This window comes from Capra hircus, chromosome 17, assembly GCF_001704415.2.
Source record: "Capra hircus breed San Clemente chromosome 17, ASM170441v1, whole genome shotgun sequence".
NCBI lineage: Eukaryota > Metazoa > Chordata > Mammalia > Artiodactyla > Bovidae > Capra > Capra hircus.
The window spans coordinates 18,615,351-19,751,153 of NC_030824.1; the positions used below are offsets into that span (position 1 = coordinate 18,615,351).

The following is a 1,135,803-nucleotide window of genomic DNA, read 5'->3' on the forward strand; positions in this document are numbered from 1 at the left end:
AAGATATGGTTCTGTTGCTTTAAGGCACTTGGTTTGCGGTCATTGGTTACAGAAGCCACAGGAAACCAGCACACCCTCCTCCAAGGACCCCCACCTTCCCAGGCAAGAGGTTCAATTTCTCCTTCCACCCCTGTGACACATCCCCCATTACAGGTGAGAACACTGAGGCCCAGAAAGGGGAAGACAAATGGGGAAGCTCCTTACAGTTGTCTCAACCTTCCTCTTGCCTGAACTGAGCTCACCTCTGCAATGGGGGAGCCTCATGGGCTGCCGTCTATGGGGTCGCACAGAGTCGGACACGACTGAAGCGACTTAGCAGTAGCAGCACCAGCAATGTATCTTATTGTTGAACAAACTCCAGGAGATAGTGAAGGATAGGGAAGCCTGGCATGCTGCAGTCCTTGGGGTCGCAGAGTTAGACACGACTGAGCAACTGAACAACAACACGTACCTTGTTGGGTTTTCACAGCGTTTTAAAATTTGTGTTTATTTTCATCATGGAATGGTAAGCACGGCAAAAAGAGTCCAGATAACACAATGCCCTGAAATGTTTTCATTCCCTGATCTTGGCGGGGGTTAGCTGCGGGGTCTTGGCTGTGTAGTGTAGGGTAAATCAATTAACCTCTTTGAGCTTCAGATTCCTCAACTTTAAAATGCAGAGAGAATTGGTTGTTGTGAGGATTAAATGAGATCAGATGCTAAGCACCTGGTATCTCTCCAGTTCCACCTGATACCCCAGCCTGGGCCTGAGCAGGTTCTTGCTGGGACACCCAGTTCTCAGGTTCACGATGGCTTCTTCAGGGAGGGAGCCAGAGGGTCCTGGATAAATAAGATGCTCAAGGCAGGTCCAAGCCCCTGAGGGCAAGCAGGGGACTGAGCTGGCCACGGTCTGGGCCTCAGGCCTCGATTTATTTGGCAGGAAAATGGATACACGGCAGACACGGAGCTGGTGTATGCAGTGTGAGTTCACTGGTTGTTAAAAATATTCAAATACTTCCATACCTGTTGGTAAAAGCCACTGCCCCAGCCCCTCTCCCGGGACCCCAGACTTCCGCACAATTCAGCAAGAACGAACTACCACCAGGAGGTCTTCCTGTGTCCAGTCCTAAGCCTCCCTTCTGATTGAGCTGTACTGCTGGGTAACCTGTCTTGGTGCCACAGGCTGGTGAGCGTAGGGTGCTCTGTCCCTGATGGAAAAAAACAGGTGGCATTTGCTGGGTCTCGGCTTTCCCGGGAGGCACAAAGGACCCTGGGGGTTTAGTGGAGACCAATCTGTTATCCTGCACAAGCCTCATGGAGACAGATGGATGGATGTGAGTGTCTGTGCTGGGGGTCCTGGGGATGTGAAGGGCACCCGGACACTGGATTGGGGGAGGCCCTAGACTACCCAGAGTCTCCCCACAATTACACCAGGCAGTGCCTGATAGAGAAACCTAACCAGGCAATGAGGCAGATGGCGCAGGAAGAGGTCAGAGGTCAGGGGTCAGAGGTAGTATACTTTATTGACCGGGTTCTCCCAACATCTCGCAAACCCCCTACAAAGCCAGGCCTGGGCTTTGCCAGCGTCCCGTGCACCGGACTCGCAGACGTCCAGAGAGCCTCAGAATGGCAGAGCGGCGGGGCAGATGTGGGGAGGGGGCTGCCAGCCAGGGGAGAGGGTGCGAGGAGGGGCAAGCCAGGGGGAGGGGCTCAAGCTGGGCGCTGGGCCAGGGACCCCCCAAGGCTCCGCCAGGCCTGGCCAGCCCCTCACTCCCCTAGTTAAGGTTTGTAGTGGTTCACAGTGAGACTAGCTTAGATTTGGGGGGTGATGGGCAGGCAGGCGCCTTCCACTCCCCGCCCACTGTTGGCCTGACTCACGAAGCTGGAAAGAGGGCAAGACGGGAAGTCCCCCCACCCCACCGTGTTCCCACCACCACAGGGACTTGGAAGCCCCTTCTCTCCAGGGGCAAACAGCAGAGGCCCAGTTCTCCCTGATATACCCCCAGACTCTTAGGGAGAAGGGTCATTCACTCTTGGCTTAGAAGTTTCCAGAACATCTCAGGGACCTTGCCCATCATTACTCCCAATTAGAAAAATGTTTTTGAAATCTAGGAGTTGATGGGGGCCATCAAACCAAGCAGTAAAAAAACCTGGTTAAGATCTTGGTTTAAAAAGGTAGTTCTACCTTCGCCTAGAAGCTTCGGGAGACCAGCCCGAGAGACCAGTGGCGCCTCTGTGCCCAGACTGGCAGGGGTGGCTCATGGCAGCAGGGGGCCGGTGGTGGCCTGGGGAACAGGGCAGGGACCCGGGGAAGAGATGCAGGAAGCAGTGACTTGTGGGGCAGGGCAGGTGGCCCTCCCCCTCCAGTGCCATGGGCTTGGGCTCAGAGGGCAGTGGGGGTGGCCAGGATGGGGGGCCCCCGTGGGCACCCCTGCCAGGCCTGCTCTGGGGCCTCTGCCCCACTGGGAGAGGCAGGGCCCTGTGGTCAGGCCTTGTGACTGCCATTGCCCGGCGGCTCCCTGTGGCCGGCTGTGAAGTCCGCTGCGGGCTCAAGCCCCAGCATCTGCCGCTGCACCAGCCTGGCGTAGAGGCCGCCCTGGGCCAGCAGCTGCTGGTGAGTGCCCTGCTGCACCACACGGCCCTTGTCGAGCACCACGATGAGGTGCGCCCGCTCCACCGTGCTCAGCCGGTGCGCGATGATGAGCACCGTGTGTTTCTGCAGGTTGCCGTGGATGGCCTGCTGGATCTGCGGACACAGGAGGGCACCGGCTCACACGGGTACTGCCGCCGCCCACCACCCCGCCCAGTCCTGGCTCAGATCCCGGGTCCGCCACATCCCACGGACACTCAGCCTCTCTGGGGCTTCTTCGCCTGTAAAGCGAGGGCTTGCCCAGGACCTACTTCCTGAGTTTTTGTCCTTGGGGGACAGAGCTCAGAGCCTGACATGGGGCAGCACTTGGTGAATGATGGAAGGGCTCCATCATGAAAGGGATGGTCTTCCCCTAACCTTGGCCTTGGTTAACGGTCTCACAGTCAGCCTTAGAGCTCATGCCAACAAAACCAGCATCACCTGCTTCCTCATCCTTCCTTCACCCCACAAACCTGACTCATCAGCAAATCTTGTAGCCCCATCTCCCCAGGGTCTCTGTGCTCCATCTTTCCACCTTTGCCACCGTTCCTTTTTGCTTGGATCCTGGCAACTTTCCTGACGCGCTCCCCACGTGGATTTAATACTTTTAATCAGTTTTTGTTGAACTCACCCTCCAAGAGCTTCTTGTCCTATTTAGGATAAAACCCAAACTCCTGGGGGGAATTTTGGGGCCGGGAAACTCTTCTGCATAACATGACATCCTGTGTTTGTTAACACCCATAGAATTCGCAACACAAAGGGACCCCAGACGTGAATGGTGACCGTGAGTTAATAACAATGCACTAATACCAATTTTCTATGGGAACTAACATACTGCTAACGTAAAATGTTAATAACAGGTGACATTGTTTGGGGGGAGGGGTATATATGGGAACTCTGTACTTTCTGCTCAATTTTCCTTAAACGTAAACCTACTCTAAAAAAAAAACACACCCAACCCCTTTCCAGGGCCTGAACAGCTGGCGTACCCACAATGACTCTCTCCCGACCTCACCATGCTCGACCCCCACCGTCAACCACGCTGACCTTGGGTGGTCGGCTGTGGACCTGCTCCGAGCCTTTGCCCTCACTGCCCCTCTCCCCAGGATGCTCTCACCCAGATCCCCCTGACTGGCTCCTTTCCCTTCTGGTCTCAGCTCAATAGCTCTTTGATGATCCTGGTTCTGCACGTGAATTCTGGGCAGGTAGGTGTGACCCCATCTGAACCCTGCACTAAGGCAGCCACATTCCAGCGGGGCTCCTGCAGGGGCAAAGCCTTGTCCCTGGGATGACCCCAGCCCCTAAATGCCGCCAGGAGAACTGAGTGTCCTAACCAACACACGCTGGGCGGCGGGCGGCTGAGCCCCCTTTCTTAGAGCACTTACCTACCACAAGGGTCTTAGCGCCGTCACATCCTCCTCTGTCCCCTGGAGATGCATATGCAAATCTCCTAAAGCTCAGGAATGTCTCTCTGTCATTCCTTCGAAATGTAGTCATGGGAAGGTTAGGGCCCCACCTCCCAGACTCGGTGGGGGACAGGAATCCTAATTCGAGTGGCTGCCAACTGTCTGCCAGCTCCCAGCCCTTCATCAGTCTCCCCTGACCTCTGCTCCCGCCCCTTCCCTGCATCCTCGATCTCCCTTTGAAATGGCTGCCCATCACAAATCATCACCCCTGCACAAATCTTAGACCTCAACTCTTTTCCCTGCTTTATTAGCTACTGGATAAAATTTGTTTTCCCAGCTTTAACTAAAGGCCAGTTATGTTTCTCAACCTCTCCATCACAGGACTGTTCCATTTTCTACATAGCACAGGTCCCAGGGCAAACTCACCCTTGTCTCCTTGTTATCTGTCTCTCGCCCTAGACTGGAAACACCTTGGGGGCAGGGGCCAGTGTGACCCTGGCACCCAGAACAGCGCCTGGTGCCCGGGAGGTGGGCATTAGATACCGTGTGATAAATGAATGGATCCGTGGTGAGAGAGGGGTAGCTAAGTCTTCAAATACATTGTGGGCCCCTCTTTATCGATGACATGAGAGTTGGAGTAAGAGAGACACTCAGGTTATGAGTTCCAGGGCAGAGCTCCTAATCCAGGGCCCACATCTCCTGACTCGAACCCAGGTGGATTTGGTTTCAACACCATAGCCCTGAGGCTGGGCTGAGTGACTATGCCATGGGTCTCCTCCGTCCCGCTCTCTGCCCTCAGCTCCGGAACACCCTAATCCAGGAAGCTGGCCTGGGAGAGTCCCTACAGCCACCCTGAGCCCTTCCCAGCACCTGTCTGCTGCTCTGCTCCAGCATCACCCGCCACCCCGCAACTCACCAGATACTCGCTCTCCGCATCCAGGGCGCTGGTGGCTTCATCCAGGATGAGAACGGGGGGGTTCCGCACCAGAGCCCGGGCCATGGCCACCCGCTGCTTCTGGCCCCCAGAAAGCTGGGCACCCTTCTCCCCTGTCTCTGTGGGGCGGAGGCACAGGGGCAAGTGAGTGGGAGGGGAGGCGGGGGGCCCTTGGGGAGGGATGAGCAGTGCCTTGCCTCTGCTTTTCCTTCTGCTAAGGGAGCTCTGCTCCCCGGGAAAGGTGGGGCTGAGAGGGCACCAGCTGGAAACCTCACAGAACAATGCTCCTTCTTCCTGTTCATGAGGGGCAAGCAAATTATGACTGTGTGCAGGTGGTACCAAGATGCCAACTTTTACGTATTAATCTGGCAAAACTCCAAATGTTTGAGAACATACTGTGCTGGGGTGGCTGAGGGGGCACCCCCAGTCTTCCTGGGGTACAGCTGCTGAGATCCCTGTGCTGCGGTGCACACTCCTCTGTGTGTCGGGTTGTGCTATGTGAGTGCACAGACCACAATGACAGACACACAACCCCTGGATCAGCAAACCCATTTCTGGGAATATTTCCTGCTCATTTACTTGCTCGCGCACTGTGACTCACAGCACTGTTAACTGAAAACGACAAAACCCCCAAACCAAAAACACAATACGAATTGTCTATCAACAGGAAACTGAGGAAATCAGTTATTGTTGAGGAAAGTATTATAAAGCCACACAATAGAATACTGTGCAGTAGCTTAAAAAAAAAAAGTAGCTTTCTAGGTATCAATATGGAAAAAAAAGGTATCACTTAAAAAAAAAACAGGTGCAGAAAAAAGGTGCTTTTTTTTCTGTAGACGGTGGGAGTTACTAAAAACACATACTCATATTTGCATAAAGAAACTCCAAAATGACATGTAAGAAATTAATGAAAGAAGCTTTGGTGGGGGCTGGAGGGAACTGGTAGTGAAGACTGGGATGAAATGAAACTTTTCACTGGATGTAGTTAGGTCTAATTTTTTAGTTTTGAACTGTGTGAATAGCCTTGCTGCAAGAGTTAAAATTTTAAAATACGTTAAATCAAGTCTATAAGTTAATATATGGTTCAACTCATTAAATTACTTATTCACGTAAAGTAACTATGAATAATATAATACATATAACATTTTAAAACAATTGTGTTTCAGAAGTAAACTGAGGCGATGGTTTTATAGCACTGTGAATGTACTAAGTGCCACTGAGGTGTTCACTCTATTTATTTTTGGCTGCACCATGTGGCATGTGGGATCTTAGTTCCCTGACCAGGGATCAAACCCATGCCTCCGGCAGTGGAAGCACAGAATCTTAACCACTGGATCACTAGGGAAGTCCCTGAATTGTTCACTTTAAAATAGTTAAGTTTAGGGACTTCCCCAGTGCTCCAGTGGTTCAGAATCCGCCTTGCAATGCAGGGGGTAACTAAGCCTGAGAGCCACAGCAAAAGCTCCCAAGTATTGCAACCAAGACTCAATGCAGCCAAATAAATAAATAGATAAATATTTAAAAACAGTTAAGTTTATATTATGTGGATTTCCCCTGAAATAATAAAGAGTAGCTGGCAGAGGGCAACGCATAACCCAGAGGGTTGAATCCCTGAGGATGGACCTCCGGGCACAGTGGAGGTGATGCTCTGGGCCCTGTACCTGTATTGTAGCCGTCCTGGAGCTCCATGATGAAGCCGTGGGCATTGGCTTTCTGGGCAGCCTCCACCACTGTCTCGAAGGGCACAGTGGGCAGGCCGTAGGAGATGTTGTCTGTGATGGAGCGGGCAAACAGCACTGGCTCCTGGCTCACCAGGGAGATCTGTGGAGGAGGAAGGAGGGGGCATGGGAGGCCGGGAACCCGTCAGTCCAGCTGTCACCAGGAACCTCACCAGCCCCAGGCCTGGCTGATGCCTGGCCCCTCAAGTCTGAAATCTGATCAGGACCCACGACTAGCTGCTGCATTCAGTGGCCTCTCTTCTTTCCAAAGAGTGGAGTCCACTTTCTGCACAAGCCTTCAGCCTCCCTGACCAACACACTGGGGGCCCCGCTAAGCTTGCCGCTCTGGGCTCAGCCAAGTTCCCTGACCTCCGAGACAGAGCTCATTGGCTGCCTCTGACCTGGAAGAAAAGAGAGTGAGAGTGTGTGGAGTGTGCCTCTGTGAGTCTGTCCATGGCAAGAAGCAAGAGGCCAGAGCAGGCAGAGGCCACAGGGACCTCCCGGTTGGTGCCCCCTCCCTTTTAGAGACCAACAGAAAGGAACTATTGTCTCAGGATCCCAGCTTTAGGAATTTGTATGTAGTTGGAGGATGTCACTACAATACTGTAAATAGCAAAAAAGAAAAAAAATCTAATTGTCCATAAATTGAGGATTGATTAAATGATTACAATGCATCTATAAAATCAAGCTGCTATATATATATAAAACGATTCTATTTTTGTTAAAAAAAAAAGTGTATGTGCCTTTATATATTGTTGTTGCTGCTGTTTACTTGCTAAGCCATGTCCAACTCTTTGTGACCCCATGGACTGTAGCCTACCAGGCTCCTTTGTCTATGGGATTTCTCAGGTAAGAATAGTGGAGTGGATTGCCATTTCCTTCTCCTGGGGATCTTCCCGATCCAGGGATTGAATCCGTGTCTCCTGCGTCTCCTATATTACCGGCAGATTCTTTCCCACTGAGCTATCAGGGAAGACTTTATATGTAGATATGTTTATATAAAGATGGGAAACATGTTGGAAAGGAAAGGATGTTGACTAAACTGATAATGCTGGATCATGCCAGCATTATCAAAAGGTGGAATTCAAAAGGTGAGGTGGAGGGGATTCTCACATGTTTGTTATAAAATTCTCTGAATATATGAGAATATAGTTAGATGGTTGAGTTCTACTGCTTTGGGTTTATGAAAATTAAAAATTTAAACAGAGGATATTCACAAAAGAGGAAATCCAAAAGTCCAAGAAACGTATGAAAAAGGACTTAAAATCTTTAGTCACCAGGAAAATGCAAAAGACCCCAGTGAACTACCTGTAGACACTCACCAACTGGTTACAGATACAGGACTGATACTAGCTATCTGATATTAAGTATCTGAGCATGTCAACTATTGCAACGCCTGGACAGCTCTGTCCAGGAGCCACTTTCAGAACTCTGGTGGGCAGCAGCCAGTGGTGGCATACCTGAGACCACTTCTCCACCATCTACCCCTGGTTATATACACATGAGTGGGAAGAGGTCACAATCTGCGGCCTCCACCAGCATCTACAACTAGCTGGAAGTTCTGGAGTCTCTGTGCTAACCCAGGCTCTCGCGTAACTTAATGTCTGTTGATGATGTAAATGGCGTCTGCTTGGTAGTTGGTGTTTCCCGTATAGTGCACAACTGAACAACTGTCCAGGGCGTCCCTGCTCTTATACCAGCTCCGGATCAGATGTTGAGTGTACCTGTCTGAGAAAACTACCAAAAACTGTAAGGTCATGAATAGCCTCCTTTAAGTACTGGAGATAATTTAAATGTGGAAAACCTGAACTCTCTTTCACTGCTGGTGGGACTGTAAAGTTAAAAAAAGAAAAAAGTAAACCACCTTAATGGCAGGAATTACTAGAGCTGCGGATACACATCCACTCTGGGAGAACCTACCCACCGGTGCATACCAGGACACACAAGACGAGTATCAGTGTTGTCCGTATCAATATTGTTGCTAATACTAAAAAAACAGGAAACACCCCCAACTATCCATCATGAAACAGAATGTGTAAATGGCCTGTGACATGTTTACACAGTGGATTATCTCCCAGCAATGAGAATGAAGGAACTACAAACACAGCCTCAACCTGGAAAACTCACAAATAACGCTGAGTGGAGGAAACAAGACGCAGAGAATACATGTGTTATGACTCCAGTCAGATGAAGTTCAAAACTAGCAAAACACAGCTGCACCATCTGGGGAGGCACACAGCCATGGGAGGAACAGAAGAAAAGCAAGAAAGCGATGATTATGAAAGTTGGGCGAAAGGGCGCTTCTTGGGAGGCAAAGAAGTGGCACGTGGAGGGGAGCAGCGGATGGGGGCTGCTTCTGGAGTGCTGGAATGTTCTATTTCTTGAACTGGGTGGTGTTACATTGGTGGTAATCCTTTTTTTTGTTAATATATATTTTATTTGGTTGCATTGGGTCTTAGTTACAGCATGTGGGATCTAGTTTTCTGACCAGGGATCAAACCTGGACCCCCTCCATTGGGAGCACAGAGTCTTAGCCACTGGACCACCCGGGAAATCCCGGTGATAATCCTTTGAACTGTGTGTGTATCCTGAGCCCTCTTGCCTGCATCTGTTAGTGCTCGCGGGAGAAGCTCAAACAGGGGAAGGGCGGAGGAGGGCAGCAAAGGCCCATGCGCCTACCACTCGGTGTAAGTACTTGTGGTCATAGGCGCCGATGGGCTTCCCGTCCAGCAGCACTTGGCCCCCCTCCAGGGGGTAGAAGTTCTCCAGGATGTTGACGCAGGAGCTCTTTCCGCTGCCCGATGGCCCCACGAGCGCAGTCACCTTTCCTGGGGACAGGCTGAAGGAGACATTCTGCAAGGAACACACAGACACAAGGCAGGGCCACTGGCTCACTCAGAGGCTCTGGTCTCAGAGGCCCCGGGCACCCTTCCCAGCCTGCCCCACTGCCACCGCCCCCAGAAGGCTCTCCTTTCTAGGCCTTGACAGCACTTTTATACTTGTCTCCTTTTCCTGGAATGTTCTCACTGCAGAGAGCCATTGGCTGGCTCCTGCTCCTTGTTTAGGTCCCAGATCAAAAGTCACCTCCCCCGAGAAGCCCTCTTGGACTATTAATACCATCTCTGCAGACTACCCCGATTTATTGCCTTCCTAGCATTTCTCTTGGAATCCTTTTGTTAATGCCTTCCCCAACAAGAGCCCAACTCCAGGAGTGGAGGGACTCTGCTTTTTGTATTTTTGGCTGCACTGCCATGGCCTGGCCTGTAGGGGGTGCAAGAGAGATGGGAGGAGGGAAGGGGTGGTTGGGGGTGGTGGGGGGTGTTCTCGGGCCCTCTCTCACCTGCAAGACTTGGGTGTGGGGCCGAGTGCGGTAGGTGAAGGTCACGTTCTCAAAGTCCACCCGGCCCTCCAGGTGGTCAGGGGCCAAGCTCCCGTCGTGCACCATGGTCGGCTGCCGGTCAATGAACTCAAACACCTTCTCGGCGGCCCCTACTCCTTGCATCAGGCCGCTGTAGACGGAGCCCACGGACTGTGCGGGGAGGAGAAACATGTTCCTGACCCATTGACACCCCAATCCTAGGTTCCCTCTCCATGGTGCCAGAGGGATGAAGGGAGTGCAGAGAGAGCAAGAACACAGCAGCAGGTCTGACGGGGTTGGAGGGGGGGGGGCGCGGGGGAGGGGCACGGTCACAGGAGGCTGTCAGAGCCCCACCGGCTGGTACAGCAGACCAGGACGAGGATGCAAAAAATGAAGACAGTGATAAAAAAATACTGATGCTTTATGTGTTACAGCTCATAAACCTCATCACTGTCCAGCAGGGTAGGCGTTATCACCCTCCAGAAGAAGAAATGAAATTGCAGAGAAGCCAGAATGTAGCAGAACAGGAATTGGACCTGCCCTTTTCAGCTGCCGCAGAATTTTTAAATTTCGATGATAAAAACGGCCCTAAATTTATACTATACATTTCCTTGGGTAAAAATATACACAAGTACAAATGTGAATAATGACTCATTTTACTGAGTGCATATATGTCTTATGAGGTAGCTGCTATCATTAGCTCCTCTGTGATGATAAGGAAACCGAGGCACAGAGTGCTCAAGTAACTTCCCCCAGGCCACACAGATGGAGAAGCGGCAGAACCAGGATTCGAACCCCGGCGTCTGGCTCCCGAGTTCAGGCCCTTATGATCTGTGACTGAGGGTCCTGGTTGATGAAATGGGGGTAATATTAGTGCCTGTATTATGGTTCTGTGAAGACAGTACTCAGCACATAGGAAGCCCTCAATACCCCACAGCTGTTAACATCCACATATAATTACTCATATTAAGACACAAGTGCTGTGTAGACACTGTTCTCTATCCCTCATCCCAGAGGTGGTCCCGGTTATCAGGGTACTGTGTCTTTCAAGTCCTTTCTCTGTGCTTTTACAAACACATGCAAGTACATAATTAAATAATTTTGAGACGAAAGAAAACCATGAGATCAGCCCATCCCTATGACTCAGAGATTAGCTTTTGCACTAATTCTGTGTCTTGGGGTTCTCTGCACCAGTGCACACCGCTCTGCCTCGCTCCTGTGGCTGCTGCCTAGTTTTCGTAGCACAGACGGACTGTTTCCAGCATACGGATATACCGTATTGCCCAATCACTGGTTGACAAGCATTCAGCTTTTCACTGTTATAAACTATGCCACACTGGACATCCTGGGACACATGTCTCTGCCCACTGCTGCGGATGTTTCGGAAGCATGGCTTCCTTGATGCTGATTCAGATGACACTGTGAGTCTGACTGGAGCTAAGGCAAAGTACCGTCTGCGGAAGACACTAACCCGCCCCTGACCCCCACAGCTTTACCACTGCAGGACACACAGGCTCCACCTTAGTGCTGGAGGGCTTTGTGGGAGGGGGGGTGGGGTCAGACCAGAGAGCTAACACCCTCACTCTGTGCATCCTCTGGAAGTGACTGATGGCAATTTAGGCACAAGCTCCCCAGCTCCCTCATCTCAGGGCCTGCTGGAGGGAGAAGCCAAATTAAGAGTTAATCTACAAGGACTTCCCTGCTGCCCCAGTGGCTAAGGCTTCAGGCTCCCAAAGTGGGGGGCCCGGGTTCGATCCCTGATCCAGGAATTAGATCCTGCATGACGCAACTAAGACCAGGCACAGCCAAATAGATTTTAAAATAAAATTGAAATACTGTATGTGTATATATATACACATGTATATACATATATATAAGACATAATCCATTTAAAAAACCAACCCACTCTTCTTTTTCCATAGAGCTGCTCTTTAAAGTGGGTTAAAATAAAGTCAGACCATCTGGCTTCAAACTGGGAACCCCTACAAACATGGGGGGCAGGTCACTGAACCACTCTGAGCCTCAGCTTCTTTTTCTGGGAAATGGGGACCCAGGGAGCACTGGACCTTGTACAGGTGCTTAGGGGCATCTTCTGAAATAATCTCTGTTGCTGCCACTCTGCTCCGCAAAATTGCTGTCACAGGTTAGTGTTAGTCTCCTTGTTGGTATTATCATGTCCTTTAGAAAGAAATGCCACCTCCTGTGGACCCTGGAGAACCCCATTCAGATCCCTCCCCCTTACCTCTCCCTCCTCCCCAGGACCGCCCCCCCCCTCCCCCAGCCAGCCCCTCACCTCCATACAGTCTCCCAGGACAAACTCATAGATGATGAAGGAGATGAGGTTGCCACTGGTCATCTGCCCCGAGATGACGAGGTGGCCCCCGTAGTAGAGGATGCTGACCTGGACCACAAGCAGTGTGAGCTGCAGGGCAGACGGAAAGCGGAGTCTGACTCTCGGGGGCCCTTGACTTAGATCCACAACCCCATTCCCTCTGTCTCCCCGCCCCACAGGCTGCAGGGGAGGTGAGAGCAGCCGTGGACTCTGCACGCACAGTCACAAACTGCAAGTCCAGCCAGTGGCAGGGACGGCCTCCCACGAGCTGGTGCCCCTCTGTCACTCACACCCTCCCCACCCCTACCAGGGAGTTTTTCCCTGCAAAGGCCCCCTGCTGGAACAGGCCATGAGCCTGGTCGGGAACAAGGCTTTCTTTGTCAGGCTCTGGCATACACACCAAGCGCCTCAGCGAGGCCAAACTGGAGCTATTCGTCTCCTCCTTATTGGGAAGAGCATGGTTCAGAGAGGCTGAGTCTTCTGGCTAAGGTCACACAGCAAGCCAGGCCAAGCAGATGAGGTCAGTATTACCAGGAAGGAGGGGCTGTGTCTGGGGTGTGCTTGCCTCCCGCCCCCTCTGGTGCCCGGAGAGTGTCTGCGAGAGGAGTGGAACCTGCATACCCATGACACAACCCAGTCGGGGTCCCTATCTGCCCCTCCTCATTCCAAGCCAGCGATGCTGGGTCGGAACTAGACCCATAGCTGGACCACAGTGCCTTGGCACAAGCAGCAAGAGGCACCCTTGCTGGTGGGCAGACTGCCAGGAGACTTGGCTAGCTGGATTTTAGGCCTTTCTCCCCTCTGGCTGGGCACTTTTGAGGAGGGGTTACCCTGGGTGGGGGGAGGTCCCAGAAGGTCCTTATCCCCTTCTTGTCTGTAGATCACCGGCTCCTTCCTTGCCCTTAAATCCCAAACCCTCCTCATGCCTACCCCAGCTCTTCCCCGACAGCCCACCCTCGGGCGTGGCCAGCACACAGTGACAGGCCCCACGTGCTTCTTCTCCAGGAGGGGCTGGAACGTGTCCCCAGGGAGTGAGCCGGACGCTCTAGGACCTGCCGGGAATCTGCTCAGGTCGCATCCCCAGGTGGCCTCGGGGTGACTCCCCATCTTGGCAGGGGTGTCTTCCCAACAGGGAAAAGAAAGTTCCTGCCTGGCCACCCCACACCCAGGTGAGAGGTAAGAAGGAGTGTCCTGGGGGGACATTCACAGGAATCTACGTTTCTTTCCAGAAAGATCCTCTGAGGACAAGCAGAAAGTCAGGACAAAGTCAAGTGTCACACCAGCATGCAGGGACCTGGGCCAATGTACTGACTAAGGGGTCCTCCATCTTTGTGTCAGACCTGCCCGGGCTGGGGGCACATACCCCGCTGCCCCAGACGTAGTACATGTAGGCCGCAGCTTCCTTCCTGTTCAGCTTGTACACCTGCTGCAGCTTCCGCGAGTACACCTCCGCCTCCTCCTCCTCGTTGGCAAAGCTCCGCACTGTCTTCATGGCGCTGATGGTCTCCTCGGCCGTGCTGCTGGCTCTGGCCAGAGCACTCTGGACCTCTTTGGAGAGCCTCTATGGGTGGGAGCGGGGACAAAGAGGAGGAGACCTCGAAACAGATAGGCTCACCCTCTGCCCGAGCCCCAGGTCTCTCTGGGGCTTTCTGTCTTTAGTTGGTGTCAGATCTATGCAGGGAGTTCCAGGGACAAGGGGATGAGACCTAGCTCCCCTTCCTCCCCCATCTCCTCCTAGCGTGATTTGCTGAGCTCAGACAACAGACTCCAGCTGGGATTTGGGGGTGAGCTCCTGAGGCTCTATCTCCCGAGGGATGGGCCACTGATCGTGAAGTTATCTCTGTCTAGTATTCAGAGAAAGTTATGCATGACCATGCATAACCTTCTCAGAAAACGAGTCTCGATTTCTGATCCTGAGCTGGCATAAGAGCAGGGATGCTCTGGATGGTTGTTCAGGTTGTATACTGCACAAGAAACACTACCTATTAAGGCGGCACCATTTACATCCAGCAACATACATTAAATTATGTGAGAGACTGAAATCTAGCACAGAGATTCCAGAACTCTTAGCTGAGTTCTAGATGGTGGTGGAGGCCACGGGCTGTGAAATCTGCCCACATCGTGTGCTTATAACTGGGGATGGATGGCTGAGAAGTGGTTCCAAGAACATGACCATCGGACTGCTGCCCACAGAGTTCCGGAAGCAGTCCCTGGGCCTCGCTACGCAGGCTTTGCGACAGTTACCACACTCAGAACTTTACACCAGCCAGGAAGGCTGCCCAGGAAGGCTGCCCAGGAGGCTCCTACATTGGCATGTCTCATGACCTGCGAGTCACGCCCAGGCCATCGGAAGCACGCAGTGTACTCAGGCTCAGGCACCCTGGGAGGAGCCACACTGCCTTGAGTCATGTCTGGCTGCGGACGATGTGTGTGGCTTGTGGTGATGACTCAGTGATGGTACCCTATACATGGGGTACAGGTACGAGACCTAAATAGGGCTTGCTTGAGGCCGCACCCTTGATCCTGAAGGTGGAGCCTGAGGTGTGCACAGAGGCAGGGCTGATGTGATGCGGGGCGCTCCAGGGCTTCCTGGCCCCTCCCAGGGGCTGGCAGGAAGGCAGGAAGGGTGGGGTGGAAGGGAAACTGCTCTGACTCTAACTCATATATTTACTTTCTCTCCTCAGGGACAAAAACAGCAAGGCCAGTGGTCCAGACCTCCGGGGGAGAGGGCCCTCCTGGGTGACTGGGCTCTGCAGGAGGGTGACATAGTGGGCTGTGGGGAATGGATTCATTTAGGCGCTGGCCTTAGGTCATGGGCACTAAGAGTCCTGACCAAGTGGGGACCTCAGGGTCCAAGTGCCCTGCTCAGGAGCGCCCCTGTCCCCCTCAGGCCTGGATCACTGGGGAAGGGGCTGCCTGCACCTGCCTGCACCCACCCTGGGGCCCTGAGAGCTCAGAGGCACCCACCACTGTGGGAACCAGGAGGAAGGTGAGGCAGGGGCTTCGCTTACAGGCTGATCCTTCTGACAGCAGCACTGGGGGCAGCCGGAGGGGACTACTGCTTGCCCACCATTGCATCTTGGGTGAGGGCCTTGATCATGGGGGCCTGGGTGCCTCCACCCCCCGCCCCTACCTTGAACATACACTCTAGAGAAAGAGAGCAAACTTTGCACTCAGAGTGAAACCCAAACTTCCCACAAAGGCATATACCATCTAACCCCCCATCACCTCCCGGCTCTCTCCTCACTTCTGGTTCCGGCCTCACCAGCCTTCCTGAGGCTCCTCAAACAGGCCAGTCACGGTCCCACCTCAGGGCCTTTGCACTGGCTGTGCCCTCTGCTTGGAACGAGCTTCCCCAATATGTCCACCTCTTTACTCAAAGGCCACCTTCTCAGAAAGACCAATTTAAAATTGCAGCCTGGGACTTCCGTGGCGGTCCAGCGGTTAAGGATCCACTTGCCAATGCAGGGGACACAGATTCCATCCGTTGTCCAGGAAGATCCCACATGGCTTGCAGCAGCTAAGCCTGTGTACCACAATTACTGAGCCTGCACCCCAGAGCCTGTGCATCAAGAGGAGCCACCGCAACGAGAAGCCCGTACACCACAACCAGAAAGTAGTCCCTGCTCACCGCAGTGAGAGAAAGCCCAAGCACAGCAGTGAAGGTGCAGAGCAGCCAAAAACAAAACAAATAAAAAGTTTAAAAAAGGGTAGCGAAAGAAAGACACAACTCTAAAAATAAAACAAAACTGCAACCAACCCCAATGCTCTCTATTATGCTATTTCTTTTCATTTATCTCCTTATCTCCTCCAACTTTTATTGTATTATATCTCTAGTCGTTAAGTCGTGTCCGACTCTTGTGACCCCATGGACTGCCAAGGGGCAGCCTGGCAGGCTCCTCTGTCCATGGGATTCTCCAGGCAAGAATACTGGAGTGGGTTGCCATTTCCTCCTCCAGGGGATCTTCCCGACCCAGGAATTGAACCCGGGTCTCCTGCATTGCAGGTAGATTCTTTACCGACTGAGCTATGACTGTGTTATATATTTCCATCATTGTCATTGTTGCTATTTATCGGCTGGCTCTATTAGAATATAAGCTCCATGGGGACAGGGGTCCTGTCTGATTATCGAATGAGTGAACGCAAACTCAGTTTTAAGACAAGTCCCTCATTAGCCCCCAGTGGCCCTCTGAGCCCATCCTAAGGGGTCATTTGAGAGCTGCTGGTGGGGAGACCCCAGTGGGGATCAGGCGGGGCCTACCTTGTAGTACTTGCCGTAGATGTCGGACACCATCATGATGATGGGGAAACCCATGAAGGTGACCAGGGAGAGCTGCCACGAGAGGCTGAACATGAAGACCACCACACCTGTGACCTTAACCGTGTTCCGCAGGAAGATGTTGATGTTCTGGGAGACCAGGTCGCTGACCATGGTGGTGTCCGAGGTGAGGCGGGAGATGAGGTCCCCTGGAACACAGGCCTCTCAGCTCCCTCTGCAGTAACAGGGCCGCTGAGAGCGGGGGCAAGAGACCCTTGGGGAGCTTGGACCTTCCCTGTCTTCTGGGCTGGGCTGCAGGGGGACAGGGTGAGCCAATGGCCCTGGGGGCTGCTCTGAGCCCAGCCCTTGTCACCAGCATCTGATTTCAGCTTCACATCTCCCAGAGCACAGAGGAGGAAGCTGAGGCTCAGAGAGGGGAAGAGTCTTGCTCAGCGCCGCACAGCATGGCCATGACTGAGCCAGAGCTGAACCTGTGGCCCCTCCCTGTCACTGGCAGAGGGGCCACTCCCCTCTTCAGCCTCATGGTAATAACCATCTGAGCTGTGGAAGAGAGAGGACCAGAACGCCCCTTACTGATGGCTGGATACTGGGCTAAGACCTTGACAACAGTCCCGTGGGGCAGCTCCTGTTATTGTTCCCATCTTACGGAGGAGAAAACAGAGGCTCAGGGAGGTGAACTCAGGGATGGGGCCTGCACCCAGGCTGGGCTGCCTCAGAGACTGGATCTCGGCCTCCCTGTTCTGTCCTGTCCTCCTGCCCTGCTCACCCCCACAGGCCGAGGGAGTCCTGGCCCATGTGCTTCCCACAAGCCAGTGGGAGGCGAGGCCTTGGTTGCTTCAGGGACAGGGTGGCTTGGCGAGGGTCCTAGAGTGGCCACAGCTCACAGCAAAACCTCAGACCAGCTCCCCAGGGCTCAGGGGGGCGGGAGGCCCACGCCAGCCACAAGGGGCATCCCCACCCTGAATCGGATGGCAGGGAGAGCCAGCAGGACTTGAGAGCACTGATTCACCCATTTAAATCAAAGCAGGGCAGGCCCACCTGGCCAGGCCCAGCCCCAAGTCACCCGAGGCCACCAGGAAAACCAACCTGTGCGATTCTCGTCAAAGAAGCTTGTCTCCTGAGACACCAGCGAGTGGAAGAGACAGTTACGGAGACGAATGTTCAGTCTGGCAAATATGAGGGTAAAAATGCCGCCCCGAATACCTGCGGCAAATGAGCTAATTGCAGATAAGAGATGTTATGTATAGCACGACGTCCTTCCGGCAACTGACCCCTGCCCCTCACTGCTCCCTCTCCACTACTGGCAGGCCAGGGCCTTCGCAGGGGCGAGGGACCCCAACCTTGAGCCCACTCTCTGGGGCTGGCACTGCCAGGGGGTCACCCTGTTCCCAACAGGAGCCCCCAAGGTGAGGGCACGGGGGGACTTTTACTGTGGGCGAGAAGCCCAGCTCCACCCATCAGGCCTCTCGCCTTTCCAGAATAGCACAGACAAAGCTGGCCCTTGTCTCCTGCCTGGAAAACAGCTGGGGGTGGGGTGGTGCTGAAAGGGGAACCCCGCAGACTGAAGTCATTTTTAGGGACAAGAGGGATGTGGCTCTAGGGTGGGGCTCAACCAAATGGACAGAACTAAGCCAGTGGCTGGGTTGTTGGTTACCATGGGGACCAGCTGAGGGACAGGCCTTAGCCTCCCATCCCGAGAGGCATTTCTTGGCCCTCCATGGCCCCTTTTCCTCTCAGGAGCTACCATCCCCATTCGCAACTGCAGGCCTGGTGGGTGGGGGCAGGCAGGGGTCGCTACCTGCCGATGGCCAGCACACACATGATGATGACGGCTGCGCTGAACTGCTCCATGCTTTTCTGGATGACGATGCCGTCGATGGCCCGGCCAGTGTAGTAGGGAAGGAAGGTCTCTCCTGCAGGAAACAGGGCGGGCTCGTGGGGGCGTCTGCAGCCAGGAGGGGGCTCTGGAAGCCCCCAGACTACCCTCACTGCTTACCTCACTCGTGGGGTTTTTCTCTCTCTGCAAACTCCTGCTTAGTAGCCAGGCGGGGGCGGGGGCGGGGCCGGGGGTGGGGGGCCCTCTTTTCAGAGATCAGGAACATAGAAATGTGAGTTATTCAGTCTGTACTGACTGGATCCTGTTATCAGGAATAATGGCTCCCAGACAGGGAGAACACAGACCCAGGGGGCTCCTGGGTGACAGTCATCCCCTCTGCACGAGGACTCAGAAGGCGACCCTGTTATCACCCATTTTACAGACAAAGAAAGTGGAGCCGAAAAGATGAGCTGAGGCTCATCCAGTCACACCACCAATTGACAGCTGATAGCCACCAGAGTTCACTGCTTTCTTCTCTCTGCCAGAGGGTTCAGAGTCCAAATTCTAGAAGCTCAGAAGATGTCTATGTTCTGCTTCTGAGCAATGCTAGAACCGCCACCCCACCCCTCTTGGTCGGGCACTTTACAGCTTGCCAGATAATTTCTTACCCATGTATCTTCACATCGATCCTGGGTGTGGCAGGGGGAAGGGGCATCTGGCAGAGATGTCACCGCCATTTCACTGAGGTGGAATGGGAGACTCAGAGAGGCTGAGGAACTTGCTTGACATCACACAGCAATTAAGAGGACGGCAGGACTCAAACCCAAACCAGCTTCCAGTCTGGGACTCATTCCTTGTGCCTTCCCTCCCAATAACCTGGAATGAACGGCCCACTCTCATGGAAATGATGGACACGAAACGGGAGGTGGTCAGACCAGACTGCGTCCAGTTTTCACTGCAGCTTTCAGCAGCCACAGCCTGGGTCAGCACCAGGCATAGACGAGGCACACAATAAAAGCCAACCAATGTGCAGGTCGGGTGTGTCCCTCCCCAGTCAGCGCTGCAGATCTGGCTCAGCCAAGACAGAGGCCTTCCATGGGGTTCTGGCGCCCTCTGCTGGTCTTGGCGCAGAAACCACAGGGTGGCTACAAAGCTGGCCTCCATCTCCCCTGCTAGATGGGGTCTCCAGCCAGAAGTTCTGCCTCAGCTGAATCTCTGCCTCAGCTGAATCTCTGCCTCAGTTTACCCACGGAGAAGTAAAGGGCCTGAGGAGCTCCAGGAGAATTTTCGGTCCAACAAGCACCAGTGATGATATTAACCACCACAGACGTTCATGGAGCCCTTGCTGGGTGGGGGCGCTGAACTAATAACCAGGTAGGCAAACTCTGTTGTTGAATCTGCCCAAGAACCAGGTGAAACTCTCCAGTCTGCCAGCAAATCTTGCGGCTCTACTCTCAAAATATTTCCAGAATTTTCTGCCTCTCCTTCTGCTGTCCCACCTGGCTTTGTCAACGTCCTTTGGATGGTCTCAACTAAGTCTTGGTTCTCCTTGCTGCCACCTTTGTCCCCATCAACCTGTTTTCCACTCCCAGCAGACAGCAGGAGCCGAAACCCAAGTCAGATCGCCTCATCCTGGATCAAAGTCCTCACAGTGCCTGACACCTGCTGCATGACTGGCCCTGGTACTGAGCTACTAACTTCTACTCTCCCTCCACTCTCTCTACTTTTCCTGTAATAATCAGGCAGCTTTCTGCCTCAGGACCTTTGCACAGGCTGTTCCCTCTGCCTGGACCACTGTTACCCCAGATAGCAGCTCCTTCACCTCTTTCAAGTCTCAAATGCCTCCCAATAATCCTATAAGTGTAGTATTATCACTCTTCCCATTTTACTGATGCAGAAACGGGCTCAGAAAGGTTAAATCATTTGCCCAAGGTTATTGTAGTTAGCTTGCCATGAAATCTGTATTAAAGAATCTCAGTGGGAGACACTCAACACTAAAATTAATCCTGTTTTTTTCCACAATGGGCAGTTTTCCTTTTAGATTGTAAGGTTTCAGAAAAATCTGGGCCCTACTGGATGCTTACTGATTGAAAAATAATTGTTAATCACAGTGTGTGTACATGCGTGCTCGGTCCCTCAGTTGTGTCTGACTGTTTGTAACCCCACAGGCTGTAACCTGCCAGGCTCTTCTGTCCATGGAATTCTCCAAGAATACTGGAGTGGGTTGCCATTCCCTTCTCCAGGGGATCCTCTCGACTCAGGAATCGAACTCACGTCTCCTGCATTGGCAGGCAGATTCTTTACCACTGCACCACCTGGGAAGACCAATAACCATAGTATTTAACTTTTGTGAAGTACCTAGTTTTGCCAGGCACTGTGCTTCACTTCATTTAATTTTCACAATAACCCGGGACTTCCCTGGTCGTCCAGTGGTTAGGACTCTGCACTTCCACTGAAGGGGATACAAGTTCAATCCCTGGTCAGGGAACTAAGATGCCCTGCGGCGCAGCCAAAAAAAAAAAAAAATTCACAAAACCCTGACAAAGCCCTCATTACAGGATGAGACACTGAAGTTTGGCCACAGTAAGTAAACTCGACTAAAACTATCTGAGACTTCCCTGGTGGTCCAGTGGTTACAAACCTACACTTCCCATGCCAGGGGTGCAGCTTTGGTCCCTGGTCGGGGAACTAAGATTCCAGATGCTGCGTGGTGTGGCCAAAAAAATAAAACAATGAGTGAAGTTGGGGGCCTGATCTCAAGCTGAAGCCCTTGACCTCAACATAACCCTACAGGCTGGCACAATCTGCTTGGCTGTATTTTAGGACATCTGTATCCCTGAGCACACAACAGCTGACGACAGCGCCCTGGCAGGCGGGGAAAACAAGGCCGTGTGGGAGACAACTGCCAACACGGGCAGGATGGCCATTCACTCATTCATCTACTCAGCGAGTCTGATTCTGGGCCAGGTATTGGGGGCCCTGAAGGAGTCAGACCTGCCCTCTGACCCCAAGGGGCTCCAGGCCTGCTAGGGGAGGCAGCAGAGTAGACGCAAGATACTCCTCTCACCAAAGCTGTAGCTAAGGACCAGGGTCAACAGAATCCCAGGAGGCTGCTCACGAGCAGACTGCTAACCTCGTAGCACGAGGAGGAGAAGCAGGCTGGTTGAATGACAAGGGGGCATCTCAGTACTCACGACCGCTAAAACTTCCTGGGAGCTTTCTATGTGCCAGGAGTTGTCCGAGGCAGCCTACTTGTATGAGCTCACTGAACCTCACAACTGCTGAGATGCCCATTTTACAGACAGGAAGACGTGCCTAAAACCACACAGGGGTCAAGGGGCTGGGACTGAGAGGACAGAGGGTAGATGGTACATGGAAAGGGGCTCAAGGTCGCCAGTTCTGTCTAAGATCCCTGTGCCTCTGCGGCTGCTCCCAGACTCTGTCCCTCGGTGAGTTAGACATGTAACAACTCACAGGAGTGGACATCCCTGTACTTCCCGGAGGTATCAAGCTCCGTACCTCTCCTTCTCCTCTCAGTCCTTTTAGTTTGTTTGCTTACCTGTGCCTCGTGGCATGTGGGATCTCGGTTCCACGATCAGGGACTGAACCCATGCCTCTTGCATTGGAAGTCTGGAGTCTTAACCACTGGATCGCCAGGGACGTCCCTCTCCTCTCTGTCTTTATTCCAACTTTACAACATCTTGGAACAAGGATGCTAGCAACCCCCATTTCACAGAAAAAAGATGTGAAGCTATGAAAGGCTGGATCATCTGCCCACAGTCACACAGCCAGGCCTGGAACAGGAATGGAATTGGTACCTGGGCCTTGTCACCCCCAGAACCCACAGTTTCCACCCTGCAATGTCATCTTCCCACTGTGTTGCTGAAGTGGCACTTTCAAACTGTTTGGACCAGACTGAACAGATATCAGATATCTGTTATATGCTATCTAGGTTATATGCTATCTATCCAATAACAGATATCATTTATATCACCACCCAGGACATACACACAGGTGCACACAACTAGGATAAAAGTTTCATGCAACTTAAGCTGGATTTAGAAAAGGCAGAGGAACCAGAGATCAAATTGCCAACATCCATTAGACCATTGAAAAAGCAAGAGAGTTCCAGAAAATATTGACTATGCCAAAGCCTTTGACTGTGTGGATCACAATAAACTGCGGAAAATTCTGAAAGAGATGGTAATACCAGACCACCTGACCTGCCTCTTGAGAAACCTATATGCAGGTCAGGAAGCAACAGTTAGAACTGGACATGGAACAACAGACTGGTTCCAAATAGGAAAAGGAGTACGTCAAGGCTGTATATTGTCACCCTGTTTTTTAACTTATCTGTAGAGTACATCATGAGAAACTCTGGGCTGGAAGAAGCACAAGCTGGAATCAAGATTGCCGGGAGAAAATATCAATAACCTCAGATATGCAGATGACACCACCCTTATGGCAGAAAGTGAAGAGGAACTAAAGAGCCTCTTGATGAAAGTGAAAGCGGAGAGCGAAAAATTTGGCTTAAAGCTCAACATTCAGAAAACTAAGATCATGGCATCTGGTTCCATCACTTCATGGGAAATAGATGGGGAAACAGTGGAAGCAGTGTCAGACTTTATTTTTTTGGACTCCAAAATCACTGCAGATGGTGACTGCAGCCATGAAATTAAAAGACGCTTACTCCTTGGAAAGAAAGTTATGACCAACCTATACAGCATATTAAAAAGCAGAGACATTACTTTGCCAACAAAGGTCCGTCTAGTTAAGGCTATGGTTTTCCCAGTGGTCATGTATGGATGTGAGAGTTGGACTGTGAAGAAGGCTGAGTGCTGGAGAATTGATGCTTTTGAACTGTGGTGTTGGAGAAGACTCTTGAGAGTCCCTTGGACCGCAAGGAGATCCAACCAGTCCATCCTAAAGGAGATCAGTCCTGGGTGTTCATTGGAAGGACTGATGCTAAAGCTAAAACTTCAATACTTTGGCCACCTCATGCGAAGAGTTGACTCATTGGAAAAGACCCTGATGCTGGGAGGGATTGGGGGCAGGAGGAGAAGGGGAGGACAGAGGATTTAATGGCTGGGTGGCATCACTGACTTGATGGACATGAGTTTGAGTGAATTCCGGGAGTTGGTGATGGACAGGGAGGCCTGGCATGCTGCGATTCATGGGGTCACAAAGAGTCGGACTGAACTGAACTGAAGCTCATCACAGACTACATACCCTGATGGCTCTATTCTGCTTCATTATAAAAAATGCTTTGAACCCAGAAATGCCACTTATCTATAGGATGACTTCTTTAGATATATTCACAGTTATAGGAAATGTGTATAAACAAGAAAAAAACAGACTCAAAACCACCCAAGAGTCCAATAACAGGAGATTGACTAAATAACCTATGGTACAGTCACACAGTGGAATATTATGCAGTCAAAAACAAAATGAGGAACTAACTGGGAGAATTCTAGGATATACTATTGTTGTTATTGTTTTATATGGCTGCACTGCATAGCAAGATCAAACAAGTCAGTTCTAAAGGAAATAAACCCTGAATATTCATTGGAAGGACTGATGCTGAAGCTCTAATACTTTGTATACGTGCTGCTGAAGCGAGCATTGAAGCTCCAATACTTTGGCCACTTGATGCAAAGAACAGACTCATTGGAAAAGACCCTGATGCTGGGAAAGACAGCTAAAAGGAGAAAGGGGCGCAGAGGATGAGACAGTTAGATGACGTCGCTGACTCAGTGGACATGAATTTGAGCAGCTCTGGGAGACAGTGGAGGACAGAGGAGCCTGGCATGCTGCAGTCCGTGGGACTGCAGGGTCAGACACAAACTTCAACTGAACAACAACAACAGCGCAGTGTGGGGGGTCTTAGTTCCCCTACCAGGGATTGAACACGTGCCGTTGCATTGCAAGCTCAGAATGTTAGCCACTGGACCACCAGGAAACTCCCCAGGATATATTAAGTGAGAAAAGCAAGACACAGACTAGAGTGCAAAAGATGGGGGGAGAGAGACTTCTTTGCTTATAGCTGTATAAAGAAACACTGGAAACATATATAAGAAATGAATAAAAGTGGTTTCCTGCCCACTTGGAAGTTGCTGGAACCATTTCCTGTAGTTATCCCTGGGCAGGGGGAGTTAGGGTTGTCAGGGGCAGAACTAGGGCGAAACACTCAATGTTTACCTTTGCGTATTAATTTGATGTTTGAATCACGGAAGGAAGATATTAAAACTGGAGAGGATGGGGCTTCCCTGGTGGCTCAGTAGTAAAGAACCCACCTTCCAGTGCAGGAGATGTGGGTTAGATACCTTCCCAGATATCTGCTCCAGGAAGATCCCACATGCCGCGGAGCAGCCAAGCCCGTGCGCTACTGAGCCTGCACGCCGAGAGCCCGGGAGCCGCAACTACTGCAGCACGCGTGCCTAGAGCCTGTGCTCCACAACCAGGGAAGCCACCGCAAGAGCCCTGTGCACCGCAACCAGAGTAGCCCCCGCTTGCCACAACTAGAGAGAAGCCCGCACAGCAACAAAGACCCAGCACAGCCAAAAATACATACATAAATAAAATTTTTAAAAATTGTATAAAATTAAAAAAAAACTTGAGAGGAAAGAAGAGGTGGTCACATCCCCTAAACATATTCCCTGGGTGCCCACCAGGCGCCACAGGCCGGCACTTACCCAGAGCTGCCACGATGAGGAAGAAGGAGGCCACCACGAGGAAGGCGATGTCGGGCTTGGTGTAGGACAGCAGCTTCTGCAGCGTGGCCCCAGACGCCTGCTCGGGCGCAGGCCGGTCCTCCCTGGGGAAACTCTCGCCCTCGCCCTCGCCCTCGCCCTCGGCCCCAGCACCCCGCCCGAGGGCCTTGGCGTCCGGCCGCACCGTGGACAGCAGCCACCAGAGCAGGAAGGAGGCAGCAAGTGAGACGTAGGTCCACACGAAGAGGGCCCAGAACCACGGGTCCCGGACCGGCTTGCGTACCTCGGAGAAGAGCAGCAGCTTCACCACGGTGTAGATGCCCCCGAAGAGGCACACGAGGGCGATGACTGTCCACGAGGCCTGCAGCCTCCGGGGCCCCAGGGTGCTGTTCTTGGCCACGCCGATGGTGGCCCCCAGAAGCAGGCAGCTGCGGTACAGGCAGGCCGCCCAGAGGTCCAGCACCGAGTCAAAGATGTTGAAGTGGCGGATGTCCTCCAGCAGGCTGCGGTCCTGGTGGCTGAGGATGTAGATGGCCGTGGTCATGCCGACGTCCAAGCTCATGAAGGCCAGGGTCACCACGACCGCCTTCCACAGCTGCATCCTGCTGGCTGGGGTAGGCAGGCACCGAGGGGCAGGCTCTAGCTCATGGGGGCAAGGCCATTGTCTGCGGGGCGAGGCCAGACCTGCAGGGTGCAGTGGGGTGAGGGGTGAGGGCTTGCTGCTTGCTGCCTGTGTGACCTTGAGAAAGTCACTTGACATTTCTGAGCCTCAGATTCCTCATCGGTAAAATGGCAGTGACAAATTACACAGGGGTAGGGTGAAGGTTCCACTCATTCAGGGAATGTTTATTGAGTGTCCTTTGTGGGCCAGACACTGTTCTTTGTGCTGAGGATTTAAAAAAAAAAATTGTTTGTTTAGCTGCACCGGGTCTTGGCTGCAGCATGTAGCATTGAAGCTCTTAGTTGGGGCATGTGGACTGGGTTCTCCGACCAGGGACTGAACCTGGGCCCCCTGCACTGGGAGCACTGAGTCTTAGCCACTGGACCACCAGGGATGTCCTTGTGCTGGGGATTTAACTGTGAACCAAAATAACAAAGATCCCTGCTCTTGAGGAGATGGGACATTCATGTCAGAGACAGACAATAAGTAAGTGATACGATGTGTTAAGAGACAGGGCTTGGGGGGAAAAGTTGGGTGTAAGGGATGTGAGGGCAATTTTAAATGGGGGTGCAGGGAAGACTTTGCTGTGAAGGTAATACTTGAGTAAGACTGAAAGAGGTAAGGGAGTCTGCCATGTGCATACCTGGGGGAAAAGCATTTTGGACAGGTGGAACAGACATGGCGAGAGCCCTGAGGTAGGAATGTGTTGATGTGCTTGAGGGAGACAAGGAGACATGGGAGTCTCTGATGCCCCATCTGCAAAACAGGCAAAGCTCCAGAGTCCCCAAAGGAGGAGAGAGGGATGGAGCAACAGGAGAGGTGGCTGTGAGTAGTGACTGGGAATAGGGCAATGGGGCGGGGCGGGGGCGGCAGCCTGAGAGACCCTCTCCCTCACAGCTCCAAGGCTCAGACCAAGGTGACTGACTGCATGTTCTGGAATGCCAGAAACCTCACACAACTCCAGGAGGCCAGTGCTTCCACATTCCCATTTACAGTTGGGGAAACTGAGGCACAGAGAGGCAAAAGCACGTGGCCCATGTCACTCTGGTAACAAAGGCCTGAGTCGGGACACACACCAGTGTGTGAAGGGTCCCAGCACCTGACCCACAACCCTGGAACTGCATTCTTGACACAACAGCAGGTGTCTAACCACTATGAGCAAACAATTAGGAGGCACAGAGCTTCCTAGCAGTCCCGCCCTCTACATGAGCCACGTGCTTTGTGTGTGTCCGCTTATTTAGCCCTCGCAACAACTTTGTCAAATTTAGACTATCATTCCCAATTAGCTGATGGAGAAACTGAGGCCCAGAGGAGCTAATAACTTGCCCAAGATCACACAGCTGTTGAGTAGTGGAGCTCTGATTTGAACCCAGAGCTGCCTGGTTTTAGAAGCTAGGCTCTAAACTACTAAGCTAGAATGCTTGTCAAGATAGCAAGTCCTTACAACAGCCAAGACATGGAAACAACCTAAATGTCCATTGACAGATGAATGGATAAAGATGTGGTGTGTGTATGTGTGCGTATATATATATAAAATAAGCAAAGAGGACCTGCTGTATAGCAGAGGGAACTATGTTCAATATCTTGCCATAAGCCATAATGGAAAAGAATATGAAAAAGACTATGTATATAACTGAATCACTCTGCTGTACACCAGAAATGAATACAACATTGAACATCAACTATACTTCAATTTAAAAATACACATATATGTATATATATACACACACACAAACACACACACATACTGCAAGCGCAAACACAGAATGTTCATCAAAGGAGAACAGACCTATACTAGCGGGGGCTCCGCCAAGAAAAGAACTGAGGACAGTGATAACACCGACGAGGACAGCAGCGAGAGTAGTAACAGCAGACACCGATGTCATTGTGCGCCTGGCACTGTTTTGAGTGGTTTACATGCAGTCGTCCCTCACAAGAATCCTATGAGGTTTCATTGTTATCCCCAATTTACAGTGAGAAAACTAAGGCACATAGAGGTTGAATGATCTGCTCCAGGTCACCCAGCTAGGAGGAAGTGGCAGAGCTGGGATGTGAACCCAGGCCTTTTGATTTCCAAAGTCTGGGCTCTCAGCTCCAAAACTGTGATTCTTCAAACCAGCCTCCCGGAGGGGAGGAGGTAGGCAAGACTTTTAATGGTGCTCAGGAGGGTCTGAGATGCAGAGGGGACACAGGGGTGTGGTGGTCCCCAAGCCTGAGGGGCTCTACTGTCACTACAGCTCTTCTAGGAAGACTCAAGTCCGTCCTAGAGAAGACTGTTGCCCATCAGCAGCTGGCTCTTCCAGGGAACTCTGGGCTGAGGGGAATCCAGGGCAGGGGAGGGGGTGGAGGGGGGGATGGGGCAACAGAAAACCCCCTGCGCAGGCCCTTGTTCCACCCCCGGCAGGCCTGCCAACTCAGGCTCCTATCTGCTGCAATGCAGAGGCCTCAAGGAGCCAGTGAGTGGGTGAGCGTGAGACAGAGCCTGGGGAGGGATGCTCTTGGCCTGATGCCTCCGCAGGCCTCCCGGCTGCAAAGGCCCTGCCAGCCACCTTGGCTGCAGCTCACCTCAGGGTGGGGACGAGGAGTCCCTAAAGGGACTCCTCGGGGAGGAGCTGGCATTCAGAAGTGGGAGAGGGGGCAGACCTGCCAGAGACCAGCACAGGAGCGGGGTGGGGGGCGGGGTGCTGCACCAGCTCTCTCCACCGACTCCCAGCCACCGAGGGAATCCTTTCCTGACACCCTCTGCTTCGGGTCAAGTTAACCCGTTTGATGGCCAGCCACCTACCTGGGAGCCCAGCTATTTATCTTCCTCACTGGCATAAACAAAGTTTCGCACTCCAGCATCACAGGCTATTTGAACCACATTATAGAGATGGGGAAACCGAGGCCCAGAGAGGGAGGGAGAGAGGATGGTCTGAGGTTACCCAGCGAGCGGGGGCAGAGCACACAGCACGAGGGTGCCCAGCTCTCAAGTGCTGAGTCCTCCTCCTCCAGGCTCTGATGGATCAGAATCCAACTCGGGTCAGGTTACAGCCCTCAGTGGAGACGGGACGACTCTTGTTATTTTTAAAGTTACTGAGCAGCAGAATGAAGGGGACACAACCACCAGCCCAGACTGAGAGGAGGGGAGGATGGGGACCAGTGGGATGCTTGGAGCCACGTCCATTCTCTCCATCTGCCTGACCTGGGTTTGGCCAGGTGAAGCTGGAGGGCAAATTGTGGGCACATGGGTGACGTGCGTGCCCCAAGGGACAAGGACAGGGTGGTGGCCAGAGGTCAGGGCAGGCTGTGCCCAGGGCCTGATGTGCCCAGGAAGACAGGTCAACTTGCTTTGACCCTAAAAGCTAAGGAATGGCATAGGATTAGCAAATGACCCCACCCTCACTGACAGTCCTGTCAAAGGCTTTTTCTTCCGGTAGAAGAAATGGTGGTTGGGGCATCGCCAGCTGTCAGATGCACAAAAGGAAAGTCTGAAACAGCCAGGAGACAATAAATAGCAATTATTATTACAAGGGTGACAGCTACTGTTTACATTTAAGGAGTATTGCTAAGTGTTTGACAATGTGCTAAGTGCCTGGCACATCCCTTTCTGATTATTCACTGCTACTCAGAGAGGGTCTCTCAGTTATCATTCCCATTTTACAGGTAGGCAAACAAAGGCTTGGGGAAGTCAAATGACCCGCAGAGAACAGGTGAAATCCACACCTCACTCTCTGGGACCCAGGCTATGCAGGGCTCCCAAGAAAGCGTCATGAAGGACCTGGAGGGGCCCACCCAGTTCAGTTCACCCCCAACTTCTGGGGTGAACTTTTCACCCCCCAGTGGTATTGTCCAGCTGACTGGGGCCAGTGCTGTGGGACGGTGTCACTGTGGGGTCTCTGGATGCAGGGCCAGGACTTCTTCCTCCCTGACTCCCACTTTTGCTGAGCCCCCTAGCCCAAGCTGGGCCTTCGGCGAGTTGTTTCAGATGACTCACAGCAGTAGGTGAAGCGAACTGGGGAGCTACAGTGGCCTTCCTGCCAGCCTCCTTTGGTCACCTGGCACCTGCCCGCCTGAAGCAAGGGAATGGAGGCCAGCCAGTCTCCAGGGGGGGGGCAGTGGGCGGGGAATCCTGTCAGACCAGCTGAAAGCTATTTTAATTAAGCTCAGGTCTGGGGAGGGGCACCCTGCTTTAACAGAGGCTTAGAAACAAGGCAGAGACCCTTGGGAACCCACAGGCTTAACTGCCAGGATGGAGGCAGAGAAGGCTCAACCCAATGGCCAGCCAGGGTGAGTGGGGGGAAGCGGTTCGCCAAGGTCGGCAGGCCCAGGCCTGCCCCCAGGTTTCTGATATATCCAGGCTCTTAGGATCTATGAGCACGGCCGCTGGAGGGTGCGGGGAGCCCTCGTTAGGGCTGCCAGTCAGATCCTTGGGGACAGTCATCCCAGGATCCACCCTCAAAAGGCACCCCCACCATTTTCCAAGAGGTGGCGGCACCTGAAAGGTTAAAAAAAAAATGCAATCTCCTTGCGGTGTGGAAAGGATGCTGCAGGGATGGGGGGCTGGGACCTGCGACTGCGGGCGCTGGGGTCCCAAGGCGGTGGCCAGGAAGGCTCCCAGGAGGCTCCCACTTTCTACCGAGATGCCTTTACTCCACCCCCGGGACAGGGAGAGCCAAGTGGCCCCCCAGCCTGTGCCGGCATAGCACCTCGACCTGAGAAAGATCTGGGTCGGGGGCCCAGGGCGCTGCACTCTTACCTGTTCCCTTACCTGGCACCAGGTGGGCCGTGGGGAGGGAGAGCAGCGGGCTGGGGTCCTCAGGGGCGCCGGTTCCTCGCGGCTCATTGGAGACTGAGCCCGGCGCTGCGCTCGCTCCACCCCTCCCTTCCCCCGCCGCTCCTCCCTCCTCCCGCTGCTCCTCCGGGCCTCCAGCCCCGGGCTGCGCCGCAGCAAGGTCGGAGCAAACCCGGCAGGGCCGGCACCCAGGCCCACTGATGGGCGGGGCGGGGCCTCCCGCTGGGCGGGGCCTCTGTGGGGGCGTGACCAGGACTACCCGCCCGCCCCCACCTGCGGCGAGCCCCGCCCCCATCCTCAAGGCCAAGGCCCTTCAGCTCCGGCTGCACCCCTTAGAGGCCTCAGGCCCATTCTGAGCAGGAGGAAATGGCCACACCTGCTGCGGGGGGCCTGCTCTTTAATCTGACTTTTGCTCCAGAGGGACAGCCTTGCCAGCCCTGGAGGAAGGAGGTTATGATCCTCATTCATTCAACCAATATTTGGTGAAAGGTACTATGCGCTGCGCCCTCTTTTAAGTGTTAAGAGATGCTGCGGAGAACAAAACAAGATCCTTGCCCTTCTGGGGCTGACATTCTAGTGAGAGAGTCAGGCGATACACATAATGAATAAGTAAATTATACTTGTTGGAAGGGAATACATTTCATGGAGAAAAACAGAGCAGAGTGGTGGGAAGTGGGCAAGAGGAGGGAACCTACATGTCCTCCGTGATCGCTGGGGTCTAGGTGCTCGATGCTGGGTGTGAAAAAAGAAAACTCCCATTCTTTGTGGGGTGCGGAAAATCAACAAGTAAATACGGTAAGATCATCTCAGGTAGTGCCAGGTTATTACTTATTTCCTGTAAAGTAAATAAAATCCAGTGAGGCAATGGAAAGTGCCATGGGTCAGCTTCCCACTGGGAAGGGCTTCCTGAGGAAGGTGAAAGGGGAGAAAGGAAGCCATGGAAAGATCGGGAGGGGATGTATTCTAGGTGAAAGGAACTGCCAGTGGAAAGGCTCTGAGGTGGGAACTCACCTGGCATTTGAGGAATAGAAGAGGGATTCCATTCATGGGCAGGAGAGTAGTTCAAGCCCAGAGGGGTTGTGGGTGGGGCAGACAAGATACGCCCCTGTCTCTATCCAGCCTTCAGTCAGAGATTGAAAACACCCCCTGAATTTAAAACAGCCTCTGCTCCTCACATGGGACAGCTTCTTTCAAGGGGATCTGGACAAGTGCAGAATTGTAAATGCACTTTTTTTTTGACCCAGTAGGAAGTTCTTCTATAGATAGACTTGTGGAGTGAGCAGAAGATACTAGTTTGCAGATAGTTACTGGAGGAGCAAAAGTCTGGTGGGAACTCGCCAAATAATTACAGAGCATGCTCAACAGAATACCCTGTAGCAGGGGGAAAAAAAAAAAACAAACCTGTGTCAATCTATACACAAAAGTTACAGAAAGGTATGAAATGACCTGAGTGTGTTGAGTAAAAACAAGGGATAGAATCAAGCTGAAGTATGATACTGTTTGTGCAAAAACAAAAGCAAATATATAACTGTACCGGAAGAGAAGCTCCTGGATGGATTAACCAAAAGCTAGAGTGACTCAGAGCTGGGACCAGATTCAGGCTCTCTCATTTTTGCTGTGTGAGAATAGCCAACATCATATTGAAGGAGCAAAACGGAGTCATTGTGCTGACACTACCTGACTTCAGGACTTACTCTAAAGCTGCCATAATCAGGACAGGGCGTTGTTGACAAGAGACAAATAGATCAATGGGACAGTACAGGGAGCCCAGAAATAGACCCATATAAATATAGTCAACTGATCTCCCACAAAGGAGGAAAGGCAACTCAGTGGAACAAAGACAGTCTTTTCAGCAAACGGCGCTGAACCGGACATCCATGTGCAAAAAAAAAAAAAAAAGAATCTTGTCACAAATCTTACATCTTTCACAAAAATTAACTCAAAATGGCTTACAGATCTAAATGTAAAACATAAAACTATCAAACTCCTAGAAGATAATGTAGGAGAAAATCTCTATTTTCTTGGGGATGGAGATGATTTTTTTAGATATAACATCAAAGGCATGATCCATGAAAGAAAGAACTGATAAGCTGGACTTCATTAAAATTTAAAAAACTCTGGAACTTCCCTGGTGGTTCAGTGGCTAAGACTCCACGCTCGCAATGCAGGGGGCCTGGGGTTCAATCCTTGGTCTGGACTAGATCCCACATGTGGGAACTAAGAGCCTGCGTAGTCAAATTTAAAAAAAAATTTAAAAATTCCACTCTGCGAAAGATATTGTTCAAGGAATGAGAAGACATGCCACATACTGGGAGAAAATACTTGTTTTATATATATATACTGTTATATATATATATACTGTTATATATATATATACTGTTATCCAAAACATACAAAGATCTCTTCAAATTCAACAATAAGAAAACAAATAATCTGAAAAACAGGGAAGAGAGCCTGAACAGACATTTCACCAAATGAAAAATACAGATGGAAAATAAACATATGAAAAGGCAGTCAATGTAATTTTCATTAGAAAATTGCAAATTGAAACAACAAGGTACCACTACATACCTAATAGAATGGCCCAAATCCAAACCACTAACAACACGGAATGCTGATGAAGATGTGGAATGATAGGAACTCTCTTTCATTGCTGGGGGGAACGCAAAATGGCACAGTTACTATGGAAGAGTTTGGTGGCTTCTTACAAAATCGAACATACTCTACCATATGATCCCACAATCACACTCCCCAAACGAGCTGAAAACCTATGTCCACGCAGAAACCTGCACACAGATGTTTAGGGCATCTTTATTCATAATTGCCAAAACTTGGAAGCAACCAAGATGCCCTTCAGGAGGTGAATGGGTAAAATGATAATCCAGACAATGGAATAGGACTCTGTGCTAAAAAATACAAATTATCAAGCCATGAAAAGAGGGAAGAAACATAAATGCATATTTCTAAGGGAGACAGGGTTTCCCAGGTGGCGCTGGTGGTAAAGAGCTGCCTGCCAATGCAGGAGACATAAGTGATGCCGGTTTGACCACTGGGTCTGGAAGATCCTCTGGAGGAAGGCATGGCAACCCACTGCTGTATTCTTGCCTGGAGAATCCCATGGACAGGGGAGCCTGGTGAGATTCCGTCCATGGGGTTGCAAGGAATCAGATACGACTGAAGAGACTTAGCACTCATGCACACAAGGGAGACAAGCCAATCTGAAAAGACTAAATACTGGATGATTTCAACTATAGCACATCCTGGAAAAGATAAACTATGGAGGAACTTCCCTAGCAGTCTAGTTGTTACAGTTCCGCTCTTCCACTGTAGGGGCACGGGTTTGATCCCTGGTGGGGAACTGCGATACTGCATGCCTTGTGGTGAAGCCAAAAAAAAACCTATGGAGACAGTAAAAGGATCAGTGGTTGCCAGGGGTCAAGAGAGGGTGGGGAAGACATCCCTGGTGGCACCGTAGATTAGAATCTGCCTGCCAGTGCAGGGGACACAGGTTGGATCCCTGGTCCAGGAAGATTCCACGTGCTGCGAGAACAACTAAACAAGTGCACCACTACTACGGAAGCTTTCGTGCTTGCTCTAGCACCTCTGTGCTGCCACCACTGAAGCCCGAGGGCCTGCGCTCTACAACAGGAGAGGCCACCGCCATGAGAGGCCTGCTACAACACAGAATGGCCCCTGCCCGCCACAACTGGAAAAAGCCCGAACAGCAACAAAGACCTGGTGCAGCCAAAAAAAATACATAAAAATTTAAAATGACAGTAATTTAAAAGAAGAGAGGAAGAGGGGATGAACGAATGGGCAGAGCATAGAGGATTTTTAGGGCATTGAAACTATTCCAGATGACACCATAATAGTATATACATTGTCAACAACCATAGAATATGCAACTCCAAGAGTGAACCCTAATGTAAATGAAGTACTTTGGGTGGTAATGACATGCCCATGTGACAATCGATTGTTGATGGTGGGGGGAGGCTCTGTGTGGGAGGCAGCAGGGAACACGTGGTGAATCTCTAGACTTTCCGCTCTATTTTGCTGTGAACCTAAAACTGCTCTGAAGAAATGAAGTGTATTAAAAAATGGTTAAGAAGCCAATGTTACATTATATATATTTTAACCACAATAACAACTGTTCGTTATAGCTTCATCCATGACATCCCCAAACTGGAAGCAATGCAAATGCCCATCAGCTGTAGGAGGTACAATGAATGGCGGAGGAGGGCACCTGGGGGAATACTATGCAGCCACAAAAAGCATAAGCCGCTGCTGCATACAACACGATGAATCTAAAGATCATAATGCTGGGGGTGGGGGAGAGATAAATTAGGAGTTTTGGATTAGCAGATATAAACTACCATATAAAAAAAACAGATCAACAACAAGATCCTATTGTATAGCACAGGGAACTAAATTCAACATCCTATAATAAACTGTAGTGGGAAAGAATTATAAAAAAGAATATGCATATATGTATAACTGAATCACTTTTCTGTACATCAGAAGCAAGCTAACAACACTGTAAATAAACTACACTTCAATTAAAAAAAAATGCCAAGCAAAAGAAGCGGTATACAAAACAGCACATACTACATGATTTTATCTGTACTGAATTCAAGAACAGGCAAAACTGATCTTTGCTCTTAGAAGTCAGAGTAGTGACTACCCTTGGGATGGCCAGTCACTGATGGGGGATATGTGGTGGTGGTGGTGGTGGGGCTGGGATGTTCTGTTTTTGGATCTGGGTGCTGGTTATGTGGGTGTGTCTAGTTTATGAAAATTCACCAAACTGGACACTTGTACATGTGTGCTGTCAGTTCAAATGAATATGTACAGACGTATATACAGGCACACATGCTGCTGCTGCTGCTAAGTCGCTTCAGTCGTGTCCGACTCTGTGCGACCCCATAGACGGCAGCCCACCAGGTTCCCCCGTCCCTGGGATTCTCCAGGCAAGAACACTGGAGTGGGTTGCCATTTCCTTCTCCAATGCATGAAAGTGAAAAGTGAAAGGGAAGTCTCTCAGTCGTGTCCGACTCTTCGCGATCCCATGGACTGCAGCCCACCAGGCTCCTCTATCCGTGGGATTTTCCAGGCAAGAGTACTGGAGTGGGGTGCCATCGCCTTCTCCAATATACATGCATACAAAATACATATAGACATATACACACATGCACACATACACATCACTCTGGAATCCAAAAGATGGGTGTTCTCCTTTTTTCGGCCATGCTGTGAGGCTTGTGGCATTTTAGTTCCCTGACCAGGGACTGAACTCTGTGAGAGTGCAGAGTCCTAACCACTAGACCACCAGAGAATTCCCCAGTTGGATGTTCTAATTCTGCTTCTGCATCCACTAGGTTTATGTCCCTAGGCAGGACCCTGAACCTCACTGAGCCTTTGTTTCCTCATCTGTAAAATGGGGAAAGGGGCTTCCCTGGTGGGTCAGTGCTAAAGAATCCACCTGCCAATGCAGGAGACCTGGGCTCAATCTCTGGGTCAGGAAGATCCCCTGGAGAAGGAAATGGTAACTCACTCCAGTGTTCTTGCCTGGAAATCCCAAGGACAGAGAAGTCTGGCGGGTTACAGTCCATGGGGTCACAAAAGAGTTGGACATGACTGAGCGACTAAACAACAACAAAATTAAGGATAACAATATCTCACAAGGTCGACAGAAGTCCAAGTGAGTGCTGGCTGTGAGCACAGTGATTCGGTGCTTACTGTTATTATTCTGGCTGTGGTTCCCTCTGGTGACGGAGCCCACGTTGGGGCAGAGTGGGGCTGGGGATGCCGTTTCCAGGGCAGAGGCGGGGCACAGGGAGGGCCAGTCTCAACTGAGAAGCAGAACACACTCATCTTGCAAAAACAGCCATAAAAGGAGGACCCTAACAAGTGAGCTGGCCGGGGTTGGGGGCTGCACATGCAGGCCTGTGTGGTGGCTGCCTGGGCAGCTGGTCTGCCCTGGGCCTGAGGAGGCGGGAGGGGGATAGGAAGGTGCTGAGAAGGGGAATGAATAAAGACCTGGGGAAATCGATCCTTTCCTGGAGAGCAGGGCCCTTCACTATCGCTGGGCAATCAAGATGGCTGTAAAACTTTAATCCCCTGCTCAGGCCCCACAGCCCTGGGCTGGGGAGTGGGGTCCTTGAGGGGCAAGCAGGTCCCTGACAGTTATTCTGCTCCCTGGGGAAGCCTGGTAGCTTTGGGAGTCCCAGGTCTGGGCCCCAGAATCTCCGAAGTGCAAAGATCTGGCTTTCATACCCAAGAAGGCACCTTTAGGAAGGATCCCAGCAGGGTCAGACTTGGGTTCCCTGCCAGACTGCCCCACATATGAGCTGTGTGACCTCGCGTGGGTCACTCAACCTCTCTGAGCCTCATTTTCCACATCTGTCAGATGGGGATAGCTCCTACCTCAAGTTCCTACCTTGTTATGAGGACTAAACAGCTTCCCTTTGTACACAGAATAAAATCCAAAATGGTACCAGTGGCCCAAAGATTTGGTCCAAATACAACCCTGGCCCTGTTCCCTATGACTCGCCCTCTTGTAGGCTTTTTGCTGTTCTTCAGGCACTCCAAGCTCAGCCCACTGCAAGGCCTTTGGGTTTACTGGGTTTATTAATATAAGTGTGTGATTGTGACTGTAATGTGGAATGTTGCGTGCATATAAAGGAGGGAGTGTTGGCGGTATGTGTGAGGGTGTGTGCACGTGTGATTTTGTGTGCATGTGTGTTAGCATGTAAGGCTGTGTTTGAGTATGTGCAAGAGTGTGTGTGACTGTGGATGTGAGTGTGACCGTGTGAACCTGTGTGTACACAAGAGGAAAGGAAAGCAGAGTCATCAAGAAAATGCCAACAAAGGATTTCCCTGGCAGTCCTGGTATTAGGTCTCCACGGTTCCACTGCAGGGAGCATGGGTTCGATCCCTGGTCAGGAACTGAGATCCTACAAGCTACATGGTATGGTCAAAATATTCATACTGTGGTGAACAGGGAACTCAAAGGGAAGACTGTTGGGTTCAGTCCCCATATATATATGTCCCTTGCTGGGGAATGACATGGGGCAGGTCACTGCACCTCTCTGGGCCTCAGTTTCCCCATGTGTATGTGTGTTTAGTTGCTCAGTCCTGTTAGACTCTCTGTGACCCCATGGACTGTAGCCCACCAGGCTCCTCTTTTCGTGGGATTCTCAAGCCTAGAATACTGGGGTGGCCAGCCATTCCCTTCTCCAGGGCATATTCCTGACCCAGGGATCGAACCTGGGTCTCCTGAATTGCAGGTGTATTCTTCACTATGTGAGCTGACATGGAAGCCCCTTGCCCTTCTGTAACATGGTAATATAACAGTATCCAGCTCAAAGGTTTGCTGTAGGGATGAAAGGAGTTAAGGTGAGTGGTAGTAGATGTTTTAGCTCAGGTCTGGTCGAGGTGGGGCTCAGCCAACAGTTGTCATCCATAGTCACCATTTATCTGGGGAGTCTTAAAGCCCCAGAGCCTTCCTCCCCACCTCCATCCCAGCTTCATGCTGAACCGTGGAGGGAACTCTAGTGCAGGAAGTTCTACAGGTCAAGACTTCCTCCCCAGGTGTGCATCTTCGTTCTGCCAGCTCGGCAACATGACTGCCAGCCCAGCTTCTTCTCAGGGCTTTGCAGATTGGGACCTTGGGGGTGCATGGTGGATCATAATGCAGTTCCCAAGACAGAGTTATCATGTGAAATGCTGTGCTGGATGAAGCACAAGCTGGAATCAAGACTGCCAGGAGAAATATCAATAACCTCAGATATGCAGATAACACCCTTATGGCAGAAAGTGAAGAACTAAAGAGCCGCTTGGTGAAAGTGAGAGAGTGAAAAAGTTGGCCTAAAACTGAACTTTCAGAAAACTAAGATCATGGCATCCAGTCCCATCACTTCATGGCAAATAGATGGGGAAACAATGGAAACAGAGAGTTTATTTTTTGGGGGGCTCCAAAATCACTGCAGATGGTGAGTACAGCCATGAAATTAGAAGACGCTTGCTCCTTGGAAGAAAAGCTATGACCAACATAGACAGCATATTAAAAAGCAGAGACATTACTTTGCCAACAAAGATCCATCTAGTTAAACCTATGGTTTTTCCAGTAGTCATATATGGATGTGAGAGTTGGACTATAAAGAAAGCTGAGCACTGAAGAACTGATGCTTTTGAACTGTGGTGTTGGAGTAGACTCTTGAGAGTCCCTTGGACAGCACGAAGATCAGTCAATCCTAAAGGAAATCAGTCCTGAAGGACTGATGCTGAAGCTGAAACTCCAATACTTGGGCGACCTGATGCGAAGAACTGACTCACTGGAAAAGACCCTGATGCTGGGAAAGATTGAAGGCGGGAGGAGAATGGGAAGACAGAGGATGAGACGGTTGGATGGCATCACTGACTGGATGGACATACATGAGTTTGAACAAGCTCGAGGAGTTGGTGATGGACAGGGAAGCCTGGCGTGCTGCAGTTCATGGGGTCGCAAAGAGTCAGACAGGACTGAGCGACTGAACTGGAGTAAACTGAAGACAGAGTTGCGTGTACTGTGATTGGGTCTCCGCGAGGTTGCGGGGCACGCTCTATCAAACAGAAACATACTCATCTCACACTTGGCTGTGCAGAACTTGAACCTGGTTGCGCGGGCTGTGGCCACAACCGACCACACCCTATTTCCCCCCTCACACCTGAATCCTTGAGGAGAGCCACCGGAAGTCTCGCCGGACGGAGCCCCTCTCTTGGAGACACTCTATGGGGCACTCCGCCGCGAATCCTAAGAAACCGGGGCGTAGGCATCGGGAGCGCCGGACAGGGACCGGGATGAATGCTAAACCCAAGCTCAGACGCACAAAACTGGAGCTCGGTTGGAACAAAATCGGACCCCAAGGCGCCAACTCTCCTCGTGACGTCAGCTGGCCCGCTAAAAGCTCCTAGCAGAAAAAGGAGGCAGCGCGTTTAAGCCGAAGGTCTTGGAATTCCGTGAAGGTATGACTCAGGTTCACCTATCTGTAAAGAGGATGATTAATCCCCGCCTCGTGGATGGAGAAACTGTGAAGCAGCGGCCCATTAGGCTGGCGTGCTCTTAGCCGACGCTGCCAGTCTCATTCCTGCCTGGAAGTATCTTTCTGCACCGCAGACCGTTTCCTGGGGCGGAGTCTTCGTTCTTTTCTGAACATGGGAATTTAGAACGGACCCTTAACCGCTGGTTCCAAACAGCGCCCGTGCCCGGCTGGGGGCGTACCCGGAAGTGTTCCTACGGTAGCCGGCGGGGCAGTGCAACGCTTCTCACCATGGGGACCGCAGCGGTTCCCCGGCGCTTCTGCCGCTGCGCTTGCTTTTGCTCAGAGAACTTGTACGTGGCGCGCTACGGGCTGCACGTGCGCTTCCGGAGCGAACAGCAGCTGCGCCAGGACTACGAGCCCGTGAGTGGCCTCTATTGGCTCTGCGGGAAAACGAGCTGGGAGCGGTGGTGGAGGAGGGACCTCAGTCCCCGGGGTCGTTTACTTTGCCTTTGGCCCACTCAGATCGGACGAGAAGATTGACTTAACCTCTAGCTGCCTCTCTTATTTCCCACCTCAAATGGCGATCATGATATCGCTTTAGTGAGACTGTCGTTAGAAATCAGTGAATGAACTACATGTAAAGTGCTCAGGGCAGGGCCTGGCTGAGTACTCTCTGTTATTAACAAGAGCCGCTGCTGTGTGCTTAACGTGCTAATCACATTTCATTTTTATGATGATCCTGTGATCGGATCATCTTCATTTCAAGGTGGAGAAGCTGAGGCTCAGAGACCTTAAGAGACTTGCCCCAGGTCACACCCTCACGCTTACTGGTTTTTCTGCTCTCAGATCCTGCGCAGCAGAGGCTGTGTCAGCCCTAAAGACTTCCAGCAGCTGTTGGGAGAGGTAACACACCCCACCCTCCACTGCCTCCTCTGCACCCAGCCCGGCCCTTCCTGTTTAGATTTGGGTCTGCAGCTTGAGGGGTCTCCCAGCCTCAGGTCTGCCAGTGTCTGATCCCAGAAGGGCTCCTTTGACCTCCCCTTACCTCCTTCCTGTCCCTACTTACCACAGCACCTGGGTGCCGGCACCAGGAAAAGAGAAAGCAGGGAAAATGCCAAGTTGTCTGCTTTGTGCTCTTTTGAGATGAGAAACTTGCACTGAAGGGGAGGAGTCACCTACTCAAGGTTTCACACCAGGTGCCACCTGGCTCCTGACTCTTCATTCTCCCCTCCACACCACTTCTGCCACTGCTGCTTGTCTCCCATGGTGGGGTGGTGTTAAGTGTCGAGAAGCTTCCTAGGACAGCCATCTGCAGCCTCTGGAACACAAGACTTAACCAGGACTCTGTTTCTCCTCCTTGGTTGGGCCTAGCTGGTGAAGGTGCAGCGATGGGTCTCAATCCAGCCAAACTGGTGCAGCCCTCAGTGGGATGGGCCCCCTTCTGGAAGGAATCCCCTTCAGCTAACGGTTTAACACCTGCCATTTACCCTGGCAGAGCCAGGAACATAGGAAGACTGGGCTTCCAGCTCTGGCCTTTCCTTGAGCTTCCTGAGCCTCAGTTTCCTCATCTGTACAATGGCCTTGGGAGGGATGGGAGGCCCCATTCTGGTAACCAGGCCCTGTGTCACCCCAGCTTGAGCAGGAGGTGGAGCGGCGGCGGCGGCTGGGGCCGGAGTCGGCTGCCAGGAAAGCCCTCATTGCCAGCTCCTACCGCCCAGCGCGGCCAGAGGTCTACAACTTGCTGCAGGTACCTGGCAGGGGGCAGGTTACTGGAAGGAGGTGGAGGCATCCGGGCCTGGGGGCTGTCTGCCCCATGGCTGGTGTGTTCTGCCCCCAGGAGGCCACTTTGGCCCCCGAATTTCTGGCTGCAGCTGAATACAGTGCATCGTCAGGCGCAGACCTTAAGGGCCTTCTTCAGCGGCTGGAGACAGTGTCAGGTGAGGTCTTGGCCTGCTACTTGGCAGGACTGGGGGTGGCAGACGGGGGTCCCTTCACCCACCATATCTGCCTCTAAAAGTCAAACCAGCAGGAGTGAGAAGAGGGATAGGATGGAACTGTCAGGAGGAGGGCATCTGTATTCACTTACTTGCACATGCATCCACCACAGTGATCAGTAATTCAGTGCTATGCACCAGGCACAAGCCAGCCGGCATCCTCAAACTGGGGTGACTGAAGACGTTAATGAGGGGATGGTTGAGACAAGTGTGGGCTCGGGTCAGCAAGGGATGGTGAGAGACCTGCCCCAGGGTTAGCAGTGGGGGTGGGAATGGGGAGCAGTTCCCCATCCTGAGACCTGAAGGACAGGGCAAGAGTGAAGTCTCCCAAACCTGCCAGGACCTGGAGCTGGTGGGGAGGGGTGGCCAGCCAGGATGCACATCTGAATTTGGGGGTCAGACCTCAGGGCAGGGTGAGGATCTAGGGATGAGTGGTGCGGAGGGGTCCAAGAATAGGCACCCTTGCCGCACACGTTATGTCATTTGATCATCACAAGAGCCCATTTAATCATCACAAGGTGAGTACTCACGTCATCCCCATTCTACAGATGAGGAGACTGAGGCTGGGGGAAGGGAAGAGGTTAGATCCCGGCTAACCAACCATTGCTCCCTCTCCCTCCACAGAGGAGAAGCGAATTTACCGGCTGCCGGTGTTCACAGCGCCCTTCTGCCAGGCCCTGCTGGAGGAGCTGGAGCACTTCGAGCAGTCAGACATGCCCAAGGGAAGACCCAACACCATGAACAACTATGGGGTGGGTGAGGCTCCACCCCGCCAGCACAAGGAGGCAGGGACCTCCGTCTGGGGAGACGTGTTCCCAGCGCAGACCTCCTCCAAGCCTTGGTCTCACCATCTGTAAGATGAAATCAGGCAGTATTATTATGAAGTTAAGCAGGTTGATGATGTCTGCACAGCACTCAGCACTGTCCTTAGTGAGGGACGCCCCCAGGGACCCAGGGACAGGCCTTACCAGCTTCCCTGCTAATTCTGAGCTCCCCCACCCCCAGGTGTTGCTACATGAGCTAGGCCTGGATGAACCGCTCGTAACACCACTGCGGGAGCGCTTCCTCCAGCCGCTGATGGCCCTGCTGTATCCAGACTGTGGCGGGGGCTGGCTAGACAGCCACCGGGCCTTTGTGGTCAAATACGCACCCGGCCAAGACCGCGAGCTGGGCTGCCACTACGATAACGCCGAGCTCACCCTCAATGTGTCCCTGGGCAAGGCCTTCACAGGGGGTGCCCTCTACTTTGGGGATCTCTTCCAGGTTAGTGTGTGTAACCCGTGGGGCCGGGCCAGAGCCACTGTGAGTACCCAGGCCTGAGCTCCACTGTCCACAGGTGCCTTCAACCCTGGCCAAGCCCTTGGAGGTGGAGCACGTGGTGGGCCAGGGCCTCCTGCACCGTGGGGGCCAGCTGCACGGGGCCCGGCCCCTGGGCACCGGTGAGCGCTGGAACCTGGTCGTCTGGCTCCGGGCCTCAGCCGTGCGCAACCGCCTCTGCCCTATGTGCTGCCGCAAGCCTGACCTGGTGGACGACGAGGGCTTCGGTGATGGCTTCACCCGCGAGGAGCCCGCCACGGTGGATGTGTGTGCCCTAACTTGAGCTTGGCCAGGGCCAGTGTGGCGGGCAAGGACAGAAATAAACACCCTGCAGCCCTCAGCACTTCTTGATTCAAGAGGACACACAGGCTTCTGGGTCATTCTTTCAGCAGACAGGCTGGCTTAGGTCAGGCTTGTAGACCAGAGCCTGAGACAGGAATTCCTGTGCACGTGGTTTAAGGAGGGAGTGCTCCAGGGAGGAGCAGGATAGGGCAGGAAGGAGCTGGATCAGGATGGTTTGACACAGCATCCAGTTTCAGCCCAATCCCACAGGGCTTTCTGGAGCATGAATTGAAGCACAGTTTGCCCCCAACAGCAGTTATTGGCTATGGGGTGTTTCAGGGTATGGAGTGGGTGAGTAATTTCCCAAACATCCACCTCCAGGGCAGCATGGTTCCCAGTGGCCAAGGAAATCTTCCAGAGCAGGGTCCAGGTGTGGGGTGTCAGCAGCAGACACCATGGCTAAGGTCGAGTGCACATGTCTTCTAAGGGGATTTGGGTGGGTCACCTCCATCTTCTGGATGGTATGGAGGGGTTACTGCAGAAAGATTAGAAGCAGGAACTTGGAGCCAGACTGCCTGGATTCAAATTCTGATTCAGCCACTTCCAGTTGTAACTGGGTAAGCCACCTGCCTCTCTCTGCCTTAGTCTTTTTTCCTGGAAAGTACCTATGTCCTAGAGCTGTTTTGAGGATCAAATGACTTCCATTTATAAAGCAATTTACAACAGTCCTCTGGGTTTGCTGCTGTCATTACTATCAAAGAGTTTGCAACTCGGTGGCCCCAAGACTGGAGGAGGCATGCAGCGATGCTATGTTTGGGAGAGTTTTCCATGTTGAAATCTTGAGTTTGGGCTCCCCTGGCAAAGTGGGAAGATCTGGAAATATCCGGCCCCAGTCCACACTGCAGAAACCAGGGAGACCAGACTCTCGAGGCCTGTGGTACACTCCCTCACAGGGGTCCCTCATAGGTTGCTGTGAACTTTCCGGTTTCTATGGATGTCTGAGTTTGTGACCTCTGTATTACTGAATGCAGACATCGGAAAGACCAAGGTTCTGGAGCTCACGGCCTGCTGGTGTGGACATGTCCGCAGAAAATCCACAGTGGCCTCCTCCCCTGGGCTTCACAGGGACTGGGGCAGCTGCAGGCCGACCGAATAGGCTAAAGATGGGAGAGGGCATAGCTGCGGCAAACGGCTTGTGAGCTCTGGGACTGGCACCAAGCTGGCGAGCAGGTCTCTCGTCCGGGAGCTCCCCCTAGAGGCGGGAGCCTGGAGCCCCAGCTCGCCTCTCTGGGAGGTGAGCGCGCCAGACTCGGTTTCTTGGGCTGCCCCACAGACGGAACCTGGGGCTTCAGAACTAAAGGCAGCAGCGCCTGGCTTCGCGGCCGGACAGCCTCCCAGTGCACCGCCCTGGGCCGGAAGTCACCCAGCCGTTGCTTCCTCACTCGAAGGCGTGGTGCAGGGTTGGCGGTCCCGCCGGATGGGCGGTTGAAGAGGGAGCAGAGCAACCCCGGGGACTTTCTTTGAGGCGGCAAGGCCGCGGAGGGCGCGGGGTGAAGGGTAGGTGCACGTGGAAAGGGAAGAGGAACCCACCTGGCATCTGAGGCGCGCGGCCGTTCCTAGAGGCGCCTGAGCTGCGCGCGCAGCCGTGAAGCGTCCGCGTGGGGGCGGACCCTTAAAGGGGCCGCAGCGGAGGTGCCGGGAGTCCGCGGAGAACTTGGGTTACCCGGCGTTGGGGGCGGGTGAGGATCGCAAGGTTGCTCCAACTCCCCCTCAATAACGCTGCCCCGGGTAGTGATGGGTGCCAGGCCCCAGAAGACCAGGCCGAATCTGGTCGACTCGGCCAGAGTAGAGCCTCCCTGGGAACCCAGTCTGCGGGCCGGCCCCGTGATCGATCCCGGGTTTAAGTGTGCCTTCGTGTCTGCAGTTCGCGGCGCTATGGCTCACGTCGGCTCCCGCAAGCGCTCTAGGAGTCGCAGCCGTTCCCGGGGGCGAGGGTCGGAAAAAAAAAGGAAGAAGAGCAGTAAGGACGCCCGGAGGAGCTGCTCGGCTTCGAGATCCCAAAGCCGCAAGGCCAGCATCATCTCCTCTGGGGCTGAGGGTGAGGACCAGAGGGAATGGGAAAGGGATGAGGGAACTTCAGGGAGGAAGTTGCAGACAGTCGGGAGGGCTTCTCCAGACTGACTTTGGGAAAATCGCAGGGAGCACTATTCAGAGGGACACAAGAGTGTCCTCGCTATCTGGAATGAAAGACGCTCAGAATCCTCAGAATCCAGGGGCTGGGCCAACCCATTGAATATGGAGTGAAGCGAGCACTTTATCATAATTTTGGTGTAGCAGGGCCTAAGATGTGGGTGCTGGCCACCTTGCTCCTGGGCAGACAGTGACTGCGGCGTCGAGAAAGTGCCTCTCCACAGCGTGCTGAAGCCCTGCCAGGAGGTAGTCAGCCTGAGCCTGCTATAGGCCAGAGCAAGGGGACGAAGGTTTACTTCTTCCCCTCCTGGCCTTCCAGCCTCACCTTCTCCCTGCATCACAGAGAGAAGCAAGCACAAGGCCCGGAGGAGACCACGATCCAGCTCCTCCTCCTCTTCTTCCAGTTCTTCTAGCTCCTCTTCCTCTTCGTCCTCCTCCTCTTCCTCCAGCGATGGCCGGAAGAAGCGGGGGAAGCACAAGGACAAGAAGAGGAAGAAGAAGAAGAAAAGGAAGAAGAAGCTGAAGAAGAGAGGCAAGGAGAAGGCCAGAATGCAGCAGGCTGAGGCTCTGCCCGGACCCTCGCTGGACCAGTGGCACAGAGCAGCCAAGGAGGAAGAGGATGGCCCAGGTACTGCGCTGCCTGCTGTGCAGGGTGGGGAGGGTCCCCTCCCTGAGGCTCTGCCACCACCTCCCTGCCATCTTACCTTCCAGTCCTGACGGACGAGCAGAAGTCCCGCATCCAGGCCATGAAGCCCATGACCAAGGAGGAGTGGGATGCCCGGCAGAGTGTCATCCGCAAGGTGGTGGACCCGGAGACAGGACGCACCAGGTGGGGCGCGCTGGCCCCAGACTGCACTTTCAGGAGGAGGGATGGGGGTTGCTGCTGCTCTAAACAGGCTGACGACCAGGGGAAAAGTCCCTTGTTGATGAGACTTCTCAGGCCATTGCTCCCTATTGGCTGGAGTAGGCAATTGCAGGGGCTGGAAGGGCCTTGAGGGAGGGTCTTCAAAGAGCCACAGCTGGCCTGTCTGATGGCAGAGCTACCCTCTGTCCTCATCTCTGTGGCAAGGGAGGGAGGTAAGAAGGAAGGAGTGGGAGTGGCCAGCAGGGTGTGGCAGCCAGCTCAAGGTGGTGGTGGGGCCTGGGCCTGGCACCCCTCTGCCGGGTGCTTCTGGTTCTGGTGCTCTGGCCTTTCAGTTAAGAGGCTCAGCCTGCCCACTCCCATCCCCAGGCTCATTAAGGGAGACGGCGAGGTCTTAGAGGAAATTGTCACCAAGGAACGACACAGAGAGATCAATAAGGTGGGTGTCGCCCCCTTACCCAGGCCCACCCCCAGCTCTTCTTCTGACCTATCCCCTCCTGTGTGCTTTCTTCCCCAGCAAGCCACCCGAGGGGACGGCCTGGCCTTCCAGATGCGAGCAGGGCTCCTGCCCTGAGGCCCCCGTGGCCCCCATCCAAGGCCTGCTACACATGGTGTTGGCACGACCTGGAGGCTGGCCTCAGGGTGGACAGTGGGGAGCCCGCTGGGTGTTCTTTCTCCTGCAGACCAGCCTCTGGCCCAGCCTCCTCTGCAATGCAGGGAGTGGAGGTCGGGGGTCGCTGGCCAAGTCAGCTCCCCCATCTCCCGAAAGAGCGCACCTTCTCAGATATTAAATGTTCCCTGGTTGGAGATATCTTCTGTGGTGTTGCTTTTTGTGCTGAGGGGGAGGGAAGGAGACAACCCAACTTCAGGGCAAAAATAAGGACTCTGGGAGCTTTGGCGGGGGGCACACACCAGCTACTCTCGCGGTCCTCACCCTCAGGTCAGCCGGCCTGGACCAGAGCCCCACTCCACCCCAGCTGAATCCCAAACCCTCGGCTCTTAAGCTGATTTCCTCAGGCCTGGAGGGAGGTTGCTACCCTTGCTGTTAACTCTGCAGATAAGAGAGTCCTGCTGGCCTGGGAGGAGTCCTGGCCCAGCTCACAGGCTGTGTCCTCTGTGAGGCAGAGGCTGACAGCATCCATTTTCATCACTGGATTGCTGTGAGGACAGAGTGAGTTCATACCCAGGAAGGGGCTAGAAGGAAGCCCAGCAGAGAGAAGGCCCATGGGAGTGTGTTGGTATTGTGAGCACAGCTGACATTGTGTCCTGGGAAGGACTGCCTTTACCTCCTAGGGCAGGCTGCACCCCCCACCCAGCCCCCACCCCCAGTGCTCTGGTGGCCGGCGCAGTACTGAGACCCAGAAGGAGGCCTTCCTGCTTCTTTAATCAGTGTAACAGATGACAACACAGTACACAGAGCACACTCAGGCCCGATGGAGCAGGGACAGCAAGGGCGGGTGGGGATACGTCAGACACCGCTCACAGGCGGCCCAGACAGACCAGACAGACAGACGGGTTGACACGTGAAGGCTGCGACGTGGCAGGTGGGCAGGCAGGCGGTGCAGACCGAGCTGGGAAGGGGGCATGGGGTCTCTGCAGAATCCCTCTTTAGAAATCAAAGAGAAGGCAGGTGGTGGGGTCTGGGAGTGGCGGGCTGAGGCTCAGTCCTGGGGGTGGGGGGGCTGGGACTAAGGCTTCTACTCTAACAGGCCTGGGGTGGGGTGGCAGTCAGCAAGGCCTGCCTCACCCTTTGGTTATGACTGGTCGGGCCTGAGCCCTGCAGCTCAGCACCCAATGCTGTAAACATTTTTGGTATTTTAAAGGACTCTGTCCTCCCTCTCTTAGTTTCTGAAAAACTGGTGCTTCCTTAAGAGGATAATGTGCCAAGAGGAATCTGAAGGGAGGCAGGAAGCCGACCTGGATATAGAAGAGAGACGTCCACGGGGAGGGTGGGCTGCCCACCTCACCATCTATGGCTGAGGGCCGCTGGGAGAGGCCCAGACTATTGCTGTTGTCCTTGGCATGGCTGGCAGCTGGGTAGGCAGGCGGGGAGCTCGGAGCTGTGGGGCAGCGGCCCACTGGGAGAGGCCGAGCTCACTGCCCACCCAGCCTCCTGGGGCTGGTGGCCTCCAGGCCTTTATTGCAGGCGGGCCGAGACTCTTGCAGGTGCTCCTCCATCCGGATGGCTGCTCACCGAGGCGACAGGCGAGATGGGGTGAGGTGGGACCGACAGGAGGAGGCACTGGCCACGGGGCCCCTGGCTGGGGCTGTGATTGTCGGGCCAAGTGTTTCCCGCTGGGAGCAGGGGGTTAGATATTGCACTTTCACTGCAACAGTTACATTAAAACTTGGTCCATAAAATAATCGTCGCTTTATACATAATGCCGGAAACAACAAAAAGCTACATCTTAAATATTAATAAATCCTGAAGGTCCCATCCCTCCAGACATTTTTCTCTGCACAAAATAAATAGCTTTCACTCTGTACAGACCCACTTTTGCAGAACATTTACATGACCCTTTGGCTGTACATATCTACACACGGGAAAATGTTAACATCCGTCTGCGTGCCTCACCATCCCAGCCCGTGAGGCCCCGAGGCTGTATCCAGGTTGGCAGCCGCTTCTCACAGAAGGAGCCTGGATGTTGGACGGCTGGCTAAGGCCTGGCAGGCTCCCCTGTCATGAAGGGGGTGGAGGAGCAGCAGAGGGGCCGCCTGGAGCCAAGGCCACAACTGAGATCGCAGTCAGTTCTGGGGAGGGAGGGCTGATACTCAGACCCAGCGCACAGGACAGCATGGTCCTTACCAGGTGGGAAATGTAGTCATGGCTGCCTGCCCTTAAGCTAACTAAGCGAGTTGTGGCTTCTTAGATTCGGCATCGAAACGGAATTGGCATTAAAAAAAAAAAAAAAAAACAACTAAGGGTGTGCCCCATTCACCCCAGAGTAGAAATTCTGTGGAATTAACGGGGCTCGGGTGAGGCAGAGAGGCCACGCCCCGCTGCCTGGGCAGCGGACAGGGCCCTGGGACCCAGAACCAGGCTGGACTCCGTCACAGTGCTGGGTGTTTTCATGTGGAGGGGCTGCGTTTGGTACAGAAAGAGTTAAGAAAAGGAAGCAGCCAAGGATTGCTCTTTTAAAAAAACCTCATAGAAATCAGATTGGAGAAGTAGAAAGGTGTAGAAACGCGGAAGGGAGGGCCGAGGCGTGGAGCCTTGGCTGATGGCAGGCGAGAAGAGGCCAGGCCTGTCCAGGCCCCGCAGCCCCAGGCGAGGCTTCTCAGGAGCCACTTGGCTTCACCGACTGACCTGGCAGCCTGACCTGTGCCCAGGGCAGAGATGGCTCCAGGCCCACAGCTGAACTGGGCTCCAGATGGGGCAGGTGGAAGAGGCTGGGGTCTGGGGCTGCCATGGGTTCATGGGCCAGGCAGGGCGGCAGAAATTATGATATGGCCTTTCTCTCCTATTTGTACAAGGATTCTCCGCCCTGGAGCCTTCTGTGAGGCGGCAGGTCTTGGATGGGCAAACGTTGAATTTTCATGCATGTCCATTAGTCTGTGGCCATAGGAGATGGTGATGAATCTCCACGCTCAAAAATCAGTGCAAAACCAGTGAGGTCAAACAGTTGAGTAACTCGAGTCAACAAGAAGCAGGCTGTCCCCCTGTTGCAGCTGCTACCAAGTGGGAGGGGACCTGGGGGTCAGGGCGAGCAAATGGATGGGAGGTGCCCAGGCCTGGCATCAGAATGCGGGGACGTCAATGCAGGGCAAGCGTCCAGGAGCGCCTTCTGGCCAGTCCACGTTGGGAGTCCTGGTCCCCGGGTCTTCCCAGGGATGGTCGTCCTGCCAACTTCCACGACTAGCTGGAACCCCGCAAACCCTAAAGTGTGAGGTTGGGTTGGGAGGGCTGTGTCTGGCACAGCCCGTGTCCTCTGCCGGGCCCTGGGACGAGCTTTGCCCCAGCCGACCGTAAGTGCCCAGGCCAGGCCTCCTGGCAGGGCGGGCCGCCCTGGCCTAGCACCATGGAGACCACAGCGCCTCACTCCCGGTGCCCTACTTGGGGCCCGCGGCTGCGCCGGGCTCTGGCCGGCCGGCCAAGGTGCGGCCCCAGCAGCCGGCCGCCATGCTCATGCTGCGCTGTCCCCGCTGCTCGCTGTCCGCCTGGCTCTGTGTCCGCTCGTGCGGCCGGGGGCCGGGGCCGCTGGGCTGGGCCGAAATGGTGCGGAGCAGGTGGTTCCGGGAGCGCAGGAAGTCGCCTTGGCCCGGCAGGCCGAAGCTGCCCTTGCGCAGCGCCATGCGGGTGGCCGCGTTGCGGGCTGGCCGCGCCCGGTGGTTGTACTTGAGCTGGGCCAAGTGGGCCGCGTAGCCGTCGGTGATGAACTGCGGGTGAGGGCAGCAGGAAGCACGGCGGTCAGGGGGCGGGGCTCCGTGTTGGCCCGGCAGTCGGTAGGCGGGGCGCCCAGGGCGGCGAGGCAGTCGGGAGGCGGGGCTCCGGGGGTGGCCCGGGGTGGGGGCGGGGCTCCGGGGTGGCCCGGCACTGGGGGGCGGGGCTCCCAGGGCGGCGCGGCAGTCGGGGGCGGGGCTGCCCGCCTGCCCCGCCCACCTGAACGCCGCTCACCTGGCACTGCTGCTGCAGCTTCTTGGTGGGCCGGCCCACGATGTAGATCTGCATGGGGGACAGGCTGATGGAGCTGTAGACCGCCACGTCCTTGGTGGAGCCGTAGGCCGCGTGCACCCGCAGGTGCAGCTGTGGGCGAGATCGGTGTGGGCGCAGGCTCAGCCCTTCCGCCCCCACCCCAACCCCCACCCCGCTCCTTTCCACCCGGGGACCCACCTCGGAGATGAGCAGCTTCAGGAAGTTGGCCTTGTGCCGCAGCGGGTCGTGCACCAGGCCGTCACAGAAGGACACCACGCCGTGGGGGAAGTTGTGCTGAGCCAACCACGCTACCACCCGCTGCTTCTGCATGTCAGGCCGGCCAGTCACGTAGATGATGAGGTAGCCCAGGTCCTGCCAGTGCCTGGGGGCGAGGGGCAGGCCTGGGTGTCCCACGGCCTCAGTGTCTTCCCTCTGGGGCTTCCTGGTCTCCTTGCCCAGCCAGCCCCACTAGTGGGCACAGGCTTCAACAGTAACAGCCCCAGCACGGTGCTCACTGCTCGGCTCTCACAATCCCCACTCCCACCCTCTGCAGCAGGTGTAACTGGTCTTGTTAGGAAAAGCCCCGCTTCCCAGGTGAGGGAACTGAGCAAGAGATCCCAGCTGGGAAGTGGTGCTGCTGGACCCTCCAAGCCATAGGGTCGCTGCCCCCTGTCCTGGCTCTGGCACCCAAGACCATCCTCTCTCTGCCCAGCCCCGAGCTACCTGCCTTCGAGCCCACCCACTGCCCCTGGGGGCACTCACCGCACCACGTCCACAGCCCCAGCCCGCACTTTGGGGTCGCTGCCCATGATGGACACGCTGGCAGCGAAGGAGCCATCGATGCTGAAAACCACGAACTCCGTGCCCTTGGGCAGCACGGTGATGTAGCTGTCAGCAAACGTGTGGTCTCCCCTGGGAGGGGGTGGCTCGTCAGAACCCACTGGGACCCCCTCCTCCAGCCCCAGACGAGGTAGGCCCACCCACTCCTTCCTCCCAGCTCCTACCTGACCACCATCTTGATGGGGTAGACACCCACACCTAGGCGATGGGTCTCAGGGATGGTGTAGGAGACACGCCCACTGCTGTTGGTCACCAGCGTGTCCAGGTACAGCCACTCACCTGAGGGCGGCTGCATCATGATGTGGACGTCCACCTGGAGCCAGGCAGGCCGGTCATGGGTGGCCATGCCCCGACCTCCCCACCCCCAACTCTCCACCGCCCAGCCAGAGGGAGGTGGGGCTGGGTGGGGCTCCCACAGGCTCCCCAGGTCTTTACCTTCTCCCCGGTCAGGGTGACCATGTCCAGGGGCCCGTACATGAACCGGCCCGTCAAGACCTGTGGGCCATCCTCGTTGGCAACTGCGTCATTGATCCGGTGGTTGGCTGTCACATTCTGGGGGGGTGCAGGAGCAAGGTTGAGTCAGGGTTGGGGATGGAGGGGTGGCTGGGGTCTCCTGGGCTCAGCTCAAACTTCCCAGGGGCCTGGGGGTGATCATGGGCACAAAGTCAGATGGCCCAGGGTTCAAGTCCAGCTCAGCCACTGACCTACATGGCCTTGGTGTGAGTCCCCGTCTGTAAATGGGGGAGGATTTACACAGGATTTAATCCTCAGACTGTGAGGATTAAGTAAGACAGCACACATCTCTGGTGACTCAGTTTCCTCATCCTTAAAATGGGGTTTTCTCAGGAGGATTCAATAGGACAATAGCCCTGGGGCCGGGGCACCCAGAGGACCCCTCACCCGAAGCTTCACGTGGGTCCTCTTGCGCTGCCACTTCTCTCTCGGCTTCGAGGGGGTGAACACCGAGACCTCCTTGCCGTCCAGCTCCAAGATGCTGGAGTTGTCATGCCTCATGACCTGCGAGGGGACAGAGAGGGGTCACGGGGCAGACTCAAGCCTGGGACTTCCTGTTCTGTGGAGAGAGGCCAGCGGCCCTAGGGGCCCAACTAACCCTGTGAGGGTTTGGGGGACAAACCCCACTACCGTCCACCCTCTGGCCCCCCAGAATTCACATCTGTCCCATGAGGGTGTACATCCATTCACCCCGTCTCCACAGCTTCCTCTGCTGGAGCCAGAAAAGTGGGGTCCCCCACCTTCCTCATTTATGAAATGGGGCCGAGTCAGCTGCAGGGTCATTCAGGGCCTGAGAGGTGTCAGTGTATCTGGTAGGGGGACTCTGGGTACCTGTCTCAGCAGGAAGGAGACCACGTCCGTCGACTCCCAGTAGCTGGCGTGGAAGAGGTGGGGCAGGGCCACGGTGGGGAAGGCCGTCAGGGCGTCGGGGCAGTACAGGGCATAGTCGATCCGCTTCTGGCCCCACCACTTCGCAGCAACTGCCAAGAGGAGGGGACTGTGACTGGGCTGGGCCCCCGAGGGTCACCTGGCCCCTCAGGCCTGGCTCCGCCCAAAGACAAAACCCTCCTCTGACCAGGGAGCAGGACCACCACCAAAGCGAGTCTCCTTCTCCCAGGCTCAGCGACGGGAGCAGGCGAGAAGGCACAGGAGGCCAGGACAGCAGCAAGCGGCCCAAGTGCCCCAGGGAGGGGGAGTGGGGGCTGTGGCTCAGCAGGGAGGTGTGGAGTTAGAGGGGGAGGGGAAGAGCCCAGTGTGGAGGCAGGACTCCCTGGCCCTGGTCAACCCCTTGACGACCCCCGCCCTGGGCCTCATCACTGCCCTCTCCAGGCTTCCCCTGCACCCCTTGAATGCCCACCCCCTGCCCCCGAGGCCTCAAAACTGTGAAAGGCTCCCCAGAGCGGGAGTCTCAGTTCCTGGGCCTCAAAGCACAGGCCTGATACCCTCAGCCCCTGGCAGGCAGAGTATGAAGTGAGGGCCTTCAGTCAGACAGAGCCTGTGTGCATATGTGCAGGTGAATCCGGCTCCCCCTTGGGGCTGGGGGGCTGCCCCAAGTTTGCAGAGCGCTTCCCCAGTGGCTGGAGGCCGGAGGTGCACTGGTTCAGTGTCGGAGCTCTCTGCCTGCATAGGTAGGTGACGCCGGTCCTCACCCAGCCTCCGTCCATCCCACCCCCGGCTCCCAGCCCCCAGCTAATTCCAGCGGCTCCTGCCTCCTCCCTGGAAGTCAGGGTGCTCCCAGCCCAAGCTCCAGCTCCCTGGTTAGGTGTCAGCGGGGCCCTGGGGGTGAGATGTGTCTGGAAATTAAAGCATGACCCCAATTAGAGGAGGAGCATGTGTGCGCATGGAGGCCCGTGGTGCCCGGTACCTTCACGGATGTCCAAGTCGGGGAGGCGAGGGGCCCTCTCCCGTTTGCCCAGGGTGGAGGGGGCTGGATGGGGGAGGGCAAGTAGGGACAGGCGCCTGATGCTGGGGGTGTGGCTGAGTGGAGCTGGGGCCTCTGAGGAGCAAGAACAACGGGAGGGGCTCAGCCATGCTGGGGCTACCACGCCAGCCAGCCTTAGCCTAGACCCTCTGCTCTGACAGGCGGCTAGGGAGCCAGTCACGTGGCAGGGAGGCCGGCAGGGGTTGCTGGCCCCGGCAAGAGTGAGAGGGGATGGTCCAGACTCTGCTTCCAGCTGCTAAGCAGATGGAAGGAACCAAGGAGACCGGGGTGATCCACCCTCTGGGGTGGCAAGAGGGGCCGCGCACAGGAGACCTCGCTTCCCTGGCTCCCCTGGGCCATCCCTCCAGCTTCTCCAGAAATGGCCCCCAGCTGTCTCCCTCAAGGAACATCTGCCCCACTGGGGCTAGGACCCCTCCTCGCAGACCCATCACCCTGCAGCTGAGGCAGCACCACCGATCTCCTACCAGCTGGACTTGGCTCCCCACTCAGGGCCACCCCTTTCATATGCTCCTTCCTTCCACAGTTCTCGATGGACACTGGGGCTGGATCACTCTTCACTGTGGGGCCATCCTGAGCATCATAAGGTGTTTAGCAGGTCTCTACCCACCAGATGCCAGTGGCACCCACCCCAGTAGTCTCCAACTGTCCTCTGGGGGGCATAATGGGCCCGGTTGACACCAGCTGCAACAGGACAGAGCCCCCAGCTCTGATGGGTGGGTAGCGCTGCTGCACTCACTCTGGGCGATGCCAGATGCCGTGTAGCTCTCAGCCATGCCTGACACCTGGCTGGCGATGCTGATCTCGCTGGCCCGGCGGAAACCTCGGGTGCTGGGGGCTGAGCCGGGTGAGGAGGGGGCCGCGTGCTCTTGGAAGACCGTGTTGTGGGCCTGGAGTGCCTCTGCTGCAGGTGGACAGGGACCAGAGACCAGGGGTAAGGAGGCCTTGCCCAGCCTGGCCCCGAGACCCCCGAGCAGGGGTGCTCGGTGTGTGCCAGGGCTGGGGCAGGCCAGCGCGGCAGCTGTGCCAGGCAAGGCCAACACCCCCAGCTGCAGAGGAGTGGGGGCATCTGAGCACAACTGGCAGACAGGATGGGCCCATGCGTGCCAGGGCCTGCCTGTTCAGGGTCGAGAGGGCAGGGCTCAGAGCTGAGGCAGAGAGAAGGGAGGGCTGGGGGCAGGGCTGGACAGACGACCAATACAGACACAGTGGGCAGGGAGGCAAGGCGGCCAGGCTCACGCCCCACCCCGGCCACCCTTCCAGTCTCTTGGCCTAGTCTAGCCTTCTTGGCCTCTGGGGCCCGGCCTGGCCTGACCCACAGCCCATGGCAACTGGGTTTGGGGGTGCTAATGACAGGGGCCTGGGATGGCTTCCCAGGCATGTCCTAGGTGGAGGACTGAGCAAATGAGACAGCATCCTGCATGCCCCTCACACATGGGCCACACGAGCCACCCCCGGATGGGCATCTAGGGACAAAGGAAGAGGGCTGAGGGCTCCAGCCAGGCTCACTTGGGCCCGGGCTGAGGGTGGGCCAGAGGACCCACCTCTAGACAGGAGCAGGAGGTGTCTGGACCTCCTCAGGGAGGGAGGGAGTGGGGCGTCGAGAATCCAACCCCATGCTGGGACCGAAGGCTTCTCCTAGGGGGCAGGTGGGTCCCAGAGGGCCCGAGGCATCATCCCAAACTCTGGCTGCCCCTGCTGGTAGCCTCACCAGTGGGGGACAGAGCACTTAGGCTGACACCTGTGCTGGGTGACCCGGGGACAGCTGCTCTCCTCTCTGGGCTCCTTCTTTGCTTTGAGTCCCCTCCCTGCTCTGCCCCGTGCCAAGACCTCTCCCAGGGACCTGTCCTGCCCGGTCTTCGTTCCTCGCCACAGTCCCCCAAACTCTGGGTGGCAGAGGAGTGGGTGGGGGGGTCCCTGAGGACCAGCGGTCAGCCAGCGAAGCAGACACCACCACAAGCAGGGGGGTTACACACACTCAGCGCAGCCCGGGCGGGGCCCGTCTTGCGAGGTGAGCGCGGGCACGGGGATACTGGTTTCCAGGAAGCCGTCCCCGGGAGGGAGAGGGGCCAGGGGGCCGCCCTCCAAGACCAGCTCGGGGTTTCTCTGCACGGTCTCGACTGGAGGCAGACGGGGAGAGAACAGAGGACAAGAACAGACACTCGTGTGGACGCTCCGACAGACACAGGGCTCCTCAAGGACCAAGACAGGACTGGGACACACGGGGGGCAGGAGGGACGGGCCGTTACCCAGGAGGGATGAGATGGGCCACGGGCAGCCCTCGTTTACACGACTAATCTCCAGGCCAGGTGACCTGGAAGTTCTGGGCCAATCGCCTGCCATGGGGGGACCTTCACAGGGCGGGACGCAGGCCCAGACTCTGCCAGGGTCCCTTGGGTCCTCAGCTCTGCCTTGGTGGGGCAGTGGGAGAGGAGCGGGGTCCCTGGCTCTGTGTTGTGTGTGGAGCAGTGGGAAGGGGGAGGAGGCCTGTGAAGGTGTCTCATGGAGCCGGGCCAACTCCCACCCTCCCCCAGGGCCGGGGCCGGTGGAGGCGGGGCGCAGGTTCTCTCACCCAGCAGCGTGGAGCAGCCGTCCCCCAGCGGGTAGCGCTGGTAGCGGGGGATGCTGAAAGGCGGCAGGGCGTGGAATCGCCGCTCGAGCAGCGGCTCCAGGCGCGAGGCCGACGGGTCAGCGGGGTGGAAGAGGTTGTAGACTTGCTGGCAGGCGGGCCGCAGCTGGAAAACTGAGGGCGGGACGGAGCCGCAGAGCCTGGAGTTAGCTCCGCCCTAAGGAGGCGGGGCCTAAAGCCGGCTAAGGTCCGGTGGGGTGGGGTGGGATGGGACTGGGGTTTTAGAAGACAGAGAAACCCAAAACTGCGTCTCCATCGATTTGGGGTTCTGTTTGGGCCACTGTCCCTTTATTAACCAAATTTGTTTTAATTAAGAAAATTATGTTAGTGGTAAAAAAAAAATTTTTTTATAGGGATATATATACCATTTAAGACTTATAACGGAAAGCTCCTCTCCACCCCAGAGCGCTAAGGCTAGAGCCCTACCTGCAAACCCTGGGGAGGCCCGAGAAGGCTAGAGCCTGCTCATACACTCTGATTGAAAATGTTTCCAGGCTGTGCGCTTCCGAACATTTTGCAGCTGTTGGGAAGATGCCCTGGTGGTCAAGTGGTTAAGAATCTGCCTGCCTGTCCAGGGGACACAGGGTTTTTGAGTCCTCGTCTAGGAAGATCCCACATGCCGCTGAGCAACTAAACCTGTGCTTCCCAACTATTGAGCCCAAGGGCTGCAACTATTGAAACTCAAGCACCTAGAGCCCATCCTCTGCAACAAAAGCCTTTGCTTGCTGCAACTAGATAAAGTGCAGCAATGAAGACCCAACACAACCAAAAAAAAAAAAAAAACCTGCACACTAATAGAAATATAATCTATGCTTTTTGTACTTGACCTTTTTTTTCATTTAACACAAAAAATGTTGGGAGTCTTTCATATGAATATTTTCATTGAGCCCCTTTCTTTTGAATTACACTGGGGCATTGCTTTGTATGGCTGTGCCAAAGTTGATTTAATCACAGCTTGCATCCCGTTTAGGTTGTTTCAGGTTTTCCATGATTACAGATGACGTTGCCCTGCCATCTCTGTCTCTTGAGTCTGTGCACTCATATGGGTGCACAGTGTCTTGCCCTTGGGCAGGTGTCTACAACCTCTCTGAGCCTCAGTTTCCCCCTGGGCCCGGCCCCCCCCCCTCCCCCCCGCACAGCTCTTGTAGGATGGGAGGGAGCCCACACTGGTTGATTCTGGGGGCACTGGGCAGGGACCGCTGCTCTGATGGCTTCTTAACTGACACTTTTCCACCTCCCTGTGTGTGTTGTCTTGAGGAGGAACCTGGAGCAGCATGGCTGCGGTCCCTCTGGGGCTGGGAGGCCACTGCATCAGGGAGACTTCAGGGGTGCCTGGCTTCCTTATGGGAGACTGGGTCTGTCCTCATCTGATCCTGGGGCAGCCCCTTCCATCTCTGGACCTCAACTCCCAGACGTGCCTTGGAGATGAAATGAAACAGTGTGTTGGGAAATGGGGCTGGAGACTGAGCTGAGTTGAGGATGGAACAAAGGAGAGCCATGGGCCCTTGGTGAGGCAGGGGGTGCAGAAAGGAGGCTGATGCAGAAAGGGGCCTGAAATGTGGCCCTGGCCTTGTGACAGGGGTTCACTGAGATCCTCTGCCCAGCTCATGGACCCCTCCCTTCCCCTGCAGGGACTCTCACCATCCAGGGAGGGGATGACCGTCTTCCTCAAGGCAAGGACCAGCCCCAGGGGGCACCCGAAGAGGAAGAGGTCAGCGACCTCAAAGTCGAACTTGCCCACGGCCCCTGCACCATCCAGCATGGTGGAGCTGCTCGAGCGGCGGGAGCTGGGCTCGTTCCTCAGCACGCTGGCATGGAGGCTGCAGGTATGAGGTGGGGTGGGGAGACGAGTGAGGTCACATCATGGCCCTCCTCCGGGCTGGCCTGCCCTCAGCCTCCTGAAAGAGGCTCCTCGGGGGTCATCAGGCCCCACCAAAGCTTGAGCCCTGTGCAGTCCTGTGAGTGCAGCTGTCCAGCACCTGCTGGGACACCCCTGGTGACAGCAGGGCCCGGCCTCTCCAGGGAGCCCACTGCCTTTGGGACAGCCCTGGCTGGGACCATGCAGTCCCTGGTCAGTTCTGCCTGCTGACTCTGCCAATCCCTGCTTCTTCCCCTGCCCCAGTCAGTCTGTTCCCTACGACTCAGACGTGGATGGAGCCAGAGACTGTTATACAGAGTGATGTAAGTCAGAGAAACAAATATCATGTATCAAGGCGTATATGTGGAATCTAGAAAAAGGGTACAGATGAACTTGTTTGTAAAGCAGAAACAGACACACAGACGTAGAGAACAAACATACAGCCTCCAAGGTGGCAAAGAGGAGGTGGAATGAATAGAGAGATTGGGATTGACATATATGCACTATCAATACTATGTATAAAACAGATAGGGCCTCCCTGGTGGCTCAGACGGTAAAGAATCTGCCTGCAATGTAGGAGACCCAGGTTTGATCCCTGGGACAGGAAGATCCCCTGGAGGAGGGAAAGGCAACCCACTCTAGTATTCTTGCCTGGAGAATTCCATGGACAGAGGAGCTTTGTGGGCTACAGTCCATGGGGTCAAAAAGAGTCGAACATGACTGAGTGACTAACACTTTCACTTACTTTTTTTCATAAAATAGATAACTAATGAAAACCTGCTGGATGGCCCAGGGAACTCTACTCAGTACTCTGTGGTAACATAAATGGGAAGGAAATCCAAAAAAGAGGGGATATATGTATACATATAGCTGATTCACTTGGCTGTATATCAGAAACACAACATTGTAAAGCAACTGTATCCCAATTAAAAAAAAAAAATATATATATATGACTTCGCTGGTAGCTCAGCTGGTTAAGAATCCACCTGCAATGCAGGGACCCCAGTTCAATTTCTGGGTGGGGAGGATCCCCTGGAAAAGGGATGGGCTGCCCACTCTAGTATTCTTGGGCTTCCCTGGTGGCTCAGATGGTAAAGAATCCGCTTGCAGTGTGGGAGTCCTAGGTTCAATCCCTGGGTTGGGAAGATCCCCTGGAGGAGGGCATGGCTACCCACTCTAGTATTCTTGCCTGGAGAATCCCACAGACAGAGGAGCCTGGTGGGCTACAGTCCATGGGATTGCAAAGAGTCGGACACAACTGAGCGACTAAGCATAGCACAGCATGGCATGACCATTATAAAAAAAAAGACCACAGTTGCACCCAGCACCTTCTCTTGGCTGGAGAACCGTGGGCCTAGCCTGGGGATCCCAGGACCTAGGTCAGGGGGCCTTCAGGACTCTCACACTGGCCATCAGCACCACCTGGTCTGTGGCCCCCCATCTTAGAGTCCCCATCCTCACCCAGTGGGGGCCTCCCCACCCACCTGGACAGGAAGGCCTGGTGCTGCTGGATGGTGTCCAGCTCATAGGTGGACGAGTCACTCCTCTTGCGGGGTAGCTGCCGTTTGGGGTCTTCAGCGCCGTTGCTCCGGGGAATGTCAATGTTGCTGCGGCTCAGATGCCGGCTGCTCTCCAGGTTGCTGCCATGTGCCGCATTGACCGTCGAGCCGGGGGACAGCAAGTCAGCATCCTGGAATGGCCCCACACAGGTTCACTGCCCAGTGGCCACTGGCCTGGCCCCCTCTTCAGTGTCGTGGGAGCTGAGTCTCCCCTCCTGACCCTAGGCCTGCGGCAGCTTCTCACCCAAGCCGGGGAAGGAAAGTCCCCGTCCCTGTGTGCCCTATGGTCCCCCCACCACCTTCACTCCCGGCCCAGCCTGCCCATCTGGGCCTTGCTGACTTCCCACTGATCCTGCTGCCTCGCCCAGCCCACCAGGCTGCTTGCTACTCTGCAGGGGTGGGACCTTGGGTCCTTTCCCCTGCCAGAAGGCTCAGAGGATCCAGGCCCTCATGGTGATGGATCTGCTCTCCACGGTGCAGACCTGGCTTCGCTGCCTGCTGAAACCGCTTGCACTCCTGTCTGGCCTCACTGCAGCTGCTTACCTGTGCCATGCATCTGTCCCCCACCTCTGGGCACCTGCGTTGGCAACCTCGACCCTCCCTTTTTACCGCAGGCCTCTGGGATGTTTGGAGCCAGAGGGTGACACAGTCTCCATCCTGAAGGTCCCCTGCTCTGGGGGCTGGAGGGAGCTCATACCTGCACGCTGGCCACACTGCCCCGGCGGCTGCTGCTCTGACTCTCAGACACCGGCTGGTTGCTGCAGCATAAGGCATCGAACGCCAGGATGCCCCCGACACAGTCCCCGATCAGGCAGACCTGGGTGGGGAGAGGTCCAGGGCCCTGAGCGCCCACCCTGCTTGCAGGGGTGCTGGCTGGGGAGAGCCCTGGGCCGGAGGACCAGGCCAGTCCACTCTGCAGGGGTTTCTGTCTCCCCTTCCCTCACCTCACAACTCACCTGCCCGTTGAAGGTCACGCCCTCCTGGGACTTGATGAAGTCCCCGTAGGCAAGGTTGGCTCGCTGAATCACTGTGGCAACGGCCTCCTGGTAATGGGGTGAGGAGGTTGCCAGCAGGGGCAGGGCAGCCAAGGGGATGTGGTCCTGGCTGCTGGACAGACAGCCTTCGTCGTGGCTGTAGGGGCTGAGGCTGGGGGAAGGGAACCCGTCAGGAGAGAGCAGGTGGCTTCAGTTCAACCCAGGGGGCCCCCTCGCCCCTGACCCAAACATCAGAACTGGTGCTCCTTGACACCCTGAGAGCCTCAGCCCTGACTCAGCAAACCGTGTGGGGATGCTTCCAGGCCAGGCGTGGGGAACAGGGCTGGAGAGTAATCTCAGAGGCAGGGCAGCATTCTCATACCACAGATGCAGAGACTGAGGCTCAGCTTTGGGCCCCAAACTCTAACCCCCCTGTATCCTCCTGGTGGCTCACATGGTAAAGAATCCGCCTGCAATGCAGGAGACCCGGGTTCAATCCCTGGGTTGGGAAGATTCCCCTGGAGAAAGGAACAGCTACCCACTCCAGTATTCTTGCCTAGAGAATTCCATGGACAGAGAAGCTTGGCGGGCTACAGTTCATGGGGTTGCAAAGATCTGGACACAATTATGCGACTAACACTCTAACCTCAGCCATCTGCATGGGTTTTGCTGCCTCCCAACGGAACAAGTTAGACAGACAGCTGGTTTGGATGACGGGCATGGTCCCAATATTACGTGGGGAGGTCTCTGACCCTCGGGGCCAGGGGAGGAGTGGAGCCTACACACTCACTCGGAGACGAGGGCAAAGGCATCAGAGCAGATGGGCGGGCAGGGCACCAGGCGGATGGCGAGGTGGCCCAGGGCACTGGGGTAGTGCACGCGCATGACGGTGTCGAACACAGTGGAGATGGTGTTGGCGTCTCCCTGCTTCGAGCTGGGGTCCCCGGCACCCGTGTCCAGGATGGTGCCTCCGTGCAACAGCAGCAGCAGCACATGGATTTTGGAGGGCGGTGCAGCCAGCGGAGGGCTGACCTCGTCCTGTGTGGGTGGGGGGGGGGGGTTGGTGGGGGTCAACTCCCTGGGGACTCAGCTCTGTGCCCGGGCCGAGGTTTCTGTCGCGCTGGAGAAAGAGGCCTGTTGAGGCCCAATCACATCCTCTGAGAACCCCGATCTCAGTTCCTCTGCTCCGGGACCTGGTGCCCGATGCCTCAAGCCCTTCCCCTGGGGGTGGGGCGCAGCTGCTCCTCCCCGTCCGTCCTCTCTGCCTGCAGCCCAGCTCCTGGCCACTGACCTGACCAGGGTACAGAGGACATGGAGAGAGGGGTCTATTCCTTCCAAAGCACAAACTCTACTTCCATCAAGGGGGCCCAGACAGGGGTTTCTGGGGCTTCTGGCCTTGGGGAGGAGGCAGAGGCTCAGTCCAGTGCGGGCCTTTGGGGTCAACCTGCCCTCCGTGTGTCTGGGTATCCAGGCATTGGACTGTCATAGGCTCACTTAAGAGGGCCTGGGGTCAGGGACTCAGCCTGGCTGCTCTGCCAACAGCACTGAGCTCTCATTCTATCTATACGGACTGTCCCTGGACTATGGCCTCCAGGCCCTGCCATTCCCAGACTCTAAGACCAAGGTCCTCAAGAGCAAAGATGTCCCAGCAGAGGGAGAGCCCCAGCACCTTAGAATAGAGAGGGCAACGTGGGTACCTCTATCTGAAACCCCCCTCCCCACCACCATTTGTGAGGAGTCATGTCCCCACCTCTTGCCACTCAGCCCTGCTTGTGAGGTCCAAGTGAGACTTGCATATATCCAACTGTTCCATTTCGAGACGAAGTGGCCCAGAGAGGCCAAAGGACTTATCTAAGGTCACACAGCATGTCAGTGACAAGCTGGACTGGAACCCAGAGCTCCTACCACCAGCTCAGTGCTCTTCTCCTACCCCAGGCTGTAATCCCAGTCTCAGGAGCCTCTCCCTGCCCCCAACTCCTGGTGTGTGACTGCGGGAGGCCAGAGCCCAAGAAGAGCCACTCTTGAGTACTTGCCATGCCCATGTGATGTCAGCAAGTATGGAGGTTGGGGAAGGGAGCTGAAGAGAGGGGCCTCTCCCTAAGGGGCTGAAGCCATCTGGAGGGCCCTGGGGGTCAGCTGGCCCTGAACTGGGCCATCAGCTGGCAGGAGTGGGCAGCAGCAGGACCCAAGTGTCAATGCAGAGCCCAGGAGAGGGGTGGGCAGCACGGGCACTGAGCCCAGTGACCAGTGAGGCCACAGGAACAGATTGGGCTAGACTGGGAGCCTTTGAGCAGCAGAGGGCTTTGGGTGAGAGGAAGGCTGATGGGCAGGCGGTCCTCGGCCTGGAGTGGAAATAAGACTAGGTTGCATCAATCCCCATGAGGGGCCTGGTCATCAGCCAGTCATGGGCCTTGGGGCCTAGGCAAGAACGCACACCCAGAAGAGCTTGGGTCCAACTCCTGTCTCTTCCGAGGGCTGCACATGGCTCCTGGGGCTGGGAGGGAATGAACTCATGGCCTGAGGCATGGCGGGGTCACTGGCTGCCCGATGGGCTCAAAGATTAATCAATATGGTCAGGCGAGGGGCTCGTGGAAGGAATGTATTTGAGCAGCCTCCTGGTCACCCAGACACGCCCTTAGTCACCTGGGATGGGCAGGGCTGGGCAGTGGGGGGAGCCTGCCTGGGCCTGGCTGCCAGGACCCAGCACTGACCAGCCCAACACACAACTTTCCTCCTGTACAAACTGCTTTCTACCAGGGCATGCTCTGCCTGAGACTCGAACCCTAGTGGGAACACAGCCCTCGGGAGGCAGGGCCCGGGAGCCAGCTCTGGGGAGCCAGGATGGCCCCATCAGTGACTCCGTAAAGCCGTCCTCCTTCCCCGAGTTTGGGAGAGGAGCTCCGGTTTGGGGGCTGTTGCAAGCAAAGGGATCCGACTCAGGATGGCGGTACTCCAGAACCGGTGCTGGGCCCAAATGCACATCCACAGGCAGATCCAGAGCCCAAGGCCCCTTCTGCCCCTCCCGGGCGGGGTGGTGGGGGAGGCGGCTGTCAGAGCTGTGTGCACCAAACGGGAGGAGGGGGTTCGCTTTGCCTCATCGCCATTAACTGGCAACCAGAAATCAACTCCCCTGGTCCCAGTTACCTTCTAGGAAAGCTTGCTTCGACCTTAGACCTCAAAGAGAACCCCAAGAGGAGAGGGCAAGTGTGGATGCCCCCCATCAACCCCTAGTCCAAACTCCCCAGGGGTCCTGAGTCCCCAGGGATACCATCTCTACCTTGGGCAGCTAGAGGCCAGAGCAGCACGGTGACCCTGTTTCACCCCGGCTCCTGCCCGAACGCAAACAGCTCTGACTGCCCGCAGGTGGAGGAGCAGAAGGGGCGTGAGCTCTGTGCAAAGAACCCCCAAAGCGGACACAGGCGCTCTACCAAGACAGCTTTATTGCACACTGAGAGCAGGGCGGCCACAGCCAGCCACATCACTTCTGCCCAGGTGACTTTCGTTTCCTCCCCTTCCATCTTTTTTTCTTCAGGGACTTCAGACAGGTTGAGCACAAGGTGAAGATCTTATTTTTGATCTGGAATTTACAAGTTTCTCATTTTACTCTCCAGGGTTGGAGCAGGGGCAAGGCCTTCCTTGGGGGGGAGTTGTCCTACTGGAGCAGACCCTACTGGTGGTCAGGAACTTCAGAGGGGGTGGGTCCCAGGCCTCTCTCCAGTGGTGCCCAGGCCAGCGTGGACGTGAGGCTGTGGGTGCCAAGCTCTGCCTCCATTGCCCCCCTGGGACCGGTTCTTGGTGCCCTGGCCCCTGCCGCCCACGGCCCTGGCCCTCTGCCACCTCGGCACTCACCTCGATGATGTTCAGCTGCTCCACGCTGGAGGCCACCCTGAACTCGGAGGTGCTCTGGCGGTACAGACCATCTGCAACACAGAAGCGGTGGGTGCCGTGAGCAGACAACACCAGACAGAGGGTGTGGCCATGACCTGCAGGGTCCTCCAGCCCTCCTGGGTAGCTGGGTGCTCCTTCTCAGGGGGGAGGGGCTTGGTCTGCTTGGCCGCCCTCCCCCGGTCCTGCTGCCCCCAGCTGGTTACCCTGTGAGTCCTCTGGCTCAGGGCTTTCGATTTTGTCCATGAGATCGTTGGAGTTCCACTTGGCGATGTCCTTGGGGAACATTTCCTCTGAGTCAGACAGGTCCTCTGGGGAGAAAAGAGAGGGGCTTCAGCACCTCGATCAAGGGCGGGGACCTGGGGGTGTCGGTCACTGGGAGGCCCGGCTTCCAGTGGCGGAGGGCCTCAGAGTGGCCAGTCCGGGGGCCCCCGTGCTTCTGTGGCCTGTGTGCCCCTCCCCACTCGGTTCTGTGGCCTCTCTTCCTTAACAGGACGGACACATGGCCACCTTCTCACAGGACTTCTGCCTGATGTTTTTGGTTTATCATTAGTTTTGGCGGTGCTGGGTCTTTGGTGCTACATGTGGGTTTTCTCTAGTGGGGAGAGCAGGAGCTAACTCTCTAGTTGCGGTGCACTGGCTTCTCATTGCTGTCTGCTTGATTTTTTTTTTAAAAATTGTGGTAACATTCACTGAACATAAAACTCACTATTTTAACCATTTTCAAGTAGCACTTAGTCCATTCAGAATGCTGTGCAACCACTAGCTCTATCTGGTCCCAGAGCTTTTCCATCTCCCCATACGGAGACCTGTCCCCAGTAGCAGGTATGCCCCAGCCCCACTCTCCCAGCCCCTGGAAACCGCTGGTGGACTTTCTGTCCTTAAGGATGTGCCTGTTCTGGACATTTTCCACACATGGTACCTACAGTATGTGGTCTTTCGTGTCTGGCTTATTCCACTTCACATGATGGGGTTTTTGTATTTTTTTCAGTTCAGTTCAGTTCAGTTCACTCAGTCATCTCCGACTCTTTGCGACCCCATGGACTGCAGCACGCCAGGCTTCCCTGTCCATCACCAACTCCTGGAGTTTACTCAAACTCATGTCCATTGAATCGGTGATGCCATCCAACCGTCTCATCCTCTGTTGTCCCCTTCTCCTCCCGCCTTCAATCCTTCCCAGCATCAGGGTCTTTTCAAATGAGTCAGTTCTTCACATCAGGTGGCCAAAGTATTGGAGTTTCAACCAGCATCAGTCCTTCCAGTGAATACTCAGGATTGATCTCCTTTAGGATGGACTGGTTGGATCTCCTTGCTATCCAAGGAACTCTCAAGAGTCTTCTTCAATACTTTTTTTTTTTTTTTTTTAGTATTTATTTACTTGGCTGTTCTGGATCTTAGTTGCCGCCCGTGGGATCTTTAGTGGCAGCATGAGAACTCTTAGTTGCAGCATGTGGGATCTAGTTCCCTAACCAGGGATCAAACCTGGGCCTTCTGCATTGGGAGCTTGAAGTCTTAGCCATCAGGGAAGTCCCCACACGGTGTTTTTAAGATTCAACCACGTGTCAGTGCTTCATCCCTTTTCATGCCTGAGTCATAGTCCGTCATAAGGATGGACTTCAGTTTGTTTCTCCATAATGTTCCTGACTGTTTTTAATGTCCACAAAAGGACAGCTTAGTGAGAAGCGCTGCTGTGAACAATTCCACCCATGAGTCTTGTGTCTGCTTTCCTGAGAACTTATCCCCGTGACCTCTGGGTAGGAAGCGGTCGTATGGACCCTGGCATGTATGTGCTGGCCCCTCCTCCCTGGGTCACCGGGACGGTTTTCTCAGGACGCTACAGCAGTGACATCTCCTGCTCTGCTGTCTCTCCTCTTTTCCAGCTTTTTCTAAAACTCTTCTTGTGTCTTTCCTTCATGTCAGGGACATAGAGGCAGGAAGGGCTTAGCCTTTCGGCCTGGCTGGAGGGGAGGGTGGGAGTGTGGGATGCCCCATACCCACTCCCTACTCTCGGGGAGGCCCCAGTGGAGAGGCCAGCTCAGGGGCCAGCTGCCTCCTGTACCAAGTGCCCCCGCCCTGCCTGCCAGGTTTGGCAGGGGCCAAACCTGCCTCTGCCCTGTTGCGGGCCCCTGGGCAAGTCCCTGTCCCTTTCTGAGCCCGTGTCCTGCCTTGTGAACTGAAAATCAATCTCCTTGAACCTGCCTGCCAGCCCCTCTTACTTCCCTGAGAGGAACAACCAAGGTATGAAGGAAGGATGTTTAGGCCATGCATCTTCCCAGCACAGGTGGGTGATTCATCTGGCTGTTTTCTTGCTGTGATTATTCCGAGATTCATGGGAAAATGGGCACTTTATGTATTTTCTGCTTGTTCGCATTTTCTAAAGTTTCTGAATTACATGTGTGTTAATTTAATCATGAAAAGACAGTAATTGCAAAAAATTAGAAAATCAGAAGTTACGCTTTTGTAAGCTTCTGAGGGATTTTTTTTTTTTTTTTTGGTTGTGCCACATAGCTTGCAGGATTTTAGTTCCCTGACCAGGGATTGAACACATGCCCTTGGCAATGAAAGCACCAAGTCCTAATCACTGGACCGCCAGGGAATTCCCTTAGGGAGTTAAATTCGGCAGAGGATGAGATGGTTGGATGGCATCACCAACTCAATGGACAGGAGTTTGATCAAACTCCGGGAGATGGTGAAGGACCGTGAAGCCTGAGGTGCTGCTGTCTGTGGGGTGGCAGAGTCGAACACGACTGAGTGACTAAACAACAATGGAAAAAATGTCCCTGTATGATTGTAAATTTGTTTTGGGGGATTTGAGAGAACAGTCCTTACCCGCCAGATCCAGGGCACATCCTGATATCAGGGTTAGGGTGAGTATGAGAGCCCAGACTCCTGGTGACCTCATCTTATCCTGCCTCCACCCCTGACACCCTGCTGTTCACCCAGAACTTTCCATGGGTAATTCCCATCATGACTTGCATCCCCACCAACGCTTTCAGATCCCACCCCTCCCACTCCTGGGAAGGCCAGTGCGCTCCAGGGTGCCCACCTACCATGAGCATCGAAGAACTCGTCGTCCGAGCTCTCGTCTGAGTCCCGGGCGATACTCTGCATCCTCCACTCCGAGATGCTGTGACGGGAAGGACTCGCTGGAAGGCAAAACCGCAGACCGACTGAGCACCCGGCTGCCCTGGGAAGAGCAGGTGGAAGCAGGCAGGTGCGATGACGCTGGAGCGGGGCCAGGAGGGCTCAGAGGGGATGGAGTGAGGGCAGGATGGCCCTGGCTCACCTCCCAGCCCACCTGGCACAGTGCAGTCCTGTCCCATGAGGACATAGAGTGGGGAGGGTATCAGGTATGAGGCCAGGATGTGCAGCCACCCGGGCTGGAGTCCACTCATGTGCCCCTGACCTGGCTGGCCCAGGAGCAAGCCCCTTAGACTGCCGCAGTGAGGCTGATATGTAGGGAGGCTGGGCAGTGGTGGGGAGTGAGATTAAAGGTATGGTGTATGTGTTTCCCTGGATCCCTTCAGCACAGGACAGACATGCCTGGTGTAGAAAAAGCTGGATTTGCAGGCATAGAGGGGGACTCCTGGTATTTTACACAAAATACCCTGAGTTTTCCCACTAGCCACTGCACTTTCACATCAGTTTCAGAGAAAGGATTTTCTCAGTATCTGAAGGCTTTCAAGGTCCTTTGGCAGAAGTCCCTCCTGGGTATGCTGGGTATACCCCCCCAATCCCCCACCGCCGCCCAGACCCCTCCTCTCTGCCTCGGAAGCCTGGCTCCTCAGAGCTACAGCAGACCAGGTCCTAGGAGGGGCTGGGAGCAGGGTTCCTGTGTGGCCAGCCTGCCTGTCTGCCTGGGGCTGTGTGGGTGAGTCTGGGGGAACCTGCCAGGGTTGGGGGTCACACTGGGCTTCACTCTGCAGCAGAGGCTACAAAGAGGTGACTGGTTCTGACTCCCTACAGGTGTGGCCTTGGATCTGAAAACAATAGACCACCTTCAGTGTTAGAATGCCCCACAGCCACCCTGGGATGGGGGCTGCCCTGAGGGGTGGTCACTGGTGTGGACGAGTAGAGGGCAGGGGACCCCCTAGTGTGGTCACAGGGTGCTTACCTCCCCGCTTGGATGACCGAGATGACTTGGAGGATGTGGACCACTGCTTCTTCAGACCCCTGCCCGCCAGGGGCTCCCCACCGCTACTGCTGGGCTGGGAGGGCTCCCCAGAGGCCTGGTCCTGGGCAGCCTCATTCTTGGCCAGCTCCGCGGCCCCTTTGTCCTCCTCATTGAACTGGGCCATCTTGCGGGACAGCATGAGCTGGGCCTCCTTTTCCAGCTCCCGGATGTTGTCCATGTTCAGCCCGTACCATTCATCCTGCCAACACCAGGCCTGCCGGTGGGCCCTCACCATCACCTTCCGCAGGCCTAGGGGCAGGGGTGCAGGGAAGACAAACAGGCCTGTGTCAGAGTCTCCCAGGCTGGGAGGCACCCCAGGCTGCAGGTCAGGCACTGCTCCACACCCACTGCTTGGCCTCCAGCAAACCACTGTCTCTCCAACCCCCAGGTTCATTTTCCCATGTGCAAATGAGGAATCCAGCTTACAGATGGCCTCCCAAGTTCATAGAGGTTCTGTAACTGGGGCAGGGAGGTCTCCTCCCTCAGCGGGAGCTGGAGGAGGACTCCCTGAGTATCTCCTATCTGGTCTAGTATGCCTCTCTTAAATTTCCCACAGAAAAATCAAGCTCAAGTTTGAAGCAGGTTAGTCCTTTCTTTTTTGAAATTCATTTTTAATTTGTTTTTATTTCTTTTAATTAAAAAAAAACTTTTGGCCATGCCATGTGGCATGTGGGATCTTAGTTCCCCAACCAGGGATTGAACCCCCGTCCCCTGTATTGGAAGCATGGGGTGTTAATCAATGGGCCACGAGGGAAGTCCCGGTATATGCATATAAAACATGATAGGGATTTCCTTGGTGGCCCAGTGGCTAAAACTGAGCTCCCATTGCAAGGGGTCCAGGTTCAATCCCTGGTTAGGGAACTAGATCCCACACTATGAAACTAAGAGATTGAATGCTGTGACTAAGTGATCCCACGCGCCGCAAGGAAGACTGAAGTCTCTATGTGCTGCGACTACAGCCCAGCACAGCCACACACACAAATATAAAATAAAATAAAACAGGGTAAAGGCATACAGGAATAGCTTATACGCAGAAGACAGAAAACAAGAGACTTTAAAGGTATAAAGAACAGAAGAACCATGAGCACAGGGAGCAGATGGGGGCTGCCTTGGGTGACGATGAGAGTGGGGGTGATTGGGGAAGACTCTGGGGGGGTGGAATGTTCCAGAACTATGTGCTCTACTCTGCAAATACACTCAAACTTACGGAACTCAAACTTCTCTTACAACAAATACAAAATTAGGCCTCAATAAGTGGCTTAAAAAAAATTAAGAAGAAATAAAGCACCTCGGCTCCCCCACACACATCATTCTTCAAGGGAGCAGAAGTGACCAGCAACATGGACCCCACCATCACCCTCCCGCCCCGTAAGGGTCCATCCTGAGTTCTGTGTTTATCATTGGCTCTTCTTTCCATGTTTTTCTATACAATATGTTGGGTTGCCCTACATGTGGTCGACATTTACACGTATGTGTCACGCTGCACGTTATTTTTTTGCCACTTGCTTTTCTGGGTGAGCTTCTGGTTTGTTGCTGTGCGGTCGATTTTTATTTGTTTGAAACACCACATTTTATTTATTCCTTCTCCTGCCAATGGGCCTTTGGCTCACTTTCACTGTTTGTCCGTTTTGCTTTTACAAACCTGCTGCTCTGAACATTCCAGAACGCGCATTTGAGTTTCTCCCCGAGGGTGGGGCAGACCCAGGAGGGTCGTCACTGGATCCTCCGCCCGCTTTCCTACAGAAAACTGAGCGGCTTCCCGGGTAGCCCAGTCCTTGCTGGTCCCCAGGCTGGTCTCCGGCGACCCTTGCTCTTGACTCCCCCTCCTGGACTCACTCAGGCCGCTCTATCTCCCCTGCTGTCCTTTCTAAATCCCTCAATCTCAAAGGTCTGCCTAGAAGGAACTCCCTCTCACCCTCTGTTCCTGGGAGGGTGCTCCCAGGCCCCAGGCTACGGCCTCAGGAACACCACCCTCAGGGCCGGCCAGCACTCATCGTGGACAGACTGTCTGATGACACGTTATGCCTGGACAAGGACAGATAGGCCAGAAGATCTGGGGTCACACCCAGCACTGGCCCTGTGCTTCCTCCTCTGCAATCAAGGGGGAGGCGGGGAGTGACAGTGGCCACCCTACCGGGCCGGGGAGAGCTGATGTGACACTTGGGAGTGCTTCCAGCAGTGCTGTGACTCTGCTCAGGGCCACACAGTCACCCGTGCTCTGGGAGTCAGTGGGTGTCTGCCTGGGTGCCGCTCCTGAATCACGAGCCTCGGGCTAGACCAGGCCCTGGGCACTGACGCCTACCCTGACCTGGGGGACATGGAAGGAGCCGAGGTAGCTCTAGGGCAGGGAGGACCCTGGGTCAGCTCTAGCTGTGCCAGGAACCCCCGGTCATCTGCTGGTCCTCTGTTCCCCAGGCACTTGCTCCAGGCCAGGCCAACATGGGTGTGAGGACCGGAGGATGGCCAAGCCACTGTCCCCTGGGACTTTCAGCCCAAAGCGGAGGCAGCACTGGTGCATGGCCTGGGGTCTGGCCCCAGGGTGCCGAGAGGCGCCATGAACAGCGGGAAGGAGGTGTCACACTCCATGGGGGTGGGCACCGCATGTTAGAAACTCCAGCTGGTCCAGAGTGTCTGGGGCAGGACACACACTGCCTGTCTTCAGTAGGTGCTCGACAAGTGTTTGTGTGGTCAAGGGAAACCAGGTGGGACGCTGCACATGGGCCCTGGGGTAACAGAAACTTGGAGCCCCAGGCAGGCGCGGGGGGCGGGGTGGGGGCGGCAGGCGGATGGAGGGACAGAGGGAGAGGCGGGCGCCCTCACCCGTGTCGTGGATGAACCTCTCGATCTTGGACTGCATGCCCCAGTAGCGGAATTCCACCTTGCAGAGCTTGTAGGCGCACATGATGGGGAACGCCTGCTGCCTGTGCTCCTCGATCCAGTTCTCTGACAGGGGCCCCCGCTGGGTCTTGGTCGAGTGGAACAGCTTGGGGTCCTCTTCCGTCTTATACTCATTGGGGGGCACGGGGTCCTTGACAATGTCGATGAAATCTACGAGGAGACCCCCCCTGCGGTGAGTGACCACTTTGGCCCCAACCTCCACCCCACCCCTCCTTTCCAGTCTCCTCCCCCACGTCCCTGCCATCCCCGAATCTCGGCAGGACCCCAGGCTTGGATGTGTCCCCGGGCCCCACATGGGAGTGGAGATGCTGCTCTGGGCCACTCTGATCCCTAAGCTCCCCCGACCTCAGGACTTGTGTCTTTCCTTGTCTTTTCAAATCATTTCAGTAAAACCCCTGCTTTGTGCACACTTGCCAAAGCGTATAAATCAGGTGATGAGCTGGAGGAGCACGGGGCGGGGGTGGGGTGGGGGGGTGGGGGGGGTGGGGCGGGGAGATGAATTTCCATGGAGGATGTGGGATGGGGTGGGGGGTGAGTAGAAGAGGAAAAGCCGGCATTTCAGCCACAGGAGCAGCAGAACTGTGAGGCGGAGAATGTCCCGGAGTGTGACACTTGACCCAGAAGTGGGGCAGTTTGGGGAACCACCAGAGTGTCTGCGTGGTAAGAGGTGATGGGGATGCAGCTGAACTCATCAGCCATCACTCGCCAGGCACCCTGAAGGTGGCTGGTCTGCTAGGAAGCCCCTCCCAGACAGACAGCAGGGAGGAGTCCAGAAACCATGTTTGAAGGGCCCAGAGGGAGGTGTAGGGCATGAGCCGGTCCAGGGTGTGCTGGGCACTGGGGAAACAGGACTGGGGGCTGGTAGGACCTGATTCGGGGAAGAGGGGTGACAGTGACTCTGGGAAGAATGACCTCTTGTCACATGCCTCCTCCCCCAAGTCAAAACCCTCACTGGGCTGGCTCCCGTGGTATGCATGCGTCAGACGGGGCTGTGTGCACACTTGGTGAGGAGGAAGCTAGGACGGGGCTTGTAGCTCAGGGAGCCTCCTATCAGAGGTGTGGGGACGATGGCACTTGGTGGGGCTCTGCCGGGCCTGGGCCCTGGCTGTCTCATCTTCCTGGCAGCAGGCCTGGGCTGTGGTTTACAGAGGAAGACATCAGCCCCACTGGAAAGGCAAGGGGTCAGGGCAGCCCAAGGGCAGCAGAGTGTGGAAGGGGATTTACATCCTTCCCAGAGTAGACCACATGTCCAGTCCACTGGGGCAGGCAACAGCCACCAAGGGGAGGGCTGGGACGTGAACCATGACGGGAGGCCTCCGGGGGGAGCCTGCAGCTGGCCAGACAAGAGCTGTCAGAGGGCCTGGGCCCTTCCTTCCTGTTACGGTTAGAGTGCGTCCGCTGGCAAACACATACATCGGCCTCAGAATGTGACCTTATTTGGAGACAGGGTCTTGAAAGAAGTCCTCAAAAGGAGGGCACCTAATCTAATCAGCACGGTTATACAAAGGAGAAAGCAGTAGAAGTTTTAGTTCCGCAGTCGTGGTCGGACGCTTTGTGACCCCATGGACTGTAACCCGCCAGCCTCCTCTGTCCATGGACTCTCCAGGCAAAAACACTGGAATGGGTAGCCATTCCCTTTTCCAAGGGATCTTCCTGATCCAGGGATGGAACCTGGGTCTCCCACATTGTGACAAAGGAGACATTTGGCTCAATTTAAAAAAAAAAAAAAAACCTGAAACTAACAGAATATTTTAAATCAAGTATACTTCAATATTTTTAAAAAAGGAGAAATGTGAATATAGACATGAACACGGACAGAACAGCATGTAAAGATGAAGGCAGAGGTTGGGGTGGAGTGTCTACAGGCCAAAGGACACCAACGACTGCCAGCAGCCACAGGAAGCTAGGGGATCTCCCCTGGAGGTCCAGCAGTTAAGAACCCGCCTTCCAATGCAGGGGACATGGGTCTGCTCCCTGGTCGGGGAGCTAAGATGCCAGGGGGTTACTGAGCCCTCTCGCTCTGGAGCCTACGTGCTGCAACTAGAGAAACCATGCATCACAACAGAAGATCCTGCATGCTGCAACCAAGATGTGATGCAGTCAAATAAATAAATATTTAAAATTTAAAAAAAGCTAAGGGAGAGACCCCAAACAGATTCTCCCTCAAGGACTTCAGAAGCCGCCAACCCTGCCAACACCTTGACCTTGACTCTGACCTCTAAAATCATGAGACACTAAGCACCTGTTTCCTTAAGCCCTTAAGTCTGTGGTACCCTGTTTTGATGGTCCTAGCAAGCTGATGCATCTCCCAAACCCCACTGGGGCCTAAAAGCTCAGGCAGGAGGAAGGAGTCCCAGGGAAAAGCCATCCTGGCATCCGAGGCTGGCTGAGGGTCATTGCCACCCCTCCAACACCCGTCTGAGATCCACAATGGCTCATGCTGGGGGCTGTCAAGGTGCAGCTGGTCCACTGATGTGTTTTGTCTGGCTGGTATATTTACAAAGATTTTAAAAATATTTGTCAACCTAGAGAAACTGGGAGATTTCACATGAAAACCCTGATTTTTGGCCTCTCTTTTCCTTTTTTCTTTTCAGGCCATGCCATACGGCATGTGGGATCTGAATTCCCCAACCAGTGAACCCGTGTTCCCTGCAGTGGGAGCGCAAAGTCTCAACCACTGGACTGCCAAGGACGTCCCCCGGGCCTCTCTTGAAAATGACTTAACAAATGGGACCCATTTCCTGCACGGTGTAGTCAGCTGGAGGGGAATGGAGTAGAGGCTGCCCACCAACAGGGGGACACAGGCCCCACTGTGTGCACAGCCCCCGCCCAACCTGCCACTTCCACCCTTGGCTGTCAGCCCTAGGTGGCTCCCAAACACACATGTGCACTTCTGGGGATGGAGACACCTCAAAAAGACGGAGGGAAGGGGCTTGAGTGGAAAAGGCACTTAGCCTCAGGGGCACATCAGGGAAATGGGGTCAAGGAGACCCGTCCTGCCTCCCCAACTCCCCCAACTTCCCACCAGGCTGGCTTGGACTCTAACCTCCCCTCCCAGGACAGGAGCCAGTCTGAAGCCTGCCAGGCCTGGAGACCAGAGGCAGAATCAAGGGGCCCATGGGCAGGGCAACTGGGAACCTGGCCCCGCAGGGCTCCTGGCCCTGCTAGGGTGGGAGCATCAGGGTGACGGTTACCGATTGTCAGCTGGTTCTTTTCCACAGGAGACAGGCTGAAAACGTTGGGGTTTTCTCCAGCGTCGGTTTTATAAAAGGTTTCGATGTCGATGGAGAATTTCTCCACAAAAGGGCAAGTGAACCTGTGGGGGAAGGAGAGTATCCACCAGGACCCGGGCTCGGAGGGGTGGGTGTGGGTCGCTGGGTGGGGGACGAGGCTGGAGTGGTGGGTGAGACCTGTCTGTTCTGTCCTCCTGGACCTTCACTGCATCCCAAGAAGAGCCAAATCCAAGTTGGGGCCGGTGTGAGGGGTGGACTTACGGGGAGGGGGCAATCATTGCAGCAAGTGGCTGGCAGCCTGTGTCCATGTGTGTGAGGCATGGTGCGAATACAGTGTGGACACAGTTAAGGTGGCACACTACCAAATGGGCTGAATCTGGACCTGCACGTGGTGTGACATGCCACCCTCTCCCCTGTCCCCTAAGAAACCAGGTGTGGCAACAGGGAGACAGCCTCTCTCTCGTGGCTGGAGATCAGCTCAGAGGAGAAAAGTACTCCTGGGAAGTGAACAACCTGGATGGATTTCCCAGCAAGTTCCAGACCCTCACCCACCTGGACAAAGAAGCCCCAGGAGACTTATGGGGACCCCACCTGTTCAGCACATGGGTGGCCCCCTCTCTCTTCTAATCAAGCAGTGCTCAGTCATATTGGGTGGGAGGCACAGAGTGAAAAGTGCCCCCTACCCGGGGGATCCAAAGAAAGCTGTGCTCAACATGGCTTGTTATAAAATATCATCATAGTCGCTGAAGGTGTCAGGGTGGAGGGAATCTCTGAGCCATCTGGGCTACCCTCAGTTCCTGTTTCTTCCCAGCTGGTGGACTGTCCTGCATTCCTAGGCAAACATTAAACTGAGTTTGTGTTTCCTGAGCCTTCCCAGATGGCAAAGGGGTCTCAGATGGCGCTCGCTGGACTCCTGCCTTCCTGGCTCCCCCCACTGGCAGGCTAGGTGGCACCTAGGGGTATAGCCTACCCTGTCCTGTCTATTCCCCTGAGGGGGAACCTGGGGGAACCTTAGAACGGAGGCTCAGCTCCCTGGGAGCCAGGCGGCTGAGACTGTCTGGGGGGGCCGGCGCCAGTATCTATGCCCCTGGGTTGCTTCCCGGGAGGGCGACATGGGGCCGAGGGCAGGCTCACCTAGTTCGAGTGTAGGGGTAGGCGTTCCAGGACTCCTCCACCACCCGCAGGGCTGCCTTGGGCAGGATGGAGCGGAACCAGCTGGGGATGTGCATGCCCACATGGTACACCTTGTGCGTGTATTGCCCGGAGCCACCGGGGCCGTCTGTGTACGGCCGGTTCTCCAGGATCTCCACGCCGCTGCCTTCGCCGTGCGTCTCGTTCCGGCTCTTCTTCTGTGGGACAAAAGCAAGGGGGACGTGTGGGTCTGGAGCTCTCTGAAGAAGGGGAAGGGCTCGGGAGACCCAGCTGAGGATGCTGAGTGCAGGGCAGGGGTGCTTTGGCCAACCAGGCTGGCTCCTTTTGGGTCACTTCAACACATCCTCCTCAAATACCTCCCCCGCACGAGGCTCCATGTGTCCCAGCGTTCATGCAGAAGACTGAAGGGCCACGGTTCCCTCTCCAAGCCCAGTACTGCACAAGCAAACTCCTCCGTTCTGACTCCTGAATCTCCTGGGACTGAAAGCGTCCCCAAGGTCAGGAGGAGGTGCTTGCTTTCTCACCTTTTAGCCAACACTGTACTGAAGGTTCTAGCCAGAGAAATTAGGCAAGAAAAAGAAATAGTAAGAGGGATTCAAGTTGGAAAGAAGAAGTAGGAACTTCCTGGGTGGTACAGTGGTTAATACTCCAGTCTCCCAATGCAAGGTGCCCAGGTTCCATTTCTGATCAGGGAACTAGATCCCACATGCCACAAATAAGAGATTGCATGACGCAAATAAAGATTCTGCAATAAAGATTCCATGTGCCGCAACTAAGACCCGATGCAGCCAAAAAATTTTTTTTATAAAGGAAGAAGTGGGGCTTCTCTAGTGGCTCAGTGGTAAAGAATCTGCCTGCAACTAAGGGAGACATGGGTTCGATCCTTGGTCCAGAAGATCCCACAGGCAGTGGAATAACAAAGCCCACGAGCCACAACTACTGAGCCTGCGCTCCAGAGCCCATGCTCCGCAACAAGAGAAGCCACTGCAATGAGCAGTCCAAGAACTGCAACAGAGAAAAGTCCTTGCGGAAACCAAGACCCAGCCCAGCCAAAAATAAAATAAATAAAAACTTTTTTTTTTTTAAAAAAGAAAGAAGTAAAACTATCTCAATTTGTTAATGACACAATCTTAAACACAGAATAACCTAAAATCCCCTCAAATCTGTTAGATCTACTACATGAATTCAACAGAGTTGCAGGATACAAAATCAACACACAAGAACAAATAGTGCAGAAAGGAAATAAAGAAATCATTTCCATTTACAATGGCATCCAAAAGAATAAAATACTTAGGAATAAATTTAACCAAGGAGGAGCGAGAGTTGTATACAGAAAACTATAAAACATTCCTGAAAGAAATTAAAGAAGATTTAAATGAATGGAAAAGACATCTGTGTTCATATGAATTGGAAGATTTAATATTGTTAAGATGTCAACACTCCCCAAAGCAATCCGTAGGTCCAATGTAATCCTTATCAAAATCCAATGGCCTTTTCAGAAGAAAGGGAAAAACTGATCCTAAAATTCATACAGAATTTTGAGGGATCTCAAATAGTCAAAACAATCTTGAAAATAAAACAAAGTTGGCAAGCTCACATTTTCTCATATCAAAACTTGTTAATAAGGACGTCCTTGGTAGTCCAGTGGTTAAGAATCCGCCTTCCAAAGTAGGGGATGTGGGTTTGATCCCTGGTCAGGAAACTAAGACCCCACATCCTCCATGGTGTGGCCAATTAAACAAAAAAAAGTGCTACAAAACTATGGTAATCAAAACAGTGCAGTACTGGTATAGGACAAATCTGTGTAATGGAGGTGAGAGGTTAGAAATAAATCCAATATTTACATACTATATTTATTGATTTTCAACAAGGGTGCCAAAACCATTCAACGGGGGAAGGGACAGTCTTTACAACAAACGCTGCTGGGACAATTAGATATCCACATGCCCACAGTGCCATACCACATATAAAGAGGAACTCAAAACAGATCAAAAACCAACTTGTTAGAACTGAAAGTATAGAACTCTTAGGAGAAAATATTAGGGCAAATCTTCATGACCTTGGATTTGACAATGATTTTTCAAATATGATACCCAAAGTATAGGCAGTCAGAGAAAAAATATCTAAATTGGGCTTTATCAAGATTTAAGAAAGGACAGGGACTTCTCTGATGGTCCAGTGGTTAAGACCCTACCCATGCTTACACTGCAGAGGGCATAGGATCGATTCTGGTTTGGGAACTAGGACCCTGCATGGCATGAGGCCCTGCCAAAAAAAGAAAAACTTTTGTGTATCAAGGGATGCCATCAAGAGAGTGAAAGGACAACACACAGAATGAAAGGAAAGCTTTTGTAAATAATACATCTGATAAATTATATCCATACAATGAAATATGACTTGGTCACAAAAAAGAATGAAGTACTGACACGTTACTACACAGATGAACCCTGAAAACATGTTTGGTTAAAGAAATACACTGTATGACCCCATTTCTATGAAATGCTTAGAACAGGCAAATTTAGAGAGCCAGAAAGTAGACTATTGGTTGCCTGGGTGTTGGGGGATAATGGAAAGTGACTTCTTTATGGGGTGATGAAAATGCTCTAAAATTGTGATAATTTCACAACTCTGAAAAGTGCTAAAAGCCACTAAACTGTACACTTTAAATGTGTGAATTGTGCAGTGTGGGACTTACATCTCAATAAGTCTGGTATAAAATCAAACAAACAAAGAAATAAAAACCAACCCTGCCTCCTGCACTCAACTAAGATTTCAGAGAGTTCAAACACAAGGAATGAGAAAGGGGCCTTGGAGGCACTGCCCGAGAGACGGAACGCCTAGGTCACCCCCAAGTGTCTCTCTGTCTCCAACGTCCTTCCTGGGGTCTGAAAGGTCGGGTTTCTGCTTTTGCACAAAACCTTTGAGGTCAAGGTGCTGGTGACTTTAGACCCAGCATCCGTTTCCATGGCAACATGCTGGCATCACCAAGGTCACCTTCGGTCAGCTTCCTGGACAGCAGCTGTGCGCACGCTCACACATGCACGCACCCCGAATGCAGCCACACACCCATGCCCACAGGCACCTCCAACAGCACTGCCTCATCCCTGGGGCACGGCTTTCTCTAGGGCACAAAGATGTGCTGTATTTCCATGTCCAGAGCCACTGAGTCCCCTTCAGGAAAAAAAAAAAAGACCCCGATTGAGGCCAAGGAGGGGTCAGAGCAGGGACATGCCCATTCCCTGCTCTTTAAAGGAGCTCCTGGAATATGGCCCAGATTCTGTAATGAAAACAGCAACCATTTCCTGGCTGCCTTCCAAGCTCCCGCCTCTTACAGCATCCTTGTTGATTAGTGGTTGTGCTAAGTGCCTGGCATGTTCTTTCTCCTTTAGTTCCTGCAGCAGCCCCTTGAGAAAGGTGCAGGACTACTCTTGCTCCCAATGTTCAGATGGGAAGGTGGAGGCCCAGAGAGGCAGAGTGACCCGTCCGAGGTTACAGTTACTAAATGGCAGAGCCAGCACAAACTCAGACCTGTTAGATTCCAGGGCCTGCTCACCCATGGCATTGGGCACCTCAAGGAAAACACCTCAGCACAGAGAGGCGCTCATAAACAGTTACTGAGCAAGTAGAGACTGTAGTCCTAACCCTGCAAACAACTTTCTCTCATCCTGGACAGGTTGCTTCTGCCTGGTCTTAGTTCCCCAAGCCCTAATCAGGGGCGGGGCTCCCTGTCTACCTAGGGCCCAGGGTAGTGGGTTGCAGCCTCCCTGCCAGACCATGTCCACCTGGAATCTCAAACTGTGACCTTACTTGGGAATAGGGTCTTTGCGGATGGAATTAGTTAAGATGAGGTCATCTTAATGTAAACAGATTGGACAATTCAGGGTGGGCCCTATATTCAATGAGAAGGCATCCTCCTCATTCTCATTCTCATAAGGCATCCTTACGAGAAAAGAGAATGGGGGACACTTCCCTGGTGGTCCAGTGGTTAAGAATCTGCCTTGCAATGCAGAGGACATAGGTTCGATCCCTGGGAAACTGTAAGATCCCACATGCCGAGGAGCAGCTAAGCCTGAGCCCACGTGCCACAACAAAAGAGTCCGTGCACCACAATGGAAGACCCGCGCGATGCAGTGAAGATCCTGTGTGACACGAGTGGGACCTGACACAGCGAAAGAAAGAGGAAACGGAGACACAGACACACACACGGGGAAGATGGAGACAGACACACACAGAGGGCAGGTGGCCATGTGACAAGGGAGGCAGAGACTGCAGGAGACAGCCTTACATCGAGAAATGCCGAGCATTGTTGGCCACCACCAGAAGCTAGGAGAGACAAGGAAGGAGTCTCCCCAGCCCCACAAAGCCTTCAGAGGGAGCATAGCCCCCTAACACCTTGATTTTGAACTTCTACCCTCCAGAACTTTGAGAGAATACATTTCCATTGCTTTAAGCCACCCAGTTTGTGGTGGTTTGTTACAACGGCTCCAGGGCATGGAATGAAGGTCTGGGGTGCCGGGTGGCTCAGCAAGAAGAGGATGTGCAGGCCGGAGGGGCCAGGGCACAGGGATTCTCTGAAGGTGCCCAGCCAGCTGGGATCTGAGGGCAGAGGACAGACAGGGAGCAGGGATGGGGATGGGGCCTGCTTGGCCTTAGTGGGGCTGCACAGACTCCAGGTCCCAGGGTTGGGGCAGGGGAGAAGAGGAGGAGGGGAGGGCAGGCAGCGCTTGGTGGCTCCCCCGGGGACTATGGAAGGATGGGCAGGAGAGATAGGCCCGGCTCCCAGGGGCACACATGCCCAGGGTGAGACCTGACGGGTCCCCCTCCCTACTCTACCCACACAGGCTGGGTGGAGAACCTTCCCCTCCTGCTGTGCTCCCCTGCCCCATCCCTGGAGCCTGGGGTCTGCAAGAGAGAAATCTGGGCCGCCAGGCGTCTGGTGCAGAAAAAGCCCTGGGAAGGAGTGGGGAGGGGGTGGGTTTAAAAGATTCAAAGACCAAGAAACCCCCGGCCAATCAGGCAGCTCTCAGAGCTGTCCAGGGTCCTGGCCAAGCTGCTTCCAATCGCTTCCTTCCTTTGCTGAGAACCTCCAAGGATGGAAGGCTCTGTTTACGCCAGACAGACCGATTTTCCTTCTTCTTTCGAAACCTTGAACAACATGTATATTGAGTTTCATTCAGGCAGGTGTGAGGTAGTGTGACATGTGAGCCCATCTTGTTCACAACCTCAGGGAGGAGGTGGCTTGTTCAGCAGGCAGGCCTCTCCCTAGCTGCTACCCCAGATGGCAAGCGGGATCACTGGGCAATGGATGAATGGTCTTGCTCTTCTTTCTGCAGAAACAAAGCTGCCTTCCTTGATGGTCCATCCACCTCGTAAGGCCCAGCTCAGAACGTAGGCTCTCCTGGAGCACTGACCCCAAACCCACATGCCCACCGGGTTCCTGTGCCCCCAGGCCCACTGTTCTGGTCTCTACTCAGTGGGCTGCATACACATCTGTCTCCCTGCAGGCAATCCTAGAGCACAGAAAGCGCTTTTCATTCATCTCTGTAGCCCAACCCTCAGCCACAGCCGGGCACAGAAGAGTCTGGTGAATTTAACTTCTTTTTTTAAAAAAAATATTTACTCATTTATTTATTCGGCTGTGCTGGGTCTTAGTTGTGGCATCGGGGTTCTGGTTCCCTGACCAGGGATGGGACCCAGGACCCCTGCATTGGGAGCATGAAGTCTTAGCCGCTGGACCACCAGGGGAGTCCCTCAACTTAGTTTTTTAACAGCATTATTGAGGTACGACGGACAAACAGTAAACCATATATAGGTAAAGGTATAGTCACTGAGCTGTGATGTGGGTCCATGCCCCTGAAACTGTCACATGGTGGAGATAACGGGCATGTCCATCACCCTCACAGTGGATGGAGGCCCCCCGGAACTTCAGGGCCAGAGATGGGTAAGATAAATTCCAGAGTGGGAGAGAGGCAACTGGCCTTGGGAGGCAGACGGTGTTGGTGAGGCTGTAGGAGGCAACACACAGGATGCTGGGAACGTTTCACATTAACTGGAGGTACAGGAAAGATGTTGAAAAACAAACAACTTGAAACAGGGGCTGCAGACAGATGGCAGGTGTTTGAGGAGCCCTGAGTCAGAGGTGGCTATATACTCAGAAAAGCCTGGGGTACCCTAGAAGCTGAAAGCCAGCCCCCAAGCTGAGAGACACCTGCTGTGGGCCAGGGCTCCCTGCCGGCTCAAGGAGGAATGAAGAAGCCACAGGACACACAGATCCTCTGGCAGATCAGCTGGTCCTTGAGCAGGCTGAGCCATCTCCCGAGTGCCTGGCGCTGGGGGGCTGATGCTAGTCTCGCCTCTCCCCACTCTCTAGGAATAATTATGGGGTAAGTGGTTCAAGAGCAAATCGAGTGGTGCTTCTGAAGAGGCATGAAGCAAACAGCCCCCCAGAGAGGCTGAGTTTGCCTTCTGTTCTCTTCCCGGCCAAGCATTCCATGCAGTGCTCTGGGTCAAACTCGGAATGGATGTGGAGGCCCTTCTGGGCTCCCCCTGCCCTGCCATGATTGGGGCCTGCTTAGCCAGGGGTGGCACTGAGGCACCCTTGTACCCTGGAGAGCCAGAGCCAGGAGGGAAGCAGGTTCATAATCAGTCCCCCAAGTGGGAGGAAGCTGCCAGGCCAGGCAAAGTGCTGGGGCACCGAGAATGAGCGAGAGGCTGGCAGAGAAGCTGGGATGGGACTCCACCCTCCACTGAGCAGGACCCTAGCCAAGACCTCAAGGAGCAGGAGCTCTGGTCCTATCTGGGCCATAAGGACCCAATCCTGGGGCTCCCCATCCTGGGTTCCAGGTTACTCAGGCACTGAGTAGGGGGCCCAGCAATGTCTTGGGTGGGGTGGTCATCTCTGGCTTTTCACAGGCCCAATCATCCTCAAATCCATTTGTGTACATGCTAAGTCATTTCAGTTGTGTCCAACTCTTTGCAACTCTGTGGACTATAGTCTGCCAGGCTCCTCTGTCCTTGGGATTCTCCAGGCAAGAATACTGGAGGGGGTTGCCATGCCCTTCTCCATGGGATCTTTCCAACCTAGGGATCAAACAGGCATCTCTTACATCTCCTGCACTGGCAGGTGGGTTCTTTACCACTAGTGCCACCTGGGAAACCCCAAAGTCATCTGTGACTCTGTAAATCAGCCACTTAGCCTAGGGTAGAGAGGAAAGTGTATACCTGGAGCCAGGAGCCAGGCTGTGTGCTCCTGGACAAGTCATTGAACTTCTCTGGGCCTCACACCTTCCTGTCTCTCAAATGGGTTGTTATGGACTGAATGTCTGTGTCCCCTGTCCCCCTAAATTCATATGTTGCAGCCCCAACCTTCAGTGTGATGGTGCTGGGAGGTCAGGCCTTTGGGAGGTATTTAGGTCATGAAGGTGGGGTCCTCACAATGGGATCAGTATAAAGAGACCCCCCCAAGGAACTCCCTGGCTCCATCCACTGTGTGAAGACACAGTGCAAAGGTGACCGTGTGTAAGCCTGGAAGAGAGCCCTCACCAGACACTGAATCTGTCAGCACCTTGATCTTGGACTTTCCAGCCTCCAGCACTGTGAGAAATAAACGTCTGTTGTTTAAGCTGCCTCATCTGCAGCATTTTACAGCCCAAGCTGACAAAACGCAAGGATGATATCTGGATCAGTGAAAAGATGGGTGTTAAATACAAAGAGTGCTAGTCTTACGAACGCTGTGAATACTGTGCTGGTGAGACAACCCCAAAGCCACAAACATCTGCCGCGTGTTGCACATGCCTGGCTTCGTGCTTGGAAGCCAGAGCTCTGGTGCAATTCACACACTGACAGGGAGCCCACTGGACAGACACTGCTGTGAAGGCCGCGGTGCCACCCCGCCCCCACGTCGGTGCAAAGAGCCGCTGCGGGCACGGTGGGGCCTGCCCCGGCCCCACCACCCACCTGTATCATGTACAGCTGGGCGATGCGGTACTCCTCCACGGTCATCGGCAGAGGAATCCGATATTCCTTTATAATCATCTTGGAGTCCAAGCCTTCCCGTCGATGGGGAACTGCGTGTTGGGACTTCTAGACGAGGTTCCTTAAATAACCATGACAAAATTCACCAAGGACCCCTGAGAGAGAAAGAGAGGACAGGAGAGTCACTTTCTGCAAAGGCTGGTGAGTACAGTGGCACAGGAAGGACCTAGTCTTGATCCCAGGTTAGAATTCTGACCTCAGTTCGGCCACAAGCCCACAGCATGACCTTGAGCCCAACGTGTGACCTTGAGCAGGTTCCCTCAACATCCGCAGCCTCCATTTTCCCTGTTGGCTCAGCAACTGTGTACAAGACGTGTATAAACTGATCAGCCTGGTGGAAATAAAGGATTGTTCTCTTGCTAGCGAGAGCCAGGCAACAAGAGGGCATCGCATCCCCTAAGAATCAAGAGCATCGCGCTCCTGTTCTACTTGCAGGTCTAACAAGCGGCGGCCTCAGCTCTCGTGTGTTCTGGGGTGGCTGGAGGCAGGCATGGTGATAGCAGCAAGTGATGATGGCTGGCAAGAAGTCAGGACAGGGGCTTCCCTGCTGGTCTAGTGGTTAAGACTGTGCACTTCCCATACAAGGGGCATGGGAAGCTAAGACCCTGCATGCTGCATGGCCAAAAAAATTTTTTTTAAAGGGTACAACTTGAAAATATAAATAAAATGAAATATAATACATAAATAAAATATAATAAAAAATAAGAAGGCACGACAAATGAAACTATGAAAAACAGATGTGAACAATTTTAAAAACTGGCGGTCTGGGACCCTTCAGCATCAGGGCAATTGGTTCTGCTCCTGTCACTGGGCACAGATGGCAACACTACTTCCCAGCAGGAGACCTCGAGTTATCAAAGGAGGTGACCTTACATGTAGTTTCAGTTTAATCCACCACCCACTGCTTACTGTTACCTACTCTACTGTTGACATTGGGCTAGGTCTTGGAGGTAGAAGAGGAAAGTAAGATACATGGTCGGGTCTCACAGCATGTGAATTATGTATCAATAAAGCTCTTTGAAAACATAAGCAAGGGGCTTCCCCGGGCAGTTCAGTGGTTATGATTCCTCCTTCCACCACAAGGGGTGCAGGTTCAATCCCTGGCCTGAGTTAAGATCCCACCTGGCTAGCAGCCAAAAAAACAAAAGGTAAAATGGAAGCAATATTGTGACAAATTCAATAGGCTTTAAACATGGTCCACATTAAAAAAATTTTTTAATTAAAAACCTATAAGCAGGCAATGTATTCATAGCAGCTTGTATTTAACACAACAATAAATTTGATGAAGACCTGCACCTAAAGGAATCATAGTTTAGAAAACAAACTTTAATCCTTGAAGGAGGCATATCCTCAGTGATCTGGAAAATGAAATCACCCATCAGAGTCTTTCCCCTAGATGGCAGAGGCTTCGCTGTAAATATATTTGGTTACCCCTAGAGAGATCAGATGGTATTAACTGGAAGCTGAGTGAAGGCTTCCAAGACAGGCAGTGGCAGAATCAGGATAGTACTTCAGAAGCATCACACCGGGGATAGTAGTTGGTAAGGATTGATGGTGACTGGAGGCAGGGTGTCAGCTAAGTGATAAAAGTGAGGGACTGACCCGGCAGGCAGCTTCCCCAGGGCACCAAGTGTATGAGGTCTGAGCATCGCCCAGACACTAATGCATTACTGGATAACTAACAAGACTGGGAAAAGCATATATACCAGAACTCCTGGGATAATCAGTACATAAGATGGAAAAGAAATCCTTTAATAAACCACCTAACAGGAGAGATGGAGCTGGGAGGTGTATATAAATAGGCCAGAGATGGCCCTGCATTATTAGCCCAAAATAACCCCCATGCTGTTAACTTCTTTACAGTAGGTGGGTCTGTATTGTGCTCAGACCCTCAGACATGACCGACTCTTTCTGACCCTAGGGACTGTAGCCCAGGCTCCTCTGTCCGAGAGATTCTCCAGGCAACAATACTGGAGTGGGTTGCCATGCCCTCCTCCAGGGGATCTTCCTGACTCAGGGATCAAACTTGCGTCTCCTGCACCGCCAGCACTGCAGGCAGATTCTTTACTGCTGAGCCACTTGGGAAGCCCAGGTCGGACTGTTAGCCCCCCTGCAAAACCTCCAGCATCAAACTCAACTTCTCACATATCCAATTGCTTTAAATACAGTCCAGATAAGCATCTTTTTAGCCAAGTAAGACTTCATCTGTGGACTTGCCTGGTGGTCCAGTGGTTGAGAATTCCAATTGCAGAGGACACAGGTTCCGTTCCTGGTCCAGGAAGATCCCACATGCCCCAGGGCAACTAAGACCATGAGCCACAACTTTAGAGCCCAAGAGCTCTAGGGCTCACGCTCTGCAATAAAAGCAGTCTATATGCAGCAATGAAGACTCAGTGCAGCCAAAAAAAAGAGAGAGAGAGAAAAAACACCCTGGGCTTAGCTGGGCCAGCACAACACCTAGGTTGACACTCTCAAGAGAGTAAGACACCAATTTGGGCACCTCCTGACACACACACACTCACACACACACACAAAATGAGGAAGAGTTAATGTTTGAGAGGTTGGACGGAATGAGGACTGGAGACAGGGAAGGGAAAACCTAGGTTCAGTAAGTGTCATGTTTCCAAAGCTTTTCCACTATTTCGTGGGCTCCTTCTGCAGCAAGGGATAAATGCAATGACCGAGAATGACCTTGGGCAAGACCCATGTTGTCTAAATAACAAAGAAGACAGATGCTAACAAAGAGGTCAGACTCAAACTCTAAATGTTCTTGAGAAACTGCAGGAATCTAAGCAATCTGCCCTTCTGGGTTCTTCACAGCTCCACAGTAGATGACCTGCCCACACTCGCCTGTACTTAAGTCAGACCAAGTGTCTGCTGGTTTGCTTCCTGTGGCCTGCTAGGCACCAGGGCAGACTGTGGGGCTGGACTATGCTTCTTCCTTCCGTGCGAGTGTGCTCACTTGTGTCCGATTCTTTGCAACCTTATGGACTGTAGCCCGCCAGGCTCCTCTGTCCATGGGATTCTCCAGGCAAGAATACTGGAGTGGGTTGCCATGCCTTCCTCCAGGGGATCTTCCTGACCCAGGGACTGAACCTGCGTCTCCTGAACTGCAGGCGGATTCTTTACCACTGAGCCACAGGAGAAGCCCATTTAACTGCATGGTAACTAACAATAGGGGAGAGGAATCAGAACTCTCAGAGTGACACAAAATGTGCGGGCAAGGACTTCCCTAGTGGTCCAGTGGTTAAGACTTCACCTTCTAATGCAGGGGTTGCGGGTTTGATCCCTGGTAGGGGAGCTAAGATCTCACGTGCCTTTCAGCCAAAAAGCCAAAACATAAAACAGAGGCAATGTTGTAACGGATCCAATAAATATTTTTTTGAAAAACTGGTCCACATTAAAAAATGTGCTGGCAGTCACAGCGGCGTTCCACCCTGGGATCTGAGGCCATAACCTGACAACACCTTTCTCAGCTGTGTGACCTGTGCCTCAGCCTCTCTATACATATAATGGGGATAACACCACCTGCTGTTCTGAGTCATCATCAGGGTCACCGAGATAAGGGCAGGTGAAGTGCTCACATGCCAGGGGGTGTTTGTCACTCAGAGGGGATTTCAGAAAGGCTTTATAGAATGTGGAACTTCCAGACGACATGAGTTGGGTTTCCTGGGTCAGTGAGATTCTGTTCAGCAGAGCAGGTGGGAGGAGGATGCTTTGGGAGAAGGAACAGCATGTGCAAAGGCCCTGGGGCAAGAAGGTGATGCCCCCATCTGAATCACCTCTCACTGGTGCAACCCCAGTATTGTCACATGGTGTCCCTGGAGGATGGTACCAGGGCAGGGGTTGGGGTGCAAAGGCCACTGGCAGCCACCGTCCCCAGGGCAGGACATGCTCAAGGCCGAGACGTGGCTACTCCCTGAAGCCAGGCATGACAGCCCACTCATGTGTGCATGGAGTCCAGTGTCAGGTTGAGTGGGAGCAGGGTGACAAGTGATCTGCCTTTGCTTCCAGAAGGGCTTTCTCCCAGGGGAGGAAAGACACACTGGTCAGATGGGGCAGGACCACAAAGTACACATTTCTCAAAAGGCACTTCTGCACAGAAGTCAAGCTGTCCTTCCGAGCAGCCCCGGGGAAGGTCTGCGTTATCCAAGCCTGTCCGGGCTGATCTCTGGGAAGCCATTGGTGCTCTGCCTGTCTCAGGTCACTCTGCCTTGGCCCGAGGAGCAGCGCTCAGGAGAGGGACGTGGGCCACCTGGGGGTTTTCTTTCAAGGAGATCACTCTGAAGGGCCTGGCAGTCTCTTGCCTCGTCAGGTACTTGCATTTTATTTACTTAAAATCAGATCTGTTTCTTTCTACACCTACACTAGCCGGTTCAGGCAACCATCCTGACTTCCTGTTGGTGGAGGAGTAGGGGCACTTCCGTTCTCAAAATGACACAGAATGACTAAAGACATAGAAAAGTCACCATGGCTGTGGAACGAGGAAATGGTTGCACCCCCTAACCACAGTCCGTGAAAGACAGCAGCCAGATACCATGAGGTCTGAGCTGTCAGCAAGGGACATGCTGAGAGCTAACATGTGCCACCTTGGACCTCCAAACAAACAACATCACCTCCTGGAAGACACAGAACCATGGAGTCTAGGGCTGTGGATGCCCCCAGGGGAAGATAGCTATCACACTTTGTTTTCTACTTTAAGTTTTTAAAAGTTATTTTTATTTCTTGTTAGGCTGTGGGCTTCCCTGGTAGCTCAGCTGGTAAAGAATTCACCTGTAGTGCAGGAGACCCCAGTTTGATTCCTGGATTGGGAAGATCCACTGGAGAAGGGATAGGCTACTCACTCCAGTATTCTTGGGCTTCCCTGGTGGCTCAGCTGGTAAAGAATCCACCTGCAATGTGGGAGACCTGGGTTTGATCCATGGGTTGGGAAGATCCCCTGGAGAAGGGAATGGCTACCCACTCCAATATTCTGGCTTGGAGAACTCCATGAACTGTATAGTCCATGGGGTCGCAAAGAGTCAGACACGACTGAGTGACTTTCACTTTCATTAGGCTGCACTGGGTCTCAGTTGCAGTATGCAGGTTTTCAACTGCAGCATGTGGGATCTTAGTTCCCTGACAAGGGATCGAACTCAGGCCCCTCACATTGGGAGCATGGAGTATTATCAACCTCTGGACCACCAGATAAGTCCCTTCTTTTCTATTTTTTTAATTGAATTATTACAAAGATCCAGAAACATGCACATAAGCACACATCGGTATATTTTCACATACTGAACACACCTATATGACCAGAACCCAGGTCAAAAAACAGAAAGTTAACAACCCAGAGCCCCCACTTCAACCCACCAAGGCACAACCTCCCCAACCGTGGACAACCACTGTCCTGCCTTTCGCCTGTTTTGTATTTTGTACTAGGTTGAAGCCTGTGTCCCTGGTAGTGGTAAAGAATATGCCTGCCAAAACAGGAGATATAAAAGACACAGGTTCAATCCCTGGGTCAGGAAGATCTCCTAGAGGAGGAAATGGCAACCCAGTTCAGTATCCTTGCCTGGAGAATCCCAAGGACAGAGGAGCCTGGCAGGCTACAGTCTGTGGGGTCTCAAAGAGTCAGACATGACTGAAGTGGTTTTGCATGCATGCACTAGGTTGAGCCTACGAATTTCCAATATCCAACTGTCTCTGGCCCACCAAATGAGCAATTTCACATGAAATCATGCTGTAAGTGCACTTTTGATTCTAAGCTGCTTTTGAAACATCATGATCCCAGGGTTCATCCAATTTGCTGTATGTGACTATAGAGGGCTCAGTCTCATTGCTGTCTAGCATTTCACTCTGTAAATATGTATAATTGATTTAACTATTCCATCATTGATGGGCATTTGGGTAATTTTCAATTTGGAGTTTATTGGGAATAGGGCTGCTGTGAACAACTGAATACACTCACAAATGCAATTTTACATTATGGAATGGAAAGGGAGTGACAGTTGATGGTAAAATCCCACCAATATGCCATTTCTATGTCAGAACCTAGTTTTCCAAGGAAAGGAGTGAAGTGGGGCTTGGAAGGGAGGCAGGGCAGTGAGGGGAGATGGATAATAAGACAGAGAGTCAGAGACTTAGAGAGCTTTATTATGAACCACAACAACTGCATGAACCCCCAAACCTGAGAGAGCTGGAATGCCCGGGCACAGGATAAAAAAGAGCTCTGGCAGGGAGACAATAAATTAGTCCAAAATGCAGCTGCAGACTGCCCTGGATCATTCCCTGCATTTCTTGAAAGCTGGTATTTAGAAGGTAGCTACAGAACAATAACCAGAAAGAAATTCACATAAGTCATGTGCATCACAGATGGGGGCCGGGACATGACGAACATGCATTATAGGAGGAATCACCCAGAAAAATGCAGAAAGATTTCAGAAAAACAGCTTTCCCTTGAGTCAGAGAAATTACAGATATAATCTCTTAGAAAAAAGTGGGGGCAGAGGAGTGGAAGAAAGTAAACAGAAATTTAAACAAGAAATTACTGGATAATAGAAGAGATGAAAGCTGAAAGGCTGGTAAGCAGAGTTCAGGGGAAAATGGAAAATAAAAATAAATACATCACAGATACCTTTTAGAGCCTTATCATAAGCAATGAATAAGGAGGCAAAACATAGTGTGAACAATTAGGGATGGTAGGCAGGCTTGAGAAACTCACAGAAGATTAAGTGAAGACTAATAAGACAAAATGACAGATATGGGAGGCAGAAGGAAATCCAACATATATATAATTGGTATGCTTCTCTGAGAAAATAGAATAATAGAATGGAAGTGGGAGAAGTATTCAAATATATAATGAAAAAAATTTCCTGAAATAAAAAAAGATTTGACTCTGCAGATTAACTGCCATTCTGTGGTCCAGGAAAACCTGACGGTATAACAAACATCAAGACATCCTTAAAAACGTGATTGAGCTTAAAGGATAAAGAATCATACAACTAGGGGGGATGTGGAGATGCGTTGAGGACAGTCAAAGTTCCCCTCAGCAACACAATTTCAAAACACAGCGGAGCAATATCTACAGAGTTCTAAGGGACGGAAAATGTAAACCAGAATTTTTATACCCAGCTAAACTGTCCTTTAAGCATAAAGTGAACAGACATTCTGAATCATGAATTTAGGAGCTTAGACATCCATGAGGTGTCTTTAAAATTACCTGACACTAAAACCCATTCAACCCAAAGATAAATAAAAGTAAGCTCATCAATGGAGAGATCCTGGTGAATACTAAGTCATATTTTTGAACTCATGACAGTTATGGTTACTGAATAAAACACAAAGACCTTGACATGGTATATAAATAATATAACTAAGAAAAATTGAGAATGGGAGAACAGAAGTTGATGATAATTTCCTCAACTTCCATGGCATGGAAGTTGATTCATTATGTAGATTAAAAAGCTAATGATGAGTGAATAGTTGGGGCACAGGAATTTTTAGAGCAGTAGAATTACTGGACATCATGCTACCATGCTGGCTGCATATCATCCTACATTTGTCAAAACACATAGATTGTACAACACAAAAAGGGTGACCCTGAATGGGAACCATGGACTCTGGGTGGTAACAATACATCGATGTAGTGTCATCAGTTGCAATGTGCCACTCCAGTGGGGGATGTTGATAACAGGGGAGGCTGGGCTTGTATAGGTGGGGCGGCGGGGCGGGGCGGGGGGAGTATATGGAGAATCTCTGTACCTTCCTCTCAATTTTGCTGTGAATTTAAAACTTCCCTAAAAAACAAATTTTATTACTTAAAAAATTAAAAACTCAAACCTTTTAAAGTTTTTCTCTCAGAAAGTAGATTAGAGGTTAGCAGGGGCAAGGGAGAAGAGGCGAATAGGGAGTCATTATTGAATGTTTACAGACTTTCAATTTTGGTGATTAAAAAAAAATCCTGAAAATAGCAGTGGGGATAGTTGTACAACACGGTAAATGTACCAATGCCACACAATTTTACACTTAAAAAGTGGTTAAAAAGGCAAATTTTGTCATATATAAATATGTATCACAATTTAAAAAATTAATGTAATAGGCCAAAACCCACTGAATTGTACATTTTAAATGTGAATTGTATGGGATGTGAAGCATATCTAACAAACGTCTTAAGGGATTCCCTCGTGGTCCAGTGGTTAAGACTCTGTGCTTCCACTGCAGGGGGCATAGGGGCCATTCCTAATCAGGGAACCTACAAGCCTGGTGGTGCAGCCAAAATAATAATAGTAATAATATTAATAATAAAGCTGTTAAGTTTGTTTCCTCTTTTCTCATCTTAACTCTAACCTGTTAGAAACTATTATCACTGAAGAAATGTTGAAATGCTTGAATAAATGTTTTTCTGAAGTTTAACAAATACATGCAAATAGGTGATTTGTTATTGGTTAAATTCAAGTAAAATTCAATTTGATTTTTATTTTTAAAATGCATGTAGAGGGGCTTCCTTAGCAGTCCAGTGGTTAAGACTCTGCACTTCCAATGCGGGGGACCCAGGTTCAATCTCTGGTTGGGGAACTAAGATCCCACATGCCGTGCAGCACAGCCATAAATGAAAAATAAACAAAATGCATAAATACATTAAAAAGCTTATTTTAGAGCATTAAAATATTATAGCATGTTTAAAAAGCAATCTGGAAAAATGTTCACTGGATGCTGTGTATGCACATGGTAAGTCACTTCAGTCGTGTCTGACTCTTTGCAACCCTATGGACGATAGACCACCAGGCCCCTCTGTCCATGGGATTCTCCAAGCAAGAATATTGGAGTGGGTTGCCATGCTCTCATCCAGGGGAACTTCCCAACGCAGGGATGGAACTCAAGTCTCTTATGTCTGCTGCAGTGGCAGGGTGGCTCTCCACCACTAGCGCCACTTGGGAAGCCTGGATGCCGGAGAGGGTTATCGCAAATTGACGGAATTTTGGGCAACTTTTACTAGCACTTTTCTCTATCACTCACTTTTTCACGAGGCAGCAGCAAAAGAGTGTGAGCAGTATGTGTACAACCGGCCAGAGAAGGTCGTCCACGTAGTTGTGAAAATGATGGACTCTGAGTCAGTCAGACCTTCTGCCACCTCCCAGCAGTGACTGTGGGCGAACTGCTTAATCTCTTCACTCTTTCATTTGATCTTCTACAAAATAAGAGGTGAGAATAGCACCTACCCCATTGGGCTGTCTTATGGATTAAATGAGATTGTGCCCATAAAACACTTTAGTCTGGTTCCAGCCAGCACTCAGCTTAGCAATTAGGAGGTGCTGCTGTGCTGAGCAGGGTCTGGAAGGCAGGTGCCTGGGGAACAGAGTCCGTGGGCACCTGGCTGGGCTGCCAGGTGCAGGCACAGGTGCAGACACTACACCCACCAGCATCAGGGAAAGACAGCCCAGCGCCCAGGACAACTGTGTCCACAGGACGGATGGCAGGTGCTGGTTGGCTTTGCAGCCAGAATGCAGGCCTGGCTAGGGCACACAAGAGTCCCCTTGTTCTCTGCCTGGCTGAGTCTGGAGCCAGGGGTGGGGCACAGACAGACCCCAGCCCCCTAAAGAGAGAAGGCAGTGCGACTTGGCCTCCGCCTGTCCACCGTGCCTCCTCACCCAGCCCTGAACCCTCAGATGATCTCATTACACCCACTCCGGCTGCCTGGGCTCGAGAGGCAGACTCACATTTCATCTCGGTCCCCGCTGGAGTCGTGATGGGTTAGACAGAATTATATTTTACTGCCTTCCACAGGGCAGCTTTTGGGGCTAGAATAATGAGACGGAAGAAAGAAATATACAAGTCTGCAGAGGCTCGCCTGCGTGGGAAGCCAGGCAAGGAGTCTGTGTGACCGTCGCCCACAAACCACTACCCTCCCCCCAGCCTCTCTGCAAGAAGAACAGCAACAGACCTCCTAGAGGGCCCCTCAGATGTGGCACCTGTCTCTAGAAAAGCCTTGGATTTCCAGAATCCCTGTATTCATGACCCCCAGGCCCCATGTTCATCAGGAAACAGCAGAAGGGCCAGGTGATGTCAGAGTAGGGGCTACTTGGCATGGCGATAAGGGAGGCCACAAGGGGCGGAACCACCTCTGGTCAAGATGTACAGCTCAGACTGTGTCCTGCTGGGCCTAGAGCCCTGGGTTGGGCTGGGAGCTGGGGAGGGCAGGGGCGGGGGGTGACCCTCCCTCTTTCGGGTAGCTCATCCCATGAGAACTAAGGTGGGAAGACAGAGAAAATGGGCCTGCAGCTGACCCAGAATATCTGATTCTGCCCGAGGACTTGTGGGCAGGACAGCTCTCAGGACCTTCCTAGCTGGGAGTTCAAAGGTCTCCGGGGACCCCAGGTTGGAGGGTTGTTATCAGCGAAAACTGGTGGATTATTAGGGTTTGGCTCAGAAGAGTGGGCAGCTAGGAAGAAACGGCAGTGGCTCTGAGCGGAGGCCAGGGCAAGACACCCAGACTGGGAGGGGGAGCAAGAGAATTGAGTTTACAGAGAACCTAATCTGTTTTTCCGTGATTAGCCGGGGTTTGACGTCACAGATGGAATTTAGGAGTGAGGCTGTGCAGAGGCAGCGGAGGATGGAATCCATCCAAATACAATTCAGCTGCATTCTGGCCATTAGGGCTGGAAGTTCCTCCAAGCCAGGCCAGCGGGGCCTGCCTACACATTCACAACAGAGGAAGGGATGGCTGGTGGGGACGGGAGGGGCCCTGGGCACATTGAGAACGAACTTTCCAGATCCCCTGGGTCTCTCTGCTGCTGTCTTTAGGAAGCCCCCTTCTTCTGCTCTCTGCTTCCCCAGCCTACAGGCCCCCTGTCAGGGGCCAAAGTGGGTATATATTAAAAGAACTTCAGTTGCCCCCATGTGGGCAACTCCTTCCCTCCATACCTCCTCCTACCATCCAGATTCAGGGAAGGCAGGCTCCAGATGAATGGGAGAGGGTGTAGAGGGGAAAGGGGCAGTGTCCCAGGGACCAGCACACCAGGCTGGGTGGAGGGGATGAGGGGTGATGAGGGGAGAGTGTGACCACTCATTAGCTGCCTCTCTGACCCCTGGGAGTAAAAGCAAGAGCAGACACATCGCCCCATGGAATTCTGAGCTGGAAGGAACAGGGCAGGGGCTTGCAATTCCTGCCCCCACAGTAGTCTCCTCTTTATCTGTTAGACACTGGACTTCTTCCAAGATTATGGGGAACAGTATAGGACACCCCCGTTCCAGTCCAACCCTCACTTTATAAATGGGGAGACTGACACCTGGATTTCACAGGTGTGAAGAGCTGGAGGACACAAACTCCCTCCGTGTCCTGTAACCTTATGAGATGATGACACAGCACCCTGGAGCTTGAGTGCTGAAGGGGGCCCCATGGAGCCCCAAAGCCCTGAGCACCCCTGCAGTCACTGACATCCCAGGAAAGGCCACATGTCTCCTCGCTGTTTGCCTGCAGTGCCAACCTGGGGACGACTGCCAAGCCACTGCGGGACTCAGTCATCAGCCCTTCCCTCCGGGGACAGGGGCCACCTGGGGGCAGCTTGCAGTGCTCTGCAGGCTGGGCATGCTGGGTGGTGGGGGTGGGACCCCTGGGACGTGTGCAAGGCTTCTGCAGCATAATGTCTATAACACCCCAACTCGAACAGCAGCCGGGGCTGAGCAGCGAGGACTTTTTATCGCTATGGTGCCAACAGCAAAGCAGATCCCCAGAGGGCTGGTGCCCTTCTCAAGGACAGCCACAACACCAAGGGCGAGGGGCACCCCACTTTCCCCAATTTCATGACTCCTACTCCCTGCCAGCTCCAACCCTGCTTGTCGGGAAACAAAGAGAGGAGATGTGCAGCTGAGGAAATTCAAACTGAAGTCCCCCAGGGACTTTCTTGGGGGGCAGGGGATCCAGTGGTTAAGACTCCACGCTGCCCATTCAGGGGACACAGGTTTGATCCCTGGTCAGGGAACTAAGATTCTATCATGCTGTGGAGTGCGGCCAAAAAAGATTTTAAAAAAAAGACAAGATCCAGATCCTCCAAGATGAGCAAGAGGGGCACTAGCCAGAACTCACCCCACTTCTTCTGCTGATCACCCTGTGGGGACCCTGCTGGTCACTGCCACCAAGACCAGCACCCTACTGGCCTCCCGGGAGCCACTCCCCCCTCTTAGCACTGAGCACAGTTCAAAGAAGGTGGGGCTGTTCAACCAGAATGCCACTGGATGCTTAGAGGTCATAACAGAAACACACACCCAGAGGGACCTGGGCTGACAGTCTGGCTCCAAGCTGTGGCTCACACAGCCATCACCTGGGGGATGGCTCAGAGGTTCTGGCTCCTGGTGGCCTCCCCTGGGTGGTACCACTGTGGCACCCAGGTCACTTTCTTATGTTGGCAGTACCCACATCTGTTCACCTAAGCTCCTGCATCTGGGCCTCCAGGGAGTCCGCTGTCCTTAGAGATGAGCACCCCCTGAAGGGAGAATGTCCCCAGCTACTCGGTCAGAAGGAGGAGGAACCCACCAAACCAGACGCTAGGGGGTGGGAGCACCTCCAGGTTAGAGGGGGAGCTGGGAGCTCTGCTTAAGCTGGTGTTCAGAATGCCATCCATCACAGGCTGGGGTTCTGCTGCAGGCTGTGCCCCAGGGCACCTCTGCTCATGAATCCCCCGGGAAATATAAGCTTCTGGGCAGCAGAGTTAATAAGAAAAACCGGTAATGAGAGCCAGAGCTGAGATTTTGACCCAAACTGGGACGACCCCTTATGTGACGATAACGATGTGATAACGACAACGTGAAATAAACATCAGGCTCCCAGCACCAAGTGCTCACTTCTCGGACCAGCCTGGGCTCCAGGGGCTGGTGGACACCTTAGTGGACTCAGCACCTGGCAATCTTGCCCCAGTGATTCTGCTCCTACACCCACCCCAGCTATTTTATACCTTCTCCTCAACTGTTCTCCTTTATTCCCTCAAATTCCCACCCTGCTGCTGCTGCTGCTGCTAAGTCGCTTCAGTCGTGTCCAACTCTGTGTGACCCCATAGACGGCAGCCCCCCAGGCTCCCCCGTCCCTGGGATTCTCCAGGCAAGAACACTGGAGTGGGTTGCCATTTCCTTCTCCAATGCATGGAAGTGAAAAGTCAAAGTGAAGACGGCTCAGTCCTATCCGACTCTTAGCGACCCCATGGACTGCAGCCTACCAGGCTCCAAGAATCCACTAATCCACCAGTACCTACTGCTCCTGCTATGAATACAAAGGAAGAGCATCGTGGCTCCCAAGAGAGGTCAACCTCTAGAGCACTGAGTCCCATCCTCGTCATTTAAGAACCTTCTTCTGGACCTCCCTGGTGGTCCAGTGGTTAAGAATCTGCCTGCCAGTGCAGGGGACATGGGTTCGATTCCTGGTCCAGGAAGATCCTACATGCTTCGGGGCCTGTGTATCACAACTACAGAGCCTGTGCTCCAGAGCCCGAGAATCACAACTATTGAGCCCGTGTGCCACAACTACTGAGCCAGCACTCTAGAGCTACCGTGCTCTGCAACAAGTCTCCCCGCAACTAGAGAAAGCCCTTGCACAGCAACGAAGACCCAGTGCAGTAGAAAGAACCTTTCCCTGATGGGCAGAACTGAATAGACATTTTTCTTATTTTTGGCCATGCTGCATGGCATGTGGGATCTTAGCTCCTCAACCAGGGATTAAACTCGTGTCTTCTGCAGTGGAAGCACAGTGTCCTAACCACTGGACCCTCAGAGAACTCCATGAATAGACATTTTTCTAAAGAAGCTACACAGATGGCCAGCAGGCGCATGAACAGATGCTCAACATCACTAATCATTTGGGAAATGAAAATCAAAACCATCAAGAGCTAGCCCTCTCGCCTGTCAGAATGGCTGTCATCAGAAAGACCACAAACAACAAATGCTGGAGAGAATGTGGAGAAAAGGGTACGCTTGAACACTGTTGGTGGGGATATAAATTGGTGCAGCCACTGTGTAAAACAATATGGAGTTTGCTCACAACACTAAAAATAGAGTTATCACGTTGTTTTGTTGTTAAGTCACTCAGTCGCGTCTGACTCTTTGCAATCCCATGGATTGTAGCCCATCAGGCTCCTCCATCCATGGGACTTCTTAGGCAAGAACACTGGAGTGGGTTGCCAGTCCCTTCTCCAGAATTACCATATGACCCAACAATCCTACTCCTCGGTATAAATTTGAAGAAAATGAAGACATTAGTTTGAAAAGATATATGCACCCCAATGTTCATAACAGCATTATTTACAAATTGCCAAAATATGAAAGCAGTCTAAGTGTCCACCAACAGATAAGTGGATAAAGAGGCTGTGGTTATGAAAGTGAAAGCCACTCAGTCACGTCTGACTCCTTTCAACCCAGTGGACTGCAGCCCACCAGGCTCCTCTATCCATGGAATTAGCTAAGCAAGAATACTGGAGTGGTTGGCCCTTCCCTTCTCCAGGGGATCTTCCCAACCCAGGGATCGAACCCAGGTCTTCCACATTGCAGGCTGATTCTTTACCATCTGATCCATTATATACACACACAAGAGAATACTACTCAGCTATAAAAAAAGAATGAAATTTTGCCATTTGCAACAACATGGGTTGCCTTGGAAGGTATTAGGCTTAGCGAAATAAGTCAGAGAAAGACAAATACTGTATGTTGTCACTTATATGTGGAATCTAAAAAATAAAACTGATAAATGTAACAAAACAGACATAGAGAATAAACTAATGGATACCAGTGGGGAGGGGCAAGTTAGAAGTGGGGAATGGACAGGTACAAATTAAGCAGCATAAAATAAATCAGATACAAGGGTATATTGTACAGCACAGGGAATAGAGCCAATATTTTATAATAACTTTAACTGGGGTATAAATCTATAAAATACTGACTCTCTGTGTTTTACACCTGAAACCAATATAATGTTGTAAATCAACTGCACTTTAATTTAAAAAAATAAATGAATATTAAAGAGCAGGGCTCCCCTGGTGGCTCAGTGGTAAAGAATATGTCTGCCAATGCAGAAGACACAAGTTTGATCCCTGGTCCGCAAAGATCCCATATCTTACAGCAGCTAGGCTAGTGTGCCACAACTGCTGAGCCTGTGCTCTGGAGCCTGGGAGCCCCAACTACCGAGCTCAGGTGCTGCAGCTACCGAAGCCCGTGCACCCTCGAGCCTGTGCTCCACAACAAGACATGCCGCTGCAAGGAGAGGCCAGCATACTGCAGCGAAGAGTACCATTTGAGGCAACGAGAGAAAAGTCAGCCATGAAGACCCAGCACAGCCGAAAATAACTAAATAATACATAAATAAATATTTAGAAATTTAAAGATCAGGAAAAAAGAACCTTCTCCTAAATTAACTCTCTCCTATCAGTTTCTGTCTACAGCAGCCCCCTGTCCCATCAGTATGCAAATGTGCTGGTAATAGGTCCCATATTTACAAAAAAAAAAACCTTAATAGCTTGCTTTCTTAAAAAAAATTTTTTTTTAATTTATTTTTATTTATTTGGCTGCTCCGGGTCTTAGCTTTGGCACACAGGATTTTTTAGTTGCAGCATGAGAACTCTTAGTTGTGGCATGTGGGATCTAATTCCCCAACCAGGGATCAAACCCTCACCCCCTGCATTGGGAGTGTGGAATCTCAGCCACTGATCCACCAGGGGAGTCCCTTGATATCTTTTCTAAGCTAACACTTTTGGGATATAATTGGCACGTAAAAATCTATTAGCTGTAGGTGTACAACACAAAGATTCGATCCCACAGCTCTCTACACCCCAGTTCCGCTTGGAACCATCCCATTTCTCCACTCCCCATTATAGCAAAAATCCTCTCCAGAGCTAGCTATTCCTGGGATTTCCACTCTCTCACATCCTTTCAGCCCACTACATCCCCGAGACTGCATCAGTCAAGGCCATGACCAGGTGGCTAAAGCGGTGGCCAGCTCTCAGTCCTCGTATTTCCACTCTTTTTGTTAATTCCTGTGTTTAACACATACTGATGGAGGGTCCACGGCTTGCAAGCAGGTAGCACACACCTTGAATAAATTTCTGCCTGGAAAAGGTTCATTTTGCTCGGCCAGCACACCCAACCAGCAAACCTCCAATTGGAGCCAACTGTGTGCAAGGTTCCAGCATCTAGGCTCTGAGCCAGCTTATTCAGGGCCTGTCAACCATCAACTGCAATTTATGAGTTTCGTTGGCTTCAAAAAATAAATAAATAACTGGTCTTGTGCAGCCTGCACATAGCCCTGCCAGGCTGGTTTCAAACCGGGAGGGGCATCAACCTCATGTTGGGAGATTTAGGAGCCAGTGTCCCTGGTCCTACCCCCTTAACCCAAGGCTCTAAGTCCCCACAGCATCTTTTTTTTTTTTTTCGCACTTGAGTTTCTCTAGCTGCCCTGAATCATGTAGGATCTTAGTTCCCTGACCAGGGATTGAACTCAACTCCCCTGCTTTGGAAGCAGATTCTTAGCCACTGGAGCACTGGGGCAGTCCCCCCCAACAGTGTCTGTTGCAAAAGCTACAGCCCAATGGGGCCCAGGCCCAGTGCTTTCTAGTTGTTTCAGTGAGCGTTAGAGCCCTTTAGCTCCAAGAAACTGCCCATAGTTGCCCATGATGCCTAAAACCGTGTTTCCCAGACTTGGCAACCCCAGGAACCAACTGAAATGTTCTTTGAAGACACAGATGCTGGAGCAACTGAAGACTCAGAGACTAAGCCCCACCCCCACCCTAGTTCATCACGGGCACCACGAGGAGGATGACCAGAAAATACAGCTTAGGGGCTTCCACGGTGGTCCAGTAGTTACGAATCCACCTTCCAATGCAGGGGTCACAGGCTTCAGTCCCTGGTCCAGAAGGATTCTACATGTCGTGGCCATGGAGCAACTAAGCCCGTGTGCCACAGCGTGCACCCCGGAGCCTGTGCTCTACAGGAGGAGAAACCACTGCAACGAGAAGCCTACGTACCACAACCAGAGAGAAGCTCCCACTCGCTGCAACTAAAGAAAGCCCACGTGAGAGCAATGAAGACCCATCGCAGCCAAAAATAAATAAATAAATAAATACTTTAAAAATCCTCTTAAAAAAAAAAAATACAGTCCATTCTGTCCTGACTCTTTTGAAGACCCTACCAGGGCCTCATCATACCCTGCACCCCGACACGTGGAAATTAGATTTTCTGCTTGGTCCCCTGGTGTATAAATTGCTTCAATCATTTTACACATTCAGGCCACATGAATAAACTATGAGCTACTTAATCCTCATGACTGCCTTGAGTTAGATATATTACCCTCATTTATCTATTTGTTTTATTGAGGTGTAATTTGCATTGCATACAATTCAGTCTTTCAGAGTGCACAATTCAGGGGGTTTTGATGTATTATTTACAGAGTTGTGCAACCATCATCACTGTCTAATTCCAGAACATTTTTCATCCCCAAAGAAAACCCCACACTCATCGTCACTCAGTCTCCATCCCCTCCTCACCTCCCCGGGGAACATTAATCTGCTTTTGGCTCCTATGGATTTGCTGGTTCTGGATATTTCATTTCATATGGAATTGTACAATAGCCATTGGTGTCTGGCTTCTTAAACCCAGCATCACGCCTCAAGTTTCATCCACGTTGTAGCCTGTGTCAGTACCTCACTCCTTTTCATGCAGAATAGCATTCTATTGCATGGCTATTATGCCTATATATATATATATATATATATATATATATATATTCATTTATTTGGCTGTACCAGGTCTTAGTTGCAGCATTCAGGTTCTTCCATCTTCATTGCAGCATGCTGGATCTTCAGTTGCGGTATGTGAAATCTATTAGTTCCATGACTAGGAATCAAACAGGGGCCCCCCCGCATTGGGAGCTTGGAGTCTTACCCACTAGACTACCAGGGAAGTCCCTCTTATACCCATTGTTAGAGCTGAAGAAGGGCTTCCTAGGTGGCTCTCGTGGTAAAGTACCTGCCTGCCAATGCAGTAGCGCTAAGAGATAAGAGTTCCATTCCTGGATTGGGAAGATCCCTGGAGAGGGCATGGCAACCCATTCCAGTACTCTTGCCTGGAGAATTCCATGGACAGAGGAGCCTGGTGGGCTACAGTCCACGGAGTCACAAAGAGTCGGGACACGACTGAGCGACTGAGCACGCACGCACACACACATAGCTGAGGAAAACCATGGCTCAATGTCATTAAGGTATCTTGTGCCTGGTTACTCAGTACACATCGCAGTCAGGTTTATCTATCTTTCTCAGCAGCCAGGATAGAAATAGCTTAAGAACTGAACAAATTCTTCTAAATTTATACCGATTTATATTAATCTATCCCCCAAGTACAGATAACCACATTTTATGGTTTACAAATGCTTTTAGCTCCATACTCTCATTTTGCAGCTCAGTTCTCCAAGGTGGAAAAGGCAAGTGTGCCCCATTTTGGAAAGGAATCAAAATTTTAAGTGGTGTATTCAAGGCTAGAGATATTTATTGATGGGTTAGTAGTGACTGCATCCGAATCCAGATATACTGTGCACAAACAGGTTTAATGTTTGCTTACAGCAAAAAAAAGTTTGTTTAAAGCATAAAAAAAAACTTTAATGCTTTTTACAAAGATGCATGACTTGGTGAAATCATTTTTGTCTTTTTCTTTTGGATTATTTTGTCATGAGGGCAAACCTTGGACCTGAGGGCCAACCCCATGTAGATTCTGCCCAAGAGTCATTACTTGGCTTTATTTTAATGTTCCTGGCTGATCTTGGAAATCAAGGCTGCTTACTCTTTCCAAACACAGATTCCTTCGTTCCAGCCCAAAAGTGCTGCACTACAGAGCGTGGAACCTGGGAATATGTATTTTTAATAAGTTCCCTGTGTGTCTTATAAGAACAGAAAAGCACCTAGAGGCTAAAATCTTAACTCCATAACCTTGCAAGTCAAGTCCTTAAAATCAGGTCTCAATCAGTCCCTCCCACCTCTCCTCCCAGCAAGAAATCTAACACTGCGGCCCCTCTGAATGGCACGCAACCAGCAGTGTTTACTAAGCCCGAGGTCCAGCTCTGTGCCAGGTGCCAGGGGGAGCAGGGGACCAAGACAGAGCCTTTGCAGAGCCCCTAGGTCAGTGGTCCCTGATCTTTCTGGCAACAGGGACTAGTTTCATGGAAGACAATTTTTCCATGGACTCGGGGACTGGGGGATGGTTTCAGAATAATTACATTTATTGTGTGCTTTATTTCTAATCTAGTGCTATTGTTGATCTGACAGGAGGTACCAGCCCACAGCCTGCACTGGGGACAATGGACATTTCACAAGTCACTGAAGACCTGGTGGGAATATTATTCAGCCTTAAAAAGGAGGAGATTCTGCTACCTGGGCCTTGCCTGCCTTCCTATGGCTCTAGCCACCTGGGCTGCTTCTTCTTCATGGAATATGCCAGGCTACTTCTTGATCAGGCCTCTGCCATCCCCCTTAAATGCCCGTCCTCTAGGTGATGGCACAGTGACCCCTTGTCCTGATATGGGCCATGGTCCTGATGCCATGTGCCCTTGGTGGAGGCTCCCCACTGGCTCCACACCCTCTGGGATGGTCCGATCCACTTGCACACAGCTGTGCCTTCCCCGCAGCGCAGCCAACCCCACAGCCGGGGCCTCACCTGTCTTGCTCATGGGTAGAAGAGCACTGGGGATGATGCAACGAGAGCAAATTCGCCCCGTTCATCTTGTTGTTCTTAACAGGTGCCAGGGAGCAGGGGCCTGGCGCTTAGTGGGTACTCAGGAAGGCTTGCCCGGCAAATGTTCACACAGCCCCGCGACAGGCAGATAACGCTGCTCAGCAGCCAAAGTGCTAATTACGAACTGCTCCCTTAGCTGTTCCTGAGAGCAACTAAAGGATTCTCCAAGAATAGCGTACCCTCCCTGTCACGTCCCTGGAAGAACACACCGGCTTTCTTGACAGCGTCTGTGACTCAGACTGTTCACGGAGCCAGACTTGCCTCCCCCAACAGTGTGCACAGGGGTATAGATCTCAGACAGGCGGAGAGAGGGCTGTGTGTTGTTATCCACAGCCTGGGGTATGCAGCAGCATCTGGGGCTGTAGTGGCCCCTCCTCCAATGAGGGTGGGCTTGGGAACGACCAGCATTGCCCTGAAGGAAATACGGCAAAGCCAGGCAGCCCTAATGTGCCTAGAGAGGCTGCCTCCCCCTCTAGGATGTGCACGGTACATTACAATTCATCATGTTCGGAGAGTCAGTGCTCAGAAGCAGCCTGAGCAAGGCAGGAAGACAAAGGCCCAGAGGGGCTGAGTCATTCAGTGAGGCCACACAGTGAGTTACGGGCAGAGAATCCCCCTGGAATCGCTCTTTCCTGGCCTGTGACCCAGAGCTTGCTCTACTGTGCCCTTGGGTAAGCAAGGGGCCAGGTGCCGCAGGCTCCAGCAATTGGGTCCAAAAACCTGACTCAAAAGGGAGCAGGCAGGGTGAGCTGGATGCTGAGCCAGAAGGCCCAGCAGTGTCCCCAGGGGGAGTTGCCCATGTGAGTGCACATGCAAAGCTCTGTACGACTTTGGCCAGGTCGTGCTCCACCTCACCATGTGAATGCTGTGGCCTTTAGAGCCAGGCCTCCCAGGACTGCCAGGGAACACAACCTTCCTGGAAAGTTTCCCAGGTAACTGGCTCTTCTTCACAGCTATCAGTTTCCCTTCATTGCCCCATAAAATCCTCCTGCTGATGATAGATGTCATTCCTCTCCAGGCAGGGAGAAGGGAAAGAAAGAAAACGCACACACACACAAAACTGGTGAAATTAGGAAAGTCTGGAAGAACATCTATTTCTGCTTCATTGGCTACACTAAAACCTTCGACTGTGTGGACCACAACAAACTGTGGAAAATTCTTAAAGGGATGGGAATGCCACATCACCTTACCTGTCTTTTGAGAAACCTGTATGCAGGTCAAGAAGCAACAGTTAGAACCAAATATGGAACAATGGACTGGTTCAAAATTGGAGGAGTTCAAGGCTGTATATTGTCACCCTGTTTATTTAACTTATATGCAGAGTACATCATGCGAAATGCAGGGCTTGGTGAATCACAAGCTGGAATCAAGATCACCAGAAGAAATATCAACAACCTCAGAAATGCACATAATACCACTCTAATGGCAGAAAGTGAAGAACTAAAGAGCCTCTTGAAGGTGAAAGAGGAGAGTAAGAGAGCTTGAAACTCAGCATTAAAAAAAACAAAACTAAAGGTCATGGCACCTGATGCCATAATTTCAAGGCAAATAAAAGGGAAAAAACGGAAGCAAGGACAGATTTTATTTTCCTGGGCTCCAAAATAACTGGATGGTGATTGCAGCCATGAAATTAAAAGGCACTTGCTCCTTGAAAGGAAAGCTATAACAAACCTAGACAGTGTGTTAAAAAGCAGAGACATACACTTTTGGCCGACAAAGGTCCATGTAGTCAAAGCTATGGTTTTTCCAGTAGTCATGTGCAGATGTGAGAGTTGAATCATAAAGAAGGCTAAGCACTGAAGAACTGATGCTTTCAAACTGTGGTGCTGGAGAAGACTCTCAAGAGCCCCTTGGACTGCAAGGAGATCAAACCAGTCAACCCTAAAGGAAATCAACCCTGAATACTCATTGGAAGGACTGTTGCTGAAGCCCCAATACTTTGGCCATCTGATGTGTAGAGCCGAATCATTGAAACAGACCCTGACGCAGGGAAAGATTGAGGGCAGGGGGATAAGGGGGTGGCAGAGGATAGATGGTGAGATAGCATCACCGACTCAATGGACATGATTTTGAGCAAATTCTGGGAGACAGTGGAGGACAGAAGAACCTGGATTACATACAGTCCATGGGGTCACAAAGAAATGCACACAACTTGGTGAATGAACAACAACAACCTGGGTCCACAACTTGGGAAGAGAAAGCGTCAGCTATAGCTCGGTCGCCTAGTTCAGTCAGTTGCATAGGCTGTTCACTGCCCAAGTCTAAGCAATGACATGCTCATGGACTACCACTGGATTAGCACTCCCTTGAATTGGGCAGTACAGGGAAAGGGCCCTGCCTGATTTGGAGGAATGTCTTCACTAGCCTCAAGGCCCACGTCTCACTAACACTTGCCTTAGCATTAGGACTCCTCAGTTCTCAGGGACTGAAGCCCAGGACCTAAGAGAAGAAATTAACCATCTTCTATGAGCTGAGTTTCACGCTCTTCTCCAGCATTTTCTCCTCTCTCTCCAAATCACTCTCCATTCCTACCTCTGTCTCTGATCAGTTCTGGAGAGTGTTCAGCAGCTCTCTCTTCAAATATGAACCCTGGCTTACAGTCCTCTCCTCTTTCTGGAACGTTGACTAGATAAATGTTAGGTGTTCCCCTCCTCTGTGTGTCTTATCTCCTCTACAGTTTCCTCACATCTGGCTTCCAGTCATTAATCCCTTTTTCAGCTGTGACTACTCTCTTAGCGAAGTTCTGTTTGATTCTTTTCCAGATCTGCTGCTGCTTTTATTTTGTGGCTGTGCTGCACAGCATGCAGGATCTTAGTTCCCTGACTACGGATTGAACCTGTGCCTTCAGCAGTGAAATCGCAGAGTCCTACTGAAACACCAGGGATTCACGGCTTCATTTCTTTACAGCTTTTTATCCCCTGCACATATTTTCAACCATGCCTTTTATTTATTTAAATGCATCAAATGTAGTCAGCTTAAGGTCTAGTCCTAAATATTGGTGTATGTGCAATCCTGAGGGGCTGTTTCTGCTGCAGACCGTCCGGGCTGCCTCTGGCTCACAGCACCTCTTCTCCTCTGGGCTCAGTTACTCTTAACTGTAAACTGATCATTTTCTGTGGAGGTTCTTGGCAGAAATCTTTTGAGACTGAGAACAAGGGTCTGTTTTTCTTGAGAGAATTTACATTTGCTTCATCAAATGCCTGGTTACGACCCTGAACTCACCTGGGCTCTCACCTTAAATCACCAGCTAGTGGTTTGTTTTGTGTGTGTATGTATATTTTGTTTGTTGGGTGGATATTTTTGCTTTTTTAAGCAATACTTTAAAAAAAGTATTTATTTATTTATACATGGACTTCCCTGGTGGTTCAGATGGTAAAGAATCTGCCAGCAATGTAGGAGACCCGGGTTCGATCCCTGGGTCGGGATGAGCCCCTGGAGAAGGGGATGACAACCTCCTCCAGTATTCTGGCCTGGAGACTTCCATGGACAGAGGAGCCTGACAGACTACAGCCCGTGGGGTCAGAAAGAGTCAGACTCAGCTGAGTGACACTGTCGTTTCTTTATGGCTGCATTAGGTCTTAGGTGCAGGACTCAGGCTTCTTTCTAGTTGCACTTGGGCTCAGTAGTTGCAGTGTAGGTTTAGTTGCCCTGCAGCATGTGGGATCTTAGTTCCCCGACCAGAGAGTGAACCTATGTCCCCTGCATTAGAAGGTGAAGTCTTAACCACTGGACCATCAGGGAAGTGCCTAGTGGTCAATCTGAACCACTAGGAAGAGTTCCTCCTTCTCATTCTTCTACTCTTCCACCCAAATAGCTGCAGCTGCTGCTAAGTCGGATCAGTCGTGTCCGACTCTGTGAGACCCCAGAGACGGCAGCCCATCAGGCTCCCCTGTCCCTGGGATTCTCCAAGCAAGAACACTGGAGTGGGTTGCCATTTCCTTCTCCAATGTATGAAAGTGAAAAGTGAAAGTGATGTTGCTCAGTCATGTCCGACTCTTAGCGACCCCATGGACTGCAGCCCACCAGGCTCCTCCGCCCATGGGATTTCCCAGGCAAGAGTGCTGATAGCTAGTAAGTCTATTTGTTTCCGGGGGCTGCTGTCACAAACTGGGTGGCTTTCAACAACGTAAATGTATTCTCTCACAGCTTTGGAGGCCAGGGGTCCGATATTAAGGGGCCATTGAGGTTGGCTCCTTGTCCCATGCCTGTCTCCCGACATCTGGAAGTCGCTGGCAATCCTTGGCATTCCTCGGCTTGAAGCTGCATCACTGGAATGCTTCCTCTGTCGTCACACAGCCTTCTTCCTGTGTCTCTGGGTCCCTGCATCTTCACAGGGCTTTCTTATAAGGAGACCAGTCACTGGACTTTTGAGGTCCATCCTACTCCAGTAGGACCACATCTTCACTTGATTACATCTGCAAAGACTCTATTTCCAAATAAGGTCAAAAGATGGTGCGCTTGATCTGAACTGCAGGCCAAAGTTTGCTGACTCTCGTTCCAGTGACCATCTTTCAATATTTAAACACGTGTATTTAAACATATAACTCTCTAGGGTGCTTAGATTAAAATGAATCTATCTTGGCCTTCCCTGGTGCTCCAGTGGTTAAGAATCTGCCTGCCAATGCAAAGGACGTGGGTTTGATCCCAGGTCAGGGAAGATTCCACATGACTTGGGGCAACTAAGCCCATGTGCCGCTACTACAGAAGCCCGTGAACCCTAGAGCCCGTTTTCCGCAACAAGAAAAGCCACTGCAGTGAGAAGCCTGTGCACTGCAATGAAGAGTAACCCCGACTCACTGCAACTAGGGAAAGCCCGTGCACAGCAATGAAGGCCCAGCACAGCCAAAAGATTAAATAGATAAAACTTTTAAAAGAGAAACTTTAAGTTAAAACAAAAAGTCTACCTTTCCTTCTTCAACAAGAAAAGAAACAATAGCTGTATTCATTCTAGCTCCTCACTGATCCCCCAAACTGTGGGGGTCACTCCAGAACCCCTTCCTGCTCATCACTCACAGCTAGGCTCAGAGCACACTGAGAACCTCTCTACCTCCTGGAAACAATACAGGCCACTGTTTCCTTTTCCAGTCGAATCCCATTTTCACTCCATCTTTCAGGACTTCCTCATGGTTTGTTTTTCACTAAAGGCATCTCTTTGACTACGTGGATATTTGCGTGTGCACGCGCTCAGTCGTGTCCGACTCTTTGTGACCCCGTGGACTGTATAGCCCACCAGGTTCTCTGTCCATGGAATTTTTCAGGCAAGAACACTGGAATGGGTTGCCATTTCCTACTTCAGGGGAGTCTTCCCAACCCAGGAATAGAACCCGTGTCTCTTGCATCTCCTGCACGCGGAGCCAGATTCTTTACCACTGTACCACCCGGGAAGCCCTACATGGATATTTACTAGTATCTTTTCTATCACACGGAAAGCTGTGGAGCAAGAAGAGAAGGCTGTGGGATGCCCTCAGTCTGCAAACAGTGATCTCGCCTCTGCGAGATCATAACTTCCAAGGATTTTTTTAAAAACGAGAGGACAAAGGGAACACAGTCAGTCCTTCAGTGATGACAAAGGCAGGAAGACTGTCGGCAGCTATATCTCCTCCATGTAGCCAGTTTGGGACAAGGCATCTGGCACTTGGGCCTCAACAGACCTGAGCCCTAGTCCCTGGGGGCATTTGGATATGCAACTCCAGCCATTGCTGATGCCGGCTGTCCCACTTTCCCTCCCATGGTGACATGAGCATCCATGTAGGTCCCTTTTTACTGGAGCTGGCTGGAGCTGGACTTCTGTTATTTACAACCAGACAAGTCCTGACTAATATAGGATAATATCTTCTTCTGATCTTTTGCATGTTTTTCACTTGTTGAGCAAACCTTTCTCCTAAAGGGCATCTCTAGATAAATTTCACCCTGCCCTGAGGTAAAAAAAACGATGAAAAAAAAATCCAAATCAGCTTACATGTTCAGTTATTCTGAACTTTCTCACACTGCTGTCTTTGTCCATGCAATGGAGAGTTGATCTGGTCAGGGAAAGGGTGAAGCAGATGACGGGACTTCCAGGGTTCTGGACAGGCGCCTCCCTTACATCACACGTAGATATTATCTGTGAAGCCTGAGCACTCTCTGTGAGTCTGGGGAATTGCTTGGGGCTTCTAACAAATCTAGTTCCACCTGCCAAACTACCTCAAAGCCTTCTTCCCACCCCTAGGAGGTGGTAACACCACCAGCTGGGCCTGCCCAGTGTGTCCAATGCCGCTCAGGCGTGGTGCTAAACAGACACAACACCGGGGACCAAAATAAAACGCATCTCGGTATGATCTTGACGAAGCTTTGCAGGAACAGCGGGCTCCTGTGCACACACTCCCCCACCCTGCATGCCTGTTTGTGAACTAATCACATGTCAGAAGACTCTGCTCAGTCACAGGTTTCTGGACCACTCTGAAGGGAGCTTGGGCTACAGGATGTTTGGATCAACTTCAAAACCAGATGAATATTTTCACCAGACCCTAGATGGAAATTCTGTCTTCCCAGACCCCTAAGCCATCTTCATCTTGCATCCCTCCCCAGCAGAAGCATAGAGGGCAGGGGGAACCAGCACTGGACCCCTCCAAGAGCCCTGTCTACAAAAGTGTCCTCTATATATTGATATGACAATTTTAACATAGACACACACGCTTGTAAGATGTTACTGGAAGCTGTGTGAAAGCAAGATTAGAAGAAGCAGAAAGGGTCTTCCCTGGTGGTCCAGTGGTTGAGAATTGGCCTTCCAATGCAGGGGACATGGGTTCGATCCCTGGTTGGGGAACTAGAGCCCCCATGCCCTGGGGCAACTAAAGAAGCCAACACACGGCAGCTACTGAGCCCTCGTGCTGCAACAAAGACTGTGCCTTCAGCCGCTCAGTTGTGTCTGACTCTTTGTGACCCCATGGACTGCAGCACGCCAGGCTTCCCTGTCCTTCACTATCTCCCGGAGTTTGCACAAACTCAAAGTCCTAGTGCAGCCACAAATAATAAACAAAAATAAAACATCTTGAGGAACAAAGAAGTAGAGAGAAGGTAGTTAGGAAGCAGCATTTTAAAATTATATGTTCACACCCACACTGGCCATTGTCTCAGGCCCCTGCCTCTCTCTGGGGTTCTTCCCTCTGGCGCTAACGTCTCCCTGCTCCTGGGTCCACAGGTTCCTGGAACACTCCCGAGTCCCAAGCCCCGTTGAGCTTCCTTGAGTCAGTTCTAAGGGTCCCTGGGTGGGAGCAGAGGGTCAGTGTAAGGAACATCGGGCTGAGCTTGCTGACCTGTACTCGTCACGTAGCCCTGACCTCAGTTTACTCATCTGGGAAGCAGAGCGAATACTTGAACTCTGGGTGCTCTTAGGCGATGCCAGGTACCCCAGTGGGAGAGCGTAGGCTGATAGCTTATGCTTACGTTGCCTGGGAGACAAACTCCTCTTCTATTTGGAGCTGTCCCAGAGTGTTCCGTGCTGGCTTCTCACTGAGAGGGCTTCACCTGAGTAGACAGATGTGGGGACAGCACCACTGTGGTTACTTGCCTTCATGGGCTGGGGTTGGGTTCACTGTGTCAGCAGCTCCTGCCAACACCAGGAAGCCCGAGCCCAGGCTGCTGCCTCCTTCTGCTAGACTGGAAGCATAAAAGAATTGAACTGCCCTGCCCTCCTCTTCCAGAAAGTCCTCCTGGGTTGAGTGAGAAATGCTCAGTCTTTCCGCACTCCCCTGTCCCTGTGTAACACTGGATCCTGTCCCTGCCCTTGGGCACTGGGGTGATGGTCCACAACCTGGGCCTTGGCATCTGGCTTTCTCCACATTCAGCTCAACTGGGGAGTCACAGGATTCCATTAAGAATGAGGCCAACAACCATCAAGGAGCATACCTTAAAGTTTCCTCTCTAGGGCTTTGTAGTCCTGGGAATTCATTGTTCACTGAGGTCTAGCCCTTGGCTGTGAATGGGGACCAAGTGGGTGTAGACTGAAGTCATCGTTTGCTTTGGGCAAGTTGGGGAGCTCTAAGGCCTCAGATCCCAAATGCAGTAAGTATGTATATGTATGTGTATCCCTTTCTAACAGACTTTGAGAAGAGCAAAGGCAGGAATGTTCATACCACTGTTCTCATCCTACTAATATTTACAAAGTGCTCTGCACAGACCTGAATGGAACCAGGAGTGGGCAGAAGGCAGGACCAGTGGTTCCTAAGACTCTCTCCAGGGACTTCCCTAGTGGTCCAGTGGCTAAGACGCCGAGCTCCCAATGCATGGGGCCCAGGATCAATCCCTGGTCAGGGAACTAGATCCTACATGCCCCAACTAAAGATCAAAGAACCTGCTTGCCACAACTAAGACCCAGAGCAGCCATTTTTTTTTTTTTTAAATAAAGTTCTCTATTTCCACAGGCGATGGGCCTACAGACTCTGAAATTGGGGAGTCCTGAGGCCCGTGGGCACTGGTGGTGAGAACTCAGACACTTGGACGCCTGGCTAATTGCAGGGAGCCTCCAGGGTTCCCCACCCTCTGACGCCCACCCCAAGTGAGGAACAAGTCCGGGGAGAGCAGGAGGAGGAGCCATCTGGCTTGTCCTGAATTATTAACGGCAAAGGAGGAGGTGCAGGCAAGGCGGTGGGCCAAGGCAGGGGAACCAGGAGCAGCTGACCCCGCCCCGGAGGGAGGGGGTGGTCAGGGAGGGGTACCAGGGCCTTTGACCACACATGCCCCGGGGATCTACAGATTTGGCTGTGACCTTTGGTGGCAGCTGGGCTATGAGCCTGGAGGCGATTTTCCTGTCCAGGCTGCAAAAACTAAACCAAGCTTCATTCCCTGAGCTTTTACTCTTCCAAGTAGTTATGAACCAGTGTTCCTCATTCCTTCCTGTGGGGCATTTTGCAGAAGATTAAAGCAAGGCCGGACAAGGTCAGGCAGTTCAGCCAAAATCTCTCGACTGCCAGGGACCGGCACGCGTCCCAGGCCCTAAGCGCCACCTGAAGACCCTCTCGGTGGACTGCTCATCGCTAGGCAGAACAGGATGTCGAATTCGCCCCACTTGTGGTCCCCATTCCTCTCGGTTCCAGGCCTTTTCAGCCCTCCCTGGGGGGCAGAACAGCTTCCTCGTTGGCCTCCTAGCTTCCAGTTTGGATTTTCCTCATTTCCAAAATCTTCCTTCTAGAAGCCAACATACACACTGCGTTTGAGAACTTTGCAGCGCCCGCCAGGGTCAGAGCCCGGCCCCGGAACAGCACTCAAGGCCCTAGGCTCCGCCCCCGCCGTCTGGGACATGCCCACCGTTTGGCCGCCTGGAGCCGCGCTGCGGGCCGCTTCGCACCTCACGTCCCCATCAAGGGCAGCGTTCAGGGGCTCACCGGGTCTCCAGTGTCTGGCGCGCGGCGGGAGTTCCCTCACTTTGCCGGAAGCATGTGCTGAGATTCACACTTGCTTGTCCTTCTGTCGAAAAGCCCTTCTCCACCTGGTCTCCCTGGCAAACTCCCAAAGTGTCCTTTAAAACTCAACCGGCACGCGCCTTGCCAGCACCCCCCTAGATCGAAGCTGGGTGCCCTGGGATTCTCAGGGAGCACCTTGCCTCCAGCCCTCACACAGCCCATTCCCACTGCCTGGCCCCAGACCAGGAGGCTCCAGGGGAGGACTCTGGCGAGTCCTGAGTCTTGGGTGCCACTATAGAGCTGCAAAGATGCTCAGGGACCACTTCCAGGCGTGGTGGTCCCTGGCAGGAAGACCAACTCCCAGCACGTGGCAGGGTACACAGAGCCCGTGTTTCTAGAAAGTTAGAGAGAGGCTCTGGAGGCTTGGGGTCACTTCTGGGGTATCTTCCAGGAGGCAGTCTGGACAGGAGCCAGTAGACAGGCCACCTCCCCATGGACTAGCCCCTGCCCCCTTACACTGGTGGGCAGCTTACATGGGGGGCCCTTAGCCTGAGTCCTGGTCAAGGATCTAGACAGAGGGTGAGCCCAGAGAAGGTTGGGAAGGAATGTTCCTGAGTGTGCGAGTGTTCCTGAGACCAGTACCACTGGTCTCCTCATCCTATAAATATTTACAAAGTGCCCTAGATGGACCCTGAGTGAAACCAGGGATGGGCAGAAGGCAGAGTTTCTAAGACTCTCTGCCACTGTGTCTTCGGGAGCTGGGTCTGTGCTCTCAGCTGTGGGGGCACTGGCCCAGGCTCACCCCAGTCTTTCCACACACGGCCACACACACAATTAATGCCCCAGCAGGTGCCGGGCCTGCTTCTCCCGCAGGTCCAGCTTGCGGCTCACTGATCTGTTCTTTACACAATGTATCTGAACGTCCTTCCTGGACCAGTGTGAGGCTGGGAGCTACAGCCAGGCTGGACCTAGGGCTGGCCTGAGGGCCACAGAGCAGAAAGTACAGGGTGAGCTTAGGGCACCGGGGGACAAAACAGAACAGAAAAGTCAGGCTGAATGGCCCCCCGGCATCTGATGTATGTGTGATTTCACTGATAGGAAACATCCGAACTTTCCTAGAGAAGGAAAGCAGGTTGGTGGGTGTCAGGGGCTGCGGGAGGGACTGCTAATGGATATGAGGTTTCCTCTGTCCTTCAGACAGAAATGTTCTGAAACTAGAAAGAAGTGGTAATGTTCGGAATACTGTGAATGTACTGTGTGTATGTTCAGTTGCTCAGTCGTGTTCAACTCTTTGCGACTCCATGGACTGTCCATAGGATTTTTCAGATAAGAATACTACTAGAGTGGGTTGCCATTTCCTCCTCCAGGGGATCTTCCCAACCCAGGGATCAAACTCATGTGTCTCCCGCATTGCAGCTGGATTCTTTACCTGTTGAGCCATCTTAAATGCCACTAAATTGTTCACCCTAACATGGTTAGTTCTTTTTTTTTTTTTAATGTTATATGAATTTCATCTCCAAAAATTTTTTTAGGAAAAAATAAAGTCGAAAAAAGTCATTCCTCAGTTTCCCTCCTTTATCCAGTATGCCTTGGCAGCCACCCCATTTTTGTTGAGCCAGCATCCCAGCTCTTAGGTCCCCAGGGCTCAGAGCACCAACCATGGGTGCATTTTCTATGTTACCCTGTGTGTGTGTGTGTGTTTCCCACAGCACACTGTAAGAGAGGGGGACTGACTGTGTCACCTTCCTGCTTCAAATTGTCAAGAATTCACCTTTAGGACTTCCCTGGCTGTCCAATGGCTAAGAGTCTGCCTGCCAATGCAGGGGACACGGGTTCAACCCCTGATCCAGGAAAGTCCCACATGCCTCGGGCGACGAAGGCTGTGTACCACAACTGCTGAGCCCACGTGCCTAGAGCCTGTGCTCTGCAATGAGAGAAGCCACCGCAGTGAGAAGCCTGAGCGCCACAGCTGGAGAGTAGCCTCTGCTCGGAGAAAGCCCGTGAGCAGCAACGATGACCCCAGCCGATAAATCAATCAATAAACAAAAATTGTAAAAACTCACGTTTATTCACCAGAGAACACTCGAGCTCCGTATCCTGGCACTCAAGGGCTTGGATAAACTGGCGATGGAGCAACCTCATACATGGAGGTCCCCAGCTGGTCTGGGGATGCCCAGCCTATCTAGCTGAGCCCTGCCTTGTTGATAAAGCTATCACTAGCCCAAAGCCTCCTCAGCCAGTGCCCCTTCCCTCCACCAAGCTCTCTGCACGAAGGACGTGTGTTTTTCACATCTGGGCTGCTTCGAGATCTCATTTTCCCCGCAAAACTGTGAGTCCTCCAAGAACCAGAGACCACGTGTCCTCTCCTCTGGGTGCTCCTGATGCTACCACAGTGCCGCCCAACTCTGGGGGGCGGGGTCACTCCCTTCTACGTAACAATGCTTTCACCCACTGTTCACTCAATGGTTTCGCCTGAATGGACATATAATCCCCCACCACAGATAAACAAATGGTTTTGTTTCATATATATATATATATATGTCAGAAGAAAACACAACTGCACCTCCAGCTAGAGCGGTCGAATAGACATGCAGAGTCCAAACAGTATACACTCAGGGAGAGGATGAGGCTGGGGTTGAGGTCACCACAGGGAACACCAGATGGGTGGTGGAAAGTACAACCGAGAGGTTTCCAGAGCCCAGGGTACAGATGTGGTGCTCCTTACAGGGGCCTGGGGTAGTGCAGGGGTCTTTAAGGGTGCTAGGTTGACACCACTGGGATCACAGAACTCACTGAAGGGGAACGTGTTACCTAACCCCTCATTGTATAGATGGGACCTTAAGACCCAGAGAGGACTCCCTTCTCAATCCAACGGGTAAGACTCTGTGCTTCCACTGCAGGGGACTAGGGTTTGACCCCTGGTTGAGGAACTAAGATCCCATATGCCGTGCAGTGAAGCCAACAAAAAATAAGGCCCAGAGAGGGGCAAGGAGTTGATCTGTTTATCCACCCATCAATGCATCAATCTTCAATGCATCTATTCACCTATCACCTATCCATCTATCCATTCATCCATCCACACAGGCATTCGTGTATCCATCCATGCATCCATCAGCTATCAAGCATGCATGCACACATCCACCCATACATCCACACACACATGCGTCCATCCATCTACCCATCCCTCCCTCCTCTCCTTCTAGGGAGCCAGGGCATAGACCTAGCCTCTCAACCCTAGGCTCTCCACAAGGGGCCACAGTTGCTTTCAAGTCCATGGCCACACAGAGGAACTTTCTGACCCCATTAGGTAGGAAAGAAGCAGGTCCCTGCTAGTGGGGCTCATGCCAAAATACATACTACCTCAGGCACCTGCCCTAAAGCCTGTTCACTGACAGTTCAGGGAGGGCAACTGCTTAGAGCCCACTCTGCAGATCAGGAAATGGCAGCCCTCCTGGGATTCGCTCTCTCCCTGCACTCTGATGCTGTGGGGCAGGTGTGGCTTGGCTGCAGGGTGGTGGGGGACACTCTTGGTGGGCAAGAGGTCAAGCAAAGGCTCTCAAGCAGGACTGCCAAGGCAGGCAGGTGGCAAGGGGGTCCCTGGGTCGCCACAGGATGGTGGGAGATGTGTGGGGAAGAGCTTGCACATCAGGGAGCATGCACTCGGGGACTTCGGAGCCCTCCAATGCTCCCATATGCAAGGGAGCTCCTGAAGGTTACAGGGAGAGCTGGTCCCCAAGAAGGGCAGGCAGATGGGGTTTGAGCAGAGTTATGCCAGCTCCCTGTGCGCCCGCAGCTTCAGACAGCACCACAGAAGAGACTCGGGGGTGAGCAGCTCTGAGTGCTCGCAGCCGCCAGCTGCTGCAAACAGGCAAGGTAAGGAGATGGCACAGGTGCGCGTACAAAAGGACTATCTGAGAAGCAGGAACTGCAGCAGGGGGTGGGTGGTGGGTCCCTAAGGAGGCCCTGCAGCACAGAGCGTCTCCTGGCTCTCCCCCCTCCTCCCTGCCCAGGGAAGGCTCGCATCTGTCTGCTCCCCTCCATTCGCACCTGGGAACCATCTGCTGCCTCCTCCCCATTCAACGTGCTTTGCCTACAAATCCAGTACGCTGTGTCCCCATACTCCCTCCCAGAGAGGCAGCAAGATGGAAGAGGAAGTCTGAGCCCTGGCACTTTCTCTTCTCTGTCCTTAGATAAGATATATAAACTTCACTCATCTGTTAAGGGGAGGGGACGGTGATAATACATCCAAAGAGAAGGGTCAGACATACGTGCAGAGAGAAGCCCACAGTATGCCTGGCAATAAGGATGTGTTCTATCACCCATGGTGATCATAAAAATGTCTATCTCCTGGACACTGCTGGTGGCGCTGGGTGGAGTCCTGGAGGCCCCTGTGGGTGGCATCACCACTTTAGCTCCAGGAAAGAGACCCACTGGGAGGGACACTGAGGGTGCTGGGGCGGGGACTAATCGTAACCAGAACAAAAGCAGGTTTATCCTTGGGGCCAGACACATTTAAGAAATCAGAGCTCCCCACACGTTAGATGGTAACGCTGCATCTTTCAGCAGCATCCAATAATCAACTCCGTGGACGTTTCTGCAGTGAAATAAGTGAACCCAGAATACATAAGGGCTATAAATAGCCCCGTTTGGACTATAAATAGCTTCACCTCAGTTCAGGCCGGAGTTTGCTGCCAAGTGAGTTATGAAAAAGTGTTTGCTTTTCAGAGCTTGCTGGAGTTTGGAATTGAGGATAAGGAATTGTGGTTCTGGACGTCACTGCTTCTCATCACAAACGAGGGAAACAACTGACTGTCAGCCCTGGCACATCCCGCAGCCGGCGAAGTCCCGATCAGAGTCACAAGCCTCCTGCCCCCAAAACCCGCCAGGCCCTGACCCCGGGGACACTGCACAAGGAGACCAGTCACCAAGCAAAAGCAAAGGCGCACACGCAGAAACACACACGGCGATGCACGTAAATATAATCACACCAGCCGCAGGACAGAGGCACACTGTGCCGCAGGCCCAAACCGGCCTTCTCTGGGCTTTAAGGATAGGGAAGGAGCCCTCGGGGCCCGCTGTTTGGGAATGCTGATCGACGTGTTCTGTGAAGGTGCTTCAATGATCAGAAAAAAAAGGGGGGACCTCCCTGGTGGTCCAGTTCAGTTCAGTCACTCAGTGGTGTCCCACTCTTAGTGACCCCATGAATCGCAGCACGCCAGGCCTCCCTGTCCATCACCAACTCCCGGAGTTCACTCAGACTCAAGTCCATCGAGCCAGTGATGCCATCCAGCCATCTCATCCTCTGTCGTCCCCTTCTCCTCCTGCCCCTAATCCCTCCCAGCATCAGAGTCTTTTCCAATGAGTCAACTCTGCATGAGGTGGCCAAAGTACTGGAGTTTCAGCTTTAGCATCATTCCTTCCAAAGAAATCCCAGGGCTGATCTCCTTCAGAATGGACTGGTTGGATCTCCTTGCAGTCCAAGGGACTCTCAAGAGTCTTCTCCAACACCACAGTTCAAAAGCATCAATTCTTCGGCGCTCAGCCTTCTTCACAGTCCAACTCTCACATCCATACATGACCACAGGAAAAACCATAGCCTTGACTAGACGGACCTAGTAGGCAAAGTAATATTTCTGCTTTTGAATATGCTATCTAGGTTGGTCATAACTTTTCTTCCAAGGAGTAAGCGTCTTTTAATTTCATGGCTGCAGTCACCATCTGCAGTGATTTTGGAGCCCCCAAAAATAAAGTCTGACACTGTTTCCACTGTTTCCCCATCTATTTCCCATGAAGTGATGGGACCCTGGTGGTCCAGTGGTTAAGAATCTGCCTTCCAATGCAGGGGACTTGGGTTTGATCCTGGGTCAGGGAACTAAGATCCCACATGCTGTGGGGCAACTAAAAGTCCCCGTGTCACAATGAAGAGCCCACCCATGGCAAGGAAGACCAAGCACAGACAGGAAATAATTTTAAAAATAAAATAAGTAAAAGGAGGTGTTGGGGGTGGGAGAGGGATGAATTATGAGTTTGAGAGTAGCACAAATAGTCAACAAGGTCCTACTGTATAGCACAGGTGACTATACTCAATATCTTGTAATAGACCACAATGGGAAAAAACATGAAAAAGAATATATATATACACACTGCTACTGCTAAGTCGCTTCAGTCGTGTCCGACTCTGTGTGACCCCACAGACGGCAGCCCATCAGGCTCCTCCATCCCTGGGATTCTCCAGGCAAGAACACTGGAGTGTGGTGCCAGTGCCTTCCCCGTATATACACACACATATATGTATGTATATGGGGCTTCCCAGGTGGCACGAGTAAAGAAGCTGCCTGCCAATGCACGAGATATAAGTTCCATCTCTGGGTCGGGAAGATCCCCTGAAGTAGGAAATGGCAACCCACTCCACTCTTCTTGCATAGAGAATCCCATGAACAGAGGCGCCTGGTGGTCTATAGTCCATATGGTCGAAAAGAGTTGCACATGACTGGAGTGACTTAGCATGCATACACACACATGTGTACGTATATGTATAACCGAATCACTTTGCTGTACACCAGAAACTAACACGACATTGTAAATTAACTCTATTCCCACAAGTAACTAAATAAGGGTGATATTAAAAGGGCAGCCTCTTCAGTCCCAGAGATGCCCTTATGCCCCCAGGCTCTCTTTGGAGGCCAAGCCCTAGTGGGTCTCTGTCCGATTCCAGGTTCCCCAGGTGAACACAGACAGAACCTTCAAGCTGCTGGTTCTGGGCAGCCCCAAGAGACTGGGCTCCCAGTCTGGAGAGGGAAGCCGAGAGCAGGGACGAGCTTACCCAGGAGGAGGGGGTAAGACATCAAAGGCAGAGCCCAGCTTTGAAGCCAGACCAGGATTCCCACAGCGGCTCCACCCTTCCCTGGGTCTTGGCAATTTACTTCAACTCTCTGAGCCTCAGTTCTTCCGTTTTTAGAAGTAGGTCCAATGTCATAGACATCCCGTAGGGTAGCCTGGCGGAGGTGGGGGGTCGGTAAATTAAGAGACAATGAATGGGGACTTCCCTGGTGGTCCAGTGGTTAAGAATCTGCATGCTAGTGCAGGGGACACAGGTTCGATCCCAGCTCCAAGAAGATTCCGCAGGCCCCGGAACGACCAAGCCTGTGCACCACAACTATAGAGGCCTGTGCTCTAGAGCCCGTGCTCTGCAACAAGAGAAGCCACCGGAATGAGGAGCTCGAGCACCAAAACGAAAAGCAGCCCCCGCTCACCACAGCTAAAGAAAACCCCCGTGCACAGCAACGAAGACCCAGCGCAGCCAAAAATAAATAAATAAGCAAAAAATTGTTAAATGCCTTTTACAATGAGAGACAATGAACACAAAGCGCCCAGCACACAACACCCAAGGAACAGTAGCGGCTGCCGTCAGTACCATGACGATGGCGATGGTAATGCTGAGATAGCCCTGCTGAGGGAGGGCTTCCCTCTGACCTGTATCCTCACACTCACAATAGTCAGGAGTAGAGGAAGTAACTCATCAGTACTGTCCTCACCAACCTTCCCACCACCAGCTGGGACCCCTGCCTGCATGATGACACGATGCAGGCAGACAGATGCCCCCTCTGCATCTTCTGTTGGAAGCCTGCAGCCAAGAGGCTGATGGGGACTTCAGTCAGTTCAGTCGCTCAGTTGTGTCCAACTCTTTGTGACCCCATGGACTGCAGCACGCCAGGCCTCCCTGTCTTTCACCATCTCCCAGAACTTGCTCAAACTCATGTCCATTGAGTCAGTGATGCCATCCGATCATCTCATCCTCTATCATCCCCTTCTCCTCCTGCTCTCAATCTTTCCCAGCATCAGGGTCTTTTCTAATGAAAAGACCTTCGCAGCAGGTGGCCAAAATATTGGAGCTTCAAGATCAGTCCTTCCAATGAATATTCAGGATTACCTTCCTTTAGCATTGACTAGTTTGATATCTTTGCAGTCCAAAAGGACTTGGTCAAGGTCAAACTGGGCAAGTTAGTCACAGGGAGGGAACAAGAACCCCTGATTCTGCGCCCAGGGTTACCCACCCAAGCCGGCATTCTGAAGCTGGCAGCCCTTAGCAGCCTCTGGGCACTCCTGGGAGTAAGGCCACCTGAGGGACACAGGGATGTGAAGCCGCATCCGGTGGCCCGGGCTGAGGGAGGCACAGGGCTGGTGAGCTGGAGGGGAGGGCAAGAAGAAGAGGGGGTGGCTGGGGTGCGGGGAACTGAGTCATCTTAACCGGTCCAAGCCCATCGCACACAGTCTGGCTCTTCTATCTTTGGCGGGGAGCCTGGGGCTATTTCTGGAAGCTCTGCACACAGCCCGCCACTTCCCTGCCAGGCTGACTGGGTCAAAAACAAAACCAGCCCAGCAACAGCCCCGTGTCAACAGGGTGGGGAGGGAGGAGGCACTCAACAGCCCTGAACGGAACAGCAGGCTTGGGGGTGGTGGGGGTGGCGGGGGCAGGAACCATCTCCCCACCCTGCAAAAAATAAAATAAAACGAGGTGGTGAAACAAACAAACAAGCTAGTCAGAGGCAGCAAGATGCGGTGGGGAAGACTTGCTTTGGCACAGATGGACTTCAGTTCAAATTTAAGCTCTGTCTTCGAGCCAGTCATTCAACCCCTCCAGGCCTCAGTTCACCAGTTTGCAGGAACATCATCCACTTCATGGGGTTAGGCAGGATTAAATAAGATGATGCTGGGGCACTGGGTACCTCCTTCTGGACAACTGAACTCTTTGCCTCAGCCTGATACTCTGGTCATCCCTCTAAGGCAGCTCAAAGCCCCTCTCCTGGGCAGCCCCGGTCCACCCAAAGCAAGTACTCGGAAAACCCCTGTGGCTGCAATGAAAGCTGGGAAAGCGTTGGCAGTAGAGAGTGGAGGACAAGGATGGGAACAGTCATGTAGGGTGTTTTTCTAAGGAGCTGGTACCACGGGAGTGGCAGTCACAGGTTATCATGTCTCTCTGACAGATGACAGGCTAGGGTTCAGAGAAGGGAAGTGACATGCCCAAGGTCACTTGGCGAGTCAGAGCTCGGGGAAGCCCAGCTGGCCCCAGTGAGGGCTGAGGTCCTCAGCAAGCTGCACTCTGATGTCTGGAGGAGAAACTGGGGCCTAAGGGCAGGGAAGACAGCATGGCTCAGAGAGGAAGGTACAGGTGGCATAGGGCATTTTTGAAGGACCATCTTTGCCTAGGGGCCTGGGGTCAGGGGTCTGGAGCTAATTATGGACCAAGGAGGGTGGGAGCACATACTGGGAAACTGACAGCCTACTCAGACCTGGCCCCCACCCCCCCGCCCGCCCCCGTACTTTTCTCATTAGACTCTCAAAAAGGAGCTCAGCTTGATGTTTTGCAATGACCTAGACGGGTGGAATGGATTGGGGCGGGGGTGGGGGTGGAAGGGAGGCTCATGAGGGAGGGGGTATATGTATACATATGGCTGACTCATGATCTTGTGCAGCAGAAACTAACACAACGTTGTAAAGCAATTATACTCTAATAAAAGACATGAAAAAAAAAAAAAAGCCCCAGGTTTGGACTCACAATAGCCAAAAGGTGGGTGCAATCCAAGTGTCCATGGATGGATGAACTGATAACCAAATGTGGTCGATCCATGCAATGGAATGTTATTCAGTCTTAAAAAGGAAGGAAATCCTACATGCTACAACATGGAAGACATGATGCTATGTGAAATAACCCAGACGCAAAAACACAAGTGATATATGATTCCACTCCTATGAGGCACCCAGAGAGATTCACAGATACAGAAAGGGGCTGGGGGGTGGGGAGTGGGGGCTTAGTGTTTAATGGGGACAGGGTTTCAGCTCAGGGAAAGAAAAGAGTTCTGGAGACGGATGGTGGTGATGGTTGCGTGAGAATATGAATGTACTTGGCCGCTGACCCGCACACTTAAAAATGATTAAAATGGTAAATTTTGTTATATGTGGTGGTGGTTTAGTTGCTAAGTCATGCCTGATCTTTGTGACTCCGTGGACTATCACCCACCAGGCTCCTCTGTCCATGGGATTTTCCGGGCAAGAACACTGGAGTGGGTTGCCATTTCCCTCTGCAGGGGATCTTCCCCACCCAGGGGTCTAATTCCAGTCTCATGTATTGCAGGCAGATGTTTTTCACTGACTGAGCTACGAGGGAAGCCTGTTATGTGTGTTTTATGTGTGTTATGTGTACTTTATCATGATTTTAAAATAAAACAGAAAAGGGAGAAAAAGCCCCAGAATTGGGTACAGGGCTTTCTTTGGGGGTGATGAAAATATTTTGGAACTAGACAGAAGTGACTGTACAGCATTGTGAGTGTACTAGATGCCACTGAATTGTATACTTTAGAAACAGTATTATGTTACGTGAATCTCAATTAAAAAAAAAAAATTAAGCTGCTGAGGATGAGGTAGGTGGCTCCAGCGGACAGGCACCCTGGGTGGGGCTGGGAGCTAACAGTGTCTACCATCACTGAGCCTATTACTTCTCTCTGAGCAGGAGCATCTAAGGGACATCACAGGTGTGGGCAGGGATGCAGATAGGTGGCCGAGATGCCAGCAGCCAGGCAGGCACAGGCCACCTGGTCCTGGCAAAGGGGAATGCATGGCACCATGGCAGGGTCCCCTCCATCACCCCTGTATGTAAGCAGTTCCTATAAGTCAGACAGGAAGGGTTTTACACAGCAGCAGCATCCATTGCTCCTTAGTGGATGGGGACACAGGGCCCTTTGAGGGAGAGGGATACACCCAAGGTCTGCAGGAGGTCACGGCAAGGCTGGACTTTATGTTCTCCAAAAGCATCCAGCCTGTGCATGCAGTTGTGGAGACCAGCATCCCCTCACGGCTGAGATGTGTTCAGTGCATCTCGTCTGGGACAGGCCCTGGACACACGGGGATGAAGGCTCTTGCAGGGGCTAAACACCTGGATGACCACTCCACACTGTGCCCCTCAGTGTAGTGTCCCGTGAGGGCTCGGCGCTCAGAGAGAGGCAGAGTCGGGGGTAGGCAGGGTGTCCAGCTGGCCCCTGGACAAGGTTCCTGGGCAAGCTGGGAGGATGTGGAGCTTCCAGAGAGATTGAGGGAGGAAGACCCGGCTGCAGGAGCCAATGGGGTGAGACAGCATGTCGGGGGAGGGGGCTGGCTGGGCTTTGCAGAAGAGTCGATGGCAGCATCTGGGAGCACTCCTCCCCCTGCAAACCCATAAGCCAGGGGTCTGGGGCTGGCACTGCCATGTGTCTTGGCTGCCCTGGGGTGAGTCTCAGGCTCAGGCTCAGAGCTCATGGGACAAGGACTCGGATGCTGTGTGCAATACCAGTCCTTTGAGGGTATTACCAGTCCCAGGATGGGATGCTCACCCCTACAAGGTCCTGCTGGAAGGCTCTTATGTCAAGCAATCTGTCTCCCTGGGACTCAATCTGGTCCTGAAGCTCTTCACAGCCTTGTTTAGCCCAGGGCACCATAGGGAAGGCATCCAGGACTTCTCTGCTGGTCCAGTGGTTGGGAATCTGCAGGCCAAATCAGGGGACATGGGTTCGACCCCTGGTCCAGGAAGATCGCACATGCCACAGAATGACTGCGCCCGGGAGCCACAACTACCGAGACTGTGTGCTGCAGCTACTGGAGCCCGTGTGCCCTAGAGCCGTGCTCTGCGGCAAGAGAAGCCACTGCAGTGAGAAGCCCGCACGCCGCTAGAGAGTAACCCCCTGATCACCGCAACTAAAGAAAGCCCACGTGCAGCAACAAAGACCCAGTGCAGCCAAAAATAATAAGATAAATTAAAAATAAATATATAAATAAATAAAACCAACCTTAAAAAAAAAAAAAAAAACAGGTGTCCAAGCGGCACACCCTCTCCAGGATAGTTACCCACACTGCCCCCTGGCCATCACATCACCTCCTATGCCCTGGGCTCTGATTCTACTCGCAGAGGCAAAGCCCCCCTAGCTGACAGTGGAGCCTAAGGCAGCTAAAAGCCCCAGATCTGTTTCCTGGGACCCCCCCTGCCAGATTACTGCTTCCCCTGCCGGCACAACAAATCCGCCCTGCCTGCTGGGTGCAGTGGACGGCAGTGCGCCCCCCCAAATTTGTGTCCACCTGCAACCTCAGAATGTGACCTGATTTGGAAATAGGGGCTTTTTCAGATCTAGTTAAGGATCTTGAGAGGAGATCATCCTGGATTTAGGATGAACCCCAAATCCAACAAGGGGTGTTGCAGAGGGGATGACCATGTGGACACAGAGATCGGAGAGACGCAGCCATAAATCAAGGAACACCTGGGGCCATCAGGAGCTGGGAGAAGCCAGCAGGGATCCTCCCCTAGAATCTTCGGAGGGAGCACAGCCCTGCCGACAGCTTGATTTCAGACTTTCGACCTCCAGAACGGAGAGAAAATCCATCTCTGTGGTTCTAAACCACCCAGCCTGAGGCCTACTGTCACGGCAGCTCTGGGACGCTGGTTCACTGGTTTGCAGCATTGGGAAACAGCATGTAGCCCGAGCTGACCACATGGGCATCACCCAGTGTCCCCCTGCGCCGGGAGCCTTCAGGAGACAAGGCAATGGCGTCCTGGCCAGGAGGGCGACACCGGAGCTCAGCAGGACAGAGCGCACCTGTCACCAGGCTCTCACCAGGGCTGCAGCCCAATTAGGTAAGGTCACTTGAGGAGCCCATGTAAGGCTGTGAGAAGCCGCTCTCTGTCTGCTATGAAGACATTTGCGGGGAAGTAGCTGCTGGATGTGCGACCACACGGCCTTTCTGCTTTCCCCATGCTGGTGTCTAGACAGTTTGTTCCATGCCCCACACCCAGTCAGGCCAGTCCAGCCCTGTCTGAGTTCTCAGGGGCGCCAGCCTCAAGCCAGCACCAGAAGCACAGGTCTAACCCAAGCACCGCTGTTTCTTCCCTTTTTAAAAAATTTTTGGCCATGTCATGTGGCATGTGAGATCTTATTTCCCCAACCAGGGATCAAACCCATGACCTTTGCATTGGGAGCCCTGAGTTGGGAAGTCCCAACCACTGCAGTTTCTCTGGTGAGAGATGCTTGACCTCCACCCTGACCTTTGGCTCAGCGTCCCCTACCTGTCTCCATTTTTGGAGAACCTCTCATCGGGGGATGGGGAGCTGGCCAAGGCTTCTGGAAGCTCTGGGACTGCGATTGGGGTTTCCCTGGTCTCCTGTTGGGTAAGGGAGGTCAGACAGTTGAGCATCAGCAAACCCCTGTCGGGGGGAGGGGCTCTCTGACCTCCCAGCTCTGTGGATGTTGCTGTGCCAAGGGGCAAGGTTAGGGCCATCATAGCACTGATGAAGTTGGTGCTCAAAGGGCTTTGCCATGGCCAAGACCAGCATCTCTGCAACTGAAGTCCAGGGATGAGCTGCTTTAGAAATTTCTTGTCAGCTTGTTCAAAATCAAGATTTCTGGGACTTTCTTGGTGGCCCAGGGGCTGAGAATCCACCTTCCAATGCAGGGGATGCAGGTTTGATCCCTGGTTGGGGAACTAAGATCCCACATGTCGAAGAGCAATTAAGCCTGCCCACCACAACTAGAGAGTATATGTGCTGAAATGAATGACCTGCCTGCTGCAACTAATAAGGGCCCCCTGGGGGCCCCCTAGAAGGTGCTTGCTGCTCTCAACCGCCTGCAGAGATAGGTCTCATGGAGCACCCTGGCCAGGTGGCTCCGAGGAATGTGGCACTGGCCAGGCCCAGGCAGGAGCCCTCCCACTGGCTGCCGTACTTGAGTCCTCGCGGACTGCCAGGTGGTTAGAGGAAGCACAGCTGTCCATGGCACGGAGGCTCTTCTCCCAGGAGCACTGGGCAGTATCTCCTCCTCAGGCTGCACACGAGGCAGCCCTGCCTGCTAAATGACCACCCGGGGACTTCCCTGGGGTCCAGTGGTTAAGACTCCATGCTTCCAATGTAGGGGGCGTGGATTCAATCCTTGGTCAGGGAACTAGTATCCCACATGCTGGGCAGCACTGCCAAAAAGTAAATGTTTTTTTTTTTAAAGACAACAACAACAAACAGGACCAATTGGTTCTTCGGCCAGGACCAGTAGGGGGTACACTCCTAAGGGCTCAGCATCAAAAAGGCCTTTCATGCACCGGCCCAGCCCACATTGGCTGTGGGGCAAGAAGCCGGTGCTTTGCAGAAGGAACATCACCTTGTCACCAGCGAGGTCTCTCCACAGCTGCAAAGGGAGGGGGGCAGGTGGAAGGGAGCAGGGGCCAGTGCAGAGAGGAAGGGGGACTCTTCCCTGACCCTGAAGCTGCCCAGCTCAGCCCAGCCTGGCTCTGGGGTACTCAAGAGAACCTCTCTGGGTTTCTGCCAATTTCCCCAACTTCTGGGCCTGACCTGGAATCCTCAGTGTGTAGGCTGCTGCCTGGGAGGGCAGAGGGCTACAAGCAGCTTCAAGCCACCCTCTTACCCCCAGGGGGAAGCAGCCAGGAGGTGATTCAAGCATAGATTCTGCTCCCTGCTCTCTTTCTGGGTCTGGGGAGGCCCCTCCTTGGCACTGTAGCCACATCCGGCTCCAGCAATGAGGCACACTCCCTGGGCCTTGGTTTCTCCACCAGCGTGTCGCCCTCTGGGGCCCTGTGCCCTCAGCTGGCTGGCGAGGCCCAGGCCTCATCTTCTAAGCTGCAGGCAGCTGAGTGACCACACCTCTGACGGAAGCTCCCGCTGGCCACGGCATAGCACTGGCTCTCCAACCATTTGGAAACATGTAAAGCAGCAGCTGACCTGGCCCCGATCCTCGGATGACCTTTGGTACAGAGTGGCTATTTGAAACTAATCCTTTTCTTGAGTCTTGCCCTGAAGGAGAGCCCTATAAAGCAATCACTGGCATCATCTCGCTCCTTCTATCCTCCCGTTCTCACCCAGCGCCCCTGGCATGAGGATCGCCCTTGTTCTGCACAGAACACAACTCAGGCTGGCGGCACTGAGTGACTTCCGCCAGGCCTCACAGCCAGGACTCAACGCCGGGTCCACGTGGCTAATGACTTCTGCTCCTCCTATCTCCCCAGGGCAGCCCCCACCTCCCAGTCTCCCCATCCAAGAACCTGGAGTCCCAAGGTGGGACTTTAGCCATGCAGTTCGCAGGGGCCCAGTGGGCAAAGGAAACCAGGCAGCTGGTGTGTGTTCTGAATTCCCGGTTCCCGGTCCCTTGTCTGCACAGGCTGCGGCGGCCCTGACAAAGCCCAGTCACAGCCGCAGGCAGTGATAATGGTGTGTCCACGCCTCGAAAGCTGTGAAGTGCCTGACAAGGGCACGGGGTGACAGGCAGAGCAAAGTGCCGGCCAAGAGTGCGAGGCTCTGCACATACTCTCCTGCTCCTTCCTGTCTCCCAAGGGCACCATCCTTAACCCTGTCGTGCAGACCAGGAAACTGAGGCTCAGAGAGGCCAAGGGGGACCTCCCAGGGCTCACGCCTGGGCTGATGGCAGAGAGTGGACAGGACAGGGGCTTGGTCTCGCTTCCACCTCCGCGTTCCCCCAGTGGACGGTGGGCACCTGACGGTGTGAGATGGCCCCGAACCAGCCCCAAACTCCTGCTCTGTGCTGCCTTCTGTCCTCCCTGCGACCCCCAGAGAGGTGAGGAAGACCTGATGAGAAATGATCCTCTTGCAGCAAGGTGGGGAACCTGGAACAGAACTCGCCGGGGGTGCTGGCTCGGGTACCACCACGCTCACATTGGAGGTTGGGGTAGTCTGTGGGCAGCAGAGCCGGAACTCCTAGCAAGCATGCCAAGATTTACTGAAAGGGGTTCTCTTGAGCCAAGGGTTCAGTGGAAGGCCACAAGGCTGACAGCATGGGAAGGGAGGCTGCAGCTTGGACCCAAACGAAACCAGCATCCGGGCAAGAAACCATCAACTTCATCCAGGCCTGGGGCAAGCAGCAGGCTCCATCCTCTGGAAGGAAAGACTCACGCCCTGGGGAAGGCCTCGCCCAGCCCAGAGAGGGAGCTGGGGAGGAGCTCAACCTCGGAGGCCCTCGAGTCCAGGGAGAGCCCTGTCTCAAGAGCTCCCCCACCACAGCTCCCTCTCCCCCTCAGGCTGGCCAGCCACTGGCTTTGTTCATGTGGCTTCTTAAGGTACAAACCCTCCTCTGTTATGCTACTATTCTGTCCAGTTTTAGAGAAAAGCTCTCAAACACCGTTCTGCTTTTGTTTTTTTTTGTTTTGTTTTTTTCATCTCTAAGTTACCAAAAAGTTGCAAAAATAACATAAGAACTCTTAGATTCTCTCTACCCAGAATCACTGTTTAAATCATCTGCTTTACCACTGGCGCACTCTCTCTGCGTATCTATATGCATATATCTACATACTCCAAACGCTTACAGTCTTTTCTAAGCCATCAGAGTACGATACCAGGATATCTAAATGCATGATAACAACCCTCCGATGCCAATTCTTGGGATTCACTGCCACGCACCCTCACATTCCTCTCCTCCTGGCTGAGGTACGTGAAGTGGGTGGTGCTCTCTCTAGCTTACAGATGAGGAAACTGAGGCACAGTGTCCTGGGGTACATGGCCCTCCTTCTACACCAAGCCACCCACACCTAAGGTCTCATAAAACACACACACCCATTCTGCAGACTTCTGGATGACAAGACGATGTTTAACTCTTTTTCTTTTTTCCCAAAGAATGTTTCATGTGGCTCTTATTTATTTATATTTGGCCTGGCACACAGGCTCTTCGTTCCCTGACCAAGAATCAAACCCACGGCCCCCTGCAGCGGAAGCACGGAGTCTTAACCACTGGACCACCAGGAAAGTCCCTACCTTAAGTTTTACAAGAACGTGACCCAGGCTGCCCCCACAGCACAATAGAGAGCAGATCAGCATCCGGAAAATCAAGATTCTCTACAGAGCAGAGGGCAGGAGTGATGGGCGGTGGGTGAGTAAGGGGCTCCCCACTCCACCCTGTGGCGCCTCCTCCTTCAGGGCCTGCCCTCTGCTTCTTTCTTTTTCTCTCCTTAGACATCTAGGATGGAGGGCCTCCTCCCTAGGGGGGCAAGGACTGGGTCTTCCCTTCATCCTAAAGCCAGAGGCAGGGGGCCCATGCAGAGCAGGCTGCGTGTGTAACTGATGAACGAATGACTGAGTCTAAGAGCTGAGTTCTGGCTCTGTCATAGGGTGGGCTACCCCACTGCTCTGAAGCTCAGTTCACGCTTTTGCTCAGTCGCTCAGTCCTGTCTGACTCTTTGCGACCCTATGGACTATAGCCCGCCAGGCTCCTCTGTCCATGGGATTTCTCAGGCAAGAATACTGGAGCAGGTTGCCATTTCCTACTCCAGGGGAGCTTCCTGGCCCTTGTGTTGAGACTCAGTTTGCTCACCTGTAAAATGGGACAAGACCAACCACTTCTACAGTGGTTGCAAATTGTTACATTAGATGAGATTTGTGAAGGCGCCTGTGAGGTGGGTGTTCAGATCCCGGCTCAGAGTTTGCTGAACCAGACAATGGGGAGAGATGGAAAGCAGAGCTGAAGATGCCTAAGTACAAACAATGGGGGGAAGGCACATACACACACACACTTGCATGCATGCACGCACACACGGCCTCACAGCTCAGCACCTCTTAAGCTTAGCACTCTCTCTCTTTGACAGCCCCTCTTCCTTTCAGCTTGAGACCCTCAGCAGCCCGATCTGAAAAGCTGGCACCTGGGGCTTCCACTGAAGACACAAATATACTAATGTCTATAACACACCTAACAACATAGCAAAGCCTGGGGCGACGTGGAAAAGAGGAACAGTAAGAGAGGAGGGCAGAGATTTCCAGAAGTGCACACAAATGGTCTGTCTCACTCACATAAGATTCAGAGCTAAAAAGCAATGCACAAAAAGGACAGCTGTGCGATCTTATCAATACTGGGAACTGTTTATAGGAGATCATGTTAAAGGGCAGAATGCCAGCTGGTATGTGCACCCCTGATGGAAGCAGGGAAAACGGTATCCGTGTGTGTGTGTGTGAGTGTACATGTGTGTGACTGCGTGTGTGTGTGTGTGTGTGTGTGTGTGTGTGTGTATGTTCAGGCACATTGCAAAGCAGACCGGGAGAGTTGAATGTTCATGAGCTTCTGTTCTCCTGCACAATTTCTTAAGCCATTTGTGTAAAAAGATGAACTGCCACCACTAAGATTTTCTTAGTCTCAGCCTCTCAGGAGGTCATGGTCCCAAGTCCTAGAACCCTGGATGTTGAGCCAGGACCACCTGTCCTGCCCGACACAGCCTGGGTAGGGGGGACGCCAGCGCGTGGGGCAAGACAAACCAAACTTTCCCCGCAGAGATCTTCCTGTGGGCTTCCTGAGCCTCTGTCCGAACCACCAGGCTTCCCACCGAGCCCTCCCCTGCATCCCAGGGCTCCCGTCAAATTAAGGAAGAGAGAGAGCCACTCACCGCCTGAAAGCCAGCCAACACGGCCACTATTCCACTTTTCCTGGAGTGAGCTTTCCACACTTGGGGAGGCTGGAGCCACCGGCAGCCAAACGGCTCCCACCTCTCCGACCTGCTCTCACACCCTCTGCGGCTGTTTACGAGGCTTTCAAGTAAGGCACCGGTTTGTGAGGTTGCTCGGAGAGAGGAGGCTGGCTCCTTGTGCTGGAGGACAGGAGAGGGAGGGGGGAGGCTGGCACGGAGCACTCAGGATTCACTCTGGATGAAAGCCGGCGGGTTGGCGGAGCCGTGCTTCCCTCCCGCCCCACACCACCCCCCCTCCCGCCCCCTGCAAGCCAGCCCTGCGCTGCCATCCTTCCGACTTGCTGGCGTGCTGATTAAACACAAACGTGGATCGCCCAAGCATTGCCCCCCCAACCCTGGACGCCCGTGAAAGACACCCCTCCTTGGGGGGAGGCCGAGTAACCCCAGCGGCCGCAACCTCCCGTGGGTTCCGGGAGCGGAGCTGAGAACGGGGTGCCGCCACTCACGGGGCTGACCTTTCCCGTGTCACATCAGATTTTCCGTTTGCCAGCAAACCCAACCCAACCCAACCCAACCAGCACACGGCCTCCCCACCCCATCTCACGACTCGTAAAGCCATCAGAATTTACAGCAAACCGGCCAGAATCCAGACGCAGCTAATGTCATTAAGAAGCCTGCACAGCGCCCAGATGCCGGCAGGGGCTCGGTGACAGACGCCAGCCTCAAAGCGAAGGGAAAGCAAGACACAGCACAGACGCTGCAGGCACACACAAAAGCCTTCTTCTCATCCTGCCCCACAGGAACCGATCTGATTATCAAAGGGAAACACGGAGGACTCAGAGGTTACGGCGGCTTTAGCGAAACAGGGCTTCGGGAGCAAACACAGTTTTGAGAGACCCGACCACAGACCCAGCCTGGGGTGGGGGGCAGGCGAGCCCTGCCTCAGGCTGTCTGTTTTTGAACGCAGTCCGCCAGAGATAATGCTGAAAACAAGCACATAATCCAAGGAACCGCCTGACTCTGAGACACATACCTGAGTTTCTAGGCGCCCTGCCATCTCAGCCCCCAAAGTGGGGACCACGATCACGGCTGACTGTTATTTCCTCTGATACCTGCACCAAACTTTCAAGCCTCCCTCTGAGTCACTGGCATTCACTTTCTATTTAAAGATCACACAGGGCTTCCTCTTAAGCACCATTCAAACCCGTGGCTTCTAAGAACTGGATGTTAAATCTGTTTTGTTCGGGCCTCACTTTCCATCAACAGAGATGTTCTCCTTGACAGTGAGGGGTTCCTTTTTTCCATCATCCACTGCCAGGAGGCAGAGGTAACCAGAGAGGCATGGATCCCAAGACCACCCCTGGGACAGGCAGCAGATGGAGTAATCTCACCGATTCCTTTCTGGAGAGCTAGGAAAAGCTGTCCTGAATGCCATGCCTGGAAACGGGGTAGACACAACGGAAAACCTCAACCCGCTGGGCAGCAGTCTTAGGATTCTGTCTGAGCCACACTCTACTGAGTGTGGTCCCAGACACAGTGGTACTGCCTGGGATAGCCAGACAGCTGGGACCCTCCCTCTGCCCGGATCAGCCTGACTACACCATCTTCTGGGAAATCCCTGGTTACGGGGACAAAACATTTCCCCCACCAAACTCCGTTTCCAGGTGAGAAAGGATCAGATAGAGAAATCAGTACCAAACCATCACCACTTGGGAGCCCTGTCCCATCTGGGGTGCACGTGCATGCCCCCAAATTCCCTCTCCCTCCCCTTGTGGTCAGACCACAGTCCAGGAAAGCAGACTGTTCATGCTGTGTAGCGATGAGGCTGAGAAATGGAAAAGCAACAGCCACAGACCCAAGCACCAGGCGTGGGAGCGGGCCGCTTAGAGCCGCCCTGGACGAAAGACCCCACACGCGCCCAAACTCTGCTGTGTGCCCTCCAGCTCCGAATCGGGCCATGCCTCGCCCTCCCTCTCCCCCTCCATCCCAGCGACTCCAGGGAAAACAAGCAGCCCACGTGACCAGGACAGAGCCTGTCTTGCTAATAAACCCGTCCTAAGGCTCTGACAGTTTTAGCAGAACGTTACCTTTCAGGAGGAAAATGCAAGGACCGGGAAGAGGGGAGGGAAAGTGTCAGAGCTGGAAGCCACATGCCACAGGAGCCGGCTGGGGGCTGGTCCTGCGGCCTCCCATGTCTGCGGAGGATCCCTGAGCTCCCCATGCTGACAGCCTCAGGGAGCCACCCCCGGCACACAGCCCTGCCGGCAACCCATGCCTGGAGACGGCAGGGCACCTCAGGGACCAGGGAAGGACGGACGGATGGACCGATGGATGGATGGATGGATGGAGGTGCCGTGAGCCTGGTGGGGACGGAGGAGGAAGGGAGGCCAAGAGGAAGGGGTGGGGAGAGAGGAGAGAGAGGGAGGGAAGAGGAAGAATTGATTCTCTCTCCTCCACTGGGACCACTGAGCTAAGTTGCCATGGAGAAAGGGGAGCCGCTGGCAGAGCCCGAGGCGGGCGGAGGAACCTTATGCCGGAGGGAAGGCGTCAGCTCGGAGCCAATCCCCACACTTCTGGTGCAGCCTCCCCCGAACCAGGCCTTCTGGGCCGAGGCGGCCGGGCTGGGAAGGGAACTGGCCCGACTCAGTGGGGCAGACAGCAGCTCTCTGCCCGCTGGGAGGAGATGGGGGTGAGGGGACAGGAAGCTCTCAGGGCTTCCTTGCCTGGTTCACTGCGTTCCATCACCCTGAGATGAGCCGCGCCCCTCATCTCATGCCCAGGCCGCCCGCCCAGCTAAACTCCCTGGGGACTGAGGGGCCCAGAGCCCCTCCCGACGCCCTGGGTACCACCTGGGGCCCTGGTGTTGGAGGAGGCATTTCTGACCTCCACCTGTCTCCTGTCTTTGAAGATCAGTGTCGCCAGACCTTAAGGCGCATTTCCCCATGAGTTTCAGTCATATTTTCCAACCTCAGGTGGGATGAGGGGACATTCAACTAAGGGAGGACCTCGACACCCGGAGCCTTTTTTGCAGGAAGTGCAGGAAAGATGAAGGCACTCTGGGGTGCCAAGTGGATGACCCTCCCACGTAGACACCCCTCCCAGGTGGACGACCTTCCAAGGTGGACGACCCTTCGGGTGGACAATCCTCCCAGGTGGATGCCTCTCCAGGGTGGACAGCCCTCGCAGGCTCTACCTCCCTGCCGTCTCCGGCCCTGGGCTGCTCCCACTGGCCCCTGCCAGCCCCGCTGCTACTCCAGTCCACGACCCAGCCCCAGCTCTGGCCTTTGCTGCTGGCCCCACACTCACTCCACGCTGTAGAGATGGGGACAGAGAGAGCACCGGGAGGCCTGGGCTGGGTTCTCAGCCTCCCCACTTGGAGATGGCATGACAGGGGCACATCCAGGCCCATCTCGGGGCCTCCAGTCCTCACCACAAGCGGACACAACCCCATCATCGTCCCAACTGGAACTCCAGGGCAGTTCGACACTAAGACATCAGGGGCCGGGGAAGGTGTGTATACACCAGCTTAAGAACGTTGTGCCCTTGAGGAGAACGGAAGCTTGTTGGGCACACCCCCTACACGTCCCACCTCCTCTTGCTGCCCAGGGCCAGGACTGAGGCCCTGGAGAGACTGAAGGCAATGCAGAGGCCTCTCACCATCTGACGGACACAGACCTCAGGGTGGCCCCAGCTGGGTTCCGGTCTCTGAAGGCTGCAATCTGGGAAACATTTCCTCTCCACCATTTTCTTCTGGCTTCCCCCTCATGCTTTATTATGAAAACGTTCACACACACAACAAAGCTGAACACATTTCCTAATGAACATTACATACGTGCACCATTGAGATTCTACTATTTCCTCTTACTTGTGTTTAATGTGGCAAAACACCCTTAAAATTTACCATTTTTAAAAAGATTTTTTTTTAATGTGGACCATTTTTAAAAATCTTTATTGAATTTGTTATGATATCACTTCTGTTTTGTGGTTTGGGGTTTTTTTAGCTGAGAGGCATGCAGGACCTTAGCAACCCCTCCACTGGAAGGTGAAGTCCTAGCCACCCGTGGCAGTGGTGGTTTACTTGCTAAACTGTGTCTGACTCTTGGAGATCCCATGGACTGTAGCCCACCGGGTTCCTCTGTCCATGGGATTCTCCAGGCAAGAATACTGGAGTGGGTTGACATTTCCTTCTTCCCGACCCAGGAACTGAACCCTCATCTTCTGCATTGCAGGCTGATTCTCTACCTCTGAGTCACCAGAAAAGCCCCATTGCCCCTGAACCACCAGGGAAGTCCCATTCTTACTATTTCAAAGCGCACAGGTCAGACGCATGGAGTGCCACAATGCCCTCTCATTCCAGAACGTTTTCATCGCCCACCCCCTCCCCCAGCCCCCAGCAACCACCAGTCTGCTCTGGGTCTCTGGGTTCACCTGCTCTGGACACTTCGGATCAATGGGATCGTCCACTCCGTGGCCCTTCCTGTGTGGCCTCTTTCACTCGGCATCGGGTGCTCGAGGGTCGTCCACTCGGTAGCGTGTGTCCGTGCTTCACTCCTCTTTACGGCTGAATCACAGCATTGGAGTCACTGGATATGTGGGTTGCTTCCAGCCTTTGGCTACGGTTCTCTCACTTTTAGAATGAGTTTTTCAGAGCCCAGTGATGTTTCCTGAAGCCTCTCCTATGGGATTTGGTCTCAAAAGGAGGCCCCAGATGGAAATGTCAATCCTTGCTCAGCCTTTTCATTAAAGCGTTGCTCCCCACTGGGTAATGGAGCCTGAGCGGGGGAGCTCCACCGGGCCCTGAGGCAGGAGTGCCAGACACGTGTGTGGCCAGCTAGTGGCTTTGGGTCACCTCTGTCCCAGGAAGCGGCCCTCTGGGCAGCGGGACCCCCGTGCACACCATCCCCCCATCCACCCAACGCCCCCAGGTTTGAGTGCTCTCTTACACTCAGTGGCTGCCTGACTAGTGAGTCATTTTCCCTTCTCTGAGCCTCAGCTCCTCCATCTGCAAAATGAGGGGCAAACAGTCTCCACCTTGAGGGGGTGCTCTGGAGATGAGACTGGTGTTGTTTCATGGAACTCTCTGGGATGACGGACGTGTTCTATGCCTGGGCCACCACTAGCCCAGGGGCTACTGAGCCCCTGGAAGGTGAACAGTGTGACTGGACAATGGAATTTTTAATTCTATTTCGCTTTAATTTAAACTTGAAATGAAGGGACTTCCCTGGGGGTTTAGTGGCTAAGACACTGAGATCCCAATGCAGGCAGCCTGGGTTCAATCCCTGGTCCAGGAACTAGATCCCACATGCCACAACGAAAGATCTGGTGCAGCCAAAGAAATAATGCTTTAAAAAATTAAATTTAAATTAAGTCACATGGGGCTACTGATGATTGCTCTGGACAGAGCAGCTCTAAGGTCTTAACAGGCTGGGAACACAGGACACACTGTCCAGGCCCAGCACACAGCTCCTCCGTCTTCTCCTCTATCCCTTCCCCACCCTACTTACCCCGTGGTGTCTGGGCAGTGGAGCGAACCTCTGTTTGCAGCCTGGCCCCCCACGCTCCCTCTAAAAGGACAGAAGGTGGGCAGTCGGGCTCTCAGGGAACACAACAGGCATCAGCTGGGGAGTGTGCATGGTGGACTCCATAATGACGTAGGGCCCTGAACCGCTGACCTCTCCTCCTGCCCCCTCTGGCCCCTATTCTAGAACTCCATCTCCTGCCGTTTCCCCCAGCAACTCCTGAGGTCATCCCTGGAATGTCCGGGCAGGAGTGGGAGGATTGAAACAGACCCTCCTGGCACTCCTAAAGTAGCAGCAGGACCCCCATGGGGGTGGACAGGGAGTCTGTGATCTCCGGCTGGGCTATCTTGGCTTTCAGGGACACCTTCCCACGTGCACAAGGCCGTTCTCACAGGCTTGTGCCCTGGCACCAGGGCTGGACTAGAGTCCAGACCAGATTCCAGTTCGACCTTCTCACTCTGCAGATGCTGAAACCCAGACACAGCTGCAGGAACACAAGGCAAGGTGGGGGTATAGGGAGGGGGGCATTGGGGCTGAAGTCCAGGCCCCCGACTCCCCCCGGCCTGGCCTGCATGGGCCTCCTGAGAGGCAGGAGACTCTGAGATGGGCCAGGGTAAGAGGGGGCCCCCAGCACTCCACCCCATGCCAGGGCAGGTCAAGGGCCCAGGGGACAGCTGTGTGGCTTCAAAGCTAGCACAATGGGAACCAGAGCCTGGCCAAGCCACCATCCCACTCCTGTTTCCTGTCCCCCACAACCCCACCAGCTCCTATATGTCCAAGTTGGGGAGAAGCAATGTCTGGGGGGTGGCAGTGGGGACTCCAGGAACATTTAAACATAACCATAAACAACCATAACTCCGCGTGTGCTGTGAGCCCACCAGCAGGTACGGGTCATCTAGAGACTGCTGCCGAGGACCAGGGGCCCTGGGCAGCTCCCCCTTCACCCTGAAAAATCTCCTCTTAGGCTCCCATACGCCCCCTGCTTCTCTTAACAGGACGGCCAGAGGGATCTCCTACAAACCTGTGCCCCACAGCGGCCTGGTCTCACCCCACTCACAGTGACGATCTGGAGGCCCTGCTCTGCCCGCCTCGGAGAATCTGTCCCTCAGACCCTCTGCCCAGAGCCCCTCCCCCTGCAGCCTCTGCTCTGGGCCCCTCCTCAGTAAGGCTTTCCTTGACTACCCTTTTTTCTTTCTTTGCCATGCCAAGCCTCAAGTGGGATCTTAGTTCCCCGACCAGGGATCGAACCCACACCCCTTGCACTGGATTGTGGAGTCTTAACCGCTGGACTGCCAAGGAAGTCCTTCCACTTTATTTCACACTTCACCCCAACCCCAGCACTCCCTTGACTTTCCCCTTGACTTCATAGCTTCGATCCTTATCTAACATACTATGTACTTTCCTTTCTTCTTGTTGCTTTAAAAATTGTAGAAAATACGCACAATATCAAGCTCACCATCTCAATGATTTTCAAATGCACAGTTCCGTGACATTAAGCACCTTCGTACTGTGGTGCAACCATCAACTTCATCTATCTCCAGAACTTATTCATCTTGTAAAACTGAAACTCTGTCCCAACTGAACACCAACTCCTGGTTCCTGCCCCCCCATGGCCCCTGGCACCCCCCATTCTACTTTGCTTTAGGCACGTCACAGAAGTGGAATCATACAGTTGCTATCCTTTTGTATCTGGCTTATTTCACTCAGCTTCCCTGGTGGCTCAGATGGTAAAGCGTCTGCCTGCAATGCGGAACACCCAGGTTCAATCCCTGGATCAGGCGGATACTCTGAAGGAAATGGCAACCCACTCCAGTACGCCTGCCTGGAAAATTCCATGGACAGAGGAGCCTGGTAGGCTATGGCCCATGGGGTCACAAAGAGTTGGACATAACTGACTGACTTTTCTTTCTTTCTTTCCTTTATTTTACTCAGAGTAACATGTTTTTAGGTTCATCCATGGTGTGACACGTTCTTTTTTTAAAAAAAACTGTCTTTCCCACTGGAATGTGGCATGAGTAGTAAAGAACCCATTTGCCAATGCAGGAGGTGCATTGGGTTTGATGAGGGGGCAGGGGGTTTGATCCCTGCGTTGGGAAGATCCCCTGGAGGAGGGCTTGGCCAATCACTCCAGTATTTGCCTGGAGAATTCCCATGGACAGAGGAGCCCAGTGGGCTAAAGTCCTTGGGGTTGCAAAGAGTTGGACACAACTGAAAGGACTTGATAGATATGCCCACTAGAGTAGAGGCTCCAGGATGCAAAGATTTTGATTGGGTTGTATTCACTGCCAACTCCCCATGGCCTAGAAGAGTACCCGGCACCCAGCAGGCAGTGAACACAGTTTTGGAATGAATGAATGAGCGCCTGAGTGACTGAATGAAGACTCTGTAGTACCCTACCCTACAGGGCTGGGTCTGCCCCTCCCCACATCGTGAACCAATTCCCAGGATGATAGCCCCGCCCCATGGCTTTAGACTCCTGCCCTGGAGTCCCAGGCCCACTGTTCCAAGGGGTGACCACACTCAGCACGCATAAAACCACCTATTTGATGGTGGGCTTTCCCCCTAGACATGGTGCACCTATGGAAGGATTATGACAGGGACAGACAGATGCCCAGCTGTGGACGTGGCGATGTGCCCTGGAGCCTCACACTGGCCTTGAGGGCAGGGAGGAGGGACAGAGTGAGTGAGGGCCTGGAATACATAGCGAAGAGGCTGCGCACATTGGGCTTTGGGTGACCTGGAGTTTGCTGCGGACCCAGCCCCTGCTTAGAGCACGGTTCACGCCCTGGTGGTCCCTCGTCTTCCACATTTTCCACATCCTGCTTCTTATAGCCTCCTCTCTGAGAACTCGTTTTACTCCTGTTTCAGGGCTAGACGAGCTCACAAAATCAAATACATGTATAAGGAGGACCTCTCTGCACGTGCAGCAAGCCTGAAGGGTCACCAGCACTCCAGCCAGGCTGGCTGGCTCTGGGGGATGTGGGGACCTTAGCCCTTGCCAGGCTTGGGCGGGAGGTGTCCACCTCTTGGGCAGGGGCCTATGGCAAGGCTCAGCACGCAGCCAGAACCTCAACCCGTGGGGGTGGAAGACAGTCACCCTGAAAGAGCCCAGATCACTCCAGAGAGCCCCTCCCTGCACCAAGGAAACAGACTGAGACAGTGGAAAAACAGCTGTACCTTTAAATTATTTGGCTCGCAGATATGAAAAACATTTGCCTGTTGAAGCTGTTTGCATGTTTGGTTATTTTTAGGGTCAACCGAAGTTGCCTCCCTTGGAACCAAATGAAGCCCAGGAGGCACGTAGCCTTCTTTCCCAGATGGGGGTCCCAGACCTGCATCCCTGGGAACTGGGGCTTGAGTGTGAGAGCCCTGGGGGTCGAGGACAGCAGGGGCCCCCCAGCACCACCCAAACACACACACCGAGGGAGCCAGGGCAAGTCTGCTGGGACCTTTAAGAAGATGTTCGCTGCTGACAGCGTGGCCACCCACCTGGGTCCAGAGAGAGATCCTGTCTCCTGCGGGGAGCAGGCTTTGAAGAGAAGGAAGCTAGAGGCCCTGTCTCCCACCAGGCCTGGCTAATGGGAATATTTTGCTGACATATTTCTAGAACAAACGGCAATTACAGCAGATTTGCTCTTCCACTCCCCCTCCCCAAAACAGGAATAAATCAGCTCGACCAATTTCCTAGCTAATGATTTCCTCCATTAAATTAAAAAGAAGAAGAAGAAAATGTTTTTTTTAAAATAGATTACCAGCCCTGTGCTTTTGGAGACCATGTGACCTGTCAGTTCCTCTTAAGCCCTGATACATCAAAGTCCCTTCATTAATTTTTAATAAATAAAACAGTCATAGTCTAAGAAGCACTCCTCCTCCACCTGCTCCCAATCGGCATGGCACACAAGGGTCAGCTCCCAGGTTGGCCATGGGAAGCCAGCTCATTCAGGCCAAAGATAATCTGAGAATCAGTGCATGAGACCCATTTCACAGATGGGAAAAATAAGGCTCAGATAAGAAGCACCTAAACACATGGCCCACAGAGGACTAAATGTGGGTTGAGGGTCTTGATTTCAAGGTGTGCCCATTTGTTGTTGTTCAGTCCCTAAACTGTGTTCGACGCTTTGCGATCCCATGGACTGCAGCACGCCAGGCTCCTCTGTCCTCCACTATCTCCCAGACTTTGCTCAAACTCATGCTAATTGAGCTGATGATGCTATCTAACTATCTCATCCTTTGCGGCACCCCTTCTCCTTTTGCCTTCAATCTTTTCCAGCATTGGGGTTTTATCCAATGAGTCAGCTCTTCACATCAAGTGGCCAAAGTATTGGAGCTTCAGTTTCAGCAACAGTCATTCCTAGTGAATATTCAGAGTTGTTTTCCTTTAGGACTGACTGGTTTGATCTCCTTGCAGTCCAAGGGACTCTCAAGAGTATTCTCCAGCACCACAATTCAAAAGTATTAATTCTTCAGTGCTTAGTCTTCTTTATAGTCAAATTCTCACATCCACACATGACTACTACAGAAATGCAAACAGGTGAAGCCAGGAGCTAAGGAGCCCCAGCCTTCAGGTGTAAGGATGACATGAGTTACTTTACCTGAGACCTGGGACTCTCTTCCTCTTGTTGCTCTGCAGCTCCTGGGACAGAGGCCCGCAAGCATCACATGTATTTCTAAAAAGTTCACCTCCCCCCGCCCCCACAACAGCAAGGGTGAACCTTGGAAGCATTGTGCTAAGGGAAAGAAGGCAGACGCCACAAGACAAATACTGTATGATTCCACTCGTATGAGGTGCCTAGATCATCAGCTCCTTAGGGACCAAAGGTAGAAAGGTGAGTATGGGAGAGTGGCGGGAGTTAAGTGTTTATCGGGGACAGAGTTTCTCTTTGGGGAAAGAAAAGAGCTCTGGAGATGGTGCTGTTGATGGTGACCCAACAACTTGAGCATAATTAATGTCACTGAACTTAAAAATGGATAAAGTGGTCAATCTTATGTGTATTTTGTGCTTAGTCACTCAGTCATATCTGACTCTTTGCGACCCCATGGACTGTAGCCTGCCAGGCACCTCTGTCCATGGAATTCTCCAGGCAAGAATACTCCAAGTGGGCAGCCATTCCCTTCTCCATGGGATCTTCCCAATCCAGGGACTGAACACAGGTCTCCTGCATTGCAGGCAGATTCTTTACTGTCTGAGCCACCAGGGAGAGTGGACTTGTTTTTTTTCTTTTTATATCTTTTCATTGTGATAAAACAAAAGTCCACTCTCCAAAATGCTATTTGAAGACACAAGAAGGGGGACTTCCATGGTGGCCCAGGGACTAAGATTCCGTACTCTCAATGCAGGGGGGGTCCATGTTCAATCCCTGGTCAGCGAACTACATCCCGCATGCCGCAACTAAGACCCGACACAGACAAATAAATTTTTTTTAATAAATTAAAAAAAAATACAGGAGGGCCTAACAACTCCACAGTGACCAAGTCGGCACCCTCTGTGGCCTGCTGCGAGCCAGACCTCAATTCCTGAAGTACAGCCGGGGAGCTCACAGGCCCCTCCAGTCAGGTAGAAATGCCAGGGACCTTCAGAGAAAGGCTCCTTGTGTCAGCCAGCATCACCAAGACAGGATTCTGTGTCCCTGATGGCCTATCAGAGGCCAGAAGGTAGGCAGAGGCTAAGAAGAGCCAGGAGATACCCTCCCTGAAAGATGCCCCAGGGCCTTTGGACATGCTGTGCCCTCTGCCAGGAATGCATTTCCCCAGATATACATGATTTGATTCCTAAGCTTACTTAGGTTTCTACAGAGAGGTCCTCTCTGGACCATCCTGTAGCGAGATACAGGGAAGGTTCCAGGGACCAGGCAGGGTGCCTTGAGCGAGAATGGGAACCCAACAGCCCTCAGCATCCATGGCAGGCTGGCACCAACTCACTGTCCCTGGAGGGAGAGAAGCAGCTCACGGGAGGGCTGTCAGCTCCTGGCCCTAGCACTACCAGCCAGAGGGCCTCGGCAAGTTCCTTCATCCCTCTGAGCCTCAGTTTTCTTTTTTTATAAAGTAGGGATGGGGACGTCCCTGGTGGTCCAGTGGTTAAGACTCCATGCTGCCAACACAGGGGGCACAGGTTCAATCCCTCGTCGGGGGAACAAAGATTCCACATGCTGCATGGTGCGGCCAAAAATTAAATAAAAAAAAAAAATAGGGATGGACTTAGAAAACGAAGTTATGGCTGCTGGGCGGGGTCGGGGGAGGGAGGAAGGATACTTAGAGAGTTTGGGATGGACATGCACACACTGCTGTATTTAAAATGGATAACCAACAAGGACCTACTGTGCGGCACAGGGAACTCTGCTCACTGTGATGTGGCAGCCTGGAGGGGAGGGGGGTTGGGGGAGAATGCAGACATGTATATGCATGGCTGAGTCTCCTTGCTGTCCACCTAAAACTATCACAACATTGTTCATTGGCTATACCTCAATACAAAATAAAAAGTTCAGAAAAAAAATGGGGAAATGGGGATGAAAATAGACTTCTTTGAGGGCAATGTGAGATGATGTATGTGAGTGTTGGTATAGGGCTGGGACGTGGCCAAAGGTCAACAAATGGTAACGATTCTAATTATAAACTCCCAAACATGCAGGCACATTCCTTCAAACAGGGTCCAGGGGGAATGCTCCCAGAAAATTCAAATAAGGACACACATGGCTAATCACTACCCAGGCTAGCCGGGGTCAGTGACCCGGAAGGCAAAGGATGGCGCTTGTAGGCTTATTGTACACTGTATTCAATTTAACTGATTGAATCATTTTGTCCCCATTTTGCAGATGAGGTAACTGGAGCACAGACAGGTTAGTCACTTACTTGCTCCAGGTCTGGAGTCGAAGTCAAACCCTGGTCATGTGGCCCCAGGGCTTGAGCTGGTCCTCACTGTTCCACAGTGCCTCTTTTTTTTATTTAACTTTTTTTTTTCTTACAGTAGGTCCTTATTGGTTATCATTTAAAATACAGCAGTGTGCACATGTCAGTCTCAATCCCTAACTTTCCCTTTCCCTAACCCTCCCACCCTGGTAACTATAGCTTTCTTCTCTAAATCTGTTTCTGTTTTGTACCTAAGTTCAGTCATATCAACGTGTTTTTAGATTCCGCATATAAGCCATATCACATGGTACTCATCTTTCTCTTCTGACTTACTTCACTTAGTGTGATCATCTCTAGGTCCATGATAGTATATCTTGAGAAGTGTGAACGGAGGAAGGGAGGGAGGAAGGAGAGAAGGAAGCAAAGGAGGGGGAGTCCAAAAAAGCAGAGGCAGAGACCCAGACAGTTTCCGCAGCTCTGACATCCGGGCTACGTGAGTTTCCAGAAGTTGGAGGGAAAGGTCTTAGAACAGGCCCCTTGGGGAAGCCCACAGCTCAGCGGGACCCGCCTGGTTCCTCTCAAAGGTCTCCAAGGCCAGGCCCAAGATCTTTGTGCTTCGTTCCGCTCAGCCCATCTGCACGGATCAGCACCCCTGTGTGCAATTAACTCCCTCAGCACCCGGGCTGGGCAGGGGGAGGGGAGGAACAGCTCAGCGCCCAGCTCCACCTTGCGATGCCTCCCCAGCAGCTCAGAGACCCAGGGGACCCCTGAAAGCCCTAACCCTCTCAGTGGCCAGACACAGAGGGCCCTGCACACTGGTAGGTGATTCTACATGCCTGGATTCCAACTCATTCTTGAAGGTGATTCACTTCCCTCTATGCCAGGGGTCCCCAACCCCAGGGACACAGCCCAGTAAGGGTCCACGGCCTGTTAGGAGCCAGGCCACACAGCAGGAGGTGAGCGGCAGGCTAAGCTTCATTTGTATTTATAGCCGCTCTAGTTACAGGAAAACAAGCTCAGGGCTCCCACTGATTCTGTATTATGGTGAGTTGTATAATTATTTCATTATATATCACAGCGTAACACTAATAGTAATAAAGGACACAATAAATGTAATGCACTCGAATCATCCTGCAACTCTACCCCCCAACCTCGCCTCGGTCCATGGAAAAACTGTCTTCCACAAAATTGGTCCCTGGTGCCACAAAGGCTAGGGACCGCTGCCCTGTGATACCTTCCATCTTCATTAACAACTCTCTTAGGGTACTGCAATATAGAATTTCTAACTGGTCTCCCTGCTTCTACTCCACAGGGCAGCCAAAGTGAGCATTTTAAAATGTAAATGCAAATAGGAATACGTCATGCCTGTACCTCAACACCCTCCCCAGCCCCTCTCACACATAGGACTTTTTCTTCGCTGTTCTGAGAGGCATGCAGGACCTTAGTTCCCCAGTCAGGGATTGAACCCACACCCCCTGCAGTGGAAGTACAGAGCCTTAATCACTGGTTGGCCAGGGAAGTCCCAAGTCCAAAATCTTTCTCATGACCTACAAGTCCTCCAAGATCATACCCCTGACTCTGCCACCTCCTACCACCTTCCTCTTGTACTCCTCAGACTTGCCGAGCATACCTCTGCCTCAGGGCCTTTGCACCTACTGTTCCCTCTTTCTCAGATATTACAGGACTGGCTTTCCAAGTTTGTTTAGGTTTTAACAGGGAGGTCCTCTCTGATCACGCTGTCTCAAACCCCCTACCACCTCATCCTCTCTCTCTATTCTAGTCCCTTGCTCATTTTCCATCCTGGCATTTAGTATCACCTGTGTGTTTGGAGGGGATTTCATCTGGTTCACTGCTGAATTTCCAGTGCTTAGAACAATGCCTGGTACCTGAGTGGTGTCCCCAAACTGTTGGATTTATCTTTTGGCCATACTGCGAGGCTTTGGGGATCTTAGTTTCCTGACCAGGCCCCTGCAGTGAAAGCGCCAAGTCCAAACACTGGACCGCCAGGGAATTTCCCTGTCTGTGGTTTCAGACTTGAGGATGGTTGGTAGAAGTCGGGGGGCTTCTGGGGACAGCTGACGTCCTATCGATCAGGCTGCATGGTCTGTCTGTGCAAAGTTATCAGCAGGACACCTAATGTCTATACACTTTTTGTAGCGTTGTTACACTTCTATAAAAAGTTTTAAAAGAGCTTTTTTAAAAAGCTCCATTGAACGAATGAATTATAGAAAACTAAACAATGAAAGATGTACAACAAAGCTCTTTAAAAGCATGTATAAGCCCTTATCTTGTAACAACGGATAATGGAGTATAGTCTGCAAAAATACTAACTCACTATGAATCTAATATAATACTGTAAATCAACTATACTTCAATAAGAATAAATAAATCAATAAATAAAAAGCACAGATAGATTCAACAAGACCCCTAGTACCTACTGAGCAGATCAAACTAAGTGGAACACAGAGTTCTCTCACCATGAACCACATAAAGTCATCTTGCTTTTTATGGAGAATGAGAAGGGAATGGACAGGTCCTTCAAGACACAGCAGCCACAAGAATTTAGTGAGGCATTGTTTAGGGGACATCTATTGGACTGTGAAGAAGGCTGAGCGCCAAAGAATTGATGCTTTTGAACTGTGGTGTTGGAGAAGACTCTTGAGAGTCCCTTGGACTGCAAGGAGATCCAACCAGTCCATTCTGAAGGAGATCAGCCCTGGGATTTCTTTGGAAGGAATGATGCTAAAGCTGAAACTCCAGTACTTTGGCCACCTCATGCGAAGAGTTGACTCATTAGAAAAGACTCTGATGCTGGGAGGGATTGGGGGCAAGAGGAGAAGGGGACGACAGAGGATGAGATGGCTGGATGGCATCACGGACTCGATGGACTTGAGTCTGAGTGAACTCCGGGAGTTGGTGATGCAGAGGGAGGCCTGGCGTGCTGCGATTCATGGGGTCGCAAAGAGTTGGACATGACTGAGCAACTGAACTGAACTGAACTGTTGGTCCCTTTATGCAAATCTGGAGAAGTTCAAAGTTGTAAAACTCCAACCCCGCTGGGCACTAGAAATCAAGCTGTTGGTCCTGAATGCTCTCTTGCAACTGGCCAGGGGACATCAGTCTGTCGGGGTGCCAACAACAACGACATCCCTGGCAGAGGCTGTAAGTGCCTCTTCCCACCAGCCAGATGGGCACTGTCAGAGGAGATGGACTGTGCCCGGCCTGGCTGCCTAGCCTTTACCCTCCCTGCCTTCTTCCGATGGCCTCCCGCCCGCCCTGCCTGCTTCCCAAGGGGGCCTTCCCACTCACTGCCAGCCTAGAATCCCTTCCTGGGGAGTCCATCCGGCTGCCTCCGACTCCCTTCTGGGTTCCAGGACTGACTCTTTGCAGACTGATCCCCCCCTCTAAAAAGGGAACAGGTCTTCATCTCGGGTGGTCTGTAAAGCTGGGCTGAGGGAAGGGGAAGAGGAAGAGAAAACACGAATTTTCCTCCCATACTCAGAAAAGATGTGGGACATCTATACCTCACTCTCAGCAAAACAACTCGTGCAGGGACTCCCCTGTGAGGCCGTGGTTAGGAGTCTGCCTCACACGCAGATTCTTTCCTATCCCCACTTTATAGGTATTTCTATCTCCACTTTACAGATGTACAAAAGAAAGCTCCGAGAAGGTAATTGCTTCAAATCCCACCAGGAGTTACAGACCCAGCCGGCATTCTGTCCTACCCATCTAGCTCCCAGTGACCACAAACTGGGCAGATAGGCCTCCAAAAGGAGTCAAAAGCCAGGCCAGCAACGCCCAGCCAAGTTACCTCATCTTGGCATTTCCTCATCTGTAAGAATAAGGTTTATATCAGCGCTAACACTGGGAGTATGGCAAAAATGAGATAAGGTGACATGAGAGGAGCATCCGGCACACGGCCTGGTCCAGGGCACACTCCCACTAAACATCAGCAGCTGTTCACGTTCAGCAGCATGTTCATTAATTCCATGAACGTCAGACCATGAGGTTCCTGCAGGCCCACCTGCCTGCTTCCTTGGAGCCAAGGACAAGTTGGAGGCTAGGTAGTGAGGATGTGGCTGGAGCACCCAGGGTAAGCAGAGGAGTTAGGCTGCTCACGCGGTCACCCGCTCACTGGCAGGCCTCCGCTGACCTCGCAGAAACAGCAAGGAGTGTTTCCTCTCTCCCAGGTGCCTGGCTTCACAGCAGGATCAACATCCTGCAGCCTCTTCCTTAGGAGACAGGCTTTCAGAAGCCCCCAGGTTGATATGTGGCAGCCTCGTGGGGCACATGACTTACGGCTGCTCCCACACTCCCAGCTACAACAGCTGCCCTCTGTCTTCCAGTAAAACCCGAGCGAGGCTGATCAATGTTCTCCTGCGTCGTTCCCACCACCATAGATGGGGGGTTGCGGAGTGAAAGTGACAGTGTTGGTAGCTCAGTCTTGTCCGTCTCTTTGTGACCCCACGGACTGTAGCCCCCCAGGTTCCTCTGCCCATGGGATTCTCCAGGGAAGAATACTGGAGCGGGTTGCCATTCCCTTCTCCAGGGGAATTTTCCTGACCCAGGGATCAAACCTGGGCCTCCAGCATTGCAGGCAGATTCTTTACTGTCTGAGCCACCAGGGAAGCCACTGGCAGGGGGTGGGGAAGGGTGGGGAGGGGGTGCGGGGGGGAGTTATTAAATCCATCCATCTAACTTCTCCACGATAGGTCAGTGGTTCCTGATACTAGTGATTCTTTACTGTGTGGTGGGGATGGGGGTGGGGAGGGTAGCTGGGGGTGGGCCAGGGGTTGGGGAGATAGAAGGCAGCATAACTGTGTGTCTAAGACCCAAATGCAAAACACACGTAAGGGTCAGCTTGGCTGATGGTTTTTAAGACGTTGACATTGTAACGCCCTGGCCAGCCACCCTCTGATTCAGATACCTTCCTCCCACCATCCAGAGCCTACGGGAGCCCGGCTGTCAAACCCAGAAAGCCACCTCCGCACATGGTGCTGGAGACCCCATCTATAACTGGCCTGCAGTTCCTATGAAGATCAGCTCTCGTCTCTGGGCCACCCCATCGCCAAAAGAAGATGGCACCTTGGAGAGTAAGAGCCGCCTCAGTCTACCTGCAAGCTGGGAGGCCCTCCTACCCTGATGAGTCCTCTTTCATCACACCCGCCTTGCAGGACTGATGCCGCGGCTCATATTAAATAAAGTGGACAAAGCCGCCTGTGGACGCCTGACTTCCAGGGCCAGTCAACGCAGGAGCTGTTTCTCTTTGCCTCCTAGCCCTCCTGTTTGGTTCTGGAACTTGAGGGGCCCTTGCAAGTAAGACAGCTCAGCAGAGAAACCCCTGAGCCAGTGTTTTACATTGACAGTCTGGGGTAGGTGAGGCCTCACATGAAGGCTGCAGAATCTTTTTTTAAAAGATTTTTTTTTCTTTGCATTTGTGCCAGGTCTTAGTTGTGGCATGCAGGATCTTTAGTTGCGGCATGTGAACTCTTAGTTGCAGCGTGTGAGGTCTAATTCCCTGATCAGGGACTGGACCCAGGCCCCCTGTATTGAGTGCTCGAAGTCTTAACCACTGGACCACCAGGGAAGTTCCTGAAGGCTTCAGAATCTTCCCTATAACCCTGACTGCAGCCTCTGTCCACCCCCAAGAACCTGGGGTGGCTCAGGTGTGGCCCCCGGAGAGCTGAGAAGTGCAGTTCCTTTGAATAGCAGATTCTGTGCCCCAGAAGGCAGTGCCACACGCAGCCATAAACAGGATTACTAGTCACTTTGTTTGAGAAGACAAGACCATTAGAACAAGATTAAACTAATGTGTAACTGCCCTCTTCTAATCCCTGGGTTGGACTCAATCAGGCTGGCTCTCATCTGAGTCCCCTTGGATCTGCCTTGAGGCTCCTGGAGGCCTTAGATGTCAATCTCAAAGCGGGGCCTTGGGACACATGCAGCTCAGGATTCCAGCCTTGGAACAAGGCCTCTTGTCTGCGGAGGCCTGGCGCTCTCCTCATCTGTCCATTTCACGGAAAGAGAAAAGAAAGACTGGCAGGAAATCCCGAAAGGACCCTCTGCCTCCGGGCCCCTCACAACTCTCCCTTCTCCCACTCAAGGGGCCTCTCAGAGAAAGAACGTCCTCACCCCACTCCTGGGAGCCCCTCTTGGAAGCTGCCTTTCCTGCTGCTTGCATCCTCTGCAACTGTCCCCTGACCCTCTCAGTAGCTCAGAGCTGTGTTTGAGATGGAAAAAATGTCACTCTTTAAAAATGCACTCAACCGACGAGAGGAGAACAAAATGTCGTCAATAACACACGCGGTTCAGCCACGAAAAGGAATGAAGCGCCGACACAGACTACAACATGAATCAGCTTGAAGACGGCATGCTGGCTGAAGGCGGCCTGGTGCAAAAGGCCACGGGCTGTCGCCTTCCATTTATACGGAATGTCCAGGAGAGGCAAAATCCAGAGAGAGGGAAAGCAGTCTAGGGGCTGCCAGGGGCTGGGGGTTTAGGAAGCGACGGGACAGGGGGAATGCCAAGGGGTTCATTTCTGGAGGGATGAAAACGTTGCCAAACTGAGATGGCTGTACAACTCCGAGAATATACTAAAAACCACTGAACTGTATGGTTTAAATGGGAGAATTGTATAGGACGTGAATTATAATCTGAAAAGGCTTTTGTGGAAAAAAAGAACAAAACCCACAGAGAGACTTCCCTGGAGGTACAGAAGTTCAGACTCCGGGCTTCCATTGCAGGAGGCATGGGGTCGATCCCTGGCCAGGGAACAAAGATCCTGCACACCACACATTGTTGTTGTTCAGTCATGTCCAACTCTTTGCAACCCCATGGACTGTAGCACACGAGGCTTCTCTGTCCATGGGATTTCCCAGGGAAGAACAGTGGAGTGGGTTGCCACTTCCTTCTCCAAGGGATCTTCCTGACCCAGAGACCAAACCCAGGTCTCTTGCATTGGAGGCAGATTCCTTACCATCTGAGCTACCAGGGAAGCCCTATAAACCAGCAAGTCTAAGTAAACGTCCCGAGTTCTGTGAACTTCCAGCAAATCATTGAACCTGAAGTGGGGGAGGGTAGGAACCCCCATTTGTAGCCAAGTCAGAGGTAGGTAACCTGGGACCCACTATTTGTGATTAGCATCTGAAGTGGGGGTGGGGGGAAGCAATTTTGTGGGACTAAGCCCTTAACTCAAAAAGTCTTCACTAACCCTGGGAAGTTAATGTCAGAATTGAATTGACTGTAGGATACTCACATGTTGCCCACAGAGAATTGGAAAATTGCTTGGTGTGGAAAACCCACACATTTGGTGTTGGAAGTATTGAGCAGAGAAATGGTTTTGCTTTATTTCCTATCCGAGAAATGAGGACTTGGACTTGCATGACCTCCAGGAAGCTCCTGACTCTGACCTTCTCAATCCATGAAGGCTGGGATTTCAGGACAGTGTCTGACTTTTGACTCACACAGTTCTTAACAAAGACCACAGCATTCCCCCTAGGCAAGATCAAGGCCGCACAATCTCCCTTTTCGCCTGTTTATCAATCGACACCCGCAGAATCATAAATACATGATGTATTTATGTATAAATCATAAATACATTTATAAATACATAAAGACAAGACTGGAGTAACTTCTGGGTTCTGTGGTTTACTGGAGCAATCATGTTTATCTTTCCATCACATGGCACTTTCTAAGTCACTGCTTTTTCAGGGCGCTGGAACTCAGCACAGAGTCAGCACTGGGGTGAGGAGGGGAACGTGGCAGGTGGGAGCGGGGGTACTGGGAGTCACCAGTCAACATCCTTTTACAGCCGGCTGATTCGGGGTCGGAACCTGGAGAGGAAAGCCGGGGTCACGGACTAAGCCTCCAGGGAAGCAGTTATCTCGGCTCCAGACCCAGGCTACTGGCAGCGGCCATACTTGCTGGACAAAGTCACCCCTCCAGTGATAAGGGGACCTGAACAAGTCAGAACCAATGGATGGCTCCAAGCACAGCGCCATCATCTTTAGAAACCCGACTTTCTCAGGCACGCACCCACATGTGTACATCCTGGATTTCACAGGTTCCGTTAAAAGCAACAATAACAACAACAACAAATCTTTCAGGTACTCAGCAGTGCAAGACATCATGATGCTGCCATCAGCCTGCCCCCTCCTCCCCACCTCTGACCTGTCATCCCCATGGAGTCAGATGAAGCCTTTTCTAATACATCAGAGGGTGAGAGGACTGAGCCTCTCAACACTCTCCCTCAGCTTTCAAGCCAGCATCCATGCTCCTTAACCAGCCCACAAGACCTGCCCCCATCCTCACTGGCCTGGCTCCTTCCCTGGGCTCAGCCTGTGCTACCGGCCAGACGCTGCAGCACCTCCTCCAGCCTCTGTGCCTTTGCACAAGCTATTTCCTCTTCCAGGAAGGCCCTCTACCACCTCCCGGGTTGGGTGAACTTGGCATTCCAAGAAGTCCAGTCCACGTGTTGGTGCCCTTCCTCCATGGGTTTGGTGCCCCAGAAGCAGTTCCCCCACCCCATTCCCTCAGGCTCATAACATGGGCACCATAACTGCCCGCTGACTCCAGTCCCTTCTGGTGGTCAGTGAGCTCCTGAGAGTGGGGACGACACACGATTCATCCCTTGGGGCCGAATGACGGGTCCACACATGTGCCACCCACTCGAGGCGCCGACGTGGCCCTGTGGTTCCCTTTGTCCTAGAAGCCCTGAAGCAGCTGCAATGACTGTGGGGCAGGGGTACCGACCCCTCATCCAAAGGACAGGCAGGGCTGTCCACTCCCCCTCCACAGGGGCGATATTCACAGTGTTAATAACCATCCTATCCTTGCACTGGGCCTGAGCTCATGGTCCCCTGAATGCAAGGGGTCTTTGTTCACTGAGGCTGCAGAGGGGACCAGGCTCATGGGAACCACTTCCCACGACTGGTGACTGCATAGTAAGGATACTTTGTTCATGGGGATGTCCCAGGATTCTCACCAGCTCATTGACTCCTATCCTTTTCCATTAAAAGTGTCTGCCGGGCGCGTGTCCTGGTCCTTGCTCAGCACCAGCCCAGGTACCTGATACTGCCTAGGAGGGGGCGGTCAGAGCTGGGGAGGAGGCAGGTGGAGAAAGGTGGGCCCAAGAAGGGGGTGAGGGGTGAGGGGCTAGGGAACCACAGGACTCCTGCCCCCTGCAACTCTAGCCTCAACGGAGCGGGGGGTCACTAGGCGACCGGCTTTGGGTGAGCACTGAGGACTAGGAAACCAGAAGATAAACAAACCTGGGATCTTTTCAGGAGGAGGCAGCTGGGAGGAAGCAGAAGAAGGAGAGAGACGGCAGCTTGAGAAAGCAGAGCAGGCACCCCGCAGACCCGAGTCCAGAACCACCCAGAATACGTCCTTGTCTACTGGCCGCGCTTGCAACAGGACTGGCCTGGGGAAGCCAGGGGGCTGGAGATGCTGGCCGGGGACTGCCATTTGGGGCACAACACGTGACTGTCCCAGGACTCTTGCTTGGGGCTGAGGGGGGCGGCTGGTCCCCTTTATCAGCTCCTAGCAAGGCTAAGTGGGAACTACCTCTGGCAGCCCCGCCCAGCCATGCAAGGTTCCCACAGACCAGTTCCTCCCTGCTCTCCTCCCACAGACCTTCCCTTCCCGCCACCCCTCTGCCACCCGGCCCCCCAGGCACAAGTGTGCTTTGCGAGGGAGCCGGCGAGATGTCTTTCCGCACGGCACAGCGTGGCTGGGGAGGTGTTCCAGCAGACTTATTTATAGCCAAGCACCCCGTCCGCACACTCTCCAGCGCTGCCTGCCTCGTTTGCCTGCCTGCCTGCCACTGGGGCTTTTCAATCCGTGTCTATATTTATCCCGAAGCCGTGGGGATAATGGCAAGGCCAGAAATAGCCTTGAAGACATTCACGTGAAGATGATGGACAGGTCTCCAGCTCCTGGCTGACCTCGCCCCCCTCCCCCCTCCCCCCATCACTCCACATCTGCCGCTTGGCCGTGGCTAACCGGGAACAGCTGGAAGGGACTGGGGAGGTGGCTGAAGCCAGAAGGGAACAACATAATCCCTCTCTTCCCGCTGGCCGTGGTCCTCTGTAGTGACGCGGCGGGACAAGTCCAAAATGATACATCACAGCTGCCGGGCTACGGGAAGACCAAAGGTGACATGGCCTCTTGATGGACGTCAGAATGTTAATCAGCTCAGAGACAGAACGGAGAGTCAGAGCTGGTACACACGCACAAAAAGCAGGTCACCTGCGCACCAAGAATGCAGAGAGATGGCCCCCCCGCCTGGCCCCTTGCACCTGGACGCAGGTGCGGGGCTCGCCGTGGAAACATGCACGTGGTCTCCTGTTGACCTGGCCTCTTCCCACCTACTGGAAAGGAGGACAACTCAAAGACAACCTGGCGGGTCAGGGAAGAAGCTGAGACGTTAGGGGAACCGGTGGGTGGCTCCTGCTCCCCCAGCTTCAGCATCCTGGAAGGAGTATGCTCCATCTGGGATGGGGGACAGACATCTATAGAGGGAGGCTCAGGGACTTCCCTGGTGGTCCCGTGGTTAAGATCTGAGCTTCCACCGCAGGGGCTACAGGTTGGATCCCTGGTTGGGGAACTGGTCGAGACTCCGCATGCTGCCTGATGCAGCCAAAAATATAAAATTTAAAAAAAAAGAAAAAAGGTACAGAGTGCAGCAGGAGCCAAGAGAAGCAGCTGGCTACTTGGTGGGGATGGTTTCATGCAAAGGGGGGATTTTGGTTGGGCTTTGAAGGATGCATAGGAGTTTGCCAGGGGAGAAGGGGGAAAGGCATAAGCCAGTGTCTTTGGTACTCAAAGTCTGGGGTATGGGGGAAGTCCCAAGTGTCAGAAGTGGTGAGTCAAGGGTGGTGAGATGGACCCAATCACAGATCTGAAGGGCTTTTGAACACATGGGTTTCAGGAGGCTCACTCACATCCTTGTAGCTGTGGTTGTGCCCTGCAGTGTTCTCTGACCTGTCACTGCTCCCAACAGGGAGGAGTTTTCTGACCTCATGCAGCCCGGCTTCCTATGACAGGACCTCTGGGCAGATCCCTGACACCTGAATCTCTAGCTACCCTGGTCCTGACTTACATCTGATTTCCCGTCCACCCATCCCTCCCATGAGCCCCAGCCCATCCTTGGTCTCTCCAAGGGAGCCCTGGATGCAGGAGCACCTCCCCACAAGCAGGGAAAGAACCTCCAGTTGTGAAATGACCACAGACTGTGCCACACAGTTTCCATCTAATCCTGGTCCCTGGGCCAGGTAGATTCAACCTGTCCATTTCACAGATGATGACATGAGGCCTTTGGGAAGCTGAACCCCTCAATCTTCTTGACTACATTGTAGTTGGTGACTGAGCTGGGTTTATAATGAGGTTGGCCTCAACTCTAGATAAGGCTTCTCAGCTGCTTTCTTCCTTCCTTGCTGGGAGGTCCTTGATGTGTGTGTCAGCTGGACTTTTACAGGGTCTAGTCCCTTTCCATTTCACCACCCTTGACCCTGCACTTCTGCCACCTGGGATTTCCCCCACCCCACCACCCAAAATGCCACACACTTTGAGTCCTAAAGGGATCGGCTCGTGCTATTCCCTGTGCCATCCCCACTTTGTTCCTGTTCAACTCCTATGCATCCTTCAAAACCCAGTGGAAATCCCCCCCCTTTCTATGAAATTTTCCCCATCAGGCAGTTGGCTGCTGCCTTCTCTCTGGTCTGGCTGCACTCTGTGCCTTCCTCTACTGATGCACTATTTGCTCAGACTTGTGTCTGATCCCAGATGGCACACTCTCCTCCCTCCCTGTGACCCACTGCCTGGCACAGTAAACATCTGCCAGGTGAGAGAGTGAACCAATTCCCTCCTCCCTCTCACCCAGAGCTGTCATTTTTTCTCACCTCCCTCCAATTGTTTTCCAAAAGACTGGACTCCCTTCAGTAATCGAGGTGAATGATAAGCCTGGGTGCTCTCTGACTCTTCCTCCCCATCTGGGCAGCACACAGGCTGCCAGGCTCTCCTAGCGCTTAGAGAACACCCAGTGCTGCCAGGTTGATGAGCTGCTGCTCTGCCAGGGCACCGACAGCAGGGCCACCCCTCGGCTGAGGGAGCAGGCCCGTCTCTGTGCCTGGGGGCTGTCGAGGCCCTGGGGACTCCGGGCCACATCTGCAGCGCGGGGCTCCAAGGACACGTTCCATCACTGGGCTGACTCTCCCCGGGGCTCCTGCCAGGGCTGCTACTTCCTTCCCAGAGGCTGACCTCAGAGCAGGAACCGGGCTGCCGAGGAACAGGGGGCCACTTCATGGGGTTGGGTCTCGGCTCCCCAGCGCTGCTGGGTCTGAGTGACCCAAACGGCCCCCGATTCTGGAGGCCTGGCTCCAAACGCTCCCTGTGTTCCTGGGTCTAAGGTCAAAATGCTTTTTGGAGTTGAAGCCACCCCTAACTTCACAGATCCCTGTCAGACCCTCCAAGTGAAGGGAGCTCCCAGGGTGCAAGACAGTGACAGTCTAGGGGGCTTTCCCAGGAGTGATCAGAAGAATCAAAAGCACCAAAACATGGGGTACCCCAGAAGCAAATTCTGCATCCTTTAAAACAGTGGTTCCCAGCCTTTTTGGCACCAGGGACTGATTTCATGGAAGACAGTGTTTCCATGGACCGGGGCTGGAGGGGAGGGGATGGTGTGGGGATGACTCAAGTGCATTACATTTATTTCTGCACTTTATTTCTGTTATCATTACATCAGTACCACCTCAGATTATCAGGCATTAGATCCAGGAGGTTGGGGACCCAGGATGTAAAATATCATGGACAGGGTACCTACTTTGTGCCCAGTGCCTGCAGTCTCGGGGCGGGGGGGGGGGGTGCGCGGAAATACTTACAACAGCAAAAACTAGATACAGCCCCTACCAAGCACTTTATAGACATTCTCATTTAATCCCCATGACAACCTGTAGTGAGCACTAATCTTGTCCCCATTTTATAGACAAGGAGACGGAGGCTGAGAAAGGTGAAGGGACCTTTCCGAAGTCCTCCAGCCAGATTCTAAACCCAGGCAGCTTGGCTCTGGACCCTGCATTAACTGCCACACTACACAATTCTGCATGACCATCATTATAAAACAGTGCGTACTGAAAAATGGGACAGTCGCCTTGGAAAAGTCTGGCAGATCCTCAAAATGTTAAATATGAGCGTTTTCACATAACCCAGCAGTTTCCCTCCTAGGGATGTACTCAAGGGAAATGAAATGTAGGTCCACACAAAAACATATACACGGGGGATTTCCCTGGTGGTCCAGTGGCTAAGACTCCTCATTACCAAAGCTAGGGGCCTGGGCTCGATCCTGGGTCAGGGGTCTAGCTCCCACATGCTGCAACTAAGAGTTCATTTACTGAAACTAAAGATCCTGCATGCAGCAGCTAAGACCCAGTGAGGCCAAATAAATAAAAATAAATATTATTAAAAATATGCATGAAATATTTTTTTTTAATGTATACATAAATGTTCAGAGCAGCCTTATTCACAGTAATCCGATAGTGGGGGGAATTCCCTGGTAGTCCAGCAGTTAAGACTGAGCTTCCACTGAGCAGGGGGACAGGGATTCAATCCCTGGCTGGGGAACTAAGATCCCGCAGGTTGTGAAGCTCAACTGAAAAGGAAACAGTGGGGAGAATGCAAATGCCTATCAACTGATGAATGGATACATGTAACCATCCACACAACTGAATGTTATCCTGAGATAAAAAGGAATGAAGTACTATTTAGGTTACCATGTGCGTGAGCCTTGAAAACATCACAGTGAGTGAAAGCAGCCAGTCACCAAAGGCCACATATTGCAGAATTCCATTTACACGAACTGTCCAGAATAGGCAAATCCACAGAGGTGGAAACCAGATGAGTGGTTGCCAGAGGCTGAGGGATAGGAACACTGATTCACTGAGCACCCACAGGGCCAGGCACTGGGCAAGGTACTCTACACTGCCCCCCTCTTTTTAAACATTTATTTATTTGGCTGTGCATGTGAATGCCTAGTTGTGGTCTGTGGGATCTAGATGCCTGACCAGGGATGGAACCCAGGCCCCCTGCGTTGAGAGCGCAGAATCTTCGCCACTGGACCACTGGGGACGTCCCTACACTGCCTGTCTCATGGGCTCTCTTTCCTCTGGTTAGTCTTTTCAAATCTAGGCCATTCTTGCAAGATGCTTTAAAGGTTCAAGAAAACACACTCCTGACCTCAGAAGTCCCCTTGCGATGGGAGTAAAGCGTGAGTCACAGGAATGGGGCTGGCCCTGGGGCGGTCTGTGACGTTGGAGGAGGAGTCCTCCTGCTGGGATGTCAGCTCAGCTCCCCACCGCCGCCTCATCTCATCCTGTCGCCCTGGCCTGCTTCTTGGGTCCAATGGATAAGCCTGTGCACAGGGAGGTACCAGGGAGTAAGGGCAACACACTTCCCCAGAGTATTTATAACTCGCACGAGAACCAAAGGGAAGGAGTGACCGACCGACCGAGGGAGGAGGCGTGGCTCTCCTTCCAAGCCTCTCGAAGCACAGCTCGGCTCTATTTTCACCTCCAGCACACGGAACAGCTCCGGCACACAGAAGGTGCTTAATTTGTGTTACTCGAATGATCACCTGACTTAAGGCAGCTCCTCTCATCTGGGAACCCCCCTCCTGGAAAGCACGCTTCAGGAACCAGCCAACAGACTCCCTTTCCTCCGGGAAACTGAGGAGTCGGAGATACTGAAACCTATCACAGACGCAGGTGCACCCTGAGCACAGCACTCAACCTTGATTGTCCTGGAGAATGGGTCCCATCCTGAGAACTGCCCCAGGGAGGCTAGGAAGGGTTCCCCTCCGCCCTCTCCAAGTGCTGCAAGCCCAGGGCAAGCAAGGACTAAATGGCTGGTGCCCTGGCGGGAGTCTGTCTGGGTTTTGTTTGTTTGTTGCCATCCCCTCACTTCCCAGGTGGCACTAGTGGTAAAGAACCCACCTGCCAGTGCAGTAGACTTCAGAGATGAGGCTTTGGTCCCTGGATTGGGAAGATCCCCTGGAGGAGGGCATGGCAACCCACTTCAGTATTCTTGCCTAGAGAATCCTATGGACAGAGGAGTCTGGCAGGCTATAGTCCATGGAGTCACAAAGAGTCGGACATGGCTGCAGCGATTGAGCATAGCACACACACACACTTCTTCCAGCTCCCAAGGAAAACTCCAACAAAAGGACCGGGGTAGGCGTGGGACCAGGCCACTGAGGCTCAAGCCCCACTTCAGTGATCCAGCTCCATCTCCCATGTCTGGGCACCACGCTCTCATGTCCTAGGACCACCTGTGGCTGCCAGGTGAAAGGTTGCCTGCCAGGGGTTGCACCGGGATCCCCGTACTTTAAGCGCAGCTTGTGATGGGTGTCACAGCTGTAGGCAGTGAGATCCCAGCCCCCACCTACCCTCCTTGCTCCGTTTCTTATAAGGGGTGAACTGTGGATTTAAGTAGACCACCAAGTGTGCAGGAGGCTCTGACTCGTGTTCCCCGAGGTATCTGGTGACTGTGGTGGCGGTTCATAGAGTCCACCCTGGGACAGAGAGCCCAGGCTTGGACAGCTCCTGCACGTGCCTCACACCTGAGCCTGATTATCCATGATCAAGGGGGCATGCTTGGTCCACCCGTCTGTCTCCTCAAACTGTTAGCTCCTCCAGAGCAAGGACACCTTGTCTCTGGGCTGTCACCTTAGTACTAGCTCAATAAAATCTTCAAAAACATGCACAGAGAAAGAGAAAAGCTAATACCACATATTAACCCACATATGTGAAATCTATAAAAATGGTACAGATGAACTTATTTGCAAAGCAGAAATACAGCCAGAGACATAGAGAACAAGCATATGGACATCAGGGGGGAAGACTGGGTGGGATGAACTGGGAGACTGGGATTAACATATGTACACTACTATGCATAAAATAGGTAACTAATGAGAACATCCTGAATAGCACAAGGGCACTCTACTCAGGGCTCTGTGGTGATCTAAATGGGAAGGAAATCCAAAAAAGAGGGGATCTATGTAGAGGTATAGCTGATTCACTTTGCTGTGCAGCATAAACTAACACAACATTGTGAAGCAAATACACTCCAATTAAAAAAAAAAATGCGTTAAGAGCATTGCCTCTGATCTGCCGAAGAGTTCAGACATGACCACCAAGACTTCAGCCCAACTGAGATCAAAATGCGGGCCTAGAGAGAGCCACTAGAGACCCAGAGCATCTGGAATCATCAGCTGACACTCCAGGTTCCTGCCAGCCAGTAAGTCTGCCAGGCCCCCATGCTCGGCTGCAGTGTCAGGGGCCCTCTTCCCTGGGAACCTCACACCTCCGCAGGTCTCCTTCCAGAGCCACCACTGGTTCAGCTACAGACACTGTGGGCTCGGGGTCAGAAGCCCAGTCTTGGCTCTGTAGGTTAAGTGAAAAGGTTGCCCTAGATGACGTCTTCTTACGTGCTCGGTCGGTAAGTCACGTCCAACTCTTTGAGACCCCAGGAACTGAAGCCCCCTCAGGCTCCTCTGTCCATGGGATTCTCCAGGCAAGAATACTGGAGTGGGTTGCCATTTCCTTCCAGGGGATCTTCCTGACCCAGAGATCGAACCTGAGCCTCCTGCATCTCCTGCACTGGCAGGTGGATTCTTTATCGCTGAGCCACCTGGGAAGCCCAGATGATCTCTTGGATCCTTTCAAATCCATGCGAACCTGGTTTTTAAAAGCCCACACAGCAACTTTCCAGACTAGGTTGCGAAGACTCTGCACTCACAATGCAGAGGGCCCAGGTTTGACCCCTGGTCAGGAAGTAGATCCCACATGTGGCAACTAAGAGTTTGCATGCCACAACTAAAGATCCCGCATGCTGCCACAAAGATCAAAGATCCCCGGTGTGCCGCAGCTAAGATCCAGTGCAGCCAAATAAGTAAATATATATTTTTTAAAAAGAAGAAAGTGCACACAATGAGGATCACCTCATTCCTCCGCGATTTGTTCCAGCTCTACCTTTGAAACATACCCAGAGCCCAACTCTCTTATCCCTGCCACTGCTGCCACCCTGGTCCAACACCTGACATCTCACCTTTGCGTGCGTCTCCCCGCTGGTCTCCCTGCTTCCTTTCTTCACCCCATCCAGTCTGTTCTCAACACAGTAGCCAGAAACCATCCTTTTAAAGCACAGGTTGGATCCTGGCCCTTCTCTGATCAAACTCTGGAGTGGTATCATACCTTACTTAATCAAGGTAAAAGTGCAGACAGGATTTCAAGGCCCTGCTGGATTCGGGCTCTCGTATTTCTCCAACCTCCCTCTCCTTCCCTCACTCCCTCACTCAGGTTTCTTGAGTACCCTGGACAAGCTCCTGCCTCAGTGCCTTTGCACAGGTTGTCTCTGCCTGGGATAACCTCCCAGCTCTCTCCCTCACCTCCTTTAGGCTTTTGCTTAAATGTCCTTGACCAGAGAGGCCTTCTCTTCCCCTGTTTATTTAGCTGTGATGACCATTTGATGTACTTATATAGTTTACTGCATATTTGTATATTGTATGTCTACCCTGCTGCTAGACTATAAGCCCAGAAGGGCCAGAGTTTTAAAAGTTTTATCACGCCTTTATACCCAGCTCCCAGAAAAGCAGCTACTCATTAAATACATGTTGAATGAATAGGTTTTGATCATTTGTGGTGGTCTGGACATGCTACTAAGAAAAACGGTCTCAGGCTATATGACCCTCCAGCTTGACAGAGTCCCTCTGAGAATCTCAAGCTCTGGATGCTGTCTAAGAGAATCAAAGTGATTATTTCAGGCAGGTTCAAGGCTCAGGAAGTATGTGGAGGGACAAAGCAAGGAAATGACACAGACCTGGTCTGGTCCCTGGGAGGTGTGGGGGGGTCATTTCATAAGCAGATGCTTCCTTGCTGGGCAAGACAGGGTTATAAACAAAGCTCATTAGTGCATGAGACACCCATCGAGGGGAAAGCACAGGAAGGAAAACTCAAGGGGTGGGCTCTTTATTAGAACCAGGGAGGACTTCCCTGGTGGCCCAGGAGTTAAGAATCCTCCTGCCAGTGCGGGGCACATGGGTCTGATTCCTGGTGCGGGAAGACTCCACACACTGCAGAGCAGCTAAGTCCGTGTGCCACGACTGCTAAGCCTGTGCTCTAGAGCCTGGAAGCCACAGCTACCGAAGCCCAAGCGCCCTCGAGCGTGTGCGCTACAACAGCAGAGGCCACCTCGATGGGAAGCCCGCGCACCGGGCGGGAGAGTGGTCCCTTCTCACCGCAGCTAGAGAAAGCCCACACGCAGCAACGAAGACCCAGTGCAGCCAAAAATAATCCATTAGTTTTAAAAGAAAGAACCAGGGAAAGGCTGACACAGGGGAAGAGAGAGCAAAGGGCAGCCAGAAGTGGGGCGGCAGTGCCAAGAGCCTGTGGACAGAGCTCCAGGGGCACCCCAGCCCGACCACTGAAGCCGAGCCAGCTGCTCGCCCCACCCTGCCCTGCCAACCCCAGTGCTCTCAAGTGCGGGGCCCTCGAGCCTGGCTCTCCGAAAGCTGCCTGGGTGAAAGTCCACAAGTGACCAGGAGCAGAGGCCAGAAACAAGGCCTGAGAAGCGCAGCTCCTGCCCCATGGGTGAAAGTGAAGTGTGTTCTGGGGAAGACGTGTGTCACTGAGGCCAAGAGGGCAAACCCAGGGAGTGGGTGCCCGGGGCTCCTGAGGAGAGGACGAAATGGGAGGTGGAAGGGCTGGACTTCAGCAGGACAAGGCTCCCGGCAGGGTGGTGGGCTGGGGAGGTTCCCCAGAGAATGTGGAAAGAAGGGAGGTCAGGCTCCAGTGGAGGCCCCCTCCACTTTCTACACGAGTCTGGGCAGGGCTGGCCAGGCGAAAAGGGAATATAGGGGACTTCCTGGTGGTCCAGTGACTAGGACTCTGAGCTCCCAATGCAGTGGAGCCTGGGTAAGATCCCTGGTCGGGGGGCTGGATCCCACACGCCACAACTAAAGAGTGTGCATGCTGCAACTAAGATCGAAGATCCTGTGTGTAGCAACTAGGACCCAACGCAGCCAAAATAAACAAGTGTTTAAAAAAAAAGAAAGAAAAGGGAATATGGATGGGAGAGGTCAGGAAGGGACATAGAGGGGACACCAGATCCTGCCCAGCTGATTCCTAAGCACTGTGGGGGGACCTCGAAGGACCACAGGACAAGCCCCAGTCCTTGCTCTTGTTGCCCCTCCCCACCCCGCCCCTCTGTGCATGCTCGTGGCCTCCCTCATTGACCCAGCAGACCTACAACCTGGGAACTGTCAGCCAAGCCTACCATGTGGGGCTGGGGTGCAGAGGGGGTTGTACAGCTTCCACAAATGAAAGAAAGACACCTTACCCCTCCCTCAGCCTCCACCCAGGGGCCGGAGGGGAGGCGGGAAGGCCAGCTCGGTGGTGCGGACGAACAGTGTGTCAGCTGGGGCTGTGGTCTGAGGTCCCTGCCCTTGTCATCAGCTCTCTTCCTCTTCAGGAGACAGTAGTGACCTTGCAGAGGCCTTGGTGGGCAGTGGCGACAATGGCAGGAAGTGCCCCTCCCCGCCAGCTGGGGAGTCAGGAAGGAAGTGACGGACTCCGAGCCTGGGCCCTGGGACCCCGGCTGAGCCCCCACCCCAAGAACTAGCCCCCACCCCGAGAGCTAGAAGCTCTGCTCACCTGCTCAGGACGGCAAACGTCCTCTGCTTTGGGGAGAGGCAGGGCTGAGAGCAGATGCTCTCGCTGCTGGGACCCCCCTCTTAGAGGCAGACCTCCTGTGGGTGGACGGCTCCTGCGTCAGGGCAGCGGACGTAGAATGCGAATGCGGCCAGGCTGAGCTGAGAAGACAACTCCAGCTGCCCCCTGCCCGCCCTCCACCCCACCCCCACCTCCTGGAAGGAAGGGCTCCGGGTTCCTCTGGAGCAAGGAGCTTCTCTAAAAATACACCCTGCTCCTTAAGCCTTTTCCTCCTCCGGCCCCCTGCAGAGGAGACGAGGAGTTGGTCTCCCTCTCAGAAGGGCCATCTCGCTTCACACCACCCCCAGCCTCTTGCCATTCAGGGTCCAGTCGTCTCCACGTCTGACCAGGCCACAAACTCCCAAGAAGAGCTCAAAGGCAGGTAAGGCGTGACCATGATTGTCTCCACTGTCCGGGGGTCCAGGGTAGAGCCCAGAAGGGGGAACCTCAGGATGCTGGAACAGCATATGCAAAGCACAGAGGTGAGAGGGCAGAGCGGGCACTGGGCCAACACCAGGGCAGAAACCCCACAGGGGCAGAGACTGCACAGCTGTGTCTCGGGCACCTGGGATGGTACCCAGTTGTCACTGGGTACTCAGTAAATGTTCACTGGGTAAACAAGAAAAGTTGGAAGAGTTCTTTTTTTTTTAAGATTGTTTTTGATATGGACCATTTTTAAAGTCTTTATTGAATTTGTTACAATATTGCTTCTGTTTTTCTTATTCTTTTTTTTTTCCTGGTTTCTTTTTGGCCATGAGGCATGTGGCATTTTAGTTCCTGAACCGGGGATCAAACCCGCGTCCCCTGCGCTGGAAGACAGAGAGTTAACCACTGGGCCACCAAGGGAGTGCCCCGAGGAGCTCTAAGTGAGGACCTGCAGAGGAGGGGAGGCTGTAAGCCCACCGTTCGCAACACCACGGAACGGTGCGAGGCCATCAGGAAGGATAAGAACCCCCTTTCTGTAGAAGAGGAAATAGGAAGCGAAGGCTCTATGGGAGCCCTCCAACCGACATGAGCTGATGTCAGAGCTCAGGCTGGGCTGTGTGGGCCGAGGAGGGCTCACCAGGCCCCCACCCCCAGCCAGCAGGAGGGCGAGTGGCTGCGGAGAGGCAGAGAGGGCCCCGTGTCCCCATGTCAACTCCTTCCCCAAACGCCCATTTGAGACACCTTGGAGAAAATTCCCGCAAAGCAACAGAACAAAAAATACAACACATACACACAAAAATACAACAATACAGCACTCTCCCTTCTTAGCACTTGGAGGCCTTTACACAGCAACAAAAACGGGTGAGCAATTAGAGGAGACAGCTCATGGTGAAACACGGCAGTGAGTGGGCCCATGGCTGTGGCCTTGTGTGCTGGGCCCCGTGTGCCCAGGGAGCAGAGGAAGCCCAAGAGAGGTGCGGTGGGGAGGGCAGGGGGCTTACCTGGAGCCAGGCCCCCAGCCCATGGGGAAGCCCAGCTGTGTTTGGGAAACCACGTCATGTGCATGGGGTCTAGACTTGGGGTCCAATGCCAAGCTTACCACTGACTAGCTGTGTGACCTTGAGCCAGATACTTGCCCTCTCTGAGCTTTAGCTGCCTCATGTAAAACGGATTGTCAGTATTCTTGCCTGAAAAAAATCCCATAGATGGAGGAGCCTGACAGGCAGGCTCTAGTCCAAAGGGTCGGACATGACTAAGCACGCAGGCAGGCAACGGCCTCTGCACAAGTTACTGTGTGCTTAGCAGAGGCCGTGCGTTTACAACCCATAGCCCAGCCAACACAGCAGAAACCAGAGACTTCAGTGCTCCCATCTTCTCCTCCAGGTTAGTTTCCCCAAATGGGATGTCCCCTCTCTGAGCCCCAAAGCTCAAACCAGCCAATTAGCACACAGGGAGAAGGGTTCATCGATGTTCAGGAAAGGAAAAGGCAACATCACTTCAGCTGCTCTGCCCACCAGAGGCCTTGGGTGTGACAAAAAGGGGACAGAGGGAGGCCGGGCCCTGAGACTCAGGACAGCAATGGGATGAGATGGATCGGAAGCCAGCATGGGGGCTCCTGCGAGAACTCAGGGCAGAAGGAGAGAAAGGGCCAGCCCCTGGGGGATGCGCTACTGGTTCTGACTCCATAGCGGATCCCAGCTCATCACAGCCTCCGGCCTCAGTTTCCTCCAGGGAGGTGGTTACCCGAGAACACTCACACTGTTGTTTCTGTGTTGCCAACCACAACTTGTGAGACACAGCAAACCAGCACCCAGACTGCGTGCTCAGACGCTTCAGTCGTGTACGACTCCTTGTGACCCCATGGACTGTAGTCTGCCAGGCCCCTCTGTCCACAGGATCCTCTAGGCGAGAATACTGGAGTGAGTTGCCAGGTCCTCCTCCAGGGGATCTTCCTGACCCAGGGATCGAACCCATGTCTCTTATGTCTCCTGCACTGGTAGGCGGGTTCTTTACCACTAGCACCACCTGGGAGTCTCACCCTGGAAGCCCCAAAACTCTGGTCCTGTCTCTTTGACTGGGGTGGGGAGGACCAGGCTGAGCCAGGGAGCCAAGAGCAGAGAAGCACCCCCTGGGTGCCCTGTACAAAGGAGAGTAACACAGGCTGCCCCAGGGAAGCCAAAGCTACCACAGACAGAACATCAGTCCTTCCTGCTAGGTGAAGAGGAGTCAATCTCTACAAGACGCACGATCGATGAATATTATCTACCCCATGTGAATCAGCGGAGAAGGCAACGGCACCCCACTCCAGTACTCTTGCCTGGAAAATCCCATGGATGGAGGAGCCTGGTGGGCTGCAGTCCATGGGGTCGCTAGGAGTTGGACACGACTGAGCGACTTCACTTTCACTTTTCACTTTCATGCATTGGAGAAGGAAATGGCAACCCACTCCAGTGTTCTTCCCTGGAGAATCCCAGGGACAGGGGAGTCTGGTGGGCTGCCATCTATGGGGTCGCACAGAGTCGGACATGACTGAAGCGACTTAGCAGCAGCCATCTATGGGGTCGCACAGAGTCGGACACGACTGAAGCGACTTAGCAGCAGCAGCAGCAGCAGCAGCATGTAAATCAGACAAAGTCAGATATTTACAGAAGAGGAAATGGCAGTTGAGCCCCTGCACCCCCAAACTCCACAGCTGGGAGGTGGGGCAGTCCTTACCTGTGGGTCTGCATGGGAAGGCAGTGCCGACGTCCTACTCTCGAGGCCCACAGAAGGGTATCAGGCACCAGGACAGCCTGGCCAGCATCCTGCAGGGAGAAGCCCAGAGGGCGAGGGGGTGAGACACCTGGTCGCTCTGATTGTTCAGAGCCCACTGGGAAATCCACGCGGCCAGGCCTCATCCTGAGTAACGCCAGAGAGATCCAGATGTGACCAGAGGACAGGAGTGGGATGCCTGGCTAAAGGAGTCTTCATTTGACAAAAGGGACTCCTTCCAGGACTTGTTCCTGGAGGCTGATCTGCCCGACACCACCCATGACTCCCTCTGCTTAGGAAGACAGCTCGAGGAACCCAAACCCACATCTCTAGCACATATGGGAAGCCTTCTTGTTTCAGAAGCCCAGCGTGGCGCTCTCAGCCTCAAACCTGAGGCTTTTCACCCATCAACCTTTGGGACTTCGGGACCTCGGGACCTCAGGCTGCAGAGGGGAGGCAGGTGGGAGACGGGGATGCGGAGGGGCGGGACATGACAGCCCGGAGCTCTCGGTCAGCAGTTAGCCAGCATCTTGATGCCTGGGGCAGGGTCATGGTCAGCCTCTTGGGGAGATGCAGATGACTCTCACATTCTAATCAAGTCCCTGAACTTGGGCAGTATGTGGCTGGAGGCCCACCTCCACCAGAGGCCAGAGATGAGCACTCACAACAAAATGAAAAGAGGTGGAGAAACAGATTTCCAGGAAGTCCCGGGGTGCAGTCAGCCTACAAGAGCATAGAACATGCGCAGGCACCATGAAAGCTGCCACCCAACCCAAGGCTCCCCCCAGGACACAAGATGCTCCCCTGAACCATGTGTGCAGCTCAACATGAAACAGAGCAGCACCTCTATGGCCCTTGCCCGCCACACCCCCCACAACCATGCCCACAGCCTGCCTTTTGTCTGTGGAAAAACTTGAGCCAAAGAGTAAGCTTAATCGGAGAAGTGAGAAGATGCAGAAACAAAGGGAAACAGTCAAAGGAGACCAAATAATAATAGTTTAGTCATTAAACATAGTCAAGGACCTTCAGTTCCTCCTCAAGGGCTCTAGGTAACTTTCCCAGCCATGTCCTGGGAGCTGTTTTGCAGACAGAGACCCCCACTAAGTGGAAGAAGTTAACTACACGATGACCAGACACAAGCCAGGACACAAGCTGCCACAATTCCGAGAACTGGCCTCAAAGAGACGGAGACAATCCTGGAACTGACGATTAACTATACTTAAAACAACCAAGATGACCGCTGGTCAGACCGCTGAAGACCAATCTCAAGATGAGCATCAGAGCTGACTCTGCTGTTTCTGCCTGGAGCCCCCTCTCTCCGTCTATAAAAGCTCTTGCCCTCTGATTGTTGGTGCAACGTGGTGGGGGAGGGGAAGTCAGCCTTCGGACAGGTGTACCGCCTCCCCTGAGCCCCGTCTGCTGGCATCCATTTCCTTTCCACCAACCTGGCCTCTCTGCTGGTTCTTGAGCTGCGAGTGGCCAGACCCCACTTCTGGTTACAAAGACGCGTTCTTGTTTGTCTGACATCGGTGCTTCCCGTGCGTGGTGCCCAGGAGGCAGGCAGCAGCCCAGGAGGCCTCCCAGTGACCATGACGGGAAGGCAGAGGCCTTGACCGTTGCAGGAACCCAACTCCAGAGCAACCCTACTCCTGGGGCTGAGGCCAGGCACCAGGGCAACCAGGGACACTCGAGGTAAAAATCAAAGAAGAGGGGGGTTTCGTGGTGCCTCGGAAAAATGAAAGTGATACAGTGCAGAGTGAGGGCACAGACGGTGAGAGTTCAGAGGAGGAAGAGAAGCAAACTAGGGAGGTGGAAAGATAACCAGCACAGTGGTGGGAGGTGCGGCTGCAAACGACAGAGACCGGCTTTTCACACGCCGCCCACCCCACTGCAGTCCCACGCTCCCTCCGGGGGAAGCCTCAGCAAATGCTGTGAATTCCTCTTTGGGACCGGCCCGCAGGGGTTGAGGCTCCTTCTCTGCCCTGCGCTTACATGTGCAACCCCTGACGGACGCAACATCCCAGGTGGCTCAGGTGCCAGTTCCCCTCCCAGACACACTAACTTCGCCACCTCCCCGGCTCCATCCCATCAGAACCCTTGGCTTGCCCTGGCATATGTGCCCTGCCTCTGCAGGACTTCACCTCTGTTCTGCTTCTTAGCTTTCATCACAACACCTCCAACCCCTCTGGGAGATCTGAGCCCATCTCCCCATTTGAGGGGTCAGGAAACCTGCCAAGAGGTTTAGTCAAAGGCAAGCCAGCTTCAGCGCGACTCCCCTCCACGGTGTGCACCTCTCCCAGGATGTCACCTCTTCCATGTGAGAAGGTCAGCTGTGACTCACACGTCCCCTTCCCCCTACCATCCGCTGCAGAAGATCCGAGGGGGCCTGCGAGAAAGGATGCTCACTCTTCACACAGGGGTGCATGGTGGGGAAATGATTTTTCTGACAAAAGAATGCATTTAAAATTCAAAAATTGAATGCAGGGTCAACTTAAAGAGCCAGGCAGCTCCTGGGGGAACAGAGCTCTAGGGGCAGGGGGGCAAAACCACACTGAAATAAAGTAGGAAGATGGTGCGGGAGGACTTGGCTTTCCTCCCATGACCACTCACACAAAAGGCTAAAAGCCAATCAGCCTGCTCCCTTAAGGGGGATGAAGGATCAAAAGAGAACACGATTCCAGGCTGAGACTTGCCGTGTGTTCCGTGCACACCTGTAGCTGTGGTCTTGGGGGGATGGGGGGAAATTCTGGAACTAAATGATGTGTGGTGTGTTGCCGTTTACCAGGAACAAAGGCATTTTATTCCTTTGAGCTCCCTCCCCCAGTGTTATTGAAGTATAACTGACAAATAAAATCATGATATACTTCAAGTGCACTGCCATAAAAAGAATGAAATAAAGCCATTTGCAGCAACATGGATAGACCTAGAGATAATCATACTAAGTGAAGTAAATCAGACAGAGAAAGACAAATATCATGACATTGCTTACAAGTGGAACCTAAAAAGACGACACAAATGAACTTTCCAAATAGACCCACAGATATAGAAATAAGCCTAGGATGACCAAATGGGAAAGGTGGGGGGCCACAGATTAGGAGTTTGGGATTAGCATGTAAACACTGAAAGTGAAAGTCGCTCGGTCGTGTCCGACTCTTTGCGATCCCGTGGACTGTAGCCTGCTGGGGTCCCCATGGAATTCCCTCCATGGAATTCTCCAAGCCAGAATACTGGAGTGGGTAGCTGTTCCTTTCTCCAGGGGCTCTTCCCAACCCAGGAATCAAACCGGGGTCTCCTGCATTGCAGGCAGATTCTTTACCAGCTGAGCTACCAGGGGAAGCCCAGCATATACACACTACTATATATAAAAGGGATAAACAACAAGCACCTACTATGTAGCATGGGGAACTAAAGTCAATATCTTGTAAAAATCTATAATGGAAAAGAATCTTAAAAAGAATATATATGTATATGTATAACTGAATCATCTTGCTATACACCTGAAACCAAGACAACATTGTAAATCAACCATACTTCAATTAAAAATAATAATAAAAAGCGTGCAGTATGATGATCTGATAGACGTATGGACCATGAAAGGATTCTCACCATTGAGTTTATTATTCTATCACCATGTTGGTTTTATTGTTGTTGTTGTTTTGTGATGAGAACACTGAAGTTCTACTCTTTTAGCAAATCTCCCTTAGACAATACTACAGTGTTATCAATTGTAGTCATCATGTTATACATTAGCTCCTCTTCTTTCAGTTTTAAATCTAAATCTTCAATATGCCTCTTCAATGAGTTGGAAAATTTCAAGAGGGTGAAAAAAAGAAAGAAAGAAAGAAAAAAAAATCCATCCTTTGAGAACAGAAGTCAGAATTGCTTTCCTGAAAAATTTGCAGATCCCTAAATGTTTTAGTCGGTGGACATGAATTAGTAAGTGAATCTGTTTCTCTACACAACTGCTATTAATAGAATATCAGTCTCTCTTCATCCCCACTAAATAAATGTCAAACAAACACTTAAAGAATACTGGTTTGATGGGGTGCCAAATGACTAGCTTGCCCAGACGTCCACATGTCTAAAGCTGGCCCTGGTTGAGAGTGTAAGTTCCAAACGAGTGGGTAGCATGGCTGGAGTTAAACACTGTTGTTTCCATCCCCCATTGACATGGAGACCGGGGGAGGCAGGTGGCTGAAGAACGGGCAGAGAGGGATGGATGCAAACAGCAGTGGTACCCAAGCAAGTTGTCCAGGTTGCTGATAACAGGTAGGGGCTGTCCAGCTTTGGATTCCATCTAAAGGCATAGCTCCTGATTTTCTGATTTATGAAGATGTAATTCACATGCCACAAAATTCACCCATTTTTTAAAAAAAGTTCACATGGGACCTTATTTCCCCAAACAGGGACTGAACCCACATTGCCTGCATTGGAAGACAGATTCTTAACCACTGGACCATCAGGGAAGTCCCATGACCCTTCTAATGGGTACAGTTTAGCAGCATTTAGCACATTCGCAAAGTTGTGTGACTGTCACCTCTCTCGAGTTCTGGAACATCTTCATCACACAGCCCAACATTGCCCCCCATCAAGGAAATCCCACGTCTATTAGCAGTCACTCGGCAAATCCCTCCCCTCCAGCCCCTGGCCAGTGCCATCTGCTTCTGTCTCTGCAGATCCGTCTACTCTGGATACTTCGCATGAACTGGATCACACAGTCAGCACGTGGCCTTGTGTGTTGGACTGCCTGCACTTCAAATCATGTTTTCCAGGCGCATTCACATCGCGGCGTGTGTCAGTACTTCATTCCTTTTTTGTGGCTGAACAGCATGGCGTTGTGTGGATCGACGCTCTCTTGTTTATCCATTCATTTGTGAATGGACACTTGGGTTGTTTCCGCTCTGGGGCTATTATGAATTATGCTGCCGAGAACATTCACGTACAAGTTTTTATGTAGACATATGTTTTTGATTCTTTAGGTACAGAGCTAGGAGTTCCTGATTTTTAATAAAATAATTTAAAATGAGTAATACCTTCTGAAAAGATTTCTAAAAAAGGCATGAGAGTGAGTTTCTCTCTTTTTCCTGCCCCCTGGCCCCTGGTTCTTCTCCCCAGGGTCAAGCTAACTCTCCCTGAGAGGCCCAGACACACTGCACAGCCTGCTGCACCTTACAGTCCTCTGGCAGGAGGAGACCTGACGACCAGATGCGGCCGGAATCAGCTTAGTGAGGCTTCGCAGTGGGCACAGGGCCCAGTCTGAGTCCGGTCTCTGCTGTCTGTCAGCAGCCTGGCCCTGGGAATCGGCTTAGCGCCCTGGGCGGACAGGTTTTGACATCTGGCTCTGCCATCTCAAGGCCCTGCGGCCTCAAGCCAGCCGCTTAACTCCTCTGGACTTGGCTTCCTTTTCTGTAGAAGAGCACTCACACTAGGACTTCACTACTGGTCCAGAGGCTGAGGCTCCCTGCTCCCAATGCAGGGGGCCTGGGTTCAAGCCCTAGGAAAGGAACTAGATCTCACATGCTGCAATTAAAGGAAAAAAAAAGATCCCACATGCCGCCACTAAGACCCAGAACAGCCAAATAAATAAATAAGAAATAAAATAAGTATTAAAAAAAAAAAAAAGGCATGCTAACACTACTACCTAGTTCATGCGACCGCCAAGAAGGGTCCATGAGCTCAGGAAGGCAAGTGGTTAGCACCAGACCTGGCACACAGTAGGCACCCAGTGTTTGCTGCCGCTGTAATTACTACAACTACTTACTACACCGTGGTCGACCCCATCCTTGGTCTCCCCATCTGGAAAACGGCAGCAGACACCTCCTGTGCACGGTTATGTGGACTGCACAAGAGCCCAGGGTGGGCTGCCATTGCTTAGCAGCGGGAGCTCCGGGAGAGTCAGGATGGCCACGCTGCATCCCCACATCGCCTGGTCCTGCTCCGGAACCACCCCAAGGAGAGGCCAGGTGTCCCTACTCAGCACCCTCAGCCCTGAATTCTCCACCCTGCCGCCCACAAGTACAGAGAAAGACCCTGCTTCCTGGACCCCCAGCCCTGGAGGGGGAAGGGGGGGCGATGGCTGGGCTTCTTATTTGTCCCTTTCCAGTCACCACCCAGCACCCCTTTCTGGATCCTTCCCTCTGCTTTCTCAACACACTCAACTCTGAACCTGAACATCTCTCTCTGAAGCCCAGACGGGGAGGCAGCAGGGAAACCCTTAGAGACCTTCAAAGTGAAGGGGCCTCGAGTGAGGAAGGATGCATTAGTGGGGCCATTAGGAAGCTGTTAGGGGTGATCTGCTCCCAGCTGGCAGGAGGTGAAACCAAGCCTGCAGAACAAACCCAGGTTGGGGAGGGCAGAGCGGGGAGAGGAGCTGAACAGGGCTGTTTTGGGTGTGCAAAAGTTCACAGGGGAAAACACCCAACACACACACTCACACACACACGCTTAACAGAAAGGAGAAATTCTTAGCCTGCAGCAGTTGGTAGCATTATGTAAAATCCCAAGCCCACAAAAATATCATTTGGATGATAAAAAGTTAAATTTAGCTAAGTACAGAGTGACTAATACTACGAGGGAGGGGCAGCGCCCCCAGTTGCCTGGAGCTGATACAGCTGGCTTTTAGAAACTTTTGACAAGTAACCAGGGCCTGGTGCAGCCCAGAATAACAGATTATGTAATAAGAGGCGCAGCCATTAGCAGTACAGAGCAGACGGCAGGCGCTGCAGCCGCCTGGAGGCAGGGGACCACTGGGGTCTGACTGCAGCTTCTGCCATAGCACCCGACCTCTGGGAGCCCGGGAGATCCAGGGGCATCCGAGAGCGGGGATGCATTAGCATGAGTGGATCCACCTGCCTCTTTTGCCAAGAGCTTCTCCCAGAGTGGCTGTGCTGGATGTTTACCTTGGTGGCCCCTTGTGGGCCAGGGCCCTGGGAAGTCCCTATTCTTTGAATCCAGTCTGGCCCCATGTCCTGTACTGACCAACAGAACGGGGAGAACTGGGGAGACAGGGAGTTACACTGGAATAGAACCTTAAGGAAGGACTGGTTGAGACTCACTGAAGGCAGAGACTCCAGCAAATACTAGCACAGTGTTCACAACAGCACTAGTAACAACAGCAGAAGGCAGGCCACCCTGTCAACAGGTGGATGGATGAGCAAAATGTGATCTATACAAAGGAACAGTATACAGCCCTCAAAAGGAAGGACATCCCGTCACATACGACACCATGGATGAGCCTTGAGGATGTTATGCTGAGTGAAATCAACCAGACAAACAGGACAAATACTCTCTGATTCCATTTATATAAGGCACCCGTAAGAGTCAAGTCCAGAGGGATGGAAAGTAGAAGGGTGGCTGCCAGGTGTTGGCGGAAGGAGGACGGGGAGTTAAGTGCCTAATGGGGATAAATTTTAAGTTTTGCAAGGTGAAAAGGATTCTGTGGGTGGTGAAGATGGTTGCAATGGTATGAATGCACACTGCCACAGATCTTTGTACCTAAACATGGTTAGAGTGTGCACCTGAAACTAACACAATGCTGTTGCTTTTTAATTAATTTATATTGGAGTGTAATTGCTTTACAATGCTGTATTAGTTTCTATTCTACAGCAAAATGAATCAGCTACATGTATACAAATATTCCCTCTTTTTGGTCTTAATTCCCATTTAGGTCACCAGAGAGCACTGAATAGAGTTCCCTCTAGAGTCTCATCCCTCTATAGGCTCATGTGTGTCAATCCCAACTATGCTTCAATTAAAGCAATGGTTAAAGTGATACATGTTACACTATATGTATTTCACTACAATAAAAAAAAATTAGATTTTTTTTTTTTTAAAGAAGAGGATGGAGGAGAAGGAGGAGGCATGGATGTGTCTGTTTGTCCCCTGGGGGAGTGGGCAGCCATCATGTAAGAAGTCCAACTAGCTGGAGATCACTGAGCCAGTCCAGCCATGGGGAGGGGTCATGCACAGAGGAACCAGTGCCTCAACTGACAGTCAAGAGCCTATACCCACCCACCAGCCATGGGAGCTTGGTCATGTGTGGAAACACATCTTCCACCTTGAGTCAAGCCATCACAACTGACATCAGCGGAGCAGAGATGAGCCGTCCCCAGCAAGCCCTGCCCAAATTGCCACCCCATCAACAAATAAATGGTGCTTTCAGCCACTAAGCTAGGGGAGTCCTCTGTTGCAGCAGAACACTGACACAGCAGTCAAGCCCTCTAATGGGTTTGGGGGAAATTTCTGTTATGAAGCTCTTTCACACTCTCACATATGAGTCACTAAGAGAAGTCAGTGCTTGAATGAGTCTGAGGAAAAGACTGATTTTCCACTCCCCAAATCCCAGTGGAATAAACGCTGAAATCAAGCCCTGTGCTAAGATTCAAACAGCTGCTGGGAAGGCTGGGGGATTTCTCCAATGATCCAATGGACTAACCAGGCCATCCATCAGCTGATCAATTCAACATTCTTTTTAAAAGTCATTCTTTTTAAGCCATAAAAAGAATGACTTTGAATGGCCCTGCCCAGAGCAGGGACTTGTACAGTGTGGACAGAGATATTGGTGGAATTCCCTGTGGTGGGTGGGGGTTGGGGAGTGATCCCAGGTGTGGGGGCTGAGAACAGAGTTCTAGCTGGCTGACTCTGGGCAAGTCAGTTCCCCTCTCCGGGCCTCAGTTTCCCCAGCTGTACAGTGAGAAGATTGATGTCCAAAAGCCCTTTCCAGGTATGAAGCAAAGGGACCCCTCCTACACTGTTGGTGGGAATGCAGACTGGCACAGCCACCATGGAGAACAGTGTGGAGGTTCCTTAAGAAACTAAAAATGGAGTTACCGTATGATTCAGCAATTCCACTCCTGGGCATATATCCAGAGGAAGCCATAATTTTAAGATACATGCACCCCAACGTTCACTGCAGCGCTACTTACGATAGCCAAGATGTGGAAGCAACCTAAATGTCCATCGACAGAGGAACGGATAAAGAAGATGTTGTTTATTTTATACAATGGAATACTACTCAGCCATAAAAAGAATGAAATAATGCCATTTGCAACTACACGGACGGACTGAGAGATTATCATACTAAGCGAAGTAAGTCAGACAGAGAAAGACAAACATCACATGACATCACTCATATGTGGAACCTGATTCTTAAAAAAATGACATAAATGAACTTATTTACAAAACAGAAGTAGACTCACAGACTTCAAAAACAAACTTATGGTTACCAAAGGGGAAACCTGATGGGGAGGGATAAATTAGGAGTTTAGGATTAATGTACACACAATACTAAATATTAGACAGATAACTAACAAGGACCTAGTGTTTAGCACAGGGAATTCTTCTCAACACTCTGTAGTCACCTATGTGGGAAAAGAATGTGAAAAAGAATGAATACATGTGTGTGTATATGTATATATAACTGAATTACTTTCCTGTACACCTGAAACTAACAGAACATTGTAAATCAACTATATTCCAATAATTTTTAAAAAAATTATTAATAATAAAAGACTTCTCCATTTGGCTCCAACATTCTGCAACACTGCCGTTTTGGCAGAAGGGAAAGCACACTGAAATAGAATCCAAAACACTGAACAAAGTCCAGTTACCTATGTCTAGTTTACAGGGAGACGCACACACTGGAGTCTTCACTGGAGTCCCCTGGGAGCCGAGGCACTCTTATCTCCGTGTCCTTTGTGAATTTGTTTGTTCCTTCCACAACATTCCCTGTGGAAGTCCGGCTTGATCCAATTTCCTCTTCTGAATTACACTTTAGCTCCCTGGATTCTTAGTGGGGCTGTGTGGTTAGCTCTGTGAATAGAGGGATGTACACCACTCCCCCACCCCCAGGCCTGGCCCCTAAGACACCTCACATGATCCTCTATGCTGAGACTCCTAATTGAGGACAATCTACATGCAAATGAGTTGGAAAAAACAAACTTAGCTGTGGACTTCCTAGTAGGCAAAGCAAAGAGGGCAACAGGCTGACCACAGAGCTCTGCTAACCGAAAAACATATTGCTCATGATAAGAATCTCTGTCTTGGCCAAGAGCTCTGAGAGGAAGGCTCTCCAGGGCCTCTGGGTGAGGAAATCGGTGTCTGGGCAAGAGGGAGCAAGAGGCCAGGCTTGTCCTGAAATCTGTTCCCTCCACGGCAGAGGGGGGATAAGCTTTGGTGGTCCTCCTGTGGCCTGACTGCTGCGTGAGTGTAATTCTTCACCCTTGTTAACGTCAATACTGCAGCAGCATGATAAACATGGAAAATATTTACATACCTGTACCACGGATGGGTTGTTTAGACCATCTGGCTACAGGATGCGGTAAGTATTGTCAAACACATGGCCTGTCTGTAAAGGCTGTGCCTCAGCCCTGGGGAGGCCAGGCTCTGGGGTTCAGGTGGCTTCCCTGGGCCATATCCCCATCATACTCTGGACCACGGGGAACCCGAGAGACCAACTCACATCTCGGCAGGCCTGGACCCACTATCAGCCTCAGGCCATTGCCAGTTGGGAGCAGAGCCCTCAAGCCCCCTCTTCTGCTCCCTCTGGGTAAGCACGTTTGATAACCCCGACACTTCTTTAGCAAGGAACTCTTCAGGACTCAAGTGCTTCCGACAACACTCACTTGGCAAGGACTTCCTGGGTGGTCCAGCGGTTAAGAATCCGCCTGCCAGTCCAGGGGCCACAGGTTTGATCCCTGGTCCTGGGAGATCCCACATGCCTGGGGCAACTGAGCCCATGCACCACAGCTACTGAGCCTGTGCTTGAGAACCCAGTCACGACTACTGAGCCGACATGCTGCCACTACCGAAGCCTGTTCACCAAAGAGCCCATGCTCCACAAGAGAAGCCACCACAATGAGAAGCCCGAGCACCAAAACCGGAGAGCAGTGCCTGCTCCCTGCTACTAGAGGAAGCACGCTTGCAGCAGTGAAGACCCAGCGCAGCCAAAAGTAAATAAATAGATCAATCTTTAAAAAAAGAAAAAAGACTCACTCAGCAAGACCGCCCCAATCCACAGCCACCCCGGGAATGTCTCCAGGGAGTTCACAGGACTGTGGGGAATCCTCAAGAGGCAAACAGCATAATTCGCTTGTGTCTGAAGCAGCTTCTGCCTGAGCTTCGTCTCGCTAGAGAGGCAGGAGACAAGGACGAGGTACCACCGCTCCGGAAGGATGGATGACAGTGAGCTTAAGCTCGCCTCAGGGAGAGTTTCTTCTGCTGAGTTCTGAGATCAGGCTGAATAACGGAGGTTTTTTTCCTCCTGGGTGGACGTTAATTTTTTTCCCTTTTCCTTCTTTTAAATAATTTCAGGTGTGGGGCGGGTTGCTTTATTAATTTTAGTAAGAGCCAAAAAGTTCCCTTCGGAGCTCGTTTTTCAAAGTAGCAATTTTCTTAATGGGACACACGCGTTTGCCGCCCACAGGAGGAGCCGTGTCAGCCTGGCAGTCACAGTGCCCGGTGAACACCTTCCTGACAACTCTGAGTCAAATGGAAACTCGCCGCATCGGCTGCGTGGCCAGCAGCCTGGCCCAACACTCTGACAAGGGCTTTTGCGGGGGGCACGCCTGGAGGGAAGGTCAGCTGTATTTCCGTCCACTACGAACTCACAGCTTTGGGGTCTCTTTTTTTAATTTATTTTTTTGATGTAGACCATCTAAATAGTCTTTCTTGAACTTGCTAGGATATTGCTTCTGTTTTATATTTTGGGTTTTGGGCCACAAGGCATGTGGGATTTTAGCTCCCTGAACAGAGGCAGAACCTGCATCCCCTGCATTGGAAGGTGAAGTCTTAATTAACCACTGGACCACCAGGAAGTATCTAGTCTCTCTTTGTTTCCATTTTTTTTTAAGCTTTTTATTTTGTATTGGAGTATAGCCAGTTAACAGTGTTGTGGCAGTTTCAGGGGAACAATGAAGGGACTGAGCCATATACACGTATCCACTCTCCCCCAAGCTCCCCTCCCATCCAGGCTGCCATATAACATTGAGTAGAATTCCCTGTGCTGTACAGAAGGCCCTTGTTGGTCATTCACTTAAAAGATAGCAGTGTGGACGTGTCCGTCCCAAACTTCCTAACTATCCACCCCCCCCTTTCCCCCAGCAACCATAACTTTGTTCTCTAAGTCTGGGAGTCTCTTTCTGTTTCGTAAGTTCATTTGTATCATTTCTTTTTAGATTCCACATATAACGGATATCATACGATGTTTCTCGTTCTCTGCCTGACCTACTTCATTCCTTAGAGTCTTCTTATCACGAACACCCTCGAAGATTTAAAATGCACCAACCAGAGCGTTCAGGGCCTCGGGTAGCACACGGACGGGGTTCAAGTGCCAGCTGGCCATCTTGCCTCCTGGAATCTGGATTTTGACTGTGAAATGAGGGTTAGCGACACAGCTAGAAGCCGCTTCCTGCTCTGAGAGTCATGAGCTGGTTCTGCAGTGACTGGGCAAGTAGGGGACTCTGTGGCCATGGAATCAATAGAGTGTCACAGTCTTTCTAAGGACTGGCACTCTGTCTGTGCAAACAGGGTGAGGACCACAAACCCCACATGTGGAGAGATGAAAAAGTCAGAGCCTAAGGCCAGACACGGCCTGAGGCTCAGGGGGTTGCCACCGTGCTCCAGGAGAGCAAGCCCATGTGCACATTCCACACTCTCTAAAGGCACAGACCAGCATGCCAGGCGGCTTGACGATACAGAGTTGGTACAACCGTTCTCACTGGCAGCACCCCGCGCACCCAGCGAGGCCGGTGTCCATGCACAAGGCTCAGTGCCTCTCTGGTAGGCACTTCCGATCCCTCAAGCCCCAGCAGAGATGTCTGCTCAGAGCCACCAAGCAGTTTCAGACTCCTGTTCCACTCACTGGCTTGCAGACAGAGCTGGGCAAAGGCTCTTTTTCTGAAGTGAGCTGCTGGGGACACGGACATACGGTGACAAAGACCACACCCAAGTCGCTGCTTGCTTCATTCTCACTGGGCTCAACAAACATCCCGGGACAGAACTTCCCTGGTGGTCCAGAGGTTAAGACTCTGTGCCTCCATTGCAGGGGGCACAGGTTCGATCCCTGGTACAGAATGTGGCCAAAAAAACCCCAAAGCATTTAACAGCAAGCCAGCAACAGGCTTCTTTTGTTTAAATGCAAAAATATAAGATGGCCAAGAGTGGGCCCAGCACCTCAGAACAGGGGGTGGCCTGGGGGAGTGGGTTAGCCCCAGGCCTCCCAAGTCAGAGTGAGGATCTTCTCCAGATGGAGGAACCCCGGCCAGCCCAATCTGAGCTCCTATGTCTCCAGCTCTCAAGGCCTCCTGCCCCAGCTCCCACACCCCAGCAGACAGGCCAGCACTAGGCACCACTAGGCCCCCTCCAGCTCAAGGTGAAATGAGAACTGCACGGTCAATGGAGCAAGCCATAATAAAAGCTCTGTTTATTCTCTTTTTATTCTTAGATTAGATCTTTCCTATTTCTTAGTGTCCTTTAGTTCATGAGAAGATGGCTACGGGGAATTACATCTTTCCTCTGTGTGTGGTTAATTATTCATAACATAAATTTTAACATTTTTAAGCGTTTTTAAGTGTGCAACGGCATTAAGCACATTCATAGTGCTGGGCAACTAGCATCACCACCTGTTTCCAGAATCTTCTCATCCCCCCAAACAGAAACCCTATAATCATTCAACACTAACTCCACAGGCCCCCTTTTCCCCAACCCCAGGTAATGTCTGTGAATGGTACCTCTTTAAAAATAATGTTATTACTTGGCAACATTATCTTGTAATTAAAAAAAAATGATTTGTTTATTTGTCTCATCGGATCTCAGTTGTGGCGTGCAAGGTCTTTCGTTGCAGCGCATGGACTCTCTAATTGTGGCACACAGGCTTAGCTGCCACGTGGGATCCTAGTTCCCCAACCAGGGGGTTGAACCCTCATCCCCTGCCTTGCAAATTGAAGTCTTAACCCCTGAACCACCAGGGAAGTCCCTTATATTGTAACTTTAAAGCTCCTGGTGCTTCTCAGCTACTTGATGATAGATGAGTCGACAGAGGGGGCCCTGAACAGCTTCTGTCCCCCAACCCCACCAGGAAGGAAACTTACAGGCCACAGTCTGTCTGGAGGAATCACAGGCTCCCCCACTGCCATGCTTGAGTGGACATCTAATGGGAGCCGGCTGGCCAGGAACTCTGCTAGACTTGCCCTTTGCGGTAGAAAGGCTTTCACCCAATTTTCTCCAGATTTTCATTTTACTTAAAAGCTCTTCCTTGCTTGGGGTTTTGAGGTTAAAAACCACTGTCTCTTGCTCCCACGCTGTAAGTTGGAGTGTCAATTGGTCCTACCTTTATGGAGAGCAATTGAGCAGTAGCTATAGAAAATAAAAGGCAAACACTCCTTGACCCAGTAATTCTACTTCGGGAAAATTTATTCTGCAGATTTGAAAGCCTATTTGCATTAAAACCTACGAACCAGGAGACTCACTGAGGCGGTTTGCTCTTCCTTGGTTACAATGCAAAACTCCATGGATGGGGAGTTGGTTTAAGAAACGAAGATGCATCCAGTAGCCAAATAACGAGCCCATCGTTAAAAAGCTCCAGGCATGGGACTTCCCTGGTGGTCCAGTGGTTAAGACCCCGTGCTTCCACTGCAGAGGGCAGTTCCATCCCTCGTCGGGGAACTAAGGTCTTGCATGAGGCAAGGGTGAGGCCAAAAAATAGAAGGGAAACAAAAACGTCCTGGACAGCCTAAATTAACCAACAGAGGAGGACCGCCAGATGTCTGAATTGTTAAGTCAAAACAGCAGGTGCATAGGGAGGCAGTCATTTGTGGTTTTCTGAAGTAATATACACTCATATATGCAGAGCATCTTTCCGAAAGATACACGCACCGGGGGACTACAGACAGGAAGCAAAGAAGACTTACGTTTACCTCTCAGCCCTTTGACATTGGGTACCAAGTACTGAATATACTGTATTACTTATCCAAACAATATTTTTCATACCAAGTATGGTCTTTATTTATTATTTTGTTATTGGACTACTTTATTGGAAACTATGAATTTGTAAGTTCTATAAATCAAGGAATGTATCTAATTTATCTTCTTTCTTCTAGTTTTTTATGTTTAAGATGCACAGCATAGTGACTTGATCTAGTTTATTTAACACCTTGCCAATGTCTGGGATAACATCATGTACAACTTTTTGTGTTATAGTAATTTTTTGAAGACATGAAAGAATGACTGAGTAAACAGTGAGTGAAGAAAAGTAGTGGAGGGGCTTCCCTGACGATCCAAGGGGTAAGACTTTGCCTTCCACTCCAGGGGAGTGGGGTTGGGGAGCTTAGATCCCACGTCTCGAGCCCAAAACACCAAAACATAAAACACAAGAAATACTGTGACAAACTCAATAAAGACTTTAAAAAATGGTCCACATCCCCAAAACTTAAAAAAACATACTTCAATATAAAATTTTAAAAATGAAAAAAGAATTTATTAAAAAAAAAAAAGGTTTGGAAAACTAAGTCATATTCTTTAAATACTAGAAAACCATGAGTCTTGAGTTGCCAGGAAAGGAAGAGATTGAGGGGAGGCAGGAAGTGACCGACTGTGGCGATTGAGGTAGAAAAATCAGACTTGGTAATTTCAAAGGAAGATAAACACCACTGAGAGGGCAGTAACATTGGTACTAAAAGTGTAAGTGGGGACTTCTCTGGTGGCCCAGAGGCTAAGAGTCCCAGCTTCCAATGCAGGGTGCCAGGGTTTCATCCCTGATCAGGGAACTAGACCGACCCCACGTGCTGCAAATAAGACTTGGCAAAGTCAAATACATAAAATTGTTTTTAAATATGTTTAATTGAACAAGAGTTTTTAAATTTTTAATTTTAATAACTATTTTAATTTTTTAAAGTCAACATTTAGTGTTTCTTTTGGAACAGTAGAATGCAAAAAAAAAAAAAAAAGCAGGTAGTCCAAATGATTTTAAAATACATTTTTTTGGAAACCACATTATATCTACCTTTTAATCCTGTGAACCACATATTCCTAAAGAATTGGAAAGTATATCAAGAAACCAACCCTCTCCAGCAAGCTGGTTCCCAGGTTTGAGAGCTCTCCAGGGATCAGTACATACATACCAAGCTCGGGAGCACTTGCCCGTGATCCTCCATGATCCAGTCTGCAGGCCAGCAGCAACCCTGACCATTGAGAAGGGGGCTGACCAGCAAGGCCCCTAGGCTTCAAGGAACAAACTTCCACAAAGCTCGAGGCCCTCAGTCCTCGGAAAGTTATATTCGCCCTCTTGGCCGCTCAAACAAACAACAGTGGCTAAAATAAGGCAAAAGATTAACAGTGGCAAAACCACACTGAGGAGAGGAAAGGAAAAGAAACAGGAAGGAGGGAAGGCTACCTTAAAAGGAATTGAGAGAGCCCGGGGTTCAGTCCGAGGGCCGTCTGGCAGGCATGCCCCCATCCAGCTCTTCCAAGGCCCCCCAGGACAGCCGGGTTCATGACACCCAAACTTCATCTGCATCTTGGTAGCTCCAGCCAGTTGGATGACTCACCCATCCCTGAAAGACTGAGTTACACCGAGGGCTCGCTGTTTATTCAGAGAGAGACAAGAAATGCCTTGGAGAAAGAGCAGGATCATCACCAGGGAAACATGAAGGATGCCTCAGTCCCCAACAAACTGGTTCATCCAGTGTCCTTGAGCTGGTTTATTTAATTTTATCCATTGATTTATGGCTGTGCTGGGTCTTCACTGCTGTGCCCGGGCTTTCTCCAGCCGCAGTGGGCAGGGGTTACTCTTCGTTGTGGTGCTCAGGCTTCTCATCGCAGTGGTGTCTCTTGTTACCGAGCACGGGTTCTAAAGCGTGGGCTTCAGTAGCTGTGGGACATGGGCTTAGTTGCTCCACAGCATGTGGAATCTTCCTGGACCAGGGGTTGAACTGGTGTCCCCTGCAATGGCAGGAGAATTCTTAACCATTAGTCCACTAGGGAAGGCATCATTTTTTTTTTTAACTTGGCCACCATATCATCTTATTACTTCTAAATATTGTATCTACTTTGACCCCTAAACTGTATCCATCTCGAAGCATCAATTTTGCAACCTTGTTTCTCAGTGTTCTGTTCAGCATCTTTCCTAGCCCATCGCACTGGCTTCACTCTGAAGTGATGATTTTTAGTGAGAGAGGTTCTTGCCTGTCTTGCAACTAACATTAAGGGAATTCCACTTATAGTAACGTTTTAAAATGCTTGGCCCTCAGATTTCTTTTGGACACAGTCTCCAGTAGCATTCTGCACCTCTTGGAAAATGCTGTAGAGTGTTTCACTCTTAAGGATTAAGTTGATACTGATTAGAGATGCTCTTTGTCATGCTGAAATCTATTCCTACGCTTTAATTGTTATGTTTTTTAAGAGCAACGGGTGTTGAACTTGATTAAATGCTTTTCTGACATCTACTGAAAGCACCTAAGTTCTTTTTCTTCCTTTTTTTTCCCCCCTTTTGGTAGATTTCCTCATCTTTAATCATCTGCTTATAACTTTAAGTCTGGTCCACGACTCAGTGTACCGACCCGTGACGGGAGCCAGACTAGGGCAGCAAATAGCTCTTGCATACAGAGGAAAGTAGGGGGTACAGAACATGGAAAAAACACACACACAGCTGAACAGCACGTTAGCATTTGTGAATTCATGTGTCACACAAAAGTCACAGTGAGAACCCAAGGAACCACATGAGTTAAGTGAATCACGGAGGGCTTCCTGTAGGAGGTGACAGAGGGAATTTAGAGACAAGCTGGAAATTAGGGCATTTGGATTTCAGTCTTGCCACCCATGGAGTCCAAGAGCATGATTTCCTGGCCTCTAATTTTGTCAAGGCTATGGTTTTTCCAGTAGTCATGTATGGATGTGAGAGTTGGACTGTGAAGAAAGCTGAGCACCAAAGAATTGATGCTTTTGAACTACGGTGTTGGAGAAGACTCTTGAGAGTCCCTTGGACTGAAAGGAGATCCAATCAATCCATTCTAAAGGAGATCAGTCCTGGGTGTTCTTTGGAAGGAACGATGCTAAAGCTGAAACTCCAGTACTTTGGCCACCTCATGCGAAGAGTTGACTCACTGGAAAAGACTCTGATGCTGGGAGGGATTGGGGGCAGGAGGAGAAGGGGACGACAGAGGATGAAATGGCTGGATGGCATCACCGACTTGATGGACGTGAGTTTGAGTGAACTCCAGGAGTTGGTGATGGAGAGGGGGGCCTGGAGTGCTGCAATTCATGGGGTCGCAAAGAGTCGGACACGACTGAGCGACTGAACTGAACTGAATTTTGTCAGCAATAAAACAGAAATAATCATAGACCATGAGACCTTCAGAGGCATCCAGGTTAGTCTCCTTCATTTGCAAATACTAGAGGCAGAGGATCAAAGGGAAGTGATTTGTTCAAGATCATCGAGCCATCCCTACTGTTTATCTTGGTTCCAAGGGGAGGGGGAGAGAAACAAAGACAACTTGGAGATCTTGGGCAGAAAGGAAGCAGAGAACACCCGGTGTGTTGTGACCCTTCCCCTGTAATAAACATTACTGTTGTCATCTTGAAAGCGGGCTGAGTCAGGGGGCAGAGGCCAGCGGTCAGAGGAGCCTGGCCGGGAAGAGGAGCAGATCCTGGAGCCGCCCCTGCAGCAGCCCCAGGTCTCCTGCATCAACACACCTGTGCAGACGTACATGGATGGCTGTTCAATCACTCATTCACTCCCCTATTCATTCTGCAAGTACGGAGCCCGTACTGAAGCGTGTCCCCCAAGTTCATGTCCTCCTTGGAACCTCAAAACTTGAACTTATGTGGAAATATGATCTCTGCAGATGTAATTAGGTGAAGTCAAGCTGGGTTGGGGGCAGGGGCCTGGATCCAGTATGACTGATGTCTTTTTCTTTTTTTTTTTTTTGGCTGCTCTGGGTCTTCACTGCTGTGGGCTTTCTCTGGTTGTGGTGAGCATGGGCTACTTTTCGTTCCAATATGCAGGCTTCTCATTGCAGCTGTTTCTCTTGCTGTAGAGCATAGGCTCAAGGGTGAGCAGGCTCAATACCTGTAGCACACTACGTGGCTTAGTTGCCCTGTAGCAGGTGGGATCTTCCTGGACCAGGGGTCGAACCTGCGCCCCCTGCATTGGCAGGTGGATTCTTAACTACTAGACCACTGGGGAAGTCCCTGATTGGTGTTCTTATACAAAGAGGAGAAGAGATACAGAAATAGATGCACACAGAGGGAAAACAACCACATGAAGACAGAGGCAGAGATGGCGGGGTGGGGGAGATCCATCTATAGGCCAAGGAGAGCTGAGGATGGCCAGCCACCACCATAAGCGAGGGATGTGTAAGACCCTCCCCTTAAGCCTCCAGGAGGAAGCAATCCTAAATTTGGACGCGTGGTCTCCTGAACCAAGAAAGAATAACTGCTCTTGTTTTAAGCCACCCAGTTTGTGGTGCTTGGTTACGCAGCCCCAGGAGCCCCAGAGCTTGCCCCATGGAACCTCTTGCTGGGAGGGAGAGGGGGTGTTTGATTGGAATCCTTCAAACCACATTACCCCCATCAGCAGACTGGTCCTCCCAGCCACCATGCCATACATAGCTTGTGAGTGAGCATCCCAGCCTCCTCGGGACAGACACAGAAAACCAAGTGCTCCTTAAGCTGTGAGGCCCCAGGTACCATTCAACGCACTTTGCACACACTGTTCTCTAAACGTCATACGCATATGCTCAGTTGTTCAGTTGCGTCCGACTCTGCGACCCCATAGACTGTAGCCCGCCAGGCTCCTCTGTCCTTGGCATTCTCCAGGCAAGAATACTGGAGTAGGTCGCCATTTCCTTCTCCAGGGGATTGTCCTGACCCAGGGATCGAACCCACATCTCCTGACTGGCAGGCAGAATCTTTAAAGCCCACTTTAAAAGTCAGTTTCAGCCAAAAGGCAGGTGAGGACACAACAAATCTGAGAGCAGTCCGTGTCAGAGCCATACTCCAAACAGACTGTCTGCATGGGGGGAACACGTTCTTTTGCACACCTACTTCCTGGCTCCCCCAGGGCTGTAGCACCTGCCCCTGGCAGGCCTGTCTCCCACTCATTAGCAGCTGCGGGGACCCCAGGCAGTTGGCATCTGGTCTTTGAAAAGGTATTTATCTTTCCACTCCCTGAGAGCAAGCGAGAGCCATAAAAGGCCATGCCCAATGTCAGGTGCACAAGCGTTTCATAGAGACAGATGTTGTTCACAAGTGGTGACCAGGCCTGGTCACTAATGGACAGGGACGTGAGAGCCTGGGATGCAGCTTACAGCTCAGCTCACTGCTGAGCTGCAGGGCCTTGGCCAGGCCACACGTGTGGACATCTCCCAGTGCCTGGACCAGGCCAGGTACTCCACAAGCAAAAACAAGATGTGAGCCATCACAAGGCCCACTTGAGGTTCTAGCACAAGCCTGAGACTTCTGTTTGGGTAACATCTAAATTTTTTTTTTTTGGCCATGGGGCATGTGGGATCTTAGTTCTCTGACTAGGGATGTAACCTGTGCAGTGGAAGTATAGAATCTTAACCACTGGACTGCCAGGGAAGTCCTCCATTTTAATCTTCTTTAAGTGTACAATTCAGTGGCACTGAGGATATTCCCAGCGTCGTACAATCACCATGGTTATTTCCAGAATATTTTCATCACCTCAAACAGAAGCTCTGTCCCCTCTAACACCCACCCCCAGCCCCCAATAAGCACTGCTCTCCTCTCTGTCCCTGAATTTGCTATTCTTAGCACCTCATACAAGTGGAATCACACAATTCTGCCCTTTTGCGTCTGACTTCTTTCTCTTAGCATCATGTTTTCAAGGACCATTTATGTGGGGCCTGCGTCAGTGCCTCATTCCTTTTTTGGCCCCGTAATATTCCATCGTATGGCTATACCACGTCATTTCTTTTATCCATTTATCAGCTGATGCACTGAGTCGTTTTCAACTTCTGGCTATTGTGAATAATACTGTGAAGAACATGGGTGTATAAGTACCTGTTTGAGTCCCTGCTTTCAATGCTTTGGAGTAGAATAACCCAGGAGTAGAATTCTAGTAACATTGTTTTGTATGGGTAGACCACATTCTATTAGCCCATTCATCAGTTGGTAACCAGACAGAGGAACCAGAAATCAAATCGCCAACATCCACTGGATCATCAAGAAAGCAAAAGAGTTCCAGAAAACCATCTACTTCTGCTTTATTGACTACACCAAAGCCTTTGACTGCATGGATCACAACAAACTGTGGAAATTTTTCAAAGAGATGGGAATACCAGATCACCTTACCTGTCTCCTGAGAAATCTGTATGCAGGTCAAGAAGCAACAGTTAGAACTGGACATGGATCAACAGATTGGTTTCAAATTGGGAAAGGAGTACCTCAAGGCTGTATATTGTCACTTTGCTTATTTAACTTATATGCAGAGTACATCATGCGAAATGCTGGGCTGGATGAAGCACAAGCTGGAATCAAGACTGCCGAGAGAAATATCAATAACCTCAGATATGCAGATGATACCACCCTTATGGCAGAAAGTGAAGAAGAACTAGAGAGCCTCTTGATGAAAGTGAAAGAGGAGAGTGAAAAAGTTGGCTTAAAACTCAACATTCAGAAAACTAAGATCATGACATCCGGTCCCATCACTTCATGGCAAATAGATGGGGAAACAATGGAAGCAGTGAGAGACTTTATTTTTGGGGGCTCCAAAATCACTGCAGATGGTGCCTGCAGCCATGAAATTAAAAGACGCTTGCTCCTTGGAAGAAAAGCTATGACCAACCTAGACAGCATATTAAAAAGCAGAGACATTACTTTGCCAACAAAGTTCTGCCTAGTCAAGGCTATGGTTTTTCCAGTGGTCATGTATGGGTGTGAGAGTTGGGCTATAAAGAAAGTTGAGCACCAAAGAACTGATGCTTTTGAACTATGGTGTTGGAGAAGACTTTTGAGAGTCCCTTAGATTGCAAGGAGATCCAATCAGTCCAGCCTAAATGAAATCAGTCCTGAATATTCATCAGAAGGACTGATGCTGAAGCTGAAACTCCAATACTTTGGCCAACTGATGCGAAGAACTGACTCACTGGAAAAGACCCTGATGCTGGGAAAGACTGAAGGCAGGAGGAGAAGGGGACAACAGAGGATGAGATGGTTGGATGGCATCACTGACTCAATGGACATGAGTTTGAGCAAGCTCTGGGAGCTGGTAAAGGACAGGGAAGCCTGGCATGCTGCTGTCCATGGGGTTGCAAAGAGTCAGACACGACTGAGTGACTGAACTGAACTGAACCTGGTGTTGCTGCTTTCCTTTTTTCTCTTTGGCCATGCCACTCATGGGATCTAAGTTCCCCAACTAGGAATGGGATCCAGGCTCTCGGCAGTGAAAGTGTGGAGTCCAAACACTGGATCACTAGGGAATTCCCAGCAACCCCATTGTTTAATCACTTAAAGAACCACTAAACTGCTTCCACAGTGGCTGCACCATTCTACATCCCACCAGCCAGGGGACAGGGGTTCCCATTTTTCCACATCCTCGTCAACACTTGTTATTTCCCACTTTGGGATATTAGTCAAGCCTGAGATGTCAGAAGGGAAGAAAGAAGTGTGCCTGGGGTCCTGGACATGGCCTACTGGCATCTGCGCACTTCAGCCTGCTGTCTCTGCAGGGCTGCATGGATACGGGCTGGAGAGTCGAGAGCATTCAGTTCTAGGTCCAGCACTGGTGCTTGTGGCTATGCGACGCTGGACACAGACTGTAAGCACTGTGAGCCTTAGTCACGTCCTCTGTGGGAACCGAGCTAACGCCCCAAGTGTCACTTCCCACAGGAGGTGGGGCTGTGAATCTATGAGGGCAACCAAAGGAAGAGTATTTTCAGCAACTCTACAGGGGGACACAGAGGTGGCAGAAAGAGGCGGGCGGGGTTAACCTCCCTTAGAGATCGCTTATGATCGTGTGTGGACAGGACCTGAATACGCCCCCCTTCAACTTCCTCTTCTTCTGCCTATTCAAAACAGTTTTTTGTTTTAGTTAATTGATCAAGTTTGGGCTGCTCTGGGTCTTAGGTGCGGCACGCAGGCTTTCTCCATTTGTGGCGAGCAGGGGATGCTCTCTAGTTGCGGTGCTCGGGCCTCTCATTCCAGTGGCTCCTCTCGTTCCGGAGCTTGAGGGCTTCAGTAGTCGCTGCACCGGGGCTCTAAAGCACAGGCTCGGCAGCCGTGGCACATGGGCTTCGCTGCCCCTCGGCATGTGGGAGCTTCCTGGACCAGGGACTGAAACTGCATCCCGTGCACTGGCGGGCGGACCCTTCACCATTGGACCACCAGGGAAGTCCTCTTTCCCTGCCTTTGAATGGAGAAGCCAAGATACGGGGAAAAGTAGAAAGACAAAGAGGGAGGAGGGAGAATGCTAGATGACCGACTGAGGGCGACCTTGCATCGGAATAATTACTGGACACAGACACACACCCCCGTACACACACACACACACACCCCAGTGTACACACACACACACCAGTGTATACACACACACACACGACCTTACATCAGAATAATTACTGGACACAGACACACACCCCAGTGTACACACACACACATACACACACACACACACACACACGACCTTGCATCAGAATAATTACTGGACACAGACACACACCCCAGTGTACACACACACACACACACACACACACACTCTGACAGCTCCTGAGTCAGACACACACCCCAGTGTACACACACACACACACACACACACACACACACATGACCTTGCATCAGAATAATTACTGGATACAGACACACACCCCAGTGTACACACACACACACACACACACACACACACACACACACGACCTTGCATCAGAATAATTACTGGATACAGACACACACCCCAGTGTACACACACACACACACACACACACACACACACACACACACACACACACACACTGACAGCTCCTGAGTCACATCATGGATTCAAAGTTTGTCTGAATCTCTTATGTCACCAGATCGAAAGAAGCATACCGACAGCAGGAATTAGCAACCCAAATTTTCAGGGGAGGAAATGAAGGCCCAGGGAAGTGGGGTCACACACAGTCCAGTCCAAGTGGGGCCTCTGGACGCTAGTGAAGCTCAGCCAAACCACAAGACACCGAGCTCCGTGCAGGGCCCGGGCCCACGGCTTGTTCTTCCAAAGCAGCAGCAGCATCTCTCTGTCTGTGTCTGTCTGTCTCTCTCTCTCACACACACCCAGTGACTGAGGTCTCCACCGAGCAGCCAAGGCTACATTCCGGGAAAGAAACAGGACCCCTTTTCCTCTTACCAGCAGGAAAAGCACACAGCCTCGTGGGCCCCCAGCCGGCATCTCCATAGTGACAGAATCACAGAGGCTGTGGGGCTAAAAATAACGCTTCCACTTTCTGAAACCCCCGTCTGCTTAGCTCCAGCTGCACAAGGGCTTGGTGATGCTCTGTGGCCAACACCTAAACAGCGAAGAGGGGCCCTCTTCTCTGAGGACGGGGGACAGACAGAACACCCGGGACACCAGGAACAAAAGACCATCTGTGCTCCCACGAAAGAGTTCCTGAAGGTTGTCACCCACAGGCTCCCAGACAAAAGGGCTCCATGTGGGTCATGACAGCAAGCAAAAGGCGCCCCAGCCTCCATGCACAACATCCCCACATGCGCACAAGCAACCCATTCATGGCAGCCCTTGGGAGGCATCTCTTAAGCCTTGAAAGTAAGAAGTGTTTCTTTTCCAGAAGTACCAAGGGTTTGCAAGTTTTCCCACTTAAAAAAAAAAAAAAGGATTTTTCAAAAGGCTTAGCTCCCCAGGCAGGCTCTCAAAAACCTACTTCACTGCAAAAATGGGTGCAGTGTATGGAAATGGCCTAAAACAGTCATTTAGCCAAGGGCTTCCCCTGGGGGCTTGCAGAGCTTCCCCAATAGCTAGGTTGGTAAAAAAAAAAAAAAAAATCTGCCTACAATGCAGGAGACCCCAGTTTGATTCCCAAGTCAGCAAAATCCAAAATCCGCTGGAGAAGGGATAAGCTACTCACTCCAGTATTCTTGGGCTTCCCTGGTGGCTCAGCTGGTAAAGAATCCGCCTGCAATGTGGGAGACCTGGGTTTTTTGTTTGCTTGTTTGTTTGTTTTTAGTTTTTTATTTTTTTAATTTTAAAATCTTTAATTCTTACATGCGTTCCCAAACATGAACCCCCCTCCCACCTCCCTCCCCATAACATCTCTGTGGGTCATCCCCATGCACCAGCCCCAAGCATGCTGTATCCTGCGTCAGATATAGACTGGCGATTCAATTCTTACATGATAGTATACATGTTAGAATGCCATTCTCCCAAATCATCCCACCCTCTCCCTCTCCCTCTGAGTCCAAAAGTCCGTTATACACATCTGTATCTTTTTGATCCCTGGGTTGGGAAGATCCCCTGGAGAAAGGAAAAGCTAGCCACTCCAGTATTCTGGCCTGGAGAATTCCACAGACTGTAGAGTCTATGGGGTCGCAAAGAGTCAGACACTACTGAGCAACTTTCACTTTCCCTGGTGGCTCAATGGTGAAGAATCCACCCTGTCAATGCAAGAGACGTGGGTTCAATCCCTGGGTCGGGAAGATCCTCTGGAGAAGGAAATGGCAACCCACTCTAGTATTCTTGCCTGGGAAGTCCCATGGACAGAAGAGCCTGGCAGGCTAGAGTCCATGGGGTCAAGAAGAGTTGGATGCGACTAAGCATACACATACAGATGGATTTTTTTCAGAGCCAGACTGCCTGGATTTGGATGTATCAGCCATGTGCCCTTGGGGTAGCCAGCTTTCTGCTTTGGGCCTCAGTTTTCTCATCTGCACAATGGGACTAACTGCAGGGTGTCATTGAGGACCAGGCATAGACTAGGTGCTTCAAGAGGTCAGTTATTCAGCTGTCTGGGGTCCTGTTCTTGGTGGGTCAGCCTGAGAACCCACTAGCAAGTGGAAATTCCAAGTGAGAGCAGCTTTTCAAGGGGCCAGCTGTGCATCAGCTGGAAACTCCCCATCTTAGCCAGCACTTTGCACACACTGAAACCCTGCCCTGCCAACTCTCCATCTACATGACCTTCCCCAAATCAACCCTCAGCCTCGGCTTATCTTCTAAATAATCTATAACATGGATCACAACGAACGATTCCCAGTATGATTATTAACTATATTATGGCTCATTTTAAACAGCCTTAAAATTCGCACAATGAATGCAACTCCTCATTAGTCACACAGCCCTGAGTTAATAATTAAGCAGCCTTAATTGGTGGATGTGGAAAGGCATGGCGCAGCTTCCTAGGCACCATTGCACATGGAACCAGCCCAGCCCTATAATGGATTTCCTAAGTCAGCTCAGAGCTAATTCACATCGAAAGTTAATTAGCCTAATGAAGGCAAGTGCGACTTAGTGACTTCCAGCCTGATTCTGCTCTGACTCAGCCACCCCAGGAGGCTGCCAATGCCATCCTCCTAGCTTCGATTTCCTGGAGCTCCAAGGAAGGGGCCCTGGGGACGGTGCTTCGGGGAACCATGTGTTCCTGGCTCCCCGACTGCGATCAGCTGGGAGTCAGCGAGCACTCAGAAGGCCACAGAGAGGCAGGATACCCCTCCTTGTGGAGTTCATTCTGGAATCTCTGCAAGGGAGGGAACCTTCCAGCAAGAGGAAGTCACAGGTGAGCCCCAGAGAGGTGGAGGGCCAGGCAACACCAACCTTCATAACCTATGACTGGTGAAGACCAGGACTGTCCCTTGTCCCTGACCAGGAAGATAGCAGCTCACATATGTAGGGCAGCTGACAATCCACAAAGCTACCCTCTCATTCAGACTCTCACTGCGTCCTCCCCTGGGAAGGAGCATCGCTGGATGGATACAGAAACCAAGGCCCAGAAAGGCAGGATCATCAAAGGCCACTCATCCTGGAAATGGCACAACTCAGACCTCCCAGACCCCTAGGCCCTCCTGGTCCAGCTGTCTTTCACTGTTCCTCATTCAGGGGCAAGCCAAAGTCAACATCTCGCTGGCCCAGAAACGGCCCAAGTGTCTATCAACAGAAAAGCAGAAGGTGGTCTCTCTATACAGTGGAACATTACTCGGCCAAGAGAAGAAGGAAATTCACAAGCCACAACGCAGGCGAATCTGAGGACATTATGCTCAGTGAAACGAACCAGACCACAAAAGGACGAATTCTGTATGATTCCACTTATTCGAGGCACCCAGAGAAAACTCACAGAAACAGAAAGCAGAACGGTGGGTGCCAAGGGCTGGAGGGAAGAGACCGTCGTCGTCTAACGGGGACAGAGCTTCAGTTTGGGAAGAGGAAGAAGCTCTGGACAGGATGGGGGTGATGGTTGCACAACAGGGTGAATGTACTTAATACCACGGGACTGTTTGCTGAAAAATGGTCACGGCGGTAAATTTGACATTATGTGTATTTTACGACTCACACACACAAAAATGAAGTACTAATATCGGCTACAACATGGGTAAACCTTGAAAACATTATGTTACATGAAAGAAGCCAAAAACCAAAGGTCACATAGTGTAACATTCCATTCATTGGGGGGCCAAAAAGTTTGCTTGGGTTTTTCCGTAAGATCGTATGGAAAAAAACCAAATGGATTTTTTTTTTGGTCCAATCTAATATTTGAAATAATCGGAACAGATAAATCTATAGAGGCAGAAAATAGAAGAGTGTTGGCCACAAGCCAGGGGAGGAGAGAGAAGGGAGCATGACTGCTGATGGGTGTGGGGTCTCCTTTCGGGGTGGTGAGGATGCTCTAGAATGAGACAGAGGTGGTGGTCGCCCAGCCTGCAAACACAGCATGTGCCACTGAATCGCACATTTAGAAGTGGTCAGCTCTCCGTTACATGAATTCCACTACAAATTTTTAAAGGAGGCCAGGAAAGAAAATCCCCCATTCTCTCCTTCTGCACCCATCTGCCTTCCCCTCTCCTGCATCCACACCTTCACCCAGCGCCCTCATTCTCTGCTGGGCATGTGTCCAGTGGCCCTTCCTGGCCCTTCCATGCGCTGCACACCCTGGAACCTCCATTTTCCCTCTGCGTCCAGCCTGAGCAGTCAGAGGCTTGGAATCCTCCTGAGTGAGTGTCCTTCTGAGCAGGCTGGATTCTAGGGAGAGCAGGAGAAATCTGGAAGATAGCCTCCTGGGAGAGCAGGTGGGCCAGACCGCCTTCCCCAAGTGTCCTCCCGTCGGAGGCTTTGTTAAACCCTCTTCTTGGACTTCTCTGCTGGTCCAGGGGTTAAGAATCCTCCTGCCAATGTAGGGGACGCGGGTTCCATCCCTGGTCCGGGAAGATCCCACGGGCCTCACAGCAACTGAGCCCAGGCTCCGCAACCACTGAGCCCAGGCACCTAGAGACTGTGCTCCGCAGCCAAGAGAAGCCACCGCAATGAGAAGCTGGCGTGCAGCTACAAAGGTCCAGCATGGCCCCAAATGACAATGAATTAATTAATAATAAAATCCTCGTCCAAGTTCAGAACCAGGCAAGGTGCTCCAGGAAGCCAAAAAGGCATACCTCGGCCCTGCCCAGGGGAGCAGTGCTGGCTGGGACGCCTGGACCCAAGGAGCCGCCTGGAGAGGATGATAGTCCTAGAGTGGCCCACACAGTGTGGAGGGCCCCAGGGAAAAACAAACCCTCTAACTCTTGCCCATCGGACCCCGGCCTGAGCTAGAGAATCCCACGGGGACCCATCTGCGTCTCTTCTCTGCCCAGTGGCCACTGGGCCTTCCACTCTCCCAGCCTGGAGGAACCCGGAGGTAGCAAGACAGGCGATCGCGGTGCTGGTGGGAGACACAAAGCGCTGGCCTCTGCCTCCTCCCCTCCCTGCGGCCGCGTCTTCTCTAATAAGGGAGAGAAAGGGCACAATTGGGGCAGAAAGAGGGGAGGACCCCAGAACAAACTGACCCACCGACGCTGAGAACCCAGAGGGGATGGTGAGCAGGGCCCACCCACCCTGGCAGACAAGGCCCCGTTCGCTCTGAACTGTGCCCTTTAAAAGCGCACCTGCCCCGGCCCACCCCCCCACCCCCACGGGCATCCTAATACAGCCAGTCTGAAAGCTGCTCTCACTTCAGGAAAGGAAAAGGTACCACTTCCCAGGATCTCAAGGACACACAACCCGCAGGGCCTCTGACCACAGCCTCCTGGGTGTGTGGCTACAAGACTTGACAACGGGGAGCCCAGGGGGCCCCCAAGTCATGCCCACGCCATGATCCCAGAGCGCACTGCCCTATCTCCGGAATCTATGCTAAATCCTGCTCTACGTCCATGGTGCCTTTGGGCCTCTTTGAAGAGCAAAAGCTACAGAACAAGAAAAGAGAAATTCTGTTTTCTTCTCTAGGTAAAAAATGAAACAAAAAACTCACACAAACCCAAACCGAAAACTTCTGGGCACTGTTCAGACTGAACTGCATCAGGAAATACTCATGGAATTTTTGTTGTTGTATTTGGCCTCACGGCAGGTTTTCCAGGATCTTAGCTCCCCAACCAGAGATTGAAGCCCAGCCCTCAGCAGGGAAAGCCATGAGTCCTAACCACTGGACCATCAGGCAACTCCCCTGATGGATTTATAAACAATGACATAACAACATGGCATGGGTCATGTAGGGAATGCAACAGAATGAACTTGAAGAATCGAGACCCCAGTAGGACAAGAATCCTGGCCAGCCGTTAACTTGCTCTATGGTTGGCCCAAATCATGCCCTCCCTGAGCTGTACTGTCTGTGAAACGTGACAGCTGCAAGCACTGGACGCCAAATTAAGACCGCTTCCAGCCTCAGTTTCCCCACCTGTAAAATGGGCATAGCAGCACTTCTGGGTGTCAAGTGAAAAACAATAGGCAGAAGCTCTCTGGGCCTTGGAGGGTGCTACCCAAAACATGGATGAAGGAGAAAGGACGTTTTCCCTCTGGATCTCTAGCCACTGCCTCTCCCCAAATGGTCATCAGTTGGCCCTGAGTTACCTCCCGGCCACTATACTGGGCACGGGGGACTCAAAGTCAAATAAGCCCAGTACCCTGAGCTTGCAGAGCAGCTAGGCTTGACCAGGGGATCCTCATAGTCTGGAGAGGGAAGAGTTGTTGCCTTCTCCTTGGGCAGGAATCTTAGGATCCAGAAAAGTCCATTATGAAGCATCAACCTGTCTGGTTATGTGATGGGTGCCTTTATCAGCCTAAACCCTCCAAACACCAGTCCTGTAGCTCTCAGGCCACCAAGACAAATCAAGTGAACCAAACATCCCAGATTTCACAAGCCCGCCTCCCTCCAGTTCACAACCGCGTCTTGAGTCTCAAGCCTGCTCCCCATCCAGTCTGGGGTGGTAAGGTTTCAGGCAAATGGAAAGCCAAATGAAAGATCAAACCCATGGATTTTTTTTTTTTTTCAACACTCCTTCCACTCTCCTATTCTCTTAAGATGCTGAATTCCTCTTTTCCCCCGCTGCTGCAAAGTCAGACAGCACATTCCTCAGGAAAGGGGACAGTCAGCGAGGAAAAATAACGAGGTAAAAAAAGAGCAATGGGTGTGATTGGCGCTCTAAACCTTGGTACCTAAGGAGTGAAGGGCAGGCTGTGCTGGTCAGCTCTCATCACCACGAGCTCACGACGCTCGGTGAGTCATCGAGGCTAAGACCCGAAATAAAACCAGTGGCTCGGGAGCTCAGCTGAATACTGATGGAAGGATATGTTCCCTGCCTCCCCTGGCTACTCCTGGTGGCAAAAGCTCAGGCTGCATGGCCCCCAAGTATAAAAATTAATGAGCTCCTTTGCATACTGGGTTAATGCAAATCGTGCTCTGGATCAATTAAATCGGCCACTTCAGAACTTTGCTTGGCTGTGCTGGGAAATGTCACAGGCGTGGGGGGAAAAAATGAGGTCTTAAGTTACGCACGTCCATCTGACGGCTCAACAAGGGGGAGTGCTTTCAGAACTCTGGAAGCTTTTGTTATTAATGGTGTTTTAGTGTTGGGTTCTTAAACACATCAAACAAATTTCCTTCAAACTGGTAGTTACTGACTGCCACGGGGAAGGCTGCAGGCCTCCCACCTCCCAGATGGCTCAACCACAATGAACGCGTGGCCTGTCAGATGCACAACACTGACGAACTAATTGAAATATGCTGCAGGAAGCCAACCCCAAATAAATGTGAAATAGCGGCTTCCTTACGCCAGAGCCCGCCCGCCGAACGTCCTCCCTGGCTGGCCATCCGTACCGACTGAGCGGTCCCCTGGCTCCGAGAGTGCTGCTTCTGTGTGGTTTTCAATGGACTTAAATGTCTTTTTTTTTCCCCATTGTGATTACCCGAGAGGGAAAAATTCTAATTGCAGAAAATGTTTGGTTTTCTTCCCTCTTATGGGGAAAAAAAAAAAAACAAAACGTGCAAGTGGAAAGTCAACTCTCAGGAAAACAATTATTGGGCCCTCAGGCAGGACAGAGGGAAGAAATGGACCCATGGGCAATAAACAGGCCTTGACCGGCCTCCGGGCAGCCCTGTGTGGATGGACGTTGGTCCCTGTCGGAACTGGGAATGGCCACCCCAACGTCCGCCCCTGGCCCTTCAAGGTGGGTTTTCAAGGGGCTGTAAAGAGACAGCAGGTGGACAGCCCATCTTCCACCTGCTTCACGCAGGGCACTGGCGCCTGGTGGGCTCTCCGTGGGGCCTGACTCCTCCGTGGACCACAGCCAGTTGAGGCCAGGAGGCCACAGGGCCTGACTCGGTCCGGCAGGGCTGCAGCAGGAGATAGCTCTTGCCCTGCCTCACAGCACAGCAGATGAGTCAGCCAGGCCCTATGGAGACCTGGGCGGTAGTGCCCGGCTGCTAAAGAGAAAATGCCATCCTTCAAGGGGAACCATCTCCTAAAAGGGAAAGAAAGAGCCTCGGAGAGAAGAAATAGCAATAACTCCTATGACCTGCGTACCAACTCTTCAAGGGGCGCAAGCAACAGAATGTTTTTGTAAAGGTGCCCAGCAGTAAGAAAGCCAGGACTGGAGGCGTGGGGCCCCAGGAAGCCCCATGCTGGCCCGAAATGCCTCCCTAGGAGCATCATTCCTTTGGGTGACAGGCTGCCCTCAGCTCCTCCCAGCAAAGACCAGTTCTGTTAGATGTGAGGTTGTCCGCATCTTCTGATGTGTGAAAACACGGGATCTCCTGTTCGCAGGCTGTGGAAAGGGGAAATGGGCACCCTTCTGGAAGGGGTACAGGAGGGCGAGGGGGGAAACCTACACCCCGATATTTCTCCTTCTTCTGGCACCCAGGATGGAGAAAACACAAGAAGCTTCGGTCCCAGCCTTTACTCGCCAGGAATTACTGAGTGTCGCCGAGGAGTCCAGGTGGCACTAGTGGTATAGAACCCACCCGCCAAAGCAGGAAACTCAGCTTCGATCCCTGGGTCGGGAAGATCCCCTGGAGGGGAAAATGGCAGCCCACACCAGTATTCTTGCCTGGAGAATCCCAGGGACAGAGGAGCCTGGAGGGCTACAGTCCTTGGGGTGGCAAAGAATGAACTCAGCTGAGCACACGTGAGGAGCCCTGTTCTGGATGCTGCAGACACAACGACAAAGGCAGCAGATGAGGTCTGTGCATGGGAGTGGGAGGACTGTGGCCACGAAGAGGAAAGGCTCTCACAACAAATGCGATAGGAGCGGAGGGGAAAGAACCACACTCGGGATCAGCCAGGGGTGGGTGCAAGTGTTGGCCGGGCCCCAGCTATTCACATAAGCTGCATCAGGTCCTTCACCTCTCTGAGCCTGTTTCCTTTCTGTTAAATGTGGCAACAGTCCCTCCTTATCGCTCAGGAGTGTTGTGTTGTGGAACTACTTTGCATAAACAGTTGGTAACCATTATTCACGGATTCCGTAGTATTTACGGCCCCTCCTGTCTGGCTAGAGTTTTACCTGTAACTCAGAAACTGAGGAGCGCGGTGCTTACTCGGTCTTTTGCAGACGTGCACAGAGCAGGGAAAAACTGAGTCACCCTGCCTGCCCGAGCCCTGCAGAGGTCAAACAAGGCGGCCCCCTGCCTTTCAGTTCAAACTGTCAACAAGTATCCTCTCCGTGGTCTGTTTAGTGCCATGGTTTTCACACTTCTGTGCTTTTTGTTAGCGATTTAACATGGCCCCGAGCATGAGGCTGAAGCGCTGTCTAGTGCTCAGAGCCGGGGAAAACCGTGATGCACCTTATGGAGAAAACATGCGTGTTAGCTGATCTTCGCTCAGGCATTGAGTGGCAGTGCTGTTGGCTGAGTTCAGTTTAATCAATCAACTGTTGTTGTTTAGTCACTAAGTCGTGTTTCTTTTGCGATCCCTTGAACTATAGCCCACCAGGCTCCTCTGTCCATGGGATTTCCCAGGCAAGAATACTGAGTGCGTTGTCATTTCCTCCTCCAGGGGATCTTCCCGACCCAGGGATCGAACCTGCATCTCCTGAATTGGCTGGTAAGCGGATTCTTTTCCACTTAGCCACCAGGGAAGCCCAGTGAATCAGTAACATATATTAAGTAAGAAACACACATAAAAAGAGTTTTCTATTGGTCAGGGGACAAATGCTGTGGCCAGAGGCTGGCAGGAACCTAACTCTGAAATTCCCCAAAGAGCAGAACTGCCAGAACTGGACCTGGACTGTGTGCACATGTGACCTGGGATGTATTATATTACACTTGAAGACCTTCTGCCCTGATGGGCCACCGCCCCACACAGCTGAAGGCTGACATGTCCACACCCATCTGGTCAGCATTACCATGGGATGGGAATCAGCCTTGGGATCTCCAAGTCCTCGGGCCTCTTTTTATAACTCTCTGTCTTTCCCCTGCACCACCAACTCCCCACACCGCCCCACAAAAGGGAAATGGAACTGTGGGTTTAGGGTTCTCGGAGGAAAAGCTTTGAGAAAGATGCCGGATTTCAGCAAAAAGAGGGTGTGAAACTGCTTTCTCTCTTTAAAAAAAAAATCATTTTTTTTTTTTACAATGAGGGCTTTAAAAAAAACAAAAAACTTATTTGGCTGTGCCTGCGGCATGTGCAGCTGTGGCAGGCAGGATCTAGTTCCCTGACCAGGGATCGAACTCTGGCCCCCTGCATCGGGAGCTTGGAGTCTTAAGCCCTGGACCACGAGGGAAGTCTTGAAACTGCTTTCTCGATGCTCTTCCCCAAGGCGCTTGCTTGAGTTTGATTTGTCTGCTGCCGGAACCCTGCCTGTTGGTTAATCTGGTTTCCCTCCTCTGGCAAGGGCAGTTGTTAATATGAGTAACTGAAGAAAATGCCAGCCCTCCTCTCCAACACAGCTCTTTCTGCCTTTGGTCATGGCAATTTCGCAGGACTTTCTCTTGGTGTTCGCCAGCCTGGGAGTGAAGAAGGCAGTACCCCTGTACCCACTTTACAGGAACAAAGGACCGATGTTCAGGGCTGCTGCCTGTTGTCAACCCCCGCCAGTAACAAGAGCCCACACCGAGCTAGGAATTAGGGACCTGGGTTCCAGGTTTTGGGGCAGGCCTTGGGCAAGTCGCTTCTCTTCTCCGGGATCACTCATCCTTGACGGGGCACAGTCCTCAAGGCTCCAGTGTTCCCAGAGCATCCTGCAAGGCTGGAGGAGACCTGAAAAGGCACCACCAGCCTTGCCATTTTCTCTCCTTTTCCACAGGAACCTTTTCTGGAAGGGCCCTGGTGATAACCACAGATTTGAAACTCTAAATTCTACACACCTTTCCAGGTGCTGTGACTATCAAAACTCCGCCCATTCTTCAAGGCCTCCTTCAAATCCCACCTCTTCCAGGAAGTCAACTCTGACCGTCTTACCCAGAAAGGGCGTCTCCTCCTCTGAACCCTGCCTGCTGTTTAAGCCACAGCATGCCCCGTGTTACCCGTGGGGCGAATCTCCCTAACCACACCGTGAGTCGAAGTTTTACATTCAATGTTACTTATCGTATTCAACTCTTTATATGTCCAGTTTTCCAGAAACCCTTTGTGATGACTTATAAAGGCAGATTTAAACATATGTATATATGTTTAAATATACTTAATATACGCACATAGACAGTAAAGTAGAAATAGTATGCTGACCACAAGGGTGAGTGAATATAGTCTCTATATGAATATGTCAGGTTGTCCATCCAGTGTCCTGGAAGCCAGGGAAGAGGAGGCGACCTGAATCAGTCAGAAATACAGTGCAGGTGCAACGAGCAGAGCCCAGCAGAATTGGGTAGGAACCCACAGAGCCTCTGGGCAAGTGGGTTGACCTCTCTGTGTCTCAGCGTCTTTCTCTGGGAGAAAGGAGGGCGAACACCACCTCACTTGCAGGGTGCACAGGGCAGCCTTGGGCACGCTGTACATGCAGTACACATTCCAAACATGTTTCCTTCCCCATCTTCCTTCCCATTATCAGAGGAAGCAAACTGCTTTCCCTGCACACAGGGGAGGCAAGGCTTCTAAATTCTAAAATCAATTTTTCATACACGCTCTGAGAAGACTTGAGCAGAGAGGGAGCAATGCCCTTTGCTCATTACCCCGGGTTTTAGAGCACAGCGGACAAAGATTTGCCGTGGCTGCCGGGGCACTACTTGGTAACATCCTGGGCACCTAGTGAAAACCTAATGAACACTGATGGAAGGACGCAGAAAGAAGTCATTTGAAGACCACTTAGCGAGGCTTCCCTGGTGGTCCAGTGGTTAAGAATCTGCCTGCCGGTGCAGGGGACACGGGTTCGATCCCTGGTCCAGGAGGATCCCACATGCCTTGGAGCAACTAAGCCCGTGCGCCACAACTACTGAGCCTACGTGCAGCAACTACTGAAGTGCGAAAGCCCTAGAGCCTGTGCTCGGCAACAAGAGAAGCCACTGCCACAGACGGCAACTAGAGAGCAGCCCCCACTCACCACAACTAGAAAGAAGTCCACGCAGCAACGAAGACCCAGGACAGCCAAAAATAAAATAAATAATTTTTTAAACCTTCATTATTAAAAACAAATAAATACCACTTGGCTACATCGGTGTCCATTGGCAGGGGGTCCTGGTGGGCAGGTTTCGGGAGGGCTGTCCACAAGGCTGAGAAGGGGTGGGGAAGGGGCCTGGAAGCATGTGACTGCTCACTCAGGATGGCTCACCTTTCCTGCCCATGGCTGAGGACACAGGCATGATGAGATCACTGGCCTTCCGCAACAGAGCGTACACACCCCCACCCTCTACTCCACTGTCTTTTCCAAAAGCAGCCAGACAGAGATCTCGAAGCACCAGAAGTTTCCGCTTCCAATCTCTACAGATGAACGGCACCGTTCTCCATGGCTGGCTCTTCTCAGAGGCCAAGCTAGAAACCCTGAACGGGATGGGATGGTGAGGAGAACATCTGCCTGCTTTCATTTCATTTATGTATTTTTTTCTTTGGCTGCACCTCACGGCTTGCAGAACATCCCCAAGCAGGGATCGAACCCGGGCCCCCTGCTGTGGAAACACAGAGTCTTGAGCACTGGACTGCCAGGGAGGTCCCCATCTGCCTGGTTTTAAAACAGGCCTCTAGATAGGAAGGAAGGCAAAATTGGGTCCCTGTGAGAGAGAATGTACAGTCAACTGGAACAAGGGCTCTTAGCTTCTCACCTTTATCCCACAGACCTTTTCCCTAGAGCCTACCATGTGCCAGGCACGGGAGAGGCAGAGAAATGAGATTTAGGGCCAACCCCTGCTCCCCTAGGAGCTCAGTCTAGCAGGGAGTCACAGGATAACATTCAACTGCCATTCAACTGCCATTCTTCCTGGTAAGTTGAATTAGCATGGGGCACAAAGGTGGAGGTGATGGACTCCACCTGGGAAGGCCAGTGAAGACAAGCCTGGATCTCCGTAATGAACAGTCAAAAAGGCAGAGGATGCAGGGCCCAGATCCTGTAGGGCCTCATAGAAGCAGAGGAATTTTCTTTCAGATTCCATAAGGAAGGACCAACCAAGATCAAGAGAAACCTGGTAACTTAGTTACAGACGTTATGGGAGGGCCAGGCCTGGAACCTTGAATCCCAGTCTGGTTCTCTACTGCCTCCCATGCCCGATGAATGCGGAAGGCCAAAGAGAGAAGTCCATTCCACACCCAGGGCCCAGAGAGCCCACAGTCTGTGCCTGGACATCCTCATAGCAGAGCATGTATTGTCCTAGTCATTTGGCAAGTCACTCTCTACAAGAAAAACAGCCCTTCCTAACTCATGGTGTTTCTCTCTGCAAAGGAAGAGAGCTGGGAGTCTCTTCTAATCGCCAGCGTAGAATTTAACAGGGACAGTCCAGGAGTCAGATAAGCTAGGGTCCCAGAGCTAAAGCTAAAGGTAGAGCCCCCCGGGGTGGGGCCTTCTACTCCATCCAGACACTAATGCTGACAGTGCCCAGGATGCAGGACCAGGGATGAATCAAACCCCACCTCCATCCTCCAGGAGCTGACAATCCAGCAGGGGAGATAAGCCAGACACAAAAGTAACTATAAAATAAGGCAGGTGGTGATAAGAGTCACACAAGGGACCCAGATAAGGTGCAATGGGAGTTCAGAGCAGAGATGAGTCACACTGGGGGCTTGGCCATGGGGAAGACTCAAATGAAGGGGAGCATTCCCTTCAGAAAGGAGGGAGGGGTCTAGCCGGCCACCCCAACGGCTCCCCTATGGGAACTGGGGAGAGAGCTAGCAGTGGTTGGAGAAAGATGCTCAAAGGAGGTCCCCTCTGAAGAACTCTGATTCTAGAGGGGAGGAGGTGGGCAGGCCTGAGGCTTTCTGCCCTACCCCATATTTAAGAGGTAGGGACAGGAATGTAGGATGAGGAATCTAGGATTTATGTAGAGGGCAGCAAATGGGTTGAAAGGGGATAGAGCCAGAAGATTTGCCTTGAAATGACATTTGCCTAGCAAACACACTCTGTTTACTCAGAACGTCCATCGGAGGTTTCCCTAAGAGAGAATTAGCTGCACGTTATGGGGGAGGGGGGACTCAAGAGTTTTGTCCTCCCCAAGTCACCCAGCGGCCCTGCACGCCCCCGGCCCCCTACCCCATAAGAAAAGCTGAGAGGGATAGGAAGGCAGATGGCTGCTCAGACGCAGAGCTGGCACCGCAGGTTTTACAACAGGAAAGGGCGACTCACAGGATGGAGATTGGCTAGATTTTTCCTCCAGCGAGGGGGACACCCGGGAGCACTTCTTCCAAGTCCTGGCCCCCTCTCTCTGAGGGCCACACCCCACGCTTAGGCCCCGGGTACCCACCCAGGCAGGCCAGGGCTGGAGGAGGAGAGAAGCACAGAGGGCTGTGGCCACCACTTCCTCCCGACCCCTCGGTCAGGAGCGCGGGCCGGCCGGGGCAGGCCCAGCACCGCACACACACCTGCCCCTGCGCCGCCGTGACACTTGTCACTGGGGGAGGGGAGCCCTCCGCGCCCCAGCCGGAACCGACGGAAATTCGGAATTAGCACTGGGCCCCTCACCCCCCGAATCCGGAGGGCCCGTGCTTGGGGTAGGGGGGTCGGGGGCGGATTTCCTCAGCCCCGGTCCCGGCGCGCCACACCCTCCTCCCAGCGCGGGGCTGGGGGCCCGGGTCTCCCACTTTTCCGCGCACCGACCAGAAGGGCGGGCCGGGGCCTCCGGGAGCCGCCGCGTGCCCGGCCGGTGCGGGGAGGGGGGTCCCCGCCCCGAGCCCGCCCCCCCTGGGGTTCGCTGCGGCCCTGAGGAGGGGGCCCAGCCGCGCCGCCTTCCGGCCGGGCAGCCGAGACACTCACCCCGCTCTGCACGGCGCTGCTCCGTCCTCTTCGGCCGCGCTGGGCCGCCGCCGCCTCACGCGGCCCGGGAGACTCCGGCCCGGTGGCCCCGGCCCGGCCGGCTGCGCCCCGCGGCTCCACGCGCCGCCGCCGCCGCCAGCTGGCCCCGGGCGAGCGGCCGGGCTCCCGCGGGCATGCTCCCCGACCGTCGGCGGGCGGGCGGCGAGCGGGCGCACGTGCGGGCCGCCTCGGGTCTGGGCGCTCGGAGCGGGGGCCGCGGGCGGGGATGGAGGCGGCGGCCGGCCGGGCGCGGGGCCGGGCGCGCCCGCGGACCGGCCTGACAGCTCTACACGGCGGCGCCGCCGTGCCCCGCGCGCCCCAGCGGCCGCTGCTGCCCGTGCGCGCCGGGCCCGCCTCGCATTCCCTCACTCGGCGGTGGGCCTGCGCCTCCGTCAGGCCACGCGCGGAGCCGCCCGCCGCCTCCGCCCGCCCGCCCGCCGCGAGGGCCAGCCTCCGCCGAGAGAAACCCCGACAAACTTGGCCCGGCTCGGGCGTCAGGTCTGCGCTCGCCCGGGCGACCCCCGCAAAGGCCTGGAGGTCACTTCCATGAGGGGAGGCCCCGGCCCACGACCTCTTGGCCCTTTTAATACTGTGAGCCTCACTTGCCAGGAAACACTCTCCCCGCCGACCACCCCAACACTACCAGGGGAAAGGAGATTTACAGAAAAGGAAAAAAAAAAAAAAGGAAAGGAAAAATCGAGTCCTTTGGGAGTAAGATAACAAAATCAAGGGGAAGGAGCAGCGGAACACTAAGGAAGGCATTTGGAATGTGTGGGCAAACCAAAGGTAGTCAACGGAATTCCAGACCTTGACACCTGGTGCTTTTATCCGTTACCAACCCGATTTGCAGAAATAGAGGCAACCAGGAGTTCTCTCCTCAGGACACCAAATATGGTCTGGACCGAAAAATGAAAATGCTCTTTGGCAATCAGAAGGCGTGGCAGTAATAGTAGCCAGAGGGTAAGATCTAGCCCCTGACCTCAAGAAGGAACTGGCAGAGGATCAGAAATAGCTTCATCTTGATATTCTGACCAGACTGGACACTCCAGTTGGACCAAGAGGGTACTGAGTGCTATTTAAATCATGAAGTATATATTTAGATTAAGCAAGGATGGCTTTATCAAGATTTGAAGTAACTGAATTAAACAGGGCACACCCCAAACCTAGGAGTAGTTTACTTATCACTAAGTATCACTTTCTCAGGTTGAAAGGAGGCAGGGAGCCTTCCCCTTGGGAGGGCAAGTGTAAGGTGAAGTTAAAAGCAGCCCAAGATGCGTTCAGATCAAGTCAGAGAGGAACAACCCAGACCAAAGGCTGTCCAATCTCCTTGGACACTGAATGGGCCAACTCCTTCCCTCCACCAAGAGGCACCCTAAGACCCAGTAAAAGTTTCCAGCCCCAGCTGCTGTTCTGAGTAGGCCAGGGATTGAGTCATCATCTATCTCCTGCACAGGTGTCCTCCTTGCCTGAGAATCTGCGGAAGCCAAACTGGGTGACAGGTCCTTTCACTGCTACTTCTGCCTTGACCTTTACTTTTTTGATAAAGGTAAAAAAAAAAAAAGTTTTCAGAGCATATAGATTTCTGGAGTGAGGCTCTCTGCCTGTAGGCCAGTCAGAACAGAGGCCCTGGACAGCTGCCCTTGTAACCCTGCAGTACGTGCCCCCAAACCAGTAACTCAGAGGACTTAACACCATTAAAAACCAGAGCCCACAACTGGCCAGCAGGAATAAACACACTGATAGCACAGATGTTTGTATCCACAAATATTTATTCAGTGCCTGTATGCAAAGAGATGGTCCCTGCTCTTGCAGAGCTTACAATTTCATCACTCTAGCATCTGACTTGATTTAAAAACTGCAACAAGGACTGGTCTTTAATGTCAGCAGCACTACAGGAAGCAGACTTCTTACTGTATTGGTCATGGTTACAGTGAAATTGTGAATAAAATATTATCTTTGAAGTCTGTAGTCACAGCAATGACATGGCATATAATGTCCAGCAAATGCAAAGTTATGGCTTGATTCCTCCTATTTGAGAGGAGTCTATTGAAATAGAACACAAATCAGAAAGGGAAAGCCTAGTAACACAGGTCCTAAGAATACTGGTGTAGTTTATTATTAAACCGCCACAGAACTCTTGGCAAGGTGGGAAATTATTGCCTGCAAAATTGGTACAGTATAATTCATTTAATCAGACCTGCAAATTTCATAACCATGTACAATCACTTGTGATGGGTAAATACGATTTACCTTTGATTCCTAAAGGGCTTTAGATATGTATCGATATTTATTTTCTAAAGCTTCTTAAAGACTCACAGCACAAGTGGCACATAAAAATTTACTGAAAACTGCTTTTGAGATACCTAAAAATCAAAATGACAGAAATGTCTAACTTCTCAGAATTCAAATAGCATTCAGCCAAGCACCTGGCTTTTCCAAGTTAAAAAAAGAAACGAATTCTGGTTGCTTATCAAACTCCAAAAGCAAATCATAAACTTCATGTTAACTTTCAAACATTCAGTGGCATCCTCTTCCTTTATGTGGTCCTGCTTCACAGGCCAGCAATTTTAGAAGTCTAATTATGGAACATTCAAAGGAGCAATTATTTTTATTACATTGGCAATAATTTTTTTTAGCAAAACAGCTTATATCAAACAACCCCGAAATCACATTTAAGATTGCAGGGTATCTGAACTTACTACAGAGCTCATCAATTACTCATGGAAAACAAACAAACCAACCACCAGAGGGAAGCTCATTTAAACCCCGAGAAAGCTCATTTTTTGCAAAAAGATGGAGAGAACATCTTTGACCACCTAACGTATGTCAACCAGCCCAAGGCAGTTTTTAAGTCAATTGCTAGGGACATGGTCCACTTTTCTAAGAAAGCACTGAAATCACTACTTCAAAAGCCTATTTAATAACTCAGAATGAATCTGAAATATACTACTGATTGAAAATTTAAGAGACACCAGGCACTTTGCATATAATCTCCCACAACGGAAGGAAGCTTCTTATCTTTACATGGAGGAAAGCCTGAGCAGGGTGTGATCCAGGTTTGGCTCACCTGTCCCCTGTCCAGCTCCTACAGTCCTAGTGTGGATTAGTAGCTATATCCACTTGGCACCTTCAAGCAATCAAGCACATTCCTCCCTCAGGCGGTTCAGTGAAAGGAAGGCGGCAGGTCTGGGTGACAGGAGAGCAGTAACTCTATTTGAATTTTAAATGGCACTTCCTAGAAGTGGAAGATTCACTTAGTAAAAAAACCTAACTGCAGCCAGCAACTAAAGTATAGTTTACCTCCCTGGGATATAACAGTTGCTTTTTAAGGTTGTCACCTTTCCAGCTTTTAGGCTGTTTTTAAATAGAGTAGTTGTACGTTAAGCATTACTAAAAGGAAAGACAGTTGGAAGGATTTTCCTTGGTGTCCCTCTTCACAGGTATGGAGAGAAAAGAATTTTCTTTTAATTTCTGAAGTGACTGATACTTCCAGTTTATGACATGTCACAAATCAAATCACATGTTTCCTGAGAGGCACAGAAGACACTTTAATGGGGCTTAAATACTGGAATATGACTACTAAGAAGATAACTCCCTGGTAAGATAAAACTCTCATCTCTTCTGAAAGGGCAATTTCCTATTCTTTGGAATATAACAGACTTTACAATAAAAGCAGGGAACAATGAAACAGGCTAACAATTTTCAGGTGAGTTTTTAATGTCACGTATAGGACCATACTAAAGGGAGCATCACCTGTAAAGTCAATCCCTTTAAGTTTTGACACAGCTATACTGGAGATTGATTAAAATGAATGTTTTCTTCACTAGAACTAGGAGATTAAAAAGAAAGAAAGAAAGAAAGAAAAAAGACTAGAAAAAAATACTGGGAGTAAGGCACTTGATTCTGATGAGTAACTGATTAGCCAGAGGTCTTCAACAGGTTGCAGGAGGTGGGAGCAAAGGTTTGATTCATGGACAGGAAGGAACAGGAGAGGCAGCTGTCAGTGGGTTCCCCTTGCTGAGAACCCTCCACAACACTGAGCAGGGAGCCTGAGGAGGGAGCCAGGCCTGGAGCTCAGGCAGAGGAAGCTTTGGTGAAGGGTGCTCAAAGATTCTCTGAGATCCCTGCTCAAAGGCATACATAGACCCTAGTGGAATATCGGGTGGCTTGGCTCACCAAAACTACATGCTATTAAGAGCCACAGGGAGGAGGAGAAAAAGCTCAAAAGTAAACCAAACTTTAAAACCTGAATCAGTGGGAATTAGTGTTGAAAGTGTGGAATGAGTCTTGTTTATCAACACATACTGAGCTTGAGTGGGTACTGGGTTCTGACTGGCCACCAAACAAATGAGCAGCTGAGGAGCCCGGACCTTGACCAGCAGTCAGGACCTCTACCTGCCATACCTCTGGTCAGATCACAGCCTCTTGCCTACGTGGAAATTCTGAGAGCAGGAGGCACTGCCAAGGCAGTGGGCTACAGCCCCCCAGCAAGGCCAACTGAAAGGCACGGCGCTCTATCTAGACACATTACCTGTGCAGTAACAAGCAGCATAAGCTGCTCTGACCTCCACCTACTGTTCTTACAGCAGCTACAATGGAAGTGTATTCTTCACTGGGAGGGTGGGGGGATGGGGGGGGGATGGTGGAGAGATGTTAAAAACATCTTCCTGACAATCTGACATCTGAGGCCGTGTACACTGAGGAAACTGCTCTTACATCCTCACTGGGTGGTGGCCTGTATTTCATCAAAGCTTTTTATCATCTCACTGTCAAAGGTGGGACACAAGTTACATTCAGAAAGATGGGCAGAAAGCTACAGCTCTCCAACTGATTTTTTTCTAGAAAGTACTACATATATAACAAAATTAGAGATTTCTATCTCTAGCATTTTTCTTTCTTACAAATAAGAAAGCTTAAGGGAAACAGAATGAAATATTCTCACTTTCAGAGCTTTCCAATATTCCATTATTTCCAATGTTTCCATTATTAACTCTAATATTCAGTCTTAAGACACGTTTCAAACAGGAATTATCATTTAAAAAAAAATTCAACATAGCTAAATCTAGGGTATGCTTTTTTTTTGCATTCAGCATGTATTACTCTATCACTGTGGAAGCTCTTAAGCATTTATTTAAAAAAACTTAGAATCATATTCACAATGTAGAACAAGTTTATAAAACTGGTGTGCAAAGTTCATCATAAAAGGATAACACTATGTTTAGAAACAAAGCTGCCTCCCCTGTTATATTTCTTTATTCTTGATATAAACAGGAGACATATACTATTTAAAAATAATACTTTTTAAATAGTAAAATATACAAGAGGTTCCTGAGCATAACAAAAATATCTTGAAAATATGTGGCTATCTGAAGTATAAAATAGCAAGTGTAAAGAATAGCATGATTGTAAAACTACGTTTGAAGGCTTAGAAACAGTATAAAATAGTTTGCCTTTTTTGAGTGCATAATTATACATTAGTGCAAACAAAAATGTCTCAAAATTTAATGACTACAAATCTCAAAGATTTGCAGAGGTGCGCAAAACATGGAATTTCTTTAACGTCATGCGAACAGAACCCAGCTCTCGATTAATCTTCTCCAAACGATCTTCCAAGGCTTCCTGGGTGAAAATAAAGGAAAAAACTTAATCAGAATTCTACCAAGTTCACCAATTCTATAAGTATCACCAAAATGACCTCTCTTTCAGCAAATGAGCAAGTTTAAACATCAAAAATTAAAATTATTTTGGCTTTTATACAAATCATCTTTACATTATTTCATTTAAACTATAAACATAAATCACCATTTCAACCATTCAAGGTAACTGCTGAACTTTAAATATTCTCAATATGTTTGATACACTATGTGGGAATTATAGCAACAGCAACCCAGTTCTCTAGAAGGAGAGAATTATTTGACTCCGCTGAACTGAAAACAGTACAAGAGGAGCCCAGAAGGCTCTTCATACATTTCCCCAGAAAAAATGGACACATCTGATTGGTGCTGTAACCCACTTATATCAGAGAACTTTCTTCTGACCAAAATTTCTAGGTTAAAAAGGAAAAATGCGGGAGGAGAGCTTTCCAAGAAACAAGAGACTGTACAATGAATCAGAGTAACAACTGCTATTTTAAAATAAACACTACTACTGTTAAACAGTACCTGAAATATATATTCACCACTTTATGTATTTTATTCAGTACTAACTCCAATGGTATCCTGAAATAAAACCTAAAAATTTTCTCTTCAACAACTTTCACTGTAAGAAATTAACAGTTCATTTTTAGAATATTCAGAAGATAGAAGAGCAAAAAGTAACAACCACGGTTCCTGTTTCCTGTTTTTAATGTATACAGAAACATCATTTTTAAGAAAAAAAATCAAACACTTCTTTAGAATGTTTTTCAATTTAACTTTTCTTGTTATGGAATATCCTTTATGAGATCATTTTAAATTAAATATATATTCTGAAACATGTCTCTACACATACCTAAAATACTGCCTTAGGAATCATTCCCTCAAGTAAAAACGCTAAGTCCAAAAAATTGTATAATTTTAAAGCTTTGGATACATGTCAAGCTGAATTCCAGGAAGTCTGTGACACTTTCTCCTTACTCAGTGTTGAAGGATAAGCTTTTCCCTAGCCCAGCTATCACTGTTTTTTTTTTTCACCTGCCAATGTAAGAGCTTAAAAATGATGCATGCACACGTGTGTGTGCTCAGTTGTGTCCAAGTCTTTGCAACCCTATGGACTGGAACCCACCAGGCTCCTTTGTCCATGGGATTCTCCAGCAAGAATACTGGAGTGTGTTGTCATTTCCTTCTCCAGATTTTTCCCACCCGGGTTATCAAATCCATGGCTCCTGCGGCTCCTGCACTGGCAGGCATTTTCTTCACCCCTGAGCCTCCTGGAAAGCCTTAAAAATTATGCTTTTGTTTAAATGTGTGTTTGTTTTTTTTAAACTCATTAGTGAGGTGGAGCATTTTTCATCTTTTTTTGCCCTTTTTAAACTTACGAATCCTACACAAGCATCCTCAGCCTTTTTTGTGTGTGTGGTTGCCCTTTGTCTTCTTACTATATTCAAACAGCTTTGACATACATGACTGGAAACTAAGGCCCTTAAAAAAAGTCTTATTTTAAGAGCTTGTTGGGACTTCTCTGGTGGCTCAGTGGTAAAGAATCTGCCTGCCAATGAAGGAGACACAAGTTTGATCCCTGATCCAGGAAGATCCCACATGCTGCAAAGCAACTAAGCCAGTATGCCACAACTCTTGAGCCTGTGCTCCAGAGCCAGGGAGCCACAACTGCTGAGCCCACGTGCCACAACTATAGAAGTACGCACGCTCTACAGCCTGTCTGCAACAAGAGAAGTCACCACAACAAGAAGCCCACACACCATCACTCAAGAAAAGTCCACAGCGAAGCAGCGAAGACCCAACATAGCCAAAAATAAAAATAAATAAGATTATAAGGAGTTTGGGCCTGCCTGATAGCTCAGTTGGTAAAGAATCCAATCCCTGGGTCGGGAAGATCCGCCGGAGAAGGGATAGGCTACCCACTCCAGGATTTGTGGGCTTCCCTTGTGGCTCAGCTGGTAAAGAATCCGCCTGCAATGCGGGAGACCTGGGTTTAATCCCTGGGTTGGGAAGATCCCCTGGAGAAGGGAAAGGCTACCCAATCCAGTATTCTGGCCTGGAGAATTCCATGGACCAGTCAATGGGGTTGCAAAGAGTCGGATACGACTGAGTGACTTTCACTTCACTTCGTAAAGAGCTTAAAATCATCATTATGTAAACATATAAGCATATGTAAACATATATGGAACCAAATGTTTCAGATACATTTAGAATTAGAGAACCAACAAATTCTTCTTCTGCCTTCCCAATAAACTGCCTTATTTATTTATTTTTGGCTGCACTTTGTGACTTGTGGGATCTGGGACCAGGATCAAACAAAAACATGTGCTGCCTGCAGGGGAATCACAGAGTCCTAACCACTAGACCACCAGGAAATTTCTCAGTAAACTACTTAAAAATGAGTTTCATGTGTTGAGTCTTATCAATTATTAAATAAAAACTTTCAGAGCAACAAAGACAATGAAAGAAAGTCAGAGATAAAAGAGACGTTAAAGATAATGAAGAACCCATGTGGGATCTTCCTGGACTGGGGATCGAACTCATATGTCTCCGTCACTGGCAGGCAGATTCTTTACCACTGAGCCACCAGGGAAGTCCCAACAAGCTCTTAAAATAAGACTTTTAAAGGGCCTTCGTTTCCGGTCACGTATGTCAAAACTGCTTCAATATAGTGAGAAGACAAAGGGCAACAAAAGAAAAGGGCTGAGAATGCTCGTGTAGGATCCATAAGTACAAACCTAGAAGAAGACCTCTTCTATGTGTCTCTCTTTCCTTCTGGTATCACAGATTGATCTGAGAATGAACTTTTCCTGAAATTAAGGCACTCAATATGCCAGCAAATTTGGAAAACTCAGCCGTGGCCACAGGACTGGAAAAGGTCAGTTTTCATTCCAATTGCAAAGGAAATGCAAAAGAATGCTCAAACTACCGCACAATTGCACTCATCTCACATGCTAGTAAAGTAATGCTCAAAATTCTCCAAGCCAGGCTTCAGCAATACATGAACCGTGAACTCCCTGATGTTCAAGCTGGTTTTAGAAAAGGCAGAGGAACCAGAGATCAAATTGCCAACATCCACTGGATCATGGAAAAAGCAAGAGAGTTCCAGAAAAACATCTATTTCTGCTATATTGACTATGCCAAAGCCTTTGACTGTGTGGATCACAATAAACTGTGGAAAATTCTGAAAGAGATGGGAATACCAGACCACCTAACCTACCTCTTGAGAAATCTGGTCAGGAAGCAACAGTTGGAATTGGACATGGAACAACAGACTGGTTCCAAATAGGAAAAGGAGTACATCAAGGCTGTATATTGTCACCCTGCTTATTCAACTTATATGCAGAGTACATCATGAGAAACGCTGGACTGGAAGAAACACAAGCTGGAATCAAGATTGCTGGGAGAAATATCTATAACCTCAGATATGCAGATGACACCACCCTTATGGTAGAAAGTGAAGAGGGGCTAAAAAGCCTCTTGATGAAAGTGAAAGAGGAGAGTGAAAAAGTTGACTTAAAGCTCAACATTCAGAAAACGAAGATCATGCCATCCGGTACCAGCACTTCATGGGAAATAGATGGGGAAACAGTGGAAACAGTGTCAGACTTTATTTTTTGGGGCTCCAAAATCACTGCAGATGGTGAATGCAGCCATGAAATTAAAAGACGCTTACCCCTTGGAAGAAAAGTTATGACCAACCTAGATAGCATATTCAAAAGCAAAGACATTACTTTGCCGACTAAGGTCCGTCTAGTCAAGGCTATGGTTTTTCCTGTGGTCATGTATGGATGTGAGAGTTGGACTGTGAAGAAGGCTGAGCACCGAAGAATCGATGGTTTTGAACTGTGGTGTTGGAGAAGACTCTTGAGAGTCCCTTGGACTGCAAGGAGATCCAACCAGTCCATTCTGAAGGAGATCAGCCCTGGGATTTCTTTGGAAGGAATGATGCTAAAGCTGAAACTCCAGTACTTTGGCCACCTCATGCGAAGAGTTGACTCATTGGAAAAGACTCTGATGCTGGGAGGGACTGGGGGCAGGAGAAGAAGGGGATGACTGAGGATGAGATGGCTGGATGGCATCACGGGCTCGATGGACGTGAGTCTGAGTGAACTCAGGGAGATGGTGATGGATAGGGAGGCCTGGCGTGCTGCGATTCATGGGGTCGCAAAGAGTCGGACACGACTGAGCGACTGAACTGACTGACTAAAGGCACTGAAAAGCCAAAGCATTCCGTTATATGAGACACAGCACTGATGTGATGTTTAAAATGTTACAAAAAGAGATTTAAAATGTCCCATGGCTTCATGCATTTTATTGGTAATTCTCTTTGAAAAGCAACTAAAAGAAAGGCACACGGGCCATTTCACCTGCACCATCTCCTGCTCAATAATGGAATCACATCTCTCTTTTTAACCTCACATCTATTCCAGTTGCAAAGTGCCACTGTTTTACACGTTTACTAAATGGAAAGAGATTCAGAAATAATTTGCAATTTGGGGAGGAAAAAACAAAACACAAAAGGAGAGATTTCATGTGAGAGCCTTAACAATGCAGAAATCTGTTAACAGACATCTTGCCATTTGCTCCCAAGTTAGTTTCTTGAAAACATGATGGCATGAATGCCTTTTTCTTATAAGTATCAAGTAAAATCACTTTGTTCCTGAAAACTAGCATCAAGTTATAAAATATGCTGTCATTACCAAACACTTCCCATAAAGGCTAAAAGTTCTGATTGACTGTTTCAGTGTGCCTAAAAACTGACATTAAAGAACCACTGTGGAGGCTGTGCGGACTTCCCTGGTGGCCCAGTGGTTAAGAATCCGCCTGCCAACGCAGGGGACACAGGTTTGATCCCTGGTCCGGGAACTTTGGATCCCACATGCCTCAGGGCAACTAAACCCATGTGCCATAACTACTGAGCCCTCGCTCTAGAGCCCACGCTCTGCAGCAAGAGAGACCAGCGAAAGGAGAAGCCCACGCGCCACAACTAGAGAAAGCCCGCACACAGCCAGCAGCAACCCAGCACAGCCATAAGGAAGTCAATAAACACTTTTTCTAAATTAGAAGAAAAAAAATCCTCATGGTTAAAAGGAGCACTGACTAGCATCAGGCCTCCAAAGCAGATTCAAGCTAAGACACGTCACCTGATTTAATCTCGTCTGCAAAGTGACTCGTCCTCCAGTAGACGGCATTCGGCTTAGTGCTGCCTCAATCTGGTAACAAACAGAAAAAAAAAGTCTAAATAAAAACAGGGGAATTCTAATTATTGGCAAGGATGTTTATAACAGGATGGAGAGAAAAGACTTCAGCCTAGTATTTTCTTGTCCATCTCGACTTCACCCAAGTTCCCTCTGACACAATTAGTAACGACAGCTCGGTTCACACGCGTTTCCAGTACAGTTTTGTATGGCATCAACAGTAACTTCCTGCGTTTGACTCAATAATTCCCTTCTGACTGTTCCTCAGACATATGTACTAAGTTCAGATAAAGATTTAAAACTTTTTTTTGTTTGTTTGTTTTTACCTGGTCTTTTTCTTTTGTAAGTTCATCAAAAAACCGTTCCGTTTCAGCTAGGGTCCTTATCTTTGCTGTATACTCAAAATTGTTACCCTGTGGTGCTGTGGAGAGGGGCTGACACTGTTCATAGCTAACTGACTTGTTCTTCTCCCAGGCTGGTCTCACAGAGACTTTCTTCGCTCCATTTGGCAACGGTTCGGGGGAAGAGCTATGATTAACATGGATGTCAGTGGCTTTTTCTGAGTATTTTTTTTCTGCCAGAAAAAAAAGAAATTTCTTCCTTATCAACTCTTCTCAGAGAGCATGTACATACTAAATATGCTACCCAACTTCACTTTCTGGAAATGGCTGCTACACGGTCAAAAAAATGTAATGAAAAGAAAATATGTAATCAATCATATATACTCAGCTTTTTCTCCTCAGAATTCTAAAAACCTTTCCCTCAGTCTGACAATCTTCACATTTCCCCTAAATAAACGTATGCAAACTTTCTGTAAACTTGAAGCAAAAAGAGTTTAAAAAATAAGCAACACATTTAGTGGCCATATATCAACATTACAGAGTTAGCATTTTAAGGGCCTGCGCAAGCAATTTCACGTATATTATTTTACAACTTTATCTAAAACGGAAAGTACAATTGAGAAAAAGGAAAAAACATCCAAAGCCTAAGTTGTATATAAGTTATAGAACATAAAAAACTGAACAGTATGGCCCTGGTAATTAAACATTAACATCCCCTGACCTCAGTTCCCAACTTTCCAATGAGGATAACACAAACAATATGAGTATCAAAAATGCTTATTTTTAGAGACCCTTGGGTAAAAAAAATTTAAGTGCAGGCTATAATGACATCTAGAGCCTTGAAACCAGAAACTCACAAAATGAATGAGTAAAACCATAATGAATAATTTTTTAGGAAAAGATACCTTCCGAGTCATCTAGAGGAAGAAACTGGAGTTGTTTCCTTGGATTGGAACGTTGTACAGTAGACACAGGAACAGTATCTAAATCATCCAAAAGTATATCAAATCTATTGAATGAAGCAAGTTTTACTTGTGAGAAAAAAATGTTAACCGACGTTCCCTATTCTCCACTAGACAGATGAGCTGGCATCCAAGTTAACTCACATATTTACATATTTTTTAAGAGAGAAAGGTGGTCATATATTTTTTAAAACTTAAATTTAAATAATATTTTCTAACACAAAACTATATTTACATGCTGGTGACTTAAAGCATTTACTAATACATGATCTCATCTGATCTTTGTTAACAAGCATATGAAATAAGCAGGTAGGCATTATTATCCCTGTTTTATAGAAGAGGAAACTGAGGTTCAATGTGCTTCATTAATTTTCCCCAACAGCCTGACAGAGCTGGGCCACCAGCTCTCGTGTCTTAGGCGTCAGTGGTCATTTCCCACCACAGTACACACTGCAGACCACCCTTCAGAGAGAACAGCCTTCTCAGAGCACAAACTGATGTTCAGTGCCAGGGCCACACCAGGACAGCCCACTTTCTTGTACAAACGGCCCCCAGTTTTCCTGATACCTTAAACCTTTTTAGGAAAACAAAGAATTATTCTATATCCAAAAGCTGGAAGGGGTTCTGAGGCAGTATTTAAATTTTATAGTAGCCAGTTTACATAGTTAAAAACTGTTTTCATGTATTATAGTACTTTTTTATTTTTAGTAAGGCGTTTATTTAAATGATTTAAATCCACAGAATCCCCACTGACAACTGAAAAATTAGTGATGGCTAGACGTAACAGGTGATATTAAAAAAAAAAAATCAATTTTATACATATTTTATTCTACAGTTTTAGAGAACTTACCGAATCGGGCTGCTTTCATTTTTGCTAAGTAGATGACTAAATCCTGGGGACAAATTTTCTTTAGGGGATCGCTTTGGACTATACGCCACGGTCACTGGTGTTAACATAATCTCTCTTTTTGCTACAGAGGAAAATGAAGAGGGGACAGTCTTTTCCTTCTACGTATGGGCTATGTTGGCAGAACTCAGAAAAGTACTGAAAGAAAAACTAACTTTAAAAAGAATACATTTTCACTGTAAAACTTTTTGAAAGATAAACAAGAGTATACAAAATTAGAACAATTCATACTTCTAACTATCTAGAGGAAACCACTGGCCACAGTTACTCTATCAGACTGTCGTTCCAGTGCTCCATCTCAAAACTGGTTTTTCAGGATTTTAGAAGTCGACTGGAAATAAGATGGAAACACCAGTGCACCTATGAACAGTTCTAAGAGCACAGTCATATATGAATTTCTTCAGCTGCTTACGAAAATAGAAACTAAGGATACAGAAATCCAATGCTTAACTTTAAAATCATACTTGCAACTGGCTAAAGAAAATGCTGAGTCACTTTAGGTAACTACATGAAAAAAAAAAAAAAACACAGCTTTATTTCAGGCTAGCTTAATTTGTTTGAACTAATAATTAGTCAGCCAAAAATATTTGAGTTTGACTCAAAAACTGAAGTGGTATTAGTTGTAAAACATTTGTGGGACACACATAAAAATCTCACATTGATGAACGGTGAGAATTTCTTCTGTTATGGCCATAGTAACTGTGCAATCAGACAGTGTTACTGAACAAGATGGCATTTAGAGATTCGGTGTTCAGAGCACTACTAGGTGCGAGGAAGAGCATAAGGGAGGCAGAAAACATCAATGTGTACAGCTCAGATGTCACTCTTCCAAGCCCAAGACAGAAACCTCTAACCCTTACTTGGAGTACTCGATTTACGATTTGAAGGTGGCAAAGATGATGATCTCTGTGAAGCAGAATTAAACCTCTTTTGTCTTTGCTGGGCACCTTTCTCTGGGGACCGACTTGCACTGACTGAAGAGTCAGCTGGCCGAGGATTCACCAATTCTGTAACAGAAAAATGTAAAAAACAAAACTAGCTTCAGTTATCTGCCTTCATCAACAGATGGTTACACAAAGCAAGCAATTCTTCTATCTATATTATAATGATTATTTGCAAATGCACCACATTACAATGAAAATGCTTGATGAAAAAACAATGTGGGATTTTTCAAGAGAGTTTATTTTTAGAAAACAGGTCACTAATTTATTTACTAGGGGATACTGCTTAGGAAATGCAACGCCGAAGATCTTAATGACATGATTAGCAGGCCTGACCAAATAAGCGCCAGAGAAAGTACAAGTGCCTGAACCTGTGAAACACACTTCAAGTATTAAACACACTTCTTGGGCTTCCCTGGTGGCTCAGTGGTAAAGAATCTGCCTGCCAATGCAGGAGACACGGGTGCAGTCCCTGATCTGGGAAGATCCCACATGCTGTGGAGCAAATAAGCTTGAGCGCCTCAACTATAGCCTGATATAGAGCCCAGGAGCTCTAACTACTGAGCCCACCTGCTGCAGCTAAGGAAGCCCACACACCCTAGAGCCTGCTCTCCATAAGAGAAGCCCCTGCAGGGAGAAGAACAGCCACAACAGAGTAACCCCTGCTGGCGGCAACTAGAAAGAAGCCTGTGTGCAACTAAGACCCAGCACAGCCAAAAGTAAACAAAGTTATTAATAAACAGACCTCTTGTCCTACTGACAGATGCTCAGTAAGCAAGAAAGGGAGCGTAGCAAATGTTACATCTCACTTCACGAACTCCAAATGTCTGCTTTAACTTTCTGATGTGTGCAAATAAGACAAACTGAGGTAGAAAGTTCCAAATACTCTTAAGAATGTCACAGGAATCTTTAATAACCGAGACTAATATGTCATTTACTTTGTATAAAAGGGATGTATGTAACAACAATGACACATTAACAACTAGGATTCAACTGTCTGAAATAGGGCTGAAGCAGCAGGAAAACAAATTTAACTTTTTATTTCATTACTTGGGGCATTTCATTTTAAGAAGGTATATAGTTGGGGTAGAAAGGGGGAGGAGATCTATGTATGCATCTATATTTCTATCAGACAGGGAATAAAATACTTACTATTCGAGGTATCCTCCTTCTCTGTCTGTGTGCCCCAACTTTTAAATACTTTTTCTTCATCAAGTGCTTTTAAAGCTTTCATGATTGGTGTGTCTAAAGTCTCTCTCTGCTTTTTTATCAATAAACTTGGTGAACTTCCAGGTGAAAGATCCTTTTCCAGAGCAGAATGGTACCTTAAATAGTAATTACAAGACACACAGTGCTATGACCTGAATATTTCCTGTCTCCCCAAAATTATGTTGAATGAGATTCTTATGATGAATTCTTATTCTCAATGTGATGGTGTGTATGTCAGGGGCGGGGAGGTAGGGTCTTGAAGGTGATTAGGTTTTGATGATAACGTGAGAGTGAAGCCCCTATGCTGGGGTTAATACCTTTATAAAAAGAGGAAGAGATACCTTGATCTCTCCCTCCACATATGCACCAAGGAAAGGCCACGTGAGGACAGAATCTGGCCCAGCCATGCTGGCACCCTGATCTCAGACTGCCCACCTCCAGAGCTGTAGAAAGTAACCGTTTGTTGTTTAAGCCACCCAGTCAAGGGTAATCTGTTGTAACAGCCTGAACTAAGATGGTTTACTGGGATTATTACTAGACTAGAGGAATAAAATGAGGGTTGATAGTTATACTCCACAATGAATACGTATGCTTTTCAATACAAGTCAATAAAACTGAACCTGTTGTATAAGACCATTGTTTCTCAATCCTTTTCATAGCCTAGCGCATGCTGTTGTTTAGCTGTGAAGTCGTGTCTGCCTCTCTTGTGACAGCATAGACTGTAGCCCACCAGGCTCCACTGTCCATGGGATTTCCCAGGCAAGAACACTGGAGTGCATTGCCACGCCCTTCTCCAGGGGATCTTCCTGACCCAGGGATCGAACCAGCATCTCCTGCATTAGCAGGTGGGTTCTTAACCACTGAGCCACCATGGAAGCACTCAGAGAAACAGAATATTTATATGGCACTCTGGAGGAAACGAATGAGGTTGCTTCTGGAGGCTCCGGTGATCCACAGGGTGAGGATCAACCTCGTGTCCTAACTGCAAGCCCATGCACAGAGCACACGGCTATGCCAGGGGCACAAGTGCAGAGGCTCTGCAGCACCTCTGAAAGTAAAATTTCCTAAAAGCACTAGCCTTTCAAAGTAAAAGAAAAATCAGATCCTCAAAATTAAGACATGAAAGGAACAAGGAGATGGCTCTTTAAACCTTCCTAAACTTTGAAAGGCAAATGAAATCTCTAAGAAAAGCTAAGAGTGCCTAAATGAGATCTTCGCTGGAGCTGTCTCACCTAGGAAGGCAGGTCTCCTCCGGCTGGCTGTCCACCTTGGTGTCCAGGGGCTGCCCAGTGAAGATGGAATGCTCCGCTCCCGGGATCAGCCACTTCCTCCGGCTGACGTCTGAGCCTGCCAGCGTGCTGCGAGAATGAGAAGTGTGCTCAGACGCTGCAAGCTCTGAGCTCTGGTTTAGACTGAGCACAGACAGCAAACAACCTGCTCTCAAATACTCTTTCCACATTTACCCAGGGATTGAAAGACTGCATAGAACAATCTTATCATTGTAGCTAGATGAACTCTATTTGAAGGTTTTCGGTTCCAACTGAATTGCTCTTCTTGGTCTCGGAAGAACAAGACAAATAAATCTTTGACAAATCAACGCATAGTTTAGACAAAACATTTAGCTCACACCTACAAAATTTCATAATTTGTGAATGTCTTGAACTAAATCTAGCCTCAAGATTTGGTGCATTCACGTGCACACAGCTCTGAACACCCCCGCCCAGCCCCTCACCACTCTTCACACCCTTTATGACCCATCGGAGCTCAGGGCCAGGGGATGAAGGACGGTCCTGCCTCTCCCTCCTAGACCAGGAGGGCTCACAGAATTTTCTGTAAAGACAGAAAAGGCCTTCCATCTGCACAGTCCAACACCATAGCCATCAGCCACATACACACAAACTCGTGAATGCTTGCCACACAGCTAGATTTAAACAGCTCTGTGAAGAAGGGCCCTGCTGTACTGAACAGTGCCGTTCTAGACCAGGACGGTCCTGCCTCCGTTCCTGTGAAGCACAGCCCATCCGAAGCTCATTCCACCATTCTCTGGTAGCTCCTGCCCTTGTCCTGAGCACCCTCCCTATGCACATGGGAGCTGCTCCACCTCCTGCCAACCATGCAACTCTCAAGAGGATGCTCACTGGACTTTATGACCCTAGAGAAGACGGTCCCCTCAGAAATCAAACCTCCAAGATCCTTCCGACTCCCGTGCTCAAGCATCCGGATGCACAACACTCTCACCTCAAGGCCTGTGACCCTGGGCCTCCCCCTTCCCTGGGCGTCAGCCCCTTCTGGCTTTACAGCTCCTCTTTACCACCCATCCCCAACCCAGGACACTCTCCTGCTGATCATTACTCACTGCCTGGAACCCCTTTTCTGCTCACTTTCCTGTACACCTGACTGGCAGCAAGACCTAAGCCTGGATGACTACAATGACCTCACTTTTCTTCAGTGTCTGTATCTTTACAGCTGAGCTTTGTGGGAAAGAAGCTGCCTGCCTGTGTAGACTGGGACATCATCAGAGAATCACTATCTCAAGTGGATGCCCGACACTGGCTGCCAACAGGTCTTCCTGTAATCAAGGAGCTCCGATTCACCAAATATGACTATCTGACACCCTCTCCACTCTCCTCAAACCCCTCACCCCAGGCTTGACTGTCAGGTGATAACCACCCATCACACTCCAAAGAGAAAACAGAAACCAGGAGACAGGAACTCCTGCCTTCCTCTCTCTGCGCCTTTTCACAACCAAACTTTTTTTTGAAGGGTTGGCTCGTCTATTTTCATGTTAATCCCAGTCACTCCTCTTCCCCTCAGTTTTTAAATGAAGAATCATTTCAAACATTTTTAGAAAATTACAAAGAGTACCATAACAAGCACTCGCCCATAGCTTTAACAAATGCTAACATCTTACCATATGTGTTTTTAATTTTAAGACATAAAAAGCATATTTCTGGTTGTTTACATTTTTAAAATTACATAAAGGGCATAATGTACACATCCTTTTAATGCTTTTTCTACTCAACCTTCTGTATGAGACATACCCATGTTAATACATATATAAACCTCTACCATTTTAATCATTTACCCACAGTATGACTGTATAACAAGTTATTTATCCTTTCCCCTGTTGGTGAATGTTTAGTTTTCAAGGTACTCCCTTTTCAGCAATGCTATAATAAACATACACAAGAACTTCTCTAAGGTAAACATCTATTGTATGTGTGCTCAGGTGCTCAGCTGTATCTGACTCTTTGCAACCCCTTGGACTGCAGCTAACCAGGCTCCTCTGCCTGTCAATTTTCCAGGCAAGAATACTGGAGTGGGTTGCCATTTGCTACTCCAAATACCTATTAGATTAGTGAAAAAATAATGGAGATTTTGTATTGTTGAACCCTGGCTATTTGGCACTGGAATACCTTCTTAAATGTGGTTATGTTATACATAATTTTAGTGCACATTTTTTTTGCTAGTGACTTATTACTTGCTGTTTATATTTATTTTAGACTATAAAAATGATGTTAGATGAAAACCAAATTCAAGTGACTTTTTTTTTTTTTAAATTCAAATTCAAAATGGGTTGTAAAGCACCGGAGACAACTTGCAACACCAACAATGCTTTGGACCCAGGAACTGCTAAGAAAAGTACAGTGCAGTGGTGATTCAAAAAGTTTTGCAAAGGAGACAAGAGCCTTCAAGATGAGGAGCGCAGTGACCACCACTGGAAGCTGACAACAACCAACTGAGAGCCATCATTGAAGCTGATCCTCTTACAACTACACAAGAAGTTGCCAAAGAATCCAACATCGTAAGTGAAAGTGAAAGGGCTTCCCTGGTGGCTTAGCTGGTAAAGAATCTGCCTGCAGTGCGGGAGACCTGGGTTTGATCCCTGGGTTGGGAAGATCCCCTGGAGAAAGGAATGGCGACTCACTTCAGTATTCTGGCCTGGGAAATTCCATGGACTGTACAGTCCATCGGGTAGCAAAGAGTCAGACACGACTAAGCGATTTTCACTTTCACTGGCATTTGAAAGCAAACTGGAAAGGTGAAAAACCTCACTGAGTGAGTGCCTCATGAGCTCATGCAAATCAAAAAACCCGTCGTTTTGCAGTACCGCTTTCTCTTATTCTACACAACAACGAACCATTTCTCAGGACTGCGACATGCGACAACAAGTGGATTTTATATGACCAGTGACGACCAGCTCAGTGGATGGACCATGGACCGAGAAGCAGCTCCAAAGCGCTTCCCAAAGCCAAACTTGCACCAAGCAAAGGTCATGGTCGCTGTGTAGTGGTCTGCTGTGCGCTTGATCCACTGCAGCTTTCTGAATCCCAGTGACAGCATTATATCTGGGAATATCGATGAGATGCACCAAAAACTCAAAGCCTGTAGCTGGTACTGGTCAACAGAATATGCCCAATTCTTCTCCAAGACAATGCCCAACCACGTGTAGCACAACCAACACTTCAAAAGGTGAACAAATCGGGCTATGAAGTTCTGCCTCATCCACCATATCTACCTGACATCTCGCCAACCATCACTTCAACCATCTCCACAACTTTCTGCAAGGAAAACGCTTCCACAACCAGCAGGAGGCAGAAAATGTTTTCCGAGAGTCTGACAAATCCCAAAGCATGGATCTGTACGCTATAGGAATAAACACACTTATTTCTCATTGGCAAAAATGTATTGGTTGGAACGGTCCCTATTTTGATTAATAAAGATGTGTTTGAGCCTAGTTATAATGATTTATCTGGAGGAGGGCATGACAATCCACGCCAGTATCCTTGCCTAGAGAATCCTATGGACCAAGGAGTATGGTGGGCTACAGTCCATAGCATCACAGTCGAACATGACTGAAGTAACTGAACACATAATGATTTAAAATTCACAGTCCAAAACTGCAATTACTTTTGTACCAATCTAATAACTAGCATCCTATTTCTTTTGCAACTAGTTTTTTGTTGTTGTTCCATATTATGTTAAGATTAAACCACATTGAGTCTAATTCAGGAGTGGGCAAATTTTTTCAGTAAACAGCCAGATAATAAATGTTTTAGGTGTTATCAGCCAGATAGACTCAGTCCCAACTACTCACCTTTGCCACTGTAGCACAGACCAGCTATAGACAGCATGTAAGTGGATAAACTTTATGTAAGCCAATCAAACTTTATTTATGGACACTAAAAACTGAATTTCATATAATTTTCATGTAACATGAAATTTTTTTTTCCCCGAAAAATTAAAAACAAAAACCATTCTTTGCTCACAAACCCTACAGAAACAGGCCGGAGGCCTGGATTTCGCCAGGGAGCTGTCGCTTGTCAACCCCTGATCTAGTCTGTATATGGTCACGCTGAGCAGTATCATACATAAATGTATCACAATACACTGACATTACAGCTGTTGGACATCTGGGTTTTCACTCGCTCTTCATTCAATACATTCCCAACTGGCTTCCGCTTCTATGGCTCTACATAAACGGCTCTCCAGGTCATCAGGAACCCCCAGCTTGCAAATGCAAGGGACACTCAGTCCCTATCTCACTGGTTCTCATGGTAGCTGCTTCAGTCTTTCTCCTGTTTTTTAGCAGCTATTTCTCAAGTTTCCTTTTCCAGCTCCTTCTCTACCCAAAACCACAACACTGGAGCTCTTCAGAGCTCTGACGTGGACTCACTTCTCACTAAACACACCCATCCATCCAATAAGTGCCACCTACAAAGACAAAACTCTAGTATTTATAACTCCAGTCTTCTTTCTGCACTCCAAATGTAAATTTATCATCCCCTGCTTGAGTTCCACTTGGAATTCACATGAATCTCACACTAAAATATTCAAGATGGAAATTCTGATCTTTACTCCATGTTCTACTCTTCCCATCTCTTCCCTGGTTCAATGTGACACCCTTGGCTGTTTAAGACAGAAACAAAGGTTTTACCTGGCTTTATCTGACACCTCCCTTTCTTACGCTCCATCCAACTCATAACCATGTTCTGTGGCTTCTACCTCCAGAATTTTCTCAAATCCTTCCCCTCTACCCATTTCTGTGGCCACAACCCAGCTAATACCATCTCTCTCCAAGTCCTTCAAGAGTCTAATTAGTCTGTTTCTACTCTTTTCCCTTCCTCACGGCAGGTTCACTGAACAAAATGATAAATCAGGTGACACCATTTTACTATTCAAAAAGCCTTCAGAGGTGCCCCAATGGACTTAGAGTAAAACTCAAACCCTTGACCATGGCTTAGACAGTTATGTATGATGGCAACAGTAAGGCCACACAAGCCTCCTCTGGGTTCTTCAAACATAAAACTAAGCTCTCTCCTTCCTCAGGACTCAGAAGACCACTGTCTCTGTGTGGAACACTCCCTCCCTTCCACACCTCTCTCCGGAACGACTCCACACACATCTTACCTCTCTGCTTACATGTCCCCTCCTCAGAAAGGACTTTCCCCCCAGGCAAACCTTAGTCCTTCCTTTTATTCAATCTCAAACATCCAACTTCAGTTATTTACATTTTTTTTCTTTAAATAATCCATTATGTCCCACATAAAATAGATGAGTAAAAATTTAGACAATGTTTCTCCTTTGACAATTACAACTTAAAAAGGTTAACAACACAATCTAAAATTTTTCTGATAAAATGTCAATATTAGGAAGTTATAATCTACTCTCTATTACCTTTTTTACATAAAAATCATAATAAAAACCAATTCAAATTATGAAAAAACTTACTCTGTAAATGTATCATCAAGATAATGTTCTTAGCTTATGACAAAGCTAATCTGGAAAAACTAAAAAGAAAAATTCACACAACCTAACACAGATCCATCATCATAAGTTTTTCATTAACAAAGGAATGAAATTTATGGAAGTTAAGAGCTACGGCAACTCACTCCAGTATTCTTGCCTGGACAATCCCACGGACAGAGGAGCCTGGTAGTTCATGGGATCGCAAAGAGTTAGACACGACTGAGCAATTGAGCACAAGGGCTAACAGACCCTTTGAGATGTTGTAGTCCAATGTCCTTGTTTTTACAGATAAGATTGAGCTCCAAAAAAATTAAGTGATTCATCTGAGGTCACACAGCTGGGCAGAGTCAAAAACCAAAAACCATCCCAATTCTCCTCAGTCCCAATCTGCTTTTACTATTTTCTCCTTTTGGCAAATGCCTCTGCATAAGAGTTTTCACAATATCTAACAGTAAGATGCTTTCACACATAAGATCTGTGACGACATTTAACCCTGCCTTCTTCACCATTTTGACAGAGGAGTGTCTCAGCTCAATTATAGGATTTACCTATTAGTAGTTTCACAGAGATTAAATGAAGTAACTTACTTGGCATGTGAGGGTCTCACGGGAGTTTTAGAATTATGACGAAGACTCAACATATTTTCATGCTCCACTTGCTTGACTTGAGCTTCAAGTTTTGAAATTGTCCTAATTCAAACGCAGTAAAATAAATTAAGTACATTTCAACAAGCTTAAAATACAGCTCAACTATAAATTACTTATTTAACAGACATTTCTAGGAAAGGGGTGACAAAAGAGATACAAATTCATAAAATTTTTTCATAGTAAAATGTCACATTAAACTTTAAAAAGCTGAACAAAATCAGGGAGAATATAGAAAGGCAAATAGAAAAAAATCCTACAAAGGAGTATTTCATATGCTATAACTACAGGAAAAGGGAACAACAAATGCATTTAATATAGCAAGTAGAAAAAAAGTTTAGAAATTTGACTACAGATAAAACAGTACAAATTAAATACAAATAAAATTCAAGCAATCAAATAAATTGCAATTTGCAAATAAACTGCAAGATGTTTAATTCTAACAGGTACATGACTTATACAAAATATACACAGGTTAGGTTCTCACAAAAGAGGAAGCAGGCTTGCCATCCAAAGCAGACCTATTAACAAGAACTTGCTTTTTGAACAACTCTCAACTTACAGGCAGCTCATCTAATTTGTGCTATGTTCAGAATAACAGCTTATCTTCAAGTTTACCAACAGAAAATAAGTACTATGGCCAATTAATTATTTTGAGGCTTATCTTTGCATTTTTTCTGTTCTTTTAAAACTTTTGAATATGTCTTTATCTTATCTTTCAAATTTAGATTCTTACCTACTCTGTTGCAGGGAAAGTTTGAAAAAGAAAGCTCTAACAGGGCTGACTGTGTATACCAATCTGATAACAAAACTATCCCTAGAATTGACAATCCACAAGAAAAGACTTGAGCAGACAAGAAAGCTACACAGTACTTCTGTTCTTTTCTGAGAAGTCCTTAAGAGCATGGTAAAATCTCTAAATAAGGGACATCATTAATCTCCAAACACAAATATATACTCTGAAGCCAATTAGAAATATCTAATCATAGCCATAGGGGCCATTTACACACTGTGCCTTACCTAATTAAGCAAATCGGATCATGAATACAGTTCCTGAACCTGGTCTTTAAGAAATATATAATCACAAAATTGGTGTGAATGCTGTTTTCTTTTTGGAGCACAAAAATAATTCAGTTAATTAGACTACTTCCTAAAATTCTTTTCAATGACTTAATATCACTTACGCTTTACCTATGCTAAGAAAATGCATAATGTTTAAGCACACGCACACCTTGCAGGCACAGCCACCGATGTATTCTAATTATTTTAAACTCTTCAGCTAAAATAAAATGTATTTCCAGGTGAAGGGAAGATGAGGATAAAATCTAATCTCAAAGTGCTTAAAAATCCTCAAAAAAGGGTTTCCTTTCCCATCATTTACAATTTAGACACATATTTAAGGGCTGAAAGAACAATTAAAAGGTTTTTGCTTATTAGATTTTACCTTTTCAAATCAGAAATCTGAGTATGTGCATCAAGCAATTTATTCTCAGTTATATTTAATGTATCCTATGAAAGTAAAGAAAAAATTCAGATAACTGAAGACAAATATTTAGATGTAGTCTTAGATTAGTTTTACATTATGCACCTTAAGAGGAATACACCAAAAGAGAACTATAAAGAAAATTATGCATAATCAGCAAGTCTGGCATCAACCAGAGAAAATACACATAACACAAAGGAAAAAATGAGACAGCAAATACTGGTTTAATCAAATAGCTGTGTGTAAGTTCCCTGTTTAATAAAAGTGAAGTAAAGTGAAGTCACTCAGTCATGTCTGACTCTTTGCAGCCCCATGGACTATAGCCTACCAGGCTCCTCCATCCATAGCATTTTCCAGGCAAGAATACTGGAGTGGGTTGCCATTTCCTTCTCCAACAGATCTTCCCAACCCAGGGATCAAACCCAGGTCTTCTGTGTTGCAGGCAGATGCTTTACCATCTGAGCCACCAGGGAAGCCCCATCCAAGTACTAACCAGGCCCAACCCTGCTCAGCTTCTGAGATCAGACGAGATTGGCCATGTTCAAGGCGGTATGGCCCCTTTTTAATAAATAAAGCCTATTAAGCTTTGCTCGATTAGAAACAATCAGTGTCAAAATTAACACTTTTAAACACAAACTGACTGAAACCTCAGTAAATGGAGAAACTAAAACCTGTAATAATGAGATTTCAGCTGTAACGACTAGCCCCTGAAACCCCAGACATTCTGGCTACCAAGCTGTGCTGGCCTTTTCATTAACCTTGGATAATCACAACCCTACATTTTATGCAACAGAATTACCTGAAACTCACTTACTTATTGTGGAGTTTCAGTGAATTAGAAATTGTAGATCCCAAACAGAGTTTTAATTGTAAGAATTCACACATAGGTTACTCAACCCCACAAAAAGCTACTGTTTTGCAACACAAAACTTTATATCTAAATAGTATTAACTATGCGCATTTGTATTTTATACTCTTCTAAAAATTTCATCTCACCTCAAATGAAGCAACCACTCAATAAATATTTTTTAAATTAACAAATTTAACAAACTTGTAAGTTCAAGGGCAGATATTTGAAAATAAGGATACTAACACAGAGAGGGTAAGTCTACTTCAAATAGCCAGATGGGCACAAAGGAGGGGAGAAAAAAGGGAGACAGTCAGATCTCCTGACTTCCAAACTGATGCGTCTGCCCCACAGGAAGTTCAGAACATGAATCAGTGACCATTACCTTTACTCTTTCGTGTTCTTTTCCAAGGGACTCATACTCTCCTAAAAGCTACAAGGAAAAACAAAAGAATTGCATCACAAGATTAAATATTATAACATCAGTGGAGACTATAAAAACCTATAAAATCACTACCCATACTCTTCAAAGATGCTAGTGTCATGAAAGGACAATGTTAACACATTGTTTCAGATTAAAGGCAACTAAAAAAATGAGAAACAAAAAAGGAAAAAAAAGAGATGAGTGAGTGAATTCCCTGGTGGTTCAGTGGTTAGGCCTCCCATAAGCTGCACAGTGTGGAAAATAAACAGTCACATGTGGCTAGCAGCGATCATGTTAGAAGGCACAGTCCTATAAAATAGTCTGTGATCTTCAAAGAATTTGAAGGTTATAAAAGAAAAACAAAAACTGAGGAACTGCTCCAGATTAAAGGAGATAAAAAAGATATGACAACTCAATGCAGTATGTAGTCTTGGATCAGATCCTGAACAAGGGAAAAGAGATCTGTTATCTCTTTATACCAAAAGGATAACTAACATTTACAGTATAATTCACAAAAATTGAATGGAGTGTATAAATTAGAGTACTGTACTGGGAAACACATAGCTTTTTGAGGCAGAAGCTCAGTGTGTCTCCCTTTGCCTGCCACAGCTATCCTTTCCGACTTCACCCCCTCAAAAGATTACTGTACTAATGTTACTTCCTAACTTTGCTACAGTTATATAAGACTGTCTTTGTTCTTAAGAAATATACCTTGAAGTATTTAGAGATAAAAGTGCGTTATATCTCTAACTTACTCTCAAATGGTTTAGGAAAAATATTTTTTTCAATCATTTAACTACATGTGGCCAGAATGAGAAAACACATAAGATGTTATTCAGAATCTAGGTGAAGGGTATATGGAAATTCTTTATACAATTTTTGCAACTTTCTGTAAGTCTGATGTTATGTTAAAACAAAAAGTACAAGAAATTTTAAAAACCAGGAGCTCATGTTCTCTCACACACTAAAATTACACTACTAATACATTAAGTGAGAATAATAACCAAACAATATAAAGTTCTAATAAAATACAGCACAGTGAACAGAGTGTTCATATGCATGCCCTCCTGAAACTTTACTAAAATGACTGCAAAAGAATAAAAAAACATCGTGTTTGCTGATATGACATGCTGAAAATGATACTTTACTTCTATGATTTTCCTCCTAGTAACTCCCGGTCTGATGATGAGAAAAACATTAGTCAACTCTCAAGGGATATCCTGCAAAACACCTGCCCAGTCCTCAAAACTGTCAAGGTCATGAAAAAGGAGGGACATCTGAGAAATTGCCACGGCTAAGAGGAACCTATGCAGATGGGCTGGCTAAATGTAACCTGGTCTCCTGGAGGGGGTCCCGGAGCAGAAAAGGAACATTAGGAAGAAAACAAGGAAATCTAAATAAACTGTTGTATTTATTAATAATGCATCAAAGTGTTCATTAATTGTGGCCAAACTGAAGTGAAGTCACTCAGTTGTGTCCGACTCTTTGTGACCCTGTGGACTGTAGCCTACCAAGCTCCTCTGTCCATGGGATTCTCCAGGCAAGAATACTGGAGTGGGTTGCCATTTCCTTCTCCAGGGGATCTTCCCGACCTAGGGATCGAACCCGGCTTTCTTGCATTGGAGGCAGATGCTTTTAACCTCTGAGCCAAGGTATCATACAAATGCAAGATGCCAAAAACAGGGGAAATGGTGTGGGGCATATGGGGACACTCTACTGTCTCCTCAGTTTTTCTGTAATTCTAACTATTTCTAAAAAATAAAACTTTTTTTTTAATGTAAAGTGGGGTTGTAACTATAAACGTTTTCAGATATGGAAGACCTCAAAATTTGTCTCATGCTTCTTTTTCTCAGGAGATGTACACTAGCAAAACAGAAGATGTAGAACCTACACAAAGAAAAGAAGGAAAGACAGCTCCCAGGATGATGACAAGGGCAAGCCCTACAAATCTGTGCATCAAACCTCAGAGCAATCAGTTCAAACTGAAGCAAGGATACTAGGTAGGCAGGCAAGGGGAAAGGAAGTGCCATGCATGTTTAAAAAAAAAAAAAAAAAACTAAGCAGATTAAAAATAAAGCAATTACTAAATTAAGGAAAAATATAATGAAAGTTGGAAGAGAAAGGAAATAAAATCACTGAACACTGCAGCTTAGCTCTGAAAAATATTTACATAGACACAAGAAATACTGAATTCGAATCCACCTATAAATAATACACTGTATTTAAAATCTAAGATACCACTGATCAGAAATCATACCATTTTACCACTGATCAGAAATCATACTATTTAATATTTACTAAAATCCTAAGAGGGGGGTTCCCTGGTGGTTCAGTGGTTAAGAATCTGCCTTGCAATACAGGGAACACCAGTTCAATTCCTGCTGCGAGAAGATCCCACATGCCATGTGGCAGCTAAGCCTGAGTGCCACAGCTACGGAGGCTGCACTCTGGAGCCCGAGAGCCGCAACTATTAAACTCTGCACAATGCGAGAAGAGAAGCCACCTCAAGGAGACGCCCATGCCCCGCAAGGAGAGTAGCCCTCACTCTCCACGACTAGAGAAAGCTCACGCAGCAGTGAAGACCCAGCACAGTCTTAAAACGCTAAGAGGGAAAAAACGCTTCAATTGAAATAAGTCACTATAGTATAAAAATGTATTCCAATTTCAGAGTTGTAAAAAATAAGCTTCTTGGAATCAATTTAATCACACTGGAAAGAGGGGGACAAGTGTTTGGGAGCCAATGGTGAAAGAAAGCTAAACTGTAGTGATCTTGCACAGAAGGAAGTCAATATATAACATCTGAGACTGACAGGTTAAAGAGAAATGTAAGTTTATTACTTAGAAACAGGAAGCAAAATTTTAGAAGAAGTAACTAAAAGGGCTGAAAATAACGACCTCTAGGATAGAGGATTACAACTTAGGAAGAGGTGGAGAAGACTGCTGTTTCTCATTTGAAATTTGACCATTTAAACTATTTACATGTATTATCTTCATGAAAATAAATGTTAAAAAACAAAGCAACAAGAATCAAATCTAAAGCTACCAGAAAGAAAATTTCAACAGCTAGAAATACTTTCAGATTTTTTATGTACTGTCACAAAAATATTAATAAAAATTTAAACTGAAAAAACCTGAAACTTTAATCCATTTTTAATGTGATACAATTCTAAATTTTAAATGAAATTAAATAAAAATGAATAATTATATCAAGCCTCTTCTAAATATGGTTCATTTTACCTTCCAGACACACAGATGTTGATTTAAGACCACTCAAAAGCTGCCCTGCTAGAGACCGAAAGGCGTGGGAGTGACACCATAGTTCTGAAAGCCCTGACTTCCTGTTTCAAGATAAGACCCAACCGACTCAACCAGAAAGGTATACAGATATTTGCAGCAACAGCAAAGTCATGTAAAGCGAAAACAAACGTGAACTATGTCATAACAGCTTATAAGGCTACAAACCCTGAATCGACTTTTAGCCAACCACAGACTGAGTTATCGTTACTTGTCACTTACATCTTGAAACATTTTGTTTTCTTGTTTTAGTCTTGCTTCTTTATCATCTGAGAGTTTGTAAGCATTCTCAAATGCCTCTTCCAAATCCTGAAGTCTAGATTTCAGTCGAATAATGGTATTGTCTTTTTCTTTATTACTTGTTCTCATTTCTTCAATTCGTTCCTGCAGAATTTTGGAGGCACTGCTGGCTGCATTGAAGCGTTCTCTGAAATCACTCTACAAAACAAAGACAAGGATAATATGTTGTTTTCAATAATAATAATTTTAAAAAAAACAGAGGTCTCAATAGCAGCTAATAAACTGTAGACACTAAGATATAAAAACATAGAAGTGGAAATGAACACAATTGATATTCTGTTATATCCTAGGAATGGAGACTAGAAAGGATTACCCAACAGAATAATACACAGAAAAGCACTGAGGCATTCTGATTCCAAGACTCATCTACAGACCACTTTAAAGAGGAAAAAATCACCATGACTATTCAGGAAACTGAGAGCAAAACTGGAATTTTTTGCCTCGTATTAATATTTATAGGGGAAAAAAAGCATTTCTTACCATATTGTCTCATAATGAAAATAAAAGAAAATTCAAAATGCATCCGATCTGTTAATATTCATTCAATAATCATTAACTGCAAATCCACCAGGCACCAGGTTACTAGGGTGCTAGAAATGTAAAATTAACAGAAACGTCCCTGACTTCATGAGTTTATAGTTCAGGAGGTGCAGTCACTCAGTTGTGTCTGACTCTTTGTGACCGTATAAACTGTAGCCGCCAGCCTCTCTCCTCTGTCCATGGGATTTTCCAGGCAAGAATACTGAAGTGGGTTGCCACTTCCTCCTCAGGGGATCTTCCTGACCCAGGGGATCGAACCCACATCTCCTGCAGGCAAATTCCTTACCACTGAACCAAATGGGAAGCCACAGTTTAGGAGGAGACAAAGATAACTAAATAAACATCAAAGACACAGAAATAATGTCTAGAATATAATGCATTTTCCAGCAAAACTTTGTAACATTACACACAAAAGAATAAAACTTGGCAGTGCATGGGGGGAAAAACAAGTTATTTAAGAGGAAAAGGTTAAGCACTCCTACTTATATATCTAAGAAAACTGAAAATATGTCCATAGAAAATCTTGTATACACATGTTCACAGCACTGTCATTTATAATAGACAAAAAGTGAAAACAACCCACCTATCACCTGATGGACAGATAAACAAAATGTGGCAGAGCCATACCACAGAGTACTACTCAGCTATGAAAGAGTGACATACTGGCCCATGCTACCCTATGGATAAACCCTGAAAACCTGATGCTAAGGGAAAGCAGCCAGACACACAAGGTCACATATGATGTGATTCCATCTATACCAAATACCCAGAATAGGTAAACTCATAGAAACAGAAAGCAGAGTAATGGCTGCTTATGGCTGAAAAGAGTGTGTATGTGAATGGCAGGGATGGCTGAAGCAGTTTGGGATTTCTTTTTAAGGCAGAAAAAACTTATAAAATTAATTATGGTCATAGGTGCATAAATTTGTAAATATACTAAAACCCACTGAATTGTACACTTTAAAAGCATGAGTTTTATAATGTCCAAATTATATCCCGATTAAAAAATAAAATTTTTAAGGGGTAAAATATGTAGTTATCATATGAAGCCAGCAGCATTCAAAACGGAATCTTAACAAGAAATCCTAAAGGAGAAGACAAGCAACATATAATGCTTTTATAAAAATATTCATTTGTCTCTAAAGTTCAGTTAATAAAAAAGCTTACATTTTTAAACATTTAGCCACTAGAACAATGACCAAAAATACCATACTTACTTACCACTTCTCTTTCCAGTAAGTTATTCTTATTTTCAAGCGTTCTCACATGACTAGTAGCTTCATTCAGAGCACTCTCTAATTGGCCACATCTAAAAAAATATATTGAAACAAAACAATCAAAAGCAATATCCTTTCTCTTGAAAGTGTTATAAAAATCTGATTCTCTAATATTACATAAAACAAATTTTCCAATGTTAGCCAAGACTAAGGATGCCATTTTAGTAAAATATATCCCAATGAACCTGATATTATAGCATTCAGGGAATATTAAAAATGATATGAAAAAATCTTTAAGAATTATTAGGTGAAAAAAGTAAGATATGAGCAGGTATTTGTATATTCAGATTCACAGCAGCATAATTCACAATAGCCAAAAGATGGAAGCAATTTAAGTGTCCACCAAGGGATGAATGGATATAAACAAAAGGCAGTGTGTGTGTGTGCGTGTGTGTGTGCGTGTGTGTGCGTGTGTGTGTGTGTGTGTGTGTGTGTGTGTGTACATGCAATGGAGTATTATTCAGGCTTAAAAAGGAAGGAAAACTCTGACACATGCTAGAACATGGATGAACCTCAAGGACACAGTATGTTGAGTGAAATAAACCAGACACAAAAGGACAAATACTGTGATTCCATTTATACAAGGTACCCAGAAGCATCAAATTAATAGAGACAAAGTAGAATGATGATTGCTGGGGCTGGAGGGAGGGGTCATGGGGAGTTATTGTTTAATGAGTAGGCTAAAACAAGTTCTGGAAATGGATACTGGGGATAGTAGCACAAAAATGGGAAGGCACAAAGCCAGTGAACTGTACATTTAACGTGCAACATATAGACGACTGCATAAACAGCTTGATCTTTGTCATGAAAACAATTTATACATGCATATACATTCTGATTTCTAAAAGGATGCAAAAAATTAAGTCTAGGATGTGAGAACAGAAGATGGGGTAGAAAGACTTCATATTATATCCTTCTATATTATTCAAATTGGCATGAATGTCCTTATTCTTATAATGAAGGACATTCTTTGTAAAGCTAATTATCATAGGACCTGAAAATAACAAAATACACAGAATTCGGTTAACATTTTGACTCAGTGTTTAATGATGTACTGTAAATAACAGCTAGTATTTATTGGGCACTGGCTACATACCCAGTCTATGTTAAGCACTTTGCATTCATCCTCACAATCCTGTGAGTAAGGATTGCCATTATTCCCACTTTACAAATGTGAAGAGAGAGACAGAGAAGACAAGTTCCTCCTGAGCCACACTAGGATTACGAGCAAGGCAGTCTGGCTCCAGAGCTCAGGTTCCTATCCAATATGCATCGATAACCTCAGATATGCAGATGACACCACCCTAAATGACAGAAAGCCAAGACGAACTAAAGAGCCTCTTGATGAAGGTGAAAGAAGAGAGTGAAAAAGCCGGCTTAAAACTTAACATTCAAAAAACTAAGATCCCATCCGGTCCCATCACTTCATGGCAAATAGATGGGGAAACAATGGAAACAGTGATAGACTTTATTTTCTTGGGCTCCAAAATCACTGCAGATGTTAACTTGCAGGAATGAAGTAAAAAGATGCTTGCTCCTTGGAAGAAAAGCTATGACAAACCTAGAAAACCTATTAAAAAGCAAAGACATTACTTTGCCAACAAAGGTCCATCTAGTCAAAGCTATGGTTTTTCCAGTAGTCATGTACGGATATAAGAGTTGGACCATTAGGAAGGCTGAGGGCCAATAATTGATGCTTTTGAACTGTGGTGCTGGATAAGACAGCAAGGAGATCAAACTAGTAGATCCTAAAGGAAATAAATCCTGAATATTCATTGGAAGGACTGATGCTAAAGCTGAAACTCCAATACTTTGGCCACCTGATACGAAGAGCTGACTCACTGGAAAAGACCTTGATGCAGGGAAAGACTGAGGCAGGAGGAGAAGGGGACGACAGAGGATGACATGGTTGGATGGCATCAATAACTCAATGGACATGAGTCTGAGCAAACTCCAGGAGATGGTGAAGGACAGGGAAGCCTGGCGTGCTGCAGTCCATAGAGTCGCCAAGAGTCACACAACTGAGTGACTGAACAACAAAAGCATCAAAGCCTTGCAGAAGTGAAATACTAATAAAACTGTTGATGAAACAGTGAAATAATAATACAGCTCACTGAATAGTCAACTGTAGGTGTGCTGTTATTTTTCTGTTTTAATCACCACACTGATTCTGGTATACCGAAGATCTCACCCCCTAAGTTACAACTGTATGACAAGTGTTAATGGCCCCAACTGGAACTCCCAATTTACAATTTTAAAGTCTGAAAAAAACTGCTACGTATACTGCCAACATAGTTATCAGTTTTTGTCTTAGGTAAATGTTTTATCTCTAAGTAACCTCAGGCCAAACCAAATCCTTTGGGGGTAGTGGAAGGGGACAAAAATGCATTGCTCTTCATTTGCATGTTACAGGCACACTGACTCCAGTGCCATGGACTGCTGTTGTTATTAACACTTTCATTTATGTAAGACACTGACTTCCAGGCTGCTCCTCCATTCCCTCATGACTTTGAGGGGTTCCAGACATAAAAATATTTTAACTAGTTCCCCTTTACTTTGTGCCTTCTTTGGCACCTTTTCTTTGACCTAATAAGGCCTACTGGTCGCTTCTGTCAGACTTCTGATTTCCAACAGGAAGTAACACACACACACACACACACACACACACACACACACACACACACACACACGAATCAACTTCCCTAGCCTGCTATCTGTTCTTTTCTTTTCATCCTAGAAAACCTAAAACTAGTTTGTTTTTTTCCCCCTTGCTCTTTTCAAACTACTCTCTGCCACTGGACCCCATCCCCACCACCAACAGCAAAATGGAAGCAATAGAAATGACCAGGATGGATTAAGACAGCATGTTAACACCACAGCAACCACACACTGATATAAAAGCTAGTTTTACTCGTATTCTACAAGTTAAGACTGCTAACTGGACCAAAAGACTTCAGCTCCCTCATAATTATTCTCAAGCTTTGTCTTCTTTGCTCTAAAGAAGGATTATTTGCTGTCATCTAGACCCTATCAGTTTTCTTTCTTTTCTTTTTTTAAAAATAATTTTATTTATTTGTTCTTGGCTGTGCTGGGTCTTTGTTGCTGTGCGGGTTTTCCTCTAGTTGTGACAAGCAGGGGCTACTCTCCGGCCACTCTCCAGGCTCCACGCACAAGAGCTTCGGCACCTGCAGCTCCCCGGCTCTAGAGCACAGGATCAATAGCTGTGGCACAAGGGCTGATGGCTTAGTTGCTCCTTAGCATGTGGGATCTTCCTCGATCAAGGATCGTACCTGTTGTCTTCTGCATTGCCAGGTGGTTCTTTACCACTGAGCCACCAGGGAAGCTACCCTTCAGTTTCCAATCTGTTTAATATCATTTGTAAAGTATGTTGCAAAGTATGCTGTAATTAATACTAGTATCTCTAAACTAAGCAGAAAGCTGTTCTTAATATGAGACCACACTCCTGTGTGCCTACGGTTTTTTTAAATGAGATAATTATTTCCACAGGTGCATGAGTGGCTAGGTTAAAGCTATGCATATCTGGGTAAGAAAAAAGGACATCAGTCACAGACTTATTAGGAAATGAGTATGCAGGACAAAACGACATCCCTTTACATATACAAAATCTGCTCAACTGTCTCAGTACTTTGCCCATATGAAACAAATGTCATCAATTTTCAGTATTTTGTACAAGGATGGCTCAAATCTTTAAAAATAATTACTTAGGCAAACAAGTTTCTCTAAAAAATTTCAAATCGAAATTACATGCTTTCAGAGTGTTTTGTCATCACAATATATTATGCTTTGGGTAAAATAATATATCCAAATTGGAGAAACACTAACTTTACAGTTAAATTACAAGTTTTACCTCTCTACAAGAATTTGATTGGTTTTTTTCCAGTCTTCAGCTGCAGAAATTTCTTTTTCCTCCAGTTTCTGTTTCAAACTATTTATTTCTGATTCATAGTAAGCTCGAAGGTCTGCTATGTGTCGAGCATGCTTTTCCTTCAGGTTCTGCCTAATCCTGTTGGTGAGAGGAAAAAATACTTAGAAAGCATCTCCTCACTCTCTCAATAGAAAAAAACAAGAACACAATCATTCTCATAATCAAAAATACAGCCTTTTCCCTTTATACACCTATAGAAAATATGAGATTAATCTACAAGTTGACAGCTACTAATAATAAAGCAAAAAAAGGTTATTTTTTAGACAGTCTACCTTATTTTAATTTTTATGTATTACTGAAGTTCAATAAAAACAATTTTCATCATTTAAGCAGACATTAGAGAACATCTATTAACATTACAAGCCATTCCCAGAAGTACATACTTAGACAATACCACAGGATCCTCGAGGGAAGTCAGTGAAATGCATTCTGGGACACCATTGGCTGTACCTGGAAGCTGGGACTGACTGACTGAGACAGGCGGTCCCAGGACAGGGTTTTCTTCATCTACAGTGCTGACTGAGATGTCGTTACTACCAACGGTATATACTGAAGGAAACGTGGAACTGGTCCTACTCTCATTTCGGAATGCCTGATTTTTCCAAGAGTCCACTGGTGAAACTTTTGCATCTGTAGGATATTTTGGGAAACCAGATAACTGAGAAGTGATATGACTTGCTTGTGAAAACAAGTCTATGTCAGAGTGACTAGAGAGACTAGGTTCTAGAACAGAGTCCGGTGAAAAGGATATTCTGTCATCAAGAGCATTCAAAAAGCTATGTGGTTGAATCCCTGAAATCTGCTGATTTGGCTTCATGTGTAACGTTGGGTCCAGAGTCAGTACCTAGAAATAAGACAGAACAGTAAGCTTTCTCTCTCTCCACGCAGGTTTTTTTGTTTGTTTAAGTGAGTAGGCTTTAGATCTCCTAGGGAAAAGCAGCTCAAGATGCGAGTTAAAGTCATGAAGCATCTTTTATTTTCACCCAGCAGTGCTGACAACTTTACCTCTGGCGGATGATTTGGGTTGGAAGCAGAAGTGAGATTCCTCTCAGGTAACTGCTTGTTTTCCCTTTGTTTTTTATGATAAATATCCTTCAGTGATGGTGGCTTCATCTCATTACTAGTATTAGACTTAAAGATATGAAACAAAATTATTCAAATATTATCAATGAATCAATGATGAAAAAAGTTTACTTTCCTGATATCAAGATCAGCACCATAAAAAGGTTTTTTGAAAAATTTAAAATAAACCAAGATGCCAGACCATCAGATTTATAATAAGAGTTTGGAAGTCATTCCCCATTACCTGTTACCTATAAATATTAACGGGATAATTTTAACCTAAGATATTTAAAACCATAAGAACACTTTCAAAGAATAAAATCCGTGGTAATCTCCTTACTTAAAATAAGAACCAAGTTCTAAAGAAAAGACTTCGTAATGAATGAATGAAGCGGGACAAGAAAACTTCCAGCCAGATTTATTTCCTGTGACTTGAAGGGACAGGTGTCAAGAGTGGAGTTGCCTAGCTCTGTAGTTACATTCATGTTTAAGAGTTGGCAGTCCCTGGTGCCTCAGATGGTAAAGAATCCACCTGCAATGTGGGAAACCTGGGTTTGATCCCTGGGTTGGGAAGATCCCCTGGAGGAGGGTATGGCAACCCCCTCCAGGAGTCTTGCCTGGAAAATCTCCATGGACAGAAGAGCCTGGCGGGTTACAGTCCATGAGGTCGCAAAGAGTCAGACATGACTCAGTGACTAAGCACAGCACACCACAGACAACAAGTGTTAAGAAAGAAGTTACCCAATGAAAATAAGACCTCCTTTAAATTAGTTATAAAAACAAGAAGATACAATCCTAACTTCCACAACTGAAATCAGGGCTTTGCTACACTGGAAGTGTTACAAAGAGGCCTCAGCTCCAAATAGTAACACACCAGGCCTAACTTATCTCAAGATGGGACTTACTGTAGGTCATGACAGGGTGCCATTTAACTCTGGGCCTCAAATTTAATCTGTGGACATTCTCTCAAATGATATTACAGATTCAGTGAGAGATACATTGAAAGTACTGAAAGAACACATTCGTCATACAGCTTTAAGCTTTTAAACTGTCCCATTTCCAGATACTACAAAGACTGCCGAGCACCATGAATTATTATTTTTTAATAAACCCTTAACTAGCTTGTGAAAAAGACAATTATAATTTGTGTGTGTGCATTAAAGGCATTAATTTGTTAAATGTAAACTTTTAAAATTAATGATTTCTATAACCCCACTTGGAAATTTTACTTTTATATACCTACAACCTAGAAGCCTTTTCAAGTGCTAAAGCCTACGCTGAGTAGCAGTTCTTCCGCTCTGGCTATAGCCTGAGGAAAACTACCCCGGGGGCCTGGGTGAAGAGTTACAACTATTCTATTTAGAGCTCATAGTAATACAAAGTGACTTTTTTCACCTTGGAATGGGTGAAGGGAAGGATGGACAGAGAGATGGGTAAATGAATGAATCAAAAATAGCATATTAGAGAAACACTCGGAAAGTAGCCCTATAGTGGGGCTTCCCTGGTGGCTCAGTGGTAAAGAATCTGCCTGTCGATGCAGGAGATGCAAGAGACATGGGTTCGATCCCTGGGTTGGAAGATCCCGGGAAGAAGGTAGGGCAACCCACTTCAGTATCCTCACCTGTAAAATCCCATGGACAGGGGAGCCTGGCAGGCTACAGTCCGCAGGGTCACAAAGAGTCAGACATGACTGAGCACACACAGCCCTATATGAGGGACTGCTTCTTTTTTTGCTATGCCACAAGGCTTGTAGGATCTTAGTTCCCCAACCAGGGATTGAACCAAGGTCCTCAGGAATAAGAGCACGGAGTCCCAACCACTGGACCACCAGAGAACTCCCTTTGCACTACTTTTACAATTTCTCTTGTCATATTTTAACATCTCTGAACAGAGGATGCCTCTTACAACTAATGGTATCCTACAAATGCCTTTGGTCAAGTAGTAGCTGTGACACAACTGTCACTGGCTGCTCATATGCAAATAAAAAAGCCATCAAAATTGGCCAAACAGGTGTCAGCAGCTTGGAAGAAAATCCTAGTGACTTGAACCTGTGCTGAAATCCCTGAGAACCAATATTTAAGGGACAGTGAATCAGCTGCTTAAGCAACATTCCCCATCTGAGGGTCAAATACAGGTCAGTCCTACATAACTACTAAGCCAGGTAAAAACTCAGCACCAAGGCTTTTTATTCTCTTTTAAAGAAATGTAAAGTCACCAGTGCTCTTGGTGGCCCAAGGGGAATGGAGTATGGAAAACACAGAAACCAGCACTGACTTAAGAGAAGAGTGGGAAGAGTTAAGCCCCTGAAGGTAAAGACGTTTCAACTAATTTACTTCACTTATATTTTCCATTAAGTATGTATGAGAAATAGATGACAAAAATATGTTTAAGTCTATAAAACATAAATTTAAGTGATAAGAAAGCACTGCATCAGTCTAATTGATCAATGTTTTTTTCTTGGTAGAATAGGAAGCATGAAGTCTCAAAACTGATGGGAACTTTATATTCTGAGTCAACAAAACAGAGTGTTCGTTTACAGATGCTGCAGATCAAGAAAACACACACAGTGAGCCTATGACTGCAAAGCCCACTGAGTCTCCCAGACCCCTCAGTCTCACCTCCCCAGCCCTGCCTTCTTTGTGTTTATCTGTCTTTTCTACTCTTTTCCTGAAGGATAGAGTGCTGGTTTCCACCTTCTCTGGGACTCAGATGTCCACAAATCTGCTGGTCCCGTGTTGCCCTGTCCATCTACGCCTGTCACTTGTATTTACAGCTCTCCTGGTTACTTTAATCATATCTCTCCTTTCCTCCAACCTATTTTCTCATTCCCTGATCTAAGCACAGAAGAGAGAGATATATGTATCGATATACATCGATATACACATACTGGATATTTTTATTTCTTTGCTTTGAAGTCAATAAAATATTTACATTCCTCGCTCAAAGAAAATCAATACAGTAACTTAATTATGACAAAATGGATCAGTGGGAGGTTATAACAGAGTAGAAAATCAAAACCAGGTCTGGGAACGGGAAAAGAAGTTTATCCGTGTACTTACTACATTGAAAATAGTGGACACAAAACCATGTCATTTAATTTCATATGACACTGGGCATTTTAAATTTCATTTTTAAGTAATTTTCCTAAGATCACACAAGCAATGAATGATAAAGACCAAATTTGAAAGCAGGCGGGTATGATTTAAAGCTCATGCCTTTTTCCTGTATATCAGAAATTTAAAAATACAAAATTTATAAATGAAACAGTATACAATTGTGTAACACAAATATACATGTGTGTCACATGTTACTAAATTACCTGGCTTGGTGATGTATCTGTGGAGGAGGCTGGTGCAAATGTCTTCTCTAAAGTCTCAGGCAAAGAGTGATACATGTCCTTCTCCTCCAGTTTCCAGTAAGTCAGTCCTAATGTGAAAAAATATACAGAATAGATAAAGGTGAGGAAAAAGAATAATAGCACTTTCTAGGAAAACTTATTTCTACCTAAAGAAAATTAAATATGGGAGGTTTTGGCTACCTGGATACAGAAAATTGAATTTAGAAGGGAAAAATATTCACTTAAATGTCTTGCCATGTAGGAGTCCTAACTTAATGATTCAAATATTTTAAACTGAACTATAAAATAAATATTTAAGATTTTTTTTATGTGGACCATTTTTAAAGTCTTTATTGGTTATCATATTGTTTATGTTTCGGTTTTTTGGACATGAGGCATGTGTGATTACCCCCTGATCAGGGATCGAACCCGCACTCCCTGTGTTGGAAGGTGAAGTTTGAACTGCTGGATGGCCAGGGAAGTCCCTAAAATAAATATACTATTTAAAAAGACAACAATTTCTTTATGCAAAGTACAGACTTAAACAGGAGCAATGTAAAAAACTTAACGATTCAAATGTTTATTTTACTATGCCAGCTGCAGGGAGGAGGCAAAAAACTATAGTATATACACTATGTCAGAAGGTGGCGAGCACTCTCCTCTGGTAAAATTTAAAAATTGGGCGTAAGGGAGGATGCAGTGTGTGTGGAAGGGAGGACAGATGCTCTTATTCAACAATGGTTGAGGTTGGCCGTGTTAGCCATGTATGGGGAGGTTCCCCCCAAAAGGAGTGAAGAGAACATTCCACGTACAGGAAGCAGCTGAACAAAAGCCCTAAAACGAGAACTCATCTGACATATTTGGGCAAAAAGCCTCCCTGCTAAATCAGAGAAAAGGGGAGACTAGCAGACACTGAGGTCCAACAGCAGGGCTAGATGTCTGTAGGCCTGTGGGAATAAGGACAAACTCTGGGCTCTTATTCTGCACACAGCAGACCCACCGCAGGGTTTATGTAGAGGAGTCATGTGATCAGATCGGTCATTACAAAGGATCGCACTGGTTACAGTGTTGAAAACAGATGGAAGGTGCAAGGTGAAAGCAGGAAGGCTGGTCAGGAGGCTTATGGGAGCCCAGAGGGCAGGTGATGAGGCTCTGTGAAGATGAGAGCAGGGAGGTGGTGACAGTTGCTAGAGTCTGGCAACTTTCACAGGCAAAGCTGATTCATCCTGAATTGGATGTGGGATGGTGGAAAAAGGAGTTAGTGTGTAAAGCCATTAAGACTAAAATAAGTTCACCATGGAGAATACAGAATGGCTCACAGGGGAGTTGAATTTCTTAATTCACTTTGGATATCTGAGAAAACGCTGAGATGATTTTTGTAGCCATTTGAAATAACTGTAAAAAAAAAAAACCACTTTTATCTTTTCAAAACTTGTAGCACAAATTAAGGCAAGTGAGGAAGTTACAGATGCAGAGACATAAGACAACACACAATACGTCTTAGAAACCCCTTTAGTATACTGTACACGATTATCACCCTAGGAGAAATGCACACATTACTATTTTGAAAAAAACTCCTTAAAAATGTAAGTATTGGGACTTCCCAGGTGGTTCAGTGGTTAGGACTCCATGCTTCCACTGCAGGCGGCACAGGTTCTATCCCTGATTGGGGAACAAAGAGCCCTCGTGCTGAGGGGTAAGGTCTGAAAACAAAACAAGTATCATACCTGTTCCTGAATCAGACATCCAAGAATTTGGACCCTCATCTGGTTTGTTGAAGTAAAAAGCTCGAGAATGTGTATCAGCAGTGAAATCAGACTACAAATCAAGAAAGAAAGCCATCAGTTGACAGTTTAAAATGGCTAGGCACAAACTGCTGACCCAAGGAATATGAGCCAGGTGTCAAACCCAGGCACAGAGAAACTTCCAGAGGTTCACAAAGAAAGTCAGCCTGGCTTTCCCCATGGTTCCAATAATTGCAAAATGATAGGAATTAACAGTGAAGGATTTTCTACTCCTGTGTAATTTACAAACGTTTATTTTGATTCTCTGTAGAGCTGGAAGAAGAAACCGGAAGCAGGTGTTAAAAAGTTCAGAATGAAAACGGATTCCTAATTTGCCATCAATTTCCAAAAGAAATTTCAAGTGCCTAGAATTACAGTCATTTAGTACAAAAATTAATGTAAAAGCTGTAATAATTCATTTTTATCAGTAAGACTGCAATAAATCAACTCTGAAAACTGCACATAAATAACAAACAAGAACTCTAAACAGTAGACTATATCTTATATGCAGATAATTGGTTACCAGAAAAGGCTAAAAATGCTTTCCTATCCTCAATTCTAATTAAAAACTCCACGTTAAAATTTCCTTACCATATCTCTGGCATTGTCACAAGAAATCTGTGTTTCCAAACAGAGATATGTGAAAAGATTATTTTCATTGGAATTTTTCTTATCAGTTCCACCTCCAAACTTTCAATTCCTGTTAATAAGTACATGGCTCTATTTGCTTACAAGCACCCGTGGACCCACTGCCAAAGTAAAAGCATGCTAAAGCTGCTGACATTCTCCCTACCAAGAAGGGGATCTCTGCTCAGCCTTCTTTTTCTATCCTCCTCAGATTCCCAGGTAAAGCCAATGGTAAAGAATCCGCCTGTCAATGCAGGAGACATAAGAGACAAGAGTTCGATACCTGGGTTGGGAAGATCCCCTGGAGGAGGGCATGGCAACCCACTCCAGTATTCTTGCCTACAGACTCCCACGGACAGAGGAGCCTGGTGAGTTAGAGTCCATGGAGTCACGAGGAGTCAGACACAACTGAGTATGCATGCACAGCTTTCTAAGGCACCACTTTTAACCTCTTTTTCATCAAATGTCTCTTCTACAACTCCTATCTGTTCGAATTTCTGTTGCATATCCGAACTTAACTGACCAGAAAGAGCTGACTGCAGAAGACTAAATGAAAAATTCCCAGTGAAATATTTTGTTTTGCACCAGTTCTGAGGTGCAAATCCTAAAGTGATAAGCCAACGCACACTGCGTTGGCTGGAGGGGGCTTACCTCACATAATCATCTGCTGCTCTTCCACCCCATAAGGCATCGGCTGAAGAAAACAGCCCATTTTTAAAGAGAAGGGAAAGTATGGTGCAAGGAAAGCCCTTCCCAAGAAACCAGCCTCAGCCTAGCACAGGACCTTCATCAGTAACCGTCTAAGGCACCTGAAAAACCACCACGGAGGCCACAGCTGGGAAAATGGTAACAGCCAATCTGTCCCAAAGGACCAAGGAAACAAAGACCGGCTGGAGCTTTAGAAAACCCCTGCACTAAACACTATCCAATTTCAAGATGTGCTTCAGAATAGCTAGACCCCCAGATAAACTATATTGTATTAGAAGAAAATTGGATCCCAAGAGAATTCTGATCATAAAGATTCCCTGGATTTAGGCTGAAAATGAAAAAAAAACAATGAGAGACATGAAAAAGGATGAAATAAAGAGGAAAGTTCCAACTTTTGTGAATCCACGGAATTTGCGAATTAGGCACGTAAAAAGTACGTGTCAGGTGTGGTGTCTGTTTCACCAACCCCCAGTACCCGAAAGCTGTTTAAAACAGACATACCAAAAAAACTTGATTTCCCCTAATGATTTAATATCAAAAATATGGAATTCACCTTTAAAAAAACAGGAAAATGAAACTTGTTTAGGAGATGATCAAAGAAAAGGAAAAGTTTAAAGAACATCATGCCCTCGTCACAGCTTTACCCTCTGCCCTACTGAGATCCCCAGAGGCAGAACAGACTACTAGGAAGACCTAACCCCAAACGGTATCTCTCAGACAGTACCTTCAGCTGATCCTTCGGCTGCTCATCAGATCCTCCACTGAATGGAGGAAGAAAACTTGGCCAGTTCACTGGTTTCAAGCTTTACAGCCCAGAAGACTCACCGGAGGAGCTTTTAAACCACCTGGTAACAGGTCACAACCACATCAATGAGGGCAGACCATCTGGGGCTGATGACCAGGTGTAAGTAGATTTTTAAAAATTTGTTTATTTGGCTGCACCAGATCTTAGTTGCAGCATATGGAACCTAGTTTCCCAATCAGAGATCAAACCCAGGCCCCCTACACTGGGAGCGCGGAGTCTTAGCTACTGGACCACCAGGGGAGTCCCAGATTTCTGACGCTCCTAATGACTCTGTTGCTAAGTCACTTCAGTCATGTCCGACTCTGTGCGACCCCACAGACGGCAGCCTACCAGGCCTCCCCGTCCCTGGGATTCTACAGGCGAGAACAGGAGCGGGTTGCTATTTCCTTCTCCAATGCACGAAAATGAAAAGTGAAAGTGAAGTCGCTCAGTCGTGTCTGACTCTTCACGGCCCCATGGACTGCAGCCTACCAGGCTCCTCTGCCCATGGGATTTTCCAGGCAAGAGTACTGGAGTGGGATGCCATTGCCTTCTCTGCCTAATGACTCCAACGTGCAGCAAATTCTGGGAACCACAGGGCTACATTGAACAAATACTGATTCACAGTAGCAAAAGACAGTGAATCCAGTGAGATACACACCACAAATATGTAGTTTATCAGAAGTGAAAAAGTCTCCACTGAATTTCAGTTAACGCTGAAACAAACAAAAAAGAAACTAGTATGTATGAAAACATTTTCCTTTTCTGCCAACCTATTTCAATGAAAAAAGCAACTTTCAGTACAGTCTCCAAATGCTTTTATGCCATTACACCAAACAAGGATATACTGTGCTGGTTCAAAAGAACAGAGCTACCAATACCACACCAGGCCCAGAGGCTTGATGGTTCATGTAGCTTCTTCACTTTCACTTCCCTCCTCAACACAAATCTGATTACACCTGATATTAAGAAGCCTAAGTTATCATGGATTGAAGAAGGAAAATTTACCAAAAGAGAAGTAAATAATGCCTTATGGAGGCTGAGTTCTTATGATTTCTATTGTTTAATAGATCTTTTTCAAAGAATGACAGAAAGACTGTTCACAATAATCAAGACATGACCTGTTTCTAAAGGAATCAAGTTTGTAGAGAGACTTGATTTTGTGATTTCAATGTATTAGACAATGTTATTCAATGACAATTTAGGCCAAAGGGGCTTTAAAGATATTTAAAACTTACTCAGTATCCGTAACTCTTTAACAAAAGCAGCTGCTGTATGAGCAAAAGGGCCACATAAAATGTAAACATTTAATCTCTTGCAATTTGGATTATAAATTCAAGGTGTCCAAGCTTCAACTGTTTTTATAGAGGCATCTAAAGCATTCACACATATATTACTACTTATTACAACTTAATAGTAATAAAAATTACTTGAGGGTTTTTCAAAAAATAATAGATTACTCTCAGGCTAATTGCAAAGATTTGCAGCACAAAGGGAATTAGGACATTTACAAAATAAATGTTTCTTTTTTTTTTTTTCCTAGTACTTTCATTCCTCACTAGCTTTGGTTTCTGGCCTATTAAAGAACCACTACTTGGACTACTGTTTCCCATTCTCAGAGACACCATAAAAGATAGGGAACAAATTAACAATACAAAAGAAAAGGCAAAAAAAAAAATTTATGTTAATGAACAGGTGGTAAACACAACATAATTATCCTGATTATCCGCAGCTAAAGCACACCAGAGTCAAGTGACTTATCACCTACTTTCTCAATTGCTGATTTCTTGGTTTGCTCATCTCCTTGCATAGATTTTGAGTAGCCCTCTTCTTTATGTGCTCTCTTTGGTTGGTTCTGCTTCAGCCTTTGAGCCCATGATGTTATCGATTTACTATTTAAAAAGAAAAAAACAAAATACCTCTCTTTAAATGCTGTCTTCAAATAAAACTAAACACTGATAGAGACTATGCTTCGAATTGCTTTTCTAATAGCAGAGAGGGGATAGATTTTTATTGAGCTGCATGAATTTATTTTTACAATATCTTATTATTAAAGGCAAAATGAAGAAAAGGACTGACTAGCAGTGATTAACAGTATGTAGAGTCTGTAGCCATGGGATAGAACAAAAACCACCACAGTGGCACCTACAAATACTAAGTATATCTCCATAGTGAAAACATACTTACTTAGATGGACTTATGAGTACCCAAGATATGAGTTGCTATAAATACTTTACATTAGATGACATACTTCAGAGACATAAAACTGAACATAATTTTAAGTGATTATTTGCCTTACAAATTCAGCCTAAGTTTCTTTTACTGAAAGTCCCCTGGATGAATTAAAATGTCATTGAACTTACAAAATCTCTTCTAATATATAACAAACATAAAATTGATCACGCTTGTATATAATATTTGGTTTTAAATTACATGAACGTGTGTGACAAAATTTCAGTTAATTCAGTCCTATACTCTTAATTTTCAGCAAATCAATGCTGCTGCTGCTAAGTCGCTTCAGTCGTGTCTGACTCTGTGCGACCCCATAGACGGCAGCCCATCAGGCTCCATCATCCCTGGGATTCTCCAGGCAAGAACACTGGAGTGGGTTGCCATTTCCTTCTCCAATGCATGCAAGAGAAAAGTGAAAGTGAAGTTGCTCAGTCGTGTCCGACTCTTAGCGACCCCATGGACTGCAGCCTACCAGGCTCCTCCGGAGTGGGGTGCCACTGCCTTCTCCTAAATTATTCCTGAGTAAACTATAAATAGAAAATAACTACAATGTACAATTTATAATGACTTAAAGGGGCTATTTACATTTAGAGTATGTATTTTAAATATTATCAAAACAGAACTTAATATATCAACTTTATTAATTATATGTACATAATTTATACAAAAATGTTAAGAATTTTTTCCCCCCATGGTTATAAGGACACCTCTGATCAACTTTTTTATAATTAGCTGACACATATTCATATAATACTAATTAATTTTATTAGCCTAAAAAACTTAAGTGAAATATAACCCCAAATAATCACCATCGACTTAGAAAAACAATTAAAATACTATCTGCTGTGTGGTCAATTATTTATTGAGCACATCCTATTTTTCAGCACCAAAACACATTTATTACCTTACAGAAATCAAAAAAGCATCCTTCCTTCCTTTCTTAGTTGCCTCCCTAAGGTCATTACCATGTGCGCGTGCTCAGTCGTGTCCAGCTGTTTGCAACCCCATGGGCTGTAGCCTATCAGGCTACTCTGTCCAAGGAATTTTTTAGGCAGTACTGGAGTGGGTTGTCATTTCCTACTACAGGGAATCTTTCCAACCCAGGGATCAACCTGCATCTCCTGCACTGGCAGGCAGATTCTTCATCACTGCACCACCTGGAAAGCCATGGCCATCACCACCTATCTATAATCTCTTTTAATAAAATACATGTTAAGTGGGAAGTTATAAGAATTAATCTATTATTCTGGAATTTTAAAATGACACATGCACACATTTAAAGGTTATACATTTTAAATAGATACAAACTGTTAATTCCTAAAAAATATTTAAAAAATTAACCTCATTGAAATTTTTGGTTTATAAAAATAACTTTAATTGCAGGGTGTCAAGTTTAAATAACTGTGTATTATGATGGTCAGCTACATATAAGATACAGATAAGATTCTTTCAAGTTTAAAGTACCTCCCCTAAAAATTAGGCCAATGGTTGATTCCTTATTTTAGTTCAACTGGAATAAAATCTAACAGGAGTCTTTTCCAGTAAAATACAAAAACTATTAGTCGCTCAGTCATATCCAACTCTTTGTGACCCCATGGACTGCAAACCTCCAGGCTCCTCTGTTGATGGGATTCTCTAGGCAAGAATACTGGAGTGGGTTGCCATTCCCTTCTCCAGGGGATCTTCACAACCCAGGGATCAAACCTGGCTTTCCTGCATTGCAGGTGGATTCTTTACTGCTTGAGCCATCAGGGAAGCTGTATAATACAAAAACTTATAGCCCAAAGGTCAAGCAACACAGAATTTAATACATATTGAGAAGAATTTAACAGGTAATAGTAGAAAATTCTGGCCAGCATCTACTTTTGTGTAAGATTATCATACAGAAAACTTTTTCTATTAAAAGTATCTTCTAGAAAGGAAAGAAACTATAAAGAAACAGACTATGTAAGATGTAGTTAAGTGCCCTCCTTCTACAAATTAAGAGACTGGGACTCAATCTTAATAAGTAACTTGTCCAAGACACACCTCAGTGGTACAATCAGGACTGATTCTGGAACCTGACTTCTATTCTGGGCTCTTGACTACAAAATATAAAAGGTATTTTTCTGGCAAGCCTCCCACCCTAAGAGTTTTCATAGTCTTATTATCAATGGGAAGGCAGTCAGATGTTATTAACATATAGTGTGCTTTGTTACTTTCAATTTTCCACAGGCAATAAATAAAAAATTTGATAAAACTGCTATGTTCGAATACATCTCATTCCAACTAAAAAGAGCTGTATTAACTAAACATTTTACTTATTATAAATGTATTTAACAAGTAAAATTCCCTTCAAGTGACGGAGAAATTCAACTTACTTGTTTGTTTTTCCACTGTATACTTCTGAAATCTTACTTTCACCAAGAAAACTGTGTTCAAATTCACCGGGAAAAATGGGAGTATCTTCCTTTAAAGAAGCACAAAACTCTTCATTTGGATGTATATAAAAACTCTGGTTTTTCACACCATCTCCAAGTGGCTCCGCTGGCACCACCGGTGCTCCAAAATGTCCTTCAGAAGCCTCTATGTGCTCCATGAAATCTTGAGCGTCCTTTGATTTGTAGGTGTTTAGTTCTGAGATGCAAAAGGTTCCATACCCACTGCTCACTGAGCTACTATCCACATTGCAGTCTGGTTGCGACAAGGATGCTTCTTGCTGCATTTCAGACTCTTCAGACTTGGGATAACTGATAACATATTCATTTTTCTCACCGTTTTCAGAAAAAAAACCCATTTGACTTTCTGAAGATCTTTGTTTGCTTAAAGAACTTCTACCATAGGAAGCCCAGGAAGCATTATTAGTCTGTAACTTGACTAAATTTTTTATTTCCTCCTGTATACGCTAAAAATAAAAAAGACATTTGGGGAAAAAAAAAAAAAGAGATTTGGCTAAGAATGTATATTAAATATCACATTTTCACAAATGTCTTAAATATACTGTATTTAAAAATAAGAGCTACTACTCTAAAGATGACACTTGTGCCTTATATTTAATTTATAAGCAAAACTGATATAAAGAATTAACTCACTGGGGGCTTCTCATCTTCTGAGATGCCCCACACTCTGCCTGTAGAGTGTGTTTCTCCCAGGGCCACTCTTGCCTTTTGAGACAGACCGCATTCTGTCTGTGGAATGCGTGCCTCTCTAAGTAAATCCACTTAACTATTACCTTAGCTTTCACTGAGTTCTGTCTTCAATGAGACATAAAGAACCTGAGCTTCAATAAGCCCTGACACTAGGAATAAAGCCCCTACCCGGGTGGAGGACGGAACTATGATGCTGACCCTCCTGACTTCAGTCTACTAAAGCGTGGACTCTGTAGATCTCTGCCCCAATTCTATGCTGAATTCTCCTCTGCTCAAGGCCCCTCATGAATATGCATGTGCCCTTAGATTAAAACTTTCTCAGTTTTACAGTTCAGGGAGACATTGCTTTGGGTGCAAGTAATTAATCCTTCCTTCTCAAAAAAAAAAAAAAAAAGAATTAACTAATTGGTTCTTCTAAAAATTTTACAATGTAAAACAAGAATCAATATAAAGAACAACTTACTTGAATTTGGTTGTGAAATTGCTCCTGCTGAGCCACTATCTGCTCTTGGCAATGTTTTTCCACCAAACTGAATAGTTGTAACCACCTGGTCTATTAAATTATAAAATATTTTGGTTAAAAATAATTTTTTAACCTAGTATTTCACAGAAATATTCCTCCAATGGGAAAGGGCCTTTAAAAAATGTATTTTTAATGTAAAAATTATAAGCTAAATTAGTTATAAAACTATAAAATTAGTTATAAAAATGCAAAAATAAAAGGACATAGGCTTGGGCACCCCTTTATGTTACCTGTGGTCTGGGTAAACTTGAAGGTCTCAGTAAATCTGATTAACTTGATGTCATCTGCTGCCTTTCTAATTAATCAACAACTGCCGGTAGATGTGCTTCAAATTTGTCTTAAGCCCCTCTTCCTTTCCTCATAACAGCCAATAGTATTCTTAAACATTAACTTGGACCCAGAAAAAGAATCCCACATCTTAAAACAACAGTTTGGTTTATAAGAATTTGACCCCAAATTACTTTGTTTTTCAAGTTTAAAAAAATCCAAACATTTTAGAGTAAGATATTAAAGTGTTTTAAACACTGCAGCAGCTAAAAAGAAAAGAAAAAAAAGACTTCTGAAAACCTATGGAAGTGGCCTAAGATTCCCTTCAGAGCCCCTTTTAGGTCCTGAACCATCCTGACCAACCAAGAGTAGTTAGTGCTCTTGTAACTAGATGAGGCCAAAACACAAGAGGGGAGTGTGAATTCTCTAGAGGCTGAATTCAAACTAAAGGCTGGTCTACTGTCAGTTAACAGGTCAGTTCAGTTGCTCAGTCGTGTCCAACTCTTTGTGACCCCCATGGACTGAGCCAGGCTTCCCTGTCCATCACCAACTCCCAGAGCCTATTCAAACTCATGTCCATTGTGTCAGTGATGTCATCCAACCATCTCATCCTCTGTTGGTCCCTTCTCCTCCCGCCTTCCATCTTTCCCAGCAGCAGAGTCTTTTCAAATGAGTCAGTTCTCCACATCAGGTGGCCCAAAGTATCGGAGTTTCAGCTTCAACATCAGTCCTTCCAATGAATATTCAGGACTGATCTCTAGGATGATCTTTAGGATGGACTGGCTGGATCTCCTTGCAATCCAAGGGACTCGCAAGAGCCTTCTCCAACACCACAGTTCAAAAGCACCAATTCTTTGGTGCTCAGCTTTCTTTGATAGTCTAACTCTCACATCCATACATGACTACTGGGAAAACCATAGCTTTGACTAGACGGACCTTTGTTGGTAAAGTAATGTTTCTGCTTGTTAATATGCTGTTTAGCTTGGTCATAGCTTTTCTTCCAAGGAGCAAGTGTCTTAATTCCATGGCTGCGGTCACCATCTGCAGTGATTTTAGAGCCCAAAATATAAAATAAACAAACAGTATGCAACAATATATAATGTCAAAAAGTAGCTACTGTGACAACTGGCTTCCTTGTTTAAAACCGTCCAGTGTCTTTCCATTCCATTTCCATTCCAGTGTCATTTCCATTCCATTCTATTCCCTACAGGGCCCTGTGTGATCTGGGTTGCACACACCTCCCAGCTTCCTCTCAAATCCCTCTGTCCCTTTCATGACACACACTGCCCTCGCTGGCCTCCCTCTGTTCCCTGGACATGCCCAAACTGTCTTTAGCCTCAGAAGTCTTGTACTGACACTTGCTGTACCCTCTACCGGGAAAGCTCTCTCCCCAGCTTTCAACGTGGCTGGCTTCTTCCCATCCCGCAATTTCAGCTTAATTAAGTTTTCCAAACCATCCTCACAGGCACTCTTTCTTGGCATCCTGTTTAGTTCCTTCAGAGCATTTACCACAATCAGCAAATATCTCATTGGTTCACTTGGGTTTACCAGTCTCCCTCCCATCCCTGCCTGCACTCCAGCTCCTAGGATACAAGACCAAGTTAAGAGTGGGTACTCAGATATATAGTCTAAACAAACATATAACAATGGATATTGAAAGCTGAAGGAAATCAACCCTGAATATCTGGAAGGACTGAGGCTGAAACTGAAGCTCCAATACTCTGGCCACCTGATGTGAAGAGCCAACTCAATGGAAAAGACTGAGGCTGGGAAAGACGGGGCAAAAGGAGGAGGCAACAGAGGATGAAATGGTTGGATGGCATCACTGACTTAATGGACATGAGTCTGAACAAACTCAGGGAGATAGTGAACAACAGGGAAGCCTGGCATGCTTGGAGTCACAAAGAGTTGAACATGATTCAGCGAGGGAACAACAACAACCGCAAGCTGAACTTTTCTTGGTATTATAGACCACACAATCCAGTGATCCTCCCCATTAATGGTGAAAGCCATTTATATAACGTAACAGAATTAAGCTGAAATCTGTATAACGGTATTAAGGTAAAGGGGAGGAAACCTCAAGATTGGAAAAGAAAGCCTTAAATGAAATATGAGGGCACTGACAGGAAGTGAGAATTCTAAATCAACTGACTTCAGGACAAAGAGGACTAGAGCAAATCAAGTCCCTTACTCTCTCAGCTTACAAAGTACCTTATAGATTAATGAAAACAGAAAAGAAACAATCAAGCAACAGTTTTCTTAAGTTATACCCCTGTGCCCTTTAGGTGTTATTTTTAATCTGATACAGTTATTATTCACATAAAGCTTAACTATAATAATGATAGAATAACAACTTAATAAAAATAACGGCTTCATAGTTTATGAGACAAGATATTAATCACATCCTTATCATCTTCTTATTTAGGATACAAATGAAGAGTTCATTCAGGCTATAAATTAGTGGAGATTTTTGTTTTTCTGAGACAGATTTTATTGTTTACCCTTCAATTTTAAATAAAGTAACTTAAAGAATATTATTAATACAGTGATAACATTATACACTTAATTGTAAAGTGGGCTTAATTGTTAAGAAGGGCTATTATTCATTTCAAACTAAAGTGATTTGTACTACCTGCATTTTATATGTTGTTGGAGGATATGGGCACCTGACTGAAGTTTTCCTGTGAACGCAGTTTTCTGATGCTATCAGCCTGCATGGGATTGCTATAGTCTGGTTCCCTAGTCTGACCCAGTAAATACATTGTGGGCTTCCCCGTAGTTCTGACTCCCACTTCTCCACCAACAACTTGTGTGATTCTGAACAAGTAAATTTAATTTCTTTATACTTCAGTTTCCTAGTTAAAAAAATTACTAAGGAGATATTTTACATTCCTTTACTGCCTTTAAAATCCAGTGTGCATTTTTTTGGAGTGGGGGTGGGGGCTGTGCCAGGTCTTTGCTGCTGTGCAGGGACTTTACTCTAGTTGCAGCAAGCAGGAGCTACTCTTTAGCTGAGGTGCACAGGCTTCTTACTGCAATGGCTTCTCTTGTTGCAGAGCACAGGCTTAGCTGCTCTGCGGCATGTGGAATCTTCCCAGATCAGGGATCAAACCTGGGTCTCCTGCATTGGCAGGCAGATTCTTTACCACTGAGCCAACCAGGGAAGCCCTCAGTTTCCTAATTTATAAAATGGCAATAACAACACATTATTTGTGGCTGTGAGGATTAAATTTTAAATCTGATGCCTGCAAGGCAAGGATCTCAATGGGAGAACTATATGTTGAAATCTATGAGGTCATGGTTGTCACAAAGATAATGGGAGCACCACTAGCATGTAGGGGGCATGGTCCAGGGATACAAAACACAGGACAGTCTCCACAATAAAGAACTATCCTATGTCTATTTTATATTGTATCTTGCACAGTTTTCAAGTCACCAGATTGTCCAGGAGTGCAACTACCAAGATGTTTCAGTACTTGCTCAGAAATTACATGCTGTTTCAGAAAATCGCGTCACCAGCTACAGTGCTTGTGCATCAATGCAAGGCAGCTGTCCCGTTCTGTGCTGATAGCTGCTGCGTTCATGGAGAGTCTCCACAGAGGTAAATGCTGGACTGCTTCATCATGTTCTCTAATGCAGATACATCTGAGCGTTTATATATTTACATATTAGCTTATAAATAAGTATTGTTACCCCTTTATATCACAGGACATTACACTGACTTTTTTTTTAAAGCAGATACAAGCAGGTTATATTATTTGTGAATTTCATTTCAGGACAATATAAGTTGATGTTATTTTAAAAGCTGTTATAAAAAGAGAGCTTCAGGTCTAATAAGGTTGAGGGCCACTGACAGAAAGTATCTCATATACTGCCCGGCAAATAGGTAAGCAATAATCATCAGATAATTGTTATTATTATAATCAGTAGTGCTAAATAGTTAAAATGCTACAGATAATGATATGCTTTAAAATTTTCTTACAATCATAGAATATTAGCAAGTACTTTAAAATGCATTAGAGGAATTCCCCGGGGGTCGAGTGATTAGGACTCAGTGCTTTCACTGCCGTGGACTCAGTATCAATCCCTGGTCGGGGAACTAAGATTCCACAAGTCACACAGTGCGGCCAAAAGCAAACAAAAAGAATAGCTTAAAGTATTTCTACAGAAATGCGTTAATAGATTCTTTCCTGATAGAATAAAAATATATAACCCTCCCAAGTTTAAGCAGTGATAAACTTTGAGAATTCCAAAGAGTTTTAATGAAAGAATTCTAAAGAATCAGGTCATCACCAGATCTCTTCCAGAGCTCTGTAGAAAGTTTAGTTCTCTAATAATGTACATTAGCTTCTTATAACTGGTAGAAATCAGACAAATGTTACTATTCCAAAAGAAAGGTATAAACATGAAATTCAGGGAAGAATCAGGAACAAGACTTAGACAATATTTACCCTCCCATTCTTTCTAAAGCACTACCCTAAAGCATCAGAGGCCTTTATTTTCATATGTTACAAAAACACACAAAACAAACTCAAGAAGTTTTACTGAAATGGCCAAAATAGCATTTCATGTTCCGTCAAAGTTCGAAATAGCTTACAAAGCTCTTCAGTGAATAATCAGTTATATGCCTACATTATGAAAATTAAAGTCAGTTAATACAAAACATAATTTTAAAAATCTGTTAGATCACAGAAGAAAGGGTAGAAAGAAACCAGTTCAACTGTTAGGAGGTTTAAGTGGCTAGATGGTATCCTGGCATGTAATAATCTATGTCTTAAATTCACAAATATACTCTGATTCTGATTGAAGATGTTGATTTCAAAGATTTCACAAAAAACTTTCTAGTTAAAAATGAATTTACCAGACGTCAAGCCACATTCAGGCAATTTGCCTCATTTTTTTTTAAAGTACTAGGGGAAATATTTCATAGAACATTCCATTATTATTTACATCGTTTTACAAGGACATTTTATAGGTCTTTTGCATTAGCACATACTGATCATTATGTGAAAAAAAAAAAGTATAAAAAGTTAAAACAGTTTTCTTTTAAGTTTGCCATAACAGTCATTTTATAACTCTAACGATTATGGATAATGAATATAAGTAGCTATTACTGATTTCTTAAACCAGATAATCTTTCATTCTATTTATTCCACACTCTGAAAATTAACACAAATTATAGTCTTAGAACTATAATTAACATTTAAAACAAAATTTACTGCTCTCTAAATAAAGAATTTAATAATAATGTTTTATACATTTCTACAAAGCATTACCAACTCTAGCCTTGGAAAAGTGTATCGTGGGCATTACTGCATGACACAAAATTTACATATAAATATTCTTTCAACTGTTAAATTTTTATATTGCAATTTAACCTATAGACAAAAGAAAAAACCACTTGACCTGAATAATCAATGTTAAGTCAATGGGGCACAGCTAAATGCAATAACGTATGAAACAGAAGCCTTATTTATAAACAGAGCATTCAAAATATTTCAAAGTGAATTTATGTTTTACAAAATCATGACAATTCTGTTTAAGTTACTTAAAAGATTAGGATTAGTAACAAATATCAACAATTTGGTTGGCAATTCTCATTTTTCTGAAAAAAGACATTTTAGTTTATAAAAACTAACAAAAAAACCTAACAAAGTATTTTAGTTCACATTCACAATATATAAATTAGAATGTCTAATTTATATATTAGTAAATGTATTGTTAAAATGTACTTTTGATCATCGTGTTCACATTTGTTCTATATTGTTCCTTAATTAATATACTTGACCGCTTTATTCTGGCAATAACTTAAGTATCATGCTCTTTAGAATATAAATTGCTAATAATTTAGAGTTTAGTAGAGGCATATTCATAAACAGAAATTGTTTTAATTCTAAAAATAAAACAAAACTAGATACCTCACAGTTTTTCCAAAGTTCCGAATCAGTCTTTCCACTGTTTTGTAGCTCTTGCATTAAAGAGGTGAGGACTTCAACTGTACCTTGAATTACAGATGGTCTGGTCTTCCCTGAGAAAGAGGATACCCCATTTGTACTAAGGTGGGGACTACTTCTGTTGAAACATAAATAATTCACATGGTTTTCTTCATTCTACCAAAGTGTTGAATAATTCAGCAGTTCAAGATTTAGCAGAACAGTACAAAACTACTGATACTTAATCCTACTTAAGAGCACCTCATTTGCTGAAAATCTGATCACAAGTTTGTCCATGAAAGGAAAATAGCAGTGAAAAGACAGATAGCGCTTAATTATATTTTTAAGAACAAAACAGAAAGAACTTCAGAAGGGAGAGAATACTCCAAAATAGAGCAGAAGATAAAAGTGTATGCTAAACAATAAGGAAAATTCTCAGCGACTCCGATCTAAATTATTCCAGAGGAGTATTTCACTCCACTTTAAGAGCAGTCCTTTATTGTAATGGAGATCCTTTCTCCATTGCCCAGAATTACAGTCATGTCTTGTTAACTGGATCCCCCTAATTTGGCATGATAAGCTCGTGCTTATCTTTGCACTGTCTTTGAATAAAAGCAGTGCCAAGCAAATTAGTAGCAGATATTCAGGATTTATTTAGCCTATTCAATGTACAAAATAGCACTAATTTTTCCCAGGAGGACTGCTTTTCCAAATCTGAGAGGAGTTTATTTCAGATTTGCTTTATAAAAACAAAAGGGATAATTAGGGACATTAAAATTTATTTAAATTCCAACCACTGAAAGGTCATTTTTCTTTTATTTATTGATACTCTGCTTTGTTTTACAAACAATTTGTGAAAAAGAGGACACTAATGAAAATAACAGTAATATAATAAAGAGTTAGGATCAGAAAAATACTAATAAAAATTCAAGGGAAAGAACATAATATGGTATCCATTAAGGGTTTAAATACACAATTACAGTTGTATAATAATCAAGTTTAAATTTGGCCAATTTAACTGCCAGTCACAATAAAAGGGAGACAGTTCAGTGACATAATTTTCATTAGAAAGGCACATTTAAGTTCCTCCAGGCAAATCAAACACTGTGTTCTAAAAAGGGTTTCTTCTAGAAGTGGATTTCAAAAGGGCTGCCAAATGATGACACAGGAAACAAAAAGCGTGGCCAGCATTCAGGAAGTAGGTACAGATTACGATGGCAAGTGTTTCTGGACCATATCCCATGCTTTTTTTTTTTTTTCCTCCCTTTCTACCCTACTTTATGCTTTCTCATTTTATATTTTCTTGTAATCTGCCTTAAATTCCTCCTGAGGAGGGCAAAGAATAAACAAGTCTTTTAAGGGATTTATTTAAAATACACAATTTCTTCAAGATCTATTACTGTGTGCAAGTTTGCTCCTTTACAGTAGGCGCCAGACTGCTATGTTTCTGCTTTACTGTACTTGCTTTTTATAGGTGATAAATGGCCTCTGCCTCTGCTGTTTGTAAGCTAATGCAAATTTTTGAAGCTGGCATGCTGTGGTTCATGGGGTCTCAAAGAACTGGACATGACTTAATGACTGAATAACAACAAGAAGTTTAGAAACCAAATAATCAACTTGTCTGACTATGTATAAAATGAGAGTAAACAGGCCCTGATTCAAACAAACCAAACGTGGGATAATTTAAAAAGAAAATGCATAAAATGCATCGTTTGATAGCATCTATTTTGTCAACTCAGCCTGCTTTTTTGCTAACTTCCTAGTATTCAATTTTTTTTCAATCTTGAAATTGCTACTTTCAAGATTGGTGAGGTATTTCTGCAACATGAAACATTATTTTTCCTCTTAATTTCAAAATGGAGAAGCAATATTTAGGCAATTAAATTTTAAAGATATGCTTGTAATTTACCAAAAAAAAAAAAGTAAAGAGAACTGCATTTAGCAAAACAAGTTCTTTTTCACAGCGCTCCCCATATAAAAGAGTATCTCTGGAAGAAGTGAAGAACATGAAAGTACTGATATTATTCTTAAACAATTGTCCTTGAATGGTTCCTGATCTCAGTTTTGGGGTTTTAAAAATGCAAACAGTAAGTATGACACTATTTGGATAAACTGATAAATTATGCAAATAAAGTTATTTTTATTTGTCATTACATTAAAAAATCTATTCCCATTCTTACCTATTAGTATTTAAGTTCAGTCCAAGAGAATGAGGAGAATTTTTTATATCAGATTCTATAGAAGATGAAGCTTTCTGTGAGGGTTTCCCCAAGTCAAAATCTTCCATAGTGTACAGAAATTGCTACAGGCTCTCATTTGAAAATTCAGGTTCTTGCACTGTTTGAAGAAACTGAATCTGAGTCATCTTCAGACGCTTCATCGTCTACAGGCATTTTCAGTTGCTGACATTCAGAAGTGAAATATCCAAAGGTCCCAGGAGAGTCTGAAAATGAATGAGGAACAAAATACTATTACAAAAAACTTTGTCAAAACTTTAGAAACCTTGATTCTTTTATAGAAATCTACATTAAGGATAGCAACACTTTTCATAAAAGCCAATATTCAGAAACAACTCAAATGTCCATCTACTGTTGGATAAATAAATGTGGTGTGTCCATATGACGTGAAGAGCTGATTCACTGGAAAAGACCCTGATGCTGGGAAAGACTGAAAGCAAAATGAGAAGGGGGCGGCAAGAGGATGAAATGGTTAGACAGCATCACTGACTCAATGGACATGAATCTGAACAAACTCCAAGAGATAATGGAGGACAGAAAAGCCTGGCATGCTGCAGTCCACCAGGTCACAAAGAGTCAGACAAGGCTTAGTGACTGAACAACAACAATCCATATAATATTTCTCAGTCATAGAAAATAAAGTGTGGAATTATGCTACACTGTGGATAAACATTTAAAACATTATGCTAAAGGGAATTATCCGGCAGTTCAGGGGTTAGGGCTCAGGCCTGTCACTGCCATGGGCCCAGGTTCAATCCCTGGTGGAGGAACTAAGACGCTGCAAGCAGCACAAGGTGCAGCCAAAAAAAAAAAAACACACACACAAAGTAAAAGAAGCCCAACAAAAGACCTTATTATATGTTCCCATTTATACAAAGTATCTAGAGTAGGCAAATCTATAGAGAAAGAAAGGAGACAAATGGTTGCCAGAAGCTGGGAGGAGAGAATGAGAGTGACCAAAATGGGCACAGGGCATCTTTCTGGGGAGATGAAAAGTTCTAGAATTAGACAGTGGTGATGAATGCACAACCCTGTGACTCTACTAAAAAAATCACCGAATTGTACACTTTAAAAGGATAAATTTTATGGTGACTTGTATCTCAATAAAAAATCTACAATAACAGTGATTTACGGAAGTAGCAGTAGTAGTTGAAGGCAGGAGAAGGGGACAACAGAGGATGAGACGGTTGGATGGCATCACTGACTCGATGGACATGAGTTTGAGTAAGCTCCGGGAACTGGTGATGGACAGGGAAGACTGGCGTGGTGCAGTCCATGGGGTCGAAGAGAGTCGTACACGACTGAGCGACTGAACTGAACTAGTATTCTTTCAGGTAACATTTCAAAACTTTAGGTGCTTAATAAGCAAGGTTCCAGACACAATTCTGTGTAATAATTGGAAAACTTACTTGCCTTGTTCATTCCTTTAATACATTCTATCAAGCATGCTTGTTGATTTACACCATAAATAGATGAATGGGAACTACTTACTATTTAACTTGGTATTGAAAACAACCAGTTAAACTGTTAACAATGCTTGTTTCCCCACTGAAGGTGGGGGTGGAAGGAATGCATTTTGCACTATATACTATATACACAGAGTACTTTTAATTACTTCTGAAAAAATAAACTATTTGCCAGGTCTGCTAAAATTTAACTGAAGCTAGATGTACAGAGGTAAACTGGCTATAACAAGTCAATTGCCTCCTTTTTAAGGAATTCATGTACTTAAAGAAAAACAAAAAAACAAGCCAAGGAATAACAGGGGGAAAAAAGAATAAAAGAAAACCTATGCTGCTGACAAGATGGAAGCTTTAGGGGACGCAATAGAGGAAAATAATTCTGGTTCCTCTATGTTCCCACTTTCTACAGCCTGGTTTTACAAAGCACAACGTTGAAAGAAAGCATCAGCTCACAAAGGAACCGTTTCCTTCAGGGACAGGTGTGAAGGCCAAGGGTAACCCGACCTAGCTAAATAGATTTCTCCCCAATGACTCAGCCCATCACCAACGACAAAGGGTACTGACAAACTCAGGGGCCGCACCTTCCATCTGGCAACGAAAATACCTGAATTCAAATCACCTTGCTCTTCCACCAGGAAAACGCAAGCTCTCTGGGGACATGGATCTGCATGCAATCCCATCTATTATTTCCCCCGTTGAGTTAATCCGGACCCAGTAGACCCAGATGAATCTTGAAATGTGATAATGCCTCCCCAGCAGAGCGTGGGGGTGGGGACAGGGATGCGGGGAGGAGGGCGGGGGATGAGTTTTTTTAAAAAGATATACAATGCAGAATTTTAAGAACCTGATGGAGACGGATATAAGAACAGAGACGTTTTTGTATCTCCCACAAACAAAATATGACGCTTTGGATGCTCCCAGTTCCAAAAGGGAAAAAGGGAGTTAGGGGGAAAGGGAACGATTGATACCGGGTCTGCTGAGAATATGAAAGTTAACTAGGCGTTCTGCTTTGTTGGGAACCCGAGAAGGGGAAAGAAGGGATGATTTCAGGTTTTGAGGCCAGATTCTGACATTTTCGCGCTGACAGCCAGACCGCCGCTGCTGGTTCTCGCCTAAATTGTAGCCAGCAGGGAGGCCGGAGTTAAAACTGTCGGTGCGACAACTACATTACTGATTCTCAAAGGAAGCCCAGGAACCTGGTCAAAAAAAAAAAAAGAAAAGCCAAATCCCTCAAGCCCCCCGCCCCTGGGAAAGAGGCGCTCAGCGATTGGGCCGCGCGGGTGTCACTCAAGGGCACAGAGTCTAGAAAAGGCGTACGGACCGGGAGAAAGCCCCCACACGCCCGCGGGCTCCGGCGGGGTGGTGTCGCCTGACTGTTGTCTTCCCCCGCCCTAACCCATCAGCACACTGAGGGGTCCGCTGGCTCGGTGTCCTCGACGTCGCGTCCCCTGTCCCTTGCGACTGGCAGCTCCCCGCAGGCCGGCGGCCACTTACCTGGCCGCCGCTCCCACTGCCGATGTCAGGGTCGGACGCTCGGCCTCTCGCGACCGTTAAACTCGAGGGAGCGTGCGCGCGCCCGGCGTCTTGGTCACGATTGGTTACTTGGAACGGGGCGGAGACGGCCGTGCAGCGGCGCGCGCTTCGGCTTCCCCCTTCCTGTCCCCCAGCTACCACCAGAGAAGGGGGTCAGCCGCCGGGGAAACGAGAGGGGCGGGGCTGCTGTCAAGTCCTCTCCTCTGATTGGCTCTCTGGGAACCTACGGCAGCTACGCGGGAAAGACTACTTAGCTTCCCGCATGCGCAATAGGTAAGACGGGGGCTGGCTCTCAGGCCTGAGGGCAGCTGCGGCTGGAGAGCCGCGCGTGCGCAGACCCGGAAGCGAGTTAGAGATCCCGCTCCTGAGGTGATTACGGTTCCTCCAGAACTTTGGGGGCGGAAGGCCTTTCCTGAGGTCAGGTAAGCGTCTGTGGAGAAGCTCGGCATCCACATCGTTGCCCACGATCATCAGGGGCTCTGGAGAAAGGACTGGGAGCTGGAATCCCTGAATTTCCCTGTTTTGCGAACCTGAGTCGCGCCGCCCATTGACCTGGAGGCCCCACTGGCGGTGAGATGAAGCCGGCCCCGACACCTGAACTAAATTGTCCCTGGATCTGATTTACTTTAGGCTGGTGGGGGATCAGCACTGGGCTCTTAACGGACTTGGGGGGCAGGCGAGGACGAGAGCCCACCGTTATGGAGAAAACAGTTCTACCGAAGCCGGAGGGCAAATGGATTGATGCTCATTTACTTGTTCGGCAGAGCCTTGGGTAGCTGTGATCATGCAGCTGGGCCTGTTTTAGGCATTGTGAGGGTTTTGCTCCTGCCAAGCCTTTCGAAGGGCCACAGAGAACCCACGTCCCTTCCCGTGGGCCCACCAGCCCATCTAATACGCACTGTTCAGTCTGCGTTTTTCAGACGAAAGTACTTTACTTCCAGCTCTTAGATTTACCTCTACGTGTCCTGAACCCCCAGTAAAGGCACATCGCTAGCCCTGTCCTTAGGTGTGCCTGAGAAGCCAGGATGCAGGCAGAAGGATGCAGGATGCAGAAGCCAGGAGCAGATGTTATTTGCCTTTGGAATAACAAGTGTGCCAAGAGGCGTTTCATCTGATCAGAGCCTTGTAAAAACACCTAACAATTTTGTCTCAACAGTAAAAATTCATTCTCTCCAAAATCTTATCCGTGTATGGAAGATCTCAAACGTAAATAAATCAAATCCTCCTCCCAACTGTGTTAATCCACCAATCAGTGCTGTGTTTAATACTTACACTAAATCAAATTACTTTTAAGCACAGGGCTCTATTTTCAATGTCTATATTTTCAATGTCTATTTCAAGTCCATAAAAAAAAAACAAAAAGCAGTTTTACCACTAATTTCAGTTGGTTAAAAATCTATAATTGAGATACTGTAGAATCTTGCACTCACACAAGAATGGGAGAGTGGATTCCTGGGACAGCTCCAGGCAGAGGGAGGTGTGTTTCCTTCAAGAAAAATGTTAACCCCAACATTGGGAGTACTGGGTATTAGTTCCTAATCATGCACTAGGCAGGAGAGCATGGCTTTTCGATACAGAATCAGATGGATTTTGTTTAGTTTCAGTGCATTTCTTTTTTTGGCAGTGTGATTTTAGGTAACTTTCAAAGAACCTATTAATCTGTTACTAATTAATAAGCCAACATGTTCAGGAGCTAGTATTCTGATTAATCAAGTTATCTTGTTAACTAACTGATATGAAATATTTTGCTAAAGGTACTCACACCTTATTTCTTAATTTAAGCTCTTTGAAGGGGTCTAAATGTTTACAAATTCAGAGTGGAAATTGCTTTTGACTAATTGGACTAAAAAGCAGCTTTATGAAAATAACTAGGGAAGAGAAGGCTTTAGAAATACAAGTATGTGCTGTGTGTGCTATGCTTAGTGACTCAGTCGTGTCCAACTCTTTTCGATCCCATAGACTGTAGCCCGCTAGGCTCCTCTGTCCCTGGGGATTCTCCAGGTAAGAATCCTGGAGTGGGTTGCCATGCCCTCCTCCAGGGGATCTTCCCAACCCAGGAACAGAACCCAGGTCTCCTGCATCGCAGGCGGATTCTTTACCATCTGAGACACCAGGGAAGCCCAGTAACTATTCATCTAATTTAACCTCCCTCTTCTCATACTGGAGATTTTGCATTACTGATGTGCAAGCTTATACATAATATTTTATGGCTTTATAAGAGTGTGATTACCATATGACTTTATTATAACATCATATTGCCCAAGTGGGGCTTCCCAGGTAGCTCAGCGGTAAAGAATCCTCCTGCCTATGCAGGAGCCACAGGAAATGTGGGTTCAATCCTTGGGTTGGGAAGATCCCCTGGAAGAGGAAATGGCAACCCACTCCAGTATTCTTGCTGGGATAATCCCATGGACAGAGAAGCCTGGTGGGCTACAGTCCATGGGGTCACAAAGAGTCAGACACAACGGAACGACTGAGCATGCATTGCTGAAGTATTCCTCTTTTGCCATGAAGGCTTCAAATGACAATTTTGAGTGGAGCTCCTTGATTCGGATAAGATTAGGCTATTCAGTAATACTGGCTGTTAGCGGCTTGAGACATTTAATGTCTGTTAACCAGGGTGTTAACTTGGTGTCAGTAATTCTTACATCCAAACAGCTTGTCATTGATGGGGGTTGGGGGCGGGCTGGCCCCCACAGGAAAAATGAGGAACTCTAAAACTAAATTGGACTATGAAAATGAATGGAACATGAAAATGAATGATGAGGTATACATTTAAATATGTTGTATTTAATATCAGGTTACATTTTTTTTTACCTTTCCTACCCCTCATAATTTTTCTTACTGTATCAGATAATTCCTAAAGATCTGTATGTTTAAAGCAGGACTTGCTTTGATGAAGGTAGTTTTTATCTTTCAATTTGAAACCAGCTGGGAAGTCAAGCTATATTCTCAGCATCATAATTACCTCTCTGGCACTTGATTTCATAGACCACAATTATGACCTCACCAAACAGCGAGTCTTTGGTGATCGCATGGTCCCCAAGTATTTCTTAAATTGGACCATACCAAGTAAAATAGTTTGCAGGTCATGTTCTAGATATCTTTTCTCTGAGCTTTTAAAACATGAGTCCATGAAATAATCTGTTTGCAGACTGGGCTTGTGTTTTGTCAGCCAGAGGTTGCTGAGCTTTGTGTGCTTTGGAGCACCACTAAGTGCTTTAAATCTGTAGCGACCTGTGCAATTTTTTTTTTTCTCTTCCTAGGTGGTATAACCTCCATTTTACAGATTTGGAAACATGGCCAGAGCTGCACGGTGAGTAAATCATGGCATTGAGACACTGACTCAGGTCATACTGACTATAGAGCAGTATGGCCTGTCAGGGACGAAAAATCGAGAGAAAGGGTCAAGAGAAAATTGAAAATGAGCTCATATTCTTTAAGGAGCTGGGGGAAGAACAAATCTGGAGATGTTATAAAAGGCTAAGAAACAAGGGATGGGAAGGACAAATTTAGTTTAAGAAAATGGAATGTTCTTCCAAAATAAGTCTTCCTGAACTATTCTACATAGTATGCATCTCGTCTTTTATTTGTATGAAATACAATAATGTATTTGAATGTGGTTTGAAAACAGACATCCTAAACAAATACAATGCATCATTAATAGAGTCTTTGCGACTTTTAGAGAAAAGTGTGGAGTGTAATCATTGCTGCTTTTTTATGTGTCTGTCTTATTTTAATAGCATAGTTGATAAATAACAGAGTTCCTGTTAGGTGTCATAAATAGAAGAAAATCACAGTGATGCACCCAAATAGGACAAGTGTAATTGTGGATTCAACGTTTTCTGTTTAAAAAAATCACTGCACAGGCTGCTGGTATTGTATGAATTGAAAGCTTTTCTCCTTATCTGCTTTATTAGTTGTCTCTTGGACTGGGCGGCAGTAAGCCTGTTGAATCTAAACCAAACTCGGGAGTGGACTCCTTATTCTCTTGTCCTCTGTCGTCAGCTCTGTCCTTTTGACAGCTCTGTTATACTTTCCTGCTCAGTCCATTGTGCTTTTTTTTTTTTCTTTTTTTTGAGAAATAGTTCTCTGGAAACACTTACTGTGGCTGGACGGTGCTTTCTCTTCAGTGGAGAACCCCTAGCCTAGGAAATGACAAGGGTCTGTGTCAAGCCTGAGCTACAGTTCCCTGGGGTTCTGTTTGGGGATGTGTTCTAGCCCTCATGAGGATTTGGGTTTCCCGGGTAGCTCAAACTGTAAAGAATCTGCCTGTGATGCTGGAGACCTGGGTTTGATCCCTGGGTGGGGAAGATCCCCTGGAGAAGGGCATGGCAACCCACTCCAGTATTCTTGCCTGGAGAATCCCATGCTCCAATCGATTGGGTTGCAAAGAGTTGGACATGACTGAGCGACTTTCACTTCACTTCTTCATGAGGATTTCAGGTAACCAGAACAAAAGCTTGAGCTGGATGTGAAAGGGAAAGAAAGGGTGCTTTCTCTTTACTCCCATTCTGCAGGGAACACCAAAACACACTTTTATGAGTTTTTTCAAATGTATTTACTTATGTATTGGCAGTGTCAGGTTTTATCTTAGTTTCAGCACACAGGATCTTCCTTGAGTCATACAGAATCTTTTTCTGCATCACACAGACCCTCTAGTTGTGGCGCGGGCTTAGTTGCTTCATGCAGGTGGGATCTTAGTTCCCAGACCAGGGATCGAGCCCATGTCTCCTGCATTGCAAGGTGGATTCTTAACCACGACCACCAGGGAAGTCCCCCAAACACACTTTTAAAATATAGATGATTATTATTAAGCATTTCTCAGAAAATCCTCTCTTAGCTTCTGGTGCCATCAGCTGGCCATTTTGTCTTTTTAAAAGCTCACTGAATTGGGTCCTTCACCGTTGATAAGATCATTGTTTTTGAAATCTAGTTTATCTCCTTCAGGAAGGGGAAACAAGACCATGACTAAGCAGGTAAACAGCCCTGCTGCATTCTGGCCTCAACTTCTGAAATCTCAACATAAAAGACAACAAGCTCTGAAAAGCAGCTGGAAGAACTTAGCTAATTCCTGTGTCCTTTGCTTCTCAAACTTGAATGTGCTGCTGAATCACTTGAGGATCTTATGAAAATGCAGGTTCTCATGTAGAAGGCCTGGGGTGGGACCTGAGATTCTTCACACCCAACAAGCTCTCGGTGCGCTGCTGCTCTGTGGACCACACTCTGACTGCGAGACTCCAGAGCTCCCTTAGCCATTACAGTAGCCATGAGCACTCATGGCTAGTCCAGGCCGACATGTGCTATAAGCGTGGCCACACCTCAGATTGTGCAGACCTCATATAAAAAGGAAATCTCAATAATTTTTATAGTGATCACATGTTGACCTAAGTATATTTGGGATGTATTGGATTAAGTAAAGTATATTGAAATTTACTTCATCAGTTGCTATTTACTCTTTTTAGTGTGGCTTAGAAAATTTGGAATTTCACACGTGGCTTGCACTGTATTTCTATTAGACATTGCTGTTCTAGAACATTAATGCAATAGAAGCAACATTTTTGGTGTTCTTTTTTTCAGATGACCCAGTTTCTCAATCCCCTCGTGACCATTTCACCTGCTCTTTTTGCTCAGCTTGACATTCATTTCATTCTTTTCTCCAAATGTCTTTCCTCTCTTGCCTGTTCCTTCCCTTTCCACCTTCTCCACCTCCATCATTGTCAACACGATCCTAAGACTCTTATCCAGCAGTCATATAATCCTAAGAGCCAGGACTGCAGGCAGCAGCCACCTTACCTGAGAGCTGGTTAGAAAGGCAGGGTCTCAAGCCCCACCCCAGACCTAATGAGCTGCATCCTGTTTAACAGGATCCCTAAGGGATTTGTCTGTGCATGAAGGTTAGAGCCATGAAAACGTTAACTATCACCTTTCCTATTATTGTTGTCGTTTAGTCGCTCAGTCGTGTCCGACTCTTTGCAACCCCATGGACTGTAGCCCTCCAGGCTCCTCTGTTCATGAGATTCTCCATGGCAAGAATACTGGAGTCAGTTGCCATTTTCTTCTCCAGAGGATCTTCCTGACCCAGGGATCGAACCTGCATCTCCTGTTTGGCAGGCCGATACTTTACCACTGAGCTACCTGAGAAGCCCCATCTTTGCTAAAGCACCCCATTTCAGTGAATCTCCATACCTGTTCCTTTGCTTAGGTTGGATGATTCCCTCAAGGTTGATACACTAAGAAGTTGTGTCTAAGAGAAACTAGTACTCTACCTTTCTAAAACATCATCAGTGAATGGTAGGCAAATGGCATCCAGAAGGTGGGTCCAGAGTTAACCCTGAGGCTTCCAGATTCAATACCCTCTCTGTGTCTAAGACGCACAGGCAGTAGCCTCCCCTTACCACTCTCCAGAGCTTTTGAGCCACTGGTGAAACAAGCCTCACCTCGCTGCCCCTTGTTTAAAATCTGTGTGTGCTCCAGTCACAGGCCACGTTCTAGAGCAGAGCATGCCACCCCTGAGCTAGGTGTCTGTCTTGGTTTGGGCTGATCGTGTAAGCCAGAGGAGGGACCCTGCTGGCTCCTATCAGAAACAAAGGCACCTAATAGGATGCAGCTTTGAAGTCCTGGTAACCAGCCTTCCGAGTGACTTGGGGGCACAGTGAAGTGTGAGAACCACTGCTCTCTGGCGTCTTGTCCATGTTAGGCTCTGGCACATACCTTACTTACAGATGTCTCCATTTCTGTTTTATGCTGCAGTCTCAGACTCATTGAGGCATATAGTAGATGCTGAAAATATTCATGGAGCAAATTAATGTTCCCTGTTGTAAAGGCATCCGCCCTCTTATCTCCAGCTTGACCAAGTGAGAGAGCGCGGCTTTAACCTAAATTGCAGTCAGCTGTCTAGCGCAGAAGCCGCCCTCCAAGGAAAAGCAGAGCGGAGGGGAGTCAGGGTGGAGACCCCACCCAGGCCTGAGGCTCACACCAACAGGAAGGAATCCCGGCTTGCTGTATCGACTGCCGGTTTCCCCTTACACTGCTTGTTACCATTTCTCTTTTTTTTTTAATGTCACGATGAGCTCTAATTTGAGCTGCTTTTATTGTTCCCCAAAGACTTTGGGTTGCTCTGTGGGTATCACAAAAACTGAAATCCAATCTGTATTCTTCTCTGAGCTTGGGGGAAGTGGAGCCACGGGTGTGTTTGTCATTTTTAGCCATTTTTGGAGTCCAGCCAGAGCTCCAGGAGATACTCAAAGTATTTGGAATCATCTGATTGGCCGCTGGAATTAGCCGTTAGACAAAGCAGCCAGTAACTGAACACTGGGGACCTTCGTGAACTCCAGTCCTGTGGGAGACCTTCCTGTGTGTGTCAGCTCTGAACTAGGACAGAAAGGTAGACTTGAAGCACATCGGGCTGGCGACAAAGCAGCTGATAAAAGTGCTCTCCTCCTCTCCACCCTTTGTCTGGGAGTTTCGCCCTGTCTCAGACCTCTCTCCTTTTCTTTGTGGCCACACTATATTCTACCGCCATCCTGCCTGGTCAGATTGCCTAACGAAAGGGCAGCCCCAGGAGAGGCACTGGGCTCCTGTTCCATGAACCGATTCCAGGGACCAGACACTAATACACAAAGGAATTCTGTTCTGTAGACTGAAAGCAGAAATAAGGGGAAGGAAATTGTGGACATCGACTTGGTCTCACTCAGTCATTTATAGGGGAGTGGATTCTTTGTTGTAGAGACGGTAGAGAAAGGCTTTGTCGTTCATTTTTTCCTGAGGATGCTTCTGACATATTTCACACAATAAACAGAACCCATTTTTAAAGCACCACTTTCACTGGCATACTCTTGTTTCAGAATACCTCCCCTGGTAGCCACGGAGCATCTTATGAACCAACACCTCCTTAATTATCACCCACTGGGACTGACGAAATGTTGTACTTTTCACAAAGAAGATATGAGTTTAGACCAGAGGTTCCCAACCTCCCAGGGGCTTCCCAGGGGCTCAGCGGTAAAGAATCCGCCTGCACTGCAGGAGCCACAGGAGATACGGGTTGGATCCGGGTTGGGAAGATCCCCTGGAGGAGGGCATGGCAACCCACTCCAGTATTCTTGCCTGAGAATCACATGGACGGAGGAGCCTGGCCCACTACAGCCTTTAGGGTCACAAAGAGTCAAACATGACAAACGACTGAGCACACCCGCACGCCCCAACCTCCAGAAGCTAAGGCCTGATGATTTGAGGTGGAGCTGATGTAATAATAGAAATAAAATGCACGATAAATGTAATGCACTTGAACCATCCTGAAACCATTCCCCACCCCTGTGGTCCATAGAATAATTGTCTTCCACGAAGACAACTGTCTGCCAAAAAAGGTTGTGGACCATTGGTTTACACCATAGTGTCAGTTACAAGATTGAAAACTAGCACTGGCCTAAAGACTGAAAAGTACATTTCATTTCATTTATTTTCCATAGAGATGAAGAATACTGTATTCATTCTGGAAACAACCCATGTCATCTGTACTGATAACTAAGACAGGCACTTGGATTTCAGAAAATGCACATATTTGCAAGGAAGCCACGCATACTAGCATGTTTCTGCCATAAGGCCACCTAGAGATCATGTGGGGCCCAGTGGACGTCACCATCAGAACTTCTGGTGGCTGAAAGGTAAATGAGCCAAGAGAAACCTAGTGAAAAATAACTTGGTGGACGTTAAGTACTTTCGGCTGAAGAAGTTAGTTTAGGTAAACTCCAGTTCCTACCTGTGCTAGAGACCAGTTGCCATGAGCTAGAATGTACAACGTTTCAAGTGGTGAAAGAAGCTGTCTAGAGCCTCGCAAGAAGCAGTTGTTAGAGGAATACATAAAGCAACTACGATTTTAAAAAACAACTCTACATCTCTTCAGTGTCTACAGAATCCTCAATCAAGAAGTATTTAAGTGAGGGGCACATTTGTACTTCCCCAAATCCACCTGGGTGATTTTGCTAAAAACCAGTCTCATACCTTCAGGATTATCAACAAAGCCCTTTCCAGAATACTACTGTTTCTCTGATTTCACTCAAAACCTGTGTGGGTTGCATGGAGAGGGCTTGCATGCATGCCAGGTTGCTTCAGTCATGTTGGACCCTGCAACCCTATGGACCGTAGCCCACCAGGCTCCTCTGTCCATGGGATTCTCCAGGCAAGAATACTGGAGTGGGTTGTCATGCCCTCCTCCAGGGGATCGTCCCTACCCAGGGATAGAACCTGCGGCTCCTGCCTTGCAAGCAGATTCTTTACCGCTGAGCCTCCGGGGCAGCCCCAATGAAGAGGGCTTATTCTCCTGCATTTTTCAGATGAGAAAATGGGCCAAGGTTGTGACACACACCCCTGCCCCGTTCACGGAGAGTATGTAGGCCTCTGAAAATTGACAGTGCCTTTCAGATCTGCCTTCCCTCGAAAAACAGCAGAGGCTTGTGGGACTCACCACATTGTCATGGCTGTTATTCTCTATTCATTTGTCAACGAAGACACTTCAGCTGTATGCTAGTCTTGAGTAGTTACGGAAACCTCCCGTTCAGCAGCCCTCGCGTTCTTCTTGAACACCTTCTCTGACTGGGAGAAATTCTGTGAGCTCCGTGAAGACCACATCTTGCTCTCTCTGACCTCATGTCCCTCCCTCGCCCTTGCCTTTTACTTTGAACCTAACAAGCACCTTAATAAAAAATCAGTAGATTTGGTAGCACTAAAGATGAGTGCTGGTTGGATCCTTTGATTGGCAGTGCTTCTGAGGGAACAGATGTTCCTATTCAAATCCATGAAACTGGAAACATTAAAAAACAACAATCAGGACATTGATTGATAGTGATAGTTACTGCATCAGACTGTTTAAGCCCAGCTCTAAAACAGACCATCACATACTGTCATCTTTTCATTTTGATTTCAGAGATTCTCACACACTTAAATCATGTCACTTGACTCAGATTCTGAGTCTTGCTTGGTGTCCTATGGAGTATTTCCTCATCAAATTACAGCCCCGTGCTTTTGAATTTCACACTCGCAGCCTCTCCTTCCTGAGAAAACGGCACCTCTGGGTGCTTTGAAGATATTTTTGGTCCGTTTACAAGAAAATATTTACCAGCTGGCAGGGCATGTACTGCTGTGCTGAGAACACTATAGACAATGCAGGGCCGGGGAGAGGTGTATGTGTGTGTGGCCGGGTGTCCTGTCTGCACGGATTTCCTAAATCCCCTGCCTGCCAGATGGGTGGTGATCCTTTGAACTGGTGCATAAGAGGTGATCTTAGAACCTGAAGAATTACTCATCTAATCTTGAGAGCAGACCAGGCTGAAGGGCTCTCCTTCTCTCTGTCTGATTCAGGTCCTGAGAGCCCCTCGCCATGAGTACCTTGGGTCTGTTCCGTTTTCCTGCCCCACTGACCAGAGTGTGCCTGGTGCCCTGGGGACTCCGGCTCTGCGAGAAGCTGCCGCTCCTGTCCCCAGGAACGATGGCCACTCCAGTGCAGGCGGCCGGCAAGAAGGACTGCCCCAAGCTGCTCTCCCTGAACGAGCATGAGCTTGAAGAGCAGTTCGTGAAAGGCCACGGTCCAGGGGGCCAGGCAACAAACAAAACAAGCAACTGCGTGGTGCTGAGACACGTGCCCTCGGGCATCGTCGTCAAGGTAGAGGAAGGTGGTCTCGGGATCCCCTGATTTCTCCTGAGTGACAGCTGTGGCCCCCAGCAGTAGGGGGACTGTGGGTCTCAGGCCCGGCCCGGCCCCAGGAGCCCCCTCCCAGGATCCTGTGCAGTTGCACTCTTACTGCTGCTGTCCTTGAACTTGGCAGGCCCCACAGTTCTTGTCAAGCCACTGGGCTGCAGAGGGCTCTCTCTGGCCCTGACATGGGCTCCGGGCCCCCAAGCAGCCTGCAGGCCCAGGCTGTCTGCCAGCAGGCTCAGCCCTTAGCCACCTGGCTGATGACTCAGATGGCTGCACCCTCCATGTCTCTCCGTCCCCCCTTTGGTAAATGTCAGCGACACTTGCCCTTCTGGAAAAGGACTGAATGAGATAACGAGGCAAACTGATGTCAACCCTCAGCCGAATGGGCCAGCAGACCCTCCTGAATGCAAAAATCCAACCACTGATCTGAACGTCACCAGCCGTCAACACATGCTGTACTCTAAGAAAGGGTTTACTGCTTTCTCCTGTTTCCTGGTTTGGTAGTGGCCTCACTGGCCACTGGTCTGTCCCGTGGCCCCAGGGCCCTGAAGGCAGCACAAGCCTCGAGGCACAGTGGAGAGAGGATTGGCAGGTTTTCCTACACCAGTGTTACAGTTAGCAAGTACTTATGTATCACGTGAGCATGTTGCCAGCCGGCTCTGTTCTGAGTAGCTTCACATTCATGTTAACTCTTAATCTTTATAAGCCCACGCTCATAAGGTGGAGCCTGAGGCCCAGAGAGGTTCCTCCAGCTGCCAGAGTCAACTCAGACCAAACCCAGAGTCTGGTCCTGACAGCTGTTCTTTGCTGCCATATTTCTGAGCATATTAGTTAAAATCTCAATCATTTTTCATTTCCTCCTCAAAAAAACTGTTATTCATGAGCAACAAATAAAACTCTGAAACCTGACATAGTTAAATTTGTTTAACCTGTTTCATGTAGCTCACTCCAAAGTTGCTCGAAATGTTATCTTTTCACCCTAATAGCGCATGCGTGCATGCTAAGTCACTACAGTGGTGTCCAACTCTGCGACCCTATGGACTGTAGCCCACCAGGCTCCTCTGTCCATGGGATTCTCCAGCCAAGAATACTGGAGTGGGTTACCATTCCCTTCTCCAGGGGATCTTCCCAACTCAGGCATTGAACCCACATCTTTTACATCTCCTACATTAGCAGACAGGTTCTTTACCACTAATGCCAAAAGGCTATTTTCCTCCTTCAAACAGAAGTTTATAAACGGGGCACACAAGAGGGCTTGCTTAGACATACTGGTTGACATTTCCAAAATTATCTGGGGACTTTCTTTAAAAGCTATTGTTACTTCGAAACAAAACACCACTCCAAATATTGGCATAGTCACAGTGAAAGCCATGTAACAGCTGGGGTGTGGGACTGGGCACAGGCTGGGCAGAGGCAGGAAGGGGCTTGGCCTTCATCCTGCTGCTGACCCGCTGGGACTCCTGACAAGTGGCTTTGCCCCTGCGGGCCTGACCCCTCTGTAAAGGGATGAGGTTGTCTAATGATTCCCAAGGTCCTGCCCAGGACACACCAGCTTTCACATTATAAAATATCATCTCTTACAGTGCCACCAGACCAGATCCGTTGACCAAAACAGAAAGCTAGCTCGGAGAATCCTGCAAGAGAAAGTGGACGTCTTCTACAAAGGCGAAAACAGTCTCGTTTGCAGAGAAAAACGCGAGGCAGAGAAGAGAAAGCAAGAAAGAAAAAAAAGAGCAAAGGAAACCCTCGAGAAAAAGAAACTCTTGAAAGAACAATGGGAATCCAGTAAAAGTGCCCAGAGAGGACTGCAGGTTCTGACTGAAAGAACCTGCTGACTGGCCTCCAGGGTGGCGGCTTTCAGAGGAGAGTGTGTGTGCCGGGCCCCAGAGACAGCCAAGTCTCTAAGCGGCAGACAGACTGTCACGAATAGAGATGTAGACTCTGAGAATAAAACTATAAAGAAACACAAGGAAGTCATTACTGGAGAAGGAACAGGGGCGCTTTTGTGGGGGAGGAAAGGTTATGGTGACGGGAGGCTTGGAGGGCCTCCCGGGCAGCTGCAGAGTCCTCTTTCTTGACCAGGGCGGTAAGTAGAAGCATGTCCCTTTTTAAGCTATACATTTGTGTGACTGTATCATATTTTATTATCAAAAGTGAGAAGTGAAAGTATTTTTGAAAGGAAAAAAAAAACAGTAACAGACTTTTTATGGAAAAATGATAGAATTGAGCCAAACAATAGCATTTTTAGTGCCTCCTTGTCATCCTCTGGGACATCACTGATCATTGACACGTGGATGTCCGTTAGCTTCATGTCAGGTTAAGAGAATAAAAGAAAACAAGATGGTGGAAGGTTTACAAGTTGGTACTCCACCTGCCCATTTACCCCATTAGCTTAATAGACTGTTGACAAGTGACCACTCTGGTGAGGAAATACACACGTCACTCCCTGTATGTGGGTCTACAAGTAGTAGGCTTATGAGAGATGAGGTTTCAGAAACCTGGTTTGTGAATTTGCTTGATAGCATCCCTCAAGCCAGATTTGACCTTACAGATTGTTGGTGGGGAAGGGAGGAGGGTTAGGTGTGGTTATTAGCTTGGTTTATTAGAACCCATCCGGAGTTTATGCAAAAAACGGGGAAGGAAACAAAAACCATGAGGTGAGAAGGCCACTGTCGAGACACAGGACCTGCCTCGTTTCTTCACTTAAGACCAGACGGCATGGTGGTGGTGGTGTAGTCGCTAAGTCACGTCCAACTCATGGGACCCCATGGACTGTAGCCTGCCAGGCTCCTCTATCCATGGGATTCTCCAGGCCAGAATACTGGAGGGAGTTACCATTTTCTTCTCCCGAGGATCTTCCCGACCCAGGAATCGAACCTGGATCTCCTGCATTGCAGGCAGATTCTTTACCAACTGAGCTATGAGGGAAGCCAGACTGCACGCATCCCAGTAAAATGACTTGTAAGGAAACCAGGTAACGCTCTTCTCACCTGGCAGTGGCCAAGTTTGGAAGCTCAGCTCCATGCAAGGCTCTGGACCTCTGGCCACAATGTGCAGGGCCCTTCTGATCTCCAACCTCCTTTTAGAAGGTAGCCAAGAGAAGCATCTGGAATGGTACATGAGAGACTAACAGTGGATGGGAAACGGGGGAGCTTCAGACGAGAGGGACAGGCAGTTTAATTTCTGTCTCTCTCCTTAAATTTTTGTGAATTTCTTATCATGTCCATGAAGGAGATGGAGACAAGCCAGCTCCCTAATATCCACCTACTGGCCTTTAGAGTAGTCATGGCTGGGGCCTGGCCTCATACCTGTAAAACTGACCACATCCCTCCTCTTAGTCTTACCTCTCACCACAGTAAACCCTTATTACATGGGGATCAGTGCCTAAGGAATACAGGAAGGGTGACCTCACAGTCCCTTTGGAAGACACTCCTGGGGTTCCCATGGGTTCTCAGGACATCCCAGGTAACCCACTTTTCCCAGCACCAGGACAAATAGTTCTTACCATCTGGTGAGAACAGGGTAAGTAGCCAGCTGGAGTTTAGTAGCTGCATTATATGGGGGGAAAAAAAATGCTCACAGTATAAGTTCCCAAACACAGAATGGCCTAAGGGAGGTGAGCTCAGAAAGGGCAGAATCAAGGGCTTCCCTGGTGGCTCAGTGGTGAAGAATCCGCCTGCTGACGCTGGAGACACAGCTTCTACCCCTGATCTGGGAAGATCCCACATGCCACGGAGCAACTAAGCCCACGTGCCACAACTACTGAGCCTGTGCTCTAGCACCCAGGAGCCGCAACCACTGCGCCCCGGTGCCTGTGCTCAAGTGAAGCCACTGCAGTGAGAAGCCTGCGCACCGCAACTAGAAAAAGTAACACGGCCTCTCCTCTTGCTCTCCTTCCTGGCACTCACTTACACCTACTGTCGTTAAAATGCATCCACTGTGCAGCTTCACCCGATCCTTGCCTTCTGACTTCCCCAACACATGCCGTCCCTGGCCCGTTGTGCTACTGACCCTGTCACACAAAACCTTCCTGGACCAAGTGGGAAAATGCCCTTTGACAGGTCTCTCTCTCCTCTCACTGAGGAGCTGTTTTTTTTTTTTAAATATCACCAAGAATTCAAGGAACCCACATCGTAATACAAGCTGTTAATGAAAATAAGCTTTATTACATCAAGTAATAAATACAAAGACGCAAACAGTTCCATTTTCTTCCAGATGTTTGGGTCAACCCTCAGAAAAGGCAGAACTGAAATCTACATACAGTCTTAGGAAAAATTTCAGGGGTCCTTTTAGGTTTTATTTGGGAGGTTGCTCTTTCTTCTGTATTTATAACTTGTGCATTTTAGAATGGACTTCAAAGCACTAATAATCATGCAAATATGCTTAAGCAAAAAAGAAGTTACATTAAGAAGAATCTATACCATATGGCAGACGAGGGGACTGGCTACTAGGTTAAGTGTGCTGTCAAGTCCGTACTACTGAAAAACTTCAAGTTGTATCAGCTTGTGGAAAGGAACACAGAACAATCTGGGTTAACATAAATGTATTCAAAAGAAAACCAGACACTGGTATCTTAGAGTCAAAACTAGTTTGCTGTAAGAGAGGTAACTTCTACGTGCATCTTTTGAATCAACGCTTTTAAAAAACGAAAAAACCACAAACACCTGGGAAGTTCCTAACTATTTCAAATGTAACTCCTAATCAATTTCAAAATCTTTCCTCAATCTTAAAGAGACTGTAGATTCAGAGCCTAAGTGAACATGGGAGGGGCGGGGGAGGAGAAACTGAACTGGTTAACCATTTTGAAAACAAGAGTTTCATCTGAACAAGGGAGGTGAACCGTAACTTCTCCTCTGGGAAGAAGCTGGAAAACCTTCCAGGCTCAAAAGGCAGCTAGGACCTGGCGTTCCGCTCCGTTTCAGCCAGGCACTCCCGCACCAATCCTCGGGCATGGATGATGCCTGGAAGAGAAGCAGAGATGGGCGTCAGAGGGCAGCACCAACTCCAGGAGTGGAGAGCAGTCCTTCCGCAACCAGCTGCAGAAACCTCAGACTGGAGAGAACGTGGGACCTGCGTTCTACGACCCAAACCCCATCCTATCCCTCAAAGCCAACACTCCTCGTCACATCTCCCTTAAAGTATTTCTTCCCGTGCTCAAGATGACAAACCAGCAGGCTCTTTTCTTGACATTACTCGCTACACGAACCATGTTACCATCCAGATGCCAGGAATAAGTGTCTCCACCCAAGTTCTTTAAGTGAGGACCCATGACAGAGATTGCAGGCCAAGTCGCTTCAGTTGTGTCCGATTCTTTGCAACCCTATGGACTGTAGTCCTCTAAGGCTCCTGTCCATGGGTTTCTCCAGGCAAGAATACTGGAGGGTTGCCATACCCTCCCTCCAGGGGATCGTCCCAACCCAGGGATCAAACACACATTTTTTGTCTCTTGCATTGGCAGACAGGTTTTTGACCACTAGTGCCACCTAGGAAGCCCACTATGGAGCTTTCAAACCATTATTTTTCCTAAATTCTACAAAGGACTTGGGAGTGTCAGATAGCCTGCCCAGATCTGGGCATAAGACGAAGGCTCACTCAGTCCACCCTGGTCCACTGCTTCATCCTTTCTGCTAGGGACTGGTGCCATCTACGATGTGATTTTCCCCCCATCTTTTATCACTATGGTTTGGGAGTTATCATTTGTTTGTTTGGGTTTTGTTTTTGTTTTGGCTTTACTAAACTTCATGAAACACTTAACTTCATTTTAATTGACACCAAGAATCTATTCCTTCTAAGAGCTGACCCCGAGAGGGCCCTAGGAATGACACTCCACGTCACTCAGGTATCCCCACCTCACAAATCTTAATCCCCAGAGCTTCTGAAGACTTTGAGCAAAGGGCGTATGTACAGCCAACCATCATAGCTGCTCCACTCTGCCATCATACCATGACAGAGCCAAGACATTTCACAAGCGATGGGTGTGACCATGTTCCAACAAGTCTCTGCTTAAACCCTGAAGTTTGAATTTCGCAGAATTTTGACATGTCACAGAGTTTTTTTCCATCGTTAAAAACCACAAATAGTTCAGTCTCAGGTTTTGGCACCAAAAAACAAAACAAAAAACATAAATAGGACCTTCCCTGGTGGTCCAGTGGTTAAGACGCCACACTTCCACTGCAGGGGACATGGGTTCCATCTCTGCTTGGGGAACCAAGATCCTGCGTGCTACATGGTGCAGCCAAAAAATAGAATAATAAAAACACAAATTGCTTTCTTGGTGCCTGATTCCCCATGCCCTAGGACCCTCCTTCCTTGCTATGATGTAAACTTGGCAAGCTCTCTCAGCTACTGGTCAGGGCAACTGTGGGACTAGGTGCTCACCCAGGATGCGCCCTGCGCCAGTTGCTAGGTGTATCCACGTGTTGACCTGAACTGCCAGCTTTGCTGGGTGGCTGCAGATAGCCCGTCAGACAGACTCTGGGCCTCAGCATTTCCTCAGGCATGCCCAGTTAGGTAACCAGCACTCAGTTTACCAGGACTGTGGGCCGAGTGATGCCCCCACGACCCCTGCGGTTGGGCTGGGGTCAAGCTCATTCTCTCCCCCAAGGCCTCTTCCAGCCCCTACTGCCAGCCTCCCCTCCCTACACCAATGCCTGTTATTCTCTGATCTGGCTTTGCAATCAGTCTCTTCACATAGGTAGTCACCACCTGTCCTCAGCCAGCCTTGCCCATCACTAGAGCCGTGGCTTGATTACCACCGTGGCCCCCCTGCCGTCACGCCCCAGATTTACAGCCACAGAATGTTCCCCTCTCGTTTTTCTCCCAAGTTGCTTCTCTAACCTTAAAAAAAAAAAAAAAAAGAAAAAACCCTCCTAAAATTAAATTCGCACATAAGCCACCATGCTCTGAACTGCTACCTTCTAAAATAGAAATCCTTTTCTCCTCTCCTCTCCACTCCCCTTTCACTTCGTGAAGCAGCAACCAACCTATTTCACTGCCTTCTGAAGTCAGCTGGCCAGTCACATCTTCACGTGAGTCCCTTTCTCCCGGTGACACCAGCCTTCCGCCCTCCCTCCCTCTTCAGTCACGAAAGAACTTCAAAGTACTCTCACCCTCCGCCCCACACCCCTCCTTGGTGCCCTGCTCCAGAGAGGACAGCACAGGGCAATGCAGGCCCCTTTGGCCCCAGGTCTCCCCCCTAGGGGGGGCCCGCTGTACTGGGCTGCCTGGGGCTCCTAGGACCAGAGTCGGCCAGCGGGAGTGAAGCAGGCATGAGGCAGAGCTGCGGGATCTGGGTACAAAGGCTTTTTTTGGGGGGTTGTGCAGCCTATGGGATCTTGGTTCCCTGACAGGAATCGAACCGGCACCCCCCTGCAGTGAAAGCATGGAGTTTTGACCACTGGACCCCACCCCGCCCAGGGAAGTCCCAAGGCTTCCCTTCTCAGATGCCGCCTCTGACAACTGGCCGCCAAGCCTCTTCCCTTCAGATCCCCAGGAGGGTCTAGCTCATGCTGCCTCAACAGTCACTCTGAAACAAAATGAGCGCCCCTGTGCCACAAGGGATGCTTCTGTCTGCCACCCTCCATTTTCCCCAAAAGATCTTTCAAGACAGGTAGAGAGCCAGTGCCGGGGGTCAGCCAGCAGAAAGGCATCACCCTCCAGGGGAGTCCAGGGTCCATGACTTACCTCGTTTTAGTCTCTCCATGGCACTCTTGCTGCCCGCATAGGTGGGTCTGATCTCCTTCCCCAGCTCTTCAATGATGGCCAGCAGCTCAGCATATTTGCTCTGGGGCACCTGGCTGTTCCCAGTGCCCTGGAATCAGAAAGGAAAGTGTTCAGAAGGATTACACCCACCCTGACCCCAATGCCAGTCAGGACCCCAGTGCATGCCAGTGGCACGGGGCCAGGGGCAGCGGGACGGGGGGAGGGCGGCCTGGCCCAGAGTCCCAGGGCAGATGCCTCACTGTGGCCAGGCACGTCCCCTCTGGGCAACAACTACAGACCAGGGAGCTGGCCCTCTCTATTGTCCCTGTAACTCAAGGCCACCGCCCAGCAGTCTCCAGAAGGCCCTCTGATCATCTCAAATAAGGAAGAAAGAGTCAACAGAAAGGTGATCACTGAGAATTTCCTGGAAGGAGCCATGGCTAGGCAAGTGATCCCAGGAGAGCTGGGGATCCAGGGTGAATGGCCGAGATGGACGCCACACCTGGGGGTCAGGACTAGAAAAACTGCCAAGGCCACCCAGACAGAAGCCAGAACATATCTAGTCTCCCTCCTCCCCACACTGGCAGGGTCCACCACACAGAAACCCTTTCCTTCCAGACCCCCCTCCAGCTGCCCCCCGCAAGCACACTGATCAGTGGGGCCGAGTTCCACCAGCCTACTCAGGCCTCCCCCCGCAACCAGCTGCGCCAGGCTGGCCACCCCCCCCCAGGGAGGCCCTCGCCTGCTCCCCCCGCCTCTGCCGCCTCTGCTTCCTGGCCTCCCGGTCCTTCCTCCTCTCCTTGTCTGGCTCCTCGGCGTCCTCTGGGAGCCTCCCCTGGGCCCCTCGATCCTGCCTCCTCTGCTCTGGCTGCCGCCTCAAGGCCGGGGCGCTCCGGGGTCTGTCCAGGCTGCGCCTGGCCCCGTCCTCTAGCCACCACCTCTTCAGGGGGGCCCTTGCCCCCACCCGCTTCCCCTCCGGGGGCAGGAGGGCCTGGCGGGGCATGGCAGCAGGCCGCCACCTCATCCCCCAGGGCAGGGCCGGCCTCCGTGGCGACCTCGGAACACGAGTTGCAGCCACGGGAGAGAATCTCTCCGCCGGTGGCGCAGGCGCCCTCCCCGCCCCCCTCGAGGCAGCACTTCCTAAAGAGGGGAAGCTGCCTCCACTGACGGCCCCCCCGACCCGAAGGGGAAAGTCAGTCTCGGCTGGTTTTGGGGTGGAGGGGGGCAGGGTCACAGCCCTGTGACCGGTGGAACCCAGTGTAAAACTCAGGGGCCACCAGCTCTAGATGGAACCCACCTGGGCTCCACTAGGCTACAGGCCCCGTCCTCCCTGCTGGGGCCATGATCTTGCGGCGAATGAGTGGGAACAGGGTCCCCTCCCCTCCATCCAAGCTCAGGTCCAGAGTCCAGGCCGGACCTCACCTGCCCAGGCAGCAGCACACGGAAGCCGGCCAGGGACACGCGTGGGGCAGTGGCCCAATGGGAGCGGTGGCTCCAGGACCGCCAGCGTCCCTGGGCTCTCCCACCCCTTCCTGTCACTCAGTGTCCCCCGTGAACCTCTCGCCGCTTCTCCATTCCAAGGCCCTGAGCCCCGAACATGAGCCCAGCCAGGGCCCTGCGTTGGGGAAGCTGGGGTGACCACGCCATTCCATCATTTCTACTCCTTCCACTGCCTCCCCTCTGTGCCCAGGCCGCCCCCAGGGTCCCCCCTACCTCGCGTCACCCCTGCTGCCATACCTGGGTGTAGCCTAGAGACGGCGGGCCGTAGTCACTCAGCAGCTGGCGGTACTGTGAAGACGTCGCCATGCTGGTGGAGGGCGGGTGGACGCTCCCAGCTGTGGGGGAGGAGACAGAAGTCAGTAATCCAGTAGCCTTGGCTAACTGTAGCCACTGCCAAGGTAAGGACTCTGAGTCCCCCCGCCCAGGACTCGTGCTGTCAACACCCGTGCCGTCAATAATGGTCTTTTGTCTCCGAGGACGGAGAACCCTCCTCCCATCCTCCCTCCTCCTGTCCTCCAGTTTGGTGGTGGCTGACACTTGGCCTAAATGACTGACAGTAAAAAGTAGCTAACAGACCGCTGCCCTTCACACCCCCCACCCCAGCAGACATTGCTAATCAATCACAGAGCTCCTTCCCATTCATACCACCAAGGACTTGGAGCAAAGAAGAAATCCGCTGCTATTCTCAGCCTAATCCTTTCAAGTCTCCTTTGCTGGGTCCTGCGCCTCAGAGGTTGACAGCCTAGGGAACCATGGCTGCCACAGAGCCCACCTGCTACTAAGGCTGGTCCACACTCGGGCTAAGACTTCCCAGGTGCCCAGACTTCTGTGGGACTACACAGTGAGGAAGACGGGAAGGTTTTGGAGTTCTGAGGCCAACCCTGGCCGGGGACTGGTGTGCATGTGTGCTTAGCCGCTCAGTTGTGCCTGAATCTTGGTGACCCCACGGGCTGCAGCCCGCCAAGCTCCTCTGTCCATGGGATTTTCCAGGCAAGAACACTGGAGTGGGTTGCCATGCCCTCCTCCAGGGGATCTCCCCAACCCAGGGACCAAACCCACATCTCCTGCATTGGCGGGGGTCGGCAGTGGGGGTTCTTTTAACACTAGTGCCACCTGAGAAGCCCACTGGACACCGTGTCAGGAATCTGGAGCACATCACAGCCTATGTATCCCTGGGCAAGTCCCTCAACCTCTCTGAGCTCCCGTCACTCCTCCCCAAAGAGGGGACCAGACTCTTGCCAGTCTGAATCTATGCTTGGATGGCTTATGCCCCCCGAGGGGAGGAGTAAGACCTGACTTATGGATTGCCACACTAGAAGATGCTGTCCCTCAGCGGAGGGACCACGTGGGGCCACGGCCTGGCTCAGAATGAAGTCTCCTGGATGGGGGATGGGGAGGTCCGCAGCAGGGAATATTCCAGCTCCAGCTCAGGAGCTGGAAGCACGCAGACCCATAATGGCGTCCAAGTGGCCATTAGCGGGTAAAGGATGTCCTGCGGAATTACAAACAGCGGTAACCATGGAGAATTTACCTAGCCCTCCTCAGCAGCGGCCCGCCTGCCTCCACGCCTGGCCCGGGAGCAGCTTTCCCTCTGCCTGCCGCCCCCGGAGCCAAACGGTCTCTCTCTCTCTCTTTCTCTCTCACGCACACAGCGGGCTCTGCAGACTTGGCCCCGGGGATGGACAGCTGGTGCCAGGCCGGCCAAACCGACCAGCTGCTCATCTGGTGTGGGCAAGGGGAGGGGCAGGAGAGGAAGGAAGTTCAGGGGCTCAGGCTGCTAGAGTTAGAAGGGGCCCTGGAACCCCTCACTGCAGAGAGTGAAACATAGACCAGAGAGGGTGGGCACTGCCCCCAGGCCACACAGCACAGAAGAAGCTAACACCTCACACCTGTCCCTCTGTCCAGGAGCTGAGGACAGTTCTGTACCCAACCTGACTGGCCCTGGATTTCTCCACTGGGGCCCAGATGCATGCCCAAGCATGGGATACCCAGACAGGAAACACAGATTCTGCCACCTCTAAGTTGGGGACTGAGCACAGCACCCAGCTGCCATGCCTCTAAAAAGGGCTGCTCACACACCTGTGCTACAGAGCTACACTCACGTCTCTGACCTCCATCCGAGGCAACCACGGGTGTGCAATGGCCAGAGCAAGGGAATGTAGCGGGTGCCCCCCCCAGCTCCCCTCACCACATCAGCCAAACCCCAATTTCCTGGCCTTCTGATGTGGGTGGTGAGTGTGGTCTGGGTAGCTCAGGCTTCACTGCCCCAGGCAGGGTTCAAGTCCCGACCACTGCAAGTTCTTGCACTTCTCTCTGTAAGGCTGGGATGCTAAGGCAAGAGTGGGGGAGGAGGGATCCATGGCACTGCTCAGCTCTTCAAAGCATCTAGAAGATTCCAGCTCCCCGCAGGAGATGAGTGCATTCTCTGCCCTACCTCCTGCCCTTCTCCTCCTATTACTATATTCTGTATGTCTTGTCTTCCTGACCCATCCTCTCTCCTGCAGGCAAGGGTCTGGACTGGGAGCCAGGCCAGCTGCGCCATACTGGGCTGCGGGACCTAAGACATGGCCCTTCTCTCTCCGGCCTCAGCTTCTCCATCTGTTTGAGGAAATAGTTCCCAGCAGAATGTCTAAAGGCTCTAGAACCTGCTCCTCCACGGTGCTGGGTTAGTTCCTGAGAGAGGGAGAAGGAATGGGTTGCGGGCGTGGAAGCAGTGTGGAAAAGTCAGGCAAGAGCCCAGAGCTTGATTTTCCTGTCACCTGGGTGATGTGATAGGCGACCCGACTCTGAGCCAGTCCTTTGCTCAGTGTTCAGAGGGGGGTGTCTGTGGCCCTGGGAAGAGTTGGCGCAGGGGCCCCAAGTTCCACTCATGCCCACAGCTTCCTGCAGACACAGGGAGGGCCGGCGGTCCAGCTGCCCAAGGCCAAGGAGAAAACCAGACAGGGCGTGAGCGCGGTCGTCTCAGAGCATCGCAGACAATGCGCGCAGTGTGCGGGGACCAGGGAGGGCCCTGAGCCGAGGGAGGGATTGGCAAAGGCCAGCAGCTCCTGGGGCCAGGCGCGGCTCCCCGCCCCCACGCCAGACAAAGAGCGGCCCGGGCCTGGGGAGCTGGCGGCCTTCCCGCCACTTGGGGCGCCTGGGGGGGCTCTCTGGCGGGGAGGCGGGGGCTTTGTCTAACTCCGCCACTGCCACCGCCGGCCAGGCCGCGGCTTGGCAACTCGCGAGCAGGAGGCAGGGCTGGAGGGCGTGAGGGATGATGACAAGGAAGCCGGAGGAGCGGCAGTGGAGAGTCCATCTTGGATGCAAATGGCTCAGGGAGATGTGGGCTTTCTAAAGGGGTCCACGCGCAGGGCAGGGGGCGGGTGGCCCCTCACCCGAACACCAGAGATCTGGAGACCTCAGCGCTCCTCCTGGAGTTCACCACAGGAGAAGGAAGACAATCTGGGCACAGGTGCTAGCCAGCCCAGAGCAGAGCTTCAGGGTGCCTAAGCGGGTGGCTTGCTCCCTCTGGGACCCCAGTCCCCAAAGGGCCAGGTTCAGGGTCCCTGCCTCAACTGCACCAGGGGAACCTGAGACTTCCTGCCGACCTGGGCCGGCGGCAAGACCCTCCACCCATCCCACCCCAGAGTCAGATGAGGGAGGCAGTGAGAAACACTGGCCACAAAGCCTGCCTCTTAAGGTGTGCAGACCCGAGAGATGAGAACATTTCAGCTGAAAATAGGGGCCGTTTGCTCTTGGGGCTCAGACAGAGCCCACACTTGACCAACTAAACTATCTACCCCCACAGCCATCCACACCCTGAATCTTAACCCTTTCCAATCCCCAAATCTCTGTCCAAGAAGTTAAACACACACACACATACACCTACATATAGGTATATACGTACATGGACATACACTTAGTGCTTTTCTGGGGCGCCCTTCAGATTTTGGAGTTATCGAGTTAACATTAGAAGACAAGGCCCAAAACTTTCGGCCAACTGCCAGCGTGGCACTTCTGACCAGGGAGGCCCATTTCCTCCCTGCCAAGCCCCTGCCTCCACCCCTACCCCCATGCACCTCGCTTTTTTGGAAGTTTCCCACCAAGAGTCTAAAGGAGAACCTCGGTGAGAGGGGACACAGTCAGTCACCTACGAACCCCACAAAATTTTACCACCAGCCACACACATCCCGCGTGCCCCCTTCCCACACACACACCCCGCCCCCGCCCCGGTCTCTGAGGCAAGACCCCGGGACTCAGCCTAAAGCTTCCGGACAACTTATGCAGGAGTTTTCTGGGACCGCCCGGCTTCAGCCCCAGCACACGGAGAGCACGGCTCCTGGAGGAGGCCCCTCTAAACCTAGACTTGGGGGCTCCAAGCCGGGACCCCGGCTCAATGCCTCCCCTGCCCTCCGCCTGCAGGCAACTCCGAAGCCCCAGGTCTTCAACTTCTCTCACTCCGCGCACGCCTGAGGGGACCTCCCGTGCGCCCCGTTTTGGGCACCTGCTCCCCCACGCCAGGCCGGGCGGGCGTCCACAGACCACCCCCCCTGCACCGCCGGTGACCCCAGCGGCCCCGCGCCCTCGGGAGCGGCTGCAACCTGGCGCTCTCGCCGCCCCGCAGCGCCGCCTGCGCGTGGCCCGGCCTTGCTCACGTGCACCCCTGCCTCCCGGACCCCCCGCCCGGGCCTGCCCCTCAGGTCCCCAAGGGCGGACCCGCGCCCCGCTCCCGGCGCCCCGCTCCCGGCGCGACCGGGCCGCTCCCGATTCCCGCCGGCAGGGGCCCTCGCCGAGCCGCCCAAAAGCCGGAGGAAAAAGGAGCCGAGAAAGCCTCCCCCGCCCTCGCTCGCCGCGCTCCCCACGAGCCGGGGCCGCCGGCGTGGGGGGGACCGCGGCGGCCGCCCGCGACCCGGGCCCCAGCCCCGGCCCGACCCGAGGCCCCGCGCGGCGCGGGTCGCACCCGCGAACTTTGGCAGCGCGCGCGCCGGAATCATGGCGGCGGCGGCCGCGCTGCCCCGGGCCGGGACCCGGTGCCCGCCGACCCCGGCCGCCGCGGGCTCCCGGGAGCCGGGGCCGGGGCCGGGCGCGCGAGCCCCCAACTTGGCTGCACTTGGGGCGCGGCGCGCGCAGCCCGCGGGGCGCACTCACTCACCGGCGTTTAGGGAGGCGGCAGGCATGTGCGCGGTCAAGTTCGGTTTGTAAGACATCCCCCCGAGCGGCGGGGCGCGCCGGGGCGCAGCGGGGCCCGGCCCGCGAGGGCGGCGGCGGCGGCGAGACCCGGCGGCGGCGAGGCGGTCCCGGCGTCCGTGCGCCCGTCCGTGCGCCCGCCGAGCTCCCGCGCACTTTTTGTTGTTGACGGCTCGGGCCGCACCGGCAAATATGGCCGTCCCTCACCCTGACACCCGCTGCAGTATATCACCCATACATCGGGCGGGCGCGCGGGCGCAGGGGCGGCCGCAAACTTTGAGCCGAGCCAGCGGGGCCGGCCGGGGCCGGGAGGGGGCGGCCCGGCGCGCCGCGGCCGGGCGTCAGGGGGCGGTGCCGCCCGCGGCCGCGCCCCGCGCCTCCGGGCGCACTGGGCGCCCGCAACTTGGCAAAGTTTGGGGGGCTGGGGTCCCGGCAATGCCCGAGGCCCACCTGGGTCCCTTTCTTCTGCTGCGCTGGCGATGCCTGGAGATTTGTTGCTGTACCGATTCATTTTTTCTTTTTTTTTTTTTCTCTAAAGCTAGGTAGGATTGCGGAATTACTTTTTCGCCCCCCCCCCTCCTTGACTGTGGGGGCAGGGATGGAAAATTACCTGGAGAAAATGGTGGCGAGTGGTATTTTTAAGCACGTAGATCATTCCAGACGCCGAGGTCTGGCTTCTCCCCAGAATAAGATCAACCAATTCTTGACATTGATTTCAAATAAATTTCACGTCCCTGTCAGTATTAAGTAAGTGGCTGTTAACCCCTTGGCGGCCTAGACTCCTTTGACACTGGACAAAAGCCGAAGGCCTCCTCCCGCGAAAAACACACCGTCTCATCCACCTAATTTTGCATCTTAACTCGTTCAAATATTTAAAAAGCGCCTGCTGTGTGGCGAGCACTGTTCTAGGCGCTAAGACAAGAATAAACTTGACCAAGTTTCTTCTCTCCTGGAGATTACATTGCAATTTTTGACCCTCTTCCTACCCCACCACAGCCCACTTCTCAAATCTGACTGAACTGCAGTCATGAAATGTATTTTACATCAGATGATGAAGCTTTTGAAGGTATTATTTCTTGGAGTTCTCCTTAAATAGTAAATCTTCTCAAAAGACACAAGATGCCCGCCCTTTTCTGCCATTTTTAATCGCCCTGCTTTGTAAATATCCTTTATTAGCTACAGACTTTCAGATACATCTGGATCTAGTGAGGATTCTTATTGCCCCAGAGGTAAAGGATACACCCATTCCCTCCCTCCTTCCTTTAGAAGTGAAGGTGCAAGCGACACCCCTCTTCCCAGGATCCCTTGTGATCAGCTTTAGGCTGGTTCCGTCAAGGATGTTCAGCGAAGTGTTAGTTCGGGGGTAAATTAATATCATCCTTTTCCTACCCTGCTCCCAGGGGACCAATACTCTAGAGTAGCACTGTCCAATAGAAAAGTATTGCAAGCCACATATATAGTTTAACAATTTAAATAATCACATTTCAAAAAGTAAAAAGAACTGATGAAATTAATCTTTATTTTTTATTTAACATGATTTAAATATATAACGTATGAAGTCAATATATAATAAATATAAAGCAATTATTAAGATACTTTACATTCTTTTTCTGATACTATATTCAAAATCCACCGGGTATTTTACCCTTACAGCTCATCCTGATTGGGACTGGTCACATTGGTAGCCACAATAGCCAATGGTTTACTTATTGGACCAGTACAGGGCTAGAAGCTAAAGCAGAGGGCTCATAGGCTGACAGACCTGGGGCAAAAATCCAGGTCTCAGAGGTCTGCTTCAGTCCTTTCTACAAACGTTGTGGGCTCTTCTCTCCATATTGTATTTTTAGAGTGATGTCCATCCCCTCACTGATCATAATTTTGGGTGGGGGGCCATGCGGGATCTTAGTTACCCTGCCAGAGGTCAAACTCATGTCACATGCAGTGGAAGCAGAGTCTTAACCATTGGACCACCAAGGAAGTCCCACCACAGATCATCATGGAAAAATATTTTTCCTTGTTTTTTAGGTCTATTCATTTAAAGGGTGTAAAATTCACCCTTTAAAAATACACAATTCAGTGGGATTTAGTATAAGCACAAAGTTGTGCAGTCATCAGCACTATCTAATTCTAGAATATTTCCGCCACCCGCAAAGGAAACCCAACAATAGTCACTCCCCATTCTTCACTACCCATAGCTGTAGGCAGCTGCTAATCTGCTTTCTATGTCTATGGATGTACCTATTCTGGACATTTCATATGAATGGACTCAGTTAAAATATGTGTATGGCCTCTTTCACTTAGTATAATACTTTCAAGGTCCATCCGTTTTGTAACATAGATCAGGACTATGTTCCTCTTTATGACTGAATAATATTCCATTGTATAGATAGGCCATATTTTATTTATCCATTCATCAGCTGGTGGACATTTCATTCATTTTCACTTTTTGACTATTATGAGTAAAGCTGCTATGAACATTTGTGTTCAAGTTTTTGTGAAAATGTTTTAGTTCTTTGGGGTACATAACCAGGAGTGGAATTGCTGAGTTACCTAGTAACTCTGTGTTTAACTTTTTGAGGAACTGCTATTTTCCATAGTGACTATCATTTATATTCCTACAAGCAATCTGTAATATTTATAATTTCTCCATATCCTCACCAACACTTTTATCATCTGGCTTTTTTATTTTAGGCATCCTAGTTGGTATGAACTGGAATCTCATGGTTTTGATTCGCTTTTTTTTTTTTGGCTGCGCTGGGCCTTCATTCTGGTGGATAGGTTCTTTGTTACAGCGCTCAGGTTTAGTTGCCTTGTAGCACGTGGGATCTTAGTTCCCCACCAGCGACTGAACCTGCATCCCTGTATTAAAAGGCAGATTCTTAACCACTGGATCACCAGGGAAATCCTTGCATTTTTTCTTTTTGAATTTGGCTGAAGGGGCACTTGGGAGCTTTGATCTTTATTGTGGCATGTGGGATCTAGTTCCCTGACCAGGGAGTGAACCTGAGTCCCCTGCCTTGGGAGCTCAGAGTCTTAGCCACTGGCCCACCACAGAGGTACCCCCCTTTAACCTATTTTTTAATTTGAGTTTTTATGTTAAGTTGTATGACTTCTTTATTCTGGATACTTGTCCCTTCCCAGATTTATAGCTTGCAAATATTTTCTCCCATTCTGTGGGCTATCTCTTAACTTTGTTTCATTTCATTTATTTATTTAGGCTGTGCTGGGTCTTCCTTGTTTACCCTGGGCTTTCTCCAGTTGCAGAGAGCAGGGGCTACTCTCTTGTTGTGGTTCCCAGGCTCCAGAGCACAGGCTCAACAGTAGTGGTGTAAGGGCTTACTTGCTCCGAGGCAAGTGGGGTCATCTAGATCCAGGGATTGAACCAGTGTCTCCTTCACTGGCAGGCGGATTCTTTTTTAAAAAATGTTATTTATTATTTATGGCTGTGCTGGGTCTTCATTGTGTGCAGGCTTTCCTCTAGTTGCTGCAAGTGGGGGCCACTCTAGTTAGGGTGCAGGGGCTCCTCTTGTTTCAGAGCATCAGCTCTAGACGTGTGGGCTTCAGTAGTTGTGGCACATGGGCATAGCTCTTGTGGCTCCCAGGCTCGATAGTTGTGGCTCAAGGCTTAGTAACTCCAAGTCATGTAGGATAGTCCCAGACCAGAAATCGAACTCGTGTCTCCTGCATTGGCAGGTAGATTCTTTACCATTGTGCCACCAGAGAAGCCCTCTTTTAATTTTCTTGATAGTTTTGGTACGAAAAGTGAAAGTCTCTCAGGCGTGCCCGACTCTTTGCGACCCCATGGGTTACACAGTCCATGGAATTCTCCAGGCCAGAATACTGGAGTGGGTAGCCTTTCCCTTCTCCAGGGGATCTTCCCAACCCAGGGATCGAACCCAGGTCTCCCACATTGCAGGCGGGTTCTTTACCAGCTGAGCCATAAGGGAAGCCCAAGAATACTGGAGTGGGTAGCCTATCCATTCTCCAGGGGATCTTCCCAACCAAGGAATTGAACCGGGGTCTCCTGCTTTGCAGGTGAATTCTTTACCAACCGAGCTATGAGGAAGCCCACAGTTTTGGTATAGAAAAGGTTTTAATTCTACCCACACTCCCCGCCAGCACCACGTGGTTTGTGGGATTTCATTCCCAAAGCAGGGATTGAACCGAGGCCCTTGACAATGAGAGCAAGAAGTCCTAACCACTGGACACCCAGGGAATGCTCCAAAAGTTTCTGATTTTGATGAAGTCCAACCTATCTATTTTTAAATGTCTATTTGCTTGTGGTTTGGGTATCATATGTTGTCAAAGGTCATGAAAATTTTCACCTAAGTTTTCTTCAAATAGTTTTTCTACTTTTTGTTCTTATATTTAGGCCTTTGATCCGTTTTTAGGTAATTTTTGTGTATGGATTCATACACAAAATTCATTCTCTGCACGTGAATATCCAGTCAGTTGTCTCAGTATCATTTGTTGGAAAGTATATTCTTTCCCCATTGCATGGTCTTGACACCCTTGTTGAAAATTAGTTGATGATGAGTGTGAGTTTATTTCTAAACTCTCAATTCTATTCCACTGATCTATGGACTCTATCCTTGTATCCCTACTACACTGTAGCTTTGGAGTAGGCTTTGAATTCAGGAAGTCTGAGTGCTCCAACTTTTTCAAGATTATTTTGGCTATTCTGGGTCTTTTGCATGTCCCTACGAATTTTAGGATCAGCTTGTATTTTTTTTTTTTCTAGAAAAAAAGTTGGAATTTGGATACAGCTTGTATTAAGTTCATCAAGTTAGGGAATATTGCGATTTTAATTTCAATGTCAACTCTTCCAATCCGTGACTACAAGATGACTTTCCAATCATTTAGTTCTTTTCCTTTAATTTCAACAAATTTTTAAATAGTTTTCAGTCTACAAGCCTTGTACTTCTTTGGTTAAATGTATTCCTAAGTATTTCATTATTTTTGATGGATTTGTGAGGTTTTCTTAATTTTAGGGTTATCTTTAGTGTGTAGAAACACAACTTATTTTTCTGTATTGTCGTCTATCCTGACACTTTCCTGAATTCACTTTTTAGCTGTAATAGTTGTGTCTGCATATAGACTCTTTAGGATACTCTCTATATAAGATCATGTTATCTGCAAATACAGAGTTTTTATTCTTCCTTTCCAAATGCAATGCATTTTCTTTTACTTGCCACATAGCTCTGCCTAGAACCTCGAGGACAGAACTGGATAGAAGCAGTAAAAGCAGACATTCTTGCCTTGTTCCTGATCTTAGGAGTAAAGATTTTAGGTTTTCACCATTAAGTATGATGTTCACTGTGGCCTTTTCATAGATGCCTTTTATCAAGTTGAGAACGTTCCCTTCTCTTCCTAGTTTGAGTGTTTTTATCATAAAAGAGTTGGATTTTGTCAAATGCTTTTTTAGAATCAGACTTCCTTTTTTTAAATTTTATTTTTGGCTGTGCTGGGTCTTTGTTGCTGGGCTTTCTCTAGTTGCAGTGAGCAGGAGCTATTCTTTAGTTGCGGTGCACGGGCTGCTCACTGCGGTGCTTCTCTTGTGGTGGAGCAAGGGCTCTAGGGTGCACAGGCTTTGGTAGTTGCAAAACAAGGGCTTACTCGCCCCAAAGCATGTGGGATCTTCCTGGACCAGGGATCAGACTGGTATCCTCTGCACTGCAAGGTGGCTTCTGAACCACCGGACCACCAGGGAAACCCAAATGCTGTTTCTTTTTTTAAAGTGATTTTTTTGTTGTTGTTGGCATATAATTGCTTTACAATACTATGTGAATTTCTGCTATACAACAAAGTGAATCAGCTATATATATATATACATACGTGCATGCTAAGTCACTTCAGTCATATCCAACTCTAAGCGACCCCATGGACGGCAGCCCACCAGGCTCTTCTGTCCATGGGGATTCTCCAGGCAAGAATACTGGAGTGGGTTGCCATGCCCTCCTCCAGGGGATCTTCCTGAGCCAGGAATCGAACCTGCATCTCTTACATCTCCTGCACTGGCAGGCAGGTCCTTTACCACTACCACCACCTGGGAAGCCCCAAATATACATATATCCCCTCCCATTTGAGCCTCCCTCCCACCTCATCCCAAATGCTTTTCCTACATCCACTGAGATCATGGTGGGAGGGGAGGATCCCCTTTATTCAACAAATATTAATAGTTATGAAGTGTTTACTATGTCTCAGGCGCTATTGCAGCAACAGCAGGAGAAGACCATCCCCATGTTGTGATGAAGCTTATCATTACAGGCATGGCTGCCCTGTTTCGCTGTCCCCTCTCACCCCACTACACTGGAGCCATTTCCTTACCCCTTGTCTCCCATGAGTTCTTCAGACCAGACTAGATTATGACCCTGGTGCTTGTTCACTCCCACATCAGAGCCTTCATCACACCAACTTGCCCTTGTGTTTCACTCGGTGAACTCCTCAAAGCCCAGCTCAACTATCGCACCTCTGAAAAGACTTCCCTGCTATTGCCCACTATTGCATTTGGCTGGTCTCCTTGAGTTTGAGCCACATAAAGGAAAGACCTGAATCCTTGAATGTCTAGTCAAGGCATATAGAACATTCCATAAAGGGCCTCAGTGTGTTCCTAGAAATGAGGCAAAGCAAGACCAATTCCCATTTGCAGGTGGTAACTCCTGTTCACAACCTTCTTCCTGCTCACAACTCACTCTCCATAAGAGATGTGTTAGCTTCCTGGGGCTGCCATTATCTAATTACCACTAACTGGTGGCTTAAAACAACAGAGACTTACTTGCTCTCAGTTCTGGGGCCTGAAGTCTGCCCTCTTCCAGCTTCCAGAATGGCTACATGCATTCTTTGGCTTGTGGTCACGTCACTGCAGCCCTGCCTTCAGATGGCCTTCTTCTCTACGTGTCTTCTCCCTGGCTCTTCTAAGAACAGTTGTTACTGGATTGAAGACCCACTTTAATTAATGCAGGATGATCTTATCTCAAGAACTTTAATTACACCTGCAGAGACCTTTTATCCCCAAAAAAGTCACATGTACAGATTCCAGTGGGTAAGACTCTGCACTCCCAATGCAGGGGACCCAGGTTCAATCCCTGCTTAGGGAACTAGATCCCACATGCCACAACTAAGAACTAGCACAGCAAAAAAAAAAAAAAAGGAAATCTGCATGAAACTCTCAAATAAGTCCCTTTAGCTTATTTTTTTTTTTTTTTTTAAGCAAAGAAAGGTTTATTGCAGGGCCAAGCAAAGAGAACAGGTGGATGCTCAAAAACCCTGAATTCAAGATAGGTCCTTTTAAATGAGTGGTTTTAGAATGATAAATGGCAACCCACTCCATTATTCTTGCCTAGAGAATCCCAGGGATGGAGGAGCCTGTTGGGTGCCGTCTATGGGGTCACAGAGAGTCGGACATGACTGACGCGACTTAGCAGCAGCAGTAGCAGAATGGACCCTTATTAGTTTAATGGGTATGTCACAGAGTGATTTGCCAGGGAACACAACAGATGAAGGAGAAAGCAGGGTCCAGTGGAAAAGCCTCAGGGGATAAGCTTTAGCTCTGGATCCACTGTGAGCCAACGCTTTAGGCCTCAAATAACTTGTTTAACCTATCTGGGCCTTAGTTCATCTATAAGATTAGGGAGGTTTGATGGGATGAAGCTCCAAGAATTCTCAAAACTCTTAACATCCTAAGAAAGCAGTCAGACAACATATGTACCGTTTTTGCCTAAGGGAAAAGCATCAGAAAAGTCTTGAAATTGTTAGGAAACTTGATACCATTCTGGGGCCATCAGCTCCAAAGTGCAGTGAACCTGCCCCAGGTGGTAAGAAGGGGACTTGTAGGAGTTGAGGGTATATTTAAACTTCTATGTATGTGGGATTTACTGCATACATACTAGCACAGAAGCACACACAGGACTTATAAATAATTTAGTAAATTAACAGTGGACGTACACTCAGAAATGCTTACTAGAATACATGATCAAAGTCTTCCCTGGCGGTCCAGTGCTTTGAACTCTGTGCTTCCACTGCAGGGGGCACAGATGTGATCCCTGGTCAAGGAAGTAGGATCCTGCAGATCCTGCATGCCATGGGGCACAGTCAAAAAAACAAACAAAACAAAAAGACTATGTGAGCAGAAACATTCGGAGACCACCGACCTAAGAATCTAGTTAACTAGGCAGTCAGACCCAACAGTTTGATAACCAGACAGGCTGTGGGTTAAGTATCATGATTAACTTAGCAGTGACTCCAGTGTGGTTTATATCCTCTGGACAGTAAAACCATACTTGACATCAAGCTGAGTTTTGATCAGAAGTCTACACCCAAATTTATTAATTTTCAGTTATGTTTCTGCCATTATTTCTGTTTTATTGACCAGGAGCTGGCAAGCTTTCCTGAAAAGGGTCATATAATCAATATTTTAAGCTTTGCAGGCCACATTATCTCTCACTGTTTAAGTCTGCCATTATAGCACTGCCTTAGATGATACATCAAATGATGGGCATGCCTGGATTCCAATAAGACTTTGTGAACACTGATATTTGAATATCAGGTATTTTTCACATGATACAAAATATTCTGGGACTTCCCTGGTGATCCAGTAGTTAAGAACCCACCTGCCAATGCAGGGAACATGGGTTTGATCCCTGGTTGGGAAGATTCCACATGCCAAGGGGCAATTAAGCCTGCAAGCCTAGAGCCCATGTTTCACAAGAGAAGCCACCACAGTGAAAAGCCTGCACACCGCAATGAAAAGTAACCACTCGCCACAACTAGAGAAAGCCCACGTGCAGCAACGAAGATCCAATGCAGCCATAAATGAATATAAAACAAACAAAAAAAAACAAAAAAATGTATTTTTTCAAACATTTAAGAAAATAAAAACTATTCTTAGCTTCTAGGGTCATTCAAAAATAGGAGACAGTGGACTGGATGGACCCGTGGACCATGGTTTGCCAATCCCTGTGTTAGACCTCAAAAGTTTGTTTAAGTCTAATCAGCAAACAGAATAATCCGATTTGCATAGCAATACCTCTGAACAGGAAACACACATGTGAAAACAGACACTGTGGACATAGCTAAAGGGAAATCCAAAAGTAATGCAGAAATTTAGAGGATTCTATAACTTATCTTGATCTAGGACTAGAGATAAAAAAGTACATTCTAGGGACCTCTTATGCCTCTCAACAGTGGGCATCTTCACAGAACACTTGACTTTCTACTGAAGGTTCATGAATGTCTCTATTTTCTACAAGTAATAATTTATTCTAGTTTGCCTTTCTCCAGTAATTGCACATCCATCTTTGTGAGAATGAATCTTGCCTACAACCACAGATAAACAACAGAAGCTAGAGCATTTTTTGTGATACTCAAAAATTTACCCTCTCAAGTTCCCCAAGAAAGGATAGTGAAGAAACTGGCAAGTATGACTGCCTTGGAAAGGAGAATGAGGGCCAAGCGGGAGGAGCAGAGAGAATGTTCAGTGTGCGTTCTCATCTGCCTGTTGACTTCTGTCAGGTGCTGGCGTTACTTATTCAAGTAAACAACCAATCACAAACATAAAAATTAAGTATTCCAGACTAATTTAAAGTTCACCTCGCCATCTTACCTTTGCATGCTACCTTGTGGTGACTCCTAACGGGATGGTAGCTTGGAACCGGCAGTGTGGCCCTCGCCTCTCCTAACCCAAAGATGCACTTGACGCCCAGAGTGGGCAGCTTTCGGAGGACAGAGCCAACTTGCTGAGAGTTGGGCTCTAAAAATAAACATTTTGCACATTTCTTTTAGCCTCCTTTCTCTCCATAAAGGCCTTCACAGATGGCTTCTTTACATCATGCTCTCAAATGACTAGCTGATAAATATTCATACTTATGGAAATCGTATTGTACATACTCCAAACCCCCTAGCCAGTTAACATTTGTATTTTCCATTATCTCAAGGGTGTTGCCCCCTTGTTCATGGGCCTTGTCCTCTATAAAACACAAATGTGCATGCAGACACACAGATCAGACACCAGTGTTGGCCTGTGTGTGACCGACTTGCTTAGAGGCAGTTTTTCCCGTCAAGAGGCCATGTCTGGAGACATTGTGGGTTTTCACTGTTGGCAGGGTGCAGGGCACGCAGCGTGTGCGACTGGTATCTAGTGGGTAGGCAACAAGGGTGCTGCTCAACACCACACTATGCACAGGACAGCCCCCGCCTCTCCCTGCCCCCGCTAAGAATGGACTGGCCCGAAGGCCCACGGTATGGAGGCCCAGGGCAGCAGCATGTGAGGCAGAAAGCAGACCCAGATTACAGACGAATCCCTGAAGGGAATAAAGTCAAAGCACACTGGAACTGTTAACGGGAAAACTCAGTGAGGACGACGGAGGCTCTCCACAAAGGCTGGCCTCTCATTTCTTCTTATTCAGGTTAATACTCAATGTATTAAGATTATACACTTAAGAACAAGTTTTCTTTAAATCTTGACGCTCAATTTATAAATATTTTTGTGAGATTCCAGTTAAAATGTAAAACACTCCCTTTCACTTGTTCTTCAATTAATGCTCGGTTACCTCATGTGTTTGGCAGGCTGAATTCCCCTAAACATGAACACCATTTACAAATTTGATTAAATTCCCTTAAGCATTTCAAGCTACAAATTGAACATGATGCTCTCAAGCATTTCAAAGCCCACAAAGAGGACTCACAAACAAGCCAGACTCAACATTTTTTTAAACGTTTTTTAAAAAAATACCTTTGTCCACATCTAGAGAACGAGTGAGTGGCATGGATCCCTGGTCCAGACCACCCCTGCAGTTCTTCAACCTCTGTGCCCATCTCATCTGTGAAGCGAGTGCCAGCTCTCACATGGCATAGAGGTGAATAGAGGCAGGGAGGCTTACACACACACACGCACACACACACAGGACACAGGATCTACTCACCATTCTGGGTGTCCTGTAGTATCTTCTCTCCTCTTCATCCCCGAATTCTCTGGCTTCCCGTGCCCAGTGCAAGGATCTGACTGGATCTCTCCGCCAATCATTACTTCGCCATCCAAGAGCCCCAGAGCTCACCACCCTCCCCGTCTCTGTCCACCACAGGCTCCACGAAGCAGTCTGGTGCCAGTGGATAGTGGCTCACCTCCTCTCCATTTTACCACACCCCCCACACCCGGAATTCCTGATGTTTCCTTCCTAGCTCCCATGGCCACCAGAACCTTCACCTAATTGCTTATTTGCTGTCTCTATATGAAAATAACTACCCATGAAGAATCCCTACCAAAGACAGCCATGCGACCTGATGCTAGACACATAGCAGTGGCTTATTAAATACTGAGTGAAGAAATATGAAATATAGGCACCAATTCCACAAGCCTTAGAAATAAAAAGCTTTTCATCTGAGAACTAGCAGAGGACTGAGGACTATGGGAAGCACCCACAGTGACTGGCACACGCTAAGCTGTCTGCAGTAGTTTCTGTTTTGTTTTTCATCAGCAGAGCTCCAATCTCAGACTCACGGACTGGATGGCTGTGCAGCAGCAGGAATGAATTTTCAAGCCTCATATCCCCAAGTTCTCCAGCACTGCGGCACCTTGCAGAGGACACCTGTGATCTGAGCCCCCCGGCCCAGGCACCCAGTGCCAACTCACTGAAGCTCTACAGCGGCGCAGCCTTTTTTTTTGCTCTAACAAGCGCTGAGTTGCTTTTTATCCTCATCATAAGAAGTCTTCTAGAATTCTTTTTAAATACAAAGCCAATAAAAAGTCCAAGCCCCCAATGGAAAGCAGCTCTCTAGGTCAGCGTGGTGAGCCCTGACACAGCCCCAACAGGTACTCAAGAGCCCAGTCAAAGAAAACACACTGATAAAAGCAGCATATTAGCCAGTTTAATTTATTTAAGAATCATACAAAAAAAGGAAAAAAAAAAAGAGAGAGAGAAACAAAAATCAGAAAACACAACAACAAAAAACGAAATACAGAATTTTGTTACGCTTCATGGTTGATCATTTTTACTTGCAAGGGTATAAACCTTGCTAACTGCAGCCAATACATTTTTTTATTGCATGAGACCCAATTTTTTTTTTAAGTTACAAATCAAAATGATTAGAACAATTGTCTCTGGACACTTGGTACTGTATCACCACAGAAGGCTGAAGAAGCAGTGCAGTATCATCAGAACAGTGCGTACCCTTCATACACTGACGGACATTCAAAACAGAGTAGCAATATAAAAAGAGAGATTGTAAAAAAGAACACAACAGAAACAACTGAAAGAGTTTTACATCCACCTTTGTTTCAAATTGTCTTTGGATTCCATCACATGTTGTCTCAAGATGCACCATGTCAGATTAGTAAAGGAGGAAGATCTATGCCTAAGTACAAAAGTATCCTTTGCTCAGCGGGAGGTAGAACCTGGCAAAAGTTTTATTGCAGAGATACAGCGTACCTCTTCCCACCTCTCATGGTTGATGGTAGATACAAGTGGTTATTGAAAAATAATATCAGTAGTTTTCAAATTCAGTATAAACCATGAACAGGATGATTTTTTTTTTTCTGATGGCGGCGAGACTGCAATGTGCTACGTAGAAAATACAAGCTATCTGCCCCGTAAAGTGGAAGTCAGAAAGAAGGCTCAAGCTTCTTTATCCTCTTCAGTGCCACAAATACTGCCATAGCAAGAAAGGCCCTCAGGACGAGGGGATGGGTGGAAAAGTCAGGGAGTTCTCACTAAGGAGCCTGCGGACTGACCCTCAGCCCCAAGGAGGCTTGACCTGTAAGTGTGGAAGACAGCCTACGTCGCAGGTGGCACCCCTTGCTCGACTCTGCACTACAAGAGTGTGGCCTCAGCCTGACAGCTGCTGCTGCAAACCATGTGGTTCAACTGCTTCCTAGGAGTCAGAGAAGGAAAGCCTCTGACAGACGAGCTCACCTCTGACAGGCCCTCTTTCAAAACACACTAGGTTCCCAAGACTCACCTAAATACAGACAACTTCTAAAAGTCTACCAAGCTCAGAGCAACAAATGAAACGTGTACACAAAGGAAAGGCCCAAGAAACACTCGTGGTGTCTTTGCTGAAAGTTACGGAGGAATATTTTCTTAAAAGTACAAAATCTGTAGATAGAAACACAGTGTTTGCCTGTTACCACAGTGGTGGTAATGATTACCACCACGTCTGTGAGCCATTCCTGGGTGGGCCCTCCTGGCAACACTAATCCAATTGTTAAAGAATGCCTCCAGCCCCCTCAGCTCCTAGGTTTACAGCCAATCTAGTCAAGATCAACTCAAGGGATCCCACCAGCCTGTCCCCTCCACAGTTAACACACAGCATCGGCCCTTGAGGAAGCCTGCACAAGCATTTGTGCTGCTCTACTCAGGAGGACAGCTGTCCCTGGAAGTATGTTCTCTAACCTCCCAGTACGGACGGACACCAGCACATACTGGGCCTATCTCTGCCCCTTAACTGGTGGGAGAGAAGCAGATCACCCATGCTCACTGGAAAAGTAAGTTTCTGATTATTATTTGAAGGCTAAAAGGACAGACTCAACTTCTTTAAGAAACAGAAAATTTGCAGCAGCAGCAGCCCATACATCACTGTTCAGATCTACAAGATTTTCCTCTCGGCTGGAAAGCCACAAGGATGAAGGATGTGGTGCAGGCCTGAAAAATTGCAAGGGTAGAAACAAGTCAGGTTTACTGAAGAGTTGAGTTTAATCCCAAATGCACTGAAGAAGTTAGAGGAGCTTAAAGAAGTCTTGGGAAGAAATTTTTTCAGGTGAAAACAGGCTCACTATAGCTTCCAAAGAGCAACATAAATGAGCATAGCTAGTCATATAATGACAGTATCAGAAATTGCACTCAAGTACATTCCCCCAATACAATGCATTGCACACAGTAAAAAATTTGTAATAAAAATGCAAAACACAATCAGGCATGTTGAAAAATATTAACACAAAACAGACACAGGAATTCTATAGTAAAGATGCAAAACCGAATTCTAAAATACATGAACAAATTCAACTGAAGTTTTTCATACATTTCTAGAGCAAAAAAGAAAAAAATATAAGAAGCCCCCTATGGGAAACCAAGAAAAGAATAAATAGAACTGGAGGAGGGAAAAGAGACAAACAAGTGGGTGGGGTCCCAATTTACAAGAAATATTTACATTCAGAATTCAAAAGAACTCACCATTTCTATATATACACATTATGTACATATATATAAGTACAGCGTAAGATTAGAAGGTGGGTTTTGGATTTCACCTCAAGTACTCAGAGAAAAATTACTAGCTAGCTAGAGTTGCAGGTATCTAAATGTGTTTCCCTCACTTACATGCCCTTAAAATGCACTGCCTTGTATTAGACAACTGGCATCCAACAAGGTCTTTTTACAAATGGTTTCTGCTCACAGCTGTAGCCACAACATGGACTGCCTGCTGCATATCCCAGCAGCAAGGTGTGCACAGTGCATGCACCTGGGTATGGTGTTAGCCAAGGAGACCTCAGATATAGGAAGGATAGTCGACCAATGCCCACCACCACTGGGGTGCCTGCATTCACCAAACATCTGTTAACCAGGTACCAGTTTCACAGCGCCTCTTTATGTAACACCATTCGTAGAAACTACTGAATGTCATTCAGGTACATTTTTTAAGATAGTAATTGGGTAGGGACTTTCCTCTTAACATCTAATCAAGAAAAGGACCCAGGGGAAAAATACTTTTCCTCTGTTCCTACTTTCATCAATTGAGATGCATCAACCATTTCTAATCTATCGCTTTTCTTCCCCCTCCTTGGAAAGTGGAGGGGAATGAGGGAAAGGTTCCCATTATACAACTCTACGTGCTGTCCTGGTACCCTTGGTTGTCATCCCTGTTAGAAGTTGTTCTGAGAGCATCACATAGAGATTAGCAAATGAATGCCCCAGGGGGTACAGCCAGAAAATTATGCCTCTAAAACATTAATATTTCCCTGGAGTTTGGTAATCTAGAACTTTTACCTTTACAGATGAAGCAAGATAAAACTAAAGGGTTTTACTGTTGCAACTCAAAAAGGTTTCTGAAGTGCTAACTGGATTGGAATAAATATATATATACATACACACACTCCTACATTGCTTTGGATGCAGGTTCTTACTAACTTATATACAGATGTGAAGTAAAGATACTGAAGAGTTGTAGTGGCAATTTAGCAGCAGAAAGGGAAAATTGTTTAAGATATTTACTTTTTCATCAAGTTCTGTTTAAAAATACCTTATTAATACTTTTAGGAATTTGTATCATTGATACATATCTGGATAATCCCACTAAACTGCAGCTAGAGACCTTGTGGTATGGAGGATGCTAGACCAGGGGAACACTAACCTCCCCCAATACCATCTGAGCAGCTCTGGACTGGGAAAGTGGTTTTCAGCACAATCGGTACTGTAAACTCTGAAAACACAAACATGATTCATAACCAGATCTTTGTGCTCAGCGCCATATTGCTAAAAAGGGAGAAAAGGCATTACAGAGGCCAAATGGACTCACATACAGTTCAACAAGGTCCTTGGGTTCAGACATGGCATTCAGATCCTGAAATACAAGACCCGTTTTACAGAAGTTAGCTCTTGTTTGAGGCTTGATTTTTTTTTGACAGAGGAGGACGTTGAATGCTGGGTTTCCCCATGTTGACCAACCTAAAACTTGCTGACTTGGATAAGGGCACAGTGTAAAGGTCGTCTGTTCACCTCCAGACAGGAGCATGGGCAGAGGCCCCAAGGGCTCACGTGCACACCGCACCACCATGAGCGTGGGCAGCCGGCACCTCAGCTCCCCATCCGTTTACACGGCTGCCTTTCTGAGGTCTACTCTGAGAGTTTTCACAGGACTTATTTCTGGACCTTTTTTAAAAATGCAAAACAAAGCTGTTCTACAAAGAACAGGACATACACATCCCCCTCTGTAACAAGATAGCTATTCCAAGAGCAAATGTTACATTGTGAATTGTGAGGGTCAACTAATTTCATATTAAAGAATCCTCATAGTGAAGCTGCTTGGAAAAAACCATAACCTGCTTAAAAAAAAAAAAAGATGCCCGCACACACAAAAAAAGCAAAGTTGGGCCAAGCCTATGAGAGACGGTCTCTCTTCCACAACCCTGCCATTCTGTCTCACTGGAGAGAGCAGGATGGTTAGGGTTCCTCTCCACAGCTCTATCTCCCCTGGGGTGCTGATGGAAGCAGACTAGGCTCCTGATTAAAAACAGAACTAAGTGGGAAGTTTTAGTGCAGGTGGACAACTCTGCTCCTGGCTGCCAGCTGGGTCTAGTGGCCCTAACAAGGGATACTGGTTGATATTCACATGGATCACTGCCTGAGATATAAGGATAGACTGAGGATAAAAGTTGCATCCACTGGGCAAAATATGCCAAAGAACCAAAATTATTCTCAATTTGTTCTTTTAGGCATTAAGAATAAATACATCCAAAGAAAGAAAACTTATGGTGAACGTGACCTAACTAAACTCAGGCTTGTAGAAACACAAGAGGATGACAGCTCTAGCTTACCCATCACTGAACATACATCTCACCAGATCCTGCAAGAAGTTTAGAAAGGAACAAGGGAGAACAGTTCAACTTGCAGAACATCTGAAAGCACTATTATTTCACCCCTTCCTCAACACCACTTTGATTTTGTGGGGTGGGTTTGAAGCCAAAATCTAAGGCTACCTGGAATGTTGAGCAACATGCCGAGTTCTGCAGCATTTCCATCACAGGCTACTTCTGCAGGTGGTGAGGGCCTAAACAAGAGTCCACTTCGGGTTAGTATAATAACTTTTTATTTGACATCTACAAGATTGTGGTATCTTGCAGCTTTTGACCAGGTTTATACAATCTCAGTTTCTCAATAGTGCAACCTGTGCAAGCAAAAAAAGTAAAGGGGAAAAAAAAAGGAAACAAAAAGACCAATTGTCCCCTCACTTGTTTTTATAAACATCTATTATAGGCGAAACAAAACTTACCCATATTATAGATAAGTGTCTATTCACATTTGTACATTACCATTTTTAACAGCTTGAGATAAACTCTACAATGTCTTACAACACGTTAAACAATATTCAAGTTACTGGGTAACAACAATTAACAACAAGAAATAAACATACAGCAGAAGCCTCAAGTGTTTCCTCATTGTCTAGTTTACAACTCAAGTACAAAGTTTTCATTTTTAAGAGTGACAAAGCAAATTAAGATAATGAAGTTAAAAAAAAGGATTGTTTGCAAGACAGAAGCCAATCTGTATTCCTTTCTACAACTATCTTTAAGTTAAGAAAGATGTAACTTTAAGAAAAAACAGGCTTGTAGCCTTTTTTGCAGCACACATTAGGAATGCTATTAATACATTAAAATTAACTTTTAAGAGTTTTATCACCAAAAAAATGTGTGTACTCATTACCTCGACAAGAAACCTGGGGCAGGAAGAATGGGAGGAGGAGATTTTGCAGGGTTTGAAGCAACACCCAGGTATAAACACTATAAAAATGCAATAACCAATGCTGTACATCTACAAATGTTTTGCTGTTACTTGACTTCTGTGTTAATCTTGTTTACGCATGCTTTCAAAGACATGCACTGTCAGAACAAAAACTAGAAAAGAACCTGAATGCATGATATGCAACCTTTCATTTCATGCTTTAATAAACCTATTGTTTTAATAAGTTGGAAAAAGAAACCAATATATATTTTCTCTATTTATAGACTCAAAACACATGCATCCGGGGATAAGTCCCACAGCAATGGCATGGATGTACTGCGTTAACCCTGAGCACTGTATAACATAAAAGTAAAGCCAGTTTGGGAAGTTCCAAGCATTTTTAAACCAATTATGGTTCGCAGCTTTTAACAAACTCACAAACAAACAAACAGACTGACACATACACACACATACCCCTCTGCTCACCCAAAGTAAAAGCATACGGTAAGTACCATGGGAAAAGCACAAGGAAAGACAGATGTACCACTGTCGGCACTGCTGATTTTCAGTTTTGCTATCTATTCCAGGTTTGTCCTTATTCCCAAGAAAATTAACTAGAGAGAGCACAACTGAAAAAAAATTATAATTCTTTGGAAACTGTCCCTGATTTTTATGCAAATGATATGCTTCAACAGCATTTCAGATACATCCATGTTGAAACCTGTCTGTTCTTATGTGCTGCTCAAGCTGGCAATGCTCTGGGGGTGACGCTGCTGCCAGAGCTGTTTCTGCTGGACTGCAAGCTGTTGAGACTGGTCTGAAGTTGAAAGGAGATTTATAAGAGGAGACACACAATTTGCAGGAATGATCAAACCTGCAAGGAGAAAACAATTTATAAAGGTTGCATCCAGGAGAACTCATACTGTATTTTACAGCTTCACAGAAAATTCCAATGATGTTATAATATTAAGTCAATGAACAAGATTCCATACACAAACTAAATGAATACTAAACAACTGAACTGGCCCCTTCAGAAGCAGCCTGACCCCTCAGCAGTATTACCCACAAATGCCTGAGCACATTCATGTGTCTAGGGCAATACCACCTACCTGCTAAGGCAGGAGAAAGCCAGATACAGGATCTTCCTAGCCACTATCTTTGCAGTCTAGAAACGCACACAAGCACCACCATCTTTGGTATGTACTAATGTACCAGAGAGACTCCAGATAGTGGTACAAATTCAAATGCATACTGAAACACTAACTTCTAAGTGGAAGAGTGTGGAAGTCAGCAAACTGGACAGTGTATACATCCTGTATAAGGGAACCTGAACTTCTCTCATGTGGGAACAGGGGCTCAATACTCCAGGCTTCTCTGTAGTAGAATCTTTAAAAAAAAAACACAACAGAAGACAGAAATCCATTCTTTTGATTTTTTACAAGGTGGCAACTAACTCAACTGAAATCTGGCAACCAAAAATACTTGAGGATCAAAAAAATGCTCATGGACTGACTCTGGCCCGCAGGCAACTCATGATACAGAGAAAGGTCGTTGCAAAAGAAACAAAGAGCACGTGACAAGGCAAGTACAGTAACTGGGTGGACTGCTGTGAAGTGAAGCCTGTCACTGAGGGATTGGTGGGAGTGGCCAGCCTGGTCTCCCTTGCTCCTGCATGACTTCAGTCCAGCCTCTGTGCACAGTGGCTTTGAGTTCCATAGTCTCACGTGGCCCGAACACAAAGAGACAGATGTCAGAGAATCCCTCGTCTTCATACCAGAGAGCCTGCACAGAGGTCAACAGGGAGGGAAGGAGGGAGCAAGAGCGCTGCAGCGCAGAAGCACAACATCAGAACCTCAGCCTCAACCAACTACAGACATCCAAAAGCTCAACTTCCGTTCATCCTTTTAAGAACATCACAGAAAGGAAACTTTACCCCACCACTGGAATACACAGATTCTAAGATGTTATGAAGCAAAATAAGGAAAACAAGGATCTAATTTTCTTTATTCTCACAGCTCAAATCAAAGGGAAAAAAGACTCACCTACAATTCGTTGTCCATCCTCTGTTCTTAGGCGAACTATCTGCATTTTCACATTTGTGCCACTGACAGATGCAAGAACACCCTCAACTTTTGTCCAGACACTCAGTACTGAGCCACATAATACATAGTATGTGCGGCAACGAAGACCTATTTCACAAACTAATCCCAAGCTTGCTTTTTTGCAGTTGCCACGCCTAGAACAGATTGAAAAAAATAATAATTATTTTATATATATATATATATGAACATGCACACACACCAGGCTCACACCTACTGAATTTCAAATGGAAACTGCCCTATCATTTACCTTAAATGACAGTTTCAGAGCCTGCAATTCTTTTCACATACTGGATTAGCCTGTCCAACTTAAGGTATCACTACTGATTTTAAAATTACAGTTATTTCTGGGGTCTGGCTCCCTATAAAAGGGCTGATGTATTGGTTTTGATTGCCATTTTGCATGTGTCATTTTAATATGTTTGTTTACTGGACTAATGCCAGTTTATAAGATAATTCTGCCAGTCATTTCTACAGTATTAAAGGACAAATATATGGTTCTAGATCAGGTAAACGAGAAAGGCCTCAGCAAAACAAAACAAAACCTTGCTTATATCATAGCAAAGCTATCTACTTACATGTGTCTGAATAAAAACCTGGCTAAAATTCATCTAAATCTTGAGTCCCTTTTCATAAAGTGGGCCAAGATATTCCATTTTCAATGCCCTGAAATGAACATAATGACTTGACAACACCTCTGGCTAGCCTAGCAGCACAGCAGGATCGGTTCCAGGGCTCAATAGTCAAGTTTTCTACTGCTGTTAGCTACTTGAGGCATCTTTGTGGTTTCCTAGATGTTACTTAGCCTTAAAAATAAAACTGACTCGAGACACCAATAAGACTTGGGGGGGGTGGGGGGAATGAAGGAAAAAAGGAAGGAAATGAAGAGAGAAGTAGAAAGAAAAAGCTAAGTCTCAATCCCAAGCCCCTGCAGGGAGATGATAGTCGGTTGAAAGCAAGGAAACATCCATGAATAGAAAAGGGGAGACGTAAACAGTGTGTGGTCAAAGACTTCCACTGTGTACCTCTGCCTAAAGAAACAACAAGCAACTGATAACTGCCCATGTACTTACAGGGACTGACTGCCAGAGAGTAAAGAGGTATTTAAAGTAAACCTTAACAAATAGAATAAATGGTGAGAAAAACAAAAATACTAACCAATAAGCATGAGTACAAGTATCTGCAGATGAATTATACTGATCTAACCAGTGGACCACGGCATCGTCTGAGACTACCTGTGAAAAGAAGATGAAAATTCCACTGAAACACACACTGGTTGCCTAATTTGATCTTTGAAGTCAATTTAAAATCATCTTTGCATAGAGAACCTGGCCCTTGATACTGCTTGCATCTGAATGCTAAAGCTCTCCCATGAGGGCTTCCCTATGTAATGAATATTTCAAATAGCTAACAATTACAAACTGTTTTCAAGTGGAAAATGGCTAGGAATAATAGTAATATAAGGTAATGCTAACAACAAAATAATTACATAGTAAAGTTAGAAATAACAGGCATTCACTATTTTTCTAGAAATCACTGCAAAATGTAAACGCAGCAGTTCACAATAAAAGCAAGAGTTGGTGGAAAGGTATTTTAGTCTTGTACATCTTCCTTTCATTTAAAAAATTCTAATTTTTGTAGTCAGCACTGTTAAAGCTTCCTTTTTGACAACATAAGCTGCTTCAAATAATCATAATTTTCCTAATGGTTGATAACATTGAGACTGGGATATTAATTTAACAAGACTTTTTTAAAAGTTAAAAACTTTTCCTGAAAACCATATTCCAGCAATCAAATAGGAAAACTGACCAAAAAAATTCACATATAAACATAAACATACTTTCAATACATTATGAAAAAGTATTCATATATAACATCATGTACAAATGGAAAAATACCTTCTTATATTTCTTTTTTAGATCAGCATAAATTTCTAATTTGAGCTGTTTCCCGGTATTTGGTCTATAAACTAAGAAAAGCTTCTTTTTAGGGTTCACTTCTTTAACTAAGATGGCAGTTTTCTTGTTGTTTCTTATCTATTAAAAAAAAAATGGTGAGAAAGTATATAGTCAACATTGTACATTTTAAGACAGGCTTGCTTTTTGTACCATCACATCAGCAAATCTTATCCTTTGAAAGATTATAATGCCAAAGTGAAAGAAAGTGAAAGTGAAGTCGCTCAGTTGTGTCCTACTCCTTGCGATCCCATGGACTGTACCCTACCAGGCTCCACCGTCCATGGGATTTTCCAGGTAAGAGTACTGGAGTGGCCTGCCATTTCCTTCTCCAGGGGATCTTCCCAACCCAGGGATCAAACCCGGGTCCCCTGCATTGGAGACAGATGCTTTACCCTCTGAGCCACCAGGTAAGCCTGTAATGCCAGATGTGTAGGTAAATATAGAACTGTGAAGAAAGGATAACACTGCTGTGTAATCGAGTTAAACAAGGTGAAGGCCTTAACTTTGAGGCAGGCTGAAGGTCAAGATATTGTTTAGAAAATTGTGTCAAATAAGACTTAAAGCACAATGTCCAATAGAGAAAATTTTGCTTCTTCTAGTCCATGACACTGGACTCAGAGCCTAGACAGGCTCAGAGATGTGACAGAGGAATCTAAGTAGTGGGAGGAAGGGTTTTCATGGGAAATAATTCTAAGGTATGTTACTCTCCTTCAAGTTACAATGAAATATAACCTTCAAGAAAACAATTTTGATCATTCACAGTCCTCTGAATTCATCTAATTTTAAGCTTACAGTTTGTGAGGGTGAAATACCACATGAAATAGCACAAATTGATCTGTAGACAGTAGTGCTGTAATAGGAGAAAGCCAATGTTGAACAAATAATACACAATATGATGCAGAAGTGGAAGAAAAGGATGCATTAGACAAACAATGGAACTTGGTGTTTTTGTTTTTGTTTTTTTAATTTTTAAAAGTTGGACTTTATGAGAGAAATGCTAAGACAAAGGAGTTATAAAAAGCACCATTTAACTCAAGGAAATATAAGGTTGGGAAATTAGTATCTGTTCTAAATAACGGTGAACAATTTCAAAGCAAGAGTCTCTGGAGCCAAATTGAAGGAAAAGGAAAAGTTTGAAAGTTATCTTCCCAGCTCCTCTACAAAAAAGCCCTCCTCTACAGGGCTTCCCTGGTGGCTCAGACTATAAAGACTCAACCTGCAATGCAGGAAACCCATGTTCGATCCTTGGGTAGGGAAGATCCTCTGGAAAAGGGAATGTCAGCCCACTCCAGTGTTCATGGACAGAGGAGCCTGGCGGGTTATGGGTTATAGTCCACTGGGTCACAAAGAGTCGGACACAGTTGAGCAACTAACACTTCCTTTTCTACAAAATAAATTGTTTGCTAAGCTATAACTTTTATATTAAGATAATTCTTAAATGGATAAAACAACTCAGTATTTTACCTTCTGTGGATATTAAAGATCCTTTGTCTTTTACTTGTTCACAAGATTTGAAACACTGTTTATATAATTACTATGAAGTCTATGAAACATTAGTTGAGTGAAAAGTACATTTAAAAATCTTTTATCAGCTGATGTGAAATACTCTAATTATACTTTAAGGCAATGTTAAAGCATGTAACAATGTGATCTACCTTGACAGTGATAATTATTATAGCTATAAAATAAGCATCACACTACAGAGGAAGTGATTTTGTGGACTTTTCTGCTGGTACAGTAGATAGGAATCTGCCTGCCAATGCAGGGGACGTGGGTTCTATCCTTGGTCTGGGAAGATCCCATATGCTGAGGAACAACTAGGTCCTTCCACCAAATCTACTGCCTCAATGCCTAGAGCCTCTGCTCCTCAATGAAGAGTATCCCCTGCTCGCTACAACCAGAGAAAGCCCACAAGCAGCAATGAAGACCCAGCACAGCCAAAAATAAATAAATAAACATTATTTTAAAAATTGTGTCAATGATTCTGACATGGCTTTCCTAATGTCAACACACATTAAACAAATTCTAAGTCATATGTGCTTACTGCTGAGGAGGTTCAAAGAAATAGGCTATGCCTTCCTGGAAGAATGCCTGCTTTTCTTTAACTTTCTGGCTGCACCCCAGTGTGCACAATCTTAGGTACCCTGACTAGGGATGGAATCCATGGCCCCTGCACTCGAAGTGTGGAATCTCAACCACTGACCACCAGGGAAATCTCAGATGTCTCTTTGAAGGCCCACTCCTCACATCCAGCTGTCTGAGCCCACGCAGACAGTAAAAAGGGCAACGTTACCACATCCTTTCACTCCAGGGAAACTGGTAAGGATCAGCATTTTCAACAAAATATACCAGTGCTTCAATTCTGGCAATAATTTCAAATGAAAGACAATAACCAATATCCTATATGGACCAATCAAAATCCTATCCAAGGCCTTAGAGAAATTTGAATAAAATCTGGTGAACTGTACCAATATCTTAATTGATATTGTACTATAGTTGTAGAAAATGCTACCACTGGGAAAACTCATGTACAAGAAATCCCTATCTATTACTCTGTATAACCTCACGAGAATCATAAAATTTACACACACAACCCTCCCTCCCCACCCCTCAGAACCAGATCCAGTTTGAGAGCTTTGCTACCGAATTAGGGACCATAAACCAGGCTTATGGACAAAATCTGGCCTGATCTTATGCTTAACAACAGTTTAAGGAAGGGAGGGAGAAAGTAGCTTAGAAAGGAAGGGAAAAAAATTCACAAAGAAGAGTCAGCAGAGATGATACACGCCCTGGCAAGATCTACAGTACTGACTATCTGACCCCTCTCATAAAAAGTTCAGGATTCGTACTCTAGACAGCTTATTTACGGTTTTACCCTGCCTGTGGCATCATCATAATTGGTTTCCTTTACACAGTTACTTCTTGAACCAGGTCTTCATTTAGAGTTTGTCATTCCATAAATGTTTGCAAATAAGCAAAAAGTGCTATATACATACAATGGAGTTCAGTTCAGTCTCTCAGTCATGTTTGACTCTGCGACCCCATGAATCGCAGCACACCAGGCCTCCCTGTCCATCACCAACTCCCGGAGTCCACCCAAACCCATGTCCATTGAGTTGGTGATGCCATCCAACCATCTCATCCTCTGTCGTCCTTCTCCTCTTGCCCTCAATCTTTCCCAGCATCAGGGTCTTTTCAAATGAGTCAGCTCTTCGAATCAGGTGGCCAAAGTAATGGAGTTTCAGCTTCAACATCAGTCCTTCCAGTGAACACCTAGGACTGATCTCCTTTAGGTTGGACTGGTTGGATCTCCTTGCAGTCCAAGGGACTCTAAAGACTCTTCTCCAACACCACAGTTCAAAAGCATCACTTCTTCTGTGCTCATCTTTCTTTAGAGTCTAACCCTACTTATTTAGCTTATATGCAGAGTACATCGTGAGAAACGCTAGGCTGGAGGAAGCCCAGGCTGGAATCAACATTGCCAGGAGAAATATCAATAACCTCAGATATGCAGATGACACCACCCTTATGGCAGAAAGTGAAGAAGAACTAAAGAGCCTCTTAATGAAAGTGAAAGAGGAGAATGAAAAAGTTGGTTTAAAGCTCAACATTCAGAAAACTAAGATCATGGCATCCGGTCCCATCACTTCATGGCAAATAGATGAGGAAACAGTGGCTGACTTTATTTTTCTGGGCTCCAGAATCACTGCAGATGGTGATTGTAGCCATGAAATTAAAAGATGCTTACTCCTTGGAAGGAAAGTTATGATCAACCTAGATAGCATATTAAAAAGCAGAGACATTACTTTGCCAACAAAGGTCCGTCTAGTCAAGGCTATGGTTTTTCCAGTGGTCCTGTATGGATGTGAGAGTTCGACTATAAAGAAAGCTGAGCACAGAAGAATCGATGCTTTTGAACTGTGGTGTTAGAGAAGACTCACAAAAAGGAATAAAGAACTGACACAGGTTACAACATGGATGAACACTGAAAACATATGCTGAGTGAAAGAAGCCATACATAAATATCATATGTTGCATGAGTCCATTTATACGAGGTACCAAGATATGCAAATTTATAGACAGAAAAGAGATGAGAGGTTATCAGAGGCTGGAGGAGTTGTGTAATGGTGATGGCTGGACAGCACTATGAATATAATCAATGCCACTAAATCGTACACTTTAAAATGGCAAGTTTGTTATGTATTTTACCCTAACTTTAAAAAATTCTGTAATATGCCAGAAATCATTAAATTATACACTTAAGTGAGTGAACTGTACAGTATGTGAATTACGTCTCAATAAAGCTGTTAAAGAAAAAAAAAAAATTAAAAAGAATTCAAAAGAAAATAAATATTAAAGGCAAGTAAAGATCTAAAGTGTGGATAAGAGGAGTCGTAGTAATGGAGAAATTCAAGGAAGAAAATACTAAAAATTTTACAAATAAAAATAATTCAAACACTTTCTAAAATAAAGATCTGAAACTACACATTAAAAGAGCATACCACCTACCTAAGAATACTGACCAAGAATGACTAACACAAGATAAACTCTAATAAAATGACCAAACTTTAAAGAATCCTTCGTACATACAGGCACAAAAGAACAATTAAATATAAAAGGGAAAGGAAATTAGAACACCATCAAACTCTCTATCTCAGAAGAGTAAACAGCAGCATCTTAATAAGATATTCAAGAAAAGAAAATGTGAAATAATAGACTTCATGTCTGGTAAAACTGTTATTACCTATAGAACTAAGATTAATTAAGGGTAAAAAGAAAAGTATACTATATCATTGTCAGATGCCGACATGTAGAAATAGTATAACTATTCTTTAAATAGAATGGGGGAAGGTATATGCAAATAAGTTATTTTAAAAAAGTATTTTCAGGAATACTGGGATAGAGTGCCTGTAATATTTTACCATCCTGTGTGCCCTGAAGCACAAGAATTATTGGTGTGGAAGAAAGAAGACTGAAGTATCAGAGAAAAGGTGAAACTAAAATTCCATAGTTTTAATCAGGACAAATAAATTATGCACTCATCTGTGTACATGTGTATGTCTACTGTAAATTACATATACACACACTCTCTCTCCCCTTAACTCCGTCCACATGCAAATACTAAACTGATGACAGTAGTTACATTAGTAACTGAAAACTGAATCTTGAAGACATAAAGCATTATTATGACTAAAGAAGGTCACTCACTATATTATGGTGTAAACAGTTCAATTTACTAAGAATATGCAATTTGGGGGGGCCATGCTGAGTGGTAAGCAGAATCTCAGTTTCTTGACCAAGGATAGAACCCATGCCCCCTGCAGTGGAAACATGAAGTCTTAACCACTGGACTGCCAGGGAAGTCCTCAAATATGTAATAATTTAAAACTTGCATTTAATAATACTCCTCAAAAACTATTAAAAATATATCACACTTACAATGATAAATTATCATAATAGAGAAAGCTAAATACAGCTGGAAAATCAGTACAAAGCAAACATAATTACAATGCTGGCAATGAAAACAGGTTATCTTAACAATTAACATTTAAAGGAAATAAGTCTTACTTGCAATGACAAATAAAAGCCATCATCTGGTCCTGTCAGCTCAGCCCAAATTTTGGTAGCTTCCTCCCAGGACATTCCCCTCTCCACACTTATCTGTAAAAAAAACAGTAATGAAATTTAAATTAAACTCACTTCTTAGGAAGTCTATCAGAAAAGCACGCTATATTTGAATGTGCACATTTTACAGACTTACTGTGTATAATTCTACATGGCCAGATGTTGAATATCCTGGAGTCAGAAACTTCTTAACATCACTTTTCCTCACTTTTTCATCTCCAGAACCAAGATCTTGAATAAGAAAAAGCAACATATAAGTATAAAAAAAATTATCAGGAATACACATGACATTTTAAAAATTTCCCAACTTACCTAAGATCCCCATATCATATCTTCCATTTTTTTTGGCATTTTGAACGACTGCAGTAAGTGTGTCAGCAAAATACTGAAATAGTGCATTCTGTTGATGCACTTCCATGCCCAAAATTCTGTTTAAGAATTTTCCTATGTTGTTATAATCTGCAATGACAAGATTTTATGAACGATTTAAGGCATTCAAATGGCAATTTAACAAGTTTATTCATCTCAGCCTAGTTCAAGTCTCACTTTCTTCTCCAAAGTCTTCCCTCACAATTCTTGGACTGTTTCCAGAATGGGCCTATACTTTGACTGCTTCTACCTCTAGCTATTAATACATCTATACTATGTGGTCAAAAGATGTTTGCCAAATTAGATTTTTGCATCTTCAACTTCACTTACTGAAAATATGAATACAATTTAGCACATAAGAATGCTTTCCAACATTAAGTCATAACTTGTAAAGTTATTAAGTGCCAGAAGTCAGTGAAGCTCAACTTTTGCTGCGCAAGTAGAACTCTAGGCCTAGAGCTCTGGAAAACCACTACTGCCTGAGCTCCTGGCCTGGCTTAAGTACTTTCAAAAAGCTCAACAGTTGCTCATACCTGCAACCTACTTTGAGAATTGCTGATACATAGAAAGCAGAGAATAGAGGTCTAATTTTTTGAATAAACATAGTAGCAGGAATTCTTTGTGAACACTAAGTACTGAAAGACAGACCAACAGACTTGAAACTTCCCCTTCAAATTGACAAACAACAAAATGGGCTGTAATAATCAGCAACAGTTATGTACATATATGAAACTCATACTATTACCTTTATCTAGAGTAAGAATTCCTGAACGATCTTCTACATTTATTAGGCCAACTCCTATCAGTCCTTGTCGAACATCTATAATAAAACAAATTTATAAAAAAATGTTACAGCTCAAATGACTCAATGAACTGTTACCTATTAAACCAGATCACGTTTTAGCATACGTATCTTCCATAATTCCTATTAGTTGAATTAAAAGGAATGCACAGACCCTAAAGATCTTCAGGCACTTCAAAATCCTAGAACTCTTCCCTAGTGGCTCAGAGAGTAAAGCGTCTGCCGCAGTGCAGGTAGACCTGGGTTCGATCCCTGCGTCAGGAAGATCCTCTGGAGAAGGAAATGGCAACCCACTCCAGTACCTTTGCCCGGAAAATCCCATGGACAGAGAAGCCCGGTAGCCTACAGTCCATGGAGTCGCAAAGAGTCGGACACGACTGAGCTATTTCACTTTTCAACTTCACATTATACATACTGTTTTCACTAAGATGTCTTATCTTTCCAACAACAGTCTTCAGCAGTGGAGATTCTAGGCTCTCTCAAAGCTGCTCTGCTCACAGAATCAATTTTGAATACACAGTAGGATAGTGATTAAATAACTGTGTAAATAAGGAAATAATCATGTTTCCTTTCCAAACATTACCTATCAGTATTGACAAGGAGATGCAAAAGATAAGCAACAAGTATAACGGTCAACATGTTCTGAATTATGTTACTAAGAGGATGATTTGTTAAAAAAATATATATATATTGGTATCCAGGCTCCAACGCACACTTACTGAATAAGGGTTTAAAAAAGAGAAAAGGGTCAACAGGAAACATAATTATATCCTATTTACAAGTTTATTTAATTAGCTAGACTGCTACATGCTTAAAATGTTTAGATTCTGCAGGTGACATGACAACTCTGTAACCAAAGAGCTCCAATGCAAAAAATTCTCATTTTAGGAACCCATTCTATGAAGAAATTACCTGAAGAGAAGGAATTCTTCTGAATAGAAGAATAGCCGTTATAATTCCAGCACTTTGTGATGCAAAAAAAATTAAAACTACTTAAATATCAATAAAGGAATAACTGAAGAACTGTTACATAAGCTGGATGGAGAGTACTACACAACTGTTAAAAATGTGTTCATGCTATAGCTAATGACTTATAAGAGATATATGTCTGTGATATACTGAGAAAACTACTTTGCAAGTAGTATGTTTTTAAAAAGCTCTGTGTTTAGACAAACATGGACAAGGGTTTGTTAGGCTGCTCCTGTTCAAATTGTCAACATTTGTAACCTTACCAGATGAGAGTGGAAGTGGGCAGGTACTTAATGAGAGTATTGGCTCCTCATTATTCACTTTCAGATTAGTTTTCATTACTGACAGTGAATAAATAACATGTACTATTTCAGAACTAGAAGTAAATCGGTGAGTCGTTTTGACAATCCCTCCAATCACCAAACAAAAAGAAAACACGAAGGAAAGGGAAAGGGAGAAAAAGAACAGGGCCAAGGTTTTATAAGTTTTTGTTTTGTTAAATGCCATCAATGATTATAAACAGCCCTGCCAGCTGTGTCAATACGGACTACTACCAACAGTAAACACCAGTTCTTGGAAAGGACTTCCTAGTAAAAAATGCTAACTTAATAATGACAATGTTTCAAGTATCTTACATCTATTTATTCTCCAAAATACTTTCATAGTTTTCTGAACTACTGAAATCTCTCAGACTACTAATATTAATGGGGTAAAATCTATACATATAAGAATTTCTATAGCCCTATTTAGGACTTGTTTAATACAAGAATTTCCAAATATACACAAACGTAAAAAGAGAATATTATATGAACCCATACGTACCCATTATCCAGTTTTAACAACTGTTAATATATGGCCAATTTTATCAATATTTACACTCCCTACTAACCTTCACAGATTTACCCAGGTACTTAAAATTAAATGCAGAAAGTTAATTTGACGTAGTCATCTTCAATTAATCTAACAAAACCATTTTTCCTCTAGTAATCTAAAATTATACAACATGCAATAAACTCAAGAGTAAAGTCACTTTACCTGAATGAAATTTAGTAAATCTACTGCTTGTATTATAAGAGGTCAATTTAGGTGTCTGATAACCATCAATTTCTATATTTCATACATTTTATGTCCAAAGAAAACTAAAAGCAACAGCACCTCTTAGAATGGGTTTTAGTACCTTCTAACAGGTGAGACTTGTCAGTACTCATTTTCCTTTTTTATGATTATTTTTGAAAGTTACCTTTAAAGAATTCTCCAGGATAGTCTGGAGGTGGTGATACCATAGGAGAATCGAGGTTTACAATGGATTTCATGACAATTTCTAAAGCATTTCTTCCATACTGCAATAAAAAAAAACAAGACATTTAACCAGTTTCAGCATTTGGATACTCTTCAATTACATGACTAAATGAATGCTATAAAAACTACTATTGTACCAAACAGTAAAAAATAGCAGGACTCAATTACCTTTATGTAAACTTTACATGGCCTAGTGCCTCATTCACACCTTTGCACACAGCAGGCATTCAATAAATAACTTTCTTTACTACCGGGAACTCCTACTTGATTCTTCCACAAGTATTTATTATAATCCTCTTTTCCCACGGGAAAGAGATGATTATACTGCACATTGATCACCGAAGACTGAACTGCTTTCCATGTTACAGGAAGCCATGATTTTACAGCAAAATCATTAGAGGAGGCAACTTAAAAAGTTTTAAACAGTAACCATTTGACCTTTCTGTTCCTCACAGACACCATACACTGTCACAATTTTTCAGGGATACTGAGAGCTGAAATGTACCTTATTATCGAAGTTGAACCGGCTCAGATCTCTAGATTCTGTTGCTCTTCTGTCTCCATGTGTAAGTGCGCCCTATCCAAACATAAAATTTCCAATCAAGGCAGAGAAGACAAGTAACATACACCATCTTTTACACACACCTATATAACTAAAAAACTTACCAAACTCTCAAGTCTTTTAGCAACAATAGACGCAAATCTTTGTTCTCCTGCCAATTCAGAAATCAGAAAGACATATTCAGGAGCGGTAACTTGATTTGATCTATGAGTTCGTCCTGTAACGACATTAAAAAAAAAAAAAGTCACTGACTGTGTCTGCCGATACTAGTGTTCTGAGATCTGTTCCTAGCACTTAATAGTGAGCTGGTATCCTGAAAAGTAAAGAATGTGATCACCCCAACTCCCCAAAAAGGAAAAAACTGCAAACAATGACTTGAACAGCATTTGTATTCAGAGTAACACTCCTCACTGCAAGAGAACAAAAACTCCCATAAAACTGTTAAGTGATAATCGCATTGTTAAGTCTATCCGTTTGGTTGACCACAGTGTTGCTGATGCACAGCTGCTCTGGATTCTCAGAAAAAAACTTTTTTAATTTTTCTTTTCTATTTTTTAAAATTGCCAGGTCATGGGACATGAAGATGGAGGGGAAGGGAGGAGCAATGTGCCCTCACTCAAGCCACTGGTGGCTGAAAAGGACATCAAGTGGCAGCTGCTGACAAAGGTAATGTACATCCCCAGAGGTCTGCAAGAAGGATATTCCTAAGGAGCCAGGAAGCCCTACTGCAGGTCTTTTACAGCTTTTATGACTAAGAAAGACAGTTATGATGTACTCTATACTTTAAGGTACATGCAATACCAAAGTATCTCCAAAACTGACACATGCGTCGAGTTTTACTATGTCCAATATTAAAGCGTTTTCCCCAATGAAGTGAAATTCAGTGCAGGACTTACCAAACTGCTGAATCGCTCTATCAGCACTCCATGGTAATTCCAGAGTCATATGAACTCTTCGCCTTTGATTTTTAGCTCTTCTATCCGCTTGTAATGAAATACCTGAGCTGGCAGCTTCTGAGATGATAGCAATATTCTGTATCAAGTCGAAGGAGAAAAAATAAAAGATCACTTTCGCATAAAGACAAGCAGGAAAACATCCACCACTACGTATTCTTCTTAAATTAGAGAACCCTTCATTTTAGCTGTGCATGGTTACAAGAACACTCAAAATCAAGACTACATTTCCAGTCTCCCTTACAGCTAAGTGTGGGCACACTCCACCCAGCAGGTCACATGGACAATGTCCAGGAAATGTCCCTAATTGAAGATATGTCTTCCTCTTTTTTCCTCTCTGCTGGCTGAAACACAGAGGCATAATGACTGAATGTGAAATAGCTGTCATGGAATATGGAGGTTAACCTGGAAATGCAAGTCTGCATATAAAGTACCAAGACAGAAGCAACCTAGTCTTCAAGGGGTCATGCCAGTGCTGTTCTACCTAACAAAATTTCTAAATGAGAAAAACGAACTTCCACTTTAAGTCATTGTGATAGTGGGTTTTCTGTCACTTAACAGCCAAACCTGATCCCAACTAATACATAATTCCTAATGGACATGGGCCTAAATTACTAGTGAAACAAATACATAAAATAATTGATAATACCTATACCTACAATCTTTAAAATATATAACAAGAGCTTTGCTGCTGCTGCTGCTAAGTCATCTCAGACTCTGTGCGACCCCACAGAAGGCAACCCAACAGGCTCCACTGTCCCTGGGATTCTCTAGGCAAGAATACTGGAGTGGGTTGTCATTTCCTTCTCCAATACATGAAAGTGAAAAGTGAAAACTGAAAAGTGAAAGTGAAGTCGCTCAGTCGTGTCAGACTCTTAGCGACCCCACGGACTGTAGCCTACCAGGCTCCTCCGTCCATAGGATTCTCCAGGCAAGAGTACTGGAGTGGGCTGCCATTGCCTTCTCCAGAACAAGAGCTTTAAATACACTTAAAAGATAACTTTGATAATGGTAATAACTATCATCTATTTTCCACTTGCAGAAGCAAAAGAATTTTTTTTAATATAAAGCAAAATGTGGATAAACATATAAGATTTTATTCTACCCCTTTCAAATTAAGGAATGAGGCTGAAGTGTTACACCTACCTATTTTTTAGCAAACTCATCAGCAAACGCTTATGAGCAATTCCAGCTGGATGGAGGAAGAACTGATCTGAGACTCTTACAATTCATGAAGTTTACTTAACAATAAGAGCATACAGAAAGGGCCTCTGAAGGCAACCACAACCTCTGCAGTCATTAAATAAGCAAGTGTAATCTACATTCATTCAGAGTAAATCATCCTAATAGAACATAGCAGAGCAAGATAAAAAACAGCAAAACTAAAGAATCCTAGTCATCTAGACATGCTTTAATATCTCCAGATTCAAAATTACACTGACACTCAAGTAAGCATTAGACGTATGACCACTAATATGACCTGAAAGAACGTGATATATTAATATTCTGATTAAAGACTTCAAAAGGCCCCAAAACTATCAAGAGCTGCATCTTATTCTGTGCATGACACTTACCGCATTCAACTTACAAGAAAATAATGAAAACATGTAAAATGTTCAGTAATTACTAGTAGCTTAAAAAAAAAATTCAATATACATGATTTATATTAAAAGAAAAAAACCTGAAGATTAACTGAAATGTATGGGCATAATTCTTTTCACCAAAACGCATCCTAGAAAAACATACCTTATCTCCATCCATAAATCTTTGTTTTTCTGTAATATTTAGTATTTCCACAGGAACATCAAGTTCAGATCTTGACTCATAAGATATGCTTCCATCATCATTGCTTACAACCCTCCCCTTGCGGCCAGTCATCTGCAAAGTGAAACGATGTCGCTCACAATTAAGGCATCTGACTATGGTGCTGGAAGCTCAGGACTCCCGCTGGAGAAACACGGTGAAGTGAAAGGGAGAAGGGAGCCAATGTGCAGTGGGCGTCCTCTCCCATGCCACGTGCCGGCGGGGGAGAGGAAACCCTGCAACACAAAGCCTGGCTCTCAAAGTCCAAATTCAGTGGAGAAAGCCGACACATGGCAATGGCAGCAACGGCTGTGTGACAGGGGCAGTAACAGAGACCTGAGTCTTGGGGCAGACACTCAAGACACTAGGGGAAGGAACTCACTTGCTCTAGGATGACTAACAACTAGAGTAGAACAAGGGTTCTCAGATCTCAGAGAGGATATTAGAGAATTTTATGAGGAAACAATGTATTATTCATTCTAAAGGGTTTGTAAGTGGCAAAAAAAGAAAATTACCTAGGACATAATCAACCGTGTTCAAGTCATATTTACCTCAGCAACATTTTCAGGGCCACCAAGTTCATCAATAAGTTCATCCAGGGTATTAGGAGGGAGGTCTTCAGCTAATTTTTCTAGTTTATCTAGTAGGTCTTTCTTCATCTGTTGGGCCCTTTCCACGGCATCCTGACTTGTTATAAGGCTACTGTTGCTGTTGGTGTTACTGTTAGCTAGATAAAGTACATGTGTTAAAAATCAGTACAGTTTAAATATTTGTTTTGTTTGAAAGTACATTTCACAGACAAAGCAAGCATCCACGTGGTTACCTGGTGCACTGTTAGGAGCAGGTGAAATAACTGGTGTAGAAGAAAAACTAGGTCGTTTTGATCCAAGACCTGATGCTAGTAAGGCACTTTGAATAGAGTCTGGATCTATACTTTTCCTTTTTTTTTTATCTTTGTTTTTCTTATGATCTTTTCTGATTAACCAGGGATCTGAAAGTTAAGGAAAGACATAAACCATCTGTTAACACAAGTGCAGAATTTTCAAAGGAAACTACCATTGAGTTTTTTTGTATTGCTGACCAACAACTTATAAACCACTAACTATAGCAGTCCAGTACATCCATACACCATGAGGTAAATGCCATGGTTTGAGGTTAAACATAATTGAACAAAATTGACATCACGACCTTTCATAAATGAGCTCAACTGCCAGAAGACAAGACAAGCTTGGAGCTCCCACAAAGCAAAGATTAGAATGTCTGATAATTTTTACAGGAAAAGAAAAGGTTTTAGTACAATATCCCATTTCAAATACACAGAAATAAGGACCCTTTCATTTATATTTAAAATATTAAAGAACTTACCATCTTCATCATCCTCACTAGACTCATCTCTGAATGGGTTGAAATCATCATCATCTCCAGAACTCATGTTTTTAGAGCTCTCATAGTCACTTTCTTCATTATCAGAGGCATCAGATTCACTTCCACTATCATCAGAACTGCTACCAGTAAGGCCACCTATTTTACGTGCTTTTTTGGCTTCTCGATTTATTTCTTCACCTGCCCACCAAACCCAAACAAGAGTCAAAATGCACTGTGGTAAAAATTAGGAAATTATATTTAGTTCATAAGCTAATACAGTTAATTAATTCAAAAAAGAACTACAGAAGAAAAGTATTTGCGTAAGTATACAAGAACAAGAGGGGAAGGCACCCCATTCTACTACTCTTGCCTAGAGAATCCCATGGACAGGAGCCTGGCAGGCTGCACAGGCTTCCACAGGGTTGCACAGAGTCAAACATGACTGAATCGACTAAGCAGCAGCAGCAGCATACAAGAACAATGAAAAATCCATGAACAATTATAGCCTTTTGAACTTCTGTAAAAGATCAGGTTATATACAACTATTTTTAGGAGAAATTATGTACATAAGTATAAACTCAAGACAGCCTTCAAATGCACAAGTTTCAAAATTCAGGAAAACAAAGATGAAATAATCTCTGGCATTGTCAGAATGTGCATATCAGGTTGAGAGACAAGGCCTAATAATTACAAGTTTTTAAACTACTTAAATACTTTATGGAATACTACCAAAAAAAATCTACAAAACTGCATTTTTAAAAGTTAAACAAGGTGCTAATCGGAATTATCTTACTGGAAATTCAAAGAAGATATCTAGAGTAATCAAAACTGACAAGAACATTAAAAAGGTTCACATACTAATGAAATGGTGAGAAGATAATTCAGAAAAGGGAAACATGACCATCCACTGACCACTCTAATAGGTCACAGACTCTAGGCCACAGCATTACTTTATGTGTCAACAAAATAAAAAATAATGCCAATTACAACAGCCAACCTGCTTTCAGACATACTAAAAATATAAGGGAAAAAGCATTTCTTGCAACAGATGAAAACTTAAGGTAAAAGTGTCAGGCACTGTGTTTAGAACACACAGCATCATGTATGTTCTTATCAGCATTTTAGAGAGAGCCTGAGATGTTAACTTCTAAAAGGCAAAGAGCTTGGTAAGCACCTAAACACAAATCCAACTTTGCAATTTTTATAAAATGTCTAACAAACATAAATGAGTGTATGCCTAATAATTAATAAACTAACAAAAGTCTCTTTAAAGAAGACTATATAAACACACGGGCTTCCCAGGTGGCTCAGTAGGTAAAGAATCTGCTGCAATGCAGGAGACGTGGGTTTGATTCCTGGGTCAGGAAGATGGCCTGGAGGAAGGCATGGCAACTCACTCCAGTATTCCTGCCGGGAGAATCCCCATGGACAGGGGAGCCTGGCAGGTTACAGTCCATAGGACTGCAAAGAATCAGATACGACTGAAGCGACTGAGCAAGCGCGCATATGCACACACACACTCTCCCACACCCACACACACAGCATCAACAACAAAGGTCCAGATTTTGGTTCCCCATTTATCATCCAGTAGTTGTGTGAACCTACGGATAGCGCCTGACCTTCCTGTGCCTTAATTTCCTGTCTATAAAACTGAAAAAATAAAGCCTTTCATATGGATCCCTTGCAGTTAAACAAGACCATGCATGGGCGGTGCTCAATAAAGCGCCCAGCACCAAACTGTTAAAGCCCCAGTTTAAAATGGGGATTACCTGTATATTCAAAATGACATGGGCCATGGGAATTCCCTGGTAGTCCATTGGTTAGGACTCTGTGCTTTTTGGCCCCAGATTCAATCCCTGGTCAGGGAACTCAGATCCCACAAGACATGCAGTCAAATAAATAAAAGACACCTCCTTTAAAAACAAACCAAACACTACATGATCCAATTTAAGGAGGGCAGTTCAGTTCAGTCGCTCAGTCGTGTCTGAGTCTTTGCGACCCCATGAACACCACAGCACCACAGAACCAGGCCTCCCTGTCCATCACCAACTCCCAGAGCCTACTCAAACTCATGTCCATTGCATCAGTGATGCCATCCAACCATCTCATCCTCTGCTGTCCCCTTCTCCTCCAGCCTTCAATCTTTCCCAGCATCAGGGTCTTTTCAAATGAGTCAGCTCTCCTCATCAGGTGGCCAAAGTATTGGAGTTTCAGCTTCAGCATCAGTCCTTCCAATGAACACCTAGGACTGATCTCCTTTAGGTTGGACTGGTTGGATCTCCTTGCAGTCCAAGGGACTCTCAAGAGTCTTCTCCAACACCACAGTTCAAAAGCGTCAATTCTTCGGTGCTCAGCTTTCTTTATAGCCCAACTCTCACACCCATACATGACCACTGGAAAAACCATAAGCTTGACTAGACAGACCTTTGTTGACAAAGTAATGTCTCTGCTTTTTAATATGCTGTCTAGGTTGGTCATAACTTTCCTTCTAAGGAGCAAGAGTCTTCTGAAGGCAGTACATGCCCGAAATACAGCTTGCATCAAAATGCTTAAGTTTATATTACTTCCAGCACCATTTAAAGGAAAATACTCACCTTTCCGCTTCTTTGTTTTATTTTCCTTACAAGGACTATCTCTTGGTGAACTGCTGTTACTTGGAGCTGTCAAATCAATTCCCAGCAAACTATAAAGCTTTTTTCTGTCCGGAGCAGGGAAGTGTTTTTCAATGAGTGACTGTAAAACTCCTCTGTTCATAGAAGAGATAAAAAAGTGACAGTCAGTGGCTCAGTATGCAAAATTATTATATATAAAATATTACTGAAAGTATCTGCTTAAAGTAAGTACACTTTATTAGCAGCATCTCCAAATTGGATACAAGTTGGTTAGCTTCACATAATTATAAAGCCAGCTTGGGAACTCAGCACCAATGCTTTCTTTTTCAGAAATGCTGCAGCACAGGAGGACTCCATGTGGAAAAACTGAACATAAGGGACTGATTCAAAAGGTGATTCAGAACAGCTGGACTCTGAATATAAAGGACTTTAACAATCCTTTAACCAATTTATTTCACATGTATTTCCATTTTCAAGTATGTGAAAGAGTTAAAAATAATTAAATCTATGTCTTACTAAAAAACAAAAACAAAAAAATAAGTTTATTCAATCTTACAAGTTACTGATAATCCAGGTCAGAAGAATTTCAGTATTCTAGGCAAGACTATCCAAATGAAATGTAATGCAAACCAAGCGCAACTTTTACACTTTCTAGAAGCTGCATTAGGGCTTCCCTGATAGCTCAGTTGGTAAAAAATCTGCCTGCAATGCAGGAGATCCCAGTTCAATTACTGGGTCAGGAAGATCCGCTGGAGAAGGGATAGGCTATCCACTCCAGTATTCGTGGGTTACCCTCTTGGCTCAGCTGGCAAAGAATCTCCCTGCATGCCTGCAATGCGGGAGACCTGGGATCAATCTCTGGGTTGGGAAGATCCGCTGGAGAACGGAAAGGCTACCCACTCCAGTATTCTGGCCTAGAGAATTCCATGGACTGTATAGTCCATGGGGTCACAAAGAGTCGAACAGGACTAAGCGACTTTCACTTTCAGGAGCTACATTAAAAAGTTACAGAAAACAACCTGTCACTATAAAATGTCACAATGGAATGTTTTACATTCTATTTCCTTAAGTCTTTGAAACTTGGTGCATATTTCATACTTGAAGGTCATCTCATATTGGAGATGCTGCACTAGCCATGTAGTACCTATCATCTCAGAGGCAGTACTAGGCAAGATACAGATTAGCAGGTGCATGCTCTGAATTTAAAGGAGTTTTAAATTATGTCTTAAAAGGAGCCACTTGAATGTATCCCCTAAGGTCTTAAAAGGAGCCACTTGGATGTATCCCCTAAGGCAAAAGATACCATGGTGGCAAAAGTTATTTTGCTAGTTTTACTCCCAGAGTTGGAATTGTTTGGTTACGCAAAGCAAAAAATAACGTCTAAAGCCTTTCTTAAAATTCTTTTGACTTTTCAAGGATTATCTGCAATGCTGACACGAAAGCATAATAAACTGGGACAAACGAAACCACTATTATACAGCTGGATACTGGCGGTTTCAAATATACAAAGCAAAGACAAAACTGAAACTTAAACCAAGCTGTCAGAATTCCAAAGTGTACAAAACAGAAACCAAGCCCTTCCATTAGTCCAAATACTGGACATATAATGTTAAAATACTTAACATTTCAGTATTTCTATGTTACTGTTTTTCAATAGATATACTGCTATGGATACACAGGATTATGAAAACTCAGATCAGAAAAAATTAAAAGGCAAGAATTTTGCCTCCAGGAAATGCTAACACTTAAATTCATCTTAGTAAAGACTCAAAACCATAAACATTACTTGGCAGTTGAAACAAAATCATTCAATTCTCCCCCGCCCTCTTCCAAGGCTTCTAATGTTCTAGCTTCTCCCGTAGACTGCAGACCAATTACAACACACTGGAGGGAAAAAAAGAATGTTATTAGTTATAAATAAAAACATGTATGTGGTTTCTTACAACACATACTTTTATATATTTAGTTTAAAAAAAAAGATTTCAAGCCTTCCCTGGTGGCTCAGTGGTAAAGAATCCACTTGACAATGTAGCAGACATGGGTTCCATCCCTGATCCAGGAGGATCCCACATGCCACAGAGCAACTAAGCCCTTGAGCCACAACTACTGAAACCCACATGCCCTTGAGTCCATGCTCCACAACAAGAGAAGTCACGGCAATGGGAAGCCCAAGCACTGCAACCAGAGAAAAGCCCATGCAGCAACAAACACACAGCACGTTCAAAAATAAGTAAACTTAAAAAGATTTCAAACAAGAATTAGCCAGGTGACAGTATTACAGCAGTGAACGCTACTGAAGCCCCTGCTCCAGTTTTTTGTGATTTAAGTAGATATATATTCACCAAAAACGAAAACCTTTGCAGTATTACATATCCATGATATCAGTGGTTACATCTATGGATAGCCAAGTTATAGTGATGTTTATTTGTTTATACTTTTTTGAGCTACCCAAATTCTTTATAAATACATATTCCTTTTATTGTCATAAAAATGTATTTTTTAAAGCCTCACTGTTAATACTCTTACAACTATCCTTTAGAAACAAAGGCTTTTATAAATAGAAAACTTCAACACCCCAAAGACTAAAACAAAACCAAAGACGCATCTGTTAATGCATTCTCCAACTTACTTTTCCATTCTTGATTTCTTCTCGAGCTAGTTGCACAACTCTTTTAACTTTGGATGCTATGCACAAGTATTTGAAAAATCTCTGGTGAGCAGACCAGAACTGACCCCACATGGATTTCTTCATTCTCTGCTCAGCATCAATCAGATCTGCAGCTTGCTGAAACCGCTCTCGAGCAATGACCCACTGAAGGCACACAAACAACAGACATTTCAATCTTCGAGTGTGATTTACTTCAATATGACTAATTCAATCAAAAGAATGTGTAAGACACCATTAACATTAATTCAATGAAGAATTTTCAATAACTTGGGAACCTCTAAACAAATGTTTTTTAGGACACTCACACAGAGCTGTCTCAAAATTCCTATTAACTAATACAGTAATTTTAGGAAACAGTTATGTTGATTTTTAAAGCTATGCATGCTATGCTATAAATGGTTATTTCTTTTAAGTTACTGTAACAGAGAAAACTGGGAAAATAAGGATCCAGTAATTCATCTGCTGTTTTACGGCAGAAATATACTGTGAGCTGACAGACATTACACTGGATAAAACTAACAAAAACATCGTCGGGTACATTAAAAATACTTGGAGTTAAGGAAAAAAGGCTTACCAGTTTGACTGCTTTGTTATACATTTTAACATAGCTCTGAGAAAGAAGAACTTCCTCAATTTTGAAGGTCACTCCAGTAAAGCTCAGCTGTCGAGCAATGTACATTCCTCTAAGCTTCATATCCATAGCAACTATTTCCATGGCACCAACACCTCTGAATAAAATTAAAACACACAGTAACTATCATTAAATATAGTAGAGCTTTAACATACATGGAAGAGATTTTAGCAATAATACCTCTTTTAGATTGCTACTGAGAGCAAATAATGTACACTGTAAATTGCATTACCTCCGTTCTACCGCCTGAATAAAGTCACTGAATTCTCTAAATGGAGTTCCCTCACCCCATATTCCAAGACGGTTCATATAGGCCATATTTCGTGGTTCAGAAGCACCTGAAAAACCCCCAAACAAAACATATTACAGCTGAAAAAATAACATGTAAAAAAAATCTTTATCTTTTAAATAAATACTCACCAGTGGCACTAGCATAGACAACTCTGGCTTTTGGCAATTTGTTCTGAAGTTCTAAAACTGCTAAGCCTGTCTTGGTTGGCTTTGAAGAACCAACAGGACATAAGTTTTTTGCTTTATGACATTCATCAAAAACTATCTGTAAAGAATAAATTAAGGAACATGTCACTTTAGTACCAAGTGTCTCTAATCTCAGAAAGACTTAACTTTTATTTCCCTAAGGCCTGGGGAAACACGCAAGAGTCCTAAAGAGTAAACAAACAAACAAAAACAGAAAAAAATTCTGGAGTGAAAATAAATCATGATTATCTCGGGGAGGGATGCTGTTGGTAACAAGGCCCTGCACATGAACTTTTTCTTTTTTTACTGACACCCATACACCTATCATCTGGTTCATCAAACCCTAACATTTTACCGTATCTGCTGCAGATTGTTTTCTTTTTTAAAGTTACAAATATAAACAAACCCCTCTATGTGATTCTTCTCCTTGATTTCTGCCACTGTGCTAGCCACAGAGGCATTCACTGAATTTGGCACTAATCTTAACTAGATATTTAAATCTTTTCCTAGATACAAAAAAAGTTACTACTGTGGAAAATGAAGACTGCTTAAATCAAATGGGGGGTTGGTGAGGGCCTATGGTTTTTCTTTTTGATTAACTGCTGTTACACTGTCCTTCAGGTGGCTGAAAGGAGTTTCGTAACTTCTTCAGACATCACTAGGTGCCAAAGCTCTCACAGGACAACTCTGATGCTATATGAATTCTGTCATTCTGCTAGCACTGATACAGTTCTTGGGTCCACCACTCCATTAGAACCATTGGCTCCAATCATATTAATCTGTTACAAATCTTACAAAGCTGGGTGCTTCTTGGTATTTAGGTCCACATTCTATTTTAAGGCTGCATATTCAGCATGTCCCATACCTATTAACATTTTCCTAAAGCAGGAACTAAACAGTGGCCTCATATATGACAGCTATAAAACAGAATCAACTATCTGACTCCCTTGCAAGCTATGTAATCATTAAAGCTCTCATTCCAGCAGTCTTTTTACTTAACTTCAGAATTCCCATATATTACATTAACTTTCATGTCATTAAAAAACATAAAATTTGTTGCAAAGGATACCACTCCATCGAAGTCATCACCGCACCAATGTAGAAGTTGTTTTAACCTCGTTTTATATTTACCACCAGACTGACTTTCACCAATAAGTGAAGAATAGGTAGCAAAAATAACACCCTTCTTCACACTCCCATTATGTTTGGAAGAAATTTTTCCATATTTAAACTGAAAAAGAAAAGAGAAGAACTTAATACACTTCTGCCTCTGAAATATTTATCCCACCCAAATTTATACAGTAGGGAAATGATGGTACTAATACACTTTTGTCTCTGAAGTATTTATCCCACCCAAATCTATATAGCAGGGAAATGATGGTACCATGATGGGCTTTAGGAAAGTCAAAGGACCTCTTAAGATCATACACAAACTTTCTCACACACCAGTGCATACATACATACACACACGTGTGTGTATATATATATAATTAATATATAAGGATCCAGTTTTCAAAGTCTATCCTCAAAAAACATTACAAACCAAGCTCTCCCCAAGAAAAAGGCACAATATTCATTCTACCAATATTTACTATGCATTTTCTATATGGAAAGCACTGTAATTAAGATCTGAGGGATATATAAGAATTATGATCAATAGTTACTGCAGCCCTCCTCAATTATACTGACTCAGAAATTAAAAATATTTCTAGATGCCCATTACACGTTTTAGTTTTGAACTGTTGGTAATTATCCAAGACACAATACTTTCACCTACCAACCCATTCAGTAAACCTTATCCCAAAAAAAGGCACTGATGGGCAGAGCAACACTGAAGCAACTTAGGACTAGTCTGTACATTTGCTCACTTAGGACTAGATGCACATTTATTTATTCACTGTCAAAGGCCTCGCAGAGAAGTGCCTGCAGGAATTAGGTTTGTCTAGTCTACCTACCCCTGTGACTCCAGGAATTGGTGCCTAGTAGGCCAATAAAAACTTGCTAAATGAACATTAAACTGTGCTTCTAGAAAGTGAAACTTATCTTCTTCCAAATGACAGAACTGTTTTAACATGAACACAGGTACAGGTATACAAGTTCATTGAATATACAAATATCTAAACCAGTCTCCAAACCACAATTCATGATGCAATGACACACTACCTGTCCACACAGCTCTATTACACTGCCCTCTTACATGCACTGTATTAGTTTCATCCATCAATAACAGTTTTATAAAAAGAAACAATGAAAAAAGCCCTGAAGACTGAGAGAATGAACCCCATAAAAAGAGACAATGCCTATTTTACTTGCCACTACATAACCCACCTGGCACATTATCTAAACCAAAAATCAACAATTGTGGCTAGCACTCACTATACTCTTTGTGAAATAACTCAAGCATATTCAAAAGCTGAGACATTACTTTGCCGACTAAGGTCTGTCTAGTCAAGGCTATGGTTTTTCCAGTGGTCATGTATGGATGTGAGAGTTGGCCTGTGAAGAAGGCTGAGCGCCGAAGAACTCATGCTTTTGAACTGTGGTGTTGGAGAAGACTCTTAAGAGTCCCTTGGACTGCAAGGAAATCCAACCAGTCCATTCTGAAGGAGATCAGCCCTGGGATTTCTTTGGAAGGAATGATGCTAAAGCTGAAACTCCAGTACTGTGGCCACCTCATGTGAAGAGTTGACTCACTGGAAAAGACTCTGATGCTGGGAGGGATTGGGGGCAGGAGGAGAAGGGGACGACAGAGGATGAGATGGCTGGATGGCATCACTGACTCGATGGACGTGAGTCTGAGTGAACTCTGGGAGTTGGTGATGGACAGGGAGGCCTGGCGTGCTGCAATTCATGGGGCCGCAAAGAGTCGGACACAACTGAGCGACTGAACTGAACTGAACTGAACTGAATCCTCTTAACAACCCTATAAAGTGGAAACTATCATTCTTGCCTCACAGATATTTACTGAATGATCAACTGAAGAGAAGACTTTCATACCTTATTCAATGAATGGACCAAAATGTTTTTTGCTCCAATATCCCTCAAATCTCTTTCAGCATCATACTTTAAATCATTTGAAACACTGAACCTATAAAAAAGAAAGGAAAAAAAAAATACACAAATTAAATGCAAATCCTATCATTCTAGCAGTATTCAGGAATAAATAAAATCAGGCCTTGACACTTCTAAAAAAATACACGTACTCATTAAGACTCATCCTCATATGCTGGTCATTTGCAAATGAAAGTTCCCACAGACAGTCTTTAGCACTTACCACAAAGCCCTTTTTCTACTCAACAAATAATTTTCATAGATGATTCCTGCTATTGTCCTTCCTTTTCCTACACCAGCACCATCGCCTATTAAGAAGCCGGCACGATCTCCATTAGGTAGGAACGTTTCATGTTGCTGAAATGAAAATGCTGATAATTAATCTCTTCCTTTAGATATTTTGGTGATCGGTTTCTCATATTATTTTAGCAATATATTAATATTGTCTATTTTTATACCAATGACATACAGTTAGCTTAGTGTGGAAACTATACTTACTATACAGGAATACTCTGTTTCATTTTGCAGCATGTACTGTTAACTGCACTTCTGGGAAACAGCATTTTTTTTTTTTTAAACGAACTGACAGAAATGTTTTATCAAGCAATTTTATTGGTGCCATTTTTCCAAAAGCATTTTCTCATTTCATGTCTGTATCATACTTTGGTAATTCTCATAATACTTTAAAACTTTTTTATTATTATTATGTTTGTTACTGTGATCTGTGATGAGTGATCTTTGATGTTACTACTGTAATTATTTCAGGGTGCCATGAACTTTGCCCATAATTAATAAACATTGTGTGTACTGTGACTGCTTCACTTACTGACCATTTCCCCCATCTCTCTCTTTCTCCTTTGGCCTATTTCCTGAGACACAACAGTACTGAAACTAAACCAATTAATAATTCTACAATGGATTCTTTAAGCATTCAAATAGAGGGAATGGGAACCATGTCTCTCACTTTAAATCAACAGCTAGAAATGATTATTTTAAGGCCAGGCTGCAAGGCATGTGGAATTTTAGTTCTCTGATCAGGGATGGAAACCACAGCCTGTGTATTGGAAGTACAGAGATTTAACCACTAGGCAGCCAGGGATCTTCCCTAGAAATGATTATAACATAAGGAAGGCATGTTGAAAGCCACAATAGGCTGAACACTAGGCCTCTTACTCCAAACAGCCAAGTTGTGAAAAGAAAAAGGTCTTAAAGGAAACTGAAAGTGCTACTTCAGTGAACAAACAATAAGAAAGAAAACCAGCCTTATTACTGATATTAAACTTTTAGTGGTCGAGATAGAAGACCAAACCAGCCATAACATTCCCTTCAGCCAAAGCCTAATCCAGAGCAGGGCCTGGATTCTCTTTAATTCTATGCAGACAGACAGGTGAGAGCTGCAGAAGAAGCTAGTAGAGGCTGGATCATGAGGTTTAAGGAGTCTTCTCCATAACATAAGCACAAGGAGAAAACAGCAAGTGCTGATGTAGAAGCTAAACCAAGTTATCCAGAAGATAATAGGGTAAAAGTGGCAACATTACACAACAGATTTCCAATGTAGATGAAACAGCCTTCTATTTGAAGAAGATGCCATCTAGGGTATTCACAGCTTAAGAGAAGTCAATGCCTGGCTTCAAAGCTTCAGAGGACAGGCTGACTTATGAGGGGTTAATGCAGCTGGTGACCTGAAGCTGAAGCCAATGCTCATTTCCCACTCCAAAAATCCTAGGGCCCTTAAGAATTATGCTCAGTCTATGTTGCCTGTGGCCTACAAATCGAACAACAGAGCAGTACATCTGTTTACAACATGGTTTACTGAATATACGAAAGCCACTGTTGAGACCTACTACTGCTCAGAATAAAAGATTCCTTTCAAAGTAATACTGCTCACTGATGATGTACCCAAGAGCTCTGATGGAGACACACAATATCAATGTCACTTTCATGCCCACTTTATAACACAACAGCTATTCTACAGTCCATGAACCCAAGAGTAATTTCAACTTTCAAGTCTTACTCTTTAAGAAATACATTTTGTAAGGCTGTAACTGCCAGAAATAGTGACTCTTCTAATCGATCTGGACAAAATCAATTGAAAACGTCCTGAAAAAGAAATCACCATTCTAGATGCCAGTAAGAACATTCGTGATTCATGGGAAGAGGTCAAACTACCAACATTAACAGGAGTTTGGAAGATGATTCCAACCCTCATGGATGACTCTGAGGAGTTCAAGACTTCAATGGAAAAAGTAGATTCTTGAGATGAAAATGAAATGAAAATGATTCCTGATGAAAATGCTGTGAAGATTGCTGAAATGAAAACAAAGGATCTAGACTATCACATAAACTTAGTTAATAAAGCAGTGGCACAGTTTGAGGACCGACTCCAACCCTGAAAGAAGTTCCACTGTGGGTAAAATGTCATCAAACGGCACTGCATGCTACAGAGAAACGATCAGTGAAAAGAAGAGGGAATCGATGCAGCACACCTCACTGCAGTCTCATTTTAAAAACCTGCCACAGCCACCCCAACCTTCAGCAGCGACCATTCTGATCAGTCAGCAGCCATTAACACCAACACCAGGACCCTGCACTAGCAAAAAGATTACAATTTGCTGAAGGCCCAAGTGAAGATTAGCATTTTTTAGCATTATTTCTAAATTAAGGTATATACATTTTGGGGGGGGGAGGGACATAATGCTATTGTACACTTAGCAGACATCATAGTGTAAACACTAAGTTTTACAGGCACCGGGAGACAAAAAAGTTCATGTGACTCATTTTATGCAATGTTTGCTGTACTGCGGTGGTCTGGAACCAGATCTGCCCTATCTTTGAGGTCTGATTTTGTTTTTTTCCCCTTGCTACCCTGGCATGTACAGGTAACTAAAGCTAACAAACTGGTGAGCATTCTTCCATAATTTTTCAATGACTATACAATCAAATACAAACCTTTTTATAACACATAAATATAGTGGATGGTTGCATATTTATTTTACAAAAATGGAGTATATCAGAAATCCTCTCAAGACAACTGGCCTAAGATAAAAGCTAGTACAACACCCATATGATAACACCAAAGTTTATTCAATCACTCCCCAAGGGTGTGAGCTTTCAAATCTTTTCTAGCTTTCAGTCTCTAGGGGGGAAAAGCTGCAACAAATAGCCTGATATGTATGTTCTTATCTAATAGTTCCATGAAACAGACTCCCAGTTCCAGTAATGGAACTGTTAGGTCAAAGGATATATGCATTTTTAATTTTAACACATGTTACCAGTGAGCCCCAGAAAGGCTATAACAATTTATCATTTCCACTATAAATGCAGTCACCAAATCCATGCTATCCTTTTCATTTTCTAATACATAAAACTAAAAAAAATCACATTCACAAGTTTTTCATTCAAGGAAAACTTAACTTTGAATCAAAACTAGTATATATTGTGAACTAAGATTAAAAATAAAAACTGTACATAGTTAAAAAATATTATGGCTTACCTGGGCTGCATAAGTAATTGCTTCAAGCTGTAATGCTGATAACCAGCCATTATCAATGGTTTCTTCAGAAATAGATGTCTTGTACCAAACATCAGGAGGAGTAACACTGGATAAAGAACTAGTCTCAACTACAGCATCTGGGTGACGTAGGCCAATTTTTACTAAACAAAGGTTTAAAAATACTTCATTTTAATTATTCTGAGTAATAACACTTTCACTCTTATCATAAAATATTATAGCATTCCTCCTCTGACAGAGAAATGTAAGTAACTATACACCCTGGGACCCTATATAAAGTCACTGATTGATGTAAAGTACTGTTTACATTTAATTAACGTGATCTACTTACCAACTACCTATGGTTTAAACAGAGACTTGTGAGGGTGGGGGAGGCTCAACAGGGAGGGGATTCATATAGACATGGCTGATTCGGGCTTCCCTGGTGGCTCACACAGTAAAACATCTACCTGTGATGCAGGAGACCTGGGTTCGATCCCTGGATTGGGAAGACCCCCTGGAGGAGGGGATGGCAACCCATTCGAGTATTCTTGCCTGGAGAATTCCCATGGACAGAGGAGACTGGTGGGCTACAGTCCATACGGTCGCAAAGAATCGGACATGACTGAGTGATTAGGCATAGCATGGCTGATTCACGTTATATGGCAGAAACCAACACAACATTGTAATTATCCTCCAGTTAAAAAGAGAGTAAAATAAATAAATCTATCGAAAGAGACTCGCTGATTAAACAGATCTAGGAAAACACTGCCTCAATTCATGCCACGAGGTTCTCTGCAGTGGCAGAGCACACTCCTAGGTTAAGTTCATTTTAAATGATATAGAAAGTAGGGAACTAGAATCCATATACAGTTGGTAAACAGATTTTTAGTTTGAGTGGTCTTATTAGTGACTTTTTATAGAAACCCAGAGTGTATGAGAAACAAATTCTAGCCACAGATTTTCCTATATTACCCTCAGAAAATGAAAAGGTGAAAAAATTTATATATAAACTAAAAATTACTAATTTTCAACTTAATATACTGGCCACTTTAAAAAAAAAAAAACAAAAAACTGAATCACGGTCCTTGTGGGGAAAAGAGGAAGAAATGGTGTTAATTTAAACCACTGAATTCAAATAGCACATTTTATTTTAAGATTCCCATGGTTTTATAGCTTGTTTTAGATAAGCTGTATAAACTATAACGCTAAGATATATGTTTACATCTCCGTAATTTACTCTGATTTTATAATCACTGCTGATACGAGCAAAATTAACTTGAAAGGAAAAAGCTTTTTTTGCTCTTGGGTTTTAAAAGACTTCATTCCAAAACAAAGTTCTAAATTTGTGTAGGAAAATTAAAACTCACAGTAGAATTTTCATGTAGCTATTTTAAAACATATTATAGTTTAAAACATATTCATACACAGCTCATACTTATCAAATCCTGAGGTACCCAACATGGACAGATCCTAATAGGTAACAATGTGTGGGGGAAAGTTTTTAAGTTTAAAAGGAACCCAGAGGTTGTTCATTACTTTAACAAATCTCAAAGACATACATTTTATTGGCATATACTCTGCATAGGTTTCCGCATGACCCATTTCTTCTTCATCTTCTTCTTCTGGTTCATCTTCCTCTTTCACAACAGGGACCTTCTGTAATACCAAGACAGCAAAATCAAATAAGTCCAGAGAATGGAGGCCCAACCAACACACAGAAATACTCTTCTACAGGAATACCCACTATCTTCATCTTGGAAGCAGGACATGCCATTCTATAGGTTCCTAAAATCTAGGTCATACTCTATGGCTTCCCTGCTTCTCCAATGATGAGCACAGACAATCTGTGATGTGATATTATCACACACACACACATGGATCACCACAGGGCTCCACCACCTTCTCAAACTAGCTTCCCTTTCAACACTGCCCACCAGCCTCCCTGATGCCCAGATGTCTCTCGGTTAGTCCTCACTCTTCATTCCAATTCCAAGAACAGAAAGAACAAGAGGTTTGGAGGAAAAAGGTGGCTGAGCCCAGCAGCACATTCTACAACCTCATGGGCAGGAACTCTCTCTAAGTCTCACTCCCACCCTCTTTTCACTTCACCTCCATCTGTTTTCTTTCCCTTGGGTCCTAAAACCAAAACCCCAGAAAACTCGGGAGTTTAAATGTTCTTCTGAAACACTGGATTTATTTCAGACGTCTGTGTCTCCACAGACACAAAAACAATACCACATCATCATCTCTCCAAACACTGGCACATCTCAGAGTAAAATGACGAGTTATTAGTAACTACACCAGGAGAACAGCAGACCAGGAGAAGCCCAGACAGTCCCAGGCAAAGTGAGTGAATGGCCACTATAGCCATGTTACCTTGTATTCCTCTACAGAATCTTAAAGGGGTAGAGACAGGGAGAACAGGGGATAGGAAGCCCTAAAAAAGCTTCTTTTCACTACCAGCAAACTATAAAGGGAATCTCTCTATGAATGAGGGCTTACTCAAGGAAGAATGCAGGGAGAAGCTGTGAGACCAGAGAAAGACAAAGAGAAAACCCAGTTAGGATTTACACGTAATGCCAAGGATAAAATGGTATTAAAAGGTTAAGATCAGGCTTCTCTTTTGTTTCATTTTTACTTAATCTAGGGCAGAATATGATGACACACAGATACTCAATAAATGTGGGAAGGAATAGGGAGATGATAGATAAACATTCAGCCAACATCAATCCATGAAGTCCTTTAGGAAAAAAAAGTCAAAAAAACTCTGAATATTCTCAGGAAGTATGCCAAAATGAAACCCGCTTTCAGAAATAAGAGACCAAATGGGGCTGGTCAAAGAAACAGACACAAACCCCAATTCTGCTGAATTTGTGTAGCCTTGGGCAAATCACTACATCCTCAGTCTTCCCTACCCACCCTTTGCACCTCTTCTTCATCTATAAAACAGGAATATATACTATACTGAATGACCAGCCTCCTTTCTCCCTCTACCTTAAAAAATTTTTTATCACAGATATAATTGGAGATTAGCTGGTCACAAAATTCAGGGACCAGACAAGTAATATTTCTAAGCCAGCTGGAGACAAAGTGGCAACTGACACCAAGCTTAGGGTGAAGGAGCAAAATGAAGGGTAGGGAAACTGTGGCACATGGGGAACATGTGACTAACACACAGGAGATGCTCACTACGACTCTAGGTATTTTTATGTGTTAGCGACACATTCAAGATTTTTCAAAATAATGTGGAGGCCAAACAAGCTTCCCTTTCCCAGTTTGCAATCTCTTAGATGTCACTTAACTACTAGGACAATACAGAACTTCTGACATGTTATGGGCAACATGGGCTAGACTAGAAACTTGAACACTAAAATCTTTAAGAAAAATACATACTTATTTTCAAAAAAAATCAACTTTCAAGTAAGCTATTGGCACACAATCACTAAGTAAACTGATACTGCCAGGATTTATTCTCCTGGCCCCTGTTCAAAACCTCAGGCACAAGTTGCTTTGCTGTCCCCCCAAGTCCAAATTCCATTCCCAGTCTTACCAATCCTCTGGTATCGTTATGTACAGTCACCTCTTATTTTCTCATTTTTTTTCTTTCCCCTTACCTTTTCCATTCACCTCTGAAATTCCTCAAGTTTAGTTCCTTGTCACTTCCTTTCTGGATTACCTGACAACCACCTAACCTGTTTCTTCTTCCCAATCAATCCTCAGTCACTAACATGTCCCTCTACTTCCATCTAGTCGCCCTCCCTGGTGCTGCTCCAATTCCCAAATCTAACAAACTCAAGACCTTTCACAGACCCCCCAGTCAACCATTCCAATTTCTTCCTGCAAGCCAAGTATCCCAAGCACATAGCTACCACCTTCTCTGTGCCTACTGATGCTGTAGCTCCCTTCCTAATATGCCCTCTCTGTTTCTCCATACTCAACCCAACTCCATGACACCTCCTCCATAAACTGAACTCCTACCAGGCCACCTTAGTCTCATCTTCCTCCAAACTTATAATCCTTATTGCGAGCATCACAACACACCTCTTGCTGTATCTTCTATTACTACTTAAACCGCATGGTGTTAAATTATGTTTATTAAAAGGGGGAACCAGAAACCCACCTCACAGAGGCAGGGTTAAACAATTATTAAATACAGGTATAGAATCAATTTTTTTGCCTTTTCATACAAAGGTCCATCTAGTCAAGGCTATAGTTTTTCCAGTAGTCATGTATGGACGTGAGAGTTGGACTATAAAGAAAGCTGAGTGCTGAAGAACTGATGCTTTTGAACTGTGGTGTTGGAGAAGACTCTTGAGAGTCCACTGGACTGCAAGGAGATCCAGCCAGTCCAGCCTAAAGGAAATCAGTCATCAATATTCATTGGAAGGACTGATGTTGAAGCTGAAACTCCAATACTTTGGCCACCTGATGCAAAGAGCTGACTCATCTGAAAAGACCCTGATGCTGGGAAAGATTGAAGGCTGGAGGAGAAGGGGACAACAGAGGATGAGATGGTTGGATGGCATCACCGACTCAAAGGGCATGAGTTTGAGTAAACTCTGGGAGTTGGTGAGGGACAAGGAGGCCTGGCGTGCTGCAGTCTATGAGGTCGCAAAGAGTTGGACACAACTGAGGACTGAACTGATTGTATCAATTTACCTGAAGCATATAGCACTTTCAAAAGGTAATTTAAAAAAAAAAGTTATTATATGGGGTGGGGGGTGGAGGGAGATTCAAGAGAGAGGGGACATATGTGTACCTATGGCTGAGTCATGTTGATGTATGGCAGAAACCAACACAACATTTAAAGCAATTATCCTACAATTAAAAATAAATTTTTAAAAAGTTATCACAGTGCTCGCTTCGGCAGCACATATACTAAAATTGGAACGATACAGAGAAGATTAGCATGGCCCCTGCGCAAGGATGACACGCAAATTCGTGAAGCGTTCCATATTTTTTGGAGCTGGTGCATGGGGATGACCCAGAGAGATGTTATGGGGAGGGAGGTGGGAGGGGGGTTCATGTTTGGGAACTCATGTAAGAATTAAAGATTTTAAAATTTAAAAAAAAATAAAAAATAAAAAAGTTATCACATAATTGCTTACAATTAAACCATTATATATCTGACAATTCCTAACTAGCTATATAATAAGGCTCAATCATAAAATGACTGTAACTATGAAATTCTTTTGGTTAACTCCACAGTCTTTTTTACTTATCAGATAGGATTCACAATAAAAAAGGTGTTAGTATTATATGTAATACTCTATCAAATATGCAAGTTACAATCACCTTGTTTAGAACATATTAGCTTATTCCAGTGAGGATTAATGCTTAGTTTATGTGGCTGAGACACTCTCCTTCACCTAAAAAATACACTTAGCCAAGGGTATAGCCAAGTGTATTTTCATACCACACAAAAACAGATACAGTTTTTGAAACTCACCATGGTTGGGGAAAAACTTCTCATTTTCATGTCATTTATCCATATTCTTGCTACTTCTTTATTAGAAGACTCTTTCTTTACTGTGCCATTGCTTACATCAGCTGATGAGGAGAGACAACTTACATTTTAGAACAAGACATTGTTCAAACAAACAATTTTCCTACAGTTTAAAAAAAAAATTCAGTAAAGTTTACCCACTTCACAAACCAAAGAATACAAATCTGCTTATTTCCAATTAAGCATTAGGATAAAAATATTCAAAGCTACATGTCATTATGCAGATAAGAACTGAAAACAAAAAGAAATGTGTGTACAGGAAATTTGAAAACTATTTATCAAAAAGACACCTCAACCAGAACACTATTTGGCAGTTTACTTCAAAACAATTAATTACCAAAGGCTAGCATTATTCTGCGGAGAAGGCAATGGCGACCCACTCCAGTACTCTTGCCTGGAAAATCCCATGGACAGAGGAGCCTGGTGGGCTGCAGTCCATGGGGTCGCAAAGAGTGGGGAACAACTGAGCGACTTCACTTTCACTTTTCACTTTCATGCATTGGAGAAAGAAATGGCAACCCACTCCAGTGTTCTTGCCTGGAGAATCCCAGGGACAGGGGAGCCTGGTGGGCTGCTGTCTATGGGGTCACACAGAGTCGGACATGACTGAAGTGACTTAGCAGTGGCAGCAGCAGCAGCATTATTCTGAGACACTTCACTTAGTTCATTAAAAAACAAAACAAAACACCTTGTGTTATCACAGAGACAGAGTCAATCTCACTTGATCTGGAGGCATCATTAACTTTCTAGGCAAAATAATTATTTCTTTTAATTAGGGGAAAAAAATTAAAAAATCAAGGAACTCTGGTCTTCCTTCCCTCAGAATAAAGATCCAAACAAAGAACCTGGGCTTCTATACTAGTGGTTTACACACTCTTTTTAAACATTAAAAACAGAACCTCTCAATCAAAGCAGAACTGCTTGACTGAGAAACCCAGAACCCCTGTAACCAGCCTCTAGCCATCCCTGAAGCATTCCCAGTACTGAGAATGCTTGAGATCAGTGTGGAAATCGCATCAGGAGAAGGCATCAGCATCTTGTTTACATACTCTATCAAAAGATGGGGAGTACTTTGGTGGCCTGTCACTTTGGACTACACAATGACTAGGATTAAAGCATTAGATAAAGAAACTGGTACAGAAATAATAAATTTAAACTTGGGGACACAGATTTGTTTCACATGGAAGAGCCAGTGAACAGTTTCATAGAAAGGACTGGAACTCAACCGAGACCAGAATCCAAAGAGAAACCCAAAGGGCTAAGGACTACAAAAGGGCAGTATCCACACAGACAAACAGAAGAGAACAGGCACTGAATTCCCTGGTGGTCCTGTGGTTAGGACTCCATGCTTTCACTGCTGAGGGCCTGGGTTCAATCCCTGGTCACGGAACTAGGATGCCACAAGTGAGGCAGGGCAGCCAAAAACAAAAGACAAGAGAGACAGAGAACATGCCAAACCTTGCTCTTTGTTATTTCACTGTTCATCTTTCTTCCCTTTCAATAAAAAAAATGACCCTCTCCTACAACACAAAACTTAGTTTATCTTCAGTATTCATTCACCGTGTTTCTTTTTCGTCCCTCCTCCAGTATGACAACTTCTCGGGCTTCCACACAAGGATGGCCTTGACTTGCAGTCATCTATCTTTAAAAACTGTTACACTGGATGTAGACGTTACTGTACTAGATATTACTTGGTCAGCTTCAAATCTACCCTGTTTTGCTCTCTCAACTCTTTCCTCACAATGGCAGAGCAGCAGTCTTTCTCCTCATTAAACCCAGACTTTAATGAAAATCAGCTTTCACTAACTGCTGATCAGCCCTAAGTCTCCCAAGAGCCATTTCAGATCAGATGCTGCCCTGCACCTCAGCTAGGTCAGGGTCATAGTCCTGCTCTCCGTGACAAAGGTTGGAAATCAGTCCTAAGATAGTTAAAACGATTTCTCAATGAGCGTCAAGTTGCCAGGCTCCAGTTAGTTCAAGACAGTAACCTACAGCCATAAAGCACAACCGTATGGACTCAAACAGAAAAATTAGATTATCTGATATTTTTTATTACACTTGTCACTGGAGACAATGTTAGTTCTGCATCACTCTACAAACACTCCTTGCCCATTCCTTCAGAACGCCCCTGGCTTTCTACTTCACAAATGCAAGGACATTAGAACTTCCAATCAATCAATTCTGCTGCAAAATTACATACGGTCTGCATCAGATGTTAAAACGTATGGCCCACAACTGGAAATAAAGCAGTTGTGTGGAAGGAGGAACTCTCTATTCAATACCTGTAACCTCATTCCAAGGGCTGAATGGGATGTTACATATTAGTATAAATCACCAGGCAGTCAGGCAAATACTATTTAACTCAATGGAAAAAGAAAGGAAAGAATATCCTTCTCAAGAGTTCACATTTTGAGAATTCCTCAGCAGTCCAGTGGTAGAACTCCATGCTTTCACTGCCAATGGCACAGGTTTGATCCCTGGTCAGGGAGTTAAGATCCAGCAAGCCACCCAATTCAGCCAAAAATAAACAAATAAATTATCTGTTAAATAACTGAGCAATAAATAAAAGCCTCTATAAAGAAAAATTAACTGTAAAATTTACATTCTTTACACACAAATGAATTTCTAAAAAAAGTGGTCAAAGCACTGTTGAGCTTTTTCTCTTTAGACCTAAACCTACACTTAAAATATTAGATTACCTAATGGTAATTGTTGAACAATTCTTGTGAATATACTAAAATCCACTGACTTGTACCCCTTTAGAAGGTACAATGGTATGTGAATTACCTCAATAAAGCTATTATTTAAAAAGCATTATGAGTGCTCACTTCAAAGAAAATATAGTGAACTATTTTTACAATAAAAGTTTATACATTAAAAAAAAAATTTACTAAAAACACAACTACCAACAAGCAATGAAGCTAATGACAGGTTAAGATCATAAAACTGTAGGAATTAAAAGAACAAAGCATCAGCCCGTTACCTTAAGCATGGTCCAAAGACCACCAGTAACAGCAACTCTAAAAAGTTCGTTAGAAACGCAGAATCTTGGGCCCCACCCCAGACCTATTGAATCTGATTCTGTTTTTTAACAAGACTCCCATGTAAGGACTTCCCTGGTAGTCCAGTGGTTAAGAATCAGGCTGCCAATGCAGGCAACATGGGTTAGATTCCTGGTCTGTTAAGATTCCACATGCCATGGGCAACTAAGCCCATGCGCCACAGCTACTGAGCCCACACCCTAGAGTCTGAGAGCCATACTACTAAAGCGCAAGCACCCTAGAGTGTGTGCTCCACAACAAGAGCAGCTACTCCAATGAGAAGCCCAAGCACTGCAAATGGAGAGTAGTCCTGCTCGCCACTACCAGAGAAAGCCAGTAAGTAACAGACAACTCAGAGCAGCCAAAATAAATAAAATTTTTTAATAAAAAGATCCCCAGGTGACTCATAGGTATAAAGTTTGAGAAGCAATGATTTAAAGGACTGAGAAAAATGTCAGCCAGCTATTCACAATATACAAAACTCGAGATCTTACGGTGTTAATGTAGCCTCTCAATTTCACACATTTATCTCAAAGCTTAAAGCTTTTAAATGTTTGCTCCCTTGAAGGAGAGTCATGTAGACATCATCTTTCATGCTCAGTTCTTTCAAGACCTAAGTAAATCCCTGAAAACATACTGACATATCTTAACAAAGGCAGGAACTTGACACTACTGAAAACAAAGACTTACTAGCTGCTGTTGCAACTGGCTGAGCAATATTAGCTGGTGGCTTCAGTTTCATGAGTTCATTCAGACTATTATTTTTTAGCAGGTCCTTCAGTTGAACTTGGTCTTTTGAAGGTGCAGAAGTCATGGCATTTCGTACTGCTGGTGCTGAGACTGAAGGGCGTGTGTTTGCAGTAGTCTGAATGAACTTGGTTAAAGTGATGGTTTGCCTAGTCGTGGTTACAGGTGGTGTCTTAGTCATTACAATTGTAGATCCCAAGGTCGGAAGCTGATTTATTTGATTCAGCACAAACGTTGTAGTAGATGGAGGCTGCTGCTAGAAAAGGAAACCATATACGTCACACCTGTGAAAAATTCTTTACTCTCTAGTGCAACTCATATCCATAAACAGAGGAGGCCGTTTAAAAATCTAAAACTGACTTAAGAACCTTAGCTAACCACTGGCACTTCATTTCTAATAATCATTAGCTATCAACTACCTAGTTAAAGGGCTTCCCTGATGGTTTATTGGTAAACAATCCACCAGCCAATACAGGAGGTGCTGGTTTGATCTCTGGGTTGGGAAGATCCCCTGAAGAATGAAATGGCAACCCACTCCAGTATTCCTGCCTGGGAAATCCCATGGAGAGGCGTCTGAAGGGCTACAGTCCACGTGGTCGCAAAGAGTCGGACACGACCTAGCAACTAAACCACCACCAAGTTAAAACACACCACTTTAAGGAAAACAAGGTATAGCAGTAATGCTGAGGGCAGCAACCATAAAATGAGAGTATCCCAAGTAAGCTGTGATGTACAGCAACCCTACATAACACAAGGACTAGGAACATAATTTCTAATCCCAGCACGGCTCCAACTAATAAGATAACCCTAGGCAAATCACTTTATGCCCGGAGGTGGGCTCTCAGAGGATCATTTTTCATGTCTAACATTCTATGATTCCTGTAGAGTATTTTTTGTCTATTGCACAGACTATACTGACGTTTAACTTACTAAGATAAAGCCACCAAGCAGAGTTTTAAGTTCCTATGACATATGAAAAATCCACCCAGGTAAATTACAAATATTAGTGATAATGTGGATTCTTCCTTTGAGTCTAAGACAAAACTATATAGCATTTTATTTTTTTTAGTTGAGAATGGGAGTTAGGAGCTGGACAAAAATTTTTTAAATAGTCAAGATCTGAGGATAACAGTATGTCTGTGACTTCTACAACTAACAACTAAGATATTTTTATAAGTTTAAATCTATTTCTACTTTCTGCCCCCTTCAAAGTATCTGTTATTTCTCCATGGCTTCTCTAGCAAGAATCTTCTAGATTACAATTTATCAATTTTAAATGTAACTTTCAATAATACTTTATCACAAAGTCATCAAATTTTAACCTAACAGCTTATCTAATAATTTATACCACTAGGGCTCTTAAATAAGTAATTTCTATGTTTAGGGAGTTCCCTGATGCCCTGGTGGTTAGGATTCCAGGCTTTCATTGCCAGGGCCAGGGTTCAGTTCTTGATAGGGGAAGCTGAGACCCCATAAGGCATAGCTGCCAACAACAAAACTGCTATGTTTAACACGAAATGAGGAACTCTACATTTAAAGCATAGTAATATCACATAATAATTATATGTGCCAATGGACCAAACTTTTTAAAATGAAAAATGTAATGGGATAATGTGTAGTTCATTTGTACTTCATGAGTTCTTGATCATTTTCAATAAATAAACTATAAAGGTGTTTTTTTCCCTATCTTTTGATCAACATAACTAACAGAAGAGTGAAAGAAATGTTTTATAAAGTTCAGTTCAGTTGTTCAGTCATGAAAGTAGATGAGAGTAAAATATTGGGAAAGCAGCAAAAAGCAGAACTAGTGAAATAAACTATTTTATAATAAAGGTTATTTTCTGACTATAATCCTAAACTATTTTCATAGCAATGCCAAATCTAAACAATTCTTACCCTAACATTTAAAAGTGCCGGAGTAGGTACCGTCTCTGGTTCTTGTTTAACAGGAACTGCTGCTTCAGTCTCCAAACCTAGTTCTAATGCACTAAGTGGCACTGACTGGAGAGAAAACATCAGAGAAAGAAACAAAGAATGATGGCAGTGAATTCTGTTTCAAGAACAAGAGATGTATTTATTTCATTAAAATTTTAAAAAAAATCCAAGCTTTACACTCAAATGGAATGTAAAACCACTGGATACCAGGTACAAAATAACAATATTTGCAATATCTTCGTTAAACTACAGTAACACCAGAATCTTATTTTTGCTTTCAGAGAATGTGTATCATGAAACCTACACAAAAAATGAAAAATGTTTGAAATCTCAGAAAAATGTTCCTATAAACTACAAAGACAAGTATTGAGATTAGTGGTCCTCACATAATAACTCTAAGCAATTCATCTCTTGCTTTTATATCACCATATATCAAAGCAGAAAACATCTTGATTTGCACTACAAGTATTTTCCACCTTGTGAATGAACACTAACACTCAACATAACAATAATGTTCACATTCATATTTAAAATTAAGACTTATTAATACCTATTTCTATAATAGAAAATAAAAATAAGAAAAAATTCATTTTTTACAGATGTTTGGAAAACTCTTACCTGCTGTATGGGAGGGGTAGGTGTTGGAGTTGCAAGCCCCGCATCTCCACCATCAATATCAAAGAGGTCATTTGGACTAATTCCACTCTCGCTCAAAGCAGCAAGCAGTAAATCTTGCCCTGGTTCCACCATCTTTAGAACAAAATATTAAATATTAACATAAAAAGCTTAAAACGACAACTAATACTCTTCTAAATATAAACCAGTATTTTCTACCAAATCCATTCATTCAATATTTATGAAGAATCTTCTACATAGCAGGCAAAAACAGATGAAAATAGTCTCTTATCCAAAGAAATTCACATTAAGATGGAAAGGACAAGGGACTTCCCTGGTGGTCCAGTGGCTAAGACTCTGCACTCCCAGTGCAAGGGGCCCAGGTTCAGTCCCTGGTCAGGGAACGTACCACAGTGAACAGTTCATAGCCAAATAAACAAATATTTTTTAAAAGGAAAGAAAAGCCACACTATGTAATTCAAAAATAAAGTGGATGATTGAAAAAAAAAAAGGTGGAAGGGACAAAGAAGTACGTAAATCACAGCAAGAGTCTATGTCTACAAAATGCTGTGGGAACAGAGAAGGAAATGGTGAATTAACCTGGAGAGAGAGGTTACAAAGATGACAATGCAAGCAAGTCTCAGGTAAGAAATCGCCAGGCAGACAAGGATCTTCTGGACAGTGCATTCAAACTCATGGCAGCACAAAGATACTGGCACTCCAAAAAAGATGGCTACAGTAATTCACCATGTTCACCGTGGGTATGGAAGCTCAGAACAGAAATATGAGGTTCGCAAAGGTGATGGAGAGAGACAGGAAATTATCGCCTACAGCCTGTGCACTATGCTAGAGAGCACATTTAATCTTATGGGCAACAGCAGTTACTAAAGGGTTTTCAGATAGAGAGCTGCATGATGTAGTCAGATCTGTGGCTTAGAAAAATTACTCCACAGCAGTGTGGAAGCAAACTGAGAATGGGCAGAGTAAGACCAAAGCAAGGAGACATCTTAGGAAACTGCTACAGCAGACCAGGAAAGAGATGATACAGTGCTAACAGCAGGGTACAGAGATAAAGAGCGCGGAATGGATTCCAGGATATTTACGAAGGAGAATCCGTAAGTTTGCATAAAAGCTCAAAATGAAAGACAACATGAAATACACATAAAGTATAAGTTGGTAGAGGATTAGAGTTAAGCCATGAGAAAATGGGGTTGGAGGCGGGGGTTGAGCACAGGAGACCTAAAGATACATGGAGTTCAGCGGGGCAGGGCGGGGGATGCCTATTTCAAGTAGGCAGACACATTTTCAGTTGGAGTCTCCCAAGCCAGATCAAAGTATTCTACCACTAAGATGGATTTTTATCTATTTTGTAAGGAAAAATGAAGTTTAACAGAGCTTTCTCAATTTTAACTTTTCTCATTAATTTATCTGAAATAACCGATTTATACATACAAACATACTTATGGGCAATCTGACCAGTTGGTTTTCTCAGAGAACTAATTCCATGCTACATAAATAATATTCTAATTTCAGTTAGTCCACTTGTTTTCAGACTGTGCAATAGAATTAAATGTTTCAGTATGCCCTACCAAAGAAAAAAAACGTTGTTAGCCAAGAATACCACCACTTCCCAACATACAAGAACTACTCTTTTACATGAAATCAGGACATTTTAACAGAGAAATTCTCTACTAGATAGGTCATTGTCATCTGTACATCATTTAGAAAGATGTTCTATAGGAAATATGAATGAGTTTTAGGTGGAAACCACAGACATTGAGAAACCAACTAAGGGGAGACCTGCTGTTTAAAAAAGAAAGGAGAGCCCAAAGAAGATTTCCCCAAAATTTTTCAGAGAAAAGAAAAGAAGTCTAAGGAAGAAAGCATTTTGAGCAGACAGCGGAAGGGAACTGACAGTGATTAAGTGTCTTTTGAGCGTCCCTGAAAGTTCAGTTGGTAAAGAATCAGACTGCAATGCAGGAGGCCCTGGTTCAATTCCTGGGTTGGGAAGATCTGCTGGAGAAGAATACTGAAGCCCACTCCAGTATTCTTGGGCTTCCCTAGTGGATCAGCTGGTAAAGAATCAACCTGCAATGTGGGAGATCTGGGTTCGATCCCTGGGTTGGGAAGCTACCTTAGATAAAGTAAATGCTACCCCTCCAGTATTGTGGCCTGGAGAATTCTATGGACTGTATAGCCCATGGGGTTGCAGAGAGTAGGACACAACTGAGCGACTTTCACTTTTTTTCACAAGCCTCGCAGCTTGTTTAGCTCTTCATGTACATCACTAGTTCATGACAACCCTTAGCAAGATAGACATGAAACTGAGGTTCAAAAAGCTTAAATTACCCACCCAAGGTCACATCTAGATCTAGACTTCTCAAACTCCTGAAGTCATGCCATCTCTTTCCAATCAGTAGATAAAGAAGTCAATGTTGGTGTGAAGTTTCAATACTTAACTTCAGAATAAATGCCTGTCTGAACTGGAATGGGGAGTGTTGATATTACACAGCAAGATGGAAATATGAAAGAACCAGATGCCAGAGGAGACAAGGAGAAATATCCCAACATGGATTTAATATAAAATTGACAAACTATTCTAATAAGGAAGTAATAAATAATAGTTGACCATACTTTACAAATTACTATTCTAGTACATAGTACACATGTACCAAGAGTGCTAAATCAATGCTTAAAAAAATACATTTTCAATTATAAAATACTTCACTAGGACCAATGACCTAACTAATTATACTCAAAAGTATCATTAATTTATTTCAACAAAAAAATCATCTAAGTGTTACTGAATTCATGAGCTTTTTGAAATATATTTTCTAAACTATCATTGAAAGTACAAAAATATCATTACAGAAGAGAAGAATTTGGGTAACAAACCTGTTGGCATTCATACAAGAAATAACAGCAACAGTTTTAAGCAATAGTATCAGTGATCTCTTCAAAGTTCATAGGAACCACAGTTTGAGACCCTCTGATCTGAGTAGTGACCAAGTAGTGACAATACCATAAGAGACATTGTCTTTCACAAACTATGAGTGAAAAAGATTTTAATTTTATACACATCTTATATACAAATAAAACCTAGAGCCTTTCTCTCAAGCCAATTGGGCAAAAATTTCCTATTTGTACTTTTTTTTTTTGCAATGAGAAGCAGGGAAGGGGATATAGAGCAAACATTTATGCCAGTGTCTAACTTCATTAAGCAAAAACCCTTAATATTTAATCATATTCCTATTCTGAAACTATTACAGACTCATAGAATTTCAGTGCTCAAGCTAACAGAGCCCCTAAAAGGTTATATTATGCAACCTTTTCCACATTTTACAAACAAGATATATTCCTGAGAGGGAAAACATTTTCATTTTGAAAGTATATAATGTAAACGCAAAAACCATTAAGTGCGAAAGAACTGTTACAGTGTCTACAAACATTTCACAGACCTCAGGTGACATTTAACAGGTAGCAACCGAATACTTTGTCCACCTGATGTGAAGAACTGACTCATTTGAAAAGACCCTGATGCTGGGAAAAACTGAAGGCGGGAGAAGGGGATGACAGAGGATGAGATGTCTGGACGGCATCACCAACTCAATGGACATGAGTCTGAGTAAACTCCAGGAGTTGGTGATGGACAGGGAGGCCTGGCGTGCTGCGGTCCATGGGGATCACAGAGTCGGACATGACTGAGTGACTGAACTGAACCTAACAAACCTAGAAGTTACTAACCAAAGAGCGATTCTATTTCAAACAATGAACAACAAAAAGGTTCTATTTTTATCATAAATACTTTCAAAAATATCACCTGTTCAAACAGTACATCTATCAAAATATCCATGAAACTAAGAAATATCCCTGCCAGGAAAAGAATCCTGAGAAACAACAGCCAATCAGAAGAATGAAAGGATACAGTTCCCACTGAGAATACCAACACTGAAACCTATCAACAAAGACAAGGTTCCTCTTGTTGAGACCAAAGCAGATCTTTACAGCTCTGGAAAGACATAAGGGATGTATCTGCAGTGGGAACAGCACACCACAGAGGTTGAAGTGGGAGTCAAACATAACACATGGCTTCGAATACTGCTAGTAGAATGAGAAAGTCAAGTAATAAGTTGACTCAGTTTTCTCATCTTCACCTGGCAATAAAAAGAGAACCTACTTTATAGGACTGCTGTGTTGATTAAATGTTATACTACTTGGGATAAATATTAGCTGCTGCTGCTACTGCTAAGTCGCTTCAGTCGTGTCCGACTCTGTGCAACCCCATAGACGGCAACCCACCAGGCTCCCCTGTCCCTGGGATTCTCCAGGCAAGAACACTGGAGTGGGTTGCCATTTCTTTCTCCAATGCATGAAAGTGAAAAGTGAAAGTGAAGTTGTTCAGTCGTGTCCAACTCTGTGCAACCCCATGGACTGCAGCCCATCAGGCTCCCCTGTCCCTGGGATTCTCCAGGCAAGAACACTGGAGTGGGTTGCCATTTCCTTCTCCAATGCATGAAAGTGAAAAGTGAAAGTGAAGTCGCTCAGTCATGTCCAACTCTGTGTGACCCCATGGACTGCAGCCTACCAGACTCCTCCGCCCATGAGATTTTCCAGGCAAGAGTACTGGAGTGGGTTGCCATTGCCTTCTCCGAAATATTAGCTACTAGCTATTAACTATCATCCTGATAAACATTACTTCAAATTTCAAAAAATGTTTTTCTTCAAATTGCTGATGCAACATCTTATTTCCAGAATATAAACTTTACCTGTTAGCAATTTAATTCCATAATTAACTTCCATATTAGCTCTATAAAATACTAGCTCTCTTTCACTCAGGTCATACTTTCAATTTGTCCAGTTAACCAGTATATCTAGAGGAAAGTAGCAGATATCTTCAGATGTGTACACATAGTATCATTCTTAAGAAGTATCTTAAAAAAAAAATCTTAGGGAGGGGACATAGGTATACTTGTGGCTGATTCATGTTGCTATATGGCAGTATGTTTGTCGCTCAGATGTGCCTGACTCTTGTGACTCCACGGATATATGGCAAAGGCCAACATAATACTGTAAAGCAATTATCCTCCCCCAAAAAATGTATCTTTGCCTGAAAAGGATTTTTCTATTTAATAGTGCTAAGCATGTCTGATTTTGACCCAACTTTTGTTTTTACACAGCCCGGATATCTGATGACTGACATTTAGCTTAAGAATCTGAAGTATAATGATCCACTTTGAATTTAACTGGTAAGTCCATCAACAAGTATTCATTAAGTGTCTACTAGGTACTGGTTCCTTAAGAATATTAGGTAGAAGGAAAGGTAGATATAAACAAGTTTGCTAAAGAAATTTTTCTTTACCTAAAAGGGTATAATCTGTATTTTTTAACACCTACTTCCCCAAGCAGCAATTGCTCAGTGCCATGCCCCTCCCCTCACTCTTACTACAAAATCTATAGAAAGAATGGAATCACAAAGGAATGTGCAGATTATATACAAGTTCCAAAAATGTTTTGAAAAAGCACCATGAGAAAGAATGGGGGAGGCGGGTGAAACTATGTTCTGGATCACAACATGAAAATCAGATGGCTAGTCTTCCCAACATTCACTGTATGGTTGGACTTTTTTTCTCTTAACTCTCAAAATAATCCGTAAGTAAAAATTACCTGTTATCCCCTTGTCGGAGATGAGACACTGAGGCTTAGAGAGATCAACTGTAACAAGTTAACAACAAAGCAAGCTTGGAGCAGAATTACAAACCTAGGTTGGCTGATACCACACCTCCCAGATTCTGTGTTTTTGAATCCCATATCAGTATGTTTCAAACTGCTAGTCACAACAGGATGAGTTGTCAAATAATTTACCTTATGACCAGTATATTTTAAATGTTTCAAATACAGACTATTCACATATGTTAAATACAGAACAGAATTAGTGCAGCACACAGTAAAAGGTAAACATTATTATATAAAACTCAGTTCTACGTGTGTATTAATGTGCTAGTTCACAATATAAAACACATTTCTTACTATGGAATACAGTAAAAAGGTTTGAAAATCACTGCTCTGTGTTACATACTGTCTCCTAAGAAGTAAATAAGCAAATTAATTTGATGGGTTTTGTACCATATATATATTTTTTGTTCATAAGAGAGTTGCTCTTCAAGAGCCTATCCTTTCCATCTACAGAAAATTTCAGTGGTATCCCAAGGCTGTCCTTAATACTCAGTTCAGCTACATCAAAGTGGATCTGTCAATTAGCATAAAAAAAGACAACTGCAAAAACTTAAGGATTACATCATGTTGGTTACTAATTGGCTATTTAACAAAAAACAATTCCTCTCAGAAAGTATCTTTCTTTACTCCAATTTTCAAAAACCCACGGAGCCTCATGAAAAGTCAGGTAATTTCGAAGACCAGCCCTCAGACCTGCCTGCTTTCTTACTTCACAAGCAGATCAGCAAATCTCAAATCAAAGCTCAATATAGAGACTAAGAAAGGCCAAAATGTTATCTGTACCTAAAGTCTTCGCGGGTTGGAGCGGGGGGCGTGAGGACAACTTTAAAATCTCCATACTGCACATTTTAAATAGTAATCTCAGTAACGCCCTTAAAACCTGTAAAACTGTCTGAAACATGAAAGCATTCAATGGACGAATGACTGGATGAACGAATTCATCAACTATAAGTCACTCACTAAGCCTCCCTTTTTAACACTTATCCAGCAACTGAACTAAAATTTACTTAAATTTCTGAAGAACTGTAAGGAATAAATTTAGACTGGAAATAAACTGGGAGATAAAAAGCAGAAGCCAGAGGAAAACGGTAAAGATGTCTTCTCTGGTAAGGTAAACACTGGAAGTAACTTCTTTAAACATGAAAATAAAACGTCCCCTTGCTTGCAAAACTAATGTCCTACCAGCAGTAAATTCTACATTTTACCCTAGAAATTCTGTACAGACTATCTTTTGTGCAGTGATGAAGGCTTTCCCCACTGCTTACAAAAATCAGTTCTGACTGCAGTAAATAACTGGTGTTAGCTGGTTTAAGTGACTGCAACTGTTAGGAGGAACAGCAATAGAGAGCAACTAAGGATTTGACAGCTTTCTGGGCCCTCCTTGGCCGACACTTTAGAACCCCATTCCGTCTCTAATTCTAGTTACACTGAGAATATGAAATATTTAACTCAACATAAACTGCTAATAATCAACTTCAAAGGTCAAAGGGGACCCAGCTTTTAACCTTCTCTCATCAACACGTGTTCAGTACAAACTTCCGGGTGCAGTTACAATTGGCTGCGCAATTCAATGGATAAAAACGTTGCTTTCTTTGACTCTCATTTTCTCTCCCGTTCTTTTCCCACGTTTCTCAACCAGCTACTCCCCAAAACAAAAGCCTCCCACAGTTAACCGAGCACGCACATAAAAAAGAGCTTCTCTGCGCGAGGATCAAGTTAGTGGTCCGCAAACATTAACCAAACAGAAGCACAAAGCCGAGGTGGAAAGGGGAGGAGCTGGATGCCAGGGTCAGGAAAGAAACAATCACAAGGGTTCAGGAACATCCAAATCTCCTCAGCGGTTAAACCGACTTCAAACCACTTCTGGGAAACCACCAGCATACACTGGTTTGGGGAACTTTAGATGCTCGTTACGCCAAACACTCTCAAAGTAAGCAAATCCCCAACCGACTTGCCCCTCCACAGAGATGACTGCTTAGCGTCTAGGAGGCGGGCGGGCGGGCGGGCGATCGAGCTCGGGGCAAAATTAACCTCATCACTGGGTGAAGCGTGAAGGTGGCCCCACGTGTCCCACGTACCGTCCGCACCACCCCGACAGCGAGGTGACCAGCAAATTGTAGGTGCGGTGTCCTGACGCTCCCCGCACTCTCGCCCTGAACCGGAGCAATCCTTGGGTACGAGGACTTTTGAAGGATTACGGAGCTCACTTTCCTGCGGGTCCCAGGACCTCACAGACCCCTGGACTAGCTGAGGAACCAAAGAGGGCGACCCAAGCAGAGCCGGAGCCGGCGTCCGCAAACGCTGACTCCTCGCTTAAACGAGGTGTCTCCAACCCCGGACAGCGGGGCCCTCGGGGCCCGAGAGCCCCACGCGCGGCGACCGCAGGGCCCGGCGCTGACGGGCGGAGGAAACGAGCGCGGCGGGGCCGCCGCCAGGACCGTGCCCCCGAAGACCCCGGGGCGCGCAGCGGAGGGGGCGGCGAGGGAGGCCCCAAGCCAGGGTGAGGTGGCGGGCCCCCCCCCAGCCCGGCCCTGCACGGCCCCCTGAAGAGGGTGGGAGTGGGAGGCTGTCCGGGAGGAGTGTGGAGGCAGAAAAGGGATAAGGGGTGGACTTACTTTCCTCGCCGGGTCCGACACCGGAACGGATTCTCTCAGGTGACGAGAGCTTGAAGAACCAGAGGCGACGGGAGCGGAGGCGGCGGTGGCGGCGGCAGCAGCGGCGTCCGGCTCTGCCTACCTCCCCGCCGCCATCTTGACGCCCCTCCCCCCAACCCCCCCGCCCCACGGGGAGGGGGTGGGGCGACGGATGAGGCGCCGCGCGCACGCAGCGCGCGCCGCGCGACCCACGTGACTTCCTCCCTTCCCCCCCACAACACCCCACTCCCTAGCACCTCTCCGCCCCGCCTCCCTCCTAGGTGAAGGAAGATGATTTTTCCCCCCCCATGACTGCCCCCTGCCTTCGCCGCCAAGCACGAACTCCGTCGCTCCCGCCGACCGGGTACCAGTGGTTGGATCCAAGGGAATTCCGGAACCCAAACGGTCCATTACCGCGGCTCCCGGGTGGGCGAGGGGTGAGGGGGCCGGGTTTCCGAGAAGGGGGAGGGGGGGAAGGCGAAGGCCGCCTAGGAGAGTCACGTGTCTACTGCTTCCGCCGGCGCTCGAAAGACCTCGCGAGAGTTCCGTTCCTCCGCCCTTTCTCCCCCGCGGGCTGTCGGGAAGAAGGTCGGTGCTTTGACTTGCCACGAGGAGGTCAGCTGGTGGGCCGGGCGCATGCGTGCCACACCTACTTTCAAAGTCCGGCTAGGAGGGGCCTGAAGCTGTTTTCAAAACGTTTTTGGTGTGTGGCTTTGGCCCAGGAAGTTATCTAGTAGTGTCTCTGTCACTTTGAAACGCTTGTTACCTTAATGAATTCTAGAAGAAAATATTCGCCTACTTACTGCTTCTTAGGCTTGCTCAGAGCACTTTATTTAATGTGAAACCGCAAGTAACTGGAGCCCCTCGGCTGTTTCATTACCATAATCAGATCCTAAGGAGTGAGAGCGCGGTTAGCCCCTCTTTCTCTTTTTCTCTCGCACACCCACTAACCTGAACAAACTGTTGCTCTCAATTAATGATTGCTGCAGGTCTGTTGCTACCCCCCTCTCTTCCTTATTTTTGTATTCTCCGTTATGATTTTTGTTACTGGTACTACTACTAAATGACCTGACCCAGAATAAACAAATTAACTTGGTAACCCTTTTGTAAAGTCATCCTGAGAATGCTGTTTGAACCCGTTGCTTAGGTAATGGGCACGCTGGGTGATTCTTGCCCCCTACCGGTGGCGCGTCGAACTCGCCTTGTGCTCAAAGCAAATTTAGTGGTTTGGTTAACTTGGAGGTAAAAGTGTGAGCTCTTCTAGAGACAGTATGGGGCTAGCGGAGAGAGGGCAAGAATAATTGAGTCTTCCAACGTAGTGTCTATATACATAAATATGTATTGTTCAGTTCAGTCGCTCAGTCGTCGTGTCCGACTCTTTGCAACCCCGTGGCACAGGCCAGGCTTCCCTGTCCATCACCAACTCCCTGAGCTTGCTCAAACTCATGTCCATACAATGAGTGATGCCATCCAACCATCTCGTCCTCTGTCGTCCCCTTCTCCTCCTTCCTTCAATCTTTCCCAGCATCAGGGTCTTTTCTAATGAGTCAGTTCGTCACATCAGGTGTATTGCAGCTTGAGTGTCAGTCCTTCAATGAATATTCAGGACTGATTTCCTTTAGGATGGACTAGTTTGATCCCCTTGCAGTCCAAGGGACGCTCAAGAGTCTTCTCAAACACCACAGTTCAAAAGCATCAATTCCTGTGTATTATATATGTGTGCTGCTGCTGCTGCTGCTAAGTCGCTTCAGTCGTGTCCGACTCTGTGCGACCCCATAAACGGCAGTCCACCAGGCTCCCCCGTCCCTGGGATTCTCCAGGCAAGAGTACTGGAGTGGGTTGCCATATGTGTACATATAAATAAATATTTTAAAGTATGTTAGTGGCTCAGTCGTGTCAGACTCTTTGCGATCCCCATGGACTGTAGCCTGCGAGGCTCCTCTGTTCATGAAATTCTCTAGGCAGGAATACTGGAGTGGGAGACCTTCCCCACCCAGGGATTGAACCCAGGTCTCCTGCATTGCAGGCAGATTCTTTACTGTCTGAACCACCAGGGAAGTCCAGGCATTTTAAATTGAAAGTTAATTACTTTGCTGTTCACTTCTGTTATTTCATTTACTGCATACACACACCTATAAAGATAAAAATAATTAAAATAGTTCTATAAGAACAATGCCTTAGAGGAACTTCCCTGGCAGTCCAGTGGTTAAGACTCTGCCCTTCCATTGCAGGGGCTCAGGTTGGATCCCTCATGGGGGGAAGTAAGATCCCACTTGCCCCACAGCAAGAGGTGGAAAAAAAAAACCATTGGAAAGCAAAGTCATTCAACTGTCTTGTTCACTACTTTCCAATAGACTAGTTTATAATCTAGTACAGTTGACAGCAAACAAGCAATTGTCATATGAAAGAATGCAGCAAAGAAATCTAAGACAATGTAGTTAATGCATCACTGCCTTTGAAACTTGGTTGGAGCAATTCAGTTTCCAAGTGGCCCCTAAACTCTAGCTGTACACTGGGACTGGATGAGTCCGAGATCCACCTTTTTTTGGTACTTTCTGAGCATCTAAGCCAGATTCTAGGGACTTCCCTAGCAGTCCAGCAGTTAAGACGCAGTGCTTCCAGTGTGTGGGGCAAGGGTTCAATCACTGGTTGGGGAACTAAGATATCCCATGCTGTGTGGCTCAGGCAAAAAAACCCAGATCCTTGCTGCCATCTCTGCACCATCTCTTTACCCTGAACCAAAGTAAAAGATGGAGTTTAGGGGCATATTTATACAACTGCACATATGCACAGAAATGTTATGCACAGAGCTATTCATGGCAGTAGCAATTTGCAGAAGCAAAAGATGGGAAACAACCTTAATGTCTTTGAAGAAAAGATGAACTTACTAAACTATGGTACTTTCCTACAGTGAAACAGTTGTTAACAAGAATGAAGCACTTCTGTCTATGAGAATACATAATATGTTTTAATTGAATGTACACTCGGGGCATCTCAGAATGACAACACAAGTAGTTTGTATCAGGGGATAGAAACTGAGATACTGAGGGTCAGAGGTAGAAGGAAAACTTACTGGAAACACCCAGAATAGAGATACTGCTGGAAGCCGGTAATTCAGAAAAATTCCCTTTTCAGGCATGGTGTCGACTCCTCCTCCCCTGTGGCTATTATATTTACACTGTACTTTTTATTTCATTCAAAAAATATTTATTGAGTCAGATATGTTAGAGGTATTGTGTTAGGGACACAAGTTTAAGAATAACAAATCAAGGGGGGGGGGAGCGGGGGATGGTCCCCTTACAGAGTAGTAGGCGTTAATCCTCAAATTTCACCAAACAATGTAAACTTGTAACTGTGACAATGCAACATAAAAGCTAACAGAACCTATTAGAGTAATTTGATCTCATCAGGGAAATCAAATAAGGTTTCCTTGAGAGAGTGATAACCTCCATAAGATTTGAAAAATAGGTCTTAACTCCTGGAAGTGAACAGGGAACTTCAAGAAGAGGAAACATGTTTCTGTAACAAATGTTCAATGTAACAGACAGGAGCAAAGCTGAGAGAACAGAAGTAACAAAGCACGTGCACCAGTTATTAAGACATGGCTTTTCTGAACTTTCCTGGTGGTCCAGTGGCTAAGACTCCATATTCCCAATGGAGGGGGCCTGGGTTCAATCTTTGGCTAGGGAACTAAATCCCACATGCCACAACTAAGAGTTCTCATCCCATAGGTAAAGATCCTGCATGCTGCCAACGAAGATCCTGAGTGCCTCAACTAAGACCTGGTGCAGTCAAATTCATTAAAAATATATATATACTATTTCTCAGCTCCAAACTCAAGCATCTGTGCTCTCCTTAGTGATGCACTGCAAAACTACACTGCTGCTTTGCCAGCTGTTTCAACATTACACTCTGCAAGGCTACAGGGAGGCTGCTAGGCTCGAGGAGGAAAAAGTTTCCTGTGAACTTCATCCCAGCAACACCTCTTCACCCTGGCACATGCCTTTCCTTCGTACAGGAGGAGCTGTATCCATTTTGCATTTTTTTCCCACACTTTATGGGTAGAGCTGGCCTCAACACACCAAACTCTCCTTCCAGACACGAGGACCAGTGAGAGCATCCACAAGGTCACTCTCTAAGCTCAGAGACACCAGCTGAGCAGAACCCCCTCCTGGGAGTTTGGGTATCAGTAACACGGGTCCCCTCCTTTACTTTTTAACTTTCAACCTTTACTTTTTTTATTTTTTACAATTTTTTGACAATTTTGAAATTACCAGGAAGACCACTTGGTTTTTATATTTATTTTTATTTATTTGGCTACACTGGGTCTTAGTTGGGGCATGTGGGATCTAGTTACCAGACCAGGGATCTGACCTGGGCCCTCGGCAGTGAGAATCCTAACCACTGGACCACCAGGGAATTCTAGGGAGAATTCCTGCTTGCATTTTCACCCTATGCATTTAATGTATTTATAATGAATGCCCTGCTATTCATTTTTATAAACTTTCTCTTAAAAACACCATATTTAAATTATTAACTTAAAAGGATACTATGGGATACTAAGGGTTATGGGTTCAACTGTGTCCTTCCTGAATTCATATGTTGGAGACCTGACATAAACCTCAGAATGTGACCTTATTTGGAGATAGGGTCTTTACAGATCTAATCAAGTTAAAATGAGATCCTTGAGGTGGGCGCTAATCTGACATGACTGTGTCCTTAAAAGGGAGATTTGGAGATAGACATGCAGAAGAGGAGAACACCATGTGAAAATGAAGCCAGAGGTCGGGGTGATGCTTCAACAAGTCAAGAAAGCCAGCCTACCACCAGGAGTTAGGAGAAAGACATGGAAGAGACTCTTCCTAACAGTTCCTCAGAAGGAACCAACCCTGCCAGGACCTTGGTTTTGGACTTCTAGCCTCTAGAACCATGAGGTGATACATTTTTGTTACTCAAGTTGCTTAGCTTGTAGGGCTTTGTTAACAGCAGTCCAAGCAAACTAATGCAACTATTAAGAACAAGTCTCACAGGAATTCCCTGGCGGTCTAGTGGTTAATGGTGGTCTAGTGGTTAAGAATCCGCCTTCCAATGTAAGGGGTAGTGGTTCGATCCCTGGTCAGTGTGGGACCTGAGATTCCCACATGCCAAGGGGCTACTAGAGAAAACCCGGGTACTGCAAATAAGACCCAATGCAGCCAAATATATATATGTATTTTTAAAGATTAATATTTCCTGAAAAAAAAAAAAAAGCCCACACAGAAAAAAATGAGAAAAATCCCATTCTAAATTGAACAGCCTGAGCGGTGTTGCTAAACCATCTCTAAACTGAATTTCAAAACAAAAAACTACCCTTGCTCATCAATGCATACATTTTCCATGTGCTTTTTCAATAAAATTATGATTTTTAAAACTGTAAGGAATTCCCAATCAATTGAACAACTAGCTTGTAATACCTTTTCTTAAAGAGAGATGTGGCAGTGGGGAAGGGGGACTGGGAGAAGGGGAGGGCAGTGGGCATGGGGGTGGACTTTCCTGGCTGTCCAGTGGTTAAGACTCTGCACTTCCACTTCAGGAGGTGCTGGTTCAATCCCTGGTTGAGGAACTAAGATTCCACATGGCATGCAGCAGTGGCAAAAAAAAAATTTTTTTAATACTTTAAAAAGAGATACAGGGAGAAAAGATAGACCTGTTTATTTACAATAGATGAAAAAAAAAAGGCCCATCAAACATAAAAGCCATTCGCTATTTTTCATCCTATGCCAAATTTTTCACAGCATTGGCTATTTCTCATCCTATGCCAGATTTTGGGCTTCCCAGGTGGCCTAGTGGTAAAGAATCAGCCTGCTAATGCAGGAGACACAGGAGACCCAGGGTTCAATCCCTGGGTGGGGAAAATCCCCTGGAGGAGGAAATGGCAACCCACTCCAGTATTCTTGCCTGGAGAATCCCATGGACTGTAGCCTGCCTGGCTCCTCACAAAGGGGTCGGACACGACTGAGCACTGAGCACACACTTGCCACATTCTATACTCTCAATACCATTTTTGTGTTCATTCAAGTTTTGGTCTCCCTTCTAGAGAACCAAAAAAAAGAATGAGAAGAAAGTGTTAATAACTCCAAATTACAACTCATTAAGATGCAATTTTGTAACTTTATTTAGAAGTTAATTGCTAAACTTCTACATCCTCATACATTTTATTTTTATTTTCTCATTTAATTCTTTATTTTTGCCTGCACTGTAGCTTGCAGGATCTTAATTCCCCAGCCAGGGACTAAACCTGCACTCTTAGCAGTGAAAGTGTGGGGTCCTAACCACTGGACCTCCGAGAAATTCCCCTCTCTCATTTAATTCTATCAATAAACCTATGAGGTAGGGAGAGTATTGTTTTACTCTTATTTGCTTGAGTTCCAAATATATATGTACTATATGTATATAGTACATATTAACATATATGTTTGTATTTACATATGGGGATTTTATATATTTTATAATCTGTGCACATCTATCCATACATATTAAACATATACACACACATATAATGGGAAAATGTGTGTATATTATACATTTTGTTGTTCAGTCGCTAAGTCATGTCCGACTGTTTGCGACTTGCGACCCCATGAACTGCAGCATGCCAGGCTTCCCTGTCCTTCACTGTCTCCTGGAGTTGGCTCAGACTCACATCCATTGATTCAGTTATGCTATCCAACCATCTCATTCTGTCACTGCTGTCTCCTCCTGCCCTTGATCTTTCCTAGCATTCACAGATGAAGGAAGTTAGTAGATTACAGTGACCATGAGTGTGGAACACATACCCTATTTGGTAGAACCCTATAAGAACTCACGCCAACGAAAAAGTATTTAGGACCTCTCTGGTGGTCCAGTGGTTGAGAATCTGCCCACCAATGCAGGGGACATGGGTTCGATCCCTGATCTGGGAAGATTCCATGTGCTGAGGGGCAACTAAGCCTGAGTCACAACTACTGAGACTGGGAGTCTAGAGCCAGTGCTCTGCAAGAAGAGAAGCCCCCACAATGAGAAGCCCATGCACTACAGTTAGAGAGAAGCCCCTGCTCACTGCGATTAGAGAAAGCCTGTGCACAGCAACAAAGACCCAGTACAACCAAAAAATAAATAAATGAATGAATAAATTTTTTTAAGTATTTAACAACAGCAAAAGCCTGGAGCAAATATTCATGTAAAGATAACAGTAGAGTAAGGAAAAATCATCTCAGCACTGGAGTGATTACACCCACATGGTATGGCCCTCTTAGGAAAATGAGGATCATTAAATAGACATTCCTAAAACATGTCACGTTATTTCAAGATTCCAGGTCTCAGTGCAGATTACTGTCACTTAAGTAGCTAACTGCAGTCCTCTGTTTGCGTAACTGTTTGCAAAATTACTCTTTAGATTCACAAATCTATCCATCTACCCTTGGCTTAAAATCATGTAGTGGAGACTCCCCTACATGTCCAATAGTTAAGAACCTGCCTTGCAATGCTGAGGACGCAGGTTCACATCCCTGACAGGGAACTAAGATCCCACGTGCTTCAGAGCAACTAAGCCGAAGAGCCACAACTTGAGAGTCAGTTCATAGCAACAGAAGATCTCTCATGATGCAACAAAAATCCTGTGTGCAGAAACTAAGACTCAACATAGCCAAATAAATATTAAACAAACAGAAAACCATGCAGTAGTTTCTTATCAGACTTGCAATAAAAATCTCAGTCCTTATTAATGGCTTTTGGGTCCATCAGGGTCTGGTCAGGAAAACAGAATTTTAAATAGGTAGTTCATTAAACAGGTGGCAGAGGATTGAACAAGCAAAAAGGGAACATTGAAGTAATTTAATCATAACAGCAGGAAGCAGTTCCCACTTCTAGGGCCAGAGAACAAAGAGAACAGTTGGGGTTAGCAGAGCAAGAGGAATCAGAAGAGGATTCCTGGAGGGCTGGTTCTTATGCCTCTGAGAAAGGGTAACCGTGATGTTGGTGCTGGCCTTCAAGAGCCTCCCCTTGGCAGGGGAGGGGCCCTGCCAAGCTGGGGCTCAGAACTCTGAAAAGGGGCTGCTGCTGGCACTTCTGAGGTAGCACACAGGCTATTTCTGGAAAGAACCTGGAGAGTGAACCAAATGCCCTGTCAGAAGCAAAATGTCATTACTTACCATGGTAGGAATAGCAAGTAAAAGGGCATGCACGAGTGAGTCCCTCCCCCTGCCTTCCAGTCTCCTCTCCTACTGACAGAACCTAAAACTAGCTGACAAAGGTGCAGTACAGTTTGCAGGATGGATACTGCTGGGCAGGGTAGAGAAGAGTGCATCTGCCGCTGAGAGACCAGCACAGCCTTCAGTGGCCTGTTCGATCTAGCCCCTGCCTACTTTCCCAGCCTGATCCCCTCCATTCTCCCCAAAAGTGAAAGTCGCTCAGTTGTGTCTGACTCTTTGAGACCCCATGGACTACAGTCCATGGAATTCTCCAGGCCAGAATACTGGAGTGGGTAGCCTTTCCCTTCTCCAGAGGATCTTCCTGACCCAGGAATCGAACCGGGGTCTCCTACACTGCAGGTGGATTCTTTACCAACTGAGCTATCAGGGAAGCCCCATCCATTCTCCCCATGATATACTCAATTCCAACCACATTGGGTTTCTTTTTCTTTCCTAAAACAACCAAAGCTGACCCCCAATTCTGGGGATTTGTTTTCATTATTCCTTCTACCTGCAAGTATCTTCTCCCTTGGGGTTCACTTATTCAGGGTACAACCTAAAGTCATGAACTCAAAGAGGATTTCTCAATTTCATCAATCTATAGAAGCAGCCATCTCCCCACACAGGCTCTGTAAAATTCCCTATTTTCATTTTACCCACAGCATTAATCACTATTCAGTATTATCTTTATTTTTAACTTTGTTTAAATTTTTTTTGGCTGCTCCCCATGGCATTTGGGATCTTAGTTCCCTGACCACGGATCAAACCTGTGCCCCCTGCATTGGAAGTGAAAATCTAAACCGCTGGACTGCCAGAGAAGCCCCTTAATATTACCTTTAAAAAGTGGTTTCTTATTTCTTTCCTAAGAAATTTAGGCATCTGTCTTATTTGCCACTGTGTCCTTGGGGGATCGGACAGAGCCAATAAACAGCTCAATAAATGTTCAATTAATGCATTTTAGTGAAAGTAAAAACCTCTGTATATCTATGGAAGGTGGAAGGAATCTGGCAGATCACAGATGACTCCATCATTTGACAGCTGGGTAAGCTGAGGACCAGAGAGCTGAAATGATATACCAAAAAGCACAGTGAGTGACAAGTGTTGCTTCCTACTTTCCCCGGTGCTTTCACATATATCACCTTGTTTTGCTCTTCTGCTTTCCTGGTGTAAATGATAGGGTCCTTGGGCAATGGTGGGGATTCCAAAATCATCTCGGGAACCAAAGAGAGAGAATGGACCTCTGCTCCTATCTCCAGGAAGGATCCCCAGGGAAGAGCTGTAACTGAACACCTTATCTGTGTTCAAAGCAAAGAATACCTAGGATACCTGTGCTTCTCAGGGACTTAAACGACAGAGGCTCCTCTGGGTGGGGAAAGGCGCAGGGTTGTTTCCCTGGGGTGAGGGAAGCCCTCTAGTGGACTAGCACTCAAAAGATTGATCCAGGACCCAGAAATAAACTGTTCCGTGACGTTGGGCAGCAAGTGAGTTACCTGTTCCTTCTGATCCTCTGTTTCCCCATCTGTAAAAACAGTTGGGGTATGTTGGGCTAGGATCGCTGTGGTTCCAGGAGGCTGACTCAAGTCAGTTGGTAAGAACTCTGCCTGCGGGTTTTGAATACTGGAAGAACAGACTCCATAAACCTTGCAACCTAGTAATGAATGGATTAAACTGCTGAAAAGGTCAAGGTGGTTCGGATGTTAAACTGCTGGGGGCTAGGCTTCCCATAAGGGGTGGTCGAGAGGTCAAAGGTCGGGTTCCGGTCAAACCCGAGAAAAACCGGAAGTCCCCTGTGGTTCTACTCGGAGCCGGGGCCGCCAGCCGCGTGACTAAATCTCCCCGGGGCGGAGCTTCAGCCGCCAGGGGGAGGAGTTTGGAGCCCCCCAATGGCAGGGCAGCTCCCCTTCCAGCACAGCCAATCAACGCGGAGGGACGGTAAAATTTAAACCCCCTCCCTCCTCCTCCGCTGAGACCTGTCCCGAAAGCGTTGGTAGAAAGTGCGGCCGCTCGCCCCGCCCCCGCTGAGGAGGCGGGGAAAAGGGCGGGCTTTCCCTCCAGAGTTTGCCTATCACGGCGGGCAGCCTGAGGAGAGACGGGCAGCGGCGCCAATCAGGGCAGCAGCCGGGACCCGGCGGAGCAGTTGGCTACAGTTGTTGCAACTTTTTTCGAAAGCTGCGTTTCCCGGGAGATCCTAGGCGGTGACAGAGCAGGGCCATGGCTAGAGGTATTGGCCCCGGTGGCCAGCGCCGGGGCTGCTGGGTTGGGGGCGTCGCGCTGCAGGCGACATCGAAGTGACGGGAGCAGCGTCGGGAAGGCGCTCTCCCGCCGGCTGCTCGGAAGGCGCGCGGGGACTAGTAGGGTTGCGGGGGGAGGGGCTGCGGAACCTTTCTCACCTCTTCCCCACCCTTGCTCCAGAAGCCCCCAGAAACCCCTCCCACTCCTGTGCTTCGGTTTCCCCTTTTTAAAGTGTGGGCACTTGGTGACCTGCCTCTCGAGAGGCAACGGGGCCATATGTCAAAGATGTTTGGAAACTAAAGCGACTAGCACCTCAAGGGAATGGTTGTCATTGATACAAATGAGGGGGACGGCGAGGCTTCGCTTGCTTAGGGGCTCTCTCTGGTTTGGAAAGGAGGTGACCCTAGGTGAGGGCACAGATCGGTATCCTACTTGGTGGGGAGCGTGTCCGAGTGGACACCGCGGCAGGCGCCTTCCTTTCCCTTTCCACTCCCTGAGTCAGCTCTGCGCCGCCGGGGCGGGGACGGGCCCCGCTGGCCCACTTTGGGGTGAAACAGGTCCCCTGGCACCTCCCGGCGCGGCACTTCGGCGCCGCAGCTGATCAGGGCTCCTGCCCACGGGAGATGGCTTGGGTGGGGTTGTGCTGCCGCGAGGGAGTCGATGTCTCTCTCTGCCTGAAGTTCTTCGCACAATTAGTTTGCTGTCAAGACAGACCCACGTTATGCGGCAAAGTATAACCGCCGGTCGTTTCCAGCCACTGTGTCCATGCAAAAACTTGAGCGTGACGGTTCACTTGAATTATTATGTAAAATAAATAAGTCGAGGTTTTACATTTTTCTCAAAATTCCCAGGATATTGCACGTTAGTAGGAATTTGCCTTAATGCAGTATGCAGGCAGATCTTTACCTTCTCAGCCACTAGGGAAGCCCAGGCTCCCCAGAGCGGTCATAATGAACAAAATAAGGAAATATTTATCGGGCTTCTTTGTTTTCAGCCCCTGCACCCAGTTGCATCATTTATTGTCGTAGCATCCCTTTAGGGTCTTTGGGAACAAGACTTACCTAGATTTTGATTAAGAAATAAGGCATAGTGAACTTCAAGTTAAAGAGCTTCATAACCTAGTCCACAGAGAAAAGTAAGATGCCTCAAATATTCTTCTTCAGGAAAGTGTTAAGCATCTAAAAGTATATTTAATAATATCTGGCTAATTTATCTGACAAGTCTGAATAAAATTATGAAAGTGAAAGTAACTCAGTCATGTCTGACTTTGTGGCCCCTTGGACTCTAGCCCACCAGGCTCCTCTGTCCATGGAATTCTCCAGGCAAGAATACTGGAATGGGTTGCCATTCCCTTCTCCAAGGGATCTTCCCAACCCAGGGATCGAACCTTCATCTCCTGCATTGCATAGATTCTTTACAGGCTGAGTCACCAGGGAAGCAAGCTGCTGAATGTTTCTAGGCTGTATTATTTAACCCTTCCAACCTTTTATGAGAAGATAGTGTTCCATTTCACAGATGTAGAACCTGAGGCTTGGGGAAGATAAATCACTTGCCTAAGAGTTATGTGACTAAGATACTGATAAATATGAAGATGCTTTAACATAAAAAATGTATACTGCTGTCCTCAAACTCAAGACTAAAATACTAATTCATTCATTTGACAAGCATTTATTCATTACCTACTGTGTTCCAGGCCCTTTGCTAAAGACACAACAATGAACACTGACAGAGATAGAGCACAGTGAGGCTAGAGGGGTGGGAAGGCTGCTGTAGGTCACAGTGAGGACTGTGTATTTCATCCTAAGAGCAAAAGGGTATGGTTAGGGATGGGAGGAGTGGTGAGACGCATATGACGAAAATCTGTGTTCTTGGGGACCACTCTAGCTCTGATAAACTGGAGACGGTCACAGTGGAAAGATGGAGACCAAGTAGGAGGCCGTCTGATAGAAGGACAGATCCTACCCAAACAAATACTTTTGAGGCTGTAAATATTTACATGATTGTAAAATTTCTAAACCAGAGAGGAGTTGCCAGATATCTGAACATTATGTTCATGTGACTTAGCAGGGCTCTCAAAGTGAGGTACAAGCTGTGAACAAAGACTGCTTTTCTAGAAGAAAAAGACTGACCCTTTATTTGGAGTACTGTAAATAATTCGATATCTGATGACACTAAATACCCAATTTAATGATTTGCAAGCATAATGAAGCCTAAGAAATAAATAAATACAAATGGCGGGGTGGGGGGGCGGGGTGGGGGGAGTCAAGTGACTCAGTGAAAATCACTGACCATACATTACAAAGGTGATTCATAAGCCTGTTATGCTAGAAGCTGGGAACTCTCCTCTTCACTTGGGCTAAATAAGAGAGGTAGAGGGACTTCCCTGGTGGCCCAGTGCAGGAGGTGAGGGTTCCATCCCTGGCCAGGGGAGCGAAGATCCTATATGCCTCCAGGCCGGAAAAAAAAAAACAACATAAAACAGTAGCAACACTGTAACAAATTCAATAAAGACTAAAAATGGTCCACATCAAAAAAAAAAAAATTTTTTTTTTAATGAGGTAAAGTGGAACAAGCAAAGAGACAGAATGGCTAGAGTATGTCCAGTGACTTTGGCCTTCAGCTTCCACCTCTGAAAAATGAAGATAACAGTTTGTAAAGATTAACTGACATAATAAAATACCTGTCTCTAGGGGATAATTATTATTAACCCTTATTAAGTATTTATTTCAATGGCCAAGAGGTTCACTTTGTTTCCCCCTACAGATTAAGCAAACTGTTTTTTAAAGGCACTACTGCTAAAATAGGTAATTTTAAATGATTTTGATGTGATGGGAAAAATTAAAGGGGCTTCCCTGGTGGCTCAGCCGGTAGAGTCTGCTTGCAATGTGGGAAACCATGGGGTCTCAAAGAGTAAGACACGACTGAGTGAGTAACACTTTCAAATATTCAGTAAATGTTAGTGGTTAGTATTATTGGTGATGAATTTTATTTCTGTGAGATCCTGGGCACCATTAAAAGTTTTTATTTCTGTGACTGGGTATTTGTTATGCACATAGGAACCTCATGACAGAGAAAAGAAACTGTTCTACAACTTTACTGAATGATTTGTACTATATTTTCTAGCTACTAGAGCTGCAGAGTTGAGAGGAATGGGCGCTAGACTTGTATTTTAGTGTATCCTCTGCATCTGTGCACTAAAATAGAGAAAGATGTAGCCATGGGTATGTGTGTGGGGTGGGGGAGTGAAAATAGTATGAGAAATGGGCAAGATGACTTGAGCAACTGTTTCCTGCCTCCAAACCAAGATCCCCCTGATTGTTTGGCAACAAACTACAAACCCTCTCCACCCCGCAGAGGTAACAGACACTGTTTCAAATGGCTCAACCTGGGTGTCCCAGTGTCCCTTTGGAATCCTAAGTCTCTGCATAGTCTCTTGGATATTCAAGTGGGCAGAGTACTCTACCGTGCTGGAATTAGTGGTTGGGTGGAGATGGACTTCCCTAGCCCTGCTGTGAAGGATTCTAAAGCATGAGCTGATTTGGGAGGCTGTGTCCTGAGCAGTGTCTTACCATTTAATCCACCGTCTTATCCCTTCTAAGAGGAGGAGGAGGCAGCTACTTAAAGTGATAGCCATTTGTTTATGTGGGTGTTGGAAGGTGCCCTCCATAGGTTGTGGAATTCATTGATTTTGGTTTTTTATCCATGAGGATGCTGCAGCCGAGGCTGGGGAAGAGACTTGGCCTTTGTCACAAAGCACCTCTGGAGCAGACGCAGAGAGAGATACCCAATCTTTGCTTCCCAGGCCATAACCGAAGGCTGGATGCCCTGAGGTGTTTGTTTGCATCTATGACTTTGCACAAATACAGGGACTCTTTGTTGGCTGTGAGCCCTCAGACCCTAATGGCTACAGCACTGTGGTTCAGGGCAGTAATTTATGCCGAAATACCACAGTGCCTGGAACCCCTGCTTCCTAGGACATTTCTCATCGGGGGGCGGGACACTTGGCTGACCTGCTAATAAGCCTTCTGCAACGCCATTAGCTCCTCCCTACCTATTTCTATAACTGGTAAGTTAGTGGCTGGGAGTGTAGGCTCTGGGGTCTGTTGGCCTGGAAATCTAGTTCTAGTTCTGAGAACTTGGCCAAGCTCCTCACTTCTCTGAGGTGGTTTTCCCTGTCTGTGGAAGAGAAAATGATAAGGCTTCTACCTTCAAAGGGCTGCTGAGAGGTTTGAATGACAAGGTATGCAAGAGAAGCGCCCGGCAAACATGCTATTATAATTCCCGCTTCATCTCTCCAGGGACCGTACGGATCTGGTGCAGCCCGCCTAGGTTTGACATCTGACCTGATCACTTCTAGTTCTGTGACTCTGGGCAAGCCCCGGCATCTCCCTGAAGCCTCAGCATCCCCATCATAAACGGGTTAGCCGCAGGACCTGGCTCCCAGGGGCTTGCCGGGAAGGTTAAATGCCCACGGAAACGCTCCGTGAGCACAGGCTCGGGCACACAGGAGGGCTCTCGTTCACCGCTGCGCGCTGCGCCTGGCACGGACGGGTCTCCCGAAATATCCGTGGAGCCCGCGAGAGTGGGAGACCGGCCGGCCGAGAGCCCGGGCTGTCATTATCATGTTTCCCACCCCTTCCTCCCCGAGTGGCTGAGGACGCGCGAGAGGGGGCGCGCCCGAGTTAGGATTCGTCGCGGCCGCGGGCCCGCCCTCCTTCACTCCCTCCCTCCCTTCGGAGGAGCTTCTCAGCTCCGCCCCTGCCGGCCCCCTCCCCGGCCGGGAGCGGACGGTGGGCGGCGGCGGCGGCGAGCGGGCGGGCCGCGGAGGACGCGCCGCCAGCGCCTCCCTCTCTGCGTCCTCGGTCCCGGGCCGGCCGGGGCTGCCGCGGCGCGCGGGTGCCGGGCCCTGCCTCGCAGGCCATGGGGGAAGGGGGCGCCGTGGGGCGCCGCCGGCCCTTCCCCGGGGCGCCGCGGCGGCGCTGGTGGCGGCGGCAGCAGCAGCAGCAGCGGCAGCGGCAGCGCTGGTGGCCGGGCCGAGGCGGCGAGGGCGAGGGGCGCGCCGCCATGGGCCTGGCCGGGCTGCAGGTGGGTGTGGCGGGCCCGGCCGCGCGGGGGGCGGGCGGCGCGCGGGGCCCGGCCGGGCCGGGCGGCGGGAGGGCGACGCGGGCCCCGGCTCGGCCCGGCCCGGCCGGCCGGCCCACCGCCGCCGGGCCCTCGGAACATGGCTGCGGCGGGAGGCGCCGCCGCGGCGCCCGGCCCGGGCGGCCCCGCTCCCCGCCCCGCCGCGCCCTGAGCGCCCCCTCCCCCGCTTCCCCCGGGTCCCCCTCTCCAGGCAGGAAGATGTCCAAGCCCCGCGCGGTGGAGGTGGCGGCGGCGGCGGCGGCGGTGGCAGCGACGGCCCCGGGCCCGGAGATGGTGGAGCGGAGGGGCCCGGGGAGGCCCCGCACCAACGGGGTAAGCAGGCACCCTTCCCGCACTCGCTCGGCGCGCCCCCAGGGGCCGTGCGGCCGGGCGCCCCCGCGGGCCCAGCTCCGAGAGCACGTGGGCGCGCCCGCGGCCCTGGGGCGGGGGTGCGGGCGGGGCGCCCGGCAGGGCAGCTTCCTTTTCTGCTGCCTGCCTGGGAGTGGCGTCCCCACTCGCTCCGCCATGACCCTGGCAAGCTCTGACCTCGGAAAAGTTTGTGTCTTTATGGCATTTCCACACCCCGAGACCCGGCCATCCCGGTGGCGGCTGCGCCTTCCCAGAGTGTGCGGGGCCTGCCCGGGGCCCACGGGGAGGTCACAGGTCTTCGCTGACTTGGTGAATGGCTCACCAGGCAGAAAGGCCTCCAGCAGTGTTTCTGGGAAAGCCCTCCTCCCGTCTGTGCTTACTCGGAGGAGAGGCCCCACACCCAGAGACACCAGCGGTGACCCGTACTGCCCCACCGGCCTGCCCACCGCAGTAGAGTAACCGCCCTAAATGCCTTGGTCTGCTGTGCTCCGCACCCGCCTAGTTAGCCTGAGAGAATTTCCCCAGCCGCAGCCCAGTCCCGCAGTCCTGGGACTGCACAATTTGAGAGGGGCCGGGGTTGGGCTCTGAAGGCTCAGACAGTCTTGGCAATTCCTACCAGCTGACCTCAGGTCCAAGAAGTGGTTATTCAGGTTCCCTGAGGTCTGTCTGTGCTGGAGTTCCTGCAGCTCCTGCCAGGGCAGTCAGCTGCTGCGCAGAGGCCAGCTCTTCCAATTCTGGCCTCGTTTGCCCTGGTCACTCTAACCTTCTTGTTACTGGTAGGTTGCCTCCTTCTATGGATCTTTGTGGACAGCTGGTTCTCTTTGCTGGCCAGATGTTCCCCCTGCCCTCTTTAACAGACTAGAATTAGAGATCAACTTGGACCTGGGGGATTCTAAACCTTCCGCTACTAGGCCTCCCCTAGTAACCCAGTTTTTGAACCATGTTTTTGTCCTTTTTTTTTTTTTTTGGTCTTTTGGATTCCAGTTGCCCCTTCTCCGTCTAAATGTTGTAAGATCTTCTTCTTCAAGCCTCTTTCAGAATATGCATTTGTCGTTTTAGGAGAATGTATTTACCGGGCAATCAAAGATCTATACCTACATGAGCCCGAACAAATGCTCTGGAATGCGTTCCCCCCTTCAGGAAGAGAACTCAGTTGCACAATACGAAGTCAAATGCCAGGGGAAGCCATTAGCTGGAATCTACAGGAAACGCGACGGTAAGCCTCTGAAATGGCCCTCCTCTGTCCACCGCTGACGGGGTTGCATCCTCAGTAATAATGTATATATGCTAGGTTTCCTTATCCAATCTTTTCAAGCCAAAGTTTGCAGAGTTTGAATCATGTCCTGTCTTGCTGAGAAGAAACATAGATACGGGGGGAGTAGAGCCGCCTGTTCCAGGGCGTGTGCCCTGTTGGTCTAACAGGTTCTCCCTGTTTTTACAAGAGTTAGCATGTCCTTCAAGCTTGGTTTTCTTGCCAAGTTGCCAAAATAAGGCAGCTGGCATGTCGTTAGAGAGGTTCACAGGCACTAAAAGTACAGAAATGATGAGTCTGGCTTGTCCAGACCAGGCACTTGTACTGCAGCTGAGTCATGTGAACCTAAGGAACTGACTTCCTTCTCTTTTATGAGCTGGCCTTGACCTCAGTTCTAAAGGTTCTTTCCACTCAAGTGTTCAGTGCTACTCTCTGAAGCAGCGTACTCCAGAATGAGATTTAGAGTTAAAAATGCTGAGCAAGGAAGCACTCGGTTATTGAAAGTTCTGTCTGGCCCTGCAAAACATGCTGAAACCTGTTGGAAATTTTGCTGTAACTCAAATATTCCCTTTTAAAGTTGTGGGGATGGGGCCTAGTGGTGAACTTTCCCCAGTTACTCTGCTCTAAAACTTGCTTTTAAAGAAACAGCAGCTACCAGCAGCTCCAGCAGCGCTGTACAAGGAAGCTTTGTATTTGTTAACAGAAAGTGCCATAAAGGGATGGGGTAGCCCAACCTCTGGTCCAGATCTGAGAACCAGGGGCAGGAGCCAACCCTTGGCCTGATTCCCCCTGGTGATGTTATTTCAAATGGACTTAGATTCTAATCCTAACACCACCATTTATGAAAGGAAGGGTCACAGGCAGGTTACTATGGTTTTTTGAGCCTCAGTTTTTCATTTATACAGTGGGAGAGAGGAGTCCTGCCTGAAGACCAGTTAAAGCATGGGTGCAAAAGGCCTTTGTGAGCGAGTTCCCTGGTGGTGCAGTAGTTAGGATTCTGTGCTTTTACTCTCAGGAAGAAAGTTCAATCCCTGGTCGGGGAACTAAGATCCTACAAGCCTCATGGCACAGCCAAAAGAAAAGGGAGGGGGACTTTGTGAGCGCGCCATACTGTCAGCCCATTTTCCACTGGACGGGAAGCATCACAGCCTGCCCCTCCCTGCATCCCTGCTTCCGCAGCACTTAGGCCAGTATTAACCACACTGAGACTTGGGAAGGGCCTCTCTCTAGATGCCATAAGCCAGCCTCACATCCCTTCTGGGATGGGGCGGGATATAGATTGTCCTGAATGGTGACATGGGGCACAGGTTAGCTTATTTGACTCAAAGTGTTACTACATGGTGACAGTTGAAATGGGGGGCTGGATGAACACTGGAGGAGACCCCCATAGACCGGGCGTCTATCCATGATTCTCGTCCTTTTTCCTGCCTTGATGCAGACTTACGTGATAGCTAATGTTCATGAACACCACCCACTCCCAAGGTTATGCCCGATGTCTTGGCCTTAACTCCCTCTTATTCCACTCAAGACAGTGTGTCAGGGAGCACTGTCTGTCTGGACCATCTGGAGAATGGTCTGGATGGCTGCTGAGGTATTTATTTTTTTCTTTTGTTTGTTGAACTATTATTCAGATATCCTGACGTTCACCATTTTAAAGGGTACAGTTCACTGGTTTTAGGTATACTCACAGATTTGTGCAGCCATCACCTCTGTCAAACTCCAGTACATTTCCATCACCCCAAAAAGAAACCCTGTACCTATTCCCAGTCATTCCCCATTCCTACCTTCTCCCAGCCCTGGGCAACCACTGATCTATTTTCCATCTCTAGATTTGCCTGTCCTGGGCATTTCATATAAGTGGAGTTGTGAAATATGTGACCTTCTGTGTCTGGTCTCTTGTACATTATAATGTTTTCAGGGTTCATACATGTTGTAGGCTGTCCGTACTTCATTCCTTCCTGTGGCTGAATAATATTCCATCGTGTGGATAGACCACATTTTACTTACCCATTCATCAGTTGATGGACGTTAGAGTTGTTTTCACTTTTTAGCTCTTATGAATAAGCTGCTGCCGGCATTCCTGTATAGGTTTTTATGTAGACATATGTTTTTAATTTTCTTGATAGATGCCTAGAACTAGAACTGCTGAGTCAGATAATTCTCTGTCTAACATTTCGAAGTCTGCCAAACTCTTTTGCAAAGTGACTGCACCATTTTGCATTCCCACCAGCAATGTAGTATTTATTTTTTAAAAGTAAAAAAAATTTTATGGAAAAAAAAAAAAACAGTTCAATACTGATGTTCCATGAGTATTTTTAGTAACAAGTCATTGGTGACGTCCCCCACAACACACTGAACTGCTATTGGGGCACCATGCTGAGAACCACTGTGAATGCCATGCTTCGACCCTGTTAGAAGAGGGAACTAAAAAAAAAGAATCTGAAATGAGTCATGCCAGGGAGCTAGCCCTTGGGGAAGAGGTCTTTGTTGGGGAGAGGTTCTGCTTTATCACCTTACTTCCGTCCACCAGTGCTGCCCCACTCTGTAGGGACTGAGCTTTTCCCCCCTGGAGCCCATTTCCTCAAATGCCATCGATGGAGCCCTCATGCCAGTGTTGCTGGCTATGATGCTTCTGCTTCAAAGGCTCTTCCTTCAAGATGCAGACAACCTGATGGGTTGATTGATCACAAGAGCAGAATCCAATCACAATACATATATATATCAACTTATCATGGTCTAATACTTCAAATAGCTTATAATTGTATTGATCAGTCATACCTCAACAAAGCTGGAAAAGGGGGGGAAAAAAAAGATGCAGAGACCAAAAGCTCTGCCTAGTGTCTGGGTCAACAAGTAAAGCCTGATCTTTTCCCCAAGATACTGGTTAGTGGACACCAGGCTTAACAGCCCAAGGGCACTACTGCCCAACACGCCCCCACCCGCATTCCCCCAATCTCCTCCCCGAGCCTGTCTTAGCAAGCAGCCGAGGGCTGGAAAGTAGGAGGTGTCAGGTCCAGAGTCAGCCTGTCTCTCCCCACCCTCTGCCCACAGAGAAAAGAAACTCTGGGAATGCAATACGAAGCTCCATGAAGGCCGAGGAACAGAAGATCAAAGACGCCAGGAGAGGTCCCCTGGCACCTTTTCCAAACCAAAAATCTGAAGCTGCAGAACCTCCCAAAACCCCGACCTCGTCTTGTGATACTCCCAATGCAGCTGCTGCCAAGCAGACCCTGAAAAAGCCCGTCAGGGGCAAACAGGCCCCCAGGAAAAAGTAAGTGCTCCCTGGAGCCACTTCTCACGCAGGGCGACCTGCTGGGTACCAGCTGGGGGGAGGCCGCCCACCCTCTGAGGCCTTTGAGCTATTAAGGCTCAGATTCCCGAGACAGCACCAGGGATACTGTTACTTGTCCTCGTCCTGGTCTGCCTCAGGTCCAGAGCCCCGACCCTGCTGAGAGTAGGCAGCCTGCCTTTGGCACTCTTTCTGAGGCTGCTGTGGGCAGGTGAGCTGAAGTGACCCCGGGCCACAGTGGACAAAGGTGTTTTAAGTGACCCGATTTCCAAGGAGCCTGCTCCTAAAGGGTCGCGTGCCTCCTGGCTGTGAACATGGTCTCGGCACTAACGCTTGGTTCCTCCTCTTCCTTTCCCACCCCAGAGCTCAAGGAAAAACACAGCAGAATCGCAAGCTCACAGATTTCTACCCTGTGCGAAGGAGCTCCAGGAAGAGCAAGGCTGAGCTGCAGGTAGGGTCACGTGTTTCAGTTCGGCTCTCAAAGGGGCGGGGTGGCCTGGTGGGCAGTGCTCACGGCGCACCACCTGAGCTCTCTTTGCATCATCACGGGAAAAGTCTCTTGGCCTCCGCGGCCCCGATGGCCTCCTGGGTCTAGTGGGGGTCATCATAACTCCCTTGGGTCACTGTAGTGCTTAGTTAAGATGCTTCTGTGAAGGAGCCCTGTCGCCTGTAATGTGGGGTATGGGAAGTCAGGACCTGCAAGGAGAGTGGCTTTGGCAGGGCCATTGGAGCCTGAGACTGTGGGGTGGGCTGCGTGCTCTCTTAGAGAGCGTGTTTATCTGCTGTCCAGAAGTTTCCTGTCTGGAGATGATGAAGAGCACTGGCTTGGGAACTACTTCCTGGTTGTGTGACCTCAGGGCTTAACTGCTCTCTGCCTCTCTGCCCTGTCCTGTGAAATGGGATGATGTAGTCGAGCCCTGTGCAGTGGTTGGGAGGGTCACGCACGTTAGTGAACACGCATGGAACACTTAGAACCGTGCCTGGGACGCAGTGAAGACCTATTAACCCTTGTCACCATTGCTTCCCCCACATTGTCCTTTCCTGGGGCTCCTCTCTGGTCTTCCCCACGCAGCCACAGAACCTGTGAAAACGAGGCAGGAAGACCAGCTGGGCTGTAAGGCCCCCGCCCGCCGTGTTTGCAGAGTGCTGAGCTGTGCACAGTTGATCAATATTTGATGCAGTGAGGTGTGGTTATTGCCTTTCTGTTAGGGAAACCCAGGGTGTGGCCTGGCCCTGCAGCCCCCAGCTGCTTCCATCCCCCCTCCCACCCAGGGGCAGCAGAGCAACCTCTAGGCTTGGGAGGAACGTTCAGGACTGCCGCCCCCACAAGGGAGGTGGGGGACCCTGGCCTCTCAACCCTCAGACTCTTCTGCATTTGGATGTTGAATCTGTAGCTGTACAGACGGTGAGGCAGCATCTCTGTGTCTCCTTCTTTGAATTGACAAGACTTCATTTTTTAAAAAGGGGGGAGGGTGTCATTTTTCTCCCCCGAGAGAGAAGCTCTGGCTGTATTTCCTTAGAAAGGCAGTGTCTTTCAGCCAAGAACAAGCTGTTACAAGCTGTTTGCCTGCAGTGGGAGGCTGTGCGAGGTCAGCCTAGAGACAGCACTGCAGAGGGCGAGGCGGTGCCAGCCCCCAGCACCCAGGACACCTCCCAGCTGCGGTCGGGAGCCGCAGAGCCCACACAGGGAACCTGGGGGGTCCACCCAGCGCCGCTGTGGGCTGCAGGGTGGGGGAAGCCTGAGTTGGCCTGTTTTAATTTAAAAAAGAAAACAAAAACCAGGGACTTTTCTTTCTGGAGGAGTGGAGGCTGCAGTGGGTGTGTTGCCAGAGTGCTGAATTGTACCGCAGGCGAGCGGAAAGCAGCTGGCAGTGGCTCCCCAAAGCTTGGTCTGCAGGCAATCAGGCCTACTCTGTGGCTGGATGGAGAGCCAGGGGCCAGGGAGAGCCACGCTCTGCCCACCACCGTTTGTGTTGGCTCTGTCGGGTGGGCATCCTGGCCAGGTGATGGCTGGCCAGGCTGGTGGGGCTGCGGCTGGCAGAGGTGAGGCCTGAAGGCAGGGCAGCCGGGTCTCTTGGGTGAGGCCGGTCCCAACCTGACTGCCCTTCTGGGCCAGCCAAAGCCGAGGTAGACAGGGCATTAGGGGAGGGTGTGGGTAGGTGGGGCGAAACAAGCAAAGAGCCCTGAAGACACCTCGTTGTGGCTGAAGACAGAGCAGGCGGGGCTCAGTCCAAGATCCAAGTCCAGGGCAAGAGGGTGGAAACAGGGCCCTGGAGAGATGCCCTGAACCCCTCGTTGCTTCGCTGTGGGAGCCCCTTCTCTGGTTGGCCTGGCCGTGGGTGGGTGACAGCCTGCACTGGGCAGGGACTGCAGTGTTGGCAGTGCCCTGGCCGCGTCATCACCAGCCCAGCCCAACCCTGGGCCTGGCATGCAGAGCAGCCTGCTGACTCCAGCTGGCACGTCTCAAGTCCTTCCTGCCTTCACCCTGGTTCGCACCTTGCTCCCTTTCCAGGTCCTCAGTCCCCCAAGGACCGACTACTGCTGCAATCCTCTTTAGGACGCTTGGAGCTAGTTGTTCGCATGTCCCCAAACCCCCCCAGAGTAAAATGGACTCCTTGGCTGTACATTCAGAGTGTCTCACCTGGCCCCAGCGTGTCTCCTCTGTCTCATTCCGTCCCAGCAGGAAAGTCCCTGTCCCCACTGCCCACCACCTATCCCAGTTTTCCCACGATTACTCCCATCTACTTCTGCACGCTTATAACTGATTATTTAACAAGGTGGTTGTGCCTGTGTGTTGGGGGGCGGGGCATTGTTGCCTTGAGAGCTCACTACGTCCAGGTGCTGTTCTCGGCCAGGAGATGCCACAGTGAACAGAGGGTGGACATGGTCGATGGTGGGTACACACCTCCTGTCCAAGTGGCGCAGCCTCTGATCAGTTTAGCCCTGGCTAATTTTATACGCAGTCGGAGTCCTGATTTTTACATGTCCATGATTTAGATATTTTGTAAAAGTCTGTGTGGGCCAAACAGAACATAGCCCCAAGCCACATTCTGCCACAAGCCCTATTCTGCCCTCGAGGCACCCCGTCCCCCTCCTGGCCCACCTGAACGCCAGGTGGTGAACGGCCCACCTGAGACAGGCAACGAGGAAAGGATGGGGGCTTGGTGGCCTGGACATCCCTGGGGACCGATGCCATGGAGGCTGACTGAGTGGACCCTGTGGCAGCCGGGACTCCCAGGGCGGCCTTGGTGAGAATGCTGACGCACTTCTTGTTTTTTCTTTTTTTCTTTCCCTCCCCATCCAGTCTGAAGAAAGGAAAAGAATAGATGAGTTGATTGAAAGTGGGAAGGAAGAAGGAATGAAGGTAAGGGGCCGCAGGGCCCACCGTGTGGAGGCTGAGGCTGTGAGATCACGCCCTCCCTGATCCAGAGGCCCATGCAGGAGTCAGGCTGCCTAGATCTTCTGATGTCGCTGTGACCAGGCAGACTGTTGCAAGTTGTCCAGGGACTGAACCCTAAAAGTATCCTTAAGGGAATGCCTCCTGAGGGAAATGAGATACTGTCCTGTGGAAACTTTTCGTTTATTTATGGCTGTGCTGGGTCTTCGTTGCTGCGGGGGCTTTTCTCTAGCTGCGGTGCACGGGGGCTACCCTCTAGGTGGTGTGCTCAGGCTTCTCGTTGCAGTGGCTTCCCTGCAGAGCATGGGCTCTGGGGCGCGCAGGCTCCAGTAGCTGAGGCTTCTGGGCTTTAGGGCACAGGCTCAGGAGTTGCGGCGCATGGACTTAATTTGCTGCTCCGTCTTTGTGAGATCTTCCTAGACCAGGGATCGAACCCGTGTCTCCTGCACTGGCAGGCGGATTCCTACCCACTGTGCCACCACGGATGCCCCTGAGGAAACTTTTCATGACGAAGGACTGCCCTCACAGTCCAGGTTAAGAATCCGTCTGCCAGTGCAGGGGACTCGGGTTCAACTCTTGGTCAGGGAACTAAGATCCCACATTGCCACAGGGCAGCTAAGTGCAAGTGCCCCAACTTCTGAGCCCATGCGCTGCAACTAAGATTTGACACAGCCAGTAAATATTTCTTTTTAATCACGATGAAATTTATACATATGTATGTAACTTACCATCTAACCGTTCCTTAAGTGCAAAATTCAGTGGCATTAAGTACATTCTTCATTCACAGTTGTGCAACTGTCCTCTCTGTCTAGTTGCGGAACCCTTTTGTCCTCCCAAACGGAAATCCCGGACGCACCAGTAGCCACTCCCATTCCCTGCCCTCAGCCCCTGACGACCAGTCTGCTTTCTGTCTCTGTGGATTTGCCCCTTCTGGACATTTCATACAAATGGAGTCATAGAATGTGTAGCCTGTTGGATCTGGCTTCTTTCATTTAGCATGACACTTGGGGAAACTTTTAAAAGGACAGGCTCGTTTTTTCTATACTGTTTTCCTGGGAAATGGCAATGCCCAGGAAGATTTGCTTTTCTCTCGCGTGCTCAGTTGCTTCAGCTGTGTCCTACTCTTCGCGACCCTGTGGATTGTGGCCTGCCATGCTCCTCTGTCCGTGGGATTCTCCAGGCAAAAATACTGAGTGGGTTGCCATTTCCTCCTCTCTGGGATCTTCCTGAGCCAGAGATCAAAGCCAGGTGTCATGTCTTCTGCATTGGCAGATGGGTTCCTTACCACTAGCGCCACCCCTATTTTAGTATATTTCAGACACAGTGGGACCATGAGAGGGGAGGAGGTCTCAGTGGTAGTGGCCAGATGGGTCTAGGCTAGGACCCAGGGGATGGGAAGCTTCAGGTTCCACCTGCCACTGAGGGGAATCTGAATTTAGTTCTGGGCCTCCCAGCCAGTCACCCTCCATCTCCATTTAAAATGGAGTGCAGGAGGAGGTCAAAATAAATTAAATGGAGTGAGGAGAAACCCAGGCGTGTACATTATGAACTACAGGAGAGACTCAGAATGTTAGGTTCTACTCTTCCCCTGAAGAGTAGGCCAGAATGTGGCTTTGAGTCTGTGTTACATCACTTCCTAGCTTGGTGGCCGGGGACACATGACTCTGCCTGTCTAATCCCTAATTTTGCAGGTTTTCGGGCAGCACCCACCTAGCAGATCTCTCAGGATCCCATATAACAGTGCTTTGCAAACGAACACAAGGGAGCTCTTTGGGGTGATGGATTCTGGCGGTGGTTGCACAACTATGTATGCTGAATGGGCTTCCCTAGTGGCCCAGTAGCAAAGAATCCGTCTGCCAATGCAGGAAACACAGGTTCAATCCCTGGGTCGGGAAGATCCCAGGGATCCGGAGAAGGAAATGGCTACCCACTCCAGTATTCTTGCCTGGGAAATCCCATGGACAGAAGAGCCTGGCGGGCTACAATCCATGGGGTCACAAAAGAGTTGGACACGACTTAGTGACTAAACAACAACAATATGCTGAATGATATACCCTTCAAACCATGCGTGTGAAATGAGTGGATTTTATGACCTACTGCAGTAAGGCTGTTCAAAGAATGTATTGCAAGCTGCTGGCCACTCGCGGTGGCATTTGTAGCTGTTTATGAACCAATCCTCCCTCTCGGCACCTCCCAACAGATTGACCTCATCGACGGCAAAGGCAGGGGCGTCATCGCCACCAAGCAGTTCTCCCGGGGTGAGTTTGTGGTGGAATACCACGGGGACCTCATCGAGATCACCGACGCCAAGAAGCGGGAGGCTCTGTACGCACAAGACCCCTCCACGGGCTGCTACATGTACTATTTTCAGTATTTGAGCAAAACCTACTGGTAAGTCGCCTGGGGCTTCAAGTGGCTCTTCCCCACCCTGGCAGAGGTGCAACCAGAGGGCCACCAAGGGCATCCTGACTCTTCTTTTGGCTCCAGCTTCTTGCTTGGTGCTTGCTGCCATTTTTCAAAGCTGCAGTGCAACTCTTCCTACCCTTAATTCCCCCCCTCCACACACACACCACTTCCATTTTTAATTCTGGTGATTGAAGCTGTTCTGGAGGCAATCTTGGCCACCAAGCAGTGGACCCGTCATGTAAAAGCCCGCAGAGGGGTTCACCTGGCCTTCTGCCTGGGGCATGTGATCAGAGCAGCTCTGGGAATCGCTGATTTCTCTGTCCCCTATGCGACAATATCAGTGATTATTGTTTTATTTTATTTTTTAATAGACTGTACTTGTAACGTTCCCAGCAAAACTGAGTGGAAAGTAGAGAGAGTTCCCATATATCCCACCTGCCTCCACCATCCTGCACAGCCTCTCCCCTACCCTCACCAACAGAGTTGATTTTTATTCATTTATTTATTATGCCGAACTCCACAGTCGTCTCTGGTGCTTCCACAGAGTCTTTTGCATTCTCGTCTACACTCCCCCACCTCCCGCCCAAATACCCCATACCCAGCGCCCCTCTGGGCTCTTTAAGTTACATATATATTTTTTTTGAGTTGAATTGCTTTCCCAAAAACATGGCTATAAATCACCATCACCCCACCAGAGCTGAGAGCAAGCCCTGACTCAGACTGGGTTCAAAAGCCTCTTTATCAATTTAATCCTCTGTCGCCCTCCCTCCCGGCCAGCGTGGATGCAACCCGAGAGACGAATCGCCTGGGAAGACTGATCAATCACAGTAAATGTGGGAACTGCCAAACCAAACTGCACGACATCGACGGCGTGCCTCACCTCATCCTCATCGCCTCCCGTGACATTGAGGCCGGGGAGGAGCTTCTGTATGACTATGGGGACCGCAGCCGGGCTTCCATTGAAGCCTACCCCTGGCTGAAGCATTAACCCAACGGTCCCGCCCCCTCCCCCCTTCTAAGGACAAAGTGCCCTCAAAGGGAATTGATTTTTTTTTTTTTTTTACATACTTAATCTTAGCAGATTACTTCAGATGTTTTTAAGAAAAAAGTATATTAAGATGCCTTTTCACTGTAGTATTTAAATATCTGTTCCAGGTTTCCGAGGTGGACTGGAACAGATGGCCTTATATTACCAAAACTTTTATATTCTGGTTGGTTTTGTACCTTTTTTGCATACAAGTCGAACGCTTGTGCTTTCCGTGCATGCAGTCCAAGACTCGGCACAGGTTTTAGAGGAAAGAGTCGAACAGGAACTAGGAAGCCGGGTGACGCACCTGCCTCCAAACGAAGAGCCAGGACTCTCTCCCCCACTCCCCACACACCTGCCCCCCGCCCCCAGCATCCCAGTGCCAGGTGGGCTCCCCCATGGCCTGGATGGGATGTTCCCAAGCTCTTGTTTGTCCTGACATCTCGACAGGCGCACATTGAAGTGTATGAATATTTTTTAAAAAAAGGTTTCACAGTAAGATAGTCTTCCCCTCTGCTTTCTCGAAAGCTTACTGACCCGGTGGCTCACGGGCCAGGCCTCGATTTACTCTTCCACGGGCTGCCGCTTTTCCGGGCACCTTAAAGCATCAGGGCGGGGAATCAAAGGAGACGTGGGCAGGGACAAGCATTGCTTACCTAGCCCTTGCAGGGGCAGGGTTTCCCGAAAACTGGGTTAGTTTCTTTATAGAAATGTGAACACTGAATTTATTTTAAAAAATAATAATAAAAATCAAAAAAAAAAAAGACAAAAAAAAAATAAACCACAGAAGACAACTTACATGTATATAGGTCTTGAAGTGAGTGAAGTGGCTGCGTTTTTGTTTTGGGTTGTTTTTAGTTCAGCTTTTTCTTTTTCCACCCTTGGTTTTGCTTCTGTAGAAGAGATATGAGATGGTACACTATTCTAATCAAAAATCTAAAGTTTTGTAGTGGGACCAGAAATTACTTACCCAATTCCCCACCCCCTCAGCCCCAACCTGATTCTGCTTGGGTTGAAAGCCCAGACCTGCTGTCAAGGCTTCCATGTGCCAGACCACCTGGTGTCCTTCCTGTAAAGCTGCAGCCGTGAACCAAAGAGCGAGCCTACAAGCCCCGAGAGGCAGGGCCCCTACACTAGCTGCCAGGGGGCAGGGGGGCTGGCAGGCCCAGGGGTCATGGCTGAGGGCCAAGTGTTCACCTCGACTGTGACAGCAGGAGTAGCGGGTAGCTTCTTCCTGAAGGGGGGACCGACTCCCACTTTCTGTCAACTTGTAGTTCAGGGGCCTGGGGCTCCAGAGCTGCGATCTGGGGTCTCTGGCGCAACCCCACCCCACCCCCCGACTCCCAGGTAAATGTGAATGGAGACAGGCATGAGAACCTGTCCTCAACTTCAATGCCCCCCAGCCCCAGCCTCATGACGGTGCTACCTAAGGAAGTCTTCCCCCTCCCATGCCCACCCCCACCCACCAATCCCACACTTGCCTGGTCAGTGGTCAGCAAATTGGAGGAGGATCCGATGGGAGTGTGTAAATGTGAGATAAAATGTCTTGGTTGTACCTGTTTGTGGTTTAGCTTTGTATTTAAGAAAAGGAAATAAACTTGAAAATTATTTGTCATCATAAAAATGAAACAAAAATTAAAATATTTATTGCCAGGCGAGGCTACCTGTGTCATTCTGTTGTTTTTCGCAAAGCAGTAGTAGGAAAAGGTAATGAACTTTCTGTTTCTTTTTGGGGCTGAACCATGTGGCTTATGGGGTCTTAGTCCGCAACCAGGGGTTGAACCTGGGCCCTCAGCTGTCAAAGCATGGAGTCCTAGCCACTGGACCACCAGGGAATTTCCGTTGTTTGTTGTTGTTGTTGTTCCATTGGGTCTTTGTTGCTGTACTCAGGCTTTCTCTAGTTGCAATGAGGCAGGGCTACTCTGGTTGTGGTGCGCGGGCTGCTCATTGGAATGACTTCTCTGTTGTGGAGAACAGGCTCTGGGGCATTTGGGCTCAGTAGTTGTGGCGCATGGGTTTAATTGCTCCTCAGTATGTGGAATCTTCCCAGACTGGGGATTGAACCTGTGTCTCCTGAATTGACTGGTAGATAACTATTGGACCACCAAGGAAGTCTGCCCTGTTTATTTTACAAAAGGGCCACTTAACCAGTTTGAGTCAGTTTTGGTGACTGTCCTAGGGGACAGTCTCTTCATTTTTATGATGAGGGGTCAGAGGTTGCTTGTGGAGATTAAAAGTGAAGTACATGGCCCCTGAGAAGAGTGCCCAGCATGTAGCATATAGCTTAGCTGTTGTAATTGTCATTGTTTCTAACGTGCTAGACTTGATTCTCAGGTAGGCGTCTCAGTCATCAACCTTGCCTGTCTGGTGCTGGAAGTATCCCAGATCCTGATCCCTAACCCCCACACCACAATCTGCCCCCGAGAGGCTGCATTCCTTCAGCCCCAAGGCCCTGGAGGCAGGTTGGAACTGAGGGCAGAGTCCTCAGTCTACAGGTGAAAGATCCATTTCCGGCATAGGCTTTCAGCATCTGTCAGCCGTTGCCCTAAACAAATCACTTACCCTCTGAAATCTGTCCATCAAGTTGGGAATGGCCTCTACCCACCTTCCTTGCAGGGGTTTCCTGAGGATTCAGTCATCATATACTTTACCATGGAGGGGACAGTGTGGCCTGGTAGCCAAGTGCTCAGCCCTGGCACCGAACCTCAGGTTTCACCCACTTCGCCGCTGTGTAACCTTGGGCAGGTTACGTAACCTCTCTGGGCACCACTTTCCTCCCCTGTGACATAGAGACAAGACTGGTGCTTGCATCGGGACGATCGTGAGGACTGACTTGAGTTTAAGACATAAAAGTACTTGCATGAAGATAATCTTCAGGAATCAGCTATTATTAAGGTGAAAATTTGGGGTGTTTTAAAAAAATATTTGGCTGCACCGAATCTTAGTTGTGGCATGTAGGATCTAGTTCCCTGACGAGGGCTCAAACCTGGGACCCCTGCACAGGGAACGTGGAGTCCCAGTCTCTGGGCCACCAGGGAAGTCCCTTGGGTGGTTTCTATCATTCAGGATTTACAAGTGCCCTGGACTGACAGATAACTGCTTTTAAGCCTGCTCTCCTGGCTCAGGGTTTGGAGATGGAAGCCTACAGTGTGGGAGCAACTGTGTCTGTCTTGAATGTGGTCACACTGGGCCCAGCTCCAAGAACTTACCTTCTGGAATTCAAACACCCACATCCCAGCATCTGTGATTCTGAAGTCAGGATGCTCAGATTTGTTTCCCAAGTCAATTCTCACCTCCAAGGGGCAGAAATCTTCCTCCTCCCTACCCACTATTAAGAGGGGCACACCTAGTCAGGGATGCACCATTATACAGGGTGCCAGGAGTCAGAAGCTCCTGTGCTGTGGCAATCGCATTCTGGACCAGACATTCAAAGGTTGCCAACTTTTGGGAGGCAGAGTGGTTTTGACCTTTACACCTGAGTTCAAGTCCTACTTCTGTCACTTCCAGGTGGGGCCTTGGACAAGCTCCTTAGCCCCACCATACTAGCAGCTGCTTGGGTGAATAATAATAGTAATGCCCACCTCATAGGGATAAGGTGAGGCAACATATGTAGGTGCAATAAATTGCATTCATTATTAGTATCAGCACTTTTTGGAGAATCAGGGTACATAGAGCTTCACAGATAAGAACCTGGGCCTGAGGGGACTTCCCTCATGGTCCAGTGGCTAAGACTCCATACACCCAATGCAGGGTGCCAGTGTTGAGCCCTGGTCAGGGAACTAGATCCCACATGCTGCAACTGAGAGTTTGCACGCTGCAACTAAAGATCTCATGTGCCACAGCTAAGATCCGGTGCAGCCATATAATTAAGGATCTAGAATCAGGCTTGCATTAGCATCCTGGGCAGTAACTTCATAGCTATGTGACCTCGTGTAAGGTGCTTCAACCTCTCAGAGCCTTCATTTCCAAATCCATAAACTAGGCAATTCATATTAGTTAGTCTTCATCTCCTCCAGTTGTTAGATGAATAAATGAGATAATCCAGGCAGGAACCGAGACGTGATCAATGAGCCAGAGTTATTCATTGAGAAGACGGGCTCACAGGCTGTGTTCAGCAGGCTCATTAGTTTCTTTGCAAAGTGTAGTCTCCTGCTCCCTACAGACTGTATCTAGATGGATTTCTTTTTCACATTGTAACACTGCTGAAATCAGGGTGAGCCTTAAAGTCAATAGCATCTTGAAGTTATTTGTAGCGTTTTTTTTTTTTCTGTCACAGCAACACACAAAATAAAGGTGCATCACTTAGATACAATGAAATACATGTCCACCATATATATGCGTGTATGTATCAGTTCAGTTCAGTCGCTCAGTCACGACGGACTCTTTGCGACCCCATGAATTGCAACACTGCAGGCCTCCCTGTCCATCACCAATTCCCAGAGTTCACTCAAACTCATGTCCATCAAGTCAGTGATGCCATCCAGCCATCTCTCTGTAATCCCCTTCTCCTCCTGCCCTCAATTCCTTCCAGCATCAGAGTCTTTTCCAATGAGTCAACTCTTTCCATGAGGTGGCCAGAGTATTGGAGTTTCAGTTTCAGCATCAGTCCTTCCAGTGAACACCCAGGACTGATCTTTAGAATGGACTGGTTGGATCTCCTTGCAGTCCAAGGGACTCTCAAGAGTCTTCTCCAACACCACAGTTCAAACGCATCAATTCTTCGGCGCTCAGCTTTCTTTTATAGTCCAACTCTCACATCCATACATGACCACTGGAAAAACCATAGGCTTGACTAGACGGACCTTTGTTGGCAAAGTAATGTCTCTGTATGCTATCTAGGTGGGTCATAACTTTCCTTCCAAGGAGTAAGCGTCTTTTAATTTCATGGCTGCAGTCACCATCTGCAGTGATTTTGGAGCCCCCCCAAAATAAAGTCTGACACTGTTTCCGCTGTTTCCCCATCTATTTCCCATGTATGTATATGTGTGTTATATGTGTATAATATATACGTGTGTGTGTATTTGGCCCTTGAACAGTGCAGGGAGTTACGGGCCCTCACTCTCCCCATATTGAAAAAATCCAAGTATAGAGACTTCCTGGTGGTCTAGTGGTTAAAACTTCAAGTTTCCAACGCAGGGGTGTGGGTTTGATCCCTGGTCAGAGCACTAAGATTCCCGTGTCACATGGTATGGCCCCAAAATAAATAAAATCCACCTATAGATTATAGTCAGCCCTCTGGATTCAAGGCTCCTCCTCCATATATGCAGATCCAACTAGATTCAACCATCATATATGGAGATATGTATATATATCATACATGTCTCCACATATGCAGATTGTGCCATACTATGGTGTCTACTGGGCTTCCCTGATAGCTCAGTTGCTAAAGAATCTGCCTGCAATGCAGGAGACCCCAGTTTGATTCATGGGTCGGGAAGATCCACTGGAGAAGGGCTAGACCACCCACTCCAGTATTCTTGGGCTTCCCTGGGGGCTCAACTGGTAAAGAATCTGCCTGCAATGTGGGAGACCTGGGTTCGATCCCTGGGTTAGGAAGATCCCCTGGAGAAGGGAAAGGCTACCCACTCCAGTAATCTGCCCTGCAGAATTCCATGGGCTGCATAGTCCATGGAGTTGCAAAGAGTCAGACACGACTGAGAGATTTTCACTTTCAATTTCACGGTGTTTACTATAGAAAAACATCCATGTGTCAGTGGACCTGCGCAGTTCAAAGTGAATTGGTCAAGAGTCAACTGTATACAGTTCACATATTTGGAAACCAAGACTCCAGAAGGCTGAAGTACCTTATACCAGGTCACATAACTCCAAGAGGCCACTCTAAAACAGAGAAAGTGTAAAAGTCATTTTACTTTAATACAAAATCATATATGGAAAGTCATATGAGCAAAATCAAATATTCACTAAATATCAGTGAAGTCTTCATTGCAATGTCCATACCAGGTTTTCCTGCATCCTCTCCCCATCCCCACTTGGGCTGGTGTATTTCGCTGCTGTGTGGCAAAGACGTGGGCCCAGGGACGCAGAGCTGGCATCCACATCTGCGTGCTTGGGGCTCCCTGGGTGGCTGAAGTGGGGCTGCAGGTGGCCCCACTGTTTTTTTCTTCTGCTTTCTCAATTTCTTTTGCCACTTCTGCCCTGGCCCAGAGTTCAGGGGTGTTCAGTTCTGCAGCTGGGGAGAAAGCTTCACCCCTTCCTCCTCGGACAGCTTTGAGGGGAAGCGAAGAAGCAAGTGCAGTGGGTACGCATGGCACCAAGAGATGATTGTAGAAGTCGTCTTTCTGGGTGGTCTTCTGTGTCTGAGAACGCAGTCATGACCTCAGGCCTAGGTCTGCTTCCCTGATCGGAAAAAGAACCTGGGAAGGGGGGAGGTCAGAGAAAACAGAGAGAGCGCTGAAGCGGGGGTGTGCACAACCCCCTGCAAATTCTGTAAGCAGCTCCTGCAGGCCATTCACCCAAAAGTTTATTTCTTAAGAGCTCATTATGCAACAGGCACTGTTTCAGGGCTTTCAATCAACTCATTCATTTCACACTCATAACAACATGAGGACGTTGAGTATAGTCAATATCCCCATTTTATAGATGAGCAAACTGAGGTTCTGGGAGGTTAAGTAACAGGCCCAAGGTCACACAATTTTGTCTTGGAACTGGGAGTTGGGCTCAGAAGCCCACTTAACCACTGTTGTAGACTGACAAACGGAGTCTGAAATGTTTTTGTTTTCATTTTAAGTGGTTTTTATTGTAGAGGAAACGATAACTTCTCAGTGTTCCCTACAATGATAAAATGAATAATGACTAACATGTAAATTCTTGGATATAACAGATAACACATATAAAGATATCCCCTGAAGCATGAACACCAGACCTTCAGTCCTCCTGATGCACTTGACACGTGGGGGTGATCACAAAGTACAGTGTCAGTGGGCAGGTTGTCGGAAAGATGCAAAGATGGCCGGTGAGCTGAACAGTCAGTGATGGGGATACAGGCTCTTGCTTCTAGTCAAAGACAAGCCCCAGTCCCAGCCCCGCTAGCAGCTCTGCCGGCAACGGCAGGGGCGAGCCCTTGACTCATGTGTGGATACAGGCGTTAGGGCACATCCGCCCTCCCCCTGAACCTATGTATACCACCTCCCAACCCCCACTTCCCTGCCTCAGGAAATGACATCAGCGCCCACCCAGTCATTCAAGCCAGGAACTGGGAGTTGTTCTCAATTCCTCTCCTGTCATCCCATCTGTTGTATTTTAGTCACCATGCCCCAAATATGTTCCTAATCCCACCACTTATCTCTTCCACTGCCACCCCCAGGCTGAGCCACCCTGATGAGCACCACAGCCTTCCTCTCCGCCCCCTCCCCCGCCACCCCCACAATCCACTCACACAGCAGCCAGCATGACTGCATCACTGTGCAGAGATAAGTCATTCCTCAGCTTAAACCCTTCCAGGGCTCCCCACTGTCCTCGGGACAAAGATAAAACCCTTCTTAGCGTGACCTAATTCTTTGGAAAGTCATGCATTCATTCACTCCATTAACTTGTCTGATCATGAAACCGCAGCCTCACTATCTTCAAACCTGTGTGTTCAGTGTATGCTCAGTTGCTCAGTCGTGTCTCACTCTTGGCAGACCCGTGGACTGTAGCCCACCAGGCTGCTCTGTCCATGGGATTCTCCAGGCAAGAATACGGGAGCGGGTTGCCATGCCCTCCTTCAGGGGGTCTTCCCAACTCAGGGAACAAACCCAAGTCTTGCATCTCCTGAATTGGCAGGGGGGATTCTTTACTACTAGTGCCACCTGGGAAGCCCATGTCCTTAGGCTGGCTTACATACATTTCATTTTTGCCATATCAGGCTCAAACTCCAATTATGTGACCCAAAGAACTCCCCAAGAAGAGGCAGAAAGAAACCAGTAGCTTATGCATCTGGAACCCGTTTCCAGGGTGATTCTCAGCCAGTGAATATCCCGCATAAACACTTTCAGATCTGATACACTCTGTAGGGTGGAGATGTTCTCTCGTACATTATCTTACCACAGGAGACCCTTTCTAGGGAGAAGAAACAATTTGACTCTGTCCTATCAACCCTTCTCCACAAAGCGGTCAGAGTAAACTTTTTTTTTTTTTCCAAAAAGATTTTATGTTTTATTCTCGGCTGCATCATGCGGCATGTGAGATCTTAGTTTCTGGACCAGGGGTTGAATCCATGCTCACTGCATTGGGAGCACAGAGTTTTAACCCCTGGATCACCAGGGAGGTCCTTAAGCTTTTTATAGGTGAATTCGGACATGTCACTCCCCAGCTTAAAACCTTCCAAGGTCTCTCCAAAGCACTTAAAATGAAATCCAAAGTCATCACTGGGATCCATGTGGCCTAGAACGACCCTATCGCTCCCCACTCCAACCTCACCTCCCTTCTCTTTGCTGCTCCAGCCACTATAGCCTCTGCTGCACAAGCTGTCTCCAGCCTCTGGCCTTCATACGTGCTGTTCTTTCTGCCAGGAAGGCAGGGAAAGCTCAGATCATTATGATCTTTCAGAACTTAGCTTGAATGCTGCCTTTTCACCGGAGCCTTCCAGGACTCACCAAATCTAAAGTAGCTCTTTATCGGGACTTCCCTGGCGGCCCAGCAGTTAAGACTCAGTGCTTCCACGGCAGGGAGGATGGGTTCAATCCCCGGTCAGGGAACTAAGGTCCCCCATGCCTTGAGGTGAGGCCAAAAAAATTTAAAAAGTAGCTCCCTATCAACCTCTCTCTTAGCACCCTATTTAATGGTCTTCAGTGCATATAGGGCCATCTGAAATTGTCCTGACCAGTTCACTCTCTACCTCTCCCGCTAGAATGTAAGCACCATGAGGGCAGGGACTCTGGCTTGTTCACTCTACCCAGCACCTAGAACAGTGCCTGCTGCACGGCAGACCCTCAATAAATATTTGTTGGAGGAATAAATAAATGTGGTTTCAGGTGGTCTTGTCTGACAAAGCTGTTTTCATGCAGTCATTCAAGAAAGCCTGGACTTCCCTGTGGTACAGTGGATAGGAATCTGCCTGCCAATGCAGGGAACACAGGTTCGATCCCTGGTCCAGGAAGATTCCACATGCTTTCAAACAACTAAGTCCATGTGCCACAACTTCTGCACCCACATGCTGCAACTACTGAAGCCCGTGTGCCTAGAGGCTGTGCTCCACAGCAAGAGAAGTCATCGCAATGAGAAGCCCATGCACCACAGTGAGAGAGTAGCCCGTGCTGGCCGCAACTAGAGAAAGCCCGAATGCAGCAATGAAGACCCAGCGCGAGCAAAAAATAAGGAAAGAAAAGAAAGGAGGAAAGAAAGCCTGGCAGAGACATCCTTGGTTCAGTGGTTAGGACTCCACCCCTCCACCGTAGGGGGCCTGGGTTTGATCCCGGGTGAGGGAACTAAGATCCCACAAGCCTGGTAATACTTAACTAAGAAGATGCATCCTCTGTGGGCTATCTGCCCCCACAGAATCATGTCCTGCCTTCTCTGGCCTGCTCTCCGCTCCAGGAGGCTGACATCTGTGGGTGATCTCAACAAGCTCCCTTGTCCTCTAGCTTCTGGCTGTGCTCAGCCAGTGGCAAGCACCAGCAGGAGCTGGGAGAGTGGGAGGAGAGGAATGCAGGGGTATTCACTCCCAGCTCTGCCCCTGCCAGCCTCGTCTCCCTAGCCACTGTGTGCTCCTCTTCTGAAGGCCACACTCCAGTCTGACCCCCCAGGGCCCCTCACAGCTCCCTTTCCTTGCTCCTATTGCCCGCCCCAGGGTGCGTCTCCATCCCTTATCTCTATTCCCACACCTGTAAGATGTCCCTTCTTGAAATCTTTTTCAGTCACTCCTTTTGAGTGAGCCTTGGTTTCTTGATAAACAGGAACCCTGGCTGATAGGCCCCGTAGCCCTGCAATTTTCCTCCTGGATGTCTATCCCTGGGAAATTCACACACAAGTCCATGAGAGGACATGAATAAGCATGCAGATATTCACTGCAGCACTGTCCACAGTGGGGGAAGGCAATCTGGGATCCCATCACTGGGGTTAGAAACAAGATGTGTGTCTACACTGCTAGGAGGATAGATCTTACAAAACTGCTTAGGGACTTCCCTGGTGGTCCAGTGGCTAAGATTTCAAGCTCCCAATGCAGGGGGCCTGGTTTGATTCTCGGTCAGGGAACTAGATTCCAGAAAGTCACAATTAAGACCCAGTATATTCAAATAAGGCCTTCCCTTGTAGGGAAGGTGGTAAAGAATCCACCTGCAATGCAGGAGACCCTGTTTCGATCGCTGAGTCCGGAAGATCCCCTTGAGGAAGGCATGGTAACCCGCTGCAGTATTCTTGCCTGGAGAATCCCATGGACAGAGAAGCCTGGCAGGGCTATAGTCCATAGTGTTGCCCCCCAAAATAAAGTCTGACACTGTTTCTACTATTTCCCCATCTATTTCCCATGAAGTGATGGGACCGGATGCCATGATCTTTGTTTTCTGAATGTTGAGCTTTAAGCCAACTTTTTCACTCTCCTCTTTCACTTTCATCAAGAGGCTTTTGAGTTCCTCTCAAAAGGCCTGAAGTGACTGAGCACGCATGCATGCACAGCCAAATAAAGAAACAAATTAAAACAAAACAAAAAAATTGCTTAATGTCCATCAAGAGATGAAGAGATAAATCAAAAGCAGTCTACACATACCATGGAATATCAACCAGGCCTTAAAAATGAAAGCAATTCTGACATGTGGTACGAAATGGATGAACCTGAGAACAATATGCTAATCATATAAGCCCATCACAGAAGGACAAATACTGTATGTCTCCTCTTATATGAGGTCTCCAGAGTAGTCAGATTCATAAAGACAGAGAGGGGAGTGGTGGTTGCCAGGGGCTGGGGGAGGGGAACTGAGCAGTTAGTATTCAATGGGGACAGAGTTTCAGGGTGGGGTGATGAAGAAGTTCTGGAAATGGATTGTGGTGATGGCTGCATAATATCGTAAATTTCCTTTTTTCTTTTTTTAGCCACACCACAAAGTATGTGGGATCTTAGTTCCCCGACCAGGGATCAAACCCACGCCCCCTGCAGTGAAAGTTCAGAGTCTTAACCACTGGACCGCCAAGGGAAGCCCCTGTACACATATTGACATTTAACGCCCCTGAGAAATGGGGACTTCTCTGTTGGTCCAGTGGCTAGGACGCCACACTCCTAGTTCAGGGGCCTGGGTTCAATCCCTGGCTGGGGAATTAGACCCCACGTGCCGAAACTAGGAGTTCGAATTCTGAGACTAAAGACTCCGAGTGCTGTGGCTGGGGATCTGGAGCACCCCAACTAAGGATCCTATGTCCCACAATAAGACCTGGTGCAGCCAGATAAAAAAGGATTTAAAAAAAATGATTAAAATGGTCTCACAGACATAGAAAACAATCTATTATGGTTACCAAAGGGGAACTACGGGGGAGGAATAAATTAGGAGTTTAGTATTGACAGATACACACTGTATATAAAATAGATAAACAACAAAGACCTACTTCCACACATGGAGTAATATTCAACAACTTGTTATAACCTATAACAGAAAAGAATATTTTAAAAGATATATATTAAATATATATATAATGGAATCACTTTGCTATACACCTGAAACACAACACTGTAAATCAACTATACTTCAATTTTTAAAAAACAATTAAAATGGTAAATTTTATGGTAGGTATAACTTTTTAAAAACACTGAAGAAAAGGATCATTCACACTCAGTTCTCAAAACCCAAAGCATTTGACCATATATTGCTTAAAGCTGTGCCGCCCAATACAGTGGCCACTACAAGTCTTAATTGAAATATGCTGTCAGTGTGAAATATACATAAGATTTCAAGGGCTTACTATTTTTAAAAAGATTGTAAAATATCTCATTAATAATATTTTATAGTGAACACATATTGAAAATGACACTATTTTGGAAGCATTGGATTAGTAAAATATATTACTAAAATTTTTGTTTAAAAGTGCCTGAAGAATTCCCTGGTGGTCCAGAGGTTAGGACTCTGAGTTTCCACTGCAGGGGGCAGGGGTTCGATCCCTAGTTGGGAACTAAGATCCCGCAGCCATGGCACAGCAAAAAAAAAAAAAAAAAAGCCTAAAAAAGAAGAGTGCCTGGTAAAAAAGAAAACAATGACAGTGCTTAGTGAAGGCAGAAAAAAGCACTAGAAAACAGAATGAAAATGAAGTGTTAAACAAAATATCAGTTACCATTGAAAACACATTCACATAAGACAATATATACTTTCTAGAACACATTAAATACATATGAGATGGGCGGAGCGGGAGGGGAGCTGGGAAGCAGATTGCAGATGGGCGATGGAGATAGAGAGGGAATAAATAAAAGCAAGAAGAAAGAAAGCTTGTGTTGACAACGAAGCTCATCGTGCCATGAGCTGAGAATCACTAATGGAACACTCTGTTCCTGAGGATCCAAAAAAAGAAAAAGAAAAAAAATCTCTCTTCTCTCTTGAAACAAAGGCATCTTAATTAAATCTGCCCTGGGAGGTAACCCAGAATCTCTGACCCCTCAAAATTACTTCCCTGTAAAACCGGAGTCGACAGAGTCCTTATAAAATCGGTCACGGCAGTACCCCCAGGGTGAACATCTCGCCTGGCACACAGTATAGACTCAGTGAGGGTCTGTTGACTAACTAATGACCAGATAACGTGAATGGAAGTTGAGGTCCCCTCAGCCCTCCCTGGGAGGCAAGACTAATGAAGCAAGAGCTGGATGGAGGCTGAGGACCTGATGCAACCCACAATGATGGTTCATTCGGATCACACAGTTTTTATTTTTAAGCTTAAACAATTTGCCAGCATTTGGAAAACAGATTCCATGAACAAATCTGACGTCTTGGCATCTCTCAAGAATCAGAAGGTCTGTTAACAAGTTGTTCACTGGCTAGACAGAACTGAAGGGCAAATGTCCCCTTCCCCACCCTATGCCCCCCTCACACATCCACAGGAAGTGCTTGTCCCTCGAAGGCTTTCGAGTTTGACATCCTTGACCAAGGCTGTTTCTCACTTTCGATCCAAAAGACCAGGAGCTGGTAAACTGTCACCAGGTCAGACATTTTCAAAGCAACCAAGACCAACAGGCTGCTTGCTTCAGCCTGGAGTTGAGGAAAGGTGTGCCTCAGTTCAGCTCAGTTCAGTTGCTCAGTCATGTCCAGCTCTTTGCGACCCCATGGACTGAAGCACGCAAGGCTTCTCTGTCCATCACCAACTCCGGGAGCCTGCTCAAACTCATGTCCATCTAGTCCGTAATGCCATCCCACCATCTCATTCTCTGTCATCCCCTTCTCCTCCTATCTTCCATCTTTCCCAGCATCAAGGTCTTTTCCAATGAGTCAGTTCTTTGCATCACATGGCCAAAGTATTAGAGTTTCAGCTTCAGCACTAGTCCTTCCAATCAATATTCAGGACTGATTTCCTTTAGGATGGACTGGTTGGATCTCCTTGCAGTTCAAGGGACTCTCAAGAGTCTTCTCCAACACCACAGTTCAAAAGCATCAATTCTTTGTCCCTCAGCTTTCTTTATGGTTCAGTTCTCACATCCATACATGACTACTGGAAAAACCATAGCCTTGACTAGATGGACCTTTGTCAGCAAAGTAATGTCTCTGCTTTTTAATACGCTGTCTAGGTTGGTCATAGTTTTTCTTCCAAGGAGCAAGTGTCTTTTAATTTCATGGCAGCAGTAACCATCTGCAGTGATTTTGGAGCCTAAGAAAATATAGTCTGTCATTGTTTCCACTGTTTCCCCATCTATTTCCCATGAAGTGATGGGACCAGATGCCATGATCTTAGTTTTTTGAATGTTGAGTTTTAAGCCAGCTTTTTACTCTCCTCTTTCACTTTCATCAAGAAGCTCTTTAGTTCCTCTTCGCTTTCTATGTTGTCACCCTGCTTATCTGAGGTTATTGATATTTCTTCTGGCAATCTTGACTTCAGCTTGTGCTTCATCCAGTCTGGCATGTACTCTGCATATAAGTTAAATAAGCTAGGTGACAACATACAGCCTTGATGTACTACTTTCCCAATTTGGAACCAGTCCGTTGTTCCATGTCCAGTTCTAACTGATGCTTCTTGACCTACATACAGGTTTCTTAGAAGGTAGGTATTCCCATCTCTTAAAGAGTTTTCAACATTTTGTTGTGATCCACATAGTCAAAGGCTTTACCATAGTCAATAAAGCAAAAGTAGATATTTTTCTGGAATTCTCTTGCCTTTTCTCTGATCCAACAGATGTAGGCAATTTGATCTTTGGTTCCTCTGTCTTTTCTAAATCCAGCTTGAACATCTGGAAGTTCTCGGTTCAAGTTCTCTGTTGAAGCCTAGCTTGGAGAATTTTGAGTATTACTTTGCTAGCATGTGAGATGAGTGCAATTGTGCAGTAGTTAGAACATTTTTTTGGCATTGCCTTTCTTTGGAATTGGAATGAAAACTGACCTTTTCCAGTCCTGTGGCCACTGCTGAGTTTTCCAAATTTGCTGGCATATTGAGCGCAGCACTTTCACAGCATCATCTTTCAGGACTTGAAATAGCTCAGCTGGAATTCTATAACCTCCACTGGCTTTGTTCATAGTGATGCTTCTGAAGGCCCACTTGACTGCACTTCACACAGGATGTCCGGCTATAAGTGAGTGACCTCATCATCATGGTTATCTGGGTCATGAAGATCTTTTTTGTATAGTTCTTATATGTATTCTTACCACCTCTTCTTAATATTTTCTGCTTCTGTTAGGTCCATACCATTTCTGTCCTTTATTGTGTCCATCTTTGCAAGAAATGCTCCCTTCAGTTCAGTTCAGTTCAGTTCAGTTTAGTCACTCAGTCGTGTCCAACTCTTTGTGACCCCATGAATCGCAACACGCCAGGCCTCCCTGTCCATCACCATCTCCCGGAGTTCACTCAGACTCACGTCCATCGAGTCTGTGATGCCATCCAGCCATCTCATCCTCGGTCGTCCCCTTCTCCTCCTGCCCCCAATCCCTCCCAGCATCAGAGTCTTTTCCAATGAGTCAGCTCTTCTCATGAGGTGGCCAAAGTACTGGAGCTTCAGCTTTAGCATCATTCCTTCCAAAGAAATCCCAGGGTTGATCTCCTTCAGAATGGACTGGTTGGATCTCCTTGCAGTCCAAGGGACTCTCAAGAGTCTTCTCCAACACCACAGCTCAAAAGCATCAATCCTTCGGCGCTCAGCCTTCTTCACAGTCCAACTCTCACATCCATACATGACCACAGGAAAAACCATAGCCTTGACTAGATGGACCTTAGTCAGCAAAGTAATGTCTCTACTTTGAATATGCTATCTAGGTTGGTTATAACTTTTCTTCCAAGGAGTAAGCGTCTTTTAATTTCATGGCTGCAGTCACCATCTGCAGTGATTTTGGAGCCCCCAAAAATAAAGTCTGACACTGTTTCCCCTGTTTCCCCATCTATTTCCCATGAAGTGATGGGACCGGATGCCATGATCTTCGTTTTCTGAATATTGAGCTTTAAGCCAACTTTTTCGCTCTCCTCTTTCACTTTCATCAACAGGCTTTTTAGTTCCTCTTCACTTTCTGCCATAAGGGTGGTGTCATCTGTATATCTGAGGTTATTGATATTTCTCCTGGCAATCTTGATTCCAGCTTGTGTTTCTTCCAGTCCAGCGTTTCTCATGATGTACTCTGCATATAAGTTAAATAAGCAGGGTGACAATATACAGCCTTAACATACTCCTTTTCCTAATTGGAACCAGTCTGTTGTTCCATGTCCAGTTCTAACTGTTGCTTCCTGGCCTGCATACAGAATTCTCAAGAGGCAGGTTAGGTGGTCTGGTATTCCCATCTCTTTCAGAATTTTCCACAGTTTATTGTGATCCACACAGTCAAAGGCTTTGGCATAGTCAATAAAGCAGAAATAGATGTTTTTCTGGAACTCTCTTGCTTTTTCCATGATCCAGCGGATGTTGGCAATTTGATTTCTGGTTCCTCTGCCTTTTCTAAAACCAGCTTGAACATCTGGAAGTTCACAGTTCATGTATTGCTGAAGCCTGGCTTGGAGAATTTTGAGCATTACTTTACTAGCATGTGAGATGAGTGCAATTGTGCGGTAGTTTGAGCATTCTTTGGCATTGCCTTTCTTTGGAATTGGAATAAAAACTGACCTTTTCCAGTCCTGTGGCCACTGCTGAGTCTTCCAAATTTGCTGGCATATTGAGTGCAGCACTTTGCTCCCAATGCCGGGGGTCTGGGTTCAATCTCTGGTTGGGGAACTAGATCCCATCTGCCACAAGTAAGAGTTCGCATCACACAACTAAGGGATCCCACACGTCACATAGAAGATCGAGGATCCTATGTGCTGCAACTGAGACCCGACACAGCCAAATAAATAAATAAATACTTTTTAAAAAAGAAGAAAAGGCATATCTCAGGCTGTTGTCCAAAGTTTCCCCACATTCAATTGTCTGGGCATTCACTAAAAATCCAGATTTCTGGGCCTCATCCTAGAACCAGCAATTTGATTTCTGAGGATCTGAACTTTAACTGTCATCTCACAGTCTATGGTTTGAGGTGCAGAAACCAAAGAAACTGGGAATGAACAAAGGTGCATGAAAACAAGGGGAGTGTTTGAAGGAAACTGTCTTATGTGTCCTAATGTTGGGAGACAGGGGACCCTCCAGAGCTGGAAGTAGAAGAGGTGATGATTTAGCCCCCGTAAACTCCAATAATTACTGCTATTGTTTTTCTTGCTGTTTAATATTAGTATTATTATCTGGTTACTGTATTATATCACAGGGAGGCAGTAGAGTGTAGAACCTGGACTTCCTTGGGTTCCTGACTTCACTACTTACAATGTGTGTAACCTTGGGTACAGAACTTTACCCCCTGGAATTTATTTCCCCATCTGTGAGTCAAGGATAACAACAGTGTCTACCTCATAGGGTCATTGTGATGAGTCAACGAATTAATAATGTCAGGTGCTTATGCTACTGTCTAGCAGATGCCATAATACACCAGCATAGCGTTTTCATATCAGCTGCAGGACCACCACCAGGAGAGCAGGGCCTCCCCTCTCACCCCTACTCCTTCCTTTAGCAATTATTTAGTGGCAACATGGGGCAGCAAGTCAACTTACAGTTTCCTTATGATTGTCTTCTCCTCCTTGTTGCTGTTGGCATTGCTGCCCCTGGGAACAAAAGCCTCTTTCTCTCTTCTTCCTCCTGGGCCTTCTCTTGGTGGAATCAGACCACTGGGAAAAATGAGATAAATAAATGGGTTGTTTTATTGCAGATCTCTTATCTGTTCATCTTTGAAAGTGAAGGTTCTTTTTTTTTTTACAGTTTATTTATTTACATATTCATCATTATTATTAAAACATACGGAATGCTTCATGAAATTGCATGTCATCCTTATGCAGGGGCCAGGCTAATCTTCTCTGTTTTGTTCCACTTGCAGTATATGTGCTGCCGAAGCGGGCACTGAAAGTGAAGTTTCTTCGTAATTATTATTATACTAATAATGCTATCATTGAAAGCTCTAGAGTTAGACATCCTGATCCAGATCTCTGGAATCTTCCTTTCTCTTTTCCAATGTTGATACCTCTTCTTTCCTTCTCTTATCTAATTACCATGGCTGGTACTTCAAGCTTCTCTAATTTCTAGAAATATGATCATGTATAAATTCTCTAACTCAGGGCTCCCCAACCTTTGGGCCACCAACTGGTACCTCGGATCAGCGGTGGAATTAGCTTAGAAATGAAGTGGACAAAAGTGTAAAGCTCTTGAATCATCCTGAATCCATCCCCCACTACACCCTGGTCTGTGGGAAAACTGTCTTCCATGACACTGGTCCCGATGCCAAAACGGTTGGGGACGGCTGCTTTAACTTAAACCTTGATTTCCTAATTGGTAATAAAAGGATCATAAAAGTACCTGCCTTCTAGGATTGAGGGATTAAGTGAGATAATACATAGAATTCATTCATTTAACAAATATTATTAAGCTACATAGTCTACCAAGGTATACAGACATAGCAATGAACAAAACAGATAAAACATCTTCTCTCATGCAATTTATATTCCATTGAGAAGAAAACAGTCAATGAACAAATAAGTAAAAATGTAAAAATATATGGTAAGTCAGGTGGTGCCAACAGCTAGATTGATGTTAATCAATAAGATACCGAGGTCAGGTGACCCAAAGAGGGCCAGAGTACTTCCCTGGACTTGATGTACAGAACTTGGAAGAAGCCTGTTCTCTCTTACTTGTTCAAGGGGGACCCCCAGCATTCATGCTCCCTGAGATTCAGAAAAGGATTGTCCTTCATACAAGATTAGGAGGCCAGCAAAGAAAAAGAATCAAAGAAAGAATCAGGACTGGGGTCCCTGATTCCAACCCTGAGGTCTTAGACGCAGTTTTTTTCTTTATTTCTGAGAGCAATTCTAGGATCCTTCCCAGCTCTGTGAACCGACAAAATCTCCTTTGGTACCTTAGCTGGTTTGAATTTGAATAGGATCTCTGTTACTTGCAACCAAAAGAAGCCTGACTCTGATGAAGCATTTCAATGTCTGACCTAGTAAGCTCATTAGATCCACTTAGGTATTTTGTTGTGTATACCAACTGGTAAATTAATGCTTATGCTACAGGCACAAATTTCCCCCTTACCACAGACTGAATTATGTCCTCCCAGAATTTATATGTTGAGACTTCCCTGATAGTTCAGTGGCTAAGACTCTGAGCTCCCAGTACAGGGGGCCTGGGTTCAATTCCTGGTCAGGGAACTAGATCTCACATGCTGCAACTGAGAGCTTGCATGTCACAACTAGAGGAATCCACATGCTGAAACTAAGATCCAACACAGTCAAAAACAATAAAAATTTTTTTTTTAAATTGTTTTTAAAGAATCTGTATGTTGAAGCCCTAACCCCCAGTATTACAGTATTTGGAGATAGGGCCTTTGGAAGACAATTAGGTTTACATGAGGTTATGAGGGTAGGCCCTCATGATGGACTAGTGCCCTTTTAAAAGGAGATACAGCTTTCTCTCTTTCTCATTCTCCCCACCAGCTGAGGACACAGCAATATGGCAGCTGTCTACAAGCCAGAAAGAGCCCAAACCAACCATACTGGCAGCTTGATCTAAAAATTGCCTTTCCCCACTACCTACAGCTACAAAACACCCTGAAACTTAGTGATTTGCAATAATGATGGGGGACTCCCTTGGCAGTCCAGCGGTTAAGAGTCTGCCTTCCCACACAGTAGATGTGGGTTCAATCCCTGATTGGGGAACTTGGATCCCACACATGACACAGGGTGTAGCCAAAAGTTAAAAAAAAAAAAAGCGAAAACAAATAAACAAAAAACAATGATTTATGACTTCTCGTGATGGCTCTATTTTTTTTTTTTTTTTTTTTCTGGCTGCTCTGCACAGCTTGTAGGATATCAGTTCCCTAACCAGGGATTAAATCCAGGTCTTTGGCAGTGAGATTGTGAAATTCAAACCACTGAAAGGGCCAAGAAATTCCCAGATGGCTCTATCTCTTATGGTTGATTTGGTGGTTCTCCTAATGGTCCAGTTGGGGTTCTCAAGTAGCCGTGTTCAGTTGGTGGATCAGCTGGGGCTGTCATATGGGACCCCTTGATTCTTCTTCATGTGACCTCTCCACATGACTGCCTTGAGCTTCCTCATAGCATGGCAGTCTCAAGGCAGCAGTCTGAGAGCACAAACATGGAAGCTGTTAGGCCTTTGAGAGTCTTAACCTTGGAAGCCAAACAGCATCACTTCCACCACATTCAACTGGTCCAAGAAAGTTATAGGGCCATCTAGATTCAAGAAAAGGGAAAATAGACTCTACTTGTACTCCGATGAGAGGAGTGGCAAAGTCTCACTGCAAAAGGAGATACAGCTTTCTCTCTTTCTCATTCTCCCCACCAGCTGAGGACACAGCAATATGGGAAAAACTGTTGTGTCCATCTTTGGAAACAGCCTACCATAGCTGCCTTCAGTTAAAACTATCCTTAGTATGAGCCTGAGCTTCCAAATTGATGCAGTTGCTAAGAGAACACCTCAGTTGACATGCTGGTTTCTCCAGAATATATAACACTAGAGACTAAACAGAATCCTGCTATCTGTCTATCAGCCTGCACCAGATGGGAAGTGCCCATCTGTTGTTCTCTGGGAATTCAAAACTGGAACCAACATGTGTTGCTTTATTCACTTGCAAGCTGCTTACGGCATTGGCAGTCTAGCAGTTTCTCTTTTTAATTAACTGTGTCTAGAGCACTTATTAAATGAGATGAAGGCAGGTCTTTCCATTAACGTGGTTCCAACCTCAGAGGAAGGAAGACAATTAAATTCCTGTTGGCAGAATTCAGTCCTTTCGGATAGGGCTTTCTAAGGACATTTTTACTTTGCTGCTCTCTTAATGATGTCACATTGAATGAATTTAACGAATAATATCATTGGAGGACTTCCCTGGTAATCCATTAGCTAAGACTACAGAGTTCCCAATGCAAGGGGCCTAGGATGGATCCCCGGTCAGGGAACTAGATCCCACAAACTGCAATTAAGAGTTTTCCTGTTTCAATTAAAGATCCCTCATGCTGCAAACCTGGCACAGTCAAATTAAAAAAAATTTTTTTGTTTGGTTTTGTTTCAGAGTACATCCCATACTTCCAAACTTTCCAAGTTTCAATGTGGTGTGATAATTAAAAGCTCAGGCTCTGATGTCAGTCTGTCTGACATTACATCTCAAGGTTGCCACCACCAGCCCAGGGACTTTGAGCAGCTACTTGACCTCTCTGACCCTTAGATCATCTTGGGGATAATATTACCCTAACTCACAGGCTTGCTGTGAACACTAATTGAAATTATGCTTGGGATACACTAAGCAGAGTTCCTGGTAAATCTGTACACAGGTCAAGAAGCCACAGTTAGAACTGGACATGGAACAACAGACGGTTCCAAATTGGGAAAGGAGTACCTCAAGGCTGTATATTGTCATCCTGCTTATTTAACTTATATGCAGAGTACATCATGTGAAATGCCGGGCTGGATGAAGCACAAGCTGGAATCAAGATTGCTAGGAGGAACATCAATAACCTCAGATACGCAGATGACACCACCCTTATAGCAGAAAGTGAAGAGGAACTAAAAAGCCTGTTGATGAAAGGGAAAGAGTAGAGTAAAAAGCTGGCTTAAAATTCAACATTCAAAAAAACTAAGATCATGGCATCCAGTCCCATCACTTCATGGCAAACAGATGGGGAAACAATGGAAACTTTATTTTATTTTCTTGGGCTCCAAAATCACTGCAGATGATGACTGCAGCCATGAAATTAAAAGACACTTGCTCCTTGCAAGAGAAGCTACAACCAACCTAGACAGCATATTAAAAAGCAGAGACATTACTTTGCCGACAAAGGTCTGTATAGTCAAAGCTATGGTTTTTCCAGTAGTCATATATGGACGTGAGAACGGGACTATAAAGAAAGCTTAGCACCAAAGAATTGATGCTTTGGAACTGTGGTGTTGAAGACTCTTGAAAGTCCCTTGGACTGTAAGGAGATCAAACCAGTCCATCCTAAAGGAAATCAGTCCTGAATATTCATTGGAAGGACTAGTGGTAAGCTGAAAACGCCAGTACTTTGGCCACCTGATGCAAAGAACTGACTCATTGGAAAAGACCCTGATGCTGGGAAAGATGGAAGGTAGGAGGAGAAGGGGATGACAGAGGATGAGGTGGTTCAATGGCACCACTGACTTGATGGACATGAGTTTGAGCAAGCTCCGGGAGTTGGTGATGGACAGGGAAGTTTGGAGTGCTGCAGTCCACGGAATTGCAAAGAGCCAGACACGACTGAGCGACTGAACTGAACTGATAAATATCAGTTGGCACGGGACGTCCCTGTGATCCAGCAGTTAAGACTCCACGCTTCCAGTGCAGGGGATATGGGTTTGACCCTGCAGAACTAAGATCCCATGTGCTCTGCAGCACCACCAGTACACCAAAACGAAACAAATACTAGTTGACTGAGCCTGTGCTCTAAGTCTGTGTGCGGCAGCTACTGAAGCCTGTGCACCTAGAACCTGTGTTCTGCAACGGGAGAAGCCACCACCAAGAGAAGCCCTCACACTGAAACAAAGAGTAGCCCCAGCTCGTCACAACTAAAAAAAGCCTGGGAAAAGCAACGAAGACTTAGCGCTGCCAAAAACAAATACATGAATAAATAAGATAAAAGCAAACAAATATTAGTAGGCAATACGTTTTTTTTCTTTTGGTCTTTCCTTTGCCTGCCTCTAATGAAACCTTTGTTTAACTGCGGGCTTCTCAGAATTATTCAACCACAGAGCTCCTTTATGCCGTGCCCTGTGGCTTGTGGGATCTCAGTTCCCCAACCACAGACTGAACCTGGGACATGGCAGTGAAAGCACCGGATCCTGACCACAGGACCACCAGGAGACTTCCTAGAGCTTCCTTTTCAAGAAATACCCACGTAAAGCAAAACATTTTGAGAAACATGGTACAGAGGGATACAGCAAAGTCCAAACCTGCTCTATCAACAACTTCCTTATTTCCTGCCTTGCTTATCCTACAATTCCTCCTGTATACAATACTTATTATGATTCTTTTAACTTTTAATTTTTATACAATTTCAAACTTAGAGAAAAGGTATAATATTAGTGCAAAAACTTTCCATATACTTTTTACCCTGATCCTTCAAATGCTTATCCACGTATCTATCTACCTACCTAGCCATGCATCCATCTTTCCATCCACTGACCCATCTACCCCTACAACTATCTACCTTCTCTCTGAACTCTCTTGAGAGTGAGCTAGAGAAATCTTCCTCCCTTACTCCTAAATACTTAAGTGGCTTTCCAAAGAGCAAGGACTTTCTGTTACATAACCAAGTTGTTCAGTTATCAGAATCACCACATTGATCTTTGCAAATAGTGAATCAGACCTGGTCATTCCCTTGATTAAGGCATCCCAGAGTCTTCTTGTTACATTTGCTATAAAACTAGAGCTCCTTGGTGGGGGTGGGATGAACTGGGAGATTGGGATTGACACATATACATTATTGATACTATGTATACAATAGATAAGTAATGAGAACCTACTGTGTAGCTCAGGGAACTCAATGCTCTGTGGTGACCTAGACGGGAAGGAAATCCAAAAAGAGGGGATATATGTATACAAATAGCTGAGTCACTTTGCTGTACAGCAGAAATTGATGTGACATTGTAAAGCAACTATGTGTGTTAGTCACTCAATTGTGTCTGACTCTGCAATTTCGTGGACTGTAGCCCTCTAGGCTCCTCTGTTCATGGAATTCTCTAGGCAAGAATCCTGGAGTGGACTGCCATTACAACTATACGCCAATAAAAACAACAACAACAAAATAAAAAACCTAAAGCTCCCTTCTGTGGCCATCACGACCGGCTCCTGGTCTCTTCTGAACCATTGTATACCTCACAATCCAAGGTCCACCATGGTGGGTGCCCTTAAGTGGCCAAACGGTTCCCACCCCAGGACCTCTGCACTTCCTTCTACTTTTGCCCAACCAAACTGTTACTTGGTTGGCTGCTTCTTGTCATTCACCTCAGAGGGGTCTTCCCTGTCCACCCAATCTGACACAGGCCCCTCCCCAGCACTCCAGTCTCCGACGAGTCACTTTTCTACATTCTCTTCAGCATCCACCACCCTCATCCTGCGGGCTCACTGCAGGCTTCCTGGCTGAGTGCCTATCTTCCCGCTAGCCTAGCACGGACTTCCCATTTTGTTTCCTGCTCTACCCTCAGTGCCGGGAATAGTTTCCGGCATAGAGTGGGTCTCCAGTAAGTCGACTGAACGAACATCAGAACAGACAGGTAGCATATCAGGTAGCTCCAGACAGGACCTGGGTCTGCAGAGCAGGAGCCCCAGGGCAGCAGAGCCCACCTCTTATAGCACTGCAGCTCTTCCTGCACGACCAGCAGCTGTGACTTGAGCTTGTTGCGCTCCTGAAGCACGTCCCTCAGCTCCTGCAGAGTAAAGCGCGGTCGGTTGGGATCTGTCAGGTCAACCACCATTTTGTCTGGTCCCAGGTTCACCTGTAAGAAAGGACATCGCTTGTACATTTTACCGCACGAGGCTTTCCATCCCCGAAAGGAAAGTTCTCTTGTTCTGTTTCTCCAGGGACCTAGTGAGGTGAGGCACCGCCTGCTGCCAAGTGTTTGGTTGATGGTAAAGAGTTCTGGGAATTCCCTGGCAGTCCGGTGGATAGGACTCTGTGCTTTCGTTAGGACTCTGGGCCCTGGGGTGATCCCTGGTTAGGAACTAAGATCCTCTTTAAACATTTTTTAAAGAAAAAGAAGAAGCAAGAGTTCTAAGTACTATTCTCCAAGAAAGGAGCCAGGGCTCCTTGGAGAGGGCTGAGTCTAGGGCTGGAGCAGGGAAAGCCCAAGTTTAGTCTGGAATATTCCATTGTGTAAGGGATGGAGACAGCAAAAGGACATAGTTCGAAGGTGCTCCTAACTGGCCAAACTGAACAATCTGAGTAACAACATTAATAACAAGAATGGATAATAAGCCATCAAATAAAAAGAGGAGTATTCAGGAATCTATAATTTTTTAATTTAATTAACTAATTAATGGGGATCTAATAGCTAATTTTATATGTCAACCTACTGGGCTAAGGAATACCCAGATAGTTGGTTAGCCCATTATTTTGAGGTGTGTGTGAAGGTGTGTTTTGGAAGAGATCAGCATTTGATTTGGTGATCTAAGTACAGCAGAGGGATCTCCCCACTGTGGGTGGGCCCGAATAGAACAAAAAGGTGGAGAGAGGGTGAATTCACTCCCTGCTTGAGCTGGGACATCCTTCTTCTCCTGCCCTTGAGCACTGCACATCAGTGCTCCTGGTTCTTGGGATTTCCAACTGTCCCAAACCAGGACTTTTACCATCAGCCCCTGAGACAAGCCTTCCAACTTGGACTGAATTACGACACCAGCTTTTTTGGTTGTACAGCTTGCAGACATTAGATTGTGGAACTTCTCAGCCTCCATAACCACCTGAGCTGATTCCTATAATGAATATTCTCATCTACATCTATAGCTACATCTATATCTCCTATTGTTCTATTTCTCTGACTAATATGCTGGGAAGGAAGGGAATCTGTACTTTACAGCAGAATGCCAATTAATATTTATTTGACTGCACCAGATCTTAGGTGAGGCACAGGGGATCTTTGATCTTTCCTGTATCATGCAGGATCTTATAACTGTGGCATGTGAACTCTCAGTTGCAGCAAGCAAACTAAGAGTTGCAGCATGCAGGATCAGCATGGGGGATCTACTTCCCTGGCCAGGGATCAAACCCCAGACACCTGCATTGGGAGCACAGAGTCAACCACTGGACCACCAAGGAGATCCCTGGAATGCCAATTAATGTGTAGAAGATGATAAGAGTTAGAAAATCCTTTTGCAACCAATTTAGTAATAATTGATTCAGGCAAGACTAATGAATGGATCTAAAACCATTGGGTGAAAATTTGTCAGAGAACAGGATATTTTACACAAAGTATTTTCCCATAGGCTACTTGCGCATTACAAAGGGCATAAAAGCACCCTTCCAGTGCAGAAATTTTGTAGACAACACCTTAACCAAGGGCTAGAAGTTAACATTACCAAACATCACCAATAACAACAAACTGAATCAGGCACCTTCTGATCCAAGACACTGAGAAGGATATAGCATCGCTTGAGTGATAACCCTGCTAAACATGTATTACTTGTTTAAACATGAATCTAACTGTGAGGAGACACCAGAACAAGCTCAAGGTGAAGAACATTCTACAGACACTGATACATAATATATTCAAAAATGTCAATGTCATGAAGGAGAAGGAAAAGCCCAGGAACTGCTCCAGACTAAAGGTGACTAAAGAGAGGTGTCCTACTTCGCTGGTGGTCCAGTGGTTAAGACTCTGAGCTCCCACTACAGGGGGCAAGGGTTCGATCCCTGGTTGGGGAATTTAAGATTCTGCATGCTTAGAGGTGCAGCCAAAAAAAAAGGAGAGAGAGAAATATTTCCTAAAGATACTGTACAACTCTATACTAGATTATATATCAGAAAAAAAATGCTATAAAGGTCATTATTATGAATTTTGAATAGGGATGGCATTTAGATCTTAGTATTCTACCAACTTTCCCCCCTGAATTTGATCATTTATTGTGGTTATGTACCAGTATGTCTAGGAGATACACACTGAAGTATTTAGTATTTAGGGTGAAAGATCCTAATCTTCTACTAACTCTGCAGCTAACATAATGTCTGCTCAAATAGCTGGGCAGACTTTGAATGAGTAAATAATGTGTATATACATATGCGTATATGGGTGTCTATAAATAGACACCTATAAATGGGTGTCAGTCTGTATATCTTTTTTTTTTCGACTGGACTATGCGACATGCAGGATCTTAGTTTCCCTACCAGGGACAGAACCCACACCCCAGGCAGTGGAAGCAGGGAAGTTTCAGTGTCTATTTCTGTTCTTTTAAAAATAATTTTACTTATTTTTGGCTGTGCTTGTCTTTGTTGCTCTGCATGGGCCTTCTCCAGTTTTGGCAAGTGGGAGCTAGTCCCTAGTTGCAGTGCTCCAGCTTCCCATTGCGGTGGCTTTTCTTGTGGAGCACGGGCTCTAGGCTCCAGTAGCTGTGGTGCGTGGGCTTAGCTGCCCCGCGGCATGTGGAATCTTCCCAGACCAGGGATCAAACCCACATCCCCTGCATTAGCAGGCAGACTCAACCACCGGACCACCAGGGAAGTCCCCAGTGTGTATTTCTTAAGACATACTACACACACACACACACACACACACGCACACACACATACACATATACACACACCTGAGTACAACAGCTGAATCAGGGTGAACGGAATACTAGTGTTCATTGTACTTGTCTTGCAACTCTTCCATAGGTTTGACACTGTTTCAAACTGAAGTTAAAATGAAGCAAATATTTGAAAACAACCTAAATGTCCACCAGCAGAAGTCTAGTTAAATAAACAGAGGCACAACCACACTCGGGAATATTCTACAGGTGATAAAGAGAATAAGGCACACCACAAAGAGAAAGGCGGTGGTGCCCACATTCCTCCTCTTGGACTGACAAATATCAGTGGTGTTTGAGAAAACACTGTCGTAAAAGCTGCGTGGAAACTGGCTCCTTCACTGACTGCAAAGGGAGCCAATCACTTTATCCCCTTTAGAGTGCAATTTGGCAATAGTTCCTGGTGGCACCGGGCTTCTCTGGTGGCTCAGATGGTAAAGAATCCACCTGCAATGCGGGAGATCCAGGTTCGATCTCTGGGTCGGGAAGATCCCCTGGAGAAGGGAATGGCAACCCACTCCAATATTCTTGCCTGGAGAATCCCATGGACAGAGGAGCCTGGTGGGCTACAGTCCATGGGGTTGCAAAGAGTTGGATACAACTGAAGTGACTTAGCATGTATACACATTAAAATGTCAAATGCCTTTCCTTTGACCAGTGAGTCCACTTCCTCTACATACTCAGGGGCCAACTGGTACAGATCAGAGTAACCCACTGAGGCTCGGGCTCAGAGCAAATGATTGGAAAACAAAGGTCTTTTGATAGGAAACTGGTTAAAGCAGAGATTCTTAACATATTTGTGTTCTACAAACCTTTTTTGGCAGTCTGGTAAAGCCCATGTGGATTCCATCTCAGAATAATGATCTTAAATGTATAAAACAAAGGCATAAGATTACAAGGAAACCAACTAAGATAACATACACTCATCAAAATCTAAAAATAAATATGTGATCCCAAGACCTGCTCCTTCATTAAACACAATGTAGCTACAGGTCCAATAAGATACAGAACAAAAGCAAAGTTTTGAGATGTACTACATTGCAATGGGATATGAAAACACCTGTGATTTCCATTGATGATTGTCACAGGTACTACTGATAATATTACTGTGGTTTGTTTTCTACATTCATGATTTTTTAATTTATTTATTTTTAATCAAAGGCTAATTGCTTTACAGTATTGTATTGATTTCTACCAAACATCAACATAAATGCTTTCATGATTTAATAAAGTGGTATATTTCATCTGGAGGCTGGTGAAAATAAAAATATAATTTCTTCCCATGCAAGTTCATGGATCTCATGGATCAGACTCATAGTCTTGGGGAACAGGAGGGAGCAGGGTTCCAAAAACTCTAAGCTGAGAACCCTCAGGTTGAGCAATTGATATTACTGTCCAGTGGAAGTTTCCAAAAGCCATTAAAAGATGAGGAAGTAGAGATTTTGCTGGTGATCCAGTGGCTAAGACTGAGCTCCCAATGCAGGGGACCCAGGTTTGATCTCTGGTCAGGGAACTAGACCCCATAGGCCACAACTAAAAATCCTGCGTGCAACTAAGACCTGGTGCAGCCAGTAAATAAATAAATACATTTTTTTTAAAGATGAGGAAGCTCCTTATATTCTGATGTAGTACCACTTTCATGCCATATTAAGTGAAAATAAGCAAGGGGCAGAGTGGGGTATATATTATCATACTATCTGTGTGAATAACAGAAAACTATATTCGTATCTGCTTGCGTTTGCATGAAATATCTCTGGATACTTTAAGAAACGGCTTAAATTTTTTCCAAGGAAGGGATGTGAGAGCTTTTCCAAGGCAAATACTTTCGTAACTTTTGAATTTTGAACTTAAATTTTAAAAAAACAAAGGAAAAAAAAATCTCACACCTATTGGGATGGCCACTGTAATTAAACAAACAAAATATAAAATAACAAGTGTTGCCAGGACTTCCCTAACGGTCCAGTGGTTAAGACTCTGTGCTTTCACTGCAGGGGACATGGGTTGATCCCCTTGTGGCTCAGACGGTAAAGAATCCACCTGCAGTGCTGGATACCTGGGTTCGATCCCTGCCAGGAGTCAGCATGGGGAATCCCGCCCACGGCAAAGGTCATGAGGAAGGGGGCCTGGCAAAAGGCAAAGGCTGAGATCAGGCCTCAGGGGTACCCCTGGATTTCCCTCAGCATCTACCCCCAAAACCAGAGTCTGCTTGTTTGATTGTACTGTGCTTTCCACTCTTCTGACATAACAGGGGGCTATCCCCAACCACCTTTCTCTGGAAAGAGTTAACTTAGAGCTCCAGTTAACCAGTCTCCTGCATATAAAAGGAGTGTCTCAGCTCAAACCCCTCTGATGGCTCTCTAACTTGCCTGACAGTTAGAGACTTTTACAACTTGTGATTGTTTACAGCCCCTCAACCGAGAGAGGCACGCAGCTTAAAACATCTTAAAGATACAGAGCCTTTTCTAAAAAGCTAAAAATTATATTGGTGATGGGTTTCACTGTTGAGTCAATGACTGCTGCCAGGCCTCCATATTCTTTATCTTTTAGGCACCCGGAGGATATTAATCAATGTAATTGGGATATAGAAAAAGGAATACAGTAGTTTTGATGTTAGCAACACTAGACTTTTGAGTTAATGAACTTTCTCTTTGTTATAAATCACTGAAAAAAAAAATAAAAAAATAAATCACTGTACTCCTCTTTCCTTGTTATAAATTGTTGTGTCCTTGCTATGTAAGAATGTAACTTTATTTAGTGCTTTCTGAGAGCAGCACCAGACTTTAGTAAGAACAACACTTTTAAGGCAAATAAGTTTTCTGGTTGACGGACCCTTATCAGAAAAGGACCATAAAATGCTAATAGGCCTCCTGGCCAGAAGATGATGTAAATCACCTAAGACTTATGTATACAGCTAGGTATGCAGAGAGAAAGCCTGGTCTTGATAAGAGTCAGGGCTGCTGACACTGCATAATTTTGTATTATCCATTGATCTCTATGTACAACCCAAAGTATAAAAAGCTTTCCCGGACAAAAGGGATGGACCAGTTACTGGAAAGACTGGTTTCCCCCGTGTGGTCTTTTCTCCTTCTTTTCTGGCTGAATTACCATCTGGAGCATGGAGGCTCGCCATGTTTACTTACTTGCCCTGGCTTCTAAGACCCACGCGAGAGGGAACCCAAGGCGGGGCACCTTCCGCTATTCAAGCGGGCTCTGGTGGCCTATGTAGGTGGTGCAAGTTTCTTATCTTGAGACTTTATTAGCTTTCCACGTAAACCAAGTTATTCAGCCTCTTTTCTCCACTAATTTTCCTACTATACTATTCTTTCCTAATCTCTCTTTATATTTCTAAATAAATAAGTTTTTCCTCGCTGACTCCGTCCCCACTTCGAATTCCCTGGATCCACCGGAGCTAGACCCTGGCAGATCCCTGGGTTGGGAAGATCTCCTGGAGAAGGGAAAGGCTACCCACTCCAGTATTCTGGTCTGGAGAATTCCATGGACTGTATAGTTCACAGGGTGGCAGAGTCGGACACAACTCAGTGACTTTCACTTCACTTGACTTCACAAGGAATATCCCACATGGCATATGGTGTGGCCAGAAAAAAAAAAAAAAAAAAAAGACAAGCTTTGGTAAGGATGTGGGAAAACTGAAATTCTTGGGCCCAGTTGATAGAATGTAAAATGGTGAAGTCACTATGAAAAACTGAATGGCTGATCCTTTTTAGAAATTAACAACAGAATTATCACATGATACAGCAATTCCACTTTTGGGTATATACCCCAAAGTCTTGAAAGCAGGTGCTTGAAGATTGATTTATAGATCCATGTTCAGAGAAACAACATTTATACAAATCATGAGGTGGAAGCAACCCACGTGTCCACTGACAGATGGATAGACAAACTGGTAAATCCCTACAATGGAATATTATACAGCCTTAAACAGGAAGGAAATTCTGATAGATGCCACAACATGGAGCAACCTTGGGACATGAAGTGAAATAATAAGTCAGTGGCAAAGGAACAAAAATCACCTGATTCTACTTATATGAAGTATCTAGAATAGGTAAATTCATATAGACAGAAAGGAGAACAGAATTACCAGAGGCTCGGGGGAGAAGGGAATTTGGAGTTAGTGGTTAGTGGGCACCGAATTTCAGTTTCGCAAGATGGGCATTTTGGAGAGGACGGTGGTGATGTTGCATAATCGTGTGAATTGACTTAATGCCACTGAACTCTGTTCTGAAAAATGATTAAGATGGTAAATTTCACCTCTACTTTACCACAGCTAAGAATAGTAATTAAAAAAACAAGAAGAAAAAAAAAGACAAGGGCATATTTTTATAAACTGTCTAGCAGCATTAAATATTCATTCTCTCTACCTTTTCCCCCACGCTCGTTCTCAAGACTATGGTTTGGGAGGAAAATGTGCTATCTCATCTGGGGCTAATGAAGCTTGTCTGCTACGTCCCAGGCAGGAAATGGCCTGGGCCCTGTGCAAACCACACTGTTCATGATCCATCGTGGGTCTATCTTTGTGCCTGGAGTTGGAGATGACAGGAAACAAGCGCAAAATGTGAGCTGAGGGATCTTGGGCAAATCATTTAACTGCTCTTGAATCTCAAAGGTCAGGCTACTAATGATATTCAACCATCATATGACAGATCCTAAAGAAGAACCTTAGCTACAAATAGAATTGTCACCATGACTAATGAGTATGTGAAGTAAAAGTGCACCAACAAAGCTGCCAGAAATCTTCACTCTTCCCTGTGAATTTCAGCCACCCTGTTCCTGTTGTCCTTTCATGGCACACATCTTGGTCTGTAACCCTGTGGGCTGGTTTTGAAGGTCTGTGTGTCTTGCTTTTCCTACTAGTTGTGAGGTTCCATGAAGGCAGGGACTTGGTTTAATTTAGCTCCATAGCTCCAGGGTCCTCACAGTGTAGTCACTCATCCAATGTTACCACAAGTCAAGTCACAGGTCTGTACTTCAGTACTGTGTGGTTAAGACTAGCATCTCTGAGGACTTCCCTGATGGCTCAGTAGACAAGAATCTGCCTGCCAATGCAGGAGACAAGGGTTTGATCCCTGGTCTGGGAAGATTCCAGATGCCCTGGGGCAACTAAGCCTGTGCTCCCCAATGGGAGAAGCCGCCACAATGAGAAACCTGGGCACTGCAACTAGAGAGTAGTCCCTGCTTGCTGCAAATAGAGAAAGCCCTCAAGAAGCAATGAAGACCCAGCACAGCCAAAAAAAAAGAGAAATAGACTAGCATCTCTGAACTAAAATCTTGCCTCCACCTCTTACTTGCTACAAGTCCTTGGCAGATTACTTAATTGTTCTATGTCTCTGCTTCTATAAAACGGGAATAATAATAGTATGAGGATTAAATGAGATAATTCACTTGAGGAAGTTTTTTTTTTTTTTTAAACTGTAACTGGAGACCTACTAGAGAGTTGTGATATTAATTTAGTGAGTTGAAAAATAATTTAAAAATTCATAAAAAAGAACAGGAAAGTATGACTATATATCATGTTTAGTAAGGGTGAGTTAGGATAAATTGTTTCTTGAAACTTTTTGTTTCATCAGTTCTGAATATTGATGCACAATGTAATTTTGTAAAATGGGGGTATAACATATGTACAGGAATACGCTCTAATCTTGAATTTATAGCTTGACGATTTTTACCATATGTATATACCCAAGTAACCACACGCAGATTAGTTCCCTATATATTTCCTTCCTGTTCTCTCCCACTGTCCCATCCCAGGGTTACCATCAACCTGTCTTCTATAAGTAAAGATGGGACGTTCCTGGTGGTGCAGTGGTTAAGACTCCACACTACTAATATTTGGCGCTTGGGTTTGATCCCTGGTTGGGGAACTAAGAATCCACATGCCACCTGGTGCAGTCAAAAAATTTATATATATATAAAGATTACTTTGCCTATTCTTGAATTCTATGTACAGGAGGCTCTCTTTTGTACCTGGCTTCTACCGCTCAATGTAATATCTGTGAGATTCATCCATATAGTTCTGTGTTTCGGTACCTTCTCATTGTTGTGTAGTATTCCATACCACAAGTTAAAAAAAATCCATTCCTCTGTTCCATCTGGATTCCCAGTTTGACACAATTATGAATAAAACTGCCCTGGATATTCTTGTACATATTTTTCTGTGGTCATAAGCAGTAATTTCTCTATAGTTAAAATGTATGTCTTACTCCAGGTCAAAGATTCTCAAATCGTGAAACGTGGACGGAGAGCACCTGTATCATCTTGGAACCTCTGAAAAGCTGTAGATTCTAGGTCCCACTGCAGACCTACTGAGTCAGAAATTCTGGGACTGGGGCCAGCCAGTCTGTGTTTTAATCACTCAAGGTGATTTTGATGCCTGCTAAAAGCTTGAAATGCCTGCTTTCCTGGTGGCTCAGATGGTACTGAATCTGCCTGCAATGCAGGAGGCCCAGGTTCTATCCCTGGGTGAGGAAGATCCCCTGGAGAAGGAAATGGCAACCCACTCCAGTGTTCTTGCCTGGAGAATCCCATGGACAGAGAAGCCTGGCCGGCTACAGTCCATGGGGTCACAAAGAGTTGGTCACGACTGAGCGAGTAACACAGTAAAGCTTGAGAACCACTGCTCAAGGTCCCCATCAACCTGTCTTTTGCAAGTAAAGATGGACCTCCCCGGTGCTTCCAGTGGTTAAGACTCTGCCCTCCCCTCTTCCAGCAGGAAGCGTCTGCTTTAGAACATTTAATGTTACCTATCACAAACCTTCTAGGCTTCCCAGGTGGAGCAGTGGTAAAGAATCCACCTGCCAATGCAGGCGACATCAGAGATTCAGGTTCCATCCCTGGATCGGGAAGATTCCCTGGAGGAGGGCATGGCAACCCACTCCAGGATTCTTGCCTGGAAAATCCCACGGACAGAGTAGTCTGGTGGGCTACAGTCCATGGGGCCGAAAAGAGTCTGACAAGACTGAGCAACTGAGCACACACAACACTTCTAAACCGAGGACTTGATACTCGTGGGGATTTGTTTTGAGGGGCTTGGATGGTCAGGAGGGGTAAGCGGCCCCCCTCGCACTGGGCGCTCCCTGCACCCCGCCCCCGGGGCGAGTCCCCGCTCTCCGGCGCTCACCTCCGGGCCGGCAGCCGAGCCCTCTCTCCGCAGCCCTTCCAGCTCCTTCCTGAGGTTGTCCCGCTCCAATCTTAGCTCCTCCACCGTCAGGTTCCCTTCATTCACCAGCGTCTCCAGCATCTCCAGGACGCGGACGATCTTGAACTGCAGTTGTGTCACGCGGGGGTCACTGCCCAGGGCCATCAGCTCACGGCCCATCACGTAGGAGATGTCATATACGTCCTCAGCGGTCAGCTGTAAGGGGCTCTTGCCCAGAGCCCCCTCGGGTCCCGCCTCGTCCTCCTCCTCTTCCTCTTCTTCCTCTCTCAAAGGGGGCTCCTCCATGGCAGCCCAGACCCCTACAGCCTCCGGAGCTGCTTTCTCGGAGTCTGCGAACGTTCAACTTCCTCCGGGCACAGAAAACTTTCCGCTGGGCCGAGGACCCTGCCGGGCCCCGGGGGCGGGGGAATGTGGCCGAGAAGCGGCCAATCAGCGCCGCGGAGGGGTGGGCCCGGGAGGTGGGGGCGTCTGTGGAGGCCACGCAGCGCGGCTCGGAGGCCGGTGATCCCGGTGCACCGTCCACCCCGAAGCCCGTGCAGGAGTGAGGGCTCCAGGATACGGTTCGGGGCACGAAAAGACTAGAGGAAGAGAGGGGAGGGGAGAAGAGGAACTGAGAGGTTAAAGGGTGACTGTGATCGCTCCCAGCCCGGGAGCGGCTGCAGACCGGGGGAAGGGCAGCGTCCCCCAGCTCCGCCCCTTGGTAACGGCGACCGCGGAAGCCGGGTTTCCACGGAGACGGGGGCCGGGTTTCCACCGCAGCCTGGGAAAGAGGCTAAAAAAGAGCACAGTTTTTCCCTAGCTGCACTCGGGCCTTCCAGCCATAGAATTTGCATGGTATGTGGAGGCAGATCCGGTCTCTGACGGTATTTTCTGCGGCAAAGCGGGAAAACAGCAGTAGGTGGCAGCTCCAGCAAGTCCGAAGATCTGGGCTACGTAGAGCTTTCAGGCCCATTGTCACCGGGACCTGCAGCATCTGACCCTCAGTAACCTGGAGGTTTCCCTGCGCTGTGCACCTGGCCCTCTCCTGGGATCCTCCACTTGTCCAGCGTGTGGCCTTGGAGAGTTACTTAATTCCTCCGAACCTCACTTTCAGTTCAGTTGAGTCGCTCAGTCGTATCCGACTCTTTGCGACCCCATGAATCGCAGCATGCCAGGCCTCCCTGTCCATCACCAACTCCCGGAGTTTACCCAAACTCATATCAATCGAGTCGGTGATGACATCCAGCCATCTCATCCTCTGTCATCCCCTTCTTCTCCTGCCCTCAATCCCTCCCAGCATCAAGGTATTTTCCAATGAGTCAACTGGTCGCGTGAGGTGGCCAAGGTATTGGAGTTTCAGCTCCAATGAACACCCAGGACTGATCTTCTTTAGGATGAACTGGTTGGATCTCCTTGCAGTCCAAAGGACTCTCAAGAGTCTTCTCCAACACCACAGTTCAAAAGCATTAATTCTTCGGTGCTCAGCTTGCTTTATGGTCCATCTCTCACATCCATACATGACTACTGAAAAAAACATAGCTTTGACTAGAGGGACATTTGTTGGCAAAGTAATGTCTCTGCTTTTTAATATGCTGTCTAGGTTGGTTGTAGTTTTTCTTCCAAGGAGCAAGTGGCTTTTAATTTCATGGCTGCAGTCACCATCTGCAGTGATTTTGGAGCCCAAGAAAATAAACTCTGCCACTGTTTCCCCATCTATTTCCCATGAAGTGATGGGACTGGATGCCATGATCTTCGTTTTCTGAGTGTTGAGTTTTAAGACAACTTTTTCACTCTCCTCTTTCTCTTTCATCAAGAGGCTCTTCTTCTTTGCTTCCTGCCATAAGGGTGGTATCATCTGCATATCTGAGGTTATTGATATTTCTCCTGGCAATCTTGATTCCAGCTTGTGCTTTATTCAACCCAGTGTTTCTCATGATGTACTCTGCATATAGGTTAAATAAGCAGGGTGACAATATACCGCCTTGACGTACTGCTTTCCCTATTTGGAACCAGTCTGTTGTTCCATGTCCAGTTCTAACTGTTGCTTCCTGACCTGCATACAGATTTCTCAAGAGGTAGGTCAGGTGGTCTGCTATTTGCATCTCTTGAAGAATTTTCCACTGTTTATTGTGATCCACACAGTCAAAGGCTTTAGCATAGTCAATAAAGCAGACTGTTTTTCTGGAACTCTGTTGCTTTATCAATGATCCAACGGATATTGGCAATTTGATATCTGGTTCCTCTGCCTTTTCTAAATCTACCCTGAACACTTGGAAGTTCATGGTTCATGTACTGTTGAAGCCTGGCTTGGAGAATTTTGAGCATTACTTTACTAGCATGTAAGATGAGTGCAATTGTGCGGTAGTTTGAGCATTCTTTGGCATTGCCTTTCTTTGAGATTAGAATGAAAACTGACCTTTTCCAGTCCTGTGGCCACTGCTGAGTTTTCCAAATTTGCTGGCATATTCAGTGTAGCACTTTCACAGCATCATCTTTCAGGATTTGAAATAGCTCAACTAGAATTCCATCACCTCCACTAGCTTTGCTCATAGTGATGCTTCCTAAGGCTCACTTGACTTTGCATTCCAGGATGTCTGGCTCTAGGTGAGTGATCACACCATCGTGATTATCTGGGTAGTGAAGATTTTTTTTGTACAGTTCTTCTGTGTATTCTTGCAACCTCTTCTTAATATCTTCTGCTTCTGTTAGATCCATACTATTTCTGTCCTTTATTGTGCCCATCTTTGCATGAAATGTTCTCTTGGTAGCTCTAATTTTCTTGAAGAGATCTCTAGTCTTTCCCATTCTGTTGTTTTCCTCTATTTCTTTGCACTGATCACTGAGGAAGGCTTTCTTATCTCTCCTTGCTATTCTTTGGAACTCTGCATTCAAATGGGTATATCTTTCCTTTTCTCCTTTGCCTTTCTCTTCTTTTCTCAGCTATTTGTAAGGCTTCTTCAGACAGCCATTTTGCCTTTTTTGCATTTCCTTTTCTTGGGGATGGTCTTGATCACTGCCTCTTGCACAATGTCACGAACCTCCGTCCATAGTTCTTCAGGCATTCTCTCTATCAGATCTAATCCCTTGAATCTATCTCTCACTTTCACTGTATAATCATAAGGGATTTGATTTAGATCATACCTGAATGGTCTGGTGGTTTTCCCTATTTTTTTCAATTTGAGTCTGAATTTGGCAATAAGGAGTTCATGATCTGAGCCACAGCCAGCTCCCGGTCTTGTTTTTGCTGACTGTATAGAGCTTCTCCATCTTTGGCTGCAAAGAATAAAATTAATCTGATTTCGGTATTGACTATCTGGTAATGTCCATGTGTAGAGTCTTCTCTTGTGTTGTTGGAAAAGGGTGTTTGTTTGCTATGACCAGTGTGTTCTCTTGGCAAAACTCTATTAGTCTTTGCCCTGCTTCATTCTGTACACCAACCCTAAATTTGCCTGTTACACAGGTATTTCTTGACTTCTTACTTTTGCATTCCAGTCCCCTATAATGAAAAGGACATCTTTTTTGGGTATTAGTTCTAGAAGGTCTGGTAGGCCTTCATAGAACCGTTCAGCTTCAGCTTTTTCAGCATGACTGGTCAGGGCATAGATTTGGATTACTGTGATATTAAATGGTTTGCCTTGGAAATGAACAGAGATCAGTCTGTCATTTTTGAGACTGCATCCAAGCACTGCATTTCTGACTCTTGTTGACTATGATGGCAACTCCATTTCTTCTAAGGGATTCCTGCCCACAGTAGTAGATATAATGGTCATCTGAGTTCATTTCACCCATTCCAGTCCATCTTAGTTCGCTGATTCCTAAAATGTCGATGTTTACTCTTGCCATCTCCTGTTTGACCACTTCCAGTTTGCCTTGATTCATGGACCTAACATTCCAGGTTTCTGTGCTCTTTACAGCAAAATTGCTCTTTACAGCATTGGACTTTATTTCCATCACCAGTCACATCCACAACTGGTTGTTGTTTTTGCTTTAGCTCCGTCTCTTCATCCTTTCTGGAGTTATTTCTCCTCTGATCTCCAGTAGCATATTGGGTACCTACTGACCTAGGGAGCTCATCTTCTCCAGTGTCCTATCTTTTTGCCTTTTCATACTGCTCATCGGGTTCTCAAGGCAAGAATACTGAAGTGGTTTGCCATTCCCTTCTCCACTGGACCACTTTTTGTCAGATGGAATGGAATCATTTTGTCAGATACAATGGAATATTATTCATTCATAAAAAGGAATAGGGGAATAGAATTGATGGTCCAGAAAGGAACCCTTGCATATATGATCAAATTATTTTCAACCAGGGTGCCAAGAACATTCATTGGGGAAAGGACAGTCTTTTCAACAAATGGTACTGGCAAAATAGGATATCCACATGCAAAAGTGTGAAGTATCTTCCCTTACACCCTATACAAAAATTAACTCAAAATGGATCAAAGACCTAACCTATAAAACTCTGAGAAGAAAACATAGTGAAAAAGCTTTATGTCAAAGGATTTGGCAATGATTTCTTAAAAGACACAGGCAACAAAAGAAAAAATAGATAAATTGGATTACATTGATGAATAAAATTCACATTTTAAGGTGGGACAAGAAAATGTAAACACAAAATCTCTGTCCATTTGGGCCTCCTCCTTCCCTCACATGCAATGTGTATTTGCATTATACATGAACCAGACCTCCTCAAAGGTGAGAATGCCTGCTTGACTGCAAAGATCAGGTTTTTTTCCTTTCTTCTGATGCTAGCAATGTAACTTTTCTGTGTGTTTTTTTGGCCTGACTGTGTGGCATGCAGAATTTTTGTTCTCCAACCAGGGATCGAATCCTGGTCCCTTGCTGTGGAATCAAAGAGTCCCAACCACTGGACAACAGGGAATTCCAGTAACTTCTTGAACAACTGGCATTCCTTTCTCTGGCAGTCCAGTGGTTAAGACTTGTGCTTGCTGCTGCTGCTGCTAAGTCGCTTCAGTCGTATCTGACTCTCTGCGACCCCATAGACAGCAGCCCACCAGGCTCCCCCGTCCCTGGGATTCTCAAGGCAAGAATACTGGAGTGGGTTGCCATTTTCTTCTCCAGTGCATGAAACTGAAGAGTGAAAGTGAAGTCACTCAGTCGTGTCCGACTCTTAGCGACCCCATGGACCCCAGGCTCATGCGTCCATGGGATTTTCCAGGCAAGAGTACTGGAGTGGGGTGCCATTGCCTTACCCTGAGGTAAACTGGAGTTCATTTCCTGGTTGGGGAACTAAGATTCTACAGGAATGGGTCCCCCGGACCCTGACCCTGGGCCAAATAGCATTTTTTGCAAACTCTGTAAGGCTGTAGGGAGTCATGGTGACTTGCTGCCTGCATACTTGGACTAGATATTTTTTTACTATGTCATTTTGATGTAAGAGTCTTTGTCCCCAAAATGGGTATAATGTGCCTTCTAATGGGCAGAACAGTTCTCAGGACTTCCAAGAGTCTGTCTCTTGGGTTATAATTCTTAGTTTGACTTGAATAAAATTCTTTTCTCTTCTTAATTTGATTGTTAATTGAATTTTTGTTGCCAACATCAACATTTAAAATTTGTGCATCAAAGATTAGAATTAGGGACTTCCTTGGTGCTCTGGTGGCTGAGACTCCATGCTCTCAATGCAGGGGACTCAGGTTTGATCTCTGGTCAAGGAACTAAATCCCACATGCCAGAGCTTAAAAAAAAAAGAAAAATATCCCACATTCCCCAGTGAAGATAGACGATCCCGAGTATCTCAACTAAAACCAGGCACAGCCAAAAAAATAAATAAACAGTTTTTTAAAATCTGTGCAGAGCCTGGATGAGAGGGGAATTTGAAAGAGAATAGATACATGTAAATATATGACTGCGTCACCTTGCTGTGCGCCAGAAACTATTACAACATTGTTAATCAGCTATTGTTGCTGTTTAGTTGCTAAGTCTGTCTGACTCTCTTGTGACTCCATGGACTCCTCTGTCCTGCCAGGCTCCTCTGTCTATGGCATTTCTCAAGCAAGAATACTGGAGTGGGTTGCCATTTCCTTCTCCAGGGGATCTTCCCAAGGGATTGCACCTGCATCTCCTGCATTGGCAGACAATTCTCTACCACTGAGTCACCAGAGAAGCCATACTCATAAAATTAAAGGTTTATATTAAAAAAAAATCTGCTGAAGATAGTTAACAAAGCAGGCCCAAGAATGCTATCATTTGAAAATACTTCTTGCAAGGTTGGCCTTGGCTAGGATCTGGGAACTTGAATTTGTGTTGGGTTCCCACCACCCCAACTGATAAGAATGCCTTAACCATATGTGCAAACAAAATATGGCTTATGATGAATGTGCTAGGCAGGTGGTACCTGCAGGACCAGGTACAAGAAAAACGTTTGGCACAGAGTCTCTGATGCTTCCTTCATAGACAATATTTCACGCATGTCACAACTCATTACTTGGAAATTATTCTAAGTCAAAAAGCCAGTCACAAAAGACCTTGTGTTGTCTGATTCCATTTACATGAAATGTCCAGAACAGGCAAATCCATAGAGACAGAAAGTAGACGAGTGATTGCCTAAGGCTGGGGAGGTACGGGATTTCTTTCTAGGGTGATGACTCTGTGCATAGATTAAAAATCACTGAATTTCACACTTTGGGAAAATTATATGGTATGTAAATAACATTTTGTTGAAGCTGTTATGAAAAAATTTAAAAATAATGGGCAAAGGACTCGAGTAGACATTTCTCCAAAGATATAGAAGCAGCCAATAAGCACAGAAAAAGATGCTCATTATGGCTAATCACTAATTTCATTACAACCACAATGAGGTATCTCCTCACACTCATTAGGTTGGCATTTTTTTTTTAAGGTAGAAATTAACAAGTGTTGGCAAGGATGGGGTAGAAACTGGAACTCTTGTGCCTTGTTGGTGGGAATGTAAAATGGCATAGCCTCTATGGAAAACAATACGGTTGTTCCTCAAAAAATAAAAAATGGAATTATCATATGATCCAGAAATTCTGGGTACATATCCAGAAGAATTGAAAGCAGCATTTCCAAGAGATATTTGCACACCCATGGTCCCAGAAGCATTATTCACAATAGCTGAAAGGTGGAAATAACCCAAATGTCCATCCACAGATGAATGGATAAACAAAATGTATACACACACAATGAAATATTAATCAACCTTAAAGGAAATTCTGACACATGCCACAACATCGATGAACCTTGAGAACTTTATGCTAAGTGAAATAAGCCAGTCACCAAAATATCAGTCCTATATGATTTCATTTACATGAGATATCTTGTGTACAAACTCATAGACAGAGAAAGTAGAATGGTGGTTGTCAGGGGCAGTGGGGAGCAGGGAGTGAAGCCTGGTTGTTTAGTAAGTATGGAGTTTCAGTTCTGCAAAGTGAAAAAGCTTTAGTTTGGTTGCGCAATGTGAATGTACTTACTACTACTGAGCTGTACACTTAAAAACAGTTAAGATGGTAAAATACGTTTTTTCTGGTGAAGTACACATGACATGCACACACTGCCATACTTATTTGTTTTTGGCTGTGCTAGGTCTTCATTGCTGCCCTCGGGCTTTCTCTAGTTGTGGTACACGGGATTCTCACTGCGGTGGCTTCTCTAGTTGTGAAGCACGGGCTCTAGGAGCACTGGCTTCCGCAGTTGCAGCACGTGGGCTCAGGAGTTGTGACTACTACTACTTGTGGATTTCAGTAGTTACAAGTGGGTTTCCATAGTTACAGCACAGGGGCTTTAACTGTGGGTTTCAGTAGGTATGGTATAGGGGCTCATTAGTTAACGACTTGCAGACCCCAAAGTATGCATGCTTCAATAGTTGTGGCGTGGGGATACTCTGAATCTCTCCAAATCAGGGATCAAACCTGTGTCTCCTGCATGGGCAGGCTGATTCTTTATCCACTGTGCCATCAGGGAAGTCCCAGGTTTGGTTTGGTTTGGTTTAAATTCATGATAACTCTCTGGGGAAACTCTCTGAGGTGATGAAGACGTGCTACGTCTTGATCTTGGTGGAAATCACAGGAGTATATACATAGATGAAATGTTAGGGGACTGTATGGCTAACCTTGTGTGTTTCCTTTAGGTAATTTATATCTCCGTAAAGAGCTGGTAAGGAGGAAAAGGATGAAGCTCTGACAGATGCTACAATGTGGGTGAATCTTGAAAACATCTTGCTCAGGGCAAGAAGGCAGCCACAAAGCCATACATACCTCTTGTATGATTCCATGTATAGGAAACGTGCACAATAGCAAATTCGGTTTAGTGGTTGGCTAAAGCTGGAGCCGGGGGGTGGGGGGGGTGGGGGAGGGGGATAAGAAGTGACTGCTAATGTGGACAGAGCTTCTTTCCAGGGTGATGAAAATGTTCTAAAATTAGATAGTGGTAATGGTTGTACAACTCTGTGAATATACTAAAAACCACAGAACATCATTCGTGGAATGTAGACTTCTCAGAACAATGCTATCAGCAAGAACTAAATATGACTACCTTTCTTCCTTTCTTACCTTTAGAATTCGCAGCCACCAGTGCTGGTATGAATCTCTTCTCCACCACTGTCCTTTTCAAAGTTTCTTCTGCCTTGAAACTTCTCTAGAAATTCATCCTCTGAGGTGCCATATCTTCCCTCCTTTGTTACACAGTGAAACCTAGTAAATGACACTTTTAGAATGTCAAAATGTCTTCCAGTGAGTATCTAGGCTTTAGATATTTTTTAAGAAAGAATCTTTTAACCATTTATTTACTGAGCACCTACTATGTGCCAAGACTGTAGTGCAGTCATCAAGAGGGCTGTGAAGTTAAGTAGTCTTTGACTTGAACCTCACAATTGTTATTTGCTGGTATGTAAGTTAGATGCCCTAATCGATCCAAATCCCCATTTCCTACAGTTAACATGGAAAAATAAAAGTATTCCCCCAAACTTGGTGTGAGAATTAGATGAGATAAGGTGCTGACAAGTGCCTCATCCAATGTCTAGCATATCAGAAGCATCAGTGGATCTTAGCTCTTATTATTATAAAGTATTAATGATCTTAACTCTTGGATCCCTCATAGAATTGGAACAATCTGTTGGTAGATAATCATGACCCCCCCCCCCTCATTGGGAAATTATGAAAACAATTCTGAGTCACAGCTGTTAAAACACAAAAATCAGGGACTTCCCTGGTGGTCCCTTGGCTAAGACTCCATGCTCCCAGTACAGGGGGCCAGGGTTTGATCCCTGGTCAGGGAACTAAATCCCACATGCTGCAGCTAAGAGCTGCAACAAAGACTGAAGATGCCTCAAATAAGATCTGAAGGAATGAAATACATTTTTTAAAAAGTTCAACTGAGTAAATTTGAAGAACTCAATGGCTTTATTTGATGAGTCCTGAATTAGCATCCTATCTAGCAAATAGAAAATAGTTCCAGAGTAGCTGTACAAAATAGATTTTTAAAGGCAGAAAGAGGGGATAAGACCAGGAAGTCATGAACAAAATAAAGGATCATTTTCGGTAAGGCTACCTTCCTTCAGGGGAAAGGTGGGGAATCTATCATGCAGATTACTAGGGATGATCAGCAAATTCCAGACTGACGGGTTTAAAATCCCACCTCTTGGAGAGGCTGAAACTGAAATGAGATATTAACGTTTTTGTTTCTGCCATGGGACTTCGCACAAGTGATTCCATTTGGGGCCTGTTTCTTTTTTAAGCCAGTGGAGGTTCTTAAAGTGTGCTTCGTGTGCTTCGGAGACCAGCAGCATCAGCATCACCTGGAAACTTTTGAGAAATGCAAATTCTTGAACCACTGAATCAGAAACACTGATGTGGGCCCCAGCAATCTTGTGTTTTACCAAGTCCTCTAGGTAATTCTGGTGCAGTGTATGTGTGTTAGCCGCTCAGTCATGTCTGACTCTTTGCAACCCCATGGACTGCAGTGGACCAGGCTCCTCTGTCCATGAGACTCTCCAGGCCAGATTTACTGGAGAGAGTAGCCATTCCCATCTCCAGGGGATCTTCCCAACCCAGGGATCAAACCTGTATCTCCCACATTGCAGGCAGATTCTTTACCAACTGAGCCACCAGGGAGGAAAGGATTACTATTATTATAAACTACTTTTATCTCCAAAATGTGAAATACAAGAAACTCCCTAAGTTCATGTTTCGGAACAAGATATGAATTGGGTCATTAACATACAGAGACTGTCTACAACAAAGCTTTTCAAAAAGTCCCAATGATATATCACTAAACAAAGTTTTAAAAATAATTTCAAAAACACTCATCCCCTGAGATGCACTTTCTTCCCCCTCTGCCTTTAAGTAGAAACCAAACTGACTGCAAAAAGGCGCGAAAGTAAGGTTATGCCCTATGCATGGTTAAAGGAAAAAGTGACGTGGGAATCAAAAGTAGTGGGTGGGTCACGTTTTATAAAAATGGAACCATAAGTTTCTGGGGGTTAATTCCACCCACAGGAAATATCTAGTGGTCCTATTTTGGTACATCAAACAGAGTAAGTCTCATGCTCTTCTGATTACCTGCAACATCACTAACTTCCTGAGTGACTCATTCAGTATGTCTTTCTTCCTGTTCTGTAAATTATGTTCAGGTCTTAAATCCTGCACAGAAACAGCAAGGATTTGAGAGATATCCCAGTTTGGCTTAAATGTCTGCAGTTCTGGGTCAGTGACTGCATCTCTCCAAGTTGAAGTTCTTTAGAAAAGAATTTGGTTGAAGGAAGGGTGGTGCCCAGAGCACTTGTTTTCAGTTGGTGTTTGCAGAACACTTTTTTTTTTTTTTTTTTTAAACATAGGTGAAATGTTTATTCAGGGTGGTGAGTGGAGGATGGGGGGTGTAGGGAGGAATGCAGTTGGGTGGGTAAGGGAAACATTGAAGGAGACTAAAACTTCCAACCTACTCTCCAGGGCAGCTCTTGTTCAACCCTGGAAGGCAACAATACACTCCACAAGGAGCTGTTGAGAGAATGAACTTAGCTCAGTGCCTAGCAGGGGATGCTAAATGTTTGCTTTGAGATAGTATCAGGGTGGTGGCGATCATGTCGAAATGTACATGAATAGCGAATATAATACTGCACACGAAGAACTAACATAGTGTTGTAGGTCAGTTATACTTCAAAAACAAACAAACAGGAACCTCCTTGGTGGTCCAGTGGCTAAGACGCGAGCTTCCAACGCAGCGGGCCCGGGTTTGATCCCCAGAGAACTAAGTCCCATATGCTGCAGCTAAGAGTTTGCATGCTGCAACTAAAGACCTCACATTCCACAACTAAGACCAGGCGCAGCCAAATAAATAGATAAAATTTAAAAAATAAGTATTTAAAAAACAAACTCATAGAAAAAGAGATCGGACCTATGATTACCAGAGGTGAGGAATCAGGGTGGGCGAATTGAATGGAAGCAGTCAAAATGCACATATTTCCACTTATTATTAGCTCAGATGGTAAAGCATCTGCCTACAATGCAGGAGACTTGGGTTAGATCCCTTGGTCAGGAAGATCCCCTGGAGAAGGAAATGGCAACCCACTCCAGTATTCTTGCCTGGAAAATCCCATGGATCAAGGAGCCTGGTAGGCTACAGTCCATGGGGTCGCAAAGACTCGGACACGACTGAGTGACTTCACTTCACTCACTAATTAATTAAGATAAATTAATACTAGGGGTGCCTGTTATATCTGAAGGTGATTAAGAGAGTAATTCCTAGGAATTCTCATCACCTGGAAAAATGTTTTTTCTTTTATTTTGTATCCATATGAGATGATGAATGTTCACTAAACTTACTGTGATAATCATTTCATGATAGACATAAATCAGATCATTATGCTGTACACCTTGAACTTATATAGTGCTGTGGGTCAGTTATCTCAGTAAAACTGGAAAAAGAAAAAAAAACAACTTGCATTAGTGTGAAACATACAGAAATCTCTAGTACGGTAGTTCTTGTCCTCCAGATCTTCAGCTTGGTTGGTAAAGCATTTCACTGTATAATTATCTTGCATATAATTACACTTTAATCATATAGGTAAAATTTGGCAGTCATGGAGATAACCTTTCAGATGACCCTCCAAGAGGCCATCAAGCATATGAAAAGGTGAGCTCAATATGAATTGCAGGGGGCACAGGTTCGATCCTTGTTTGGGGAAATGAGATCCCTCATGTTGCACAGCCCTCCCCCCAACCTCCTCCAAAAAGATGCTTGACATCATAAGGAAATGCAAATAAAAACTACAAGGAAATATCACCTCGCATCTATGAGAATGGCTATTATTTAAAAATACATACTCACACAAAAAGCAGAAAATAACAAGTGCTGGCCAGGACATGGAGAAATTGGAACTCCTGGGCTAGTGGGAATATAAAATGGTGTAGAAAACAGTATGGAAGTTCCTGAAAAACGAAAAATATTTAGAATAACCTTATGATCCAGTCATTCTACTTCAGGGTGTGAGCACGTGCTCAGTCATGTCTGATTCTTTGTGACCCCATGGACTGTAGCCCATCAGGCTCCTCTGTCCATGGGATTCTCCAGGCAAGAATACTGGAGTGGGTTGCCATTTCCTACTCCAGGGGATCTTCCCTACGCAGGGATTGAACCTGACTTTCCTGAGTCTCCTACATTGGCAGGCAGATTCTTTACCACCACGCCACCTAGTATACAGCCTAATTAGAGAGAGAGAAAACTGACCCCAAAGGACTTAAAATATGTTTGTTAAAGCAAACATTTCAGCTGGTTTTCCTTCTTTGAAGAGTTAATAGAAATGTGTCAAAGGAATATTACCAAGGAACTAAAGGGGCTCCTTTCCTTTCCTCCTCACAATTAAGTCAGGTCAAGAGATTCATATTCAAAAGGGTAAGACAATATCATCTCAGAGACAACTTTCTAAGAACCTAAAAGAGAAAATCTTTATTAGCACTCTAATCAACAACCCCACCGGCACGTCACCTCCTGTCAGTTCCCTTTGAGTTGTGATGCTTGATTGTTTCCACCTTTGCATCTAATGACTGTTGTGCCTTAGAGTGCCAGGGACACATGGATCTGTGATAACAGCTTACTCTACAAAATGCACTTCACCTTGTAGGAACAGACATGCACCAAAACTTGGGTCATCATTTAAGTTAACAAATTCACTCCCAACATTTAAAAGCTCAACTCCATTTTTTCACTCATTAAAAACAGTTAACATTAACTTTCCTCCTACCATTTATTCCTATGGCATAGGTGATTTAAAAGGATAGAAATATACATATTCCAAAAGAATTGAAAGCAGAATATAGAAGAAATATTTGTACAACCATGTTGTATATGCGTGCATGATAAGTCAGTTGTGTCCGACTCTTTGTGAACCCATGGACTGTAGCCTGCCAGGCTCCTCTGTCCATGGGGATTCTCCAAGCAAGAATACTGAAGTGGGTTGTCATGCCCTCCTCCAGGGGACCTTCCTGACCCAGGGACCACACCTGCTTGTCTCCTGTGTTGGCAGGCAAGTTCTTCACCCCTAGCACCTCCTGGGAAGCCCAATCATGTTGTATGTGGCAGCATTACCACAACAGCCAAGAAGTCTAAGCAACCTAAGGGTCCACCACCAGATAAATGGATAGAAAAATGTGATCTATCCATACTGTGGGATGTTAATAAGCCTTTGTTGTGACAACATTGATGAACCTCAGGAACATTAAGTGAAATAAACTGGTCATGAAAGAATACTTTATGATTCCACTTACATGAGGTACTTAAGAACAGTCAGAATCACAGAGACAGAAAGTAGAATAGTGGTTGCCAGGGGCTGGAAGGAAGGGGAATAGACAGTAATTGTGTAATGGGAACAGAACTCCAGTCTTGCAAGATGAAAAAGTTTTCGAGATTGGTTGCACAACAATGTAAATATACTTAACACTACTGAACACACAGAAATGATTAAGACAGTACATTTAATATTTTTAAAAAATTATTTTATTTCCCTGCATCGGATCTTAGTTGCAGTATGTGGGATCTAATTCCCTGACCAAACATTGAACCTGGGCCTCCTGCATTGGGAACACAGTCTTAGCCACTGGACCGCCAGGGAAGTCCGCATCACATCCTTTTAAAGGTTCGTGTTAGTGACTTATACTGTTGATGCTGACCTCAATCAGCTGGCTGCAGCAGTTTTCATCAGGTTTCTCCACTGTAAAGTTATTCCTCTTTTTCTCTTTTCCATATTGCAGTCTTTGGACAAAAGTCACTATGCCCCACCCAGACTTAAGAAATGGGCACTTTCCCTCCACAGTATTGAGAGAGGAGTTGTCTAGAGACACAATTTGGGGTTCTGCATGGGAGATGTGTTTCTTTTACTCAGTTTATTTAACCATTTATTTATATCGGTATAGACCCATAGATACTTGTTTTATATTTTGGATTCTACTATAACACTGTTTTGTTGCTGGAATTGTCCCTCTTTGGCTACTGGGAGTTCTCCTGTGTCCCTTTGATGTCCTTAGCAGTGGATCTTTTGGTTTGTTTTTAGCACTTCTTTACTTTCTGGTATTACCAGTTCCTCCAAGTTCATATTATGTATTTCTTGCCCCAGTCCTAGAACTGGCCATTTTTACAAGGTGCTCTGATTCCTTTTATTGGAAGACATTAAAAACCAAGATCTGGGCGCTAGGTTGTGTTCATTGCTACTGGAGTGCAAACTTAACACTTAAAACTTTTATTGTGGTAAAACATACATAAAATTTACCATTTTAACTATCTCTGAGTGGACAGTGCAGGGGCACTAAGTACATTTACAACGTTCTGTAACCATCACCATCCATTCCCAGAACTTTTCATCAGCCCAAACTGAACCTTTGTGTTCATAAAACAGCTCCCCTTCCTCCAACCCTCAGCCCCTGGTAACGACCATTCTACTTTCTGTCTCTGTGAACTTGACTATTCTCAGTCAGTCAGTTCAGTCGCTCAGTCATGTCCGACTCTTTGCGACCCCATGAACCGCAGCATGCCAGGCCTCCCTGTCCATCACCAACTCCCAGAGTTTACCCAAACTGTCCATTGAGTTGGTGATGCCATCCAACCATCTCATCCTCTGTCATCCCCTTCTCCTCCTGCCCTCAATCTTTCCCAGCATCAGGGTCTTTTCAAATGAGTCAACTCTTCGAGTCAGGTGGCCAAAGTATTGGAGTTTCAGCTTCAACATCAGTCCTTCCAATGAACACCCAGAACTGATCTCCTTTAGGATGGAGTGGTTGGATCTCCTTGCAGTCCAAGGGACAGTCACTAATATAAACGGAATCATAAAATATTTGTTCTTTTGTGTCTGGCTTATTTTACTTACCATGTCTTCCAGGTTCATCCAAAGTTGCAGTTATCAGAATTTCCTTCCTATTTAACAGTATTCTGTTGCATGTATATAACACACATTTTTAAATATGAAATTTTAAGCTATAGACACTGCTCATTTTTTTCTAGCAGCTTTCCCTTCACCCCAAATTTAATTTTCCTTCCTCAAAATATAGAACTAATATATCACTATCTTAATGTATTCAGTTCCTGAGTTTGGATGGGAGTTCAAATAGCAAGAGTACAAAAACCACATTATCTGAAATCTACCGGATTCTTGAGTTTTGGATAACAAACACCAGAAGTTCAAAACCTAAGGAATGCTTGCCGTTGTTTAGTCGCTATGTCTGACTTTTTTTGCAAACCCATGGACTACAGACTGCCAGGTCCTCTATCCATGGGGTTTCCCAAGCAAGAATACCGGAGTGTGCTGCCATTTCCTTCCCCAAATACTGCTGATTAAAAAAAAAAAAAAAGTATACCACTGGAAAAAAAAAGTCTTCACGGAATTGTTACAATATTGTTTCTGCTTTGTTTTGGCCATGAGGCACGTGAGATCTTAGCTCCCTGACCAGGGACGGAAACGGCATCCCTGCACTGAAAGGTGAAGTCTTAACCACTGGACTGCCAGGGGCATGCCCTGATGATTTTTTTTTTTTTTTAACTCAATATATTACTATAAAGAAAGCTATAGACATTCAGGGCCTATGCTTCACCTACATAATAAAGATTCAAAAAATACTAACAGTAATACATCTTTATTTGTTGGTGATTGGCTTACCTTCTAAGAATAAGACTGGAATCAAAATGAGGTCAGCTGTTGGCAGGTATGACCCACTTGTAAGAATTAATGAGTGGCTGAAGAAATCACGAGACATTCATCAAGAAAAGCACAACTGTATCAAGACATTTTAAGCTGTACCACAAGTCGTAATCTACCCGAATATATTATTAACCTAACAAACAAAAAACCTATACTATGAACCACACATCTATCCGTTCTATACAGATTTACTGATTGCAAGGCCCTCCCTTCCCCCTCCCACGCCCTGGTTTTAAATCTAGTCTTCTTAACCGTAAAGGCAGGGGTCCTAAGAGAACCGTTTGGGAACTTGCAAAAAAAAAAAAAAAAAAAAAGGCAAATTTTCAGAGATCCTGCGATTCATAGATCGCTATGGGCGCCAGGGAAAGGCATTTAAACCAGCTCCTAAGTGATTCTAAAAGTCTCCAAACTTTCTTTTTAAAACTTAAAGTTTATTTAATTGGAGAATAACTTTACAATATTGTTACAATATTGTTAGAAACACTTTGGCAAAAAATACGTACAATGTTTCCCTGTGAACCGGCACACGCATTTTCTGAGCGGGGGGAAAAAAACCGTTAACAAGAATAGAATTCTCAAAGTGGGTCTAAGAACTAAAACTCTCCGCGCTGAAACATCTCGTACGGAAATTCAGCGGCTTCCAGTCAACTAGCTGCACTTTCGTTAGTTGTTCAATTCAGCATTTTTTAATCTTCATGAAAAATTTTAGAAAAGCGGAAATTTCACTCTCTTCGGAAACGATAGCCTTTGATGCTCAATGCCTGTGATTAAACTTCCTACAATAAAAGGAAAGACGGAAATAGGGCCTGTGACGAATCTGCTGCTTCAGATGTTAAGGTCCGGTCGGTCTAAGAAGAAGAATCTTCCGTTGCGACGAGCTCGGCACAGGCGTCGGTGGGAAAGGAAGACCGAGCTTTGCTGAGGTGAGAGGGAGCGGCCAGGTGGAGTAGGGCCCACCCTGGCTAGAAGGACGAGGGGAATCTGCCTGGATCGTGTGTCGGCTCGAGCGTGGGCCGCCATGTTGAAACCGGGCAAGGCGGTGGCGGGGAACCTCTTGGGGTTGTGTTGCGAGGAGCGGGGGCGATAGCTGGGTTAGTTTTTCCTCCTGTGCGCACCCAAATGAGGGGCTGGCGGAGGTAGCCTCCAGGGCCGGCGGCTGCAGGAGTGACTGGAAGTATAAGCCTTTTCACCGAAACTTCCGCCTCAGCGTCCAAGTCCCCACTACGCATGCTCTGATGGCTCAGCGAGCCAGCCTTCAAGGTTTCCCACTTGGTGGGAACCGCGGATAGTTTCGTTCTGCGGATTCAACCTGGGCACGCGTTCGTTGTTTATTTGCTTATTTAAGAATAGATTTTACTTGCATAATAATTTGTAATTATAAAGCGCTTTCAAAGACACTACCTTATCTCATCTTCATATAAAACGCGATGAAGAGGCATTTAGCAGCATTTAACAAATGATTTAAATTTTGCCCAAGAGAGCACTAGGTCTTAAATCTGGGTTTTCTGACTCCCAATCCAGAGCTTTTTCAGTTTGCACACTTCTGTTTTTAATGGCTAATTGCCCAACCCACCTCCACCTTGCACGATTCATCCCCATTCCCGTTTATGAAGTAATGACTGAGAATTGAAAAAACCAGAGAGTCTAAAAATTTGTAGGAAATCTCAACGTAATGTTACAACGGAGGAAATACACCTAGAAAGATAAACGAGAATCCGTGAAGTCCGCTGTTCCCTTGGTGTTTAGTATTGATAGGAGCATGCAGATGAGGGAGAAAACAAAATTCATCTTTTATACCTTTGTAATTCTCTCCAGATTTTAATTTGAAGAATTCTTACAGCTTTCAACAGGAGCTCTGACTGTGTACAATAATGTCAGGTTCATTTGGTGGATCTTTGCAACCTTTTCCTGTGAAATGGGAACGGGTTTCCTTCCCACTTGGTTGGGGTCGCCGTCAGCCTTCAACACCCAGACCTAGCCTGTTTTTTCCTATCCCCATTTCAAGCTTTATATTTTATGATAGCCATCGAAGGAAATAGTTAAGAGCTCAAGCTCTGGAGTCAAAAAAGCCCTTGGTCCTAACTCCACAGCTGGGCTACTTCTGTGATTTGGGACAAAAGATAACCTTTTGCATTTCACTTTCCACATCTGAAATGGCAATAGAAATACGTGTGTCCTGTTATTGTTGAGAGATGAAGGGAGGTAAGTGCTTAGCACAGTGCCTGACACCTCCTAAGTGTTCTATACAAGATAACTATAATTATTACGGTGGGTTTTTTTTTTTTTTTCCTATGCAACCTTGTCATGGAGGCAGGAAGTAAGATTAGAATTTTAAGAATTTTAGGGCCATTTAGAGAATACCAGAGCAGAGATCAGTGAAACAAGGCAACGATGGGACTTCTCTGCTGATCCAGTGGTTTAAGACTGCTTCCCTTTCAGGGGCTGCAGCTTCACTCTGTCCTTGGGGAACTAAGATCTTGCATGCCAGAAGGCAAAAAAAAAAAAAAGAAAAGATAATATAGCCAATGAAGATCACCAGATATATTCAAAAGAGCCCTGATTTTTAGTAACATATTTCAGCATTGGCTCTAAAGCTTCACAGAGGTAGTCACATTATTAGCAGGATCTGATTTATTCCAGCAGATTCACATAAGTCAGTTATCATGTGTCAGACTTAACCTTACCTACACTCTTTAAAAAAGAGACTCAAATTACCATTGCAGTCAATACTCAACCCCTAAAGCATAAATGGATTATCAGCTAGGGAACTGAGAAGAAACCCTGTCTTCCTTTTGAACTGAAGCCCCTGAGGCTGCGTCACTGTCATTTTGACTTTGCTACCTGTTTACCGCATTCAGGGCACCATTTTCCCTTGTAGCTTTTTTTTTTTTTAAGTCCTTATCCTTTAGTAATGCACACTGAGATATTTACAGATGAATGATGTAATATCTTGAATTAGTTTCAGAATAATCTGGGAGGGAGATGTGAGTGGGGGGCACAGATGAAATAAGATGGGTCAGGTGTGGGTCATAGTTGGAGCTGGGTGAGAAATTCATGGAGGGTTATGCCATTGTTTATGTTAGTATGTGTTTGAAATTCTTGGTAGTCAGAGGTTTTTTTTCTTTTTAAAAAATTATTATTGGCCACTCTGCTTACAGGGAAGATCTTAGTTCCCTGATCAGGGATTGAACCCCTGCCCTGGCAGTCCTAACCACTGGACCACTTGTAAAGAGTTTCTTAAAACCCCCTTTTCCATAGAAGTTCCCAGGCTGGTTTTCCTAGGACCATTTTAAAGTCTCTGAAAGGCAAGCCTGGATTTCGATTCTGGACTTTGATCCATATTGCCACATTAAAAGAGTTTGTACATGCCCTACTATGGCTAAGCTGGATAATAAATGTATGCCTCAGACCCCGGCATGTTGTCTTCCCTGGTCGGGGGGTGGGTGAGAGCACCCTGGAGGCCCACTGCCCGGCTGTGAGCCTGTCTCCCCGATTTTCTAACTGGGAGGCCTCAGCCTTTGCTTCCTCCCCTGTTGGAAGAAGGGATTTAAAATAGTATCCACTTAATGGGGTTGCTGGAAGGACTGAAGGCGGAGCTCTTAGTAGGTGCTACATAAACTTGCTTGCTGTGCCCCTCCTTAGAACATGAATGATTGGATGCCCATTGCCAAGGAGTATGACCCACTCAAAGCTGGCAGCATTGATGGCACCGACGAAGACCCGCACGATCGCGCCGTCTGGAGGGCGATGCTGGCACGATACACCCCCAACAAAGGCGTCACGGGGGACCCCCTCCTCACCCTGTTTGTGGCGAGACTGAACCTGCAGACCAAAGAGGAGAAGCTAAAGGAGGTGTTTTCTCGCTATGGGGACATCCGGAGGCTGCGGCTAGTGAGGGACTTGGTCACAGGCTTTTCGAAGGGCTACGCCTTCATCGAATACAAAGATGAGCGTTCTCTGCTCAAAGCTTACCGGGATGCTGATGGCCTGGTCATCGACCAGCACGAAATATTTGTGGACTATGAGCTGGAGAGGACTCTCAAAGGGTGGATTCCTCGGCGACTCGGAGGAGGTCTGGGTGGGAAGAAGGAATCTGGGCAGCTGAGATTTGGGGGGCGGGATCGGCCTTTTCGCAAACCCATTAACCTGCCAGTTGTGAAAAATGACCAGTTCCGAGAGGGGAAGAGGGAGAGGAGGGAGCGGTCTCGGTCCCGAGAAAGACACTGGGACTCCAGGATGAGGGACCACCATGACAGGGGCCGGGAGAAAAGGTGGCAGGAGAGAGAAGCAGCCAGGGCATGGCCAGAAGGTGACTGGGAGAGAGAAAGGGACTTCAGAGATGACAGGGTCAAGGGGAGGGAGAAGAGGGACAGAAGCAAGTAGACTATCCCTCCCCCTCTTCCTCCCCAAACCCAAAGGAAAGTGTAAGAGTGCAGGGGTACCTTATTGCCTGTGTACAGAGTCTAAGTCCAGTGGTTGAATAAAACTTACTGATGAAAACGAAAACAGAACAAATCCTTTCCAATGATAATGGGTCGGGTAAGCTTTCTTTTGACTCTGGAACCCAGTTTCAAGCTGAACACGCTGATATTGTATGAATTTTCTCTTCTTCATCTTATGAGTGTGTGTGTTAGTTGCTCAGTCATGTCTGACTAAGGTTTGCAACCCCATGGACTGTATAGCCTGCCAGGCTCCTCTGTCCATGGATTTTCCAGGCAAGAATACCGGAGTGGGTTGCCATTTTCTCCTGCAGAGGATCTTCCCAACCCAGGGATTGGACTTGGATCTTCTGCGTTGCAGGCGGATTCTTTACCATCTGAGGCACCAGGGAAGCCCCTCTTCATCTTACAGTTTTTTCAGTTTTTATTATTTTTAAAAATCCTTTGCCACACCTCATGGTACGTGGAATATTGGTTACCAACCAGGGAACCCGGGTCCCTTGTATTGCCAGCATAGAATTTTAATCACTGGACTACCCTGTTTTTGTTTTTGGGCTTATGGGCAGCTTGCAGGGATCTTAATTCCCTGACCAGGGATTGAACCTGGGGGCCCTCAGCGGTGAGAGTGCAGAGTTCTAACCATAGGATCTGTAGGGCATTTCCTTCATCTTATGGTTTTCAGTTCAGTTCAGTCGCTCAGTCGTGTCCGACTCTTTACGACCCCATGAATCGCAGCATGCCAGGCCTCCCTATCTGTCACGAGCTCCCAGAGTTTACCCAAACTCATGTCCATCGAGTTGGTGATGCCATCCAGCCGTCTCATCCTCTGTTGTCCCCTTCTTCTCCTGCCCCCAAACCCTCCCAGCATCAGGGTCTTTTCCAATGAGTCGACTCTTCGCATCAGGTGGCCAAAGGATTGGAGCTTCAGCTTCAACATCAGTCCTTCCAGTGAACACCCAGGACTGATCTCCTTTAGAATGGACTGGTTGGATCTCCTTGCAGTCCAAGGGACTCTCAAGAGTCTTCTCCAACACCACAGTTCAAAAGCATCAATTCTTCGGTGCTCAGCTTTCTTCACAGGCCAACTCTCATATCCGTACATGACCACTGGAAAAACTATAGCCTTGACTAGACGGACCTTGGTTGGCAAAGAAATATCTCTGCTTTTTAATATGCTATCTAGGTTAGTCATAAATTTCCTTCCAAGGAGTAAGCGTCTTTTAATTTCATGGATGCAATCTCCATCTGCAGTGATTAAGGACCTGTTATTTGATAAGCCTGAGAAACAATTTTGTAGTCGCCATCATCTGTACAGAAAGACCTGTGTAAGGAACCATCACTCATTTAATTTGGTAGTAGAGGGCTTTGTTTTGATTTTTTTCTCCCATCTATTGGAAATGACCTTTTTGAAAGTGTAGCAAAAAGGGGTGATGCCTGGAAACCATTTGCATTTATCTGTGACTCTCAGGAACCTGAATCTGGTCAGGATCAAAGTTGTAATACTTTTCCATCTTTATGTCCATAGTGCAAGGGTTTGGTTAAGTGAAATTAAAAATAGGATAGAAAAGTGAATCCAAGGAGATTGTCCAGAGACAGAGAACCAAAAGCCAGTCCTAGCAGTGTTCTGGGTCAGTAGCCAGCTTCTCTTGAACAAATATAACTCCATTCTCCAGCCAAGTGCTGACTACTTTTTTTTCCCTTTCCTTTTTTGGTGGGGTTACTGGCATTTAAAATGAAAAACCAAAGTTGCAGGCTGTGAGGCTATGGACTATGGCAATCTTCCAGCCCTTGGAAAAGAGAAAGTTCAAGAGAAGTGAGAGTGAAATGAAAGTGAAATCCACGAAAGGTCAGTATCTAGTTCTAATGGACTGATTTGCCTTTTCCCTAGACCATCTGGCCTCTGGTTTGTTTAAAAGCTGGCTATATTGACCTTTACTTCTGAGGACTTTGAATAAGTGCCATACTATTCCTATGGTTTTCAAGAAACTGACATTTAACATTTTTGTTTTATCTGTGACTGTATCTTTGAAAGTTAAGTTCTTAAAATTCAGGATGTCTCATGCAGAATAAATGCCTGATTTAGTATCAAGATTCACACATTCATTACTAGGTTTTTGCATCAGGAGTATGAATCTCGTTGCGTTGGGGACCTACAATATCTTAAAATTACTGTTAGCTGTTAGAACTGTTTTAGAAAAATACACTCTTTCTCGATTTCCTGTGCAATAATTTACAATCTCCCAAATCTCAACCATCTTGCAGGAACACCTTTCTGATTTCACCCACATTTCATTTAAAACATCTGTTATGGGCTAGAGTTAGAGTTAGCAGGTATATTAGGTAAACGAGAGATCCCCATCCAGGAACATGAATTGTGAGATGGCTTCAGAAGTAACACATCCAGTGGCAGTCTTTTGTTTAGTTCTAATTTTTATCTTTTGACCGTGCCACACAGCATGTGGGATCTTAGTTCCCCAACTAGGGATCAAACTTTCACCCTCTGCATTGGAAACACGGAGTCTTAAGCACTGGACCACCAGGGATGTCTCCAGTGGCAGTGTTTACATAGTCTAAGCTGGCATTTTATCAACCCTGAGTACCAGAACATGAATGGGTGAAAAAAAATATACACACTCAGACCCTGCCTCTGGACATTGGGGTTTAGTCTTGTATCAGCCCTGATAACTTAAAAAAAAAAAAAGTAGGACTACCTCCCCTTCCCCCCTGTGCCCCACCCTGGCAGGGACTGTAGCCATCGACGTGGCAAAGGCCGACTCCCTCTGACCTAGCAGTTCTGCTTCTAGTTCGTTCTGCAGGCCGATGCACAAGTATGAAAGTGCAGTGCTGTTTTAGGAAAACTGGAAGCCATGTGACCACCCGTGGGCCTGGACAAACAAACACATTACACTCTGTATGGTTGACCAGGGTTCCTCAGCACTGGCATCGACATTTGGGGCTGGAAGATTCTTTGGTATTGGGTGCTGGGCTATGCATTGCAGGATATTTAGCAACATCCCTGGGGCCTACCCAGGATGGATGACAACACCCACACCAGCACCCCTCACCCAGTTGTGACAACCAAAAATGTCTCCAGAGAGTGCCAAATATCTCTGGGGGCCAAAATCACCCTTGGTTGAGACTCAATGTCTCTTATACTGCTGCGGAGTTATATCTAGGGTATTCTAAGGAATGAAAAGTACAGAAGGACGTGTGTATCATATGCTGCCATTTATGTAAAAAGAACAGAAATATATGTGTTTTACATGACGGCATTACTTTGTCAACAAAAGTCCGTCTAGTCAAGGCTATGGTTTTTCCAGTGGTCATGTATGGATGTGAGAGTTGGACTGTGAAGAAGGCTGAGCGCCGAAGAACTGATGCTTTTGAATTGTGGTGTTGGAGAAGACTCTTGAGAGTCCCCTGGACAGCAAGGAGATCCAACTAGTCCATCCTAAAGAAGATCGGTCCTGGGTGTTCACTGGAGGGACTGATGTTGAAGCTGAAACTCCAATATTTTGGCCACCTGATGCAAAGAGTTGACTCATTGCAAAAGACCCTGATGCTGGGAGGGTTTGGGGCAGGAGGAGAAGGGGACAACAGAGGATGAGATGCCTGGATGGCATCACCGACTCAATGGACATGGGTTTGGGTGGACTCCGGGAGTTGGTGATGGACAGAGAGGCCTGGCGTGCTGCAGTCCATGGGGTCACAAAGAGTCGGACACGACTGAGCAACTGAACTGAACTGATGTATGTTTATAAATTGTTTCAGGAAAAACACCCAGGAAACTACCAAGACTGGTTACCCCAGGGAAGGGCAGTCAATCGTGATGAGGGGAGTTTGATGGGGGATCAGTTTTGTGTCTGACTCTTTGCAACCGCCTGGACTATAGCCCGCTGGGCTCCTCTGTCCATGGGATTTCCCAGGCAAGACTGCTGGAGTAGATTGCCATTTCCTCCTCCAGGGGATCTTCCTGACCCAGGGATCAAACCCGCGTCTCCTGCACTGGCAGGCTTTGATACTCTCTGAGAGTAAACTCCGGTAGTTCTAATGGCAGTCGGGTTGGAGAACCATTAACTCTAAACCAGCATTATCCTGTCTGATTATTTTTCTTAGTGATCTGTAAACAGAGTTCATGTAGATTCTGTAAACCTACCTGATGATTTCTTAGCACAACACAGTAAAATGTGCAGAAAACAGCCCAGTCAGATGACTTTGAGTGCTCTGTTGGGAAATGGTATCTCTTTCAAGCCTTGCACCCTAGGTACCCCATTGGGTGGAGAAAAAGCATTATTTGGGCAAACCCTCAACTTGCTAGTGGTAGACAGGGCATCCGGCTGTCCACCACAGCCCCATAAGTCAGCCAGACATCAATGGTCCCCAAGCCATCTTTTCACCCACCACCCTCTCTTTGCCAAGTCTACCCTACCCACCATCCAGCATCCCCTAGCGCTCCACACCCCACTCAATCCACTTTGGGATCTTTGTCTTCTTCCCAGGGGACTAAGTATTTGATACAGTAAATGCTGAAAAGAAACAAGATGCCAATAAAAAAGAACACACACAGAACCATTGCAGTGTCTCATCCTTAGCAACTTTGTTTGGTTAGTACTGCATAACTCACAGCAGATTCCAAGGCACTGGCCTTGAACATTGCTACATGCTCTAGGCATTATCGGTAACAAGGTGCAATAGAGAACCACAGGCTCTTGCAAACTTGTCTCCAGTTTCTGGGTGGGAGGACTGTTGTCCCTGATTTCTGTTGCTTTGTGTCTGAGCTGGGCCAGTGTGTCCTGTGACTTCGGAGGCCCTCCCTGTCTAGTTGATGCATCCTAAATATTCTGCTACCACCATGACAATATCATGAACGCAACTAATGAAAACCTATCAGTTCCCTGCCTCCCATGTCAGTATGACAAACGTGATCGTAAAATTTCTACACAAAGAATTTCATACAAAGCGAGTCAAACAGCAATTAGAGCGGCAGGTGATGTATCTGGCGAAGCTCGTGTTACTGAAGTTAATGCAAAAGTCAGCCTCCGCTCATGGTCTTATTAAATATATATCTTAAGGGATCGGAGTCATCTATTAGAAACGGTGGTAGCCCTAGTATAAATAAACGTCTCTTTAGGGTTTGGCTTCAGTTTTTCAACGTGCTCCCTCAAAGCAGACAGTCTGTTGGAGGGATCAGTTTTGAGGGTGTGACACCCGAGGTGCCCATGTTCCGTGGCGGCCCCTGGTGGTGGGTGTTTCAGGTCCGAGGACAGAGGTGGGTCACGGTCACAGGTGCTGCAGGGCCTCCTGTCCTTGCTCCGTGTAACCATCATCGCGGTGGCAGTTGGCCCACTGGCCAAAGGTCTCGTGGATGCGCACGTTTCTCTGCGTGTTGGCCAGACGCTTCTTATCTCGGGAGAAGAAGCTAAACCTTTGGGAAGGGAAAGACGGAAATGAGAGGCTGCCCTTGGCTGTGCACCTCACAGGTTTTGCAATTGCCAGGACGTACAGCAGCAAACGTGAGGGGAGCGAATCAACTCAAGGTGTGAAAGAAAAGGCTGGGGGTGCGGGTCAGAGTTATTCCGGAAAGCAGCGGGGGGTTGATTCTGCATGTGACTGTCACGGTACCTTGGAGGTGACACAGTGTGAGCAGGGCGTGCACGTAGGTGATGTGTGATGTACCTCCCCACTTAAGCACTACAGGGGATTTCTCCTCCTTACCAGTGGAAATAAAAAGCTACTGGAAACATACATCATGGGTTTCTTTACCTCGATGATGCAGAGAAAGGAATACTCAGAAGCCATATGAGATGTAAATGACTCAGATGTAAAGAGATGAATGTTTTAAAGTAACTGTGTATTTATGTGATGTGAATTGGGAAGCTAGATAAGTAGCACCTCAAAGTCCAAATTTCATGGATATTTCTACTGCTTAGAATGAGCTGAAAGTAGGTAGTTAAGAAAAGAGATTGAAATACTTATTAAGGAATATATATTAAGTAATAGTACACATGTGCACTGATTAGATAAACACTGTGAATACAGACTATGAAAGAAATTTGGGAAACATCGATTTGGACAAGTGACAAGAAGTGATCTAATGGTGAGAGCCTTTAGAAGTTGTCACAGTTACTATCTACATGGCTACAGTAGACCCTGAACTTTTTCAAATAGCTGTGACTGTTGCTCATTGATCAATCAGAGCGAACCATCAGATGCCTGAATGATAAAAGTGGAAATCTCAGGCAAAAAGCTGACAAAGTGGCCCACTTGAAACAAAGTCAGCTTAAACTCCACCTCAACAGAGTCAAGGACCCAGGGCAGTCAACCCAAGTTGGCCCACGGTGAGTATTTCCGATAAGTCCTTTCTAAGCTGCCAACTGTCCTCCTGTACTCCCAGCTTCTAATTAAAGATGATTTCTAGTCTAAGTTCCTCTACTCTTGAATTTTGGTTTTTGAACTTGGTCAGAGTTATAGTAATTCAGGTATGTTTTCTGAGAGCAGGAATAGGAAGGAACCCCTGAGAAATCAAAGCTTCAGATCAACTATTTTTAGTTCCCTCTGTCCGCTTACCTGTTAGGTTTTGTTGTTTGTTTGTTTTGTTTTGTTTCTGTTGTTTAGTGCTGTGGCCTATGGAGTTCAGTTTTAATCACATTTGGGTGAAAATGATTTTACTATTCTGTGGTTACTGGATCCTACAATGACTTCCTACCAGGAATGAAGTAGTCTTTCATTATAAAGCTGGGGCAAGCCAAGTCTGCCTGGAGAAATTCTCTGTACCAGCTAAAGTCTCTCTCTCTCTTTCTTTTTTAATGATGTATTCTTGGACTGTTTTTGTTTGTATATTTTTAAACTTTTTACTTGGTACTGGGGTATAGCTGATTAACAATGTTGTGATAGTTTCAAGTGAACAGCGAAGGGACTCAGCCATACATATACATGTATATGTAAAGCCTCTTTTTCTTCCTGCAACCAATATATGTACTGGCAAATGAAGGAATGACTCTCATTCTGGGTTATTTGAGAGCTCTTTCTGTAATGTAATCGAAGCAATTAAGCTGGCCAGAAATACAGCAGCATTCATCACTGATACATATCATGTCTGCCTGATTCAAGCAGGAAAGCCACTTGCCACTTCTGTCTAAGGGGACACAGAAAGAATCAAGACAAAGTCCCCTCTTCTGCTTTTCCTGTTAACAAGCTCAAACGGCTTGCTGACGATGGCTTGGCAAAACAAAGCAGTTTAGAAAGCCAGGGTGTGAAGATCGAAAAACACAGCGTTAGTGTCACTCAGGGGGATGGGTCATGGTGGGTGTGGCTTACTGACCCGTCATTTAAAGGACCTTCTTTACTGGATCATGGACAAGGTGGTTTTAGAATGGAAACAGAAAAGACAAAAAGAATTATCGGTGACAGAGCCCAGAATTCCAAGGCTTCACTCGTGCAGATGGAGCGTTCATGAGTGGCACGTTTGAAATCACACTCAACACCCACTTCAAATGGGAACACGCAGGGGGATGGCCATGCAGCTAAAGGGGCCAGAGAGACAGGCCAGCCCCAGCAAGAGCCGCAGCAGACATTGCGAAGGCACAGCTCAAAAGGAAACCAGAAAGAAATCCAGTGCCTACGAGGGACACAAGTCGTCGGACAGGCTGCAGGGTGGGGTCATCTATTATCAGTCCGGCTGCTACCATGGGCATTATGGCTGTAAAGATCCTGGTTAGAAAAGCACAGATAGACACAGAGAAGATAAAAACAGGGGAGCTTGGCACTTCCCTGGTGGTCCAGCGGCTGAGACTTCGCGGTCCCAATGCAAGGGGCCCCGGGTTCGACCCCTGGTCAGGAAACTAGATCCCACATGCTGCAACTAAGAGTTTGCATGCCTCCATTAAAGATCCCGCATGCTGCAACAAAGACTCAGTAGAGCCAAATTTTAAAAAAAAAAAAGGGCAAGGAGTGAAAAAGAAACACTCCACAGAGAGGTCAGCTGAAGGGTTTGCTTAGGGTAGGTGGAACTGTGCTGCCCACCTACCACCCCGCCTCTGTTCATATTTTGGAAAGTCCTAACCCTAGCTCAGAATGTGACCTTATTTAGAAATAGAACCCTTGCAGATGTAACTAGTTTTGGTGAGGTCATACCGGAGTAGGGTGGCCCCAGTCCAATATGACTGGTGTCCTTATAAAGGGGGACGTGTGGGCACAGACATGCATACAGGAAGAAGGCCATGTGAAGACGGAGACAAAGTTGGGGGTGATGCTTCTGTGAGTGAACAAAGGCCAAAGATGGCCAGCAAACCACCAGAAGCTAGGAGAGAGGCATGGAGAAGACGATCCCTCACGACCCTTTGAAGGAACGGACCCTGCCGAACACCCTGATCTTGAACGTCTAGCTTCCAGAACTGTGAGACAGCACATCTCTGTTGTTTAAGCCAGCTTGGTTTGTGGTACAGCAACCCTGGCAAACGAAGAGCACGTGACAACCACGTAGGGAAGACAGGCTGGCCTCGAGGGCTGAAAACACAGGCCTGGGTGTGAAGCAAGGTAGACCAAAACCTGCTGTGGGATTCAGTGGTGACATCCGTGGGTATCTTCTAGCCCGTCTCCCCCAGCTGCCACAAGCTGCAGGCTTGGTACCCTGAAGGCAGCCAGGGGAGACGCAGGAGAGAAGATGAGGCAGCCAGGATGGGCCGGGAAGGAGACAGGCTGCATAATCGCTCCCCTGGATAAGCCAGAGCCTACTCAGCAAGCTCTGGGAGACAGCGGATGACAGGGAAGCCTGGCGTGCTCCATGGGGTTGCAAAGAGTCGGACACAGCTTAGCCACTGAACAACAAACAACAATGAATGCTCATCAGTTCCTTGTCTGGGCAAGGAAAATGAAGAAACCTAACCACGTCTCCAGAACTTATTTTGAACAGCTTGGTTTTGTTTTTGTTTGTTTTTTTAAAGAGGTTGGCTGGGGGAAAGATATAATAATATGATGATCTCAAATGAGGTTTGAGAATTCTCTGTGTCTGGATCACCTTTCATGCAACTCCCCAAAGTAGCTGGGAGCTGGCATCTCAGCAGAACCATCTGAACGGCCTCTCATGGTGACAGTGAGGGGCTTCTACTGAATGGGCCCAGTCTGCAGAGGCCAGGCTAGCGGGCACCATTACCTTCTTGGCCATAAGGCTCTGCATTCACTTTTATGCTCTCTCTAGCATAACAGGGAGCCCCCAGAGACACAGTCGTTGTTTGGGGGATGGCCCCAGATATGCAGGCTCGGTATTTTTCCTGGATAGATGTTTGCCTGCTGGGAAATGCTGGACTTCATTTGGGGCCCAATCAGGGGCCAGACTGATGCATTAGGGCCTTGGGACACCTGGTGGGGAGGCAGAAGGGGGTTCTGGTTGAGCTACTCTCTGTGGGTCTAGCTGGGATCCCTGATATGGACAGCCTTCCTCCCCTCCCTATTCCAGGTGCCTCCCTGCAGGAGCTACCTCCTCCAGAGGGACACCCACTGCCATGAAAAAAGACTGGCTTGTTTTGGTCAAAAGTTATATCCTGGATACAATGTAGCTGGTTTCAAGCTCCCACCAGCCCCGCCCCCCCCAAACCTCCACGCACCCCCCCCACCCCCCCCACCCCCCACCCCCCCCCCCCCCGCCCTGCACAGCCCCACCCTGCAACAATTATTTCTGGAAGACTCAAAGCAAATGAGGTTCTAACAGTGGCATTTCAGGCAGTGCAATGGGCGGCTGTGAAGAAGTTATTTCTGGGCTGCAGTGAGCAGGGTGGCAGGTAGGAGGACAGGGAGAGATTGCACCGTAGTCACTACCGTTGGATACTCAGGTGACCGCCTGCTCCAAGGCCAGCTTTTCTGGTGTGTGAGGCCAGCTGTTCCGATTGCAGCTTCCCCGGCTGAGCCTCTATGCCCACTGCCAGCTGCCTGCCTCCCTGGTCAGCCCCCTACCTCCGCTCAGCAGCCCTGTGTGTGCCTGTCAGCCCATGATGGAGGGCTGCGAGCGACACAAAGGGGGCGCTGGTGCCTGGTGTCCACTGGGGACGAGGGTGGAGCCACTCAGGCGCTCCCTCGTGACCTTCCCAGGCAGTGCCAGCCCAAACTCTGGCCAGCAGCTGCTCAATCACAAGCTATTCTTGGAACGTCCTCTGGGCACGCTGTTTGGACAGGCGGTTGGAGTTTCTGGTTCCCTCGACCAGTTCAGCCCAGAAATGTAGACTCTGGAGGCTTTGGCTGGTGGTGCATTTGAAAGATAAGGGAACTGGGCAGGCAGCCCATAGCTGGTGACTCGGGAAGTGGGGGAGGTAAAGAAAAGGAGGGGCAGGGAGGCCGAATGAGGCGGTTGGGGCAAGCACAGGGCTGGGTGGCAAAAAAAGGCATGGGTTCCAATCCATCCCAACTTTGGTCCTTCCCAGCAAGTGATCACAGTGAAGTCAATGGGCTTCTCTGGGCCTCAGTTTCCTCATCTGAGAAATGGGGCTAACCCTCCCAGCTCTGAATCTCCCGACAGGGCAGAACCTCCAAGGTATTTAATAGTTACTGCTTACTCACCGGTGGGTGGGGAAAGTGGTGGAGGGCAGGAAGCTGAGTTGGGGAAGAGCTGTGAGCTGCACTAAAAAGGCTGTGTCGGGACTTCCCGACACACTGGACACTGTGGTCCAGTGGCTGGGACTCTATGTTCCCAGTGTGGAGGGGCTTGGGTTCCATCCCTAAGTCAGGCAACTAGATCCCAAGTCCCACACCTAAGACCTGGAGCAGCCAAGTAAATTTTTTTTAAAAAAGCTGTATGACTAACATTCCACAAAAGCCAGGACAAAGGGACCAGACAGACCCAGATGGGTGCCTGAGAGTGAAGGATGGAGAGGGAGACAGGCGTGGAACCATCTTAAGAATGGCCACTCCCTTCCCTGGTCCCCGGGGAAGATCCATTTCTGCCCCAGGCTCTGAGCTCGTGGTCACCCTGATGCAGCTTCCGGTCAGTGGCCGAGGCGGACAAAGGCGACCGCTGTCCTGTCTGGGCTGGTCAAAAGCCTTTTGTGCTGGTTTGATCTCCCACTTATCCCCTAGAAGACCAGGGCAGCCATGGGACTAGCCACTTGCACCCCATGGAAGAGAGATTCTGAATTCTCTCTCCCTCTCTGTCTGTCTCAGGCTCCCAGATTCCAGCTGCTTCTCCAGCCAGGCTCAGACCCCAGGTCTTGCTGAGCAACCAGAGGCCAAACTAAAGGGGAAATGGGGTTTGAGAACAGAGTCCTTTCCGGAACAATCTGGAAAATAGAGGACCAGACACCACAGCCAACTCAAGTGTGGGTAGAATTAGTAGGAAAAAAAGAGTGTTGGCTAATTCTGATACCTTTCCTCTGGATTCTACCTAGTTTGAGATTTGCAAAGACCAACCACTTAATTACCTGTTTTAGTGAAAGGGGGCTGGAGTGGAAAACTAGAAAGTCAGAACAACAGTGCTTCAGAAGGAAGCCTTAGAATTACACGTGACTTGGAATTACAGTGCCGGAGATGCTGTAAGCGCAGTGCTGGTGGAGCAGAGGTGCTGGGAAGGTCTGACAGTTAAAGGGAAGGAGCTGCTGAGGGAAGAAGATGCTGCTCTCTTGTCTTATCCTTCCCTTAGCCAAGGGAGGGACTGTGTGAGCTCATAAACATTTTCTCTAGTTCCCCAGGATTTAAGCCAAAGCATGTAAGATCACTTCTGCTTGTCCTAGGGCTTCCTTGGTAGCTGAGACGGTAAAGAATCTGCTTTCAATGCAGGAGACCCGGCTTTGATCCCTGGGTTTGAAAGATCCCTGGAGAAGGAAATAGCTAGCTACCCACTCCAGTACTCTTGACTGGAGAATTCCATGGACAGAGGAACCTGGCAGGCTACAGTCCATGGGGTTGCAAAGAGTTGGACATGACAGAGTGAATAATACTTTCACTTTTCACTTTCTGCTCATCCTTACATACAAGTGGGGCTGGAGGACAGATCAGGGTCTCAGCGAAAGGAATCCCACTTCTTACCAAGCACTGGATGGGAAATCTTAACCACGTATACTGAGTACATCAGAGAATCAAGACCAAAGGGCTCCTTCTCCCTGAAGATGAGGTTACAGTGAACGCTGGTTACCTCTGTCTGCTCAGCAAACTGATCTTGCTTGGGGTCTGTCCCTCCATTAACTTCAGTCCGTCGGAACTGGATGCAGTTAAAGCTACTCCAAGCTTCAGGTGTGAGAATGAGACCAGACCAGACCTATGGATGCACTGCCCTGTGATTGGCTTAGGGGGTGGTCATGTGACCTGGTCAGAGCCAATGAGACTCAATTCTGTGACCCTGTGGGAGATTTCTCTTTTCCCGCTGAGGTTTCATACCAGAAAGCAGAAGCCTGAGCTAATGGTGGCTGTACTGCCACCCAAGAATACAGCACACAGAAAGGAAAACTGGGGTAGAGGTAGAGGGAATGAGGCAAAGCCCTGATGACAAGGCCTGGATCCAGCTGAATCTAAAGCCAAGATGACCTGAAAATTGTTAGTTGCTTGACCAACAGTTTATCTTAAGTTACTTAGAGGTGCATTTCAAGTGCCATCGGAAGATTACAAACTCATACATGGCTGACATGGTGTTGAGATCCAGAGGAGGCCTATCAATGAATAGTTCCAAGTTTCACCCCCAGGAAATATTTATCCCTCAGCAGAACTGGGGACCACACCCCCTCCCAAATCCAGCAGATGGAGGGCCAAGCAAACAACATGTGAAGCTGGCCAAGAGCGGCTTGGAAGAAAACCACATCTTTAACCCCACACTCTAGAGGGAGGCCAGCCTTTCCCAGGGCCCAGCATTTGAACAAGTCATCCCTTTCTAAGGGCAAAACAGAAACAAAAACCAAGCCAGGGACTTCCCTGGCGGTCCACTAACCACTGGACTTCTAACATAGAGGGTGCAGGTTTGATCCCCGTTTGGGGACCTAGGATCCCACATGCCTCAAGGCCAAGAAACCAAAACATAAAACAGAAGCAATATTGTAACAAATTCAGTAAAGATTTTTAAAATAGCCCACATGAAAAAAAAATCTTCAAAAAAAAAAGACTGTACTTCCAATGCAGGAGGTGTGGGCTCAATCCTTGGTCAGGGAACTAGGACCCCATACGCTGCCCAGCTCAATCAAAAACCAAACCAAATAAAACCAAACAAAGACTAAAAGCAGAAGGTCCAGCACTTACACACACTTTGCATTCCCTTCCCATCCCCCAACGCTGAGGCTTAAGTCAATTCACAGGGTAAGAACTAGTCGAGGATTTTCAAACATAAATTGGCTTTAAAGTTTGAGGCATCCAAGTAACACCCCAATTCTCCTCACCAAACATCCCAGCTAGCTTTCCAACCCAGGCCACTCGCTTTCACAAAGCTTCTACCAGGGTTTGTGTGGAAGAGCTGAGGCCTCTTTTACAATAAGTTGTAAGGCTGAGCGCCAGGAAGACCCTCTTAGGGGAGAACAGGAGGCCACAAGACAACTGGGAGTGGGAGGCCCTCCTGCAGTTTAAAATGGGAGCTCTGGGCCGGGTGCATGGGTTTGAACCCTGACTCTGCCTCTTATTAGCTGCATGACCCTGGGCAGGTGACTGACTTCAGTGCCTCAGTTTCCTTAATTGTAAAATGGGAATGACAATGCCCCCACCTCACAGGGCTACTGGAAAAGACCCTGATGCTGGGAAAGACTGAGGACAGAAGGAGAAGGGGGAGACAGAGAACGAGATGGTTGGATGGCATCACTGATTCAATGGACATGAGTTTGAGCAAACTCTGGAAGATAGTGAAGGACAGGGAAGCCTGGCGTGCTGCAGTCCATGGGGTCGCAAAAAGTTGGACATGACTAAGCGACTGAACAATAACACAGGGCTATGGTGGGGACTCAATCTGCTGGGACAGTACTGGGCACATAGTACATTCTTAGTAGATATTAGCACATAGTAGGTTCTTAGTAGATATTAGCTAATGAGACTAGAGCTTTAACCCTTTATCTGAAGGGTTGCAGGGGTCAATGAACCAAAAACTGTTTGCAAAATTGTATGATTTCCTCCCCCAACCTCTCCAGGAAATGGTCTGCAACCTCTCATCTGAGTCTCAAAGGAGTCTTTTGATGCGAGGATCCCTGAAGTAGCTTTAAGTCTAGTTGAGGGCAATGACTAGGTTGCTCTTTTTCTTGTGTGTTCCCCACAGCAACCAGGACCTGCCTCTGCGTGTATTATGCACCAATGAATACTTAATAGAGAGATGGAGGGACAGATAAAGTCATCACAGAAAAGCATAGATAGGGTGGACCTGCGGCCATTCGGACATCTCAGAGCTGGGGTTTCAAGCCCTTAAGGCGCACAAAACTTCCCCACCACGCAGTATTTGCTGTCTTCAGAGACGTGCCTCACCTGATACACTCAAGCAAGCCCTGAGCGTTAGCCATAGGTCCCAGCCCTTTCCTGCCCTCTCAGCCTTCCCCAAACCTCTCTGCCCAGGGACTAACCCCCATCCCCCTAGGAGGAACTCAGCCTTCAAGTTACAGAGGTGAATGCCAAGTCAAGGGCTAGGCCCAAAGTGCCCCAGGATTAGGTCCATCTCGGCAGAAGGTGGTTAGTGACAAGCCCCAGCCTGGAGCAGGTGCCCAGGAGAAGTGAGAGGCTGTATGAACCACCAGCTCAGCCGCCAACGAGCAGCTCCAGACACCGGAAGCGCAGCACTTACAGTCGCTTGATCCCAGACTCGGGCTGGGGAGACATTCTCGGGTGGGCAATGGGTGGAGGTTGGGGTATTTGATTATCCTCTTCGATTTCTTCACTGGAAGGAGAGACATGAGGTTAGAGAGTCAAGAATCCCATGAAAGCTGAAATATTCCAAGGGCACTGTCTGGTGGTCTGAGAGGGCACATACTTTTACAAGGGAGTGATAATAAGGGACCCAGGAGGACAACAGTCGCCTTTGCCCCACAAGCTCTCTGCCTCAGGGGCTGGCTTCTGGAATGGCCAGTTAAGAGGAAGTATATGTCCTAGAGGCAATGCACATAGGTGTCTGCAGGCCCTTTGGCCCAGTGGGCCATGCATGAGAAATTTCAGGAAGGTACCCACATCTCTATTTTAAGTTTACTTTGGAGCGTCTAGCCAAATAGAATGATTTCCTATTTCCTGTTCTTGCCAAATGTTTCCTTGTCTCCACGCCTTTGTGATTCATTCTGCCTTGAATATGCCACCCACAACATCTCCCATATCTAAGAAGTACTCTGTCCTTTAGAGAAGGCCCAGTTCAAACGCCACCTCCTCCATGAAGCCTTCCTGATTTCCAACCCATCCCCAGGCCAGAAGAGATTTCTCTCTTCTTCAAGCAGCCAGCGCACACACTGCCATAAAGCTTTCTTACGTGGCAGACTCGCAGTGGGTTTTCAATAAGCACGTATGGCACTGTATTTTCTCTGATGTCTTATCTTCCCTACAAGGGCAGGGACCACATTGGTCCTTCCTTCCAGTTTTCTATTCAACAGGCACTTGTGCACCTACTCTGGGCTAGGCTGCATCCTGAGTGCTGGGAACTTAGTTATGAACAAGACAAGTAAGGTTTCTGGTGCCATGATGGTGCAGTCTGGTGTGGAAACAGACAATAAAACCAGCATGTTCCTGAACAGAAGAATGTGAAATGGTGAAAAAAGCCATGAAGAAAGTAAAACTGAGGGGGGTGTGGGACTTCCCTGGTGGTGCAGTGAGTAAGAATCCACCTGCCAGAGCAGGAGGACATGGGCTGACCCCTGGTCAGGGAAGATGCCACAGGCTGTGGAGCACTAAGCCCGCACGAGGGCCTGAGAGCCAAAAGTACTGAAGCCTGTGCTCCACAAGGAGAAGCCTGAGCACCACTGCAATGAGGAGTAGCCCCTGCTTGTTGCAACTGGAGAAAGCCTGCACAAATCAATGACGACACAGCACAGCCAAAAAAAAAGCAAAACCGAGCAAAATGACAGACTGTGACAAGGACAGAACACTCCTTTGAAGGGCTGGCAATGGTGAAGGAAGGCCTCTCTCAGGACGTGACACCTGACCCAAACCCCGAGTGACCAGGAGCCAACTATGGGAAGAGTCATGCGGAAGGTTTTTCCAGCTGCAGGAGCAGCATGTGCAAAGGTCCTGAAGTGACCTGAACCGAGCAAGGTGTGCTTTGTGGAACCAATAGAAGGGCAATGTGTACAAAGCTGGGGCTTCCCAGGTGGTGCTAGTGGTAAAGAACCCACCTGCCAATGCAGGAAACATGAGACATGGGTTCGATCCCTGGGTCGGGAAGATCTCCTGGAGAAGGGAACGACAACCCACTCCAGCATTCCTGCCTGGAGAATCCCATGGATAGAGGAGCCTGGCGGGCTACAGTCCACAGGGTCACACAGACTTGGACACGACTGAGCGACTAAGCACGTGTACAAAGCTGAACGAGTATGAGGTGGCATGATGTGAGATAGTTGTTTAAGTCGGGAAAGTGCTGTGCATAGAACTTTCCAGGAGAATGGGAATGTTTTTCTTCACTGTTCAATATGTGGCCGTCAGCCACAAGTGCTGATGGAACACCTGAAATGTGGTGAGTGCCACTGAGGAATTGAATTTTACATTTTACTTAAGTTTAATGTGTTGAAATAGCCACACATGGCTAGTGGCTACTGTGTGTGCAAGGACTTCATTGATCACAGAAGAACTAAATGATCAAAAATATTAGGCTGGGTAGCTCCATCATCTCTGTTATTTTTTTCTCCTTTTTATCCCCCACCATCTCTTAACTGTAATTCCCAAATCCAAACAGCTCTAAAAACCCAAATTCGCTTTTTCGGTCATTCATTTGGTGGCAAACTCTGAAATGAAAGCTCGTGAGGCTGTTTATCATCTTGACTGATCCCATTGATTCTGTGTGAATGTTCACATCTTTTGCTGCAAAAATATTCTTGTGTTTGATTTGGGGGGAGCCACCCCAGCACTCACATGCAGTATAAGATCATAAGGTAATACAGTATTTATAATATTCCTTTCTAAATGCTGGGAAAGTTCTGAATTATAAGAGGAATCTGAGCCCCAGAGTTTCAGAAAGGAATTCTGAGTTGGTATGTAAGCGCTTCAGGCCAGCGATGATGCCCACAACGAACACAGGTGCAGCCCTTGTCTTCCAGGTGTGAATTTGTCCCCAGACTCCGAACAACCTCAGAACGGAGCCAGCCTGGGAGCTGCGCGGCACACTCACCTCTTATAGTATGCCAGCTCTTCTTGCAACAAAAACACCTTCGACTTGAGCTCGTTCCTTTCATGTAGCACGTCCCGCAGCTCCTGCAGTGTGAACCGGGGGCGGTTGGGGTCCTTGAGATCCATGGCCGCCTTCTCCGCCTCGGAGACACACTCTTCTCCGCCCAGCTCCGCCTGGAGGGGGCAGAGAGGCTGCTAATGAATTCCTGGCCACAGCCACTAGCACCCACTCTGCATCCTGCCGGAGCCTGAATTTCCCACCCTCCCCAGGGCCTGAGCAGCTTGCCGAGGGCGCTATTTTAAGAACTTGCGGGCGGCCTCTGCTCACGTTCTGTGCAGTCAGCATTCATCCCTCGGGAGAGCACAGCCACAATGGCCACCTGCGCGCTGTTTGCCTTCTCAATACCCAGACCCACAGTCCCGTTGCCTCCCCAATTGACTCAGGGTTTTAATTACAAGTAACATTAAAAGGTGTCAGAGGAAAAGAAACTCAATGCTCCCCCAGTGCCACCATCCTCTTAAGTCTGCCTGGTTTCCCTTTCCCATGTTCTTGCTTCCTTTTCTAACCAATTGGCATATTCAGTCCTGTCTGACTCTTTGCAACCCCATGGACTCTAGACTGCCAGGCTCCTCCGTCCATGGAATTACCCAGGCAAGAATACTGGAGTGGGTTGCCATTTCCTCCTCCAGGGGATCTTGCCATCCCGGCAATCAAACCCCAGCATATTGCATCTCCTCTTGTGTCCACTGCGCCACCTAGGAAGCCCTTTCTAATGGAGGGTATTGCTAATTTGGTCAAAGTTACTGGAATCAGATCCAGTGTGCAATTCTCTATTCCTTTTTCCTTTGATAAGAAGTTGTACGCAGTTTCCTATTTGTTACTGGCCTTCTGGTTAAGCCCACTCCTCCCCAGGGGTGGTGGAGATCTATTTGCTGGTGTTCCGTCGAAGCCCTGGTAGGGGTGGAGGTGGGAGGTCAACGTCACAGCTGACGCAGGGCATTTACTTCTCTTCCATGTGGGTCACACAGATGGATCCTAGTCTAAGTTTCCAGACCCAAAACCCATACTCCTGCTCTCTTCCACAGCAAGGAGTTTTGTTGTTTTTTTTTTCTAATTGTGATAAAAATCAACTTAACATAAAATCTCCATTTTAAAATGCACAATTCAGGGATTTCCCTAGCAGTCCAGGGGTTAAGCTTCTGCACTCTCAGTGCAGGGGGCCCAGGTTCAATCCCTGGTTGGAGAACTAAGATCCTACATACCACTTGGCATGGCCAAAAATTAAAAAGAAAATAAAACTCAATATAAAAAATCAAAACCCTAGTAAAAATAAAACACACAATTCCATGGTGTTAGATGGCACAGTGGTAAAGAATCTGCCTGCCAATGTAGGAGCAGGAGACACAGATTCAATCCCTGGGTCGGGACGGTCTCCTGGAGCAGGAAACAGCAACCCACTCCAGTATTCTTGCCTGGAGAATTCCATGGAGAGCGGAGCCCGGCGGGCTACAGTCCATGGGGTCACAAAGAGTCGGAGGTGACTGAGCATGCACGCATGTAGCCATTCATGGTGCAGTGTAACCACTTCTGACTAATTTCAAAACATTTTCCAGGGGAAACTCCACACCCATCAGCAGTCCCCCTTCCCCCCAGCCTCTGGCAACCACCATCTGCTTTCTGTTTCTCTATGAGTCTGCCTTTTCTGGACATTTTCTAGCAATGGAATCATATGTGGCTTTTGGTGACTGGTTTCTTTCACTCAAGTTTTCAAGGTCCATCTACATTGCAGCCCGTGTCAGCGCGTCATTCCTTTTCATTGATAAATAATATTCCGCTGAGTGAATAGACCACATTTTGTTTATCCTTTTATCCACTGATGGACATCTGAGTTGTTTCTACCTTTTGGCTATTGTGAACAATGTTGCCATGAACATCTGTGTGCGAAGATTTGTTTGAATACCTCAGTTCCTTGGGGTATACATCTGGGAGTGGAATTGCTGGGTCATACGGTGAGTCTATGTTTAACTTCTGGAGGAACTGCCAAACTGTTTTCCACAGTGGCTGCCCCCTTTTACATTCCTCTAAGTCTCCACATCCTTGCCAACATTTTTTTCTTTTTTTGATAGCAAGGAAGTTTTTGCAAGCTTTCCAGGTCCAAGCTGGCCATATCGGCACGTGGCTCACACTCTACAGGCAGTGTACGATTTGACAGCCTCGCGTTGCCAATGTCCCATGATCATCCAGAAGGAGTGGACAAAAGCTTAGGACAACAGGTGGAAAGCTTTGGACCGAGGGAAAGGGATTGAAATACAGAACTGGCTCCTCCCCAACCAAAACCCCACAGAAGCACAAGGAGAAAGGGACTCCAGCCTAGATGGGCCAGGTGGCTGAAGGGCTACAGGAGGCAGAGCTGAGATGCCTCACGTCCGGAGAGTCAGGGACGTGCTGTTCTGGGAGAGGACAGTTGAAAGGAGACACCACCCACCAGAGATCAGGTGACGGCAGAGCCACCCGGCAGGCGTGGGATGGGAAGCGGGTCTGAGCCAGAGTCGGCGCCGAGCAGGGGCAGCAGGGGAGGGGTCTGGAGGCAGAGGGAAACAAACCTGGCACACGCCGCCCACCCAAGCCGGCTGGGCAGCGGAGCGGGGCCCCTTCCTGCCCAAGAATTGGGGAGAAGACGGGGGATTAACATGCCAGGAAGGCACTCTACGGTGGTCGCTGATGCCACACCTTCAAAGGACTGTGTTCTCAGGGTACATCTTCAATGGTTTGTTTTTTGTTTTGTTTTTTTTTGCTGTACCACTGGCATGTGGGATCTTAGCTCCCCAACTAGGGATCGAACCTGTGCCCCTGGCATTGGAAGCATGGAGTCTTAACCACTGGACCACCAGGGAAGTCCATCTTCAGTGTTTAACTCCCTCTGCAGAGCCTCTGGGGCCGCACCTTGGACCACCTGATGACCATACATTCAGACAGTATCCTCTACCCAAGATCACGTAGAACAAATGCTTAATACACAGCAAGCACTCACTAATGCCAGTTCTCTTCTCTTCCTCTGCCCAGGTTAACCACAGAGCATCCTCGGGGGTGTGTGTGTGTGTGTGTGTGTCTGTGTGTCTGTGTCTGTGTGTGTGTCTGTGTGTGTCTGTGTGTGTGTGTGTGTGTCTGTGTTAGTCGCTCAGTTATTTCCAACTCTTTGCAACCCCATGGACTGTAGCCTGCCAGGCTCCTCTGTCCATGGACTTTCCAGGCAAGAAGACAGGAGTGCATTGCCATTCCCTTCTCCAGGGGATCTTCCCAACCCAGGGATCAAACCCAGGTCTAATATTCACCTACTATGACTGAGCACCAACTTTGTGCCTGCTGGTCACTGAGCTAATGAGACGAATCAGACAGGTGGAGGTGGAGGAAAGATACACACAAATAGAAATTTATAAGATAATATAGTGAAAGGTGCAAGGACATCAGTTCTGAGGAGGACCACAGAAGATGTTACTGCAGATGTGATCTCTGGGCACAGGGTCTGGAGGGAGCGTAGGAGTTCACCAAGAACTCTGGGCCCACCCCAGTGGCTCCACTTCCACCCCACCCCCCTTTTATTTGATTCTGTGTTCTAAAACTCCTTTGAAGTAGTTGCCAATTGTTTTAGATCAGGAGATTTCACATTAAAGTTTGGGTTTCGGGCTTCCTTTTGGGGAAAAAGATTGGAAAACTAGGTCACACGGAGTCTACATGGCAACACTGGGCTGGTGCTGCGTAGCAGCTACGTCCTTTTAGGTGCTATTTCCATGGCTGCACACTCACGTCCCCTTTTCCCTTCTCTGCCTAGATGCCATATGTGTTAAAGGCTGTAGACAGAAATCTCAGGCGCACACTCCCTTCCAGCCCCTCCTTCTTCAAACAACCCAGGCTCTTACACTCACTGGGCGAGTCCCCTGCCTCTTTCTGTCTCTGGGAAGTGCCAGCTGACAGATGACCACATGCCTGGGGAAGACATAAAGCCCTTCAGGAGGGTTCCCAACCCCTCACTTTCCCAGAGGGCTCTGGGCAAGCTGCCTGCTCCTTTCCGGCCCCCTGTTTCCCCATCGAGCCCTAAAAACCCCATTAATATTTCCAAGGGCTCTTCCCACGCCTACATCAGGCATTCCTATGAATACAGGCTTTCAAGGTATGGTAGTTCCCTGCTCACCTCCATGGGTTGTCCTCACCCAAGACACCAAAGGGCTTGCTCAGAACCTGAGTTCTTTATCTCTGGCAAAAAGACAGTTCTTTTATCAGAGGAGCAACCTGATCCCCTTAGAGCTTGAGGGATGCCGAGACATGTGTGGAAAAAAAAGTCCTGATTTCTGGGACTGCTGCCTGGAAGTGCAGAAGAGGATGAGACTGGGGCTTCAGCTTTTCCGGAGGCCACCAGGCACTGCTACAGTGCCCTGGGCAGCCCAGTCCTCGAGAGACATGGCCAAGGCTCTTCCCAACATGGCAATCGGGTCAATCAGCAGTGAGCCTTCTAGACTTACTCCATGAGGGCCCACAGAGGCGGCTCGGGTTATCGTTGATTGTCTGTGGTCCCCTAAGGCTCTCTGCGCACAGCTTGAGGGAGATGCCTGAGGCCCCAGGTACTCCCCAGGGGGGCTGAAGACACCAGCCGACAAGTGGCCCCTGGGGCCTATTCAGAGGCCTTAGGGAGACAATACCCTCCATCAGAGCCCTCCATCCTGAGGCCTGGCCCCCGGGCATGCTCCCCTCACCCCACCAACTGCCTGGGTCTAGCAAGATCACTTCCTGTGCCCCCAAGGCCCCTGGAACATACTCCTGAGCAGCCCTGGCCCAGCAGTGGGGAATGACTGCTCTGGTCACCCTTGGTAGCTCCGGGCTACCATGGATAAATTCAGTGCCCCAAACCCTGGTTCACAGGCCAGCCATCAGGCCCCTCTCTGCTTTTCCTGTATACTTCAAAACAAACAAACAACTAGAAACAGACTCACAGGCTAAGAAAAGGAACTTAGAGCTACCAGGGTGGGAAGGATGAGGGGAAGGGATAGTTAGGGAGTCTGGGATCAACATGTACACTCTGCTAAATTTAACATGGATAACCAACAAGGACCTACTGTGTACCACAGGGAACTTTGCCCTGTGTCATGTGGCAGCCTGAATAGGAGGGGAGTTTGGGGGAGAATGGATACATGTATAGGTATGGCTGAGTCACTTTACTGTGTACCTGACACTATCACAACATTGTCAATCAGCTGTACTCCATAAAACAAACAAACAAAACCCCCCCCCACTTACTAAGAAGTCAGAACTTAAAAGGCGGAGACCCTGACATCAAGGAGGTACTATTCACTTTAAATTTTCTTACTGGTTTTATATAAACTCCTTTAGACAAGAAGCCGACTTCATTTTCTTAAGGGTTTATATGTCCAACTGTCAAAGGCAGGACAACCATCAATTAGACTGTGAGAAGCTGGATGAGCTAGAAAACATGCTGAGTAGGAAGGTAGTCAGGATCACATGGTGCATGAGTCCATTTCAACGAAATGTCCAGAAGAGGCAAATCCACAGAAACAGAAAGTAAATGAGTGGTTGCCAGGGGCTGGGGGAGGGAGGTGGGGAGTGACTGCTAATGTGTAGGGGGTTTCCTTCTGGGCTGATGGAAATGTTCTAAATAGTGGTGACAATCACACAATAGAGTGAATATATTTAATACTAAAAACCACTGACCTGGGGGCTTCCCAGGAAGTCCCGTGGATAAGACCCTTCTGGGACTTCCCTGCTGGTCCAATGGCTAAGACCATGAGCTCCCAATGCAAGGGACCTGGGTTTGATCCCTGGTCAGGGAACTAGATCCCACATGCTGCAACTAAGGCCCTGTACAGCCAAATAAATAAATATTATTATATTTTTAAAGACTTTGTGCTTCTAATGCAGCAGGTGTGGGTTTGATCCCTGGATGGAACTAAGATTCCACATGGCACAGCCAAAAAATAAAAAAATTTATCTGTACACTTTAAATGGATGGATTGCATACCATGTGAATTACATCTCAATAAATATGTTATAAAAATATACAAAGAGACCTGCCTACTGGAGATCACACTGAAATGACAGCGATCACATCTCAGAAAGAATCATATGAATCAAGAGGCAATGTTAAGAACAGATTCCTCTAGGCACATACCCAGAGAAAACCACAATTCAAAAAGATACATGCACCCCAGTGTTCACTGCAGCACTCTTTACAATAGCCAGGACATGGAAGCAACCTAAATGTCCATCAACACAGGAATGGATAAAGATGTGTTACATATACACAAGAGAATATTACTCAGCCATAAAAAGGAATGAAACAGGTCATTTGTAGAGATGTGGATGGAACTAGTGTCTCTCATACAGAGTTAAGTAAGACAGAAAGAGAAAAACAAATATCGTATATTAGCACATACATGTAGACTCTAGAAAAATGGTACAGATGATCTTATTTGTAAAGCAGAAATGGAGACACAGAGAACAAATGTGTGGATACCGAGGGGGATGGGGTGGAGTTTGGGATGAATTGGGAAATTGGGATTGACATATATGCACTATTGATACTATGTAAATAGATAAATAAGAACACACTGTATGGCTCAATGCTCTGTGGTGACCTAAATGGGAAGGAAATTTAAAAAAGGAGGGGTGGGTGGAATACATGTATACACATAGCTGGTTCACCCTGCTATACAGCAGAGACTAACCTAATATTATAAAGCAACTATACTCCAATAAGGGTTTCCCCTATGGCTCAGCTGGTAAAGAATCCGCCTGCAATGCGGGAGACCTGGGTTCGATCCCTGGGTTGGAAGATACCCTGGAGGAGGGCATGGCAACCCACTCCAGTATTCTTGCCTGGAGAATCCACATGGACAGAGGAGCCTGGCAGGCTATAGTCCATGGGGTCACAAAGAGCTGGACACAACTGAGCGATTAAGCACAGCATGGTACATACTCTGATAAAAGTTTTAAAAAAAAAGAGAATGGATTCTTCCCCGACTCTGGATCCCTGCATAGCTCCCATCTTCCCTCACTGATCTGGTGCCAGGACTAACTACCACCCCAGCCTCACCCTGCACAGTCTCTAGTCTGGCTTATGCTGTTCCTCTTGCCCCACATTCCATCCCCGGACATCCTACCCAGCCCACAGACCCTTCTCAAGGCCTTGAAGCCCTGCATGGCCGTCTCCTCTCCACTCCGAATTCACTGTGCCCTTCTCTGATCACCACCCTCTATCCAGCCACGCTAACTTTTTTTATATTGGAGTATGATTGCTTTACAATATTGTGTTGGTTTCTGCTGTACAATGAAGTGGATCAGCTGTTTGTATACATACAACCCCTCCCTCCTGGACCGCTCTCCCAGCATCCCCATCCCACCCATCTAGGTCACCACAGAGCACCGAGCTGAGCTCCTTGGGCTATGCAGCAGCTTCCCACCAGCTATCTGTTTTACACATGGTAGTGTATATATGTCAATCCTCATCTCCCGATTTGTACCCCCCTCCCCTTCCCCCACCCTGTGCCGACATGTCTGTTCTCTACCTCTGTGTCTCTATTCTTGCCTTGGAAATAGGTTCATCTGTCCATTTTTCTAGATTCCACATATATGCGTTAATATATGATATTTGTTTTCTCTTTCTGACTTACTTTGCTCTGCATGACAGATTCTAGGTCCATCCATGTCTCTACAAATGACCCCATTTTGTTCCTTTTAGTGCCAGCCATGCTAACTTTTAGATCTACCGAATCAAGTCAAGTTCATGTCCCTCATTTGTCAGATAAGAACCTATTACCAAAGAGATGGACGGGCCCCAAGTCACACAGCAGCAGGTGACAAAGCCACCACTTCCTGCAGCTTCCCTGTTTGAGTGACAAGCATCCTGAACACCACTCAGCTCCAAGGGATGGTGTCAAGCCCCCAGAAGACGCCCTGAGTTCAGGAACAGACGCTGCAGAGAAGCTTAGTGGGTTAGTCATAACTGCTAATGGATTTTACTCCTGTTTCTGCCCCACCTCCATGGAGCCAGAAAGGAAACTGAAACCTACTGGCAGCCAGGCCAAGGAGTGTGAAGTGTCCTTGTCCGAAAGAGATCTGGAGCAGGGCTCAGAGTCTTGTGGCTAGGGGTGATGTCCTCAGGACCCAGGTTTGGACCAGCCAGAGACACAGCCTGAGCTCCCATGGGGCTCAGGAGGCTGAAAGGGGTACCCAGGGGAGGTAGGAGGGAGTGACCACCCCAAGCTTCGCCTGCTGGCTCCTCCCCTCCATCCCAAGGCTATCAGCTTGGTCCAGCCCCCCCCTTTCTTGCCTGGATTACTGCAAAGGGCTCCCGACAGCCATGGCTGCCATCGTCTCCTTGCTCAACTGTCCTCCATATAAACTCAGAGCTGATCCTGCCACTCCCCTGCTGAAACCCTGTGAAAGAATCCACATCCTTCACTGCTCAGAGTTTTGTGTGTGGCATTCTTAACCCTGACTCTCTGACACTGACAACAGCAGCTGTCCTGCCTGGCCTGCACATCTCTGGGCTGAGTCACGGCAGTTTTCCTCTGGAGAAACTCCTCTTTCCTACTCTCCGTGCATGCGGCTTAGATTGGTACCATCATGGATAGCTATGTGCTCAGAAATGGACAACATGTATAATCTAGACCTCAGACCACAATGATTGATTTAGGTGAGGTCATGAGAAGGTTCCTGAGACTTTTGATGAGAATTTGAGAAAGAAGCAATTTCTTTCCACTGGGGTTGCAAAGCTGGTTGAGTACTAGGGGCCACTATAAGGCAAGAGGCTGCTTGAGAATGACACCAACACAGAGAGAAGGGCTGAAACAAATTCCTGCCAGCGTCATCAGGGCACCTGGAACCAGCTATACCTAAAGCCATCATTAACTCAAAGCTTTTACTTACACAGTCCCAAATTCCTTTTTTTTTTTTTTTAATCCTTGAACCATTTTAAGTTAAGCTCTTGTCACCTGTAGCCAAAAGAAGATTCTACTCCAGTTTCCCTTTTAAGACTTCTCTCTCTTCCTCCCTATCTATATCTCAGAGGTTCTTGTCCTTCAAAGAACCTAGGAGTGTATGGCCCAAATTCACAAGATACTTAATGACTTTGCTGGGACTTGAGCCAGCCTGATGGAAAGCTCATCTACTTTACCTCCCTCACCTGGAACCCAAGAGACCAGCACAGTGCCTGCAAACTGGAAAGTCAAAAAATACATACTGGAAGAAATGGGAAGCTCTGAGCTTTTCTCTAACAGTTCATTACACTTCTCTGAAACAGTATATCCATTTTCTGCATCTGTCTATTAACATCTTAGCATTATTATCACTGACATTCAGCTGAAGCAACAGCTGGTCCATGAAACTCCATGCCACCCCCATCAGGATTAACTGCCCCATCTCTATGTTCCTGGAATATCCTAGCGGCACATCTACGTGGGAGATACCTTTGGTGCCCTGGGTCACATACTGGGCCCACCCAGATTTCCGCTGCAGCTGTGGTGTGGTTCCATTCATGTGGACAGAGCCCTACCTCAAGCACACACCAGATGTCTTTCCATTTTTTTTTTTTTTAAATATTTACTTCATTTATTTATGTGGCTGCACTGGGTGTTAGTTGCCACATGTGGGATCTTAGTTGCAGCATGCAGGATCTAGTTCCCTGAGCAGGGATCAAACTCAGGCCCCCTGGATTGGGAGCTTGGAATCTTAGCCACTGGACCACCAGGGAAGTGCCCTGTCTTTCCATTTCCCCCCGTTTCTGCTCCACAAGTTCTGCCTGGGAGTACTGGGAGGGATAACACCCCTGGGGACCCCACCTCCCCTTAGTAACTGGGGACAGGCATTTGTAGATCACTGCTCTAGGACTTTCTCCTCCAGAAAGACTGTTCTGGGAGGTCTTCTCTGAGGTCCCAGAGGGACTGAGCTTCCCCGTGGCGACCTCAGTGACACACCCTCAAATTCCCTTTTCCTCCTTCCCTGTTGCAGTTCTCTGGTCTTTGCGATCAATCACCTCCCCAGTTAACCTCTTGCCCACATTTCTCTTCTCAAGCTCTGCCTCGAGGGAACCAGACTGAGACAGCTTCTTAGTGCAAAGACACTCCCGTCCCACCTTGAGTGTGGCTGCTGGGGTCCAAGACTTTCTCCTGCACTGGGCTGTAAGCTCCTCAAACCTCCACAGTGCCCAGCACAGTGCTTGCAGATAAAAGCCAAACTCCACTCTGTAGCACTGGCCCCTGCCAACCTCTCTGACTTCATTCAGACCCTCTCCCTCCCCGTCAGCTTGCACACCAGCCATCCTGACCTTCTTTTTTTTTTTTGGCTGCGCCATGTGGTATGTGGGCTCTTACTTCCCTGACCAGGGATTGAACCCTTGCCCCCTGCATTTGAAGGGCAGAGTCCTAACCACTGGACCACCAGGGAAGTCCCTCACCCTTTCTTTCTCATTCTTCCTTGACTGCACTGCAATTTCCCCTGCCACAGGGCCTTTGTATAGCCACCAGCCTTCACCTAGTTCACTCTCATTCTTTCCATCCCCTCCTTGGCAAAGCCTTTTTGACTCCCTCAAACTATCACGGTAATAATAACAGCTAACACTCTCAATGAACTAACTCATTTAATTCTCATAATAGCAATCTAGAGTAAGTACTCTTATTAGTATTCCCTTTTTTTTTGGCCAAACCATGTGACTTATAAGATCTCAGTTTCCTGAGCGGGAATTGAACTCAGGCCACTGCAATGAAAGTGCCAAATCCTAACCACAAGGCCACCCAGGAACTCCCTAGTATTCCCATTTTAGAGGTGAGAAAACTGAGATGCAAAGAGGCTAAATAATTGCGGAATAGAGTAGATATGAACCGAAGCAGACTGGCTCTAGAGTCCATGCAGTTGGGGCATTCTGGCACTGTGGCTCTCCTTTAACATAAATCGCTGGTTTGCCTTTTGGGATATAATTCACATACCGTAAAATCCACTCTTTTGAAGTATAAAAATCAGAATACATTTAGTGCATTCAAGGCTGTGCAACTATCACCATTATCTAATTCCAGAAACATTTCCATCGCCCTCAAAAGAAACCCTGTACCCATTAGAAGTCACACCTCATTCTCCCCTCTCCCAGTCTCTGCAACCATCAGTCTTCCTTCTCTCTCTATGGATTTGCCTATTCTGGACATTTCAAACAAATGACTCATACACCATGTGGCCTTTTGTCTGGCTACTTTCACTTAGCATGTTTCTGAGGCTCATCCGAATTGCAGCATGTCTCAGTACTCCATTCCTTTTTATGGCTGAATACTATTCCACGATCTGGACAGACCATGTTTTGTTCATCTAGTCACCAGCTGATGGACATGTAGGTGGTTTCCACCTTTTGGCTGTTGAGACTAGAGCTGCTATGGACACATGTGTACAGGTCTTTCTAAAACTATATCCCTTTATTCGGCTGTGTTGGGTCTCAGACGCAGCACACGGGCTTCTTTAGTTGTGGCACACGGGCTCCAGAGCACACAGGCTCAGTAGTTGCAGCACACAGGTTTAGATGCCCTGTGGTGTGCGGAACCTCAATCCCCTGACCAGGGATCGATCCCTGCATTATCTCCTGCATTGGAAGGCATTCTCCCAACCACTGGACCGTCAGGGAAATCCTGGTGTACAAGCCTTTAGGTGGACACAAATCTTCAGTTTTCCTGGACGTATACCTAGAAGTAGAACTGCTGGGTCATATGGTATATTAGGGCTTCTCAGGGGGCTCAGTGAGTAAAGAACCTGCCTGCAATTGCAGGAGAGGCAGGAAGCGCAGGCTCAACCGCTAGGCCGGAAAGATCCCCTAGAGGAGGGCATGGCAACCCACTCCAGTATTCTTGCCTGGAGAATCCCAAGGACAGAAAAGCCTGGCGAGCTACAGTTCATAGGGTCGCAAACAGTCAGACACAACTGAAGCGACAGCAGGCATACATGCATGGTATATTATGTGATTATCTGTCTAATGTCTGTCTCTCATACTGGCTGTAAGCCCCATGTGGACAGGAACCAGGTCTCCATTTCATTCCCCCTGCCTACAACATAGTCAATAATTATTTGAATGAATGAATGAACAGCAGATGCCCAGTAACCACTAGCGAGCTAGATATCCTGGGCTAGAATGCTGGGAGTCCTGGGTTCCAGGCGCAGCACTACCTCTGCCCAGCTGTGTGTCTCCTGGCCAGAAGCTGGCTCTCTCTTGGCCTCCCATTTCCCTCAAGTGTATTGGCGAAAGCAAGGCAGCCTGGCCCACCTCGAGCCAGCATACAGAGATCAGCTTCCCACTCACCACAGGCTCCTCCTCTCCATTTTGGTTGAGTTCGCCTTGCAGCCTCTCTCGCAGCTTCCCAAGTTCCGCCCGCAGGCTGCCCATCTCCTGCTCCTTGGTTTGCAGATCTGCCTCCAGTTCTACCTTCTGTTCAATCAGAGCCTTCCCCTGGGCCTCTACCACTGTGACACGATGCCGGAGGTCGTGGTTGATTTTCATCAGCCGGGTCTGCTGCTGCTGCAGCTGTAGAGAGAGGAAGCCCATTGGACGAGGCTGCCACATACAGTAGCTTATGTTGTGCACTGAACAAGGGCAAACCGTCTACAGGCATGCCATTTATACTGTACATGCTTTGATTTGCTTGAAATTTGTTCACATTCTTACAACTCTGTTGATGCCAGAGATGGGCAGTTTATATATTTACTATGATAATTTTATGACAGGTGGAAGATAAGTATCTTGTTAGTATATTATGACAATTTCCCAACAGATGGAAGTAACACGCCTTGAGAAAGTGGTGTCTTTTTTAAATTTAAGCAGAGACAAAGTATAGGTTTTGGAGGGGCCGGGACAATGCCAGGGCATGAAAGGGGTGAACTGGAGGAAGCCTCAGCATCAGAAAAAGGCTGACCAGGCCCTGGAAATTCCTCAGTGTGTGTCAACAGTCAGGTCACTGGGCATTGCCACATTCCTTCCTACTGTTCCAGTGAAGACTTGGCTGAGGGGCCTACCCATGGTGACTGTTTCAGGGCTGGGCCCACCAAGCCACGGGCAGGATCCCTACATCATGGAGCCCATGGAGTGAGACCAAGCGGAAGAAGGGGAGCTTTCGGAGGGGAGGATGGAGTCCCTTGCTGGTACCTACCGGCCAGGGGTGGACATGGCAAGTGGGGCTCAGCACTTACCGCCTCAACATCCTCATTCTTCAGCCCCAGCTCCCGATCCTTGGCACGGATCTCATCTCGCTGTTTGTCCACCACCTCCTTCAGCTTCTTCATCACCTGCCGCTCCCGCTCTGACATGCCTAGAGAGGGGCGAGAGGGACCAGCAGGTGAGTCTGCTTCCCTCCCCTACTTAAACCGTCGGCAGGGATTTCCCTGGTGGTCCAGTGGCTAAGACTCTGCACTCCCAATGCTGGTGGCGTGGGTTGGATCCCTGGTCAAGGAACTAGATCTCACATTTCCATTTCGCAGCAAAGAATTTGCATGCTGCAACTAAGACCTGGAACAGCTAAATAAATAAATATTTTTAACATGTTCATAGCAGCGTTATTTGTAATAGCCCCAAACTGGAAACTGCCAAAATGTCCATCAATAGTAGGATGAATAGATAAATCTTGAGAGTAACAGTTAATGGAATGCTACAAGCAGTGGAAACCAGCGACTACCAGCTCCATCTGAAACTGATAAAGTCAGTTATTTCTCCAGACGCTCTCTGCTCCTCAAAGGATACTCTTCAGCTGGAGTCCTGACTGTCAGGCCCCCAGACTGCTGATGGGGAATCACAGGGCCATCTGAGGGTTCTGGGCACTGGGTATCCCTCTCTCAAAACTCCTGGGCAACTGCTGTGAGGCGGGACCTGGGCCTGGGGTAGTGGAACAAGAAGCCATGACTAACATTTCCAGAAAAACCACACCTTAGACACAATGCAAGAGCGAGTGTGTGTGTGTGTGTGTGTGTGTGTGTGTGTGTGTGTGTGTATCTCTGTCTGTGTAGGGGAGCGGGGGCTAAAATCAGGTGCAGGCAGTCTGTGAAAAAGCCACAAAAACGTTTGCTGTCTGCTCTGTGAGCCCCCATCCTGCAAAGCCCCGGGGCAGGAGTATCAGGGGCTTAGCTCAATCAATTTAATCCTTGGCGGGGCACATTCCACTCAGGAGAAATCAGATGAGTAGAACTCAAGTGGGATGGGGGCAGGGAAGCACGAGGTCCAGAGAAAGGAAATCTGTATTTGGGACCCACCTACATCTGAGTTCCCCAACCAGGGACTGAACTTAGGCCACCAGAGTGAAAGCAGCTTGTCCTTAACCACTGGACCACCAGGGAATTCCCAAAGGAAGGATTTCTCCTTTTTGGCCACACTGCATGGCTTGCAGGATCTCAGTTCCCAGGCTGGGGACTGAACCCGGGCCATGGCAGTGAAGGTCCAGAATCCTAACCACCAGCCACCAGGGAACTCGCCATCCATCACCTTCATGGGTGTTGGTGGCTGTAGGATAGAGCAGTCAGAGAACAAATGGTCAAGGGCTGGGAGTCCGGGGCTAGCTTACTTGGACTCATTCGCAGCTGACCTGGTGCCTGTTTTCTTGCAAATGGGGGTCATGGGGTGGCTCCATCTGGGGGACTCTTGTGAGGCTGCGTCTGTTAATCCACGTGAAGTACTCACAGCAGGCCTGGCACAGTGAGTGTCTCCAAGAGTCATTTTATCTATGAAGTACTCACAATAGGCCTGGCACAGTGAGTGTCTCCAAGAGTCATTTTATCTATGAAAGAGAAACACCGGTTCTCCCTGCTCCAAACGCTCTGCTAAGACAGAGTCCAAGAGTGCTGGAGAAGTGGTTTAAAAAACTAAAAGGTTAAGTGTTTTGAAGAGATTCACAGACATAGGTAAAAGCCGGGAGTCGTGTTGTTACTCCCTCAGTCGTGTCCAACTTTTTGTGACCCCGTGGACTGTGGCCCACCAGACTCCTCTGCCCATGGGATTTCCCAGGCAAGAATACTGGAGTGGGTTGTCATTTCCTTCTCCAGGAGATCTTCCCAACCCAGGGATCCAACCTATGTCTCCTGTGCCTGCTGCCTTGGTAAAGGATTCTTTACCATCTGAGAAATTATTTAAGTCATCCAGCAATTCAAGACTCTGGGAGCTAAATTAACAAGACATTCAGGGGACTTCCCTGGTTCTCTAGTGGCTAAGACTCCATATTCCCAATGCAGGGGGCCTGGGTTCGATCCCTGGTCAAGGAACTAGATCCTACATGCCACAACTAAAGATCCTGCATGCTGCAATGAATATCGAAGATCCCAAATGCGGAAACTAAGACCCAGTGCACCCAAATAAATAAGTAAATAAAAATATTTAAAAAAAGAAAGTGCACCCTTGTGCCTAAGGGCAGGGAGACTCTTGGGTGTAACTTACACTCCAGAGCTCGCTGCCCTGCACGGACTTTATTTGGATTCCTCCTTTCCCTGTCCTGATCCCTCCACTTTCCCCAATAGTCTTGTCTACGGGGTACTTCCTTAATAAGTCACCTGCAGAGGAACATCCTCGTCTCAGGGTCTCCTTATAGAAGATGCTGATATAAACAGAGCTTAGCTCATTCTATCCTCAGAATACTTTACAAAGTAGGAATCCTGCTGTTCCCACTATACAGTTGAAACTGTGGTGCACAGTAGTTAGTGAACTTACACAAGGTCACACAGCTGATGAGCGGCACCACCGGGATTCAGAATTCAGGCATTGTTCAGGATTCTAGACAGCGTATTAAAAAGCAGAGACATCACTTTGTCAACAAAGGTCCATCTAGTCAATGCTATGGTTTTTCCAGTAGTCATGTATGGATGTGAGAGTTGGACCATAAAGAAGGCTGAGCACCGAAGAAGTGATGCTTTCAAACTGTGGTGCTGGACAAGACTCTTGAGAGTCCCTTGGACTTCAAGGGGATCAAACCAGTCAATCCTAAAGGAAAACAACCCTGAACATTCATTGGAAGGACTGATGTTGAAGATGAAGCTCCAATACTTGGGTCACCTGATGCGAAGGTCCAACTCGTTGGAAAAGACTCTGATGCTGGGAAAGATTGAAAGCAAAAGGAGAAGGGGGCTGCAGAGGATGAGATGGTTAGATAGCATCACTGACTTAATGACGTGAATTTGAGCAAACTCTGGGAGACAGCGGAGGACACAGGAGCCTGGTGTGCTGTAGTCCATGGGGTCACAAAGAGTCAGACACGACTTAGCAACTGAACAACGACAACCAGGATTGAAACTCAGGTAGCCTGGCTCCAGGTTCCACACTCTTGCAACCACTTTATCACCCCTCAAACTGCTGTATGTAAAATACACATCAGCCATCAACGGATGGGTGGATCCACAAAGTGTGGTCTATCCATACAATGGGATATTATTCTGCATTAAAAAGGAAGTAAATTCTGACACATACAACACGGATGAAAGTCAAGGACATTTACGCTCAGTGAAGTAAACCAGTCGCAAAAAGACAGATATTGCATGATTCAACTTCTGTGAGATACCTGGAGTAGTCAAAATTATAGAGACAGAAAGTAGAATGCCAGTTGCCAGGGGCTAGGGGAGGGAGCAATGGAGAGTTATCATTTAACAGGACAGAGTTTTAGATCTGCAAGACGAGACGAGCTCTGGAGTTCTGGCTGCACAATGCGAAGGTACTAGACCTAGCTGAATTGTATACTGGGTAAGATGGTTAAGATGGTAAATATTATGTGCAGATTACTACAACAAAACATAAATAAGACTTTCCTGGTGGTGCAGTGGATAAGAATCCATTTGCCAATGCAGGGGACACAGACTCAATCCCTGGTCTGGGAAGATCCCACCTGCCACGGAGTAACTAAGCCCGCGTCCCACAACTACTTACTGAGCCCAAGCTCTAGGGGCCTGCAAGCCACAACTACTGAGCCGGCATTCCTAGAGCCTGTGCTCCGCAACAAGAGTAGCCCCCATTCAGAGCAACTAGAGAAAGCCTTAGCGCAGCACTGAAGACCCAGCGCAGTCAAAAATAAATAAATAAAAATAAAACATATATGTATATTGGAGAGGGAAATGGCAACCCACTCCAGTACTCTTGCCTGGAAAATCCTTTGGACAGAGGAGCCGGGTGGGCTACAGTCCATGGGGTCACAAAGAGTCGGACACGATTTTGCAACTAAACATCGACAACAACATATAATATAACATTATATATAAATAAATAAGCTACCAAATTTCAAAGACTTAATATGAAAAATATGCAAAATATCCTATGATAATTATTTATTGATTTGGGTGCATCATGCAGTTTGCAGGATCTTGGTTCCCTGACTAGTACTGAACCTAGACCCTTGGCAGTGAAAGCGTGGAGTCCTAAGCACTGGACCACCTCGGAATTCCTCTACTGATGATTTTTTTAAATTGATTACATGTTGAAGGATGATACCTTGGACCTATTGGTTTAGATAAAAATATTAATAGAATTACTTTCACCTTTTTACTTTTTGGTTTAAATAAAAATATTAATAGAATTACTTTCACCTTTTTACTTTTTTAAATGCCACCCCTAGAAAAATTATAATCATATCTGTGACTTGCCTACATTTTTTGGTAAAAGGTAAAAGATGTTCATGATTCAAAGAGTAACCAGAATATTGCCTTATATATATATTTTTGAACAGTGCTGTTCTCAGCTTCCCTTCAGAAAATGGCTAAGTGGTCAGTCTTCAGCCTCTCCTAGTGACAAGAGTTGTTTGTCCAGAGCCCAGGAGTTTTTCTCCAGAGGCCTGAGCACAGTTTTGCACCCCCGCCCCCCAGTCCCATCGCTTCCATATCTGTAATTCATCTCAGCATGTGCTAACTAGTAGTTTCCAAGTGCTGACGGGACGGTTTCCAAATACAAGAGGCAGCGAAGTGCCTTTTCATCTGGAGACTTTCGGGGAGCTGGAGAGAAGAGACTGAGGGGTGCTCTGAGCCCAGCGCCCAGTATCAATGGCTGGGCAAGCGGCACTGTTCCAGGCAGGGTGGGCTCTTATTTTTGTTTTGTTTTTCCTTCTTAATGATTTTATTTATTCATTTATTTGGGCTGTGCTGGGTCTCCTGGCTGTGTGGGCTTTTCTCTAGTAGCAGGGAGCAGGGGTTCCTCTCCAGCTGCGGTGCTTGGGCTTCTCACTGCGGCGGCTTCTCTTGCTGCAGAGCATGGGCTTCGGCAGTCTCAGGGCACGAGCTCAGCAGCTCAGTTGCAGCTCCCAGGCTCTAAAGCACAGGCTCAGCAGCTGTGGCTTAGTTGCTCCACAGCATGTGGGATCCTCCTGGATCAGGGATGGAACCTGCGTCTCCTAAATTGGTAGGTGGATGCTTTATCCCTGAGCCGACAGGGAAGCCCTCTTTTTTTCTTTTCATAGTGTTTTTTAAAAATTATTTTTTGGCTGCCCTGCCTGGCATGTGGGATCTTCGTTCTGCAACTAGGACTCGAACACACACCCCCGGCCATGGAAGCCAGAGTCTCAACCACTGCACCGCCAGGCAAGTTCCAGGGCTGGCTCTTCTAAGCAGGTACCCCACCCCCCTCATCCCCTAGTTTGCCCCAAGTGGTGCCGGCCACATAGTCTAACTTCATGGGAGCACCTCTCCCCAGGAACCCTCTGTCCTGTGTCTGTTCCTCTCCCAGGTGGAAGAAATGCTCGTGTCCCTGTTGCATTCCCACGGCTTCCCGTGCAAAATAAAAATAACCGTGAGAGGCATGCCTGGCATCTGCCCAGTTTCTCCACTTGGGTGGGGGCTGCAGCCGTGCAGAACACCCAAGCCTCCCTGAGCTCAGTCCTGGGAGCTGGACCCACGCGAGATGCCAATTAAGTGCGTCTCAGATGGCACCTGTGTGGGCTGTCTGATGAAGAGCCCAGCAGGGATGCGGAGAGCCGAGGCACAGCCCTCCCACACGGAGGGTGCCACGTACACACAGATGCAACGAGCCCCGAGAAAGCAGCTCCGGGTGTTGGGACCCACAGCTGGCAGACCTGAGGCCTCTGGGGCATCACTGGGGCAGGCAAGGGAGTTCTCACATCACCCCTGGAGCCCGCTGGGTGACCTCTAGAAATGTCACAAACCAAAAGATGGCTAAGGGTGCCTCATGAGGTTCAACAGTTACCACAGGCTGCAGCAATTCCACTTCGAGGTATATACCTCTCAAAGTACCGCAAACAGGGACTTCCCTGGTGGTCCTATAGATAAGACTCCACGCTCCCAATGCAGGGGACCTCGGTTCCATCCCTGGTGGGGGAACTAAGAGCCCAAATGCCCCAGCTAGAGAAGCCTGAGTGTGGCAATGAAGACACAGGACAGCCACAATTTATTTAAAAGAAAACAAAAAACACCGAAAAGATTATGTCCACATAAAACATACACCAGAGCCTTCACAGTGGCACTCTTTACAATAGCAGAAAGTTGGAAACAACCCCGCGTCCGTAGGTGGAGGCATGGATAAAAACAAAATGTGGTCCAAACAGACAAGGGAATATTATTAAGCCGCGAAGAGGAAGGCTGCACCTCCTCAGCCTGTTTTCTTCCTCTTTTTCAAAAAGGAGACTGGATAACAATAGCTCAAAATGACAATAGTTAAAAACTTTCAGAGTGTGGGCACCAGGTACTATTTTAAGCAGTTTATATGTATTAATTAATTTAATCCTCACAACAATCTGATTACAGAGACAGGGTTATCTGCCCCATTTTCACATGGGGCACTTAGGCACACCAAGGTCAAATGACTTGAGCAGGGTCACTCAGCAGGTAACTATCAGGTTAGGAATCACCCCTGGTTAGCATGCCTTGAGCACCAATGCTTAGTACCGCTAAGACTTTTGTTTTCACCGCACCGTTCATGTCTCAACAAAGGAAACCCATGGAAAAGAGGACGGCAGCACCTGGATCAAACATTCCCTTTCTCCTTGGTCCCTACAGTCCTTATATAGTGCGGTACTTTGTACTCAAAAGAGTTGTAACCTCTGAACTTCAGGTCTCCTCCCTGGAAGTCCATTCCCCTTCATAACAAACATGAGGAGGGGTTTGTGTCAGGACCCAAGGAGTTTACTCAGACTAAAGAGATGCGTATGGGACTTCCCTAGTGGTCCAGGGGCTAAGACTTCAAGCTCCTAATGCAGGGGGCCCAGGTTTGATCCCTTTTCAGGGGACTAGATATGCTACAACTAAGAGTTTGCCTGCTGTAACTAAAGATCTCAAGTGCCCTAAGCTGAGGCAGCTCATCAGGGACCAGACCAAATCTTTCTGTGTTTGCTTCCCCAGCACCAGCAGAGGGCCTGGAGTGAAGGTTCTAGATAACTGTTAGGATGAATGACAGCTGGGGTGCTCCAGCGCCATTAAGATCTGGGTGGCCTTCCTGGTTTGCTCATTGTTAAACGTGTGCCCATGACATGTACCTCAAATCTCTTCCTAGTACACTCAGAATAAAATCCAAATCTAGCTCTCTCAGGGGCTATGTGATCTGATCCCTGCTGGCCCTTCTGACTTCATCTTTAACCACCTTTGACCTTGATCATCTTCTGTGATGCTGATCTCCTTGGCTTTTCATAAAGAGTCATGCCCCAGGGCCTTTGTACCTTCTTTCCCCCCAAGACATTTACACAGCTTCATGACTTAACTAGGGCTCAGATGTCACCTTATCAGAGAGGCCCTCCTTGATCACTGTATCTAAAAAAGCTCCCCACCAAATCAACTCTATCATATTCCACCCACCTTCCTTTTCAGTTCTTCCACAACCTGGATCAGAATCAGGACTGTGTTATCTGTTTACATATTTATCATCTATCTCTTCTGTACTAGAACATAAGCTTCACGAAGGCTGGGGTTTTGTCTTGTCCAAGGTGTATCCCCAGTGCCTAGAAAAAAGTCTGGAAAAGTGAGGAACCTCTAACAATTTATTAAATGAACCTCTCAGTTTCATCACCTGTAAACCAGGCTACACACTTTCAGGCAGAGGCGGGAATGGCTTCCTCAGTGGCACAGCGGTAAATAACCCGCCTGACAATGCAGGAGACACAGGTTTGATCCCTGGTCTGGCAAGATCCCCTGAAGGAGAAAATGGCCACCCACTCCAGTATTCTTGCCTGGGAAATCCCATGGACAGAGGAGCCTGGCGGGCAACAGTCCATAGAGTCGCAAAGAGTCGGACGCGACTGAGCATGCACGCCTGGCATGTGATGGGGCAAACGCACGTGACGTGAGACACATCCTCAGGGGACCATCCTCAGGACTCACTGGTGATGCTGGTGATGACGATGGGAAGAGCCTTTCCCCTCACCTCCCACGCCAGCCCCTCCCTCTTACCTTCATGTTTCTGGAACTCCTCCTCGGAGAAGCTGACGTCCTTGTGGGAGAGGTTGGTCATGAGCTGCTTGTTCTCCTCCTGCAGCTGGGCAATCTGAGAAAGGAGGTCTTGTGCTTCCCCTCGCCACACGTCCTCCACCAGCTCCAGCTCCTGCAAGGGCGAGGGGCCGGTGTGGGTCACTCACTGCCTGCCCAGGGCAGCAGCCTTACCCACCCAACCCTGACACTCAGGAGCAGCTCAGAGATGCTGGAGCTTTGGGGTTGTTCCCTCCTCCGCGAGAACCAGGCATCAGCAGGTGAGCAGTTCAGGCATTACCAGCCCACAAGGCAACTTCACAAAAACTAGAAGGCGCCCTTCCTCTGGGCCAAGCCCGCACTTACACTGTTAGGACCCAGGCAGGTTAGAACTGCCTGAAGACAACCATGGCACCGGATCTGCACCTTTTAACAACCCAGACAGGAGACAGAGGATGGAGGGGCAGCCCCAAGCTACAGGGGCCTGAATGTACCTGCCCTCTGGGGAGGTCACATCCTTGATCCATCCCAGCAGGACACACCTCTTTCCAAGAGGCAGAGAGGGCTGCAAAGATCCCAGGGATGCTCCTGGCCCTGAAGCTCCTACTATACCTGAAACAGGCACCTCTTCAAGTAGCCTTGAGCAACTAACTTTAGAACTCTGAGCCTCAGCTTCCCTTTGCTGGGGAGCCCTAATATCAAGGCTCACAGTGAAGAAAACAAAAACACTAATTTGAAAAGATATGTGCACCCCTCTGTTTACAGTAACATTATTCACAATCAAGATCTGGAAGCAACCTGAGTGTCCACTGATAGATGAGTGGATAAAGAAAACAAGGTCTATTTACACAATGGAATATTACTGAGCTGTAAGAAACAATGAAATCTTGCCATCTGTGACACGGATGGACCTAGAGGGTATGCCGCTAAGTGCAATGAGTTAGAGAAAGACAAATACCATATGATTGCAGTTATTTGCAGAACCTACAAAGCAACATAGATACAGAGAACAAACAGGTGGTTGCCAGAAGGGAGGGGACTGGAGAGGGAGTGAAATACGTGAAAGGGCTTAAGAGGTACAAACCTCCAGTTACAAAATAAATAAGGCACGAGGATGTAATATATAGCATAAGGAATACAGTCAATAGTATTGTAATAACTTTGCATGGGGACAGATGGTTCCTAGACTTATCATGAGATCATTTCATTATATATGTAAATGTCAAATCACTACACTGCACACTTGAGACCTATATATAATATTGTGTGTTAACTATGTTTCAGTAAAAAAAAATAAAGGCTTACTAGTTGAATGTGAGGATAAACAAGATGCCTATTAAATAATTTTGTGGATGGCTGTAATCAGAGAAATGCTGTAATCAGAGAAACAGATAATAACAAGTGTTGGCAAGGATGTGAAGAAACTGGAACCCCCCTGTATCACTGGTAAGAATGTAAAATGGCGCAGCCACTGTGGAAAACAGTCTGGCAGTTCCTCAATAAGTTAAACATAGTTACCATATGACCCATCCATTCCACTTGTAGGGTCTGAGAAATGAAAACCTGTGTCCACACAGAAACATGTATATGAACCTTCACAGCAGCATTACTCATAATTGCCGAAAGGCAGAACCAACTCAAACGTCCATCAGTTGATGAGCAGGTACATAAAATGTGGTGTATCCGCACAACGGAATGTACTTCAGACAAAAGGAATGAAGCATTGACACAGGCTACAACTTTGATGAAGCCTGAAAATATGATGATGAGCGAAAGCAGCCAGACGCAAATGGTCACTCAATGTGTAACTCTGTTGATGGGAAATGTCCATGATACAGATGGACATACAAAATCCACAGATACAGAAAGTATACTGGCAGCTTGGCAGGGGCAGAAGGGTTGGTGGAGAATAAGGGACGACTGTTAATGGGCCTGGGTTTTCTTTCTGGAGTAATGAAAATGTTCTAAAACCGACTGTAACACAAGTCTGGGAAAAAACTAAAAAAACATTGAATTGTACGTTCTGAATAGGTGAACTGTATGGTATATGAATTATATTCAATAAAGCTGTTGCCAAAAAAACAGGTATTTTGTAAAACCATTAACTATATAGAATGCTTGCTTAAAGCATGGATACTGGAGCCTGTTGACCTGAGCATGAATTTAATTTCTGCCATTTACTAGCTGATCTTGGACAAGCTATTCAATCTTTGGGTGCCTTGGAAATGAGGAAGATAGTGTAATATCTACCCTGCAGGTTTTCATGAGGATTAAATGGTTAATATATGTAGATATTTGGAATCGTGCCCAGTACCCAGAAAGTGCTAAACATATGTCTGCTGATTTCTGGTCCTCCTACAACCTATCCCAAGCCGGCCCAGGTGGCCAGATGTCAGCATCGCCTCCGTTCATCTTTTAAATAAGTTCCTAAATCCCATCGCCTTCATCAGGAAGCCTTCTGAACTTGGGAAATAAGAGGTAATAACTTAAGTATTCATACAGCTGATTCAAGGTCACCAGGGGAGGTGAAGGGTGGGGCCAGAGGGCAGAAGTGGTGATTTAAAGATGGAGTGGCTATAGGACCTTCCCACACGCAGGTATGGACTGGAAGTAGAGTCAGGCTCTTCCTGCCCCAGTCCTCTCTGCTCCCACCTGACAAAGGCTGGGCACACAGAGGGCCCCAGTGCTATCAGCCTATCAATCAAGTGTAACTAGCCGGAGGAGGCAGAACAATGCCCCCAAGAGATGTCCACAACCTAATCCCCCTGGAACCTGAGAATATGTGACCTTGTGCAGCAAAAGGGACCCTGAGCTGGGGAGATGCTCCTGGGTTATCACAGGTGGACCGAATGTAATCACAAGGGCCCTTAAACATGAAAGAGGGAGGCAGGAAGGGCAGAATCAGAGATGAATGATGGGGGGACTTCCCTAGGGACCCAGTGGTTAGGACTCCACGATCCCACTGCAGGAGACGCGGGTTCAATCCCTGGTCAGAAAACTAAGATCCTGCATACAGTGTGGTAACAGAAGCAGAGATCAGAGTCAGAGATTTGATGATGCCACACTACTGACTCTGCAGATGGAGGAAGGGGCCACAAGCCAAGGGATGCAGGTGGCCCCCAGGAGCTGGAAAAGGCCAGGAAATGGATTCTCCCCCAAAGTGGCCAGAAGGAATGAATTTCCTGACACCTGTTTTTAACCCAAGTGAGATTCCTTTCTAACTTTTGACCTCCAGAAGTTTATCCAGTATTCTTCATATTGATATTATTCATAGTATCATATTATCCCACATGATAATAAATTTGTGTTTTGAGTCAGAAGACTGAGATGGGGATATCAGACCACCTGACCTGCCTCTTGAGAAACCTATATGCAGGTCAGGAAGCAACAGTTAGAACTGGACATGGAATAACAGACTGGTTCCAAGTAGGAAAAGGAGTTCATCAAGGCTGTATATTGTCACCCTGCTTATTTAATTTCTACGCAGAGTACATCATGAGAAACGCTGGGCTGGAAGAAGCACAAGCAGGAATCAAGATTGCTGGGAGAAATATCAATCACCTCAGATATGCAGATGACACCACCCTTATGGCAGAAAGTGAAGAGGAACTAAAAACCCTCTTGATGAAAGTGAAAGAGGAGAGTGAAAAAGTTGGCTAAAAGTTCAACATTCAGAAAACTAAGATCATGGCATCTGGTCCCATCACTTCATGGGAAATAGATGGGGAAACAGTGGAAATAGTGTCTGACTTTATTTTTGGGAGCTCCAAAATCACTGCAGATGGTGACTGCAGCCATGAAATTAAGACGCTTACTCCTCGGAAGGAAAGTTATGACCAACCTAGATAGCATATTGAAAAGCAGAGATATTGCTTTGCCAACAGAGGTCCGTCTAGTCAAGGCTATGGTTTTTCCAGTGGTCACCTGATGTGAAGAGTTGACTCATTGGAAAAGCCTCTGATGCTGGGAGGGATTGGGGGCAGGAGGAGAAGGGGATGACAGAGGATGAGATGGCTGGATGGCATCACCGACTAGATAGACATGAGTTTGAGTGAACTTTGGGAGTTGGTGATGGACAGGGAGGCCTGGCGTGCTGTGATTCATGGGGTCACAAAGAGTTGGATATGACTGAACAACTGAACTGAACTGACTGAAGGCTGTAGTAATTAGCTACAGCAGCAATAGATGAATACAGTTCATCTATTATCCCTCAGTTCTTTTTTTTATTCTTCTTTCAGTGAACTGATTGGGGAGCTGGTTCTTACCCCTGAGCTGATCAAGGACAATTTGATCTTGCCTCCACACCAGCTAAAAAGGCTTTTCCAGGAAGTGGCCCCTGACCGATTATCTCCTTCACCTTTTCTCAGCACTGTTTTCAAACTCCTTATGCCGGCCCATGAGGCCCAGAGTGATCAGATCCCTGTACCTCCCTGAGGGATTCCCAGCTGGCTCAGTGGTAAAGAACTTGCCTGCCAATGCAGGAGGTACAAGAGATGTGGTTTCAATCCCTGGGTCGGGAAGATCCCCTGGAGAAGGAAGTGGCAACTCACTCCAGTATTCTTGCCTGGGAAATCCCAAGGACAGAGGAGCCTGGCTGCTACAGTCCATGGGGTTGCAAAGAGCTGGACACAACTTAACCACCAAACAATGTATCCCTGACCTCTTCCTCACTTGCTCTGCTCTTGTCATACCAGCCTTCTTTGTATTCCATGCACACACCAACCTCCTACCTCAGGACCTTTGCACTTGCTGCACTTCCTGCCTAGAATGCCCACCCCCCCCCAGATCTCCCTATGGCTGGTACCTACCTTTCATTTGGATCTCAGCTCAGACGACACTTCTCAGGGAAAGCATTCCTGACTGCTCCGTCTATGAGACCCCAATGCTGACCAGTCTCTTTTGTATTTCCCCATTTTATCTTCTTCATGGCACTTATGATAAGCTGAAATTTTTTAAACTGTAAAAAAAAGCCTATCTCCTCACACTAGAATCATATCATTCTATTAGAGTAGCCATTAGTCGTGTGTCTACTGAGCACTTGGAATGCAGCTGGTCTCAACTGAAACATGCAGTGAGGGTTAAACACTCACCGAATTTCAAAGACACAGTAGGAAAAAAAGAATGCAGAATACCTTATCAATAATATTTTGGTAACTGTGTGGTGATGGATGGTAACTGACCTTAGGTGGTAATCATTTTATAATATACACATATATCAGAGCATAATGCTGTACACCTAAAAGTGTTATCTGTCAATCACATCTCAATAAAAAGCACCTTTACATTGATTACATGTTGAAATAACATTTTGGAAAGCCTGGGTTTGGTATATTATTAAAATTAACTTCATCCGAGGAATTCCCTGGTTGTCCAGTGGTTAGGAATAGGAGTTTTCATTGTTCTGGGCCCAGATTCAATCCCTGGTCAGGGAGTTAAGAATCCGCAAGCCACAGGTGAGGTAAACAACAAAAAAAATGTTAACCTTACCTATGTCTTTGTATCAGTGTGACACACCACATTTATTTCTGCGGGACAGCACTGCGCTAGAAAGTCAAGCCCTTGAAGACAAAGACCTTATCTCTTGTGGTCACTGCTGTGGCCCAGAACAGTGCCTGGCCCTTTGTCGGCACTCAATAAATATATCTGTTGAATGAATAAATGCATCACGTACACTATTTACATGATATGCATCTTCCACTGCTTTCTAGAGTCTCTTTCTGTGTTTTCCCGTCTTCCCTGTTATGCACTCGCTGCCTGAGATGAGGACCTGGTCTTCCTTTCCTTTGCATCACCCATGTCACCTGGGAAGGCACTGTGCAAGCTGTGGTCGGTCAGCGGGGCTGTGGACTGAGCAACCAGGCAGTACCTGGTAAGACTGTGGCCTAGGTCTGAGCGATGAACAGAACTGAGTCTTTTGGGGATGTTTTGGGAGGAGGAGTAGAAGAGAGGGTGCAGGCTTTACTGGAGCCATATTTGCTTTGTTTTTATTTTTTTTGACTGCACCATGCAGGATGCAGGATCTTAGTTCCCCAAGCAGGAATGAAACTGGTGTCCCCTGCATCGGGAGCTTGGAGTCTTAAGCACTGGATCACCCGGGAAGTCCCTGAAGCCAGGTGGGAGAGAAGGAAGAAAGGAAAGAAGGGAGGGAAGGAGGGAGGCAGAAAAGGTGGGAGGCAGGAATGAACAGACAGACAGATAAGATCAAGGACATGCTAAGAAGATTTTTGTGGAAATAACACCTTGAAGATCCTTTGAGGCTTATGAGGGGGTGGGGGTGGGGTGGAGGAGGGAATAAGAGGAGTCTCTCTTGATCTCAAGAATATGAAGTAAAAGGGACTGGAGCTGGGATGGAAAAAAAAAAAAGGATTTTGTCCTCCGAATTCTAAAAAATCATCCTCAGTGTTTACAAACAAGCCCTGGCTCTGAACACACTGGTGTTTACTTCCTGGCCAATAGCACTCCAGAAGTGACAAGTGCAGCTGGCTGGGAATTCCACCTGACTCCAGGCCTAGTGGCCTCCGATGGCTCCCAAGGGTGTCTCCCAGCCCAGCTGCAGCAGAACTTAAAATGCCAAGGATGGGGACACAGGTGCCAGGACTTGTGTGACTTGGCTCTTAGTCCTTGTCAGTAAGAAGCAGTTTGTATGTGAGCATCTCAAGGTGCCTTCCTTCCTCGACCTTTTGGGAGAGTCCGGGTACCTAGGGTGCGGGAAACATTCCCAACATCAGCCTAAGAGAACTCTGTGAAACCCCCTCCTGACCCAAAAACAAAAGTCAACACTTGGAGAAGCCCTCAAAATGGGCCAGGTTTTGTCCTGAGCACTGTAACCCTAAGAGATGGGTACTATCAATATTATATTTCCCTATTGTATAGCCTATTATTAATATTCCCTATTATTAATATTTCCCTCTTGTATAGCCCAGAAGCTGAGGCACAGAGAGGTGAGGTGATTTGCCCAGGGTCACACAGCCCATGAGTGACAGCACTTTAAAACAGGCTATCTAACTCCAAAGGCCCTGGGAATCTTGACTTTAATTACAGGGCAGGGGACATTTTCAAGCTCCCTGTGAGATCTTGGAAACACTGTCTAAGGCTTAGGAGCTTGAATTTCCTACCTGACCTCAGGACACAAGGACCTCTGAGGACAAACACAATCAAACCTCCAAAACGTGAGTGCTTTGAATCACCCAGGGACCTGTCCTTAAGGTTAAGACTGCAAGCACAGCCCAGGCTCTCTTCCTTGAAAAAACACAGACCTCAAAGCACACAGTAGGTTGATGGCCGGCCAGAGAGTTTCAGAGAGGCCACGGGTATTTTCCTGAGGACACACAGCGAGTCAGAGTCTGCTTAGACACCCTGATCCTCCAAGGAGAAGCATTTCCTCTCATTCTCAGTCTCAAGGGTCTGCCAGGAGCTTCCCTGGGCTGAGGTTGGGACAGGAAACCACAGGTCTCCCACTTCCTTTTCCCCAGCCACCTCATGTGGACTGCGAGGAGTCCCTGATTCATGAGCCCAGAAGGATTCTTGGTCATAAGCAGAGGCTGAGCCTTAAAAGTGCCCCAAATCATCTTCCTCCAATTCAAAGAGGGTGGGGAAGAGACACTAGAATTACCTCCATGGGGGCTGGGAGTCTCAGCACTAACTTGGGACAAATCCCTCCACGCGGATCCTCAGTTTCTTCATCTGTAAAATGAAGGGAATTATCCCTACCTCACAGAGTAAAGTCAAGGCGGGGAAACCAACCTAGGTTAATAAACTCGAAGGAACTCTGGAGAGTCATTGCCAATCAAGAGCTCAGAGACTGAGGGTCAATGAACCCGGTGGCTGGAGGTCCCATCCCCTTGGCTCTGAAAAGGTCTGGAGTACGATGAAGAAAGGAGCCTGTGTCACGCCTTCTGGGTAGCACTGAAAGGTAGGGGCGCTTATTTCATTTCTGGAAAAGAATAATATTATCTAAGCGCTTCAGATACTATTCCATTTAATTCTTATAAGGCGGGTCCTATTCCTATCGCCATTTGATGTGAGGAAATGAAGCACAGAGAAGTGAAATAACTTACTCAAGGTGGCACAGCTATTAAATGGTAAAAGTGGGGTTGGAACTCAGGTCTGACTCCAACCAGCTACCCTTAATCTCTGTGGGTGGTACATGCCAGGTGCCCAGGCTGGGTACGAGGGCCAGGGGCCTCGCTTCTTCCCTCATCCAGAGGGATCTTCTCTCATCTATTCCCTGTATACACATCCGTGTGCACCTACGGAAGCCCAGGGCTGAAGGGCCCCCTAGGTCCCAGCGGCCCCACTGCCCGGATGGGCAGACTGAGGCTACCGCCCACCTTCTGGTGCTTGCGCTCCTTCTCGATGCGGTCCATCCTTTCAAGCCGCAGTCGGTCCAGCTCGAGGCGCAGCTCGTCCAGTTCGGGAGCGACGTGGTGGCGGCTGACCAGCACCTCCAGGATCTCCAGGACACGCACGACCTTGGGCATGAGGCGCGCGATGGCCTCGCAGCCGTGCTGGTCGATGACCCGCTCGAACTCGTGGCCCACGAGCGACGCGATGTCGTACACGTCCATGACCGTCAGCTCCGCCACGTTCTTCTCCAGCGCCGACTCGGCCGCCAGCGCCGACCCCCGGTCCTCCTCCATGGCCCCCCGCCCAGCCTCTACCCCACCCCGCAAACTAGTGCAACTCCCAAACTTGCCGCTGTCGAGGGCAGCGCCGGGGCCGGGCCCACCTTTCGCCGCCGCCGCCCGCCCGCGCTTAGCTGGCCCTCCGGCGAGGGCGCACCTGGCAGGCGGCGGGCGTCGGCATGGGCGGAGGCGGCGGGCCGGGAGCCGGAGGTTAGCGATCAGGGTGCGGGTCTCGGCGCCCGGATCGGCCCGGAGCCTGCTCCCCAGTGAGGGGAGGCGGCGGCGGCGGCGGCGGCGGCGAGGAAGGCGCGCGCGTGCGCAGGCCCGCGGCGCCTCCCAAGTTGGGAATCCGAGTTGGGCGCAATGGAGGCGCGGGGTCTGGCTGGGGAGCGGGCTCCGCTGCCCTCTCGCAAGCAGTCCTCGCCCGAGGGCTCGCTCCCACGCCCTGGGCCTGAGAAGGAAGGGCGGCCGCGGCTCCTCCGGGAAACTTTGGCGGCGGCGACGCCGGCTGACCGGCTCCCCCCGCGGGGATGCCGCGCGCCCCGCCCCGATCCCGGCCTGGAGAGGGGCGCGCCCGGCTGCCGCCGCCCGAGGGCGCCCTGGGGTCCCGGCGGGCACCGCACCCCCACCCTCCGACTCTGCAGACCCCCGCCCCGCTCCCGCCGCTCCACCCGCGGGACCTTCCTTCCCCGCCTCCAGCCGGCGCCCCCAGCGCGTCCGGAGGCGCCACCCCCGCCTCCGGCGAGGTCCTAGCTCCTCCTCTCCCAGTCCCGTCGCGCAGGGGTCGAGACTAGCCCAGAGGAGAAGCGAGGTGGGTGGTGGGGTGCGGAGGCGGTGGGGCTGCGGGTCGCAGCTCTCCTGGGACCACTCACAGCGCCGGGGGGCCACTCTGCGTTGCAGAGAAATGGAGGGCTCAGGAGGTGGACTCCGGGATGCGGCCCATCCCGGGAAAGAGTCGAAGACCCCGAGGCTCGCCTACCCTCGCCGCCAACCAGGTCAGCGGGCGGACCTGGTGGCGCCAGGCCCTGAGCTTCAGGAGAGGGACAGAAAGATCGAGGGGTCCTCTGGTCCCTAAGCCTCCGGGCTGTCCGGCTTGCCGGCCAGCCACATCCGTTAGCGGCTCTTTGTGACACCTACACCACTTCACAGAGGCGGTGAGAACAGGGTTTGAATTTCAGCTTTCTTGTCACAAGACCCCTATCCTTTTGACCTGGCTAAATCTGTTGGTCCATCAGACCACCCTTCCCCGCCCAGGTGAGCCTTCCCCGAAGGCACAACCGCATCCTTCACACCCCATCCCACCTCGTACTCCCATAAAGCTGCTCTAAACGCAGTGAGTTTTGACCAAGGTTACGCTTACTTCCCTCTTCAGAGCTCCTTGAAGTCAGAAAAAACCCTGAATGCCATTGTAGCTATAAAGTGCACCCCAACTTGACACACATTATTTAAAACTAGAAATGCTTAAAGTTTATGTAAATATATATATATAATGTTTATGTATTTGTTTTTGACTGTGCCGGGTCCTTGTTGCTCCGTGGGCTTTTCTCTGGTTGCAGTGCGCAGGCTTCTCTTTGCAGTGCTTCTCTTGTGAAGCACAGGCTCCTGGGTGCCCAGGCTTCAGGAGTTGGGGTGCGTGGGCTCAGGGGCTGCAGCCTCCTGGCTCTAGAGGGTAGGCTAGCAGCTGTGGCACACAGGCTTCATTGCTCCGCAGCAGGTCGAATCTTCCTGGATCAGGGATTGAACCCGTGTATCCTGCATTGGCAGGCGGATTCTTTACCACTGAGCCACCAAGGAAACCCTAAAAATGTTTAAAGTTTAAAATGTATTGAGCATTTGCTTTATATTTAGTTTAAAAGTAGTGTTTAGCGTGTGTGAGGCATTATTCCAGGTACTTTGCAAATATTTCCTAACTTACTACTTCTTAAAGTGTGGCCTCATGACCATCAGGGTTCCTCAATGCCTGAAGGTTTCTTTGAGGTCCCTTTGCTAGCTATATCAATGACAGGCTGCATCTTCTTCTTATAGGTAATAAATATCAGCATATCATGATTGACTGAATGTGCAGATACAGATCTTAGGGGCTAGCTCTCGGATGATGAGCTAGATCTTAAAGAGATTTGCAAAAATATGGAACAATGTCACTGTCCTCAGCACTTGTTTGTTTTGGAGCATAGTTAATTTTTATTGAAAAAATTCATGCTAACATGTCATGTGTCTGTTTTAAATTAATCAGTGCTTTTTTAAAAAACAGCTTAAATTTCTAGTTACAGTAGATATCAATAGATGTAACATTTTAACAAGGTCTCTTTAAGGTCTTCAACAGTTCTTAAGAGTCCCTGAGAGGGAAAAGTTTGAGAACTGCTGCCTTACTACTTCCTAAGAAGTATTATTGTACTCTACAACAGAGGAAACTGAGACGCAGAGAAGTCAAGTCACTTGCCCCAGGTCAGACAAGCTGGTAAGTGTTAAAGCCGGGGTCAGATCTGTGCACAGCATCCCAGTAAGGTGGGTCTATGATTTATTGTTTAGTCACTAAGTCTTGTCCGACTTTTTGTGAGTCCATTGACTATAGCTGCCAGGCTCATCTGTCCATGGGATTTCCCAGGCAAGAACACTGGAGTGGGTTGCCATTTCCTTCTCTAGGGGATCTTCCCAACCCAGGGATTGAACTCAAGTCTCTTGCATTAGCCAGCAGATTCTTTACAATCTGCACCACCTGGGAAGCTCTAATCTATGATTATCTCCACCCTAAATCAAGGACAGTGAGGAACAGGGAGGGACATTAACTTCCTGTAGCTATTGTAACAAATTGCCACAAACTTGAATTCAAACAATAGAAACATTCTCTGACAATTTGGGAAGCTGGAAATTTGAAGTCAAGGTGTGCTTCCTCTGATGGCTCTAGAGGAGGATCCATCCTTGCCTCTTCCAGCTGCTGGCTTCCATAGCTCGTGGTAGCATCACTCCAGTCTCTGCCTTTGTCTTCATATGGCCTTCTCTGTAGGTCTGTCTTCTCTGTGTCTCTTACAAGAACACTTATAGGACTTCCCCGGTGGTCCACTGGTTAAGATTCAGCGCTTCTACTGCAGAGGGCAAGGGTTTGATCCCTAGTGGGGAACTAAGATCCCACCCACATGCTGCTCAGAGCTGCAAAAAAGGAAAAAAAAAAGGAACACTTGTCTTAGATTTAGGACCTACCCACACAACCCAGAATGATCTCATCTTGAGATCCTTAATCACATCTCTACAGACACTTTTAAAAATAAGGTCACATTTACAGGTTCTGGAGATTAGGATAGAAACATAGCTTGTTTTTTGGGGGGACAGGTGTCAGGAGGGATGGCACCGTTCAACTTGCCACAGGAGGTTAGGTAACTTGTTTAGGGTCCCACAGCTAGGAGGGATGGAGCTGAACCTGGTGTGCCCCCATGGGGAACTAAGGGATAAGTAATGGATGCTCAGACTGGGGAAACTTTGCCTTCCTCAAAGCAGGCAGCAAAGATGTACTGAGAATCTGCTGGGAGGGGACAAGGCTAGAGGAGCCACAGTGTCAGCCAGCAGCTTGAGCCTCAGGACCAGGACAGGAAAGGGATGGGAGAGTGGAGGAGATGGAAATGACTTTAGGAAGGGAAAGGGGAGGCAGGAGTCCAAGGTGACCTCCCCCCTACCCAGATGATGAGCCTGAGTTCTTCAGAGAATGTTTACAGTCTTAAGAAAAGGAAGGAGAGGCAGTTAAGCTCTGATGGTTAAGCTTCCAGATCACTCTACATTCTAAGCTTGGTGCAGTCACTGACAGGGTCTGTGGCCTTGGGCAAGTCACATGACTCCTTGGGACCTCAGCTTCCCACTCTTTAATATGGGGTCACAAAGGGTAATTGTGATTATTAAACAAACAAGCATATGAGCCAGCCACACAAAGTTCTATAGAAAAACTGGATGAAGATGAAAGAAACCTGGAGGCGGGAATTCCCTGCTGTCCAGAATTAGGACCCCATGCTTCCACTGCAAGGGTCCAGGTTGGATCCCTGGTCAGGGAACAGAGATCCCAAAAGCCATGTGGCATGGCCAAAAAAAAAATAAATAAATAAAAGGATATCTGGAGATGTCTGGGTTGGGTGTAGATGTCCGGTTGATAGGCGGGGACCTGGAGCTGAAACTCAGGACTAGAGCAATTGATGTGGTAAGACCAATATTGACATTCACTCGTTCAATAAATACTTAGCTAAATAAATTGCCACATTCACTGCTAAACCTGTGAGCTATGACAATATCTGAGAGACAGGATTACTGCTCTTATGGGAAACAGATGGTAAACAAGAAAAACCAAAAATAAACTAATTTCAGATAGAACAAGAGAGGGTTGAGAAAGAGGAGGGGAATTAACAAATTAGTGTGTCACAGGAACTAGATTTGTTAACACAATTCAGTTTCAAAAAAGAGTTCCAGACACCGTATTGTCTCACCTACAGATATTTTAATATGTATTTCTAAAACATAATGAAATTATAAATCTACAGTATCATGATCACACTTGAAAAAATTAATAATTTCTTCATATCAAGCATCCAGTGTTTGAAATGTTGTTTCATGAGTTTATTTTTTAAGTTTGTTTAACTCAAGATCCAAATCATACCCACATATTGCAACTGCTTGATATGTCCCTTAGTCTCTTTAAATCCTCCTCCATCTCTTCTTTTTTCTCCTTCCCTTGAAATCATTTTGGTGATGAAACAGGACTGTTTGCCTTATAGAGATTCTCAGCCTAGATTCTGATAATTTTACCTCTGTAAAGTCCTTTAATATGTTCGTTCCCTGTCTTTTCTTTAGACTGGTGTTGGATTGAGAGGTTGATCTGATTTGAATTCAGTTTATTTGGTGGTAATGTGTTCTATTGATCTGATTTGAATTCAGTTTATTTGGTGGTAATATGTTCTAGCATTTCCTTTTGTTAGGAAAAATTCTTTTTTGTTTAGATGTAAATCACCTGCAGTGATACCGACCCTTTTAATGCGTGCAATTCAGTAGTTTTTAGTATATTCACAAAGTTGTGCAACCATTATGCTTGTATGCTAAGTGACTTCAGTCGTGTCTGACTATTTGTGACCCTGTAGCCCACCAGGCTCCTCTGTCCATGGGATTCTCCAGGCAAGAATACTGGAGTGGGTTGCCATGCCCTCCTCCAGGGGATCTTCCTGACCCAGGGATTGAACCAGTGTCTCTTACGTCTCCTGCAATGGCAGGCGGGTTCTTTATCACTAGTGCTACCTGGGAAGACCAATGACCACCCTGTAATCTCACATTTACATTAACTGCCCCATAAAATCCTATACCTATTAATAGTCAACCTCCATTCCCTTCTGCCCAAAGCCCCTGGTCACCACTAATCTGCTTTCTGGATCTATAGATTTGTCTATTCTGAACATTTCATATAAAAGAATCATATACTATGTGACCTCATGTCTGACTTCTTTCACTTAGCATCATGTTTTTCAAAACTATTTCTATTTGCTTATTTATTTGACTGTGCTTGGTTTTGGTTACAACATGCGAGATCTTTGATCTTTGTTGTGGCATTTAGGATCTAGTTCTCTGACCAGGGATGGAACCCAGACCCCTTGCATTGAGAGTGCAGAGTCTTAACCACTGGACCACCAGGGAAGTCCCTTTAACTCATTTAATCCCCACAAAAATTGATTATTCCCATTTTACAGATGAAAAACTGAGACAAAGAATGATTCAATGCCTCACCAAAGGTCATATAACAAACAGACCTACTGCATCAAATATGAACTTGGACCCAGAATCAATTTCTGGTCCTCTCTTCAGCCACCCTCCCCCCTGCTCCCCAACTTGCCCCGTCCAATCCAGGCTCAGCCTGCTGACTCACACTCAGACAGAGCACATTTGTTCCCTGGGCTTCACACTTATGGCCTGTGGTCTTCTCTTATTCCCTCCGTATCATATGATTCCATTTATCTAGAATGTCCAGAATAGGCAGATGCACAGAAAGCAGGTTGGTGGTCGCAGGGTTGCCCCACCTGGCACACGAAAGGTACTCACTCAATAGTTGTGAGCTTCCTGGGTGGATAAGGGCCTTTTCTCTTTTCTACCTACCCTTTTCTGGAGCCTGGTTTATCTCAGAGAAATGAGGAGTTCTGTTCCTATGAAGTGATCTGAAGAAAAGTACTATTTAACCACAGGCAAAACAACACAGAAAGTGGAAACAACCCAGAAGTCCACTGTGAGATGAATAAACAAAATGCACTCCATCCATACAATGAAACATGATTCCGCCATAAAAAGAAATGAAGCACCAACACAGGCTACAACACAGATAAACCTTAAAAACGCGATGCTGGAGCCTTCCCTCGTGGTCCAGTGGCTAAGACTCGGCTCTCCCAATGCAGGGGGTCTGGGTTCCATTCCTGGTCAGGGAACTAGATCCTAAATGCCACAGTGAAGATCAGAGATCCCACATGCCACAGCTAAGACCCAGCACAGCCAAATCAATAAACAAATAGAAATACATACTTTTGAAAAACATGATGCTAAGTGAAAGAAGTTAGACATGAGGTCACATAGTATATGATTCCTTTATATGAAATGTTCAGAATAGACAAATCTACAAATCCAGAAAGCAGATTAGTGGTGACCGTGGGCTTCAGGCAGAGGAGCATGGAGGGTGACTGTTAATAGGTACAGGATTTTATGGGGCAGTTAATGAAAATGTGAGATTAGAGAGTGGTCATGGGCACAGATTCGATCCCTGGTTGGGGAACTAAGACTCCACATGGCAAAAAAAAAAAGTTAAAACATGTGAAATGTCTAGATCAGAGGCTGGCATGTGGTAAGAGCTACGTTAATGTTAGCTACTGCTCTTTATATTATTGTTGTTACTATTACCTTTGCTGTTACTGTTACCACTGAAGCATTTCATTCAGAACAGTGACACCCTGTTCTCTTACCATGGTGTTTGAAGCTACTGGAGGAATTAGAAATTAGGGCAACCAAGTCCCATCAATTGTACCTGCAACACATCTCAGAAATTCTTCTACTTCCTCATCTCCCTCCTACCACCCTAGCCCCACTTAATATTATTTCTCCACCTGGAAGGTTGCAGTAGGCTTCTAACTGAGTTTTATTCTACTCAACAGTCAGTAATCTTTTTTTTTTTTTCCCTCTACTACATGGCATGTGGAATGTTCCTGACTAGGGATCAAACCTGTGTCCCCTGCAGTGGAAGCATGGAGTCTTAACCAATGGACTACAGGGGAAGTCTGCATTCAATAATCTTCATAAATGCATACATTGTATCACACCAGGTATCAATGCCGAGTTATAATAAGCCCAAAGTCCTTCCCAAGGCTGACATAACTTTTATAGTCCATCTTCACCTCACACCTAAGCAACTCACTGTCTGAGCACCAGCCACCCTTCTGTTCCTTTAGTCCTTCTGTGTGCATGGCTCATCTAGTCCAAACTCACGTCCTTCGTGAGAGCATCCAAATGGCTGAGCTTGGGTCATAGCCCATGATCAAGGGAAGCGAAGTTTAACATTTTTTGGTCCTTTGTTTTCCTTAAGTTTAACTTCTTAAACTTCCATAGAAGGAATAAAACTCTGCTTTCATCAAAAATCACATAGGGATGGACAGCCCAAATTTAGCGAGTTCAGGTGCTGAGTGGGAAACAACATATGTCTTGTTGAGGAGGGCATGCAAATTTGAGTCAGAGCGGAATTGCTGGGAAATAATGGAAAGGTGATTAAAGGTCAGTCCACTAGAGGGTCTCTTTCTCCATCCACTCTACACACAGTACTCAACCTTCCCTCCCAATAACATGGAACACCTGTTCAAAGTTTATGGGCTGGGACTTCCCCAGTGGCCCAGTGGTTAAGACTTTGTGCTTCCAATGCAGAGGGTGTGGGTTCTATCCCTGGTCAGGGAACTAAGATTTTTCATGCCATGTGACCAAAAGGTTAAAAAAAAAAAAAGACTATGGGCTTGCAAGACTATGGGCTTGCTGATATATTCATGAATAAAATGATGTAACGTCTGTGATTTTTTGCTTTAAAATAACCCATTGGGAGGGTGGGATGGTTGGGAATGTGGAGAAGATGAACACTCGCCTTTTTGTTAATAATTGTTGAAGCTGGGTGATGAGTATATGGAACTCCATCATACTATTTTCTTTCCTATAATATTAGAACATTTTCATGAAAAATTAAAAAAAATTAATACAGACTGTGGGCTTGAGTGAATGACAGAATATTAGCTTTCCTGGGATGAGTTTTGCTTCAGCCATGGGTAAAAGAAGAGGGACTTGATGCCACCAACAAGAATGGAAAATATGGAGTGGGGAGAAGGGTGAGTGGGTGCTGGGAGCTTCCACAGTTAGCTGCAGGAGGAAGAACTGAGCCAGAGGCTCCCAGAGCCAGTTGCCTGGGCACGTGGCAGAGAGAAGCAGTGATTATGTGGAAGGAGAAGTTATTGCTTCCTGGAAATCGGGCCACCAGCCCCTGAGAAATCACACTAGGACTGGAGAGGGAACTTTGGGGCACCAGAGAATAGCTCCCTGTGCTGTTGCCATAGACTATCTAAAAGACTGAAAGTCTGTGCCCCTTGAATTCATACGTTGGAAACCTAACCCCACAATGTGGTGATGTTAGGGGGAGGGGCCTCTGGGAGGTGAGGAGGTCATGAGGATGGAGCCCTCATGCACTGGATTAGTGCTCTTATAAAAGAAATAAATGCCTGGGGGCTTCCCTAGTGGTCCAGCGGTTGAGATGCCACCCTTCCACTTCAGGGGTCGTGAATTTGATCCCTGATCAAGAAATTCTGCATGTTGCTAACCTTGGCTGAAGTTTAAAAATAAATGAACAAAAAATTTTAAAATGACAGAAATTCCTCCCCTCTCCCACCATGTGAAAAGACAGAGGTCTATGAACCAGAAAGGGGGTTCTCACCAGACACCAAAGCTGACAGTGCCTTGATCTTGGACTTTCAGCCTCCAAAACTGGGAGAAATAAATTTCTGTCACTTATAAATCACCCAGTCTATGGTACATTCTCTGGCCTCCTGTTTAAAAAATTGAGGTGTAGTTAACATACAACGGGCTTCCCTGGTGTCTTTGAGAGTAAAGAATCTGCCTTCAATGCAGGAGACCTGGGTTTGATCCCCGGGCGGAAAAGATCCCCAGGAGAGGGAAATGGCGACCCATTCCAGTACTGCCTGGAGAATCCCACGGACAGAGGATCCTGGTGGGCTACAGTTCATGGGGTCACAGAGAGTCAGACATGACGGAGCGGCTAACACTTTAACATACAACATTGTGTAAGTTTAAGGTATCAGTTCAGTTGCTCAGTCCTGTCTGACTCTTTGCGACCCCATGGACTGCAGCATGCCAGGCTTCCTTGTCTATCACCAACTCCCGGAGCTTGCTGTAAGGTCAAACTCATGTCCATTGAGTCACTGATGCCATCCAACCATCTTATCCTCTGTCATCCCCTTCTCCTCCTGCCTTCAATCTTTCCCAGCATCAGGGTCTTTTTCAAGGAGTCAGTTCTTTGCATCAGGTGGCCATTATTGGAGTTTCAGCTTTAGCATCAGTCCTTCCAATGAATATTCAGGACTGATTTCCATCAGAATTGACTGGTTTGATCTTCTTGCAGTCCAAAGGATTCTCAAGAGGCTTTTCCAACACCACAGTTGAAAAGTGCTCAGCTTTCTTTATGGTCCAACTCTCACATCCATACATGACTACTGGAAAAACCATAGCTTTGACTACACAGACCTTTGTTGGCAAAGTAATGTCTCTGCTTTTTAATGTGCTGTCTAGGTTGGTCATAGCTTTTCTTCCAAGGAGCAAGCATCTTTTAATTTCATGGCTGCAATCACCATCTGCAGTGATTTTGGAGCCCAAGAAAATAAAGTCTGTCACTGTTTCCATTGTTTCCCCATCTATTTGCCATGAAGTGATGGGACCAGATGCCATGATCTTTGTTTTCTGAATGTTGAGTTTTAAGCCAAATTTTTCACTCTCCTCTTTCACTTTCATCAAGAGGCTTTTTAGTTCCTCTTCACTTTCTGCCATAAGGGTGGTATCATCTGCGTTATCTGAAGTTATTGATATTTTGGCCGGCAATCTTGATTCCAGCTTGTGCTTCACCCAGCCTGGCATTTTGCATGATGTACTCTGCATATAAGTTAAATAAGCAGGGTGACAATATACAGCTTTGACATACTCCTTTCCCAATTTGGAACCAGTTTATTATTCTGTGTCCAGTTCTAACTGTTGCTTCTTGACCTGCATACAGATTTCTCAGGAGGCAGGTCAGGTGGTTTGGTATTCCCACCTCTTGAAGAATTTTCCACAGTTTGTTGTGACCTACACAGTCAAAGACTTTGGCATAGTCAATCAAGCAGAACTTAAAGTAAGATTAAGATATACAGTGTGTTGATCTGATACCTTTATGTGTTGCCATGTGACCGTCACCATAGCATTAGCTGATCTCTGAGTGTCTATGGGTCTTTTTGTTATAGCAGCTCACACTGACTAAAACAGACCATTTCACAAAAACTTATTTTTCAGGAGTCCGATTAGTCTTCTGCTTTACTTGCCCTGTCTCTTGGGCTCAGTTCCAAGGGCTGACATCCAGAAATAGCCTCAGATCCACTCTTCTACCCATGGCAGCCTTGACTTCCCAAAGATGCTAATCTGGATTCTCATTCCTCTTTCTCACCCTGTCCTCCTCCTCCTCTCCCTTCTCCTTTTCCTCCTCATCCTTCTTTACTTTGATAGACCTGAGAAGAGTTCTGATGTTATCATTGCATCTTTTTTTATTAATATTTTTAAAAACATTTATTTTACTTATTTGGCTGCACCAGGTCTTAGTTGCGGGATCTTTGATCTTCCTTTCAGCGTGCAGGATCTTTTTTTTTTTTTTTTTAGTTGCATCATGTGGGATCTAGTTCAATCAGCTGAGGCTGTAACTGGTGCAGATTGAACCCAGGCCTCCTGCATTGGAAGAGCAGTGTTAGCCACTAGACCATCAGGGAAGTCCCCTCCAGAAATGTCACAGGAGACTCAGTCTATTCTACTTAATAGTCACCCTCACTAAGTCAAAAACATCCCCAAACCCATCTTGGAAAACAGGAAGATCAAACCTTAGCAACACGATCATTTGAAGTGCATTGGGCACGCTCTCTGAATTTCAATATCTGTTTCACCTGAAGAGAGGTTACTTATAAATACTGGCTCTGTGTAGACTTTCTATTATAGTTACATTCATTTGGTAGCACTTCTCTGCTTTGAGGGTCCTCATCCACTTTTTTTTTTAAGATTTTTTGGATGTGAACCATTTTTTAAGTCTTTATTATGTTTGTTACAACATTACTTCTGTTTTTATGTTTTTGTTCTTTTTTTTTTGGCATGTGGGTTCTTAGCTCCCCCACTAGGGATGAAAGCCACACCCCCTGCATTGGAAGACAAAGTCTCAACCACTGGATGGCCAAGGAAGTCCCAAGTGGTTGGGCTGTTAAAGAAAATGTTGAAAGAAAGCTATTTAAAATGTAAAAAAAAAAAAAAAAAAAAATCACCCATTGTCTTTGAATGGGCTCCTTAAAAAGAATATGAATTAATGCCTGGTTGGAGGGTATAATACCAGGGAAGCAAGAGTCAGGGAAGAAGTAAAGTGAGGCTGAAAAGGAGGGAGACCAAATTTAAGGTGGACTATTGCCAAAGTTGGTCCAGCTTTGCAAGAATGCTCAGCTGGTTGCTTAATCCAATGGGCACTGAAGTGACCTTGGTGCTGCACAGGGCTCCGCCACTGATGCTGTTCATGCCGCAAAGCCAAGTATCCAGGTGAGGGTGGGGAGGGTACTGGTGGGATGAACGGACCTGGGTTTTCCACAGTCCGACCATTTACAAAATTATGTATTTAGTAGGATTCTTCCTATCCCATTTCCACTCCCAGGTAACTACTGTTGACAGTTTGACTGATGTTCTTTCTGATTTTTCTCCTGAGAACATGCATATATATGTATATATAAAACACATATTTATTTTTTATGGAAGCGTGACAAACATATTAATATACAATTTGCTTTTTTCACTTCATATTACCCTGTAATCATCTTTACAGCTCCAGCATATATACATATATCTTGTTCTTTTTTCTTTTTTAATAGATAATCCCTGCCTCATTCTTTCAAATGATTGTATAGTTCTCTGTTTTATGAATGTACTGTAATTTACCAGATTATTTCTTCCCTTGATAGACATTCATGCCATTTCCTGCTTTAGGCTATTTTAAACAACCTTGCTGCGTAAGTTGATTTTTGGTTCTTTCATTTTTACGGGAAGTGAGTGGCCAAAATATGTTACATCCTTGTCTGCCCAGCACCTCCGTTCCTGCGTATTAATGACGCAGTAAGGCCGCAGCTCACCCACTGCAGCCAGACAGCCTCAGGCTGTTGGTGTTCTGGGGGCTGGGTCCACGGGGGTGGGTTGTGAATTGGGGCTTTGGTTGGGTGGTTCTGGGGAGAGTATAAGGATCTGGGAATTTGCTCTAGAGTGGGTGCTAGCAGAAAGCAGGGATGATTGTGGGATCGAGGCTCTTAATAAATCTCATCTATATAACTGGTGCAGAAGCAGCTGTCACTCATATTCGCCAGGAGAGGGTTGGATCTGGCATTCTGTGGCTTGGACCATATTCATGTTTTATCTTGTTCCACCATCGTCCCAGAGTGGTCTCGGCTGATTCTCTTGTTCTGTGAAATTGTTGTCTCAGTGGGAGAGCAGCAAGGCCAGCTGATGCCAGGTCAGCAGGTGGGTGGCCAGCACTGCTCCCTCTTTGTCAAAGCCGTGAGGGCTGTTTGGTATTCAAAATGGAAGTAGATAGCTGCACTCAGTCGCTCAGTTGCTCAGTCATATCCAACTTTTTGCGACCCTATGGACTGTAGCCTGCCAGGCTCCTCTGTCCATGAGATTTCCCAGGCAAGAATACTGGAGTGGGTTGCCATTTCCTTCTCCAGGGGATCTTCTTGACCCAGGCATTGAACCCACCTCTCTTGTATCTCCTGCATTGGCAGGCAGATTGTTTACCACTAGCGCCACCTGGGAAGCCCCAGAAGTAGGATCTAGGGAAAAACAAAACTGGACCCTGACCAACTTTGGAACCTGACCTAGCCTCAAAGGCACCATGTCTCCTGACTGTCCTTTGTACCTGAACCTGGCTGTTTCTGGACCACACCTTGGACAGCTGAAAACTGTTCCTTGTTTTAAACATACTTTTAATATTTATTTTTATTTATTTGGTTGCACTGGATCTTAGTCATGGTATGCAAGATTGTCAATCTTCGTTGCGGTATGTGAAGTTGTAGTTGTGGCATATAGGATCTAGTTCCCTGACCAGGGATTGAATCTGGGCCCCTGCATTAGGAGCACAGACTATTAGCCACTGGACCACCAGGGAAGTCCCCCTTGCTTGTTTTAAATAGTTCATTGAGATATAGTTCATATGCCATAAAGTCCACACATTTAAAGGGTACAGTTCGGTGACGTTAGTATGTTCACAGATGTGTGCACCCGTCACTACTATCTAGTCCCAAGTCTTTTTTGTTTTTTTTTTTTTGGCTGTACCCCATGTCTTACAGGATCTTAAGTTCTCCAACCAGAAATCAAATCTGGGCTCGGGCAGAGAAAGCACTGAGTCCTCATCACTGGACTTCCAGGGAATTCCCAGAATATTTTCATTGCTCCAATCAGAAGCCCATACCAGGTGAGAAAGGAGTGGGTGAGGGATAAACTGAGAGATTGGGATTGGTATACACACACTCGTTGTTTAGTCACTAAGTCCTGTCTGACTCTGTGTGACCCCATGGACTGCAGCACGCCAGGCTCCTCTGTCCTCCATTATCTCCCAGAGTTTGCTCAGATTCATGCTCACTGAGTCAATGATCCTATCTAACCATCTCATCCTCTACTGCCCTCTTCTTTTGCTTTCAATCTTTCCCAGCATCAGGATCTTTTCCAATGAGTTGGCTCTTTACATGGGTGGCCAAAGTATTGGAGCTTCAACTTCAGCATCTGTCCTTGTAATGAATATTCAGGGTTGATTTCCTTTGGGATTGACTGGTCATATACACACTACTATATATAAAAGAGATAATTAGGGGGATTTGCCCGGCAATCCAATGGTTAAGACTCCACACTTCCAATTCTGGGGGCACAGGTTCGATTTCTAGATGGGGAACTAAGATCCCACATGCTGTGGGGTGCTTCAAAAGAAAAAAAATAGGCAAGTTATAAGGACCTAGTATAAAGCACAGGGAACTCTACTCAGTCCTCTGTAATGACTTACATGAGAAAGAATCTAAAAAAGAGAGGTTATATGTATAACTGGTTCACTTTGCTGTTCAGAAGAAACTACACAAGGCAAATCAACTATGCTCAAAAAAACAAAAACAAAAAACCAAGCCCCATTAGCAGTCACTCCCCGTTTCCTCCCTACTTCGACTATAGCCTGAGGAAAGCACTAATTACTCTCTTTTTATGGACTTGCCTGTTTAGGACATTTTATTTAAGTAGAATCATACAGTGCATAACCCTTTAGGGACTGACTTCTTTGACTTAGTTTAATGTCTTCAAGGTCCACCTTGTAGCTTGAATCAGTACTCTATTCCTTTTAATGGCTGAATAGTAGTCTGTCATAGTGATAGACCACGTTTTCTTTATTCATTTATCCATCAGTGAACTTTCGGGTAAATTGGACTTTCCCTATTATTTGCTTGTGGTAAAAGTAGTACTTTCCTTCTGGAAGCTCAGGTGCCTAAGTTATCCACTGCTGTGTAACAGGTTGTCCCCAAACGAAGCGGCTTAGAACAACAATAATCATTATCTTTCATCCTTTTTGCAGATTTGGAATTCTGGAGCAGTTTAGCTGAGCAGTCCTGATACGGGATCTCTCAGGAGACTGCAGTCAAGATATCAGCAGGGGCTACATCATTATCTGAAGGCTTGACTGGGGCTGGAGGAGCCACTTCCAAGATGGTGCCCTCATGTAGCTATCAATAAGAGGCCTGAGTTTCTCTCCCTGTGGGACTGTCTTCCAGAGCTGCTTGAGTATCCTTATGACATGGTATCTGGCTTCCCTCAGAGAAGTGTCAAGAGAACACTGAAGCAACAATTCCTTTTATGACCTAGCTTCAGAAGTCATAGACAGTCATCTCTGCCACATGCTTTTAGAGGTCAGTCACTAAGTTCTGCCTCTCATTCCAGGGGAGGGCAATTAGGCTCCAAAAATTTTTTTTTTTTTTGGCTCCTGTAGAATATGGGAATCAAACCCATGCCCCCTGCAGTGGAAGCATGGAGCCCCAACCACCAGACCACCGGGGAATTCCCTAGATTCCACCTTTTAAAGGTAGGAAGATCACAGAACTCCTGGATATATTTTGAAACCATCACAATAGGCAATGATAGAGCTGAGGAGCCAAAGAAGATTGTGAGACAAAGGCATAGATTATCAACAGCAGAAAGATATTAATCCATTTAGGACTAGAGAAAGGAAGGGAGGAAGTAGGACTATCAGAGCCCAGGAGCCAGGACCATCCAGTAGAAACTGGGCTTTCAGAGGATCTGCAGCCTCGAACATGCAGTCACTGGCAGAGATGCTTCCCAAAGCAGCAAGGGAGACAAATGCTCTGGCTTCTTCCTTCCTCAGCCCTCCAATCTTTTGCCAGTGCCTGCGACTGGCTGAAGCTACCAGGAAGCAGAGTGAAAGGGAGCCTGGGAAACAGATTTCCTTGTGATACAAAGGTGAGCAGAGAGGGCCAGGATGGGTGTGCAATGAAGGTCCTAGCACGGCATCTCCCAGGACGGCTTATTTGATTAGCTGGTGACATTATGGTTAAACTTGTCTTGAATTTTCATTTTTATATCAATATTGTTCTTCATAAAGTAACATTTAAAAACTGAAAATGAAAAAAAGAAAAGAAACATGAAAGAAAATTCTCTCATCTCTTTTACTCTTCTCTACTTTTTGAGAGAGAACTTCCGTGGGACCAGAAGGGAAGGGGAATGTTAATACCCAAACAGCAGAAAGCTGATCTAGCCTTTCTGGGGAAGCAGCCTTTGTTATTCCCTTTAAAACCTGTCAGCATCCGAGAACTGACTATGCAACTGATGCAAATGCCTTGTCAGTGTCTACCCTAGTTTCCTGGTTTCTGCCACAACAAGCTTCTGATTCCCAGAAAAAATCATTGATCTTGTCCTCTCTAGGTATATACCCAAGAGAACTGAAAAATCTATATCCATCAAGAATATGTACGGAAATGTTCATAGCAACATTCCTAATAATAGCCCCAAAGTAGAAACAACCCAAAGTCCATCAGTGGGTGATTGGCTAAACAAAATGTGGTCAGGGGGAATGGGGAATGGGATATGACTGCTAATGGGTCAGGATTTCTTTTAGGGGTGATGGTTGAACAACTCTGTGGGTGACAAGTCCTGATAACTTGTAGTTCTTTGAATTAATTTGTTTTCAAATCCTGAAATATTGTTGAAAGATACCTGATGACCAATTATGCATGCGTGCATGGGTGCTGAGTTGCTTCAGTTTTGTCTGACTCTTTGCAACCTCATGGACTGTAGCCCGCCAGGCTCCTCTGTCCATGGGAATCTCTAAGCAAGAATACTGGAGTGTGTTGCCATGCCCTCCTCCAGGAGATCTTCCTGACCCAGGGATCAAACTTTTATCTCTTACATCTCCTGCATTGGCAGGCAGGTTCATTGGCAGACGGGTTCTTCATGGCTAGGGCCACTTGGGAAGTTTGAGTAGTTATGACAAGGATGCTAAAAATAAAAACCTGGGCAAAGAAGAAAATATACCAAGTTTATAAAAATATACCAGATTATATAGTATTGTGATTAGAGTTACTTTTGTCTCTTTTCCAATTTTTAGATAGCACTGTTACTTTTATAATATAAAAATTTATAGATGACTTCTGGTGTCGTCTTTGGCTTGGCCCACCACCATGTTTTCAAAAATTGGAGTTGAATGTATTTATTTTATTTGCTACACTGAGTCTTAGTTGTGTCATGTAGGATTCTCACTTGTGTCATTTGGGATCTAATTCTCTGACCGGGAATTGAACCTGTGCCCTGCACATAGAAAGCATGGCGTCTTAGCCACTGGACCACCAGGGAAGTCCCCTGAATGTATTCAGATACAGAATCTATGCTCCAATTTGCCACAGTCCTTCCTACTCCTTATTGCCTTAAGCTGGTGCCATGTCTCATATAAACTGCCTGATCCCTAAAGTGAGTCCCTTGACTTATATAATAAAACTCCCATAATATACAATTCACTGTGGTTCAGTGATATGATAAATATTCACATTTTAAATCCCTGACAAGTGGGGTTAGAATGTTATTGAATCAGTTTGAAAATGAAAATTAGTATTTAATGTCTAGATAAAAATAGAATTGTTCTTGTCACTTTTCTACAGAGCTGGGTTGCTTGGGAAGTCAAAAAGATGATATTCACCAGTTTAATTCAGTTTAATAGGAAACCTCTGATGGTATTATAAGCAAAAAGAGACTTACTATAGGGAAATTGTTGTTGTTGTTGTTATTTAGTCGCTAAGTCTTCGTGTCTGACTCTTTTGTGACCCCTTGGACTGCAACCCGCCAGGCTTCTCTGTCCGTGGGGTTTCCCAGGCAAGAATACTGGAGTGGGTAAGCCATTTTCTTCTCCAGGGGATCTTCCTGACCCAGGGACTGAACCAGCGTCTCCTGCATTGGTAGGCAGACGCTTTACCACTAAGACACCAGGGAAGCCCACTATAGGGCTTCCAAATGGATTGGTGAAGCTGGAAGAGCAGGCTCTAGGCTGAGCCTCCTTCCAGTGATGGCTGCCAGGATGACACTGCAGAACTGACCTGCCAAGAGAAGCAGGGCCCTTGCCAGTTTGCAAGGTGCGGAATCAGGGGACCATTATTAGAACACTGCAGATGGTGACTGCAGCCATGAAAGTAAAAGACGCTTACTCCTTGGAAGAAAAGTTATGACCAACCTAGATAGTATATTCAAAAGCAGAGACATTACTTTGCCGACTAAGGTCCGTCTAGTCAAGGCTATGGTTTTTCCTGTGGTCATACAGAAGACTCTTGAGAGTCCCTTGGACTGCAAGAAGATCCAACCAGTCCATTCTGAAGGAGATCAACCCTGGGATTTCTTTGGAAGGAATGATCCTAAAGCTGAAGCTCCAGTACTTTGGCCACTTCATGTGAAGAGTCGACTCATTGGAAAAGACTCTGATGCTGGGAGGGATTGGGGGCAGGAGGAGAAGGGGACGACCGAGGATGAGATGGCTGGAAGGCATCACGGACTCGATGGACCTGAGTCTGAGTGAACTCCGGGAGTTGGTGATGGACAGGGAGGCCTGGCGTGCTGCAATTCATGGGGTCGCAAAGAGTCGGGCACGATTGAGTGACTGAACTGAACTGAACTGAGTTCAATAACATACCATCATAGCCAGGAAACTTCCATCATCACCCTAATTGTACTTATTTCTTGACACCTGCCCAGGAAACTGGATATTGGGCCATTACTGCCCCCTATTGCCTGTTAGTCTTTGAAGAAATAATTCCCCAAAACATGCACAGCCCATGGCATCATCTGATTTTCATGATAACTTTACTAGATAAGCAAAGAGTGTGGTGTCATATTTTTTACAGATAGGGAAATTAAGGTTCAGAGAGGTAATGGAACATAAATAAGGTCACACAGCTATGTGCAAAGCCGGAGTAACAACCCAGATCTCCTCATGCTCAGGCCAGTTCAGTGAACTTGACATGTCAACTACCATGTCATGGGTGAGGTTTTTTTTGTGGGGCTTCCCTGGTGGCTCAGAGGGTAAAGTGTCTGCCTGCAATGCAGGAGACCTGGGTTCGATGCCTGGGTCAGGAAGACCCCCTGGAGAAGGAAATGGCACGCCACTCCAGTACTCTTGCCTGGAAAATCCCATGGATAGAGAAGCCTGGTAGACTACAGTCCATGGGATCGCAAAGAGTCAGACACGGCTGAGTGACTTCACTTTCTTTATGGTAGGGCCTAAGAGTACAGCACACAAGCGCAGGTATGCAAAAACTAGTGCCTCGGGAGTGACTGGTAAATAAAGGACTGTAACTCCAAGCACAGAGGAAGGGGCTAGTATTGCGCAAGGGGGAAGTCTAGAGCTGACATTTGAGTTGGGTTTTGAGGGATGTGTAGGAGTACCTCAGGAGGCAAAGGGTGGGGAAAAAATTGTCTTAGTAGCTGGCAATATTTAAGGGGGTGCAGGGTGTCAGCAAGACTTTTGGGGAGGTGAGAGACTTCTTATTTTGGAGGATGTAGCCAAGGGAAAGTTTTTTTTGTGTGCATGTGGTTGTAATATAGACATACAGTAAAGCAAAAAATATGGAGCGCTACTCAAGGATACAGCTTGAGCTATTAAAAAAGCATATGTAAACACTCGTGTACCCATCGTTTAGTGACGATACGATAAAACATTTCCAACATCTTCCTGGAGTGAGTTGCCATTCCCTTCTCCAGAGGATCTTCCTGACCCAAGGATCAAAGCTGGGTCTCTCGCATTATGGGCGGGGTCTTTACCATCTGAGCTACTAGGGAAGCCTTTTACATGAACATCTACCCATCATTTAGTGACGATATGATATAACATTTCCAACATCGCGTAAGTTTCCCTCGTGCCCCTTCCCAATCTATACGCACCCGCGTCTTTCCCCCGTCGGTTTTTTTTGTTTTTTTGTTTTTTTTTGAGTGACAGGAAGTTAAAAGTTCAAAGCCTTTGGCTTCAGCCCCATCTCCTTATACTCCTATTGCTGCCTCCAAATCTTTCGCTATCTTTATGGATAATCCTAACAGCGTCTCGCACGAGGCAGAGGAGGTTTCTTGATACTACCGCTTTCTAGTATGGCCCATGGAAATTTAGGCAGTACATGAATGGAACTAGTGACGGAGACGATGGTTTCTGGTCCTTCTGAGCCACCGTCCAGGCTCGAGACGCGCGGAGCATTCTTGTCCCTCGGCGGCCGCCGTGCGTCCGTTACGTGGCAGCTACGGGCGCCAGCCAATCCGCGGCGCCCGCATCAGCCCCCTCGGGCGGCGCAGCCGGAAGGGGCGGAGCTGAGGCGGCGGCGGCTGAAAAGGCAGCGGTGGCGGCAGCGACGAAGGCGGCTCCGGAGGCCGCAGTCCCGGTCCTGGCTTCGCCCCCAGCCCCACCATGGTGACGCTCGCTGAGCTGCTGGTGCTCCTGGCCGCCCTCCTGGCCACGGTCTCGGGCTACTTCGTCAGCATTGACGCGCATGCAGAGGAGTGCTTCTTCGAGCGGGTCACCTCGGGCACCAAGATGGGCCTCATCTTCGAGGTGGCGGAGGGAGGCTTCCTGGACATCGACGTGGAGGTGCGGGCGCGCTGCCCGAAGCGGGGGCCCGCGGCCGCTCGGGGGTTGGCGGCGCCCGGGGCCCGCGTGGGGCCAGCGTGGAGAGCGGGACCCGGAGGCCGCTGTCCGATTCCAGGGAGGGGCCTGGGCCGCCACCCGGCGACCCCCTAACGGCCCTTTCCCTCGCACCCGCCCGGTTTCCGAGCTCCGCTCGGGAGACGGAACCGTTGCTTGGCTGCTTTGGATTCTCAGCTTGAACGGCTGGTTCCCTTTGGAACCCCTCGCCGAGCTTTGTCTACCAGGCGCCGCGTGTCATCTCTGGGCCCAGGAGGCGCTACACGGTCTTGTTTAGCTGATGGCAGGTCTCGATCCGGGCAGCAGCTGCTTCCCTTCCTAGCGCGAATTAAAGTTGGGACGTGGCATGGAAACTTCTGAAAAAGTAAATCGGAAGCTGTTGAGGAATGCTAGGTAGACGTTCGCGTTGTGTTTGCCTTTATTTTTCGTAGAAACGACCCGAGTTAACCCGTTCTTACGCAGACCTTCGGATACCTCGGTTAGTCATCTCTGATTAAGAGAGTGGAGTTGGGTTATGCGTTTTAGAAGTGATTGCAGTGAAGTATCTGTGGAGAAAACGGAAAATCGTTTTAAGAAACCAGCAGTCCCTAAATTTTGTCGTATATCATTTTCTTTAAACCAAAAGAATGACTCGCCTCTAACTTTTTTAAGGAAACCAGATGGAATGAATATTTAAACCTACGGGTTAGCATGATTAATTGTGTCTATGGGTTTTCCCATCTAACAGTTAACGTCAGCAGAGTTGGGCATAAATTACACAAAACAAGTGAAGTTCAGAAATAAGGGGATAATGGAGGTAATAACTGTTAAAATCAGCTAGGCTCTTAAGAGATCAGCTCTTTCAGTCTGCAGGTGGCACGGGCTTCATAAGAGGAACTACTTGAGCAAGGTCTAACAACTGATTTGGAGCACACTGGGATGAGAACATGGGTCTCTGAATTTCCAGTTTTCTAGTCTTTTTCCTTAAGTCCTCAGGCATATAAGATAAAGCAGATTCCTTCACCAGTAGGCAGTAATCAGTCAGGAAAACCTCAATGTGTAGGCTTGCTCAAAGTTCTTAGTTTTAAAAGAGATTTATTTTTTGTTGTTTTGATATTAATAGCTACATATTTGTCTGTTGGTGGTATTGGGCCACTTGAAGACAAGTGTATGGTGTGGTATCTGTTTCTGATTGGTTTACTGAGTTGGAAAATTAAGACAAATGTAGTCAGAGTTGAAAGGTATTCAGAGAGCCTTGTTTCTTAAATGGGAGAACTGTAGCCCAAAGAGATTACTGTCACTATCTGAAGTGGATCAAAGTTCAGGTTACATTTTCCTAGTGAATGCTTGACTGTCAATAGACATCACTTAATGATTTTATTTTTAAAATTATTTTTTAATGAAGTATAGTTGCTTTACAATGTTGTGTTAGTTTCTCCTGTAAAGCAAAGTGAATCAGCTATAGGTATACATGTATCCCCTTTTTTGGATTTCCTTCCCTTTTAGGTCACCATAGAGTATTGAGCAGAGTTCCTTGTACAATAGGTTCTCATTAGGTTATCTGTTTTATACACAGTATCAGTAGTATATCTGCATCAATCCCAATCTCCCAGTGTATTCCCTCCTCATTTATGATTTTGAATCTTTTGAGTTATCTCATGAATTTTTCTTCTGCCTCCAGATTACAGGACCTGATAATAAAGGAATTTATAAAGGAGACCGGGAGTCCAGCGGGAAATACACATTTGCTGCTCACATGGATGGAACATATAAGTTTTGTTTTAGCAATAGGATGTCTACCATGACTCCAAAGATAGTGATGTTCACCATTGATATCGGGGAAGCCCCCAAAGGACAAGACATGGAAACAGAAGGTTAGATGAACATTCTGAAGACTTATATCCCTTTCTCAGAGTTAATATTAGTCCTGCACGTTTTCTCCATCTGAATGTAGTATTTATTTTTGATGGCTTATTTTAGGTTCACTGACTGTCTTTACAACCAGAAACCTTTTGTGAAATATACTTTTTATTTATCCAGATCTTCTCGTTAGCAAAAAGAAATTATTGGAGGTTCATGTTTATATTTTAGTTCTTTCCAGTTGCCATTTCTGGCAGCAGGTAGGTTATACGTATCCTAGGTTGTTTGTTCTGTTAATTTGCCTACGCTGGTATATGCATCTTTAGTTGCTCATTTGTATAAATGACTACTTTAGCTAAACTTGTTGTTTTTGTATGTGTGTGTTTATATCTTACACTCTTCTTCAGGTGGTGGAGATACCTGGGATGGTATGTGGATTATTTTCTGACAGTCTTTCTGCGTATTTTTGTGGCCTACTGTCTAATTTCTGCTTTCCTTTCTAACCTGAGTCTGTTAGCATGACAGTGTTTTTTCTCCTAGTTTTAAAAAACCCTACAACTAATTTAGAGTTTTAGCGTGATTGTTTTTTTGTGGTTTTTGTTTTGTTACACACGAGATACAGGTAGGTATGTGAAACTTGATTAGACGTGAAATGCAGTTCTAGGAGCCACGTCTACCCTAGATAAGGTGACAAAAGCTTTGTCAGACATATGTTGCAGGTGGATTAATTTTTATTGCTCAGCTTAACAGCAGTGAGCCCTAAGTTGATTCTTCTGGATAAATTGTTTACCAGGAGCCTGTACATAAGGATTTTTTGGCTGGGGACCGAGGTGGGGTGGGCTGGGGGGCCATGGTATATTTCAGGACTTTTGGAAACTAGTAGTTTATTTCATAGTATTAATGTGATATAATTTGCCCTAGATAGTGAGCCTTTCATGCATTGGAGAAGGAAACGGCAACCCATTCCAGTTTTCTTGCCTGGAGAATCCCCGGGACGGGGGAGCCTGGTGGGCTGCCGTCTATGGGGTCACACAGAGTTGGACACAACTGAAGTGACTTAGCAGCAGCAGCAGCAGATAGTGAGCACTTCATAGAGTATTTACATAAGTAAGGTGAACTCTTTAGGCTTTGAAATCTATAGAATTTAAAGAATCATACTACTCAGAAATTTCTGTGCTTGCTTTTCAAGGCCATTTGCAGTTCAGCACTTGGCTAATTCTCAAGGAAAATTAGTTTTGAGGGGCTTTGACTTTGTTCATTTTCTGGAAAACAGTCCTTTCTAAACAGTTGGCTATTTAAATGTTGGCTGGTGAGTGTGAATATTTTCCTTAAATAATCCTTTAACATGATGTTTAACAGTCTAGCTTTTGCTTGTTCATATTGGTGAATGACAGCTATAAAATTAAGCTTTCCTCTAAAGCAGTGGTTCTCAGGATGTCTTTTGCTCCCCAGGGTACACTTGACAATATCTAGAAACATTTTTTATTTTCCTGAATAGGTTGGTGGCTGTACACTGCATCGGACACCTTCCCACCACAAAGAATTATGTGGTCTAAAATGTCCACAATGCTTCTCCTGAGAAACTCTGCTTTAAAGGTTCCACCTAGTGCATGGGCTTCTGAGATGGAGCTGGTGAGAGATTATTTGTGATTCCAGCCCAGCTGCTTTAAAATGGTAGAGGCTCTTGGCGTCTCATAAAAAATTTAGGATTATTTGTGGCAATTTGGAATTCTAGATGAGGCCGGGTTTTGGGCAATAGTGAAGAGACCCCTCTGATGGCAGTCTTCCCTTGTGGTGTATTTTTTTCCTACCTGTTTGTACATTGCCATAATACAGCATTACCTATAAGCATACACTTAAATTCTTCAGAACTGTTAGTTTACCTTGCTAAAGAGAATGCCTGGTTCTAGACCTTGAGCAGCTGAGAACTTGTATTTTCACTTGCAGTGTGTGCTATATTTCCCACTGTAGTGAAATGATTGCTTTGACTATAGTACTAGAATGTTGAATTGGTACAGATTTTCCCTAGAACATCTTCATGTGTTTCTCTGCTTAGCCTCATAAAGATTAAAAGTCAGCTTTTATACTTTTCCTAAATTAACATTAGAGTTACATGATTTTCAAGAGTAGATTTTTATTTAGTTTAAATATTGTTATTTGTAGGATTATTACTAGGGTGTTATTATTACGGTTTTGTTTAATTTGTATTTTGTGCCCCTCCTCCATCTTTTTTTTAATCTCCCCTATGGTTGGCAGTGAGTCTGGTGAACTACACTTAGCAATTTCTTAGAAGACATTTCTTAGGGCTGTGTTCCTTTAGTTAGTAAATGTTGTATAGCATTTTTCCTACTCTGAAAGAGGTTTCTCTACTGGGAACGAACTTTTAAAAAATTCTTGGGGGATTAAATTGTCATCAGTGGTCCAAAATGATGTCTGAGTCATTTCTGGAAAATGGCTGCTTTTGTATGCCTTCTCTGGAGGAGGTGTTTTTTTTCCCCTGGTTTAAGAATTTTTCAAAAAGAGATTGCCAGATATGTTCTAATCCATTTTCAAATCCTTTTGTAGCTCACCAGAACAAGCTAGAAGAAATGATTAATGAGCTTGCAGTGGCGATGACAGCTGTGAAGCATGAACAGGAATACATGGAAGTTCGAGAGAGAATACACAGAGCAAGTAAGTTAATGCTTTTGACTTTGCAGCAGTATCTGAGGGCCATGAATTGGTGACCTGTATTATCCAAGAGCTGGATTGTGTTTTCCTCATTTGGAAATTTTGGACACATAAACATACTAAGGGGTTGACTTTTAAAAAAGCACCTATGCAAAGATATTTGAGTATATACATTTGTTTGTAGAGCTTTGTATTAGACTAATTTATTATTATTTATTATTAGACTAATTTATTCTAAACCAAACCATGCTGTTTAGATTCAGCACTAGCTTTTATGAGTTTTAAAAAATGTGTGGTCAGCTAGGGAGTAAGCTAATGGTTTTCATAAAGCAGAAAGGAAAAACATAAAATGGACATTGTGTTGGTTTTAAATCCGATATCTGAAATTTTTGTTATCATTAATTACATGCTGAGGCTTAGTTGTTTTTCTAAAATCTGGGGTATGGTTTAATTCAAATAAAAAGCATTAAAACATGAATAGAGGTATTCACCAGGTAAAGATCAGTTTGGCTCCCAAGTTTGCAAACGAAGCTGTGAGTGTGTTTGTCTTCAGCAACATTGATAATTGGAATCCCACTCTAGGTTGCAAAGCCTGTTTTAACCCTTGGTATAGCACTAATTATGATCCTTTTGCATTTAAAATTAAAGAGGTACCATATTGATCCACAGATCAGATGATCATATTTTAGACTCAAGTCCACACCTGTCCAGCATCTTCGTCCTTCAGGTCACCCTTGGGGATGGGCCTCACTGGGTGCAAGCTCGTCTGTAAATGCAAAGTGGCTTATGTCCGAAGTCTTTGTTTTGAAGGTGGGGTAGGGAGTGGAGAGAGGAGTGACTCAAATAGATGAGAACAGGTTGAATTTCTCCAAGATGTAGTGTCTGTTCTTCCCACCCTCTTGCCTCCATTCTTGCCAGTGATGGAAAGGCATCTTTAGGACCTAGAGCCCAGACTTCCCCTATCCTTGGGAGAATAAGGAGTAGATGTGACGGACTGGACGGGTGCCTCTGTTCTTAGCTTTTTGGGGTGGACTGGGGCATGAGATGGACTGAGGCTTATATGCAGCCACTCTTGCCTCTTCCACCTCTTTCCTTCTCCTGGCCTGTGCTCTTAATCTTCTCACCTTCTAGGATCCCTACCTCCTCTCTATCACCTGTTGGTTATTTTTCTCCCAGGAGGGGGCCAGCCCATTCTGTGATGAGAAGGGCTCAGAACTTTCACTGCTTTGTAGCTCAGCTAGCACAGCAGCCAGAGAAGGCCCCCATCTTCTGGTGTCTGAAGGCATCCAACCTTTTTCTCTCATCCTTAATTGGAGTGGAGATACTCCTGAATTTGTTTCACAAACAAAATAGAATTTTAGACATTCAGTCTAATTTTATAAATCCAATAGTTCCCACAATGTTGTTTGTTTTTTGTATATCTTCCTATAACACTCACTCCTCAGAGATGGCTATACTGAGATTTTTTTAAAAACTACAGTGTTGTAATAGTACTGTTTTTAGATCAGGCTAACGTGTGACCGAGCTTCCCTGGTGACTTAGTGGTAAAGAGTCCTCCTGCCAATGCGGAAGACTTGGGTTCAGTCTCTGGATCGGGAAGGTCCCCTGGAGAAAGATGGCAACCTACGCCAGTATTCTTGCCCGGGAAATCTCATGGACAGAAGAGCCTGGTGGGCTAGAGTCCATGGGGTCGCTAAAGAAACAGACACAACTTAGTGACTAAACAACAACAACAGATATGTGAACGACATGAGAACAGCATCTTACGTACACATATTTTCTCCGATGATTGCTTTCCTGTTATATGCTTCAGTGTGTTCTATTTAAGTTTAAAGATGCATTTTTCTGTTATTGAAGGGAGAGATAAATACTTGTTTTTGTATGGTTAAGATGCTAGTCATTAAGTTATGCTAGAAATGGATTATAGTTTGCTTCTGCTGCTTCTGCTAAGTCGCTTCAGTCGTGTCCGACTCTGTGTGACACCAGAGACCGCAGCCCACCAGGTTCTCCCATCCCTGGGATTCTCCAGGCAAGGACACTGGAGTGGGTTGCCATTTCTTCTCCAATGTGTAAAAGTGAAGTTGCTCAGTCGTGTCCGACTCTTCACCACCCCATGGACTGCAGCCTACCAGGCTCCTCCATCCATGGGATTTTCCAGGCAAGAGTACTGGAGTGGGTTGCCACTGCCTTCTCTGTATAAAGTTTGCAGCAGAAGTAAATTTCATGCCATGGAATGAACATTAAAATTTCAGTGTTGGTGGTTTTTAGAATTCTAGTTAATGGTTTTGGGCATTTGTCTATTCTTACTCTGGGGGAAAAAAGTCATTTTCTTTCCTTGAGTAAGTATAACTTATCTTTCTGGAGTCATTTAATTGCTTTTCACTTCTTTTTGTGTGATCATCAGTCCAGCAGTTACTGCAATTCTAGTTTCTCTTTTTATAAATGATACATATACATCTAAAAATATGCCAGTTACTTATTCATCTCTCTTACTGAGTTGCTAATTATAATTGTTTTTAGTGTTGGCCATTTGCAGAAAAATGAGAAACTACCCAGTAGTTTTTAAACATTAAGGACTTTGATCAGGAGCTTGAAAGAATTTCACATAAATTGAGTGCTATAAATTAATATAGCCATACTACTCCTTTGATCAATTTCTTAGCTTAAAAATGGGGTAAATCCTGTAACTAGTTTAAGTTTGTCTGGTAACAGCTGTCAGCATTGGTCTGTGAGACTGAGAAAACTTTCGATCTAGAACCAACGCCAAATACATAGTGGGTGCTCAATAAATACTGAATAAATGTTTAAAGAAAAGGCACTTTGAAACATTTTAACTTAGTAGGTAGTGCTTCTTGGGTAATTTATCTTGAAAGAATAAGGTTGAATTTTCTGATTCAGCAAAAAGGATTCTAATGTTAGGGACTTTATACGTGTTAGAGAAAGAAGGTTGGATTGGGTTTTAACTCTAGAATGTGACCTTGGGCAAGTCATTTCTTCTCTGTTCTCGTGCATAAGCAGAGTGGATTTGACTGCTCCATTAATCTTTAAAGTCTCATTTAAATGTAAAACTCTGCTTTTAAGTGTGTTTAAGTGCTTGGGGACAAAAGACAAAGGTATTCTGAATACTGTGAATGTTGTGTGAAGTATTAACTATCACGTGAAGTTAAGACTAGGGGGTAATTTTGGATGTCTGTGCTGTTTCTTTTCTCTTGTTTGTTTTGGTGGTTAAATTTTGTTTGTTTGTCCTCAACAGTCAATGACAACACAAACAGCAGAGTGGTCCTTTGGTCCTTCTTTGAAGCTCTTGTTCTAGTTGCCATGACATTGGGACAGATCTACTACCTGAAGAGATTCTTCGAAGTCCGGAGGGTTGTTTAAAAGCCTTTTCCCCATAATCCCAAATTCATAATTCACTGTTTACCAAACATCTTGGTCATAATAATGTCATTAGTTTCTATGTTTTTATTTTCTGAACTGTATCTTCACAGCTTATGTTTCTTTGTGATTAATAGATATTGGGGGAAAACACTTCTTTTAGGAAAGCTATAGTGAAAATTTGACATTTAATTGGCATAAATTCATATTTGAATTCTGCCTCCATTATACAGGCCCTCCCAAAACTCAAACACTGTAAGCCGAATATAGATGTAGAGTCCTTAGTTTTCTTTCTTTTTATTTTCATTATAAAATACAGTTTGTTCAGGATAGTACTTTACTAAAATGACTCTATTCTTGGGATCCCTTATCCTTCAGTTCAAGTCATTAGAAAGATTCATTTTGTTGAGAAACAACAATCTGAATCTTGACATTTTCTATCCAGCTTGGTGGTAGAGCTCTATGACTAGAGTATGTGACCAGGTTGGTACTTTCAAACTTTGTCTATCTTATTTTTGCTTTAAAGATAAGACTTAAACCAACAACCTTTACCCACCCCTCCAAAGTTTCACTTTGAACCTTAGAACTCAATCACCTCCACTTAGAATTGTTGACACAAGCAGCTCATAACCATTTTTTGGTTTCTGCCTAACCTTGTAAGAAGTCTGTTAATGCCAGTTCTCTGGGTGTTTCAGCAGACAGTAGCTCTTTTTCTTTCTATGCTGGCGCATCCACCTTCTCTACTCTTGGCATGTAGGAGGCATGCATTCATGTAATTGGAAAAATCTGGATTTCTGATGCCAAAGGGTTAAAGCCTCTTGGATTTCTTTGCAGTGATATACAGCCACTATTTTATTTTTGATCAGTGGCATTTTGGCCACTGTTTAATTAGGGTACTGAACATCATTGTCAGTACTAGGGTTTTTGTTTTTCTTGGGTCTTTCTTTTTTGGCACATGTGAATTTTGTTTTGTATAGAACGAAACAACTTTCTTTTGGTCTCTGATGATGGGTTTAAAAATCAAGGAGCATCTGGTTTTATTGTGGGGATGATCCAGGATTATGTTGTGACTGATACATATTGGTTACTTGTACATTTTTTTTTTGGATCTTTGCAAGGGGAAAACTACAAGTAACGAGTTTTGTATAATTAAATTTGTTACAGGTTTTCATGTTCAGGGTAAACAATTTTTCAGCCTTGGGTGAAAATACTTGCAACAGTTTAAGGTGACTGAGTTTTACCTTAGGACAACTGTTGCATGCCAATTTGTGTGCGTGTGTGTGTGTGCAAACACTTCAAAATTGAGTTAAAAGATGTAAATTTAAAACTGGTTGTATATCTGATCTGCCCCACATTCAGTAAATAAACAGTTCTTTTTAAAAACAGCCTTGGTATTCTGTGTTTTATATATTTATGATTAATTCACATTTGTTAAATACCAGCTTTCTAATCAAAGCTGAAATGAGACATGTCATGGTTTCCCAGTAATGATGCCTGTTATAAACATCTGTTACTTTTTATGTCTGTAAACTTGATAATAGTAAACAGGAATCCAATTTTAGGTTTCCCTGTGTCGTTTCTTTGATGGGTCAGTATTAACATCTGAAGTATTTTTTTCTTTGGAACAAAAGTTTATTTTAACTCAGCCACCTGGTTTATGGTAGTTGGCAGTAAATTTAAAAGGGATTAAATGTTTCACCCAGGCCTCTCAGATGAGTGACTGATGTGACCAGAATCTAGATCCCTGCCTTGAGGAACCGTTCCTCTTCCTCTGCTGCACTAAGGGCCTGCTGGTAATAAAGGCACGGTTTCTCCAGCACGGTAATGTCCTGCGCCCATGCTAAGTGCTTTAGGTGGTCTGTCTCATTTATTCCTCAAAACATCCCATTACCTTGGGTACTACTATAATTCTCATTATGGAAATAAAGTCTTGGAAAGGATCCCCAGATCAGAAAATGAGTAAGTAGACCCCCAAATGCAAAAGCAGCTATGCTGTTTCCCTCTGTCTTTGGTTTCAGACCTGGCTGGAAATAGCTGTCAAAGGCATTTTAAGGATGTGATGATCCCATTAAAGTGAAAATGTTGCCTCAGGCTTTAGTCTCACCTAGTTTCAGATGACTGCAATTTACAGTCTGCTGCTAAGTCACTTCAGTCGTGTCCGACTCTGTGCGACCCCATAGATGGCAGCCCACCAGGCTCCCCCGTCCCTGGGATTCTCCAAGCAAGAACACTGGCGTGGGCTGCCATTTCCTTCTCCAATGTATGAAAGTGAAAAGTGAAAGTGAAGTCGCTCAGTCGTGTCCAACTCTTAGTGACCCCATGGACTGCAGCCTACCAGGCTCCTCCGTCCATGGGATTTTCCAGGCAAGAGTACTGGAGTGGGGTACCATTGCCTTCTCCAGCAATTTACAGTATTACTCCCATTTACTCATACTTTGGCCACGTCATATGAACACTTGACTCATTGGAAAAGAACTTGAAGCTGGGAGGGATTGGGGGCAGGAGGAGAAGGGGACGACAGAGGATGAGATGGATGGATGGCATCACCAAGTTGACGGACATGAGTTTGGGAAGACTCCAGGAGTTGGTGATGGACAGGGAGGCCTGGCATGCTGCAATTCACGGGGTCCCAAGGAGTCGGACAAGACTGAGTGAACTGAACTGAAAATATCTGGGTGACTGTGGTGCTACCAGTTGTAGTCACTGAAATAAAATAGAGGAAAATCCCCTTTATACAACTTTTAGTGGGGGAGATGAGCCTAGTCATATAAATTATATGGCATATTAATAATGTGTTATGGGGAGAAGTGAAAAAGGGCAAACAGTTTTAGTGATGATGAAGGGAAGGCATCACTGGTGACATTTCAAAAGTCCTCATGGATGTAGGAAGCAAGCCAAGCTGAAGATACGGGCTCAAGGCATAATAGTCTTAACCGAAACACAGTTGTGCCCAACTCTGCGACCCGATGGACTGTAACCCACCCAGGCTCCTCCATCCATGGAATATTCTAGGCAAGAATACCAGAGTGGGTTGACATTTCCTCTTCCAGAGGAGCTTCCTGATCCAGGGATGGAACCCAGGTCTCCCCCATTGTGGGCAGACTCTTTACTGTCTGACCCACCAGTGAAGCCCAAAGGCGAGTTCTTAACCACCAGACCACCGGGGAAGTCCCTGACTGGAGTGGGTTGCCCTGCCCTTCTCCAGGGGATCTTCCCTATCCATGATAGAACTCAGGTCTCCTGCACTGCAGGCAGATAACTTCACTGTCTGAGCAACTAGGGAAGCCCAGCCACTGGCAAAGCCCAACGCATAATAGCTGGTCAGTAAAAGTTCAACATTCAGAAAGCTAAGATCGTGGCATCTGGTCCCATCACTTCATGGGAAATAGATGGGGAAACAGTGGAAACAGTGTCAGACTTTCATTTTTGGGGGCTCCAAAATCACTGCAGATGGTGATTGCAGCCATGAAATTAAAAGATGCTTACTCCTTGGAAGGAAAGTTATGACCAACCTAGACAGCATATTGAAAAGCAAAGACATTACCTTGCCAACAAAGGTCCATCTAGTCAAGGCTACGGTTTTTCCAGTAGTCATGTATGGATGTGAGAGTTGGACTGTGAAGAAAGCTGAGCGCCAAAGAATTGATGCTTTTGAACTGTGGTGTTGGAGAAGACTATTGAGAGTCCCTTGGACTGCAAGGAGATCCAACCAGTCCGTTCTAAAGGAGATCAGTCCTGGGTGTTCTTTGGAAGGACTGATGCTGAAGCTGAAACTCCAGTACTTTGGCCACCTCATGCGAAGAGTTGACTCATTGGAAAAGACTCTGACGCTGGGAGGGACGGGGGCAGGAGGAGAAGGGGACGACAGAGGATGAGATGGCTGGATAGCATCACCGACTCGATGGAGTTAGTTTGAGTGAACCCCGAGAGTTGGTGATGGACAGGGAGGCCTGGCGTGCTGCGATTCATGGGGTCGCAAAGAGTCGGACACGACTGAGACTGAACTGAACTGAACAGCTTCCTGAATCAGTTGTACACGTGCATGAAACAATCCAGTAGTGAACACAGGAATAAGATACAGTGTTCTTATTTAGGTCTCTGACCTAACTTCATGGAAGTAAATCAATATTTATTTTCTCCCAGGCAGTGGATCCGCACCATCAGTCTATTTTGCCTATCTAGGGCTCCGGAATTGGGGTACATTTCTGTCCACTCCCTCCGGACCTACTGTCCTTTGGCCAGGATGCGGTGTTGTGCTGCCATCTGTCTCCGACTGGCGGGGACCTCCGACCGGCGGGGAGAGTGTGAGAGCCGGGGCAAAATCCCTCCCGCCCAAATGCCTGCTCGGTGTGGAAAGGCGCCCGGAGCCTAGGCGGTTGCACTGGACGAATGGCACTACTCCAGCCGGGTTCCCGCCGCCCGGTTTTATTCGCCAGAAGTCGGCTTCCCACTCTCCTTCTCCAAAGGTGCCTTTCCCGCCTTCCGGATCTTTGTGAAGGGGGTGCGGTTTCCGGGCGGCCGGCTTGGCGAACGGAAGCGGAAGTGCTCCCGGGAGGCGTCCGGGTAGTAGCTCGGTGGCTGAGCGCACCATGGAGCACGTGACGGAGGGTTCCTGGGAGTCGCTACCGGTGCCGCTGCATCCGCAGGTGCTGAGTGTCTTGCGGGAGCTCGGTTTTCCGTACATGACGCCGGTGCAGGTACTCGGCATAGGCCCTGGGGGAGGAGGGCCCTCGGTGCGAAGGGGGCAGGTTGGGAAAGGGAAACTCAGAGCTGGGACTTTTTTGTCTTGTCGTCTTTTTGTTTCACCGACTTGGGTGATGCCTAGCTGGTTAATGATCGCCAGGCAGAGGCGGCAGGCGGCGGCGCTCCTGCACTAGGGTTTTCATAACAGCTCTCCTCCATCCGCTCTTAGGTGCTGGGACTTAAGTGCCTGGCTCGTATCCTACTCTTAAATTCGTATCTTGCTTTTAAGTACCTGGTTCGTATCCTGCCCTCTGTAGATCTGTGAGACCTTGAGCAAATGACTTAACCTCTCTGAGCTTCATTTCCGTTCCGTGTGAAATGACGAAAATAGTATTACCTAAGAATTGTTGTGAGGATTACCTAAGACAATGTTACGGACCCTCAGTAAATGTAGCCTGTTGTCTTGTTATGTGGGCTAAGTGAAGTGTCTTGGTCCAGCTCACTCATTTATTCAAGCAGTTTCTCGAGGACACACTGTGTATCAGGTACTCTTTTAGACTCGGGATTTTGCAGTGTTGGTCCCCACTCATGGCCCTTGCTTTTTAATGCAGAAGAGAGAGAAGGGAGTAAAGAAATAAGGTAATTTCAGCTGGTGATCAGTGTTGTGGAGGAGACAGTGACAAGAAAGTACAGGGCAGAAGGTAAGATAAGAGAAGGCCTCTTGGAGGAGGTGTCATTAAGCTGAAACCTGAATGAGAAGGAGGCCAAGGGATGACTGGAGGCAGGATATTCCAGCAAAGAGAAATGCCACTACAAGTGGAATAAGCTTGGAGGAACAGAAAGGCCTTTGTGGCTGGGGCATCATGAGTAGCGTAAGAGATGAGCAAATCGAGGGCTGACCATGCAGGGTCTTACTTGTGGGATCTTGTATTTTATTCTGGATGTAGTGAGAAGCCGTCTTACATGGGAGGCTGCAGGAAGAGAAGGGCCATGACTGCTGTGTAGAGAGTGGACTTTAGGGGAGTAAGAGACGCAGCGAGGCCATCCACTAGGAGGCCGTTGTCAAGTTAGAGGTGGTGGTGGCTTGCAATAGAGAGGAGGTTGTGGATATTGAGGAGTCGCTTTTGAGATAGCTTTCGGGTTGCTGAGGGACCAGATGTGGGGGTCAGGAAAGAGGTATCTAGAGGGACCCTGAGGTTTTTGTCTTTAGTGACTGGTTGATTGTTGGTATCATTTACTAAGGTAAAGAAAGCTGGCAGGCGTAACAGTCTTCAAAGGGAAAATCTAGAGTCCTGTTTTGGAATCTTGAGATATGCGTAGGCTCCTCAGGAAAGGTATGGAGGAGGCAGGCAGTGCTGTGTGTCATGCCTTGGGACTGCTGGGCAGAGAGGACCCAATATTTGCCATTAGAGTCCGTGGTCTCAGTGCTGTCCACTGTGGTAGCCACTCACATATGACTATTAAGAACACTTGAAACATGGTGAGTCCAAATTGAGATGTACTCTAAATATAAAAATCTATGATGGATTTTGAGGACTTAGCATGAAAGACAAATGAAAAATATCTCATTCATTTAAAAAATATCGCTTACACATCGAGCCGACAATATTTTGGATGATATTAGGTTAAATAAAATATAAATAAAAATTCATTTTGTCTATTTTTGCTTAAAAATTTATTTATTTATTCATTTGGCTACATCGGCTCTTTGTTGCATCATGCAGGATCCTTCACTGTGGGCACAGACTCCAGAGTGTGTGGGCTTTAGTAGCTGTGGTGTTCAGGCTTAGTTGTTCCACAGCATGTGGAATCTTAGTTCCCTGACCAGGGATCGAACCCAGGCCCCTGCATTGCAAGGCGAATTCTTAGCCACTGGACCACCAGGGGAGTCCCTCTTTTTACTTTTCTTAACGTGGCTGCTAGATGAGTATGTGGCTCACATTATATTTCTTTTTTTTTTTAAGTATAACTGATTTACAGTGTTGTGTCAATCTCTGCTATATAGCAAAGTGACTCAGTTTTATACATAGATACATTCTTTTTTAAATATTCTTTTCCATTATGTTTTATCCCAGGAGATTGAATATAGTTCCCTGTGCTATACAGTAGGACCTTGTTGTTTTTCCATTTCTAAATGTGATAGGTTGCACCTATCAACCCCAAATTCCCAGTCCGTCCCCTCCCTCCCCCGCTCTTCCTTGGTAACCACAAGTCTGATCTCTTATCATATTTATTTCTGTTGGGCAGCAGTGGTCCATAGCAGAGTTCTCAGTCTGCGCTCTTGATATTTTGGACTGGATAATTCTTTGTTATATGAAATGGCCCTGGGTGTTGTGGGCTGTTTAACAGCATCTCTGGGCTCTACTTATTAGGTGCTAGAAACAAACCACCTCCTGCTTCCCCTACCTCGTTCTGACTACTTACAACATCTCCAGTTACCTTACAGTAACTGCCACATGTTCCCTGAGACTTACTTGTGCCGAGGCAGTTAGGAAAATTCTGCATGTGCTGCAGTGGGTGAGCTCAGGCGCTGAGGACCAGGAGTGGAATCCTGGACGGTGGGGAGGGGGAAACTTTGAAGCCAAGATCTGAGTCGGGTTCAGGTTCAGCTGCTTGTTGCTGCAATCAAAGGGCCAGGGCCCTGGTAAACCTGCGGGTTCTCGGTGGTGTTTATAATGAAAGAGCCCGTTTGAATCGTTGTTTTGTGCTATGAGGACAGGAAGGAACCTTAAAACCACTGTCTTCAGCCCCTTCCTGGTCTAGAGGGGAAGAGTAAGCAAGGCAGGGCTAGAACTCAGGACTCCCAACTCCCAGCTCGACTCCCTTCCCCTGCACGCCATCTGCATAGACACCACTCCGTGTTACCTGACCACACTGAGGTCCCTGGTGGTGACTGATCAGAGTCCACTTTGCAGTGGATCCAGTGTGACCAAGGCCAGTGCTGTGTTCCTTGGGCTTTGGGCCTCGTCTGTGGTGTCACAGCATCCCATAACTGGTAATTTGCCGTCTATCTTTTCAGTCCGCAACCATCCCTCTGTTCTTGAAAAACAAAGACGTTGCTGCAGAAGCGGTGAGTACGTTTTGGCAGTGCAGCCCGTTCTCCCGTTTGCCCTCCAGAACGAACTTGGAGGAAAAGCAAACCGCAGCTTCCTCCCCTTTCAGGTCACAGGTAGTGGCAAAACCCTCGCTTTTGTCATCCCCATCGTGGAAATTCTCCTGAGGAGGGAAGAGAAGTTAAAGAAGAGTCAGGTGAGGAGACCAAGCGCTTTATTTTCCCCTAGTCATCAGAGAGTTCACAGTTGAGGAAAAAGCTAGTCAAAAGCTTGAAGAAAGAAGAAAAGTACAGTGTGTCCTCATGACTCGCAGGCTCTGTGTTTATGACTTTGCTGCTCCTTAGCATGTATCTGAGGCTCCCCAGGCAGCAGTCGCCATGCTTTCGTGCTCATGCGGGGCCTTGCCTGGGGCAGCGACACTGATGGCACGTTCCCAGCTGAGCCTGAAGAGGGTGACTGCCTCTGGTTCCTGCTCTCAGACTGTAAACACGGGTCCTTTTCCTGGTCTACGTACTGCTGTGATGTCTTTGTGTGTGTGTGTGTATCTGTATGTGGTGATTTCACTGCTTAAAATGACCCCCAAACATAGTGCCGAAGCACTGCTGAGCATTCCTGAGCGCAAGGAGGCTGTGATGAACCTTACTGAGAAAATACGTGTTACAGAAGCGTCATTCAGGCATGCATGATAGCGCTGTGGCTTTGAGTTCAACGTTAATGAATCAACAGTGTATATTCAATGAGATACCTTTATTTATTTAATTGGAGTATACTTGACTTACAAAGTAAGGTGTCTTTAAACAGACATGTGTGTAAAACAAGCTTATGTACTGTTAGGTTGACAAAAAGATGACCAGAGGCTCGCGGGAACCTAACCTCACTTCCCTAGGAGCCATGGTTCAGTATTTGTTAACGTAGTGTTTGGCTGCTTTGTAGAGAAGTGACTGTGATTCAGACTACAGCTGACCCTTGAATAACAGGTTTGAGTGGTGCGGGTCCACTTAAGTGCGGGTTTTATCAGCAGTGAGTAACTATAGGTCTCTGCCAATTGATAGTTTAATCCCTCCATGTGGAATGGGGTTACAGAGGAATCAAACCAGTTATACCCTGTTACATGGAGGGCCGACTTTAAATTACAGGCAGATTTTCAGCTGTGCTTCCCAGGTGACACAGTGGTAAAGGATCTGCCTGCCAGTGCAGAAGATGCAGGATGTTCGGGTTCAGTCCTGGGGTCAGGAAGATCCCCTGGAGGAGGAAATGGCAACCCACTCCAGTATTCTTGCCTGGAAAATCCAATGGACTGAGGAGCCTGATGGGCTCCTGTCCATGGGGTCACAAAAGAGTTGGACACGACTGGACACAAGTGCTTTTTCGACTCTGCAGAGGCTTGGTGCCCCTAACCACCCCCCGCCACCCCCATCATTCAAGGTTCAGCTCTAGTTGATACGCACTGTGGCCACGCACTGCGGAAAAGCCCAGGAAGTGCCCTGGAAACCTTCCTCCATGAGGTGGAGGGTGCCGGTTGTGCAGTTTCAGCTCTGTAAGCTTCAGGCTCCGCTAATCGTGTCCCTTCCTGCCACGTGGTTAGGTGGGCGCCATAATCATCACACCCACACGAGAGCTGGCTGTTCAGATAGAGGAGGTCTTGTCTCATTTCACGAAGCCCTTCCCACAGTTCAGGTAAGTTGGGGGTAGAGTCCCAAACTTTCAGCCACGGGCTGCCATTCCTCCTGACCTCAGAGACCCTTCTCTCGTTTCAGCCAGATTCTCTGGATTGGAGGCAGGAATCCTGGAGAAGATGTCGCCAGATTTAAGGAGCTTGGGTGAGTTGCCTTGCTGCTTTGCTTGCTCTTGACATTGAACTTGATGCATGATCAAGACCTAACTGGAAACGTCCCCTTCAGTCACTCCCCTCCCTACAAAAAGTTTTTTCTTCCTGCCAACCTCCCATTTTGCTCACTGGTTAATGGTCTTGTCTCTCCCGAGGTGGTCCCTGACCTCGCCTTGAGCCCCAGATAATCCACTTGTCTCCCTGGCATCTGACTGGCATCTCACAGCTTTTGCGGAAACATCTAAAACAAGAGCTTGGAATTTTCATCCCTAGGCTCATACCTCATGTGGAGTTTCCTGTTCATCTTTCCCCTGTGTGCCTCTCCTGAGGTCAGGGAGTCAGCCTTGACTCCTCACCGTCCCCACATCCCTCCTCTCAGTTAGTCATCACCAGATCCTTGGCATTTTCTCTCTGAAGCACATCTCTTAACGGGTCAACTTTCCCATCACCAGCTCTTCTGCTCGTTTCTCCCCTGAACTCCAGTAACTGCTCTTTCTTTCTCTCCTGTGTGTTGCTTTACCTTTGAAAAAATTAATTGTTTGTCATTTATTTCTGGCTGCTTGGGATCTTGCAGCACACAGGCTCTCCAGCTGTGGTTCGAGGGCTCAGATTTCCCGCTGGCCTGTGGGATCTTAGTTCCCCAACCAGGAATCGAACCCATGTTCCCTGGGTTGCACGGTGGATTCTTAACCATGGACCCCCAGGGAAGTCCCTCTGCTGTATGTCTCTACTGTTAGCCCTGGTTATCCACTCTCCATGTAGCCACCAGCGTGCCAGCCAGGTCGTGTCCCTCACTGAAAGCACTTCAGCGGCCCCTGCTGGCCCTTAGGATGGGTCCTGATGTAGGTGTGGGCACTCTGTGCTGCCGTGGTCTTCCAGTCCGCCCTGCCGTTACGGTGAGCTGGCTTTCTCCCAGCTATTGTACGAGCCTGGCTCCTTTGCATCCCCAGGCGGCTCATGAAAGTCAGGGTGGTGGTAGTCTGCCACATTTTACCTTCAGGGCCTAACAAGGAGGGGAGCATACAGCAGGTGTTTACTGAACATTTAGAATAAACATTTGAATACACGATGGCAGTCAGCCTGTGGCATTTTATTGTCCCACTATGAATAATAGTTTGTAATAAGCAGTGATAGATTTTGTGCCCAGTTTGTCAGTGAATTCTTGACAAAACTTTTCTGAGTGCTCGCTGTGTCCAGCTACAATGGGAGATGCTTTGTAGCGGGGGGTCACAAACTCGAGTTCCTACAGGAGTCGGAGGAAAATATAAACCTGTGAAGTGGGGATTGGGAGAAACTGGCTAGTTTATGCCTGAATACTCATCTCCAGTTGACATGTTGCTACAGGACTCTGTATTGCCAGGTTTTTAATTTTTTGTAGTCTAGATTTTTTTTAACATTTGGATGTAATTCACATTAAAAAAAAATAATAATAACTTTCCTGTAGGGACCCAGTCTGTGGGGGGGGCACATTTGGCTTTCAGTCTGCCAGTTTGTGATCTTTACATAAAATTGTCTCTAGTTCTGTTGACATTCACATTTTATAGATGAGTGTCCCGGGGCCTAAAGCAGTCGAATAAAGACAGGGTCCTTTCAGTAAAGGCCCGGATAGTAATTATTTTAGCTTCGTCAGTCACACAGTCTGGGTCATTACAGCTCCCCTCTGCTGTTAGTGTGTGAAAGCCTCCAGAGGCAACCCATGAATGAAGGAGGATATGGAGTGACGTGCCAGTAAAATGTCACAGAAACAGTGGAGGCCAGATTTGGCCAAAGGGCGTTTGCTGAGCCCTGCCCTCAATCTCAGCCTGGAACTCAGACCTGTCTCCTCATGGTGCAGCCTTCTCCTCCCACTGTGGAGGAGTGGGATTTGGATGACGTCTGTGGGATTTAGATGACGTTTTTGGAAGGATAGGGCTTCCCAGGTGACACAGTGTTAAAGAATCCACCTGCCAATGCAGAAGGTGCAGGAGACTGGGGTTCGATCCCTGGGTTGGGAAGATCCCCTGGAGAAGGGAATGGCAACCCACTCCAGTATTCTTGCCTGGGGAATCCCATGGACAGAGGAGCCTGGTGGGCTGTAATTCATGGGGTCGTAAAAGAGTGGGACACTACTGAGCCGTCATGCACGGGGGGATACATCAGTTGTGTTTGGAATCACAAAGGTCCCTGAGATTCACTGAGTGCAATAAATGTTAACTTTCTTTTCCTAGTGGGAACATCATCGTGGCAACCCCAGGCCGCCTGGAGGACATGTTCCGAAGGAAGGCTGAGGGCCTCGATCTGGCTAGCTGCGTGAGGTCCCTGGAGGTCCTGGTATTGGATGAAGCAGACAGGCTTCTGGACATGGGTTTCGAGACAAGGTACTGAAGTTTGGACTTAATGGATGTTGGGTGACACAGGGTGGAAAGGACCCCAAGGTGGAATTCCTTTATCACTTGGTGACTATATCTCTTGTTAGCTGCACGTGAATTTCATATCACTAGGTTGTTTGATCCATCAAATTCTCCCACATTGTTTAAATTTCAGTTGTTCTTTGATGCATTTTCCTTCATGGCTCTTTAAAAGTTTTTGTGTGTTTTAAAGAATTAAATAGCTTTATTGGGATCCAATTCATATGCTACACAGTTTGCTCAATTAAATAGTGTGCAGCTCAATAGTTTTTAGTCTCAAAAAGTTTTGTTTTAATTGCACTCTTTTAATTGTCCTCCCATTATAAGAGTTCACGTATATGTTTATATTGAAGAAATGTTGGGAAAATAAGAGTATAAAGAAGAAATAGAGATCACCCATAGTCTCATCTTCCAGTAATAGCTACTGTAAATATTGTTATGGTTTCCAGTCTTCTAAAATACCTGTTTCGTATCATAAAACACCCTTTGTTCCTTATGCTCATAAGTAAGGGGTTAAGATGAGCCCTTCTCTTTTTAGCATAAACACCATCCTGGAGTTTTTGCCCAAGCAGAGGAGAACGGGCCTTTTCTCGGCCACTCAGACCCAGGAGGTGGAGAACCTGGTGAGAGCTGGCCTGCGGAACCCCGTGCGCATCTCGGTGAAGGAGAAGGGCGTGGCGGCCAGCAGCACCCAGAAGACCCCTTCCCGCCTGGAGAACCACTACATGGTGAGCATGCGCCGACCCCTGCCAGCCAGTGACGACGAGGGCTGTGGTTCACAGTGATGTTTACTGAGATTGAAGTTTGCCAACAATGGTTCTAAGCGTTCTCACAAAAATTCAAAAGGTGAAGTGAAGTGATAGGTATATTAACTTGATTATGACAGTCATTTCACTGTGTATATGTATGTTAAGTCATCACATCATACGCCTTAAACATGTATTACTACATGTATATATTTTTACTGTATAAATGCGCTTAAATATACAATTTTTATTTGCCAATTGTACCTCAGTAAACCTGGAAAAAAGTAGAACCAGTATTGTTAGTCAAAGCAGTTTACTGAAAAAATTACCAATTTTTTTTGATTCGTACTACTTTCGATAAGCTTAATTCCATTTTTCCTTTGAAATGATCAGCTATAAGAATTGTTTGAACAGCTTATTAGATTTTTAAGTAAGTTTTTACTTAATTGAAAAATGATTTTCAAGTGCTTTTTTCTTAACTTTCACTGTCTGTATGTTTTATCAATATGATGATACACCATGTTCCCACTAATATATGTTAACTCTTAGCAGTTAAAACAAAAAGCAAGCAAAAATTAATAATGATGAGTGCTCTGTGGATTAGCTTTCAGTTTTCTAGGTAACTGAGTCTGTAAAATGATACCCTGAGGCACATTTGCAAGTGCAGCATTTGGGGCAGGGCTGGTATACATGGTATGTGTGATGATACTTGTCATTCAGCAAGTAAATGAATAAGTAAGTTAACATGGGCATAACTGTGTTTTAAGCATACTCTCCAGGGATGGTGTCCTTGGGCCTCCTACCCCCAAGTGATCAAACTTTTTGACATGTGCATGGGGTGTGCTGGGTACAGGCATGAGACACACAGTTCCTGGGCCGTCAGTATGAGCCTGAGTTAGAGAAGGGCACAGCCAGACAAGCAGCTCAAACACAAAATCTAATGATAGACTCTCTGAAGGAGCCTTTTTAGGTGACAGTGTTCCGCTCTGGAACCTAAATGTTTGGTGTGTTCATTTTGGAGCTGAGAGTTGCTCAGTTCTTCCCTGGTGGCTCAGATGGAAAAGCGCCTGCCTGCAATGTGGGAGACCCAGGTTCAATCCCTGGGTCAGGAAGATCCCCTGGAGAAGGAAGTGGCAACCCACTCCAGTACTCTTGCCTGGAAAATCCCATGGACGGAGGAGCCCGGCAGGCTACCGTCCATGGGGTTGCAAAGAATTGGACGTGACTGAGCAACTTCACTTTCACTTGCTTTCAATATGTAGCAGTAAATCCTAGCTGCTGCCCTTCCTGACCAGGCAACGGGAGGGCTTTTTGGAATGTGATTGCTAGTAGTGAGTCCCCTCCTTCTGTCCTCTCTGGTCACTGGCTCAAGCCAGGAGGCATCCAGAGAGGATGGTCAGCCAGGGTGGCCAGGCCAGTGTCCCTGCTTGACAGGGCACCTCTATATCGTCAGCCAGGGAACAGTGTTTTTCTTTTGGCCGAGGGGGGCTCCCCAGCTCCTGAGCACGGTGACTTGTTTGCAGAGAAAGTGGGCCATTTCCAAACCAGTGTCCCTAGTGCTGTGGACTGTAAGGGCGAGGAGGTTGCCGTTCATTGTGTCAGTTCTTGGAGGGTCCGGGGGTAGGCGGGTCAAGGCAAAAGAGTTTGCAAATCAGAAAACTGCCTCTGGTGCAGCTGTCAGGAGGATGTTTTTGAAATCGGACCAGGGGTATTATACTTGGTGCTGCTGTTTCCGCTTGCAGCCAGGCTGGTAAAGTTGGGCAGCCGGCTCTTCCTAGGGGAGAGAGGAGGCCGTGGACGGTGAGGTGGTTAAGAGCAGAGGCACAAGGGCACGGCCACCCCGGTGCGCAGCTCGGCTTTGTCCCTTCCTAACCGAACCAGGTGGACTTACAGTTCATCACCAGTAAAATAGGGGCTCAGGGAGCACCCACTTCATAGGGTTGCTGTGAGGGTTGGTTTATTAAAACACATGAAGGTTTTAGGCCAATGCTTAGTACATACTAATAAATTAGCTTTGGAACCCACTGTGGCTGCTGTTGCATTCTGCTCTTTTCCATTCATTTAAGCAACTGCATTTAGAAATGTCCGGGTGTGTGAGAAAGAAATTCCAAATAGAGGATTTGGTTTTAATATTAATAAAAATAGGGGGAATGCATTCAGGTGGATTTACATGTCTTTAATTTGGGAGCCTGAAAGGAGCTCCAGTCTGTCTCCATGGAGGTCTGTGAAGTAATTCTGTGCAGTCTGTTCTGGGAATCTGTGTTCACCTCAGAGCAGTGATTTCTGAACATGGCCGTGCCTCAGAATCTCACGGGCGCTGTTAAATAATACTGACCCTTGGGTCCAATTCCAGAGCTGCGATCTGTGGTCTTTAGGCTGTATCTGAGGACCTGTATTGTATATGGTAAAGCCCTCCCCTGGAGATGGTGTTACGGCCGGCATGGTGCGGTTGGCACGTTGGGGTTTGGGAGGTACTTACTGCACTGAGTGACTCCCTGTCCTCAGTTACATGATTATGTGATATAACATGTGACAGCAGCAGGGGCTGATGTTCTGAGCTCAGTGGACTGAGTAACATCCTAGTGGAAGTCTTCCTCTTCATGGAGGCAGTTAGAGTCCTTAAAATTTAAGGCCCAAACTGAAAATAGTTGTGCGGTTGTTTTTATTGTCAGCAAATTTGTCTTTATCGGTTTTCCTTTTTATTTCGCAGGTCTGTAAGGCAGATGAGAAATTTAATCAGCTGGTACATTTTCTTCGAAACCGTAAGCAGGAGAAACATCTGGTCTTCTTCAGGTAGTCCTTCTGGGGTTCAGTGTGCATGTGTGTGTAGTCTTCAGTTTTGGAATTCCTTTTAGGTTGCTTCTCTGTTAGAAGTGTGTTTAACTGCAAGTGGCTGAAGACCCAACTTCTGCAGCTCAAGCAGGAAGGGTTTATTTTTCTCCTGTAAAAAGGAGTCCAGAGGTAGGCAGTTCCTAACATTGGTTTCTGTCTCAGCAACATCAAGGCCAGTGTTTCTGTGAGTGTCTTGGCCTTTCCTTCCTTGTAGGTCAGCTCTAGTTTTGAGATGACCGCTTTGACCCCCCCTGTCACATCTGTACCGGAAGCAGATAAAAGAGGAAAGGCAGGGGGAAGGGCAGTACTTACTATATTTGACTCTTTTTTTTTTGTCTATTTATTAATTTATTTTTACTGTATTGGTTTTGCCATACATTGACATGAATCCAGCACAGGTGTATATGCTTTCCCAAACATGAACCCCCCTCCCACCTCCCTCCCCATAACATCTCTCTGGGTCATCACCGTGCACCAGCCCCAAGCATGCTGTATCCTGCGTCGGACTTAGACTGGCGATTCGATTCTTTATATTTGACTCTTAATCAGAAAAGCAAAAGGCTTTCCCAGACAACACCTGCCCCTGACCCTGGCTGACTTCTGCTTTCATTGCATGAGCCAAAGATGGGTCACCTGGCAGCCCCTCACTGTGAGAGGTGGATAAATGAGTGGGTAGCTGTCCCAGCCTCTGCAGTAGCGGGAGATGAGGGAGGAAGTGGTTGGGATGCTGTTTAATCAGCCAGCCTAGTGTCTGCTATGCTGGGGTATGTCCTGTTGTCAGAATGGCATGCATTCTTGGGCTATTTTTTCCTCCATATATACCCACAGTGGTGTGTTTTGGCATACCCAAAGAATTTCATGTTTCTTTTCCACCCATCATTTCACCTGCAGTAACTAATATTGACCCATAGTTAGAAATACAACCTGGTTCTCTCTGTCTCACACACACGCACACACGCAATTGAAACAAGGATTTCACAGAACTGCACTTGACTAGGTGGGAGGCATTCTGATGCTTTCTTTTCTGTTCTGCTCTGATTTTTAAAAAATGCTGGTTCAGACTCACTAAATTGATTTTAGGACCCACCAGATTACTTTCAAGATCTGTGGGTTGTGGCCCTTGGTGTGTAAAAACTGCATCCTTATATATGCTGTGACTCGTGGAAAACTGGGGAACCCGGCAGCGGTCACTAGGCACGGATCTTTACACATTTTTTATTTTGGCTGTGTTGGGTCTTTGTTACAGCATATGGCCTTTCTTTAGTTGCGGCAGGCAGGCTTCTCTTATTGTGGTGCAAGGGCTCAGTTGCCCCACGGCATGTGGAATCTTAGTTCTTGGACTAGGGATCAAAGCCCCTGTCCCCTCCCCCAGCACCTGCGCCTGTGTGGAATACTACGGAAAGGCTCTGGAGGCCCTGGTGAAGGGTGTGAAGATTATGTGCATTCACGGAAAGATGAAATACAAGCGCAATAAGATCTTCATGGAGTTTCGCAAATTGCAGAGGTGGGTTGGCTTCCCTGGAGATGGCTGATCTCCAGCCTCTCTGCTCTTCTGCAGGTTGCTCTGCCTCTAGACCTTCTTGTGTGTTGGAACCCTCTTCCTTCTCTAACCCGGTTATCACGTCTTCTCCCCCTGCCCTGAGCCCGTTCTGCTTTGCTGCACTGACTTCCTTGTCAACTTCCCTGCTCAGTTGTAAGTTCCATAAGAACGGGAGCCTGTGTGGTATGTTCATTCTTGGATTCCCCACTATCTGGCCCAGGTCTGGCCCAGGGTTTGGTAAGCTGTTTGTTGAATGAATGGATGGACAGAGCAGATGGGAGAAACCCATTGAAGGTTCCAGGTTGACTACACTATAGGAAAGCTGTGTCTCTGGAGATTGTAACTTGACTTTGTTTGTGCATAGATATACTTTTCTGTTTTTCTTGATCACTGAAAAGATCAGTGATCTTATTGATTCTGGCTATATTAAAAACAATCTTTTAGGCAAAGTGATAGACTTGATGATTACACCTCAGTATGAGAGGGAAAATTTCATTGTTTTTAATGGCTGCAAAGGATTAGACCAAATACAGTGTTTTTGTTTTTTTTCTTCCCCAATCGAAATATGCTAGTTAAAAAATCTTTTCATTATTGTTCATCCATCTTTTCATTATCTCCCCACTTCTTTACAAATTTCACTGAGAACTTGTGAAGTCCTAGAGATTCTTAGGAGGAAGAAAAATCAAAATGTTATTACTATATATTTGCTTCCATGAGATTCTGCCATCTGTTTTTACTGTCATCATCTTCAAATTAGTAACAGCTGCTTGATGGTGGGCAAATGGTGGTCTCCTTACTCAGCTGGTGTTTTCTTATTTTCTAGTGGGATTTTAGTGTGCACTGACGTGATGGCCCGAGGAATAGATATTCCTGAAGTAAACTGGGTCTTGCAGTATGATCCTCCCAGTAATGCCAGGTACAGAGAATGTTACTTGCTCTGTCTAGGAATCTAGTCTAACGAAACAGGAATTGTGAGGAAGGCAAACATAATGATGGTTGTCAAAACATTATGAAATAGCAAAAGCCGGGAACTGGTGCGTCATCACTGACAGGTCAGCAGTGATGCTGTACTGTGTTTTCAGATACCTTTTAAAAGTTCTTGCAGAAATGCACATGAATAGAGTGTTTAAAGGAAAAATACACTGCTGCTGCTGCTAAGTCGCTTCAGTCGTGTCTGACTCTGTGCGACCCCATAGACAGCAGCCCACCAGGCTCCCCCGTCCCTGGGATTCTCCAGGCAAGAACACTGGAGTGGGTTGCCATTTCCTTCTCCAATGCATAAAAGTGAAAGTGAAGTCGCTCAGTCGTGTCCGACTCTTAGCGACCCCATGGACTGCAGCCTACCAGGCTCCTCCATCCATGGGATTTTCCAGGCAAGAGTACTGGAGTGGGGTGCCATCGCCTTCTCCTACATATGGAGATTTCAGTTATTCTGAGAGCAAGCATATATTTCTAGGAAATGCCTCCGAACATAGGAAAATGCCTGTAAATACAAACTGTTAAGCAATACTTGTTAATTCTGGGTGGAGTTAGGGGTTAGACTCAAATCACTTACATTTTCTCTTTTATATTACTTTTCATTGTTTCCCAAATTTTCCGCTCAGACCACGTCTTCCTACCTGTATCATCAGATGGGCATAAATTTACAAGTTTTATAGTTGACATTAAATGTCTAAGAGATTGCTCTCTGGTCTGCAGTGTGTATATTTAATCACCAGTTCTTCTCTAACACTAGTAAGTGGCAGAGTTGGGACTGAGCCGTGGAGTCAGGTGGCTCCTGGCGTCATTTTAGGCGCGTCAGCTGCGTGGCCAGAGGCCAGTGCTCTGCTGAGCTGTCAGGTGGTGACTGTCCCCGCCCCGTGTCGTTCCAGCGCCTTCGTGCATCGCTGTGGCCGCACGGCCCGGATCGGTCATGGCGGCAGCGCGCTCGTGTTTCTCCTTCCCATGGAAGAGTCGTATATCAGCTTCCTTGCAATTAACCAAAAAGTAAGCTCTCTTCCTTTTTTCTGTGGAATTCCCAAAGCCAGGGTAGTTGGAAAAGTTCTTTTCCAGAAAGTGGTCCAGAATGTAGACTGGGGCCGGGCTGGCGGTGTCAGTGTGGGAACCTGTCTGTAGCTTTATAAAAGGCTGTGGAGAGGCTCTGGGGTCCACTGCTGGCCCCAGCTGAGCGTCATTACTTGGGAACACAGACCTATGTTACCATATTTTCCAACCAGAAATCAGGATTGTTATGTAAAATCTGATTTTAAACTTCGCTTTAGAAAATTTAAAATACTTTCTGGACCAAGTCAAATACTTGGTTTGGATCTGGGCTTCAAAGCCTCCACTGGATAAGATTAAAATGAGTGGTTTTGCCTTTGATTTTACTGGCACTGGCTCTGAGGGGGTAGCCTTGGGCGGGAGGTGGTCCCAGCCAGAAGTGACGATGTGGTCCCTGTGCAGTGCCCCCTGCAGGAGATGAAACTCCAGAAGAACACAGCCGACCTCCTTCCAAAGCTCAAGGCCATGGCCCTGGCCGACAGAGCTGTGTTTGAGAAGGGCATGAAAGCTTTTGTGTCATACATCCAGGCTTACGCCAAGCATGAGTGCAACCTCATCTTCAGATTAAAGGGTAAGTTTGATTTGCTCACCATCTGAAACATTTGACGGTTTTTACAGGTATTACAAATATGAAGGGCTTTCCAGGTGGCGCTGGTGGTAAAGAACCTGCCTGCCAATGCTGGAGACATAAGAGACATGGGTTGGATCCCTGGGTTGGGAGCATCCCCTGGATGAGGAAATCGCAACCTACTCCAGTATTCTTGCCTGGGGAATCACATGGACAGAGGAGCCTGGTGGGCTACAGTCCATGGAGTCACAGAGTTGGACACCACTTAGCAGCTGAGCACCTGTGTTGAGCACAAATATGAAACTGCTTTGTCTTAGGTCCATGTCAGGGTTAATGTTTTCCAAGCATTTAAAAGAAAGTCTTTCTGGGACTTGCCTTGCCTGGACTCTGAGCTTCCATTGCAGGGATTAAGGGTTCGATCCCTGGTCAGGGAACTAAGATCCTGCATGCTGTGTGGCATAGCCTCCCCAAAAATAAAAATAAGTCTTCCTTGGGTTTGACTAGGTACTGGCTGTGAGTATTCTTTTAGTAAAAATGTAATTATTTTAATTCTAATTAAAATGAGTCCATCAGATCACACAAAAATTACATTGCTGTGAATATTCTATTGGTTGATGCTTACAGTCCTGTTTTGGGTGTGCTAACTCTTGATGTTTTGGTTTAATCAGATCTTGATTTTGCTAGTCTTGCTCGAGGTTTTGCCCTGCTGAGGATGCCCAAAATGCCAGAGTTGAGAGGAAAGCAGTTTCCAGATTTCGTGCCTGTGGATGTCAACACAGATACCATTCCATTTAAAGACAAAATCAGAGAAAAGCAGAGGCAGAAGCAATTATTGGAGCAGCAGAGAAAAGAGAAAACAGAAAATGATGGGAGAAGAAAATTCATAAAAAATAAAGCTTGGTCAAAGCAGAAGGCCAAAAAGGAAAAGAAGAAAAAACTGAATGAAAAAAGGAAAAGGGAAGAGGTAAAGATGGCAATTTTTAAAATTAAATACTTAGAATTCTGTACAAATCTCACGGAAGTGTAGTATATTGTGCCTTTTAGTAGGAACTGCATAGGACTCCCAGATTTTCGTTCTCTCTTGGTGGCTTGGGTTGGGGAACGTGCTGTTGGTGAAAGCTGATCTAAGAGCACGTAGTTCCCGACTGATTAAAAAGTGCTGGTTTGGGGCTTCTCTGGCGGTCCAGTGGTTAGGACTCTGCGCTTTCACTGCTGAGGGGCCCAGGTTCAGTCTCTGATTGGGGAACTAGAATTCCACAAGCCTCCTACAGTGGCCAAAAAAACCCCCAAATTTTGCTGGTTTCACTTAGAACACTGTTGCTGAGAAATTCAGTAGCTTGTTGGTCTCTTGTGCACTCAGGGTTCTGATGTGGAGGATGAAGACATGGAGGAACTTCTGAATGACACGAGGCTCTTGAAAAAGTTAAAGAAAGGCAAAATTACTGAAGAGGAATTTGAGAAGGGGCTGTTGACAAGTGGCAAAAGGTCAACGAACAAAGCAGATTTGCAGATCTCAGATGTGGAAGATGACTGCTGATTCCCACCCCTCAGGTGAAACGCACAGGAGTGGGGAAGCGGGGAGCCGGCCCCCACTTGGCAGACAGCTCGAGCTTCCTTCTGTGGAACATTAGAACTTTCAGTAGCTGTCGGGGAGCTGCTGTTGCAGAAACGGCAGATGTGAGGGGTTTCGTGCTCGTGAGCATTTCACTAAAAACATACCAGCCTTGAAGTCTAAGAGAAGAAAACGTAAATTTACATAACTGTAAATAATAGATGTCAGTATTTATTTTGATGGGTTACTTAAAGAGCTCATTTTTTGGTGGGTATTTTGTACTTATTAAAACTTATTTAATATAAAGCTACTGAAGTAGATTTAAGAGCTTTTAAAAGTTCCTGTTTCCCAGCTCCTGATCTCCCTTCCCTGGGTGTCTTTACCTCTGGACCCTCAGTTCTCTGTTTGATATACTGCACTGAACACCCACAAAGCCCGTAGTACCATTTTATTGGTGAGTATGTGAAAAAGCAGCAGCAAGTCATTCTGGGAAAGAAAATGATTACACCTCCTATTGAATAAACTATAGTTCTAATTGACTGTGCCTTAAGTACGTGAAGGTGGCTGCCTAGTGTCTTTACCAAGATGGACGGTACATCTAGTGTCAGAGCCCTCTGGCTGGGCCGGGGTCAGCTTGAAGTGCAGTGCAACGCCATATCAAAATCTTTCATGTAATTTATTTGAAAAGATGCTGAGTTTGTTCCCAAGAACAATTTTAAAAAGCTGTTCAGGACCCAAATGTTTCAAGTCACATCTTTTCCCAGATATAGAATTTTAAGTTTGCAAATATTCTGGAAGGCGTCTTCATAACTGATGAGCCGTGCAGGATACTCCGGCCAAAGAGGCCATTAATACCTGTTCTTGGGTTCTTGCAATAGTATCCACTCTCTTTGCCTTGATTCTTTTGTGGAGATGACAGGCCTCAGCTTGTATTCACCACTGGGAGCCTGAGTGTTGCCTGTCTTTTTCATCCAGCACTGCGTGGAGCCTGGTCCTGGGCAGCTGCTGGTTACTGGAGGGACACCTGGCTGTAGTTTGGACCGCTGCCCTCTCGGGCCTGCTTGTCTTTCATGGATGCTTTTGGCAAATCAGTCTAGAATGTGGGGAAGGTGAAGGGAGGGAGAGTGGGCACATCTTCATCCATCAGTCAAACAGCCAATAATCTTATATTCCTGCAAACTGGACATGAATGAAAGTGTCTGGAAATATATGGAAACCATAAGAGCACAATTTAGGTTGGGCTTTAGAGGAACCATGAATGCATTTTAGATGGGACTGAAATGAATAAAAAATTTCTGAAGAGTTAGGATTTTAAGTCCTTAGTCCATAAAACTTCAGAAAAAACAATTCAGTTTTGGCCTGGCTCACTGAGGGGCCAAGAGACTACTCCCCATATCCGACATCCACCAGCAGGAAAGGACCCGGTGTTTACAGGTAGAGCTTGATGAGTTCGTCACTGACGGCCGAGGGCGTCAGCACCCCCAGGTCTGTAAACAGCAGCGTGATTAAGGAAGGGGAGGTGTAGTCGACCCACGGGTGCTCCTCTCTGAGGTCCTGTCCAGTCTGTACAGACTTCAGAGTATCCGCCTTGTACTGAGGAGACAGGAAGCCAGCGTTAGTCTGCCCCACAGATTGAGGGCCCTGAACTGGTGAGGCCTTGGCCTGAGCAACTGAGGTACTCCTGCCTGAAAGTGCCCGCTGGGAACGGGGAGGCCAACTGCGTTGCACACTGGCCAGGGGACTGAATGCGGCTTGGGTCGGCCAGGTCATTAGAGAAAGCCTTAAGCCATGTGTCCCGTGAGTGCTGGAGTAACCCCTCCAGACCTCTGAAGACAACTGTTTAGAGCATTTATAGAAAGCTAAATGCTAGGTGCTGTGCTAAATTCCATGGATTATCTCTGAAGCATCACAACCCCTGTACAGATAACTGAAGTTCACAAACCTTACAGTGAAAGGACCTGCCTAAGATCACATGGTTAATAGGTGATGGAGATGGCAGGTGAGCCCAGAGAGCTGACCCAAAACTTTATTTATTTATTTATTTTTTTGACCCAAAACTTTAGACTATTACCTACCTACTTTCCCTGCCTGCTTGGCCTGTATCTAGTGCTTAAGTGAGAGACAAAAGACAAATTCTGGGGACAAGTTAGACTGTTCAACAACCACCAATTTATCTCTGTATCCTGTATATTAGAAAAAATAGCAATGTGAAGTGAAAAACTTACTGAACATTCTTAGCGCTGCATTTTTTCAAAGGTTTCAGTTTAGACTCAAATACCCCTTATAATATGTAAAACTCTTGCCTTAAACTTATCTGGGACATCTTGCTGGTTTAGTGGGAAGAGTCGTACAAACTTGAAACTTTCCGCAACAACATAAAATGGCTTGTTCTGTGCTTTGGCGCACACGGCCATCTGGTTAGTTCCAATCTGGGAAGTCAGAGAACAGCGGAGAAAGGTGAGATCTTATAGCACATCTGTAGTGGAAGCAACAGAAAGTCTATGAGTGAACGTAATACATGTACTTCTGGCTTTGGAATTAAAGAGGATCTTTTAAAAAAGAAAGAAACAGCTATTTCTCTAAAGATCTACAAATGGCCAATAAACACACGAAAAGATGCTCAGGAGTCTTAGTCATTACAGAAACACAAGTCAAAACCACAATTAGACACTGCGTCACACCCACTAGGATTATTCATCGCTAAGTCCTGTCCAACTCTTGTCTCCTAGCTTGCTCAAACTCATGTCCATTGAGTCGGTGATGCCATCCAACCATCTCATCCTCCGTTGTCCCCTTCTCCTCCTGCCTTCAATCTTTCCCAGCATCAGGGTCTTTTCCAATTAGTCGGCTCTACCCATCAGGTGGCCAAAGTATTGGAGCTTCAGCATCAATCCTTCCAATTAATATTCAGGGTTGATTTCCTTTAGGATTGACTGGTTTGATCTTGCTGTCCAAGGGACTCTCAAGAGTCTTCTCCAGCACCACAGTTTGAAAGCATCAGTTCTTTGGTACTTAGCCTTTGTGGTCCTATCTGTACATGACTACTGGAAAAACCACAGCTTTGACTATATGGACCTTTGTCAGCAAAGGGATGTCTCTGCTTTTTAATATGCTGTCTATGTTTGTCATAGTGTTTCTTTTCAAGAGCAAGCGTCCTTTAACTTTGTGGCTACAAGTCACCATTTGCAGTGATTCTGGAGCCCAAGAAAATAAAATCTATCACTGTTTCCACTTTTCCCCCATCTATTTGCCATGAAGTGATGGGACCAGATGCCATGATCTTAATTTTCTGAAGGCTGAGTTTCAAGTTAGGATGATTATAATAAAAACAAAAAAGTACTGGCAAGGATATAGAGAAACTTTGAATCCTTGTGTGTTTCTGATGGGAATGTAACATGATGCAGCTGCTGGGGAAAATAGTTTGGCAGTTCCTCAAAAAGCTAAACACAGAAATAGCATATGACCCAGCAATTCCACTCTTAAGTATATACGCCGAAGAATCGAAAACAGAAACTCAAATAAGTAATTGTACACCTATGTTGTTAGCAGCATTAGTCATAAAAGTCAAGAAGGTATTCATCAACAGCTGAATGGATAGACGCCTCTGGTCCAGCCATTCATTGGTACATTATGCAGCCACACAAAGGAATGAAGCGCTGATACCTGTACAGTACAAGTGAGCTTTGAAAACATGCCAAGCGAAATAAACCAAACTCGAAAAAAGATAATTGTGTGATTCCACTTACATAAGGTACCTAGAATGGGAAAGAATCATGGAGACAGAAAATAGCTTAGGGGATGGGGGAGAGAAAAAGAGTTTTGTGACAGTTCTTTTGAAAAGTTTTAAAGACAGTGGTTATGGCTGCACAACAATGTGAGATGTAATTAATGACACTGAACTGTACACTTTGATTATGATGGCAAACTTTACGTTATACATACTTTATCAAACACAATAGACTATCAGGAAGTCTCCATGTGAAGCAACAGATAAATTTTAAATATTATATTGATGTCAAATATGCTCCATTAAAAAGAAAAAACCCAATTCCAAGTAAAGGATGTTTAAATACGTTCTCCTAATCTACACAGATCAATCTCCAAAGCAGAAAGAAGTCTGACCAGAATCTGACTGACCCCACTGCAGTGGCTCAGGAACTGGGAAACCACTGGTTGCAATGGTGGAATCCTGAAGCTAAGCAGGGTTACAGGAATGAACCATAACACACAATGTGGTTGGGTGTCTGAGGTCGTTAGTGGAGCTCCATGCCCTGAGTAAGGACCTGTGGAGAGCTGATGCTCCTACCTTGTTAATGATTCCCCCGTTTTCAACAACTCCTTCAGCACCAACTATGACAAGATCCACTTTCTCCATGATGTAGCTACAGAAATGAAAAACAAATTTTTAATGCTCCCTTTCTTTGTTCTTGCAACATCACCTGCAAAGATTAATCCTCCCATTTTCAGCAAAGTGTGTTCCTCTCATAACTTTCTTCCAAAGAGCACTGAACACCCGAGACAGCCCCTGACCCTGTTACTGGTTCTGCTACAGGGGCACCATGACCCATTTTGATGACACCGCGATAAGGTGTATAACTCATGCTGCCACCCAGTAGGCACACGCTTACACATGCAGCTGAAGCAAGGATTTCATGACCCAGCATTTATCTTTACTGCATGTGGCACACTGTTTTTCGTTCTACATCAACACAAAACAAAAATTTAAAAACCTGATGTGATCTGAAGTTGGAAAAAAATGTTATGCCATTCAAGAATTTTGCAGGTAGGGTGGGGGCCAGTTAACCTTTTAAAACGAGCAATTACTAGAATCCTTCAAAATGTTTACTCCCCCCCGTCCCCCCTATTTTTTGGCCATAGTGTGCAGCATGCAGGATCTTAGTTCCCAGACCAGGGACTGAACCCATGCCCATGCAGTGAAGTCACAGAATTGTAACCACTGGGCTGCCAGCGAAGGCCCCAAAATGTTTACTCTTAAACACATTCCTGGAGAAGGCAATGGCAACCCACTCCAGTACTCTTGCCTGGGAAATCCCATGGATGGAGGAGCCTGGTAGGCTGCAGTCCATGGCGTCACAAAGAGTCAGACACGACTGAGTGACTTCGCTTTCACTTTTCACTTTCATGCACTGGAAAAGGAAACAGCAGCCCACTCCAGTATTCTTGCCTGGAGAATCCCAGGGATGGGAGCCTGGTGGGCTGCCGTCTATGGGGTCACACAGAGTCAGACACAGCTGACGTGACTTAGCAGCAGCAAACACATTCCTAATTTCCTTAAGTATCTCTCTGTGTGTTTTCTTCCCAAGGGATTATTATTCCTGTTTTCTCTTATGAGCCACGCTGCCAATCCATGGAGTGTGTAACCTCAGCTTTAGGAGTGAAGTTGTACACAGGAGATGAAAAATTCTGGAGTGCCACTGACGACAACCCATGTCTTTAGATGAAGAGAGAGCACTGATTACGAATGCTGACCCAGTCACTGCACCTTGCTCTTAAAATGCACCATGAGGGGCTTCCCTGGTGGTCCTGTGGCTAAGATTCTGCATTCCCAATGCAGGGGGTCTGGGTTCCATCGCTGGTCAGGGAACTAGATCCCACATGCTGCAATTAAAGATCCTGGATGCCATAACTAAGACCTGACACAGCCAAATAAGTATTTTTTAAAAATGCACCATGACACCATGTATCCAGCTCTCCCCAGCATCCTACAGCCCTGTCTTGTGTGTACACATCCGGTTCTTATCATGAACACTTGCTGGTTTAGTGCCACGGTCAATTAGGAGGCAGGACGCTGCCCACTCTCGTTTTATGAATGAGACTGGGACCCTCCATCTGGAAACCCTGCTCCAAGCCAACCCTGGGAGTGGGTGGGTGAGGAAATGTAACCGTGATAGGGGAGCCGGGCACTTACCCAACTGCAGCATCAAGGACCACAGTGACAGGGACGTTGAGGTGGCAGAGGGCTTTGGCCATCTTCTTACTGAAAGTGACATTTTAAGAATGTTAGAAAAAGTCCAAGAAAGTCCCTATCATAGAGACTGGTGGTCCAAGAAAGTCCCTATCATAGTCACTTAATTTGGACAATGATAAATCACATTAACTAGAAACTCAGTTAATTTTTTTTTTTAATGTGGACCATATTTGAAGTCTTAAACCCACACTCCCTGCATTGGAAGCATGGAGTCTTAACTACTGGACTGCCAGGGAAGTCCCCTCAGTTAATGGACTAAGGGGCTGATCTCAAGATTCTGGACTAAGGAAGCATTTGGGTTCTTTAAAAGTATGTATTTTAGGAAAACTGTGCTCTTGGGGCTGTGCAGGGATATGTAAATTCAGAAAAAAAGGGGTTTTATTATGTTCTGGATACATAAGAAATGTAACTACCTATTCCTTGATATAAACCTTTCAGTTTATATCTGATTTAAGTACTAAATAAAACCCCTAGATGCTGTACTGTGACCTACTCCAAATTCATGGTGATTTTTCTTCCAGGAGCAGGGATGGGCAGTGTGAAAGGCAATGCTGATTGACAGACAAATCGGGGACTTCATCTGGCTCCTTTTACAATGGAGTCTCATCCTCAGTTTGCTCATTAAAGGGACTGCTGGGCACATGACCACATAGAAAGATACTTGCCCTGATAAGTCAGGCTGTGACTCTGTAATGTACACACTGAAACGCTTCTTGGCTGCCACGGCAGCTTCCAAGACTCTCAGGACCACTCTGGAGTAGGCGTGCGTTAATATTCTCTGTGGGTAGAGAAAGCTCCGTCATAAGTGTAAACTTCCAACAATCACTCAGACTCTCTGCCACTCCAATGTGTGTTCCTGGTACCCTAAAGCTGCTCTGTATACTTTCACACAAATCAATTGTAATCAGAAAGCAGATCCTTGACAATACACTGAATTTAAGCCCATATATTGATACTTTTTGTTTCTGCCACACCATGCTGCATGTGAGATCATAGTTCCCCAACCAGGGATCAAACCCTTGCCCCTTGCAAGGAAGCTTGGAGTCTTAACCACTGGATGGTCAGGAAGTCCCTATTGATACAATCTAAAAAAGTTTTCTGCCAGAGGAATATATCATGGGTCTCATCTTTTCATAGCAAGTACAGAAGTGGCATCTCCATGTGGTGGTACTCAGATACAAAAGCCTTTCTGTCTGAAGGCTGTTAGGTTCCTTTGGGTTGGTTTCCCTAATTCTAAGACCTAGCCTGCACACTTGGGCCTTCAAGCACTAGGCAGCTGGCATAAAGAGATGCAGAGGCTGGTGGGGCCAGCAGCAGAGTACGAAGGCTGACCTCCGGCTGTTGTCACATGGGGCCCACTGTTGTTGGATCCTCTGATTTTTCTAGAGGAGCTAAAATCCAGTATTTCAGTGTTGACTCATTTTTTAAAACTTTTATACAATTTGGGGGTAAACACAACCCAACTATGGACTGGATACAATTTGCAGATACTTAGATGGAATCAAGATGTTCTAAGGAACAGAGTGCAGAGGACAGAGTAAAGCAAGGTGGAGGGACCAGCTTCCTGGCTCCTTTCTGGGTCTTGCCTGAGAGCTTGTTAGAAATGCACGTTCTCAGGCCCCACTCGTCTCACTGAACTAGAATGTGCATTTTAATTTATATTTACAAATTTATATTAAAAAAAATTTTTGGCTGTGCTGCATGGCACAGGGGCATCCTAGTTCCCTGACCAGGGATTGAAAGCATGCCCCCTGCATTGGAAGTGCAAAGTTTTCACCCCTGGACTGCCAGAGAAGTCCCAGAATATGCACTTTAGAAGATCTCCAGGTGGTTCACCTGCATGCTTGAATTTAAGCCACTCTGCTCATAATTTACCCTAAATAGCACTGATGCAGGTGGTTACCACACATTAAACTCCACGAGGATGAACGAACCCTGTAGTCCAACTGCTGGGAAGGAGGAGGCCTCGGCGAGAAGCAGTCACCAGCTTGCCTCCACCTGGTCTCAGAATGGCTTTGTTTGAAGCTGGCTTTTGTACCAGTGCCAGTGGCATCTATTACATCATTTATTTAATAACATAATTCAGAGGCTGGGAAGGGAGTAATAAAACAGAGGACAAGATTTCAGAGTCCAGATGCAAGTAAATACTTTTACAGTCGGTGGAGGCTTAGTTGGCAGAAAGGATATGTGCTGGTGGAAGAGACGTCATAAAAGTTTCATGACCCTTTTGCTGGGAGACTGACTTAATGTGCTGCTCCTGTCTTTCCTCACTTAGGTTATCAACACCTGGCAGCTTTGCATCTCTGTGACAGCACTTGGAATGACGATGAAGAAATCTCAACCCAGTGCTAACCTTTGGCAGGAAGAGAGTCAGGATGAACCAGTGACAAGAGCTGTGCTGGTTTAATTCAGATCAGTTTAGTACATATCCGTAAGGAAAAACACTTCTTTAGTAAGACAGCTTATCAAATCGAGAATCATCCATGCTGTCCCAGGGTTTTCCTCTGCCTCTTTAAAATGACAACTGCCTATGATATAGCATCTACCTTTAGACACTGCTTAGTGCGTGCCAGGCATACTGCAGAGTCCTCACAAACACCATCTCACTAATCCTTACAGCAGCCCTATGAGGTAAGTACTATACTTACCCTTATTTGAAAAGATGAGTAAAGTACAGCACAGAGAGCTTAAGTAACTTGTCCAAGATCACACAGCAAGTAAGTGGCAGAGGCGGGATTTTACCCCAGAAGTCTGATGCCAAAGTCCTTGCTCCCGATCACCACCCACGATCATGACGTACTCACCGCCCCATCTTTGATGAAAGTATGGCACAGATCTGCAATTTTATTTCTTGACAGTGATATTCTCCTGAGGAAAATCTCTCCCCGCTCAATCATGATCTTTTTACATTTGGAGTAATCCTAGGAAAAAAAAAAAAAAAGAGCAACATGAGGGGAAGGGGAGGATCTAGGTCAAGCTGAGAATACTTGTGGCCAAACACAGAAGCAGAGTCGTGACCTGGGGAGGGCAGGGCTTACAGAGTATTCCAGGGAGGTAAGGCTGATGAAACGCAGGAAGAGCTCCCCGCCCGACGACACAGCCACGGAAGAGTCCACGCCACACAAGGTTTCTATGGCACTGGTGAGATTCGCCCTCAGGCCCTGGATTGTCTCTCCTAGAATGATCACATGAGCAACATGATGTTCATTTCAGTATCACAGCCCCTTGATGGGTCTGTGATTCATTCATTCATTCATTCATTCAGCCACTGGACTGGGTGTGGGCTGTAGCCAGGCTCTCTGATGGCTCAGCAGATAAAGAATCCGCCTACAATGCAGATGTGGGTTTGATCCCTGGGTCAGGAAGATTCCCTGCAAAAGGAAATGGCAACTCACTCGAGTACTCTTGCCTGGGAAATTCCATGGACAGAGGAGCCTGGTGGGCTATGGTCCATGGGGTCACAAAGAGTCGGACACGACTGAAGCAACTGAGCACACACACTTCCTAGATGCCAGAGATAACGTCGGTGAACATGACCAGCCCCTGTTCTGATGAAACTGCCTTTCCTTTCCTTTTCTCTTTTCCTTCTTGGTTGTGCTGCCTGGCTTGCAGGATCTCAGTTTCCCTGATCCCCTCGGCAGTGAAGTGCAGAGTCCTAATCACTGGACTGCCAGGGAATTTCCAGGATTCTCTTTCTACTGGGAGAGGTAGACAGTAAACAAGTAAACAAAGAAATAAACAAGTTATTCAGATTGAATTGAGGACAGAAAAAAGCAGAATGATGCAAAAGGTGGAACTACTTCAGACAAGAGTTAACAGGGGATGATCTCTTGGAATGCGGGCCTTTTAAACAGAGACCTGAGTAAGAAAGTATCCAGCTGAGTAAAGATGCAGTGGGCAAAGTCTCAGATGCAGACTAGACCAACACAAAGGCCCAAGATGGGAATAAAATTGGTATGAGAAAGGCCAGAGTGAAGCACAGTTCAGCGAAGGAAGGAAATTAAGTAGTGACAGAAGAGGTCTGCAGGGTGGTGCAGGTAAGGCTTAGATGTTTGGATATTAGTATAAGAATAATGGGAAGATGCTGGAGGTTGTCTTAGAGACATGCATCTCTAGGTCAGCCCTTTAAATTAAAGAATACTTTATTATTTTTATTATTATTTTGTTTATACCCAGATGTTTACATTTGGGATGACTGAATTCGCAGTGCTCACAATGATGATATTAAAGCTAGAATTTATACTAGAACATTCTCTATAGCAACTGCAAAGAATCTGTCACAAGACAGAAGCTTAATAAACACTTGTAAAGCTGAACGATTGCTATAATTTAAGCTTCACAGTTAACCTGGCATAATATGGTCCTTCTTGATTCAAAGTATGCTTCAGGGGCTTCCCTGGCAGTCCAGTGGTTAAAGACTTCGTCTTCCAGTGCAGGGGGTGCTGATTATCAAACAGCGCCCTGGTTGGGGAGCTAAGATCCTGTATGCCACACAGCCAAAAAACCAACACATAAAACAGAAGCAACATGATAACAAATAAAGACCTTAAAAAAAATGGTTCACATAAAAAAAAATTTAAAAAAAAAGTGTATTTCATTTGCGAAAAGAGACCCATTTGAGGGCTCTCTCCAAGTTGAAAGGACTGAAATGAAGGGAGAAACTGAGCTTGAGGCTGTATTACCTTATATCAGCACACATCCATCTCTCACTTTCTACAATTTTAACAGTTACAAGCAGGCTTTCCTAACACCTGGAGCAATGGAGGCAGACCCCCTTTACCTGTATCTCTTCTCAAGTACTCCAGTAAAGTCCGGATGGCAGCTACTGCTGAGGCCATGTCAGGATCTTCTTTTATCTGAGACTTAAAGTATTCGATTAACTCTGGGAAGGGAGAAAAAAGTGATTCAGCAAATTCATTTAGCAGGAGAGACAACCACAGAGCTTATCAATGACTGCTCACTTTAAAAAGCAAACTAATTTACAAAATAGTTCCTTTGAAGGGTGTTTGGCTTCAGGGACACAGAATATGTTGATGGGAATAGAGATGACATCACTTTACCATTTGCAAGCTCTTTCTCATTTTGAAAAATTTAGCCCGTGTAATATGGAATAAAATGTAAGCTCCACCAAATGATAGTGAAAGGTCATTCTCACCCTTATTCTTGACCCCAAGTCTGCAAAAAATCCCAGAGCCAACCTGCTTACTGATTTCTCCTGCACCCCTCCAGACAGTCTATGCCAAGTCAAGCCTATTCACCTACATACATATGAATGTGATGTAGACGTCTACTCTGCTTTTTTACATGAAAGGTACTATATACATATTAGTTTGCCCTTGTTCTTAATAAAACATCTTGATAACCACTCTAGACAGGCACATCAAATACGCTTTTCTTTTGATTCTGGTACCAGATTCAACAGGGCAGGTTCAAGGAGTCTTACTCATACTTCACATATGAAGAAATCAAGACTTTGAAGACCCACACATTCGTCCGAAATCTCACGTTTTTTGGAGGGCACTGGAAAGCGTGGGCAGAAGGGATGTCTGGGGATACACCCAAGACCCATTCCCTGGATACACGAGAGCGAGAGGGTTTTAGTTGTGACTAGAGGGACCACATCCGACCAAACCGCCTGAGCTTGAAAACTGACCGCGCCCGGAGCCCAGTCTGGGCGTGTGAGGTGGAGGGATCCCTGCGAGGCTCCGCTCTAGGCCCAGCAGGCCCGACGCGTCCCAATTTACCCTTGTTGTCCATGGTGCACTCTGGACCGCGGAGCCTGAGAGGCCCAGAGCCGCACGAGACGCCTGGACTGGTCCCGCCGCCGCGCGGACTCTACACCACACTGACTGACAGCGCGCAGCCACGCTCTACACTCCACTTCCGGCGCTTTGGGGGCGGGGCTGTGGGTAAGGCGCGCGGCCTGAGCCACGCCGTCTCTTACGTCACTCGGCGGCGCCGGAAGTCGGGGTTTGTACACTTCTGTAGGTCCGCTTGCTTGCAAGTGGCTGTTCGCCGAGGGACTCTGGTCGCCATGGTCTCAGACGGTGAGGGCCGCGCCGGCGGGAGCCGGACCCCGGGACTAAGCAGACTTTGCCCGGCGATGACCTACCAAATGGACTGTATTTTGGGGGCTGGGTGGAGCCTGTTTGTTCTTTAAAGGAGTAGCAAATGTATTCATTCGTTCATTCATTCAGTAAATATTTTTGGAGCGCCTCTTGTGTGCCAGGCGTTATTTCATGCCCTGGGAGATACATAGAGAACATGACAGACTAGCGGAGGATACAGTCTAGTGAGCGAGACAGGCAGTAGGCAAGTAAGTAAAAAATAATTTAGAAGGGTGACAAGAGCTGTGACGACAGTATAAAGTGATGATGGTGTCGATTGCGATTCAGGGATGAAACAGGAGGAGCTGCTTTTGATATGGGTCCAGGGAAGACTAGTGATATTCAGACTAAGACTTGAGTGACTTTATAAAGGCTCTGTGAAGGCCTTGTGACAAATTGAGCCAATACATTGCAATGGGAAGACGGAAAGGGGACACCTGCGGGTTGAGGAGGGTGGAGACTTTCGTTTATACATTAAACTACCAGTTACGAAGCTTGATGTCTTAAAGGGAGGAAAAAGAGGCCAGGGTGGTGGGAGCAGGGTGGGATAGAGGGATGAGATCAGAAAGCTAGCTAGCCAGGTGCAGGTCCCTTCTGGGACCAGATCTCTATTTTAAATGTAATACAAGCCGTTTTAGGGCTCCTAGCAAGAAAGTATTACTGATTTACGATTTTTCTTTTCTTTTCTTTTCTTTTTTTTTTTTTGCGAGATCTTAGTTCCCTGACCAGGGATCCAACCCATGGCCTCTTGCAATGGAAGCATTGAATCCTAACCACTGGGCTGCCAGGGAATTCCCTGATTTACTATCTTAAAAGATTACTTTGACTGCTCTGTGGGAAATGGACTGTGGAGAGCAAGAATAGAAATAGGTCCTTTCAGGGGCAGTAACAATTGTCCATGCATCATTTATCTGTTTTAATATCACAACTCTATGAAGGAGGCAGATCTGGTATGGCCCCTGTCTACAAACGAGGAGGTAGAGACCCAAAGAAAGAAATCCACAGGGACATTCCATGTGTATGGATTCACACCTCTCCTGACAGGTGACGCTTTGTTTTTCTCAGGCTTGATAGTAGCAAGGACTGTATGGTTCTGAGAATTGGGGAGTGGAACCTGATGGAGATATAAGGCCAAAGGCTTTTGGGCAGAGGAGGGAGGGCCTGTGGGAGAGATAGTTATTAAGTGACTCTTCTGTGCTAAACACTTTGTTCTGTGATTTACACAACATTCCTGATTCTCTAAGAAGTCCACGATTAAGAGGGCTGAGTGGGGAAGAGAGATCAGAAGCACAGCTAAGTGTAAAATGAGGTCGTGTGTACTGTCATCAGAAGAGAGACAGCACTGTGGGTGGTCAGAAGGAGGCAATAGGGCATTGAAAAGCCACAGTGTTTATTTCAGTTTTTTTGTTGGAGTATAATTGCTTTGCAATGTTGTGTTAGTTTCTGCTGTACAACAGCATAGAGTGAATCAGCTATCTGTATACAGATACCTCCTCCTTCGTGGATCTGCCTCCCTCCCACCCCCAGCCCCCATCTAGGTCATCACAGAGCACTGCGCTGAGCTCCCTGTGCTAAACAGCAGCTGCCCACTAGCTATGTGTTTTACACATGGTATATATGTCAGTGCATATATGTCAGTCCTAATCTCCCAATTCGTCCCCCCCCAACTGTGTCCACATGTGCCTTCTCTATGTCTGTGTCTGTTCTTGCCCTGCAAGTAGGTTCATGTGTGTCATTTTTAGCCACAGTCTTTAGAGTCAAGCAGATCTGTCTTGCAGAGCTGGGTGTTAGCTTTGCTGCTTGTTAGCAGGCCATGTGACTTAGAGCAAGTTACTTTCTCTTGCAAAATAGGAATACCATATTTCATCTGATCTAAGACAATATGATTATGAAATATGCTTTTACTTTATTTAATATATCACTAAGAGAAAAAAATGTGATCAGTCATAATGGTAGGTACCTTCCTGAGTTCAGCAACTGTCAAATGTTAAAAAAAAAAAAAAAAAAAAAAAACAGGAGGGAGTACATCTTATAATTGGTGAAAGATAGCTTCCCTGGTGTCTCATTGGTAAAGAACCCGCCTGCCAATGCAGGAGACATGGGTTCAATCTCTGGGTCAGGAAGATTCCCTGTAGAAGGGAATGGCTACCCATTCCAGTGTTCTTGCCTGGAGTATCCCATGGACAGAGGAGCCTAGCAGCTTACAGTCCACGGGGGTCACACAAGAGTCGGACACAACTTAGTCGGACTCAACAACAAGCGAAAGATAGCATTAAGTCCCTTTCTGAGCTGTCAGCAATGGGACAGGAAGATAGGATTACATGTGCAAGGTCTGACACAGAAAGGCTGACATTTCCTCTCTTCTGAGATGGGGGAGCTATCTTCTGAGATGGGAGAGCCAGGACTTGTTGTTGAATAAGGAGGTAGCAAGGTTTGGGACCTTGGAGAGTAAATAGGATATGGGTATGTAAGCAAGGCATTGCTGCTTTCTGCTATTAAATGAGCATCCTGGGTTTTTTTTATAACAGTGTATGCTTACTGGTTCATATGTCTGTCACCTCAGAATATAGTCTCCCTGAGGGCTTGCATCCAGTGTCCCCAACACCTAACACTGGTACTTCAGTGTAAGTGTTTGTTGAATTAATTAATGTGTTAGCCTGTTTTGTTGTGTCTTTCACTTTGTAGAGAGTAGCTTAATTTTTTTCACAATAAAGTCTTTAGACAGCCATTGCTTTTCGCTCTGGTTTTTACCTTTTAAAGATTGGTTACTAATTGTAATTGGCCTTGCTGGAAGGTGATTTGATGTACCTGGAGCCAGACTGATTCTGCGTCTCCCTTTAAATCTCTCTCCACTCAGCCCTACCCCATGCCTGAAATTCTGCTAGTGATTCTTAGTGCTGGTCCATCAGTGCCCTCTGTCCTTGACCAGACATCTGTGATGCATGTATCTTTGGGGTCATAAAATGTTTACTGAGCATCCACCCCATGCTAGGCATTGTGTTCAGAGCAGAGAACAAACAGTGACAGAAGAGACAAAAGTCCCACTGCACAGTGTTCGTAGTCTACTGCAGGGGTCCCCAACCTCTGGGACCTAATGCCTGATGATCTGAGGTGTAGCCAATGTAACAATAATAGAAATAAAGTGAACAGTGAATGTAGTGCTCTTGAGTCATCCTGGAATGAACCATCACCCCCCCACACACACACACACACAGCCTGTGGAAAAAATTGTCTTCCATGAAACCCGTCTCTGGTGCCAAAAAGGCTGGAGGTGGCTATTGCAGTGCATGAGAGGTGTCAATGTGCAGAAGGCAAGCAAGAGCTCACTAAGGGCCTCCAGAGCTTCAAGTCTAAAAAAACCTTGATCCTGTGTTCCTTTTATGATGTAGCTTATATACATAGAAAGGCATGTAGTGGTGCTTGCTTTGGATTTAATTTATAAATTGGAAATGTTAGCTTTGTTTCACTTTTATGAGGCTAATTTTTTTTTTTGTTAATATTTGCAGAAGATGAATTGAATCTTCTAGTTATCATAGTTGATACCAACCCTATTTGGTGGGGAAAGCAAGCATTAAAGGAGTCTCAGGTAAGGCTGCTTGGGAAGGCTTTTGGATAGTTCTGATTTGACTGAGTATATGTGTATATTGCTTTTTTATTAAGGTATAATTTCATACCATAAAATTCACCCATTATAATGTATAATTCAGTGTTTTTTAGTAAAAATCACAGTAAAGTTGTATAAGCACCACTACTACAATTCCATTTTATAAAACTTCTATTTCCAGAAGGTTCCCTCGTGCTTGTTTGCAGTCGGTCACTGCTTCTACACCCTAGCTGTTATTGTTGTTTAGTCACTAAGTCATGCCCAACTCTTTGCGACCCCATGGACTGTAGCCCACCAGGCTCTTCTGTCTGTGGGATTTCTCAGGCAAGAATGCTGGAGTGGGTTGCCATTTCTTTCTTCAGAGGAGCTTCATGACCCAGGGATTGAACCCACATCTCCTGCATTGGCAGGTGTTTCTTTACCACTGAGCCGCCTAGGAAGCCCTCCCCCGAGTTGTAGGCAACCACTCATCTGGTTTCCGTCTCTCTGTTGCTTTTTCTGGACATTTCATATACTGATTCCATATAATATATAGTCTTTTTTTTTAATACTTTGTATTTTGAAATAGTTATGGAATCACAGGAAATTAAGACTGGTACAGAGAGGTCTGTGTGCTCTGGCTCCAGCTTCCCCCAGTACTAACATCTGTAACTGCAGTACAAAGAGCAAAACCAGGACATTGACATCAGTACAATCTCCAGACCTTTTTCAGATAACAAGAGTTTTGCGTGCACCTGTCTGTGTATGTTTAGTTCTTGGAATCTTAGCACATGTGAGATTTGTGTAACTGCCACCACAATCAAGACACAGCTGTTCTATCCCAAGGAGCTCCCCGGTGCTCTCTCTATGGTTGTTGCAACTTTCTAGTCCCTGGTACTAATCTAATAATATGTTCTCCAGGTCTATAATTTTGTTCCATAAATAGATCCTATAGTATGTAGCTTTTGATGGTAGCTTTTTTCTTTTATTATTTTTTAAGAGAACTTGGGACTAGGCTGTTTTATTTATTTAATTAATTTGTTTATTTGGCCATGACCCAGACCATGTGGCATCTCAGTTCCCCAGCCAGGGATCAAACCCATGCCCCCTGCAGTGGAAGTGTGGAGTCTTTACTGGGCTGCTAGGGAAATTCCTATCCTTTTTTAAAAAATTAATTACTTTCCTTTATTTTTTATTTTTGGCTCTGCTGGGCCTTGTGGCTGCATGCAGCTTTCTCTGGTCTTGGTGAGCGGGGCCTCCTCTCTAGTTGCAGTGTGTGGGCTTGTCTTATTGTGGAATGCCAGCGTTAGGGCGCACAGGCTTCAGTAGTTGCAGCCCGCAGGCTCAGTAGTTGTGGCACATTGCTTAGTTGCTCTATGGCATGTGGAATCTTCCCGGACCAGGGACTGAAGCCATGTCCCCTACATTGGCAGGTGGATTCTTAACCACTGGACCACCAGGAAAGTGTCATGTGTCATTTTGATTATAGTCATTCTAGGGTAAGTGGTGGTACCTCATTGTGGTTTTAATTTGCATTTCCCTAATGACTAATGATGTTGAGTCTTTTGTTCATAAGCTTACTAGCTATCTGTATATTTTCTTTGATGAAATTCATATAAAAATGTTATGTCCAATTTTTAAATTCTTAAACTGGACATGTTCTTAATTAAATTCTTAAATTAGACATGTTCTCACCATTAAGAACAAGTTATGTACTTGATCGTAACTTTATCAAGTTGATGTATGGTGAGCTGCACATATTGAAAGTGTTATGTCTTCATGTATGTATGCATTCATGAAATTATCACCACAATCAAAATGATGAAATACAGATCCATGGGAGTTCCCTGAGAGTCCAGTGGTTAGGACTCAGTGCTTTCACTGCTGTGGCCTGGCTTTCGTCCTTGTTTGGAGAGCTAAGATCCTGTAAGCGGATCGACGTATCCAAAAGAACAAAACAAAACAAAAACACATAAATCCATCACTCCCAGAGTTTCTTCATATTCCTTTGAATTTCTCTCACCCATCTCTCCCTGTTCCCTCCTGGAGGTAGCCACTTATCTGCCTAATATCACTATAGATTCATTTGCATTTTTAAAGTATGTATATACCTGGAATCATGGAGAAGGTAATGGCACCCCACCCTAGTACTCCTGCCTGGAAAATCCCGTGGATGGAGGAGCCTGGTGGGCTGCAGTCCATGGGGTCGCTAAGAGTTGGACACGACTGAGCGACTTCACTTTCACTTTTCACTTTCATGCATTGGAGAAGGAAGTGGCAACCCACTCCAGTATTCTTGCCTGAAGAATCCCAGGGACGGGGGAGCCTGGTGGGCTGCTCTCTATGGGGTCTCACAGAGTTGGACACGACTGAAGCGACTTAGCAGCAGCAGCATACCTGGAATCAAATAGTATATATAGTTGGTTTTTTGTTATTGGGTTTTTTCTTGTTTGGCCTACTGGTCTGTTGTTTTTACTCAGCATAGTTACTTTGACATTTGTCCATGCTGCTACGTGGATCAGTAGTTCATTTCTTGTTATTGCTGAGTAGAATTCCATTGTGTGGCTGGTCCAGCATATCGCTACATATTATCATACTCTCCAGGAAGACTGTCTTACTTTGAACTTTCATCAATGGTATATGAGGATTCCTTTCTTTTTTTGGTACTAACACAAGATGCTCTGTTTCCTTATTTTATCTTTTGCCAGTATGATGCACCGAAAACTCTCTGAGTCTTCTTTTAGTATATCTAATGGCCCTTTGTATTCCTCCTTTGTGTTTTCCTCTGGGGGAGTTTTCCACTTTCCTCTTTGGGTGACCCTTCTTTTTTAACTGGATTGTGAACACTCTTTATGTTAAAATGTTAACTCATTGTCTTTCGTGTCTTGCAGTTTTCCAGTCTGTAATTTGCCTTTCACTTTGGTTTAGTTGTTTTTTGTTGTGTGTAGAAATTTTAATAGGTTTGTTTTACATTTTAAGAAATAGAGTGAGTGAAATTTATCAGTTTTGTTTTCTGCTTAAAGTATTTCTTTCTTTAGTAATATTAATACTTGTCAGAATGTAAATTCCGTGGAAAAAAAAAGGGTCTTCACATGGCACATAATAGGTTCTTAGCATATTTAGTGAATGAATTAATTGAAAGACGTTACAATTACCCATTTAATCAATATGTGTTATCTATTCTATGTGTAGCAATAGTTTGCTAGTAATTTTATCACAGAAGATGTGACATGTTTACTATTCCCTGAGTGTTATACAAAAAACATTTGTGGAATATTGTACTGATGAGGAAATGGTCTCATAAGTAAAATTAGAAAACTATAGTTTCTTTTTCAGATTTGGTGATCCATATTTTTGCTACGAATACATTTATTTATGAACAAATAAGTTGTATTGATTAACAGTATAACAGCTGGAACAATAACAGTGAAAATGAATGTCTTTGCATGTGATTTCTTGTCTCAGTTGGAATTTTAGTCTTTCTTGAGTTTCTATTTCAAATTAGACAGTTTTGATTATTGCAGAGGATGAAATTGTACCTAGTAGACAGTTCTGAATGGGAGGAGAAAGAAAGGACGATTCTTGATAACTAGCATTAGTAAAGATTGATTCTACTGACTAAATTTTGTCTAGGTCAACTGGAGCACAAATCAATCATCATGTTTATAAAAAATGACCATATCTCCTCCCGCTTCCCCAGTTCCATCCCATCCCCCAATAGTAGCTCTTCCTTCCTTTTGCTCTCTTCCATGAGACCTGACCTGCCATGTGTTGTTTTTCTAAGCAAGTCAGAAATGGGCAAGTCTCTGCTGTTCAGAATCAGAAAACTATACCTTTCCAATGTTTTTGCTTATGACCTTGGAGAAGGGAACTCCAGAGCAGATTTTTAGCGTGAATAATTATCTGACATGTGATTTTGGGTAGCTGTTTTAGATTCTTTTGTCTTCTCTGTTTCAACAGTTTACTCTGTCAAAATGCATTGATGCCGTGATGGTGCTGGGAAATTCTCATTTGTTCATGAATCGTTCCAACAAACTCGCAGTGATAGCAAGTCACATTCAGGAAAGGTATGACCATTGTGATTACTCTTCCTGCTCAGTGCTTAAGGACCCTGAGATGAGATATTACTGGGGTAGATAAACATACCTCAAATAATAAGCTGGTAGTAAATTAGAATTTGGTAGGAATTCTCTTCAGTTGTCATCTGAAGAGTGAGAACCACCGGAAAGCGTTTCAAGAGGCTGTAACTGAGTACCTTCTTTATTTCTCTCATTTTTTAAGAAAGCAGTGGAATCATCAAAACATTCCATGGTGGTAGACTCATGATTGCCAATTTGCCTGTTTCATACATTTTGTAAAACTGAAGTTTATGATGGACTCTTGAGATTCTGGAATTGGTGTGGTCTTTGTTATCTCTGCTGAATTTTATTTTGATGTTTAGTGAGGGCACTGAGGCCTGGTATAACTAGGGGGTTTTTTGTCTGTTTTTCTATTTCAGTCGATTCTTATACCCTGGAAAGAACGGCAGACTTGGAGACTTCTTTGGAGACCCAGGAAACCCTTCTTCTGAATTTACTCCCTCAGGAAGTAAAGATGGAAAATACGAGTTGTTGACAGCAGCAAATGAAGTTATCACTGAAGAGATCAAAGATCTAATGACCAAAAGTAATTAATTTCAGCTTTTCTTCCTCCCATTATTGCTATTTGCAGATGGAGTTGAATGTGGAAGTCCGTGAGGTTTTGAGTCCAAAAGTTTGAGATTCTTGATATTATTTACTTAATTTTTTTTTTTCTCTCTCTCTTTTTAAAAATCATGCCCACAAAAGCCTGTGTGATGCTTGCCTGACCTCTGCAGCATGGACACTGGTCACCAGCCTCCACTTGAAACACTCTAGTGTCTGAGGATAGCCTGTTTTGACCCATTTTTCCTCTTTCTCAGACCGTTCTTTCTTCCATTTTTGACTTTCCCTTCATCTTGTTTCTTCCCTTTTTAAAAATATTAATTTTGTTCATTTATTTTCAGCCGTGCTGGGTCTTTGTCACTGCACTCAGGCCTTTCTCTAGTTGCAGTGAGCAGGCTTCTCATTGTGGTGGCTTCTCTTGTTGCGGAACACAGGGTCTAGGGCCCGTGGGCTTCAGTACTTATGGCACACGGGCTTAGTTGCCCTGAGGCATGTGGAATCTTCCCAGACCAGGGATTGAACCAGTGTCCCTTGCATTGGCAGGCAGATTCCTAGCAGGGAAGTCTATCATTTTATTTCTTTAAAAACTTTTTTTTTTAAATTCCACACCGTGTTTTTCTTCCTCTGTATGTTCTCGTCCAGCCTCCCCATTAATTGTCATTTGTGTATGAACACTTCCCAGTCTTTGTCTCTAATCCAGCCTTTCTTTCACACTGCACATGTCCCCACTGAAGTGTCCCTCAGCCTCATTAATAAGCCCGAGACTAGTTTCATTTTCTTTCCCCTCAATTACACCACCACTTCATTTTTGTCACCCCCATCCACCTGCTTTTCCAAAAGCTTTCATTTTAACTGCTTCCTTCTAAACCAACATCTAATCATCTATAAAATCCTATTACTTTAGTCTCAGAAGTACCTTCAAAGTCTGACCCCTTATTACCTGCCATATAGCTCAACTGTGGGACCGCTGACATCTTGGGTGGGGGAATTCTTTGTTGGGGGTGTTTCCTGTGCTTTGGAAGATAAGAGTTAGTTGCTCAGAGTCATGTCCCACTCTTCGTGCCTCCATCGACTGTAGCCCCCAGGCTCCTCTTGTTCATGGAATTCTCCAAACAAGAATACTGAAGCAGATTGCCATTCCCTTCTCCAGGGGAGCTTCCCAGCCAGGGATGAATGCAGGTCTTCCACATTGCAGGTGGGTTCTTTACCATCTTAGCCACCAGGAAGGCCCTTTGGAGGACACTTACTTAGCAGCATCCCTGGCCTCAACCAATTGGATGCTAAAATATCCCCCAGCTGGGGCTTCCCGGGTGGCACAGTTGTTAAAGAATCTGCCTTGTAATGCAAGAGACGAAAGAGACACGGGTTCGAAACCTGGGTCAGGAAGATCCCCTGGAGAAGGAGATGGCAACCCGCTCCAGTATTCTTGCCTGTAGATCGCATGGACAGAGGAGCCGGTGGGCTGTGGTCCATGGGGTCACAAAGAGTTGGGCGTGACTGAGCACACTTGCAGGTACAAACCAAATGACCCTCTTCCGGCACAGTTGCCCCGGTTGGATCATTATAACAGCTTCTTTCTCCTTCTTTCCCCACTCAAGTCCTTCCGCTCAGCCCTCTAGAGTTATCATTCTAAAAATCAGAATTAGTTCCCTGCCTCAAAGACTTTTGCTAATTCCGTCTTGCCTGCAGGCAGTGGTTTTAAACTGTCTCCTTTGTCCAAATCACTGGTAGGGAAAAGGCAACTCTGGAGACAGTGGACCAGTGATTTCTCTTGGGACTGAGGGGGAGCAGGAAGGGACTGGGAATGGGCCTAAGTGATCTTTTGGAGTGATGGAAATGTTCTACAGTTGGATCATGGTGATGACATCAACTCTAGAAATTTACTGGAAATCATTGACTTGTGCAGTTAAAAAGAGTGAATTTTGAGATCTGTAAGTTACACCCCAATAACATGAAATACTGGACCCCACTTCATCGTTTCCGATTCAGTGGGTCTAGGGAGGGTCCAGTGCTTTGGATGGTGGCTCACACGGTAAAGAAACTGTCTGCCAATGCAGGAGACCGAGACCCAGGTTCGATCCCTGGGTCGGGAAGGTCCCCTGAAGTATGAAATGGCAACTCCCTCCAGTCTTCTTGCCTGAAGACTTCCGTGGTAGAGGAGCCTGTTGGGCTACACTGCATAGAGTCTCAAAGGGTCAGACGCGACTGAGCATAGCACAGCACCGCACCAGGGAGGACCCAAGAATTTGTATTTTTCTTGAGTTTCCAGGTGATGTTCCTCCAGCGGGTTCTAGAATCAGATTTTGGAAACCACTGGCCTCCAGCGTAAAGGCCCAACTTCTCAGTACAGTGGTCCAGACCTTTCCCGGTCTGACCTCCTCGTGGGGCATCAGCACTCCTGGACCAGTTTCAAGCCCTGTTCCTACAGGGTGTTAATCTGGACTCCCACCTTGTTGAACTGGATGTTTAGAATTTTGATTTTTATGAGTGATTTTTTTGTTGTTGTTGTTTTTACTCAAGTCTCCAGATAAGCTGTGAACTTTGTCCCTACTTCCCACAGCCAGGGTAATTTCTCCAGTCCTCTTTTCACTGGTCCAGCTTTCCCGGGGCAGTGGGAAGGAAGAGGTAATAGAAAAGGCTCAGAGCCTAGCCAGGGACCTCTGTGCAGGCTGCCCTCGGTCACACACAGACTTTTGTACTACTTGGATCATTGAGAAACCAGAACCTTCCCCAGTAACACTAGGATACTTTTTAGTATTTATTTTTATAACAAAATTTACCATTTTAACCATTTTTCAAGGTACAGGTCAGTAGCATTAAGTACATTCACACTGTTGGGCAAACATCAAAACTATCCATTTCAAGAACTTTTTCATCATCCCAAACTTAAAATTAATACCCATTAAACAACCACCGCTCATTCCTCCCCATTCAGCCCCCAACCACCAGGGTATTTTAAATTGAGAAAATGTTTAACAGTTGCTTATCTGTGTTTATAAACCCAGTTTTGAAAATGTTATCTGATTTCCTTCATATATATGAATGCTTTGGTTTAAAAATGATTTTGGTTCAAGAAAGTACATAAATATTCTCTTTTTAATGCTTTTTGTTATTTACAGGTGACATAGAGGGTCAACACACAGAGACTCTGCTGGCAGGATCCCTTGCCAAAGCTCTTTGCTGTATCCTTGTTTTTTTTTCTTTTTTAACATGTGTTTGTTTATTTTATCTTTGGTTGTGCTGGGTCTTTGTTGCTGCCTGGGGGCTTTCTCTAGCTGTGGCAAGCGGGGGCTACTCTGCACTTCGGTGCTCTGGCTTCTCACTGCTGTGGCTTCTCTCGTTGTGGAGCTTGGGCCCTAGGGTGCGCAGGCTTCAGTGGTTGCAGCACGTGGGCTCAGCAGTCTCAGCTCAAGGGCTCCAGAGTATAGGCTCATTAGCTGTGGCACACGGGCTCAGTTGCCCCGCAGCATGTGGGATCTTCTCAGACCAGGGATCGAACCAGTGTCCCTTGCATTGCAAGGTGGATTCTTAACCACTGGACCACTAGGGAACCCCTGCTGTATCCTTGGTGTTTTAATCATTCAGAAGTTTGTTTTGTGTTTTCCTTTAATAAAGATACCTTAACTTGTGATATTTCTTAGAACCATGGATGCCCACATTACTGGAAGGCATGCGTATTCTAAAGCAGAAGATAATAAAAATGCTTTAACATGTTTTTAGGAGAAGCTGTAAGAATGAGAAAACTCTACTTTCTCCAGTATGTCTTAAGAGCTCACAATGAATTATTCTTCAGGATGTTTCTCTGTTTATTATTAGACAGATTAGAACTTTTTTTTCCTTCTCTCAAGTTAGAAACAGTGTTTGATTTTAAAAGCCTTTTACTGACCCTGGGGCTTATTAAATGAGCAGCTGGTTCTCCCCAGGAGAATTAGTTATTTTGCCTACCTTTATAAGCATGTTGATAATCTGTCTGTGTGACATTTTTTTCAGTCTTATGTAATTTAATTTGTTTTGTACAGTATCGAGTGATCCCTCCGTTCCCAGACTGTGACTGGGGGTGTCTGATTGTCTGTGTATGGTTTACAAATTCGTCATCTCATTTGGTTGGCGTATTGATTTACTTGTGCCAGTATTCAAATCTAGGACATGATAGATAGCCATGCAAATCTATTAATTTTAATTTTCTTGGAGAATAATCATATTTCGGTCAGGTTGCAAAACCCACTTGATTGCAAAGTCAGTAATTGGAAGCTCCCAATCTCTTTTGTGTGTTTATTGTGAGTCATGGAGCTTTTCCTTTTTTTCAGGTAGGTGGATGCTGAATTTATTTAACTATGATTTGAATTTATTTGTTCTGTTACTGTTATTATTTATGAAACAATATATTTAAATTCCTTAATTCTAAGAAAATAAGACATTCATAGAATGAACAAGGAAGTTAAAGGTGAGAGCCTGCAATCTTCTATGAGACTGTAGTTCTTTTTATTTTTTGAGACTGTAATTCTTATGTTACTACTGTAACTTTGAGGGGCTGTTTTAAAATTGGTGAGAAAACTTTATACATAAAATGTTCAGTGAGATTCAGTTATAATCTGTTTTTATCTCTTTATAGATAATCAGGAAATGAAATCAAGGATATTGGTAAGATTAAAAGAAATCTGTACTATGTTTTTATACCAGCCAGAGCCAGTTAGAAAACAGACTGAGAAATAAGACCCATTTATAATAGAAGCAATAAATATTAAGATTCCAGAGTTAATTAACAAGTAATGTGTAAAGTTGATTATGATGAAGAACTGAAATTCTTAGAGACATAAAAGTATTGAATAAAAAACCATATTTTTTTCTTTTTTAATGTTTTCAGTTATTTTTATTGATGTATAGTTGATCTACAATATTATATAGTTACAGGTATATAATGTAGTGATTTGCAGTTTTTTAAAGGTTATATTCCATTTATAGTTATAAAAATATTGACTATATTTCCCATGTTGTGTAATATATCCTTGTAGCTTTTTTTGTCTGTAATAGTTTATGCCTCTCAAATCTCTACCACTGTGTTGCCCGTCTCCTCTTCCCTCTTCCCCACTGGTAAACCCTAGTTTGTGGAGAGCCATATTTTATTCTTGAATGTTAGTTTGTCTAAGATTAAACTGTAAGTTCAGTGCAATCTCAGAATATTAATCAGATTTTTTTTTCCTGACAGAGTGGGGGGATTTTAAAAAAGTCAAGAGTTTACCTAAAAGAATAAATCAGTGGGTATAGCCAGGAGCTTTCTGAAAGAGAATAGTAAGCAGGCACTTGCTCCAGTTGACTTAAAAACACACAATATTATTGTCGTGAGTTTAAGTTTTATTCAGGGCTTTATGAGCTTTATAGCTCAGGAGACAGCCACTCAGCTGTCAAGAAACTGTCCCAAAGAGGTAGAGGAGAGACAGTTTTTGTGGGTTTTTTTTTTTTTTTTATGGCTAGGAAATTTACACAGTCAAGTATATCTCTTGGTAAAAGATGACTGCTAATCACAAAGAACAGATATCTCAAGTTAGTGATTTTATTGCTTTTCTATTTTTTCAGTTCTTGCCTACAAAGAGGCAAGAATCTGGGGTTGTTGAAATTCTTCCTGAGATACCCATCTGACTGTCTAAGGGCCTGTTTATCCAAAGCACTGAGTGCCTCATCCTGCCTTTCATCCTGGACTCCTTTCAGGGTGCGCGGTCGGTGGGCAGCTGCAGTGGGTTCCCATTTAACCCTTGGAGAACCGGGTGGGGAGCAGTGCTCTTTGTTCTTTATTCACACTCCTTTAGACGTTCAGACACATTATAAAGCTACAGTAACAGTGTGGTTCTGGTACAGTAGTATGCAAACAGATAAGGGGTACATAGTGGGGTTTGACACAAGATAAATGAAACACTTCAAATGTGTGGGAAGGAAGTGGATTATTCAGTAAAAGATACTGGACCAGTTGGTTGGCCATCAGGAGGAACACGAAGCTAGATCTCACTGCTTACCCCTAAGCACATTCTAGTAATGATCAAACGTGTCAGTGTAAAAATTCGAGTCATAAAAGTGCTGGAAGGAAATATGTGTTTATCATCTTCAGTTGGTGAGTATCTTGCTAAGCATGATGTAAAACTTTAAAAGGAAGCTTAAGACCTCAAAAAAATAAAACCCCCAAAGCAAGGGAAAAAGAAAAAATCTATTAGGAAAATGTGTTTTCAACATAACTACGTGACAGGATTAATGTAATATTTCTAAAATAAAAAAGAGCTTTTGTAAATTAATTTTTAAAAGTCAGGGTTGACTCCAAAGGAACAGGTGGGAAACATGAGCAGTCTGCAGAAGAGGAAATGCAAAGGGCCAGGTAGCGTTTGGAAACATGGCAGCCCTACTAGTGGTTCTTCTCTTGCGTTGCCCATGAGAGGATAAATTAGTACAGCTTTTCTGGAAGGCAGGTCAGTAATATGTATCAAAATGAAATGTGCAGACACTTTAGTAATCCCACTGGATTACTGGCTCTTAGAAGCCAGTCAGTTGTGCAAAGGGTAGATGGGCGTATTCATCAGAGCATTGTCTAAAATTGAGGTTTGAAAAAAAAACTGAGATGTGGAAACTGCTTAAATGTCTTCTGTAGGTAATTGGTTAAATAGTCAAAACCTAGGAACTCAGCATGAAGGATGATATACACTCATATTTATTGACATAAGGTTGTTTCCCCCAGATATTGGGGACTGCAAAACGAGGTTGCAGAATACTAGGGTATCGTCCTGGGTGTGTGTGTGTCTGTGTCTGTTGGATGTGAATGTATATACATGTCCACATAGATGCTCTTTAGAAACCATTAACAAGGATTATCTCTTGAATGATAGGATTTGGGGGAGATTTTTAATAACTACAAAGATAAATTAGAAAGATGACATTGACTGTAGTTTGTTGTATACTGTGTTGACATTTGAGTAAGAGTACTAGCATGTGGCTGAAAGGTATTAACATGCATATGATTTTTAGGTGATTAAGGCTGCAGAAGACAGTGCACTGCAGTATATGAACTTCATGAATGTCATCTTTGCAGCACAGAAGCAGGTGAATCGAGAGCCTTCTTTTTAAAGAATATTGCTTTCATAATGAAGGAGTTAATTTTACTGTTTGAATGGCCTGCTTAAAGAAATAGTCTGACTGAATACTTACTAAGGGATTGGGAATCTGGAATCCATGTTTTATACTAGTCATTTTTCTATTTTGAGTCCCGCACCCTTGAGAATCTAGTGGATCCCCAGAAGAATATGCACTCAAACTCACTTTTGTTTATAACTACATGTATAGTTACAACCCTGTTTAGCCCATCCTTAGACTTCAGGCTAAGAATCCTGAGTTTTATAACAGTTTGCTGCATGTGTGGCCTCAATTTCTTTTGTCTTTCTGCTTTAGGGAGGTTTTAGGTAGTGCAGTGGTAAAGAACCCTCCTGCCAATGCAGAGATGCGGGTTCAATCCCTGGGTCAGGAAGATCCCCAGGAGAAGGAAATGGCAACCCACTCCAGTATTCTTGCCTGGGAAATCCTACAGACAGAGGAACCTGGTGGGCTACAGTCCATGGGGTCGCAAAAGAGTTGGACACAACTTAGCAACTAAACAACAACAATAAATATTTGCTATTTTTACTTTGTAAATAATGCAAGTGTTCAGATGAGTTATCATTAATACATTTTCTTCTTTGACATGTTGAAAAAAAACTTTCTTAAAACTTCAGTTTAAAAAAAAACAACACTTCAGTTTTCGGATATCCCTGATGGTCCAGTGGTTAGGGCTCCATGCTTCTATGGCATGGGATATAGGTTTGGTACTTGGTCAGGAGACTAAGATCCTGCATGCTGTGGTGGTATGGCCAAAAAACTTAAAAAAAAACTTCCGTTTTAACCTAAAATGCTGCTATAGTCACCTGTAAAGTTTTCCATCTTGGAGTGGCAGCATGATATAGTGAAAAGGCCATGGACTTCGGGGACAGGCAGGTTGGGGGTGACAGCATTGTTTGCCCTTGGCTCTGTGACCACCACCCAGCCAAGGCCTGGGTGTTTCAGTGTAAAATGCACATCAGATATCTACTTGCAGTGTAACCATGCATATTAAATGAGTCGTTTTAAGAATAGAGTCTGGCATATAGTAGGTTCTCACTATAAGGTAGTCTTTACTATTCCTGTTAATATTTTTTGAAATGTCCATTTCAGAATATTTTGATCGACGCCTGCGTGTTAGACTCCGATTCAGGACTCCTCCAACAGGTATATTTTAAATGAATGCTTGATGGTGGTTCTGAAAGCATAGTGAGTTCTGTTACCTGTGATAAATGCCTCTCACCCACCAGTCTTCACACAGCTTTAGGGATTATCCCTTATGATACTTTAGATTAGAGCACCAGCATCTCTCTGGTTCCTTTGAAATTCTTATTTATATTCTACATAATGATTTGATTGACTTTGTAAAAGTATTATAATTCACTCATTAGAATGAATTCAAGCAGCACAGAAAAGTATTTTTAAAAAGAGTAAAAAAAGAAAAGAAAAATCTGTTCAAATCCTTTCATCCCAAGGTTATTGTTAATGTTAGGTGACCAGCATGATCGCTCTATACATACAGATGGAAGAGTAGATCACTAAGCAGAGAATTTTATAAAAATAGGATCCAGATCTGTGCTGTCCTTAATGGTAGCCATATGACTGTTGAGCTCTTGAAAAGAGTCTGATCTGAATTGAGAAGTATGTGAGTATACAGACTGAATTTCAAAGACTTAGGATGAAAAACAATGTATGATATCTCATTAATGATTCTTATACTGGTTACATGTTAAAATGATAATGCTTTGAATATATTGAGTTATATAAAAGATGCTACTAAAACTATCTCTTCATTGTTCTGTTTTATGTGGCTAAAAAATTAAAAATTATGTATGTTGCTTATATTATGTTTCTCTTGGACAGCACTGTTAGATGTTACTTTTAATCAAAACATGAAAATGAGTTTTGCTTTAACTGAAAAGGAAAAGGAAAACCAGAAAACTAGAAATAAGACTGAAGACAATACTAAACTTTTGATAAATGTTTTTTGATCACAAGGAACATTATTTCCTAAAAGATCAGTTAAAAGCATAAAATTACAGAAAACTTTGAGTTTAGGTTACTGCTGGGGATTGACTGGGGAAGAGGGGTACAACCAGAAAGTACACCAGCCTCAAAAGTTCTAGGATTGTCCTGTTTCTTAATCTTGATGGTAGATGCATGGTGTTTATTGGAATGTGAAGTGGTACAGCCTCTTTGGAAAACGATCTGAAACTCCCTCAGAATGTTAAACATAGAATTACCAGTTGAGTATGCAATTCCATTCTTAAATATTTATTCAATGAAAACATGTCCACACAAAATACTGTCCATGAATATTCACAGTTGTGCTATTCGTAATAACCCGGAAGTGCAGACAACTCAAATGCCTATCAGTGGATGAATGGATAAACAAACTGTGGTCTGTCCATGTGGTGCAATATTATTTGGTCATAAAAAGGAATTGAAGTACTGATACATGCTACAAGACTACAATATGAATGTACCTTGAAACCCTTATGCTAGGTGAAAGAAGCCAGTCATAAAAGGACACAGCTTGTCTGATTCTGTTGATACAAAGTGTCCCGAATAGGCAAGTCCATGGAGAGGGAAAGCAGGTTGGTGGTTGCCAGGGGAAAGGAGTGACTGTTAATGGGGATGTAGGGTGATAAGATGTTCTGCAACCAGATAGCGGGGACAGTTGCACAGCTGTGAATATTCTAAAAATTAGTAAATCGTACATGTTAAAAGGATAGCTTTTATAGTGTGTGAATTACATCTCAAACTGTTAACTGGAAAATATAATGAGAGTGAATGAGCATGGCAGGAATAAAAATTTACCACCAGCAAACAAACAGGAAAAAGGACTTGCAGTGTCTTATAACTGCAGGCTTCCAAGGGTGAAAGGGCATGGACCAAGGGGAAGACACAAGCTGTTTGAACATCTGGAGAGGTGGCTGCAAGTTTTGAGTCCTCCCTCACTCTGGGAAGAGACGCCCTTTTAATTTGCTATGTTGTAGACCTGAAGAGTTGGTGGTAAGAATGACCTCCATCTGTAAAAGCTAGTGCACACGTGGCAGTGAGTCCTTTGTGTGTCTTACAGGCTTGTGACATCACAGGGGGACTGTACTTGAAGGTGCCCCAGATGCCTTCCCTTCTGCAGTATCTCCTGGTAAGGAAGCGTCAACAGTGAACCTAATGCCTTGAGTCAAGAGAGACCCTTGTTTCCTGGGGACTGAATGGGAACAAGACGGATGATGCCTAGTAACTAGAAGAAAGGAGTAGAGGGGTGACCTAGGGAATTCCAGCTTCCAGTAGTCTTTGGACCGTGTAAGTTTTATGTAGAATGTTGTATGACTGTTTACAGCACAGTGCCTGTGTGTGGAGGTGTTCAGTAATTGTGGAATGAAAAATAGACATTTCTCAACAGACATTCAAGGGAAATCCAGTTTAGTATTCTCAGTGTTTACTGGCTGATGTCTAATATCTATATCTTGGCTTCTGGTTGTTTTCCCCTGTGTTTTAAATAAAAATTTCGTGGTCATTTTTTGTTTATTTGTTTGTTTCATATAGTGGGTTTTTCTTCCTGATCAAGATCAGAGGTCTCAGTTAATCCTCCCACCCCCAGTTCATGTTGACTACCGGGCTGCTTGCTTCTGTCATCGAAATCTCATTGAAATTGGCTACGTCTGTTCTGTGTGCTTGTCAAGTAAGTTCGTGTACTGAGTTTTTCTTTTTAACGTCTTTCTTTGGTGGGGGCCAGGGAGCACTGTGTGGCGTGTGGAACCTTAGCTAACTGACCAGGGATTGAATACGTGCCCCTTGCAGTGGAAGTGGACTCTTAACTTTTAGACCACCAGGGAAGTCCTTACTGAGGACTGAGTCCATACTCAGTTTTTCTATGTTGGAGGGGAGTGTGCAGAAGATATCTTCAACTGTGTTGCTTCTAAATCATCCTGGTGTTTTTTTTGTTTGTTTCAATGTACAGTATTCTGCAATTTCAGCCCAATCTGTACCACATGCGAGTAAGTATCTTTGGGGTTATGTGGCTGGCTCCCACTTACCAGAGATTTAGAGCACTAAAAAGTGTTTTATTTTTTTCTGTGTATTATTTCAGGACAGCCTTTAAGATTTCTCTGCCTCCTGTACTGAAGGCCAAGAAAAAGAAACTGAAAATGTCCTCATGATAATAAAAATAATTTCCCTATCACTTAAGGCTGGTTATAGAAATTATATGGCAGAATCTTTGTTAGGGAGGCTCTGAAAAAATAGAGATGTGTGTAAGATGATGAGCTTTCTTACAGGAAATATTGTGAAACATCATCCTTATCTTGTGCTTCTGGGGGGCTGATTTATTTGAGGGAGTCATTCTATGCAGTATACCCTAAAGTCTTTTCTGGCTGGTTTTTGTCCAGAAATGGGGGAAGAAAGCACAAATTTGAGACTTTTTTTTTTTAATGAGATGATCATTTGTCAAAGACAGTCTGTCCTGACTGATGGAAGGTATCAGAACCTACCCAAGTCTGGGTCCTTACTGTGAAATGTACAACATGAAATTTGGACCCAGTTCTGGAAAAAAGTGACTATTTATGGAGTAATGGCATCAATCAAGATAGAACATCTTACTTGAGTCAACACTTAGCTTCAACAGTATTCATGTAAATAAAGTCCTTATTTTCTCAATTGAGATTTAGCTCCATTTATGATCAGGTATTTATTCTTTTGTCTGACAGCACATGTTTGAACAGTTACCTAAATGAGAGTTTGTCACTGAGTATCTCCAAAATCTGATTTTAAACGAGTATGGAAAGCGAGTACAGTAGTCAGGAAGGAACTGTTTTTTCAAAACCAGTTGTGTGAAAAGCTTATTTGTGAAAGCCAAAGTCTGGGTTCGCAAGGGGAGTTTCTCCGGGAGAATGGATTCTTTCAAGCTAAGTGTTGCCCCACATAGAATTCATTCCTTTTTAGAGGAGGGAAAAGGCGTTAATACTGGAGAATGGTTCTTTGGAAACTTTGGGCTTAATACTGAAAACTTGTATCAATTCAAAAGAAAAGTTATTTGTAATTTCAACAGTAAACAGCTTATTTTTCTATGTAACCTGGAAGTTACTAAAAGTCCTTATAAATTCCAGCATAGTGTAGGAAGGGTTTTTAAGAATGGTGGCCAGTTTGATTTGTTTTTAGAAAATACACTGACAGAAACCTATATGTGTATACAACATTATATATAAATAAGATTTTAATTTTCTTTTGATACATCTCAAAAATTATCTCAAATATTTAAATAATTTGGTATTTGGTTAGATTATTTCAGGTAGGTTTTATATTCTGGATTTACAATTTTGTTAACAGATACACAAAGATTTTGGTGGTCACTTTCCAAGTATTTGTTAATCTCTAAGTTTAAGAATGTCTTTTTAAAATAATATTTAATGTTTCACAGCCTAAGTGTAATGGAGATCACTATTTTTAAGGCTAGGTAATAAAGCGTCATATATCTAAAGATGACTAAATTCAAACAAGCTTATAAGGTTTTTGTTACTACTTTTTCATTTGAAATGTTTTATGAACTGTCTTAATTCTGTTTAAATTTTAGCTGTTGTGTTTATGGTTTATTTTAAATTTTTATAATAAAATAATTAAAATTTTCATATTTCCCTGAGTTATTTCTTCTTATTGGTTATTTCATGCTCATTCATCTTCAACTGTGTACTTTTTAACTGGGTTTGTTCACGTCAATTTTTTATTCAACTCTGAAGAACTTTAATTTCAATCTTGCTAAAACTATACACAAAAATATTGTTACAAATACTATACAACTATAGATTGGTATGAAGTTTTTAATAGAAGATTTTTTACGCACCGTACATGGATTCTGCCCGTGAATTGGTTTACAGCTCATCTAATAGCTAAAAAAATGAGTGAACATTTATTGAGTACTTACTGTACATCAGGCATTAGGCTAAGCTTATTAGGTGTGTTGCCTCACTTCTCACACAACCCTATTTGGGAGAGACTATTACCTCCTTTAAAGATGAGGGGGGCGGAAATAAAGCTGAGGAAACCTAAGTTTAGATAGGTTAAGTGACTTTCCTAAGATCACTTAACATAAAGGAAGGTGAAATTCAAACCATGCAGTCCAACCTCAGACCCTGCACCTTTAAGTCACTGAGCTATGATAACGCTTGCGATCCTTTGAGGCTGCTGACGTAAGAAAAATGAATTTTTTTTTCCCCAGGCAGAATTTTGGTAATTTTGCATCTGTTCTAATGGTGCTAAAACTTCGTGTGTGTAGTTTGAGAAGACCTACTTTCAGAGATCTGCGAGCTCTATGTGGTGGTTGTTCAGTCGCTAACTCCTGTCCCACTCTGCAACTCCGCGGACTGCAGCACGCCAGGCTTCCCTGTCCTTCACTGTCTCACTCTGTGTGGTAGAAACACAAAACCTCTGAAAAACGGAGAATAATAAAAACAATACAACAGAACAATTACAGCGCTGCAACTTCACCCCCTTTTTGTCCCTCCCCCCAAATTCTCATAAAAAATCAAGTTTAAAAGTTGCTTGTTTAGAACCCAGTGCCTGCGGCCTCGCATTTGCATTAACTCCAGAATGACTGAATTAACTCCATGTTGGAGAAACTCGGGGTTTTAAACTAGACGCGGACTCCTACTTTTTCGTGATACTTTACATGGAGTGATGCCGCTAGAAGGACCTAAGGCCTGTGGCAGGGCTAGGCTGCTGCGGATGGGTTTGAGGGCGGGCTCTCTCTGCTCGTGATTGGTCCAATCACGGCTCGCCTTTCGTCAGACCGGCGGCCGATTGGTGGTTGCCATAGCTCCAGGCGTTCGCTTGACAAGATGGTGGCGGCCAGGCCTCCCGGGCAGTGCTTCCGAGGCCCCGCGCTTCCAGTCTTCTAAGGCGGGCGCAGCCCTGTTGTGCAGGCCCGGCGAGCCCCCAGGCATGCGTTTGTCGCCGCCGGTCCCTTTGCTTTTGGGACTCCTCCTTCTGCAAGGCGTCTTGAGGCCGCTGAGGGGAGATCTGGGTGTGTAAGGCGGGGCAGGGGCCTGCAAGACGGGGATGAGGGAGAGGACGATTCTTGAGGCCAAATCTGGGACTGCAGCCAAAGCTGCGGAAGACACCGCAAAGAAAGCCATCACCCAGCGGTTCTGCAGCTATTAACTCCTCCTTGTCCCTTTCTTCCCTCCTAGTTTTCATTCCTTCTGTCATCCGCATGTCCGGCCCTGTGGTCAGCGCGTCTCTGGTCGGAGGCACCGAGGATGTGACTGTGTCCCTGACCCAGCTGCGGGACGAGATGGGTAAAGAGCCTGTGGGGAGGGAGGAGGTTGGACCAGCTTCAGGCCGCGCAAGAAGCCTGGCCAGGTGGCATCCTCTGAGTCCCTTGGCGCTGTCCCCTGCAAAGTCGGGATGGGGGCTGCTGTGGACCAGAGGACCAACAGACAGGATAAGTAAAAGAAAGCTTGAAATTACAAGTTAGCATTCACTGAGCTATCCCATGAACTTAAATACATCACCTCATTTTCCTAATAAGAACAGTAATGTCTTTTAGTTCCTTTTAACAAATGAAGACACTGAAGTTCAGAGAGGTTGTCACAGGTCGAAAGTCACACAGCTTGCAAAGAGTCCAGTCCTAGGCTTGGAAAGGTGTTCCATCCTAGGAAATCTGACTCCAGAGTGCATACCTTGGTGGCTGAGCGATACTCTGTTGCATTCTAATCTCTCCTGTAGGTTTATTGCCAGTCCCCACCTGTGGCGAGCTGAACAATGAGACAGGAGACTGGAGTTTGACTGTCACCCCGACTGTGGTAAGGCCAGAGGTGGAAACCTTCTCAGTAGCATCTGTGGAGTCCTGCATCTGGTGCTCCTGCAGTGTTGCTTTTTTCTCTCTCTCTTTTTGACTGCGCCCAGCAGCTTATAGGGTCTTAGTTCCCTGAGCAGGGATTGATTGAACTTGGACCAAGGCGGTGAAAGCGCCGAGTCCTAACCACTGAACCTCCAGGGAACTTCCCCTGCAGTGTTCTTTTAATCAAACAAGATAGAACTTAGTGCTTGGAACCACCGTGAAACTGTGGGCTATCTGATCCTGTAGGCACTCATTCAGCCCAGAGGTTCTTGGACGAGTTTCAAGAAGCTTGTGAGGGAATTCCCTGGTGGTGCCATGGTTAGAACAACATGCTGTCGCTGCCAAGGGCCCAGGTTCATTCCCAGGTTGGGGAACTAAGATCTCACAAACTGCATGGCACAGGCAAAAAAAAAAAAAAAGCTGTGAACTCTCTAAAATTGTGTATAAAGTTATGTGTGTGTGCATTTTTTTCTGATGAGAGGCTTTCCAGCTTCTGTCAGATTATCAAATGAACCTGTGACTCAGAAGACCTTCATGAATTGCTGGTCTCACCCAACTCTGGGCTTATGTGTAAGCACACTGAAGCCTGGAGAAATGAAATATTTTCCACTTAATAGATACTTCATAGAGTGCCTAGTATCTGCAAAACATCAACTCCGAACATAAAAGAGACAGACAGATTTTTCTTGCACCCTAGGAACCAGGGCCTGTTCCATGGACTTTTATTTGTGTGTATTTAATCTCCTGCTGGTAGGATAATAAAGGTGCCAGACAAATACCTTAATCAGGCCTGTGTTCAGCTTTCTCTAAACAGCCAAAGGGCTTTCCAGGTGGCTCAGTGGTAAAGAATCCACCTGCCAATGCAGGAGACCTGGGCTCAGTCCCTGGGTCGGGAAGATCCCCTAGAGAAGGAAATGGCAACCCACTCCAGTATTCTTGCCTGGAGAATCCCATGGACAGAGACTCCTGCTGGGCTACAGTCCATGGAGTCACAAAAGTTGGACACAACTTGGTGACCAAACAACAAGCAGCCACAACTTGTTTGCTTGTATATTAAGCTGAGGATTAGGACTCGGGGCCTATGTACTGCTGTAGGTTTACAGGGTAAAATTGAGCAGAATGATGTCATCCTTGGTCCAGTTTGCCTTTTATGAAAGGAATGGAGGCAGATTGAGCTTACTTAACCTTATGTGTTCTTATAGATGCCGTTTTGAGTCACCATATAAAGTACAGTGATATTTTCCTTTCAGAATTCATTGGAAGTGACCGTGAGGTTGAAGAGGGATCTGCAGTCATGTTCCTCTAATGAGACAGATCCCTTCCTGGAGGCCCCATGTATTGTCCAAACTCTTCTTGTTTCAGCCTTTCATAATACATCCTGTTTAGCACATCTGCTCATTCATGTGGAAATTTATGCCAACTCCTCTCTGGGCCAAAATGCATCAGGCAAGTAAAGTCTCCGACTATCAAAATGTTTACTGCAGACGTTTGAATGTAAGTGTGTGCCATGCAGTTTGTGTGCTTCGCTCTTGAGTCTGTCTTGCTTTCCTAAACTTATTTTTCTTTTGTTTAATTTTCTAATTTTAACAGTTTCCAGGGAATTCCCTGGTGGTCCAGTGATTTAGGGCTCCTCACTTTGAATTCAAGGGGCATGGGTTCGATCCCTGGTTGGGGAATTAAGATCCCATAAGCCACACAGCATGGCCAAAAAAGAAAACTATTAAGCCCAGGAGGGCTTAATAGTAACTGTACCACTCAAAGCAGCAACTTTTTTTTCTTTTAAAAAATATTCTTAAATATAGTTAGGTAATATTTCAGAATGTCCTTGTACAAATAGCCAAACTTAGGAAAATTAGAGTCTGTGTATATTGGTAATTATGAGATGTCCACTCTGACCCCATGAAGGTATGAAAAATTTTGCACCCAGTCAGACAGAGATCAGAACAAGAAAAAAGATGGAAGGACAGCCAGGAGGTAAGCGGTATGCTTGGTAACAAGGAAGCTAGCCAACAATGTGGGCGACGTATAGATAGATTCACAAATATCTATCTATATATCACATAGTAAAACCCTATTCTAAAGTGCCTTGCTTATGTCTCATGGATTTGATTATACTGAGGGTCAAACCCTTACCCTTGTGACATGGTCTCTTATGCGGACTTTCTTGTTCTTGATATCACTGGCATACTAGGGTTCTACTATATTATAGCATAGAATATATAATAGTTGTTCTTTAGAAGCTTCAGTTATCCTGTTATTGAAGTTGACTGATACATAGAGTTTACGTAAATAGTCACGTACATAGCTTTCCAACTGTTAGTCTCTGGATTCTGAATTAGGAGGCTAAAATGTAATATAACATATTCCTTTTCCAGTCAGTGTGAAAATTACTAATTTCCCCCACCCTTGAACCAGAATCAGGATGTGAAAATTTGCATTCACAGTGTGATGGGACTTGAGGTTGAGTGTGTAGCTCAGTTAAATGAGATTTTGTGGAGAGATGGCTTCTAGATAAACTGAAATGTCACCATGGCTTCAGATTTTTTTTTTTTAATTGTGGTATAGTTCCTTTAGAAGGTTGTACAACAGAGTGAATTAGCTATGTGTATAGATACAACCCCCTGCTCTTGGGTCTCCCTTCCCACTCATCTAGTCGCCACAGAGCGCCGAGCTGAGCTCCCTGTGCTTTGTAGCAGGTTCCCACTAGCTATCAGTTTTACACGTGGCAGTGGGCATACCCACTCCCAATTCCCCCACCTTCCACGTCCACACATTTGTTCCCTTCATCTTCATCTCTATTTCTGCCCTGAAAATAGGTTCACCTGTATCATTTTTCTAGATTCTACATACATGCGTTCATATACAATATTTGTTTTTCTCTTTATGACTTAGTTGACTCTGTATGACAGACTCTGTCCATCTGCATTACTGCAAATGACCCCATTTTGTTCATGTCTGAGTAATATTTCATTGTATGTACCACGTCTTCTTTATTCATCTGTCAATGGACATTTAGGTCATGGCTTCAGGTTTATCTGTTGAAAGAGGTAATGGATTTGGAGGAGTGAATGCTAAAAATCAGTCTGTGTTATGAAAGGAGTTGGGCAGTGTATTGAAAAATCAGTGCATTGCATCTGTCTTAACTTGCAAATCTTAGTGACTTGATCATCTTCAAGATCAACTGTGACTTCTTCAGTTTGTATAACTAGGACCTTCTCTTCTATTTGGGTTTTTGTTGGAGAAGTAGATGCAGGCCTCAGTAGATATAGCCCATCTCAGGGACACCTTGATGTGGAATACTGGTAATGGTGATTTGTAGTACAACTCAGCTTTCTTTGAGTGTCTAAAATGTGGCCATGTCTCATCAGTGTTTCACAGCTGAACTTCTCTGTTGTTTGTACTTTTCAGAAAATGTGACTGTCATTCCTAACCAGGTGTATCAGCCCCTTGGTCCTTGCCCTTGTAATTTGACAGCGGAGGCCTGTGACATTCGCTGCTGCTGTGACCAGGTATGGTCTTTCTGATTATTGGGTGCAAAACTGTGGTACCTGATAGCATGTGGAGGGCACCAGCAGGTCCCCATCAACAGCATTTTAGCGCGTGGTCTTTCAGAAGCTGAGATTGTATGCCATGTTTTCCAATTGAGTGTTTTCTTATCTAGCCTTTTCAGCCTAGTTTGTGGACAAAGGACTTTCCAGGTGACGGTAGTGGTAAAGAATCCACCTGCCGGTGCAGGAGATACAAGGGACACGGGTTCAATCCCTGGATCAGGAAGATCCCCTGGCATAGGAAATGGCAACCCACTCCAGTACTCTTGCCTGGAAAATTCCATGGACAGACGAGCCTGGTGGGCTACAGTTCATGGAGCTGCAGAGAGTTGCACATGACTGAGTGACTAAGCAGCAATTGCAGACAAAAAAAAAAATGTGTCTGTTTGAATAAAGTCCTGATTGTGATGATACTGAGAGGATGATTTTAATGTCTTACTTGGAAGCCTTTAAAAAAATATAAAAAGGAGAGAAAAATAGATATTTTAAGTGATTTTTTTTTTTTTAGTAAATTTAACCATCGCAATAATCTAATTTGAGGATGTTTCCAGCACCCCCGAAAAGAAGCCATGTGTCCATTTGCAGTCACTCTCATGCCCATCATCCCCAGACTGTTTTATGTTTGTTTGTTTTCACTAGAAATTAAGTATATTTATTTATCTGGGTATAGTTGATTTGCAAATTATGTAAATTTCAGGTGTATAACATAGTTACAATTTTTAAACGTTATACTCCGTTTATAGTTATTATTATAAAATATTGGCTGTATTCCTTGGGCTGTACAATAGTATATGCTTGTAGCTTATTTATTTTATACGTAGTCATTTGTACCTCTTCATCCCCTACTCCTGTGTTGCCCCCTGCCCCACCCCTCTCGCCACTGGTGACCACTGGTTTGTTCTCTGTTTCTGTGAGTCTGCTTCTTTTCTGTTATTTTCACTAGTGTGTTTTCCCAGGTCACTATTAATCTACTTTCTGTGTCTGTGGCTTTACCTCTTTTGGACATTGCATGTAAATGGAATCCTTCAGTCTGTAGGATTTGTGTCTGGCTTCTTTTTTTTTTTAATATTTATTCCGCTGTGCCAGGTCTTGGTTGCCTCATGTGGGGTCTAGTTCCCTGACCAGGGATTGGCCCTCTGCACTGGGAGCCTGGAGTCTTGGCCACTGGACCAGCAAGGAAGTCCCTGTGTCTGGCATCTTTTGCCCAGCATCATGCTTTCAAGGGTCACCTGCATTGTGGCATGTGTTAGTGTTCCATTCCTTTTTATGGCCGAATCATCTTCTGTTGTGTAGATATATCACAGAGTGCTTAACCATTTATCAAGTGAGGACGTTTAGGTTGTTTTCACTTTTTGGCTACTATGAAGAATGCCTCTGTGATACAAGAATATAAACCTGTATACAAGTTTCTGTTTGGACGTGTGTTTCCATTTCTCTTGGTTACGTTACCTAGGCTTGGAATTGCTTTGTCACATGGTAACTGCATGTTTAACCTTTTAGGGAACTGTTTTTCTTCTTTTTGGGTGAGCCACATAGCTAGTAGGATCTTAATTCCCTGATTGGGGATTGAACCTGTGTCCTTGGCAATGAAAATGAGTCCTAACCCCTGGACTGCCAGGGAATTCCCTTGAGGAACTGTTTTTTCAAAGTAGCTACATTATTTCACATTCCCATCAGCAGTGTATAAGGGTTGTAATTTTCTATGATGTCACCAACAATGGCTATAATAATCTTGATTACAGCCTTCCTTGAGGGTGTGAAGTGGCATTTCATTGTTATTTTGATCCATATTTCTCTAGTGGCAAATGATGTTGACCATCTTTTTAAAGGCTTATTGAATGTTTATATGTCTTCTTTGAAGAAATGTCTGTTGAGACCCTTTGGCCAGTTTTTAATTAGGTTGTCTTTTTGTTGTTTAATTTTGTTGTTAAATTAAATTGTCTTTTGTTTTTAAAGTTCACTATGCACTCTGGATTCTAGTCCCTTATCAGATATATGATATGCCAAAGACTTCTCCTACTTGTCTAGGAAGTCCATTTTCCTGTTGGTGTTCTTTGAAGCCCAAAAGTTTTAATTCGATAAAGTCCACTTTATCAATTTTTTTCTTCCAGTTTTCAATTCAGTTCAGTTGCTCAGTTGTGTCTGACTCTGCGACCCCATTAACTGCAGCACACCAGGCCTCCCTGTCCATCACCAACTTCTGGAGTTTATTCAAACTCGTGTCCGTTGAGTCGGTGATGCCACCCAACCATCTCATCCTCTGTTGTTCCCTTCTGCTGCCTTCAGTCTTTCCCAGCATCAGCGTCTTTTCAAATGAGTCAGTTCTTCACATCAGGTGGCCAAAGTATTAGAGTTTCAGCTTCATCATCAGTCCTTCCATTGACTGTTCAGGGCTGATTTCCTTTAGGATGGACTGGTTGGATCTCCTTGCAGTCCAAGGGACTCTCAAATGTTTTCCAACACCACAGTTCAAAAGCATCAATTCTTCAGCACTCAGCTTTCTTTATAGTCCAACTCTTACATCCATACATGACTATTGGAAAACCACAGCTTTGACTAGATGGACCTTTGTTGGCAGTTTTTTTTTTTTTTGGCAGTTTTATTGTGATATAATTGACACAGTCACTGTACAAGTTTAAGGTTTAAAGTATGGTTATTTGACTTACATACATCATGAAGTGGTATCACAGTAAGTTTGATGAACATCTATCATCTCATATAGACACAAAATTAAAGAAATAGATGGAGGAGGAATGGCAACCAACTCCAGTATTCTCGCCGGGAAAATCCCATAGACAGAGGACCCTGGCAGGCTACTGGCAGTCCATGGGGTCGCAAAGAGTCAGGCATGACTGAGTGTCTGTACACACGCACATGCATTCTGAAATCCAATACAGACCCATTTAGAGCTGTGTATATATGCCTGTCGGAGAAGGCAATGGCACCCCACTCCAGTACTCTTGCCTGGAAAATCCCACGGGCGGAGGAGCCTGGGGGGCTGCAGTCCATGGGGTCGCGAAGAGTCGGACACGACTGAGCGACTTCACTTTCACTTTTCACTTTCATGCATTGGAGAAGGAAATGGCACCCCACTCCAGTACTCTTGCCTGGAAAATCCCATGGGCAGAGGGGCCTGGCAGGCTGTAGTCCATGGCATCGCAAAGAGTCAGGCATGGCTGAGCATCTGTACACATGCACGTGCATTCTGGAATCCAATACAGACCCATTTAGAGCTGTGTATATATGCCTATGTTGTAGGTGAGGAACTTTCATTCCTGTTATAGTTTACAGAACGCATGGTTTACAATAGATTTCTAGAATTTAAAAATATTTTAAAATCAATTTGGAGAGGATTTAGTTTTCTGAAAACTAAACGTATTTTTTTCTCTCTTGACCTTGAACTACTTGAACTCTGTGGTTTTCCAGTTCACTTACCATTTTGAGGAATGTGGCCTATACACACTGCTATATTTGAAAAGGATAACCAACAAGGACCTACTGTGTAGCACAGGGAACTCTGCTCAATGTTATCTGACAGCCTGGATGGGAGGGGAGTCTGGAGGAGAATAGATACATATTTATGTATGGCTGAGTCCCTTTGCTGTTCTCCTAAAACTATCACAGCAGTGTTAATCAGCTATACTCCAATATAAAATAAAACGTTTTTTTAAAAAAAGGACAAAAAGAAATAGAAAATTTTATTTGTGATGAGAACTCTTAGAATTTGCTCTCTTAGCAGCTTGCATATAGTCTACAGCAGTGTTAATTATATTGTCCTTGTAGATTACATCCTTAGTGTGTACTTAAAAGAGGAAATTTGTACCTTTTGACCTCTTTCATCTAATTCTCCCTCCCTTTTTTCCAGTTTTTGGTCATTGTTGTTGTTTATGCTTTTGGTGTCATTTCTAAGAATCCATTGTCTAATTCCAGATCAAATACATATTTTTAATTTTTATTTTTTAAATTAATTTTAATTGGAGGATAGTTGCTTTACAATGTTGTGTTAGTTTCTACTGTACAGCAAAGTGAATTGGCTCTATGTGTATACATATATCCCCTCCTTTTTGGATTTCCTTCCCATTTAGGTCACCACAGAGTATTGAGTAAAGTTCCCTGTGCTCTACCTAGGTTCTCGTTAGTTTTCCATTTTATCCGTAGTCTCAATAGTGTGTATGTCAGTGCCGATCTCCCAGTTCATCCTGCCTCCCCTTTTCCCCATTGGTGTGCATACGTGTGTTCTCTACCTCTGTGTCTCTAGTTTTTCTTTGCAAATAGGTTCCTCTGGGTCTTTTTTCTAGATTCTACATATGTGCATTAATATATGATATTTATTTTTCTTTTCCTGACTGACTTCACTCTGCATAACAGGCTCTAGGTCCATCCGAATAAAGTGACTTCTTGATGATACCAATCGGGTCGTGATATAACAAGAATGATTCAAGGATTCTTCTGGAATTGTCCTTAGATTTCTCTGGACTAGGAATTTGAACGCTGCTGCTGCTGAGTGGCTAAGTTGTGTCCGACTCTTTGCGACCCCATGGACTGTAGCCCGCCAGGCTCGTCTGTCCATGGGATTTCCCAGGCAAGAATACTGGCGTGAGTGGTGATGCCAGTTGAAAATTCTCTACCTGTGGTCTATTTCATATTACCTTTTCTTTTTCTCATCTTATTTGTAAGCATATCTTAGGTCCCCAGTTAAGATGTAAATGCTGTGAAGGTCTGAAGTTCCTGACTTGGAGCCTCGTAGGGAGATGACTTGCTGTGACTTGCTGTGAGCGCAAACACTCTTAGCCTGGAGGCCAGCTATTTGTTTCCTGCTTCCTGTACTGCGTCCTGCTGGTCTCCACAGCAAGTGCATCATGCTGGCCAGGAGATCCTGACAGTGGGCAGAGGGGGGATTTAATCTTCTCTGAGCTCCTCTACGTCTTCTTTCCAGGAATGCTCATCAGATTTAACAGCACTGTTCAGGGAGTCCTGTTTCCCTGGTGTTTTCGGAGGAGATGTTAATCCTCCCTTTGATCAGCTCTGCTCCGTGCAGATGGCACATGGAGTCCCCGACTGGTTTCCATTCCTGTGTGTGCAGCTCGCCAACTCACCCTTCCTCGGGTACTTCTACCATGGTTCCATGTAAGTGTCCGAAGGGCACCCCGGGAGAGGGGTGTGCACCCAGGTGGCCCTGGAATATGGCCATGTCCTCCTCAGGACCTCTCCAGAGGCTCCATGCTTCAATCCCTCCATTCTAGATTCAATTCTAGGTTTCACATATTAAGTTTATTTTGTGTTAAGTATTTGAAAGAGCTGGTTGTTGTTCAGTCACTAAGTCATGTTCAACTCTCTGTGACCCCATGAACTGTAACATGCCAGGCTTCCCTGTCCTGTACTATCTCCCAGAGTTTGCTCAAACTCATGTCCATTGAGTTGATGATGCCATCCAGCCATCTCATCATCTGTTGCTCCCATCTCCTTCTGCCCTCAATCTTTCCCAGCATCAAGGTCTTTTCCAGTGAGTTGGCTCTTTGCCTCAGGTGGCCAAAGTACTGGAGCTTCAGCTTTAGCAGCAGTCCTTCCAATGAGTATTCAGGGCTGGTTTCCTTTAGGATTGACTGGATTGATCTCCTTGCGGTCCAAGGGACTCTCAAGAGTCTTTTCTAGAACCACAGTTCTAAAGCATGAGTTCTTCTGTGCTTAGCCTCCTTTATGGACCAGCTCTCACATCCGTACATGACTACTGAAAAAACCATAGCTTCGACTATAAGGCCCTTTGTTGGCAAAGTCATGTCTCTAGGTTTGTCATGTCTTTTCTTCCAAGGAGCAAGCGTCTTTTAATTTCATGGCTACCGTCACAATCCACAGTGATTTTGGAGCCCTCACTGAAAAGAAATTGATACCACAAATGGTTAATAGCGATTCTCTGGGTTGGGGGAAAGAGTGATGGGCTCATGGGGGGCTTTAACTTTCTGTCTTTTACATTTCTGTCTTGTTGACATTCTAAAGCAACTTTGTTATTAGCGTTGAAGTAAGACTCATGGAACATAAATTAACCATTAACTACTTTAAAACGCACAGTTCAGTGGCATTTAGTACAAATATGATTTTGATAATTTAAAAAGCAGAGAAAAAATTTAAAAGAATTGCTTTTATCACGTTAATGGTGGTTTCTCTTGTTGATTTGCAGTTCCTCTGGACATCAAGTTTCCTTTGACATGTACTTGCATACTGATCTAAAAGACTTTTCAGACTTTGGTTACAAACAAGGAGACCCCGTTATGACAGTAGATAAGGCATATTTTACTATTCCGCAGGTAATCCTTTCAGTTTTAATATGCCAGAGGCTTTTTCTCACTTTCCCCTTCCTCTTACTAATTTAACTCATGTTATTCTAAAAAAAAATCTCTTCCTCAGCCATTTAAGGTCTCTGGATTGTGTTTTTTTCTTTTGATAGTCACTCTTAAATCAATCTGTCTTTGCTAAATCTCAGAGTGAACTTACTAAATAAAACCAAAAGACTGTCTAGAAGTTTCCATGGACATAACTATCATTTCTCACTTGTATTAGTTTAACAGCCAATACTTTTAAAATTTTATTTATTTTTTATTGAAGTATATTTGGCTTATGGTATTGTGTTAATTAAATATTAAATAGAATTTTGAAAAATATTTTAAGACTCGAGTTTTATGTGAAATCTTAACTTTATTAAGTTCAACATTGTGAGGAAAAAGTATTTATGGGAAGAAGACATGGGAGGCTAAACTGTTTCTCTTTACTATCCATATGAATCCATTCTTACGGCTTTAACAAAAATGCATTTGTAATGAGGGAGAGAAAATGAAGTTGAGGGACCCTCTCTGGCAGTCCGGTGGTTAAGACTCTGCAGCTTCCGCTGCAGGGGACGCAGGTTCCCTCCCTGGCTGGGGGAACTAAGATCCTGTATGCTGCCTGGAATGGCCAAAAAGTGAAAAAACAAAAAACAACAGAAAAGAAACTGAAGCTGAATGTAATCATGTTTCTGCAAAGTAAATGATGCAGAGCAGGGAATTTTCCTTAGAAACTGTGCTTACTGTGGCCCTGCAGCCGGTGGCTTCCAGAGTTTGATTAGCAAGTCAAGTAGATACTCTGCTCAAGTCAGTTAACTAGTGAATGCCCTAGCCTTTGTTGGAGCTAACCCAGCAGTAGAAGCAGGCTGCAGAAAGGATGCTTTTCCAAGACACTGATCTCTTTTTTTATGATCAGAAAGGAGATCATAAATCTGTCTGCTTTCTCCCCCCGGCCCTCAGGTGTCCCTGGCTGGGCAGTGTGTGCACAACGCTCCTGTGGCCTTCCTGCAGAATTTTGATGTTCAGTGCGTTACTAACCTGGAGGAGTACCTAGAACGAGATGGAATTACCAGTGCAAAGATAAAGAATGGTGCTATGGGAGGTAAGTTATGTCCATTTGAGTATGGACCTTAGATGCCAATTAGATGCCAAGAATAGTGGGTTGTTTGATGGTGTTTGGGGAGTGGAGGGGAGCTGAGTAGTTGGCGTACAGGGCAGGCATAGGCACTGTATTTGTTTGGCAAACTTTCATTTTCGTAGGTAAATGTGAACATGTAAGGTTCATGTACTCCTATGGAAGTTCATTTATGTATGTTTTTTCAGGCATAGTTACACCGAAAGTAATCTATGAGGAAGCAACTGACTTAGACAGATTCATCACCAATACAGGTATTTTAATGTTATACTTTTATACCATTTCTATGGAAATATATATCATTTCTCACACGGAATATGTACAGTAAGTCCCTATATACGAACCTTCAAGTTTTGAACTTTGCAAGATGCAAACACGTGTTCCACCACCATCAGGCCTGAGTGAAATTTCATCTTGTCCTTCGTCTCCTATTGCTGACGATCCTATAGCTCTACCATCTCCCAGCTCCTCTCCCTCCTTGCCAGGCCCTGTATGCCAGCTCTGGTACTGCACTTTTCAAGGTCCTGTACTGAAGGATTAGAAATGTTTTCTTCATTTTTTGTGTTTGTTTTCAATGTATTATTTGTGTGAAAACTATTATTAACCTATCACAGTACAGAGCCAATTGCATCAGCTGGGTGCCTAGGCTAACCGTGTTGGACTTACAAACATGCCCTTGGAATGGAACTAGTTCGTATGCAGGAGACTTACTGTAGTCCCAGAGCAGAACACATTTTCATTAAGAATTTTAGGAGATTTGTAGTTGTTAGAGAAATATCCCACTAGCATTTTGCTTGTTCCTTGTTCTGTCTTGACTTACTGTGGAGTAACATCTGTGACCTTGAACCCAATCCTTCTCAGTCCTGGATTATGTGGGTTCCAGGGTCCCTCCTTGTTCTCTGGGTGTGTGGGCTTTTTCTTAAGTGTTTTTCAGAGAGTTAAAGGGTTCTTTAGGACCCAGCATTTTCACTTCTTGCTTGCTTTTCTTTTTCCAGTCATTAAACTCTGTTATTGTAATGCAGCCAACTAAAGTACATAGAATTTGGCCAATATTACCAGGACTTTTGTTTTTCCATGAAAGATACTACTTGTGTTTCTTTTCAATGTGTTATAATTCTTGGAACTTACTCTTTCCTTCCATTAGCTATTAGTACAATATAGTAGTGAACTAGACACCAGGCCCCTGTTCTTAAAGAGCTGACATTCTGTAATCTTTCCTTTAACAGATGTAATCTTTACCAGATATAATCTTTCTGTAATCTTGCATTTAACAGATACTCTTCCAAGCCCATGCTCTGCATTAGGCCATGAGCTGGGTACCAAGGAGGCTGAAATAAGATGAAAGCGACAGGGACTTTCCTGGTGGTCCAGTGGTTAAGACTCCATGCTCCCAATGCAGGGGGCCCAGATTTGATCCTTGGTCAAGGGACTGTGTCCCACATGGTGCAACTAAGAGTTCCCATGCCATAACTAAGACCCAAAGCAGCCAAATAAATGAATAAATAAGAAGTAAATATTTTTTAAAAAGGGAAGGGATGGAGCTCACTCAGTTTATTGGGATGGTGTGGAAAGAAGAGGTAGCTAATGCTGACTTGGGTGGAGATCTGAGGACAGCTTTTTGAGGAGGTGATGACCCTGCTGTGTAAAGGAATTGGGTCTGCAGGGCAGGGATGGGGGTGGGGGATGGCCACCCAGGCAGAGGGAACTGCCAATAATAGGCTTGAACCCAAAGAAGGTCTTTAATTTTTTTATTTTTAGGTCTTTAATTTATGTAAGTACTCTCTTATTTCCAGAAACACTTTTAAGTACTGGACCAGCCCCCAGGAACGTGAACGTGGAAGAACATTATATTTTCAGGTGGAATAATAATACAATCAGTGAAATAAACGTCAGAATTATTAGGGCAGAAATTAATGCCCAGCAGAAAGGTAACTTTGTGAAGGGCAGCAAGAATGCTTTTAATTTAAAGCGTTTTTTTTCTTTCTTCACGATTCTCATAATTATAACAGATAAACTAATTCAGACCTGTTTTTCTTATTTGTGTTTATGATTTAATCAGAAAACAGTGATTTTTTTTTTTTTTTGCATGTTGAAATGCAATTATAAGGTAAAGAAAACAACACTGTGGTGGATAATTTCTTAGTAAATTGGTGACATTATATTTTTATTTTATTTCTAGGAATCATGACACAGAGATTTACAGTGAAATTTTTAAGCTATAACAGTGGTAATGAACAGGAATGGTCTGGAAACCCAGGTGAGAGTGCATATCAATCACTGATCTTACAAACACATTTTAGTTTGACACTACTGTGCTATAACGATGACTGTAAGTAATTGTTTCCAATTTTAGTCTGTGACTCTGACCTTTCTCTTTTTCTCTTGTGACACTGTATTCTTTTCCTGCTAACACCTTACTTTTTTTTTTCACAAAGTGTTATATATAGTCATAGTTGTAAAGCTAAAACAGTCTTTCTCTTTAGCTACTGGTCTTTTTTTTAAATGAAATAATTTATTTGATCGATGTATAGTTGATTTACAGTGTTGTGTTACTTTCAGATATATAGCACAGTGACCCAGTTACACACACGTGTATATACTCCTCCCTCGTATTCCTTCCCACTGTGGTCTATCACAAGACACTGAATACAGATCCCTGTGATACACAGTAGGTCCCCACTGTTTATCTGTTTTGTGTATATAATTGTATCTCCTAATCTCAAACTCCTAATTCCTCCCTCCCTCCCTCTTTTTTTGTTTTTGGTGGGGGAGGGGTGAGGCTGTGCTCCGCCACCTCTGAGATCCTCGTTCCCTGATGAGGGATTGAACCTGGGCTTCAGCAGTGAGAGTGTGGAGTCTTAAACTTGATCGCCAGGGAACTCCATTACTGTTTTTCAACACGCAGTAATTAATCATGAAGGAACAACATTTTAAAACTTTTTAGTAACTTTTTGCTTTGCATGATCTTCAATATTTATATATACTAATTTAATTATACACAACTCTTTATATATATATTTTTTCCTTTTAAATAGGCTTTTAATGTTAGGGTTTATTGTTGGCTTTTAAGAGCAGACTCCTGGTTAAGTCAAGGTACTGTACAGAAGTTATGTAAAATCAGTATGGAAGTTCAATGTTGCTTTTCCTACTCGGTGATTTTGAAGAAATGAAGTAGTTCTAGTGAGACTTTTTTTTTTCTTTATTTTCTAAACTGCATGCCTATGGCCACCTAAGGCATTCCTCTATGTATTTATTGGCTACTACAGTATTTCTAGAGGTGTTTGGGACATTTCTTTAAATTATGTACACCCTAAATGTTGGTGTTTTGTGTGGATCACAAGTGCAGCATTCCTTAATTACTGCTGTTATAAGTCACAATTGTTATTTAAAGAATGACGTATGTACTGCATGAAGACATTATGACTTTTTTCTCTTAGTTTATATAAACTCCAAGGTAACTGAGGGGGAAGAAAAAAGAGACCAGGCTCCTGAAATTTAAGAATTTTTATGTCATTGACTTAATTTGAGAAGATTTCTGAGAAAACCTGTCAGAATATATGAGAAATGTTGATGCTCTCATCAACAAAGAATACATCAGGAGCCAGAACCAATCAGGCAGAGGCGCGGCTTGTATATAGAGAGGCAGTGTCTCTCTAATACTTTCTGAGGCTGGATGGGGTTTTTCGAGGACTATCTGACACGGGCCCTGTCCTCAGGGACGCTCTTATTTGGAGCTGACAGCACTAAGTCACAGGAAACAACAGTAAACGACCCAAGATAATTAATAAATGAGGTCAGTTACTAGGCTCAGTTACTCCAGGATTCAGAGGAGTAGAATGTTGACCATTTACCCAGACTGCATCACTAAGGAACAGTGTTAAATGTCCAGCACGTGCTAGGTTTTGTTTTGTTTTTTAAAAAATATTGATTTATTTATCTGGGTGTATTGGGTTGCTATGTGGGATCTAGTTTCCCTGAGGCGTGTGGGATCCCGACCAGGGATCAAACCCAAGTCCCCTGCGTTGGAAGGCGGATTCTTAACCACTGGGCCACCAGGAAAACCCGCATGCCAGGTTTTGTTCCTAGACTGGAGGAAAAGCACCGAGCAAGTCAGAACCCTGCCCTGGGTGTGTTTCCACTGTGGGCTGCGTGGAGGAGACTGTGCCTTGAGAAGCAGATAATTGGAAAGGGTGCTGGGGATAGGAATAACCTGGGGGAAGCCAAGGAGGCAGACATGAGCATGCAGTGTACTCTGGCAGGATTAGACCCATGGCCAGAGGGGAGGCTGCTTGTTGGGAAGGGTGGGGAGTAAAGCTGGAAATGCAAACACCATGCAGGAACCTCAGTGGTATCCCAGTTTATATGAACAAAGTGAAAGTGGAAGTCACTTAGTCGTGTTTGACTCTTTGTGACCTCATGGACTATACAGTCTATGGACTTCTCCAGGCCAGAATACTGGAGTACCAGCCTTTCCCTTCTCCAGGGGATCTTCCCAACTCAGGGACTGAGCCCAGGTCTTCTGTGTTATAGACAGATTCCTTACCAGCTGAGTCACAAGGGAAGACCAAGAATACGGGAGTGGGTAGCCTCTCCCTTCCCTAGCGGATTTTCCCGACCCAGGAATCAAACCAGGGTTTCCTGCATTGCAGGCGGATTTTTTACCAACTGAGAACAATGCTACTGTAATATGCATTCTTGGAAGGGACATAGGAAATATGCATATGAACTGGATATGATATGATTATAAGGGGTTATTATTAATTTTCTTAGAAATATTGGCATCATGATGGTGTAGAGAAATATCCTTAATTTTGAGAGATGTCTGATGGAGCTTTCATGATGTGAGTGTCATGATGCCTACAACTTATTTTCAAATAGTCCTGCCCCCTCACCCCAAATATATATACTTTTATAATAGATAAAACAAATATCTATTATATTTCATATTTATATAAATTAATATATTGTTTGTGCTATTTTTATTGAAATATGTGTTTTGGTGTTATAAAGCTTCTAAAAATGGGAAATATTTGATCTATCCTGAAGGAAAGACCTTTGGGGTGCACATTAGATATGTTAAGATCAGAAGAGCAGTGGGCCCTGAATGGCTCACAATCTAGCAGTCAGAGGCGCTTTACAAAGGAGAGGAACACTCCGGTAATGAACAGGCCCAGGGTTCCCTTGGACTTGAGGTGTCCAATTCTAATTTTCCCTACAGGAGCCCTGGAGAAGGAGATGGCAACCCACTCCAGTATTCTTGCCTGGAGAATTTCCTGACACAGGAGCCTGGCAAGCTACAGTCCATAGGATCGAAAAGAGTTTGACATGACTGAACGACTGACACTTACTTAAGAAGAATACAGCTAAATATTAACAGTTGTTGACTTTAGGTGGCGGCTGTATTAAGTGAGTTTCATGGTGTTACTTTTAACTTTCCTGTGCTTGTGAACTTTTTCACATTAAAAAGGTGGAAACCGTAACCTAGATTACTAGGAAATGGATGGGAATAGGAGCTAAATCAGACCTTGGGGTTGAATTAGTTTACTGGAAAAAGGCTACATGGGAAAGTTCCTGTGGTTTTACGTTTCCTCTATGAGCCCCTGTGATAAGCTGTACTAATCACTCAGTGAGTGTTCATGAACTGGCCTGCCCAGCAGCTTATTCTCCAAGGTGAGAGTTCGAAGACTGACTCCTGCCTAGTTTTCACTTCCAAGATTTCACTTTAAAAGTGTCTTCAAAAAGCCACACTAACATCTGTGTTTTAGAGTCTGAAAAAGAACATGTCTATAACTGAGTCACTTTGCTGTGCACCTGAAACTAACACAGCATTGTAATCAACTATACTTCAATAAAAAACGAAGCAAATGAAGGGAGTGATGTTGATGTCCTTCTCTCAAAGCTTTTCTGAAAAAGAACTTTGAGCGCCTATTTCCGTTGGTTGTGGATTGCTTCCTTCTGTTTGACGAGCTAGCGCCTGTTGCTTTGAAATAAACTAAGAGGGGAAGATGCTCATTCTCCTGTGTTGTGTTTGTCTAGGTTACCAACTTGGCAAGCCTGTTCGAGCTCTAAGCACCAATGGGACGAATAATGTCACAACTTTACACCTTTGGTATTCTGGTAATCTGATTTGATGATATGACTGACTTTCTGGTGAACTAGTGGAGAAGGCAATGGCAACCCACTCCAATACTCTTGCCTGGAAAATCCCATGGATGGAGGAGCCTGGAAGGCTGCAGTCCATGGGGTCGCTGAGGGTCGGACCCGACTGAGCGACTTCACTTTCACTTTTCACTTTCATGCCTTGGAGAAGGAAATGGCAACCCACTCCAGTGTTCTTGCCTGGGGAATCCCAGGGACCGTGGAGTCTGGTGGGCTGCCATCCGTCTATGGGGTTGCACAGAGTCGGACAGGACTGAAACGACTTAGCAGCAGCAGCAGCTGGTGAACTATAATTGGAAATATTGCCATATTTTGAATCTGATCGAGTAACCAATTACTTTAAAGCCTGGTGTGTTTATTTAGCCTAGGGGTGGTGGTTTTCCATGCTTCTACAGCTTCCTTTTCTTTTTTCTTTTTTTCTATAAAAAATGTTAACATCATTTTCACTTGAAGTGCTGATTTTCAATAAGAGAGATTTAAATATGAAAGTGACTGGAGAGTCCATTGTCCTTGTTGTCATTGATTAACCCAAGATGGTGCTAACCAGAGGCAGGAAAATAGTTTCATTCCAAACTATGGAAAATCTTTGCATCAGTGGTAATTACCCACACGTGCCAGAAGGCATGAAATTTCATATTCAGAATAAACCCCTGATCCCCATCCAGGTATTTTGATACAGAAAGAAGCCTTTGTTCAGCTTTCAAAGGATTAGAGTAACAATGACCTCATTTCTAGAGAACTGGAAACTATTTCTGCTTATTGTTCTCTGTTTGTTTTTTTCTTAAGAAAAACTTTGAGGTAAATCTTTTACTTAATTTTGTTTTGCAAAAATAGCAAGAAAATAATCTTTCTATTTTATAGCCGGAAGGAGTTTGTGTTCAACAGCAACTGTCAAACCCATTTTATTTGGAGAAAATGCACTATCTGGGTGCCTTTTAGAAGTTGGAATTAATGAAAACTGTACTAGGCTTAGGTGAGTGTCTCACTGATGGATTTATCTACGTTTTGAGTGGTTTGCTTTAATTTAATCCACTGCCCCCACCCCCCATGAGTATGTAAAGACAGCATGAAAAACTTCCATCTGAATGAAACTTATGTGATAGTAAACAGTACGAACTTCCAGGGACTTCCCTGTGGTCGAGTGGTTAGTAATCCATCTGCCAATACAGGGGAAACGGGTTCGATCCCTGGTCCAGGAAGATCCCATATGCTTCGAAGCAGCCAAACCCTCAGGCCACAGCTAGTGAGCCTGTGCTCTGCAGCAAGAGAAAGCCCGCATGCAGCAACAAAGACACAGCCCAGCCAAAAAATAGTACATAAATTAAAAAAACCAAAAAACAGTACAAACTTCCAGTACAGTTTAGAGTTGATTCAAACCTCCGTATAAGTGCAGATAGACACTCTCGGACGTTTCATCCGTAGTTATGCAAATTTCTCTGGGAAGTTTGTTCACATCATTGGAAACCCCACATTCCTAGAACATCAGAGAAAGGGTTGGAGCTAAGTGTCATTGGTGATTAACATTTAAAGAATTTTTAAGCTTTGTTACATGATGTATAAAGATTATCTGGGTGGGATTTGGAAAATTTATGGATATTCATATACATTCTTTTTTTTTAATTGATGCAAAATTCACACAACATAATCATTTTACCGGGTGACTGGCATTTAGTGCGTTCATAATGTTGTACAACTACCACCTCTGTTTAGTTCCAACACATTTTGTCTCTGCAACATGAAACCTATACGTTTTATTTTTTAATTAAAAAAAATATTTATTTGGCTGCAGCAGGTCTTAGTTGCAGCATGTGGGATGTAGTTCCCCGACCAAGGATTGAACTGGAGCCCCCTGTGCTGGGAGCTCAGAGGCTTAGCTGCTGAACCACCAAGGACATCCCTGAAACCTGTACCTTTTAGAAGTCACTCTCTATTCCTCCCTCCCCTCAGCTCTGGCAACAACCAGTTCACTCTCTGTCTCTGTGGATTTACCTATTCTGAATATTTCATATAAATGGTCTCCTGTACTTTGTGACTTTTTATGTCTGACTTTTCTCACTTAGCATTCTGTTGGTGAGATTCATCCATGTTTGTAGCCTGTGTTGGTGCTTCATTCTTTTTCACAACTGAATCATATTCCATTGTATGGAGTTATAGATATATATCTATATATATGTGACATTTGTTTATTCATTCCTTAGTTGATGGATATTTGAGGCATTTCCACATTTGTGGAATGGTGTGTTGTGAACTGTGCTTTGAACAGCCTTGGGTCACTTTTTGTCTGAGCGCCTGTTCTCAGCTCTTCTGGGTGTGTGCGCAGGAGTGGAATGGCTGGATCATCGTGTTCCGTTCTTTGAGGAGCTGCCATGTTGTTTTCCACAGAGGCTGTACCATTTTGCATTCCCACCAACAGCATAAAAGGGGTCCAGTTTCTCCACATCCTTGCCAGCACTTGTTTGTTGTTTTGGCCATGCCATTCAGCAGGAGGGCTCTTAGTTCCCTGACCAAGGATTGAACCCTCACCCCCTACAGTGGAAGCTTGTAGACTTAAACACTGGACTGCCAGGGAATCCCCCCTCCCCAACACTTGTTATTTTCCAGTTTTCTGAATAATAGCCAACCCAGTAGATGTGAAATACCAATATCCTCAGATATGCAGATGACACCACCCTTACGGCAGAAAGTGAAGAGGTACTAAAAAGCCTCTTGATGAAAGTAAAAGAGAAGAGTGAAAAAGTTGGCTTAAAGCTCAACATTCAGAAAACTAAGATCATGGTATCTGGTCCCATCTCTTCATGGGAAATAGATGGGGAAACAGTGGAAACAGTGTCAGACTTAATTTTTTTGGGAAGACGCTTACTCCTTGGAAGGAAAGTTATGACCAACCTAGATAGCATATTAAAAAGCAGAGATATTACTTTGCCAACAAAGGTCTGTCTAGTCAAGGCTATGGTTTTTCCAGTGGTCATGTATGGATGTGAGAGTTGGACTCTGAAGAAAGCTGAGTGCCAAAGAATTGATGCTTTTGAACTGTGGTGTTGGTGAAGACTCTTGAGAGTCCCCTGGACTACAAGGAGATCCAATCAGTCCATCCTAAAAGAGACCAGTCCTGGGTGTTCATTGGAAGGATTGATGCTGAGACTGAAACTCCAATACTTTGGCCACCTCATGTGAAGAGTTGACTCATTGGAAAAGACCCTGATGCTGGGAGGGATTGGGGGCAGGAGGAGAAGGGGACGACAGAGGATGAGATGGCTGGATGGCATCACCAACTCGATACACATGAGTTTGGGTAAACTCTGGGAGTTGGTGATGGACAGGGACGCCTGGCGTGCTGCAATTCATGGGGTCGCAAAGAGTCGGACACGACTGAGCAACTCAACTGAACTGAGTAGATGTGAAGTGGTATCTTCTTGTGGTTTTGATTGCATGTATTGGAGAAGGAGATAAATACACTGGCAACCCACTCCAGTATTCTTGCCTGGAGAATTCCATGGACAGAGGAGCCTGGCAGGCTATAGTCTATGGGGTCGCAAAATTTGAGCAACACAGACACGACTGAGCAACTAACACTTTCACTTTGGTTCTTACACCCATCTCATCTGAAATATATCCCAAGTGGTGTACTTCTTTGGAGAGCAGAAAAAAGGTGGAGGTGACCTTGAGAAGGGAAGAAAAAGTGTGGGAATAAGTTACCCAAGGTGGCTCCTGATGGAAGGGTGCGAGGCCTGAGTCAACAGTCAAAGTCCCTCCTTTGTGGTTCATAAGATTTGTACCTCCAGTGAGGTCACTGGAACAAGAGAGATGCTAAGTTCTAGTTCTTAATCTTAAACCTATTTTGAAAAAATTTGCTTTTGGCCACACTGGGTCTTTGTTGCTGTGTTTGGGCTTCCTTTAGCTGTGGCGAGCAGGGGTGATTCTTCATTGCAGAGCATGGGCACTAGGCACACAGGCTTCAGTGGCTGCAGGACGTGGGCTCAGTGGTTGTGGCGCACGGGCTTAGTTGCTTCTTGGCATGTAGTATCTTCCCAGAGCAGGGGTTGAACCCTGTCCCCTGTATTAGCAGGTAGATTCTTATCCATTGGACCACCAGAGAAGTCCTCTTCACCTCATTTCATAGCTCAAACTTCTAGCTAATTATTTAGGTTCCTTTTACTATGGGGTTACTCTGGCCCATGAACTTATCCTGGTAACTTGACATGTGATCTACCCACCTGCCAAGTTCTGTGACACTCAAAGGAGCCTGCACATGATTCTAGTGTAAGTTACTAATGTTCTAAGTCTGAAGTGAGAGATTGCTTCCATACATCCTCCCCTTGCTGTGTAAGTTCATCTCAGGAAGACCATCCTTGAGGGGTGAGACTCCCAGCCTAGATCCCCTGGCTTTTTTTTGTTGTTGTTTAGGCATCCAGCAAGCACAACCTGGGCACCCTCAGAAAGGACTTCAGGACAAGACCTGCTGGCCAGGAGCTGAGAAATGTCTTCCTCTCTTGCAGGGAGAATGCTGTCGAACTGCTTGATTCATTAGTACAAGTGACTCATGTTGCAATGAGAGGCAACTCCAATTACAACGATCTCAGTGATGGCTGGCTTGAAATAATACGTAAGTCAAAGCTGCACGCATGTAAAAGATGTACCTCAGTCGCTCTGACTATGTAGTGTCAGATGTGGTATTAAAGCCTGACTCAGCAGCCGTCTTTCTTTGCTGTGCCCAACAGACATTTGTTTAGAGGTTAGCTCTCCAGGTAGGAGGCGTTTCATGTCTTTTACCTCTTATTCACAATGGCTTTTTTTTCTTTTAAAGAGGAAATCTACAGGAAGTTCAAATTGCCCAGTTGTTTTACAATCTAACGGTCTTTGGAAAAGGAAGTCTTAATGAAATTTAAGGATTTTGAGTGCGTGTCAGTCTGCATTCCTATTTTTGATTGCCAGCAATATGGACAGTTGAGAACTGGTTTTATAATTTTCAAAAGCGATTTTGTTAACTTAAAAGGTGATAGAAAACATTGTGCTAAGTGAGAGAAGCTAGACACAAAGGAGCACATACTATAGGATTCCATTTATAATGCAGTGTCCAGAAAAGGCAAACCTATAGACACTGAAAGCAGATTAATGGTTGCCCAAGGCTCAGGCTGTTGGAAGGAAATGAAGGGTGATTGCTTGTGAGTATAGGAATTCTTTTGGAGGGGTGATTAAAATGTTCTAAAGTTGAGTCTGCTGCTGGTGGCATAACTCTGTGAATATAATTGAATTGAATTATACATTTAAATTTGAGTAGGTGAACTATTTGGCATATCAATAAAGCTATTAAAAATGAAAGAAATTAAGGTGTAACAGCGCTAATAATAGTGGAGTCACCGAGGCCAGATAAAAAGATTTGATGTTCCAGCGTCTTTGGTCAGAGGCATTTGCTCTGAGTGTTGGGGTCAGAGGGGTTTGGTGTGTGAAGAAGAGATATGCTGCAGGGAGTACGTGGAACAGACTTAGCCCCGATGAGCCCGATTTCCACTCCAGTTACAGAGTGTCCATCTGGTCACTGAGCTGTGGCTCACAGGGGTGGTCTGAGGTCACAGTTTGTTGTGACAGAGCTGGAGCTAAACCCAGGGTTCCCAGCTCTTCCTCTCCTCCCAGCCAGCAAGTCTGGTAGCGTTGCTCTGATTTCTCAGGGAGTCTGGAATGCATAAGGGGCTTCCCAGGTGGCACTGGTGGTAACGAATCCACCTGCTAATGCAGGAGATATAAGAGACTCTGGTTCGATCCCTTGGTGGACATGATCCCCTGGAGGAGGGCACAGCAACCCACTCCAGTACTCTTGCCTGGAGAGTCCCATGGACAGAGGAGCCCGGCGGGCTACAGTCCGTGTGTGCGTGCTAAGTTGCTTCAGTCCTGTTTGACCCTTTGTGACCCCATGGACTGTAGCCCGCCAGCCTCCTCAGTCCATGGGGTCGCAAAGAGTCAGACATGACTGAAGCGACTGAGCATGCATGCTTGAGTGTATAAAGGCACTTTGAATAGAGAGAGAGCGTCTTTTCTTCCTCTCCTTCCTGGGATTGCCTCTTGGGGCCTGAACGAGCTATCTGATGCCGCGGCATCTGCTTTCTTAAGTCCCCTCCCATCCCTGTGGATGCTGCTGGGAGTGCAAACCCTCCCCCCGCCCCCCGCACCCTCGGAAGTCACTTCAGCTCGTCAGGCTGGGATTCATACAAAGGACCAACCAGACACATGCCCCTGCACTTTCCCCACCCCTTGTGATTAGGGTCTGAATCATTACAACCCCCTCTGTCCTCTCCCCGGGGGGTGGCCAGGGATCACGTAATATGTATGCCTGGCCGAGGTACTGCTGACCACTCTCTGACTCAGGCAGTGGGGTCTGGCCAGCCACACGGTTTGCCTGTCCCACTTGTGCTCAAGACCCTAAGCCCAGAGTTAGATCCTCATTTGGAAACAGAACCCAGGGGTCGGGGCTTGTCAACTCCTTGTTAACCTGTCGGCCAGTGAGGTGGGCCATGGAGGTGCCCGTGGGATGCAGGGAAGGGGTCAATAAAGCACCGGAGAAGTAAAAACCATGGGAAATTTCAAGACAGAAAGCCAGAGTTGGGAAGTCAGAGGTAATGACATTGTGTTGCCCTCATGGTGGAAGCTGTTAGCTTGTGTTTTGTGTCTAAGCTGCAAGTCAACTCTGCTCCTCATTAATGAGCAGAAGAAGAACAGTGCTGAGCCCGTGTATCAAGGAGAAAGAACCTGTTGGTGACAGCCTTCCGGATTCCTGAAGAAACAAAGAAATGCCCCCAGAGTGGCCCTAGGGCTTCACATCCTGCGACTGACCTTGCTGTTTCTTCTCCTCCCACCCCCGCAGAGGCCAGTTTTCGAGATGAATGACAATTCATCTCTTTTCCAGTTTTATCCTCTTCCATTTATATTACTGCTATGGCAGCACACCAGGAAATTGCTTTTGAACAATTTAATCTGTAGTAACTAAAGTTGTTAGTATGGATTCTAAGTGTCTTACACAAGCTTTTATTAGAACAGTGACTACGTAAACTAACTCTCATGGCCTTTTACTGCAAGTCAATATTTCTGTTCAAACTCTGGGTAGATGTCAATGAGGAGCTTGGGAACTGAATCATGATATATGGTTTTATTAGGTGAGTCAAAGATTTTAAAATTCCAATGACTGAGTTAACATACAAGGGGACACTTTTCTTTAAGTATTTTTTTTTTAAATTATTTATTTGGCTATGCTGGGTGTTCTCATTGTGGTGGCTTCTCTTGTTGTGGAGCACGGGCTCTAGGGCACTTGGGCTGCAGTAGCTGTGGCATGTGGGCTTAGCAGATGCAGCTCACGGGCTCTAGAGCACAGGCTCAGTAGTTGTGGCGCATAGTTGCTCCATAGTCTGTGGGATCTTCCTGGATCCGGGATTGAACATGCGTCTTTTGCATCGGCAGGCAGATTCTTTACCACTGAGCCACCAGGGAAGCCCAAGGAGACATTTTGAACACAAAAAGTGAAAGTGAAGTTGCTCAGTCGTGTCCGACTCTTTGCGACCCCATGGACTGTAGCCTACCAGACTCCTCCATCCATGGGATTTCCCAGGCAAGAGTGCTGGAGTGGGTTGCCATTTCCTTCTCCAGGGGATCTTCCCAACCCAAGGATCGAACCCAGGTCTCCCACATTGCAGGCAGGGAAGCCATGGGAGGCATATAACTAGAGCCTGTTAGAGATTAAAGCCTCAATCCTCTGATTCCTGCCTAATAATATTTCCAAACTGGGGGGTTACATTACAGTACTGTAGGAAAACTGAAACTAAATTCTTCTTTCCAAAATGAATGACTTAACATCTCTCCAGGTGCGGATGCCCTTGATGCAGGCACAGACCCACCCGACAGCAACGTGAGTGGCATCTGCCTGGATGTTCCTGCGCAGCTGAACATCCGCATCCTCTTCTCGGATGCTGGCGCCGTGGAAGGGATGACTCAGCAGGAGATACTTGGCGTCGAGACGAGGTATGATGGCATCGAGGCTAAGTGTGCATTCGCAGGGAAGTTTCCTCAAGAGGTGGCAAAGAAGAACACCAGCAACTTCAGGCTTATAGCAGATTAGCAAGTCCAGTGGAAAGAGGGTGCCTCGTTTCCCCATCTTTCTCAAAAATGGTCTAGGAAGACTTTCGTTGGTTCAGTTTCAGTCATGTGCTCCATTCTGAACCAATCACTATGGTCAGGAGAGTAGACAGATCTGATTGACCAGGTGTAAGTGATGGGCACATTCCTAGGTTCAGGTGAGTCCCCTCTGGTCTGCTCAACTGAGAGAGGGAGAGGGTTAGTTCTGGGGAAAACTGGGGCGCAATTACTAGAAGAAAGGCAAAGGGCTGCTGGGATAGGCAAAAAGGCAGCAATAACATAGAAAGCCCTCAAAAATCGTTAGCTACTGCTGCTGTTGTTACTATTACACTATTGTCTGAGACAAACAAGTGATAAAGCAAATGAACTTTAAAAGCACCAGTATGAAATGAGATGATGGGGGAGAGGAGAAGAAGCAGAACTGGCAAAATGCTGGTAGTTGTTGCAGCCTATGATAGGTCCACAAGGGTTCATTATACGGCTGTCTCAGCTTGTGTGTGCATTTGAAAATTTACACACTACAAAGGGGGAAAGGCAGCACCAGGAAAACGTGAACCGTGTGTAGGAGAAGCCCAGCTCATGTTGTTGTTGTGTCAGTTACCCAGTGTTCTTAGCAGACCAGAAGTGAGCGAGGGCTTTGTCGCCTGCATGACCTTTCCCTCCCAGGTTCTCCTCCGTGACCTGGCAGTTCCAGTGTGGACTGACTTGTGAGGACAAGGCTGACCTCTTCCCCATCGGCGCATCGGTCCAGTTTATTAAGATACCCGCACAGTTACCCCGTCCCCTTACAAGGTAATCTGTTTGCTGACCTCAGTGACATGATCAGGAAGCAGAAAAATATATGTTCAAAACTAAGAAGTTTAGGGACCTCCCTGGCGATCCAGTGGTTGAGACTCCGTGCTTCCACTGCAGGGGGCATGAGTTTGATCCCTGGTCGGGGGAGTAAGATCCCACATGCCACGTAGTGCTGCTGAATAAGTAGAAAACAAACAAATGCTTCACTTCTTTAATCAAGTTTTAGATGAGGTTTTAAAAATAGCTTTCTTTATTTGCTTTTGGCTGTGCTGGGTCTTCACTGCTGCCCCTGGGGACTGTTTCTAGTTGCCGAGAGCAGGGCCTACTCTGCAGTCTTGGTTTGCGGGCGTCTCATTGCAGTGACTTCTCTTGTCACAGAGCACAGGCTCTAGGCACGTGGGCTCAGTAGCTGCGGTTCTCGGGCTCTGGAGCACAGGCTCAGGAGCTGTGGCACACGGGCTTAGTTGCTCCATGGCACGTGGGACTTTCCCTGGTGAGAAGTTGAACCCACGTCTCCTGCATTGACAGATGGATTCTTTACCACTGGAGCCACCAGGGAAGCCCTTTAATGAGGTTTTGTTGCAACTCATCAAAAGCATGTTTTGTTATAGCTATTATAACCTTCTAAAATGTTCTGTAGATTCCAGATCAATTTTACAGAGTACGACTGTAACAGAAATGAGGTTTGTTGGCCACAACTTCTGTATCCACTGACCCAATATTATCGAGGTAGGTAAAGCCCTTTTCTGAAATGTTTATCATTATGTTACGTTAATTAAAAAACTTTTGAAAAAAGTATAAATGTCACAGGAAAGTTAAAACGTATAGCAAAGTTTTAAAAAGAAAACATGTACTGATGTTGCCATTTAGAAATGATCGCTCTTTATGTTTTGGCTTATTTCTACCTAGTTACCCAAAAAGTTGAGAAATAACATTCCTGGATATTCCTTGGTGGTCCAGGGGTTAAGTCTCTGTGCATTTACTGTAGAGGGCATGGGTTTGATCTCTGGATCCCTGATCAGGGAACTAAGATCCCATAGGCTGTATGGCTCAGCCAAGAATGCCCACAAGACCAAAAAAATGTTGCTTACACTGCTGTATTTAAAATGGATAACCAACAAGGTCCTACTGTACAGCACAGAGAACGCTGCTCAATGTCATGTAGTAGCCTGGATGGGAGGGGAGTTTAGGGGAGAATGGATACATCTATAGATGTATATATACATGTATGTATGTATAGCTGAGTCCCTTTGCAATTCATCTGAAACTATCACAACATTATTAATAGGCTGTACCCCAATACAAAATAAAAAGTTTTAAAAAATAAAATAATGATGATGAAAATGACAAAAAAAAAAGTTGCTTAGTTTGATTCATTGTCTTGCAGGAGAGCCTTACTCTCAGTGTGTTGCCAAGAGCTTACTACTGGTATCTTTCATCGTATTAGCTGTATTCCTCAGTAACCCCTGGATCAGAATACACAAAGCTTAGAATTCAACTACCGTCTGACTTCTTACAGATCATCAGCTTCTACGTCAGGGATTTGTTGTCCTCCTGTGTGCCTCTCTGTAAAATCTTAATAAATGAAATGTTTTATTTTTATAGAAAATTTTATTAAGTGCTCCACAAATTAAATTCACATATGTAGCTATCCAGATGTTCAAAGCAATTCAGAGTGGGTGTTCTCACCAATGCACCAGAGTGAGCAAAATGCATGAGAGGGTCAACTGTGTCAATAAGTGTAATTAGGAACCTATTACAGATAAGTTTCATCACAGATTATGAAAGTCATAGGAGTGTTGGTCCAAATGTTATTCCTACCATAGAGAGTCAGTCTTTGAATTTTTTATGTATTTCTGTTGAAATGATAAGTTTCCACTATTCCAAAGAAAGGATTAGAAATGCATTAAAGTCTATTGCCTTAAAATATATTCACAACCTCAAAGTTGGGAGTTATGTTTTATTTGGTGGGAATTTTTAGGACTTCGAGCCTGGGAGACACCGTCTCAAATGATCCTGAGAGAATTGCTCTGAGGAGGTGAGGAGAGGAGTCACGTTATATAGAAGTTTTGCAACAAAGGGCAAGTAGTTTGAACATCAAAAGATTATTGTTAATTAAAACCAGATATCCCAAGTGAAGGGATTTTGCACTTTTCTATGTATGGGAAGTTGCAGGAGTCTGGGCCCACTGAAATCATTCCTTTCAAATGTACTTCAGCTAAATAGAGCCACTCTCCTGTATTTTTAGACTTCCTAGGTGACTCATTGGTAAAGAATCTACATGCTGATGCCCTGGAGTAGAAAGTGGCAAACCACTCCACTATTCTTGCCTGGAAAGTTTCATGGATAGAGGAGCCTGGTGGGCTGCAGTTTGCAATCCACTGGGCTGCAAGAGTTGGACATGACTGAGCATGTGTGCACAGCCTGTGGTTTTGCACCCTGAGGTTGCTTTCCTCAGGGCTTACTGTAGGGAGTGGCTGTAGTCTGATGACTGCTAGATCGCAGGTGTTCTGCTCCTTCCTGAATTCCCTTAGGGCTCACCATCTCACTTTGGAGGGCTGCAATTGCTCATGGCTGTGATATCCTTCTCCAGGAGGTCTTTGATATGGCAGGAAATAGTCCATTTCTGAAGTCTTAAAAAGTGTATATAATACGAAAATCCAAAAAAATGGATGAGGCAAGATGTAGGAGTTAGGGGAAAGGACCTAACGTAGAGGTAAGTAAAACAAAACCAGGATTGAACACAAGCCCATGAAAAAATATGCCAATGACCTTGCATTTAGTAAAGGTAGGTCCCTAATACAGTCTTCAGTTTGCAAAAAATCCAAAATATGACTAGCTATAGGAATCATGGGGACTATTGATTAAAAAATAATCTGGCTTTCAATGAAGTACAGTTTTTCCTAGTTGAGTCTTGAGAGAAATTCCTCCTGGGGCCTCTTACAGACAGCACGATGCAGCATGGGGAGGGGGGGCAGAGCAGCTGTCTCCAACCACAGCCACGTGGCCACGTTGCCACCTCCAGTGAGGTTTCTTGGTGGGCTAGATAAATTTAGTCATTGTTTCAGATGGACTTTGTGCACCGTGGGTAAATGGAATTTTCTAAAGCAATTCTCTTCTCTCTCTGAGTTCTGAGCATCTCTTGACATCCTGGTGCTATGTACAACGTGGTGTTGCATCTTTTTTTTTTTTTTGTCCACACCATGTAGCTTGTGGGGTTCTATTTCCTCAACCAGGGATCAAACCCATGCACTACAAACTACTGTTTTGTAATACAATGAGAAATGGAATATTTTGTGCCGTATCAGTAAACAAAGGATGTCACAGTGATCAGTGATTGCAGTGACTGGTGAGCTGTTGAGCCCCAAGGGAACTCGGGAAGGAAAGAATACCTGCCACCTAGAAGCCGTCAAGATTGTAGCCACTCCCTACGGTGGAGCCTTGAGGAATCTCAGAATATGATGTGAAATAGAGTGTTTCCTGCCATATCAGTAAATAAAGATGTCACAGTTAATAGCAATTGCAGCCCTTCGGTGTGAGCTGTTGAGCCCTAAAGGAATTCAGGAAGGAGAATACCTGCTATCTAACAGCTAAGACTGTAGCTGCTCCCTGTGGTGAGGCCAAGGAAGGGAAGCTCGGGATGTGAAAACAGGATACTGGCCCCAGATAGGTGAGATGCACATGAAAGGAATGGTTTCAGTGAGCCCAGACTCTTAAATCACTAAATTCCTTAACTTCAGATATCTGTTTTTTCTTAATTAACAATAATCTTTTGATGTTCACACTACCTTCCCCTTGTTGGAAACTTCTTTATAACCTGACTTCTGCCCCTGCTCCTCAGAACCATTCTCTCAGGATCACTTGAGACACTGTCTCCTGGGCTTGAAGTCCTAAAAATTCCCACCAAATAAAACATAACTCTCCACTTTAAGGTTGTGAATACTTTTTTTAAAGTCCTCAACATCATGGAAATACTGAATTTCTCCCCACTCTGCTGCACTCTTTCTTGGATGTGGATCTCTGTGGGTTGAGGTGATTACACCCCCTAGGAATTGAAAATTGTCTTTTATTAAAGCAAAGGAAATACCCAACTGACTGGTTCTTTGCAGTGATTCAGAGTCTTTCCCTGGCAGTTAGCATAACTAGGTCTGAGAAGTTACTATGAAACTTCCAAATGACGGGGAATTTAGCCTGATTTTGTGGGCTTTGTTAGGGTGATTTTGCACTTGAGAAGGGAAAAACTCACTTTGACAGTAGAAGGGGATTAGGGTCGAGCAAACCCAGGTCTCCTACATTGAGGGCAGATTCTTTACAATTTGAGCTACAGGGAAGACCTTACTGTATAGAGTTTACACGTTCATACATATATTTGGGAAGTATTTATTGATCGACTACCGCCCTGAACCCTGGAGATATCAAGGCAATGTCCCTTGTCTGGTAGAATTGTTGACTGAAAAAAAAAACTTCAACATAACTCTGAAAGTTGAGAGTTATGTTTTGTTTGGGGATCTTACTGAGGGCTATAGCTCAGGAAGGCAGCCTCTCAGATTGCTGTGAAACTGAAAAAGGTAAGGGAGAAGCCAGGATATACAAGAGTTTTTGTCGAAGGGAAAAAACCATGTAGCTGTACATCAAAAGATTACTGTAATCACAAAGAACAGCCACCCCAAGTTAATGATTTTTAGTGCTTTTGTTGACAAGTCCAAGCTCGCTCTGCTTGCCTCATGACAGGCCAGTAAATTGGAGACGAGGTGTTGAGGCAAGGACTATGACTTTTTGGAAAGCTGGCTGATAGAGGAGATGGCAGACTAATGTCTCAAAATAACCATCTTGTCCGGGTCTGGATGCCAGGTTCTTTTATAGACCAGAGAGAGAAGCCACGAGGAATGAAAGTCAAAAGACAGAATAGAGAAGGAAAAGCAATGAGGAAGGAAAGTAAAAAGAGCCATAAGGCTTGCAGTACATGTCCAGGACGGCCAGCCTCAGGAAGGGATGTGTTAATCTCTTTTTCTCACAGCCATTCACAGGTGCACAGGGTCAGAGTCTCTCTTTGAGCTGAACAAAGTCACTTTAGTTTAACAGGCAGAGGCGCAGCGTCCTCTGAGGCAGGCCATGTTGTATGATTATAATAACAACAGCAATGATAAGCAAGTCAAAGAAACAGTTGAAACATGGAGTCAGAATTGGTTCTTCTCTGCAACACTTTTCCATGTGTGGGAAGGTGGAAGAGTCTGGGTTGGTGGAAATTATTCCTTAGATATGCATCTTAACTATTTAGGACCGGTAACTTGTTTTTCTCCTTTCTGAATCCCCTCAGGATGAACCCTTGGGGGTGGCTGCAGTGGCTAATGGCTTGATGGCTGTGGCATCTTTGGCTTACTGAAATGGCAGGTGATTTTTTTTTTGTCCAGGAAGTTTTACATTCTACTGGGGGAAAATTGGCAATAAACATAGACAAGATAATGTCAGACAGTGGTAGGTGCTATGGAGAAAATAAAACAGGACTGCCTAGGCTGGGGTGGAGGGACACTTCTGCTAGTGGTCAGGACCAGGTTCTTAGAAGCTGAGACATTTGAGCTGAGACTTGTAGGAGCTAATTTTGAGAAGGTCCTGGAGAAGGATGTTCTAGGCAGAGAGAAGGGAAGAGTTAGCAAGTTCAAGTGCACCAACCTGGAAAAAGAAGGCAGGTGGGTGGGGTGGAGACTAGGGCTTGGGGAAGGCAGAGGTTAGACCAGGTGGTGTGTCTGCTGGCCCTGGTAAGCAGTTTGAACTTTATTCAGAACGAAGTGGGAGAAGTCAGAAGATTTTAAGTAAGCTCACATCCGATTTTCGTCTTGTTAGAGATGTCTGTAGCTGCTGTGTGCAGGATCCTAGCAAGAGCAGCCTGGCACCAGACCCTGCTTTGTCCGCACAGGGGCCAGGACCCCAGAAAAAAACCACCACAGGGGGTGTAATTTCGTTGACAAGAAATGTCTTGACAGACAGATCTATGGAGAAAAGGTTGTTTAGTGGTTGTCGGGACCTAGGGGATAAGGGGACTGACTGTAGCTGAGCGGGAGAAATCTTTATGGAAACGTTCTCAAATTGATCCCGACACTGAACTCTGTAACTTTACTAAAAATCACAAAATTGTAATACTCTAGTCGGGTGAACTTTCTAGCATGTGAAATCAATAAAATTCCTCCTATAAAGCTGTGAACGGCAGAGAGAGGGGCAGTTTTTGGTCAGGCTGGGGCTGAGTTCCTGAATCCTCCGCATTGATGCGGAGTTAGCGCCAGTTGGCCCCGCAGCCGCCCTCGGCCGCAACTCCAGGCGCCATTGGTCGGCCGGCGGGAGCGCGCGTGCGCGCGCGTGGGGGCGGAACCGGAACCGGCTGTAGCCGAGGGGGCGGGGCCTCGAGGGCGGCGTTGGTGGCGGCTGGAGCGGCGGCCGCGGTGGCTGGACTGGGGACAGCTGCTGTAACCCGGAGCCCCATGGTTCGGAGCCGCGGCCAGGCCGCAGGAGAAGCTCGATCCCCTGGTCACCCCGGCTGACTGCGGGCCCGCGCAGCCCGGAGCCGCCGGCGCCCGTCGGGTCCCGCCGGGGGGCGCGGGCCGGTCCGCCATGGGGTCCCTGTTCCGGAGCGAGACCATGTGCCTGGCGCAACTCTTCCTGCAGTCCGGCACGGCCTACGAGTGCCTCAGCGTCCTGGGCGAGAAGGGCCTGGTCGAGTTCCGAGACGTGAGTGTCTCCCGGGAGATGCGGGCTGTCGCTCCGCGCCAAGCGTCCTCATTGCACCTTTCGCTCGGGCCTCCTCCTCCGCGGGCACCTGGGCAGGGGCGCCCATTTCCTAGACGGGGAAGCTGAGGTCCACTTTCCGGCCAGAGCTTCCGCAGAGCGGGGCCCGAGCCCAGGGTCGCCGGATGTCTGGTCCGTCGCCGCCCTGGCTGGGTTAGTTAGGAACGCTTGTCTTCATCAGCTCGGGTCGTGCAGTCTGATGCTTCGGAGCCAGGCACTGGGCTAATTAAGCGGGAGAACAAATCTGTTAAGGCCTCTTGAAGCCCTTTTGGAACTTACGGAGGAGGGGAGGAATATTAAGTAATGATACGTAAACATGAATACGTTTGCTGTACTGACAATAAAAGGGAATGGTGAGATGGTGCCCCCGGTAGGGGCGGTCAGGGAAGCCTCTCTGAGGAGGTGTCCTTGGGCTGAGACCTGAGTGAGGAGTGAGCCAGTCCTGGGAAGTTCTGGGGGACACGGACCCAGGTGGAGGGAACAGAAAGAGCCAGGAACCTGAATTAGGAATGAACTTGGTGTAAACTCCCGGGCGGCGGGATTTTTTGTCGTTCACTGTTGCCTTTTTATGTATTGATACATAGGACTACCTCGTACGGAATAGGAGTAAAGTCAGAATTTGTTGAAAGGGAGCTGTCCTCCCAACAAGTAGTAATAAATACTTGTTTTATATATCTGTTTATTTGTTTTTTGTTTGGCTCCACCATGGACTGTCAACCCCTGGGGGTAAGAGTCTTGTTCATTCCTGATTCCTAAGTACAGCCCCTGGCTTTGTAGGCATTAATAGGCATGAATGAACAAGCTTGTATCAAGTGCTTGCTGAGTTTGGTGCTGGATGCAGGATGGACAAAGTCCCTGTGTTTTTGTTGCTCACAATCTGGGAGAGTTAACAAACACACTCTGATTATGAGCTGTAATAAGTGCCATGCAGGAAAAAACAGTGTGAAAAGGAGATTATGAAGCAGGACCTGGCTGATTAAGCTCGAAGTCACTTGAGTGATCACTTTATTTCTTGGGACCCACCTTTCATTGCCTTGGTTTCCCTTCATCTTTCTGAGGATGCTTTAGTTTCAAGAGGGAACTCTTCTATGCAATATTTGATATCAGCAATCCTTGGGTTGGTCCCCGAAGGCAATTGCAAGGTCAGAGAGAAACTCCTGAATGACAGGTGAGGCTACAGAGAGGGCCCAGCTTGTCCTGGTTCTTGGAGCCACTTGGGCTTCAGCACATGATGCCCACTTTGCTGGCAGGGGTTGTGCTGAACTGTGAATAAGGAGCCCCAGAGAGATTCAGTAAAGAGTTGTTTGAGAAACAGGCTCCCTTCTTTATAATAGATTTCTTCCATCCTGTTAGTCCTCAGGCCAAGAGACTTCAGTCAAGCTGAAGTCTTAGAGGTTTGAACAAATGCTGTAATTACTGTGAAGATTCAAGTTTTGTTGAATGCCATTACATTAGGTAGTAGAGGACCCTTGCGATTCTTCTAAACTGAAAATCAGGGAAAGAAAAAGAAAATGCTGTTCATCTTTTTCAGAAGTGAAATAAAGTGGAAACGCTCACATTGTGTGATGCTTGGTGTTCAGAGCTCAAGGGTATATGTGTGTCTGTCTTCAGGATGACTGTCAGGCAGCTAGAGCAGAGAGCTCCATCATACCTGACTTTCTGTTCTCTTCTGGAGTTTCTTACTGACTTTGTGCTCAACGGGTGGGATCACTGATGCCAGTGTTTTCTGGCTTGCGCAGGTGGGAGCTGTTCCCCCTTTCAGTGATCCTTATAAGGGAAGAGAGGCAGGACCAGAGTTTCTGCAATGATAGCCAAAGAGAAGACCTGGAAAAGAAAGGTGATTCAACTCACCAGTAGGACTCAGCGAAGGGCAAGGCCGTCCCACTTTTCTAAGGGTCTGGAGTCTGGGGACAGTGTTTACCTTCTGTCTGTTAGGATCGCAGGTGTGGATACTGGTGAAAACAGCACTAGGCAGCCTGTGCAGGTTTTTCTAGATTAATTATTAGTCTTAAAATGAATCTGTGTTAAAATGTACTTCGTAGCATTAGCCTGGAATTAAGGTGCTGTTACCACGTAAAAAGAAAACAGAAGCTAAACTTCACACAAGAAACCACACAATAGGAAAAACCAGTTACCATGCTATGTAAGCTGGCGAAGGCAGATGTCATAGCCAGTCATGTGTGCGTTGTTGCCACAGAAATTTGCCTCTTCATGAAGATCCTACTATTTGTGGAACCCTGGTGTCCGATTTGAATTCACTAGTGTTTGATATTGAAGAAAAAGACATCAAAACTGAGAAGCCATGTCATTTATAGACAGCTTTTCATGGGTGGCTTCCTCTGCTCATTCTTAGTTCTCACCGGACAGAGGGTATCCGAATCACTAGGAACTCGAAAGTGGTGACTGGTTTGCGTTAGTGTGACGTCCAGAAATGAGTGCTCATGTGACAAACAGAAGTGAGATGAGAATTTTTGCGTTTCTTCTGGTTAGTTCTTTATAGAAGTTTGGAGAACTGAACAAGAACTGAGGCTTTAGGGTAGATGTTCTCAGGTTGTTCAAGCAGCTGCATGCCACGCTGTTTATAATTCTCTTTTTTGAGAGTGCCCCATGCCATGTGGGCTTCCCTTGTGGCTCAGCTGGTGAAGAATCTGCCGGCAATGTGGGATACCTGGGTTCGATCTCTGGGTTTGAAAGATCCCCTGGATAAGGGAAAGGCTACCCACTCCAGTATTCTGGCCTGCAGAATTCCACGGACTGTATAGTCCATGGGGTGGCAAAGAGTCCTACACGACTGAGCAACTTTCACTTTCCACCCCATATAACGCTGCGTGGAGTAAATGTAAAATTCTTGCCCCATGTGCCTTTCAATGTAAATAATTACTGTAATTTAAAAAGTCGTAATGGTAATATATGTCCATTGTGGGAAATTTGGAAAACCTAAGATAATTTCCATAATCCCATTAGCTAGAAATAAACACTTTACCATTTTGGTTAACATTGGCCAACATTATTTTTCTAATAATATTTTAAAATGTACATGCATAGATATTTTTATATAATTGAAGCCACACTAATAATGTGTGCGTGTGTGCGTGCTCATTCGTATCTGACTCTGTCACCCCATGGACTGCAGCCTGCCAGGCTCCTCTGTCCATGGGATTTCCCAAGGAAGAATACTGGAGTGGGTCGCCATTTTCTCCTGCAGGGGATCTTCCCGACCCAGGTATCAGACCTGCGTCTCCTGTGTTGGCAGGTGGATTCTTTACCACTGTATCACTTGGGAAGCCCCGCACTGATAATATGTTTAATCTCCTCTTCCCACACACAAGTTGTGATTAATTTCCTCATTTTATTAAATATTCTTTTATAGTATTTTTTGTTGTTTTAAGCTTTGTATGATAAGATATTAAGTAGAGGGAAACAGTGAATTTGTATAAACCCATGTTGGGAATTCCCTAGTGGTCCAGTGGTTAGGACTTGGTGCTTTTACTACCAGGACCCCGGAAAGCCATATGGTGCAAAAAAGAAAAAAAAAGAAAACTCCTATCAGACAAGATCATTTTGAAGCAAATCCCAGATATATTATTTCATTCATAAATATTTCAATAAGTACCTCTAAAAGGTAAGGACACTAAAAAGATGCAATTATCACACCTTAAATTTTTAATAATAATTTCTTAATATAATCAAATACCTAGTCATTTAAAACATCACTTTTAACAAATATATAGTAATCAATTATATTACTAACCCATAATTTTTATACAACTTTATTGATGTGTATCATAAAGTTCACCTGCTGCAAGTGTACAATTTGTTGGTTAGAAAATTTTTTGAGTACTGTGTCCGTTGCCACAAGCCAGTTTTAGAACATGACATCATCCCAGTAAGGTCCCTTATGCTCATTTACAGGTCATCCCCCTCCTCACTCTAAGACCCAGGCGGTCACTCATCTACTTTCTGCTTCTAGATTTTCTTTGCCTGGACATTTCATAGAAATGCAGTCGCACAATCTGTGGCCCTTTGTGTCTTCTTTCATTTGTATCATGTTTCTGGGTGTCTCCTCCCTGATACTGATGTATTGGTTGTTTTTCCCCTCTCTTTTTACTGCTGGTCCGAGGTGTGGATGTAGACGGTAATCTTGGTTGTTTTATCTCCCCCTCTTTTTACTGCTGGTATTCCACGGTGTGGATGTAGATGGTGATTTCCTTGGTTGTTTTTCCCCCTTTTTACTGCTGGTCCGCGGTGTGGATGTAGACGGTGATCTCCTTGGTTGTTCCCCCCTCTTTTTACTGCTGGTCCGCGGTGTGGATGTAGACGGTGATCTCCTTGGTTGTTTTTCCCCCTCTGTTTACTGCTGGTCCGTGGTGTGGATGTAGGCGGTGATCTCCTTGGTTGTTTCTCCCCCTCTGTTTACTGCTGGTCCGCGGTGTGGATGTAGACGGTGATCTCCTTGGCCAGTTTTCCATGGTCAGTAGTTTTTTCTCTATCCTTGAAGTTGATCCTCTTCATACGTTTTTGTCTGTATCCATAGTTTTTTCTTTGAGGTTTAATTTCTTCATGGGATCGTTCTGGACTAGAGGATATTTTTCAGGCTTTTTTTGGGGGCGGGATCTTTTTTGGCTGAGCTGGGTCTTTACTGTGGTGCCTGCACTCTCTAGTTGTGGTGAGTGGGCTTCTAGTTCCCCCACCAGGGATCGAACCTGTGTCCCTTGCATTGGAAGGTAGATTCTTAACCACTGGTTCACCAGGGAAGTCCCCAGGCTTTTTTGGATAACAGTTGCCAGATTGCTTTCCAGAAAAGATGTGTCAGTTTATACTCCCACTCAGTAGTATACAAGGATACGCTTTTCCCTTAAACCCTGACAGTCGTACTTTATTTATAAAATCGAAGTTGTTTTTAAATTTTAGAAAATTCAGAGCAAAATTTTCATCCTTCTTCTCAGCTCAACCAGAATGTAAGTTCTTTCCAAAGAAAATTTGTTGGTGAGGTGAAGCGATGTGAAGAACTGGAGCGAATATTGGGTAAGTTTTTTTAAACAACTTAAATAATTATTTTGTATAATTGAATATATAAGCAAACCTTGTTCACTTTAGAAAAATTAGAAAATCTAGACACGTAGAAAAGAAAAAAGAAGTCATCTGTATTCTCCCCATGTAATCACTGTTATGTAGGTTTATAATATCGTTCCGCACCTTTTACTGTTCATCTATAAAATTAAGGACTTACATATATAATAATCAGGTTATTTTGTTATTAGCTTTGTTTCTCATTGAATGATACTTTAACATCTTTTCATGTCAGTAAACAGATTGACTCATCATTGTTTTTAATAGCAGCATAGTATTTTATAGTATTAATATACTATGAGTTATTTAGCCAATCCCTTGTAGTTTGTTATAACTTAGAAACAACATATACATGTTAATAGATTACTTAAAATTGAATCAGAGCACAAGGGAGGTAGGAAGTGGTAGATAGATTGGTTAGTAATTTCCTTTTTCTCAGGCATTATTTCCTTTGCATACATCAGTGTTCTCTGACTGTTAACCATTAAAACTCAGCAGCTCAAGGCTACTTCCTTTATCTGTAAAACTTTTAACATCTTAGCCTAAAATAAAATGTTGTTGTTGTCCAGTCGCTCAGTCAAGTCCGACTCTTTGAGACTCCACGGACTGCAGCACTCCAGCCTTCCTTGTCCTTCACCATCTCCTGGAGCTTGCTCAAACTCATGTCCATTGAGTTGGTGATGCTATTCAACCATCTCATCCTCTATTGTCCCCTTCTCCTCCTGCCTTCAATCAGGGTCTTTTCTAATGAATCTGCTCTTCACATCAGGTGACCAAAGTATTGGAGCTTCATCTTCAGCATCAGTGCTTCCAGTAAATATTCGAGACTGATCTCCTTTAGGATTGACTGGTTGGATTTCCTTGCAGTTCAAGGGACTCTCAAGAGTCTTCTCCAATACCACAGTTCAAAAGCATCAGTTGTTTGGTACTCAGCCTTCTTTATGGTCCAGCTGTCACATCCATACATGACTACTGGAAAAACCAAAGCTTTGACTATAGGGGCCTTTGTTGGCAAAGTAATGTCTCTGCTTTTTAATGTGCTGTCTGGGTTTGTCATAGCTTTTCTTCCAAGGAGCAAGCATCTTTTAAAATAAAATAGTCTTTATCAGTTCAAACGTTGACGTTTTGATTGAAATACAGAGAGGGGAACAGTTCCAAAGTCACTGTCAGAAAAACCTAAGGATGAGAGAGTTGATGAAGGGAGATAAAGGTGACTTTTAGAATGATTTCTAATAGTTAATTATTGTGGATTTTATATTTTTTAACTGGGATTTTTAAGATCAAAAGAAACCTTTGGGTCATCAGCAGCCTAGTCCTCTGCATATTGTTTGAGATCCCAGTCATTTGGGTGGATCGTGAAAGACAGGGCAACATCACACTTCCTTCTTTGCCACGTGTATGAGTCATTGGACAGGTTGTATATTTGGAATGAGTTTTCAAAGACACAGCAGGATTGACAGGACATTAGACATGCCCAGGGCTTCCTGTCACTTTGTTGTTGTTGTTAAGTCACTTCAGTCGTGTCTGACTCTTCACGGACCTCATGGACTGCAGCCCATCAGGCTCCCCCGTCCCTGGGATTCTCCAGGCAAGAACACTGGAGTGGGGTGCCATTGCCTTCTCTAATACATGAAAGTGAAAAGTGAAAGTGAAGTCGCTCAGTCATGTCCGACTCTTCGCAACCCCATGGACTGCAGCCTACCAGGCTCCTCCGTCCATGGGATTTGCCAGGCAAGAGTACTGGAGTGGGGTGCCATTGCCTTCTCCTGTAGCTTAAACTGTTTCATAAAGAATCCAGACTTAAAAAGAAAATGAACCATCAAGTATATTTAGGTATGTGCCGTGTTATTCTGTGCTTAGTTGTGTCCTGCTGTTTTCAACACCATGGACTGTAGCCCGCCAGGCTTCTCTGTCCATTGGGATTCTCCAGGCATGAATACTGGAGTGGGTTGACATGCCCTCCTCCAGGGGATCTTCCCAAGCCAGGGATCAAACCCAGGTCTCCCCCATTGCAGGGCAGATTCTTTACCATCTGAGCCACCAGGGAAGCCCAAGAATACTGGAGTGGGTAGCCTATCCCTCCTCCAGGAGATCTTCTTCACCCAAGAATCGAACCGGGGTCTCCTGCATTGCAGGCAGATTCTTTACCAGCTGAGCTACTGGGGAAGCCCAAATTTAGGTAAAATAGGTTAAAAAAATTTACATCCATTTCCAAAAAACTCTTAAGCCCATTGCTTCCTTATTGGTAAGAGATTCTGCCTGTTTTTCTTCCTCTCTTTCTCCCTCTCTCCCTCCTTTCCTCCCTTTCTTTCCTTCCTTCCTTCCTAGTAAAATAACTAGAAAGACTTCTCTAAAATATTGTGTCTGGTAATGATTTTTTACCAGGTATTATGGCTTTTATCCTACAGAAAAGGATGCTTCAAGGAATTGAAAATGTAAACTAAAGAATTGAAGTTATTTTTGGCTGTTTGAATATTAGTTTCATGAATCTAGTGTAAATCGTCCTAAGTCAAAGCATCACGGCTAACTGGTGACTCAGGAGAGCCAGGCTCTTTGCCCTGAGGTTGCTCTTTTTGCTGAGAAAGGTTGTTGTGTTTTTCCGGATGGATGTATATTTCCTGCTAATGGCATCTGTAGGGAGTTCACACTGACATCTCTGGTGGCTTATTCCTGGCACTTCCGAGTGTGTTCTTAACTTCCTGCTTCATCTACAGGTGGCAGAGGCAAGTGTGACTCCAAAGTTCTTTAACTAGAGTTTTAGTGATGAAGGGCGGGGAATTTCAGAAAATCTGTGTATAGGTTACTGTCACTCTGTGCTGCTCTGTCTAGGCAGAATTAGTTTACAGATCTTCAGAAGCAAGGGGACAAAAGTCATCTGTCAGTTGGGACAGTGAAGACTTTTGTCCCTTTAGATGACCTGGGAAAAGTGGGGACATGAAATGTTCTCACTGAAATGTCCTGGAGTAAGTTTTTCAGTCTAATTTGTTTAACTTTTCCACAGCCTACTTGGTGCAGGAAATCAATAGAGCTGATATTCCCCTCCCTGAGGGGGAGACCAGTCCTCCGGCACCGCCTCTGAAACAAGTGCTGGAAATGCAGGTAACTTGGTTCGGAAGGAGGGTTTTGGGTCACTAACCTCAGATTGGGCTTGTTCACTTACTCTATACTGTCTAGTGCTTTTCTGCCTTTCTTCTCAAGACTGTGGAATGAAAGTCAAAGCACCACGTTATGATAAACTCTCAGTAACAGATTATCTGTGATACATTTTAACTAGAATTCAGGTGTTTTCCCCTTAGTGTAGGACAGGTGGTATTGAACAGAGATTGACAAGAATTAGATCATGAGATCTGGTCATGTAACCTCTGGGCTTCTGCAGGTCATCAAGGCTTCAGGCCTGTGCCCTTCACATTCTCCCTTGATTCATTCTGACCCTTTCCCCTCGAATTATCAGGAGCTAGTGTGAAAGTGGTTCCCCATGGTCAGCCAGCAGGATTCCTTCTCTTGGAGTTCAGTGTCGGGGATACACTGTGAGAGCATGGGGTTATTCATTCATTAGCATCCCCCTCATCCCCCATGAATTATCTGTTGAGATTTTGGTCTCCTCATCTGAGCGTTCATCACACTCGGAAATAGACTAGAGCTTTTACAGCCCTTCTAAAACAATTAGTACTGTATAACTAGGACCGTTCCATTGCCGACTACTCTGTTTGTTTTACTGGGAGGAAGTCATTTAGCAGTTGGTATATGAACGGACTCTGGAGACGACTATATAGTCCAATGAGAGCAGTCAGCTGGTTTGGCCTGTTTGGTATGTTGGTTGTGATGTAATTACAAATACGGTGATTGCTAGTTGTTATCAATTCTATAAAGCAGAGCACAAGTAATAAATGTAGTGTGTCAGGGGATTTGTTTGAATACAAGTTGTCATTGAGTCAGTGGGTTGTTTTACAGATTTCTGCTTCTGCTGTTTTAATACTTAAAGTATTGGTAAGGGTGCTTGGTATACAACTAATTGTTAAAGATTTGTTCTCAAGTATTTTTATGTCTAATTAATTGAATAAGTGCAACTGCATAGAAACTCAGGCTAGAGACTAGGAATAGGTATGTTTGGGAAAGAGTGTTTTTCTGTGTTACAAATAAAAGGAAATGTAGTCTTAAAAGAGGAAGACTCTTTGGTGTATGGTCACGTGTAAGCAGGTGAAGGGAAACCAGAAGAAATGGTAAGACCCAAGATTAGCACGCGGAGTCGTCATGGCACCTCAGTGCTTGCCATCACGGTACCTGGATTAATACGAAACAGAAAATGATGAACTTTAGAAACCTGAGCATGTTTTCATATCCCTATCAAACTCTCATATACATTTTGGCTTTTTAAAACCTCTCCTGGTTCTGGGGTGCTGTGAAAAGAGTGTTAGAGCCAGACTTGGAAGTAACCCAGCTGTCGTTTCATTTCAGGAGCAGTTGCAGAAGCTGGAGGTTGAGCTGAGAGAGGTCACTAAGAACAAGGAGAAGCTGAGGAAGAACCTGCTGGAGCTGATTGAGTACACCCACATGCTGCGAGTGACCAAGACCTTTGTCAAGCGCAATGTGGAGGTACTGGTGATGCTTGGGAGGAAGCGCCTTTCTTTCTCTTTCTTTTGGCCACACAGCATGCAGGACTTTAGTTCCCTGGCTAGGGATTGAACCCAGGCCCCCTGCATTGGGAGAGTGGAGTCTTAACCACTGGACCACTGAGGAAGTCCCAGGAGTGTGTTTCTTTTGTACAAATCTCATTCCCATAAGGTTTACAGGTTTTGTTATCAACTCCTGTAGAAATACTGCTTTTTAAAAGAGATACATCTTTAAAAAATGAAAGAGATACATTTTGATCTTTGCTGTATTTTTCAGTTGGATTCCACGTTGGTTTTAACCATTTGTTGTTGTTTAGTTTGCTAAGTCATGTCTAACTCTTTGTGACCCCATGATCTGTAGCCTGCCAGGCTCCTCTGCCCATGGGATTTTCCAGGCAAGAATCCTGGAGTGAATTACCATTTCCTTCTCCAGGGGATCTTCCAGATCCAAGGGTCAAACCAGAGTCCCCTGCTTGGCAGGTGGATTCTTTACCACTGAGCCACTTGGGAAGCCCCGGCTTTAACCATAACTTCCTATTTGTAAAATGCTTTAGTTTACAATTGAAAAAAAGACTTTTTATGATCATGAGAAAAAATTGAACGGTGAAAATCAAACTCCAAAATTTCAGTTATATTCTTTCCTTCTCAAATTCCTAAAAGTAATGGAAGTTTTTAAAAAAGAAAATCTATATAGGAATAAAGAACAGCGTATGCAGCAGTACTGTGCTCAGCTGAGCATCAGAGAGGGGCAAAGTATATTCCTTCTGAACTGCGTTTCACTTCCTGTGCCAGGTGTGACCTCTGATACAGTTACTCTGTGTTAGGTTAAGGCGATGACATACGTTATAACCAGACTTTTTTTATACGTAAATGTCATCAAGTAGTTTACAAATAAGGAATGGGGAGGTTATCCTCTTTGTTTATCAGAGCCGACTCACATGTCTGAGTTACCTTGGCACCCGAGTAGTTCTGATGCCATGCAGACTTGTTTGGAAACAGGACTTGGGAATTAAAGTGTCACTTTCGGTGAGACACGCTTGGCTTCATGTCTCTTTGTAGTTCGAACCCACTTACGAAGAATTCCCTCCCTTGGAGAACGAGTCTTTGTTGGACTACAGCTGTATGCAGAGGCTGGGAGCGAAACTGGGGTAGGTGACACCTGGCCTGGCGAGCTTCACACTATCCTTCTTGTCAGTGGGAGATGAGAGTAGATGAGCAGCCACCATCTGCAAGCCTGTGTGGAATGAGAGAAAGTGAATATTTGTATAAGAAAACACTGTACTCTAGTATTTGTTGAGTTGAATCACTCAGCTGTATTGACTTTTTAAGTAAATATGATGGGAATTTCTTCTTTTGGTATCATGAACTGGAAAGAAAGAACATTTATCCCATTCATCATTACTCCATAAGCTTCAAATAGTTGGTTATTGAAGCATAAAGCCTGTTTTGTTTGGTGGGAACATAGGGGCTAAACTGAATTGGGTAATTTATTAATCATATTTTAAGGGGCTCTCTCTACTGTTTATTCTCTCTGTTTACTTGAGCTAATGGTAACTTGTTTCCTCATGTGATTTGTAACCTCTTTTTACTATGAACTTCGGTTCCTCTGCTGCTTATCTGTAGGAATTCCGTGATGTTTAGTGTGAGGCCGTATCCTTCAGAAAGAACTTAATTTTACATATGTCAGGTACTTGGGAGCACTCCACCTATTTGGAATCATTTTACAGTAATTTCTGCTTGAGGTTTTTTTTTTCCTGTTTGTTTACTCACCCTGCACATAATATGAGTTTCCTCCACAAACCTGAGTGCATTCTAACCTGTGGTTGTAAATCATCAAGGAATATTCTCCCCCTTCTCCTCAAAATTGAATGGAAATAAACAAGTTTGCATGTAGGCTCCTTTGCAAGATGGATTCTTTTCTAGCCTACCCATTCACTTAAGGTGTGGTCCTTTGTTGAGGGGGGTGAGAGTCCCAACATTGAGGGGATTGTGGGGCTTTAGTTCCAACTCCTTACCTGATATAGACCCAGGGCTTCTCTGCCATGCTGGCCTTGAAACTCAAGGCCTTGAGATACTGGTTACGCATAGATACTGGCTCCGTATAATACATCAGGACATAACTATGAAGTCCTGTTTTATTTTTGGATTCCAAGAATTTCTCTAAATTATGAGCTCAGCTTTACATTGAAGAGGATGTTTCAAAAATATTTCATCCAGCATTTCAGATATTGTTCAGTTGGAGAGCTTTCAGGGTATCTTCCCCATTTTGCCAGAAATAAATGTCTTCATCATCCTTTTACTGCAGTTTGATAATATTCATTGCTTTTACTTGACCACAGCCTTTATTGTCCCATAGATTTGTATCTGGCCTAATTAACCAAGGGAAAGTTGAAGCATTTGAAAAAATGTTGTGGAGGGTCTGCAAAGGGTATACCATCGTGACCTATGCAGAGCTGGATGAGCCCCTGGAAGACCCTGAAACAGTGAGTAAATGTCACCGTCTCCTTTCAGCAGTGACAGACTTGCCCCAGAGCTGGAGGCACAGTCCGGAGGGAAGCATTTGAGTGAGTTGTTGACCGGATCCCTTCTTATCCTTGGATACGTTTGGGGGGAGTTCCTGAGAATGAGGACTTTCTCCTGTTCTGCTGAAGTGCAACAGTGGCGTTAACGTCGTCACACCACTGCGTTCTGAGCTTCAGATCCAGTTTAGGTTTCGGCAGTTGTCCCAGTTGATCCTTTTACAGCAAAGGACCTGGTTACGAATCACACTTTGGATTTGTTTGGCATGTCTTTTTTCTTGGTTACCCTGCAAGGCTTGCAGAATCTTATTGAATAGATCCCCGACCAGAGATGGAACCCTGGGCCCTCAGCTGTGCAAGTGCAGAGTCCTAACCACTGGACTGCCGGAGAATTCCTACTTGTCATGTTTTTTTGGTCTCCTTCATTCTGGGGTAATTTCTCAGTCTTACCTTGACCTTCATCGTCTTGGCATGTAAAAATTATTATAGACCAGTGTTTTGGGTAGAATGCCCCCCCGTTTGGGTTTGTCTGATGTTTTCTCATGACGAGATTCAGGTTATGTGTCTTTGTCAAGAATGTCCTGGAAGTGATGTTGCCTTCTCACTGCTTCCCATCAGAGGCACACGATTCGTTTGTCCCATTACTGGTGATGTTCACTTTGATCTCTTGATCAATACTGGTGATGTTCACTTTGATCTCTTGATCAAGGTAGTGACTCCTAGTCGTCTCCGCTGTGAATGTGTAACTCCTTTTCCTTTGTATTTAATACATGTTTTTGAGGAAGTGCTTTGAAACTCTGTAAGTACTCAGTTCCTCATCACATTTTCAATCAGTTAATTTATTTCCTGTTTTATTCAATGAGTTATACTCTGTTACTTTAATTTTTTATTTTGATATTCAAATTCTCTCGATTTAGCCAGCTGGAGCCTATTCAGCTAGATTTTATATTCTTTTTGCATGTTCCCATCATCTTTTGAATACTTCTTTGCTTTCCTGATAACAATATGTGCAGATTCATTTTGTAATTTCCCTCATGCAGCTCTGGAATTAGCCATTTCTCTAAGGAGCTTAGTTCTCTTTAGCGGAGAATGGTAATTAGAAGCCACGCTGTGGTTTCTGGGTGTGCCCGTTGTGAACGAGGTGATGCTGTTCCCAGCTCTGTCGGTGGACAGAGGGTGCATATGTGCAAATGGCTCACCCACTCACAACTTTATTTCTGCACCTGTGTGTGTATGTGAAAGCTGTGGCTTTACATCCAATTCTCTCCAGCGCCATAGGGTTTGTTCATCCTGACTTGTAGAGTTCATTTGTAGGGTTCATTTCTAGATTTGTAACTCCTTTCTTCAGTGGGGAGAAACTCAACTCCGATTATTGTCAATATACTTATTTGATCAGTCGCCTTGTATGTGACCAGTCTGCTCTCTGATCTCCTATCTTTGCTGCCCTGCCCTTCTCTCCATACGGAGTTTCAAGTTCCCCAGCCCCTGGACTGAGTGGCTTCTTGGTGTGGATGCCCTGCTCACCCTGCCTGGGTGGCTCCCCTGCGGCATGTTGCCTCCCTTTGTTGGGCTCTGATTTTGCCCTGGGCCCTTATTGCCCTTCCCCTCCCCTCTCCAGGTCCATCCCCGAACGCACATCTAAGACTTCAGGAATGAATTATTCTGGAAGGGAAGCAGAGGAGCCAGAGAGGAAAGAGCCATAATCACCTTTTAAAATAGCTGTGATTTTTAATTTTTTTTGAAGACTGCAACCATAAAAATTACTATTTTGCTCTAAATGAAGATGAACTGATCTACTAAAGGTAGAAAGGGACTTGGGCCTCTTAATTTTGAGAGAAGTGTTCACGTGTTCTTTCCTGGATTTGCCTTAGGAATTCTGGCTATAATGTTGTTCAGTTGTGTCTGACTCTTTGTGACCCCATGGACTGTAATCCACCAGGCTCCTCTGTCCATGGGATTCTCCAGGCAAGAAGACTGGAGTGGTTTGCTCTGTTCTTCTCCAAGGGATCTTCGTGACCCAGGGATTGAACTCAGGTCTCCTATATTGCAGGCAGATTCGAGGGAATAGTTTTGACATAAAGGATATTGGCTGTGAAATGATTTTTATAAGGTTTAGCCTGAGTAAATCACACATGTTGGAAAATCTAATCAGTCAAGCTGTTCATTAACCATACACTTATAATATTTTTTGTGCCTCCTGAAATTGCCAGTAGCAATATGTTAATTCTCCATCACCTGTGACCTCTGAGACCTCTCCATGTAAAGCTGAAGATTAAAACTGTTCTGAAGTAGCATTTACGTATTCTTTGAGTTTTTTCTTTATTGAGAACGTTATCATTCTCATGCAAAACATAAAAATTTTTAAAAATACAATTTCTAAGCTCTTTGGTGCTGAGTTTATACCAGTAGGTTAAAGGGCATTAAATGTATGTGAAGAAATACAGAGACATGGATAGAGGTGTGTGTGTGTGTGTATATATGTATTAATTTTCTTTTTAAAAATGAAATATTTCTGTATTTTTGATTGTATTTGGCTGCGCTGTGCTGCGTCTTTGTTGTTTTGCAGGGGCTTTCTGTAGCTGTGGCAAGTGGGGTCTATCCTCTAGTTGTGGTGCATGAGCTTCCCCTTGCGGTGGCTTCCCTTGTTGCAGAGCATAGTCTCTAGGTCTTGAGCTTCAGTGCTTGTGGCCTAGCTGCCCTGTGGCGCTTGGGATCCTCTGAACCAGGAATCGAACCTGCTTCCCCTGTATTGGCAGGCAGATTCTTAGCCACTGGACCACCAGGGAAAATTTTAAAAGTTTTAATTTTCTTAAAAACTTTTTTTATTTCTAATGTTTTGTTGAAGTATAATTGATAGAAATGTGTATCTTAAAGCCACAATTCCTCCCTTCCCTACGATTATGAAGGAAATGTAAGCTCGTTCTAGAAAACTGAGAATAACATAGAAAACACAGAGATGGAAATCAGTCAGTCACCGGTAATCCCCCTGCTCAGACAGGGCTACTGTTTACCTTTCCGTATGCGTTCTGTTAGTCCTTACTCTGGGGAGGATGTGGGATTTGGTTTGGTAACTTTTGCTCAGATTCTAGGATTTGTTTGTAGTGTCATGTTTAGTGTCTTTTGGGTCCAATGTCTGACCTCTGAAAGTCCTTATGAACCCCAGAGTGTATTTCTAGCCATTTTCTCCTTTGTCAGTATCATTTTTAGACGCTGACCAGTCTCTCTGTCAAAGCTAGACTCAGGCATGTGGTTTCGGATCTGTGTTTTTTATATTATATATATATCCCTGTTCCATATTATGTCTTAGGTGGTTGTATTCCCTGACACAGTACTATTTTTAAACTCATTAAGGAATGTTCAAAGTAAAATTCACTATAAATGCCTTTTCTTTTCTCCTCCAGTGTAGTTTCTTTGATAATTTATCTGGAAATAATTTTAATTTACAGAAAAGTTGCCAGAAGAGAACAAAGGCTTCCCCTGCTCCTTCCCAACTGTTACGTTTTGCTGCATGTACTGTTACCCACTTGCTGCATATCTAGTCCCATTTTCTTTTTTTTAAAAAAAAGTATCTATTTTTGGCTGCGCTGGGTCTTTGCTGCTGCGCACAAGCTTTCTCTAGTTGTAGTGAGTGGGGGCTACCCTTTAGTTGTGGTGTGCAGGCTTCTCATCGTGGTGGTTTCTCTTGTTGCAGAGCACACGCGCTAGGCACGTGGGCTTCAGTAGTTGTGGCACACGGGCTTAGTTGCTCCCGGCATGTGGGATCTTCCCGGACCAGGGATCGAACTTATGTCCCCTGCATTGGCAGGCTGATTCTTACCCACTGTACCACCTGGGAAGTCCCATCCCCATTTTCATTCGTCTCCTTGCAGACCTTCTGAGAGGAAGCCATGGAGAAGTGTCCATTGCCCATCGCAGTAATGCTGTTTTGGACTGTAAGCCATCAGGCTCCTCTGCCCATGGGATTCTCCAGGCAAGAATCCTGGTATAGGTTTTCATGCCCTCCTCCAGGGGATCTTTCCGAACCAGGGATGGAACCATGTCCCTCATGTCTCCTGCATTGGCAGGCAGATTCTTTACCACTAGCACCACCCGGGGAAGCCCAGTAACCACGATCAACCCTCCAAATGAGAAAAATCAACATGCACACAACACTTTGGTGCAGTACACACATGCCCTGCAGACTCCTCACAGTTTGCCTTGTTTCCTTGCTGGTCCACTGCCCTAGGGGAGACGGTGACTTGCATTCGGAACAGACAGCGTGTTCTGTGGGATGACCCTCCTTTGGGGTCCATTCAGTGCTTCCTCACGACCAGGCTCTGAGCACACGTTGCTGATGGGAACATGGATGCTCTGGTCCTCTCAGCACCTCCCACCAGGGGGCATGTGATGTTGTCCTGGTCATGTCGGTGTCCACCAGGTTCCTCCACGTTCATGTCTCCCTTCTGCCCTATTTAACTGTTAAGTGGTTGCTAGGAGATATTCCAAGGTTATTGGTCTTTGGGGCGTCAATCCTCACCAAACTTCTACCCACCAGCCTCGGCCTCCGTGGTGACTCTCTGGAACTTGTCACCTCTGTCGCTCACAGTTGCCATCATTTTCCCTTCTGGGCTTACTGGTTACCATCCTGCAGAAGGCAGTGCTTTCCCTGCCCTCACAGTCACTTATTCATCCACGAACTCAGTCGGACCTTCCTCTTTGTTGGATGACTTGTGTTCTGTTGTGGTCCGTGGCTTGGCCACTGGGAGTCCCTTTGTGCACGTTTCTCTGGCCTTTGGCATATCTCAGCATTCAGCAGGCAGTCCCTTACTTCCTGTCACATAGGATGGTCCTGGTCTCCGCCTGGAGTCAGCTGTTCCTTCAAGGACCGCTGGTACCTTTTAGTAGAGGATGGAATTTAGAAACCAGGTTCTGGGTGTTCGAGTTCTCGTTGTGTACTGGAGTGCTGTTGTTTCTGGGCCCTTTTAGCAGTCAGACACACACACACATACACACACACACACAAGGGTGTTCGAGTTCTCGTTGTGTACTGGAGTGCTGTTGTTTCTGGGCCCTTTTAGCAGTCAGACACACACGCGCGCGCGCGCACACACACACAGACATAGACACAGACACACACACACACACACACAGCTGTAACCACTTCTGCAGCTACCTGTGCACATTTATCATAGACCATTTGTTCAGGGACTTTCCTGGTGTTCCAGTGGTTAAGACTCCGTGCCACCAGTGCAGGGCATGTAGGTTCGATCCCTGGTCAGGAACCAAGACCCTTTGTGCCCTGTGGTGCAGCCAAAAGAGTGAAAAAAAAAAGAAAAACAACAATCCCAAACCCGCCATTTGTGCAGACTATATGCTACAGTTCTGGATGTCTCTTTTTCTGTCTTTTTCACTCTCTTCTGATAGTGAAAAATCTGGCTCCCCTTATCGACAATATAGTACACGAATTGCGTAATTTAGGTATTTATTCAGTGTATCCAGCCATATCAGCCGTCGCCTCCCCTCTCCGCCTCCCCCAACCCCGGCCACCTTGTGTCCTTACCTTCAGGATCCCACCGCCTCTGCTTTGCCTGAAGGTCCCCGGCCTGTTTCCTGTCCCACGTTATTTCATGGCTTTTGAAGCCACCTTTTAAATACCATCTCCCAAATGGGTATACTGGCTTGGACCTCTGCCCCAAATACCAGACTTCTGTTGAACTGGCTCCTCCGTAACTTTGAAGTTCGCCGAAGACGTTTCCACAGGATGCTTAAAACTGAACTCCCTCCCAGTCTTCCCCTGCCTCCTAGACCTGACCTTCCAGTTTGCCTGTCTCAGTCAGCGACAACTCAGCTCTCATCCTTCCAGCGTCCAGGATGATTCCTGTGAAACTAGTCAAACTCCCCCCACCACACCCCCAATCTAAACCCCTCCCTTGGCTTCCTGTCTCACTCGGCCAAAAGCTCGAAGCCTCCCAGTGTCCCAGCCGGGCAGCCCTCTGGCCCTCGGTCTGGCCGTTTCTCTTCAGGCAGGCTGGCCTTCTCACTTGCCCTCATTTCGCCTCTGTCTGAGCTTTGTCTTTGGCTCGAGAGGCTTTCCCCCAGGATCCACGTGGCTTACTCCTTGCCCCTTCACTCCTCTAGACCCAGATGTCACCTTCTGCAGGAGGCCTTCCCTGATTGCCTGGTTTAAAATTGCAGTCCCCAGCCCTCTTCTCCCGGTCACCCCCCTCCCCCCAGCTTTATTTTCTTTTTCATAATTATTTTTATTTTTGGCTGCACTGGGTCTTGGCTGCTGCATGGACTTTTTTCTAGTTCTGGCGAGTGAGGGCTGCTTTCTGGTTGTGGTTCTTGGGCTTCTCAGTGTGGTGGCTGCCCTTGTTGCAGAGCACGGGCTCCAGGCTCACAGGCTTATGGTTTTGGTTTCTGAGCTCTAGAGTACAGGCTCGGTAGTTGCGGTGCATGGGCTTAGTCGCTGCATGGCACGTGGGCTGGACCAGGCATCGAATCCGTGTCTCCTGCATTGACAGGCAGATTCTTTACCACTGAGCCACCAGGGAGACACAGCTTTATTTTCTTTATCACCCTCATCTCCGCTGGGCATATTACATTCTTTCTTTGTGTCTCTCACTGCCAACCTGAATACAAGCTTCCCTCCCCTCCTAGGTCGGGAACTTTCGTCTGTTTTGTTCACTGCTGTATTCCTAGCACTGGGAACAGTGCCTGGCAAATAGGCCAAAAACCTATTCGTTGTTAGTTGTAGAATACTTGTAAATGTAGTCGGTTCTCATTATTTGCATCGTTATATTGTACAGTCTTCATGAGGACCGAGCCATTGCTCCTAGGAGAAGCATAGTGTTGGGTCCCTTTGAGCCGCTGGTCACAGTGTTTTTGTCGATTGATCAGTCCATAACCTCGTTTTATATGTGTTCTGTTTAAAGACACCTTACTTGATATATACGGTTGATTCATTAGCATTGAACTCACTGCCAACCCACGCTAGCATGCATGTCTGAGCAACTCATATGGGACACACTTGAGGGCAACTCACAGCCTTTCTGTGCTCAGGAACACTAGGCAGCACTTTAGCACCACCCCTGGGGACCGTTTCCAGTACCGAAATTACCAACAAAAGGCACAGAAATGCGAAAAACTTGGAGCCAGACAGACCACAAAAAGGACACGTGTTAACAGTATGAACTAGTGGTCACCTTGTTTGACCTCAACTGGAATATGCACGTTGAAGAACTCAAAATTTTTGTCACTCTGCATGTCTGCAGATGAGTGAAAAACTGCTGCAAGTTTTGGTTTTGGGGGTTATACCTGGAGTGAATTTGCAATTGTGGAATCTGCAGATAATGAGGATGGACAGTGTTTGCTGAATGAATGAACACATTAATGAACTAACTCTGACAGAGTACGAGCTGCCAGGGTTTTCAAAGTTCTACCTGCAGAAGTAACAGTCATCTTTGTCCTTTGTAGGGAGAAGTCATAAAATGGTATGTGTTTTTGATATCCTTTTGGGGAGAGCAGATTGGCCACAAGGTTAAGAAGATATGTGATTGGTAAGAAAAAGAAATAGTTTATTTCCTTTATTTCTTCATTCTCAGTAACCTCTAGTTTTCCTTAAATAGGTCTCTGAAAAGTAACACAGTGGTTGCAGAGGCTGCTGGGCTTTGTTACGTGATTTCTTTGCTCTAATGCCATGTTTTCAGACATTTAATTTGTCATCTGCCTTGCCAGTGTAATACTTAAGATAATTTGAAAGTAAACACCATGTTTTTAACATTCCCAGATTTGATTTCTTTCTTGGGAATTAAGGCTCAAGATCAATCCGGGAAGGAATCCAGGTTTACTATTTACTGCCTTTCTGTTGCTTTGAGCCACGCATCAGCGTATCTGTCCTCCTGGAGCGGATGGCTCATCCTTTGTCCAGCCCTCCACAGTTAGCTCCTTTGCCCTGGGGAAGGGGGCCTGGCAAGTGGTGGAGAGGGTGGGCTCAGAGAGGCCCGCCTGCCAAATGAGGTGGTACAAGACCACGTGAACCTTTGAGAAACGCAGAGCAGTGTCCCGGCAAGAGTCAGTCTGTGACTGAGTTTTGTCACTAGTGGGGAAATAAGGCCACACCAAAACTCAAAAGAATGGCCTTTTGTTTCCTTATACTCTGGGAAATTTTAGCTGGCCTTGCTTCTTGCTGGGGTAAGGGTGGGACTTGGTTATTTCCTTTGGATCAGTGTTCACCAGAGTTTGATACAGTCACTGGTGTTATGAAAAGTAATTTTAGATGTTACATGGGCAAGCTTGTTCTTACTTAATAATGCTAAGTCGCTTCAGTCGTGTCCAACTCTGTGGGACCCCATAGACGGCAGCCCACCAGGCTCCCCCGTCCCTGGGATTCTCCAGGCAAGAACACTGGAGTGGGTTGCCATTTCCTTCTCCAATGCATGAAAGTGAAAAGTGAAAGTCAAGTCGCTCAGTTGTGTCCGACTCTTAGCGACCCCATGGACTGCAGCCCACCAGGCTCCTCCATCCATGGGATTTTCCAGGCAAGAGGACTGGAGTGGGGTGCCATTGTGTATATTTATTTTTATGTAGATGACAAAAACTATAGCCAACACATAAACCCCTGACTTCACAAATATCATTGCTTAAGATAAAGCTAGAGTAAGAATTTAATTTTGATGGTCAGAGCGTAGAGAGAAATAGAAAGCATGGCATTCAAATACTGAGGCAGCATGGGAGATCTTGCAGCTTGGGAGGTGTGGCCCTGCCTCCTTTCTGACCTGGTGTCACATATCCCCAGGGGATGTTTACTGTGAAAGTGAAAGAAAGTGAAAATGAAGTCAGTCATGTTGAATTCTTTGCAACCCCATGGACTCTAGCCTACGAGTCTCCTCCATCCATGGAATTTTCCAGGCAAGAGTACTGGAGTGGGTTGCCATTTCCTTCTCCAGGGAATCTTCCCGACCCAGGGATTGAACCCAGGCCTCCCGCTTTGCAAGCACTTTTACTGTCTGAGCCACTGTAGCACGTGTCAAGGGCAAGTGCCAAGAATCCAGAACTTTTTTCTCCCTTGATTTTCTTTTTTTATTTCAAGTTTTTTGTTTTTGAAAAAAATGCATTATAATTAGTTGCTTTACAATATTAATTTCAGGTGTAAACCCTGCAAGTCAGCCATATGTATGCGTATATCTCCTCCCTCTGGACCCTTCCTCGCACTGCCTCATCCCACCCCTCTTGGTCATCACAGAGCCCTGGGCTGAGCCCCCTGTGCTGCACAGCAGCTTCCCACTAGCCAGCTGTTTCACACATGGGAGTGCGTATGTCAGCGCTGCTCTCTCAACTTGTCCTGTCTTCTCCTTCCCTGCCAGAGAAGGCGATGGCACCCCGCTCCAGTACTCTTGCCTGGAAAATCCCACAGACGGAGGAGCCTGGTAGGCTGCAGTCCATGGGGTCACAAAGAGTCAGACACGACTGAGCGACTTCCCTTTCACTTTTCACTTTTCACTTTCATGCACTGGAGAAGGAGATGGCAACCCACTCCAGTGTTCTTGCCTGGAGAATCCCAGGGACGGGGGAGCCTGGTGGGCTGCCGTCTATGGGGTCGCACAGAGTTGGACACGACTGAAGTGACTTAGCAGCAGCAGCAGCAGCTTCTTCCTTGCTGTGTCCACAAGCCGTCTCTACATCTGTGTCTCTTATTTCTCTGTCCTTTTGTTTAAGGTAATTACTGTGTGTTCTTTGACTTATACACTCCCAGCTTAAGGGTCATGGTGAATTTAGGACATTGAAATTGGGAATGAGCTTTTAGGAATCAGTGAGAGCAGAAATGGAATTTGGAGCCAAGAGAGAGTTGGCTAAATCCGTGGAATTCAGTGGACATCTGTCCAGTGTCCGTCTGCAAGGCCTTAGCACGGCCAGGTGCCTGTCTGCACCTTTTTCCCCCAGAGGGCTGCTTTTATTCTGGTTTGGAGGAAATGTGCCCAGACGGTGTATTCAGTTTAGCTCTAGTTTTCTATACCGCTTCCTATAGTTCTGACGGCTGTGGCGCTGTCTCGAATCCTGTCTTCTAGTTACCACTGCCACGTTTACCCCTACCCAAACACAGCCGAGGAGCGCAGAGAGATCCAGGAGGGACTGAATACCCGGATTCAAGATCTTTACACTGTGAGTGAACCAGAAACTTACCTCCTTATCTGAGGGCTTGTGAAACATTTACAAATACGTTTAGTTTTTTTTTAATATGGAAAATTTTGGTTGTGGACAAATCAAGACGTTTTAGGGAGACTGGAATGTCACCTCCTTTCTCTTCATGGGAGTTTCATTTTAGCAGCCTGTTAGAAACCTAGATGGTTTCTAAATGATGGGGCTTTAAAAAAAAAAAAAAAGGAGTCTGATTATCTTTGATCTGCTGAAGTGTAATTCTTCATCAGATAGGATGAGTGAGCCCCATGTAAAGTGCTGGCTGTAATTTTACCAGCACTGTTTTAAGTCATCTTTCTGCTTAGAAGTTCACTCTGACCCATTTGAGCAAAAGAGGGTTTCTTGGCAGAATGGGATGGGAATTGGTGGCTCCTGGGGTTGACAGGAAGTGGGGTGAGGCTGGAGTGGGTAAGAACTAGGGACCTAGGTCTCTGGGCCCAGCTAGGCCATCCTGCTGCCCTGGGGACCACAACACCTCACTGTCCTGTGCCCTGGGCTCCTGTTCGGGAGAGGCAGCTCCAGGCCTGGAGGAGAAGGACTGAACTTCCTTCCTTCCTGCGGGGAGAGAGGTCCCCCCCTCCCCCCCAGTGGAGGTCAGGTGCCCGGCAGATGCTCCGCTGAGATCCTGTGTGTTTGTCTTCACCCAGGTGCTTCACAAAACTGAGGACTATTTAAGGCAAGTGCTGTGTAAAGCCGCCGAGTCGGTCTACAGCCGTGTGATCCAGGTGAAGAAGATGAAAGCCATTTACCACATGCTTAACATGTGCAGCTTCGACGTGACCAACAAGTGCCTCATCGCCGAGGTCTGGTGTCCTGAGGCTGATTTGCACGAGCTGCGAAGGGCACTGGAGGAGGGCTCGGTGAGGTGGCTCTCCCATCCCCTTCCCTCTCTCCCCTACCCTCTCTCCCCTACCCTCTCTTCCCTTCCCTCCCCTTCCTTCTCTTCCCTCCCCTCTCTCCCCTCCCCTCCCCTCCCCTCTCTCCCCTCCCCTCCCCTCCCCTCTCTCCCCTCTCTCCCCTCCCCTCCCCTTCCCTCTCTCCCCTCCTCTCCCCTCCTCTCCCTGCTGGCCCGTTCCTAACCAAGGTTGGAGTGTGTCTCATCAAGCTCAGGGCAATGAGATGTCTAGGAGAGGACACCATGTGGATGCTTTTGAACTGAAATTGCAGAGTCACTCACTGGAAGCTCTGTGCACGTGCATTCTTTTTTCCTTAATTGAAGTTTAGTTGCTTTACAGTGTTTTCCTGTATATGGCAAAGTGATTTGCACAGGCTTTTAAAACAAACCTTTCATTTTATGTTGGAATATAACCGATTAACAATGTTGTGATAGTTTCAGGTGGACAGCAAAGGGACTCAGCCATGCCTATACAGGTATCCACTCTCCCCCAACCCCCCTCCCATCCAGGTTGCCACATCACATTGAGCAGAGTTCCCTGTGCTGTACAGGAGGTCCTTATTGGTTATCTGTCTAAATATAGCAGTTGCAGTGGCATTTTTAATTTGCTCGTTTGAGTAAGTAGTTCAGTGACATGTTTTACAAGTCAAAAAAATATTATTAAAGAACCAGTGAAGGGACTTCCTTGTACCCAAAGCCTCAGTTTTGTTCAGTTCCCCTGCTCAAGACAACCCTTGTTTTAGTTTTATTATGTCTTTGAGTTTCTTAATCATAGATCAAATAGGAATATATAAAAGGGGAGAATTCCCTTCCTTCACAATAGATTATGTGCTATTTATACTTTCTTTTCTTTTAAGAAAACTTCCCTGTTTTATATCTATTTAATATCCTGATGGAATTGTTGTTACATGGTTTATGGAACTAGTCCCTGGTCATTTAGGTGGTTTCCAACTTTGCGAACACCACCAGCACAGAGACTAACACTTGACCTTTGACAATTCAGACACGCACAGATTTGCCAGATACTGGGTAGATTCCCTGGATGGAATTGCTGGATCAGTTTTGCCAGATACTTGCCAGATGAATGCAACCAATTGTTGCATTTCCCCCTATTTTGAGTGAGTGTGAATATCTTTCTTTCATTAAAAAAAAGAAAAATCTGTTTTAGTTTTGGCTATGCTGGATGTTTGTTGCTGCTCTCGGGCGAGTGGGGGCTAGTTGCAGAGCATGGGCTTCGTTGCCCCTGGGCATGTGGTATCTTCCCAGACCAGGGATCAAACCCAGGTCCCCTACACTGGCAGGTAGACTCTTAACCACTGGACCACCAGGGAAGTCCTGAATGTCTTTTTGGATGTTTAAGAACCTTTGAATTTTCACCTTCTGGTGAGCTCTCTGTTCATATGCTTTGCCCATTTTCCACTTGGGGGTTGGTCCTTTTCTTACTAATTTCCTTAGCTCGTTGTCTGTGATTCAAGAACAAATACTCTCCCCCAATTCTGTCACTTGTCTTATGGTGTTTCTTTCTGTTTGTTTGCTTTGGTCATGCAGAAGTTTTTGGTTAAATATACTTCCATTTATTCAACTTGGTTGAACCCATTAATCTCAGTTCCTGTGGTTTCTGAACTTTGTTGCTGCTGCTAAGTCACTTCAGTCGTGTCCGACTCTGCAACCCCATAGACAGCAGCCCACCAGGCTCCCCCATCCCTGAGATTCTCCAGGCAAGAGTACTGGAGTGGGTTGCCATTCCCTTCTCCATTAAACCATGTGCTGCTGCTGCTGCTGCTGCTAAGTCACTTCAGTCGTGTCAGACTCTGTGCAGCCCCATAGACGGCAGCCCACCAAGCTCCCCGATCCCTGGGATTCTCCAGGCAAGAGTACTGGAGTGGGTTGCCATTCCCTTCTCCATTAAACCATGTAATGCTGCTGCTGCTGCTGCTGCTAAGTCACTTCAGTCGTGTCAGACTCTGTGCAACCCCTTAGACGGCAGCCCACCAAGCTCCCCGATCCCTGGGATTCTCCAGGCAAGAGTACTAGAGTGGATTGCCATTCCCTTCTCCATTAAACCATGTGCTGCTGCTGCTGCTAAGTCGCTTCAGTCGTCTCCGGCTGTGCGACCCCATAGATGGCAGCCCACCAAGCTCCCCATCCCTGGGATTCTCCAGGCAAGAATGCTGGAGTGGGTGCCATTGCCTTCTTCCTCTGAACTTTGAATAATAGGTTTTTCTCACTTTAGGACTATGGGCTCTGTCTCCTGTGTTCCTGTGTGAGTTTTTAACTGGGGTATAGGTGTTTTACAATGTTGTGTTAGTTTCTGCTATACAAGAGGTTTTTCTGTATCAAAACTTAGTTCTTTAATGAAAATAACAGGTTTACATACTTCAACAAAGAAACATGTTTTCTTATGAGCTTTTGGTTAATCACTTTGTTTCTTCACATAATTCTGTGATGGTACAAAAACATCAAATTAATGATGGCATAAAAATAGTCTGGAGTATGGGGCATCTGTTGTATTTATTTAAAGGTCTAGATGACTCTCATTTATTGAGGTAGCATCAGTTTTGAGAGACATGACTGGTACTCTAGTGCATACGTGTGTATATAAGTAGCCCCAGGGTCGCCAATATAAAACTGGAATTAAGTGGTTTATCTCCTAAAAATGTTCAAGAGAAATTTAGAGACAGCTACAGTATTACCTAATAAAAATGAAATATAGGGAAGGATAAATCAGAATGTCAGTATGGCAACATTTTGGTTTATTTTTGTTTTACTCATCACTGCCCACTTCCCACCACTCAGCCTTGCTGGATTCTTCCTTCTGTAAGACCGCAACCCCCAGGCGTACCCTGCCTCCCCACCCCAGGAGCCTCCCTCAGTTCCTCCTGTCACTCCTGCTATACTTGAACCTCCTGGGGGGTGGTGATCAGTACTTCCCCATGTGGCCCTGCACAGGGCCTTGTCGTAGCAGGCCACCAAGATTTGTTGAAAGAGCTCTTGGGTGGTAATTTTTTCTTTTTTTCTTCTTTTCATGTGAAAGAGAGAGAGCGGTGGTACGATCCCCTCATTCATGAACACAATCCCAACAAAAGAAACTCCCCCAACTCTGATCCGTACCAACAAATTCACCGAGGGGTTTCAGAACATCGTGGATGCCTACGGGGTCGGGAGCTACCAAGAGGTGAACCCAGGTTGGAAGCCTGTATTTGCTAGTCTTTATATTTTATGCATTCTGTACATCGCTGCTGCTTTTTTTCCCCTATGAGAATGTAATAGATATTTGGAAACATAGGCTCACTAGTAACTGTTTTGTTATTTAGTATAAGCTGTTTATTTTATTTTTGAACGTGCCTGGGGGCATGTGGAATCATACTTCCCCCAGCCCGGGATTAAACCCATGCCCCTGCATTGGAAGCATGCAGTCTTAATCACTGGACCACCAGGGAAGTCCCTAAAGTGTTCTTTTTAACCTGTCAATTCTCTCTTGAGAATTTGGGAGAAAGTCAAGATCATTATATGCGGTCGTGTTTGCATTAACTAGAAATTTCTGCCTCTGCTGCCAATCAGAAATCTCTTGCTTTTCCTGCAGCTCTCTTCACCATCATCACTTTCCCCTTTTTATTTGCCGTGATGTTTGGAGACTTTGGACATGGTTTTGTGATGTTCTTATTTGCCCTCCTGTTGGTGTTAAATGAAAATCATCCCAGACTAAATCAGTCACAAGAGGTAAAAACATAAACCCTCCAGCTCATTATCTCCTGTGAGGTAGCATTAGTAGTGATTACCTTCTGTTTGACTAGAAAAAGAGACATTTAAAAATTTCAGTTTTGGCGATAACCGAAACCCGAGACCTAGGTGGGGTGGGTCTTCATTCTTGTGTGATGGCAAGTTCCGTGCCATGAACTTGATTTTTATTTATATATATATATATGTATTTTTTAAGTGTTTTGTTTATTTGGCTGTGCTGGATCTTAGTTGCAGCATGCTGGATCTTTAGTTGCACCATGCAAACTCTTGGTTGCAGCATGTGGGATCTAGTTCCCTGACCAGGGATCACACCTGGGTCCCCTGCACTGGGAGTGCAAAGTCTTAGCCACTTGACTGCCGGGAAAGTCCCCATGAGCTTGATTGTGAGCAGTCTGGAGAGGAGCGGTTAAGAATGTGCCCAGACTAACTCGATCACTTCTGCTTCTGTTCCCCGTGGTACTGTCTCACTCACCACACTTTGCTCCCCACAGATCATGCGGATGTTCTTCAATGGTCGCTATATCCTCCTGCTGATGGGGCTGTTCTCAGTGTACACGGGCCTCATCTACAACGACTGCTTTTCCAAGTCGGTCAACCTCTTCGGCTCCAGGTGGAACGTGTCTGCCATGTACAGCTCCAGTCATAGCCCAGAGGAGCAGAGGAAGATGGTGCTTTGGAAGTGAGTGTCTGCCCGGCTGCCAGATGGTGTCTAAGGTGGAGGGCGTCACTCTGAGGCTCCCTCCCCTATCACAGGAGGCCCTCACCCTTCTTTCGTGTTACAGTGACAGCGTCGTCAGGCACCACGGCGTGTTGCAGTTGGATCCCAGTGTTCCCGGAGTGTTCCGAGGCCCTTACCCTTTTGGCATTGATCCCGTGAGTATACTCCACCCCTTAATACCTCAAGTTTCTCGCTAGTACCACCTTATTTTTCAATGAAAAATGTTGTTAGTTTTGACCACTCTGTGTGGCTTACTCCCTTAGGAGTAAGGGCCTTAGTTCCCTGACCAGGGATACCTCAGGGCCCTAATCATTGGACCACCAGGAATTCCCAGGATCACCTAGCTTTAACTGTCACAGAGGTTTCACAGACTGTTCAGCACGGTTCAGGTGGTTGGTTGGTTCTCGGAGGGGGTTTCTGTCTGGATGACAGAGGCTCACCGTGTATTCCGAGTCAGGCTGGTGTGCAGATGAAGCTGACAGTCCGTTTGAGAAGCCAGGATCCGTGCCTGAGTGCAGGTCCACAGAGAGCTGGGGTCACAGTCTGTCCTACTCCCTGACCCCTTGATTCTAGTGGAAAGTGCCGTGAAACGTGGGCTGCTGCTTCCGTTTCTTTGCGCACATTGTTTTTTTATCTTTTGCTTTAGAAAGAAATAGTGTGCAATTTTAGAATGGGGAAGGGAGCTTAAGCTTATCATGGTGCTTATTGAGGTGGTGGTTTGAAAGGGGAAAAGTGTGGGGAGAAGGAAAGAGAGGCAGTGGCTCTGGGGCTGGGGCTGTCCCCACCCTACCCGCCCCGCCATGGGGCTCGGCAGGCGGCTGCTTATGAGGCCCAGGCAGCATCTCTCTAGACTCGGGGTTCTTCTCGAGGAATCTCAGCCTTAAGAGAAGAGCTTAGAAACTACCTCAAGGGACTTCCTTGGTGGTCCAGTGTCTCAGACTCTGCCATCCTGATGCAGGGAACCTGGGTTCGATCCCTGACCAGGGAACTAGATCTCACATGCCACAGCTAAGAGTTCACATGCTGCAAGTAAAGATCCTGCATGCTGCAGCTAAGACTGGGTGCAGCCAAGTAAATAAAGCTGCGTCAGAAGTGGTTTGGAGGGAGGTGATACAGTAATGAAAAGAACGCACTGACAGGAGTCTGTCATCCCCTTATCTGAGCTCTCCAAGGGAACCTCTCTCCTAATGTTTATTCTTGTCTCTAAACATAATTTACATAATTAAATAGTGTTGCCTCGAGTCTTAATATGATAGGAAACTTAAAAAGGCTTGACCAGTGTTTTCCTTAAGGAATAGCACTTTTATCCTAAGGCAGTTGAAGGGAGTTAAAGTTTTCTTTTTTGGTGGTTTGTTTTGTCTTTAGATTTGGAACTTGGCCACCAATCGTCTCACTTTTCTAAACTCTTTCAAAATGAAGATGTCTGTGATTTTAGGGATTACTCACATGACTTTTGGAGTCATTCTGGGAATATTTAACCACTTGTAAGTACAGATTTTTTTTAAAAACCAGTATTTATAAATCAAGTTGTTGGTATTAATATTTCTTAGCCTTTGCTTGATGATAGACTGCCTAGATCTTAAAGGCAGCCAGTATGGGGGTATGTTCTATTCATATGATCCTGTTTTGATGATCCGTTTTTTGGCAGCTTCTTTAATGGCAGTCCACTCCAGTACTATTGCCTGGAAAATCCCATGGACAGAGGAGCCTGGTGGCTATAGTCCATGGGGTCGCAAAGAGTCGGACACGACTGAGCGACTTCACTTTCACTTTCATTTGATTCAGCAAATATTTGTTGAGCATATAGAATGTGCCTGGCACTGTTAGGGGTTGAACAGAGAGATCAGAAAAAAGTTTTCACCCTCATGGAGTTTATGTTCAAGTGAGGGAGACGTGCAGCATGTTCATTCACATTTATTTCCAGAGGTGATTTTTGTCATATTCTTTTTTATTTTATAAATCAAAAACTTTTGGTTTGTTTCTTACAGCTGGTATATTAGAAGTAAGAGATGATGTCTTTTTTCTTCTAATTGAATCTGAAAGGGAAAGACTAGTCTTCTCTCCTGTCCTCACATCTTTTTGTGATTATATCTGGATCATAACACAGATGATGTGATTCTGAGATAGGCTTTGTCACAGAGAATTTAAGATTAATTTCCTCTTTACTTTTTATCTTAGTCCAGCTGCATGCTGCCACTAAGACCTGGTGCAGCCAAATAAGTAAATGTTAAAACATTTGTTCATGGGTTAATCAATTTCTGTTTTTTGCCCTAGGCATTTCAGGAAGAAGTTCAATATTTGTCTGGTTTCCATACCAGAACTGCTCTTCATGCTCTGCATCTTTGGATACCTTATATTTATGATCATCTATAAGTGGCTGGTTTATTCAGCCGAAACCTCCAGAACTGCTCCTAGCATTCTGATTGAATTTATTAGCATGTTTTTATTCCTGGCTAGTGACACAGGTGGTCTTTACCCAGGGCAGGTAAACAGTCTTTTCTTTTTCTTCCCCCATTCTTAGGAACTCAAGGGAAGTCCTCATGAGAGCCTTTTTGTTTCGATCAGTAGAATGGTTAAAGGTGCTTCCCACAGCCTCCCAGGCACTGAGCGGCTTTCTGTTTCTCTCTGTTATCACGGGGGTGTTATTCTGCCATGAATGCTATCTCCAGGGCTCTGGTCAGACTGTAATCCAGACTTGCTGCCACTCCTTAGCTGTCAGAAGTGGTGGGGAAAGAATGTGTTATTGGAGGGTTCCCGAGTACTGCTCATCCATCTGTCTTTCCAGTTTTTTCTTTTCTTTTTGTTTTTTCCAGTTTTTTTCTTTTTAAATAATTTTATTCATTTATTTATATTTAAATAATACCACTGAGCCACCAGGGGAAGCCCCTCCGGTTTCTTTAAAGTCAGTCTCTGACTCAGCCAGGCTTTCAGAGTACTGGCAGTTGGACTGTGGCACATGGTCCTCTCCAGAAATGACTTTTCTGTGTAGATGCACGTTTGTGTGATGCCACCCATATCAGCTATGAGTTTAAGAAACAAAAGGTAAAGACCCTCTGACAAATATAATTTAGCTTATTCTGCTTGATTGTCACTAGTTTCAGTGTACCAATGACACTGTTGGTACGTCTTTGCATTTCAACCGGCTTCCTCCCCGTCTGCACCAACAGGAGCATATCCAGAGGCTGCTGCTGGTCATCACAGTGTTGTCAGTCCCCGTGCTTTTCTTGGGAAAACCACTCTTTCTCCTGTGGCTGCACAGGGGGCGCAAATGTTTTGGGGTCGGCAGGGTAAGTGTGAGTTTGGATGCATGTTTGTTGATGGTGAGCAAAGTGTGTTTTTAGCTGTGGAAAGTTTTGTAAGGAAAACACCTTCCAGGAATGCCAGTGGCTAAGACTCCACGCTTCCTCTGCGGCGGGCATTGGTTCAATCCCATCGGGGAACTAAGGTCCTGCTTGCTGTGCAGTGCAGCAAAAGAAATAAATAAATAGATTTGGAAAAAAAACAGAACACCTTCCATGGGGTCCAGGCTTTGATTTAAAAGCTAAAGCTTCCCTCACTGAGCACTCTGGGGTTGGCTGTTCTGCAGAGGTGTGGTGCCAGGAACCTGCACATCTGGGCATGGGAAACTGGTCCCCCTTTCATGAACCCCAAACCTAACAGGAGCTTGCACTGAAATCTTTCAGTGATGCTGGTCATAACTACAGTGTTTTTCTTCCTTATTCTTGCCTCTTCATTTTTTAAAGTGCTTTTTTAATTTAAGTAACATAATTAAAGGAAATGTGGGAAATACAGAAAATAGTGCCTTGAAGTTTTCCTATACAGTTACAAACAGTGTTAACCATTTGTTGAGTTTCTTTTCAGACTGTTTTCTTGTTTGTCTGTATTTCTTTTTTTAAAAAATTCTGGTGCTGGGGTGGGGGAAGTATTGTGGTAAAATACACGTGATGTAAATCTTCCATCCTCACCGGTTTTAGGTGCACAGTTCAGGGTACCCCTAAAGTACACACTGGCAGTAAGTATCTGGCACTGTGCATACAGCCTCCCGCCTGTCTCCAGAACTCTTCCGTCTAAACTTCCATCTAAACTGAGACTTCACATCCATTAACGCTGATTCCCCATTTCCTCTCCTCCCAGCCCTTGGCAACTACCCTTCTACTTTGTGTGTGTATGAATTTGACTGCTTTAGGTATCTCATACAGGTGGAATCAGGTAATATTCTCCTTCTATTTTAGCATAATGTCCTCAAGATTGATCCATGTTGTAACCTGTGTCTGAATTTCCTTCCTGGGAATTCCCTGGCGGTCCACCAGTTGGGACTCTGTGCTCACTGCTGAGACTTGCCTGGGTACAACCCCTAGATGAGGAACTGAGATCCCACAAACTATGTGGTGCCAAAAATAAAAAAGGAAGAGAAAGAATTTCCGTCCAATTTTTTTCCCCCACTTTTTGACTACACTCCATAGTATGTGGGATCTTTGTTCCCTGACCAGAGATTGAACCTGTACCCCTTGCATTGGAAGATGGAGTCTTAACCACCAGACCACTACGGAGGACCCTTCCTTCCTTTTTAAGGCTGAATAATATTCCATTGTGTGGATAGACTGCATTTTGTTTCTCAGTTCATCCACGAATGGGCACTTGGGTTGTTTTCACCTTTTAGCTGCTGTGAACAATGCTGCTCTGAATGTGGGTATAAAAATATCCATTGGAGTCTTTAGCTTTTAGTTCTTCTGGGTATATACTAGAAATGATCGTTCTTTGTTTAATGTTTTGGGGAGCCACTGAACTGTTCCACAGTGGCTACACCGTTTTACATTCCCATCAGCAATGCACAAGAGTTCTTCCACACCCTAATCAACGCTTACGTATTCTGTTTTTTAACAACCGCCATCCTAGTGGGTATAATATGCTCATTTTCTTTTAAAAGGCTTTTTATTCCTGAAGAGCGGAGTCTTTAACAGAGTTGAAGGGGTTCTAACTTTGATGTTGTCACAACCTTGTGATTTTAAAGGCACTGACTCTGCTTTCTTTGGGTTGTTTTTAGAGTGGCTACACACTTGTAAGGAAAGATAGCGAGGAAGAAGTTTCTTTGCTGGGAGGCCAAGACATAGAAGAGGGGAACAACCAAATGGAAGATGGATGTAGAGAAGTGATGTGTGAAGAGGTAACCTTTTCAGTTACTGTTGTTGATGTGAGGAGCCAGACTTGCACGGAGATGATCGTCACAACGAGAGTGATAAGAATAACCTTTTTTTTATAAATTAATTTTTACTGGAGTCTAGTTGACTTACCATCTGTGCTAATTTCAGGTATACAGCAAAGTGCATCAGTTACACATACACATACCAGTTCAGTTCAGTTGCTCGGTTTTGTCTCTCTGCGACCTCATGGACTGCAGGACGCCAGGCTTCCCTGTCCATCACCAACTCTCAGAGTTGCTCAAACTCGTGTCCATCGAATCAGTGATGCCATCCAACCTCTCATCCTCTGTTGTCCCCTTCTCCTCCTGCCTTCAAGCTCTCCTAGTATCAGGGTCTTTTCCAATGAGTCAGCTCTTTTGCATCAGGTGGCCAAAGTATTGGAGCTTCAGCTTCAGCATCAGTCCTTCCAATGAATATTCGGGACTGATTTCCTTTAGGATGGACTGGTTTGATCTCCTTGCAGTCCAAGGACTCAAGAGTCTTCTCAAACACCACAGTTCAACAGCATTAATTCTTTGGTGCTCAGCTTTCTTTATATGTATCCACTAAGATTCTTTTCCCATATAGGTCATCACAGAGTACTGAGTAGAGTTCCTTGCGGTATACAGGAGGTCCTTATTAGTTGTCTATTTTGTATATAGTAGTGTGAATATGTCAATCCCAATATCCCAGTTTATCCTTTCCCCCACTGTCCCTTGGTAACCATACATTTATTTTCTCTGTGACTCTGTTTCTATTCATTGATAGTAATCATCTTAAACATCAAAATTCAAAGCAAAACAACCGTTCCTCAAAGCTTTCCAAATACTATTCTCTTCGTAGAATTGTCATCATAAGGATTTGGGGTTAACATTTTGTGGTTCTCAGTCTTACAATGGGATTTATAGCATTAACATCACAAATTGTGATATTAAATGACTTAAGGTGCTGTGAACATTGCTTTCAGAAGATTCTCATCTCCATGAGAACTTCTCCATAGTTGTAAGAAAGAGACCCTGTTCACACTGGCTTCAGGGGGATTCTGCTGGCTCAGGTCAGGACAAGGGGAGAGCGGGCCTCAGGCTGGTGGGGCTCTGGATTCCAATCCCAGCAAGTCTAGCTTGGGTTTTCTTTGCAAGTTTGCTTCACATTCTGAAGCCAGTTGGCCCCACGATGCTGGAACTGTAGCCACAGCGAGCACTGGGCTCATTTTCTTCAGTCTTTCAGTCAGAGAAAAGCACTCTTACCGTGAGGAAGAATCCTAAGGAAGTGCTGTGATCGGCCTGGCTGGTGCCACTCGCCATCCCCAAACCAGTGACTGCTGTAGCTGTCTGCACGGGCTGCCACAGCCACACACTCGGGCTTGAACTGAAGAAATTTATTTCTCACGGTTTTGGAGGCCAGATATCCAAGGGCACGGTGTTGGCAGGGTCAGTTTCTTCTGCAGCTGCTCTCTGTGGCTGTGTCCCCACGTGGCCTTATTGCTGTGGGTGCATCTCTGTTGTCTCTTCTTATAAAGACATCAGTCCTACTGGATCAGGCCCCAACCTTAGACCTCATTTAACACTTATCACCTCCTTGAAGGCCCCATCTCCACACATACTCATATTGGGGATTAGGGCTTCAACGTACGACTGCTGGAGGGGACACATTTTAGCTAATAATGACTGGCTGTGGATCCAAACACCCTCTTCCAACAACACAAGAGAAGATTATACACATGGACATCACCAGATGGTCGACACCGAAATTAGATTGATTATATTCTTTGCAGCCAAAGATGGAGAAGCTCTATACAGTCAGCAAAAACAAGACGGGGAGCTCACTGTGGCTCAGATCATAAACTCCTTATTGTCAAATTCAGACTGAAATTGAAGAAAGTGGAGAAAACCACTAGACGATTCAGGTATGACCTAAATCAAATCCCTTATGATTATACAGTGGAAGTGAGAAATAGATTTAAGGGACTAGATCTGATAGATAAGAGTGCCTGATGAACTATGGACGGAGGTTTGTGACATTGTACAGGAGACAGAGATCAAGACCATCCCCATGGAAAAGAAATGCAAAAAAGCAAAATGGCTCTCTGAGGAGGCCTTACAAATAGCTGTGAAAAGAAGAGAAGCAAAAAGCAAAGGAGAAAAGGAAAGATAAAAGCATCTGAATGCAGAGTTCCAAAGGATAGCAAGGAGAGAGAAGAAAGCCTTCCTCAGCGATCAATAGAAATAGAGGAAAGAAATAGAGAAAAAAAAATAGAAGAAATAGAAGGAAATAGAGGAAAACAACAGAATGGGAAAGACTAGAGATCTCTTCAAGAAAATTAGAGATACCAAGGGAACATTTCATGCAAAGACGGGCTCAATAAAGGGCAGAAATGGTATGGACCTAACAGAAGCAGAAAATATTAAAAAGAGGTGGCAAGAATACACAGAAGAACTGTACAAAAAAGATCTTCACGACCCAGATAATCATGATGGTGTTATCACTCACCTAGAGCCAGACATCCTGGAATGTGAAGTCAAGTGGGCCTTAGAAAGCATCACTGTGAACAAAACTAGTGGAGGTGATGGAATTCCAGTTGAGCTATTTCAAATCCTGAAAGATGATGCTGTGAAAGTGGTGCGCTCAATATATCAGCAAATTTGGAAGACTCAGCAGTGGCCACAGGACTGGAAAAGGTCAGTTTTCATTCCAATCCAAAGGAAGGGCAATGCCAAAGAATGCTCAAACTACTGTACAATTGCACTCATCTCACACGCTAGTAAAGTAATGCTCAAAATTCTCCAAGCCAGGCTTCAGTAATATGTGAACTGTGAACTTCCAAATGTTCAAGCTGGTTTTAGAAAAGGCAGAGGAACCAGAGATCAAATTGCCAACATCCGCTGGATCATGGAAAAAGCAAGAGAGTTCCAGAAAAACATCTATTTCTGCTTTATTGACTATGCCAAAGCCTTTGACTGTGTGGATCACAATAGACTGTGGAAAATTCTGAAAGAGATGGTAATACCAGACCACCTGACCTGCCTCTTGAGAAACCTATAAGCAGATCAGGAAGCAACAGTTAGAACTGGACATGGAGCTACAGACTGGTTCCAAATAGGAAACGGAGTATGTCAAGGCTGTATACTGTCACCCTGCTTATTTAACTTATATGCTGAGTACCTCATGAGAAACGCTGGGCTGGAAGAAGCACAAGCTGGAATTGAGATTGTGGGAGAAATATCAATAACCTCAGATATGCAGATGACACCACCCTTATGGCAGAAAGTGAAGAGGAACTCAAAAGCCTCTTGATGAAAGTGAAAGTGGAGAGCGAAAAAGTTTGCTTAAAGCTCAACATTCAGAAAACGAAGATCATGGCATCCGGTCCCATCACTTCATGGGAAATAGATGGGGAAACAGTGGAAACAGTGTCAGACTTTATGTTTTTGGGCTCCAAAATCACTGCAGATGGTGACTACAGCCATGAAACTGAAAGACGCTTCCTCCGTGGAAGGAAAGTTATGACCAACCTAGATAGCATATTGAAAAGCAGAGACATCACTTTGCCAACTAAGGTTCGTCTAGTCAAGGCTATGGTTTTTCCAGTGGTTAGGTGTGGATGTGAGAGTTGGACTGTGAAGAAAGCTGAGCGCCGAAGAATTGATGCTTTTGAACTGTGGTGTTGGAGAAGACTCTTGAGAGTCCCTTGGACTGCAAGGAGATCCAACCAGTCCATTCTGAAGATCAACCCTGGGATTTCTTTGGAAGGAATGATGCTAAAGCTGAGACTCCAGTACTTTGGCCACCTCATGCAAAGAGTTGACTCATTGGAAAAGACTCTGATGCTGGGAGGGATTGGGGGCAGGAGGAGAAGGGGACGACAGAGGATGAGATGGCTGGATGGCATCACGGACTCGATGGACGTGAGTCTGTGAACTCCAGGAGTTGGTGATGGACAGGGAGGCCTGGCGTGCTGTGATTCATGGGGTTGCGAAGAGTCAGACACAAGTGAGTGACTGAACTGAACTGAACTGATGGATCCAGGGTGAGACGGGAGCAGAAGCATCTCCTCCCAGGGAAGGGGAGCACAGTCCTGGCTGACAGAACCAGCGTGTCTGCTGCTCTTGGCTGCTTTATTTTCTTGGAAACTCTTTGGCTGTTCAATGAGGACTAAACAAGATTTTTTTCAGTTAGTCTTTTGTAATTATTATGTAATTTAGTGCTTTAATTTGAGACAATAATTAACTTTCTAAGGTCATGAAAACACAAAAAGCAGACCTGGAAGAACGTGAGAGGCGTCTTGCCCAGTGTTCTAGTCTTTTCACTGGTAGGGACGCTATAGTTTCTTGTTCTCAGACTTGTATTAAGATGCTCTTATTCATTAAACACACATACCTTCACAATATTCTAATCTTGTGGTTGGTGGATGCCTGGTTTTCATGATACGTTTTATAATTACTAAGAGCAGCTCAAGAACCTCATTGGGCTGTCTGAGGGCCATGGCGGTTGTGGCATCAGAGTTCCGGAATTCCGGTCCAGCGCCCTCAGCTCACCTGTGGGGTCACATCCTGGGGACAGGGGAGTGGGAGCTCTGTAGACTGAAAGCTGGGTAGTGGCAGAGCTGTGAGCAGAACTCAGATCTCGTGACTCCCTGTCCCTCACGCTCCAGCATGTCCTCAGCAGCATTCCAGAAGCCAGGCCTGTCACTGTCGTGCATGTCATGTACAGAATCTAACCCACGTTGTGTCATCTCTCGTAGTTTGATTTTGGAGAAATATTAATGACCCAAGTAATTCATTCCATTGAGTACTGTCTGGGATGCATCTCTAACACTGCTTCGTACCTGAGGCTCTGGGCACTCAGTTTGGCTCACGCACGTAAGTTTCTGGTTTGACCTGCAGTTCCCAAACTCTGGGCCAAGACACCCCTCAGCACCTCAGTTAACTTATGGGGGCACTGTGGGACACCAGAAAATTTTGATGGAAAGGGCACTGTCTATGATACTGTGTGAATGGGGACTGTTAGGTTGTTTGGACTTGACTACTTACTGCCCTGGTCTCCTGGGTATTTCTTTTGACTTCAGGGTGCTGTGGGAAAATTCACTGGGACACGAGTTGTTTTCAGGACCAAAAAGGCTTAGGAATCTCTGGCATAAGCATTTTACTCCCTCTGCTCTGACCATTATTATTTTTGTTTTTACTGTTATTTTAATTCAGCCCTCCTTACCAAGTGTGATGGTCTAGTTATGTCAAGCAAGTCCTGAAACAATGCTCATGAATAGTTTTGATTACAGATAGTTCTTCTTTTGCATGCTCTGGTGATGCATGGATTTCAGTTACCTCCATTTACTTAAGTCTCACCAGCCACCCAAAAACACGGTTGAAATTTCAGTTTCTACGATAAAATCTGAGTATATGGGTACAGAGCGCAGGCTCCACTGCTGGCCTTTTAGCCTACAAGTCACTGCGTAAATAATACACACGCACTTCATGAGCAGAAACCAGCGACATCACTTTTTCAGAGCCTGTTGTGACTGGTCCTTGTTTCTTCATTTCCTTATGCATTTATAAACAAGAATAAGAGAGTTTTCATGTTTTGATAATTTTGAAAGGTCCCAGAACAACTGTCATTTTCCCCATTGGTCCCTGAACCTGCTGCTCAGTTTGTGCCCAGACAGCAAAGCGCATGGTGGGGTTGCCTCCTGTGGGCCAGTGGTAAACTCACCTGGCATCTAAAAATGGATCCCTGAACTGAGGGAATTGGCCAACAAAGATGAAAAAATGCACCAGAGAAACAAACAGTGATATGTTGGAAGTGAAATGCAAACAGAATGTAACAGGAGTTTAGGAGAAAGAGCTGATGTGGGGGTGTGCCACTGCTGCTGTTCGAGAGGTGAAATTTGCAGCAGGGGAACTTAGTAACGCACGGAAGATGCCGGCGTCCCAGCCGTGATGCCGCAGAAGCTCCAGGAGGTAGTTCAGGACTTGGAAGGTGCAAAGCACACTGTAGAAGCTGATCCAAACTTGGAAAGAGTAGACAGCATGCTAGGTATTAGGGAGAAGGCTTGCTCTGTGTCTAGGTGCCTGGCTTTCCCAGGTCACGTGAGAAGGCTGTTCAAATCACCCTTGATAAGTTCTTACCAAATCCTCCCAACAATTTAATACTCAGTGTTTCTAACGTTTAAAAGATAGATTCGCTCTCTTTTTTTCATTTCCTTATGCATTTATAACCAAGAATAAGAGAGTGTTTTAATGTTTTGACAGTAATTTTGAAAGGTCCCGGAACAACTGTCATTTTCCCCGTTGACCATTAAGGATGCTTTCGCTGGTCACTGTTCTGCCCCTGCTCCGTTGTGCAAAGACTATCTGTACTTGTGAAAAATCACCAGGTGATAGAGGTGTTCTTTTGCTGGTTGGTACACTGATATTTTTATAAGCATAGCCGCAAGTTGAGACTTTTCTGGTTGGAGGGGATGCTGTGGTCCACCATCTTCTACTGCAGAGGAGGAGAATAAGGCCCAGTGAGGTTCGGTGCTGGCGCTAGATCACCCGCCTGATCAGTTAGTGGCTGAGTCAGGACTGATGCCCAGCTTGCCACTGCCTGATCCAGGGCTGCGCTGGGACCGAGCCAGCCAGACCCCCATCTGGGTCAAGATCTCTCCTTGGCAGGCAGGCAGACCTCTGATTTCTCTGGAATGTCAAGTCATCTACATTTGAGATGATTAAGTTGCTCAAGTAATTTTTACATGAGGAGCAGATTATATCTTTTATGGGTGTGTGTTTATTTTAGAGAGAACAATTCAAAATTTCTCAGAAGGAAACTCAGTCTAGCTAGCTAATGGAAGTGACTCACTGAAGGCCAGCAGAGGTTAACCCTGCGGAATGCTTCCCATGCAGAGTTGTCCGAGGTCCTGTGGGCCATGCTGATGCACGTCGGCCTCCGGGTAGACACAACCTACGGGGTCTTGGTGCTGCTCCCGGTGATCGCCCTCTTTGCAGTATTGACAATCTTCATCCTTTTGATCATGGAAGGGCTTTCTGCATTTCTTCACGCCATCCGCCTCCACTGGTGAGTTTGGAATTGAGCTTCAGAACTGTTATTTAAGGCAGTAACACCACCCCCCCCAATATATATACACATAAAACATTTCCAGTAATATGTGTACATACATTATTTAGGCTAGTTCTTTCCTTCCCAGTATTGAGATCTGTATTCTGATCCCCTGAGTTAAAATTCTATTTTGTTTCTGAACTATTGTCCCTGACATGTAAAAAGCAAGTTTATACTTGATGAATAATTATGTGTATTTAATATTTTCAACTTATTTTGGGTCTGACAAGTTACTTTATCTCATTGTAAGCCATATTTCTTAATGTTTTACAGTATATATCAGATTACTTGTCTGTGTGTGCAGTTATGAGGAGAGAGAGGTTCCTGATTCTTGTGTGAATGTCCATAGAGTGGGAGGTAACGTGAGGTGTCAGCATTTCCTTCATGAGAAAGCCAACAAAGGGTCAGTGTGTGTGTGTGTTTTACCTCAGTAAAAGTATTTGTGCCAAGAGCATATATGGAATGAAGCACGTTTGGAAGTACAGGAACTTTTTTTTAACTTAGTAAATGTTGTTTTAAGAAATGTAGGAAATGTTATTCAGAATCTTTCATTAATGCGTATTTTTTTTTTTTTAGGGTAGAATTTCAGAACAAATTCTACGTTGGTGCAGGCACCAAATTTGTTCCTTTCTCATTCAGATTACTTTCTTCAAAGTTCAGTGATGACCTGGCGTGATCATATTGAAGTATCCAACAAGCTTTCAGATTTATGGAGAATTATCATGTTGTAGAATTCCTTATGTTAAATTGATGATAGGAAAAATTCCATCTTCATCGATTGCCTTATGAGATAGCCAAATCTGTAAGATATACCTCTTCCTCATATGTTAAGTATTTTGTAAACTTTCTCAATTTCAGATATATAAATTTCTTTCAGTTTTTATGATGAGCAAATGTAAGTTCATGCAAAAGTTATGTTATGGTTGTTTTTAAAAATTTAGGCGTGGGAGAGAGAAGCCAATTTTGAATGGCAAATTGAAAATAGTCTTAGATATTTGATTCCTTTTCATTTTATTGAAAAAAAAAAAAAAAAAAAAAAGCTAGAGTTATTCTGTCACCTGAAGTTGTCAGATAATATTTTCCAACAGCTGAAGCTAAGTAGTTTTAAAAAAATTTAATGACGGATAATCAAAAGATTCACATTTATTATATTTTGCTTAATTAAAAGTATGCAAACTTTTTCATTGTATGCTATCTAGAATTACAAGTAGAATTATTTGTACAGTTTTGTCTTGTTTTAATAATTGGAGAAAATGGGATAAAATAACATGCAACAAAATGTTTATCCCACTTGTATATTTTTTTAAAGACTTTTATCCTGTTATCCTTACATAAAACCAATTATGATAATTGTATATTTGAGAAGATAAACTGTGTACTGAGCCTTAAAATCCAGTGTGACTTTAGAAGACATAATATGGATATGATTTGAATTTAGTTGGCTGATGTTCCTGAACCAAAAAGGGTTTATACTGAGTGAAGAAGGAAAGGTAAAAAGTAGTATTTTGTATATTTTTATAATAAAATATAAATTAAGATATTTTACCATGAAGAGGGCACACCTGTCCTTGAGAACAGTATAATTATAATTCAGACTAATTCTAAATAAATGTGTGATAAAGGCACTTAAACTTTTTAAAACTAGTAAGATCAGTTGAAAACCAATTCTTACTAAGCCATTGTGTATAATCTTCAGTTTAAATTCATCTTTTCACTTGACATTTGAGTCAGTCCAGTTGAACATTTTGATCTGTCCTGTATTCTTATGTTATGTTCATTTTTCATATTTTACTGTAACGGGTTTTAGATATTTATTTTCAAAAAGAAACCTGTAGTGTTTCCCTTTCTTAACATTTTGAGTAATTCACATGAAGAGACCTGCTTGTCTCCTTCACCCTCGCTGGTAGGAGTTTGGAACTTTCATTACAAGCTAAAATCATGGTGGCCCTGAATTTTAGTGTATGTTTTCAGGTGATTTCAAGGCCTGTTTGCTGAGGGGCATGAACCGAACATCATGACGTAACTGACTCTAACATTAAACCTTCTTAATTGTAGTCAAGATTCCACGCTACTCCTCCATGAGATGTTGTCCCTCATCTTAAAATATCAAACAAAATGATGCTGTTGAAACTTAAAAATGATTCTGCTCTCAATGTTAAGTTTCCCCAGAAAGATACAAGGTTGGACACTTCTGGTGGGTGAATACAAAATATGGTTAATGCCTTGCAGGCTCAGACATGTCCCTCACAAGTTCTTAATTTTTATTATTTAACTGCAAGGGTTTATTGTAATAAGATAACTAATTCATTTTTAGGAAACCAACAATTCCAGGGCACTGTTGACTGACTAGTAAACAGGAAACCTACAGGATCTGCCAGAATTCTTTTCCACCCGCCACTGGCAGTTGTCAGGGGGACCACTTTACCTTTATCAGGGCATAGAACAGAGAGTGAAGAGTCACTTTTCAGTTGAAACCTATGTAGTAGTTCTGTAGAATTTAATTGTATTATTAAACACAAATTATTAGTTCTAATTTTTGTGAAAGAACTCTCAAGAGTTTGATGACATCTTGTAGGCTTCAGGGTAAATTTTCTTTCTTTATATAGTTATTGGTTCTAATGTCACGTGACCAGAGCTGTTGCTCTGTTTTGTTTGCAAGTGATTTGGTAGAAGTATTATGTATATGGTTGTTAAGAAGTAACTTTGTTCCTGTGATAGCAAACTTCCAGAGGAAAAACAGTCAATTGTCTGGATGATGCTAAGTATCTGTTTATTTCGCTAACTTGAAATGTCACTACTGCCACATTCTCCACTTTCCATTCAGCTGTTCATTCTAAAATAAAAATCCAAAGGATTTCTTCAGTAAAATAGAGGTTGATTTTGCCCTGCAAGGATGAAGAGGGTCCTTGCAGTGGTGTGATTGTGCTGAATCAAGGAGTGCAGAGAGGGGTTGGAGGTCATGCTGAGCCTTGGACTGGCCATTCATCATGGGTGGGACTTTGAGGGGACTCACCTTTCACTGAAAGCTCCTCGGTCCTCATTTATGGAATGAGTATTTTATAACAACACTCTGATCCCACTTTTCATTCTGCAGTAGTTTAATAAGGCATAGATTGTGTATAGCATTAGGTAACTTTTATGTCTACGAATTAAAAATTGAGACACTTTAGGGCCTGAATCATTTTGGAAAAGAGAAATAACAGCATCAGCTGTTCCTCAGTCTGCATTTACAAACAACCTTATTAAAGTTAAAGCCAGGTTTGCTTGCTTGCCATCTGGTGTATCTTCAGCAAATCTTAGTTCAAGATGATGAAAATAAGACAGTTTGGAGTGACAATTTTTCAACACCCAGGCTGAACTTTGGTTGAGAATTTTAATACTTAGAACATTCCACTTGTTCCTTCATGGGAAAATCCAGTAAGAAGGCTAGATTCAGCCCAATTCTGAATCTAGGGGCTCAATTCTGTGAGGGGAAAGGACTGAACAAGTTAAAAGATCCACAAATGCATGAAAGGACGAATTTGCATCTTCCTATCAGTATTCAACTTCCCTTTACTAATGAAAAATAAATATATCTATTTTTGAGACGACGGGTGTTTTGCTTTATTATGCTTTGGCTTGACTACAAAGCCTTTGATCCTGTAGCCAGTTTCCCTTCTTGGGGCTACCCGCTCCCTGATCCTGGTACACCGGAAGGAACTTGCCCCTTCTTGGAAATCTTCGCTATGTATTTGCTCTTCTGACGCCCTTTGATCCAGAGTGACCGAGGGCTCAGACTGAAGTCCTTTTGCCTGGCGTCCAGTTTTGCCTCTACCACCTCCGAGATGCCGAGGCCATCTCTGTCACCTGTTTTGCCCGTTTTCTTGTCGACAGTGCGGGCGGGACGTTCCCAGACAGGCTGGCGGTGGAAAAGCGGGAGGCTTTGCGCATCCAGCGCCTACAAGTCTCCTGGCTCACCTCCAGGCCTGCAGACCCTCGGCGGCTGAGACTGGCCCTGGCCGGTCTTTCAATCTTGCATACCACCGCTCTGCTCACCTCGGTCCTCCCAGAAGGAAGGGGGCGCCCATCCGGGAGAAGAGCCCCGACCACCCTCCGCGCGCAGGCTGGGGCGCCCCGGCCCTTCCCCAGAGGCTCAGCGCCACCCTCCCGAGTCTTGGTTCGCGCCTCTGTGAGCTCTGGGCTCCAGTACTGGCGCGCGTAGGGACTGCGGGGCCCGGGGCTGTGCCCCCACGCGCCAGCGGCGGCCGTTGCCGGGGCGCCCGTTGCTAGGGGCGCCGTTGCCACGGACGCCCGCCCGGTGCTCAGCTTGCTGAGCGCTGAGCTGTGTTCAGTCCTGCCGCGCCATGGACGACCTGCGAGTGCTGTGGATGCGCGACCGCGTGTACAACGCCTTCGGCATCACAGACCCTCAGCTCTTCGAGGAGCTGCTAAACCGCAACGACGGCAAGGCCGAGGAACTCATCTTGCACTTCCTCAACCAGACCAGCGACGAGGAGGGCGCCTCGACTCTCTTCTTCTACCGCAAGGTGGTGCCCGAGGAGGTGGAGGTGGAGATCGGTGAGCCCCTCGGCCGCCTTCCCGCCGTGCCCCCTTCGGCCCTGTTCGTTCCCACCATTCCGGCTAGGAAGGCAGATCCCCGCCCACCCACCACTTTTGGCCTCCCAGACAGTCCGCAAATGCTTATTGCTGCCCACCCTGTCCAGGCACAGTCCAGGCACTAGGTGAACCGGACAAGCCCACTTAGATAAGTAATCACAGCAAACTCATCACTGCATCAGTACCAGGTACAGTTCCTAACACATATGCGTGCGTGCTAAGTCGCTTCAGTCGTGCCCAGACTCTTTGCAACCCCATGAACTGTAGCCCGCCAGGCTCCTCTGTCCGTGGCATTCTTCAGGCAAGAATACGGGAGTGGGTTGCCAGTGCCCTCCTCCAGGAGATCTTCCCGACCCAGGGATTGCACCCGGGTATCTTGTGTCTCCTGCATTGATTGGCAGGAGCGTTGTTTACCACTAGGGCCACCTGGGAAGCCCCCAAACGCCTAAATCAACTATTAACCGTAGGTGTATTCAGTTCAGTCCCTCAGTCATGTCTGACTCTGCGACCCCATGGGCTGCAGAACGCCAGGCCTCCCTGTCCATCACCAACTCCCCGGAGTTTACTCAAGCTCATGTCCAGTGGGTGTATTATCCCATTTTACAGATGGGCAAGCCATGGCACATAGAAGGTCAACGAACTCATCCCCACAGATCACATAATAAAGATTCAGAAAAATATAAGTCACTGTCCAACAGCATGCAGTAGATGGATGGAGAAGTGGCCCAGGGGCTGAGAGGGACACATCACGCTCACTCTGCCAGATGATGACAAGGTCCACCTTGGTGGAGAAGAGCACCCCTTCCTACCTTCCTAGGCTCCCGCCCGGCACTTGTAAAGTAACATCAAAACAAGGTGTTAAAACATTACAGCAGATGTAAACGTTTATGTTGAACAATTGAGCATTTCAAATAAAGATAGCAACAGTGACTGATGCCCAGAACTCTCCACGGAGGAGGCTGTTCCAGCCCAGGGACATGGAGAGGGCTTAGGGGTGGGGACAGGGGGAGACAAGACAGAGGGCAGGGGACACTTAGAGAGGTGCTTGTTGGGGAAGGAGACTGAGAAACACGCAGGTTTTCTCCCAGCAGGGGTATTGGCATCAGTGCTGTTGTCACGGCCTGGGTTTATGTGCTGTGTCTCATTAACCAAGGGCTTCCCTGGCGGCTCAGTGGTAAAGAATCTGTCTGCAAAGCAGGAGCCTCGAGAGATGCAGGTTTGATCCCTGGGTTGGGAAGATCCTCTGGAGAAGGAAATGGCAGCCCACTCTGGTATTCTTGCCTAGAGAATCCCACGGACAGAGGAGCCTGGTGGGCTACCGTCCATGGAGTCGCAAAGAGTTGGACACGACTGAAGCGACTTAGCAGCACACACATGTCTCATTAACGTCAATGTCAGCCTTCTGTGCTAATGTCACATCTTCAGGAGACTTTCTAGATCCCCTACAGGGCCTTCCACTGGGTGGGGAGGCAGAGTCACACAGAACTTTTTATTTACTCGAAAGGTAGTAGTCACATTCATATATTTTAAGTATACCCTCTTCACACAAAATAATACACATACTCACTGTAGAAGAATGCAAGCCCACAAATAAACAATAATAACGAATTGTAAATGACACCCAGAGAGATGACTCATAACATTTGGAATCTAACTTATTATCCGCCCCCTTCTTCCCTGGCAGACCTTTGGATCTGGATGTTTCATTATAATAGGACCTAGAATTTAGACTTTTTCATTATCACCAAGTGAAATTGTGGATACAAAGATAAATGAACAGGATTGACTATTTCACATGTACCACAAAGTTCAGTAACGTTGATTTTGTGTAGTTAAAAAATATATATATAAGCATAAATTTTAAGTATTATATATATACATGTCCTTAAAAATATGTATATATATATATCCCAAGAGCCTAAGAAATGGATGTGACTTACGCAACTTGGACTTCTTGTGACCTCTGAAGGCTTCTGTTCATAGTTCAGTGGCTGTCTGTTGTGCTGTATATACTCACACATGTTTAGCCCATTGCCTCCTGCCAGGATGTCCCTCTTCTATGCAGAAGGAGATTTTACTCACTTCAGAGGGTCCCCCTGCAAAGGGTGCTCGGAAATCCCCAAGAGCTATGTCTGTTTCTGGTCTGTCTTTACAACCCCTGCCCCCTGCCCCAGCATTCTTCTCTCCTTTTCTGCATCTTCTCCTTGTCATCACATGTTGAGAATGCAAATATATTCCCTGCTGAGGATGCTGTTCCCGGAAACTCAAAGTTACTGCTCCTGGAGATACCAGGATGGTATTGGATGTTGGGTCCTGGGCAGAGGTGGGGAGAGAGGACCTCTCCTCAGCTCACGTCTCACACTGTCACTCCCCTTCTGCTCATTAAGCCTGCAGGCTCGCAAAGACCCTTGGACAGTTTTATTGGATCCTTTATGGCCGTAAATGATCCTCAACGCCTGAGCCTGTTAGGGACCAGGCTGCACAGCAGGATGTGAGCAGCGAGGTAGTGAGTGAATCTTCATCTGTATTTACAGCCGTTCCCCATCACTCACATGACTGCCTGAGCTCTGCCCCCTGTCAGATCAGTGACTGCAAAATAAACGTAACTTGCTTGAATCATCCCATAACCAGCCCCCTCACCACATCTGTGGAAAAAATTGTCTTCTATGAAACCAGTCCCTGGTGCTAAAAAGGTTAGTGACCACTGCTTTATGGAGTCAAAACTCTCTGCTCTTAGTTAAAAATTGTTTGGATGGAGACAAATAGATGCTGGTCGTGAGGAAAGAGGGGTGTCTAGACCAGCAGCATCTAGTTCAAGATGCTGTTCTAATAGCTAAACTTGTGTTGTTTCTTGAAATAACAAAATGAAATCATACTGTCCAGATCACTTAATAACTTGCTGGCATTTTTACACAGTAATTTTTAGAAATTGCAAAGTTATGCAGTAATCTAAAAGTTGCACAGTATTAAGTAGTGAATATTTCCAGCAAGTATTACTGGAAGATATTCCCTTAAAAATTCACATAACGTAGAACTTAGAAACATAGAAAGTACAAGATAAGCCCTCACTCGCCCCTAGGCCCTGCTCCCGTTCCTATGTTGTCGCTGTTTAGTTGCTTAGTCGTGTCCGACTCTTTGCCACTCTATGGACTGTAGCCCGCCAGGCCCCTCTGTCCATGGCATTTCCTAGGTAAGAATACTGGAGTGGGTTGCCATTTTCTTCTCCGGGGGATCTCCCAGCCCAGGGATCAGACCCACATGTCCTGTTTGGCAGGTGGATTCTTTGCCACTGAGCCACCTGGGAAGTGCATCCCATTCCTATGCTGCTGCTCAGTCACTTCAGTCCTGTCCGACTCTGTGCGACCCCAGAGACAGCAGCCCACCAGGCTCCCCCGTCCCTGGGATTCTCCAGGCAAGAACACTGGAGTGGGTTGCCATTTCCTTCTCCAGTGCTTGAAAGTGAAAAGGGAAAGTGAAGTTGCTCAGCCAGCGACCCCCTGGACTGCAGCCCACCAGGCCCCTCCGTCCATGGGATTTCCCAGGCAAGAGTACCGGAGTGGGTCTCCAGTGCCTTCTCCGTCCCATTCCTATAGGTAATTCATTATTGGTAGTTTGCTGTACATCCCGCCAGATCTTTTCTGAAATCAATTTATCTATCTATATTCAATATCATTATCATCTTTATCTTTATATATAATGATATGTATATAATGATAAGGCTTCCTTGGTAGCTCAGCTGGTAGAGAATTCACCTGCCATACAGGAGACCCCGGTTCAATTCCTGGGTCGTGAAGATCTGGGATAGGCTACCCACTCCAGTATTCTTGGGCTTCCCTAGTGGCTCAGCTGGTAAAGAATCAGCCTGAAATTCAGGAGACCTGGGTCCGATCCCTGGGTTGGGAAGATCTCCTGGAGCAATGATAACATGTATAGCTGCTGCTGCTGGTAAGTCACTTCAGTTGTGTCCGACTCTGTGTGACCCCATAGACGGCAGCCCACCAGGCTCCCCTGTCCCTGGGATTCTCCAGGCAAGAACACTGGAGTGGGTTGCCATTTCCTTCTCCAATGCATGAAAGTGAAAAGTGAAAGTGAAGTCGCTCAGCCGTGTCCGACCCTCAGCGACCCCATGGACTGCAGCCTACCAGGCTCCTCCGTCCATGGGATTTTCCAGGCAGGAATACTGGAGTGGGGTGCCACTGCCTTCTCCCAACATGTATAGAGAGAGCTCCTAAAATCATTTATAAGGTCATACTATATATAGTATTTTGTGACTTGTCCTCCCTCAAAGATATCTTGGAGAATTTTGTCCATAACTATAGATCTATGTAACTTTAGAGTCGTACCATATTTTATTTACCTGTTCCCTAATGAATGGACATTTATCCTGCCACAGTATTTTATTTTACACACAATGACACAATGTGTCCTTTTGTACACTTTGTACACTTTCTTTATATTATGGGAGAGACTTTTAAAAGTAGAACTGGAAGTGTGGTGGGTGTGTGAATTTGTGGTTTGAACGGGTCCTGCCACACTGCTCTCCAGAAAGGCCCTGCCAGTCCACACCCAGCTACAGTGATGGGGTGCCTGTTTGCCAACATCCTCGCCAACACTGAGTATTATCATGAAAATTTTGACCAGTCCCCTAGATGAAAGGGGATTGGATGCAGGTCCTCATTCTAACGTACATTTGTGTGATAAATTAGTGGGGTTGAGCCTCTTTTTGGGTGCGTGTTGGTCACTTATATTTCTTTTGGGCTGCTTGTAATGATGTGATTATCCTATGTAACTCTCCTCTCCTGGAGAATTTGCACAGGTCTTCCTTTTGTGTCCCTTAAGGTTGTCTCCAGTAACTGGGATATTTCTATGGGACTGTGTGTTGGTTTGCAAACCGCCCCCATACACGGAGGGCAAGGAGAGACCAGAGAAAGATGCAGCCACTCTGATCAGTAGGTGGTGGTCTTGGGCGTGGCTGGATGAGTTTACTGCCTGCTCACCAGCACGTAAGAGTTTATAGAGAGCCCTTCCCGGGGTTCAGGCACCCACAGCACCTTGAGGTTCCCACCACAGCTGATCTATCCAGGTGCATCCTTGAAGTGGCTCCCAGGGTGGGCATCCCCAGGACAGGGCAGGGGTGAACAGCTCCTGAATGCCTGAGGATAGCACTCGGGTTGAGCAGTGGTCCCTCCTCTTGGTGACCTCCTTCAACAGGCCATAATAGGCTATGGGCTTCAAGAGATTCTGTGGCCTTCAACAGACTCTCCCAGGGCCACAGTCCAACTCTCAGCACCAAGGAGAGTGGTGATTCCCCGGGGCTGGCACGGTGAAACAATTCCGTTTTATTTTTCTTCTTTCGCTTTATGTGGCTGTAAAGATGATGACATTCCTGGCTTGACTGAAGAGGAAGAAGACGAAGAAGAGACCGAGTTTCAAAAAGTGGAGTCGATAGATAGAGCATCAGGTATGGAATTGGGAGTGAGGGGCACTGGGGGGCATTCACCCGGAGGGAGGGGTCGACTTGCCCAGACTAAAATCAGCCTCTGCTTTTTACTTATGTGAAGCTGAGACTTAGTAAGAAGTTTTATACAAGGAGAATGTGCTGGGTGTTAATAGGTTCATTATTAGTTACCCGGGGCTGCCGTAACTAAGGACCACAGACTGGATCGCTTAGAACAACACCACAGCCTTCTTTCCCAGCTCTGGGGGCTAAAAGTTCAAGGTCAAGGTGTGGGCAGGACTGTGCTCCCTTGACACAGGAGGACCCAGCCCCAAGTGTTGGTAGAGCCTAAATTGAAATCCTGCCCCAGACCATCACGTTGCCAGCAGAGCCCAACAACCCATTTCTTCCCCATTTCTCCTGTAACTCACCTTTCCTTACAATAGCGGAAGTTAGACGGGGTACTTTACCAAGATACTGAGTGTTTGAAAGTCAGAGGGGAAGGACTTCCCTGGTTGTCCAGTGGCTACAACTCTGAGCTTCCAATGCAGGGGGCCTGAGTTTGATCCCTGGTCAAGGAACTAGATCCCACATGCTGCAACTGAAGTGCCTGCACGACATTTTATGAAGATTGAGGATCCCGCATGCCACAGCTGAGGCCAAGTGCAGCCAAACAAATACATGCACATAAATATTAAAAAAGAAAACATCTTGGGCTTCACCGGTGGTCCAGTGTTTAAGAATCTGCCTTGCAGTGTAGGGAATGTGGATTTGATCTCTGGCCCAGGAAGATTCCATATGCTGTGGAGCAACTAAGCCTGTGTGCCACAACTGCTAAGCCCACAGTCTAGAGTCTGTGCTCCTCAACAAGAGAAGCCACCCCAATGAGAAGCCTGCGCACTGAGGGGTAGCCCCTGCTCACTGCAGCTAGAGAAAGCGTAGCAAAAAAGGCCCACCACAGTCAAAAGGAAAAAAATCATTAAAAAAAAAAACCCTTAAAAATTAAAAATAAAATCGGGAGAAAAAGGATTGGGGTGATGTGCAGTGTTTCCTGTTGTCATCTTAATTGTTTCAGAACAATTTATTTTTAACCAAAACATAACCCCCTCTCTAGTGAAAATTGGGGGTGTTAGAGGAGAGGAATACAAGTTTAGAAATACAGGCCCTCCAATCTTACTAAGATTTGTGTGGGTTGAATTTTGATAAGACAGATGGTGGTCATGAGAGACAGTCATGTTTACTGATGGCCTCCTGCTTTATTACCAATAAATCCGTGGTCGGGAAGGAATTGGGAGGGAGGAGGCTGCTTGGAGAGAAGGGTCAGGACAGTCTCCGGCAAAGCAAATTAATATTCCTTCCAAGTGTATTTTTTCTTTTCTTTTTATTGTGGCAAAACATGCAACATGAAACAGCATTTTGTCCACTTCTAAGCATATAGCTCTGTGGCATTGGGTGCACTTGGCAGTCTTTTTTTTTTAATCTTTTTCTTTGGCTGCATTGCATGGCATGTAGAATCTTAGTTCCCCGACCAGGGATTGAACCCTCACCCCCTGCAGTGGAAGCATGAAGTCTTATCCACTGGCTGGATCACCAGGGAAGCCCCTCGATGGTGTATTTTTGTCTGTGGGCTGTTGCTCTTTCTCTGATAATGCTAGTTCTCCCAGCTGTAGACTGCTTCCTCTGCTAGCCAGCATGCTCAACACTCAGCCAACCTGTAGTCTAATCCTCCCAAATCTCACCCCAATCGATATTATTGTCCCGTTTTATGGATGAGAAAACCCTCTGCAGAGAGGGTTCACACCACACATGTTGATTTGTTCCAAAGCCTGGACTTTGTCCAGTGCCTTTTGGAGGAAGAGCCAAACAGTTTGAGAAAGCTCTCCCTTCTCTGTGGGCTTCATCAGAAACTCAGGGTTGTGACTGGTAGGCTGTGAGATTTTCAGATCCCATCAATAACAGTAGACTCAGGAGACATACATTCATTCTATTTAGTTTTCCTTCCATCCCCCACCAGTTTCAAGTTTTATAGTGAAAAAGGAGTAGATGCTAACATGTTAACTATAATCTCATCCTAAGGATAAAGCCCACTTCTAAGTAAAAATCTCAGAGAAGTCACTCATTGGACACTGTAGCTGAAACAAGCTTGTACACTCTCACACACAAATTAAAATTCCAACTGAGAACCATCAAAAACACAACAGAATTCTCCTAAGTATAATGTGAGCCAAGGCTACAGTAGGATTCATTTGTAAAAAATGTACAAAGAGCTATTATTTAAAACATAATTTTATTCTTTTATTTAGTAGTGGGGGTTACTCTCTAGTGGTTGTGACCAGGCTTCTCCCTGCAGTGCCTTCTCTTGTGAAAATAGGCACTAGGGCTCTCTAGCTTCAGTGGCTGTGGCTCTCTTAGGCTTAGTAACTGTGGCTCCTAGGCTCTGTGGCACAGGTTCAGTAGTTACGGGGCACAGGCTTTGTTGCTCCGTGGCTTGTGGGGTCTTCCTGGATCAGGAATTGAACCTGTGTCTCCTGCGTTGGCAGGCAGATTCTTTACTACTGAACTACCAGCAGGGCCCAACACCCAGCTTTTCGATAGCACGCCCACTGAGTGAAATATGCTAATGTCCGAGATGCAGGTCTGGTCTAGGTGACCAGAAACCTCGTTTTCCAAGTTTTTCATCTTGTGCATTGCATCATGTTTTGCAGCTAAGAATCTGCAGCTGAGAATGTATTCTATACATCGTCCTCCCATCAGCCTTGAGGAGGAAGAGATGGACCTCGAGAGTATAGAGAACCTCCCCGTCAAAGTACGTGTGGCTCTTTCTCCTCTTGGGTAGGGTAATGGGAATTTCATGTCCTCGGATGAGTCTGGGTAACTGACACAGTTCATACAAGAAATGTGTCCTGTTGGATTTCCTTGATGGTCCAGGGGTTAAGACTCTGTGCTTCCAATGCAGGGATCTCAGGTTCGATCCCTGATTGGGGAACTAAGACCCCACATGCCACACAGTGTGGCCAGAAAAGAAAAAATGAAAAATGTTAAGGAACATCCTGTGTTGGACTAGAGATGATGGAATCCTGTGTTGGGGGTCCCCGAGGTCCCCCTCAGATTAAATGATCTGCCACAATGACTCACAGGACCCAGAAAATCTTTTGTATTCATCAGTTCAGTTCAGTTTGTACTCATGGTTATAGTTTATTTCAGTGAAAGGATGCAGATTAGAGTGAACAGAGAACAAGGCATACGGGGCAGAGTCCGGGTGTAAGAAAGAACGAGTTGTCCTTTCCAAATGGGGCTGCCACGGCAGCATTCATTCTTCTTTTAAAAAACATTTTACTTTATTTGTCTGTGCCAGGTCTTAGCTGTGGCACATGGGATCTTTAGTTGTGGCACGTGAGATCTAGTTCCCTGATCAGGGATTGAGCCTTGGCCCTCCTGAGTTGGGAGTATGGAGTCGTAGACACTGGACCACCAGGAAAGTTCCCAGTGTGAGACAACACATAGGAGTTTATGCCAATCAGAGGAGTTCACCCAAGCCTTGGTGTCCAGGGTTTTTAGTGGGGATCAGGCATGTCTGCATGAAGTCCGCACAGTTATTCAGCAGCCCATTCTACTTTGCAGAGGTCAAACTGAGGCAGTATGACCCAGTTCCCCAGGCACACAAAATCAGTTCACCATAAATCACATTTTTAGTGTAAACTCTTCAGCATAACATAAGGGCCCAGGTCTACAGAGATGCTCATATCAGCCAGGATGTTCCAAAAGCTTAAAGGTCATCACCTGGGAACGGGTTCAGGGCTAGCCTTTTCCTTTTTTTAAATATTTTTTTTTTATGTCAACCATTTTTAAAGTCTATTGAATTTATTACAGTATTGCTTCTGTTTTATGTTTTGGTTATCTGGCTGCAAGGCATGTGGGATCTTAGCTCTCCAATCAGGGATCAACCCAACACCAACTGTATTGGAAGGTGAAGTCTTAAGCGCTGGACCACCAGGGAAGTCCCAGGGCTAGTCTTGAGCACCTTTGGAATGTGTAGGGTCTGGACAACCCAGGTCTGCTGGGTCAACCCTTCACTGCACAAGCCCCAGGGAGAGTTAGGATGGAGTCATTTGGCCTGAGCTGTGCTAATTGAAATTACTTTCAGTTGCCCCATGAATATGCCTCCCTGCAAAAAACCTGAATTCAAGACGGGTTTGTTGCAATTTGTGGTCCAGAGAAGCTTGATTAAGGTATTGCTCAATTCAGTTTATTCAAGTGTAGCTGCAGTGGCCAGTTGGTGAAAGAGTCAGGGTTAGAGTTCAGCATCGGAGTGAATTTTATTTTATTTTTTAAAGTTATTTTTTTATTTGGTTGCTCCAGGTCTTAGTTGCAGCGTGTGGGCTTGAGTTTCCTGACCAGTGATTGAACTTGGGCCCCCTGCATTGGGAGCATGGAGTCTTAGCCACTGGACCATCAGGGAAGTCCCCCTGGATGAATTTTAGCTCATGTGTGTGGTCCACTGGGAAGTAAGTTCAGCCAGTGCATGGAGAGAGAGCTCAGGTGTACACAAATATTAGGTGATTTGGGTGCATGGATATATCTCAGGGTGACTTTTTTGGTCCCTATGTTTCAGAAAACTGTTAAGCAAATGGTGGAAAAGACATATCTCCAGGTGCTTCGTACTCCTGTTCCTGAGGAGTTTCTGGACCAGAATGTTTTGTTTTTTCTCAGAAATACGAAAGGTATGTTCCCAGTGGGAGTGTGTGTGAGTGTGGGTGTGCACGCAAGTGCACGAGTCTAGGTCTGAGACGCTTAATTTTTACGTGTTCTTGAGAAGATAGCTTTTTATCAGTACAGTCAGTCCTCATTATTCACAGATTCTATATTTGTAAATTTACCAACTCACTCAAAATTTTTGTAACCCCAAATCAGTACTTTCAGTGGTTTCATCGTCTTTGAAGGACACGTATGGCGTGGGGAAAATTTGAGTCACTAGCATGCATGGACCCAGCTGAGGTCAGGCAAGGCCATGCCCTGCCTTCTTATTGCATCAAACACTATAGATGAATGTCTTTATCGTGATCTATTTAGTGCCAGGGTTTTTGAGTTTTTGTGGGGCTTTGGCATGATTTCACTGTTTAAAATGTCCCCAAGGTGGGGTGCTGAAGCACTGGCTAGTACTCAGAGTGCAGGAAGGCTGGGATGTGCCTGATGGAGAAAACTCGTGTGTGATGTAAGCTTTGTTCACACGTGAGTGATGATGCTGTTGGCTGTGAGTCCAATGTTAGTGAATCAGCAATTATGTTCAATAAGGTATCTGAACAGAAACACACATAAGGTTGTACAGTAAGTCCCCTATGTACAAACGAGTTCTATTCCAAGAGCATGTTTGTAAGACCAGTTTGTTTGTTAAGTCCAACAAGCGGGCGCAGGAGGGCCTAGAGGAGCTATCTCACGTTGAAGGTCAGGAAGGGTGGTGGTGAGGAGATACCCCTCGTCCAAGGTAAGGAGCAGCAGCTGCGCTTTGCTGGAGCAGCCGTGAAGAGATACCCCAGGCCCAAGGTAAGAGACACCCAAGTAAGATGGTAGGTGTTGCAAGAGGGCATCAGAGGGCAGACACACTGAAACCATACTCACAGAAAACTAGTCAATCTAATCACACTAGGACCACAGCCTTGTCTAACTCAATGAAACTAAGCCATGCCCACGGGGCAACCCAAGACGGGTGGGTCATGGTGGAGAGGTCTGACAGAATGTGGTCCACTGGAGAAGGGAATGGCAAACCACTTCAGTATTCTTGCCTTGAGAACCCCATGAACAGTATGAAAAGGCAAAATGATAGGATACTGAAAGAGGAACTCCCCAGGTCAGTAGGTGCCCAATATGCTACTAGAGATCAGTGGAGAAATAACTCCAGAAAGAATGAAGGGATGGGGCCAAAGCAAAAACAATACACAGCTGTGGATGTGACTGGTGATAGAAGCAAGGTCCAATGCTGTAAAGAGCAATATTGCATAGGAACATGGAATGTCAGGTCCATGAATCAAGGCAAATTGGAAGTGGTCAAACAAGAGATGGCAAGAATGAATGTCGACATTCTAGGAATCAGCGAACTGAAATGGACTGGATGGGTGAGTTTAACTCAGATGACCATTATATCTACTACTGCGGGCAGGGATCCCTCAAAAGAAATGGAGTAGCCATCATGGTCAACAAAAGAGTCTGAAATGCAGTACTTGGATGCAATCTCAAAAACGACAGAATGATCTCTGTTCGTTTCCAAGGCAAACCATTCAATATCACAGTAATCCGAGTCTATGCCCCAACCAGTAACGCTGAAGAAGCCGAAGTTGAATGGTTCCAAGAAGACCTACAAGACCTTTTAGAACTAACACCCCAAAAAGATGTCCTTTTCATTATAGGGGACTGGAATGCAAAACTAGGAAGTCAGGAAACACCTGGAGTAACAGGCAAATTTGGCCTTGGAATGTGGAATGAAGCAGGGCTAAAGACTAATAGAGTTTTGCCAAGAAAATGCACTGGTCATAGCAAACACCCTCTTCCAACAACACAAGAGAAGACTCTACACATGGACATCCCCAGATGGTCAACACCAAAATCAGATTGATTATATTCTTTGCAGCCAAAGATGGAGAAGCTCTATACAGTCAACAAAAACAAGACCGGGAGCTGACTGTGGCTCAGATCATGAACTCCTTATTACCAAATTCAGACTTAAATTGAAGAAAGTAGGGAAAACTGCTAGACCATTAAGGTATAACCTAAATCAAATCCCTTATGATTATACAGTGGAAGTGAGAAATAGATTTAAGGGCCTAGATCTGATAGATAGAGTGCCTGATGAACTATGGAATGAGGTTTGTGACACTGTACAGGAGACAGGGATCAAGACCATCCCCATGGAAAAGAAATGCAAAAAAGCAAAATGGCTGTCTGGGGAGGCCTTACAAATAGCTGTGAAAAGAAGAGAGGCGAAAAGCATAGGAGAAAAGGAAAGATATAAGCATCTGAATGCAGAGTTCCAGAGAATAGCAAGAAGAGATAAGAAAGCCTTCTTCAATCAATGCAAAGTAATAGAGGAAAACAACAGAATGGGAAAGACTAGAGATCTTTTCAAGAAAATTAGAGATACCAAGGGAACATTTCATGCAAAGATGAGCTTGATAAAAGACAGAAATGGTATGGACCTAACAGAAGCAGCAGATACTAAGAAGAGGTGGCAAGAATACACAGAAGAACTGTACAAAAAAGATCTTCATGACCCAGATAATCACGATGTTGTGATCACTCATCTAGAGCCAGGCATCCTGGAATGTGAAGTCAAGTGGGCCTTAGAAAGCATCACTACGGACAAAGCTAGTGGAGGTGATGGAATTCCAGTGGAGCTGTTTCAAATCCTGAAAGATGATGCTGTGAAAGTGGTGCACTCAATATGCCAGCAAATTTGGAAAACTCAGCAGTGGCCGCAGGACTGGAAAATGTCAGTTTTCATTCCAATCCCAAAGAAAGGCAATGCCAAAGAATGCTCAAACTACCGCACAAGTGCACTCATCTCACATGCTAGTAACTGCTAAGTCACTTCAGTCGTGTCCGACTCTGTGCGACCCCATAGATGGCAGCCCACCAGGCTCCCCCATCCCTGGTATTCTCCAAGCAAGAACACTGGAGTGGGTTGCCATGTCCTTCTCCAATGCATGAAAGTGAAAAGTGAAAGTGAAGTCGCTCAGTCATGTCCGACCCTCAGTGACGCCATGGACTGCAGCCTACCAGGCTCCTCTGTCCATGGGATTTTCCAGGCAAGAGTACTGGAGTGGGGTGCCAATGCTAGTAAAGTAATGCTCAAAATTCTCCAAGCCAGGCTTCAGCAATACGTGAACCATGAACTTTCTGATGTTCAAGCTGGTTTTAGAAAAGGCAGAGCAACTGGAGATCAAATTGCCAACATCTGCTGGATCCTGGGAAAAGCAAGAGTTCCAGAAAAACATCTATTTCTGCTTTATTGACTATGCCAAAGCCTTTGGCTGTGTGGATCACAATAGACTGTGGAAAATTCTGAAAGAGATGGTAATACCAGACCACCTGACCTGCCTCTTGAGAAATCTGTATGCAGGTCAGGAAGCATCAATAACCTCAGATATGCAGATGACACCACCCTTTGGCAGAAAGTGAAGAGGAACTCAAAAGCCTCTTGATGAAAGTGAAAGAGGAGAGTTGAAAAGTTGGCTTAAAGCTCAACATTCAGAAAACTAAGATCATGGCGTCCAGTCCCATCACTTCATGGGAAATAGATGGGGAAACAGTGGAAACAGTGTCAGACTTTATTTTTTTGGGCTCCAAAATCACTGCAGATGGTGACTGCAGCCATGAAATTGAAAGACGCTTACTCCTTGGAAGAAAAGTTATGACCAACCTAGATAGCATATTCAAAAGCAGAGACATTACTTTGCCAGCAAAGGTCCGTATAGTCAAGGCTATGGTTTTTCCAGTAGTCATGTATGGATGTGAGAGTTGGACTGTGAAAAAAGCTGAGCGCCAAAGAATTGGTGCTTTTGAACTGTGATGTTGGAGAAGACTCTTGAGAGTCCCTTGGACTGCAAGGAGATCCAACTAGTCCATTCTGAAGGAGATCAGCCCTGGGATTTCCTTGGAAGGACTGATGCTAAAGCTGAAACTCCAGTACTTTGGCCACCTCATGCGAAGAGTTGACTCATTGGAAAAGACTCTGACGCTGGGAGGGATTGGGGGCAGGAGGAGAAGGGGACGACAGAGGATGAGATGGCTGGATGGCATCACTGACTCGATGGACATGAGCTTGAGTGAACTCCGGGAGATGGTGATGGACAGGGAGGCCTGGCGTGCTGTGATTCATGGGGTCGCAAAGAGTCAGACACGACTGAGCGACTGAACTGAGCTGAACTGGAGTCCAACAAATTTAGCCTAGGTACCCAACTGACATAATCAGCTATGTAATACTGTGCTGAGATAGGTTTATAATACTTTTCACACAAATAAGACATAAAAAGACAAACGAAAAATTAAAAAAATTCAATCTCATAGGACCTTGAATAGTATAGTACTACAGCTGGCATACAGGAGCTGGCATCGAGTGAAGAGGCAAGAAGAGTTACTGATGGAGGAGGGAGAGGGATTGGGAGATGGTAGAGCTGAAGGTTCGTTAGCAATAGGAGATGAAGGATAAGCTGGAATTTTACTCACACCTGACGTTGATGGGACAGGTTCTTGTTTCTTGCTGGATTCAATCCTATCTATCCTCTTGAAAAAATGATCCAGCGATGTTTGGGTAGTACTATATCAGCTATATCACCCATGCTTTTTTTCATGCTTGCTTCTGGACATCCTGAGCTTGAAATAAAGACACAGTTCGACTGTCCACTATACAGGACGCTATAGTGAAGTACGCAGCACACACGATGTTGCTTTTCTTTTCTTGTTTTGAACACTGATGGCCCTTTGGATCACGACCTCCTGCTACGTTCTGAGTTTCTGTACTTTGTTCTTCCCAAATGAGAGGGAACATGACAAGGAGGAAAGATGACCAGCAGAGGCTTAGCATTAAACAGTTCTTGTTTGAGGAGGGGCCAATCTCAGCACAGTGCTTCCCTATTTAACAATAATCACAAGCCAGGAACAATAATCAGCCTTGGCCAGAGGGTATGGAAGTTACCCCAATTTATTACTATTTACTCTCATCATATATATATATATATATATATATATATATATATATTTTTTTTTTTTTTTTTTTTACAGGTATCTTTCAATGATGTCAAGCTTTCTTTTTCACACTTGGCTTTTACATAATTTCCCTTTAAAATAAATTTATTTCAGTAAAGAAGCATTTGATAGAAACCTATCAGGCAAAGAATAGTGTGCACACCTATACAGATGCAGGGAAAGGCATGCAGACTGAAGCTTGTGGTGTGTCCCAGTGAGACTCAGAGAATTGTCCCAGGGCAATTTGAAGTGTTTACAGAGCTGATTGGTGGTGATTAATTTTTTGGTGGGGTGGGGTGGGGTGGGGTGTAGTCGAGGGAGAGGGTGGGAGCGAATACGCATCAAAGAAAACCTGGCCGATTCCATGGTGACTCAGTGGTAAGGAATCTTTCTGCCAATGCAGGAGGCGTGAGTTCGATCCCTGGCCTGGGAAGATCCCACATGCCATGGAGCAATTAAGCCTGTGTGCCACAACTCCTGAGCCTGTGCTCTAGAGCCCAGGAGTCCCAAGTATTGAGCCCACGTGCCTCAACTACTGAAACCTGCATGCCCTAGAGCCCATACTCCGCATAAGAGGAGCCCCCACAACGAGAAGCACCAAAGGTAGAGAGCAGCCCCCTGCTCGTTGAAACTAGAGAAAAGCCTGTGTAGCAACAAGGACCCAGCACAGCCAAAAATAAGTGAATAAATAAAAGAAAACCTGGACAAGAGAGACTGTTTCCAAAAGTAATTAGCCTCCAGTTAAAATAAATTTAAATTTAAAAAAATTTACATTATAAAAAAGAAAATCCGTGACTTGGGAATTCCCTGGCAATCCAGTGGTTAGGACTTGACGCTCTCACTGCTGGGGCCCAGGTTCAATCCCTGGTCGGGGAACTAAGATCCCACAAACTGTGCGGTGGGGCCTAAAAAGCCAAAAACAACAATGCTGGTCCCCCACCCTCGGCCCCCAAATGCTGTGACTTGAAAGGTACTTTGGTGATGAGCTGGGGAGGGTTACTGGGAGTGGAGAAACAGACCAAGCAAAGAGTTCATCAAATGTTGCTAGAAAACCCAAAGTGTTTCTCTCCTCGTCAGGCTGTACACACTCCAACCAGATCAGTTCATCCACGTGGCCCTCAGGTGCCGCTTGCGTGAACCTCTGAACCACTGTGCGCCCCTCAGCGTTTGTTTGTTTCCCAATGAGCACATATTCTGATCTGTGCCTGGATCATTCCTTTGTATTATTGGAAGAGGAGCTGGTTCCCACACGCTTGGAAATGTTAGCTGTGTCCACCTCCCTCCTCATCTCACTCCCCAAATCTGTTCCTGTCTAGAGACCATCTCTGAGGCAACTGACATGAAGGAAGCTATGGAAATTATGCCCGAAACGCTGGAGTATGGGATTATAAATTCGCATGTGCTTGCTTTCCTGAGGGATGTTATATCTCAGGTAAATATGGATGGAAAAAAGAATCTCAGCAGTTTTTACAAGTAAGGACATCTGGGAATTCCCTGGTGTAAATCTGGGAATTCCAGTGGTTAGGACTTGGCACTTTGACTGTCAAGGGCACGAGTTTAGTCCCCGGTCAGGGAACTAAGATCCCACAAGCCGAGCAGCTCAGCCAAAAAAAATAATGAGAAGAGTAAGGCCATTTGATTCATTGATTCCATAAAGAGGTGGTTGGCAACTGTTAGGTTCCAGACACTGTCATGGGGTTTGTTGGTGGATCTGTGAGCAGGACAGATGACATCCTTGTGTTCTGGCTTATACTGGTGGAAAGACACCGAACATCAACACAAAAACAGGAAACTCTCGGGTAGTGATGGCTGGCTTGAGGAAACGAAATCCTAGCAATGTGATAGAGAGGGCTTCCTCGGTGACTCAGTGGTAGAAGCTGCCTGCCAATGCAGGAGATGCGGGCTTGATCCCTGGGTCAGGAAGATCCCCTGGAGGAGGTCATGGCAACCCACTCCAGCATTCTTGCCTGGAGAATTCCACGGACAGAGGAGCCTGGTGGGCTACAGCCCGTGAGGTTAGAGAGTCAGACACGACTTAGAGACTAGACACCAACAGCAACATAATAGAAATGGCCTGTGTGAGTACGTGTGTGTTCAGGGGATGGCGGTTAGGGAGACCTTGCTGGAGAGGTGACATCGGACTTTTAGACAACCAATTAAAAAAGCCCATAAGCAGGCTAATTCACTAATGATAACCTATTAGGAAAATGTAATAGAATGGGAGTGAGGTGGTCAGGAAAGACCCCCTCTGAAGCAGTGATACTGAATTGAGAGGTGGATGAGGTGAAGGCATCAGACAAGTGAGGGTCTGGAGGAATAGGATCCTGGGCAGAGGAAACAGCATGTGCAAAGGTCCTGAGGTGGGAGCAGACTCTGTTTAGTCTATGAACAGAAGGATGAGCAGTGCAGCTGGAGCCTAGTGAGTGAGGTCTGGAAAGGAAAGTAGGTTTGAAGCATATGAATAAAATGATCTGGTTTGCATTTTTCTTCTCATCATTGTGTGTATAACATATTGCAGAGGCAAGAGCTTAAGGGATCAGTAGATCTTATAACAGGCTATGGAAGCGTCTGAATGCTGGATGATAGGTGTTTAGGCTCCAGAGTTCAATCAGGGGAGGGAGTGGGAAGCAGACAGCATCAAGAATACATTAGGGATGAAGCCAACAGGACTTGCTGATGATTTGGATATGGAGGTTTAGGAAAGGAGCATCAAGAATGACTCCTAGGATTTGAGTTTGAGCAACCAGGGGGATATTAGGGTCATTACTGAGACAGGGGGAATGGAAGGATCTGGAGCAAAAAAAAAAAAAAAAAACCAAACCCAGACTCTGTTTTGCACATATTAAACTTGAGATACCTTTTAGACATCCAAGATGAGGTGTGAGGCAGGATGAATGTCTAGAGATCAAGGGAGAACTCAAGGGATTCCAAATATATATATTTTTATTCTATCTTTTTTTTTGGCCATGCCAAAGCACCTTAGTTCCCTGAGCAGGGATTGAATCCAAGCCCCCTGCTTTGGGAGTGTGGAGTCTCCACCACTGGACCATCAGGGAAATCCTTCCAGCAAGTTTTTATTGAGCACCTACTGTATCCCATAGCAGTGATCACCATAGTCAAGGTCTGTATCTCATGGACCTTACATCCTAGTCAGGAAAATTCACATTAAGTGAGATCACTGAGAAAATATACAGTATGTTAGACCATGATAGGAGTTAAGGAGAAAGGCAAAGCTGGGAAGAGGGTTAGGAAATGTTGGCAGGTGGTAAAGATAGGACTTTTGAAATACTGGACAGGGTAACCAGGAAGACTTCAGTGTTCTCTTTTGCTGGGACTCTTGCAGTTGCCTCCTGATAGATTTCCCAGCTTCTGCTCATGACCCTATACTATATTTTTCACATATCAACCAGAAAGATTCTTTAAAATATGGGAGACACCGACATGTTGTTGCTGTTATTTGTACTATCGCAATTCAGTTCAGTCGCTCAGTCGTGTCTGACTCTTTGTGACCCCATGGACTGCAGCACGCCAGGCTTCTCTGTCCATCATCAACTCCCGGAGCTTACTCAAACTCATGTCCATTGAGTCGGTGATGCCATCCAACCATCTCATTCTCTGTCATCCCCTTCGCCTCCTGCCTTCAATCTTTCCAAGCATCAGGGTCTTTTCCAATGAGTCAGTTCTTCACATCACGTGGCCAAAGTATTGGAGTTTCAGCTTCAGCATCAGTCCTTCCAATGAATGTTCAGGACTGATCTCCTTTAGGATGGACTGGTTCGATCTCCTCACAGTCCAAGGGACTCTCAAGAGTATTCTTCAACACCACGGTTAAAAAGCATCAATTCTTTGGCACTCAGCTTTCTTTATAGTCCAACTCTCACATACTGGAAAAACCATAGCTTTGAGTAGATGGACCTTTGTTGGCAAAGTAATGTCTCTGCTTTTTAATATTCTGTCTAAGTTGGTGATATCTTTTCTTCCAAGGAGCAAGCGTCTTTTCTTGCTTCGTGATTTTGGAGCCCGAAAAAATACTCTCTCACTGTTTCCACTGTTTCCCCATCTATTTGCCATGAAGTGATGGGACCAGATGCCATGATCTTAGTTTTCTGAATGTTGAGTTTTAAGCCAGCTTTTTCACTCTCTTTCACTTTCGTCAAGAGGCTCTTTAGTTCTTCACTTTCTGCCATAAGGGTGGTGTCATCTGCGCATCTGAGGTTACTGATATTTCTCCTGGCAATCTTGATTCCAGCTTGCACTTCATCCAGCCTGGCATTTCTCATGATGTACTCTGCATATAAGTTAAATAAGTGGGGTGACAATAATGCAGCCTTGACGTACTCCTTTCCCAATTTGGAACCAGTCTGTTGTTCCATGTCCAGTTCTAACTGTTGTTTCTTGACCTGCATACAGATTTCTCAGGAGGCAGGTCAGGTGGTCTGGTATGCTCATCTCTGGAAGAATTTTCCAGTTTGTTGTGATCCACACAGTCAAAGGCTTTGGTGTTGACAATAAAGCAGAAGTAGATGTTTTTCTGGAATTCTCTTGCTTTTCTATGATCCAATGAGTGTTGGCAATTTGATCTCTGGTTCCTCTGCCTTTTCTAAATCCAGCTTGAACACCTGCAAGTTCACGTACTGCTGAAGCCTGGCTTGGAGAATTTTGAGCATTACTTTGCTAGCGTGTGAGATGAGTGCCAGTTGTGTGGTAGTTTGAACATTCTTTGGCATTGCCCTTCCTTGGGATTGGAATGAAAACTGACTTTTTCCAGTCCTGTGGCCACTGCTGAGTTTTCCAAATTTGCTGACATGTAGAGTGCAGCACTTTCACAGCATCATCTTTTAGGATTTGAAATAGCTCAACTGGAATTCCTCCACTAGCTTTGTTCATAGTGATGCTTCCTAAGGCCCACTTAACTTCACATTCCAGGATGTCTGGCTCTAGGTGAGTGATCATACCATCGTGGTTATCTGGGTCATGAGCATCTTTTTGTATAATTCTTCTGTGTATTTTTGCCACCTCTTCTTAATATCTTCTGCTTCTGTTAGGTCCATACCATTTCTGTCCTTTGTCGAGCCCATCTTTGCATGAAATGTTCCCTTGGTATCTCTAATTTTCTTGAAAAGATCTCTAGTCCTTCCCATTCTGTTGTTTTCCTCTATTACTTTGCATTGATTGCTAAAGAAGGCTTTCTTATCTCTTCTTGCTATTCTCTGGAACTCTGCATTCAGATGCTTAGATCTTTCCTTTTCTCCTTTGCTTTTCACCTCTCTTCTTTTCACAGCTATTTGTAAGGCCTCCCCAGACAGCCATTTTGCCTTTTTGCATTTCTTTTTCTTGGCAATGGTCTTGATTCCTGTCTCCTGTACAATATCACAAACTTCTGTCCATAGTTCCTCAGGCACTCTGTCTATCAGATCTAATCCCTTGAATCTATCTCTCACTTTCATTGTGTAATCGTAAGGGATTTGATTTAGGTCATACCTGAATGATTTCCCCTACTTTCTTCAATTTAAGTCTGAATTTGGCAATAAGGAGTTCATGATCTGAGCCACAGTCAGCTCCTGGTCTTGTTTTTGCTGACTGTATAGAGCTTTTCCATCTTTGGCTGCAAAGAATATAATCAATCTGATTTCGGTATTAACCATCTGGGGATGTCCATGTGTAGAGCCTTCTCTTGTGTTGTTGGAAGAGGGTGTTTGCTATGAGCAGCGCATTCTCTTGGCAAAACTCTATTAGTCTTTGCTCTGCTTCATTCTGTACCAAAGCCAAATTTGCCTGTTACTCCAGGTATCTCTTGACTTCCTACATTTGCATTCCAGTCCCCTATGATGAAGAGGATATCTTTTTGGGGTGTTAGTTCTAGAAGGTCTTGTAGGTCTTCATAGAACCATTCAACCTCATCTTCTTCAGCATTACTGGTTGGGGCATAGACTTGGGTTACTATGATATTGAATAGTTTGCCTTGAAAACAGACAGAGATCATTCTGTCATTTTTGAGATTGCACCCAAGTACTGCATTTCAGACCCTTTTGTTAATTATAAGGGCTACACTTATAATTTCGTATAAGGGATTCTTGTAAGAATTCTTATAAGGGATTTCTTATTTCATTTCTTATAAGGGATTCTTGCTGGCAGTAGTATAAATAATGGTCATCTGAATTAAATTTGCCCTTTCCAGTCCATTTTAGTCCACTGACTCCTAAAATGTCTATGTTCACTCTTGCCATCTCCTATTTGATCACGTCTAATTTACCTTGATTCATGGACCTAACATTCCAGGTTCCTATGCAATATTGTTCTTTATAGCATCGAACTTTACTTCTATCACTGGTCACATCCACAACTGGGTGTTGTTTTCGATTTGGCTCTGTCTCTTCATTCTTTCTGGAGTTATTTCTCCACTGATCTCCAGTAGCATACTGGGTACCTACTGACCCGGGCAGTTCATCTTTCAGTGTCATATCTTTTTGCCTTTTCATACCATTCATGGAGTTCTCAAGGCAAGACTACTGAAGTGGCTTGCTATTCCTTTTTCCAGTGGACCATGTTTTGTCTCTATTAGGGTACAAATACATTCAAAGCCAGAGGCAACTTAAGTGCATGAATTATTGAATATGGTGTTGTGTGATTTGTTTCTTTTTAAAACATTTTTTATTGGGTTACAGTTGACTTAAAACATTACATTTGATTCTGCTGTACAGCAAAGTGCCTCAGTTATATATATACATATATCCACTCTTTTTTTATATTCTTTCCCCATATAACTCACTACAGAGCTCTGAGCAGATTTCCCTGTGCTATATAGTAGGTCCTTATTAGTCATCTGTTTTATATATAGCAGTGCATGTATGTCAATCCCAGTCTCCCATTTTTTAAATGTATCCCTCCCCTGCTCCCTGCATTCCTCCCTGGTAACCATAAGTTTGTTTTCTACATCTGTGACTTTTCTTCTGTTTTCAAGGGCATTTGTACTCAGCCATAAAAAAGAACAAAATAATGCCATAGGCAGCAACTTGAAATGGACCTAGAAATTATCCTGCTGAGTGAAGCAATTCAGACAGAAAAGGCAGCTATAGTATGATATCACATATATGTGGAACCTATATGCGGCACAAATGATTTGATTCTTAAACTTGGCTTTTCAGGTTTTCTTGCCAGCCTTGTCCTTCAGTCAGCACAAGGATGCCAACCTGGGACTCACATCTGGAGAAGTCTTAGACTCTTTTGATTATGATATAGACCTGCCTAGCATGCCTGGGGAAGCAATAGAATATCACAGCATTCAGTTAATACGAGATGAATTTTTAATGAACATCCAGAAATTTGCAAGTAGTATTCAAAGAACAATGCAGCAACTTGAAGGTAAGGCTTCAGTTTTTATCCTTGGTTAAGCAGGATGTTTCCATTAAGAAGAATTTACTTTTGGACACAATGGGGGATGGAGAGGTGGGATGATCTGAGAGAGTATCATTGACACATATATGTGACCATGTGTAAAACAGAGAGCCAGTGGGAGTTTGATGTATGATGCAGGGAACCCCAAACTGGTGCTCTGTGACAACCTAGAGGTGTGGGATGAGGAGAGAGGAGAGGAGGGGTTCAAGAGAAGGGGATACACACACACACACACACACACACACACACACACCTATGGCTGATTCATGTTGATGTATGACAGAGGCCATCACAATATTTTTATTATCTTGTAATTTAAAAAAAAATCCTAAAAAGAAGAAGAATTAAGAGTACAGGAGATTTTTTGGTTTTAATTCATGATTGTTCTTTTTACCTGCTCCTGATGTGAAAGAGACAGAGCTGGTCTTTGTAAGAAACATAAAGAAGAATGAAGAATGACAAATCCTTGTCTTCAAGGATTTTATAATCCAGGGCCCAAGGAACTATGGCAGAAAAAGTAACTTGAGATAGATATTAGGGTCCTTAGGGCTTGGAAAAGTGAGACCCTTTGGGAGAAGTGGTGAGGAAATCAAAGAGGACTTCCTGGAGGTGGCAGCATTTGACCTCATCTGAAATGATGAGGAATGCATTGGTAGGTGGAATTGGGGAGCAAGGGCATTTCAGTCAGGGAGAATGTGGACCTCTGTGAGGTTCTTTTTGCATTCATGTTGCTAAGCACTCTATGAGATTCAGTGTGCTAAGCACTCTGTATTTTCAGTCTGAAGATCTAGCCTTTTAGTATGAAAAACTCTCTTGATAATTTCCTCCACTATTTGTCTGTTTCCTTTTGCTAATATTCCTATTGGGTGTGTTCTGCTGATTCTGTCACTTATCTTTTCACTTGTGTTTTCCATCTCTTTGTGTATTCTACACAGACAAAGAGTTCCTAAAGAGTGCCTAAAGAGTTCCTCAACTTTTACCTTCACAACTTTTGATTAGACTTTCACTTATTCTGTGACTGTACCTTTTCCATAGCATTCTGTTCTTGTTTGATGGAGACTATATTGTCTCAAATCTCTAATAGTTGGAATTAAAACTCCCCCCACCCCCATCTTTTCTTTTAGCGCAGTGTCCTCTGAAGTCATTGTTGCTGACTTATCTTGGATTGTCTGTTTCATGCTGGAGACGTTCTCGAACATCTATTGAGATCTGGTTGTTTGTTCAGTTTTTAAATTGACATTAGGTTGTAAACTCAGGAATTCTTATTAATAAATAGCTAAATCATTTTGATAGAACTTGATGCTGCTACAGTGATCTAATTGTCTAAAATGTTTTAGGGACTTCCCTGGTGGTCCAGTGGTTAAAAATCTTCCTTCCAATGGAGGGGATGAAGGTTTGATCCCTGGCTGGGGAAATAAGACCCCACATGCTGGGCAGGGGTGGCAACTAAGCTTGCATGCTGCAACTGCTTAGCCTACACTCTAAAGCCAGTGCGCCACAAGGAAGATTCCACGTCCTGCAACTATAAGACCTGATGCAGCCAAATAAATAAATGAAATGTTTTAGTACATTCTAATGAAAGAAAGTGATATATAGGACTATGAGGATCATGATGTACCAGGCTATATACTCATGTGTGGAGAGAAGATCCAGAATTGCTTTGAAGATTATTGTCTGTAACCATTTCCTCCAAACTACTGACTGACTGTCCATTTTTATTCTACTAGGTGAGATCAAGTTAGAAATGCCAAGCATCAGCGTAGCAGGAGAGGTATCTGATCTGGCAGCTGACCCAGAAATAGTTGAAATTTTGGAGCAATGTGTGATAAACTGGTTGAATCAGATATCTACAGCCCTTGAGGGCCAGATGAAAAAGACACCACAGGTAACGTGTGCAGATCCCTAATCCAGTTCCTGCTTGCCATCCTGAGAAAGAGCCAAGAGTCTTAGAATCTGGGTGATCTAGCCTCTTTTCTTACTGTTTTGTGACCTTCTTAAAAATATTAAAGTAAACATACCTGAGATGTCATTCTTGGGCTTTCTAAGATTAGTGTGCTACCAGATGACTCCCTGATATTGATAAAGATAATACTATATATCAGTCAGGATGTTTGAGCTGAAAGAAAAAAACAACAACAACCAGGAAATCTAACTCAGCTGGCTTAAGCAAGAAAGAGGATTTATTGGCTCATTGAAAAGTCCAGAGGGCAATGCTGGTTTCAGGTACAGTTTGATCAGGACTCTGGCAATCTAGCTGGGTTTCTCTGTAAATTTCTTGGTTCTAGTCTCCTCTCTGAGTGGGGTTCCTCCTCGGGCTGGTCTCCTTCATGGTGACAACTTGCAGCAGTTTCACTCCACATCCCCACACCACTTTGTCCAGAGAAAGATGGAGTGTCTAGCGTTCCCACCTAGAGTCCTGAGATACCCTCTGATTGGACCGTCCTAGATCAGGTGTCCGCCCCTGATGTCCTTGCATGGGTTAGCTCCTAAATATAGAGCCTTTTGGAAGATGGGCATGGATGCTGGAGGAGCAACCACAGTGTCCATTCCCCACTAATGACGATGGTTGTGTGCTCATCGCAGGGTAATGGTCCGCTGGCTGAGATTGAATTCTGGCGGGAAAGAAATGCCACCCTAAGTGCTCTGCATGAACAAACAAAGCTTCCAATAGTCAGAAAAGTCTTGGAAGTGATGAAGGAGTCAGATTCGTTGCTTGTGGCCAACTTGCAGCCCGTCTTAACTGAATTGTTCAAGTTCCACATGGAGGCCTCAGACAACGTGAGGTTTCTTTCCACAGTGGAACGTCATTTCAAGGTAGGCTAGGTGCACTGCACTTTGGAAAGTCAGCCACACAAATTTAACTTCTGTTTATTCAGCATTTTTAAAAATTGCAGTAAAATATATATAACATAATATTTATTATTGAAACCACTTGTAAGAGTAAGTTTGGTAACATTCAATACATACCCAGTGCTAGGTACCCATCGTCACCTCCTATATGCAAAACTTTTTCACTGTCCCCAAAATAAACTCAACATCGCTTAAACCACAACTCCGATTTCCCCCTAGCCCCTGGTAACCTCTATTCTAATTTCCAGCTCTATGAATTTGCCTGTTCTAGGAATTTCATAGAAATGGAATCGTACCCTATTTGTCCTTCTGTGTATGGTTTATTTCACTCAACATAATGTTTTCTTTCCTTTTCTTTTTTTGTATTTGACTGCACTGGGTCTTAGTTGCAGCATGTGGAATCTAGTTTCTTGATCAGGGATCAAACCCAGGTCCCCTGCTTTGGGAGCTCGGAGTCTGGCCACTGGACCACCAGTGAAGTCCCAACATAATGTTTCCCCCATTCATCCATGCTATAGTATATGTCCGAATCTCATTCCTTTTTAAGGCTCAGTAATTTTCCACTGTATACACCACATTTTGCTTATCCATTCTTCTGTTGATGGACTTTTGGGTTGTTTCCCACCTTTTGGCTATTGTGAAGAATGCTGCTATGAATCTGGGTGTACAGATATTTGTTTGAGTCTCTGCTTTCAATTCGTTTGAGCATATACCCAGGAGTAGAATTATTGGGTCATATGACAGTTCTGTGTTTTCAAAAAAACATTTCTTTATTTATGGCTGTGTCAGGTCTTTGTTGCAGCACATGGGGGGTGGGGAGGGGTCTTCATTGTGGCTTGTTGGCTCCTTAGTTGGGGTGCAGAGGCTAAGTTGCCCCAGTGCATGTGGGATCTTACTTCCCTGACCAGGAATGGAGCCCATGTCCCCTGCATTGAAAGGCAGACTCTTAACCACTGGACCGCTAGGGAAGTCCCAATATTTCTATATTTAACTGTCCATGAATGTTTTATATTTAGCTCTTTTGCACAGTGAGCACACCATTTTATTACATTCCCACCACAAGTGTAATTTCCTTTTTCACAGTTCCTCTCCCCTCTGATTTATCATGCACACAGTACAGTATTCCAAGGCCAGGAGTCAGTATTATTGTTCTAGTGATGAGGCCAGTAAGAGTCCTGTTTGTGTGGTTGAGGGGGTGCTCTATGCGTGGTGAAGTACTGTGAATGTGTTGACCCCAGTCCTGAATATCCCGCAGCTGCATACGCAACCTCACCTGAGCCTGTTTCCTTCTCTGGAAAACTGAGCTCATGAGAGAACCTACCTCGAACGGTGGCTGGAAGGTTCAAGCTAACTTATGCATGCAGAGAACATAGTATGTCAGGAGCAGCGTCAGGGATCAACAGCATCAGCGCACAACAGCAGCACTCTAGGTGGCCCCTGTAAGCGGTCAAACAACTGGTCGAATCCGAGGGCTTGAGGTCCAAGTGGAGTCTGCCTCTAAATTGACGTTGGTGATAACGTTTCCTTGCTTGAAATTTGTTTATCATCTCTGCAGAGCAAGTGGCTTGCAAAGACCAGTGAAAGGCCAGCTTATATCACTCATGTAATTGCTTTTGTGGTTTTTTGCTATCCCTTTGTGAATCTGAAACTTACTTTTCTTTAAGTTAACTTTAGATTTATTCATATATTTTTGTGTGGGTAATATAGAGTCATCTTAAACAATCAAGCCTGTGCAGGTATTGGTTTGATATAACAGTTATTTCTAATGTACACTAAAGTAAGTATATATTTTCTCTTTCTTAAGTTTTCAGCAAATATTTAGAAAACTAGAAATGAAGTTAATAGAAGAAATCAAGATCAGATGGTAGCAAAACATTTCATGCATTAACAATCTTGAAAGTTCCTTAAAATAAGTATATATTTTTCCTTAAAATAAATATATTTTTTAAAAGTTCTGTTGTCAAAAATCATCTTACTTCTTGCCAAAGGACGCATACCCTGGAAAACACTGGCACTGGATAAAATTACCTCTATTGCCAACTTTGATTCACTCAGTGGCACTCCTATATTAAATATTATACTATATTAAATATAGTATAATTACATATGTATACACACATCCATACTCCATATATATATCTGCAAATTGCTTTATTTATTTTAATTGTAAATCTCATCTTTCCATGTCAGTGCATACAGACCTACCTATTTCAAACTTCTTTTGTTTGTTAAACACTTTCTTCCATGATAAGAACGTTTTTCTTAAATTAAGAATGTCCTACACTATTAGTGGGAATGTAAGCTGGTGCAGCCACTGTGGAAAATAGTATTCCCTGGGTTGGGAAGATCTCCTGGAGAAGGGAATGGCAACCCACTCCAGTATTCTTGCCGTGCCCCCCCATCCCCGCTAAAAAAAGGGGCTCAAAGAAAATATGGGCTTCCCTAGTGGCTCAGAGGTTAAAGTGTCTGCCTCCAATGAGGGAGACCTGGGTTCAATCCCTGGGTTGGGAAGATCCCCTGGAGAAGGAAATGGTAACCCACTCCAGTATTCTTGCCTGGAGAATCCCATGGACAGAGGAGCCTGGTAGGCTACAGTCCATGGGGTCTCAAAGAGTTGGACACGACTGAGCGACTTCACTTTCACTTTTCCTCAGAAAACCAAAAATAGAATTACTATATGATCCAGCTATCTCACTCCTGGGCAGATAGCCAGACAAGACTCTAATTCAAAAAGACACATGCACCCCTATGTTGTTAGCAACATCGTGTACAGTAGCCAAGACACGGAAGCAACCTAAATGTCCATCAACAGATGAATGGATAAAGAAGTGTTACATGTATACAATGAAAAAGGACGAAATAATGCCATTTGCAACAACATGGATGCAACTAGAGATTATTACACTAAGTGAAGTAAGTCAGAAAGAGAAAGACAAATACTGTATTCTATCACTTGTATGTGGAATCCAAAATATGACAGAGATGAACCTATCTATGGAACAGAAACAAGAATCAGGGACATAGATAACAGACGGTGGTTGCCAAGAGGGAGGCGGGTGGGAGAAGGTAGGAGTGGGAGGTTGGGGCTGGCAGATGCAAACTGCTAAGTGTACTATAGATTGGAGAAACAACAAGGTCCTACCGTATTGTACAGGGAATAATATTCAATATCCTGTGGTAAGCCATCATGGAAAAGAATATGAAAAAGAATGTAAAAAGATGTTTTTAAATTGAGAGACCTGCAGCAGGAGCATATTTTTTCCCCCAAAAGTAATAAAATCCAGAAATACATTTAATAACTGGATTGGCCAAAAAGTTCATTTGAGTATTTCCGTACCATCTTAAAATATCTTTTAAATTAAAAAAATGGAAACTTCCTGTACACTGATTGCTCTCTTACACCGTTTGCCCTGAGACTGAGCCAGCTTGCCTTGCTCTTTCGTTTGTACCCACCTCTCTGGTTAGAACATAACACATGGATCTAGCTTTCACGTTGTCTTGGAAACAATCCCCTCCATGATGAGCGCCCTGAGGATGGTGTGGATCATCTCCCGCCACTACAACAAAGACGAGAGGATGATTCCGCTCATGGAGCGCATTGCCTGGGAGATTGCCGAGAGAGTCTGCAAAGTGGTGAATCTGCGGACTTTGTTCAAGTAAGACCGGGCGGTGCTATGTGTTTCTTAAGCTCTTAAACAGCTTTGTGTGTGTGCTAAGTGTCGTGTCCCACTCTTTGCGACCCCACGGATTGTAGCCCGCCAGGCTCCTCTGTCTATGGAATTCTCCAGGTGAGAATACTGGAGTCGGTTGCCATGCCCTCCTCCAGGGGATCTTCCCAACCCAGGGATCAAACCCCCATCTCTTTGTGTCTCCAGGATTGGCAGGAGGGTTCTTTGCCACTAGCACCACCTGGGAGGTCCTAAACAGCTGTATCAAAACATAATTCATACACTATACAAATCACCCATTTAAAACATACAATTGAATGCTTTTAGTACAAAGTTGGTGAAAAAGTTCGTTCAGGTTTTTCCAGCAGATGTAATGGAAAAACCCCAATGACCTTTTGGCCAGCCCAATAGATTCAGAGTTGTGCATCCATAGTCATCAGTGATTTTAGAAAGTTTCCTTCATCCCAGAAAGAAACCCTGGGCCCTTTAGCTGCCTCTCCCCCGCCCCTCTCCCCTCCTAACCCTGAGCAACCACTGATCTACTTTCTGTGGACTTGCCTCTTCTAAACATTCATGCAAATGGAGTCAGACAACTTATGGTCTTTTATGACTGGCTCCTCCCACTCAGCATCATGTTTTCACGGTTCCTCCATGGTGTAGACTGTATCGGTGCTTCATTCCTTTTTATGGCCAAATAATACTCTACTTGTGTGGATTAATCAAGACCATCTTCTTTAATTAGGGGCTTGCCTATTGGCTCAGACAGTAAAGAATCTGCCTGCAGTTCAGGAGACCTGGGTTTAATCCCTGGGTCGGGAAGATCCCCTGGAGGAGGAAATGGCAACCCACTCCAGTATTCTTGCCTGGAGAATCCCATGGACGGAGGAGCCTGGTGGATACAGTCTACGGGGTCGCAAATTATCCTTGGAGAGACCGAGGCACGTGGTCTGAAGGAACCTCACTCCTGGACCTTGGATCCCCTCAGGTGGAATAGCCTCTGAGGATCAAATCTGGAGGGAGACACCGATCTTTTTTTTTTTTTTTTTAACTCTCTCTCTCTTGGCTGAGCTGCATGCAGGATCTTAGTTCCCCAACCAGGGATTGAACCCGTGCCCCCTGCAGAAGTGCAGAGTCCTAACCAGAGGGTCAGAGAATTCGCTCTCTCTTTTTTACTTTCTTAAAAAATAATCTATATAAGTGAAGTAGGTACCAAAATCTCAGCACTATCATTTTGCCTCCAGTGTTACAGTCCCCTCCCTCCTCCCCCTGTGGACCCAAGGCCATCAGCTTCCCTTCAAGCTCAAACAGAAAACTTATTGGGTAAACCACAGCTTTGCCCATTGAGGGGCAGCTGCGGTGAAGGTCAACCTAGGGCGGTGGCTTGGAATCCTGCCCACACCGCTGCAAATCTCTTTGCTGCAAATTTCTTGGCGGAACAGTCTCTTGCCTGGGAAGGTTTTTGCGATGAGGCTATGTCATCAGAGAGGCTCAGCTCCTTGCTTAGGATTGTCCCCTTAGAACCTGCCCCTCCCCACCAGGGAGCAGGCATCTCTGCCCTCCTGCCCATCACGGCGTCTCTTTGCTTCCCAGAGAAAACCGAACGAGCGCACAGCACAAGACCTTGGAGGCCAGGAACACCCTCAACATGTGGAAAAAGGCCTATTTCGACACCCGGGCCAAGATCGAGGCTTCGGGGAGAGAAGCTCGGTGGGAGTTTGATCGGAAACGGCTGTTCGAGAGAACGGATTACATGGCCACCATCTGCCAGGACCTCTATGACATCCTGCAGGTAGGGAGGCTGGGTCTTCAGTGCACGCGAAAGCGGTCAGATCTGGGATTTGCTCCATGGAAGGCAGTTTGGCTTTTTGATGATGTGGATCTCCCCGTGTCAGTTGGGAGCAGGGAGGTCGGGAGGGTCTGGCCAGGACAGATGCCTGCAGAGCAGACAGAATGTTCCAGAATGTCCCAAAGCACACCTGACCTTTGCAACTTTCCCTTCAGTTTTGTGACATTCCTCTACCCGTCTCCCCCACTTTTTTTTTTTTTTAAATGCCCACAGTGCTCAGCTTGCAGGATCTTATTTTCCCAACCAGAGATGGAACCTGGGCCCTTGGCAGTGAAATTGCAGAATCTTAACCACTGGACTGCCAGTGGTTTTCCTTGGTTTTCTTGTTTTAAACATTTGTTTTAGAAAATTGAAATGTAGTTGATGTACATTATATAGGTTACAGTTGTACAGTAGGATTCACAGTATTAAAGGTTATACTCTATTTGTGATTATTATGAAATATTAGAAGCCAGCTCTGCTTCAAAGGGAGAAGGTGGCCTCCCTGAGCTGTCACTGTCCTTGTTTACTCATCGCGGCTGCAACATAATGACTAGTACTGGCTCTGAGTCTCCCTGAACTCCTGCGCGTCACGGCTCTGCTAGGAGTCTCTGCTCACGGGGCCTCACATGGTGCCTGTCAATGGAGTGTCGTGGACAGCCCACACCCAGCTTTGGCCTATCTCCTCTGCTCACACACGTGCGTGATTGCCTCCTCCTCAGACTTCATTTACAAAACACAAGCTCAGAGATAAAGTGATCGAGAATTTCAGGATGGTGATAGCAGAGCCTTCAATCCAGCCCAGAGCCCTCTGGAGGCTGGGGCCCTGTGCGCCTGCCTGAGTCCCACACCTATGAAGCCTGCCCTGTATGTACATCATCTCTGCCTCACGGAGCTCACAGTCTAGTGGAAGAGAAAGAGGGTGGACGTGCTAATCACATGGAGGGGCTTCTCTGGTGGTCCACTGGTTAAGACTGCGTTCCAGCCCATGGGGTGCGGGTTCTGTCCCCGGTTGGGGAGTTAAGATCCCACGTGGTTCTCCGGCAAAAGAAACCAAAAACATAAAACAGAAGCAGTAATGTAACAAATTCAATAAAGACTTTAAAAATGATCCACCTCGAAAAATTCTTATGAGAGGAAAAAAATCACTCAGATCCATAGCTACAGCTGAGATGACTGCTAAGAAAGGGGAATAGAGGGCGCTCTGGAAGTGTGTATAGGGGCCTGAAAGTGAAAGTGTTAGTCACACAGTCGTGTCCGACTCTTTTCAACCCCATGGGCTGTGTAGCCCACCAGGCTCCTCTGTCTGTGGAATTCTCCAGGCAAGAATACTGGAGTGGGTCGCTGTGCCCTTCTCCAGGGGATCTTCCCGACCCAGGGATTGAACCCAGGTCTCTCGCATTGCAGGCAGATTCTTTACTGTTTGAGTTACCCATGTAGGGGCCTACCCTGTTCTAAAGGGTCAGACAAGATGAAGGCATATTTAATGATAAGTAGTAGGTACCTGGGGCTTCCCAGGTGGCAGTAGTGATATAAAAAAATCTGCCTGTCCATGCAGGAGACGTAAGAGATGTGGGTTTGATCCCTGGGTAGGGAAGATCCCCTGGAGAATGGAATGGCAACCCACTCCAGTATCCTTGCCTGGAGAATCTCATGGACAGAGAAGCCTGGTGGGCTACAGTCCATGGGATCACAAAGAGTCAGACATGACTGAAGTGACTTAACACACATGCACACACAGTAGGCATCTAGACGTTTTACACTGTGTGTGCAAAGGCCCTGAGACAGAAAGGAACATGGATCTGAAAGAGGCCTGGAGTGACTATAAGGCAACAGGGGACGAGCATGATGGGAAGAGATAGAAAGAGGGGGTAGGGTCCTGAGCCTGAAAACTTTGACAACTGTGTCAGGACATCTGGGACTGGTCCTTTGTGCAGTGGGTAACCCAAGGGCTTAGACTGAGAGGAAGTTACCCGTGTGACACAATCCATTTGTTAATAACATCAGAAGCATCATTAGAAAACCAAATGGTCACCTCCCTCGTTTTGTTTGATTGGACAGGTCGTGGAGGAATTCTACAACATATTTGGTCCAGAGCTGAAAGCAGTGACTGGGGATCCCAAGCGCATTGATGATGTTCTGTGCAGGGTGGATGGCCTGGTCACCCCCATGGAAAACCTGACCTTTGACCCCTTCAGCATCAAGTGCTCCCAGTACTGGAAATACGTGATGGACGACTTCAAGATTGAAGTCCTGGCAAGTAACACATCCTTCAATTTGACCTTGGAAGTGGATACTGTGATTCTGTTGGGTTATTTAGTTATGTTTAGGGTTTTTTTTTTTTTTTTCCAAATCATAAAAAGGGATTCCTGCTTTTTTGGTGAAAAATGATAACAGTGCAGAAGAACATAAGGTGGAAATGAACATTTCTCAATGTCCTCCGTCCCCACTCCTATTCCCCAGGCGGAATGGGTTTACCTGAACTATCTCTGCTGTTGTGTCCTCTCCCATTTCTTTGTCTATATGAGCTTATATTTTAAAAATTTCCTTTTCCATAATTTTGACCAGTGGAAGGGAGAGAGCAGAAAACTGATCCAGCAGCTGGTCTGCTATTTTTATTTGGACCTCAGCCTCCACTAAGGGAGGTCCTGGAGGCTCAGATAGTAAAGAATCTGCCTGCAATGCAGGAGGCCCAGGTTCAATCCCTGGGTCGGGAAGATCCTCAGGAGAAGGGAATGGCAACCCACTCCAGTGTTCTTGTCGGAAGAATTCAATGGACACAGGAGCCTGATTGGTTACAGTTCCTGGGGTTGCAAAGAGTTGTACCTACCTATACTGTAGCTAACACAGTATAGCTTCCACTAAAGTACAGTGGAAATCCTTCTCAAAGTACCGATTTGGTTTGTTTTGCTTCTTTCTTGACATTTTGCTTTTTATGGGTCCTAAGGGTTTTTTTCTTGGCTTTTTTGTTTTTGTTTGTTTTGGGCAGGTTATTGAGAAAGAAGCAAAAAATTTTATTGACGAATCTTTTAAGACACTTCGATCAGCTGAAGCAGCATTTGATATGCTTTTAAAATTTAAACACATTCGTTCACGGGAGGCCATTAATCGACAAATGATGATGAAATTTAATGATATCCTTGCACAGTATTGTAAAGAGGTAACTGAAAAAAAATCTGTGGCTGTTGTAGCAGTGAAAATATACTTGGCAAAGTGTAAGCAATTGGACCACACTGTTGTCTTTCTCATCTAAATTCAGAGAAACTGTGGAATTTCCCCCAAATAGCATGTCGTATAACCAAAACAGGTAGCCAAAAGGAAGTGGGTTTGTTTATTTAGTGGAGAAATTCAGTAGGAACTTATGAAGTACAATATTCTATGCCATCAGTCTTATATGCCATTACATTGTGATGGGCCCTGAGTGAATAGTCATAGTAATAATGGTAGTAACAAGAGTGTAGTAGTGTGAAGGTCATGTGTGTGTTCATATACACATTCCTGTTGTAAGGAGACTCATTATACATTGGACCCACCTAGATAATCCAGGATCATCTCTTTATTTTAAGGTCAGCTAATTGGCAACCTTAACTCCATCTACTACCTAATTCCTCCTTATCATATAATGTATTCACAGATTCTGGAGATCAAGACCATTATTGGGGCAGATCTTGTTTTGCTTCCGACACCTAATTATTCACATGAGAGTATGACAGGCTTATTTTATGCGTTTTTAATTTGTTCTTTTTATTGGCGTATAATTGCTTTACAATGTTCTGTTAGTTGCTGCTATACAGCCATGTGAATCACTTACAGGTATACATATTAATATATACCTTCCCTGTTGATCCTTCCCCCCCGCTCCTCCCACGCCACCCCTCCTGGTCATCACAGAGCACCAGACTGAGCTACCTATGCTGTCCAGTAGCTTCCCACTAGCTGTCTATTTTATACACGGTGGAGGTCAGTGCATCCCCCGCTCCCCTCTCTTTGCTGTGTTCACATGGCCATGCTCTACATCTGCGTCTCTATTCCTGCCCTGCAAATAGATTCATCTGTACCCTTTTTCTAGATTCCATATATGTGCATTAACATATGATATTTGTTTTCCTCTTTCTAACTTCATGTATGAGAGACTCTAGGTCCATCCACATGACTTACAAATGACCCAATTTCATTCCTTTTCATGGCTGAGTAATATTCCATTGTACATATGTACCACAACTTCATCATGCATTCATCCGTTGATGGATATTTAGGTTGCTTCCACGTCCTGGCTATTGTAAACAGCACTGCAATGGATATTGGGGTATGTGTGTCTTTTTGAATTGTGGTTGCAAAATTTTATTTTAAAGTGCAAGCCCAGGTCATATGATTCAGCAGTTCCATTTTGTGCATATACACAAATAATTGAAAGCAGAGTCTCGAAGAGATATTTGAACACTGATGTTCATGGCAGCACTATTCACAACCACCAAAACCTGGAAATAACCCAAGGGTCCATTGATAGACCAGTGGATAAACAAAGTGTGGTATATCTGTACAGTGGAATATTATTCAGCTTTAAAAAGGAAGGAAATTCTGCCATGTGCTTCTAATACGACCTGAATGAACCTTGAGGGCTTTAAAATAAGCCAATCATAAAAAGACAAATACTCTATGAGTCTATTTACATGAGGTACTTGGAGTAGTCAAAGTCATAAAGACAAAGTAGAAAGGTGGTTTCTAGGAGCCAGGGGAGAGGGAAGTGGGGCATTACTGTGTTTCATGGGTACCCAGAGTTTCAACTTTTCAAGATGAAAGAAGTTCTGGAGATGGATGGTGATGATGGATGCACAACAGCATTTTATTGTTGTTCAGTCACTAAGTTGTATCAGCATGAATGTACTTAATTCCACTGAAATGCACACTGAAAAATGGTTGAGAAGGTGAATTTTGTCATGCCTATTGTACCGCATTTAGAAAAATATTACATGATAAACAGTTATAAAACCTCAGTGACATGTACACACACACACACACACACACACACACAATGCAGGAGTGGCCACCTGTCATGTCTGGGACAGATTTCAAAATTTCCATGGGAAATTCCCTGGCGATCGGGTGGTTAAGATTCTGTGCTTTCACTGCCGAGGGCCTGGGTTCAATTCCTAGCTGGGGAACTAATATCCCACAAGCCACATGGCAAGGCCAAAAAATGGTCCACTGAATGATTATACACAGTCTGTAAGTACAAGGCAGTCTGGATCATTGCATATGTTAAACCAAACCAAAAATTCCTGCAGAGTATAAGAAAAAGCAGTAGAGACTAAGTAGTAAAAGCACTATTCTGTACCTTTAAGTATTTCTTGATATTCCATGTTCATTTCTTTAAAGATACAAACCTCAAGTTCAATCTTGTCTCGGCTCACACACTGATACTGCTTGCTTATGGAATATGTCTGATTGCTTTGCAGATTGACATAGTTAACAAAATCTTTGTCCAGAACCTCGACAACCCCCCATTGTATAAGAACCATCCCCCGGTAGCAGGTGCAATCTACTGGGAACGGTCCCTGTTCTTCCGGATTAAGCACACCATCCTCAGATTTCAAGAAGTAGAGGAGATCCTGGACAGTGATGGAGGAAGAGAAGTACGTTATGTCTGCTGCAACGGGCCTGTTTTGAGTTTCACGTTTTAAAAAATCATTCATTTATTTAGGCTGCTCTGAGTCTTGAGTGAGTGCTGCGCGTGGGCTTTCTCTAGTTGTGGCGAGCGGGGGCTGCTTTCTATTTGTGGTGCATGGATTTATTGCGGTGGTGCCTCTTGTTGTGGAACACGGGCTCCAGGGCATGCAGGCTCCAGTAGCTGTGGAGTGCAGGCTCAGTAGTTGTGGTACATGGGCTTAGTTGCCCCCAAGGCATGTGAGATCTTAGTTCCCTGTCCAAGGATCAAACCCATATGGCCTGCATTGGAAGGTGGATTCTTAACCACTGGACCATCAGGGAAGTCCTGTATTTCACGGTTTAATAGTAGATGGGTAGCCTTGAGCATGCCCAGGTGGTTCCTTCAATCCAGGTGACCCCCGAGCATGAGCTGGCCATACAGAGTTGCCTGCATGAGAAGCAGCTCAATTTCAAATCCATGCCTGCAACTTAGACAGTCTTTCCTGTGGTCCCTGGGGACCACATCTCCATATGTATGACATGATATATCTATGATAGCTTCCAGGTGACAATCACATGACTTCCCCCTGATCTGGATCTTCAGCCTCTCCAGAGGGTGACCACGCTCTTTTTGATAATACTGTCCCTCCTCTTCATGCATTTTTGTCTGTTATATCACAAGGACTGGGAAACCTTTTCTTTAACTGTCCAGAGAATAAATATTTTAGGCATTTGTGGGTCAAATGGCCCCTGTTGCAACTATTCAACTCTGCCTTTCTAGAAAGAAAATGGTAGATAACATGTAAATGAACAGGTGTGTTCCAATGAAACTTCATTTATGGATGCTGAAATTTGAATTTCATATGGTCTTCACAAATCATGAATAACTGTCATTCTTTTTGAGCTTCCAGCCATAGGCTGAGGTTTGTGAGTCCTACTAATCAGCCTAGATTTTAAGCTGTATCATGGCAAGCAAACCATCCAAATTTGTGCAAATCTGCCTGCTTCCTCTTGTGTAAAGTGTTAAGTGATTTTTTTCTCAGGAGAGAGAAAAAATTGTTATTTTCAAGGACAAAGTGACATTTGCCTGACTTCTCTGATAGGTCAAACAAAAATATTTGGAAGTGGGTAGGATGATGAAAGACTATGAAGACAGAAAGTATGAGCAGTGGAAAGAGATGACAGAACAGATCCTGCCAACTCTCATGAAGAAAAGTCTGCTTACTAAGGTGCATCTTTTCAGTTCTGAAACAGTGTTCTTGCCTGGCGAATCCCATGGACAGAGAAGCCTGGTGGGCTACAGTCCATGGGGTTGCAAAGAGTTAGACGCGACTGAGCACTGACATGCGTGCACACACACACACACAAACACACACACACACACTCACGTCCCAGACTATGGGGGCCGTGTAAGATGATGGTAACTCCCATTTCCTTGAGGTCTGATGTGTTGACCCTCATGAAGTTGAGAGGTATTTCCAAAATCAAAGGCAAAGAAGGGCAGAGGTGGCAGGGGTTGACCAGGGAGAAGAAGAGAGGCAAGAAGGGAAAACACGGAGATAGCAAAATGTCATGGTCAGGGGACAGGTGGGGATCAGGCAACCCTTCTGACTCCTTGGCTTAATTCCAGGCTTCAGGGACCCAATTTGTAAAATGACCTGGATCAGATGATCACAAACATGCAAAGTGTTAGTTGAACCGTGTATGAAACAGGTTCAAACTGCTGATGGTTGATTATTTTTAACTTACAGGAAAGTGTCACTTTGATAGCAACCAGGGTTCTTGGCCTTCCCCAATCAATAGAAATTGACTGGAGGCCAGATAAGCAATTCGAAGCAAAGCTTTATGGGGGCCCCTGCTGCAGCAATGGAGAGTCGGAAGTAACACGTTCCCTTGCTCGCTCACTGCCCGAGTATTGGGTGCTGAGCTTGTTCATTATATGGGGTGAGGGTAAGGGTGTGTGCAGGGGGTCTGGCCAGAGGGGTGGCTTAAGTAATTTGCCTATCCCTTTGGTGGTGCTGAGTTCAGGGAGCTTTTGCTCCGGACACCCTGTTTTTGCTATGGCTCTTCAGAAGTGGCAATAAAGATTTTTCAGTCTTTTTGTCTAGAATTTGCTCCAACTGCAAGTGTATGCAATTATTTTTAGTCTCATATAATTTATTTGTATTTTGTTACTGGAGAAGTGTGTCCAGGTGCAAGCATTGCAGCAAAGGGTCCCAGGTCCCAGCCTGTCTTGGTTTCAGGTGATTCATCCTCGTCTATAGCACAGGGCCCAGCATATAGCTGAACAGATTAAGTGTTAACAGTGAGGAAGGAAAGACTTGGGCCTGGCAGTTTCAGGTCTTTGGTCTCCTAAGTTCCAAAGTAGGCACTAAAATGAGTGAAGAGGCCAGGTAGAGCTTTTCAGGAAATGGATGGCTTGTGTCCTATTCAGAAAGGACAGCCACTCCCCAGCTTCAGTCTCTTCTTGTCATTTATCATCAGCTTTTCCAATTTTTTGAGGGATGCCAGATTTTTGGATTTTTTCATTGCCCAATTTTCAACCGTGAGCGCTAAATCAAATTCTTTAAAAACTCTGTTCACCCAAGTATGTCTTCTAGCTTAGTTCTGGTCAGCTCCCCACTCTATCAGTGTAGCAAAACCCCTCCACTGATTTTTTCAGATTCACATTTATAACTTGGGTTGCGTTGATCTGATTGCTTTGTGGACAGCCCTTCCCACGCTTATGAAACATCGTCTCCTCCCCAGACTTCTGCCGCTGGTGATGAAGCCATAAACCCTGACAGAGTGGCTGCTTTCTCAATCAACTTTTCACCTGCCCTCAGGGAGATTATTAATGAAACAAAGTACTTGGAACAGCTGGGCTTCCCTGTCCCTGAATTAGCACGGAACGTTGCCCTCCAGGAGGACAAATTTCTTAGGTAAAAGGACTCTTCTTTTAAATCAATGGTCAACGCTTCTTATCTTGGGACTCCTTTACACTCTTCTAAATTATTGAGAACTACCCCTTGCCCATGCCAAGGCTTTCATTTTTGTGGATTTTATAACTATCAATGTTTGCCGCATTAGAAATGAAAACTAAGGAATGTTTAAAATTTGTATTAATACATTTGTCTAAAATAGTAAAGATAAACCTTTCATGTTAACTTAAATAGCACCTTTATTTTTTTTTAATTAATTTTCATTGGAGTATAGTTGATTTTGGGGCTTCCCTGGTGGCTCAGATGGTAAAGAATCTTCCTGAAATGCAGAAGACCTAGGTTTGATCCCTGGGTTGGGAAAACCCCCTGGAGAAGGGAATGGCAAACCCACTCCAATATTCTTGCTGGAGAATTCGATGAACAGAGGAGCCTGGTGGGCTATAGTCCATGGGGTCGCCAAGAGTCAGACATGACTGAGGAACTTTCAGTATCACTATAGTTGATTTATAATGTTGTGTTACTTTCTGCTGTACAGCAGAGTGAATCAGTTATACATGATTATACATCAGTTACACATACATGCTTCCCAGGTGGCGCTAGTGGTAAAGAACCCACCTACCAGTGAAGGTAGACGTAAGAGACATGGGTTCGATCCCTGGATTGGGAAGATCCCCTGGAGGAGGGCTTGGCAACCCACTCCAGTATTCTTGCCTGGAGAATCCCATGGACAGAGGAGCCTGACAGGCTGCAGTCCATAGGGTCACAAAGGGTCAGACACGACTGAAGCAACTTAGCATGCACACGTATATACAGACTCTCTTTTTTAGATTATTTTCCCATATAGGTCATTACAGGGTATTGAGTAGAGTTCCCTATAAATAACATTTTGAAATTAAAAAGTAACCAATATTTTCCAAAAAGGAAAGTTAATGGGAAGAGTGACACTCTTTAAAATTTTTAGTCTGGTCATTGGTCTTTTGGAACGTATTATAAGATTATTGAGCTTATTATGAGCTCCGTTTTTCGAATGTCAGTGACTTTCCTGTAATGTACAGGTACACGGATGGGATACAGCGTATGCTGGATCATTATCACACGCTCACAGGAACGTTAAATGAGGCAGAGTCTCTTCTTCTTGATGACCATTCCCAGGAATTATTAAGAGTGTTTAGATCTGGATACAAGAGGTTGAACTGGAACTCACTAGGTAATAAATTCATCCATCTATTGCCTTTTAGACTTTGGGATGCAATCATTCTTTTAGATTGTCTTAGTTGAATTACAATTTTTGTATGTATGTGAAAGTGAAAGTCGCTCAGCCATGTCTGATTCTTTGCGACCCCATGGACCGTACTGTCCATGGAATTCTCCAGGCTAGAATACTGCAGTGGGTAGCCTTTCCCTTCTCCAGGGGGTCTTTCAAACCCAGGGATTGAACCCTGGTCTCCTGCATTGCAGGCGGATTCTTTACCAGCTGAGCCACAAGGGAAGCCTGCATGTACATAGATACGGTTAACAAACCATGCTTTTAAAAACATTTATTATTTATTTGACTACGTTGGGTCTTACTTGCAGCACACAGGATCTTCATTGCCTCGTATGGGACCTTTTGTTGTGGCGCATGGTCTCTCGGGTTGTGGCTTGTGGGCTCAGCAGTTGCGGTCAGTGCCCTGGCTTCTCTAGTTGTAACGTGTGGGCTAAGTTGCTCCATGGCATGTGGGGATCTTAGTTCCTTGACCAGGCATTGAACCCACGTCCCCTGGATTGCAAGGCAGATTCTTAACCACTGGATCACCAGGAAGTCCCTAACAAATATGTTTTGAGCATGATGTGCGGGGTTTTGTGTATGCTTAGTCGCTCAGTCGTGTCTGACTCTTTGCAGCCCCATGGAGGGTAGCCAGGCTCCTCTGTCCATGGTGTTCTCCAGACAAAGTGGGTTGCCATTTCCTTCTCCAGGGTTTTGTGTAGTGATTGCTTTTATTTGTTCTTTTTTTGAAGTTTTAAAATAACAGATGCTGTTTCATTAATAGTTATAGGATGGTTCAAGTGATTAATATTCTTTTGGGTGAGTCCTGTAGTTTGTGCTTTTCAAATAAGTGGTCCATTTCATCTAACTTGTCAGATTCATTGTGAGTTTTTCTTATTGTACCTTTATTATCTTTACAATACCTGTCTTTAGTGATCCCTCCTATTTAATTCTGGATATTGTTAACCTGTATCTTCTCTCTTTTTCTTTTCAGTCCTGCTAGAGATTAGTTTTATGGAAGCCTTTTGTTTCATTGATTTTATCTGTTGTTTTCCTGTGTTCAATTTTATTAATTTCTGCTTGTCTGTATTATTTCCTTCTGCTTGATTTGGAATTTATTTTACTTTTCTTTTTAAAGGTTCTTGAGGTGAGACCTTTAATTGATTTGATATTTTTCCTCTTTTCTAATGTATGCATTTGGTACTGTTTCCCTTTCAGCACTGCTTTAGTTATGCCCCACAGATTTTGATAGTTGTATTTTAATTTTTATTCAATTCAATGTATTTTTAAAATTTCCTTTATGACTTCCTCCTCAATCCATGGATTATTTAGAAGTGTGTAATTTAGTTTCTAAGTGTTTGGAGATTTCCCTGTTATCTTCCTGTTGCTGATTTATAATTTGAGTCCATTGTGGATGGAGAACATATTGAGTATAATTTCAGTTCTTTTAAATCTGTTGAGGTTTGTTTTATGGCTCAGGGGATAGTCTATTTCAGTTGGCTGTCTCTCGCCCTTTTAGTCTTATGCTTGTTTTATGGATAATGTTCGTGGTGTTAGCTGTATTTAGCAGGAAGAATAAGGAAAAGTACATTCTTCTTCCTTTACTTTTTAAAAAATAAACAAGGCATTTTTGTTTTTCCTTTTTTTCCTTGTTTTTGCTTTTCCCCCCTTCCTCCTACTTCTCTTGCTCCAAACCTTCTTTTTCCTTGTCATTTCCTTTCTTCTTCTTTCTCCCTTTTCCTTTGTACAGAGAATATGTGTGTTTGGACTGTGGACTCCAGAGCAAAACCCCTGGGTTACATATCTAGTTTCCACCCACGTGACTCAACCTCTCAGGGCCTCTGCTTCCTCATCTGTAAAATGGGCATAATCTTTGTAGCCTATTCATAGGTTGTTGTAAGGATTTGATGATGTAATAAACATCACAGGCGTAGGCTGTTGCCTGATTAATCATAAATTCTTAATTCGGATTTACTATACATGTTCTTGCTGTTTACTTTTCTAAGCAACAGGCCAGAGGAGACTGTAGGCAAAGTGGCATGGGCTGGAGGGTTCAGGTTGCCATGGCAATAAGAGGACAGGAGGGTTGGAGTTATTCTTTATCCTCATGGTGCTTCAGATACAATTATGCTAAAATGTGAACAGAAGAAATGTATTGTTTGGTCAATTCTGAGCACCCGCTCTTTGTTCCAGTCCCCAGGGACCAAGTGGATCTTTGTCACTCGGAAGACCCAAGGGGATGGAAGGAGCAGGGTCCTTCCTGTGAAGGGGATGTGGTATTAACATTACAGTCGTTGGTGGGAGGGATGTGGAAAGGAAGCATTGAAAGCCAAGTATCTTTCTTTTGTTCTTTCTCTTTCTCTCCAAAGGTATTGCTGACTACATAACTCGGTGCAAACAGGCCATTGGGAAATTTGAGTCCCTTGTCCACCAGATTCATAAGAATGCAGATGACATTTCTTCCAGACTTACTTTGATAGAGTCCATAAATCTCTTTAAATATCCAGCACCTAAAAGTGAGGACGAACTCCCAGGTAGATCTGGCTTCTATTTTCTTTTGATCATGGGAGGAAAAGTCTCTTGGTTATGATTGTGCACACACACACACATTTTATTCCACAAATGGAATAAAACTATGTCTCACGATTTCGGGCACTTGAAAACATAATGGGTAATTCTTACTCTTTGTCACATTTTATGTATTACTTAGTTTTACAGATTCCTGAGTCTATGAAGATTAATGGTTCTTTTGTCAATAACTCTGTAACAGTAAGGTGAACTGTGTTTTTATGGACTCACATTAACTTGTTCAAATGGTATTTTAAATGTTCTTGGACTTAGTCAACAAGGAATTCAGGACTAGTTAACAAGCAGTTCAAGGCAAGCAAGATTGCCCAAAGACATAGCATACACAATCAACATTCAACCCCATGTTGTCACGTATTTTTTGCTTTGGATGTGTCTTGCTCTGGATAGTGTTGACTTTTTTTCTGCTTTTGGTCAAGATTAGAGGCTACTTTCATATTTGCGAGATATACAGCTCATGTTTGAGTTGCTTTTTGAGTAATGTCCTTTCCCGTGTCCATGAAGAGCTTTAACAGAGGTCTTCTGCTGCAGGCGTCAAGGAGTTTTTTGAGCACATTGAACGAGAAAGGGCCAAGGATGTGGACCACATGGTCAGGTGGTATCTTGCCATTGGGCCTCTGCTGACCAAAGTTGAGGGGCTGGTCGTCCATACCAACACGGGCAAGGCCCCCAAGCTGGCCTCCTACTATGAATACTGGGAAAATAGAATCTACGAGGTCCTGACAAAGCTCATCCTGAAGTGAGTTAATCTTTGTATTACATGTTGTAAAGACAGTGTGTGGGGGGAGTTCCTTGGCAGTCTAGCGGTTAGGACTCTGTGCTGTTGGATCTATTTCACTCCGCTGAGTCCTGAGTCTGTTTTATTAACCCCTCCTAGGAATCTGCAGTCTTTTAACTCTTTAGTCCTTGGAAACGTCCCTTTGTTCCAAACGGAAACCATCTTGACGGCACCAGAGATCATCCTGCATCCCAATGCAAATGAGATTGACAAAATGTGTGTCCACTGTGTCCGAAACTGTGTGGAGATGACCAAGGTAAGGGCGGAAGTGTGTGTTATTTCCCGGGTGGTCCCTGGTTGCAGAGAGTTAGGCCCACCAGCTGTGGACAGCACATGACCCAGAGTTACCGAAAGCAGGTCTGACTGCTCGATTCTCAAGAGCTAAAGAGGCCAGGTTGGTGAAAAGCAAAGTTTGTTTTATTTTGGATGCGGTAATAGGGATGAGGGGTGAGTGGCAGACGGTGGACACCTGTCCAAAGGCCTAACCCCTCTCCCCACTGACAAGCAGTGGGCAAAGAGCTTTTATGGACAGAGGGAGGGGGCTGCATACAGAAACAGCACAGTCAGCTCTGACAGTCAGTTTGAAATTGTCATCAGTGGTCTGGCTAGTGTCATCTTGATTGTTTTAAGTATAGTTAATCTTCAGTTCCACTGTCAGTTTGTTCCGGTTTCTTGAGGCCAGTTCTCAGAATTGCGGCAGCTCGTGTCACGGCTACAGTCTGGTCCTCATGTTGTTAACGTCTCCCACCTGGTGGGGTTTCATTATCTATAAGACAGCTCACAGAATTGTTGTTCAGTCACACAGTCGTGTCCAACTCTTTGCAGCCCCATGGACTGCAGCACTCCAGGCTTCCCTGTCCTTCACTATCTTCTGGAGTTTGCTCAGACTCATGTCCATTGAGTTGGTGATGCCATCCAACCGTCTCATCTTCTGTCACCCCCTTCTCCTCCTGCCCTCAATCCTTCCCAGCATCAGAGGCTTTTCCAATGAGTTGGCTGTTCCCATCAGGTGGCCAAAGTATTGGAGCTTCAGCTTCAGCATCCAGTGAGTACTCAGGGCTGATTTCCTTTAGGATTGACTGGTTTGATCTCCTTTCAGTCTGAGGGGCTCTTAAGAGTCTTCTCCAGCACCACAGTTCAAAAGCATCAGTTCTTTGATGCTCAGCCTTCTTTATGGTCCAACTCTCACATCTGTACATGGCTACTGGAAAAACCATAGTTTTTACTAACTGGACCTTTTTTGGCAAAGTGATATCTTTAGTTTTTAATACTCTGCCTAGGTTTTCATCTTTTGCAGTGATTTTGCAGTGATTTTGGAGCCCAAGAAAAAAAAAATTTGTTACTGCTTCTACTTTTTCCCCATCTATTTGCCATGAAGTGATGGGACCAGATGCCATGATGTTAGTTTTTTGAATGTTGAGTTTCAAGCCAGCTTTGTCACTCTCATCTTTCACCTTCATCAAGAGGCTCTTTAGTTCCTCTTTACTTTCTACCATTAGAGAGGTATCATCTGCATATCTGAGGTTGTTGATATTTCTCCCAGCAATTCCAGCTTGTGATTCACCCAGTCCAGCATTTTACATGATGTACTCTGCATATAAGTTAAATTAGCAGGGGGACGGTATATAGCCTTAACATACTCCTTTCCCAATTTTGAACCAATATGGTTCTAATTGTTGCTTCTTGACCCGCATACTGGTTTTTTAGAGATAAGTAAGGTGATCTGGTACTCTCATCTCTTTAAGAATTTTCCACAGTTTGTTGTGATCTGCATAGTCAAAGGCTTTAGTGGTCAGTGAAGCAGAAGTAGGTGTTTTTCTGAAATTCCCTTGCTTTCTCTATGATCCAACGAATGTTGGCAATTTGGTCTCTGGTTCCTCTGCCTTTTCTAAACCCACCTTGTACATCTGGAACTTCTCGGTTCACTTACTACTGAAGCCTAGCTTGAAGGATTTTAAGCATAACCTTATTAGCGTGTGAAATGAGCACAGTTGCACAGTTGTTCAGTTCAGTCGCTTAGTCGTGTTTGACTCTTTGCAACCCCATGGACTGCAGCATGCCAGGCTTCCCTGTCCATCACCAACTCCCAGAGCTAGCTTAAACTCATGTCCATCAAGTGAGTGATGCCATCCAACTATCTCATCCGCTATTGTCCCCTTCTCTTCCTGCCTTCAATCTTTCCCAGCATCAGGGTCTTTTCCAATGAGTCAGTTCTTCACATCAGGTGGCCAAAGTATTGGAGTTTCAGCTTTAGCATCAGTCCTTCCAATGAATATTCAAGACTGATTTCCTTTAGGATTGACAGATTGGATCTCCTTGTAGTCCAAGGGACTCTCAAGAGTCTTCTCCAACACCACAGTTCAAAAGCATCAATTCTTCAGTGCTCAGCTTTCTTTATGGTCCAACTCTCACATCCATACATGACTACTGGAAAAACCACAGCTTTGACTAGATGGACCTTTGTTGGCAAAGTGATGTCTCTGCTTTTTATTATGCTGTCTAAGTTGGTCATAGCTTTTCTTCCTATGAACAAGCTTCTTTTTTTGCTTCATGGCTGCAGTCACCATCTGCAGTGATTTTGGAACCCCCAAAATAAAATCTCTCACTGTATCCATTGTTTCCCCATCTATTTGCCATGAAGTATTGGAACTGGATGCCATGATCTTAGTTTTCTGAATGCTGAATTTTTTTTTTTTTGAATGCTGAATTTTAAGCCAGCTTTTTCACCTCTTTCACTTTCATCAAGAGGCTCTTTAGTTCTTTACTTTCTGCCATAAAGGTGGTATCATCTGCATATCTGGGGTTATTGCTGTTTCTCTGGGCAGTCTTCATTCCAGCTTGTGCTTCATCCAGCCCAACATTTTGCATGATGTACTCTGCATATAAGTTAAATAAACAGAGTGACAATATACAGCCTTGATGTGCTCCTTTCCCAATTTGGAACCAGTCTGCTGTTCCATGTCCAGTTCTAACTGTTGCTTCTTTGGACACTTCCTCACCTGGGAGGCGCATCTTCTGGTGTCATATCATTTTACCTGTTCATACTGTCCATGGTTCCTTACTAGCAAGACTTACTGCTGAATATGATAGGTACTGTTTTGTGTGCTGTGCTTAGTCGCTCAGTCGTTGTCTAACTCTTTTTGACCCCATGGATTGTAGCCTGCCAGGCTTCTTTATCCATGGAGATTCTCCAGGCAAGAATACTAGAGTGGGTTGCCATGCCTTCCTCCAGGGGATCTTCCCAACCCAGGGATCAAACACAGGTCTCCCGCATTGTGGGCAGATTCTTTACTGTCTGAGCCCCCAGGGAAGCCCATGAATACTGGAATGGGTAGCCTATCCCTTCTCCAGGGGATCTTCCCTAGCTAGGAATTGAACTGGAGTCTCCTGAATTGCAGTCAGATTCTTTACCAGCTGAGCTACCAGAGAAGACTACGATATGTACAAAGGGAGCAAAATAGAAACTAAAGGATTGTCTCCCCCCCGCCCCGCCCTGATTCTTATTTTGTCAGCATTTTGTTCGCTGGATGAACGGCAGCTGCATAGAATGCCCCCCACAGAAGGGAGAGGAGGAAGAACTTGTTACCATCAGCTTTTACAATGATATCTCTCAGAACCCTCAGATAATTGAGCAGGCTGTTATGATCCCCCAAAACGTCCACAGGATTCTGGTCAATCTTATGAAGTACCTGCAGAGGTGGAAGCGCTACCGACCTCTCTGGAAACTGGACAAAGCCATTGTGATGGAGAAATTTGCTGCTAAGAAGCCTCCCTGTGTTGCATATGATGAGAAGTTGCAGTTCTATGCCAGGATCACCACTGAAGTGATGCATCACCTCTTGATCAAGGATGAGCATTGCATCCGCCTTCAGCTCGGACCCCTGGCTAACACCGTGCAGGAAAACGCCAAGTCCTGGGTGGTTTCACTCGGAAGACTCCTCAATGACTCAGCCAGAGAGGAGCTCAATAACCTGCATGAGGAGATAGAGGTAGTGGATCCCAGGTCTTCTCTGAAAGTCCAGTGCACTGTCCGTTGTGGGACAGAGCCCCAGGGTTTCTCTAAAACTGCTTTCATTTCAAGGAAGCCAGGGCTTCATTCGGCACTGTATTTTTTCCCCCTATGCTTATTTAGTGTCCCTTTGAACTTTCTTTTATAGTCCCTGAACAAAAACCTGAAGAAGAGCCCCAGTACCCTTGAGGATCTCAAGTTTGTTCTTGCAACCATCGCAGAAATCCGAAGTAAATCTTTAGTCATGGAACTCAGATACCGGGACGTGCAGGAGAGGTACCGCACCATGGCGATGTATGGGCTCTTTGTAAGTGACCTCTTTTCTTCATTTCTTTCCCTTTTTCTTTATTCACTTTTCGCTTTATTTTTTTTTATCTTTCGGCTGTGCTGGATCTTCATTGCTGTGAGGGCTTTTCCTAGCGGTGCCAAGCACGGGCCGCTCTCCAGCTGCGGTGCTGGCGGCTTGTCTCGTTGCAGGGCACAGGCTCTAGGGCTTGCAGGCTTCAGCAGCTGTGGCGTGTGGGCTCAGCAGCTGTGGCTCCCAGGCTCACTGGCTGTGGTGCATGGGCTTAGTTGCCCTGTGGCACGTGGGATCTTCCAAGACCAGGGATTGAACTGTTGTCTCCGGCATTGGCAGGTGGATTCTTTACCACTGCGTCACCAAGGAAGCCCCGAAGCCCCTTTCTTTTTTCTCAATGTTAATTTTCTTTAATAAATCAAGGGCTATTGCAAAAATGAAAAAAGTGGAGGAGAGAGATAAGACAATAAGAGAAACTGGTAGAAGATGATAGTCCAGTTGTCTTTAAGTTTGTTACACATGGGTTTCAAAGACCTTCAGAAAGCCCATGGATGAGTTTGAGGGTTGAGGGTTTCAATCTCCTTGAAATTATATGTGAAATTTTGCACGCCACATATCACGTGATACACAAAAAGGAGTCCACTGGAAAAACAAAGTAGAAGGAAAAAACAAATAGCTGCTATAAGCCAGCATTTTCATGAAATCTGTTTTTCAACATTTTCATCACTTGAGTGCTTTCATCACCCAACGGCACCTTAGCCTTGCCTGCAAGCTAGAGATTCTCTCATCAGAAAATGCACAGTGGGGACTTCCCTGGTGGTCTAGTGATTAAGACTCTGCCTTTCAATGCAGGGGACACAGATTCAATCCCTGGTCAGGGAACTAAGGTCCCACATGCCCTGGGGCAACTAAGCCCAGGCCCCATAACTACTGAGGCTGGACACAGCAAGGAAGATCCCCCATGCCTCAACTAAGACCCAATGCAGCCAAAAATAAACAAATGAGTTTATAAAAAGAAAATGCACAGTAGTGGTGATCACTTTGTAATGTATAGAATAATGAATCCCTATGGTATACACCTGAAACTAACATAATATTGTAGGTCAATTATACTTCAACAAAAAATAATAAACACAAAAGAGGAACTTTTCCTTAAAAACTGTCTGTTTATCCTGAGATCCAGTTTATATTAAAAGGGTAGGTTAAATCCTTGATTCTTGACCTGTATTTACATGTTTTCAGAATAGTAATTTGTTCCCTCATGCCCTCCAAAGGAAAAGGAAAATTGTAGAGTGTGCAAAATTTATATTTTTATAATTAAAGTCAAACTTTTCAATTCTGTCTTTTGTTCTCTTTATTAAGTAAAATCATTTACGATTCTGTATCTTAGATAGCTCCATTTCTATCTGCTGGTATTGTCTTTGTGTCTCTTGATTTCCTCCAAGTCATTCATGTCCTTTTCATTCTGTTATTTCTGATTGAGTTCTGGACATCATTTATGAAAAGTTGTAAAGAGAATCAGAGGCCTCTCATGATGCTATGTTTCATCAGAGGAGGTTTATTTTTGCTTCTGACAGCACAGCTGGATGTGTTAATGGGTCAAGATAACCTTATTCAAATCATATGAAGTTGATTTGAAGCTCAGTTTTACTTTATGAATGACTTATCTCTCTACGTTATCTCTCTCTCTACCTACCTATGTTATCTCTTTAAAAAATTACATTCTTCTGATTTTTATTTGGATTATAAATATCTAATTTGTCAACCAACATCTGTTCAAATGGCCTATTCTACTGTTACCCAGATGCAGAAATCCCAGGACAGTAGCCTTGACCAGAAATTTCAGTTCCAAGCCTGCTTGTCATTTATTATTTGTTCTTTTTTTTTTAAGCCTTCTGATGCAGAGAAAGAACTGGCTGACAATATTGAGAGCATGTGGTTAAACCTTTTCAATGATTCAGTGAATGTGGAGCATGCTCTGGGAGGCATAAAGAGAATGTTTACCGAGGTACCTTTAAATGCTTCACCTTCTGAATATAGATGTTGAAAAATACCCAGTGGGCTCAATTAATGCAACTCTGCTTTCCTCAGCTTACTCGAGGTGAAATACTAAACTACAGACAGCAGATAGAGGATTTTGCAAAACGGTTTTATCGTGAAGGCCCTGGTTCTGTAGGTGAAGATCTTGATAGAGGTAAGCATATCCACATTGGTCTTACTGGGGCATTTGAAGACATTCTGCTTAAGATTTTTATGGGGAGATTGGATGGAGTGGTGGTTTGTAAGCTTGCCTATACACTGGGTTCCTCTGAGGATCTCTAAAGATCGCTGCTCCCTGGGGACCAGGTTCACATAGCCTGATTCCACTGATCTCAAGGGTGGTTTGGACATCAAGGTTTACAAACATTTTTAAATTTATATATTATTATTTTCTGATTTTTATCTGCAGGTGAGTTTTCTCTAGTTATGGTGAGCGAGGGCTACTCTTGGGCTTCTCATTGTGGGGGCTTCTCTTGCTGTGGAGCACAGGCTCTAGGTACACCAGCTTCAGCAGTTGCAGCTTGTGGGCTCAGGAGTTGTGGCCCATGGGCTTAGCTGCTCTGGAGAGTGTGGGATCTTCCTGGACCAGGGATCGAACCTGTGTCCCCTCCATTGGCAGGTGGATTTTCAACCACTGGACCACCAGGGAAGGCCCTGGACATCAAAGTTTTTAAAAGCTCCCATGGGGATTCTAATCTTCAGCCCAAGTTGAGACCACTTAGAGCAAGAATGCTTAAAAGATAGAAGTTTCTCACTGGAGGAACTTGCAGTAACTGGCTTCCGGATTTAGTTAGAATGATGGAGAGATAAAGTCTGGTCACTCTACATTTGTCTTCCCAATTGGCTTTTATGGCTGATGTGATAATTTTGCATATTGTCCAGGATTTCTTATTCAGTTTTGTATACCTTAAGATTGTGTGTATTCCAACACTTGCCTGCCTGCTTATGAATTTTATACAAGCATCCTATGCTAACAAATCACTTCTTATCTATCAAAAAAAGTATGTATTAAAAATGAACTTATTTACAAAACAGAGTCACAGACTTCGAAAACAAACTTATGGTTACCAAAAGGGAAAGGCGGTCAGGGGAGGGAGAAATTAGAAGTTTGGGGTTGTATTCACTACTATACATACAATAGATAATCAACAAGGACCTACTGTATAGCGCAGAGAACTCTACTCAATACTCTGTGGCAACCTATATGGGAAAAGAATCTGGAAAAGAGTAGATATATGTGTGACTGAATCATTCTGCTATGCACTGGAGGTTACACAACATTGTAAATTGACTGTGTTGTTGCTAGTCACTAAGTCATGTCTGACTCTCTTGCTACCCCGTGGACTGTAGCCCATCAGGCTCCTCTGTCCATGGGATTCTCCAGGAAAGAATACAGGAGTAAGTTGTCATTTTCTTCTCTGGGGGATCCTCCCGACTCAGGGACTGAACTCGAATCTCCTGCATTAGCAGGTGAATTCTTCACTGCTGAGTATGAATTTATTTATTTACTTTTTTATTAGGAGTAGAACTTTTAGCCACTTTCGATAAAGAGCTGATGAAACATGAAAAGAACCGTCAGGAGCTGGCTAATGCTGAGAAGCTTTTTGATCTTCCAATCACGATGTACCCAGAGCTGCTCAAAGTGCAGAAGGAAATGAGCGGACTGAAGGTGATTTACGAGCTCTATGAAGGACTGAAGGTAAGCGTCCACCCGCAGGTTTGGTCTCCGTGGAGGGAATGTGGCTCAGTGGACTTTGAGGTCATAGTCATTAAGAGCCTGGGGCAGATTTAAGAGAAACTCGCACTTTAGATCTTGGGAGGAGGTGATGGGGGGTGACTGCTAATGGGTATAAGGTTTCCATCTGGGGTGTGGAGAGAGTTCCGGAACCTGATGGGCGTGTGATGGCTGTCTAACACTATGAATGTCCTGCTTTCCACTGTACATATTCCTGGCAGAAAGCAGGTCAGTGGTTACCTAGGGGTGGGGTGGAAGGAGAGGGGCAGGAGGGGGTGATTACAGAGCGGCAGGAGGAGACCACTGAGGGGGATGGTGATGGATACGTTCATTATCTAGACGGAGCTGATGGTGTCACAGATGTGTACACATGTCAGCTGTACACTTGAAATACGTGCAGCTTTATCGTACACCCGGCAAACTCTCCATAAACTTCTGAAAAACAGAGAGAATGGGGAGAAAGCCATTAGAAACGCCAAGTATAGACGATGTTTCCAGTGAGTCTTGTTACAAAGAGAAGCAGAGAAATGAGGACTGGTGGGTGAAGGGGATGTGAGGTCAAAATAATTAAAACATTTTTCTCGTTTATTTATTTTTTGGCTGGCCTGAGTCTTTGTTGCTGCGCACAGGCTTTCTCTAGCGTCTCCAGAGAAGGAACGCAGGGACTCTAGAGGGAAAGGAGGAGTGTGGGGTGAATTGGGAGACTGGGACTGACGTGTATACACTGGTGCTGCTATGTATAAATCAGAAAACGAATGGGAATGTACGGTGCAGCGCAGGGAACTCTGCTCAGCCCTCTGTGGTGACTAAATGGGAAAGAAATCCATAAAAGAGGGGACATATGTATGTATATATATAGCTGATTCGCTTTACTGTACAGTGGAAATTAACAAAACTAAACAACACGACTAACACACAAGTATAACATGACATATACATCAGAAAGTAACTATACGCCCAGAAAAATTAAAAAAAGAAACCACCAGACACATACTACATGAATTGACATAATTTCCTGTCAAATATGTTTCATGATTCGAGCAACTCTGCCAAGCCTGGATGTCACAGGTTGCAAATGCCAGCCACCCAAGATGGTAAACTGTATGTAAGACAGTACTTTTTACATTCAACCTCAGGGAGCTACAGCACAAAGTCTTTTCTTTATGATAACTAAGCAGGAGTATCTAAGTTGCTGGTATTTTGTAACCTTAGCTTCTTTTGTTAGAAAAGGACAGCGCTTGAATGAAGTGCATATGTTAAGGCCCCCGTGATTACCTGAGTTAAAAACGCTGATTTCTGACATGCTGCTTTTCTGTTTTCCCTGAAAGAAAGAAAGGCATATTTTTGGATCCCACACATTCTCAGATACAGCCATATTTTTGTGTAAGCCTTTTAAAATTTTGTGTAAGCCTTATTTTTAAGCCTTTTGTGAAGGAGTAAAAAAGTTGGAATGCTTTTGTTTGTGTTGGAGAACCTTAGAATTAATCTTTCCTTTGTGAATTTGAGGTTGTTGTGGGATCACTGTTGTTGTTTAGTTGCTCAGTGGTGTCTGATTCTTTGTGACCCCGTGGGGTCTACAGCCCATCAGGTTCCCCTGTCCATGGGATTTCCCAGGCAAGAATACTGGAGAGGGTTGCCATTTCCTTCTCCAGGGGATCTTCCCCACCCATGGATTGAACCTGCATCTCCTGCATTGACAGGTGGATTCTTTACCACTGAGCCACCAGGCAAGCCTCCTGTTGTGGGGAAATGGATGTTAATATTTGGAGAGAAGCGAGCATGCCCAAGGGTTAAGAATGTGCTCTCCCTTCTAACCACCTTCAAGTTTCCAGACCAGTCTTGTTGATGGGACTATTTCTTGTTCACTTCCAGGTTGCGAAGGAAGAATGGTCTCAGACACTCTGGATCAACCTGAATGTTCAGTTTCTTCAGGATGGAATTGAAAGTTTTCTCAGGTCCCTCAGAAAGCTGCCCCGTCAGGTCCGAAATTTATCGGTGGCCTACCACTTGGAATCGAAAATGAAGGCATTCAAAGATTCAATTCCTTTACTTCTTGACTTAAAGCACGAGGCTCTAAGAGACAGGTTGGTGGAAGAGCTTTGACTTTGAGATATGTCTTTGCCCAAATCTGATGACAAAGAACAAGATTTCAGCAGCAACGCAGGGCTTGAAATATACAAGTAATATTTCTCTAAATAATATTGCTTCCGTGTAAAGTTCCCATTAAATTATCAACAACAGGGATTCTTCTGTATCAACTCCCATTCTAGACCTGGGATGAGAGAGAGAAAAACTGGATTCTCCTTCCTGACCGTCTCTTTGTATGACAAAACCTAGTGATTCTATGCTTACTGCTTCTATGCTGGGTACCTGGCGTTCTGCCAGTCCAGCGGCATGTTTAGCTGCCTTATTACATTCATTCCATATACATCAGACCTTAAACGCGGGCAAATGTGGACCTTCAGAGGAGGCCAGATTGGGTTAAGAGCAGTGCTGCTTGGTGCTGTGTCTGTCTTGTTCCTTCTGTTTCAAGTAGCCACCTTGTTTTATCGTGCTGTGTTTTTTTTCACACTGCTTGAAACATTTGGCGGTTATTTAATTTGTAGATTTGTTGTATCGATCACTGCCTGTCTCCCCAAGTTGGTAGCAGTGTTCCCGAGGGCAGGGGCCTTACCTTTGAGCCACTCTGAACCCCCAGCTGCCAGCCCACTACCTGAAGAGAGTTAGTAATTGCTGAATATTTATCAAACATGAGCATGCTCGTAAATTACAACAGGGTATCAAATAGGCTGAATGATCCAGAGAGGCCGGGATCACCCGTCTAGAGACCGTGCAGAAACAGTTACCAATAAATGAAAAGTGTGTTTTCTTAGGTGGTAGTTAAGATGAGGCATCTGAGAAAGTATCTTCTAGATTAGGGGTCTCGCAATCCCTGGGCCGTGGACCAGTACTGGTCCCGGTCCAGATAGAAATCACGCTGCACAGCAGTAGGTGAGCAGCCGGCGAGCGAGCAAAGCTTCACCTCTATGTACAGTCACTCCCCGTCGAGCTTATAACCATCTGAGGTCCACCTCCTGTCAATTCAGCGGTGGCCTTAGATTCTCATAGGAGCGTGAACCCTACTGTGAACTGCACATGTGAGGGGTCTTTATGAGAATCATCTCCCACTCCCCACCCCTCAGTCCATGGAAAAATTGTCTTCCACAAAATTGGTCCCTGGTGCCAAAAAGGTTGGGGACCGCTGTTCTAGATGTTGTTTCCTGGGTTTAATTCTGGCAGCGAATGGGATTTTGGAAAACTGTGGATGTACATATAATTCCAATAATGTCTTCATGTTTCCAAATTCCATTACAAGAAGTGATTATAATGGGACTTATCCTGTGGTTGAAGAAAGAAAAGTGAAAGTGTTAGTTGCTCAGTCTGTCTGATTTTTTTGTGACCCCCAAGGGTTTCCATGGTGGTTCAGCTAGGAAAGAATCTGCCTATGATGCGGGGGACCTGGGTTTAGCCCCTGGGTTGGAAAGATCTCCTGGAGAAGGGAAAGGCTACCCACTTCAGTATTCTGGCCTGGAGAATTCCATGGCCTGTATAGTCCATGGGGTTGCAAAGAATTGGACATGACTGAGCGACTTTCACATGGACTATAGTCCGCCAGGTTCCTCTGTCCATGGAATTCTCCAGGCAAGAATGCTGGAGTGGGTTGCCATGTCCTTCTCCCAGGAATCTTGCTGACCCTGGGATCAAACCTGGGACTCCTGCCTTGCAGGCAGATTCTTTACTGTCTGAGCCACCTGCGAAGCCCTTGGTTGAAGAGGGAATAATTAAACCCATCACTAAACTCAGTAGATGTAAAGATTTTTTCTGTGGATGCACCTTCAGGCATTGGAAAGAGCTTATGGAGAAAACGGGCGTGATTTTTGAAATGACTGAGACATTCACCTTGGAAAACATGTTTGCTATGGAACTTCACAAACACACAGATGTTCTCAATGAGATTGTGACGTCGGCCATTAAGGAGATAGCCATTGAGAAGGTAGGACTATTTTTAGTTATAAAACAGGCTAGAAAAAAAAAAAGAATTTTTTTTTAATTCAAAGAGAAAACCTGTTTGATACCTGTTATGTTTGAATAAGAATGTATTATTTGTTCTAGAAATAGAATTTCTGCCCCAGTTAAATATTTTAATTGTTCTTATAGTTTCACTTTCAACTTATTTACTAAAGAAATAATGTGTTCAAGGTAGAAAACTGAGAAAATAAACCACTCATAAATTCCACCACCTGAGGATAAATTATTAACATTTTAGTGTACATTCTTTAAAGCTTTGAAATGCCTATGCAGGGAATTCCCTGTGGTCCATTGGTTAGGGCTCTGAGCTTCCACTGCAGGGGGCACGTGTTCCACCCCTGGTTGGGGAACTAAGATCCTGCATGCTGTATAGCATGGCCCAAAAAAAGCATATACACATATATACACACGTACACATATAAACATATGTCCACATACACACACTCAGTTCAGTTCAGTTCATTTCAGTTGCTCAGTCGTGTCTGACTCTTTGTGACCCCATGAATCGCAACATGCCAGGCCTCCCTGTCCATCACCATCTCCCGGAGTTCACTCAGACTCACGTTCATTGAGTCAGAGATGCCATCGAGCCATCTCATCCTCTGTCGTCCCCTTCTCCTCCTGCCCCCAATCAGGGTCTTTTCCAATGAGTCAACTCTTTGCATGAGGTGGCCAAAGTACTGGAGTTTCAGCTTTAGCATCAGTCCTTCCAAAGAAATCCCAGGGCTGATCTCCTTCAGAATGGACTGGTGGGATCTCCTTGCAGTCCAAGGGACTCTCAAGAGTCTTCTCCAACACCACAGTTCAAAAGCATCAATTCTTTGGTGCTCAGCTTTCTTCACAGTCCAACTCTCACATCCATACATGACCACTGGAAAAACCATAGCCTTGACTAGACGGACCTTAGTTGGCAAAGTAATGTCTCTGCTTTTGAATATGCTATCTAGGTTGGTCATAACTTTTCTTCTAGGGAGTAAGTATCTTTTAATTTCATGACTGCAGTCACCATCTGCAGTGATTTGGGAGCCCAAAAAAATAAACTCTGACACTGTTTCCACTGTTTCACCATCTATTTGCCATGAAGTGATGGGACCAGATGCCATGATCTCCGTTTTCTGAATGTTGAGCTTTAAGCCAAATTTTTTACTCTCCTCTTTCACTTTCATCAAGAGGCTCTTTAGTTCTTCTTCACTTTCTGCCATAAGGGTGGTGTCATCTGCATATCTGAGGTTATTGATATTTCTCCCAGCAATCTTGATTCCAGCTTGTGCTGGAATATAAACATATATCCACACACACACACACACTACAGAGATATAAAAATACACATACACACACCAACATGTACATGAGTACTATGCCCATATACATACATGCTCTCACATATGCACACATATAGGTGTACATAAATACTAATATATCACTCATACATGCACACACATGCATGTACATATGTGCACACACATATACATATGTACACAGACAGATACATATGCACACAGGCACATATGTACACACATCTGTGTATATATACATATAATTATCGACAGGTGGTTTTTGAACATGCCATGAAAAATAGACATATTTTTTGTAATTTGATCTTCTTGCTAAACAGTAAACACAGAGGCAGGATCTCATGAGCATGCAGATTGGAGGCCAATTACAGAATTTAGACCCTGGCTCTGGCATTCTGCTGAGTGAGCATGGCAAGCCGACCCTTCTCTTGCCCCAGTTCCCACCTCTGCTGAAGTGTGAGGAATAATAATCCCACCCTTGCTGGGGTGCTTTGAGGACTAAAGGAGATGGTGTATAGCATGTGCTTACCTGGCACAGAGCAAGTACTGGGTAACTGACAACTAGAATTGCCAGCTTATCTGGAACACTGACCCAGAACTCTGGGTTGAGGAGCTGATCCATGGCAAACTCAGGAAGCTGCTGTTGGATTGGGGTTGTTTTTTTCAGCCCATATGCCTGAACCATTCTTTTCATATTCCTGACTAGGCTGTGAAGGAAATCCTAGACACATGGGAAAATATGAAATTTAATGTGGTCAAGTATTACAAAGGCACCCAGGAGCGCGGCCACATCTTGGGGTCTGTTGACGATATCATCCAGTGCCTGGATGACAACACTTTCAACCTGCAAAGCATCTCAGGAAGCAGATTTGTGGGACCTTTCCTGCAGACAGTTCACAAATGGGAAAAAACGCTTTCTCTCATAGGGGAAGTCATTGAGGTGAGAAAAAAGACACAAATGATGGAAAGGAGCTGATTCATAGAGAGAAACTTTGTATGAGACAATTTTGTGCTCAGAAACTAATGATCCTCTTTGATGTATTTTGAGGGGAGGGATGCATAATTAGAGGAGTGAATCTGAGTTTTTATTTCAATGAATGCATTTTTAACTAATAGGACTCCTCATTGGTGTTTTTTCATGTGCCCTTGTTCTTATTTAATACTGTCCTGTTCTTGTTGCAAGAATGTTTTCATCTCCTATATCACACTGAAGAATTTAAATATATTTAAAACCCTTTTCTGATTTCCTTCTATTTTTAATTTTCTCAAACTAGAATTTTCCTCTTTTTAGAGGAGACTCTCTTTCACAGGGTAGTGGGTTTTTCTCTGTGTGATTTTGATTTTTTTAAAGTCCATCTTGCATACATTTTTTTTTGGCCTGTGCTCATTTCACCTTGATGTGTGTTTCTGCAGTTTTCCCAACCTAGCCCATCATGTTGGGAAGCACCCAACCAGGTCTTATGTTAGTTGGTTTGGGGCTTTCCTGCTTGGTGTCCAGACCTCTGTGAGCCACCTAGGCTCATTTCACCAGTTCTGTGTGACAGCCTTGTTTTTGTCCTGAGACCACAGGCAGGCACCTTGTATTAATATGGCTACACCCTAAAGCTTGAAGCCAGGCCTGGTTCACTGGCTAAGAGTGTGGTCAGGCATGGGCTTCCTTCATTTGCTTTCTCTTTAAAAAATAATTTATTTATTTATGGTTGTGTTGGGTCTTTGTTGCTGCACACACAACTTGGCAACTAAAGCATCATATGCACTTACTCTGCTCTCTTGCATGGAAATTCTTTTGACCTGAATTGATTTAAATCTGTCCCATGTTAGGGTGGGATTTTGCCATACACACCTTGAGGTACCTGGGAACCTGTGTTGATGATAATGTTGTGCATTTACAGATTTGGATGTTGGTTCAGAGAAAATGGATGTATCTGGAAAGCATCTTTATTGGTGGAGATATCAGATCACAACTTCCAGATGAAGCAAAGAAGTTTGATAACATTGACAGAGTATTTAAAAGGGCAAGTGACTGGCTTCTATTTTAGTCTTGAAAGATGGACAGTAATCGGAGATACTTTCACTTATGTATTTACATGTAGTATTTGGCCTATTTGTAGCTTCTGAATTTTTTCTGTCATTGTATGTGAATTTAATCTCTTCAGTAAGAATTTCTGTTTGATCGGAAGCCACCAGCATAAGGCACTACAACTTTTTTATTTTTACTTTTTATCATAAAAGTAGTAGTTATTTAAAAACCTTGGGGAAGTGTAGAAGAGAAGGAAAAGATGTCTTCCATAGTTTCATCTTTAATATGTAATATTTTTCTATGTATATGGGTTTAAGAACACAACTGTAATGATATTTTGTATGTGTGTGTGCATACTCGGCCTCTCAGTTGTATCCGAATCTTTGTGACCCCAGGGACTGTCGCCTGCCAGGCTCCTCTGTCCGTGGGATTATCCTGGCAAGAATACCTGAAATGGGTTGCCATTTCCTCCTCCAGGGGATCTTCCCAAACCAGGGATCGAACCCATGTCTCCTCTGGCTTCTGCACTGGTAGGTGGAGTCTTTACCACTGAGCCACCTGAGAAGCCCGATATTTTGTATAATTTCATCTTATAATTTTCTCTTCATATTGTGAGAAACATAGTTTGTATTATGAAATCGTCTGATAAAACATTTCAATGACTTTATATAATGTCTCAGTGACTGACATTAGTTTAGTTGATTTATTGTCTAGTAACTGGACATCTTGTTTGAAGTGAAACTCTTTGCATTCAAAAATAATTTGTGTGAAGTTTTTTTCCATTTTTAGGATTAACATCTTATTATTAAGTAAATTACCCATGAAAGACTATGGTCATCTTAAAGTCCTTTCCAGAAAGGGTGGTACCAGTGGGCACTGCTGCTAGTAGTTAGTGGGGTAAGGATTGTCACCCAGCCCACCTGACCTCAAAGCCCAGGTGCTTTGCTGCTGAGTGATGCTGTTGTATTCTCTAGTATAAGCAGCCAACTCATGTTTGGGGCTTCCCAGGTGGCAAAGAACCTATCTGTCCGTGCAGGAGACATAAGAGACCCAAGTTTGATCCCTAGATCGGGAAGATTCCCCTGGAGAAGGAAATGGCAACTTACTCTGGCATTCTTGCCTGGAGAATCCACAAGGAAAGAGGAGCCTGGTAGGCTATAGTTCATGGGGTCGCAAAGAGTTCGGACATGACTGAGGCAACTTTGCATGCACGCATAATATATCTGTATCATTTCTTTTTAGATTCCACATATAAGGGATGTCATATGATATTTCCCCTTCTCTGACTTACTTCACTCAGTATGACACTCTCTAGGTCCATCCGTATTGACAGTTGTCCTCTTGACTTTCTCCAGATCATGGGCGAGACTTTGAAAGACCCTGTGATCAAGAGATGCTGTGAGGCCCCCAACCGCCTCAGTGACCTGCAGAACATCAGCGAGGGCCTGGAGAAGTGCCAGAAGAGCCTGAACGACTACTTAGATTCCAAGAGGAATGCCTTCCCCAGGTTCTTCTTCATTTCCGACGACGAGCTGCTCAGTATCCTGGGGAACAGCGACCCGCTCTGTGTCCAGGAGCACATGATCAAGGTCGGCCCCCAGGGGCTCCCGTGGGAGTGTCCCCATAAGCTCTGTAATTGCAGCTCATCTGAGTCTGCTACACAGCTGGGTTCAACTCGGAAGTCCAAGATTGTGGAACACTGCTGGGGTTTTTATTTGAAACATAAATCTGATGAAATCCACTGTACTCTGAGGTCACACCAGCACTGAGCTGCCATTTATTGTTCTTTTTCCACAGTCCCCCAAACAACATTTTTAGAGAAACTGAAACAATGCAGAAATATACAAGGACAAATATAAGAACCAGAGAGACCATACAGGATAGTGGTTCAGTACATCCAGCTAGATTGTCTGGGCTCAAATCCTGGCTCTACATGAATTTGCTGTGTGGCCTTTGGCAAGTGACTTAACCTCTCTGGTCATCAGTTTTCTTCCCTGTAAATTCACATAACTCCAATTCTACACATTTATAAAGATAGAGATTAAATGAGTTAATGTTTGTAAAGTGCTTTGAACAGTGCCTGCCTGATGATGTTGGCTAAAGAACCTTATCTACCCTGCAGAACTGACACCCTTATTACCAGTTAGTCATATTTGTTTTGTCTCTTTTTTTGTAAGATAAAATTATGGAGATAAAGTTGACATACTCTCTGTTTCATCCCCGTTCACAATTCTGCTTCCACTTTCAAAAGGCAGCCATTATCATGGCTTTGATGTAATTCCTTCCAGCCTGTGTTTTCATACTTTTACATAAATGTACGTGTATCCGTGAGTGATACTGAAGGGCAGGAAACACAACAGACAAAACTGTCTCTTATGACAGAGAATCAGAGCAGCGCCAGGAATAATCTTTGGTCAGCTCATCAAAGCTCTATGTTTAGTATCAGCCATTCCCCTGGAGAAGGAAATGGCAATCCACTCCATTATTCTTGCCGGGAGAATCCCATGGACGGAGAAGCCTAGTAGATTACAGTCCATGGGGTCGCAAAGAGTCGGACACAACTGAGCGACTTCATCTTCACCTTCACCTTAGAGGTTTCTCAGCCTTGACACTATTGGCATCTTGCTTGAGATGTTTATTTTTTTACTGGCATGTAGCTGACTCACAGTGTTGTGTTCATTTCAGGTGTACAGCAGACAGTCAGTTATGACATACATTTAATGACTCTATTGATTCATTTTGGGCTATGCAGGGTCTTCATTGCTGCTTGCAGGCGTTCTCTAGCTGCAGCAAGCGGGGGCTAGTCTTTGTTATGCTGTGCAGGCTTCTCACTGCAGTGGCTCCTCTGGTTGTGGGGCACAGGCTCTGGGCACACGAGCTTCGGTAGTTGTGGCTCACAGGCTCGGTAGCTGCAGCTTGAGAGCTCTAGAGCGTGGGCTGAGTAGTTGTTGCACATGGGCTCAGTTGCTCCGTGGCCTGTGGAGTCTTTCTGGATTCTTAACCACTGTGCCACCAGGGAAGTCCATCCACTCTCTTTTTGATTCTCTTTTGGGCCAGCCAGTTTTTCCCTCTGTGTGTGTGTGTTTATGTCAGGGGTGGGGGCTGTCTTGTGCATTGTAGGTTGTTTAGAAGCATTTCTGGCCTCTACCCAGTAGATGCCAGAAGCATCCCTCTCCAGCTGTGAAAATCAAAAACGTCTCCAGACAGTGCTGAGTGTCCCTGGGGGCAAAAGCATCCACGACGGAGAGCACTGTGGAGCAATTACTTTATTTCAAATAAATAAAGTACTGAGGATCAGTTGCTTAATACACTGCATCCGTGCCTGTGTGCTAAGTTGCTTCAGTCGCGTCTGACTTTGCAGCCCCGTGGACTGTAGCCACCAGGCTCCTCTGTGCGTGGGGATTCTCCGGGAAAGAATACTTGAAGTTGCCGTGCTCTGCTACAAGGGATTTTCCCCACCCAGGGATCGAACCGGAGTCTCTTCACGTCTCTTGCATTGGCAGGTGCTCTTTACCACTAGTGCCACTTGGGAAGCAAGATTAATACACTGTGTTTTCTTTAATTAATGCTGATTTCCTTCTCAAAGTATGAGTTATAGTTTGCATGGTTTCCTTTCTCAAAGGGAGGAGCTTATATTCTGTGTCTGCTTCCATAAACACATATTTTACTGTTGCAGAAAAATGTGTCGTTAGAAATACTTTGGCTATTGGTAGCTCCTTTTGTAAACCTCTGATTTTATTTTTTAAAGCTTGTTGCCTTTCTGTCCTCCTGTCTGATTTGCAGAGTGCCTTGTCTTATCTAATGGGCCCCAAAAGACTCATTTTCCCTGAATATTACTCTGATTAGTAACAATGAGGATAGCCAGCAAATGCCAAGCATTTGAGGAGCTGACATTTCATGCACGTTATTTAATTTGATCCTTTGCATTTGGTAGGTGCCATAATTATGTTTATTTCAGGCTGAGAGAGGAGAAGCAACTTGGTCAAAGACACCTGATTGGACAGTGGGGGTCTTCATTCCTCATTCCTGGGAGGTCTCTAATTCCTCAGGCCTTGAGTGTTTAATCACCATGCTGTTCCTTCTGCTCATCCTGTGTTCAGCTGGTCCATGTGTCCGGATACCTCTCCATCCCAATGTACATCCTAGAATCTCAAGTGTGGGGAGAGAACATATCTTCTCTTTTTTCGTTTTTGTTCAGCCCGCCTCAGACCTTTTCACAGTGCAGATAAAACGAATTACCCAATGAACGTTTGTCACTGGCTAAAGAGATACCTATTTGGTGTGGGTCTCTGGTGCTGTTGCTGGCATCCTGGCAGCCCTGATGTGTGATGAAGCACTGCAGGCTGTTCTTTGATTCCAGAACCCAGTGAAGGTATTACAGTGTGTACTCTCCCACTGTATTGCAGATGTATGACAACATAGCACTGCTGAGGTTTCATGACGGGGACAGTGGAGAAAAACTGGTATCTGCCATGATATCAGCAGAAGGAGAAGTCATGGAGTTCCGGAAGATCATCCGGGCTGAGGGGCGTGTGGAGGATTGGATGACAGCAGTTTTGAACGAAATGCGAAGAACTAACAGGCTAATTACCAAAGAGGCTATTTTTAGATACTGTGAAGACAAAACCAGGTAGGATTGTAAATGTGATTTGTGTTACTTTATTATATTAATGGTAATAAGGGATCGATTTCAGGGTGTGGAGTACACTGACTGACATTTCAAATGGTTTTCTTCCCCTGCCATAGCTAAATTAGCTGATGGATACCTGTGTTCTTTACGGATTACTGTGTACAGCACTTCTCAAACTGTGGTCCATGGACTGGGAGCATCAGGGCCCCTAGGAGCCTGGTTAAAATGCAATTTCCTGAGCCTCACCCCAAACCTGCTACATCAGAAACTCTCAGGGTAGGGCCCCAGGAACTGGGTTTTCACAAGATCCCAGGTGATTCTGAGCTCAAATGTGAGAACCTGGTGAATGCATTGGAGAAGGAAATGGCAACCCACTCCAGTATTCTTGCCTGGAGAATCCCAGGGACAGAGGAGCCTGGTGGGCTGCCGTCTATGGGGTCGCTCAGAGTCGGACACGACTGAAGTGACTTAGCAGCAGCAGTGACTTACCAGAACCCAGGTGTTCATTAAGATGGACTCTATGTGTTGGTTAATGGCAAAGTTGTTTTTAGAATAGTTGATGAATTTCAATCATTCTTTGATTTTGTGGCCTCAGAACTTCCAGGCACCGAGCTAAACCATGCCAGTCACTAAGAGGGCTGGCTTTACTATGTGGTTGAACCCAAAGCACACAGAGCATCTTTGGATAGCTTCCCAGGAGAGTTGCAGTACATTTGGCAGGGCCTTTATGCTGATACAAAGTCTTTATTATTATGGGAACACTGTCCTCTTGGTTTTGCATGCTGCTTTTTTGATTTTGCAAACTGAAAATGTCTATTTAATGAATTATTAGGACAGAGCATAGTATTTGTCTGACTAGGATCCTTCTTGGTTCTGTGCCATATAAAAAATGGGTTTATCGCTTTATGTAATTGAGTGTATATAGATACATTCATTGGTGTGTTGGTAAACTAGCTCTCTGAGAAGATAAGCTTTGATTTAGAGCATATGCCAATTCCCATAGTGTAAATACTCTGCATGCCTAACTGAGACGCAAGCCCACTGGAACTAGTCAATGAGAGAAGCAAGGTGCAGTGTAGCTTGTGTTGCCGGATGCCAGTTTTGGAAAAACAGCCCTCACACCCCCTTCTCCCCATTTATGTGTCTTTATACAGGTTTGTATGAGAATAGAAAAGGGTGCCCAGTGACACTCAGGAAATTATAGCAAGGAAGCATGGGAGGTGTGGTCAGAGATAATCAATTTTTTTTTGTTGGAATTTTAAAAAATTTAAAAATTCTTATAATGTGCCTATCATACTAAATAACTTTTAAGCATCTGTAAAAACACGTCTTTCAAGTGATCTGGCTTCTTTTACATAGTCACGCCCCTGTAACTGTTCATGCGCACATCTCCGTTGGCCTGGAGTTCCATTATCTAACCAGAAGAGGTTTATCTCCTTTGTTTATTGGTCTCTTACTTTGTCTTCCCTATTCCAGATCAAAAAAAAAATTTTTTTTAATTGAAGTATAGTTGATTTACAATATTGTATTTGTTTCAGGTGTACAGCAAAGTGATTCAATTATATTAATATGTACATAACTATGTATATTTCTGATTATTTTTCTTTATAGGTTATTGCATGATATTGAATATAACCCCCTGTGCTGTACAGTTAATCTTTGTGGCTTATTTATGTGTAGTAGTTTGCACCTGTTAATCCTACACTCCCGATTTATTCTCCCCTACCTAAGTCCCTTCCCCCTTTGGTAAGCATAAGTTTGTTTTCTGTGTCTGTGACTCTATTTCTGTCTTACTTCACTCTGTGTGATAATCTCTAGGTCTATCCATGTTGCTGCAAATGGCAATATTTCATTCTTTTTTATGGCTGAGTAATATTCCATTGTATTAGATTGTTTCCAGGTCTTGGCTATTGTAAATTGTGCTGTGATGATCATCAGGGTGCATGTATCTTTTTGAATTATAGTTTTCTCTGGATGTATGTCCAGGAGTGGAATTGTTGGGTCATAGGGTAATTCTATTTTTAGTTTTCTGAGGAGCTGCCATACTATTCTCTATAGTGGCTGCGCCTACTGACTTTCCCACCAGCAGTGTAGGAGCGTTCCTTTTTCTCCACACTCTTTCCAGCATTTATTATTTGTAGACTTTTTAATGCTAGCCGTTCTGACTGGTGTGAGGTGATACCTCATTGTAGTTTTAATCTGCAGTTCTCTAGTAATTATTGATGTTGAGCATATTTTCATGTGCCTGTTGGCCATCTGTATGAAACAAATATTCCTTTTTGTTTTGTTTTCGGCCATGCTTGTGGGATCCTAGTTCCCTGACCAGGGATTGAACCCATGCCCTCGTCCGTGGAAGTGTGGAGTCCTAACTACTGGACTGCAAGGACATCCCAGAAGAAATAGATTCTTAACAAGACCAGTTTTAGTTCCAATCCTGGGGAAATCTCATAAAGGCATGCTTTTCCTTTAGGGTCGACTGGATGCTCATGTACCAAGGGATGGTGGTGCTGGCCGCCAGCCAGGTGTGGTGGACCTGGGAGGTGGAAGACGTCTTCCGCAGAGTGCAGAAGGGGGAGAAGCAGGCCATGAAGAACTACGGCCAGAAGATGCACCGGCAGATCGACGAGCTGGTCACCCGGATCACCTTGAACTTGAGCAGGAACGACAGAAAGAAATACAACACCGTGCTCATCATAGACGTGCATGCCCGTGACATAGTCGACTCTTTCATCCGGGGCAGGTGGGGACCTCCCAGGGTGCTCGTGTCTCGAAATCTGTCCTGTGTCATCCTCTGGCCTCTCTCAGCGTCTCTCCGTCTACTTTCTCTTCCGTCTCAGCTCTCTCCCTCTTCACTTATGCCCCGTTGCTCACCTTCCAGCATTCTCGAGGCCCGGGAGTTTGAATGGGAAAGTCAGCTGCGTTTTTACTGGGACCGGGAACCAGACGAGCTGAACATCCGCCAGTGCACGGGGACCTTTGGCTATGGCTACGAGTACATGGGTTTGAACGGGCGGCTGGTTATCACGCCCCTGACGGACCGGATCTACCTGACGCTCACCCAGGTGACTGGCGGCCTGGCTCTGGTGGGGATCATTCACCTGGGGTTATGTGTTTTTTCTCTAGGTGTGATAGTAACTGTGATGGTGTACTGGGTTGAACAGGCTTCCCAAGTGGCTCGGTGGTAAAGAACCTGCTTGCCAGGGTAGGACATGCCTGTTCGATCTCTTGGTTAGGAAGATCCTCTGGAGGAGGAAATGGCAACCTGCTCCAGTATTCTTGCCTGGGAATTCCCATGGACAGAGGAGCCTGGTGGGCTACAGTTCCTGGGGTTGCAAAGAGTCAGTCATGATTGAGCACGCATGCATTGGGTCGAACTGTGTCCTCCCCACCCCAAATTCATGTCCACTCGGAACCTCAGATGTGACCCTATTTAGAAATAGGGTCTTGGCAGATTGAATTAGTTAAGGATTGGGGTGAGAACAGCCTGGATTAGAGCCCTAGTACCAATGCCTGGTGTCTGTGTAAGAAGAGGAGAGAACACAGAGGCACGAAGAGATGTGAAGACAGAGGCAGAGACTGGAGAGACGCAGCCACATGCCAGGAAATGCCTGGAGCCACCAGAAACTGGAGGAAGCCAGGAATGAGCCTCCCTTCAAGTCTTCGGAGGCAGTGTGGCCCCGCTCACACCTTAATTTCAGACTTTTAGCCTCCAGAACTGTCAGAGAACACATTTCTGTGGTTTTAAGCCAGACAATTTGGGAGTACTTTGCTATGGCAGCCCTGGGAAACGAATGCTGATAGTAAAAGGGTTCGACGGTAAAGGTCGTTCTTTAAAAATCTGTAAAAGAAGTTCCATTTGGACTATGACATACTTGCTACCTTTTGAGATTGGGCTGTTTCAAGTTCCGGTGGCTCCCAAAACCACCCTCAGTTTCAATAGTTTGCTTTTATAGGGCTTCCCAGGTGGCTCAGTGGCAAAAAAAAAAAAAAAAAAAAGTCTGCCTGCGATGGGGGAGATGTGGGTTCAATCCCTGGGTCAAGAAGATCTCCTGGAGAAGGAAATGGCAACCCACTGCGGTATTCTTGCCTGGAAAATCCCATGTATAGCGGAGCCTGGTGGGCTATGGGGGTGGCGGATAGTGGAACACGACTAGACTAAATAGCAGGAACAACAGCAACAACATGGTTTTTATAGCAAATGGATACAGATGAAAATCAGCAATGGGAGAAGGGAGGCCTGCGTTCAGCAATAGGACAGGGTCTAGGAGAGACCAGGTCTAAGCTTCAGTTTCCTGTTCAATTCAGCGGTCCAGACAGCATCATTTTCTCCAACAACTATGTGTGAAGTTCTGCTGCCTAGGGAAGCCCACGGAGCCTTGGGTTTTAACTAGGGGCTTGTCATATATACAAGACTGACCCCTCCAAATGGCTGACCTTAGTCTCCAGATCCTCTTGAAGTTGACCTGCTGATGCCACGTAATCCAGGGCTTCCACCATAAATCACATTGTTAGACTGTCTGGCGTGGCCCGAGGTCCCCAGATAAACAAGGACTCTTCTGAGGCAGAACATTCTGGGGCCTTAGAGGTCAGCTCCTAGGATCCAAAGACAAAGGGCCAAACATTTCTTTGGGCAAAATGAATCCTTCTCTGCACATAAGTCCATGTTCTCATGAGCCTCAGCTCTGGGAACTGCTAGGGTGGGTACAGAGTCCAGCATGTTGTGGAGTCGTTGGTTTTCTGGTCCCTGTATAACAGGGGGTTGGGGTGGAGTGGTCAGTGGAGGTCAGTGGAGGTCAGGGTCACTGTCAGAAAAGGTGAGTATGAGCTGGTCCATTACCATTTATATATTCCACATAGATTGTCACGAACGGGTCATTGACACCTCTTTCCTTCCATGGCAGACAACACATGTTTTGCATTTGACTTCTGACAGGCACTGTCCATGTATCTGGGTGGGGCTCCTGCTGGCCCAGCAGGTACCGGCAAAACCGAGACCACCAAGGACCTGGCCAAAGCCTTGGGCTTGCTCTGTGTCGTAACCAACTGCGGCGAAGGCATGGATTACAAAGTAAGGATCTGGTGTCACTTCTTCCATCCAAAGACTAACCAGGCCCAACCCTGCTTAACTTCCAAGGTCAGATGAGATGGGATGCTTTCAGGATGGTACAGCCGTTGATACCCTGACATCACTTCTAGTGCCGTCTTCCTAGGCCAAGAGCTCAAAGGAGGACATGGGTGAAAGCATTTTACCTCATAGGCTTCCAAGACGTGACATAGTGACAGCTGGAGGTGGGGAGCCTTTCACCATCACAGTCTGGGAACTTGGATGTATTTCTTTGTTAGCAGCATGTAGAGCAAGCGTCTCAGACTAAATGCCCACTGGAGCCAGGTGAATAGTGTAAATTAGTAAACAGCAGACATACACAGAGAGCGGTGGTGACTGTGGCAACTGGAAAGCAAAGCTCCATCGGAAGGAGGCGCGGGTGTTCAGGTTAGGTCAACTGTCACCAAGAAGAGAGGACCCAGTATTGCTGGATTTTTCAGCATCTCAAGAGAAGCCAGAAATCTGAGGTTTTTTTACATTAAGATCCTTAATTTTACAAAACAGAAATACTAGAGTCACAAATGTAGAAAACAAAGCTATGGTTACCAGGGATTATGAAGGGGGAGGGATAAACTGGAGATCAGAATGGACATGTACATACTACTAAATATAAAATAGATCGCTAATAAGGGCCTACTGCATAGAACAGGGAGCGCTACTCAGTACTCTGTAGTGGCCGATAGGAGAAAGAATCTAAAACACAATGGAGACGTGTGTGTGTGTGTGTGTGTGTGTGTGTGTGTGTGTATGTGTATAACTGATTCACTTTGCTGTACAGCAAAAACTAACACGACGTTATAAATCAACCCTGCTCAAATAAAAATTTTTTTAAATTAAAAAAATCCTGAATTTGTGAAATCCCATGATTGGGAACTGGCCCACAAGAGGCCTTGGAAATCTTGCCAGGAAGATCCATTAGTAAAGTGGCTGGCTGAACGCGTCTCTGCCAATCTGATAATCATCGTTTGCTTTTAATTTAGAAAATTGTATCCATACGTGGATTGCTTGTGATTTTAAAGATGAAAATTGCCCTCGTCCTGACATTCCTTTCATCCTAGGCTGTCGGCAAGATCTTCTCGGGCCTTGCTCAGTGTGGGGCTTGGGGCTGCTTCGACGAGTTTAATCGCATTGATGCCTCTGTGTTGTCAGTCATCTCGTCCCAGATTCAGACGATAAGAAATGCTCTGATCCATCAGTTAACCACGTTCCAGGTGAGGATAAGTGTGAAGCTGGCTCAGATCCTCCCCAGGATGGGAACATGCGATGGTGGACAGTCATCTATCCAGACCAGGCTCCCCCAGATGTAGATTTGCCTGACTTCTGCTTTCATGTGGAGATAATTGGGTTTCCCCAAGTGATCAGTGATTATCTTTGATAATTAAGTACTGTAATAATCTAAGAACTTCAGACATGGGACTCCCTGATGGTCCAGTGGTTAAAACTCAGAGCTCCCAATGCAATGGGCACTGGTCCAGTCACTGGTTGGGAAATAGGATCTTGCATGCTTCATGGGACAGCCAAAAAATAAATTAAAAAAGTAAATTACAGACATGACTAATAGTGATGGGTAGGGCCATATTCTCAAGTAAATGAAGTATAAGGTCCCCTTTCAAGGTCAAAAGATGTTTTTAATGACTTCCCAAATTTGAGAAAAAGTGACTTAAGAGAAATTAAGATTCTGTTGAATCAGAATGTCTTCAGTAGAAATTATTGCAATGAACAAGAAATTTTGCCTTCAGACCCAGTAAAGTTAGGGCATTTATAATGACCAAGTTTTTTTTTTAATGTCATTTTGGATCAATAAGAACCATTTCTGTGGACATTTATTTATTTTTTGGCCACACCATGAAGCACATGGGATCTTAGTCCCCTGACCAGGGATTGAACCCACACCCTCTGCATTGGAAGCATAGAGTCTTAACCACTGGACCCCCAGAGAAGTCCCGTGACCAAGATTTTTAAGGCTGTTATTAAAGTGAAAAGGCAATTTTAATTTTTTTTTGAGATTGTACTAATCTCTCCCTGTCCAACAATACATTTGTAGACTCAAGTTTGGGACATCTGCTTTAAGTTACATCAGATGAAAATGGATCAGAGTTTGGAGAAACGTGATCTTATGTAATTTAGGTGGCCCAGGGTGCGTCCCCTGACAGCAGGGACCAGAGTGGCTGAACCGTTTCCCTACCCTGAGGCCCTCTGTGGTCCCAGCGTGCTCTACCGTCCCTCTGGCCACTGTCCTTGCTTCTGCATGCCCTTCCACCCTTGTCGCTTTAGGACACTTGCTCCACAGACATATCAGACCCTGGGACACCAAATGCATCCCTATCTGCCTGCAATTGTCCTTTTTTCCTCCTTCACCTGAAAACTCCTATACATCCTTCAAGACCCCACAGAGCCTCACTGGAAGATCCAGGAACCAAATTCAGCTTGGGCTGTGAGGACTCTGTTATGGGCCCCTCTGCGGCCACCCCACCTGCTTTTCCCCTGGACCTTAGTGTTGCTGGTGGTAAAGTGGGTCCTATTAAACATTTGAGGATTCCAGTTAAGGTTCTAGATGGACTTCTAGTTCATTAGTTCTGAAACATTTTAGGACTGAGCTTACTACTGCCTGCCATGGGAGATACATTGAACCTACAATGCATTTGGTTTTCTAGAAGCTGTGTTTTTAAGAGCAGGCCTGTCTGTCATCTCCAGGGGATGCTCTGGGACTCACAGGAGACATTGAGGCATGAATGACAGTGGTCTCAGTGCAGATTTGGGAGATAAGACAGCAGCCTCCATCCTTTGGGAAGCATCAGAGGCAGCCTGGGCCTCATAAAAATAAGAATTCTGTTTTCTGTCTGTCTGATGGGCCATTAAAAGAAACAAAACAGTAAAATCTTAGTAGAGAGGAAAGTTGAGATAGTTGAAATTCACTGTAGGCTAAAGAGACTCAAAATATAGAGATTTCTGTACTTTGTCAGTCCATGGAGCACCTGGAGGACAAAGGCTGGTTTCTTAAAAAAAAAAAAAAAAAAAATATATATATATATATATGTATATACATTTAGTTATTTGTTTGGCGTGCCAGGTCTCAGTTGTGGCACACAGGATCTTTAGTTGTGGCATATGAACTCTTAGTTGTAGCTTGCTGGATCTAGTTCCCTGACCATGGATTGAACCCTGGGCTCCCTCCGTTGGGAGCTCAAAGTCTTAGCCACTGGACCACCAGGGAAGTTCCAAGGCTGGTTTCTCAAAGGATGCTGAGGTTGGATTCTGGTGGGAAAGGTATGGGTGACACCCAGGCAGCCAGATGGGGGTAAAGGTGGGAATGGGAAGAGAAATGACAATTAACATGAGTGAAAATCCACATTGTGCAAAGTGATGGGCTGGGTGTTCTGGACGATGGAGACTCAGAGGGAGTAAGTGACCCATTGGGGGTCCTGCAGCACCTCAAATCAACCCCAGGCTGCATACTTTCCCAACATCAACTAGCTTTTAAGTTGACAGACCCTGGATTTGGATCAGAGTTTGGGGGTTGACTGAGGCTTGACACCCAGAACATTGAGGTCATAAGCATGAGGACTCTGCATTTATCACCAGGAAGGGGCAAGACACAGATGGTGATGTCTGCTTTTTATCCATGAAAACGAGTAGCCACACGGCTCCCCAGGCCACCTTTCCCCTGGCAGGCTGGCCAGCAGCATAACCCTTCCTTCCTTTGCTCTTGTCCCCTAGTTCGAAGGGCAAGAGATCTCCCTGGACTCCAGAATGGGCATCTTCATCACCATGAACCCTGGCTACGCGGGCCGCACGGAGCTGCCTGAGTCAGTGAAGGCTCTCTTCCGGCCGGTGGTGGTGATCGTGCCGGACCTGCAGCAGATCTGCGAGATCATGCTGTTCTCCGAGGGCTTCCTCTGGGCCAAGGTGAGGCCCCCCCAGTTCCCCGTGGCCCCGGACCCCAACTGAGTCTGTGCTCAGACTGGGGCCTGGGCCATTTTCGTTCTGTGTGACTCTTCAAATAGTTTTGCTTGGTCTCTCTCCCTCCCATTTATTAAACAAAGAATGATAGATGCTTTGGGAACAATTAATTTTTTATATTCTTTTTATCTATTAGGCTGCACTGGGTTTTAGTTGTGGCATATGGGATTCCAGTTCCTTGGTTAGGAACTGAACCTGGGCCCCCTGCATTGGGAGTGTAGAGTCTTAGCCACTGGACCACTGGGGAGGTCCTCTCCCTCCCTTTTTAAAATGACAACTTTCATTTTGGAACCATTTGACTCACAGGAGGTGGGGGCTGGAGTCCAGAGAGTTCCAGGGGCCCCTCATCCAGCTTCCCGCAGTGATACCCTCAAATCTGGGAAAATTACGTGGACACAATGCTATTAACTCACGTATGGGCTTTATTTGGGTTTCACCAGGTTTCACCTTCTCCCTCTCTCTCTCGTGTGTGTGTCTAGTTCTGTGACATTTAATCCCATGTATAGAACAACTGGAGCCACAATCTGGACACAGAACTGTCTCATTATCACAGAAAAACTGCTTATGTCACCCCTTAATGGTGACACCCTGCCCCCAACTCTACCTCACAACTGCCAGTAATTCTCTATCACTACAATTACATCACTTCTAGAATGTTCTATGCATGAAATTATACAGCGTGTAACCCTTTGAGGTGGGCGTTTTTTTCACTAAGCCTCATGCCCTATGTGGCTTTAAAAATATATTGCTATATTTAAGATGGATAACCTACTGTACTGCACGGGGAACTCTGTTCAATGTGATGTGGCAGCCTGGGATGGGAGGGGATTTTGGGGGAGAATGGAGACATGCATATGTATATCTGAGTCCCTTTGCCTTCCACCTGAAACTATCACAACGCTGTTGGCTATACTGCAATATAAAAATTAAAAGTTCAAAACATAAAGTAAGCTATGAGCAAAAAACAACAAACAAACAACTTTTCTTAACAAAAGCAAAAATATATAGGGATAATGCCTTTATCATGTCTTAAAATGTATATAAAAAGATGGTACACATACATTTCCACAGAAGGTTCTGGAAAAGTTGCAAAATAGCAAATATTTTTAAACTAAAGGATTGTTAGGTTGCTTCTCGGCAGTTTTTTGTGAAGGCTTTTATTGGCAATCCTCTTGTCTAGGTTTTGAGCCAGAGAGGAGAGATCACTGGTTCTCGGTTTTTATGTGCAAACTCCCCATGCCATCCCTAGGGACAAGCAGGTTTTGAGTCGATGTAGACCAGGTGAATGACTCATCCTCAAAAATGGTTACAAGAAAACTTTAATAACACGTTTAGTTCAAAGGAAGCCAGTTTCTGAGTATAGTCGCCATGATTTAAAACACTGGATGAGTTCTGTTCTTCAAGGCGGTTAAGATTTTCCTTGGCACTCAAGGACTGTCATCCAACTTAATAAGGCTGGTGTACTTTTCAATTAGGTCCTAGGTTTGTCACTGTGAAAAATGAAGGTCCCATCCTGGTATTTGTTACAGGCAAGAGCATCTTGCTTGCATCTGTTTGTAGAGCAGCTTCACCTGAACATCTTTATGTCACTTTTCTTCGTGGCATAATGTTCCAGTATTTTCAGGGCATTTCCTTCATGTATTTTTTCAATATCTTTTATCACAAAAGACTCTGGCCAAAAAGATGACCGTCCTGTATAAGCTGGCCCGGGAGCAGCTCTCCAAGCAACATCATTATGATTTTGGACTCAGAGCCCTGAAATCGGTATTGGTGATGGCTGGTGAACTGAAGAGAGGTTCTGCTGAGCTTCGGGAGGTAGGGGCCACGTGCACTAAGTTCTCTGGGTTTTTATTTGGTTCACGGGTATTGAACGAATGCTGGGATGGAAGTGCCAGGGAGCACAGGTCAATCAAGAAAAAGCTTTCCTTTTTTTTATATAGTTTTATTTGTTGAAGTCTTTCTCTTTTTTAAACTTTCGTTTTGGCTGTGCTGGGCTTCATTGCTGTATGGGCCTTTTCTCTAGGTACAGCAAGTGGGGGCCACTCTCTAGTTGCGGTGTTGGGGTTCTCATTCCAGTGGCTTCTTTTCTCGTGGAGCATGCGCCCTAGGGCATGCAGGCTTCAGTAGTTGCGGCTCCCAGGCTCTAGAGCACAGGCCCAATAGTTGTGGCACCTGGGTCTAATTGCTCCATGTCAAGTGGGACCCTGGACCAGGAATTGAACCCCTGTCTCCTGCATTGGCAGGTGGATTCTTTACTGCTGAGCTACCAGGGAAGCCCAAGAAAAAGCTTCATGCTTAGCTGTCACTTCGTTTAGCTGTCTGGCCTTCCTTTGGTCTCTCCTCCATTATATCGTTCTCTTCTAATTTGACTTATTAGTTAAGTTCATTGTCTTCACAGCACCAGTGTTTGTAACACTTCAGTGATAATAATCGATCTACAATTGCAGGGTGGTGTGATGGAGGGGTGGGGAACAAAATTTTCAAGAAAGCGTGAACATGGGTGTTTTTCCTCTTTGCAATAAAAGCCAGAGGAACAGTCATGTTTCTTTCACATGGGGCTTCCTCCAAAACAGAGCTCAATGGAGGCTGCTCTGTGGGCAACAGACTCACGTGTCTCTCCAGAAACTCTACTTGCAGTGTTCTATGTTTTATATTTCATGGAAGATTTCATTGTCTATTTCATAAGACTATTTCTAGACGAGCCCTGGGGTCTTCTGGAAACGTCTCTGAAGACCTGTGTTTCATTCCGTGCAGGATGTGGTGTTGATGAGGGCCCTTCGAGACATGAACCTGCCCAAGTTCGTGTTTGAAGACGTGCCTCTCTTCCTTGGTTTGATCTCTGATCTGTTTCCTGGACTAGACTGCCCTCGGGTTCGCTACCCTGATTTCAATGATGCTGTGGAACAGGTGCTTCAGGAAAATGGCTACATCATCCTACCTGTCCAGGTAAAGTGGTGCTGAAGATGAGAGTTCACTGACTTTCTCTGGGTCCTTTCCATTTTTTTTTCCCATTTAAAAAAATTGTAAAATGCACATAAAATTTCCTGTCTTAACCATTCCCCACCCCTACCCCCATTTTTTATTGTGATAAAGTACATACAACATAAATTTACCATCTTATCTTACATCTTATCCATTTTTAGTGATGTTAGGTATATTTATGTCGTTGTAAAACAGATCTCCAGAACTTTTGCATTTTGAAAAAGAGAAACTCTGTTCCCATTGAATAATAACTCCTTATTTCCCCCTCCTCAGCCCCTGGTAACCTCCACTCTATTTGATTCCTCTGGGAATCTTATATGTGGGGAATCATACAGTATTTGTCCTTTTGTGTTTGGCTGATTTCACTCAGCATCATGTTCTCAAGGTTCATCCACGTTGTAGCATGTGTCAGAATTCCCTTCCTTTTTAAGGCCGAGCAATATGCCGTTGTATGTATATATCACCTTCCGACTGGCGTAATATGATCAGATAAGTATTTTGGGGGGAGGGGGAGTTCGATCATCTAAGGTTTTCTTCCTCCCCTACCTTTTTCCCCCAGAGTCATACTTACAAAAACATTAAATTAGATATTACAAATGGAATTTTGATCACCTGAAACCTGTGAGGTTATATATGTTGTCTGTAGGCCATAAACTAATGCCCAAGTGTTCTGCTGAGGGTGTCAACTCCCCAAACTGCAGGGTCGGAATGACTGCCTCTAGATGGGCCACCTTGGGCCATCAGGCTGCCCAGAAGTTTCAGGCAGGGGGAGTGGGTACCAACCACAGATGAGAGAGCAATTTTCCTGGCCTTGGTGGTTTCCTCTACAGGGAGTTGTTTAAAGAGATGTGTTTTTTGGTTGGAAATGTAAAATGGTGTAGCCACTTCAGCAAAGTCTGATGGTTCCTCAAAAAATGAAACTTAAGAGTTACCTTGCGTGCATGCATGCTGAGTCACTTCAGTCATGTCTGACTCTTTGCAGCCCCATGGACTGTAGTCCTCCAGGCTCCTCTGTCCATGGGATTCTCCAGGCAAGAGTACTGGAGTGGGTTGTCATGCCCTCCTCTGGGGGATCTTCCCAACCCAGGGATCGAACCCAGGTCTTCTTACATCTCCTACATTGGCAGGAAAGTTCTTTACCACTGGTGCCACCTGAGAAGCCCAGAGTTACCATATGATACAGCAATTTTATTCCTAGGTTAAACCCAAGAGAAATGAGAGCGTATTTATCCACATGAAAACTTGTCCACAAATATTCATAACAGTGTTATTCATAATAGCCAAGAAGTGGAAATCATACAACAGATGCAGGGATAAACATAATGTCGTCCATCCATATAATGGAATATTATTTGGCCATAAAAAATAAGGCACTGACACAGGCTACCCTGATGTTAGTGTATAGCACGATACTAAGTGAAAGAAGCCAGGCACCCAAGACTACATGCTGCATGATTCCATTTCTATATTCCATTTATATGTTGAGAATGGGCAAATCCATACAGACAGAAAGTGGGCGCTTGGAGCTGGGGGCAATGGGCTTGGTAGACACGACTAATGAGCATGCGGGTTTTATTGGGAGAGTGATGAAAATGTTCTAAAATTGAATGTCATGATGGTTTCACAAAGTTTCAAATATATTAAAGCCACTAGATTGCTGAAACACTTTAAATGGGTGAATTGTACAGTATGCAAATTCTAGCTCAATAAACCTGTTTTTAACAAGAAGGTATGTTTTAACTCAGCTGCCAATGTTTGTCTCCCAGGTGGATAAGGTGGTTCAGATGTACGAGACCATGTTGACTCGCCACACGACGATGGTGGTGGGGCCCACGGGAGGGGGCAAGTCCGTGGTCATTAACGCTCTGTGTCAGGCCCAGACCAAGTGAGTAAGAGTGTCCGTGGGGAGGGCTTGGTTGCCAGGGTGGTTTCATGGTGAGATCAGTGGCGTATTACTTCATCCCACTTTGTACTCTGATTTTCTGGGAGATTACATTGGTCCCAAATAGCCCTCTTTAAGCCCAGAGCATCCTTTTTGGGGAGGGGCATGCCTCAGGGCTTGTGGGATCTTAGTTCCCTGCCTAGAGATGGGACCCTTGCCCCCTGCAGTGGGAACATGGAGTCCTAACCACTGGGCTACCAGTGAAGTCCCCAAACCAGAGCATCTTAACTTGTTTCATTGCTGATTTAGTTGATATATTTTAGAAGGCAAAACAGTGAGCCTTTTGTCCATCAGGCTGTAAATAGGTTTATTTATGAAATGATTATTTCACCAGCTATCTTATAAGGATGTTTTGAAAATTAGCTTAGGTTGTATTTTCTTGACGTTCAGATTCCTTTAAAGTCAGCCAGGACCCACACCATTATGCGACACTGTTATGGTATCAGAGTGGCCGTAAAGAAAGTCACCTCCCTAAATGCCTTGTCATTGCCAGCCTTGCAAGAGCTGTATCTCTTGAAGGAAAAAGTGACCTCACACTCCAAGTATAGAATGTTACAAAGACCTGTGGTGAATCAATCAATACTCTTAAACTGAAAATGAGTTTCTGATTCTCACTTTTCTCCTAAGCAGTCACTTCCCAGGTAGTGCTAGTGGTACAGAACCCATCTATCAGTGCAGGAGACATAAGAGACTCGGGTTTGTTCCCTGGGTCAGGAAGATCCCCTGGAGAAGGATGTAGCAACTTACTCGAGTACTCTTGCCTGGAGAATCCCATGGACAGAGGAGCCTGGTGGGCTATAGTCCATAGGGTCGCAAAGAGTTGGACACAACTGAAGCGATTTAGCACACGTGCAATCACTACATTGCAGAAAGATTTCAATACATGCTGATATTCCAGCAAGAATCCAAATCAAGCCTTATAATTGTTGTGACTTTACCAGTTCTAGATAGTCTATAACATCTTTTATAGTTTATAAAAGTTTGTAAAATGAGTGTGTCATTTCTTCATATTCCTTCTTCTATTTTTCATGAGAAAACCATTGGACCGTGGCTTACTGATTGTAAGGATTTTATTCCATAGCCATCCTGTATTTATTCTTTAATTAATTCATTGTTAGATCATTTATGAAACTATTATGTATAGATGTATCAGTATGCCACTATTATTTTTCTTTACTTTGTTAATTATGAACTATGGTTCATGTGAACTTTAGTTTTCTGTGGATGAATTAATCCCCCAGCACCATGGGCGTTTACAGGCATTGTAGTGGGAAATACCCCTACATACCCCTACATATAAGTCTAAGTGATTTATAAAAAAAAGCAACTCAGGGTCTTCTCTGGTGTTTCAAAGGCTGAGACTCCAAGCTGCCAATGCAGGGGACCCAGGTTCGATCCCTGGCTAGGGAACTAGATCCTCCATGCCTCAACTAAAAGAACCCGTGTGCTGCAACTAAGACCTGGTGCAGCCGAATAAATAAAGAAATATCTAAAAAATAACAACGCAGAGTGGATGTCTTTCTATTAACACAAGGGATTGAACATCATGAGTTCAAAGGTTTTATGTTACCCTGATGACTGTTGCCTCTTATACAGTAGTTGTGAAATATTTACATAAATATGCCATATGCATGAATATGTAAATACACAGAGATGAAATACATATGAAGGTTAGCATCTGTTGCCCCCCAAATCAGAGCCGTGTTATCAGTTCAGACCTCGCTTGTGTTGGGGCCACATGTCTGGTGAAAGGTGGTTCCCTTGCCTTTGTTAGTTGCTCAGTCATGTCTGACTCTTTTTGATCCCATGGACTGTGGTCCACCAGGCTTCCCTGTCCATGGAACTCTCCAGGCAAGAATACTGGAGTGGGTTGCCATTCCCTTCTCCAGGGGATCTTCCTCATCCAGGGATTGAACTCAGGTCTCCTGCATTCACAGGCAGATTCTTTACCATCTGAGCCACCAGGAAAGCCCCCCACCCTTGACTTTAGTAAAAACCATTCACAGAGACTGGGAAGCCCAGAGCAGAGTTTGGATGGTTTGCATGTTAAATTTTGGATCGGATCCAAAATCTAACCCCCTACATGAGTGGCCTGGATTGTTCTAATGTGTTGAGTCTGCCTGAGTCCTGGCTGAGGCTTTTCATTCTGTATAGGCTTGGGCTGGTGACAAAGCTGTATATCCTGAACCCCAAGGCTATGAGTGTCATAGAGCTGTATGGCATCCTGGATCCCACCACCCGAGACTGGACAGATGGGGTGCTGTCCAACATCTTCCGGGAGGTCAACAAGCCCACGGATAAGAAGGAGCGAAAGTGAGTATCTGTGTAAGGAGGGAAGAGCCTGGGTGGATTTGTAATGAATTAGCCAAAACTTACAAGTAAACAACTGATGTGTAGTACCGTAGTTTCATGCTTGGAGGCAGGTAGACTCAGGAGGCTCTGCTCGTGAAGCTCTAGGTACCACTTCAGCACTGTTTCTGTCTTATGTAATTTTTTCTCCTTGACTGTGTTGGTCCCCAGCTTACCATGGAGGAAGCTGAGGTACAGGGAAGAGGAGGGAAGAGCATGCCTCAAGGCCAGGGATGTGAGCTTGGGACATGATGGTTATGTTATTAGATCAAATCTCTGGACCAAGTAGGCTGCTGTGTCTCACGTTCTGGTTAGAAAACCCTGGGAAAAAGTGTTCAACATGAATGGGGAGGTTACACCAAGTTGCATAATGGGAAGCCTTCCAGGTGCCATGGCTCACTTTTTTCCGATTGCCACAGGTATATTTTATTCGATGGTGATGTGGATGCCCTGTGGGTGGAGAACATGAATTCTGTGATGGATGACAACAAGCTGTTGACGCTGGCCAATGGCGAGCGCATTCGGCTTCAAGCGCACTGTGCCCTGCTCTTCGAGGCAAGTAGTGATGAAGAATAATTTCAAATAGAAGTCTTTATTTGAATTACAATTTGAAGTGCTTATTTTTAAAAATTTATTGAAGTATAGTTGATTTGCAATGTTGTATTTATTTCTGCTGTATAGCAGAGTGATTCAATTATACATTTTTATGCATTCTTTTTCATATTCTCTTGCATTATGTTTTGAATATAGTTCCCCACACTATACAGTAGGACCTTGGTGTTTATCCATTGTGTATATAATAGTTTGCATCTGCTGACCCCAGCTCTCAGTCCTCCCCTCTCCCTACGCCCTCCTCCTTGGCACTCACAAATCTATTCTGTCTGTTTCTGTTTTGGAAATAAGTTCACTTGTGTCATATTTTAGATTCCACATATAACTGATATCATATGGTATTTGTCTTTCTCTTTCTGACCTGTTTCATTTAGTATGATAATCTTTAGGGCCATCCATGTTGCTGCAGATGGCATTATTTCATTCTTTTTATGGCTGAGTCATATTCCATTGTATGTATGTACCACAACTTCTTTATCCATTCATGTGTTGATGGAAATTGGCATTGTTTCCATGTCTTGGCCATTGTAAATAGTGTTGCAGTGAACACTGGGGTGCATATATCTTTTTGAATTGTAGTTTTGTCCAGATATATTCCTAGGAGTGGGACTGCTATAGATAACACTGAGTTTGTTCATTTCTTCAGGTTGGGGATTTACAGTATGCCTCCCCTGCGACTGTGTCTCGATGTGGAATGGTTTATGTGGATCCTAAAAACTTGAAATATCAACCATACTGGAAAAAATGGGTTAATCAAATACAAAACAAGGTGAAAATTATTTCCAAAATGAACTAACAATCATTTGTATTGGTGGCTAATTGGATAAACATAACTCAGAGGGATGTTTGTCACTGAAGGCCATGACCTTGACCTTGATCTTGAGCACTAAATGTTATCAGTAAGTTGGGTGACAGCATGGAAGACACCCCTATTAGATTTCCAGAAAACTCATAGCAGGTGGGATAGGTAGTGATTTTGATAGTGTAGACCAGGGGGTGACAAATTTTTTCTGTGAAAAAAATTCACAGAATTTTTTGGGCCATAGGCTTTGGGGGCCATATGGTTTCTTTTGCAACTACTCAACCCCACCATTATGGTATGAAAGCCACCATAGTACATGAATGAGCATTGCTATGTACCAATAAAACTTTATTTACAAAACAAGTGGCAGGCCAGATTTGGCTTATGGATCATAGTTGGCAACCCCTCATCCAGCCAAGTCCAGTGGTTGAGAGACTTGTCTCTAGGAGGTCTCCAGCTCCTCCTGTCTTGCTCAGTTGGAGGAACACAGTGTTTGAAGGACCTAGTTTGTCAAAGAATTGAGGCTCAATGGTTTCAGTTGATCTCAAACACTGTGATATGTCATAAAGGTGCTCAGAAATGTGTACTGTCTTTTTTTTTTTTGCTCCCGTGGGTCTTCATTGCTGCTCATGGGCTTTCTCTAGTTGCAGTGCAAGGGCTTCTCGTTGTGGCAGCTTCTCTTGTGTGGAGCGTGGGCTCTAGGGTACATGGTTTTCACAGTTGCAACTCATGGGCTCTAGAGACACTCAGTAGTTGTAGTGCACAGGCCTAGTTGCCCTGAGGCATGTGGGATCTTAGTTCCCCAACCAGGGATTGAACCTGCATCCCCTGCACTGGCAGGCAGATTCTTAACCACTGGACCACCAGGGAAGTGCCATGTTTTGCCTCAATGGTAGACTTCATTGAAAGACTCGGAGGTAAACGTGACAGTCATGTGAAGGCTGTGGCTTGACCACACCCAGGACGTCGTGACCATGCAGGAGGCAGCTCTAGAAGGACCACTAGGCTGATGGAAAATTGGAAACTAGGACACAATTACCCCAGAGAAGAGAGGAGCAAGGGGAACATGTTAGGACCATTTGAGGCACACTGTCATATGGGAGGGGCTTCCTAGGTGGCGCTAGTGGTAAAGAACCCACCTGCCAAGGCTGGAGACGCAAAAGATCCCTGGGTCAGGAAGATCCCCTGGAGGAGGCCATGGCGACCCACTCCAGTATTCTTGCCTGGAGCATCCCATGGACAAAGGAGCCTAGTGGGGCTACAGTCCATTAGGTCGCAAAGAGTCAGACACGACTGCAGAGACAGCATTTAGGCATGTCAGGTGGGTGATGACGCCATGCAAGCTCTATGCTCATCAGGGCCTCTATAGGGAGAGGGACCTTTCATTGCTTTATACTCTTTGTTCAATGGCTGTGGCCATGTCACTTAAATTCTCAGATAATCAGCTCTTTGCCCATCAGGTGGGACCATTTATAGCACCTCCCTCCCAGGTGGTGGGATAGATTCTATGGCAGTAAAATTAAAGGTTTTGTGATGAAACAGAAGCATATTATAAAGGACAAATTTTTCTACAAATATATAGGTGAGTTATCAGAGTTTACTCACCAGCTCAATTTCTCATTCATGAGAAACTGTTTCTCATCCCCTCTTTTTTCAAGCACAGCTTCCCATGAACTTCTGTTTGAATAAAGGAACCCTTGGGAGTTCCCCCAGCAGTCCAGTGGTTAGGACCCAGCACTTTCCCTGCTGAGGGCCCAGGGTGGATCCTTGGTCAGTGAACTAAGATCCTGCAAGCAGCATGGCACAGTCAAAATAATAATAATAATAATCCGTGATAGAAGAAGCAGACTGAAAATTAAAATAAATAGAGGAACCCTTGAGAATGCTTTGAAATTCTGCTCTTTTATAGATGGAGCAAGGTTATTTAGAGAGCCTGTTTGAGAAATATGTACCGTACCTCATTGATGTGATAGTGGAAGGAATAGTGGATGGAAGACAAGGGGAGAAGCTGAAGACGATAGTTCCCCAGACAGACCTAAATATGGTAAGAAACTGTCTCTGTTAGCAAAAAGAAATTCTTCCCTAAAGAGCTTTCAAAAGGGAAGCAAAGACTTCAGATGGGTAAGATCTAACCTTGCTGGTTACTGACAAGGGAGACTCAATACTTCCTTTCATGACCACGAGCAAGACAAGATACTGGGCTCCATCTGCCCAAACCAATATGGTGGGCCATATAATTCCCATCGTTCTGAGATCTGGGGTCCCAGGATTTGTGACCAGAACTGACTCTCATGGGGTTGTGTGGAATATATGGGCTGACCCAGGTATTTTCCTGTAACCAGGTAACCCAATTAGCCAAGATGCTGGATTCGTTACTAGAGGGAGAAATCGAGGAGCCCGATCTTCTGGAGTGCTACTTCTTAGAGGCACTGTACTGTTCTCTGGGCTCTTGCCTCCTTGAGGATGGAAGGGCTAAATTTGATGAATGTATTAAGCGCATTGCTTCTTTGCCTACTGCTGATACAGAAGGGATATGGGCCAATCCTGGGGAACTGCCAGGTAGGAACCAAACGTAACCTGGTTTTTTGCTCAGAATGCTTCTGGTTAGGTTTTTAGAGGACGTGACCTTGCTTTTCCATGTCTATGCCTGTATGGGTTTCCTAGATTGTTTGCTTCTGTAGAAGAATGTGTAGAGCACCTAGTGGCACCCTCAGGAGAAATTCAAATGCATAAACTTCAATAGCAGAAGTCTGGATCTTAGTTGCAGCATGTGCGATCTTGAGCTGAAATCTTGAAACTCTTAGTTGGGGCATGTGGGATCTAGTTCCCTGACCAGGGATTGAACCTGGGCCCCTTGCATTGGCAGTGCAGAGCCTTAGCCACTGGACCAGTAGGGAAGTCCTAAAGCCCAGTTCCTTTGGGTGGCCTTTCTTGATGAATCTAACCTTTCTGCATCTAGCTTAGGTGTTTGCTTCATTCACTCTGTTTAAGCTCTGTAAAATTTTCACATTGTGCTTGTCTTAATTTCTTCTCCTTTTAGATTCTCTGGTTTTTTTTTCTCTAAAATTCCATAGCTAATTCATCTGCTATATTCCTGAGACTTCGCACAGCAGATAATCATATGTGGATCCACAGATCGTTTGTAGGAAATCATTATATTAAGGTTTAAGTGTTTGCATGAAAAAATATGCATCCTCAAAGAACCATATATGGTGAAAAGGTTGCATTCTCCAAGAACTATAGATAACAATAGGATCCTTCGTCTGTCTCTTAATGACACTTGAATATGACTTGGCAGGGAGACCCAAGTTTTATTCTGTAATCATTACCTGGGCTGTTGTTTTTAAAACTCAAAGTAAAATGATCATAGGTCTTTCTACTAGAAAGTCATTGAGCAAATAAAAGATGTTTTAAAAGTCTGTGATCCTTGCTGGGTATACACACCGAGGCAACCAGAATTGAAAGAGACACATGTACCCCAGTGTTCATCGCAGCACTGTTTACAATAGCTAGGACATGGAAGCAACCTAGATGTCCATCAGCAGATGAATGGATAAGAAAGTTGCGGTACATATACATAGTGGAATATTCAGTTCAGTTCAGTTCAGTCGCTCAGTCATGTCCAACTCTGCCACCCCATGAATTGCAGCATGCCAGGCCTCCCTGTCCATCACCAATTCCCGGAGTTCACTCAAACTCACGTCCATCAAGTCGGTGATGCCATCCAGCCATCTCATCCTCTGTTGTCCCCTTTTCCTCCTGCCCCCCATCCCTCCCAGCATCAGAGTCTTTTCCAGTGAGTCAACTCTTCTCATGAGGTGGCCAAAGTACTGGAGTTTCAGCTTTAGCATCATTCCTTCCAAAGAACACCCAGGACTGATCTCCTTTAGAATGGACTGGTTGGATCTCCTTGCAGTCCAAGGGACTCTAAAAGTCTTCTCCAACACCACAGTTCAAAAGCATCAATTCTTTGGCGCTCAGCTTTCTTCACAGTCCCACTCTCACATCCATACATGACCACTGGAAAAACCATAGCCTGGACTCGGTGGACCTTTGTTGGCAAAGTAATGTCTCTGCTTTTGAATATGCTATCTAGGTTGGTCATAACTTTTCTTCCAAGGAGTAAGCATCTTTTAATTTCATGGCTGCAATCACCATCTGCAGTGATTTTGGAGCCCCCAGAAATAAAGTCTGACACTGTTTCCACTGTTTCCCCATCTATTTGCCATGAAGTGATGGGACGGACAGATGCCATGATCTTCGTTTTCTGAATGTTGAGCTTTAAGCCAACTTTTTCACGCTTCTCTTTCACTTTCATCAAGAGGCTTTTGAGTTCTTGTTCACTTTCTGCCATAAGGGTGGTGTCATCTGCATATCTGAGGTTATTGATATTTCTCCCAGCAATCATGATTCCAGCTTGTGCTTCTTCCAGCCCAGAGTTTCTCATGATGTATTCTGCATATAAGTTAAATAAGCAGGGTGACAATATACAGCCTTGACGTACTCCTTTTCCTATTTGGAACCGGTCTGTTGTTCCATGTCCAGTTCTAACTGTTGCTTCCTGACCTGCTTATAGGTTTCTCAAGAGGCAGGTCAGGTGGTCTGGTATTTCCATCTCTTTTAGAATTTCCCACAGTTTATTGTGATCCACACAGTCAAAGGCTTTGGCATAGTCAATAAAGCAGAAATAGATGTTTTTCTGGAACTCTCTTGCTTTTTCCATGATCCAGTGGATGTTGGCAATTTGATCTCTGGTTCTTCTGCCTTTTCTAAAACCAGCTTGAACATCAAGAAGTTCACGGTTCATGTATTGCTGAAGCCTGGCTTGGAGAATTTTGAGCATTACTTTACTAGCTTGTGAGATGAATGCAATTGTGCGGTAGTTTGAGCATTCTTTGGCATTGCCTTTCTTTGGGATTGGAATGAAAACTGACCTTTTCCAGTCCTGTGGCCACTGCTGAGTTTCCCAAATCTGCTGGCATATTGAGTGCAGCACTTTCACAGCATCATCTTTCAGGATTTGAAAGAGCTCAACTGGAATTCCACCTCCACTAGCTTTGTTCATAGTTATGCTTTCTAAGGCCCACTTGACTTCACATTCCAGGATGTCTGGCTCTAGGTGAGTGATCACACCATCATGATTATCTTGGTCATGAAGATCATTTTTGTACAGTTTTCTGTGTATCCTTGCCACTTCTTCTTAATATCTTTTGCTTCTGTTAGGGCCATACCATTTCTGTCCTTTATCGAGCCCATCTTTGCATGAAATGTTCCCTTGGTATCTCTAATTTACTTAGCTATTAGAAAGAATGCATTTGAATCAGTTCTAATGAGGTGGATGAAACTGGAGCCTATTATACACAGTGAAGTAAGGCAGAAAGAAAAACACCAGTACAGTATATTAATGCATACATGTGGAATTTAGAAATATAGTAATGACGACCCTATACACGAGACAGCAAAAGAGACCCAGATATAAAGAACAGACTTTTGAGACTCTGTGGGAGAAGGCAAGGGTGGGATGATTTGAGAAAATAGCATTGAAACATGTATATTACCATATGTGAAATAGATGACCAGTCCAAGTTCAGTGCATGAAACAGGGCACTCAATGCCAGTACACTGGGACAACCCAGAGGGATGGGATGGGGAGGGAGGTGGGAGGGGGGCTCAGGATGGGGAACACATGTACACCTGTGGATGATTCATGTCAGTGTATGGCAAAAACCACCACAATATTGTAAAGTAATTAGCCTCCAATTAAAATAAATTAATTAATTTTAAAAGTCTGTGGTTTTGGGACTTCCCTGGTGGCCCAGTGCCTAGGATACCATGCTCCCAATGCAGGGGACCTGGGTTCAGTCCCTGGTCAGGGAACTAGATCCCACGTACCGCAACTCAGAGTTCAATGCAGCAACTGAAGATTCCGCATGCTGTTACTAAGACCTGGAGAAGCCAAGTAAATACATAAATCTATATATTTTAAAAGTCTGGGGTCTTTGGGGGGCTAGTTTTCTTGTACTTTTTCAGAACCCCGAGTCCCCTCTCTGGGGGGACCTTCCTAGTTATGCCACTGTGCTGGCTGCATGCTCCTGCAACCCTCACCCTTCACAGAGACGATGCTGATCCCGGTCTGGTCTTTCTACCTTAGTTTGCCCTCAGCTTGAGAACTTGAATGGCCCTGTAGACAACCCACTTCCACATGCCTTCTGCATTCAGCTCCAGCATCTGGGTCCCTTGACCTCATCCTAGCCCATAGTGCTCAATACTGCTCTGTCTGCGTCATAGTTACAGCTTCCACTCCCCACCCATCGTCAGCCTCTGTGACTCCTGCCTCAGCTGGCCTCATGGGGACTATCCGCTGCCCCTCCCTGTCTTCCTACCACCTTCTGAACCTTCTAAATCCTTTTCTGCTTCCCTGTTGCTTCAGTCTCTCTTGCCTGAGTTTCCTGGCCCTCTTGCCTAATTTTGCCCTTCTGTCGAATCTGTCTGAGATAACCCAAGTCCGCCTTCTCTGCCTCCCCAGAGTTTGAATGGTACTGAGAAAATCACTATGATGACTGAAAGTGAAAGTGTTAGTTGCTCAGTTGTGTCTGACTCTTTGTGACCTTACAGACTGTAGCCAGGCTCCTCTGTCCATGGGATTCTCCAGGCAAGAATACTCGAGTGGGTTGCCATCCCCTTCTCCAAGGGTTCTTCCCAACCCAGGGACCAAACTCCTGGCACCTCCATAAATTCAGTCTTGAACTTGAACTCCCTCTCCTATCCCCACAGGGGTAATTCATTTCCCTTTTCTCCAAATCTCCACCGGGCCCCTATCTCTGCAGATGACCTTCCTCCTTCCTTGAACAGGAAAAACCCACACTGTCAGATAGGAATTTTTCCAGCCCCCATCTTCTCCTGCCTCCTTTCTCAGGGGCAAGGAGACCCTCCTCTTGGCCAAGCTGAACCTGCCCTGAGCTTTGAGATCTGCCACCTCCCACCTCCTCAGGCTCCTGGCTTCACTGGTTTTCTCCTCTGTCTTTTATATTTTCCATCTGTCCATCTCTACCAACCCCATCCCACTGGCTCTTTGACATGTTCTAAAGCCTTCCTAATCCTAGCCCCTTCTAGAGATATCTCTCTGCCTCTTCCTTTCTTTTTTTTCAATTGTTTGGCTGCACTGGGTCTCAATTGTAGCACGCAGGATCTTTAGTTACAGTGTGTAGGATCTAGTTCCAAAACCAGGGATCGAACCCAGACCCCCTGCATTGGGAGCTCAGATTCTTAGCCACTGGACCACCAGGGAAGTCCCTGCCTCTTCCCTTTTAAAGCCACGTGTCCTGAAAGATTGTCCTCGAGCTACTTTCTCCTTCATCCCACCACTTCTCAACTGTCTGCCTCCCACCTCCCTTCTGCACATCTCCACCCAAACTGCTCCCAGTCAGCGCCTGCACTGCCTTCTTGTTGCCGGATCTGATAGCCTTTTCTGATCTTTGCCTCCCTGACCTTGCCCCAGTATCAGGCATGGTGCTACTGTCTGCCTTCTTAAACATTCTTCTTCCATCCTGCTTCACTCTGGCCATGCCTGCGAAGTTTCCTTTGTTGAGTCCCCTGCCTTGGCCCCTCCCTCATATCAGGATTTGGTCCTAGACCTTCTTTTCACTCTGTGTCCTCACTGAGCCCTTTCCACCCTGCTCACAGCTCTGACTTCCAGGCCCTTTCCTCTCTGAGCCTTATTCTGGGTTCCCTAGTTTGGTTATATTTAAATATATCTTTCTTTTCTTTCTTTCTGCTTTTTTTCCATCCATCCATATTTATCTCTCTCTATTTACCTATCCCATTGACAGAGGAGTCTGGCAGGTCCATCGGGTCACAAAAAGTTGGAATGACTAACAGTTTGGGCTTCTCTGGTGGCTCAGACTGTAAAGAATCCGTCTGCAATGCAAGAGATGTGGGTTTGATCCCTGGGTCAGGAAGGTCCCCTGGAAAATGGTATGGCTACTGACTCCAGTATTTTTGCCCGGAGAATTCCACGGACAGAGGAGCCTGGTGGGCTACAGTCCATAGGGTTGCAAAGAATCAGACATGACTGAGTGACTAACGCTTTTACTTTTCACCTATCCATCCATCCGTCCATCCATTTGTATCTGTGTATCTATGTCTATTTATATTTATTTATCCATCCATCTTTATCTGTCTCCATCTATCTGTCTGTAGCTATCAGTTTATCCAGTGCTATCCAGGGAACAAATAGCATTAGTTCATTTCAAGCATGAGCTGATTCTGTATTTCCATGTCCACAATCAAAACAAAACTGACCACTTTTTATTACAGGTCAGCTTCCAACCTTGTATGACTTTCACTTTGATTCCACACAGAAGAAATGGATACCATGGAATCAATTAGTTCCAGAGTATGTTCATTCCCACAAGAGGAGATTTGTTGACATCCTGGGTACGTGAGAACCGAAGCCTCAGTTTAAGCATATGTGGTTCTCATTCTGTGTGGAAGGGTAGAAGATCCCGCAGTCCCAGTGGAACTCTTAAGTCCCACCCAGAGTGCTGGCTGGGAGAAACTGAACGTGAGCCATGGGTTTTGCCAAGAGGGTGGCACTTTGGATTCCTTTTATGTGCCTCTGGACATCTGAAGATGTCTACACCCCTCAGCTCGTTTGCCTGGCAGGTGGATCCTCCCTGCCAGGGAGGGTGGCAGGGCTTGAGGTGGGTAGGATGCTCCTCTGCTCCTGCTCACCTTGCACAGACTCCCTTCTTCCCTGTAGAGCTATCTGGGCATGGGGAGGGATGCAGGAAGGAGGGAAAGAGGAATGACTAAGGCAGCATTTTGTAAGAGATGCTGCTTTGAGAGGTAGTGTACTATGGATATTGTGTATTGAGCTGTATTTAACACGCTATTTGGATACCATGGAGGCTCAAGATATTCTGTGAAACGAATATCTGGTTTTGGTTGGTATAGAGTTCTTATAGAGTGAAGCATACATGTTTTCTCAGGAACCAGTAAGGGTTTAAAACTGCCAGTGTAGGAGTAAGCCAGATTTGACTTGAAGGTTTGATACTCTCTTCAGAGGAAGCTGAAAAAAGTGAAAGTTTGTCGCTAAGTCGTGTCTGACTCTTTGAGACCCCATGGACTGTAGCCCCCCATGCTCCTCTGTCCATGGACTTCCCAGGCCCGAATACTCGAGTGGGCTGCCATTGCCTCCTCCAGGGGATCTTCCTGACCCAGGGATCGAAGCTGCGTCTCCTGCTTGGCAGGCGGACTCATTACAACTGAACCACCTGGGAAGCCCTCAGAGGAAGTTGATGGTCAGGAAACAAGTCTTGATAAGTGACTTACGCAGCAGAGAACCTGGGAATTTTCAATATCCTGAGTATAAGTCAGAAATGGATATTGAAACCGTTTGGGTTTTCTACACTTGTATGTGATGATGACACAGCTGTAAAAATGTATCAAACTCCTCAAAATATACACTTAATATTGGAATGCATTTCATGGTCTGTGAATTATACCTCCTTAAAGCTATTAGAAATAAACAGTAGGGGTAGTGAGCGCCTCCATTTGTATGTTCTCAGGTCACCGCTTGGGTTTTTGCTGATGCTTCTTATGGGATTTATGGGATCCTGGGAAACTCCAGGCTGTGCAGTGTGCACCTTACTGGTGTTTCTCTGATGCACTAATTCTTCATATGTTGTTTAGTTCATACAGTGGACACGACCCGTACTACCTGGACGCTGGAACAAATGGTTAAGATTAGGCAACCTGTTCTTTTGGTTGGTGAATCTGGTACATCCAAGACAGCCACTACCCACAACTTCCTGAAAAACCTGAATGAAGAGACTAATGTAAGTCATTATTTGTATCTATGGGCAAATAACAACTTACCCCAACACAAAGCAGTTCATACAGCAAATACTGTCTCACAGTTTCTGCAGATCTGGAATCTGGGGGTGGCTCAGCTGGTGGTTCTAGCCCAGGCTCTTTCATGAGATAGCAAAGTTGACCAGGGCTGAGGTCATCTGAAGGCTCGAGTATGGCTGGGGGAATCCTCTTTTGAGATGTTGAGATGGTTTCAGTTCCCCACCATGTGAGCCTCTCCAAGCACCCTGGTGTGCTCCTTTACTTTCTCCTGAAGACTATTTGTTCACTTATCTATTTCACGGCTGCACTGGTTCTTTGTTGCTGTGCGCGAGCTCTCTCTACTGTGGCAGCAGCGGCTGCTCTCTAGTTCAGGTACATGGACTCCCTCATCGCAGTGGCTCCTCTTGTTGTGGAACACAGGTTTTAGGATGTGCAGGCTCGGTAGTTGTGGTGCATGGGCTTAGTTGCCCCACAGCGTGTGGGATCTTAGTTCCCCAACCAGGGATCGAACCTGTGTCCTTTGCATTGGCAGGCAGATTCTTAACCACTGTTGTCCTCTTGACCTGGCAGCTGACTTCCCTCAGAGTGAATGTCCAAATGTAGAAAAGCAGATGCTACAATGCTTTGTATGATCCAGGATACCACACCCCATCACGCTTGCCACATTTTGTGGCTCACAGAGGCCCTACTGTGGCCCACTCTGATGCAGCATAGGAGGGGGCTACACAGGGTATGGGTACCTGGAGGTGAGGGTGATTGGGGTCGTCTTGAAGGCTGGCAGTTACATTCCTCATCACCATCTTGTGGTTTTTCATTTCCTTCCTCCAGTCACGTGCCAGGCGTGGGAGGTTTTGGGTACTCCAGTGCAAACGACAGTGAACAAAGCTGTTAAGGTCCTCATTAAGAGGGGACCCAGACATGAAAATGAATCATGCATGGAACACGATTGTGCAGGACATGCCAGGTGCGCCGAGACGTTAGGAAGGAGGGTCCCTGTGTTTCTCCTTTCTGTGTACTCCGAGTGGTCCTACATGGCCCACCTGCTCACTGTTGCAATTCTCCTGGTTTTAAACAATTTTTATTTAACTTTTTAAAATTTGCAGCATGTGGGATCTTTAGTTGTGGCATGTCGGATCTAGTTCCATGACCAGGGATCCAACCTGGGCCCCCCGCATTGGGAGCTCAGAGGCTTAGCCAGCGGCCAATAAGGGAGTGCTAGTGCTAAGTCGTGTCTGACTCTTTGCGACCCTACTGACTGTAGCCCACCAGGCTCCTCTGTCCATGAGATTCTCCAGGCAAGAATACTGGAGTGGGTTGCCATTTCCTCCTCCAGAAGATCTTCCCGACCCAGGGATCGAACCCGCATCTCTTACTATTGGCAGGCGGGTTCTTTACCACTAGCGCCACCTGAGAGGCCCCATTCCCTACTTCATGTTTTATTACCAAGTAAAGACTCTTATCTCCTCCAAGAAGCTGCCTGTGATTTTCGGGACGTCCAGCTGTCACATACTTGTCCCCAGTCCACACACTTATTCAGTTCCTTTCTAACGTTGTCCGTCTTTGAAGTTCTCGATTCTGATTCTGGCCTTCTGGAACCTCCAAGCGGAGAAAAGCTTCCCACTGCTTTCCTCTCTGACTCTTCCTCACGCCTGTGCTACACGTGGCAGAGGGGCTCTGGGAGATCTTGTGGCCCTCCGGGGTAGGGAGTGTCAGCCTAGGTATGCGATGGGCACATAATGGTTGAGGGCAGGATTGGGCCTTGCTGCCCCCAAATGGATAAGTCAAGCTCAATTGTACTGGGTTGTGCAAGCATGGCTATTTAGCTTGAAGAATGCCATTGTGGAGGGCACTTGAGGAATGGGCCTACAAGTTTATGGAGTTGGGCAAAGAAAACTTGACTTCAGTAGCCCCACCCCCGCCAGCCTCTGTGCTCCTCTCCACCGAGACTCAGCAGCTGGTGCTCATAGGTCCAACAAGACACATCCAGGGACTTTCTGCGCAGTTCAGTGGTTAGGACTTCACGCTTTCACCACGGAGGTTCAATTCCTGGTCAGGGAACTAAAGTCTGGCAAGCCTCAAGGTGAGACAAAAAAAGAAAGACACATCCAAACACGTTCACAACAAAGACATGTGTGTTTATTCTCCGATGTTCGGGTCAGCTGCACCTGCACTCGTGGGCACCTAGGAGAAGGGTGTTCTCTAAGGCAGTGGTTCCTTTTTATTTCTTTATATTTTTGGTTGCACTGGGTCTTTGTTGCTGCGTGCGCGCTTTCTCTAGTTGCGGCAAGCAGGGGTTACTCTCTAGTGATGCACAGGCTTCTCACTGTGGTGGCTTCTCTTGTTGCAGAGCATGGGCTCCAGGCACATGGGCTCCAGGCACATGGGCTCAATTGCTCTGAGCCTTGTGGGACCTTAGTTCCCTGACCAGGGATTGAACTCATGTCCCCTGCATTGGCAAGTGGATTCTTAACCACTTGGCCCTCGGGGAAGTCCCACAGGGGTTCTTAAAGTGTGGTCCCTGGACCTGCAGCATAAGCATCACCTGAAAACTTGCTTAAACTGGGACCTACTGAATTGGAAACTCTAAAGATGGAAACCCATTGGGCTGAGGGGCAAGATCCTTCCAGGTGGTTCTGATGCATAATTAAGTATGGGAGCCATTGATCAATTATCTGTCATTAACTGCTCCAAGAAAGGGTGAGGGAGAAACCCCAAGTACATGTGCATGAAAATGTCCACCCCACAGAGGGGTCAGGGGCCCTCCCTCACCCTTCTCTCAGCAGTTCCTTCCAAGGACTAATCAGTGGTTGTTTTTGTTCTTTTTGTTTTTAAATTTTTTTAATTGAAGTATAGTTGATTTACAGTGTTGTGTTAATTACTGCTATACAGCAAGATGACTCCATTTTATATACACATATATAGTTTATATGTGTTTATATACACACATATATATATACACGTATAGTTTCTTTATACAGGCTTCTCTGGTGGCTCAGACGGTAAAGAATCTGCCAGCAATACAGGAGACTCGGGTTTGATCCCTGGGTCAGAAAGATCCCCTGGAGAAGGGAATGGCAACCCACTCCAGTATTCTTGCCTGGAGAATCCCATGGGCAGAGGAGCCTGGGGGGCTACAGTCCACAGGATCGCAGAGAGTTGGACACGACTGAGCGATTAACAGACAAACACACGCATATATATGTGCACTTTGTTTTTCAATACTCTTTTCCACTGTGGTTTGGTCACAGGATATTGAATATAGTTCCCTGGGCTGTATAGTAGGACTTTGTTGTTTATGCATTCAGTATATACCAGTTTGCATCTGCTAATCCCATGTTTGTGCTCTCTTTGACTTATTTATTAAGATGTAGCAGGCATGATAGCAGTTTATATTTGAATATTGCTTTGTCATTTTGAAAATACTTTGATATATTTCATCTCACGTGATAAAAATCACTCTGTGAAGTAGTCCAAGTAAGTGTCATTAAAATAATCTTTCAGATGAGAAAAAGGAAGCTCTGAAAGCTTAACCAATGGTTCTGAGGTCACCTGGTTAGAACTGTGTAGGGCCAGTGCCCCTCTCCCCTGACCAATCCACATTGCTCCCCAGTCCACACTGTTCACCTGGCAACTAGTTATTGCCTCTTATAACCTGCCATAATGAAAGAGGAATTCTTGCTTTAGCGTTAGGTAGCTTACAATCAAATGTTTCATGTAGGTACCATGAAAAAAGACTGTGTTTTGGAATTATCTCTTTCTGTTTCAGATTGTGTTAATGGTCAGTTTCTCCTCCCGCACCACTTCAATGGATATCCAAAGAAATTTAGAAGCCAACGTGGAAAAACGAACCAAAGACACTTATGGCCCACCCATGGGAAAACGCCTCCTGGTGTTCATGGATGACATGAACATGCCGAAGGTTGGTGAGGCCGAGGGGGTGGGGTGGGGGGGCAGTGGCAGGGCCATGTAATGGGTCTGTGCGAACGTGAAAGCATCTGTCTTTTATTCTTCAGTGTCTGTAGGGCCAGGTTACAGAGAGTCAGCTTAGGGGGCCATGCGACTGGAGGGACTCTTTCCTTAGATGGGTTCCTTAGTTTCTCCAAGGATTAAAGCAGGCAGCTTCTGAACTATATTCAGTGTATATAGTTCAGTGTATGTTTGAGTAAGTGGTTCCAGATGAGCTATACTTTAGATAATAATACTGTTCTCAGTCCTGTACACCTGGGAAGCCAGGTGGTGCAGTGGTAAAGAATCTAACTGCCAGTGCAGTAGATGCAGGAGACGTGGGTTCAATCCCTGGGTCAGGGAGATACCCTGGAGTAGGAGGTGGCAACCCACTCCGGTATTTTTGCCTGGGGAATCCCATGGAAAGAGGAGCCTTACAGGCTACAGCCCATGGGGTCATAAAAGAGTCAGACATGACTGAGTGCCATACATGGGAATTGTAAGGGCAGGCACTTCCTAAGAATTCCTCTAGATTTACCAAGGAAAGGGAATGTTCACAGGCACCATGAGTTTGTTTCTGGGGCTGGAGCCTAAGAGGTGCAAAGTACTGGGATTTTTCTTAGTACTGGGATTGAAATTTATTATCATGTCTCCAGAACCATTCCCCCCAAAGAAGACACCAAAAATGTATCTTCTAGATGGACTGTTTACAAAGCCAGGATCCATGCGTCCATCCATGCATGCAGGCCTCCATGCATCCATCCATCCATGCATCCATCCATCTCTCCATCCATCCATCCATGCATCCATCCATCTCTCCATCTATCCATGCATCTATCCATCTATTCATCCATCCATCCATGCATCCATCCATCTCTCCATCCATCCATCTCTCCATCCATCCATCCATCCATCCATCTCTCCATCCATCCATGCATCTATCCATCTATTCATCCATCCATCTATCCATCCATCCATGCATCTATCCATCTATCCATGCACCCATCCCTGCATTTATTCACCCATGTTTATATCCATGCATACACCCATCCATCTATGCATCTATCAATCTATGCATCTAGCCATCCATCCATACACTTGTTTATCCATCTATCCATCCAGTTGACATATTTATTGAGCATCTCCTATGGGGACTGGTGCTGTGAAGTGATGAACAAAATATATGTAGTTCCTGCCTTCAGGGAGTTTACAATCTAGAGGGACACAGATTAAAAAAACAAACTACAAATGAATATACAGAACTGCAAACTTTGAGAAGCCCAGTGAAACTCAAACCAGAGCACTCTGAGAGGGTGAAAGGAGAGATGGGATTTAGCTGAAATGAAAGTGAAAGTTAAGTCGATCAGGCGTGTCCGACTCTTTGTGACCCCATGGACTATACAGTCCATAGAATTCTCTAGGCCAGAATACTGGAGTGAGTAGCCTTTCCCTTCTCTAGGGGATTTAGTTAAGATGGTCAGCAAAGGTATTGCTGGGTTCTGCTTTATAATAACACTGTTTTTCCTTTTCTTTAAAACAATTGAGGTGGATGAATATGGCACACAGCAGCCAATTGCCCTGCTGAAACTGCTCTTGGAAAAAGGCTTCTTGTACGACCGGGGGAAGGAGCTGAACTGTAAAAGCATCCGCGACCTCGGCTTTATTGCTGCGATGGGGAAAGCCGGAGGAGGCCGCAACGAAGTTGATCCAAGATTTACTTCGCTCTTCAGTGTCTTCAACATTCCCTTTCCTTCCGAGAAGTCTTTGCACTTAATTTATTCCTCCATCCTCAAAGGCCACACCTCGGTAAATTTTTTTTTTTTTACATATACATGAATCTATTCTTTTTTTTCCCTTTTATTTAAAAAAAATTTTCTTTACTCATGTATTTTTGACCATGCTGGGTTTTCATCACTGCGTGCTGGCTTTCTCTAGTTGCAGTGAGTAGGGTCTTCTATTGTTGAGGAGCACGGGCCCTAGGGTGCATGGGCTTCATCAGTTGCTATGAGGCAAGTGGGATATTCCTGGACCAGAGATCAAACCTATATTCCTGCATTGGCAGGCAGATTCTTTACCATTGGACCACCAGGGAAGTCCTATTCTCTTTTTATCTCCTTCAAACTTTTAACTTTTTAGTTTGTATTGGGGTATAGCTGATTAACAATGTTGTGGCAGTTTCAGATGAACAGATGAAGGGACTCAGCCATACATATACATGTATCTATTCTTTCCCAAATCCTTCTCCCATCCAGGCTGCCACATAACATGGAATAAAGTTCCATGTGCTATCCAGCAGGTCCTTGTTGGTTATCCTTTTTGAATATAGCAATATGTACATGACCTGCTGTTGCTGCTGCTAAGCCGCTTCAGTCGTGTCCGACTCTGTGCGACCGGAAGTCCTATTCTTTTTCAAATTCTTCTCCCACTTAGGCTGTGGGTAACTTGACTTAATTAGAAATCTAAACCAGAGGGCCTGGTGTTGGGTAGAAACTTGGTAACAATATATGCATTTGACACAGCAAGCACGAGGCCTAGAGCCCATGGTGCTTTTAGAAGCCCATGAACATGTTTTAATTTCTCTCAAAATCAGAAGAAAGGAATCAATCTAATCCAGCCTAGATTATATTCATCTTTATACCAAGTTAATCATAATATATATGATAATATATTTAATTATAAGTAAGTAATAAAAGAATATATAAATGTATATGTATATATAAGTAATATATTTTTATGGAGGAAAGGGCCCATGAAGGCATAAGTGCTTAGGGTCCATGGAAATCATGGTGTGGCCCTGAGTTACATAGGCTACCTGAGTGACAGCAAGGAACCAGCTACAGGATGTGGGCTCTGGAGTCAGTACCCGTTCTGCTCCTTGGGCGAGTCCCTGGAGCTCTCTCCTATGCCCATCCTCATCCAGAATAGGGAAGTGATGCTGGTACTGGCCTCCCTGACGTTTTGGGAGAATGAAAGGAGAAAATGCATGTAACGTGTGTGGCACGGTGCACACACCGATACTCACTAGATACTAGTTACTGCTGTTATATCACCATGATTTACATGACCTCTACAGATGGGCTTCCCTGGTGGCTCAGATGCTAAAAAATCAGCCCGCAATCCAGGAGACCCTGGGTCAGGAAGATCCCCTGGAGAAGGGAATGGCAACTCATTCCAGTATTCTTGCCTGGAGAATCCCATGGACAGAGGAGCCTGGTGGGCTACCTTCCATGGGGTCACAAAGAGTCGGACATGACTGAGGGACTAACATTTCACACTTTGCAAATGGAACCCCTTCATTTAAATAATGACCTCTGATCCTGGCGTTGCTCTTCTAAAGCAGGCTTGCTCACTCAAAGTCTTGAGGGACCAGGCAAGAAAGATGAAGGTGTGGGAAGGCCAGATGTGATCAGTGAGCACCTGGCATGTTCAGGCCCTATCCCAAGCCATTCACTTCCAAAACTGTGAGGTCTGTGCAAGTCACATCAGTTTCAGATGGAGGGTTGGTTTGGGGCTTTGGTTTCATATCATGTTGACTTGTCAGTTAATGTGAAAATCTGGGGAAACAAAAGCAGATCAGATGATTAGTTACTCTGGTCCTTCCTTTTTTTTTTTCCTTACCTCCTCACAAAAAAATTAGGATGGGTTTTCCCTGGTGGTTGGTCCAGTGGTTAAGAATCTGCAGTGCAGGGGACGCTGGTTCAATCCCTTATGCCGCAGAGCAGCTAAGCCTGTCTGGGCCTGCGTGCCGGGAGCCTATGCTCAGCACTGGGGGCGGGGGGTGTGTGTGAGGGGAGCCGCTGCAGTGGGGAGCCTGAGCACCACAGCTCAGTCGCCCCCACTTGCCAAAACTAGGAAAAGCCCCGGGGCAGCAACAAAGACCTAGCACAGCCAATAAGCAAGATAATAAATAAAATATGTTTAAGAAATTACAGAAAAATCCATGCAATGTAAGACTAGCTTTAAAACCATTTAAAAATACACAGTTCAGTGACACTTAGTACTTTCATAATGTTGCACAACTATCACCACTGTCTAGTTCCAGAATATTTTTATCACCCCCCAAACAGTTATTCCATTCTGTCCTTCAGCCCCTGGCAACCACTGATCTGGATTCTGTCTCTATGGATTGTCCTATTCTGGACCCTTCCTATCGGTGGAATCATGCAATTTGTGGTCTTTTGTGTTTGGCTTCTTTCACTCAGCATAACGTCTTCAAGGTTCATCTACATTGTATCCTGTGTCAGTGTTTCGCTCCTCTTCCTGGCCAAATCATATTCCATGATAATGGATGGACCACATTTTGCTTATTCATTCATCCACTGATAGACACTTGGTGTGGGGGGTGGGGCGGGTCTTTTCATTCCGTAGGTGTTTCATGAGAGCATCGTGGCTGTGAGCGACAAGCTGACATCCTGCACGTTGACTCTTTACAAAAACATTGTTCAGGATCTGCCGCCCACCCCATCCAAGTTCCATTACATCTTTAACCTTCGGGATCTCTCACGGGTTTATAACGGTCTTGTCCTCACTAACCCGGAACGGTGAGTTTCGTCTTATCTTACTAAAAGATGCCTCATTGGCATGATAGCTTCTCTTATTCTTTTAAGGCAGAAGGGCTATCAGGAAATGCGATGTGAATGCATATGTCAGTTAATCACCCAGTGTCTTTTTGTTTATATTAAACGAAGAACAGGGTCAAATGCTTGGTTAAGACTTGAGGCCTCTTGAGCCCTTGAGTTGAAGGTTGCGGAAGCCAAGAGAGGCAGGTGTGTAGCCAAGTGGACAGGTGTGTTCAACCCAGAGGTGGGGATGTTATGCCGACCTTTGTTCTCAGTTCTAAAGGTGGAACTTGCCCAGTGGAGCCTTTCATTCATACAACTGAATTGTTTCCAGTTGCCAACTGCTTATATTTTATGTGTCTCTGGGAGAAGTTAACCACAGAGGACAGAGGGACTTAAGTCTTGGTGTAGAAATTTACCCGTGAAAACTAGATGAATTTGTGTATTTACATTAATGTATATTTCATCTATGTAGGTTATCAGGGATGTCCCAATATTGTGGATTTACATTATGAATCCACAAAATATTGAAAAATGAATCAGGAACTTTCCACGTGCCCACAGTGACTCTCAGTGCCCTTGAAAGGTTCAGAATGGCAGTTCAGGAGGGGGTCGGTCTGGGTATTTAGGGGTGGAGTGAGGCCTCTTTGCCAGAAACCAGAGAAAGACCCAGAATTGGGGTTAAGTGAAGCTAGTTCTTAGAAAAAGGAGCTGCCAATGGCTCCGCAGCTGATGTTAAGTTCATAAATTCCAGTGAGGAGGAGTCCCATCAAGTTCTCATGTCATTTACATCACTTGTAGATAATGTTCTTTTTTTTTCTCTGCAGCAGGAGGAGCTATAAATGACAACATTATAGTCTTTACATTTAAATTGTTAGTGTCCATTAAGTTTCAGGCTTCCCTGATAGCTCAGTTGGTAAAGAATCCACCTGCAATGCAGGAGACCCCAGTTCAATTCCTGGGTTGGGAAGATCTCCTGGAGAAGGGATAGGCTACCCACTCCAGTATTCTTGGGCTTCTCTTGTGGCTCAGCTGGTAAAGAATTTGCTTGCAATGCGGGAGACCTGGGTTTGGTCCCTGGGTTGGGAAGATCCCCTGGAGAAGGGAAAGGCTACCCACTCCAGTATTCTAGCCTGAAGTATTCCACGAACTTTATAGTCCGTGGGGTTGCAAAGAGTCGGACACTGAGTGACTTTCACTTCACTTCACTTCCTTAAGTTTCAATTAATATGGAACTGGGTGGGGTGGGGGGCAGACTATAGATATGTCCTTTTTTGCACCCTGTATAGTCATCTGAAAACAGTAGCATCCAGCCTGCTCTTCTCTAGATAACTTTGTGGCTAATTTTGCCCCTTCCATCCTGTAGATTCCAGACGGTGACCCAGATGGTGAGAGTCTGGAGGAACGAGTGTCTGAGAGTCTTCCATGACCGGTTGATCAATGAAACAGACAAGGAGCTGGTCAGTACATTGAAAATGTACCAGCAAATGCAAAAAACAAACAAACAAACAAAAAACACCCAGAACTCAAAACAAACAAAAAGCATAACTCTAACCACAAAATTTGTCTCTGGGTGAAATGAAAAAGTACAAAACAAAAACCAATATTTTTTTAATGTATTTTTTTATATGGGACTTTACAGAAAAATAGAGACTAACAATGGAAGTTGATAGATAAAGGAGGGTGGATAGTTAAGTACTTAGCAGCAAAGGGGAAAAAAAATCAAATGCAAATGACTTCAGATAATCCTAGCTGATGCTCTTTTTCTGACAAGTCTCAGCACAAGTGTGGTGTGAGTTTGGGTCCTGAAGTGATCTTGTGTTGTAAGGTCCAGGAGCACATAAGAAACTTGGTCACGGCACATTTTAACGAAGATGTGGAGGCAGTGATGAGGGACCCCATCCTGTTTGGAGACTTCCGGACAGCTCTGCATGAAGAGGAAGCACGCATTTATGAAGATATTCAGGATTATGAGGCAGCCAAGGCTTTGTTCCAGGTGCGGACGGGGCTCACCTCTGCCAGGATTACATTACTTGGGTGCCCAGGAGGTGGAGCTGGGGAGAATGCCGTGCCTGTCTGTAACTTTGGGATATGGGCTTGTGTCTGACCCAGTGTTGTCCACGTCCTGTGGTGCATGCGAATGACCTGATGAATTTATTCATTCAGACCCCTGAGACCCATCCTCATGCATTTCCCTTCATCAAACCCATGGAGGGTGCCAGGGTTCTGGTGCACACCCAACTTAGGGAACCCCTCATCTGACCGCCTAATGTTCATTTTCATCTTAATTCATAAGGCGAGCCTTGTGGTCATCTTTGGCTTACTGCTGGCCAATCACAGACCAGCAGATTGAAATCTTTTTAAAATTTATTTAATTTAATCAGTTTATTCATTTTGGCCATGCTGTGCAGCATGAGGGTTCTTAGTTCCCTGACCAGGAATAGAACTCATGATCCCTGCATTGGAAGCTCAGCGTCTTACCCACTGGATGCCTGGGATGTCCCACAGTTTGAAATCTTGATTGTAAAAGGTAGTCTTGTGAACCCGAATGATTTAATCATTCCAACCACTATTGACATTCAAAACAGTCTCTCCTCCCTTTTTAATCTCTCCTGCACAGAAGAGAGAGAGAGTCTGTCTCTTAAAGGTCAGTGATCCTTAAAAAAAATTATTTTTGGTCTAAAATTCAGGAAATCCTTGAAGAGTATAATGAAAGCAACACCAAAATGAACTTGGTTCTCTTTGACGACGCTCTGGAGCACCTGACCCGTGTGCACCGCATCATTCGAATGGGCCGAGGCCACGCCCTGCTGGTCGGAGTCGGGGGCTCTGGGAAGCAGTCTCTGGCCAGGCTGGCTGCCTTCACAGCTGGCTACGAGGTGAGCCTAACTCCCTGTTAGAAAGTGGCTTTGCTCTGCCAATTTCTGCACTTAGTAGTTCCTGCAAAAATTTGAACAATATATTACAGATCATAACATGACGCTTTCACAGAGTATCAGATGGTTTTTGGCGGGGGGGTGGAAATCGATATTATTTTAACTGAATATTTGAAGCATCTAACTCTTGTATTGTTTTTGGAATATAGAATATGTCAAATCAAGTTCGAGAGTCAAACATGAGCAAGTCCTGTGGTGCATAATGTGTGATGTGTGCTCGTGTAGAGGGGATCTTGGCCCAAACCTCGATGGACCCAGTGTTCATCGTCGGTGATGTGCTGGCTGTTGTTTCAATACAACCACCATCCAAAGTTCTGGGCCGTTCTTAGAATCTTCAAAAAACAAACAGAAACAAAATAAATATTTTTATTGAGATACAATTTCCACTTAAGGTATATAATTCAATAGTTTTTTTTATGTTCAAAAGGTTGTGAAACCATCACATTCAATTTCAGAACATTTTCTTCATCCAAAGAAGAAATCCCAAGCTCTGTATCTTCTTGTTCTTCCAGCCCCTCAGCCTGAAGACATCATTAATTTTTCTTTCTCTCTTGACTTTCCTATTCTGGGTTTTTCATACAATAGGATCTCAAAGTATGTGGTCTTTTGTGACGCCTTCTTGCACTTAGCATAATGTTTCCAAACTTCATTCCCGTGTCAGTGTTTCATTCCTTATGTGGCTGAATCATGTTCCATTGTATGGTAGACCACGTTTCAGTTATCCATTCATTCATTGACAGTCATTTGGATTATTTCCACCTTTCGACTACTATGAATTACGCTGTTACAAACTTTCATGTACAGGATTCTGCAGGGACATATATTTTCATTTGTCTTGGGTGGATGCTAGGAGTGGAGTTGCTGGGTCATAGGGTAATTCTCTGTTGATCCATCTGAGAAACTGACAGATTGTTTGCCCAAGGGGCTGCACCATTTGATATCCCCCCAGCCCTGTGTGAGTGGGCCCTGTGTCTCTGAACCATCCTTAGACTCTTACACATAGTCCTGCAGTGCCTACAGGTAACTTGCCAGCCTGGTCCATCACTGTGAGACGTGCATCCTGCAATGAGACTGTTTTGAAGAAGCGTCAACTCCACTGCTAGAGAAGGCAATGGCACCCCACTCCAGTACTCTTGCCTGGAAAATCCCATGGACAGACGAGCCTGGTAGGCTGCAGTCCATGGGGTCGCTATGAGTCGGACACGACTGAGCGACTTCCCTTTCACTTTTCACTTTCATGCATTGGAGAAGGAAATGGCAACCCACTCCAGTGTTCTTGCCTGGAGAATCCCAGGGACAGGGGAGCCTGGTGGGCTGCTGTCTATGGGGTTGCACAGAGTCGGAGACGACTGAAGCGACTTAGCAGCAGCAGCAGCAGCAACTCCACTGCTCACCCTCCCCACACACCCTCCTTAGTTCTTTGGTATCTGATTCTGCATTATCCTCGATGCCTCTGTTTTTGCCTATTGTTTTGCTCTGTTTTTATGATTTTTTTTTGAAATTGGGAAGTTAGATGATTCAAGGGTATATTGACCCATGACACTAGAGTTCGCATTAGAAAGGTGAATTCGTGGTGGAGTGTGCCTCCTTGAAGTGGGAGTGAAAAGGGCCAAGGGAGTTCCCTGGTGGTCCAGTGGTTAGGACTCGGCTCGTTTACTGCAGGGGCACGGATTTGATCCCTGGTAGAAAACTGAGATCCCACTTGCCTCGAAGGAGGGCCAAAAAATGCGGGGGTTGGGGGGAGCCTGGGGATGGAGGACCAGGGGAGAAGCAAAGGACTTTTAATTTTATCTATAACTTTGTTAAAAATAGGTCTGAAGCAAATATATGAGTTTTGGGTTTTTAGCAAATGTTAAATATGGGTGGTGGGTGCAGTGGCATTCTCTTATTCATTGTATGTGGTTTATTACTCTTTAAAGGAGTTGAGAGTCTTGTCTATTTATTTATGGCTGCTCCAGGTCATCAGACTTTCTCTAGCTGTGAGCGGGGGCTGCTTTCTAGTTGCAATGCATGCGCTTCTCATTGTGGAGTTGCTTGTTGCAGAGCACAGGCTCCAGAGCCCATGGGCTTCAGTCGTTGCAGTGCATGTGGAATCTTCCTTGACCAGGGATCTAACCCAGGTTTCCTGAAATTGGCAGGCAGGTTCTTAAACCACTGGACCACTGGGGAACTCCTGTATTTGGTTTATTTTTCAAAATGTCCTCTTTAACAACCAGTCGGTCTCACAACAAAGGATTAAACTGATTTATGCTACCAGCAATGTCCATTTCTCCCTACTCTGCCAACACTGTGTACGGTCATTCTGATATCTGCCAATATTATAGGTGAAATATATCATAGTTTAAATGAGACTTTATTTCTTTGCCAAGTAGTGAAGTTTGAATAGCCGTTTATTTATTTTTTAAATTTATTTATTTAATTGGAGGCTAATTACTTTAGTATTTCTAAACTAACTTAAAGGTTGGTGTACCTTTAAGATTAGATAAAATATGTGGTCAAAATCATCTATTATTCAAATATAATTGCTTTCTTTTTATTTTCTACATTTTTCTATAGGCTAAGACATTAACCTCTGGGCAAGTTGACTTTTCTGTTGATTAGTCCTGGTAAAACTGGGTCGTGGTTGTGCATCTTGAGTTCAAGAAACCACAGAGAGGATGTTGGAGGGACAGAGGAGGAGCAACAGGATGTATTGGGTCGTCACTGCGTCCTGGGAAGTGGAGGGGCAGTCGGGTAGGGGGACCAGAGAGCTGCTCATGCCAGGGGTGCCTGGAACTGTCGAGGCCATGTGGAAGCCACACTTGGGGAGGGTGAAGGGGGTCTGCAGGCAGCAGGTGGAACTGGAGGCCAGATTACATTTGGCTGAAGGGCATCCAAGTTGCCCTGAGTTTGTGTGTGTGACTGTGTGAGAGAGTGTGCAGATGTGCAAGTTTGTGTAACTGTGTGTGTGAGAATGTGTATGAATGACCATGACTGTGAAAGTGTGTGACAAACTATGTGTGTGCACATAAACATAAAAGTGTGCTGAGTGTGGGACTCACCATGTGAACATGTGTGGCTGTGAATGTGCATGACTGGCTGAGTGAGTGTGAAAGAGGCTTTGTGTGTGTGTGTGTGTGTGTGTGTGTGTGTGTGAATAGAGGTGGAGAGGAGAGAGGAAATGAAGGATTTCTCTGCTACCGTAAATCTGAGCTGTTTTAAAACGATTGCTCACAGTTAAACTTCTACACATCTGAGCCAGAGGATATGCTTGAACAGAAAAGACTTGGCTTATGTGTGTGTCCTATTTCCATTTATATCTATTTTGTGTGTCAGAGGACTTTTGAATTTAATATTTTTTTACATTGCTTCTTGTTCAGTCTTTTTTCTTTACACATCATCTCACAATTTATCTCATTTTAAATGAGCTCACGGTGACTGTGGTGGTGGCTTAGTTGCTAGGTCCTGTCCGACTCTTGCGACCCCATGGACTGTAGCCTGCCAGGCTCCTCTGTCCATGGGGATTCTGTACCCACACCCATTTCCTCTGTTGCGTGGCCCATCTCTGCCTTATCTCCTTCCCTATAATTCAAATGACTCTTTTTTTTGCCACATCTCATGGCTTGCGGGATCTTAGTTCCCTGACCAGGGATCGAACCTGCGTCCCCTGCAGTGGAAGCAGGGAGTGCTAACCACTGGACTGCCAGGGAAGTCCCATCCGATTACTCACTTTAATGATGGAGGCTGTCCTCTTCACTGCCCCGGCTCCCCTTTTTTCTGCCTTATTCACACTCCACCTGCAGGAGCCTTGTTCCCTGCACACACTCACCTCACCCACGTGCACACCTGCACAGAACATCCACTGTGGTTTGTTCGACAAAAAGGAATGTCCGTTTTCTGTCCTGCCTTTCTCACTCAACCGTATTTTGTGAAAATGGCCCCGGTCACCCGGCTCTGTGGTCCTGGCCCCTCTTTGATGGTGGCTCAGCTGGGAGCCGTCGTCTCCCTCTGCACTTACCTGGAGACCCTCCCTCGGGCCAGTGGTCTCACGGGGATGCTGCGCTCCGTGTCCGCAGGTGTTTGAGATCCTCCTGAGCCGGGGCTACTCTGAGAACAACTTCCGGGACGACCTGAAGAACCTTTACCTGAAACTTGGCATTGAGAACAAGATGATGATCTTCCTGTTCACGGATGCCCATGTGGCCGAGGAGGGTTTCCTGGAGCTCGTCAACAACATGCTCACCTCAGGTACCGGGACGCTGGTCTCACATGGGGTTTGCTGGTCTCTGCAGCTCAGCTTTCAGCGAAGGCTGTCTGATAAGCATTACCTTTTAAGCACACTTCCTACCTACACAGGAGGTATTATTCAAGCTCTCACAGCTGGGTAGGAGCCAGCAGGTGCATCCCAGGCTGAGGGCCCAGTGTCTATGGTGGATGAAGCAGGATGCTGATTGATCATACCTGGGGTAGTGTCAGAGCCACCCTTAAACCACATTCAGATTAGAATGAATGCGAAGTGATTCACCAAAGGAAAAGAGGGACCTCTGACTAGAAAGAGGGGAGTGGACAGGGGCCAGGGACCCAAAGAGCAGAACTCCACTTTCCAGTCCGGCACCAAGGAAACCTTTCCCCGGGTCTTAGCTCCAGTGCCTGGCTGGTCCCCCTCCTCGGCAGTCTCCTGTCTGCTGAATGCCTGGGGCGTCTTACCATCCCAGCTGCTTATGGGCATTTAGTACACACGTCCTGGGGTTGGCAGCGGACTTTCCGTGCGTGGGTCACAAACTTGTAATTGGGATGTGAATGTCAGACCTATTCTCTACCTGTAAATCCCATTGCATGGCTTGGGGTATATTTCCTTTGAAGACTGAGTGGGGTCCCCAGGGGCCTGTACCCCATATGATGCAAGTCAAATAGGTCTGAAGCCCTTTTGCTTTGCTGCACCATGAAGACTTTGCATCTCATCCTTGACATGAATGACATTAGGAGCGTGGATAATTCTATTCTTTGTTGTGGAGGATGTTCTGGGTATTATGGGATGTTAGCAGCATCCCTGGCCTCTATTCACTAGATGACACTAGTACCATCCCCAACACACACACACACACACACACACACACACACACACTCATTGGACAACCAAAAATGTCTCCAGACACTGCCAGATATCTCTTCAGTTAAGTTCAGTAGCTCAGTCATTTAATTGCTCTTTGCAACTCCATGGACTGCAGCACACCAGGCTTCCTTGTCCATCACCAACTCCCAGAGCTTACCCAAACTCATGTCCATTGAGTCGGTGTGCCATCCAACCATCTCATTCTCTGTTGTCCCCTTCTTCCACCTTCAATCTTTCCCAGCATCAGGGTCTTTTCCAGTGAGTCAGCTCTTCACTTCAGGTGGCCAAAGTATTGGAGTTTCAGCTTCAGCACCAGTCCTAATGAATATTCAGGACTGATTTCCTTTAGGATTGACTGGTTGGATCTCCTTGCAGTCTAAGGGACTCTCAAGAGTCTTCTCCAACACCGCAGTTCAAAAGCATCAATTCTTAGGCACTCAGCTTTGTTTATAGTCCAGCTCTCACATCCATACATGACCACTGGAAAAACCATAGCTTTGAGGAGATGGGCCTTTGTTGGCAAAGTAATGTCTCTGCTTTTTAATATGCTGCTTTTAATATAGGTTTGTCATAACTTTTCTTCCAAGGAGTCATAACTTTTCTTCCAAGCGTCTTTTAATTTCATGGCTGCAGTCACCACCTGCAGTGATTTTGGAGCCCAAAGAAATAAAGTCTGTCGCTGTTTCCATTGTTTCCCCATCTATTTGCCATGAAGTGATGGGACCAGATGCCATGATCTTAGTTTTCTGGATGTTGAGTTTTAAGCCAACTTTTTACGCTTCTCTTTCATTTTCATCAAGAGGCTCTTTAGTTCTTCTTCACTTTCTGCCAAAAGGGTGGTGTCATCTGCCTATCTGAGGTTATTGATATTTCTCCCAGCAATCTTGATTCCAGCTTATGTTTCATCCAGCCCAGCGTTTTGCATGATGTACTCCGCATATAAGTTAAATAATCAGGGTGACAATATACAGCCTTGATGTACTCCTTTCCTGTTTTAGAACCAGTCTGTTGTTCCATGTCCAGTTCTAACTGTTGCTTCTGACCTGCATACAGATTTCTCAGGAGGCAGGTTAGGTGGCTTGGTATTCTCATCTCTTGAAGAATTTTCCAGTTTGTTGTGATCCACACAAAGGCTTTTGCATAGTTAATAAAACAAAAGTAGACGTTTTTTTGAAACTCTCTTGCTTTTTCGATGATCCAGTAGATGTTGGCAATTTGATCTCCGGTTCCTTTGCCTTTTCTAAATCCAGCTTGAACATCTGGAAGTTCTTGGTTCACATACTGTTGAAGCCTGGCTTGGAGAATTTTGAGCATTACTTTACTAGTGTGTGAGATGAGTGCAATTGTGCGGTAGTTTGAGCATTCTTTGGCATTGCCTTTCTTTGGGATTGGAATGAAAACTGACCTTTTCCAGTCCTGTGGCCACTGCTGAGTTTTCCAAATTTGCTGGCATATTGAGTGCAGCACTTTCACAGCATCATCTTTTGTCTCTTGGGGATATTTCTTTAGGAGGGCAAAATTTTCCCCTTGAGAACCCCTGCTCTGATGTTGAGAACTCCAGCTCTGATGCTTACATTAACCCACCCAGGTAAGTAGCAGGCGTTTGTTATTTCCATTTCATGGATGAGGAGACTGAGGTCCAAAGGGATTTGCACACACGGTGAGTGACCCTTGGGTCTCAGAGCCGGGACCCAAGCCCTGCTCTTCAGACTCAGCAGCAGCTGCTTTTTGGTGACACTGTGTGTGTTCAGATGCTCAGTCATGTCTGACTCTTTGCGACCCCATGGCCTGTGCTCCTGCCATTTCAGTGCCTCAAGAAATAACCTGAGACTGAACAAAATGCTGGCCTTTGTTTTCTAGGCATCGTACCCGCGCTTTTCCCAGATGAGGAAAAGGAGTCTATCCTCAGTCAGATTGGGCCAGAGGCTCTGAAGCAAGGGACAGGCCCTGCCAAGGAGTCTGTGTGGCAGTACTTCGTGAACAAGAGTGCCAACAACCTGCACATCGTCCTGGGCATGTCACCGGTGGGGGACACCCTGAGGACCCGCTGCAGAAATTTCCCAGGTGCCCTGGAGCAGAGCCTGCAAATCCTTCTTCCCCTTCAGTAGGGCATATGCTTTGGATGAGGGAGTGACACACATCTTGAGGTTCCACGGTTCCACCAGCCAAGTGACCCATGACATGGTCGTTAGGTTGAAAGTTGAGTCCTGCCATGTAGGATGAGCCTGGAGCCACCACTCAACAATCGCCAACCAGCTCTTGTGTTGCAGATGGATGGCTGTGCCCTTCTTTTTTAACTTTAAATTTTCAAAAAAATTTTAAATATTGATTTCTTTTGACTGTGCTGTGTCTTCATGGCAGTGAATGGGTTTCTTTAGCTGTGGTGCCTGAGGGCTTAGTTGCCCCAAGGCATATGGGATCTTAGTTCCCCCACCAGGGATTGAACCCTCATCCCCTGCATTGGCAGGTGAATTCTTAACCACTGAACCTTCAGGGAAGTCCTGGCTGATGTCCTTCTAACATGAGGAAAAGCTCACAGTCCCAGCCTCAAGGCCCATAATGTACACGATATAGCTCTCTGCTCCCTTCTATTTGGAAAATTCTGGCATCCTCATGGAAGTAGCAGAACCTGTCCCTAGAATGGGGTGGGGGCGCAGTTTTGCTCCTCAGGGGACACTGGTCAATGCCTGGAGACATTTTTGGTTGTCACAACTTGGTGGGGTGGGCTGTGTATAATTGGTATTGAGCAGATAGAGAACGGGTGTTGCCAAACACCCCACAATGCACAGACAGCCCCACCACTGAGGATTATCCGGCCAAATGTCAATAGTGCCAAGGCTGAGAAACCCTGTTTTGATCATTGTTTTTGGACATGTCCACCTCATTCACCAGTTTGTTGGGTCCCAAAGACTGTATCCATGTTCCCGTGGGTCTCAGAGTAGCAGAGGGATCATCTCTCTTATCTCTCTCTCTTTGCAAGGTCTGGTAAATAACACTGGTATTGACTGGTTCATGCCCTGGCCCCCTCAAGCTCTGCATGCAGTTGCTAAGTCATTTTTAGGTAAGTGACAGCTAATACCAGGACCACATTAACAGTATGGGTGCGTGCTTAAGTCGCTAAGTCATATCTGACTCTCTCCGATCCCAGGGAATATAGCCCACCAGGCTCCTCTGTGGGATTCTCCAGGTAAAGATACTATATATTAACAGTACAACAATTTGTTATCCTTTTTCAGACTTTGAATTTTGGTCCAGTAGATACCATGGTCACAAATCATATTTGTTAGTGTGTTTTGGTTCATACTGTGTTTTAGTCCAAAGAGACTTCAGGGGATTTACAAAGATAATGCAGAATAAGAATTGATCAGGTATCACAGAAAGTAGAGGTCAGCAAACCATGGTCTGCAGGCCAAATTCAGCCCCTTGCTTGTCTTAGTAAATGAAGTTTTATTGAAACATGTAATAAACAATGTTTATGGCTGCTTTTATGCTACAACCACAAAGTTGAGTAATTGCCACAGAGACTGTATGGCCCGCACAGCCTAAAAATTTACTATTTGGTTCTTAAAAAAAATTTTTTTTTATTGGAGTATGGTTGCTTTACAATGTTGTGTTAGTTTCTACTGTAGCGCAAAGTGAATCAGCTATACATATACATATATCTTCTCTTTTTTGGATTTCCTTCCCATTTAGGTCACCACAGAGCACTGAGTAGAGTTCCCTGAGCTATACAGTTGGTTCTCATGGTTGTTTAGAGAAAATGTGTGCTGACCCCAAGGATGTCTGAAAAACCTTTTGGTAAACTGATTATCCATCAGTGTGGAATTTGCTCTACAGATTCAACCCCCTAAGGCCTTGGTTATTAATTGTAATCTTCAAAATAAGAAAGTGTTAGTCACTTAACTGTGTCTGACTCTTTGTGACCCTGTGCATTGTAGCCTGCCAGGCTCCTCTGTCCACGTTTCCAGGCAAGAATTCTGGAGTGGGTTGCCATTCCCTTCTCCAGGAGATCTTCCCGAACCAGGGATCAAACCCATGTCTCCTGGTCTCCTGCATTGCAGGCAGATTCTTTACCGTCTGAACCACCAGGGAAGCCCTCTAACCAATCAGTTCATCCTTAGGGAAAAACTTTTTATCTGGACCTAAGTTGAGCAGCTTTATGATACTGGGTGATCCTGTAAATAGCTTTAGCCTTATAAATGCATATCCAATAAGTAAGTAACTAGTCCCACTTTACAGACAGATTGCAGTTTTTTGGAGAAGGAGGCTAAAAGAATATGACTCTTTTCTGATGATATAACTCAAAGATCAGCAAACTTTTTCTGTAAATGCTGCTACTGTGAAGTCGCTCGGTTGTGTACGACTCTGTGCAACCCCATAGACGGCAGCCCACCAGGCTCCTCTGTCCCCGGGATTCCCCAGGCAAGAAAACCCAGAGAATGACTAGATGATAAATATTTCTGGGTCATATGGTCTCTGTTGCAATTACTCAGTTTCACCGTTGCATCATGAAAGCGGCTATAGACAATACGTAAGTCAATGGGCATGGCTGTGTGCCAATAAAACTTTATTTACAAAAATGGGCAGTGGGCCAGATTTGTCCTGGGGGCTCCAGTTGCCAGCTCTGATATAGATGTGCCTTAGCTTTCATTGGACTTCCCTTGTGGCTCAGCCAGTTAAGAATCTGCCTGCAATGCAGGAGACCCAGGTTCGACCCTGGGTCAGGAAGATCCCCTGAAGGAGGGCATGGTAACCTACTGCAGTATTCTTGCCATGGACAGAGGAGCCTGGCGGGCTACAGTCCATGGGGTCCCATAAAGAGCTGGACACAGCTGACTGACTGACACTTTCACTGTCTTTTCACTTTAGCGTTCATAGGCTTTTTAGCCATGTCTGTGCATTAGTACTTAGCTGCTTTCAGTATTCAGTGGTTAAGCATCATAAATAATGGTGCATGGAATTTCCTTAGAATTATTCTCTTAGGATACATCCCTGAAATTGGAATGACTGTGCCCAATAAGTATGCATATTTGCGAGGCAAAGCTTTCTATGCATGCTGTAAAACTGGCCCATGAACTGTGGTTTGGTGACCCCTGGGATAATTCAGGATCAAATACTCAGAATCTGGATGAATGCCTACTTTTGGTCATGCTTCCTTCCTTCATTGCTGAGGTGAAAGTAGTTTGTAATCTGTGAGATAATTCAAGTTGATGTGGTTTTGGCACTGGAAGTGATTATTAATTTTTCAGCAGACATATAGGAAGGCCTGAGCTCAGATGCTCAGTCATGTCTGACTCTTTGTGACGCCCTAAGCTCCCCTGTCCATGGGATTCTCCTGGAAAGAATACTTGAGTGGGGTACCATGCCCTCCTCCAGGGAATCTTTCCAACCTGGGGATTGAACCTGCATCTCTTATGTCTCTTGCATTGGCAGGTGGGTTCTTTACCCCTGGCACCCCCTGGGAGGCCCCATAGGAAGATCTACCTCGTGCCAAATATGTGTTGGGTACAGGGAATACAGCAGGGGCACTGGGTAAAATTCTTTCCTGGTATCTCAAGCCCCTCTCCCAACACTGTGTTAGCCTTTAGCAAGATAGATCTTCCTACATAGGGAAAGAAAATTGGCTTTCTGTGTTCTTAGAGAAATTGCCAGAGTATCAGTCATTTCAGTTCCGTCGCTCAGTCATGTCCAACTCTTTGCAACCCCATGGACTGCAGCACGCCAGGCCTTCCTGTCCATCACCAACTCCCGGAGTTTACCCAAACTCATGTCCATTGAGTCGGTGATGCCATCCAACCATCTCATCCTCTGTTGTCCCCTTCTCCTCCTGCCTTCAATCTTTCCCAGTATCAGGGTCTTTTCCAATGAGTCAGCTCTTCGCATCAGGTGGCCAAAGTATTGGAGTTTCAGCTTCAGCATCAGTCCTTCCAATGAATATTCAGAACTGATCTCCTTTAGGATGAACTGTTTTGAAAAAACCAGGAAAGCCGCTGACAAGTGATAACTGCTTTTCTCTTTTTTGTTAAAACATTTTTATACTGTATTTTATTGTGGTAGAAAATATGCAAAATTTACCATTTTAACTTTTTTAAGCCATTCTAAGTGTGCACTGTTATACTTTTTAATACTCACAATGTTATGCAATTGGTATCACCGTCTAGCTCCAGAACGTTTTTCATCTTTAAAACGCAAACTGTGTCCCCATTAAACACTCAATCCCTGTTCTCCCACCTGCAGCCCCACCCTCCACCCCTGGGAACCTCTAATTTACTTTCTGCCACTAATTTGCCAATTCTAGATGTTTCATGTGTCCTTTTATGGCTGGCTTCTTTTACTTTGCGTGTTTTCCAGGTTTATCCATGTTGCTGCATGTATCAGACTTTCCTTCTTTAAGGCTCAGTAATACTCCATTTATGGACAGGCCGTATTTTGTGTATCTACCCATCTGTTGATAGACACTTCTGGCTGCTGTGAAGAGTGCTGCTATGAACATTGCCTGTGTCTGTCTTTCACCTCTTTTGGGAATGTGCTTAGGAGTGGAATTGTTGGGTCACATGGGAATTCTCTGTTTAACTCTTTGAGGAACTGCTTGTCTCCTTTCTTTATGAACCACCCTTTTCCTTTCGTTCCTCTTCAGGGACTAATCAGATGATCCCAGCAGATAATCTAGAAGATCTGGTAGAACATGTTGTTTTGGTCCATGAATCCGTGGGTGAATTCAGCAAACAATTCCTACAGAAACTGAGGCGCTGCAACTATGTGACTCCGAAGAACTACCTGGATTTTATTAACACGTATTCAAAATTACTGGATGAGAAAACTCAGTATAATATAGGTAAGACTTGGGAGGGGGACAGGACGATTCATAGAAATTGTTATTCCTTACAAGTAAGGATCCCAGTGCTGATGGTTTCCTTAAGCAGATGTTTTCTTAGCAAGATCGAGCATACTTAGACTGAGGCAAAGCCGAAAAGTACATTTTGGATTTTGCATCTCAAAATGATATGTGTGGGTAGGCAGAGCCCTGGCATGCATTTATTTTTGTTTTTCTGTGTTGGGCCATACACTCTAAGCTCTAAATTTGCATTCCATTAGAGATACTGTTTAATGAGAGCAAGCACTTCTCTGTTGGAAAACTTTTTAAAAAATTCTCTGGTTCTGGCTATTGGTCAAATGAAGCACTGTTTTCAGAAGTATATTCATTTTGGAAGTCAAAGTGTTAGTCACTCAGTCATGTCTGACTGTTTTGCAACCCCAAGGACTATAGTCCACCAGACTCCTCTGTCTGTGGCATTCTCCAGGCAAGAATACTGGAGTGGGTTGCCATTCAGAGATGCCACCCCCAAAATGGCAATGGAGGTGCTGAGAGATGCTTGATATCTCATGATGATTTTATTTAACTTTTTTGTCCTGTGAGCCCAAGTTGGATGAATCTGTCTGCATTGTGTGTAGTTGGATGTGTTGAGAACAGAGCCCCCTCAAGGGTGAATACCCGTGTTCCCTTTCTTCAGCTCAGTGCAAGCGTCTGGAGGGAGGCCTGGACAAGCTGAAGGAGGCCACCATCCAGCTGGATGAGCTGAACCAGAAGCTGGCTGAGCAGAAGATCGTGCTGGCAGAGAAGTCGGCTGCCTGCGAGGCCCTACTGGAGGAGATCGCCACAAATACGGCCATAGGCAAGTGTGGGGCCAGCTCTGGGGATCTGGACTGCCCCCTTCCCACCAAAAAACCCCCAAACAAGACAGGGCTCCACTGCATGACAGCCCTGGGAAGCTACTCGTAGGGACTGGCATGTTTTGACCTACCCATTGCTATTTTTTTTTTTTTTAAGATTTATTTTTTTTCTTCTTATTTTTTGGCTGCACTGGGTCTTAGCTATGGCACCCAGGCTTTCTCCAGTTGTGGTTCGTAGGCCTAGCTGCCCCGCAATGTGTAGGATCTTAGTTCCCTGACCAGGGATCAAACCCACATCCCCTGCATTGGAAGGCAGACTCTGAACCACTGGGCCACCACGGAAGTCTCAAACTGGGTGCTTTAAAACAGACATTGACTTATCCTCACTGTTCTGAAGGATAGAAGTCTGAAATGAAGGTCTTGGCAGGAGCCTGCTCCCTCCAAAGGCCCCGAGGAGGACCCTTCCGGCCTCTTCCAGCTTGTAGCGGTGGCCGGGAGTCCTGAGTGTTCTTTGGCTTGTGATCACATTCCTCCAGCTTCCGCCTCCACCGTCACATGATGTTCCCCCCTGCGTCTCCGTGTCTTCACGTGGCCTTCTTATAAGGACACGGTTGTTGGATTTAGGATCTACCCTAACCCAATATGACCTTGTGTTAACTAATTATAACTACAAAGACTCTCTTTCCAAATAAGGTGACAGTCTGTGGTTCTGAGTGGCATGGATTCTGGTGGGGGCACTATTCAAGCTGGTACACCTACTCCATGCCAAGCTTTGTTCTAAATGTGGGGTCACAGCCCCTGGAAAGAAGCTTACATTCTAGTGAGTGGAGCTAATTCATGAGCCAAGAATCAGATGAAATTTCAGATTGCAGTTAGTGTCACAAATAAACTAAGATAAAATAAAGCAAATAAACAGAGTGATGAAACCGAGAGTGACCTGGGGGGAGGGTGACTTTTGGGCTAGGCTGAATGAACGTATAGAGGAAAACAATAGAATGCGAAATACTAGAGATTTCAAAAAAAATTAGAGATACCAAGGCAACATTTCATGCAAAGATGGGCTCAATAAAGGACAGAAATGGTATGGACATAACAGAAGCAGAAGATATTAAGAAGAGGTGGCAAGAATACACAGAAGAACTATACAAAAAAGATCTTTATGACCCAGATAATCACGATGGTGTGATCACTCATCTAGAGCCAGACATCCTGGAATGGGAAGTCATGTGGGCCTTAGGAAGCATCACTACAAACAAAGCTAGTGGAGGTGATGGAATTCCAGTTGAGCTATTTCAAATCCTAGAAGATGATGCTGTGAAAGTGTTGAACTCTATATGCCGGCAAATTTGGAAAACTCAGCAGTGGCCACAGGACTGGAAAAGGTCAGTTTTCATTACAATGCCAAAGAATGCTCAAACTACCACACAGTTGCACTCATCTCACATGCTAGTAAAGTAATGCTCAAAATTCTCCAAGCCAGGCTTCAACAATACGTGAACCATGAACTCCAGATGTTCAAGCTGGATTTAGAAAAGGCAGAGGAACCAGAGATCAAATTGCCAACATCTGCTGGATCATTGAAAAAACAGGAGAGTTCCAGAAAAACATCTACTCCTGCTTTATTGACTATGCCAAAGCCTTTAACTGTATAGATCACAATAAACTGTGGAAAATTCTGAAAGAGATGGGAATACCAGACCACCTGACCTGCCTCCTGAGAAATCTGTATGCAAGTCAGGAAGCAACAGTTAGAACTGGACATGGAACAACAGACTGGTTCCAAATAGGAAAAGGAGTATGTCAAGGCTGTATATTGTTACCCTGCTTATTTAACTTATATGCAGAGTACATCATGTGAAATGCTGGGCTGGATGAAACGCAAGCTGCAATCAAGATTGCTGGGAGAAATATCAATAACCTCAGATATGCAGATGACACCACTCTTATGGCAGAAAGTTAAGAAGAACTAAAGAGCCTCTTGATGAAAGTGAAAGAGAAGAGTGAAAAAGTTGACTTAAAACTCAACATTCAGAAAACTAAGATCACGGCATCTGGTCCCATCACTTCATGGCAAATAGATGTGGAAACAGCGGGAGGCTTTATTTCTTTGGGCTCCAAAATCACTGCAGATGGTGCTTGCAGCCACGAAATGAAAAGACACTTACTCTTTGGAAGGAAAGTCATGACCAACCTAGACAGCATATTAAAAGGCAGAGACATTACTTTGCCAACAAAGGTCCAACTAGTCAAGACTATGGTTTTTCCAGTGGTCATGTACGGATGTTAGAGTTGGACTATAAAGAAAGCTGAGCACCAAACAACTGATGCTTTTGAACTGTGGTGTTGGAGAAGACTCTCGAGAACCCCTTGAACTGAAAGGAGATCCATCCAGTCCATCCTAAAGGAGATCAGTCCTGAGTGTTCATTGGAAGGACTGATGTTGAAGCTGAAACTCCAATACTTTGGCCACCTGCTGTGAAGAGCTGACTCATTGGAAAAGACCCTGATGCTGGGGAAGATTGAAGGCGGGAGGAGAAGGGGATGACAGAGGATGAGATGGTTGGATGGCATCACTGACTCAATGGACATGAGTTTGGGTAAACCCCGGGAATCGGTGATGGACAGGGAGGCCTGGCGTGCTGCAGTCCATGGGGTCGCAGAGTTGGACATGACTGAGTGACTGAACTGACTGACTGAATGAACGTAGGAAAAGCTGACGAAGAGGCAGAGAGATCTCAGTAAGCCAAAAAAACTTCGAGGGGAGCCCTGGTGTCCTCAGCTAACCGCGGCCAAGCAAGGTTGGGGTTGTCTCTGGGATGGAGTGGGCAGGAGGCATAGGTGGGCTAGTCAGGGAGGGTCAAGGTTGCAGCAGCTGTCCCGCTGTTAGGGACCCCAGGGACCATGAGGACACTGGTCCCCTGGGAACACCCAAGGCTGCCATATTGGCCAAAGCTCATTTGACCTCCTCCTCCCATTGCCCATTTTTTTAAAAAATTATTTTTTGAATTTATCGTTTGTTGCACTAGATCTTTGTTGCTGCAGGCGAGCTTTCTCTAGTTACAGCACTTGTGAGCTACTCTCTAGTTGCGGTGTGCAGGCTTCTCATTGTGGTGGCTTCTCTTGCTGTGGAGCACAAGCTCTAGGCACGAGGGCTTCAGTAGTTGTGGTGCATGGGTTTAGTTGCTCTGTGGAGGCACATGGGATCTTAGTTCCGGACCAGGGACCAAACCTGTGTCCCCTGCGTCAGCAGGCCGATTCCTACCCACTGCGCCGCCGGGGAGGCCCCAGTGCCCACCTTTGAGGGCTGGGTCGCTTTGGCTCAGGAGCAGTGGTCCATCCTCCCAGCCTTTGGTGGCTTCATTCCCCTGCCTCTGCCCCCTACAGCGGAGGAAAAGAAGAAGCTGGCAGAGGAGAAAGCCATGGAGATAGAGGAGCAAAACAAGATTATCGCGGTAGAGAAGACAGAGGCTGAGACCGCCCTGGCTGAGGTCATGCCCATTCTGGAGGCTGCCAAGCTGGAGCTGCAGAAGCTGGACAAGTCAGATGTGACCGAGATCAGGTAACGGCTGGCCATCCCCAAGTGTGCTTGGCCAGCAGCGTCACCCCTGATGGCAATAACGACATAATCATGGCGGCTTGGCATTTCTGTGCCGCCCACTTTCCATGGTGGGGACTGTCATCGTCTTCATTTGCAGATGAGGGTCCTCAAGCCCAGAGAGGTGAGCTGACTTGCCCCAGTCAGTAGGTAGCCCAGCCCACCCACTGGCCTTGAACCCTGGCCACTCACAGAAGTAGACTGGGTTCCAGAAGGGGCTGGTGGGAGAGGTGGAGCCTTGTAAATCAGTTCTCTTTAGGAGAACATGATTGGGTGTCTGTCCTGAAAGAGGCGGGCCCTGGGTGCAGGCCAGGTGTGCCAAAGGCTGAGAGAAGATGGGAGATGCCCTCATCCCTTTCTAGACACATGATGGACTTTAAGAGGTGGGAAGGGTGGTTTTGTTTTGGCTGCGCTTGCGTGGCTTGTAAGATCTTAGCTCCCTGACCAGGGATTGAACCTAGGCCCGGGCAGTGAGAGCGCCACACCTTAACCACTGGACTGCCAGGGAATTCCCAGGAGAGTGAGTCTTTATTGTGGCCTCCAGCCATTCTGCAAATCAATGTGTCAAATGACTCCAACCCCTGCAGCCAGAGGGCTCATTTGCTGTCCAGAAGAGGGGCCTGGTATGGCGTTTTCTTCCTTCCCACCATGGGGCACTGTCCTTAGGGTACCGTTAGTGGATCTCAGTGGTAAGTTTGGCAGCGCCAGTGAAGCCAGGAAGAAACAGCATCCTGCCTGCCCCATTCCCTGTCTTCGTGCTGCGTGGTCCCGCTCATGTATCTGTGTTAGGAGACTCGGCTCTTTCCTCTCCTTGCTTGCCATCACGTCCTCATTTTCAGAAGAGGCGTTGTCCTTCTGGCTGCACAATCAGTGAGAGAGACTCCTGTTTCCAGGCTGGAAGCTGACCTGTGTTTCGTGTGCCTGGTGGGATGGTGTTGCTTCTCTGAGCTCCTCTTTTTTCCTAAGGGCCACGTGGTGGCCCTTGTCCAAGGCTGTGCTCTGGTTGTTGGCTCTTGCCTAGAAAATCCCATGGACAGAGAGGAGCCTGGCAGGCTACAGTCCATGTGAAACACGTGGATTCAAACAGAACATTCAGCTCGTTCCAGAGCAGGAAGCCCAAGTGACTCCTAGGCCGGGGTGGGGTCATCTGGAGATGCTGCTGCTGTTAGCAAGAGATCCTGATTCCAGAGGTTGGCAGTATGATTGCAACGCAGGTATATGGATGGATGTTTTATAATTCTGTTTGTTTCGTTTTGGCTATGCTGGGTCTTTGTTGCTGCACATGGGCTTTCTCTTACTGCGGCAAGTGGGGGCCACTCTCCAGCTGTGGTGTGCAGGCTTCTCATTGCCATGGCTTCTCTTGTTGCGGAGCACGGGCTCTAGGGCAAGCAGGCTTCAGGAGTTGTGACCTCAGCAGTTGCAGCTCCTGGTCTCTGGAGCACAGGCTCACTAGTTGTGGTGCATGGGCTTCGTTCCTCAGTGACATGTGGGATCTTCCTGGACCAGGGATTGGACCCACAGCTCCTGTATTAGCAGATGGATTCTTTAACCACTGAGCCACCTAGGAAGCTCCAGGATGGCTGTTTTAAAAGTGCAATAGCATGTGTTGGAAGTTTAGACTGAGTTGTGAGAGAGACCATGAATATGTGCATTTTCAAGGGAAACATCCAACCACTGGTTATATGGATTTGGGGCTCTGCTCTGCCTGGTGGCTCAGAATCTGCCTCCCAATGCAGGAGACAGGTTTGATGCCTGGGTTGGGGGGTTCCCTGGAGAAGAAAATGGTAACCCACTCCAGTATTCTTGCCTGGGAAATCTCATGGACAGAGAGAGGAGCCTGGCGGGCTATTGTCCATGAGTCGCAAAGAGTTGGATACAACTTAGCGATTAAACATCAACAACAACTACTCAGGTCAGCAGCATAAAAACATTCTGAGAACAGAGTTGAGAAGGATCTTTGAGGGGGATTTATCTAGAAGGAGGAGAAGGTTGTGAATCCCCTCAACAATCCAAGGGACTGGTGAGAGGGGTTTTCCATGGGACCACTTGGAGAGCTTGATATGTGTCCCCTGTGGTTAGACAGGGTGCCTGTATCACCCCTGAGATAGTAGAAGCGGCCTATGGCCTAAAAGGAGTAATTTTTTAAAATGTAGTTATTGGAACAGGTGATATGTTCACGCATGGCTTTGCTTCTTCCCAGCTGTGTGACCTTTGGCAAGTCACCTAACCTCTCTGTGCTGGGGTTTCCTCATTTGTAAAATACAGATGATATTCACTGTTCCCACAGCCTCAGGGTGGTTGAAAGTGAAAGTCGCTCAGTCGTGTCCGACTCTGTGACTTCCAGGCCGGAATACTGGAGTGGGTAGCCTCTCCCTTCTCCAGGGGATCTTCCCAAACCAGGGGTCGAACCCAGGTCTCCCTCATTGTGGGCAGATTCTTTACCAGCTGAGCTACAAGGGAAGCCCAAGGATACTGGAGTGGGTAGCCCATCCCTTCTCCAGGGGATCTTCCCAACCTAGGAATCGAACTGGGGTCTCCTGCATTGCAGGCGGATTCTTTAACAACTGAGCTATCAGGGAAGCCCTGATATGATGGGCTGGTGGATATGAGGGTCCAGTGAGCTATTATGTAAAGATCTCTCAGAACTGGGTTGAGCACGGGGTCAGTGCCAAGTATACGTCAGCTAGGTCCTGGTTCCAACATCAAAATGACATGCCATGAAAAGCCCCCTCTGACCTTCTCATCAGCCTAGTTCCCCTCCCCCTACAGGACAGAGAACCATGGTATGATTATGTACATCTCATATACATTTCCCATATATCCAGAGAGGTGTTTTTTCTTTTTTGGCCACATCCCACAACATGCAGGATCTTAGGTCCCTGACCAGGGGTTGAACCTATGCCCCCTGCAGTGGAAGCTTGGAACCCTAACCAACAGGACCGCTAGGGAAGTCCCATCCAGAGAGTTTTTGCGCATGCTCAAGGCAACCAGATGTACCATTGTCTTTTCAGTCCCTGACGCTGGGCTCTAACGGTTGCAGAACAAGGGAAACCCACATATTCTCTTTTCTTTCCTTTAAAAATATAATTGGTAATACACATCATTTTCTGCATCTTGGCTTTTTCCATTAACAAGACACTTGGAGGATCTTTTGCATGTTGATGTATGAGAACCTCCTCGTTACTCAACAATAACCCATCACATACCTTCGGATGGCTGTACTATCTTTTATTTAATCAACCCCAGTTTATGAATTTTTGCCTTATTTCTGTTTTTTTTTTTTTTTTTTGCCTTTCCAAACAATGTGGCAAAGAATAATGCTTACTTCACTATGCCCAAGTCCCCTGGAAGGATACATTTTCAGAGGTGGAATTGCTGGTGCAGAGTTGTGTGTGGTTTTGTCTTTGAGTGCATGCTCAGTTGCTCAGTCATATCCTACTCTTTGCAACCCCATGAACTGTAGCCCTCCAGGCTCCTGTGTCCGTGGGATTGTCCCAGACAAGAATACTGGAGTGGGTTGCCCTTTCCTCCTCTGGGTTTATGTCTATAGCTGTTGCTTAATGCGCTCCATAGTTGTGGAACCGATTTGTACTCCCACTGGCCGTACATGCGAGTGCCTGCTTTTTCATGGCCTCACCAACAGAGGGCGCTACTAAACACTTGGATTTTTTATTATTTATAGATGAACAATACTTGTCTAGTTCTAATGTTCATCTCCCTTATGATGAGAGGAGTGCCTTTTTTTTTAATAGGTGAAAAATGTGTCTAAGAGTCTGTGTAGTTCGTTTTCTGTGAACTCTTTATGTGCTTTGCCTGTTGTTGAATTGTTTTTGTTGCTGTTGCCTTTTTTTTTTTTTGCTTGCTTCCCTTACCCTTTCCAGGGGCTTTTTATATTAAGAGTGAGATTAGCTTTTTATGTGTGATGGGAGTTGTGAATAATTTTCCCAGTTTGTCATCAGCCAGTTGACTTTAAATACAAAATTGTGTTTGATGTGGATCATTTTTAAAGTCTTTATTGAGTTGGTTACAATATTGCTTCTGTTTTCTGTTTTGGTTTCTTGGCCAAGAGGCATGTAGGCTCTAAGCTCCCTGACTAGGGGTCAAACGCCCACCTCCTGCATTGGAAGGCGAAGTCTTAACCACTGGACCACCAGGGACGCCTCAGCCATTTGACTTTGTTTAGGTGGTTTGTGTGTTTGTGTTTGCTGTGTGTAAATTTTTATTTTTATGAGGTAGATTTTGGCGATATTTTATTTTGTGGCTTTTTGCTATGACCTCATATTTAAAAGGCCTTGCAACTGGAAGACTGTAAAGTAATCTCCCTGTGGTTTCATCCTATACTTTTATAGTTTAATTGTTTACCTTTAAATCTTTGATCTCTTTGGGACTTTTTCCTGGGATTTAATAAGTTTGGATCCAGATGACTACAATCTGGCTTTGTTTAGGCCATTTAGATGTTAAGGGTGATGAGCCAGCACTTAGGTCTTGATGATTCCCTAATCCTTTAATTCTTTAAATGGCACTTCCTCTCTATAATGCTCAATCCCCTTTGCAGAAATCATTAAATGTTAAGGCAGGGAGATTAGGAGTAATGAAGATTAGTAGTGGATGTTTCTCCGGAGTATAAAAGGCTCCCTTTGTTACTGGCCTGTGACTTTGCTTTTCTTCCTTTTCTTCATTCAGTCCCATCGGGTGCCTACTGCCTGCCCACCCTGTGCTGGCATGGGGGCTGAGAGACAGTGAGCCAGCCTTGGGGGGTCTTTACCGCATGGAACCCACAGTCTGGGGGAGGCACGAGTATGCGCATGGGAATCGCGTGAACAATAACGTTACCCAGGAAGAGATCAGGGAGGCAGGGCTTGGGTTGCTATGACTTTGGATAATGGGGGGACCCGATCTAGTCTGGGGGGTGAGTAGTCAGGGAAGGTGAGCCCCAGGAAGTGATATTTAAATGAGACATGGGATGGAGGCTAGAGAGGGCTGGAAGGAGTGTGGCTTGAGGGAAAAGCAAAGACAGTGTCTGGGGTAGAGTGAAGGGAGGTGGGGAATAAAGCTTGTAATTGGTGTTCTCCTCCAGGGAAGGCAGCATGACTTCACCTCCATCTGTCTGTCTCTCCCTGAATTTCTTTCTTGTTTAAAAAGACTCATTTATTTGCTGGCTGTGCTGGGTCTTCCTTGCTGCGCTCAGGCTTTCTCTGGTTGAGGTCAGCAGGGGCTGCTCTTAGCTGTCGTGTGCGGCTTCTCATTGCAGTGGCTTCTCTGCATGGGCACGAGGGCTCAGTAGTTGCGGCTCCGGGGCTCAGTTGCTCTGAGGCAGGTGGGATTTTCCCCGACCAGGGATCGAACTGGTGTCCCTTGCAATGCAAGGCGGATTCTTAACCACTGGACCACCAGGGAAGCCCACCCTAAGTTTCTGTTGTGGTAGAAGAAAGGAGTCAGATGAATCAGAAACACTTTCATTTCTCAGACTTGTGATCTTATTTTTTTCCCTATTTTTATACCATTTTATCTAACTCATAAAACAGTGTTTGGTAACCTTACTATTGCAAACTCCTCGGTTATCTGGCACCGCAACACCATGTTCTGGATAAACGAGGTTCCTGGGACCGGTTCATAACCTGACCCCAGAGAGCTTCCCTTTCATAGACTCAAAGGCTTTGGGGGCTCCACGTTTCCGGTTCCGCTTTCCCATTTTACAGATGAGAAAGCTAAGAACCTGAGACCAGTCCAAATGGCTCAGGACGCTGCCCCGAGGCTCTTTCCCACTTGTGTCTGGAAACATCTCATTGACCCCCTCCTCCTCGGATTATTCAGAGAGCAGTGGCCCAGGCCTGGTCTTCATCAGCCCCGAAGGGAACCTTTTAAAAACAGTTGACAGCATCCCCCCTGCTGTCGTAAGCGCCTAACGCCGCATAATTGAGCCTTTCCCTGGTGACTCAGGTCCATTACTTTAATGGTCGGGTTTTGTGCTGGAGCATTGCCCTGGCTTGTCCCTGTGCTGTGAGGGTGAGTGGGTGGGGGCCGGGAGGGGTGGGGGTATGGTTGCCAGGTTCGGAGTCTCCACACTGCCTTGTGGCTCAGATTGTTCTTTCTCTGTGTCTCTTTCCCCCCACACCGGCCCTCCCTGCCCTCCTCCTCTGGGGCCTTCTGGCCTCTCCCCAGGCTGCTCCTTGCCCTCCAGATCTTTTCTTTCCTTTCCTTTTTCTTCATCATTTTCCTTCTGATTCTGTCTCTCTCCACGGCTTTGGTGCCTGCATGCCTCGTGTGGCATGTAGAGAATGGCTGGGCAGCAGGCAGCTGAGCGGGGCCCCCTGGGTACCAGCAATGTGCCGCTTGTTCCCTCTTGGGGCTTCGCGCTGCCGATGCTGATGCTGCCTTGCATTCTCCTGATCCTTTTAGATTTCCCGTTCGCCGGAGGGTCGAGGGTGCTGGACCTGTAAGTGTCAGAGCAGCCGAGTGATGGTCTAGCTTTGTCAAAGCCAGATAACAATTTCCACAGCCTGAAGGAGCCCAGGCTGCGGGGACCTCAGACCCCACGGGCTGTGTAGACACAGGCAGGCCATCCAAGCACTGGAGCCCCATTTCTTCATCTGGTAAATGGAAAATAGGTTGATGATGATCATAACAATAATGACTCTGCCACTTGGAGTCTGAGGAGTCACCCCAGGGTGTAATTAAAAACACAGATTCTCCGGCTCCACCCTGGCCTGCTGATTCAGGGGCGGCCTGGGTTTGCATTGAATGATGCCCTGCTGTGTTCCTGGTGCCCGGTCTGATCTAGGACCCTGAACTGGCGCCTAATGGAGGAGACTGAGTCCTGCCCTCAGAAAAGCTCATCCCCAGGAGCCCAAGTGGGTGTTGGGATGGATCCCCTTTGCCTCCACGCAGTATTACCTCCAAGACGGTTCTGTGTTGAGCCATTTTTTTCTGGAACCTTCCTTCGGGCCAGATCCTGGCCACATCCTGCGTCCGATCCTCATATGTGTCTGTTTCTCCCACAGGTCCTTTGCTAAGCCCCCGAAGCAGGTGCAGACGGTCTGCGAATGCATCCTCATCATGAAAGGCTACAAAGAACTCAACTGGAAAACCGCCAAGGGCATGATGTCTGACCCCAACTTCCTGAGGTCTCTGATGGAAATAGACTTTGATTCCATTACCCAGAGCCAAGTTAAGAACATCAGAGGTGAGCACAGATGGATGGAAGGGACAGCCAGGCTGGTTCTCAACCAGCGAGAAGGGGGCTTGTCTCAGGCACACCCTCCCGTGGTGGCCAAATGGTGTTGCCGTGGCTGTGCTGATGGAAGAACGGGAATGATTGTCCCTAGAGGAAGATGGCATAGTTGCGTGAAGCAGAGGGTGGTGGCTGGATGGGCAGTGGCAGCAGATGCCCCATGAATGTGTAATTCAGCAACAGCTCTAGTTCTCCCTAGCAGGAAACACAGCTGTCTTCTGGAGTCCACGCTACCTTGTCTTCTTATCTGTTGGGCATAGTGGTGCCAAGAATCGGTCTAATGGGCAAAGGACTGGAATAGACATTTCTCCAAAAAAGATAGACAGATGGCCAAAAAGCGTGTGAAACTGTGCTTAATGCTGGTCACTAGGAAAATGCACGTCAAACCACAATGAGGTAGCATTCAGATCCACTCGGATGGTGTAATTTAAACAAAACCACACAAAGCAGCAAGTGTGGGGAGGATGTGGAGAACTTGCAACCCTTTTACGTTGTTGGCAGAAACGTAAAATCGTGTGGAAAACAGTTTGGCAGTTCCTCAGAAGGTTAATCATAGAATTACCACGTGTCCCAACCATTTCACTCCTATGTATATACCCAAAAGAACAGAAAATACATATTCAAACAAAAGCTTATATGCGGTGTCCCTGACAGCATTACTGACAATAGCCAAAAGGTGGAGACAACCCTCGTGTCTATCAGCAGATGAATGGATAACAAGAACAAACATATCCACACAATGGAATATTATTCGGTCATAAAAAGGAGTGAGCTTCATTTATGTTTTAGCTGCCGTATGCTACAACACAGATGAACCTCAAACACGTAATGCTGAGTGAAAGAAGTCAGGCACCAAAGGTCACATATTCTAACTCCATTTATATGAAATATCCATAGGTGAATCCATAGGGACAGAAAGCAGATCAATGCTTGCCAGTGTCTGGGGAGGGGAAGTGGGTTGTGATTGCTGAATAGCTGTGAAGTTTCCCTTTGAGATGATGAGAATGTCTTGCAACTAGGTGGAGATGAGGCCTGCAGAATCTTGTGACTCTCCTAAATGCCACTGACGTGTACATACTTTAACATGGTTCATTTTATGTTATGTGAATTTCAGCTCAATTAAGCAAAATGGATATTCAGGGGAGGAAAAAAAAAAAAAAAGAACTGGTCTAACCTTGACTACTCTGCTTGTGCTTCTTGCCTGTATGAAGTCTTCTGCAGGTCCCTGGGGGGTGGGCGAGGAGGAGGAGCCAGCACCACCCACCCCATTCCCTTCTTTTCAGTTGCAGAAGCCACACAGTTCCTGCTAAGCCTGACTGCTGATCTGCTCTCAGAGCTTAGCCAGGGGAATGATGTTAGTCTTCGTTCAGGCATATTCAAGTTCATTGTGTCACTGTTTATCATGATGGCTTATTCAGAACTTTATCTTCAGTGTATTTTTTCAGCCACTTAAAAACAAAGCTAATTAAAACCGGAAGGATAACTACTATAGAAACCCAAGGGGCTCTCTTTAGCCGATCCTTGGATGGGTTTCCATTTAGGTGAATTTGCTTCCAGAGTGAGGGGGGCAGGTGAAGGTGATGGTGCCCCCATGATAACAGGTAAATGAACCCCAGTTAACTGCCAGCTCTGAGCCACCTTGGTGCCCAGTTGGGAGTCCTCACTGATGCCTTGGTTCTCCAAGGTCTTCTGGGTGTCACACAGAAGTACCTGTACCATAGGATGTCCTGGGTGGCAGTAACCTGTGCCCCTTACTCACATCTTAAATGACCACTCACAAAGAACTCATTTAAGGTTGGATCCCCCTGTTATCTGTGGGAGAGCTGTCTGATCCCTCTCTGTCCTTACCGGGAGTAAGGAACTAGTTACATTTGCTTTGTTCATAGGTAGCTTATTTCTCATTTTATTTTCTGAGACAAAGCTCCCTGCTCATGGAGATCATTGCGTCTTTGACCTTCAGGCCTCTTGAAAACCCTCAATACCACGACCGAGGAAATGGAAGCCGTGAGCAAGGCAGGCTTGGGGATGCTGAAGTTTGTTGAAGCTGTGATGGGCTACTGTGATGTTTTTAAAGAAATCAAGCCCAAAAGAGACAAGGTACTGCCCATCTGTAAGCCCTGCTCACTTCTGCTAAGAGATCATTTTGGAGTCAGAATGAATGTGTCCACAGCCTTACTGGAAAAATTCTGGCAAGGTTCTCATTTTAAACCACATAAATATTTTTCCCCAAGTACATACAGCGCTCCTTTAGATATCATGTGAACGGACAGAGCCAAAGGCTGAAAGATTTTTTTTAACTTTTAATTTTATATTGAAGTGTAGCTGATTAACAATGTTGGGATAGTTTCAGGTAGACAGCGAAGGGATTCAGCCATACATATACATGTATCCATTCTCCCCCAGACTCCTCTCCCATGCAACATTGTGAAAGATTTTTGAATAAAAGAGGGGGAACTAATGCAGGGTTTCTTATCCTCGGCACTGTTGTCGTTTTGGATTGATTCTTTTTTTGTTTTGTGGAGCTGTCCTGGGCATTGTAGGATGTTGAACAGCATCCCTGGCCTCTGCCCGCTAGATGCCCCCAAGTTTCAACAACCAGAAATGTCTCCAGACATTGCCATGTGTCCCTTGGGGGAGGCAAAATAAGTCCCTGTTGAGAACCACTGGGTCAAAGTAACATACAGAAGACACAACACAAAGAGAATTATATAAGGTTGATTCCATCATTTTGAGACTTGTGTGTATTTATTGATTTTTGCTGTGTAGGATCTTAGTTGTGGCATGCAGGTTTTTCTCTGGTTGTGGCTCAGCAATGGTAGCACTCCAGCTTAGTTGCCCCTAGGCATGTGGGATCTTAGTTACCCTACCAGGGATCGAACCCGTGTCCCCTGCTCTGGAAGGTGGATTCTTAACCACGGAACCACCCGGGAATGCCCGAGACATAGTTTGACATTGCTTTTTTTGAGGATGATTTATTTTTATTTACTTATTTTTTTAAAATATCATTTTAACTCAGGATTTTGTCACTCAGAAAACTTAGAACCTGTAATAGGACTTGTAGTATCTTCAGTGCAGGGCTTCACTGGTGACTCAGAGGAATTTGCTTGCAATGCAGGAGACGCCGGAGATGAAGCTTCCATCCCTGAGTCAGGAAAATCCCCTGGAGGAGGAAATGGCAACCCACTCCAGCATTCTTGATGGGAAAATCCCATGGACAGAGGAGCCTGGTGGGCTACAGTCCACTGGGGTCACAAAATAGTTGGATACGATTGATGTTACTTTACACACAAACACATACACAATCTTCAACACATTTTTTTGAGTTTTGGACTTAGATTCACAGGGTCCTCTTACTGGGACCTTAATTCACATGAAAATTAAGTTGTCTGCTAACTCAGTACAGGACAGCTTTTTTTCTAATGGGATGTGGGATTTTACATTAAACCATTGAAAAGGTTCCTAAGAGGAGAAGCCACGTGCCTTGCTATGGGTGGCCCCAGAGGATAAGGACAATGATAGAAATGCAGGTGGAGGAATTCCCTGGAAGTTCAGTGGTTAAGACTCAGTGCTTTCACTGCTGTGGGCTTGGGTTCAGTTCCTGGCTGAGGAACTAAGAACCCGCAAGCAGTACGGCAGGGCCAAAAAAAAAAAAAAAAATGCAGGTGGACATAAGCCAGGTGTGAGACTGTCTTATCCCCACCTCACAACTGTCCTTTTGCCCACTGTTCTGGAAATTGTCTTCACTTAGGTGGCCAGGCTGGAGCGGAATTTTTACCTTACCAAACGTGAGCTGGAGAAGATCCAGAATGAGCTGGCAGCGATCCAGAGGGAACTGGAAGCTCTGGGGGCCAAATATGAGGCGGCCATACTGGAGAAGCAGAAGCTGCAAGAGGAAGCCGAGATCATGGAGAGACGGCTGATCGCGGCTGACAAGCTCATCTCGGGGTTGGGCTCAGAGAATGTCAGGTCAGCCTGAGTAATGGGCCCTCCTGCTACGTGGCTCTAAGCCACACTTTGAGGGGATTCTTTAAAAATTAATATTTATTTGTTTGTTTCTTGGTTGCACTGGGTCTTAGTTGTGGTATGTGGGATCCAATTCCCTGACCGGGGATCGACCCAAGGCCCCCTGCATTGCAAGCACAGAGTCTTAACCACTGGACCACCAGGGAAGGTCTGAAAACTTGGTGGTTTGTGAGTGAACATCAGCAACAGAATTTCTCGCCATATGGAATCTTTATTCCACACGGCATTTTGAGCTGAAAACCATGTGAAAAAGTTCTGATTTTACTATTATCATGTCTGAGGTGGATGATGCCTGTTTTATAGATTCTCTTTTTTTAATTAAGATTTTTTGATGTTTAAAGTCTTGATTAAATCTGTTACAATATTGCTTCTATTCTATGTTTTGGTATTTTGGCCATGAAGCATGTGGGATCCTCGTACCCTGACCAGGGACTGAACCCCCTTGAAAGTCAAAGTTTTAACCACCGCACCACCAGGGAAGTCTCATATATATATATATATATATATATATATATATATATATATATATATATATATATATATATATCTTCTTTTAAAATTAGGTCTCTAGTGTTATTTACTGGATGACTGTTAAGTAGAGGCAGTGCAGCGGTGGAGACACGGAGAAACTAGTGCCCTGGAGCCTGGGAATGTTTGTTTCTTTTTTTAAATTTTAATTGGAGGCTAATTACTTTACAATATTGTAGTGGTTTTTGCCATACGTTGACATGAATCCGCCATGGGTGTACATGTGTTCTCCGTGTACATGTGTCTCCCATCCTGAACCCACCTCCCTCCCCATCCCATCCTTCATGGTCATCCCGGTGCACCAGCCCTGAGCACCCTGCCTCATGCATCGAACCTGGACTGGCAAGCTGTTTCACATATGATAATATACATGTTTCAATGCTATTCTCTCAGATCATCCCACCCTTGCCTTCTCCTACAGAGTCCAAAAGACTGTTCTATACATCTGTGTCTCTTTTGCTGTCTCGCATATAGGGTCATCGTTACCATCTTTCTAAATTCCATATATATGCATTAGAATACTGTATTGGTGTTTTTCTTTCTGACTTACTTCTCTCTGTATAATAGGCTCCAGTTTCATCCACCTCATTAGCACTGATTCAAATGTATTCTTTTTAATGGCTGAGTAATATTCCACTGTGTATATGTACCACAGCTTTCTTATCCATTTGCCTGCCAGTGGACATCCAGGTTGCTTCCATGTCCCGGCTATTATAAACACTGCTGCAATAAACATTGGGGTACACGTGTCTCTTTCAATTCTGGTTTCCTCAGTGTGTATGCCCAGTAGTGGGATTGCTGGGTTATATGGCAGTTCTATTTCCAGTTTTTTAAGGAATCTCCACACTGAACAGAATGTTTGTTTCTCGATGACTTTTAACCCCAAGTCCCTTCTGGACCTGTCTGGAGGAGGACCTTCTCTGTTGCTGGCGCCCCTTGTGGCTGGTTCACTCCTGACCTTCACTTTTAAGCAGGTGGAGCTGTTTGATGCTTATGGGCAAGAGGATCACTGGGCCATAGATGGTCCACTGGACGTGATGCAGTTTCTAACCTGAAACCTGTAAAAATGTATGGAAAACGCTGGAAAATATTGTTTGCTTGTGGGAAACAAACCATTTTCAATATGTCTAAAATCTAGAAGGGCTTCCCTGGTGGTTTAGTGGCTAAGGCTCCGTGCTCCCAATGCAGGGGGCCCGGGTTCCATCCCACGTAGCTTCCTGTGTAGGTCAGCCGGTAAAGCATCTGCTGGCAATGTGGGAAACCCAGGTTCAATTCTTGGGTCAGGAGTTCCTCTAGAGAAGAAAATGACAACCCACTCCAGTATTCTTGCCTGGAGAATCTCATGGACAGAGGAGCCTGGTGGGCTACAGTCCATGGGGTCTCAAAGAGTCGGACATGACTAGGTACTTTCTTTCTTTTGGGTTCCATCCCTGGTCAGGGAACTAGATCCCACATGCCATGAACTGAAGAGTTCCCATGTCCCCCAAAATCCCATGGCCTGATGAAGATCGGGAAGACCCCATGTGCTGCAATGAAGACGGCACAGCCAAATAAACACTAACAAATAAAATCTAGAAGACTTCGGCCGCTTACCAGAAGAGGCCAAATGAAACACCTGCTTTCTTTTTTCTTGGTCAGAATTTTGTCACCCAGTAGGATAGGGGCTCATGCTCTGCTGGCATGTTTGTAAGCTATTGGTTAGGCATTTGGAAGTAATTCGATTACAACTTAATGCATATCTTTGAGACCAAATGTATCCCCCAAACATTTATCGAGGCCCCTGTTAGATGCTGGGTTCTGCTGAGCACCTGGGATTGAACAAAGCCTTTGAAAACATTGGGTTCACTAGGCGGGGAACTGGCAAAGTGAGCCAATGATCTCTGTTCTCAACAAGAAGAGTATCTCAGGAAATGTTTCCTTCTGGAGAGCCCCCTCCTGGCCATATGTCAGACTGGTTCTTCTAGAAGGTTCCTTTGGGTTGTGCCGGAAGGTGATGACTCAGGGCAGCCCCTGCCTCCCATCTCCTGTGCCAGGTGGCTGAATGATTTGGATGAGCTGATGCACCGGCGGGTGAAGTTGCTGGGTGACTGCCTGCTGTGCGCAGCCTTCCTGAGCTATGAGGGCGCCTTCACGTGGGAATTCCGGGATGAGATGGTCAATCAGGTGTGGCAGAATGACATCCTGGAGAGGGGGATACCCCTGAGCCAGCCCTTCCGACTGGAGAACCTGCTCACGGACGACGTGGAGATCAGCAGGTGAGGGTGACCCCGAGCTGGGAGGACCAGGGGAGCCTTGGGGCAGTGTGCAGAGCTGGTGGTGTGCCTGCCTGACCCGCCTCCACAGAGACTGAAGGGTGCGGCTGACTGCCCAGCTCACCTGATCTGGATGCTCCTGGTCAGTTCACAACTCAGCTGGAAAAGTCCCCATTTCCGCTGTCAATGTCCCTTCCAGGTGGGGCTCCCAGGGGCTGCCCCCTGATGAGCTCTCGGTTCAGAACGGCATCCTCACCACCCGGGCCAGCCGCTTCCCCCTCTGCATCGACCCCCAGCAGCAGGCCCTCAACTGGATAAAGAGAAAAGAGGAGAAGAACAACCTGCGGGTACGGCTGCCCCCTCCCTCCATGTCCTCGCCCTCCTGCTGCCCTGGGGCCCAGCTCTGTTCTCCCCAGTATTCCCGAGCCTCCAGCAAGGCCAAGCTGAAATGCCACCATCCCGAGGCCCCAAGCAGACTGTCCCCTTCCTGGGCCCTCCACCCCATTGAGTCTTGGAGGGTGGCTTGTGAACCACCTTGAATCTGACCCTGCCCTTTGCTCTGGTGGCTCAGACAGTAAAGAATCTGCCTGTACTACAGGAGACCCAGGTTCAGTCCTTGGGTTGGGAAATCCTGTGGAGGAGGGCATGGCAACCCACTACAGTATTCTTACCTGTGAAATCCCATGGACAGAGGAGCCTGGTGGGCTACAGTCGATGGGATCACAAAGAGTCGGACACGACTGAGTGACTAACACTTTCTTCGCCCTGTATGTTGCCTCCCAGGCTGTGAGCAACCTAAAGGCAAAGTCAGTTCAGTCAGTTCCATCACTCAGTCATGTCTGACTTTTCGAGAGGCTCCCCTGTCTATCACCAGCTCCTGGAGCTTGCTCAAACTCATGTCCATCGAGTCAGCGATGCCATCCAACCATCGCATCCTCTGTCGTCCCCTTCTCTTCCCGCCTTCAATCTTTCCCAGCATCAGGGTCTTTTCCAGTGAGTCAGTTCTAATCAGGTGGCCAAAGTATTGGAGTTTCAGCTTCAGCATCAGTCCTTCCAATGAATATTCAGGACTGATTTCCTTTAGGATTGACTGGTTGGATCTCCTTGCAGTCCAAGGAACTCTCAAGTCTTCTCCAACACCACAGTTCAAAAACATCAATTCTTCAGCGCTTAGCTTTCTTTATAGTCCAACTCTCACATCCATACATAACTACTGGAAAAACCGTAGCCTTGGCTAGACAGACCTTTATTGGCAAAGCGATGTCTCTGCTTTTTAATATGCTGTCTATGTTGGTTATAGCTTTTCTTCCAAGGAGCAAACATCTTTTAATTTCATGGCTGCAATCATCATCTACAGTGAGTTTGGAGCCCAAAAAATAAAGTCTGTCACTGTTTCCATTGTTTCCCCATCTATTTGCCATGAAGTGATGGGACCCTGATACCATGATCTTAGTTTTCTGAATGTTGAGTTTTAAGCCAACTTTTTCACTCTCCTCTTTCACTTTCTTCAAGAGGCTCTTTAGTTCTGTTTTGCTTTCTGCCATAAGGATGATGTCATCTGAGTATCTGAGGTTATTGATATTTCTCCTGGCGATCCTGATTCCAGCTTGTGTTTCATCCAGCCCAGCATTTCACATGATGTTTTCTGCATATAAGTTAAATAAGCAGAGTGACAGCCTTGATGTACTCCTTTCCCGATGTGGAACCAGTCTGTTGTTCCACGTGCAGGCAAAAGCAGTACTTTATTCATTTTGCATCTTGCCAAAGCAGTGCAGGGCTGGGAGGCCTTGATCACTTTCTTTTTGGAGGATAGGGGAGGGGCTTGCTTGAGATAAAATTTGCCTACCATACAATCCCCCCATTGGAAGCATACAGTTCTGTGGGTTTTAGTATATTTCACACCAAGTTGTGTAACAATCACCGGGACCAGTTTTTATCACTCCCCGCAAAAGATACTGTGTCCTTTAGCCATCAGTTCAGTTCAGTTCAATCACATAGTCATGTCTGACTCCTTGCAACCCCATGAACCGCAGCACGCCAGGCCTCCCTGTCCATCACCAACTCCTGGAGTTCACTCAGACTCACGTCCATCGAGTCAGTGATGCCATCCAGCCATCTCATCCTTGTCATCCCTTTCTCCTTTAGCCATCACCACCTCCCTAACTTTCATTTCCCCTCCTGCCCACTCACCCACCCCCAGCCTCTGACAACCACTGATATATTATGCATCTCTATAGATTTGTGTATTCCGGGCATTTTCAGTGAATGGGATCATACAGCCTGTGGCCTTTTGTGACTGTCTTCTTTCACTTAGCAACATGTTTTTCAAAGTTCATTTTCCCTGCTTAGCAAATCCAACATTTTAAAAAGACTTTGTTCAAGTCCAGGGCTCAGCAGAACCCAGGATCTAACAGGGGACTCGATAAATGTTTGAGGGATGCATTTTGTCTCCAAGATATGTGTTAAGCAGTAACCATGGTGTTTCCAAACACTTAATCAACACGTACTGTAGTGTGTAACAGTACTTCACCCCTTCTCAGGGCTTAGTAGTAGTCCATTGCGTGGATGGACCACAGACTGTTTATCTCCATATCAGCTGATGGACACTTGTGTTTTTTCTACTCTTTGGCTGTCCTGAATAGTGCTGCTGTGAACATTCATGTGTAAGTTTTTAGTGGGCATGTGTTTTTAATTTTCTTGGGTGAAATCGCTGGGGCTCAGTTACTGAAATAATGAACAAATTCATGATTTAAAAAAAAATCTTTTCCTTATTTTTTCTGGTCTTGCTTCCTGGTATATACATGCACTTAGAAGAAGCATCCCAAGGTCAAGGGAACATCTGTCCCTAAACTTCACATATAGCTATTGTGGGATAAGTATCATTAATGCAGGAATATTTCTTGACATCCCTCTTCCCTGAGTCTGCCAGAGAGGTTTGCAATTGCCAGCCCACTCCTAGCCCCCAATCCGACTCCTATTCCCATCCTATCTCTTTTTTTAAAAATAGATACTATAGCTCTTATTTCATCTATTCATTTTGGGCTGCACTGAGTCTTTACTACTGCCCGAGGGCCTTCTCTAGATGTGGTGAGTAGGGGCTACTCTCTAGTTGGGGTGTGTAGGCTTCCCATTGCAGTGGCTTCTTTTGTTGTGGAGCACGGGCTCTAGGGCTTGTGGGCTTCAGCTGTTGCCGCTCACAGGCTCTAGAGCAAGGGCTTAGTAGTTGTGGCACATGGACTTAGTTGCCCTGCATCATGGGGTGTCTTTCCAGGACAGGGATCAAACCCATGTCCCCTGCAATGGCAGGTGGATTCTTATGCACTGGATTACCAGGGAAGTCTGCCATCCTACGGAGAAGGTGACAGCACCCCACTCCAGTACTCTTGCCTGGAGAATCCCATGGATGGAGGAGCCTGGTGGGCTGCCGTCTATGGGATCGCACAGAGTCGGACACGACTGAAGAGACTTAGCAGAAATAGCAGCAGCTCCCATCCTATGTCTTAAAGAGGGAGGGTTCAACTTATGCGGTGAGAGGCTAAGTACACCAATCTAATAAAATAGAGTAGAGAGGAAGGGAAGAGGAAGCCCCAGCGGCTGGAATAGAGGAAAAGTCTTTACAGATGCTTTGAGAAAAGAGATCAGGAAGCAGTTGCAAGGTTTGGAGGGAAGGGAATAAAAGAGAGAAGATTAACGCAAACATTTTTTGCGTTTTGTGGGCTGTTTGGACTCTTTGCGAGGTTTTCTGAGAAATGCAATGAGATTCTCTCCTGATCACTTTGTTTTTGGCTGTGCTGGGTCTTCACTGCTGCGTGTGAGCTTTGCTCTAGCTGCGGCCAGAGGGGGCTCCTCTCTAGCTGGGGTACACGGGCTTCTCATCGCAATGGCTTCTCTTCTTGCACTGCACAGGCTCTAGGGTGTGGGGGCTTCAGGGGCTGTGGCTCCGGGAATCTAGACTGCAGGCTCAGTAGCTATGGAGCACGGGCTTAGTTGCTCCATGGCACGTGAGTTATTCCTGGATCAGGGATTGAACCCGTGTCTTCTGCCTTGGCAAGTGGATTCTTTACCACTGAGCCACGGGGGAAGCCCAGAGGTGGATTCTTAATCACTGGACCACTGGGGAAGCCCTCTCCTGATTGCCTTTGGCTGCTGAACTGTGCTTTCGAATGAGGCTGCTCGGAGCCTGACCCTCATGGATTTCTGGGTTTATACGGGTTCCACACCCTGCTTCTGTCCCTCCTCTGTTTTCCTCTCTGCCTCCCTGCAAGGTGCTCACACATCCACTGCCACCTCCAAGGATTTTTTTTTCCCCCTCGAATTTGGCAAGTCAGCTGATTCTCAGCCTTTGCCTTCCCTCCCTTGCAGGTGGCATCCTTTAATGACCCCGACTTCCTCAAGCAGCTGGAAATGTCCATAAAGTATGGGACCCCCTTCCTGTTCCACGATGTGGATGAGTATATCGACCCTGTGATTGACAGCGTCTTAGAAAAAAACATCAAGGTCTCCCAAGGACGGCAGTTTATCATTCTGGGAGACAAGGAAGTGGACTATGATTCAAATTTCAGACTGTATCTGAACACCAAGCTGGCCAACCCCAGATACAGCCCTTCCGTGTTTGGGAAAGCCATGGTGATCAATTATACTGGTAAGGATGTGCAGAAGGTCACTGTCAAATTCAGGTGGAGACACAGTCAGAGCTGGAGGCTCTCATGCGGCTTCGTTTCATTGTGAATCATTCTCCAAGTCACATCTTTCATAGTCAGCCCTTCAGTTCTTGGGCTTCCCCTGGTGGCTCAGCAGGTGAAGAACCTGCCTGCAATGCAGGAGACCTGGGTTCGATTCCTGGGCTGGGAAGATCCCTTGGAGAAGGAAATGGCAACCCACTCCAGTATTCTTGCCTGGGAAATCCCATGGACAGAGGAGCCTGGTGGGCTATAGTCCATGGAGCTGCAAAGAGTTGGACATGACTGAACAACTGAGCACACATGCCTAGAAGTTCTTAATGAGGAAAGAACATCTAGAAGGTTCTGGGGCCCTGTAGAAGGCAATGAGTTATGTGTCTTGAGACGTGATAAGTCTGGACCACAGGACTCAGACATTCACACTCGGAGCCAGGTGAGACCCCTCTCTGCTGGGGCAGAAAGCTACTCTCTGTTTGTGTATTTAAATATATGGCTTGGTTTTAGGTTTCCTTCTTCCTCTAAGTTGAATTCTGTTAGGAATCAAACGTCATCTTCCACATTTTCTAGATGGTCACACAGGTTCCTAGATGGGTTAATCGAGTTTACGTAGGCTTTAGGGGATTCCCTGGCAGCCCAGTGGTTGGGACTGGGTGCTTTCACTGCCAAGGGCTTGGGTTTGATCCCTGATTGGGGAACTGAGTACCCAAAAGCCATGAGGTATGGCCAAAAAAACTGGGTTATGCTTTCAGCAAGGGTCCCCCCAAGTGTAGGAGCCTGAATTTGATCTTAATGCATCATCTCTCTTGCTGTTCACCTCTCCATGTAACAGCATCTCTGTTTCAATCTATCCAATATTTTTCACTTGGGGCTTTATAATGTTTTTAAATTAATTTATTTTTTAACTGAAGGATAATTGTGTTGGTTTCTATCAAACATCAACATGAATCAGCCATAGGTATACACATGTCCTTCCCTCTTGAACCTCCCTTAAGAATGGTTTTGATAGAAGAGTGAGTCCTCATGTTCCTGAGATGCTGGGCCCACTCTCCTGTCATCCCAGGCGCCACTGTGAAGGGGAGAACACACAGGGACCAGCTTGTTGGGGGGACAGCAGTAAAGGGCCTCCCTCTGTCCCCCACAGTCACACTGAAAGGCCTGGAAGACCAGCTGCTGAGCGTGCTGGTGGCCTACGAGAGGCGCGAGCTAGAGGAGCAGAGGGAGCACCTTATCCAGGAGACGAGTGAGAACAAGAACTTGCTGAAGGACTTGGAGGATTCCCTCCTCCGGGAGCTGGCCACCTCCACGGGGAACATGCTGGACAATGTGGAGTTGGTGCAAACCCTGGAGGAGACCAAGTCCAAAGCTATGGAGGTATGAACTGCAATGGGGGGAAAATACTTCCATCCTGGCCCTGGAGTCCCAGGGGTGTTCCCAGGGTCCCCTGTGCCTCAGGTCAGCCTCTTTTAGTCAAGAGTGATAGAAAACCCAGCCCCACTTGTCTTAAGTCCAAAGAGAATTTATCTTCTTAGAAAACAGGAAAGTCCAGAAGGGCTTCAGAAGGGCTGGATCCAGGACTCCAAATATCATTAAGACACAGCGTTTCTGCATTTCTGGGCTGGACTTTCTGCTGTGTCGGCTTCCTTCTCTGCCTCCCTGTGGAGCCAAGCTTCCCTCATGGTCACAGGCTGGGTCTGTCCCTTTACTTTCCCCAAAGAGAAGAGTGAGAATCTTCTACATCACATGCTCACCCCAAATCACTCCCATGGCCTTGGGATGCTGCGTGTGGATTAGTGGGACCTGAATCACATGCTGCTTTCCTAGAGATGGGGTTGAGCCCCACATATGAATGAAAGGAGGAAATCGTGTCTCAAAATCAAACTCAGCAACGGTTATTAGAAGAAGGGGGCACAGGGCGATAGGAGTCAAGCCACAGACACCTATCTGCACCTCGAAAGGGGGTGGGAGCCCTTCCTATGAGCACCTCCTGGGTTTCCTGGCTGCCACCCTCTCCCTCACTTCTGGCTTCTTACTTTTTGCCCCTAGTTCGTAAGTCTTCCTGGTTATGGCCGTAAGTGGCAACGTGCACCTCTTCTTTAGGTATCAGAGAAGCTCAAGCTGGCGGAGAAGACAGCCCTGGACATCGACCGGCTGCGGGACGGCTACCGGCCTGCCGCCCGGCGGGGGGCCATCCTGTTCTTCGTGCTGTCGGAGATGGCGCTGGTCAACTCCATGTACCAGTACTCCCTGATCGCCTTCCTGGAGGTCTTCGGCTTGTCGCTCAAGAAGTCGCTGCCTGACTCCATTCTTATGAAGCGACTGAGGAACATTATGGACACGCTGACCTTCAACATCTACAACTATGGCTGTACAGGTCAGTACCTCTTTGCAGCGATTAGGACCAGCGTGCCCTGTGTATCTGTCTGTGTGTCCGCATGTTTTCTTCTTATAAGAACACCAGTCAGATGGGGTGAGGACCCACCCTAAACGCCTCATTTTATTGTTTTTATTCATGTTTATTGGCGTGCAGTAGCTGTACAGTGCTGTGTTAGTTTCAGGTTACGGCCAAGTGAATCAGTTGCATATATCCACTTTCTATGATTCTGTTTGCACGTAGGTCATTACAGAGTATTGAGTAGAGTTCCGTGTGCTAGACAGGAGGTCCTTACTAGTTATCTATTTTATACACGCCTGTGTGCATGTTAAGGGTCTTCAGTCGTGTCCAACTCTTTGCGACCCGATTGACTGTAGCCCTCTAGGCTTCTCTGTCCATGGGGATTCTCCAGGCAAGAATACTGGAACTGGTTGCCATTCCCCCCTCCAGGGGATCTTCCTGACCCAGGGAGCGAACCCACATCTCTTATGTCTCCTGCATCAGCAGGTGGGTTCTTTGCCATTAGCAGCACCTGAGAAGCCATTTTATAAATGTATGTGTATGTCCATCCCAATCTCCCAATTTATCCCTCCCCACCTCTTTCCCCCTTGGTAACCATAAGTTTGTTTTCTATATCTGTGGCGCTTGTCCTGATTTGTAAGTAGGTTCATTGGCACCATTTTTTAGATTTCACATAGAAGTGCTCTCATGTGATATTTGTCTATCTCTGTCTAACTTACTTCATTCAGGATGGCAATCCCTAGGTCCATCCATGTCTGCAAATACTGTTATTTTGCTCTTTTTTTTTAATGGCTGAGTAACCTAATTACCTCTTAGAAGTCCTGTCTCCAGTTCTGAGGTAGGGGGGATTAGGGCTTCAACTCATAGATTTTTAGGAGACACAATTCAGCTCCTACCAGTTGGGCAGGAAAAATGTTGAGGATTATTGTTCCTATGGGAGAAGGCAATGGCACCCTACTCCAGTACTCTTGCCTGGAAAATCCCATGGACGGAGGGGCCTGGTGGGCTGCAGTCCCTGGGGTCTCGAAGAGTCGGACACGACTGAGCAACTTCACTTTTACTTTTCACTTTCATGCACTGGAGAAGGAAATGGCAACCCACTCTAGTGTTCTTGCCTGGAGAATCCCAGGGATGGGGGAGCCTGGTGGGCTGCCGTCTATGGGGTCGCACAGAGTTGGACATGACTGAAGCGACTTAGCAGCAGCATTGTTCCTATAGGTCTCACTTAAGTAAACAACCCTTCTAACACATATAAAGTAGAATTCAAATCTCAGATTTTGACTTATATTTTTTTTTTCCAGGTCATATTTTTTTCTGGTTAAAAAATTCTAACACATATAAAGTAGAATTCAAATCTCAGACTTTGACTTACACTTTTTTTTTTTTCAGGACATATTTTTTTCTGGTTGAAAAAAAAAGAACTCTATTGTTTTGCATCTTCCTATTCATAAAGAGTCTGTTGATGGAATGAGCCTACTCTGTAATAGAGACTGGCCAAATCTGGCCCACTGTATGCTTTTGTAAATAAAGTTTTATTGGCACACAGCCATGCCCATTTCTATACATATCCGTCCATGGTAGCTTTCACAGTACAGTGGCAGAATTGAGTAGTTATGACAGAGACTGTCTAGCCTGCAGAGCCAAGAAAATTCACTCTCTGACCCTTTATAGAAAGTTTGCTAATAGCGTCTTCTTCTGTAAGAGCTTTTGCTTTGAGTTTTGGGTAATTGACTAGCACTTCGTTCAGAAGGTGGCTCTAAACCTCCATCATGCTGCCCTTCATCAGCTTGAGGACCCCCCTCCTCTTCCCAGGAGGATGTGGTAAGTGCTGCCCAGAGGCATGACCATTTCTGATACATACAAGCGAGGGTCACTGCCCACTGCACTTTGAGCATGACTGTCAGTTGAGTTCATGTGTCTTTTGTTTTTTGGCTGTGCTGGGTCTTAAATGTGGTGCTAGGGCTCTTCACTGCGGTGTGCAGACTTCTCCAGTTGCAGCGCGTGGACTTCTCTCTAGTTGTGATGGGTGGGCTAGGTTGCCCCATGGCATGCGGGACCCTGGTTTCCTGACCGAGGATTAAACCTGTATCCCCAGCACTGGAAGGCAGACTCCCACCCCCTGGACTACCAGGGAAGTCCCCAGGGTCAGTTTTTGCACTCAGATATTCACGGATACCAAATGCAAAGATGGCTAAATGCACCTAACTGTGCAGTTGAGGTGTTTCATCTCATTTCTCTGAAATTTAAGCAAGTTGTGCATAAGAAACCCAGTGTTTAAATGCATTTATTTTATCCAGACCCATCTGTTGTTTCTCTTCAGGGTTGTTTGAGAGGCACAAGTTACTTTTTTCTTTCAATATGACTATCAAGATAGAACAAGCAGAGGGGAGAGTCCCCCAGGAAGAATTAGATTTCTTCTTGAAAGGTAATGAGCTTGTCTCGTTTCATGCTTTCCAACTCCCTGGACCCACAGTGCACATGCATATGAGTTTGTTTGCTAAACAACAGTAGTTTTCCATCCTTAAAACCTGACTTCCAGTAGCACTGCTTTAGTAAATATCTCAGTTGACAATTCCAGCCTCAGATATGGTTCAAGTTAATTTAGAGCAACCAGGCTCTGCTTTAAGGCTACCCTGAGACTGGAAGCCACTCAGAGCTTCCTGGCTGGAGTCACGGACAGTGACGAGGAAGCCAATGCCCCCCTCTCTTTCCAACCCATTTTGAGAAGTGAATTTCCCCCCAAAGTAAGAGAAGTCCCAGGACAGAGATGTTTACACTTCCTGGTATGTTGATGTCAGCTGATTACGTCTCTCCTGTTGTTATTAGGAAACATTTCCCTGGAGAAAAGCAAACGAACCAAGCCCTGTACTTGGTTGTCTGACCAGGGATGGGAAGATATCATGCTTCTATCAGAGATATTTCCAGACAACTTTGGGAATCTTCCTGCTGATGTGGAGAAACATCTGACTGTCTGGCAGGAGGTGAGCTCATGTTCCATTTCTGCTTCTTCCCTTCCTTGCGTGTTGGCAGTCTCCATGCTTAATCTATAGCCTGACTCCTTACAAGTGAGAAGATATGTCTCTGAGTGACTCATGCAGAGGGTAGCCAAGGCCCTCCACCTTCCTGATGGAATCCTCCTTTATCTGGTTCAGATAGTTTTGTGGGAGAACCATCCATCTTTCTGTCCCTATGTTTACCTCTCTGTCCATCCACCCTTTCATCTATCCATCCATCCATTGGTCCATCTGTCTACCCATCCACCCATCCATCCATCCATTTCCATTTATCTATTAATATCTGTCCATCCATCCATCCATTTGTCTATCTGTCCATCTATCCATCCATCCATCTATCTGTCCAGCCAGCCATTCATCCAAGACACTTTCTGAGCCTCTGTGGATTGACTGTGTCCATTGATGGGCACTGTGGACTCAACGACTCAACAGTGTTATAATAAGACTCAGTTCCTTTCTTTCTAAAGTTCATAGTTTTGGACGATAAAAAAAAAAATGACAGAGCTACCTAAAATCACCTGCAAATTTCATCCCTTTACAGAGGCTTTTGGGACCTTCACCTAAAAGGGGCCTATCTCATTTCTGAGTTGATACCACCATGTATATTCTTTGCTTTCCCCAGTGGTATGACCTGGATTCCCTGGAGCAGTTTCCATTCCCTCTGGGTTATGATATCAACATCACCCCTTTCCAGAAGTTGCTTATTTTGCGCTGCTTCCGTGTGGACCGGGTGTATCGGGCTGTGACCGACTACGTGACTGTAACAATGGGAGAGAAGTAAGTGAGCTTGTGTCTGCTTGGTCCTTTCTGTGGGGCAGGATACCTAATGTTACCGCCTCCTGGGCTCACAGATGGCAGGCGTGGCCAGCTCCGGAGAGCGCAGTTTGGTAGCCACTCAGGAACAGTGCCGTTCAAGAGAAATACAATGTGAACCACTTTTGTAAGTTCAAGTCTTCTGGTGACCACATTCAAAAAGGAACAGGTGAATTAATTTTAGTAACAGTTATCGTAAGCACATAACTATAGTACATTACTATATAACAATGTTATATATAAATAATAAATAGTAATAGTAAATAATTGTATGGACAGGGGAGCCTGGCGGGCTACAGTCCATGGGATCTCAAAGAGTCGGACATGACTTAGCAACTCAGCAACAACAATTAATAGTAAATAAATGAATTTAATTATTAAATGATACAAATGGACTTATTTACAAAACAGAAACAGACTCACAGACACAGAAAGCCGACTTATGGTTACCAAAGGGAAAAGGTGGGGAGGGGGGAGAGATAAACTAGGAATCTGAGATTAACATATACACACTATGATATATAAAGTACACAAACAACAAGGACCTACTATATAGCACAGGAAACTATATTCAATATTTTTCAATAACCTAGGTGGGAGAAGAATCTGAAAAAGAATATATATATTATAACTGAATCACTTTGCTGTACATCTGAAATGAATACAACATTATAAATCAACCATACTTCAATAAAAATTTATAAAAAAGAAACAGGTGAAAATAATTTAAATGCAGAGTTCCAAAGAATAGCAAGAAGAGATAAGAAAGCCTTCTTCAGCAATCAATGCAAAGAAATAGAGGAAAAGAACAAAATGGGAAAGACTAGAGATCTCTTCAAGAAAATTAGAGATACCAAGGGAACATTTCATGCAAAGATGGGCTCGATAAAGGACAGAAATGGTATGGAACTAACAGAAGCAGAAGATATTAAGAAGAGGTGGCAAGAATACACAGAAGAACTGTACAAAAAAGATCTTCATGACCCAGATAATCATGATGATGTGATCTAATCTAGAGCCAGACGTCTTGGAATGTGAAGTCAAGTGGGCCTTAGAAGGCATCACTATGAACAAAGCTAGTGGAGGTGATGGAATTCCAGTTGAGCTCTTTCAAATCCTGAAAGATGATGCTGTGAAAGTGCTGCACTCAATATACCAGCAACTTTGGAAAACTCAGCAGTGGCCACAGGACTGGAAAAGGTCAGTTTTCATTCCAATCCCAAAGAAAGGCAATGCCAAAGAATGCTCAAACTACCACACAATTGCACTCATCTCACATGCTAGCAAAGTAATGCTCAAAATTCTCCAAGCCAGGCTTCAGCAATACGTGAACCGTGAACTTTCTGATGTTCAAGTTGGTTTTAGAAAAGACAGAGGAACCAGAGATCAAATTGCCAACATCTGCTGGATCATGGAAAAAGCAAGAGAGTTCCAGAAAAACATCTATTTCTGCTTTATTGACTATGCCAAAGCCTTTGACTGTGTGGATCACAATAAACTGTGGAAAATTCTGAAAAAGATGGGAATACCAGACCACCTAACCTGCCTCTTGAGAAATCTGTATGCAGGTCAGGAAGCAATAGTTAGAACTGGACATGGAACAACAGACTGGTTCCAAATAGGAAAAGGAGTACGTCAAGGCTGTATATTGTCACCCTGCTTATTTAACTTATATGCAGAGTACATCATGAGAAACGCTGGACTGGAAGAAACACAAGCTGGAATCAAGATTGCTGGGAGAAATATCAATAACCTCAGATATGCAGATGACACCACCCTTATGGCAGAAAGTGAAGAGGAGCTAAAAAGCCTCTTGATGAAAGTGAAAGAGGAGAGTGAAAAAGTTGGCTTAAAGCTCAACATTCAGAAAACGAAGATCATGGCACCTGGTCCCATCACTTCATGGGAAATAGATGGGGAAACAGTGGAAACAGTGTCAGACTTTATTTCTTTGGGCTCCAAAATCACTGCAGATAGTGATAGAAGCCATGAAATTAAAAGATGCTTACTCCTTGGAAGATAAGTTATGACCAACTTAGATAGTATATTCAAAAGCAGAGACATTACTTTGCTGACTAAGGTCCATCTAGTCAAGGCTATGGTTTTTCCTGTGTCATGTATGGATGTGAGAGTTGGACTGTGAAGAAGGCTGAGAAGTGAAGAATTGATGCTTTTGAACTGTGGTGTTGGAGAAGACTCTTGAGAATCCCTTGGACTGCAAGGAGATCCAACCAGTCCATTCTGAAGGAGATCATACCTGGGATTTCTTTGGAAGGAATGATGCTAAAGCTGAAACTCCAGTACTTTGGCCACCTCATGCGAAGAGTTGACTCATTGGAAAAGACTCTGATGCTGGGAGGGATTGGGGGCAAGAGGGGAAGGGGACAACCAAGGATGAGATGGCTGGAAGGCATCACGGGCTCGATGGACATGAGTCTGAGTGAACTCCGGGAGATGGTGATGGACAGGGAGGTCTGGCGTGCTGTGATTCATGGGGTTGCAAGAGTTGGACATGACTGAGCGACTGAACTGAACTGAACTGAACTATGGACTATAGCCCTCCAGACTCCTCTGTCCATGGAATTTTCCAGGCAAGAATACTGGAGTGGGTTTCCATTCCATCCTCCAGGGGATCTTCCTGACCCAGGGATTGAGCCCGAGTCTCTTAAATTTCCCGCATTGCCAGGAGGGTTCTTTACCACTGGTGCTACCTGAGAAGCCTGGTATGGAGGCTTCTCCATTTGCCTCCTTGGCTGGCAGGTGATGGAAATGAGTGAACAGGACTGCATAGGGGCAGGGCAAACTGGAGCGACCAAGTCCTGGCCAGTAGCCCCTTAACCTCTGCTGACTGATGCCAGGTGGTGGTAGGGACCCAGATCTCTGACTCTTCAAAGCAAACTAGAAATTTGAATTTCTACATAAAATCGCTCAGTCTTTATGTGCTGGCAACTAATTTTTAAAAATCTTGATATATTGGCCATTCAGGACATGCCTGCGAATCTGCTGGTGTGGGACCTCTGGGTTCAGTGCCCAGGGCATGTCCACCTGCAAGGCTGGCCTGTCACAAGGCACCCAGCTCAGAGCAGGTCTCCTGAACCCAGCCTGGATGTATCGGGCTATGCAGAGAGGTCCCTGTGATCCAGAAGCTGACCATCCAGTGAGTAAGATGTGTGTGAACACCGGATACCTAACAAGGAAGGCTGAGCAAAGAATGACACCAGAGAAGTAGTCAGAGGTTCTGGATGCTGGCAGGCAGAGTGCTGGCCACACTGGCCCGTCCCTGCCCAGAGCTATCCTCCCAGGAGCGTTTTCCAGTCATGTTTCTTCCCCTAGGTATGTGCAGCCCCCGATGATCAGCTTCGAAGCCATCTTTGAGCAGAGCACCCCCAACTCGCCCATCGTGTTCATCCTGAGCCCTGGCTCGGACCCTGCCAGTGACCTTATGAAACTAGCCGAGCGCAGTGGTTTTGGAGGGAACCGCCTCAAATTCCTTGCCATGGGTCAAGGTCAAGAAAAGGTAGATCGTTGTTGGAAGAAACAAGCCCTAAACGTGCTTGAGGTGCCTGGAATGAATTCACAAATGCCTGGCTTTAAGCCAAGAGTGCCACCCACACACCAGCACCATGCCTTTCCGGTCTAAGGAGCAGGAATCAAACGCCACAGCGATGATGAGAGTGTGAACAGTAGTTAGCTCTAGAGCTGACCTTCTGTGATCACCCGGGTTTGCACCCGTATGTTGCAAACAGTATGTTCTGCTATTTCCAAAGCACTTTCTTTTTAAAAATAATTAATTAATTAGGCTGTGCTGGGTCTTAGCTGTGGCATGCAGGATCTTTAGTTGTGGTATGTGGGATCCAGTTCCCTGACCAGGACTCAGATCTGGGCTTCCTGTATTGGGAGCTTGGAGTCTTAGCCACTGGACCACCAGGAAGTCCCTCCAGATCTGGTCCTCATCACATCTGGTGATCATCTCCCTAGGCCCTTGCAGCAACCCTGTTTTGGGTCATGCCGTCACTGGTGGCTGCCAGTGGCCAGGCCACCCTGTCAGGGGGCAGGTGTCCCTGTGTCTGAGGTTGGCGCTCTGGGTGCCGAGGGAGGCCAGTGAGTGCGGCCCGGTGGACCTGGGTGACCCTGGAGGAATGCTCAAGGGTTGTATCTTCAGAGGCTCCCTCTGCAGCTCCGGGACCACTGGCTCCTTTGTGTCTCCTGCTGCAGTGGCCAGCAGGTTATGGGGGCTCGGGGAGGGTCTGGGAGAGCATGGGGTGGTGCAGCCTTGGGACGCCAACACTTCCCTTCTGTCTCCGTCGGAGCAGGTGGCCCTGCAGCTGCTGGAGACGGCGGTGGCTCGTGGGCAGTGGCTGATGCTGCAGAACTGCCATCTCTTGGTCAAGTGGCTGAAGGATCTGGAGAAGTCCCTGGAGAGGATCACCAAGCCCCACCCTGACTTCCGCCTGTGGCTCACCACGGACCCCACCAAGGGCTTCCCCATCGGGATCCTGCAGAAGTCCTTGAAGGTCTGGCTGTAGGATAAACAGACACACCCGTGGCTCAGTTCCTCAGTTCGCCTCCCAGTTTTGCTACATCTCTGTGTGTGTGTCTGTGTGTGTATGTGTAGGATAGAGCTGGGACCCCTTGCACCCCTCTTCCCCAATTCCATCTCTCGCTTCAGAGATAAGCACTGTCCAGAATAAGGTGATGATCACTGAGTGACAGTGATGATTCCCAGGCCTGTCTTTATCCCTTCTGCATGTCCCCAAAGCATGTGTGGGTTAGTTTTCACAGACTTCACATTTATTAAACATCCTTTTTTATCTCTAATGATTGGCCTACCCACAGCCCACAGAACCTGAGTGCTTGTGTGCAGAAGTTTCAAGGGGTTTACAGGCCCTGTTTAACTTAGTCTCCGGGGACATTTGGGGGAAAGGTTTTGTCGCCTCTCTCTGCCTCTGGGGCGGGTAGAGGGAAAATGTACCTCCTTCCGTTTCACATTTGAGGATCCCATGAATCAGAAAGAGGTTTAAAGAGCCTTCCTGGGGTCATTTGATGAGTTAGGGCAGAGCTGGAACAACGTCTCGGCTGGGGTGTGTGTGTGTGTGTGGCTGGGCTGGGTCTTCGCTGTCATGCACGGGCTTCTCTTGTGGAATGCTCAGTCACTTCAGTTGTGTCTGACTCTTTGCAACCCCAGGGACTGTAGCCCGCCAGGCTCCTCTGTCCGTGGGATTCTCCAGGCAAGAATACTGGAGTGGGTTACCATTTCCACGTGGGCTTAATTGACCCGTGGCATGTGGGATCTTAGTTCTCCGACCAGGGATCAAACCCTTGTCCCCTGAATTGGGAGGTGGATTCTTAACCACTGGGCACCAGGAAAGTCCCCAATATCTAGGTTGTTTTTTTGTTTGTTTTTTTTTTTAAACTCATTCGCCTGGGTCCTTGACTTTCACTGTTAGGGAAACAGGGAAGATGCCCCGTTAGGATGGAGAGAAGGCCATTCTTCGGAGCCCAGCTCCTGGGCCTGGGGTCTCCGTCCCTATCTGTCTGCCCTCCTGACAGGTTGTCACTGAGCCCCCCAATGGGCTGAAACTCAACATGAGAGCCACGTACTTCAAGATCTCGCCCGAAATGCTGGATGAGTGCCCACACCCTGCTTTCAAGCCCCTGGTCTACGTGCTGGCCTTCTTCCACGCAGTGGTGCAGGAGAGGAGAAAGTTCGGGAAGATCGGCTGGAACGTGTACTACGACTTCAACGAGTCCGACTTCCAGGTGAAGATGCGGCTGCGGCCTCCGCCCGGGCACACTCCCCTCTCAGTGGTTCCTGCCCGTGTTTTCAAAAAACGGTCAGAGCCTGGATGGCTGTGGATACCCAGGCCTGTTCCTCCTCTTTTAAGGTCTGCATGGAAATTCTGAACACATACTTGACAAAAGCCTTCCAGCAGCATGACCCTCGGATCCCGTGGGGTAGCCTCAAGTACCTCATTGGAGAGGTAGGAGCATCCTGGGGGCCCACTGCACCTCTCCACTCCCACCCCCACTGGGTGGGCTGGGCTATGGCCTGGCACCCCTGGTCCATGGCCTCTGAGCCCTCTGGGACTCCCTTCTTTAAAAAAAAAAAAAGACATTTATTTTTGGCTGTGCTGAGTCTTTGCTGCTGCTTGGGCTTTCTCTAGTTGCGGAGAGTGGGGGCTACTCTTCGGGGCAGTGCATGGGCTTCTCATTGAGGTGGCTTCTCTTGTTGCGGAGCACAGGCTCTAGGTACATGGTTTTCAGTAGCTGCAGCTCCTCGGCTCTAGAGCACAAGCTCAATAGTTGTGGCACATGGGACTTAGTTGTTCCATAGCATGTGGGATCTTCCCAGACCAGGGACTGAACCTGTGTCCCCTGCTTTGGCAGGCAGATCCTTTATCACTGAGCCACCCAGGAAAGCCCTGGGACTCTCCTCTTGCTCCTGCTGCCCGTCAGTCAAAGGCCCCTGGGTCCCTATGAAATATCTCAGTTCATCACTCCATTATCCCTCATTCTAAGTGAGCAACCTTCACCTGGGGGCCCTGGACTTATTGTTCTGGGGACTCATGTTCCCCACCTAGGATGCTTCAGGCACATCACTGGAGCCCTGCTCCTGTTCAGCTGGCCTAGAGGCCCACTCTGGAGGCCATGACCTTATACAGTGTTTGTGGGAAAGCTTCCCTGGTGGCCTGCACGTGGCTCAAACAGAGACTTCACCATTTCAGAGACAAAAGGGGCTGCTGGCTTCCTGCATTGTTTTGTTGCTTATTTGCTGTGTTTTGGGGAGTTTGGTCAATTGCACACTGGCTCCCAGCATTTCACAAGAACTGCTGTCACCTTGGGCTCTATGAGTCTGCACACAAGCCCTCTTGTATATAGTGGTCCAAAGGCACTGTGGGTGAGTACGGTTGGAGCTGCATGGTGGCCAGACGGCAGGATTCTCACTGAGGGTGCATCTGGGCTTGACCTTGGGCTATCTGCTGGGACCTTAGGGTTCACCCTGGAGGTCTGGGTTCCCACCAGCTCTCACTGTTTTTACCGTCAGGTTATGTACGGAGGACGGGCCATCGACAGCTTTGACCGGCGTATCCTGACCATCTACATGGACGAGTACCTGGGAGACTTCCTCTTCGATACTTTCCAGCCATTCCACTTCTTCTGGAACAAGGAAGTGGACTACAAAATCCCCCCGGGGGATGTCAAGGAAAACTTTGTTGGTGAGATTTCTCAGTCATTAGAAAGTATGCTAAATATTTTATCCTAAGGGAGCCCATGCATTTCAGCTGTTCTGATTTCTGCAGTTGGCTTGATGGTTCTTCTGACCCCTCCACTGTTGGGGTTCCTTGTTAGGTTGGGGGTGTTTTCTTATGCTTTTTAGAGGGAGCGCAGCAGGCTCTTCCTAGCCTCAGACCTGATGGAGTTAGTTCAGACTTCCTGTCCTGGAATGATGGTACATATATCAGATTCTCCACTGAAGGGCAGAGTGGCCCCTGGGAAACTCACAGAGCCATTTTCTTTTCTTTTTAATTTTTTTAAAATTTAATTTTATATTTGAAAGCAAAGCAGTTTATTATACTCAAATACATACATATTTGTATATATCCCCTGGATATATTGATAAGGGAAGGAGATCAAAGATATATATATGTGTGTGTTAGTCACTCAGTACTGTCCATTCTTTCCGACCCTATGGACTGTAGCCTGCCAGGCTCCTCTGTCCATGGAATTCTCCAGGCAAGAATACTGGAGGGGGTTGTCATTCCTTTTCCAGGGGATCTTCCCGACTCAGGGATTGAACCCGGGTCTCCTGAACTTCGGGCAGATTCTTTACCATCTGAGCCACCAGGGAAGCTTAGAGTTTATATAAACTTTTGAAGAATACATCTGAATAACCCAGTTTATTATAATTCATATATTTATTGTTAGAATATATCTAATGATCCTAAATGTTCTTTTTAATATAATTTATATATTTTTTGCTTATTTTAAAAAATTTTATTCATTTATTTGGCTGGATCAGGTCTTAGTCACGGAATGTGGGATCTTCATTGTTTCATGCAAGATCTTTTGCTGGGGTGCATGGGCTCAGTAGTTGAGGCACATGGCCTTAGTTGCTCCATAGCATAGGGGATGTGAGTTCCCTGACCAGGGATTGAACCTGCATCCCCTGCATTGGAAGGCAGATTCTTAACCACTGGATCACCAGGGAAGTCCCCTCACTGGGCCATTTTCATAAAAGCTGTGCATAGAGGGAGTTCCCTGGTGGTCCAGTGGTGAGGACTCTGGGCTTTCACTGCTGTGGGCCTGGGTGTGATCCTTGACTGGAGAATTAGGATCCTGCCAGGCATGGCAAAAAAAAAAAAGAAAAAAGATGCACCTAGAGCTGGCTTGGATGTGGTAGTGTTGAATTCTTATTTTAAAAGCATGTACCCCTTTAAGAAGTGGAAAGTAATATAACATGTCTGGGGAGGTTAAGGCTGTGGGTCTTCAGAAATTGAGGGCCGGGGGGTCGGCACGGCAGTGTAACCGCTGCATGTTCTCTCCATTTATAGAAGCCATTGAGGCCCTTCCACTGGCCAACACGCCTGAAGTGTTTGGTCTTCACCCCAATGCTGAGATTGGATATTACACTCAGGCGGCTCGAGACATGTGGGCTCATCTGCTGGAGCTGCAGCCCCAGACAGGTAAAGTCCCCTGCAGACAACTGTGCTCCTGGGGGACCAAGGGCATTGGTCCAAAGTGTGCTGCTTTGGTTTCTGGTAGTTTCCACACTTTGGTGCCTTTCATCAAAGGTGCTGGATGCCCTGGTCCCAAGCTCAGGTGCCTTGCTGTCTCTAAAAATGTGTCCTGGTTTCAGGGGAGTCCAGCGCTGGCATCAGCAGAGATGATTACATCGGCCAGGTGGCCAAGGACATAGAGAACAAGATGCCCAAAGTCTTTGACTTGGACCTGGTCAGGAAGCACCTTGGGCAGGGCGTCTCCCCCACCTCGGTGGTCCTCCTGCAGGAGCTGGAGCGCTTCAACAAGCTTGTCATACGGATGACCAGGTCCCTGGCTGAACTTCAGAGGGTAAGCCCCGGTCCTCAAGTGCAGATTCCTGCCCAGGTGGAGTGCCTGGTCTTCCCCTAGTCTTGCCTGATTGCTCTTGATTCTGTCAACAGGCCTTGGCCGGAGAAGTTGGGATGAGCAGTGAATTAGATGACGTAGCCAGGTCTCTCTTTCTTGGGCAAATCCCTAACATCTGGAGAAAGCTTGCCCCTGACACCTTAAAGTCCCTTGGAAACTGGATGCTGTACTTCCTGCGGAGGTTCAACCAGTACACGACATGGGTGAGTGAGGGCAGTGGTCTGCTTGCTGGTTCAAGGCTTGGCCGGGACTACCCTCAAACCACCTCCCGACTTCTTCTCCCATCCCTGGCAGTACCTCTGTCCAGAGCTGATTAGGTGCTCTGGAAATGGTCCATGACTCTGTAAGCATATCTGTATTTTTTTTCCCTTTTGTTTCTTTCTTTTAAATACTCTGAAGCATACTATGCACGACTTATTCATCTAAGAGTCTGTCTTGGCAATTGTTCCACCTAAGGATTACACTGAGACCTCTCTAGGCAATTCCAGCTCACAGATATCCTGTATCCTCTCCCTGATGGACATTTAGGTGGTTACCATTGGAGTTTTTTTTGAAAAGTCAACTTTAAAAATTTGGCTGCACTTGGTCTTAGCTGCAGCACGTGGGATCTAGTTCCCTGACCAGCAATGGAACCTGGGCCCCTTGCATTGGGAGTGTAGTCTTAGCCTCTGGGCCACCAGGGAAGTCCCTGTCTTTTTTTGTCTGTTTTTGGTTTTGCTAGTACAAACAACATTCTGTTGCATGTGCCTTTGGAGACTCATATGAGTATATTCCATGTGTACAAGGGAAGAGTTGGATCCGGGTGTGTGCATTTTAAATTCTGACAGCTCTTGTCGGATAGTTTCCTAGAGAACTTGACACCACAGTGTACAAGAATGATCATTTCCTCACCTCTCTGCCACATGGCGTGTTCTTAATATTTTGGACCTTTTTCTCCTTCATAGGTAAAAAATAATATCCAAGATTTTGGATGTGTATTCCTTTAATTATGGTGAGGTCGAATGTCTTTGACATGTTTACAGACCTTGTGTGTTTTTCTGTGACTTGACTTTTTGTATTTGGATTTCATTCTTACCAAGTTTTCCACCTTTTAAAACTGATTTTTAAGAGCTCTTTGACTTCCCTGGTGGCTCAGATGGTAAAGCGTCTGCTTACAATGTGGGAGATCCAGGTTCAATCCCTGGGTTGGGAAGATCTCCTGGAGAAGGAAATGGCAACCCACTCCAGTATCTTGCCTGGAAAATCCCATGGATGGAGGAGTCTGGTAGGCTACAGTCCATGGGGTCGCAAAGAGTCAGACACGACTGAGCGACTTCACTTTCCTTTCCCTTTTTGTACATCAAGGGGATTTACCCTTTTTCTGTGCTGGAGTTGCAGATACCTCCCCAGCTTGCCTCAAGCTTGTTGATTTTGTGTTTGGTTTTTTTTTTTCCATAGGAGGGTTTTACATTTTAATGTAGTCAAATAGGCCAGTCTTTTCTTTCATGGCTTCTGAGTTTTGTATTCCCCACTCCACGATTCTGAAAACATTCTCTGGAGATCTCATTTGGTACTTTTATGGTTTATTTATTTATTTATTCATTTTTGTTTTGTTTTTGGCTGTGCCATGGCATATAGGATCCTAGTTCCCTGACCAGGGATTGAACCCTCGACCCCTGCAATAAGAACGCAGAGCCTCAGTGTGGTTTATTGTTTAAGTCTTTGCTCCACCTGCAGTTTGGCCATCCAGCTTGTTTTTCCCAATGGGCCAACAGCTACCCCAACACCATCTTTCTCCCTCTAAGGTGAACTGCCTCTTTTGTCAGCTGTGACCCTAGCACTTGATGGCAGCCCCAGGCTCCCACCTGACCTCCTCACCACCTGACCTCCTCCCTTTCCAGGTCACCGAGAGCGAGCCCAGTGTGATGTGGCTCTCTGGGCTGCACATCCCAGAATCCTACCTCACGGCCCTGGTGCAGGCCACCTGCAGGAGGAATGGCTGGCCACTGGACCGCTCCACTCTGTTCACCCAAGTGACCAAGTTCCAGGACGCAGACGAAGTGAATGAGCGGGCAGGACAAGGTATGGCCAGCTCCCTGTAGACTCACAGTCTCTCCTGTAAGTTCTCCCTCCTGGAGCTGAAGGGGCGAGCACAGTGTGGGCCCGGATGCGCCAGGAAGTGTTTGAAGATCAGACTGCTGTAAACACTGGCTGTGTCTGCGCACTGTCCGTGTGGGACCTGGCATCTCTGAGCGGGTGTCTGGATGCTTCTTGTCCGGTTTTTCCTTTGAGATGCAAGCTGATGTCAGGGGAGAGCTGAGCCACACTTGCCCTGCTCGTCTGTGGGAAATGGGCTCCTAGGGTTTGAATGTGAGCTTTCAAAGAACTGGATCGCCAGGTGGCTTCCCAGAACCATGAGAACCCAGGGGCATGGAAGCCAGGGAGTGGGATAGGCGAGGTGCAGACCATTTAACTGTGCTGTAACTTCAAGTCTTGTAGACACTGGCTACAGTCTGCAAACTACAGCTGGAAACTGCTATTTCTTGGGGGGATTCATGTCTTAGAACAGTGGTCTCCAACCTCTGGGGTCTATTTCTGATGATCTGAGGCAGAGCTGATGTAGAAATAAAGTGCACAAGCCATGCGATGCGCTTGAATCATCCTGAAACCATTGCCCCAAGTATCGCCCCTGACTCCCAGTCCATGGAAAATTGTCTTCCACAAAACTGGTCCCTAGTGCTGAAAATGCTGGGGACTGCTATCTTAGAGGGCACTTCACTGCAAGCACAAAAGCCCTCTTGAGCTACTGACAGCTGGGGAGAGGGGATTTACAGTGGACATTCAGGAATGCTCCATCCCCATTGTAGAAGACCCAGAGAGGTCTCAAAGGGACTGGCAGTGTTGGGGCCTCCACCCTCTCTGGGCCAAGTGGCCATGCTATTCTCTGCTCCTGGGCAAGTATGCAGTAGTGTCCTCCTCCCCTGAGACCACTTCCTTTTCGAGGCTTCAGCTCCCTGCTTTCCTGTCACTTCAGCTCTGGGGGGCACTCAGAATTGCTGTGGTGCCAGCTGACTCTGGGGGCCCCAGGCCGCTAAGTCTGGGGTGCCAAGTCGCTTGGGAGAGACGCCCACCCCTCCTCCATGGCACGGTGGCCATAGGGAGGGTCATGGGGTCTCCAGGGCATCACCTCTGGGCTGTTCCTCTATGAAGGGAAAGTGGACCAGGTAGAAGTGGTGGCCACGTCTTTTGGGAACAGGCATGGGCTGTGTCTGGGGAAGGAGAGTTGGTTAGTTACCTTTTTGTTTATTGATATACACATCCCCTAAGAGCCATACAGCAGAATTATACGTCCCCCTGCCTGAGTCCAGGGTTTCCCGCACGGCTCAGTGGTAAAGAATCTGCCTGCCGATGGAGGAGATGCGAGGTCTATCCCTGGGTTGGGAAGATCCCCTGGAGGAGGAAATGGCAACCCACTCCAGTAGTCTTGCCTGGGAAATCCCATGGACAGAGGAGCCTGAGGGGTTGCAAAAGAGTCAGACACGACTGAGGGACTAAACAACAACTGCCTAAGCCTGGCTCTCTTCCTTGTGCCTCTAGGATGCTTTGTCTCAGGACTGTATCTGGAAGGCGCTGACTGGGACATAGAAAAAGGATGTCTTATCAAGAGCAAACCCAAGGTGCTGGTGGTTGACCTGCCCATCCTGAAGATCATCCCCATTGAAGCCCATCGCCTCAAGCTGCAGGTGAAATGCTGATGCCCGGCCCGGTTCTCCTCTTCTGGTCTCCTCTGACTAGAGTTAGACACCAGGCGGTTTCCAGCAGCCTTGCCTTTTAGCACAGGGGCCCTTTACCTTTCAGGGCTGGGGGAAGCCCTTGAGCCCGTCCTCAGGAAATGCACTCGTGCACATGAGTGTGTGCAGAGCCTTCCTCAGGGGGGCTCGGGTTCAAGGTCGGAGGCGGTGGTCTAGGCCTGCTTCAGGAGTGACTTCTCCCTTCTTGTGAAATTCTGTGGGCACTGCTTGGATCAGAATGGAGTTACATTCGCTGTGGACGGCAGGTGCCTCCTGCCCTGCCGCCTACCCACTTTTCCTGGGTGTTTGCAGAGCCTGGGCGTGCCTCATGGGCTTGGTGGGGAGCCTTCTGGATCCTTAGCTCTTCGATAAGCCTTCGCCCTCCCACCCACCCTCTGGGACTAGCGCTTCCTTTTGCAGGCTCAGCTGGTCAAGAATCCCCGTGCAATATGGGATACCTGGGTTTGGTCCCTGGGTTGGGATGATCCCCTGGAGAAGGGAATGGCTACCCATTCCAGTATTCTGGCCTGGAAAATTCTATGGACTGTATAGTCCATATATATAGTCCCTGGTGTCGAAAGAGTTGGACATGACTGAGCAGCTTTGTTTCACTTTCGATTCTGCCCTCACACCCTTTTTCCTATGCAGAACACCTTCCGGACGCCTGTCTACACCACCTCCACCAGAAGGAATGCCATGGGGGTCGGCTTGGTTTTTGAAGCCGATCTCTTTACCACGAAGCACATTTCTCATTGGGTCCTGCAAGGGGTGTGCCTCACCCTGAATTCTGATTAACCCTCTGGCTGAAGAAACAGCGATGGATTCTAAGTCTGTGGTCAGCGGTGGATATGCTGGGAGTTAGGAAAGACTAGATTGCTGTCACTTCTTGGGACCACTGGAGGAAGGAGGAGGATTGACACTGCTTTTTCCTTTCATTTGAAATCCATTTTCATCTTTTTCCATATTTTTTTAAGGATTCTGTGTATTCAAAAAGTAAAATAAAAAAGAGCCTTTTAAGATGTGTCAAATTCTCTTTCCCTTTTCAGACAGAAATCTCTTTCCCTTCTCAACAAAATTGGCTGGCATGTCAGTGGCACAAGTGAGAATTCTAATGTAAATTGTCAAAGGTGGTTTTTTTTTTTTTTAGTATTTACTTAGTCATTTATTTGGCTGTGCCAGGTCTTAGTTGCACCATGCAGGATCTTTAGTTTCAGCATGTGGGATTTAGTTCCCTGACCAGGGATCGAACCCCAGCCCCCTGCATTGGGAGCAGGGAGGTTTAGCCACTGAACCACCAGGGAAGTCCCCCAAAGGTGGTTTTCTGATAATCCAGGTCTGTTTCAGCAGCTGCTTCTTTGGGGCAAGGGCTGTGTGCTAGGGTGTGGGGTAGAAGGCAGGGGCTGCCCTGTGGGGTCAGCAGGGGCCCCTTCCCTGGGCTGATGATGCCAAGGAGGAGCAGAGGTGGACAGAATCACCCAGGGCCTCTCCCTTCCATAAGTCTCCAGCCCAGTTCTTGTGGTTCGGACCTGCCAGCATGTGGGTGAAGACAGTGGGTCTGATGTTTAAGCCCTGCCTGAGCTCCTGTCCCCAAGTGCCTGGGTTTGTGAGGGTGCAGACTTCGAAATTTCCAGGACCAGCGGCTCCTGGGCGTCCCTTCCTTCTGTACACCTGGAGCCCTGGCCAGGCCAGTCTGGGGCTGAGCAGCCGCTTAACTCTGCTTGGGAGGGACAGGTCTGAGCTGAGCGCTAGCAGGACACGAGGGCAGGGCCGGAAAAGCAACTTTTGCCAGAAACGCAGAACATTATAGGGACTAGCTCTGGGTAGTGCGACCTAACCGGGGCTCCTCTTCCGGAAGTGAACCCCACCCCGGGACCTACCCTGGGTGAGCCCACTGTCTGGGCAGCAGTTACGGGTGGGGGTGTGGTATTTCTCCCCCTCCCACCGTCTCTCCCCTCCAGGCCCACCCTGGGGTGGTTTAATAAAAGACACAAAACAGAAAGAAGGCAGGTTTAGAAAATAAAGTTTGTTGGGATCTTGAACATTTTGGCTAAAACAACAAAAAATATGAACACACATTCAGGTCGTGGTGATATGAGGAGTAATGTCATCTTATTTAGTTCCTGTGACATAACATACATCTGCTCGTTTATCTGTGCCGCCCCCGGGGTGGGTGTGTCGGGGGGGTTCTCCAGGAGGGCGCAGGGCTTTTCCGGAAAGGCCGCCCCAAACCGGAGGCGTGAGGTCAAGGCCGATATGCGTTGCTCCGACTTTAGAATTAGGCGTGTGACTATCGGATAACTTCGTTAACGTCGAGCAGGAACGCGGCCGGTGGCCCGTGCTGTGCGCGTGCGCGCGCGTGCGCGGAGGTTCCGCGGAGCGGGGCTGGAAGCAAGCGAGTGGGCACGCAGGTGTTTGGCCTCAGCGATTAGTAAATACGGATTCTGCGGCAGAGGCAAGATCCTGTTTCGGTGTCAAGTCAGAGGGCCAGAGGAGGAGCAGGAGGAGAATAATCTGTTGACAGTGTGAAAAAAATTTGGCATGCATGGGAATTAAAAAAAAGACAAAGCAAAAGAGGAGGTGCGGATGGAGTGTTTTCCTAGTGGTGATCACAGTGCCTCGACAGCGGGGTGGAGGGTCGCCAGGGGGTGGGGTGGGGCGCTCACACAGTTCTGTCCGTCCCTGAGTGCTTCCTGACCACCTTGCCTCCGTTCACCTGGTCCACCGCCAGCGTCTCCACCTCGGGCGGGGCCTGCGCCGGGGCCACGTGGTGGATGCGGTGCGCCACGCCCACGTGTGCCTTGTGCGGCTTCTCGCGCGCCGGGCTGGGCTGCTCGCCGGCGCTGCGGTCCGAGGCTATGGGGGGGATGACGAGGGGCCGCTCCTTGATCAGGTGGACCTCGGCCGACTCCCTGGCCAGCAGGAATGGGGTGGGGTCCGGCATGGCGTCCACCGGCTCCCGCAGCAGCAGTTTCCGGCTCTCGGCCCCGAATCTGTAGACCTCCTCGAACTCCGGGTGCAGCGGGGCCGAGAGGCTCTTCTTCATGCGGCGCCGGGGCGTCTCGGGCAGCCTGTCCTTGGGCGGCACCGGCTTGTAGCTGGTCAGCGCGGGGCTGCCGGCCGGGCTGCCGTCCGAGGTGCCGCCCGAGCTCAGGAGCTTCCTCTTGGTGGCGTGCAGCTGCGAGGTCAGGTAGGCGATGGTGCCGGCGCGCTGCTCCAGCTCGCTGGTCAGCACGCCCAGCTTGTGGCTCTTGACCTTCAGCTCCTCCAGGTACTTGCGCTCGCGTTCCTTGATGGTGTTCTCCAGCACGGTGATCATCGCGTTCTTCTGCTCCAGCTCCTTCAGCAACTCCGTGTTCTCGTCCTCCTTCAGTTTCAGCTGCGCCTCCAGGTCTTCACATCTTTTCTTGAGTTCACTACTTCTGGAAGCTCCGTCCCCTGGATAGATAAGCCGAGGGGTCAGAGTGAGAACCCAAGGGCAGGGCGGCTAGATGCTGGGGGTGGGGGCGGGCAGGGGCAGGGAGACCTTTCCTGCAAGTATTAGGGGTCTAGGCCGGCCTCGCCTCCCCATGGGGGAGGGGTACCCACAGGCCACAAGGAAGGCGGGACCCCATCCCTCATGCCCCTTCAGTGTCCTCTCCTTCCAGGAAAGGGTAGGTGATCAGGAGGTCTTTGAGGCCCCGTCCAGTTCAGTTCAGTGGCTTAGTGCATGAAAAGATGTTTCCAAATTTAAAAAATGCTGATGCTAAAATGGGCAGCTTCAGAGTATTGGTTGGTTATGGTTTAATCACTGAGTCCTATCCAACTCTTTTTGCAACCCTGTGGACTGTAGCCCGCCCGGTTCCTCTGTCCATGGGATTTCCTAGGCAACAATACTGGAGTGGGTTGCCATTTCCTCCTCCAGGGGACCTTGCTGACCTAGGGATCCTACCCATGTCTCCTGCATTGGCAGGAGGATTCTTTATTGCTGAGCCACCTGGGATGCCTTAAACCTTTCCAAAGGCATAGGATTACACTGTTAGCAGAACCATCTGTCTGCTCCATTCAAAGCACGTTTTGGAAAGACAGATGTAGACGTTCTCCATGTCTAAGGCACAAAAGCTCTCAGGTTGCGGGGAAGACCCAATGCCAGGCTGCCACCTTTCCCCTGCCTCGGGTCCCCTCTCTGCATCTCTCAGAGCATGAACCGTAACCCCTGGGGGAAGGCCTGTTTAGAAAAAGCCATCTTGACTCCAGTGTGGTTTCTACACTTTTAAAATCGTCATCCTGTTCTCTGGTGCGGCTATTTGGGACAGGCCATAGAGGCCCTGGCTTCTGTCCCCTCTGCCCCAGCTGCCAGCAGGCTGGTAGCTTTGCGGGTCCCTGAGGATTCTGGCTTTGAGGAAGCATTGCTGGGACAAGAGTCTAGAGAGAGGCGTTCAAGGCTATTCTGGAGGCCACCCTTGTTCAACCAGTCTGTAGAGAGCACACATGCTGTGCCAGGTCCTGCGCTGAACACAGACGGAACCCTGCTCCATCTCTTCATTCTGGTTTATATCACATCTCGTTCTTGGTTACAGAAGGAACGCATACTCACTGAAAAAAAAACCCAGAGAACCCAGAAAAGCAGAGAAGTGCAGTGAAAGTCGCTCAGTCATGCCCAACTCTTTGTGACCCCATGGACTGCAGCCTGCCTGGCTCTTCTGTCCATGGAATTCTTCAGACAAGGATACTGGAGTGGGTTGCCATTTCCTTTGCCAGGGTATCTTCCTGACCCAGGGGTTGAACCCGGGTCTCCTGCACTGCAGGCAGATTCTTTACTGACTGAGCTACCAGGGAAGCCCACAGAGAATGGGCGTTCTAAATGAAGTGTTGGTCGCTCCGGTTGTGTCTGACTCTTTGCAACTCCTTGGACTGTAGCCCGCCAGGCTCCTCTGTCCATGGAATTCTCCAGATAAGAATACTGGTGTGGATAGCCATTCCCTTCTCCAGGGGATCTTCCCAACCCAGGGATTGAACTTGGGTCTCTTGCATGGTAGGTGGATTCTTTATGGTCTGAGCCACCAGGGAAGCCCACTCTAAATACATGTGTCAATCAAAAAAAATAAATAACTAAGAGCACGCACCCCTCCTGCCCCACTGACAGCCTCTCCTCACCCCTAGGGAGTCCAGACTGCACCTCCCCCCCCAGGAGAGCTCTGATCACACGTGCAACTCTTCACAGCACATGTGTTTTCTTCTGCATGTGTCATTAGTGAAAACAGGTGGCACCAACATCTGCCACAATAGGAAACAACAGTGGCATCAAATTTGGGGAAGGGAGTTCTTACCTGTTTGATCCGAACTCTTGACTGTCAGCTCATATGTTAAATCTAAAAAGGAGATCATATACAATCATTGTGAATGATTACTGTACATTCAAAACCTTCATCTGCTCTGAAAACGCAGAACTGATTCCCACGATCAGCCCAAGGGTCCTGCCCAGACAGGGCAGGGATTGCCAGCATTAGAGGCAAAAGTGACAACAGAAACCATCAGTGGCCACTGTCCTTACTAGGGTTCAGAGGGGACCCTTCTTTCCCCTAATATGTACCCCAACATCCACAATTACCAAGCAGCTTGCTCTGTGTATTACACTTTGATCATTGGTTCCAAGATGTATTAATAAACTCTAACCATTGCACTTGGATCCTTCCAAGTCCTCAGTAAGCTGAGAACTGGCTTTCCAGCTTTATGCTTGGTGCATGTGGCCTCGGCAAAGAGGATGAGGTAAGGCATTCAGACGGACTCCAGTGATGACAGGGTTAACCACCCAGAGGAGGGAAGTGAAACCCCCTTCTCCCCTGGCGCAGCTCTGGAGGCAACCAGTGTGAAATTGTCTTGATGACAGGTTCTGCTTTGCTTTGCATCCCCCCTGCCCTGCCCCAGTCCCTGAAGGTTGCTGGGTGCCCCCACCCCCATACCCGTGCAATGTTGCTGCAGCCGCCTGATCTCCGCGTGCAGCCCCTTGAGTGTGCTTGCGTGCTCCCGCTGAAGGAACAAGAGGTTCTTCTGTGCGCTGTGTAACTGGTTCTCCAGGTTTGTGGCTGCCATGCTGACATGCAGGTGACCTGTGGGAGACACAGGGTCTGGTGGCAGGAGGGTCGTGGGGTGACAGGCAGGAAGAGGACACTGCCTGCTGCCTGTCCCCCTACCCCCCGCCCTGTGGCTTTGTGGGGTGGAGGGCAGTGTGAGGCCTGGCTCCGGATACACAAGGTTCCCTGATTCCAAACCCTGGCCTCTCCACGGGCTACCCGACTGCGACCGATTGAGGCCAGACTCACTCCTGAAAGACATCCTTGAGCAGGTGAAGCACTGGCTGCCTCCTTCCAGGAAAACCAGGTACTGAGGAAGTGATGTCTAGAGCTGCCAGGCCAGGAGTAGGAGGGAGATGAAGGGGCATTTCAGAGGGAAGCCCCCAGGACTTCACAGACTTGAGAGCCACCCCCCAACCAGACCCTTCTCTTTCCTTCTGATTTCCTGAGAACGATCCCACGGAGCCACAAGGAGGAGTCTGGAGTCCAGACTTAGACCCTGCCCTACTCCCCGCCCCTCAGCTTCCAGCCTCCATCATCAGCCGCTCACTCAGGGCTCAGACTCTTGGCCTGACTGTAACTCGAGAAATGCGGTGAAGTCAGCCGGCCTTTCTGGAAAGGCTACCAGAGTAATTCAAGACACCTTTGCACAGCACTGGAAAATGCTAAGGATGAAATGTGGATTATCTGTCTATAAACTATTCCTGTGAATACAGAGCCTCACGGTGATTTTTTCCTAGTCTGCTGGGCCGGCAAGCACCCCCCAGGGGAAAGACCACCTCTCAGGGGGCTTCCGGTGGCTGGGTGTGTGGTAGGGCAGCAGTGTGGCTTGAGGGGCCGCTCTAGAGGTGACAGCGCAGTGGGTGACACCAAGCTCAGTCTGTTATCTCTTAAGTCCTGTGGCAAAATTTACACCCCAACTCTTGAGCTAAGAATGGGGTGTATTTAGAACCCCAGGACATGCGTTTTTATTCACAAGAGAAAGCTCCTTCAAAGGAAAATGAAGATGTGCAGGGAAGGACGGAGGATGCGCCAGACAGAGCCTGGGAGGAGGATGCCCACCGGACATCCTAGAAAGACATGCCTATCGGGGAGAAGCTGGCGAGACAAAGCCGTGACTAAGAGCAAACTGAGGGGCTTCCCCGGTGGCCCAATGGTAAAGAACCCGCCTGCCAATGCAAAGGACGCGGGTTCAGACCCCGGGTCGGGAAGATGCCCTGGAGAAGGAAATGGCAACCCACTCCAGGGTTCTTGCCTGGAGAAGCCCACAGACAGAGGAGCCTGGCGGGCCACAGTCCATGGGGTCGCAGAGTGTCGGCTGAACACACAGGCAGACACACAAGAGCAAACAGAACACGCAGCTGTGGGTGGGAGTGTTCGCGGTGCCTTATTACAGGAAGCGATCTGGGAAAGCGTTGCCCGGAGCCTTAGAATTTATCTTCCCTCTGACTTAGCAACTCCATTTCTAGGAACCCACCAGAGGGAAATAACCTCCGTGTGAGGAAGATGGAGCTGTAGGGACAGTCGTCGCACTGCGGTTTACGGTTGGAACTGAGTCAGGAAACAAACTCAAAATCCAGTAAGAAGGAACGGGTTGAATAAATGAGAGAGTCATCTCTATGGAAGGTGGATTGGATCTCCTTGGAGGCCTGGAACTCTACCTAAGGTCTGGCCGCAGGCCACGCCAGAGTCGACTTTCCATCCACCAGAGCTGCCCTCGGAGGAGCCGAGAGCAGCCTGCCTGTGGGAGCAAGGAAGGTTTCTGCCACCCCCGGAATTGTCTCCCTGCTGCAGCCACAAGCTTCTTGTACGCGACTGCCGGGCCAGACACTGGTTCTAAGTGTAGCCCCGTGGTGCCTGAGATCCTGAAGGCATGGTCAGGATGTGGAGTATGCTGACCTCACAGGGCACCAGCTCCGAGCAAGGCAAGTCCAGGGTGTGAGCCATGAAGGGCTGCAGAGAGTCCCAAAGCTGAACGGCCTTGACGTCAAAGAGACGTGAACGCAGGGCCACTCCTGGAGCTTTCGGTCGGGATGGCCAGGTTTACTTCTGCTCAGCAGACCCGAGTCTGTCACTCCTGCATCAGTTCCATCATCTCACTGGGAACATCCACTCCTAGGATTACGGTGGGCTTTGCGTGCGGCAATTCCAGGGGAGATGTGTTGTCCTCCCCTTTAAAAGGACACACCTGGGACCTGCCTGCTGGTCCACTGGTTAAGACACTGAGCTTCCAATGGAAGAGGTGCAGGTTTGATCCCTAGTCAGGGAACTAAGAGCCCACATGCAGCGCGGCCAGAAATAATTTAAAAGGACAGACCTAAATCAGTGCTAATGTGGCTAATGGAAAAAGCAGAGCCTGTGTTTTAAGGGTTCGCCTTTGATGAAAAAGAACCATTTACATTCCATCCATAACTTAGTGGGTCCAGGCGGGTAAAGAACAGACCGGGTGTCCAAAGCCCCCTCACTGTCCATCTTCTCTGCCACCTGGAGCAGCCACTGCTGTGTCTTGGTGACCCTACTCTGAAAACAGCTCTCGAATCCACTGGCTTTTTTCCATCTTATGCCTAAGCCACATCACCCTCACCTGGATCGCTATAGAACCCTCCCTCTGTCCCCTCTCACCTCCTCGATTCCGTCCCCACAGAGGAGCAGAGTGATGTTAACAGAATCTTCCACGGCTCTGAGTGGGGTGGGTTCACAAAGCCCCAGGACCAGCCCTGTGGTCTCCGCGCCCAGTGGCTCAGTGAGCCTCCAGGGCCTTGGCCTCTGCACCCTGGGGGCCTGTCTTGGGTTTCTCTGCCCAAAAGGCTCCTCTCGTGTCCTCGCTTCAGCCCACCGTTCCCTGTGAGCTGAGGTCGGCATGTCTTTACTTCTTGGCTCAAGTTCACTTCTGCCCTGGCCCCAGGCTGGGCGTGGTCATGCCTCCCGCCCTTCACCACCAGCCCATAACTAGCCAACTATCTCCTGCCTCCATGCACAGACTGCAGGTTGGGTCACCGCTGGATCCCAAGCCCTTGCTCGGAGCGTGGCACCTAAAAGGCCGGCTGGCAGCAATTGCTAAACCAGTGGGCCCCAGGGCCAGGCTGTGGAATGTGAGTGTGGCACCAGGGGAGCTCGAGGCCTTTGGGGCTGAAGAGCCTTTGTTTCCACGAGCTTCTGACTTAATTTTGCACCTCTCAAGGCATGCCTTGTACAAAGAGAGCACGATATACTAAAACTGCAAAATGGTTTTGTCCAGCACTGATGGTAAAAATGAAGTGCCCAGAAATAAATATGTGCTTCTATGACATACTCTCTCCTGTACAATGTCACGAACCTCATTCCATAGTTCATCAGGCACTCTATCAGATCTAGGCCCTTAAATCTATTTCTCACTTCCACTGTATAATCATAAGGGATTTGATTTAGGTCATACCTGAATGGTCTAGCGGTTTTCCCTACTTTCTTCAATTTAAGTCTGAATTTGGTAATAAGGAGTTCATGATCTGAGCCACAGTCAGCTCCCGGTCTTGTTTTTGTTGACTGTATAGAGGTTCTCCATCTTTGGCTGCAAAGAATATAATCAATCTGATTTCGGTGTTGACCATCTGGTGATGTCCATGTGTAGAGTCTTCTCTTGTGTTGTTGGAAGAGGGTGTTTTCTATGATCGGTGCATTCTCTTGGCAAAACTCTATTAGTCTTTGCCCTGCTTCATTCCACATTCCAAGGCCAAATTTCCCTGTTACTCCAGGTGTTTCTTGACTTCCTACTTTTGCATTCCAGTCCCCTATAATGAAAAGGACATCTTTTTTGGGTGTCAGTTCTAAAAGGTCTTGTAGGTCTTCATAGAACCGTTCAACTTCAGCTTCTTCAGCGTTACTGATTGGGGCATAGACTTGGATTGTTGTGATATTGAATGGTTTGCCTTGGAAACGAACAGAGATCATTCTGTCGTTTTTGAGACTGCATCCAAGTACTGCATTTCGGACTCTTTTGTTGACCATGATGGCTACTCCATTTCTTCTGAGGGATTCCTGCCCGTAGTAGTAGATATGATGGTCATCTGAGTTAAATTCACCCATTCCAGTCCATTTTAGTTCATCGATTCCTAGAATGTAGACATTCACTCTTGCCATCTCTTGTCTGACCACTTCCAATTTGCCTTGATTCATGGACCTGACATTCCAGGTTCCTATGAAATATTGCTCTTTACAGCATCGGACCTTGCTTCTATCACCAGTCACATCCACAGCTGGGTATTGTTTTCGCTTTGGTTCCATCCCTTCATTCTTTCTGGAGTTATTTCTCCACTAATCTCCAGTAGCATATTGGGCACCTACTGACCTGGGGAGTTCCTCTTTCAGTATCCTATCATTTTGCCTTTTCATACTGTTCATGGGGTTCTCAAGGCAAGAATACTGAAGTGGTTTGCCATTCCCTTCTCCAGTCGACCACATTCTGTCCATTTAGGTATGACCTAAATCAAATCCCTTATGATTATACAGTGGAAGTGAGAAATAGATTTAAGGGCCTAGATCTGATAGAGTGCCTGATGAACTATGGAATGAGGTTCATGACATTGTACAGAAGACAGGGATCAAGACCATCCCCATGGAAAAGAAATGCAAAAAAGCAAAATGGCTGTCTGGGGAGGCCTTACAAATAGCTGTGAAAAGAAGAGAAGCAAAAAGCAAAGGAGAAAAGGAAAGATATCAGCATCTGAATGCAGAGTTCCAAAGAATAGCAAGAAGAGATAAGAAAGCCTTCTTCAGCAATCAGTGCAAAGAAATAGAGGAAAAGAACAGAATGGGAAAGACTAGAGATCTCTTCAAGAAAATCAGAGATACCAAGGGAACATTTCATGCAAAGATGGGCTCGATAAAGGACAGAAATGGTATGGACCTAACAGAAGCAGAAGATATTAAGAAGAGGTGGCAAGAATACACAGAAGAACTGTACAAAAAAGATCTTCATGACCCAGATAATCACGATGGTGTGATCACTCTTCTAGAGCCACACATCCTGAAAAGTGAAGTCAAGTGGGCCTTAGAAAGCATCACTGCAAACAAAGCTAGTGGAAGTGATGGAATTCGAGTTGAGCTCTTTCAAATCCTGAAAGATGATGCTGTGAAAGTGCTGCACTCAATATGCCAGCAAATTTGGAAAACTCAGCAGTGGCCACAGGACTGGAAAAGGTCAGTTTTCATTCCAATCCCAAAGAAAGGCAATGCCAAAGAATGCCCAAACTACCGCACAATTGCACTCATCTCACATGCTAGCAAAGTAATGCTCAAAATTCTCCAAGCCAGGCTTCAGCAATATGTGAACCGTGAACTTCCTGATGTTCAAGCTGGTTTTAGAAAAGGCAGAGGAACCAGAGATCAAATTGCCAACATCTGCGGGATCATGGAAAAAGCAAGAGAGTTCCAGAAAAACATCTATTTCTGCTTTATTGACTATGCCAAAGCCTTTGACTGTGTGGATCACAATAAACTGTGGAAAACTCTTCAAGAGATGGGAATACCAGACCACCTGACCTGCCTCTTGAGAAATCTGTATGCAGGTCAGGAAGCAACAGTTAGAACTGGACATGGAACAACAGACTGGTTCTAAATAGGAAAAGGAGTACGTCAAGGCTGTATATTGTCACCTGCTTATTTAACTTATATGCAGAGTACATCATGAGAAACACTGGACTGGAAGAAACAAGCTGGAATCAAGATTGCTGGGAGAAATATCAATCACCTCAGATATGCAGATGACACCACCCTTATGGCAGAAGAGAAGAGGAACTAAAAAGCCTCTTGATGAAAGTGAAAGAGGAGAGTGAAAAAGTTGGCTTAAAGCTCAACATTCAGAAAACGAAGATCATGGCATCAGCCTCATCACTTCATGGGAAATAGATGGGGAAACAGTGGAAACAGTGTCAGACTTTATTTTTTTGGGCTCCAAAACCACTGCATATGGTGACTGTAGCCATGAAATTAAAAGACGCTTACTCCTTGGAAGAAAAGTTATGACCAACCTAGATAGTATATTCAAAAGCAGAGACATTACTTTGCCGACTAAAGTCTGTCTAGTCAAGGCTATGGTTTTTCCAGTGGTCATGTATGGATGTGAGAGTTGGACTGTGAAGAAGGCTGAGAAGTGAAGAATTGATGCTTTTGAACTGTGGTGTTGGAGAAGACTCTTGAGAGTCCCTTGGACTGCAAGGAGATCCAACCAGTCCATTCTGAAGGAGATCAACCCTGGGATTTCTTTGGAGGGAATGATGCTAAAGCTGAAACTCCAGTACTTTGGCCACCTCATGCAAAGAGTTGACTCATTGGAAAAGACTCTGATGCTGGGAGGGATTGGGGGCACTAGCAGAAGGGGACGACCGAGGATGAGATGGCTGGATGGCATCACGGACTCGATGGACGTGAGTCTGAGTGAACTCCGGGAGTTGTTGATGGACAGGGAGGCCTGGCGTGCTGCGATTCATGGGGTCGCAAAGAGTCAGACACGACTGAGTGACTGAACTGAACTGATGACGTATTGTCAGGAGCAGGCATGGGAATGGAAATGTGGCCTCCACAGGCACCCCTTTTCCACATCACAGCATGGGGTTCAATTTTACTTGTGGGGACGTCGCTGGTGGTCCAGTGGTTAAGAATCTGTTTTCCAATGCAGGGGACTCGGGTTCAATCCCCGGCTTCCCTGGCAGCTCAAGTGGTAAAGGATCTGCCTGCAATTCAGGAGACCTGGGTTTGATCCCTGGGCCAGGAAGATCTTCTGGAGGCAGGCACAGCTACCCACTCCAGTATCCTTGCCTGAAGAACCTCAAGGACAGAGGAGCCTGCCGGGCTACAGTCCACGGGGCAGCAAAAGAGTCCGACACGACTGAAGTGGCTGAGCATGCATGCTCGGGTTCAATCCCTGGTTGGGGAACTAAGAATCCCACATGCCACGGGGCAACTAAACCCGTGCCACAACTAGAGCAGCCCCTGAGCCACAATGAAGATCGGTGTGCCACCACTAAGACCCGAGGTGGCCAAATAATACATGTTAAAACATGTTTTACTTGTAACAAATTTAATGATTTAAATAAGCATTCGCATTCTAGCTGCCTTCATGAGTCAGCGACTTGAACTGCGCTAAATCTGTTATTCAGTAATTCATTACCATAACTACAGAAATAAAAGTGTGCCTTCGAAGCTTCCCATTCACGTGGGCAGGCAGTCTGGAGAAGAAGGGACACAAGACAGACAGGGGAGTGTGAGTGTGTGATGGGCAAAGCCAGCTCTGTCTGGAGCTCTGGCAGTTGGAGGACAAAGGTTTTTCAGCCCTGTGATACTCCATCTGGATGCTGGTGTCTCTTCTTCCACAACCTACCCTGACTTAAAAGGCCCAGAAGAGGAGATACCATCTGGGCAGGGCATCCTCTGGTTGTTGGATGTCCATGAGAGAGACAGGTTCACTTAGGTCCAAGGAGACAAGTCTCATCTCCTAATGGGATCCAAATTACTGTCAATACATTATTTTCTCATCAGCACAAAGAGGTAAACAGTATCACTGACTTCCAGAGAATAGAGAGTTGCTGCTGTTTTAAAAGAAGGTGATGGTTTGGGACTGCCCTGGTGGTCCAGTGGCTGACTCCGTGCTCTCAGTGCAGAAGGTCTGGGTTCCATCCCTGGTCAGGGAACTAGATCCTACATGCTGCAAATGCTGCAACTAAGAGTTCACGTGGCGCAACTAAACATCTGACGTGATGCAACTAGGACCTGGCACAGCCGAATAAATAATATAAAATAAATATTTTAAAAGAGAGAAGGTAATGGTTTAATGTCATCTCCTTGGCTACTGATGACATGGAATCACTGCAACAACTTAATCCTTCCAAGAAGCTGACATGAAGCTACAGAAGCATCCTGTTTAGATCAAGGAGACGCAGCTGAGAGACGCAGATAGTCTGGAGGAAGGGATGGAATCGGTCCTGGGAGGCTGAATTCAGCATCTCTGAGGCACTATGGGATTCAGAGACATGAAGGAGCATTCGTGACCCCCTCCCTGAAAGGGTCAGCGCGACAGATGAAGGGAAAACGGAGGCGTCTGCTGCAGATGAATAATGCATCCGGCTTGAGCAAAGGCACTCAGGCCCCCTCAGCTGTGTCAGCCAGTAATGGAGGGTGACATCCATAAAGCGTGGTTGCCAAAACACTGCATTTTTCGGGTCAAAAGGGCACATACTACATGTTGTGGGCTCTTTGTACTGCAGCTTTTTGTTTCGAGGCAATCCTGTTTCTTCTCTCAGTGTTACCAGGAGCCATCGGCAATTTTACAGTTATTTGCCTGGTCAAAGGCAGCGTGGCCTGGCCACGGGCCCTCTTCTCCCCTGGGAGATGCAGGCCTCGCTGCGGAGGACGAGGTTCCGGCCGGGGTAGCAGTCAGAGGGCAAGCCTGCCCTCCACCCACATCTTCCCCAGGGAACCCTGGCAGAAGCAGACGCCTTGGGCATCTCAAAGTGGGCCCACCTGCGGAACCGGTTACCTTGTGTTTGGAGGTTGGGCCACATCCATGTGTTTTTCCCACTTTGGCAAATTCACTAGGGAAGTAAATTTCTGTGAATTTGCTGTTTGCTCTACATGTTCAGAAACTTAACACTTGAAAAGGGCTGAGTTCTATAAAGGCTGGCACCAGGCCGCGACGGCTTCCCAGAGTGGGGAGGGACATTAACATCATCTCCTGGTGATGATATGCTCTCCGTGACAGTTCTCAGAGAGACATGAGGACCCCGACCTTGCTGGGTCTGCTCTGTCTCGGCCTGAGGACAAATGGCCCGTCAGTAGCTCATGTCCAGTTGTCAACTGAACTCACAACTAATGTCCCTTCCTCCCTTCCAGGGCTTTACTGTATAAGTGATGACATTAGGATCTTATTTATGGAACTGTCTCTGCCCACACGAGCACAAAGAGTGCTTTCCCACCACTTATGTCACTTCACAAACACCCCTCTGGGGAAAAACAGGAACCTTCTACCTACCCACAAGTGAAAGGGTAGTTCGAGAAATGGCGCATCTGAGCCTTGCTCCTCGCCCTTGGGTCCTGTGCGTGGATCTCAGTTTCATTCAGGGATTCAGATGCTCTCCACAAAGCACGTGTCTCGTAGTGCTCTGTGGCCGAGGGGGAAAGGAGCACTGTCCGTTGCAGGAGCGTCTTGGCCAGAAGGGATGCAGTCTCCACCGCCTCCCCGCAACCCCTGGCAGACCACCAGGATGGGCCTGGAGCACCACTGCTGACACAGGCAAGAGTCACCACTGCCTACACTCAGGTGAGACAGTCAATGACCGAGAAGGCTCTGCTGTCCATCCAACACAGCAGAAGAACTCACCAACAATTCTGCCTTTTTTTTTTTTTTGACCACACCACTCGATCCCTACCAGGGATCGAACCCCATACCCCCTGCATTGGTAGTGAGGGGTCTTAACCACTGCCCCACTGGGGAAGTCCTGAGTCTTGCTCTTAATACCAGCCAGGGTTTCCAGGAAATGGGCGAGGGCGTTCTGGGCCTAGCCAGCCTTTCTTTGGAAAGCAGCCAGGCAGTACAGGAAGAGACGACGAGGTACTGTCACGTGACGCGTGCGTCCTGATCCTTGGCCTGTGCCCAGTCCAGGAGCCGGGGCCACCATCCCTCTCTCCCTGTCCAAGGCCAGGCTCACAGGAGCCCTCGGGGGCCGCGTCAGCACGGAGCCTGTTCTGGGGCCAAAAGCAGTGCCTCAGCTCGGCTACCAGCAGCCAGAAATGGCTCTGGGACTCCAGTGGCGGAGGCACTCGAGCCAGATTCATCTTTTCCCCTTTTAAACAGGTACCTTGCTTTTGCTTTGACAGCTCTCCTAGGCACACTCACATGTTGCCTATGTTCTCCTCTCGAGGCATAGCCCTGATCGTGTCATATCCCTCTGACATTCTTGGGGTCCAACTCCACGTTCCCAGAGGCCCTGCCTGCCAGCTGCCTCCCCTCAGCCTCCCCCGGCACGTCTACGCTGCTGGCCTCTCACCCTCAGCGTCTGCCCCACTCCGCACCCCAGCACGGGGCTCTGCACACTGGTCCTGCAGTCTACACTGCTCCTGGCAAACCACCGCCCACCCCTGTGCGCCCCTCTTCTCCATGTCTGCACTCCTTCCTGCATTATGTACGAGCTTCGGATACTTTTCTATGGCTTCCCGAGGGTGCCGAGTGGGGAATCTCAACAAGAATTACAGGGCATTAATAAAAAAGCACTGCCACAGTGCTGATTTGAACATGACCTCATCCCGTAATTTCTTCACATGCCAGAAGCAATATTTTAAAGTATCCCTGGACCACACTTCTTAGACTAAAAGAAATGGAGTATCTTTGTTAGGGAAGGGTCTCGCCATTTAAAAATGGGACATTTCTTTGTTCCTGGGTGATCGAAAGTAGACCTATCTTTTTTGCTCCACACAAAGCTTGTGGAAATAGGGTAATAATTTTAGAATCTGAAAAAAAAAAAAAATAGCACACCCAGTACTCACGTGGTGCTGTGAATTAGTTATAACAAGCTATTTTAGATTCTAGTCATGAATAAGTTATAACCCATTCACATCTGGTTCTCAGGCCATGAACTGCCAGAAAGATGGGAGTCCGGCTGCCTCTGCAGGTGCTCGGCAGGGCCTGAGACCCAGCAGGAGCTGCCTGGCTCTGTCCAGACCCTCGGCGTCCAAGCCTTTTGTGCCTAAGGACCTCTGCGGCTTTTCTTGTGGGAACTCTCTGTGTGACTCTGGTGTCCTTTAGCTGAAGCACTGTCATGGTGAATATGAAGGTTGGCCAGAGGACAAAGGTGGCGAGTGTCGTGATGAAGTGTAAGAGGAGAAGAGATGGTTCCCAGCCTTGAGGTGGTGCCCTAAGTAGATTCATGCACTCGGGAAAGGCTGAGGGTGGAAGAGACCTTCAAAACCAACTATTCTGTATTTCCACACCTCTGTATTTCAAGGTCAAGAACCTGCGGCCCAACAAAGATTTGCTTAGCACCGTGGGATTAAAAAAAGGGCAGAAAGGCAAAAGTCTTGAGGTGCTTGAGTGTTTAGGGGTTAAATCTAACCCTATCTTGTCACCAAAACCATCATAATATCCAAGGGAGCCAGTCCCAGTGCTGAAATTTTGCTGGTAGTCCAGTGGCTAAGAGTCCAAGCTCCCAACGCAGGGGGTTCAGTCCCTAGTCAGGGAACTAGATCCCACATGCCACACAACTAAAGATCTGGCATGCCTCGACGAAGACTGAAGATCCCATGCACTGCAATGAAGACATGGCAAAGCCAAATAAACAAATACATAAAAAGGGTTAAGTGCTCAATGCAGTCACTTATGGTGTCTGGCACATAGTAAGTCCTCCGTAAACGTTAGCTATATTATTTTATGTAAATGTTGGTCAGCATACAAATATTGTTTACGTGGTCCCACACTAGGGTATGATGTTTCCTGAACATCATCTAAGTTTGAAAATGAGCTAGCAAAGGATTCAAGTTCCTTCCAAAGAGGAAAACATAAAAACAGATGGGGCGTTTTCTGATGGCCTTTTCCATTTTCACCGGAGAGAAGCCATTCAGGGAAGTGAACAGAGACAGGCAGGCGGAGCCAGGCACCCTAAGGGACAGTAGAACCTACTTCCTACTTTGAATCAACCTGTAGGACTCTACAAGAAGCTACAAGAAGGTTGAAGGCTAATTAGGCCATCAGCTCTCAATCCAGGATACCTGCTTGTAGGAAGGGAAACTTACCGTCTCTGAGAAGTGAATCCTGACGTTATTCTGTGTTTACAACCATCCTGGATAAAGACACTGTTGGGAGTTGCACGATGCTGTCATTTCTACTTGCACATATTATTTAAGAAATTCAACTGATAAGTCATCTGAGGGTCCTCAAGAGTTGGGGCACCAAGAAAAAGGACGGCATTTCAAGGAGACAAAAGCATTCATCAGCCACTCCAAAAATATTGATAAAAGGAATGGACACCATTAAAAAGTAGAAGCAAAAAGGACACTGAAAATAAAAGGTGCAACTGTTTTTTAAAGTGACAAAAACTCTTGTTTGTTAATCATTCTTAAGGAATTGGGATATTTTTAAAAACTAATACAACGGGGGGTCGAGAGCTTAGCACACCAATCAGAACCTTGGGTTCCAATTCAGACTCAGCCACGTTCTAACTGTAGCCTCTGTCTGCCCCTACTGTGTCCTCCCATGACACAGGGAACAATAACAAGACATAGTGACCAGGGGATGTCTCAGATAGAGCACTTAACCTATGTCTGGTCTACTGTGATAAAATGGTACCTGAACTAAATTTGCACTCGTCCACATGAGTGGAAACTGGGTGGAGATATTTTGGGAGGTCTGTTCTCTGTCTGGGTGGATAGTGCGTATCATCTTTTAATAGATGGTCTGTAAGCTTCCCAGGTGGCACACTGATAAAGAATCCACTTGCCAGTGCAGCAGACGCAAGAGATCTGGGTTCGATCCCTGAGTCAGGGAGATCCTCTGGAGTAGGAAATGGCAACCTGCTCCAGTTTCTTCTTGCCTGGAAAATCCCATGGACAGAGGAACCTGGCGGGCTATCGTCCATGGGGTTGCAAAGAGTTGGATGTGACTGAGCACATAAAACTTCTTTAATGATGAAAATATATTACTTTATAGTCAGAGAAAAATATGAAGCAGTTTCTCTTAAAAAAACATAACCACTAACTATCCACTAGCAAAGTGGTATCATATGTTTTAATTATGCTGTTTCAGGGTAGTCTTGTGTTTACCAGAACGGAGAAAACTTGATGGTAAGGCAGTTTTTATAAAAACAACGATTTAGTGTCCCTGAGACATGCAGAAAATGATTGTGACGAGCCCTTGAGTACCTCTCCACCCCCATGTGTTGTACCTTCCTGTAATTCTCTGACATTATCCATCATAAAATATAAGGCCCATCAATAGTTCTTTAGCCACTGACAGCCATTTCCTCCTTGAAAGAATGCACAGCCTAACATGAAAGCTGTAATAGATGTGATTAGAGGGATCCGCAATTAGGTGGGGAAATACGATATGTGGTCGTCTGGGAAGTCTGCAGTCACTGGAGGCCTACACGATGGATTTATGAACCATGACTCTCTGCAGTCTGATTAGCTCATAGTTTAAGGGGGGGCGGGTTGGGCTTCTATGTAAAAAATCATATGTCAAGTGTCGGTACACCGGTAGGGGCTTGGCCCTTCTGTGTGAAAATGTCTCAGGAATGAAGCAGGTCTGTGTTTCAGGTTGTCTAAAAGGCCCTCAGAGTGGGCAGCGCAGGCCGGGTAAAGACAAGCATGTGCAGTCCCATGGTCTGAAGCCACACGGTACCTTTCAGGAGTGCCTGGGGCCTCCTGGAAAACTGGGTGACTTCACCCACTACAGCAGACCTCACTCCAGGAGGCAGGGGCACCAGCACCCCATCGCCGCCCCACCCCCCCGGCCAGGAGGGACTGCCCTTGGGGCATCACGTGAGCACACAGTTAGCTCGGTGCTTCTTGTTTCAGGGAAGGTGCTTCTAAGGAAGTAGGTGGCCAAGGCTGGTGGGGCTGTGATGGCGCCACTCGGCCCTTCCTGTCTTCCTCCCGCTCTTTCTGGGCAGCCTCCAGCTGACTTTCCCCAAGGATGACCCAAATAGCTTCATTTCAGAAGCTAGAGCAGAAAACATTTGCAACTAATAGAGATGCCATTCGTGAGCTTCTGACAAGCTTGTGGTTGAGCCAACAATCTAGGGACATATAAAACCTCACGGCTCACCATACACCTAGTTCTACCTAGTGATATTTGCCTTTAAATGGAAAGGAAAATTAGCAGGTCATATCTGATGAGTGGTTCCATTTCTACATCTGACTGTGATTACTGCAGATTTTAATTGTCTGCGGGTTGATTTCTCTAAGCTATGGTGACCCAAATGCCAAACTCTTTTCACACTAATGAAATAAGAGATACTGCTTAAATGTTACTGCTTGATGATCACTATCCTAAACTGTATTTCTGAGGCTGAGATGTGTTCAAGTGAACACTTGCTTAAAAAAAACTGTGTGTGGTTTGCCAAACAGATGAACCATTTCAATGGATTTAGCTGATAGGGCTTTTCTTTTATCTATCTTGTGGGCCTGACTAATAAGGGTATAGGTTTTCAGGAAAGAAAGGCAACATTAATCAAAGCTCTATACACTTTAATTTAGCCATACTTTTCTTTTATTACTTACAATAAAGTAAACTAGTCAGTTGTTTCAGTAGTGCTAATAGAACCTATTTAGCCAAACTCTCACTGGGCATCTAAGAAGATGACCACTGATACATAGAAGCACAAGCCTTTATCCTTGTGCATATCCTGAGATATGCAGATAAAACCACTCCAGTGGCAGAAAGCTCAGCAGTGGCCACAGGACTGGAAAAGGTCAGTTTTCATTCCAATCCCAAAGAAAGGCAATGCCAAAGAGTGCTCAAACTACCGCACAATTATACTCATCTCACACGCTAGTAAAATAATGCTCAAAATTATCCAAGACAGGCTTCAACAATATATGAACCAGATATTCAAGCTGGTTTTAGAAAAGGCAGAGGAACCAGAGATCAAATTGCCAACATCTGCGGGATCATGGAAAAAGCAAGAGAGTTCCAGAAAAACATCTATTTCTGCTTTATTGACTATGCCAAAGCCTTTGACTGTGTGGATCACAATAAACTGTGGAAAACTCTTCAAGAGATGGGAATATCAGACCACCTGACCTGCCTCTTGAGAAATCTGTATGCAGGTCAGGAAGCAACAGTTAGAACTGGACATGGAACAACAGACTGGTTCCAAAACAGAAAAGGAGTACATCAAGGCTGTATATTGTCACTCTGCTTATTTAACTTATATGCAGAGTACATCATAAGAAACACTGAGCTGGATGAAGCACAAGCTGGAATCAAGATTGCTGGGAGAAATATCAATTAATCACCTCAGATATGCAGATGACACCACCCTTATGGCAGAAAGTGAAGAGGAGCTAAAAAGCCTCTTGATGAAAGTGAAAGAGGAGAGTGAAAAAGTTGGCTTAAAACTCAACATTCAGAAAACTAAGGTCATGGCATCCAGTCCCATCACTTCCTGGCAAATAGATGGGGAAAAAGTGGAAACAGTGACAGATTTTATTTTCTTGGGCTCCAGAATCACTGTGGACAGTGACTGCAGCCATAAAATTAAAAGATGCTTGTTCCTTGGAAGAAAAGCTATGATCAACCTAGACAGCATATTAAAAAGCAGAGACATCACACTTTGCCAACAAAGGTCTGTCTAGTCAAAGCTATGTTTTTTCCAGTAGTCATGTATGGATGTGAGAGTTGGACCATAACGAAGACAGAGCACTGAAGAATTGATCCTTTTGAAATGTGGTGCTGGAGAAGACTCTTGAGAGTCCCTTGGAAACTCTCAAAGAGATCAAACCAGTCAATCCTAAAGGGAATCAACCCTTAATATTCACTGGAAGGACTGTTGCTGAGGTGGAAGCTCTAATAGTCTGGCCACCTGATGTGAAGTGCCGACTCACTGGCAAATACCCTGATGCTGGGAAAGACTGAGGGAAAGAGGAAAAAGGGATGACAGAGGATGAGATGGTTGGATGGACATGAGTTTGAGCAAACTCAGGGAGATGTTGAAGGACAGGGAAGCCCGTTGTGCTGCAGTCCATGGGATCGCAAAGTGTCAGATACGACTTAGCAACTCAACAACAACAATCCTTGTGCTATTCTAGAAAGCTCTGCCCATTTCCAGTCCTGTCGTCCTTTGTTGTTGTTCAGTCATGTCCAACTCTCTGAAACCCCATGGACTGTGGCATGCCAGGCTCCACTGTCCTCTGTGTCATACTGGACAGCATTATAATTGAGCTAGGCAATCATGCAAAATCAAGTCACCTCCCAGCTTGCCCTTCTACAAAATGGGCCTACATGGGTTATTTCCAACAAGTTTAAAGGATAGTAAAGATCTCTGAAATCACTAAAACAGTCCAACAGTAGTCAAGTCAGTGACTAAAGGCACCAGGGCCAACCATTTAGTTTCAGTAATTACATATCCTCCAGTGGTCACTAATAAAATATTTTTATGGGGCTTTTTCCCTTAAACACACTTTTTTGAGCTTTTTCTTTTTTTTTTAAATTATTTTTTATTGGAGTATAGATGCTTTACAATGTTGTGTTAATTTCTACCACGTGTGCAAAGTCGCTTCAGACTCTTTTTGACCCTGTATACCATAGCCCAGCAGGCTCTGCTATCCACGGGATTCTTGAAGTAAGAATACTAGGTAGGTTGCTGTGCTCCTCCCCGAGAGGAACTTCCTGACCAAGGGGTCGAACCCACGTCTCTCACACTTCTGCAGTGGCAGGCGGGTTCTTTACCACTGGTGCCACCTGGGAAGCCCAGTTTCTCCCGTACAGCAAAATATCAGCCATACGTTTACACAAATCCTCTCCCTTTTGGACTTTCTTTGCATTCAGGTGAGTTCAAATAGTTTTAAAAGAAGATAAACTTATTCTTTTTAAAAAAGGCATTTACCTAGCTCTTCATTCCCTAGAACCTTTTTGACTGGGGCAGCATGTCCACCTGAGGTTGCTTGACCTCTTGACTGTCTATCTACTGAGCTGACAGGCCCGAGATAGATTATCCACGTCTTCTGAAGTGTCCTTTCTGTGAGCTTCCTGTGCTGTGTAGAATAAATGAGGCACTTTTACTGATGACATTTAGGGCGTATCCCATGAAGTTCTTTCTACTCACAATGATTCTTTATTGTGTCAGGCATCAGGAGAATTCTTAGAATTCTATATTCCAGTTCTTTAGTAGGTTGCTCATTGAGTTCCAGGGGGAGAAGAAAAACTCCACACAAAACACTGATCTATTAAGAAGGTCTGGCATTTAAAACAAACAAGCAACGCTGAGATCCGGATGAAGCTGATGCGCGTGGGAACGAGGCAAGGGAGGCAGGGGCTGTGCAGGTAATTTAAGGTTTGTCTTTGCAACAGAATTTGGCTCAGTTTAGATAAATAAGCCATCATTATGAGCCATTATCCCAGTAGAAATAAATAAAAACAAAGAAAGGTAACATAAGAGGAAGGGCCACTGTATTTCATAGATTATCTGTCAGCTGCAGGAGGGGAGGAGGAGGAATTGGGGAAAGAAAACAATCACTGCATTTTATATTCATGTGGATTTTCCACAGAAGGGGATACAATTCAGTATTTTCTCATTCTTCCTGTCCTTGACCTTGACGCTATTTTCTTGTGTCCCTTTTTCTATTTGTACAATGACCTTTGTTTTCCTCTCATATTTGACCTCATGCTTCCTCCGTGGGGTTAATAATAATCCTCCATTCATGGCACTCTTTCAGGGCTCACTTTACCAATAGATACTTTCAATAATGTAGCCACATGTTTGTGTTTTTAAAAATACTTACTTGGCTGTGCTAGCCAGGTCTTAGCTGTTGCACGTGGGATCTTCCCTCTTAATGTTGCGGCATTAGGACTCTTGGTTGCGACCTGTGGAAATGCGTTCCCCGACTAGGGATTGAAACTTGGCCCCCTGCATTGGGAGCATGGAGTCTTCATCACTGGACTGCCAGTGAAGTGCCTGTATCCACATTCTTGGAACTTGGCAATTTTGGTTTAGAGTGCTCAGATTTTCCATTTGAAGTCCAGAATTCTTGGGTGTTTCAGTTTCTCCTGGTTGGACCAAAATATGGTGGAGTCTATTGGTCATTAGGGAGCTGGTGGAATTTGTTTTTCCTCCCATTTTTTTCATAACTCGATGGTCACCCTGGATCACGTGGGACACTTCTTTTGCTGATTGTGGGAGGGTGTGAAGCAGCTCCTGTCTCAGTGAAAACAGATGCCCAGAGATGCCTTTCCACTGGCTTTATTCTGCTCTTCTAGGGGGTGACCACTGCAGAGCGAAGCAAGCTTGCAGACAGTGATGGTGTTGGTGACAGTCTGTTCCGTCTCCCCCAGCTCTGGCCAGACACAGCCTCTGGGTTGGTCTGAGGCACTTGGGGCAAGAAAATACTCAAAGGCATTTTTTAATCATGTAAAGCTAAACATCATTCACAAAAATAGTCATTATGGCTACTATTTACTGTTTATGTGTCAGGCTTATAGATAACCACATAATTCTTTTTGAAAAATATTTATCTGGCTGTGCCAGGTCTTAGTTGCAGCACACGGGATCTTCAATTTTTGTTGCAGTATGTGGGATCTTAGTTCCTTGAGCAGGGATCAAAACCGGGCCCCTCTGCATTGGGAGCATGAAATCTTAGCCACTGGACCACCAGGAAAGTCCCTCTTTTTCTTTTTAAGGAAGGAGAAACTGTGCTAACACTTTTAAAATCAGGAAAGATCTAACCCTTAGCGTAGAACTTCATTGAGCTGAACTGTAAAGCACTCAGAGATAAGATGTTACCAAGACGTAAAATCCTGTTGGCGGTGGTCTGCAGAAGGGAGCTGTACTTGAGGATGAGCTCCAGTGATGCAGCAGGTAGGGATGAACCTCTGGGCTCTGGATCCAGAGGTTGGTGGCCCCGGTCTGAATCTTGGCCCTGCCACATGTTAAGTCTGGGCCTTTGGACAAGTTATATATAAACTCCCTGTGCCTCACTTTCCTTATCTGCAAGATGGGAAAACAGTATCTACTTTAGTCAGGTGGTTGTGAAGATTAAATGAGTTAATCTAACGAGCTGCTATCCAAGAGAACTTCCTGCCGTGGTAGAAATCTTCTCTTCTCTGCTGCCCAACAATGTGGCCACCAGCCACATGAGCCCCTGCCACACAGGTAGCTGGTATGTCTGAGAAAAGGAAAACTTTGTTTTATTTATTTTGATTTGAATTAATTCAAATTTAAGTTGCCCTTTGTGGCTAGGGAGGGTTTCCCTGGTGGCTTAGTGGTAAAGAACCCACCTGCAGATGCAGGAGATGCATGTTCGATCCCTGGGTTGGGAAGTTCCCCTGGAGGAAGAAATGGCAACCTACTCCAGTTTTCTTGCTTGGAAACCCCATGGACAGAGGAGCTTGGTGGGCTACAGTCAGTCCATGGGGTCAAAAAGAATCAGACATTAGTTAGCGACTAAACAACAACGTGACTTGGGGCAACCACACTAAGCTTTACAGATTTGAAGTATTTACAACTGTGCCTGGAACTATGTGCTGTCTGCCATTACTACTCTGACGTGGAGCACCATCCACGCGTGTTCCCCCAGCTCCCAGATAACACCACTGTGGAGTCTGCTGGGGCCTGCTGTCACTCTGCGCTGCAAGAACACTTTAACAATTCTTAATACAATTTTTTTAAGTTGATAGGTTGTATTCTCATTTTTATTCAGTTCAAGAAAATTTCTTTTTTTGGTTGCCCAGCATGTAGGATCTTAGTTCCTTGACCAGGGATTGAACCTACACCCCCCAAAATGGAAGCGTGGAGTCTTAACCAGTGGACTGACAGGGAAGTCCCAACTATCTTGTCATTATCATCATCCCATCTCATCTTGAGTCTTTATAGCACTAATCACTATCTAAAATTAGGTCATTTATTGATCTTTCTTACAGGACTAGAATACAAGCTGCATGAGAACAGGGTTTTCTCTCTGTCCTCCGTTATAATATGAGCATTTAGAGCATGGAATGCCTCCCTCTAGTAATCTGAGCTGGCCCTTTAATAAGAAAGGGTTCTAGTTGAGAATTAGTGGTAATTTCAATCTCTGGTCTGACTCCCCTCCACCCCCTGCCACATTAGGTAGTGTATATTGTATTAGTGACACGAGAGGACTTGGAAATATCAATACTACCTTGTCGGGCATGGGGATAAGCCAGAGGAGGAAGCAGTGCTAGTTCACGCAGGCTTCTGGGAAGTTTACAAATAAAAATGCCCAAAATCTCTCAAGCCACGTACAAAGGAAATATAGTTTAATTTCAGTGGGAGGGGAAGGGGGGCTTGTTGAGGATGCTCTGCAGAGCCTGTGACATACAGGTTCCCACTGGGCACAGCTTACTGACACCTGGACAGTTAGTTGTGTTAGGGGCCGACTGTGTGTGCTTGCCAGCACTAGCACGGGCACAGTACCAAACCCGAAAGGTGGCTCTACCTGTGAGAACTGAGCTGGCTTCATACTTTCTCACCTCTCCAGTGGAGGCAGAAACTCAGAAATTCAGGAAATGCTCATGCCAAGCTTTGATGATGGTTTTTCTGGTCCGTGATGGAACAAGAGAAAAAGGACAATCTGGTGACTTTTCCATAAGGCTAAGTTTATTTGGTTCAGAGGGTGAGTCTTTATTTTCATTTTAGAAATTCCCAATTGAAAAATGCACCGTTCAATGAATTCTGCAGGCCTAGAAACCATTTGAGTCACCAAGAGGTTTATGGTGATGGCCAGGAGCTTAACATCATCATCGTCTTTTTTTTTTTAATAATTCAGTATTATGGAAGTTCACTTTATTTAACTGGCTGCCTTGGGTCTTAGTTGCAGCACGTGGGATGTTTGTTGCATCAGGTGGGGCTTTTTGTTGCTGCACGTGGACTCACCAGTAGTGGCTCATGAGCTCAGTTGCTCCAAGGCATGTGGTATTAGCTCCCCGACCAGGGATCAAACACACATCCCCTGCATTGCAAGGCAGATTCTTAACCACTGGACCATCAGAGAAGTCCTCTCAATTTTGTCTTCTAATTTTTCTTTTGAAGTTTAGGAGGCCCATTACAACAGGTCGAGCAACCATGCTTCCTTTTACATATGCACTGAGGTTAAAGGTCAAGCCAGCATATGTTCTAAAGTGCTCACTGTGTACTCAGTCCTATGCCTACAGCTTACTGGGGATGTGAGGCTCAGCCACCAGAGTACAAAGAAAACAAAGTATAATTAAATCCTTGTGAGGATGCCAAGTCAGGGACCAGGGGAGGGGTAACCCAGCACAGCACCTGGAGCTCCTTCTCATTTACCTGTCTACCGTATGAGGCTTTGTGAATCCCAGACAGGTGGGGGCCACATCCCAATCATGTTAGTGTTCCTGGTACCTTACAAATCACTGGGCACGTGGAGCTGCCTGAGAAACATCGAGTGGCTAAGGCTGCAGTGACCTAGCTGGTCTCAAGAGGCCAGGACTGAAGCTGACCCTCAACGATGGGCAGGGTTTACACAGGAGGAGGTGAGAACGAAGTTTTGAGAGTCACAGAGAGACCACTATACTGTCCCACATGGAAAACGCATTCCGATGAGTGGTGAAAAATAAGGTCAAACAGAAAAGCGAGGGCTGGATTTGAGCTGCTTATTAAAAGTCACTCAGAAAAGCTGAGCTGGAAGAGAGAGGAAATGGGGGTAAAGTTGAGTTTTTACCCGTTAGAGCCAAAGTGCTACCAGAGGGAATTGAATCTGGCAGGGATGATGCAGTGGGGAAGGGAGGGGCCGGGAAGGGCAGCAGCCACACAGCCTGGACACCAGGGACTCAGGGTGAACAAGGCCAAAGGCAGAACCACCTTGTACTGAGGGCTCACATGCCAGGCGCTGAGCTACCCTGAGTGTTACAAACATTCTGAGGATTAGAGAGCCACCTCCTATCTCACAGGGCTAGCAAACAAGCTGAAAGGGTTAAATGAGCTCCTTAAAGTCACTACTAGCCAGGGGCTGGGTGGGGCTTCATCCCTCTGACTCCACAGCCACACCCTTAGCCGTGAACTCCTAGGTTCTTGGCAGGTGAAGGTGAAACACGTGCATGCCTTATGGGGGCAGAACATCCTTTGCCCCATATTCCGCTTGTTAAAACTCTTCTGCTCTTTCCTTTTCCTATGTTTTAAGCTTCTCTAGTCTACTTTAAAAAAAAAAACAAACTCTTTTTTGGCTTGGGCTAACCAGGAGAATACTAGTGGTTGTTTTTTTTTTTTTTTTTTTACGAGTTTTTTGAGTGGACCATTTTTTAAAAGTCTTTGTTGAATTTGTTATGATATTGCTTCTGTCTTACCTTTTGGTTTTTCTGGCTGCCAGACATGTAGGGTCTTAGCTCCCTGACTAGGGACTGAACTCACATCCCTTGCATTGGAAGGCGAAGTCTTAACCATGGGAAGTCCCCAGTGCTTTTTCTTGATGCTCATGAAAACAGCACGTTTCTTTGCTCCTAAGGCTGCAGAACCTCATTCCATAGTTCATCAGGCACTCTATCTATCAGATCTAGGCCCTTAAATCTATTTCTCACTTCCACTGTATAATCATAAGGGATTTGATTTAGGTCATACCTGAATGGTCTAGCGGTTTTCCCTACTTTCTTCAATTTAAGCCTGAATTTGGTAATAAGGAGTTCATGATCTGAGCCACAGTCAGCTCCTGGTCTTGTTTTTGTTGATTGTATAGAGCTTCTCCATCTTTGGCTGCATAGAATATAATCAATCTGATTTCGGTGTTGACCATCTGGTGATGTCCACGTGTAGAGCCTTCTCTTGTGTTGTTGGAACAGGGTGTTTGCTATGACCAGTGCATTTTCTTGGCAAAACTATTAGTCTTTGCCTTGCTTCATTCCTCATTCCAAGGCCAAATTTGCCTGTTTGCCAAATTCGCCAAAATGGCTGTCTGGCGAGGCCTTACAAATAGCTGTGAAAAGAAGAGAAGTGAAAAGCAAAGGAGAAAAAGAAAGATAAGCATCTGAATGCAGAGTTCCAAAGAATAGCAAGAAGAGATAAGAAAGCCTTGTTCAGTGATCAATGCAAATAAATAGAGGAAAAGAACAGAATGGGAAAGACTAGAGATCTCTTCAAGAAAATTAGAGATACCAAGGGAACATTTCATGCAAAGATGGGCTTGATAAAGGACAGAAATGGTATGGACCTAACAGAAACAGAAGATATTAGGAAGAGGTGGCAAGAATACACGGAAGAACTATACAAAAAAGATCTTCATGACCCAGATAATCATGATGATGTGATCACTAATCTAGAGCCAGACATCTTGGAATGTGAAGTCAAGTGGGCCTTAGAAAGCATCACTATGAACAAAGCTAGTGGAGGTGATGGAATTCCAGCTGAGCTCTTTCAAATCCTGAATGATGATGCTGTGAAAGTGCTGCAGTCAATATGCCAGCAAATTTGGAAAACTCAGCAGTGGTCACAGGACTGGAAAAGGTCAGTTTTCATTCCCATCCCAAAGAAAGGCAATGCCAAAGAATGCTCAAACTACCACACAATTGCACTCATCTCACATGCTAGTAATACTCAAAATTCTCCAAGCCAGGCTTCAACAATATGTGAACCGTGAACTTCCTGATGTTCAAGCTGGTTTTAGAAAAGGCAGAGGAACCAGAGATCAAATTGCCAACATCCGCTGGATCATGGAAAAAGCAAGGGAGTTCCAGAAAAACATCTATTTCTGCTTTATTGACTATGCCAAGCCTTTGACTGTGTGGATCCAATAAACTGTAGACAATTCTGAAAGAGACAATTCTGAAATACCAGACCACCTAACCTGCCTCTTGAGAAATCTGTATGCAGGTCAGGAAGCAACAGTTAGAACTGGACATGGAACAACAGACTGGTTCCAAATAGGAAAAGGGGTATGTCAAGGCTGTATATTGTCACCCTGCTTATTTAACTTTTTTTTTTTTTAATTTAACTTCTGTGCAGAGTACATCATGAGAAACGCTGGACTGGAAGAAACACAAGCTGGAATCAAGATTGCCGGGAGAAATATCAATCACCTCAGATATGCAGATGACATCACCCTTACGGCAGAAGTGAAGAGGAGCTAAAAAGCCTCTTGATGAAAGTAAAAGAAGAGAGCAAAAAAGTTGGCTTAAAGCTCAACATTCAGAAAATGAAGATCATGGCATCTGGTCCCATCACTTCATGGGAAATAGATGGGGAAACAGTGGAAACAGTGTCAGACTTTACTTTTCTGGGCTCCAAAATCACTGCAGATGGTGACTGCAGCCATGAAATTAAAAGACGCTTACTCCTTGGAAGAAAAGTTAGGACCAACCTAGATAGTATGTTCAAAAGCAGAGACATTACTTTGCCAACTAAGGTCCGTCTAGTCAAGGCTATGGTTTTTGCTGTCGTCATGTATGGATGTGAGAGTTGGACTGTGAAGAAGGCTGAGCACCAAAGAATTGATGCTTTTGAACTGTGGTGTTGGAGAAGACTCTTGAGAATCCCTTGGACTGCAAGGAGATCCAACCAGTCCATTCTGAAGGAGATCAACCCTGGGATTTCTTTGGAAGGAATGACGCTAAAGCTGAAACTCCAGTACTTTGGCCACCTCATGCGAAGAGTTGACTCACTGGAAAAGACTCTGATGCTGGGAGGGATTGGGGGCACTAGAAGGGGACGACCAAGGATGAGATGGCTGGATGGCATCACAGACTCAATGGACGTGAGTCTGAGTGAACTCCGGGAGATGGTGATGGACAGGGAGGCCTGGCGTGCTGCGATTCATGGGGTTGCAAAGAGTCGGACACGACTGAGCGACTGAACTGAAGGCTGCAGAAAATTCTGGACTATACTGGACTAAGAAGCTAGTTCTGTTAAGGAGCCACAAGCTTACTCTGCTCTTCAGTGTGGAAATGTGTGTAAAGGTGTATACTTCTTTGGTTTATTATGAAACAAGTGTTTTAAGACATTTGGACTTCCAAAACTGTTGCTGAGTCACTTAAAATGTAACTCCTAATTTCTAAAAGTTTGCGTTTCTAATTGTTTGCCTTACTTGATAATTTCTCATCTTAGTAATACAATTTAAATCATTATCTGTTTTACTGACATTTTAGGGTTTCCTGATTGGTTAGAGGAGAGGCTTAGGATTTCTCGCTTCATACAGAAGGTTGAATTAAGTGTAGTTTCTAACACTTTCTTTATTCAGATGGAGATTGAGTCTGCCTGTTCAGATCAACAATTGGATGGCTAACCAGCCTGGGGAGGGGAAAGAGAGGAGGACGGGGACTCCTTCCTGAGACAAATACAATCCAGAGCGCTGAAATTAACACCCCTTGGGTCTTCTGAGGAGCTGGTCTGCTTCTGCAGCCTGACTGACCTGCTTGGAACACCCTCTATGGAAGATTGTCTTCTTCCTCAGAGAATCTATACACAGTCACTATTTTACAGCTGAGGCAAGATACTGTTGGTCGTTTTGGTCCAAAAAATACACAGAATAGGCATGTAAATTTTATGACTTGAGACACGTAAGGGCAATCAGATTTCGAGGGGGAGCATCCTCCTGGTGAACCTCAATTTTGAGTCTGACCAAGTCAGGCAGTGGTGTTCTTGGGGGAGGCCGGCCAGGTCTGGAGACCTTGTGGGCCGTCACAGCCGGGGAAGGGGCACTTCCGGCATCTGGTGGGTAGAGGCTGGGGTACCACTAAACAGCCTATGACACACAGGATGACCCCCCTCAAGGCAGAATGGTCTTGCCCCGAAGGTCACAGCACTGGGTTGGAGGCAGTCTAATCTGAGGCGGGCCTTTTCTCCCTCCTGACTTGAGGTTTATCCTGCTCTCCTTGGGGTCTGGGATTGCTAGTAAACTGTGGGTGATGGAGCGCTCAGGAGAGACAGTCCCAGCCATGCAGCCTCCTTCCTATAACAGAGGGCTCCTGACCTGGGAGGAGAGGCAACAGTCAGTGAGAGACCACCAGGCTGCCTGTCTGAGAGGGTTTCTCCACACCTTCAACTCTTGGTGAGGTAGGTGTGTAGAAAGGCACTGCTTTACACATCTCACTGTTTTGCATCAGGATATATATGCATTTCCTTTTTTTCCCCTTTTGCTCAGAAGAAGCTGTATGTAAAATTTGCATAAGAATACAATCATTTTCTTCCCACTAGAGAGATTTGCTTTTCTTGTTTGAATGCTTCAGTGAACTGGGAAATGGGGAGGGTGAATGTAAGGTAATTCTGGAACCCCCCCAAAGGGGGCTCCAAATTTACAGTGATAAAGCTGCATATTTCTGCAGACGTTAAATGGATATATCCAAGTTGACCCAACATACACTTTCAACAGGGGTACTTTGATCTAAACGTTCAGGGCACTCCTAGAAATGTTGATGTTCAGAGGCTTTAATGTTTCTTGAATGCAAAGGAATTCCTGTCTTAAAGGAGACCACTTTTTGTTACTGTTTTTAGCCACTAAGTTGTGTCTCTTTGTGACCCCATGGACTGTAGCCCACCAGGCTCCTCTGTCCATGGGGTTCTCCAGGCAAGAATACTGGAGTGGCTTGCCATTTTCTTCTCTAGGGGACTGTCCTGCTCCAGGAATTGAAACCACATCCCCAAGCCCAGGAGACCACTAAATACTTGCATATATCTTATGAGGGTTCTAAAGACTCCCTAAGAAATGTATGAAACCATACCCAAACTCTTAATCTTTTACATGTGGTGGCACTTTTAGAAAAGATTTCCAGGCTGGGAGAAATGAAACTACAGGCTTCATGGCCACCAGGAAACCCTGTTTACAAAAAAGGGCCATAATTTAAACTTTGTAATTTACACAAATATACTGGAGAAATTAAAGAAATGTATTGAGCTGGTAATTTAAAAAATGGTCTTCTACTTTAAAAAGGTCGATTCCAAAATACATTACTCAGGTTATAAAATCCCAGTTTAGAAATAAGATACAGGTGCAAACTGAAAAGCTACTTATCTTCTTTAAAAAGCTTCTGTATTAAGTACAGGAAGGTATTCCAATAGAACACAGAAGATGCATGAAGAATTATTAAAATACTCTTGAGGCAAACCCTTTCATACATTGTTCAGTGACTTTGGGGATGTAAATGAAGGTTCTGTTTCCCTCTGTTGGGGGATATAAAGTATCGCTGTGCAGTCTTTCAGTGGAGAAACCACCTTTCTCTGAGCATCTCTCTGAGTGAGGCACCTCTCGGAGGACAGCTGAGAAACGCCAACAAGTAAAACAGATGCGAACCCGGCCACTACTGGAGCTTACATTCCTGAGGGGGGAGGGACAGATGATCCTACACGTTATCACTTCATACCAAAAAAGCGGGATTTCTGCCAACAGGCTACATTAAACTGAAGTTACTAAATTCCTTACTGACCATTCTTAAAGAGTAGATAAATCTAAACATGAGCATACAAGTAAAATGAGCTATAATGTACGAAACTGTTCTCTATCATTTGCTTTTAAAAACTCTCAGACAATATTACATTGTGTTAACCTATAAAACTGCTCTATTTCCATTAGCTGAGTAATTTTTTTTTTGAGTAATGTTTTAAGATACCATACTTATCTGACAAAGTCTTAGTATCAACAGTTGCATTATCCTTTAATGCAACTTATAGTAATATTTATTTTCTAAAATCCCTATTTCTCTTTGGACTGATGGTGAAGCAGTTAGCTAACTTTTTACCTCAAGATTTGTAAAGAAATTAAAATAGGGAAAACACACCTTATCACCTCAGAATTCCTGCGAACCATCTGCTCCATATTTGTTGTTGTTACTGTTTGGTTTTTTCAATTTTATTTTTCATATTCGAGGATAATTGCTTTACAATGTTGCATTGGTTTCTGCCATACAACAATGTGAATCAGCTCTAAGTATACACATGCTAGCTATTTTTGAACTTATTTTTAAAGCCAAAATTAAGACAGTAAAATCAATTGATATATAATTGGCTTCTGATATGAAAACTACAATGTAAAATCTCTAAATAGTGCATTGTCATTTAAATATACTGTTTAAATGTACCTTCAACCACGTGTGTGTATGTATGGGTGCATCAAGGTATATTAAAGTAAATCAGATATAACTTGTGTATAATTGAGGAGAGAAGACTAGCAGCTCCCAGAACAGAACATCAGTCCCTGGAAGGCAGAGTTCCAGCAGAGGAGAAGGCTCTGTCTTCATTTTGCTTCCACATGGTCTGTCCACAGGCAAGACGTATCGCCCTCACTGCAACATGTGATTCTGCTTTTCCTTCTTACTTTTTTTTTTTCCTGATTCCCCTTCTGACTGTGGTCAATTGTGAAAATAGTGAGGGTGCCTCACTCGGGGAGGAACTCATGTTTCTAACGGTCTTCATGTTACCCTATGTTGGGGCCATTTCAGAAACATTCTCCCTTTGATGAATGCCATGGTCAAGGCTGTCTTTGGCCAGGCATCCTTTGTGCACTGACCAGTCCCTCAGTCCCTCCTTTGTCGTTGTTTTCTGGCTTCACTGGCTTTTTGTTGTGGACAGCGGGCTTAGTTACCCTGTGGCATGAGGGATCTTAGTTCCCTGACCAGGGATCAACCTGAGTCTCCTGCATTGGAAGGCAGATTCTTAACCTCTGGACCACCAGGGAAGTCCCTGACCGGTCCCCTCTGGCAGCTCTTCATCATGCTGTACTTGCCCCCGATCTCGTAACCCATGGTGCAAGGGCCTTTGGAAGCTGTCAGGGGTCCCTGTAACTAGTCACTTTGGCCTTCCCCAGGCAGCACCTTGGCAGCTCCTAAGGATTTTTCTCATCTTGCTCCTGTGCCCCCGGCCTTGTACATGCACGTGTAAAGGGCTGCAGGGGATAATTCAGCAGGAGTGGTATCTTCCAGTTTCAGCAGTTCAACAGCACTGTATGAGCTACATTATGTGTCAGGCTCACATGGGCAGGAAGGCAGGGGCAAGTAGACCAAGAGAGTGGCTTAGCTATCTTCCCTTTAGAGGGGTTGGATTTGTAAATCTATTCAAATTTGTCTGATTCAAACAAGGAAAATGATTTTCATGTCACCACTTAGTAATTTCACCAGATGTAGAGGGTACCCATGTACAAAGGGCTGACACAATGACCATCAAAAAGACTTCTAAAATATTTTTTAATTTCTGGATATGGTACTTTAAATGTGTCTAGACTTATAACAGGAGTCTACAATTATAGGTTGGATTGTAAATAAAGCTGTAAGGCCCTACACATTCACTGTATCATTCAGAATCAGAAGAGGCAGTTAACTGTCACAATGGAATTGTAGGAAAAAAAAAAAAAAAAGAAAACCTGGCAGGATTTTTCAGAACTGGACGGAAGCAGCCAGGTGCCCTACTTACAGACTGTGAACACGAGAGCTTTAACAGACAAAAAATGGGACCTTCATCTAAAACACTCAGTAGGCTTATGAGACTTTTTTTTCTAAGATTTTTCTTTTAATGTGGACCATTTTTTAATTTATTTTTATATTTTTTTCAGCCTCTAAGTTTTTATTAACGAGAGTTTCCAAAAACAAGCATCCATATTAGTGTGGGGAGTGAGGGTGGGAGGAGGGGGAAGGGCAGGAAGAAGGAATTCTGCTCTATTGGTAATAAAGCTCCAGGTTCATCCCGTCGTGGATTTCATAGTCCCCAAGAGACACGTGGTCCTTAAAAATCGTGTACCACTTCTTCAATACGATCTTGTTCCAACGGGTGCCAGTTTGGGCTGCGATCAGCTTCTTCAGGTCCCCGATGGTGTCATCCGTATTGCACTTAATGCGCACTTTCTTCCCCAGACGGTCGTTGCAAACAACCTCGATCATCCTGGCTGGAGCAACACAAGGCGGGGACTGGGAGGCAACTGAGTCGGGACTTCAGGGGTCCCCTCAAATCGCCTGAAAGCAGCAGACGCCACAACCTGCTCGCACGACTGCTAAGCCTAGGCCAGAGTAGACACTAAGAACCTACGCTGAAACAGGAAACTTAATGTGGACCATTTTTTAAAAATCTTTATTGAATTTCTTACAATATTGCTTCTGTTTTGCATTTTGGTTTTTTGCTCTGAGGCACGTGGGATCTTAGCTTCCTGACCAGGGATCGAATCAGCAGCCCCTGCATTGGAAGGCAAAGTCTTAACCACTGGACCACCAGCAAAGTCCCTTATGAGACTCCTAAAGGTAGAATTTTAATGTGCGAGGTGAAGTTGTGCTCTGTCACTGGGCAGTCCTGATAAAGGGCATTGAAGCATTTCATTCAGGCTAAGAAGCCTGGGTGATTCACTTCAGGGCTCAACAGTTCGCACTGCTGAATAGTTCAACCTTCCCACAAGGATACTTCTGTGGGCCGCTAATACTAACATACCAAGGTCTCACAGCATCTCTTGTGGAAAGAAACTGGCCCCAACTGCTTAACAACTCCTTATTTCACTCGGTTTTCCTTTGAGGTTCAGAGACGGATAATCTGCTTCCCACTTGAGTTTCAGACTCAAGATGAAAAGCCACCCAGGAAGGTCCTACGGGCCTCTGGGCCTACATGGGAAGGCCCTCTTCTGTGCCCATAGCCTGCTGGAGGGTAGAAGTCAAGGCGCCATTCGTTCCAGGCTTAGTCAATGAGCATCAAACTGCTGAGTTCCATTCTACAACTGAATGAGACACAAGAACACTGCTGAGCACACAGCACGTCTTCTGGAAGGTCTCACCTCTGGCCATATTTGTTCCAATTTAGATTCTATCCTCCCCCTCCCACCCAAAACCCCATGTCTTTGGCCTCAGACAGTAATGTTGCACTTTGCTCATCTCTGAACCAAGTCCTAATACCACAGCCTCACTATACTGAGAAATCACTTTTTGTTGAAAACTGACTCCAGCACTTTCTTGATGGGAATGAATTCCTCACTTGAAACAATCACACAATTCAGAGGCCGAGAAGGATGACGTATCTTTTTCCTCTGTCATCAAAGACTATGTCCTACCTGCCTCCCCCAGCCCTACCCCCATCCAGTGCAATAGGACATGTCAGTGAGCAAGTATCTCAATGGCTGAAAGCTGCTGCTCTGTTCCCCAGGGATTTTCTAGTCTGCTCACCATGATTCAACCGAAAGATAAAGATGACTCACTATCGAAGACAAGGATTGACCCCTCCTTGAAAAGGACAGGCTCTGCTGTATTCCCAGAAGAGAAAATTTAAAAAACAGCAAAGCCTTTCTTCATCTTTCTCACCAAAGTGCAAGGCAGATATTTCTAAAAACTGGATCTATTCCCACATGCCACAGCCACTGAGGGAGATGTGACACCAGTGTCCTTTACCTGAGTTGGTGCTTGTGATAGTTGGAGAAACAGGGGCTCCTTCGATGTCTGGAGTGTGGCAGGAACCTCATCACATACACTCGTCATTGTAAGAGAAACTACATTGGAAACCATTAGAAAAATATGGCGGCCTCTGGATGATTAAGCCATGACAGGAATGGACCTGTACCTTGGGGAGCCAGGGTTTTCACAGTGAGGTTACACTCAAGGTGGCCCTTTCAGAGTGTGGTGCCACTCATTTCCAGGTGGACTGTGTGACTTTAAGAAAATCAGTACTGTAATAATCCTGGGAATCATCATTAATATGTGGCAGCAATGTCACATGAGAAATGCCTCAGATGGATTTTCCTGGTGGTCCAGTGGCCAAGACTCCCAGTGCAAGGGGCCCAGGTTTGATCTCTGGTCAGGAAACCTAGATCCCACATGCAGAAACTAAGATGCGGCGCAGCCAAACAAATAAAAAAGAAATGCCTCATAAATCCTCTTCAGTTCAGTTCAGTTCAGTCGCTCAGTCGTGTCCAACTCTTTGCGACCCCACGAATCACAGCACGCCAGGCCTCCCTGTCCATCACCAACTCCAGGAGTTCACTCAGATTCATGTCCATCGAGTTGGTGATGCCATCCAGCCATCCCATCCTCTGTCGTCCCCTTCTCCTCCTGCCCCCAATCCCTCCCAGCATCAGACTCTTTTCCAATGAGTCAGCTCTTCGCATGAGGTGGCCAAAGTACTGGAGTTTCAGCTTTAGCGTCATTCCTTCCAAAGAAATCCCAGGGCTGATCTCCTTTAGAATGGACTGGTTGGATCTTGCAGTCCAAGGGACTCTCAAGAGTCTTCTCCCACACCACAGTTCAAAAGCATCAATTCTTCAGCACTCAGCCTTCACAGTCCAACTCTCACATCCATACATGACTACTGGAAAAACCATAGCCTTGACTAGACGGACCTTAGTCGGCAAAGTAATGTCTCTGCTTTTGAATATACTATCTAGGTTGGTCATAACTTTCCTTCCAAGGAGTAAAATCCTCTTACCTATGTAGTAAATAACAGGGGTTCAGCCTGCATTTAGAAACAGGGTAGGGAGGAACTCTGAAGAGGAAAGGATCATGGATCTTACATGGGTCTAAATGTAACATCTTAAGTGTTGTCAAAGAGGCAACAAAGAGAAAGACTGTAGCAGCAGAATATTGTATGCCTAGAATTCCATTATTAAAAGCATCCTTCTATTTTGTTTTCTTTATTGTAGCTTTTAGCATCTCAGGCTTGTTCTTGTGTGCTGCTGCTGCTGCTGCTGCGTCACTTCAGTCGTGTCCGACTTTGTGCGACCCCATAGACGGCAGCCCACGAGGCTCCCCTGTCCCTGGGATTCTCCAGGCAAGAACACTGGAGTGGGTTGCCATTTGCTAGCTGATGGAATTGCACTGCTCACTCCCGAGAATCAGCTAGTAGGAAGGATCTTGAAAAGAGGACAACACTTATTCCCTCTTCCCTTACAGGCCCAGAGGAGTAGAGAATTCTTGCTTCAAATGGTTATTTCTGATAAAGTGGTATACAGGGATAATCATAAAAGTATTCATTTGCTCCCCAGTGTGGAAAGTCGGGTAAAAACATAAACTCTGGTTTTCTGATTAACAAAGGGGTCTTTTAAGACATCTGTGAGATGCCTTCAGAGATTATGCCGAGGTTCTGTAAAATGTAACCTTTCACCTACAAAAAAGCTGCTTTCTAACTGGTTGCCTTACTTGATAATTTGTTGTCCTGATCATAATATTTAAAACAGCATCTGCAATCTTTTTCCCCTCAAGGAATAAATCAATACTCGTAAGGTGTCCTTATTTGATTTTTTGGTTGGCCAGAAGAACTTGGTATTCTTCTCTTTTCCTTTCATGCATAAAGTATAAATAAACAGTGCATCTCTGGGTCAAGCAAATTTTTAAAATCTTTATGTTATTTAAATAGTCACACCCAAATCCAGCTGGTGGATAACAGGCACAAAAGCATGGGACAAACTCATCTGCTAAAGAACAAAATTGAGGAACTTTCTTAAAGTTTTTTTTAAAATTAATTACACGTATACATGAATTCAGAGCTGTTTTACCCGCCCCCCCCCCCCCCCCCCCGCCAACTTCTTCCTAAATTGAAGAGCTCAGAATCTGGTCTAACTCATGTTCCACTTAAATCCTTGTGCAGACAGTATTTATTGGGTTCTCTACTGTTCACAGGAACCTCCAGCTCTGCTCCTGGACCACAGACAGAGTCCTAACCCCACTGATCCACTTAATACATGTACTGTGATTGACAGTGAATAGCCTCATCTTTGTTGTAACAGACAGAGCATCATTCTTATCACTGACAAATCATCATTCCCAGGTTTGGGCTTAGTACAAATGGGACACATCTTTGCCTTCTTCAAACACAAACTCCAATTCACCTCATCTTTTTGGACCACTGTGATTCTGCTTCTCAACTGTGTTTTACCTGCCAACATGTATGGGGGAGACATATGGGAAAAAGTCAAGTGCAACTAAACTGTCAGTGGATATGACTGGACTTCTGGCTGTGAAATTTGAGTCATGTTTGAGTAATGAAGTAAACAAGCTAAAATGCAGCACAAGCACAAGAGTCAGCCCTTAACCAGTATCTTTCAAAAAATGATTTCAGCTAAGAAAAAAAAAATCTATTCATCTTCATAACCTGCTGACTCTTGAAAGAATGACTGACATCATTCCATTAAAAAAAAAAAAAGCCTCTCCTGCTTGTCTTCCTAGAAAAGGGTAATTTTCCTCTTGATTAAATGTTTATTATAGAAAATAAAAGCCAAGAGAAAAAAATCATGCATAATTGAGAAGAGTCTTTTAAAATAAGACACGGAATGTGAGAGTGCTTTATTACCTGTAAAGCCCCACACAAATGCAAAGAAAGTAGGCTTAGAATCATCTCTGGTATCAGGTAGGCCTCTGTCCTGGTAACAATCTTCCGAGGAGGGAAGTAGGTGTGTGGGGTGTTGTTATGCCCAAACTGCAGAAGTCAGAGTAAGAAATAAGAAGATACCACGATGCCCTCCAATCAGACTGCCACTGCAGTCCCTCAGCCCCCCTCAGAAGACCTCTCTCATGCCAACGGGGGTACCTCCTAGCAGCCATTCCTGCCCAGCGGGGGAACAGATTATTCAGAAAATCTGCAGGGAAAGAGCAGTCCCTTCTTGCCTGGACGTTCTAATCATTAGCAACTTGTGCTTTTTACGTCAAAGTGAAGTCTGCCTTTCTGCAAGTACTACTTGCCTTTGTTGGATCTCATGGAAATACTCTAAAACACACAAAATCCCTCTGCTGCTGACAGACCTTGAATATTTGAAGACAAACAGGACACGTTCACTCCTCTGCCCAACCTTTCTGCTGGTTTAAACATCAAAGCTGGAGATGTGAAAATTGGTGTCATTAAGCTAGCACCTACCTAACTAGTCTGGAATGGTTAATCTGAATCAAACATTTATTGCACACTTGGTGAGGGAAGCATATAAAGGCGCCTAGTTTCTGCCCTTTAAGGATACCCAATCTAGTAGATAGAATTAATCTCGGTTAACAAACATAGTGTATCCACTATGTTTTAAGGACTTTTTCTGGCTGACCTTGTTCCAGATAAAAGAAAAAAGGCTTCTTCTTTTCTTGCCATATGAGAAAATGATAAATAAATACAAAAATAAGTATGTCTAAAAAGTCTTGATGCTGTTAACATCAGTATTGCCGCAAATGCACTGTCAAGTAATGATGATGCTAAAATGAATTTATCCAGTGAATGACAGATGAAAGTTATGCACCCACAAGAGTGATTTTCTGCCATAAGTAAAAGGATTCATTTGTTCTTTTTGAAAAGAATCAACAATAAAAATATCTAATTGCCAAGAAACCTGTTTGACTGTTGTATCTACAAACGCTACAGTAAAAAATCTCATATACACAAATTATTGTCCAGTACTTTAGATATTAAGTATGTCTAAACTAAATTTACTAATTACATCATGATGCAGAGGAATAATAAAAACTATTTTAAGGTATTCCAGTAGTGTCTATGCACATGTAAACGTGTATAAAGACACACACATATACATTTACCACAAACCTTTAAACCTTCTCCCCAAATATATTTCATATAAAATGAACATTTAGCCAAAAGAAATAAATTCAAAACATCTTTGGAGGTAAAAGTCACTTTAAACGTTAGCATTATTTTCCTTGCAATTCAATGGCAAGACAATGCAGGGGAATTCTTGATTGTGCAAAACAAAACCCATTTAATAAAACAATAATAAGTCTCTTGAAATACATTTCAGACTTAAAAGTCTTAAAACGGCAATTCTAGCATTAACACTCTTACAGGTAGGTTTCTGGAAATGAGTAATACATTACGGTAGGACAGTTGGGCGGCTTGTATTTTGTTATTAAGACTGATTGCTGCAACTTAAATAACAACGCGATCACACTTCCTCTTAAGGCCACTTCATTTCATTACAGAAATAGATCATACTGCCCAATACCAAAGCTTCTTATTAATACAAGTCAGCATGAAAACAGGTAAGTTAGATAAACTAGAGTAACTCGCTGTAGTAGACGGCGGCTCTGTAGCCGAGCCTGGAGCCCTGCTGCATATTTGCATTCCGCTCAGTTTCATGAATCACAAACAAATCGTTATTTAGGGTAAACTAAAGCTCACACCAAAGCTTCAGAAAAGGGCTGTAAAGGTAGAGTACTTACGTAAAGGGTTATCAGGACAGGAGACAATGCAACTTATCTGGGAGGGTCTCTAACGTCCACGGGGTGCTAAAACGCATTTGAAAAGGCGACGTGGGTTCGGATGGCCGCCTCCCCACGGCCTCCCAGACAAAGCAGGGCCAGGCCCTCGGGCGCTCCCAGTGCACCTGCAATGCGGATCCCTCACCCTACAATCCCACCCCGGGGCTGGCAGGAGAGGCCCCTGGGCCGCCCTCTCCACCCCTTCGGATTGGCTTGGGTGCGCGGTGGGTTCGCACCCCAGCCTGGACTGCGGCCCTGGCAAGGGCAACCCCCTCCCTATAACGGGCTGGAAGACCCTGCAAGCAGCCGGCGCGGAATCGCCGCGCCTCACTTTTGCCCTCCTTTCCACCTATTCGTTCCTCACCTCCCGCCTCATCCCCCCGACATGTCTCCGTAAGGGGACACCCTTCCCCACTCGGTAGGTCTGGACCACCCCTCCCCTTGCAGTGAGGGCTTGAAAATTTATCTAAACGAGTTCCCACTGCGACAGGTGCCGCCGCCCCTCACCGGCACCCGCAGAGCCTCCCTGCAGGTACCGCCAGGTGAGCGGGGCTGGACTCGATCACACCTCGGGCCCCGCCTCACCTGCGGGCGCAGCCGTCGCGGTCGTTCAGGCGGCTCCCCCCCTTGGCGCGATCCTCGGGGCGGGAGGCTGCGGGGGCCGGCGGCCCATGGGCGGGGCGGCGGGCGGGGCTGGCTCCTGGCTCCGGCCCTGCCCCGGCCGGGCCGCCGGGGGAGGTCAGTGGGCACCGCCCGCCGAGCGCATCTCGCCGGCTCCCACCCGAGCGCTTGCCGCGGTGCACGCTGGGAGCGGGGGGCCGGGGCGGCGAGAAGGCCTGGCCGCGCTGACCCGGCGGGCTGACGAGGCGCCGGCGCGGCGGCGGCGGGTCTGTGTCTGCAGGGAGGGGCGGGGAAAGCCGATCGATACTCACTTCGCGGGGACGGGGTGACGCCCCGCCCCCACTCTCCCGCAGCTGTGCGGAGCTGGGGAACCGACCTAGGGGAAGGGAGGGTCTGGCCGGTGGGACGCAGGCGCACAGTTCAGGTGCGGCCGCACTGCGGTTGCCCAGGGTAACGCGGCCCGGGTGGGGCGGGGGGGCGAGGAGGAGGAGCGAGGCGGGCGAGCGGGAGCGCGCGCGCTGGGCGGTGGGGGTTGGGGAGGGTACCCGTGACAGGCCTGAGATTGGGGAGGGGGGAGGGCGCGCGCGGGCAGCCGACGGGGGCGGGGGCAGAGCCAGGGTGGGGGGGAAGGGGCGAGGGCCGGGCGGCGCGCATGCGTGCGGCCCCCGCTCCCCCGGGGCTCGCCGGTCTCGTGCGTGCGCACGCGCGCTGTCCCCCGGAGGCGTCTGGGTGTGCGGAGCGCGCGCGCGCGGCTCGGAGGCGCACCTGTGAGGTGTCCCTTGAGGAGAGGGAGGGTGGGTGCGCGGAGTCCGCGCCCTGGGGCGCTTCAACCCCTCACTTGGAGTGAGTTCTGGGGTGGCCGGGCTGTAATGTCTTTATTTCTTTTCGGGATCAAGACGGGGGCTAGCGGGGGTGGCCAGGGAGCGGGTACTGGGTCGGAAGGAGGATGAGTGGATTAAAGAAAAGAAAAACAACCCATCACTTAGGATGGGCCTGGAGCCGGGGTGAGCGCCCAGGCATCGGGTGGGAAAGGTCAGAGTGGCTCCGCGCAGCCGGGCGGCCCGGCGGCCACCCGGGCCGGCCCGGGGAAGGGCAGCCTGACTTTGGGCCTCGGCGAGCCGGCGTGGGCCCGCAGTGCCGGGGAGCGGGGGTCACAGATGGCGGCCAGGGCGCGCGGCGGCGGAGGGGCAGCGACCGGGGCGAGGCCGGGCGGAGGCCCCGCGGGAGCCAGACTCCTGAGCGGTGCTCCATTGTTGTTGGAGCCGAGAGAAGGGGGAGCAAAACAGCTTTAGAAACCCGTGAAGCCGCGCCTTGGAGCCTTTCCAGGCGGGTCCCCGGAGAGGCGGTAATGGCCGCGCCGTGGGATCAGGGGAGCAGGGCTGTGCCGCTGAGAAGCCTGGCTGCATGGTGTGATGTTGTGTGTGTGTGTGTGTGTTTTTTTTTTTTAAGAGCGCCTCGCGTCCCAGCAGAGCCCCGGAGCATCCTACTCAGGTGATGAGGAACCCTCCGGGCACCCAGCGCAGATCGCTGCTGCCGCTGGACGCCTCCATTGTTTGACCATAACAAGGGCCGGATTCTCACCCAGGTAAACTGGATGGCAGCGCAGTCGAGCTCCCTCTAACCTCCCACATCCAAAGGAATCCTCTTCTCTTTCAGGACTTTACTCCAGTTTTCTTCCTGGGCCCTGCTTCTGATTAACTCAGTATATCCACTTCCCAGGCATTTCCCCATCTGGCTTAATCTTCCCGCATCTCTCTGCCCAGTCACCTCTCATTTCCCTCAAAACTCAGCTCCTTTGTGAAACCATCGTTGCCCAACTCTTAACAACTAAATCTCTCCCGGAGGAGCCTGTTCCGGACTCTCCTAGTTGATAGTTTTTTGGTTGTCTTATTGCAACAAAGGAGACTAGATATTTAAAAAAAAATTCTAAGCTATTGCCTTTTTTAAAGGAAAGTTTTGTGATGTTTATTGTTTTAAGATAATCAAACTGTTTTTGTTGCTATATATGTATTTTTTTTTAAGCGGAGGTTCCTCCTCCTTTTATAGATGCACAGTTTTTTAGACCCAGAAAAATGATCTTGTTCACCCCACAGATTGGTTAAATCTTAAGAATTACTTTTAAATCAACAAAGTAAAACCTTTTCTTTGTAAAAATTAAAACATCACAGAGATGACTAATGTCTTTGACTATAGACCTCTGTTCCCAGAGATAACAACTGTGTATAACCTTCTAGATCTTTAGAAATGTTTTTACGCCAGTGTGTGCTTGTATTATCTTCGACTGTTTTAACAAGTGTGAGTGCTCTCTAGCTTTCCGTTTTTAGCATAGGATGCATTCAGTCATTTTGCAGAACTGCTGTATCATGTTCCATAGTTTGAGGACACCATAGTTTATTTAGCCATTTCCTGAACTGATGGCAATTTATGATTTAACTTTACATTAAAAAAAGTTTTTTTGGTTGTTCTCTACTGAAATTTTAGTGAAGGGAGCACAAATCTACACTTATTAAATAAACTTTATGATGGGCGTTCTCTTTGGTTCAGAAATTTACATGTGGGGACAACCCCCACCCCTCCGTAATTGTGACTCTGTTTTAATTGTGACTCCTGTTTTAAAGTCCTGTGACCTTGAGGAAGACATTTAATCACTCTAAGCCTGAGTTTTCTTTTCTATAAGTAGTGATAATATCTGCTCTATTTACTCTACCAAGTTCAGTGATATGATGTGTATGAAAGTCTTTGTAGAGTATAAAGTAGTATATAATGTCGATTTTGTGATCTGAAGGGATTTTTTAATTTGCACTACAATTTTTATTTCCATCTTTGGCCAGATATGTATATTATAAAATACTACAGATAGCCAACTTTGAATGCTGTTTAATTTCTGATTTTGTCATAATTTTATCAAGTACTCTTCAGACTTCTGAAAGAGTATTTTACAAAGCGTATTTTTCGTAGTGGTTTACATGCTTTGAAAAATAAGGCATAAAAATTAGTTGACTGTGAATGAAGCATCAGCAAATTGAACACTACATAAAACACTCATAATATATAAACAGAACTTTCTAGTGATGTAAATTTGTTTGTGTTTTTCTGTAGCAGCAACAGATTCAGGTTAGTTTTTATGTCCTTTGAGTAAAGTGGATTCTTACTGAATTTGCCAGCGGTATCAGAGTTTTAACAGTTTACATACATATTCAGTAATGTGGTGGTTATCATATTAAGATGTAAAAGGCACAATTAAGAGGTATGTAGGTAGTTTTTTTCTTTTATTCAGATGTACACGAATGTTTCTAGCATGGCCACCAAAGTCAGCTTGCCCCTGTTCTCTTCTAGTTTACGTTCTGTGGGCAGAAGGGATCAGAAATTAAACACAATCACGCAGCTGCTTGTATAATCACAAACCGGTATCTGCTATGAAAGTGAGGTAGCACTGGCTATGAGAAAGTATTGAAAAGGGGACCAAATTTTAGATTACAGAGCGAGGACCCAGAAAAGACTTTTTTGCAAAAATAAGCTTTGAGCTGAGATCTGAGGGGTGAGTAGGTGTCAGTGTAGAATGAGATGGGGGATAATTTTCCAGGCAGGGGAACGGCATGTGGGAAGGCCCAGAAGGGGGAAAGCTTTGCCCATTCTGGGAACTGAAAGAATGACTTGTGGATAGACTATGGTGGGTGAGGGGCAAGTGTGGCTAGGCAGGGGGCCAAATCATGTAGGGTCTTGTAGGGCAGGTTAAGGATGTTTTGTTTTATCCCAAGTGAAATGGGAAACCATTACAAGGGTTGGGTTTTAAACAAGGGAATGACTTAATCAGATTTGCATTTTTAAACAACCACTCCAGCTGCTGCTACCTGCAGCTTGTGGGAGTGGGGAGTGAAAGTAGGGAAGACCAGGTAGGTGATGTCAGAGGTCTGTCAAGAAGAGAGATGGTCTTTCCCTTCTAGTTCACATTGACTTCAAACTACCAGCTAAACTAAGGTCAAAATAGATATTTGCAAAAATAAATAATTTTTTTATTTTCTAAAAGTAAGCATAAAGATGCACTTTTTTATGCAAAACACACATATGTTAAACTAATTATTCATACTATGCTTAACAGAATAGGATCAGAGAGAGTCAGAATTTGGGATATTTAACATATTTTTGGTAAGTTTTGTCAAAGCAGGAATGCATGAAATAAGAGTGAGGTGAGGTTCTAAAAATGAAAAGAAGGGAAATATTGTAAATGCTGTTTGCCAAAAAAAAGTGAGAATAACAGAAAAAAATACTAGACAAAAAAAATTGAGAAAGCAGCTGGGCACACAGTGAGTATATACTATTTACAGCTTTCTGAATACTAATAATAACTTTTTCAGAAACTAAAATGGAAAAGCAAAAAGGCAGGCTCTGATCACAATGCAAAAAACCATGAAACAAGTAAACACAGCTTCATCAAGACAAGTGCGACTGACCTGCCTGGAAGAGACCAAACAATACCCTGAAAGATAAAGGAAGAATGTCTTAAACTGAAGGATAGGCCGTATCCCTGGATGTGATATTTAAATGCTATAGAGATCCCCCTTTTCAGGTGCACTGGACAGAATAGTGAGTAATAAACTAGAACAAGGTCTATCTAATTGTTTGAACATATTGTAGAGCCAGTTGTGTTTAAGCAGTGTCACACTAGCTTCAGAGTATTTGGACAGGTCACTGGAACCTATTCAGCACCCCAAAGATGAAAGTGTACGGAAGTGTAATAAGTGACAAACCATCATGAATGCCCTCCAAATCAGAGAAGATAAGGAAGTAAATATTAAGCATCTAGGCCGGACTTCACTGATGGTCCAGTGGTTAAGACTTTATCTTCTAATGTAGGAGGTACGGGTTTGATCCCTGGTCAGGGATCCCACATGCCGCAGGGCCAAAAACATAAAACAGAAGCAATACTGTAACAAATTCAGTGAAGACTTTTAAAATAATGCCCACATTAAAAAAAACCTTAAAAATAGGTGAACATCTGGGAAAAGGAGTTCTGCACGCCGAGGTGAACAGAGAACAGGCTTAAGCCATCAGACAGACTTGAACTGGAATTTTGGGAAAATGATACCATCATACAGGTGTTGAGAGAGAAAGAGGTACAGGTCCTGGCACCCACGAGACATTCACATCTGTTAGTTAAAATCTGTATTGGACTACATGAACATTTAAAACTTCTTTAAGAAGAAAGGAAAAACGAAATCCTAAAATAGTAATGACAGATATAAGTGAAGAGTTAATACCTTCAACACGTAAAGAACTCACACAAATCAATGAGAAAATGAAAATCCACACACATGGTTGCAGGATGTGGCTCGATAGTTCAAGGGATATAGATATAATTTGTTTGACATTTAGAAAGATGTATAATCTCACTGATAATCAAGTAATTTGTAATTATTCCTGTAGAAAAGTAAGACTGTATTCTCAACAGCAACAAAACCAGAAGACATTTAAGAGTAACACACAAACGTACAAAAGCTCTATGAAAAAAGTAGAAATCTTTACCTGAAGAATTTAAAAGCTAACCCAAATAAGTGGGCAGACATTACATGTTTTGGAAAGGGACCGCATCTTTGTAAAGCTTGCAGTACTATAAACTGTAACTTCAATGTAATTCCAGTTGAAATCCCAGTGAGACTTACTTTTGGACACTTGATAAATTGCTTCTAAAATTTGTCCAGAGAACTAAATATGCTCGAGTGGCCAAGAAATTTTTCAAGTGGAAAATACTGATGAAGGATTTGCTATGCCAGATATCAAAACATACTGTAATGGTACAGTTATGTAAATGGTGAGTGCAGGAATAGAGAGGTTGGTACATGGAACAAAGTATAGTCCAGTAACCCATTTATGTAGAGAGGAATTTATTATATAATAAAGTTGGTATTTTGAGTTGGATACATTGGATATAATGTTGGATACGTTGTAGAGGGATAAATGACTATTTGGAAAGAAAGATTCTACTTCCCCTTATTCAAAATGACTTACTTGCATTAAAGAATGAGCTTAAAGACAAAAACACCTGTAAAAGTATAAGAAGAAAATATAAGAGAATTTATTATGTTGGAAAATAAGTTTCTAGGGTAAGCAGTTTATTAATAGGTAAGACTAAGGCCCCAAATCTAAAGAGACTGATAAGTTTGAACATCATCAAAGCTGATACTTCTGTGTGATGTAAAAACATTATAAGTTGACAGAATGGGGGCAAAGTTCTGGTAACATGTACAAACAAAAAAATAATAATAAAAAGCCACTTCCCTGGTGGCTCAGATGGTAAAGTGTCGGCCTACAATGCAGGAGACCTGGGTTTGATCCCTGGGTTGGGAAGATCTCCTGGAGAAGGAAATAGCAACCCACTGCAGTACTCTTGCCTGGAAAATCCCAGGTCAGAGACGGAGGAGCCTGGTAGGCTGCAGTCCATGGGGTCACAGAGAGTCAAACATGACTGAGCGACTTCACAAACAAAGGATAATAGAATTGACATAGTTAAGAAATGAATGGAGGATGTGAATAGTTCTCATAGAGAAATGAAAGTGTCAAAGCGATGACAGGAAATTCAGCCTCACTTGTGATTAGGGAAATGGAAATTAAAACGGTGAGATTTTGTAGAGGAGGGAATGGCTCTCAGGCAAATTAAAGTGCTATCCAAGTATGTAGAGGAAAAGCTACCTGATACAGTCTTTGTTGTTGTTCAGTTGATAAGTTGTGTCTGACTCTTTGTGACCCCTTGGACTGCAGCACGCCAGGCTTCCCTGTCCTTCACCATCTCCCAGAGTTTGCTCAAGCTCGTTTTCCACTGAGTTGGTGATGCCATCCAACCATCTCATCCTCTGTCGCCCCCTTCTGCTCCTTCCCTCAATCTTTCCCAACATCAGGGTCTTGCAGTGAGTTGGCTCTTCGCATCAGGTGGCCTAGAGTGTTAGAGCTTCAGCATCAGTCCTTCCAGTGAATATTCAGGGTTGCTTTCCTTTAGAATTGACTGAAATTAGTCTGCCCTTTCCCGATGACAATTTGGTTAAACTTATCAAAATTTGAAAAACAGCCATATGCTTTCATCCAGCAGATACACTTCAGGGGATTGGGGATATTCTAATAAGAGCATACAAGTTTAAGTATGAATGAAGTCTGTCACAGTATCACTTATAAAGAGGAAAAGCTGAAGATGAATGCAGAAAAAGTTTGTTGCATCTACATTGTGGAGTGTTAGGTAGCTTTTAAAAAGAAAGGCAGATTTGTATGTATTGACATAGCCTGGATAGATATCTAGAATATATTTTTGAGCAAGTTTAGTTCCATTTTTTGTAAGATAGAAAACAAAATAATAATGTGTGTGGTTGTGTGTGTGTGTTCTGAATGAAAATAGAGATACGTCTAGAAAAATATGTGGAAAATATATTGTGATTACTACTTCTGAGGGGAGGAGAATAGGGGAGATTGAATTTTCTGGGGCTGATTTTATATTTATTTTACATGCTTTTGGATTGTAGGTTTTTTTAAACGGCATTTACTTCTGTAATGAAGATATTACAATTTCTCAGTTAACAAAGGCCGAAATTTAGACAGAAAGTTTTAAGACCTAGTACTTACCTGGGTGTAGCAAAAATGTCACACACTTATGTTACATTGGCTATGTGTATCAAGAGCCTTAAAAGTTATCATATTCATTGATGTAGCAACCACCTAGAACCCATCAAAGGAATATTTTTAAGTACAGAGAGGCTTTATGTGTAAAAGATACATATTATAGAATTATTTTTAAGGGTGCATTTGCAGGCTGGTTAAGTTATCCACTGGGTAATATATTATTGGCTATTAAAATATTTATGAAGAAAATGTTTTGAAGTACTTATGACAGTGTTAAGAAAATCAGGATACAAAATTGCATATGTTATATGATTAAAACTCTTATTAAACAGAAGTCCCAAAAGCCCTCCACAAAAATCTATGATGGTAAAATGTCTGGAGGAAATTAAATGAAAATCTTAAAAATTGTGGACTTTGGGTATTAGGATGTTGGAACATTTAAGTTTTTCTACTTTTTTATTTTCCAGGATTATATGTCATTGCATCTGTAATTTGTTATTTCATTTATAATGGAGCATTTACTTTTTAAAAGTACGTCATATCTAGGACATTTGTTAGATGCATGGTTTATAGATGTGTACACTTTAAAAAACACTTCTGTCATATATTAAAGTATCCTCTAAAGTAAATATTTTTTGAGTGATATATTTGTTGCTCCCAGCTTTTGGAGGGAAGTTTTCTTCTTAGCAATATGCAGAATACAAGTGGTTCTCATTTCTTATAACTGTAGAATAAATGCAGAAACTTAAACGTGGGCCCTGGGATTTCCTAGTTTGACTCTTGTTAACTCTTTGTGTTTCTAACACACACATTGGGTTGTAAAGCACGCTGCCTTTTACCGAGTCAGGGTGAGTAGGACTTGGCCACAGGACCAGGGGCAGAAGCATGGGGAGCCTGATTATTATGCAGGGCCTGCAAGTGACTCAGCAGAGTGGAGCTCAAGGTACCTCCAGCCATGCAGTGTGGGAGAACTGACGGGGTTATGCCAAGGGTAGGTAGATTTGCTCCCTTGCCAAGTGTCCCATGGACCTGCAGGATTCTGTGGATGTGGCGTAGTGTGGGGCTTAGTGGAGGACAAAGCCGGAGAAGTGTGATAGTGGAGATGAGGTTGAGGACTTGGAAGGGCTCTGGGAGCACAAAAGAAGGGGTCATGCAGAATCCAGAGGTGAGGGTAAGCTCTCTAGAGGCAGTGATGTCTGGTGGTGAGACCGAAGGTAAATGGAGGGAATAGCAAGTGTGATGGGTCAGAGGTAAAAGGAACGTGGTCGGGGGATGGGGATAGTGGTTGAGGCCTAGGATCAGACTAGGTCTGGGGAGCCTGAAGAAGTTTGGTTTGGTTGGAACTAGAATTGGAATGAGCAATGGTGAGAGATGAACCAGGAGAAGTAAATAGTAGCTCACACTGATCAGAGTTTAAAAGCCATATGAATAAATTTGAAAACTACACTGAGAATTAACGGAGCCCATTGAAAAGCTTTAAGCAGGATAATGAACATCCCATTTTGCATTTTAGAAAGATTACATGACAGTGGATAATGGATTAGAGGAAGTCAGGCATGGAGGCTTTGTAGTGTCCTGGGGGAAAACGGTGGCCTGAATGACAGCTGAGTGTAGGTGAGGTGGGTGGATAAATTCAGGAGCAACTGGGAAGATAGACTTTGTGAGCAGGAGGAGGGTTGATGGTAACCAGGTTCTGGCTTAGGCCATTGACTGACCAGTGAACCCATTTACTACAGCTGAGAACAGAGTTGACTTTGGTGAGGAGATGACAGACTGAGTTTTGGATGTGCTGACAGAACAGGGCTATAGAGAAACTACATGTCACTTGTAGGTTCTTCCTGAGAGAATTTGCAAAGAATGATTTTATGCTGCAAATACATACTTTGCTCTGTGAATGAGTGCTCTATATAAATCCATTATTAAAAACAGTGTTTCTGTGGTAACTATTTTTTGGAATACAGTTACACATCTATATATTGTTAAGTTTGGGGAGTATCTGTCTAGCTTAGACTGGACTGTTGATGTCTTCCATTTAAGACAGCGTGACCCTGACTTTGGGTAATACTGTGATTGACTTTTGCACTAGACCCTCTCTGAGCAGGTGATGGTGCTGTAGTCAGTTATCCTGTTGTGAGTTATGGCTGAATAATTGGAGTGATTTCTACTGATGTTTCCATACTGGTCTGTTCCGCACAGAGGTAGGCCAGGACACAGAGTGGTGCCGAGTCTACACCCATCTGCACATGCTCAGCTGGCCACTGGAAATTGTCCTAGTCCATTTAGACTGCCAGGACAAAAGATCACAGACCAGGCAGCTCCAGCAACAAACGTTTACTTCTCATGGTTCTGGAGGCTGGGAAATCCAAGATCAAGGAGCTGGTAGATTTAGTGTTTGCTGAGGTCCTGCCTGGTAGCTCAGCTGGTAAAGAATCCGCCTGCAATCCAGGAGACCCTGGTTCAATCCCTTGGTTGGGAAGATATGCTGGAGAAGGGATCGGCTACCCACTCCAGTATTCTTGGGCTTCCCTGGTGGCTCAGCTGGTAAAGAATCCACCTGCAATGTGGGAGACCTGGGTTCAACCTCTGGGTTGGGAAGATCCCCTGGAGAAGGGAAAGGCTACCCACTCCAGTTTTCTGGCCTGGAGAATTCCATGGACCATATAGTCGATGGGGTTGCAAAGAGTTGGACATGACTGAGCGACTTTCATATATATTTTGTGAGGTCCTGCCTCCTGATTCATAGATGCCATCTTCTTGCTGTGTCCTCACGTGGCAGAGGGGCAAGGGAGCTCTCAGGGTCTCTTTTATAAGGACACACATCCCATCGTGAGGGCTTCACCCTCATGAGCTAATCACCTCCTAAGGGCCCCACCTCCTAACACCATTGCAGTGGGGTTGAGGTTTCAATATCTGAAGTTTGAGGGGACACAAACATTCAGGCTCGCACAGAAGTATAGCTAGAGGTTGGAGAGTCAGTCAGTGTCCTCCCCTCACAGCTGGCATGGCAGCTGTGGCTGGGTGACAGTGTGTGGACCAGAGTGAGGTGAGGCCCAGAGCAGAGCTGAGGGGTGGTCCAGCTAGGAAGAAGTAGGGGAGACGGGGCCTGTGGAAGAACTCATCAGAGAGGAGGAAGATGTCTTCACCAGAGACCATTTGGTTAAAAGAAAAAAACGTGTTTGAAGTGGCCTAAGTGCAGGGGGCTCTCTGAGGAGGCTGCCATGGCACCCCACGCTGTGTCTTAGCTGAGGCCCGCTAGCATCTGGAGCGTCACAGGAGCCGGTGCAGCTCTCTCTGCCTGTGTCTCTTCTGAGTCACTGTCCCTCTCAGTTCACTTTGTAGACCCTGGCTTTCCACCTCCCAGTTCCGAACTCTCAGGGACAAGCATCTGATTGGGTCAGCTGCTGACCCAGTTCCTGTTGCAGGGCCCACAGGGGCAGATTCTCCAGGTGGTGAAGGCAGGTGGGGTTCTCGGGGGAGGGTGCTGCTCTGGCAGCTGAGGAGAAAGTTCCCAGAACTGGCAGGGACAGTAGGTTCTAATGCCTCAGAGATGTGATAAAGGGATAAAGAGTCAACCTAGATTTGGTAAATCAAAGTCATTTAGCCTAGGTGTAAAGAATTACCACAGCTAACCCATAGCTATGGTAGATACTCATGCTATGGAAGAGGTTGGAAGAAGGGAAATTTTTAAAAAATGAAATGTAACTGTGGAGTTGTATCAGCAGAATTCAAAGTTTAATTTGAAAAAGCAGTAATTTCTTTTGTTGACACTAAAGCATTTCTACAGCTTTATTTTAACTCGAGAATATGCAGTGTCTCTTGTGTCACCTGATATAAGAAATTCAATAAAGCTATTCTAGAGCTCATTTATTTTTTATAACCTTCAATTTGATAAAATAGTCATATCTTATTTCCACAGCTTATTTTGCATTGCCTTCCACAGTAATGTGCCAAATCTTGGGAGGAAGCTCTTGTTCCAGCTAGAGCAATCCTCTGTCCCGAAGGTTATAACTTCTGCCTCTTTAGGTAGATGATAAAACAATTCATAAAAAAAATCTGAACTCTCTTTCCTCAGAGTAAACCCCATTATGTCCCTCTGGCTTTCAAAATTATTTTTAGGTGTGCATTTCAAATGGGTAGGATTAAGCTTGATAGGATTTAAGAATGTTTCAGTGATTCAAAGTACTTGGCGTCAGCCAGCAAACACAAGTCAGGTTTTTAGTTGACTAGTATTCAGTAACTTATCACTGTATCTCTCTATCATGATAGAATTAGGACCTTGTGATAAGCCCCCAGACTCACAGTTAGGATCGGGGAACCTGCAGAAAGCCGGCTGTACCAGTCTTCATGGTGCTTAGTAACTAGTTAGAGGTAGTAATCAACTGTGAAATTCCCTGTAAGTTCTAATGCCTTAGCCTAAATATCCATGAAGATTTATGAGCAAGTGTTTGAGTGCCCTCTGGAGGCCTTATGAACAGTTAAAACACAGACTCCTACAAAAGGTTTTCTTTAACAGCTAGAATTAAGAACCGGTGGACTAGATAGATGGTTGAACTGTTCCGTGTGTGAGTAGGGAGCAGAGGAGAGCCAGGATGGAACCCATAGGAATGCTAGTACTTGGGGAGGGGCAGGAGTCTCCAAGCGGACTGAGGATACCAGTGGATGTAGTGAGAGTGGAGTCATAGAAGGGAGTGTCCAGCATGAGAAAGAAGGTGCCAAGAGGAACTTCAGCGGTGTAGTGGTGGGTCGAGGAATGAATGGGAAATGAAAGGATAGAAATCGGGAGAATAAGTCTCTAAGAAGCCTGGATGGGGAAATGGAGAAACTATATGGCAGCTAGAGACGGCTAAGTGTTGGTTTTCCTTAAGGTAGAAGAGAGTTTGCGTGGATTTAAATGCCGGGAAAAGAAGCAGAGATCAGATGCAGTGGAAGGATGTGTGGGTGGGGGGGGGGGGCAGGGGAAGTTGACTTCAAAGTTCATGGCTTAGAAGAGTTATTGGGGAAGATGTTGCCTTTTACAGGGTCTTAGAAGATGGTGAATTAGTGATTTTCAGTTCACTGTGTGATGATAGGGAAGGATTCCTGTTATGAGAGAATGTGGAATTGTCATTGTAGAAATGGTTCTCATTCAAGCCAGGAGGTTGAGCTTAAAAAAAAAGATGGAGTGCGGACATACCTTTAGCAGACACTCGTTTAGAAAGAAGAAATAAAAGAGGAGGTCAAGGCCTGAGGAGAGGTGAGGAAGTGCAGAGGACTGCGGATCGAGGAGATGCGTGTAAATTAGAGTCAGTGAACCGTGAACAAGGCTCTTGGGCTCTAAAGGGGAGGGGAACTTTTGTTTTGTTTTATTTGGCTGGACACCACGCAGGTGTCTGGATCTTAGTTCCCCAACTAGGGCTGGAACCTGGGTGCTTGGCAGTGAAAGCACAGAGTCTTAACCACTGGACCACCAGGGAGTTCCTAGGGAACAGTTTTGCGGAGGAGGCATTGTGGGGGTGGGATGTAATGGGGTGCCGGGGGGGTGGGGGTGTGTGTGTGGGGCAGGGCCAGGGGGTGTAGAGTGAGCAGGGAGGGGAGGCCAGCAGAGACAGTGGGGAGGGGAAGTTGCCGCAGATGGAGAGCCTGTCTGCGTTCACGCAGTAAGAGCCCGAATGAGCAGACTGCAGAAAGAGAATTATATTTGCCTTTGTGCTTTTCAGGTGTAAGAGTCTGTGCTCCCTTCCGTTTTTTTCAAAGTGAAAGTGTTAGTTGCTCAGTCGTGTCCGATTCTTCGCAACCCCATGGGCTGTAGCCTTCCAGGCTCCTCTGTCCATGGGGTTTTCCAGGCAAGAATACTGGAGTGGGTTGCAATTTTCTTCTCCAGGGGAGCTTCCCAAGTGGGATTGAACCTGATTCTCCTGCATTGCAGGCAGATTTTTTTTTTTTTTTTTTTTTTACTGTCTGAGCCACCAGGGAAGCCCAGTGAGAGGGAGAATTTGGCCAAATGGAAGAGAATGTTCAGATCTGTTCCTGACATTTGAGGGGACTTTTAAACAAGAAGAGAGTACCTGTGATCAGTTTTTGATTTATTATTCTGACAGATGGCCTTTAAATGTACAGGATCATTTGCAACCTGAACAACATTATTTCCCTTCTTTTTGGTAAAACTCATAGGACAGCTACTAGAAGTTGTTTCCTTTTTGTAAAATATTTCATTAAGAGAAAATAATAGACTCCTAATTCAGGAGTGCTAAAATTACAGTCTGTTTAAATTTGAAAGGTGAGGGTTGATTTCTAACTTCACACTGCTCAGTTTTAATAGTAAGTCATAATATTTAACATGTAAGCTTCTATAAAGGGTAGGGTGGGCATGCTCCAGCTTATGCCCAAGCATGTTTGGTTCCGCAGGACTGGTTTGCAGGCCTCTGAAGGCCTCAGCACTTTTGTCTTTGGCAACCTTTAGCATGTCACATGTCAAACAGAAACATGTACCCATATCCCATGCAAACGTAGCTTATATAGAACTGAGAGTTAAGCTTCATTTGACTAGTTGTAGGCATTAAACATTTATTAACTTTGATTTTACTACTTTCTTTTCATATTTTACATCCAATAACTATTTTTTCAGGTCTCAAAACATTTTCATGGGCCATTAAGATGCTCAGAAGCTTTGGGGCCTGTACTAAAGGTTCATAGGGAATGAGATACCCCTCTTCTGCTGAGATGTTGAGGCATGTCTGGCTGGGGTGGACTTGCCAGAAATCTGTTTGTTGGAGGCACTGAGCTACCTTCTGGGAAAACTCCATTCTCAAGGGAGCTGAAGTAACTGCTTCAGTTAGTGCTCTTTTTTTGTTACAAAGAGCAGAGATCCATTCCATTTTAGGAAACAGGATATGACATTAAGGATGCGCTTAGGCCAGAAAGCTAGGCAGCTTTCGCTAGGCTAAGGCAGCTCAGAGAAGCAGTCTTTCCCATCGACAGTGGGGTCTCAGGGCTGCTGTCTTTCCTCTATGTCTTTTTCCTCTTGCTGCCATCTGGCTTATCCTTTTCCCTTATCCTGTCAGTCTTTTTTCTACCTTACTTAGAGTTTCTACTCCCTCATGACTTTGGTTTGCTGTGATTGCACATGGCCACTCCAGCTCCTTTGTATATCCTAACCTTTCAGCTTCATCTCTCATGGCTCATCACCTGGTTCTTAGTATTGTTTAGATTCCTGAGGGAGAGATTGGGAATGTGACTTTGTTGCAGCTTTTACTGTTATTCCAGGCCACAGCAGAGGTCACCGTTAAGCTCATGGGTCAGGTGTCTGCACCTGCTCTCAGAAGCTTTGGTGACGTGAGATGGAGCAGTCATGTGGTCCATGGCAGCTGGACCTACCCTTAAAGCTGAGGCAGTTTCTGTTAGTAGGATTTGTAGGCCAGCAGGCACCATGATTGGCATGTATAGTTCAGCAAGGAAGAAAAAACCTGGCCCCCTGTCAAAACCATTTGAAGTCTCTATCCTTTAAAGTATATCCTGTTAACAGCCTTCATTCCGAGGCAACACTTTGTTCCTGTAGAGAAACTGAAATCCCTAAATATATTGAAAGCATTTTCATTTTCCCCTTTTCTCCCCATTTTATTCAGTCTCAGATATTGCAGGGTCACTTAGGGCGACCTGTAGGATTCCATTTCTTGTATCAGTGATTTCTGCTGAAATGGCTGTTAGCCGAGTTGGGACTTGAACCTCATGTCATTCACATGTTTCCTTCCTCTCAAAGTTCTGGGCAGCTATATAGACATATAGTAACTTAGCACCAGCCCCAGAGTCTCCAAATGAAGTGTCCCATCTGAATGTCACATGGCAGCGGTGATACCTGACTTCCTCAGTATGCCATCAAATTTCCCAAGGAAAAGCGATTTCCTCAAACTTTAAAGTAGGTCTTGGAATCTATACCCAAAGTACTCTTAGCACTTCTAGAATATAGCAGAGGGGGAGGGAGCAGATGGAATAAATAAGATAATGATAATGATAGCTAACCATGGTTCAGCCCTTAACATTTTCTAGGCCCTATTTTAAATACTTGTCATACATTAACTTATTTAACCCTCAAACTGCCTTATAATGGTCCCTTACAAGGTCAGGTGCTTTTTCTTATCTTCATTAACCCCATTCTTAACCTCTGAGGTGAAGGCTGCACAGCCAGCATGTGGTAAAACCAAGATATGAACTGGCTCAACCCTCCTTCAGTCCCTACTTCTTCAGCACCCTCTCACCCGGAAAATAAGTGAGAAAAACAGTATTGATTCACATAATGATTAAGACTCTTTAGGATTCCAGACAATCCCAGTCAGTTATTGGGTCTCTAATATGAACCTAGAACTCAGTGTGGATAAATTCCTAACGAGGCTATTTATGATACTAGGATTCTTGCGTCTTGAAGTGAAGTTGTGTAGACATTCCTGGCTTTTCCTTTATAGAGTTTCTTGGGTTTTCTCATCATCTGTTTGGCCCTGCATGCCTTGAATTCCACATTTTAGAATAAGTCCTGATTATAAGAGGGTCAGCTGGGGCCCCATATTTAGAATACTCAGTTCTTTGAAAAGCCTGGTGATCCTCAGTCATCCCTGATACACGCCTTCTCCTTTTCTCTCCACATGTTTCTGACCCCACAGGATCCCAAGGCTCTTGTTGCCCTTCAGCCACTGTGGGCCCTGACTCTTCCTCTGGAATGTCTTGGGGGTTTTGACTTCTGTCACTGTGGTAAGTGTTCCCCTTTTTTCACCATTTTTGTAGATGGAGAATCACCCTCAACTATTTCTAAACCAAAATGTCTTTGGAGTTCTTTCTAAGCATGTTCCCTTTAGGGCTCAATGAGGAAGCAAGTTTCCCTGACTCATGGTTTTTGTTATACTCTTGCCTGGATCTGGCTTTGACTTCTGTAGACCTTAGGCACCCTTCCTTAACTCTGAAGTCAGCAGAAGCATCTTTGTCCCATCTGGGGCTCCTCTTTGTACCTCTGGAGTCTAATTTTCTCAATTTCATGTGAGCCATTAAAGTTATTAAAGCTTTCCTTTGGCTGTTCCACTTCCCTTTGCTGTCCTGAAGGACTCTGGGTCAGAAACCTGGTTTCTGAACTGATGGTCTCCTGGTTGTCTTTCCCAGTGTTCCTGTCTTCTTTGAGATAGCACAGCTTGCTTTTGAGCTGAGTTCGTTACTCTGTGTGTTTCTGGTGTTTTCTTGTTTACAAAGCCTGAACATCAGCTTTCTCCTTAAATATGAGTTCCTGGAAGTCTTCTTACCTTGGGCAGGATGTTACATCAGTCTCTGTGCAGACATAATTCTGAGAGCATCATATTTCCAGCATAAGCATTTTTTCCTTCATTTTCTTTTGAACCTGTGGATTTGTGATCATTTTTAAATAATTTTTTTTCCTTCTTCAGCTCAACTCAAGAAGACAACATGTATTTTACATAGCACAGGTATTTGTTCCTCTTCATTTGGTCATTGTTGAAATCCAAAATATTCCAGTTGAACCCATAATCTGGATTGCTGTGGTTCACATTCGTGAGAAAACTTTATGTCCTTGACATGTACAGCTGGGCAGCAGGAGGAAGGAGAAGCCTGTCTTGGTAGCTATTGGCCTGGGGCATGTGGCTTCTTGTCTTCCCCCTTCACTGCCAGAGACTGAATTCTCAGCTCCAGGCCACTCCCAGCCCTGACTTCACTTCCCAGCCACACAAGGAGCACTGACTGGGTGAGATAAAGGAGTTTCAGTGGCCTCTGTCCTAGTGGGTGTAGTTACTATACCTGGTGAGAAAGTTAAGCCCAGGGGGAGGTGTGGTGTCTTTCTCTTCTTGACTCTGCAGGGCCTGGGTGGGAAGGTGGGGGCTGCTCCTGACCAGCTCGCTCCCGTCCCTTTCTCTGGGAGCTGAATTGATTGCCAGCCCCGGCCCTGTTTGGAAACCTGGGCAAGTCTGCCTCGGCACGGCAGCAAAGGAGTTTTCTCTCTACGCTGTCCCTGTCTGTCTCCTTTCTGGTGCTGACTTGGGTGCCCCCAGCCAACCTTCTTCATTGTGAGTGGCCAGACCAGAGATACAGGCCTCGGTTTATGTGAAGTCCTGTTCTTTCCATACTGACTTTGGTCTCAAGTTCAAGGTTTCCACTAACAGAGGAAAAAGAAGGTCTCCGTGTGATGCAGTCCCACTGTGAAATGCTGCATCAGAACGGGCTTCACAGGCCTAGCTAATGGTGAAGTGTTGGTGTGTGTTGTGTTTCCAGTTCAGTCCCGTGCTCACTTCTGCCTAGAGTACCTGGGCTTGAGGAGTGTTACTAAGGCCACTGGCCACATTTGGTAGTCGTCTGCCAGCACACGTTTCTACAATGACACTGATCCCCCTCGGGTGTCAGTCTTCCCAAGTCGAAAGCCTGAATGTTGAAGCTCTGTGCTGTTTGTTGTAACTGTTTCTGGGCCCTTTTTGAGAGAGGGGTGGTGATGCCTCTCTAGCCATGCTAATCCTGAATTCTGGCTGCCAGAGAGCATCCAGCCTGGGATTATGGCAGCAGCTAAGCTGTGAGCTGCCTTCAAGGTTCATGCTTCTGAGGGAGCCTGCTCCACAGACCTATCTCCCCCAGTCACACTCACCTTGGTTTCCCGAATAAAACAAGTTACAAGCAGTGACCCAGGTGTAAAAGTAGCCAGAATCTGAGATAGATAAAGTAGGCAAATTCATAGAAACAGAGCAGAATGGAAGGGGGAGTTGTTCAACGGGCACAGAGTTTCAGTTTTACAAGATGGAAAGGTTCTGGAGATGATTCACGCTCACACACACATACTTAACACTGCCGTGGACTCTACATTGAAAAATGGTAGCAATGGTATGTTTTATTATGTTTTTTTTTAAACAATTAAAAATTAGAATCCCAAATCTGTAAACTTTTTGACTTGCCAACTGTTGTGGCACTCCCAATCCTAGTGTCACCCAAGACAGGCCTGTTAAAAATCCATTTTTCATTTCTCTCGAGGTCCCCTGGGTCCAGGCTGTATTTCTCCTTCCTTTACTTAGCTGGGCCCTTTCGGGCACTGAGGGTCCTCATTGTGAACTGGGAAAGTTTTGTTTTCAGTCCCCCCATCAGTACTGCTCCTTCTCGAGGGCTAAATGAGATTGAGGCCTCTAAGCTACACGATATGAGTGAGAGTGAGCACTGGAATGACTAATGCCAGGTCTTACCATCCATTTTGTGGATGAGTGAGCTAAGGCTGCGTGAGCAGCCTGTGGTCACACAGCTGTTTAGTGACGGATCAGGAATTTGAACTTAGGACTGCGTGCAAGCCCAGTGTTCCACCCACCAAATTATTATGATTCCTAATGTATAGAGATGTTTACACATTTACCAGATAGATAAGATGAACTTGAGCCTTGTGTGTGGGTACTCAGGTGATACATCACCGAAGCAAGTCACACTCTGTCCTGTCCGGCGGTCATTTCTGTGTACAGTGTTCAAGAGCAGGAGAGAGGTGGGGGAGCTCAGAGTGAGGGGAGATGTCACTGCAGTCAGGCGTCTTTTAAAACGATCCTTTGAATAGAGGGTCAAGAGGGAAAAGTGCTGGGAGGCGCCGGAGACAGATGCGAGGGTGAGAAAGCAGCGTTTGACTCTGAGCAAAGGAGGAACCCTAATTACAGGGAGAGGCACCGCCTGGCCTCGGGAAGCCTCTCTCTGTGAAATGACATTCTTGGCAAATATGCGTGTGTCATGCATTAATTAAAATAAGGGAAATAAGGAAACTCATATTTATTTGGCTTCAGCGAGGCTGCGGGCACCCTGATAAGTACTTTCACACTTATTATCTTCTTTAATTATCACAGCCGAGTGTTGTAGACATTATTATCCATATTTTTACAGATCAGTCTGAGATCAGCCAGGGTCACATAGCGAATGGCAGCACCAGGCCCACACCCTGCTGTGTCTCTTTGCAGGTCATTTTTGTGGGAGGACTTGGCTGGAGGGGAACGGAGGAGTGCGTCCCTGTGTCATGCTTTTATCACCGAAATCACACGGGCAGGCAGTTGTTCTTTGCAGACTCAGAAGAAAACTTGGCATCACTCCCTCCATACTTGTTGCCCTTCTCCAGACCTCATTTCATAGTCTCTGAGATAATTTCTGGTTAAAGAAAAATCTGGCATGGTTTCTTTTGTCTTTTATCTTTTTTCCATTAGGAATCATTAGGCCAAGTCACACAAAGAGCAGTCATCCCAAGGACAGAGGGAAAGCGGCTGTCTTCCCTACAGCTCAGTAAAACCCAGAGCTCACGTCCTTGGCCACTGGACTTTGTTAAGGGCGAGGGCAGGGAACCTAGAACTTTCAGTGTGTAGGGCTTCGGGACAGGTGGGCAGGAATAGCGGGACAGAGGAGCCCACACACCTGGGGCCCCAAGTCGGAAAGGTGGATGGGGTAGGGACAGAGTGGCCTCCCTGGGGGATCCTGGCCAAGTGACTGAAGGGCACCAGTGTCAAGGTTCTCCTCTAGTGCTCAGGACTCATACTGGATCAGAGTCTTTTCTCACCAGCTGGAGGGAGCGAAGCAAGAGGAAGGCATCCAAAGTGTCCTGAAATTCACTGTTGTTGTTAAAGCTGAGTTGGAGACTCCTGCTCAGTCAGAACCTCCTTTGACTGATCTGAAAAGTTGACCTCACTACCGTTGGGAAAATTGTCCTTCTGAATTACTCAGGCTACTGATGATCAGTGGTGTATTCAGGAAGAGCCGCTCCGGTGCCAGGTCGGGAGTGTGGGAATACAGGTGAGGGTGTGCTGCTGAGTAGATGTGCACCAACAGTAGCCAGCGGCCAGTGACTGACTGACTAGTTCAGGAACCCTGCTCCGAGGTCATGGCGCTCCAGTGACAAGGTGCAGTGTGTAAGCACCTGCACGGGCCCCGGGGTGGATAGAAGCCCAGCCCATGTTCTGAGGCTATAGAGGGATTTGACCGCAGGACGTTTAGGCTCAGGAGAGAAATATGCGCTTGAATCACTGTAAGTGAAGCTCCGCTCTCAGCTGAAGTTAGCCTGGAAAGATGAGGAAGCCTACGTTCACCTGTGTGAGTGAGAGCACCAGCTCAAAAGAGCGGCCTGGCGGCTGGGGCTTGGCCGGGGGATTTGTCAGCAAGGGCAGGTGAAGACGTGTGGGGAGCAAACCAGGTGGAGGCCTTAGTGGCTTCTGTAGAGTGTTAGGGGAAGCCAGCCCCTAGGTGAGAGGTCTAGGACCTTACAAGGTGGGGCTTCCTGTGACCTGTTGCCATTGAGGCAGCCCAGGGCATGTGCAGAGGGACCAGAATGAGGAAAAGTGGCCTTGGTAGCTTAGGAGTGAGGTACTTGGAAAAGTGTTGGAAATTGGAAAGGCTTTCTGGGGACATGAGCCTGCCCTGGGCAGCCAGCGTGGGTGTCTTCCAGGCTGCTATGTCTTCCATACGAGGACTGATGGTGACATAGAAACAAAATAGAATGAATGTGGCATTCAGAGTCCTGATTAGTGAGTGACAGGTGACTGCTTATTTAAGTTATTCTGAGGTAGATAGCTGAGCAGAGATGAGTGGATTGGGCCCATGGAGTTGAGTATCTAGGTCAACACTACCTTGTGTGATGTGTAGTTTAGACTGGAATTTTCTGAAGGTGTAGTGGGGTCAGTGAGGAGATAGACACTGCCTCTGCTGTCTGCCCAGATCTTTGTGGCATGCAGAGAGGGGTGGCCTTGAACTTCTTAGCCCTGTTCCTCGGCAATACGCAGACACTAGGCACCCGAACAGTCTTTACATTTATCTTTTGTTCCAAGACTTGTAGAAGAGGGTCAAGTAGAGGTACCTTGGTGTAGTACTGCGGCCAGAGTAATGTCTGAGCTAGTTGACTTCTGGGACTTCCTTATGGCTGGGGACAGGTTCCATGTTCTCTCTTCACTAACAGCGGCATCTGGCATGTCCAGGGAGAACCGTGTAAGATAATAAAAAATCACAAGGCCCTTGGGCCAGAGATCAATCAAGGTCTTACAGGAACACATCAGGGGTTGCTGCCTAGTGGGATAACTTCTGAATCCTTTAAAATGAATTATTTCTTGTAGTGTTTATTTTTCAGTCTTCTTATGGACAAAACTTGACTTTGGGGTTACTTTAGAGGAGTATCATTACATTTATAGTATCTTACACCCAGAATTATGATGGCTGATGATAGAAATGACTGACTACAATTAACTGTTCATCTTACAGTTTGTTCCCATACTTTCAGCCTTAAAAAAAGTGAGTTTGAGATAGAATCTCAATCCCTTTTTGGGCTTCGGATCTTTTTACACTTTAAAAAGTGTTACTAAGGACCTCAAAGAGCTTTCTGTCTATGTGGATTACAGGGATCGACACTTATAATAGAAATAAAGACTAAAATTTTACAGAAGTATTAATTTAAAAATAATGATAAACTCATTACACATTAACACAGATTATGTTTTTATGAAAATAATACATTTCTAAAACAAAAAACACTTAGTAGGAAGAGTGGTATAAATATTTATGTCTGCTTCTGTGCTCAGTCTCTTGCAATGTGTTGTTTTAGAACTGAAAAGGGGGTTTCAGTAGCCTTTTCAGGTACTTGTGAGTTCCTTTGTGACCTGATACCAAACTTGACAAATGGTGGTTTCCTGCAGATTATTTGCAGTGTGCAATCTGAAATCCTGTGTTAAAATTCCTGGTCTCTTCCTGCACTTTGAATAGATGTTTTACCCACGATGATGCATTACCTGACACATGGTTCATTTGGACAACATCAGCTCACTTTTTGCAGAGGCAGAAAATGTTCATACATTTCATTATGTATAATATCAGAAAACTCATGGTTAGTGTTACTGTCGTTTTCATCAGAACAGTCTTCAAGTCTCAGGAGACTAGAGAGCCCATGGTGACAGACAGGAGTTTTCCTAGATTCTAGTTTTCATTAGAAAGCTCAGATTTGACAGTTGGCAATAAATGTCATCAGTTTCCTGTTATCTGAGATGTCTGCACCCCAGTCTGCAGAGCACCTGTGTAGTCACTCAAGTAAAAATGACGTTCTGTCGAGAAGAGGCCGGTTGAGTTTGCAGCTCAGACAGTTAGACAAGCATTCTTCCTTGAGACAACACTGTGCTTGGGTACGTGACCTGATGTAGCTCCATTTTAACCAGGAATATGATAAATATACATTAAAATATATGTGTGTGTATTTCATATCAATATAAATAATGAACATATGTTTAACATAGATATTATAAATATAATAAAAGGGTCTAGATTGAAAGAATTATTTTTTATTGCTTCTTCAAGGGTATTCTTAAGTGGAACTTTTTTTTTTTTACTGTGAACCCCTGGAGGTGAAGAATCTTTCAACTGCTGGTGCCTTTGCCACAGGGTTTTGTGTGAGAAGCCTAAGGAGTGGGCACGTTGGCCAGCCAGTGCATTTGCCTGTGCCAGCACAGTGAAAAATGGTGGTTTCCTGCAGATCTTGAAAGTCATTTGATCTTGTTTTGTAAGGGTCTGGAATCCTCAAGAGTCTTGGTTTTTGAGAACTGCTGGTCTAGGACAGCAGCTGCAAAGAACTGAGCCTCCCAGGGTTGGATGGTTGTTTGGGGTCCCTTGCTCATGGGTTGGGTTTTTTGCAAGAGACGCAGCTTGTAGCTGGTGGACCACTTTCAGCCTGATGACATTGTATTTGTAGGAGTGAATGCTTTTAAGGGAGAGTAGGTGGGAGGGGCCCACTCACCCCTGATGTCTTCAAGTGGACAAGAGCACATGGTTCTATTCCCTACCCAACCCTGAAGGCATCTGACCTCTTGCCTGTTGCTGGAGCGTGGTTGTACGGTGAACCAGGCCATTTGTCAGGCTCTTGGCTTAGTGTGTTGGAGGAGGAGCCTTAAACCTGGAGTGAGTGAGGAAAGCAGAATGTGCAGGGCATATTTTAGAGCACACTTTTACCATTTCTGTGGGTAGCAGAGACACAGAGAAAGGGGGCAGGAAAGTGATGGATACCATGACCAAGCCTTATTCTGAGCTATGAAACTGGATACAAGAGGAATTTTTAGGGAAAAGAGTTTCTTTGTCATTCTATAGCCAGTATTGATGAGTATTTTCCCAAACTCAAGAGAAAGATCTGGGGACTTGGCTTTCACCCCGGGAGGATAGAGCACTGAATTATTGGCTCCTCAGTGCTGCATTGACAGGGAGAGGTGATCCGGAATAGGGATGAGCACATGGTCCAGAGAGGGGACGGACACAGGGAGGTAACCGGACACTGGCCGAGCACCGCAGGCTCCTGAAGCTGCCCTCCAGTGAACAGCAAGCCTTCCCGACCTGCAGCAAGCTGAGGAAAAGATCAGAGGGGCGTGCACACGGAGCCTGGGCTTGTGCACAGTCTCATTTCATGTTCGTAACAGCCCCAAGAGATAGAGGTGTGAGTATCATTTCTCTTTTATGTTCAAGGTCTTTGAGTCTTAGGCTTAAATGACTTGCTTAAAGTCACGCTGTAAATAAGTGGGAGAGCTGCGAAGTGTGTGTTTTGCAGAATGACAAAGGGCAGAAAGTGCCATTCTTGGGGGAGAGGCAGCTTTCAGTGGGCTGAGTGTGAAGGAGTGAGGGCTGCTGGGGCCACGGGGCCGGGGCCGCATGGAGACTCTTGCTCTCAGGACTAGGCTGTCGGATGGGTGGTAGGTTTCATAGGCTTTGGTGTCTACAGAAGAGTGTAATCTTTCTGAAATGTTTTCTTGGTGGTGAGGATGAGAGGCTGGAGCTTCTTCATAGTCTTGGCCCGCTAGAGGGTATGCAGTCTTAAGACTCGCTAGCAGATGATTCCCTGGCAGGGTTTGTGGTAATCTGGGGGGACATTAAAGTCACGGCTGCTGTGGAAAGGGACGTGGTGGGGACGGGTGAGTGAAGGTGTATACGCTCCACAGTAGGCCAGCTTTGTCTCAGTCCTGCAGCGAGGAGCCTCGCTCCCTCACTGACCAGGCTCTGGGGACAGATTCCTATGGCATCGGAGGCCATGTGGACATGGCAGAAGCTACATGTAAGTTAGAAAGCCTCCCCTCCTGTTTCCAGACAGAACATTATTGCCTATTGCTCCCCACTCCCCTTCGATTTCAAATCCTAGAGTTTTATCCTAAGAAAGCGCCCTTTCCCATCACACAGGAAACCGTAATCTGGTAGAGCTAAGAGAGGGGCAGAGTTGCCCACCACCCCGCCCTTCTGCCTCCCATGTGCTGAAGTGCGCTCCTAGGGCTGGTCATCCTGGCTGTCTCTAGACACTTGCCCTTCCCCAGGGTGAGTTCCTGCAAAAGGGTTCCTCCTTTTGGTTTCAGTTTAAAAGTAGAGTTTACTGGACGTCTTCCTTTTGACGTGAAGCCAGTTGGGATGCCCCTCAGGCGTGCAGCTGTGTCCCCAGGGCCTTGCTCAGCCACAGCACCACTCGCACAGCACTGAGCCCGTTGCCTCCCCTGCTAGACTGTCTGCCACACAAAGGCAGAAGCCATGGCTGTGTTGTTCATCACAGGATCTTCCAGAGGGCAGCCCACTGCCCAGCAAGTACTGGGGGCTGAGTGTTTGTGGAACGTGTGCATACACTCTCGCACAGGCTGATCCTGCATCTGAGTTCAGTTTCCAGGACTGTTGGCATCAGGGACACCTTTCTTCTGGGCCTGCTTCTGGGTGGGCTGGATTCTCTGAGTATCACTTAGATATCAAACACTCAACAGCATGGCATGAACCAATATGTGTTAGGGCAACTGGGAACACTGGGATCTTCCTGTAAAACACTTCCTAGTAATTAAGAGACTGGGAGTTGATTGGGATTCTTTCACCCTGACTAGTCTGAGGCTTCCTCATCTGAGCTACAGCCCTTTGATAGTCTCTGAGAACCTTCTCCAGGCCCTGGGACACAAGTGCCTGCTCTGCACGTGGGGAGGAGACGAGTCACGTGGCTGGTGCAGCCCACTGCCATTGGTAGTAGGAGCCTTGGTTGACGCTGGAGGCATCGGAATGTCTTCCTTCCAATTCTTTTTTTATTCATTTTTATCTTTTCCAGGAAGGATGCCCTTGTGCCTCTGAATGTCAGAACCAAAAGCCCATATGTTCTGACAGGTCTGGTTCTGGATAGGAAGTTAGTTTGATCTCTGTTGACGTAGCTTTGACTGGGCTATTAGAGCCGGCTACTGTAGAGTGGGGTTATCTACACTTAATGCGCGATAGGAGCCACAGCATGTAGACAGACACGGCGCACCACGGCAGCCGGCTTGCTGTGGGGTCTGAGGGCGAGGCTGCTGTCTGCCACCGCCTTGACGGGTGTGCATGGCTTTCTCTCCTGCTCAATCAAGGGCTTGGTCTTGATTTCACAGCCAGCCTGTGCGGAGTGTGTCTAGGTCCAAGTCAGTGTTCTGGAGCATCCACTCGTCTCCTTTCGCAGTCTGTGCCTCTCTGTGGGGGAGCTGGCTGTCCTCTGGACACGGCCACACTGGTGCCTCCCACTGGCCCAGTACCGGGCCCTGGGGGGTGCTGACTCTCAAGTGTCCCACTCACTCCCTCTTGTCCCCAGCCCCTGCCTTGTGGCGCCTGAGTCCTTCTGTAACCACTGGATTGTTTTAACAAGAAATCCATGAAAAATGAGTTCACTGATTTTTCCTATGTAGAATCGTATTTTGGGGACAGCTGTGTAAAAGACAGTAATATATGAAAGGCACACACAGAAGTATGTTTAAATAATCCTGTTTCAAAGTCCACATCCAGTCTTCCCTCCCCAGCACAGCCTCATGAGCTTCTTCCCAGGGCAGAGGGACTGTTATCTTTGAGTTTTTCAACAAATTCAGGCTGAAATTTGGAGAGAAAATCAGTGTCCCCACTCTGTACCTGCCTCTTGACCTTTGCCCCCTGCAGGTAGGACCAGAGTGGGCTCCTCTCCCACCCTGGAGCCCACTAACCATTGTCAGCAAAACTCCAAGAGAAATGACAGACCCTGTGCCTCCTCCCCCGGCCCAAGCCTGATGCCATAGGAAACAAGCATGCTGCCTGCAAGGAAGGTCAAGGCCACTGCGGTAGACACTGGGCCTCACCCCACAGTCCAGCAGCAGTGCCGCCTCCTGGTCACAGCGCCTGTTGAACTGTGTCTAGACTTGGGAGCACGTGGCCCAATCAGCCCTCCAAGGGCAGCAGCCCCGTCCTCCTGGCCCGTTAATCCTGTGTCTCCGTCTCCAGGTGACCCTTATCCTGTGCCAGGGCCCAGACCTTTTGTTCTTTCAGGACGTAGTTTCTTTGTATTTAGGGCTCATCTGTTTTTTAACTTCCTTGCATTTCAGCCGCAGTTGTTTGTTCACCTAGATCCCTTACTTTTAAGTGGCCTAGGGACAGGTGTTGATGAGGTGGTGTTGGTGTCACATAGTTGACATGAGGCAGATCTCCCGATGGACAGACCTCAGGGAGAGAAGAAACTCCTTTTAATGAAAGATGGGGTTTGGGGCAGTTGGGCTACTTAAAACCCTTTTCCTCTCATTTCTGCACCTTTCTTATTTGAAAAGGTCTTCTCACATGCAGGTTGAAGGCACGGACTTGCTGATGGTGCCTCGAAGTCTCGTGGAGAGTCGGGACATGGCCTGTGGTGGTGCCTGGCGACCTCAGCTGCAAGCCCACTTCCTCCTCGGGTCTCCCAGGTGGCCCCCAGTCATACACACTGTCCCCGTGAAAGCCCTTATGGGACACTGGATAGGAAACATGCTTCGAGGGAGAGATTCATGGGAGCATCGTGCCCTTGCGGCGTGTAGAATTCTGTGATTCCTCCCTGCTCTCTTGGTCTGCCGTCTGTGAAGAGGCAGTGAGACAGGTGCTATTTTAGGAAAGGCTGCGGTGGGCATCCTTGATGCCTGTTTGTCCTTCTCTTGTTGGTCACATGGCAAGTCTGGAGATTTCTTTGCCTGGCCTTTTACCTGCAGAATATGGCTTGCGCTCAGTGCATTGAGACTTATAGCTGTGCCCAGGCCTTTTACCTGGAAGGCACGGCAGTACCCGATTTCCCCGCTTAGAAGCACTCTGGTGGAAGGTCACGCCCGACGACTGCAGGAGTTTCACGTCACCAGCAGAGCCAGTCTCTCTGAGGCCAGTCTGGATGGATGCCCTGACCCTGGCCGCTGCCTCTCCAAGGGAGGGCCCCAGGGGAACCACGGCATCTCGGTTGAGGAGCTGGTGAGGGAAGGAGGAACCGAGTGCAGCACTGCTCCCCGCGTCCCTTGCTCATCCCCAGCAGCCTCCCTCCGCTCTCCAGAGATGTCTGCAGCGCACCCACACTCACGCTCTCAGGATGGACTGTGAGGTCGCAGCCACTGGAGGGCTGCATCTGCTTGGTTCACGTGCACCTCTGTGCAGTGTTCCAGGTTTGGGGGTCAGTTTGTCATTGCGAGAGGAGCAGGCAAAGAATGTTTCCCAGTATTAGCCAGTTTTGTTATCATGAAAAATGACAGACATACACAAAGGAAGAGATCGACTGTCTTATTCATTATTTATCTGTCACCTAGATTCGATAGTTACAACAGTTCTCCCGCATTTGCTTTGTTATTTTTATTTAGCCCAAGCATTTTAAGATGTATCTCAGACATCATTTCATTGTTAAAAGCCTCGGTATACATCTCTAAAAATACAGACATTGGTTTACACAACTGCAAAGGCATCATCATACCACATACAGTGAGCCCAGTTCCTTGTGTAATCTGATACCTACCTAGTCCCTAATGAGCATCTCCCCAGTTGTCCCATTTTAGCAGCTGGCTTATTTGAATCAAATTCCTAAGAAGGTAGGTCCTCAAGTTACATTTGATTGTTATATCTCAGGTGTCTTTAATCTAGAGCAGCTCCCACCTCAACTTTTTTTTTCTTGTTTTTTTTTTTTTTTTTTGGCTGTGGCATGTAGCATGTGGGATCTTAGTTCTCTGATCAGGGGTCAAACCCAAGCCCCCTACATTGGAAGTGCAGAGTCTTAACCGCTTAGACCATCAGGGAAGTCCACCCTCCCCTCCAACCTTTTCCACACCATTTACTTGTTGCAGAAATGGGCAGTTGTCCTGTGGACTGGCTCACATTTTGTTATTTTTCTGCTTGTATCCCTAGCCTGCTGTGGGATAGCAGCAGGTGATTGCTGCTATCCTGGTAGCAACTACCTGGATAGTTCCCTATCCATCCTGGTAGTTCCCTAGCTGTCCCTCCTAGTTCTCTCAAATAAAAAGGAGTCCAGGAGGTGTGTTTGGCAAGAATGTTTCAGGTGACGCCGTGTGGTTCCTATGGCATCAGGCCAGGAGGCAGGGGGTGTACTTGCTCCTCTTGGAGTATGTTGACATGATAAGGGGGTCCAGGGTTGATAGTGGGATCCTCAAAAGTATAAGAAGTTCTTGATCAGTCTTTCATCTGATGTTTTTGCCCATTTCTTGCCATGGTCTGAATCATTCATTTCGTTACAGTTGCACATTTACTAGCTGGCTTGTTGCATTCTCTTGAAAGAGTTTATAGAGGAAGACATTCTTTCCTTTTAATTGCCAAGTTTCAAAAAAGGTAAAAGTTGGTATTCTGTAACTTTCAGTTTAGTCTAGTGCCTTGAGTCTGTCTCTCTGTCTCTGTCTGTCCCTCTTTCTCTCTCCATGCCTCCCCACCCCTTGTCGTCACTGTGAATTCGGGGATTTTGTATATTTGGTGTGTTTCAATGGATCACATTCATCATTCCTTCTGACGCTCAGTTGTCCCAGTTTTGGCCAATGGGAGTCTATTCATAAGTTGGCATCTGTGTTCTTTGGCATGACTCCTCACATTCTGGCGTAACAAGGTGTCCCAAGGCTCACTGTGTAAAGTGCTGCTCTGGCCTTGAGACCGGCCACTCTGCAAAGATCCCTGTGCCATTTGGTGGAGAAGGTTCCATAAGAGAAGGGACCACTGCTGTTGGTTATCATTGTTTACAGGCCTTTTTGGTGGATACCCTAAAAAAAAAAAAAAAAAAGAGGAAGGGAAACATGAATTCAAACAGATATTTCTAAATCAAATTTTACATTATAAGATTTTTTTCCTTAATTTTGATTTTATGTCAGTATCTCACTTCTTTCACTTTGAATCTTGGTTCCCAACAACATTATCATAATGAGTTATTTGCATTATCCTACTTTATGAACATACATTTGTTATAACTCAGTTAAACTATGAAAGAAGTTTAAGTTCTTTGCAGCTTTATTTATCAACAGAACTTCCCCCCAAGTATGGACATTCAGTCTCTTGTACTTAAAAGTTTTTTGTGGATAACAGGAAAGTTAAGGTTCATTTTCTTCATTTTGTTTTAAAATTTTAGGAACTGCTTTTCTTGTTTATTTAATTTCATTTTTTGAATATATAAACATATGTTTCCAAAGCCAAAACAACATAATGTTACATTCAGAGAAATTTTACTTCATCCTTTTCTTCTTCTTCCTGTTTAAATTCATTTTGTATTAAACAAAAACAGACTTTCAGATATAGAAAACAAACTTAACTGTTACCAAGCAGGATAAGTGGAGGAGATAAAATAGGCATTTGGGATTAACATATGCACGCTACTACATATAAAATAGAAAACAGCAAGGACCTACTCAACTCAAGCACAAGGACCTATACTCAATATCTTGCAATAACCACAATCTGAAAAGGAATATATATTTAAATGTCTAATAGAATCACTTGTACACCTGAAACTAACAGAACATTGTAAATTATACTTCAATAAAAAGTTCGTTTTGTATTATCTTTCTCCATGTTTACTTTTATACATCACATAAAAATATATGTAAATAATTCACATTCCCCGCCTTTTTTGCACAAAAGTTAGCAGGTTGGATATATTAATCTGTGCCTTGTTTTGTTTTTCCTAGATAGTATTATCTGGGCCTGGAGAAGGGAATGGCAACCCACTCCAGTATTCTTGCCTGTAGAATCCCATGGACAGAGGAGCCTGGCAGGCTACAGTCCATGGGGTCACAAGAGTTGGACACGACTTAGCAACTAAACCACCAGCACCAGCCCCTGGGCTTACTTGTGTCAGTACATTGTGTTCGTCCCCATTCCCTCGTTTTGATGGCTGAGCAGTAGTTCCCTGTAAGGAAGCCCCATAGTTGGTTTAAGCCCTCCCCAGTGGGTGGGCCTTGAGCTGCCTGCAGTTTTGCTGTGACAGGTACCACATGAGTGAATAAACTGGCCATCTCCTATTTTGCCAGTATATCTTGGGATAGATAGATGCATATATCATTTTTCACACACTGATTATATTTTCTTTTGCTGAAACCTTGGTTGTTAAGATGAATTACATTATTCTGACACTTCCATCTGGAAACAGTTGTTTATTTTGCATTTTTTTTTTCTTTTTTGGGCCATGCCACTTGGCATGTAGGATCTTTGTTCCCCGACCAGGGATTGAACCTGTATCCCTTGCATTGGAAGCTTGGAATTGTAACTGCTGGACCACCGGGGAGGTCCCCTTATTTTGTGATTTTAATGTTAAAGAAACCTCAAGCCCTTGTGTACCCTGTCTTTGTATTGAGCATAGTATTGAGAATGTTATTCTAAGATCTGTTTATTTCATTAACTAAGTAACTGAAGTATCACTTGCTGAGCATAATACAGGACATGAAAATGTAGCTAAGGCATCCTAAACCTCAAAAGATTTCAGATTGAGTACTTGGGGATTTTCTTCTGTGTCTATTTGGTGTATATTTTGTCCCATGTTGGTTATCAAAAGTCTGGTAATAAGGCAGTGGAAAATATACCTTTACCTGCTGTACCAGAATGAAGCAGGACATATCTGCGGGAGAGAGGAGATGTCATTAAGTACCCTGTGGATGCATCCAGTAGGTATCCATTGAACACCTGCTTGGCCAGAATGTAAGTGAGCAACATACTAAGTTCCTCCCTCCTGGTGTTTACTTTCTAGCACAGGAGACAGAACAAAAAGCAAGGAACAATTAGATAATTACAAGTTCACTGTACTCTGAAGGAATCAAATAAGAGACTTAAATAGAGTCTTAGCCAGGAGCCTTCTTGAGGAAGAGGAGAGAGAGGCAGCTGACACACCCAGCCGTGTGTGAAGTTGGAGCAGGTGGGGGCAGGGCCGTGCAGGACCTTGGGTTTTAGGTTAAGAATTGGGATTCTAAGAACATCAGGAAACCATTGGGACAGTTAAGCGAGGGAATGACTCTTGATGCCGACATGTCATATATTTACTTTTTCTGGATTGGAGGGCTCCTCAGTATTGTGTTTCAGCTCCAGAAGCAGCAGCATTGTTCCTTCTGAGGTTCCAAGTGGAGGGAGTTTTCCTTATTGCTCCTTTGTGTAGACAGCTGCTTCTCATACTCACATGTAGGTCTTCTGAGGATTTCTTCTCTTTTTCAATAATATTAGCCCTTGGTGTTGCTTAGATAATTACAGTCAGTGGTTGTAATTGGATTATGTGCGTGGACTGTGAATGGGAGCATGATATCTACATATTCTCTTCTTCAGACCTGCAAATCCAAGAGACACATCTCTGGAAGAGAGAGCTCCTTCCTCAAGATCACAGAAGGTCTGTGTCACCACTGTCTTGCTTATTGGAAATTAATTATAGAATCCATGGCAATTTTCTGGACGAGAAAGGCATTTTCAGTGTATGTGTTTACGTTTCTGTTACAGGAGACCACCAGAGCAACAGCTGTGCAGGGTGACCTCACAAGGAAGGGTTGACACGCCTGGACCTGCGGTGCTTGCTTCCTGGGAGGCTCCTGTCTGATGCGAAGGAAGCAGGATGTCATAGTGCCTCTGCAAGGGGAGGCTCCCGGGGACCGAGGCCAGCACACAGGACCACGCCCTCGGCCGCAGGGGACACTGGGCAGGCCTTTCCCTGCAAGTGAGACGAACGAGATTATTCTGCAAGAGGAAGATTCCAGGGGCTTAAAAGCACAAAGGTTTGCACCCTGGCAGCCTCTTGGAATGTTGACAGCTCAGGATCTAAAAGAAAGTGCTGTGTTAATGAGTTCCAGAGTTGATGTGGATATACATGTCACTTTATAACCAGTAATAATACTGAGTGAGGAACACTATGCAGGAAGAAACCTTCCATAGAAAGACAGGCAGGGAAAAGCTTAGGCCGACCTCAGACCTCCCACATAGAGCCAGCTTGAGATAAACGCCACCATGGCCAAATGAGAGACTCTGAGACAGCCGCCTGTAACTGTAGTCTTTGTAAGGAAATCTCTAAATCACGATACCAAATAGGAACCATGATCTACAAGTGCCCCATGTGCAGGGAGTTTTTCTCTGAGAGAGCAGATCTTTTTATGCATCAGAAAATTCACACTGCTGAGAAGCCCCATAAATGTGACAAGTGTGACAAGGGTTTCTTTCATATATCAGAACTTCATATTCATTGGCGAGACCACACAGGAGAGAAGGTCTATAAATGTGACGATTGCGGTAAGGATTTTAGTACTACGACCAAACTTAACAGACATAAGAAAATCCACACAGTGGAGAAGCCCTATAAGTGTTACGAGTGTGGCAAAGCCTTCAATTGGAGCTCACACCTGCAGATTCACATGAGAGTCCATACAGGTGAGAAACCCTATGTCTGTAGTGAGTGTGGAAGGGGCTTTAGCAATAGTTCAAACCTCTGCATGCATCAGAGAGTGCACACCGGAGAGAAGCCCTTTAAATGTGAAGAGTGTGGGAAGGCCTTCAGGCACACTTCCAGCCTCTGCATGCATCAGAGAGTCCACACAGGAGAGAAGCCCTATAAATGCTATGAGTGTGGGAAGGCCTTCAGCCAGAGCTCCAGCCTCTGCATCCATCAGAGAGTGCACACCGGGGAGAAGCCCTATAGGTGCTGTGGGTGTGGGAAGGCCTTCAGCCAGAGCTCCAGCCTCTGCATCCATCAGAGAGTGCACACAGGGGAAAAACCTTTTAAGTGCGATGAGTGTGGGAAGGCCTTCAGTCAGAGCACCAGCCTCTGCATCCACCAGAGAGTGCACACAAAGGAGAGAAACCATCTCAAAATATCAGTTATATAAAGTGTTTTGCTAAGAGTTAAAAAAAAATTCTTAAAACCCATAAGTGCCACTAGGAAGGAAAAACCCTGTAAATACCTACATTGATCCAAGAAATTTTTACAGCAGGACCCAGCAGAACATTGTTTTCCAGGAGGCATGTGTGAGGGTGAGTTTTTGGATTCATGCCAAGTGTGTTGCACAACTTGTGAATCTGGAGCTCCTGTGAGTGTGTGCCCAGGGCAGGCTGTGAGGTCCCAGTCGTGGGTGTGCTTTTCCTGGGATTCTGGTGGAATACACAGGAAACCATGGTGGTTGCGCAGCCTCCCAAGTCACCTTCTGTCTACACTTAACCTAAAAGCCCAGATACTGCCCCATTTCAGGAACTCACGATCTTCCTTCTCTTGATCCCAGGTGAATGCATCTGAAAACGGCCAGCTCCCACCAAGTAGTGTTCTGGCACTTCAGAGGTTACCACTTGGTTTAGCCTCTCCATATCTGTCCATGTATCCCATTGCTTCTGCACTCACTTTACCCGTGTATCCTCCAAATGCCCATAAATATCCACCCCTTCCTAGATGGCATCAAATTTCATTTTAGGTTTTAGGTGACTCATGATGGCCACTTTGCCTATCAGAGAAAATCATTGGCAAGCATACACGCCCTTGAACTTTAATTTTGTGAATTCTGCTAATCACTGTGTCACTATGTTAGACTTAATTTTCTAGTGGCTACATCACATATTTTTAACTTGAATATTTTTTTTTTTTTTTTGGGGGGGGACAATAGCTGAATGTAAATAGGGAGGAGGAAGTGAGCGGAGTTAGGACTTTTCTCCATCCAGAACTGCCCTCTGGGGCTCCTTTAGTAACACGTGGAGCCACTTTCCTGTAGGAGAAGCGGATGGTAGGAGGCGTCCCTAATAATAGTTCTGTTTCTGTAATTTTGGGCAATAATGTGTAGGATTACATATCTGTTCCTTTGTAGGCAGGAAAGTCTCTGTTAACCTCTCCTTTTCTTTCTTCATTCATTGGACAAATATTTATTGAACACCTCCTATGTGCCAGGCACTGTGCCCCTTGCGGGGGATACCACTGAGTAAGACAGACAAGGGCCCTACTCTCGTGGAGTTGACTTCTGGTGGAGGAGACAGATGATAAGCAAGTAAACAAATAACGTAGTGTGAGATAGTGATTTAAGTGCTATGGAGAAAATAACCTAGGGTGGTGATTTAGAGCGGTGGGGGGGTGGGGGTGGGGGGCGGCGGTAGATAGCGGTCAGGGAGGCCTTTGTGCGGGCGAGGGCGGTGCGGGAAGGCTGTGGAGCACAGGTGCCCAGCTTTCGCAGGTGGGGCGGCCCTGCGGTGCGCAGTGGGCGGAGCAGAAGGCGCTGCCCGGCGGTGAGTGTAGTGAGCAGCGGGGCGGGGGAGATGCTGAACCCTCAGTATCCTGAAGTTTATAGGCCACCTTTTTTTTTTTTTTTGGCTACATTGATACTGAAAACTCATGTGGAGGAACCCCAGGAATGTTTAGAAGACCAAAAGTCCCCAATGACAACAAAAAGCAACTAAGTTTGAACTTTGTTTCTCTCCTCATTCTGTTTTCATTGATTTCCCACATGCAGTCCTTTTTGCTCAGGAAGTCTTTGGGGGAAATTAAGGCTTTTTGAAAGCTCTGAACTGGGTGATCAGGTTAGCAGTGTCTGTCCACTATCTTGAGAGGTTGGAAAATGAACTACCCGAAATAGTCACCGAAATACGAAACAAAGCTTGATTTTCTCTTCATATTTGAATTAATTTCTTCTGTTTGACTGGAAGGGGTTTTTGTATAACTAAAACCTCAGCGCATAAAGGAGATTTAAAAGGGGCACATAACTGAGTGGGTGAAGGTAGAAGATGGGATTTGGGGGGGGTACATGTGTTAACATCTGAATTTTCATCTGGATAACTGTTAACAAGCCTTTGGGAAGTCACTTCACATAATTTTCCTCCTTTTTGCGAAGAGAGGGCTGGCTTAGTTATTTGATAAAGCCCCTTCCAGACCTGAATTCCTCGACTACGATTTACTGTAGTGTCTTAACCCTCTTTCATGTCACAGTAGTGTGGAGCATTAGAGAAAAGCCTAGACTTTTAGTTGATAGCGAGCCAGTTGAAATATCACTGATAGAATTTTAGTTTTAGGGAAAATTGGTTTGATTTCTAGCTTTATTACTATTAGGTATGTGAGCTTGGGCAAAATCACTTAATCTTTGAGTCTAGTTTTCTCACATACAAAATGAGGACATTAGGCTAAATGATTTCCGAGTTTCCAGCTAGTCCTAGAGTTCTATATTTCTACATAGTTGAATTATTTTATCATGCTGTTGCTGGGGAATATGACTAACACTTTTGAAGCTACTAATTTTACGTCGAGCTTTAAAGTCCATAATTGTTACTTTTGGAAAATATTATTTGACCTACAGTATGTCCAAATCAATTTAATAAAATCACTTTATAACAGGGTTCTGTGCTTGACATACAGTGGTATGGATTTGGTGGGGGGGGGGTGTCTGTCTGTGTGTGTGTGTGTGTATGGTGGAGTGGGCTTGTGCATTACGTCTAGGTGACCATATGATGTAGTGAAGAGGTTGCTGTTAATACTCAAACATGGACAACAAGCCTAAACGGGGACCATCCCAGCAAACCAAGATGTGAGGACGCCCTGCCCAGGGGACAGGCAGTTGACCAAGGAATCATGAGGTCTTTGGCAGACTGGAGAAAGCCCACCCTCCTGAGAGGATGGCCTGCTTAGCGGTAGCTGTTGGTTTCCATCATGGAAACCAGGCCTCAGGGTCCCGCATGGTCTGCTCTTTTAAGGAAGAACCAACAATCCAGATTTTTACTTAAAATTTAATTATTTTTAAAGGTTAGCAATTAATTCACGTTTCCTGTGTGACCCATTTTGGTATTTGTATTAAGGAAATGGCAACCCAGAGGAGCCTGGTGGGCTATACGTCCACCGGGTTGCAAAGAGCTGGACACGACTGAGCGACTAAACAGTTACCTGCATGCTGCCCATAGGCTTCTGTTTCACTTTGCAAGCTCTGCTGTGGCCCTTGATGGCTGTCACCCCCCTCTGCTAAGGCCTGACACCTCTCAGCTAAGTGGTGGCCCAGACCTGAGCCACAGTCTCTGATAGTGGGTCTGGCATCCATCTGCCTCTTGGGGTGAGTCTATGCTCCAGTTCTGGTTGAGGCAGAAGTAATCCAGACAACCCTTTCAGTGTGAGTGGGGTGGGGCAGAGAGGTCACACTTCCACTCACGTTCACCCATCAAGTTACTCCTGTGCCTGCTGGGGGTTCAGGTATGAGAGCGAGAAGTCACGGCTCACTTCTCAGTTTCCTGATGCCTTCCCAGGGGCCTTCCAACGCTTGGTTCAGTTATTCCCGCAAATTTAAATTATTAAGCAATGTTTTCTGTACAACCTGCTGTTATCCTCAGCAATTTGAAAATAATAAGTGAAAGCAAATATCAGAAGATAGAAAAAATACTCAATGGTGAAATCAAACCCTGAAGAAGAGGTGAGAAAGAGGTTGATACAATCACAGGGCAGGAAGCAGGTTATCAGTATAAGTTGTATTGCAGAGTTGGTACACAGATTGAGATGAAGAGGGGTGGGGGAGTGGAAGGTGATAGGGCCCTTACTCTGTGACCTTGAGCTTAACTTCTCTGAACCTCAGGTTTCTCATTTGTAAAATGGTTTTGAAAATAACCTGGGAGATACTGAGAAAATGAAATAAACACATATAAAGTACTTGCGTGCTGTCGCTCCAGTCGTGTCTGACTCTTTGCAACCCTGTGGACTGTGGCCTGCCAGGCTCCTCTGTCCATGGGATTCTCCAGGCAAGAGTACTGGAGTCAGTTGCCATGCCCTCCGGGGGATCTTCCTGACCCAGGGATAGAGACCGCATCTCTTATGTCTCCTGCACTGGCAGGCAGATTCTTCACCACCAGTGCCACCTGGGAAGCCCCTGAAGTGCCTAGCCTTTATAATGTAACAGATAATTATTGTTAATCCCAGTTGCCTATTAAGGAAGATGAGTCACGTTATCTGGAGTCCTTTTGTCCTGTTGAGCACTGTGATGGGTCTGGACATCTGCATTTGGGGTGGGACCTGGAGAAGGCTGAATGGCTCCACGTGGTGAGAAAGCCAAGAACTCGAGTGTCCCAGTAGTCTGACAGGAGAAGATGCAGAGTGGACTTGGGAAGGGAATTGAAGAGAGGGACCCAGCAGGGCAGGGTGGTGTCTGGTTGCACGCCGTCCCGTATGGACCCTCGCGACCACAGAGACCTTCCCCCTGAAGTCTTGGGATGCTCAGTCTGAGCGGATTTCTTACGGAAACTCACGGAAGGGCCAAATGCTGTGTCCAGACGGAAGTGGGGCAGAACAACTAAGTACCACACATCAATAATTCTGGGGCCAGGGGAGGGCAGCCCTGAGACACACACGCCAAGAGCCTTAGAAATTCTGGGAGAGCTTCCAGCTCCTGCTAGCCAGTGTCACCCAAACCCTGGGGGCAGGGACGCCTCCAGGTGTTACCACTTGGTTCCCACTCCTGGTGTGCATAAGGTAGAGTAATTCTGAGGTCAGAAGGACACAAAGACATTTTAAATAAATCATTCTCACCTTATATTTTAAAATATTAAGAGGCACACGAGCAACTCCGGAGGTTCCTGGGCACTGTGTTTGTCACATGCGTCAGTGGAGGTCTTGGTGGACTGTGACCCGTTGAACCAAAGTGCTTTCATTGTTCCGATGCAGGTATAGTATTGGAGAAGGAAATGGCAGCCCCCTCCAGTATTCTTGCCTGGGAAATCCCATGGACAGAGGAGCCTGATAGGCTATAGTCTGCAGGGTTGCAAAGAGTCAGACACGACTTGGTGATTAAACAGCAAACAGGTATAATAGATACAACTAAAATACACATTTAGAATAAGATAATAGCACATGTATGATGCTCTTACTGATTTTCAGGTAAATTTACACAATTTATAGCCTGTTTTGCATGTACCCCATCAGTCCTGCTCCCCGATACTGCTTCAGAAAGTGGGTTCACCCTGACTTGGCCTCCTCCTCTGTAAAGTTGGTCTTGGCCCAGGTCTTCTCTGCATCATGAATTAGAGTGGGAGTGTCATGTTGAGTTTTTAGACCCAGGATCTATAGATGGGTCTCAAAGAGATCCAGAACCTTCTTAAACTGTATGCAGAGTTTTGTGTACCTGTGGGTATATAGGCATTTTTCGAGGAAGGCAGTCTTTTCAATTTAGCTTGTGACTCTGATGGATAAAGAACACTGATTGAGAAGAACTTTCTGATTGAGCCACACAGTTATTTGTTGTGCAGGGACCTTGGGGAAAGGGACACCTAAGAGGTCAGAACAGCAGTGGGTCACTGGGATGACCTGAAAGTCGGGTAATAGTAAAAAAAAAAAAAAAAAGTAACCCTGTGCTGTGTTGTGAGGCAAGAAGACACTGTTGGCATAAGGTGAAAGGTCCGTGTGTACAGTGGGCTCAGTGCAAGCCTGTGTTACAGTAGTGCCCTGTGTTCAGAGGAAAAGTCCTGTGAACAATGTGAGAGAGTCTGTGTAGGTGAGAACAGCTGGGTCCTTCAGAAGGACTGGCTGGACACGTGAGGAGTCAGCTCCATGCATGGAACATGCCGGAGCCACAACTGAGTCTGGCTCTTAGTTGCCGGAGAGGCAATTCCTGATGTAAAATTGGAGTGAGGGCCCCAGTGCTGGGGTAGGTTGTACTTAGATTCAAATAAACCTGTTCGCATCTCTTGGTGGTGTGCCCTTCCATGTTTAGTTTCTGTGTCCCCCTTCACTTGCTTGGTATACCAAATTAAGGAAATATCTCCCTATTCATGGTTAAAGCAATCACCTTGAGCCTTCAGCCTGTCTGTTCCCCACAGTGTCCTCTGCCCTTGCATATCCCCTCCCTTTCTGAAATAAGCTCAAGACCCACAGGGACTTAGTCCAGAGGGTAAGTCCTCCTCCTAACATCCTGTGAGGAATTAGTTGGAGATTTCAACTAGCGACCAGCAGGCCACACAGCATCACTGTTACCAACAGTGTTTGGAGAAGAATCAGTTTCTACGTACTGTTGCCAAGACAGCTCACTTGATCCAGTACACATCAGGAGAAGAAATCAAAAGTAAGAGAAGTGTAAAATAAGATGGCAAGGGACTTCCCTGGCAGTCCAGGGGTCAAGACTTCACCTTCCAATGCAGGGGTTGCAGGTTTGATCCCTGGTTGGGGAACTAATCCCACGTGTTTCAGGGCCAAAAAGTCAAAACATAAACCAGAAGCAAAATTGTGACAAATTCAGTAAGGACTTTAAAAATGGCCCACACCAAAAAATCTTAAAAAAACATAAGATAGCAGTAGTAGATGTCAACATAGTGTTCATCATAGTGAGGCCCTGGTGGCTCAGACTCAAGAATCAGTCTGCAGTGCAGGAGATCAGGGTCCAATCCCTGGGTCAGGAATATCCCCTGGGGAAGGGAATGGCAACTCACTACAGTATTGTTGCCTGGAGAATTCCATGGACAGAGGAGCTTGGTGGGCTATATAGTCCATAGCGTCACAAAGAGTTGACTGAGCAATTAACACTTTCAGTTTTCATTATAATAAATATGAATAGATTAAATTCTGCTGTTTCTGGACATTTTCAAGTTGAATGGTAAAATTCACCACAAATGTGTGTACAGGTTGATTATAAGAGACCATGTACAAGAAAGAAGTGACACAAAAGGTTGAAAATAAGAAAGTGAAAAAACATACCAGGAAAATATTAACAGAAAGTCAGTGGTGGCAGCCTTGCTAATAAAATGCAAGGTAAAAAGCATCCATTTATGCAGGGAATAATTTGTCAAAGTAAATAGTTATGTACCTTTGTTCAATTAAAAGCTTTGAAAGAAAGAGTTTATATGTCTAGAGGTACAGTGAGAAATTAATTCCCAACCACAACAGAACATATTAATCCTCATATCTCAGAAACCTGCAAATCAATTAGACAAAAATCAACCATCACTGTTAACAAACTTAATCTATCAGCTGTCTCTGAACTTTGTGCCAACAAACCCTCTTGGAGCATTCATGAAAACTTACTATGTTTTATGCCAGAAAGAAAATCTCATCAGATTCCAAAAATGCATAAATCCCGCAGGCCACAATCTGACTGTAAAACATCTTACAAATCAAAGGTGCTGAGAAGGAGACAAAAATCCTATCCACTTGGAAATTTACAAAAAACTAGCAAAACCTCCCCTTCCCCTTCAGGTTGACAGCTAATCAGGAAGTCAGTGCCTGTGCAAACTATTCAGAGATGAATGGCAGTGGCAGTACCATGTAACATATCTCAGTTGTGATGGAAATGAGTAAAAACGTTTATAGCCTTAAATTCATCTATTAGGTAAGAAATGTTTAAAGTAAACTGAGCTGGGGACTTTCCTGGGGGTCCAGTGGCTAAGACATCATGCTCCCCATGCAGGGGGCCCAGGTTTCATCCCTGGGAACTAGATCCCACATGCTGCAGTGAAGATCAAAGATTCGGCATGCCGCAGCTAAGACCTAGCACAGCCAAGTAAATACATACTAAAGAAAAACCATAGACCAAGCCTTCGAACTTAATATGCTTGATCTTTATCAAGACCATTTTTTGTTCTTGTTCCCTTCACCTATCACTGTGCTGAGTCATTTTGAAAAAATAAGGATAACCCATAACATACAGCACTGTTAGGACCCCAAGAAGTTGTTGGGGGGCAGAAGAGGGGCCCCCTTGATCCCGAGGAGCCACATAGATAAGGTTGCCTGATGAAGTGCAGAATGCCTGGTTACGTTTGATTTTCAGATATCTGACCTACTGATGCTAAAACTTACTCATCGTTTATTCATTAATCTGAGATTCACATCTAACCAAGTGCCTTCTATTTTCATTTGCCAAACCTGGTACCCCCCTGCCTGAAGGAAGGAGGGGAAGGGGCTCTAGTTTTCAGGGGAGGGGTGTCATAAGGGAGTGAAGGAAATCCTCTGTGGGGTGAGTGGACAGCCCATTGGGCCGGACCGGAAGCAGGGAGACCTTTCTGGTTTCTGCAGTAAAGAGAGGCTGCACACCCTGGTGACATGCTTCCCAGGCAACGGGGAGAGGGAAGATTCTGGGTTCACAAGAATAGTCCGATCCAGGACTCCTGGGCACCTGGACCCTGGGAAAAGCCTGTGTGGGCCCAAGTACTGAGGCTGGGGCTGTTGGGGGAGAAACCTCTGGTGACGATGGGGGCAGGGATTTGGAGCACAGTGTGGAGGCAGGGATCCAGGTGGGCACATCCTCATGGCCCCCGAGAGAGTCCAAGTGGGGCTGTCTAAAGCATGGACCCCAGGGCAGGGGCTCCTTCTGACCAGATGCCTACAGAGACTGAGCTTGGGATGATATCAAGCCAGACCGGCCCAGTAGAAATTTATTTTTTTTAATGTATATTTAGATATATATGGCTTTGATATGAAGCCTTTTTAAAGTCTTTATCGAATCTGTTGCAACACTGCTTCTGTTTTGTGTTTTGTTTTTTTTGGCCACGAGCACGTGGGATCTTAGCTTCCCGACCAAGGATGGAGCCCACACCCCCTGCATTGGAAGGCAAAGTCTTAACCACTGCACCACCAGGGAAGTCCCCCAAATGAAATTTCTGCCCCATATGAACACACAAAAGTCATATTTACAGAACAGCCATTCTGAGGAAAGGAAAAAAAAAAAACGGAGTCCGTGAACTCCAGCCGTCTTGGATCACACATCTAGGGCATTCGCTAGCTGACATTCTCAGGTCTCTTCCTGATTTCCCCTGTGTTCTGATCTCACGTTCGCCAAGGTGCAGACCTGACTCAGACCAAGTGGCGGGGAGACGTGTGAACAACTCTCTTTCCAGCGTTAAGTGTTTTCCATCGCAACAAAAGTGCTAATCAATATCTTCGAGAGATCCTTGTACTGCAAGAAGCCTGAGAGAGACTGCCGGCAACCTCAGTGCTCAGTGCGGGGCATCCTCAAAGGCTCGAGAGGCCAGTGTTGTCAGGGACCCCTGCAGGGAAGTGGCTTGTGATCCTCATCAGCTCTGAAGCATCACCTAGGGCCTCTTCTCTCTTCTCTTCTTCACACTCTCAGAGAACGAGTGTTCAAGTTTCCTGGAGTCCTCGGGCCCCTCTGATCACTGCCTCTGAATACTGACACAATTTTAGCGCGATGATAGATGGTGTGTGTGTGTTGTTGTTGTTGTTTAGTTGCTAAGGTGTGTTTGACTCTTTGAGACCCCATGGACTGTAGCCCGCCAGGCTCCTCTGTCCATAGGATTTCCCAGGCAAGAATACTAGAGTGGATTGCCATTTCCTTCTCCAGGGAATCTTCACAGCTCAGGGATTGAACCCTGCATTGGCAGGCAGATTCTTTCCCCACGGAGCCACCTGGGAAGCTCCCAACACAATTTTAGTATGCACACCAGTGGGGTGAAGCAATCACTCAATAACCCCCTTGAGTATGGAACAGTAAAATAGGTACGTTTGCTTTGGAATTAATTCTATTTCATTTGCCTTCATGATTCAGTCTTGAATAATATAATCAAGTTAGCTGACATTACTTAAGCAAACTTGAGTTATGTGAGTAATTGGGAAAGAGCCAATTATTTGATGGAAAAAAGCCAAGCTGGGATTCTTTTTTTTTTTCCTCCTGGGTAAAGAATAGTCGTCTAGAAGTTGCTGACTCATTCATGTTGTTGTAATAGTCGTTCAGTCACTAAGTCGTGTCTGACTCTTCAAGACCCTTGGCCTCCACTATCTCCTGGAGTTTGCTCAAACTCATGTCCTTTGAGTCGGTGACACCATCCAACCACAGTTGAATATTAATCATACACTAAAGAGTTTTATGTTCTCTGGATAGTTTGGGGATTTGTTAAGACCATGAAGTAGCGAGAGATGTTCATATTCCTTTTCTAAAACAAAGAATGCTCTCAGGGAATCTCCCTGGCTGTCCAGTGGCTAAGACTTCACCTTCCAATGCAGGGGGTGCGGGTTTGATTCCTGTTCTGGGAGCTAAGCTCCCACATGCTTTGCTGCCAAAAAGCCAAAACATAAAACAGTAGCAGTACTGTGAAAGTGAAGTTGCTCAGTCATGTCCGACTCTTTGAGACCCTGTGGACTCTAGCCTACCAGGCTCCTCTGTCTATGGGATTCTCCAGGCAAGAATACTGGAGTGGGTTGCGATTTTCTTCTCCAGGGGATCTTCCCAACCCAGGGATTGAAGCCGGGTCTCCTGCATTGCAGGCAGATGCTTTACCCTCTGAGCCACCAGGGAAGGCCAGAAATACTGTAACAAATTCAATGAAGACTTTAAAAATGGTCCTTGTCAAAAAGAATGTATCCTCATACTGAAGAACAATTTGCTTTATTATTTACTTTTTACTAGAAATAGTGTTGCTATTTTCTTTATTAGAGTTGATACATCCACCTATTATTGAAGTATAATTTTCCTGCAATATTGTGTTCTAGGTGCATAACAGTGATTGATATTTCTTTACATTACAAAATGATCACTAGGCTAAGTCTAGTTACCATCCGTCACCACACACATCTTTTAAAAATATTATTGGCTGTATTTCCCATGTTGTCCATTTCATTCCCCATGACTTATTTATTTTGTAACTGGAAGTTTGTACTCTCAATTGCCCTCACCTATTTCCAGAGTAGATACATTTTAGAACCAAACTAAAGAAAACCACCCAGATCCATTTTATTAGCATGGCAGAGTCAAATGCCAAAGTTATTCTACCTAAGAAAATAAGAGCTGTTGAGCATTGAGAACTTGACCGTTCTATGTCACATGGCTAGAGTGGTCAAAAATGAAGTCCTTGGTTATTTTGGATCAAGCAAGTTAAAAATCAAATCATTTCACTTGGAAAAATGAAGTGATGTGGCTTTAAATGCATGGATAGCCCCCTCTAGTGGTCAAAGGGGGTGGGTCAGGGCTATTATACAGGTTCTTTGTGATTATCCATCTGGGTTCCCTACCTCCCTGCATGCGTGCATGCTAAGTTGCTTCCATCGCGTAAGACTCTTTGGGACCCTGTGGACTTGTAGCCCACCAGGCTCCTCTGTCCATGGGTTTCTCCAGGCAAGCATACCATGCCCTTCTCCATCCCTACCTCCCTGCTGCTGCTGCTGCTACTGCTAAGTCGCTTCAGTCGTGTCCGACTCTGTGCGACGCCATAGACGGCAGCCCACCGGGCTCCCCGTCCTTGGGATTCTCTAGGCAAGAACACTGGAGTGGGTTGCCATTTCCTTCTCCAGTGCATGAAAGTGAAAAGTGAAAATGAAGTCGCTCAGTCGTGTCCAACTCCTAGCGACCCCATGGACTGCAGCCTGCCAAGCTCCTCCATCCATGGGATTTGCCAGGCAAGAGTACTGGAGTGGGGTGCCATTGCCTTTTCCGCCCTACCTCCCTACAACTTTCTAAACATTTTTTTTTTTTCCCCTCTTGGAGAGGGGGAATGCAAAAACTTCCATTCTACACCTGTTCTCTGGATTACTTTAAGAATATTTTTGTTGTCTGTAAAGCATCTTTCTGGGTCCACCAACCCCATATGCTGTGAAAGCAACTACTGTGAAGGTTACAAAGCTTCACAATCCCGAGTTTTCGCCCATTCTCTGTTCAATTTATCCCTTTCTAATCTAAGTTAAATGTTGCCTCTCATGCCCCTTTGTTTCATATGTTTAAGTTCTCTGTTAATTCTAAGTGTTATTAATTATATCTAGGCTACTCCTCCAATGATCACTCATTTAAAAGATAAAAAGATGTAATTAATTGGGCGTCACTGGTGGTTCAGCGGTAAATAATCTGCCTGCCAGTGCAGGAGACATGGGTTCGATCCCTGGTCCGAGAAGATCCCACATGCCGAGGAGTAAACTAAGCTTGTGCACCACGCTATGAAGCCTGTCCTCCACAACCCGGGGCCTGCAGCTCCTGAGCCTGTGCGCTACGCCTACTGAAGCCCGAGTACCTAGAGCCTGTGTCCGAAACAAGAGAAGCCACCGCAATGGGGAGCCCTTACTTTGAAGCTAGAGAGTGGCTCTTGCTCTCTGCAACTAGAGAAGACTCGTGCAGCAACAAAGACCCACACAGCCAAAAGTAAATTTTAAAAATTATTTAAAGATGCAATTAATAATGCTAAGAAGACTTTGTGGTCTTGTTCTGTGAGAGGTGCATGCGAAGTCACTTCAGTTGTGTCCGACTCTTTGCCACCCCATGGGCTATAGCCCACCAGGCTCTTCTGTCCATGGGATTCTCCCGGCAAGAATACTGTAGTGGGTTGCCATACCCTCCTCCAGGGGATCTTCTGGACCCAGGGATCAAACCCATGTCTCTTACATTTCTTGCATTGGCAGGCAGGTTCTTTTCCACTAGTGCCACCACGGGTAGTATTATGTAAAAAACAGAAGCAGGATGTGATTTCATCAGGCAATGTCTTTGGGATAATAGAAAATGAAAATTAAGAGTCTAGCTTATAAATCATTGAGTTACAAACCATTACTTCACTTGTGCTGTGGCTTGAAAAAGCAGATTTCCTTCCAAGAGCACAGACCATTGCCTGTAAATCATACCACGGATGATAATGTTTTTTAAAAAGACTCTTAACTGCTTGGTGAAGCGTGCCAAGTGTTTCTGATAAGAAAGCCTATTGATGAAGCAATTCTTTTTGGCTCTCCATATCCCAGGCATGTGTGTCAGCAGATTAACATTATCTTCCGTTTTCATTTTCCTGCGGGGCTCATCAATGACCACTATCTGACTAAAGAAAGTTCCGCTAAACATGTAAGAGTGCTCAAAAGATGGTTGAACAGCACAGCAGCCCAGTAGGGCGTATTTTAGCTTAGAGACCATAAAAGCTTATGCGCTTATGGGTGGTTAAAAGATATTCATTCTTTTCTCCCTCTCCAGGCAACAATATGGGGAACCTATAAACCACCTTTATTATTTTTTTATAGCTACCCCTGGCACTTTCAGACCCTCATTAACTCCATCTTCTACTGTATTATATTATATATATATTAAAATATATATACATATTTTAATTTTGGCCTCATTGGGTCTTCATTGCAGTGACTAGATTTAGTTGCTCCACAGCATGTGGGACCTTGGTTCCCCAACCAGGAATCAAACCTGCGTCTCCTGCTCTGGAAGGCGGATTCTTAACCACTGGACGACCAGGGAAGTTCCTATAAAGCCACCTTTGTAGTTGATGGTGGGCTGCCGTCAATGGGGTCGCAGAGTCAGACATGACTGAAGTGACTTAGCAGCAGTAGCAGTAGTTAATAGAAGGTGACATCTCCGTCTTAAGATACTTATCATTGTCATGGTTATAGTAATTCAAAGGGAAAAAGATTTTCTGTCTCCGTGTTATGCACAGGACACTGGAAAGGGTGGTGGGTGACTTGCAAAATTCAGGGGGCAAAGCTAACCAAGAAACCCAGTCTCCTGGAATCACCATTGGATCATACAATCCCACTTCTGGGTACAGACCCCAAAGATTTGAAAGCAGGGACGCCAAGAGATATTTGTCTGCTTGTGTTCATAGAAGCAGCGTGATTCATACTTGCCAAAAGGTGGAAACAACTCAAGTGTCCATTGATGGATGAACAAATAAGCGCCATGGGGTCTATCCGCACAATGGGATGGTGCTCAGCCTTAAATAGGAAGGAAATTCCTACACATGCTGTGAATACAGCATGATTGAGTTTGAGGACATTATGCTGAGTATCATACAAATATTGTATGATTCCACTCATATGAGGTACCTAAAGTGGTCAGATTTATAGACAGAAAGTAGACGAGTGGCTGCCAGGGACTGGAGGAGGAGGAATGGGGAGTTAGTGTTTACTGGAGACAAAATTTGTTTTGGGGAAGATGAAAAACTTGTGGTGACAGATGGTGGGGATGGTTGCATAACATATGAGTATATCTGATGCCGCTGAACCATATACTTAAAAATGGCTAAAATGGGGACATCCCTGGCTGTCCAGGGATTAAGACTCAATGCTTCCAGTGTAGGGGTGCAGGTATGATCTCTGGTCAGGGAACTAAGATCCCATGTGCCGTGTGGTGAGGGCAAGAAAAAGGAGACCAAAATGATAAATGTTATATATATCTCAACACAGTGAAAACAGAGATCCCAAAAAGGGAATGGCATTTTGGAGAAATATTCAGAATGCAGAGTCAGGGAAAAAAATCGTAGTGGAAGCAGATTTTGAAGGACTTTTCCTGGCTTTGATTTTGGTCCCGTATTTCTAGCTGTGTGATTGTGAGCCAGTTGCTTGACCTCTCTGTGCCTCAGAGTCCTCATCTGTAAGACAGGAATAAGATTTGTACCTATGGCAACTGGCTCTTGTAAAGCTGAAAGGAGATGAATACAGAACCTTGCAGAGGGAGCATACAGTAAATACTGGCCATCATTGCTGTGATTAGAGTTTAACCTGGCCAAGGACTCTCCTCTAATAAATAGCAGCACCTCTTGCAAAAGGCATGTCAGCCAGTCTTCTCCACCGTTAGGGTGTACCTGTCACACATCATGTTATTTGTTGGACTGGATTGAAAGCAGAGTGCTACCATCTTTGGAAGGAAATCACTGCAGCTTAAAGATGATCAAAAAATGTATTTAAGAAATTTGAAGGTGTCATGACACTGTCAATACTGGACTCTTCCTATAAGAGAAATCAAAGAATGGATCTATATGATTTTCAAATAAAATAAATGTACACTTAAAAAACCCACCACCAACAGGTATCCTGTTTGGCAAACTGGTGCTCTATCAATCAGGGAATTTCCTCCTTCATCTGGATAACCTGCTGCTTGAGGCAGCTCAAGTAGGTGAACTTGAGTGTCTCCCTGAGTGAAAGGCACCTTGCTAAGGCTGAAAATACAGAGGATGATATCAGACAGACTCTTTAGTTATTTATTTAGCCTAGTTGGAGAGAAAGGCTTCCAGGGGGACATCCCTGGCAGTCCAGTGGTTAAGTCTTCACCTTCCAATGCAGGAGTTATGGGTTTGATCCCTTGTTGGGGAGCTAAGATTCCCACATGCCTCTCTGCTAAAACAAAACAAAACCAATATTGTAACAAATTCAATAAAGACTTTTAAAATGGTCCACATTAAAAAAAAATCTTTAAAGAGACTTTCAAACAAATCATCATAACATAGGGTCATAGAACACTCATGGAAGTCTGAACAAGGCACAGTGTGAGTGTAGAGGTGAGCATGAATAGCCCTATATTCATGATCTAATGAATAGGTCCACAGCTGCAAGAGAGACTTCCTCCAGGAGTCTTTTAAGGGATGTGTAGGAGTTTGACAGGGATGATGAGAAAGTGCACTTTAAGCAGAGGAGACGGTATACCCCAGTGATTCTTAAAACTCACTGTGCTTCAGAAATCACCTGGAGGGCTCACAAAAAGCCCCACGCCAAATTTCTGATCCAGTGGGTATAGAAGGCACCTGAGAATTTTTGTCTCTATCAAGTTCCCAGGGGATGCTGGTGCTGATGCTGTTGCCCTGGCGACCACATTTCGCGAGCTGCTGAGTGACATGAAGACCTGGAGCATGAGTGACGACATGTGTTTGGGAAACTGTAAGTAAGACCATATTACTGGAACTTGAAACGTCTAAGGGATGTGGTTAGAGAGCTTGGGAGAGGTCTTAAGTTCCAGGGAGGGGTGGGCAAGGGAGATAAACACACAGTTGTATGCTCTAGCTACTGCAGATACACTGTGGTATAGTATTGGATCCTGGCAACAACTCAGGAAGCAGGGGGCATCACATTCATTTTACAGACGAGGTCATTGAGGAGCACAAGGCTAACTGATTGGAGAGAGAGGTGTAGGAGGCAGAGGACCCTGGACTAGGAGGCTCATGAGATGTGGATGAGCAGTCTCTCGGTCTTGACTCTGGAGGTAGATACAAGGTGATGCCAGCGACCAAGACAAGAAGTGTGGGGAAGGGGCACATTTGCAAATATTCTGCCCAGAATTAATGGGAGCAGGTAAATGTCCTCCTTCCCACACTTACCTGTCCCGTCCCCTTTCATTAGGCTTCCCTGGTGGCTCAGACGGTAAAGCGTCTTGCTTACAATGCAGGAGACCTGGATCAGGAAGATCCTCTGGAGAAGGCAATGGCAACCCACTCCAGTACTCTTGCCTGGAAAATCCCACGGACAGAGGAGCATGGTAGGCTACAGTCCACAGGGTCACAAAGAGTCGGACACGACTGAGCGACTTCACTTCCCCTTTCATTACGTGCTTTCTGGTTAATTTTGTCTTTTATCTTCTCATTCATTCATTCTCTTTATATTTCCCTTCTTCTTATGCGATGCTCATCACCAGATTACACCTTATTAACAAATTTTCTCCATCCTCATATAGAACTAATTTTTTAAACAAAAAACATAAGGATGCAACTGGACAAGGAGAAAGGGACAGAACTTTTGCTCGATGTTCAAGTTGAAGCGCCTTGAGAGAGCATGTCTTCTTTTCATTATGAAAAACTTTAAAGAGGGAAAACAGAATATTGACACCCCTACGTCCATTACATGGGTGTAACAAATATTAGCAGTTTGCAATTTTACCTTCATTTCCCTTTCGAGAGCATTTTAACGTGTTTGAGACATTACAACACTTCACCTGTAAATACTTGAATATTTGTCTTTGCAAATAAGGACATTTTACTATGAACCACAGAAGCACCATCATTCATGAAAGATGAGCAGAATTTATTCAGTCATCTAATGCCCAGCCTCTATTCAAATATCCCCTCAAGATTTTATCATGAATTTTTTTCAAACATGGAAACAATTTTAGTGACCATCCATATACATATCCAACACCGCTATTTTTTGTAATTAACATCTTGCTTTTTGCTTTGTCATGTGCCTATCCACCTGTGTGTCCATTCATCCCTCTTAGTTTTTCAATGCATTTCAAAGCAATGTGCAGATCTCAGCATTCTGCTTCCCCAAAACACTTCAGCATGGGCATCACGGGTTGGCGTTCAGTAATTTTGTTGTTGTTGTTTTTCTTGGTGGGGTAAAATTTACCTGTGTAATGACACACCTGTTTTAAGTGTAATATTTCATGAGTTAAGACAAATGCGTACATTTGCGTAACCCAAATCCCTATCAAGTTACCCATTATCATCACCCCAGAAAGTGCCCCCAGACCCCTTTTGCAAGCCCAACCCCCAACCACATGCTACCCCTGTTCCAATTTTTCCTACCATCACCTCTTCCGGAACTTCATTTAAATAGAAGCACACAGTGTGTTCTGTTGACTGTGAGGTTTCCCTAACGCAGGACAATGTTTAATACTCACCCACATTGTGTGCGTCACAATAACTTCTTTTGCCTTGCTGAGTATTATCCCGTTTTTGGTTGGTGGACAATTGGTCAGTTTCCTTTTTTTCCATTGCTAATGAATAAAGCTGCAGTGAACATTTGTGTACAGGGTTTCTTGCTGTACAAATGACTGCTGGTTTATTTTAACCACAGTCCAATCAAGGACCGCACATTATATTAGTCTCTTTTCATTTTCAGGGGGAGGGATCAAATTCCCTGATGTATCCACAGCTCCTGTTACCTGGTTGGCATGAGGAGAAGCTAAATCCTCTGAGTGAGCTCCTGAGTCACCTATGTGTCGACCTTAGCTTTCTGACTGTAATGGTTTCTTGTGCCCCTTGCCTGTGGTCAGGAGGGGAAAAAACCTCCAGGTAAGAGATCTCAGAACTCCGTAATCGAAACTCTTTTCTGTGATGTGCTGTCAGCTTGCGGCCACAGGAGGGCGCTTGCTCACTTTGAATGATTTAAATTCATCAGGCCCAGCAACCAGGGCTAAAATGTTCTTCCAGAAAACAAATCTTTTAAGATTTTTCCCTCCGTGTTTTCAGATCTGTTCAATTCAATAGTGACGTCTGTTCAGTTGCTCAATGAGTATTTACTGGATACCCACCATGTCTGATCCATTGAGCTGGCACCTTGGGTGGCAAAGAAATGAAACATTTTCCTGGCTGGTGGCTCTCCCACCCGCCGCAGGAAGATAAGGCAGCCACAGAACATCTCAGTGTGAACTTGGCGTCAGGAGCGTCAAGCTGAGACACGCAGGCGGGTGTGAGCTGGCACTGGGCTCGTCCCATGCAGTCATGATGTCAAGAGCAATGGTGGAGGGCCCGGAAGGTTCTGGAACATTGGATATGTTTAGGAAGGTTGGAAAGGATTGGGTGGCCCAGAGCTAGGAGGTTTGGAAGGCTATTCTGAATGCCACCGGGGGAATTGAGTGATGGGTGGTGGTAGATTGGAGAAGGGGGGCGGGGCAATGGGGAAAATTGGGCAGAGGATTGGTTGGTCCAATTGGAGGTGATGGCACCTGTGTTAATGACGACATAGGGAGAATGGCTGAGAATCACCTCCGAATTCTGTAGGCGTGAACAAGACCACGGGGAAGACGAGAGAAAGAAGGTATGTTCTGGCATGCTCTCTTTTTTTTTTTTTTCAAATTATTTATTTGGCTGTGTTAGGATCTTTTGTTGGGGTGAGAGGGCTTAGTTGCCCCGTGACAAGCAGGTTCTGAGTTCCCTGACCAGGGTTCAAACTCGCGTCGCCTGCATTGGAAGACAGATTCTTAGCTATTGGACTACCAGGGAAGTCCCAGAGCACTCTTGTTTTGAATATTGGTTTGTAAAATATGGGGTTTTAATATATTGCATTATATTAATAACTCTTTAATATATGGGTTTTTAATATATTACATTATATTAATAACACTTTTTCACCCAGATGGTTTCAAGCGGTGAGATGCTTTTTGCCCTCCTTTTTTTTTTTAAGTTACTCTGAGGAGTTCCCTGGCGGTCTAGTGGTGAGGAGCTCCCTGGTGGTCTAGTGGTTTAGGATCTGGAGCTCTCACTGCCATGTTCCAGATCAAGGAACTAAGATCCTGCAAGCCATGCAGTGCAGGCCAAAAGAAAAGTTATTCTGACCCTTGTTCTAATGGTGATACAGAGAAGGCTTTGTTTAGGACGGTAGGTGTCAGGACTCAAGATGCAGGAGAGATCAGGCTCAACTCTGAATACAGCAAAGACAGCTGGGGATTTATAATCAATGGTGGGGTAGATTGGTGGAGGGACAGTTACCAAGAAGACACATTGAGGGTAGGGAATCTTGCTAAACTGACTTGGCAGGATTCTTGCTGAAGACAGGACAAATGATCAGATATCAAGGGTAGGGGGCCCTTTCCAAAAGGACTTAGTCACAGCTGGACCAGCTGATGGAAGTCAGCGCCCAAGGATAAGGCCTGGGGAGAAGAGAGCTCAGAGGAACCAGACTTGGGTTTGGACAAGGAGAGACTTGGTGTCCTGTCTCAGGCATTAATAGATCTCTCATGAATGCAAATTTCAATATGCAAATTGGGAAGTATTTCTAAAGCAGAAAGCCTAAATATATATCATTTAAAGTGGGAGGTATTCGTATTATTTAAATAGGAGCATGATCATGGTGAACTGGAAAAATGCATGTATCTAAAGCAAGATGAAAGCTGAAATCATTTTCATACAAATATCGAGATTTTTTTTGACATTCTGTCAGTAGGAGAAGTCTGTTTGATTTACAAAAGTAAATGAAGCGTCAGATAAAGAAAGGATTTGTGATCTTTTGTTCATACTTTAGAAAAAGATGGTGTTAGTGAGTTAAAATAGATGTATAGAATAAAATGAAAATAGAAAATGCTTTTGGTCCATTGAAATAAGGTGGTGTGTTAGGTCGTGACTAGATCCCCTGTCAATAGGCTGATTTGTACACACACACTGATTTGCATAAATATCCATCCTTCCTCCTACACACTTTACTAAGTTTAAGGTACAACGGTTTCCCTAACAATTTATATTTTTATTTTTTCCCCTCATTCTCCCTTAAACTCCCCTTTTCATCACCAAGGGGCAGCTAGATGCATGGGTTCTGCAGTTGAATGTAGCACCACCATCTCACCCTGTCCATGTGGCTTTAGTTTGCCCGACTATGTAATGGGGTAATAACACTGCAGCCTCTCAGGAGAGGGGCGGGGCTGCCACAGTTCCTGGCTTCCACCCAGGCACGATCCTTGTATCTGGTTGAGAAGGTCTTGGACCCAAGTTTAATGTAAGGTGGAAGCCCAGCCAATTCTCTCTGCTTTGTGAATTAAAAGGGAAAGCACTTTTCCAGCTTGCCCGTGGAGTTTGATGCTTCCCTAAACTTCTTGTGTTACGTGGTTAAGGTTGAGTTAGCAACTTGCACTTGATCCAAGAAACTTCAGTAGACCCTGTTTAATGCTTCTTTTTTTTTAATGGAATCATCCAACTTTAAAACTCCATTTCTCTCTTATATATAAGTTTCTGTCCATGGGATTTCCCAGGCAAGAATACTGGAGTGGGTTGCCATGCCCACCTCTAGGAGATCTTCCCGACTTGGGGATCAAACCCATGTCCCTTGCATCTCCTGTGTTGTACATGGATTTTTTACCACTAGCCACCAGGGAAGCCCCATATATAAGCCCACGGATATTAAAAACAGAGCAAGGTGTATACACCTAGGATACAACACAGCACTTGCAGAGATCAGATGAACTCAGGAAGAGGCTGGGAACTCGGCCCCAGAGCCCAGAGTCGGAAGTGATCAGTTATGGTTTGTTTCTCTGCTATGCCCACTGAGCACCCGAGGGAGCTGGCCCCAGGTGGGTGTGCAGTAGGGCAGAATGACCTACCCTCTGGAAAGTATCCTCACCTGTGAACTGGTTTATCAGGGGGATTGAAACTCTGAGAGAATGAAGAAGGAAAATGGATGAAACCAACCAGATTTTGTTTGCTCCTGGTGGGGCAGGAAAAAGAAATAATAACCAAAAGTTTGTACTGTTTTTTAAAAATTTTTTTCAAAGAATTTTTTTGATATGGACCATTTTTTGAGGCTCTTTTTTTTTTTTTTTTTTTGAGGCTCTTTTATTTTTAAAGCTTTTTAATTCTGTGTTGGCGTATAGCTGATTAACAATGTTATGATAGTTTCAGGTGGACAACAAGGGCACTCAGCCATAGATACACATGTGGACCGTTTTTAAAGTCTTTATTGAATTTGTTACACTATTGCTTCTGTTTTATATTTTGGTTTTCTAGTCATGAGGCAGGTGGGATCTTAGCTCCCCAAGCAGGGCTCGAACCCACACCCCCTGCATTGGAAGGTGAAATGCCACTGGACCACCAGGGAAGTCCCAAAAGCTTGCGTCATCTTACCTGGGTGGGCAGTCCTCTGACACTGGCTGTGGGTCTCACCTGCAGGGTTCAAGGTCCCAAGCAGGGGTATCTGTATTAGTGTCTGCTGTATTTCCAATAAGGTCACACTCACAGGTTCACATTGGACATGAGTTTAGGGGGGCACTGTTCACCCCAGCACATTACCCAGGTGGTCATACCGTGGCCACGTGCCTGCACCTGGGCTACCAGGGAGCAGGAATATAGGTGCCTCTACATTTGTTAACACAAGTGAGCTGCCTCAAAGCAAGACCCACACGATGGGGGTTCCCTCCAAAAAGAGGGATGTCTGGAAGCTTGACAGTCAAAAAGGGGAGGCTTTTCCCAACCATATGACCTGATGGCAGTAATGAGCACCGTGGCTCCATCAGCATAAACCTGAAGTTGGCAACATCTCTCATTCTTGTCTTCTGCTTCTACTTCCGTTATCTCCTCTCTCTCTCTCTAGATTATTTATTGGCTTCACTGGGGTCTTCACTGAGAAGCATGAGGGCTTTCTCTAGTTGCATCAAGCAGGGGGGCTGCTCTTCCTTGCCGTGTGTGGGCCTCTCACTGTGGTGGTTCTCTTGTTGTGGACAGCCGGCTCTAGGGCATGGGCTCAGCAGCTGTGGGGCATGGACTTAGTTACTCTGAAGTATGTGGGATCTTCCCAGAGCAGGGATCAAACCTGTGTCCCTCGAATTGCAAGGTGGATTCTTAACCACTGGACCATCAGGGAAGCCCTTGTTATCTTTTCAATCATCAGTGAATACAGAGTGAATGTACAATTGATGAATTCAAACTGAGTTGGGTCTTTCCCTATTTTCGGGCACTCAAGGCAACCCAGATGAGTCTCACTTCTCTGGTGGGGACTCTACAGTTGTCTGATGGATATGTTCTGTCTTTTCCCTCATCGGGGGCCAAGAACACTGCTCACAGAAACACTGATCTCCATGATGATGAACTCAGGAGACGGCCCTGAGTATCAGCTCGCAGGCGTTTCTTCATTCCAGGACCATAAATTGGCAGGGGTTTCCCAAGTCCCTGAGTGTGACTGCTGGATCTGCCAAGATACCAGTTCCCTTTGCTTAGCACATCCTAAATTCTCAAAGAGCCAAGACCATCTAAGTCAAGGACAAGCCAGGACTGCCCTCTGCCTGCCTCGCTGACCTCTGCCCCACACACTGTGCTGCTGTTCAGAGGAGTAACACTTGTTGGACTTTCCTGGTGGTCCAGGAGTCAAAAGTCCACCTTGCACTCCGAAGGACACTGGCTTGGTCCCTGGTCCAGGAAGACCCCACATGCCTCGGGATGTGGGATCTGAGTTCCCTGACGGGAACTAAGCCAATGTGCCCAGACCACTGGGCTCACACGGGCCCTAGGGCCTGTGCTCCGCAGCAAGAGAAGCCACTGCAATGCGAGGCCCTCGCATCGCAATGAGAGAAAGCCCACGCACAGCAACCAGGGCCCAGCACACCCCCCAAAATAAAAGAAGTAAATCAGTAAATCTTAGCAAACCATAAAGTAAAAAAGGAAGAGGAATACCTGCAGCCCCCTGTATCCTGAGCAGTAATCAAGGCAGGTGCTCACCCGCTGCAGCACCGCTGTGCGTCACGAACAAGGTCCCTGACACGAAGAGTGAAAAGCCTCTTGAAAAACCAGCACCCCAGTCAACTTCTCTCCAAACTCGTAGCCAGGCTCCCAAGGGATCCAGGAGGCAGCCCAGATACCTCATTGAGAGGTCACCCCCAACTTCATCATTCTGCCACTGGCCACTGTCACCTTGATATGCCACAGGCATGAGGGCCAACTTAAAGGCTTCATCTTCCAGTGGATGTGCGTTTTGTTCTTTGCATCATTAGGCTGAAGAATGCGATAAGACAGAAAGATAAGATGCTTCCATATATTGCATTACTGGAGGCCAGGGTTTCTTGGCCTCAGCGCTATTGACATTTGGGACGCGTCATTCTTTGCTGTGGGGCCTTGGTCCCTGCAGGATGTTGAGTGGCATCCCTGACCTCCACCCACTAGAGGCCCAAAGCATCCTCCCAGTTGTGACAATCAAAAAGGTCTCCAGACACTGCCGTACTTCCCCTGCAGGGAGGAGGGCGGGCAGAATGTCCCTGGTTGAGAACTGCTGCTCGGGGCTGTGATTAGGATTCAGTCCTAAAAATAGGAGAGGACAGAGTATACGTGTGCATCCAGCATTTTGAAAACTTCAGTGCTTATTTGCACAAGTCATGATTTCTCTCCGTCTCTGCTCCCAGCTCCTTATCAAGGGACAAGAGAGGCTGATCAAATCCATGACCAAGTTGCTGTGGATGACAGCCCTGCCCAGAAACAAAGGAACCAGATGTTCTAAAGCACAAGAGAAGAAGAAGAAAAAAAAAAGAGCAGCTCTCCACGTTATTTAATTCATATTTTTATTGGAGATGCCTCAGCTCCTCCATAAAACTTAAGTATTAGGGGAAGAGCAGAATTAATTCAAGCAACATTTGAAGGCAGGTTCTGCTGCAGGTTCTTTGAAAAGATGAATGAACAAAGGGAGACAAAAATCTGCTCTTGGAGCGGCTTGTCCCCCAGCCATGATGAGCACGGTGTTATGTCTGATATTATAAAATTACTATTCAGCTCTCCTCCCAAGCTCTTACATCCGCCTTCTCTTTTATCTCCTTTCCTTGGCTGCACATTCTAAGTTTGCAAAGAGCAGAGAGCACGTAAGGAGAACACAGCTTTGTGCCTGTCAAACACCTGGGGAGTGCCCTGGCAGCTGCTTGGTCCTGGGAGCATCCGCTGCTGATGAGTAGGGGGCACTGTGCCTCTCTAGAACCACCGGAACCGGAAGTTGTGTCTGGGCTTCACTTGGAGGCTGAATGCGTGACCTTTCCCATGCCCTCCTGGAATGCATCTTGCATTGGGGATTTTTTTCAACACATGGGCAAAGGAAAAAATCATGGAGGCAGATTAGAGATAGTTTTGCCAAGTATCAGTTTCTCCACTTTTAGGATCTGAAGGATCTTGTCTCCCGGTGACTCCTTTACTCCAGGGCCCACAGAAGGACAAGATCAGCATGTAGTGAAGTTTGGCACAGACTTTGTGAGTTTATGTTATAAAGAGCAAAGTGATGGGGTTTCAATGCTGTAGCTCTAATGTTTTTTAATTCATTAATTTATTGTTGGTTGCGCTAGGTCTTTGTTGCTGGACACGGGCTTTTCGGTGAGCCAGGGATACTCTCTGGTTGCAGTGCGAGGTGAGGGCTTCTCATTGCGGTGGCTACTCTTGTTGCGGAGCACAGCTCCAGGTGCAAGGGCTTCAGCGATCACGGTGCCCGGGCTCAGTAGTTGTGACTTGTGGACTCTGGAGCACAGGTTCAGTAGTTTGCGGTACACAGGCTCAGTTGCCCGGCGGCAGGTGGGGTTTTCCCTCATCAGGTACCAAACCCATCTCCCCTGCATTGGCAGGCAGATTTTTAACCACTGGACCAACAGGGAAGCCCATAGATCCCATTTTTAACAAGCAAATGCAAAGAAAAGATAAGCCCCCCTTCTGGACTGTGTCCCTTTTCCTGCCCCTGAAGGTCATGGGGTCTGAGAAATAATCAGCAGCTGGACACTCAGGCAGGAGGAGGGAGAGGGCTGTGTGCACAGGGCTGTCTGTTTCCTAGGGTGTCACACGTGCACACGCATGCCTGCATGGCCACTGTGGCAGTGCATGCTCAGATCTCCCTCCAAGAAAGATCTTGTCCCGCTGCAGGAGTTGTGATCAGACACACTCCAGCATCTAGTCTCCATCTCTGCTTTTCAGCAGAGGCAGCCCCTAGGCAGTGCCCGAGCGTGGCAGGGGCACAGGGCGGGCCATTTCTGCTCCACATGGGATCCTTCACATGGGCAGTCTTTGCTGTGGAGCTCAGGGCTGGGGGTTGGCTGAGACCCTCAGATCTGCCTGCCCCAGTCCTGCTTCCTCTCCTCTTTGTCTCAGGCGTCACCCCCAGTGAAGCTCTTGTCCTCCTAACTCAGTGTCCACTTCCCAGAGGACCCACTGCAGTGCTCATGTTGTTGCAGGAAGTGGGGACCCCTTCCAGGGCCTGAGAGTGGGCTGTTGTCTAACACTCAGAAATGAACTGTCCGAAGAGACACATGTGCTGACAAAGCAAGAGACTTTATTGGGAAGGGGTGCCCAGGCGGCGAGTAGGAGGGTGGGGGAACCCAGGAGAACTGCTCTGCAATGTGGCTCTCGGTCTTGGGTTTTATAGTGATGGTGATATTTTCTGGGCTGTCTCTGGCCAATCACTCTGACTCAGGGTCCTTCATGGTGGCCACACATTGCTCAGCCAAGATGGATTCCAACTAGAAGGGTTCTGGGAGGACATGTGGGCTGGTGTCTCCTCTCTCCTTTTGACCTTCCTTGAATTCTAGACAGTGGTAGCTAATTAGTTCCTCATTCCTTACCAGGACCTCCTGTTGCAAGACAACTCACGCAAGTGGCTACTATCTTGTCTGGCCAGGGAAGGTTTCCCCTAACAATGTAGTTCCCTCCTAGGAACATGTGATTAACAGTACTTGGACCTCTTGTTGGAGAGGGTGCTGTCCAATGGTTTTGAGGGGAGGGAAGGCATTGAAGGGCTTCCCTGGTAGCTCAGAGGGTAAAGAATCTGCCTGCAGTGTGGGAGACACAGGTTTGATCCCTGGGTCAGGAAGATCCCCTGGAGAAAGGAATGGCTACCCACTCCAGTATTATTGCCTAGAGAATTACATGGACTGAAGGGCTTGGTGGGCTGCAGTCCATGGGGTTGCAAAGGGTCGGACACAACTGAGCAGCTAACACAGTCACAGTCAGGGGGTTGAGACCAATCCCGGGCTCAGAGGGGACCTCGCTTACTCACCTCCATGTACCAGGAAGAGAGGGAGGCAATGTATTCACTCCTTTCCGGATGAAAAATCAGAGCAAGGAGTTTTCACTAGCTTGGCATTTTACAGCCCAAGAGGCAGTGAGCTCGCCTCCATATCCATGCTTGGGGAATTTAGTGAGCACAAGAGTAGCCTGGCATGTTTCCAAAATGGAATTTATTTATTTATTTTTTTGGTAGATTAGGATCCCCAGAACCTCAGGAGGCAGAGGGGAAAGCCTTTCTTTGTCTGTTTTATTTCCCACTAGTGGCTCCCCCTTTTTGGAGCTGCTGTGAGAATGTAAAAAGCTACTGCAAAGACTCTGTGCTTTTGCAAAAATGTCTGTCCGAAGTGCCAGCTGCCTTGGAAAAAGCCCCTGAATTGCTCTTCCTTTAAAAAAAAAATCTCTGCTCTTCATCTGTCTAAGAGGTTGATATGAGGCCAGTTAAAGGGGCAGTCACACCAGACTTCCAGTCTCTTCTTTCTCAAATTTTTCGAGTAATGCAGGAATGCAGCCCCTTCATGCTATTTGTGAACCTCTCAGGCTTTACGAGCCCTTGACCTCATCTCCTTTCATCCATGTCAGTGACTGGCCTCATCTGAAGAACCAGAAGGTTTAGTGAAGTATCATTGCCTGACCCTGGGATGCCAGAGTCGCCCAGAAAACTGGGGGAAAACTGTCCCTAGGGTTAGTCGCACTGACCCCTAACACCATATTGTCACCTAAGATATCCCCCTGCACCTCCCCATCCAATTCACCTTCCTAACAGCCATCCTTCTTCCTTCCCTGCTATCCCCAAATCCTGATTTTGTTTTGGTGGCTAGTATCTAGGAGATAAGATGAACCATGACTGAGATAAATCAGTAAGTCCATGCTGTTCCCTTTGACAGTGACTGGTCACTGGGGTGGGTGTGTGACCCAGCGCTTAGCCAGTGAGACATAAGGAAAATTCTGATGGGAGCTCTAGGGAACGGTTTCCCTTCAGGACACGAGGGGAGAACAGCATCATTCTCCTAACTTCAGCTTCCTCTGAAGCTCAAATGCATCCCCAGACGAGGCTGAGCCATGTGAATCTGCTGATTCGACCTGAACGGAAACGACAGCTTTGTGCAGTCTGCTTTCATTGTCGTTTTAGTGGCTGAGTTGTGTTCGGCTGTTTGTGACCCCATGGACTGTAGCCCACCAGGCTCCTCTGTCCATGGGATTTTCCAGGCAAGGATACTGGATCGAGTAACCATTTCCTTCTCTAGGGGATCTTCCAGACCCAGGGATCGATTCAGCATCTCCTGCACTGGCAGATTCTTTACCACTGAGTCCCTAGGGAAGCCCCGAGCCCCAGTTATAGATTGGAAATTCTGGTGATTCCCCTCCTTGGGTTCGGTTAATTTGTTACAGCAACTAGCAGAACTCAGAAACATTTTAGCTCCTAGATTACCAGTTTATTGCAAAGGACAGAATTCAGGAACAGCCACGTGGAAGAGATTGCATGCAGCAAGGGCTGGGGGTAGGGCAGGGCCCTTGCCCACTCTGGGGCATGCCACTCTCCTGGCGTCTCCACGTGTTCACCACCCTGGGAGCTCTCAGAACCCTGAACTCTGTCCTTTTGGGTTTCTTTGGAGGCTTTGCGATGTAGGCATGATGGATTAAACTACCGGCTGCTGGTGACTGATTCAACTTGTGGCCCCTCTTTCTCTCAGGATGGATGTGGGAGGTGGGTAGGACCGAAAGTTCCAGCCCTCCAATCACGTGCTTGGTTCCCCTGGCAACCAGCTGCCACCCTCAGGTGCTTTCCAAAAAGTCACCTTCTTAACATAACAAAAGACACCTTCCTGGCTCTCAACAGTTTAGGAAATTCCACGGGTTTTAGGAGCTCTGTGCCAAGAATGGGGCTGGAGACCAGGTTTGCTTGTGTGGAAAGCTGAATCCCAGTCCTGCACTAACATGATGGACAGACTTTGGCAAATTATTTCACCTCCCATGGATTCTGGTTTTTTTTTTCCAAGTGAAAAAAATATTTGCCCTCCGTAAGGCAAGTGCAGAGAAAAAGAGAGCAAGCCAGGCAGTCAGGCAAGGAAAGGGAAATTTATTAGAGGGAAAAGAGAGGGTGACTGGCTCTTAATGAGAACCGGCATCCTCCCTTTCTGATGGAGTCCTTCTTATACCCCACCAATGAAAAATTCTCTGAGGGGATGGTTACATATCCAGAGGTCTGGAATCTGGTGGTCTCGCAGCTTTGAGAAGATAGGCACCAGTGAGAAAACAGCATGCCATTTGCGCAATTTGGTCAGTCTCACGGGTCACTGTGATTTTATTCTTTGTTTGTGAGGTTGACATAATGAGCCATCTTATCAGTGAGACCCCATGTGGACCCTATCACCCTCCCTTATTGGTGGAGTGGGAGGAGGTGAGATGTGCAAACAGTCTGAAAAGGGCATCGTGAAATGCACGTGAGGGCCCCTCAAGTGTCATTTCCCAATATCCGGAGCCCAGAAGGCACCTCACTGCTCCAGCGGTGCCCTTGGTCATGTAAATATTGCCTCAAGCTTAGGGAACAACCTCCACACTCAGAAGTCTGTCTCTCAGGGGCTCTGGTTGGGAGACTTCTCATGAATTAGATTCTGCAGTCCTGTGTTTTAGTTGAAAATCCTTAATGGAAGGTCTGAAATATAAGAGCAGAGGAATTACAAACTATTGATTAGTCTCCTCCCAGCTTGAAAAGTCGATGTCTCTGCAACTGTAGAAGCCAGGATGGAAACAAGTCTTTGCCTTAAAGGAGAGTCCAGGGAGAGCTTAAGGGTGAGAGAGTAGAACTAAGCAAAAAAAGCCTTCTCTCAGGAAAACAAAGGCAGGTGTCAACTACAAATTGGCGCTTGCCACCCACCTCTACAAGGATTAAATCGTGTGCTGCTGCAGCTGCTGACCTCCAAAGCTCCCTGAAGGAGTTCAGGGTGGAGAGCTGAAATGAAGCACTCTGTGCTCTGGGAAAACTGGCTGGACAGGTCTTCAGATAGATATTTTCAGGAGGCGATCTTACCAGCCCAGTTCTCATTATCTCCTCATATCTAGAAAAGCACTAAAATTCTTCATAGTGACGACTGCTCCTTGTGACTAGCAGAAACCTTCTGAAAAAAATACATGCTTGATTGCATGTATTCCCCCTTCACCAAAGTCACATATATGCTGACCTCCCCCCTCGCCCCTGCCACTTTGGAGCAGTTTCTCAGAGTTATCTGAGGTGCTGTCTCCTTGGGCTGCAGTCCTCATTTTGCCCCCAGTAAAACTTAACTTGAGACTCTCACGCTGTGCAATTTGTTAAAGTTGACACAGGCTACAGAGGAAGGAGAGAAGGTGGGACACCCCCCTCCTACCCTGAACAAGGAAATTCAATGGAACACGTTCCCCACGTTGCATCCGCTGAGAAACTGGATCTGTTCCAGATGCCTCTCTTCCCCTCCTCCCTTTGTACATATTTCCTGTGCAGACAGCTTCAGGAGGCATTTCCTGGGAAGGTTATTTCTTCAAAGCCACCCTGCCTCCCTCTCTCTCCCTCTCTCCCTGTCTCAGCTAGAATAGGAGACTGGTGACATTGCTACAGAGCACGTCAGCAAGGGGGCAGCCAAGTCCAACACATACAACACGAGGACCCCGTCCATCCTCAAGCTGGCAGGACAACCACGCTAGCCACTTCCTTTGAAGTGTCCCTCTCTCTCTCTCTCTTTTTTCTATGATCAAGATGTTTCCTGTAATACACAGGCCTATTTTTAAATCCACTTTCCATTGGCTGGGAGTAAAGAGTGGAAAAATACAATGAATTGTGGAAAGAAGCGGGACATAGGTCTGTGTCAACGATGGGCTTTCAGAGGCACACGGAAACCTCCCCTTGACAAGCTATCATGATTATTTTTAGAATTAGAATGGGTCTCAGGGTTCTCAGCTGGCTCAGCAGGAAAGAATCTGCCTGCCAATGCAGAAGATGCAGGTTCGATCCCTGGCTTGGGAAGATCCCCTGGAGAAGGAGGTGGCAACTCACTCCAGTATTCTTGCTTGGAGAATTCCACAGAGGAGCCTAGCGGGCTACAGTCCATGGGGGTCACAACGAGTTGGACACAACTGAGCGATTGAGCACGTGCACGCGTGCCATCAAGTAGTTACATCCCATTAGGCAGGAGCCGATAGCCCACAAATAAAGGAAAGTTAAGCCTTTCACAGTTACCAGGAAAGTGCACACCAAGTGTAAAGAAGGAGAAGTGACATTGTGCAGGGCGGTCAGGAAGTGCTTCATGGAATTGATTCAGGAATGGCACTTAGCACTCCTGCATGTATTTCTTTGGCCAAAACAGCAACTCATGTGACCAGGGCTATTATCCATGGGGCAAGAAAGTACAATTCTCCCTCAGGGAGGGACAACAGACATTTTGGGACAATAATATAGTTTGCCACCATTGGTAGGTAGAGAGTACTGATTGTGTGGTTGGAATTTAACCTGCTGTTGTGAGGACCAGCTGATTTCCTTAAGGGGCGCTTGGGGATGTCCTGAGCAAAAACTTTCTTACTTCTCCACCAGGAGAAAAATCAGTTATTTACCAGATAAGCAATGGGCAGACCTAGAGAGTAACAGTGGGAACAAGAAGACATGAACGGATAGAAAAGATGTTGGAACTGAGCGGGACCCTGTGGGGCCTTCCTGAGGACAGACACTTCTCCATATCCCCCTGCCCCTCCCCCCAACCCACTCACCTCTTGTTTGGAGAGGAGCTTTAGCCTCCTTGGCTTTCTCCAAGTTTCAAAGAGTAGATTTAATCAGAGAAGTGAGAAATTGCAGAAACAAAGGAAAGCAGTGAAGCATGACAAAATAATAATAGTTTAGCCGTGAAACAAAGTCAAGGACCCCTAGTTCCTCCTCAGAGGCCATATCCTTGAGCTGTTTTGGAGAAACTGAAGCCCCAGAAGGTGGAGGAAGTTAAGTGCATGCTGACCACCAGCACGTCTCCCCAGATGGGTTGAAACCAGAAGGTTGATGACTGAGATTCCTGAATCATCACCCTGTTACCGCAACACCAAGGAGCCTGGTGAACTACAGTCCATGGGGTCATAAAGAGTTGGACACGATTGGGAACTTGCTTCTTCTTGGTATCCACAGGGGATTGGTTCCAGGACCTCCCATGGATACCCAATCGATAGATGCTCAAGTCCCTTATATAAAATGGCATAATTTTTGCACATAACCTGTGCACAATCTTCCATATACTTTAAATCATCTCTAGATTACTTATCATGCATACTACAAAGTAAATGCTATGTAAGTAGTTGCCGCTACTGCTAAGTCGCTTCAGTAGTGTCCAACTCTGTGTGACCCCATAGATGGCAGCCCACCAAGCTCCCCCGTCCCTGGGATTCTCCAGGCAAGAACACTGGATTGGGTTGCCATGCTGGCATGTGGCAAACTCGAGTTTGACTTTTGGGAACTTTGTGGATTAAAAAATTATATTTTTTCCATCTGTGTGGTTGGTTGAATTTATGGGTGCAGAGTCCACAGATACAGATGACCAACTGTAATAGCGAATGAGCAACTGAACAAATTTTCAGCCTTGGCAATAACAAGAGATGCAAATGAACAGCATGAGACCACGTGTTTTAATTTATTGAATGAACAAAGATTGAAAACAGGCAAACCTGAGGGACTGTGGGGGAAAGGACTGCCCGGGGTTTCTATGTTAGCATGGTCTGCAGGGAATTTGGCAGCAGGGATGCAAAGCCTCTTTGACCAAGTAATTCACTTTTAGGAACCTGTCTGGTGGGTTTCAGACAGTTTTCAGCTACTTATTCTCAGAAAATAATGAGAGCTGTGGGCAAAAACTTGAGCACGAAGAGGGTTTTATGACAGTCGTCATATTGTCAAAAAATTGAGAAACAGATAAAACATCTAAAGCCTGGGATTTGATTAAACACATGGGGTTCCAACCAAGAATAGAATAATATGTGACCCATGAAAAAAGATCTCCTGGGGGCTGCTTGTGAGGGGCCAGGAGCGTGGAATGGTAACACCTGCATAGGTCCAAGACGCAAAAGGTAGTAATTTCCCGCCATCCCAGGACAGCACAAAACCTTCCCTTTCCTGTCCCCAGCCCTCCAATCTTTTCCAGAGGCAACTGACACCTCCATGTTCTTACAATCCTTCCAGAGAAATTTTGTGCAGGACTGTTAGTTGGCAAGGATGTCCATCTGGATAAAGAGACACGATAATCTGGTTAGAGAAGATCCGAGGATGTTCTCAGGCTGAGGAAAGAAACCTGCAGGTCAGGAGAGACTGTAAAGAAAAGAGAGGGACTCTGTGTGGTACCCACAGGAGAAAGGAGAGAACTGAGGGGTGGTGTTGCCTACACATAGTCGAGGAGGGGCGGAGGAGGGGAGGGGCGAAGGAGAGGAGGGGCGGGGCAGATGAGGGGAGGGGCAGAGAAAGTTTCAGGGAGGGAGGCCAAGAGGAGGCGACCCCGTGGTTCAACAAGTGAGCGGTTGGACACACGGTAACAAAAAGGAGTAAACACTAGTATTCCATTGTAAATGTACACCACACCTTCTTTACTCATACATCTGTCTGTGGACACTTAGCTTGCTTCCACGTCTTGGCTGTTGTAAATAGTGCTGCTGTGAACACTAGGGTGCACGCATCGTTTTGAATTAGAATTTTCATCTTTCCCAGATTGCTGGATCATATGGTAATTCTCTTTTTAGTTTTTTAAAGGCAAGTTCATGAAATATTGCCATTTGTAGCAACATGGATGGACCTAGACGTTATCATACTAAGTGGAGTAAGTCAGACAAAGACAAATACCATATGTTATCACTTATATGTGGAATCTAAAAAAATTGTATATTGCACAATCATTGTATGCATGAAGCCTCATTTTATATGCTCCATCAAAATCGTGGATTGTCTTTTCTCTGTATCTTAGTATCTTCATTCTAACAGAGGCTTAATTCTATGACTTCCTCTCCATCCCATTCTCCTGTGTAATTTTATCTGACCTGTATCTCATCTTCTTAAGATCAACATTATCAAATATTTCATCTGATAAACTGATGCATAATAAGACAAAAGTTTCAAGTGAAAGCTTGAATCAAAGCTTTGATACACATCTGAATCAAAATACTTCATTATAACAACTCTTGAATAAAATAACCTTAACATTAATGATGCAAATGGACTTATTTACAAAATAGAAACAGACTCACAGACATAGAAAAAAATCTTCATGGTCACCAAAGGGGAAAGAGGAGGCTAAATTAGGAGTTTGAGGTTAGTAGATACAAACTACTATAAATAAAATATTAGTATATAAACAACAAGGACCCACTGTGTAGCAGAGAGAACTAGAGTCAATATCTTGTAATAACAAATAATGGAAAAGAATCAGAAAAAAGAATATATCTATCTATTTATCTATCAGAATTGCTTTGCTGTTCCCCTGAAACCAACACAACATTGTAAATCAACTATACTTCAATTAAAAAAATTTTTTTAATAAAATAAAGTAGCAAATACTGGTGTCTGAAACATCCTGGATGAACCTCCAGAGAACTGCACTTTGTGGGAAAAAAAAACAAACAAACAGTCCCCAAGGTTTATATACTGTATGGTTCTGTTTGTATGATGCGATGGAAGTGGAAGGAATACAAAATTTAGGAAAGGGACCAGTAGTTGCCAAGGGTTAAGGAGGGTTAGGATGGAAAGGAAGAGAGGATGGTTATAAAAGGGCAACGTGCAGCGTCCTGGTGATGGCAGATTCTATGTCTCAACTGTATCAGTGTCAGTCTCATACTTGTAACATGATTTTGTAGGGAATTACCATAGGAGAAATCAGGTTAAGGGTACTAGGAAATCTCTGCCTTATTTCTTCTGTGTGCGGATCTACAATTATCCAATTATCTCAAAATAGAAATGTTTAGTTTAAACATTTATATGTCAAAACGAATGCCAGTTCTTATGCCAGTTTTGAAGTTGGAAGTGCATATATTCATTTATTTCTCATCATGAGGCTGTCTCCTCTCCTTGGTTGACGTTTTTCAAAGGCCTGGATTTTTTTTATCCTTCAACAGCCGTGGCCCTAGAGAGATGTATGTCTGTTATTTTCTTCCATCTACAGCAATACGGGAGCCCCGACCGTCTTGAGGAAAGACAAATAGCTCAAAATAAATGAACTCCTGCTCAGAGAGAGACTCTTCTCCCCCTACCCACCCTCATCCCCACATCATTCATCTTGGGTTTTTTTTTAGGATATTTTTGATGTGGACCATTTTTATCTTTAAAGTCTATTGAATTTGTTACAGTATTGCTTCTGTTGTTTATGTTCTGTTTTTGTTTTGTTTTGTTTTTTGCCTTGGGGCATGGGGATCTTAGCTCCCCAACCAGGGATTGAACCCACACCCCCTGCATCAGAAGGTGAAGTCTTAACCAATAGACCACCAGGGAAGTCCCTCATCTGTTATTTTTAGACATGGATGTTGAAATGATGTAGCAGAAATAGAACATGAACTTTGGAGTCTGAGTATCTGGGTTTGATGCTGACTTGACTGGCTGAACTGTATCAACCTTGCCAAGACTTGGTTTCCTCATCTGTAAAAATGGAGATAAAAACAGCATCTCTCCATCACTGAGCATTTAACTTAGGGGCTGACTAACGATGGTCCTGGGGCCAAAGCCTACCCCCAGTTTTGTGAAAGCAGTTTTATTGACACCCAGCCATTCATTTCAATGTCCATTCATTTACCCAGGGTCTGCAGCACCATCACCGTCCTAGGACAGAGCTGAACAATTGTGACAGAGACTGTCTGACTCACAGAGCACTTACTGTCTGTCCCTCTACAAAAAGAGTTTGCCAACCTGTGACCTAAATGATATAATGTATGTATGTGAAAATGCTTAAAAATACCAGAGCGTTAGTCAAAGTTTTCATTATACATCTTTAACAGGTCTTCTCTTTCCCTTAGAAAGAAGTCCAGTAGGCTGACTTTTTTCATACAGGGTCAGTCTGAGCAGGCAGATTTAGAAGAGCTTGGATAACATGACTACTGATAAGAGTCTCACGTACGCAGTTCCTCAGTCGCGTCTGACGCTTTTCAACCCTTTCAACTGTAGTCCTCCAGGCTCCTTTGGCCATGGGATTTTTTTAGGCAAGAGTACTGGAATGGGTTGCCATTTCCTTCTCCAGGGAGTCTTGCCAACCTAGGGATCAAACCTGCAGCTTCTGCCTTACAGGCAGACTCTTTAGTCACTGAGCTATTGGGGAAGCCCCAAGAGTATCATAGTAGATGTTATCAATAGTTTTCCTAGCTGGAAAAAGATCTCACAAACACATACATTATCTGTCTATCTAAATATGTATGTATCAGTTCAGTTCAGTTCAGTTCAGTCGCTCAGTCGTGTCCGACTCTTTGCGACCCCATGAATCGCAGCACGCCAGGCCTCCCTGTCCATCAACAACTCCCAGAGTTCACTCAAACTCGCATCCATCGAGTCGGTGATGCCATCCAGCCATCTCATCTTCTGTCGTCCCCTTCTCCTCCTGCTCCCAATCCCTCCCAGCATCAGGGTCTTTTCTAATGAGTCAACTCTTTGCATGAGGTGGCCAAAGTACTGGAGTTTCAGCTTTAGCATCATTCCTTCCAAAGAAATCCCAGGGCTGATCTCCTTCAGAATGGACTGGTGGGATCTCCTTGCAGTCCAAGGGACTCTCAAGAGTCTTCTCCAACACCACAGTTGAAAAGCATCAATTCTTTGGCGTTCAGCCTTCTTCACAGTCCAACTCTCGCATCCATACATGACCACTGGAAAAACCATAGCCTTGACTAGATGGATCTTTGTTGGCAAAGTAATGTCTCTGCTTTTCAATATGTATGTATATATGCATGTAAATGTTTGTGTCTCCATACATAGATGTAGATACATGCATAGTTATGTGTATATGTGTGTGTCAGACATGACTGAGCAACTTCACTTTCACTTTTCACTTTCATGCACTGGAGAAGGAAATGGCAACCCACTCCAGTGTTCTTGCCTGGAGAATCCCAAGGGACAGGGGAACCTGGTGGGCTGCTGTCTATGGGGTCGCACAGAGTCAGACACAACTGAAGTGACTTAGCAGCAGCAGCAGCATGACCCTTTTATCAGGGGTCATGTTATCCAAGCCCTTCTGAAATCTGCCTGTTCAGACTGACCCTGTGTGAAAAAAGTCAGCCTATTCGACTTTTTTTAAGGGAAAGAGAAGATCTGTTGTTAAAGATGTGTGCACATACACGTGCATATATATACACATATCTATTATCTATGTGCTTTTAAAATTCTTTTCCAGCAAGGAAAACTATTCATATATATATACACTTACACACATTGACACATATATGTCAAATATGTGAATGCACATATAAACATATGAGTATATATCTGTTATATACATGGATATATGTGTATATACATATATACTCGCTGACTTGGGTTTCCCTAGTGGTTCAGTGGTAAAGAATCTGCCTGCCAACGCAGGAGGTGCAAGTTTGACCCCTGGGTCAGGAAGATTCTCTGGAGAAGGAAATGGCTGACCCCTAGGTCAGGAAGATTCCCCTGGAGAAGGAAACGGCAACTCACTCCAGTTTTCTTGTCTGGAGAATTCCATGGACAGAGCCTGGTGGGCTACAGTCTGTGGGGTCGCAAAAGAGTCAGTTGCAACTTAGCAACTAGCCAACAACAGCAGCAGCACACTGACCCAGGGAAATGCCCTCCCGCTCCTCTAGGCCCCGCCCCCGTCCATATTCTTTTTAACCCCCCAGTATTCTGAGTTGGAAATCTGTTATCATTTTTAGGATGAGGATTTCTGTCTCCCTCCTCGCTTTTGGAGGGTTTGGAGATAAATGAACTTGGGTCTGTTTGGAAAGAGAAGATAGCAGGACAGGAGAGTTTGGGACTTTCCTATCTCAGCTCTCACTTCTTTTCTATCACCTGTCTGCCTTTGGTCATCGCGTTTTCTCCATTGGAAGAATCTTTGGATTCTTCTCCTATATTAATTAGAACATTCCAAGAAACCTGGAAATGCCTTCATGACATTTGTGGGTCTTGAATGTCTAGACACATCTGTGCACATCTGTGGGTCTAGTCAACAATGGGGAGCATCCAACATTGTTTACTTGGAACCTTATAATATATAGAATTAACATTGTGTATTTTAAAGAAACCCTTAAGATTAGATCTCTGCCCAGTGTTTTGAGCACTGAGGAAAGCAGGAACTTTTGACTTGATGCACTGAGCTGAAAGCCCTTGCCTTTCCTCACAGCCAATAGTAAATCTTCCCTGTAAGTCCCAGTGTGAGCTGGTTTCTAGCCACTGGAGCAATCTTAAAAACAGATTGACAGGTATAACATAGAAGTAAAATGCTGAGTTTCTGGGAATGTGGGAATCACAAGGGAATGCTACGTTGACTGAAACAATTAGAGGGGAATGGAGAGAAAACAGAGCAGAACTTGGACAGTGGGCCAGCCTAAGGCTACCTCTCCTCGGGAGTATTTTATTTGTCTTTATGTGAGATCACACACGGCTCAGAGAAAAAGCTGGATGATGATGATGGTGACGGTGATGATGGTGGTAATGATGGTGATGACGGTGATGATGGTGATGATGATGGTGATGGCAATGATAATAGTGGTGATGATGGTGATGATGGGGATAGTGGTGATAATAATTCTTGAGCATGCCTAGCGGTCCAAGAATCTGAAGCACTTTTACAGATTTTGTAGCAAAACCCATGTTTCTGTAATTGGTAACAAGAGACTATTCTTTATTAAGAAAAAGAAAAATCCCTGATTTTCTGGCATGGGCTCTCTCCTCTGATGCTTCTTGATCTGTCTCCCCTTTTTCACATCTCTTGACTCAGTATCCCCTCTTCAGGGTGGCCTTGCTGTACCCCACAGATTAGTGCAATTTGATCGATGACTGCTCTCAAAGCCCCCACAACCTGTGACAGGTTACAATTGAACTTTGATTTATTTCTCCCATCTGGAAGCTCTTAGGGGCACAGACACCCCTGTGTCTCCATCTACCCATGGGGCCTCCCACTCCACCTGGCAAAGAACAGGTGTGCTCCCATCAGGAATGTTTTAGTGAACGTGCAAATGCAGGAAAAGACAAATGCACCAAGGCTCTCTATATAAGCGAGCCAAGAGTATGGACAAGTAATTGACAAACAGAAACCATGGAAAACATGAAAAACGCCTTTCATAAGGTCAATCTTCCCAGGAGGCACTAGTGGTAGAGAAACTGCCTGCGAGTGCAGGAGACATGGGAGACGTGGGTTTGATCCCTGGGTTGGGAAGATTCCCTGGAGGAGGGCACGCAACCCACTCCAGTATTCTTGCCTGAAAAATTCCATGGACAGAGGAGTCTGGAGGGTTATGGTCCGTAGGGTCACAAAGAGTAGGACAGGACTGAAGGGACTTAAGAATGCAAACACAAATTCTGTTCAAAGAAATTACATTTCCCCTGATTGAATCAGTAGAGAAGAAAATAAGATACAATGTAATACTGTTGCAGTGAGTGAGAGTCTAATGAAAGTGTGTTCTTTTTTAATCTAAACTTTAGAAACAATCTAGCAATAAGTATCAGATCAGAGAGGAGGATAACAGTAAATAGAGTAACAATCCCAGTCATAAGAGCTCACATTTGTTGAGGCCTACTCTGTTCTTTGGGATTGGAATGAAAACTGACCTTTTCCAATCCTGTGGCCACTGCTGAGTTTTCCAAATTTCCTGGCGTATTGAGTGCACCACTTTCAGAGCATCATCTTTCAGGATTTGAAATAGCTCGACTGGAATTCCATCACCTCCACTAGCTTAGTTCATAGTGATGCTTCCTAAGGCTCACTTGACTTCACGTTCCAGATGTCTGGTTCTAGATGAGTGATCACACCATCGTGATTATCCGGGTCTTGAAGATCCTTTTTGTACAGTTCTTCTGTGTTTTCCTGCCATCTCTTCTTAATATCTTCTGCTTCTGTTAGGTCCATACGATTTCTGTCCTTTATCGAGCCCATCTTTGCATGAAATGTTCCTTTGGTATCTCTAATTTTCTTGAAGAGATCTCTAGTCTTTCCCATTCTCTTGTTTTCCTCTATTTCTTTGCATGATTGCTGAGGAAGGCTTTCTTATCTCTCCTTGCTATTCTTTGGAACTCTGCATTCAGACACCTATCTTTCCTTTTCTCCTTTGCTTTTCGCTTCTCTTCTTTTCACAGCTATTTGTAAGGCCTCCTCAGAGAGCCATTTTGCTTTTTTTCCTTTCTTTTCCATGGGGATGGTCTTGATCCCTGTCTCCTGTACAATGTCACGAACCTCCGCCCATAGTTCATTAGGCACTCTATCTATCAGATCTAGTCCCTTAAATCTATTACTCACTTCCACTGTATAATCATAAGGGATTTGATTTAGGTCATACCTGAATGGTCTAGTGGTTTTCCCTACTTTATTCAATTTAAGTCTGAATTTGGCAATAAGGAGTTCATGATCTGAGCCACAGTCAGCTCCTGGTCTTATTTTTGTTGACTGTATAGAGCTTCTCCATCTTTGGCTGCAAAGAATATAATCAATCTGATTTTGGTGTTGACCATCTGGTGATGTTCATGTGTAGACTTTTCTCTTGTGTTGTTGGAAGCAGGTGTTTGCTATGACCAGTGCGTTCTCTTGGCAGAACTTTTTAGCCTTTGCCCTGCTTCATTCTGTACTCCAAGGCCAAATTTGCCTGTTACTCCAGGTGTTTCTTGACTTCCTACTATTGCATTCCAGTCCCCTATAATGAAAAAGACATCTTTTTTGGGTATTAGTTCTAGAAAGTCTTGTAGATCTTCATAGAACCGTTCAGCTTTAGCTTCTTCAGCGTTACTGGTTGGGGCATAGACTTGGATTACTGTGATATTGAATGGTTTACCTTGGAAATGAACAGAGATCATTTTGTCGTTTTTGAGATTGCATCCAAACTACTGCACAATTGCACTCACCTCACACGCTAGTAAAGTAATGCTCAGAATTCTCCAAGCCACGCTTCAGCAATACATGAACTGTGAACTTCCAGATGTTCAAGCTGGTTTTAGAAAAGGCAGAGGAACCAGAGATCAAATTGCCAACATCTGCTGGATCATGGAAAAAGCAAGAGAGTTCCAGAAAAACATCTATTCCTGCTTTATTGACTATGCCAAAGCCTTTGACTGTGTGGATCACAATAAACTGTGGACAATTCTGAAAGAGATGGGAATACCAGACCACCTGACCTGCCTCTTGAGAAACCTATATGCAGGTCAGGAAGCAACAGTTAGAACTGGGCATGAAACAACAGACTGGTTCCAAATAGGAAAAGGCTGTATATTGTCACCCTACTTATTTAACTTATACGCAGAGTACATCATGAGAAACGCTGGACTGGAAGAAGCACAAGCTGGAATTGAGATTGCCGGGAGAAATATCAATCACCTCAGATATGCAGATGACACCACCATTATGGCAGAAAGTGAAGAGGAACTAAAAAGCCTCTTGATGCAAGTGAAAGTGGAGAGTGAAAAGGTCGGCTTAAAGCTCAACATTCAGGAAACGAAGATTGTGGCTTCCGGTCCCATCACTTCATGGGAAATAGATTGAGGAACAGTGGAAACTGTCAGACTTTATTTTGGGGGGCTCCAAAATCACTGCAGATGGTGACTGCAGCCATGAAATTAAAAGATGCTTACTCCTTGGAAGAAACGTTATGACCAACCTGGATAGCATATTGAAAAGCAGAGACATTACTTTGCCAACAAAGGTCTGTCTAGTCAAGGCTATGGTTTTTCCAATGGTCATGTATGGATGTGAGAGTTGGACTGTGAAGAAGGCTGAGCACCGAAGAATTGATGCTTTTGAACTGTGGTGTTGGAGAAGACTCTTGAGAGTCCCTTGGACTGCAAGGAGATCCACCCAGTCCATTCTGAAGGAGATCAGCCCTGAGATTTCTTTGGAAGGAATGATGCTAAAGCTGAAACTCCAGTACTTTGGCCACCTCATGTGAAGAGTTGACTCATTGGAAAAGACTCTGATGCTGGGAGGGATTGGGGGCAGGAGGAAAAGGGGACGACAGAGGCTGAGATGGCTGGATGGCATCACCGACTCTATGGACATGAGTTTGAGTGGACTCCAGGAGTTGACAATGGACAGGGAGGCCTGGCGTCCTGCAATTCATGGGGTCACAAATAGTCGGACATTACTGAGTGAGTGAACTGAACTGAACTGATCTGAACTGAACTGACTGTAACATCTTGTGTATATATATCATCTCATTTCATCCTCACAAGGTAACAATCCTATGGGTGGGCCTGTTACTGTCACTCCATTTTATAGCTGAGGAAATAGAAGCAGAGAGAAGTAATTTGCAAGATCACACAGCGGCTGAGGTGGGATTTGAACCCAGGCAGTAGTGCAAAATCTATATACTTCACTAGGCTACCTTAAAGGTTTATGCCCTTTGGGCTTCAAATTTCACTTCTGGGAGTCTAGTTCAAGGAATTACCTTAAAGATTATTTTGCACACACATGTTTGTATAAACAATATTTACTAAGATATCTGTTCCATGGGTTACTCTGTTGTCATTTAAAAAGGTGTTTGGGAGTTCCCTGGTGGGGTCCGGTGGATGAGAATCCTCCTTCTAATGCAGGGGACATGCGTTCTAACCCTAGTCCAGGAGCTAAGATTCCACATGCCTTGGGGCAACTAAACCCTTGTGCCATAATTAGAGAGCCCTCAGGAAGCAACGAAGACCTAATGTAGCTAAATAATAAAATAAGCTGAATGCATTAAACGGTGTATATGATGGATAGATATTATATATCACATATTTCTGAAGAATTTTATGCAGTAACAAATGCAGACTTGTGCCTTTTATGACCTCAGACTGCACACTAGCCACCCTAACCATAAAACTTAACCTCAAAGATATGATATTAAGGGACAAGAGCTGGATCCTCATAGCATGATTGTATTGGTTAAAAGAAATTCCACACAGCGATCCCTACCAGAGACTGGGAGGAAATCCACCAACCTGAGAACTAACAATGATTGGACTTCAATGTTGACTAAACAGGCAAGTTTCCTTTCTTCTCTGCACCTTCCTATAAGTCTCTATATTTTCTTTCATAAACACCATGCCTTTTATAATTTAAAAAGTGTCTTCAAGGGACTTCCCTCGTGGTCCAGTGGTTGAGAGCCACCTCTCGGTGCGGTTCGATTGCTGGTCAGAGAAATGGGAACCTCATGCTGCTGGGAAAGATCTGCATGAGGCAACTAAGACCCGCCCGACACAGCCAAATAAATAAATTAATTACTTTTTTAAGAAAGACTCAAAGTCAAGAAAGAAAAAGACTGTGGGAGGAGACAGTTGGGGGAAGCAGAAAGTGAGAATTAGATTAAACCTTAGAGGAAATGGATTTATGGATATTTCAAGGTAAGCTGAAATCAAAGAGATTGAGGAAATGTAGATACTGCTGGATATATGGCTTCCAGTGAGGAATATTGAGGTGAGGATCCAACATCCGATGGATCATGGAAAAAGCAAGAGAGTTCCAGAAAAACATCTACTTCTGCTTTATTGACTATGCCAAAGCCTTTGACTGTGTGGATCACAATAAACTGTGGAAAATTTTGAAAGAGATGGGAATACCAGACCATCTGACCTGCCTCTTGAGAAACCTATATGCAGGTCAGGAAGCAACAGTTAGAACTGGACATGGAACAACAGACTGGTTCTAAATAGGAAAAGGAGTATGTCAAGGCTGTATATTGTCACCCTACTTATTTAACTTATATGCAGAGTACATCATGAGAAATGCTGGACTGGAAGAAACACAAGCTGGAATCAAGATTGCTGGGAGAAATATCAATCACCTCAGATATGCAGATGACACCACCATTATGGCAGAAAGTGAAGAGGAACTAAAAAGCCTCTTGATGCAAGTGAAAGTGGAGAGTGAAAAAGTTGGCTTAAAGCTCAACACTCAGAAAACGAAGATCATGGCATCTGGCCCCATCACTTCATGGGAAATAGATGGGGAAACAGTGGAAACAGTGTCAGACTTTATTTTTGGGGGCTCCAAAATCACTGCAGATGGTGATTGCAGCCATGAAATTAAAAGATGCTTACTCCTTGGAAGGAAAGTTATGACCAACCTAGATAGTATATTCAAAAGCAGAGACATTACTTTGCCGACTAAGATCTGTCTAGTTAAGGCTATGGTTTTCCCAGTGGTCACGTATGGATGTGAGAGTTGGACTGTGAAGAAGGCTGAGCACCGAAGAATTGATGCTTTTGAACTGTGGTGTTGGAGAAGACTCTTGAGAGTCCCTTGGACTGCAAGGAGATCCACCCAGTCCATTCTGAAGGAGATCAGCCCTGAGATTTCTTTGGAAGGAATGATGCTAAAGCTGAAACTCCAGTACTTTGGCCACCTCATGTGAAGAGTTGACTCATTGGAAAAGACTCTGATGCTGGGAGGGATTGGGGACAGGAGGAAAAGGGGACAACAGAGGCTGAGATGGCTGGGTGGCATCACTGACTCGATGGACGTGAATCTGAGTGAACTCTGGGAGTTGTTGATGGACAGGGAGGCCTGGCGTGTTGCGATTCATGGGGTCGCAAAGAGTTGGACACGACTGAGTGACTGAACTGAATTGAACTGAATTGAAGAATGTTTGGGTCACGTCACCTGAAAAGCACTGTGTGTTGAGTATTTCAGTTTCTGGTTGACTGCTCACTGAGACGTCCCATAGGGTTACTCTTGGGAGAAATATACTAGCTGTGAGAAATGTCAAGAACAGCTTCCCCACCGCTGAACAGGCAAAAAAGAGCAAACAGATCATTTTAGATGGTGAATCTGTTGGACACCTGCTAACCCTGTAAAAGAGGGGTGGCTCCTCTGTCCCCACGTGCAATTCAAGATATGGCAGGGGAGACAGATACATACAGCAAATCCCCTACATACAGACCTTCAGGTTTTGAACTTTCAAAGATGCAGATGTGTGTTCGCATGTCCAATCACATCAGGCCTGAGTGACACTGCAGCTTCTCCTCCGTCTCCTGTTGCTGACGATCAGCTCTACCATCTCCCACCCCCTCTCCCTCCTCCATTAGTAACTCTTCTTGCCTCTTCATTCGATGCCAGCCCCTGTATACTGGCTGTTGTACTATACTACTGTATTTTTCAAGGTCCTGTACTGTAAGATCAACAATGTTTATTTTTTTGTTTTGTTTTTCAATGTATTGTTTGTGTGAAAAGTATTATAAACCTGTTACAGTACAGTACTCTATAGTCAATTGTGTTAGTTGAGTACCTAGCCTAACTTTGTTGGACTTATGAACAAAATTGGACTTAGGAATGCACTCTGGGAATGGGACTCATTTGTCGTTATTGGACTTACTGTATTTAGAAAATTGTCATCCAGTTTGGTGAGGGCCATCACAGAGATGGCACATGTAAGATGATTTTTTTTTTTTAATATGCAGGGTAGGGTGTTGTCATTGCCATCTTTGAGTGGTCTTAACAGATAATTGGCTCCTCTCTGTAGTTTTTTCCAGAACAAACCAGGGTAGAGTTTCCACATTTTTTTAAAACGCATATTATTAACTTTGGTGGGTGTTTTGCAACTGATCTGTGTGTGAATGGGGATGCAGAGTTATTTATTTATTTTTAACGTGAGAGCGACTTCACTTTCACTTTTCACTGTCATGCACTGGAGAAGGAAATGGCACCCCACTCCAGTGTTCTTGCCTGGAGAATCCCAGGGTCGGGGGAGCCTGGGGGGCTGCCATCTATGGGGTCACACACAGTCGGACACGACTGAAGTGACTTAGCAGCAGCAGCAGACCATTTTTAAAGTCCTTGTGGGATTTGTTGCCATATTGTTTCTGCTCAATATTTTGGTTCTCTGGCTGAGGCATGTGAGATCTTAGCTCCCGGAACCAGGGAGTGAAACGTCACCCCCTGCACTGGAAGACAGTCTGAACCACTGGGACACCAGGGAGGTTCCCAGAGTTATTTTTAAAGATCAACTTGGCTGTTCTCCTCTCTCACTGCTGCACTGGAACATATTGGTTCCTAGGCAGGTACCTGTCCCTGTCAAGATTCTCAAGGTCAGCCCACAGTGTTGGCTCAGGCTCGTGGTACCATTTATAACTGTCAGCGTCGAGCCGTGCAAGCCAGGTTGCTGCCAGGAGATATGGTGTTGAACTCACGACTGCTCCACGTCTGTTGGGAACTTCACTGAGCATAGACCTTCTGGAGGACTGACTTGAAGAGCATGTGGCCCTTCCATTTCCTCTAGAGCAGGGGTTGCATGGTGTTCTGTAAAGGGCCAGATGGTAATATTGTGTTTTTTGAGCCAAATGGTCTGTTGCCAACTGCTCACCTCTGAAGCAGTCACAGACACTATACTAAGGAATGGGCATGACTGTGTGACAATAAAACTTTATTTACAAAACAAGGCTGTGAGCTGGATTTGGCCCGAAGGCTGTAGTTTGCAGACTCCTGCTCTAGATAGTTTGAAATCTGGGTGGCTTAAGGCAACCAGCACAGGGTGTTTTCTGGGGACCCAGGTGTGCCAGCCACTATAGAATTAATTATCTCAGATGACTGAGTGTAGGGGGTTGTTGTTCTCTAGTGGCTAAGTTGTGTCCAGCTCTTTTGCAACCACATGGACTGTGGCCCACCGGGCTCCTCTGTCCATAGGATTTCCCAGGCAAGAATACTGAAGTAGGTTGCCATTTCCTTCTCAGGGGAATTTTTCTAGCCCAGGGATCGAACTCTAATCTCCTGCATTGACAGGTGGATTCTCTAACACTAAGTGACCAGGGAAACCCCTAGGGGGTTGCTGTGTATTAACCTGTGATTATTGCCTTGGCTGAATTGCAGGGAGTGGCTTGCACTGAAGACAAGAGGGCTTGACTAAAAAGCTATCCAGACTTGAGATATTTGGGGGATGTCAGCCCTGATATTTTGTGTCATTTTCTTTGAGAACACCTGAGAGTGCTGAGCAAAATCACCCCATCTTTTGTTAGGGACACTGAGTTAGGCTGTATAATCAGATTTTTGCTTTTATTGCAGCTTCTAGAAAACTCCAGTCAAATTCATGTATCTGCTAGTTCAAGGTGGCAGGGTAATTTGGGAAGGAGCCTCATTCTCAGACCAGTTCTCTTTTTCATCTTCTGATAATCCACCATGATGAATTGTACAATTGCCTCGTAATCTGCCTCAAATCCCCTCTGAAACACGCAGGAAAGAAAACAAGAGAAGGGAGTGGAGGCAGGAGGGATGTGCCTGAGCATATAGCATATGAATAGCATATTTCTCTTTCATGCCTAGTGACCAGGTTGGGCTACCCAGGTGGCACTAATGGTAAAGAACCCGCCTGCCAACGCTGAAGACATAAGAGACTAGGGTTCGATCCCTGGGTGGGAAAGATCCCCTGGAGGAGGGCATGGCAACCCACTCCAGTATTCTTGCCTGGAGAATCCCATGGACAGTGGAGCCTGGTGGGTTATAGTCCATAGTGTGGAAAAGAGTCAGACACGACTGAAGCAACTTAGCACGGCACAACCAGCTTGAGTTCCTATTCACTTCACTCAGGAAATCTGGTCTTATACTAGGTTCTGCATTCTATCTGTTTCAGGGAATTGCCAAGGAACGTTAGCAGGTACCGCAAATTCTCCCCTGCAGACCCCGGGGGTTCTCTCCAAACTGGGACTTTGTTCTTTAACAGATTCAGTTCAGTTCTATTCAATCACTCAGCCATGTCTGACTCTGCGGCCCCATGGACTGCAGCATGCCAGGCCTCCCTGTCCATCACCAACTGGTGAGTTGGATAATGCCATCCAACCATCTCAGCCTCTGTTGCCCCCTTCTCCTCCTGCCTCCAATCTTTCACTCTTTTCCAATGAGTCAGTTCTTCACATCAGGTGGCCAAAGTATTGGAGTTTCAGCTTTAGCATCAGTCCTTCCAGTGAATATTCAGGACTGATTTCCTTTAGGATTGACTGGTTGGATCTCCTTGCTGTCCAAGGGACTCTCAAGAGACTTCTCCAACACCACAGTTCAAAAGCATCAATTCTTCAGTGCTCAGCTTTCTTTATAGTCCAACTCTCACATCCATACATGACTACTGAAAAGAAACCACAGCTTTGACTAGATGGACCTTTGTTGGCAAAGTAATGTCTCTGCTTTTTAATTTACTGTCTAGGTTGGTCATAGCTTTTCCTCTAAGGAGCAAGCATCTTTTAATGTCAAGGCTGTAGTCACCATCTTCAGTGACTTTGGAGCCCCCCCCCCCAAAATAAACAGTCTCTCACTGTTTCCATTGTTTCCCCATCTATTTGCCATGAAGTGATGGGGTTGAATACCATTTATCTTAGTTTTCTGAATGTTGAGTTTTAAACCAGCTTTTTCACTCTCTTTCACTTTCAAGAGGCTCTTTAGTTCTTTGCTTTCTGCCATAAGGGTGGTGTCATCTGAATATCTGAGGTTATGGATATTTCTCCCAGCAATCTTGATTCCAGCTTGTGCTTCATCCAACCCAGCATTTTGTATGATGTGCTTTGCATAGAAGTTAAATAAGCAGGGTGACAATATACAGCCTTGATGAACTCCTTTCCCGATTTGGAACCAGTCTGTTGTTCCATGTCCAGTCCTAACTATTGCTTCTTGACCTGCATACAGATTTATCAGAGGGCAGGTCAGGTGGTCTGGTATTCCCATCTCTTGAAGAATTTTCCACAATTTGTCATGAGCCACATAGTCAAAGGCTTTGGCGTAGTCAATAAAGCAGAAGTAGATGTTTTTCTGGAACTCTCTTGCTTTTTGATGATCCAGTGGATGTTGGCCATTTGATCTCTGGTTCCTCTGCCTTTTTTGAATCCAGCTTGAATGTCTGGAAGTTCGTGGTTCACATACTGTTGAAGCCTGGCTTAGAGAATTTTGTGCATTACTTTACTAGTTTGTGAGATGAGTGCAATTGTGTGGTAGTTTGAGCATTCTTTGGCATTGCCCTTCTTTGGGATTGGAATGAAAACTGACCTTTTCCAGTCTTGTGGCCACTGCTGAGTCTTCCAAAGTTGCTGGCATATTGAGTGCAGCACTTTCACAGCATCATCTTTTAGGATTTGAAAGAGCTCAACTGGAATTCCATCACCTCCACTAGCTTTGTTCATAGTGATGCTTCCTAAGGCCCACTTGACTTCACATTCCAGGATGTCTGGCTCTAGGTCGGTGATCATACCATCATGGTTATCTGGGTTGTGAAGATCTTTTTTGTACAGTTCGTCCGTGTATTCTTGCCACCTCTTCTTAATATCTTCTGCTTCTGTTAGGGCCATACCATTTCTGTCCTTTATCAAGCCCATCTTTGCATGAAATGTTCTCTTGGTATCTCTAATTTTCTTGAAGAGATCTCTAGTCTTTCCCATTCTATTGTTTTCCTCTATTTCTTTGCACTGATCACTGAGGAAGGCTTTCTTATCTCTCCTTGCTATTCTTTGGAACTCTGCATTCAAATGGGTATATCCTTCCTTTTTTCCTTTGCCTTTTGCTTCTCTTGTCAGCTGTTTGTAAGGTCTCCTCACAACCATTTTGCCTGTTTGCATTTCTTTTTCTTGGGGATGGTCTTGATCACTGCCTCCTGTACAATTTAACAGATTGCTTTTCACCAACTCACTCCTTGGTTGGGGTGGCTGAGTGGGGCTTATGTGGCCCCCTAGAATTCCCTAATGGTAACCTGCTTGGAAACACTTCCTGAGCTGCCCTCTCTTCTCTGTCTCACTTCCTGCTCCCTGTCTGATACTTTCTGGGGTCACCTCCCTAATAAACCACTTACATTCACCTTCTAGCCTCAGTGCCTCCTTATAGGGGAGCCCACGCTAACAGGGAGATTTTGCAGATGGTGGATGGACAAGGCTCATTGGATGGAATGAGGGCACAGGAGAGGCGGAGGGCCGTGCTGCCCTCAGACCCTGTTTCCCCTCTGGTCCTCTGTCTGATGAACCATATTACTCTCACCAGATCAAGGCTGCTGACTTTGGCATTCTTTCTGCTCCATCCTTAGGAGTCTATTTCCAACTTATGAAAAGCAGGTTTTGGGTTGATGTATCATTACAGAATGCCCTGGGAATATCTAGGCTTATCTCTGCCTATCAGGGACTTTTGAAATGCTTTGCTTCTATTTGATTCCATTCATGTGAAAGGTAGAGGCCCCTTGGAGTGTGAAGATGGAGACACAACTCCATCCTTTATAAACAAACTCAGGTCTTGTTTAATCTGTGCATCGCAAGGTAGGGGTCACAGCTGGAAGCATTTTCCCGGGAAATTCAGGGTTGTCAAAGGCATTATCCAGTATTTTATTGTAATTGGTTAATTTATGCTTTATTTACCTTGTGAATATGATCTGAAAGTTAGCACTGGGGGAAGGCTGCCTTTTTCTGTTCTACATTGTCAGAAAAATATATGTCTCTTTGGCAAAAAAAAATAAAAAAAAATTTTAAAGTGAGAAATGGAGCTTTGGAATAAATTTTCCACCACTAAGGCTGAGGCCCACCCCTACCTACCCCCAGCCCCCGCCCCCAGCCCCATCTCCCTGCCCCCGTCACCATAATTTGTGTTCCTTTAAGTCAAACAAAGCTAGTTTTTGCTGAGCACATTCAAATGTTTCACCTTAGACGGCAGAACTTGGAACTAATCTTCCAGGATCAGCGTTGCTGCAAATCAAGCCAAGAGCCATTGGAATAACCTACCTCGCGGTTGGAAAACGCTGATTACTCCGAAGAAAATAACACACAGACCCAGTAGCCTGCTTGCCTTGTTGACGCAGCGAGTCTAGGCCTGCACCTCGTCCTTCCCGCACGTGGGCCCACAGATGGGAAATGCATCTCTCCCGCCTCCGTCGGGGGGCTGCCAAGGAGAATTTGCATGTTAGGCCTCTCATCATTTCCAATTGTTCTCCAAATAAAACAGGCCCTGGATCTGAGGCAAATGCCTTCCAAGGCACTTTTCCACTGGGTATGGGTCCAGAATAAATACTAAAGAGAAATCTGCCCCTCCAAGCACTTCTCGGAGATAGTTTTTCATTCAGACCAGTCAGAAGCCGAAGAGAGCAGAGCGTGTCCAAACCAAAGGCAGCATACTGCCCCTCCACTTCCTCCCCTGGCCAGACCCCGTCATCTGTTACCTGGTGATACTGGGCTGGGGCTCTCTCTGTCATCCTATTCTTATCTCTCTCTTCCCTTCCCTTCTCTCTCCAGCCTTGCGCTCTCTCCCACCCACCCACGTTTCCTTCTCTTTCAGTGACAAGCCCATCCCCTTTTGTAAAAAAGAAAATTTTCTATCTTGCCATAATGATAGACTCTGCAGAAAGCTGCAAAAATAGTAATAGTACAGACCATCCTGGGTGCCTTGTATTTGGCTTTTCCCTATAGTTTCATCTTCCATGACAGTAGTGTGAAAGTGAAAGTCGCTGTTGTGTCTGATCCTTTGTGACCTCATGGACTGTGGCCTGTCAGGCTGTCCATGGAATTCTCTGTCCATGGACTTCTCCAGGCAAGAATACTGGAGTGGGTAGCCATTCCCTTCTCCAGGGAATCTTCTTGATCCAGGGAGCAAACCCGGGTCTCCTGCATTGCAGGCAGATTCTTTACCATCTGAACCACCAGGGAAATCCATGACAATACCACATTATCAAAACCAGGACGTCAACAGCAGTACAATGTCTATGTCTATCTAATTCCATGTCTAAGACCTTCATTTTTTTTTTTTTTTAAATACTTTGATCGAGCCACATGGCATGTGGGTCTTAGTTCCCAGGAATCAAACAGGCACTCCCCTGCAGTGGAAGCATAGACTCTTGGCCACTGGACCACTGGGGAAGTCCCTAAGCCTTTCATCTTTGAATGCTCACGTTTTCCTGTAAGTTTGTTCCGTTTTTAGGTTTTTAAAAATTATTATTTTATTTTGGTTGCACGGGCTCAGCAGCATATAGCCTTAGTTGCTCCAAGTCATGTGAGATCTTAGTTCCCTGAACAAAGATGGAATCTGAATCCCTTAGGTTGGAAGGCAGATTCTTCACCACTGGGAAGATTCTTCCCACAAGGGAAGTCCCATTTTCAGGATTTTTAACTTACTCAAAGAACACGCATCTAATGTTTATCTTCTCCTTGAGGTGGGGTGCTGTTTTTCCTCATCTGTTCACTTCTGGGGCATCCCAAGGGGCCTGGGCCCTCCTGCAAGGCAAACCCCCCAGGGGAAGAATTTGTAGCCCGAGCTCCAGATCTTGCTGGGCAACCTTGGAGGTCCTCTCACACATTTTGTCTCTTTGGGCCCTCCATTTATTTTCATTTAATAAGTGAAAGGAGATGAAATTGAAACAGGTGCACCTTACTCCTGGGGAAGAGCTCTGACTGCAGATTTGATGAGAAAGCTGTTCAAACTGTGGCCTGAAATGAGTTTCGTGGGCCATCTGCATGCATCTTCAGATGTGCAACCTCCCGTGGTATGGGTGATGGTGGGTGAGCTGCACGCAAATAGGCAGGGGCTCCTGCAGGTGCTAAGGGAAAGCTCAGCCTGATCTTGGGGCCAGAAGCGGACTCCCAGTCCCCACACTCCTCTGACCTGGTGTGGATAGGGCTCCGCCAACAAGGAATTCTCCAGCTCCCTGACACCAGCTGGGCATCCTGCAATTGAGCTCACCTTCCCACTCTGTCTACCAGAATATGGTGATGGATCCCACAGGTGAAGGGCTTAGTCCCATAAGACTGCCCTCACCCCAGTTCCAGATGCCAGTCACAAGTCCAGGTTGTCACCTGTGTTACCAAGTCCAAGCTAGCTCTGCTCTCCACCTGGCAGAGGCCAAAAAATCTGAGACAAGGTGTTGGGGCAAGGAATAACGACTTTATCCAGAAAGGTGGCAGATCGAGAGAATGGCAGACGAATGTCTCAAAGTAACCATCCTGCTGGGGTCTGGATGCCAGGTTCTTTTATAGAACAGGGAGGAGGAGGAGGAAAGGAAGCAAAGAAAAAAGGTCATAAGTTTTGCAAATATCTCCTGGAATGGCCAGCCTCAGGGAGGGGATGTGTTAATTTCTTCCTTCCTATAGCCATTCACAGGTGGACAGGGTCAGGATGGTTTAATATTCAGCAGAGGGGCAGGCTTCCCTGAGGCAGGCCATTGTGTATAGATAGTATCCTTTTAGTGGACACAAGCAACGGAAGGAAAGGTTAAAGTAAAAGAAACAGACCCAACATGGAGTCAGATTTTGTCCTTCCCGGTAACACCTGCCCTTCTGATTGGCTCTCTTCTTTTTCCTTTAATGACTGGCGGTGCTGAGTCTTTGTTGCTGCATGCAGGCTTTTCTCTGGAGCGGGGGCGGGGGCTACTCTTCGTTGCAGTGCTTGGGCTTTCCATTGCAGTAGCTTCTCGTTGCTGTGGAGCACAGGCTCTAGGTTGCACGGGCTTCAGTAGTTGCAGCTTGTGGGGTCAGTAGTTTTGATTTCTGGGCTTGAGCACAGGTTCAGTAGTTGTGGCACGCAGGCTTAGTTGCTCCGAGGCATGTGGGATCCTCCCAGACCAGGGACCGAACCTGTGCCTCCTGCATTTGCAGGTGGATTCTTTACCACTGAGCTATGAGAGAAGCCCTCTGATTGGCTCTAAATAGAAGGTTTCCACAAACGCCTGTTGAAGTTTGATGATTGCTAGAATTACTCACAAAACTCAGGAGAACTTTGTGCTCACTGGATTACTGGTTATTATAAAAGGATACAACTCAGGAACAACTAGATGGACGGAGGCACGGGGCAAGGTCTGTGGGAGGGGACCTGGGGGCTTCCACACCCTCCTTGGTGTGCCATCCTTCCAGTATCACCAAACCCAGAATTTCTCTGGACCCCATCCTTTGGGGTTTTTACTGAGCCTCCATTACGCAGTCATGATGGATGAAATCATTGGCCCTTGGTGATCAGCTCAACCTCCAGCCCTTTCCTCTCCTTAGAGGCAGGAGTTCAGGAGGTGGGACTGAGTGGTCCAAGCCTCTAAGCCTGTGGTTGGTTCCCCTGGCAACCAGCCCACATCCTGAGGGGCTTCCCAAAGTCTTCTCATTAACATAAACCATGGTCAGAAGGGGCTTGTTAAGAATAGCAAGCATAACTTTATCTCTCTTATCACTGAGGAAATTCCAAAGGTTTTAGGAGCTCTGTGCCAGGAACAGGGACGAAGATCAAATACATATTTCTTATTATAAATCACAATATCATGAGATGGAATCTAGCTTTTTTACATTCTAGTGAGTATAAAGTGGGTCTGTGAATTCTCAGGAATTTAAGCAACTGTAGCTTCTGGCTCCTTCAACCTTTAAGAGTGACCTTTAATTTTTTTCAAGTATTTCTTTTAAAAAATTATTTTATTATTCTTATTGTTATTTTATCTATTTTTATTTTTTGGCTGTGCCACGGGGCATGTGGGGTCTTAGTTCCCCAACCAGGGATTGAACCCGCACCGCTGCAGTGGAAGCACAAAGTCCCAACCACTGGACAGCCAGGGAAGTCCTGTGACCTTTATTTCTTAGTTAAGTTTGGGGCAGTATGTAAGGAGACAGGACCAAGGACCCGACCTGACCAGCTGGGTGGATTCAGGACTGGTGCTGCGGCCGTTCTTGGCTCTCTTTCCATGGATCTCTGTGTCCTTCACCAGGAATTAGCCAGAGGCGCCTGGAGTGGGGTGTGGGGGAGGGGGGTGTGTTATTCATCCATCTCTGTGGGGCTCAGGGGGCTTCCGAACCGGGGGGGAGCTGCAGAGGCTGGAGAAGCCTGCGGGTGATTTGTCCCAAATTCACCTTTCCGGAACGTTCAGCTGCAGCGGGTGAATGGATTTGGGGTTTTCTCTCTCCTCCTGAACAGTCTGTATACAAAAGCGAAGGAAACCAGGCTACTGGGGAGACAGTGCTTAATGATCTGAAAACAAGCACCGGTGTTTTTCTTGGCTAGGGTGAGAATGGTTACCTTGATTGGAACTAGCCTTTCCGAAGCACATTTCAATCAAGGCTGCCTTTGTCTGGGTGGTGTGAGGGTGAGGTGATGGACTGGATCGCCCCATGTGTGTGCTATGAGCACCCTGACCCCCTGCGTGCGCAGCCCATGAAGAGCATGATGTTGAATCTGAATTTTTGCAAAAGGCTCTATTTCAATGGGATAATTCTTCAGAGAATCCATTTTTCTTTACACTTTCTGATTTAATCCATTGGTGGACAGTAAAGAATCTACCTGAAATGTGGGGGACCAGGGTTCAGTCTCTGGGTCAGGAAGATCCCCTGGAGAAGGGAATAGCAACCCACTCCAGGATTCTTGCCTGGAGAATCCCATGGACAGAGGAGTCTGGTGGGCTACAGTGCATGGGGTCGCAAAGAGTTGAACACGACTGAGTGACTAACACTTTCTTTTCACTTTTCTTTTAAGTAACACAGCATAAGGCACGCAGGAAACAACAGCTGTAAACAAGCCTGGGATTCAGAAGGAAAGGCTTTGGTGGGGGGATTGGTGCCTCCTGAAGTCTAGGGTCACTGATTCCACAAGAGGATGCCAGCAGCGGGAATGACAGGGAAGGTCAGGGTCTGAAAGATGTCAAAGCTTCAAAGTCAGGGGGGCTTACAGCTGTGTGACCTTGTACAAGTCACTTAACCTCTTTCTTTCCTCATCTGTAAAATGGAGTGTGAGAAGCAGAATAACACCCCTCCCTCAAAGAGGCATGCGTGCGAGCTAAGTCGCTTCAGTCCTGTCTGACTCTGCCACTCCATGGACTATAGCCCACCAGGTTCCTCTGTCCATGGGATTTTCCAGGAAAGAATACTGGGGTTGGTTGTCATGCCTTCCTCCAGGGGCTCTTCCCAAGCCAGGAACTGAACCTGCATCTCCTGCGGCTCCTATATTACAGTCAGATTCTTCACCGCTGAGCCACCGGGGAAGCCCCCCTCCCCTAATCTCTGGGACCCATGACGATGTGAGATTACATGGCCAAGGGGAATTAAGATGGCAGCTGACTTGAATATGGTGAGGTTATCCTAGATTTTCTAGGTGGAACCGAAAGGGAGACAGGAGAGGAGCTTGAAGTGATGCACTGGAGAGAGGAGCCAGCTCACCTTGGCTGGCTGGCTTTGAAGGCAGAACAAGGGGGAGCATGAGCAAGCGGATGCAGGTGGCCTCTAGGAGCTGGAAAAAGCAAAGCTATGAATTCTCTCCCAGAGGCTCCCAGAAGGAAGGCACCCTGCTGACACTGTGCTTTCAGCCCAGTGAGACTGGATTAGACTTCCAACTACAGAACTACAAGATAATACATTCTGCCCCTTTAAGCCACAGAGTCTGTGATCATTTGTTACAGCAGCAAAAGGAAACCCCTTTTGTTACAGCCACAAACAGAAATTATCCCTCGATTATTAGGGGGGATAATCGTAGTCCTCCTCTTGGAGTAGCTATACTGGATCAGTTATTACGTGGAAAGCACTTGGGACAGTGCATGGGTCAGAATCACATTGATGGTGATGATGATAATGATGGAGAAGATTGTTACTGGCCTAAATATACTTTTTTTTTTTTTTCCATTATTTGGCCATGTTGGGTCTTAGTTGCAGCATTTGGGATCTTCATTCCATCCTGTGAGATCTTTTGTTGAGAGGCCCCTCTAATTGTGGTGCGCAGGCTCTGGAGCACATGGGCCCAGTAGTCGTGGCTCACAGGCTTAGTTGCCCCACAGCACGTGGGATTTTAGTTCCCTGACTGGGGATCGAACCCACACCCCTTGCGTTGCAAGGTAGATTCTTAACCCGCTGGACCACCAGGGAAGTCCCTAAATATACTTTCTTGAGGGATGCCCACACTTGGAGTGTAAAGAGGAAGGGAGAGCCACAGTGGAAAGAGGGACACAAAGGAAAACCAGAAGGGTACAGTGTCAGGGACATCACAGGTAAGAGCAGGAGGTGGTGATGCCCAGTCACGTGGTGTGGGAGGCGTGAGAGCAGAGACCCCAGGGGCCTCGCCTAACTGGGTATGGTGGAGAAAGCCCTGGAACAGGACCCTGTCTGTGGAGCTCTATAGCTGGGCCTTTCAATCTGGTAGGTACCCACCACACGTGGCCCCAGAGGGCTGAGGAGGGGGTTCGTCTGAATCTAGACGGGCTGCAAGTGTAAAACGCATACTGGATTTCAAACACCCAGGACGCGAAAAAGCAGGTAGATGATCTTATTAACAATCTATGTTGAGGGACTTCCCTGGTGGTCCAGTGGCTAAGATTCCACCCTCCCAATGCAGGGGGCCTGGGGTTCAATCCCTGGTCAGGGAACTAGACCCCACACACCACAACTAGGAGTTCACACACCGCAACTAAAGATCCTGCATGCTGCGACAAGGATCAAACGTCTTGTGAGCTGCCACTAAGATCGGTACAGCCAAGTAAATAAAATAAATTTTTTTAAAATGTTGATTACATGTTGAGATGGTAAGATTTTGGAAATGTTGAGTTAGATAACACCTAGTTTTTAAATTAGTCTCACTTTGAAAAAAATGTAGCTGCTAGAAAATTAAAAACTGCATCTGTGGTTCACACTAACGTAGGGCTAGGAAAACTATGTCACCAACCAGGGGTGTGGGCTCAGGCGAGGTTTCTCTGCCCTGTCGGTTCTGTCCCTTTGTTTGTAAAACCAGGTGACTCCAAGGTCTGTTTTGGGTGTCCTGGGGTTTGGTGGCCGGAAGGTCTCCGGGGAGCATAGATGGAATTATTTTGTAGAAAGGTACATTGTAAGGGATGAGGGTCAAGGAGAGGCAAAAGGGAAACCAAGGCCAGGACTGCATTTCTGTGGAGGTGGATGATGTGGGCTAGGAGAGAGATGAGCTGAGAATCATCGCTCATGCTCTTGCAGAGACCTGGGTAATTTATATCCAAGGAGCGGGAACAAATGTAGCGGGAGAGATTAGATCGACAGGAGAGAGGGTGAATTGATGGAGGAGCCTCATCGAGGGAGGCGAGAAGAAGATTTAAGAGCTGGGCAGGAGGTAACCTTGGAGGGGGCCAGGAGAGAAGGAGCGGGTGAGAAATAAATTAAACAATTAGCACGCTCATCCAAACCGTGCCTCAAAGGACAAATGAAATAGAACTGGGTGCCTCACAGGACGAGACAGCTAACGGGTGCTGGAGGGAGTCAGGAAGGGGAGAAAGTGTTTGCTGCAAAAAGGAAAATTAGAGTCGCCTGAGGAAAATGAACGCAGTGGGGCGGAAGGCAGACAGAGGAGTGGAGCCCTGGCTCCCGCAGAGAAGACACAGGCCTCCTGAGGCAGCATTTTGAAAGGCCCCACATGCCAAGATAAAGGTAACTGCAACCCAGATTCCAAAGGAAGGCAAAAATCAAGGACAAAAATAAGCGTGTTTTGCTCTCTTACCCTCATCAACCTATTTTCCCAGTGTTTGTTCCTGCTGAACCAGAAAGGACTCACAGTCTCTTAATTCCTCCCAAATCTTTTTGAGGCCAGAGCATCTTTTGCAAATCATCAATTCCCATATCAGGGGTGAGAGGTACCTCCAGAACACCATCTCCAGCCAATACACGGAGAGAGGTTTACATCTCCTGTTTGAAATCTTACTTCCTGCCTCATTTCTTCTTTTTTTTAAAAAAATTAATTAATTTTTATCCGGGCTGGGTCTTCGCTGCCGCACAGGCTTTTCTCGAGTTGCGGTGAGCGGGTCACTGCTTGTTAGTGCTTCTAAACTCGATACTTTCCCCTGTTGCGGAGCACAGGCTGTAGGCCGCTCGGGCTTCAGTAACTGCTGCACCTAGGCTCAGTAGTTGCAGCTCCCAGGCTCAAGAGCGCAGGCTCAATCGTTGTGGCACACGGGCTTGGTTGCTCCGCAGCATGTGGGATCCTCCCAGATCAGGGATCAAACCCGTGTCTCCTGCATTGGCAGACGGGCTCTTTACCACTGAGCCACCGCGGAAGCCACTTGCCTCAGTTCTTAAGCTCGCTGTGAGAAATCATCTTTTTTTTTCTCTCATGTTATTCTAGCTTCAGACACGAGGCTTAGTAAAATCACCACCATTGCTTTTTCTGTTTTTTTTTTTTTTTTTTGGGGGGGGGAGGGGGTGGCCATGCTGCCGGGCATGTGGGATCTTAGTTCCTTGACTAGGGATTGGACCTGGGCCCCGTGCATTGGAAGCACAGAGTCTTAGCCTCTGAACCACCAGGGAAGTCCCATTGCTTTCTTATTTTTGACTCTTCTGCTCATTCTTGTTCACCCCTTGGGGAAGCACTTCATCTTTGTCTCACTTGGAGGAGGGGGGCATGGTTGGCTCCACATCCCTGGGGTTATCTGGTGGGATAGATCCGAGACTGCACAACCTCCTGTGGCCATCTCTTCCATTCTATGGCTTCGGTGTGGAATCCCCTTACACCTTATTTACTCGGGGCGCCAAGTCTTCCTTGCTGCGAGTGGGCTTTCTCTAGTGGCAGTGAGCGAGGGCTACTGCCTAGGCGTGGTGCTCGGGCTTCTCACTGCGGTGGCTTCCCTGGCTGCAGTGAACGGGCTCTAGAGCTCAGGCTGTTTCTTGTGGTGCACGGGCTGAGTTGCCCAGTGGCATGTGGGATATTCCTAGACCAGGGATCCAACCTGTGTCCCCTACATTGGCAGGTGGATTCTCTACCACTGGACCACCAGGGAAGCCCCCCTTACATTTTCTTAACCAGCCTTCCAGCCATTAACACCATATAACAGTTATCCCCAGCTGGGAACCTTTTTGTCCATCTCCAAGAAAGACAGGGAAGCCTCAGCCCTATTTCCTTTTCTCTGCACCTCAAAATCTAAACCCCTTCTTTCTCCTGTTGCCACCACGGTAAGGACAGATGGTCAGTGTTTCTTTTGCTGGCTTCTGACCCATCTCTCTGGCCAAATAAGATCTTGGCATTTTGGGGGCCAAACCTGGGAGGTTTGTCTTCTCCAGCCCCACAACCTGACTTTTAAAAAAAAGTCACTCTCTGAAGTGTTGATTTTCCTGCTATTTTTAAGTTCAATCAGATTGGATTTCGTTTCAGGAAATACCTCACCCTTTCTGTCCCTCTTTCTCCCCACTGTCCTTTCTGGTGTCGCTCTGTCTGCTTTGGCTAAGGAGACCAGCTGAGGACTGAAACAATGTATTACTTGGAGCCAGGCGTGTAAAATGAGGATGCTTTTCTTTCCCAAAACACCTTGGTGCCCCCAAATGGAAAAATCTAGCTCTCAAAATACAAGCCTCTTGGCTGCTCTGGCTGAAAGATGCTGCCTGTGACGAAGGACGAGAACGTGTGTTATCTTGCAAAGGCCAAAGGTTCTTTCAGAGGTTTCTTCTGTCCTCCGAGGTGGGAACCGGATGCTAAAAGCCAGTGACAGTTCATACCGGCAGCACCTGCACTGGGCTCCTTGCCAAATCAGCAGAGCCTCTGACACGTGTTGTTCATGGAAACACTGAGGAAACTGGACCACAGAGGGTTAAATGCCCAGTGTCACATGGCAGCTTGCCACAGTGATGACACCAGAACCTGGGGCTTCCGGCACCTGGGCACACTGGCCTGGGCTCTCTGGACTCTTCCACTGGGAGTTGAGGGAAAAAGGAAGAAAGAGCTGTCTCTGGAATCTGGTCCTGATTTGCCTGGATCCCCCTGGTTTTCCACTTCTCATATTTTGGTGCTGCCTGCTCCAGAGTCAGCCCAAAGGCAAAGGTCTCCCCAACTGGCCTTTATTCTTCTTTCTTTTTTTTGGCCATGCTATGGAGCATGCAGGATCTTAGTTCCCCAACGAGGGATTGAACCCATGTCCCCTGCTTTGGAAGCATGGAATCTTAACCCCTGGACCATCTGGGAAGTCTGATGGCCTTTCTGATGTTTGCATTACCTGCCTCTGTTGCTGGCTCTGTGAATGGGAAGGCCATCCATCTTACATCTTGACCCTGGCTCTCTGATGTGAGGATAAATCTGGGGTCTTTGTCTCTTACCAACCTTCCAGGACTTCACGTGGGGGTAAAGCCCTTGGAGGGTCCCATCAACTCCCCGCAATGTGCAACTTTTTGCCCCAGGGTCCTCTGTAAGAGACGGACATGGTTCCACTCAGCACTCTGACCCACTGCTCCAAGGTCCTCATTTCCCGCTAGACTGAGGTCCTTCTGCCACTTGCTTGGTTCTTGACTCAGGAGTTGTCCTTGCAGACAAGGCCAGTTGTCTCATATTCTTCGGGTACCTGCCTCTCTCGGATGCTGGTCCTGGATGGATCCGGCACATGGGTTCCGCTGGTGCTCAGCCTCCTTCTGACTCGCTATCCCCCTCCTCCACCCCCAGGACCAGGACTTCTGCCCATGACACTGCCTGCTTTTGGCCACATGGCATTGCCTTCAGGATAAACATCTCTGGGTGACACAAGATTGATGCCTCCTTAAAAGCCTTCCCGTAGCTTGCACAATGCTCCCTTTGTAGGAATACTGCAGGGCGATGGCTTGCTGAGACTGAGCTGCTCCTTACCAAGACTGTGGCCCCCACTCACCCCAAAGCTTTCAAGAATCAGGAGTTTGGAGCAGCCATGCTTCCCAGTTGGGTTTCTGCTCTGAGTCTGGACAGAGTCCAGATTGGAGCCCTGAGCTGGGGTATTCAGACCCCTTACAAAAGACTCTCCCCTAGGAAAGCCATCCAAGACACGGCTCCCAATCTCTTACTTTGGAGCTGGGAGCTCCCACCCCCATTAGCCTCAACTCTGCTCAAACCTCCAATGACACAGGCAGCTTGGACAATCCCCATAAAGCAGCCTGGGCATCAATATCCAGGCAAGGAGGTGGGTCGTTGCTTTTCTGTTTTGCACGGAAAAGTATCTGAAAGGTACATTTCACCTTATTCTCTGGTGGCCTCCGGGAGGCAGAAGGTCGCTATGGGCAAGGGCAGGAATCTGTCACCCAGTGCTGTGACGGGTGGCAGGGAGCACATACGTGACACAGGAGAGCACAAAACACTCGCCACACTCATCTCCTTTGTGCCCAGAGCTCCCTCGGGAGCTGGCTCGCACAGGAAAGCTGGCTCTGCTTCTACCCTCTCAAACTCCCTAATGTCTCTGCTAAAGATCAATTGCTTAGTTATCTCATAATTATAAAGCTAATGTGTGCTCACTGCAGGAAATGCAAAGGGGGTAATGGAAGGCGAGGATGATAAAAACGATCAGTCGATGTCATCTCTCTGGTATCATCTCTCCCCTTGGACATGAGCATCATTAAATTCTTTTCTTAAAATGGAAGTGAAATTCACATGATGTAAAATTAACCATTTTAATGTGAGCAATTCAGGGACTTCCTTGGTGGCCCCGTGGCTAAGACTCTGAGTTCCCAGTGCAGGGGGCCCGGGTTCAGTCCCTGGTCAGGGAGCTAGATCTCGAATGCCCCAACGTAGGTTGAAGAATCTGCATACCATGACCAAGACCAGGTGCAGCCAAACAAATGAATGAATAAATAGTGAGTAATTTCAGTGGCATTTACTGCATTCATAATGTTTTGCAACCAACACCTCTATCTAGTTCCAAAACCTTTCTATCACCCCATGAACCATAGCCCACCAGGCTCCTCTGTCCACGGAATTTTCCAGGCAAGAATACTGGAGTGATTGCCATTTCCTCCTCCAGGGGATCTTCTTGATCCAGGGGTCAGACCCGTGTCTCCTGCATTGGCAGGAGGATATTTTACCACTGAGCCACCTGGGAAGCCTCTAGGGGCTTACAGCATATTAACCTGTAACTTTGGGCTTCCCAGGTGGCACTAGTGGTAAAGAACTCACCTGCTAATTCAGGAGACGCAGGAGACACAGGTTCAGGCCCTGAGTCTGGAAGATCTTTTGTAATCCTCAAGAACCAAGGAGCCGGGTGGGCTACCGTCCAGAGGGTTGCAGAGTCAGACACGGCTGAAGTGACTTTGCATGTATGCGCAACCTGTATATTGCCTTGAATGAATTTCAGGCATAGAGCATACTCCAATGAAAATTAATTTTAAAATGTATACATTAACATACATTTAAATTAATTTTTAAAAATGTGTGTAACCAATATAACCCCCTGTGTAATCTCTATCACAGTCAAGCTCTAGACTCTTTCCAGCACTCCAGAAAGGTCCTTTGAACACTTTTTCAGTTAGTCTCCCCTTTGTCCAATCCAAGCAACCACTCTTCTGATTCCCATGTCTTTTATTATCAGTTCTGAAGTTCCAGTAAATGGAATTGCCCAGTGTATTTTCTTCTTTGTTTATCCATCTTTCACTCTGCACTATCTTTTTTTGAGATTCATCTATGCTGCTTCATGAATCAGCAAAGTCTTTCTTTATTGTTGCTGAGGAAGTACAATTCAGTGGTATGAATAAAAAGTAGCAGCATGAATATAAAATTCTTTGAGCAGATGATGTATTCATTTGTTCTCCTATTGATGGATGTTTTACTGAGTTCTACTACAAACTATCTCCGACCTCACAAGCAATTGTGAAACATGTGCAATCTAGGAAAATGGTAGAGATCAACTTACATGCAAAACAGAAACCCAGTCACAGATGTAGCGAACATAACCTCACAAGCCATTTTCAGTGTCTGCCTCATGTCACTGGCTGGCCCTAACAGTTTCCATGTGTGTGTGCTCAGTTGCTTCAGTCCTGTCCGACTCTTTGCGACCCCGTGGACTGCAGCCCACCAGGCTCCTCTGTCCCTGGGATTCTCCAGGCAAGAATACTGGAGTGGGTTGCCATGCCCTCCTCCAGGGGATCTTCCTGACCCTGGGATCAAACCTGTGTCTCTTGCATCTTCTGCATTGCAGGTGGGTTCTTTTCCACTGAGCCACCAGGGAAGCCCTCTAACAGTTTCCTGACTAGTTTTATTATTTGTGGGCATTCATGTTCTTCTGTTGGAACGAACATTCTTAAACACAAAGTTCTCTCCAGGATAGATGCTTGCCACATTGAAGTTGAGAACATTTTAAAAGCCTTTGACATTTCTGTCTCAGCACCCTATATCTGTATAAAGAACCTACATACTGGGTGGTCACATGACTCAGTTCTGGCTAATGAGCTCCAAATGGAAATCCAATGGAGACTTCTGAGATTGTGTTGCTTTTCTTATCTAAGTACCGTCCTCTTCCTTGTTATTTTTTTCACCTTGCTTCCACCAGGGACTTGAGGCTGGAGGTGTGGAGCAACCAATTTGAGGCCTTGAAGGAATGTTCCCCAGTAAAGATAAGGAAGCAGAAGAACATTCTATCTAAGAGGCTGGGCATCTTCCACTGGCTTCAGAGGCTGAATCTGGGACCAATAAATGGAAACTTCAGTAAAGAAGGTATCATTTGTAGAAAGAAGTTATTCCAATTAAGAAGTCAGTGAGTTCCTTCCTTATCAACAGAGATATTTTCACAGGAATGGAACACCCATTCGGGGGATAGGGGGAAGGGGCTTGTTGTTGTTGTTTAGTTATTAACTCATGTCCGACTCTTTGCAACCCCATGAACCACCAGGCTCCTCTGTCTATGAGATTTTCCAGGCAAGAATACTGGAGTGGGCTGCCATTTCCTTCTCCAGGGGATCTTCTCAACCCAGGGATCAAACCCGGGTCTCCTGCGTTGGCAGGCAGATTCTTTACCAGGAAAAGGGGTACAAGCAGAAAATAGTGTGACCTCTGATGCTCCTCTTACTCTGAATTTTATTTTATGACCCAACTCTAATGGGTACATTTTCTGCCTTTGAGTCTGTCAAAGCAAAGTGGCCATAGAATGTCTCCTTTTCCTCCTCATCTTAAAAAGGTCATTAGAATTCATCTTATTTCTTGTAAGACTTCAGAAAGTTGATGTATCCTTTAAAATTAAGCCCAGATCCCTCTACCTCCCCCAAGTACACACTCATCAATCTCTCTTCTGTGAAGTTTTATTAGAAGGTCTTTTGTGTGTATTAAAAATGCAAAATATCTACCCGGTGCCAAATTCCAGAAATGCACAAACATGAAAAGGTTTAGTTTGTAAAGGTTTCTTATGACAGCTGCCACAGTGGTCATTAATATGTAAATTCCATTGGCTGAGAAGGTTGACTTTTGGTCATAAATTGCCTCTTTCCTCCTGATAATCCTGTCTGACAGCTACAGCTGTCTAGACAATGGAAAAATTAACACCATGAAACAGAATAGTTTAGAAACCTTTGGAGCCAAATACTTAAAAACAAATTTTAAATCCAGGGTAAGAAATGTGAGACCAATTAGTTAATTATTCAAGGAATCCCTCCAGAGTACCAACTTTGACTAGTAAGACCTTATGCTTGAGAAGCATTTTAATACTTTGACAAAGTACTTTTCCATTCGTTATCCTCTTTGATCCCTTGGAATGTGTGACTTTATTTCTGAGACCTTCCCCCATGGTTGTAAAGACCACCAAAATGTGACACCCCAGCTCGCTAGCATCACCATCACCTTCTCTTCTTTAACAAATTAGCTCTTTGGGAGAAAAATGCAACCTCAGCTCATTCAGATATGTCAATATGGGACCTACTTGAGAGAAAAGGAAATTATGTGTAACTCTTTATTTTTTTCCTCCTTAACTCTTAAAAATCCTTCTTTAGTTTTCCATTGCTTTAAGATCAAAGCTCCTCCAGGTTTAACATGATTACCAAGACCTGCATGATTTGGCCACTGTCAGCTTCTTCCCAATCTCATTTCTTGCTAATTTCCCTTGATCCGTTTTCCCTCTGTCCAAACTGGCCTTTTTAAACTTCTTCCAATGATGCCTCCTCTTCGACCTGTCCCCACCATCTTTTTGTACATCCGTTCACCCGGTAAACACCTCCTTATTAATAAAGGCACTTCCTCAGGGAAAGACCCTTCTCTCTTCTTCCTGTACCATAGCAGATCAAGTTCTTCCAGATTAGAGGTAAATAAACCACAGCTTTTGGGCCAAACCTGACCCTTCATCTGCTTTTGTAAATGAAGTTTTATGTGCACACCACCACGTTCATTGGTTTAGGTATTGTCCATGTATTCTCTATGGATGTTTCCTTTTCCCTTTAACAAAAGAATGTTCCCCAGTTACTGAAGTATGACTGACAAAACTGTATATATTTGGGTTGTATATATTAGCAAAACAGCATGATGTTTTGCTGTCTGTAGGCACTGTGGAATGAGTACCACAATCAAGCTAAAGAACCTATCCATCCTGTGTGTGGTGAGAACACACGAGATCTACTCTCTTAGCAAATTTCAAGTATACAGTATGTTATTATTAACTGTAGTCACCATGCTGTGCATTTGAGCTCCAGAACCACTCTCTGACCAGCATCTTCACTTGCCCCCGACCCCCTGGTCCCTGGCAAGCATCATTCTACTCTGCGTTACTGTGACTTGACTATTGTTTTAGATTCCTCATATACTTGAGTTCATGCTGTCTTTGTCTCTCCGTGCCTGACTTATTTCACTTAGTATCATGTCCTCCAGGTCCATCTCTGCTGTTGCATATGGTGGGATTTCCTTCTTTTGAAACTGAGTAATATTCCATTGTTTTATATATATATATTTGTTTTCATTGATGCACACTTAGGCTGTTTCCATGTCTTGGCTACTGTCAATATTTATGGCTGTTTTTGTGATACCATGGCAGAGCTGAGTAGTCGCAACAGAAACTGTGTGGCCTACACAGCCTACAGGACTTACTATCTGGCCCTTTATGCAGAAGTTTGCAGACCCAGACCCCTGCTTCAGAGCATTGATCTTGGTTTGCAATGATATACTTGTTATTAAGATCATATGGCAAATAGAGTCAAGGGATTAGATCTGATAGACAGCCTGAAGAACTACAGACGGAAATTCATGACATTGTACAGGAGGCAGTGGCCAAGACCATCCCCAAGAAAAAGAAATGCAAAAAGGCAAAATGGTTTTCTGAGGAGGCCTTACAAATAGCTGAGAAAAGCAGTGAAAAGGCAAAGGAGAAAAGGAAAGATATACTCATTTGAACGCAGAGCTCCAAAGAATAGGAAGGAGAGATGAGAAAGCCTTCCTCAGTAATCAATGCAAAGAAAGAGAGGAAAACAACAGCATGGGAAAGACTAGAGATCTCTTCAAGAAAATTAGAGATACCAAAGGAACATTTCACACAAAGATGGGCTCGATAAAGGACAGAAATGGTATGGACCTAACAGAAGCAGAAGATATTAAGAAGAGGTAACAAAAATATACAGAAGAACTATACAAAAAAGATTTTCATGACCCAGATAACCATGATGGTGAGATCACCCACCTAGAATCAGACATCCTGGAATGCGAAGTCAGGTGGGCCTTAGGAAACATCACTATGAACAAAGCTAGTGGAGGTGATGGAATTCCAGTTGAGCTATTTCAAATCCTAAAAGATGATGCTGTGAAAGTGCTGCACTCAATATGCCAGCAAATTTGGCAGTGGTCACAAGACTGGAAAAGGTCAGTTTTCATTCCAATCCCAAAGAATCTGAAAGAAAGGGAATGCCGAAGAATGTTTAAACTAATGCATGATTGCACTCATCTCACATGCTAACAAAGTAATGCTCAAAATTCTCCAACCTAGCTTCAGCAGTATGTGAACCATGAACTTCCAGACATTCAAGCTGGTTTTAGAAAAGGCAGAGGAACCAGAGATCAAATTGCCAACATCTGTTGGATCATCAAAAAAGCAAGAGTTCCAGAATAGCATCTACTTTTGCATTATTGACTACACCAAAGCCTTTGACTGTGTGGATTACAACAAACTATGGAAAACTCTTCAAGAGATGGGAATACCAGACCACCTAACCTGCCTCCTGAGAAATCTGTATGCAGGTCAGGAAGCAACAGTTAGAACTGGACATGGAACAACAGATTGGTTCCAAATCAGGAAAGGAGTACGTCAAGGCTGTATATTGTCACCCTGCTTATTTAGCTTATATGCAGAGCACATCATGCGAAATGCTGGGCTGGATGAAGCACAAGCGGGAATCAAGATTGCCAGAAGAAATATCAATAACCTCAGATATGCAGATGACACCACCCTTATGGCAGAAAGTGAAGAACTAAAGAGCCTCTTGATGAAAGTGAAAGAGGAGAGTGAAAAAGTTGGCTTAAAACTCAACCTTCAGGAAACTAAGATCATGGCATCTGGTCCCATCATTTCATGGCAAATAGATGGGGAAACAATGGAAACATTGAGAGACTTTATTTTGGGGGGCTCCAAAATCACTGCAGATGGTGACTGCAGCCATGAAATTAAAAGACACTTGCTCCTTGGAAGAAAAGTCATAACCAACCTAGACAGCATATTAAAAGGCAGAGACATTACTTTGCCAACAAAGGTCCATCTAGTCAAAGCTATGGTTTTTCCAGTAGTCATGCATGGATGTGAGAGTTGGACTATAAAGAAAGCTGAGCACTGAAGAATTGATGCTTTTGAACTTTGGTGTTAGAAAAGACTCTTGAGGGTCCCTTGGACTGCAAGGAGATCCAACCAATCAATCCTAAAGGAAATCAGTCCTGAAAATTCATTGAAAGGACTGATGCTGAAGCTGGAACTCCAATACTCTGGCCACCTGATGTGAAGAGCCAACTCATTGGAAAAGACCCTGGTGCTGGGAAAGATTGAAGGCAGGAGGAGAAGGGGATGACAGAGGATGAGATGGTTGGATGGCATCACCGACTCAATGGACATGAGTCTGAGCAGACTCTGGGAGTTGGTGAAGGACAGGGAAGCCTGGTGTGCTGCAGTCCACGTGGTCACAAAGAGTCAGATACGACAGAGACTGAACTGAACTGAAGATTATGTAATTATCCCTTACTTCTTCTAGACTTTGGCCTAGAATTGGACAGTTACTCAATTAAATATTTTTGAATGAAAGGAAAAAAAAATAACTGGAGAAAAATAGAGGAATTTAAAAAGGAGAATGAAAGTAAGAGAGAAAGAGAAAAAAAGGAACAATAGCTGGGCATATTATAAACATCTGTGATGCTACAGATCAGTTCTTTTAAGTAGTCATGTTCTGTTTTCAGAAATTTTCATTTAGTGGTTCTGGCTCTTTTTTAAAAAAAAATTGTTTATTTGGCCGCATAGGATCTTAGCTGTGACACGTGGTATCTTCTCTGTGGCATGTGGGATCTTCTGTTGGGGCACGCAGGCTCTAGAGTGCAGGCTCAGTACTTATGGCACTCGGGACTATTTGCCCCACAGCATGTGAGATCTTAGTTCCCCAGCCAGGATCGAACCCAAGCCTTTTGCAGTGAAAGTTGTGCTCCTAACCACTGGACTGCCAGGGTATGCCCCAAATGGTTCTTTTAAGTGCCTTTGTTTTTGACCTGCCTACTATGCAGCAGTAACTCACTGGAAAACACTGTGACTGAGCTAAGTGACAAAAAAGGTATCTCATGAAGGTTGGCTATTTATGGAAAGTCATTGAAATGGCCTCTCTGCTTCTCATGGATTTCTGCTTTGGCAGGGCAAACACTTTTATGCTCATTTTTCCAGATGAGGAAATTCAGTTCAGTTCAGTCGTTCAGTCGTATCCGACTATTTGCAACCCCATGGGCTGCAGCACGCCAGGCTTCCCTGTCCATCACCAACTCCTGGAGCCTAGTCAAACTCATGTCCATTGAGTCAGTGATGCCATCCAACCATCTCATCCTCTGTTGTCCCCTTCTCCTCCCGCCTGAGGAAATTAACACAGGTTAAATTACTTCAATGAATGTATCGGGGACCTAACATGTGCACTGTTTTGACACCGTACAAACTACAGAGCTGCTTTGTTTTCTAGCTGGCGGCGACACATGCGAATCTTTTATAATACAAGTCTTTTAAGATAGTAGGATGATAAGAATCTTTTAAAATATCTCTCTCTTTACAGGCCGGGGAAGCTGTGACTTTCTAACATTTAAGTAGGACATGGAGAGTGTTTTAAAGTAAGTTTCCAAAGACGGGACAGGACTGTATTCCTGGTGGTGGCTGCCAGGGAACATGCGTTGTGGAGAAGGATGACTTTGACAAATATATGGAACAGTATGAAGGGGCCAAGTTTCTGTTCCAGAAAATAGCAATTGCTGGCAGTATAGGTTTAGATTCTATGTTGACTTTCCCCGTCTCCACCTCCTTCCCTCCCTCCAAAAAGATTCTTTTCCTATTTTATATTTTTAACAAGGAAATGAAAAGAATTGGCATGAAATGAATTATGTCTTTCCCAGCATACACTTGTCTTCTGCTTGACGGTGGCCAGGAGTCATCCCAGGTGGAGCAGTGGTAAAGAATCCCCCTGCCAATGCAGGAGATGCAAGGGACTTGGGTTCGATCTCTGGGTTAGGAAGATCCCCTGGAGTAGGAAATAGCAGCCCGCTCCAGTATGCTTGTCTGGAGAATTCCACAGACAGAAGAACCTGGTGGGCTGTAGTCCATGGAGCTGCAAAGAGTTGGACACCACAGAACGACTAAGCATAGGACTCATCACAGCTACGCTTCCTTGTGGAGATGTCCTGTGTTGATGGGTGATGGGGGACCATGGAGGCCAGTGATTGGCAGTCTGTGAGTTTCCATGATGGTCTGTGTTTGGAGGTTGATGGAGGGTTGTCTACAGTCTCAGGGTTTTAAGTGTGTGCTGATCTGAAGCAAATGTAATAACCCACCACGGGGCAGTCATATATCCTGTTTCTCCCCTAAAACACAACACCCTTGACTTGAGTCCAAGGAACAACTGACTGGGAGACAAATGTGTATGCAGACTCTGGTACCCTGGACATCTCAATAGGAATTGATACCCTTTAAGTCCATAAACAGCGACAAAGGTCTAGAAAAAATGGTTGTTTTTTAAACTTTTTTTTTTTGGCTGTCCGGCATGTGGAATCTTAGTTCCCTGACCAGGGTTTGAACCTGCACCATCCTGCATTAGAAGCATGGCATCTTAACCACTGGACTGCCAGGGAAGTCCACAACAGTTAGTTTTTTACAGTGGAAGTATCTGATGGAAGACCTTCAAAGGGTAGAGGTATTGTAAATTCCCAACAGAAGGATAATTTTGCAACAATAGTTTGGAGCCCGAAGGGGGAAAGATCTGGAGCTAAATGCATAGGGAGTTGGCAGAAATGCAGGTATAAAAATTCAACCTGCAAAGGCCGCAGGAGTTTTCCAGCCGAAGAGTGATTCTGAGCTGAAGTGAATGAACCAGAACCAAAAGTCTCAATTTCCTTCCTGCGTTGTAGGAAAATTGTGACTCTCAGTCCTCTCTGGGTTCCAGTGGAAACAATTGTCTGCTCCCTTTCAAATGGTGAAACCTAGAGTGGGAACATTTCGTGCCCGAGGCTTTCTCTTGTGTCTCCTCCCATATCTTCTCATCACAGCCTTTTTCCAAGCCAAGCATCACCTAGCCACCCCTGCCCCCACCACTGCATGGTCAGAGGACAATTTTAAGTTCCGTGAAGGTGACTTTGGTATTTGGTTTAGAAAAAAAAATGGCTTATTTAAGTCAATTTGAGCCTCCCCCAGGACAGCCCATGAAAAAATGCCAGAGGAAGGTGGGTCTCTGCCTTGACACCCAAGCAACACAGTCCTACCCCCTCAGATATGATGGTGCGTGCCAGACCCATGGGACATGAGATTTGGGGTCTGCTTCCAGTCTGCTGTTAAAAATGTCTTATCCTGGGGCTTCCCTGGTGGCTCAGTAGTAAAGAATCCGCCTGCCAATTCAGGGGACCCGGGTTTGATTCCTGATCCGGGAAGATCCTACATGCGGCAGGACAACTAAACCCGTGTGCCGCAGCCACTGAGCCAGTGCGCTAGAGCCTGGGAGCAGCAACTGCTGAGCCGTGTGCCTAGAGGCTGTGCTCCACAACAAGGGAAGCCGCTGCAGTGAGGAGCTGGCGCGCCTCAGTGAAGAGCAGCCCCGCCCGCCTCCACTGGAGAAAGCTAGGGCACACCACTGAAGACTCAGCACAGCCACACATTAACTGATTAAAAACACAAGTGATTCCTTTTAAAAAAGTGCCTCGTTCCCTCATCTGACAGATGTGCGCGTAGATGAGGTTAACAGAGAAGTAAGCTCCGTGTTCCTGGGAAGAATAGAAATTTACAAACCCCAGGTGCCATGATTAGTTGCATTAAGGCGGGAGCCATGCATGGCAGGCGTCCCTCAGACCCCCATCCCCTCCTCCTGAAACCTCAGTTCATGTCAGCGCAAAGCGGCAGAGGGCTCCTTGCCAGCCTCTGAGAGGGGTCAGAGGTGCCCCGAGAAACAGATCTCTGAAAATAGAATCCGATAGAGGAGATTCAAGTGCTTCTCTGGGACAATTAAGGAAGTCCTGGAAAAATCAATTTGTCCCCATGCCTTTGAAGCTGGCTGTGACAAAGAAAGCTGAAATTCTGTTCTTCCAAGTGGTAGGAAACCTCCGTGCTCTGGGTGTCTGGTCCTGAAAGAGGCTGTATCTGGTGAAGTACAGGGGAAGGGGGCTGCCTCTGCTCAGGGAACCAATAATAGGGCTCCCAGAGGGGGTGTTTTGGGGATGCTTGGGGGCCAAGGGTTGACATATACACTTTAGGGCTGTGGGCTTTTTTTTTTTTCCCTTCACTTTTTAACGTCTTTTATTGAATTTGTTACAATATTGCTTCTGTGGTTTTTTGGCCACAAGGCATGTGGTATCTTAGCTCCCAGACCATGGATGGAACCCGTAGTCCCTGCGTTGGAAGGTGAGGTCTTAACCACTGGAGCACCAGGGAAGTCCCAGGACTCTGGTTTTTAAATGATGTTCTATGATGGTCCTAGGGGGGAGGATGGGGGTGCCCAGGGGCCAGTAATGCCCTTGAACTTGGCTGTGGGCGGTAGGGGGACTGCCCTGAGTCTGGGACTTAGGGAGCTGACTCTGGCCAGGCTCTCCCCTCAGAGGACACGAGTCCAAGGGTGGGTGTGAGAGGAAGCCCCTCCCCTGCCCCACTCTCATCCTAGCCCTGGCTCCAGACAACTCCTGATACCTGGGACCCCAGATTTCCTGGTACCCGGGACCCCAGAAACCCTGCCCAAATATCCTGGGCCTGCGATAGACCACCTTGCTGGTGTGTGGGTCTCCAGATGTGAGGGGTGGTCCACAAGCAGCTTCCAGAGGATGTGAGTGGGGCTGGGTGTGCAGAAGGCTCTTTGTGGTGCAGAATATATGATGTATACCTGCCATCCCCTGATGGCTCAGAGGTTAAAACGTCTGCCTGGAATGCAGGAGACCCGGGTTCGATCCCTGGGTCGGGAAGATCCCCTGGAGAAGGAAATGGCAACCCACTCCAGTACTCTTGCCTGGAGAATCCCATGGAGGGAGGAGCCTGGTGGGCTACAGTCCATGGGGTCACAAAGAGTAGGACACGACTGAGCGAATTCACTTCACTTCACCTGCCATCCAGTACAGGTACATGCTGTGTGTGTGGGTATGTGTGTGTATGGGTATGGGTGTGTGTGTGTGTGTGTATGTGGATATGTGTGGGTGGGTATGTAGTTGAGAGTATATCATTCTATTTCCACTTCCCTCTGTTAAACATTTTTTTGAAACTTTCTATATTCTGGAGTATACTTGATTAATCATATTGTGTTAGTTTCAGGTGTACAGCAAAGGGATTCAGTTTCCATTAAAATTTATTTAAACTGGAAGTTGGGTTTTTCTAACACCCTGTTGGCATCTTTGGAGGTTATTCTATGCATCTCAGTGATTTAAAACTGAGCAGGTGTTAGAGTTGGTTCTACAAATATGACCAGGGGTAGAAACACCAGAAAACACTTGGAAAGACGCTGGATGTCACCCAGATGCAACGTGCTGTGGTTGCTACAGTGATTTCCTTGCTCATGAAGGAGTACTCTTTTTTTTTTTGAAGGTTCTTTAACTTTCCACAGGGGCATCCCAGGAATTCAAGTGTGGAATGCTGTATACGCACGTTTTCTGTTCCTCCCATGGGCGTTCTAAGATGGGGTTGAGGGGTTTGTGTGGGTTTAAGCAAGTGCTGCCTCAGCTTTTGTGCCCCACTTTCTCTGCACCATTGTGGGGTTCAGGGGGGCACCTGGCCTTTAGGCTCCAGAGAGAAGTGACTCCTACAAAGGAAGACTGAGTAGTCTGTGGAATAAGGGGTGTGTTGGGGGAGAGACTTGTGTGTATGTATTTATATTTATGTGTGTGTGTATGTGTGTGTCTATGCATATGGGTGCGTGTGTATGTGAGTATATATATGTGTGTGCATGCACACGTGTAGTATCACGAGGTTTGTGATCTCTCATCACAATCTCTAAAATCACGGATCGGACCATTCTGGAGGTGGCATTTTATTTCATTTTAATGTAATTTTTATTTATTTTTTAAAAATTTAGACCCAGGGCAGCCAAAAATAAATAAATAAATAAATTTACAGCTTTGTGGGGTTTTTTTTTGTTTTTGCTTTAAAATATATTATTCAATCTTTATAACAAGTTTGTTGATAACACAGTATATTGCTTTGTGGTTTTGTTTTTTTTTTTTTAAATATTGGTTTGGCTGCACTGGGTCTTAGGTCTGGCACACAGAATCTTCGCTCTTCATTCAGCATGCAGGATCTTTAGCTGTGGCTTGCAAGCTCTTAGTTGCAGCATGTGAGATCTAGTTCCCTGACTAAGGATAGAACCTGGGCTCCCTGCATTGAGAGCATGGAGTCTTAGCCACTGGACCACCAGGGAAGTTCCTTTAAAAAAATATTTGTGGAGGAGGCATCCACTTCCTCTTTTAGGAACTAAGTACCAGAGTGAGGAAGTGACTGTCCAAAGTCACCCCTGAATCAAAGCCCAGAGCGCTTACCCCCACCCCAACCCTGAGAGAAGCCTCACGATCCTTCACACAACATCCATGGTTGAAGAGAGGAGCTGACATAGTACATCTCAGGAGTAATTTTTAACTTACTAGGGCTCTGCTTTGTTAATTTCCCAGACAAACTGGCTTCTGTCTGTTTTGGTTGCAAGTGACAGAAACCCCAACTGGGTTAAGCACTAAATAATTTCTTGGCTCATCTCTCTGCAACTGCTGACTTTGAGCATAATTGGAAATAGGGGTCTAAACTATATAAATAGGATGCTCTTTTTCCCCCTCTCTTTTTCTTCCTAATTCTTGGCCCCATCTTTTCCTCACTGAGTCCATCCTTGAGCTTTTCCTGGTGGCCACTGGCACCTTCACCCCTGGCAGTCACAAGATGGCAGCACCAGATCTAGTGCTTCAAAAAAGCAAAGCAAAACAAACAAACAAAAAAAAGAAGTTCCTTGGTCCCAGCATTCCCATCAACATCCCAGGGGCTTCTCATTGGTTCCTATTCGCTCACATGACCATTCCCGGAACCAATCACTGTGGCCTTGGGTCCCTGGATCCCTGCATGAAACCCATCTGTATCCTTTATTATTGGAGTTAGTCAGGGACTGACACCATAGAAGGAAATTGAGAGCCTTTCCAAAAGAAAATGCATGAAAGTTGGGCAGCAAAAGCATCAGCTCTCTGCTTGATCAAATCCTATTATGATAAATAAGGATATTTAAAGGCTCTCAAATTTGCCTAAACCGGGGGGTAGCCCAGGCCTTTGTTCATTGATCTACCTGTATGAGCGATGAGCGATGACCTTGATTTCCTAGGTCCATAACATTGACCCCATGTCTCCATGTTCTTTGAAATTTATAAAACCTTTTCACATCCAGGGTGGGGCCTGAGGGCAAAAAATAAAATGGCTTGTTTAATTAAATCAATTTTACTTAATATTCTAAAGCTTTATGATGATGTAAAGCCCAAGTTTTACATACAGGGCACAAGAGGTTTTAATAGACTTGACTTGTGTTCCAAATTAAAACAATGTTAAATTCTTGAGTAACCCTAGCAGCAAGAAAGAAAGAAAGAAAAAAAAAAAAAAGAAAAACCCTCTTATTTCCAAATCACTACCAGTGGAATTTTAAAAATTATTTACACACTTAGCCATGAGTCCCTTTATACATGATGGGTTTGGCAGGAAGGTCTGAAGCAATAATTTAAAACAGAGGTTGGGAACGTATATAAGGAACTCCCCCTCTTTTCCAAAATAAATGTACCATCAGATCCACAAAGAGGTGACTTTTCCTAAGAAAGGTCCATAACTCTGGGAGCTAGGGGCCTGTGGGTGCTGTCTGAGTTAAGCTGACAGCTCAATGTACTTACTTTCTGTGGATTCTAGAATGGGAAGGGAACGATGATTCCTTGAGATACAGTGGAAAGAAAGACCGATCCCTTGTCACAGATTATTTTGTTTGAATTTAGTCCGGACTTACATGCTTAGATGGAATTGTGAATACATGGCGGTGTTTTGTGGTTTGTTTGCTTAATTCACCAGTCATTATCTTTTTAACTTTTTTAGCAAATGGCTTAAGGTATGTGGAAGCATTTTTTAAAAATATTTATTTTATTATTTGTCTGCGTGGAGCCTTTGGCAAGTGGCGTCTTCATTGCAAAGAGTCAGGCATGACTTAGAGACTGAACAACAACTCTTCATTGCAGTGCAGGCTCTTTGTTGCGGTGTACAGATTCTCTATCTGTGGCACTTGGGCTCTAGAGTGCACAGACTCAGTAGCTGCAGACCATGGGCTTAGTTGCCCTAAGGTATAGGGGATCTTACTTCCCCCACCAGGGATCGAACCTGAGTCCCCTGGTTTGGAAGCTGGATTCTTAACCAGTGGACCACCAGGAAAGTTCCTCTACTGAACTTTATATTGAGTTTTGTTCTAAAATAACAAGAAGACTCCATCCTCTGCCCAAGGATGTAGACATCCCAAAGACAAAAGACTGTGTCACTAATGAAGGGGCTAGGTCACCAGGTCCCTTCCAGTAAGGGAAGGGGTCAGTGTTGAATGGCTATTTGGTTATACAGAAATGGATTGGAAAGGCTGCCAGCAGGACAGGAAGAGATAGAACCTAGTCTCAAAGCCCCTAAACTGTTCTTGTTGCCTCTCAGAGTGAGCGTCTGTAGGGGATGCTGCCCAGGGCCCCACCTGTGTCTCTCGGCTGGCCACTGGCTCACTCACCTTCTAGCTGCCACTGCCTGAAACCTCTTCTCTGAGACCTGGTAGGTCGCTTTGCCCACCCAGCAAGCTGGAAGTGCCGGGGGATCTCCACCCAGTCAGAAGCCCTCAATCAATGTCTCTGGTCAACTGATGTATAAATCCTTAGTTCCTTCCCTCCTCAGGTAGCCTAACCCTTCTTTCAAAAAAAAAAAAAGAACTTTTCTATTTTAGAATAACTTCTTTAGACTTACAGAAAATTTGCAAAATAGCACAGAGAGTTCTCGTATATTCTTCACCCAGCTCCCCCTGATATTGAAATCTTACACATTTATTCAAAGATCAAAACTAGGAAATTGATGTTGATAGGATGCGATTAAGTGAACAACAAACCTTACCCGATTTTCACAAGTGTTTCCACTAATGTCTTTTTACTGTTCCAAGATCCCTCCTGGGATCTCACAGTGCAGTGAGCTGGGGTCTCTGGTTTCTTCTAACCTGTGACAGTGTCTGTCATGTCTGGTCTGGCCTGACCTTGACATTTTTGAAGAGTGCAGTTCAGTGATTTTTGAGAATGGCCCTCGGTTTGTGTTTGTCTGATGTTTTCCCATGTTTAAAACAGAGATACATTCATGTTTAAGTGTATTTAAAATGTGTCTCAATTTAAATTTAGAGATTTAAAATGAGATACATTTAATTAAAAAAAAAATTTATTGGCTGCACCGTGTGGCTTGGGCGATCTCAGTGGTCGGACCAGGGATCAAACTGGTGCCCCCTGCAGAGCAAGCGTGGAGTCCTAACCACTGGACTGACAGGGAATTCCCTAATATGAGATTCACTTTATTTTCATTTATTTATTTCTTAAAGAATATTTATTTATTTGGCTGCTCTGGGTCTTAGTTACGGCCCATAGGATCTTTGGTTGTGGCATGCGAACTCTCAGTTGCGGTATGTACGATGTAGTTCCCTGACCAGGGATCGAACCCCAGTCCCCTGCGTTGGCAGGTCAGTGTCTCAGCCAATGGACTACCAGAGAAGTCCCGAGATACATTTTAAAATGAGATACGTTTTTGGCAAGAAAGCCAGAGGGACAGTGTTGAGTTGTTCTTTGTGGCATCATAGCCAAGGCAAATGTGGTAGATAAGTCTTCCTGCTAGTGATGTTAACCTTGATCCCTTGGCTAAAGTAGCAACCTTCTCCCTTGTAACATTACCATTTTCCCTGTGTAATGAATAATGCTACTGGGGGAAACCCTTGGAGACCTTGCAAATATCCTGTTTCTCCTCAAACTTTGGCCCAATGATTGTAGCATCCGTTGGTGGGTCTTGCCTGTGGCAGTCAGGATTCGGGGAATAACTCTGTAGTAGCACATTATTTTCCGCAGTAAGTTGTAGGAATAGTCACACTGTGCCGTGCTGTGCTTAGTTGCTCAGTCATGTGAGAATCTTTGCTACCCCATGGACTGAAGTCTGCCAGGCTCCTCTGTCCATGGGATTTCCCAGGCAAGAATACTGGAGTGGGTTGCCATGCCTAGGGATCAAACCCAGGTCTCCTGCATTGCAGGCAGATTCTTTACCATCTGAGCCACCAGGGAACCCCAAGAGTGCTGGAATGGGTAGCCTATCCCTTCTCCAGGGGAACTTCCTGACTCAGGAATCTAACTGAAGTCTCCTGCATTGCAGATGGATTCTTTCCCAGCAGAGCTACTTGAGAAGCCGTCACACTAAGCTGGATGAATAAAAACCTTGTCACATTACAGTGACCTGGCTCAGGTTTTGGTGCAGATGAGTGATGAGAAAACTTTTAGTGTTCAGACCTGTTTGGATTTCAGATTTGTGGGTAAGGGGTTGTGGATTTGTATCTTCTTTCCTGACATTAGAAGTGAGGCTGATCTGGGAAGCTGGCAGTATGATTCCTGTTTTGCTGAAAAGTGTGCATCTGATCTTTGACCAGATCCAGCAGAATCTGGTACAAAATGTTGCTTCTCTGTTTCTTGGAAGCCCAGTTGTGCTTTTGGAGCGGGGAAGAGGAATGCCTTTGTGGTAGGGGATGTGGATGAGCTGGAGAGATACAGAACCAAAAGTTGAAAGTCATTGCTGGTTTGTCTTCCCTGCTCCCAGGGTCAGACCAGATTCCCTGGAGCTGGTACAACCGCCCCTCCCCCAACCACCACCACCTTTATCACCCCTCTGGATTTAAGGCATACAAGGCACCCTAGAATGGCCCTGTTTCCTTGGAGGGTGTCTCAGAAATGGAGAAGCGGTTTGGCAAAGAAAGGGCTCTTTAACTGCAAGGAAAAATACACACCCACTGTCAGTTTCTTTTCATTTAACCCCACAGTCCTCCAAAGGGTGTGCACTGGGGACTAAAAATTCATTCGGCACCATTTAGAGAAGAACGGACTTGAAACATGTAAATGCAACTTTGAAAATATAATGGAACACAGATCCTTCTCTTGCAGAAAAGACATTTTAAATAAGAAGTCTTTCAGGTTCCCCCCTCCCTGCCTCCATCTGATTTATAGGTTTGTGATTAACCATGACATTGACCAGTCAGATCCAAAGTGGACGCTGCTGGAGGTTCATTGGGGCCAGGCGTGCAATCTTGTCACAGAATCAGCAAGTCAGTGCTTGTATTCGTCCTCTGCCTCAGCTGTAACAAATTGCCGTGACTTAGAGGCTTAAACCAACATGCATTTATTATCTTGCGGTTCTGGAAGTCCAAAGTCTGGATATGGGTCTTATGAGCTAAAGTGTAGGTGTCAGCAGGGTTGGCCCCAAAGGTCTAGGGGAGAATCTGTCTCTTGATTCTTCCACTCTAGAGCCTGTTCTGTCCCTTGGCTTGTGGCCCCTTCCTCCATCTTCAAGGCCAGCAATGGCCATTTGAGTTTTTTCTCATGCCACATCCCTCTGACCTTCTCTTCTTCCCTTTTCCATCTTTTAAGAACTCTTATGATTACAATGGCCCCAACTGGACAGTCCAAAATTATATTGTTATTGTAAGGTCAGTTGATTAGCCACCTTAATTCCACATGTAAACTTAATTCCTCTTTGCCCTGTAACCTAACAGATTGACAGGCTTTGGGGAGTACGCCATGGACATCTTTGGGAGGCTGCTATTCTGCCTTCCCAAGGTGGAGTGAACAAGTCACATGAGAGGACAGAAAGCCTCCAGCAAGGAGGTGAGAGACTACTATGTACCCAGGAAAATTCACCAGAATGATAGCTAACATTTATTAAGTGCTTACCATGAACTTGACCCATTACAGACTTTATCTCATTTAATTCTGTGAAGTGGATACTATTATTCTACCCATGTTACAGAGGAGGAAAAGCAGAGGCTTATGAAATAAATAAATTAGCTCATTCAATTTTAATAGTCACACGTGGTCCATTGACAGATGAATGGATAATGATGTGGTACGTATATGGGCTTCCCTGATAGCGCGGTTGGTCAAGAATCCACCTGCAATGCAGGAGGTCCCAGTTCGATTCCTGTATTCCATATATGCGATGGAACGCTACTCAGTCGTAAGAAAGAACAAAATCATGCTGTTTGCAGCAACATGGATGGTTATCATACTGAGTGAAGTCAGACAGAGAAAGACAAACACCAGATGACATCACTCATACGTGGAATCTAAAAAAGTGGTACAAATGAACTTACTTAGAACAGAAATGTGCTCATAGACATAGAAAACAAACTTATGGTTACCAGAGGGGAAAGGAGGGAGGGATAAATCAGGAGTTTGGGATTGACAGATACATACTACTATGCATAAAATAGGTAAACAACAAGGACCTCTGGATAGCACAGGGAACTGTCCCCAATATCGTCCAATAACCTATAATGGAAAAGAATGTGAAAAAGAATGTATATCAATTGTAAATCAACTATGTTGTTAGGTTGCTAAGTCCTGGCTGACTCTTTGAGGTTCCATGCACTGCAGCATACCAGGCTCCTCTGTCCTCCACTATCTCCTGGAGTTTGCTCAAATTCATGTCCACCGAGTTGGTGATGCTATCTAACCATCTCATCCACTGCCAACCCCTTCTTTTGCTTTCAATCTCTCCCAGCATCAGGGTCTTTTCCATTGAGTCGGCTTTTTGCATCCGATGGCCAAAGTATCGGAGCTTTAGCTTCAGCAACAGTCCTTCCAATGAATATTCAGGTTTGATTTCCTTTAGAATTGATTGGTTTGATCTCCTTGCATTCCAAGGGACTCTCAAGAGTCTTCTTGAACACCACAGCTCAAAAGCTTCAATAAAAAAAAAGTTACATATGGCTAGAGGCTACCGTAAAGAGCAGTGCAGCTGATAAATTAAAATTAATTAAATCAAAACTGAGCATAAATTAATTAGAGTGTGGGCTAGCCAATATCTCAAGTGCTCCACACACAGCCCAGCCTGGATGCAAACCGTTTCCTCGCCTGCAGAAAGTTCTGCCAGGCAGCACTGCTGGAGAGGGTAAACATCTTTCCCAACATCAAACAACTAGGTAGTGGGAGAGTCAGGGTTTGAACGCAGTGCCTTTGGCTCAAGAACATGAGCTTGGAACCACTGTGTTAGACGGATACTCGGCATCCACTTCTCTCATGGGGCGTTGAAATGCCTCGTACGCTGGGTACAGCTTTTTTTTACATCTTTGTCCATCTGCATTGAGCCCCTTCTTATGAATACATGGTTTCTGGTTCAAATGTGTCTTGGCATTTTCATTCAGCCTTTGAATACTTGCACCTGCTCGAGTTCACTGCAGAAACCAAACGGGTCACCAAGGCTGTTCAGCACCCCCATTAGCTGCCTGGCACAAACTGGGCACCACCATCTTTCCCTTGCCCTTTTTCTTTATGTGTGTGTGTGTTCCAGTGCTGGATATTGTCAGGTGTTTTTATTTTTCTTTATTTTGCTGTATTGCCCAGCTTACAGGATCTTAGTTCCTGGACTAGGGATCAAACCCAGGCCCCAGGCAGACCACCAGGGAACTCTCCTCCCCTGCTCTTTCATTAGCCTTCCATGGGTGAATGGAAGCCTTCCAAGGGGAAGGACATAGAGAGCTGAGGAGGATCACATCCAAGGAAAGAGCAAGTTTTTATCAATCTCTTTGCCCTGCAGTGTTGGCTACATCAGAGGTGCTGGTCTGCTGATCTCTGTGTGGACACTCATCCAGTTTTCCTCCAACTTTTTCAGTGAAATTTGCCAAAGAAGATGAGCTGTTTGACTGTAAGAATAGCAACAACTTGTACTCAGAGGACACCTAGAATGTACCATGGCTCTAAGTGTGCCCGTGAATGAAACTGTCACCCCCTGAGGCAGAAGTTCCTTTTCCAGTTTCCAGATGGAGACACTGAGGTTTTCACCCTCTCCCGGGGGTCACAGCTAGTGATGGTGTAGGATTCAAACCCAGACTGTCTAGCTTCAAGTTCTGGGCCCTTCACCCTGTGCAACTTTTCCCCTACATCTTTTTAAAAAGTTAATCAATTAATTCATCTCATTGTTATTACCATGTTTTGGTTGTGCTTGATTTTCACTGTGGTGGCTTGTCTGGTTGCAGATCACAGGCGCTGGAACTCAGGCTTCAGTAGTTGTGGCTCACGGGCTTAGTTGCTCCACGGCATGTCTCTTCCCTGACCAGGGATTGAACCCTTGTTCCCTGCATTGGTGGGTGGATTCCTATCCCGTGTACACCAGGGAAGTCTCCCACTGTGTCTTGAATGTCAACCAGAGGTCATTTTGTTTCCTTTCTGAAGTGCCTGGCACTTGTGGACAGAACCGGAAGACCAGTGTGCCTGATGTTAGCCAGGGTGCTCCCCTCTGCAGGTGAGCTGGGCTACAGAAGCCATGGCAGGTGAGCCCAGGCCTGTCCGCTGTCTTCAAGGTGCTCCCTACCCCTCCCTCCTGGGTCTCTGCTCTGGGCCCCTGGAGGTCTCTGGGTGGGAGCAGCCTTGTCTGTGCCAAGCTCCAGGTTCCGGGGAGTGGAGTTGATTTGTTTCCTGAATCAAGGAGGAAAACCAGAGCTGGAAGGAATAAGAGGAACTGTGTCCCACCTAGCCCCTCATGCTCAGAGCCTTGAACAAGCGGGGACCAGATAAAGGCAGACTTCATCAGGAAGCTCTCACACTGGGCCACCCAACCCCAGGGCTCCCAAGGATGCAACCCAAATGACAGGCATGTTATGGGTCCCTCATGCTTCCTGGGTGGCTCAGTGGTAGAGAACCCATCCGCCAACGCAGGAGACGCGGATTTGATCCCTGGATGGGGAAGATCCCCTGGAGGAGGAAATGGCAACCCACTCCAGTATTCTTGCCTGGAAAATCCCATGGACAGAGGAGCCTGGCGGGCTACAGTCCATGGCGTAGCAAAGAGTTGGGTACAGCTAAGTGACTGAGCGCGCGTGTGCACGCACACACACACACACACACACACACACACACACACATGCTGCTTTAGCCACTGGCTTCATTACCATCCTCTGTTATCCAGGCCTCTGGGATATTTCTCTTCACTCCAAGAAAGCTCCTTTTGTGCTGCTGTGAATTCCCAACCACAAGGGCCAGTGTACAGAACAAACAAATCAGCCTGAGGCAGACAGAACTTTCCAGAATCCCTCGCCTGGCCAGACCAGCTCCTTCCTGAGCAGTGCAGTGCATGCCACATTTCACAGTTTACAAAATGACTTTTTTTTTTTTTTTTTTTTTTGGTTTTCACAAGGAAATTTTTCCAAGAAAGTTTTGAGAAAGATAAATGATGCTCCCACAGGATTTCACGGAAAATGTTCGCTTGACTTTCTGAATTGCCTCTGGGAGTCCAGTTGGGGCTGGCAGGTCCCTGTGGGCTGAAGGACAATTGTCCAGCCTCCAGGGGAAAGTTTCCGGCTGCTGACAGGGACTGAAATGCTGTCCAGAAGGACAGAGAAAATATTTATTTTCAGCCTCGGGCAAAAATCTTAAATTCATAAATGTGTGAATTCCAGAGTCACGGAAGCAAAGTGTAAATTATTCAGGATTGTCTGTATTCTGCGGATAGATTGTGCAATGAGAGTGTTGAAACCAGAATGATAGGAATGAGAGAGATGCAGTTTATCTTATAAGAATCATGCTTAAATAAATACTGGGGAGCGTTCAGGGCTATTTAAAATAAGACGTGGAGTTCTACCATGTGGCCACCTGACGCTGACTTCCCACTGCTGTGTCTACTTCCACTCTTGCCGTGTTTTGGCTCTGCTTCCATTTCTGGTATTTTCTTTCAGTTCATTTACTGTTCAAACAGCCCTTGATTTTCAGGTCACTTTCCATATTTAACTTTAACCCTTTCTTCTCCCATCTGTTAATCCAGAAAGCGCTTCACTATTGCTCTTTTTTCCTACTTACACTGAGCTGAAATTTTTTTTTAATCTTAAAAGATGTCTTTAACCATTCAGAAATGTACAAAAATGACAAAGAATTAAGAGGAAAACAAATCCACAGGAATGGTTCCGTTCTCATATAATTCCTGCTCACATTAAAAAAGCCCTAAATTTTATAAACACTTGAAAATGCAAAGAGTACAAAGAAGTGCAACATGGAAGATGAAGATCTCCCCTCTTCCGTGCAGACCCTCCTTTCTTGGGCTGCTTGATTTAGCAAAATAAGACACAGGATATCCAGTTTAATATGAATTGCAGACAAACAGCATTTTTAAAATTTATTTATTTGAGAGTCGTGTCATGTGAGCTCTGCATTGTGGCATGTGGGATCTAGTTCCATGATCAGGGACATAATCTGGGCCCCCTTGCATTTGGGAGCACAAAATCTTAGCCACAGGACCACCAGGGAAGTCTCATAAACAACATTTTTTTTAGTATAAGTATATCCCACGTATTGCCTAGGACATGCTTATGCTATAAATTTTTTTGTTGATCTGAAATTCAGTTTTAACTTGGCACCCTATCTTGTGCCTGGCAATCCTATCCCTTCCCTGCCTAGACCCTCTCCTCAACGCACATCTGTGGGGTACATCCTAGCAGTAGGATTGAGGGTCAGAAGAATCTAGAATTGAGACTGGGTTGGAGAAATTTACTGGAGTAAATTGAGCACTGCAGTGAGCTTCATCCTGCTCATCTTCCTGGGAAACATTTTTTTCAAGTGCTGGCAACAGCTGGATCCTTACAACAAAGGAAACAATCAACACACTGAAAAGACAACCTTTGGAGTAGGAGAAAGTATTTGCAAGTCATCTATCTGATAAAGGGTTAATATCTAAAATATCTAAAGAACTCCTACAGTTCAATAGCAAAAAATCAAATAACCTGATTTAAAAATGGGCAAAGCTCTCAACTAGATATTTTCCCAAGGAATATATACAGATGGTCAATAGGTACACGAACAGGTTTTTGCTCAGCATCACTAATCATCAAGAAAGACAAATTAAAACCATAATGAAGAACCGCCTCACACCTGTTAGGATGTCTGTCCACAAATATTGGTGAGGATGTGGATAAAAGGGAACCTTTGTGCATGGCTTCCCTCATACCTCAGTTGGTAAAGAATCCGCCTGCAATGAAGGAGATGCCAGTTTGATTCCTGGGTCGGGAAGATCCGCTGGAGAAGGAAAAGACTACCCACTCCAGTGTTCTTAGGCTTCCCTTGTGGCTCAGCTGGTAAAGAATCTGCCTGCGATGCGGAAGACCTGGGTTTGATCCCTGGATTGAGAAGATCTCCTGGAGAAGGGAAGGGCTACCCACTCTAGTATTCTGGCCTGGAGAATTCCATGGACTGTAAAGTCCGTGGAGTTGCAAAGAGTCAGACAGGACTGAGCGACTTTCACTTTTGCTTTGTGCATTGTAGATGGGAATATAAATTGGTGCAGCCACTATGGAAAACTGGAGGTTCCTCAAAATATTTAAAATAGAACTACCATACGATCCAGCAATCCCACTTCCAGCCAAAGGAGTTGAAATCAGTATCTCGAAAAGATGCAACGTTATTCTTATTATATGCTCGTGGCAGCGTTATTCACAGTAGCCAAGACGTGGAAGCAACCTAAATGTCCACTGACGAAAGAATGAATAAAGAAACTGTGGCTTGTAATTCGGTGAAATGGTATTCAGCCATGAAAAAGGAGGAGATCCTGCCATTTGTGACAGTGTGGGTGAACCTGGAGGCTGCTACCCTAAATGAAACAAGCCGGATATAGAAGGGCAAATGCTGCATGGTGCCACTTATATGATGAATCTAAAAGAACTGAACTCAGAAGCAGATGGTAGGATAGGGGTGGCCAGGGGCTGAGGGGAGGAGGAAACGGGAAAGACTTGTCAAACAGCTCAAACTTTCAATTATACAAAAGGAATATTAATTCCTGGAGACTTCCTATACACCACAGTACCTGTAGTTAACAATACTGATTTGTAGGCTTAAAACTTGGTTAAGACGATAAGTTTAATATGTTATCACACCCCGAAATAAAAGAGCAGGAAGACACTTTTGTAAGTGATGGATATGTTTGTGGCATCTAATTGTGGAGATGGTTTCAAGGGTGTATACTTATTTCCGAACTTATCAAGAGTCGATGTGAAGATCAACAGTTTTTTTTTTTTTTTTTTTTTTAATGGGGGTGGGGACTTCCCTGGTGGTCCAGGGGTTAAGAATCCTCCTTCCAGTGCAGGAGACTTGGGTTGAACTCTGGATGGGGAACTAAGATCCACATGCTGAGGGGCAACTAAGCATGTGCTTGGCAACTAGAGATCCTGCATGCCGCAGCAGAGATCCTGCGTGCTGCAACTGAGACCTGACACAGCCAATAAGTAAATAAACATTTAAAAAGTTAAAAAGGGAGTGGATCTTATTTAAGTGAGTAAGTGGAACAGGAAGACAATGAGTCACAAGATGGCAGTGTTTTAGGAAATGGATTTTATTTGGAGTCTAAGGTTTGAATGATATTGTGCATGTGTGTGTGCTAAGTCACTTCAGTGGTCTGACTCTTTGCAACCCCATGGGACTGTAGCCAGCCAGGCTTCTCTGTCCACGGGATTCCTCCAGGCAAGAATACTGGAGTGGGTTGCCATGCCCTACTCCAGGGGATCTTCCCAACCCAGGGATCAAAACTGCGCCTCCTGAGGCTCCTGCATTGCAGGCAGACTCTACCACTGAGCCGCCAGAGAAGCCCTTGAATGAGACTGGCCACACTGAATTTGTGAAATGACAGACTCTTATTGAATCTCATCTCAAAATGTAAGATTTATTAGCATTTGAAGAACTGATGTATTTAAAATTCTCATCAGTCCCGGAATCTGATTATGCTGGTTTAGTGGACCCGGGAAGCAGCATCTCTTTTCCATCTTCTCGGTTTCCTCCCAATATCTGGATAATCTCTGGATCCTCTCTGGATGTTGGGCAGAAACCGCATGTCACTATCATCCCGTTCGATCTGGTGTTCTCACCACCTGCTCCTCCAGTGGCAGGTCTGGTGTGTGTATTTACACACCTTCCACTGTTTGTTTTCAGATCAAATATGTGCAAAGGAAGCAAAGGCCGTTCCTTGTTTGCTTTGCCTTGTGAAGCCCAGTCAGGTGATGGGCTGGACTCAGCACCTGAATGCACTCAGTGCCCCCACCCCCGCTCCCTTCCCCAGGACCCACCAAGAACCCTTGCCCCCTTAACCATGCTTTTCAAACTTTCTCAATAATCACAGTCCGTTTCAATATTCCAATCCATTACACTCACACACATGTACGGAGGTGAGAGTCAAAATATTTAACATCTGGTGGGGCCAAGAAGCTGACCCATCAAAATTTGGTCTTAAAGCGGAGCCAGGCCTGGAAACCCCCTGCTGTGCCAGAAGTTAACCCTTTTGTTGCTGAATCTGAAAGGGGTTGTGGGGAGAGGGTATCCCAGGGCAGCAGGAGGAGGACATGGTCAGGCAACAGTTGTCCCCCAACCAGTAGAAATGCACTTGAGTATTTTAACAGTGGGTATAGTTGTAATGCCGAATGCCAGCTGAATCTCAGCTTTGCATATACATACATACCTGAAACAAAAGTTCCGTAAAGCAATACTTAGCTTTTCTGCTGTGACACTCTCTGATGTTGTTCTGTTTCATTCTGTTTTGTTCCACTTCACCCCAGCCCATTCTTTTGCTTAAAAAAGTGCTGACCCAGAGCTTCTAAACTGATTTCACAACCCACTGATTGCTCAGGACCCACAGTTTGGAACACTTCTCTTTTCTGGTAGCTCTCAAACTTCTTCATGCCTAAGAAGTAGCTGGGAAGTGTGTTACAGATGTAGATTCCCCATTCGAATCCTGCTGGGCTGCAGCCTTCATTTCAGAAGTCCTCCAAGTCCCCTAAGTGATGCTGATGAGGATGGTTTAAGAATCACTCTTGCAGAAACACGTGTCCACCCTGGGATGTGAAACACAGACACACACACACACACACACACATCCTTTTCTGGATTCTCTGTGTTTTTCTATTTATCTATGTGTCCAATCTGTATTGAAGGAGGGAAGATATTTTTAGTTGCAAACAAGGAAAACTCAACTGAAAGTGATTAAAACAATGCAGTGGATTTATTGACTTATGCTTGAGAAGTCTGGGGCTTCAGGCAAGGCAGGATCTCACAGCCCAGATGACACAGTAAGGACCAGCTTTCTCTCTCAGCTTTTGTCATCTCTGCTCTCTCTGTCTCAGTGTCCAGGAGCTCCAAGATTACATGCTTCCTTAGTCATATCCAATAGGAAAACGAAAGTCTACGTCAACAGACCCTCTGGAATTAGGCTAAGTTATCATTTTTGATCTGATTTAAACACAGCATCAGGATAGGAGAATGGAACATGGCTTATGCCAGTCAGACTCCATCCTAGAGCTGAGGATAAAGTTGGTCCCACATAAACCCTGGCTATTCAGGGTGCTCTTTGGGAAAGGGAGGTTAGATGCTCTGGATTGTAAAGAATCAACAGTTGCACCTCCATTTGCTGAGACCATACCTCTTTTAAAGAAAACTTTTTATTTTGTGTTGGGGTATAGCCAATTAACATGTTGTGATAGTTTCAGGTGAACAGTGAAGGAACTTAGCCATACATATGCATGTATCCATTCTCCCCCAAACCCCCCTCCCATCCAGGCTGCCACATAACATTGGGCAGAGTTTCATGTGCTGTATACAGTAGGTCCTTTTTGGTATCCATTTTAAACATAGCAGTATGTACATGAGACCACAACGTTTTGATGATTACAGCTTTGTAGTATGTTTTACCATCTTATTACTGTCTTTTACACAATTTCATGGTTTTTCATTTTAGATGACTTTTAGCACAGCCTTTCATTTATATTAAGAGGTTGCTTGGAATTGCATCGAAGTGCTGGATTAAAGTGGGGATGAAATCAGCATCTTTATAATGTTGAGCCTTTTTACCCAAAGAATAAGATAAGACTTTCCATTATTCAGGTCTACTCATATTCTCCAGTGCAGTTTTATAAGTGTTCTCACACTGGTCTTGGGCATTTCTTCTGACTGTATGCCTCAGTATTCTCTGATTTTGTTGTTTTACATAGATGGATCTTTTGGTCCCCTGATATTGTGTCATTGGTTGAGGCTAAAAGTTGTTGACCTTTTTGTATTTATCTTATATCTGGCCACCCTATCAAGGCTTAGTTATAACACTTTTTCAGCTGGTTCTCCTCATGGGAATCTTTGCCCCATTTCTCTGCTCAGATGTGCCACAGTTTGGCTCCATCTCTTCTCCCAGGAGTCACAAGTAGTTTCTTTTATTTTTAAGGTAACATTAAAAAAATTTAAATTTAGTGGCTGTGCTGGTTCTTCACTGCTGCACTCGTGCTTTCTCCAGCGGCAGAGAGCGGGGCCTCCTCTCTAGCTGCAGTGCACAGTCTTCCCATCGCAGTGGCTTCTCTTTCTGCAAAGCACAGGCTCAGTGGTTGTGGTGCACGGGCTTAGTTGCCCTGCAGCAAGTGGAATCTTCCTGGACCAGGGATCGAACCCGTATCCCCTGCATTGGCAGGCTAATTCCTAACCGCTAGACCACACATGGTTTCTTAATCTTTAGTTCCCTCCACATCTTCTTAGAGCTTCTTCCACTTTGCTTTCCCTGTTTCATCCCACACCATCCACCCCCTACCAGAACCCCTCTATTCCACGAGTCAAAAACATATTCAGCATCTTCAGATTTCATGGGTAGTGTGAAGTGGACATTTTCCCCTAAACCTCTCTTACTATATAAAATTCTTTGTGGGATACCACTGAGGGCTATTATTGACAAGCTGCCAAACTTTGGGTAATAATTGTTCTCATACTTGGCATCCAGTTTAACTGCCTGATGGGGCCAGTGGAAATACCACTGTGTATCGGGAGAGATGAACTCTTTCAGAGGTTGGGGGAGGTTGTAATTTGGCCCTCCTCATTAAAGCAAGCTCCAATAAATATTTTCCTGCCACTGCTTTTAGAGATAGAGAAGCAAGTATTTCATCCCCAAGCTATTAGCTTTTTAAAAAATTGCATATTTGACTCTCTGCAACAGGTCAAATAGCATAAAAACAGGTAGTTAGTTGCAGAAGTTCAAGTAATGTAAAGGTGTTAATAATTCCCTCTTATGGATAATGTAAGATGTAATAATACCCACCCTGGTAACAGGCAGTAACAGTTTAGCGTGTGTTCTTCTATGCCATGTTTGTGCTTATGAGCTTGTTTAGCATGGTTTTTTAAAAATCAAAGTATAGTTAATTTACAATATTGTGTTAATTTCAGGTGTACAGCACATATACATATGTGTGGAGATCTATATTATTGTTTAAATTCTTTTTCCCTTATAGTTTATTGCAAGATATTGAGTATAATTCCTTGTGCTATACAGTAAATCCTTGTTGTTTATCTGTTTTATGTATGGTAATGTATATCTGTTAATCCCATATTCCCAGTTTATTCCTTTCCTCCTTCCCCTTTGGTAAATATAAGTTTGTTTGCTATGTCTTTGAGTCTATTTTTGTTTTGTAAAGAAGTTCATTTGTCCTATTTTTTAGATTCTGCATATGTGATATAATATAAAATTTCTGTCTCTATCTAACTTACTTCCCTTATTATGATCATCTCCAGCTCCATCCATTATTGGTTTCAATTTTTAAAAAACAAATTTGTTGTTGTTCAGTTGCTCAATCATGTCTGACTCTTTATGACCCCATGACTGCAGACTTCTCTGGTCTTCACCATCTCCTGGAGCTTGCTCAAACTCATGTCCATTGAGTCGGTGATGCCATCCAGCCATCTCATCCTCTGTCATCCCCTTCTCCTCCTGCCTTCAATCTTTCCCAGCATCAGAGTCTTTTCTAATGAGTCAGTTCTTTGCATCAGGTGACCAAAGTATTGGGGCTTCAGCTTCAGCATCAGTCCTTTCAATGAATATTCAGGACTGATTTCCTTTAGGATTGACTGGTTGGATCTCCTTGCAGTCCAAGGAACTTCAAATCTTCTCCAACATCACAGTTCAAAAGCATCAATTCTTTGGCACTCAGCTTTCTTTATGGTCCAACTCTCACATCTATACATGACTACTGGAAATACCATAGCTTTGACTAGACAGACCTTTGTCAGCAAAGTGATGTCTCTACTTTTTAGTATGCTGTCTAGGTATGTCATAGCTTTTCTTCCAAGGAGCAAGCATCTTTTAATGTCCAAGCTGCAGTCACCATCTGCAGTGATTTTGGAGCCTAAGAAAATAAAGTCTGTCACTGTTTCCATTGTTTCCCCCTCTATTTGCCATGAAGTGATGGGACCAGATGCCATGATCTTAGTTTTTTTGACTACTGAGTTTTAAGCCAGCTTTTTCATTCTCTTCTTTCACCTTCATCAAGAGACTGTTTAATTCCTCTTTGCTTTCTGCCATAAGGGTGGTGTCATCTGCATATCTGAGGTTATTGATATTTCTCCTGGCAATCTTGATTCCAGCTTGTGCTTCATCCAGCCTGGCATTTCACATGATGTACTCTGCATATAAGTTAAATAAGCAGGGTAACAATATACAGCCTTGACGTTCTCCTTTCCCAATTTTGAACCAGTCTGTTGTTCCATGTCCTATTCTAACTGTTGCTTCTTGACCTGCATACAGGTTTCTCAGGAGGGAGGTAAAGTGATCTGGTATTCCTATCTCTTTAAGAATTTTTCACAATTTGCTGTGATCCACACAGTTGGTATTCTAGTCACATTACAACCTGTTATTGTTTTTAACAGCTTTCAGTTTTGGAGTAGTTTTAGATTTGTAGGCAAGTTGCAGAGCTTTCATATAGCCGTCACCCAGTCTCTCCCATGATACATTTGCCAAAACCAAGACACCGGCTCCAACACATTACTGTTAACTAAGTGAAGCGAAGTGAAGTTGCTCAGTCATGTCCGACTCTTTGCAACCCCATGGACTATTGCCCTCCTCCATCCATGGAATTTTCCAGGCAAGAGTACTGGAGTGGGTTGCCATTTCCTTTTCCTGGGGATCTTCCTGACCCAGGGACTGAACCCAGGTCTCCTGCATTGCAGGCAGACACTTTATTGTCTGAGCCACCAGGGAAGCCCCATTTAACGATTTTACTATAGCCCCATTTTACTATTAACTAAACTTCACCCTTTATTCATATGCCACCAGTTTCCCCCCCCCCAAATCCCATCCAGGACACTACGCTGCACTCAGTCATCATGCCGGCTTAGCCTCCTGCAATCTGTGGTTCCTTAGTCCTTTTGTGTCTTTCATGACCTTGACACTTTTGAAGAATACTGGCCAATTTTGTAGAATGCTCCTATATGAGTCTTTGATTTATTTCTCTTGCTTAGACTGTGAATGATTTTGAGGGAGGAAGCACACAGAGACAAATTCTTATCACATCATGTCAGCAGTGCATATGATCAGCCTATTACTGATGAGGTTAACCTGGGTTGCATGCTGATTTTTTAAACTTAATTTTTAATGTAATTTAAAAAAATTGACTGTATCAGGTCTTTGCTGCAACACACAGGTTCTTTAGTTTGCAACATGCAAGATCCAGTTCCCTGACCAGGGACTGAACCTGGGCCCCCTGCATCGGGGTTGAGGAGTCGCAACCATTAGAGAAGTCCTTTTTTTTTTTTCACTGCCTCTTCAGATCAACACATGTGCCTTGGGCATTCATTTTAACAGCTGCATAGTATTCCACAGTGTCAATGAAACATGGGTCATTCAAATCTTCCGAAGTTCTCATATAAATGTGAAAACTCTCAAAACCTGGATGGGTGATTCTCAGTAAGTGTGCTGAACTGGAAAGACAGGGTGAGATTTAAAACTGGGGGGTGGGGTGGTCCCAATGTAGGAGGGGAAGTGCTAGACAGTAGCAGGTATCCCCAAGGAGGGGAAGATGAGTCCACAGAGGTCAGCGGAACCAAGAGGGGAAACCTCCAAGAAGTACATAAATGACTGTGAGAATGGTTGGGTCATAATGATGTCTTGAGCCCAGACAAAGAGAGAAAATTATTATAAATGGTGGAATGCAGAGAGGGTCCGGTGCGGCGAAAATGGACCATGGGGAAGACTTTGAAAGGACTGGGAGAAAGCCTAGCTTGATCCAGGCGCTGGAGGTAAGGCAGCGATGGAAGGAGGAACCTGTGGAGGTCAGGTCTCTGCCTTTTGCCACGTCATCGTGCACCACCTCCAAGGGGATAAGCCAGCCTGTTGGAACATCCTCTTGGACAACACGCATGCTACTCCCGGTGGGTGGAGGGTAGGTCCTGCAGAAGCGATGGATCCGTATAGTTTCTAGATGTTCTTTGTTTCATGTGTAGGGCTGGGATTCCCCCTTCCCTTCCACTAGATGGAGGCCATCTATCCTACCTCTTAGGAAATCTGGAGCCTATGTTCCATCATGACTTTGTCACTGAGATATGTCTTCATGCACAGTTGACAGTCATCCAGCTTTGGAAAATGAAAAGTTGAGGGTCACTGCAATTTCCTCTTTCTCAACCAAAGAGGTGCCTTGGATGTTTGTGGCAGGGAACTCCCTCTGCCAGCCCCTTAGCTACTGCCTGACTCATTTTCTTCTCCACCTGGCTCCACCACTCCCATCCCAAGCATACGGAAACCAGATCCCAACCCCCCGATCCCCCACCCCCACAATGACATTTCAAATCAGGAACACAGGAGACTTTGTCTAAAAAGTAACTGATGTCAGAGGAAGCATGGTGCCAATTCAGTGATCTCCATCCCTCCTGGAGGACAAAGCTGATTTCAGACCTAGCGACTGCATTTTTCTCTAACATGCGGATATCATAGGTGTTTTCCGAAGGCAAACCCACCATCAGCCAGCCTTTCTGATATGCAGTCAGATCTCTCAGGTGCTTTGCTGCTTCTCCAGTCTGGTCCTGTGGACCTTCTGCCAACAGAAACACATCCTGGTTTCTTAAAATGTTCTCACATGGTTCCGTGGGGCTACTCTGCACATCGTCATCGGACTTTATCAAGCAGCCTCGTGCCTGAGTGGTTACTAGCTGCAGCATCAGCGGTTCTTGGACTATCAGCTCTCACCCTACCTGTTGGAAGGAGAGTGTCTGTGTCCCTTTCCGATGTTTTGATGAGAATGTGTTAGTCACTCAGTCGTGTCCGACTCTGTGATCCCGTGGACTGTAGCCCACCAGGCTGCTCTGTTCATGGGATTCTCTAGGCAAGAATACTGGAGTGGGTAGCCATGCCCTCTTCCAGGGGATCTTCCCGACCCACGGATCGAACCCTGCATTGCAAGTTCTCCTGCACTGCAGGCAGATTCTTTACTGTCTGAGCCGCCAGGGACTAGCTTATTAGGCAGATGGGCTTAGGTTAAACTGGTTCTACCACTTCCTAGCTAGGGAGCCTCAGGTGGCTTCCTGAGAAGCCTCACCAAGTTGTTAGTATATGATGGGCACCTGAAAAGCCAGCATTAAAAATAACACCCACCTTCCATCATTCTTGGGAAGATCAGAGGAGGTGAGGAAGATGAAACGCCGAGGACAGTCCTTGGCACGTGGTGAAAGCTTAACACACTTTTTTTTTTTTCTTTTCTTATTTTGTAACAGTGCCAGGTTTGCGGGTGGGATCTAAGCATACCCAGTTCTGTTCCAGGCCAGCTGTGAGATTTTGTGCAAGTGGTCCTGTGGTCTAGGATTTAGGACTGATTATGGGATGATATGGTGACATTATTTGGGGATTCTATGCGATGTTCTGCGTCTTAAGGGCTCAGATGTCTGTTTCTTTGGAGCAGCATTTCCACATCACTACATGGGAAGGAGATGAAACAAACCTAGTACAAGCTCTCTCCCTGTCTGTCTGTATCTTTCTGTGTTGTCCGTATGTCCATCCCAGTCTCTCCTGTGTCTGGCTCCCTCTTTCAGACCCACTCCTGAATCAGCCTAAACTTTCCCTGGCCCCGCGTGTCTTCTGTGTGACACCAGTCTTTTCTAAACCCAGGCAGAGCTCAGAGTTTATTACAGAAACACCCCAAATGTCTGCACGTGCTTGTCTCTGAATCAAGGCAAGCCAGGAATCTGTGCCCATTTTTGTTTTAACTGTATCATCATTGATGTTTGATCAGATACAGACCGGCAAGGCAAAGCTCTGTGTGTCAAGGCGAAAGAATTGGTAAAAGATGAAGTTCACGTATTTTGCGTTTAGAGCAGGTAGTTTACGTAGGCTCCTCTGTCCCTGGAATTTCCCAGCAAGGATACTGGAATGGGTTGCCATTTCCTTCTCCGAGGGATTTTCCCAACCCAGGGATTGAACCTGGGTCTCTTACATTGCAAGCGTATTTACCACTGAGCCACCGTGGAAGAGCACCTAGCCTGCAAAGAAGCTGAATATTGAACTTGTCGGCTTGAAAGTTTGTAAGGGTAGGGTAGATGGAATGCGTCAGTAAGGAGGATGCCTAAGGCAGAACATACTAATTTTCCGCCTAATAGCTGTGTGCCTCTTCCATGCCCACCCCTCCCCCACCCAGGGTGGGTAAATCCTGATCCACTGATACAAACATGTGGCTCCATCCCTTTTGCCGGTTTCTGGTTTAGACATGGACATGTGACCAGTTCCAGCCAATGGGGTGTGAGAAGTCTCCTGGGGGCTACTGGGAAAGGGTTTTTTGCTCCTATAGACACAAGAAACAGGCAGCCCCCTTTCCACTTCTGGATGTTGTGTGTGGATGTTGGCCTGGAGCTGTGGCAGCCACCTTGAGACCATGAGGGTGACACTGAGGAGGACAGTCAGAAAGATAGAAAGAATATGAGTCCTTGATGCCCTCAATGAGCTGTTGAATTAATCTACCCTGGAACCACTCTGCCTCTGGATGTCTCCCTCAGGGAGATGTTCAGTGTCTCCAACATTGAAGCACTTTTGTTTGGGCTTCCTGCTACTTCCAAAGACATGCATGCTGACTGATTCAATAACTCCAAATCACATGGGGCAGAAGTAAGAGGTGTGACAACTGGTTAGCCAGTTGTGACCAAGTAGAATCCCATACTAGTTGTCACCCATTATTACCTGATGCATCAGCCTGTGCCCACAGAATAAGAATCTGCTGCCTTTAAAATTCACATTTATTTGGCTGTGCGTCATCTTAGTTGTGGCATGGAGGGGTCTTTAGTTGTAGCATGTGGGATCCAGTTCCCTGACCAGGGATTGAACCTGGGCCCCCTGCATTGAGAACACAGAGTCTTAACTGCTGGACCACCAGGGAAGTCCCATCCCCTGCCTTTTTTTATAGCCTGATCATAAGCACACGCCTTCCCCAGCCTCCGTGAAGGAAATGAGCTTCTTCACAAGGACCCCATGGGGGAGTTTCAAGAGGAGCCCCCCACAGAAGCAGCAGAACAGGAAGAAATCGCTCAGTCTCTTTCCTCAGACCTTCTAATCGGAAGGCCACCTTCTCTATTCAACGGAGGAGACATAAATACCAGCAACATGAGATTGTCTTGGGAAACCAATGAGCTAACAATTGTTAAGTGCCAAGGACAGTGTCTGGCATATAATAAGCAATCAGTAAGGGACTTCCCTGGTGGTCCAGGGGTTAAGACTCCATGCTGCCAATGCAGGGGGCATGGGTTTGATCCCTGGTGGGGGAACTAAGATCCTGCAAGCTACACAGAGCAGCCAAAAAAAAAAAAAAAAAAGAAGAACTCATAAGCAATCAGTAAACATGGTTGTTGTTATGACTAATCCTTCTCTTTGACGTGTGATGTCTTAAGCAGGAATGCATTTAGCCCTACACGACACTCAGGCAACCGGTAATGCTTGAGGCCAGGATCACTGAGGCCATACTGGAGGCTGGCTGCCATACAGGGACTCTACTGGCCACTTATATATGTTGTTTCTAAACCTCATTCTCAAGTATTAGAGGGATGTCTTCCAATCCTGGCACCCTTCAAGGGAGCCAACTTGAGGGATGTCTCCTAAGAGGACTAAAGACCTTGACAAGGAAGGGGAAAAGGGTAATGGGACGGGGAGAAGAAAAAGTAAGAAGAGGTGGACAGAGAGCAGAAGGGATGGAAGGAGGGGAGAAAGGAAAAGCAGCCCACGTCCAGGAGAGGGGAGCAGCGGGTCCACAGGAGCCATCCTTGCTCTGGTTTGCAGAGAACATTCCCCGGGGTGGGGTTGGGGGCTGGATTCAGATGTGGTCATCACTGGTCTTTAATTCCTGGCAGGCTTCCTGCCCTAGAAACAATGGGGTGTCCTAATTGACAGCAACCAAGACGCAAAGGTTTTTGCCACATATATTGTTTCCAGGGTCTCCTTCTTCCTGTGGCTTCTGTTTTTCTTATTAAACACTGCTTCTAAATTGGTAGCGGAAAGACAGTGAGACGGCCCAGGGAAAGCATGACTCTTCCCAGTCCTGGGCTCACACCCCGCGAAGGAGAGCCACAGATCTCTGCATCCAGAGATGCTTTCTGGCCGTGTGGCTCAGAAATGGCCTGGCATGCAGAGCTGGGCCTTTCATCCAAGTGTCCGGATTAATGTTACCTCTGAGTGTTCGAAGGAGCCATGAGGTCTGACTTACTCACAGCCCTTTCTTCCTGGCTGAACCCCCCGTAGGTCTCTCTGTTTTTCTATCCAGGGAGCTTCTCAGCAGGAAGAGAGAAGCCTGTTGTAAAAAATTCCATGAATTGATGTCAGCTTAGCAGCCACGAGGAATACTGGGCCACATGAGGCATGTCCTGGGACCCTAACATCTTTTCCACCACTTCCTGAGCAGGAAAGTAAAGGGAAGGAATTTACATTCTCTGACAAAGTGCAGAGGCTGCAATGAGATAAAACACACCAGCCAAGGCAGGGGAGCTGGCCCAGAGGCTTGGACTTGCTGCTTGCCTCCTGGGAACAAGTCCTCAGAAAATCTAGGACCCCGTGCCCACCCCGGGCATCCCAGGGTTAATGCTACAGGCCCAGGTCCTGCACGTGACTTTGGGGTGCCCTGGGGAGCTGGCAGCTAGTCTGTGAGGGTCATCACATTCCCAACAGTAGCTGTGTCTCCACCCACACAGAGCTGTCACATTTAAATGTGAATTCTCTGTCCTTTCCAAGCTCAAGATCAAGGCTCTCCCCATTCTGCCCCCTTCTCTCCCCTGGGGTTGGTCTGAGGTTAACCTCAGTATTGGTGATGAGGCATCATTTGAATGACTCTGGGAAAAACTCTCTGAGTCAGTGACATCTAGTTGCCTACCTAAACAGCCATTCTTTCCTTGTTCCTCAGGAGTCCGGATACTGTGCCCAACCACAAACTGCATTTCTTGGCTTCCCTTGTGGCTGAGTCTGCCCTTGAGACTGAGTTCCGAACCAGTGGAAGTGGAGGTGTGGCATGGCACTTCCAAGAAGTCTTCTTAAAGAGAGCTGACTCAGCTGGGAGGAGAGCCCTTTCTGGTCTTTCTTCCTATTGCCTGGAAGGTAGGCTTGATGACTAGAGCTCCAGCAGCCATCTTGGACCGTGAGATGACCTTGAGGATGGAAGCTACATGTTGGGAGAATGAAACAGAAATATAGGAGCTTGAGTCCCTGATGGCATCATATTGCTGCCACGCCAGTCTCTGGCTGCCTATTTATGGGTTTCTTTTAAGTAAGGAAGAAATAAACTTGTATCCTGTTCAGTCTACTAATAGTTTGGATTTTCTGTGATTTACAGCCAAAAGTATTCGTAACTAATATTCCTAACAAATTTCCCCTCTCTTATCCAGGTGCCACTGTGCATGGAATTCACATATGAGAGAAGCATCCTTTTCTGTTAAGTTTTCCCTTTCTGGGAACATCATCTCAGATTAAAGTAGAAGCAGGGGAACCAATGAAGTTCATCTCTAAACTTGTTGAGTTTGTTTCTCTCCTCCCAGGCTTTGGTCTCTTCCCTTTCCTCACACACTGGTTCGCTTTTAGTTTGCTGTCAAGGAATTTCCCCCTGGCTGGTAAGTCACTACATCTTATGGGATATTTGGTTTCAATTAATTTGTCATTTCCTACTAAGTCACTCCTATTAGTGACAAACTTGTCATTATAAATTCTATCTTGAAAAAAATTCTTCCTTGATTCCACATACCCTTATAACTATTGCCCAATTTCTCTGTTGCCCTTTATAGCAAAACTTCCAGAAAGATTCATCTGTACCAGGACTGCCCATCGGGGAACTCCAAGAAGCAGCATTCATATCATGGCCTACATCAGGGGCACCTCTGTGTTGTGCAGTGTACAATTTGTAGATCTATACATGGGAGGCTTGGACGATTCTCAGTGATTCCACTGCCTTAATTACCAGGCTCTTTTGAACCTAATCCTATCATGCATTTCTTTCACTACTCCAGATAAACAGCTCTTGTCAAGGTTCTCAGTGACATCCATCTTAACAAATCCCAAGGTAAATTCTCAGTCTTTACCTTACCCTGTTTAGCAGCAGGCAGCGTTTGTCAGTCACGCCTCCTTCTTTTTTGTTCTAATATTTATTCCTTGTATCTTTGGCTGCACTGGGGCTTCGTTGCTGCCCACAGGCTTTCTCTGGCCGTGGCAAGTGGGGGCTACTCTTTGCTCTCGTGTGCAGGCTTCTCATTGTGGTGGCTTCTCTTGTGGAGCACAGTCTCCGGGCACACAAGCTTAGTAACTGCGGCTTGAAGGCTTGGAGCGAGGCCTCGGTTGTGGTGGTGCACGGGCTCAGTTGTTCTGTAGCGTGTGGAATCTTCCCTGACCAGGGATTGAACCTGTGTCCCCTGCATTTTCAGCTGCATTGTTATCCACTGCACCACCAGGAAAGTCCATACCTCCTTCTTAAAATGCTTTCTTTCCCTGGCTTCCTAGGCTCTATGCTCCTCCTGCGCTAGTTATGACCTTTCGGCCTCATTGTCTTCCCCAAACATCACTGTTTTGTTTATTGCTAAATTCTCAGCATAAAGAATAGTGTCTGGCACATGGCAAGCTTTCAATCAACATGGCAGGCATTGAATGAATGAAGGCATAGGGGACTGTATCTAAAGGAGTGAATGTCAAATAGTGGAATTTCAGGCACTGTGATAAGAGTGCTGGTATTTTGGGGCAGGATAGCTATTTTTACTAACTTCTAAAATACCATGTGGGGGGCACAGGAAGCTATATTTTTTTCTTTACATCAAAATAATAGGTCAGTTCTTGTGTCTAGGTGCTGCGTTGAAAGCACAGGAAATACATTTTTCACAATAGCCCGGATATGGAAGCAACCTAAATGTCCATCAAGGGATGAATGGATAGAGAAGATGGGTTATATACACAATGGAATATTATTCAGACTTAGAAAAAAAGGAAATCCTGCCCTTTGTGACATCATGAATGGACCTTGAGGGCATTAGGCTGAGATAAGTCAGACAGAGAGAGAGAAACTATAATCTCATTTATATGTGGAATCGAGAAAAGTCGAAGTTTCATGAGTTTTATGAAGCAGAGGATAGAATGGTGGTTACCAGGGGCTGGGGGTTGGTGGAATTAGGAGGATGTTGGCCAAAGGGTACAAACTCCCAATTATAAGACAAATATGGGGAATTCCCTGGTGGTCGGGTGGCTAAGACTCTATGCTCCCAATGCAGGGGGCCTGGATTCAACCCCAGGTCAGGGAACTAGATCCCATATGCCGCAACTAAGAGTTCATATGCCTTGACTGAAAGATCCTGCGTGTCACAACTAATACCTGGCACAACCCAGTAAAGAAAGAAATACATTTTAAAAAAAGAGACAAATTGGTTCTGGAAATCTAATGTACAGCATGGTGATCACATTATATACTTGAAGTTGCTAAGATAGTAGATCTTTAATGTTCTCACTGTGAAAACGAAAGGGTGGGACCGCCCTGGTGGTCCAGTGGTTAGGACTTCTCGCTGTCATTGTTGAGGCCCCAGCTTGCATCCTTGGTCAGAGAACTGAGATCCCACAAGCCTCGTGGTGTGACCAAGAAGAAAAGAAAAGAAGAGAAAAAATAAAAAAAGGAAATGGCAATTATGGGATGGAATGGAGGTGTTGGCTAATGCTTTGGGGGTGATCACTTTGCAACATACAAGTGTAACTGATCAACACATTGTATTCTTGCCGTGACATTGGGCTCACCCAGATAATTTTCCCATCCCAAGATCCTTAACTGAATCAGCCCTTTTGCCATCTGAGGTCCATGTGCTATGCTTAGTCTCCCAGTTGCATCTGACTCTTTGTGACCCCATGGACTGTAGCCCACCAGGCTCCTCTGTCCATGGGGATTCTCCAGGCAAGCATACTGGAGTGGGTTGCCATGCCCTCCTCCAGGAGATCTTCCCAACCTAAGGATTGAGCCCAGGTCTCCTGCATTGCAGGCAGATTCTTTATCAGCTGAGCCACCAGGGAAGTAAAGGGTCAGAAACAGTTGCTGAAACCCGGGACTGAACCAGGGACCTTTAGATCTTCAGTCTAACACTCTCCCAGCTGAACTATTTCGGCCACCCGTTCGTAGGTCCATACACAATGCCATTTACAGGTTTTGGGATTGGGATGTGGACATCTTTGGGGAATTATATATCTGCCACACTTCCTGATCCTGAATCTTATTAAAATATTCATTTATTTGGCTGTACCGGGCCTTAGTTATGGCATGCAGGATCTTTGATCTGCCTGTGGCATGTGGGATCTAGCTCCCAGACTGGGGACTGAACCCAGGCCCCCTGCACTGGGAATTTGGAGTCTTAGCCACCCAGGAAGTCCCCTGATCCTGGATATTTACTCCAGTGTGACTTTCTCAGTGAGGCTTATGCTGACCACGCAGGCCTTCTGCTCCATCTTTTCTTCTAGCAAAATATGCAGTTGACTAATACCTGGTGAATATTCCCTGTTTCCCTCACTAGACTGTCAGCTCCAGAAGGGCAGGAACTTGATCATTTTCTTCACTGCTTCCTCTCCAGAACCTGGCATATAGATGATGCTCAGTAAATATTGTTTAAATAAATGATAGAAAGAAAAAAAAACAACACAACAGCCAACCCTTTTTTAACCTCAGTTTGAGCCCCTAAATGGATAGTTCTCTCACATTCGTTAAACTGGGTCAGGAAATTGATGCAACTGACCAGCCCTTTAAACCTTGTGTTGGGAGACCGAGACCCTCACCCAGGGTGTCCCAGGCTGCCGCAGAGGCACAGAGGAGTCACGATGGCACAGTCAACAGAGGCTCAGAGGAGCTGAACAAGGATGCTCTTCACTGAAAGAGACTACGAGCGCGATTAGCCAATGTTACCCACAGGTGCACCTAGCTCAGCCCCCCGACGGATGATTCCCGAGCTGGCTGCCCTGTGCAGCTCTGGGATGCACGCTAACCTTGGGAGCAGTAGGCTGGGTGGCCCCGAGCAGCTGGCCCTGGGTCCCTGGCTTTCTCTGGTTCTGTTCTTTCTAACTTTCAACTTGTGGCTTGGGACCTTTATTCTACTTTTCCAATGATAGTACCAGGAAATTCCTTGAACTTGAGCAATGATGTGTTATTTTCTTTCAAGAGGTAATTCTCAAAATCTCCGTTCTCTCCATTTCTGCCATCTCGGGAGCTTTTGGCCATTTAAAAAGATGGAATCCATTTTATTAGTCTTAATCTTGTGCAGTTGTTTCTTCCAGCTCAGTGCTAGACTGTCAGGGCATCCTACAAGGGTTTGGCGGGACTTCTAGGGAAAAAGCCTGCTGATGATAGAATAACACAGTGCCTTGGCCAACTGGATTTCCAAAAATGCACCCTCTGACAGGGCTTCCAGCCACCAAGGAGCAGCCGATGGGGGCTCAGCCTGCAGCTGATGCTGGAAAAAAAGAAGAGGAAAAACGGGAGGAGTGAGGTGGGTTCAGGGCAATTTTTCTGCACAGTTCCTGGAAGCTAGGTTTGGGTGTATCTGAATGAGATGGTTCATGTTCAAATCAGGGGAAGAAAAAGAATTCAAAAGACAGAACAGCCACAGTGGAAAAGCAATGAAAAGAAACAGTGAACCCTTCTAATGAGAAACCCGCAAACACCCTGAGAATTCATTTCACTCTCCCCACCCCCTGGTTCATCGTTTTGCTGGCTTTCAAATTGTTTTTTTTATTGGTCAAGGTTTATTTCGACCCATAAATTCTTCTTTTTTGATACACATGTATATTGTGAAATGATTATCACAATCATGTTAATCAACACATGCATACATCTCCTCCCTCTTGAGCATCCTACTTGAGCTTCCCACCCACTGCCCCTACTTCCTGCCCCTTCTAAGTCATCACAGAGCACCAGCTGGCTTTCAAGTTTGGGGAGCAGTGAAAACTATATCACAGGACTGGGAGGCAGGACACTCAGGATCTAACCCAACTTTGCTCCAAAGATAAGCCACGTGACTTTGGGGAAATCACTTACCCTTTCCATTGCCATCTATACAACTAAGGACAAATAATTATTCTGGCTTCTGAGGTTCAGGGGAAACTCAAATGAGATAATATACATCATCATCACCACTATTGTGATTCCAATATCAGAGACGGGGAAATGGGGCTGACTGGGGAAAGAGCCTGCGAACTTCATATCTTGGGTCTTTATTCTAACTTCCAGAAGCCTTGCTGCTTTCTTCCTTTAAAGTGTCTCATCTAAGTTAAACTTAATGCATTTTAGGCAGTTGTTTAGAATTTGGAAGAGATTCACCAATGTAGCAGATCTTTCATATGTGAATCAAATAATGCCTTCTTTATAGAAGTTTAACTCCTCCAGGAGCACAACCTCTAACTGTCTTTATAAAGATGCAGATTTGGATGTAAGAAAAGGATTCTTAACTAGGGAGATGTTTAGAATAAGTATTTCAGGGTGTTCAAGTACATGGCTGGTACATTTTTTTCAATGAATGAGGAAACAGTTTGGCTGAGGGGAAAGCAGTATTTCACCACTGAGGGATCCAACTAGGATCCGACCCTCATTGCTCCCCACATCCCAAATCCATGCCTTTTGTCATGTGGCTTTGGAGTCCTTCCTATAAAGGTGCCATTATCATTTGGAACTTTCTGCTCTAGGGCACTTTCTGCTTCACTACTTTGATTAAAAAATTTTTTTAATATAGAACGTTTTTTTTATTGGCTGTGCTGGGTCTTTGTTGCTGTACTCGGGCTTTCTCTAGTTGAGGCGAGCAGGAGCTACTCTCTAGCTGCGGAACATGAACTTCTCGTTGTGGTGGCTTCTCTTATTTTGGAGCATGGGCTCTAGGCATGTGGGCTTCCATAGCTGTAGGGCATGGTTTTAGTTGCCCCTTGGCATGCGGAATCCTCCCGGACCAGGGATCGAACCCATGTCCTCTGCATTTGGCAGGCAGATTCTTAACCACTGAACCACCGGGAAAGTCCCAAGACACTTAATTACTTTGGGGTTTTTTTTTTAATCCATTCAGTGAGGACAAAAAACCCAACCCATAGCAGTGTCGTGAGGGTTAGAAGCAATATATATCAATGGCCAATAAAGTCCCTGTGTGGCAGCCAGCCTCCAGTATGGCCCCAGCGAGCCTGGCCTCCTGTGTTCCCCTCTCAGGCAGACTAGGGCTGGGCTGTGTAACCAGTGCAGAAGTGTCGACGTGTGGCTTCCAAAGCTAGGTCACAAAAGACACTGCCGCTTCCATCCTGTTCTCTCTTGGATCCTTTTCTCTGGGAAAAGCAGCTGCCCTGTCAGGAGGACACTCAAGCAGCCCTCTGGGCAGGTCTACCAGGCGAGGAGCTGAGGCCTGCTGCCAACGGCCAGCACTATTTGGCCAGTCGCGTGGAAGAGCCAACTTGAAAATGGGTCCTCCAGCCCCAGTCAAGCCTTCAGATGTCCACAGCCCTGGGCAACCTCTTGGCTGCAATCACGTAGGAGACACTGAGCTAGAACCACCCAGTTAAGCCACTCCCAAATTCCTGACCCTCCCAAACTGGGTGAGACTGTATAAGTGTTGTTATTTGAAGCTGCTAAGTTTTAGGGTGATTTGCAACACCGCAATAGGTAACTAACATGCGCTGGTACATGGTTTATATAATAAATGATTGGTGATACCAACTGTTTATTGAGTTTCCATTATGTGCCTTACATTCAGCTTGAGGCTCTAGAAATGAACTGTATATATTGGGTTGGCCAAAAAGTTCATTCATGTTTTTCTATAAGATGTAATGGAAAAACCCAGACAAACTTTTTGGCCAACCCATTACATCATCCCTTCCTTTAAGATACTTAGATTAGCAAAGGGAAGAGTAATGGGCTCCAAGGTGGACACAGGTACCCTCAGTACTGAAACCTGCCCCCTGGATATACTGTTGAAGGAAAGTCCTCTGCAAATCCCGAGGAGGGGAACTATAACACCCGATTGATTTTAATGTCTTTATGTAATGGCAACGTGTCTGCTTCTCTTACAGAAGAAAATTAGGAACAGAATTCCTTTTATTAAGCAAATTCTGATATCCTGCATTCTGACCAGGACAACACCCACCCACAGAATGTGCTGGGGTGTTGTTAGAGCCAATGAGGCTGATACAAATGATTCACTTGAGTTTGAGTTACAAATGAGAGCTGTGCATAACTACGTGCTTAGGGTATAACCACTGTCACCACCAGGTGGCGCCCTGGAGGTCTTGGCTTCCACTTGGGGCTGTTGCCATCCTCAGTGGCTCTCTGGGTGTGGACACTTTTGGTATTTTTTGGTCGTGCCAAGTGTCTTGCGGGATCTTTGTTCCCCTACCAGGGATGGAACCCGGGCTCTCGGCAGTGAAAGCGCAGAGTCCTGACCACTAGACCACCAGGGAATGCCTATGAGTTGGACTAGCTTTGGGGGCAGGGGGAGTCTCCAGACTGTTTCCCTGAAGTTGGCTTTACTGGCCTCTGGAGGTTCTACTTCCAGTGGTTACAATAATAATAACAACAACACAATGAGAAGGCAGCCCTTTGTAGACCAGACACTAATATACATAATACATACTATATATATATATAGCGCACAGTTGACCCTGGAACAACATGGGTTTGAACTGCATGGATTTCTTTCAGTGATAAATACTGCAGTACTACATGGGCTCATGGTTGCTTAAATCTGCTAATGTGGAATGGCAGATATGACAGCTCAACATAAGTCATATGTGAATTTTCAACTTCATGAAGGTTTCTGGCGTTCCTAACCTCTGCTGTGGTTCAATTTATATGATATATAATATTTGGCATGGGGGCAGGAGGAGAAGGGGACGACCCAGGATGAGATGGCTGGATGGCATCACGGACTCGATGGACGTGAGTCTGAGTGAACTCCGGGAGTTGGTGATGGACAGGGAGGCCTGGCGTGCTGCGATTCATGGGGTCACAAAGAGTTGGACACGACTGAGCGACTGAACTGAACTGAACTGAACTGAACTATATAATTGGGCTTCCCAGGTGGTGCTAGTGATAAAAACCCACCTGCCAATGCAGGAGACACAAGAGGTGTGGGTTCGATCCCTTGTTCAGGAAAATCCCCTGGAGGAGGGCATGGCAACCCACTCCAGTATTCTTGCGTGGAGAATCCCATGGACAGGGGAGCCTGGTGAGCTACAGTCCATAGGGTCACGGAGTCGGACAAAACTGAAATCACTTAGCATGTGTGCACTATATAGTTTTGTATAGTAAGTATGCTGCTGCTGCTGCTAAGTTGCTTCAGTCGTGTCTGACTCTGTGCGACCCCATAGACGGCAGCCAACCAGGCTCCCCCGTCCCTGGGATTCTCCAGGCAAGAACAGTGGAGTGGGGTGCCATTTCCTTCTCCAATGCATGAAAGTGAAAAGTGAAAGGGAAGTCTCTCAGTCGTGTCCGACCCTTAGCATGGACTGCAGCCTACCAGGCTCCTCCATCCATGGGATTTTCCAGGCAAGAGTACTGGAGTGGGGTGCCACTGCCTTCTCCTGTATATAATTTCATATATACTCTATGTAGTATGTGATGTATAATATGTGCAATAAGTGATTTCTGAATCATATGAAATATTTATTATTTTCAGTTTTTTCACATAGTATTATTTTATTAAGGCTTATTCAAGTCCTTAAATACTCTTTGGAAACTTGATTTTAATTGCTATTTAATATTCAAGCACATGGATATACCACATCTTATTTGTTTACTATTCTTTTTTGGGATACTGAATCATTTCTCCTTTTTTAACATCACTATGTTGCAGTATAATTCACCTGTGTGAACCTTTGCTTACGTCTCTGATTATTTCCTGACACTAGATTTCTAGAGCTGGAATTACTGGACCAAAGTGTGAGGACATTTTCAGGCTTCTTCTGTTACTACATTTTTTCTAGTGGAAAAGCCAAATTATAACCCCACCAGTGTGAGTACCCATTTTTCTATATCCTCACTGACACTGTTTTTAAAAAATTATTATGAAAATTTTTATTAGTTTGGTGAGCTTTTAAAATATGTTGTCTTATATATTTTTGCATATCATTAATTATGCAGGTGAACTTTTTTCATTCATCTATTAAACATGTGCTTCCCTTCTTCTGTAAAGGTGTTTTGTTCTCTGTTACAGTGATTCTATTTTCTTATTTTGTGTGTGTGTGTGTGCTTTATTTATTTTTAATTGGAGGATAATTGCTTTACAATATTGGGTTGGTTCTTATTTGTTTTTAAGGACTTTTTATATATGAAGGATATTGATCATTGATCCATCATCAGTATATTATTTTAAATCTTATTAATAACATTCTCTGGTGTTCTGAGGTTTTGCTTTAATATAGCCAAATCTATCAATCACAGATTTCTTTCACTGGTGCTTAAAAAGCTCTGTCTTATCCAGAAATCAAATAAGTATTCACCTTTATTTTTTCTCTGCTTGTTTTGGAGATTTATCATTATTATTCTTTTGAATTCGCTTCTTTTATCCATCTGGATTTTATTTTGGTTTATGATGTTGAGGAGTCAACATTATTTTTTTCCCTAAGTGCCTAACCAATCATCCCAGCACCAGTGACTAATCCCTTCTTTCTGCATTGATTTGTAATGCTACATTTATGGTATATTAAACTTTTATATAAGCTGGATCCTAGTACATATAAAATCTACATTTTTTGTACTGTTTATTCCTCCAGAGAGATGTTTTTAATATACAGAGTGGTCCATGCCATTTTCCTTCCACGACACGCCCAGCTTACCTCCTTTAGTATAAAATCCAGACTGCCTGCCCCCAGCCCGCTCGCCAGTCTCCCCTGCTCTGTAGCTCTTGTCCTACCAGGGGGGCCCAGTGACTCCACAATCCACCCACTTCATCAGACCTGGTCCTTTTTTCCTCCCACACCCCTGGTACCCTACATCCAACCACTCCTCCATCCTTGGTGTGACCGCTGGGCTTCTGCCTTGGAAATGGCAGCTTCCCAGCCACCCCCGCCCCCGCCCAAGCTCCTTACTCCCTACTTTTCCTTCCCTCTAGACCATCCTCCACAGGCAGCCACATCCATCTTTGTGTAAGCAAGCATCATGTGTGTGCATCCGCTAAACACATCCCCTGAACAGAGCCTGGCAACTGTGAGCTACTCACGGAAGAAAGCACACAGCCCCGAGCAGTACCCTGCCCACGTTGCAATGCCCAGTGAACATTCACGAATGCCCACTGGCGGGACCTGCATGGCGGGACCTGCATGGCGGGACCCGAGTTTTCTCCAGGTGCCAGGTGTTTCAGGACCCTGCCCCAGCCCATGTTCAAGTGTCTTTCTCTCCTGGGAATGCCCCCACCTCTCTTCCTGACACACTCACCCTTCCAGACTCAACCCTGGCTCTCACCTCTCCAGAGGCTTCCCTGGGGTAACCCGTGCCCTTTCTGTGCCTCCGGGGCCCCCGTGAGCTTTGGTGTCACAAAGTCATCTCTGTTCACTGCTCTTATACGTGGATGTAAGAGGAGCCTGTGTTTTCCCAGCCATAAAGCACATCATCCCAGGACGAACCATAACTCCACCATCTGGGGCTCTGTGGCCCAGGGCAGGTTACTCAACCTCTCTATACCTCACTCTGTAAAAGGACAAGGGTAACTATGAGGGGTTATCATGAGGATTAAATGAACTAATACCAGCAAAAGCCTTTGAACATTGCCTGGATTGCTAAGTGCCTTGTACTCTGGGTATTATTCTTTTTTTTATATAATTAGTTTTCTTCTTCCCACATCTTCAGGGCAAGTACACAGCACGTGGGTGTTAAACAAGGGAAACGAGAGCAGAGGGAAAAAAGGAGGACAGGAGACAGGCCGGCAAGACGGGGGTGTTGGCTTTCCTTGACCACCACCCCCCTCCTGGCTACTCCTGGACATCCCTTCCCTGGCTGGTCACCCATGCCCCCCTATACTATTAACTCTTTTGTTAATTTGAGATTTAAAGTAATCAATTAATTATTTTTTGGCTGCATCGGGTCTTAGTAGCGGCCCGAGGAGAACTCTATCATTGTGGCGCTCGGGTTTCGTTGCCCGCGCCATGTGGGATCTTAGTTCCCCGAGCGGGGATCAAACCCCCACTCTGCACTGGAAGGAAGATTCTTAACCACTAGACCACCAGGGGAAGTCGCCTGTACTGTTACTTCTTGGCACCTTATCCCCTGGTGGGAGGCGGCTTCCGCCTGTGTCTTCAGTCTGGCTGCCATGGGCGCTTCATAACGTTTGCTGAACTGAATCAAAACCAAGAACGGAGGGGCCACGTGTCCAGTAGGGGGCGCCCACTGCTGGGGATGCCCAGTTTGGGTCTACTCTAGGCGTGGGACCGGGAGAGCTGACGACAGTGACAGCTAAGGAGCTTTGGTGTCGCGGCTCCCTCTGTTCACTGCACTGACACTTTGATGTGGGAGGGGCCCGTGGTTTTCCAGCCATAGAGAGCAGCCTTTGAGCCCTCACTGTGTCACAGCCTGGGTCCCTCACCCGCTTTCAATCCTCACAGCAAGCCCAGGAGCTGGGTATAGGCACAACCTCCTTATACAGATGAGGGACAGAGGCACAGACAGGCGGAGCAACTTGCCCCAAACACACAGCTGGCATTCCCAAACTTTTCCTTTCCTGACGGTGCAGGACACCTCAGTTGCGCAGACCTACCTACCCAGGCAGAAAGAGAGCTGCCTCCCTCTCCCAGGGCCTCAGGATTCACTCCCGAGGTGGGCTTTGAAACCACTGCAGCCTGAAGCTTTGAGGGCCCCACGCCAATGCCTTGTGGCTACGTGGAGATCATAATAGTGCCTGCCAGTCTCAACAAACACTCAGTTGTATGTATAATACATAATACAGTAAGTCCCCCACGTATGAATGAGTTCCATTCCAAGAGCACGTTCATAAAAGTCCAATTTGTAAATCCAACGAAGTTACCCTGGGTACCCAGCTAACACAATCGGCTATATAGTACTGTACTGTGATCGGTTTACAATACTTTTCACACAAATAAATCATTAAGAAAAACAAAACATAAAAATAAAACATTTCTAATCTTAGAGTACAGGGCCTTGAAAAGTGCAGGAGCACAGCACACCAGCTGGCATACAGGAGCTGGCACTGAGTGAGCACGCAAGAAGAGTGACTGACTGGAGGAGGGAGTGGAGGTGGACGATGGCAGAGCCGGAGGGTCGTCAGCAACAGGAGGCGGAGTTCAGTTCAGTCGCTGGGCCGTGTCCCACTCTTTGCGACCCCATGAACCACAGCATGCCAGGCCTCCCTGTCCATCATCAACTCCTGGAGTCCACCCAAACCCATGTCCATTGAGTTGGTGATGCCATCCAACCATCTCATCGTCTGTCGTCCCCTTCTCCTCCTGCTCTCAATCTTTCCCAGCATCAGGGGCTTTTCAAATGAGTCAGCTCTTCGCATCAGGTGGCCAAAGTGTTGGAGTTTCAGCTTCAACATCAGTCCTTCCAGTGAACACCCAGGAGATCAGTGGAGAAATAACTCCAGAAAGAATGAAGGGATGGAGCCAAAGCAAAAACAACGCCCACTTGTGGATGTGACTGGTGATAGAAGCAAGGTTTGATGCTGTAAAGAGCAATATTGCATAGGAACCTGGAATGTCAGGTCCATGAATCAAGGCACATTGGAAGTGGTCAAACAGGAAATGACAAGAGTGAACATCGGCATTCTAGGAATCAGCAAACTAAGATGGACTGGAATGGGTGAATTTAACTCAGATGACCATTATATCTACTACTGTGGGCAGGAATCCCTTAGAAGAAATGGAGTAGCCATCATAGTCAACAAAAGAGTCCGAAATGCAGTACTTGGATGCAATCTCAAAAATGACAGAATGATCTCTGTTCATTTCCAAGGCAAACCATTCAATATCACGTATCCAAGTCTATGCCCCGACCAGTAACGCTGAAGAAGCTGAAGTTGAACAGTTCTATGAAGACATACAAGACCTTCTAGAACTAACACACAGAAAAGATGTCCTTTTCATTATAGGGGACTGGAATGCAAAAGTAGGAAGTCAAGAAACACCTGGAGTGACAGGCAAATTTGGCCTTGGAGTACAGAATGAAGCAGGGCAAAGGCTAATAGAGTTCTGCCAAGAGAATGCACTGGTCATAGCAAACACCATCTTCCAACAACACAAGAGAAGAGTCTACACATGGACATCACCAGATGGTCAACACTGAAATCAGATTGATTATATTCTTTGCAGCCAAAGATGAAGAAACTCTATACAGTCAACAAAAACAAGACCGGGAGCTGAGATCATGAACTCCTTATTGCCAAATTCAGACTGAAATTGAAGAAAGTGGAGAAAACCATTAGACCATTCAGGTCTGACCTAAATCAAATCCCTTATGACTATACAGTGGAAATGAGAAATAGATTTAAGGGACTAGATCTGATAGACAGAATGCCTGATGAACTATGGAAAGAGGTTTGTGACATTGTACAGGAAACAGGAATCAAGACCATCCCCAAGAAAAAGAAATGCAAAAAAGCAAAATGGCTCTCTGAGGAGGACTTACAAATAGCTGTGAAAAGAAGGGAAGTGAAAAGCAAAGGAGAAAAGGAAAGATATACCCATTTGAATGCAGAGTTCCAAAGAATAGCAAGCAGGGATAAGAAACCCTTCCTCAGTGATCTATGCAAAGAAATAGAGGAAAACAATAGAATGTGAAAGGCTAGAGATCTCTTCAAGAAAATTAGAGATACCAAGGGAACATTTCATGCAAAGATGGGCTTGATAAAGCACAGAAATGGTATGGACCTAACAGAAGCAGAAGATATTAAGAAGAGGTGGAAAGAATACACAGAAAAACTGTACAAAAAAGATCTTTACGACCCAGATAATTACGAAGGTGTGATCACTCACCTAGAGCCAGACATCCTGGAATGTGAAGTCAAGTGGGCCTTAGGAAGCATCACTATGAACAAAGCTAGTGGAGGTGATGGAATTCCAGTTGAGCTATTTTAAATCCTAAAAGATGATGCTGTGAAAGTGCTGCACTCAATATGCCAGAAAATTTGGCAGTGGCCACGGGACTGGAAAAGGTCAGTTTTCATTCCAGTCCCAAAGAAAGGCAATGTCAAAGAATGCTCAAATTACCGCACAATTACGCTCATCTCACACGCTAGTAAAGTAATGCTCAAAATTCTCCACACCAGGCTTCAGCAATACATGAACCATGCACTTCCTGATGTTTAAGCTGATTTTAGAAAAGTTGCCTTTTTCTAAAGAGATCAAATTGCCAACATCTGTTGGATCATTGAAAAAGCAAGAGAGTTCAAGAAAATCATCTACTTTTGCTTTATTGACTATGCCAAAGCCTTTGACTATGTGGATCACAATAAACTGTGGAAAACTCTTCAAGAGATGGGAATACCAGACCACCTGACCTGCCTCTTGAGAAACCTATATGCAGGTCAGGAAGCAACAGTTAGAAGTGGACATGGAACAACAGACTGGTTCCAAATAGGAAAAGGGGTACGTCAAGGCTGTATATTGTCACCCTACTTATTTAACTGCTATGCAGAGTACATCATGAGAAACGCTGGGCTGGAGGAAGCACAAGCTGAAATCAAGATTGCCAGGAGAAATATCAATAACCTCAGATATGTAGATGACACCACCCTTATGGCAGAAAGTGAAGAAGAGCTAAAGAGCCTCTTGACGAAAGTGAAAGAGGAGAGTGAAAAAGTTGCCTTAAAACTCAACATTCAGAAAACGAAGATCATGGCATCCGGTCCCATCACTTCATGGGAAATAGATGGGGGAACAGTGGAAACAGTGTCAGACTTTATTTTTGGGGGCTCCAAAATCACTGCAGATGGTGATTGCAGCCATGAAATTAAAAGACGCTTACTCCTTGGAAGAAAAGTTATGACCAACCTAGATGGCATTACGAGCAGAGACATTACTTTGCCAACAAAGGTCCGTCTAGTCAAGGCTATGGTTTTTCCAGTGGTCATGTATGGATGTGAGAGTTGGACTGTGAAGAAAGCTGAGCGCCGAAGAATTGATGCTTTTGAACTGTGGTGTTGGAGAAGACTCTTGAGAGTCCCCTGGACTGCAAGGAGATCCAACCAGTCCATCCTAAAGGAGATCAGTCCTGGGTGTTCATTGGTGGGAGATGGAGAGCAAGCTGCAATTTTAGTCATTGCTGACATGATTGGAGGTGCGAACGCATGTTCGCATCTTGGAAAGTTTGCAACTGGAAAGTTCGTATGTAGGGGACTTACTCTAGTGACTAAATGTTGGCTACTAGAGGCATGATTTTTGTGAGGTTAAAGTGTTCTCTGGAGAGACGCTTCACTCTCTGGAGACACTCGTGAGTTGATCATTCTGTCTTTACAAATAAAATGAACCTCTGGTGATGTTCTTTCCAGAGAGAAACCCCCAGCTCCAGCCTTCAAACTCCTCTTCTCAGCAAGCTTCTGGGTGAAAGCATTCTGTTTTCTTTACTCTGCACGTTGCAAATGAGTGATACCCCTTCCCTCGCTGCCTAATTTATGCCCCGTTTCAAATTGCCCAGGTTCCACATACCAAGCTGTATTTCCTGATACTCATTTCATCCCATGGGGTCTGTCTAGACCCCAGGATTACTGAGAATCAAGAGACAACCCTGAATTTTTTTTTTTTTAGTCTTCCCTTGGAAACTACATGGTCTTCCTACATGCTTTTGTGGTCCCTTCAATTCTTGCTCCTTTCTGTAAGTGGAGGGAGAAGCTTCTAAAGAAAAGTCATTGGATTTTGGGGTATTTTTTTGGGGGGGGTTGATTGTCGTTCCCTTTCAGAAAGCATTCGAAATTCACTCTAACTCTCAAGTGTGTTTTGAGTTGAGTTCAACTTTTAACGTTCCGTGAAAATTTGGATTTAATTAGTTTCTCTTGAGTTCTGAAATCGTGTGATAGTTTTATTTTCTGTTTCCTGGACTGCAGCCTTGCCACATTCGTGGAAAAACTGAAGGGGGGAATATTTTCTCGTAAGAATGAATGTGAAATGGATTGAGATTGTTGCTTGAGGGGAAATGACTGATTTCTGGCCTCCAGGCCAGGCCCGCAAGACAGGGCGCTCTGACTCCACAGCACGCTGCTGGTGGATTGGACTGGAAACATTTGGACCCTAAAGTGGAACTTGTCACATGGTCTGATGGAGCCGACACTGGCAATCCCTTTCATGGGTTTGTTGCTGTGGAGACCCAGCCTGTGAGCTTGGGAGAATGTGGCTAGGTTCCACCTGTGATGCCAGGGGTGTGTTTGCTATTGTTGTTGTCGTTCAGTTGCTAAGTCGTGTCTGACTCCTTTTGACCCCGTGGACTGCAGCACACTAGGCTTCCCTGTCCTTCGCTATCTCCCAGAGTTTGCTCTAACTCGTATCCATTGAGTCAGTGATACTATCTAACCATCTCATCCTCTGCTGCCCACTTCTTCTTTTGCTTTCAATCTTTCCCAGCATCAGAGTCTTTTCTGATCAGTCGGCTCTCGGCATCAGGTGGTCAAAGTGTTGGAGCTTCAGCTTCAGCATCAATCCTTCCAGTGAATATTCAGAGTTGACTTCCTTTCAGTTTGACTGGTTTGATGCCCTTGCATTGTTTTTGCTATTGTTTCTGTACAAATTACCACGAATCGAATGGCTTAAAACAACATGAATTTATCATCTTACATTTCTGGAGGTCAGAAGATCAAAGCTGGGTCTCATGGGGCTACAATCAAGGTGTCAGCAGGGCTGTGTCCCTTCTGGAGGCACTAGGGGAGAACCCATCCCTGACGCTTTGGCATTTGGAGGCTGCCCACATTCCTTGGCTCGTGGCCACATCACTTCAACTTCCGCTTCTGTTCACACATCTCCTTCTGTGACTCTGGGCCCTCCTTTCCTCTTGTGAAAAGTCTTGTAATTACATGGGTCCATCCAGATAATCCAAGGGATTCCCTTGGTAATTCAGTTGGTAAAGAATCAGCCTGCAATGCAGGAGACCCCGGTCCAATTCCTGGGTCAGGAAGATCCGCTGGAGACAGGATAGGCTACCCACTCCAGTATTCTTGGGCTTCCCTTGTGGTTCAGCTGGTAAAGAATCTGCCTGCAATGCAGGAGACCTCGGTTTGATCCCTGGGTTGGGAAGATTCCCTGGAGAAGGGAAAGGCTACCTACTCCAGTATTCTGGCCTAGAGAATTCCATGGACTCTATAGTCCATGGGGTCACAAAGAGTCAGATATGACGGACTGACTTTCACTTTCACTTTTCCCTTTCATCCAGATAATCCAGGAGCATCTCCCCATTTCAGGATTCTTAACTGAATCACAATCAGATCACATCTTTGCTGTGTAAGGTTGCATATTCTCAGGTTCTGGGTATTAGGCTGCAGACATCTTTGGGGTCCATTAGTCAGCCTTCCCCACTATGCTTGTCACTGCCTAGGGTTGAGAAATCCCAGTAAGTGCTATCAGCATTAGGAAATGGGCCTTTCCTGGTCCCAAATTCTAATTCACCACCTCATTTAAAAAAAATATTTCTTTATTTTATTTGGTTGTGCTGAGTCTTAGCTGCAGCTGTGGGATCTTTGATTTTCATTGTGGCAGGTGGGATATTTAGTCTTGGCATGTGGGATATAGTTCCTTGAGCAGGAATCGAACCCAGACCCTCTCCATTGGGAGTGTGGAGTCTTAGCCACTAGATTGCTAGGGAAGTCCCCACAGTCTCATTTCTAGGGTGAGTATAAGAGCTATCTGTTGGGATAGCAGTGATCCTTCAGGACATTTCCATATCATTTCTGAAAGAGAGGAAGCTGGCTATGCCCAGATTCCGGAGCATTTCCTGGAGAAGGCCCCCAGGGTCTTTGGAGGTTTGCTGCTGCTACTGCTGCTAAGCTGCTTCAGTCGTGTCCGACTCTGTGCAACCCCATAGACGGCAGCCCGCCAGGTTCCCCTGTCCCTGGGATTCTCCAGGCAAGAACACTGGAATGGGTTGCCATTTCCTTCTCCAATGCATGAAAGTGAAAAGTGAAAGGGAAGTCACTCAGTCGTGTCCGACTCCTAGCGGCCCCATGGACTGCAGCCTACCAGGCTCCTCTGTCCATGGGATTTGCCAGGCAAGAGTACTGGAGTGGGGTGCCATTGCCTTCTCTGAGACCACAAATTGAATCCCCACTTAGTCAATTCGCCAGAATGGCTTTGAACTTCAGCTTCTTCGAAAACCTGGGTGAAAAGCTTTGTCTCTCAGGGTCCTTGTGTGGATTAATGGAGATGAGTGTGAACATAATAAAGCACTTTGCGTATGGAACATGGTCATGATATCACTATCGAAGAATGATTATAATTGAAAGATGGAAAAAATTGGTCTGTATTATACCCTTCATTATGAAATGCAGAAATAACCAACCTTTTAGATTCTAGTTAAAAAACAAAAGCCAGCAAATCTCCTTAAGAGCCAGTTAGCCTGGTGGGAAAACCCAAGGATTCTCTTTTAGGCCCTAATGGTGTTGACCACCTTTGTACAACTTTGCTTGTATAGGATGAATTTTCAGTGCCTGTGGGGTCAGTTTGAAAATGGTATGAAAAGTTGGGTGGGACATTTCCACTTGGCTCTGTGGCAGTCATGACATCTCAACTCCAGGCAAAGATCTGAACCTCAGTGATTGGCTTATTTGGCCTGCCTACTTTTCTATTCACTACTTTTATCTCCTTGCTCCAAAATCCATCCACCTGGAGACCAGGTGGCTTAGGAAGAAAGGATTGTATGGTTTAGACATCCCTGGGGTCAAATCCCACCCCTATTATTTGCTGTGTGACTTTGGGCCAGTTACTTAACGTTTCTGATCTTTTGAGTTCTAACTTATAGAAAATGAGAACCAGTAGGAAAGTGCTTATTGGTGCTCCTAAGATATGGAAGGTGACTAGTGAGCGCTAGTTTTCCCTCTGTCCTGTTGGGTGGTATTTCCCTTACTCAGCATAATCTCACCAGATTTGAGCCTTGGTGGTCTGAGAAACTGAGTCCTGTTTTAAATCCTGGGGATATATGTTCCTGTCCTGGCTTTAATCCTAAAAGGCTACATATTCTTGAATGAGCCTTTAACCTCTCTAGGCTTCAGTCTTCCTATCTGTAGAATGAAAACCAAATGAGTCACAAACTGCCATTCTGCCTGTCTTATTCAGCTCAGGCTGCTATAACAAAATACCACAGATTTAAACAATAGACATTTGCCTCTCACAGTTCTGCAGGCTATAAATTCAAGATCAAGGGGCTGGCAGATTCCATGTCTGGTGAGGACCTGATTCTTGGCTTGTAGACAACTGCTTTCTCGCTGTGTGCTCATACGGCCTGCACTTGTGGGCTTGAGGAAGAGAGGGGAAGAACACGGGAGAAAAAGGAGAAAGGGAAAGAGAGTGAATGATTTTGTTTCCTTTTTTATAAGGCCACTAATCCCCTCATGAGGGCCCCACCCTCATCTAACCCTAATCGTCTTCCAGAGGCCCCACCTCCAAATACCATCACAGCGATTTCGGGAGGACCCATGCAACCTGTACTATGCCTTTCATAAGGGGCCACAAGAAAATATTCATTGGAAGAACTGATGCTGAAGCTCCAATACTTTGGCCACCTTATATGAAGAGCCAACTCACTGGAAAAGACTCTGATGCTGGAAAAGTCTGGGGTGACAGGATGAGATGGTTGGATGGCATCATTGACTCAATGGACATTAGTCTGAACAAACTCCGGAGGATAGTGAAGGACAGGGAAACCTGGCTTACTGAAGCCCATGGAGTCACAAAGAGTCAGACCTGGCTTAAGCAACTGAACAACTATGCTAACTATAAGAAAATCAGGCAATGGCGGTTGGAAAATAAAGTATAATAGAAAACCCACTGTTGAAGCAAAGAAAAGTATCAGTTTCCTAAAGCATTCAGGATACCCACGCATTATACATTTTCTAACTATTCATTTTTGCTGGAACGGAAATGAAATATATTGCTTTTAATTATCATCTCAAATATCCATCGTCCATCCATCGGTGATACACACCTATCAAGCAGCCTGGGGAATGTGCCAGCTCCTCGGGGGCTGTGAAGACCCAAACCATTTACACCCCCAGCCTCCACCTCTGCAGCCAGGCTCCCTTCTGCAGAGACAAGTGTTCATCAGGGTGTTCTGGGCTGGGAGCCTGACTAAGGAGGAGAAAAGGTGGCCGGTCAGCTGGTTCACCTCACTTGGTTCCAAGAAGCAGGCACCAGAGGGACCAGCTTCTGTGGGACGATCTATCCCCGAGGTCGCTGGGTGGATCCACACTGACTGCATGGTCCTGGAGCGTCTTCTAACAGAGAGCGAGAACGGGGAAGAGGGAACCTGACACAGTGATGGGCTGAGCCAAGATCGTGCTGACTTGGGAGGGTACCACCAAGGGGTACAGAACAAACTAGAAGCTGGCAGCTGCCACGATGCTGCCGTGGTTGCAAGCAGGCTGTCCCGGTGACATACCCTTGGGATCCAATACAGATGGATTGTGGATGTCCTGGGAATGGGGAGCAGTTTGGGGCTTCTGTTTGAGTTTTTTTAAAAAATAGAACAAAAAAGTACACTAGCTTTGCTTGTGGAATCATCACAAGTTGGTTACGCTGACAGGAATGGGATCCCAGAATAGGAACCAGCTGGAGATACATATGGAGAAAAACAAAGGTCCCGGTGATTTTTTTTTTTTTTCCTGCTGGCGTGTTAGCAAAACAAACAAGCAAACAAAGTGGGGTGTGTGTGTGGGAAATGCTTCAGTGTGCTATTGAGGAATCAAAACTAAAATGTATGTGGAGTCAAAGGGACCAGCTCTGCCCTTCCTAATTAGAAAGACCTGCAAGAGTCCTGACAACTAGGAATATGGGCTTCCTTCTGTCAAACTTAAGGGAAAAAGCATCTGTGACGCCATCAAATGGCAGGATGGTGGAGCCAAGCAGAAAGGCAGTAAGTGGGTTCCATCATGGCGTGCATCGTTTCAGGGACTTAGGGCTATTTCTGACCACGGAGAGAGTAGCCACCCCTGGCTGCACAGAGGCTGTATTCTGGGGTTTCCCGTAGACATTTTACACCTCTTTCCTCCATTGGAACCTCCCTTTCCTGCCCAATCCAGCGCTTGAATTCCCAGCAGTGAACCTGGCCTGAGGCAGAAGTGGGTGGGTGGTGGTCCTTGATTTCTGGGATGTCAAGTTAGAAGAAAGAAGGGTGAGGACAGGAACAGTGGTGGGAGTGCTACCCTTGGGGGCTTGTAGATTTTTTTATGCACTCTCTCTGGCATTGGAAGGACTTCAGACTGTTTCAAATTATCTATGAATACATTTCCCTTTGGATTGTCAGGCAGCCAGGCAGAGAAGTGGAAGATGCCTCCTCAGCCAGCACAGCCCCTCCAGGAAAATCGCTGCCAGACGCAGGGAACTTGGCTCCAGGTTGGGTCTTAACAGCCAAGGCTTGGGCTTAAGCATCTGAAATGAGGGTTCTAATAGCAACCAGGTGGACTGGGAGGGGGACCAAAAAAGCCAGCACCCACCAAACACCAAACCTGAGCAGACATCTGGTCCCAGGAAGGCCCCAGAAAAGAAACCCTAGTATTTGATGAAACCATCCCACCATAAGAAAGATGGGGAACTTTACCTTCAAGAAGGAAAACACTTTTGAGAAAAGATTTACTGCAGGAATAGGAAATGAATAGTAGAAAGCCTCTGTCTTGGGTTCACAATAGTGGTTTGTGGGATCTTAGTTCCCTGACCAGGGAATCACACCTGTGACCCCTGCAGCGGAAGGGTGGAATCCTAACCACTGGACCACAGGGAATTCTGAAGGACATATGATCTTAAAATAAGGTCAACACGATGTGGCACTGGACTGTAATGAAATGGAGCAGGCAGAAATAGTAAAGGAACTGGGTGTGTCTGGAAAGATCATGAGGGAATTAACAATACACCCAAAGGATGGACACTGACTCTGGAAGCATCGGGAAACAATGGAAACTGTAGAAAACTGAGCCAGTGATGTTCAGGAAAAGGGAGGAAGCTGGTGGTTGTTGGCCAAGATCCATGCACCCCACCTCTTCCATGGGAACAAACAAAACCTTTATTACTCTGTCTTCCTGGGTCCCTGTGCACATTTTGGGGGGCAGGCACTGGCCCCTCCAAGACCCAAAGAGGTGGATCTTGGTTGATGTACGTCAACCACAGGGGTGTCATCCCCCTTTGTCGATAATTGTCTTAAGCCTGGTTCTGGGTGCCCCGCTGGCCAGTGACTCATGAGGTGGTCTCCGCAGGGGAATGGTGGACACGCAGGAGGCAGATGGAAGGGCTTACTCCTGTCTTCTATGGGACCTCATCTTGTCTGCCTGTGATGCCTGGAACCATGCCCTCCGTCTATCCACCAAAGATGGTGGAGAAGAGAGGGAAGAACTTGGTTCCAGGTTCTGTCACTGATTAAGCAAACCTGGAACTATCTATCTCCCACCTTATTAGGAGACCACAGATGTTCTGATTAAGTCACTGGTAGGGGGATTTCCTACTCCCTGTTGCTAAAGACACCCATCTAGATAAGTTTGAGGAGTTCCCCTAAGTGCAGAAGGAAAGAATGCGTGCAGAAAAGGTGATGAGATATGAAGGAGAGAAAAGTGACTCAGGTGGGGAGTGATGGCTGGTCCTGAGGAAGAAACCAGAGGAAGACTCAATACAAACTGAGAAAAGACACCGGTCTGCAAGCTGAGGATGACATTCTGTTGTAGGTCAAGGTCTTGGATAGATCCACAATCAGAGGACAGTGACACACCAGGAAAAGGGCAGAGGACATGGACAGAAGCCACAGAAAAATGCTGTTCAAATGGCCGTGTGCTTGTGAAAAGATTCCCAGCCTCCTTCCAAGTAAGAGAAAGGCAAAAATGGAACCAAGATTGTGGTGTCATTTCCATCAAGTTGGTAGAGACCGGAAGTAAGAAAGCATCGTTTTGGCTGGCTGGCTGGCAGGGATGCTTCTATATTACTGGTGGGAATGTAATGGGTCTTCAACCACACATGGGGGCTGGCAGATTGTTAACATTTGTCAACATGATGAAAGCGCACATCCCTCCTGGGAATTTATCCCACAGAGACATGCACCAGGGGGAAATGGTGCATAAATAGATAAATGATAGATAAAGCTGCACAGGGCAGTTTGCCTCTAATACCTAATAGCAGGATATTGGCAACGACTTCAAGTCCATTCATAAAGGACTGGTTCCATAAATTACACTCCATTAAAAATTAGACAACTGTCTGTATACTGGTGTGGATAAGTCTCCCAGATAGATCTTTAGAAAGCAAGATGTGAATAGCACACTGCCGTTTGTGAAAAAAGGTTTCCTTGATAACTCAGATGGTAAAGATACTGGCTGCAATGCAGGAGACTCAGGTTCAATCCCTGGGTCAGGAAGAAGGGAATGGCAACCCACTCCAGTACTCTTGACTGGAGAATCCCATGGACAGACCATGGGGTCACAAAAAGTTGGACATGACTGAGCAACTAACACTTTCACTTTATTTGTGGAAAAGGTGGGGAAAAGGAACACACACACACACACACACACACACACACACGTATTCATTTGTTTGTTGTTGTGGACTCCAAATTCATATGTTGAAGTCTAACCCCCAATGTGACTGTATTTGGAGAAAAGACCTTTAAGGAGATAATTTGTGAAAGCAGATCCTGAGAGTGGGGCTCAATCCAATATGGCTGATGTCCTTATAAGAAGAGGAGGACGCCAGGGGTGCACATTCATAGAGAGGGGCCACGGGTGGGCACAGGAGAAGAAGGCTGTCTTCAAGCCAAGGAGAAGGGCTTCAGGAGAAACCAACCCTGCCCACACCTTGGTCTCAGACTTTAGCCTCCAAAATTGTGAGGGAACACATTTTTGTTATTTAAGGCACCCATTCTGTGATGTTTTATTATGACAGCCTTAGCCAACACTTGTATGAGCATGCAACATCTTTAGAAAGATGCCAAAGAAGCTAATAACAGAGGGTACCTTGTGAGGAGGGGGACTGGGGGGCTAAGAAAAGAGGAGTAATTTCTCACTGTCTATCCTTCTATGCTCCCTTTCATATTAAAAACAGTTACAAGTAAAAAAAACCCACTAGGAACCAATTAAATTTTTCTTAATATGATAAAGATGATTTATCATAAGCTTGACAACTAGTATCATATTAAGTGGTGAAGCCATAAAGGCATTCCATTAAAAATCAGGAGCAAGACAGGAATGCCTGGTAGCAGGGCATTATTGAAAGTTCTGGATGGGCCAAGTAAGCCAATGCAATAAGACATGAATATTAGAAAGGGGATCCAGTGATGGAAAGGAAGACACATGTATCATTATTTGCAGATGATAGTGTTTATTACTATTATCATTTGTCAATATGGTGGCTGCAATGCATCTTTTATTTATTTTTGTGATTTAGGTCAATTTTTAAGGGGATGTTCTGTCATTCATTAATAAGCACAGACATAGGGAAGGGAATATAGGCCACATTTAAACTTAGGCAGCTATGAATCATATTTTTATATGTTAACTGCAATAATCCTTATTTGGGGGAATTTTAGACAGTGATTTAAGGAGACCATATTTATTTAAAAAGAATGTTGGCGTTAAAGGGCGAATTCACAGGAGGCTGGGCCGTGAGATTAGTGGGAGGAGGCCTTTACTTGACAGCTCGCCCGTGAATTTCTCCCACCTCTAAGAGGCTTTCAACAAGTGGAACCTGAGTATTATATGCTAGGTAATTGGCTGTAATTAATTCCACAACCTTGGGCCCCTCACAAGATTGCCTTGCCAAATGAAAGTGAAACACGCTGAAGCAAACTCTTCCCTCCACCTAACTCCACTGAGTGGGACTAGAGCCCTCTGACAGTGGGGCTCCCACTGCCAAAAACCCACTGAGAGACTGTGTAATAAAACGCCCTCGCTAGGGAAGCCCTCGCCCAGGAAGGGAGGGCTGACACTGCTTTCATGATTGCTGTGTTCTTGATCCCACGGGCCTAGCCACAGCCATGTAAGCCCCACTGGGGCCCAGTTGGCCAAACCATTTTCATACTTTCTTTACTTTGCTCCCAGTAGAACAAAGCAGTAGCCTGAGGGCTTTGTTCCAGGTACTGATTCTCATGAGCTGCTAGGAGAGTGTGGCAGTGGAGGTGGGGTGAGGAGTGAGGTCGGGTGGATGTCTCAATTCTAGTTGCTCAGCTCCTGTGTCCCAGCCCTACCTGATCAGCCTCCCAAGATGCTGATCTCAAAAGATGGCAGTCAAGTTCCCCTATAGAGACTTCCCTCGTGGTCCAGTGGTTAAGAATCTGCCTTGCAATGCAGTGGACACGGTCAGAGAACAAAGATCCCACGTGCCTCGGAGTGAGTAAGTCTGTGTGCTGCAGCTACTGAGCCCTCATACCCTGGAGTCTGTGCAACACAACTAGAGGGTCTGGGCAGCTCAGTGAAAGATCTTACATGCCACGACTAAGACCCAGTGCAACTAAATGCATAAACATAAAAAAGCTGCCCCATAATCTGTTCTTCTCACTGTAGTCAGAATGATCTTTCAGAAACATAAATGGCCTCATCATCTGTTTAAAATCTCCCACTGGCTTTCCTTTGCTTTTAGCATCATGTCCAAGGTCTTTATGTTCTCCAAAGCTCTCCCTGATCTGCCCTTGTCTATCCAAGTTTATCTTGCATCACTCACTCCAGGCCACTGACCTTGCTATTCCATAAAGGCAGACTGCTTGTCCCTTCACATCCTGTTCCCTTTGTCCAGAAGTTCTCCTAGGGTTCTACAGGGCTTTCTGTTTCTCATCAGAAAAATCTCATCTCTGAACTTCTCCGCTAACTTCTCCATCTGAGTTCTCCACTAACAGCAGACCTCTCTGCGATTCTGTATAATTTATTGGTTTGCGTGTTTATTTCCTATCTCCCAACCCCATCCCAAGAAGGCCCCTCCCATGAGAGCAGGGTTTTTGTCTTGATCATTGCTATGCTTCGCACAGAGTAGGAAGTAAAAAGACATGCTTAATTATTTTAACTGATTAAGAAAGCAATAGATGGACAAGGACTTCGTTTATGTATCAGTATAAGATACAAACCCATGGGTTTACTAGGCAGGTAATTGAACTTCAGGCTTCTCATGCAAATATGCCCTTACCCCAAGGAGTAATTGAACTTCAGGCTTCTCCTTGCAAACATCCCCTTACCCCCAAGGAGATCTAATTTTTAATTTGCAATTTCGGTTTTTTCTTTGAAAAAAGTCCTCACTAACATCCATCGGTCACCCCCAAGTCAATACTCGTGACATTTTCTCAGTCATTGGCAGACAGAGCTGTGGGGTGTGCTTGTTCTAGCCGAGGGCAAACAGGACCATTCTGTCTTCTTGTCTCACCTCATGCTGTAAATAAGTATCCTTTTTGCAGTCTCTCTCTCTTTTTTGTTGCATTCTTGTGCTTTTTATAGGCAACTGCTATTTAAAATGGCCCCGTGTGTATTCCTAACGCATTATTTAGTGTTCCTGAGTGCAAGAAGGCTGTGATGCCCCTTAAGCAGAAAATAACTGTCTTACATAAACTTCATTCAGCCATGAGTGACAGTGCTGTTGGCTGTGAGTCCAGTGTTAATGAGTCCATAATATATAGTAATCAAGTCATCTTTAAACAGAAACAAAAATTGATTCTTTCCTGTTGTGGTGCTGGAAAAAGACTCTCGGGAGTCCCTTATAGCAAAGAGATCAAACCAGTCAATCCTAAAGGAAATCAACCCTGAGTATTCTTTGGATATGATGCTGAAGCTGAAGCTCCAATACTTTGACCATCTGATGCAAAGAATCGATTCCGGAAAAGACCCTGATGCTGGGAAAGACTGAAGGCAAAAGGAGCAGGAGGCGGCAGAGGATGAGATGGTTAGATAGCATCACCAACTCAATGGACATGAATCTAAGCAAACTCTGGGAGACAGTGGAGGACAGAGGAGGCCGGCCTGTGGCAGTCTGTGGGGTTGCAGAGTTGGACAGCTTTGCGACTGAACAACAGCAACATATAAAACCAGTTTATGCTTCGACTGGTTGATGAAAATGTGACCAGAGGCTTGCAGGAACCCAACCCCAGATCCTCTCCTAGGTGCAGTAGTTTGGTTTGCTAATTCTATGTTTGTGATGACTTCATAGAACAGAACTTCCAGGAATAACGACAATCAAGTTTCATGCCCCAATTGAATTACAGGTTCTCTGTGAGCCCGCTTCAGGATGCCCAAGTGCAGGGTCAAGTTCAAGGGTCTAGTGCTCAGTAAGCACCGTTACTGACTGTGGGGTAACGTCTTGGGCCGCACGGGTGCCCACAATCTCTGGGCAAACCTGTCAGAGTTGAGACTCCAAGGCTGTGTGTGGTTTGGTTTCTGGGATGGACTGGAACATTCCATGTCTGCGAGTGGCCCTTCTTCCTACAGGGATCTGGCGTCATTCTCCCCCCTGAGAGGGAAGTGATTACACAGCATACCTGTGGCTGATGCTGGGCTGTTAAGAGCCCCGTAAAACTAAGGCAAAACTAAGGTATAACTCGCCTGTTAGGCCACGCGCCTGAGTGACTCTTTGCAAACATTTGCTGCGGGCAGATTTAGAGAAAGATCTTTACTGTTTTGAATCAAATTCCTGTTAAAAGCAGAGGCTCAAGTTTCTTTCCCTTGGCTTCTCCCTGCCCCTGGCCCCTGGTCGCTTGTTAAACACTCCTCCCCACTCCCCTCCCCCACACAGCCTGCCTGGGGGCCGCATCCTTTTTTATGGGACTTCGGTGGCTCCTAAGGGCTTATATTCTCTCTCTTGTTTGCAGTAGGCTGCTGGGGGAGGGGGCCTGGGGGGGAGCAGAGGCCCAGAGGACTCACTGGGGCCAGGAAACCAGTGAGCACAGGCTTGGCTTCTCTGTTGTCCACCCAGGTGGGGATGCCAGGTCAGCTTGTTTACAAGCGGAGGTTGACTACAGCCTTCTTTCTAGTGGGAGGGAGCCAGGGGGCTTAACAAAAGCTAGGGGGAGACTTGGAGGCAGTGGAGTTGGAGGAGGAGGAGGGAGGTGGGGAAGGCTCCTTCTGAGAGATGGAGTTTCCACTGGTCCTTGGAGGGAAGGACCTGTGTTTTCCACCTGTGTGTAGGTATGTGTGTGTACACATGTGAGTGTGTATGCCCCTGTGTGCATAGATGTGCACATGAGTGTGTGCATTCAGTGTGTGATTGTGTGTGTGCCCTGCTTAAGTGAATGTGGGCATGCCTGTATCTGAGTGTGTGTACGAGTGCATCCACACTCTATGCATGTGTGTGCGCATGTGCACTCCAGTGTGGGCGTGTGTGTATGTATGTGCATCAATACGCATGTATGTGAGTGCTTCTGAGGGCAGAGGCGTGCAGTCGGCACGTGTATCTTCAGTGTGCGTGCATGTATGGTGTGCACTCCAATGTGGGCGTGTGTGTATGTATGTGCATCAATACGCATGTATGTGAGTGCTTCTGAGGGCAGAGGTGTGCAGTCGGCACATGTGTATCTTCAGCGTGCATGCATGTATGGTGTGCACTCCTGTGTGTGTGTATGCATGTCCATCATGCATGTGTGTGTGTGTGTGTGTGTGTGTGTGTGTGCGTTTTGAGCTGTTGCTGCGGGTGAGCTGGCTTGGGGAGCAGCTCTTCGGAGCGGTGGGAGAGAAAGGGTGTGGTGGATCCAGGGAGTTCAGCCACAGAAAAGAAAGTTGATAACCAAAGAATTTTGTTTGGATTCTTACAGGGCAGGGAGGAAAAGCACCCCTTACTGGAGATGCTACCTTCCTAATATAAAACAGAGACCAAGGGGTCCAGTTTCGTAAAAAGTGGGCTGGCCAAGGCCTATGCAAGAGACCACTTTCCCAGTAACTAAAGTCATAAAGAAACATACAGTGAGTCAGGCCTTCTTCTCCCAAGACTCCCCATTCTCTCCAGAGTCTCCGAGCCCTGTGCTGTGGTGTGGCCAGTCGTTTGTTTGCAAAGTCAACTCTGATGGACAGCTGCTGGCCACTCAGACTAATGTCAGACCCAGTGAGCCTCAATGAGTGATAAGCCTTATTTGCTAGGTCTGTTTGTCTAGACTCCACTTAAGAATTCTATGGGAAGATAATTTGTGAGAGATTGGGGAAATTTGAATAGGGACTGGGTATTAGATGCTATTAGGGAATTTTAAAAAATATTTATATATTTATTTATTTGGCTGCATTGAGTCTTAGTTGCGGCCTGAGAACTCTTAGCTGTAACATGTGGGATCTAGTTCCCTGACCAGGGGTGGAACCTGGGCCTCCTCATTGGGAATGCTGAGTCTTAGCCCCTGGACCACTAGGGAAATCACCATATTGGGGAATTATTATTAATTTAGTTATATATGATAAAGGAACTTCAGATATGTGGGAGAATCCTCTTATTCTTGGAGATACATGGCACAGTATTTAGTTGAAGTGCCATGTAATTTATCTATTTTACTTTCAAATGGTTAAGTGAGATAGAGAGAGGGCAAAATGTTAACAATTGTTGACTCTGGGTAATAGATGTATTTCTGTTTCTCTTTGTGCTTGAGAATGTCAACAGTAAAAAAAAAATTAATGCTTTGGGAGAACACTACTTAAAAAATAAATCTAACATGTTGCACACAAAAAAAATTCTTTGATGTTTTCTAAAGCAGAGCCTTAGGATCAGAGAAGCTTCTTGTCTCTCCTGGTGCCAACCTGGAGTTGAGGCAGGTGGCAGGAATCAGCTTTGAGAATGGGATTGGTCTTGTGGGGACAGTGTGGGGAGCAGGCACTGCCTGCCTTCCTGATCTCTTCTACCCAAACACATCCCACATGTTGAGTTAGGAGAGTGGTTGACCTTGACATTCAACACAGGCTATGGCCTCTTCCGTATATCTGGGAACCATTTCTCCTTAGAGAACAATATCACTCTGCTTCAAAAGTTTCATCTTCCCCAGGAAGCGGAATCCCAGATAGAATTCACTAGGAGCAGAGACTGCTTTTTATCAGTCTTGACCTGTCCAAGTCCAAGTGTGGCAATGAACTTGCTGTGGGCCAGGGAGACAAGCATTATCACATTCAAGCTCACCCCGACCCTGTGAGATTGATACCATTCTAGCTCCCACTTCACAGACTGGAAAACAAGGCCTGAGAGGTCATTTACTTATGTGAAGTCACCTGGACAGGTGGAGCTGGCACAGACCCATGGGATCCGGTCTGTGGAATCCAGAACCAGCCTTCTTACTGCCAAACATGTATGGTGGCTGTAGTGGCAGAGTCCATGCAGGGTCTGTGGCTTAATTCATGGAATACATGGGTCATTTTTCACTGGACTTTCTTATAATACAATTTCTTGAGAACTGGAACAGCATCATCTCCACGAAACAGTCCACACCCTTAGGCTCCCGTCTGCCCTATTTGGTGCCCCTCCTTTTTCCTTGGGCACAGGAAAATAAAGTCTCCAACAAGTTCGAAAAACTCCCCTTTATAAAACACACACCTTCCTCTATAAAGGCGAATGGTCCCTTTGCTCTTTGGTGACTTTTCCTCCATTTTAAGGCTTCCATGGTTATTTCTTTGATCTTGCTTAGATAAAAATGTTCCAAGGGTGTGCACGTGTATTAGAGTGGCAGGCATGGAGCCTTGTTTGGGGACCCCAAGCCCCCAGAATGCCACAGGATATCCCCTACAATATTGTTGGCTCCCATGTGCCCCAGAACATAACACTTGTGCCATCAACACATTTTGATACATCTCCCAGGACCTAGTACTTTGCATACAAGCGGGCTTTCAAAAAACATTTGTTGAAGCAACACATACTGGTTAAAATGCCTGACAGTAGAAAGAATCATCGAGACGATGTCTCAGATGCCACCCTGGAGACAGCGTGAAAATCTGAGACCATCTGTCAGGTTTCTGGAAGGCCCAGAAAAAAAAAAAAAGCCATCGATTTTCCTGAAATAGTACAAACAGGATTTCCTGGAGGGAGCCAAACCGAGGAGCAGGCTGCTTTCTGGAAATGGAAAATGCAACCTTTGCTTGCCATGTGGGGGCCGACTGGGTGGATTTCTGCTGGCAGCTGTGGAGCCTTCCTGTGTCCGGTGGGGCCCCTGGTCATTCAGCGGTGATCTCTGAGCAGGTGGGCACAGGAGAACTGACAGACATTAGTGCATCTGTAAAGCCCTGGATGTGAACATCGGTAAAATTGCCCTTTAGAGCAGGGGAGCCAGGGTTTACCTGCCTCTGCCTTGGTGCCCCCACCCTCTCTGCAGAAATGAGGTTACACAGTTGGGGTTCAAGTCCAGGCTTCTCCAGTTACCAGATGTGTGACCTTGTGCCGGGTATGCTTTTTAAAAACATTTTATTTATTTGGCTGAGCTGGGTCTTAGTTGTGGCACGTGGCATCTAGTTTCCTGACCAGGGATCAAACCTAGGGCCCCTGCTATGTGAGTATGGAGTCTTAGCCACTGGACCACCAGGGAAGTCTCTGACATACCCTTTCTGTGCCTCAGTTTTATCATCTATACAATGACATTAGACTAGCACCTGCCTCATGACGCTGTTTGGGGATGAATGGAGCTCATAAAAAGAAGGCATTTGAAACAGTGCCTGGTGCACTCCCGTGTTTGCCAAACATTAGCTGTTTGTGTTTCCACAGTCACACGCCCCTTCACTCCTGCCTGGAGCCTCTCTGCCCCCACGGTTCCTGGTCCAGCCCCAGTGTGCCCCTCTTGCCCACTTATCCAGCCTGAAGCCCAGGGGTCTGCTGACCACCCGGATCGAAGAGCCCAGCTTCAGAGCTTCCCAGGAGCCGCTTAACAAATTACCACAGATCTGGAGGCTTCAAACAACGGAAGTGTCTTCCCTCACAGTTCTGGAGGCCAGCAGTCCAAAATCAGGGTGTTCACAGGGTTGTGTCCCATCTGAAGACCCCAGGGAAGCATCCTCCGTTGTCTCTTCCGGCTTCTAGTGGACCCAGGCGTTCCTTGGCCTGGGGCTGCGTCACCCCATCTCTGCCTTTGTCTGCACAGGACCTTCCCCTCCCCTCTCTGTGTCTTCCTTGGTGCCTCCTTTCTCTCCTTCTTATAAAGATGGTTGTCATTTAATTTATTTATGTATTTTGCCTGCCAAGGCACATATGGGATCTTAGTTCCTTGACCAGGAATTGAACCCGAGCCCCCTGCAGTGAAATTGTGGAGTCTTGACCACGGACCGCCAGGGAAGTCCCTTGTCATTGGATTTAGGGCCCATTTGGATAATCCAGGATCCTCACATTTCTAGATCCTTAACTTAATCACATCTGCAAAGACTCTTTTTTCCAAATAAGCTCACATTCACAGCATCTCCTCGGGCACATTTTCTGCGGAGGCCGTTGTTCATCCCACTGCAGCCGTCAGCTTCCATCTCAAGAATGTCGCTGGGATCTGTCACTTTCTCTGCATCCCAGTGGTCTCCAGTTCAGATCTGATCATTTCTGTCTGAGCCTCTCAGAACTCCCCACTTTTTCATCCTGCCTTTGGTCTCTTTCTTTCCAAGCCATCATCCCAATTTTGGAAGCTGTGTTTCCAATACGGCAGCCACCAGTCACATGTGACAACTGAGCACTTGAAATTTATCTCGCTGGACTTGAGTTGTGCTGTAAGTGTAGAGTACACATCCATTTCTTAAAATCAGTATAAAAAATAACAGAAATACCCAGTAAAATTTTTAAATGGATCGTGTATTGAAAATGGTGATATTTTAGATATATGGGGTAAATAATATATTGATATAATTAAAATGAATTGTACCAGTTTTGTTTTACGTTTAACATTTTCTTTTTATTTTTGCAATTTTAATTTATGTATTTGGCTGCACCATGTCTTAGTTGTGGCATGTGGGATCTTTAGGTGTGGCAAGCAAGCTCTTAGTTGCAGCCTGTGGGATCTAGTTCCCAGACCAGATCCCTGCATTAGCAGTGGACCACAGGGAAGTCCCTCATTTTACCTTTTTTAACATGATGATGAGAAAATTTACAAAGACAAATATGGCTTGCCCTGCATATCTATTGGACAGTGCTGGTCTGAAGTGTATCAATCTCTGATTGTCTATCCATCTGTGTCAGTTGTCTATACCTGTGTAATAGGCCACTCCCCAAACTTAGTGGCTTGAAAATAACACATTTCACTTGCTTTGGGAGGTTGGCTCAGAGGTTCCCTGTTGGTGTCACTTGGATTCACTGTAGCGCATTCTGTTGGATGATCTACTGGGCTGGAAGGCCCAAGATGGCCTTGGGTCATCACATCACTTGGCCTTGGGTCTCCATCCCGTGGCCTCCCGTCTTGCAGTTGGCTAGCCTGACTTTCTTGAATGGCACTCTTAGGGTAGCATTCCAAGAACACGGAAGCTGCAAAGACTCTTCGGACTTAGTTTCCAGTACGGCATCACCTCTCCCAGATCCTGTTGGTTAAAGTAAGTCCCGTGTCCAGCTCAGATTCAAGAGCGGGGAGAGGCAGACTCTACCTGTGGGGAAGAGAAGGGACAAAATCACATTGCAAATATCGAAAAGGTGCGTGTGTACTGGGAGGGGAAGAGCTACACCTACTGAAGCCTGCACACTCTAGAACCTGTGCTTCAAAACACACGGAGTCACAGCGATGAGAAGCCCGTGCACTGCAGTGAAGAGCAGCTCACCACAACTGGAGAAAGCCCATGCTCAGCAAAGAAGACCCAGTGCAGCCAAGAGTAAATAAATAAAATTAAATTAAAAACTAAAAAGAGTGGAGTGTCTCTCTCCATCTCCCCTGCGCCCCCTCCACCCACCCTGCAGGGTCCAGAGTGTCCGGCATCCTGTCCCCATGATTGAGGCATATTCGTGGAGGTGTCTTTCTGAATTGCTTTACCCACATAAGGGCTTCCCAGGTGGCGCTGGTGGTAAAGAAACTGCCTGCTAATAATACAGGAGGCATAAGAGACACGTGTTCAGTCCCTGGGTGGGGAAGATCTCCTGGAGAAGGGCCTGGCGACCCACTCCTGGAGAGAGGAGAATCCCATGGACAGAGGAGCCCGGCAGGCTACAGTCCATGGGGTCGCAAAGAGTCAGACACTACTAAAGCGGCTTGGTACACGAGCAGACGCATAAATGCACAGCACACCCTGCTCCCTTCCCTGGCTGCAGGGTTAGCCCAGTCTCTTTCAGGGAGACTCAGAGATGTTTGATAAATGCCCACATTTGCAAATTTTCAGACAACAGTCCCTTCAGATTTGCTTTAGAATAAACACGGCGGCGGACTGGGTTTTCTCCGCCTGAGTGAAACTGGAGAGACGTTTGTAGCTTTTGAGTTGGCTTAGGGCTGAAAAGAAACACAAAGTGTCCAAAGTTCTGTCCCCAGGTTTGAGGCACATTCGTGGTTTTTTTTTTTCCCCCCACTTCGGATCGCTTTATCAACATGCCGCAGGCACTGTTCCTGCTTTATTTTCTCAGGTGTCATGTAAACCCATCAGACTTCTAATAAGAAGGAAGCTGGCAGCCTTGCCTTAAAAAAGCACCCCCAACCCACCTTCACATACAGGGCTTTTCATAAGAGTATGAGGGTTATTGATGCAGCGTCCAGACAGACCAGCCGGCGGAGGCTTCCAACCTCAAAACATTCACAAAAATCACTTCTTTTTCTTGGATCAAAGGAGGGGGCTGAGGCGAGCTTTCAAGAAGATTTTAAGAAGGAGCTGGCAGGATGTGGTGGCTTATTCTTTCAGACAGGAGGACACACAGAAGAAGTAGTGTGATGGTGTGAAATGACCAAGAGAAGGGGCGAGGGGCGAAATCTGGGCTTCAGAGCAAGGGCAGGGGAGGAGCCTGGCAGCTGAGGGTGGGCGCAAGGCGTCGAGGTGGCACCACGGAGAAGAAACAGGATCCGGAAGCAGGCAGATTCATTCGTTCATTCATTCAGACCAGGGATCAGTGTTCCGATCACCTCTTTGTCATCCCATTGGTGAAGGCGGGATTCCCAGCCACAAATGGTATGAGGTGGCCAAACACAACATCCGCCAACCCCAGACAGAGGAAGTCGGCAGGAGTTTCTGAACCGCCCACACTCACAGCCTTGGGGAGGACACCACCTAGCACCCCGGGGCAATGGGAACCAGCCAGGGCTGCGGGTGGCAGGCTTCGTGGTAACGAGAGGATGAGACGTGCCACGGCTTCCAAGGCAGGATGTGATGGCTCCTTTGAAACGTGTCAGAGATTGAGGGGGGTGAGATCCATTAGAGGACCAGATGGCTGGGGGAGAAGCATATCTGATAAGAGGAGGGACAGGCAGGCCTTCCAGGCTCTCAGGCTCAACGCTATCAAGGCAGCACTTGAAAATGCAGGTCTTACGGACACTGTCAGCAAACTTTCTTCGGTAAAGGGGCAGCTAATAAATATTTTCGACTTTGAGAGCCAAGGGGCACCATCTACAATGCAGGTTCTTATGCAATAAGAGATAGAACATATTTCCACAAAATTTTTATTGATAAAATTCAAAAAATAATCATCACAGTTGAGTGCAATGTTTTATTTTTTCATACTGTTCGGCTGTGTCGGGTCTTAGTTGCGGTATGAAGGATCTTCATTGCATCACGTGAGTTCTTTCGTTGGGGCACATGGAATCTCGAGTTGCAGGTCGAGGGCTCAGTAATTGTGACTCGAGGGCTTAGTTGCTCCACGGCATATGGGAGCCTAGTCCCCGACCAGGGATCGAATCCATGTTCCCTGCATTGCAAGGTGGGTTCTTAACCACTAGACCACTGAGGAAGACCCCTTGAGTACAGTGTTTTATGATGTAAATCTAAAAATAAGAACGGAGTTCTTTTTTGGGGAAGGACAACATTTTTGCCTAACTGGAGTATAAAGTTAGGGTTTCTTGTCACCAAACAGCTGGTACTCATTCGTCTGTAAAATCCATTCTTAGCTCATAGGCTGCACAAAAACAGGCTGGATTTGTCCTGTGGGCTGTGTTTGCTGATCCCTCACTTAGACAAATCTTTACCCTATTTTGGATGCTGCATTAGGCTATGGATGGATGAGGCAGTGTCTCTGACTTCAGGAGGCTCGCAGTCTGATTAATGGGACGGACTCACAAAGAGTAGAGACAATATGATCAGTTCTGTGATACAGATACATTGGCAACTCTACTTAGGGGATCCTAACGCTTCCTGGAAAGAAAGCTTCCCAGGAGAGGCGACTTTTGATGAGGTGAAGGCATGCATCCCAAGGCAAAGTGGGGGAAGGGAATCTAGGTAAGAGGCTGCCTTGTGCAAATATGAGAACCGATGGGAAAGCCTGACCCACTTGGGGACCTCTGGGTCTTCAGAGTAATCTCAGCCCTGTGGGGAAGTGAGATAAGGGGGCGGCAACAGTAGGAAGGACCTTTTATGGGGGACCTTAGGGCTGTACTGGTGTTTGCATCCCCTCAGAGGTTCGCATTTGGGCCTTAGGGAGTGCACACTCACAGCTGTGAAAAAGTCAAAAGGATCCAAGATAGAGGTATGTTGCTGCAATAACCCTGGGAGAAATGAGGAAGACTTGTCGTAAGGCGGGGTGATGTGAGTGGAAAAAGAAATGAGATCAAAGAAGGTTTATAAAGTGCGACCAACAGGAGTAGTGTTACTAAGGTTCTGAGGGCCTTGGAAGGCACAGGTGAAAGGTCCACAAAAGAAGAAACTGAAGGGACTTCTCTGGAAGTCTAGCGGTTAAGACTTCACCTTCCAATGCAGAGGGTGTGGGTTCCATCCCTAGTTGGGGAGCTAAGATCTCACACATCTTGTGGCCAAAAAATCAAAACATAAAATGGAAGCAATATTGTAACAAATTCAGTAAAGACTTTTAAATGGTCCACAACAGAAAAATAAAATAAAATCTTAAAAAACCGAAGCAACAAATGGACAGGGAGACAGGCGTGATGGCCATTGAGCAGACACTCCAGAGGTGGGACAGATCTGGATCCCACCACAGTCAGGTACGTGGACTCGGGAAGGAGATGCTGCAGCAGGTTGGAAGAGAGGACCCTCAACGTGAAATTTGACCTGAGAATATTAGACGTTTGCTTATATGCAACAGAAAGCTGACATAACCCAGCACAGTGGCAGGAGTTGAGTTGGAGGCAGATTCTGGACTAGGTGCTGAGCTCATTTTAGCTTTCCTATTATCTACTGCTGTGTAACAAGCATCCCCAAGCTTGGTGGCTAAAAACAACGATTTGCTTTTATCTCGGCAGTTCTGTAAGTCCCCTGGGCTCACTTGGGACACTCTTCCCCAGATATTCATCTGGCTCCGTCCTTGGACTCTGGGCTCAGATGTCACCCAGCAGGGCTCGCTCTGACCAGCCCCTCCCTGCCCTACCTTGTTCTGCCCCAGCCCTTAGATTTGGTATTGCAATCTCATTTCTCTTGCCCTGTGTTTTCTTGTTTCATTTCATTTCATCACCTTCTAACATTTAGTATAATTTATTCATGAAGTAGTTGTTCTTTCCTTAATTCTCCTCACTCCCAGAACACCAGCTCCATGAAGACAGGAATCTTTGTCATTTCATCCATTGCTATATTCCAATACCTGGTGCCTGGGCAGTACCCGGTAGACATCGGTTGAATGAATGAATAAATCCTCTAGGTTGCAGCCCACCTGTCACCCAATCAGAGAGGCTGTCTGTGGCCATCCCACCAAAACTCTTTCTCATGAGGTAATCAGTTCAGTTCAGTTCTCACTCAGTTGTGTCCGACTCTTTGCAACCCCATGGACTGCAGCATGCCAGGCCTCCCTGTCCATCACCAACTCCCAGAGCTTGCTCAAACTCATGTCCATCGAGTTGGTGATGCCTCATTTCATTGTCTCCTAAGTGATACTTACTACGCTCTAATAATAACCCTGTGTGTTTTTTAGATTACTTTATTCATTTAGATTTTTATAATTCTATTTACGTTTATTTATTTTTGGCCATACTGGATCTTTGTGGCTGCTCTGGCTTTTCTGTCGTAGTGGCGAGAGGGGTCTACTCTCTAGTGGGTGTGAGAGCCTCTCGTTGCCGTGGCTTCTCTTATTGTGGAGCATAGGCCCTAGGCACACAGGCTCAAAGGTTGTGGCTCCCGGGCTCTAGAGCACAGCCTCAATAGTTGTGGTGCGCGGGCTTAGTTGCTCCACGCCATGTGGGATCTTTCCAGATAGGGGATCGAACCCATGCACTGGCAGACAGATTTCTTCCCACTGAGCCACCGGGTAAACGTGGCAGCTTATTGATTTACTGGTTTGCTGTCCAACCCCCTGCTGGAAAGTGAGCACCGTGATGCCAGGAAGCTTCTGGGTCGGTTCAACACTGGACGTCTACTACAGCACCTGGCACATAGCAGATACACAATAGCTATTTTCTGAAAGTTACTATTGAATGCCCTGTACTATCGCCTGCCTCCCAATAAACCTTGAGACTATGCTCTCAGCCACACCTAATACAGGGCCTTGTGTACACAAGCCCTTGGTCAATATTTGCTGAATGAATGGTATTTCCGTTTACCTGCCTGGAGACAGAGCTGGGGTGGAAGGGTGTCAGTCAGACTCTGTTTCAGCCCAGTGGGTCTTTTGGATCAATAAAGGACGAAGGCAGGGACCTGAGGTGCCCAAAGCCCCTCCTGCCCGGCCTATCCACAATGTTGCTTTTCACATCTTTCGGATATAGCCGTGTGCCAGCCCTTAGGAGCGGCGGGGCTGGGCCTTCCCACATGGTGAGACCCACAGTGGAGCCTTGTTCTTCTCTCCGTCCTCTGCCTGAACCCTGCCGGCTGGGCAAAGCCTTCCCTGGGGCCAGCTCAGCTCTGTTGCAGGGATTTAGTTGCCAGAGCCTGCTTTCTGTCTCATGGTAGTTTCATGGGAAGTGATGTGAGGCTGGGAGCAGTTGGTTCATCACAGTTCCCTAGAATAAGTCATGTGTCCTTGAAGATGCTGCTGCAGTCTGCTCCCCTCACTCCACGTACCAGTTATTCCCAATTCCCTATAGAATCTGCTCATGTGCTCCAAACACGTCCCTTTTCATCCTGGAAAAGTGTGACTCAGTGCTTAACATTCAGCTAAGAAAGCCACCTCCTCCAGGAAGTTGTCCCTGAATGCTTCCCCTGCATTCAATGCCTCTTTTGTGACTTCTCAGGGCTTGCGCTTGTCTATTTGTTTATGTTTCACTAGATTATGAGTTCCCCCAGACAGGGCCTGGCATCCCCAGCCCCTAGTACGGTGATCCCCACACAGCAGGAAGCCAATGTCTGCTTGTGAATGCAAGAATGAGTGTGTGATGCTGTTGCGGCTGCCATGTTGGCATATTCTCTGGGAGCCTTGGTTTGCCAGTTTGTTCTATGAGGGCTGGTCTTATGGTTTTTCTGGAATCCTTTAGCCCAGCGGTTTTTAGCTGGGGTGATATTTTTACTTCCCAGGGGACATTTGTCAGTGTGTGGAGATGTGCTTTGTTGCCACAAGTTGGGAGATTAAAAGTAAAAAAAAAAAAAAAAAAAGTGAAGTCGCTCAGTAGTGTCCGACTCTTTGCGACCCCATGGATGGTAGCCCACTGTAGGCTCCTCTGTCCATGGGATTCTCCATGCAAGAATACTGGAGTGGGTTGCCATTTCCTTCTCTAGGAGATCTTCCCGACGCAGGCATTGAACCTGGGTCTCCTGCATTGTAGGCAGATGCTTTACTGTCTGAGCCACCAGGGAAGTCCCAAGTTGGGAGGGAGGCATGTTACTGGCATCTAGTAGAGGCTGGGATACTGCTAAACATCCTGCAAGGCACAGAATGGCCCCCACCACAAAGAGTCACCTGGCCTAATGTGTCAGTGCTTTAGGTGCTGAAGTTCAGAACCCTCTACCAACCATTTGTCTTTTCAGTTCGGAGGTTCCCAGATGAGACTGGCACCAAGAAATAGATGGTATCAGCAAGGTCCTGGGAGTGTGAAGGAAGGCGGCAGGAAAGGATGACTAGTATTTGCGCACATGGCTGTCTTATTCTTTTGGGTATAACGTTCCCGAGTAAACAAGCTGTATAGTACAGGACCACCCCACCCCCATTATTTCCCAGAGTGTTTGTATCAGTCACACAGGCTGTGTAACAAAACATTCCCAAACATCATGGTTTGAAACAATAGTCATGTTATAGTTTGTTATGACTCATGAGTCTTTTGGTCAGCTGGGCAGTTCTGCTGATTTGGGTTGGGCTTAGCTGACCTCTGCCTATCTGTGGGCAGCTGATACCTCAGCTGGGGGCTGAATGGTTGAACTTGGCTTCAGCTGGGATGACGAGGCTCAGTTCCATAGGTCCTTCCTCCTCCAGCAGACTAATAACCATCACTTCCACCACATCTTGTTGGCCAACACAAGTCACATGGCTGAGCTCAAATCAAAGGAAAAGGAAATAGATTCACTTCTTGAGGGGAGAAGCTGCAAAGTGTTTTTGCCAAGGTGTGTGGATAGGAAGTGTGGCTAGGAAGAGCTGTTAATCAACTACAGCCTGTTTTGTTTATGCCCATCTGAACTCCTAACTTCCTTAACTCTACTAACAGCCTAGGGATGCACTGAGCCACCTTTGAAAGTGGCATTTATATTTCTTCAAGCCTTTGATATATTTATTCTATTAAATGATGACCAGTATGATTCAGGCCATCATCTTGACATCTAACCCCCTCCCTCCCCAGATGAAGAATCCCACTGAAACACACATATTACACATGTCCACCTGGCTGGCTGGATAGAACTCAACATATATCAAAACAAAGTCATCAGCTTTTCTAAATGTTGATTTCAGTTCATGGCATCACCAGCCAGAAATATCACAGTTATCCAAAACGCCTCACTCGTCTCTAACCCCCACCGCCAATCCAGCTTGTGTCCCAACTCTGCTAATTTTACCTCCTATTTTCCAAACCTCTTTTCTAACACTGCCCACATTGGAAAGCTCTTCAGTCTCTCAGCTGGACATTGCAACAGCCTCATTTTTAAAAAGTCATTTATTTATTTTTGGCTATGCTGGGTCTTTGCTGCTGCGCTTGGCCTCTCTCTAGTTGCAGCGAGCAGGGGCTACTCTCTAGTTGCAGTGCGCAGGCTTCTCATTGCAGTGACTTGTTGCAGAGCACAGGCTGTAGGGTGCGCAGCCTCAGGGGTTGTACACAGGCTTAGCTGCTCCGAGGCGTGTGGGATCTTCCCAGACCAGGCATCAAACCTGTGTCCCCTGCATTGACAGGCAGATGCTTAACCACTGGACCACCAGGGAAGCCCCTGCAGCAGCCTCTTAAATGTGTCTCCACCTCTAGTCTTGTCCCCTTCCTCCCACACCCCGCATTAAATCAGTAAATCCATCCTTTACACCAGGGAGACACGCATGTAAGACACACCCTGACAACGGCACTTGATGAGAAGTAAAGACTTTTATGACCTTAAATGGGCTTCTAACCAAGAACCTCTGGATCATGTGCTGGGAGTCACTTCTCCTATTGAGGGGTCGTGCCCCAGGGCTGCTCTACATATAGGATATGCTGTCAGAGAAGGAACTAACATCAGCTTTGTTGTTAGCGGAGTCAGTGCTTGCGATCAGATCAGCAGCTCCTTCTCCCTTGGAAAGGGGGATGGGGGTGGGCCTGGTGTTGGGGGAGATGCTGCGGTTGTCTCCTTCCCTATTTTTGTCCTCACTGTGCCGCTTACAGAAAAACGGCTAAACTCTGTAGCCCTCTGTGCCAGTTACTTTTGCTGCATAACAAACCACCCCAGGAAATTCCCTTGTAGTCCAGTAGTTCGAACTCGATGCTTTCACTCCTGGGTTCAATCCCTGCTCCAGGACCTAAGGTCTCGCAAGCTGCTCATTACCACCACCAAAAGCAGACAAACACAACAACAACAACAACAACAACAATGGCTCAAACTACTCCAAAGGTAGTAGTTCAAGGAATTAAAGAGAAGATAGCTTACCGCTTCTCCACGGTATCTGGGGCCCAAGCTGGGAGGACTTGAAGGTTGGTGGTGACTTGATGACTCAGGTCTGAAATAACCTGAACTCTTGCTCCCTCATACCTCTATGAGCTGCTGCTGCTGCTTGGCTGGAACCTCACTGGGTACTGTGAGCTGGGACACTTTTATGTGGCCTTTCCTCGTGGCTGCTTGGGCTTCCTTACAGCATGACACCTGGTTCCCAAGAGCAAGCATCCAAACAAAGCCAAGTAGAAGGTGCATCCTTTCATGACATAACCTTGAAAGTGTTAGGTAGTTAGAATAGGGAAAGGAGTCCAAAATGGCAGTGGCTAAGCCTTACAAATAGTTGTGAAAAGAAGAGAAGCGAAAAGCAAAGGAGAAAAGGAAAGATATAAGCATCTGAATGCAGAGTTCCAAAGAATAGCAAGAAGAGATAAGAAAGCCTTCCTCAGTGATCATGCAAAGAAATAGAGGAAAACAACAGAATGGGAAAGACTAGAGATCTCTTCAAGAAAATTAGAGATACCAAGGGAACATTTCATGCAAAGATGGGCTTGATAAAGCACAGAAATGGTATGGACCTAACAGAAGCAGAAGATGTTAAGAAGAGGTGGCAAGAATACACAGAAGAACTGTACAAAAAAGATCTTCATGACCCAGATAATCACGAAGGTGTGATCACTCACCTAGAGCCAGACATCCTGGAATGTGAAGTCAAGTGGGCCTTAGGAAGCATCACTATGAACAAAGCTAGTGGAGGTGATGGAATTCCAGTTGAGCTCTTTCAAATCCTAAAAGATGATGCTGTGAAAGTGCTGCACTCAATATGCCAGCAGATTTGGAAAACTCAGCGGTGGCCACAGGACTGGAAAAGGTCAGCTTTCATTCCAATCCCAAAGAAAGGCAATGCCAAAGAATGCTCAAACTACTGCACAATTGCATTCATCTCACACGCTAGTAAAGTAATGCTCAAAATTCTCCACACCAGGCTTCAGCAATACATGAACCGTGAACTTCCAGATGTTCAAGTTGGTTTCAGAAAAGGCAGAGGAACCAGAGATCAAATTGCCAACATCTGCTGGATCATGGAAAAAGCAAGAGAGTTCCAGAAAAACATCTATTTCTGCTTTATTGACTATGCCAAAGCCTTTGACTGTGTGGATCACAATAAACTGTGGAAAATACTGAAAGATGGGAATACCAGACCACCTGACCTGCCTCTTGAGAAACCTATATGCAGGTCAGGAAGCAACAGTTAGAACTGGACATGGAACAACAAACTGGTTCCAAATAGGAAAAGGAGTACGTCAAGGCTGTATAGTGTCACCCTGCTTATTTAACTTATATGCAGAGTACATCATGAGAAATGCTGGGCTGGAAGAAGCACAAGCTGGAATCAAGATTGCCGGGAGAAATATCAATAACCTCAGATATGCAGATGACACCACCTTTATGGCAGAAAGTGAAGAAGATCTAAAAAGCCTCTTGATGAAAGTCAAAGAGGAGAGTGAAAAAGTTGGCTTAAAGCTCAACATTCAGAAAACTAAGATTATGGCATCGGGTCCCATCACTTCATGGGAAATAGATGGGGAAACAATGGAAACAGTGTCAGACTTTATTTGGGGGGGCTCCAAAATCACTGCAGATGGTGATTGCAGCCATAAAATTAAAAGATGCTTGCTCCTTGGAAGAAAAGTCATGACCAACCTAGATAGCATATTCAAAAGTAGAGACATTACTTTGCCAACTAAGGTCCGTCTAGTCAAGGCTATGGTTTTTCCATTGGTCATGTATGGATGTGAGAGTTGGACTGTGAAGAAAGCTGAGTGCTAAAGAATTGATGCTTTTGAACTGTGGTGTTGGAGAAGACTCTTAATAGTTCCTTGGACTGCAAGGAGATCCAATCAGTCCATCCTAAAGGAGATCAGTCCTGGGTGTTCATTGGAAGGACTGGTGCTAAAGCTGAAACTCCAATACTTTGGCCACGTCATGTGAAGAGTTGACTCACTGGAAAAGACTCTGATGCTGGGAGGGATTGGGGGCAGGAGGAGAAGGGGACGACCGAGGATGAGATGGCTGGATGGCATCACTGACTCGATGGACGTGAGTCTGAGTGAACTCCGGGAGTTGGTGATGGACAGGGAGGCCTGACGTGCTGTTATTCATGGGGTTGCAAGGAGTCGGACACAACTGAGTGACTGAACTGAACTGAAAAGACAAGGAAGAGAAAAGCCAGCAAAAATAGAACATAGGAAGGTTAAAGCAAGGTCTGAGGACTGGAGTGAGGACTTCGGGTAGAACAGCACTCCTGACTAAGCCCAATTTGCATAGGGCAGACCCAGGGGGAAGGAAGCTTATAAAAGGAGGAGCCATGCGCTCTCGCTCTCTCTCCCCTCTACATCCGCCCCGCATCCCCTGCAGCACGTGCTGGCGCGCTCCTCCACTCTCTTCCTCAAGGATGGATTCTCCTGCTATCTTCTAAATAAAATAGAGCTGTAACACTGATTTGTCTAAGAGCTATGACACGGTTTGTTCAAGACCCGAGAGCTGTGACACCCCGAGGGCTTTAATGTCCGTTGCTCCAAAACATTGTTGTGACGAGACAAGAACAGGGAAACGTACACTCGCCTGATGAAAGTAACAAAGCATCACTTCTACCAGTATCAGAACTCCTAATTTTCAGCTAGGCATATGGACTTCTGAAATAGAGACTACATTTCCCAGCCTCCCTCGCAGCGGGCAAGGGATTAAGTTCTAGCCAGTGATTCAAGTGGAAGAAGTATGTGTAATTCTCCGGAAGTATCTTTCAAAGGAGAGGGCACTCTAATATTTGTTCCTTCCTTCTTGCTGACTGGAATGAGGATATGATGGCTGTCGCTTTAACAGCCGTTTTGTTTCTTGAGGAAGAAGTCTGTGCAAAGAATGGCAGAGAAACAAGATAGGATTATGGGTCCTTGACTTAATCCTAAACTGCCCGACTGCAGATTTCTATTATATATTTATGTTACTTAAGGCACTGTTGTTAGAATTTCTCAAAATGAGTATCTTAGGATGTGAATTTTGCAAGTTACCAACGTAAATCCTCTTTAATTAATCTTACTGCTATAAACCTGACATAGAGGTATATGGTTTAGCATTTGCACTTGGTGATGCTGCTTCTGTGGGAAAAACACACCCTCTATCTCTGAGTCTCCTTCTCAGGCCCCCAGGGAGTTACCCAAAGCAGGTAGGGTGGGTTCTTGAGCCCTGCAGAGGTTACCACCCGAGTTGCTCTGAGCTGGGCTGGAAACAGAACAGCTATGTCCTTAGCTGGAGCCCTGCCTTCCTGGGGCTTTGCCCAGGCTACACTGAAGCCGTCAGCCTCCGCCCTGCAAACACAGACTGTCACCTGGTGTGCCATGGCCCTGTGCAGAGGACACACTGCCCAGTGGGGAGTTCTCAGAAGTGGCACCAGAAATCTGTTGACTGCAGTAACTTCCAAACCCAAGCCAGTCAGCTATTCCCAGTTCATTTCCATTCCCCACACCAATAAAGCTTTCGCCAGTCTCACTCCTATGTATAACCACAATTCAGATCAATACCCCAGTTTGCCCTCAGGCCCCGAGAGAACACACAGAAAGTGGAAAGTCATATTCTCAGATTTGACTTTCTCTTGGGCTTAGACTCCAAGTGATTTTCTTGTCTACTTCACATGGCTCTTCTGACTTTCTTATTTTTTTCCATCTTCAGAGGACAGTGAGGCTCTTGAGGCCAACCACAGATATCGGGGAAGTTAAAAGGCTCTGAGAATAGCAGGTCTGCACTTAAGCTCAGTGCACTTTCAACCAAACACTTTCAACCAAACCGTGTGCGTTTTCCGAGGTGTTTCTTCCAGCCCAAGAACCGGGGACCCATCTCACGTTTCCCCTTTGCTCCATCACTACCCATGTTCCCTCAATCCACAAAGAAATGTTGTAGGTGACCATAGTTTTACACTGAAACTTGGGATCCGAGCTTCGTTTCTTTTGGCTTTGAATTCCTGATTAACTCGTCCACCCAAACCCAGGAAAGGAGGTCCACTTAAGGCAAGATGAGGAGAACAATGAAAGGCAACCTCCATAATGAAAATCAGAAAGATTCATGCAAAACAAGAATTTAATGCCATCAACATTCGGCTTTGGATGTCATCCTTTTCGCTTGGATACTGTCAACTGTCTGTTTGAACTGAAGCTGGCATACATTTTTAGAAACATTTAAAGCTCTTGTTTTGTTTTGTTTCCTTTTTCTCAGTGGCTTTAAACTTTTTAAGCGCTAATGAGTCCAACTTGGGGAACCCAGTGTTTATGAAGTCCAAATGAGTGTCCTCTATAACAGTAGCTCTAAGTAAAAATCTTCTTGATCTCTCAAAACTGTTGGGAAGGGAACTTAAAGGGACATTTTCAGAGTTAAATGACTTGAAAGGGGAAGCACCTCCAGCAGGAAAGCAAATTCCCAGGTTAAGAATTTTCCAGCATTCCTCTTTGCTATCTCGGGCCTGGATATTTCCAAGAGTGTGTGTGTGCTGAGTCACTTCAGTCGTGTCCGACTCTTTGTGACCTTATGGACCGTAGCTCACCAGGCTCCTCTGGGAAGCCCGGGTATTTGCATAGAGCTGTGCTCATACAGTAACCACTCGGCACATGTGATTCTCTACATTTAAATTAAATAAAATTTAAAATTCAGTTCCTCAGTTCCACTGGCCATATTGTAAGACCTCAGGAGCCATGATGGGGGGTAGGGGACAGTGGGGGGGCAAGTGGCTGCCATATTGGACAGCACAGAAGTAGAACATTTCCATCACTGCAGAAAGTCCTGTGGGTCTGGGACTTCCCTGGTGGTCCAGTGATTAGACTTTGCCTTCCAATGCAGGGGGTGTGGGTTCAATCCCTGGTCAGGGAGCTAAGATCTCACATGTCTCGTGGCCAAAAAAACAAAACCTGAAGCAAAACAATATTGTAACAATTTCAATAAAGACTTTAAAAATGGCCCATATAGGGCTTCCCTGGTGGTTCAGTGGTTAAGAATCTGCCTTGCAATGCAAAGGACACTGGTTTGATCCCTGGTTCAGGAAGATCCCACATGCCGTGGAGCAACTAAGCCTGTGTGCCACAGCTACTGAGGCAGTGTGCTGCAACTGCTGAAGCCTGTGTACCTAGAGCCTGTGGTCTGCAACAAGAGAAACCCATGCTCCACAACTAGACAAAACCTACACTCAGCAACAAAGACCCAGAATAGCCAAAAAATAAAACTAAAATAAATAAATAAATCTTTAAAAAATGGTCCACATTAAAAAAAAAAAACTTAAAAGAAAGTTCTATTGGTCAACACTGGTAGATAGACAGTCTTCCCTTAACCAGTTTTCTTTCCCAATTATTTAGTGCTGATTGCATTTTTCTAGAACCTTCTATTCAGGATTTTAAAATATATATATTTATTTTTGTTTATTTGTTTATTTGGCTGTGCCAGGTCTTAGTTATGGCATGTGGGATCTAGTTCCCTGCCCAGGGGTTGAACCTGGGCCCCCTGCCTTGGAGCACAGGTCATAGCCACTGGACCGCCAGGGGAGACCCTCCATTCAGGGTTAATTAAAGTCATTACCATGTAGACTTGGGGTCCTCGCGTAATTTGAGGTACTTTAGGTGGCCTTGGAGGAATCTTATGTCATCCCACTGATAGATGGATCAAGATGAAGAAAGTGCGGCTTCCCCGGCTGTCCAAATTCTATTCTGTGAACCCTTCAGGGAGATCACCTAGCCAAACCCTCCAGCTAACCCTTCTCCTCCATGTGGTTAGCAGAAATCTGTGGAAATAGAGTTTCTTCTAAGATCTACCTCCCCATAAAATGTTTATAAGTGAAAAAAAAGAAAAATGACATGATTCATACCAGCAACTTAACAATGAATATCTCTGGAGGATAATATGGAAATCTTATTTTCTTCTTCAAGCTCTTGTGTATTTTTCAATGTATGATTTCCGTGTACTGCTTTTAAAATTAGAGAAAAACCAACAGCATTTTTTTTCTGTTTTAAAAGGATGAAATAACCTATAAAATAATAAATCCACACTTTTGAACAAATATATAAAGTCTTTTAACTCAAACAAGTGTTTTCCTTCAAAGGAATGACCTTGGGTTGTTTTACACTTATTCTAGCAATGGCTGTGCTATTAATGTTACCTTTAAAAATTCCTTTTCAAGGCAGCCTGAAATTACACATGAAAATCAATCTTATTGAGGTATACCTGCTTTAATAATGACATCATTAACAAGATAAATTACCACACTTATTCACTACACTGAGCTCTGAATTACTTTAGGCAGTCTGCAAAAAACCAAGCCCACCTCTGCTGAATGTTGAAGATTTGTCAGAATCACAGATTTTTCACAAGAATAGACAAAGGGTTTTAAACATTGTTCCAAAAAACAGTGGCTGCCAGACATGTGTTTCTTTTCTTCCTCTTACCCCCTTCACCTCTTTACTGTCTGCAGGGAACATAACCTTGTAAGCAATGTCAAAACAGCCACACGTTCCCTTTTTCCAGAAGTAACATACATTTTTCATTGTCTTCCCTGGAAAGTTGTAATCTCTTCCCAATGGATCAGCAGTTCCAGGGAACCTTCTCTGTCTGCATCACACTCTCTGGTCTGCCAAATGGAATCCAAAATGAGCTTCTTAGGTGGGGACTGACAAAGAGACTTCAACCAGGGGGTGTGGATACAAAGAAACAGAGATCCTTTCCTGTCTGTGCCCATACACACACACACACACACGCACGCACGCACGCACGCACACGCACGTACATACACACGCGCACAAACAGTGGGATGCAGGAGAGCAGGCTGAGAATATTAGCTTGGCTTAGTCACTAAATCGTGTCCGACTCTTGCAACCCCATTAACTGTAGTCTGCCAGGCTCCTCTGTCCATGGGATTTTCCAGGCAAGAATACTGAAGGGGGTTGCCATTTCCTTCTCCAGGGGATCTTCCTGACCCAAGGATTGAGCCCCGGTCTCTTGCACTGCTGGCAGATTCTTCACTGACTGAGCTACCGGGGAATTGGAAGGGTCCTCAAACTACCTGGGTCCCTAGATTGGAGGAAATGGATGTTCCCCTCTTTGCACCTCTTGGTTTGGGATCTACTAAATCATTTAATTTCTGTTCCAAAGGAGTATTTATCAGCAAGTTTTGACCCTGTCCAAATGATAAAAAAAAATTCAGATTATCTCTTGTTCTGAAACCTTATTCACTCAGGTATTTTATAAAATATTCAAAAACTTACTGACAGGAGATACAATCTGGTAAGAAAGTTCTATTTTCTTTTCCCTGGATTTTTGTCTTATTAATTTTTTGACTTATCTTGTTGTATCTATTCTAATTGGAAACAAATATAATGATAATATTCACGTAGTAAAGCTGCAATAATTTGATCGTTCTGTATAAAGCTAATCATATTTTTTGACATTTTCTTTCACTTGCTATGAAATAAAAATGTCCATAATATTTTGTATTCATACATTTAAAAATATTCATACATTTTTAACTTGGCATGGTAAACATTTCCCCATGTTTCCACATAGTCTTCAAAATAACCTTATATTCAGTTTAGTTCAGTTCAGTCTCTCAGTCGTGTCCGACTCTTTGCGACCCCATGAACTGCAGCACTCCAGGCCTCCCTGTCCATCACCAGCTCCTGGAATTCACCCAAACCCATGTCCATTGAGTCGGTGATGCCATCCAACCATCTCATCCTCTGTTGTCCCCTTCTCCTCCTGCCCTCAATCTTTCACAGCATCAGGGTCTTTTCAAATGAGTCAGCTCTTCACATCAGGTGGCCAAAGTACTGGAGTTTCAGCTTCAACATCAGTCCTTCCAATGAACAGGCAGGACTGATCTCCTTCCATAAGATTCCATCATGATGCTGGACCATGAATTATGAAGCTATTATTCTCATGCAGATGGTTTCTAAGTTTTTACTTTGTAGATTATGCTGCATTGAATATTTATGAACATGCATATTTTCTTTCTGTTCCTTAAATTGAGTCTTTGTAGATAATTTTTATGTAAGAACCATGAGTTCTCAAATGAAGGTCTAATTCTTGCTTATGTAGTGTAAGTTTGGCAAGTCTGTAAGTGCTATGTAGTCAATTCATTGTTTATTTCCTTTATTCATGAACTTGCAGATCCATAATACACTCCCTTTTATTAATTTTCCTTTTATTACTACCAGTTTTTATTCTATTCATTTTATACTAATGTTAATTAGCTGATAGTTTATGAATCCTTATCTTCATTTCATTACAAACTAATTTCAGTTCAGTTCAGTTCAGTTCAGTCGCTCAGTCATGTCCGACTCTTTTCGACCCCATGATTCGCAGCACACCAGGCCTCCCTGTCCATCACCAACTCCCGGAGTTCACTCAAATTCACTAATAGCCAATTTTATCTTGATAAATATTTTGCTTTACACATTGTGTTATTGAGTATCAACCCCTTTTCTTTCATATGAATTTGACTGAAGATCATTTGCCATTATACTCTGCCTTTCTATTTGCTTTTTGTGTCTCTTCTGAATGACCAGTTTCAGACCCTATGCTTTTAATAAATAAATCTGGACTATTTACATTTATTTGTTATAAAACTGTTATTTGTTATAACAGTTTTGCTTTTCTTTTTGATTAATTGGTTTTGTTTTCTCTTAGCTGGCTTGTACAGTCTCACATTCCTAGAACGAATCTAATTTGTGAACATTCTGTTTTCAATTATAAATAGTATGTTTAAAAGGCAAAGAACTGTACTTGAACATCATTTATGAGAGCTAGGCTCTTCTTTGCTATTAGTTTTTCTCATTGTTGGTTTAGGATTTGGCTTTTTTCAGGTCTGCTAAATCAGTTATGACTCATCCCATTTACCTCTCGGCTTCTAAAATATTCTTGCTGTTCCCTCCTTCCTTGTCCTTTCCTTGAAAGTTTCAGCTTCTAAATAAACAAAACCAAAACCAAAAAACTGCCTTTCTTGTAGTTTTAGTGAGGTTTTGGGAGCGAACAAAGTTAGATGTATATGTTCCATCAACCATCTTAACCTCAAAATTTGCCATCCCAATTTACATCATTTATTTTCTCTAAACAACTCTGGTCATCACACATAAATTTTTCCAAAACAACGAGAGTTTTGAAATTCCTTTCCTCTTTCTTTAGTCTTTGGAGTTCTTGACAATGTCTTTCCCACTGATGTCTGACAAAATGATACCTAGGCGGTAAATTTTGTGAAAGTTTGTAAGCATACGAATATCCTTCTGAAGCAGTCATATTTGAATAATACAACTTGGACCACTTTCTTAGCTATCATCACTTTCTTTAATGTTTTCGAAGACTGACTTTTGGTTTGGTCCTTGCAGCAGGAGGGTCCCCAGAAATATCCTGCTTTGGGTGTCTTTGAGAGAAATCTGTCTTTTCTACTTGGGAAGTTGAGGAACTTTCCATCCTTTCTCCTATTCTTCTTATCTCTGTAAATTCCTTCCTAAAGCTTTGTCTACGCTTTTAGGCTCTTCCATTTTACTGATTCTCTGCATCTTTGGTCTCATGTGTTCACTGTTTTCTGTAATGACTTAGTGAAGTCGCTCAGTCGTGTCCGACTCTTTGCGACCCCATGGACTGTAGTCTACCAGGCTCCTCCATCCATGGGATCTTCCAGGCAAGAATACTGGAGTGGGGTGCCATTTCCTTCTCCAGAAGATCGTCCCAACCCAGGGATTGAAGCCGGGTCTCCCGCCCTGTAGGCAGACACTTTACTGTCTGATACTACTGTGGTCTGCTGCTTGTCCTACTGTGATCATATCCTTGTTAATGCAGTAATGGAAATTCTGCCCTCGGGGGCCAGATTAAGCAAGACACATGCAGCATTTAGAACAGTGCCTGGCATGCTGTCAAAGCCCCTGAAAAGATTGTGATTCTTTCCTAAAACTGTTGGGTCTTCACTTTGGAGGTTCTCTGATTCATGGATGGACTGACCTCTGGGCATTTTCTGGGTCCTTTCTTTTTTCTTTTACTGAAAAACCTTTTCATTAGGGTCACTTTCCTCCTCTTTCCCCCATGAAGTCAAATTTCCTTGTAATCAATATGCCGATCTTACAAGATGAATTCCACTAGGGTTGAGTTAGATTCTTCCACATGCTGATTTGATGGAAGGTCATTGGCAGGTTTAGAATTAAGAGAGGGTTTGCTGGGGTGTTGAATAGCTAGATCTCAGTCAACCTGAGATCAAGAAAGCCAACCACATGGAAAAACTAGAGGTCCCCCTCCTCTCTTTAATGCTTTTGCTGTTAAAGTTTCAGAGTCTGAGGCAGGTTTTAGCAGAGACAGGATACCAAGCAGGATAATTCTGGATGTGAGGAGGGAGCAGCAAGCTGGTTTGACTCCGTGCCATATTACCCTCTTCCCTATTCCCCTTCCTGCCCGGAGCTTTGTCAGAGAGACCACTCCCCAAAGATGAGTTTGACATCACAACTTGAGTCTGACTCTTCCAACAGGAATCCCATGTCACAAATAGGGTTGACAACACCCATGCAACAGAACCTCGGGTGCTGCTGAGTTGGTAGGATGGCTCTGGAAGAGCATATTACTGCGATGCTGGTGCTGATTTGCTTCAGACAGCTGGGTGGAAGCCCAGGACTCCCAGGCGGGAGAACAGGGTTCGTAGGAGGTATCTCTTCGCATGTAACTTACATTTCAACACCGCACCTGGTACTCCCTTGCTATCACTGTGCCTACGTGCAAGGGGCTCCACACATGTTTCTGGGAAGAAGGGAGGGAAGGGTTTTTCATTTCTCTCTTGTCTTCACTTCCTCAAGACACTTCAACATAGTTTATCTCATTGGATTCTTGCAAGAGGAAGGAGAAAGGATGATTTGTCACCAGCCTTATTTTATGGATAAGGAAACCGAAGGAGAATGGCTTGATAATTAGTCCAGAGAGGCAAAATAACCAACACAAAACCAACAGGGAAACTTGGTGTCACTTATTACAGATTGCAAATGGGAGCCTCATCTATGTGGGGAAATGCTTGTGTTTTCAGAACGCCCTTTCACCTGTGTATCTCAGCGGTCCTCTTGCTCATTCAGTTGGGGAGAGAGAGCAGGCGTTGTCACCCTGTTAAGCTGCCGTGTTTGTTGCAGAAAGGGGGAGGGCCCAAGCATGGGCCCTTGTCTAACACTCGGAAATGAATTGTCCGAGGAGACACACGTGCTGACAAAGCAAGAGACTTTATTGGGAAAGGGTGCCCAGGTAGAGAGCGGCAGGGTAAGAGAACCCGGAAGGACTGCTCTGCCATGTGGCTCACAGGCTTGGATTTTATGGTGATGGGGTTAGTTTCTGGGTTGTCTCTGGCCAATGACTCTGACTCAGAGTCCTTCGTGGTAGCACGGGCATCACTCAGCCAAGGTGGATCCCAGCTAGACCGGTTCTGGAAGGACATATGGACTGGCATCTCCTTTCTCCTTTTGACCTTTCCTGAATACTTCCCTTCGGTGGCAGCCTGTTCTACATTCCTTTCCAGGACCTCCTGTTGTAAGGTAACTCATGCAAGAGGTTATTATCTTGCCAGCTCAGGGCGAGTGGTTTCAGTCAGTGGTTCCTCTAAGGTTTTTGCTGCTCAGTTGCTCAGTCGTGTCTGACTCTTTGCGGCCCCATGGACTGCAGCACACCAAACTTCCCTGTCCTTCACCATCTCCCAGAGTTTGCTCAAACTCATGTCTGTTGAGTCAATGATGCCATCCAACAGTCTCATCCTCTGTTGTCCCCTTCTCCTCCTGTCCTCAATCTTTCCCAGTATCAGGGTCTTTTCCAATGAGTCAGCTCTTCACATCAGAGCCAAAGTATTGGAGCTTCAGCATCAGTCCATCCAATGAATATTCAGGGTTGATTTCCTTTAGGATTGACTGGTAGTCCAAGGGATGCTCAAGAGTCTTCTCTAACACCAGTTTGGAAGCACCGATTCTTTGGCACTCAGCCTTCTTTATAGTCCAACTCTCACATCCGTACATGACTACTGGAGACCTGGAATACAGCTCTCAGCTGGGCTCAGAACCCTCGGCTGCCCCGCCATGTGTAGCAGACGGACGCACAGATCGTTAGTCTTGGCACCAAAACAAACGCTGAGGACTTTCTCTATCAGAACTATGAGAAGAAAAACACCCCCCCACCCCCGGGTTGGGGCTCGGTCCCTGCACTCTTCCGTGGCAGGAGGGTGAGAAGGGCTTTGCCTTCAAACCAGCACCGTTTTCTTCCCTTGGCTTATCCAGGTCATGTAGAGGCGTCTTGGTTTCTTCTTTTTCCTTTCACTTCCAGCTGCTATCACATTGATTCTCAAAGTATGGCCCAGGGAAACCTTGAGGGACTGCTTTTCAGGGGTCCACAAGGTCAATACTATTTTTATAATACTATTAAGAGAATCGTCTTATTGCTCTCATTCTCTTGTGAATGCCCAGCAGAGTTTTCTAGAGGCAAAACAACATATAGACGATTATTTAAAAAGGCTGTTACAATTCTACTCCCTCCTTCCAACAATCTATCTATGTGTGGCAGGATTTTCTTCATGTGCTTCAACCAAAATGATATATCACAACAGATCAGATGCAGAAGCAGAGGTAAGAATCTAGCTATCTTTGGATTCCAGAAATTTAGATTTTCCTTGCATAAAAAGAAATTAAACCATCAAAGAAACTTGCAAAGTGTAAACCAGTGCCACACTTCTCGCCGTATTTTTTGTTTTGGAGAAACTTACTCGTTCTGAAAAAAAAGAGTATTATTTGTGTCAACATGTAATAGATAGGTTATTGTTATTTTAAAATGAATTACTACATGGATATTTTTTAAATTTCTCAATTTTAATTCTTAAAAAAATTATTTATTTGGCTGTGCCGGGTCTTAGTTGCAGCATGTGAGATCTAGTTCCCTGACCAGGGATCAAACCCAGGCCCCCAGCATTGGGAGCCTTAGCCTCTGGACCACCAAGGAAGCCCCTCCATTTTAATTCTTGACACAGTGAGTATCAACAAATACAGTGCACGTGGAACACAAGAGCTCTTTAGGAATCCTCAGGAAGATTTAAGAATGTAAAGAAGCCCTGTGTATTCGTGCCCCAGGGCTTCCATCATGGATTGCCACAACATTGGAGGCCAAACACAACAGAAATTTATTCTCTTAGAGTCCTGGTGGCCAGAAGTCCAAAATCGGTATCACTGGGCCCAAATCAGGGTGCTGGCAGGGCCCCGCTGCTTCCGAGGGCTCTAGCGGAGAACCTAGCTGTGGGAGCTCCTGCCTTCTTTTGACTTGCGGCTGCATCACTCCAGTCTACACCTGCAGCTTCACGTGATCTTCTCCGTCTCAGATCTCCCCAGGCCTTCCTCTTATCAGAACACTTGTCAGGACTTCCCTGGTGGTCCTGTGGCTGAGACTCCAAGCTCCCAATGCAGGGGGCCTGGGTTTCATCCCTGGTCAGAACTAGATCCCACAGGCTGCAACTAAGAATCTTCACACCACAACTGGAAAAGAAAAGATCCCTCATACCACAATAAAGATCAAAGGTCCTGCATGCTACAACTAAGACCCAGTATAGCCAAATAAATAAATATTGAAAACACACACACACTTGCCATTGGATTTAGGGTCAACCTGGACCATCCAGCATAATCTCATACCAAGATCCTTAACTTAATTATACCTGCAAAGACCTTTTTCCCAAATAAGGTCATATTCACATCCAGGTATGTGGATGCTGACATATCTTTTGAGGGGCCACCCTTCAACTCAGAATGCCCTGTAACCAATCCATCTGAGAACTGCTGTCTGTTCTTTGTCTGATCCTCAGCCTCCCCAACCCTCCATTTGTTGATTTTTAAGATAGTTAGGGATAAAGATTGCCCATCCCTCCTGCGATCAACAAGCAAGAATTCCACACTAGGCAAGTCTACATTTTCCCCCATGCTCCTGCAAACTAGATACAATCTTTTAGCCATCTACCATCACTCTGGTTCCCCTAGAATTTTTCTGAAAACACACTTTCTTCTCCTGTCGTTTCTGAGGCTGCAGCGGTTGGAGGAGCGGGCGGAGGAGCTCTGCTGTCTGTCTCACCCCCTGGAGCCTGCTTGGGTCACTTCGCCTCTAGGCAACATCTGATGTTCTTTTATCGAAGGAAAAGAAAGGATGACCCAGGAGTTTCTCCAAATATCAAACTCTGTCCAAATATAGTTAGAGTGGCTTAAGTGAAGGATGGTCAGAAACATACGGAATAAATTCCTTTAAAAATAAACATGGGTTTTTAGCAACAGTGGATTGGAAAGAGACTCAGTTTTAGGTTTTTGCTAGGACCCAAAATGTCAGTCAGGATTAGAACAAAATATCGGTTGACCCCTTCCCCATAGTTCCATGATGGAGCGGTTAATAGTACAAATTCTAGCTTCAGCCTCCTTGGGTTCAAGAACCTCTCTGGGTATCAATTTCCTCATGTATATTGTGAAGAAATGAATTATTACCTACATTGTATCAGTCAGGATATGCTAGGTTATGCTGCAGTAACAAATGGCCCCCCAAATCTCAGTTGCTTATAACAAAGTATTTTTTCTCACATTTATTCCAGAGCCTTCCTGGGAGGCAGAGGGTTTTGCTCCATTTCATCCTCAGTTCAGAACCAGGCTGATGGAGCTTCAATCTGGAACACTGCCAGCCTCCTGAAAGAGGGAATAGATTGTGAGACAAAACACCTACTGTCTCTTAAAGCTTTCACTCGAAAGTGCAAAACAACCCTGATGCTCACATTTCATTGACTAAAATGGGTCATACATAGCCACACCTAAGTACAACAGGGTGGGAATGTATTCTTCCGTGGAGGGGTGGGGGTGAGGATGAGGAGTCAGGGAACTGGGGGAAGGAGCAGCGTATGCTACAGTGATACTCTCTTCCATGGACTTTATACGCTGTTGTAGGGATCGCATGAGATAATAACGCACCCGGAGCCTCAGTACAGCGCTTGGCACACAATTGCCTGCACGCATAGTCACTCAGCCACGTCCAACTCTTTGCGACCCTTCGGACTGTTGCCCACCAATCTCTCTGTCCATGACATTTCCCAGGTAAGAATACTGGAGTAGGTTGCCATTTCCTCTTCTAGGGGATCTTCCCAACCCAGGGATTGAAGCCGGGTCTCCTGCATTGTAGGCAGATAATTTACCACTGAGCTACTAGGGAAGCCCCTGAATGAAGTTGAGGGGGTGAGTATTTATCCCCCATTTTCATATTGCGCATCTCTTTAAAAAGCAGACTCTCCTTTGATTCTTTGAGACCCAACATCTAGCCCAGTATCAAGCATACAACAGATACCTGATCAGGGTTTGTGGGCTGAATGAATAAACTGGTGAATGAATGAGTGAGTTAGTCCTAGGAATGTACTGGTAAAACTTAGTTGAATAACTGGCTCTATTGGGAAAAAAACAAAAGCAAAAAGCCTGGGTTTGCAGCATTTACCAGTTTCCATGGTATAAAAACTATCACCACGACTGATCTTAAGCTACACATGAGATGTCGTGGCGGGGCTCCCCGGGTGGCGTTAGCAGTAGAGAACCCGCTTGCCAGTGCAGGAGACAAGAGATGCGGGTTTGATCCCTGGGTCGGGAAGATCCCCTGGAAGGGGGCATGGCAACCCACTCCAGTATTCTTGCCTGGAGAATTCCAAGGACAGAGTAGCCTGGTGGGCTATGGTCCATGTGGTCACAAAGAGACACAACTGAAATGACTTAGCATGCATTCATGAGATGTCACTGCATGTAGCCCTGGGGCACAGTATAGCCTCCAGTGAGTTGCGGGAACCAGCTTTAACACACCACTATTACCCTCCATGATATCCTTGCTCCCTATCAAGGAGGCGCTTACTGAATCAAAAGGCAGTCTCTTCCATATTTGAACTGTTCTCATTATTACCAGACTCTTACATAAAATACAAATGATTGATGTCCTCCTTAGAGAAGAAGGATTCCTCCTTCCTTAGAGCAGAAGATCAGAATTAGGAAAGTATGTAGATTGTTTTGCTGTGTGACCTCAGACAAGTGCTTTACCCTCTCTGGGGTCCAAGGCCTGAGGATGACGAGAACATGAAAATCGCATGGGCTCAGCTTGACACAGAGGATAAATAGTAGCCTGCTTCCCTGGTGGCTCGGACAGTAAAGAATCTGCCTGCAATGCAGGAGACATCCCCTGGAGAAGGGAATGGCTCCCCACTCCAGTATTCTTGCCTGGAGAATCCCACAGACAGAGGAGCCTGGTGTGCTACAGTCCACAGGGACACAGAGAGTCAGACACGACTGAGTGGCTGACATTTTCACCTTTTTCACATGCTGGATGGCCTGTGAGAGATGCTCTGTGGTTTGATTCGGACACATGCCCAGCTTGAGCTAGGGAGGACCCCCCTGGCATGAAAATTTCTCTCTTGAGCACATCCATCATTACCACAAACCAGAATTGTGACACGTGCTTAGAAATCCTTTTACAAAAATTCCAAAACAGCCCAGCCCAGGGACCAAGCAGCAGGTAACCAAGAAAAACAAAAGAGAAAAACAATAATCGCCTTCTTCTGGAAAGTTCAAATGTAGGCCAGAGCCTGTAAGTACGATTTTTAGGGCAATGAAAGGAATGGAAAATTTCGCTTGCTCACGTCTTTTTGTGAAAGCTCTCCTGACGCCACTGTTGGCTCCGGGGTGGGGGGGTCGGGGGTTGGGGAATGGGGTTGGGGCAGTCTCGTGTTGCAGGATGAATGTGAGAAGCACACGCAGCCCTCACTGGCTCCCTAATCTCCAGATATTACAGATGACAGATGATGGTTGGATTCCGTCCATGGTCCCTGCAGGGGCTGGACAGCCATACTGGCTCTCAGTCTGTGTCAGATGCTTGTGAAACTCAGGGGCTGTGCTCAGCACCCTGCTTGGCATATGAGGGGACCTAGTTCTCCCGGGGTGGTGGTGGGGGGGTCTGTCTGTAACCTTGGGAGTGAATGCCAGGCTCCAGTGGGGACAGCTGAGTTTCCTAGTTCCCAGGGAGTTAGTGATCCAGCAGGCGCTGTGGACACCCTAGAGACTTCTCTCCCAGGAGGTCTCCTGTTGTTTCCTTCCTCTTATCCCTCTCCTCTGTTGCCCCAGGCATCAGTCCCTGGCATATGGGCTGCAGAATAGGTTCATGCCCACCCCTGTTGCTCTCAGGAGTCACCTGGGACCCTCTCCCTCACCTCTCACATCAGGAAACCTTGCAAGTTTTCTGTCTCACATCACCCTTTGCCATCTTGCCTGCTACTACCAGAGCAGCAGGTACACAAGGGATAGGCCTCCTAGTCCACTGGGAAAACCCAATGAGGAAATCAGCCTTCTTACCCATCTATGTCACACACAGGCAAAGCTATGATTTTTCACCAAAGAGCAGCTTTGGATGAACTGGCAAGAGCTAGATTTAGGCCCTCAGCGTCAAGCCCCTGGGATTTGGAAATGAACCTGCAAGTTATTCTTCTCTGTCCAGGAGATCCCAAGAAACAGAAGCATTTGCTTCTAGCCCTCTCCTTAAAGTCACCATCTCTGCTCACTGGGGTGGCAGTGACAGCCTCTCATAGTCTCCCCACTTCCTTTCTTGCCCCCACAATCCATTTATTCTCCTTCCAATCACTAGAGTGGTCTTCAAAAGATATAAATCAGAACAGAAAGGAGCCCAGAGTAACCAAGTGTCCCCTGTTGGGGGGACGATCACCCTAGATGAGAACCACTGCTCAGTGAAATGTGGTCTTTCCCCTCTTTTTTCCTTTCTTCATAGCAGGTGCTATGATCAATAATTCTCTTGTTTATTCATTTGTCTTCTGTTTATTGTCTGTAAAAGTGAAGTGAAAGCGTTAGTCACTCAGTCATGGCTGACTCTTCACAACCCTGTGGACTGCAGCCCACCAGGCTCCTCTGCCCATGGAATTCTCCAGGCAAGAATACTGGAGTGGGTTGCCATGCCCTCCTCCAGGGGATCTTCCCAACCCAGGGATGGAACCCAGGTCCCCTGCACTGCCGGCAGATTCTTGACCGTATGAGCCACCAGGAAAGCCCTTTATTGTCTGAGGAGGTTTTAAAGCATGGCTGCATATTCTTTGACATCCTCTCTTTTCTACTTCCTCATCCCTTCAGATCCTTCTCCTGCGCTGCCCCGCCCCTCCCTCCAATACTGCTGTTTCCTCCTCTTCATAAATGCAGAGAGAAGTGATGGAATAAAGCAAGCTGAAGACCAGAATTAAGACTCAGTTTTTTTTTTACACCTTCTCAATCCTCATCCTGGGCTCTGTGCACAGGTTAGATTAACAGGTCTCAAATCTTCCAGAGTTTACAGTCCAGCGATGCTCTGCTCCATTCCAGCAGTGATACTCAAACTTGAGCGTGCATCAGAGTCTCCCTGGAGGGCCTGTGGAAGCACAGATTTCCAGTCCATGCCTGATTCAGCAGGTCTGGGTAAGGCTAGAGAAGCTGCATTTCTGTCAAGTTCCCAAGAGATGCTGCTGAGCTGGGGACCACACTCTGAGAACCGCTGGCCTGTTTTAAGTCGTGAGCACCAATGTTTGCATGCTGGACTTCCTCAGTCTTAATTGCCTGCTTAATTTTGCGGGGGAAGAGTTGGGATAAAAGAATAGCAACCTCAGGAGTGTGAATGGAATTGCAGGTGCTACTTTTTTCCCCTGGGGTGAGAATTGAGATGCTGCAGGAAGAGGGGCAGCCTGGTGGGGGTCCGTGTCCCTGCTTTGCCAGAGGAAATGCTATGCATGGCCTCACTTGGTAGAGGTACCCTGACAGGCAAGGGCTCATTAGCAGGTCCAGTGATGGGTTCCCCAGCTCTGGAGAAACATCCTAGCAAAACTACACAAACGTGGGAGCCTGTAAGAGACCTAGTTAATTACACTGCCATTTGAAGGAACATGATCATCCTTGCAATGGAGAAAAGTTACAGGTTACCAGGCTGTCAGAGGTAGCTGTCAGCCTGAGCACGAGCGACTTTTTAATTGAAAACGGTTTCTGTTCTGCTTTGTTGGGTTCATGATTCTCTTATAGAAGGATCACATCACTCTACTGGAACACAGACGCCACCCAGAGAGGCGGTGTTAGGAATAAAGTGGGCTTGTCTCAGTCCGCAAACAGCAGCAAATGTCAGGGCATGGGTGAATTATGAGCTATTCCAGGAGATATATTTGTTTTCCTTTCTAAACCCAAAGCTAATTGTAAGAAATGAAATTCATGTTTGTTTTTCTTTAGGTGTGTTTGAATTTACAGGTCTTAAGTCTTGTGGAACTAGGTCAACCAGACTTTGCATATGCTTATACTTTGGATGAAAACAGTCTTTATCTACATCTCTGTCCACTTCTTTCCAAAAAAGGAATGAGACTACAGCTTACAACAAAGGATCTCATTAAAAAAATTAAAATGAAAATGTTGGTATAACAGAAACAGTATGTTAGGTCCAGTGAAAGAGGGAGTAACTAAGCCGATGATAAGGATGAACCGTTTCTGTGATGAAGCATGTGACTCAGCCCCGAGCTTCCTGGTAGCCAGGTCAAAAAGGGAAACACAGGATATCTCATCTCTCTCATAATAGAAAGAATGAAACAGCAATTCTTCATTTCTGATACCAAATTCTAAAATAAATTTCTTATATTGGGCTTTATATAAAGGATATCAAGTTACCATGCTCTGGACAGCCATTTTTGAGCAAATGCAAATACAAGATTCCCATGATGGTTTCTTGAAATAATCTTGGATGAAAGCCAGTACGATGAAGGTAATTCCTCAAGGAGCTAATCTGACATGATTCTTGTGTGAAGACTCCTTGTGACCTCATTTGAGCTGAAAATGGATCCTTCTTGGGGAGTGGAGGAAGGATAGTAATACTCCAGCAAACTGTGTGCTATTTTAGTTGCAAAGAAAAGAGACTTGCACTGGCTCTTTCAAGTAATGGGACCATTGCAAGGCTACGAATAATGCCAATGCCTTCCAAATGCTTTTCATCACAATGAGAGTAAATCCTGCAAGGTCCTACATGATCAGGCCCTGTCTGGGGCAATTCCTGCTTCAGGGCCTTTACGCATACTGTTCCTTCACACAGAACACTCTTCCCTCAGTTGTTTGAGGGCTAGGCTCTGACTCATTCTTTAAATATGTGTCCAAATGTCCCCTCCTTCAGGAGGTCTTCCCTGACCACCTAACTCATACAGCCTTTCTCCCCTTCAAGTCATTGTCCATCATATTTATTTCATTTTGTCTTCAAAGCAGTTTTCACTCTGAAATGATTTCATTTACTTGTTCATTTTCTTTCTCTTCTCCTCCTGAGATCAGGGATCATGTCTCTTACTCCCTAGGCAGTGCCAGGCAGTTAAAAACATACCTGATAATGATGTGTTGAATGAATGAATGAATGAATAAACATACAGTGGATATTTGGCTGTCTCCAAATGCCCAGAAAGTGAGCCCTGGTCATCATGTACAGTTGTAGATGTTGTGCACTGCACAACTGCAGGAGGTACACGGCACCTTACGTATGGCACATTCAGTGTACACCCTATACAGCTATGTGCAGCAACCATGGGGCATTGGGTCCTCTTGGAGATGGCAACTGGAAAGCCCAAATTCCCAAGAAAGTGCAAAGGCCCCAGCTGCAGGTCGCAGGGAGCTTCCCTCCAGGGCACGTCCATTGGCAGGATTCCACTAGTCTCTTTGTTGCAGCTTTTCTCTCTGTGCCCCCTTGTGTATCCTCGCTCCATCATTCAGACACCCTGACCTTGAGCATAGCTTTGTCTTGCTCATGGCTCTCTAGCACCCCTTCTGCCCTTGTCTTCTGTCAACCTCATGCCTTTTGGTTCCTGTCACCAACCACCTAGTCCTCTCCACATTCCCGATTCAGATCCCCCAGAGGGACAATCGTTTTGGTCTCAGTTTTCCTATTTGGGTAGAATCTTCATGCTCGGCCTCCTCACTGGTTGCCAGCCAGCCAATGGCTTGGCCACGGACACTGGGTTGTGCCCTGTTCAATCACCTGCCCCCATGAGGGGAAAAGGCTACAGAACAGAACAGACTTCACCCTGGAAAAGGTCTATAGGTGGGGTAGTCTCTCCCTCCTTGAATCAAGGGGCATATCACTGACTCGACCTACGCTTCACCTCTCCAAGAAGAGCCAGGAAGAAGCCATGTGATAACAGACAACAGATCTGTTTGTCTGAAATCCAAACTGACTAGGGACAGGCTCCTAGTCTATAGTGAAAACCCAACCAGGGAATTAGACTTTTCACACGCTGCACGCACAGGGAGAGAGATGAATTGTCACTAAAAAGAGCAGCTTTGGAGAACCAGCAAGTGCTTGATCTAGAACCTGAGCACCACACCCATGGGACATTTGTTTACAGGTTTTCTCAGGATAGTTTTGAAATCATCTTGCAGTTTATTCTGTTCTGCCTAGGAGTCCCCAACCAACAGAAGCATCTTGGTGAGCAAGAAAGCTACTTTCTCCTTCTGAGCCTCAATTATGCCAGTTTCCTCAGTGGGCATAGCCACCCTGGAGCCCACTTGAGAAAGCTTGGAGGCTTGGAGCTGGGCCATGAACATGGATCCCAGCCTTGCCCCAGCTTCAGTCGCTGCTGAGGACAAACACTTGGGAAGCAACAGTCTCTCCTGCTATGTCATGATCCTCTAAAGAGACATCCTAGAATCAGGCCTTATGGCCTACTCAAAGTGAGGACTTCTCTCTTATTCCCCATGTTAAGCCTGAGGAAAGGGAAGTCCAGAGAGGCAGAGGTTAAATGACTTGACCAGGGTCACCCAGCATCCACAAGGAGGCTCCAGTCTCCCTTCCTTTCTGAGCAGTGTTCTTTTCATGACATTACACTGGCTTTATCTCTCTCTTTAAAAAAAAAAAAATTACTTATCCATATGTTTATGTGTGTGTGTGTGTATATATATATATATATATATATATATATATATTTGTTTGGCTGTGCTGGGTCCCAGCTGTGGCACTCAGGATACTCTATCTTCATTGTGACGCGTGGAATCTTTTAGTTGTGGCACGCAGAGTCTTTTCATGCTGCTCATGGGATTCTCAAGGCAAGAATGATGAAGTGGTTTGCCATTCCCTTCTCCAGGGGACCGCATTTTGTCAGAACTTCCCACCAGGAGAAGGGGACGAAAGAGGACAAGATGGTTGGATGATGTCACTAACTCAATGGACATGAGTTTGAGCAAGCTCTGGGAGTTGGTGATGGACAGGGAAGCCTGGTGTGCTGCAGTCCATGGGGTCTCAAAGAGTTGGACATGACTGAGCAAATGAGCAACAAATGCAGAATCTTCAACTGGAGCATACGAACTCCCAGTTGACGTGGGATCCAGTTCCCTGATTAAGCCCAAGCCCCCTGCACTGGGAGTGCAGGGCTTTGACCACTGGACTGCCAGGGACATCCCCATACTTTCTTTCTCATTGTAAGCTTTCCTTAGCACCACCTGTAACTTCCCAGAGAGAGAACTGACGTTGCTTATCCCTACAATGCTTGGCGAAAAAGCTAGCTTAAAACTCAACATTCAAAAAACTAAGATCATGGTATCCAGTCCCATCACTTCATGGCAAATAGATGGGGAAACAATGGAAATAGTAAGAGACTTTATTTTTTGGGTCTCCAAAATCACTGCAGATGGTGAGTGCAGCCATGAAATTAAAAGACGCTTGCTTCTTGGAAGAAAAGCTATGACATACCTAGACAGCATATTAAAAAGCAGAGACATTATTTTACCGACAAAGGTCCATCTAGTCAAAGCCGTTGGGTTTTTGGTAGTCATGTATGGATGTGAGAGTTGGACCATAAAGAAAGCTGAGCACCAAAGAATTGATGCTTTTGAACTGCGGTGTTGGAGAAGACTCTTGAAAGTCCCTTGGACTTCAAGAATATCAAACCAGTCAATCCTAAAGGAAATCAGTCCTGAACATTCACTGGAAGGACTGATGCAGAAGCTGAAACTCTAATACTTTGGCTACCTGATGCAAAGAACTGACTCATTGGAAAAGACCCTGATGCTGGGATAGATTGAAGACAGGAGGAGAAGGGGATGACAGAGGATGAGATGATTGAATGGCATCACCAATTCGATGGACATGAGTTTGAGCAAGCTCCGGGAGTTGGTGAAGGATAGTGAAGCCTGGTGTGCTGCAGTCCATGGGGTCACAAAGAGTCAGACATGACTGAGCAACTGAACTGACTGACTGGCAATGCTTGGCATTGGTTTCCAAATGATGATTAAGGTTAGTTGAGATGAAACCAATCAGGGTATTGCTTCCTTAAAGCATTTTGGTGATAGCACCTCCCCCGCCCAGGGCCTTTGCACCTGCTGTGCCTTTTGCTTGGATTGTCCCATGGCTTGTTCTCTGACTTTTTTTTCTTTTCAGATGTCCTTTTCATCTCTTTAAAGGGTCTTTCTTTAACCTTCTCATTTAGTTATCGCCCATCTTGCTTTCTTTTTTCACCATGTTTACCTTTGTGTATCAGTAGTCTATTACCTGCTGCTATAATATTTATTTTTTTAAATATATTTATTTGGTTGTGCCGAGTCTTAGTTGCAGCATGTGGGATCTAGTTCCCTGCTCAGGGATCAAACCCAGGCCCAGCATTGGGAGCACAGAGTCTTAGCCACTGGACCACCAGGGAAGCCCAATGTTTATTTGTTTATTTGCTCATTATCTACCTTGTCTGCTGGAATGCTGACTGCGTGAGGGCAGCTGGCACGTTGGTTTCTTCTCTCCTGTGTTCCCAGGTCCTTGAACAACACCTGACACAGAACAGAAGTTAATAAATGTTTACTGAATAAATGAACACCTAATCAATATTTATTTCCTCATTTGGACTTTCTGTTGAAGTGAAGAGATGGGTCCCTGCTGATTCATCCAATGACAAGGCTTTGTAGGATAACTGACTTGTCCCAGTTTGCTGGGACCTTCCCGGGCGTAGCTCTGAAAGTCCAGTGTCCTTGGTCTCTGGCAGACAGGGAGGGTTGGCCACCAAAGGGCTATGATTTCATTAGCCTTGTCATCCAAGCTGTTAATAATAGCCACTAACTATTATAGGGTCCTTACTGAGTGCCCAGACTTTGCTGTAAGCGCTTTACGTCAATCACTTTATTCAATCCTCAGGGCGGCCCCATTTGGCAGATGTGGAAACTGAGGCACAGAGCTTTAGGTAGTGGAGAGAGGCTTTGAGTCTATGCACTTCACCTCAAAGTCCAGGCTGTTAGCCCCCTTACCAGCCTGCTTCTTGATCAGTCTCTCAAATCCCCAATCTCTGCCCTGCTGGCCATCACTGGCCAGAGAGAGGACCTCAAAGAAGCCGATCAAGGCAGGGCCGGCTGTCGGCTCACAGTCCCCAAGGCCCCAGCAGCTGCCAAGACTCCTTCGGCCCCATGAGCTCATGCGTATTTCGTTTTCACCACCTCAGCCCCTGGTAAAAATATATGTCTGTATAAATAAATAACTAAATAGAGTGGATAGAGTAATAGTAAGTGGCACAGACCATAAATAATTCTGTGAAATGAGGAACTTGGTGAGCGGTCGAGAGGACTCCTTTATAAGATCAAACACTGACTGTAAATGCCAGGGAGGGAGTTTATGAGCTGAGAACGAGCCTGCCCTCCCCTGGCCTGGGACGGCTCCCCTGCTCCCAGCAGGATGGGGCTGTGGCAGGGTGCCCTGGCAGGAGCTCACCTGACCCACCTGGGTGGGCTCCCCAGGGAGACAGCCATCGCCCGGGTCTGGGGGCCTGGGGATGGACGGAGCAGGGGTGCTGGTCCACCCCTTGCTTTACTCAGAGACATGTCTCTCTTTTTTTTGGCCTATTCAAACAATTTCTTAAATTGGAATATAATTGCTTTATAATGTTGTGTTAGTTTCTGCTGTACAACAACATGAATCAACTATATGTTTGTGTGTGTGTATATATATATATAGGCTTCCCTGGTAGCTCAGTTGGTAAAGATTCTGCCTGCAATGCAGGAGACCCCGGTTCGATCCCTGGGTTGGGAAGATCCCCTGGAGAAGGGAAAGGCTACCCACTCCAGTATTCTGGCCTGGAGAATTCCATGGACTGTATAGTCCATGGGGTTGCAAAGAGTCGGACACGACTGAGCGACTTTCACGTTCACGCTTTCACATGTGTGTATATCCCCTCCCTCTTGAGCCTCCATCCCCGCCTCCGTCCCACCCCTCCCGGCCACCACGGAGCCCCGAGCTGAGCTCCTTGTGCTGCCCCGCAGCCTCCCGCTGGCTGCCTACTTCACACGTGGCAGTGTGTATGCGTCAGTGCTAGTCTCTCAGCTTGTTCCACCCTCCCCTTCCCCCACTGTATCCATGTCTGTTCTCTACATCTGTGTCTTTATTCCTGCCTTGCAAATAGATTGACCTGTACCATTTTTCTAGATTCCAAAAATATGCGTTAATATATGGTATTTGTTTTTTTCTTTCACTCAGAGACACACCTTATTCAACATACTCCTGTTTCTACTTATCCAGGTCCAAGCGATATGAGTATATTAGCCACTAGAATAAATTAAGAATTAAAAGCAAACATACAAGAAAAACTTCTGTATGCATCTTTCTAACCCCTTCCCCACAAAACAAAGGAGTCTTGCCCTCCATTTTTTATTATGGGTATTGAATATTCATACCCACCAGTGCCTACCTGAAAGGCCAACCCAAATGGAAAGGACCAGCCATACCAAGTATTGGTGAAAATGTGGAGCACTCTCCTACAGTGTGGGTGGGAAGGGAAAACATGCTGTCACTTGGGAAAGCAATTGGACAGTTTCTCAAAATGTTCAATACACACCAACCCTATGATCCAGCCATTCTATGAACATGTGCGTATGTTCACCAAAAATCACGTACTGGAATGTGCAGAGCAGGACTCTTTGAAACCGCCCTGAACTTGGGGCTCATCCAGAGTTCCTTCAGCAGGTGAACAGGACAAGTGGGGTCTCTGTGCGAGGGGCCATATGTGAGATCAACAGACATGTGCTACGCACAACACGGAAGAACCACACACGTGGTGTTGAGCAGGACAGAGAGCGGGACGCGCTGTCTGATTCCTTTGACATGGAGGTTGGGAGCCGGCACGCATCCTCGAGTTGGGAGGCAAGGATGGTGGTTTCCTTGAGTGTACGTTGGGGCGGGGCCCAAGGCAGATATTTGGGGAACTGGGAAAATGCTGGTCTTTCGTCTGGATGCTGGTAATCTGGGTGTAAGCACTTGGTGAAAATCCAGTGAACTGTGTGTGTCTGATTTATACACTTTTCTGTGTATGAAAGTGAAAAGTGAAAGTGAAGTCGCTCAGTCGTGTCCAACTCTTTACGACCCCGTGGACTGTAGCCCACCAGGCTCCTCCATCCATGGGATTCTCCAGGCAAGAATACTGGAGTTTCCTTCTCCAGGGGATCTTCCCAACCCAGGGATCGAACCCAGGTCTCCTGCATTGCAGGCAGACACTTTAACCTCTGAGCCACCAGGGAAGCCTTTCTATGTATGCTATGCTTCAATTAAATAAAATATGTACATCCCTGCATTGGAAAGCGATTCTTAACCGCTGGAGCACCAGGAGAGTCCCTCAGTGAAACATCTTTAAAAGTTAGAGAGTGTTTAAAAGAGGGAGATGAAGCGCAGTGATGGCCCCGTGCTGTCCCGTGACTTGCCTGCTTTCAGTCACAGATATGACAGCTCACCTGTTTTCCCTCCAGCCTTAGGGGAAAAGTTTCCTTTGTCTCCATGTGAAATCTGGCATCAATTCTACCAAAAAGCTGGCACACTGGCTGGGCCTGCGAGGTGCTCACATCCCCACGGTGGCTCGGATGTCCCAACATTGGACAGCAGTGATTGTTTGGCTGCCCAGAGTGGGCCTGCTTGCCCTGAACGCTGCCTTGGACCCCTGGTCATGTCCTAGCTAGAAACTGCTGGCTGCTCCCTGTACCCACTGGCCAGGGGTGGCCAGCCCCAGAGTCAAGGACAAAGACATTTTTAGAAGAGCAACTGAGAAACATTTTGGCAGCTTCTCAGGGTGTGCTCGGGCCTGTAACTTACCTCATGGTCTAACTGGAAGGTATTTGCAGCCCATAAAATTGACACGAGGCATCTTATTGCCAATGTTATTCTTGGACTGAAATTTCATTTTGCAGACACTTGAAACCCAGGTACAGAATCCCCTAGTTCAGGTGTCTTCCTCCGGCTAGTCTGGTGAACATGTTGCAGGAATGTCACCTGGCTGGTCCACAGGGCCAGGAATTCACAGGGTACGTACAAATTAGTTCAAAAAGATGCATTGCGGGGGCGGGGAGACTTCCCCGGTGGTCCAGTGGACGAGACTCCATGTTCCCAATGCAGGGGGCCCAGGTTTGATTCCTGGTCAGGGAGTTAGATCCTACATGCCACAACTGAGAGTTTGCATGCCTCAATTAAGACCCAATGCAGCCAAATAAATAATAAATAAATATAATAAATATTTTAAAAATGAAAGTGTATTACAGAGTTTGCCAGTTTTTAGGTGCATGGGAACGCTCTCTGGTCCTGAGCCTTGACTAGAGTCAGCCTGGTGTGTTTGAGCTTAGATTCAAAGGATGGATAGGAGGCGCTGGTGGTGAAGGAGAGGAAGGACATTCCAGCAGAGAGACTGGCACATGCGAAGGCCTGTGGCAGGAATAGGGATGAAAGAACCCCAGTGCGGTCAGGGCACAGCGGGTGAAGGGAGTATGCCAAGGTGGGCAGGGCCCAGACCCCACAGGGCCTTGCAGCCACACTGAAGAGTCTCACTTTATCTCAAAGGCAATAGAAATCCTTGAACAATGGAAGGAAGACAGAGTTGGGGCTGGGAGATATCCGCTCTTTGAAAGATCTCTCTGCCTAAATTTCCACCATCGGCAAAGCTGCTCTGTGCTGAAAGAAGGAAAGGTGAGAGACTCCCTGTTTCTCAGGAAACTGACAACCCAGGTAAAGAAACAGAAAGGAACCCTGCGCTGTCCTCTAGAAAAGAGGTGTGAGCCACAAATGCAAGACAAGTAGTTTAAATTTCCTAGTACCCGCATGTTTTAAAAAGTGAGAAGAAACAGGTAAAGTTAAAAATGTAAAATTATTGAATTAATTTGGCTGCACCTGGTCCTAGCTGCTGTACAGGAGATCTTCTTTGCTGTGTGCAGGGTCTTTAGTCACAGCCTGTGGGATCTCGTTCCCTGACCAGGGATCGAACTCAGGCCCCCCACATTGGGAGTATGGAGTCTTAGCCACTAGACCACCACCAGGGAAGTGCTGAAATTAATTTTAATACACTTTAAACACATTTTCATCAGTATATTTAACACATTTCCATCTCAACATGATTGATACAGAGCATTACTTTTATTGTTAGCGAGATATTTCACACTTTCTCGCACTGCGTCCTTAAAACCCAGCGTGTATCTTTTGTTCATGGCCCATCTCAGCTTGGAGTGGCCGCAGCGTGAGCATCTTACAGCTATGTGAGGTCAGTGGCAGCAGAATTGGACAGCGTGGACCAAAGCCATGGGTGCTGGCTTCCCCTGACCACTGCCTCGGATGAAGACATCGGACAGGAAGGATGTGGAAGGTGGGAAAGATTCTCCCAAATGAGAGCAGGATGGGGCGAAATCCAAAGTGAAGAGGCACAGCAGCTGTCATGTGGGAGAGTGTGCACAGCATTGTGGCCTGTAGCAACCCCAGCTCAGAAAGACCCTAAACGTCCATCAGCAGATGGGAGAGATTGACTGAAGGGTTCGTGCAAAGGAATACCAGCCTCCATGCCCATATCCTAGCTAGATGAGAAACAGAAAATAACAAGTGTCAGTGAAGATGTGAGAGGCACTGGAACCTTTGTGCCTTATTGCTGGGAGTGTAAAATGGGTCAGCTGATGTGGAAAACAGTCTGGCCATTCTTCAGTGGGGTAAACGTCGAGTTACCATAGGAACCAGCAATTCTGCTCCTGAGTATACACTCAAAAGATCTGACAGCAGGTGTTCTAACAAAAATGTGTACACAGATGTTTACGATGGCATTATTGCCAATGGCCAAAAGGTGGAAACATCTCAGTGTCCACGGAGAGTTGGATGAATAAACAAAACATGGTTCATCCACATAGTGGAATATTATTCAGCCATTAAAAGGGGCAAAGTACTGACATAGGCTACCGCATGGATGAACCTTGAGAATGTTGTGCCGCATGAAATCAGCCAGACTCCAAAGGCTGTGTATTATATCATTCCAGAATGGGTGAATACATAGAGATAGAAAGTAGTTTGGTGGTTGCCAGGGGCTGGGGGAGGGGAGAATGAGGCGTGATGCTTTAATGGGTACGGTACGGGGTTTCCTTTGGGGACGATGAGAATATTCCAGAACTAGAGAGAGGCAGTGGCTGCACACCATGGTGAGGGTACTAAATGCCAGTAATGGTGAACTGTGTGCTATGTGGGTTCTTAAAACTATTTATTTCTTTATCGGCTGTGTTGGATCCTCATTGAGGTGCTTGGGCTTCTCACTGTGGTGACTTCGTTCGTTGCGGGGCCTGGGTTCGAGGATTCGTGGGCTTCACAGTTGTGGTGCACCGGCTTAGTTGCCCCGCGGCGTGTGGGATCTTCCCAGACCAGGGATCGAACCCATGTCCCCTGCATTGGCAGGCAGATTCTTAACCACTGGACCATCAGGAAAGTCCCCATAGGCATTTTTAAAGGCTAAAGAAAAAAGGATGTGGGAGGGTGAATACTGGGGTTACATCTCACCAAATGTGAATGTATTTCTTAGAACAAAGAAGGGAAAGCCAAGTTTCGGGAGAACGAGGAACAGACGCTGCTGACAGCAGCCCGGATCCCCTTGGCTGCCCCCACCCCCAGCCCCTTGGCAGAGGCACGGCTCTCTGCCTGTCGTTCCCCCTTCTCAGGCACCTGTGTGCTGTGCTCTGCTTAGTCGCTCAGTTGTGTCCAATTCTTTGTAAGCCCATGGACTGTAGCCCACCAGGCTCCTCTGTCCATGGAATTCTCCAGGCAAGAATACTGGAGTGGGTTGCTATGCCCTTCTCCAGGGGATCTTCCCAACCCAGGGACTGAACCCAGGCCTCTCACATTGCAGGTGGATTCTTTACCTTCTGAGCCACCAGGGAAGCCCAAGAATACTGGAGTGGGTAGCCTATCCCTTCTCCAGGGAATCTTCCCAACCCAGGGATTGAACCAGGGTCTCCTGTATTGCTGGCAGATTCTTTACCAGCTGAGATACCAGGGAAGCCCCAGGCACCTGTGGCCCTTCTGCAAAGACTTCCTCTGCCTGCAGGTATAACCCCCCCACAGGAGTGGGAGGCCACGGGTACTCCAGCATCCTAGCCCTCAGCTCGCGCTCTGAGGGTCGCTCTATAGACTCAGGGAGCCCAGGGGACACAGCCTAGCCACCGCAGTCCCCCCGCCACCAGCTCAGCCCTCACTGCCTTCTCTCCTGCTCCCTGTCTTTCCCCTGCCTCCTTGGCCTCACCTCCCACATAAACTGTGCACCAAACCCTCTTAGCCTCTGCTTTTAAGTGAACCCAAACTTAGACAAACGCCCATGACATTACATCACATAGGTAAGATTTTGAACTGTGCAAAAACAATACAGAGGTGTTGCTTGGGGAATTCACACACAGGTAGCAAAATGGCTAAGACACATCTAGGAATGATCAGCACCAAGTTCAGGGCACTGGGCACAGCCGGAGAAGGGGAGGGGCGGGTAGGATGGAAATGCCCTCTAAGAAGGGCCTCAAGTGATTGGAAATGTTTTATCTCCTAAACACAGGTTGCAGGCACAGAAAGGCTTGTTATATATGTATATTTCTTGAATGTTTGAAATGTATCATCGTCATTGTAAAAGAAGGCATGAGTAGGTGTATTTAGCAGCCAAGGAACTGGAGGGGATGGGGACATTTTAAATGAAGAAATGCTGGACACTAAAGCCGGGTCTGGACTCTGGTCCAGGTGGCAGTGGGGAGGTCAAGCGATACTGCTGTTTTGTGCCATTCTGTTTGTGATCTGAGGACTCAAGGCAGCGAGGAGGACCTGGGGCAGGGAAGCTCCCATCACAGCTGCAATAAGACGGTCTCGGTGGGGGCAGAGTCAGGAAGCAAGAGGCCTGGGAGACATTTGAAGGCGGGAGGCAGTGGCCAGCTCTGCTCACTGGGGTGGGAACCAGAAGCAAGAGAGGAGCTGGGGTTGCAACTCTGGGGGACAGGGGGACGGGAGGGCCCCTGAGGGCCTCTGGATACCCAAAGGTTTTTACTTATTTGAATTGACCAGGGAAGGGGACTGGGATAGGTTTGTACAGATCTGCAGAGCATTTGTACTTGCTGGGGACGCAGGTGGAGGCGGGAAGACTTCTGACCTCAGCACCTTGGATTTTCAGATAACAACAGGGCTCTGTGTGCCCCTCAGCTCTGAGCCCCCTGCAAACCAGTTAGACCCTGCCTACAACTCACATGTGACCACTATTTCCGGGACCTCGGAGGGTACCTGCCAAAGAAGGAGAGAATACTCAGTGGCAGATTCTTGGTGGGGGTCTGAGCCAACCCTCCACAAAGCCATTCTGCTCTGGGGCTCAAACGCTCGTGGGAGACCCTGGGGTCTGATGCATCCCCTGCTCTCTGCTGGATTGCTTTAATGGCGCCCATTCTCCCTCTCTCTTTGTAGCCACACTCTGTGCTCTGGACCTTCTTTTCCCAGATTTTTGGGGCTTTATTCAGAGTATAGTCTGATAGATTTTGGTAATTGAATTCCACATTGGTGTCATGATCTAGAACTTTCCAGTCACCCTCAAGCTCCCTCGTGCCCTTTTGCAGTAAACCTCAGCCCCAACGTCTAACTCCAGGTGACTCCTGTTGTCTTTTTGTCACTGTGATTTCGCCTTTTCTAGAATTTCATATAAATAAGTTCATTCTATATGAGCCTTTATGGACTTGAAAAATTATATATTTTTTTTCAGTTTTGAGATATAGTTGGCAGATAACCATGATATCTCTTTAAGATGTACAGTGTAATGCTTTGATATACATTATGAAATGATGGCTTCATAAAGCTAATAACACACTCATCACCTCCCATAATTCCTTTACATGTGTGTGATGAGAAAGCAAGATGGGCTCTCTTAGCAAATCTGAAGTATACAATACAGTGTTATTAACTGCAGTCAGTCACCATGCTGTACATTAGCTATCCAGAAGTTATTCATAGCTGAAAGTTTGTACCCTTTGACCAACATCCCCCCAACCCCCTGACCCCGCAGTGCCTGGCAGCCACCATCCTATGCTGTTACTAGGAGTTCGACTTTTTTAGATTCCACATGTAAGTGAGGTCACACAGCATTTGTCTTTCTGTGTCTGACTTCACTTAACGTAATGTCCTCTAGGTCATCCGTGCTGTCACACGGGGCGGATTTCCTCCTTTCTCGTGGCTGAATAATATTCCATTATATGTTTTTATACCACATCTTTGTGGGCTCCCCAAGTGGTGCAGTGGCAAAGAATCTGTCTGCCGCTCCAGGAGCCTCAAGGAGACACAGCTTCGATCCCTGGATTGGGAAGACCCCCTGGAGGCGGAAATGTCAACCCGTTTCAGTATTCTTGCTTGGAAAATCCCATAATCAGAGGAGCCTCACGGGCTACAATCCACGGGTTCACAAAGAGCTGGAAGTGACTGAGTGACTGAACACACACATCTTTATCTGTTGACAGAAACTTAGGTTGTTCACAGACGTCGGCACTTGTGAATAAGTCTGCAATGACTGTGGGAGTACAGATATCTTTTGGAGATAGTTAAGATATATTCCCAGAAGTGGGATTGCTGGATCATTTGGTAGTTCTATGTTTGAGGTTTTGAAGAACCTCCATCTAGTTTTGCGCTGTGGCTGTACCAATTTACCTTCCCACCAACAGTGCACAAGGGTTCCTTTTTCTCCACACCCTCATCAACGCTTGTTATTTCTTGTCTTCTTGATAACAGCATTCTAACATGTGTGAAGTGATAGCTCACTGTGGTTTTGATTTGTATTTCCCTGATGATCAGTGATGTTGATCAGCACCTTTTAATATATCTATCGGCAATTCGTATGTCTTCTTTGGAAAAATGTCTACGCAAGCCTTCTGCTCATATTTTAATTGGGTTATTTGTGTGTGGGGGTTATTTTTTGCTGTTGAGTTGATATGAGTTCCTTATATATTTTGACCATTAGCTCCCTGTCGGAGTTATATACCAATAGTTTTCAAATATATTCTCCCACTCTGCAGTTTGCTGTTTCGTGTTGTCGATTCTTTCCTTTGCTCTTCAGAAACATTTTGGTTCATGGATTGGAAGAGTTAATATTCTTCATACGTCCATACTACTGAAAGCTATCTGTAGACTCAAAGCAATCCCTATCTCAGTTCCAGTGGCATTTTCACAGAAAAGGAAAAAATAATTCTAAAATTCACATGGAACCATCAAGGACTCTGAATAGCCAAAGCAATCTTGAGAAAGAACAAAGCTCGAGGCATCACATTTTCTGATTTCAGATTGTATTGTGAAGCTATAGTAATCAAAAGAGTACAATTATGGCATGAAAACATACCCTTAGACCAGTGAAACAGAGTAGAGAGCCCAGAGATAAACCCACAGAGATATGATCAACTAGTCTTTGACAAGGGAGCCAAGAACACACAGTGGGAAAGGAATAATCTCTTCAATAAAAATGATGGGAAAACTGGACATCCACATGCAAAGGAAAGAATTCGGACCCTTATCTTACACAGCACACAACAGTCAACACAGAGGCTTAAAGACTTAAACGTGAGACATCTGCACGCATGTGCTCAGTTACGTCGGACTCTTTGCGACCTCGTGGACTGTAGCCCGCCAGGCCCCACTGTCCATGGGGTTCTCCAGGCAAGACTACTTGAGTGGCTTGCTATTACCTTCTCCAGGGGATCTTCCCGACCCAGGGATCAAACCCATGTCTCCCGCGTCTCCTACACTGCAGGCAGATTCTTTACTGCTGAGCCACCTGGGATGCCCTGACCTAAGATGTCAAGCCATTAAAATTCTGAGTCAAGGGTTTGGAACTTCCTTGGTGGTCCAGTGATTAAGACTCTGTGCCTCCACTATAGGGAGCACAGGCTCAATCCCTGGTTAGAGAACTAAGATCCCACCTGCCACACGGAGGGGCCAATAAATAAATAAATAAAACAAATATATCTTTCTAAAAAAAGGATTTGAGTACCAGGGGACAAGGATTCAGGAATCAAGTCCAGGAAGCAGCTAGAAGGAGGTACGCACAGTGAGATGGGGACAGGAAGGCAGCGGAAAAGGATGCAGCTTCCGGCAGGTCACTGCTGGGCTACTGAGGTTCAGTAACCCATGGGGGAGCCCCGGAAGCCAGAACGGAACACGCCTTCAAGCCTCCCCACGGAGGGGCTTCCCTGGTTGCACCATCCCCTGGGGGTGGGGGTGGGCATGAACTCCCCGGCACTTCAGCCCAGGATCACTGCAGGATGAGTATGTAGCATCCAGAGCGGCTGATCACCTCCTGGTCCCCTTCTGTCCCTGATGATATGGAAGCCCTGAGATGCCGAGTAATTGGGAACCCTGCTGGTGCCTCAGAGTCCTCAGGCCCCATCCCTACCACCCTTGGATGTCCTCTGCTAACTTCAATATCTGGTTTCACGAGCCCCACAAGCCCAGCAGGAGCCTCTAGGCTCCAGGAAGGGTGGGGTCTAGCCCTGGTGCCCACAAGTCTCCGGGCCCTCCACATGCACCTCCAATCGTTTAGTGCGTGTGGCTGAGCTGGTCTCTGAATCAGGTGTTTGACTCACAGTCATTGCAGTGATAATTCCCAAGCTGGCAGCATCCACTTGGCTGGCTCCTAGGGCTTGTTGATTTGCATCTCTAGTCTATTACCTCTGACAGGTTGGAGCTTAAGAGCATCAGGGCTGCCTGTGGAAAACCCCTGGTCCTCCCACCCTGGGATCAGCTGGGTCCCCAGGGCTCAGCCTTTTATGACCTCTGCTGCTGGGTTACCGCCTCCCACAAGGAGGCCCCTGGCGGCCTGGAGCTGATGGACAGTTTGGTCCTGAGAGCAGTGCTGCCAGACAGGGCGGGGCAGGATGAGTCACGCTAGACTTTGCTTGGTCATCCAGGTGCCAGGGCGGGCCTGTCCCTGGTCACCGTGGGATGGGGGAAGCTCCCCAGCAGGGCCTGTCATGGGTAATAACCCAGTGGGAGGGTTTATTTGCCTTCTCTGCAAGAGATCAGGGAGGGTGGAACCTATTCTGCAGCCACTGCCCAAGAGCAGGGGGGCTGTCCTCCTGGGGGGCCGCCTGCCTCTTGGAAGATAATCAACCTTGATGGTTTGGGATGCTGCCCTCCCTAAAGGCGGGGTTCTCATTGTCAGAGTTTAAGAACAAACAAAACCAGGGTTTCTCAGAAACAGCCACCGCTGGGGAGCAGATGACTTCAGGTGGAAAATTGAATGGATTTAAATGAGATTAAGTCACATGATGAACAAATTATCCCCCCTCCAGGGCTCTTTAATCCAGTTGATTCTTATCAGGCAAAAAACTCAGCCTGGCACTAATGAGTCTTTAATGCCTCTCCAGGACTTCCTAATTTCCTTTTTTTAAAAAGAAAACAAGGAATGTTAGACCTCAAGCTGCAAGTCTGACACCGTCCATCCTCCTGGTTAGAACTGAAAATGCTTGTTTTGTTTTCATTGAATTCATTTTTGTGTGTGTGTGCCTGGTGTAGTTTTCCATTTAGAGGATGAATATGAAAAAAAATTAAATTAATTTATTGTATCCTTTTTTTATTCTTACAGAGAGTCCTTAATATATTTTATAAATAATAGTATGAGTTGGGGTTGGCAGATCCTGGCCCTGGGCTTAATCCAGTCTGCAGCCTGGTTTTGTCAATAAAGTTTTATTGGCACTTAGCCGTGCCATCATTGACACGTTGCACGCTCTGGTTGCTTTAACAGTAGTTTCAATGGAGACCATCCAGCCCATGTTGCCTAAAATATGGACCGTTGGGCCCTTTAGGGAAAAGTTCACTGATCTCTGATATAAGTGATACACTGAAACAACAACAACAAAGGAAGTGAGGAAGGGCTAAAGTTTGGCAATTATTGATGAAACTAAGCATGAATTTCAGGGCCTTGGGTAATCATAGAAAATCACCGTCTCTCTGCTTGTCTAATTACTTATCACCCTGAAGCACCGCTATGATGACCAAGTGAGCTGGAATTCCTTGCCTTATGTGTTCTTCCCTAGTTCTGGGCAGACTGTGGTTGGATGAATCAGCTGGGTATTGGGAACAGGGGTGTAAATGTCCAATTTCTTCCTCTCTTTTCCTGCCCGGTTCGACTTGAAGTTTCTTTCCTAACTTAAGGCTCCAGACCTATGCCTGGCTTCCCATTTAGTCCTGTGGTAGTTCTGAGCGATGCTCTTTTTTCAATTCATTATTTAAGTACAATATCCTGCCTCCCAGGCAATAAGCATTTTTGAGCTGAATGCTGAGTTGCAGATGCAAAATGAAAGACATGGGGCTTCCCTGGTGGCTCAGTGGCAAAGAGTCTGCCTGCCAATGGAAGAGACATGGATGGGTTCGATCCCTGGTCCAGAAGGATCCCACATGCCGCAGAGCAACTAAGCCCATGCGCCGCAACTATTGAGCCTGTGCTACTGAACCCGCTCCGGGAAACTACTGAAGCCCGGTGCCCGAGAGCCCATGCCACGCGAGGAGAGAAGCCGCCTCCGCGAGGAGCCTGCACAGTGCGGGTGCGGAGCAGTCCCGGCTCATGAAACCAGAGAAAGCCGCCGCAGCAACGAAGACCCAGGACAGCCAAAACTAAATGAACCAATTTCTCGCTTGAAAAATAGAAAGACACTGTCTAGCCTTGTGGACAGTCCACACCTTGCGGAACTCACCACCACCACCATCTTTATCACCATCGCTGCCGCCCTGACCCCCCATCACCACCCCCATCCCCCCATCACCACCCCACCCTCACTGTCTTCACCACCATGATCCCTCTCACCCCCACCGTCATCTCCTCCACTACCACTGTCACATAAAAGAGCCAACTGTGAATCGCCTCATGCTTAAAACAAGGGCAGCACAAGCAATATCTGAGGTAGTTTTTCAAGAACCTCAGGGGACCCTCTATCTTGCTGAAGCACCACCCCTCTTCTGCAATGCCCACGAGGCTGGAAACAGGCAGGTCAGGGCTGTCACCTGTCAGGAAGATAAATCTTCTTATGGCTTCGCTCAGCTTCTCCTACACAGGAAAAGCAGTCGTGGCTGAGCAGCTTGTATTTGCTATTTGAGTGGTTCACAAATACATTTTCTAAAACTCCCTTTTTCCTTTTATGTATTTGCTGACTCTAATTTAGACACTTAGAAAAGACCCAGAATTCAGTGAGTCCTCGTCAGGCACCAAGAATAGAAGCATGACCAAGACTCAGAGGGCGCTCGTCATCCAGACGCCAAGACAAACACACTCACAGCCTTTGCCCGGGAAGCGGTGGCTTGCGGTTCCAGCGCCCAAGTGGTGGGGGGAGGGGTGATAGGAAAAACAGTCAAGAGATCAGCGTAGAGAAAGCTCTCCCTCACCAACTTCAGTCCTGAAAACGCCTGGGGCATTGCCAAGTGCTCCTCGTGTGGGCGGCGGACCTACAAGACTACCTGGGGTCCCTTTCTCACTGGAGCCGAGGCCGACCAGGACCTCGAGAAACAACGACATGGCCTGCCCCAAAGGAGTCTCCTTCTCCAAAGCGGAAGCCATTGGCTTAAGCCAACCTTATTGGCAAAGCCTTATCTAGGTGAAAGGTGCAAAGCAAGGAAAGAAGAATGATGAGAAAACCAAGCCTGAGTGCCTGCTTGGGATGGTGTCAGAAGCTAGAAGGCAGAGATGGGAGCGGAGTAACCATTGGATGGTGACAGGAGATACCATAGTCATTATCCAATATGGTAGCCTCTGGCCACGTGCGGCTGTGAATACTTGAAACGGGGCTAGTTCAACCAAGGAACTGACTTCTGGTTTAGTTTAATTTTAACCAATTTATTTGTTTATTTACTTATTTATTTGTTGTTATTCTTTTTCCATTATGAGTGTGTGGGGTTTTTTGTTTTTTTGTTTTTTTTTTTTTGTTACACCATACGTCATGTGGAACTGTCCCACCCAGGAATGGAACTCAAGCCCCCTGAATTGGAAGCTCAGAGTGCTAACCACTGGACCACCAGGGAAGTCCCATTGTGGTTTATCACAGGATATTGAATATAGTTCCCCATGTCATGCAGTCGGACCTTGTTGTTTATCCATCCTGTATATACTAGTTTGCATCTGTTAACCTCCACGTCCCAAGCCAATTTAAATTTAAACACAGATACTTAGTGCAGTTCTATCACAGATACTTAGGGCTTCCCTGATAGATCAGTTGGTAAAGAATCCGCCTGCAATGCAGGGGACCCCAGTTTGATTCCTGGATCGGGAAGATTAGCTGGAGAAGGGAAAGGCTACCCACTCCAGTATTCTTGGGCTTCCCTGGTGGCTCAGCTGGTAAAAGAATCTGCCCGCAATGTGGGAGACCTGGGTTCGATCCCTGGGTTGGGAAGATCCCCTGCAGAAAGGAAAGGCTACCCACTCCAGTATTCTGGTCTAGAGAATTCCATGTCCATGGGGTTGCAAAGAGTCAGACAAGACTAAGCAACTTTCACTTTCACTTTCCACTTACTGCAATTATTAGAAATCTTAAGTATGTTTGAAACACCTTTGGTAGGTGAATTAAATTTGTCAACTGTTTATTTTTATGAAACGTGCAATTTTCTTTTTTACACATTGTAAAATTTACTAATTTCCAATAAAAATGTAACATCCAAATCAACTTGTGCATAAGTATTCAATACACGTCAAATTTCAGACTTAACACAGAAAAAAGAAAATAGCTCATTGATAGTTTTTCTTTGTATTGCTTGTGTAGTTGAAATGATACTTTAGATATACTGGATTAAATAATACTTGTTAAAATTCATTTCACTTGCTTCTTTTTAGTTTTTTGAAGTGGCTACTAGAAATTTTTATTTATTTGTTTAATTCTTCAGTCAAGTTTGCTTGGCATGTGGGATCTTAGTTCCCCAGCCAGGGATTGAACCCACTCCCCCTGCATTGGAAGTGTGGAGTATTAACCACTAGACCGCCAGGAAAATTGCTAGAGAATTTTAAATTACACATGCAGATTGCATCCGGCTTCCCCCAGACAGCACTGCCAGCCGTCTGCGGGAAGCAGGCGCAGTCAGCAGGGCCCCCAGAGCAGCCGTTGATGCTGGTTGGTTATTTTGTCTCCCTCTGTCCTCTGCCCCCTCCCCAGCCACACCTCAGGAGTAAATATTTGCCAACAGTTGCCCAGAGAGGAAGTGTGATATAATTAGAAAAATGAATCACGAGTTAGAAATTGTACAACTCCCAGCGTTATCACTGAATCTGGACTATTCCATAGAGTCTCAGTTCCCACAGTAAAATTTGCAGGGAATTTTGATTTAGATCACCAGAGGAAGCGATCAGCTCATCCTACATCTGACTTCTCAAGACCACAAAGTTCCTGTGCCCTGAATACACTGGACTCTGTTGACCAGAGGATGTTGGGGTTCAAGACTCCCGATGTAGCGTCTTTGTCGATCTAAAGTTACTCTAAGTTTAAAAGTTTATTTATTTATTTTTAAATCAAGTCTTGGACTGGAAACCAACCAGAAAACTTCTGATTTTATGTCCTCGACGTGTGGCTTCATACTTTCCTTTCTAAAGGCATCATTCTCTTGTCCTTGGGTCACTGACATGGTAACTATCGGCCATGGGTGGCTATTGAATACCAGATCCCTACTGTAAAGTACATCACATTTGAAAGGCTTAGGATGAGGGGGAAAAAAAAGTAAAGTGTCTAATTAATAATCTACTCAGATTGCATATTAAAATGATAATAGCTTGGATGTATTGGGTTAAATAAAATATATCACAATGAATTTCCCCATTTATTTTTATCCTTTTAAAGTGGCAAAACGAAGATCATGGCATCTGGTCCCATCGCTTCATGGGAAACAGATGGGGAAACAGTAGAAACAATGTCAGACTTTATATTTTGGGGCTCCAAAATCACTGCAGATGGTGACAGCAGCCATGAAATTAAAAGATGCTTACTCCTTGGAAGAAAAGTTATGACCAACCTAGATAGTATATTCAAAAGCAGAGACATTACTTTGCCGACTAAGGTCCGTCTAGTCAAGGCTATGGTTTTTCCAGTGGTCATGTATGGATGTGAGAGTTGGACTGTGAAGAAGCCTGAGCGCCGAAGAATTGATGCTTTAGAACTGTGGTGTTGGAGAAGACTCTTGAGAGTCCCTTGGACTGCAAGGAGATCCAACCAGTCCATTCTGAAGGAGATCACCCTTGGGATTTCTTTGGAAGGAATGATGCTAAAGCTGAAACTCCAGTACTTTGGCTACCTCATGTGAAGAGTTGACTCATTGGAAAAGACTCTGATGCTGGGAGGGATTGGGGACAGGAGGAGAAGGGGATGACAGAGGATGAGATGGCTGGATGGCATCACGGACTCGATGGACGTGAGTCTGAGTGAACTCCGGGAGATGGTGATGGACAGGGAGGCCTGGCGTGCTGTGATTCATGGGGTTGCAAAGAGTCGGACATGACTGAGCAACTGAACTGAACTGAACGTGGCTACCAGAAAATTTGATCTACACATGTGCCTCACATCTGCGGCCTGGGTTTCTGGCTCACATCCTGTTTCCCTTGGATGGCGCTGCTGCAGAGCATCCTTCCTACACCCTTGGTGGGTGAGATGTTACCCTCCTGAGGTACGCACGGGAGATCGCATTCTGAATCCACCCAGTGTGACCACCGACAGGCCCCTTGACCTATGTGAGCCTTGCTTTCCTCGTCTGGAAAATGGACGTTATAACAGTGCTCACATCGCGCATAGTATCCACAGCAGGGAACTCTTCTGAGGATTAAAAGAGGTGTTCTGCTATAAAGTGCTAGTGCCTTGTCTACCATATTGTAAGCCTTCAGGAAAGAAATGAAATGTTACTTTTCATCTCAAAACTCCACCCTTTCACCAGTTGCTCCCTGGCATGCGGGATCCTCCCACATCAGGGGTTGAAACCGTGTCTCCTTCATTGGCAGGCGGATCCTTTACCGCTGGGGAAGCCCTCACTTACTCTTAAGTCTGACTTCTTTTCCTCTCCTTCAGAGTTTGGTTTTCTTTCTCATCCCTTAGTAGTGCCTGGTCCTATTTCCCTGTAAACGCTTCCATCTTGCAAGATGATTGATGCGTCCCTAGTTCTCAAATGAAAAATATCCTTATTTGGACTTGTCTTATGACCCACTGTCTGATTTCTCTCCTTTCTTTTGCCCCACATGTGAGTGCTACATTCCATTCCTGTACTTTTCTTTTACTTCGTTTTTTAGAGCAGCTGTAAGTTCCCAGCAAAATTGAGGGGAAAGTACAGAGATTTCCCATGTGCTTCTTGCCCCCTACACAGGCACAGACTCCCACATTATCAACACGTGTGTTTGCTTGGTCGCTCCATCATGTCCAGCTCTTTTGAGACTCCATGGACTGTAGCCCTCCAGGCTCCGCTGTCCATGGGATTCTCCAGGCAAAAATACTGGAGTGAGTTGCCATTACCTTCTCCAGGGGATCTTCCTGACCCTGGGATCGAGCCTGTGTCTCCTGCAGCTCCTGCATTGGCAGACAGAATCTCTACCACTGAGCCACCTGGGAAACTACATTATCAACATCCCCCACCAGTTGGTACGTTTGTCACAACTGATGAACCAACACTGACACATCCGTCTCACCCAAAGTGCATGCTTCACAGTACAGGTCTCCCTTGGTGGTGTACGTTCTGCGGATTTGGACAAACGTATAATGACATGTATTCACCATTATGGTCTCATCTGGAGTATTTTCACTGTCCTAAAACTCCTCTGTGCTCTGCCTGCCCATCACGCACTCCCCTCCAACCCCTGGCAACCACTGATCTTTTTACTGTCACCATAGATTTCCTTTTCCAGAATGTCATAGACTTGCAATCTTCCAGGACACAGCCTTTTCAGATTGGCTTCTTTTCCTTAGCAATCTGCGTTGAAGTTTCCTTCGCATCTTTTCATGGCTTCATAGCTTGAAAGCACTGAATAATATTCCATCATCTGAAGCTACTAGGATTTATTTATTCATTTACCTACTGAAGGACATCTTGATGGCTTCTAAAATTTGGCAGTTAAAAATAAGCTGCTATAGGGCTTCCATTGTGGTCTAGTGGTTAAGAGTCTACCTGGCAATGCAGAGGACACTGGTTTGATCCCTGATCTGGGAAGATGCCACAGACAGCTAGTCTCATGCCCCTGCAACTACTGAAGCCTCCGAGCCTAGAGCCCGCACTTCGAAACAAGAGAAGTCACCACAATGAGAAGCCTGTGAGCCACTACTAGACAGTAGCCCCCCGCAACTAGAGAAAGCCCATGTGCAGCACCAAAGACCCAGCACTGCCAAAATTAAATAAATAAATACATTGTAAAAATGAGAACAAAATAATAAAGCTGGTATAAACATCCATGTGCAGGTTTTCGTGTGGACAGAAGTTTTCATCTCCTTTGAATAAATATCACAGAGTGCAATTTCGGATGATGTGATCGTCCCTCCACTTTTGAACCCTCCACCCCTTTCCGGATCCCTGGCAAACTCAGCTTCTGCCCACACCCTTGGGCCAAAAGCATCTTAAAACTTAGCCAGTGACTTATATCTCAGCATGACTCTTGCCCGATCTCATCCTCCTCAATCCTTTAGAATAAAAAAAGAAAAGAAAACAAGAAAACAAATTTAGGGATCTTTTAAAGTACTTTTTATTACAGCGATCCAGCTTTCTCCCAGTTAGTTGCATCTTCCTGGAGATGGATGGGGAGGTTGCCTCCATTTTCATGTCTAACATCCTTGCGTTTGTGGCATGAGAACACCCCTGTGTGCAAGTGGCTGTTCTTATATGGATAGAGCCCTTTCCATTGAACTGGAGGCAAGAGGTGCCCTGTTGGGGGCAGAGCCCCCTCCTGGCTCTCCTCCAGCCCACGGTCCCTGGAGAGCAACGTTAGCATCTCCAGTCCAATCATGTTTTTCTGCCACATGTGCTAAGCAGTAAACAGCTCTCCGAGACCCAAATAAAAAGGTCTTTATGGAGAGAACAAACACAAGTAAATGCCAGAATCCAATTTAAATGAATAAATAAACCCAATTCCAAAGGCTGCAGGCCACAAGATTTCAGCAAGATGAGCCAAGCGGGTTGCCTTCTCTTCAGTTGGCTTCTTAACGTGAGGGAGGAAGAACCATTCCAGGCTGTCAGCAGAGCCCAGCTTCTCCAAATCTGAGGGTCCCAGTCCCCTAAGAAGTGAAAGCACACAGCACCAGTTTTCTCAACCAACAACTAAGCCTTGCAAATTTTGCATTTAGAAATAGAGGCGAGTTGAATCTCAGAGACTCAGGGAGAGAGGACTTTTCAGCCTCCTGGAACCTGCAGCGGGGAGGGATTCCTGGAAGGTGATGCTGGCTCCTGGGATCTGTGCATCTTGTCATCTCAGGATCACTGGCTCGAGTGTCCCCTGGCCCTTTCCTGGTCTCCATTCACTCCATCAACACTTGTTTAACATGTTGGATGTTGGGCAGTAGACAAGGAAACTCAGGAGAATAAACCCTGTCTTTGCCTCAAAGGAACTCTCAGCCTGGAGATAGAGAAGCAGAATCGCCATCAGATTCTAAGACAATCTCCTCCAATGAGTGAATGAGGTAGAGGAGGGGGGCGCTGGGAGTGAGGGTGAGGGGGCAGGGGAAACCTTCTGAGTGCTGGGGGCCAGGTCAGAGGGTGGCCGGACTGTGCTGTGAGGGAAGAGGCTGAGAGACACTTCTTGAGTGTGGGGAAGTGTCAGGGATATTGTGACATAAACTATAGAGGCAAGACATGGGTCAGGAGGGACTCTGATGCCATTTTTAGAAGGCAGGTCAGCATCCAGCAAGTGCTAAGAGTCACTGAAAAGTGTCCTGTCCATCCTTGCATCTTCCACGAGTCACTCGGTGGCGTGGAGGGTGAGTCTGAGGGCTTCGTGATGACAGAGACTGCCAGGACCCCCTATATCCCTGTGCGCCTTTCCTTCCTGGCCACACCCAGGAAACTACATTTCCCAGAATCCTCTGCCCCACTAGGTGAGATCACCTGAGTAGTTCTGGTTAATGGACTGTGGGCAAGAATGATGCCAGCACTTCCAGACCCGGCCTCTAAAACCTCCGTAGAGAAGCTCTGAGCTCTTTTCTGTCTCCCAACTGGACACAGAGGATCCAGTGGAGGGTGCTGGGATGGAGCCACAGTATGGAAGGAGTCTCGCTTGCCAATGCAGGGACATAAGAGACGTGGGTTTGATCTCTGGGTCGGGAAGGTTCCCTGAAGGAGGGCATGGGAAACCACTTCATTATTCTTGCCTGGAAAATCCTGTGGACAGAGGAGCCTGGTGGGCTATAGTCCGTGGGATCGTACAGAGGCAGGCACAACTGAAGTGATTTAGCAGGCTTACATGCATGCATTGGGTCCCCAGATCACTATAGAAGGACCAACCTATGTCAGCATGAGTGAGCAACACATTTTCATTGCTGTCAAGCCACTTTGATTTTGCAATTGTTATTGAAACCGTGAGCTAGTCTCTTACATTGCCTGATACAACATCCATGACTGAGACATGATAGGAGCCTAAATTCAGCAGATGGAGACCGAGAGGAGGAGGAGAAACAGATTCAAGCCACGTTGAGCAGTGAAGTGGTCACCACCTGATAATGAAATAGATGCAGGACGTGACAGAGAGGGGCACATCTCAGTGGAGGCTGGTGGCCTGAGAATCCAGGAGGAAAAAAAGTCTTTAGACGGGAGGTGATGCATGTAAATTCACACTTGATAAACCTGCAGGAACCCCATGGGGGTGCCTGGGAGACCAAAGTGAGGAATTTGTGCCCAAGATGTAGACAGATGGGAAGTGGAGCCAAGAGAGAAGTTAGACAAGCATGAACAACGCTTAATCATGATTCCATCCATCACAAAAGGTAGTGGTAGACATCAGTTATTTTTCTTCACGTGGTCAAAAGGAAAAATTGCAAGGAATACTGTGGATAGAAAAGAAAGTTCACATATAACCCCTAATCTATAGAAGTATAGTTTCTTAAGAGTTGGAATCAATCTTTTGCAAAAAAGAAAAAAAAAACTCACTGTTTTACCAACTAGAAAAACACTAGTTAAAAATGAGTGTTCTCAGCTGAAGCAAAATTTTGAAGAGAGGAAAAGTCTAGAGCTCTTCCTCCAACTCTTCAAATGCTGCCCTGGGCAGCGTTTCTAATCTGAGCTTGGGTAATACATCCTCAACCTGGTGAAATCTGGAAAGTTGCTGGTGAGGCTGGTGGATGATCTGTCTCACTCTAGTCCAGACACAATGTGGTATTTTTTGAGAGCAATGGGGCATCTTTAACACTCCAGGCCATTAATTACACCTCTGGTTTGGACCTACAGTCTGGCTTTTTGTGGAGCGGTGGGAGCTGTAGCTGCCAGCATGGGGAGAAGCCCAAAATAATGGTATCTGTGTGTTTGCCCCCAGACGTCCAACCCACTGACACTGGGCCCTTGTGCTAGAGACTTGGAGCAAAACTGAGAGGCAGGGTCCTGAGCCTTGGGGGCTGCGCTGGGCTCCCTGAAATCCTATTTTTCAAACACTGGGGGAATTGGTTAAAATCCAAAGTCAGTTTTTCCACGTTATGATTTTTTCCTCCTCAATTTAGCCCTCTTTATAACTCCATGGACTTTTTACCCTTTGTGTGGGTATGACTTTGTGTGTGTGTGTGTGAGAGAGAGAGTAGGAACATATATACATGTGTGTGCGTGCATGGGTAGGCGTGTTTGCACACCCATATTATAGGGGAATTGTTCAGAGGTCAGGAACTTGGGAACTTAGCATTGTGGAGAATTGTAAGTAATGAATTCATCTCAATTTCCATGGCCCTCTAGCACTCACCAAAGGTAAGGTGAGGGAATTCCCTGGTTAGAACTCTGCACTTTCACTGTGGAGGACCTGGGTTCCATTCTTGGTTGGGGAACTAAGACCCCACAAGCCATGTGGTGCAGCCAAAACAAACACAAATAAGGATAAGTTGGAAAAACCAGTTGAAGTTGACTGTGTCATTCTGTAGTAAAGAAGAGTTGTGGTGGGTTAAATGTGTCCCCCTCCCCAAATGCATAGGTTGACATCCTAACCCCCAGCACCTCAGAATAGGACCTGATTTGGAAGTGGGGTCCTTAAAGATGTAACTAGTCAAGGTGAGGTTACACTGGAGTAAGGTGGTGCTAGTCAGATATGACTGGTGTCCTTATAAAAGGGAGAAAATGGGCTTCCCAGGTAGCAGTGCTAAAGAGTCTGCCCACTGATGCAGGAGACCTGAGGGACTCGGGTTTGATCCCTGGGTTGGGAGGATCCCCTGGAGTGGGAAATGGCAACCCTGGAGAGTGGCCTGGAGAATTCCGCGGACAGAGAAGCCTGATGGGCTGCAGTCCATGGGGCCGCAAAAGAGTCGGGCGTGCCTGAGCGACTGAGCGTGCTTGGACACAGACATGCGCACAGGCAGATGAGCCTGTGAAGGCCGGAGCTATGTCGCCAGCAGCCAAGAAACTACCAGAAGCCAGGACAGGAGCCGGCAGGGATCCTTCCTAGAGTCTCCAGCGGCAGCAGGGCCTTGTCAACACCTCGATCTCAGACCTCTAGCCGCCAGAATTGTGAAGCAATGCATTTCTGTCGTTTAAACTGGTTGGTTTGTCATTTGGGCAGTCCTAGGGGAAGGCGATGGCACCCCACTCCAGTCCTCTTGCCTGGAAAATCCCATGCACGGAGGAGCCTGGTGGGCTGCAGTCCATGGGGTCGCTAAGGGTCGGACTTGACTGAGCGACTTCCCTTTCCCTTTTCACTTTCATGCACTGGAGAAGGAAATGGCAACCCACTCCAGTGTTCTTGCCTGGAGAGTCCCAGGGACGGGGGAGCCTGGTGGGCTGCCGTTTCTGGGGTCGCACAGAGTCGGACACGACTGAAATGACTCAGCAGCAGCAGCAGAGCAGGGCTTGCCTGGTGGCTCAGACTGTAAAGAATCTGCCTGCAATACAGGTGATGCGAGTTTGATGCCTGGGTCGGGAAGATCCCCTGGAGAAGGAAATGGCAACCCACTCCAGTATTCCTGCCTGGAGAACCCCGTGACAGCGGAGCCTGGCGGGCTACAGTCCACGGGGTCTCAGAGAGTCAGACACGACTGAGCGACTAAGCACAGCACAGCACACGTACCTGTATTAGGAAACTGATACAGGAGTTATGATGTCGATGTTCAAAGATGAGTCACTGAAAAGGCATTCTTTTTGGTTCCTTGGGATGTATTTTACGAATTTTTTTCCTAACAGACTTACTTTCCTTTTTTCTTTGTTGGGTAAATGCAGGCAATGAAACTGCATTTACTCACAATGCGCTAGAACACTCCTTTCTAAGGAAGAAGGAACTTTATTTTGTTTTTAAGTTTTTATTGAAGCAGAGTTGATTTACAATATTGTATTGGTTTCAGGTGTACAGCACAGTGGTTCAGTTATATATACATATTTTTCAAGTTATTTGCCATTATAGGTTGTTACAAGACATTGAATATAGGTCCCAGTGCCACATATTAGCAGTAAATCCTTTTTGTTTGTGTACAGTGGTACGTACCTATTAATCTCGGACTCCTGATTTATCCCTCCCTCTCCCTTTCCCGTTTGGTAACCATAAGTTTGTCTTCTACATCTGGGAGTCTTTCTGCTTCATAAATAGATTCATTTGTATTATGTTTCAGACTCCACATGTGAGTGATATCACATAACATTTGTCTTCATCTGACCTAGTGTGATCATCTCTAGGTCCCCCCATGTTGCTGCAAATGGCACTATTTCGTTTTTAGGGCCGAATAATATTCCCTTGTGTATACAGACATCACGTCTTTTGTCATTCATCTGTCAATGGACAATAGGCTGCTTCTCAATCCTATTATCTTTCATTTGATTTTTGAAAAAAATTAAAACTTGAGATGATCAAAAAGGTTTAAAGAGGAATATAACAAAAGCCACTGGGTTAAGAAAGAAGACATCACTAAACAAACAACTGAAATCCTGGTGTCTCACCAGGATTAACAATTATCCTGAGTTTGGTGTCAGCTATTCCTATGCATTTCTTTAAACATTTCTGCATATGGATGAACATCTCCTTAAACCCTATACACTGTATGTTTCTAAGCATATGTGTATGCACATGGGCTTCCCTTGTAGCTCAGTCAGTAAAGAATCTGCCTGCAGTGCAGGAGACCCGGGTTCAATCCCTGGGTTGGGAAGATGCCCTGGAGAAGGAAATGGCAACCCACTCCAGTATCCTTGCCTGGAAAATCTCAGGGACAGAGCAGCCTGGTAGGCTGTAGTCCATGGCATTGCAGAGTCGGACACGACTGAGCGACTAACACTTACTATATATACACGGGCTTCCTTGGTAGCTAAGATGGTAAAGAATCCGCCTGCAATGCGGGAGACCTGTGTTGATCCCTGGGTTGGGCAGATTCCCTGGAGGAAGGCATGGCAACCCACTCCAGTATTTTTTCCTGGAGAATCTCCATGGATAGAGGAGTTTGGTGGGCTATGGTCCATGGGGTCGCAAAGAGTTGGGCATAACTGAGTGACTAAGCACAGCACAGGTATATATTTACATACATAATATGTAATATAAATGTTTAAGATCTTTATAGACTGCACTGTATCTATTCTTCCCGGACTTGTGTCTTTGACTCATTATTGTGTTTGTAAGTTCATACACATTGATACGCGTTATGACAGTTCATTCATTTTCACTAAATATAATATCCCTTTGTACGAATGTAGTACCATGTTTTTAATCCATCCTCCCTTGGTGGGTACTTAAACTGTTCCCTGATTTTGTTTCATGTGGTCTGGTTTTGTTTTCTATCATGAATGAAGCTTCTAGGAATACCGTTTTCTGTGTCTCCAAATTTCTCTGGGGCAGTCTTTTTTCAAAATGAGGGTGGTGCCCAGTAATGAGGATTGAAGTCGATTTAGTGAGCCAGGTCAGCTGTACCATGAAAACAGGAGGCAAGGAAACAATCTATTAGAGTACATCACACATAGTAAGACTTTGCAACAATTCATGAAACTTTCATATCAGGAATGTGTGTATATGTGAGTGTGAGTGTGCGCTGCCTTGATTGAGATAGAGAGCTCCTAAATGTGAGCAGTTTGAGAAAAAAAGTGCTGTCTCACTTCACGCTTCTATAACCAAATCAACTGATTTTACAACTGGTGACACTGAGGCTTTTTAGTGACATACCCGAAGCCTTGAGTCTAATAAATTACAGAGCAAAGATTATGAAGCTACGGGGTTCATCCTCAGAACCACACTCTCTCTCTCTCTTTTTTTTTTTTTGGCTGTGCATAGGTCTTAGTTGCAGCACTCAAGTGCCTCATTGCAGCTTGTGAGCTCTTAATGTGGCATATGGGATCTAGCTCCCTGATCAGGGGTTAAACCCAGGCCTCCTGCATGGGGAGCATGGAGTCTTAGCCACTGGACCAGCAGGGAACTCCCTCAGAACCACATTTTGACTGTCAAGACATAGTGCTTCATATGGTTGCTTCCTACTTCATAGGGTTGAGGTGTTTTGTTTTGTTTTGAACATGATCAAGGAAAACAATAAGGCAACTGTGCGTTAAATATATACTTTGGGCAAGGGTAAAGGAAGTTTTTTCTAAGCAACCTAAGAGTTCATCAACAGATGAATGGATAAAAGGAGATGTGTGCATATATGTAAATAATATATACACACACACACAATGGAATACTACTCAGCCATAAAAAAGAATGAAATAATGCCATTTGCAGCAACCTGTGTTAGTGGCTCAGTTGTGTCTGACTCTGCGACCCCACAGACTGTAGCCCGCCAGGCTTCTCTGTCCATGGGATTCTCCAGACAAGAATACTGGAGTGGGTTGCTGTCCCTTCTCCAGAGGATCTTCCCAACCCAGGGATTGAACCCTGGCCTCCTGCACTGCAGTCAAATTCTTTACTATTTGAGCTCCAGGGAAGTTGGATGGACCTAGAGATTGTCATCTTATGCAAAGTAAGTCAGACAGAGAAAGGCAAATACCGTATGATATCACTTATGCGTGGAATCTAAAATATGACACAAGTGAATTCACTTACAAAAGAGAAACAGACTCACAGATGTAGAAAACAAATTTACGGTTACCAACGGGGATGATGGGGGGTGGAGGAGATAAATTAGGAGTTTGGGATTAACAGATGCAAACAACTGTATATAAAAGAGATAACCAACAAGGACCCGCTGTATAGCACAGGGCACTCTATTCAATATCTTGTAATAACTTATAACAGAAAAGAAAAAAAAGAAAGGTAACAGGATGGAGAACCTGGCGTCCGTTTCTTTTCTGGCTGCCGAGTTGCCATTTTGCCTGCGGTTTGAGTAGTTTCTGCTGCATTCCAACCTTTATTAACTAAGAATTTGCTCCAACTCTTTATACAATCTTAAGTTACAAACGCTGTGTGGAAGAGCCGGCGAGCCCAGCAGCTCCATCGTGTTCAGTTCATGTTGTGGGTTATAATGCAATAATTTATAAGGGAAAATCTACAGCACGCCCCTTGGCCCTGGGCCCAAAACTAAGAAAGGTTGCTCAGAAACATGCAGTCTTTAGTGCTTTTATATACTTAATGGCCCAAGGAATGAAGGAAGGGGAGGGGGTTGGGGGAAGGGAATCTCAATTTGTGTTTACTACAACTCTACTCGCACCCCTTTATTCCTCCAAGAAAGTCTTTCCAGTTCCCTTGTAAAAGGCTTCATGGTGAACCAAGGAATAAAGCTGCCTGAGCAGGCTGGCCTTTATAAACAACACAACTAGGCTACTGTGGAGTAAGCTATGGATCGGCCACTAAGGCACCTGAGGAAGGAAACAGGGAGGTGAGTGGTTATAATTGGGTCTCGTTGGAGAGCAAATTAGGTCTGGCGGCATCACGTGACCCACTGACCCAGCTTGGGAGGATTCCGGAACGTTTGCAAGGACAGAAGTAAGGCCCCAGGAGTGTGGAAAACTAGGGGGTCAGAGAGTGGATGAAGGCAGGAACCACCTCACTTTTAACTGGCCCCGTCTCTGCTCCCCTCTTGAGCTGGCTTCCTTGGGGCCAGTCAGAGTGACCCGCAGGAATGCCGCGATTTCCCCAGGACACTTCCTGGGCTCTTTGGTGGGCATCTCTGAGTGCCGGCCCTCTATCCTGCCTCTATTCCTAAATTTGGGCGAAAGCTAAGTCCATCCTTATCCTATCAATTGTCTATAGGATGAGGGTAGACTTCGCTTTCTTCCCAGAGGTGGGAACCTGGACCATAGCACAGGGAAATCCACGGAATGCTCTGTGATGTCCTGCATGGGAGGGAGCCCCAAAGGGCGGGGATACATGTATACATATGACTGACTCTTCTGCTGTGCTGCTGCTGCTGCTAAGTCACTTCAGTCGTGTCCGATTCTGTGCAACCTCAGAAATGGCAGCCCACCAGGCTCCCCCTGTCCCTGGGATTCTCGAGGCAAGAACACTGGAGTGGATTGCCATTTCCTTCTCCAATGCATGAAAGTGAAAAATGAAAGGGAAGTCGCTCAGTCGTGTCCAACTTCTAGCGACCCCATGGACTGCAGCCCACCAGGCTCCTCCGTCCATGGGATTTTCCAGGCGAGGGTACTGGAGCGGGGTGCCTTTGCCTTCTCCATTCTGCTGTACAATAGACACTAACACAACATTGTGAAGCAACTGTGTGTGTGTGTGCGTGTGTGTGTGTGCTCAGTCGCTCAGTTGTGTCTGACTCTTTGCAACTGCATGGACTGTAGCCCACCAGGCTCCTCTGTCCATGGAATTTTCCAGGCAAAAATACTGGGGTTAGGTTGCCATTTCCAGGGGATCTTCCCAACCCAGAGATCGAACCAGTGTTTCTTGCATGTCCTGCATGGGCAGGTGGATTCTTTACCACTAGCACCACCTGGGAAGCTCAAAAGCAACTGTACTACAATTAAAAAAAAAAAAAAAAGCCCTCCCTCATCCTACTGGAAATCTGACTCTGAGGTCTAGTCTTCCTGGATGGGTGGTGTGAGAAATTTTGACTCTTGGAGGTCCTATCCTCACAGGATCGTTGCTCTCCTCTCAGCACAGATGCTGAGACCCTGGTTCTCATCCCCCGTGACCAATCACGGGCAAACTTTCGATTATGCTAGAATTGTCACATCAGCTCTGGGACAAAGCTTTCCCCCATAATGGGTTGAACTGGGACCAGGACCTGTATTGAGAAGGGGACAGGAGAGATTGGGGTCCCTGAGAGCAAGGAGAGGGAGAAAATGGCTAAGAAAGGAGATTTGAGGCAGAATGCCATGCCCCGGCAGGATGACCTTGGTCAAGCAGGTTGCTGCTCACTCATCTCTGACTCTGCGACCCCATGGAGTGTAGCACCTTGTCCTTCACTATCTCCTGGAGTTTGCTCAAACTCATGTCCACTGAAGCACGGGCTTTAGGCACACGGGCTTCAGCAGTTGCAGCTCTTGGGCTCAGTAGTTGCGGCACATAGTTGCTGAGTTGCTCCAAGGCATGTGGAATCCTCCTGGAAAGAAAGAAAGAAAGAAAGAGAAGTCACTCAGTCGTGTCCGACTCTTTGCGACCCCCTGGGCTGTAGCCTACCAGGCTCCTCCCTCGATGGAATTTTCCAGGCAAGACTACTGGAATGGGTTGCCATTTCCTTCCCCAGGTGATCTTCCTGACCCAGGGATCAAACCCGGGTCTCCCGCATTGCAGGCAGATGCTTTACCATCCGAGCCACCAGGGAAGCCCTGGACTGAGGGTCAAACCTGTGTTCCCTTCATTGGCAGGCGGATTTTCATCCTTATCCGCTGCACCACCAGGGAAGCCCTGGAAGAGGATTTTAAGTGAAATCTTGGACTTGAAGCCCTGAGCAGAGCACCTGGCTGTACTAAGTGTTCAGTAAAGACCAGCTTCATTATCGCTAGAAGAGAACAGAGGGGCCCCCATGGCTGAGCAGAAGCTGGGCAGCACCAGGATCAGCAGCGCATGCATCCCTCACACTTGAGTCTGTGCCCAGGGGTGGGGGTGGGGTGTGCTGTTTTCCTTGAGTCCTCTTCCCGCTTCAACACAGTTCAGCATCTGACACATACATAAGCCACATTACTTTGGGCTCATTCCAGAGTTTACCTCCCAGGAGAATCCAAGTCCCCAAGCATCAGCATTAAAAAAAAAAAAAAGAAACCCAGGTCTAGGTCTTTCTTTCTGCATAGCCTTCATCTCAAGAGCAGACACATTAATGTTTCCTCCACATAGCAGCCCAGGTTGCCCTCTAACCCCCTGTATTTGTTCCTGATGGGCTGTGTTTGGGTTTCCCAGGTGGCACAGTGGTAAAGAATCCACCTGCCAATGCTGAAGATGCAGAGATGCGATTTTAATCCCTGGGTCGGGAAGATCCCCTGGAGCAGGAAATGGCAACCCACTCCAGTGTTCTTGCCTGGAGAATCCCCATGGACAGAGGAGCCTGGCGGGCTATGGACCATGGGGTCACAAGCACACACACACACACACACACACACACACACACACACACAGAGGCATTGTTAGGGTAGATGCGAATCTAAAGAATCCAGGCATCAAGTGACTGAAGCCTTGAGTAGGGCTGTGAGGCTAGGAAAGGAGGCAGGTCTGGCCAAAAGCCAAAGAGAGAGACCATTTCTCACCCACTAGGGCGACTAGTGTTAATAAGACGTGAGCAGTTGGAACGCTTGTTCTTGGCTGGTTGGGATGCAATCCCACTGGTAGGTACTGACCCAAAAGAAATGGAAACACATTCACCTGAGGACTTACACCTTTATGCTTAATAGCGCCACACTGGAAACAACCCAAATGTCTGCCAGTCGAGACACACTCACACTAAAAAAGGATTCACTGATTATTCGAAATTCAAATCGCATCAGCAGTCCTGTATTATCTGGCAAGCCTCCTTCAGAGGTGGGCTTCCCAGGTGGCTCAGACAATAAAGAATCTGCCTGCAGTGCAGGAGACCCGAGTTTGATCCCTGGGTCTGGAAGAACCCCTGGAGGAGGACATGGCAAACCACTCCAGTATTCTAGCCTGGAGAATCCCATGGACAGAGGAGCCTGGTGGGCTACAGTCCACGTACTCGCAAGAGTGAGACAGGACTGAGTGACTAACACACATACACTTCTTCAGAGGCACTGCCAGGAGGTGGTGCTGGAGGTGAGGGGAGAACCCACAGTAACGTATTAAACATGACATTGGGTTGACCAAAAAGTAAGATGTTATGGAAAAACCGAAACTTTTTGGCCAACCCAATATATAGGTACCGTTTGTTGCTAAGTCGCTTCGGGTGTGTCCTACTCTCTGTTATCCTATGACCTGTAGACCTCCAGGCTCCTCTGTCCATGGGATTCTCCCGGCAAGAACCCTGGAGTGGGTTGCCATACCCTCCTCCAGGGGATCTTCTTGACCAAGGGATCAAACCTGCGTCTTTTACATCTCCTGCGCTGACAGGCAGGTTCTTTAGCACTTGCGCCACCTGGGACGCATTTACTATTTGTTCTCAGGGGCTGCTTAGCTTGGAATCCCAGCTCTGCAGCTTTTCAAGCCATGGGACCTTTTGGTGCCTCTGTCTCCTCATCTGTGAAATGGGTGTAACTCTAGCCTCACAGGATGGTTTTGAGGTTTAAATGAATTGATGTAGGTCGAGCACTTGGAATCCTGCTTGACACATACAGGATACTCAAAAAGTTCAGCTACTATTAATATTATGGTTGTTGGCAGTTTCATGTTAGCCAAAGAAAACCAGTATCAATAAAAGTTGCTTGAAGCAATCTCCTTAAGCCAGGAACCAAATTTGATAGACAAGAGCCAAGGAGTTGGATTTTTGCCTGGGACTTCATGTTGAAAATGAAACCAGGTGGTAAACAGGTCTCAGATGATAATTGTGCTACTGCATGAGGTCTTAAAATGAACGAAGTAAAACTCTACAGGAGTTGAGGCTGTATGATTTTTCTGGCAAAATCACGTGGTTGCAGAATAAAATATCCTTCTCTTTGGCAGCCTCCCAGCTGGTCCCCCTCCCCCACTTCACCTCGCCTCCCTTTTTAAAAACGTTCATTTACTTGTTTCAGTTTTCTTGCTGCACCAGGTCTTTGTCGCTGCGTTCAAGCTTTCTCTAGTTGCGGGCAGCTGGAGCTACTCTTCGTGGTGGTGCGAGGGCTTCTCATTGCAGTGGTCTCTCTTGTTGCGGAGCACGTGTTGAGGTGCTCTGTGGCATGTGGAATCTTCTGAGACCAGGGATCAAACCTGAGTCCTCTGCTTTGGCAGGCGGATTATTAACTACTGGACCGCCAAGGAGTCCACTCACTCTCCTCTCCTTAAATTGTGCATCCCCACTGCAGGCCCCGGTGCTTTATAAAACCCAAGTCGCTTGTGTCCTCCTCCTTGTCAGAGCCATTTTGAGCCAAGGGCCTACAGGAAATAATCCAAACTCTAGCATAACTCACAGGACCACACTGTTGATGAGAAGAGGTGGAACATAAGACAGCAAACCAAGATGTCGGAAGGTGATCTGGGGAAGAGAAGGGGACGTTTTAAGAAAAGAGAGACTGCCCTGACTGTTTAAAACAGTGTTTTGGTGGGAATTCCCTGATGGTCCAGTGATTAGGACTCTGGACTTTTACTGCTATGGCCTGGGTTTGATCCCTGGCCAGGGAACTAAGATCTCTCAAGCTGTGCAACAGGGCCAAAAGAAAAAGGGAAATAAATAATAAAACAGCGTTTTGGAGAAATCATAGGAGAGACAGCATCTGAGACAGAGAACAAATAAAAGTTTGCCCAGATGGCAGAAGGAAAAGATAAACAGATAAGAGAATGTCAGTGGAGATGAAGGACCGTGTCTTCGTAACCTGCAAAAGTACAGCCGCCAACAAAATCAGACGTGTCGGTCAAAAATGGTCACTGAAAGAAAATCTCGTGCTGTTTAAAACTAGAAATAATATTCTGAAATCACCATTTACGTACACACAAAAATTAGGAACGGGCAACAGAAAGTGGAAACTAGTTTAATGTTCTTTGTCTCATTTTACACAGAGACCATGTCATTCCTGATCTTGATAATTACAGAGAGACTTGAATCCTCTTTATTGAAAGGCTCACATTAGTGAAACTAAAACCATTTGACATCTTTCACGTCCCTAGAGGGAAAAAGAAGACTCTGTCTTCTTCTGTTTCATATATAAAGGGTATGAAAGAGTAGAAATTGAAGAGATAATTGAAATAGAACCTAAAACGAGAGAAGGGACATAGTGTGTATTTATTGTAAAAACAAATATGTGAGTTGGTTCGACCGCACTAAAACAGATTTTAATTGCTGATTTGAAAAATGAAATCCAACTACATGCTGTATACAAGGGACTCAACAGAGTGATCAAGTGAGGTTAGAAATGCAGAGGAACAGAAATGTGGGGGGCAAATGCAGAAGAGAGGACAGATTGAGAGAGGCTGAGTGACAAGCAAAGGAGGGACCTCCTTGGTGGCAAGTGGTTAAGAATCCACCTTGCCACACAGGCGATGAGTGTCCGATCCCTAATCAGGGAACTAAGATCCCACATGCCTGAAGTAACTAAGCCCATGCTCTGCAACAAAGACCCAGCACAGAAAACAAAACAAAAGAACAAAAGACAGGGAAAAAAAAAAAGGCACTGAATTCTTCAGAGGATGCAGGTTTTAAAGGGCAAAGCCTCAAGTAGGTCACTCCATATTGATAAAATCTCTTAGCACCAGAGAACTCCGCTTTCGGTCACACTCCAGAGAAGATAAAGCTGAAACCAGCCTGAAATTTGATCTCCATCCTCGCTGTTCCCTCGCTCTCCCCAACCCCCAGCACAATTTCCTGGTCCTCCATTCTGACAGCGAGATAAATATTTTTCAAGTCTTTTACTCAGAGACCTCCCTTTCTCTCTCTCCAAGGAGCTGATATTCAGAAATCATTCCAGGCATTTGGAATTCAGAACATAAACATCTCCGAGGCAGCCCTTGGCCCCAAACTCCCCAACACACCCTGTTTGCTCCCTGACACCTGTCTTCATGCCTCACTCCTATTTTCCCCAAGCTCTTGGCTCTCGCCCTGTCCCAGGCAGTTCAGTTCAGTCGCTCAGTCGTGTCTGACTCTTTGCGACCCCGTGGACTGCAGCACTCCAGGCTTCCCTGTCCATCACCAACTCCCGGAGCTTGCTCAAACTCATGTCCATTGAGTCGATGATGCCATCCAACCATCTCATCCTCTGTCCCAGGCATATCATGCTTATTCATGAAGAGGCAGCTTTCTCTGGGGACCAGAAATAAATTCATCCTTTTGTGCATTGTTTGAAACCAACCAACACACCGTTTGGGGATTAAGAATGCAGATGTGTTCAGGGGTCCAGCGTTCTTTTTGCAACAGCCCCAAAGTGGAAACAATCCACGTGTCCATCAACAGATGAATAAACAAAGTGCGGTCCATGTGTGCAGTGGAGTATGACTCAGCCATAAAAAGGGCTGACGCCCTGACACACGCCCAGTATGGTGAACCTTGAAAACATCGTGTCATGTGAAAAGAGCCAGACCCAAAAGGGCAAAACCTGTATGATTCTGTTGACATTTATAGAAAACACCCCACATGCGTAAATTCATAGAGACAGAAAGTAGCTTAGAGGGTGTCAGGGGTTGGGGAAAGGGAAAATGGGAAGTCACTGCTTAAATGGGACAGAGTTTCTGTTTGGGATGACGACAAGTAGAAATAGAGGATGGTGACGACGTTGTGGACATGGTGGATCTATGAATGCCATTGAATTTCACACACACAAAGGATTTAAAAGGTAAATTTTGGGTCATGTATGGAAAAAAAAATGAAATGTTAGTTGTTCAGTTGTGTCCGACTCTTTGCAACCCCATCGACTATACAGTCCCTGGAATTCTCCAGGCCAGAATACTGGAGTGGGGAGCCATTCCCTTCTCCAGGGGAATCTCCCCAACCCAGGGATCGAACCCAGGTTTCCCACCTTGCAGGCAGATTCTTTACTGTCTGAGCCCCCAGGGAAGCCCTGGGTCATGTATATTTTATTACAATTTCTTTCAATTCTTTCTTTCTTTCATTTTTGGCTGGGCTGGGCTCTTTGCTCCTGTGCACGGGCTTGCTCTAACTGCAGCCAGCAGGGGCTCCCCCCTAGCTGCACTGCTCAGTGCCTCCTTAGGGTGGCTTTTCCTGTCCCAGAACACAGGCTCTAGGGCGCCCGGGCTCAGAGTTGCACTGCGTGAGCACAGTCGCTCAGGGCCATGTGGGATCTTCATTCCTGCACCAGGGATCGAACCCATCCGTGTCCCCCGCCTTCGCAGGCAGATTCTTAACCACAGGGCCACCAGGAAAGACCCACAATATCTTTTAATAGGAAGAAAAGTGATCTTTCTGCTCAAGGTATAGGGAACTCCCCCCCTCCACAATGGGGGTGGCCTGGAGGCTGCCTGGAACGTCACCAGGACGGTGAGTAGCTCTGACAGACGATCTCTCAGTGCCGCCCCCTCCCCGCCCCAGGCACCCCCTGCTGGGCGTCCTCTTCTCCCTCCCTCTTCCCTTCTGTCTTTTCTTCCCTCTGTCCCTTCCCCCTTTTAATTTTTTCCCCGATACAATAGCAACACCTGGTCAGTTGAGAAAATGCAAAATCTACCCAAGCAGCACCCATTCTCACACATAAAGTGATGCTGTATTGAGTCCTCCGTGTGTGGCAGGTACTGGGGGGAGCCCTGGTCGCTGGGAACACATGTAACCCCTCAGCAACCCTGTGGTAGGTATTGACATTGCTCCCACTGCGCAGATGAGAAAACTGAGGCTCAGCGTCAATCAAGAAGTAGAGGAGCTGGAACGTGAACCTCGCTGTCAGGCTGCTGTGTCTTTTCCTAGTCCCTGTCTCTTTCCAGTCCCTATATTTGTGGGCAGAGTCACTGCAGACCTAGGGAGACCAAGTAAGAGCGTGGCCTCTGAACAGAGGCAACCTTTTCTGATCTCCGCTCACTTCATTTTCTCCCGGGAATTTGTGCAGGCCCTGAAGCAGTGCAGAGCCCCTTCCCTCCACCTCGCAAGTGTAAACATTTTGGCACCACGCTGCCAAAGGAGAAGAAAAAATCCCCACCTCATATTTTAAAAAACAGAAAACCAGGCCGTGGAGAATCAAAGGGAGCTTTATGTGGGGAGCCTCCAGGGAGAGGGGAGACGGGGTCCCCTCCAGGGCCAAGCCTCCCCACTGCCACCTCAGTGGGGGCACCAGGTTGGAATCACCGGCTGATGGCTCAGGGGAACAGGCAGGACCAAGTCGGGAATAGCCATGGGTTCAGCTCTGGGCACTAAGATGGGTGCTTCCTTGCAGGTGGGACTGAGGCTGCCAGCTGGGGCAGGGGGCTTGGGTTCTGCAATGAAGGGGTTGAACTTGCTTCCCAGGGCCCCGCCCCAGAACAGTGAGTCTCCCCCTGATTCTGCAGTGGCAGCTGCCCCCACCCCACTCTTAATCCCTACCCACTCCTGGGCACATTTAGTCAAACCACTAGGAAGTGGGTTGGGGGCTTTCAAGAGGTTGGAAATCGCCATTGACTTTTCTGTCCCCCTAACCACACACTTCACGGAGGTTTCATCACAGTGTAGACGCAGAGATGGGTGTGGTGGGCTGCGTGAGTGCTCCGTCGTGTCCAACTCTTTGAGACCCTGTGGACTGTAGCCCACTAGGCTCCTCCATCCATGGGGTTTTTCCAGGCAAGAACACTGGAGTGGGTTGACATTTCCTCCTCTGGGGGATCTTCTCAACCCAGGGGTTGAACCTGCATCTCTTGCACTGGCAGGCGAATTCTTCACCACGGAGCCACAGGTTTGGGGTAGTTCTGTAGGCGCTACAATCGATCATGACTCTGGGCATTTAACACCAGGAATTTCAGATGCTTTCATTATAAACGTTCCCTGAGAATTAGAAGAAAGTAGGGGACACAGTAACATGACCCAGTCATGCTCAGCTCCTAGGAGACTGAGCAGAAAGCAGCATTGTGCTTCCAGGCTAACCATACCTGCTGTGTATTTGCGTGCCCACCTAGTCTGAGGCACTTAGAATTATCAGAGGTCGATGAGACTTCCCTGCTGGTCCAGTGGCTAAGACTCTGCGCTATCAATGCAAGGGGCCCCAGTCTGATTCCTGGTTGGGGAACTAGATCCCACATGCCGAGGAGCAACTAAGAGTTCGAACGCCACAGCTGAGACCTGGCACAGCCAAATAAATATATAAAAAATAATAAAGAGGGAGGAAGAAGTTATGAAAATAAATTTTAAAAAGGAGTCAATTCAACCCCACCAGAGACCAAGCAGGCCCTGTTGGCACCCATTTTGCAGATGAGGAAACTGAGGCACAGAAAGCTTAAGTAACTTGCCCAACCAAGGACACACAGATAGCCATAGATATGAGATTCAAAACCAGGCAGTCTGGGAGCCCGTGCACAAAAACCCGTGCTACACGTGTGCCCAAAATACTGTCCTCTCAGACTGTGGGAAAGCATGGAGAAGCACACCCTCTGGGCAGACAGACAGACAAGCACACACACTAATAAAAAAGACTAATAAAATATTCCTTCCTTGGACAGCTTGCAAGGCGGGAGCCCAGAGATTCTGCTGAAGCTATTTGCTTTTTTTGTTTTATTATGACTCTTAATTTTAGTGTAGGTTAAGACTCACCAGAAGTTGCTAAAAAAAAAAAAAAAAAAAAAGCAGCACAGAAAATCCCTTGTACCCTTCACCCAGCTTCCCCCAGTGCTGACCTCTGACACCCAGAAGTCACACAGGTAAGACACTACAAGCTCAGGCACAGACCTTACTCGATTTTAGTTTTTAGAGGAGGGAAAGCATGGTAAAATAGCTCAGCCTTTTGGTTTGAAACTGAGGGGCTGAATTCACCAAGGGTGGTGATCTGAAAGGATTTTGAGATTTATTGTGTCGAGACTTCCCAGGTGGTCTGCTGGCTAAGACTCTGTGCTTCCCACGCAGGGGGCCTCCGTTCGATTCCTGGTCAGGGAACTAGATCCCACATGCTGCAACTGAGGGTTCACATGCTGCAACTAAAGATCTCACGACTCAGGCTGGAAGGAGAGGGGCTGCCAAGGCCCTCAGGGCAGCTCAGGGTTTGAAGCTGATTTCTGCATCTCAGCCTGTTTAGGGCATCTCCACAGAGGTGGAACAAGAGCCTGGGAAGACAGTAAAGGCCAGGAGGTGGCAGCTGGGGGTGTGGGCGAGTCCCTAAGAACCAGAGCTCCACCTGCTTGCAATCAGGTCCTGACGTAGCTGTGAGCAAAGGCCCAATCCTGGGGAAGGTGCAGGGACCTGGGGCTTTAGTGTCTGAAAGAAAGTGAAAGTGAAGTCCCTCAGTCGTGTCCGACTCTTCGCGACCCCGTGGACTGTAGCCCTCCAGGCTCCTCTGTCCATGGGATTCTCCAGGCAAGAGTACTGGAGTGGGTTGCCATTTTCTTCTCCAGGGGATCTTGCTGACCCACGGATCGAACCCAGGTCTCCCGCATTGCAGGTCTCCCTCTAAATTAAATCTTGAAAAGAGCTTTTTAAAGTGAGGCGTCATATAATGAAACGCACAGATTGCAGGTGTTTGACACACGTCTACGCCTGAGTCACTAACGCCCCAATCAAGATCTGGAATATTCTTTCAGCAGGCAGAGAGAGTCCCGCCTCTTCAGGTTAATACCCCCAGAGGTAACCGCTAGGCTGACCAAGCTCACCTAAGCGCAGTCTCATTGGCTCCAGAATTTCCCATGAATGGAATCGCGTGGTGTCTTTGCATCTGGCTGCTCTCCCTGGGCACGGTGAATCTAGGACTATCCCCGCAGGGCGTTTCCTGTCCATCTGTGTTGCCGGCTAAGCCCTTCGCTGTATGACTAGACCACCGTTTGTTGATCCATTCACCTGCTGATGGATATTTGGGTTGTTTCCAGATCCAGGCTGCTACAAATAGAGCTGCTGCAGACTTTCACACACAAAGCTTTGTGTGACCATCCATGCTCCATTCTCTTGGGTAAATACCTGGGAACGGAGGTTTGGGGCTCGGCATAGAGGCATGTTGAACTTTGATGGAAAGCACTTTGGAGGGAGCTATTCCTGTGGCTCAACGGTAGAGGATCCACCTGCCAATGCAGGAGACCCAGGTTCGATCCCTGGGTAGGGAAGCTCCCTGGGGAAGAAAATGGTAACCTACTTCAGTATTCTTGTCTGAGAAATTCCATGGACCGAGGGGCCTGGCAGGCTACAGTCCATGGGGTCACAAAGAGTTGGACAGGACTGAGTGACTGAAGAACGGATAGCGACCGCTGTTCCAAGCCACCCCGTTCATAGTTGCTTGTCACAGCAGCCCCGGGAAATGAATACAGCCGTCCTTTCCAAGGAAAGCTGAGGCCCAGCACAGGACGTGACTGGCATGGGGCGTTCCTCCCGCAGCACAGCCGAGTGAGGACAAGTCCGCATTTCAGTCCTTTCAGCAGACCTGGGGGAAATAAAGACCCGCCCTGGGCCTCGCGGAGGGAGTCTTGGCAATTGCCCAGCTGCTTTCCCTCCCCCTACAAGCTTCTATCAAGTGCTACTCTGTGCTCCGTCTGAGCAGCTGAGCACTCAGGAGGGATGGGGAACATTGATTCCGGCATCAACAAACCCTGTGGAGCGACTCTTTGAGCCTCCAGGGGATGTGGAGATGAATAAACTACTGTTTGCCCCGTAAAGCCGGTAGCCTGATGAGCAAAGCGGAGTCAGCTAGAGTTAAGACGCTGCATTCTGAGCACCTTAAGGAGGATGGGGCCTCACGGAGGTGGGGGCAGTAGGGGTGACAGTGGGGCAGGGACATGGTCTTTGGGCTAAAGCTTAGAAGACTGAACAGCCAGGTGGGTTTTGGAGAAATGCATAGATTTTCTCTCAAAAAAGAAAAAGAAAGAAAGAAAATCGCTACAACACAAAACAAAATACCATGATGAGAGTAGAGGGTGGCAGTATAGGGTGGAGGTTAGAGAGCAGGCCTGGGAAACAGCCTGAGTTTCCTTCCCGGCTCCGCCTCTCCCGCTGGATCCCAGAAAGTCTGCACGGACTGCTACCCACTTCCATATGTGCCGGATTCTGGAAAACCTTGCATGGCAATTTATTGAAAGACTAAGGACCAAAAAAAGTGAGGGAAGAAGAGGTCATCAGATTCACCCACTCCCCACTCTGATGACCAGGCAGACATAGCCTCCAGCGAGCAGGTGCCAGAGGTGGTCCAGGCCCCACAGATCTCCAGCCTGTTCCCCCAGCACCATCCTGATGAGTACATCCCAACCCAGTGTCCCTGCCTCAGTGTGGGCCTCACGTTGGGAAAGGGACGGGTTTGGAAGAGCAGGCTGGCCCGGCTAAAGAGATGTTCAGCCCTTCTTTCTCCCAGGTGGGGACTGAAAGAGGAGATGGTACAGGAAAAACGAGTTCCTAAGCAGAGAACCAGAGAGAGAGAGATGGCCATCACCACACTGGCAACTGTGTCCCCTCCTCAACTAGTTCCTGGACCAAGCTTCCGGGACCTGAACCGGGTAAGCACAGCCTCTGTATTGATTGCATCACAGAGAAGGAGAGATAATTCCTTCTCTGTGTAATTTAAGCACGAGGTCAGCTTTCTTGAAATCATGATCCATCCTCTTTGTCATTGAGACCCTGGGTCAAATTTTGGAGGCAAACTGCAGTTCCATGTTGCTTGAGAATTTGCATTTCTTGGGGCTGGCATGTGGCCTGGGTTGGTGGTGATGGGTGAGGGTATTCTGTGCTCCTTGGGACAGGAGAATAGCTGGAACTTAGCATATTCTGGGATAAGGAAATGGGAACCCACTCCAGTATTCTTGCTTAGAGAATCCTGTGGACAGAGGAGCCTGGTGAGATGCTGTCCATAGGGTTGCACAGAGTCAGATATGACTGAAGAGACTTAGCATGCATGCATGCATGCATTGGAGAAGGAAATGGCAACCCACTCCAGTATTCTTGCCTGGAGAATCCCAGGGATGGAGGAGCCTGGTGGGCTGCCATCTATGGGGTCTCACAGAGTCGGACACGACTGAAGAGACTTAACAGCAGCATGTAGATAGTATCTCTAGGCAGAGCTGCTTTTGGCCTCAGGCCCATGGGTCCCCTGATTGCGAAACCATCAATGGCTGAGCCCCATAATATTGGAATTATTATTGATATTATTAGTGATAATATTGTACTATTATCAATGACAGTATTGGTATTATTGATGTTATTAATAATATTATTGATAAATTTATATCATTGTATTATTGATATCGCCAGTAATTTTATTGATGTTATCAGTATTATTGATATTATTCTCAATAATTGACAATATCAATATTATTAATATTATGTAACAGTATTATTGGTATTCTTTCAATATTATTGTCAATAATAATATGAATAACCAGAGCAGCAAACATTTACTGAACATGGGCTTGGAGATGCTCCAAGGAGAACCTTTGCATCATCCCACTGATACTCTCCTTCCCAAGTCACCCCAATAAATCTAAGTCTCAGCAGTCAGCTTGCTGCATATGATGAATAATGACCCCCCAAAGACGTCTACATCCTAAGCCCCAAAACCTGATTAGTAAGACGGTGGTTGGCTGGAGCCAGCTTGAGAGAATACCAGGGTGGGTCCAGATCCTGCAGGGCCTCCTCAGGGTTATAGTCAGGACTTTGGTGTCACCTCTGAGCCGAACAATGTAACCCTGGTCCCCAGCGTAGGTCCAGGCCCCTGGCCACGTGCCAAGTGTTTAGGCAGATAAATCAATGTTTGGGCACAGGGTATCCTGGCGAAATGAAAGTGGTTCAAAGGCCAGCATGAGCGAAGGCAGCAGGAGATGGGAGGGGTTTCTTTCTTTCCCTGCCCCGCCTCAGGCCCTGTATGTGCCTCCTAGGGCGGCTATAAGAAGGGACCACGACAGGGAGGCTAAAAACAGCAAACATTTATTTTCTTATAATTCCAAAAGCTAGAAGTCTGAAATCAAGGTGTGGGTGGGGCCACACCCTCTGGCCCCCAGAGGCAGATCTGTCCCAGGCCCCGCCCCAAGCTTCCAGGGGCACCCGGCCCTCCTTGGACCCCTCGGCTAGTAAACACCGCCCTCCAGTCTCCGCCGCCATCTGCGTCTGCACACAGCTCCTCCATCTGTGTGTCTGTCTTCTGACCTCCTAAGGAAGGCTATGGTTAGGGTTAGACCCACCTCACTCCAGGGCGACTTCATCTTCATTGATCACATCTGCAGAGACCCTATTTCCAAATAAGGTCCGATTCACAGGTCCCTGGGGGGCTTAGGGCCTATCTTTGGAGGGAACACAATTCAATCCATGACAGGCCTCTTCTTTGCTTATTATTTGTCCCCCTGTGTGTGTGCATATATGTATGTACAGGTGTTAATGTGTATTAACTCATGGGGAATTCATCTCACCAGCTTGCACTTGCAAGAACATCAGTGTTTAATTGGGAAGCATTTCTTAGACACCCGGCCCCAGGAGCTCACGCTGATGGATGCGGTCCAGGCTGCACACCACAGGCCCCTGCTGGAGCATCTCTGCATGAGGCTGGGAGCGCACGGGGCCACCTGGTCTATCCAAGTTTAAGAGCCATGGCTCTGAATTTCTTTTCACTCTTTCCTTTCCCAGAAGACAACAAGCTCGCACTCGTTGTCCTTAGGTAGGGCTCAGAGAGCCTTTCTTGAGTGCTCCAAAGAGCTCCCTTTTGCCACCAGCTTCACAAAGGGAGGATTCAGAGGCATGAAGGTAAGCAGACAGGGGAGCCTGTCTGTCCTCAGGGAGGAGAATGGACCAGTTCACAAGGCAGATGGAAATCAGATCAGGTCGACAGAACCCAGGGGAGCGGAGAGCAGGGAGCCGGAGCTGTGGGTCCCCAGGCCCTCTGGGACAAGGTCTCCCCTGGGAGGACGGAGACCCAGGCTGCAACAGGGCTCTACAGAGTGGGATAAAAATGAATACAGTTTCAGGACTCACAACTGGGGTTCCCACAGCCAACGGGGAGGTCCAGTAACCCTGCAGTGAGTTCTGAGGGCATCTGCTTCCTCCTTCCCAGGCAGTTAGTAGAGATAATGGGCTTAACCCCTCAATTAATACAGACCCTCTTAGATGATTTGCTTGAAGGATCCAGGCCCCGCTCTTATCAGGGCTGCTATGGACTGAATGTTTGAATCCCCCCAGCATTCAGAGGCTGGAACCCTAACCCCTAAGGTGATGGTGTCAGGAGGTGGGGTCTTTGGGGTGAGGAGGTAGCACCCTCCAGTTGAGCTTGGTGCCCTTAAGAGACACAAGACAGCTTGCCTCCTCTCTCTCTCTCCACAATGTAAGGATAAAGCAAGAACAGGCAGGAGGAGGCTTTTACCTAGACCCAGACCATGCTAGCACTCTGATCTCAGATTTCTGGCTTCCAGAACTGTGAGAAATAAACGTTTGCTGTTTAAGCCACTTAGTCAATGGAATTCTGTTACAACAGCCGCAACCGAGCACGACAATGACTAGGAAATGAGTGAGCCTGTCCTGCAGTGCAGCCCCAATGTAAGGGGTGCCTGTCTAGGTCCCGAGGTAGATTACAGAAGCAGAGAGGTCTGTACCCTGCAGACGTGTGTGAGGGAATCTTGGGAGGAAGAGCCAGGGACAGAGCACGTGTGGGGTTACTCCAGGCAGTGTCCTGGGTTGGGGAGCAGAGTGCAGGGGAACACAGCTCTGGAACCTCCCTGTGAACCCCAGCTCTGCCATTTCCTCACTGAATGACCCCAAACACCTTGTGTACTGGTTCCCCCTAACTGACCTCATACAGTTGCTGTGAAGGCTAAACAGAGTAACTTATATCAGGGCCTTAAAACAGTGCCTGGCCCAGGTACGCACACAAATATTATTATGCTATTGTAATCTTCTGCGATCTGAGATGTCGAAATTCTCTGTGTGACGTCCCTGGTGGCCCGGTGGTAAGGAATCTGCCTGCCAATGCAGGAGACACAGGTTCGACCCCTGGAAGGAAAGATCCCCTGGAGAAGGAAATGGCAACCCATTTCAGTACTCTTGTCTGGGAAATCCCTTGGACAGAGGAGTCTGGCTGGTTACAGTCCATGGCGTCGCAAAAGAGTCAGACATGACTAGCGACTAAACAGCACTTACTTGACTGTATAGGGTTCCAGACGCAGCCCATGGCATCTTCGATCTTCACTGCAGTACATGGGATCTTTTTTAGTCGTGGAATGCAAACTCCTAGTTGCAGCCTTCGGGCTCCCTGTTGTGGCAGGTGGGATCAAGTTCCCTGACCAGGGATTGAACCCAGGGCCCCTGCCCTGGGAGCATGGCATCTCAGCCACTGGGCCAGGGAAGTCCCTGTCTTCCCACCTTGACTTTGAGGCCTCTTGCTCCACCAGCCCTCACTCAGGCCACCAGTGCCTTCTGGGGGAGGGTGATGGGCAGGTACCACACACAGATTCTCAGATGCTCTGTCACCAAACCCTTCCGCCCCAAGGACCCCAGTGGGAAGGAGTCTGGACCTGACCCCCACTCCCCAGAGTGCTGCTTTCTTTATACTGCATAGGCAGATTTAGTGCCTGGTGGGGAGCCCTTTTCCAGGTTCATGGGTGCCCATCTTCTCACATGGTGGAAGGGGTGAGGGGGCTCTCTGGGGCCTCATTTATAAAGGCACAGTCCATCCGTGTGACCTACTCACCTGCCAAAGGCTCACCTCCTAATATTAATACTATCACATTGGAGGTTAGGATTGCAAGTATCACTGTTGGGGAAGGGGAAACACACATTCATTCAATGGCAAATGGCTAAGCAAATAACAATGTATCCACTCAAAAAATACTATACAGTAAGGAAAAAGAGCAAGCCACTAATATCCCTGTCAACATGGGTGAACCTCAACAATATTATGCTGAGTGAAAGAAGCCAGACACAGCAGAGCCCATATGATATGATACCATTTGCATGTTTTACAAGTGGTTATTTATTTATTTGGCTGTGCCAGGTCTCGGTCGTTGTGCGCGGGATCTTTGGTCTTCATTGTGACACACAGAATCTTCACTTGCAGCACGTGGGATCTTAGTTCCTTGACCATGGATCGAACCTGGGCCCCCTGCATTGGGAGCACCAGGGTAGTTCACCATTTACATTTTACCAAGTTGTTCTGTTTCCCTGCCTTGAGGCAAAAAGATGAATCTTAGTTGCTCTTTAGGCAAAAGTCATTAGTGATGATACAAGTCCAGGTGGAGGTCTCTCCGGGGTTGTTGGCTGGGAGGAGGCTGAGGGAGCCCTCTGGGTGATGGACATCTTCTACACCTGGACCTGGGTGTGGTCACATGGTGTCCACACATATAAAAATGCGTGCACAGAGCTGGACATTTGAGATGTGTGCTCCCCACATGTGCAAACTGTACTCCAGTAAAAATGAAGATGAAGCCGAAGCTTCAATACTTTGGCCTCCTGATGAGAAGAGTTGACTTATTGGAAAAGATCCTGATGCTGGGAAAGATTGAGGGCAGGAGGAGAAGGAGGCAACAGAGGATGAGATGGTTGGATGGCATCCCTGACTCAATGGACATGAGTTTGAGCAAACTCCAGGGGGTGGTGAAGGACAGGGAAGCCTGGTGTGCTGCAGTCCAGGGGTCACAAAGTGTCGGGACACAACTCAGCGACTGAACAACACCAAAATGAAGATGCAAAGAAATGATGTATTCCACACCCAGAACTCACTGAAGAGCACACAGGAATAAATGCTTTAATGAAGGGAGGAACTGACGGATGCCTGCTGCTTCCTGGGGCCCCCCGAGGGCTGAGCTCTGGAGCCTCCGAGCCTCCGGGCGCCCTTTCCAGCTCCCTTGAGTAGCTAGCGTCCTCAGGTTTGTCCCAGGAGGAAAAGTACCCTGTGAGTCAGCACTGTCTTTTCCCCAAAGGACTCTCCCCACCACTAGCACCTCGTTTTACCCACCCTCGACCACGAGCGGGCTGGGACCAGGGCTCCTCTTATATCTGTGCCCACCAGGGCTGGGGCACACCCTCCGCGGTCTTGGGGCCCCACGCCGGCTTCTGCCTGTTTGAGTTCAGAGCATAGGGGGAGTCACCAAGTCAAGCCAGCCTCCTCCTGCCGCAGAGAATGTCCAAGTGTCCGCGCCCCCCACCCCCCGCCATCCCTGGCCTCCCTCAGCATCCTAGAGCATTTGTTGCCCCCATGCTCCAGTTAGGACTGCTGAGCTGAGCAATTTCCAGAATGGATGATGCTGGAGAAGGCTCACGCCACCGCGGGAGTTTGTAACGCCCCCTCCTAGAGCTCTCATAGCACCTGAGGTCGCCACGTGGCCTGCCTGAGTCCACGCGTTGGGGTCACGTGCTTTCCTCCAGGCCAGGTGGGACGGAGAGACCACGGCCATGTGGGGCTACCCTTCTGCACTCCAAAACTCCTTCTGAACCTCCCCTCGGCTGGTGAATCTCGGGGTTCGCCCAAAGGCAGCTTGCGAAAGAACCCTTTGGAAGGTAGCTTCAGCATCCACTCATCACCCAACCTGGAGCCAGGCATGAAGAAATGACAGAGGTCAGAGTGGCAGCTGCTGTTGAGCTGACTTTGAACTTGAACTAGTTTGAAATCCAGCTCGTAAATCTCCAGCTCAGCCCGGGGGCACTCACCTTCAGGTCGGGGTGTGGAGTTCGCCGGAGAGACCCGGGGTCCCCAGCACAATGCAATATTGACAGGGCCGCCTGGGGAGTGTGTGTGGACCTGGGGACGTGGTGCTCTGGACGGTGCCAGAGGGAGGGCCGCGTACATCTGGAAAGTGTCAGGTTTAATGCGCGAAGCCACGGGGCCCAGGTCAGCTAAAAGTACATGTTTGCTTCCAGCCGCAGCTGTGCAAACTCCCGCCGCTCGGCCCTGCTGGGCTCACATCAAGTTCCCTCAAAGACAGTGGTCCCTTTGTCAGATTGCCCTCCAGTCCCCCTTTTCAAAGTCACTGGCCTGCCACGGGGCCCCCGCCACAAACAGCTGCGGGGCAGTGTCTGTCTGAGGCTGCATTCATTCAGCCTTGAGAAGGAAAATATCGTAATTTAGGGGTGCGTGTCTGCGGCCCCTCCACCAGACAGCACCCCTCCCCTCCCCTGAAACCTCTGTGTCCCGGCTCACCATGCGCCCACCCTCTCGGCTGCTGTTCAGGCATCACAGACAACTCATAGCGTGTCCCCTGGGGAGTTGGTTCCTTTGGTTCTTCGTGGTTGTTCGTCGCTCGGTCGCGTCTGGCTCTTGGCGACCCATGGGACTGTAGCACCCCCCAGGCTCCTCCGTTCATGGAATTCTCCAGACAAGAACACTGAAGTGGGTCTCCCCTGGCCCTTCTCCAGGGGAGCTTCCTGACCCAGAGATCGAACTCGAGTCTCCTGCATTGCAGGCAGATTCTTTACCACCTGAGCCACCAGGGAAGCCTGAAGGAAGAGTGATTATTGCTTGGAAAACCCTTTCCCTGTGGATGGATTTTGGGAGGGTGACGGGAGCACCAGAGTGTGTGTGTGTGTCCACGCATGACAGGTGGGGATAGATTAGGTGTCACCTGCAGACAGCCGATGTCCTAGCCTGGGTTGAGCCCTAAAGCAGAGCTTCAGACTTGCAAGAAGTTAGTTTGTTTGCAACTGTGGTCCCAGGTATTGGAAGTGAGGGAACAGGGCAGGAAGGACCCGGTCCTTCTCAGCTGGAGCTCCGTCCTGTAGGACCATCTTCTGAGATGCAGCTTCACATCTGTCCTCCCGGGGGATGGGAAGGGAGCGCAGCCCACCATCGGCAGCTGCCCCTGCTGGTGGCTCCATGGATGGGAATCTCTCCACACTCAGCTATGCATGTGCAAGGGCCAGGAAGGTCCCTGCATGAGGGGAAGCAGCCAGAGGGGTCTGAGGGGTGCCCTGTGGTGGGAGCAGTCCCGCTGCGCCTATGCGGACCTGGATGAAGACTGTGAGGGGATGTGAAGGGTTGAAGTGATGGGAGGTGACAGGAGGGGTGCAAAGGGAACAGCTTGGGTCATGGTGCCTAAGCCCCCCCGGCTTGCAGCCCCCTGGGGCGCTGCTCAGTCCGGTGGGAACATCACTATGAAGTGACCAAGCTCTTGGTGCTCTTTAGCCAAAGGGAATGGGGGTGCTAGGGCTATCTAACCACAGACCTTCTCCCCAGGAGGACTGAAAAAGCTTGACTCTCCTGGGGAAGAGGGCGTCCCAGGTGGCGCTGCTGGTAAAGAATCTGCTTGCCAGTGCAGAAGATGCAAGAGGTATGGGTTCGACCCCTGGTCCGGAAAGTTCCCCTGGAGAAGGAAATGACAATCACCCTAGTATTCTTGCCTGGGAAATCCCATGGACAGAGGAGCATGGAGACCTACAGTGCATAGGGTGGCAAAGAGTAAGACACAACTCAAGTGACTGAGCACGCACTCCATCTCTGCACGTAGCCTCCCCTGTTCTCAACATCTTGCATTAGTGCAATATCTTTAGTGCAACTGATGACCTCTTATGATTAACTAAAGCCCGTAGTCTACTTTGAGTCGCTCTTTTTTTGGCAGAGTTGGGTCTTTGCTGCAGTGCTTCTCTAGCTGTGGTGCACAGGCTCAGTAGTTGCAGCTCTCAGGCCCAGCTTATGCCCAAGTTAAGCATAACTTAACCTACACTGACTGATACAGTTACTCACAGGATTGTTTTGAATTTATAAAAAAAAAAAAACAAAAAGAGTGATCTCTGGAAGCCAATATGGGTTCACTTAGAACGTCACGCCTGACAGATGCCTTTTACTTATTTGATAGATTATTCTGGTTTGGTAGAGTGATAAATCAGAGGAATTCTGTAGCTATAAGTGTAACTGCCTTTCAGCAAGGCATTGATAAGATTGTTTCTCATAAACAATATGGAGAAATGTAAGTTCACTGATAGCATAATTAAATGATTTTATAACCATCACAGTGATGAACCAAGGGGGATGCTAATTAAACACGGCAGATGCCAACCTACAGAAAGGTCTGTAGTGGTATGACACAGGACTCGGCCCTTGTCTCATTCACATTAACATTTTTATTAATGATTTTTCACAAGATCTTCAAAGATGTGCTGATCACATTAAAAAATGATACGAAGCTGGGAAGAACAGTTTGCTGAATGATGAAATATTTTTGGCAGAACATAACAAGATGAATTGTGCAGAGATCAAACCACATCTCAAAAAACCAGAAGGCCTGGAAATGGAAGATATAGATTTATAACAGCACGTGTGGAAAAGACAGAACTTGGTGGACCTTGAGCTCAGTATGAGTTATTAATTGCCAATATTCACTTCACACTCACAATGTACCAGACACTCCGTTAAGTACTTTACACAATTACCTCATTGTATTCCTCACAACGACCCTGGTTATTTCAGGCCACGCTTTGCACAAGAGTTGCATTCATTGAATCTCCTTATGGAAAAAGATATATGAGTATATATATTTTTTTCCTGTAAAGAAACTTCCAAGAAGTAGGGTCCAGTCATTCTGGAATGCAATGTTTTCTACCCTTTCTTCTTCAGTGTTTCTAACTTAAGGATTCAATTTAATTCAACAAGTGTTTATTGAGCATCTACTATGTATCCAGCATTTTTCCAGGGGCTGGGAAGTGATGAGTGAATAAAACAGGCAAGCTTCTTTCCTCCGTGGAGTTGCCCGCTAGTGTGGGAGACACGAAACTGTGAGCCTCATAATTTTAGGTGGCGATACATTCTTCGAAGGTTGCAAAGCAGGGTGTTGGAACAGAGTGACTGGGGGAGGTTCACGCACGATCAGTCGCTCAGTCGTGTCCGACTTTTTGCTACCCTTGAACTATAACCTACCAGGCTCCTCTGTCCACGGGGTTCTCCAGGCAGGAAGACTGACATGGGTAGTCATTCCCTTTTCCAGGGGATCTTTCCAACCCAGGGATCGAACCCAAGTCTCCTGCATTGCAGGTAGATTCTTTACCGTCTTATCTGCCAGGAGGAGGCAATCAGGCAGAGTAATCAGGGCAGGTGCCCCGAGGAGGTGAGCAGAGCCCTGAATGATGAGAAGAAGCCAGTTGTTTTTTCCAAGGAAAACATTTCCTCTCCCTCCACTTCCTCTTTGATTAGAGACCAAGGCACTTTGGGAGAATGGATACACGTATATGCATGGCTGAGTCCCTTCCAGTGGTGTTCACCTGAACCTACTGGAACATTATTAATCACCTGTACCTCAACACAAAATAAAAAATTAAAGAAGAAACCAAGGTACTTGAAACTTCCAGTGTAAGGGGTGTGGGTTTGATTCCTGGCCCGGGAGCTAAGATCCCTCATGCCCCGGGGCAAAAAAAAACACAAAAAACAAAAAAACCGGAAGCAACATTGTAAGAAATTCTATAAAACCCTTAAAAAATAGGCTAATGATAATTTTTAAAAAAAGAATGAAAAAGTGACTATAGAAAAGCTACTTTTTGAGTCAGGGCAAGAGGAGAGATTCTAAGAAGTTTCCAGATGTCCAGCTTTTTGTCCAGCTGACTTCAAAGCAGAGCCTTCCCTGAGCCCTCGAATATGGCAGGTGCCAGGGGCCTCATCCTGGGCCAACTCTAACAAACGTACAGCAAGCAAACAAACAGACAAAAACGTACAGAAAACAAATCTCAAACGAGGGTATCTTTCTCCAGCTTGGATTATTTTTGCAGCTTTTGAGTTTTCCTTGTACGTTCAGGAACCCTGGGAAATGATTTGCTTAACAAGAGCATTCGGAATTTCTCAAAGTCTGTTTTTTTAATAAGCAGCTTTGCCTTTGCCCTTGTTTTTCTCTCTTTGTTTGGCTTTTGAGCAAAAACTTCCTACTCACTGTGATATTTTCCCCATGAATAGCTAAGTAGGCTAGAAAAACAGTAGTCGGAAATAGGGTGGATAGCCAGGAATCAGAGTAAACAGCAGCCTGGGAACCTCCCAGAAGAGCCAGGATCAGCATTCCAACCTCAGCTCACATCACCAAGTGGCTCCAAAGCCAAAGTGGCCATTTAAGTTCCACGGAGGGGATCCCCTTGCAAGATGCCGCTTGGCTCCAAGTCCCTCTGGTAGGACAGTGGCAGTGGCAGACAGAGGCCTTGCTTAGCACGTCCTGTCGGGAACCAAGAAAGACACACAATTTGGAACCATCTGCTGTGAAGCTGGTGATAAAGCATCTTGTATCCGCTGTCACTTGAGGGACAGTAGCTGATCCAAATTTACCCAGCCATACCGCATCTTGCCTGCATAACAGTGACTTGAATTTGAAAGGATTAAAAGAAGCCCATGGAAATGGACTTTTCCCCCCTTTTTGCTATTTATGTGTTTAGTTTCAAATTTTTATTAGAGTATGGTTGATTTACAATGCTGTGTTAATTTCAGGTGTACCACAAAGTACATCAGCTGTACATATACATATAGCCACTCTTAAGATTCTTTTCCCATATTGGTCATTGAAGAGGACTGAGTAGAGTTCCCCGTGCTATCAAGTAGGTTCTTATTAGTTATCTATATTGCATATAGTGGTGTGTATAGGTCATTCCCAATCACCCACTTTCCACCCCGGCAACCATAAGTTTGTTTTCTACACCTGTGACTCTATTTCTATCTTATAAAGAAGTCCCATTGTAAGAGTACACATAAGAGCGATTTATCTTTGCCTGTCTGACTATTTCACTCAGTATAATGATCTCTAGGTTCATCCATGTTGCTGCAAAATGGTATTATTTCATTCTTTTTTATGGCTGAGTAGTATTTCAGAGAAGGCAATGGCACCCCACTCCAGTACTCTTGGGTGGAACCTCTCATGGACGGAGAAGCCTAGTAGGCTGCAGTCCATGGGGTCGCTCAGAGTCAGACACCATTGAGCGACTTCACTTTCACTTTTCACTTTCATGCATTGGAGAAGGAAATGGCAACCCACTCCAGTGTTCTTGCCTGGAGAATCTCAGGGACAGGGGAGCCTGGTGGGCGGCCATTTATGGGGTCGCACAGAGTTGGACACGACTGAAGTGACTTAGCAGCAGCAGCAGCAGCAGCAGTATTTTGTTATATATATAGATCACATCTTCTTTATTCATTAACCCAGTGATGACCATTTCAGTTGCTTCCATGTCCTAACTATTGTAAACAGTGCTTCAGTGAACTGAAAAGAAAAAAATCATCTCTGAACGGCAAGGGTTGTGAAAGGTCAAATGTGAAGGGAAGCATGTCAATCATGCTTTTAGACAATTTTGGGGGGAAAAAACATGGAAAGTTAAAGAAAAAAATTATTATGGGTTATTTGTCTATTCTAAGCATTAGCACAGTTACCATACTTTGGTAAATGAAAATGAACTTACCAACATCTATTTCTGCTTTATTGACTATGCCAAAGCCTTTGACCGTATGGATCACAATCAACTGTGGAAAATTCTTCAAGAGATGGGAATACCAGACCACCTGACCTGCCTCTTGAGAAATCTGTATGCAGGCCAGAACTGGACATGGAACAACAGACTGGTTCCAAATAGGAAAAGGAGTATGTCAAGGCTGTATATTGTCACCCTGCTTATTTAACTTATATGCAGAGTACATCATGAGAAACGCTGGACTGGAAGAAACACAAGCTGGAATCAAGATTGCCGGGAGAAATATCAATAACCTCAGATATGCAGATGACACCACCCTTCTGGCAGAAAGTGAAGAGGAGCTAAAAAGCCTCTGATGAAAGTGAAAGTGGAGAGTGAAAAAGTTGGCTTAAAGCTCAACATTCAGAAAACGAAGATCATGGCATCCCGTCCCATCACTTCATGGGAAATAGATGAGGAAACAGTGGAAACAGTGTCAGACTTTATTTTTTGGGGCTCCAAAATCACTGCAGATGGTGACAGCAGCCATGAAATTAAAAGACGCTTACTCCTTGGAAGAAAAGTTATGACCAACCTAGATAGTATATTCAAAAGCAGAGACATTACTTTGCCGACTAAGGTCCGTCTAGTCAAGGCTATGGTTTTTCCAGTGGTCATGTATGGATGTGAGAGTTGGACTGTGAAGAAAGCTGAGCACCGAAGGATTGATGCTTTAGAACTGTGGTGTTGGAGAAGACTCTTGAGAGTCCCTTGGACTGCAAAGAGATCCAACCAGTCCATTCTGAAGGAGATCAACCCTGGGATTTCTTTGGAAGGAATGATGCTAAAGCTGAAGCTCCAGTACTTTGGCCACATCATGCGAAGAGTTGACTCATTGGAAGAGACTCTGATGCTGGGAGGGATTAGGGGCAGGAGGAGAAGGGGACGACAGAGGATGAGATGGCTGGATGGCATCATGGACTCGATGGATGTGAGTCTGAGTGAACTCCAGGAGATGGTGATGGACAGGGAGGCCTGGTGTGCTGCGATTCACGGGGTCACAAAGAGTCGGACACGACTGAGCGATTGAACTGAACTGAATTTTAGTTTTATCATTTTAGATTTATGTTTCAAGATGGAGTTCTAATCAAACCTCTTTTTTTTTCAACAATTAATCTATCATCCTTTTTTCCCTCTTGTTTTTAAAATATGGAATTTGCAGTCCCCTTATCAAGTGGCTTGACTTTAGATGCCCCTGTTTGGGAACCTGATGCCCTGGGAAATGAAGCCCTTCTGTCCTTCCTTCCCTGGGCTTGTGGACCACCCTGGTGTCACAGAGAGAAGAATTTCACCCCCGTGGGCTGTGTTCCCATAGTTGACATCCAGACACCACTGCGTGGAGATCTCTGTCTTCTGGATCCTTCTGCGCAAAGGAAAAGCCCCACTACTTCTCATCTTCTCCATCTCTTCTATATGGGTCAGGTTAGGCAGCGGTAGCTGCTGTAACAAACAACCTCCACTTCTCAGCAGCTGCAGAGCTATCAGCAAGCAGGCTCTTCTCTACAAAGTCACTCAGGAACCCAGGCTCCCTCCATCCTGTGGCTCCTCCCTCCTTTAGGTCCTTTGAATCCCCTCCCTTCAGCCAGCTGTGGGAGAAGGAAGGCAGAAGTTCTATGGATTGGCCCTAGGTGTAGTGCACATGGGTCCCATCTACAGTCCAGTGGCCACACCTAACTGCCCAGAAGCCTGGGGCATACAGTGCAGCCTCATCCCCTGGAGGGCATCCCATGTGGCACTAGTGGTAAAGAACTCACCTTCCAATGCAGGAGACTTAAGATCCCTGGATTGGGAAGATCCCCTGGAGAAGGAAATGGCAACCCACTCCAGTATTCTTGCCTGGAGAATCCCATGAACAGAGGAGCCTGGCAGGCTACAGCCCATGGGGTTGCAAAGAGTCGGACACGACTGAAGTGACTTAGCACACACAACTCCTGAAAGGAGAGTAGAACTTCAAAGCCAGTGAGCCTTAGCAATTTGGCCGTGCTTACCTATATTTCCATCTTCTTTTTGATATTGCCTTCCTGTTCTTGTTCATCTCAGCTAAACAGTGGTGTGTCTAGCTCAGGCATCCTTGTTCACTCAGATGTAGCAGGTAATCCTTGCCTCGTCCTAAACCTCTGTTCAGTTTGCCAACTTGCTGAAGTTCAGAGGCAATTTTAAAGCTAAGTGACCTTGTGTTTCACATGGGCATATCTATGTGCGCAATATTTACACAGCCTGAGCAAAATGTAAACAACGTGGCCAGTGGCAGAGAGACACAGTCTAGCTTCCCTGGTGGCTCAGCTGGTAGAAGAATCCACCTGCAAAGCGGAAGACCTGGCTTCAATCCCTGGGTTGGGAAGATCCCCTGGAGAAGAAAATAGCACCCACTCTAGTACTGTTGCCTGGAAAATCCCATGGACGGAGGAGCCTGGTAGGCTACAGTCCATGGGGTCACAAAGAGTCGGACACGACTGAGTGACTTCACTTTCTTTCAGTCTAGTTTGAGAAGCTATCCATCCATCCATCCATTGGTTCAAACAATAATTAATGAGCCCACCGTATACAGAGCCTTGTGGTAAGTGCTGTGCAGAAAGGGGGGAAACAGTATAAGTCATATGTTCTGCTTTTGCAAAGTTTGTAATCCAATTGGGGAAATAAGAACTAAACACAGAGGAAGCCAGCAAAAATTCCAAGTCCATGCATGTAGAGACATGAAGGGACCATCCCGAGTGAAGGCACTGTGGGCCTGCTTTGCACATGCCTGTCTCCCTCTCCCCACGGGCACACAATTTGTTTCTATAGCCAGTGGCTTTCTTGCCCCTCCCCTCCATGAATTTTCCTGTCCTTCACCTCCAGCCTTTCACAACCGGTCTCTTGCACTTTTGTCTTCCAGTTCCTTTTTCTTTCTTTTTAAAAATTATTTCTTGACCTTTCTGCAAGGCACGTGGGATCTTAGATCCCTGACCAGGGACTGAACTTGTTCCCACTGTATTGGAAGCATGGAGTCTTAACCACTAGACCTCTAGGGAAGTTCCCCTATCTCTTTTTTTCTTGTCTGCCTGTCTCTGCTTATTTCCATCACCACTCCACTCCCCTCTGTCTCTCTTCATTCTTTCCTATATAAAAAGCACTTCAAGATTTGGTTCAGCTATTTCCAACAAAATCTACACTTCACTTAGTCTATAACTTACCAAAGGCATGGATAAGAACAGTGCACTCAGAATAGACACCTGGTTTTGATTGTTGGTTCTGCCACTACCCAGCTGAAGGGATATTACATTGTAATATTTTATAGAAGAAGTCTTCTATTTAGAATTGAATATGACCCTTACTGCTAATAAATCCTGTGTTACATTATTAAAAAATAAAGAGTACCTCAAGTTGTGGTAGCCTCAGGGACTTTGTACCTTCAGTGTCCTCTCAAGGAATGCCCTTTCTCAGACTCTACCCAGGGCCAGCTCCTTTTCACCCTTCAAACCCACCTCCAAAGGTGCTTCCTTGGCTCTCTTCACCAGCCCGTCAACAGCAGACCCATCCTGGTTATTCTCTTGCTGTCATCCCATTGTATTTGTATAATATTCATAAGCTTCTGAAATTATCTTGATCAACTATTTTCTCTCCCATCCATCTCCAGCCCCGACTGGGAATTCCATAACAATGGGGGCCAAGCTTGACTTGTGCAAGGCTGTATCCCCCATGCCATGCATACAGCTGGCGCTCAATTAATAACTACTGATTGAAGGGATGGGTTTCCCAGGTGGCACTGGTGGTGAAGAACTCACCTGCCAATGCAGGAGAGGAGAAGTAAGAGACAGGAGTTCGATCCCTGGGTCTGGAATATCCCCTGGAGGAAGGCATGGCAACACACTCCAGTATTCTTGTCTGGAGAATCCCATGGGCAGAGAAGCCTGGCAGGCTACAGTCCATAGGGTAGCAAAGAGTCAGACACGACTGAAGTGACTTAGCGCGCATGGTAGCATGATTGAAGGCACGGAGGATAAGGGTTCCTCTCCCCTTCCCTCGGTTTCGTGAGACTACATGGAGAGCATTGCTGAGCCTCCCTCTGCCCACACCACACCCTCTCTAGAGTCTGGTACCCAGACTCTGCCTCCCTGGAGTTCCGGGGCATCATGCCAGGAGCCCAGAGTCTTTCTTTGGCTTCCTACTCAATGCCCCTGGTCTCCACTGTCAGCTTCAAACCACACAACCAGAAAATCTGCCCGGACTTGTGTCTTCCTTGAGAAATGAATGCAAACAGTATTTGTCTGCCCTACGCTGCCGTGTGTTCACCCCAGGGCCCTCTCGGAGGGGAATACAGGGCCCCTGGCAGCTTCGCCTCCACCCTCAGTTCCTCTGAGGCACAGAGAAATAGCTTGGGGTTTGGCAGGAGCTAGGAAAGAGTTTGTTCTCTCATATGCACGCCTCTCGGCTACTCTCATGTCCTTTTGGCTCCACCCAGGCTAGTTACTCTTATGTATGTTGTGTTTTTTTGAAAAAGGAAACTTGCATTTTTATTTTTTAAATGAAAAATTTTTTTTTAATTTTAAGTTTTTGGCTGCACCATGCAGCATAAGGGATCGTAGTTCCCTGACCAGGGATCAAAACTGTGCTCTCTTGCATTGGAAGACAGAGGCTTAACCACTGGGCCACTGGGGAAGTCCACTTACGCATATTTAATGCACACAAGTGTCCTTTCTGCTTCTTTATTCAGATGTAGAGAACAACTGTCCAGTTAACGAGTGTTTGTCATACTGGCAAAGTGAAAATCCATTGTGATTTTTGGAGGAATTTTCTCAGTATAACAACTTTTTCATTCCCACTCCCCCCAGCCGTGTGTCTGTGTGCATGCGTGCTAAGTCGCTTCAGTCGTGTCCGACTCTTTGTGACCCCATGGACTGTAGCCCGCCAGGCTCCTCTGTTCATGGGATTCTCCAGGCAAGAAAAAAATCGAGAAATAATGTTTAGGCATCATGGACCTCTGCAGACATATTCACCAATTCACGTAACATCATGCTTTCTAGTCAGAGTAAATCATTTGAAACCGATTTAGATGGTGTGCCACGTTTGGGAACATTTTGCCTCTCACAGATTCGCCAAGTAAGAGGCATGAAGAAGGGGCAGCTTCCACAGCTTTTAGTCCTCTGTGCGTGCACGCTGGGTCCACATGCATCAAACCCTGAAGATGTTTGTGTGTGATTTTAAGTGCAGCTTGAGAGCAGGAAAACCATGAAACCCTAAAAAAAAAAAAAAAAAAAAAAACTGGAAAAAAATGGTAACAAAACTGGTACAGAAAGATGAATATATAGGGGGAATTCTCTGGTGGTCCAGGGGTTAGGGCTCCAAGCTTCCAATGAAGGGGGCATGGTTTTGATCCCTGAACTCAGATCCCTCTAGCCATGCAACTCGGCCAAAGAGACAGAGAGGGATGAACGTGTTAGAGGAGATTTACTGATGGTAAGTCCTTGACTAACAACTCTGCTTCCATCCACCACCAGCCCCTCTTGCAGCGTCAGCAGACTTTCCCTACAAGGGGCAGGGTGGGAAACATTTTAGGCTCTGCGGGTCGGGTGATCTCAGTTGCTGAAGAAAAGCATAATTTGCCGTGGTATCCGTGGGGCTGTCACCGAGCACACTGCCTCTCGCAGATGAATCGACTGGAGTTTGTGGAGGTTAAGGCTTGTCAGGGACAGGATATCCCCACGGGTCAAAACATCTTTCCACGGATTCCGGATGAATTACAAAGAGAAAGATAACTTTGGTCTAACACCACCTCGGCCAAGTGACAAGATGTTTGCCTGATCGACAATGGGACAGGCTGACCCGACGTCCCTTCCGTTGTTAGTGCCACCACACAACCCTGTGAATTTCCTGCAGGAGTGTTTATGTGGAGTCTAATCGTCTGGGAGCAATCAAACTAACGCCGACTGCGGGACTTCCTACAGAGCGACTGGCCTGTATGCTTTGGAACCGTCGAAGTCTAGACAGACATAGAAAGGCACGGGATTACTCTAGAATACAGGATGAAAGAGAAATGACCACTGAGGGTGTGAAGTGACTCATACGCTTGTCTGAAAAAGATGATCAGAGACTAGAAAGGTCTGAGATGTCACCCTCCCAGCCAGCTCAGAAGTTAGCCTGCCCCTGTCGCCTGGGTCCTGGCAAAAAACGGAAGGCACTGGGATCAAGGACGGGGGATGTTATTACTCACAGTAGCCAGAGTGCCAGCATTTCTTACGCCATTTTTCCCAAGCCCCGGGTCCCACAGGGCCACTCAAAGCGTCACTTGTACACATAGTGCCTTGCTTGCCTCATAGTAGAGGAACCCTGAGTGGGAGAAGCCCAAATATTTTATAATGGACAACAAGCCTGCCTGATCCCCCTGCCCTCCAAGAGAACTATTACCTTTCTTTCTTTCTTTTTTTGCTGCTCCATATGGCATATGGGATCTTAGTTCCTTGACCAGGGATCGAACCTTTAGCCTCTGCATTGGAGGCTTGGAGTTCTAACCACTGGATCACCAGCAAATTCCTGATATTATCTTTCCTATGCTGGATGGTAAACACGCCTACGCTTTGCTTTGGAGGGAGACACTGTCTCTACCTTTTGGAGCTGTACTCCTCACAAACATCCTAGAAATGACAGTCCAGGCAAAGGGCAGCCAGAGCGTCTGCTCCCAAGATGTGCAGAAATACAAGAGACCCATAGAAATGGGCCCCCAGCAGTGACAGCTAGGAACACAGAATGCTTGGGCCCCAGACTAAAAAAGAAAGCAGTTCTCTACCATTGTTGGGATCACTGGGGGAATTTTTTTGGACATACACACACTGATATATTCATTTATTTATTTTAAAATTTTATTTAATTTACTTTTGGCCACACTGGGTCTTTGTTGCTGCATGCGGGCTCTCTCTGGCTGCAGCGAGCAGGGGCTGCTCTCTCGTCATGATGCACAGGTTTCTCACTGTAGTGGCGTCTCTTGTTGGGGAGCACAGGCTCTCAGTGCTCGGGCTCAGGAGTTGTGTCGCACGGGCTTAGTTGCCCCTGCAGCACGTGGATCGAAGGACCAGGGGTAGAACCTGGGTCCCCTGAGTTGGCAGGGGGATTCCTATCCACTACACCACCAGGGAAGTCCAATGGGGGGAATTTTGAGATGAGATCGAGATTCTGTAATATCATTGCGTTAAAGGTTGAGGTATGGTGGAGACGGATATTTGGGCTTTCGTGATATTATTCTTTCAGCTTTACAAAACAAAAATTGGTTGGGGACTTGGCTTCCCCAAGAACGTGCAGCTGGCCTGGGGCCACCCGCCTTCCCCTGACTTAAAAGACGGCGTTTTTACTACACCCTGTCACCGATCTTATCCCTGCCCTGCCTTAATGAAGTGCTCTGAAGACATAAATAGTTTTTTGTTTACTCAAGCTTGGGAGAAGCTGGCAGAAAAGGCCTTTTCAGCTAAAAAGCTCCTTAAAGCCCGAAGGTGTGAACCAGTAAGTTAACAGCCATGAAAACCCTTTCAGCTGTGTGCGCCTCTGCACGCCAGTGTGCAGTGATGCAGTCAGCTAGTTGGAGAGAGGCGAGAGCTTCTAGAAGGAGAGAAGCGAAGAGCAGCAGAAACTGCAAGCCAGAAAGGCAGCCCACAGACCCTTAGAGCAGTTTTAATCCTCTTGTTTGAGGCACTGAGCATCCTGAGGCTGGACCAGACTCATCTGTTCAGAGGTCAGCAGAAGGATGCAATCCCAGGTCCAGATACGCTCTGGCTGCATTTTGTCCCTACGTCCCTCGTGGGGCCGGTTGTCAAGAGCTGGGCCTGGCACGGACGCCGGTCCCTGCCCTCTGTGCACAGTCCCTGACCCCCAGACAGACAGCTGCTGGGCTGACACAGCCCCAGGCTCACAGGATGCGCTAAAAACGAAGCAGTGAGTCACTGGTGAAGCTGTGTCCCGGCAGGGACATCTGTGGCCCAAGCTGGGCGCTGAGCAAGGGGGCCATGGAAAAGCCTCTCAGGCCAGATGGCCAGCAGGGGCGGACAAGGCTCTGCTGGCCCGGGCTGGGCCGGGCTGTAGCCCAGATATCACTGTCATTGCACATTCAGCCCTGGGCCTCTCACTGACAGCCAGCTCCATTGGATCCCATGCCCTTGGGAACAAGTCGAATGGGAGAAACAGACTCATAGACAGAGAATAGACTTGCAGTTGCCAAGGTGGACAGGGGTGGGACAGATGGCTTGGGAGCTTGAGCTCAGCAGATGTAAACTAGTATATGGAGGACGGATAAACAACAAGGTCCTACTGTAGGGCACAGGGGTCTCTATTCAATACCCTGTGATAGGCCAAAATGGAAAAGAATATGAAAAAAAGTGTGTGTGTGTGTATACATACATATATATATATATATATATGTATCACTGAATCAGCAAAAATTAACACAGCATTGTAAATCAAATATCCTTTTAAAAAAAATCTATTGGGAGTTGTCTAGAGCTTATGATAACAAAGCAACTGTTTCTCAACTTCTCTGCCCTCTGCCTCTTTGCTTTTTTTGTTTATTTTTAATTTTTTCTTTTATTTTTTGGCTGCCTGGAATGTGGAATCTTAGTTCCCCAACCAGGGATCGAACCTGAGTCCCCTGCATTGGAAGCTTGGAGTCTTAACAACTGGATTGCCAGGGAAGTCCCCTTCTGCCTCTTCAAACTCCACTTAGAGTCCTGGTGGCTACCTTCTAACACCACATAATGTTTGATTACTGTTGTTTCCTGGATTCCCTAAAGATAGACAATATCTATGCACTCTGCACATAAAAGATAAGGATTTAGCTCACATTTCACCTCCTTCTCTTCAATATAAATGTATATATTTATACTTTTTTTTTTCTTTTTTGGTAAAGAATCTGCCTGCCACTGCAGGAGATGCCAGAGATGTGGGTTTGATCCTTGGATCGGGGAGATGCCCTGGAGGAGCAAATGGCAACCCACTCCAGTAATCTTGCTTGGAAAGTTCCACAGACAGAGGATCCTGGTGGGTTACAGTCCATGGGGTTACAAAGAGTCAGACACGACTCAGTGACTGAGCATGCATATGCTAACATATATGTGTGCATGTACACCTGTGCTTATATACATACACACAGGTATTCAATATTGATTGCATGTTGATATACTGATTATACGTATACACGTATATACTTAATATGTTAATTACTTTGCTCACTTTAACTAGAGAGGAAATGAGGTACTGTGATTAAGAGCAAAGGAGGGCCAAGCCTGGAGAATTTTCGCTGGCGTTTTGCCGAGGGCTCAGCCTGGCACTGGCAGGCCTGGAAGCTGACTCTCGTTAGGCTTACACTTAATCCCAGTGGATTTAATCATCATTTAATTCCTGTATTAACATCCCCACTTTATGGGTGGGGACACCTAGGCACACTGAGGACATGCAAATTACCCAAATCACACAGGACTGGGATTCCAACCAGGGCAGCCAAGCATGCCGACAGCAAGAAGATCCCTTTCCTTCCAGTGGGAGCGCTCCTGGAAGTGAGTGGGTGGGGGTAGCTTTACAGCTGTGACCACACCCAGTGACGAGGAGAACCTGTGCCCATGGGCCCTATTATAGCCCCACCCAGGGGTGCACCCCATTCCTGCCGGCAAGAACCCTCATCTAGACTTTGATGGAAGCTCATGAGATAAGAGCAGACAAGCTCCGATCTGCCCGTGGGAACCAAATCCTCGTTGGAGGAAGAAGGGCACTTCTGGGTGGGTTTTGACTTCTACCCCTGCAAAGAGACAGCTCCTTATTGCAGACAGACTCCTGAATAATAACCAAGATGAGGATCTGAAGATTGGGCTCTGCTATTTTGTTAGGCAAAACACTTACTCTCTCTGTGCCTCCGTTTTCTCCTCTCTAAAGGTGATATAATTCCAACCCGGGTCTCCTGCATTGCGGGCGGATTCTTTACCATTTGAGCCACCTGGGAAACCCCGGGAAACTATACAAATCTGATTAAATGAACCGGCCACTGCCTCCCTGGGGACTGCTATATGAGTGATTAGAGCCCTTCAGGTTAAGTACAATTACTCAGACTAGCTGTGTATGGTGTGCACAGCCCACCAGGAAACAGGAGTGCCAAGCCCTGTCCTCGAGGAACTTCCAGGGCAGTTGGCAAGCCGGGAGGTGACCTGTGAACAATCACTGTGTCACGTGAGCAAAATCTTTGCTTTCCAGCCTCTGGGCCTTTGGGGTCTTCAACGTGCTCCCCAGATGGGCTGCTTGCCTCGGTGTTTTCTGTGCAGGTCAGGGGGATGCCTCGCTGCCAGGCACTGAGACCTAAGTCTTGCCTCCCCCATCTCACAGCACAATGGGACCCACTGACAACTTTCCCCATATCCATCCTTAAGGCCTCTGCTCTGCTTTCATCTTCACAGCTGTGTAACCTCAGGCAAATCACTTACCCTCTCTGAGCCTCCACGGATTGAGCTGCTCCCTTTTAAACTGGAAGGAATGCACGGGAATCTGGAGTGTGAGGGTAGTTTGCCTGGCTCCAGGGTGAGACAGCGTGTGTGCAGGGGCCTTTGTCAGAAGGCCCAACCCCACTTCATGAATGTTGCTCACTGCTGCTTGGAACAAGTGGCTCATGGCTGTCCATGAAAAAGCCTTTTCTCCTCTGTGCCCTTCCCCTTCATCCGCTGGCCTTCCCCTCTCCCAGCATTGAATTTCTCTCCCTTACAGAGCAGCTCCAGGGAAGTCTCCCTGAGGCTGGAGTGCTGGGTGAGCCCCATGGAACTTGGGACCACACTAGGTCACCCTTCTTAAAAGTAGGTGACGGCCTGAGCTGCCGAACGAGCCTCTTCCTTCCCGGAAGTGTGTGGTTCCTGGGTCTCTGTCCCTCCAGTATTGGCTACCCACTTCTGGACCCCTTGTCGGGTACCCTAATATTTCTTTTCTGTCAAATATCAACTTCACCCAATTTTTCTCTGTCTCCACTCTCCCCTCTTAGCTCCAACTTCAGAAGCAATTAACATCAGCTCATTCTTTTTTATTTCTTTATTTCTTTGGCTGCGCCAGGTCTCAGTAGGGGTGCGCAGGATCGTTGATCTTCATTGTGACACGCAGGGTCTTTAGCGGTGGTGTGTGGGATCTAGTTTCCTGACCAGGGATCGAACCCCGGCCCCCTGCGTTGGGAGCTCAGAGTCTCAGCCCCTGGACCACCAGGGACATCCCATATCATTCTTAAAATCTACATGTTCCGCATCCTCAGGCAGATAAAGTCCAAATCCCTTAGCCCCACATAGGCATCCCTGCAAACTCGATCTCCGCTTCCACCCACAGCACCTGGCCCAGAGCATTTACTCTGATCTGAAACGATCCCTCTTCTTGCTCTTCTCGCCTCCTGTGACCAAGATTCCAGCCCCTTTCCTCCAGAGACCGACCAAGACAGCCAGCCAGCCACCCAATGCTAGCCCCTGGCTCAAGCTAACTTATGGAAATTTCGGCCTTTTCTCCTCTCTTTGACATTTGCAGACCATGGCATGGAGGGAGACAGAAGCTTTTTACAGTACAGGCTTTCAGTGGATGGACAGCCCCCGGCCTGTAGCAGTGGACTCGAATAGGTCAGAGGTCATGGTCACCGGAGTCGTTTGTGTGGGCTGCTCATTGGGCGTTTGACATTTGTAGCGTGGTCATGTTTTTCCTGCTGCTGGGTGTATACACATCCCCAGTGTTACTCCATTTCAGGGGAAGTTGTGTGTGGGTGCAAGGAAACTTCCAGAACGAAGGCACCTCTAATAAGCCTGAATGGCACAAGAGAGCCAGGATCGGGGGAGGAGAGTGGGGCACGCGCCTACAGAACAAAATTTAAGGAAATGTCCCAGGAACTTCCCTGGTGGCCCAATGATTAAGAATCTGAGCTTCCAGTGCAGGGGGTGTGTGTTCGATCCCTGGTTGGGGAACTAATATCCTGCATAGCACATGGCCAAATAAATGGCACATGGCATAGGAAATGCCCCAAACTCAGAAATCATGACAAATACTATTTTATTGCAATGTTTTAGAGGTCAAACTTAATACAAAAAATTCCATGTGAGCAACAGAGCAACACTTTAAATAAAGTCAAGATAACCCTTCAAGTCTGCCCCCCACACCGCCCCCAGTCCCCCACCTGCCCTTGGTGGATGCTGCGGCCTGGGATAAGAAGCAGTCAGTTCTTGTCAAAGATTTTTCTCCAGGGGAGCCCAGCAATGGATGCAAGCTCTCTTCTGTGGACTCGAGTGGGTAAGCATTTGGGGAAGGTGCATCTTGGAACTTCCCTGCAGTCCAGTGGTTAAGATTATGAGTGTCCTCTGTAAGGGATGTGGGTTCGATCTCTGGTTGGGGAACTGAGATCCCACATGCCTTGTTGTGCGGCCAAAAAAAGAAAAGGAAAGTGCATCTTAATGTGTTCATGTTCTGGAAGGCACAGTCCCCCACTTTTGTCCTGTGAATGATAAGTCACCCATGTGTTTCTGGTCAAGGAGCCCAAGGCTAAGGAATTCATATCTTGTCCAAGAATTGAAGCAAACAGTCAGTTCTGTGTTTTTTTTTTTTTTTTCCCTAGAATGTTCCAGATATTCAAAGTTCTGTTTGGGCAGCAGACTGCCCATGATCTTCCTGGTAGATATGGAAATGGGCTGTAAATTCATGATAACATGTCCCTCTATGCAACCCCCCCCACACACACACTCGAAGGAAGCTACCCCGCCCTTCTGTGACTTCCTGGACTGAATCTCATTCTCACTACTGACAGCACCTTTGTCTTTGGTGTCCCCCACCTTGAAGGCTAATTCTCTTCCTCCAGCTCACGTGTGGTTATTCAGGACTCATCTTAAAATGTCACCTTTTCAGAGTCAACTTCCATCAGCACCCCAGCAAGAAACTGTCCCACTGATGGTTCTTGCTGGCAGTTCCTTGTTAATTTCCTCCCTGAACCTCACAGTGTTGCTTCCGCCACTCATCAGACTGGGCACCCCAGAGATGGACTGTCTTGCTTGTCGGGTAGTTCTGAGGTTGAGCCAGGGCTGGAGACACAGTGGGGGCTTGATCAATCCTCATGGGATGAACATGCTTGAAGGTGGTGCCTTCAGTTTGGGGCTGTCTGAAGAGCAGACACCAACCAAAGAGAAACTAAGTAGTGTATGTATCCACACTCTCACACCTTCCCTGCCACCTCTGTTCCCTTAGCTAGAATATGAGCCTCTTCCACAGTCCTTTGGTTCTTTCAAAGCAACCTGCAGGTACCCCTGGGCTCCCTGCTTTCAGAATGGAAGGTTGGATCACATGGAGGTGTTGTGGAGTGGCTCAGTGGGTGGGAGCTAAAAAGGTAAGGATCCCCTTTATCAGTCATCTGAAGTCCCCACTTTCAGAATGGAAGGCTGGCTCACCTGGGGATGGTGTGGAAGTATATGTGTGGGTAGATGTGTGGGTGGGAGCTGGAAATGTAAGGACCCCTTTGTTAGTCACCTGAAGAAAGAGAAGCAAGGAAGGAAGGAAAACAGGGGAAAGACGGGTGAGACCTTTGTCAGCGAGCAAGAACCTGCTTGGAAGAAACTAAAGTGAAAGTGAAGTCGCTCAGTCATGTCCGACTCTTTGCGATCCCGTGGACTGTAGCCCATCAGACTCTTCTGTCCATGGGATTCTCCAGGCAAAAATACTGGAGTGGGTTGCCATTTCCTTCTCCAGGGGATCTTCCCAACCCAGGGATCAAACCCAGGGCTCCTGCATTGCAGGCAGACGCTTTACCCTCTGAGCCACCAGGGAAGCCTGGGAAGAAACTAGGCACCCAGCAAAATGCTGGAGGAGTCAGGACATAATTCTAATCTCCCGGTCACCTCCCCCAGCCCCATTTTCACTCAGTGATGTCCACTTCCAAAGGCTCAGTGTGTTGGCCTCGTATGATCGATAATGGAGACACAAGTGCCCCTGGCCACTGGTTCCTATCTTAGAAGGTAAACAGAGGGGTGGACAGTTTCGTTGGAAAGAGAGGAGCCAAGGAACAGGTCTTGAAGCCTGGTGAGCGTTTAAGAATCTTGTTTTTGCCCCTTCCATTGTTAAGTTACAGACTTTCTAAAACAGATCTCTGAAGATTCTTTTATTGGCACGACTACTACTACAGATGTTACTTAGGATGGCTTGAGGACGCCATGAATCACCCCCTAGTGCTGCCACTGGGGTGTTTGTTCCGGAGGCTTGTAGGGCTTCTCAGGTAGCTCAGATGGTAAGGAATCTACCTGCAATGCAGGAGACCTGGGTTCAATCCCTGGGTTGGGAAGATCCGCTGGAGCTGGGATGGCAACCCACTCCACTGTTCTTGCCTGGAGAATCCCCATGGACAGAGGAGCCTGGCTGGCTACAGGCCATGGGGTCGTACAAAGTCAGACACGACTGAGCGACTAAAACACACATAACGTCGAGCTGTGCAGTCCCCCGGGCGCGGGCTGGTGGAGGCGCCGGCCGGGGCGGTTGCCCACCGCGGAGGAGGCCGCAGGCGGGGTGGGCCGGGAGGAGGAGAGGAGGGAGGAGGAGGCGCCTAGAAAAGGAGGCGCGGCCGGGAAGGTGCGGAGAGGGCCTCGCGGCGGCGTGCGCCTCGGGCTGGGCCGGGCCGCGGGCGGTGGAGCGCAGAGACGAGGCCGGGCCCGGCGTGGCTGGAGCGCGGCCAGCGGCGGCGGACGGGCGGCAGGCCCGGCGTGGCAGCGCGGCGAGGCGGCCGTCCCGAGCGCGCAGAGCCGGGCGCCCGACCGCCGGCCCCTCCTGGACGCGGCGCGCACGGCCCGGCCGGTCGGGGAACCCGGGGGCTCTGGGAGCCCCGGGGCCTGACGCGCCGCCCCTCGACTCTGCCTGCAGGTCCCGGGCGCGCGCAGCCCTCGCCCCGCCGCCGCCGCTAGCCCGCCCGCCCCGGGCCCCGGAGCGCGGTGGAGGAGCCCCCCGAGGAGCCGGGGGCCTGCGCCCCGCGCCCCCTAGACATGGTGGGCCACCTGCATCTGCAGGGCATGGAGGAGAGCCTCAAGGAGAAGAGCCGGGAGGGTGTGCTGGACAGCCCCGACTCCGGGCTACCCCCCAGCCCCAGCCCCAGCCCGCCCTTCTACTCGTTGGCGCCTGGCATCCTTGACGCCCGCGCGGGGGGCGCCGGCGCCTCCTCTGAGGCCCCCGGACCCGGCGAGGCCAGAGCGGTAAGCACGCACCTTCGGGCAGAAAGGGGGGCAGTGCCTGCCCCCACAACCCCCCAAGGAGACGGGGTACTTCAGGAGCCAGGCCTGGGTTCATCCCGGCATCCCCCCAGCCAAGAAGGTGTCCCAAGTGACAGCCATGCTCCCCAGGTTGGGATCGAGGCGCCTAGGTGGGGGTGGGCCAGCCTGGTCCCTGCAGATCTCTCCCTGGCTGCCGGCCTCTCCAGGGAGTCTTATTGTCAGCAGTAAAAGAACAGGGGGTGAGGACCGTCTGAAATTCTCAAAGAGGTTGGCTTCCCAGAGCTGAGCTGGAACCCCAGGCTGCAGCAATGGACCCAGGTTCCCTGTTTACTGTTCCCCTTGTGCTGCCAACGTGAAAGGCTTTTTTTTTTTTTTTTTTAAACCAAACCCAGACAGGAACCCTTCCTCCTCAGGATTTTGAGGGATGTTGACGTGGAGTTGAGGCGGTGCCTGGGGAAGGCTGGAACCCCAGGTCCGGAGGCGCAAGAGGTGCAAGAGTTTTACCTCTTGTCAGAGGCGCTGGGACCTTCAGGTGGACTGCCAGGGTCTCCCCGCTTACTGGCTGGGCTGAGACTGGGTTCCCCCCCACCCCACCCCGTCCTCGGCAGGCGGGAGCCAAGCGGGCGGGATTGGGTGCCTTCTGATTTGAGGAATGACAAACTGAGATCTGGAGGCTGCTCCCAGTCCCGGTGGCATCTCCCCGTTCTTGCAGTTCTCTGCATGCTTTAACGGGTGTACTAGCACGACTCCAGCCTGGCAGCACTTTCCTGGGGCCCCCGGCAGTGCTTGGTCCCTCACAAGGCAGTAAATGCATCCCGCTCATTGGAAAATCTCCCCAGAACCGAAAGGAATGGCTCTCCTGCCTCCCGCCTACAGACAGAAATGTCGCTGGTGTCTCCCTTGTCCTTTGCTCCAGTGGGTTCCAAACTTGGGAGGACATGGGGACCTCTGGGAGATTAAAAAAAGAAAAAAAATTCCCATACCCACCTCGTACTTCGAGACATTCTCATTTGATTTATTAGAGGCTGAGAACTGGACATCAGGATTTTTAAAACCTCCCCAGGCGATCCTAGTGCAGCAAAGTTTGGGAAACCCCTGTCTTAGACCAAAATTATGTGCTGAATTTGAACTTTGCTCTCTCTTTGTGGGTGAGGGGGTGGGAGAGGCGTTCCGGACTTCCAGGGATCGATAGGTGTGACCCTGGCTGTTGGCAGTGAAACTGATCCTGTTATCCGAATGCGCCAACTCTCCTGCACGAATGTCTCAGACTTGGCACTGCTAAATGGGGGTTATTTGGGCTGCTCGCGTTGGGACTCAGTTCCTCTGGTGTCCTACACAGTGCGGCTTGGAGGATAGGGGCGGAGAACCAGGCTTCCCCTTTACTCTTTGGGTCACCCAGAATTTGCCTTATAGAAGGTTTTCTGGATGCTTTTCCTGCCAGCCAGGGGCAGCCACAGGAACAGGGCACCCGGCTTACTTGTCTTGGCTGCCCTGTTTTCCTTCTCCTTGCTAACTAGATGCCAGATATGGAACTGAGCTATGTCTCTAATCTTTTTAATTTGGCTTGAGGGCAAGACCTGGGGCTTTGTCTGCACAGGTAATGACATCTGCGTTTAGACAGCCTTCCCATGTGCTAAGAACTGTCCTAAAGCTCTTTACTTCTGCCAACTCATTTCATTTTCATGATATCCCTATGAAGTATGTTGGTGCTCTTGTTAGATCCATTTTCCAGAGGGGGAGACTGAGGCACAGAGAGGTCAGTGACTTTGCTGGATTAGAACCCAGGAAATTGGGCTCCAGAGCATCTACACTTAAACCTTGCATTATCCTACTTTTCATTGTGTGGCTAATTAACTATCTGCCTGGGTTTTAAAATTTTATTAAAAACTTTTTTAACATACTTAATTTTTTTGTTTAATATTTTTTATTTTTAAATTTTTTATTGGAGTATAGTTGGCTGGGGGGCTTCCCAGGTGGCGCCAGTGGTAAAGAACCCGCCAGCCAGCACAGGAGACATAAGAGATGTGGGTTTGATCCCTGGGTTGGGAAGATCCCTTGGAGGAGGAAATGGCAACCCACTCTGGTATTCTTGCCTGGAGAATCCCAGGGACAGAGGAGCCTGGTGGGCTACAGTCCATAGGGTCACAAAGAGTCAGACATGACCGAAGTGACTTCACACACACACACACACACACACACACACACACACACACACTCACTGAGAATGTTTCCCGGGAGCAGATGTAGGCAAAAATACCAGCTGCCAATCTTGCACAAAAGGACAGAAATTTCTCCTGCATTTTGGAGCCAGTAGTTTCAAATGCCCAGGAAGAGGCTGACTCCACGCAGGGCCGGGTTTGCTTTGGCACCCCGTGTGGGCCTGGGGTTCAGCCTGGGATAGACACCTCTGTTCTGACACCCTGTTCCCGGCACTGCCTTCCCGGTCAACATTGGTGCCACACGCCCCAGCGGGTGGAGCGGGGCGGGGTGAGCTGCAGTTCTGTCCCCACCCCCAGGTCACTGAGGTCCTCACAGGCTTGTCACCGTATTTATCATGCTGGACGTGCATGTTAAATTTGCTCACCCTCTAAAAAGAGTTCCCCTCTCCCCCTGCTTTTTTGCAAATAAGTTAAACTTACCTTCTGGACAGTACCCCATGGATGTAGGGTAACTGGCTGGCTGCAACACTGCCCCCCAAGACCTAAAAGGCACTGGGGACCAGGCTGGGTGTGAGTGAACCTTCAACCACCACCCTATCTTGACCATAGGTTTTTTTCTTTTTTCTTGCCCACTCTTTGAAGCAAAATGGTAATATTTCTAGCAATTTTCAAGCCAAAGGAAGATCTGGGAATCATTCCACCAATACTTACTGAGCACCTACTGTATGTCATGCAGTTTTGGGGCTCGTGGGTGACACAGTGGTGAACAAGATGTTCAAATGTGGTCCCTGCCACCATGGAACTGACATTCTAGTGGGAGAGACAGTCACCAACTTGAATACGTGATACAACGCTAGACGGACTATTCAGTTCAGTTCAGTCGCTCAGTCGTGTCTGACTCTTTGCGACTGTTAAGTACCCTTAAAGAGCTGGGTGCGAGTGGACAGGGTGGTCAGGGAAGTGACAGTTAATGGAAACCAGAAAAATGAGAGTGGCCCTCATGGTCATAGGCCTGAGACATGTGTCAGTCCAAGGGAATGGCCAGCGCAAAGGCCCTGAGGCAGGAGCAAGCCGGCATGGTTGAGCTGCCGCAGTGAGGCCAGCCAAGGCCAATACAGGGACTTGTAGACCCAGCTGAGGCCAGAAAGTAAAATTCCATTTGGTCTTTTAAGAATGGACCTGTGGCTGTTTCATTTTCATTTTTTGAGAGCCTCATGAGTTCCCAGACTCCCCCAAATTTAGAAACCCAAATCAGAGACTTGACTGAGAGGGGCCCGCGTGTAACAGGCTCTGTGGAGGGCGGAAGGAGGTCTTATCTCCACACGGTGGGGCCCCGCTCACCTGCAGGACACCGGGACAGCTAAGGCCGCCTGCTGGGCCAGCCAGGCTCTGCCTGTCAGCTGCGTTCATCCTTCGAATATTTAAGCCAGGCCCGCTGAAGGATACAGCCAGGAACAGGACAGAAGCCGTCTGTACCACCTTCAAGCTCCCAGGCCCTGGACCACCAGCTCCCATGTACTTCCCCCCCGACTCCCTGTGCTGCCTGGAAGGAGCTGGGGGACTTTGGGGGCATCATGGGGGAGAGGCTTATGTTGCCAGGAGGGCTGAGTGAGTGTGTGTGGCAGATACCCACCCCTCCAAGTTAACCTGGGCAGTTCGGGCAACTAGCCCTGTCCCCTCTTTACCGCTCTTAGGGAGAGTGCAGATGGCATTGGGATCTCAAGTCATGATCTCTGGGTGCCCACTGGAGGGGACAGCCGCCATGGGGTGGGGGAGATGAGAGGTTACCCACCTGTGGCATATGAAGGGCTCGCCCTCCCTGTGACCAGAGGTGGCAGTCTGAGCTGCTACCCCTCAGATGCGGATGTGGATTCTCTAGCAGCCAGTGTTGTGGGCCCCGTCACCCCCATCTCATCTCCTGGGGTCTGTTTATACATTGAGTGTATGCCTGAGTGGCCCGCTGGAGAATTTCCCGAAGAACGAGGTGCTGGTTCCCTGGACCTGGATTCTGAGGGCAGCCCTTGGGGCCAGATCCAGGTAGAATTGGTGATGGGGAGTGGGCTGTTTTTGCCCCATCTTTGAAAATTTCCTGGGGCTGCAGCCCAGCTCTTGGAAATCTTGGTCACAGCCGCCTCTTGGGATCTTGGCTGGGCCCCCAGAGCCCTCCACCCAAGGACACTTGGATTTTCTCATTTCTGTTTCTGGTCTGTGTTGATGAAACCAAGGATGAGGGCAGAGAGGGAAGGGAGTTCCCTCTCTGGGAGCTAGGGCCCAGATTGGAAAGAATGTATGGACAAATGAATGGATGGATGGATGGACAGATGGGAGGATGGGCAGATGAATGCATATGTGGAGAGAAGGATGGATGGACAAATGGGTGGATGAATGGACAATGGATAATAGATGGATGGATGGACACACGGATGGATGGGTAGATGGACAGATGGATGAATGGGAGGGACAGACGAGCAGATGGACAAATGAAGAGAAAAATGGAAGGTTAGGTGTATGGCGGACTGTGAAGACAAGTCAGCCTCCTGGCCCCCAGCAGGCCCACAGGTGTGTCCTTGACCAGCGCAGTTGCCTAAGCAGGGTCAAGGGAAGAGGACCGGGTGTGTCAGTCCACGGAGGGAGGAGCCTGTGTGAAGGAAGAAAGGCTGTGAGGAGCCAGAAACCCTGGTGCCTCCTTTCAGCCCCCATCTGTTTAATCCTGGACACAGCGGCCTCCAGCGGAAACCCAGCAACCTCTCTGACAGCCCCGCTTCTCTGTGAAAGGCTCACCTGTCTGAGAAGCTCCACCTGGAGCCTTAGTGTGAAAAGAAGATAAATAGGCCCTTGCCCTGCCAAGTGCTCTGGGGGTGAGGGAGCGATCAGGAGCCACCATCCTGGGAAAGTGGCGCCCGGTGGAGGGGCACCCAGAGATGGGTCTGTCCTTTTCACCCTGGGACTGCTGGCCTCCCTGTCGGGGGAGGGATATAGTACAAAGAGGCCATAAGTCTGAGACCCAGGTGTCAGCAGGTCCACCATCCCTCCATAGGTTCTAGGGAAGAACCCATTCATGTGCCTGTCCCAGCTTCTGGTGGTGACTGCCAGCCTCAGTGTGCCTCGGCTTGTAGACACACGCCACCATCCCCAGGGACTTTCTTCCCTCTGTATATCCTGTGTCCAAAGCTCCCTCTTTTTATAAGGACCCCAGCTGTATTGAATCAGGCCCCACCCCCACCCAGTGGGACCTCATCTTAACTTGATCTTCCTTACTTAAAGACCCTATTTCCAAGGAGGGTCACACCCCCAGGTCCCAGAAAGTAAGATGTGAACATACTTTTGTGGGGGCTTCCCTGGTGGCTCAGACGGTAAAGAATCTGCCTGCAATGCAGGAGACCAGGGTTCATTTCCTGGGTTGGGAAGATCTTCTCGAGAAGGGCATGGCAACCCACTCCAATATTCTTGCCTGGAGAATTCTATGGACATAGGAGCCTGGTGGGCTACATACAGTCCGTGGGGTCGCTGAGAGTCGGACAGGACTGAGTGACTCACACACACACTTATACGTTTGTGGGGGTCACAAGCCAAGCCAGCACCCTCCTGTCGCTTGGGCCCCTCTGGTCACTTGTCTTGGGGAGCAGGCCTGTCCTTCAGCCCCGCCTCCAACCTGTGCTCTATAGCTTGGCTCAGGTTCGCTCTCTGAGTGTCAGCCCCTGGACCATTTGGGGTCCCCTTGGCTCCCCAGCCTGGCCCCGCTCACCTCCTCTGTTGTTCTGTGTTGTGCAACTAGCCTTTGGGAGCCCCCTGCCCCTGCTGCCGCCCCTTCCCACACCAACCCAGAATTGACCACCAATCCCCAAGGCCTTTCATAAAAAGGATGAGGATTCTTGGGGCATAAATAACCCCTTCTTGAATCGCTTTCCTCATGGGTGAAGGCTACCGTCCACCATAGCCCACCATGGGAGCTTTTGGTCTCAACTCCCCAAACATGCTGAAGATCATCAGTTTAATTCTGATCGCAGTAGAAACTGTGGCCACCAGGTAGGTCAGCAGCCTTGGGAAGGTCCGTTTCAGCCCTCACAAAGGTTCCCCATGGCTTTGATGAGGGTGCCCCGCCCCCACGCCAGTGTGGGGTCTCCCTGGACCCTTCCTCCTGCCACTCGCTCTCCACTGATGGGGGCTTGATACCCCCTGGCTGAGCAGAAAGTTTCATGGGACACACGTGGCTCTAGCCACGTTCCATGCAGTGGCAGGTGAGGGGCCGCTGTGGGACACCCAGCCTGGGGACAAACGCCCCTGTGCTGCCCCTAGCTGTCCCCGCCAGCCGGGCTGGGACCCCCGGTCAGGCTGGGCTGTCACCGCACGGCACAGAGCCCTCACAGCCCAGCAGCACTTATCTTCCGTTGCTGTCCTGGGGCCGTGCTGTGTACAGCAGCCAGAGACGGCAGCGCTCCAGACGCCCATGTGTATTTTTACTTCCAGTATTTATCCTCGCACATGAATCACTGGGCGAGGCAGGTGGGGCCTGGCGGGCAGAGGGCAGCCGCGACTCACTGCTCTCTGGGTCCTGCTTTCTCTGAAGTCCTCCCTGGTCCCCACGCAGATGCCCTGCCTGCCCAGGAGACCAGGGAGCCAGGCCAGCCCCCTCCCCAGGCTAGAATGGGGCTCTTCTGATGCCCAGAAGGAGTTGGGGGCTGGTCCAACTGTGTTACTATCCTAGGGTGGAGGGCATGGTGTCTGGGAGATGGGGATCCAGCCTTCAGCCTCTCCGCTCCTCTGCCCTGGAGTGTCAGCTGCTTTTCCTCTGGCCCTGCCCCTCAGGGCTTCAAGGGGACACTAACCAGCCTGCACCTGGGTACCCCGGACTGTGGGCTTCACAAATGGCATAATCCCATTGTACAGATGGACAAACTGAGGCACAGTGTGCAGGTTCCCTGGGCGCAGGCGTCTCTCAGTGGGTCCTCTTCATAGTGGAGCAAGCACCTGGGCCTTTAGGGGAACAAGCTGGCCTATGGCTGCCCCCGGGGTTGGGGACTTGTGAGGGGAGCAAGGTGCCTGGGAGTGTTCTTCGTTCCACATGGCGGCCAGGCGAGCAGGTGCAGCAGCAACGGTCCCCTGGGCCTGTGTGCCCCAACCCTCTCCACAGCCTGCCCTCACCCTGGTGGCTCCCATGGGGGTGTCCGGGGGCTGGGGTGGGGGATTGGGTGAGCTGCTTTTGCAAGGTCGGCGGCTTGCCTTCCTAGCCCGCCACTGTAGCTGCAAGACTGAGCCCCAAGCTTGTGGGGCCAGGCAGGCAGCTGTGGGGCACCTAGGAGCTGCACAGGCCCCTGGAACCCTGCGGGGGTGGCCTGCAGCTGTCCTGTGGCCCAGGTCCCTGGATGCCAGCCTCCGTCTGGGTTTTCAGTAGCTTCCCCCAGCTCTTGTATGGCACTCCTGGGTGGGACGGATTTTAGCTGTTTTTCACCGGGCCCCTCGGGACAATGATGCCCAGAGTGCCAGCTTCCTGGCCCAGCCTGTAAAGTCAGCCTAGTTCCCTCTGTTGGCAGCCAGTCAGGGAGTGAAATCTGGCCAGAATGGGGCCCCAAACATGAACTCAGCTCTCATTAGGAGGCTTGAGTGAACCTGAGAGGGATGGTGGTACCTGGTTCTTCATTACCTCCCAAAGAAGTACTCTCTGCTTCTGAGCTTAGGAACTGTTCTTTCATAGGGGTGGGGAGTGGGGGCGGGGTGGGGGGGGTAGGGGGGTAGGGGGTGGTGGGTGATGAAAACCAGTAGCAGGTTACCTCTTCCTCCCTCTACCCTTCCACCTAGAGATGCCACCAAAAACCTTAGCACCCGTGTCCACAGCCCCTTGCATGCCTGCATCTTCCTCTCTCCTCTTCTGTCCCACAAGACGAATCCTGGGAGGCACTGTGATTCATCCAACCCACACAGGATCTGGTGCAGAGTAGGTGTTCGGTACACAGTAGGTGCTCAGCAAACCACTGCACACATTTGGGGGAGTGCCATACTTCAGATAAGGAATCGCTCACCACTCCAGTATTCTTGCCTGGAGAATCCCATGAACAGAGGAGCCTGGTGGGCTACAGTCTATAGAGTCGCCAAGAGTCAGAAACGACTGAGCGACTAACATGATCACTTTCATACTTTCAGAGAGTCTTGCAGGGAGAGAGTATGGTTTTTATGAACATCACGTCATGGGGTTTTATAGCTGAGGTCAGTGCTGAGTTCACAGAGCCATGGAGAACACCCAAAGTTCTAAAATCTTGTCACTTTAAAAAATCATTTTCTTTCTTTAGAATTTTGACTGTACTGCATAGCTTGTGGGATCTTAGTTCCCCAACCAGGGATTGAACCGGGGCCCTCGGCAGTGAGTGTGGAATCTTAACCACTGGACCACCTGGGAATTCCCATCACTATTTTATATTTAAACTTAAATCTCCTGAATGATGCATGCTTGCTTCCGGCAGGTCAGAACAGGGTTGTCTCAAGCTTAAAAAGGGGGTGTGGATTGACCTCTCTCTGGAGAGGACCACTCACCCCTGCCTCCTGACCCTTTATGAAAAGCATTCAGAATACAAGCCCACACTTACACGGAGCTTGCTCAGTGCCAGGTACAGTCCCACTCATTTACGCACTTTGAATCCTGCAGTCCTCACTACGGCCCGTGAGGCAGGTGCTCCTGTCACCCCACTTTGGGGACCAGGAGGCTGCAACTGCGAGTGGGGAGTTGCTTGCCAGGTCACATGACGTATTAGCCCCCTATTGCTGCTCTAACAAATGGCTACACACATAGTGGCTTGAAACAACTCGGACTCGATAGCTTACAGTTCCAGGGACTTCCCTGGTGGTCCAGTGGTTAAGAATCTGCCTACCAATGCAAGGGACGTGGGTTCTATCCTTGGTCAGGGAGCTAAGATCCCACATGCCGTCAGGCAACCAAGCCCATGGGCCACAGCTGGAGAAGACTGAGGCCACCGAAGAGCGCGTGTGCTGAGAAAGGCCCGGCACAGTCAAAAACAAGCAAAATCAGAGTAGATGCAAAGGATACCTCACAGTTCCAAAGGCCAGCCGTCTACAATGGGTCTCACAGGCTATTAATAAAAGCAAGGATTTGGGCAAGGCATCCTCTCTGGGGGCTTCCCAGCTAGCGCCAGTGGTAAAGAACCTGCCTGCCAAAGCAGGAGACCTCAGAGGTGCAGGTTCGATCCCTGGGTTGGAAAGATCCCCTGGAGGAGGGCATGGCAACCCTCTACGGTGTTCTTGCCTCGAGAATCCCCATGGACAGAGGAGTCTGGCAGGCTACAGTCTATAGGGTCACACAGAGTCGGGCACAACTGAAGCGAATGAGCGCACACCCACGCGTTCTTTCCAAATACTCTAGGGGAGAATCCTTGTCTTTCCCACCTTCTAGGGGATTCTCCTTCAAGGAGAATCCTTGCCTTTCCCACCTTCTACTCTAGGGGAGAATCCTTGCCTTTCCCACCTTCTAGGGGATTCTCCTTCAAGGAGAATCCTTGCCTTTCCCACCCATGTTCCTTGGCTGGTGGTCCCATCCTCCATCCTTAAGACAGCAGGGTAATGTCCTCAATCTTTCTGACTCTGCCCTGCTCACTCCCTTTTTCACTTATAAGGACCATTGTGATGATGGGGGGTAGGGTGGACACGGGATACTCCATGACAGTCTTCCCATCTCAAGATCCTTAATCACACCTACAAAGTCCCTTTTGCCCTGTAAGGTTGCACATTCCTGGGAACTGGGCATTAGGACCTCACATTTTGGGAGACATTATTCTACCTGCCACGCCCAGCAAAGGAGAGATGGGACCACCCTGAGGACAGCTGCTGGGGGCCTGTGGGGAACCCCTTGTTTGTCCAAGTCTTGGGTATTTCCTTCCTGTGGTCCTTCATCGGCCTGTATTCTGGGGACAATGTGATCAGCTGAGGAGGCAGCTTCGGTGACCACATCCATAGGCAGATAGCAGATTAAAAGACAGGCATGGGGCTGGCTCAGGGGCTCACAAGTGTGTGGGGGAGCAAGGTGCTGCATTGCACGTGAGGTCCTGCCTTTGAACAGCACGGGGTCTGAAAGGTGCCAGGCACTGGGCATAGAGTGGGCCTCTGGTCCTGAATCTTAAGGTGCTCATGGCCTGGGGGTGATAGACACACAAAGGGGTCGCAGCAATGGAGACCAGCAGGTGGGAGCTCCAGGGACCCCACAGAGGATGTTCGGGAAGACAGGAAGCTGGTTTCTGAGTTGTCGCCTTAGACCAAGTCAGAGAGAAAGGAAAGGACATTCCCAGTACCGAGAACAGCATAAGCCAACGTGCAGAAGCAGCCTGGGATGTGGCCAAGGCTAGCTGGATATGGGCCTGGATGGGCGGCTCTGAGATCCTGTGCATGAGGGCAAGCTTGCTCTGAGCACGGAGTGACAGGTCAGGTCTTGGGGCTACAGCGCCAGTCTTGTGGGCATTGAGAGGCAGTGGGGGAACATGGGCGAGGGCACAGGCTTGGCAGCTAGGCCACCAGCTCTGCCCCTTCCTCGCTGTGTGGCCTCAGGCAAGTTACTTGGCCACTCTGGGCTTCAGTTTTAGCATCTATATAACAGGGATGCTAGTAACAGCTCCGTCCCATGAATGAATGAATGGGTACACGGGGGGCTCAGAGCAGTGCCTGGTGCAGTTCACGCTCGAAGAGTGTCCACTGCTGTGATCCCTCATCCAGGTGAGGCCAGAGAGGATCTCGTGAAGGATTTGAATGAGGGACCCACAGCCATGCACCAAGAAGGGCTGGAAACTCTTGCCTTGATGAGTGCGGTTTTCAGCCCATCGCAGAGCTCCGTCCTGCCATGTCACCCCGGGGGGCAGCTCGCGAGGCTTGGGCTCAGGGGCTCCTTGAGAGGGTTCTCAGTTCTACAGGGCTCTGAGCCTGGCTCTTGGGGCTTAGGCGGCCTGGGCACTGTAGAAAGAGGCCATGACCACGTCCCCTTATAGTGACGCCTGAGAACCAGGTGGTTGGTGGGGGGGGGGGCAGGCCAGTGGGTGAGTGGGCATCAGAGTGCTTGGATTCCACAGAGGGACGCTGGGGTGGGCTTCCTGATGGACCCCGCAGAAGCAGGCTTCCAGGAAAGCCAGGACTGGAAGGGTATGGGGAGCTCCTTTTGTGTCCATCAGGGAGCTGAGGCTGTAGTGCTGAAGGGCTGCTCACGTGACCCTGCGTCCCTGGCTCTCCCCACAGCCCCCTGCCCACCCCCCAAGCACCCCGGCACGAGAGATGAGGCCCCGGATGCTGCCTGTGTTCTTTGGGGAGAGCATTGAGGTGAACCCAGAACCCACACCAGAGATCCGGTGAGTGGGGCTGCTGGGCTGGGTAGGGGTGGGGTGGGGTGGGATGGGTGGGGGGCCAGGCTGGGGGTTTCAGCAGGTTCTCCTCGCTTTAGGCAGCCCTTCTGGGTGATGCTCCCCGAGGAGGCATGGCTGTGACTTGGAGAGACTCTGCAGCCCTTACTGTCCACACCCTTCATCTCCCCATCCCAGGCCCTTTACCCCCAACCTGGCTGATTGTTATTATAAATTTTCCCCTTTATCCCCTAAGGAGCCATTGCCCAGAAGTGTATTAGGTGCCCTCTCATCACAGGGCATCTCAAGTGGCACCTGCACTGCTGAGCTAAGGGAACCAAAGACCCTGATGCTGGGAAAGACTGAGGGCAGGAGAAGGGGGCGACAGAGGATGAGATGGCTGGATGGCATCACCGACTCGATGGGCACGAGCTTGAGCAAGCTCTGGGAGATAGTGAAGGACAGGGAAGCCTGGCGTGCTGCAGTCCGTGGGGTCACAAAGAGTCAGACACAACTGAACAATAACCCCACCCCCTCAGGTGCTTTTCTCCAGCCATCTGCCCTCCTGAGAGGGCTTCTGGGGCTCAGGCTTCCAGAAGGTGCAGTCTGAGGTCCGTGGGTCTAGCCCCCGTATCCATGGTATGCTCAGATGGATTTGTTCACATCACTCTAGCCTGGTCAGGGATGTGGGACCCTCTGCCTCCTGCTCCTCCAGCTCTGGATATGTTCCCAGGAGACAAATGGGTCTACTTTAAAGAATTTTCTGCCCCCAAAGTTCTCCTTTTTAGTTTTTATTATCAGAGGCCCCAGCCAGGGTGGCTGCGGGCTGCCTGGGCTCTTGGGAGTCTGCTTCTCTTTCCCCGTGGATCACCTGTAGGATCCGGTGGGGAAGGAGACAGGTGAAGCCCCCGCTCTCCACAGCTTTACCTTCCAGTGTGATGATATGGGAGCAGATCTGGGGGATGCTGAGCAGCTGGCCACTCGTGAGGGGGTCACCCCTGGAGAAGGGCATGGCAACCCACTCTGGTATTCTTGCCTGGAGAATCCCATGGACAGAAGAGCCTGGCGGGCTGCAGTCTGTGGGGTTGCAGAGTCAGACAGGACTGAGCGACTCAGCACGGGTCAGCACGAGGGGCTCACTCATCTAGAGGAGCCGACGCTACTCTGGGGGAGCTTACTTTGATAAAATTTCAGATGTAAAGAAAGTTGCAGGAAGAGTATGGGGGGCCCCGGTTGTACTGACTCCTTGTTTCCATATTGCCCTCATTGACTTGAGCATCCACACACTCTCCCTCATTCTACATAAACAAAGCATTTTTTCTGACCTGTTTGAGAGGAGGATGACGACATCCTGACCTCGAACCTCTAAATAACTCCGGCCGGTGTCCTTCCTGAGAACAGGGACATCCTCTCACATAATGACGGTCTGCTTGCCAAAATCGGACCAGCGAAAGCTAAAAACATGACATCACACTGCCTAGTCCAATTCCGCCCATTGTCCCCAAATGTCCTTTTATAGCCTGTGTTTAATCCCAGTCCAGGATCCCGCCAGGGGCACGTGTGGCAGGTAGTTGGCCCATTTCTTGAGTCTTCTCCGAGTCGGCAGGGTCCCTTCTTTGTCCTTTTGACCTTGACATTTTGCAAGAGCCCAGGCTGCTCCATGTTCACCTTGCCCTCTGATCGTGACCTGACTGCCTGGCCCTGGGCTCACCCCTGTCCTCCCCTCCACCAGCTGCAATTCTGAGGTCAAGTACGCATCGGAGAAGCACTTCCGGGACAAGGTCTTCTATGCTCCAGTGCCCACGGTCACGGCCTACAGCGAGACGATCGTGGCCGCCCCCAACTGCACTTGGCGCAACTACCGCAGCCAGCTGACCCTGGAGCCGCGACCCCGCGCCCTGCGCTTCCGCAGCACCACCATCATCTTCCCCAAGTGTGCCAGCAACTCCTTCCGCACCACCCTGCACCTCAGTCTGGGCCAGCCCCGCTGCTGGTTCACTGCCAGCGTGCAGCTGCAGCTGTGCCCGCGCCCCGGGCCCGGCCTCCTGGGCCCTGCGCCGCTCTGACCCGCAGCCCGGCCCGGGTGGTGGTGGCATCGGCGGCGAACCAGGGCCATCCCTGGGGTGGCCAGAGGATGGACTCCGCTATTGAGAGGGACCCCGGGCTGTGTTTACCCTGGCCGCTGGGACTCACCCAATACACACATATATTTTATCAGCACCTATTTGGGGAGACAGCTTGGGCCTGGCTCTTGGAGGAGCAGGGGGCGGGGGCAGGTAGATAGGCAGCAATGGAGAGAAGAAGGCACGTGTCCTTGGCTGCCCCTGAGGCGAGGTCACCCCGAGCATCGGCAGGATGGAGGCATCCCAGCCTTGGCTGCACAGGAGGGAAGAAGGGGGCCATTCAGACACCCGGCAGCCCTGGAGGAGGCTGTTTCCAAAGCGAGCCTTTCAAATAAATGCACGCAGCTTAACCCCCAGAGCCGTAGCCCGGCAACCTCCGGCGGATGGTGGGCCAGGAGACTGGACTAAAGTTGGATGCCGATGCCAGGGCCAGAGTAGGCTGTGTTTGGGGAGCCACCAGGAGGAGCCCTGCCCACGCTGTCCCGGTGCCCGTGCCCCAGGGCAGAGGATGGAGGGCCCAGCCCGTCTGCACCGCAGCCTTTCAGCTCCATGTCCAGAGCCTCACCCACAGGGCCGACGACTGCTAACCCGTCCGCCGACGCCTTCAGGACCAGGACTCGGGAACATCAGAGCCCTCGAGCCAGGTGCCAAGGGGAGGCATCTAAGCTCTTGGAAATGACCACCAGCACCTGACAGCTGTCAGCTTAAAGAGACTCTGTGGGGCCCGGCTGCCCTCGCTCAGGCCTTTCCCTCCTACAGCGATGACTCGGCAATGGCTGGTGCTGTAGGGCTCACTGCACACGCGCAAGGTCAGGGAGGAAGACGTGAGAGCCCCGCGCTCCTGGGAAGAGCCAGGACACGTTGGGGCTGGGGCCACGACCTGGGGCTGCTCGGCACCAGTGACCCAAAGCCCCCCAGTGTGGCCAGAGATGCCCTCAGACTGGACCCTTAGGTGGGGGCTACCCCGACATTCCCCTGGCCTCCCCCTTAAGATGGGGTTTAGCCCCCTCGCTGGGGAGAAGGGCAACTTGGAGCTCACATTCAGGAGAGGCAAGGTGACTGGTGTATTTTTATGTAACTATACAGATTGTGCGTGGTCTCTCCACAAAGATGCTTTCTGATTAACAAAGAAATAACTTAAGGAATGACTGATTATCTTAATAAAATGTGCAAATTCAAAGAGGTTCCCTCTTCCGTGCTTCCAGGACCTTTGGATTCCCTGGGAGGGGGTGGTATTCACAGGCCCATGGTCCCTCCCGGCTGCTCACAGCGGACAGGAAGACACTCGGAAGGGTCAGAGCCCTATGCTAGCACCCCTTTCCCCATAGACAGCTTCAGGGTGCACCAGCTCCACCTAGGAGCTAGGAAATTAATGCAGAGGCCCAGGCCCCACGCAGGGACTTGGTCTGGGGGTGATTCCAAAGAAAGTCCCGGCAATCTGAATATTTGATGCTCCCATGCTTTGCCACACCGTATGCCAGCCCTCAACACCCACAGACCCCCAGAGCTGGCTGTATCCCTGGAGAAGGACCCATGCTGCCTCTGCAAAGCAGGTCTTGACCATGTTACATCTTCTCCCCATCTATCTGGTCCACGTCTTTGGAGGGGCCACTGGGGCCCCAGATTGTGAATGAGGAGGGCATTCAGCAGCTTAGGGTAGTGTCCTCTTTTGAGTAGTGGAGTGCTGGTGTCTTTGCAATGGACTTCCCTAGTGGCTCAGGGGTAAAGAATTCACCTGCAATGCTGGAGACCTAGGTTCGATCCCTGGGTTGGGAAGATCCCATGGAAAAGGAAATGGCAACCCACTCCAGTATTCTTGCCTGGAGAATCCCATGGACAGAGGAGCCTGGTGGGCTACAGTCCATGGGGTAGCAGAGTCGGACACGATGGAAGCAACTGAGTGCGCACGCTTGGTGTCTTTGCAGAGACTCCAGCCTTGCAGGAGGATGGTCTCTGACAAGGAGTAGGGGTGGTAAGGCAGGAGGGCAAGGCCAAGGGACAAGTTCATGTCACCCAGAGAAAGAATCTCGAGGCCTCGGCTGCTTGGGGAGGACAAACGGGGCGCAAACACAGCGCTGGGGCTTTGTGCAGACACGCACGCGTGCTGGGACCGCATCGCTGGCGCCAGGCAAAGTCAACTGAGTTTACTTTCCAGTCACAACTCTGATCTCCCTGCTTGGGAGGAAAAATGGGTTGGGCTTCCTGACATGTGCAATTATGGTGCTGACAAACCTGGTTACCTTGTAGATGTCCCAGGGGTCGCTGTTCAAGAAACAACTTCCGGGGCAGGTAGTTAGCTGATGGTTTCCAGTCACAGGGCACAGGGACGGGATCTCTCTGACGGGCGTCTTGGCTCTTGGTTGACCAAGGCTGGATCCCTGCCAGGTCCTGCTTCCTGCCTTTGTCTTTCACAGGTGTCATCCCCGATAGGCCTCATCCCCCCACCCTAACGATCTCAGTACCTCCCCAAGGACCTGGGTAGCACTTGTGCCGCTGAGAATCAAGCAAGACCATCTCCTTGGACCGTGAAAACAGCTTGCATGTTCCCTGATGACCTTGGAACTCCAGCCTGCCTCCTTGTATGGCCAGGGTTCCAAGAGGCTCACCCTGAGGGGAGGAATAACAGGGGTGCAAGGGTTGCAGCCATAAGGCCCTCAAGCACACCCCGATTTTCCTCTAGAGAAGCTGTGTGTCCTACCAGAACCCAGAGGACTTGGAGGCCGGCAGAAAGTGGTGCCCGTTTCATCTGGGACCTGTCCCAACCCTTGGGATTACTACCCCCAAAACAGAGCCTGGACGCTGGTGACCCCACTACCGAGGCTCAGGGTGCTGTCTGCAGAAGGCTTCTGTCCTCCCCACAACACCCTCCAGATCCAGATGCCCTGGGCAAACCCTTGGGGGGCAGAGGTTGCTCACTAAGCTCCCTGGGAGGGGAAGACCGACATGGGAATGGCATGGTGGCTGGAAAGAGTCTCTTGCTTTACTTCTCTGAACATCTGCAAAATGGGCACATGATTTCACCTCCCTGGCGGTTGGGACAGTGAGAATCCATGCTGGTGAACCTTTGGCTGCAATTGAATCAAGCTGGGACCAGCCTGGGGCCGAGTCAGGGCGTCCATCTCTCATGCAGCCGCAGAAACACTTCCCAGGTTGGAGGACCGGCTCTGGCCCCACGCACCCATCCTGACCCACGTCGCTAGGCTTCTTTTGCTGTCTCCCCAGCCAGTCAATGGGTTCATCACATTCACAGGCCTCAAATTCAACTCGGCAGCCCCCGCCCACCCACAAACAGGTGCCCTGTAGGCAGTCCCATCCCCGCCTGCCCTTAGTGATGCTGCCAACAGCGGCCCTGGCAGCCGACACGTACACGGACCACCTTCGCTGTCTGCAGACCGCCCGACCCTGCTGTCAGCACTTGTTTGCATTTACTCCTCCCAAGGAGCCTGTGAAGTAGCTGGTGAGACATTCTAATGAGGAAGTGGGACCTGGCCAAACTCCAGAGGGGCGAGATGGACAGCCAGCCAGTCCTGTGACTGCCACAGCTGAACCTTCCCCGGCTTCCCGGAGAAGGCATGAAGACAGACACTTCTCCTTCGGCAGCCCTCCTTGTCCTTCTAAGGGCTCGCTCCCACCAGTTGCCAGCGATCAAGTCAGTCCCACCCCTTCCTGGTAATATGCAAATGAGTCAGTGTATCTGGACCACCTGGAGTTTTCCCTCCCCTCTCTCCTTTCCTAACAAACCCATTCATGTCTTTTTTCCTGGCCTTACCCTACCAACTCCTGCTCAGATGGGTAAACTGTGTCTCTACAGAACTACACAGCCCAGCTCTGAGTTACTCCTCCCAGCAATATCATTGTCCCATTTCACAGATGGGGAAACCAAGGCACAGAGGGTTCAAATGGCTTGGCCAGGGTCACACAGCCATTAGGTGGCAGCTGGCCCAACGGTCCATCCGTACTCACAGGCCACACCACCTCCCTCTTGCCTGTCCCGTAAGTGGCCTGGCCCCTTGATGGGAGCCCTTCCTGAGGCAGTGGGTCTCTGTCCTGGCCCCACATGAGTTTCCTGGCCTGTTTCCCCCTCAGCACCCAGTACCTCACAAGTCAATGAGCTCCAATTTCAGAAAACCAGCCCCTCATCTTACTGGGTGTTGCTTGTTCTGTCTCAGAAATTCCCACACTATGTCCACCCACCCTGGCCTCCTGAATGCCCTCACTGGGTCCCACCTCCCACCCTTTGCCCACACAGGTTCCTTCCACTCAGCACATCCTTCCCCAAGAACCACCACCTCCAGGAAGACACCCTGATTGTTCCAGGTCAGTTGTCATTTTGTCTGAGTCACCTGGGCCCAGGAAGGCTTGTCCTGAGCCAACCTGGGTGCCTTGGGGACCAGCCCACTCCTGCCTTCCCTGTGGACGGCAGCTCTTCAGGCCAGCGGGTTGGGCCTTCCTCTGAAGAGCTGTCTGTGGCCATATTGGAGACCTCCTGGCCATAAGGAACTGAAGGGATTGGGTTCTAGCTCCAACCTTGGGTACCACCCCTGCCATCAGGAGGGCTGCAAAGCACCTGCATGAGGAATATCGGGGCTGCTGGATGAATACAGATTCCCAGGCGCCCCTGTGAACCCAGAGAATCATTCATATCCACCAGGGGGGCCCAGGAATCTGCATTCTAACCAACACCACACTGAGACACAGGGACACTAGCTGACAACAGTCCCCCACTTTACACACCACATTCTCGTTTCCTACTCAATCTGATCCTCACGTGTCAGTTCAGCTCAACAGTCACCAGGGGGCTTGGTTAACAATAGACGGGAAGAGAAAAGCAAGAGCCTTGCTCTCCAGGAGTTCTGTCCAGTAGCTTGCGGTGTGTTAGCAGAGACCCAGAGAGATGACGGGTTTTAGAGGAGGGAATGACCTAACTGAGTTTTGAAGTGTGTGTAAAAGTCTTCCAGGGAAATGGGGGTCAGGGAACAGCATGAAAGTGTTAGTTGCTCAGTTGTGTCCAACTCTTTGTGACCCCATGGACTGTAGCCTGCCAGGCTCCTCTGTCCATGGGATTCTCCAGGCAAGAACACTGAAGTATGTTCCCATACCCTCCTCCAGGGCATCTTCCCAACCCAGGGATAGAACCCGGGTCTTCTGCACTGCAGACAGACTCCACCAGGGAGTTAATGCGAACTCCATTTTAAGATGGGCCAGTAAGGAAACTGAACCAGAGAGGAGTTGGATGAACCCTTTGGGGGCTGAGCCTGGAAGAGTGGGTGGACCTTCTGCAGGTACCAGGAGGGCCTGAGTTCTCCCTGTGCCCTGCCAACATCCTGGCGTGGGGTCTGTGCTACCGGCCCTAAGAATACAGAGGTGCCGGGTGGTGTCAGTTCTGAGGTCCTGAGACAGAGGGCTGGCAGAGATGACCCTGTGGGCTGACAGTTGTATTACCCCCTCACCCCCACCCCCACCCCCATATCACCCTGGTCTGACTACAGCTGTGGGAAGAGCCATGGGATCCTGGGTGACACCCCTGGTGGCTGGTGTGGCCTGCACAATCTGACCCACCCTGGATTCCAGGCTGGCCCGCACCCCAGGCAGAGGGAGGCCCCACCCAGGACAAGACCCTTTGCTGGCCCAACACTGCCACCTGCCTGTCAGCATCAGTACTGCAGCCCAGGTGCCAGGCTGCACCCTGTGGGACTCAAGCCCTCTGCCTACTCCCTTCATGGCAAAGGTTCGCAGGGTAAACTTGTAGTGCCAGCGAGGCTGGGCAGAGTACCCTGGGGACGCAGATCTTCCCCGCCCCACATGCCCCGGTCTACACCCTGGGGAGATGGGGTACTGGGTTGACCACCAGGTTAAACGTTGGGCTGGGAATGGCAATTCCTCCCTCCAGGGGCCCTGGTTCTCTCCTCCTCTGCCCCCCACCCTGAACGCCAAT

The 1,135,803-nt window shown here is 46.5% G+C and overlaps 23 protein-coding genes, 2 long non-coding RNA genes and 2 other non-coding genes across 60 annotated transcripts; 16 read left to right on the forward strand and 11 right to left on the reverse strand.

The window, feature by feature from the left end:
• On the reverse strand, positions 1,484-30,777 carry ABCB9 (ATP binding cassette subfamily B member 9). Of its 2 annotated transcripts, none has more exons than XM_005691383.3 (12): positions 30,573-30,777; positions 25,144-25,845; positions 18,434-18,548; positions 17,722-17,852; positions 16,618-16,823; positions 13,720-13,917; positions 12,318-12,446; positions 10,007-10,195; positions 9,346-9,519; positions 6,610-6,769; positions 4,931-5,067; positions 1,484-2,725 (listed from the first exon to the last, which is right to left on the reverse strand). In XM_005691383.3, the coding sequence occupies exons 2-12, from the start codon at positions 25,760-25,762 to the stop codon at positions 2,465-2,467; spliced, it is 2,319 nt and encodes a 772-aa protein (XP_005691440.1). In that variant the 5' UTR covers positions 25,763-25,845; positions 30,573-30,777; the 3' UTR covers positions 1,484-2,464. The 2 variants fall into 2 exon arrangements, with proteins under 2 accessions (XP_005691440.1, XP_017916825.1); XM_018061336.1 differs by having other exon boundaries at positions 30,561-30,777.
• OGFOD2 (2-oxoglutarate and iron dependent oxygenase domain containing 2) lies at positions 39,115-43,937 on the forward strand. Its single transcript, XM_018061341.1, has 7 exons — positions 39,115-40,036; positions 40,463-40,519; positions 41,250-41,363; positions 41,454-41,553; positions 42,235-42,362; positions 42,616-42,873; positions 42,947-43,937. The coding sequence occupies exons 1-7, from the start codon at positions 39,905-39,907 to the stop codon at positions 43,208-43,210; spliced, it is 1,053 nt and encodes a 350-aa protein (XP_017916830.1). The 5' UTR covers positions 39,115-39,904; the 3' UTR covers positions 43,211-43,937.
• ARL6IP4 (ADP ribosylation factor like GTPase 6 interacting protein 4) lies at positions 44,606-47,074 on the forward strand. Of its 5 annotated transcripts, none has more exons than XM_018061345.1 (6): positions 44,607-44,766; positions 45,134-45,307; positions 45,719-46,027; positions 46,111-46,228; positions 46,631-46,700; positions 46,779-47,074. In XM_018061345.1, exons 2-6 carry the CDS (start codon positions 45,145-45,147, stop codon positions 46,833-46,835), a joined length of 717 nt encoding a protein of 238 aa, XP_017916834.1. In that variant the 5' UTR covers positions 44,607-44,766; positions 45,134-45,144; the 3' UTR covers positions 46,836-47,074. The 5 variants fall into 5 exon arrangements, with proteins under 5 accessions (XP_017916832.1, XP_017916834.1, XP_017916833.1 ...); XM_018061346.1 differs by having other exon boundaries at positions 44,608-44,766; positions 45,743-46,027; XM_018061343.1 differs by having other exon boundaries at positions 44,606-44,766; positions 46,631-47,073.
• PITPNM2 (phosphatidylinositol transfer protein membrane associated 2) lies at positions 47,626-206,291 on the reverse strand. 4 transcript variants are annotated; one of them, XM_018061337.1, is made up of 27 exons: positions 206,183-206,291; positions 167,374-167,462; positions 84,505-84,677; positions 76,531-76,745; positions 75,358-75,479; positions 72,086-72,313; positions 69,206-69,514; positions 68,142-68,237; positions 65,298-65,402; positions 65,056-65,126; positions 61,997-62,244; positions 61,189-61,378; positions 60,930-61,049; positions 60,158-60,363; positions 58,457-58,635; positions 56,759-56,929; positions 56,163-56,306; positions 54,926-55,090; positions 54,112-54,243; positions 53,079-53,227; positions 52,635-52,751; positions 52,170-52,286; positions 51,899-52,047; positions 51,657-51,806; positions 51,093-51,276; positions 50,877-51,005; positions 47,626-50,638 (listed from the first exon to the last, which is right to left on the reverse strand). In XM_018061337.1, exons 3-27 carry the CDS (start codon positions 84,580-84,582, stop codon positions 50,312-50,314), a joined length of 4,101 nt encoding a protein of 1,366 aa, XP_017916826.1. In that variant the 5' UTR covers positions 84,583-84,677; positions 167,374-167,462; positions 206,183-206,291; the 3' UTR covers positions 47,626-50,311. The 4 variants fall into 4 exon arrangements, with proteins under 4 accessions (XP_017916826.1, XP_017916829.1, XP_017916828.1 ...); XM_018061340.1 differs by lacking the exon at positions 56,163-56,306; XM_018061339.1 differs by lacking the exon at positions 54,112-54,243.
• Positions 164,182-172,435, forward strand: LOC108637876. The gene is made up of 2 exons (XR_001919389.1): positions 164,182-164,614; positions 172,086-172,435. It is a non-coding gene; the product is annotated as an uncharacterized LOC108637876 (long non-coding RNA).
• On the reverse strand, positions 207,973-266,700 carry MPHOSPH9 (M-phase phosphoprotein 9). Of its 5 annotated transcripts, none has more exons than XM_005691373.3 (24): positions 266,503-266,700; positions 263,489-263,751; positions 261,294-261,403; positions 255,049-255,138; positions 253,818-254,341; positions 250,994-251,117; positions 247,050-247,140; positions 245,305-245,411; positions 241,929-242,054; positions 241,307-241,767; positions 240,846-241,001; positions 236,922-237,009; positions 235,083-235,298; positions 231,528-231,575; positions 230,257-230,321; positions 228,756-228,857; positions 222,651-222,776; positions 221,362-221,534; positions 220,129-220,275; positions 219,212-219,332; positions 218,305-218,408; positions 217,385-217,632; positions 217,005-217,073; positions 207,973-211,840 (listed from the first exon to the last, which is right to left on the reverse strand). In XM_005691373.3, exons 3-24 carry the CDS (start codon positions 261,348-261,350, stop codon positions 211,739-211,741), a joined length of 3,345 nt encoding a protein of 1,114 aa, XP_005691430.2. In that variant the 5' UTR covers positions 261,351-261,403; positions 263,489-263,751; positions 266,503-266,700; the 3' UTR covers positions 207,973-211,738. The 5 variants fall into 5 exon arrangements, with proteins under 5 accessions (XP_005691430.2, XP_017916836.1, XP_017916837.1 ...); XM_018061347.1 differs by having other exon boundaries at positions 261,294-261,447; XM_018061348.1 differs by lacking the exon at positions 255,049-255,138 and having other exon boundaries at positions 261,294-261,447.
• C17H12orf65 (chromosome 17 C12orf65 homolog) lies at positions 266,796-279,200 on the forward strand. Of its 6 annotated transcripts, none has more exons than XM_018061355.1 (5): positions 266,796-266,814; positions 269,808-269,857; positions 275,010-275,204; positions 276,898-277,198; positions 278,818-279,200. In XM_018061355.1, the coding sequence occupies exons 4-5, from the start codon at positions 276,917-276,919 to the stop codon at positions 279,067-279,069; spliced, it is 534 nt and encodes a 177-aa protein (XP_017916844.1). In that variant the 5' UTR covers positions 266,796-266,814; positions 269,808-269,857; positions 275,010-275,204; positions 276,898-276,916; the 3' UTR covers positions 279,070-279,200. The 6 variants fall into 6 exon arrangements, with proteins under 6 accessions (XP_017916844.1, XP_017916842.1, XP_005691428.1 ...); XM_005691371.3 differs by lacking the exon at positions 266,796-266,814 and adding an exon at positions 266,836-266,963; XM_018061354.1 differs by lacking the exon at positions 266,796-266,814 and adding an exon at positions 266,999-267,111.
• CDK2AP1 (cyclin dependent kinase 2 associated protein 1) lies at positions 281,372-291,950 on the reverse strand. Its single transcript, XM_018061356.1, has 4 exons — positions 291,567-291,950; positions 286,673-286,770; positions 284,918-285,044; positions 281,372-282,195 (listed from the first exon to the last, which is right to left on the reverse strand). Exons 1-4 carry the CDS (start codon positions 291,619-291,621, stop codon positions 282,128-282,130), a joined length of 348 nt encoding a protein of 115 aa, XP_017916845.1. The 5' UTR covers positions 291,622-291,950; the 3' UTR covers positions 281,372-282,127.
• Positions 303,453-360,097, reverse strand: SBNO1 (strawberry notch homolog 1). 3 transcript variants are annotated; one of them, XM_005691365.3, is made up of 32 exons: positions 359,953-360,097; positions 351,608-351,739; positions 350,951-351,055; positions 348,998-349,310; positions 345,210-345,310; positions 341,320-341,416; positions 339,761-339,921; positions 336,491-336,624; positions 336,214-336,304; positions 334,286-334,447; positions 333,160-333,295; positions 332,972-333,077; positions 332,683-332,836; positions 332,070-332,252; positions 331,227-331,324; positions 329,423-329,574; positions 326,829-327,026; positions 326,287-326,454; positions 326,015-326,190; positions 325,407-325,538; positions 323,604-323,739; positions 322,812-322,924; positions 322,651-322,722; positions 322,087-322,186; positions 319,821-319,895; positions 319,019-319,165; positions 318,843-318,937; positions 318,650-318,742; positions 313,022-313,159; positions 312,282-312,358; positions 311,067-311,260; positions 303,453-309,898 (listed from the first exon to the last, which is right to left on the reverse strand). In XM_005691365.3, exons 2-32 carry the CDS (start codon positions 351,737-351,739, stop codon positions 309,756-309,758), a joined length of 4,182 nt encoding a protein of 1,393 aa, XP_005691422.1. In that variant the 5' UTR covers positions 359,953-360,097; the 3' UTR covers positions 303,453-309,755. The 3 variants fall into 3 exon arrangements, with proteins under 3 accessions (XP_005691422.1, XP_005691424.1, XP_017916847.1); XM_005691367.3 differs by having other exon boundaries at positions 308,526-309,898; positions 348,998-349,307; XM_018061358.1 differs by lacking the exon at positions 359,953-360,097 and adding an exon at positions 359,416-359,942 and having other exon boundaries at positions 308,526-309,898.
• Positions 370,315-388,925, forward strand: KMT5A (lysine methyltransferase 5A). 4 transcript variants are annotated; one of them, XM_018061360.1, is made up of 8 exons: positions 370,315-370,395; positions 375,739-375,860; positions 376,956-377,112; positions 380,200-380,419; positions 380,801-380,888; positions 383,742-383,801; positions 386,035-386,225; positions 387,018-388,920. In XM_018061360.1, exons 1-8 carry the CDS (start codon positions 370,386-370,388, stop codon positions 387,226-387,228), a joined length of 1,059 nt encoding a protein of 352 aa, XP_017916849.1. In that variant the 5' UTR covers positions 370,315-370,385; the 3' UTR covers positions 387,229-388,920. The 4 variants fall into 4 exon arrangements, with proteins under 4 accessions (XP_017916849.1, XP_017916850.1, XP_017916848.1 ...); XM_018061361.1 differs by lacking the exon at positions 370,315-370,395 and adding an exon at positions 375,306-375,491 and having other exon boundaries at positions 387,018-388,925; XM_018061359.1 differs by lacking the exons at positions 370,315-370,395; positions 375,739-375,860 and adding an exon at positions 375,366-375,491 and having other exon boundaries at positions 387,018-388,925.
• Positions 392,930-422,023, reverse strand: RILPL2 (Rab interacting lysosomal protein like 2). 3 transcript variants are annotated; one of them, XM_005691363.3, is made up of 5 exons: positions 421,312-422,023; positions 411,243-411,394; positions 404,437-404,550; positions 398,800-398,837; positions 393,553-393,641 (listed from the first exon to the last, which is right to left on the reverse strand). In XM_005691363.3, the coding sequence occupies exons 1-4, from the start codon at positions 421,633-421,635 to the stop codon at positions 398,831-398,833; spliced, it is 597 nt and encodes a 198-aa protein (XP_005691420.1). In that variant the 5' UTR covers positions 421,636-422,023; the 3' UTR covers positions 393,553-393,641; positions 398,800-398,830. The 3 variants fall into 3 exon arrangements, with proteins under 3 accessions (XP_005691419.2, XP_005691420.1, XP_017916853.1); XM_005691362.3 differs by lacking the exon at positions 398,800-398,837 and having other exon boundaries at positions 392,930-393,641; XM_018061364.1 differs by lacking the exons at positions 393,553-393,641; positions 398,800-398,837 and adding an exon at positions 403,551-403,665.
• Positions 437,899-441,988, forward strand: SNRNP35 (small nuclear ribonucleoprotein U11/U12 subunit 35). The gene is made up of 2 exons (XM_005691360.3): positions 437,899-438,405; positions 441,125-441,988. The coding sequence occupies exon 2, from the start codon at positions 441,128-441,130 to the stop codon at positions 441,863-441,865; it is 738 nt and encodes a 245-aa protein (XP_005691417.1). The 5' UTR covers positions 437,899-438,405; positions 441,125-441,127; the 3' UTR covers positions 441,866-441,988.
• RILPL1 (Rab interacting lysosomal protein like 1) lies at positions 446,494-489,451 on the reverse strand. 3 transcript variants are annotated; one of them, XM_013970618.2, is made up of 8 exons: positions 488,881-489,450; positions 480,536-480,686; positions 472,382-472,500; positions 471,498-471,719; positions 459,158-459,330; positions 456,641-456,733; positions 449,243-449,266; positions 446,494-447,346 (listed from the first exon to the last, which is right to left on the reverse strand). In XM_013970618.2, exons 1-8 carry the CDS (start codon positions 489,187-489,189, stop codon positions 447,202-447,204), a joined length of 1,236 nt encoding a protein of 411 aa, XP_013826072.2. In that variant the 5' UTR covers positions 489,190-489,450; the 3' UTR covers positions 446,494-447,201. The 3 variants fall into 3 exon arrangements, with proteins under 3 accessions (XP_013826072.2, XP_005691416.3, XP_013826073.2); XM_013970619.2 differs by lacking the exon at positions 449,243-449,266 and adding an exon at positions 449,544-449,631 and having other exon boundaries at positions 447,053-447,346; positions 488,881-489,451; XM_005691359.3 differs by lacking the exon at positions 449,243-449,266 and having other exon boundaries at positions 488,881-489,446.
• Positions 490,750-505,170, forward strand: LOC102182335. Its single transcript, XR_310636.3, has 5 exons — positions 490,750-491,632; positions 501,450-501,497; positions 501,820-501,999; positions 502,827-502,951; positions 504,089-505,170. It is a non-coding gene; the product is annotated as an uncharacterized LOC102182335 (long non-coding RNA).
• Positions 509,337-518,958, forward strand: TMED2 (transmembrane p24 trafficking protein 2). Of its 2 annotated transcripts, XM_018061365.1 has the most exons (5): positions 509,337-509,635; positions 511,350-511,542; positions 511,936-511,956; positions 514,094-514,201; positions 517,452-518,958. In XM_018061365.1, exons 1-5 carry the CDS (start codon positions 509,456-509,458, stop codon positions 517,574-517,576), a joined length of 627 nt encoding a protein of 208 aa, XP_017916854.1. In that variant the 5' UTR covers positions 509,337-509,455; the 3' UTR covers positions 517,577-518,958. The 2 variants fall into 2 exon arrangements, with proteins under 2 accessions (XP_017916854.1, XP_017916855.1); XM_018061366.1 differs by lacking the exon at positions 511,936-511,956 and having other exon boundaries at positions 509,340-509,635; positions 517,452-517,887.
• Positions 522,124-539,337, forward strand: DDX55 (DEAD-box helicase 55). The gene is made up of 14 exons (XM_005691355.2): positions 522,124-522,270; positions 525,276-525,326; positions 525,419-525,505; positions 526,895-526,986; positions 527,067-527,129; positions 529,345-529,494; positions 530,063-530,252; positions 532,981-533,063; positions 534,475-534,606; positions 535,466-535,558; positions 536,514-536,628; positions 537,085-537,253; positions 537,919-538,214; positions 538,611-539,337. Exons 1-14 carry the CDS (start codon positions 522,163-522,165, stop codon positions 538,785-538,787), a joined length of 1,806 nt encoding a protein of 601 aa, XP_005691412.1. The 5' UTR covers positions 522,124-522,162; the 3' UTR covers positions 538,788-539,337.
• EIF2B1 (eukaryotic translation initiation factor 2B subunit alpha) lies at positions 539,236-550,670 on the reverse strand. The gene is made up of 9 exons (XM_005691356.3): positions 550,536-550,670; positions 549,572-549,673; positions 547,830-547,966; positions 547,596-547,712; positions 545,457-545,569; positions 544,732-544,800; positions 543,109-543,184; positions 541,106-541,231; positions 539,236-540,395 (listed from the first exon to the last, which is right to left on the reverse strand). The coding sequence occupies exons 1-9, from the start codon at positions 550,546-550,548 to the stop codon at positions 540,231-540,233; spliced, it is 918 nt and encodes a 305-aa protein (XP_005691413.1). The 5' UTR covers positions 550,549-550,670; the 3' UTR covers positions 539,236-540,230.
• GTF2H3 (general transcription factor IIH subunit 3) lies at positions 550,729-571,902 on the forward strand. 2 transcript variants are annotated; one of them, XM_005691351.3, is made up of 13 exons: positions 550,729-550,838; positions 554,405-554,484; positions 558,442-558,548; positions 558,980-559,146; positions 562,283-562,345; positions 563,578-563,607; positions 563,776-563,804; positions 566,169-566,243; positions 567,384-567,437; positions 569,353-569,421; positions 569,823-569,958; positions 570,238-570,274; positions 570,367-571,902. In XM_005691351.3, the coding sequence occupies exons 1-13, from the start codon at positions 550,826-550,828 to the stop codon at positions 570,434-570,436; spliced, it is 930 nt and encodes a 309-aa protein (XP_005691408.1). In that variant the 5' UTR covers positions 550,729-550,825; the 3' UTR covers positions 570,437-571,902. The 2 variants fall into 2 exon arrangements, with proteins under 2 accessions (XP_005691408.1, XP_017916856.1); XM_018061367.1 differs by lacking the exons at positions 562,283-562,345; positions 563,578-563,607.
• Positions 573,084-601,781, forward strand: TCTN2 (tectonic family member 2). Its single transcript, XM_005691349.3, has 18 exons — positions 573,084-573,291; positions 573,458-573,565; positions 573,996-574,072; positions 575,361-575,556; positions 577,519-577,619; positions 582,595-582,785; positions 583,834-583,960; positions 584,933-585,074; positions 585,296-585,361; positions 586,901-587,035; positions 587,287-587,364; positions 591,144-591,224; positions 592,128-592,239; positions 595,763-595,869; positions 599,114-599,270; positions 600,051-600,176; positions 600,820-600,908; positions 601,567-601,781. Exons 1-18 carry the CDS (start codon positions 573,210-573,212, stop codon positions 601,668-601,670), a joined length of 2,079 nt encoding a protein of 692 aa, XP_005691406.2. The 5' UTR covers positions 573,084-573,209; the 3' UTR covers positions 601,671-601,781.
• Positions 606,533-650,544, forward strand: ATP6V0A2 (ATPase H+ transporting V0 subunit a2). The gene is made up of 20 exons (XM_018061368.1): positions 606,533-606,899; positions 611,903-611,981; positions 615,028-615,125; positions 616,482-616,619; positions 617,696-617,784; positions 618,993-619,119; positions 626,611-626,693; positions 629,202-629,295; positions 629,979-630,191; positions 633,261-633,411; positions 633,810-633,946; positions 634,459-634,646; positions 634,750-634,840; positions 636,051-636,169; positions 636,960-637,170; positions 637,853-637,972; positions 639,730-639,849; positions 644,607-644,724; positions 646,744-646,915; positions 647,534-650,544. The coding sequence occupies exons 1-20, from the start codon at positions 606,783-606,785 to the stop codon at positions 647,631-647,633; spliced, it is 2,565 nt and encodes an 854-aa protein (XP_017916857.1). The 5' UTR covers positions 606,533-606,782; the 3' UTR covers positions 647,634-650,544.
• On the forward strand, positions 651,015-809,931 carry DNAH10 (dynein axonemal heavy chain 10). Its single transcript, XM_005691347.2, has 78 exons — positions 651,015-651,514; positions 656,928-657,014; positions 659,696-659,796; positions 661,603-661,711; positions 668,042-668,157; positions 673,871-674,087; positions 675,848-676,005; positions 676,704-676,934; positions 680,436-680,626; positions 682,229-682,427; positions 684,525-684,719; positions 687,920-688,096; positions 689,213-689,338; positions 690,858-691,030; positions 692,086-692,237; positions 694,646-694,810; positions 695,394-695,601; positions 695,740-695,896; positions 699,153-699,629; positions 699,798-699,956; positions 701,839-701,955; positions 702,039-702,141; positions 703,508-703,686; positions 705,595-705,806; positions 707,602-707,755; positions 709,792-710,025; positions 710,978-711,100; positions 712,461-712,694; positions 715,512-715,735; positions 718,206-718,475; positions 718,614-718,797; positions 720,669-720,803; positions 721,898-722,050; positions 724,557-724,745; positions 726,468-726,614; positions 727,554-727,745; positions 729,548-729,666; positions 731,878-732,036; positions 732,492-732,627; positions 733,331-733,453; positions 735,396-735,530; positions 735,829-736,045; positions 741,803-741,922; positions 743,180-743,325; positions 747,108-747,260; positions 748,832-749,092; positions 751,655-751,827; positions 753,212-753,305; positions 753,674-753,841; positions 754,536-754,724; positions 758,837-759,008; positions 761,734-761,937; positions 762,854-762,934; positions 766,511-766,708; positions 767,385-767,546; positions 770,929-771,103; positions 778,141-778,322; positions 780,331-780,467; positions 782,119-782,336; positions 784,955-785,176; positions 785,373-785,520; positions 789,536-789,815; positions 790,994-791,223; positions 791,950-792,223; positions 794,565-794,669; positions 795,071-795,225; positions 795,881-796,035; positions 799,405-799,588; positions 800,385-800,585; positions 801,622-801,831; positions 801,957-802,052; positions 803,117-803,288; positions 804,624-804,755; positions 804,929-805,140; positions 805,233-805,400; positions 807,078-807,258; positions 808,774-808,919; positions 809,616-809,931. Exons 1-78 carry the CDS (start codon positions 651,301-651,303, stop codon positions 809,760-809,762), a joined length of 13,602 nt encoding a protein of 4,533 aa, XP_005691404.2. The 5' UTR covers positions 651,015-651,300; the 3' UTR covers positions 809,763-809,931.
• TRNAG-UCC lies at positions 659,904-659,976 on the forward strand. The gene has a single exon. It is a non-coding gene; the product is annotated as a tRNA-Gly (tRNA).
• CCDC92 (coiled-coil domain containing 92) lies at positions 810,971-851,470 on the reverse strand. 3 transcript variants are annotated; one of them, XM_018061371.1, is made up of 5 exons: positions 851,370-851,470; positions 850,746-850,811; positions 814,907-815,053; positions 814,274-814,315; positions 810,971-812,402 (listed from the first exon to the last, which is right to left on the reverse strand). In XM_018061371.1, exons 3-5 carry the CDS (start codon positions 815,034-815,036, stop codon positions 811,627-811,629), a joined length of 948 nt encoding a protein of 315 aa, XP_017916860.1. In that variant the 5' UTR covers positions 815,037-815,053; positions 850,746-850,811; positions 851,370-851,470; the 3' UTR covers positions 810,971-811,626. The 3 variants fall into 3 exon arrangements, with proteins under 3 accessions (XP_017916860.1, XP_017916859.1, XP_017916858.1); XM_018061370.1 differs by lacking the exon at positions 850,746-850,811 and having other exon boundaries at positions 851,370-851,462; XM_018061369.1 differs by lacking the exons at positions 850,746-850,811; positions 851,370-851,470 and having other exon boundaries at positions 814,907-816,159.
• Positions 844,180-844,690, reverse strand: LOC102179223 (ubiquitin-like protein 5). The gene has a single exon (XM_005691346.3). It carries the CDS (start codon positions 844,512-844,514, stop codon positions 844,293-844,295), a length of 222 nt encoding a protein of 73 aa, XP_005691403.1. The 5' UTR covers positions 844,515-844,690; the 3' UTR covers positions 844,180-844,292.
• Positions 851,565-887,522, forward strand: ZNF664 (zinc finger protein 664). 4 transcript variants are annotated; one of them, XM_018061373.1, is made up of 5 exons: positions 851,565-851,671; positions 852,855-852,990; positions 867,638-867,725; positions 883,506-883,566; positions 883,674-887,522. In XM_018061373.1, the coding sequence occupies exon 5, from the start codon at positions 884,183-884,185 to the stop codon at positions 885,044-885,046; it is 864 nt and encodes a 287-aa protein (XP_017916862.1). In that variant the 5' UTR covers positions 851,565-851,671; positions 852,855-852,990; positions 867,638-867,725; positions 883,506-883,566; positions 883,674-884,182; the 3' UTR covers positions 885,047-887,522. The 4 variants fall into 4 exon arrangements, with proteins under 4 accessions (XP_017916862.1, XP_017916863.1, XP_017916861.1 ...); XM_018061374.1 differs by lacking the exon at positions 851,565-851,671 and adding an exon at positions 851,689-851,829; XM_018061372.1 differs by lacking the exon at positions 851,565-851,671 and adding an exon at positions 852,090-852,248.
• TRNAF-GAA lies at positions 986,210-986,282 on the reverse strand. The gene has a single exon. It is a non-coding gene; the product is annotated as a tRNA-Phe (tRNA).
• On the forward strand, positions 1,115,819-1,131,048 carry RFLNA (refilin A). Its single transcript, XM_018061379.1, has 3 exons — positions 1,115,819-1,116,245; positions 1,127,645-1,127,754; positions 1,129,478-1,131,048. The coding sequence occupies exons 1-3, from the start codon at positions 1,116,039-1,116,041 to the stop codon at positions 1,129,809-1,129,811; spliced, it is 651 nt and encodes a 216-aa protein (XP_017916868.1). The 5' UTR covers positions 1,115,819-1,116,038; the 3' UTR covers positions 1,129,812-1,131,048.

What these genes read in the sequence shown, in the direction of transcription:
- ABCB9 (XM_005691383.3), bottom strand. Translation starts at nt 25,762, where the DNA reads ATGCAGCTGTGGAAGGCGGTCGTGGTGACCCTGGCCTTCATGAGCTTG. An exon ending in ACTACGTCTGGGGCAGCGGG is followed by an intron (nt 12,447 to 13,719) that starts GTATGTGCCCCC and finishes TCTGCCCTGCAG; the next exon opens with CTCACACTGCTTGTGGTCCA. An exon ending in CCCACACCCAAGTCTTGCAG is followed by an intron (nt 9,520 to 10,006) that starts GTGAGAGAGGGC and finishes TGTTCCTTGCAG; the next exon opens with AATGTCTCCTTCAGCCTGTC.
- GTF2H3 (XM_005691351.3), top strand. An exon ending in AAGCATTAAAGGAGTCTCAG is followed by an intron (nt 554,485 to 558,441) that starts GTAAGGCTGCTT and finishes CTGTTTCAACAG; the next exon opens with TTTACTCTGTCAAAATGCAT. An exon ending in CCAATCTGTACCACATGCGA is followed by an intron (nt 570,275 to 570,366) that starts GTAAGTATCTTT and finishes GTATTATTTCAG; the next exon opens with GACAGCCTTTAAGATTTCTC.
- SBNO1 (XM_005691365.3), bottom strand. Translation starts at nt 351,739, where the DNA reads ATGGTGGAACCAGGGCAAGATTTACTGCTTGCTGCTTTGAGCGAGAGT. An exon ending in GAAGTTTTTCCCCAACCATG is followed by an intron (nt 341,417 to 345,209) that starts GTGAGTTTCAAA and finishes TTGGTATTACAG; the next exon opens with AAGGTCCCTGTTGTGAAAGA. An exon ending in GCTTTTATTTGTCATTGCAA is followed by an intron (nt 313,160 to 318,649) that starts GTAAGACTTATT and finishes TTTTTTTAATAG; the next exon opens with ATAAGAAACAACAAGAAAAC.
- ATP6V0A2 (XM_018061368.1), top strand. Translation starts at nt 606,783, where the DNA reads ATGGGGTCCCTGTTCCGGAGCGAGACCATGTGCCTGGCGCAACTCTTC. An exon ending in CCCTGGAAGACCCTGAAACA is followed by an intron (nt 619,120 to 626,610) that starts GTGAGTAAATGT and finishes TGTCCTTTGTAG; the next exon opens with GGAGAAGTCATAAAATGGTA. An exon ending in AATGTTTTGGGGTCGGCAGG is followed by an intron (nt 637,973 to 639,729) that starts GTAAGTGTGAGT and finishes GGTTGTTTTTAG; the next exon opens with AGTGGCTACACACTTGTAAG.
- EIF2B1 (XM_005691356.3), bottom strand. An exon ending in CTTTCATCAAAGATGGGGCG is followed by an intron (nt 545,570 to 547,595) that starts GTGAGTACGTCA and finishes CTCTACCCACAG; the next exon opens with AGAATATTAACGCACGCCTA. An exon ending in TCACAGCCTGACTTATCAGG is followed by an intron (nt 544,801 to 545,456) that starts GCAAGTATCTTT and finishes TGTCACTTTCAG; the next exon opens with TAAGAAGATGGCCAAAGCCC.
- DNAH10 (XM_005691347.2), top strand. Translation starts at nt 651,301, where the DNA reads ATGGACGACCTGCGAGTGCTGTGGATGCGCGACCGCGTGTACAACGCC. An exon ending in AGATGAAAAAGACACCACAG is followed by an intron (nt 676,006 to 676,703) that starts GTAACGTGTGCA and finishes TGCTCATCGCAG; the next exon opens with GGTAATGGTCCGCTGGCTGA. An exon ending in CCCAGACAGACCTAAATATG is followed by an intron (nt 735,531 to 735,828) that starts GTAAGAAACTGT and finishes TCCTGTAACCAG; the next exon opens with GTAACCCAATTAGCCAAGAT.
- MPHOSPH9 (XM_018061347.1), bottom strand. Translation starts at nt 263,595, where the DNA reads ATGGAAGATTTTGACTTGGGGAAACCCTCACAGAAAGCTTCATCTTCT. An exon ending in ACCCAAATCATCCGCCAGAG is followed by an intron (nt 241,768 to 241,928) that starts GTAAAGTTGTCA and finishes TCTTATTTCTAG; the next exon opens with GTACTGACTCTGGACCCAAC. An exon ending in AAAACAAAATGTTTCAAGAT is followed by an intron (nt 231,576 to 235,082) that starts GTAAGTGACAAG and finishes TTTTCCTTGTAG; the next exon opens with CTTTTAGGAGAGTATGAGTC.
- LOC102179223 (XM_005691346.3), bottom strand. Translation starts at nt 844,514, where the DNA reads ATGATCGAGGTTGTTTGCAACGACCGTCTGGGGAAGAAAGTGCGCATT.
- CDK2AP1 (XM_018061356.1), bottom strand. Translation starts at nt 291,621, where the DNA reads ATGTCTTACAAACCGAACTTGACCGCGCACATGCCTGCCGCCTCCCTA. An exon ending in CGTCTCTAGGCTACACCCAG is followed by an intron (nt 285,045 to 286,672) that starts GTATGGCAGCAG and finishes TTCTGATTCCAG; the next exon opens with GGCACTGGGAACAGCCAGGT. An exon ending in CATGGAGAGACTAAAACGAG is followed by an intron (nt 282,196 to 284,917) that starts GTAAGTCATGGA and finishes CTTCTCTTCCAG; the next exon opens with GCATCATCCATGCCCGAGGA.
- KMT5A (XM_018061360.1), top strand. An exon ending in AATCTACAGGAAACGCGACG is followed by an intron (nt 377,113 to 380,199) that starts GTAAGCCTCTGA and finishes CTCTGCCCACAG; the next exon opens with AGAAAAGAAACTCTGGGAAT. An exon ending in GGAAGGAAGAAGGAATGAAG is followed by an intron (nt 383,802 to 386,034) that starts GTAAGGGGCCGC and finishes ACCTCCCAACAG; the next exon opens with ATTGACCTCATCGACGGCAA.
- RFLNA (XM_018061379.1), top strand. Translation starts at nt 1,116,039, where the DNA reads ATGGTGGGCCACCTGCATCTGCAGGGCATGGAGGAGAGCCTCAAGGAG. An exon ending in GACCCGGCGAGGCCAGAGCG is followed by an intron (nt 1,116,246 to 1,127,644) that starts GTAAGCACGCAC and finishes CTCTCCCCACAG; the next exon opens with CCCCCTGCCCACCCCCCAAG. An exon ending in GAACCCACACCAGAGATCCG is followed by an intron (nt 1,127,755 to 1,129,477) that starts GTGAGTGGGGCT and finishes CCCCTCCACCAG; the next exon opens with CTGCAATTCTGAGGTCAAGT.
- PITPNM2 (XM_018061337.1), bottom strand. Translation starts at nt 84,582, where the DNA reads ATGATTATAAAGGAATATCGGATTCCTCTGCCGATGACCGTGGAGGAG. An exon ending in CGGCTGCTCCACGCTGCTGG is followed by an intron (nt 56,307 to 56,758) that starts GTGAGAGAACCT and finishes GTCTGCCTCCAG; the next exon opens with TCGAGACCGTGCAGAGAAAC. An exon ending in CGACTTGGACATCCGTGAAG is followed by an intron (nt 53,228 to 54,111) that starts GTACCGGGCACC and finishes TCCTCTTGGCAG; the next exon opens with TTGCTGCGAAGTGGTGGGGC.
- TCTN2 (XM_005691349.3), top strand. Translation starts at nt 573,210, where the DNA reads ATGCGTTTGTCGCCGCCGGTCCCTTTGCTTTTGGGACTCCTCCTTCTG. An exon ending in CCAGCTGCGGGACGAGATGG is followed by an intron (nt 573,566 to 573,995) that starts GTAAAGAGCCTG and finishes TCTCTCCTGTAG; the next exon opens with GTTTATTGCCAGTCCCCACC. An exon ending in TTTACACCTTTGGTATTCTG is followed by an intron (nt 591,225 to 592,127) that starts GTAATCTGATTT and finishes TCTATTTTATAG; the next exon opens with CCGGAAGGAGTTTGTGTTCA.
- ARL6IP4 (XM_018061343.1), top strand. Translation starts at nt 45,145, where the DNA reads ATGGCTCACGTCGGCTCCCGCAAGCGCTCTAGGAGTCGCAGCCGTTCC. An exon ending in CATCTCCTCTGGGGCTGAGG is followed by an intron (nt 45,308 to 45,718) that starts GTGAGGACCAGA and finishes CTGGCCTTCCAG; the next exon opens with CCTCACCTTCTCCCTGCATC. An exon ending in GGAGGAAGAGGATGGCCCAG is followed by an intron (nt 46,028 to 46,110) that starts GTACTGCGCTGC and finishes CTTACCTTCCAG; the next exon opens with TCCTGACGGACGAGCAGAAG.
- CCDC92 (XM_018061369.1), bottom strand. Translation starts at nt 815,279, where the DNA reads ATGTCTTTCAGGAGTGAGTCTGGCCTCAATCGGTCGCAGTCGGGTAGC. An exon ending in GCTGCAGCAACATTGCACGG is followed by an intron (nt 814,316 to 814,906) that starts GTATGGGGGTGG and finishes TCTCCTTTTTAG; the next exon opens with ATTTAACATATGAGCTGACA. An exon ending in CAAGAGTTCGGATCAAACAG is followed by an intron (nt 812,403 to 814,273) that starts GTAAGAACTCCC and finishes TTATCTATCCAG; the next exon opens with GGGACGGAGCTTCCAGAAGT.
- RILPL1 (XM_013970618.2), bottom strand. Translation starts at nt 489,189, where the DNA reads ATGGAGGAGGACCGGGGGTCGGCGCTGGCGGCCGAGTCGGCGCTGGAG. An exon ending in GGAGTTCCAGAAACATGAAG is followed by an intron (nt 472,501 to 480,535) that starts GTAAGAGGGAGG and finishes GCCCCTCTCTAG; the next exon opens with GCATGTCAGAGCGGGAGCGG. An exon ending in GAGCTGGCATACTATAAGAG is followed by an intron (nt 456,734 to 459,157) that starts GTGAGTGTGCCG and finishes CTCTCCTTCCAG; the next exon opens with TGAAGAAATCGAAGAGGATA.
- TMED2 (XM_018061365.1), top strand. Translation starts at nt 509,456, where the DNA reads ATGGTGACGCTCGCTGAGCTGCTGGTGCTCCTGGCCGCCCTCCTGGCC. An exon ending in TGGTGGAGATACCTGGGATG is followed by an intron (nt 511,957 to 514,093) that starts GTATGTGGATTA and finishes ATCCTTTTGTAG; the next exon opens with CTCACCAGAACAAGCTAGAA. An exon ending in AGAGAGAATACACAGAGCAA is followed by an intron (nt 514,202 to 517,451) that starts GTAAGTTAATGC and finishes TGTCCTCAACAG; the next exon opens with TCAATGACAACACAAACAGC.
- SNRNP35 (XM_005691360.3), top strand. Translation starts at nt 441,128, where the DNA reads ATGAATGATTGGATGCCCATTGCCAAGGAGTATGACCCACTCAAAGCT.
- OGFOD2 (XM_018061341.1), top strand. Translation starts at nt 39,905, where the DNA reads ATGGGGACCGCAGCGGTTCCCCGGCGCTTCTGCCGCTGCGCTTGCTTT. An exon ending in TCCAGCAGCTGTTGGGAGAG is followed by an intron (nt 40,520 to 41,249) that starts GTAACACACCCC and finishes GTGTCACCCCAG; the next exon opens with CTTGAGCAGGAGGTGGAGCG. An exon ending in ACTTTGGGGATCTCTTCCAG is followed by an intron (nt 42,874 to 42,946) that starts GTTAGTGTGTGT and finishes CACTGTCCACAG; the next exon opens with GTGCCTTCAACCCTGGCCAA.
- ZNF664 (XM_018061373.1), top strand. Translation starts at nt 884,183, where the DNA reads ATGAGAGACTCTGAGACAGCCGCCTGTAACTGTAGTCTTTGTAAGGAA.
- DDX55 (XM_005691355.2), top strand. Translation starts at nt 522,163, where the DNA reads ATGGAGCACGTGACGGAGGGTTCCTGGGAGTCGCTACCGGTGCCGCTG. An exon ending in AGAAGTTAAAGAAGAGTCAG is followed by an intron (nt 525,506 to 526,894) that starts GTGAGGAGACCA and finishes CCACGTGGTTAG; the next exon opens with GTGGGCGCCATAATCATCAC. An exon ending in GATCCTCCCAGTAATGCCAG is followed by an intron (nt 535,559 to 536,513) that starts GTACAGAGAATG and finishes GTGTCGTTCCAG; the next exon opens with CGCCTTCGTGCATCGCTGTG.
- RILPL2 (XM_005691362.3), bottom strand. Translation starts at nt 421,635, where the DNA reads ATGGAGGAGCCCCCTTTGAGAGAGGAAGAAGAGGAAGAGGAGGAGGAC. An exon ending in GCTCGGCTGCCGGCCCGGAG is followed by an intron (nt 411,395 to 421,311) that starts GTGAGCGCCGGA and finishes CCTTTCTTACAG; the next exon opens with GTGAACCTGGGACCAGACAA. An exon ending in GAGCTGCAGTGCTATAAGAG is followed by an intron (nt 404,551 to 411,242) that starts GTGGGCTCTGCT and finishes CATTTTTCCCAG; the next exon opens with TGGTCTGATTCCACCAAGAG.
- C17H12orf65 (XM_018061355.1), top strand. Translation starts at nt 276,917, where the DNA reads ATGAGTACCTTGGGTCTGTTCCGTTTTCCTGCCCCACTGACCAGAGTG. An exon ending in CCTCGGGCATCGTCGTCAAG is followed by an intron (nt 277,199 to 278,817) that starts GTAGAGGAAGGT and finishes CATCTCTTACAG; the next exon opens with TGCCACCAGACCAGATCCGT.